At 42.5% G+C, this 1,153,433-nt stretch overlaps 1 protein-coding gene and 2 non-coding genes across 3 annotated transcripts; all 3 read left to right on the top strand.

The window, feature by feature from the left end:
- The first annotated feature begins 256,463 nt into the window (after positions 1–256,463).
- On the top strand, positions 256,464–992,801 carry csmd2 (CUB and Sushi multiple domains 2). The gene is made up of 66 exons (XM_041212915.1): positions 256,464–256,579; positions 314,077–314,151; positions 321,666–321,753; positions 342,837–342,961; positions 348,199–348,320; positions 402,188–402,291; positions 404,343–404,455; positions 460,505–460,687; positions 463,669–463,995; positions 494,570–494,764; positions 499,555–499,693; positions 510,662–510,849; positions 518,849–519,037; positions 520,576–520,692; positions 545,258–545,473; positions 546,227–546,415; positions 572,079–572,248; positions 578,361–578,517; positions 586,385–586,576; positions 599,900–600,026; positions 637,824–638,026; positions 649,270–649,461; positions 670,990–671,128; positions 674,732–674,919; positions 688,129–688,323; positions 701,573–701,689; positions 702,235–702,348; positions 710,124–710,219; positions 719,208–719,411; positions 735,912–736,036; positions 748,848–748,944; positions 752,823–752,927; positions 767,586–767,704; positions 767,812–767,881; positions 780,754–780,870; positions 791,410–791,619; positions 801,138–801,326; positions 803,071–803,248; positions 804,946–805,091; positions 818,484–818,564; positions 822,267–822,380; positions 838,855–839,043; positions 840,623–840,769; positions 848,231–848,419; positions 850,934–851,119; positions 853,923–854,117; positions 864,861–865,034; positions 865,617–865,790; positions 875,332–875,505; positions 875,599–875,787; positions 882,449–882,622; positions 897,698–897,880; positions 911,723–911,899; positions 913,071–913,250; positions 921,390–921,563; positions 929,818–929,991; positions 930,627–930,700; positions 941,291–941,402; positions 943,356–943,535; positions 956,769–956,834; positions 956,933–957,094; positions 959,057–959,169; positions 961,307–961,394; positions 967,829–967,967; positions 988,867–989,049; positions 992,716–992,801. The coding sequence occupies exons 1-65, from the start codon at positions 256,477–256,479 to the stop codon at positions 989,024–989,026; spliced, it is 9,891 nt and encodes a 3,296-aa protein (XP_041068849.1). The 5' UTR covers positions 256,464–256,476; the 3' UTR covers positions 989,027–989,049; positions 992,716–992,801.
- LOC121292094 lies at positions 269,060–269,166 on the top strand. The gene has a single exon (XR_005946195.1). It is a non-coding gene; the product is annotated as a U6 spliceosomal RNA (small nuclear RNA).
- Positions 992,802–1,012,488: 19,687 nt separating the features above from the next.
- On the top strand, positions 1,012,489–1,012,650 carry LOC121292066. The gene has a single exon (XR_005946184.1). It is a non-coding gene; the product is annotated as a U1 spliceosomal RNA (small nuclear RNA).
- The last annotated feature ends 140,783 nt before the right edge of the window (positions 1,012,651–1,153,433 follow it).

Below are 1,153,433 nucleotides of genomic sequence, written 5' to 3'. Positions count from 1 at the left end.
TTGTTCCAAACACTATGTGCATTTAAGTAAAGAGCCATTATAACTTTGCCTTTTTTACCATTATTCCCCTTTGACCCTATTTGCTGCTGTTTTTTTTTGTTTTTACACTCTGTCCCTTCCTGTCACACTCTGGGTATCATTACCTAAATAGCTCCCCTAAATAAAGCCCTCTTTACATCCCTAGTTTTTCAATTCAGCAGGACACTGGTCCCAGTATGTTTCAAGTGAAGCCCACCCCATTGGAATAGCTCCCTTCTACCCCATTACTGGTGCCATGAACTGAACTGAAACCCATTCTTCCCACACCAACCTTTGAGCTATGCATTTAACTCCTTGACTTTATTTATCCTTTGCCAGTTTGCCTGTGGCTCAGGTAATAATCCCAAGATTATTTCCTTGGAGGTTCTGCTTTTTACATCACTGTGTGGGTGGTATACTCAGTCCCACATTAACCCTATATACACCAAACCTTTATACAACAAGTTTCCTTAGCCAAACTCAAATCTGATACAGGGACAGAAGTCAGGAGTTATATTTTTTTGTCCATCAATGGGCCAAGCCAGACTTGCCTCATATCAAAACAATATTGCTTTCTTGCAATTAGCTGATGTTCAGTCAGATGCAACTTCATATACGTGATTTTTGATGTGACTATTTTACTGTTTTTGATATCTCAACTGGTTATACCTAGATTTTAGTTTAAAACACTGGATGCCCAGAGATTCATGAAAAATACAGCATTCATGTTATAGCCTTTTCATCAAGAGTTTCTTTATTGCTACCACTGGTGTCAGCCATGTTTCAGTTGGTAGCACCCACGCCTCCGAATCAGAAGTTTGTAGCTTCAAGTCCCACACCAGGACTTGAGCACAAAAATCTAGGATGACACGCCAGTGCAGTACTGAGGCAGCGCTGCACTGTCAGAGGTGCCGTCTTTCACATCAGATGATAAACTGAGGCCCTGTCTGCCTCTCAGGTGGACACCAGATCCCATGACACTGCCTGGAAAAAGGAGAGGGGACATTTTCCTCACAGATATTTATTACTGAATCAATATCATAAAATCAAATCATCTGGTCATTATCACATTGCTGTTTATGACAACTTGCTGAATTCAAGTTGTTTGCATGTTTCCTACATTACAACAGTGATTACTTGATTGATCGTAATATGCTTTGGGACATCTCATGGTCATGAAAGGTGCCATATAATTGCAAGGCCTGGAATTTCACTCCCGATTCAGGAGCTCAGAGGCGGGACATTTCTGGCTCCGCCAATCCAACCTGGACAAAAGAAGGGGGGGGGGGCGGTTAAAAGCCAGGCCTACTGGCCCTGGAACAAGTGTAGAGGCCCCTGGGTGTGGAGAGAAGCTGGGCAGAAGGCCTGCCTATGTGCTCTGGAACTCTGTTGAAGTTATTAAAAACATGATTAAAAGGAAAGAAAACAGCTTTCCAGCCCTCACCCCTCAGTGCCACACATTTCCCACGCCAATCCACAAGGTGCAGACCTACACCTACCAGGTCTAATCTGCACACTGGGTTTCAGATACTTACCTCGTCAAAATCACTTACGAGTGGAGGGAGCTGCTGATTTGTAAGGGCAGCTGCCTCCGTGATCCACAGATGTACAATTTAAACACAGCCCCTTTCATACACCGATTTCACCCCCTCTCCCCCAACCCCTCCCCACCCCACGAAAATGGTGGAGGCTGGGTCCATGGGCAGGACTTCTGTTAGCATTTTCATGCAGAACGAGAGCCTCCCCGTTTGCCCAAACTTCAGGCCCAAGTCTGTCTGTCTCTCCTTTTCTCTGTCACCCACTGAATCATATTTTAAAACATGCTGTATAGCTGTTATGGGATTCACAACTGAACTGGCTTTCTAAGTGTGCTTATAATTTTGTACATTGAAAAATAAAAGATGCTTCCAAACTATCTTTATATACAAAGTCCACAAAGCAGATTGAATTGTATCCAACTGCTACATTCAGTACTCAGATAAAATGGTAACTGATCCAAGAATAATTCTGAACTAAGCCTTGATTTCCAATGGACCAAAACACTTCATGGGGAGACTTTTCACGTCAGTATGCGGGGGTGGGCCCCACATGCCAACGTGTAACGTGATGCCCGGTGATATCGGGCGTGCGTCCCGACGTCACCGCACGTCATTCAGATCTTTCATTCGGTGAGCACGCGCCAGAGGCCTGTCAAAGGCCTTTTAAGGCCATTAAAAAGCCAATTAAACTAATCATCAATGCTGCCCATCCAATCTTATGGTTGGCGGGCAGGCTAAGAGCCCAACCGGCCTTTGCGTTTTTCAGGAAACTTCATCCACCGGTGGGATCAGGTTTCCTGAAGGTTTAATAAAATCTACAAATAATTTATTCACATTTCATAAACATGTCCCAGCTCATATGACATGGCCACATGAGGGGACATGTCTGAATCATTTTATTTTTTAGTTCAAACTTTCAACATGAACTTAATCACCCTAAGGCTTGCGCAAAAGAGTGCAGGCCCCGATTCCCCCACCAATGCTCCCCCCCCAACCCCCCCCATCCAAACAGGTAGAATGGCGCATGCAGCCTATCACGGGTGGCGATCGGCCCCACGCCCGCTCCTGACAGGCAGAAAATTCTGCCCCCTTTTCCACCTTTTTGAAACCAAAAAAAATAGAATACTTTCCATTCATTGTCATTATTCTGTTCAGAATTGAAAAGATCCAAAACACTTCCCATCTACTCCCGTCGTGCAGAATTCCAACATCAATGCATCAACAGAAAATTCTGATGCAACCTTGAACATAAGAAATAGCAGCAGGAGTAGACCATGCTGCCCCTCAAGCCTGCTCTGCCATTCAATAAGATTGTGGCTGATCTACAACCTCAATTTCCCTTTCTTGTCTAATCCCCATACCTTCTGACCTTAAATATACTCAATTCCTGAGCATCCACAGCTCTCTTGGGTAAATTATTTATTTTCCCAATTATTTGATGGTTCTTGCTGTGTTCACTAAATGTGGTTAATCTCCTGACAATCCTTTGAGTCTATCCCACTGCAGTACCAGTAGTAGCCAACACTCTCCTGTTTTCTTTCCCTTGGAGATAAGCAGCAGATTTTCAAAGCCAAGTATTATTTTTGTATAAAATATGTTTGTTTCATTCAGGCTGTTGAATTAAAAACTAATGGACAATGGTGCAAGCATTTGTCATTTTGGAGGTATAGAACTTCTCATCTCAGTGCAAGTTTCATTCAAATTACAACTTTTTTTTAAGCTTAATAGCTATGTGTTCATTAAAATTTAACAATCTCTGATTTACACAATTAGACTGTAATTGGCGCTTAATTTACATCAACAGAGAAAGTACTTCTGGAAGTGCGACACAGAGGGTGCTCCGCATCTGTCTGAACTTGGTTCAATTTGGATGATTAATAAAATCTGAACAAAGAATCACATTAGGTGCAGTGTTATTATAGATTATTGATAAATTCAGCAGTGTTACTTGTTAAATACTCAACTAGTGTCCAAATTCCTTGTGAATTATGCTAATAACCAACTTACAGTTGTATTGCAATCTGCCCCCTTCTTGTTGGGTCATGCTGATTGCTGTACTTCTGTTCTCAAATGTCTGGTAACATAATGGGATGTCATCTCTGTGCTGTAAAGAGGTTTCCTTGTGTCAAGTCATCATTTTCAACATGACTGAGGATAACACATAACGGCTAATTGTACCCACTCTCTAATTAGAGCACCATTCTCATGTATCTATGTTTGAGCATGAATTAAAAGGTACAAGGATCAGATTTCAAAAGTACAATTAAACTTCATCTTTAGAACTAGGGGCATGCAGTAACTACTTGTAAAATCTTATTGAGGTTGGAGATTGCTGCGGAATAACATCATTAGTGCAGGTTTGGAAAGCTTCTACCAACTGAGGTCTTGATCTTCATTTTGGAGAACAGAGACTGAGGGCAAAATTTAATAGCTGTGGCAGTGGACCTACCCACTGGCTGAAGAGCTGGTGGGAATCCCGCCACCACCATTTCAGCAGCCCGCTGGCTGCCTTCGGGTTACCCAGTTCTACTGGGGAGCAATTTCCCACCAGACCCTGTAGTGCGAAGTGGATAGCCTGCCTCAGAGCTGTCAACCAATCAGAGCACCACTGAGAGTGTTGGCTACTACTGGTACTGCAGTGGAATAGACTCAAAGGATTGTCACTGTGGCCTCCAGACTAAAGTGAGTGGGGTAGGATTGCTGAGGCCAGTCAAGGAGGCCTGGGGGAGGGGTGGTCATTATCAACAGCAGGGGGAGGCTTCCTGAGGCTATCCCCATTTCCATTGGCGGGTACTTCCGTTGGTCTCAGGGTACCCGAGAAGGAGTTAGCCTCACACCAGGCTGTTGGAATACCTGTCACCTGGCGGGTTGCCCACATGGCATGGTCCCCACCCGCCACTGGTTGAATATGCATAAAGTCCTCAAATAGACTCTGGGCAAGAAGGCCATCCTCAGCCCTTCGCTCTCTGGACTTAATTGGGGGAAAGACAGGAAGGAGATGGGTATCCACCCCATACCTGCCCGCCCCCCATCTCAGCCCATTTCTGTGGGGCATTAATTTCTGCCCCAAGTGTTTTCTGACAGGTGATCTAGGATTAGGGATTAGGAATAGGGGAAAAAAATATACCAAGGGAGAGCCACAGCATTCCTCTCTGCTGCACATCATTTTGCTGAGTTTAATTATGTCTTTATCATAGAGCCTGGTAATGCCATTTACTTTTTTGGCAGAGATGAAACATAATGCAGAGAGGCCAAGAGAGAGCTCATTTCAAAAAAGGGGGTACTGTGTCATCAGAAATAATTGCATTTTTCATCAGAATATTCCCAAATCCAGAGTGTGTAATCAATAAAATATAGGTAATTTGCTGATTAATTCTGCATTACTTTCCAGAATCATACTTTCCTATTATTTATTCAGGTATTTTACTTTCTCTTTTTGGGTCTCCCCAGAAAAATATATACTTCCCAGACTTAGGGCATTTTGATTTGTTGCTTCTTTGTCGAAGTGGGAGGTGTAGAGAGTGCCCTCTTGAGTTTTCCGACCATAAAGTGTGAAAAAGACACTCAAATTATAATGATTGAAGTGTTTGAACAACATGTCTCCCTCTATTGCTGTTCGCTTAAGTATTTGCCACTAGCTCTCATTCCATTTGCTTGTCACCGGTACGTCCCAATCTCTTCCACCCATCATCATCACAATCTCTTGCTCTTTATATCACCATCTGTTACTTACTCGTTTGTATCAGAATCCATGCTATATTCTATTCCCTCTCTTGCTTTCTGCTTTATAACATTCCTTCACTTCGGCCAGCATCACCTACCCTTTCACTTCTGTCACCAGCAGCACCTCCCACTTGCTTTAATCATCTCCTACTCTCCTTCTGCCCCAAAGTCCATTCAATGTTAAAGTATGTTCTACTCAAGAGATCATTTCCAGATGTTTCAAACCTCATTAATGTAATTAAGGGAATTGGATCATTATCTGAAAAGGAAAAAAATGCAGGGCTACAGGGAAAAGGCAGGGGTAGGGCACTTTCAAAGGTCCAACACAGACAAGATGGGCCGAATGGCCTCCTAGCCATTCCATGATTCTATATAGCAAAATTAAAGGAGGTGAATGTTTGATTCTTTGAAGCAGAGCCCCTGCTTAATGATTGTGAGGTCACACAGTAATGCCGTTCATGCCTGTCAGTTCTGAACTTCAGTAAAATTAGTAAATCTGTTATAACATGCTCACAACCAGCGAAGGAAGGCCACTGGGAAACTAATAAGAAAGCAGTTTCATAAAAACATGAATACTATTATTAAATACCCATCTGTCAACTCAGCAGCAAGGATGGGGCTGAATTAAACCACTGCTGTTGGCTTTGAAATAGCCTGGCCACTTCAATCATCTGCATACCTTTCTGTGACAAATCGCTCTTTACCCAGTCTATCCATAACTTCATAGGTGTTCCCCGGTTTCTTGTTACATGTATCTCTTGTGTGCAAGGTCAAGAAATGTATTCTTGCTGCTTTACTCTTGATACGTGACCAACCCATTGCAGCTGTTGTAGTATGAGGGGTTAACAGATTTTTAAAAATGAATTCCTGGGATGTGGGCTTCGCTGGCCAGGCCAGCATTTATTGCCCATCCCTAGTGCCCTTAAGAAGGTGGTGGTGAGCTGCCTTCCTGAATTGCTGCAGACCATGTAGTGTGGGTACAACCACAGTGCTGTTAGGAAGGGAGTTCCAGGATATTGACCCAGCGACAGTGAAGGAATGGCGATATATTTCCAACTCAAGATGGTGAGTGACTTGGAGGGGAACTTCCAGATGGTGGTGTTCCCATCTGTCTACTGCACTTGCCCTAGATAGAAGCCACTGAGGGTTTGGAAGGTGCTTTCTAAGGAGCCTTGGTGAGTTCCTGCAGTGCATCTTGTAGATGGTACACACTGCTGCCACTGTGCGTCGGTGGTGGAGGGAGTGAATGTTTGTGGATGTGGTACTAATCAAGTGGGCTGCTTTGTCTTGGATGTTGCCAAGCTTCTTGAGTGTTGTGGGAGCTGCACTCATCCAGGCAAGTGGCGAGTATTGCATCACACTCCTGACTTGTGCCTTATAGATGGTGGACAGGTTTTGGGGAGTCAGGAAGTGAGTTACTCGTCACAGGATTCCTAGTCTCTGGCCTGCTCTTGTTCAGTTCAGTTTCTGGTCAATGGTAACCCCCCAGGATTTTGATAGTGGGGGATTCAGTGATGGTAATACGACTGAACATCAAGGGACGATGGTTAGATTCTCTCTTGTTGAAGATGGTCATTGCCTGGCACTTGTGTGGTGTGAATGTTACTTGCCACTTGTCAGCCCAAGCCTGGATATTGCCCAAGTCTTACTGCATATGGACATGGATTGCTTCACTATCCGAGGAGTCATGAGTGGTGCTGAACATTGCACTATCTTCAGCAAACATCCCTCTTCTGACCTTATAATGCAAGAAAGGTCATTGATGAAGCAGCTGAAAATGGTTGGGCTATGTTAAGGTATGATGTATATGATAATGTACTACTGACATCAGTCAGTCATATGTTAGACTCTCTCTCTTGTGGGAGGTTGGAATCATGTCTAGGACCAACATGCCTTCTCTGTTTAGATGTAGTTCTATTAAACAAGTATTAAGCAGATACCAGAGTATGTATACATTCTGTCCATGAACCAAGTTCCACAACCAGGGAAGAATTTTTCGAGCGTAAAATAGCATGTGATGACATTGGGCAAGCATCCCAACATCATGTGGTACTTGCGTGATATTTCAGTCGATGAGCACACGCGGGAGATGGAGCTGCACCCGCCACCAATTATGAGGCCACTAAAAAGGCAATTAAGCTGAATGTTATGTTGCCCATGTGATTTCACCTTCGTCGCGTGGGCACAACAGGCAGGCGGGCAACCAACAATTTGCTAAACCTCATCCAAGGGCAGGATAAAAAAGGTCAGCAGCATTGCCAGTGTGAAGAGTGAGGTTCTTCGGAGATTAGTTTGCTACGGGTTGCATATTGGTACTTGGCAGCTTCATCTCCGTTCGGGGCTTCATTATTAGCATTTCCAGGCTTCATTTCAGGACTTATTGGTGTCTCCAAGGCCACTGGAGGATTCAACCCATGTGGACCCTTCAGGGTATCAGACAGCCTTCTGCAACCCTGGTAATGGGGATTGTGCTCTCCGCTGGAGGCATCTCCTCTGAGGAGGAAGAGAGGGGCAGAAGGGAGAAGAAGGCCAGGTGTCCCAATGCAGCTTCCAGGGGAGGGATCTGTGGGAGTAGAGGCGCAGACACAAGAGGTGCAGGGCCAGCAGGAAGTCCAAGATGGAAGGGGCCGCAGAAGACGCCACTATCCTACTGCCAGGGTTTACAGACGGTGATGCAGCTGCCTCAATATGTCTGAGGTGCGATACTGAAGGAGGCTCCACCTCTCAAGGGAGACTGTGACCTCCATTTTTCACATGATTGGGCCTGAGATCAGCTTCAACTGTGTGGGTGGACACCCCATGCTACTGACTTTGAAGGTCACAGCGACCCTCAATCTCTATGCCTTTCGGTCTTTCCAGAGGTCAATGGGGGATCTGTGTGGAGTCTCCCAATCAGCTATCCACATTTGCATTTAGCTGGTGACAGAAGCTCTGTTCAGGCGAGTTCTGACTTTTATTTCTTACCGTACGGATGAGTTCCCCCACGTCCAGGGTGCAATTGACTGCATACATGTGGCCATCAAGGCACCAGTGGGTCAGCCGGGTGTCTTTGCCAACAGGAAGGGCTTCCGCTCTATGATCATGCAGAAAGTGTGTGACCACAAGATGCATATTCTGCAAGTTTGTGCGAGATATCCCAACAGCTCCCATGACGCTTACATCTGGAGACACTTCCAGGTGCCGAGGCTCTTCAGTGCTCCAGCCTGACTGGATGGATGGCTGCTGGGTGACAAGGGCTACCCATTGAAAAGGTGGCTCATGATGCCTCTCTGCCATCTAAGAACAGTGGCAGAACAGTGTTACAATGTGAGTCATGCCTTCACAAGGGCGGTGGTAGAGAGGACCACAGGTCTTCTTAAGGTGCGCTTCTGATGCCTGGACCATTCAGTGGATGCACTACAATACCCTCCAGAGCGGATGTCACTGATAATAGTTACATGCTGCACTATCCACAATCTGGCACTAGCAAAGGGGGACCCATTGGAGTAATAGGATCTTGCCGTAGATGCACAGACCACAGATGATGAATCCACAGTGTGTCAGAAGAGGAGCACAGTGAGGAAAACGCTGAGGGTATGGAGGCAGACCTTGGTAATCTCCATGGAAGCAGGGACACCAAGGACACCTTGATCCAATGCTCCTTCAGCTAGGCTGCCAGAGATATGCTTTCAGCTCATGCCAGGGCTGCTTCCTCCATCCCAGATGTCTGAAATGACCCTTTCATTTGTACCTAAAGTCCACTCAATGCGTGTGCAATAAAGTATCCAGCCACTCACATCCAGCATACTGGCGTACCCTGCACCAGAAAGAAAAAAGGTGAAGCATATTCAGGCCATTAGAACCAAAGCAAATTTAATGTTGTTGGCACATTGAATGCATAATTACATTACCATTCCTGGTGTTGATGGTCACACCAGCAGACATATAAACCAAACATAAATGAGCAGGAAATCACCCGTGAACGGTCCCTCTTGTGCTCATGGTGCCTTTATCTTACCTTTCCTAGTGCTATGTCTTTTTTTTCTTTATTTTTATTTAAGCCAGTAGCTTAGTTTTCTACCAAAGAATGACTTTTTAAAAATGCAATAATTTGTTGGAAGCTATTTCAATCTTTATATATGAATACTTATCTGTATCTATTGGGGTGGGGGAAGAGGACAAAGGAGGGGACCAATCAAATAAAAAAGGAAAATGCTGGAAAAACTCAGCAGGTCTGACAGCATTTGTAGAGAGACAAAGAAAGTTAATATTCTGAATCTGTATGACTTCTTCAGAGCCATTGGCTTCATTGGCAGGAGTGTTTCTGCTCCTCCTGGCTGTGCACTTTAAAAAAATTAATTGTGTACCGTTTGACCAGCAGCCACTGCCTCCTCCACATCAGACAAAAAACCCCTAAATGGAACAGATCCCGCTCAGGGCAGCCCAATTTGTAAAGGGATCCTAAAACAGACAATAAATCCACAGTAGCTTATGTAAGTTGGATGATGCTTGTTTTATGCAGCCGCTTTGAAGACTGAAAAGTGGCCCAAACGAAGATGTTTTTCAGGTTCCCTTGCATGGTGCGGGACATTGGAGCCCAAAATTGAATCCCACTGTGTTTGTTTATACCCATAAAACAGGTGCACCATTTCCAATTTCTATCACTGTAAGATTTAATTTGTGTCTTAATTGATTCAGGATGTTCCCTGAACCTAACAAACCTGAAGCAATTGTACATAAACCTTCAGAGCATTCACACTTAAATTAGCCTATTATTGTATGCCAATGTATTTTTTTCCTTATTAACTCTTTTGTTCACTCTTTCACCATGAATCCCCGTTTCTCTCTGTTTTTGACTCTTTTGCTCTCTGTCTGTGCCTCTCTCTCTGCTCTGCAATGAAGTTGATGTTAATTTAAAAGGCTGTAACCAGCCATTATCAATGGATGCATAGCTTGGTTGTGGATAATGGTGTGGCGCTCGTCAGTATGATCAATAGACCAATCCTTTTGCATTCTCCGTAAGTGACTACAATTGAGTTAGAATGCTGTTTTGATAGTGCCCTGAACATGGGAATTAATTGAGGTCAAAAGGCAACATTTAGAATACAAGTTAAATTCAAAAGGGGATATAAACTAGTTTCTTCTGCTACTTGCCCTGGTCTTAGAACAAGATCAGTGGTTTACAATATGTTAGCAAATTTAAAGGCTCTCTTTCATTTAGAATTTGTGGCAGAAATGGATTCCATCATAATCTGTAACTCTTAATCTTCACATTACCATTACCATCAAGCCAGGGAACCAACTCTGGTACAGTGAAGAGCATAGAAGAGCTTGCCAGGAACAGCATTAGGCACATCTGAAAATGAGGCGCCAATCGGGTGAAGCTACAACACAGAATGATGCACATAGTAAATAGTGGAAGCAGCAACTACAGACAGAGCTAAGTGATCCAAAACAAATCAGATCAAAGCTCTGTAGTCTTACCACACACAATCATGAATAGTGTTGCAGCAGGTGAGTACAAAAGAGAAAGAAGGCTGTAGTGTTGGCAAACCACTTCAGCCAGAAGTGCCAAGTGGATGATCCATCTCGGCTTCCACCTCAGGTCCCTAGCAACACAGAAGCCAGTTTTCAGCCTATTTCATTCACTCCACATAATATCAGGAACAAGCTAAACACATTGTACAAAGCAAAGGCTATGAGACCTGACAGTAGCCCACTGAAGATTTGTGTTCTAGAACTAGACACTCCTCTGGCCAAACTGTTCTCGTACACTATAACACTGGCATTTACCTGACATTGTGGAAAATTTCCCAGGTATGTCCTGTCCATTAAAAGCAGGACAGACCCACTTCAGCCAATTACACCCAATCAGCCCACAGTCGACTATCAACACGGTGAAGCAAGTTGTTGTCAACGGTGCTATCAAGTAGCACTTACGTAGCATTGGCCTGCCCATCAATGCTCAGTTTGGGTTCCTCCAGGACCACTCAGCTCCAAACTTCGTTGCAGTCTTAGCTCAAACATGAACAAAGGAGCTAATTTCCAGCGGTGTGGTGAGACTGACTGTCCTTAACATCAAGGCAGCTTTTGACCTCCTGTGGCATCAAGGAAAATTGAAGTCAAAGGGAATGAGGAAGAAACTGTCCGCATGCTTGGAGTCATACTTAGCACAAAGAAAGATGTTTTTTTGCAGACCACAGGACATTGCTGCAGGAGTTCCTCAGGGCAGACCTAGCCTCGACCATCTTTAATTTCATCGATGATCTTTCCTCCATCATAAAGGCGATGATCACTGATAATTTCACGGTATTCAATTCCATCTGCCACTCCTTAGTTAATGAAGCAGTCTGTGCCTGCGTGCAGAAAGATCTGAATGACATTCAGGCTTGGGCTGGTAAGTGGCACGTAACATTGGTGCCAAGTGCCAGGACCCACTCCAACAAGAGAGAGTCTAACTACCTTCCCTTTATATTTAATAGCAATACTGTCGGTAATGAACCATCAGCATGTTGTGAGATGGGGGTCAGCACTGACCAGAAACTTAACTGGAACACGTATGTACTGTGGCTACATGAATGTGTCAGAGGCTTTCTCGATTGAGTGTCTCATCTCCTGACTCCTCAAAGCCTCTCCACCACCCAGAATGCACAAGTCAAGAGTACGAAGGAATACTTTACACTTGTCTGGAATAATTGAGCTCCAACAACACTCATGAAGCTCAACCCCATCCAGGCCAAATCAGGTCACTTGATTGACACCGCATCCATTTGTTCCCTCCACCACTGGCACACCCTGTCTGAAATGTGTACCATCTACAAGATGCACTGCAGAAATTTGCTAAAGATCCTTTCACATCAAACCCACAATCTCTACTACCTAACCGGACAGGGCATAAGATGCATGGGATCCATCACAGCAAGTTCCCCTGCAAGTCAAATACTATTCTTTCTTGGAACCATTGTAGTTGCTTTATCGTTGCTGAGTCCAAATATTGGAAGTCCCTACCTAACAGGGCAATGGAAGTGCTTTCAATACATGGATGCAGCACTTCAAGAAGGTAATTCACTACCATCTTATTTCAAAACTGATTTGTGATCATATTCTGCAGACAAGAATTAGATTTTTTTCAAATGATTATCATTTTGAGTGATTCAAAACATAATAAACTAGAGTATAGCATAATTTTTGTTTTAAATTGAAAAAAATGTTTTGTTGATAAAATGATGCCATTGTCACGAATGGATATGGTCCATAAATCTAATGAGTTTCTATTGATTCATAATGTTTGTATTTTGACCAAGTTAATGAGATTGTTGATCAGTGTTAGAACTTTACTGGAAATACATTTAGCAATTTTGTCTCAAAATAGGCCATCAACTTGGAATGTTAACCCTACCTGCCTTGCTGACTTGACCTGATTATTTCTAGAATTTTCTGGCTTGATTTCAGAGTTCCAGGATCTGCAGCATTTTTCTTTCTTTCTTCTTTGCCTTGTTTTCATTATTGTTTTTTATTTCCCGTCATTTGGGGACCCCTTCCTCCGGCCCCTTTCAATTGTGTCTGTCTGTCTGTCCCACCTCCGGTTATTAAGCTGCTCTGCTGTTGCTAGTTATTGGTAGGAGTAACTCCTCAGTGATTTCTGCGTTTAAGATTTCAGTATCACCCAAAAATTGGTAGGAAGTGCTTGAACAATGTACTGCTAATATTAGTGAAGGGATATCTATTATGGGAGACCTCTAATCACCATTGCCATCTAAGTGCCGTGCCAAGTATTGTGAGTGACCATCGTCTTCCAAACTTTCTGATCATAGCAAGTGTATAGCCTCATTATTGGAGTTATGGTTGAAGATGGTCTAGGTACATCTGCAGTTCGTGGATGTCTGTACTGAGCGAGGTGTTGACACATGTGGTGCCAACCTCATTCATACTGTTATCTTGAAAAGAATTGTTTGAACTGAGCATATTTAACTAGGCAAAAAGGGAAGCAGGAGGTGATTTCCCTTAGCCTTTCTCACATGTATTTGAAAGAAACACAAACCCTCTTCCCAGAGGATCCTCCACTTGGCACCAGTCAGTTTGTAGCTCCTTCTCCTTCACCGCCATAGAATCCTTCGGATCCACTGTTGGCTATCACTTGTAATGCTGAACACGGGACCCTTCCAGGTACTATCAGCCAGGCCAGCTGGACCTAGGACTTGCAAAAGGGCGTGGTTGATCATGCACTGGGGGTTATTCAGATGCCTCTGCCACCCTAAGGCCTCCAATATTACTAATAAGTTCTCGTACATCAGGCCAGCGGCGACAATGGGGCCAAAGGATTCCTTCCACTGTCAGTTCTGAACTAGCCTGGCCACATGTATCATTTATAAATATCGGAGGTAGGGATAGGTGGTGGTGATCATCCGGAATTGTTTAGATGTCAAGGGGGTTCGGGGAGTTAGTTGGGGTTCGGGGGTTAACCGAGTGGTCAGTATGTGATTTGGGGGGGGTCAGTTCTGGAGTTACACTAAGTTTTAATCTGTCTAACATTTCCTGAGTAACTATTCAAGTAAGTACCGCAATTCCCACAGAGATACACATGTTGGGACCAATCTAATGGAAGTCCACCGTTACCGATACCCTCTTAGGACTGTTAGGAAGTCCAAACTTACCTGCTCATTGGGAACAGAGGTCAGGAACTCCAAGTTCCAACAGTCTTTGGACTTCCTACCCATGCACAGGCCAGGAGCGGGCTGCACATGCACAGTTCTAAATTGTTTATGTTGTTTGGGCCAAGGACCAGCCCAGCGCGCATGTGCAGAAGAAGACGGTGTGAAAGCCCAGGTCAGGCGCCAACGTCAGCAAGGGTCGCAGCCAGGGGACAAGGAGAGGGGCATGGAGAGGTCCCATAAAAGGGACCCGGAGAAGGGACAGGGAGAGGTCCCAGATAAGAGACAATGTAGAAGGGACATAGAGAGGTTCCAGTTAAGGGACAAGGAGAAGGGACAGGGAGAGGTCCCAGATCAGGGACAAGGGAGAGGGAGAGGTCCCAGATAAGGGAGAAGGGAGAGGGCACAGGGATAGGCTCTGGATAAGGAAGGAGGGACAGGGAGAGGTCCCAAGAAGTGACCCAGGTAAGGGACAATGGAGTGGGGACTGGGAGAGGTCCCACGAAGATGAGTCCCAGGTAAGGGGCAAAGACAGGTGGCAGAAACAGGTCCCAGTTAAGTTCAGTTAAAAGAGAGGTGCAGTGAAACAGGCTCCAAGTTCGAGAAAGGGCTGCATGGAAGAGACTTTAAGTGAAGCAGGCTGCTGGGGCAAAGGTACCCCTTTGGAGCAGTAGCATCATTTTGCTTGGCGTGGCCAAAGATCTGAAGTTGTGCCTGTATTTTGGTGCTTGGATGTGTACTTGGGAATTCAGGGGAATGGAATCTCGTAAGATGAGATTGAAACCCTGGAAGTGGGTCATTGTTGTTGCTGTCAAAGTCTGGTGATTGAAGTGCGTTCAGGAGAAACCCTGATGATCTAAGAAGGTACCAAAGGTTGATGACTCCTTGTTGCTGGGTATTGGAGCAAAGGCTGGAGCAGTATATGTTCTGCTTGGCATAGCCAAAGAGCTGAAATTGTGCTTGTGAATTGGTGTATGAATGTACTCAGGAATGCAGGAGAATAGAATTTCAGAAGGCAAGATGGAAACCCTGCAATGTGGTCCATCGTTGAAGCCGTCCGGCTTCATTGAAGCAATCTTTGGAGAGAATTCCAAGGTGAGATCTTCAAAGGTGAAGATTGGAAACCCTCATGAGAAAGATGAAGTTTCAGTGAGATTGTTTGACACAGTGTTACAGACATCTGGGTAGGTTGTTGAGAAATCCATGGAATCTATCTTGGTTGTATCTGCCATTAATTGTGTAGTGTGGTGTGTCAAACCACAGTTTGCCTGTTAATTCACACGTACCTCATACTCATCTTGAATGTTAGAGTATAAGATAGACATTGTAAATTGGTTTATCTTTCTGAATCTTGTATAGCAAAGTTTATATTTTTGTGTCCAAAACTCATGGAATCTTGTGGCTGAATTCACTTGAATCTTGTATCCTGAATTTCAAACTTTGTCTACTTTAAACAAAATGTTATTAGTCCCTATTTGGACCCTACCAACAACTTGGAGGTCTGGCCAAGTATCATAACAGGACATGGTACCTGAAGCAGGAGGACTTTATCCAAATGTACTCGGACTCTACAACCAAATTGTCCAATAGTAAAAAAAGTAAATAAAATAAAAATAGAAAATGCTAGACAAAAATCAGCAGTTCTCGACAGCATCTGTGGAGAGAGAAACAAACTTCTGTTTGAGCAGAACCAAGCATGAGACAGGTGCAAGGCTGCGGGAAGATGGAGAAACAGAGTTAACGTTTCAAATCCATATGACTCCTCTTCACAGTTTGTTGTGCTAAATAATTTCACTGCAAGAAATTACAGGATGACTTTTTTTTTTAATCCTACCTTCATGACTCATGTCAGAGTGCCTCTTCCTGTAGCCTTGCACCTGTCTCATGCTTGGTTCTGCTCAAACAGAAGTTTTGCTGAGTTCAGTTAATTGGCAGAATGTTAAAGCAACAATAATCAAAGAGTGATTTCCCAGAGAGGGATTTGTATTTAAGTCACAGAGCTACAGTTCTCTCATTCCCATAAAATATAGATGCAAGTTTTCCATTTCATATTCATGTCAGATTCTTTGATAAATGTAACTGGCTGCATTGTTTTTGACCTAAAAACTTAAAAAATATATTTTTTATGAGATTATATTGCATGTATATATATTGGAACAGGGTTCTGTCTGTTTAGGGTAAGAGCAGTCGGACAACATTGGTGTTTTATAGAACCTCTTGAATTTGGATGTGGAGATTGCATCTTCAGATAGGCCTACATGGTCCAGGCCTCCGGTCAAACTGTGAGGTTCCGAGTTCAGGCAATTTACTGCACAAAAATGACCTTTGGTTTGCACAAAATTCTCTTTTGTACACTAACACTGGGCTGGTAAAATCACAAATGACATGGTGTAATTTTGATTGTGATGTTTAATCTTGTCCCCATCATCAAATCTCCCAATGGCCTCACCGAGCACCTCCGGTAAGACATAGGCAAACACAGTAACTGCTTTTCAAATTTCCTGACTTCTCACATCACGTCCCTCCTCTCCACCAAGTTCTATTTCAATCAGCATCACTGGCCCCAAAATTTCTGCCTTGCCACCTTTAATACAGTACCTGTAGTCGTTTGGTAGTACAGAACTTGAATATTGCTCGAAAAAGATACATGTCTCAGCTTTTCATTTTGCACTCATCAGGATGCTCACGAGAATACCAATATAAATGGAAAAGAACAATTTATACTGTAGGCAAACGGAGCGCTGGTTGGTTGGAAAGTGGAGCTGTCATGGAGAATGGACCACTGATGGTGACCAACAAGCATCGTTTGAAATTTAAACCAGGCAGCTTGACCCTAATTGGTCAAGGTGTAACGTGTACATCCATTGTGCCTGTTTCAACTGAACAAAGTAAGTGACAGCCATTTGCTGAATCATTCCTCAGGGCAATGCCTTGACCAATCAGGGTCAAGCTGCCTGTTTTAAATTTCAAACAATGCTCAGCAGTTAACTGTCAGTCACCATCAGTGGTGCATTCTCCATGGCAATACCACACCAACCAATCAGCACTCTCTTCACATACAGTACAAATTGTTCTTTCCCTTTTATAATGGTATTCCTGTGAGTGTCCTGATGAGTGCAAGACAAAAAGCTTAGATATCTATCTTTTTTCAGCAATACAATACATCATCTCCTTGCAGTCCTTTCACAGCCCCATCCCCACTTCAGACTCCTGGCCCTCAATGTGCTCTTACTACTTGTTACCTTTGTCCATCTGCAAAGCATCCTGAAATCTTTGTGTACACGAAGAGCATTCATGTTATTGTTGTTATGCTTCACCAGACCCATGTCATAAAGCAGAACAGGAGCTCCCCCTCAATCTAAGACCAGGCATCTGTTTACATTATGCTGATATCATCTCACCCATGTACAAAATCTACATCTAATAGCCAACATTTTGACAGCTGTCCAATCAGTCTGTGGGGAATCAGGAGGGATTATTCATGCTGTCAGGTTCATTCTGCAAATGAGGCAATGCTTGATGCATTCTTGCATAAACCTGGCAGCACAAACAGGGCCAATATGTTGTGACTGGTATTTAAAGTGCTTATACTGGCAGTTTGCAGCAATGTTGTGGCTGTGAAAATGGCAGAAGAACTGAAGTGTCTTTTTCTAATCTGACACTCAAGCTAAATGATATTGAATACTTTCTGCACCCCCAAACTGCATCCCCTCCCCTTCAAAAGGTTGCCTTCCATGTTTGTATAACCTGCACAATAGCTCTTCTGAAGCCACATTTCAAGTATCTATGTGGTCCAATGGATTCCTGGGCACTTGAAAAACTTTGTATGGAATGTTGGGATATTTTCAGCTTATATGTTGCATCCTAAAGAAAAGAAAAACAACTGGTTTAGCACAATGCACATGCAGGGCTCCTGCATCGTAAAACTTTGGTGTCAGTCAGTCTGATTCTGTCTGCAGTATAACTCCTGTCTGATAAGTGTCTCAGCTGGCCGATGCTAGTCCGAGATCATTAATTCCCCTGAACTACAGCTTTAAATTGACATATTTTATAAATCCTGAACAGTTCTTTATTGGTGTGATCATGAGTTTATTTGGTACTAGTACTGGTGCTTAATGATGAACAGTTTCCAACCAGAAGTAATATTAGAAAACTGACCTGTGGGTGATTGCATAAAAAATTTGCAAGTCATGGTACAATCCAAGTACTTTACATTATTGATGCCAGTGACATCTGAATATTGTCATTGTAATTAAATTAGCATTTCTTTTCATCTTCAGTGAGATTTGCTAATTTGCACAGAATGATCTTTGACTTATTTTATTCATGTCATGGGAATAAACAATAACGCATTTAAACAATAACATGTTCCTGACCCCACACATATGTCCTTGCTCTCAGATACTGAAAGACAAATCACACTGTTTTTACGGGATCTTTCACTGAATATTCACTGTAATGTCTGATCAGTTTATTCGCGTGCCTCCTTGTCTTTTTATATTAGCTGCAAGGTCAAGACTTAACACTTCAGCTTTACTACCATTTTGTGTTTCAACACAAATTGATTTTGAATATGCTAAACAGTGTAACTCAGGGGACAGGTCTATGATGTGACCATTGACAGCATTGAAACCAAGAGGCATGAGACAGCCTCCAAAACCCAAATTTTAGCTTAACTGTAGAGGAGATTGTTTTGTTGATTGTTTGGGGTCTTGATGGCTGTTTTGGGGATTGTCTTATCTCGCAAAGTACGCTGCTCGAGTCTGTCATTTCTCAAAACCATTACTCTTTATTTACAGCAAGTATTTGGACCTCTGCAAAAGGTTGGAGTTTCTCCTCCTTCAAGATCTCCCTAATTCTCAGTCATGCAACCTGACATCATTATTTACATCAGCATCATGCATGCTTCTGAAGTTAACTCGCTACCCTACAAAATGGCTACTGGAGCTTTCAGACGTGATTTGAAGTTTGAAACAGTAACAGTTTACTTGTGTGCCTTTCTTTAAGCTCTGTAGTTTTAATTGATTCAAAATATCATGTCAGTCAAATTCAAATATAAATCATTTCACCCACTGCAGCTCAAAAAACACAGGAAATAAAGCAATTTTCTGTCTGGATTAAATGAATAGTAGTTCATAAATTCTGCTTTTTAAAAAAATTCAGATGAGGACACATTACTTCACACTTAGGCGTTGTGAATCATTGGAATTCTCTACCCCAGAGGGTTATGGATGCTCCATCATTGAATACATTTAAGACTGGGATAGACAGATTTTTGAGGTCTCAGGGAATCAAGGGATATGGGGAGTGGAGGCATGGAAAATGGAGTTGAAGCCCAAGACCAGCCATAATCGTATTGAATGATGGAACAGGCACATCAGGCCGTGTGTTCTTGTGTTTAATTAAATTTCCAACCATCAACAATTATCATCCTATTAACAGAAATAGAAAGAACACTTAACAACAACTTGCATTTATCTAGCATCTTTAATGTATGAAAATACCCCAAGAGGCATCACAAGCATAATCAGGCAATAATTAATATCGAGCCAAAGCTAATGATGTTCAGTCAGGCGTAAGTTACTATTATTGAATCTGCTTTCATCGTCCTTTCAAGCTTTACATTCCAGATCATTACAACTTAATGCAGAATTTTAAAAAATCTCACCTTCCCTTTGATTCCTTTGTCACCTCTCTTAATCTGTGTCCCTATAGTTTCTGACGTTTCTTCCAGTGGAAAGCTTACCCTCAGAAACCCTCTATTTACTCTCCCTTTAACTTTCTCTAACACCTGTAGAAACAGAAAACAATGATTTATTAATGGTTAAAAATTCCTCTTACATACAAGAAAACATTGATCCTTTCAGGTGATGCCTGAATGAAAATTTAATAGACAAAGGCTCAGCTCCATGTGCAATGACCCAACAACAGCAGTGAGAGCACAAATCATAGAGAACTCTTTCTCCATCCTTCAACTTCAGTAGGACTCAAGTTAACTATTGTCCTGATTTTAGATTCATTAGAATGGAAAAAGAGGTGACTCAAACCACCACTACTTCATACATTGTGTACATTCGCCATGGATCAATATAAATTTTCAGTTGGTTCAAATTGTTGATCACCTCCAGCTCCATGAGTTTTTTTTCCCTTTCACCATCCACTATGTTGTTATAGTAGAAGAACTGTGTGCTTCCAGACACACACAGCTAACAGTAATCACTTTACACCATGCATGGTCTTTGTTAGCAAAATGAGTTCAGATTCACAGACTGTCTTCACAGTGATATTGTTGAAAGTTAAAAGACCAACTCTCTGCTGTGAAAAAACTGATACTTGGAGAAAATTGTTTGGGGCTTATGGTGAAATACCGATGTGATCATAAAAGCCTTCCAGCACTCACTGTCAAGGTTCAGTCATGAATAATAGAAACTTGATGAGATACTGTAAGTGTCTGGCACCCTCAGAATAACACTTTTGCAAGAAGTCAACTTCTTCAGGAGGAGAGAAGGCACAATTGGCAGTATCAGGAAACATAAACCTAAGTGGCAGAAGGCTGATTTGAACAACTTCTTCTCAAACAATTTCTTCTCAAATAAAGTGAAACTTGGCAAGTTCAGGACTGACATCTGTATCCAACGAGCAACATGATACGATTTATTGATGATATAAGCAGATAAAGAAATAAAATTAAATGTGACTATTCCCCCTTTTTCCAAGGGAGGAGTGAGGAGCTACTGAATGGCTCAATTAGTTCATGGTTTAGGTGAGTGATTTGCTACAAATGTACCGACATGGCAGACTTTCTGGCAGAAAGGAAATCTGACTCTTAAACTATAGGTGCAAAATTCAGTCTACATCTTCTGTCAATCAAGGAACATCCTCCCTGTTGATTTTCATTTGTTGTCCTATTGTTTTAAAATTTTATTTGTAGGGAGTTCTTTATCTATAGATTTATGACTTGTTCTGGCCAGCTTTGAAGGGATGAACTGGCTCCCCTCTATTCAACCTTCTCAGTTGGTCACAACAAAGGTATGAGTTTTTTTTTTCATGAGGATATGCCTTTTTCAAATCCAAATGTATTTAACTATTTAAGCTGTGAGAAGTAAGGAGCCAATCAGACAAGGTTTTCTTGAGTCAGAAAGAGAGACCAAATTAATTAACCACTAAACCTGAAAGAAAAATAACAAAAATGTGATATCGTGCACAGACAGGTATCAGAAATAAGGGAAATTAGGGTCCAATTTTTAAAAAATTAAAGAATATATGGCTTTGATAATCCTTGAGGCCTAGATTTTTGAATGTCGTGGCCGATCTGGATTAGTTGGTTTTGTGGATGCGGTCAGATGTAGAAGATCTTGCAATTATCTCAGTTCGCTGGTGGATTTCTAATACAGCTGTTTTCCAAAATGGGTAATACACTTGTTCCAAAAGAGAGAGAGGGAGAGAGAGAGCAGCTTGTTTACTTTGCTGAAGGCTTTCTTACAATCCCTCTGCTGTGGCTGGCAACCTTACCCAGAAATACTTCACTAGTTGCATACTTCTGAGGGGTTTTGAGTGGGCCTGTCTGTGACAGCCATTGTTTCAATAATATTGCATTTTAATGCTTTCCCTTAGACAATGATGCATTTCAATGGGTCTCTGAATCATAGGAAATGTCTCTTTCTTCACACTCCCCTGAGGATGATTTGTTTATTTTTCACCTTCACCTTGGAATGTGGCTTTGCATGTTTGTGTTTTGTTCTGTCTTATTGGAAATTGCAAAGTTTCCAGTCAGTTGAAAGTTGAAAAATCATATTTTCAAAAATAAAGGGGCATAGCCTTGTGACAGACTATGGTTCTGTTATGACTGGGATGGGAGGAGTGCAGTGCACGAATCATCAAGCCCAACTACTCCACAGGCCGTACCGTTAATCACAGAATTGTTACGGTGCAGAAGGAGACCATTCAGCCCATTGTGCTTGCACCAGCTCTCTGAGCATTTTAACTTAGTGCCAATCTCCTGCCTTTTCACCATAACCCTGCACATTACTTCTATTTAGATAATCATCCAATGCCCTCTTGAATGCCTCAATCAAATCTGCCTCCACCACACTTCCAGGCAGTACATTCTCAATTAAAAAATAATTTAAATGTTTAATATTCCCACCAAAATGGCCAATTGTGTATATTTCTCGTAAACCAAAGAAACAAGATTCTGACCAGGCTTCTTTCAAAAACTCAATGATTAATTTACTTTTACAAAAATTTTTTTAACAAGTTGCAGGTACTGGTTAACACACATTTGTAATCGGGAAGTTTGGCTATCCATCACTTCCTAAATAATCCCCCCAGCACACAACACACAGACACGGACATAGACAAACAAAGGACAAACAGATAAGGTCTCTTTGCAGAGATGGACTTTGAACAATGAGCGTTATAAAATAAAGGATAAAGTCCACAGGGTCTCGGCACTGTCGACCTGGAGTTCGCTCATGTGCAGACGGGCCATTGGTCCTGGTGGATGCCTGGAAATTCTCATCAACTCTCAGCTTTGCAGGTCCAAATGCAGATTGGTTACACTTAGATGAGGGTTCTCTGGCTACACACAATTTCAGGCAAGGTAGAGGGAGGGAGCCTTCCTTTCTCAACATGTTCTCCAACAAAACTGAGTTCAAAACGAGTAGGTTCACCACTTAAGTTTTATCCCTCTCTCCCATGTGACTCCCAGCAAGTTATCAACCTCCCTTCAGTTTTTTTCTCCATCAATTAAAATGAAAACAGTTTAAACAAACAACCAGTTCTTCAAGCACCATGAAGGTTGGGTGATTTCTTGGAAGAGGCCTGCTTGTTGACAATTCCAAGGTGAACTTCTGATCTTTTAAAAAAAATCCCAGGTTAACATCCAAAGGTCCAGATCATGCCATGTGCTTCCATTTTGTAAAATAGAAGTTCAGTTTTGAGATATATGTTTCTAACAGTTCTCATAGCTAACAACAACAATAATTTATAACATATGGAAGTTTTGGGGGGTTGGAAGAGATTAGAGATAGGGAAAAGAGCAAGGCAATGGAGAGATGAGAAAGACATTGCTCGACTAGAAGCCAGTTTAAGTCAGTGAGTATAAGGGTGATAGGTGAATGGGACTCCGTGTGAGTTAAAGCAATAGTGTTACGATCCCAGCTGAGATTTCCCCTGGACAGTCCTGACCCCAGGGTGGAACACAGCTTGATTATTAAATCACTATTAAAGTAATAACTTTTATTTGTTTGTTTCGATACATGGAGAGTAGACACTGAATAGAGTCTCAGAAGTCAGCTGATGAACTTTTGAAAAAAGAATAAAACCTTTATTAAACAAGAAAAGATTAACTATGTTACAGTATCCCTTCACCCACAACTATATATTTACAGATATATACAAATTTGCAAGGATAACACAAGGTACAAAAGCTGTCTTATGCTTTATTGTCCACAGTCCATGTAACAATAGGTACCCTGTGGCCAGACACACTACACTCTGAAAACCAAGTGACAGTTGCCACCTTAACTGGATGCTTTGGATCTCTCCTCAAGTTCCCCCAGATGCTTGTCACACCATGAGCCAACCAGTCTAACTGAACTCAGTCTTTCACATGAGGGTTTCCAATCTCCACTCTCCAAGAACACACCTTAGAATCTTCTTCCAAACCGATGCTTTCTCTCAGATGCCTTCTGCAAGGGTTCACCTCCAGGGTTTAGAACTTTCCTTCTGATATTCCTCTTCCTTGGGCCACCACACGCATTCAGGCTGCCTTCCATGCATTCTCTCTCACCAACTCAGCCATTAACAGTACCATTGTTTTACATGCCCACAGCAGAGTTACAGACCTTCAGTTGTCTCTTTGGACCTTCTTGCCTCTTGCAAGCTGTTCTTGCTTTCAATCTGCTTTCTGCAGCTTTTGTCTCTTTAAATCTGAAACCTAGGGCCATTCTCTCTGCCCCTAACTCTAACTTCATTCATGGGACCTTTTTCCAGGTTCCTGTCCTTCCTTTGGCTAGAAGGTTTGCTTGGGAGTTTCCCCTGTTTCGTTTCACTCCTTTGGCCTTGAGACCTTTTGGTTCTTTTGGGAAATTTGCAACTCCCTCTCCCAGTGTCCAATCTCTCTGGGGTTTTGGCTTCAAACTGAACTTAAAATTAATGTTTCTTTAGTTCTTTCTGTGTGTGTCTATGGGAGGGACCTGCCTCTCTGGGCACCTGTTGCTAGGCAACAGCCCAATTATTCTACTCTTGTTTGGTTAATCTAGCTGCAACAGTGGTAAAAAAACCTCATTAGAAATGCAGGCACCTTTTTAAAGTGAAACTAAAACTCAATTTGACCTTTCTTAACACACAGATACAGAAATTACAAATCAAACTTAAACTTTAAAGCTAAAACTCATTTCTAACACCTAAAAGTACCAATATAACTTACTTAAACTGTCTCTTCTTCCTAACAACAGTGATAGAGTTTTGGGTGACCTCGAGTTTACAGAGGGTTGAATGTGGAAGACCGGACAAGAGTGCATTGGAATAGCCAAGCCTATAGGTAACAAAGGCATGCATGAGGGTTTCAGCATCCAATGAGTTGAGACTGGCAAAGTCAGGTGATGTTGCAGTCTTAGCAATGGTGCAGATATGTGGTCAGAAGTTCATCTTGGTCAGATACCACAGAAAGATTGCAAACAGGCTGGCTTGATTTCAGATTCTTGCCAGACGGAGGGATAGAGCCAATAGCTAGAGAATGTTGTTTGAAGTAGTGATCAAAAACAATGGCTTCAGAAGTCCGATTATTTAGCAACAGTGGAGGAGTCAGGAGATGTGGTGGTAAGGTGGATCTGGGTGTTGACAATGTTCATGTGAAAACTAACATGCTTTTAGTTGATGTCACTGAGGAGCAGCATATAGCGGAGAAATAGGAGAGGGCCAAGGATAGATTTTTGGGGAAACCAGAGGTAACAAGAGGAAAGAGAAGCCATTGTAAATGATATTTTGACTATGATTAGATAGATAAGAATGGAATACAATGAGAACAGTCCCATCGAACTGGATGATATTTGAGAGGTGTTGGAAGTGGATGGTATGGTCAACAATTTCAAAGGCTGCAGACAAACCAAGAAGGATGAGGAGGAATAGTTTGCCTTTGTCACTGTCACATAGGATGTTATCATAACTTTGACAAGAGCTGCTTTGGTATGGTGGCAAATCCTGATTGCAGGGATTTAAATATAAGTTCTGAGAAAGATGAGCAGAGATTTGGGAGGTGACAACATGGTCTTGAGCTTTGCAGAAGATGGTTGGAGATGGAGGGCTGGTTTGTCAGTGCATTGGGGCCAAAGATTGTTTCTTTTTTGGGGGGGAGGGGAATGACGACAACAGATTTAAAGGAGAAAGGGACAACAGCAGAAGAGAAAGGGCCAGAACAATATCAGGTGAACATGGACACCAGGAGGGGAAGTTGGATGGTCAGCAATTTAGGGACAATAGGGTCAAGAGAGCAGAAGGTGAATCTCATGGACAAGAAGAGAGAGTGCTTTCTCTTGTGGGAAATTTATTATTATCATAACCAGACTCTGGGTGCCTTCAATAGAAGAGAGCTGAAAACCATGCTGTTGCAAACTAATGAACATTTATTGACTATTTATAGAGGTGGACTTTAGCAGAATTTGGTTAGAACCTTCTTCCATCAGGTTTCATAAAAACATAGAAAATAGGAGCAGGAGTAGGCCATTTGGCCCTTCGAGCCTGCTCCACCATTCATTATGATTATGGCTGATCATTCAACTCAATAGCCTGCTCCCGCTTTCTCCCCATACCCTTTGATCCCTTTCGCATATCTAACTCCTTCTTGAAAACATGCAATGTTTTGGCCTCAACTACTTTCTGTGGTAGCAAATTCCACGAGCTCACCACTCTCTGGGTGAAGAAATTTCTTCTCATCTCAGCCCTAAATGGTCCACCCCATATCCTCAGATTGTGACCCCTGATTCTAGACTCCCCCACTGTCAGGAACATCCTTCCTGCATCTACCCTGTCTAGTCCTGTTAGAATTTTATGGGTTTCCATTTGATCCCCCCTATTCTTTTGAACTCCAGCGAATATAATCCTAACCGATTCAATCTCTCCTCATTTGTCAGTTCCGCCATCCCAGGAATCAGTCTAGTACACCTTCGCTGCACTCCCTCTATAGCAAGAACATCCTTCCTCAGATAAGGAGACCAAAACTGCACACAATATTCCAAGTGTGGTCTCACCAAGGCCATGTATAATTGCAGCAAGACATCCCTGTTCCTGTACTCGAATCCTCTCACTATGAAGGCCAATATACCATTTGCCTTCTTTACCACCTTACATGTAATCTGACATCATCTGACATTGTTATTGATGTATTCTAGCTATTAGCATAATAGCTATTAACCCTTTATACTACAGGCTAGAGGACATTGATATTACATAGTCACTAAGAAATCTAATAGGGAATTCAGAAAAAACCTCTTTATCAAAAGAGTGGTAAGCATGGATGGAGCTCACTACCAGATGGATGGTTGAAGCAAATAGTATAGATAGATTGAAGGGTAGGCTAGATGAACATTTGAGGGAGAAGGGAAGAGGTGGTTACGATAGCAGATTTAGATGGGAGAAGTTGGGAGGAAGCTCGAGTGTAGCAAAAACATTGGCACGGACTGGTTAGGCCAAATGGCATGTTTCTATTCTGCGAATCTTATTTAATCCTATGTAACCTATGTAATGAGCTTGGAGAAGGCAAGAGGGGAGATAAGAGAACAACAACTTATGTTTATGGTCCACTAGAAGTATTACTATTTTGCTTCATTTTGTGTTAGTTTTTCAATCCAGAACCTTCTCTGAAACAAAACCAAAACAGCAAAATTTGTCCTGAATTGATTCAGTTATAAATTCTGATCAGTGCCTCAAATAAACGTGTTAACTCAATGTTTTATCTTAAAAGAAAAACTGATTAGTATAGAAATAAATGCCAGTCATGCTTTTAACAAGCATGAAACTATATTTGAACATTCTGAAATGTGCCAATATTTTACTTAGAACATTGTGCAAAGACTCGGAGTCAGGAAAAACATGTTGTTTTGTGGGATGTTTCCTTGGCACTTTGTGGCAGGATAATTGCTGAAACCCTTACAAAAATTGAATTTTTTCCTAACACTGATTTCCCCCTTCTCTTCTGCAGCAGTTGACTGCTTGCTCAGTATATATATATATATATATATATATTTATTAAGCCCAGCTATGGAGCACACTGACCCTTTCTCTGCAGCAAAAATAAATGGATTATTTGCCTCTCTACTCAGGTAATACACCGGCTAGAACTGGAAAAGAAGCAAAGCAATTCACCTAAGAGCCCAATGCTAAGCAGCTATGGAGCATAATTAAGCGCTTTCCAAATTGCTCGGCAATACTGTGAATTGCCACTCTCATATACTTTGGTGCATATAACTATTATTCATCAAAAGATCCATTATGTAAACCCCTAACTATTTCTCTCATGTGGGCGTTGTAACATGGGTCATACAAGAGACAGATCATCATGAAAAAGTTTGGCTTGCTGCAATCCAAAATGTGGGGCTTTGCTCATTTTTTTTAATTCATTCATGGCATGTGGGCTTTGCTGGTTGGGCCAGCATTTATTGCCCATCCCTAGTTTCCCTTGAGAAGGCGATGGTGAGCTGCCTTCTTGAACCACTGCAGTCCATGTGGTTCAGGTACACCTACAGTTCTGTTAACAAGGGAAATCCAGGATTTTAACCCAGCGACTGTGAAGGAATGGCGATATATTTCCAAGACAGGATGGAGAGTGACTTGGAAGGGAACTTCCGTGGTGGTGTTCCCATCTATCTGCTGCTCTTGTCCTTCTAGATAATAGTGGTTATGGGTTTGGAAGGTACTGTCTTAAGGAGCTTTGGTGGATTCCTGCAGTGCATCTTGTAGATAGTACACACTGCTGCTACTGTGCATCAGTGGTGGAGGGAGTAAATGTTTTGTAGATGTGGTGCCAATCTGTGAACTGGATGTTTTTGTACTTATTGGTTGATTTTCATTAAGATAGGAGAAGATTTTTTTTGGAACTGAAGACTTCCATTATGTTTGATCTACACAGTTTCATTACTTTGAGGTATAACAATCTTTCAGCAAGTAGAGCTACTCTGACAGAGGCTAAGAAATTGAAAGTCATTCAACTTTGGCTGGTCAGCAAAAACATAAGAAACAGAAGCAGGAGTAGACCATACGGTCCATTGAGCCTACTCCACTATTCAATTCGATCATGGCTGATCTTGGATTCAACTTCACTTTCCCACCCGCTCCCCATATCCAAGAGACCAAAAATATGTCTGTCCTAGCCTTAAATGTATTTAACGATGAAACATCTACAACCCTCTGGGGTAGAGAATTCCAAGGATTCACAACCCTTTGAATGCAATAATTTCTCCTCACCTCAGTCATAAATGACTGGTCCCTTATCCTGAGACTCTGCCCATGTGTTTTAGATTCCCTGACCAGCAGAAACAATCTCTCAGCTTCTACCCTATCAAACCCCTTCAGAATTTTGTAGGTTTCAATGGGATCGCCTCTCATTCTTCTAAATGCCAGCAAATATAAGCCCGATTTACTACGCCTCTCATCATAGGACAACTCCCTCATCCCAGGGACCAATCTTGTGAACCTTTGCTGCATCACCTCCAATGCAAGTAAACCCTTTCTTAAATAAGGAGACCAAAACTGTACACAGTATTCCAGATGTTGTCTCAACAAAACCCTGCCCAATTGCAGCAAGACTTCTTAATTCTTGTACTTCAGTCCCCGTGCAATAAAGGCCAACATGCCATTTGCCTTCCTAATTGCTTGCTCTGCCTGCATGTAAGCTTTTTGCATTCCTTGTACAAGCACACCCAAGTCTCTTTGAACATCAACACTTACAAGTTTCACACCTTTTAAAAATATATACTGCTGCACAACAATTGGAGAAGGGGGCCTGCAAGCAGGGAAATCAGAAGGAACAGAAAGAAAATACTTAATATCTTTAAAGAACAAAACACAGTTATGCTACAAAAAGGATGCTACATGTCATTGAATAGTTGTCTGGCTTGTCAGGAAAAAAGCATTGAGTTGGACAGCACTGACTTCCCAATATACTCAGTTACAAATAGGAGTAGAAGCCTTTCAATATAGATAATAATTGAGTACTTCTCAAGGGAACCAATGACAAAGACAGACAGAGAACTACATGAGTCTGGGAAACTGTGCTCACAAAGGAAGGAGAATAATCTCTCTAACCTTCTTCTAAAGCTAATCCTCTCCTCTTCATTTCTCTTATTTATTGATTCCTTTCTCGCACCCAAAACTAAAACTACAAATTGCAATGCAGGTTGAGTTTAGAATGCACCAACTGTTTATTTATAGTCTTTGAATCGGTAACATCTAATAGGCACATGTCTGATTTAGTAAAAGCCATCAACGTTGTTGTCACTTTACAGCAGAGACATGAATTGAACTGAAATGCCCTTAAATAGTCTTGACTCAGACTTTGATGCATTAGTCTTTCTTATCTTAGTACCTTGGAGATACGCCCTCCACTCCATGTAGCTGTAGGTAATTGTGCAAGCTTTTCATTTGGAACAAAATATTGCAAGGTAAAAAAGTGGTGATGAAAGATTCTGGGTTCAGCTCTACTGCTTAAAAAAGAGAAAAACATAGGTTGTGATCATCCAAGTTCAGTACCTTATGGGATTGTAAAGGGAGAGGCTAGAAAATAGGAATGAAAGCATACTACTACTACTACTGCAGTGCTACGTGTTAAAAATGACATTGTCAGTGAAGCTTTCTAATTAAATGATTTTCTTCCATGTCCTGTCTGAATTTGGCAACTTCATATCCTGACAATATGTTAGAACCTTCCCAAAAAGTGCCGCAGCCCCAAACTCCAAAATTAGTGGCTGCTGAACACCAAATGAGTTTTGAAGCAAGTTGATTTTGACATACATCAGCTCAATTTTCTTTGTTGAAGAATTTCACGCCATGCACATGAATTCTTAAAGTATTGAGCATTAATTATGAGAACAAAAATGTCTTGAAATTTCAAATATTCTGCAACTATTCTTTCTTTTCTTATGTTGAGTTCCTTTTTTAATTCTGTAATTTGCCTGCAAGTACAATCTGCTTACTGTAGGATTGGTAAATATACATATTCTTAGCATTATAGCTACAGTATTTAGAATATTTCACTGCCAGATTCACTTAATTTAAAACTACACCGTTTACATTGCATCACCAACACATAAAACCAACCAACATTTCTCTTGTTTAAATACACATCAAAAGATCAGTGGGGTGTCAAACACACATTTGGTTAACTGAGGTGCACTGGGAGAAGGATTTGGATCTCTGAGAAGACCGAATATTGAAGGTGACCATATTGTAAGACAGCAGATGCCAAGACAAGTAGGTTCTTTCAGTCTATCAGTGTGATTCAAGGTGACATTGTTGCTCTAAAGCACTGCTAAGAATATCTTTGGAGCATTAGATACAGTTTCGACTCACTATTAACACAAATGAGAAGATAAATTTGTTTTAAAAGTTCAAAAACAAATGACAAATGTGGAATTGGCAGTTAAAAGGTTGCAGAAGTACAAATTCTAGAATTAATGAGGGAGTGAAGGGAAACACATTCATCAAGCTGAATTTTATGAGTCCCCAGATGGACAACTAGTAGGCAAATGGGGTCGTTAAAATGCTGGGGTGCCACAGTGGGACGTCCACCTGAGCAGTGGAAACGGCAGTGGCTCGGCTGCCTGCTGAACGTAGGTGCACATCTAATCTAAATAATTACTAGTTCAATTAAGTGCAAGGTTCCAGGCCTCTGGTATTTCACCATGGCAGAGCAAATGCTGCCATGTGCAGAGGCCACCAGCTGCATGGAGGCGGCCACTATGTGGGGAGGCTGCCAGCTGCCAGGAAAACAAAGTTACTGTTTCAGGTTGGTGATCTTCAGAACTGGGTGAAGGATCATTGATATGAAATGTTTACTCTGTTTCTCTCTCCACAGATGCTACCTGATGTGTTGAGTGTTTCTAGCATTTTCTGCTTTATTATAGCGGGAAGAAAAAGTAACTTCTGCAGCTCTATAGAAAAACAGATGGCAGTAGGAGAGCCAGATGTTTTCTCTTGCATGCACTCATATTCTAACGCTTTAGTGTATTAGCCATTGTATTATATGAGGGATTATCAATTCACGTTACCAGCCCTTTGGAAATAAAATTCACCAGAGTGTAAGCCAACGTATTATTTACTTTTTTAAATGCAATATCACTTTTTAACTATGTAACTATTACTTTATTTCTCTTTTTATAAATAAATGGAGTCTGTCTCATGGGGTGGTAAGATGGAACGTCGAGGTGAAAGTCAAACCCAGACCACAGATATTTAAAGGACTGTACTGTGTTTTGAAGACACAAAGCAGGATAGTTAATTTAGTCAAGACAAAATCTTGCTAGAATTAGCAGCTTCTGAAAAATGAATTAAATTGTAGGAGTGCTGTAACAGGGAAGAGAAACATTCTGTCCTTCTTTAAGGGATAGTAAATGTAATGACTTGACAGATTGGACAGGTTTCAACAAGGAACAGATAACCTTTATTACAGAGAACTCTTCAGGTGCTACATGCTCCATCAGGACTCTCGGCAGGAAGCCCCACCCCACAGATTGCCTGTACTTAGGGTTAATTGATTGGAGCCTCCCATAACATCGCGTAGCGCCTGATATACAGCAGGAGAGGCTATACCCAGAGTTACTGCAGTAAATGTGCCGCCTCCTCCCAGCTTTGGAGACCGATAACAGTGTTAGAGATGGCAAAGTGGAGTCAAGCTGACTGTGGTACCTTGCGTGTGACCTTCAAAGGGGACCTAAACAGGAGGCACCTAGAGAAGGCAAAGAGAAGTACAGTGATGTAATTGAAAACCAATTAAATGGGTAAAAAGCAGGCTTCACCTTATATGGCATAGCATCATAGCTGGAAGATGTAAAGATAGAGTTCACAGGAACATCAGTGTTGCAGTCTTTAGAGCGACCTGACCAGTCACTCTAAAATTATGCAAGGAAATCTTGTTGGCGATTGACCACCGAGGTGGACTCCAGCTCACAGGAAAACTAAGCAACTGGTATTATAGTGAGTATGTGCAATTGCTGTGTTGTTTTATAAAGGTGTACCACAGTTAGTGGAACAAAATCCAAGTTGTTGTATGCCATTGATACCCAGAGTAGAGGCAAGAGCTTTGGACCAGGTAAAGGGTCTTACAAGAGGAAGCACTAACATCACGGTATCATATGCCCCCACAGCAATGAGTTCCTGCAGACAACCATGGCTATAGCAAGACCAACATACTTCCAAACCAGTTGATTGGTTGCTTTATTTCTCTTATGGTCAGCTCGCCCATTGAGTTGCATCAAAGTTCAAAGGAATAATTCTTCATTTAATTATTAACAAATAGGTTGATGAATTGAGATGCAGTCTGGCTTGATGATTGAGTACATTTATCATTCAAGAATTTATATGGTTGCAAAGTGCTTTGTGTATCATCTCCAGGTGATGTTATAATGAGATGATGCCTTTTTTGTTGGTTGAGTCAAGACAAATTTCTAAAACACGTCTCCATGCAATCTAATTTTGCATTTTACTCCTGCAGCCAATTCCTTTTAAAATACTGGCTTTTAACAAGGAACAAAAAAAATTGCTTCCCCAAATTAAAATGGCATTTGTCAAAATTGAACATTTTTGCTGTTGAGACAATCTCACCAGATCTTGAAAAGATGGAAATGCTGCCAGAATGAATTTTTCCCAACCCTTTTTGATCACTGTATGCTTGGATATTTACATCTCTGTTTACTGTGATGCTATCATCCTGGGAAATTCTTTTGCAAGAGCTACAGAAGCTGGCAATTTGAGAGATTGAAAATAACCAGTACAATAATTGGGCAATCGCAAAGCAGCCCACATTATCGGCAACATCGCTGTTATGTTAATTGAATTGCACCTGCTTGATAAGTTTATCCAGCTAGATTTCCTAATTATTTTATTAGTGTTAAGTAATTAAACAAAAATGTGCCAAAGAAATGAACAATTATAGGCAGAAAGTCATAAATTAAGTTAGTTTTAGTCCTACGTTTTTGTAGATGTTTTACAGCATTAGTAAAGATGTAGAATTGCAGAATATGTATTGAATGTACAGAGAGCTGTGATGGTAGTTTCAGCCTTAATACAGTGGAAGACAGACCCTTCTAAAGGAGTGCAATGGGGAGGAAAAAATATCAAGGAAAAGTTATCCCTGAGCCATTGTCATACACTTTCCAATGAAGAGTTCACAGCAATATTGATTGACGGCTGGAAGTAGGTTGTCCCCTCTTTTCTGCAACTATTTGAATTTTATAAGAGATCCTGAGACACTTCTACTCTCTAAATATGGCCCTGGTGGTGGGGTTCCCTGAAATTCTCTAAATAGATAATTTCCCACTTGTAGGATTTTGAGAATGTGGTTACACTTTTGTTCCAACTTTAGTCACAATTTTCTGCAAGCTTAAATTCAATGGGAATTCAACAATTCAGTGTTCTAAAATAATATTTTTTCTCTTATGTTTTTCTCCTGAAGTCTTCTGAAAAAGTGCCAGTCTTAAAATTCAAACTACTTTCTAAACAATCCTAATCCTCCTGGACCTTAGATCAGCAGAAAACACCTTGGTGAAAGAACATTGAATTTAAGCTGAACCACTAATTTGAATGTATTGTAAGTAACATTGAGTGGGAGCAAAAGACAAAACTGCAGGACAATACATTACTCAATGTTAGTATAATACTTAAATGATCAAACTGTTTTTCAAGTTGTCAGTAACAAATTGCAACTAGGTTTTCTCAATTGTGACCAGCATTTCCTTAACAGTCATTTAGTTAAAGTAATGCAATATACATGGACCTCATGGAGTTTTGGCTCATCACAATGATGTGGAACTAAATGGTTGAGCATGTGAACTTCTAAAGTGGCCAGAGGCTATAGCATTTATCTTTGTCAGAAGGCCCGAGGGCATTGAATTATCAAAGCCAACATCAGAGAAACACTGAAGCATCTCATTCAGGCCTTACATACTCAATGAATTCCTTCATAAGACACAGTCAGATTAACCTGGAGAACAACCTTCAGAACAAAGCATTTTCTGGCCTTCATAGTGAAAAATCTGTTTTGAATCATAGAAGAAAAAAAATCTATCAAAAAAAGTTGGACAAACTTAAAAAATGTCAGCTATTGTTCTATTAATGTATTATACTCTTCCTCAACCATCTGCCACTAAACTACTGACCGGCCAACTTGACTTTCTGGCCCCCACACTAGGTGACAATACTAATGGTCCTCTCTGCTCAGGTTCTATACCTCTCCCCTTCAAATTTGCCATCATCACCCCTCTCCTCAAAAAAAAACACTTGCCCCTTCCATCCTTGCAAACTACTTCCCCATCTCCAAAGTCCTTGAACATGCTGTTAGTTCCAAAATTCATGGCAATCTTTCCTGGAACTCCAGATTTGAATCCCTCCAATCAGGTTTCCTCCCTTGCCACAATACCGAAATTTTTTATCAAAAGCACAAATGATATCCTCTATGACTGTGGTAGTGGAAAACTTTCCCTCCAAATCCTTCTTGTCCTGTTTGTAGCCTTCAACAGAGCTGATCACAACATCCTCCTCAAACACCTCTCCAGTGTCACCCAGCTAGGTGGAACTGTACTCACCTGGTTCTATTCTCAGAGAGTGAATCTGGTTGGAGAATGCACAGGAGATAGCGAGGATGTAAAGAGAGAGCGGGGCTCGGCACCTACATTTAGCTGGGAGAAAGGCAGAGAGCGAATCTGGTTGGAGAAGGCACAGGAGACAGCGACGATGTAAAGAGATAGCGGGGCTCGGCACCTACATTTACCCGGGAGAGAAGCAGAGAGCAAACCTGGTTGGAGAAGGCACAGGAGACAGCGAGGATATAGAGAGTGGGTGAGGCTCGGGGCCTACATTTACCCAGGAGAGAGGCAGAGAGCGAACCTGGTTGGAGAATGCACAGGAAGCAGTGAGGATGTAAAGAGAGTGTGGGGCTCAGGGTCTACGTTTACCAGGGAGAGGGGCAGCAAGCGAACCCAGCTGGATGGTGCACACGAGACAGCTGCTTCAGCTTCAGCTCTAGAATGCTGGGTTTGGAGAAAAAAAGCAGAGTGACATCACAGGAAAATCCTAAATTCATTGGTTGGTAAGAAACTGCTGTAAGGGAGTGTTTTAAATAGCTGTAAATTAGAAAAAAGTATTATTTTAAAAGAAGTAGCTACTGAGTTTTAGTTAGAAACACGGGGAATAGAGGAGAAAATTTAAGTCAGGGCCAGTAAAATAAAGTAATATAAGAAAGCTAAAGTAAATTAAAGTTAACATAAGGAAACTAAAGTTAAGACATGGCAGGGCAGCTCAGTGGTGTGGAATACATGTCCTGTAATATGTGGCAAGTTGTGGGCGCTGCTAGTGTCCTAGACGACTACATGTGCAGGAAGCGCTGCTGGATGCAGAAACTTGAGCTCTGGGTTTCAGAGCTCAAGTGGCAGCTAGAGTCACTGTGGCGCACCTGCAAGAATGAGAGCTACGTGGATATCCCATTCAAGGAGGTGATCACACCACAGGCTAGGAGCATGCAGACAGAAAGGGAATGGGTGAACACCAGACAGTCCAAGAGAACCAGGCAGGTATTGCAAGAGTCCCTTGGGGTCCCGCTCACTAATCAGTTTTCCGTTTTGGATACTTATGAGGGTGTTGGCCCCTCAGAGGAATGCAGTGTCAGGAAGATATAATAATTTTCATAATGTTGTTGGAATTTATTGTAGAGTAATAGTGGTGTCTGTGTCTATGAGTCTGTGCGTGTGGGGGGAGGACTTAATTGAATTCAAGGCAGTTGGCCTGGAGGCTTTGATGTATCAGAAGATAAGCTAGGTTCGAAATGTTAAATAGGTAAACATGGGGGAAGTTTTAGAATGTGAGGTATAAAGGGAAAATTTGTATTTTTAAATAAACCAGACTAGCTTGAATTCAAAAGTAGGGTGAAATTTGTCACTTAGCCTGGAAAGTTAAGAAACAGTGTGTTTATTTTTCCCAAAGATTACTGGCAAAATTGGTGCTTTGGGAGATTTTTATTATTACAGAGGTAAAGTCCAAAGATGTAGCGAATGCATTGAATTTGTATTCAAAGGGGAAATCTGTATAAAGGAGATGCGGTTGTGTGTAGGACAGAAGGCATTTTAAGATCTAACACATGTGTGAAAAGCCTACAGCATCTAAGCCTCAAGCTGCTGTCTACAAGGAACAGAAGCTAAAAAAAACGCACTTTGAATTCGACTGTTCAGGGTATCATGTTTCTTTGTCTGGGTCTTTTAAAATCTATGTATCTTACTGTTGCCTTAATGGAGGTGTAACTGGGAGGCTGCTTAACTAGGGGAGCTAGGAGTTCTCATAGTCCTAATTTGTAAACCTATGTATGTGATTCAAATCATTTTTTTTCCTATTGATACAAGTTTGATTTAATTTTGTAAGAAACCTGTAAGACTCGGTGGTTTTATTACTATTGAATTCAAAGCAGGAATCTCAAAATATATACAAATTGCAAAACAGTTGTGGCAGTTGCTTCAAGTTTCCCTTTTGGGCTTAAGCAGTACAGAAATAGGAGGATAAGGCAGATGAATGCATGGCAGGAAAGATGGTGACTCTAACTCCAGTGTGCACCCGCTGAACTGAAGATCTGAATGACGTGCGGTGACGTTGGGGCGCATGCGCGTCATTTTATGTGTCGGCGAGCAGGGCCCACCCCCACACACTGACCAGAAGATTCAGGCTATTGTACACTGTGAGTAGACAGTGTAGAACTTCAAAAGGGCATAGACAGTTTGGTGGAGTGGACAGATAGGTGGCAGATGATGTATGAGATGATGCATTTTGGCAGGAAGAACATGGAGAGACAATATAAAATAAGGAGTACAATTCTTAAGGTGGTGCAGGAGCAGAGGCACCTGGATGTATATGTGCATAAATCATTGAAAGTGGCGGGACAAGTGGAGACAGCAGTTAATAAAGCATTCAGTATCCTGGTCTTTATTAATAGGGGCATAGAGCACAAGAGGTTATGCTGAGCTTATATAAGACACTAGTTAGACCTCAGATGGAGTAGTGAACGCATTGCAGAGAATGGAGAAGAGTTTTACAAGAATGGTTCCACGGATGAGAAACTTCAGTTATGAAAATAGATTGTAGAGGTTGGGACTGTTCTCCTTGGAGAGGAGAAGGCTAAGAGGAGATTTGAAAGAGGTGTTCAAAATCATGATGGGGCTGGGTAGAATAGATAGGGAGAAACTTCCCATTCGTAAAAGGATCGAGAATGAGAGGGCACAGTTTTAAAGTCATTTGCAAAAGAAGCAAATGTCAAGTGAGAAAAAACTCTCACTCAGCAGCAGTTCAAGTTTGGAATGCAACTACCTGGATATGTGGTGAAGGTAGGTTCAGTCGAGGCATTCAAGGGGCTATTAGATGATTATTTAAATAGAAACAATGTGCAAGTGTACAGGGAAAAGGCAAGAAAATGGCACTAAATCATAATGCTCGTTTGGAGAGCTGGTGCAGACATGATGGGCCAAATGGCCTCCTTCTGCACTGTAATAATTCTGTGATTTTAATTGTATCTAGAGAATTGCCTTTAATGGTTTTTCTTTCCATTCCCACACAGTTACATCAGGTATCCCCAAAGATCATTGCTTGGCCTCCTCTGTCGTATAATGATATAAAGGCACCAATGACTCAAAAGAAATTGTGTAAATACATTGTGGGTTCATTTATTTAAACTAGGCACATAAGAACAGCTATACAAAAGTAGGAAGCTTGAAGACATTAACAACAGAGCTGTGTGTGCCATTTTCTGCTCACAGGCCAAAGTGAAACTGAAACTTGGACATATAAACACTTGCCTCTAGTGATAACATACTGCTACCCCTTAAAGTTATATTACAGCTTCTCGCTTTCTTTTTAAAGACTCTTTCCCCCATTTCCAAAGAAGTATAACTGTTTGTAGTATATGTCATTGTTTAGTTACCATTACATAGGTGTATGGGACTGGTGAACCTATGAGTCTTTAAAGCGTATAAGTAATCTGCTGGTACGCCCAGATCTTGTAATGGTAACCTTGTCTGCAGGTGTCTTTAATTGCTCACAGTGATCTGTGGGATTGTCATTGTTAAATGATGTTCCTGTTTGCATTTGGGATCTTGTCCTAGATGCAATAGGACTGCATGGTGGCTGAGGAGCTGGAATGGATCTGATGTGTCTTTGGTTATATCTCACTGTTGCGCTTTTGTGTGTAATGACTTCATAGGACCTTAGTTCCGAACAAAGCCTTGTCATCTCAGTTGGTTTCTATTTGCCTTTTGTGGAATCCTGGATGCGAACTTGTCCCAGCTATAAACTTGGCAATTCTGTACCCGTATTTTCATCATGCAGTTTGGTCGTCATCTCTTGTAGTTTTAAAAGTTACTCTCTTTCTGAAAGAATGGAATGGGTAAGAATAAGTAAATCGGTACACAATGGTCTGCTGAACATGAGCTCTGTCAGTGATGGAGTAGTTGTATTTAAAGGTGTCACTCACAGATTTAACATTGCTATGTGTAGATCTTGTTTGGTCTAATTTGAGAATTAGGGATTTCACCGTGCAAGTCATTCTTTCAGCTAGGCCGTTAGATCTAGGGTAATGAGGAGTAGGAGTAGTGTGATGGATATTCCACTTCTGTCACATATCTTGAAATGGCTTACCAATAAATTGCTGACCATTATCCATAATGACCCCTATAGGTGTACCAGATAAACTGAAAATAGCACCTAGACTGTGCATGACAGTTGTGCTTGACATATTTTACAATTGTCAAATAATGGGATGCTTGGTAAAATAGTTGACAATGATGATGAAGTTGGTGCCATGGACATGAAAGAGTTTGAATGCAACTTTAGACCAAGGATGGGTAGGAACTGTTCATACCAAGACAACGGATTGTCTCTCTTGCAAGTCTTTTCATCCAATCTAAGCTCATGATGATGAAGTTGCTGAAGAATATCAGGTCACAAAGATTCCAGTATGATGACTTGCCTGCCTTTAAAACATAACGCCCTGAGAAATGCCTAGCTCATCCCGATAAGGCCAAAATGGTTTCATGTGATCGTGCATATGCTGAATTGAATCAGACCTTCCTTCAGTGATGGTTTTCCATAGTTTCTGTAGTGTGGAATATTTGCCATTTCTTCTTATGGCTGCTGGCATTTGCATTGTGCACAATGTACAAAATTGACAGTCTTGCAATCTCCTCCAAGTGTAATGCTGCAGCTACTTTGAAACTGCCAATTTTGTCAAAGAAATCAGGCTATCTTGATGTTAGGTCATGAACTGAGGTGATAGGAATAATTTCTGGCGTTGATCTACTTTGTGATGTCTGACTGACTCCATGAATTGTTCCTAGAGTGAGTTCACGGCACGCTGGTAGACCGACAATTGCTGGGCCACTAGTCTTCTCAATGTACAATATCTGTGACACCCAGAAGGATTGACTGTACTTGCACTCCAGGACTATGGATCCTGCACATGGAATAAATGAACCATTGTACGCTAAAAGTTGTGCAGTAGTAGGTTTCGCCATGGCCTTCCACATCCGTGGATACATGTCTTTTAGAATTTGCAGGGATATTATGTTGGTGTTGCCCAAATATCAGTCTTGGCCAATAACCAGCACTTAGCAACTTTTTTAGGGCAGATAATTTCAGTCTTGGCAAACACATCCTATTTCTAATTGATATGCCACCCCTCAGTAACATCATCCAAAACTCAATGTCAGTTTCCACATATGTACTGGTGACACATAGCTTAGCCCTTGCAATCAACTTCCCCACCTCCCCACCGCCTCTTAATTGTCAAACTGCTTATCTGACCCCTGCTACTGGATGAGCAGAAATTTCCACCAATTAAATATTGAGGAGGGTGAAGCCACTCTCTTCAGTTCTGCTTACAAACTCTGCTCCCTCACCACTGGTTCTATCCCTCTTTCTGGCAGTGTCTGAGGCTGAACCAGGCTGTTTGCAACCTTGGTGTCATATTTGATCTCAAAGTGAGCTTTCAACCACAAATCCATGTCATCACTAAGACTGCCTATTTCCAGCTCTGCAACATCTCCGATCTCTGGTCCTGCCTCCGCTCTCCTGCTGCTGGAATCCTCATCCATGCCTTTATGATGTTCAGATGTGATGCACTCTTGGCCAACCTCCTTAAACTATCCTCCTTAAACTTGCAGTTACCCAAAGCTCTGCTGACCATATGCTAACTGACACCAAGTCCCGGTTTGCCTTGAGTTTAAAATGCTCACTAATGTTTTCAAATTCCTGCATGGTCTTTCCTCTCCCTATCTCTGTAATCCCCTCCAGCCCAGCAGCCCTCCAAGATATCTGCACTTCCCTCATTCTGGCCTCTTGAGCACCCCTGATTTTAATTGTTGCATTGTGGGTGTGCCTTCAGCTGCTAAAAGACTAGCTCTAGAATTCCCTCCCTAAACTTTTCCACCTCTTCCGCGCTTACCTCCTTTAAAACAATCCTTAAAACCTACCTCCATGACCAGGCTTTTGGTCATCTGATCTAATGGGCTGGATTCTATGCTCTGCAACCAGCGGGTTTAAAGGTGAGGGGACAAGGAAAACCCTGGAGGTTGCTTTCATGCTGCCTACACACCTGTCTGACATTGTAGAGAGGAGTTGGGCCTGCCTTTGAGACTATTTTACCTGCAGTAGGGGGAGGCCCATGCCAAGCCTGGCAGCTTCAGCTACACTGGCTGGTGTTGGGCAAAGTGGTGTGGAGGCAGGGAGGAGAGATCTGCTTTGGGGGCTCCCTGGGCCGATCAGCAGCATTCCTCCTCAAGGTCATCCCCTGCCTTTTAAACTTACTCCTGGCCCCTTGAACCCAGTCTCCCACCCGCCTCACCAAGACCCCCTTGCCCTGGACTTATCTGGGCTGCTCCACATTGTGGACAGCCTCTAGCCCCAGCAGTGGTCACCGGTCCTGGTGGCATTGCTGGGTCTACAGAGCTGTCAGCCATCCAATTGGCAAGTAGCTCTCCAAGCAAGGCTTCCTAACAAGAAAGTCACAGAAGTCTCTCCTTAAAGCAATTAACACTGCTCCCAGCATTAAATTACTGTAGGGCAGGTATTGGGAATGCAGACAGGCTACCCCACATCCCTGACGCTTGAGCTGTGGCCAGGGATCACAATGTCCTATAAAATTTAGCCCAACACCTCCTTAGCTGGCTGTGTCATATTTTGTTTTAAATTGCCTCTAGGAAGCACCTTTGCATGTTTTATTATGTTAAAGATGCAATACAGATACTAGTTGTTGTTGGTCTGCTGTGGGTACTTAGTTCCATGAACATTGCTTATAGACCTAGAATTTGCCCCCTATTTCACAACTATTAACAGCAAATAATTTATTTTTCAACTGTAGCCACTGTTGTTACGTAGGCAAACCACAAGTTGTTTATTAGATCCTGGAGGGATTCAGAGCAGAGACTGATTTTTCATTTAAACATGCAGATCCAGAGGGGGAAGAGCCTGCTGCATTGACACTTTCACCTCCCTCATCCAGGCATACTGAGGTTAATTGTAGTATACCCATGTTGTCACCCTGGCTAAACTAACTCGAATAGATTTGGGTATTGACTCTGTGAACTTTGTATTTGAAAAGTTCAGATAGTCAGAGGTTTAACTTGCCGAGTCATTGTAAGAACCTTCCCAAACCTTTATATTAAACTTGGAGTAAGAAAGGGCAAGAGGACCTGCTCTGAGGATAAAATGATGCAACATTCTTTCTGTTCAGATTTTTAACATGTCTGAAAATAAACTGAAAATATGGCCCCTAAGAACCAGGTGGGCAAGTGCTAATAAGCATTTTCTGCTGCAAAGCTTTTTTAAACTAATTCTGCGTTAGCTGTAGAAGGTCGCACACTGGATGAGGTCAGGGCCAGGTGTTACTACAGATATTACTCACAAATGCTTCATAGGAAGAGATGAGAAATGTGTTGGGCCTAAGGCCAGCTAGTCAGTAGACAGGATGGGAATACAAAGACTGAGATGGCTGAATAGAATTAGTTGTGAGATGTACCGACAGGAGATAAGGCAGTGAAGGCCATGACCGATATTTGCAGTTTCTCAGTGGAGAGAAAAATGAACAAAAGGTTGATGGTATTGCACAGCAGCATTTAAGGCAAATGTAAGAACGTTATTTGGTGTGGTGACAGAGGAGATTATTGTTCCTATGTATTAACTAGATGTAGGTAGGGTGCATTGGCATAATAGCATCATGCTAGGCTGATGCAATTAATCCTCTAAAAGATGTTACTCAATGGAACCCTTTAAGCTGCTAGCTAGTCTCCCTTAGGCTTGTATAAGCAAGTGAGACCACATGATTACGATGACCAATCAGCCAATAAGTATATTATTTTCAATGTCAGTCTCACAGGCATGGCACATGCAAATCATATCAATGATTTGATAAATAAAGAATGTTAATCAGATCTCTCAGTACTTCCTGGTCCTCAAAATTAGATAAAATCTATCCTTTAAACCTAACATGGATGAACATTTTTCCCGTGGACACTGAGCCCCTTTACACACAGAAACCTCTCTTACATTTAATCATGAGAAAGGTCTCTGCCTACATTTTTGTTCCTCCATGGATGTTGTGCCTGCTTTCCATTCCTGCAGAGCCTCAACTTTGGCTACAGTATCACAGTGTATATTTGGCAAAGCTACTGCCATTAGAGGAGTGGAAAGCCAACTCGCAAACAGACTACCATCTAATTGTAGGTGAACTAAGCATTAAAATGGAATCTTTGACCCACATAAAGGAGAACTTTCTTGATCAAAGCTTGAAACCAGAAATAAAAGTTTTTAATTTGTAACTTTGAAGTAACTGTGCATGTAAATGGTACCTCTGACAGTATAGTTGATATACACATCTGGATGTCTACAGTTGATGGTATTACAGATATCCAATGCATTGTAAGTGCAAATTCTACAGTATTAGCAGTCTCAGCATATTACAGAGTGATTCCTGATGAATGTGGCCCTGAGATTATGAAAGGGTCATTAGCATGCCAGCAGAAGCAGGCATTACGATGGTAGAAGATGAATTAGTGACAAATGGTTGTTAACTATCAAACAAGCTTAATGGATGTGACTTGTGAATGGGAATCCATTTCCTCTGAAATTTATTGTTAACCTGTAAATTAAATTATGAGAAATTAGTGACAGGAATTATCCATTGAACAAAGTCTGGTGACAATTATTTACAATATTGAATTGTCTATAAACAACCCAAACATTACATATTGGAATAATTTGTCCTGCATCTGTACACTGTAAATGAAATAAAATGGTGAGTTTAAAATAAACTATTGAACAAACTTTATTGTGCAGCTGACACTCAAACAACATTCCATTGTAAGAATTATCTGTGCCTCTGCAGTAAGACAGCACATCATCCTGTCATACTTTTTATGAGTAGGCTATTAATACATACAACGGCTTTTCTTATGTGGCTGTGATTTAAGTAATAATTAACAGTAAAGATACTTGGGTCGATCTGAAAGGGATCACAAATCAAGTTGTTCAAACTGCTCACTCTGCTCAATTTTCCTGGCACAGCAGAGGTGAAATTCATTGGATCTGAACTGGATCCATTTTTATTACTGTTCCAGCCACTGCCTTATTGTTTTTAAAAGCAAAGACCCAGAATTTGAAAAGTAACTTCATGTCTTAATTCCAGTCATACTTCTGTGGTTGCACTCCTGTCTCTGAAAGTGTGTGGGTTCAAGTCCCACTCCAGAGACTTAATCACATAATCTAGGTTGATACTCCAATGAAGGGGTGCTGCATGGTCAGAAGTACCATCTTTCTGATGAGACATTAAACCAAGGCCCTTTCTGCTCTCTCAGGTGGACGTAAAAGATCCGGAAGCATTATTTCAAAGAGGAACAGGGAAGCTCTTCGCAGTGTCCTGACCAATACTTTTTTCTTCAACTAACACCACTGAAACAGATTATCTGGTCATTGGCCCGTAACGTCTGAGCTCTGGGGCAGTGTATTTGGGGAGGTACCCCAAAGATATACTTGGGAAGCCTCCCGCCACCCCCCCCCCCCCCCCCCCCGCAGCTCCCAGATAAGGGCTGCAAGGCATTTGCCCGGAAAGTTCAAACTTACTTTGGACAATTGCGCTGCACTGGGAACCATCCATAATATGATATACTTCATAAACTTTGGATGGTTCCTACTGTCATACAGCAATAGTTACCCAGAAAAAGTTAGAAGAATTAAAAGCACTTCTAGCTTCTGGGTAACTATAGTACTGACCCACCCCGACTCCCCCTGACACCCCTCGCCCACCCCCCCGACTACCCCACGGCTCGGTGGTGGGTGGACAGCCGACCTCCACCACCGAAAAGGGGCCTACTGCCATTTTGAGTGGGTGGGCCAATTAAGGCCTGCCCAGCAGCCTGTGAAATCAGCGGTCCACCTGCCGACCTGTCAATGGCCAATTAAGGCCTTTGACAGACTAATTAAGATTGTTAAAGACCTGCCCGTCCAACCTTAAGGCTGGCGGGCAGGCCAGGAGCCCCAGCGGGCTTCTGATAATACATAAAACTTCATCCACTGGCGGGATGAGGTTTTATGTCCGTTTTTAGAAAGTGTCATAAGGTTAATGTATTTCTTATTAACATGTCCCACCTTGTGGGACACCACGAAAGAGCACACTTTGACAGATGGGAAATCCCTCCACCCCCCACCACCCCCACCCCCCTTGCACAGGAACGCATAGCACTTCCTGTTGGGCAGGCTGCTGGGTGGGCCTTAATTGGCCATTGTCTGCCCACCAAGGGCAAAATTCTGCCCTATGTCTCTGTTTATAAATCCAAGGATCTCCTATACCTCTTCAACAATATCCTCCTACTTGCCCTGCCAACTTCAGTGACTTACTCACGTCCATTCCTTGTTCCTGCACCCTTTATAAAATTGAACCACTTTGTTTATATGTACTCTCATCAATCTTCCTCCCTTCCCCCTCTACCCCACCAGGCTTTCTCCAGGCAAAAAAAACAGGTGCGACGTAATGTTGATGCAGGCTGTAGGTACCGTTACTTTTACAGCCATGTGAGGAACAAGTAAAAAAAATTACTCCCCTATGCTACCACCCCAGGTCTGACCAATACAGGGTTTTTTGGGAATTTAGCAAGGACGAAAAAATTTCCTAAGTGTCTGTGCTTAACCATTTGTGTGCTAATTGCAAACAAACTAGCCTGGCAGGCTTTAAAACAAAAGGGGTTAACATATATTGATTCAAAAAACCCACCCAGGTAAAGATATAAAAAGTATTTTAAAAGGTAAATCAACACACAACCTTCACAACACACACAAAGACACAATTCCAAGTGATACAATAAGTAGTTGCCTTCTTCGCCAAATTAAAATTCAATGGTAAAAGATACCAAAAAAATAGCGTTCACTGTTTATGAGTCCTTCGCTGGTATTTGTGGCTGCAGCAGATTTTTCCTCCATGGTGATCTTGAAATTCCAGGAGTTGAAACCTATGTACAACTGCAATTGCTAGAGACAATTTCGTTGTAAAACATAATCCATCTTTTCCAGAAGTTGATATTTTGCACCTGAGATTCCTTTCAAGAAATTCTCTAGCTCTCTGCTGGATTTTAACTGTATAGAGATAGGGCCTTGAACTTGAGAGAGAAGGGGAGGGGGAAGCATTCCTTCCCCTTTGTCAGTTTTTTTCCTAGACTACATAAAGCAGCTTGTGTGCTACCTTAAAAGAGAATTCAAAAATGGTTACTCTGGTCACATGACTTCTCTCCCCATAATGATTTTGGAAGGTATTAGCTTAGCTGATGTCTGAATCGACTGTGGCTATTATCCCAAGCCTATAATGTCCTAGCCATTAGTTTCTGAATGTTTCACTATCCATCTTGATGAGATAGGAAAAACATCTTTCCAAGTAATTATCATCCCAGTAGACTTTCTGTCTCCGCTCGAGAGGTGGCCTTATGGAAATGAAAATGAGAGGTCCAGTACGGTTTTCAGTAAATCCTTTTTGAAGTAGTTCTTGACATGAGCAGGTGTGAAATTCTCAGGATATCTGGGCATGTCTTAATTGTATCCACCTTGGAACCTTCCAGAAAACTGCTAATACCAGACATCAGGTGACTTGTGACAGCTGTCTTAAGTCAGTGTCTTTGCTTTTAAAGCTCCTTTTTAAACTGTTCGATATATGTTTGATCAGCTGATGAAATTACAGATTAATACCACTTACAAGCCACATTGTTGCGACAACAGTTAATCACATGAGTAGCTGCAAATGAGTTGTGCATGGCGGCTCACAAAGGGACAACAGGACGGTCTTTGGGCTCAGTCCTGACAATGCTGCATGTATGCAAAAGGATGGCTGGCACACCTTGCAAGTAATCATTCTGCAGATTTACACACCTTCACTCTTTCACTGTGAAAAGATCCTTTGACCAAGTGAAATGGGGCTTAATTCCTACTTATGACTTTTCTTCCCAGATGCCACTGCTTTTTAGGTGAAGCAACCTGTAAACATTGCATGAAATGATATAAGGCATTCGGACCTTTCACCAATATGCACCATAGCTTTGAGTTTAAAGATCCACACCATGATTATTTGTTTTGTTTATGTAAATGTAGTTTTTCCATCACTCAGTTGGACACCTCACCATTGTGTTATGCCGCCAGCTGTGTACCTAATTATCTTTTTGTCTTTTGGAGTTTCCTTTCACAGTATGAACAGCACCAAGTGTTGTAAGAAATTTCAGTTAGTGGAACAAAAGAAGAAGGACAAACTGCTTAACCTTTCTGATAGCTCAAGGGCATTTTCTTTCTTGCAAAATGTCACAAATGACACCGTTAGGGAGTGAGGCAAAAAGAGCTCAGAAATGTAAACACAGGAAAATGGATCAACAGATGGTAACATAGAAAGAAAGAAGCTTAACATAAAGGAATTGGAAACCATCCAAAACATTTTAATTAGTACAAAAAATGAAACACGGTGCCATGAATAGATTAGATGTCTTCACACATTGCCTTTTTGACCCCATGGGTTATTTTTATGTTAATCTATTTTATGATCCATATTAAAAAAGTGATGAACACAACCTGCTGAAATTGCTTTATTTATAATTGAATCAACTGCCCATCCACTTTGGAGATGATCACAGTGACTTCTGCAGATGTTTTTGTAGCAGGAACCTAACCTTACCTCAGCACATTTTTGACCCAAGAAATTGAAAATTGTAAACTTGCATACAAGTGGTTATTCGCCAGATTGGCTGACATTCATCTGAGAATCTCCATCCTGGGCATGCATGGGCTGTTCAATCACTCGTAGAGCAAAGACCACTATGAACCATGAAGGGAAGCAATTGTTTTGTTTTCTGTACAGCCCAAAGAGGCTGTAGCCAATTGCACTACTTCAATCAAACAACTTGGCACAGCCGATAAGTCAAAGCATCTACTTATTTAGCTGGTTGGCTGCTGGCAATCCTTGAATCTCTTTACCATACAATAACCCAATCATGTTTATGATACTGATGAATACAGAAACACTACAAAATATAAATGCTGTTGCTTCTCAGCGGGTCCTCACAGTGAAGCCACCAAATTTATGCAAGTTCATTAACCCCTGATAAATGGGTTGGCCCTGTGATTAGTCATACCTATCTTGCTGAACTACATGCCCGAGAGTGCTATTCCTGCAACAACTAACCAATGAGCTGAGATTCAGAGGATCATGCCTTGAGGTAGAGGTCGAATGTATATCTGTTTTGAGGCATCCCCTTAAATATCCAAATTATTAGTTTGTTTTGCAATGTAGTTGTGTTGAACCTCTTTGAAAAATACATTAATGCATAACGGACTTAAAATACAAACTCCAGTAAGTTACAAAGTATATTTTTTCTTGTATTTTGTGGGTAGCAGAGCTCTATATGTATAGTGGTGGTTTTACTGCCTTGAAAGACAGCTTTGGATAATGACCAACATAAAAGTAATCATATAGTTAAGGAGTTAGATTAGCATTCTAAGAAAAGAACATATTTTGATAAGTTGTGTCATCACTTTCAGGATTTCATGCTAGTTTCTCTTTCCTAAAACTAAAATCTAACCAGTATTTGCAAACTATTGAGTGGAAAATGCATGCATAGCATTTTGTGGTCCTTGGCACGCAACAGTGCTATGTTTCTCAGACTTTGCAGACTATCACTGCTGTCATGAAAATATAATAATTTTCTTAATATTATTGTAATTTATTGTAAAGGTAAGTAATTAGTGGAATTTGAATTAGTTTCTCTGTGTGTAAGTATGTGTGTGGGTTTTAACTGAATTACAGACAGCTGTCTGGGTGCTTCGATGTATCAGAAGGGAAGCTAGGTTTGACGTGCTAAATACGTAAACATAGCTGAAGTTTTAGATTGTGAGGTGTGAAGAACATTTGTGTTTTTAGATAAACCAGAGTCGTTAATCTCAAAGGGATGGTACGGTTTTACACCTGGCCAACAGAGGCTAAGCGAAACAGTGGGCAGAATTTCACCCATGTCGCGTGGGGGTGTTTGGGAAGCCAACCGCCGCCCGCAATCGGGGCCGGAAGGCAATTTCACGCTGGGGGGCCTTACCAGCTTGAAACGCAAGCGGCTGCGCTCAGCACTGCCTGTGTGGGTGGTGGGATGAGGAGGGCGAGCGGGGTGAGTGCAACCTTTGCACAATGTGCACGAGTGTGCACTTCATAATCTCAAAGCTGCCTCAGGGAGATGAAGAGATATGAAAAAAAATTTAAATGTAATGAAACGCGTCCCCTCATGTGACTCTGCCACATGAGCAGTGATATGTTATTAATGAAAAATTAAAGGCTTTATTTTATTTTTATTTGCTCCTGGAAACCTCATCCCGCCTGTGGATGAGGTTTCCAAGAATCTGCAAAGGCCACTTGGCCTTTTCGCCTGAGCGAAAAATTTCTTTTAATTAACTTTTTAATGGCCTTAATAGGCCTTTTAATTGCCCCAAAAAAGATTGAAAAAAGGCTAAAAGGTGGGGATAAAACATGAATAAAAATGAAAATAAATTTTAAAAATAATAAAACTAAGTGGAAAAAATAATAATGAATATTGAAAAATCGATCTTTTCAGTTGCTTACTTGTTTTCAAGTTCAATCAGAATTCGAAATTTTCAAAATTCAATCTTTTTTCAAGCCACCTTCCCCTCGTCTCCCCCCACCCCACCCCCACTAGAGCCACATGTCACTTGCTCATGTTGTTCTTTCCACAGTGTTTAACCCTGTCCGGCTATTATCACATTCTGCTTTCTATCCTTAATGTCACCATTAGCACCTACTTTAGCCAGTACCACCACCATCAACACCCTTTATTTATGACACCTTTGGCAATATCTCCTTTGTCTCCACCTATCACTGGCCTTCTATCCAGCTTCACCTGCTTCATCCCTCTGAAACAGTATAAATTTCACCACATTTTTACTTCTCTTAGCTCTGAAGAAGAGTCATATGGACTCAAAATGTTAACTCGGTCTTTCTCTGCACAGATGCTATCAGACCTGCTGAGATTTTGCAGCATTTTTTGTTTTTGTTTCCGATCTCCAGCATCCGCAGTATTTTGCCTTTATCATCGGTTCCCCACACCTGGTTTATAATACCTTCAGTTTACAAAGTACTGGTGATCTGACCCATGACTTTTAAAGTAGTTCTGTATTTTTTATAGTCACATTAATTGTGGAGAGATGAAGTATTCATCATATTACCATGAGTTCCAAACAAGAGATTCTATAATTAATTGCAAATGTTGCTTGGAGATGTCAAGTGATTATAAGATGGATCTGCTGAGTGGGTCAGTTCAAGACTAAACAGGAATACAGCCGTGGGAATCAAGATCAGGAATTTATTAACTTACTGTTGTTTGTTTAATTCCTGTCAATATATCACCAAATTACCGAAACTTCAAATTTGCATAAATAGAATTCCATCCGGTCATTTTCTTTACCGAAAACATCACCATGAATAAAGTACAGGTTAAAAGTGGGTGAGATAGTAGTTCCCTTTCAAACTGGGGATGATTTAATTCAAAGTTTCTTCATTACATATCAATTCAAATTTTTGTCAGGCATCAAAAAGCTTGTTGCATTTAAATTGCTGAATTCAAGACCATCAAGTAACTTAAAATTTTTAGGCAAAGGAAAACCTTTGAATCATTGTCAAGGCTCCTACAAAAGTGATTTCCAATAACCATCCATACTCTACAACAAAAAAAATTCCAAAGTGCATGCCTGAATCTCAAGGTCAAAGGGACACAGCCAAAGGAGTGGTGACAAAATATAACTTACTCAATGTATTAAGGAGGATCATAAAGGAGGAGAAGGAGGTGAAGATGTTAAAACAGTTTCGGGAGGTAATTCTACAACATGGAACACAACTGGTTGAAGAAATGGGGCTGGATTGCACAGCTCCTGGCGAGGGATTGGCTGGTGGGGGTGGGAGTGGGTGTGGTTCAGGAGAGAGGTGCACAAATGCCATGTGTTGCACTTCCCACTACCTATTTCCCTGCCCCCTGCCACACCCACCTGTGGGCCAATTGAGGCCCTTAAGTGGCCTGGGTTCTGCCAGGGCGACTCAGATTCTGACCTCATTACAGCCTTAGTTCAAACATGGATGAATGAGCTGAACTCAAAGCATGAGGTGAAAGTGACTGCCCTTGACATCAAGGCAGCATTTGACCGAGTGTGGCATGAACGAGCTCTAGAAAAAGCAGAGTCAGCAGGAATCAGGGGAAACTCTTCATGACAAGCATCCAGCCAGGCAGATTTCACTGCCCCTTGGCCCAATAGAAGGCAGCTCCAAGGTCTTCCCTGCACCCCCGTCCCCTACTGCAACTTGACCCCAGTGAGGACCCAGACATAACTCCAGTCTTGGCTCCAGCACAGCACACTATCCTGCAGGCCTCACTGCAGTACCAGCAATGGCCACTGGTCCCGGTGGCGCTGCCAGCCTCTGTTTGGCCAGCAACTTTTAGGCGGGACTTGCTGTGGCTGAAGGGCAGAAGCACCGCCTCAAGCTTATTAATGGCCAGTTGGTCGTAAAATAGCTGCGAGGAAAGCCTTGCCCTATATTTTACACATGTGAGCAGGACCACAGACCCCAGTATAAAATCCAGCTCATGGCCACCATGAGTTATGGGAGTGATAGAATGGGGGCAGGTTGGCAGTTGTACAGGAGGATAGAATCAAAGGAATAGTATGTTGAGGGAAGGGGTTGTTGGGCCACAAATGATTAGAATTGGAAAAGGACAAGACCATGGTGAGGGTGGGGGAATTTAAGCAGGAGAATCAATTATGTTGATTTGCCAATCTCTATTTCAAGAATGAAAGAAAAACACACAAAAAATGAATGAAAGCTCGCATGGAAGATATTTCACAGTCGTGGTATATCTGTGCACCACATTGAGCAGTATAACTGACAGGAGCAAAGATGCTGGTTCAGCAGAAGACACTACAAAATCCATTTTCATTGCACTCAGTGCATCCATATGAAAAAGTAAAGGAAAATGTACTGCACAAAGGGCAGAGGGACCAGGTTACTTGTAAGTATATGTTAGCCAACATCAGGAATGGAAATACATTCAAATGAGGTAAACAGCAAAAAGGATTGCTTGAACCATTGAACCCGACAAAAAATAAAATGGTTCTTGCTGTTCGTCAACAAAGCAGCAAAGCTTTTAGCCAGGTGCAGGTGAACAATGTCACATTGCTAAGTATCAAAGTTCTCTTCATTTTCAAGAAAAGTGTTTTTGCTCTGAAACTTGTATCCACTTTTAAAAATATTCTTTCATGGGATGTGGGTGGCACTGGCAAGGCCAGCATTTATCGCCATGAATGCATGCTTGCCCAGCACAAGAGCCATGCCCCAGTTCTGTCTTCGTTTGATGAACCAAAGAATGGTAGATTGCCAAAGGGCCAGAGTGCTTGTTAATGGAGCACAATATCCCAGTTGAAAAGCTCAGTGGAGACTAATAACAATCTGATAAGATGGACAGTCATGTTAAGTAGACCCACTCTCAAAGAACTCTCATCTTACATCGCCCCAAAACTCCCCTGTAACTGGGATTTAAAAAGACTGACTGAAATAACAACTACACATAGAACACATGAGAGATATTGTCAACTTAAAAAAAAATGAAAATAATCTCTCTTTCCGTTTGCCGCATTTTTATTTAGCTCCGGACAGACAGCACAGCTTCTTTGCTGTGCTACATTTATTTGTTATGAAGAGAATTTAAAAAGTTAACTAATTTATTTGAAAAAAGATAATAGTGGGAAAGACACACTTCTCACAAATGTTTCAATGCCCTTGGAAAACTTTTTTTGTTGTCTGAATTCTGCAAATACGTTCCATAGTTACTCCACTTCAAAAGTACTTTATTGGCTGGCGAGGACATCTTAAGGTTGTGAAAGGCACCTTATAAGTCCAAGTCTTTATTTTTAGTTTCCTATAAACCAGTATGTATCAGCTCCCCACTGAACAAACTAATTGAGCTCATTTCCACATTTGTTTTCATAGTGCCTATTTTAACATTGCTAATTTAATATATATTTTAAAAACTTCATTAATGTAGCACCTTTCACACAATCTTAGGTCATCCCAAAGCATCTTACAGCCAATGAAGGACTTTTTGAAATGCATTCACAGTTGTACTATAGGAAATGTAGCAGTCAATCTGCACACAGCAAGCTCCTCCAAACATCACTGTGATAACAACCAGAAAATCTGTTTTAGTGATGTTGATTGAGGGATAAATATTGAGCAGGACACCGGGGATAACACTCTTGCTCTCTTTGCTGAAATAGTGCCAGGGGATCTACCTGAAAGTGCAGATGGGGCTTGGGTTTAACTCCTTATTCAAAAGACAGTGGATCTGATGGTACAGCACTTCCTCAGCACTAGATTTTTATGTTCAAGCTTCCCCAGTGGAACTTGAACAAATCAATATAACCAGTAATAGATAATTGTTCAGTCATTTAAATAAATACAAATCACTTTGCCTTGTCTGATTTCCTACTTTATTTTTGAATCGAATTATACAAACATATACCGTGATGTCATTTTTGAGTACATTGCATTTTCTGTTTCTTGGAAACGATTTAATAATGGAGAACAGGCAAAAGCAAGTGCAACTAAACACCAATCCATCAGTCACTTCAAATCTTCTTTCAAATTACCATTTTAACTTTGTTAATAATGTAATATACTAAAAAAGTTTCCAGGCTATGAATTATAGCCCACCCAGGATGCTATCTATAATTCATTCAGGGTTGATGCTCTTGAGTTAGTAGGTCAGTCTATTTTCAATGATCTAAATCGCATATGTTGTTCAGCAGAATGTATCTTGCCGATGCATTCTAACAGTATGTATATTTCAATATAAATATTTTGTTTTGCTAATTTCAATGATGGCACTTGGCAGGTTACAAAGTACCTGCAGATGCACAGCCAGTGGATATTATTCTCTTAAGTTGTATTGAATACTGAGTATTAGTGGAACTTAAGTCATTACTTGGTGGAATTTTAGGTTGGGAGTGATATTTGTTGGTTTAAAAACAAAAATGATCCACTTCTTTCTTTCAAATGAATCAACCTCAGGTCTAGAATTTTTTCCTCATAAATTAAAAGCTTCGGTCCCAAAATTATCCGTGTTTATCTTCCTTGGATCCACTCCCAACAGTTTATTTATGTCCTTTTGAAGATGAGGCTCCCAAGTCGTTAAAATATTGAACAAGCATCCTGAGTTCTGAGTTCAGCTGCCACTGTAAGAAGTTGTGAAATTGACCATGACCACAAAATTGAAACTGACCATAAAAGCTGATTGTTTCAAAAATGCAATTGACTGACTAATATCCTTCAGAGAAAGCAACTGCCACTTCGTAACTCCACTGTCATTCTAAATGGTTGATGTTTCATGCCTTCAGGGCAACTAGGTATGAGCAATAAATACTGGCCTTGCCAGTGTTGCTCCAATGCCAAGGTTGAAGTACAACTGGAGATGCGGATCCTTCCAGTACAATTATTCTGGCTATGTATTTTATTTAAACCCTGGATCCACCTCTAAATACCATATTTATTGAGTCTCATTTATTTTTTTTCAAATGTCTGTAAACATTTATCATGGCCATGAAAGGAATAAATCTGATTAATCTTTCTTGTGCTAGGCCTTATTACTACCAGTCCAGTTATAGAGACTCCACCTGTGTCCTCCCTCTAGCATTGGTATATTCAGTGTTGATGTATTTATTGATTTCCTTTTGCAAGCATCATCATAACTTTGATATGTTGTGATGGGAAGAACTGCATGATTTGCTGACTGATCAGCCTGGCATACTGATGCTGACTCTAGACTCTTCTGGCGTTCCCCTTGAGCAATCCCTTCCATTTCAAAGTAGGTGCCAAGAAATTTCAACCTATGCTTTTCTACATGTAAACAGGGAAAGGAAATGTATACTCCAGAAATATCAACGTTGACAATTTCTCACTGTAAACAGTGACAGCTGAAGGTATGCAGCGAGATTAAAGCTAAAGAAAATTTCTAATGCACCATTCATCTTTTTAATTTTTTGGATAGAGTGGAATTTTCAGCGTGATCTCTGATTTCCATCTCCTCGTGTAATTAGTCTTTGCAATTGATGCTAACTAATACCTGGGAGCCTGGTTAAAACACCGGTGAATTATATTGTGCAGAAAGGTTCCCAGGCACACAGGAGGCAATCAGTGTGTCCTTCTCATCTGATAAGAGAGGTGAATTAAAAATTCAGAAGATGTGGCTAATTGAGCGGAGCAGTACAATTGACTCCCTGTTATTGCTAATCAACACTGCATGACCAAAGATAGTTCAGTAGGCTTCATCAGATTTAATTCTGCCAGTGGATCTCTGCCATATTTGGATATTTTTCAAAGCTCGAATGAAATACTGAAATAGTAGAGCAGATTGGAAAAATTACAAAAATTATTGCAACTTTGTGGCTGACATCATAAATGCTAGACCAATGTTCCAGCATTTATCGTGATGACTCTCAGATGAGATTTTTGATCCTATCCAATTCTACTCATTCATTATATTGGTATTTATGTGGTAGTGTTATTTAATATTAAGTCATACCTGTTATTCTGTGCTACTGTGTTTGACAGGTTGCTTTTGATGTATTTTGACAATGGCAGCCAATGTTACTAGGTTGAATGGCCAAACCATTTCATTCAGTGCTACATGCCGACATACTTATTGAAAGGCCCATGTTCTTTTACCATCAACATATGATTGCATCCAAGTAAAGCCGATTTCTCTCATTTTCAAGTGAAGGGTGAAATACAACTTTAATAGATTTTGGGAAAAAAAGGACTTGCACAGTAAGCTCCCACAAACAGCAGTGTGATAATGATCAGGTAATTTGTTTTTGTAATGTTGGTTGTAGGATAAATATCGATCAGGACCTCAAGGATAACTCCCCTACTCTTCTTCAAAATAGTGCCATTGGATTTTTCACACCAATCTGAGAGAGAAGATGGACTTTGGTTTAAAGTCTTATCCAAAAGATGGCACCTCTGACGCTGCAGCACTTCCTCAGTACTGCTTTAGAGCCCTGACCTTGATTTTGGTTTAAGTCCTGGAATGGGACTTGAACCCAGAACCTCCTGACTGAGAGACAAGAGTTCTACCAAGTGAGTCACAATGGTCAGGATCTGGTATAGGCAGAAACTCTCACCACGCTTAAAGGATACTTCAATCTACACTTGAAGTGCTGCAATCTACAAGGGTACAGCCCAAGATCTGGGAAGCAGGATTAGGCTGGATGGCTCATTGTTAGCCGGCAAAGACATGATGTGCCTAATAGTCTCCTTCTGTGCTATAAATTTTCTGTGCTTATATGTAGCTGTGGTCTATTTTAGTAAATCACCTGCCTGGTGTGGATTGTTCTATAAATGCCAAACTTCCCATGTCTTTGGAACTCTCAGGCCACCTCCTCTTCAGCTCCTGTTTCATGATGAGATAACTAAAATAGCTGTGGCTGCTGTGCCCTGGGAATACAAAACTTTGCTGTATTATTCACCTCTGCTATGGTGTAGGTTAGAAATCGGCACAACTAACTTGGATCAAATCTGAGTTCAGGATTCTATTTTAGCTTTTACTTTACGTACAGTTCTTCAAACCTTGCTTGATTTGTGCTTAAAAAGCTTAGAACCTAGTTGTAGGGTGACCGAGTTGTATTATTAATGATAGAGTTGATCTGCAGACACTTCTTGGGTGGCAACATTAAGATTATTTACAATATACTCAGCAGCAACATCAAGTCTTCTTTCAACTCCAACTTCATTTGTACACTGACTGCTGAGGTGGCCTGCACTAATCTCCTATTGGTTACTACAGATCATGTGATCTTCCCGCACAAATATTATTTTTAAAGGTACATTACATATTAAATCAAGCCATAATTATTACAAACTTTTAAGAAGCACTTTCTTGTAGCTCAGTTTTGTTAACATGCTTAACATGGGAATGAGACTCAGAACAACACTATAAGTGGAAAAAAAAATGCTTGTTACTGCCTTCTCTTGAGTAGGTTCCACTTACAGTCATCCATTTTAACATTAAGCTGAATACTAAAATTAAAATATGGGCCTGAATCTTTAGTCAGTACTGAATAATGACCTGTGCTAAAGTATACAGTATTACCTTGCTTAATGTTGATCGATTCAAAGTTTTTTTCTATAACACTACCAATACTATGGGTAGAAATTTGCCCCCGTTGGGGGGATGCTGTGCATGGAGCTGGGCACGGGCAGGCGTGGACCTGATCAGCACTCCGTCGCCATTTTACATGGGCGGGTCAATTAAGGCCCACCCAGCGTGACGCGAGCCCGGAAGCGCTGAGCGCTCCCTGTGCGGGCGGGGGATGGGGACTTCCCTCGCACGAAAGAGTGCAGAAATCCCCCCGAGGCACAGAGCAGCATCAGGGAGATTAGGTTAAGCTCCAAAAATTTTAAGAAAGAAAAGAAAAAATGTTTACGACATAACCCCTCATGTGACAGTGTCACATGAGCTGGGATATGCCAATGAATGTTAATGAAAAAATGTATTCAATTTATAAACCCTTCATGAAACCTCATCCCGCCTGTAAATGAGGTTCCATGAAAAATGTGAAGGCCGCCTGGGCTGTTTGCCTGCCCGACAACCTTAAGGTTGGACGGGCAACTTTCTCAGTAGGCTTAATTAGTTCATTAATGGCCTTTGACAGTTTGGTGGGTGCGCAGCTGAGTGGGCTACGTGCTCGCCACACTGAAAATCTAAATGATGTGCGGTGACGTTGGGACACACGCCCGATGTCACCCCGCATCATTTTACGCCTCTGCGAGTGGGCCCCGCACCTGTTCGCGGAGTCAAACATTCATCCCTATAGGTGAATGTATCTTTTTAAAGTGATGATGTTTGCTAAGATGGCGATCCTGACCCCCTCGGTGACCACATCACCATTTCGCTCACTGACCAGCTCAATGCCCTGCTCGCTGCCTCATTCCTGCCCTGCTCACACCCTGCACACTGCCCCACTCACTGTTTCCACATCCAGGTAACAGAGACTTGGGAGAGACTTTCTGGGCATCATGAGGAGAGAATTGCTGGGGAACGTAATTCCAGTTTATACAATAATTCTTATGGGAAAATATGATTTGCTTCACATTGTTTCACTTAATGCTGGACTTTTAAAAGTGCAATTAGGACATTAAGTGAGGAATTACTGGCATTACTCAATGTATCGTTAGTGTAGGACAGTAAAAACAAAAGAAACTGCTGCTCTTAAAGTACAAATGGGAGTGAAAGATACTGTGCATTTTTTTTTTTGAATACACTGATGTAATTTTGTGGCAAAGTAATGGGCATAGTGTACTGTTCTAGAGTTTTACCACTGGAGAATTCCTGTTGACACAGTTTTAAGCAAGGGCTTCTTGTAATGAAGGAAATTTAGCACCAAGTCATCTTTTAAAAGGTATAAATCTATCATCCCACAATGGATGCTTGAACTATGAGGTGGTCCTAAGACAGAGGACAACATTTTCCATGCAGGCAAGTCATTAGACTCAAATGGGGGTTAGCAGCCCACACTGCGTGAGAAAGAGTCATTCAGTGATTTTCCGTGATTTTGGCCAATTTGTGGCCAGAGGGGAGGCTTGCTGTCCAATTAAGGATAAAGGGCCGTCTCTCAAAGCTGGAGAGCTCAGAAACAGCAGGTCACCAGGATATGAAATTTTAAAAAAGTCTCATCAAATAGCCAGGCCACCATTTTGGTGGGGAGGTCAGGAGGCGACTGGAAAATCCTGGTCAGCCTTCAAAGTTGGCCTTAAGTGGCTATTAACAAGGAATTGGCGACCTGCCTAGGGGAAATGGCCTCGGGAGTGGATGGAGCCGGGGAACTTGCATGCTAGTTGGCACCATAAAATTCCATGTCCACCCATTCCTGCCCGCAGCAGCGTCTAGAAATTCAGCCCACACTGACCAGATCAGGTTCCAAAAACAACCATAGATCCTTTAACTTAGGAAAACCCAGAACATCACTGGGCATGTTCAAACAAAAATGAACACTGATCCAAAGAAAGGGAAATTGGGATGAATGAACAAAAGCTTGGTCAAAGAGGTGGATTTTAAGGAAAGTTGTAAATGAAGTGGACACGCGGCTGAATTTAGTGAAGTTGGCAACCAGTGACGTGCAAAGGGATTGGGGCATACGCAGTCAGCTGTTGTTGGAGGTGCAGAGAATGCATGGGGGTGGGGCGGACATTGCAGAGTTTGGTGACGGTTACTGGGATAGGAAAGGGAAAGGTTATAGATGGATTTAAGTACAAAAGGTTAGAATTTTAACTTGAAGGCATTGTTGGAAGCTATTGTAAATCAGCAAAGGTTGGAGTGTTAAGGGAGTAAATGATGGTATAGGTTAGGTCAAGGGAAAGAAAGATTTAGATAAGCTGAAGTTCATTGAAAGGAGAAAATAGAAAGACAGTCAGGAGAGCGTTGGAGTGGTCTGGAAGTGACAACGGCTTGGAGGAGGGTTTCAGCACAGACAGGCTAAGGCAGGAGTAAAGACAAGCCTTTGTTGAGTGAACTAACCACCACCACTAATAGAGGTTAAAAAATCAATCTTAGTTCACACCTTATCCTGTTTTCCTGTGAAACCTTTGTGCTGTGAAAGATGGTTCAGCTTTCTTTCCCATCCCTGCCACTGCTTCTCCATCAGCATAGCCCACTTTAACATTAGCTTTTCATACAAACGCTGATGAAGTGAGTGAAGTATCGTAGGGCTTTCGGTGCCACATCTCAATAGGAATCACTACCATCAGGAGATGAAGAAATGGGAGGGGGGAGATGGAGGTGGAGGGTAGCAGTAGAATAAATCCTACAGCAGCATCAATTTTAAAAATCAGTTCAAAAAATTGGCATTAAACTTCTACATTTTTTTAAATCTCTCTTTAAGAGTTTTTTTAAATTTAAACACAAAATGAATTTGAAAGGTATATTCTAACTACAGAATTGGAGAACTTAGAGGAGATAATAAGCCTGACAACTGAAGGAATATCAGTAGATAATATCATCATCTATAAAGTAAATCTTTGAATTCAATGTATGTTAAATCAGCTCCTTCATATTGCCAAGAAAACCAACAACATGCACAGTTTAAAACAAAAATATTCAAAGTTGAACTCATTACCATTGATCAAAAACATGTTTTGTTTTATCATATGGGAAATGAAGGCGAAACAAATTCTCCTTTTTTTCCTCTTCTCAGTGGCCAGTCAGGTTACATTTAGAAATGACTGACAAAACTCAATTGTGTAAAATGATGCATGGTTGCTGAATTTTGAAGAAGCTAATTGTTTGAGACAGAGAGTAACATGATATCTCTTGAGCTCCCATTGGGTGAAAGCTCTCAGAATACATTTGTTCAATTAAAAAGGACACTTTTGAAATGAAACTCTGTACTTTGCTAATCCTGCAAATGTAGCTCCACTTTTAAAGACACCGTGATGTTGCCAAATGATGCTGTTCCCAAGGCAACTCCTGACTGATCCCTAATCCATTGATTTTGCTTAACAACCAGTTCACCGATAGAGACAATGCAATCACAAAGGACAGTTTAATGGCTATTTACTGACAAAGATGTGCTAACAAGTCATGGAAATAAGTTCACAAGTTTAATTTTTGATCTTGCACTTGAAAATTCCAGAACTTGTGTCCTGAGATCGTCAACAAACCTTGTGACAAATATTGATCAGCGAAACATTGACTGCACATTTTTTCATGCTTTTATATAACTTTTATCATCACTGCCTCTGAAAGGAATAGATTAATTAAGACGTTCAATCTCTTCCAGCTTTCCGGTTTACTTGGTAATTTTGACTTCAAAGGCGTCTTTGGCCATCTTCTTTGCTTTCAGAACATTCTGGGCAGAATCTCATGCCCTCCCGCATGGCAAATTTGGTGGTGGGGGTCATTCAGTCAGGCAGGAGGATGGCAGGGAACACCCCACTACCTTCCCACCTCCACCCGATTAAGTCTGTGGTGGGAAGTTCAGTTGATATCCTTCCTCACCACACCTAACCTCCCCCTGTTGCCAATTGAGGCACTTAAGTGGGCATTAATTGCCCACCACCACTATTAAACCAGCAGCGAATGTGGAGTTTGCCTTGCGGGGAGCATGACAAGCAAATCCTGGCATGTTTGTTTGTGGGCTCCTGGGGTGGTCTGATTGAGGGAGTTGGCATAGGGAATGGGGAGTTCACTGAGAGCCACTCTCTGCCTTTGCTGCCAATACCCCTTCCCTCACCCAGCAACCCTTGGAATCTAGGAATCTCATAGGAACATAGAAGCAGGCGAGTGAGCAACATGCATTGTTTGAGAAAGATCCTTGAGATCCATTCACCTCAATGCAGAATGTATTATGACAATGCTCAAGCTACATGGTTAGGCCACATCATTAGAATGGATGATGGTTTCCTACCAAAAGATGTACTGTACGGAGAACTTGATGGTATTTCTAGACCTGTTGGGCAGCCAAAACTAAGGTATAAAGATTCATGCCAGACTGCCATCAACAACTGGGAACAGTCTACACATGACCGAAGCACTTGGCGCTAAAGTCTTCACACTGGAACAGGGAAATTTTAAGCACCACATCTTCAAATTTCCATAGAAGAGTGGCATTGCAGGAGGGCACAATCCATGAATGATGACCTACGAGGCTTCGACTGCAATTGAATAGGTCTTGTTCAAATTGGACTATACTCACACTCGAAGAATTGCAACAGTGGAGGAGCAGATGTGAATCATCAGTAACGATGAACAGTCAAAGAAAACAGTAAGCTGCAAAGTAGATGTCCAATAATGCCATAAGTTTAAATGTTTTAGCTATTTCTTCAAAATAAATTAGTCAGGAAAGTATCTTGAGAAATACATATCAATGTATACCATTTTAATGAGCTGATCCTTAAATTATTTGCTCCTTTCCTTTCAGTTATTGTTTATCATACCCCTTTCATGCCTCCTCCCGTGACATGTTCTTGGTCAATGGTGATCCACCGGGATGTTGATGGTGGGCAGTGGAAATGCCACTGAATGCTAAGGAGAGGTTGTTAGACTCTCTCATTGGAGATGCTCATTGCCTGGCACTCGGGGGATGCAAATGTTACTTGCCGCTTATTAGCTAAAGACAGAATGTTGTCCAGTTCTTGCTCCATGCGGGCACAGTTAAGGAATTATGGATAGAACTGAGTGATGTTCAATCATCAGCAAACATCCTCACTCCTGATCTTATGATGGAAGGAAGGTCATTAATGATGCAGCTGAATGAGGCTAGGCCTAGGTCACTGTCCTGAGGAATTCCTGCAGCGATGCCCTGGGCTGAAATGATTGGCTTCCAACAATCACAACCCTTTCCTTTGTGCTAGGTATGAATCCCATCCCATGGAGAACTTTGCTTCGATTCCCACTGAGATTTTGCTAAAACTCCTTGATGCCACACTCAGTCAAAAGCTGCCTTGATGCCGAGAATGGCCTCTCTTGTCTCTTTTGTCCTTGTTAGGTAGAATCAAGGCTGTAATGTGTTTTGGAGCTGCGAGGTCCTGGTGAAATTCAAACTGAGCACTGTTGAGTATGTTATTGGTGAGTAACAGGTATTTAATAGTATTGTTAGTGCCACCTTCCATCACTTTGCTGATGATTGAGAGTAGATTGATGTGCGTGGAGAGACTGGTTTTAATTTGTCCTGCTTTTTGTGAACAGGATGTAACTAGACAGGTTTCTGCTTTGTCAGGTAGATTCCAGTGTTCACCTGGAAGGTAACATCTTGACCAAAGGCATGGCTAATTCTAAAGTCTTCAGCTTCAATTGCTTCAACCATGTGTTTTGCAACCATGTGCTGGCCTCTGCCATCACTAGGGATGTTCACAAAGCCACCTCCTCCCATTAGCTTTTAATAGACCACTGCAACTGATGACTGGATGTGGCAAGGCTGCAGAGCTTTGATCTGAGCCAATGATTATGGGATCACTTTGCCCATCTAGAGCTTGCTGCTTCTCTGTTCAGTATGCTTGTAATCCTATGTTGCAACTTCATCAGGTTTGCACCTCATTTTAAGCACACTTGCTGTTGCTCCTTACTGAACCAGGATTGATTCCCTAGCTTGATAGCATTGGTAGAGTGAGGGATATGCCAATCTATGAGGTTACAGATTGGGATGGATACAATTCTGCTGCTAATGAACACTCTAATGCGAGGGTTAGATAGAAAAAAAACAAGGCCTTTACTGAACATGTTAGCCTTTACAACAAACGTTTTACAATCCTCTTGGGGAAACCATAATCAAAATAACCAGGTTTACTGAATGACCCCCAAATGAAGAAATTACCACCAACATTCCACTTTTTGTAGCTTTTACTTTAACACAAATATAGCCAACGCATATTACAAATGAATTAACAGGCAAATGATACCTAAAATAAAAAGGGAAATTTCACTTGAAATAGTTGATACAACAAAGCTAAGTATTCCACAACCACAAGCAATTGCATCACTCTGCATAAATGCGGCACTGTGTAGCTACATGGTTCAACAATATACTGTTCTTTCATCATGCAGTGTATATCAAGAGTCATATGTGACAACAGCTTTCAATTTTGAGTTTCATGGATGCAATTATAGTCAGCAAGATCATACGATCATAAGAAATGGGAGCAGGAGTAGGCCCTCCAGCCCATCGAGCATGCTCCACCATTCAATAAGATTCTGGCTGATCTGATTATGGCCTTGACTCTACTTTCCTGCCTACCCCCATAACCCTTGACACCCATGTCAAACAAAAACCTGTCTAACTCAGCCTTGAGTATATTCAGTGACCCAGCTTCCACTGTTCTCTGCAGAAGAGAATAGCAAAGACTAACGACCCTCTGAGAGAAGAAATTCCTCCTCCTCATTTTAAATGGGAGCCCCCATATTTTTAAACTATGCCCCCTAGCTCCAGACCTCCCCCATAGAGAAAACATCTTCTCGGCATCTACCCTTGACACCCCCTCAGAAGCTTATGTTTGAATAAGATCACCTCTCATCTTTCTAAACCCCAATGAGTATTGGCCCAACCTGCTCAACCTTTCCACACAGGACAACCATTTCATCCCAGGAATCAGGCTAGTGGACCTTCTCTGATCTGCTTCCAATGCAAGTATACCCTTCCTTAAGTAAGGAAACTAAAACTGTACACAGTATTCCAGGTGTAGTTTTACCAATGTCCTATACTGTTGTAGCAAGATTCTAATATGGACAGGGGAGGAGAGGTAAACTGAAACCCCCAATTCCTTTCCCCTCTGTCCATAATCAGCGTGGTTTATTTTTGAAAAGGTAGATGTGTGTGTTTATAAACACCTGTTAATGTGTGGCTGATTTAAAATACCAGCAGCAGACTTTCGTGGGTTTAAACAAAGAGGACTATTTATTCACACATGCACTCTGAAAGACCTATGCTACGTCAGTTACATGCCACAAACTCAAGAAATATACAATTAAAGAAGTTCTTGCACTTCTACATGTATAAACCAAGAGAATAGTTAACAACTTATGTATCCTTGCAAGCCCAGTAAAGAAGGAAGTTGTTTCCATTCTTAAGTAAAAGGAGCTCTAGAAGCTTCTATATGAGCACAGTCCATGTTTGGAGTTCTGAATATGACATAGTTTACGACACGCAAAATCCGGGAATATGGCAGTGGGCAAGAAATTGGAGTTGAAGCCTAATATCAGCCATGATCATATTGAATGGCAGAGCAGGCTGAACAGGCTATATAGTCTTCTCCTGCTCCTATTTTTTTTTAATGTTCTTAATCCACCACATTTTTGAAGTGTGACCAGATGATCTTTTTTAGGCCTACGTTGTTCTAGGTTTGTTTTATTTGCTCCACCCACATGCTAACCTTTTGTTATGCATGTACAAAGATACCCAGAACCCTCTCCACTGCAATATTCTACAGTCTCTCTCCGTTTAAATTATGCTTTGCTTTTCTATTCTTCCAGCCAAAGTGCATACTCTCCCATTTTTTCACATTATACTCCACCTGCCAAATGTTTGCAGAATCACTGAAACTACTTACATTTTTTTGCCAAATCTTTGTATCCTCCTTACAACTTGCTTTCCTACCTATCTTTGTATCATCAGCAAATATAGCTACAATACAGTTTGGTTCCTTAATATAAGTCATTAATATAGATCTTAAATAGTTGAGACCCCCAACACAGACCCCTGCAGCACTCCACTCGTGACAATTTGTCAACCTGAAAATGACTCATTTATCCCAGCTCTGTTTGCTGTTAGTTAGCCAATCCTCTATCCATGTGAATATGTCAGCCTTAGCACCTTGAGCTCTTATCTTGTGCAGGAATGTTTTATGTGGCACCTTTCCAAATGCATTTTGTATCGACTGGTTCCCTTTATTCTGCCTGCTTCTTGCACCCTCAAAAAGCCCTAATAAATTTGTTAAACATGGGGCAAAATTTTTACCTCGGCAGGCTGGTGTGTGCCCCACCTGCTCGAGCATAAATTGATGCGTGTTTACGTTGGGTGACCATCCTGACATCAGCACACCTGCTGATAATTAAAAGGCACATGAGGGGACATGTTTTATAACATTTTTTTAACCTTTTTTTGAAAAATCTTCATCTCCCTGAGGCAGCTCTGTGCCTCAGGGAGAGTCTCAACCTGCACTTGCATGCATGCACAAAGGTCATGCTCGCCCCGCTCGCTGTCCTTCCCCCCACCCACACAGGTAGCACTGAGCACTGCCGCTCTTGTTTCAGGCTTGGCGGGCCTTAATTGGCCCGACAGTGTGAAATTGCCTTCCAGCCTTGATCGCAGGTGGTGGTTGGCTTCCTGACCGCCTCTGCCCATCTCCGCCAAGCCTGCCCGACAAAGGCTAAATTCTGCACATGATGATTCCTCTTTCATAAAGCCATGCTAATTTAGCCTGATTGTATAATGATTTCCTAAATCTCCTCCTCTACCTCCTTAATAATGGATTCTAGCATTTTTCCAGAGAAAGATGTTAGACTAACTGACTTATAATTTCCTGCTTTCTGTCTTCTTCTCTTCCTGAATAGTGTTGTTCCATTTGTGGTTTTCCGATCCGGTGGTATCTTTCCAGAATCTCGAGAGTTTTGGCAGATTACAACCAATACATCCACTATTTCTCTGTATTGGCCTTTTCAGACACAAAGATGCAGGTCATCAGGTCCAGGGGACTCGTCAGCCTTTAGTCCTGTTGTTGTCCTAGGGGAGGATCTTCCAGTCGGTGAGCAGGGGTGGGGCCCACTTGCCGACGCGTAAAATAACGCGAGATGACATCGGGCGGAACTCCCGACGTCACCCTGCACCATTTCCATTTTCAGGTGACTGGGGTGTAGCCAAATCAGCTACGCGCCCGCCGACTGACCTGTCAATGGTCTATTGAGGCCATTTAAAAAGTAATTATCATCGTTAATGGACCTGCCCGTCCAACCTTAGGGTTAGCGGGCGGGCTGGGAGCCCTAGTGGGCTTAAGAAAAAGCATGAAACCTTATCCACGGGTGGGATGAGTTTCATGAGGATTTTAAAATATTTAATGAAGGTTTCAGTAAAAGTGATGGGCATGTCCCAACTCATGTGACAGTGTTACATGAGGGGACATGTCAGGGAAATCTTGCTATCATTTGCTTAACATTTTAAAATTTGGAGCTCATCTCTCTGAGGCAGCACTTAGCCTCAGGGAGATCAGTGTGCTCTTTCGTGCACATTGTCAGCTGAGGGAATCCCCCACCGCCTGCACAGGGGGTGCATAGCGCTTCCTGGTGGACATCACGCTGGATGGGCCTTAATTAGCCGGCCCATGTGAAATGGCAGCGCACCCCCAACTGGGGGCACCGATCGGAGACACGCCTGCTCCTACAATTCCCACCCCCCCAACTCCCCCCAGCAAACCGGGGGATAATTTTTCTGCTAGTACTTTTTCTCTAGTGATTGTGATTTCAAGTTCCTCTCTTCCTTTGGCCTCTTATTTTTCTACTATTATTGGAATGCTTTTTGTGTCTTCTACTGTGAAGGATATAAAATAATGTTAAAATTTTGTGCCATTTCCTTGTTTCCCATTATTAATTCTTGAGTCTCATCCATTTAGGCACACTCCTTTCTCCCCCAGGTCAAGTCAGCCCTGATGATAGAATTTCTATTCAACTGACTAACCAGTCACACATTTTGGCCACTTCTGGGAAAACATCCAACTCTTTCGTGTCTCCAAGCTATCCACACAGCTTTTTGGATTTTAGAGGTTTTTTTTAACCAGCTCGCACATTGTCTCCTTTTCTGTTAGACAGAAAAAAACTGACTTCTTCCCAAGAGTGATTTGCTTCATTTCCTCAAAAGAATTTGGTGTGTCCCTTTTTCTGTATCTGTCTGTTTTCTCTTTGTGTCTGCACTTGGGCCTTCAACCTCCAGCTTATCTGCTACTAGCTCTCCTTTGTGCCTGGAGCGCTCCTTTGTGTCTGGCCACACAGCATCCATACCTTAGCTTCCTTTCTGTTGGTAGTGCTTCCAGGGCAAGTTTGCCAGGTCATATGGTATTTCTTATTATCCAAGGAAAGCACAATTTATCTCTCTACCATTGATTTAAACTCTTAAAAGCCTTTTACATGCATTCTTAAAAACAATTACAGATTCCACAGACATGTTAAAGAAATTACAAATTTTCCTTACTGCCCTGCTTCTGAGTCAAAGGTCATCACAAATAGGCTAATATGTAAAAATGAAGAAGTGTTGCTGTAGCTGTACAAAATCATGGCTGGACCACAGATGGAGTACCATGTACAGTTCTTGACACAGCATCTTAGAAAATACATGTATCTTGGAAGAAGTGCAACACAGTTTTAACAATGCTACCTCATGGATTTCTAATTTGAACGGCGAGGTCTATTCTTAAGCTATCCCATTTAGCACAGCGGTCGTGTCACACAACATGGTGGAGTGTGTCTTCCGTGTGAAAGCAGAACTTCATAAGACCTGTTTGGTATATTTAGTGCTGTCGATACTGTAATGGACAGGTCCATCTGTGACAGGTAGATTGGCAAGGAGAAGGTTTTTTTCTTTGCATTGGTTCTCACGCCACCTGCTGCAGGCCCAAACTGGCAGATACCCACTTCAGGACTTTGCCAGCTTGGTCAGCAGTTGTGTTACCAGGCCAGCCCTGGTAATGGCCATTGAAGATCCCCACCTGGAATATTTTGTGTTCCCCTGCTACTAAGTACTCCTTGCAAATGGTATTCAACAAAGAAAAGTTGAGGTAGGGCTGTAGGTGGTAATCAGCAGTGAGCTTCCCTCCTTATGTGCTATGAGACTCCATGGGATTCAGAATCTATTTTGAGGCACCTAGGGCCACTCCTCCCCAACCGTATACTGATGTTCTGCCAAATCTGGTAGGTCCATATTCAGTGATGACCATGGAGGATTCTGTAACTTTGGCTGAAAGGTTTAATTCTGTTCATATGACTATGTCAGGCTGCTCTTTACTAAGTTGGGAGACAGCACTCTCAATTTTGGCAAAAGCTTCAGTTGTCAGTGCAGACTTTGTAGGTTTGACTGGCCTGGGTGTGCCTCTGTTATGCCTAGGTCAATGTCAAGTGGTTCATCCGTTTTATTCTTATTAGACTTTTTCATTGTGACTTGATATTAGTGAATGATTTGCTTGACGTTTTCAGAAGAAAGTTATGAGTTAACCATTTGCTATATATCTCTGATTATTTACACATGTTTATGTATATGAAGGAGAAAGCCATGTGTTTTATTCCACCTTATTACATTTATTGGAAACGTTGCAAAATATTTAATTTATCGTGAATTACTTTGACAGCAATGATTCCTACAAGCACAAGATGCCACTTAAGAAAGGAACAAGTTACCAAATAACCTCGTTTTCATGGTATTGGTTGAGGGGTGAATGAATATTGGCCTGGGCACCAAGAAAATCCCATGATATTTGAAAAGTACCAAGGGATGATTATCATTCAGTTGAGCCACCAAACAGGAAAATAAGGTCTTGATTTATGATCTCAACTCAAGAAGAACACTTTTGACAATATAGTGCTCTCCCATTGGAATGTCAGCCTAAATTATATGCTCAATTCTTGCTGTTGGGCTTTGACCCACAGCCTTCCAAATCAGAGGCAAGAGATCTATCAAATGAGCAAGCTGAAAGCTCAACAGTGTAGGAGAGTGGGACAGCAATCAAGGGACTTCAAGGAATATACACTATAACGTGGGTTTCTTACTCGGCTCTTTTAGTTTTTTGTTGTTTGGTTTGAATGTTAATGTAGTTGAAGTAGCAAAACCCGACTTAAATGATCCTATGGACCGCAAACCTTCAGACTGATGGATGTTGGCACAAACGTCTCTCAAAGTAGGCCCAGCTGCTGTGGAAATAGAATATTGGTTGCAAAGAAAAGTGAGAAGCAGAAGAAAAGTTACTATCAATGCAAATGTATTTAAATAAGGCAGTATTGCATTATTTACTTGTTTTAACCGCTAACAGATCCAATTCAGGACATGCTATCAACAATGTGACCCAATAACATTTTACATTGAACAACACCAAGTGGCTTTTGCCTTTGCATCTCGGTTCTTATGATTGTAAGTGAAAGAAATCTCAGCGCATCTGTATACAGCCTGTATTCGGTTGTACAAATGCTATTATTTCTGCATGAGAGAAAAAAAATCACCCAGGCTGCTCTTCCCCCCCCACCTCGCAAAATTGGCTTGACTTATTATTTAGATGAGCTAAAACAAAAATCTTGCATACCTGTACAGTCAGTCAGTATCTTGATAAAGCAGTTTCTAGACTGTGTGTGTGCTGATTTTTGTCGTACCACTGTCTGTGCTCCTAGAGGCATGTATAAGTTCAATTCTGAAGGTCAATGATTGTTAATATAATGATAAACAGATCAGGAGCCCCTTGGTGAATCAGAGAGAAACATCTCTTTTAACATCTATAAAATGGTCCTGTCTATTACTACAGAAAGAATCAGAAGATTAAACATTCATTAAAATGACAAAGTGCCAGGAGAAATTTGATGCACAGTGAGGGAAATAATTTTACATAAATAATCAATTTTACCACACTCATCTATGTTTTAAATTTAACCTGTAGGGTTAGTGATAAGCAAATTATATTGAAATAATGTTATGTAGAAATTATAATTATGAGTTGCTATTTTTCCGGTGACCTTGATCTGCTCCTCATTTTCAATTTAATCTTACATTTATGTATAGATAGTGGAATCTCTGCACATTAACTGAACACTAACTTAGATTTGGTATGTTATTTGAGGGTTTCTCTTATATTTGCACTACTTTGCATTACAAAATGTTGGCTATCTTTGATTGATCCAAACATGACAACCACTTAAATCACGCATTTTAAACCCATCATCTCAAGATTAACATAATTCATCTTCACTTCAACTTCAAATAGACCTAATACTTTGTAGTTTCCAAAAACGTCTTAATAACTTATTGAAAACAAACTGAAAAACAATTTGGTTGCAAATTATTCTAGCTTTTCCACAACTTTGTTGGCCCATAAATGCATTAACTTTGGCAAACTAATTACCAGATCAGTGCATTGGTCCCTATCCTGCATAACAATCGTTTACCATAATGAATGTCTTCCTTGAGAATGACAGAAATCAAAGTGAGAAACAATTAATTGGATTTTACCAGCCCTCTGGAAATGGGTTGGGAGGTGGGAGGCTTTGCAAAATGGCAGTGGAAAGTGTTGGAAGGGAGCCGGCGATTTCCCGCTACCACAGGATATTCTCAGATGCGGCAAACTCAGCGCTGTGGCAGCTCACCGACTGGAGTCACAAAGCCACTTAAACTAATAAATTGTTGAATTAAGGACCATTCCCATCACCGCTGGCACTTTACCAGCACCGGTAAAGGCCACTGCCATGTGGGGAAACCACCAGCTAAGCCCTGCTGGCCTCCCAGTGTGTTCCCAGATGCGGAGGGCCTTACTTTATGGTCGAAACATGGCTCACGGATGGGGACCCTAGCAACAAAGTCTGCCTCCATGGCTATGGCAATGCCATTAGGGGCGGCTGCAAGTCCCAATTGTTTATGCTTGTGGTATTTTTTTTAAAAAGTTTCTTGGTCTTTGAGGACATCTCAGCACGGAGGCACCTTCTTCTTCTTCTTCCTGCAGTGGTCACATCTATCGGTAGAACTGCCAAGGTGGCCAAGTTTGGAGGCAGGTTGCCTCCCTTAACTGGACAACCACTCTGGCAGTGGCATTTTAATTGGTCATTGCCAGTAAAATGACGGCCAGGGTCCTAATGCCCACCTGCACAGTGTCATGTCCAGGTGGCGAGACCTCTGGAAAAATCCAGCCAAGTCTCTAGAAAAAAGGTTTCTATTTAAATCAGGTTACACACATGATCGAGTTCATAGGCAAATTTAAAGGATTATTGATGCAAGTTGAAAAGTTGAAGCTCTTTCCAGAGTTAGCAAATTAGCAGAGCACCTGTATGTGGGATGCAACATGACAATAGTTTGCAAACTCTAAGAAAACACTTTTTCCCTCCTCCCATATTTCGAAGGTACACTGTGGCTGGAATTTCCTGGCCCCATTGGTGCCATGGCAGGCTGGGGAGGAGATTATGGTAGAAAGCCAAAAATTGGTGTTCTACCATTGTGAAACCAATTTGCAATTGTCCAGTCCACCCATCACTTTCAGGCTGCATTTCCCTCTGCCACACATAGGGAACGTTGTTTTAATGTATTTGCACCTAATTATAAGTCCTGCTCGCTGGAATCATCCACCCACGCTGGATCATTCGGGCACATTGGCATGATTGCAAGCAAACATGTTTCATGACTGTACATAGCGACGTGTACCTGGTGACCTGAACTTCGAGGGGAACTTGGAGGTGAGTGCACGCAACCTTGCGCAGCGCTCGTGAGCATTGTCCATAGGGCATCAAGGAAGAGGCACCACGCATTCAGTGAGGGTAAGGGGGTGCACAGGCAAGTTGCTTTTTCCTGGCTGGCTTTCAGTGCGGTGCCGGGGCAAGGGCGCCGATGCAGGTTGGGCCAGGGGATGGCAGTGGGAGGCAAGACAACGTAGACCAAAGGAAATACTCAAGCGTGTGCTGTGGGGGGGAAGCAGGGGGTGAGGGATGTGGCCATGCACTTGGGAAAACTTGTCAAAAATGAGGATTCTTTCACAGCTGAGACCATTCAGAAGCAGCTCCGTTGATATACTTGGAGTCGGGCCATTGAAGCTTTTGTGCCTACTGAAGTACTGCAAAGGCATGAAAGTGGCACCAAATGTTCCAGAACTTTTCACCCCTTGAGCACAGACTGCAAATGAATGTATGTTTTAGGGGGCAGCAGAAAAATTGACTGACTGGGCAAGTTGTACAATCCCCTTGTGAATGGTGGCTGTGACATAGTCACTGGTGGAGGCGCTCATAGCCCCTCACAATGTCTTTATTAAGGTTTGGACCAGTATCTCCCAAGCTAACAGTGCAGCCTTGCAGTGCAGGTTAGGAGATTGCCTGCGCCTGAGCTGAGAACACAGCATGCAGTCCAATGGCCGAAGCTGCTGCCAATTGGTCAAGTGGAGTGGGGCGGAGGTGGGTGGGGCTTCGGAAAGCCAATGAGCGCACTACACACTGGCCACACAAGTGGTGGCCAGCACTGTCCTGCATGCATGAAGGGACATTATAACTTAACCAGGAGAGGTTCTTAGGACATATAAGCTAATCCATGCGTCTCTCACCTTGATCATGCAGGAGGAGACCATCAGGATCATGAATAAAAGCAAAAAACTGTAGATGCTGGAAACCTGAAATAAAAGCGGAAAATGATGGTAAAACTCATCAGGTCTGGCAGCATCAGTGGAGAGAGAAACAGAGTTAATGTTTCATGTCCATATGACTCTTCTTCAGAGTTCCTGATTCATCAGGATCATGGAGCCTGGTGATTTAGTGGTGTGCCTCATGGCTTACAGAGACCAGAGAAGAAGAAGAGAGTGGCAGAGGTGCCTGGCTCAGCAAAGGGAGGAGCACCTCCCTCAAGACATCGGGGCAGCAGGGACTGCAGCTGAAGATCCACAACGAATCATCACTTGTCGGCACCTTGCTAGATCCAAGGTCTATAGATGGCACCTGTCATTCCTGCAGATGTCTGAAAACCAGTGTTGCTGAAGACTGCGGATGTCTAGGGAACTTGTCAGTTATATATGCCACCTGGTGCTGGATTTGGCACCAAAGATACATGGGGGGCATACACTGCCAATGGCCTTTGAAAGGGACAGTGGTGCTGTATTTTTACCCCAGTGACTCCTTCCAGGACTCCTTAGGTGACCTGTGAGGGATCTCACAAGCCTCTATGCACAAGTGTATCCAGGAGGTCACATCATCTTCACAAAGGCGCAGAACCTTGTGCATTTTGCCTGGGATCAAGAAAGCCAGGAAGCAAGAGCGCTGGGATTTGTGCAGATCTCTGGTTTTCCACAGGTGCAGGGTGCAATCGACTACACTCATGTGGCGCTTAGCTCTCCATGGCAACTAGCAGTCAACAAAGTCAACCACAAGGGCTTCCAGTCGCTGAATGTTCAGTTGGTGTGCAACTACCACAAACACATTCTACAAGTCTGCACACGATGCCCAGGGAGTCTCCATGACTCCTACATCCTTAGCAGGTCTCAGATCCCTGACATCTTCCAGGGTGCAGAGAGGCTGCAGGCTTGGCTTCTCAGGGACAAGGGTTACTCACAGAGGATGTGGCTGATGATGTCCATGCCATTACCTCAGACTGCAGCTGAGCGACGGTACAACAAGGCTCAGGCTGCGACCCAGAATTTAGTGGATCAAATGCTAGGCATTTTGAAAATGAGGTTCCGGTGCCTCATGAGGTCCAGTGGAGACGGCAATACAGTCCCCAGAGTGTATTGTGCATCATCATAGTTTGCTGCCTGCAATGGTGGGGGTTGGGGGGGGTGCGGGGTGGCGAGAGAGGAGAGGACCAGGCTGAGAAGGAGAGAGAGGAGATGCACATATCATCCAATGAGGAGGACGCCAAAGGGGATGACGATGATGAGGTCCTTGAAGGTGAGGATGCCGGCCATGAGACCATCGCACTGGGCAGGCGAGCTCAGGAGGCCCTCATAGCCACAAGGATTGTGGAGGATGATGACAAGATGCAGTGAGCACATTCCTGACATCCTCACCTTGCATCTGTGAACTTTTGACTCCTGTGTAGCTGTTGGCAGTGCACATACCCTCAGGAGATGCAGCGGAGGCACTAATGGTCATGAGATTTCAGGCGGAGGATGACGACATGCAGTGAGGACACTAAATAGATCCTCACATTGCCTGTGTGAATGTCTGACTCCTGTCTGGCTGAGGGCAGTTCAATTACACTCAGTGATCAGGGTCATGTAATGGAGGTGCAGCCATGAAATTTTAAATGCATCTGATCCTTTGTCAGCCTTCAGCCTCTGTACCCTTTAGGAGCACAGCATCACCAGTCACAGATGCTGAAGAGATGGGAGGGCCAGCCCCACCTCAAAGATGCTGAGAGAACACAGAGAGAATGATGGAACTCTGTGATGCCTGCCCACAACATTCAGGCAGCAATGACAAGCACCATCAAGGTGCAGGCATCACTAATGTGTCCAGTGAGTGTAAAGCCAGACCATCACTTTAGTCTGAAGGCTGAACAAAGCACAGGGAAGAGGTCCTGGATTGAGACATTTGCCTTTATCTTCTGCAGGAACCAAGGTTTCACATCTGTGTGACACAAACACTGCTCATCGTAGCAAAGGGACATTATTAAGAGCTTATTTACAATAGTGAACATTAAGTACAAGTGATTAACACCCCTGCTGAGGCTGTGCAATATTCCAAAAGAGTTACATCATCTTAACCTTCCTAACCCTGCTGCTACGTATTGTTGCTCCCCCAACATCCATAGCGGAGGTGGAGGTAGCTTGGTGACTGCTGCGCCCTGTCTGTGATGACTCTGACACGTGTCTTCTGGAGGTTTGAGTCCTGGAGGGCCCCAGCCAGCTTTCGAGGTCCTGCTGAAGCTGGAGCTGTGGGAGTCACAGAAAGCAGGGATTCGGATGGGCCAGACCCTTCTGGAGTCACCTGAGTGGATGGCTCCTCCATACGGGTGCCTGAGGGCCCTTGGCTGACTGCATGAGAAGAAGGGGAAGCTGGAGTGAGATTGAGCTGCCCCACATGTGTTGGGGGCCTTCCGTGTTGACGCTATTGGAGACCAACTATGGTGTCAGCAATGGAATTCAGCCTGCGCAGCAGTACAGGACCAATGTTCTGGACCACGGTCTCCATGGTGGCCGCCGTCATCCAGTGTTGACCTCAGTGCATTGGCATGTCTACACTATTGCCTCTGACTAGAGGCAGACGGACTCCTCCATCGCGCCTTGCAATCTGAAGAGTGCAGCGGACATCCATTCCTGATGTTCCCGAACTTGCCTTTGCAGCTTCAGCAACTGAGGTATGATCAAGTCCAGAGGCTCCTCATTTGACTAGGACTCAGCAGATTTCTCGCCTCCAGCAGTCCTCCAAGGCCGGAAACCTGGGAAGTCCCTGCCGCTGCCTGCTGTAGATCAGACAGTGTGATATGCTCACCAGATTGTGGCCCCAAGGCTACTCTAGAACTGGGTCCCACAGGGATGTGTGTCTATGGTCTGGTGGAGGATGTGGGTGAGCGCTGTGATAACCTTCAATTAGGGTGCCATCAGATTCTTCTTCTGACGTGTCTTCGGAGCTTGAGTTAAGGACCTGGGTCGTGGACCTCTTTGGCTGCTTCCCAGATGTGCCTGCAAAAGCAAGGAGAGTTAATTAGTGTATGGCAGGGGACTGCGGAACAGGGGAACTTACTCAGAGCATGGTTGTCTGATGGATGTTGCACGGCTGGATCCACAATTGGTTGAGCAGTGCTGACCTCACCATCAGCACAGGAATGGTCCAGTTTGTTGCCGGCTAGCTGGACGACTCCTTTTTCAAAGTTTGTGTGGACCTTGATGTCAATCATTCCTCCATCACTCTGCGACCTCTCCCTCTTGTTGTGTGCCAGACTGTCCTGCATGAATTCAGATGACAAGAGTATAAGGAGGACTCCTGCCTGGCCATATAAGAAGGATGCCTGGCATGTGTGGATGTTGAGTGGTGCCATGGATGGGATGAGGACATGATCCGCAGGGCAGATGAAGATGTGTATGAGAGAGTAAATGGTGATGTCCCTTGAACTGGCAGTGAGTGAGATCCCTGTGGATGTATGATGAGTTTGTGAGTTTGAGTTTGGAATGATGAGAAGAGTGACTTACCCTGGTGGAACAGGGGAAAGCATTCATCCACTTTCGGCACTTGATGGCTGTCCTCTTTTGTAAGGCAATGGCACTGACCGTAGCTGCCACTGCCTCCCATGCTAGATTGGTGACCCTGCTTGCTGGTCTTCACCCTGAGCGAGGGTAGATGACTTCACACCAGTCCCTCAGTGCACCCAGTAGGTGCCTGAGGGAGGCGGCACTAAATTTGGGGGCAGCGAGTTTCCTCCCTTTGGCAGCCGTGATTTTTCAGCAGCTTCAGATCCCTTAGAGAGTGCTAACTCTGTGCAGGGCCACCCTTTAAAAATGAATCACAGGTTACTGAAGGCCTGAGGTGACTGCGGGGTGGGAGAATCCCAGGCTGCCCCACCAGTGATCCGGTGCATTTCCCGGGAATTCATTGTTAATGTTAATGCGCCAGGAATAGGACGATACAGTACAAAAACCCATACTTGCCGCTGGCGGGTAAAATGCCCTTTTTCTCGCCCGTTAACGCACTTTTGCAAATATGGGACGATTCCGCCCTGTGTCATGAATATATATTTGACAAATCCTTTTAAAAGATAAATGGCAATGAGAATGAGAAAAAAAAACTTTATTTCCAACATACCAACAACCACATTTGCATATTATAAAAATAAAACAAATGAGAAAAGTAAAATCTGGGACGATTCCGCCCTGTGTCATGAATATATATTTGACAAATCCTTTTAAAAGATAAATGTTAATGAGAATGAGAAAAAAAACTTTATTTCCAACATACCAACAATGACATTTGCATATTATAAAAATAAAACAAATGAGAAAAGTAGTGTAGCACAAAAAATAAATTAGAAAATAATTGATAATTTCCTGGGATATTTTCACTGACGAAACGAATAAAGAAAATCTTCGGAAACAAAGATTTTATTTTCCACAAAACATTTGCATTGAGTAATCCTGTTCCATAATAGGTTTCCAATCTTTGAAAAAATTTGATACATTGCATTCCAGACACAATTACATTAGCAGCAATACAGCAATTTAAGTAGCATTATTGTGAGTTTTACTAAAATTGGATTAGCTGCAGATGCAACCAGATTTTCTACAAAAGTAAGTCAAGCAAGTACAAAAGAATAGGTCATCATAATGTGATTGAACTACATATGTATAAAATACCTGTACATCTCTTTCTTTATTCACTAATTGCTGTCACAGGTGCTATCCCTAACTACATTCTTCAATTGACAGTGTAGATTTTCTCTGTTGCTGTGTGAATTTATTAGGTATTCTCTTTATTATCCAGCCTTTATTTTGTATTCATTTGTGGGATGTGAGTGTCGCTGGCTGGGCCAGCATTTATTGCCCATTCCTAATTGCCCTTGAGAAGGTGGTGGCGAGCTGCCTTTTTTGAATTGCTGCAGTCCATGTGGTGTAGGTACAACCACAGCCCTGTTGGGGAGGATGTTCCAGGATTTTGACCCAGCAACAGTGAAGGAACGGCAATATGTTTCAAGTCAGGATGGTGAGCAGCTTGGAGAGAACTTGCAGGTGCTGATGTTCCCATGTATCTGCTGCCCTTGTCCTTTTACTAGATGTTAGTGGTTGTGGGTTTGGAAGGTGCTACCTAAGGAGGCATGGTGAATTCCTGCAGTTCATTTTGTAGATGGTACACACTGCTGTTGCTGTGCATTGGTGTTGGAGAGAATGAAAGTTTGTGGATAGGGTGGGCCAATGAGGTGGGCTGCTATGTCCTAGATGGTGTCAAGCTTCTCCAGGCAAGAGGAGAGTATTCCATCACACTCCTGACTTCTGCCTTGTAGATGGTGGAGAGGCTTTGGGGAGTCAGGAGGTGAGTTATTCACCGCAGGATTCCTAGCCTCTGACCTGTTATTATAGCCACAGTATTTATATAGCCAGTCCAGTTCAGCTTCTGGTCAATGGTAACCCCCAGGGTATTGATAGCTGGGGATTCAGCAATGGTAATGCCAGTGAATATCAAGGGGTGAGGGTTACATTCTCTTTTGTTGGAGATGGTCATTGCCTGACACTTGTGTGGCGTGAATGTTACTTGCCACTTGTCAGCCAAAACCCAGATATTGTCCAGGCCTTGCTGCATTTGGACGTGGACTGCATCAGTAACTGAGGAATTGCAAATGGTGCTGAACATCGTGCAATCATCAGTGAACATCCGCATTTCTGACATGATGATGGAAGGAAGGTCATTGATGAAGCAGCTCAAGATGGTTGGGTTAGGAAACTACCCTGAAGAACTCCTGCAGTGTTTTCCTGGAACTGAGATGATTGACCTCCAACAATCACTGCCATCTTCCTTTGTGCTAGATATGACTCTAACCAGTGGAGAGTTTTCCTCCGATTCCCTTGACTCCATTTTGCTAGGGCTGCTTGATGGCACACTTGGTCAAATGCTCTTTGATGTCAAGGGCAGTCACTCTGACCTCACCTCTGCAGTTCAGATCTTTTGTCCATGTTTGAACCAAGGCTTTAATGAGGTCAGGAGCTGAGCGACCATGGTGGAACCAAACTGAGTGTCAGTGAGCAGGCTATTTTTAAGCAAGTGCCACTTGATAGCATTATTGATGACCCTCCTCCATCACTCTACTGATGATTGAGAGTAGACTGATGGGGTGTAATTGGCTGGCTTGGATTTGTTCAGCTTTTTATACCTGGGCAATTTTCCACATTGTCGTGTAGATGCTAGTGTTAAATCTGTATTGGAACAGCTTGGTTAGGGGTGTGGCAAGTTGTGGAGCACAAGCCTTCAGTACTATTGCCAGAATGTAGTCAGGGCCCATAGCATTTGCAGTATCCAGTGCCTTCGGCCATTTCTTGATAACTATGTTCTACTGATATGACATTTGAAGTACTCCCATGGATTAGTTGCTGTTGGCATATCAAATATTGAAATCAAAATGTTTTATTTATCTTGATTAATAATTTAGAATGAAGGGCCTGGTTTTCATGGGCCGACTCTGGAGGCTTTTAACAATGGTGAGCAGGATCCAGATGCATAAATTTCTGTCTGATCCCATTTTTGCCAATGGAAGGAAGGAGTGGAACGTGAATTGTACAGGTGGGATACATGAACTCTGCAGGGCCATTTGAAGTTAGTGTTGAGTTCAAACAGACCCGATTTTCCATGTTCCAATAGAACCTTAACCTGCAATGTGGGAGTCATAAATTTATGGAGCAGATGTAAATGCTTTTGTAGGGTAGGTAAAGTCTGTTTAAATGTCATCATTTGAGTATATAAATATCCCCAGGCTTTAAAAAATATGAATAAAAACAGGCTGGAGCTGTTAGTTGGAGTTTTAAAAAAAAACTCTGTTGTACTGCTTTAATTGACAGGCCATCTGAAGTAGTTAAAAAGAATTACCACCAATTCTCGCAGTTTCAGTAGAGTTCATTGAGCTGTATTTCCCAAGGGCCATTATTGCAGTTGAGGTCATTATGAATGCTTGAGGTCATTATGAATGCTTGACTGAGTTACAAAATCTGAAAAAGCAATTATCTCAGTGGAGACAGGTGCTGAGTTCACATTTGATTGACAGTTTAAAGAAGCAATAAAAGATTAGCTGTATTTGATGTGGTTACTGAATCAAAGTTATTTTGTTTTTCATAACTGATTGAACACGAGGGAATTTAAAATCTTTGAATGAAAGCTTTTTCCTAGTATTAAAAATATGTATGAGTGAGAGCCCTATTAGAATTTTTGGAAGTGAAGTTGTTTTTCATCTCTGCATGGCTCCTGAGGTCTGCCCATTGTGGATACTGTGTGAGTGGCTATGGAGGTGGCATGTGGGCATGAGCTGATATAGAGGTGGCATGGATCATGAGAGGACATGGGCTATAAGCAGCCTTGGGGATGGTGAGGGTATGAGCTGGCATGGAGGTGCATAGGAGTATGATGGGTCAAAGGGGGTGGATGGAGAGTATAAGTTGTCATGGAGGGGGCATGAGGGGTATGATGGTGTTGGTTTGAAGGTCTAATAGCTTCTGATACAACTCGGACGAAGCTGCCAGAGATCCAAACAGGCCTCCAAACTCCTACCTCAGTACCCGCCTGGCCCATGGCCGCCTACGATCTGCTTCTGGGGTCAGCGGACACTGCAAATCCTGCACCCGCCTTCTTGGAGCTAAAATTGGGAGCAATGGGGTCCTTTAAACTGAGGTGGGTCTGCAAGTCGGGAAATTTCCCAACTTGAGCTATCACTTCGGTAGCTACAATCCAGCCCTAAATCTTTTTGTAAAAAATTTCCATCTTGACCTCTTCTAATCTCCTTTACCAAATGTAAGGATAGTCTTAAGAACCTAGATAAACAATGGTTGTTGAATTTGCCATCACCACAATTACAGTTGGATTTGGTTTAAAAGCGAAATATCATACTTGCAAGTTAAATATAACAATGGAAGTTAGCAGAATGCTGCACAATGAGAATTCACATTCCACACTGTAAGAGCAAGTTGCTAAATAATGAAATGTCACTTATTTTGTTCAGTTGAAACAGGTGCAATATGTGTACATGTTCTTTCTCTCTGCAAAGAACAGGGCTCTGTGTATTAATACATGTAGCTGCTGGTACACGCAAATGTGCCACACTGCAAGCCCAACTGACAATCTTAAATTGGTTGTCAGTGTAATTTTTAGCAGGATTATGTAGCAAATGTTGTCCAATCGCGGCATCATGTCTAGTGTTGGACATTGTGTTTTGAGTTTTGCAAGCAGAGGCTGGTTGGATACAGTCTGTTCCTTGCCCATTGCAAACAGCGGAAGGGACATGTTGTTTGATATGATCTGCCAGCCTTTGGATGTACGGCCTACATACCTCACATCGCACTGGCACTGAAATTTATGTACCGCATTACTCATTTGTGTGACAGGCAGAATGTCTTTTTGGCTTGACAGCAGCAAGCTGCCTGTTTAAATTTCAAACAATGCTTAATAGTTAACTGCCAGTCACCATTAACTGGTGCATTCTCCATGGCAATGCCTCTGCCAATCAGAGTCCATTTACCAACCAATCAGCACTCTCTTCAGATGCAATATAAAGTTGATGCTTCCCCTGACATTGGTATTCCTGTGATTGTCCTGATGAGTGCAAGACAAAAAGCTTCAACAAAATGTATTTTTCAGCAATACTCAAGTTCTGTGCTACCAAATGACTAAAGTAGACTGAATTCAAGGCATTACATTTTGTGTGTGTGTGTGTGTGTGTGTGTGTGTGTGTGTGTGTGTGTGTGTGTGTGTGTGTGTGTGTGTGTGTGTATTTGCATGGAAGACAGAGATAGAAGAATTAAAGAAGACATGATAAAATATCACTGAAGAAAAGCAATAACTTCAAACAATGCAATGAGTTCCATGGTGAAGCTTGAGGTTGGGTGCTGCAAAAGAAAAAAAAAAATAATGTAAGTCAGAGTTACGCTAGTCTGATCAAACTACAACCACATAAGGAAAAATCCATCCAGGTTCCTGAAAAACATTGCAGTGAAATCTTGATATTGGATATAATTGAGAAAGAATTAAGACAAAAACAGAGGCCTACATTAATGCAGAAGTCTGAGCTGTGAGGAATTGCCACCATACCTGCTCTGTAAAACTACAATGAAAACTGCAAAAATGAAGCGTTAAGCAGCAGCTCACACTATAGCTGCCACCAGTACCACTGCATTCCCAAGATTGCTGCAATGCATGTCCACTGGGACTTTTAGTCAAGTGGCACTCTAAATAATGTAGTTTGGACACCCCATTTGTTAAAGGTCCCAGTAGATTTTCACTGCAACCTATGTTGGTTTTTGGCAGCAATCACAATGTGACCTGCTGCTTATAGCTTCAGCTTGTACTTATCTCTTCAATATCAAGGAGAAGAAATAGCGGCTATTCATCCATCCTAGTTCGGGCCTATTTTTGCCTTGTGCCATTGAAATTACAGTAGGTGCAGATCCAGTGTATGTTAGGCCCATACAGTAGGGTAACCATGAAAGCTCACAAAATTATACCAGTCAAGGGACAAAAAAAAATGGACTTAGGGAGGCAGTGAGTAGTTTTCTAATAGGTGCCAGTGGTGAAAATGGCATTGACATGAATGAATGCAAGTTGAATACAAATGGTTTCATCATAGGCGGCTGATACGCAATGCTACTTTTAGGCCAAGGCACCAAGTTGAAAATCTGAACTAGATAAAGGGAGACTTTGAAAGAAAGAAACAAAAACAAATGTTAGAAAGAGATCCTACAAATTATTTCCACTCCAAATACAGGTGAATGTCCCAATTTAAGTACCAAACATCAACATTTCGAGAGAGGGGAAGAGGTAGTGGAAACGAGATGATACCACAAGTGGTCCCCTTACTAAAACAAATGTTACACCTTCCAACAGTTTGAAATATCCTATTTAGAAATGTCTAAATCTCCTACTGAATGGGTTGGGGAAAGACATGTGACTTGCCAATGAAAAAGAAAGCTTGCATAAACTGCTGGTGAGGCGTAGTGGTAGTGTCCAACCGGCCATGGATGACCCGGCATCAATGTAGGCACCAGAAACGACAACTGCCGTCTCAGCCCTGTTGACCCTGCAAAGTCCTCCTTACAAAAATACGGGGGCTAATGCCAAAATTTGGAGAGATGTCTCATAGACTTGTCAAGCAACAGCCTGAAGTAGTCATCCTCATGGAATCATACTTTACAGATAATGTTCCGGACACCACCGTCAACATCCTTGGGTATGTCTGTCCCACCGGCAGGACAGACCCAGCAGAGGTGGTGGCACACTGGTATATAGTCAGGAGGGGGTTGCTTTGGGAGTCCTCAAGATTGACTCCAGACCCCATGAAGTCTCATGGCATCATGTCAAGCATGGGCAAGGAAACCTCCTGCTGATTACCACCTACCACCCTTCCTCAGCTGATGAATCAGTGCTCCTCCATGTTGAACACCACTTGGAGGAAGCACTGAGAGTGGCAAGGGTGCAGAATGCACGCTGTATAGGGGACTTCAATGTCCATCACCAAGAGTGACTCGGTAGCATCGCTACTGGCTGAGCTGGCTGAGTCCTAAATGACGTGCTAGACTGAGTCTGTGGCAGGTGGTGAGGGAACCAACAAGAGGGAAAAGTATACTTGACCTCATCCTCCAACCTGCCTGCCGCAGATGCATCTGTCCATAACAGTATCGGTAGGAGTGACCACCGCACAGTCATTGTGGAGTCGAAGACCTGCCTTCACATTGACGATACCCTCCATCGTGTTGTGTGGCACTACCACCGTGCTAAATGGGAAAGATTTCGAACAGATCTAGCAACTCAAGAATGGGCATCCATGAGGAGCTGTGGGCCTTCAGCAGAATTATACTTGAACACAATCTGTAGCTTCATGGCCTGGCATGTCCCCCACTCTACCATTACCATCAAGCCAGGGGATTAATCCTGGTTCAGTGAAGCGTGCAGGAGGGCATGCCACGAGCAGCACCGGGAATGCCTAAAAATGAGGTGTCAACCTGGTGAGTGCCAAACAGCACAGGCAGAATTGATAGACAATGCTAAGCGACCCAACAACCAACAGATCAGATCTAAGTTCTGCAGCCCTGCCACATCCAGTTGTGAATGGTGGTGGACAATTAAACAACTCACTGGAGGAGGAGGCTCCACAAATATCCTCGTCCTCAATGTTGGAGGAGCCCAGCACATCAGTGCAAAAGATAAGGCTGAAGCATTTGACACAATCTTCGGCCACTAAGTGGATGATCCATCTCTGCTTCCTCCAGAGGTCCCCAGCATCACATATGCCAGTCTCCAGCCAATTTGATTCACTTCATGTGATGTGAAGAAAAAGCTGAAGGCACTGGATACTGCAAAGGCTATGGGTCCTGACAATGTTCCGGCAATATAACTGAAGATGTGCTTCAGAACTTGCCAAGTTGATCCAATTCAGCTACAACACTGGCATCTATCTGGATACATGGAAAATTGCCAGGGTATATCCTGTACACAAAAAGCAGGACAACTCCAACTCGGTCAATTACCACTCCATTAGTCTACTCTCGATCATCAGTAAATTAATGGAAGAGGTCATCAACAGTGCTATCAAGCGGCACTTGCTTAGCAATAATCTGCTCACTGATGCCCACTTTGGGTTCTGCCAGGGCCACTCAGATCCTGACATCATTACAGCCTTGGTTCAAACATGGACTAAAGAGCTGAACTCCGGAGGTGAGATGAGAGTGACTGCCCTTGACATCAAGGCAGCATTTGACTGCGTGTAGCATCAAGGACCCCTAGCAAAACTGGTGTCAGTGGAAATCAGGGGGAAAATTCTCCATTGGTCGGAGTCATATCTAACACAAAGAAGCTGGTTGTGGTTGTTGAAGGTCAGTCACCTCAGCTCCAGCACATCACTGTAGGAGTTCTTAATGGTGGTGTCCTCAGCCCAACCATCTTCAGTTGTTTCATAAATGACCTTCCTTGCATCATAAGGTCAGAAGTGGGTATATTCGCTGATGATAGCACAATGTTCAGCACCACTTTTGACTCTTCAGATACTGAAGCAGTCCATGTCCAAATGCAGCAAGACCTGGACAATATCCAGACTTGGGCGTACAAGTGGCAGGTAACATTCGCACCTCAGTTGTGTCAGGCAATGACCATCTCCAACAAGAGAGAATCCATCTTGATGTTCAATGGCATTACCATCACTGAATCCCCCACTATCAACATCCTGGGGGTTACCATTGACCAGAAATGGAACTGGACTAGCCATATAAATACTTTGGCTACAATAGCAGGCCAGAGGCTCAGAATCATGCGACATGTAACTCACCTCTTGACTTCCCAAAGCCAGTCCACCATCTACAAGGCACAAGTCAGGAGTGTGATGGAGTACTCCCCACTTGCCTGGATGAGTGTAGTTCCCACAACACTCAAGAAGCTTGACATCATCCAGGACAAAGCAGTCCACTTGATTGGCACCATATCCACAAATATTTACTCCCTCCACCACCGACGCACCATAGCATTAGTGTGTACCATTCACAAGATGCATTGCAGGAATTCACTGAGGCTCCTGCAACAGCACCTTCCAAACCCTGAGCCACTACCATCTAGAAGGACAAGGGCAGCAGATAGATGGGAACACCACCACCTGGAAGTTCCCCTCCAAGTCAGTCACCATCCTGACTTGGAAATATATCGCCGTTCCTTCACTGTCGCTGGGTCAAAATCCTAGAATTCCCTCCCTAACAGCACTGTAGGTGTACCTACACCACATGGACTGCAGCGCTTCAAGAAGGTAGCTCACCACCACCTTCTCAAGGGCAGCTAGGGATGGGCAATAAATGCTGGCCCAGCCAGCGAAGCCCACATCCCATGAATGAATGAAAAAAAAAAACTAATTTTGGCTGGAGCAGAGGGTAGAAGGGTGGTGAAGGGTAGATTGATATAAACTAATGTCTTGCTCAAAAATTCGATAACCTGTATACTTCCTACAACATATTGCAAAAGCCATCAAAGGAATAATTAATTTGCCATTAAGCAATTACATCTCAGAAATTAAAATCAATTTCTGAATTATGTTTACATCAATAAACAAATCCTAGTCCACTGCTTTAATAATCGTAATATTGCGCAGTTGTATTAAGTGTGAAAAATATTTGTGCAGATGCTGCATTATATTGATTAAATGTCTGAAAGATTTGATTGCTAAAGGAACTTATAATTTGACAATCAATGCAAAAGCAAGTAATTTGAAATATGTAATTATGACGCAAACTGTCAACTATCTACTTAATTCACAAACTAATTAACGCCTGAACAGATGCCAGTTTTCAAGCGTTAATTTAAAATAACTTTTTCCACTGCATAACCTATCAAAATGCAACTTACGAGGCAGAAATTAGTAGACATCATGTGAAATTTGCTAGTTATAGAATAGGAATGGGTGAAGATGAATTATGGATTAGAATGTGATCCTAAGTTGTACTGGTGTTAATTTATACATAGATATTATTGCATGCGTCAAGAGTTGAGCTTACACACACTTGTAATTTATCAATAACTGTGAGTTATTTTGTATGGTACATAAAACTGCACAAGTTATTTTTGTTTTCGGTTATGTACAAGAAGATAGCTGGTGATAAGTGTTAGAAATGGTGTATCGCATGGTATAAGTGAATTATTAGGTTAAAGAGAGTGATTAATGTTAAAGTTGCATTAGCACAACAGTGATCTTGGGGAAGAATGACAGATAGCTCTTCCACATTCTCTTCCTGAGAAAAAAGGCATTGAAGAGCACTATTGTTAGATGATTAGTAATAGCCAACTATGGACTAGAAATGACTCTGCATGATACTATCATATGAAAGATGAACATGTTCATACAAAATTGCTTTGTTAGTTGTTTCAGCAGTATTAAAATTAACAGGTTAACAGCTCTTAAAGTAGAGAGAGGAATTGGATATGAGTTCATTAAGGGAGTGAAATTGGTTAAACCAGCAAAACAAAATGGGTTTATGGCAAATTGGCAGCCAATTTTTCACCACACATGATCAAACTGAACTTTGCAGAATGAAGACTCATTTCATAGTTGCACAGTCACTTTTATTTGGCTTTAAATTAAAAATCCTGGCAATATTTTCCTAGTCAATGGAAAATAAAAACTGGAACAATGAAAAATTGGTTGCCAATTCACTATGACCACATCCTGCATTGCTGGGCTCAACCAATTTCACCCCCTAAGAGTTTGCAAAATATCAGCAACAGAAATTGCTACCTTCATATTTCAGAACAACAGAGATTTCTACTCCAGTAGGTGCAGATGTTCACCACGTGCACACAAACATTTTCAGACAACACAAGGGACACAATTTTATGAGCTTCTGCTAAACTGGCACTAAAAGCAATTGTCTGAATCAGAGCACAAAAACAGCACTCCATTTAGTGATGCATTACAATGACCAACATTTAAATTCTGATTAACATTCATCCCCAGTGCACTGAAGTATCACTGCCAGAATGTTTACTGCACACCAGAGAAGAATATTCCCTCCTCCTCCTCCACCGTGTGTTGTATAAATGGAAAAAGAAGGAGCTGCCACATGTGGTTAAATTTGTGGTGAGAGCTCAAACATATTGTGAAGAAATCCTCCTTTCAGTCAAGTAATGTGAGCATTGTATCATCGCTATGCATTGCTGAAGTGATCTTTGTGTCACTGGAGCCAAGCTTGTGCAAAAGTCATCTTTACATGAAATGGTATCAGCTCGGAAATATTCAGACTTGAGCTGATGGTGCCAAATAACATTCGTGCCACACAATTGTTGGGCATGACTATCTAAACAAGAGAAAATCTAACCATCTCCTCATGACATTCAATGGAATTACCATCACTAAATTCCATCATCCTGGCAGGATGGGTGGGGGGGTGTGGTGGGGGGGGGTGGTAGTGGGTAACCATTCACCAGGAACATAAATACTGCAGCTACAAGGTCAGGCCAGTGGCTGAGAATTCCTTGGCATGTAACTCTCCTCTTGACCTCCTAATGTCTGCCCACCATCTACAAGGCACAGGTTAGGAAAGTGATAGAATACTTCCCACTTGCCTAGATAAGAACAGCTCCAACATAACTCAAAAAGCTTGACTCTATTCAGGACAAAGCAGCTCGCATGCTTGCACCACAACCACTAGCTTAAACATTCACTCCCAACACCAATGTCCCACATTGGCAGCAGTATGTACCCTCCACAAATGGTCCTGCAGCACCTTGCCAAGCATCCTTCAGCAGAACCTTCCACCTGAAAGAAAGGCTGCAGGCGCATGGGACCTGCAAGTTCCCATCCAAGCCGCACACCATCCAGATGGAACTATATTGCCAGTTTTTCACTATTGCTGAGTTTAAATCCTGGAACTTATTCACTCACAGCACCATCTACATACCTACATCACATGGACTGCAGCTGCTCAAACCAACACCACATGGACTGCAACAGCTGCAACAGTTCAAGAAAGCAACCATCTTCTCAAGAACAAATAGGAACAAGCAATAAATGCTGGCTTTGCCAGTGATGCCCTCATTGTTGTCCCTCGAGTTTGAAGAAGACGATAGATGCGCAGAGTCATTCACAATAAACAGAGATGGTTACGTAGTTCCGGTCTGGACGTGCAGAGTCAGAAACAGTTGGAGCATTTGAACTCGTATGATGTGACGTGGACAGATGCTGCTCTCTGATGCTCTTCATGGGCAGGAATAAAACATTGCGTTGATATTTTCCAAAAATGACAGAAGCTCTGTGGATCAGGGCTCTCCAGCGAGTTCCTTCTTGCACTGATTCTTCCAGCTCATTGATGCCGCATCACTTCAGATTTCCCTTAAGCATATCTATGTAGCACTTGCGCAGCTGACTTTGGTTTCTTTTGCCAGGCACGAGCGCTCCATACAGCAGCTGTCTTGGGACGTAATGGTCCTCCATTATAATTACATGCCCTACCCAGTGTAGTTGGGCTCTTAGAAGCATTACCTCAATACTGTTGTCTGGACTCAGAATCTAAGATTTCGAGATTTGAGATCCGATTTTGCCAGCGGATACCAAGAATGGAGTGAAGAGTACGCATGTGAAATTGTTCCAACTGCCTTATGTATTTGTGGTATAAAGTCCAGGACTCTCAGCCATAGAGGGAAGTAATGACAAGAGTGTTGTGCATCTTGATCTTCATGGAGAGTCTAATACTGTGGTGGTTTACTACTGTAGTGTGAAGCCTTCCGAGAGTCAGATTCACCTTGCTAATCTTAACTGCTACCTCATTGCCAACTGAATCGCCGTTGGAGATAATGTTTCCAAGGTATTTGAAGCTGTCAACATTCTTCAGCTTTGTATCATCAATGGGGATGTCTGGTTGAACAATGCTGGAATTTGGCAAGGGCTAGTATAGAACTTCAATATTTCCAAGACTGATGGTCAATCCAAACAGCTCTGAAACATATAATCCCATAAATGAATAAAAAAGAGCCATCTTCCTATAGGCAATTGAATTTACAAAGAACGTAAGCTAAATTTCACCATTTGTTTCACACTGCTACAGAATAAACAGAATTTAGTGCATTACTTGTGATTGATTGAAATTCCATTATTACTGATGAGTATTATTATTGCTGTCTTGCTTTGATCTTACCAAATCTACCCCAACTGTTGTTTGGTGTGCTTCTGATCCTGTCTCATTCCTTGCTGCATTCCTTGTGCTTCATTTGATCCAGCTGATCTGCTTCTCACCTCCATCTTTCTGAAGGTTCTGTTGTTCCTCTCTACCTTCTGTCAGTATTACTTTTTACTGTGTGTTATCCCCTTCTCAGCTCAATGGTCTGCTTCAGCTCTTTAATCCTGTTTGGTGCCAAGCCACCTGATGTTCAAGCTTTAAATTATGATGCAGTGTTAGAATTGTGAATAGTGTAAGAATTCTTCAAAAATATTTGAAATCCATGAAGTAAGTCACTACCATGGAAGAAAAGAGGAGACAGTGGTATGATGCTAATGTTATTGGACTAGTAATCAAGAGGCCCAGGCTAATGTCCTGGGGACATGGGTTCAAATCCCACCATGATATCTGGTGGAATTTGAATTCAAATAATAAAATCTGGAATTGACAGCTAGTCCTCGTCATGGTGACCATGAAACTACCATCCATTATTGTCAAAGTCCATCTGGTTCAGTAATGCCCTTTAAGGAAGGAAATCTGCCATCCTTACACAGTCTGACATGCATGTGACTCCAGATTCACAGCAATGTGGTTGACTCTGAACTGCCCTCTTAAATGGCCTAGCAAGCCACTTGGTTCAAGGGCAATTAGGGATGGACACCACATGTTGGCTTTGCCAGTGATGCCCACATTCCATGAAAGAATAAAGAAAGATGAGAGTTCAGAACTGTTGAGCTCCCACATAGTGACTTTATTGAAAACAGTGCCAGATTTGTCACTCTTATTATGTTAAGCAGTGGGTAGATCCATTACCATTGTGCTGCAGCAAGATAAAGAAAAGTAATTGCTTTGATGATGGAAATTATTTATAATCTCTAACCATTTTTACTAACTTTCAAAATTAATATATTCGCTAGTAGAGCTAGAAGTACTCTACATCGAACTGTATCTAAGGCTACATGACAGCAAGTGGGATATAATTACATAATTCACATTAGTTGTGAATGGTGGTGCAGTGTAGATTGTTCATGACTATATTTCCTACCATGATGTAAATACCTCCATTGGTAGACATCAAAACCAAGTCAGGTTTAAAAAAAAAAGGCAAAATACAATAGAATAATGATTTGTTTTTGAGATTTATCAGTAGAGGTTATTTGCCATCATTTCTTCACTTGGTTATACCCATGCATGTATTTTGAAAGGAATTGATGGAGAAAAGCTTTTTCTGCTGGCGGGGAACTCTAAGGCAAGGGGACATAGCCTTAAAATAAAATCCAGAAGTGTAGAAACATCTCCCACAACATGCAGTAGATGCTTAATAAATCATTTTATATCTGAGAGCAATGGATTTTTCCTTTTCAAGAGTATAATGAAAGCAAGGTGGAGTTGGCATCAGATCACTGTTGATCTCACTGAAGAATAAAGTAGGATTGAGCAGCTGAATGGCCTATTCCTGTTCCTTCCATAAGCTCTCCTTTGTGGTAGTCAATCTCTTATTAAAGATTGTTTAATCACAAAACATTTGTCTAACCTGTGCTGTTACCTTTCAATTATTTCCAGGTGCTTTTCTCCCTGAGCCCCATTGTGTCCACATGCTCTCTGCCTCCCTTGAAGTGCCACTGTATTTGCTCTCTCTCTTTTTTCTTTTCCAGTGTCATTCTCATTTGGTCTTTCACTCCAAAGCCCATCGCACGTACATCCCTTCATGGTCATAATGAGGGACAATAGTCAGTCAGTGAGACACAGCAATTCCGACCTGTACAAAACTTAATCTGTGAGGAATTGATGTTCTGGCTGAAAGATGGTGATTCAAGATGCACAAAAAACATCTGAAATGCTGAGTAACTGATGCTATGAAAGTAGATCAAGGTATAATTGAACCATTTTCAAGTCACTGAATTAGCTTCATTGTATTTTTTATTCTTACATATTGTGTCCATTTCTTAATTTAAAACAAATCATCAACATCTAGCTAAACAGTGAATAAACATGCATGACATTACACTTGCATTGACTTGACATATCCACATTGGTTTGAGAGCTAGTGATGCTGTGGAGGAAAATCTCCAAATCATGCAAGAAGCTTTTTGGTCTGTCAAATCCAGAGAACGCCTGCTTCAGAAATGTTTCTTCAAGGGGTTATAACATTTAAAATGAAGTGGATTTGAAGTAAGTTTTGTCTCTCATGATAGCATGTTGCTGCTCAAGGGATGGGAGCTTCCAATGCAGCTCACGATGTGTCTATTTGTACCAAAAAAATATTGTGGCTTTAAAGGGACAACTGAAGTAGCTTCCCACAGACACAGGACAACATATTGTTAATACTTCTATCCTTATTTAAAATGAGAAGCATTCAGCTTACTGTGAAAGATACTAGTGGTGATAAGTTATTTTTCAATAAACATCTAACACTCTGACTTGATTTCTGCTCTAATTGACAGTACGCACCAGAGAACATTTACAAATATATAACGATGCAACAAAGCTCTTAAGGGAAACCATAGTCACCTGAATTGTTATGAAATCAAACCCATTACAAAAGTGAAGGAAAAAACACTTTCATTTATACTGCGCCTTTCATGACCTCAGATTGTTCCAATATTGTTTGCAATCAACTAATTATTTCTGAAGTGCAGCCATTGTTTTAATGTAGGCAACATCAATTTGCACACTGCAAAATTGCACAAACAGCAATGTGATGATGACCAGATAATCTGTTTTAGTGATATTGGTTGAAGGATTGCCCAGGACACAGGGAAAACTCCCCTACTGCTCTTCACGGCATCATTTCCATCCATCTGAGAGGGCTGATGGCCTTAGTTTAATGTTTCATCTAAAAGACAATGCAGCACTTCCTCAGTATTGCACTGGAGTATCAAACCTAAATTATGAGCTCAAGTCTCTGGAGTGCAACTTGAACCCGTTATCTGCTGACTGAGAGGTGATGGTGCTACCACTGAACCAAGGCTGACATCTTAGTTGGTTCTTTGAGCACAAACTCATTTCACCTCTGGGGCCTGAACCCGAATTCGATACAGATTGATGGGAGTAAAGGCTTACTTTAAGGGTGCTATGTGTAATGAAGCGGTCTAGACATAATTGATAGTGTGCAAGGGAAATGAAAATATCAGATTGCCACAGTAAAAATGCTTTGCTAGACGTATTGCTGAGGAGAGCATAGGGAACTTTTACCATGCAGCTTTCTCTGCTCAACTGATCTCAGAATGCCTGAACAAAACAAATATTCAATTTTTCAACAAGAGCATTGAATGTTCTTTTCAATAAGAACATTCCTTAGATGAACATAAAACTGCATCAACAAAGGAGAGGACTATTCAATCTAAAATAACATGGCAATAAAGATAATATAAATTGCCATTCCTTAGCCTTTAAGTTTATAATAAAGAGGTTTTACTATGATTGATTTCTAAAGTTACCCAGCTGTACATAAAAGCTAGGGAATCTGATCATTATAAAGGAATAGATAGTGTGCAAATCAAAGTAGAAAGATAAGAGTTGGGAGGGTTTATGTCAGGTTTGTTCAACATTTGTGCACGGGGGGACCATATTTCCATTTTTTCTCACTCAAAGGCTGATGAGAAAATATAGCAAAGATACATGATTTTTTTTTTTAAATTGAATAAGAAGAAAAGAACCAACTTGCTGAGCAAAAATAAAGTAGTGTCAAAGGGATAAATGGATAATATGATAAAAAGAATAATTAATAAAGATGACTGTTGGAATGTGAGAGGGTCAGAGTGTGTGTGTCCAGTTCACTACCAGCCTCGGTGCTCACTCACTCACGCTCATTCATTGCTTGAGAGTGTGTATGAGTATTTGATGGTATGTGGGGATGAGAATGCTGAGACTGGGAGTAAGCCGGACACATACACACACACACACACTCTCACTCAGTCACTCACTCACTCTCTCTCTTTCTCTCTCACACTCACACCCTCAGTCTTTCACTCACACTCTCTCCCCTTCTCTCTCTATCACTCTCTCTCCATCTTTCTCTCTCTCACACATACTGACACACACATTTACTTACTCTCACTCTCTCTCTCTCATTCACTCTCTCTCTTACACTTGCTGTCTCTCTCACTCTCACCAGTCAGCCTTTTCCCTCACCCCTTGACCTGGGTTCTGCAGTGTCTCACCCCCAGGCCCTGGCAGTCTCACTCCCCTCACCTCCCCTCACCCACCCATGGCCCTGGCAGAATTGTGATCCCAGCAGGCTTTTGCCTTCCCCCGTGATCCCGGCAGTCTCACCTTTCCCCCTGACCCTGGCAGGCTCTCTCTCTCACCCTCCCATGCTCCCACAACACCCACCACCTGCTGAAAACCTATTTTTTCCCCAGCACACTCAGCGCTGCAGGTGTTCACTGCCCCTCCAATCACTGGTGAGCCTATCAGCAGCAAATGTGGGAGAGGAACAGCCTATAATTGGACAAACAACCCCTTGCAGAGTCTTCAACTTCTCTTGCCGGCACTTTGAACAGTTGCTCCGGGGGCCACAGTCCGGCCCATGGGCCACTGGTTGGACAAGCCTGGTTTAGATGGTTCTGTACATTACATTATGAGAGTAATTAGCTGTTGAAAAATGATATCTAAACTTGTTATTTTTAGAAATTCTTTTTGATAGGACGTGGGCATTGCTGGCTAGGCCAGCACTTTGTGCCCATCCCTGATTGTCCTTGAGAAGGTGGTGGTAAGCCACTTCTTGAACCGCTACAGTCTTGGTGGTGTAGGTACACCCACAGTGCTGTTAGGAAGTTGGTTCCAGAATTTTGACAGTGAAGGAATATAGTTTCAAATCACGATTGTGTGTATCTTAGAGTGGAACGTGTGGCTGGTGATGTTCCCATGCATCTGCTGCCCTTGTCTGTCTAGGGGATAGAGTTTGTGGGTTTGTGAGGTGCTATCGAAGGAGCCTTGGGTGAATTCCTGCAGTGCATCTTGTAGATGGTACACACTGCTGCTACTGTGTGTCACTGGTAAAGGGAGTGGATGTTGAAAGTGGTGGATGGGGCGCCAATCAAACGGGCTGCTTTGTCCTGGATGGTGTTGAATTTCTTGAGTGTTGTTGGAGCTGCGCTCATCCAGGCAAGTGGCAAGTATTACATCATACTCCTGACTTGTGCCTTGTGGATGGACAAGCTTTGAGGAATCAGGAGGTAAGTTAATCTCTGCAGGATTCCCAACCTCTGACCGGCTGTTTTAGCTGCAGTATTTATATGGCTGGTCCAATTCAATTACCGGTTAGTAGTAACCCCCAAGATGTGGATAGTGGGGGATTCAGCAATGGTAATGCTGTTGAATGTCAAAGGGTGATCTTTAAGTTCTCTCTTGTTGGAGATGGTCATTGCCTGCCACTTGTGTGGCGCGAATGTTATTTGCCACTTATCAGCCCAAGCCTGAATGGTTGTCCAGGTCTTGCTGCATATGGACGCGGACTGCTACAGTATCTGAGGAGTCACCAATGGAGCTGACCATTGTGCAATTATCCGTGAACATTCCCACTTCCGATCTTATGATTTAAAGAAGACCATTGATGAATCAGCTGAAGATGGTTGGGCCAAGAACACTATCCTGAGGAACTCCTGCAGCAGTGTCCTGGGACTGAGATGATTGACCTCCAATAACCACAACCATCTTCCTTTGTGCTAGGTATGACTTCAACCAGTGGAGAGGTTTACCCCCTGATTCCAATTGACTCCAGTTTTGATGGGGCTCCTTGATGCCACACTCTGTCAAATGTTGCCTTGATGTTAAGAGCAGTCACTCTCACCTCCCCTCTTGAGTACAGCTCTTTTGTCTATGTGTGGACAAAGGCTGTAATGAGGTTAGGAGCTGAGTGACCCTGGCAGAACCCAAACTGAGCATCAGTGAGCAGGTTATTGCTGAATAAGTGCCACTTGGTAGCACTTTTGATGACCCCTTCCATCACTAGAAATAAGTGCAAAATAATGAGAAGTTCTTGAAAAATGTCACTTTACGGTTGATTAGAGCTGGCTTTGAAACTCATATTGCTGTAATTAGATTGGTGGAATCTAGACAACTGAGAGGAAAAGTAGGAACTGATTGGAATGCTTAATGGAGAACTGAGTACCTAAAAAAAAATATAGGACAACAGTACCAAAGTCTGGCCCTGAAATGGCAGCGCAATAAAAAGACAGATAGATTTTTTGTCATCCATCGATGACAACATATACTAACAACAAGTGAAAAAGTAGCAACTTAGAAGTTGTATATTTTACTTGGTTAAGTTAATAGTGATAAGCTAACAGGAGAACTTGGACCTTTTCCACTACACATTTTCACGCAAAGTGTATGTTTTATTGTAGCTTGTGATCAGCAGTACATTGTATTGCTTTGTTGCCCTTACCAGAAGGCATACCAACCCCTGCAAAGTACAGGAAGCTAATTGTCATTCTTAGTTCATGCTGGTCTGTTGACTTCCTTTATTTTGGAATGCTAAAGCAGATCAACCACAAAATCCTGTCTCTAAGTCTCAGCAAAGTCAAGGATCCACACAATAAATGAAATATGACTTTAAAGAAAAATGACATTAATCTGCTGTAACTGAGCAATTTTAATCAATGTCCAACCTAATGTATCATCCCCAAGATTTGGGTATGCAGACATGGTACACTGATGTACGAAAAAAGAAAATAAGTCATGATCTATCCCAGCAGTGAACTCAGTAAATAATAAAAGCTTTGAAAAAAATAATTTTGTTCTATTTTATCATGTAAAAAAATCAAAGAGGTCAAAACCAGCATCGGAATATCATATGGAAAGCAGTTTGCCATTTGTCAGGAGTATGTACAGTTATAATCATTCTAGCTTGCACTGTAACCAATTACATTTGCTCAGACAATATGTTCTTTTGACTTTGTCACAACTCAAACAAACCTGTGACTTCCACCCCTCCCCCCACAAATGTATGTCCACAGTTGTATGAAGTTTAGTGTACAAAAATGTAATTAAGCAAGAACTTCAGGACCTTTGCCATCATGAATGTTTTAAATAAATCAAAAAGTCCACTGGAGTAAATTAGCCTTCCCATCAAAGGCACCAAGTATTTAAATTGTGGTAGTTATGCTGACAGAATCCAAGATGCTCCTGTCACCAAAAATTATACGCGAGGCTTCAAGTGAATCATCCTCATGTGAACAGATAATACAACCTGCAGTACGGCTGTAACATGCTACACTTTAAACTGGTATTATCTCTAAGTTTCAGTTTTCAGGCGTTTATACTCATAGCCAGATAATGTATTTCTTATCTCACTCCTGTTCCCTTGACTTTGGAGTCCTTCAAGAATCTATCGTTGGTCACCTCTCATTTCTCATCTACAAACTGCCCTTTGGCAGCATTATTTGAAGAAATGGGGCTGGATCTTCCCTTCTGCTTTGGGAAATGCAAGTCCGCATTTCCTGTCTTCGAGATTCTGAGCCTGTCACCTACTGCCATTCCCACAGTACCTTTTCTCTGTGAGAAGAAGGCAGACAAGGTTTGGGTCTGCCATCTCCCTGGGGCAGACCTGGACAGCGACCGAACCAGGTGGGTGAGAAGGTGGCCCATCTCGGTTCTCTGGGATATTGGCACAATCCTCTCCATTTTTGTTAGGCTCCCGAGCCATCACCCCTCACCGATATTAATGCCTTGTTAATTACATTGTTAAAATTTGTTCATCGTATTGTTAAGCTTAAGAGAAATGAGTGCTGGGTATTAATTATCTTTGGTTATCTTAATTATCATAAATAGGGTTTAGCTGGGATACCGGGTTGAGTAGGAGGAGAGCTGTGAGACTGAACAAGTCAATAAACTCTATAAAGAGATGCTCTGTGTCATATTTTCAGCTTCACCAATTAGCTTGGATCCTACTAATGACACACCATCCCCCTGCCACCATGCTCCCTCATTCTCCATGCCCCCTCTATTCCTCCATGCCTCTTCTATATCCGCTCATATACCTCAAGCCTCCTCCATTCCATTCACATCCCCATGTCCCTCCATGGCTCCTCATATCCTCCATACAGACTCTTCCATGATCCACTATATCCAGAACCAGTCAGCCATTGGCAAGTCTGGCAAGTTTTTGACATGCTCCAAAAACTGAAACAATAAGAAAAGAGGCTTTGAAAATCTCTTTTGAAAATAATTGTCATCTAACAACCTCATAAAAGTGCCAATCAATGACAGCCATTCATAATATTAACGACAAAAGCTTTAATCCTCTTCTTCCGCCAAACTTTATCCAAATACCAACAGATGTTGAAAAAGCACACCAAAAAATAATAACTTATTACAACATTGCAAAGCTGTTCCTCAAACAGGGCTAGTACACTCCTTCATGATATATAAACAAGACCCCTTCTAAACTGAGTCAAGGAGCCATTTTTAGAGCTCAGCCAAATGTTCATAATGAGGAAATATGAAAAAAAAAACAGATGTCTGACCATCTGTTCAAATTATTTTTGTTGATACAGTTGTCAGATGGGCATATGAGTGGGCATTGACAAGACCTTTTAAACTTACCTGTCAAAAGTTTGAGCTCTTCAGCAGGTTTCCTTCAATGTTTACAAGCTGATTTACCAGGCTTCCAAATCGCTCCCTCGCAAAGAAAATAATGAGGGGGATGAAATTCAGATTTCTCCTAGGCCTTTATAATGGCGACCATGACATCATAGGACTTGCATGCAAGGTTGCAGTCCAATACACTGCTGGATTAGAAGATGAGATGGGTCAGGAATGGAGGGATAAGTTTGAAATTCTGTCTTTATGGAACTCACTTTGCCCATTCCCAACTAAAGTCCAGGCTGGTGCAGGAGGTGAAAATCTAGCCCATGATGTCAGGTTCCACAGGTATGCTGACAACTCTCAGCTCGACTTCACAGGAGATCAGGGTAACAGTCAGAAACAACCACAACTTCTATTAACATCATAAGTCATCCCAATGAGCTTCACAGGAAAATTATAAAACAAAGTGTGATACCCAGACGCATAAAGAGATACTCGGCCAGATGACCAAAAGCTTGGGCAAAGAGCTCTAAGGAGAGTCTTAAAGAGTCACTTGGTTGTACAGAACTTGAGCATTACTGAAAAAAGAGACTCTGGACTGCTTCACTGCCTCTGTGTTGTCAGATTAAATGGTGGTGGACAATTAAACAACTGGAGGTGGAGGCTCCCCAAATATCGCCAGCCTCAATGATGGGAGAGCCCATAACGTCAATGCAAAAGATAAGGCTGAAACATTTGCAACCATATTTAGCCAGAAGTGCCAAGTGGATGCTCCATCTCGGCCTCCTCCAAAGGTCCCCAGCATCAGAGATACCAGTCTTCAATTCGCCATGTGATATCAAGAAACAGCTGAAGGCACTGGATATGGCAAAAGCTATGGGCCCTAACAATATTCCAGCAATAGTACTGAAGATTTGTGCTCCAGAACTTGCCACACCCCTAGCCAACCTCTTTCTGTACCGCAACAACACTGGCATCTATCCGGCAATGTGGAAACTTGCCCAGGTATGTCCTGTATGCAAAATGCAGGACAAATCCAACCCAGCCAATTACCGCCCCATTAGTCTACTCTCAATCATCAGTAGAGTGATGGAAGATGTTATCACTTGCTTAGCAATAACCTGCTCACTGAGCGCTCAGTTTGGGTTCTGCCAGGATCACTCAACTCCTGACCTCATTACAGCGTTGTTTCAAACATGGACGAATGAGCTGAACTCTAGAGGTGAGATGAGAGTGACTGCCCTTGACATCAAGGCTGCATTTGACTGAGTGTGACATCAAGGAGCCCTAGCAAAACTGGAGTCAAAGGGAATCAGGGGGGAAACTCTCTGCTGGATGGGATCATACCTAGCACAAAAGAAGATGGTTGTGGTTTTTGGAGGTCAGCCACCTCAATTCCTCGTCATTACTGTAGGAATTCCTCAGGGTAGTGTCCTAGGCCCAAACATCTTCAGCTGCTTCATCAATGACCTTCCTTCCACCATAAGTTCAGAAGTGGGGATGTTCACTGTTGTTTGCACAATGTTCACCATTTGCAACCCCTCAGGCACTGAAGCAGTCCTTGTCCAGATTCAGAAAGACCTGGGCAATATCCAGGCTTGGACTGACAAGTGGCAAGTAACATGAACACCACACAAGTACCAGTTAATGACCATCTCCGACAATAGAGAATCTAACCATCACCCTTTGACATTCAATGGCATTGAATCCCCCACTATCAACATCCTAGGGGTTACCATTGACCAGAAACTGAAGTGGACTAGCCATATAAATACTGTGGCTACAGGAGCAGGTCAGAAGCTAGGAATTCTGCAGCAAGCACCTCACCTCCTGACTCCCCAAAAACTGTCTAGCATCGACAAGGCTCAAGTCAGGAGTGTGAGTGAATACTCTCCATTTGTCTGGATGATGCAGATCCAACAACACTCGAGAACTTTACACCATCCAAGCCAGAGCAGCCAGCTTCATTGGCACTCCATCCACAAAATTCACTTCCTCCACCACCAATGCACAGTTGCAGCAGTGTGTACCATCTAAATGATGCACTGCGGGAACTCACCAAGGCCCCTTAGACAGCATCTTCCAAACCCATGACCGCTACCCATTTAGCAGCACAAGGGCAACAGACACATAGGAACAGCACCGCCTGGAAATTCCCCTCTAAGACACACAGCATCCTGACTTGGAAGTATATTGCTGTTCCTTCACTATCACTGGATCAAAATCTGGAACATCCTCCCTAAGAGCACTGTGGGTGTACCTACACCACATGGACTGCAGCGGTTCAAGAAAGCAGCTCACCACCACCTTCTCAAGGGCAATTAGGGATGGGAAATAAATGCTGACCAGCATCTGAAGCCCACATCCCATAAATGAATGTTTAAAAAAAGATTCCCTGTACGGTATCCAGTTCTGGATGAGACAAAATCTCCTTCCAATTAGAGACTGAAAAAACTGAAGCCATCATCTTCCATCCTCACCACAAACACCATTCCCCAGCAATTGTTTCCATCCTTGTTGTTGTTCACTATCTCAGACTGTAACAGACTGTCTGCAACCTTGGCATCCTATTTGACCCTGAGCTGTGCTTCTGACCCCACATGCTCCCCATCACAGAGACCATCTACTTCCACTCCTGTACTACCTTCTTTGCCCATGCCTCAGGTCATTTGCTGCAAAAACTCTCATTCCCGCTTTTGGTACCTCCAGACCTGACTATTCTAATGCTCTCCTGGTCAACCACTATCTTCTACCTTCCATAAACTACAGATCATCCAAAATTCTGTATCGTAACTTGTACCAATTCCCATTCATCACTCACCCCTGTGCTCACTGATCTTCCTTGGCTCCCAGTCCAGTAAGACCTTGATTTTAAAATTCTTGTGTTCAGATCTCTCCAGGCCTCACTCCTCCATATCTCTGTGACTGCCTTCAGCCCTATAACCCTCCAAGAACCCTGCAGTCTTCCAACTCTGGCTTCATATGCATTCCCCACTTTGCCCCATTATTGGTGACCATGTATTTGTTCAATCTCAAGTTCCTTCTATGCCTCTCTCTCCTCTTTTAAGACACTTCATAAAACCTATCTCTCTGACCAAGCTTTTGGTCACCTGTTCCAATATCTCTTTAGCTCAGTGTCAATTTTTACTGGGCTATGCTCCTGTGAAGCTCTTTGCTTTGTTTCACTGCATTGACAGATCTAAATAAAAGAAGGTTGTTGCTGTGTATTTCATTTTATTGCAAAAATCCCTACAGCAACATTGTACCTGCTTGCTGGACTTCAAGTAATTTCAAAGAAATTGATTTTGAATGGAGGCAAACTTAGACGTTCAAATTCATAAAGTCAAGTTTCAAATGTTGAGTGTGAGAAATTCAACAGGAAAGGTAAAGGCAGTTTCTGACAAATAGCACTTTTATTGAGCTAGCTGAAAAGCTCAAAACACTTTGGCCTGGAATTTGAATTGAGAATAATGGTGAAGCTAATGTCCTTCACCATTATTATGAAGTAAATCAGACAACAATTTCTGCATGTGTGCAGTATCATGAGGAGATCTTGAACTTGTTGACAGAGTTACCCTGGTCCCCGCATGCTCAGCTAGGACAGAATCTCACTGATGAACTTAGCATTGAAATCCATGCAAGGGCATGAAGTTGTTTACCCAATAGTCACCCATCAAACATGGTAGAAAAAGTTAGCCTGATGCATCCAGGTATAAGTGAACTTTTAATATGGGATCAGTCATAACTATGGTAAAACAACCTCTCTGGTTGTGAAAATTTAATTTTACAAATGCAGAGTCTCATTCCTTCAGAATGTAATTAGTGTTGGAGACTTAAAAGAAAATAACTTCCTTTTTTGCTTTTTCTGTCTACCTCTTTTATATATTTCTCTCTCTCTCAACCTATCATTCATTCCCAACCTTTATTTCGCTTACTGTACATGATGTAAACCCAATTTATAATTGCTGACTTAGACTCTGTCTCAGTGAGGATTCTTCAATCTAATTAGTGAAGAGCCTCGTGATTACTTGCCCTGTTCACACATATCTGATATCACCTGGAGAAGTTGCCGATGGCAGCAAATCTGTATCCAAAAGTCTGCAGAATCTCAGTAAACAGCAGACGGCATAATGAAGGGCAAGCATCATTCATTTACCACTGAGGACAAAATCTCGGACATAAGTAACCAACTCTCTACTGTAGTAGAAAGAACCACTAAGCAAGGAACACACATTGTGAATCCCTCATAACATAGCAGCAATGTACAACTTCCATTACACTGTATTGGACCAGGAATGCATGCATCCCCAACTCACTGTGAGAGGCTCATAAAATAAATGTCTGTTGCACTGAAAGACCCATAAGACTTTCCAACACCTTATGCCACATTGAGTCATATCTACCATAACCTCATCAACCCACCAAGAGATTAAAGTCAAGCTAAATTGCTTTCAATAAATAAGAAACTGCACTAATATTCTCACTGGCTTCCACATGTTCCATTAATACCTGGAAATAAGAGAGGATATTCTTGATGTTACTGCACATGATGGCAGTAAGTTCTTGAGTTACATCTGTCACTTGCCATGCATCAGAGCCTGACCATAAAACATCTACATAGGTTTTATGTTCCTCAAAACAACATTTTCAGGTGAAAACTCATGAATTCTAAGTTCCATGATTTCAAAACCATGGGTGGCTGGAAGGTGATAAATTTACACCCACCTCTCAGTCCCCCAACAATTTTGTGTTCTGTTATTCATCCATTGCTACAACCTCAATAACACAGATTCCCCACATGAAAGTACCTGAGCTCATGCATAGACAAGTGTGAAAGCAAAGTGGTGAAATTGGGGCATGAGATTAAGGAACATGGAGCAACATCTTGATGCAAGTGCTCATGGGTGGCTTTCGCTTTCTGATCCACTTCCTCTGTATCACCAAAGTCTATGAGAAAAAAGTTCCAACTGTCCTTCTTTTCATCAATATCTGCTTTCACTTCATCATTATAAGTCAGATATTAAGTTATCAAATCAAGTAACTAAAGCCCCTGTATATAGCAGTTTTTTAACACTGAATACACTGAAACAAGGTTGTATTGTTGTCACCATCCCACTTCGCTCATAATAACTTGCACATTATTTTGCATCTTGCTTTAGACCATCTTAGAAGCAGGGATAGTTTATGTCATTTTTCTGGGCCAATCCATTCTTCAGATCATGTGTCATGATCAGCTTGAAACACTATTCTTGATCCAAACCTAAATCTTTCTACTCTTTTCAATTTGGGTATCAATATGGCTGTTTTCCCATGTTGTGTCAGCATTTATTGTGTTTGTTGATTTTCTGTTTCATATTTTATGTAAAACTTTATTCCTTAGTTTCCGTGTAGTTCCCAAACACTCCCCAATCATAAATTGTATGTCAAGTACAGCTCCTTCTACTTGATTCTGACCTTTAGCCCAATCTCAACCTTAACCTCAACCCACTTTCAGAAGAGCATTATCAAGCACATCACAGTGGCATTTCAGTTTGAGAAACTCGTCGCCTTTGTGGCCTCTGGAAGAAATGCTGCCAGTTTAACACCAATTAATGGGCACTTTTCTGCTCTGGGCTCAAGCCTTCTTGAAAAGAATTTCAGACTAAACAAACAAGAGTATCACAAAAGACCCTGGTAGAGAGAAAACATTTTTATCCAATTAGTAGGGGCTGCAGTCAAACCAGAATCTCAGAGGTTATAGAGCTAAGTTGTGACCGATTGCAAAACCCTGTCTGATCTCCAATCGAAGTCAGGTTTACTGTTGATTAATGGGCAATTAATTATCATTGAAACAATTGTCTTTTTTTAAATGTTATAGTTTTTATGTTTTGAGGTTTTATTCACCTTTTGCTGTTAACTAGCACTGCTATATAAATAGAGCAATTGTCAGGTAACTGGAGATGAAAATCTTCTAATTCTGCCAAAAGACAGACACAGGAAAAAAGGAAAGGAAGGAATGGTGGATCTTGTTTCCAAAGGAAACCAATCAGTGCAGAGGGAATAGCGGCTTTACAACAACAACAAAAACAAGTTAGAATTATAAAGCACCTTTTAACGTAATAAAACATGCCAAGTGTAGTGTTCAATGGTTCAGTTGTTCTGCATTTGATTATGTGAATCAGTTTATAATTGATGCGTGCTGTGCTTGATTAGTTAAACCTGGGTGTGGACTCAGAGAAAAGTTTCCAATGCTGCAGCAAGAACTGGAAGCTAGAGCTGAAGCATTGAGTAGACATTTTAAAATACCGTGGATAAAACCTGTTACACATGTAGAAATTAGTGTCATATCTGCATAGATCTGAGTTTTAAAATATATAACACCAAGGTGCTTCCCAGGAGCACCAGAAAACAAAACATGGCACTGAGCTATATAAGGAGATATTAGGTCAGATGACTAAAAGCTTGGTCAAATAGGTAGATTTTAAAGTGAAAACAACCACAGAGGGAAGCTGTAGGTTTGTCTAAGAGAGAGTCAAGCCTGGGATGACAGGTAAGAAAGCAGGAAGGTCAAGGAATACTGAAGGGTTGGGTAGGGATTTCGGAAAGCTGAGTACTTGAGAGAGGAGAAGTGGAAGGAAGCATGAGAATAGAAGGGAGGGGGAAGGAAAGGGGGAGGGGAAAGGAAGTTGAATAAAGAGCAAAAGCACAGATGGAGTTATCGGCTTCGTTGTGGAGCAACAACCACAACAGGCAAATGAAGGGAAAGCTCAAGTTAATTAGGCTTCGTTATATATAAAAATAGAAATTCGGATATATGAAATATGCTAAACGGAAAACAGGAAATAGGAAATAAAATGTTTGACAAACCTTTTTATTTACTGATGAATACACAACCTTAAACATCATACTGGAAAGCAGCATACCTGCAATGTTACTGGAACAAAATGGTGCTTGCCTATTCTGTTTCCCTAGATAAAAAACCATTGAAAAACATTTTTTTCTTGGATAGCAGTAAAAGATTATAGAATAATGGTTTAATCATTATGGTAATGAAATAGCTATGTGTACCATGATGTAACAGTGACATCAGCAGTCATGTGCAAAAGACTGCAGAGAGAAGATGAAATAGTCTGTATGACAGCTGTACTTACTTAGAAGATTAGAATGTACAATGTTGTAAATAAATTAATTTTTGAAGAAACAAGACTTAAGTCGCTCGTAAGTAGTGGGAAACCTTCCCAATCGACAACAGTGCACAAGTTACCCAAAGGGAGATCAAAATAGTATTTAAAGTGGCAACCAAACCACAAACCATGGTTGCAATGGTTGCCTCCATGAATTTCCTAGATTTTCCATGTTGCCAACACAAAACTAATCCAACACAGGAAAAGAGAAAAATAACTGACCAATTCCGGCTTTCTGACTGAAAAACCAATCAAAATCGTAGAAATATTTGCAATTTCTTTACTGAATTATTGAACCTGTGCTATTGTTTTCATTAGAATTTCTCTCCCTCTTTCTCCTACTCCTGTGTACTATTTATAAAATATGTTGATGTGGGTTAACTAAATCACCAACAAATTAAAAGTGACAATTGAAGACGCAACTCAATTCTCAACATTTTTTTTCTTTCTGACACTCCTTCTAAATCTAAGAAAGAAAGACTCGCATCTATATAGTGTTTTTCATGAACACTGAATGTGTCAAATCACTTCAGAGCCAATGAAGTACTTTGAAGTATGTTGTAATGTAGAAAATGCAGCAGCCAATTTATGCACAGCTAACTCACACAAGCAGAAATGTGGGCCCCGCACGCCTGTGTGTAAAATGACGCACGGTGACATCGGGCGAGCATCCTGACATCACCGTGCGCCATTGCAATATTTTGTTGGACGTGCGTGCGCTGATCTCTGATGTGTGCCTGCCTTTAATTAACGGGCCACTTAAGGCCCTTGAGGCGCCAATCGACAGCGATTTTTCGGCGGCACCCATGTGATCTTCGGTTCGGCACAAGGGTGCAACAGGCAGGCGGGTGGGACATATTTGTATAAACCTCATCCACGGGGGGAATAAAAGGGCACAGTGGGGTTGTGAGTGTGCTCTGTCGAATATTGATTTCTCAAAGTTACTGAAACTTGCCTGTGTCATCTGCAACACTTCAAAACGCACACCAGCTGCTTGGTCTGGACTCAACCTTCAGGTCAGCACTCTGCAGTGAGGAATCTTTTTTGGGCCTGCAGGTTTCAGGAAGCCTTCCCTTAGACTCGGAATGAGAGCTGAACTCTACACTGGAGGCACCTCCTCTGAGGAGGAAGGGAGGGCTGGAAGAGGGAGAAGGCCAGGACTGCACATTCAACCTCCAGGGGAGCCACCTTTGGGAGGACAGGCGCTGGCACAAGGGGTGCAGGGCCAAGAGATTGTCCAAGGCGGAAGGGGCCACATAAGATGCCACTAGTCTGCTGCTGCTATACAGGCAGCGAAGCAGCTACCTCAATATGTCTGAGGTGCAGTGCTGAAGGAGGCTCCAACTCTCAAGGGAGACAGTCAACTATATCTGTCAGATGATTGGGCCTGAGATCTCTGCGTACTGTGTGGGTGGACACCCCATGGCAGTGGCACTAAAGGTCACAGCTTTCATCAACTTCTTTGCCTCTTGCTCCTTCCGGGGGTCGGTGAGTGATCTTTGCAGTGTCTCCCAATCAGCTGTCCATAGTTGTGTCAAGCAGGTTACAGACGCTTTGTCCAGGCATGCAATGACCTTCATCCACTACCTTTGGGACCAGGCAAGTCAGACACAATGAGCCAGAGGCTTTGCAGCCATTGCTGGATTCCCCCTTGTCCAGTGTGCAATAGACTGCACACATGTGGCCATCAAGGCGCCAGCAGGTGAGCCTGGTGCCTTCATCACAGAAAGGGCTTCCACTCCATGAACGTGCAGATAGTGTGTGATCACAGGATGCAGATTTTACAAGTCTGTGCAAGGTACCCAGGCAGCTCCCACCACGCCTCAGACACTCCCAGGTACCGGGGCTCTTCAGTGCTCCAGCCCGACTGGATGACTGCTGGGTGACAAGGACTATCCCCTCAGAAGGTGGCTCATGATGCCTCTCCGCCATCCAAGATTAGAAGCTGAGCAGCGATACAATAGCAGCCATGCCTCCATAAGGGCTGTGGTCAAGAGAGTCATTGGTCTTCTCAAGATGCGCTGGACTGCTCAGAGGGCGCACTCCAGTATCCCCCAGATCGTGTGTTGGTGATAGTGGTTGCATGCTGCGCACTCCACAATCTTGCGCTGGAAAGAGGGGATGCTGTGGATGATGAAGAGTGGCTGCGGCTGCACACAACGAGTCCAGCAGTGAGTCCGAGGATGAGCATGCACAGGGAAATACTGAGGGGGTAGATGCTGACCCGGGCATACACCAGGGAGGCAGGGACACCCGGGAGGTTTTAATCCAACAATCCTTCAGCTAGCACACCACATATGGACCTCCAGGACAAGCCTGGGCTGTAGGCTCCATACTCGATACCCAAGTGCAAAATATGCCTGATTAGGAACATTAACTAAGGTCCTTGTTAATAAACCTGAATGTCCCACACTCATTACTTCTGCAGGTGGATGGTTTCGGAAAATGTTAAGAGGCACCCTCAGCCATGGTGACATGTCTGAATTTAATATTCCAACCAAAAAAACTTAATGAAACAAAATGGCAAAGATGTTAAAAATCACACCAAATCATTCAGACCTCATTGCAGGCCAACACAGAAGCACCAGTGATAAACCCGTGGTGTGCCTAAGGTGCTTTATGTTTACATTTTCGGATGCTACGTTTTGGTGCTGCCCCCTTGCCGGGAGTGGCATCTGAGACAGCCTGCTGACTCTGCTGTCCTGTTGGCCTTGATGACCTGGGCAGCTGTCCTCTGGTCCGTGGAGCCTGTGCTGGCCCCGCCTGGGTGGGAGCTGCCAGTTTCACAGCTGGCATCTCCCTAGTCGTCGCATCCTCCTGGAGGAGCCTCTCCATGAGAGTTGCCACTCTCTCCATGAAGGATGCATGGCGCTCAACCATGAGCCTCATTGCTTCGGCGATAGTCCACATAGACTCCTCGACCATGGACACCAAGCCAAGCTTGGCCTCATGTACTTCCAAAAGGTGCTCCCACACACCCAGCCGCATTTCCTGCACTTGCTGCATCGCGGACAACTCCAAAGGCACATCATCAGGCACCGACTGAGTAGTGCTGGTCCCCTGCAGTCCTCTGACAGCTGGTGCCATGGGCACTCTCTGTCTCTGCCAGCTCCTCCAGCGACTGTGAAGTGCCCTAACTGCTGTGACCTGGGACACTAGCCGATGTTCTAATTTGCACCGAGGTGCCAGTATTTGCACTGGTGCCTGCCTGGCAGAGATGGTGTGATGCTGGTGAGACCTCAGGGCCCTCAGGTTGAGAAGGGGCCTCTGCTGCTCCTCCTACCAGCCCTGCTCCGCTGATGCCGAAAGGAAGAATAAGGACATTGGATCAGTTAATGTGGAGACAATGTCAATGTGCATCCCTGTCCCTCGGATCATTATGCGCCCATCCTTCCAAAATAATGGTCAAGCCATGTTGCAAACTTCAATCACTGAACATTCAGCACTGCTATGGCTGTTGGAAGAACAATCGTGACCGCATTGCTGGGCAAACATATCTGCCTGTGGCACCCCAGCCTCACCGACACTGGTGGACCTGGGCACATGGCGCCTCTCCAAATCTCGGGCCTCCTGCTCGAAGCGGCTGAGAATCGCCAACTGTGCCAGCCCTCCGCCAGTCCTCACCCGCTTGGCTGCATTATGTGTATTCTTCTCCTGAAAATGAGAGCAGAGCATTGATTTGTACTAATTGTACCTGGACTCTCTTTGCGGACAGCCCACCCCAGCCAGAGTGGGACATTGCAGGGCTCCAGTGCCTCCTCACCCCGCTGCTGCTGAACATTCACACAAAGATGCAAGGCCTGTCCCCACCCCCACCCCTTTGGCCAAATAATGCCTACATCACATTAGGTACCACGCGGTCTAACCTTCCATAGAAAGCGGCACAAGCACGTGGAGCGCAGAGGACAGCAGATCGATCGGTCCCAATGCCACCTTGAAGCTCCCTCCCAGCTGCCTTCACCCTGACTTTGACATATCCTGGAGTTCCAGCACTGCATGTAGGTGCAGCTCCTCCAGGCTGCCCCCAAAACAGCAATGTGGGTCTCAGTGTACGACATGCTGCGGGGGTAGAACCCATCTCTTCACCACCTGTCAAGCTGACCTCGGCATGGGCAATACCTGCTGGCCCACTCAGCGAAGGACATATGCCATCAATGATTCAATGCAGTCACTACACTCAGACTTTGTGGGGGGGTGGGGGGTGGGGGGGAAGCTGGTGGGAAAGCCTATCTGCTGGGGTAAGTGACCAATGCTATCATGGTACTCACCCTTCCTGAGCTCAACAGATCCAGGTGCAGAGCACCACGTCGTGGGAGCTCATCACCTCCGCCACCTTCTCCCAGGCACGTTTGGTCATGTGCGGGTGCCTCCGCCTCCCATCCCGGGGTACAAGGACCTCTTTCCGTGCTGCCACCTCCTCTAGGAGGGCAGCAAGGCAATTATCCAAAAACCGAGGGGCACAATGCCCCCTGCCCTACCCTCCTGCCTGGCCTGCTCACCAGCAGCGCTACGGGGAGCCCTTCCACTGGCCATGATTTGCAGCCTTTGAAAGGCTGCAGCAGCTTTTTAAAACAGGCCACGTGGTCGCCATTGGACCTGCCAGCCATTGCTGTTCTCGGGAGCCACGATTCACGCTGGGTGGGCCTTAATTGGCCCGTCCGCGTAAAATGGTGGCGCGGACCCGATCGGGAGTGGTGATTAGGCCCGCATCCACTGCTGCTCTGCCCCTCCTGCCAGCCAGAAAATCCTGCCCGTGGTAATAATCTGTTTTGGTGATGTTTTGGCCAGGAAATGAGGGGTAACTTCCTTTTTGTTCTTCAAAATAGTGCCATGAAGTCTTTTACATCCATACAAAAAGGCAAATAGAGCCTCAGTTTATCCTGAAAGGAAACACCTATGACAATACAGCACTGTCTGGGTAATGCACTGGAGTGTCAGCCTTGATTTTTTTGTGCTCAGGTCCTGGAGTGGGACTGGAACTGGAACGCAGAACCTTGTGATTCGGGTGCTAACAATGGAGCCACAGCTGACACACCTACAGAACACATTCCACAAGGTAAAATAAAAAAAGATGGAAAATATAGCCATATGTTAGAAAATAAAAAATCCTGTCATAGCTAGGAATGGGATAACAAATCAAGAATTGGAATATTGCTTGATAATGCCATGGGATAGGACTGGTTTCAATCACTGCTTCTCTGGAGCATAGAATGTAATTTCAGTCAAGTAAAAGCAAGCTCTGTCACTTTGTACAATTAACACTTTACTTTTTATTTTCATCCATGTTTTCCCAACATATTAACTTTTACCTCCATGAACTTGTGGCAAATTAAAAGTCCTTATTTCTCTTCTCTATAACAATAGATGAAGATTAAAGTCAGATGTTCCCACTTATTGGAAATAAATAAAAGGTTGGTCCGATGAAAAGAAAAAAATGTTTGCATTTACATAGTGCCTCAAAATGTCACAAAGTTCTTTATGGACAATAAATCATTTGTAGTCAAATGCAACAGCAGCCATTTTTCATGCAGCACATCCAACAAATTAATCAGCTTTCTCAATGGTATTGGATGTGGGAAGAACAATGGTTAGATTAATAGTTCCCCTGCTCTTTTTCAAATAGTGCAATGGGTTCTTTTATATTTATTTGAAAGAAGGCACCTTTGGCAATGCAGCATTGACTCAGTACCACACTGAAACATCAGTCCATATTATAAGTTCACATCTCTAGAGTATAGGCTTGAACTCACAATCTTTTGATTAAAAATAAGTCGACTGCCAATTGAGCCAAAATGACGAGAATTCTTGCTATGTGATGATTCTGAGCATGCATTTTTTTCATACAATTCTCCCCCCAACCCGTGCTGCCACCATTAGTTAATACACCATACGGCGTAATACACCATTATTTTGGTCAAGGATGTGGGTTTCTTTTGATATTGCTGTAAAAATAGGTGTTCAGAAGATTGTCAGAGCAGCACATTGTGACTTGTGTTCACCTTCCCACTGGAAAATATGTTCTGTCTGTACTTGGTGCCAAACCCAGGTGGTTTAGATCAGCTCAATGCCTGGCAAACCCAAAGTTGCACTCTTCCTTTGTATTGTAAAGTGAGTCTATCAGTTGCTTAGCATGGCCTCCCAATTTCTGTTGTTACTTTCTTGATGTGCTTTTTATACTCAACTTAAACAGCAACGACCACCAGCCTCAATCTCCTGTTCAATCTGTGCATATTCCAGGTATAGACTTCAACTGTTTTTGAATTTATCAGTGATTTAAAGGCAGCAGACTAAAATTGGAATTGAGTTTTGATTTTTTTTTTCTTGCTTTATCTAAGAGCAGAAAGGAGAAGCGATGGTGAAGTGGTATTGTCGCTGGACTGGTAACCCAGAGACCCAGTGTAATGCTCTGGGAACCTGGGTTTGGCAGATGGTGGAATTTGAATTCAATAAAAGCCTGGAATATGAGTCAAATTATGGCTTTGAAATTGTCGATTGTTGTAAAAGCCCATCTGGTTTACTAATGTTCTTTCGGGAAGGAAATCTGTCGTCCTTACCTGGTCTGGCCTATATGAGACTCCAGACCCACAGCAATGTGGTTGACTCTTAAATGCCCCCAAAAATAGCCCAGCAAGCAACTAAATTTCATCAAACCGCTACAAAGTCACAAAAATAGAATGAAACTGGACAGACCTTCTGGCATCGCCTAGGCACCGGAAATGACGACAGGGCAATCTCAGCCCTGTCAACCCTGAAAGTCCTTCTTACTAACATATGGGGGTCAGTGCAAAATTAGGAGAGTTGTCTCATAGACTTGTCAAGCAACAGTCATCCTCACGGAATCATATCTTACAATGTCCCAGACATCACCATCACCATCCTATGGGCAGGTCCTGCCCCACTGCCAGGTCAGAGCCAGCAGAAGTGGCAACACAGTGGTATACAGTCGGGACGGAGTTGCCTGGAAGTCCTCAACATCGAATGGATCCCATGAAGCCTCATGGCATCAGGTCAAACATGGGCAAGGAAACCTCCTGCTGATTACCACCTACCATCCTCCCACAGCTGATGAATCAGTGCTCCTTCATGTTGAACACCACTTGGAGGAAGCACCAAGGGTGGCAAGGATGCAGAATGTACTCTGGGTGGGGGCTTCAATGTCCATCACCAAGAGTGGCTCGGTAACACCCCTACTGGCTGAGCTGGCTGAGTCCTAAATGACAGAGCTGCTAGACTGAGTCTGTGGCAGCTGGTGAGGGAACCAACAAGAGGGAAAAGCATACTTGACCTCATCCTCCAACCTGCCTGCCGCAGATGCATCTGCCCATGACAGTATCGGAATGAGTGACCACCGCACAGTCATTGTGGAGTCGAAGTCCTGCCTTCACATTGAGGATACCCTCCTTTGTGTTGTGTGGCATTACCACCGTGCTAAATGGGATAGATTTCGAACAGATCTAGCAACTTGACTGGGCATCCATGAGGCACTTTGGGCCATCAGCAGCAGCAGAATTGTACTCAAACACAATCTGTAACCTCATGGCCCAGCATATCCCCCACTCTACCATTACCATCAAGCCCGGGGATCAACCCTGGATCAACGAAGAGTGCAAGATGGCATGCCAGGAGCAGAAGCAGGCATACCTAAAAATAAGGTGTCAACCTGGTGAAGCTCTAACACAGGGCTACTTGTGTGCAAAGCTGCATAAGCAGCAAGTGATAGACAGAGGTAAACAATTCCACAACCAACAGATCAGATCTAAGCTCTGCAGTCCTGCCACATCCAGTCGTGAATGCTGGTGGACAATTAAACAACTCACTGGAAGAGGAGGGTCCACAAATATCCCCATCCTCAATGAGGGAGGAGCCAGCACAGCAGTGCAAAAGATAAGGCCGAAGCATTCACAACAATCTTCAGCCAGAAGTGCCAAGTGGATGATCCATCTCTGCCTTCTCCAGAGGTCCCCAACATCACAGATGCCAGTCTTCAGCCAATTTGATTCACTCCACTTGATGTCAAGAAACGGCCGAAAGCACTGGATGCTGCAAAGGTTATAGGCCCTGACAATATTCTGACGATAGTGCTGAAGACTTGTGCTCTGGAACTTGCCGCTCCCCTAGCCAAACTGTTCCAGTACAGCTACAACGCTGGCATCTACCTGGCTATGTGGAAAATTGTCTAGGTTCTCCTGTACACAAAAAGCAGGACAAATCCAACCCAGCCAATTACTGCCCCATCAGTCTACTCACGATCATCAGTAAAGTAATGGAAGGGGCCATCAACAGTGCTATCAAGCGGCACTTGCTTAGCAATAACCTGCTCACTGATGCCCAATTTGGGTTCCGCCAAGGCAACTCAGCTCCTGACCTCACTACAGCCTTGATTCAAACATGGACTAAAGAGCTGAACTCTTGAGGTGAGGTGAGAGCGACTGCCCTTGACATCAAGGCCACTTTGACCGAGTGTGTCATTAAGGAGCCCTAGCAAAACTGGAGTCAATGGGAATCGGGGAAAACTCTCCACTGGTTGGAGTCTTACCTAGCACAAAGGAAAGTGTTCATGGTTGTTTTAGGTCAGTCACCTCAGCTCCAGGGCATCATTGCAGGAGTTCCTCAGGGTAGTGTCCTAGGCCCAGCCATCTTCAGCCGACTTTCCTTCCATCATTAGGTCAGAAGTGGGAATGTTCACTCATAATTGCACAATGTTCAACATCATTTGTGACTCCTCAGATACTGAACCAGTCCATGTCCAAATGCGGCAAGACCTGAACAATATCCAGGCTTGGATATAACCATCACTGAATCCCCCACTATCAACATCTTGGGGGTTACCATTGACCAGAAATTGAACTGGACTAGCCATATAAACACTGTGGCTACAAGAGCAGATCAGCGGCTAAGAATAGTGTGACAAGTAACACTCTTCCTGACTCCCCAAAGCCTGTCCACCATCTACAAGGTGCAAGTCAGGAATGTGATGGAATACTCCCCACTTGCATGGATGAGTGCAGATACCACAACAACCTAGAAGCTTGACACCATCCAGGACAAAGCAGCCCGCATGATTGACACCACATCCACAAACATTCACTCCCTCCACCACTGATGCTCAGTAACAGTGTGTACCATCTACAATGTGCACAGCAGGAATTCACCAAGGCTCCTTTGACAGTACCTTCCAAATCCACAACCACTACCATCAGACAAAGACAATGGCAGCAGACACATGGGAACACCACCATCTGCAAGTTCCCCTCCAAGTCACTCACCATCCTGACTTGGAAATGTATCACCATTTCTTCACTGTTACTGGGTCAAAATCCTGGAACTTCCTACCTAACTGCACTGTGGGTGTACCTATGCCATATGGACTGTAGCGGTTCAAGAAGGCAGCTCACCACCACCTTCTCAAGGGCAACTTGGGATGGGCAATAAATGCTGGCCCAGCCATCGAAGCTCGCAAATGAATAAAATAAAGAAAGTCTACAGTGAAAGCAAGAACCTGAAATCATAAGACTAGGTTGCAAACAAGTATTTAAACGTTCAGAGACTTATTTCTTCAAATATTCTCTGGCATCTAGGACATACCTTATGCTGAATACCTGGCTTTCCTTCACCCATGATTATTGCAGAGTTAGGCACATTCCAGTATTTGTCATTGATTAACTCCATACCTCTTGCACCCTCATCCACATTCTTAGGTTTATAGTGCACTGAGGCCTATTTATTCTTTCCCTTGGTGCTACTAGTGTATCCCACTGCCTGATCAAGTGGTCCTTTCAAGTGTTACTGTACAGAGAAGAGGAAGTGAGGTAACTGGCTGTGTGATGGCCCCAACGGATCCTGGGATGTGAATTACGACATCCAGGAAATCAAACACACACAACAAACTAACAAAGAAAACTCTTCTTCTGTATTTCTGTTTTTTAAAAACCATTTTAACAACCAATACAGAACAAAGGCTGAAGTATGCATGCCAACATTGTATAAATGAGAATTGAGATCACAAGTCCAGTGAACGGTGCTGTTACTTAAATTTTATGCATGAATCAAAATTGCAAACTGGATTTCGAAGTGGACATGGCTAACAAGTGGCTAATACACTAGATAACATTGCTTGAATAGGCCTACCCACCATCAGTGAAAGGATTCCAAGTAAGGGTGAGTTAATAAAGGAAAAGATTCTAACGTTTGCATCTAATTAAGGTAATAATGTAAATAAAGACAGAAGAAATCTGGAAATCGTAAGCAGGTCAGGTATTGGAAAGACAGGAGTCAGTCAACATTTGAGGCTTTAAACTGCTCCTCAGGACCACAGTGTTAACTAAATTCAGCATGATCAGATGCACCAAAGTTGCCATGAATGCAAGCTAGTTCCAGATTTCAGGAGGCCAAAATTTGCTAAGATGGCAGAGGACTTCAGTTGGGTTGATTGAAACTACAAGTTGGGGATATAATCAATAGAGAAACTGAATAGTTCTTAAAGCTATTTATGTCCCGAGAGACAAAATGGTCAAACAGATGATGAAATAAATAAAATGTAGTTAAATTGGTCACAATAATGACAAGTCAGACTTTAGCAAAAACACCGGAGATTAAAAATATCTCTCAGGAGAACAATAGGTATTGGGTCTAGCTGAAATTCACCAATGCTGTTATCGGTGGAGCCAAAAGGTAATTGAAGAAGAAGGTTGTGGATAACTGCAACAGCAATGGCAAAATTATTTTTTAAACCATGTAAGGAATCAGGACTATCAAAGCTTGTGTGGGACTGTTGAAGTACTTAGCAGAACAGATTCAAGTGAACTGTTAGGATATTGTAGAGGTTTCAAATGACTACTTTACATCAGTCTTCACTCCAGTAGCCTATTCATGTGTATCATTAGTGCAATATGCAATTATCTCTTAAATTATTAATGTCAAAATGAATCCTGTTGGGGTCTTGAAACAAATCACCTTGTGCTCAGTGAACCCCTTGCTTATCTATTTAACATCTCTCCAGGGCCTCTTGTGCCATTATTCAAAAGAACAGCAGCAAGTTAATACCAGGAACTTATAAGCCTATTATTTTGTCTTCATTTTAAGGCAGATTGCTAGGAGGAATCATTAGCTCTATGGCCATCTGCAGAAAAGGATCATTAGAGACTCCTAGAATCTTCTGGAAAAGAAAGTCATGTCTTCACAATGGACCATGCAATCGAGTACCCTATGATTCATTAACAGATAGACCTTGGGTTAGGCAGGAAATGTGTTGTATCCCATAGACTGTAGGTTGTTAATATAGTGATCCTATGTGAAGACCAATTTACTAATGGACTCCAGCTGGGCTCAGTGATAGGACCATTGCTGTTCAGTAACTAGATTAACAATCTGGAAGAAGGCATTAGAGGAAACTATCTCTAAGTTTGTGGGTAGTGCAAATATTTGTGAGTGTGTTAAGAAAGATAACTAGGATTGGATCTAGATGAGATGAGGGGAATGGATTGGTGTATGGAATCTAACATTTAATGTTGATAAATATGTTCTGTGCATAGGTAAGGCTAATGTCAAGCCTGTGTATATCAGGAAGGAATCTGAACTAAAGAGGGTAGTTGATACAAAAGGTAGGTGAGCTCTTGTGTGATGTGCTTTATGGTTATGATGGTCTCCTGGAACTTGTTTTGATCACCTTCAGGGGTTGTAGAAGACTTTCTTCTGATTCTTTTTGAAAAATTGGTCAAGGGTTTTTGCTTTGTTTTGTTTGCTTCTCCAAGAAGATTACATGGAAGAATGTTTTGCCATTATACTATTAGGGTACTGCAGTTAAATGATTATATTACTGGTTTGGATTAATAATTCAAAGGATGTGCTTTCCAATCACACCATAGCCTAAAGAAAAGTTGCTGGTGGCAGAAAAATGAGGGTAAAGCTTCTGGATTTCATAAAGTAACACTATTTCACTGAAGTCCTTCAGGGAAGGAAACTTGTCCTTACCCAGTGTGGCTGATTTGTGATTCCAGTCACATACAAACATGACTGGACTCTTAGCTATCTTCTGAAGTAGTCTAGCAAGCCATTCAATTGTATCAAAAAATAGAGATGGCCCACCGCTACCTTTTCGGGACAACTCCGTTTGGACAACAATTGCTGACTTTGCCAGTGATGCCCAGATCCTGTGAATGAAAACAAGAATGTATGTGACAGGCTTAATACACCACCTTTTCTGCCCATCATGTTCTGATGAAGAGTCTTACGGATTCGAAATGTTAACAGTGTTCCTCACCGCAGACACTGTCTTAACTGCTGAGATTTTCCAGCTATTTTTGTTTCAGGTTTTCAGCATCCGCAGTATTTTGCTTTTATGCTTGCATGTGTGTTTGCTCATGTTTCTCAACAGCTCTCATCGAACATTTTTTCCAAATGTTTTCATGAGAGATATTTACTGCTCCCAAATCATTTCTCTCTAACCCCCCATCACACATTATAACTTATAACTCTCAGTAAATAATAGCATGAGTCATTTGCTACAGCATACATAGAGATCTTTTGGGTCTCATACTTTATTACAGATGTAAAATGATCTTTTTAAAGAAAAGTAGTGTCAGACCATTTGTGTAACTTGGAGGCAGAAATTTACAAACAGTTACACTTGACCATTGAATTATCGTGCGGTTTCCTAGCAGAAGTGCTCAGCTGTGTTTGCCAATTGAGATCACTTCCTAGAGGGAGCACTTGAGGGGTAGTGGCCTTTAAGGGACATGACTCATTAGACTCAGGTCCATCTTACTAGCTATGTGTCACCACTGCAATCCAGGCATCATAATGCACTATTAATTATCTGTACATACAAATACGCACAGAGCAAAAGAAAGGAATGGAAAACCAGTGTGTTAATTTTGAAATATATAGCATTTGTGTCGGTATTTATTTTTTAAAGTTCACAAATAGAATGATAATTATGATTAAAAAAGGAATTAGTGGCCTGAAATTTCAGTAGTAATGACAGTGAAACAATCAGTGTTTCCTGCCATTGCTGCTTTCAAGCTTACAGCAACTGTGGGGTGGAATTTTATAGCCGCTCCCACTGGCAGGATTTTCTAGTCCTGCCGAAGTCTATGGACTTTTGAACTGCTTGCCGCTTTTTCCATCCCGCTGCAACGACAGGGCCATAAAATTCCACCCATGGAATCAGTTAAACTTGGAAATCCAAAAGTTGCCATTAATTCCTTCCCCATAAGGTGCATTGTTGAAGTCACCCTCAAACAGCAATAAATTAGGAAACTCTGAACTGATAAGAGCTTTCCTTTTATGCTATGAATCTCACTGTAAAATGCCTCGGAAAAGTTCCATGTTGCTGAACGGACTCTTAAGTAAGTGTTTAATGGCATGCTATTCATGGGATTTCTTGCAAATTAAGATATGGGCAGCAGATCTTTGGATGACCTCAATTTACAGAAAGCAGAATGTGGGAGGCGGGGCAGGAATGCTTAATACTCAGAGCCATGGATGAAGGTTTCAGCAGCTGATGAGCTGAGGCAGGAGTGGGTGTTACAGAAGTAGAAATAGGCAACCATAGTGGTGGCGAGGATATGTAGTTGAAAGTTCATCTCAGTGGGGGGTGGGGTGTCTAATGTGATACCAAGGTTGTGAGCCGTTCAGTTCAGTGTCAGACAATTGCCAGAGAAAGGGATGGAGTTTTGGTGGCTCGGGAATGGAGTTTTCAGCAGGAGCTGAAGACAATGCTCAGTTGGAAAGAATTTTGGCTCATTTAGTACTGGGTGTCAGACAAGCAGTCTGACAATTTAGAGACAGCGGAGATGTCGAGAGGTGCTGGCGAGTTAGAGCTGGGTGGTATCAGCATACTTGTGGGAAACAGATGCTGTGTTTGCAGATGATGTTGCTGAGGAGCAGCTTGTAGATGAGAAATAAGAGGAAGCCAAGGGTAGATCCTTGGGGGTCACTGGAGGTAACAGTGCAGGAGTGAAGAGAAGTCATTGCAGGTGATTCTAAGTACAATTAGATAGATAAGAATGGAACCAAAGCAGTTCCACCCTGCTGGATGACAACGGAAAGGTGTTGTACAGGGATGGTGTTAACCATGCCAAAGGCTGTCAGCAGGTCGAGAATGCCAAGGAGAGAGAATTTACCTTTTGTCACAGTATTATAGGATATCATTTGTGATGTTGATGAGAACTGCTTTTATTCCAGCAAGTATGGAGGAAAGGAAAAGGAGCTGGGAGATGAGGAAATAGTTTGCAAGGATGAAGAGGTAAAGGGTGACTTTTTGAGCAGAAGGTAGATTACAGTAGATTTGAAGGAAAGGAGAACAGTATCTAAGAAAAAAACATTAACAATGGAGACCAAGAGGCAAAGTTGAATCATCAGTGGTTTCTTGGCAAAAGGCGTGAGAGAGCAGAATATGGGTCCCCATGAACAAGATGAACTTCAAGGACATAAAGGAAGAACTACATAACAACCTGAGGTAAGGGCTAGAATAGGTGAAAACATCAGAGGAAGTTTATCCTGCTGTTCTAGAGAAAGAAAGGGAAGTGGCAGAGTTAGCTGAGTAAATGGCCTTAGTATTAGTGACAAAGAAGCTCTGAGCTCCTCACACTTGAGGGTGGAGAAAATAGAGGAGATTAGTTTAAGAAAATGGTTTGCAGTTGAGAAAAGGAAGCCATAAGTTATTCTTGCTTTCCAGGGTGATCCTGGAATAATCAGTGGATTTGGCAGATGAGAGCAGCTAGGGCTTTATGATGTCTATTTTTATGCGGGCTAAGGAGACCTGGCAGTGAATGGCTAAACCAGTTTCTGCCACATCTGTTCATGCCTTTGTGCCTTGAATTTATGGGAGTGGAGATGAGGACCCTGAAAGGGAAACAGTCATTGTGAGAGAAACTAATGGTATGAATGGGGACCAGAACATTGAATAAAAGTGTTTGGTTGAATAGATTGATGATAGCAGATCAGTTGTGGTAAAAAGAGGGCTAAAGGGGAGGCAATTAAGATTTTGAAAGTGCAGTCAGAAGTGAATTTGGGGAGAACTTTCTCCAAGGGCAGACACAGAAGTAAGGTTGGAGTGGGAAGGGAGATGTTGGTGGAAATAACTAATAGGAAGTGATCGACAGTGGCCTTATCTGTGATTGATATGAACCTTGTGAGATGGCAAGGTCAAGGGGGTGGCTATGGATATGAGTTAGGGAGTCTACATGTGGGTTGGGATTAAGGAAGGATAAGAAGACAGTGAATTCAGGAGGGAGGGAGAGCACAATGAATTAAGGTGTATTTTTATTGAGATACACCTTGATCACCTTACAAAGACACAGAACTGCATTGCAGAATATTGCAAATGCTTCAAGCTACATTGCAGGAACACAATTGGAAACACAAATTTGTTATTCAGATCAACAACACTGATATTTGGCTGACTTAATTTATTAGATTTGTAAATGAGAGCTAACTCCAAATAAAGGCTACATCCTAAAGCTTTTTTCTAATGAGGCTGTTGTCCCACTGATGCTCATACATCCTTCGTCATCACTGTTAGAGGCATCGAAAATGTGTCTACACGTTAATTAGGCCTTTTGGCTAGATGGGGTATCACAAAGTAGCAATTTCCTGTCGCATCCTCCAAGGGAAATGGGAACATTGTGAAAGAGAAAGTTTGACAAAATGCCAGTTTTAATGCACCAATAATAATGGCCTCTGTCGCCTTTGATAAAGTCACAAATCAATCACAATACAGGCTTTAGCAACTTTCATTATGGAAGGAGTGATTAAAATTTATCCTTAATTTGTGATACTTCAGCCAGAAAAAGTGCTATTAAACAATGTTGATGAGTGTTCAACTTGCAAAAGAAAAGCTTTTTTGTTTGAAACAAAACCAATATTTTTGCTGTGTTTCAGTAATTGAGGCAAAGAAGGCATAAAGACAGACTTGAGTTTTTCACTTTATACCCTGAAAGGCCCCTCACGTTTCAGTGCCAACACAAGATAATTATTTCTTGATCATTTTTGCTGCTTGGAATCAGATTTTCCTCTCCCCTCAATAAATTAAAAGATACAATTCCAAATAACATGGTTTGTTCCCAGTGTTTCCATATAGCAACCATTAATCCTGCAGTGTAAGAGTGAATTTAAAATTGATCTAACCGTTTTGTTTTACTTTTTGATATTTGAGGTTGGGGTGACATTCATGTGTAAATAATAGGTCTTTATTCATTTTTCTTTGCTGTTTAGTTATTGTGGTAGACTGTATAAGAGAGAACTTATTTGTTAACCCAAATTTTAATCCGTTTACTAGGGTTCCTGTTAATTTGAAGAACTTTTCTCAATTTTTTTTTAGTTAGGCTATAAGTTCTAAACTCTCTGAGCCTCCTATGAACTCAATCCCCCCTGTGGATTCTGAATCTGATATATATTGTCTTCCCCAAGCAAGAGTCCGAATAATGTTTACAACGATGATAAAAACAATATTGAACTAACTTAAATGAAAATGGAGAGAGGAATATGCCAGTACTCTGGGGAAGGGAAAGGAAAGTTCAGCAAGGCACTTTATTTCTCCGCCTCTTGAAAAGTGCACATGTATGGATACTGAGTGAAGATAGTATCTGGCTGGGCTTTGAGGTTGTGCGTGGTGTAAGTTTTCTTTTTAAAATTTATTTTCAACTTTAATGTAAATTCAGATTAATTTAGTTGTGCACAGCTTCTGATTGTTAGTTCAGGCAAGTTCAACAATAAGGCAAGACAGGACTCTTGAATAGCAAATAATATCAATTTTTTTTAAAAAAAAGGAAAAGGGTATACGTATAAAATACACAACAGACTCTTACAGCTTCAATTGGGTGATTAGTCCAGGCAGAAGTGTAAATCGACCTCAGGTTCCCTCACCGACAGCAATTTTCCTAAAATCGTGCTCCAGAGAGCACTTACCTCTTACGACCAATCTCTGTCTCTCTTGTTACCAGGTAGCCAAGATGATTCTTGAAACCTCCATTGTTAACCCGTGATTCAGCATTACCGCATTTCGAATCAAGTGTGTTGTAACTTGGAGAATTGTTGTCACTGGATTAATTTTATTTGCGCACATCCATTGTCCCAAGAACCAGAGCAATGAGACTGTTCATTTTGTTTCCCTTATCGGAATTTGTACAAGTCCCCATTCATTATACTGCAGCTGTTCCAGACAGCCAAGGGCAAATGGAGACTCAAGCTTTGTGGTATCTGATTGCTCCCTTTCTCACAGACAAAGCTTATAGCAGTAATTTAGAAATATTGGCTTGCAGCAAGTTATTGCTTTTCAACTTCAAACGTTAGAATATTACCTAGCCTTAATAACTATTTAACTGGTGATAATAGTTGAGGTTCACTACTTATCTGGTTCTGGCCAGTTACTAATTATACAATAATTCTTGATTAGGTTCTGTAGGCTGTATAATTATGCAGATTACAAAATGGCTTCTTTGGCCCAATGTCAGTACAAAATGGTGTTCTTGACCTTGTTAGCCTACCTTAGTGAATAAAATGTGAAAACTTCCTAAAAATGGCCAAACTAAACTAAAACGTACTGAGAGTAGTCAAATGGCCCACTGCCAATTAATGTTCAGACTCACAGGGAGAATGGGCAATTGGTCAAGGTACTGAAAAGTGCCTCCTTGCAATAGAAATGCAGTAACAGAAAAGATCTGCCTTTGAAATAGATGATAAAAGCAGGAAGTGATGATAAGAAATAACCATCTGTTTGCACAAGAGCTCATGACAATCACAGCTTTTTTAATTCTTTCATGGGATGTGAGTGTTGCTGGATAGGCCAGCACTTTTTTGTCTATCCCTAATTGCCCTTGAGAAGGTGGTGGTGAGCTGCCTTCTTGAACCATGGCAGTCCACGTGGTGTAGGTACACCCACAGTGCATTTAGGGAGGGAGTTTCAGGATTTTGACCCAGTGACAGTGAAGGGATGGCGATTTATTTCCAAGTCAGGATGGTGTGTGACTTGGAGGGGAACTTGCAGGTCATGGTGTACCCGTGTATCAGCTGCCCTTGTCCTTCTTGATAGTAGAGGTCGTGGGTTTGGAAGGTGCATCAAAAGAACTTTGGTGAGTGTCTGCAGTGCATCTTGCAGATTGTACATACTGCTGCCGCTGTACATCGGTGGTAGCGGGAGTAAATCTTGAAGATGGTGAGTGGGGTGCCAATCAAGCAGGCAGCTTTGTCCTGGGTGTTGTTGAGCTTCTTGAGTATTGTTGGAGCTGCACTCAGCCAGGCAAGTGGAGAGTATTCCATCACAATTCTGACTTGGGTCTTGTAGACAGTAGACAGGCTTTGGCGAGCCAAGAGGTGAGTTACTGTCTGCAGAATTCCCAGCCTGTAACCTACTCTTGTAGCCACAATATTTATATGGCTCATGCAGTTCAGTTTCTGGTCAATGGTAACCCCCTAGATGTTGTTAGTGGGGGATTCAGCGATGGTAAAGCCATTGAATATCAAGGCGAGATAGTTGGATTCTCTCTTGTTTGAGATGGTCATAGCCTGGGAATTGTGTGGCATGAATATTACTTGCCACTTGTCAGCCCAAGCCTGGATATTGTCCAGGTTTGCTGCATTTGGACATGGACTGCTTCAGTATTTGAAGAGTTGTGAATGGTGCTGAATATTGTGCAGTCGTCAGCGAACATCCCCAGTTCTGACCTTATGATGGAGGGAAGGTCATTGATGAAGCAACTGAAAATGGTTGAGCCTAGGTCACTACCCTGAGGAACTCCTGCAGTGATGTCCTGGGCCTGAGATGATTGGCCTCCAATAATCACAACCATCTTTCACTATGTTAAGCGTGATTCCAAGCAGTGGAGAGCTTTCCCACTGATTCCCATAGATTCCAGTTTTGCTCGGGTTCTTTCATGCCATACTTAGTCAAATGCTGTCTTGGTGTCAAGGGCTGTCACTCTCACCTCACCTCTGGAGTTCAACTCTTTTTCTTTTTTTGACCAAGGCTGTAATCAGGTCAGCAGCTGAGTGGCCCTGGTGGAACCCAAACTGATCACCAGTGAGCAGGTTATTTCTGACTAAGTGCCACTTGATGGCACTGTTGACAACCCCTTCCATCACTTTGCCGCTGATCAAGAGTGGACTGATGGGGTGGTAATTGGCCGGGTTGGATCTTTCCTGCTTTTTTGCTTGCAGTACATACCTTTGGCATCTACTCAACAATGTGGAAAATTGCAGTGTTGGCTCGTGGCGCGGCTAGTTTTAGAGCACAAGTCTTCAGTACTATTGCTGGAACATTGTCAGGATCAATGCCTTTGCAGTATCCAGTGCCATCAGCTGTTTCTTGATATCACATGGAGGAATCTAATTGGCTGAAGACTGGCATCTCTGATGCTGGGGACCTCTGGAGGAGGCCGAGGTGGATTATCCATTTGGCACTTCTGGCTGAAGATTGTTGCAAATGCTTCAGCCTTCTCTTTCACACTGATAAGCTGGACTCCCCAATTTGAGGCTGGGGATATTTTTGGCGCCTCCTCCACCAAAGTGTTGTCTATTTGCCCACCACCATACATGGCTGGATGTGGCAGGACTGCAGAGCTCAGATCTGATCCATAGGTTGTGGGATCGCTTAGCTCTGTCTCTCAATTGCTGCTGTTTAGCATGCAAGTAGTCCCATGTTATAGTTTCACCAGGTTGACACTTCATTTTTAAGTATGCTTGGTGCTGCTCCTGGCATGCCCTCCTGCACTCTTCATTGAACCAGGGTTGATCCCCTGGCTTGGTGGTAATGATAGAGTGGGGGACATGCTGGGCCTTGAGATTACAGGTTGTGGTTGTGTACAACTCTGCTACTGCTGATGGCCCACAGCACCTCATAGATGCACTGTTTTAAGTTGCTAGGTCTATTTGAAATCTATGCCATTTAGCACAGTGGTAGTGGCACACAACACAATGGAGGGTACCTTCATTGTGAAGGTGAGACTTCATCCCCTCAAGGACTGTGCAGTGGTCACTCCTACCAATACTGTCATGACAGTTGCATCTGCAACAGGTAGATTGATGAGGGTGAGGTCAAGTAGCCTTTTCCCTCTTGTTGGCTCCCTCACCATCACTGCTGCAGACCCAGTCTTGCAGCTATGTCCTTTAGGGTTCAGCCAACTCATTCAGCAGTGGTGCTACTGAGCTACTTGGTGATGGAACTGAAGGCCCCAACCCAGAGTATATTCTATACCCTTGTCACCCTCAGTGCTTCCTCCAAGTGGTTTTCAACATGGAGGAGTACTGATTCATCAGCCAAGTGTGGGATGGGATGGAGGAGGGGTGCGTGTGTGGTAGGTGGTAACCAGCAGGAGGTTTCCTTGCCCATGTTTGACCTCTCAGTGGGACAGGCCAAACCCAGGGATGATGATGGTGGTGCCTGCGATATTGTCTGTATGACTTTGTCAGGCTGTTGCTTGACTAGCCTGTGGGACAGCTCTCCAAAATTTGGCACAATGTGCCAATGTTAGTAAGGAGGACATTGCAAGGATGACAGGTGCCTCGGTCAATGCTGGGTGGTCCATCCAATTTCATTCCTTTTCTTAGGCTTTGTAGCAGTTTGATACAACTGTGTGTCTTGCTAGGCGATTAAGAGTCAACCACAGGTTTGTGGGTCGCAAGTCACATGTAGGCTAGACCAGGTGAGGATGGTAGATTTCCTTCCCTAAAGGACATTAGTGAACCAGATGTGAACTAACAATTGAGAATGGTTTAATGGTCACTATATCTGACACTAGCTTTCAATTCCTAATTTATTAATTGAATTTAAATTCAACCCATAATGCCCCGAGCATTAGCCTGGATGTATGGATTGCTAGTCCAGTTACATTACCATTATGCTGCTGCCTCCTGCATATTAGCTGCCCCTTAAAGACTCATTGTTTTTACAAAGGACTGTTGTGCATTTTCTTGGGAGAAGGGAGCGGAGAATGAGTTATATTTCATCTTTGTTACAACACTCATTACAAGGGGTGCATTTCAGTTTATTTATGTCTTGATATTGCGTTTTTGTAGATGATTGGAAACAAGTTGGTGAAACACTAATTCATATAGCCAGTGTCATTTCATTGATAATGCCATTTGGCAAGGGCCACAATGCAATGGCACTGCAGCAATCAAAAGGAGCCTCTTTGATTAGTGTAATCAATTTCATATACAATGTTAATTGCATAGTTCAGTAGAGTTAAACCGACACAGTACTAGTCATTTTTAATAAGTGACTTTATCCAAAAGACTTCACTAATCTGCTATCAGACTATGCACATTACCACAAATTTAATTCATTTAACATTTTAGTTCTTGTTACATGCAGCCCTTCGACTATAATGAACTAGCTCTGTGGCATTCGGAGAAGTCATTTAAAGATACATTGTTATCCTGGTGAAATGGCTTGGTTGCTTTTTTTATTGTACTTCAGAAACCCACCAGGCAACTTGTTGATGTGCTGACATAATCATATTGCAGATCACAGTTTCTTTTACAGAGTTACTAATAAAGTAAACAAAGACCTGTGTTGACTGTGTAGCCGCAGGAGGGATCTTCCACTCTGCATGAGCTGACACTTCAGAGCAAACTGTTCAAGGAACTGGCATTGTCCCAGAACTCCCTGATAGAATTGTGATTCCACTTTTATACTCATTAACTGAGCTGAAATTTACTGCTTAAGCCAAAGCCACACTTTCAGAGACTGCCTAACAATCGGTTATAAACGTTTGATTCCAGGAAAAATAATAAGAAGGAGATAGTTTCAAGTTATATCTTGTTTCCCTTTCTTGTATGATGCATGACACAGTGACAGGGTGATGATCTGTGCGGACAATGTCCTTTCACTTCCTGTTTGACATTTGTTTGAATGCAACTCGGGCGTATGGACTGAAAAGCTTTTTTCTCCAGTAGTTTTCGGTGTATTATGTGAAACACATTTGGACAATCTCAGTATATTTCATTCTGAACATGGATCCAGAACTGCTCACAAACACCTGATAAGTTACTTCCCAATCTTTAAAATGTTAATGGTGGTACAGCAGGCTGCCATATTTGGGTGTGTCTTTAGAAATTCCCCTTTGTTCAGCAGAGCTTTGTACTAGTTGCTTATGTATGATTGCCAATCCCCATCATTTTCATCGTTAGATGGGCAAGTGGATTTTCATTGGTGATGAGCTGTAAGTGGTTAAAAGTGTAAAACTCTCTACCTAGCCAAAAGGTTCAGGCCTTTATGCTGGGTATCAATGTCAAACAATAACTTAATTTTGTTCCACTAATTGTGGTACACCCTTATTAAACCCCTAAACAACAGTATATGCTCATGATAATGCCCCCGGTTGCTTTGTTTCCCTGTGAGCCGGAGTCCGGCTCAGTGGTCAGTCCACCAACGTGCCTTCCATGCGTGACTTCTGGGAGCCACTGCGGCAACAATGTCCTTGTGTGCTCTATCTTTATACTATTTGTGGCTCTGGCCTTGTACCATATAAGGTAAAACCTATTTTTAACCCATTCAATTGGTTTGTAATTGCCTCACTGTCCTTCCCAATACACGCCAATGGGTTCACAATTGCCTCCTGGCTGGGCCCGTCACAGGAATCCCAAGGCCATGCTTGAAGTAACAAAGCTAGCTTGACTCCACAGTGTTATCTAACACTGTTATCAATCTCCAAAGCTGAGAGAAGGAGGGATATTTATTGGCTTTAATGAGACAAAGACTGTGGCCGGGATTTTCTGGCCCTGTTACTGGCCAATCTTTTTTCTTGATGCAAGCACTTCTGCAGTTTAATTCATTTTGCAGAACTTGCTCAGCTGGCAAGGCTCTGTATTGGCTAAATCAACATTATGCCCTTCTCTATGCCCATACTACATAGTTTTTTTTAGATATCTTCAGTCTTCAGTTCACCTTTCATCTCGATGTTCCGTATTCCACCACCTGACAAATTCAGCACACGGGGGTGCCACAGCTGGTCTACAAAACATTAATATAAAAGAAATAAATAAACAGTTCCATGGTTAAAAAGTGATTGTGCATTAAACGGTAAATAATACATTGGCTTACAACACCACACAACTTGGTTGCTCTCATTAATTATTGATGTGCATCAGTGACTGGGAGTATTTGGGAAAAAAAAGCTACATAATTAAAATGTCTCTTTACTTTGGAGGGAGCTTGCATGTAATGCTGGGTGGCTATGTGCAGCAATGGGTGACACCCAACATTGCCCCTTATCAAAACCCTGGTGACAACCAGCAGCTCTCAAGAAGGTTGTGTCTTGCCCTTAACCAAAAATAAGTGGAGACTGGCTTTAGATTAAAATCATGTAAAACAACATTATTTTAAGTCTTTAAGAAAATACCACCCTTCTTCAACTGTTGCATGTGTTTTAATATGCAGCTATTAAAAAGGCACAATAAATTTGATAGTGACTTTTTAACACTTTGCAAGTTTGAGTTAATCATATCAAAGCACGTGTATGGTAGGGGACTTCTTTTCAATTAACAGACTTCCATTTAATTCAAATACAGAGTAAGTTTAATTGGACTAAGTTTTCAATGAACATTTTTGACTAGTGCCTGTTCCACAATATGGAAAGCAGTATTTGCTCTGCCACTCCAGCCATGCCTTCCATTTCACCCTGGCATCACCCGTCAGATCAAACAGCTCATTTCCCCAGACTGCAGACATATCAGGTCCAGCAATGCCATGACACAATCCTAAATACTTCAGTATTTACCCTTGTCGCCAATATCACACTGCAGGCTGAAAGGACAGCACTCAAAGTCACAGATTTAACTGCAAGAAAAACAGTTCTGTCGAAGGGTCATGAGGACTCGAAACGTCAACTCTTTTCTTCACCGCCGATGCTGCCAGACCTGCTGAGTTTTTCCAGGTAATTCTGATTTTGTTTTGGATTTCCAGCATCCGCAGTTTTTTTTGTTTTTATTTTTATTATTGTTAATCTGCCATGCTGGTTAACTCCCTAACATGTGCTATCTGACCTTAAACCCCCCAGGTCAGGTGACCCCATATGTAGTAGAGTGTGTACCTTACAGTATCTTATTTGAATTCTATACAGTACATAATATTCAAGTCCACACACACAACCAGCTATCATCTTGACAGTCATGAAAGCAAAAAAAAAATCCTAGATTGATTCAAGAGACAGTTGGAGGATGTGATAAGGAAAGTGTCAGATTTTTACTTAATTTACATGGGTAATCCCACCTGGGTTGGGTAGTTCCAGTCAGCCACAATGATTCATTTATTTTGTAAAGAATTATTCAAAGTAAATCAAACTGCAATGGTAGTTTGCTCTGCTTTTCATAGTGGATATTAAGACATAGGCAGTTATATTGGACATGAAACTGATGAATTAGGAAAAATATGTCTTCATAGAAGAGAAGATTGAAAGAAGATATGTTGTGTCTAAAATCAGAAGCGACCTCTGTAGAATGAAGAGGAGATATTTTACTGCCTCACCCAAACAAGGACCGAGAGAAATGATTACAATATGAAGAAACTGTGAGAAGAAACTTCTTCAAAAAATTCAACTGCCTGCTTCACATAATCAGCTCTGACTTCAGATTGAGCTAATACATGTAGAAAACAAAAATACAAACTGCAATTCAAACCTAAGATTTTAGTTTACTTAACATAAAGATGATTTAGTAAGCTCCAACTACTTTTCCATTTCCAATTTTGTTAAACAGAACAGAAATGGGTAATTGCAACAAAATGATTTTGCTGATGAAATCAAACTGTGGTCACTCGAGGAAGATTGAAAGCTGTCAGAGATATAATCCAATTAGAGGGATAGCACAAGGAATGGCAGATGGATTTTCATGTAGCGAAATATGAAGCTATGGAGTTTGGTACTGGAAACACACTGAAAACAGTACTAGTCATTTTGTGTCTGTATGTTCAAACTGACTGTGCAATGGTGTAGATTCAGAGAAGAATGACAAACCTCATTTTAGACTAGTGACTGTAAATTGTCAGTGAGATTTTCACATGCATCTTCATTCTGGTGTAGAGAAAGGCCCCCATATCCTTTCCCCCTTTCCTAAACCCCTCCCCAACAACCGCCCCCCCCCCCCCCAACCCCCGCCACAACTCCGTTGCACCCTGCTCTTTGGGTGTGTCCAGGCTCTCGTATTTTTCAAATGTCTTTTGTCAGCTGGAATTGAAGTTAAACTAAGGTCCAAATTATGATTCAGAAGAGCAGAACTCTGGAACTGATGGTAGTTTAAAGCATTTGACAATTTTCAGAGTATTTCACTTGTAAACTATTAGGAGCTTAGATATCTCTGAACCACGATTTTAATCTGAACTGAGTATTGTTCCATTCCATTTGAGAAATTGAATTGCATTTCAGTATTCAGCTTTACATAAATGGATTCTGTTAATGCCATCCTATGGATTAGATAAAACAAATTCATGTTAATATTTTGCTGTCTACATTCAGCAAAATGTATTATGTATAAGAAACTCAATATTAAAAAAAATCTATCAAAATGTTGCATATTACTCTTATAATAGTAGAAGCAAATATGTTGGTCCAGGCCATGAATGTTTTACAAGGGGCCATTCATTATTGTTAAGTGTACATAAGTGGTGGGAAAGGAAAGCAGATGGGTTAATATACATACACAAGCGCTCTCACAGAGTTATATATCAAGTTAATTTTTCTTATTTGTGTGCAAGTTATTTTTGGAACAGAAGGGGGAAGAATAAATGAGATGAACATTATGACACCTGTTGGTATTCATCCATTTTTGTTCTCATGACATGTCATTCTATATTGGTAATAAATATTGCAATGATTGGTGGCTTTGTTTTGTTATGGGTATGATAAATAGCTCTATCTTTCCATGGCGATTGTTTCACTGATGATGAAATTAATTCAAGCCTGTGAGAAAAATTGTAAAGTTGATGTTATTTCCACTTGATTTTGAAATTAACTGAAAGTGAAGCAACCTTTTATTTTCTTTATCATGAGGATTAAGAGGGTGGAACTTATCCCAGCAGCATAAACTGGGTTTGTAGTGAACTAGCAGCCAATTATTTTACTGCACCCAAATCTCTTTCTACTGAAGTTCACAGATCGATAGTTCAAACTCATTTTCTTTTTTTTTATCCATTTATGGGATGTGGGCGTTGCTGGCCAGACCAGCATTTATTGCCCATCCCTAATTGCCCTTGAGAAGGTGGTGGTGAGCTGCCTTCTTGAACCGCTGCAGTCCACATAGTGTAGGTACACCCACAGTGCTGTTAGGGAGGGAGGTCCAGGCTTTTGCTCAGCCACAGTGAAGGAACAGCTGATATATTTCCAAGTCAGGATGGTGAGTGACTTGGAGGGGCACTTTCAAGCGGTGGTGTTCTCGTCCAGCAGCTAATTTTACTTTAGTTTGAAATATTGCCAATATTTTCCAAGTCAATGGAAAGTAAAAATTGGTGCCATGAACAGTTGGCTGCCCATTCACTGCAAGCTTGACTTGAACAGCTAACATAGACCAAATTCACCCCCAGTGTCTTTTCACTGGAGACAGGTGTCACTGTCTGATAGTGCAGAGTTGTGTAGCCTTCACTGATGGTATAAGACTCCTTTCGGTTTTTTCCCTCTTTACTATTTCGACACAGTGCACCAAAAATCAACTTAGCGTAATGCTCTGAATTTGATACTTGGGACAGTAGTGGACACAGTGATATACTGACAAAAGAGGGCAGCTGGGCTCGGAGCTCTGATCGGGTTTCTATCCCACAAAATAAGACTGCTGTGTTTCTTGTTGATTTTTAGAACCAATCATAGAATCTTGCAGTGTAGAAGGAGGACTTTTGACCCATTGTGCCTGGGACGGATCTTCAAAAGAGCTATCCAATTAGTCCCATGCCCCTGCTCTTTCTCCATAGCCCTGCAATTTTTGCTTTTCAAATATATATCCAATTTTACTATATTAATAATATGTCATTTAGTTTATATTCACTCAACATTGTGATTAAAAGTAAATACAGAAAAATTACAGAGTCATAGAAAATTCACAGAGATCCTATTGCCCTTTGTTGTCCCGTATATGAATAAAATATAAGGTTGCAGGCCTATTCCCTTGAAATTAGGACTGAATTAGATTATCTTTGGAGCATAGAACTCCATTGTTTCTTCTGACACTAAATCTGGCATGAACTACTTATTTTGCCCTTTGTCATCTTTCAGCTCAATGTACAATAATGAGAAATAGATAAAGGCTTTGATTGCAATGCTTACTTGCTGTACAGTAATGCTTAGGATTAGCAATCTAGGTTTGTCAGGGTTTGATTTGAAAAGACCCTAGTTCATTGCTCATGTAAGTCAATTTAAAGGAAATTTGGTGTTCCCTCTGATTCTGATAATACTATCCATATTGCTGGAAAAAAGGTGTGCTGTCGAAGCTTTTGATGTTGCACTCATCAGGACAGATGCAAGAATACCAAATCTCAAAGTGAACAACAATTTATATTGCATGCTGATTGGTTGGTAAGCAGGCTCTGGTCAAAACGTTGCCACGGAGAATACACCAGGGAATCATTATCACCCAAGATTCTGTTTGAATTCAAAAAAGACAAGTCAACTCTGGTCAAGGCATTGCCATGAGAAGTGCACCAGGGGACAGTTGTCCCACATGCTTGTGTTTAATTGAAAGAAGTGTAATGCCTGGACATGTTTCTTTCTGCTTGCAGATGACAGGGCCCTACATATGGATATAGGTAGCTTTGAGCAAGCCTAAGTGAGCCACATTGCGAACCTGACTAACAGTCTAAAATTGGTTATTATTGTAATTCTTACCACACTCGGATTGTTCACTAAATACTGTTCACAGAATCACGTCTGAAGTTGGACATGATGTGGTAGGCAGAATGTCTTTTTGACTGAATAGCAGCATTCTGTTAGTGGGGAATACCACTTGTGTTTTTTTTAATTTGTTCATGGGCTCTATTGCCCATCCCTAATTGCCCTTGAGAAGGTGGTGGTGAGCTGCCTTCCTGAACTGCTGCTGTCCATGCGGTGTAGGTACACCAACAGTGCTGTTAGGAATGGAGTTCTATAATTTTGACCCAGCAACAGTGAAGGGATGGCAATATATTTCCAAGTCAGGATGATGAGTGACTTGGAGGGGATCTTGCAGGTGCTGGTGTTCCCATCTATCTGTTGCCCTTGTTCTTCTAGATGGTAGTGGTCGTGGGTTTGGAAGATGCTGTCAAAGGAGCCTTTGTGAATTCCTGCAGTGTGTCTTGTAGATGATACACACTGCTGCTACAGTGCATCGGTGGTAGACTAAGTGAATGTTTGTGGATGTGACGCCAATCATGCAGGCTGCTTTGTCCTGGATGGTGTCAAGCTTCTTGAGTGTTGTGCTGCTACTATATGGTAGCAGCATGAAAGGGCTAGCTTCACTTGTTGCTCAAATCAGCAACATTTGAAATGTTCCTTTTGAAATGTTGTATTCTTGTGATTCCGTCCTGATGAGTCCAAGACAAAAATCTTCGGCAGCATTTCTCTTTTTTTAAGCAATGGTGAAGTTCTGTGCTACCAAGTGACTATTTGTATACCTGAGACAGAGGTATAACAAAGACCAAATTCAGGATATCGACCAACAAAGTTGAACTAACAGGTAATTTAAGGACAGGTAAGCCATCTATAAGACTTCCCTTGAGAGTGTGCGAACCCGAGGTTGTGCCAGTGTCCATTTTCAAGTGTATTGGTCATACTAAAGCGAGACAAAGTCCCACAGTTGAACAAGTGTTTATGCAAGATGAGTTTGAACAGTTTGTTCGTGGTAGTAAGGTTATTAATCTATGCCCTGCCCTACACTGTGCTGGGTCTGAGGTATGCAACTAACTTTTTTTGATTTGATCTGTTTGTGCTGCTATATTGCCTCAATAGATGACCGCACCATAAAAAAAATGCCCTATTGAAACATGCCCGCACTGTAAACCTACTTATGCAGAAGCGTTTTGACAGCACTATTAATGATGCAGCTAAACATGTAATAAATTTGTCACACCATGTACTCTCCAAAAGCAATTTTGGTGTTCCATCATCCCACATAAAATGGGAAGAAGTATTTGTTGAATTTGAACTGCTCTATTCCCAGCTATCACACCACAAAGCAGCATCCAATGAAGATGATGGATCATTGAAACTGCACCTAGCTGATCTGGCGAGATGAGAATGACTGCCCTTGACATCAAGGCAGCATTTGACCGAGTGTGGCATCAAGGAGCCCTGGCAAAACTGGAGTCATTGGGAATCAGGGGGAAAACTCTCCATGCGTTGGAGTCATATCTAGCACAAAAGAAGATGTTTGTGGTTGTTGGAGGTCAGTCATCTCAGCTCCAGGACATCATTGCAGCAATTCCTCAGGCTGGTGTCCTAGGCCCAAATATCTTCAGCTGCTTCATCAATGACCCTCCTTCCATCCTAAGGTCAGAAGTGGGGATGTGCAATCATCAGTGAACAATGTTCAGCATCATTTGTGACTCCTCAAATGCTGAAGCAGTCCATGTCCAAATGCAGCAAGACCTGGAGAACATCCAGGCTTCGGCTGACAAGTGGCAAGTAACATTCATGCCACACAAGTCCCGGGCAATGACCATCTTCAACAAGAGAGAATCTCGCCATTGCCCCTTGTCATTCAATAGCACTACCTTTGCTGAATCCCCCGCTATCACTATTCTGGGGGGGTTACCATTGACTGGAAACTGAACTGGGCTAGCCATGTAAATAATATAAATACTGTGGCTACAAGAGCAGGTCAGGGGGATAGGAATCCTGTGGCGAGTAATTCATCTGTCTCCCCAAAGCCTGTCCATCATTTACAAGGCCCAAGTCAGAAGTGTAATGAAATACTCTTCACTTGCCTGGATGAGTGCAGCTCCAACAACACTCGAGAAGCTTGACACCATTCAAGACAAAGCTGCCTTCTTAATTGGCACCCCATTCACAAACATTCATTCCACCACCAATGCACAGTAGCAGCAATGTGTACCATCTACAAGATGCACTTCAGAAACTCACTAAGGCTCCTTAGACAAACCTCCGACTGCTATATCTAGAAGGATAAGGGCAGCAGGCACATAGGAACACCACCACCTGGAAGCTTCCCTCTAAGTCACTCACCATCCTGACTTGGAAATATATCACTGTTCCTTCACTGTCGCTGGGTCAAAATCCTGGAACTCCCTCCCTAATAGCACTGTGGGTGTACCTACACCAAATGGACTGCAGCCATTCAAGAAGGCAGCTCACCACCATCTTCTAAAGGACAATTAGGGATGGGCAATAAATGTTGGCCTAGCCAGTGAAGCCCACGTCCCATGAAGTATTGAAAAAAAATTGCAGGATACACAATGACTTGTCTGATTTCCACATGCAGTGTGAATGTCTGGTGGCATTATAAGGCTTAAAGGTCAACCCAGACATACAGAGCTACAAGTGTGACAAAGGGACTGGAATAGTCTTCCTCAATAAGCATGACCAGATTAACAAAATGCATTCTATTCTTAATGACGGGCCTAAATTCATACCCATTGAACCTGCTGCAAAGTATGACTGCACATCCTTTGTGAAAGCAAATCACAAAAGTGTTTGTTAGACTTGTGTAAGAGTAATGAGCTGCCTGGTGTTGTATATGACTGGATTCATCCTCATGGTTCACTGTGTTCATGAATGTATGGCCTGCACAAGACACCAAGAGTGATGTCCTTTTACGCCCTACATTACCTGTGACTGGCCATGAATTGGCCAAATGGTTGAATGAGTTGCTATGATGAGTTCTGAGTGAGTTTTTCAAATACATGGTGAAGGATTCCTTCACAGAATCACAATTGTTACGGTGCAGAAGGAAGCCATTTGGCCCATCGTGCCTGCACAGAGTCTCTGAATGAGCATTATGACTAAGTGCCATTCTTCTGCCTTTTCCCTGTATCCTTGCACATTGGTTCTGTTCAAATAATCATCTAATGACCTCTTTAATGCCTCATTTGAACCTGCTGCCACCATACTTCCAGGCAGTGCACTCCAGACTTCAACCACTTGCTGTGTGAAAGAGTTTTTTCTCACACCACATTTGCTTATTTTGCAAATCACATTAAATCAGAGCTCTCTTGTTCTCAATCCTTTTACGAGCAGGAACAGTTTATCCCTGTCCACTCTAACCAGCCCACTCATGATTTTGAACATCTCCATCTCCGCTTAGCCTTCTCATCTCCAAGGAGAACAGTCTCAAATTCTCCAACCTATCTTCATAACAGAAGTTTCTCATTTCTGGAACCATTCTTGTAAACCTCTTCTGCACTCTCTCCAATGTGTTCACATCCTTCCTACAGTGTGGTGCCCAGAACTGTACACAATACTCCAGCTAAGCTCTAACTAATGTCTTACATAAACTCAGCATAACCTCCTTGCTTTTGTATTCTATGCCCCTATTAATAAAGCCCAGGATATTGAATGCTTTGTTAACTGCTCCAACTGTCCTGCCAACTTCAATGATCTATGCGCATATATACCCTGGTCCCTCGGCTCTTGCACCCCCTTAAGAATTGTACCCCTTTTTTTATGTTGTCTCTCCATGATCTTCCTACCAAAATGCATCAACGCACACTTCTCTGCATTGAACTGCATCTGCCACCCATCTGTTCACTCCACCAACTTGTCTGTGTTCTTTTGAAGTTCTATGCTATCCTCCTCACAGTTTACAATGCTTCCAAGTTTTGTATCATCTGCAAACTTTGAGATTGTCCCCCACATACCAAGATACAGATTATTAATATGTAAAAGCAAGGGTCCCAATACCGACCCCTGGGGAACTCCACTACAAACCTTCTTCCAGCCTAAAAAGTATCCATTGACTATCACCTTCTGTTTTCTATTACTCACCCAATTTTGTATCCACCTCGCTACTGTCCCTTTTATTCCATGAGCTATAAATTTTCTCACAAGTCTGTTGTGTGGCCCTGTATCGAATGCCTTTTAAAAGTCCACGTACATCACATCAACAACATTAACCTCCTCAGCCCTTTCTGTTACCTCTTCAAAAAACTCCAACAAGTTAGTTAAACATGATTTCCCTTTTAGAAATCCATATTGGCTCTTCCTAATCAACCCACGTTCTTCCATGTGACTACTAATTCTATCCTGAATAATTGTTTCTAGAAACGTCCCCACCACTGAAGTTAAACTGATTGGCCTGTAATTGCTGGGCTTATCCTTACAACCTTTTTTGAACAAGGGTGTAATATTTGCAATTCTCCAGCCCTCTGGCAGCTCCCAAGTCTTGGGTAGACTGAAAGATCATGGCCAGTGCCTCCACAATTTCCACTCTTATTTCCTTCAAAATCCTTGGATGCATCTCATCCAGTCCCGGTGCCTTGTCAGCTTTAAGTACAAACAGTTTATCCAACATTTCGTCCTTATCAATTTTGAACCATTCTAGTAGCAGTGCCTCCTGCTCTGTCACTAAGGCCTCAGTAGCATATGCTTCTTTGGTAAAGACAGATGCAAAGTATTCAGCCATGCCAGCTGCCTCCATGTGTAAATCCCCTTTTAGGTCCCTAATCGGCCCCACTCCTCCTTTTATCACCCTGTTACAATCTGTGTGCCAATAGAAGACTTTGGGATACCACTTTATGTTGGCTCATAATCCCTCTTTGCTTCTCTTATTTGCTTTTTCATCTCTCCCCTGAACATTCTGTATCCTGCTTGGTTCTCAATTGTATTTTCTACCTGACACCAGTCATAAGCACGTTTTTTTTTCTTCTGATCTTACTTTCGATCTCCTTTTTCATTCAGGGAGCTCTGGAGTTGTTTGCCCTACCTTTCCCTTTTGAGAGAATATACCTTGACTGTGCCCAGACCATTTCTTCTTTGAAGGTAGCCCATTGTTCAGCTAGTTTTTCCCGCCAGCCTCACCAGCGTATTGATTACAATGCAATGTCCATGCGCTTGTTCAACCTTGCAAGCCTATTCACTAATGTGCTACTCAAGGAAGCCATGGACATTTGTGCCATGTCACAATATTATGGCAATGCAGAAATGCTGCCATTGTTTGATTCTGTATTCATTTAACTTATGAACTTAGCAACTTATGCAGTTGAGTTTAGCTTCAATGACACCATGTGTGCCCAAATAGATGGTGTTGCCGTGGGATCCCCTCTAGACCCAGGTCTTGCTAACAATTTAATCAGTTTCCATGAGAAACACGTTTTTGATGAAATAACTCCAAACGTCCTACCCTTTTCATGTTTCCAACATTGAAAATATGTTTGCTATATTCGAATCTGCAGCTGCGTGTAAAGATTTCCTTACATACCTTGATTGGCTCCAACCTGTGCTCAAATTCACTTTTGAAAGGGAGCAGTCTAATGAGCTCCCTTTCTTCTGTGTGCTAGTTGAGGAATCTGCCACTGGGTTCACTACTACTGTCTACGGCAAGCCTATCTTCCCTGGTCAATATCTGTGTTGGGATTCCTACAGCTTCAAGCAGTATAAGATTGGCCATATCAGCAACCTCGTAATGATGCCCAAGCCACTTGCTCACCATGCAAGCTTGATGCTGAAACAGGGCGCGCCAAAGCTGTCCTGTGAGATAATGATTACCATGATTGGATCATTTCTCGGTGTGTAGCACGAAAGCTCATGAATTTGCATAACGCTGCCACTTTCAGTCCTGAAAAGTACTTACCCTACCTCAAATTTCCCTGGAATGGTAAGGTGTCCCAAAAATTAGAGCAACAAGTGAAGCTAGCCATTTCACACTGCTACTATGCAATAGCAACACAAGTGGTATTCTCCACTAACAGAATGCTGCCATCAAATCAAAAAAGATGTCCTGCCTACCATCGAAATGAGTGATGTGGTACATGCATTTCATTGCCAGTATGATGTCAGGCATGTAGGCTGTACATCACAATGAGTGGTGGATTGTATCAAACAGCACATCCCTTTGACTGTTTGCAACAGGCAGAGTACTGACCATACTCACCCAGCCCACACGTGAAAAACTCAGAACATAGTGTTCAACTTTATAAGCAATTCCACGATCAGACAGCACTTGCTGAACAATCTTATGTGTGACAAGAATTAGACTAACAACCAATTTAAGATAATCAATCAAGCTCATAATGTGGCTCACTTGCACTTGCTAGAAGCTAGCTTTTTTTCATATGCAGGGCCTTGTCCTCTGCATGCAGAAGGAACATGCCCAGGCATTGTGGCTTTTTCATTTAAACAAAAGCGTGGGGGACAACTGTTCCCTGGTTTGTAATCCCTATGGCAATGCCTTGCTCAATCAACGTGTCTTGGCATTTTGAACTTAAAGCAAAACTTGGGGGAATAACTGTTACCTGGTGCATTCCCCATGGCAGCATCTCAACCAGAGTCCACTTTCTCATGCAATATAAATTGTTGCTCCCTTTGAAATTTGGTATTCTTGCGAATCTTTCCTGATGAGTGCAAAGCCAAAAGCTTTGACAGCATTGTCATAACACTATAATATTTTTCACAATATTGCAGGCTTATGTATGTGAGTGTGGATGGTTGTCTGTGTGACTGATTTAGTTGTATTAGAGTCACTTAGACTGCAAGGTTGATATTATAAAAAGACTTAGGTGTAAAGCAGATTTTGAAATGGAGATGGACAGGTGAGGATGAGGTTTCCACAGATAAGATGTGAATGAAATTTGCATTTTTAGTTAAGTGAAAGGGTTGTTTGATTTTCAAAGAGATGTTGGGATGTTTACAACTAACAAGATAAATAGGGCAAGGTTGTTATGTTTATTTTTCCCCAAAAAAAGAGGCCACATTGACAACATGAAAGATTTTTATATTATGGTTAAAGTAAATTTTTGAAGACATATAGAATGATGGGATTTTACACATTAGAGAGAGAGAAACATATATAAAGGAGGATGGAAGGTTATGTGGGGTGTGGCCTTGTAACACCTTGAAAGGTACACCATGTAAAGCAGCCTTGGAGAAGAGCCTCTAGCCATTAGTGCAGAAGTCTGCTGTGTCCAGCAACTAAAGTTGTGTTAAAAGCCTTTGGAAATCTATTGTTGAGTGGGTGCATGTGGTAACCTTGCTGGATTGCCTATTTAAATTTAAAATCTGTTTTGGACTGTTGCCTTACAGGGGATTTGGTTATGGCATAGCCAATGGTAAATGCTGAGTTGTTCAAATCCCAAAGGGAAACTTGGAGCAACTGCCACAACTTGTTTTGCAATTTGTATAAATTTCAAGATGCGTGCCTTGAATTCAGTAGTAATAAGACCACCAAGCTTTATAGGTTTTTACAAAACTAGATTAAACATTTATTAAATGATTTTAAACACATACGTGGATTACAAATTACTACAATTACTACTATGATGACTTCTAAATCCCCTATTTAAGCTGACTCCCAGTTAGAGTTTTGTTAAGGCAACAGTAAGACACACAGATTTTAACAGACCCACAATATCCTGAACCAGTTGAATTCAAAGTAAGTTTTCTTAACTTCAGTTCTTTGAAAACAACAGCTTGAGGCATAGATGCTGAAGGCTTTTCACACTTGTTAGATCTTAAAAATGCCTACCCTTACACACAGCCTTTGCTCCTTTGTCCATATTTTCTCCTTTGAATGCAAATTCCCATTGTTACACTACGTTTTTGGACTTTATGTTTCTGATAAATTCTCATAGCACTAAGTTTTACCAGTAATCGTTGAGAAAAAAATAAGCACACAGTTTCTAAACTTCACTTGGCGAGGTGACACATTTCACCCCACTTTGAAAACAGTTTCATCTTGTTTATTTAAAAATGCAAATGTTCTTTTACACCCTGCATTCTAAACATCCTCCATGTTTACCAGGTTTACATCAAAGCCTTCAGACCAAGCTGCCTTTAATCCAATTAAGTCTCTCATACACACACACACTCTCTCTCACACACACACAGATACCACTATTTTACAATTAATTCCAATAACATTGAGATTTATTATATCTTCCTGACATCTCCCTCCTTATTAAAAAATGAACTGTCATAATTTATAAAGACAGTTTCATTTTTATTAATTCATCTTATACGACCTCCTATACTTATCTATATACTTACACTATTACATTACCAGATGCATTCATTAACATAACAATTTTCCCTTTACGCTTCAAACTCTTGGGCCAGAAACTTACCTATGTCGAACAGGCTGGGTGGGAGCAAGTGGGGGCTGGCGTAGAGCCAATCACTGCCTGCAATTGGCTGCACCCCACCATTTTATATGGGAAGGCCAAATAAAGCCGGCCCAGCATGACGCAAGGCCAGTAGTGATGAATGCTACTTGTGCAGGTGGAGGGAGGAGGGAGAATTGGAGCCTGTGTTCTTTCATGCATGCACACGAAAAAGCCCAAAAATCTCCCTGAAGCACGGAGCTGCCTCAGGGAGTTTAAGTATACAATAAAAGTTTCTAAATAATAAAGCTAAAAATTATTCAGACATGTCCCCTCATGTGAGCTGGGACATGTTTCTGAATTGTGCAAAAATTAATTAATGATTTTATAAAACCTTCAGGAAACCTCACCCCGCCCGTGGATGAAGTTTCCTGAAAAACGCGATGGCTGCTTGGGCTCTTCATCTGCCCGCCAACCTCAAGCTTGGACGGGCCGTATAACTACTTTAATTATTGTTTTAATGGCCTTAATAGGCCTTTGACAGTTCACTGGGCACGCAGCCGCCTCTGGCGCAAACCCACCGAATGAAATATCTAAATGATGTGTGACGATGTCAATTTTGCGCGTCGGCGTGTTGGGCCCACCCCCGCACGCCGACAGCAATATTCTGGTCTTGATAATGCATCTGCAATCAGATTTTTTCATCGTGCTACATCTATAATCTGTGGATTAAATGGCTGCAGTAATAAACTCCATGTGTGTAGCCTTGCACTTCTGCCTCAAAATTTGTCCAGAAACTTTAAAGGATTGTGGTCTGTATAAAAAAAATTGGTTCTGATTAATTGTTTGCAACATAGATCTCAAAATGTTGCAATGCTAACACAAAACCCAAAGTCTCCTTTTCGATCATTGAATATTTTCGCTGTTGTACATTCAACTTCCGTAAAAAATACCCTGTCGGTTTTTTCAACTCCAGTGTCATCTTCTTGCAATAGTACGGCACCAATGCCTATATCACTTGCGTCAACGGCAAACTTAAATTGCTTGGCATAATTGGGTACTGCCAAAACTGGTGGCGTATTTAATACAGTTTTCCAATTGTCAAATGCCTTCTGACACTCCTGTGTCCATTGAAACATCTTGTTCCTTTTTTACTAGTTCAGTCAGTGGAGCACAAGTACTGCTAAAAGTTGGTATAAATTTCCAATAAAACCCACTCATACCCAGAAACCTCAAAACCTCTTGTTTTATTTTAGGCACAGGAAAATCCACGATAGCCTTGACTTGCACATCTCTTGGATCCACCATACCATGTCCAATGGTATGGCCTAGATATGTAACTTGCAAATTCACTTCTGGCCAAGTTCATCAGCAAATTAGCTTCTTGTAATTGAGTAAATAATTCTTCTAGATGTTGTAAATGCTCCCCCCATGTTTGGCTGAAAACTATCAAGTCGTCAATATAAACAGCACAATTGCTCAGATATGCAATTACTTTTTGCCAGTTTTTGAAATGTTGCAGGTGCAATTTTCATACCAAATGGCATGACTTAAAACCGATATAGTCCATCTGGCATCACAAAAGTCAATATCTCCTTTGCTCTCTCCAATAATGGTATTTACCAATATCCTTTCAGCAAGCTGATCTTTGTGATAAATTTTGATTGTTCCATTTTCTCAATACAATCTTCCAACCATGGGATAGGATATGAATCCACTTTTATCACCAAATTCACCTTTTGATTGTCCACAAAAGGTATTTATGTTCCATTTGGTTTCAGTACCAGCACAATGGGCAAACTCCAGTTACTGCAACTAGACCCAATTTGAAGCATGAATTCAATTTCTTTCTCTACTTATAACTTTGCCGGATTTAATCTATAAGGATGTTGCCTTTGTAAAGATGAAACTTCTACAGACACAACATGTATAGCTAAATTTGTCCTTCTCAACTTATTTCCACAAATATCTTTGTGTGACCGCAATAGCTTTTCTAAATCACTTTGACAGTTGTCTGGAAGGTAACTCAAGATAACATTTATATTTTCAAGTACCCCTCATTATCCAATTTGATTAGAGGAAAATCAATTTCAGAATCCTGCATTTCTACTTCTTTCTTATTATCTACCACCACTAACACCTCCTTTTGGTCCTCTTCCTTGTCAAAGTAGTTTTTAAGAATATTTACATGACACACCCTCTGCTTCTTTCTTCTATCTGGAATATTTATTAAATAATTTACTTCACTCTGTTTCTTTTCAATCCTTACCTTTAATGAGTCAACCAGTACTGGTAACAAAACTAATACTTTCTCTCCAGCAACAAAACTATGAGCTGTCGCTTTCCTGTCAGCTTTCATTTTCATCACTTGCTGTGAAATCTTTAAACGTTCCCTATCCAACTCACATGCTCTGTCCAATCTCTCTCTGAAGTTTGATACATAATCCAGGAGAGTAGTTTCTGGATTTTGACCCACCAATTTCTCATGAATTAAATTCAGTGGTCCTCTTACCTCATGACCATAAACTAGCTCAAAAGGACTGAAACCAGTCGATTCATTAGGACTGTCCCTAATAGGAGAATTCCATTCTTGTTGTTTTCTATCCCAATCCTGTGGATAAATCTGACTTTACACATTCATCAGTGTTTTTTGGGTTTGGTGCCATCTTCCTAAAGCCCCTTGTAACTCAGAATGATAAGCTGTTGACTTCAACTGTTTTATTCCTAAACTGTTCATCACTTCCTTAAACAGCTGCGATGTGAAAGTTGAACGCTGATCTGATGATATTTTTTTAGGTCAACTATATCTTGTAAAAAATTTAGTTAAATTTTCCACAATTCTCTTTGGTGTAATATTTCTCAAAGATATTGCTCCAGGAAACCTGGTAGACATATCCATTATTGTCAGTAAGTACTGATTTCCACTTTTCATCTTAGGGAGGGGTCCTACACCATCAATCATGACTCTATTGGTAGGCTTTTCAAATGTTGGAATTTGAATTTAAGGTGCCGGTTTGATCACTGCTTGTGGCTTCCCTATCACCTGACATGTGTGACTTGTTCTATAGAATCTGACTACATCCCTATGCAATCCAGGCCAAGAAAAATGTTTTGTATCTTCACCTGTGTCTTTCTAATTCCTAAATGTCCCCCCATTGGAATTTCATGAGCTATCCTCAGAATCTCATTTCTATATCCAAAAGGTGTCACAACCTAATGCATCTCCCTCTAGCTTTCATTCTCTGAAGCATGATAAGGCCTCCATTTTCTGATTTAAATATTATCCTTAAGGTAATAACATTCTGGAATACACATCGCCTCTGTTTCTGAGTAAGCTGTCTGACATAAATGTATTTGTGAATCCTTTTCCTGTAACTCCACTAATCTTCGTAAGTTAAACACTTTTGTTGAATTGCCCTCTAGTTTTTTTTTTTCCTGAACAACCCTATCAAACACAGTGTCAGCTAATTGGTTTTCCACACCACCTCCCTGCCTTTAAACTTCCTGTTCTTCATGTTTCAACCTATGAGCCCGTGATCTGGTTATCACACAATCTGGAAACAATCCAGGATGCTCTCTCTGCAACACTTCTGTTGAAAACCCTTCTACAGGCTGCTCAACTACCATAGGCATCACCCTCATCTGTGATCCAGCTATATCATTACCCAATGTCAATTGAACCCCAGTTTTTCACTACTCCAACAATCACCTCACCTGTTTTCCACTTACTCTTTAAATTTACCTTCCACAATGGAATAGCTTTAGCATCTCCATGAACCCCACTTATTATCACCGGTTCCTGCAATAGTCCCTCTGTACAACAAAAGTCACTATCCCACAACATTAAGTATTGACTATCCCCTGTGTCCCTTAAAATGTTAGCATATTTACTTACTCCAGCCTGTACACGTGGAAATCCTTTTCCTTCACACACACAATCACTAAACATTACTGCAACCTGCTCCTCCAAATTGTGTCAAGTAAATTTTGACACATTCCCACTTTTTTACCGATCACTGATTCTCCCTGTTTAGCTGTACACAAACCATTGTTTTTTCCTGTGCCTGAACCTCAGAACCCACAGCACTTTTACTTCCAGTACTTTTCTGCACCCCTACAATCCAAACAGAGTTTTGCTGTAATTTCCAGCACAGAGATTTCATAAGTCCAACTTTCTTACAATGAAAACACCTCAATTTTCGAATGTCACTTCTACCCTCAGCACTTTCCTCTTTATTCTGAGAAAAAGCTTCCAGTGAATTTCCACCTATTCCTTCTCTATCCTGACTATTTACCTTCCTACTTTCTATCCTTTTCAGATTTAAAAGGGTGGTGAGAAAAAAGGTTTAGCTCTATGAACTAACTCATAATCATCAGCTATCTCTGCTGCTTGACTTACTGCTTGACCCCTCTATTCCTCCTGAGTTCTCACTACCAAAGGAATTGCATCATTAAATTCTTCCAAAAGAATGACCTCTCTAAGAACTGCATATGTCTTCTCTATCTTTAACGCCTGTATCCACCAGTCAAAATTACTTTTTTTTACCCTCTCAAACTCAATTTAAGTTTGCCAAAGGTGTTTTCTCAGATTCCTAAATTTCTGCCTGTATGCCTCAGGAACCAACTCATATGCACTCAATACAGCCTTTTTTTAACACACAATAGTTCACTGACGTTTCTTCTGACAGTGAAGTGTAAACCTCATGTGCTGTACCCAACAACATGGATGTAACAATAATGTCCAGTTTTCTTGTGGCCATTTCATTTGTTTAGCTATCCTCTCAAATGAAATAAAGAATGCTTCCACATTTGGAACTTTGGAAGAGCTTGTACAAATTGAAACATCTCCCTACTAGGTTTTAGGTTAAAGATTTTTTTCCCCATATCAGAACTTTCCTCAGATTCTGAGGTCTCTTTTTTTTTAACTTCCAGCTTTTTAAACTGGTATGCTCTTTCTCTTTCCTTCTCTCCTTCCCTTGTCTCTCTTTCTTTATCCTTCTCTCTTGCCTGGAATTCCAGTTTAGCTCCATTTCTTTTTTCCTGCCTTTCTGCTTGCTCCCTTTGAAGTGCCCTTTATTTTTTATTTTTATGCAGTTTCCTTTTCTACTGCTTCCAACTCAAGTTTTTTCAGTTCCTTTGCTTGTTCAAGTTCAAGCTTTTTCATTTCTAACTGAACTCTCACTACCTCCAGCTGTGACTCACTAGTGTCAGGTATCACTTCCAATTTTAATAGCTGTGCTATACCTTCAATTATATCTGCTTTCTTTGTGCCTGCAGGTAATCCCAACTGTAATTTATTCGCTAGTTCCATTAATTTAACTTTGGCTGGTTTACAAAACGTAACTAAAGTTATAACTTCAACTCCCAGACAAGCCTGAGCAACTGAAGTCTCACCACTTCAAAAAAATCTCACACCAATTCCTGAATTGAAATACTTCTTGTACTCATACTGTTAAGATTTACCAACTTCAGCCCAATCAAGGAATCTCAAATATATCCTGCAAAGAGCCCCAACTATGTTATGGCACAGCCAACGGTAATTTCTGAGCTGTTCAAATCCCAAAGGGAAACTTAAAACAACGCCACAACTTGTTTTGCAATTTATGTAAATTTTGAGAGGTGTGCCTTGAATTCAGTAGTAATAAGACCACCAAGTTTTATATGTTTTTACAAAACTAGATTAAACATTTATTAATAAAATAAATGATTTTAAACACATACATATAGTACAGATTACTACTTTGATAACTCCTAAATCCTACTTAATCTGACTCCCAATTACACTTTTGTTAAGGCAATAGTAAGAAACGTATATTTTAAAAGCCCCATGCAAGGTGACACACAATACCCTGAACCAGCTGAATTCAAAGTGAGTTTTCTTAACTTCAGTTCTTTGAAAACAGTAGCTTGAGGCATAGATGCTGAAAGCCTTTCACAGTTAGTAGATATTAACAATGACTACCGTTATACACAGCCTTTGCTCCTTTATACATATTTTCCCCTTTGAATGCAAATTCCCATTGTTTCACTATGTCTTTGGACTTTATCTTTCTGATAATAAAAATCTCTCATAGCACTACATTTTACTTTGGAAAAACAAACACACTCTTTCTAAACTTCACCTGGATAGGTGACACATTTCACCCCTCCTTTAAAACAATTTCTAGCCTGGTTTATTTAAAAATGCAAATGTACTTTTACACCTTACATTCTAAAGTTACCCCATGTGTATCATGTTTACATCAAAGCATTCAGACCAGCTGCCCTTAATCCAAGTAAGACAGACAGACACACACACACACCCACACACCACCCCCCCACCCAACCTCCCACTATTTTACAATAAATTCCAATAATTATTATATCTTCCTGACAGGTATGTAGTTGGGAGTCAGGTTAATTCAGCATTTTGGGATTTGTTATAATATAAAGTAACTGTAATCTCATGTCTATGTTTGAAGTCATTTCTTTTGTTAATAAATGTTTTAATTTTTCAAATCACTAAAGGTCTTAGTGGACTCAATATTTCTGGATTCAGTGCACAAATCTTCTCATAATAAACACAAATTGCAAACCTGTTGTGATTGTATGGCCAAGTTTCCTTTATGGATTTGGTCCAACTGGCACTTATCACCTGCCACATCGTAACAGCATGTTTCTTTTTTCAGTAATACTCCAGTTCTGTGCTACCAAGAATCTATAATGCTATGAATTAAGGCTGAATCATGCCTGCACAAACTATAGAATAGCGGAAAATACTGGCTCATTCATCTTTCAGGCTTTGTAGAATCCCACCATGTATTGTGGCTGGTATTGTGACCTTAGATGGGGGATGAATATAGCAAGCAGAAGCAGTAGGCCAGAATTCAGTAGTACAAATGTGGAAATGATAAATATTCTGGAGACTTGTGTATCATTCACTTTCCAGAACATTTTCACAGAAATTAAATGGATGTGGAAGAAAGTGCTTGCTGGGGAGGATTGTTAAAAGTTTTATTTTCCTCCAGTACTCTGTTTATTAATCTTTAACAGGTTGTCTTTTGATGCTATGTGATGTAATGTACATCATGTGCATTTCCCTCTTTTTTCTGATATATTTGTAATATCACTTGTAGCATTCTTCACTGTGACCACTAAATCTGTGTGTGTGAGAGAGAGAGAGAAAAAGAACTGGATTGTGCATAAATGGGTTTGAGTATCCAACAAAAACACACCAGCGGCTATTGTAAGGCAAAGAGCATTCAGTTATGATTCCCACATTGCCAGTTTTTTCTTTGTCACTAGAATAGTTCAGTCTTCACATCAAGTGCTATTAAGATTGAAAGTTGGCAAGATTTCATCTGCCAATTGGACAATGCCTTCATTTGAATTTTCAAATGAGTTCTTGCTGTAAATTAAATGCAGTGCTAGATTGGGAACGCAAATAGCATTGGAATCAGCCAATAAAAAGCATATTTCATTATCTTTTTTTAAGGATCACAATTGCTACAAACCTAAATGGTTTTACTTTGTAAAAGAAAATCTTATTTTCTCTGCTGTACATTAAGCTGAGAGTAGGGAAACTGATAAATTATTTCCATTAAGCAATTTTAAGAATTCACTGAACTAAAAAATTAATTTGTCGTATCCTCAGGCAAGTCAGCAAACAGGTAGCGGAGGGAAATTGAATCTCTGAACTTGTCACGTGTTTCCTGCACACAAGATTAAAAGTGTAACGACAAATAGCACCCTGCATTCTTCCTTGTTTGTTTCTTCACCATTCATTTCAGTTATTTACTTCACTGACCATTCTTTTCTCTGAAATTTGAGAAAGATGGTGTATAGAGAAAGAACAATCATTTCTGCAAGTAATTTTACTTTAACAAAAACTCAAATCTATTTTTTCTACAAGTTAGTATTCTCTCTGTTGACTTCCTGTGACTGTATGTCACCACCTGCCTGCCCCCACCACACCCTCACACCCACACCCACACCTGCACCACACCCCTGCCCCCAACCCCCTCAAGAACAAGAGATGCCCTGGGCTAGTAGAATTCTGCACTGTTGTGAACATCACCATTCACCAAAAGTCAACAACTGAAACTGAATCACATCATACCCATCATAGCCCACAATATATTGAACACCTCACCCTTGCTCTGGTGTTCTCTGCCAAGAACCATGATTAAATCCAACCAGGTGAGTTCAAGTAACAATCACTCCTGAGCTCCCTATTCACTATCGTCCTTGCCTTCAACAATGGAGCATCTCACTTCCGTGAAGTACTGTGTTCACTGCCTAATTTAATAACTTATAAAAGTCTTTAGTTGAGGAAAGTGAAATCTTGAAATTCAAAGTTGTGACCTTGGGTTGAGAGACAAGAGCACTATTAGGCACCTTTTTGTAAATTGCTTGTAAAATAGCTGTTTCATCTCCTTGCTCATGACATCTTGCTGCACGGTCAATTCTATTTCAATATAATCTTGCCTAGCAACAGAGCTAGCAACAGGAAGAAGCAGAAAAAAAGGGTAAAGAAGGGTCCACTATCTTTTACTTCATGAGAGTGAATGCTGCAGTTGTGTGTGCTTTTCTCCCCAATATGTTAAAGAATTTGGGAGATTTTTTTCATTTTTCAATATTTCAGAATCTAAGACATCTTATATAGAAAAAATATGCAATTATTTCCTCCATATTTATTTTTAAAGTTATCTCTTCCCTCCAATTTTTCCCATCCCTTCCTGTAGGTGCTGTTATGAGGCTTTGAGTTCCAAGTCCCTGCCTATAGCTGGGCCAGGTACCCAGTCTTCATATGTGAGTCAAGACATGATTGCTAATCGGCTGTTTGAGAATAGGAGGAATGCTAGCCAACCTCAATCCTGTCCTCACCCAATATCTGTACATTATCTGACAAAGATCAATGATAGCATTCTAGGGTATGGATACAATATTTTTTTATTTATTCGCTAACCAAGAATGCAAAAGCTGATAATTGCACCTTATTTTCATAATCTAGTTATATCTACCTCTCCTTCATTCTCTTTCTTTCACTGATTTTATAAATTAGAATTGGAGAAACGTGTGGGAGCCATATTAAGTTGATGCAAATGTTTTAAAATATTATTTCCATGCACAATATTGATGCAGAAATAGTAATGTGACCAAACAGAACATCAACTCTGTTTCTATATCTTGTTTTTCCACAGTCTTTAATGCGTTGTGCACTAAGTTGATAGTAAATTAATTAATAACGCATCATTCCAAGATGTGCTTTTGCTGAGCAGCAGTACTGGAAATCTTTTGAAACACAATTTTAGAATGATTGGAGTTCTCAAGGGAAACTTTGCTGTCAGAACTGAGTGAGCCACTTGCTGGCTTTTTGAATCACTGCGATGATATCAAATAGGATTTACTGAGAGAGGAAGTTGAAAAGAAAGCAGTTGCAAAGACTACGACCTCAGATTGTGAAATTCCAAAAAAAACAATGAAGATGAAATGAGCTGAGAACTCACTTAGACAATCGGAATAGTTGTGTTCCAAACCAAGTGGAAGGAAGCAATGATGCCTGAGGTTCGGAGGGCTGAGTCTATGCACCAGGTCTTCTGTTTCGTGGAACTGCATATTGCACCGGAGTCACTGGGGGCACAGCAAAGCCAGTGTTGGGGGAGAACCTTAAACAAAGCTGTTCTTCAACATGTGCCAGTAGTGCAGTGATGAGTAGTTCTGGTGGAAATGAGCTGGTCACCAACTCAGTGAGCTTTACTGAGAATGGGGCAGCTTATTATTAAACAATGTGCAATGTGTAGGGACAATTTACCACTGTGGTTTCCATTAGCTGACATTTTGCTTGCACTGATATAGGTGTGCAACTGCAACAGTGAGACAAATTGTATCTGATACATTTTGCTGGGAGATGTTAAAATGGGGCCTTGAGGAAGAAGATCAATCTTTCTTATTTATTTTGTTTTGAAGTAATAATCGAAGTAAAGTCCTGGGTAATTTGCTATTAGCACATCAAGGGTAAAAGTCATTACTTCTCACATCCACAGCAATTGCACTGACGAAGTACGTGCTGTATGCTGGTTGGTTTTACTTGTAAAGCAGTATTCATTACAGTTTAATTGGAGACAACTGCAGTTGTCTTCAGAAGGAACTAAGTCTTTGCTGAGTAAGTCAAATGAATGTTGCTGATTGAAATTGAACCGATCACAAGTATGTTTTCATTGAACCAGTCTAGTGTCATGGTTTATTCAACAGGCTAACAGCTAATGAATACAAACAGATGGTAGCGGCAACAGCTTGTTATTATGGCAAAACACTAGAGTGGCAGAACCACATTTTGTGGAGTGGTACAGTTCTGATAGTGAGACATTACTTCATTCCTGTAGTTCTTATCCTCTTCCCTTCCATTACATTCATGCCATCAGGGGAGTCCACAAACCCAAATAGCATGCTTTTGCAAAGGTAGTGAAGTTGATGGCCAAGAAAGATAAACGTCTTAGCTCCCTTGTCTCAGTCTTGTGATGTGAACTCCTGAATACATGATCAGGAGCCCACAGAGGTAGAATGCAAACATACCGATAATTCTTTACATTGGCATATTGGAACAGGCCATAAGAAACATCTGAGTGGAAATTCCTTTCCCACTGATTTCTATCCATCACAGTATATTGCAAGACTGCAGACACCATTTTAGCATCCAGAAGCCATTTGCTAGTTCCACAGTGATGAAGGTGGGTCGGTTGCCTCCCCAGGGGCTCATGTCCTGACAGGGGAATGATAGAAATCATAGGTGAACAATTGAGAAGAGCAGAGGGAATAAGTGGGAGGGGCATGAGCAGAAAGGAGTCAAGGGGAGGCAAGCGATTGGAATGGATGAATTTTTTTTCAAAAATATACATTATCCCTAAAATTTATGAGTACATGACTGTTCAAAGTTGATATTACATTAGGCCCAGACCAAATCAGTTTCTTCCAATACTGTATGTTACTCACTACATTTACAATTGCAGTTAATATTTATTCTACTTATTAGATGTTGAACATTCAGCCCAAGGGGTTTTTCACAGTTTCCAGCCCCTGGGTGTACAAGGGCTGAAGTTTCCCTCGTGTACCTTTGACGCCGCTGCCCCAAGCTTTAGTGCATCCCTCAGCACTTTGGAAGGATGAACAGAAAGACAGTATATTATTTAAATGGTAAGAGATTACAGGACTCTGTGAAATGGAGGGATCTGGGTGTCCTGGTACCTGAATCACAAAAAGTTAGAATGCAGCTACAGCAAGTGATCAGGAGGCAAATGGAATATTGATGTTTATTGCAAGAGTAATGGAATAGAAAAGTATGGAATTTCTACTGCAGCTGTATAGGGCCTTGGTGAGATCACTTCTGGAATACTATGTACAGTTTTGGTCTCCTTATTTGAAAAATAGGACATAATTGCATTACAAGCAGCTCAGAGAAAGTTCACCTGACCCATTCTGGGGATGAAGGGCTTATTTTATGAAGAAAGGTTGAACACATTGGGCCTTTACCCCCTGGGGTTTGGAAGAATGAAAGGTGATCTTATTGAAACATATAAGGTTCTGAGTGGACTTGATATGGTGCATAATGGGAGGATGTTTCCTCTTATGGGGGAGACTAGAACTAGGGAACACAGTTTAAGGATAAGAGGTCTCCCTTTTAAGATGGAGATAAGGAGATTTTTTTTTTGTCCCTTTCAGAGGGCTGTTGATCTGTAGAATTATCTTCCCCAGAAAGTAGTGGAAGTTGGGTCATTGAATTATTCAAGGCTGAGTGAGTTAGATTTTTATGGACAATGGAGCCAAGAGTTATGGGTGGCAGACAGGAAGGTAGTGTTGAGACCAGATCAGCCATGATCTAATCGAATGATGGAGCAGGCTCAAAGTGCCGAATGCTCCTATGTTCCTGTGTTCCTATCAATATTGCCTCCTGGTGCTCGAGTAAAGATTAGTGTCTTTATTGTAGTGGGGTGGGTTGGGGGTAAACAATCTCAAATGATACATTTAGATAAGAATATTTATTTAATTCTTTAAATGTTATAAAAAAAGTCCTGAAATTTTTTCTTTTCCCACAAACCATGCTTTTTAAAATTTACATTTGTCTAAATGCCATGTGACAGTGGTTATTCTGGCTCATACTGACTATTGGGGTTCCAAAGCAATGTGGAGAAAATGATCAGTGTTGCATGAGCTCACACATCTCAGTAGGAGCAGTACTCTCTCACAGAGTTAAAAGATCTTTTTGTGCTACCAGTTGTCATATGACAGGGTTTTAGCATGTATTCCAGGTATTATAGTTTCATTGGGGAAGGGTAAAATGGCAATACCCATGATGGATCTCTTTATGTGAAGTACTCATGGCTGTCGGCTCATTTCTAATTCTGGGCATGATGAGGATCCCAAACCACAGGCCACATAATAGATGTGCAGGCAACTGGAAAGAAGCAGTTTGTGGAATATCAAAGAGTCACAATTTTACAGGGAATGGTTCATATTGTATGTATCTTATCTGCTTACATTCAGGTTTTTTTATTCATTCTGTCATGGGATGTGGGTGTCACTGACGAGGCCGACATTTGTTGCCCATCCATAATTGCTCAGCCACTTAAGAGTCAACCACATTACTGTGAATTTGGAGTCACATGTAGGCCTGACCAGGTAAGGATTGCAGATTTCATTCCCTGCAGTGAACCAGATGGGTTTTTAATGACAATCAATTATAGTTTCACCATTACTGCAACTAGCTCTCAATTCTAGATTTTAATTAGCAAATTTAAATTCCACCAGCTGCCGTGGTGGGATTTAAACCTGTGCCCCCAACACTTTAGCCTGGGCCTCAGGATTATTAGCTGAGTGACATTGCCATTACACCACTGTTACCACCTGAATCTCAATCGTATCACAAGAAAAAAAGATGCTGAAATTAACTTTGAGGAGTGAGTTCAGAGTTTGTTTGAAATTGCAGCCTTTAAGTCTTTCATGTTGGTTTCATTGGGATTTGTGCTAATCCATATTTCAACACATCATTATGGTTTTTTAAGGCAATATGCACAGTTTGTCCTTTGAGTTTTTCTGCTACAGGTACCTATAATTTATGATGTGCTAAGTGCAAGATAATCAGCTATGTGTTTTTAAAGTAATAACAGCAACAAGTGACTAGGTCCAATAAACTTACGTTTTTTTTGAAAGGTCTTGCCAAATGTCTTGTCTTAGCTTTCTGATGAACACATTTTAGCGATTGCTTCAAAGTTCACCCTGCTGTGTTGCTCTCTATGTGTAAAATAAAATTTGCACCATCTGCTCAACTTTCTAATTTCTAACTTGTATATGTTTTTTTCCACAAAATGTTGTCAGATCCCAAGAGTATAATGCATTGACATGTAACCATACTATTGAATTGTCTCTCTTTTGCCAGATCAGTGAATGATTCATAATTTGAGATTGTTGCAGGCCTGGGGAAGTTACGTTGTTTTTTTTGCAGTGGTGAAGAAATAGCTGGACAATTTGTTTGGAAAAATGTTGCCAATCCCCTTCATTAACATTGTTTTGGACCTGTGGTCTTTTTAGCTACTGTCCGTTGATATGAGCATGTGACCATTTCTAAATGAGAAATTTGCATGACTATAAGTATTAAAGAAGACATGCCCCATAACCACAGATTTGTAGGATTGTATTAGAACTTGTCACTTCAGTGACAATACCATAAAGGATGTTTGCTCATGTTCTTGAAAATCTGAATTAAAAGGAAAAAAATTATATTGGAATCACAGGAGACTGAAAGACAATTTCTCTGTGCTGATATACTGCCGATTAGTTGAATCTTTTTATAGTTCCTTTTTATGGATCTACTGAGGATTTCAATTTACTGGAAGGATATTAGAGTGACCTTGCAGAGTAATCCAATTGAACTTAGTTGCTGGTGGTTTATTTGGCAACAGGCTTTAATTGTAGAGTGCAGGGCTTGTTAAACTGATGAAATCCAAAGGCAAATATCAGTGTTATTTTTTAGCCATTAGTGGTAATTTTTGTAACCAATCAGTCTGAATCTCAGAATTGAACAAGGAATTACGTTAAAGTTTATAAATCGCGCAATGCTCACTCACAGAGCAAACAGTTTCACTTGGACCATGAATTCCAATTGTTCCTTCAACCTTGAAAAATGCCAACATCACTCAGCTGTTCAACAATCTCAACTTGAGGACAATTCACAGATGCTGTGGGGCACAAATAATTAATTGGCACTGGTGATATGTCGTCATAATGGCTGTGCTCTTGGGGATCCAACAGTGTATTAGGAAAAGTAAAATAAATCCGCAAAAAACATACATTTCATTTAATCCAAGTACTTAAATGTGATTGTATCCTTTTGAAGGACGGAGGTATTGTAATTTTGGATGACTTCATATTTGGCAGTTCCAGGGATTTTTAGGAAATGCACTGATTAAGTTTGGAGCTTCTGCAGGGTGAACACATCTAATGCATCCTAATCCATCAGGACAGCTGAAGCACTGGATCATTGACTGGAGGGCTAGAATTAAGACACAAATTCAGCCACAATCTCTCAATGAGCATTCACAGCGAAAGATAGGGGCAGAGATTAGTTTCAATTATTCAAATGTATATTCAAACGTAAATCAGCTGGATAAGGAATAATAATGTTCATGCCTTTGGTGGTGCCCATTTTGATTTGCCTTGACTTCTTCACTGTCGACTAGACAATCCTGCTTCATGTCCTTGCTCAGTGGATGAGCTAATTGACACAACTTTCCCTTTTTAACATGTGTGCAATCTTTGGGTGCAACATGGATTACTAAGGCCCCAGTATTGTAGGCAGGAAATGTGCACACGTATCTAATGGGAGGTCCATCACACACCATATTGGCTGAGAACAAGCAAACAGGCCAAAAGCAGATACGTATACAAATAAGGGGCTGAACACCTGCTTGAGATCCTCACTCCAAGACTGGTTTTACCTGAGGTAGCCACCAGCATTGTGTGCTGCATTCGGAAATCAACGCTGTAGAAGGCCAATCACAGCACAGATTAAGTATTTTACCTGAATGTGGAATCAGGGGCAACAGGATTGCTCCTTCTGACCACATAATAAAGGACCTGATCACTGCTCCTGACAAATCACCAATGCTCCCAGTACTGATCCCCAACCCAGAGCTCGAACCCCAGCCAGTAGAGCAAACTATTTCGAACATGACCCTATTTTAACACTTGGAAATTAGCTGCCAGTGCCTGTAAATTGGAGTCTTCAGCCCAGGTTAAGCAGCCTGTACATCATGGCAGACAGGAGCAGAAACGCAACAAAATTTAAAGCCGCCACCCACCTTCCTGGCCCAGCTGCAAGACCTCTCGGTTTTTCCCGCACCCAGTCAGTGACCAAGTTACACTTGCTGGCCTCTTCCTGCACCAAGTTGGTGCACAGTCATCCCATGCCCACTCGGCACTAGAAATGCTTCTCAAGGTTGAAGGGCGCTTTGGGTTCACTATCCGCCCCTTTGCTATTTGGCAGCATCAATCCAGTGGATTCAGGGTTGCTGCATCAGAGTCTCCTTTCATTTCACCATTGCTGCCTTGGAGGAGGGTGAGTTTGTGAGTGCAGATGCTGTTTCTGCAAACCATAGTTTGGGAACTGCTGCCCCACAGCTTAGATTACAAATTAATGCCCCACTGCACTTCCAGTGCATTTACTCCTTGTCACTGGGGAGAATTTTCACCCCGTCGGGTGGGCTGGGTGGGAGTGGGCACGGATGGGTGCACAGCCCGTGATTGGCTGCACTCTGCCATTTTACATAGGCGGGCATGCAGCTGCCTCAGGGAGATTAATTTGATTGTGAAAAGTTGAAAAAAAGAATTTTTAAAAATTCAGACATATCCCCTCATGTGACAGTTATAAACCCTTCATCCCGCCCATGGATGAGGTTCCATGAAAAATTCGAAGGCCACCTGGGCTCTTTGCCTGCCCGCCAACCTTAAGGTTGAATGGGCAGCCCTGACAAGTACTTCAATTAGTTGATAAATGGCCTTAATAGGTCTTTGACAGTTTGGCGGGCTGACTCTAGTGCACACCCGCCGAACAGAAGATCGGAATGATGCACGGTGATGTCGGGACACACACCCGGCGTCACCACACATCATTTTACACGTCGGTGTGTGGGGGCGAGCCCCGTATGCCAACCAGAAGATTCTGCTCATTATTTTTGTTCGTCAACCGTTGTTAGTTTTCTAGGTTGCTTGCTCTACTGCCTGTGTCCTTACTCACACTAAGTCCAGTTCACCCTGGTGCTCATTGACCTACATTGGCTCCCAGTTAAGGAACGCCTCAAGTTAAAGTTTTCATAGTGGTTTTAAAATCCCTCCACTTGTACAGCTGTCAAGTCACATCCTTAACTTTGTGAATTACAACAAAACAATGTGTGCAATAAATATGAGCAGCAGGTTTTACAACTGTAGCATTTGCTTGTTAAAATAGCGGGGAGTAATATGTTGTATGACATTTTTTACTAATATATTCCATGGTACCTATGTTCATCTGACATTCCTAAATGATAAATGCTAATTCCTCATAATTTTGTTTTTACATGGCTAGCTATAGAACAAACTGCATATCGAGTAAGATCCCTTGCATTGACTATATTTAAATAAATGTAAACTGAACCATATTTAGTTTCAAAAATAAGTTTGTAGGCAAAATCTTATATGCAATTTGTAATTTTATATATATATTTTCCTCACGTCTGTCCTCCTGGCTTAGACATGCAGTCTCCTTATTATGCTTCTCTACAGTGTCTTTATCCTGTGATACATACTTTTCTTCATTTTAAGACTTTATTATTAGAATTGTCCTCCATGCCTTGTCAAACGTGTGATTCTCTGGCAATTTTGATAGTATCATTCTATCATGGTATCCCATTTTGAGAAAATTTATGAAGTAAAACAATGGTTCAGAGCGTTATGGCTTGGCACAAAGCAATGTAGTGTTAAAGTCAAACCATTTATTGCAAACTCATGGACCACTGGCCTTTCTTATTAAGGATTCATCTAATCTACGCTTTGGTTGTACTACTGAGTGCAGTGTGCCACAGCAGGCTCCAGGGAAAGGTTTATTCTAATTATTTTTGTAATATTGTAGTTCCAGGGTGCAGTTAATATTTTATTTCTTCATAATTTCTAGGTATCAGTCTTGGCTGAATGGTACCACTCTCAACCCTGAAGCAGAAAATCCTGGATTCAAGCCTCAATCCAGAGATTTGAGCATATAACCCAGGCTGATGCTTGAGAGCAGTATTGAAGGAATGTGGCACTGTTAGAGATGCCCTCATTTGGATGAAGCATTAAACTGAGATCCCATCTGCGCTGTCAGCTGAATGCAAAACATCCCATAGCACCGTTCAAAGAAGAGAAGTGAAGTTCTCCCTTGCATCCTGATCATTAATTACTCCTCAGCTAATGTCACTCAAAATAGATTATCTCGGGTCATGTATCTCAGGGTTGTTTGTAGGACCATTTCTCTGCCCGTATTGGCTGCCTCATTTACTTCCATACAATCGTGACTTTGCTTTGAATGTACCTAGCTGGCTGTCAAGCACATTGTCTTTCATGGCCCTAGGACAATTCAATGTATGAATTAGAATCCTTTCCTTTAACTTGTTAAAAATAAAAGCCACAGTATTGCATGTGTCAGAAGATACTGCATACCTTCAGGTATCTTTGGTCATCCACTGCAGTTATTATTCAGATTCAGCTCCACAACAGAAAAAAAAAGTTATCCTCAAGTTAAATCCATCTGTTCAATATAAATTTTTGATGAGAAATTAGCTGTAGATAATGAGATTAAGACAACAATTCCAAGATCTTTTGACATTAAAAAGTCTGTTTTCCAGCTCATATATATTTGGACTATCACCTTGTAATATGTATAAACAGCTGTCTATTGTAAAGTAGTGTACAGACAAAGTATGCTATTTTCCTATAGCATAAAATCTGATATGAATGTAGTTCAAATCATGTGATGTTATATCATTTTTGCCTGCCCTCAAAGTTGCCGTCAGCAAAATAAAAACAAACATTTGCTGAAATACGGAAAAGGAATTAACCCACTAAACAAGTGTTTTGAAGAATTAACATATACATTAGGGATGCGATGACACAAAGCCACTGGAACATCACTGGCTGTGTTGCTGTCATTTCAATTCCTCCATATGTTACTATCTTGTATTCTGTTCCAGCTTCTTAACTGGTATCTAAAATTGACTGCAATGTATTCATTAGCCTGAAACAGGCATGATTTAAAACAGATTCTCATGTATTGGGACAGACTCCTGCTGGCAGAATTGATGACCTGCTTTTTTTTTCTGTATTTAGCTCCTAACCACAACACATAGAATGGCATAATCAACCGTTTTCAGAAAGAAAAAGGTGTCAGTTTAAAATTTTAGCAGAGCAGTAAGAGAAAACATTAGAACTCAATATTGCAATTTTTTTAGTGTTGATTTGACCAGCTTTTGGAACAAAAACATTGGGGGAGGGCAATGCCTTAGTGCTGCTGCCTTACAGCTCCAGGGACCTGGGTTCAATTCTGGCCTCAGGCGCTCCGGTTTCCTCCCACTATTCAAAGGCTTGCTGATTAGGCAGATTGGCTCCAGTTAAGTAGTCCCTTAGTGTGTGTGTCTGCATATGTGTGTGCCCTGTGATGGATTGGCATCCCATTTTGGGTGTACCCTACCTAGCACCCATTGCCTGTCAGGAGAGGCTCTGACTCCCCACAATGCTGAAGTGGATAAAGCCGTTCTGGACAAGTGAGTAAGAACATTGGGGAGAAAATGAGCTGCATAAGATTTAACTCAAAATACTGCAATCACAAATTGGATGTCTATTTTCTGTTGGAATGAATATTTTTTTCAGTTACGATATTTAGCAACAAGGGCATGACTTTCACAGTTTGCAATGCAGATATTACATTTGTTTCAATGTGTGCCCAAGAAACAAATTCCATTACTCTAATACCTCACTTGGATTACACTTCGTTAGAAAAATGTGGAACTGATTTCAGATTGTAGGTAAAGCCATATAATGTTCTATGTTTTGTAATGGCCTATCATGCCACTTCAAGTCTGACTGTAAAAGGTTTTTTTTTTAATTTGTAAGGATGAAATTATTTACCCGCTATCTGTGCTTAACCATTTATGCACTGAAAGCGAAGAAACTAGTCCTTGTGTTTGAAACAAAAAGGGTTTAGTTTTATTGAGTCAAAAAAACCCACCCAGAAAAAGATATAAAAGCATTTGAAAACATAAACCTGTATCTGACCTTCGCAGAACATACACATACTGACACACACATACCGACCGACACACACACACATGCACACGCAGACGTACAGAATTGCAAGACATACAGTAGGTTGTTACTTTCTTAAATGAATTCAATGCAATTCATTTCAATGCAAAACGAAAAAAAATAGAGAGTTCACTGCTTATGAATCCTTGGCTGTGGCAGATTTTTTTCCACAGTAGTCTTGAGATTTCAGGGTGGAAGTTCATGTAAAACTGCAATTTTCAGAGACAATTTCTTTTTAAAACAGAATCCTTCTTTTCCAAAAATTTGATTTTTGCATCTGGTGTTCCTTTTCATGAAAACGTCTCCGTATCTGTGCTGGATTTTAAACTGAAATAGAGATAGGGCCTTGACTTGAGGGAGAAGGGAAGGGGAAGAATATTACCTCTTACTGGCAGGATTTTCCAAACTACTGTTCTAATAATTTGCATGTTGAATTAAAAGAGATTTCAAAGAATGGTTACTTTATTTACATGATGTCTCTCCCCATAATGATTTCAGAAAGTATTTTCTTAGCTAACATCTGAACAGACCTCGGCTTTGGCTGAGAAAATTATATTCTGTGATGTCCTAGCCATTAACTCCTGCATACCCATTATCCATCTCGATGAGATGGGAAGAAAAGCTTTCTGTGCAGCTGTTGTCCTAGTAGACCTTCTGGCTCTGCTTGAGAGGTAGCCATACAGAAATGCAAATCTGAGGTCTAGTACAGTTTCCAGTAAATCCTTTTGAAGTAGTTCTTCCATCAGCAGGTGTGAAATTCCATGAAGGTGTCTGGGCACATCTGAATTGTAATTCACATTGGAACTTTCAGGAAACTTGTTAACTTGCAATACCAGGCATCAGGTGACTTGTGGCAGCCATCCTAAGTCAGTGTGTTTTCTTGCTTTTAAAAAATACTTTTTAAACTGTTCAATTTATGTTTAATTAGCTGATGAAATTATAGATTAATATCATTTATGGACCAGTCAGATCATCATGATAGTTTTTAACTGTGGAAGGGAACATAGCATAAAGGGTCTTCAGCTGAAAAACAAGTAGAGTTCTTCAATTCATCAAATCATGCTCAGTACCTTCAGAGTTGCAGTTCAATAACAAGAACAGCTTGTCTTTATATAGCACTTTGTGTGTGTTGTCTTAACACCATTTGAATGAATCCACTTAAATCTCGTTAGTTAAAAACAGAGGAGTGGGAGCTGTAATCTCAAAAGAATAACCTGAACTATATTTTGAGCAAATTTAAATGTATACGGAAGGATAATGAAGGGGAGAATTTTCTCCCCATCAGGGTGGGTGGTGGGTGCTGAGTGGGAGCAGGTGGGCGCGTAGCTGATCAACGCCCATGATTGGCTACGCGCCGCCATTTTACTTGGGCAGGCCAATTAAGGCCTGCCCAACGTGACGTGGACCCGGAAGCGCTCAGCGCTCCCTGTGCGGCAGGGGAGAGTACGCTGAGTTGGGGCCTGCGCTCTTTTGTGCATGCGCGTGAAAGAGTGCAGAAATCTCCCTGAGGCATAGATCTGCCTCAGGGAGATTAGTTTGAATGTCAAAAATGTTAATAAAGAAAGAAAAAAATTATTAAGACTTATCCCCTCATGTGACAGTATCACATTAGCTGGGACATGTCAATGAACTTTAATAAAAAGTTTTATTCAATTTATAAACACTTCGTGAAACCTCATCCTGCCTGTGGATGAGGTTTCATGATAAATGCGAAGGCAGCTCTTAAGTATTTTAATTGATATTTAAATGGCCTTAATAGGCCTTTGACAGTTCCGAAAATCGGAATGATGCACGGTGATGTCGGGACGCACACCCGACGTCACCGTGCATCATTTTACATGTCAGTGAGCAGGGCCCACATCCGCACGCTGACTGGTAGGTTCTGGCCCAAGAGTCCATTGTAACTCCAGATTGTCCAGAGATGAACCAGGTTTCCATGCAAGTTTTTAAGGAGTGACGGTGGTCAATGTTAAAAGAATTGATTGGCCATCGGTCTTGCAGGAGTGACTCTGACCATAAAGGTCTACCCGAAGGTCTTGATTTCCCCACACTGCATCCTTGCTTATAATAAAGAAACAAGGAGGCGCTCACTGTCTGTCTCTGCAGAACAAAATGTAATCAACAACGTTAATAAAGATCTATTTTTTTTTAAATCTGATGATTGTACTATTGAAAAGCAACAGCTGTAACTTTGTAAGAGATGATTACTGGAGAAATCAACATTTTGCGGTATGTTCCTCATTTAACCATGAAACTGGATTTGCAACAATCAAACAGGCCAGATGTAAATTAGCCATGATCTGTACAGGAGATTAAGAACATCCAGCAATTTCTTGAACTTTTTGCCCATTTTCTTTTGAATATTCCTGTAAACTTTATCCATTAGCAAAAATTAAATTCCATCACTGCCACTCTGACTTCCCTTTCTCGTTATCAAAATGGCCTATATTATTCATTCACCCTCACCACACCCCCTCCCTCTCCATCCCCCACCAATTTCATAGATGGAAACCAATGACAGCCATGCGGAGTTTCCACAGTTGCTGTTAGCTCCCCTCTGTGATCAATTCTCAGCATCTGTGGAACAAACTTAAAACAGCAGCCAGCTGAGAACTCGTGAAACTTGGTCATCCTAGCTAAGAGTGTCTGAAGGAAAGGCAATTTGTGATCTCTCTGCTGTACGCTTCATGGCTGCAGCTGCTGGCCTGCCTTCACTTTTAGCTCATTCATCATGACCAGCACACTTATTTTATCATTAGGCCTTCCTTTTCAGCAAGCAGTTTGAGAAATGTAGACTTAGTTTGCCAAGAACTTTCTCCTTGCATCAAGCTTTCCATTTGTTTTATTCTTTGGCTTTTATTCAATCAGTTTTCCTCAATGGTTTACCAGCAGTTTCCTTAATTGAGACTTTTTGGGCTGGATTCAGTGGAACCTGCTGAAGGTGGTAGAGGGGCAGGAAAATTGGGCCGGAGTACCCGCATTGAATCCCTGGTATAGGGAAAACTGTCCCCAATTAAGTTGGAGGCAGGAAGGACCCAATGCGGGATAATCTTGCCCTCCGGTGGCGGGAAAGCAATTTGTCTCATTAATGACTCACTTAAAGCCAATCATCTATGAGCCCACCAAAATTTAGTGGTGCTCAGGGATTTGATGTGACCCCTATGACCTTCCTGTTCCTCGCGAAGGCCAGTCAGCAAACCCTGTTGAATTTGCCTGTGGCCTCGGCGGGTGCTTCATTGACAGCAGTCTGTGCCTGATTGAGGAATCTGGCATTAGAAGTGGGGGCTGCTGAAAACCACCCCCCTGCTCTTGCCCCCAATCACGCTGGCCCCCACCTCATGCCCTCCTCCATGTCATGTCCATCCCTCCCTCACTCACCTGTGTTCCTGTTTCCAGGGACTGGGCCTCAGAGAATTACTGGCAGCAGCTACGCTGCCCAATGATGCTGCCAGTAGTAGGGAGCTGCCAACCTCTGATTGGCCAGTAGCTCTTGAGGGTGAGATTTAGGCTGCCCCAGGGTCCTGAATTGCCTGGGAGACATGCCTGACAGGGACATAATTGCCTTGGGGACTCCAATACGGAAGACCCTCTCCAACTTAGGGGCGCTGGAGGGGGGGTGGAAACAAGTGTGACTGGAACAAAACAAAATCCAGCCCATAATTTGGAAACTAGAACTTCTGTATAACTTGCCATTAGCAGAGATATATGACTGCAGATTAATCATCATGCCACTTGCAATAGTCTGGTCATTGGATTCAATATGCACTTGTTCTATGTTCCCCAACTCATTTCAGAATGGCAAATACTAAAACTGACCATCGTTGACAAACTACCCACATAGGGGTTTCATACCTCGGGGCCTATAAGTACAAGAGCAAAAAGTTAGTGATAAATTTGTATAAAAGAAAGACTTGCAAAGTGTCTTTCACAAAAGATCATCAATGTAAAATGATATGAAGAGCAAGGTTTGAGAGAAAAGACTTTTGAAAGAGATTTAAGAACACAAATGTTTTGCCACAGCAAATACCTTGTAAAGTTATGGAAACTTATAGCACAAAAGGAGGCCATTTGGCCAGCCATGCTCATGCTGGCTCTTTGAAATACAGACATGCTTAGTCCTACGTTCCATATTTTGTCTGTAATCTTGTAAGCTCCTCATCTTCAACTCCCTTATAAAATTATTTATGGAATCATCTTCCACCACCTTTTTGAATGGAAAGTTTCAGATCCCAATAACTCAGTGAAACCATTTCACCTCATCACCCCACGAAATGTTTTGCCAATGATGTCAATCCTATAATTTATGGTTATTAAATCTTTAGAAACAACTGTCTCTTTTGTGTATATTTTTTGCACTTATATGATGGATACTTGCTTTGTCCGGGGCTTTATTACAAAGTTAACATAATGAATGCTGGATCTTCTTCACATCACAGTTAGCTGCTGTTATGAAATTGATAATGCTGTAAGTTTTTTTTAAATTGAGCTACTAACCAATGACAGGATACAGCTTTGTAGCCCTGATTTACTGACATCAACAGGGAATAGAAGCCAAGCACTCCCAACAGGACCATCTCTTTGGTAACCAATTAAAAAACAGCATTTGTTGCGGTGTGGGCGTTGGCTGCCTGGCCCACTTTGAAGCTTGGGGAGACAAAAGCAGAATAACTGCTTTGTTTTCACCCCCATCACAGAAAATCAAAACATTTATGTTGCAATCTCATTTCTGATGTTGCACTGAGGAGGTATATTGAACCCGAAGCATTTGAACCTTTCCTTAAATAAATACATTCTGGTGACTGGCAGCGTCCAGTTTGAGTTCTGTTATAAATGGTAGCTTAAGCCTTTCTTGCGAGCTCAGTTCATTTGTTGCTTGAGTACACCAGCAATTTTTGTTCCTTTTCTTTGAAGTCAAATAAATATTTCTGTCTCCCCAAGGCAAAGAAATGAAGCAAGTTTGCAGTGGGGGTCGCCTTAACAAAACCCAAAGTCTCAGAATGAATACTAAAATGGGATTTAAATCAAAATCTATATTTATTTTGAAACACAAAAACTTCAAATGATATAGGCTCAATGTCTCCATCATGCGATTGTGCAAATCACTATGGAAACACAGGCTCCTCATTTGAAATTCTGAAATATGGGCTTTAGTTTAGAGAATGCTGACATCGAGCATTGTCCTTCCTGATGAGGATATATGTATTCTGTGATTTGTAATTTGGTTGTTTATGCATATACTGGTTTTTATAACCATTAATCTAGATAACTGTTGCAGTTTAAGTTTATTTTATTGAATGCATTCTACTTTTAAGTATCCGTAAATCACTAAATTAAGATTTTATTTTTATTTAATTCAGTCCAAATTTTGAATTGCTAATGTGCCATTGGTGGGTCTCCTAAAATAGTGACAGTATGGTACTAACCAGCATTAGTAAAGTGGTGATTATGTCTTGTATAGAGGGGAGGAATGGGGTGTTAGCATTTTTCTTGGTTTTAACATTTATGTACGTACAAAAGGAATCTAACATACTCCAGTAAGTGTGCTTGCTGTATTTAATGTCATTTACAGCAGCAATTATACTCTATATGTTTGCATTTGAGCGCAAAGGGACTACAAGCATCTCACAGATATGTTTTCTCAATTGCAGTGATGAGAAGGAAGTTTGATATTGTGTAACAAAACGCTCGACTTTTAATTGCAGTTCTTTGAATCATTAGATGATCTCTTAACTATATAAGATTCTCCACTTAAAATATATACTTTAAAGTTAAATATGTCAACCCTGGGATCCGTTGCTAATAGAGAAAAAGAACCTTTCCACTGGAATCCAAATGGTTTGTGTAGTATCCTTTTCTTTTTGTTCTGGATTGTATGTTCCTTGTCGAGGATGTTAGTTGGATGATCCACAAGTTTATCTGCTAAGTGACTCAGCCATGTAGGCCAGGATTGTACTAGATGCAATTCCAAACCCATGCCTAGCTAACTTATCTCATTTAGGGTTGCATTAGGGTTACTACAGTTAACCACAAAACCTGTGCATTAGACAAAGCTTTGCCAGAGTTCCGGCTCTTCATCTCTAAAAGCCCCTGCCTTTGAATAGCCTTAAGCCTGAACATTAAGGTACCAGAGGGCAGTCAGCATCTGTAGAACTGTACATCAGCAAGAATCTATCACCTTAGGAAAGGAGAAGTTGTTGAAATAACCTTAACCAGAAACACTCGGCCACTTGATATTTCTCTTTCCATCCTCAAGTTAAGTCACATGGAAAATGGAATAAATGAAACAGTTTTATTGCGGACCAAAAAAGTATACACTAAAACTGCAATAACTTAAAGGAGGAGCAGGTTTAGTGCAGATAAGCTTAACTTTTATTGAGGACACATGTTACCATGCATACACGCTTGGCACAATCTCTCTACCGGAAGCACCTCCTATCACATTAAGTTACGGTTGATTGACAGGAGGGAGGGACAACTAATTACTACATTTCACCCCCCCCCACCCTTTAATTTCCTTGTGTGTTTACTACAACAACATGTCTGAAAACTAACAAACATTTGTATTGTTTCTTGTCTTTAATTTTCCTTGTAAACAAAGAACCATAGACTGCCAAACTCCAAGTGATTACTTGGGGGTTATTTTGCCCCTTAGTTTCCTTGGAAATCACCTGTAGGCTATGGCTACAAATGAAGTCTCCAAGGTGCTCTGCGGGAACAGTCAGAGTAATGCAGGCCTACTCGGGGAGGTTCTGGAACAGGAACAACACGATCTTGAGCGGCACAAAAAGGTGCATCACTGGAACTGGGTGGTTCTGTATTCAACAGCTCGTTGGATGTGTCAGGAATTGCAGCTCTAGGGTGACCACACACTTCAGAGGTTGGCAGTGAAACATCAATCACAGGTTGATCTTATATTCATTGAGATGTTCCTCTTGCTCAAATGTGATCCACGTGTTTGTGCACTACTTTGTTCTCAACTTGAACTCAAAATGACAATGAACCAGTTTCTGAAATGATGGCTCCTGGAGTCCTGCATGCTCCACTTCCAAAGTTACACACATACACAGGGTTGTCTACTTTGAATGTACAAGTACTGTTGAGTCGTTTGTGGTTCAGGTTCTGAGTGATTTGTTTCTGTTTCACCCTCCCCTCCAAATTGGAAACACCAAATCAAAACACCTGAGGAAGGGGCGCTTCATCAGCAGCTCTGACGGCTTGTTGCCAGTAGTGGTCTGTGGTGTTGCGCGATAACTCAGAAGGAATCTGGAAAGACGAGACTCCAAAGTACTTCCAGACAACTTCTTCATACCGGCTTTAAAGGTCTGGACAGCTCTTTCGGCGAGGCCACTTGATGAAGAATGCCAGGGAGCTGTCTTTATCAGCCGGATGCTGTTCAGGTCTGTGAACCTCTGAAATTGTACGGTAGTGTAAGCTGTTCCATTGTCAGAGACAGTAATCTTAGGCGAACGATGTATACTAAAGGAGTGATGCAGTTTCTCAATAATTGCAGCTAAAGTTGGTATTTTTATCTTGTAGACATCAAGCCACTTAGAATGTGCATCAGTGAGTAACAGGAACATGATGCCCAGAAACAGTCCCACATTGTCAGTATGCAAGGACAGACAGGCCATCCCTAAGAGTAAAGAGTAGCTGAAGCAGTAGCTTCTGGTTTTGCTGGCAAAGGGAACAGTGTTTAACCAATGTCACTATCTATTCCTGGCCACCAGATATAACTATATGCCAATATTTTCATCCTTGACATGTCTGGGTGTGCGCTGTGGAGCTCTGCCAAGAGTGACTCTCTGCCCTGGGAAGGGGCCATGACTCTGGAATGCCACAGCAAGATTCTGTCTTGGCAACTCACTTCTGTGCTTCTGGAATAAAAGGGGCATAGGTCATCAGACACAGGGGTACTTGGCCAGCCTTTTAAAATGAAGTCTTTAACTTTTGATAGTACAGGGTCTCTGCTCGTCCAATTCTTGATCTGTTTCGCATATACAGGTGATGAATCCAAGAAATTTAACAACAGCAATAGCTCTTGTGGAACGGGTGTGTTGGCAGGACTGCCCGGCAATGGAAGATGACTAAGTGTGTCTGCATTGGCTATATGTGAACCAGGGTAGTACATGAATGTGTACTCATAGGCTGATAGCGTCAAAGCCCAACATTGGATTCTTGCTGAAGCTATAGGTGGAATTACTTTGTTTTAGCTGAACAAACTTGTCAGCAGCTAATGGTCAGGCACAATTGCGAAATGTTGTCCGTGAAGGTATTGGTGAAATTTCTTGACACCAATGCAACCAACAACCCTTCTTTCCCCTGCTGTGAATAGTCCTTTTCAACCTGGAAGAGCGTTCTTGAAACATAGTAGATGGGCCTTTCTGACCCCTCCTCCATTTGATGTGACGATACGGCTCCTATGCAGTAGGGAGAAGCATCACACATCAGCACCAGCTCTTTAGCTGGGTTATAAAGTGCCACCAAGCAAGATGAATGAAGCAGTTTCTTCACTGCTGCAAAGGCTTTTTCTTGCTGTGAACCCCAGGGCCAGTGGTGGTTCTTCCTCAGCAACAGGCAGATGTGTGCAAGCACAATGGACAGATTAGGTAAGAAATGGTTGTAATAATAATTTATCATCCCTAGGAATAACTTGAGCTCTGTCACATTACAGGGTGATAGTGCATATTTAATTACTTGGACCTTGTCTTCAACAGGATGCAACCCCCCAGTGTCCACTTTGTGGCCCAGGTAGCCCAGATGCCTGGAATGTGCATTTTTCCTGCTTCAAACGATTCCATAAATATTTTCAGCACTTTCTCAAGGTTGTCTAAATGTTAAGTTTCAGTCAATCCAGTGATGGAGACATCATCTAATTATACAACCACACGTGGAAGTCCCTGTAGGAGACTGTCTGTGATTCGCTGAAAAATGGCACATGTGGATGAAACTCCAAAAGGAAACCAAGTGTACTGGTAGAGGCCTTTGTGAGTATTAATTATCACATAATCTCTTGACATATTGTCCAACTCCAACTGCTGATAAGCATGACTCATGTCTAGCTTTGTATATGACTTGCCTCCTGTCAACTTGGCATACAAGTCATTGATTTTGGAAATGGGGTATTTGTCTAACTTTGCTTCTCTGTTGTCTGTCAGCTTGTAGTCACCACATAGTCAGATGGTCTAGTCTAGCTTGACAACTGGGACTATGGGTGCGGCCCATCAGAAAACTGGGCAGGCTGAATTATTCTCAGGTTTTCCAACCTACACAACTCTGCTTCTACATTTTCTTTTCATGAATAAGGCACTAGTGTGGCCTTGGAGAAATATGGTGCTGCCTGGGGATCGAAGTGTGTTTTAGTTTGCATGCACTTCAGTTTTCCCAATTCATCTTGAAAAACAGTGTCATATTTCTTCAAGAGCTCTGGAATTCCATCGGACTTCAAATGGAAGCCTAGTTTTATGTTTTGCAGCCAATCTGACCCAAAAGGTTGGACCCCTCCCCGTCTATGACCATCACAGGAAGCTGGGCTGTCTGCTGTTCATAGCAGACTGGAACAGCAGCAATGTCTCTGACATGAATAGGCTCTCCAGTGTAAGTTCTCAGTTTGGTGGACGTGAGCTCCAATGTTAATGGCTGCCTCCCTTCACTGAGGTCCTTGAATCTCTGCTTGAACCCAACAACATTAGCTAAAGCACTGGTGTCCACCTCCATTTGCAGTTGCTTGCCATTCACCTGCCCTGTCACTGCAGTGGGCTCAGATTTAACAGCAGTCACAGGATAGAGAGAGTATGCATCAGCAGCATTAACTTCTGCAGTGTTAGTTGACTCTGTCAGATTTGTTCTCTGCTTTGCTGTTTGTTTATTCTTTTTGTTCTGCACTGCCTAGCCAGGTGTCCTTTCTTGTGGCAATGGTTGCACTCTGCCTCTTTAAATCTGCATTCATCTGCTCCTTGATTCCCACCACATCTGTAGCAAATGCATACCTTGTCAGCTGACGCATTGTAATTAGACGTCCTGACTCATTGTTCAGTTGACAGGGAATTGCACTGAAAATCTGCTGTGCCACTTTTTGTGTTATGCTCAGCGGCAGACTTCTGCTTAACATGGTGCACTGCTCCATTATTCACGTGCTGCAAATCCTGAGTTTTTTGCAGCACTCTCCACAGTGAAAGAAAGTTCCAGAGCACGATTGAAATCAATATCCGATTCAGCAAGCAAATGGCACTGTATGGCGTTGCCATTCACCAAGTCTGTCCCACAGTATATCATTCAAGGCATCTCCGAATACACAATGCTCGGTCAGCTGTTTCAGGTTTGCCATGAAGGTAGCAACAGATTCCCCTGAACCACGAACTTTAATGTTGAAGTTGAAGCGCTGCATAATTACAGATGGTTTTTGCTGAAAATGTGACTTCACAAGCTTCACTAACGCGTTGTATGGCTTAATACTGGGCTCATGCAAGGCAGTCAGGTTTCTGATAAGTTTATATGTTTTGCTTCCACATACGCTCAGCAGGATAGCCCAATGTTTCTCTTCACCAGTAATTTCATTCACAATGAAATAGAAACTGAGTCTTTCGACGTACTGACTCCAATCCTTCCGGACAACGGCATGATAGGTAAATAGTTCTCAACTTTGTGTTACTCACAGCAACCAGAGCAAAGTGCGCAGCATAAGTTGATTTTATCCTTGTCACCAACTGCAATAACTTGAAGGAGAAACAGATTTAGTGTAGATAAACTTAATTTTTATTGAGGACACATTATGATGCATACACGCTTGGTGCAATCTCTCTACTGGAAGCACCTCCCATCTTGTTGACCTATGGTTAATTGACAGGAGGGAGGGACAACTAATCCAATTACTACAAGAACCTTCTGTCCTTTGATCCTAGCCTCTAAGCACAAGGAGTGGAGACCACATGAATAAAGGAGATTTTGTTACTCTGCATTGGTGAGATATAGAAAATTACTTGATGCATTACAGCAGGGTTTATTATGGCATATTGTTTCATATATATTATTAAAGAAATAGACATTTAGAAATTATTTATGAGATCCAAAAGTGGTCTGAATTGGGATCTTTGTGAATAAACCAGTTCATCTTGAATACTATCCATGTTATTGAGGGTCTTGAGAGCTGGATGGATATGGTGTTCATTCAAGTGGATGTGTCCACATCATTTCAGCCCTTCATGTAAAAAAAATTGTCTAATGAGCCAGATTGTTCAAGATTTCTGACATGAGAGAAGTCCCCAGTTCCTGCTGAGATAATACATCATCTGGGAAATAACACATCCACAGTTTCATCAACACATATACACCAGCTAAATAAAAGGAGCCTTAGCTTTTACAATGTGGTTTCCAAATAACAGACATTTTTTACTCTTACATGGTCTGCCAGTTCCTGTCCACAATATTTCCTGGGATATTTACCCATTTGAAAATAGTTTCTCATAATTTTGTGGAATCAAGTTTATATCTTGACAGCGCTTGAGTCTCTTGATACTTGATACAACCAATTCGACATTGTTCTGTTTCTATGTGTATTGATGTGGTTAATGAGGCATTGATTGGCTCTCCCAAGTATCAGGGAGCTTTACTTTACACTGCCAGTCAAATGCCAAGAGGAAGTACACATCAAACTTGGGCAAAGCCAAGGGTTCAGAGGATTTTTTTCATGTTTTCTGTGGATTTAATTTCCTTCTCATTGTTCATTCCAGGGATAAAAGCCCATCAGATCTCAGTTCATAATGAGTGCAGGAGAAAAGCTTTCAAGAAAAAGAGGGCTATGGACTCAAAAGAGTCAAGGAGCAGAAATGTTCAGATTTTAACAATGAAATGTAATTGCATGTGAAAATGGCCGATATTCACAAAGACATATGGTTTTGTAAACAGAGAATAGTAGACTGATAGTTGCCAGTGACTATAAAGCAGTGAGGTTCAATATTTCTGCATGTATAATCACCCTGAGATGAGATCATCAACCTTGGAATAACACCCAAATTGGTCATGTTTATACAACAGGTGCTAAAAGTGAAACAAAAACAGAAAATGCTGGAAAAACTCAGCAGGACTAACAGCATCTGTGGAGAGGGAAACAGAGTTAATGTTTCGAGTCCGTACAACCCTTCTGAAGATGCTGTTAGTCCTGCTGAGATTTTCCAGCATTTTCTGTTTTTCTTAGATTTCCAGCATCCACAGTATTTTACTTTTATCTAGGTGCTAAAAGTGCTTGGCTTTTAATCACATCTACATTGAAATGAATGACCGTGATGCATACTTGCCAGCTGCTGTCACTTCTTGCTGTTGATATGGGATTTTGGATCCAGTGTGTCAGCAGTCACTGACAAAATCCATGCAGACTTCACTCCCTCAATTCTGCACTGCTGCTCACCACTCCCATCCCCGTCCAGCAATCTCTCAATTTGCTCCCATTCAATTTTGGATGCTAATGAACTGGACTGGGCTCATCAAATCTTGACACTTATAATAACAGTGACTCTGGCCCCTGTAGACCATAGACAGAAAACCTTGCAAGGACAGGGGTGGGCCTAATATTTATTATTTGAATATTAATTGTGCAAAATCTAAGCTTTGCAAGTTCAAAAATGTAACCTTGATTTTGATGACAATGACATGGCTCTCTGCAGCATTCATATCATTTCCATCTGATTTGCATATTAAACAGTCTGTGAGATATATGTGCCTGCCTGAAGATGGGTGCTTGCCCTTTATTTAATCTTACAAACTTTCAAAACAGAACAACAATAACAACGGTAAAAGGAAGGAACCACCACAAATTTTTTAATTAATCTGTTGTTTTGACAACCGGCTCATCTTGGTAAATTGAGCAGCCAAGCCAAAGAGAATAGAACAATTTTAGTTCTGGAATGTGGTGAGTTAATTTATTGGGATTAACAATAAATTCAAAGGCTGGTACCTACATAATGTGTCATAGAACATGCACTTGACTGCTGCCTTTGGAAATTGGACCCCAAGTGCTCAGTGTCATGGACCAAGCCCTCCAGTTTCTAAACAATAGCTCAATGCTAATGTTATAGAAGTGCAGAATGAGCTGTTGCTTCCCTGAACAGATTGAAAAATCACCCATTTTTAAAGAAGTCCCAGGAAGATTGTGGCAGGCTAAGAACATCTTAATTGTAGCTGCCTGTCAGAACCTTAAATAAAAACAATAAGAAAGAAATGCGGGAAACACTCATCAGAGTCAAATGGCAGTGGTGGATAGAGAAATAGTTAGTGCTTCAGATTACTGACCTTTCCTCAGAATTGGAAGAAGTTAGAGATGTAATTATTTTTAACCTCATACAGAGACAAGGGAAAAGGAGGGGAGGACTGAAAAAAGGGAAGGTTTGCAAAAGGGTGGAAGACATGAGTTATTAAATAGCAAAATGCATCATGATGTAAGGCAAAATGGAATGGTAATTGATAAGCTAAAAATTAAAAGTTGTGTACATAAGTGTAAATGATTACAGCAGAATCATTACCACTGTCTGCTATCTAAACAAATGGAATAGGTGTTGAACTCAGTGTTGAGTTCAGAAGGGTGTAAATTGCCTAATCAAAAGATTAACACCTGCTGTTCCTTGAGCTTTATTGGAAGAGTCTAAGGAGCCAAGGATAGAGAGGCCAGAATGGGTATATGCTAGAGAATTAAAGCGGCAAGTGACCATAATATCAGGGTCACATTTGCGGAATAAGGTGTTCGGAAAATGATCACAAAATCTCTGTTTGGTCTTCCCACTGTGGAGGAAACTGCATCATGAGGAGCGAATACAGTATGCAATGTTGCAACATGTACAAAAAAATTCCTAGAACTGACTTTGTTTTTGACTGGAGTTCTCGTGCCACAGGTGTGAAGCCCAAACAGCATGAGGTTAGACTGATTCCTTGCAGCTTTTATCTTTTAGTGCTGTTAGTTCTCCAGTCCCTATCTGACTCCTAGCTCTCAAAACTGCATTGATGGCAAGCTGAGTTCCATATGCACATTAATGCAAAAACAGTGTTTTAATTCCCTGAAATGGCCTGGTACTTGATTTCATCTGTTTTCTACATTAGATGTACTGAAATTCAATTTTTTAAGGGATGCCTTTTTGTCATCAAGTTAAATTATGTTTCAGTTCATCAAACTGTAATTGAAAACTGTTGACTGTGAAATGTGTCATTGGCCCTCTAATAAGAAGCACAATTCCCAATTATTTGCTACAATATTAGGTACAAGAAAATTCTCCCAAATCATTTACTGAGAAGGATGGTTCAATGATTAAAATGAAAATCTTTAATCACTTTTCCAGCCAGTGAATGGCAGACAATTAATTTTTTTAAAAAGAAAATTATGTTAGCTGTGTAGAAATGATTATTGAATGTAAATTGTATAACAACTTTAAGAAGCCCTAGAAGTGCAGGCTATTAATAAACACATTGACAAGAAACAGCAATAGATCTACAAAGTCAGAACTGTAGCAAACCATTCCTCAAATAAATGCATGTAAGAAACATACCTTCATCTCACATTATCATTGATATGTTGATAGGGTGAGATAAAGTAAGGTGTCAGGAAGCTCATATGGAACAGAAACTTGTTGGGTTGAATGACCTATTTTTGTGCTGTAAATACTGTGTAATATAGGTAATATATTGTGAAAGTGAGCTAGACCGTTTTAAGGGTGCATTTTTGATGCAAATTTATCATTGCAGCAGTCATTTCAGCTTTGCACTGATTCTAAACTGTCTCTATAAATCTAGAGTTAGGACCTGACCCTACTTAAATTGTTTAGAGAGTGGAGATTTTCCCCACACTGCTTTCTAAACTTTGCAATGTCTAACTATTGGGAGATGCTGCTGTGCATGCTCAGGTCAAAATAAGACATTTAAAGTTCCAGTTAGGCAAAACCCATGCAAACAGGTAAATGATTCCTGATCGTTTTGGGCCTTGTTCTCGTTATTCACCCTAACTTGAAACACAACCCCTTAAAGAAACAGCTGAAGACTGTCGTATCTTACCAGTTCCCTGGCAGTTCCTCCAGCCTTTCACCCAGCTGCATTTACTTAAAGAGTTCCTGTGCTGATGACGAGGTATTTGTCAAATGGGTTTGGTCAGATGCATGAGTTAGTAAAATCAAATAAATGATCTAATATTTTTCATTACATTGACATCCCAGCCAAGTAATGTGACCTCTGAGGTTCTGTCATTTTTCAGAAATAAATGTAAGGAAGCTTGCTATTTTTTCATGGCAACTGTGTCTTTCAAAATAAAGGCCACCAAACTTTGAATTTAATTCTAACTTTATATATGTTCCTTATGCTTAGATACAGCCTACAGTATATTCCATTCGATACTTATCCTTATCATCACACTCAATATTTATTTGACACTGTTTTGTCGTGTATTCAGAGTTTAGTTAGGGTTCTTTGGGGCTTGTCTATTCTCTCAAAGTAAGCTGCTCAAGACTGCAATTTTTTAAAACTATTACTCTTTAGTTACAGCTACTATGTACCTATTGGGACCACTGCATGAGGTTGGAACTTGTACTCCCTCCAGTTCTCTGTTACTCAATTGTGATGTTACATCATTATTACATCAGCATCATGTGATGTTAATCCTTTATTCTACATCTCCCACCACCACCCCCCCCCCCCCACGCCCCACAAATCTTTATCCTTGTATATTTACATCTTCCTACACACTGTAGGCATCAGAGTCACTAATAATGTAGGCCTGCTTTTAATTATCTGAAAAATGCAAATTACTTCAAATATAATTTTGTTGTAATTGTTTGCTGAGATAACATTTACAATGGGTGGGTCTGAGGTGAATCTCAGACTGAATAATGAGCAAAACAAAAACAGAATTACCTGGAAAAACTCAGCAGGTCTGGCAGCATCGGCGGAGAAGAATTGACGTTTCAAGTCCTCATAACCCTTCAACAGAACTGAGTGAATATAAGGAGAGGGGTGAAATATAAGCTGCTTTAAGGTGGGGTGGGTGGTGGGGTGAGAGAAGTTGGGTGGGGGGTGGTGTGGTTGTAGGGACAAGCAAGCAGTGATAGGAGCAGATCATCAAAAGATGTCACAGACAAAGGAACAAAGAAGTGTTGAAGGTGGTGATATCACTGCTTGCTTGTCCCTACAACCACACCACCACCCCCCCAACTTCTCTCCCCCCACCACCCACCCCACCTTAAACCAGCTTATATTTCACCCCTCTCCTTATATTCACTCAGTTCTGTTGAAGGGTCATGAGGACTCGAACCATCAACTCTTTTCTTCTCTGCCAATGCTGCCAGACCTGCTGAGTTTTTCCAGGTAATTCTGTTTTTGTTTTGGATTTCCGGCATCCGCAGTTTTTTGTTTTTATATATATGAATAATGAGCAAGCCTGTTCTGTTGTTGTGTGGGATCAGTAGTGGATCTGATTGCTTTGAGATATGCACTTCCTTCATTTTTTTTAAATCTATCACTTATTTCACCATGAGTGAAACAAGAATTATCACTTGGTGAGATATTGTGTGAATCGGGACACAGGTGGTAAAATTTTGGATGTGCTGAAATTTATCGAGGGTACATTTTCCAATTGTTCTCATGATCAAAAGCTTTAGGTGGATTGTCAGCCTCAACTCTTAAAATGTGGGACTTTGATGAGAAACAATAACTTGCACTCAGGCAAGTTTTCCTCTGTTTCCCTCTCTGGTGTTGCGATACCGATAATTTTTCTAGTTCACATTGGGAGGATCACAGCCATCGTCTTCAAACCCCAACCCCCACAAATTCTGACCCTGCCCCCAACCCTATAATCTCGACATCTAGTACAACTCACCAATCATTTGTCTGGGACTGCTCAGCAAGCATCCTGCGGCTTGGTGGTATCATTTAAACAAGGCCTATAATGCTCAGGTATCAGGTGTGCCTTGGTCATAACCATCTGGTGCAGGAGGGAACTGTAGTATAAGTGTGTTTGGGCAGAGCAAGGGTTAATGTGGGACTAGACAACAGTATTGCCCATGGTATGATGTAGAGAGACATGATAGTAGATTGTGTGTAAAAGTGTCTGGAAGGAGCCAGTACAGAGATAGCATCCATGCATGGCTGTACCTTGGAGACATATATAGTTATGGGTTACCAATAAACAGTTCATGTTCAACCATACAAGCCTCCAGACCTCTTAGTGAGATGCCAAACAACCTTAAAACAGGAACTATACATATGGCCAGTTTGAGGCAGCCAACAATCTCTAGACCAATATGCCTTTGAATGCTTTACCACAAGCACTGTGTTGTGTGATGATAAAATACCAAACCCATTACCCAAATTGTACCATTCAGAATTTCAATAGAGAATAACTTTCAAACTTCACTTGCTGCTATTTCAAACTTTTATCAAACAAAGCAATGAAAAGCATTACAGCACTTGCATTAAGCTGCTTACAATACCCAAACCACAGCAGTAGAAATATATGTTGGGAAGCACTTTTTGCAACCCTGGTGGCAGAGAGTTAGAGAATGTTGTACTTCACCATTTTGACAGAGAGAGCCTGCAGTCTCTTTGGAAATCATACAAGAGAAGTGAACATGAACATTTTACAAAAGTGAAATGCAGGGTTTATAAAATAATTTTAAAAAATACAAGCGTCCTTTTGTGTGAAACCAAAAGATGCATGTTTAATAATTAGATACAAAAACAGAATTACCTGGAAAAACTCAGCAGGTCTGGCAGCATCGGTGGAGAAGAAAAGAGTTGACGTTTCGAGTCCTCATGTCCTTTCAACAGAATTAGGTGAATCCAAGGAAGGGGTGAAATATAAGCTGGTTTAAGGTGTGTGTGTCGGGGGGGGGGGGGGGGGGGGGGGGGGGGGGCGGGGGATGTTGGGGGCGGGGACAGAATTGGAGGTGTGGCGGGTGTGGTTTTAGGGACAAGCAAGCAGTGATAGAAGCAGATCATCAAAAGATGTCAACAACAACAGAACAAAAGAACACAAAGGTGTTGAAGTTGGTGATATATATCTAAATGAATGTGCTATTTAAGAATGGATGGTAGGGCACTCAAGGTATAGCTCTAGTGGGGGTGGGGGGAGCATAAAAGATTTAAAAATATTTAAAAATAATGGAAATAGGTGGGAAAAGAAAATTCTATATAATTTATTGGAAAAAACAAAAGGAAGGGGGAAGAAACAGAAAGGGGGTGGGGATGGAGGAGGGAGTTCAGGACCTAAAGTTGTTGAATTCAATACTCAGTCCGAAGGGCTGTAAAGTGCCTAGTCGGAAGATGAGGTGCTGTTCCTCCAGTTTGCGTTGGGCTTCACTGGAACAATGAAAGGAGTGTTTGGGCCCTTGGACGGTGAGGAGAAAGGAAGTGAAGGGGCAGGTGTTACATCTTTTGCGTGGGCATGGGGTGGTGCCATAGGTGGGGGTTTAGGAGTAGGGGGTGATGGAAGAGTGGACCAGGGTGTCCTTTCAAGTGAAGCAGCATTTCACATGCATTTCCCCCAACTTAGTCTACTGTATTCGTTGCTCCCAATGTGGTCTCCTCTACATTGGAGAGACCAAGTGTAAACTGGGCGACCGCTTTGCAGAACACCTGCAGTCTGTCCGCAAGAATGACCCAAACCTCCCTGTCGCTTGCCATTTTAACACTCCACCCTGCTCTCTTGCCCATATATCTGTCCTTGGCTTGCTGCATTATTCCAGTGAAGCCCAACGCAAACTGGAGGAACAACACCTCATCTTCCAACTAGGCACTTTACAGCCTTCCGGACTGAATATTGAATTCAACAACTTTAGGTCCTGCACTCCCTCCTCCATCCCCACCCCCTTTCTGTTTCTTCCCCCTTCCTTTTGTTTTTTCCAATAATTTATATAGAATTTTCTTTTCCCACCTATTTCCATTATTTTTAAATATTTTTAAATCTTTTCTGCTCCCCCCACCCCCACTAGAGCTATAGCTTGAGTGCCCTACCATCCATTCTTAATTAGCACATTCGTTTAGATATATATCACCAACTTCAACACCTATGTGTTCTTTTGTTCTGTTGTCTGTGACATCTTTTGATGATCTGCTTCTATCACTGCTTGCTTGTCCCTACAACCACACCCCCCCCCCACTCCACTTCTCTCCCCCCACCCAACCCCCCCCCACGCACTCACATAAAACCAGCTTATATTTCACCCCTTCCTTGGATTCACCTAGTTCTGTTGAAGGGTCATGAGGACTCAAAACGTCAACTCTTTTCTTCTCCGCCGATGCTGCCAGACCTGCTGAGTTTTTCCAGGTAATTCTGTTTTTGTTTTGGATTTCCAGTATCTGCAGTTTTTTGTTTTTATTTAATAATTAGATGTTGGTCCACAGTTTTACATTAACCTTCAGTGTTTGTGATTTTCGTTTTACTGATTCAATTCAACCTGGTTTCTAATCCGTAAAAAGAAGACAAATAAATAACAAAGGATCCAGACCAAGATTTCTTTACAAATATCCAATAAAATGGTTGCAAAGATGTATTCCAATGCTGAATTTATTTTTTGAGGTAAATGTACATGGTTATTTTTAATAATACCTTTTAATGTGGCGTGATAGCAAATTTTATTTGGTAACGCTCCCATGGGATGTTTTACTTTGTTAAAGTTGATATGTAAATACAAGTTGTTGTGTCTATGTTAATAAAACTGCTGTGCGGAATCAAAATGGTTCAAGGTCATTTTGAAGAATGCAGGCATCAGATAATATTGTATGCCTTAGAGGATTAAAAGGTAGTTCAGTTTCTTAAAAAAATCCTCTTGCTGCATAACAGCAGAATAAAAGTGTCAAATCGACTGAGGTTAGTACTTTGTTGAATGCTGAACTCAGACTGATGAATTTGAGAAACAAAAACTGGTATCAACACATTTATTGTTTCAATTTAATGTTGTACTATGTCCATTAAAGAAACACATAAATGGCCCAAGTCGTCCAATCAGAGCCGGAACCCCTATTTGCAACCGAGATCTGGCAAGAAAATATCCACTTACCTTCCCCCTATTTTTCTGGGCAAACGTCCGATGGAGGATCCTGCAGAACTCAGTCAGTGCAGGAAATCTTGGAGGGAACAGCGGAAAGAATTCACACAGAAGTTCTGCCCCCTTTTTATGGCACCATCTGCCATTTTCTAGTAAGTGAAGAGATTAAATGTCCCAAAACTTCTTTGAAAAGCTTTGGAAAGAAGGCAGGTGGTAGGGCGGGTGAAGGGTTAGGATGGGTGAGCTGGATAAGGTAGGTGGGTAATGGGTAGGGTGGCAGCTGGGTAGGGTGGTAGTTAGGTAGCGTGATGAGGGTGGGTCAGGTGGGGTTAGAAGTGTCGGAGGATAGTTAGGTGGTCGAAGGGTTGTCAGAGGGCTGGGGGGTGTGGTCAGGAGGTGGGGGCTCTTCGGGTCAAGGGATGGTCAGGTGGTGGGGCTAGTCAGGTCAAGTTGGGGGGTTGTTGAGGCCAGGGTAGTTATGTGGTAGGGGCTGGTGAAGTCGGGAGGGTCAGGGTGTAGTCGAGTGGTCGGAGAGATAATTGGCTGGGTGCAGGGAGGAGAAAGTTGGTCAGGGGGTTGTAGGGCGGTGGGTGCTAGTCAGGTCAGGTCATGGGGGCCCTCAGAGGTCAGGGCTAGTCATGTGGTGGGATCAGTCAGGACGTAGTTGGGTGGTCAGGGTGAGGTAATTGAAGTGTCACGGGGAGAAGTCAGTGGGTGGGGGGGGTGGGGGTTGTCATTGTGAGTGATTGGTGAGTCGGTTGTATAGTTACCTAGAAGTTAGACTAAAATTTTTCTCTCTAACATTTCATACAGGTAAGTAAGTCAGAATCGTCCAAAGTCTCCGACTCTAACTCAGAGTTGTAGATGTTTTTGGAGGGTCCCTGAGAGCAGGGTAATTGCCTGTCAGAAGTTCAAACTTCCCGGGCAATTCCCAAAGAGACATTGTGTTGGATCATCCAAGCGGCCCCGTAGCTTATCTTGGGGAGTTCTTCCAGTCTCCAACTATCAGGAGACCGGGAGATTGGGGCTATACGTTCAGGGAGGAAACAATCAAACATTCCTCATGAACTGAGTGCTGAGCGTATTACTCTCTCTTGTGCTTTGTTCTCATTGTGCAAAGAGATTTCAACTCAGTTGGTCTTCCTTTTTCTAATTGAACCTATCTTATTGGCCTCAGTGGGCTGTAACTTCCAAGCTCCAGGGCGTCATATCTAGGGGGATACCCTAAAGGTGTGTTAGGGAAAGCCCTGGAAGTTCTGAGGTAAGGATTGCACAGCAATTGCCTGGGAAGTTCCCATGGGCAATTGCCCTGTGCTGGGAACCATCCAGATACACAATTTAAATCACAAACTTTGGATGGTTCGGATGGTTACCCAGAAAAAAATAGAGGAATTAAAATCATTTCTAGATCCCAGATAACCAGTGCATAGACACATACTGAGAGCACAGAGCTCCGCCACGGAACTCCCTGCACCCCTCCTCCCACCCCCAGGGGACTCCCCAAAAGCCCCAGCTACTCCTTGCATCCTCACAGGACCCTCCAACATCTCCACCCTCCCCCCCCAAACAAGGCCCAGCCTGACCCAACCCGATTGGCACACCCCCCCCAAACCCCCCCCGGTCTTCCCCCAAGACCCAGCCTGACCCGACCACCCGACCTCGCAAGCAAAGGCCCGGACCTACCTAACTCCACCCCACCCCCCCGCAACTCCCCAAGGCCTGACCCAAAGCCCCTCCACCACCTCTCCCCCCCACCCCCCCCCCCAAAAAAAACCAAAATCCTACCCACTTACCTTATACACTTCCCATGTTAAAGACCTTTAAACTTACCTGCTTTATGACAGCTAGTGCTGGAAAAAAGTGGGCGTGGCTCACTTACCTCCAACTCTACAGCCCTCGACACTTGGCACTGCCCAGAATTCGCCTAGCCTGAGTCGGAAAGTTGGGTAAGATAGGATCAGCTGGATTTTCAGCTAAGAACTTTCAACTGCCATTCCATCGGAAGTTATGACTCAATATTTATAAGCCTGCAAATCTGTCACTAAGGATTATTAAAAGGATAATACTATTAGTATAAAAGCTGATGCAGACCAGTAATATTAGAAGAATGAAGGCATATTATGTTGGTCACTTGAATGTTCTTTGGTCCCCCTGATGGATGTGTGTTCCTTCAATGCACAACTGAGCCACTTATAACTGGAGGGTAAAAACAAAATACTGCGGATGTTGGAGATCTGATGTAAAAACTTGAATTACTGGAAAAACACAGCAGTATCTGTGCAGAGAGAAACAGAGTTAATGTTTCCAGTCTGATATGACTTCTTCAGAGCTGAAGAGAGGTAGAAATGTGATGGGTTTTATGTTGTTGAGAAAAGGGTGAGAGGGGTCAAATGGAACCAAAGGGAAGGTCAGGGATAGGTTAGAAGTTGGGGAAGATTACATATCACAGATGACATGGAATAAAAGGCAAAGAGAATGGTAATGGTAGTAGTAAAGAAACAAAGCATGGGTCCAGAGTGGGTGTTAATAGCAGAATAAAGCTCAGTTCTGTTTGAAAGCAAAAACTTGAAAAAGTACAAACTGACATCTGGGAGAAAAGAATTAAAATAGAGGACAAAGATCATGGTCCGAAGCAGTTGAACTCAATCTTGAGTCCAGAAGGCTGTAAAGTGCCTAATTAGAAGATGAGGTACTGTTTGTCCAGCTTACGTTGGGATTCACTGAAACATTGCACCAGGTCGAAGACAGAAATACTAGCACGAGACCAAGATGGTGAATTAAAATGGCAAGAGACTCGAAGTTCGAGGTAATGCTTGTGGACTGAGCCGAGGTGTTCCGCAAAGGAGAGGAGACCACATTGTGAGCAGCAAATGGATTAGGCTAAGTTGAAAGAAGTTGCAAATCGCTGTTTCACCTGGAAGGAGTGTTTGGAGCCTTGGACAGTGAGCAGAGAAAAGGTAAAGGGGCAGCTGTTACACCACCTGTGATTGCATGGGAAGGTGCTGTGGGAAGGGGATGTGGTGTTGGGGGTGATAGACGAGTAAACCAAGGTGTCGCAGAAGGAATGATCCCTTTGGAATGCTGACAGGGGAGGGAAGGTGAAGATGTGTTTGATGGTGGCATCATGCAATAGGTTGAAGAAATGGTGGAGGATGATCCTTTGAATACAGAGGCTAGAAGGATGGAAACTGGGAAAAAGGGAAACCTTATTATGGTTCTGGGAGGGAGGGGAAGGAGTGAGGGCAGAAGTGCAGAAAATGGGTCGCACACGGTTGAAGGTCCTGTCAACCACTGTGGGGGCTGGGGGGTGAAATCCTTGGATGAGAGTAAAGGCAGACATGTCGCAATTGTGGAAGGTGGCAATGCTGTGGTGACGGAGAAACTGCGAGATTTGCGAGAATGGAATAACAGGAAGCAGGGTATGAGGTAGTGTGGACCAGGAGGGGATTTGATTCATGTTTGATTCTTGTGATGTTTTTCTAACTGATCTAGCATTGTGATGGGGGTGTCAATGGAAGGGATGGGTTGGGGTGGGTGAAGAGACAGAGTAAGCAGATTACAATTCATCACAGCGCCTCTCAGTTAGATACTTGTGCCACATTCCCAGGATCATTCCCAGGAACCAATGATCCTGCTGGAAAGATATGAGGGCTGAATGATGACGGATCTGGCCACTCTCTTCTCCACAACTGAATAAACTACTGATGCTCAGTGCTTACATATGAACAAAGAGCATTTGGACAAGTTACAGAAGGGTGATGCACACTATTAGAGTTGTACCTTAACAAGGAAGCATCATTTTTATAAGCGAAGGGGAGAAAAATTGGAGAGAAAAATAGTTGTCCATCCTAACTAAAGCTAGTTACATAGAAACAAACTGTCATTTTTTTGCATTAATCACCTGTTAATTGAAACAGAAGGTGTACCTCACCTTTGAATATCTTCTGTTTAGACTATTATTATAATCATCGTCTCATGACATTGATGTAGTAGGTATAATACACGTCTTCCTGCAGATGCGTCCTTGGCTGACCAAATATGCAAGTGACCACAGTCATAAATCATCTCTACCCATCTCTTTCTTGTTATCATTTCTTGAACTTGGTCAAGATATTGCTTTCAACACTCTGTTCTCATCTTTAGTACCTATAGGATTAAACCATGCCAAATTTTCCTTGACTTTATACTTCACATAATGCCATAAACTATCATCAACTTTATCTATTTACCTGATGTTATAATTTCAGTCATAGAATCCTATATAATGAATTTCATTTAAACGTCTCTTAAAAAATCTGCTTAAAAATGTATATTGAAAAATAATTGGCTGGAATTTTTTCCGTGTTGGGTGGGCTCGGCGGGAGCAGTGCGGAGCTGACCACCGCCTGCGATCGGCTCTGTGCCGTCATTTTACGTGTGTGGGTTAGTTAAGGCTTCGCCCATCATACACGTGAAAAGATTGAAGCGCATTTGAAATAAATAAATAAATGGAATTAAAGTTTAATTAAACATGTCCCCTCATGTGATTGTGTCACATGAGATGGGACATATTTTTATATTTCAGAAAAAATGTTTACTCAATTTGTAAAAGCTTTAGGAAACCTCATCCTGCTCATTGGTGAGGTTTCCTGAAAATGTAAAGGTTGCTTGGCCTTTTTGCTGGCCCGCCAACCGTTAGGTTGGATGGGCAGCATAAATTAAATGAATTAGCTCCTTAATGGCCTTAATAGGCCTTATAATTATTGGCAGATGCACAGCTGATTCCGGCACGTGCTCGCCAAACGAAAGGTCTTGAGATAACACAATGACGTCGGGACATACGCCCAACATCATCGCGCATCCTTTTACGTGCTAGCGTGTCGGGCCCACCTTCACATGCCAACTGAAAAATCCTGGCCTTTTATTTCTGAGATTCAAATCAAAGTTGTAAAATTCCATCACTTTATGGTTTTGCAATAATTTTGTTCTAAAAATAATTGGAACAGAAACTTAAAAATGACTAAGATCATAATAAGTTATTTGCTAATTGCATCGACTTTTAATATGACCCCTTTCATACATCTGATAAATCTGAAGCTAAGCACGTTATCTAATTTTTAGGCCCATATCATTTAGCGACATTAAGCTTCTTTGACATTTAAGTCGCATTAGTTATAAGTATTGTGCAGCATATAAGATGACCTTGTGTCTCCAATTAATCCATTTGCAAGAGCCATGTATTAAATTTACTCTTGTTTTCTTCTCGCTTGTCATTCTTTACATTTCAATTTTCTCCTCTTTCCCTCCCCTTCCTCTGCAACTCTTCCTTCTTCTCACTTGCAACTTCACCCAGCCTACACAATGACTAAGAGTTGACAGGAAGCCTAGTTAACCATTTATGTTGATTGCCTTTGAATCAGTTTCTGTGAGCAGTAACAGCTGGCAAGTGTGACTGATTTTCATCCATCTCTTTTATGGTAAATGGACTGCCCTCTGAAACATATGCTTTTATCTGTCTTTCAATATGAACAGAAATTCCTTCCAGGTAGAGGGTTACATGTAAATCTGGTAAACCTTTGGCCATCCAATTTAATGTCATGAAATGTAATTAGCTAAAGCAAAAAATCATTCGAAAATACAAAGTTTAAAAAAAAAACAATATTTGGGCAAATGACATCCATACTGAGGATACTAATGTTCAATGTGGATAGGATATAAGATTCTCCAGTTCCTGGCGACAGGTTATTTCTGAATAATTGCATAGTACTTGGATCAGCATTGTTAATCCATTAGCACGAATGTTGTGGTCTTTCAAACATGTGGTATGCAATGAAGAGAGATGCCGTGGAAAAGCTGTCAAAAGCAGAATAAAATAATAATCAGAGTCCGTAGAGATAATTGGTCCAGAATTTCCATTGATGGCATAAATCCTAAATATTACTTTTTACATACCAATCTTGCTGTTGCTAACCTACTCCATACATATACTGATAAAGTCATTAAAATATGCTACAGCGTGCATAGTGACATAGCAGAGATGCCACAAGCAGTGGATAGCCTCAGTAATTTTGGTGAATGAGCTTCTCAAGTATAATTGGCAAATCAAAGTTTACATTTATTCCATTCAAAAATTACAGTTCGGCAATCACAAAACCATCATGCTACAGAGCCAAAAAATGAAATATTTTTGTTTGAACTCTTCAACAAGAACAAATACATTTAATATGCACTTAAACTTTTAAAAATATGCATTTCCAAGTTTTGCTTGCATGTTTCACAATTAAACTTAATTGGCACAGTCGTCCCATAATTAAAAAGAGAGTGCCATTTAGTGGTGTGTTGTTTGATTCTAATCCTTAGATAGTGTGATAATTTTGTTTGAAAAGGCTAAGTGGACATTTTAATAAAATCAATTTAAATAAAAACATAAAAGGTAAACCTCCTTATCACACAAGAACATTTATAAATAAACATTGCAAGCATTTCATAGCATTTTCAAAAATCTTACGGAGATTAAGCATAATAAAGCATGTCTAAATTAAGATGCTTTAATTTGAAAGCAGGCACTGTTTTATGGGGTCGTGATCTCATACCAATTTAGTGTGGAATGTTAAACGCAAAAGATGTTGCACACATTCTGAAAATGTATAACTTTAATAGAAATGAATTAAATCTTTTTTAATAGTCAATCTATTCAATAATGTATTAAGTTAGACCAAAAAAAGCATAACAGAACTTGTGAATTGAACAAGGAGAATGTGAATGTGGCCTTTTGTGCCTTAGACAAAGTAAATGTGTCACAGATCACTTTCTTTTCCAAAGATGGTCCCATCAATTTAGGGATCCACAGGAAGTCAAAGTCCTTCTTCCTAACTCTTCACAAGTGCAAGTGTTGTCTGAAGTTTACAGCTACTTGCAATTAGTTAGGTTGAGGGGATATTGAATTACATGTTCTGAATTGCAATTATGTGCATTTAATGGGACATACTTCTGACAGGACACGCAGACCTTTAACCTAGAATTAGGTTATTGAAGAAATAAGAATCAGTGCAAGTTACTGGTCTCTCTCATAACTAGATTCACACTTATCCTAAAAAAGGCTGAACAATTCTTGTATTTTGAAACACAAAGGTACTCAGTGTTACAAGGACTGAATAGTACTGCAGTGTACACTCTAATATGTCAATGTTCCTATAGCTACCTCTTACCATTAAAAAAAGGTTCTTTCAGTCAGGCAGACCAAAATCAGTTTTGCTTACCTAAATCAGACCTCAGTTAGATCAAGGGGCCACCAGCACCATTGCTTTAAAGGTAGTGTTAACACAGGAAATTTGTGAATGAACTTGATTTCAATGGATGCTGAGATATGAATAACTGCTCACTGTTTTGTTGAAGGTAAGGGTGGAAGGATGAAAAGTATAGTGTATCAAGAGTAACAGTGATTTACCCCAAAATTTCCTGGGACTTGTGTGCTGTAAAATGGGCCTTATAACAAAGATGCACCTGTACAATGATGTAAGTCACCAGGAAACTGTGGGCCCGTTCTACATGAATGCTTTGCAACTCCTTATACTGATGCAGTTACACCATTGGAACTATAATCTTCGAAATTGCACGGCAATAAGTCAATTCATGACTATTGAAGATGCCCTTTTTTGACTATTATTGATTTTTAAAATTTATTACTTTCTATAAAAGTGGAAGACCTCTTCTGTATTCCAACATACCCATAAAGCAGGTAAGTTTAGAAGGCCAGTGAAATTGACAGACCAGGGAGCAGATAAGTGCCTAAGGTAAGTGGATAGGATTTGGGGGTTGGAGGTGTCCATGGGTGATCTGGATGGGGTGGGGGGGTGGGGGGTTAGAGGCCCGGGGAGTGTGGTGGGTGGGTCAGAGGTCCGTGGGGAATGAGTTGCGGGGGGGTTGGGTTGGAGGTCTGTTGTGTGGGAACAGGTCCGAGGTACAGGGTGGGGGTGGGTCTGAGGTCAGGGTCGGAGTTCGGGGTGGGGGGTGCAGGGTGCAGAGATCTGGGGGGGTGCAGGAGGCTGTGGAATTGCGGGGTTCTTGGAGCTCGATGGGTGGGGGTGTTGGAGGTTGGGATGGGGGTTTCAGAGGTTGGGAGGAGGTGGGAGGAGGTCTGGGGGGGGGTGGGGGAATGTTGGAGGGGGTGGGGGGATTCCCATGGAGTCAGCCTGGGTCTTTACAATAGCTACCCCGAAGTTAGAAGAGGTTTTAATTCTTCTAACTTTTTCTGAGGTGGTATAATTCTGGCGGAACAATCCGAAGTTTGCATTTTAAATTGCATTTTCGGATGGTTCCCAGCGCAGGTGCAATTGTCAAGAGGAAGTGTGCACTTCTGGGCAATTGCCATGCAATCCCTTACCTTGCAACTTCCAGAGGGATTCCTCAGTGCATCATTGGAGTACCTCCCCAAATCCGATGCTGGGGAGCTCGGAAGTTATCGGCCACTCTCTCATAAGGAAAATGTTTGAATCCATTATTAAGATGGTAGTATCAGGGCATTTAGAAAACCGTAATACAACCAGCAGATCAACATGGTTTTGTGAATGGTAAATCATGTTTAACTAAATTATTAGAGTTCCTTGAGGAAGTAACAACTAAGGTGGACAAGGTGGAATCTGAAGTTGTGGTGCACCTGAATTTCTGAAAGGAATTCGACAAGTCCCTTCACAAAGGCTACTACACAAAATAAGAGCTCATGGTATAGGGAGTGACGTATTAGCATGGATAGAGGATAAATGGGTCATTTTTCAGGTGGCAAGCTGTTGTTAGAGTGCCAAAGGGATCAGTGCTGGTGTCCTAATTATTTACAAACTATATCGATTATATGGGTGCAGGCACCAGGTATATGATAGCTAAGTTTGCTGATGGCCCACAGACAGGCAGGAAAGTAAATAGCTAAGAGGATATCAAGAGCCTATGAAGGAATTTAGACAGCTTAAGTGAGTGGGCAAAAATTTGGCCGATGGAGCATAATGTGGGAAAATGTGAACTGGTTCACTTCGGCAGGAAGAATAGAAAAGCAGTATACTATTTAAATGGTGAGAGACTGCAGAACTCTATGGTATCCAGGATTCTGGGTGCCCTGGTAGGTTAACCACAAAAGGTTCGCATATTGGCACAGTAAGCGATTAGGAAGGCAAATGGAATTTTGTCGTTTATTGCAAGGGGAATCGAGTATAAATGTTAGGGAAGTGTTGTTACAGCTGTACAGGGCCTTAGTTAGACCGAATTTGGAGTATTGTGTACAGTTTTGGTCTCCTTACTAAAGAAAGGATATGATTGCAGCAGTTCAGAGAAGGTTCACTTGACTGATTCCTGAAATGATGAAGGGGTTATCTTATGAGGAAAGCTTGAGCAGGTTGGGCCTATAACCACTGGAGTTTAGAAGAATTTGAGGTGACTGAAACATATTCAAAGTTATTGAAACATATAAGATCCTGAGGGGACTTGAATGAGAGGAGAATAGAACTAGGGGACGCAGTTTAAAGATTACGGGTTTCCCATTTAAGGCTTGAGAGTTGTTTCTCTCAGAGGTTGTTTAGCCTATGCAATTCTCCTTGGAGAGCAGCGGAGGACAGGTCATTGAATGTATTCAAGCCTGAGTTCGATAGATTTTTGAGCAACAAGGGAGTCAAGGGTGTTGGGGGTGCAGACAGGAAAGTGGAGCTGATGCCACAATCAGATCAGCACTAAGTTCAAATGGCCCTGCTGTATTTGGGTTTCCCAGATCTGTGAGTCATGCACTTCCCTCTTCCCTGTTGGAAAACTCAGATCTGTCAGAAATGGGGCCAGGACTTCTGCATCTGGATCCTGTCTGTCACTTTTAAAGGTCATGGAGTCTTCCTGACTCTGAAAACTGGCTCTTGTTCTTTCAAAATGTAATTATTGCTGGATATCTTTTTTAAAATATATATATATTTTTTTTAACTTTCTATCTCTTATCTCTCTCCCTCTTAAACACATCTCCCTTTCCTTTATTTTTTTTAAATTAAATATTCCAATTTATACTTCCTGGCTTAGACTTCGCATGTCTCAGTGAGGATTCTTCAGTTTGATTGGTTGAAGAGGGTTGCAGTTCCTTGCTCTGCTCTCTCACACCACAGGTCCTTTGTAGCAGGTGCCATGTTGAAATAGATCTCTAGCAAATAAGTTGCTGTTCAAAAGCTCTTGAAAAGCCTGTGGGCAGTTGTATGCTTAACAAATAGTGAATGCTGTTCCTTCGCGACAGACCCCAAAATGACTGGTGGTAGGAACTCCATTCTTATTAATTACCATCATATTTCCTCAACTGCAAACTATATACCATTCCTTGGTTTATTTATCATTCTGTTTGATCCTGTACCCTGGTTTGTTGCAACTTAAAGATCCGGGGTGACCAAGTTGGCACCAAAGACAGAGAAGATCAGTAGACCGTTCTTAGAAGAAACACATTCTGTTTATTTACAAAAGGAACTAGGCAGCTATACTTGTGTGCTTACAACGCAAAACTCTGTCTTTACACTTCAGACTATAATTTTAGACTACTGACTACAGAGTTAGCCCGCGCTACTCAGCCACTGGATACCAAGATCTTGTGATCTTTCATTGCACATTCATCATAAAGGTATATTGCACATCAGATTACTACAACCCTCCCCCTTTACTTAGAAATGCATTTTACAATTTTTAAAAATGTCAAATTACTCACACAGATAAATATTTTACAAATCAGTCTTTCGGGGGGTTTCCTTATGCATGTAGAATGTCTTAGCTCTACAGCTTCCGATGTTTTATCTGGAATCTCCTTCACTGGAGTCGTCTGAGCATCTGGCTTTTCGGTAGGTACCTGCAAATCCGTTTCCTCAACTCTTTCAGGTACAGTCGAACCTTCAAACACATCTGTACTCAGCTGAGTTCTTTCAACTGGAGATGTTGACTCAGTCACGAATGCTGGTGGAATGATTTCTGAATATTTTGTTTCTCCTCTTATATGATCCACATGTCTCTATGTGATTCAATCTTCCACTTTCACGGGTAGGAAAGAGGTCCAGTTATTTTGCTTATTTCACCAACAACCACGTTAGTCCTTCTCTAAAATTCTTCACAAATACCTTCTCTCCTACATTAAACGTCCTGTCACAACTGTGACAGTCATGTCCAGTTTTCTGACTTCCCTGACTCCTTTCCACTTTCCTAGCTCAAGTTTGGCACAATTAAGCTTAATCTGGATTGGAGACAGCGCTTCATCAGCAATTCCACAGGTGTGACGCCTGTCGTTGTATGTGGGGTGGTTCTAAAATGAATAAGAAAACATGCTGGTTCAGTCGCTATGGAATCTCCAGACAATTTCTTCATACCAGACTTACATGTCTGAACCATTCTCTCAGCAAGTCCATTTCAAAAAGGGTTGTTTGGTGAAGCTTTACATGAGTAATACCATTGAGGTTGATAAATCGGTGAAACTCAGCACTCGTAAATACCATTCCATTATCCGATACGACCACTTCTGGTAGCCCATTGATTGTGAAACTTTGATGTAACTTGTCAATTGTAGCAGAAGATGTGGATGACTTCACTTCATAATATGTCCATCCATTGTGCGTGTGCATCGACAATAAGTAGAAACATTGTTCCCACAAAAGGTCAAACATAGTCAATGTGTAATGGCCTTCTTGGCCACTGCAAAGGGTGCAACGGGGTTGTCACTTACTGACACTACATACAACTTCTCACTAAGTTCTCTATTTCTTCATCCATCCCAGGCTACCATAGATAGCTACGTGCTATTGTCTTCATTCTGGAAATTTCTGGATGTACGCTGTGAAGTTCAGACAACAATGGCTTTCGTCCTTTTGGAGGAACAATCACTCATGCTCCCCACAATAAGATACCTTCCTGGCTGGTTATTTTGTATCGCCTCTGAAAATGCAGTTTCATTGCATCAGATTCCTGTATTTGTGACCATCATGAATCATCAATCATGAAGAACTTGTTCTCATACTTCGGATAAGAATGGGTCTCAACTTGTCCAATCTCTAATCTGTCTAGCGCATATCAGTGATGAATCTAGGAAATTCAATAATAAAACGAATTCTTGAACAATTGAAACATCTTCATCGTTTACTTGCATGGGAAGATGACTGAGTGCATCGGCGTTTGCAATTTGACTTCTGGGTCAATGAATAAATGTATACTCATATCATACCAAGATCAATGGTATTATTTGTGCCTCTGTGCCTTCTTTCGCTGGGCATTCTTCTTTCTGACACTGACTTTATTCTGAGCCTTCTTTTCGGCTTCCATATTGGCCAGGCAAATCTCAGATGTAAACTCAACTTGAGTGAACTCAGTGTCTTCCAGAATTTAGTCATCTGCCTGCTTCTTAGAAAATTCTGTGACTTTTTCCTCCAAAGCCTCTTTGGTTTCATGTAGCTGATTTTTCAGCTCTTCCATCCCTTTCTGCATTGGTCTACTGCCTGCTGGAAGAATAAGCATTGTTGTGTCTTCTCTGCCAACTCATCCTTCATTTCACTTAGAGAAGTGCAGAACACTTCCTGTTTCATACTTTTCCAGAGATACATACTTAGACAGGAGGGGGGCTGGTAGTGTGTGAAAGCCTTCAGCAGGTTTTCATTTTTTTTTGGAGCCTCTGTGACAAATCAAGGTTGATTTCCCTCGGCCAGTTTTGTCCTAGTATGCTTGGTCCTCTGCCTGCTACAACCATCCAAGGGTAATTTCCCTGTTTGACCTCTGTAGTGCACTGTAACTTCAGTTATGCCTGTGTATTTCTTCTCCCACATAAGTTTTCAATTTGTCACCTGTTTCTTCCAAATTTAGTGTAGTTTCCCCATGATTCAGGTATTTAAAAGTATGCTCACCTATCACTGCAATAGGCCTCTCATTCACTCTCATGGTTACATAGGTTCTGTTCTTCCTCCTTTTAAATTATAGAACAACTAAATATTCAAATTTATTTCTTCAGGCTTTTCAACGTTGTAAAAATCTTTAGGTTTTTACTTTTTCTTTTGAAAGTCTGCCTGATTCTTTCTTTACAATGCCTCATGAGGTGTCCGTTCCGATGACAGAAAAAACATTTGATTATTTTAAATTGTGGTTCATTACAAAATTGCCTGCTTCCACCTCTGTCACCCTTATTACATGTTTTTTTGCTGCTAAGTTATCTCTCTTTATTTGTTTGCTAGTGGCGGCTGCTTCCCGCTTCTGTTCAAAGCTTTGCACTCTTGCCCTCTTTTTGACATAGGCTCCCCGCCCAATGTGGAAGACGACGCCATTTTGCACTCCCTGTATGGCTTCCGAGTCCTGCACTGCGCCTTCCATTGCCTGAGCAATTTCCAATGCCTCCTAAAAATACAAATTTGTTTCGGACAGTAATTCCTCCTGAATCGGATCTTCATTTATACCGCACATGAAACAATCTCTAAGCGTATCATTGATAGATGTACCAAACTCACAATATTCTTTTAATTGTTTTAGACTTGCCACATAACAACCAACTGTCTGCCCCACAGCTCTATTCCTGGAGTTAAATTTGAATCATTGCATTGTCACTGACGGCTTTGGCTGGTAATGATCCTTTATGAGGTTCACTAATTCATCAAAACCTTTTGAATACGGGGCACTGGGTGCCAACAAATTTCGAATTAGTCCATATGTCTTACTCCCACATGTGGATAAGAGGGTCACGCGCTGCTTCTCCTCTCCCGTAATATCGTTCGCCTGAAAGAAGAACATAAGGTGTTCAACATATTGAGACCAATTATCCAATGCTGGTTCGAAAGGTTCAACTCTCCCAAAGTGTGGCATGCTCTAAGGGGATTGCTTCAACGATCAGGATGGAAACATTTCTTTACTTACGATTACTGTGCGAGGTATGGTCCGACTTCGGTTCTCTTGATTTCCTTTGCTCTTTCTTGGTTGTTCTCATCCTTTTAAGTCTATTTCTTGCTTTTTTCTCTCATTGCCAGTTGGATCCTGTACCCTGGTTAGTTGGGACTTAAGGATCCGGGTTGCACGCTTGTTCTGGGGTGACCAAGTTGGCACCAAAAACAGAAATCAGTAGATCATTCTTAGAAGAAACACATTCTGTTTATTTACAAAAGGAACTCAGCAGCTACACTTGTGTGCTTATAACTCAAAACTCTGTCTTTACACTTCAGACTGTAACTCAAGACTACTGACTACAGAGGTAGCCCAGGCTACTCTGCTATTGGATGCCAAGATCATGTGATTTTTCATTACACATTTGTTTTAAAGATATATTATACATCAGATTACTACACGTTCTTTTCTTCAGAGAGCTATATTTGGTTTCATGGTTTGATGTTATGAACAAGGTTAAACTGAATACTTGTTGGGAAATCAGTTAGTTCTCATTATTAACATGTTGAAAAGAAACATTAGCGACATTGTTATTGGTTTCTTGGTACAGAAAAACTCTGTGTTCTTTCTTGAAACATAAGTACAAGAACAAGCAACCAGTATTCATTTTCTAAGAAGTCTCCCTTTGAAGATGATGAAAGTGGAAGCACTTAAGCAGCATTCTAATAGAATTAATACCATTAATGATGCATCTCACTTAAACATTCAATACTTTAATTATCTTCTCATGTTGAAAGTTGTATTCTGCTACACTTGTGAAGCACAAAGGCATAAGAAATCATATGTGTTGTCTATAATGATGGATCAGCATTGCAAATCATTCTCCTGTTTATTTAAATCTCAATTCTATTAGAGCTTAAAGCACTTGTCTCTATGTTCATGACCTACCTTCACCCTTGATGAGCAATAAGGAATCTTGGTAGATCCAACAACGTGCTTGCCATGCACCCAACGAAAAAATGCATTTCATCTTTGCAATTTTTTTCTCGACTATCAATTTTTTTTTAACTTTACCCTTGGAGATTAGATGAAGAATTATGGTGCCAGGAAAGACAAATAGTCCTAATAGGGATGAATTTATATTTTAATAGACTGATTTTATCTGAGGCCTGACTTTAACAGAATACACTATTGTTCATCACTTATCTGGTTACTTTGATATCCACACCATGCAATTATTTAACCCTTCATTTCTGGTCAGTGTGGCAGTTTCACTGATGACAAGTGTCTCCCTAAGTTCTAATCATGTTAAAGGAACATGGACTAAAGTATCAAAAGATGATTGAGTAGAGAGTAAAAACTTGCATCTGAAATAATCTTGTCTGCTTTAGCTTTGTTTTTAAATTGCATTATAGCAACAAATTTGTACCATCATGAATATGTATTGTCATACATGAAACATAAATATAATTGTAAAATTATATTGCTTCATGATTCATATTCAAGGTGTAATGTCTTGGTAGCCCGCCCATAAATACAATATCAGAGCTGCTCAGTACTGAAAAACTGATTACTTCCTTCAATATTAGCCTGTTCTGAGTTCTAACTCTATAGTTCTGCAAGGCCTTTTTGTGATACTGGTCTAAAAATGGTTAGCACATCTGTATGGTATTCATCTATTTGTTTTCATCCTTTCTATCTTTCTTTCCTTCCGTTGTCATTTATGCAATGTTGCACCCCAGAGACAAGGGGCTGAATCTCTGTCTCCCAATGGAGATGTGAATTGGGTCATGCAATGCTGAGCTTAGCTTGTTTTTAACTGGAAAAACAATTTTCCCCTGCCTTCCCGACCCTGCACTATTTTCATGTTGCCTTTTCATGGGCTTATGCACCTCTTCTGAGGTCAGAGTACCCATTGTGAGGACAGCATGAAAATTGTATGCCCTCCTGAAAGCCATTTTTTGTGCACTGGTTCATGTTTTGGAAGCCCTAGAAAATGCACCTCCTTGGAGGGTTTGTGGGAAGCCTGCTGAGGAATCAGACACGTTGTGAAAGGTAAGTGTAAAATGTTTTGACACCTTCAAATGTCACTATGAAATACTGTATTGTAATGTGGATGTGTTTTTAATATAACAGTTCAACACAGGACTCTGTCTTGTAAAAGTAACCATTACATTGACCATCATTGTATAAATGCATTACAACATATTTTTCCATGGAGAAAATGCAATACTGCATTCACAAATGTGGAAAAATGTGTTGGTAAACTCTCCTTGTCATGCTTGGTACTGGGATCAAAATGTATAGTTAGTTCTCACTGTGAAAAAAAAATCCCCTGCTTTTGAAAGGTTAAAAACATCTAAGCACCTTCTCACCTCCATTGATTGACCCAGCAATCTGCATCAAAATGGAGAGGACACCATCTGTTCTTTCAATTTTAGCTTCTTGCAATTGCAACAATGTTTTGATAGCTATGCCATTTTGAATGCTTATCTGAGTTCCAAAAACTACTGAAGTATTCAGTCCTGTTAACACAACTGCTCTGGGAAATGCCTGGCAATTTTACCAGGTTGTTCTAACATCCTCTGCCTTTGATGTAGTTTCAGAGTCCATGTTTGTTTCTTTACACAACTTTAATGACCACTTAAAGGATTAATATTTTTTCAATGGATAACAGTTTTTTGCACTATCAATGACAGATATTTGAATGAGAGTGTTAGACATTGTGGTAGACAGGACTAAGTGATCCCACAATCAATGAATCAGATCTAAGCTTGGCAGTCCTGCTATATCCAGTCATGAATGGTGGTGGACAATTAAACAACTCACCTTTTGGAGGAGGCTCCACAAATATCCTCATCCTCAATGATGGAGGAGCCGAGTACATCAGTGCAAAAGATATGGCTGAAGCAGTTGCTACAATCTTCAGCCAGAAGTGCTGAGTGGATGACCCATCTCAGCCTCCTCTGGAGGTCCCCAGTATCACAGATGCCGGCCTTCAGCCAATTCGATTCACTCCACATGATGTCAAGAAATAGCTGGAGGCACAGGATACTGCAAAGGCTATGGGCTCTGTCAACATTCCGGCAATAGTACTGAAGGCATGCACTCCAGAACTTGCCACACCCCTAGTCAAGCTGTTCCAGTACAGCTACAACACTGGAATCTACCCAGCTATGTGGAAAATTGCCCACATATGTTTGGTACACAAAAAGCAGGACAAATTCAACCGGAGAAATTACCACCCCATCAGTCTACTCTTGATTATCAGTAAAATAATGGAAGGGGGCATCAACAGTGTTATTAAGTGGCACTTGCTTAGCAATAACTTACTCACTGATGCCCAGTTTGCGTTCTGCCAGAGCCACTCAGCTCCTGACCTCATTACAGCCTTGGTTCAAACATGGACAAAAGAGCTGAACTCCCAAGGTGAGGTGAGAGCGACTGCCATTGACATCAAGGTAGCATTTGACTGAGTGTGGCATCAAGGAACCCTACAAAACTGGAGTCAATGGGAATCAGGGGGAAAACTCTCCGCTGGTTGTAGTCATACCTAGTGCAAAGGAGGATTGTTGTAGTTGTTGGAGGTCAGTCATCTCAGCTCCAGGACATCACTGCAGGAGTTTCTCAGGGTAGTGTCCTCAGCCCAACCATCTTCAGCTACTTCATCAATGACCTTCCTTCCATCATAAGGTCAGAAGTGGGGATGTTCCCTGATGATTGCACAATGTTCTGCACCATTCACAACTCCTCAGATGCTGAAGCAGTCCATGTCCAGCAAGACCTGGACAATATCCAGGTTTGGGCAGAAAATTGGCAAGTAACATTCATGCCATACAAGTGCCAGGAAATGACCATCTCCAACAAAAGAGCATCCAGCCATCATCCCTTGATGTTCAATGGCGTAACCATCACTGAATCCCCTAGTATCAACATCCTAGGGGTTACCATTGACCAGAAACTGAACTGGACTAGCCATTTAAATACTCTGGCCACAAGAGCAGGTCAGATGCTAGGAATCATGTGATGAGTAACTCATCTCCTGACTCCCCAAAGTCTGTCCATCACCTATAAGGCGCAAGTCAGGAGTGTGATGGAATACTCCCCACTTGCCTGGATGAGTGCAGCATCCACAGCACTCAAGAAACTTGACATCATCCAGGACAAAGCAGTCCACTTGATTGGCACCACATTCACAAACATGTACTCCCTCCACCACCGACGCACCATAGCATTAGTGTGTACCATCCACAAGATGCATTGCAGGAATTCACCAAGGCTCCTTCAACAGCACCTTCCAAACTGTGAGCCACAACCATCTAGAAGGACAAGGGCAGCAGATAGATGGGAACACCAACACCTGCAAGTTCCTCTCCAAGTCACTCACCATCCTGACTTGGAAATATATCGCCGTTCCTTCATTGTCACTGGGTCAAAATCCTGGAATTCCCTTCCTAACAGAATTGTGGATGTACCTACACTACCTGGACTGCAGCAGTTCAAGAAGGCAGCTCACCACCACCTTCTCAAGGGCAGCTAAGGGTGGGCAATAAATGCTAACGCAGCCAGTGAAGTCCTCATCCTGTGAGTGAATTTTAAAAAATTGTCACAGATTTAATTTTTTTACTCCTACATTTAAAATACTCCCCATTGCTTTTGCACAACTCCTGAGGACTGTACTTAGTGGGTACTGGGTAAGGGGCTAGGGAAGATACATCGGGGTGATGGAGGGGGCATAGGATAGCATGGGTGAGTTAGTGTTGAAGAGTAATATTCATGGGGCCTTCAAACGATGTTGAGTGTCGGGCTGCTGTGTCCAAGAGCCAAGGCAGACCTTCTAACCAGCTCATTTCTGCACCCAAATTCCAGCGTGGCTTGCATACTGCACCGCAAACCCACACACTGTGTGAGAAAACAAAATCCCTGGCAAAATCAGACATGGGCCGGGTGTGCAGCTCGGAAGCTGCAAAAGTGCACAAGTCACATTTCCCGAGCCTACATAAAAATCTGGGCTAAGATCTTTCCCTGTTGACTCAGTGCTAACCCTGTGCAGAATAGGCCCGCTCAACTTCTTTTCTTCACCAGGCATCAATGCGCTCTTCACACACATGGTATAACTCACCTTCCCCACTGCTCTGCTTAAGGGGTGAACTAATTTGGGATCTTAGATGATGAGCCTTTAGCGGAAATGTTTTGCAGTAGAAACATAAAATCCCTTCCTCCATTTCAACAGAGCTGTTGTGTCACAGGTCCTCGGTCTATCAGAGACTGTGAAGATAGAAAGCAACAAAAAAGCCACTGCAAAAACAGCTCTAGTATTCACTGCTCAAAGTTTCTCCGACATATATCATGCTTGCCAGTCTCAGCTGTTCCTGGAAACAAGTTCTCCTCACATAAATAATTCTAAGTCATTCCCATTTTATGATGAGCATAACTTCAAAGACCCTTATTTGAATATATTAAAATAATCTCAGTGGGGAATCAGCAGGCAGATCACAGAGAGGTGTGAATGAAGATTGTAGATTGGATCTCACCATATAGGGCAAAAACCTGACAGAAACAGGTCCTGCTCCAAAACACGCCTCTCAAAATGCAGGCACGCCAAACCAGTGCCCCAACAACAGTTCTTGGAAAATAAAAGAGTACTTTGAGAACAGCAGCACTTTGTGCAATTTGTAAAGTAAAGAGCTAATGGTTATGTTATTCAGACAATGATGTAAGTGTGACTTCAAAGTCAGATGATCAAGAGGCTCCAAGGCAGCAAGACCGAGCACACTCTGTGTCCATAGAATAATGTACTTACTAGGAGGTCTTGGATGTAAATAGTGTAAATAAACAGTTTTATGAAAAGCTAAATACTGGCCATCACTAGTCACTCCTAGAGTAAGTGAAACTGTGTCGAGCCAGAAGATCATACAGGTGATGGTCACAAGCCAAAACATAGTGTTAATGTTTAAATATTCAGATGTTTGAAAATAATGAGGCACAGCTACAGCTGGTTTGCTGAGAGAGAGATGTGTCAGAAGCTGCCGGGCTCGGTTTGGTACAAGTTAGGATGAGAAGATGGATATGCTGACATCTAAGGTGGGATGGGAAATGCCCCTGAGCAATTATTGAGAATTTCAGAGAAGCAGATGACCTGCAAGCCTCCAGCTTTTTACGAACATTTGGTTTAATGTCACATTTAAAGTAGTTGACTTGCTAATCCTTGTCTGCTAACTGTTGTTTAGATTTTATGAATCAAAGAATCAATGGCTACTAGGTTTTTGCGTAAAATGTCCTCTGCACAAACAAATTGCAAATCGCTTTTCTCAAAGAGTTTTGGCAGGAGTTGTGTGGAGGGATGTGTGGGGTGAAGGAATCACTGCTGGATTGGGTTCTTTTGTCTTGAATGCCAGAGTGTGAGACAGGTAGTTTTAAACATGCACCACTCTTTCTTTGTGAGAGGATTTCTGGAGTTGGCAGTATTGCAGCACTTTTGCAAAGCAAGTCGCATAGTCTTGATATGGAACATTTCAGAAAGTTTATAGTATTTTATTGTATGCTTGGCTATCTTTTTCAGCATAAAACCTACAGGATTTGAGTGGTCCATTCAGCATACTGCGCTGATAGTGCCTTTACGGCTTTTGCCACTTGAGCCTTTATTGATTTTGAAGGTACACAGCACATTTTTGAAGCATTATACCTGCACTGAATGGCTGATATTTGGAAGTTAGTTGCTCATCTTGGAATTTAATTGGTGGACCCACTGATGCTGTGAACAATGAGATGAAAGCTCGATAAAGAATCCAAAATTGGATCAGCTCCTTTGGATTCACCATCAAATGAAGAAGAGGGATCTAGGATGGTGGGGAGGGTTGGCATCAAACTAAATTTGGGACGAAAATAACTCTGGAGTGTGGGAGAAGAAAATCTTTGACCTAATCAATAAGGAAGTGATCTGCAACATATTTTATATAAGGTATTTTACATTATTACAGTAATATGCAAAATATATTATTACCATTTCAGTGGAGTGCAGGAATTGTCTCTTATGACAATCACAATTGCCGTAGAGCTGAGAGGGTTTCATTTGTTCTCAGCAATCTGAGTGGTCATTCAGATCACCGCTTGTATTTTTGACTATTTTGTTAAGATCAGAAGAATTAGGAGCAGGAGTGGGTAATTTGGCCCATCAAGCTTGCTGCACCATTTAATAAGATCATGGCTGATCTCATTGTGGCCTTAACTCCACTTTCTTGCCTGTCCCCCCACCTCTTTATTCCCTTGTTAAAATCTTCCCATTCTGACCGTCAGGCTGCCATTTCCTCTGCAGACAGAATAGTTATAATTTTCGGCTTTCCATTTACAAATCTTCCAAAATTTATATTTTTTTTGCATATGTACAAATTATAGGCCTAGAGGCGTTAGTTGTTTAATTTATTGAAAACTCATTCCTGGCACACTGACCGATTCTCCCTTTTGTTTTACGTAAAATGCAGGTTGAGTAGAAAAGTGATTTTATGTGGCTGGGTGCTTTTATTTCCCTCCAAAGTCTGTTGATGCCCTGGGTGTGAAGCTCTCATACCTCATACAATCTCCAGATCCTGAGACCTTATTGCAGCGCTCAAAGCATTCAACCTCTTTTATCATTATTTCGCTAAATATTATTTTCAGTTTTGATCTTCCTTTGTAATTTCACTTAGTGAGGTTTCTTGGGGGATATTTTAAGTTATAGGTAGCAAATCGCTCCAACGACTTTATTTTGCACCGATAGCACAACTTCTTTGGTGATCTAGCCAGCCGGATCTTATTCAAATGTTGCGACTTCACTTTCTGTCTGGAGCAAGTGGGAAGAAGGCACCGAGCAACTGGTTTAAGATCGACGCATGCTGGCGTCCAGTTAAGTGGCTGAGGGGTCAAGCATTTGGGAGTCAATCATGGGATTGCGGCAGGGTAGGTGGTCCAGGATGGAAAGGCCTCCACTTTTTATGAGCATTCCTGTACCTCTCAAACGCACAAAGTAAAATTTCATGGCTTCTATTAGCTGCCAAACTGCTTTCACCTAATGGGAAAGGCACAACAGTTTTTTCACTGAGGCTCAAAGTAAAATGTAATTGGCTGCTATTAGTGTAATAAGACTCTTATTTACGTAAATTCACAAGACCCCTGCACAGCGTTAGGTGGGCAACTCAGCAGCCTGCAGAATACTTCAAGTTAAGATTGAGGAGAGGTGAAAATGACTTCCCTTTACATCAAAGTAACATTTGATCTGCTACATTTGGCATCAAAGAGCGCTAGGAAAGTTGAAGTCAATGAGAATTGGGATGGGGTGGGGAGGAACTCTCCACAGGCTAGAGTCATACCCAGCACAAAACGTGATTATGGTTGTTAGAGGCCAATTGCCTCAGCCCCAGGACATTATTGCAGGAGTTCCACAGAATAGTGCCCTCACCCCAATCATCATCAGCTTCTTCATCAATGACCTTCCTTCTGCCATAAGGTGAGAAGTGCAAATGTTTTGCTGATAATTGAATAGAGTTCAGTTCCATTTGCAATTCCTTAGATACCCGTGCATACGTACATTTGGGCTCAGACTGATAAATGGCAAGTAAAGTTCTTGGCACATGATTATCAGCCAATGACTGTGTCCAAGAAGAGAGACTAACCACTTCCCCTTGACATTCAATGGGATTACTGTCACTGAATCACAAATATCAACATCCTGAGAGTTGCCATTATCAGAAACTTAACTGGATGAGCCAGATAAATTCTGCAGCCACAAAAGCTGGTCCTACGCCAGGCATTCAGTAGCGAGGAACTCACCTGTTCCTCCCCAAAGCCTTTCTACCATCAAAAAGGCATAAATTAATGGTGTGATGGAATACCCTCCAGTTGACTGAATGTATGCAGCTCCAACATGTGACTCGATACCATTCAAGACATGGGAACTCCACCATCTGCAAGTTTGCCTCCATTGTGACTATATTGCTGCTTCTTTACTGTGGCTGGGTCAAATTCCTGGAACAGCAGTATGGCTGTATCTATATGACACAGACTGCAACAGTTCAAGAAGTACCGCCTTCTTAAGGGCAATTAGTGATGGGCAATGTATGCTGGCCTTCCAGGAGATGCCCATACCTCATGGGAATGAATGAGAAACCATGAAGGCAGGCGGCTTGAAAATGTCAAGTCCCAAGCAGGTAACTTAAGGTCATCCAAAACTCTGCTGGATGCATCCTAATTTACAAAGAGTTCTGTTCTCTCATCATCCCTGTGGTTGCTAACCTAGATTGGTTTCTGGTTCAGCAAGACTTCTGATTTAATATTCATATCCTTGTGTTCGGATCCCCCCGTGGCCTTGCACCTGCTTAACTCCCTTGTGTCCTCCAGCTCTACAAACCTTTGAGAACTCAGCATTCTTCCAATTCTGACCTCCTGTGCATCCCGATTTCCTTCTGTCTACAATTGACAACCATGCTTTCCATTGTCTAGGCCATAAACACTGGAATTCTGTCTGTAAACCTTACAGCTTCTCTACCTCCCTCTCCTGCTTTAACCAGGTACTTAAAATCTACCTGACCTGCAGTGTTTTCTTTGTGGCTCAATGTCGAAATTTTACTGCTTCTGTGCAGCATGTTAGAATGTTTTACAGCATTAAAGGTGTTACTTTTTTAATAAAACGTAACACCTTGGTAGGGACTTTTTAGTCAACTCTTGTTGTTACAGATGCACTTTTGAAGTGAAATTAATATGTAACTGGCTCATTGTTGCTGTTAGGAACCCACAGTCAGGGGTTAACTCGCCATTCTGGTCTAGATTCAAACTAAGGTCTCAGAACAGAAAAGCTAGTGCGTTAGTTGTACATTAAGTGTAGGTGGCTAATGAAATTCCTCCCTGACTCCTTGGCCTTTCTCTCTCCTCAGTCCATTTATTCCTGCTGAAATTACTGGTGTTTTAATCAACACCAGAGGGACGAGGCAATATTAAAAATACACAGCTGCATAAACCTGAGTTTTCAAAGGCTTCATGTTGTTCTGCTGCTGAAGGTCCTGCTGTGAGAGACTCTTATCACGTAAGCTGCCAGATCATGTCTGAATGAAAACCAGTTCCACTTTGTGTAATGTCATGCATGGTAGGAATTATGCAGCAATTCTGCACTGCTAACTGGGAGCCTTGCTTAACAGCAACAGATGTTGGAGAATCAGAGCCTACAGCATTGTAAACCTGTCACTGACCTATGCTGCAGTCCTGAATTAACCCTTTGTGTTGATATTTCATGGCTATTGATTAGAATTAGACTAGTTTCTTAAGAGAGAGTGTTCCTGTTGCTTCACTCCAAGTAGGACTTTCCACTTCTATGCGCTCCATTCCACGGTTCTTTTGCCCATTTGTTTTAATAGGTGGGAAATCATGGACTGCTGAGCATAGAGGCAGCAAATTCCAATCAATCTCTGAATGTGTAGTCAGTTATGCTTGGGGTCTGTAATGTGGGTTCACTGCCTCCATGCGATGTTTTGTATTAATCACAGGGAGAACATAGAACTTACAAAATTTGAGCATGAGTGGGCCATTTTGCCCCTCAAGCCTGCTCCATCATTCAATAAGATCATGGCTGATCTGAAATAACAACAGAAAATTCTGGAAAAGCTCAGCAGGTCTGGCAGCATCTATGGAGAGTGAAAGAGAGTTAAAGTTTTGAGTCTCCATTCTTTTTCAGAGAAAGACCTGATCTTGTCCTCAACTCCACTTTCGTGCCTGCCACGCATAATCCTTCCAATGATTAATGGTCCTCTGAGAGAAGAAATTCCTCCTCATCTCCATCTTAAATGGGGGACTGCTTGTTCTGAAACTGTACCTCTTAGTTCTAGATTCCCCCACAAGGGGAAACATCCTCTCAGCATCTACACTGTCAAGCTCTCTCAGAATCTTACATATTTGAATAAAATCACCTCTCATTCACCTAAGCTCCAATCAGCATAGGACCAGTCTGCTCAACCTTTCCTCGTAAGATAACCCCTTCATCCCAGGAATTAGACTGATGAACTTTCTGAAATCTGTCTCCAATGCAAGTATATCCCTCCTTAAATAAAGATATCATGTACACAGTGTGTCCTGTATAGTTCAAATAAGACTGCCCTACTTTTATACACCATCACCCTTGCAGTAAATGCCAACTTACCAGTTTCCTTCCTAATTATTTGCTGCAACTGCATGCTATCCTTTTGTGATTCACATATAAAGACACCCAGGACCCTCTTAGTACCAAAGGTTTCTGCAGTTTCTCTCCATTGAAATAATATTCTGCTTTCCTATTCTTCCCGCCAGTGGATAAGTTCATATTTTCCATTGTTATATTCCATCAGTCAAATTTTTGCCTACTTCTTAACCTATCTATATCCCTTTGCAGACTCTTTGTGTCCCCTCACAACTGGCTTCTTACCTACCTTTGTGTTGTCAGCAAACTTGTCTACAACACACTGTTCCTTCATCTAAACCATTAATATAGATTTTAAATAGCTGAGGTTCCAGTACTGATCCCTGTGGCACTCCAGTATTTGCAGTTTGCCATCTTGAAAATGACCCTTTTATCCTGACTCTTTGTTTCCTGTTAGCCAATCTATTAATGCTATTATATCACCCCATCACCATGAGCTCTTATCTTGTGTAATATGTGACATCTTATTTAATACCTTTTGTAAATTCAAATACACTACGGGGAGAATTTTCTCCCTGTTGGGCGGGCTGGGCCAGAACTGCGCGCCGCCATTTTACATGGGCAGGCCAATTAAAGCCCGCCAGCATGACGTGCATCCAGAAGCGCTGATGCGCGCGAAAGAGTGCAGGAATCTCCCTGAGGCATGGAGCCGCCTCAGGGAGATTACTTTGCTTATGGAAAATTTAAACTAAAAAAAAAATGATTTCGACATGTCCCCTCATGTGACAGTGTCACATGAGCTGGGACATGTCAATGAATTTTAATAAAAAATTTTATTACATTTATAAATCCCTCATGAAACCTCATCACACCTGCAGATGAGGTTCCATGAAAAATGCAAAGGCCGCCTGGGCTCTTCGCCTGCCCGCCAACCTTAAGGTTAGACGGGCAGCCCTGTTAATTATTTCAATTGCTATTTAAATGGCCTTAATAGGCCTTTGACAGTTCGGCGGGCGCGCACTGGAGTCAGCTGCATGCCCGCCGAACTGAAGATCAGAATGATGCATGGTGATGTCAGGATGCACGCCGACATCACCACACATCATTTTACGCATCGGCGAGCGGGGACCACCGCCGCACGCTGACCAGAAGATTCAGGCCTACATCTTCTGCCCCCTCCCCTTTTATCCACTCTACTTGTTGCATCCTCAAAGAATGCTGATAGATTTGTCAACCACAATTTCCCTTCCTTAACCCCTTGTTGACTATCCTTGATTATATCATGATTTTCTAAATGCCCTGCTATAACATCCTTAATAATGGATTCCTGCATTTTCCCAATGACAAATGTTAGGCTAACTGGCCTATAGGTTCATGCTTTCTTGAGTAGGGGCATCACATTTGTGGTTTTCCAATTCACTATGACCTTTCTAGAATCTCTGGAATTTTGGAAGATAACAGCTAATGCATTCAATATTTCTGTGGCCACTTCTTTTGAGACTCTAGGATGCAGGCCATCAGACCCAGGGACCTTGTCAGCCTTTAATTTCACTCGTTTTCCTAGCACTTTTTCTCAGGTGATAGTGACAATTTTGCATTACTCGCTCCCTTTTGTCCCTTAATTTTCTACTCTTGTGAGGAAACTTTTAGTGTCTTCTGCTGTGAAGACAGGTATAAAATACTTATTCAAAATCTCTACCATTTCCTTGTTTCCCATTATTAATTCCCCAATCTCATTCTCGAAGGGACCAATGTTTACTTTAGCAACTCTCTTTTTTTATATACTAATGAAGGTCTTACTGCCCATTTTTATATTTCTTGCTAATTTATTCACTTTCTTGGCTGCTAACATTTTCCCAGTCTTCTGTCCTACCACTAAGCTTTGCAGCGTTGCATGCCTTTCCTTTCAGTTTGATATCATTTTTAACTTCCTTAGTTAACCAGAGATGGTTCATATGAGTCATGAAGTCTTTGTTTTTCAATGCAATATATATATCTTTGTTGAGTGTTATGAAATATCTCCTTAAAAAGCTGCCACTGCTTATCTACCATGTTACTTTTAACATAGTTTCCCAGTCAACTTTAGCCATGTCTGCCTCCATACACTTTTAAGTACCTTTATTTATAGTTAACACATTATTTTGAGTGTCTCACCCACAAACTGAATGTAAAATTCATTATCTTATGATCCCTCTTCCCTAGAGGATTCTTTACAATGAGATTATTAAATAATTCTACCCCATCGCGCATTACCAAGTTTCAAACAGCCTGTTTCCTGGTTGGTTCCACAATGGATTGTTCTAAGAAACTGTCCCAAATACATGCTATGAACTTGCCCTTATGGTTACCTTTACCAATTTGATTTGTCCAGTTTGTATGAAGATTAAAATCACCCAGGATTATGGTTTTACCTATCTTACAAGTCTCCATTATTTCTTGAATGATGCCCTACAGTGTATCTACTGTTTGTGAGCCTATAAACTATGCCCAACAGTGACTTTTTCCTTTCCTAGTTCCATCTACACCCAAACTGATTCTGCCTCTTGATCCTCTAAGCCAAGCTCATTTCTCACTATAGTACCGATTTCATCTTTTATTAACAGAGCTATTCCATCTCCTTTTCTCTTTTCCTGCTCCTTTTAAAATGTTAAATATCCCTGAACATTCATTTCCCAGCCTTGCTTAACTTGCAACCCACATCTCTGTGATAGCTATCGTATCATACCCTTTTATTTCTATTTATGCCATCAATTAATTTATGTTACTATGAATGATGCTTGCATTCAGATAACAGTCTTTAATTCTGTCATTTTTTCAACTATTTTCCATGCTCTGACCCTATTTGCTGCTGCACTATGTTTGTATGATATGTTCATTCCAGTCACCTCATTGTTTGTATCACTACCCTGCACTGTATCTTTGTCCTTTTTCTTTAACTTTCTTTATTTTAACTCCCTGAGCCCTCCCACCTTAACCCCACAACCCCAATCATCTCACACTATTTGGTTTAATTCATTTCCCAGTAAATGCCCAGTGATGCCAAAAGCATTGATTTTGTCATTTATCGGGGAATGGAACACTGTCACTTCCAAAATTGGTATTAACAGCCATTGTCAGCACAGTTGCTGAACTGAAGCTCAGCAAAAATCCTCAAATAAAACTATAATGCTACTAGTGGACCTCCCATGTTATTTCTTATGGGTTGTCTTGGCCCTTGAGCACAGTTTACTGCACTGAATAACCGGAAAATAAAGATATTTTACGTATTATTTAAACTTGCATAGACAACAAACACCAACAATTGCTTATTCAATCTCAGAGGTTCAGAAAATAAAAGCCATTTAGCCTTTCACCTAATGGTTATCGTGCCACCTGATTCTGATTGCTCATGATTGGTTGACTATCATTCTGGATGGTTATTTTTCTGGACGAGTCCCACGTTATTTGTTCTCACACAATTTTATTCATTGGAAATGAAAAGGAGTAGGTAGAGTGAGATGGTAGAACACAGGTTTGTTTCTGGGATTTACCATGTACAAAGCTGCTGATCTGAGTCATGGCATTGGGGGAAGATGCCAAATGGATCATTTCCGTTTCATCTCTCAACAAGAAGAGAAAGTCTGAAATAGTTATCTTATGTATATGTGCACAAGCACAGTTAATGAAGCATACAGTACCTCAGGCTTTATAATATGGCCATAGAGTATAAGAGCAAGGAGATTATGTTGAACTTGTATAAGACATTAATTTGGCCTCAGCTAGAGCATTGCATCCAGTTCTAGACACCACAATTTACGAAGGATGTGGAGACAATGGGGAGAGTGAAGAAAAGATTCACGACAATAATCCCAGGAATGAGGAACTTCAGTTATGGAGATAGATTGGAGAGGTTGGGTCTATCTTCCTTGGAGAAAAGAAGATTTTTAAAATCATGAGGTATTGGACAGAGTAGTTGGGGAGAAACTATTCCCATACATGAAAGGATTGAGACCAAGAGGGCACAGAATTAAAGTAATCGGCAAAAGAAGCAAAAGCGACATGAGAAAAAACTTCTTCACGCAATGAGTGGGTAACCTTTGGAATGCACTGATTGAGAGTGCATGATGGAGGTGGGTCAATCAAAGCACTCAAAAGGGAATTAGACTGTTATCTGAAGACTGTGAGGAGTTACGAGGAGAAAGCAGGAGAATGGCACTAAAAGAATAGCTCATTCGGTGCAGACCTGATCGGCTGAATGGCCTCCTTCTGCTGTAACAATTCCGTGATTCTGTAGGCTACTGCCGTACGTGACCAATAACAGATCACTACTTGTAGAGATCGTTAGGGCACCTTGCTTATTAGTTAGCATAGCTTTAAAACCTGACGAAACCCAGATAAAGAAACCTTGGGGAGAATTTTCCTCCTGTCACGCATGTGCGCAAAAGAGAGCAGAAATCTCCCTGAGACACCTCTGTGCCTCAAGGAGATTAGTTTAAGTTTTAAACATGTGACAGTGTCACTTGAGCTGGTACACATCAATTAATTCTTTTTAAAAATTTATTCAATTTTAAACACCCCATGAAATCTCATTCCGTCCGTGGGCTCTTCGATTGCCCAATAACCTTAAAGTTGGATGGGCAGCTCAATTTATTAGTTCAATTAGTTTTTAACAGGCCTTAATAGGCCTTTGACAGTTCGGTGGGTGTACAGTGCGCGGTGATGTTGGGACGCACGCCCGATGTCACCCCACATCATTTTATGCCTCTCGCCAAGCCGAAAATTCTGGCCTTTGTCATTTTTAACAATGAACATGCATAAGTTGATCATTTCAACCCATATGTTTTCACACAATTTCATCAGTGCAGTGGATTAATCTTATTTCTTAGCAGTGGTTCTGAAGATAAGTGACTACAAAAGTAACTAATCATTTTTAATTCCTATACATTTTATTATACCCAAAAGAGATTTCAATCCTTTCTTTAAAAAAAACATTTTAGTTAAAATACATTTATTATCAAGTAAATGTGATGGCTCTTTGTAAGTTGAAACTCCACCTAGGGAGAGCAGGGATTACAAATGAGGAGAAATAGTCAATCAATGTGAAATTGATTTCTCTATTTGATGTAACCTTGTGCTTGATGATCTGCAAAAAGGACTTATGGCATCCATTTCAGCTTGTTTAAAAATAAATCTCCTGCTAATTTTATTTCCCCCTTAAAGAAATGGACTCATTCCAAATGTGTAGAATGTGCATAGGTGTACAGCATGGGCATGAACACATTAGTAGGAAATGAAAATAGATATTGAGCATATAATTTCTTAGCAATCAATAGCAGATTATTCGTCTTTAAATCTGTAGGAATCTGGTGCTCGTGTAAACATTGTTGCGTGTGAAGTCTTGGGATATGTTGATGATCATCATCGGCACTGAAGGTCTTTGTTGATGTAAACATGGCACAGCTATCAGGAAAGACTGAATAGACTTTTCTATAAAAAAAAAGAATGAGAGCTGACCTGATAGAGGACTTGAAAATAATAAAGGGGTTCAATACTGAAGGATAGACTTTGGGAAATTGTGAGAAAGCCCACCACTGGCCTGATAATGTTCCCCAGGAGTTGGATCAGTTTTAATGGTGGTTGAACCTCATTAAAATGAACTTATTGAGTTGCCAGAACTAAGTGAATGCTCAGTTCACTGAACAGATATTGGGAGAAAGAGAGGCCCATCTGGATATATGGTTGTGCCTTCCCTGTCTCAGATGTACCAGCAGCCCCCTACTCCCCAACTTCACTCATCCAGGATTCTCCCCACATCCCCTTGACTACAAATTACTTCAGCTTGCTGGCAGAGATTACTTTGGTGTCAGTCAGGGTCTCTGCTCCCAAATGGCCACCAGCTGCCTCTTTCTGTCCTTTTCAGGAAGACAGCTGGCTGGTGACATGTAGATGAGGCCCAGCCCACCCAAAAGCCACTAACTCCTAGGTATCTGTTACTTCATATAGAGCAGTGCCAACAGCTTGATTTCCTGTACTCTACTGAATACTGATCCCAACTACCCATAGAAAGGAACAGGGTGATATCAGATTTTCACTAAACCAGAGCCACATGCTTCTATATGGCTGGCCAAAAGCAGCATTCAAAATGGCTTCAAGAGTAGCTTACCAGACCAGTTGTAATAGATACACAAAGCACAAAGACCTGGAGATAACAGAGTAATGCATCTTTAGAAAAATACAGATGCAATGCATACTGCCATTTGTTTGTGCAACTTCTGTTGTTATTTTTAAATAAAAGAGAACTTGATGCAGTTACTTTTTATGTGAACAAAAAGCAATGGGAGCCTAAAATGCTTACAATGAAGAGGCAGCATCAGTCATAATGGGGTTAGGGTGACAGAAAGATGTGTCATCACAGTGTTTGTGATAATGGGCAGAATTTTATAGCCCCTCCCGCCAACGGGATTTTTTGGTCCCACTGAAGTCAATGGACTTTTGAATGACTCGCCGCATTTTGTGGCTCTGTCCCTGCTGCGACAGGGCCGTAAAATTCCACCCAATGGGCCAGGCATACAGTTTATGAAGAAAGAGGCCAGTAGATAGAAAGAAGGACTTGCATTTGTATAGTGCCTTTCGCAATCTCAGGACATCTCAAAGCACTTTGCAGTCAACAAAATACTTTTTGAAATCTAGTCAACGTAATAAAGGAATCACAGGAGCCAAGTTGTACATGGGAGGAAGATTAATGATGCTACATATTCCTTGGCTAGAAGAGAAAAGTAAACCAAGCACTGGGGTTCATTTCTGGAGGGGTAGAAACGAAAAACAGAACAGTTATGTTAAACTTGTATCAAATCTTGCTTAGAACAAAGTTGGAGTACAGTGAACAGTTCTGGTTATCTTTATGAAAATGATATGGAGGCACCAGAGTTAGCACAAAAACTATTTACTGCATTGATACAAGAGCTGAGTAGCTATCTGTATCAGGGAAGATTAAAACAGGCTGGGGGTCTTTTTTTAATATAGAAAATAGAAAACTGAGGAGTGACCTGATAGACTTCTTGAAGGTTAAGCAAGGGTTTGATAGAGTAGGTGTAAAGGAGACATTTGCACTTAAGCATGAGACCAATAAGTGCCATAAATGTATGACAATCGCTAATGAATCCAACAAGGAATTCAGGAGAACTTGTTTACCCAGAGAGTGGTTAGAATGTGAAATTCACTACCAGAGGGAGTGGTTGAGTGGAATAGTATAGATGCTTTTAAGGAGAAAGCTAAATTGAAGGCTAAGTTAATGGTTGAAGACCAAATCTATCTAAAAACAAGGCAACAAGAATAAATAAAACAAACTACAATGGCTTTCTTCCCCTAAGTTAGTGATAGTGACCAGTTAATTTGTTTTTAGGGGGAGAATTTTCTCCCCATCGGGCAGGAACAGGTGTGGACGGGCGCACAGCCAATTGCCTCCCACAATCAGCTGCGTACCGCCATTTTATGTGGGCGGGCCAATTAAGGCACCCAGGAGCAGTGGAGGGAGAATTGGGGCCTGCAGTCTTTCACGCATGTGCGCGAAAGAGCACAGAAATCTCCCTGAGGTACGGAGCTGCCTTGGAAATTAATTTCATTATGGAAAATGGAAAAAAGAGAAGTTTTAAAATTACTCAGACATGTCCCCTCATATGACACTGTCACATGAGCTGGGACATATTTGTATATTTCAATAAAAAATTTTATTTAATTTATAAAGCCTTCATGAAATTTCATCCCACCCCGTAGATGAGGTTCCATGAGAAATGCGAAGGCCGCCTGGGCTCTTCGCCTGCCCGTCAATTTTAAGGTTGGACGGGCAGCCCTGTTAGTGATTTCAATTGGTTTCTAAATGGCCTTAACAGGCCTTTGACAGCTCGGCAGGCACGCAGCCGACAAAGGTGCCCACCTTCCGAACTGAAGCTCGGAGTGACGCGCAGTGACTTCAGGATGTACACCCGATGTCACCCCACGTCATTTTATGCATCAGTGAGCAGAGCCAGCCCCCGCCCACCAACCAGAAGATTCAGGCCTAGGTGTTGGTTAAGGGATAAATATTGGATAAGACATGAAAGAAAACTCCCCTGATTTCTTCGAAATAGTGGCATGGGGTCTGAGAAGGGTGACTGAATCTTGGATTAATGTCCCGTTCGAAAGACCCATTAGTTAATAGTGCCATTTAATAAATATAAATGTAGTATGCACTGGGGCTACCAGTGTTTACAATTATTTTTAAATCACAGTTTGATAACATTTAAAATTAGGTACATTTTAATATGAACATTTCAATCATTTTAACCATTGTGTTCATGCTTGCTGATGGCTGGATCATGCAGTTATTTTTCATTTTATGCTGCTCAATATTTGATTCAAAGAGGCTGACATAGAAGTATAATGAATGTAGATAGGTAAATGCTGAAGTAAACATAAATAAGCCAAAAAAGATGATTCAGAAACTTGCAGAGGGTGGAAATCTAAACAATCCTGATATTTAAATTGACTTCAAATAAGCTGTGTGTGACAAAGATATAAACCTGCTTGGCCAAATATTTCAGCCAATTATTACCAAGTAATAAATAATACCAAGTCACTGACATATTTTCCGTCAACCAATTCTCATACTAATTAGAAAAATCAACAACAATAACTTGTATTTGTTTAGCATGTTTAAGACTATAAAACACCTCAAGGCACTTTACAGGAGAGTTATCAAATAAAATTGGACACTGAGCCTCATAACGAGATATTTGGACCAATGACCGAAGTCTGGTCAAAGAGGCAAGTTTAAAAGAGGATTAAAGAGTGACAGAGGGTTGAAGAGGTTTAGGGAGACAACTCTGGAGTTCAAAGCCTTGGCAACTGAAGGCATAGCTACCAATGGTGTAGTGATCCAAATCTGAGATGCTGAAGAATCTTGAATTGGAGAAGTGCAGATATCTCGGAGGGTTGCAGGGCTGGAGAAGATTACAGAGATACATTTTAGACAAAAAAAAATTGTTAACATATTTGAAATGTTTTTGAGTTTGACCTAATGATATCTCTGAGGCCCTCATTAGTGAACTTCAAGTTTTATTTTAAAAATTTCAGAAAGCAGATATCTGCTTGAAATGATGCTCAACTGGTCCAATTAACAAATCATATATCTAACTGTAATAAAACAGAAATAAAAAATACATACAACACAATGTTCTAACATGAGTTTAAAATGCCTCTGTAAAAGCTTCATCTAATAATCTATGATTTTTTTTTAGACAGACCAATCTTTGATCTTTGAGATTCCTTGCATTGTGCAGAGTAATCTGTGAAACATAGGTTATTAAGGAAAAGGGATGAGTCAAGTAAAACACATGTCCTTTATTGCAGAAAGGCAACATTAATTACATTTTGGGCAAGATACTTGGTCATTTCTACATTTGCTGAAAATCAAGATGGGGTTCAGAAGAACAACCACAAGGTATATAAAGAAAGTTGGAAAGTTGAATGTGGCAAAGGTTGGTTGGCAGATTTAGAGTGGAGTAGCCATTTTGTTTTGCATCAAAGCCTTCTGGAAGAAAGCAGGATGTGTCGGCAATGGCATTCCAAACTCCTCCTTTGTATTTTGCTGAGGAGATTGAGCACAGGACCTTTACTTCTTCAGTTTTCTCTGACTCTTGTCAGGGATTCAGGTCCTAAGCTGCAGACAAAGTGCAATCTTGTAATAATTAAATATTCTCTAATACAAGCACATTTTTAAATCTTGAAATTAATGCCTCAAGATTGCAAAACGTGGTCATAAATGTTGCAGAATCCTTAGGAAGTGTGCTGCCTTGTAAGTGTAATGGATCTTCCAGCCGTTTTCTTTAATTGTCTCTGAATTCTGGCACATTATTTATTAATCAAAACCTCAGCATTGGGATGAGGTTCAAGAAAAACACTCATATAAGTTTTGCTCACTTTGGATTAAAAACATTTTGAAACTTCTCATTCAGCAGATAATTAGCTATTGTGATATTGGGACAAACAAAACTCGGAAACTTTGGAGCTAATTTTCTGACCTGGTGTGATTAGTTGTATTATGACACAGTAGTTGGTAAAGGCTGAGTTATTTGAAATCCCAGGGGGAATCTTTTAACCACCATCATAACTTATATTTTCAGCTGGTATGTTTGAGATGCATCTCTGAATTCAGGCATAAAAATCACCAATCCTCAAGCGGTTTTTATATAAATTAAATTTATATAATTAAATATTTATTAATTTAACCACAAATTTACACACATACACATGTCCACAAATTACTACCATAACAACTTTTAAACAAATCCTCAAATTAATCACTCCCAGGTAATCTTCCCCAAGGTAACAATAACCCATAGATGTAAACAGACACTAGGCAATGCACATTTTTATCTAGCAAATTTAAAATGAGGTTTCTTCCAATTTATTTCCTTTGCAGACAGTTGTAGGATTATAGGCTGCTTAGGTACCTTTTACATGACTCTGACTCACACAAGACTATTTTGTATATAGCTAGCCTTCCTTTTGATTGCAAATTCTCATTGTATCACCAGGCCCTTTGAACTCTATTTCTTCCAACATTAAAGCCTCTTTCATAGTACCAATTTTATTAGTAATGTAAACATATTGCTTGGTGTCTCCTAGCTAGGTGCAAGATTTCACCCCCCGTCTTTGAATGGTTTATTCAACAAAATGGAAATGTACTCTTTACTGTTTAACATCTGAAAACTACTATACATCAAAGCACCCAGGCTAGCTGGCTTTAGTCCAATTACGACACACACACTCAGACCCACAGACCCAGACCCTATTACAAGTCCAATAAAAAATAATTTCCAATAACATTATATACATTAATATCTTCATGACAGCTGTCTCAGTCAAGCTAATGATGCTGGTACTATAATTGACCCCAATGTCACTCTTAGCATTTAACATATACAGGAACACTCCATCACTTCAGTGACGTCTCCCTGGTCTGTTGCTGCTGCTATTGTGATGAACTTTGACCAGGAAGCAGAATAGTAAGGAAAATTTATAATTTCTTTAAAATATCTAGAGAATCTCTAATTGTATTGAAATATGTTTGCAAAAGATTTTTAAGAGTTTGCATCAGTCGTAAAGAGATCAATTGTAATTTTCTTAAAGAATAAGAAGCGTTGGTCCATGTGGCCTAGCGGTCCTTGACCTGGCAGTGGTACAAACAGGAAGTAAGTTGAAAGAAAAAACGTTTGGACGGATACAGAGGAGAGCTGGAGGCAAAAGGCAATCGGTACATATATACAGACAGGAGCTCTTGTGTGCACTGTACGAGTGGGCTAAACAGGTGTAAAACCTGGAATGCTGTGCAAATGGATCAGAGACACTAAAGTACTTGGTTTTTCCAAGAAATGGGCAAACTGTGAACCGGGGTGTTCTTGGTTGGTCACTTGAAAAGTAAGTCTGGAAAGCTGCACCATCAGAACTATCATGACCCTATGGAGAGAATTCATTGAAGTATGAATTGCCGATGATGATCGTAACTGTGAAACTCATGAGTGAAAGCTGTTGTTGAATAGGACTCCTAACCTGTATGAATAAAGAACAGCACACAGTGGAACTATGAGGCTACATAATGCCATACATGTTGAAGAGGAATGCTTATGGTTGTGTAACACATATCTTTGTTGTGTTGCTTATTTAAAGTGAAATTTACTTTTTTCCAGTTTGAAGTATAATTTGCATGTTAATTTGTGTTTAATTTACGTTGGTTCTGATTCGTGTTAAGGTAAAAGTTACAAAAAGTGAAATCCTGTTGGTAATTTTTTCATGTGGGGTTACTTCGGTTTACAGTTTCCCCTTAGTGATTGTAACACTATGCACTTCCAGCATCTCTTGTCTTTTAATGTGAAGAGACCCGGGTCTCTTCCACACAAAGGATCATAAAGTAATGCCCTGTGACCCTGCCTGTCCTCTTGGGTGGCATAAAAGATCCCATGGTACTATGCCAAAGAAGAATAGTGGAATTATCCCTTGTCTCCTGACCATTATTTATCATCATTATCTGGTCATTATCATGTTGCTGTTTGTTTGCATTTGTGATGCACAAATTGCTGCTGTGTTTCCAACTTTACAACAATGCACAGACTTGCATTGGCTGCAAATCGCTTTGAGACGTCCTGAGGTCAGGATGTGCTATATAAATAAAAGTCTGTTTCCAAAGAAAAATCCATAATAAGTGGAGAAGAATTGTTGGGAAACTGAGGTTGCATGTCTTATTTGCTAATAAAGATGAAATATAATTTGTTTTCAAGCCTCAAACTATGTTTTCCACTGCAAGCTGACAGTTACAGTTCAGGGTTTAAAAAATTAAATGCTATTTTCACTAATATGCCTAACAGTGAAGAAAAATATTTTAATATAATTTTAAAAGACACCAAGTTGTGCTCATTGGCATGGTTTGTAAAGGCAGTTTGTACTTGAGTCTTAAAAATCCAAGGTTTGATTCTTGGCCAAGTTAACAGTTAGCACATTATCCTGGGCTAGAAAGGGGGAAAATCCGCCAAGGATTCTCCTCTTGATCTCTGTTTCATAACCTGTGTTGGAAAGTGCATGCATCCCCATTGGGTAACAATAGCATTGATTTGGCTATAATTCTTCCGATGATTGAATAGTCTGCCAAATATCACTCTTAAATTTGTGTGAAGAATGACCCTGTGGTCAAAGCATCACCAAGGGGCCCAGATTTTCATCCCTGGGTCCCGTGTGCTGAATCGAGATATGTTCCAGCTTCGCGAACCTGGCCTTTAGAAGTGCCTGTCCACAGGTTGGATGTTTGGTCGGGTGGTAGGGTGAGGGGGGCGTGCTGACACAGGAGTCAGGATGAACGACCCAGAATGAATGCACAGGCTGCCGGGTGCAGAGGTGGGATGTGCACAAGGCCTTCCTCTGTGCTCTGGCACTGTGTTTAAATAAATAAAAATAATAAAACAAAAACTTAGTTCCAGCCCACATCCCCCCCTTACCTCCCATACACTTCCTACCCTGCCTATGCCAATCTCTGCCCCCACCCACCCCCATGCCAACTTCGTGCCCCTCTACACAACCAGCAAGGCAGCCAAACCCCCAATGTCAAATCAGTGCCTCTCTACTCACCTCAATGTCACATGAGTTGGGACATGTCCATGATTTTCACAAAAACTTTATTAAAATTTTTTAAAAACCTACATGAAGCCTCACCCCACTGTGGATGAAGTTTCATGCTTTTTCTAGTTCAAATCAGGGCTCCTGGCCTTCCCGCCAGGTTGGACGGGCAAGTCCTTTAATTACTTAATTGATTTAATTGACTCTGTCAATGGCCTCAATTGGCCATTGACAGGTCGGCGGGTCTGCAGCTGGTTTCGCTGTGCACCTTGCCTTCCTGAAAATTTAAATGGAGCGTGGTAACGTTGGGAAATCCCCCCCCCCCAACCGACGTCACTGCGCGTCATTTTACGCGTCGGTGAGCAGGCCCTGCCCCAGCTCGCCGACGTGTAAAATCCTGCTCCAGCTTTCTTCACCACCTTTCTACTTCCTTCTCACAACAAATTTTGGTCTTTGCATGAGATGGTACAGACAAACGCTTTGCAATCGGGTTTTTTGTTTGCTGGACAATCAAATTCCATGAAGGGATCAGCTGGAGGGGAAAAATGGATTCCCTGATTTAAGTTCATAGTTATGAAGAGAAGAAAATTAGAAAAAGTAACCCATTCTAGCATATCTCTGAAATACAGTCAAGTTCACTTAATCTAATAACTAAAAGATTAAAATATTTGAGAATAATAACTACAAATCCTTTAATATATTTTGTAATGATAGCTATCTCTGTCAAATGAATAACTGTCAAATTAATAAAATCTTTGAACAATTTGCTGAAGTCTGGATTTATTCAGTTAATCTTTATATTTCCTCACTGAAGCCAATGGGATAGATCTTGCCTCTGCAATAATGGGAAACAATGTCAATAGAAATAAAATTCAGGATATACAAATATGGGCAGCTGATTCACTATCACCCATTTTACATTATCATAAAATTGAAATTACCCTCAATGCATTCAGCTCTTTTTGCCAAACAATGACTGGATCTTATCTCAGAGGTGTGCTTGGTGCTGGGTGGGGAGTTACTGACAGGAAATAAAAAACTCCAGGGCAGCTTTTAAATTCTTTTGCTCAGCTTCCTGCCAAACAGGCTGGCTGTCTGTTAGGCTGGAAAGCGTACAGCAAAGCAACACAGCAGAGCAGCAAGTGAAAAAGATGGTGATTGACAGCCTAACACAGAGGTGGGGGAGATCACAAGGTGGGGGGTTGGGGATTGATTGAAATTGAAGCTTGGTCTGATTGAAGGGCGCTGGCATATGGTGATCAAGGGGTAGAACATGGTGGTTAGAGGGGGTCTGCATATATTGGGGTGGAGGGGCAATTACAGGTAAGCTTGTTGGTCCTGGTGGCAACATTTGTTCCCCTCTTAGAACCATAGAAAAGTTACGGCATAGAAAGAGACATTCAGCCCATTGTGTCTGCACCGACCGAGAAATAAAAAAACTAGCCGCCAATTCTAATGCCACATTCCAGCACCTGGTCCGCAGCCTTGCAGGTTATAGAACTTCAGGTGCAGATCCAGCTACCTTTTAAATGAGTTGAGGGTTCCTGCCTCCACCACCAAACCAGGCAACGAATTCCAGACACCCATTGCCCTCTGAGTGAAGAAGTTTTTCCTCATGTTTCGCCCTCATCCTTCTACCAACCACCTTAAATCTCTTGTCCCACAATCCCACAACCACTGCAAAAAAGGGACTTATTGTATGGATCAGCCTTTCTCACCTTTTGCTTGATGTGTTTCCTGAGGACTGTGAGGAAATTGGCTGCCTGGCCCTCAACCCGCTTTCCGCTCTCATCCCGCTCCCTTTAAAATTGGGTATCGGCGGATTTGAGGAGGGTTAAGTCCCTGTTTCAGATTTTTAACTTTTTAACCACCCACCTGAAACAAATGTGTTCATTTTTTGGAAGTTCAAATTACCCACAAACATTTTTAACTGGGCATGAAATTTGCCAAGTAATCAATTTGGCAGTGTTTTACAGTTGTTTTCATCTTAGTAGGTGCTGGGACATCAATGTTGACAGATGCTTTCATTCAGGTGTGCAAATGGCCTCATCACGTGCACATACTTACCTATGTTTTACCCATAATCGTTTGGCAACAAACTGCCTTCTAGGACTTTAACCCAGCATAAATAGTAAAATGGCAATATATGTCTGAGTTGGGATGGTGTGCTATTTGGAGGGGATCTTGGTTTTGTGAGTCTTCCCAGCTCCTACCCATCTTGGTGGTACAAGTGCCTAGAGAACGAAATGTTGTCAAAGTCAGCAATTTTAAAAATAAGAGGATGAGAAAGGAGAGTTGCAGTAAGCTTCCTGCAAGATTCCTACTGCTTCATCTTTTACAGCCTCTATGTTTTTTTTTGCTAAGGATTCCCATGGTTTCTTCCTTATTTCAGTTTGGAGGTCTGAAGTTAGGAGTGATTGTCCTCTAGCTGTCTGCTGACTTTTAGTTTGCTGTGTTCCCTGACAAGGGAGTGAAAAGAAATGACTTGCAAATGTTAGTATGCACCTGCTGTCATGGGTGTGGTGCTGGATGAAACATTCAGCTACCATAGATATTGCTGGAATGTCCATCAATTTCAGATGGGAGGCAACTTTTAATATGCTAATTGGGGTCCTATATTGTTTTAGGACCATGATACGATTTTCACGTGCCAGGATATTTATACCAGGTGCTGAGTGGTATAACCAATGGTCCTTACAGAGACAACTGTAGGCACCTTAAGAAAACACAGCCAGAAATGATGTTGCACCAATCTTTGTGGGGTCAGGAAAAGCATTCATGCTTCAGGATTCTCTAAGTGATTCTGAAGTCTTGCCACCTACTTACATGTTTGTCCACAATTTCACCCTCCAAACCTTTACCTCTGACTCAGCTACATGGAAGAATCAGTGGATTTCTGCCCATCTCAGTCTGCTGACAAAATTGAATCGTGGTCTGGCCCTCAAATTGGTTCTGGCCTTCAGCAAGGACAACAGCTGGGTAGAATGCTGTCTGCTGTCCATACAAAGTCAAAATCAACCCAGGAAGCCTAACTATATTGTACTGTGTTGTGGGCAGTCCTGGCAGTGTTTGAGGGTACTGCCAAACAGTTTGTAGGAGATAATTGTTTGTATCAAACATGCTTCATAGACTAATGTATAGAGATGGTAGATTCTCCTCTCTTTTCTGTCTTCATAAGATCATTAAACACTTTTTCTTTTTTGCCTCCTGGTATATAGTCTCCTTCTATTCCCTGGGGCTATTTTTTTCTAATGTACCAATGTCTCTTAATGCTAACAGGGAACCTAGAGAATCTTTAACGCCTCATTAATAAACTTTTCTTTGATGCACTCCACTTCTGGCAGACATTGTTTTGTGTTGTTTAAACATCAACTTCCTAACTCCCAAAATGGGAGAAATCAAAAAGCCTGCTGCTCCTTTACACTGCCACAGTTTGCAAATTCCCACTCGCCAACATCCAAACTAAGACTCCCAGCTTTTTTCATCCTTGAGATTTGTCCACAACATTAAACTAAGCTGCATTTGGAATTACACATGGGCTAAGTATACCAAGGCCTGAATTTTTCGGTTGGCGGGCACGCGTGAGGGCGGGCCTGGGAGAGACTGGGAAATGGACCCCTGGCCACGATCGGCCCCCCGACTGCAATTTCACCCTGGATGGCCAATTAACAGCCAGCCAGCGTGAAATGTGCACTGAAAAAGCTCAGCAATGTCAGGGTGGAAGCGGGAAGAGGGCAGGTGGCGACATCACTGCGGGCGCAGGCGAGCGGTGCGAGAGAGTGAGAGAGCTCCCTGAAGGCAGACAGCTGCCTCAGGGAGCTGCAGATCTGCAAATAATGAAATAGAACTGTAAAAAACTGCAAAAAATGTCCGTGCATCAAAATCAAGCACTTGAAAGCATACCTCATAAGGATGCTGCCCCCAGATTTTTATTTTTATTTTATTCCCTAAGGCAAATTTCATCCTGCCCTTGGCTGAGGTTTGATGAAAAATGTAAAGGCCGCCTGGCTGATTCGCCCGTCCATCAAGGTTGGAAGGGCCACAAAAAATCGCAGACAGTTGTGCCGATAATGGGCTTCATTGCCTGCTTAAATGTCAGCAGGCGCGCTTCCAACTTTTGCACCCGCCCGCCAAGCGAAATATTGCGCAAGTCATCTTGCATGATTTTACGCTTGATCAGGTTGCGCACGCACTCACCCGTGGGACATAAAATTCTGCCCCAAGAATTAGCTGGGTGTGGTTTATGCATTCCTGGTTTGTGGTTACACCTTGATTTGATGTCTTGTCTATCCCTAGACTGTCCAGTCCAAATCCCAACTGACCTCCATCCCATAGTAAGGGGACTAAAAGTACACAGAAGCATTTAACGCCTATCATTTTCAGTACAATTTAAACTCTAAAGTTTAAATGTGATATTTATACAAGAGGCAAAGACCAAAAATGAGACATTCTGTTGAGAAAGCCTTGATAATTTAGTTGCTCAATTAGCACTAGGCTTGCTCTGCCTTGGAAGTAATTTATTTTGATTAAGATATCGTACGTTGTCATGGCTATAACAAAATGAGAGTATAATTAGATGTCAATGATATTTATTAGATTAGTTTATTATTTTGTTCCTGGGTCATCCTGGAATCACAGCAGGGCTTTAATTACTCTCTTGTCTCCAGGCAAAAGTGAAAATACCTGAAGTGTTCACAGATCAAGGTGAATCCAGCAAAATATAACACAATACAAAAAGTGTAACTGACTGTCACTTTTCTCCTTCCTTCCCCACAGTGTGCTGCATATTGATTTATTTTCCTTACATCTTTAGCTATACATTCCTCACATCTCTCTATACATCATTTTGTGTTTCAGAGGACAGCCCGATGTTCAAAGGATGTGAGAATGCTTTTCTGTAATTGGTTGCCCACATAGGAGTGAGAATGGCCAGGTTGATTTCCCATCATAATTTCCTCTCTTAGTCCTCCTTTTCCCATTCCTTACCAGCTTGTCTTCCCTCTTGGGGAAAGCTCTTGGCTTGGACTATGTGCTATCGTGTGTGTGATATAGGACAGAGCAAATTGCGAAATACTGCTTCTTCAGAAATATATTCACAGCTCCATACTACCACTACAGCAACTTGTATCTGCATTCTTCCTTTTAGGTAGTAGAATGGCCCAAGGTAATTCACAGGTGTCAAATGCAGCAGGTAACATCTGTCCAACTGCAAACCGTAGTACTGATAATGCACTAAATGGTGGTAGTGCAGACTGGCTGAGGGCTGCAGTCAGTGTTTGATATATTAAGCCAGTGCAAGACCCTCTTAGATAAGTCAGAATGCAATTGTAGTGGAATATCTGTGTGAATTTCAGTGGGGCTGTGCATCTGAATCCTTGTCAGTCACATGAGCAGATAGGGATACAATGCCTGATATATCAGCACTAGTGGGGGGAAGGAAAAGTCCGATCCCTGGTGGTAGAGTAGAAATAAATTGGGCTTAACCCTCAAAAGGATCTGAAGTTTTTTAGGCATTGGTGACAAAAGCAAGGAATGCCATTATTATTAGTAAGTGAGAGGTAATGGGAAAATGTGTAAGTTAGTGGAGGATTAATTCCATCAGCTTGATTTACAAATTTAAACTATAAAATTCAAGCAATTTATAAATATGTTTTAGATTCAAAAAATTTTGCCCTTGGCATAATTCACTAGTTATTTGAACCTAAAAGTTCTCCCTGTATTTCCATAAATATTTACTAAAAGTCGGAGGAGCACAAGTGCCAATCTATCAGAACGCCATTGAGTAGGGTACTCTGGAGGGGAACTGTATCTATGTGTGCCAATCACTTGGAACCTGCTTTTTAAAAATTATTCATTCATGGAATATGAGTATCATTGGCTAAGTCAACATTTATTGCCCATCCCTAATTGCTCTTGAGAAAGTGATGGTCAGCTGCGTTCATGGACCGCTGCAGTCCATGTAGTGTAGGTACACCCACAGTGCTGTTAGGGAGGGAGCTCCAGGATTTTGACCCAGCAACAGTGAAGGAACGGTGATATATTTCCAAGTCAAGATAGTGAATGGCTTGGAGGGGAACTTCCAGGTGGTGGTGTTCCACTGTGTTTGCTGCCCTTGTCCTTCTAGATGGTAATGGCCTTAGGTTTGGATGGTGCTATTGAAGAAGCCTTGGTGAATTCCTGCAGTGCATTTTATAGATGGTTCACACTGCTGCCACTGTGCATTGGTAGTAGAGGGAGTAAATGTTTGTGGATGTGGTGCCAATCAAGCAGGCTGCTTTGTTCTGGATAGTGTCAAGCTTATTGAGCGTTGTTAAAGCTGCAATCATCCAGGCAACTCCTGTTTATTATGGAATGCAACCTGCAAAGACTCTAAACTATAGCTTCTCTTAATGTACTTTAACCTGACACAAGGGAAAGGTCAATAAAATCATTAATATAAAAGTCTGTTTCCTTATCTTCCCGACCATCTCCTGAACAGTTGAAGTTCATTGGTTATTTATCCAAAATGGCACCGGGACACTGGATCCTGGAATCCCGCTCCCATTTCTGACAGATCTTATGTTTGCCAGTTGGGGAACAGGGCCAGATTGTGATGCACACGTGGAGAAAACCATGAGTTCAAACAGACCTGATTTTTATTGGAGCAAAGGCCAAATTCCGCAATGTATGAGTTACGATTTTTTAGTGGAGACATAAATACTTATAAAAGGTGAATAAAATCTGTTGATCTGTCAAGCTGTAAAGTCATTTAAATGACCAGCTCTTAAAAGTTATTTTAAAAAAGCTTGCCTGTGTCTATGAATTGGAAAAAAAATGGTACTTGCAGTTTCAATAGATGTGTGTTGACATAACTCTAAGTGCCATCATTATAGCATTGCTTGACTATTTTCACAGCCTGTCACTATCACTGAATACAGGTATATGGTTTTATCGGGGATTTAAATGCTTTGAATGAAGTTTTATCAATGAGAGATAAAAGTAAAATACTGCATATGCTGGAAATCTGAAACAAAAATAGAAAATTCTGGAAAAGATCAGCAGGTCTAACAGCATCTGTGGAGAGAAAAACAGTCCGTATGACTTCTTCAGAGCTCTGAAAAGGAGTCATGCGGACTCGAAACATTAGCTCTATTTTTCTCTCCACGGATGCTGTTAGATCTGCTGAGTTTTTCCAACATTTTCTGTTTTTGTTTATCAATGAAAGTTTTGTTTTATATAGTGATGTCTGTATGTGATGCTTAGAACTAATTTATTTCATCTCAGCATGACTCCTGAGGTCTGCCCATATTTGTATACTGGGTGAATTGGCATGGAGGGAGCGTGTAAGAGCAAAGGATAATGGAGGGGGGGGATCATGGGCTGGCATGAACTGGCACTAAGTTGACACAGAGGCTAAAAGGGGCCATAGTGATGACTGAGGTCATGTGTTGTCAGCATTTGACACTGTGTTGGCATAGGGACAAAAAGATGCCATGAGCAGAGGTTGGGATGGAGGGTATGAGGGGCCTTGGTGGTGAGTGGAGGGATATTGGTTGATGGATGGGATGTGAGGAGTGGGTGGGAGTATTAAGGCTGAGTGTTAGAGGGCCTAATATTCAACAACACAACTGGGATGAAGTCCCAGAGCACCGAGGTTGGCCTTTTAGCCAGGCAGCAGAGGCACTTGCCAGCCCATGTGGCTGCATCTCATTTGCGTCTGGGTGCAGTGGGCCTGACTCCTATATGCGCCCACCTCCCACAACCCCTGGAATGAAGATCCCTCCAATTGAGGCACTTTTTCTTGAGCCAGCAACCTGGGAGGTTTTGTGACCCTGCGCACCCGCCTTAGGAGCGAAAATCCAGGCCAATGTATTTGTTCTAAAATGAAGTTACATTGAGATAGATTTTGGTGTGGGCACATTTTGGGTGTGATGAGCAGGCCCCGAGCTCCAAGGATGGTAGGAAGTTGATCAGTATGCTTGACACATGCTGCTGGCACTGGTTGCTTTTCCACAGGCAGCTCCTGACTCACCAACAATGGTCCTCAGGTCAGTCCCAGGAAATGTTACTGGAGTGGGCTACCTGGAGGGAGTGATTGCAATACTTGTGGAGCCACAGGACCACTTTTCCTCCTCCAGCTGAGGAGGATGGGTTTTGAAGAAAAAACAGTTGAACTTGCCTTTCATTGGTGACCGCGAGGGCTCTTGAAGGATTCTGAGTGGGGCGAACCTGATGCCAGCTAATTTCTTTTAGGTGACAGGCCCCTAATTTAAGAGGCATCTGCCAATATTTAAAATTAATGTTTTAAATTAGGAACTGTTGAGTCCTATGGTAGGGATCCTGAATATAAATTGATGTGAGTGCTCGTAAGCAAATTCTGGTACTTTACCTTCTATGTTATAAAGGAAATCAATGTGTAAGAATGTTGATTAGGACCCATGTCTCATGATATCTTCAGAAAAAACATAGTGAGGACCTGAAGGAGAGTTCAGGGCAGTAATGGCATCAAGATGTTCAGATAGTTTCTGCTGAAGATAATTGATGTGTGACTGTAGTTATGTAAGAGCAATCTAATCAAAGGTTCAGATCACGAGGGTTATGCTTGAGAGATATTCAGCACCTTAACCCCAAGATCAAATTGCTTGTAATGGGCAGCATGTTCGATGAAGGCAGTCCGTCTACACTACCATCAGTCATGTCAGTAATAGGATAATCAAGTGTAGGGTTTAAATTCCCTGCACTCTGCCCAACAATACAATTTAAGCTTAACTTTAGATGAATTTGATTCAGAAAATATTAGCCCAAGTCTACTGAGCAGCATAGAAATCGCTGATTCTGATGCTGCTCAGACAGAAAACTACCCACTTACCTGGATATGCTGAAAAAGGCCAGACCTCCATCCAATGATAAAGAAGAACCCCCTCAGTGCAAGAATCCTTGCAGAAAGCAGTGAAGGGAATCAGCACAGAAGACTCCCCCGCGCCCCCACCCCCCCGCCCTGCTCCCCCATACCTTTTTGCAGCAGTAGCTGCCATAAGGTATGTTTAAAGGTCCAGTGTGAATGTTGGTGAGAGGGTGTTGGATGATTGAATGAATGGGCAGGGTGGGTGAGGTAAGTGGGTAGGGTGGCAGGTGGGTGAGGTGGTAGGGTGTGTTAGGAATTGTAGTTAGTTTTAATTAAGTTATATCTGTGTTGGTAGGGTTAAGAATGAGCTATAGCTTTTAGTTTAATTGTAATTTATATTTTATATATAATGGACGGCAGGCGGGTGCGGTGGTAGGGTGGCAGCTGGGTGAGGTGGCAGGTGGGTTGTGTGGGCTCAGTGGCAAGAAGGTTGGGTGGCAGCTGCGTGAGGTAGATAGGGTGGCAGTTGGGTGAAGTGGGAGGCTGGCGGGTGGATGAGATGGTAGGCTGGCAAGTGGGCGAGGTAATAGGGTGATAGATGGATAGGTTAGTGAGTGGGTAGGTGATTCAGGGGGATGTCAGTTGGGAGGGGTTGTCAGATTGGATGCTAGTCAAGTTGGGTCCGGGGTGGTCAGGGGGTTATTTAGGGGGTTGAGGTGGGAGTTGGGTGTGGCGGTCAGTGTGAGTGATTGGGGGATCAGTTGTATAGTTACCCAGGAGTTAGACTAGGACTTTTCTGTCTAACATTTCCAGGGTAACTGTTCAGGTGAGTAGTAAATCAAAACTCTCCAAAGTCTCCAACTCTAACTCACAGTTTGGAGACTTTTGCGAGGTTCCCAAGGAGCAGGGGAATTGCCCTTCGAAAGTTCAAAATTCCCAGGCAATTCCCAAGGATTTAGTGTGGTGGGACTTCTGTGAGATCCCAATTCACATCTTGAGTCGTACGTCTGGTCTTTGACGATCCGGAGAATAGATGATATAAGTCAATGTCTCTCTACACAAATAATATAGCATTCTAACTATTCACCACGCAACACTCTCAACCAAGGTGTAACTTAAACAAAAGAACTGCTTACGCTATATCTCAGAAGATGGTGGCATAGTGGTAATGACCCAGGCTAATGCTCTGGGAGGCTAATGCTCTGGGGGCATAGGTTCAAATCCCATTGAGCAGCCGGCAAAATTTAAAATCAATTAATAAATCTGGAGTATAAAGATAATTTCATAGTGACCGTGACAACTTTCACTGATTGTCATAAAAAGCCACCTGGTGCACGAATGTCCTTTGGGAAAGGAAATCTGCCATCCTTACTGGCCTGACCTGCATGTGACTCCAGACCCACAGCAATGTGGTTAACTTATAACTGCCCCCTGAAATGGCCTAGCAAGCCAATCAGCTCAAGGGAAATTAGTTATGGGCAACAAATGCTGACCTCATCAGCGACACCAACATCCCATCAAAGAAAAAAGAAAAATAAATATGATACATAAGGCAATTTTTAAGATATTCCTTCCTGAGTTGCACAGTATGAGTTCAGATTCCCCTCCAGAGACTTGATTGCATAATGCAGACAGGCATTTGAGCACACTAGTGCTCTGCACTATTGAAACAGCAGTCCTTCAGATGAGATGTCAAGCTGAGTCTGCCCTTTCAAGTGCATGTAAAATATGCCATATTTGAAAAAGAGCAGTGGTGTTTCTCCCACTGACCTGGCCAATAGTTGGTTTTCAACCAATATTACTAAAACGTGATTAGCTGGTTACCTATCTCTTTGCTGTTGACCAATTGTACACAATTGGCTGGTGTGTTTCCCTACACTACAGCGGTCATTACACTTCATTAGTTGTAAAGCACTTTGGGATGTTCTGGAGTTGTGAAAGACACAATATAAATATAAGTCTTTTCTTCTACCTAATCCACTGAAGCCAATTGGAGCATTCCTGTTCCTGCACTAGCTGTTATGAACTAATTTGGCTTAAACCAGAGATGGAACCTAAGGCTTTACCGGCCTCTTTGACTTGATCACCTGCCAGATAAATTTGGTGAGACATTGCATGGAGGTTGCGTAGAGAACACAATTTAAATCATTTGACTTTTTCTATGAATACTTACAAATTTTCTGAAATAAAATTCTAAAATGATAAAAAATCTCCTGTGTTAAACTGCTTTGGTGATTGCAAATTCTGCTGACTGCCTCCTTTTTATTATGTCAGGCATTATTCATATGCACCCAATCATTGGTTCCATCTTCCAGACTATATAATTAGCGTGTAATATTTGCAATGTATAATATTTTCTTTTAATATGCAATGCATTAGAAGCTTCTCATAATGTTTTTTTTCCAGTCTTTTGGAGTTATGCGGAATGGGGAAAGGCTGAGAAAGTCAAGTACTCTGGTTCCTGTGTTTCAGGGAGTAGGTAGAGAGATTGTTATCAATTTACACAAGCATTCTCTCCCACCACCTTTGTACTTCTGAACAAGAAGACATCTTTGCCACCCATTCTAATAATCTCCACTGGTTTGGCTCCTATTGTTGTTCCTTGAAGTCCAAGGAATGCAGATTTGGGAATACCCGATGGACTTAATTGTTCATCAGCTGACCTAGCTAGACCAAAGTGTTCTCAGATCTCATCCTCCAATTCCCAAACTGCCCGTTACTCCAGGATCATCCTGGAAAGCAAAAATAAATCCAGAGCTTCTTTTCTTGTCTGAAAACTCTCTCCTTAAAGCCCTTGTCACTGCTTCCTCTGGTAGCGCCCTGGAAGGAACCAGAGGTTTTAAGAAAAAATAGTCTGGAGACATACCGAGAGACTTATTGTTCACTGTACATAAATGCATAAGGCTGTTGATGGATGAATTGCTTGCCATGGTTGGAAGTCATGTAAACTTTGCCTGTGTTGTAATATGCCGTTGTAGAATAAGGTGTTCAGTAGAGCAAGGATTAATGTGGGATTGGAGAACAGTACAGCCCATGATATGATGTGGAGAGTCCATGATAGTAGACTGAGTAGTAGAATTTGGAAGGAGCCAGCATGGAGACAGCACCTATGCATGATAGTACCTTGGATATGTATATAGTTATGGGTTAAGCATAAACAGTTCATTTTTAAAAATTCATTTACGGGATGTGGGCTTTGCTGGCTAGGGCAGCATTTATTGCCCAACCCTAGTTGCCCTTGAGAAGGTGGTGGTAAGCTGCCTTCTTGAACCATGTTGTATAGATATACCCACAGTGCTGTTAGGGAGGGAGTTCCAGGATTTTGACCCAGCAACAGTGAAAGAACATTGATATATTTCCAAGTCAGGACTGTGAGTGACTTGGAGGGGAACTTCCAGTTGGTGGTGTTCCCATAAATCTGCCGCCCTTGCCCTTCTAGATGGTAGTGGTCATGGGTTTGGAAGGTGCTGTCTAAGGAGCCTTGGTGAATTCCTGCAGTGCATCTTGTAAATGGTACACACTGCTACTACTGTGCATCAGTGGTGGGGCGAATGACTGTTTGTGCATGTGGCACCACTCAAGTGGGCTGCTTTGTCCTGTACGGTGTCAAGCTTCTTGACTGTTGTTGAAGCTGCTCTCATCCAGTTCATGTTTAGATGTAGAAGCCTTCAGATCACTGAGACACCAGATGAAGCGTTACAACCTGGTGGCAACTAATAGACAAATCCAGATCCTCAAAGCAGCTGGAAAAGGACTCTGAAATCTTAAAGCATGAAAAGCTAAAGTAACTGAAGCTTGACTGGTGATATGTGTGCTTTAAAAGATTGCAGCTGGAGATCGCCTTAATAAAAAGCTCTGTTACAGATGTGGAGACTGAAGGACTACATCAGTGCAATGGAAGTTCATTGCCAGATCCGATTGAAGGCAGTGTCAAGGAAATTGGCCAGATCACCTTTGAAAACACATGATAAACTGGAGTCTTCAATGAACCAAGCTGTTCAAGATCTGACTGACAAATTTCAGAGATGGCACAAAGGTACCTGGAGAAAATAATGACCCTCAATTCCATGCTTGGCAAATCAAAGTGGAAGTTGGGAAAACTCAACCAGATGCGCAGCCAGGCTCAATAGCAGGCAGAAAATGCACTCCAAGAAGTTGTGGCCCTCAAAGACTCTTTGAAGAATCACTATGTACCCATGGAAATACATGAGGAGCTCAAAAAGATGTTGAATACTGTTTCAAAAAAAGCTGCCTTGGAACTATCAGTGACAACAAAGCAACAGACTGAAGCTCAGAGTGAGTTGGCAAGAGGTCAATGAGAAAACAAAAGTACAGCTGATTGTTCTTCAAGATCAAATGCAAAATATGTACATAACCCACAAGCAGCATGAAGAAATGAAGACTGTCTTGAATGGCAGAATGGAAGAAAAACAAAAGGAACTTGAGGAGACTCTGTTGAATTACAAGAAAACTCCAGACAAACAATTGAGCTTTGCAAAGATAAACAAAAACCTCTTGAAGGATCTTCACACGTTACAAGGATCCCTTAGGTCAAAGTTAGTTCCTCTGGAAAATTATGAAGAGAAGCAAAATGAATTTAAAGTCTCTCTGAATGAACTGAAGAACCAGTTGGCAGAGAAGACTCAGCAATGTTCTATATTCCAGGAGGAAGCCAAGAGGTACAAGAAAAGGGCTGAAGAACTAGCTTAATGAAAAAGAGAAGGCACTGAAAGGAAAAGCCATAGGGCTTTCCAAGCAGTGAGCAGATAATGAAGCCACGAGTCGCACAATTACAGCACTGGAACAAGTTAAGACTTCACCAGAGACCGACCTGGCCAGCAGTGAAACCAAAATGAAGGACAATGCCAAAGCTCTGCTGCAGACAGAGCAAGTAAAGACAGAGTCAAGCTGTAAATTGAACACTGAAGCTTAAGAAACTAGAAGAAAAAGCACTAGATGCCTCAAATCTACTGAGACCCATAGGGTTTATGAAAAATGACATGGCTGAAATAAAAATTAAGAACATAGAACGTCAAGAAAATGTTGAACGGTTGCAAGAGAAAGTGGAAGTTCTCACAAAGGAGTGTGAAGAGTCTCAGAAACAATTAGAAGAAGTAAAATTAAAGAATGCATGTTTGGCGGATAGCACACAACAGTTAGGGTCTACTAAGGAAAAACAGTTCATTTGTAGAGAACCAACTTTCACGTATGAAAGAGAAGGTTGCTAATGATAAATGAGAAATGATGGGAACACTGGAGTGTCATTCACAGGAAGCTGAACGCTTGAGAAGGACTTGAAATGCCTAAAGGATGAACCTGTGGAAGCAAATTCAACCAAGATAGGTCTTCAATTAAAATCTGATGAACATCAAACATCAGAAGTCTCTATTATGTATTGTAAAAAATGCCTGGAGCAGGAGAAGGAATTGCTGATGAATCATAACAGTTGGTTGAATGTGGAATTAACAACCAAGACTGATGAAGTTCTTGAACTTCGATCCAATCTGAGGAACATGAAAGATGAGATGCGCACAATGGAAGAGCAAATCAAGAATTTAAAAGTAGAAAAGGAAAATTCCAAGAAACAGATTGATGATTTAGTGAATGAATCAGCCAAATCTAATGGGCAGCCAGTGACCGTGGAAGACTCAGAAGAGCATTGAATGCCCCGGTAAAGTTGTTAGATCTTGTCCAGATCTTGGTGTGCAGGGGACAATTTCAAAGTTTGTGGACAACACAACTTGGGAGAATTGTAAACTGTGAGGAGGACAATGTAGAACTTCAAAAGGACATTGACGCATTGGTGGAGTAGGCAGATGGGTGGCAGATGAAGTTCAATGCGGAGAAGTGTGATGTGATACACTTTGGTACAAAGAACATGGCGAAACTGTGAAAAATAAAGGATATTATTCAAAAAGGTGTGCAGGAGCAGAGAGACCTGGGTGTATATGTACATAAGTCATTAAAGGTGGCAGGACAAGTAGAGCTGTTTCTACAGCATACAGTATTCTAGGCTTCATTATTGGGTCATAGGGTACAAGAGCAGGGAGGTTTTGATGAACTTATATAAGACACTGATTAGACCTCTGCTGGAGTATTGTATACAGCTCTGGGCACCACACTCTCGGAAGGATTTGAACGTTTTAAGACAGTGCAGAAGAGGTTTACAAGAATGGTTCCCGGGATGAGACACTTCAGTTATGAGGAAAGATTGGAGAAGTTTGGACTGTTTTCCTTGGAGAGGAGAAGGTTAAGAGAAAACTGGATAAAAGTTTTCAAAATTATGAGGGCTCTGGACAAAGTAGATAGGGAGAAACTGTTCCCACTCATAAATGGATCGAGAACCAGAGGGCACAGCTTTAAAGTGTTTTGCAAAAGAACCAAATGCAAGGTGAGATTTTTTTTTTTCACACAGCGAGTTGTTAGGGTTTGGAATGCAGTGCCTGCAAGTGTAGTGTAGGCAGATTTGATCGAAGCATTCATGAGGGCATTGGATGATTACTTAAATAGAAACAATATGCAGGGTTATGGAGAAAAGGCAGGAAATTGACACTAAGTTAAAATGCTCAGAGAGCCAGTTCAGGCACAGTGGGTCAAATAGCCTCCTTCCACACTGTAACAATTCTGTGTTAGGTGTGCATTAGGATTTCACAGGTAACTCCCTGAAACAAAGACAACTGAGCTCACCAGAGTAGTTGCTGGGCCAAACTAAAAGACCCATAAGCTTGCAAAAGGATTGGAAAATAAAAGAGTAAACAAATATTTGGCTGTAAATGTGCAATGAGTGGCAATGAAGGTTCCATTTTTGAAACGTCAATGTCAAGGAAGAACATGCCAGACCCCATGGAAACAGAAAATTGCCCACTCCAGGAATGAATAGAGTGAACATCCCCTTCGGAACGAATGGAACAAACCCGTGGTGTCTGAACAAAGCAGATGTGTTGTCGATAAAAAGAATCAAAGGATAAAAAGCAAATCAAATGGAGACAGCCACAGAGCACTTCAATTTCAATGCCAAACCGACAATGTTAACCTAAAGCAACTGAGACTACCAGTCCTCCAAATGTGACAGACCTAGATCTGGAAGAATTGTCAAGCCTCAAGACTGTCTGAATTTGAAGTCAGAGACTTGAGTGCGAGAGAAGGGGTTGCAAGTAAAGTATAAATTGTATTGTAAATAGTTATATTTCATTGGAAGGGGGGAAAGTTGTTTTAAAAGAAAGTGGGTGTTGTAATATGTCATTGTAGTATTAAGGCGTTTGTCAGAGCAAGGGTGAATATGGGACTGGAGAACAGTACTGCCCACAGGAGCAGACTGTGTAGTAGAGTCTGACAGGAGCCAGCATGGAGACAGCACCCATGCATGGCAGTACGTACATAGTTATGAGTTAACAATAAATGGTTTCTGTTTAAACGTAGAGCCTCCAGATTTCTTAGTGAGACAGCAAATAAACCTTTACAACAGCCTGTGATGGTAATAGTCAGAATGAGTGGATACTGAGATCCTCGACCCGACAACTTTCCCAGGACTAGAGCCTTATTGACTTCACAAATGTGAAGTCCCTTTGGGCTGTCTGTCCAGTAGTTCAAAGCTGATTCCATATTGGTATCAGATAGGATTTCATCTAAGAATGAATGAGAATTGGTATATTACAGTATTTGAGAAGCAGTTTACAAGACACTGTTGAGAATTGTATTGCTCATTGTTGTCCTTTGTTTAGTAGGCATGAACCTTACCTCATATCTTCCACTCACATCCATGTCTATAACTGTCTGATGGCCTTCCTGGCCCTGAAAATTTCCCAAAGCTTCTATGATATATCCCAAAAACTGGAACTGCAGAGAAATTCCTCCAATTGTAGAAATAGCAAGCTCTATGCTTAGGCACAAGCCCTGCAGCCTCCCTAATATATGTTTTAACCTCAACACAAGCTCTTTTTGTGCTGTTCTTTCTGTTTTAATGGTTGATGGTGCAACCGAGGACAATGGGGATAACAAAAGATCTAACTAAATAAAACTTAGATTTTAACACACTTTTCTCTAATTTTAACAGATGAGAAATAAAACTAAAGTAATTAACTTGTAGACTAGCAACCCTAATATTAAACTGCATTCTAGCAAAGTTTACTGCTGAAAAACACTTTTTTAAAAAAGTATTATATTAGGTTACATTTCAACCAACAAAGGTTCATGCATTCTCACAGACAAGAAAGAGGTAAAGCTGTAGACTGCTTTAAGTCTCGCTCTGTTCTTTTTCTCTGGTTTCTAACAATAATGGTTAGGTCTTGCAATAACAAGGCCACTTGTGATACTGCACTTGCCAGAAGTCATCAGACAGTCCAAATCAGTCTATTTTTAACAGAGCTGTAGTTTTAGTAAAAAGCTTAGGGTCTTTTAACTCTTGCAATGCCTAATCCCTCAAAATAATCTCATAAAACTGTATGCGTATGCACCCCAGATCAATCAAGAGCATTCATCAACTGCAAGGGATTTCAATCCATCAATTTTGAGCTGGTGCGCAGCCACCAGAAAAGCTTCACTGGGAGCTGGCATGATGCTTTCGTCCCCTGGCTATCCAGCATTCCCACGCTGTTCTTACCTGGAGCCACTCTAAAAGGGTGGCTACTGGACCATAAAGAACACCCGCTCCAACTTGCCTGATGACATCCCTGAGGAACCCCACAAATGAATACAAAAAGTGCTACAATGGGAACCATATGACAAGGAGGGCTGTCATGCAAGCCAACACCCACCAATTGCACGCCCGCCAGTTTGTCTCACTCCATTTAGATCTTCACATTCATCACCAAGCAACTGAAAACCCGAGCTGGGATTCAGTCAGTGAAAATGGGGAATTTGTGCAAATTCGAAATCTAATAACATAAATTTTTCCTGTGCATACCCTCAATGAGCTAGAACACTTTTCTTTTACTCCACCTGACACTCCGACATAATGCATCCCTACTTTGACTTCAGAGATGCTTGCAGCTGGTGACCTCTTGGAGCCTTTGAGGACCCCGCTAAAGACTGCTGCACTTGCACCCACACAAGCACAGCCTCAGCCATCTGGACAGGAGGCAGCATGTCGGGCACTGGTTGAAGGGCAGGAAAGGGTCAAAGGGTGAGACATAGTTTGCACACCCACAATCAGGAATGATTTGTAGTTCCTCAAGGGAGGCCACTCTCTCCATGGATGACAGCTTTAAAATAACCTGCCACGTCAATCCACAAATTCTTGGGCTGGTCTTCTCCATTCTCTATGAAATTGTGTCATGACTGCCGGTACCTCACAAATTTTCTGCTGATCCTCCATCATCGTTCTGTTCGTAGGTTGAACTCTGGGAGCCATTCTGTCCAGCTGGGCAGAGCTTGGACAGCTCTGTTTCCACTGTTGCAGACTCTCCATATCTGTCCCTACCATCACTCCCGGCATGTGATCAACTGTGATTCACCATGTGAGATCCAACCAAACTCTCTAAAATGATCCACTGAAGTGCTCATATCTACATTGAGGCCTGGTAAGCATGTGTCTTTTGATAATGCACCTCAGAAGGAATCAACTCCTCTGAGGAAATATCATCCATAAAGGGCATGGGCTGCAGTTCTTCACATGGTGCTCCCAGATGTGATTTAGGCATGGGAATGTTCGGTGTTTGAAATGCAGAATGATTAAGATGATCATATTTCATTCGGTGTTGAAATCAAGTCAACAAGACTTGTGAGATGTGTGTTGGGGATAGTTAATGCTATCGCCATGCAAAATAAAGTCTGAGTCTCAGCATCTCTGATGCTCAGGGATATTGATATGATGCTTATTGCCACGGCTTCTTAATCTACAAATCTTGGCTGCACAATCTGTGGTGCAACACCTCCATCCCCCCTCTTTCTCTTGTGTGTTGGGGTTTCCCTTCGAGGGGACCATGTCAGAGCTATACATGTGTGCTCCCAATGGATGCAGTGCATTCAACAAGGGTCACTACCTGGCAGATGGATCATGAGTACTGCTGACATTCATTTGAGGATGTGTGTTGAGAATTCGAGGATCTGACTGAGATGGTTACCATTATATAAAAATTGGGTAAGTATCAGTGATGAATGGAGAAAGAGGGAGAGCGTAGAAACAGAACTCTAGGTGCTGCTGAAACTTAAGTGGCTGTGAGGAGTAATGTGATGGTAGTACGCTTGACAAGACAGATGGGCGGAGGGGAGAGAGGGATAGATGGTGGGTTATACTACAGGATGTAGATGAATCTTTGTGCTCACCTTTCCTCAACTGGTTAGGTCATTAAACTGCTTTCAGATATGATGCACTCTCCTACTACTGCCCACCTCAGCCAGCTTGAACCATGCCTTATTTGTCACAGCTGCAGGTTTCTTCTTGCCACTGCTTCAGCACAGCACCTCCTGCCTGGTCCTCACTGCACCCAGTACTACATCAAGTGATGACTCAAAGTAGGGTGCAGCCTTTGATCACCCTAACTCTGAAGTTCTTCCTCTCAAAATGCTCTCAAAACCTCAGAACTCCATTTTTGCATTGGCCTAAATAGCATAAGATGATTGCTTCTGATGCAAGAATATAATTTGCAACCATTGTTTACTGTATTTGACCAAATCCAGACACACAAAATATCTTTAAGCAGGTGATGTATGGAGAAATAAAGACTATTACCATGTTTTCTTTGCCTGGGTAGAAACATAACCTTCATTGTTCCTTTCTGAACCACTCTCTACAACTCGTTAAGAGAAGCTTATGGTCTTCAAAGATTGTTTCTCACAAACACTGTCAGTGATAGTTAATTATAGCATGACAAGTGTTATTATGATAGAAAAATTTCCTTCAACACAACAGAGGCCAACTGTTATCTTCCAGTCTTCCATTGTTCTACCAAATCCTAATCCTATGCTGATATGTGTACACTAAGGTATTTTAGAATAATCAAAGTGAAATTGTGTCATTTGGGCCTGCACCAAACCTGTTCTCTCAAATTGGAGATGCAAAACCTGGAAGGAAGATGATAATGAGTTGTCCCTATTGAAATTGGACTTTCCCATGTGTCCCACGATTTTCCAAGTTTCACTGCCATTATGGTCTAATCCCTTTCATCAAATGGTGAAAAATGAATAAAAGAATAGAGGAAAGGGGTGGACAAGACTGGGAAAGGAATAACACATTGGATGATTTGATCATTTCAATTGTGTACAGTCCTCAGCCTAATCATATATTTAGCCAGTTTGGTTTTGAAGGAGTTAATCAATATGTCAACTTATGAGGAATGTGTTCCATGTATCATTTACTCTGGAGTGAATGTGGGGGCAGCATTCCTTGAGGATCTGTTACTGTTCTCATCCTGGCAGCCCTGTGAATTGTGACTGTTCTTTGTGTATTTTTGAATCACAGCATGTCACTCAGGTGTGAAATGTTCATTCAGGTGGAATCTTCCCTGATTTGCAGATGAAAAGAGTTTGGAACAAAAGCATACACAGTCAGTGGAATGGCATTTTTATCATCTGAAGGATGTTTTCACGACACAAATCATTTTGAATGCATCTTGCAAAGATAAATGAAGTGGAATGGCTTCCCTAGTCTTGTTTGAGATTTGATGGCTTAGCCAATAAGTACTTGTGTGCTATTCAAAAAAAAAAAGTATTAATAGCTGTGAAACTGTTGTTTCCACAAATGTTAATGCACAGCTTCCAACATTAATGTTTTTTGTCTTTAAAGAAAAATGTTTTAAAATGTAATTCCTATCTTTGTTTTCTGTGCCTGTTTGGCATTAAGCAATCCATCTTGGTCTATAGCAGTTGGATGCAGAGTAAGGCTCACTGTACACTGCTCTAATAATTAACCCTTTGAATATACAACCTACTGCATCAACATGATATTCAAATTCCCATTTCAGCCATAATTGTGGCCTTTGAGTGGAGTTGTTACGAAGCTGAGCTCATAAGGGATGGAGTTGGGAAATCTTCAAAGTAATTTTGCATATGACCAGCTGAGAAAGGAGTCTTTCTTTTTGGTGCAGGCTCCAATCCCAAGATCCAAGTGTTCTAAGCTCCTGTGCTAACCAGTCCCCTCACTAAATGAGTTTTAGGAAATTTTGGTTGAGCCATGAGAAGGGGGTCTAGCATAATGCAACAGAAAGCAATCAATAAAGAACATTTTGACTTTGTAGTGACACTCTTAACTCTGGGTGCAATGAAATGATCGGACAAAAGTTTTACGCATATTGTCCCGGTGATGAGTTGCAAATATGACTTGGAGAGATGAGGAGATAACTCCTCACAGTTTGGAGGCCAAGTGGTTGAAGGCTGCTGTTGCCCAAGGCATTTGCCTTGAGGGTGATGTTGATGGAGTTGTGCTTGCAATACTACTGGCTTGGAAAAGTTGTCTGTTACCTGAAGACTTCAGATTGGGGGAAAAAGCCAGAAAAGTAATAACTGTTACTGGCAAAGATGAAAAATGAAACTGAGTACACTTGGCATTTAATGAGATATATAGCATGATGGAAATTGCTAATTATACTTAGAGCAGCAGAAATTATTTATTTATTTATTCATTCATGGGATGTGGGCATCACTAGCTAGGCCAGCTCTTCTATTTACCATCTCTAAGTGCCTTGAAAAGGTGATGGTGTGCCGTGCTCTTGACCTGCTGCAGACCGTATGGTGTAGGTACACCAACAATGCTGTTAGGAAGGAAGTTCCAGGATTTTGACCCAGCGACAATGAAGGAACAGCGATATAGTTCCAAGTCAGTATGGTGTGTGGCTTGGTGGGGAACTTGCAGGTGATGATGTTCCCATGCATCTGCTGCCCTTGTCCTTCTAGATGGTAGAGGTCACGAGTTTGGAAGGTGCTGTCTAAGAAGCCTTGGTGAGTTCCTGCACTAACTTGCAAATCTCCACGTATCACTGGCCATCTATCCAGCTCTACCTGTCCCATCAACCACCCCCCACCCCCTTAAACCAGCTTATATTTCACCTCTTTTCTATTTTTCTTTAGTTCTGATGAAGAGTCATACGGACTCGAAACGTTAGCTGTATTCCTCTCAGCAGATGCTGTCAGACATGCTGAGTTTTTCCAGGTATTTTTGTTTTTGTTTTGTAAATGGCACACACTGCTGCTACCGTGTGTCTCTCGTGGAGGGAGTGAATGATTAAGACGGTGGATGGGGTGCCAATCTAGTAGGCTGCTTCATCCTGGCTTATTGAGTGTTGTTGGAGCTGGACTCATCCAGGCAAGTGGAGAGCATTCCATCACCCCCTTGAGCTGAACCTTGTAGATGGTGGACAGGCTTTGCAGAGTCAGGAAGTAAGTTAGTCCCTGCAGAATTCCCAGCCTTTGACCTGCTCTTGGAGCCACAGTATTTATATGGCTGGTCTAATTCAGTTTCTGGTCAATGGCGACCCCCAGGATGGTCATAGTAGGGGATTTAGCGATGGTAACACCACTGAATGCCATGGTGAGATGGTAAGATTTCCTCCTGTTAGAGATGGTCATTGCTTGGCAGTTGTGTAGCTGTGTAGTTGTATAGCCCTCATCCCGATACACAGAGGTGAATATTTGGTGATTATCATAGTCATTTATATTTTGGAGATTGGGCCTGCTAATTCTGTACTCCATGAAAAGGGCTGTATTTCAAGGACGTGAAGAGAATTTTTGTCCCTTTCCACGATTTAACATATATATCGAATTCCTGTTCCTGACCATACTGAAACAAAGAAGCACTTACCAAATGCTGGGCATTCCCTGACAGGGAAGAAAGGAAATCCAGAGGGATGGTTCCTTTCTGTCTACAATTGCACTTTACTGAATGGTAGCCAAGAGCACAGTGGGTAGAGATAGCTGGGTAGGCTGACTGTTATTACCTGTATATTGATGGGGTTTAGCATGAAAGATTGTAAAAGCTAAAGGAGTGGGAGGACATTCAACAAGTGACTCAAAGCACTCTAGTCCTTTCTTGCCATTGACGCTAGAATTGCTATTATTAGACCCATAATAATAACAGTCTGCAAAGTACAAACTGATTTATGTAATTATAAACAAACTGAATCTCAGCAGATTTGCCCTCTTGATGCCCTGCTGGACAGCTATTTTGAGTGTGGCTAGGTATAGTTGAATTCATTATCATGCTTCTTGGCTGCTGGCTGATTCCTGTTTTTCAGGCAGCATTCAGTTCAGTGACAGACATTATAAACTGATGCGATGCATTTGCTAATTAAAAAACATATTTGAATTTTTAAAAAACACGACTTTTGAGAGGCTTAATTAAAGGAAAATAGCATTGAAAATAAGTAATTAGTGAGATCACACCTGGAGTATTGTGTGCAGTTTTGGTCTCCTTACCTAAGAAAGGATATATTTGCCATAGAGGGAGTGCAGTGAAGGGTCACCAGACTGATTCCTGGGCTGGTAGGATTGTCATATGTGGAGATACTGGGTTGACTAGGCCTGTATTCACTGGAGTTTAGAAGAATGAGAGGGGATCTCATTGAAACATATAAAATTCTGACAGGGCTGGACAGGCTGGATGCAGGGGTGATGTTTCCTCTGGTTGGTATGTCTAGAAAAAGGAGTCTCACACTCAGGATATGGAGTAGGCCATTTAGGACTGAGATGAGGAGAAACTTCTTCACTCAGAGGGTGGTGAACCTGGGGAATTCTTTACCACTGAAGCCTTTGGAGGCCACATCACTGAATATATTTAAGAAGGAAGTATATTTCTAGACTCTAAATGCATCAAGGGGTTTGGGGAGAGAGTGGAAGTATGGCATTGAGATAGAGGATCAGCCATTATCGTATTGAATAGCGGAGCAGGGTTAAAGGGCCGAAAGACCTACTCCTGCTCCTATTTTCTATGTTTCTAAGGCATTCCTTGAGGAAGAATGAGTGACTAAATCAGGCTGAATTTTAACCAATAGCCTGCTTATGCTCACAGTCAAGGTTTAAGTAAAAAGAATGGCCATTTAGATGAGGTCCTGCATGGTAATTGGTGATTGTGGAACTGTACACTGGCAATAAGTTAAATGTGGTAATCAATACAGCTTAAAAGCATTGATGAACAAAGGGAAGCATAAACTCCAATGAAAAGTGTAATTCCTGAAATTGATATTTGCCATCGTCCATGTTAATTTGTTCCTCTGATTTGAAGGATGAGGCTTTGGTTTTTACTTGGTGCACCCGTTGAGATGGAAAGATTTGAAGAAGGCCACTTATCCTTAAAGATTCACCAAGGTACCAGAACAAAGAGGTAATACCTATCAAGAAAGATTGAACAGGCCATGGCTGTTTGCAGAAAAGAGAAGACTGAGGTGATGACCTGATAGCGGTATTCGAGAATATGGAAGGTTTTAACAGAGTAGATTCCCCTTTCCACTTGCTGGCAACAGGAATATATGCCATGAATCCAAAAATGAATTCATTAGAAGCTTCCTTATACCCAGGGGATGGTGAGAATGTGGAACTTGCTACCACAAGCAGTAGTTGAGGCGAGTAGCATAGATGCATTTAAGAGAAAGCTAGGTGAGGGATAAAGGGCTAGATGAAGAGAGATGGGAAGAAGCTCCTGTGGACCATAAACACTGATATGATCTGATGGTTTGAATGACCTGTTGTGATGATGTAAATAATTGGTAGTATAATGTAAAGTTCTTGGCAGAGTCACAGTGGCTGGAGATTAGAGGAGCTAAGAAAATAGTGTGGGATCTGGTTATGCTGAGTCTCTGATCCTTTGGACGACGCGCTGGGGTTTCCTGTGGCAGTGGGATAGGAGATGATTGCAGGAGCACCTTCCAGCCTGACATCAGAAATGAAGGCAGGAGTGATGGGATGAGATCACCCACTGGAATCACTGCTAGTCCCACCTCCGGTGACCTCAATGTACTGTAAGTGGCTGGTAAACAACACAAACTTGGGTTTATGGACAAACATATGAGGGTGATTCAGGGAGGCAAAATCAGAAAAAAATGGCTACTGAACCAAAGAAGATGCTATTAGCATGGGTCACTCAAAGAAATTAGTTTTCAGCAGGATGTAAAAGGAGTATTCAGAAATGGATGGATCTGGAGAAAATTCCAAAGTGGGACCTCATTAGTTTACGACATTATTATTAATCATTGTGCACAGGAGCAGGAGGTGAATGCACAAGAGGCCTGAGTCAGAGTAAACAGAGAGATGCAAGGGACTGGAGGGTTAGAGGAGGTTACAATGAGAGGTGGGTGAGGCCTTGAATGAATTTAAACACAGGAATGAAAATTTTAAAATGAGACATTGAGAGGCTAGGGAGCCAATGTAGGTCACTAAGTTTAGGGGTGATAGGTTGTGGTAGCAGACTTTTGGAGGAGATTAGGTTTATGCCATTTTGAAAATGGGAGGCCAGTCAGGAGAGCATTGGAGCAATCAATTATGGAGGTGACAAAATGCATAGATGAAAGTCTCAGCAATAGAGGGCCCGACTTAGGGGTGAAGATGGATAGGTGGATGATATCAGTTAAGTTACCCATGGTGGTTAGACATGGGGCAGAATTTAATGTAGGTGATGGGAGTCTCAACCACCATCTGGAGAGCCCCATGTCATCTCTTTTAGGGAAGGCCTGCCACATCAAGCGCCACTCAGACACTTAAATGAGCAGCAGTTGGAGGTGGAAGTATCACCCAGCAAGAGCTGCCAGATCATCAGAGATTCATTGCTTGGCAGCGACATTGGGGAGGCTGTGATAACTGCTGGTAATGTATCCACCTGAGGACCATAATCAATGAGGGACCCAGGTCACGGATGGGTGATATGGTGGGAGGGGGATTGTGGGTAGGATTATGGTGAGGGTAGGGGTTGGCAGCAAAGGGAGGGGTTGGCAGCAAAGGCAGGGGATGACTCTCAGCGTACCCCCCACCCCCACCCAAACACCACAACCCCACCAAACCTCCCAAGCCTGCAAGCAACCCTGACAGGGTTTGCTTTTCAGGCTTTGCTTCTTAGGCTTCCTGCATGGCAAGTTACCCCACCTGATGCTGCTGAATAAGTATCCACAGCAACGGAATGAGGCCCTTAAGTGGGCATTAATTGCACAGGCTAAAGATGATAGCTTAAATCTTACCAATATTTAGCTGAAGAAAATTGCAGTTCATCCAAACAAGCAGAAAGAGGATTAGCCAAAGAAAGATCCTTGGGGACTCTGAAGTTAACAGCAGGATTGCAAGTAGAAAAGCCATTGCAGGAGATGTTCAGGCTATGATTGGGTAGGTAAGAGTGCAGCCAATGGAAGGCAGTTCCACTGAACTGGACAATGGAAGCAAGGCTATGGTGTGATCGACCAGTTAAATATGTAGTTAGGTTAAAGAAGGCAATTAGAAATAATGCCATATGGTCACAGTCACAGAGGATATAACTTCTGACTTTGGTGAAGTTGCTTTTCAGCAAGAAATTGGCTGCCAGCAGCTGTAAATTGCACTACATATCTTATTCAGGCTTGGGAGAATGTACAAAGACTTTCTGACAATACTGCAATCACTGTTTAAATGCAAGTTACTTCATGAGGCATTTGAGTGGCAGCTAAAATGATAAATAAACACAACTGTCATTTTGCCACACATAAGAGCAATGTGTTGAATGACCAGGTGATCTTTATTTGGTGATGTTGGCAGAAATGTTGGTTAAGAGACTGGAGAAAGCCATTTGTTTGAAAACTGTGTCATGGGGTCTCTATGACTGTCTGAACCAATATAACACACTCACCTGCAGTTGCATGCTCAACTTCTGACCTGACTCTCGATCTTCTGACACCGATGTTAGATTACTCCCAATTGTGCCAAACTTCTGCTAACAAAACAAAACATTGTGTTGTAAATAAATTGGTACTTATATTCTTCCCTCCAGTTGAAATCTTTTCAGTGTAACTTAAATGGCATTAATTGAGCGAAAGTGACATGAAAGCTGATAATCAAAATACATGAAGCAGTCACTTGCAGCAACACTCGCTTCTGTACAACAGCCTACGGCATCAAATGCATGAATCCCACATTAACAAAGAAATGTAATATCTGGTATATAAATTGTCTGTTGTAAATCCTCTGCTGTTGCTTTTATACATACCTTTGCACACCAGTTGCAGTAGTACAGGTTTCACAAAATCAGTGGCCACGTTTTATTTATTCTTTCATGGAATATAGGTGTCACTGGCTAGGCCAGCATTATTGCCCATCCCTAATTTCCCTTGAGAAGGTGGTGGTGAGCTGCCTTGTTGAACCACTGCAGTCCATGTGGAGCAGCTACACCCACACATGGAAGGACAAGGGCAACAAATGCATGGGATCACCACCACCTGCAAGTTCCCCTCCAAGTCACACACCATCCTGACTTTGAACTATATCACTATTCCTTCATTGTTGCTGGTTCAAAATCCTGGAAGTCCCTTTCCAGAAGCAGTGTGGGTTACCTGGCACAAGGCAGCTCATCTCCACCTTCTCAAGGATTTTGAACTTGCTGACAAACGAACCTTGCTGAGTGCTGCAGAACATCTTGAATAAAGTAAACAGTGCTGCAACTGTGCATAGGTGGTGGTGGGACTAAATGTTTCAGTTGGTGGATGGTGTTATGTTGTTATAATGATATAAAGACACCATTCACTTATAAAGGATTGGATAAACATGTGGATTCCTTTATCGAGATTAGGCATATGGGAAATCTCATACATAGGTGGAAAGCTTGAAGACAACAGCAGCAGAGCTATATGTGTGTGCTTCACTCAAAGGCAAACGTGAAATCAAGATTGGATCACATGACACAGTTGCCTTCTAGTGATGTCATGCTACTATTCCTTAAAGGCATAGTACAACATTCCCCTTTTCAAAGATACTTTTCCCCCCCTTCCAAAGAAGTATAACTCTTTATAACACATGTTCATGTTTAGTTACCATTACAAAAGTGTATAAGACTGATGAATCTATGCATCTCTAAAGCATAACTTCATAGGACCTTGGTTTGGAACAAATCCCTGTCACTGCAGCTGGTTGTCAAGTGCCTTCTGTGAGATTCTAGATGCAAGCTTCTTTTTCCTTGCGTTTTTTATTGTGCAGTTGATCATCATCCTTTGCAGTTTTAAAAGCTGCTCTCTAGTTTCTGAGAGAGTAGAATGCGTATGAGTAGGCAAATTGCTACGCACTGGTCTGCTAAACATGAGCTCTGCAAGTGATGGAATGGTTGCACTTAAAGTTGTCACTCTCAAATGTAACATTGCAATGTTTATATCTTGCTTGGTCTGTCTACATTTGACTTCACCCTGTGAATCTTTCATTCAGCTAGGCCATTAGGTCTAGGATAATGAGGAGAAGAAATAGTGTGATGGATATTCCAATTCTCTCACATACCCTGAAATGGCTTACCAATAAACTGTGGACCATTATCCATAATGATCTCTCTAGGCAGACCAAATAAATTGAAAATAGCACTTAGAGTGTGTGTGACAGTTATGTTTGATGTATTGTCCAATTGTCAAATTCTCAAATGATGGGGTACTTGGTAAAGTAGTCAACAATGACGATGAAGTCAGTGCCATGGACATGAAAGAGGTCGGATGCGATTTTGGACCAAGGATGGATAGGAACTTCATGTAGAATCAGTAGTTTTTTGTGTTGACTTGGCATATGCTCTTGACATGCCTCACAATTCTTGACGATGACTTCAATATCATTGTTCATACCCGACCAATAGACTGTCTCTCTTGTGAGTCTCCTCGTCCACTGAATACCCATGTGTGAGTGATATAAAGTTGCTGAAGAATATCAGGTCACAAAGATTCCGGTATGATGACCTGCCTGTCTTTAAAAAATGACTCCCAGGAGAGGCCTAGCTCATCCCAATAAGGCCAAAATGGTCTTGTGTTCGTGGACATCCTGAATTGAATCAGACCGTTCTTCAGTTATGGTTTTCTGCCATTTCTGTCATGCAGAATCTTTCACCGCTTCTTCTTGTAGCTGCTAGAATTTGCATTGTGCAAAATGTACCAGATCAATTTGGAGAACAATGGCAATGAAGTCAACTTGGAAATCCAAGGGCATATCTTCTGTTTTCACTGAGTTAGGAAATCTGCTGAATGTATCTAATGTGATCATCAAGTATCTGGCTTGTACCTAATCTAACAGCTGTAACCTTGAATCTTTATCAAGAGATGTTGCAATCTTGGTGGTGCACTGGTCAATGGTTTTTGTCAAGTCATCTCCAGTGGTCAGTCTCTACCACAAACCTTTTGCCAAATAGGTAGGTATGAAAACGCATGTTTCCAAACACAAAAGTTAATGTTTGCCGCTTGATGTTGGAGTGGTTGGATTACATTACAGACAGAGGTTTTAAAGCAAATGCAATTGGTTTGCCTTTTTGTAGTATGCACTCTCCCAGACCTTTCTGTGGGGAATCTATCTCTGAAGCAGTTGTCTCCCTTGGATTGTAAAATTGCAATGTTGGTGTCCTGATAATGACCGTTTCAGAGCTTTGAAGAGGTATTTGTGGTCATCGTGCCACAGGAAAAACACATCCTTTCTCAACAAGAATTTTGAGTGAAATTGGGAATGTATGGAGAATGAAATTAAAGAGATCTAGACATCTTCGAAGATTGTCCTTATCTTGAGGAGTTGGCATAGCTTTAATATCCTCTATTTTACTTGGATCAAGACATATGCCAGCAAAGGAATAAATAAAACTGAAGAAATTGACCTGCTGCACATTGATGGTACATTTCAGACTGTTGAACACCAATACTTCATTACGTGCTGCTTGCATCAATAAGTGCAGATTATTGTCATGTTCTTTCTTTGGTCTGCCCACAACAGCAACGTTATTGGCAATACAGGTGCATCGTGGCACAGTGCATGTAATGCAGTCCATGTGAGCTTGAAAGAGATCTTGGCTAACAGCCTGAAAGGAAGTCATTGAAAATAGTATCAGCCAAATGGGGTATAAAATGTAGTAAGCACTTGCACTTTTCTATGAGATGTACTGACCAGTAGCCATGCTTGGCATCCAGCTTTGGGAAGAATTTTGAAATGACAAATCTCAGATTTAACTCTTCTCATGTGGATATTTTGTAAGGACAACATTTCAAAGCTGCATTTAGACATCATGGGTCTAGACATACCCTCAATGATCCATCCTTCTTTATGACACATGTAATTGAGCTGTACCAATCTGTGTGCTCTTATACTCTTCTCTGTCTTTCTCTGTTTTGCCTAGATTGCCCTTTACTTTGTCTTGTATGTGAATGCTGCGCGTACATGGTGGATCATTTGATGGACTTGCAGTCTCCTGCAAGTGTAATGATGCAGCTCCCTTGAAACTGCCAATTTTGTAGAAACATTCTGGATATTTCGATGTTAGGTCGTGAACTGAGGCAATAGATTCTAAGGTTAATCTACTGTGTGAGGTCGATTAATTCCATGGATTGTCAATAGTGCAAGGTCACAGAGTGCTGGTATACTTATAATCACTGGCCTTTAGTTTCCACGATGTAGAACATCTGTGACACTCAGGAGGATTGATTGTACTTGCACTCGGAACTATGGATCCTGCACATGGAATTAGTGAACTATTGTAAGCTGAAAGTTGTGCAGTTGTAGGTTTTGCCCTGACCCTCCACCTCTGTGAATACATGTCTCTTAGAATCCTCAGAGATAGTATGTTGGCACATGCTCCTGTGTCAATCTTGGCCAATAATGAATAATCACCAACTTTCTTAGGATAGACAGTTTTAATCTTAGCAAATACTTCGGATGGTATGATGGTGTCTCTGTTTTCTACGAGATATACGGTGTTAAACCTGTGTTCACCACTCGTCGTCTCGTCATGCACATCATCATCATTTCCTGTTTTGGCAATCACCTGGTGTGTATGTTTCCTTAGGGATACTGGATGGTCATTCTTATTGCTTGAAGGTACCAGTTGTGTACGGTCTATTTGGAGCATTGCATGGCTCTTTGTAGCTGCATCAGCCTTTACTCTCGTGCACTGCTGTTGTCAATCTCTGTTTCCACCACATGCGTTGCGGAATTGATGAAAACCTGGGCATTTCCTTAGTGCATGGAGAAGTCCACACCTTCGACATGTCTTGCTAGGTTTGGGTGTTCTAGTGAGTGCGTCAACAATTGGGGTTGTACTTAGGACCTGTAAGCTTCATTGACCTGTGAGAAATGCTTTGTGCTTATGTCCATCCTTGAGTAGCTCTTTAGTGTTTTACATTTTGGGCTTGTCTAGCAGATCTTTCTGGAACGCTTCAATGGGAATAGATGGGAATTGATCACCAATTCAACAATTCTGTCTGCTAAAGGCAAAATACTGAGAATGCTGGAAACGGACTTGAAACGTTAATTCTGTCTTTCTCTCCGCAGATGCTGTCAGACTGCTGAATTTTTCCAGCATTTTTTGTTTTTGTTTCAATTCTGTCTGCTGGCTCCGCGTTTGAAAAATCACAGTACACACCTTTTACCCTGCATCTGCTCATGAATTGGTTTATGGATTCTGTAGGCTGTTGTTGAAATGATATGAACTCTAGTTAAGTTTAACCTGAAACTGAATTGGTTTTCTAATGTAGTCCATATCTTTTGGGGATCCTTTAGATTCCTTTCTATTAATACTGACGGGTTCAGCCTGTGTAGACCTTCATTCCCAATTGTTAGGCAGATTTTTATGGCTAGCTTGTCTGTTTCAAACACATCAAGAATCAAGAAACCATAGCTCTGTAAGTTGTTTAAGGATTTTGAATTTGGATAATAGGTCAGCTGCAGCCCAATTCAATTTGGGGAATTTTGTGAACATTCTGACAATGCCCATTTGACATCGCATCTTCTGTAGTACCTAGGATGAGTGTTGCTGGAGCTGCTTTTGTGTGCTTTTCCAAAGCTCCACCCATAATAATCGCCACCATCCCTGGCCCAATATTTATGATGATTTTGTTACTTATTTTGTTTGACTCTCCCTCACACGCTATTGATCCATTCCACACCCTGGTCACTTGCCTTTCCCAACTGAGCTAACCTGGTGCTGGTCCTTTTGATGCGCTGTACCTCTCACAGCACTGACAGGCTATGCACTGCAATCTCACCATGAGGAATCCATCTGCTTACCAGCTATTTATTCCAGCAACTTCACTATGTCTTCCAAGCTTTTCTATGCAGTCACCATGCTGCAATTTCAATCTCCGATGCTGCTCCTGCATTGTGGTCTGACCAGAATGTCAAGGGTAATCTCAGCCATGTAGCATGATCTAAGACTATTCACCATGTTGTAATTGCACTTAATCTTGCTGCCAGGCTGCTTGACCATAGCTGAGTACCATGTTGTGTTGTTATAATGATATAAAGGCACCAATCACTCATAACGGGTTGGGTAAACACGTTGTGGGTTCATGTGTTAAGACCAGGCACACGGGAACTTTTATACATAAGTAAAAATCTTAAAGATATCAGCAGCAGACCTCTGTGTGTGTGTGCTCTATTTGAAGGCAAAAGTGAAACGAAAACTGGATCACGTGACACACTTCCCTTCTAGTGATGTCATGCTGCTATCCTTGAAAGGCAGGTTACAACAGATGGCATGTCAATCAAGCCAACTGCTTTGCCCTGGATGGAGTCAAGCTTCTTGTGTATTGTTCGAGCCACGCTCATCCAGGCAAGTGGAGAGTATTCCATCACAATCCTGACCTGTGCCTTGTAGGTGATTGACAGGTTTTAGGGAGTCAGGAGGTGAGCTACACATCTCAGAATTCCCAGCATGTATGTAAACACACAAAACATGGTAACAGGATATTGATGAGCTGCAGGCACAAATAGTCACATGGGTTTATGATGGTGTGGTAATAACAGAGACATCACTCAACAAAGGGCAGGACTGGGCATTAGATGTCCATAAGTACAAGAGGCTCAGGCGAGATTAGGGAATGCACATAAAGGAAGAGGTGTGACAGTTTTGAGTGAAGAGAATATTATAGTACTGGAGAGAGAGGATCTCCTGGAAGGGTCAAGGGCAGAAGTTATTTAGTTAAAGGTAAGAAACAATAGTGGTACAGTTACACTATTGGATATTGCTGAAAAAAGGCATGCTTTCGAAGCTTTTTGTCTTGGCACTCATCAGGAAGATTCGCAAAAATACCAATCCTAAAGGTAACAACAGTTTATACTGCATGAGAAAAGACTGCTGATTGGTTGGCAAGTGGACTCTGTTTGGTAGATGTGTTGCCATGGAGAATGCACTAGGGAAAAGTTAACTGCCAAGTTAATAATATGTTAAATAATAAGTTAAGAATATGGGAAAGATATAGAGGAGCAAATTTTCAGGAAAACTACAGACAGGTGCAAAACCGAAAGCAATGGTAACGGGGGACTTAAATTATTCTGATGTAGTCTGGGATAGGACAGCTGTAAATGGCAGAGAAGGGGAAGAGTTTCTGAAGTGTGTTCACGGCAGTTTTCTTGATCAGTCTGTTACTCGCTGATAAAAGAAGGGATTGTTGGATCTGGTTCTGGAGAGTGAGGTAAATCAAGGGGAATAGGGGCCTAATTTTGCAGTCCCGGTTTCATTCGGTAGGCGCATGCTGGAATTGGCTGCGCACCCGCTGATAATTTAAAAGCCTATTAACGCAATTAACTAGGTAATTAATTTCAAGTTTACACTGCCCATCCAACCTTATGATTGGTGGGCAGGCTAAAAGGCCACGTGGCCTTTACGTTTTTTAGGAAACCTCATCCACCAGCGGGATGAGGTTTCCTAAAGATTTTACGAATGAAATAAAAAGTATTTCAGAAAAATAGAAACATGTCCCATCTCATGTGACACAGTCACATGAGCGGACATGTTCCAATAAATTTTTATTACATTTATTTATGTTTTTCAAAAGTGCTTCAATCTCTCTGAGGCAGCTCTGTGCCTCAGGAAAATTGAAGTGCTCTTTTGCGCACATGCACAAAAGAGCGCTGGTCCTGACTCTCCCTCCTCTCCCCCCAAACCGCACAAATAGCACTAAGTGTTACCGCTCGCGTCTTATGCTGGGCGGGCCTTAATTGGCCCGCCTGCGTAAAATGGTGGCGCGGAGCTGATTGCGGGCAGCGGTTGGCTCTGCGACTGCCCCTGTCCAGTCCCACCGAGCCTGCCCGGTGTGGGAAAAATTCTAGCCAGGAAATAGAAAATTTGAAAGTGCTGTGAGGCAGATAGTGAGAGACTTTAAGAGGACATCATCAGACTGCTGGAATGGGTGAACATGTTGCAGAGGAGTTTGGAATGACGCATTTTGGAAGGGTGAGGAGAGGTAATATAAAATCAAGGGTACAATTTTAAAGGGTAGCAGGAACAGAAGAACCTGGGGGTGTGTGTGCACAAATCGTTGAAGGTGGCAGAGCAGGTTGAGAAAAAGGCTAAAACAACAGATAGGATCTTGGGCTTTATAAATAGAGGCATAGCGTACAAAAGCAAGGAAGTGATTAAGAACCTTCATAAAACACTGCTTTGGCCTCAAATGGGGAATTGTGTCCAAATTTGGATATGGCACTTTAGAAAGGATGTGATGGCTTTCGAAAAAATTATGAGAATGGTTCCAGGGATGAGAGACTTCAGTTTTGTGGATATATTTGGAGTAGCTGGAGTTGTTATAGAATCATGGGGTTATACTCCTTACAGAAGAGAAGGAAGAGAGATTTGATATGAGTGTAGATATGGAGAAACTGTTCCCATTGGTGGAAGGTTCAAAAATCAGAGGACACTATTTTAAGGTGATTCGCAAAAGAACCATTGGTGACATGTGGAAAAACATTTTTACACAGCGAAGGGTTAGGATCTGGAATGCACTGCCTGAGAGTCTGGTGGAGGCAGATTCAAACGTGGCTTTCAAAAGGGCATTGGATCACTATCTGAATCAAAAAATGCAAAGTTTTAGGGAAAAGATGAAGGGAGTAGGACTTGTTCAAGAAGAGAAGGTTGAAAGGAGATATGATAGAAATGTCAGAATCATGAGCAGCCTAGACAGAGTAAATAGAGTGAAACAGTTCCTATTGGTGGAAGGGTCATGAACCAGAGGATACTGATGTAAGGTGAAGTAAAAACAGAAAATGCTGAAAATGTTCAGCAAGTCAGGCAGCATTTGTGGAGTGAAACAGAGTTAACATTTCAGATCAATGGTTCTGATGAAGGGTCAAGGACCTGAAACGTTAATTCTTTTTTGTTTCCCCAGATGTTGTCTGACCTGCTGAATATTTCCAGCATGTTCTGCTTTCATTTCAGATCTCCATCATCTGCACTATTTTGTTCTTATATCACTGATTTAAGGTGATAGGCAAAAGAAGCAACGGCAATGTGAGGAATTTATTTTTTTATGCAGCGAATGGCTAGGAACTGGAATACACTGTCTGAGGCTGTGGTGGACGTAGATTCAATCAAGGCCTTCAAAGGAGAATTGGATAATTATCTGTAGAGAAAGAAAATCAGGGCTATGGGGAAAGGGTGGGGGAGTGGGTCTAAATGTTTTGCTCTCAAAGGGAGGCAGTACAGGGACGACAAGTTGTATGTCTGTATGCTTCTGTGCTGTAACCATTCGATGATTCTATATGACCATATGAACAATGGTTGTTCAGGAAAAGACCAACTGGTCCACCCAGCCTCTCTTAGATCTGACTTTGACATGTGCAGTCCTCACCCCACACCAAACCGTGAAGAGGTGTAAACCTCTCATTTGGGGTTTGGGGGGAGATTCAGAAAATTCCTCTCCAACCCTCTTAGATGAATGAAGGACCATTCCGACCATGATTAATGTCTTAAAAAATGTAGGTACTGCTGAGGGGATTTGTTCCACTATTACATGAACCGGCTGGATCTCTACAGTTTGTGCCATGATTATTTCCTGCTCTTCTATTTGCTATAACAAGGAGGAGAGCCCAGCAAATTACCCCGGACATTCTTACATTCTGTGAGAAGTCAGTTACAATCTGGAATCAGCAGAATCCTGAGGAAAAGATGGTTTATCTGCCTTTGTCTTTTACATAGGGCAGGGGAAGTTTGAAAGGAGCTATTTACTGTTGATTTTCTTATTGAATAATTTTGCAAGCTGTGGGACTGAAATTGAAATTCTATTGGTTTTCTGAGAAGTTTGGGATTATCAGGGTTAGCTGACTATGTTTTAGTTAACCTATTTGGTGCTATTGTTTTCCATTTGTTTTCAGTGAAGTGATGAGAGAATTGAGCATGTTAAATAAATTTTACTCCCCCTCCTGTAGGCAGTAAAACTACCCATGCTATTAGCAGAAACAAACATGCCAAAGTATAACTCAAAGCCATGCTTGCAAAAAAATATTCCCAGCTATGGAATGGAGGATATTTTCCATTCTCTTCACTTTTGATTCTCTGAGCTTGTCAGAAAGAGATTAAAAATTGGTGTCAGTCAACGATGATGCTGGGAAGCTCAACGTTATGAGTTCAAGTCCCCTAGGATCGTGATCGGGACTGCCATAAGTCATTCCACTTCTGATGCCTGACAGCCAGCAGAAGAAAGAGATCTTTATTTCTTTTGTCTGAAATAGGTCACAGAGATAAATTGACAGTGATCTGAGATATTTGCCCAGGCCTTGTATTATTACAGTGCCTTGGTCTTATGCCTTGCCTCAAACAATCAACGGAAGATGATGAGTGGTAAAACTGTAATCTAGAGTGAAGGCAATGAGGAATGAAGCATTTTATTCTTATTAATTACTCATCAATCTCTCATGGCATTTCTTGCAGCATATTGAAGGATGTGTTGTGTTATAGGGAATGTTTTCTCCAAAGTGTGGTGGGCAAATATTATGGGATGCATGTGTGGCATTAGCAGCAAGTATGTATGACATGAAAGACTTTTTATATAAGCATCCTTTGGATTAGCTGGGCAATTGTAAATGTGTCAGTGGTTCAGTTAGTAGCTCTTTTGCCTCTGAGTCAGAAGGGTAAGGGTTCACATCCCACTCCAGAGACTTGAGCACAAAAATCCAAACTTGATATTCTGCTGCCAAAGGGAGAGAATGCTGCACTGTTGGAGGTGCTGTCTTTCAGATGAAACATTAAAGCAAAGCCATGTCGGCTCTCTCAAGTAAAAAGATCCCATGCCACTACTGCAAAGAAGAGCAGGAGAGTTTCTTGGCAATGTATATCTCTCAATCAACATGCCTCAATCAGATTATTTAGATTATTTGGTCAGTGTCTTATTACTTTTATGGGCCATCCTTTCATTGGCTGCTGCATTCCCTAAATTAGAACAATGATTGCATGCAAGTGTTTAATTGTCTATAAGCACTTTGGGATGTCTTGAATTTGTGAAAGGTGCTACATAAATGCAAGTCTTTCTTTCCACTTTTTAAAATGTGTTTATCACCTTGGGGATCCTCCTGTTGTGTACTCTAAGGATTAATGACAACTTGCTGATTCCCCTGAGCAAATGTATTTCGCCCTACTTAAATCTGTCCTTATTGGTAACAAGGATAATTCATACTGTGGGAATTGATCAAAATCGTGAACATAATCTACTATTCCATTCCCAGCAGTTGCAACCATTATTAATAACCATAGCAAATTAGTAGTTTTGAAAGAATAAATTGTTGGGAGGACAGCTAAAATGGAAAAGTTTGTATTTAGAGAAGGACTGCGCAGACAAAGGGTTTTCACACGTTATTAATCATTTCAGTGTTGCCAACTGTGCTTTATGTTAGAGCTGCCAACTCCAGACACATCTCTTTAAGGATTTTCTTCCATTCTGAAGGCACCGTCCTTTTGAGATAAGCAAAAAAAATAAATTGCTCTGATTCCTTTGAAATGTTTTAAAATTCATAGTGCAACGGATATTCGATTCTAGATAGAAAAGACATGAGTTAGATGATGCATCCTTAATAATGGTGAAAATAATGTTTAATTGAACAAAAACTTTGTATTTGACTCAGTGAGGTAGTCTGTAATAAGATTCTTTTTGTGAAGTGAAGATAATACAATATTTTCCAGCCTTTGAATGCCAGATGGTTGCAAAATGCATCTGTCCCCATAGCTGCAAAAGCATGTGCATTTTCCCTTGAGCTTCATTGAATGTTATGACCTTTTCTTGCAGGTTGACTGGAATGAATCTACCTTCTCCTGTCATCAGCAGTAAAAATTGGCTGCGACTTCACTTTACATCTGATAGTAATCACAAGCAGAAAGGGTTTAGTGCTCATTACCAAGGTAAGATCTCTTGCCTACTTACAGTCTGAAATCAAGTGTGAACAAATAATGAATTTCTTCAGGTTGAAAATGGTGTTCCTTATCTGAGCATTTCAAATCTTAGCAAGAAAGTGATATTGAGAGGATTAACTAAATTGTTAAGATCCCAAACCAGATCCCCAAATTTTGTTACAATCTCAGACAAGACCCCAAATTTTGTTACAATCCGGTGTGGGGCCAGTAACTTTTGTTGTAAGGTAGACAGCATTTGAAACCCCACTTATTCCCAAAGAGAATAAAGGGTTTTAATCCAACAGAAGGAAATTTCATATACACAAGTTAACAAGGCAAACTGTCAATACTATCTATCCTGTTCTCTAACATCCAGATTTAACATGAGGTAAATATAACTGCACGTTAAATAAGACACAAAACAGATCCCACAAATTTTTCAGCAAACCACCCAGACATCAGTCATTGCTCTGAATCACAAAAAAACTTTAAACTCTGCCTGCTCATGAGGAATTTTATTTCCACTCCTTCAAAGAGCTAGTCAGATCCCAGCCACCAGCAGCTCCCCTCTACCTGAGTTCCACAGGTACAATCTTAACCCAAAACGCTCACTATTCAGACTTCTCTCATATCTGCTTCCAGGTCCAGCCTTCTTGGCCTCCATTTCCAGTTGAGGTGATGTACTACTGAGACTATTTCCCTTGTGATGGTCAGGGCACAGTCCATTAAAACACAAGCATGATCCCAGTTTTTCAGCCATGCTACTACCAGCAACTACTCCTGGGCTTTCCTTTGCCCCAGTAGCTAGCTTCACTGAGCTGGCACTGCCCCTGGGTTTTTCTAAGTTCCGATCTCCCAGCTGCACCAAGCAAATACTGCTCCTGGGCTTCTCATGAGCCCCAACTCCCAGCAACATGGAACTACTAATGGCTCCCAGGGCTTCTCTGAGCTCCAGCCTGCTCAGCAGCATGCAGCTAATGACAGCACCTAAGCTGCTTGGAGCCAACCTTCCTCTCCGCCTGCTCCCCAGGAGTTGCTGTTCATTCTGCTCCTTGAACTGATCTCTGTCACCTATTAATATCTCCCAACAGGGTGCCACCCCTGTTTGTAGGCAGAATTTGATGTATCCAGGCTGGGTACATTCTGAACCTTAAATTTTACGATCTCCAGTTAACCAGAGGTCACCCTCCGCCACAGGTCCGAAATTAGCATTGCTCCACACCTAACACATGCAGCAAAAAAAGATAGATTTAATCACAAAATATTATAATTCAATAATAAATACAAACAACTGTGCGAGATTGAAGTGCTTCATTAACTGTACTAACGTGGCTCCTCTCCCATAAAACTTTGTTCAGGCTCCTTTACATGAAATGGCTAGCTGAAGCCTGCCTTAATGCTACCTGTTGGTACATGATAACACCTGAAAGTGAAGTGCACCTTTCATCAAATGAGGAGTGGCTGCCTACAGTATACAAGACTAACAGTGTGTTGGCAATGGTATTTCCATGTTCTCTAAAATTTATCCCTACTTTTGACATTCACCACTCCTTTACCATTTATTAGGAGTAACCCAAAAAACAAAGACGTTTGCTATTCTTTTTACTGAAGGCTGAGCAAAAATGAAAGATGGTGCAGTGAGAATTATAAATGAAAATCCCAATGATATTGTTAAAAAGCTAAACAGGTCCAAGGGGCCTTATAACTAATCCTCCTATTCACCAAGTTCTTTTATAGCACTGGCCTTCTACATTCATGTTTTAAATAATAAATGGCTATTTGAAGTTAATCTTCAGTTTTTTTATTGGCTTTCCACAGAAGGTATTTATTTTTGTATCTGAAAACAAAGTAAGTATTTATGTGTTTTGGAAATGTCTTTCAGTTTATCATTGGAGAATTTCTTATTTACATATTTTTGCCAGCTTAGACATTCAATTAGATTCCCTAACATTGGGGCAACATTCTATCAGTTGAAAACAGCAAATGGAATTTTAGGTAATTGGAGCCCAGTATCATGGGCTTGAAGTGGATTTTCCCAAGGGAATCCATGTTCTCTACTCCCTGGGGAGTGGTGCTAAATCTAGTTAGTAAGGGACATGAGTTTGGGATGGTGTTCCCTGTAGAGGTAGTTTATTTAAGTTCTTTATCTTTCCTGATTCAAGGTATTAGTGAAATAAGCATTTAGCAGTATGAAAGACAAAGGAGACGTCCCGATATTAACTCACTCAAAACCCATTCATTCACTGCACAGGGTTAAAATTAGGGCCAGAATTCTGCATTGTTTTTTTTAGAACTTGGCACAAGCCTGGTACATCCTGTAGTTTTTAAGTCCTGCACATTCTTATGTTCCTAAATGTGCTGAAAGTCTCCGACAGTCTGTTTATCTTTATCTGAAAAATAATCATCCTCATTACCATACTGTGTATTGTACTCCCTTAGAAATTCCATTTCCTCCAGCTGCACGGTATTTTCACGATGGTTTTATGTGGTTTTGTGCTCCGAAAACATGCAAAAAATTATTGACATTGAAGCACATGGAGTTCACTTCATGGAACAACAATTACTTTAATGAACAAAATCTGGTTAAATAGATTCTAAACAATGACTCAATTTTTTGAACATTGGTGTTCTATTCACAGAGTTACTATGACATTTAAATTCTCCCCTGCAATTCCTGGAGTTGATACCTTATTTTGAAGAAGCCAGATGTGTGGATTTGCTATGTTAAACTATGTAATATATCATCCAATGAGAGAGGACCTAAAGCATCCAAGTGGACTTTCAGTGTGATGACATTAAAGGTTGATGCAGTGTTGATGCCATCCCACTGGATACCATGAGCATATTTAATAACTACAATAACCTAGTTATTTTTTAAATATATATGTAGGTGGTCACACAGAAGAACATTATAACATTTAACACTCCATGGGCCGAATTTTTGTCTGGGTGTGGAGACAGATTTTGGTCCGTGACTGGTCACAGTTAGATTTATTTTTGGAGGAAATTTGATTTACCTCCACACTCCAAAACCCTATGCCATTTTCCTCCTGGTCTGTTTGCAGGTTGGGAATGCCTAGTGTGCAAAAATGGGGGACAAAAATCGATTTCCTCCCACAGACCATTTTCATCTGGTACTGCGGGGTTTTGGAAGCCCATTAAAAGCACATGAAGTTTGAGAGGCTGTGAGGAAAATGGAAAGCATGCTGAGGAGTCTGGAACATAATGAAAACTAAAACCCAGATTTTTTGCTACCGGGTCAGGTGCGTGGAGACAGGAGAATTATTGGCTCTGTGAACCTAACCTTTAAAAATGGCGGCCTGCAATTTTGGTTTTTGCTCCGAAGGGGTTGGGGGCATGTTGGAATAGAAGTTGTAGAATAAGTGTAGAGGCTGCCAGTTGTGGTGGCGGCATGGGCAGAAGGCCTGCCTCTGTGCTCCGGCACATGGTTGAATTCAATTTAAAAAACTGATTAAAACAAAAAAACAGTCCTCCAACACTCATCCCTCAAATCCCTAACACAGTCCCCATGTCCCATCCATGCCAACCTATGCCACAAATGCTGCTCACCTCATGACCCTCAAACCTCTTAAGCCAACACATACCCCTCTACCCATCCCCCATGGCCCCTATACTCCCTATGCCAACCCATACCTCTCTCTACCCACCCCTATGGTCCCTCATACACACTGTATCACTCCATGCCCCTCTACCCACCTTCTATGGCCCCTTTTACCCCCTATGATCCCCCCATATCCCATGGCTCTTTTGAGCCCCATGTCAATGTAGCGCCAACCCATCCCACCCACTGACCTTTGCCCTTACCCACTCTATGCCAGTTACCTAGTATCCACCATGGGCAAACCTCACAAGCCATGCTTAGGTAAAATAATATGTCTATTGACGATGTCACTATCTTAAACAAAGAAAGTCTCATTGATAAAAAAAACAATATCTCAAAACTGATCTCTTATGAAAGCAAACATTTCTATTCCATAACCACTTGGAGCTGTCAGTCAAACTGCTCACTTAGCAGGCACCCCTCTGTGATAACGTTAGTTTGTAAAATCAGTCATTGCAGCATACAGCCCATAATGATAACCCTTGGGCTGGTGTCAAGAGACAGTATGAAATATCAAGTGCTTTTTTTTAACTCCAGACTATTTTTAATTTAAAGTAGAGTTAAATCCATTTACAGCTTTGACAGTTCCAATGAGTTTATGCACTTTTTACACATAGTCATGTTTACCTTTAACCATCCAAAAGGGTGCTTTACCTCTCCTGAAGGTATCCCAGGACCATATGCAAAGGGGTACCTTACCTCTCCAAAGGGATACCCTGGCTATCCAAACAAATCCACCAAGTTCAGACCTTCTCGTATCTGGTCTATTCTGCACACATCAGGTTTCACACCCCTGGTCTACCAAAACCCCACTTCAATTTAAATGATGATTTAAATGGCCAACTGCCTCCTAAAGCATACATGCACAAACCCCGGCCAACTCCAATCCCACCCCCGCGAAAATAGGAAGTGCCATGTTTGGGGCAGGACTTAGGATTTCCGGGCTTGTCCACCATTTTCACCGCAATGGAGAGCCTGTCCATTGTGACAAAAATCTGGCCAGACTTGTGGAGTGTTTTTACACCTTTAAATGTTATTATTAGGTGCTGCTTCATAATTAGATGTGTTTATAATACAACTATTCATCATAAGGACCTGTCCTTTAAAAGTAAGTTGACACTTACATTAACCAATATTGTGTATTTGTTCACATGCATTACAGTGAAAAATCTTGCAGAATGTCCTATCAGCCTGGGCTGTCATCTTTTCTACTGTGAAATAAATGGCTGTGGCTGATTTTTTTTAAAAATGAGTTTGACACGGTAAAGATCTACACTCAAAAAAACCTCTCCACCTTTATTGTTTACAATGGCCTAGAACCATCGTTCCCTGTGGGGTATTACCTAGGTACACCAGAAGATGCACTGGGGCTGCTCCTGGAAGTCCTCATGCAAGGACTGCATGGGAATTGCCCAGGAAGTTTAAGTTTCCAAATGGCAATTATCCTGCACCTGAATCCCTCCAGATCTCTGAGTTAAATTGGAAACTTTGGATGTTTCCGACTCTTTTAGCAGAATAGTTACCTAGGAAAAATTAAAAGATTTGAAAACACTTCTAACTCCCCTCAACCCCTAACTGGACCCACCGACTACTTCCTCAAACACCCGACAACCTGCCCCCACACCCCACTATTCTCCTGACATCCCCCCTCGACTACGCCCCTGATCTCCCTATCATTCCCCAAACCAGCCCGACCACGCCCCTGCCCCACAACTACCCTCCTGACTCCCTGACTCCCCCCACGCCCCCAACTAGCCTTCCAACTCCCCTGACAATGCCCCCGACCCTCTGACTATCCTCCCAGCTCCTCAACTACACTCTGACTATCCCCCAGTTGTCTGATCACCCACCCAAGTAATCCAGCTAACAGCAAACAACCAACTACCCTCTGACCCCCCACCTATCCTTCTGAGAGCCCAACTCCCCACCTGCCCAACTACACCCCCTGACTAGCCTCACATCAGACTACACTCCTGACCCCTTGACCACCTCTTGACCCCCCCGACTCCTAGGCCAATTCCCCAACCACCCCACAACTACACCTTAACTGCCAAATACTCCCATCCCTTAACCGCCCTCCTGACCGCCCCCACCTCCTGACCATTCTCCTAATCCCCCTGACCACTCAACCAATAGCGCCCCCCCCCCCCCCCCGCCCCACCAACCCACAATTCCACCACTGACCCCCTGCCAACTCTCTCCCACTTACCTTACCCACCTTCTCTCAGGCTTCTCAAGTGTCTGGGACCTCTAAATGTGCCTGGATTACAGCAGCTAGTGCTGTAAAAAAGGGGGCATGGCTTCACCCCATGGCACAACTTTGCTGCACATTTCTCACTAGGCCCAGGATGAAAGATTGGCTGAATAATGTACAGCTCCTGACCTGAGTTAGTAAAAAGGAGCGAGTGGCAACTTGATGGTGATTGCCTTTCCTCGGAACATTGGGTGCATTGATTGAGAGGCACTCTGCTCTGGAATTGAAAGGTGCAGTTTCTGTTCTTTCCTTTTCAGAGAGCAGTCTATTATTTGGACAGCTGTGACCATTATCAATGCTTCACAGAGTTTCAAATATGAATGAGTTTCAGCACAAGTAGGTGTTTCCATTCATCTGAGAATGAATGACAGTTTCAAGAAGTTATAATAACATTGTCCCTTTGATCTGGTTTCTGGTTTGTTGTCACAAGTGAATAGGATTACAAGTTTTATTTTTCACATGGCAGGATGCATTCTTTCCCAGAATCAATCATATAGAGGCTTTTACTTGATGGTGAGGTCTATTTTTTTCTCAAAGAATGCAAAATATTTTCCATATATATCGAATACAAGTTGAGGACTGTACATAGTACATGTAGGGTGAGTAGTGATGCAGGATACTCGGGGCGTAGAAGTGGCATAGGGTGATATGGGCAATCTGAGGGGGCATGGGTTGGCATGGGGGTGAGGGAGGTGCGGGCTGAATTTTAGGGGGCTTTTAAACCCTGTTGTGAGCTCGGGTACTGTGCAGGAGACCTGAGGTGGGCCTTCTAACTGGCCCACATCTGTAAACATGCTCCTTATGCGCTCCAGTACGGCTCAAACAAAATGCATTGCCAAACCTTCCCCAATGTGAAAAGACAAAAATGGCTTGTGAAGATGGGCCAGGTGTGCCACAAATGTGCACAGGTTGGGTCTTCACGAGCCCAGAGGAAGTTTCAATCCCTTAAATCTTTCTTATCCTTCTAGCAGTTGAATAGCAATTGATCACTGTCTTCTGATTTGTAACAGTGGTTTATATTGACACAGGATTGTATCTAATGTTTATTTCATACATTGTGGGACATGCAAGCTACTGTGGGGCTAGTTTTCATCGTCAACCATCCAATTTCTGACATGGACGGGATAGTGGCGTGCCAAAAATCACAAGGTGAAAAAATGTACAAGCTTCCCTCGCAAGCCTGTTTCAATGTGAATTTTGAGCAGGCCTAAATTTCGGCTGTCAATGATCCGACTGGAAACAGGCAGGAGTCGAACAAATAAATTTCAAAGCGAATTGTATCAAGTGATTAGCGTTGGTCACCATATATAACAGTGCTGCTACTGAAACTTCCAAAACAAATTATGTGAGGCTGGGGGTGTGGAGGCATTGGGGTGATGGGGAAAGCCAGTTATGATGATATTTAGCAGTCTAATTTAAGATGCTGTGAATATTTGGCAGACAACATTCCTGTGTTTCTTAAACAATTTTTGGGAGAATCTCTGTATTTTTGCTTGGAAAAATAGGCACATTCAGCCCTGAAGTCTATTGCAGCAAGTCAGATCATGGCAGGTACAGACATCAGTTCCATGTATCTGCTTTTATTCCATCTCCCTTGATCATCTTACCCAACAAAAGGTATCAATATCCATCCTGAGAACTTAAATTGACACAGCATCCACCACCTTTTGTTGACCAGAGCTCCAGATTTTCACTATCCTTGTATGAAAAAGTGCTCCCTAATTTTACTCCTAACTGACTTAGCTCTTATTTTCAGATTGTGCCCTTTTGTTCTGGATGCTCCCACCACAGGATATCTACCCCATTAAATCCCTTTATCGTTTTAAAACATTCAAGTAGTCACGTCCCAGCCTCCGAAATGCAAACCACTTTAATGTAAATTGTCCTCATAATTCAACCCTTCAAGATCTGCTATCATTCTGGTGAATCTGAGCTTACGGACAATATATCTTTCTAAGGTTTTGTGGCCACAGCTAAATGCAATATTTCCTCATGTTTGGTAATTGCTGACCTTATAGAGACAAGCCAGCTGGATCTCTTGCCCTTGCAGATGGTGAACGTTTCATACATAAATGAGACTTAACATCAAAATTGATCATGCCTTTTGCCAATGTCAGTGGGTGGACAGAGCAGAAGCCTCACAAACTGCAAGCCCATCTGCACCCAAACAGAAAATCAACCCCAGTGACTCATAAATACTTGCCTGGAAAAAATAGGTTAAAGAAGCTGAGAAAATCAGCCCTTAACATAGATGTCTGGATGGAAACTGCAACAGGACATATACCTGTGATAATTCATGGTGCTGCATACCAAGCAATCCATCACTTTTATTGCAAGAGGAAACGTTAAACACACAAAAGTCTAGTTCGCAATAGCAGTGCATTTAGAAATTATTCAAAGGGAAAGTGAGTTCTAAAGGTACGAGATTTATTTTCTAACAGAGTCTGTCTGAGGATATGCACCTCTGCCAAAAAAAAATAGCAATTGGACATTGTTTTGGGTGTAATTTTCAGCATTTATTTTGACTGAAAGAATGACAGATCTTTTAAATATAAAAAAAATACAAATGGCTGCATTTTAACAGAGGTGTTAGTCTTTTCAGAAATGGGTCAATGTCTCCATTAAGGTAATGGACAGAGGAAAGTCATATGAATCCATTATGAGTTGATTGACTATTATTGTCAAGGCTAATGCCCAGCCTACATTGCTGTTTTGACTCTCCCCAATAGGTTTATTTTCTTGCACTGGAGAGAAAGAGCATTGCACACGTCAGTCATTTCAAGGAAAATTGAAGTGCACAAAAATGTGAACTGCAGGAAAGGGTGTATTTTGTGCTAACCGGTAAAACTGAGTGGGGGAGAAATTCATTCACAGTGCCTCTTCTAGTCCTCATCAGTTATATCATTTCTCCCCCTTTATCTCCAGTTTGGGGTTTGCTATTCATTGCGCTCTTATTGATTATCAATAATCACTCTTTATTTTCTCAATGAGCTTTGCAATGAAATGGATGGTACAGACCTTCTCCCAATTTTGTTATGCAAATACAACTGTTGAGAAAGATTAAACAATTTGGGAAAGCTTCCTTTAGAAAATAGAAGATTTAGAACTGACCTAATAAAGGCCTTTGGGCTTGACAGGGTAAAGGTGAAAAGGATGTTTCCACTTGTGGGAGAATCCAAAGCTAAGGGCCATAAATAGACAATCACAATCTAACAGGGAAATTTCTTTACTTGGAGAGTGGTTTGAATGTGGGACTTGTCAGCACAGGAATTGATTGGGGTAAATAGACGAGTGTTAACAGTATGGGAGGAGATGTGTGTGAAGCACCATACCCTCTAAAATTTTTTGGTACCTGACTGATTTGTTTAAGTACACGGACACTTTAATTTTTTTTTGTGCATCCGCATATCCAGAGTGACTTAGAGGGGAGAATTTGTGCATAGTATGCATGGGAACTTGCAGCCACACAGCTTAGAGTGAATATTAGTATGGAGTATAAAAGCCAGCACAGGCTAGTTGGGCCTAGTGACCTATTTCTATGCTCTGTATCTAATATAACAAAGGGACCACAATTACAGCTTTGTAAAGAGACAGAATACAATGTTCAAAGTAACAAAAAGTAAGCAGATGCTGCAACCCTTACAAAATAACCACTGGCTCATGTTGGAGTAACGTAGCAATCCTGGTTTGTGGAAAGGCTCATTTCACCCTGCCACGTAGTCTTGCACTTTCCTCTCCAGCTATTTGTTGGAGCCTGCATTTTCAATTGCTATGAGAAATGAGCAATATGAGTGGGGTAAAGAATGCATTACATGGGTTAACATTGCATTCCTCACCTTGCATTAGAATACTGTAGTAAAACCCTAGGTGTGGGAATCTGTGTACTTTTTCAATAGTAAAACTTATTGTAATGACTTGTAATGACATTGTAATAAACCCACTGTAATGTAGGAAAAAGTACACGGAACACATGAAAATTTCAGTTTAGTTACTCTTTGTTCTACTGACACCAAACATTTTAATTTTAAAAAGTTATATTAAGGATGCAAAAATATCAAACAGTTGAGAGCCCAATTCCAACCGACCAATCGTCCCCTCCTCATCTGCAGCACTGGCCCCCAGCCCTCTGTGAGGCCACCAAAAATGCTCATACCCCAGGCACAGAAAAATTCACCAGTCTCACGCCCTCCACTGTCACTGCCGCCAGCTGCTGGGACTGCACTGAACCCAACTGACAACCACCACAGCAACTGCGGGACCTCCCCTCCCTCCCCTTTTACCCCTCTCCCTCTCCCTCCCCCTCCCCCCTCCCCTCCCCCTCCCCCTCCCCCTCCCCCCTCTCCCTCCCCCCTCCCCCCTCTCCCTCCCCCCTCTCCCTCCCCCCTCTCCCTCCCCCCTCCCCCCCTCCCCCCCCTCCCCTCTTCACCCCTTCCCCCCACCTCTCCCCCCCCCCTCTCTCCCCCCCCCCCTCTCCCCCCCCCCCCCCCCCTCTCCCCCCCCCTCCCCCCCCCCCCCCTCCCCCCCTCCCCCCCCCCCCCTCCCCCCCCCCCCTCCCCCCCCCCCCTCCCCTTCACCCCTTCCCCCCCTCCTCCCCCTCTCTCTCCCCTTTCTCTCCCCCTCTTCCCCCCCACCCTCTCCCCTCCCCCCCACCCTCTCCCCTCCCCCCCACCCTCTCCCCTCCCCACCCACTCCCCTACCTTCCTCCCCACCCATTCCCCTACCTTCCTCCCCACCCATTCCCCTACCTTCCTACCCGCAACCCATTCCCCCACTCCCTCCCCCTCCTTCCCATTACCCCCCTCCCCTCCCCCCTCCCCCCTCCCCCCTCCCCCCTCCCCCCTCCCCCCTCCCCCTCCCCCTCCCCCCTCCCCCTCCCTTCCCCTCCCCCTCCCTTCCCCTCCCCTCCCCCTTCCCCTTCCCCTTCCCCTTCCCCTCCCCTCCCCTCCCCTCCCCTTCCCAAACCCCCCCCTTCCCCCCCTTTTCCCCTTTTTCCCCCCAACCCTTGCAGAAACAGGACATCCCTCCTCCTCTGGATCTCCTCCACCATATCATCCAGTCCTATGTCTGAGAACCTGTATCTCTGTCTTCCTCAGTCCCTGACCTATCCAGAAACATTATGTTGCATGTCAGCACACTATTCTATACAGGAAGCTATATATACAACTGGAAGAAAATTGCTACTAATCAGCCCTTGAGTGCTCAATTGCAAGTTTTTTTTTAGTGCTTCCAGGCAAATTTAAACAAGGTATATCACAAGACAGCCCCAAAACTATAGGCTTAACCCAGATTTTCAAACAGGTTTTGAGTGTCCACTTAGCACATGTTTTCACCATCTCACCAAAATAAGCCCCTAATCTTGACATCATTGCAGCTGGCTATATTATTAAAGCAACATTGAATGTGACTAAAAAACAAAAACACTGCGGATGCTGGAAATCCAAAACGACTGCTGTCTGTCCACTTCATGCCTGTACACTTTATGGGTCATTAGACTATAGCACCCATTTGAGGCCCGATCGATTGTGGAATTGTTGTGGAACCATACGGCCGTTAAATCTGAATTCTAAATCAGAAGAAGGTGCTTTCTTCTGATCAGCTGCACAATCTTAAAAATCAGTCAAGAACAAAGGAACAGGATAATTTACTCTTCGAGTCTGTTTCACCATTCAATGAAATGGCTGATCTGTGACTTAACTCCTTATATCTACATTTACTCTATTGTCCTTAATATCCCAGTCAACAACAATCTAATAATCTTAGTTTTAATTATTCTAGCCTCAATTGCTGTTTGTGGAAAAGAGTTCCATGTTTCTACCGCCCTTTGTGTGTGTTTAAGTATCTCCTAATTACACTCCTGAAAGATCTGGCTTTAATTTTTAAACAATGCCTCCTAGTCCATGACTCCCTAACCAGTGGACATAGTTTGTCCCAATCTACCCTATTTGTTTCCCTTAATACCTTGCAAACTTTGTTCAAATCATCCCTTAATCTTCTAAATTCCAGGGACTACAACCCTAGTTTATGTAAAAACAAAATACTATGGATGCTGGAAACCTGAAATAAAAATAAAAATTGCTGGAAATACTCAACAGGTCAAGCAGCATTTATGAGGAGACAAATTGGGGTCAATGGTTCTGATGAATGATTATCTACCTGAAACATTGGGCTGGATTTTCAAAGGGCCTTTGAGGTCGGGACCTGGTGTGGGTGGGAATTAAAAAAATCATGATCTCGGAGGTCATCTCAGAATCTCAATGCCTTCAGGACAGTTTTGTATTTTCAAAGGGCAGGTGGGAGTGGGAAACATAGTTGCTGCAAATTAATGGCCCCTTGAGCTCATCAAGGAGTTTGTTAAAGGGCCTTTTAGCTTACCTAGGAATTTTAAAGCTCAATTTGGCAAACCGGCACAGTCCGGTGCATGTTAGTGTATAGCTGTTGGGGCTTGGCCTAAATAGCCAAGTGGTTATGGTACTGGGCTTGTAACCCCAAGATCAAGAGTTCAAATCTCACAATGGCAAACTATGAAACAATGTAACTTCATCTGAATAGGAACAGATGGAAACATGTTTGTACTCGAAAGAGTTACAAAAAGAACTGCAAAATCTCAGCTCCAGTGCTCGCTTCGGCAGCACATATACTAAAATTGGAACGATACAGAGAAGATTAGCATGGCCCCTGCGCAAGGATGACACGCAAATTTGTGAAGCATTCCATATTTTTTCACATTTTGATTTAAAGTTTGTAAGGTTCCTTTAAATTTTTGTCCTTGGTTTTACAGCTGACCTGAATTAGGGGCTGTGCCTGATTTATCCCAATTTTGTTGATTTGGTTTTCATTTAAAAGATTATCAAGAGTTCAAATCTCACAATGGCAAACTATGAAACAATGTAACTTCATCTGAATAGGAACAGATGGAAACGTGTTTGTACTCAAAAGAGTTAAAAGCTACACTGGGAGAATTTATAAATAATCAAGAGTTCAAATCTCACAATGGCAAAACTATCAAGAGTTCAAATCTCACAATGGCAAACTATGAAACAATGTAACTTCATCTGAAACAGATGGAAATGAGTTTGTACAGCTCGAAAGAGTTACATCTTACGAGCCCTCCCTCGGGTGCTGGTGCCCCGCAATATGAGCTGCCTCGGGGACATGCCCTCCATGCCTTTTGGCACGGCAAAGAGGGGCTTTTTGTATGGACTGCTGCTGCACACCTTCCATTTTCTCGCCCTTGTCCGCCGCCCGGACACGCCCTGGCATGCCTTGTTGCCGTCCAGCGGTGGAGGCCCCCAATGGGAGGCCCTCTACGGAGGTGTCCTCCCCCTTTCTATCGGGGACCTGGGTTGGAGGGTGTTGCATGCAGCAGTCCCGTATAATAAGAGGATGCATAGGTTCACGGACTCTGAGGACACGTGCCCTTTTTGCGGTCTTGTGGAGTCCGTGGACCATGTATACATAGGGTGTTGTAGGCTGCACTCCCTTTTTAGTTATTTGAAAAACCTTTTATTGATGTTTTCTTTGTACTTCAGCCCCACGCTCCTGATCTATGGGCACCCAGTGCGGAAGGGGGTCGAGAAGGAGGAGGACCTCCTCGTGAACCTGCTCTTGGGCCTGGCCAAGTTGGCCATTAACAGGTCCAGGCAGCGGGCGATCGACGGGGGAGTCCCGCCCGATTGTTTGTCCCTCTTCCGCGGCTACGTTCACTGCCGGATGTCCCTGGAGAGGGAGCACGCGGTGTCTGCTGACACGCCCGAGGCCTTCCGTGCTCAGTGGGCACCGCGGGGACTGGGGTGTTTTGTTGACCCCTTTAATCACATTTTGATTTAAAGTTTGTAAGGTTCCTTTAAATTTTGTCCTTGGGTTTTACAGCTGACCTGAATTAGGGGCTGTGCCTGATTTATCTCAATTTTGTTGATTTAGTTTAATTGTTTTCATTTTAAAAGATTATCAAGAGTTCAAATCTCACAATGGCAAACTATGAAACAATGTAACTTCATCTGAAACAGATGGAAACGTGTTTGTACTCAAAAGAGTTATAGCTGTCGGGTTTGATGGAGAACCATAACATTTCTCCACGTTGACTTATAAATGAACTCTCCTGGTTCTCTTTCTGCTGGTTCCAGAGCTGCACTGTAATCTCACCTGCATGTCTCCCCTGGATGCTGTGGATGCTGGCATCCCTCTACGGAGCTGCCTGGTCTCTTTGGCAAAGGTGTGGCAGCTCCCAATATGGCTGCCTCTTGTCTTTTTCACTGGTGCCAGGCAGGCAGTTCCTGCTTCCTGGAGGCACTTGGTGCCTTTCATTGGGTGCTGAGCCTGTCACCTGATTAATTTGGCCATTTACATTTGAGCATAGCATCGCAAGAATGATGCAGTTCGGGAGTGAGTTCGGGACCCGAAATTCATCTGGATGCTGGGTTCCCGACCCTGCAATGAACATCCAGCCCATTAACTCTGTTTCTCTCTCTAAATATGCTGCCTGACCTGCTGCATATTTTCAGCATTTTTTGTTTATATTTTATCATAGTTTGTGTTATCTCTCCGCATAATTTACCCCTTGAATTCCAAGTAACATTCTGGACTCTCTCCAAAGCCAGTATATCTTTTCCCAGGTGTGGGCCCATAATTTCTGACAGTACTCCAGATGTGAGTTGACCAGGGTTTTGTTAAGCTTCTGTTTCTGCGTTAGTTGTGTCAGCAAATATCCTTATTCCACCAACCTTTCTATGGGTAGCGTTAGCTAAACCAAGCATGACCTTCTGAGATAATCATCTTGATCATCAAAACTTTTAAACAGAAATAATCTAAAGATGGGCCTTGAAGATTTCAAGTGATGAGACTGTAACTATTTGCCAGTTTATTCCAGTGAGGGATTGTCCTTGGGAAGAAAGATTGTTGATACACTGTCTTGGAAACAAATAGTCTTTGTGATTTGTGTGGATGACTATGTCATGTTTTGTCATTGCCAGAGGACGCCAGGTACTTGTTTCTGTCAATTCCCACCAGTTCATTCCATATTTTATAGAACACGGTCAGTCTATTTTTCTCCCTCCTTTGCTGTTGTTTTCCCCATTCCAAATCTGCGATCAAGGATGTGACACTGATGCATTTCCCATAGTGATTCATGCAGAATTGTGCAGCATGTCTTTAGACTGCTTCAATCTTATTTCTATCTCTCGCCTTATAAGGATCCCACATGCAATGTGTATACTCCAGGATTGGATGAAAAACATTTAGTCAGCTCTGATACTTCTGTTGCTCTACCAAAGATTCCTCCTCAGAAATCCAAGAACCCTGTTTGCTTTGGATGTTATCTGCTGTGGCAGAACTTCCACCCCTGGTATTCTAGTCCTCCAGATAAAGCCCAACCTTCCATTAGCTTTTTTGATTATTTTCTGTATTTGTTCATGACATTTTAACGTTTGATGCACTTGGAATCTCAAGTCTCTTTGGACTTCCACTGTTTCTAGCTTAGAAGGTACACTTTGCTATCTTTTTTTAAGGATTGATGTCTGTGACGTGGGGCTCTTCCCCTCCTGTCCCCTCCTCTGAAGTCTGAAAGCCTCCCCCTGGGGCCACAGAAAACATCATTGAGGAACTAGACTGAGAGAGGATTTTAGGACTTAGAGAAGAGATCAGGAGGGAAAGGGCCCCTGGGCCATGGTTAGTGGAACAGTAGGGAGGGGTTTTACTTTTGAGTTCTGCAACTAATCCCTTCAATATGAATTTTATTTTAATTCTTTCTCCAGGTTAGTTTTTCACCGGCCTGATTTAATTATAATATAAAGCACCCCAAAGTGAGTAGTGGGTTCCTGATGTTCACATTTGCATCCCAGAATATGCACCACTCTCCCTTTCTGTTAGGGAAGCAGGCTGATTGAGATATATTTAGATTAGTGTAGCAATGCTTAAACTTTTTTAATGAAGTAATTTTTGCAAAGTATGCAAAATAACATACAATCTGATTGCATCTATCTGCTGAGCTTAAAATAAAGAAGTAAATGAGAGAGAAAGATGTGCAATCCTCAGTAAAGTGGGATATTTGTTTTCCTCAGCTATCACACATTCCAAGTCAAGCATTTCAATTATCAACCCCCTTAGAGCTGTAGACCAGGGCTGGGGTCACGGACAAATCTTTGGCTCCCATAGGTGGACTGACTATTGGCAAATTGGGGTATTTCTACCAGTGACCGCTGAAACCGTGATAGCTGATAGTGAGTCAGGTACAACTCCCACTTTCCACCCCTCCAATCACAGCCTCATATTTTCTCCGCCTCTCTCCGTCTGCTCCCATTTTCCCAGTTGGGCTTTGATTCTCTGCTCGAGAATGCCCTTCAGCCACCTGAACTTTGTAGCAGAGAGTCACATGTTCCTCAGCTTTGTGGTTAAACATCCTTTTCAATTAGATGTATCTGATGGTAAAAGGTGGAGCAGGACAGTGGAAAAGCACTAAAACAAAACCCTAACTGTAATGGAAAAAGACAGAGGGTTCAACAGGTGGAAGCAGAGAGTGACTGGTGGCTCCTGGTGCCATGTTATTGTCAGAAGAGTTTTGCAGGAATGGAGATACCTGAATGTATCCGGTGGTATATCTGAATCCACCTGGATTTCTGACAAAATACCCAAGCCTAATGTCTCCGATGTTTTATTTTGTTGTGTGAGAAGTGTAAAGATATGGAAGCACTGAGGAACTCGAAATTGTGCAGAAAGCAATTGAATTAACAATTCATGAGGTTGCTTTCTGACTGGTCTACATGAGGGAGTAATAGTGGTTTCAATCCTAACGCTAAACCTAACAGTAACAATGTTGTCAATATGTTTTTGTTTAAGTCTAGCCTTAACCTAACCTCAACAGGATGAGGAAGGAGGCTCTGCATAGTTAGCATGAGGAGCTTCACATCAAATTAAGAAGCAGATCCTCAAGAGGTCATAATTTCTGGATTATTTCCTCAGCCACATGCAAATTGGCATAGGACAAATCAGATTAGGGAGATGAATGCGTGGCTAAAAACCTGGCGTGGGAGAAGTGGGTTCTGGTTCGTGGGGCACTGGCACCAATACTGGGGCAAATGGGATCTGTACTGTTGGGACGGTCTACAGCTGTACCGTGTTGGGAATGATGTTTTTGCGAGCTGCGTGACTAGGGAAGTAGAGGCGGTTTTAAATTAAGTTGTGGAGACAAGGAGTCAAATTTGGGAAGGTGTGGAAGGCAAAAAGAGCAAGATATTATTAAGGGAAATGAAAAACAGACTGTGACAGGAAGGGATAGAGAGTACAAATGTAACAGTGGGCAGAATTTTCCTGTTGGAGTGCAGGGGCGGGCCCCCCGCGTCCTTGTGTAAAATGACGCATGGTGACGTTGGGCAAGTGTCCCAATGTCACTGTGTGCCAGGGTGATATTTCATTGGGTGGGCACGCGATGATGTCAAATGCGCATCCACCATTAATTAACCGGCCGCCTAAGGTCCTTAATTCACCAATAGATGCAGATTTTTTGGTGCCCATGCAATCGTCGGGTTGGCGCATGGGTGCAATGGGCAGGCAGGTAGGACACATTTGTATTAACCTCATCCACGGGTGGGATAAGAGGGCATACTGGGGTCGCAAGTGTGCATTGTCATGTCTTTATTTTTCAAAGTTACTGATACTTGCCTGTGTGATCTGCAGTACTTTAAAACACAAACCAGCTGCTTTGTCTGGACTCTCAACATCCAGGTCAACACGCTGCATTGAGGAATCTTTTCTGGGCCTGTAGGTTTCAGGAAGCCTTCCCTTGGCCTGAGAAGGGGAGCTGAACTGTCCACTGGAGGCACCTCCTCTGAGGAGGAAGGGAGAGCTAGAGGGGGGAGTAGGCCAGGATTGTACATTCAGTCTCCAGGGGAACCACCTTTGGGAGGACAGGTGCAAGCACAAGGGGCGCAGGACCAAGAGGTGGACCAAGGCAGAAAGGGCCGCAGAAGACGCCACTATCCTGCTTTCAGGGTATACAGGTGCCGTGCCGAAGGAGGTTCTGTCTCTCAAGGGAGACAGTCAGCTATATCTGTCAGATGATTGAGCCTGAGATCTTCACTAATTGTGTGGGTGGACACCCCATGCCAGTGGCTTTAAAGGTCACAGCTGCCCTCACCTTCTATGCTTCTGGCTCCTTTTAGTGCTCGGTGGGTGATCTTTGCGGTGTCTCCCAATCAGCTGTCCACACTTGTGTCAAGCAGGTCTCAAACGATTTGTTCAGGTGGGCATTGACCTTCATCCACTTCCGTTGGGACCAGGCAAACTAGACACAGTGAGCTAGAGGCTTTGCGGCCATTGCTGGCTTCCCATACATCCAGGATGCAATATACTGCACACATGTGGCCATCAAGGTGCCAGCAGGTGAGCCCGGTGCCTTCGTCAACAGGAAGGGCTTCCACTCCATGAACGCAGATAGTGCGTGATCACAGGATGCTGATTCTACAAGTCGGGGCAAGATACCCAGGCAGCTCCCATGATGCCTATATACTCAGACACTCCCAGGTGCCGGGGCTCTTCAGTGCTCCAGCCCGGCATGATGGATGGCTAGTGGTTGACAAGGGCTATCCTCTCAGATGAGGGCTCATAACGCCTCTCCGCCATCCAAGATCAGAAGCTGAGCAGCGGTGCAATAGGAGCTATGCCTCCACATAGGCTGTAGTGGAGAGAGCCATCAATCTTCTCAAGATGAGCTTCTGATTTCTGGAGCGCTCGGGGGCGCACTCCAGTGCCCCCCAGATCGTGTCTCGGTGATAGTGGTTGCATGCTGCACTCTCCACAATCTTGCGCTGGAAAGGGGGGATGCAGTGGACGATGAAGACGTCAATGCAGTGGTTGCGGCTGCACACAATGACTCCAGCAGCATGTCCAAGGATGAGTATGCACAGGGAATTGCTGAGGGGGTAGATGCTGACCCGGGCATACAGCAGGGAGGCAGGGACACCCGGGAGGCTTTAATCGAATGAAGCTTCAGCTAGCACACCGCAGATAGACCTCCAGGACAAGCCTGGGTTGTAAGCTCCATACTTGACACCTAAGTCCATGGCATGCGGGGTGGATTCTCTTGGACATGGCCCTGCTGTAAAGCAGCTCGTGAAAGTTGGAAAGTCACCATTGATGCTCAAAATGCATGGTTGTCAAGGCGGTGGGAGAGGAAGGTCTAGGATCAACTGGGAGAGGAAGCTGTTTCGGGGGGTGGCGGAACTATGGGGGAAGGAGTGCAGTGAGGAGTGTGGAGAAAGGAGGGAGGAGTGTGGAGAAAAGAGGGAGGAGTGCGGAGAGGGGATGGAGGAGTGCGGAGAGAGGAGGGAGGAGAGGAAGGGTGAAGGAAGGAGTCGGGTGAAGGGAGGAGGTAGTGGAAGAAGCCGGGTGTCTGAGGGAGTCAGGAAGCAGAGGGACTAATTGGGGGGAAAGGATTCTGGTAGGGGGGGAAGGGGTCCAGACGGGGGGATGTCCAGGTGAGTGTGAAAGGCAGGAGTCTGATGGGTCTGTTATAACCGATAAAGTTTGTTAAAGCTGTGTTGTATAAAAATCAGAGGGAAACTTTAAACAATTGTCATAATTATAATTTTAAGTGTTATGTTTGAGACGCAATTCTAAATTCAGGAATCAGACCACTAGTTTGAGGTTTTACATTAAACTAAATTAAACATTTTATTAATTTACACAGGTTAAAATATACATACACGTGGCTACAAATTACTACTATTATAACTTTTAACAAATTCCCAAACTAATCTCCATTAAGGCAACAGCAACCCATAAACTTAACCAGACACCAGGCAAAGCATTTTCATCTTATGAATTCAAAATTAGGTTTTTTCACTTTGGTTCCTGTGGAGACAGTTGGAGGCTTACAGCTGCTTTTGATCTCACATTGCCTCAACTCTACACACACAACACTGCTGAAGTTATGCCTAGCACAGCCCATTGAATGTAAATTCTCATTGTATCACCAACCTCAGAATTAAACCTTTCTAACAATAAAACTCTTTTCATCATACCAATTTTATTGGTAATATAAACATGTTGCTTGGTATCTGCTAGCTAGATGGTAGTTTTCACCCCACTTCTTGAATGCTTTATTCAAAAAATGCAAATGCACTCCATCTATCTTACATATTAAAACTAGTACACAAAGCACCCAGACTAGCTGGCTTTAATCCAATTAAGACACACCCACAGACCATCCACTATTTTAAAATTAAAATATTTTCCAATAATATATACATTAATAGCTTCATGACAGGGTCCATGACTGCCTCCTGGGGAGTGAACAGAGGGTGGGCATGGTATGAGCGATTGGTGAGAATGACTGAGGGCAGAGTGAGGTGGTAGGGTTTGAGGATGAGGGTTCGGCAGGAGTGGTAGAAGGGACAGAGAGGGTGGTTGGTGGGACTCTGAGGTAGACACGGACCCTGGGAGTGGAAAGGACGAGGTCAGGGAGGTCAATGTGGATGGTGTTGGGATTTTCGTGAAGGAAGGAAAGGGTCTGTGGCTGGTTGGTCACAGAGGGGAGGTGGAAGGTGATGCCAGGGGATCAACTATGACAGGGGAAAGAAACTGGGTGACAGGGGAGGGGAAAAGATGGGGGAGCTGACAAAAAAGACCATGCTGTCCAAATCGAAAGAGAAATGAGAGTTGTGGCAGACAAGCCCATGGCTCCCGCGATGGATTGCACGTCTGCGCACATCTCCACATTCTACTGGACCAGGGTCTCCATGACATCCGCCATCCTCCCCATGGAGACCTCCATACACGCACAAGTGGGCAACACTTCATCAGAGAGCAGGCAGACGCACTCCTTCAGGATGAGTTGGAAAGCCAAATCTAGAGGCTCAACATTTGACTCGGACCTCACAGATGCCTGATCCCCAGCAGTCCTCCAAGTACCAGAGAGCTTGCATGAACCTGCCTCCTGTGGCCATGTGCCCATGCGGTGACCACCAGATTGCGAACTCAAGCCTGCTCTAGATCTAGATTCCACCAAGGTGTGTGTCTTTGTGCTGATGGAAGCTGTGGGTGAGCATTGTGACAGGTGTTCCAGGCTGCTTATTTCCAGCTCTTCAAATGAGGAGGTGATCACTTGGCTGGAGGTGAGGACCTGGATGGAGCTGAGGGACTGGCTGGCTGAGAGTGTCGGTCGCTTGGCAGAGTTCCCTGTGAACCAAAGTAGGGATAATTTGTGCATGGCAGCAGAGTCAAAAGCAGGAGAGAGAGCACTCACACTTGCATTGAGAGAGGGATGATGTGGTGTAGGATCCTTTGAGGGTGTTCACTGCCAACCTCACCGTCGCTGGCACGGTCCGTATCCTTATCAGTCAGAGTGATGGCGCGCTCCTCAAAGTGAGTGAGAGGCTGATTTGTGGGCCACTCCATCCCCTGGTCCGCAACCTCTCCCTGCTGATGTGAGCAGGATTCTCCTGCATGAAAACAAATGGAGAGAATGTGAGCAGCACTGCGTGGAATGTTTGTGTGGTGAGCGGAGCCATGGATGGGATAGGGACATGCGCACGAGAGGGTATGAGCCTGATGGAGAGGTGAGAGTGTGTGTGAGAGTTAGTGGTGTTGTCCCTTGATGTGTGGGATCCCTCTGTATGTGTGTTGGGTTTGTGAGTGTGTGAGTTGAGAGTGATGAGAAGAATGACTTATCCTGGCAGGATGGATGAGACCATTCGTCCTGTAGTGGCACTAGGTGGCTGTCCTCTTTTACAGGGCATTGGCACCGACCATCACTGCTACCGCCCCGATGCCGGATTAGTGAGGCTGCTGCCCCATCCTGCAGCCAGAGCAGGGGTAGAGGACATCACAGCGAGTCTCTACTGTGTTCAGGGATGTGTCATTGCACCTTGGGGCTGCAGTCTTTTTGCCTTTCAGGACCATGTCTTCTTTGCAGCAGTCGTGGGCTGAAAGCACTGAGAGGTGTGCGTGTGGCTGGAATGTGGCATGTTTCCCGGGAATGGATAATTAACGCTGTGGGTTTGGGACAATACGGCATGAAAAGCCGCCATTGTGGCAGGTGGATAAAATATTGTTTTACCTATCCGCTACCACACTTAGGGTGGAATCATCCCAAATTTACACGGTGTTTTTAAACTTAAGTAAGGGCAATTATGAGGGCATGAAAGCAGAGCTGGCTAAAATGAATTGGCAAATTAGGTTAGGGGATAGGTCAATAAAGATGCTGTGGCAAATATTTAAGGGGATATTTCAGAGTACACAGAATCGATACATTCCAACTAGTAAGAAAAAGTCCAAGAGACGGACCATCCATGGTTAACTAGAAAGGTTAAAGATAGTATCAATCTTAGAGAAAAAGCAAATAATTGTGCAAAGATAGGTGGAAGGCCAGAAGATTGGACGGAATATAAGGAACAACAAAGAATGACTAAAAGATTAATAAGGATGGAAAAATTAGAGTATGAGGAAAAACTAGCCAGAAGTATAAAAACAGATAGTATTAGCTTCTATAAATATTTTAAAAAGAAACGTGTTAACAAAGTGAATGATGGTCCAATAGAAAATGAGTCTGGAGAATTGATAATGGAAAACAAGGAAATGGCAGGTAAACTCAACAAGTGCTTTGCATCAGTCTTTGCTATAAAGGATACAAGCGACATCCCGGAAGCAGCTATAAATCAGGAAACGGAAGGGAAGGAGGAACTCAGGAAAACTACAATGACCAGAGGGTGATACTGAGTAAGTTGTTGGAGCTGCGGGCTGACAGGTGCCCGAGTCCTGATGGACTTTATCCTAGGGCCTTAATAGAAGTGGCTCATGAGATAGTTGATGCATTAGCTTTAATTTTCCAAAACTCCCTAGATTCGGGAAAGTTCCCATTAGATTGGAAGATAGCAAATGTAACTCTATTATTTGGAAAAGAGCCAGAAAACAGGAAACTACAGGTCCGTTAGCATAACATCTGTCATAGAGAAAATGTTTGAAGTTTTTATTAAAGTTATAGCAGGGCACTTGGATAAGTTCAAGGTAATCATGTGGAGTCAACCTGGTTTTGTAAAAGGGAAATCATGTTTAACCAACTTATTGGAGTTATTTGAGGAAGTAACATGTGCTGTGGATAAAGGGGAACCAGTGGATGTACTTTACTTAGATTTCCAGAAGGCATATGATAAAGTGCCACATCAAAGGTTGTTGCAGGAAATAAAAGCTCATGGTATAAGGGGTAACATACTGTCATGAATGGAAGATTGGCTGGCTAACAGGAAGAAGAGAGTAGGCATAAATGGATCTTTTTCAGGTTGGCAAGATGAGTGGTGTGCTACAGTGTGGGACCTCAACTGTTTACAATTTATATAAATGACTTGGATGAAGGGATGGATGGGATGGTCGCCAAATTTGCTGATGACACAAATATAGGTAGGAAGTAAGTTGTCAAGAGGATATAAGGAGGCTACAAGGAGATATAGATAGGTTAAATGAGTGAGCAAAGATCTGGAAAATGGAGTGGGAAAATGTAAAATTGTGCATTTTGGCAGGAAGAATAAAAGAAGCATATTATCTAAATGGTGAGAGATTGCAGAGCTCTAAGATGCAGATGGATCTGGGTGTCCTAGTGCATGATTCACAAAAGGCTAGTTTGCAAGTACAGCAAGTAATTCGAAAGCTAATAGAATGTTATCATTTATTGTAAGGGGAATTGAATACAAAAGTAGGGAGGTTATGCTTCAGTTATACAGAGTATTAGTGAGACCATATATGGAGTACTGTACAGTATTGGTCACCCTATTTAAGGAAGGATGTAAATGCGTTGGAAGCAGTTCAGACAAGATTTACCAGACTAATACCTGGAAGGGGCAGGTTGTCTTATGAGGAAAGGTTGGGCAGGCTAAGCTTGTATCTGCTGGAGTTTAGAAGAGTAAGAGGCGATTTGATTGAAATGTTTAAGATCCTGAGGCGTCTCGACAGGGTGGATGTAGGAGAATCTAAAACTCGGGATCACTGTTTAAAAATAAGGGTTCGCCCATTTAAAACAGAGATGAAGCAAAATGTTTTCTCTAAAAGTCGTGAGTCTTTGGAACTCTTCCTGAAAAGGCAGTGGAAGCAGAGTCTTTGAATGTTTTTAAGGCAGAGGTGGGTAGATTCTTGGTCAGCAAAGGGGTGATAGCTTATTGAGGGTAGGTGGGATGCAGATTTGAGGTTACTATCAGATCAGCCACGATCTCATTAAATGGTGGAGCAAGCTCGAAGGGCCAAATGGCTTACTCCTGCTCTTTGTTTGTATGTTTGTATCTAATCCCAGCCCCAAGTTTCATATTGAAACCAGAACTTTTAATGGGTTTTGTGAATAGATGCGTAGAGTACAAAAGCCCCATAATGTTTTCTCGAGCTATATGAAACAGTTCGACTCCAAAGGGACTATAGTTCACAAATCCGGATGCACAAAGGATAGAACCATAGAAAAGTTATGGCACAGAAAGAGGCCATTCAGCCCATCGTGTCTGCACTAGCGAAAAAAAAAATATAAAAAAACACTATACTGAAGTTTTGAAATGCTCCAAAAAAACCACCTTCACAAGCCATGGAGCCACACCTTAAAACATGAATGCATGCCTTAGATTTCCCCAGTGATTAGCATTTGGTTGCCTCAGGCCAATTGTGGAAAATTGAGAATTAAAAGTCATTGGCTTCAGAGGCAAAGGGAGGAAAAATATTCAGCAGTAACCTAAAATATAATAGTAAATAGGCATCTATTTCCATGCTACACATCAAAATAGTTAAGCTGATCAAAGATGTTCACTATCGAGAATATTTTCAGAATTCAAAACTACTAAATTTTACAAAGTAATTTGTAAACATAAGTATAAGGGAGATTTCATTCTTGCAATTCTTTTTTACTTTTGTTCCCTTTAAGTGAATATTTAATTCTCCATTTCCATGAGATCAATTAATCAATTATAGTCTGGAATCTACATGCCAGAGCAAAGTCTTTTTAGGCATCTACAAAAGAAAATGCTTGGTCCGTTAATCATGTGTTTGAGTTGATTACTGTTGTGTCTCTGTTACATAACTTTACCATGTGATTTTAAAGATAGATTTAAGCCAAAAAAATGACTCAGAAATGTACACAATTTGTGCTATTTGATGCAATTTTCAATAATATTGAGCCATCTTCTTATTGCTTGATACATGAGATTAATGCATATCATTAAGGCTTGGTATCCACAGCTGTTGATAAATGAATAAAAATCGAATAATAAATGGTTTATGCAAGTGGTTCAATTTCAAAGGGCCTGGAGATTTTTGTGCTGTGGAATTTTGCTGTATGTTAATCTCTGGGGCAATTTTTCTCTGAAAAGTTTTGTGAAAATGTTCTAAAGAACAAGAACAAAGGCTTAGAAATTACCCGGATCTGTATACTCATATTCATCCACACGCTGGCAAGTCCCCCCTAAACGCCTGGAGGCAAGGTTGTAGCAGCCCATTGCGGATCATGTATATTTCCCACTCTACTAGACTTCAAACAAATAAGTAGTTATTCCCCCACTCTACTGGACTTCAAACAAATAAGAAGTTATTCCCCCACACCCACCCCTTGCTTCGCACCAAAAGGGTAAAAATATAAAGCCTACAAGACTGTAAACCAGAAGCTACTGGGATATGAGAGGGAGGGTTAATGTGAGGGTTGGGGGGTGGTGCAGTGGGGATAAGGGGCGCAGAAACAGGAGAAGCACCAGGGCCCATGATTTCTCTTCCCATCCCAGGGTAAGTCTCCCAGTTGCCTTAAAATGCTAGGAGATTCGAGGGTTAGTGAACAGATCATAACTGGCTAAATAAGTGCCTGCCTGATTTAACAATCCTCTCATTCCACCGCCGCTTCACTCAGCCAGCAGTTCCATCAGGAGAATTAACTGACTGAAAGGTTGACTGAGAGGGGCATGCAGTCTGCTGTGGCTTTTGTGGCAGGTCCAGTTAGCTGTTCAGTCAGGGTGTGAGAATTGGTTCCTGAAGTTGAAGTCAGAACACCAAAAAACCTTGGAGAAATGACAGGGTACGGGAAAGGAGAATTTTCTTAATCAGCAAAGATTTGTCCTATTGAGTTAACTCTCAGCAAGAAAATTATAAAGTTCAAAAATAGAATTGCTCAATTGAAAATTAAAGAAACACCTGCTACAAATGCAATACCACTTTTACCTGTTATGATCCAAGATTTTTAAGCTGTTTCAGCTCTGCACAGCATCCTGGCCTATCTGATAGTCCTGCTTTAGCAGCATTCCCGCTACCTTGGAGAGATTATATTCTTGATGTTCAAATTCATCTCCACAGTCATTTGAAGGACATTGTGAAATTTAAGAAAAAGCAGCTGCTTTGAGTTTGAGGCCATTGACCTTGTCCTTTCACAAAGGAATATCTCCAGTGGTCTTCTTGGGAAATCCCGCTGACGTGGGTATCATGTTTAGTTGAAAAAAAAATGTGCCTAATAAATTGTCAGATTGAGCTGCGGGTCTGTTTGTCCTGCCTCCCTGTTAGGTTATTATATGCAGTGTTCTTCTCATTGCATTTATCTTGCTCCGCTGTTGTTTATGCTGCACTGTCTCATCAGGGGCATATCACTATAAATGCTTTGATCTCCTAATTCCAATAAAAAATATATAATGCAACAACTTTAACTTTAGCAAATATTTCCCTATTTTAAAAGTGTCAAGCAATGATGGGCACAGAGGAGTCAGCATTCTCTTGGCTGTGAATATTAGTTCCTTATTTGAACCTTACTTCTCTCCTGCACTCCCAAAACCTGCACTCAGTTCATTGTTGTCATTTGTATGCAACAACAATTCATTTTTATTGCATACGACATCGAAAACTAGAGAAGTAATTTGATAACATTTGATTTGAAAACCCATGAATAAGAGTGCAATTATACATTAATGAAGTAGTAATTACAATACTAATTCACGCCAATACCATTATAATTACATAGCATCTCGTTATGATTGAACATGTTGGTTATATCAATGTCCATGTCCTTGCCTTATCGTTAAATGCATTATGGTATGTTAGTACAACAAATGAATTATGTAACAAATATTCAAGCACATTAATTGGATACAAAGATTTTAAAATGATTGATACTTTCTAAGAAAATGCATTAACTAATATTTTGATACCTCCTGTAAAATATGTGAAATACTGAAAACCTGAAGGATTTAAGAGGATAGCTGTTGAAAGGAGGACTTCAAATGACATTAAAAATTGTGATAAGAAGAAGTTCTGAAATCATCCACAGGATCTGCTCTAATAACATGCATATTTTCAAATTGTTGCAGAGGTTATGTTTGGTTTTTGTGTCATATTGCAGACTCTTGTCAACACATTGCCTATGATTATTGTATGTTGAAGGAGAGTTCCACAACTCTATCCAGAACCCCTTGTATACAATATTTGTATGAATTGATCATAAAAGCATGTGATCTGCATAACTATGTGCCCAGTCTTTAATAATTCTTTGGTTTATGTGCTGTCATTTTAGCTATTGAATCAACTGATGACAATGGAAACCCAGGTTTTCTGTTATGTCTGTTGGGAATTGTGTCATTAAAATGAGCATTTTCTATGCTAAGAATGGTCTTTTTTTGCATTTTTTTCTTTGACACTCCCAAGTCTGTGTGCACATGCAGGCCAAAATACTTAACTTATCCAAAAGAATGTACAATAACTGCAAGGTCAGGACAGCAGGCCAACTGAAGTAGTGTAACTTTTTTATGTTTTCTACAAAAATTGTAATTTTTTAAAAACTAAGATTGCTGATTTGGTATCAATTTATTCTGAATTCTGGTCACTTTTGGTAAAGGAAGCCCAAGTTGACTGGAACATTAAATGACAGATAACGTATCGAAGAGGTCCACAAGAACTCTTATATTAAGAACAATCAAAATTCACAGCCATTGAAATACTTTTCTAATCCCTTTGAAAAAATAAGGTGGTGATTTAAAAAAAATACATTTGCATCAACCATTCCTAACTAATGTACCAGTCAATTTACTAATTTGTCAGTCTATTTGTTAAATTACACATTTTATAGTACACTTCACTGCATAGCTATTTAATTATTATATCCAATAGTAAAGCAGTCAGTCCCAATGAAATTAATTGTGAGTACAAGTATGAATTAGTTTTCTAATTAGTATGTTATCCATGTGTAGTTGCCAAGTTATTCATGAAATTCCAAATGAGCTGTTACTAGTAACCTTATATTAGAGAAAGCTTATTTGGCACCTAATTTATAACAGTGTGAAATACTTCAAAGAGTATTTTCAATGCTAAGTCTTCCACCATGTGTATTTTTTAAAATCAAAACATCACCAGTCTAATAAAATATATTTTCAGTTTAATAACTAATGTTCCATCTCAGAGAACCACCATCATATCTCAAATTATACATAGCGCTCCTCCAGTTTCACCAAGAGTCATTCCAGAGTAGCTGGATACGTTAACATTGAGTTTGATGCCTCTGAGCTGCTTGGATCTTGATGCAAGTCCCCCTCTTGGATATGTTCCTAGCAGCTGAGTATTGTGGTATTTGAAGCTGAAATAAAATGTTCAAAGGTAGGGTATTCACATTAACTAATTATGGCATCAAGCCATTCCAGATAAGGGGACTTGTTCCAATTTTGGCTTAGCATCTACCTATAGTTTGTGCTAAACCTGACAGGAGATTGGGAAATTTGTATGTGGAGTCGTGACTGTTAACATACTCATGTCAGACTTCCTTGTCAGCTTCAAAGTGGAACTAAAATCTATTTTTTTTGGAGAGCACATACTTATTAGGCTTGATGGGGAGTGGTGTTCTTCTACAAGTCACCAAGGCTCTGCTAAGGCATGTGCCCCTGTATATCAGCACTATGTTGCAGCCTCAGTTAGGCAGCAGGGCATTTTGGAAAATGTTGCTTTCTATGGCTACATACAAGAGGCCACTCAGGAACAATCTGACCACACAGTGGACTTACAGAATTGAAAATGTTTCCTCTCATTTAACATGTGCCATCAACCTGGGCTTCCTTTATCAAGTTTGCAGGCAGCTATCATGACTCCTAGAATCTATGGCAGTCCAGCATTCAAGATCTGTCCCGCACACATTGTTTTCATAAATTTGAGTTATCGCTTTTTTGGTGACAGCTTCACTCATTTGTTTTATTTTGTTAAGGTGCATTATGTTTGTCAGCTGTAACTATAACAAGAGAAGACTATAGAAGCAGAAAAGTTTCTGCAACGGTCTGGTCAATTTATGAAGCAATTCCTGAGTGAGAGAGTGGCAACAAGTCATTTTGATTCATTCAAATGCAAATGAGATAGATTTATTTCAGAAAGTAGAACTTTGTGGTGCAGGATATGAATAATTTGAGACATGAATGGTGATAAGTGTAACATATCAGCTATATCAACTGGCACAGGGAACCAAATGTATGTAGACACCAAACAAAGTCCTCCCAGAAAGTTTGAGAGGCTGGGGTCCTTACTCTTTTGGATCCTGATTTATTTTGCAGCCATCAGCTGTTATCCTATTTCACTCTAGGCTCAAGAGTGGTGGGAAGGCAGTGGGTTTTCAGCCCCTCTTCCTTCATATGCTGGCGACTTTCCTTTACATTGCTCATCTTAAGTAAGTTTGAAGTGGCAGCATGTACCATGTCTTATCATTTGGCACTATTGTGAATATGTTTTATTCATGTCTAGTGTGCTAAAAGTCAACCTTAATAGGGCACACTATGCTTGCCTTGAACCAAAATGTGATCACATGTTGAAATTTTTCAGTTAGCTTCACAATAAACCTTGAACCTGTTGACACACGGGAATTGGTCTGGCTTGCAAAATTTGTTCTCTGCAGCTTAAAATTGTGCAAAGATCATACTGAGACCATAAAACCATCATATCAAATGACAATTCCACAATGTTCACTAACATTCCCCAGATACTGAAGCATTCCGTGTCCAAATGCAGCAAAGCCTGGACAACAGTCAACCTTGGGCTGATATGTGGTAAGTAACATCCGTGCCACACAAGTGCCAGGCAATGACCATCTTTAACAAGAGAGAATCTAACGATCTCCCCTTGATATTCAATGGCACTAACATCACTGAATCCCCCATTATCAACATCCTAGTATTTGGTATTGACCAGAAACTGAACTGAACCAGCCATATAAATACTGTGGCTAGAAGAGCAGGTCAGAGGCTGGAAATTCTTCATTGAGTAACTCACCTCCTGACTCTGCAAAACCTGTCCACCATCCAAAAGGTACAAGTCAGGACTGTGATGGAATACTCTCCACTTGTCTGGATGAGAACAGTTCCAACAACACTTCAGAAGATTGACACCATCCAGGACAAAGGAGCCCACTTGTTTGCCACCCATCCACCACCTTAAGCATTCTCTTGTTCCACCACCGATGCACAGTGGCAGCAGTGTGTACCATCTACAAGATGCACTAGAGCAGCTCACCAAACCTCCTTCGAAAGCACCTTCTAAACCTGTGACTTCTACCACTTAGAAGGACAGGGCAGCAGACACAGGAGAACACTTCCACGGGCAAGCTTGCCTCCAAGCCACACACCATCCTGACTTGGTTGCTTGGATGGGTGCACTGGAAGTTCAACACCATTCAGGACAAAGCAGTGTGCTTGTTTGGCACCCCATCCACCTTCAACATTTACTCCCTCCACCATCAATGTACAGTGGCAACAGTGTATACCATTTACAAGATACACTGCAGCAACTCAGCAAGGTTCCTTCAACAGCACCTTCCAAACCCGTGACCTCTACCTCCAAGAAGGGCAAGGGCAGTAGATGCATAGGAACACCATCACCTGCAAGTTATCCCCAAGACACCATCCTGACTTGGAATTATATCACCGTTCCTTCACTGTCGCTGCATTAAAATCCTGGAACTCCCTGCTGAACAGCACTGTGGATGTACTTACACCAGATGGACTGCAGAATTTCAAAAAAAGCAGCTCACCACCACCTTCAGGAGTAGTTAGGGATGGGCAATAAATACTGGACTTGTCAGCGATGCCCTCATCCCATGAAAAAGGATAAAAAGAAGTAAACTTATTTTTGAAGCAAGAATAAATGAACCATGAGTGGTCCAACAACAACTTGCATTTATATAGTGCTCTTCACAGGGTACTTCACAGGAGGGGTGGCTGTATTGGTTAAGGAGAGCATTGCAGTGCTGGAGAAAGAGGATGCCCCAGAGGGTTCAAGAGCAGAATCAATTTGGCTAGAGCTACGAAACAAAAAGGGTGCAATTACATTGCTCAGTGTAGCCTATAGACTGCCAACTAGTGAGAAGGATGCAGAGGAACAAATCTGCAAGGAAATTACAGAAAGATGCAAGCATTATGGGCAGAATTTTACACCTTGCAGGTGGGCCCTCACCTGACTAGGCATGACATCGCGCGAGATGACGTCGGGCAAACATCCTGACATTATCTCGCATGCAATCTTCAGGTAGGCGGGCGCTTGCGGGTGTCGGAACCGAGCTTGCCATCAATTAAAAAGCCACTTAAGGCCATTAAAAAGGCACTTGATCCCAATTTTACTTTCCCCATGTGATTTTGTGCTCATCGCACGGGCAAAACAGGCAGGCGAGCAGCCCACTTTTTGTAAAACCTTATTCGAGGGCGGGATAAAAAGGATCAGCAGCACTGCCATTGTGAGTAGTGAGGAGCTTAGGAGATAGTTTGCTGCTGGTTGCTTATTTGAACTTGACAGTTTCATCTCTGTTCTGAGCTTCGGTCTTAGCATTTCTAAGCTTCATTTCAGGACTCACTGGTGTCTTCAAGGCCCCTGGAGAATTTTGACTGTGTGGACCCTTCCAGGTATCAGAAAGCCTTCTGTAACCATGGTAATGAAGATTGTGGCCACTGGAGCCACCTCCTCTGAGGAGGAAGAGAGAGGGGCAGAAGAGAAGAGGCCAGGTGTCCCAGTGCAGCTTCCAGGGGAGTGAACTGTAGGTGGAGAGGCTCAGGGCCGCAGGTAGTCCATGGTGTAAGGGGCCGCAGAAGATGCCACTATCCTGCTGCCAGGGTTTACAGATAGTGATGTAGCTACCTCAATATGTCCGAGGTGTAATGCCAAAGGAGGCTCTGCCTCTCCAGAGAGACTGTGACCACTATTTGTCTGATGATTGGGCCTGAGATCAGCTCCAACTGTGTGGGTGGACACCCCATGTCAGTGGCTCTGAAGGTCACAGCAGCCCTCAATTTCTATGCCTCTGGCTCTTTCCAGGGATCAGTGGGTGTCTGTGTGGAGTCTCCCAATCAGCTGTCCACAGTTGCGTCAAGCTGGTGACAGAAGCTAGTGACATTCATTCATTTCCAAAAAGCGCGAGGCCAACTAGGCTGAGCGAGCCAGAGGTGTTTTCAGTGATTGCTGGGTTCCGCCGCATCCAGGGTGCAATCGACTGCACACATGTGGCCATCAAGGCCCCAGCAGGTCAGTTGGGTGCTTTTGTCAACAGGAAGGGATTCCACTCAATGAACGTCCAGATAGTTTGTGACCACAAGATGCAGATTCTACAAGTCTGTGCAAGGTCCACTAGCAGCTACCATGACGCTTACTTCCTGAGGCATTCCCAGGTGCCAGGGCTCTTCAGTACTCTAGCCCAGCTGGATGGATGGCTGCTGGGAGACCAGGGCTATCTGTTGAAGAGGTGGCTTCTGAAACCTCTCCGCCACCCAAAAACAGAGGCAGAGCAGCATTATAATAGGAGTCATGCCTTCACAAGGGCAGTAGTGGAAAAGACCAGGGGTCTTTTGAAGGTGTACTTCCAATGCCTGGACCATTCACAGGGAGCACTACATTACCCCTCAGAATAGGTGTCACTGAAAGTGGTTGCATACTGCACACTCCACAACCTGGTACTGGCAAGGGGGAACCCACTGGAGGAAGAGGATCTTGAGGCTGCTGCACAGGCCTCAGAGGATGAATCCAGTAGAGAGTCAGAAGAGGAGCATGATGAGGAGAACGTTGAGGGCATGGAGGCAGACCTCTGTATCCTTCAGAGAGGCAGGGACACCAGGACATCTTGATCCATCACTCCTTCAGCTGGGCTGCCAAAGATCTCCTTCCACCTCATGCCAGGGCTGCTGCCTCCATCCAGGATGTCTGAAATGACCCTTTCCTTTGAATCCAAAGTCCATTCTGTGTCTGTGCCAGCATTACATACTGGCATGCGCTGCACTAAAAAAAAAGGTGAAGCATACTTAGGCTCAAGACAAAATTAAGACAAAAGCAAAATTTATATAATTTTGACACTCAAGTGAATATTACCACATCTGATGTTAATGCCCACACCAGTAAATGTATAAACAAAACATGACAGAACAGAAGATCACCCATGAACTGTCCCTCATGTGCTCATGATAAACTTGCATTTATGAGTACTATGTCTTTATATCCACACCTCACTGGCAGTGGCATTGGAGGCAGCCTGCTGACTCTGCTGTTTAGTTGACCTGATGACCTTGGTGGTCGTCCTCTGGCCACTGGAGCCTGTGCTGGCCCCATCTGAGAGGGAGCAGCCAGTGCACTGCTGGCATCTCCCCAGTCATTGCAGCCTTGTCAGATGCCATGGTCACTGGTTGAGGGGCAGAGGAGCTGCTGTTGTCATCCAGAGTGCCCTGAGAGGAGCCTGCAGAACAATGACATGTCATTGTTCCCCCTTAGATTTACCTTAGGTCATGCACCAACATGAGGTCACTCTGGACCTCCCTGCTCGCCATTAATGGATGGGCAACTAGCTGGGATACTGGGCACCTCATCCATCTCCCACACGGACATTGACCACCTGAGGTCATTATCTGTGTGAGGCCTTGCTGATACGAGCACAACCCCAGGAACTCCTGATTCTGTCCCTGGAGCTGCCTCTCCATCAGAGTCACCACTCTCTCAATGGTGGAGGCAGTGTGCTCAGCCATGAGGGTCAATGCAGTGCTCATGCTCCGCATGGACTCCTCCAAAACAGAAACCATGGCATGCGTATCCTCATGGATCTCCGCCAGATCCACCCGCACATCCCGCTGGACATCCAGCATCTGCCGCCTAATGGACAACTCCACAGGCTCATCATCTGCCATCGACTGAGCATTGTCCTGGTCTCCAGCAGTCTTCAGCCTGCTGGTGCCCTGGGCACTCTCTGCCTCCAGCTGCACCTCAAGTGAGTGTGAAGTGCCCTCACTGCTGTGCACCGACATTCTAGCTGTCGATCTAACGCCCACTGAGGTGCTGATATCTGCTCTGGTGACTGGTTCAGAGAGTAAATGTGACACAGGTACATCTGAAGTCCGGCGGTCCTCTGGTGTCAAGGGTGCCTCCTCGGTGTCCTGCATATGAGTGCTGGTGAATCTAAGGGGGAACAATGACTTGTCATTAGTTTAAGTCATGACTCTGTCACTGTGCATGCCAGGCACCCAGGTGAGAGAATGGAGACCTGCATCATGATGCCATTGTGTTTCAATGATCACTGGAGACTCCAGTTTTGAGGCTCCCATCAATGATGAGACTACACAAGAATGTTTGCACAATCTGAAACTCTCACCTCTGCGCACTGCACTCTTACCTTCATCAGAGACCCCTGCCTCTCCACAGCCAGCTGAGCAAGGTGGGTGATGGCTCTCCAGCTCCAAAGCGTCAATTTCAAACCTGGTCAAGATTAGGAGGCCCCTACCTGTTGTTATGTGTTGTTATGACTCCTCTTCTCCTGAAAGGACAGAGGAGCACTGATTAGTCCACTCTCTACCTGAAACACTATTGCAGTCTGGCCAATCCCACCTGAGGAGCACCTTGCAGGGCACATCAGTGTCGTGGTCGTCAAGCTGCAAGGTTTTCAGGCCAAGCGGCCAGGGCTCACCCCCTTGGCCAGCACTGGAGTCATTGACAGTTATCATTCAGGCTCTAACACCCCTGAGCTCCATGGGGGGATTGCCAGCCCTTAACACTTCACCACACTGATCCATGCCAACACGGTACTCACCCTTGTCGAGTGCAGTAGGTCGTTGAACCTTTTGCGGCATTGCACCCATGTGAGCCTCACAACTTTGCGGCTGCTGACCTCGGCTACCACCTCCTCCCAAGCTTTTTTGATCTGATGCGGTAGCCTCCTCCTGCATTCCCTGGGAATGAGTGTGCCCCGGCTGACACCCACCTCCTCCACGAGGAACTCATCCGAATAGCACGGGGCCGAGTGCCCATCCAACATGACCTCGTGCCTGACATCTCCAGCTACTGTTGAAACAATTGCTCCAGTCTCCAGACCACAGAATATGATTCGCTCTTGACGGCCTTCAGGGAGCTGCCTCTGCCAATTTTAAACTGCCCGCCGAGTTGCCATTGGAACCGGTGCCCGACAGGCCCCCACCCCCTTCCGGCCCTTCCCGACCATTGGGAAGGCGTGTTTCATGCTGGGTGGGCCTTATTTGGCCAGCCAGTGTGAAATCACGGTCATGGGACAATAATGGTCAGGGCCCTGTTTCCCAACCTCTCCCGGGCCTGCTGATCGCGGATGTCCACCAAGGGAAAAGTTCAGGCTTATGAGGGTAGTCATAATGGGGGACTTTAATTACCCAAATATAGACTGGGATAATGGTAGTGTAAAGGGCAGAGAGGGGTAAGGGTTCCTAGAGTGTAGTCAGGAGAATTTTCTACAGCAGTATGTGTCCAGTCCAACAAGAAAGGATGCACTGTTGGACCTGGTTCTTAGTAATGAGGTGGGCCAAGTAGATCAGGTGTGAGTGGGGGAGCATTTAGGTGACAGTGATCATTGTATCATAATTTTCAGGATGACAGTAGAAAAAGGACAATGGGCAATCCAGAGAAAGAATAATTAACAGGGCAAGGGCCGACTTCAATGTGGCAAGAACGGAGCTAGGCCAGATAGACAGGAACAATGGGCTACCTTCAAAGAAGAAATGGTTCAGATTCAGTCAAGGTATATTTCCTCAAAAGGAAAAGGTAGGACAAACAATTCCAGAGCTCCCTGGATGAAAAAAGGAGATAGAAATCAAGATAAAGAAAGGGTGTGCTAATGACAGGTGTCAGGTAGAAAATACAATCGAGAACCAAGCTGAATACAAAAGGTTCAGAGAAGAGGTGAAGAAGCAAATAAAAGAAGTAAAGAGGGATTTTGAGAAAAGACTAGCAGCCAACATAAAGGGGAATCCTAAAGTCTTCTATAGGCACATAAATAGTAAAAGGGTGGTAAAAGGAGGAGTGGGGCTGGTTAGGGACCAAAAGGGGGATTTACACATGGAGGCAACGGGTATGGCTGAGGTGTTAAATAAATACTTTGCATCTGTCTTTACCAAGGAAGCAGATGCTACCCAGGCCATGGTGACAGAGAAGAAAACTTTGTCACTAGAAGGGTTCAAAACTGGTAAGGAGGAAGTATGGAATAAACTGTTGGTACTTACAGTAGACAAGGCACCAGGGACCAGATGAGATGCATCTGAGGACATTGAAGGAAGAGAAAATGGCAATTGCAGGGGCACTGGCCATAATCTTTCAGTCTTCCCTGGATTTAGAGCACTGGAGAACTACAAACATTTTAAGCCCTTGTTCAAAAAAGGTTGTAAGGATAAGCTCAGCAATTATAGCCAGTTTAACTTCAGTGGCAAGGAAGCTTCTAGAAACAATTATTTGGGATAGAATTAAGTCACGTGGAAAAATGTGAGTTGATTAGGAAAAACCAACATGGATTTCTTAAGGGAAAATTGTGTTTAACTAACTTGCTCTTTAGGTAACAGAGGGTTGATGAGGATAATGCTGTTGATGTGGTATACATGTCTTCTAAAAGGCATTCGATACAGTGCCACACAACAGACTTGAGAGAAAAGTTATAGCTTATGGAATAAAGGGACAATAGCAACATGGATACAATTTGGCTGAGTAATAGGAAACAGAGGGTAAAGGTCAATGGATTTTTTTTGGCTGGAGGAAAGTTCGTAGTGGAGTTTCCTAGAGTTTCAGTATTGGGACCCTTGCGTTTGCTAATATATATTCATGATCCGGATCTTGATGTGCAGGGGACAATTTCAAAAGTTAACGGATGATATGAAACTTGGAAGCAATGTAAAGTGAGAGGAGGACAGTATAGAACTTCAAAAGGACATCAACAAGTTGGTGGAGTGGGCAGATAGCTGGCAGATGAAATTCAATGTTGAGAAGTGTGAGGTGATTTATTTTGGTTGGAAGAACATAGAGCGACAATAGAAAATAAGGAGTATAACTCCAAAGGGTGTGCAGGAGCAGAGGGACCTGGGTATTAATGTGGATAAGTAATACAAGGTGGCAGGACAGGTGGAGAGAGAGAAGTTATTAATGCATGCAGTATCCTAGGCTTTATTAATATGGGCATAGAGTACAAGAGTAATGAGCTACACCTCCAGCTGGAATATTGTGCACGGTTCTTGGTGTCATACTTTAAGAAGAATGTGAACGCATTGGAGTGAGTGCAGAAAAGCTTTACAAAAATTGTTCCAGGGATGAGAAACTTCAGTTATGAAGTTAGATTTGAGAAGTTGGGTCTATTCTCCTTGGAGAGATTTGATAGAGGCCTTCAAAATCATGAGGGGGCTGGACAGAGTAGATAGGGAGAAACTGTTCCCACTTGTAAAAGGACAGAGAATGAGAGGGCACAGATTTAAAGTGGTTTACAAAAGAAGCAAATGCGATGTGAGAAAAAAACTCTCACATCGAGTGGTTTAGGTATGGAATGCACTGCCTGGAAGTGTGGTGGAGACGAGTTCAATTGAGGCATTCAAGAAGGCATTAGATGATTATTTAAATGGAACAATGTGCAGGGTTACTCATAAAAGGCAAGAGAATGGCACTGAGTCATAATGCTCATTCGGAGAGCAGCTGCAGACACGATGGGCCGAATGACCTCCTTCTGCACCGTATCATTTTGGTGATTATGTGAACAAGAACAGCAAAGACAGTCTAACCAAACAGACCTTGACCTAATTAGATTTGGATCCACTCCTGGACCAGACTTTACAGATAACAGTATTGACTATTCTCAAAAAGTTGTGCACAACATCTGAAGAAACAATGATGTCCTGAAAAAGAACTGTCAACAGCCAATCAATATTCAGTGATGAGTCATCACCCCTTGAATCAGGCACCTGCAGTTTGGTTAAGGATTTGTTATTCCACATATCCTACCCACTCAAAGACATGCTGCTAACAAAGGTGCCAAATGTCGTTTAGCCCAACTCAAAATTCACATGAAAATATAACTGCTAAAATTATATATTTCACATTACTAAATTACGAATATTGTTATTCAGTCATGAAATGCTTATAGTCAGCTGATTTTTACACACATACACATATACAATCATTGGGATTTTGTCAGGGGTGCTCCCTTAATTGGCATGGAGACCAAAGCCATTGTCTTCAGCCTCCGCCAAAAATTCCATTTCCACTAACTCCATCTCTCTCCCTAGGAACAAGCTAGGGAACATTGTCACATTTGACCTCAAGGTGAGTTTCCCAGCACATATCTGCACCATCACAAACACAGTCCTTATCCAACTCCATCCCTGCCTCAGTCCATCTGCTGCTGAAACTCTCATTTATTCCTTTGTTACCTCTCAACTTGATTGTTACCACATGCCTCTGGCTCATCTCACACATTTTACCCTCCTTAAACTTGAGATCATCCAAAACTTTGCTGCACATGTCCTAATTCACACCAGGTCCTGTTCACCTATCACCTCTGTGTTCACTGACCTATGTCAACTCCCAGTTAAGCAACATCTTGATTTTAAAATTCTCATCCTTATTTTCAATCCATCTAGCCTCATCAATCTTTCTCAGTAACCTCTCTGGCCTTGCAACATTCTCAAATCTGACCTCTTGAGCAGAGAGCATCCTCAATGTTCATGGCTTCACCCTTGGTGGCCTTATCTTCAACTGTCAAAGTCATAAGCTCTGGAATTCCCTTCCTAAACCTCTCCTCCTTTAAGACACTCCTTAAAATGTATATCTTTGATGAAACTTTTGATCAACTGTCTGAACATCTTGTGGCTCGGTGTCAAATTTGGTTTTTAAGCTCCTTGGGATGTTTTACTATGTTAAAGGTGTTGTTTTGTCAATCTACCTTCTACCAATTTAGATCATTTTTCTCTGTGTCCTATTCTTTTAAACTTAGATAAACTTAAAGGGACATTCCATAATAATTGACCACAGTTTCATGATTCACACAGGCATACGCACAGTGATTGAGTTTGAAGCCAAAGCGACTGTCATATAAAGGGTTAACTGATAGGATATGCTAATGTATGAAATGGATGATGATCTATCATTGACACCTGTCAATCCTGGGTTAGCCTGTCTCGAGAGGTTGGAATCATACTTAGGAGCAATGTGTTTAGATGATGTACTAATAAACAAGTGTTCAGCAGATACCAGAGTATGTCTGTAGTCTGTGTATGAACCAAATGCTATGCCTTGAGTCCAAGATAGAAGAAGACATCTCACAACACGGTGGCAGCCATGGCGATATCAATGTAAAGAAAACACATTGGTGTTATTGAAGGAATCTCAGCGTGAAGAAACCTTTGAAAGCATTTCAAGGAATTTTGGCAAAAGGAGGCACCACATTGGAGAGAGGTAACGATGACCATACCTAGTGAACAGTCCTTGTCCTTGCCCTGCCTTTTTGACTCCGAGGACCTGCAGAGAGGCCAGCAGTTGGAGTTATGGAAATCCAATTTTCTCCAGTACTGAGCAGCATCAGGTCTTCACAAAAAAAGAGCCTTCAAGTTACTTCCATTCTTTATGCAGTAGATCCAATAGTAGGTGATGTTCTCTTAAGGCAAAGGATGCAGGAGTCCACTGTGGACTTGGGTTCCATTATTAAAGCCTTTGACATCTATTTTAGCCTGAAGCAAAACTTAGTAATTGAATGGGCATGTTTTAACCAGTGGACTCAATGACCTGGGCAATCAATGGAATTATTCCTAACACCTATATTGCCTATGTAGCTTTGGCAGATTTGGGGCGCTGAAGGGCAAACTAACCTATGATTACACAGTTCTGGCTGTCTGGGATGAAAAACTCTCCAATTTTTTGCCTGTGGAGTTTGATTGTTATAGGGTCCAGGGTGACTTTGAGGGGGGGAGGTTCAAAGGTTACAGGGGGAGAATAATGGTCGCATTGGGTGGGTCAATGGTGATGGGGTGTGAGGGGGGTGGGGTGGTGGAGTTGGTAGGTGACAAGGGGGAGGGGAAAAGGTGGTGGAGCAGGTTCGATAGGAGACGCACACCATCCCTGCAGCAAGGCAGCTCACCAGCTAGGCAATACCCTCGATGTCCAACTGTGATACATCGAGTTGGGAGGAGGGTCTTCTTGGGTGGGCGGAGCTCAAGGTCAGGACAACTGGCCAACTAAAAAGGGACACCTTAATAATCATGGGGAAGCTGTATGGGAGGTATAAAAACATAAAATGCTGGAAGAGCTCAGCAGGTCTGAAGCATCTGTGGAGAAACAAAGTTAACATTTTGAGTCCACCCAATGTGACTATTGCTCTCTACCTGTAACCCTTGAACCTCTCCCCATCATCCTGGACCCTATAATGGTCAACCTCCACATGCCTACCTTCTCCTTGGAGCCCATGCCTGCTATTATACCCATGTCCACTCTGACTCTGCCCACTCCTGTTATCAGTGCCACCTTTCAGAGCAGCTCTGAAGAAAAGTTATATGGACTCAAAATGTTAACTCTGTTTCACTCTCCATAGATGCTACCAGACCTGCTGAGTTTTGCCAGCATTTTCTGTTTTTATTTCAGATTTCCAGCATCTGCAGTATTTTGCTTCATCTTAGTGTTTGAAAGGTATGGTCATTTGAAATCCTTATTCTATGGTGAAGCCCACACAGCAGCAGGTCTGGGCTAGAGGGTTCTCATAACAATGCCATGCCAGCAAGGTGTTGAGCTGCCGTTCATTCTGAGCCATTTGCCATTGGCTGCAGAGTTAGGGGTGAAGAGATAGAGAGAGAGAGAGGGAGTTGGATGCCTACAAGGGGCATGCTGATAAATGGCTGGTATCAGGAAGAGATATTAATGTATATAATGTTATTCAAAATTTTTGTTTTAAATAGAGGTTTAGTCCGTGTGTGTTAATTATATTGAAGCCAGCTATTCTGGGTGCTTTGACGTACAGTAGTTTTGAGATGTAAACAGATAGAGGGTATATTTGCATTTTGTTGAATAGAGCATTCAAGAGTTGGAGTGAAATCTTGCACCTAGCTAGGAGACACCAAGCAATGTTTATATTACGAATAAAATTGCTATTATGAAAGGGGTTCAAAGGGCCTGGTGATGCAATGAAAATTTACATTCAAAGGGGAAGGCTGGGTGTAACAGAAAGGAATTTTGGGTGTGCAGGTCAGAGGCATAAGATTTAAGCCTGTAAGCCTACAACTGTCTGAAAAGGAACCAAATTGAAAAGGAACATCATTTTGAATTCATAAGCTGAAAAATGCTTTGCCTGTTGTCCGTTTAAGTCTATTGGTTATTGTGACCTTAGTAGAGATTAATTTGGTGAATTTGTTAAAAGTTACGATAGTAGTAATTTGAAGATGTGTTTAATACCTTGTTTTAAAAGCAATAAATGTTTCATTTAATTTGATATAAAACCCTCTGGAGGCTTGGTAAGTTCATTTCTGAATTCAGAGTTGCATCCCAAACATACGAATTGAAAATATAGGTTATGACAGTTGTTTAAAGTTTCCCTCTGGGATTTTAAATAACTCAACTTTACCAAACAGCTGTGTCATAACAGAAGCAACTTGCAACTGCAAACCCCCATCCTCCTGAGGGAATGCACCTACCTGACAAGGACTCATGTGGTTAGTCTATAAAAGGTCTCACTATAGTGTCTCAAGGCCAATGGAGGCAATCGGAAAAGTGAGAGAGGGAGGCTTCTCACACATGGCTCGCACCACCCCTGTCAAAGAGCAATGTTTCTGTGCACAGGCATGTATTAGGGGGAGGAACCCATCTTTGGTTCCCCAGGGGGTCCTTTACCTGGAAGGGGTGGAATGCATGTGACCATTAAAGCAACTAGCAGCAGGACGGAATCCAGGAGATTTCCAAACCGTGCAAGTGAGCATATGTTACAAGTGCCAAAACTATATGCAATGATTGTACAGCCATGCCACCAGTGTGCATTCAGAATTTCTTAATTTTTCTTACACTACGAGTACATCTGGGTGCATCCCCGACTTCTGCAGCAGAGATGGAGGCAGTCTGCTTACTGCTATACCCTATTGTCTCAGAGGACTTTGGCAGATGTCCTCTGGAGTTCAGAGGTGTGGAGGGTCCCAGCCTGCTAAGGGTCTCTTGCTATGGGGCAGGTGCGCCCTCTTCAGCCTGACCACCTGAAGTTGATGGGGTCGCAGACAGAAGTGATTGGGAGTGGCATCACACTCTTGGAGTATCCTGTGTGGATGGCCTTGTGGTGTCCTGCTCCTCCCTTTAAGTGCCCGAGGGCACCTCCTTGACAGGAAGAGACACCTGGAGAAAGGCTGAGGTTCCCTGTCCCTCTCTCACCTAGCTACTGCTGAAATGCACCCATGGTTAGAACTATCTGGCAGAAACTGCTATATCTGGGCCTACAAGGCAGCTGCCATCCTTCCCATGGAGACTTCGATGCACTCTTGTGCTGGAGCCACGACATCTAGAGCACGTGGACGGACTCCTCCATCTCTTGTGACACTTTGTTGAGGGCCTCTGACACCTCTGCTAGATCTTCCCCTGCGACTCTTTTATCTCCAGCATGTGTGCTCGGACCAATTGCAGAGGCTCATCATCTGACTCGGATTTTGCAGGGTCCTGGTCTCCAGCAGTCCTTGGAGCGCCAGAAATCTCGGCTGTCACTGCCTTCGCCTGCTGTGGACACATGTCAGTGAAGTGACCACCAATGTGTGACCCAGAGCCTATGCTAGAACTATGATCCACCGATGTGTGTCTCCGCACTGGTGGAGGGTGCAGGTGAATGCTGTGATGGTTCAACAGGTGTGAAATCCTCTTCATCCGAGGAGACTTCAGGGCTGGGGCTTTCTTCTGTGGATTACACTGTCCTCCCACTCTTCCTGCTGGCATGTGGAATGGAGAAAAGGGAGAATGAGTGATTGTTTAGGCTGGCTCAGACATCACACACAGCACTCACATCATTTTCCGAGGTTCTCTGTATAATGGATGCTTCCTCATTGGGTTGTTGGGAGAAGCCGATCTCGCCCTCGAGGCAGGCATGGCCTGCATCCACTCCTGCTAGCTCTGCAACCTGCTGCTCAAATTGTGTGAGGTTTCTCAGCTCCAGCATTACATTTCCCATCTTTTCTCTCTCCCTCCTGTTCTGAGCTATCTTCTGCATGGAGACAGATGGATTGAGTGTGAGCACGTTGGATGAAAGAGATCAGAGTGGACAGGCTTTGGGGAGTCAATAGGTGAGTTACTGGCTTTAGACCTATCTACAAGGTACAAGTCAGGAGTGTGATGAAATACTCCCCACTTGCCTGGATGAGTGCAGCTCCCACAACATTCAAGAAGCTTGAAACCATCCAGGACCAAGTAGCCAGTTTGAATGGCACCCCATCCACCAATGTCCAAATCTACTCCCTCCATCATGATGCACAGTGGCAACACACTGTGCCATCTACAAAATGCCAAAGGTCATTTGAAAGCACCTTCCAACCTTGCAACCTCTACCATCTAGAAGGACAAGGGCAGCAGACACATGGGAACACCACCACCTGCAAGTTCCCCTCCAAGCCACGCACCGTCCTGACTTGGAACCACATCGTCATTCCTTCACAGTCACCTGGTCAAAATCCTGGAACTCACTCTCTAACAGCACCGTGGGTATCCCCACACCACATAGACTGCAGTGGTTCAGGAAGGCAGCTCACCACCACCTTCAAAGGCAATTAGGGATGGGCAACAAAAATGCTGGCCCAACCAGCGACACCCACGTCCCATGACTGAATAACAAAAAAATCAGTACTGATGTGAATTTGGAATGAGTAGAAGGTTCACTTACTATAGAAGAATGGCTGAGATCATTCATCAGTTTCCTGCACTGCAGAACTGTCCCTCTTTGGACCCCATAGGCGCTGACCACCCTGGCAACCTCCTCCCAGGCTGCCATGGTCAGGTGGGAGGGCATCCTGCTGCCATCCCTTGGAAAGAGAACCTCCCCCTTTCCTCGACAGCGTAGAGGAGAACCTCCAAGGACGCATCGCTGAATCGTGAGGCTGGAGGTTGCTGCCTTCTACTTGACATTCTTTGCCTGTATGCGAAGATCCTAGCACAGTGACTGAATGGCTGTCCAGGTTCCTTTAGAACATGGCACACGGACATGACGGCAGGGTGGGTGACTTCCTGCCTGCCCCACCACAAGATTTGATGTGATCCTTGTGCTTGTATAATTAATGAACTGAGCAGTGCAAGATTGCACGTAATCAGTCACCCTGCTATCCAGCGGAAGTCAATACGGCTTTCGCTCCAGCCACCGGACTTAGTCTACAGAATGGAAAATTGAGCCCTTAGGGTCCAAGATAAAAGAACACATCTCAACAGTTGACATCAATTGATTCATTCACAATAAATCAGATGCATTGTGCGTTACATGGACTAAACCATTGCATTATGTCGCCACAAGACATGGTACAGGGCATTCACTATGTATATTCATAGATACAAGTGTGGGCTGATTGTTTGAAAATTCCATTGATTGTTCTCTTTGCCATTGGGGTGGAAGAGCCCGGGATGTGCCACGGGGAATGCAAAGATGTGGGGCCAGGAAACAACAGGCTACCAGCAAGAAGACAATGTGTTGATTGCTGGTGTGTTAAAGAAATCAAGTTAAATTATGCCAAATGGTACTTTTCCTTTTTGTGATTATTGACTTTGGAGCAACTCATAACAGGAGTTTAGAAAAGATACTATGTTTGTTCTAACGATCTACATTCTACTTACTATTCAGGCTGTCCTGAAAAAGACAGTCCGTGCTAGAAAGCTAAACATGACCTGTGGTCCACTTTGCCACCATAGAGGCTGACACAACATATAAATAACATGTCTTGGACTCTTCCACCCCAGAAGTGATGCAAATAATTGATGGAATGTAAAGCAGGTGTCCTAGGAATATACATGCGAGTTGGAAGATGCAGTGTTTTATTCCATGTATTGTATGATACATCGCAGTTATGGCGATTCAGTAAGTTTTGTGTATGCCACAGAATATAGCATTATTTCAGAAAGTTGCCTCGCACAAGCTTCTGACTTTGTTTATTTGGTGAGATTTTGCTTGGCATAAAAAAATTATAGCCTCCAGAGTTGGAGCATAGGGTAGGAATGAAGAATAGTGCCCAGAGCTCAGGAAACATTGCCTGGAAAGCCAAATGCAAGCAATGGGAGCTTAGTACAGTGTAGTTCCAAGCTCATGGAGATGGAGGTAGGGATTCCTGAGAAACAATAGAGAGAGGGAACCAGAAAATATAAGAAAGAAACAGGAATGAGATCAGAAGACAAAGGTGTAAACAGACATAAACTTAAAAATATGGCAAAATTGCAGGCACCAGATTGAGGAAAATATGTGAACATGATGAAAGAAGCATTAAATTGTGTATATGTCAATGTAACAAAAAAGGTTGGCGAACTGTCAGCACAAATTGCTACATGGAATTATGACATGATTATGTTAACAGATGCTTTGTTTAAACAAAGCCAGGAAAGGGTTCTTAATACAAAATGAAAACAGAAAATGTTGGAAACACTCAGTAAGTTAGGCTGTATTTATGTCGAGAGAAACAGAGTTACCATTTCAGGTTTGTTACGCTTCACCAGAAAGATCAACCCGAAATGTTGGGCAGAATATTTTTTTTATTATTCATTCATGGTATGTGGGTGAAGCTGGCTGGGCCAACATTTATTGCCCATCCCTAAAGGCCCTCGAGAAGTTGGTGGTGAGCTGCCTTCTTGAACCGCTGCAGTCCATGTGGTGTACGTACCCACGGTGCCGTTGCCAGGATTTTGACCCAGCGACAGGGAAGGAACAGCGATATATTTCCAAGTCAGGATGGTGCGTGACTTGGAGGCAAACTTCCAGGTGGTGGTGTTCCCATCTATCTGCTGCCCTTGTCCTTCTAGATGGTAGTGGTCGTGGGTTTGGAAGGTGCTGTCTGAGGAGCCTTGGTGAATTCCTGCAGTGCATCTTGTAAGTGGTACACACTGCGGCTACTGTGTGTTGGTGATGGAGGGAGTGAATGTTTGTGGATGTGGTGTCAATCAAGTGGACTGTTTTGTTCTATACAATGTCAAGCTTCTTGAGAGTTGTGGGAGCTGCACTCATTCAGGCAAGTGGGGAGTATCCCATCACATTCCTGAGTTGTACTTTGTATATGGTGGCAGGTTTTGGGGAGTCAGATGGATTACTTGTCACATGATTCCAAGCCTCTGACCTGCTCTTGTAGCCACAGTATTTATATGGCTGGTCCAGTTCAGTTTCTGGTCAATGGTAATTCCCAGGATGTTGATAGTGGGAGATTCAGTGATGACAGTGCCATTGAACATGAAGGGGGAGTGATTGGACTCTCTCTTGTTGGAGATGGTCATTGCCTGACACTTGTGTGGTGCGAATGTTACTTGCCACTTGTCACCCCAAGCCTGGATATTGTCCAGGTCTTGCTGAATTTGGACACGGACTGCTTCAGTACCTGAGGAGTCATGAATGGTGCTGAACATTGTGCAATCATCAGCGAACATCCCCACTTCTGACCTTATGATGGAAGGAAGATCATTGATGAAGCAGCTGAAAATGGCTGGAACTAGGACACTACCCTGAGGAATTGCTGCAGTGATGACCTGGATGTGAGATGACTGACCTCCAACAACTACAACCATTTTCCTTTGTTCTAGGTATGACTCCAACCAGTGGAGAATTTTCCCCCCGATTCCCATTGACTCCAGTTTTACTAGGGCTCCTTGATCCCACACTCAGTCAAGTGTGGCCTTGATATCAACGGCAGTCACTCTCACCTCAAGTGCTGCTTGATAGCACTGTTGATGACCCCTTCCATTACTTTACTGATGATGGAAAGTAGACTGATGGGGTGGTAGTTGGTTAGGTGGATTTATTGTGCTTTTTGTGTGGAGGACATGCCTAGGCAATTTTCCACATAGCCGGGTAGGTGACTTGGGTTCAGCCCACTGACAGGAGAACTGGTGGTAAATCCATGTCAACTCTCCAAGGGGCATCTGACCCTATTTAAGTGCATTCAGGCACTGAGGTGGGCAGTGTCGGACCTCCTAGAGAAGTAAGGTTCCAGAAGGTGGAAATCTCACTCCAGAGAGCTGCCGGCCAATCAACGCAAGCAGAACTACTGGGAGCCTTCACCAGGGATCATCACTGGACCCCTCGAGACAGGTGAGTGTAGGCAGTTTGGGGTCACAGTGAGAGGGGTCACCAGTGAGGGGGTGGTTGGATACCAGGGCAAGGGGGTGCTTTGCAACGGCACATCCTTTCCTGATCCCTAGTCCCTAAATCAGGCACTACATGCCTTTGAAAAGTATTCCCCTGGGAGACCACTGACAAACCCAGTAGAGTTTGCTGGGCTGCCTTTAGGAGGTACAGGAAACGCGCAACATCAGGAGAATCCCTGAAACATCACTCACTCCTGGTGGGCTCAGGGATAATGGCTTTGAAGTGGCTCAATAATGACACTAGGTGGGTTCCCTATGTCCCTGGCTAAATGAGGGTTAGCTTTCCGGAAGGAGGGAAATGGTCTGTGTGGTCTCCTCCATGATTATGCATGCCCACCTGTCACCAGCCCTTTCTGATGGGCTCCATTAAATCCCGGCTATTGTCTGACCTAAGTATTTCCAGAATTTTTTGTTTTTATTTTATTTGGAAAGACATGGTTTAGCAAGGTGAGCCAGCTTGGATTTGTTTAAGGCAAATTGTGTATGACCAAGTTGGTTGATTTCTTTGCAATAGTAGAGAAGGTTGATCAAATAGGTGCAGTAGCTGTTTATATGGAAGGCATTTGGCAGAGTACCACACAGAAGGCTTAAGATGGAAGCTAATGCATTTCAGGGGAAAGTAGCAGCATGCATACAAAATTGGCTCAGTGACTGGAAGCCAAGGGTCACGGTGAATAGATCTTTAGACTGGGAGATGGTTTGCAATGATGTTCCACAAGGGGAAGTTTTGGATCCATTACTCTTGTTAATTTTTATAAACAACCTAGACTTGGATGTGGGGAACAACATCATGAAATTTGCAGATGGTACAAAACTTAGCAAAGTTGTAGATCATGATACGATCATTATCAGCTTCAGAACGGCATAAGGAAGATGGTAAAATACCTGAAGAATGACAAATTAGTTTTTTTTAATTAATTCATGGGATGTGGGCATCTCTAGCAAGGAGAACAAATTGCCCTGGAGAAGATGGTGTTGAGCTGCCTTCTTTACCCACTGCAGTCAGTGTGATGAAGGCCCTCCCATAGGTAGGGAGTTCCGAGGTGTTGATCCAATGATGATGAAGAAATGGAGATATATTTCAAAGTCTAGATGGTGTGTGACTTGGTGAGGAATTTTGAGGTTATAGCGTTTCCATGCATCTACTGCCCTTGCCCTTTTAGATTGTAGAGGTCACAGGTTTGGAAGGTGCTGTCGATGGAGCCTTGGCAAGTTGCTGCAGTGCATCTTGAACATAGTGCACACTGCTGCCACTGTGTGCCACCGGTGGAGGGAGTGAATATTTAGGGTGGTGGATGGGGTGCCAATCAGGTGGGCTGCTTTATCATGCTTCATGTCAACTTTCTTGAGTGTTGTAGGAGCTTCACTCATTTAGACAAGTGGAGACTATTCCATCAAACTCCTGACTTGTGCCCTGTAGATAGTGTAAAGTCTTTGGCAGTTAGAAGTTGAGTCACTAGCCACAAAATATCCAATGTTTGCCCTGCTCTTGTAATCAGTGTTTATGTGGCTGGTTGAATTATGTTTCTGGTCAATGGTGACCCCAGGATGTTGTTGATGGATTCAATAATGGTAATGTTGTTGAATGACAAAGGATGATGTTAAACTTTCTTGTTGGAGAGGGTCATTGGCTGGCACTTGTGGAGGAAGAATATTACTAGTCACCTATCATTTCAAGCCTGAAAGTTGATCATGTCTTGCTTCATGTGAATGGAACTGAACACTAATCATCAATGAACACCCTTAAAATGGATGAAAGGTCATTGATGAAGCAGTTGAATACAGTTGAGCCTAGGACACTACCCTGAGGAATTCCATCAACAATGTCCTGGGCTGAGATGATTGGCCTCCAACAACCATAACACCTTCCTTAATGCTGGATATGATTCCAGCCAATGGAGGTTTTCCCCCTAATTCCCATTGACCTCAATTTTTTTGGAGCTCCTTAATGCAATATTTCATCAAATGCTGCCTTGATGTCAAAGATACTTGGCATTTCTCCTGACGGTGCTTGCAATGCACCAGCCTTATCTTTTTGGTCTCACGTGCTGGGCTCCATCATTAGTGAAGATGAGGATCTTCTTGCAACCTCCTCCTCCAGTTCACCGTTCAATTGTCCACCATCATTCACAATTGGACATGGCAGGACTGCAGAGCTTTGATCTGATCTGTTGGTTGTGGTTAGTTCTGCTAATCGCAAGTTACTTCTGGTGTTTAGCGTACCTGTAGGCCTGTGTCTTAGCTTCACCAGCTTGACACCTCATTTTTAGGTACAGTTGATGCTGCCCTTGCATGTGCTCCCATACTCCTCTTTAGACCAGGTTTAGTACCCTAGCTTGACGGTAACAGTAGAGTATGACCAGATCAGACCATCACAATCCAAATTAGGTTAGAATAAAATTTTGCTGCTACTGATGCCCCACAGTGCCTCATGGGTGCATTTTTGAGCTGCTAAATCTGTTCTGAATCTATCCATTTAGCACAGTGGTAGTTCCAGATAACATGACAGAGGGTGTCCTCCCTGTGAAGATGTAACTTCATATCCTGGCTATTGCTACCAACACTGTTAAGGAGAGATGAATCTGCAACAGGTAGGTTAGTGAGGATGAGATCAATGGGTTTCCCTCAGTTTGGTTCTCTTACCACTTACTGCAGGCCCAGTCTGACTGATGTTTCCTTCAGGACTCAGTCAGCTTGGTCGGTAGTAGTGCTTTTGAACCATTGTTGGTTGTGGACTTTGAAATCCCCCACCCAGAGGATATTCTGTGCCTTTGTGCCTCTTCCATGTGGGTTTCAACATGGAGGACTGAGATTCATCAGTTTAGGGAGGGTGGGAGGTGATAATGAACAGGTAGTTCCCTTGTCCATGTCTGACCTGATACCATGAAACTTCATGGAGTCCGGAGCCAATGTTGAGGACTCCCAGGGTCACCTCCTCCTTCTATCACTGCACTGCCACCACTTGTGGTTCCATTTTGCCAGTGGGACAGGACATACCCAGAGATAGTGATGAAACATCTTGGATTTTGACTTAATGGTATGATTCTATGAGTCCGATTTGTCAGATTGTTGCTTGGCTAGTCTATGGGACAGCTCTCCCAATTTTGGCACAGGACCCCAGATGGTAATTTGTGGGGAGAACTTTAGAGTTGACTACCTTTGTCATGTCTGGTGCCTAAGTCAATACTGAGTGGTTGGTTCAGTTTTATTCTTGCTTTGTAGCAGTTAGTACATCTTAGTGGTTTGATAGGCTAGTTCAAAGAGCAGTTAAGGGTAAACTACATGATTGTGGGTTTGGACTCACATATAGACTAGGCCAAGTAATGACAGTAATGTCCCTTTAGGACATTAGTGAAACAGATGGATTTTTATGACTACCCAGTAGCTTCATGGTTACCATCGCTGCTATTAGCTTTTATACCAGATTTATTCAAATCACCGCAGAAAAGTGTGAAGTGATGCACTTTGGAAAGACTAATATGGAAACACAGTATACTATAATAGGCAAGATTTAAAAGTATTGATGGGCAGAGAGATCTTGGCATCCATATACACAAATCATTCAATAGCAAGTTGATTAAAAAAGCATATGCATCATTTTATAAATAGAGGAACTGAATATACATCCAAACATACGCACATTCAAACATAAGAATTAGGAGCAGGAGTAGGCCTCTGAATGCTTGAGCCTGCTCCACCATTCGATACCACCATGGCTGATCTGATTGTGTTCACTTTCCTGCCTTCTCCCCGGTAACCTTTGACTTCCTTGTTAGTAAAGAATCTACCTCTGCTTTAAAAATATTCAATGATTCTGCCTCCACCGCTCTCGGGGGAGAGGGTCCCACAGACTCATGATCCTCAGAGAAAAGACTCGTCATCTCCGACTTAAATAAGAAACCCTTTACTTTGAAACTATGTCCCCTAGTTCTAGTGTCTCCCACAAGGGGAAACATCCTTTCAACATCTACCCTGCCAAGTCCCCCCAGGATCTTAAATGTTTCAATAAGATCACCTCCCTTCTAAACTCCAAAAGATACAGGCCTAACTTGTCCAACATTTCCTCATAAGATAGCCTCCAAATCCCCGGAATCAGCCAAGACAATATTCTCTGCACTACTTTTAATGCAATTATGTCCTTTAAGTGAGGAGGCCAAAACTGTACATAGCATTCGCAATGTGGTCTCAATGCTCTGTGCAATTGTAGCAAAATATCCTTACTTTTATATTCCATTCCCTTAGCAATAAAGAACAACATACCATTTTCCTTCCTCATCACATGCTGTATCTGCATACTAACTTTGATTCATGTACCAGGACACCCAGATCCCCCCCACCTCAGAGTTCTTCAATCTTTTTCCATTTTAATAATATGCTGCTGTTCTATTCTTCCTGTCAAAGTGGACAAATTCACATTTTCCCACATTATACACCATCTGCCAAATTTTTGCCCATTCACTTAACCTTATATCCCTTTGCAGACTCCTTATGTCCTTCTCACAACTTACTTCCCTACTGATCTTTGTCATCTGCAAATTTAGTAACCATACATTTCATCCTGTCATCCAAGTCATTGATATGGATTGTAAATAGTTGAGGCCCCAGCACTGATCCCAGTGGCACTCCATTTATTGCATCTTACCAACCAGAAAATGACCCATTCATGCCTATGCTATGTTTTCTGTCAGCTAATACGTTACCCCTACATCATGAGCTCTTATTTTGTGTAGTAACTTCTTTGTTAAATGCGTTCTGGAAATCTAAGTACACCCCATCCATAGGACAAAAGACAAATTACTGTTTGAAAAGACCATGTGAAAATATGTAGTATATGTAATCTGCTATCGACAGAAGCACTGTGTTAAGGAAGCATATTTCATGGAGACTTCATTGTTCAATCTATTTCATTGATGCTATTACAAAGCTGTGATGTATGTTCTGTCAAATAAATTGTTTTGTTCTCATCACTAACTTGCCACTTGCGCTGTCAGCGAAAAGTCAGACACCATTTCCAGTTTCTGTATCTTTGATTGCCATGCTGTCAATCACCACAAGTGAAAATGATCAAACTGCTGTACTTTCTCTAAAGTTATTTTAGAGAAATCTGAACAAATCAGTGCCCCAGTAATTTAGAATGGAAAATGCTTGAAGTTGACTTCAAAATGCCAATCTGTTCCCGAGAGAGAGAGAAAGAACGAGAGAGTCAGAAGACAGACTAGAAGAAAGGAATGGAACAGCAAGTCAGAAACCTACAAATGTGTTCAGTTTTTATAGAAATCCATTCTCTCCTCAGCAAAAGACTGACAGTAAAAAAGACATACACCTCTGCAACAGTCAGAGATATGGCATTTATGAATGACAAGTAATGAGAAGCTCCAATTGATTCATTCAAAGCTGACTAAGGAAACGTCATGTTATTTAGATGCCTGTGAGAGACACAGCTGGACCTTCCTGAATGGTTACTAGCCTTGGATAGTGAAAAGCCCTTTTTATCTTCATTATTCTAGTGCACTTTCTGCACATTTTCATTCCCATTTTTTCCACCTAGAAGATAATACCTCAGCATATATACTAACATCCTTCATTTTATTATGTGACAGAATCATTGACTTCCATCAGATGAGAGGAGATGATGTTTTTTATTAAATAAGCAGCAAATCTCTTGCAATGATTTCTTCTCCATGGCTGCCTTAGGCTAGCCCTATACTTTCACCCTTGACCAGTTTATTTTTTTTCCTCCACCTGATGTCTTTTGGATACAAAATTCATAGGCATGATGACAACTCTCTCACTTTTTACTTATAGATGACATTTATCTGTGTCTCTGCCACCAGTCTGAATCGTCGATGACTGCTTAGTTGATATCAAGTACGAGATAAGCACAATTTTCTTTAAATCAACACCAGCAATGCCGAAGCCATTTTGTACAGCCTTCAACAAAATCTCAGATCTTTTCCCCAACACCATTCCTGCCTTCTCAGACTAAACCTGAAAGTGTGCAAGCTGAATGCCCCACTTATCGCTGATGCGGGCTTCAATCCTCACGTTGTAGCTATCTCCAAGACCAACTGTTTCCACCACAACATTTGCAACATCACCTACTTTCACTCCCTACCTCACTTCTGTTGACATTTATCCACACCTTCACTTTGAAACTTGACTACTCTGTATTTGCCTTGCCAGTCTCCCAAGCTCCATGCTTCATAAATTGCAACATCCAAAACTGCATTACGTTAATTTTGAGCCTCTCAGTCTGCTTTGGTTTCATCCTGTGCTTGCTAATTTCTATTGGCTTCCTTCCCCAAATTACAAAATCCTTTCCCCCATTTAAAGGTCTCTTGATTAACTTGCTGTCCAACATCTTACCACCACCTTCAACTCTATCTTTCTGAACATAGAACCATAGAAAAGTGACAGCATAGAAAGAGGCCATTCAGCCCATTATGTCTATGCCAGCCAAAAGAAAAAGAAACTAGCTGCTCATTTTAAACCCACCTTCCAGCACCTGGTCTGTAGCCTTGGAGGTTATAGCACCTCAGATGCAGATCCAGGTGCCTTTTAAATAAGTTCTGCATTTCAGCCTCAACCACCAACTTGGGCAGTGAATTCCAGGTGCCCACCATGCTCTGGATGAGAGTTTTTCCTCATATCCCCTCTAATCCTTCTACCAATCACCTTAACTCTATGTCACCTGTAGTTGACCCCTCATCTAGGGGAAACAAGTCTTTCCTGTCTACCCTATCTAGACCCCTCAATTTTGTACACCTCAATTAGGTCACCCCTTAGCCTCCACTGTTTAAAGGAAAACAACACTAGCCGATCCAATTTTTCCTCATAGCTGCAGTTTTCAAGTCCTGGCAACATTCTTGTAAATCTCCTCTGCACTCTCTCCAGTGCAATTAAGCCTTTCCTGTAATGTGGTGACCAGAACTGTACACAAAATGCCAGTTGTGGCCTAACCTGTGATTTAGACAGTTCCATCATTACATCCCTGCTTTTGTATTCAATACCTCATCCAATAAAGGAAAATTTTCCATATGCTTTCTTAACCACCTTGTTCACCTGTCCTGCCACCTCCAAGGACCTGTAGACGTGCACTCCAAGGTTGCTCACTTCCTCAATCCCTCTCAATAACTTCCTGTTTAATGATTATTCCCTTGCTTTGTTTGCCCTCCCCAGTAAATATGCAAGCTTGCATTGATATGCCCATACTGTCTTCTAATCCAGCCTCTTTTGCACCCCTTCTTCTTTCATTCTAACCATGGCAATGGACCCATCATCTTGATATTAGACTCTGGACCATTTTCCCTAAATCCCTTTGTCTGCTTATCTCTTTTCCTTTAACTGCCTCCTCAAACCTAGATCTTTGATTCTACTGCCTCCACTGACCTTTTTCAGCCAATGTTCCCCTGTCCATCTTTTCATATGTTTGCATATTCTCCCAAAATTGCTTATGTCCATCTTTTCACTTTGGTGAAGTACTTTGAGATTTTTCTTGCATTAAGGGCACTAAAAGGAAGACTTACATTTATACAGCAGCTTTCATAACCCCAGGACTGAAATTAAGTAATTTTTGAAGTGTTGTCACTGTTGTAAAAGGACCAATAGTTGTTTTTCTTGTCATGTTGGATTAAAAATGGAGTTAAGATAAAACAAGTGAGTTATCCTCCAATATAGACAACTTCAGGTGCCAGGTACTTGTTTAGTCTGACATACTGTACTGGCAGTATTCTTGACAAAGTAGTCTCCTAAATTGTCTTCAATTACTACCCCCTGCATTGTTTGTATGCTAATTAAAACAGAGTGCATATGTTGGCTTTGGAACATAGACCATGATAAAAATGTTCATTATTCAGTAGTATTTCATCTGCATCACTTATTCAGGATTGGGGCAGCTTTGCTACTCCTTCAATATGATTTATGTGTGAGCTATTAGAGGTTGCATTAAATTAACTTGTACAATTTTTGTCAAATTAAAATTAATCATATAAATTATAGAAAAATGAGAGTTCTTTAGAAAATCACTATTTCAGTACTGTCACATGACAAACCTGTAAATGCTTCAGCAGTTTGATTTAAGGCTTATTATCCACAATCAGGCAACTATAGTGAAGACATAGCAGAAACTCAGAAGATTACAATTCTTCTGATGCAATAGCACAAAAGAAAGCCCAGGAACTCAGTCGACCCAGCATGTGGTGAAGCATTCATAAAGAGACACCGGATCATCCTATTGTTTGGAAGCAATTGTAATCCAATATCTCTGCATTGCTTGGAGGTAATAGGAGCACTGGCCCACATGCATTTATACATTAGGAGATATTTATTGACAGCAATGAAGACAGGGTAAGTTTGAAACCCATCGCATTGTATTTAATTCTAACTGCCCTAAGAACCTCCCACTTAGTGCGTGGAATAACTATGTATCATGTGATGCACACCAGAAAAAGCCACCCACAGCCATATGTTCCTCTGTTTGAAAATGTTCACAGAGAAAAGAATTGGCAAGAGTATAAAGTGAGAAATATGTGTCAAACTTATTTTGCTACATGAAGATGCTTAGAAGTCATGAACTTTAAAGGCAAGTTAGATACATTGACTTGCTTGACCAGGAGCTTGTTTTTCAATAAAGACCTGTTCTCAAAATGAATGTTTACTTATGGTACATTTAAGGATCTAAACATTGCATGCTGCCTGGGTGGCTATCATTTTCCTGTGCTGGTTCAATGGGAAGTTGCCCACATCTGTGGTTTTCCGATTTCTCCTGATGAAGTATTCTGGACTAATTGCTCATGTAGGTTTAGACCCAGAAATTCTACTGAATGGTTCCAGCAATTTTGTCTCTTTTTTTTTAAAGCCACTGGTACTTCCCTATATGTGAATAATTACAAGATAGTGCATTCCCTTACCAGATTGTATTGGATTACAGAATAAATAATAATAGATAGCATCAGCAGATAGAAATAGTTTCATTCAAATGGATTAATTTTACTCAAACATATAGAAGAGAAATTATCCATTTCTAATTAAGTTTTGCCCTATATTCAGAACAATATAAACATATTGCACTATTAATCTAGGCAGTGAAAATGTTATTGCTATGGTACTCCAATACCTGCACTTCTGAAATGATGGCCTAGCTATGGCTGTATATTTTGTTCAGGCTAAAAAAATAGCAATAACTCAGCAGGCTGAAAGTAATGACCACTTCATCCCTTTGTCTCCCAACCTTCATTGCTTCTCCCGCCACCCCACCCCCGACCCCAATGTATTTACTACAGTCAATCCGAAGCAACTTGTTACCCATGACGCTACCTAATTCCCAGCTTACCTTAATGGTGCATTGTGTTACTATATAGGGATACTTTTCTCTAGGCAAAGCTTCAGTAAAAGCTTTTGGTGAGTCAGTGGTAATTTTTTTTTAAAAACTCAAGAATTGATATAAACATCAATCTAGTTTAACATTCAAAGTGTTATAGTCCCTCTTCCTTCAAGCTGCTCCCACACTTCTATCTCTGTTGCCTCACCTCCAAGGATCTGCCCTCGACCCCCTCCTATATCTCATTTACATGCTGTCCCTGTGTTACCAAATCCAAAAGTACAGTTAGTTTTCACATGAATACTGACAACATCCAGCTCTACCTCACCACCACCCTTGACTCTTCCACTGTTGTTAAATTATCAGACTGCATATCTGACATCCAGTACTGCGTGAGCAGAAATTGCCCCCAATTAAATATTGGAAAGATGAAGCCATGTTTCCCACCGCTGCACTTTAGGAATCTAATTTCAATGCTTTAGCATCTCATTGTAAGCTCTGCTTGCCAGAATCCCACCCCCTCCCCACCCCATGGGATCGTCTGGGCATGTCAGAGTGATTGCACACCGACATGCTTTGGAGAAACTCTGTAACACGTACCTCTTCAACTAAGTTTTTGGTCATTTACTCTAATATTGTCTTATGTTGCTCAGCATCTAATTTTGTTTAATAACACTCCTGTGAAGCATCTTTGTATATTTGTTTTACATTGAAGGTGCCATGTAAATGTAAGTTATGTTCTGAAGTGCACACATTATATGATTGTAAACAATTCATTCATCTGTTCTTTCTTTCAGTTAAAAAGTTGATTGAACTGAAGTCACGAGGAGTAAAATTGCTTCCCAGCAAAGACAATCAGAAACCCTCAGTTTGTAAGTTGCTCTGCTTTTTGTATTCCAGTTTGAACTTTGATCTGATAAGGAATCTAAATCTTGTGGATTATTTTCGCCCAAATAAAGTTTGTTTTTCTAATTTTTTGCTTTTACTTTCCCCATTCCTTTTATGTGGAATTATTGTTTTGAATCCTAAAAATGAACAGGATGATGCACTGCCAACTCGTCCCCACTCACTCTGCTTCCCTCTGATTAGTTCACCTAGATTAGAAGCTCATCATGTTAGTATGAAACTGCATCCAACCAGTGAGTTGAGCCTAGAAAATACAAAGCTATTGTTGCACAAAAAAACACAAACAGCCTTTGATTAATTCAAGGTTGCACCATGCAGGCCAGATTGGGAATACATCATGCAGTGGCTTAACAACATTGACATTTAGTTTGATTGAACTGAGAAATGGATAAGTAATTTTCTCAATCCCATTTGTCCTCCTTCCTCCCTCTTAAACTTCGGAACAGCCAATAATTTGACAAATGGCCTAAATGTGCAAATATATTCATGAACATAACCATGGTGATCAGTTGAACAACAAAATGGATAGAAAGTTCTGCTGAATCTTCAAATAATGGACAGAAACTGCAACTCTCAAGCCTTTTTGCGGCTCTGTTTCCTGAGTCATGTGATATTCACTGGCTGTGCAGACGAAAGTTTTATTGTAATCCATTGGCTATCCTTGATAATGAAGTCTCAAGATAAATATGGATGAAAAAGCCACATCACCCAGCTCATCCAATAAAAATGTTAAAGTTCTTTCAACCACATCATGGTACCCATTTTTTTTTGCCTAAATGATTACATGTCTTCCATTTTCATGAGGAAGTGAAAGCCCTATCTCCCAGGAAATCCATCCCATGCATTGATCACTTGGATAAAGAACTTGCTGAACACAAGAACTCAATAAATAGATGCAGGAGTAGACCATATGGCCCTTCAAGCCTGCTCTGCCATTCAACACACTCATGGCTGATTTGGACTTCAACTCCACTTCCCTGTCTGTTCCCCATATACCCCAATTCCCTGAGACACCAAAAATCTGTCTGTCCCATCCTTAAACATATTCAGTGATAGAGCTTCCACAATCCTCTGGGGCAGAGAAATCCAAAGATTCACAACCCTTTGAGTGAAGTTATTTCCCCTCTTCTCAAACCTAAACGATCGGCCCCTTATCTAGAGACTGTGCCCCCGCATTTTAGATTCCCTGACCAGTGGAAGCAATCTCTCAGTATCTACCCTATCAAGCCCCTTCAGAATCTTGTATGTTTCAAGGAGATTGCCTCATTCTTCTGAACTCCAGAGATAATAGACCCAATTTGCTCAGCCTCTCATCATAGGACAATCCCCTCATCCCAGGGACCAAACCACTTAACTTTAGCTGTATCGCCTCCAATGCAAATATATCTTTTCTTAAATGTGGAGACTAAATCCTGTATAATTCCAGCAAGACTTTTTTATTGCTGTACTCCAAACACTTTGCAATAAAAGCTAACATGCCATTTGCCTTCCTAATTGCTTACTGTATCTGTATGTTAACTTTTTGTGTTCCTTTTCGGAGCACACCCAAGTCTCTTTGAAAATCAACACTTACGAGTTTATTCCTTTTGTAAAAATATTCAGCCCTTCTATTCTTTCAACCAAACTGAATAACTTCACACTTCCCAACATAATAATCCATCTGCTATTTTGTTGCCCACTCACTTAACTTGCCTATCTCTTTGCAGCCTCTATATCCTCCTCACAGCTTACCTTTCCACCTGGTTTTGTTTCATCAGCAAACGTAGGTACATTACTCTGTCTCTTAATCTAAGTCATTCATTTTGATTGTAAATGGCTGAGGCCCTAGCACTGACCCATATGGTACTCCACTATTCACCAGCTGCCAACTCAAAGTCCCATTTATGCCCACTGCCCGCTTCCTATCTATTAACCAATTCTCTATCCATGTTAATATTACCTCCAACTCCACTGTTGATATTAATTTCCCTAATTTCCTCAGTTGTTTTTCACCTCTAGTTTACTGTCTATTTCTGGAATGAAACTTGTGTCTACTACTGTGAAGACAGACACTCTTTGTTCAGTGTCTCTGCTATTTTCCAGTTCCCCATGATAATTTCTCCTGTCTGATTCTGAAGGACCAACATTAACTTTAGCTACTATCTTCCTTTTTATATACTTATAAAAGATCTTATAATCTGTGTTTATATTACTGGCTAGTTTACTCTCATTCTATTTTTTTTCCATTTTTAATCAACTTTTTGGTTGCTCTTTGCTGATTTCTAAAATACTGCCAAACCTCAGATTTGTTAGTGTTTTTTTTTGCAAAATATTTAAGTCTCTTCTTTTAATCTTATACCATCCATAACTTCCTGAGTGAGCCATGGCTGTGTCTTTCTTGCTAAATGTATTTTTTCATGGAATGTATTTTTGTTGGACATTTTGAATTATTTCTTTAAATGTTTCCCATTGTTCATTTACGACTGTACCGTTTAGTCTATTTACCCAATTAACCTAGGCAGTTCTCCCCTCATATGTATGTACTTGGTTTTGTTTAAGTTTAAGCTTCTTGTTTGTGATTGGAATGTGTCACTTTCAAATTTAACCTGGAATTCAATGGTATTGTGATCACTGTTTCCCAGTGGATCTTTTATGATGACATTACTAATTAACCCTGCTTCATTACACAACACAAGATCTGAGATAGCTTCATCTTTAGTTGGCCCCAAAAATGTATTGGTCCAAGAGACTGCCACGAAAATATTCCACAAACTCATTTTAGTCTACTCTTGCTAATTTGATCGTCCCAGTCTATATCAAAATTAAAGCTCCCCATAATTATTACATTGCCTTTGCTACAAGCTCTAATAATTTCTTGTTTCATGCTCTGATTAATTTTGATCTTTATTACTTTGAATCTGCTATCCACTGTCCAACTATCATAGTTTGATTTGAAGTCATTTTCTGAATCTATTTATGCTGATTATTTTGTATAAATACTTCTGTAAGATGATGATCTCTGTCACTTTCTTTAAAGCCTTAAAAATCCAAGTGTCTGCAGATTTTTTTTTTCTTATAACAAGACCTTTGACACTGGGAGTCAGCCTCTTGACTTTTCTCTGAACTGCATCCAGGCCCTGAATGTCTTCCTTGTGTCTTGGTGACCAGAACTGGGCACACTTTGCAAGGTGTGATGTGACATAAAGATCACACCATGGGAGCACAAACTCCTCTGATGTATACTCTCCTTTATATCTAGGATTTTAGGAATAAAGACAGACATAATACATTTGTACAAATTATTGTTTTGAGCCACAATTATATTTTAGTTTTGGGCACCCCTCTATAGAAAAGACATTAAAACCTCAGAGCATATAGTGAAGATGTCAAAGATGATGACAATTATGGAAAACTGCAGTTGTGAAGAGAGTCTTGGCTTTCCAACTATAGGGCAGAATTTATTCCAGGCAATGAGATCCAGCCCCGCTTCGCCACTGTTGGAAGGTATTACGTGCCTATCAGGTACTTAACTGGCCACCGTTCAGCCTTCCTCGGATTAAAGACTCTGGGGAAGGAAATATTGTCCATTGAGAGCTGCCACCCATTGCATCTGCTAAAACCTTGTTTTCTTCTGTATCAAGGAGCAGTGTTTGTTTAGGTAACCTGTTGAGTAGCTTTCCTGCTATTTATGTCAAACTTAATCCTGCCATTATTCTAATTTTATTTTGGTTTCCGTCAGCAATTATCTTTCTTTCCTACAACTCTGACTGCATCGGTTTCCAGCACCCATTCCCAATGACATGCTCTTGAGGTCCAATGGTGGCCCATCCATTTTCTTGACTGTTGTGGCCATCATATCACCTTTGCAATCCGTGGGTTTTCCTCATTTAAATTTTCTTCTCTCAAGTTCTCCCCTCTTAATTTCATATCATTGAGGTTTTCACTAACTTTACATCTCTAGGTTTCTCTCCCTTTAAATCTTTCTTCACCTCGTACTCCTAATTTTAGTTGTCTGGTGTCTCTGGTATGTCGAGCTGCACGTTCAGGACAGTGAAGCAGGCCAAGGCTGGTTTGTTTTTATAAACCTTTCCCTATACACATTGACAGTTTCCAGTAGAATCTGTAATCTACGTTAAAGCTGTTGTAGGCTTCTTGTTCTTCAGTGTCTATGGTCTGGATTTTTGTGGGGTCGGGTCAACTCTGGAGGCATTTAAAAATGGTGGGCAGGATCCAATTCCAGGACTCTTGTCCCCGTTCATGGTGCTGGCTGTTTTCGATGGGTGCAGGATAAGAATGCAAGTTGGAAGCTAGCTCCCTGCACTCCTAACCTGGCCAGCTCCATTGTAGGCATAGGCATCTCAGTTTTCATGGAAGCTGATCAGCTTCTGTGATTCATGATTCATGGCCCCTCAGTGGAATCAGGAACCATAGTCTGGTGGGGACCTTTTGAAAGATAAGTTCAAAAGATCTTACAATGTCCCCTACATTCCTTCATGCTCCCACCACGTATATTCACTTAGTATGCACTATGTACAGAAATAATGAGCCACATAATAGCAATGGCAAGTGATGAAACATTGAGAAAAAACATACAATCTAACAGGGCAATTATAATATCACTAACAGAAGCTTTAATCACTTCACACACATCTTAACCTTGTCCATAAACATAAAGAAAAAATAACTTATTATAACAACATAAAGATGTCAATCAAGCAAAGTAAACACAGTACCCCTGCTGAACTAATGCATTTAGGAGCCTTGGAGCACAGCCAAACGTTCATAATGAGGCCTGATGGAGAATTATGATGTCTGGCCATCTGTTTATACTGAAAGAGTTCCCAGATAGCCTCATTATGAATGGAGGCCTTGGTGAGGGCATGGAGAGTGGGGTGGGGGCTTGACGGGGTGCACTCAACTTGCCACCATGGCCACTTACAATTTACTCATGGAGTCAGCAGGCTCGGCTCCATCCCACCACACCCTCCACCAGAGTAAAGCTTGGCCCTTTAAACTGAAATGTATTTGCAGAGTCAGTAAATTTCCCAATTCAAGCTAGCTGCCTCAGTAGCAAAAATCTGGAGCTATGTGCCTTTATGCTGCTAGATTACTTTTGAAGTTCAGGGAGCCCTCCTGTCAAGTGGTCCCATCAGTTGATCAGAAGTTTAATACTGTTAAGGGAACAAAATATGGTTACCTCTGCACTGCTTATGCATGCCTTGATTTCCAAAAAATGCAATATAATTTTAGGATTCTAAACCCAACATTTGCTAAAATGTGAGTGGAAAACATTAAGTATTTTTCAAGGCTGAGCTTTTGCTGATTTTTTTGCTAGCAGATTTTGTCAAGTTATTCTCCAACAAATATTACATTTCATGTCAAAATTAAGCCACACAAATCAAGATGACTCAGTGATAAAGTTGCCCTTTGTCAATTATTAATATGTGTGAGCTGGAGTTATTTGAAAATTTTGAATCAACATATGCCAAAACTAATTTTATACCCTTCACAATTTATCTATCTACAAGTCAACACTTGTTTGTGTGATTTGTCAGGCTCCAGTGTAAGTACATCAGCAGCAGTTATGCTTATACACTGATAAGATGACACTTGATTGTTGCCATTTTTCACGATGGCTGGGGCAGGGGGGTTGGGTGGCCCTTATGAGTTTGATTTTCCAACTTTTCCCTTTTCAGTTAAAATTGGCTGACTTATTGCCAAGACAATGGGACCTTTACTTTCCTCTCAGGTTTGTAATGGTGCAAATGCTGTGCTAAAGTTGTGTTAGCATTGTCTAAACATTTCCTGACCAAGCCTATTTTCCAAAAACTGCAGTTTGAAATTTGTTAAAGATGAATGCTGAATGATACTCACAATAAATGCTTGCTATGGATGAATGGGACCAAGTTAGTCTTTTACTTCAAGCTGGTTTATTCTCAAGACAGCTTTGCAGTACAGCAAACTCTCCTGGTCCCTTGTACCCTGGGGTGTTAAAACGGTACTCATTTATACTATTTTGATAGGTGAACCAATGCCTGTCACCTGGTTTAACAAGTATTGTCTTAACAACGGAATTGCTATACAATGTAATTGCCAGTCAACAAGAAGATTGTCAAGGTCCAATAACAATGTAATTACTGATATACTGACACTGGAAACAAACATTTTGCAGGACAGAGCTCTGGTTTTCATTTAATTTTTAATAGCTTAAAGGTTTGCTCTTTTTGTCTTTCTGTTAATAGCCTTGATTTTTTTTTAAAGCTGGGATTTTACAACTGAATATGTATATGCAAAAGAGCTGCATCACTCACTGTATGAAGAAGGTTGTTAGGAAAACTCAGTTAAACAAGTATCCCAAACAACAATCCTGCAAAATGTTGGCTTCCAGCAAGATTTGAACACCACAGAAGAACCGTCTTTTTTTTTAGTTAATGTTAAAACATTGTCAGGCTATGCACATCTCATGACATCACTATTATTACTGTGTGAATGTCACTGTGTATATTTACAAGCCACTTTACTAGACACTCATATGATTTTAAAAAATAGTATAGTTGTATTCTGATTAAAACATCCGGTGCAATACACACATGTTGACATACACGTAATAAGCATGATACTAACCAGTTCTGTAAATTAAGGTGGTGCTAAAAACTGCCTGGTGAAGTCAGTTCTTACTTTGTTCACCCTTTAGCTCCATTTAATTACAGTCTTCTTTAAAGCAGGAAAAATATCTTTATTATTCGTCATTCAGCTAATTCATACATAGTTTAGAAAATGCTGGAAAGACACAGTAGGTCATGCAGCATCTGTGGAGAGAGAAAGAGAATTCATGTTTATGGTAGATGGCCTTTCGCAGACCAGCACCCACAGTATTTCGCTTTTGCATATCTGGCTTCCACAATTTCATGGCATCTGTGCAGTTGCTGAAATTTAGGGATTTTTTTTTTTGTTTGTGCACTACTGGACGTGTATAATATTTAACTGTACTGTACTTTAGCCTTTGTGCTGTTGGCCAATCTACTTTACATGGAGTCATGGTGCTGTCAAAATTGTGCATAATTGAATAATACACTACCATGCAAAATTAAATTACCTTCAATCAATAACATGACCAACAAGTTTGAGTATGCATTAAAAAAAAACTGTCTGATGTTGTAAGGACAAACGTATCATTGAAATTGTGGTTAATAAATTCAATATTTACACATATGCCCTCCATAGCAGAGATGTATGCAGTATATAAGAATAGAATAATCTAATGAAAGAATGAACAAATAGTAAAAAAAAGCCAATTGATTAAACAGTAAATGAATTATTATTTAATTTGCCAGTGAGGGGTCATGCTCAAAGATATTTTACTACTGACAGGACTTTTGAGCAATGCTGTAATTTCCTATTAATAAATTAATGGTCATAGTTTGGAGGAATTGGAAGATTGATCACTGACAAAATTTATCTGTGTAAAATGTTCACTCAATGTTATCAATTTTCTTCATAGTAACTCAAGCAGGGATGGCACAAGGATATAATATGTGTCCTGACCCAGGGGTTCCTGAATGGGGTAAAAGAACAGGTTTGGATTTCAGGTAAGAAGCTCCTGGATTGCAGTCAGCAGTTTCTGTGCATGCATATGTTTATCACTTGAAATATTTGATCCGAGTAATTATTTTAGGACTCTTTCTAATGCAGATCCTGTTCACTCCATTCAAGATGCAGAGAATGCAATGACAGGCAGAGAAGTAAGGTGTGAAATATTGTTGGTTTGATTTGTGAAAAACTGATTTATATTACTTCCACAGCAATCTGCATTATATGTGATGTTAGTGTTGGAAAAACACTTAAGAGTATATCACTCCTAATGGTCTGAGTCACTGACTTTTCTTTGTATCTTTAAAGATGCGTTCAGACCAGAACCTCATAGATATTTCAGGGAAGAGAAGTGCAGGAAAAATTTGCAGGACCAAATACCTCAAATTTAAATTTAATAATTAATAAAGAATTGCATGTTCAGTCTTCTTGTATAAATCGCTTAGAATCTATGCAAATTGTACTGTAGCATTAATACAAATATTGTTGGAAATTGATTTCCCATTATTGGTCAAGGGTGATTTTCTAGACTATGAGAGAAAATCAGAACGTGAGTGAACCTCCACCTCCAGCACAGACTTTCCCGTGTCCAGTGGCAGAGTATTATTGGCATTCTTGGGCACAGGACATTGACCTGTCCTTCGAAAGTAGAAATAGGACATTCAAAGAGGAACTATAAGGGGAGAAATAACTACAAACCGAAAAATCATTTGGCCCAAAAGTTGTTGCAAAAGGCCAACCAACACAACCCACAGAATTTGCCCATGTCCATGTAATGTCAATGATATTTTGTCCTGCAAGTTGGTGCAAGTATGAAATGGAAACAGCATAGCACATCCGATGGGGCATCTGGGATTTGAATGAACAGGTCAAGCAATTGTGCATCTTCTTAATAAATCATTCTGAAATTAACTGTGCTATAAGACTGAACAAGGAAGCACAAGTTGAGTAGTGAATTCAATGTAAAATCAGGTCTGGAAAGCAAAATAAAGAGAGGAAAAGAGGATTGGATTGAAAGAGAGAAAAATGATAGGAAAAAATTTAAAATACCATTTTACTGTGCAAGAAGCCTCACACTACTGAATACACTTAAATAAGGAGCAATATAGGAGATGCCATTTTTGTGAAGCTACAGAGCAGCACATCTCGGACAGCAACTTCCCTTTTTCCATGTTTAATCACACATCTGTCTCCACCTGAAGTTGCTGTGGCATTTAATCAAAAATGATGAGCACTATTAGCCACACTGTTACTTTGACAACAATATTTGGGCTAGAACAATTCTTTTCCTACGGATTTTGTTTGAAAATTCTGACAAAATCCTCAAAAGGATAGGAAAAACTGTTGAGAAACATCACTAACCATTCGAAGTATCTGACTCAGGAAACAAAAAAAAACACTGTGATTGAACTGTAAAGTCCCTGCTGACCTATCCTTTGTTATGGATTTGTAACTTTAGGTTGGATTAAAACACTGGTGTTTATAAAATGGCTGCAATTCTAATGCAGCTTCCATTTTTAATCCTTCTGCATTTAATGCTGGCAAAGGGCTTTTTCACCCTAAATGTGGATCTGTGCTGCAAATGGATGTCAGATTGCTTGACAATCTGGATGGCTTTCTCAAGAGTTAGATCTTTCTTCATTTAATGCATGTCTGAGAGTGCATCGTTCACCAATCCTACAACTATTCAATCCCTGATTAGTTCAGATTTCAGGTTACCGTAATCACAGTCTTCAGCCATTCTGTACAGCTCAGTAATGAAGAAGTCGATAGATTCTCCTGGCTGCTGGACATGGTTATTAAATTTAGCTCTTTCAAGGATTTTGTTACTTCTGAGGTTAAAATAAGTGTTGAATGATTTTAAAACTTCATAGAATTTTGAAGATGATTCGTTGATTCCTTGTCTAGCTAATATATCATCAGCTATCAGGCTACCAAATAAAGCAGTGCATTAACTTGTTTAGCTTCTATCTTTTTATCTCGACCAGAAGCAGTAATATATCTAATAAATCTCTTTCTCCTGAGTCTTCAATTTTGTGATTGATTTGGGGCTTGCATAAGTCTAAATTGATCTGGAAGAGAGGACCCATGGTTAAAACGTTTAAATTGCAGGTTCAGCTTTAAGAGATTTCCGAAAATCCAAGGTGGTGCTGCTGTACGCCAAAGGGTTTTCGCATGCTTGTTGGTTTTGGTGGGCTGCCGCAGTAATAGTGTTCATGATCTCAGCATTTTTTTTTTAAACACCAGCTGTCTGGATCAACTGGTGAGAGTCTCCCCCGTTTTGCACAATGTTCTTGGGTCTTGAAGCATCAAATCCTGGCTTGTGTTGAGTTTGTAAAGCCATCTACTCAGTCACGATTAATTTTTAATTCATTTCTTTTTCTTTGTTCGAAGCGAACTCGGTTACCATGTGTTCAGGCGCTGACTCAGGAATTGGGTTTCTTGGACTGCAATTTAAATGGCAATTTCTGACCACAGCAGTATTTAATTTTTTTGCAGGACTTTTATTGTCCAGAATTTTTAAATTTGTAGCTCATCACTTGCTAGGTCTGCTGACAATACACACTCTGGATTCAGTGGAGCTTTCTGCTGCAGTGAGGAATTTAATTTCTGCTTTCAGTTTCCAAGCCTTTCTTTGGAGCTTTTCTCTGGCGATTTCTTTCTGTGCCTTTGATTCTTGAGCTTTTCTTCAGGTCAGAATGCTTCTTTCAGCTTTTATTTCAGTTTCCCAGAATTTTTAATTTCTCTGCAGTATCTACGAGATAATGAGTAGTTCTATTTGCTGCCACCATGATGATGGGCGTAGTTCAATAGGTCTAATTAAGGTATTCTTAGTCTTAGATGGTTCAACAGTAAGTATTAACTACTATAATCCATACACATAAGTACAGTAAAGATCCAAGCTAGGAACTGTCTCTTTGATTGCTTCTGCACACGACTCTGTCCAACACTACACTGACCCCAAGGTGTGGATCATGTGTTCTCTTGCATCACTGTGTGGGAGGTACTGGACTCAGTCCCACATTAACCCTTTATGTACCAGACCCTTATACTACAAATTTCATGATTCTTCAGTAAATTACAGCTATGTATTGAAGATTGCCGAGTACTACTTAAAGGAAATTAACTTAAAAGTTAACCGTGTGGATTTAGGTAATATTCATTCCCCTTTGACTAAAGAGGATCCTTTTGCCACATGGTATATTGCATTGTGAAAATGAGAAAGAGAGATATATATTTGTACTCTATCAGACATTTTATGCCATGGATTTTCTGATTGTGAGATTGGGTGGCCTGTTGCCTGCAAAAGTCATAGATAATATTCTAAAGTGCTTGGACCCAAAGCACAACTCTGCCTGTTGTTGCACCTTGTTTAACAGTGAACACTAGAAATGGCTATTGTTGATATTGGGAAACAAATGTTCAACGTGATCATGTTATATAGTATTTGTGTGTGCTGTTTTAGAGCAATAGTAACCAATGGCAATAATGATGACAATTGTTTCTGGGTTTAAATTCACAAGCTCAGAGCTGCCATACAGGTGACTAATATGGGAAGTAGAAATATTAAAGCTATTTAGAAGTGGATGCTTTTTGAATGTCCTAGGGCATTGTTCTAACAGAGAAGAGAAAGGTTTACTCCATATCTATAGTGTGCTGTATTGGGCCTGCAGGAGTTTGTTAATGACACTGGATTCCCTAACTGATTAAAAATTCATTCAATATTCATCAAAAAACATAAATATAATAATAACAATAATAATTTCCATTTATACAACATTTTTAGATTTTAAAAAATGGGCATGGAACCAAACAGGAGATACTGGGAAATGAGTCCAAAAAATTGGTAATAAAAAGTGGTACAAAGTGAGAGGGAGATGTGCAAGAGGCCAGAGTTCGAAGAGGTAAGACTTCACTTAAAAGAGGGAGTTGTAGGTCTAGAGAAGTTAACAGATGTAGGTAAAAGGAAGGCCACAAAGGGATTTAAATACAAAGATGATAATTTAAGAGCTGGACTTCTGTGGAGTTGTGCCAACTTGAAAATGGTGGGTTGGACCTGGATGAGGAAGTCCTGCACTATTTCCAGCAGGTCCCAATTTTGACAGCAGGACCAAGGGTGTGGGCCATGAATCATACAGGCAGGAAACCTGAACTCAGCATGGCCATTTGATATTAGTGCTGAGTTTCACTAGAACCCATTTTTGCTGTTCTAAGGGGCTTAACCATTGTGGGAACCATAATTTTATGGAGGAGGCATAACTGCTTGTGAAGAGTGGCTAAGGTCTGATTTGGTATGATGATCTGAAGTTATTTAAATCCCAACTCTTTAAAAATGAAAAAGAAACAGGCTGCAGCTGTCAGGTAGAGTAAAAAAAGCAAACACCTACTGATGGCTTGCATTGATTGACAGGTCATCTGGTAAAGCTTTGAAAAAAATATTATCTGTTCCCACTGTTGACATAGACTTCATTATTGACATTTCCCAAGGGTTGTTATTACAGCTGAGACCATTATGAATGCTTGGCTGAGGTTCATCTTTGTGGAACGCGGTGGGGGTGGCTGAGTTCACATTTTATTGACAGTTTTAAGAGGCTATTAAAGGATTATCTGTCTTTGCTGTAGTTACAGCATATACATTTGCTTTTTTTCTTCAACAGATTGACCACTTGAGGGGATTTAAAATTTTTGAATGTGTTTCATGAATGAGAGGTTTTTTTTCAGTAACATATGTGTATGAGTGAGAACTCTATTAGATTGTTCAAATTTTAATTTCTTTTCATCTCTAAATGGCTACATTCCCATAGTGGATATTTGGTGGCTTGATGTAAAGGTAGCATGGGGAATATAGGGAGCATGGAGGTGAACTGGGGGTATTAGAAGGCATGGAGGTAACATGGGGGTACAAGGGGCATGGCGTGGTATGGGTGGCATGAGAGTATGAGGAAATATGGGAGAATGGAGGTGGCACAGGTGTCTGAGTGGGCATAAGAGTGGCATTGGAGTATGAAGAGACATATAGGGCCAAAGTCTCAAAGAGCCGAAGTGGGTCTTCTAACCAGCCTGCCTCAACCTGTACACAATGTGCCCCCTTCCCTCTGCCCAAGTCCCACCCACCCCATGCATGCATCTTGTCATTTCCATGGAAGCAGGAGATTTCCTCAAAGGTGAAAATCTGGCTTGTCTGAGATTGTCAGAGATGTTATGGTAGCTTTGGACTAAAATAGAGAATTAATATTTATGAGGCATTGGAGACATGAAATATAAAGAAATGATGGAAGTTCTTTCATTATATAATGTTGCTCATGTCCCCAGGATATCACAATGTGCTTTACAGCAAATGATAGGCGTCAAGCGGTATGTGGAGAAAGTGGGAGTATGGCATTGAGATAGAGGATCAGCCATGATCATATTGAATGGCAGAGCAGGCTCCAAGGGCTGAATGACCTACTCCTGCTCCTATTTTTCAATGTTTCCAAATGTCTTGAAAATGTAGCCACTGTTTTCATGGTAGCCATTTTGCAGGCTGTAAGATCCCATAAAACGCAAAGTGATTTGCCAAACTACTTTATTGATGTTAGTTAAGGGGTAAATGTTGTTAAAGATACCAGGAGAACTCCTCTACTATTCGTTGAATAGTGCCATGGGATCTTTTATATCACCTGAGCCGACAGATGGGGCCTCATCTGTAAGCCTCTTCTGAAGAAAGGCACATCTAGAAAATGCGCTTGAGTGCTTTACTGGGTAGTCCAGTTTATCAAATGCTAAGGTAGGACTTCTGACTAAGACATGGGAATGCCATAATTCAACCCTAAGGTTGAGATTTTGAACAATAATAAAATGACACTACTATATCGCTACGTTCACTTACTGGATTAATGTAATTGTTTAGTAATTCAAATCTACTGTATCTATTGGATTGATATTTCTACCATGTTTGTAGTAATGGTTGTCAATTCTCATGAGTTGTGATGCATATTCACTGTTTTGCAGTCAAACAAATAGAATTCTGCAGATGTGTACTTAAACATGACACAGAGTTTTGCATGTGTGTATTTAAATACCAACTAAGCTCCACATGTGAATTTAGGAACATAGAAACCAGAGTAAGTCATTTGGCCCCACAAGCCTGTTCAGCCATTCAGTGAAAATATGGCTGACTGTGACCCAGCTCTATATACCTTGATACCTTTTCTTAACAAAGATCCATCAATTTCAGATATAAAATTAACAAGTGGTCTGGCATCAATTGCCATTTGCGGGTGGGACTCCCAAACTTACCCCACTCTTTGTGTGTGGAAGTATTTCCTAATTTCACTCCTGGCTCTAATTTGTAAATTATGCTTTTAGTCCTAGACTTCCCAATGAGTAGAAATAGCTTTTCTTCTATCCAATCTAAGTTTCTAATTAATATTGTGAAAACTTTGGTCAAATCACCCATTAATCTTCTATATTCGAGGGAATACAACCCTAGCTTGTGTAATCTCTCCTCATGATGTAGCCCCTGGAGACCAGAGGCCAAATTTTCATGCTTCCACCTGCATTGGAACGAGGTGGAAGGGATTTAAAAATAGCAAGTGGGAACCGATTCCAGGATTGATGCTACCATTCCAGTTTTGTGGCATTTTTAACGGTGCAGGTAGCGAGCCTGCACTCGACACTTTCCAGCTCCATTGCAGAGGTGGGTCCAAAACAGGCCTGACTCCATTTTCATGGAGTTGGGCATGTTTTTGGAGGTAACGTGGTACCTCAGAGGAGTTGTGAACCATGGGGGAGCCAAATTTGGAGTTGGGAACCTTTTGACAGGTAAATTCAAAAGGTGTTGACCACTTTGTGTAATGGTGTATGATAAGTTAAATATTTATTTAATGCAGTCATTGATGAAAGGGGTTTGTTTAGAAAAGGTAAGTGACCTTTAAATTGACCAGCATTGTGAAAATGGGCAAGTTTTCAAATGCATTGGAGTACATTAGCCAATGAATAAAGTGCTCTTCTGCATTGAGAAGTATTGATATTCAGATTTGACTGTCAGTTTCCCCCCATGATTTAACATTCTCTTTGATGTGTTGCTCAGACATCTGTTCCCCTGCTTCCAAGCTTGAACAGATGGTAGAGCTTTGTCAAAGACTTCAAAGGTTTTAATGTAATCAGTCTGGAAGTTTTGTTGATAAATCTGTGCAATAAATTTCCATTATGAATACTTGGATGAGCTCCAAACCCCATAAATGGATTTAGCTCAGCAGGGATTATTGACACAGTTGTCAATGGGACTGTGAATTTATTTCTTTTTTCAATTTCATGACCATTTAATATCAAAATCTTCAGCTGGTTTTTGAATGACTGTTCATTTTGACCATTTCATGAGCATCTCAAAGACTTCCCAATGTGGTTTTAGAGTTCAAGATTTCTCTTTATGCTGGATACTTGGGTGAGTGTGCATCGGGGATGTGGGCACAATTGTGGGGGGGTGCAGGTGGGTGAGGGGGTATGGCAGTGCGTGAGTGGGCATGGGGGTGAAGGGGTACTGGAGATGCTGTGTGGGCTTGGGAAGTAAGGGGTATGGGTATGATTGAGGGGATGAGTGTATAGAAGTGTCATGGGGGAATCATGGGCATAAGGAGGGTATGGGGGTTATGGAGGGGTAAGAGGGGTTAATGGTGGGTGAGGGGGGTAGGGGGTGAAGTTGTGGAGGGCTTCTAACTCAGCTACCCACCTGGACCATGTCCTAGTGAATGGAGGAGGGCCTTACAACTTGCCAACCTTAGCATCCGTCCATCTGTTTCTGGAAGTGGCAGTCTCAACTCAGCCCATCCCCTCTACCACCCAACGAAAAAAAGGTGGGCGGGCTAGAAGTGGGATTGCAGTGCTGGGCAATGGCCAAACTTATGATTCCTGCTTCAAAGATGAAAATCCGGGCCCAGGCATCATTCTGCTAAATCTATCCAGCACTCTGCAGGACCAATATATCCTTCCTAAGGTAAGCTGCCTAGAACTGCCTACAGCACTTGAGGTCTGGTCTAACCAGGGTTTTTCATAGCATCTTTGCTAACTTTTCACCCTGCGCTGCCTCCCACACACTTGTGCCTGATATCTCACCACATGCAAGTCGTTCTCTATCCTAATCTCTAAAATACATGCTGTGTCACTTTCTGGTGGCTGCATATGGAAGGTCAAATGATTGTATCTCTTTTATCTTCACTTATTTTGTTCCTCTTTCTCCACTGACTGGAAAGGTTCTCATGTATCTGAAATGAAGAAAAAGGACAAGAGCTGCAGTGTGGTGAGGGGAGAGGAGAAAGTAATGTGTGTGTGCTAGCGCCATCTGCTCTTTGTGAGGCAGAAGAGCTTGTGGAATAAGAGAGTGATGGGATTCAGAGAGGAGGAATAGGGATGTAGATACCCTCATCATCATCAATCCCTCCAGTACTAGCACTAAACATGACCTCAATGATGCACCCTTTCCATGATGGCCAACATTGTATCCTCCATGAAGATTAAAACGTGGCACGATTTTCCTCCTCACATTCTTTGCTGCTGCACAATGTAATGTGCTACCTTCCCCCGCAAGAAAGAGAGAAGTGTGTCAGTGAGCGTCCTCCATTTTGTTTGAATGATGTGGTTATGTTGGTTGCATAGCTACCACCGTGTGCGAGCTGCGAGTGGTCAGTGTGGGGTTTGCAACTGTGCTAAGCCTATGAGGCTGAGGTGAAGGATATGAATGTTTAGGATTTATTTTTTAGGTTGTCTTCAGGGACAGGGCTGCTCCTTTGACCTTGCAACAAAGCCTTGCACCTCCCTTGCAACAGGCTACAGCCCTCCCTTCCCAAGTGCAGCCAGAAATCCCCTCCTCTAATCATGGCCCTGGCCTCAATCACTCTACCTCCCCCCACACACACTCGCGGTCCCAACTTCAGCCTCAACCCCCTGCCACCAGTCTGAAGTGCCCCCCCTCAATCGCAGCCCTGAATCCAGCCTTTCGCAATCCTTCCAATCGCAGCCCTGACTTCAGCCTCCATTCCCCTGACCCACTGAAATGCTACACTTCTCCTTTCACTGTAGCCCCGAACTTAATAACTTGTAGCTATCAGGTAGGAGACTACAGCTTGTTTTTTAATGAAACTCTGCCATTAAGATCAGCAAGGCCTTTTAAGGCCAGGCATTTCCAGATTTTGCATGTGCTGCTTTAGTCCAGGCCCAACCCCCTTTCCATTAATGTCAGGCCAGAATGCCAAAAGGCTGTTTGGCAGCAAATGCCTCACAGCTGAAGCCAATCCAATCCTCACCTAATGTCCAACCACATACAGTGGAAGGAAGAGCCCTGCATGATTTTCCCATGTCTAACCCAGGCACACTGAGACCAGTTGTAATGCTGCAACTGTTACCCCAACTGAGATTAGCTAGTTTGCCACAGACCAGGAACTAAACCTGGATATTTATTGCTCGGGGTGGATCAGCAAACATTTATTCCAATCCAACAAAGCCTCATGATACACAGGCTATGAAAACTCCAACTGATTGCTTATCTGGAAGATGTTCTGTTGCCAGAAATGTATTCTCACCCTAGCCTAACAGATGGACTTTTTAAAACTACAGTGAGACCAGATGACACACTCTGTGGAACTGTTCAACAAAAAACAAATCAATTGCTAGAAATTTGCCAAGTCCTTATACCATTTTTAGAGTAGAAGTTGGTAATGTTTATTGATATAAGTCCTTTCCCGTGAATCTCATCTCTCTCCTTTTTACCAATAGACTTAAGTTTCACCTGCCAGTGATTGAAGTAATGGGACATATTTACTGTTTTCAAGGGAGAATAGAAATCCTGAATGAAAACATATCATGACAAGTGAAGAGGGCACTTAGCAGACCGCATACCTCTGCTACACTCAACATTCAACGTTATTACAATAACACAACTCTTTCTTACGGCTTTCTCCTGCCTGGTCGACGCTCTGCAACTATAAGCTGAAAGAAATATATATTTATTCAGAGCCTCCATGTCACTGAGGAGGCTTCAGACCAATCCAAATCCAACAACCTGCTCTGAAAACTGTGTTCACATTTTGACAGCTGAGACAATCCACAACATTCTAAAATAATCAACAACATTCTAAATGAAATGACCAACGATATTTCCTAATATCTCCCAACGTATCTCCCAATGTTAACAGATCCTTTAAAAACAAATCCAGGATCCACATCCATATCCACATCTTTGCCAAAAACTAATCAGTTATTTCTTGGGGCCATGCCCAATCTATGTACAGAGTGCTGTTGAAATCCGTCCATTGGTTTTTGAGATTTTCTGTTTATAGAAAAACAGACTAACAGAGAGGGATGAAAATAGTACCAATACAATATACAAATGATTTTACAATGTCAGGTCTTAGTACACCATTTTCATATTCAGACTGCATTTTGGTGGTACTTTAGATGACTTACAACCCTTTTAATGCATAATTTAAGTATTTCTCTGTCCTTAATGTAACACAAATCTAACAATTAACAAAATGAAATAAATTTCTACTAAATTAAATCAAATCTATTTATAATTTCATAATAGATAAAAGGAAAAATTAGGCTTATACTGTACCATACAAAACAATTATATTAGATACAAAAGCAAAATATTGTGGACACTGGAAAAGTAAAATAAAAACTGAAAATGCTGGAAATACTTAACAGGTCAAGGCAATATCTGTAAAGAGAAAAATAGGAGTTAAATGTTCCAGTTCCATAACCTTTCACTGGGACAGGGAAAAGTTAGAAATGTAATAGGTTTCAAGCAAGTGAAAGTGGGGAGAGTGGAAAAAGAACAAATGTAAACATATGCAAAAGGGTGAAAGACAGGAAAGATTAAATGACAAAAGAATTGGTTATGCAGAGCCAAAGGGAGCAGTAAAGGGATAAGTAGAGAAACAAAAGCTATGTCTGGAGGAGGTGTCAATTGCAGAATGTTGAACTGCTGTTGTCCAAGAGCAAAAGCAGGGAAAAACAAGAGTCAAACTGAAGCCTATAAAGAAAAAGAAAACAAAATGGAGGCAGAGATTATAATCTGAAACTGTCGAACTTAACGTTGAATCTGGAAGGCTGTAAAGTACATAATCAAAAGATGAGGTGCTGTTCTTTAAGCTTGCAATGAGCTTCATTGGAATACTGCAGGAGGCCAAGGATAGAGATGTCAGCATGGGAGCAAGATGGAGAATGAAAATGATGGGTAACTGGAAGCTCATGATCAAGCTTGTGTACTGAACAGAGGTGTTCCACAAACTGGGCACCCAATCGCATTTGGTCCCCCCAGTATTGAGCAGACCACATTGTGAGCAACAAATACAAGTACATTAAATTAAAAGAAGTACGTGTAAATCGCTGTTTCAACTGAAAAGGAGTGTTCGGGGCCTTGGACGGTGAGGAGAGAGGAGCTAAAAGGGCAGGTGTTGCATGTCTTGTGCTTGGGAGTGTTGGGGGTGGACCAGGGTTTTTTGGATGGAATGATCCCTTGGGAATGTTAGAAAAGTAAAGGGAGTTGTAGATGTGTTTGGTGGTGATATCACATTAGAGGTGGCAGAAATGGCAGAACATGATCAGTTGAAAAGAAGGCTGGTAACTGCCTCTATCTGCAAAGGTGATGGTTATTCAGTTTCTGCGCAGTGCTTTAGGATGCCCCAATGTCAACAGAAAAGAAAGTTGTTCCTTCAAAATTAAGACAAGTTCTGACCTCCCAATTACTCTTCTTTTGAAATAAAACAACATATTGCCTCAGGTGGAGAGCTTCATGTGGAAAATTATGGTGAAAGACTGAATAGGAACAGCCATTAGAATTCCAGAACTAAGTTGCTTATAGAAAATTTCTGACTTTCAGCCTTATAATTCCTTTCTAGAAGAAAAACACATCGACGCGTAAAATGACGCAAGATGATGTTGGGTTTGTGTCCCGATGTCATTGTTTGGTGGGTGAGCACCAGAGGCAGCTGCACGCCCGCCGAACTGTCAAAGGCCTATTAAGGCCATTAGAGAAGTAACTTAGATCATTAACAGAGCTGCCTGAGCAACCTTAAGGTTGGCGGGCAGGTGAAGAGCCCAAGCGGCCCTCGCAGCTCCATGCCTCAGTAAGATTTCTGTGATCTTTTGCGTGCATGTGCGAAAGAGCACAGACCCCCATTCCCTCCTCCCCCCCACCCGCACAGGTAGTGCTGAGCGCTCCCAGCCGTGCGTCACGCTAGGTGGGCCTTAATTGGCCCGCCCACATAAAATGGCGGTGTGCAGCTGATCACAGGCGGTGATTGGCTCCGCGCCCGCTCCTGACCGGCCTGCCCGACATGCAGAAAATTCTCCCCAATGTCTTTGAAATAGAATTCCAGACATTCCATAATATTGCCTAATATTAATGGATGGGGTGACTGATGTGGAATTTGTTCCAACTGAGTGCAGCTATCATGCATTCAATTTGAAATTTTAAAGTCAGTTCTTTTGCCTTATTTTAATGAAAGAAACAAAGTTGAACATGCATTCTTTGAAGCAAACAGAACATGCATATTTTAACACTGCTTTGCTGTTTTGTTTAAGTAAATTATTTAGACAAATTTCACAATAATGGGCTGAAGGTTTCTTCATTTGCCTGAAAATCCCGCAACCAGGGCCAAACATGAGAGGCTGACTCCAGGGCAGCATATTGCTGTTACCATCCAATTAAGGACAGTGGCCTGACCCCAAGAGCTTCCAGCCCAATTAGGCGACCAGCAGACAGGCTCCTGGCAATTGGTTGGGGGGCGGGGGTGGGGGTGTGTGTGTGCAGTGGTGATGGTGGTGGGGTTCATGGTGCGCCAGCAGCGCCACTGTTGAAGGCACCATTGCTACAAGTGGGTCCCTCTGTCAGCCATGGAGCAAAATCATGAGGGCCCCCACCCCAGAAACTGCTGGGAAGTCACCAGGGTTTACCTGGCGGTCTCCCCTTACAATGGTGGGCCTTCCCAAACACAGGCAAAATTCCAGTGGAGGCAGAAAGGGAGGGGCCCTTAAATGTGCACTTAAGCAGTTCAATTGGCCACCCTGAGGCAGCTTCACCACCAATGTTCCTGCCATAGTGGCTCCCTCCTGATGCTATCCCCTGTTTATTACTAGCGCTCCCACCTCCTAGCATGCTTCTAATGGGCCAGGAAAGTTCAGTCCTGTGCTCCTGTACTGCTCATTGTATGGTGAGAGTTTTCTTCAAAGTTTCCTCATGTTGCATAGTATATGTCCTGGATTTTATGGAGAAACACTTTATTGATAGATGAGAGAGCTGTTTCCAAAGTTGTATTCTCCAGAATTCAAATTAGAAGTGAAGATGGTAATGGCCAAGATCTTTGCTTCAGAAGCGATTTGGTTTCTAGATTCTTGTTCTATAATCTATGCAATTATCAAGCTGTAGAATTGTTTGGCCATAGGTACTCCAAAGATAAAGATTCCCTCTGTATTTCACAAGGCTTTGGATCGATTTGTGGATGAAGAGACACTACATGAACATGGAGCTGCTCAAACATTCTCAGAAATCTTCAGACAGGAAACAACAAAAGAAAATAGTTGCATTTCTATAACATCTTTTTTGAAGATTGAGGTCCCAAAGCAATTTCACTGCCAATGAAATACTTTTGTAACGTCATCACTGTTGTAATATAGGCAAGCAATTTTCACATAGCTAGGTCACCCAAACTGAATGGAGGTAAATAACCAAATAAAGTATTTTGGTGTCGATGTTTGAGGACACTGGGAAAACTCTCTTGCACTTCCTCAGATAGTACAGTTTGATCCTTTACATTTCCCTGAAAGGACAGCTGGAGCCTCAATTAAAAGTCTCAATTGAAAGGTGGCACTTCTTCAGCACTTGTTTGTAAGTTAGAATATGTGTATGCGCTAAAGTGCTGTGGTGAGATTTGAACCTGTAATCATCTCACTCAAGGGGCATTACAGCTACCATCAAGTGAACGCTATTGACATCAAGTGAACGCAAAGACTTAATTCCTATTAAAGGGTTTTTCCAACAATATTACTCTATAGACTGAAACAGGTTATGATTCATGACGTGCAATCTAAGGTCATAGTTATACTGGTCTCAGGTGTGCAATGTAATGTGCAGTTGGCAGACCTAAGTCATGTATTGTCATACTTGCACAGAGCTCCAATCATAGAAGGGTTTTTTTTTCCCTTATATTCTTTAAAGGATTAAAGGATTGCTAACATTATATATTCCATACAAAGTGTTTTTATTTCCCTGATGCACATCTAAAATTGCAAAAGAATTATTGAGTTATAGAGTTTACCATCATCCACAAACAACTAAAATGCTTTGGCCTTGGTGTACAGAAACAAAAACGGATGGATGGGCAAGCAGTCAGTGATAGGACTGTAATATTTAAATAATCTCCAAAAAAGTTAATCTCTCTGAAAATGTTGAAATAAAATGGTTAACCTAGAAGTCCTCATCAAGAAACAATCTGCAGACAAATATGTGTTACCTAATGTCCTTAGGGAAGGAAATCTGCTGTCCTTACCTGGTCTGGCCTACATGTGACTCCAGACCCACAGTAATGTGGTTGACTCTTAAATGCCCTCTCTAATGGCCTAGCAAGCCACCCAGTTATAACAAACAAAGACACAAAAAAGGAATGAAACCAGACAGACCACCCAGCAAATAAAAACACTTCCGAGGCACCAGAAATGACAATGGCAATTGCAGCCCTGTTGACCATGCAAAGCCCTCCTTACCAACATCTGGGGGCTAGTGCCAGAATTGGGAGAGCTGTCTCACTGACGAGTCAAGCAGTAGCCTGACATTGTCATCCTCACGGACTCATACCTTACAGATAATGTCCCAGACTCCACCATCACCATCCCTGGATATGTCCTGTCCCACCGGCAGGACAGACCCAGCAGAGGTGGTGGCACAGTGTCATATAGTCGGGAAGGAATTGTCCTGGGAGTCCTCAACATCAATTCCATACCCCATGAAGCCTCATGGCATCAAGTCAAACATGGGCAAGGAAACCTCCTGCTGATTACCACCTACCGCCGTCCCTCAGCTGATGAATCAGTGCTCCTCCAAGTTGAACATTACTTGGAGGAAGCACTCAGGGTGGCAAGGGCGCAGAATGTACTCTGGGTGGGGGACTTCAATATCCATCACCAAGAGTGGCTCGGTAGCACCACTACTGACCGAGCTGGCCGAGTCCTAAAGGACATAGTTGCTAGACTGGGTCTGCGATAGGTGGTGAGGGAACCAACAAGAGGGAAAAATATATTTGACCTCATCCTCACCAACCTGCCTGCCACTTATGCATCTATCCATGAGAGTATCAGTAGGAGTGACCGCCGCACAGTCATTGTGGAGACAAAGTCCTGCCTTCACATTGAGGATACCCTCCATCGTATTGTGTGGCACTACCACCATGCTAAATGGGATAGATTTTGAACAGATCTAGCAACTCAAGACTGGCCATCCATGAGGCACTGTGGGCCATCAGCAGCAGCAGAATTGTACTCGAACACAATCTGTAACCTCATGGCCTGGCATATCTCCCACTCTAACATTACCATCAAGCCAGGGGATCAACCCTGGTTCAATGAAGAGTGCAGGAGCAGCACCAGGCATACCTAAAAATGAGGTGTCAACCTGGTGAAGCTATAAAACAGGACTACTTGTGTGCCAAACAGCATAAGCAGCAAGTGATAGACAGAGCTAAGTGCTCACACAACCAACGGATCAGATCTAAGCTCTTCAGTCCTATCACATCCAGTCATGAATGGTGGTGGACAATTAAATGACTCACTGGAGGAGGAGACTCCACAAATATCCCATCCTCAATGATGGAGGAGCCCAGCATAGCAGTGCAAAAGATAAGACTGAAGCATTCACAAAAATCGTGCGATGAGTAACTCACCTCCTGATTCCTCAAAGCCTATTCACCATCTACAAGGCATAATTCAGGAATGTGATGGAATACTCCCCACTTGCCTGGATGAGTGCAGCTCTTACAATACTGAAGAAGCTGGACACCATCCAGGACAAGCAGTCCACTTGATTGGCACCACGTCCACAAACATTCATTCCCTCCATCACTGACGCACAATAGCAGCAGTGTGTACCATCTACAAGATGCACTGCAGGAATTCACCAAGGCTCCTCAGACAGCACCTTCCAAACCCATGACCTCCATCACTTTGAAGGACAAGGGCAACAGATAAATGGGAACACCACCACCTGGAAATTCCCCTCCAAGTCACTCAACATTCTGACAATATATCGCCATTCCTTCACTGTTGCTGGGTCTGGAACTCCCTTCCTAACAGCACTGTGGGTGTACCTACACCACATGGACTGCAGTGGTTCAAGAAGGCAGCTCACCACCACCTTCTCAAGGGCAACTAGGGATGGGCAATAAATGCTGGCCCAGCCAGCGAAGCCCACATTCCGTGAATGAATTTAAAAAAATAACTATTTGGTGATTCAGTTGACTGAAACTCTTATTTAGTCAGCTGACTGCAACACTGTGATCTATTTTTAGTATATTTTTTGTGAAGAAGGGTGGATGTTGGGGGTGATTTACTGCATGCTGTTTTCATTTTATTCTGGCTATCAAATAAAGCCACTGAACAATTTGTATCTTGCCTTGTCTCACCAAAGTGCTAATCAGTTCAGCTTTTGGGAAGTTACAGAAGTACATGTTTGGTTTCTGGAAAGCCTCATGGCAAAATGTTCAAACAACAGTGTTCACATTGTTACTCTGTCTGATTTATGCAGGGTAGGGAATTGTATAGGAAAAACAAACTCCTGATCATAAAGGACAAAGACCTGAAGAGATCCATGAAGATATACCTTTGTGATTACCATTCAACGCAATGTGTAGACTAATAAGTAGTTCCAGTGGTTGTTACCTGCAGATAGATTCATTCCTCCTCTACAATTATCAGCTTTCTTTTGCTCTCATGGGCCTAGAAAGGGTGGGCAGCAACTGGGAGCAGGTGAGAGTCACTGGCTAAGATTTGTAAGTACAGTTGATGTAAAATTAAAGGGAACACTGCTGTATTGTTTACTATTAGTAATAGAGTTGATCTACAGTCAACTTTCTAAGTGGAAACATTCAGTTTATTTACAATACACTCAGCAGCAACATGTGTGCTTTCAACTCCAACTCCATCTCTATATACTGTCTGCTGAGGTAGCCCACACTACTCCCCTATTGGTTGACATAGATCATGTGATCTTTCCTAACAAGTACTATTCTTAAAGGTAGCTTACACACTAAATAAAACCATAATTACTACAATTGTTCAGACTGAGATCCTGGAGAGTGATGGGAGGAGATGAGCTTTTTATTCAAAACCTGAAGCAGTTCATAAAGGAAGAAAATGGTTATATTATAAAATGCCATCTGATGTTATTGACTCAGAGTATGATGATTGCACAGCTACCACTATTGCAGCAGTGCTTGGGTACCTTGGAGATGAAGTGTCTTTGCCCGTAATGGTTTGCTGCACCCCATATCTGCCCCCCACCCCCCCCGCATCCCCCTCCCACCGACCCTCACGCAGTGTGAAAACATGAAAGGAGGCTAGAAAATCATATATCCGTGCAAAAAGTGGATGGTGGCAACCATGCCTTATTTACCAGTATTCTCCCTTTCCCTCTTTTCCCATTCACTCAGCTACCATAACAAATTGGATTTTAAAATGTTGAATGTTGAATTTTAAAATATCACCCAGGTGAAGTAAAACGCAAGCGTAATTTTTGCTTCTTTTTACATCAGTTCAAGGTTCACTTTTACCTCAGGAGCTTCTACGTTCCAGTTGTGAAGGTTTCATGGGCAGAATTTTCTGCCTGTCGGGCAGGCGGGCCTGACCCAATCTCCGGCAGGCGGGGAGCCGATCCCCGCCGGAGAAGCGGGCCCCGCCGCCATTTTACGTGGTCGGGCCAATTAAGGCTCACCCAGCGTGACGTCCGGCGGGAAGTGCCATGCACTTCCTGAGTGGGCGGGGTGGGGATTCCCCAAAAGCGATAGTGTGCTCTTTTGCGCGTGTGCACAAAAGAGCGCACATCTCCCTGAGACAAAATGCTGCCTCAGGGAGATCGCTGACATTTTTAAAAATGTTAAAAATAGAAAAAAAAATCCTCAACATGTCCCCATCATGTGACAATGTCACATAAGATGGGACATGTTCATAATTTACATAATAAGTTTATTAAACTTTTTAAAACCCTGCATAAAACCTCATCCTGCCACAAGATGAGGTTTCATGTTTTTTCTATTTGCCGCCGGGGCTCCTGGCCTGTCCGCCAACCTTAAGGTTGGACAGGCAGGTCCTTTAATTGTATACTTGATCCTGTCAATGGCCTCAATTGGCCATTGACAGGTCGGTGAGCGCACAGCTGATTTTGCTGCGGGCCTGCTTTCATGAAAATTTAAATGGGAACCCCCTTGATGTCATCCCACGTCATTTTACGCGTCGGCGAGTGGGCCCCGCCCCCTGCTCGCCGACGGCAAAATTCTGCCCCATGTTTCAGCAATATTAAATGTAAAAACTATTTGTTCATTAATTACACATTCATGAAGTCAGATTCTACTTTCTGCCATGAGCTGTTATGCACCAATTACCCCACTGCCTTGACGGATATAGACTACCCTTGTACCATGTAGGGGTGTGCTTTCTTAAAGGTATCTAAATAGCGTATTCTTGGTAGCAATGATGGATTGCAGGAACTTGCTCCATGATGGAGTAAGGGCTGATACCTGACCATTTTATCACGGTGAAATATATACGCAGTTATCCATTGAGTGTTATATTTATAACTGGAGTACAAAATTGCATTTGTTTTAACTAAAACGTTGAAATAGATTTTGAGTGAGAGTCATGAAGCTAGGATGAGGCTTTATCTTTCGTGACTGGATACTAAAACACAGCAGCTGTAATATTTTTAATTATAATAGTGTCCTTTAGGGAATTAAAATGGATGGTTCTCACTTAGGAAGGCGCAATGGTGCATTTTAGTTATAAGCAATGCCTGCCTCTACTTGCTTAAAACACTTTACATTTGTAACTTTTTCCAGTGTGATGAAAGGTCATGGACTTGAAATATATAAACTGTCTTTCCACAGATGCTGCCTGACCTGCTGGGCATTTCCAGCATTATCTGTTTTTATTTTAGATTTCCAACACAGTGTTTCACCTTCAAACAGCATCGGGTCTTTGAACTTTGACAAATGTCGATATAGTTATCTTTGTGTCAAGTCATGGAGTTGAAATCCTGTCACATATCCTTAATTAGCCTGCTGGTCTTAATTCCAGTGATTTTTATTGAAAGGGTTTTTAAAGTGGGCCCCCTGAAGGTGCATAGGGAGAGGGATCTAGAGATTAATGTGCAAATAATAGGATGTGATCCCCAAATTGAAAAGGTGCAGTAAGTTACCATACTGGCCTTTCATCCCTGCTTGAATCCAAACTGAACTCAGCGCGAGCTAAAAGGATAACTGAGCCTTTGCTAAACTACAAATGCTTCTTTCTAAGAGAAGCAATTTCAACTGCAATCTCCCAGAAACTGACAAACTGGGCAGATAGCACTGTAAAACTTCAGGGATCTGAATCTGACAGCGAAAGCTTTTGAACAAAACAAAAGGTGCAAAAGTAATAAGGAATCTATTGGAACCTGTCTGCAAATACTGTGGTAAATACTGACCCACAACTAAGCAATGTTGGAAAGCTGAAAAATGCCACTTGTGAAAAGTAGCTTGTTGGCTGTGAACAATAAAGTAGAACACCATTGTGAAGGAGCCTGAGCAGAAGAACTTAGGTAACTATAGCAGCTGTCAAGTGGCCTTCTCATTGGACAAAGTGCTAAACATTTAAACACCTATCCAATTGGAATTAGGGGTGGCAAGGGGGAATACAGCTTACTGAAGCTTTGCCAGAACTGCCACATTGCAAAAAAATCACAAATTGTTTATTTACAGACCAGGAATGGAAGCTACCAGCTGAGTAGAAACTGACCCTTTTGTTTGGAACCACTGTCAGAGCTGGAAAGTATTGATGCTGGCAATTGATGGAAGGAATTTTCCAGTCACATGTACATTGAAGTTTCAAATGGCAAAAGAAAAAAAAGTTTTATTTTGTCAAAGACAAGTTGCATCAAAACAAGCCGAGGTATCCTTCTAATTTTAGAAAAAAAATGCCTGAAATCAAGGAGTCAGAAGGCTGGATTCTCCTTTTCAGGGAGAATTTGTGGAAAGATGGACTTACCCCTGACCATCTAGCTCTGCTCCATCCTGCTCCATTTCCATGGGTCAGGAGCAGTTGAATATGCTGAACAGGATTCCAGTCACCAGGAGCAGGTATAACTTCCAGCCACAAGATCTATGCAGAGACAATTTAAGGATTGGTTCTTCTAAAGTTTTGATGAGTTAGAAGTTACTTAATGAGTTAATTGTTGAAACCTCATAAAACGTTGCTAATTTGTAAAAAATGTCAGAGTTCAAATATGTACTATGCTCCAGTTACTGTCTGTGAGACTGGCTGGAGCTGCTCTCTGTGGATTAAACTGAATATTGTTGATCTTCATCCTTTGATTTTGAAGCTGCGAGTTGGTGATCTGTAGTCTTATCTAACCCGGGCTAATGGCAGGCTGCTGTCTGAGAGAGGCCTCCACAAGTGTGAATGGGTTTTGACAGTCCAATTCTAATACCAAAGGACACAAAAGTCCCACTTCAATTAAAATGCAATAAATCACTCAATATTCACAGCTTTTTGTATAATGACAAGGCTTGCGGTACACAGTTGGAGCAGGGTAGAGGGAATGATACAAACCTCAACTGACTGAAATGTCTCAATTTTGTCACTTGGTGCAGAGGAGAATTCATGCCTTAGTTTTACCATCTGTCATTTTAACGAGAATGTGCATCAGAGAAAAAGGTTAAAAGAAGCCTATCTTTAAGTTGGAGGTTATAAATGATCGAATCCTTCCAGCAGATGACATAGTGGTACATTAGGTGAAATTACATAATCAATGTTTTTATACTTCGTGTTCTGAAGAATTGACAGCTTCTTTCTCTCTTTTTAGACTGGGATCCAGTGTGCAGTTCTCATGTGATGATGGCTATGAATTGCAAGGGTCCAAAAGCATCACCTGTATGAAATTGGCTGACTTGTTTGCAGCTTGGAGTGATCACAGACCATTCTGCCGAGGTGAGAAATTACTGACAGTTACTATGCTGCGACAGATGACTAGCTTTCACCTTCACAGTCATTCAGCACCATTATTCTTCCTTATCCCTTCATTTCTGTGACTTGATGTGTCCTTCATGTCAACATATGATTGAAGGAATGGGGATTGAGTGAAAAATTAATCATTTTGAGTAGATGGGTGACCATAATAGAATAACTGCAGAAGCAATTGTACTTCAAAAGTTGCCAAAAATTTAAAGTTGAGAAAGTATATTGTGTGAACAGATACTTGTTAGCTGTAATTAAATGTTGTGACAGTCAAGGTTATATTTTAAAATTTAGTTCATTGGTTTTGACAATTGTATATCCAGGCAACAATCTTCTAACCCCCAAAAAATTCTTCATTTTACCTGACAGAATACTGTAGTAAGGTCAACTGTAACACATGCTAAAAGCATTATTAAATATACAAAGTATTGTTTAGGCATTGCATTACGAGCAACACATAGGATGTTGTTTCTTTCAGACAGCATTGAATTATCCAATAATTTGAATTATGCATCAAAGTGAAAAATGGGAATTAGCTGTTAATTAGAATTAAGTGATATTGAAGTAAGAATGATAAAGTAGTACCTGTTTTCACCCCTTGTTATTGGGCAGAATGCAAAATTAATGATTGGCTATGTGTATATACGCAGGGGCAGATGAATCTGTGCCATATTTCTACAGCAAATATTTATTTTGTTCACTCTCCTCTGTCTTGAATTTCCTCTTCATATTGTCAACTGAGATGATTGATTGGTACACTTCTCCCAAGCTTCTGCAAATAGATAGAACTTACATTTATATTGTGCCTGTCATGATCTCAGGATGTCTCAATGTGCTTCATAATTCATTAAGTATTTTTGATGCGTAGTCACCTTTATAATGTAAGGAAATACAGTAGAGAATTTATGTAAAGCAAGGCCCCACAAACAGCAATGGAATAAATGACTAGATAATCTGTTTAAATGATGTTGGTTGAGGGGTAAAAGTTGGCCATGACACTGTGAAAACTTCCAGCCTCTTCTTTAAATTGTGCGAATAGATCTTCTATGCCCACCTGAGATAGCAAACAGGGCCTCAGTTTAACATGTGACCTGAAAGATGGAACTTCTCACAGTGCCATATTGAAGTGTCAGACCGGATTATGTACTCAAGTCTCTGGAGTGAAGATTGAATCCATTATCTTCTGATTTGGTTACAAGAGTCCTTCCACCAAGTCGAGGCTGGCACTCGTTGCTTTTGATCTTCAGCTGACTGTTAGAAAGTGATCTGCAAATAATTAATTTTCTTCTATCATTGTGCACCCACTGGACTCTGTAATGAATAAATGTTTGCCTTCTTGACCCTAGCTGTTAGCATTCAGAATAAATTTTGTTGCATATTCATCTTGCAGAGTATTTTTGGAGACATTCCAATGTCTAATGAGAACCTCAGAAATATGTTAATAAGCTTGAATTTAGAGATATCTAGTCTTCAAAGATCATTTGAATTCTATCCCAAACATGGTCATTATAGACTGTTTCCTAGGAATAAATATAATGATTGTAGGGTTCATGTGGAGAGGTCATCCTCAATTCATATGTGAAGGTCCAGGAACTAATGAACGGCACTGTCTCTTGCACTTTTTTAAAAGATTTAATAATATCACAGACTGTTCTAGTGGAATTTCAACTAAATACTAAAGCCTGATGAGCACATTTGATCAGGCATCCAATGTGTTTTTCTCAATGTGGACAGGGAGTGATTCTTGTACTGTTAATGAGAAAGAGTCTTCACCCTAAAGCAAAGAGTTTCAGAGAAGTCTTACTGATGTAGGAGAAACTATAAAGCTAAATTAATCCCACAGCTGGGTTTTCAACATGGAATGTCCCTGTAAAAGATTATAATCATTATAAAGAAACTTCTCATTTCCTACATAGGAATGGTGATTAATTAATGGAACACAATAAGCTTAAAATAACAGACGTCCGTAGTGCAAGTAGAAGATCCAGTACATACATTGCTTTAGATTTAGCTAAATAAAATTTATCTAAATCTAAAGCGATGTACGTACTGTTTTCTAACATACCTTTTTCTGCTGGATAGTTTGCAATATATAAACTCTGGAGTATTATGTTTCTGATTTGGAGATTCAAGCTCAAATTTAGCATTGTCTTCAGATTCACTTGCTTTGTGGGTTGCAGAATTCTCCTCACATATCAGGGTCTTTGGTTTGAGGCAAGAACCAAAATAATGAGATAGTAAGACTTCTCTCTGTGTTGGCAGTAAAAGTCTTATGGGTTAATAAAAGGATAGGTTGGATAGGCAGGTCTTGTTTCCGCTGGAGTTTAGAAGACTGAGAGGTGACTTGATTGAAGATCCTGAATGGCCTTGATGAGGTGGATGTGGAAAGGATGTTACCTCTTGTGGGTGAGTCCAGAACTAGGACTTTTAAAATTAGGGATTGTGCTTATAGGACAGATATGAGGAGAATGTTTTTCTCTCAAAGTGTTGTGTGACTTTGGATCTTTCTGCCTCAGAAGGTGGTGGAAACAGGGTCATTGAATATTTTTAAGGCAGAAGTAGATAGATTGTCGTTAGGCAAGGGAATCAAAGGTAGATGGGAATGTGGAACTCGAAACACTAACAGATCAGCCATGATCTTATTGAATGGAGGAGCAGGCTCGAGGGGCTGAATGGCCTACTTCTCCTATTTCATATGTTTGTGTGTAAAACCATCTCAGTTGAGCTGCTAGCAATGGATGTAAGCCTGCAGCACAAAACTGGAAAGTTCAATTTGATATGCAGGAGCTGGAGATGCTGTTGTTGGGGGTGAGTCATAATATCTCAGCTTACCAGATGTACCTCACCTGGGAGTGCTTGACACTCAATGTCTGAGGTGAAAAGGTACTCCATTCCATATGCACATCTCTCTTATCCTGATCTGTAAAATAAATCTTTTTGGGGGTTTTATTTTAAATAATCGCAACCCATTTCCGCTGGGTGATCTGTGTGACAAGACTGTTCTTTCCCCTTCTAGTTAACTGCATTGATGATTTTCCTGGAGGTGCTTCCAATCTTGACCATTCTTTAAAATAAGAAAAATGAGATGGATGTTCACAGCAAATCTGTGATATTGATCAGGGTGATGGGGAGGGATGGGGTTGGGGATCAAATGGAAACAGATGTGAACTAACTGGTTCCTGTGAATTGGAGCTGTTCTCCAATTTCTCTCCAAATTCCATGCCAAGTTATCATCCTGAATTCAACCTGCAAATAATTTTTGCTTAAATTATTGCAGTTGGTGTATGATGTTGATAGTGGTTGCATTATCAATGTTAAAATCAGCTGCATCTTTTCTACATATTGGCCTCCTCAATATTATTCTTGCAATATAGGGCTCCGCTCTAGTCAGGTATACTTGATTCTTTTTCAAGAAATGCTATATTACAATCACTGCATTGTTTGCTTGGATTCAATATTTTGAAATTTTTATAGCAGAACCACATATAGTTATCTGTCTGTCCCTTATGAAGGGAAACCAGCAACATTAGCAAGTGTTCAATTTTCTTGTTCCAAAGCTCCTTTGATCAAGAGCAACTGGCAGTGTTCAGAGAAGAAATAGTACCTTATTTTAATTTTCTTACGCTCACCACATTGAATTTTCCCTTTTTCTAGAAATGATACTTGAAACTTGTGATTAGACAATGAGAGATTGGTTTTATTCACACCACAGGAGCTGATTCAGCTCATGTAGGGCACCTGGAGGGATAATCACAGATGGCCTTATTCTTGGCAGGATGAAATGGCAGTTACATGTTGTAGAACTCACAGGCTAAAAGGAACATTAAGTTGAAATGGAGAAATGAAAATGGGCAAGCCATTTGTCAATGAGGGGAGAATGCAAATGCTACTTGATCGTTGTCCTTTTTAGCACTACTGTTGAAAAGCCACACTTGTACTTACAGACAGAACTCTAGCCTCTGCCTTCCAGTTTATAGAGCTGATGAACTACATTGAAAATGAATAGAATCTTGAATGAACATCAAAACCTGCATAGTTTGTGTGGCACGGCTGGAAGAAATCAATCGTAACATCCATTTGTGTTCAGCACGGAAGATATCATTTTGTTATTTTGCAATTAAATAGTAGGAGCACAAGATTGGAGAAAAAAACCACTGGAGTCCATTTGGTCAATCCGAGAAAGTACTGAATCTGCAATCACATCCGGAACAAGTACTCATAGGGAGTGCATTGCAGGTGATAGTCAGCGTGCAGTTTGTGATTTTCAGGCTACTCGTTTTAATAGGTGACAATTCACAGGCTGCACGTCAGTGATTTCTGTTGATGTGCTCCATGCAGAACTTTACAGAACCAGCCTTTATATTTCTTTCTATGATTCATAGGCTTATTTCACCAAGCAAACTAACTGTCCAGTTCCATCTTGAACTGATATGCACAAACCCTTTGGGACAGTCTGTTCTGGACAGGTCCCAACCCCTGTGTGAATTAGATGAAGGTAGACTGTTCATTTTCTCTCTTTTGAATTTGCAGATTTTGTGGTTCTGTCAAACAATTTAGTGGCTTAGTTTATCTGTACGTCTTAGAACTGATAAACTCTGCTTAGGTCTCTGCTAATCTGCCTCTGCTCCAGGGTAAACTATTCTAACTTTTTTAACTTTTGCGTATAGCTCAGGAGCCTAAATCTTGATATCAGTTTAATTGCCCTCCTCTGTTCACTCTCCAAAGTCAGCTTGTCTCACTACAGTTCCTTCCCTCAGATTTTCTTGCAAGAAATGGTCATGTGTTGTCATGTGTTAATTTCCTCGCTGAACCAGAAAACAATCTCCTGTCCAATGTCTTGAAATGAGTTTAGATTTTGGGGATTATTTGTCTTAAAACAAAGCAGCATGAGTAGTAATTGCTATGAGGGCAAATATTTAATGAGATGTGTAACATCTTTTATTGTTAAAGTTGACAGCACTGCCATTGCTTTGGAAAATGTATCAAATCTATTTTTAAATAGATTTGCTACCTGCTTTAGTCACACGTGTACGGTATACTTATTGTCTCTCAACTGAAGTGAATTGAGATAAAATTTACCATAAATTGACTATGTCTGACTTGAATGATATTTCTAATTGTATCAAGACTTACATCCATCCACAGTATTAAATAATTTATCATACTAATTGTTCCACTGTTCTGAACTCTTTCAACCTCTTTTGTTACAGCTCGAGTATGTGGTGCACATCTGAATGGTCCTACTGGTGTTATTTCGTCCCCTAATTTCCCAGTCCAGTATGATAGTGATGCACACTGTGTATGGGTGATTACTGCCTCCAATCCTGACAAGGTAAGCTACTTCAATTTCTCTTGCATTTCACATTAACCTCCCAAATCTAGGTTTTCTCACCCTGTTGCCCCATCCACGTGCCTTTCCCTGGAGAATCCATTTCCTGCTTGCTGACTTGCTGACTTGTAGGCTACTTCCTGTCAGAAAGAATTACATTTTCCTAAAGCCTGTTGACAGTTTAAAAGTCAAGGGAATCATGAAAAGCTCATATTAGGGAAGTGACAAAGTTAATTCTTGATTCCACTCCATTTTTATTCTTGGAGTATAAAGAAATACAAAAATGATGTCCGTCTCCGCAGTGCCTTCATCCAAAATCTATTACTGTTAAGAAGTAAGACTTGCATTTTTACAGCACGTTTGATGACCTCAGAATATTCTAACAGCCACTTTGTGAAGTGTAGTCATTGTTGGATGTGGGAAATGCAGTATCCAATTACATTCAGCACTGTTCCACAAAGAGCAATGTGTTAATGACCAGCTAATCATGTTGTTCGAAGAATACATATTGGCCAGAACAATGGGGGAAAATGCCTCAGCTGTGGAATCTTTTCAATCCACCTGAGAGGGCAGATGGGGCCTCAGTTTAATGTTGCATTCAAACAATGGCACCTCCGACAGAACAGTATTCCATCAGCACTGGACTGAAGTGTTGCCCTGAGTTATGTGCTTTTGGAAAGTATGCATTCATTTATAAACATAAAATGTGTCTCAAACATCATGATTGTACAGTGTTTCATCCAGATCCTGTACCATTTCTCAGCCCATCCTTTGTGTTCTGCCATTTTTCACACTCCCTTTCTCTTCCCATAAATATATTGACTCCTAGGTTGAAAGTGATTTATACAATGGCTTCTCACACCTGAGTGCCATTTCTTTATGTGGGAGATTGACAGTTCATGTCAGCAGCACATGGGCTATTCCAGACAAATTCTATCCTGATCTCAGTCTATGTTTGCATGTAAACACTCTCCCACACCCACCCACCCACACCCACACAGGCAAACCACAACACACACACACAAACACATGCACACACTCATGTGCACAATGAAACAAGCATTGTTTTACAATCTTAAGCTAATTTTAGTTTTAAAACAAAAATTACATCCCCCCAATTATCTCTTCATATTTATCGTTATATACAATGCTGAGTTAATTGAATTAAACTAGAAAAAAGTGAACCTTAGACAATCAACAATGATAAAGATACAAACTATGTTAAGACACTGTCTGTGTGAGGTATTTATAAGTATTTTTCTTTTGTTACACTAACTTTACAACAAACTGCCATCTTTGTGTTATAGTCAAAACAGCACAATGTAAAATTGTTATGCAGTTATTTTGCTGTCACTTTGATCAAACGATGGAAACTGTTCCTTTTTCACTACACACCAAACATTTTTCACTAGCGACAAACCTTCAACTCTCATCTCCCTAAAGTCATCTGGCCTTTTCTTGAAATGGTTATTAATATTCATTAATCAGGGGGTGGTACTTGCAAAAGTAATTAACTTGCATTCCCATGGTTACAGCCGACTTTCTAAGCTTTTACACTGAATCTCTATGATGTGATTGACCTACATTTAGTAATTAGTTGCACATTACTCAACACTACAAGGTTATTTATGCATTTTAAAGTTTCTACACCCTACAATGACCGATTTTGGCAGGGACTCTTTGAATTCACCTTGTTGAGTCACTTACTGGAGTTACTTACTCTGATGTCTCAACTTCGTCATTTTAATAATGATGGAAACACCATTATTTCCTTTTACATGAATAATTTGTGTTCCATAACATTTTATTAATTTATCAGGAATCCATGAGATATCAGGACTTGTTTCAGATTTCCAACATCCACATTATTTTGCTTTTCTTCTGTTTTGTTCACAGTTATTGTCTATGTTATTTTGTAATGGAAAGCTTTCTAAGCTCCCTACTTGTGTCATGCATTTTTTTCTCATTTTCTGTAGCTGAGTATATGAAAAGATAAGTGGTACAGGAGGGAGAGCTTCAGATTCCTGAGGCATTGGGACCAGTTCAGGGGCAAGAGGAATGTGTACAAACCGGACAGGTTGCATGTAAACAGGTCTTGGACCAATATCTTTGCAGGGTGGTTAACTAATTCTGTGGGGGAGAGTTTAAACAAGTCTGGCAGAGAGATGAACATCAGTAGAAAGGAAACTAGGACGGACAAACAGCAGGTGAACAGAAAACAGTATAAAATGGGAAAAAACATAAACAGACAAAAAAGCAAAACAGATGAGCATGTTGTTAGGATGCATGTAATAATAAGTTCGACAGGTTACATATGCAAGTTGCCACATAGCTGTAATGGGAACCTAGCTTAAACATGGTCACGAATGGCAACTAAACATTCTTGGCTATAAAGTATTCAGAAGGGAAGGAAAAAAATGGAGGAAGTTTGCTGTAATGTTCAAATCTGTTAATGTTAATGCTATAATATTATAGTTCTATAAAGGGAAGTGCAAAGACTGAATCTATTGCTTACAGTTAATAGAAAGAAAAGGTACTGTTACATTGCTGGGTGTTTACTGTACAATAGTGAATAGTGAGAAGGAGATAGACGAGCAAATCTATGTATTAAGCAAATTTCATAGAAATTTAAAAATAACAGAGCAGTAATAGTAGAAGGCTTCAATTATCCTAATAGAAACTGGGAAAAGAAAACAGAGTAAAGGGTAAGGAGAACAAAGAATTCCTAAAGATTGTACAGGAGAACTTTCATAATTAATATGTTTTGAGCCCAATGATCTAGCTTTGGGGAAAGAAACGATGCAGGTGGAGTGTGTTTCAGTGAAAGAACAACTGGTAATAGTGATCATAATACAATTAGGATTAAAGTAGTTGTGGAAAGAGACAAAGAAAAATCAAAGGTGAAAATATCCAACTTGAAGAAAGCCAATTTTAGTGATTTTAGAAGGATCTAGCACAGGTGGGGTGGAAAGAAAAAGATTGGCCAGAAAACAGTAGGTGAGCAATAGTAGACCTTCAAGCCAGACATTGTTTGGGTACAAACCAAGAAAGTTGCTATATGGAGGAAAAAAGGGGCACCCAAATCTAGAGCTCTAAAGATAACATAGGAAATCAAAGTTAAAATGAAATAGGAAAAACTTAATGATATATACCAGATACAGAATACAATGGAAAACCAGGCAGAATACAAAGAATGAAGAGGGAAATTGAAAAAGCAAAGAGAAAGTACGAGAAAAGATTAGTTGAAAAGAACAAACATATGCATTGCAACCGCTATACATTTCTTTCTGGCGCAAAAGCACGACAGGAAAAGTGGCCCAACCCCATGGCTAATGAAAGAAATTAAGGATAGTATTAGATCCAAAGAGGAGTCATATAAAGTTGCTAGAAAAAGTAGCAAGCCTGAGGATTGGAAGCAGCTTAGAATTCAGCAAAGGAGGACTAACAGATTGATTAAGAGGGGAAAAATAGAATATGGAAGTAAACTTGCAAGAAACATAAAAGTGGGTTGTAAAACTTCTATAAATATCTAAAAAGAAAAAGATTAGTGAAGAAAAAATGTAGGTCCCTTATAGTCCAAAACAGGAGAATTTATAATAGAGAACGAGAAAATTGCAGAGTTATTAAAAAACTACTTTAGCTTTGTCTTCATGGAGGAAAACACAAATAACTTCCCAGAAATGCAAGGGAATCAAGGGTCTAGTGAGAAGGAGGAATTGAAGGAAATTAGTCTTACTAAAAAAAGCGCTGGAGAAATTAATAGGACTGAAAGCCAATAAATCCCCAGGGCCTGATAATCTACATCCAGGGTACTAAAGGAGGTGGCCAAAGAAGTAATGGATGCGTTGGTTGTCATCTTCTAAAATTCTGTAGATTCTGAATCAGTCCTGGCAGATTGGAGGGTGGCAAATGTAACCCCATTATTTAAAAAAGGAGGGAGGGAGAAAACAGGGAATTACAGACTGGTTAGCCTAACATCAGTAGTAGGGAAAATGCTAGAGTCTGTTATAAAGGATGTGATAACAGTACACTCAGAAAATATCAATGGGATTAGATAAGGTCAGCATGGATTTATGAAAGGGAAATCACCCACTTGAGTTTTTGAGGACATAATGAGCAGAATAGATAAGGGGGAACCAATGGATGTGGTGTATTTGGACTTTCAGAATGCTTTGATAAAGTCCCGCCTAAGAGGTTAGTGTGACAAAGTAAAGCAGATGGGATTAGGGGTAATATATTGGCATGGATTGAGAACTGGTTAGCAGACAGGAAACATCGAGTTGGAATAAATGGGTTTTCTTTCGGAATGGCAAGTGGTGACAAGTGGGGTACTGCAGGGATCAGTGCTTGAGCCTCAACTATTCGCAACATAGATCAATAATTTGGATGAGGGAACCAAATGAAATATTTTCAAGTCTGCTGACAACATGAATCATGGTGGGGAGGAGGTTAAGAGGCTTCATGTTGTGTGAGTGGGCAAATACATGGCAGATTCAGTACTGTGGATAAGTGCAAAGTTATCCACTTCGGTAGGAAAAACAGAATGGCAGAGTATTATTTAAATAATGATAGATTCGTAAATGTTAATGCACAAAGGGACCTGGGTGTCCTTGTACACCAAGCACTGAAAGCAAACATGCAGGTGCAGCAAGCAGTTAAGAAGGCAAATGGTATGTTGGCCTTCATTGTGAAAAGACTTGAGTACAGGAGCAAGGATGTCTTACTGCAGCTGTTCAGGACCATGACGAGACCACACCCGGAGTATTGTGTGCAGTTTTGGTCTCCTTACCTAAGAAAGGACACTTGCCATAGAGTGGGTGCAGTGAAGGTTCACCAGACTGATTCCTGGGATGGCAGGGCTGTCGTATGAGGAGAGATTGGACTAACTTGGCCTTTATTCACTGGAGTCTAGAGGAACAAGAGGGGATCTCATTGAAACATATAAAATTCTGACAGGGCTGGACAGACTGGATGCAGGGATGATGTTTCCTCTGCCTGGGGGGTCTAGAACAAGGGGTCACACTCTCAGGATATGGGGTAGGCCATTTAGGACTGAGATGAGGAGAAACTTCTTCACTTGGAGGTGGTGAACTTGTGGAACTCTCTACCACAGAAGGCTGTGGAGGCCAAGTCACTGGATTTATTTAAGGAGGAAATAGATAGATTTCTAGGTTCCAAAGACACCAAGAGGTATGAGAAGAAAGCGGGAGAATGGCATTGAGATAGAGGATCAGCCATTATCATATTGAATAGCAGAGCAATATATTGAATGGCAGATTAGGCTTGAAGGGCTGGATGACCTGCACCTGCTCCTATTGTCTATGTTCCTATGGAATCCATTGATCTTCTATAAACACAGAAAAAATTAAAAGAATAATTAAAGAAATGGTGTAACTGATTAGGGGTAAAAATGTAAATCATCTTGTGGAGGCAGAGAGCATGATTATTGATTACTTTGTCACAGTCTTTACCAAAGAAGAGAATTGACTTAATGTCAAAGTGGAGAGGGGTGGGGGGAGGAGGTGGGGGGGGGGTGCGGGGTAGCGGGAGTAGAGGTGTTGAATAGGCTCAAAATATATTGAAAGGAGATGCTTAATAGGCTGGCATCACTCAAAATCAATGAATCACCTAGTCCAGATAGAATCCATGCTAGATTGCTGAGGGAGCTCTGAACATAACCTTTCAATCATCCTTGGATATGGAAGTGGTGCCAAAGGACTGGAGGATTGCAAATGTTTACATTCCTGTTTAAAAAATGGGAGAGAGATAAACCTGGTAACTACAGGCCAATCAGTCTAACATCAGTGGTGGGAAAGTTACATCAAACTGCTGTCAGCACAAAATTAATTCTCACTTGGAGAAGCAGGGCCTCTTAATGGACAGCTAGCACAGACTTATTACTAGCAAATCATGACTGATTGACTTGACTGAGGCCAGAATGTTCTGGCCCCTCCTGCTGGCAGGATCTTCTGGTCCCCCTGAAGTCGACAGACATTTGAATAGCTCGCTGCACCCGTTGTGGGGGAACTCACTGTGGCAGGGTGGGACAACACCGGCCTGAGTCCTTTAATGAAGTTACAAAGAGGAATGATGAAGGCAGTGCATTGGATGTTGTACATATATACTTTCATAAGCAGTTGGTAAAGTACCTCATAATAGAATATTCTAAAAATAAAAGTTTGTGTTATTAAAGGGACAGTGGTAACTTAGATTTGTAATTAGCTAAGGGATAGGGAGCAGAGAGTTGTGCTGAAAATAAGTCAATGTAAGGAATGAATTAAAAATTGTTTGATAATGTCAGTGCCTTTACATTTAAAACAAGCACACATGAAAGGAGGAAGGAACCACTTTAGCTCAGCTGTAGCATCCTTGCCTCTGAGTTAGAAGTTTGTGAATTCCAGCCCCACACTGGAACTGAAATGTAATTGATGGTTGACACTTTGGTGCAGTATTCAGGGATTGGTGCATTGCTGGAGTTACCATCTTAGGAGGCAAAATTTATCTGACACAGCAGAATAAAAGATCCCATGGTACTAACCTTCACCGCCAGAACAGACTAATTGCTCATTTATCTCATTGCTGTTTCAGTACCCTTGTTGTGTGCAAGTTGGTTGCTCTATTTGCCTAAACAATAATTATGAGTAGACTGGCCATGAAATGATTTGGAACATCCTGAGAATATGAAAGATGTAATATGAATGCAAGTTTTTTTTTTCTTGAGTGTGATTACATACAATCAAATCCTGTAATTGTGTTACAAAAGTAAATCTTTTTGAAGTGTTTCTATTTTATAAGTTTTGTCTCTGCTGTGCTTGACAATTAACTGTGTGGTCAGCGGCAAAGCAATGGTGCTTGCTACTGATCTTGAAGCAAGCTGTCCACAAAGATCGAGCAATCTCTGTGGTGTGGATTTCTCCTTTCCTGATGTCAGTTTAAATCTTGAGCCAAGTCAAGGCGATTCCCAAGTGTCCAGCAACGGAGTAAGGAGTCAATTTCAATGAAGTATTCTCTTAGACAACAAACCAGAAAGTTAAAAGCACAGAATCCTTTCACTTTTCATTTACTTTTCTATCTGAAAAGAAAATGAAATGTTTGTGTGTTTGGGAATAAGATAGAAGCTAAAATAAAGTAAAACAAACTTTAAAAACATTCTTAAAAAACGTTATTTTTATTACAATGAAGAAATGTGAAATTCCATAAATATAAAATGAGCTTTTCAGATCCAGTGAAGGTGTTTAACAGTTATTATAAAGTAAGTGCAATGTTAAAAACCCAGTTACACCTCGTTCAACAAGGGGTAACTTTTTCAAGGGTTATTACAGAAAAACTACCTAAAGTGTAAGATTTTGCCAATTCACTGATTGTTTTGGGATTACTGTCTGTGGGAACTTCATCAGTGAATCCTCTGGAGGAGCATGGGGACACTGACAGTAACTCCTGAATTTCCACATTGCTCTGTGCATGTTCGGTCTCCTGAAGTTGCTGTTTGTTTCAGTGGAGGAATGATGGTGAATGCTGACAGTTTTGCCATCATTACCATTGCAAAATCTGGGCCATCTATGTTTTGAAAAGAATGGGGCATTTCCATTCTAATGATGTAATACAAAAGGATTCCTTAAGAGACGTCACTGACATCACTTGAATAGCTTTGTTACTGTTTTCTATTTTTTTCTGCCTGTTATAAATATTTAGCAAATACTTAGCTCCACTATTTACAGAATGGGATTTACAGAGAAGGCCAGTAAATATAAATATTAAAAAAGAGACAGTCTATGGTATATACTTTCTATTAATTGTACAGAGCCTTTAGTTTCTTCCTTTAAGAGAAATCACACAGCTTAAATATTCATCTTAGTTCCAGAAATTCTCAGCAGCAACTATAAATATCAACTATGATTAACATACAGGTGCTGTATGCTGCAGCTGATATTGAAATATAATTTTGTTTCTTCTTTTGAGATGCCTACATTTCAGATTTGGCACAACAATTGAATCTATCTGTGGCCCAATTATTGTAACCACAGATGGACAGCTTGTTTTCCAGCATCCTTTGGTGGGTATATTTTCCAGCCAGCAACCTCCACACAGTGAAAACATGCTAAAGTCTCACACTGGTGCACTTTTTCAAAGTAGGGGTGAATATTCAGAGTCACTGTGAGAATCTCAGTATGGTAAAAGTGAACACTCTTAAGCTCTGGTTGCCACTTATGAATTCTGCTAAACTTTGGAAGTCTAAGATTACTGAGCTGCTGTCGTGTTTGACTAGATTTCATAACCTCTGTCACTATTGATCAAGTAATCACTACACAACATAACCAGAATATGTCATTGTGTTTGTAGATCATGGTAGCGATAATCCCAATAAGTATCTAGTGTAAAAGCGAATATTGTTATGGATAGGGGAAAGGTGTGAGATAATTTCCCCTTTCTTCCCCTTCTTGACTGACTGTAACAAGTTGCATTTCTGAGAAGAAGCGTTTTAACCTGCCCTTTCAGTGCTAATGCAAAAAAGCTTTCTTGTAAATTTAAATTTAAAATGAAAAGGATGGATAAATTTCTATTTATCACAAAACCTGAAATGTAAAATGCACCAAACACCCATTCCCCAAGCCGGAATCTTCCCCCCCTTCCCCACTCCTGCCATCAGTGAGATTTGTGGTGAGCGGGGAGGCAGAATATATGGCGGGGAGTGAAAAATTGGCTTCCTGATATGGATCTAAGTCGGGTTTGTCCTCGCCTGACGTTCATAATGGGTTGATGGTGGGTTGGGTCTCCTGCTGAAGCTCAGTGGAAGCATATGCACGCTCATTAAAACACCAACAGATGGGATTCGTGCGTCCTGTCAAATCTCCATTCTGTAACTCAACTGGACATTCGTGGCGTGCACCTTGTGAGAGAGAACTTTAAAGCACTTACCTTGGAGTCAATAAAAGCAAAATACCATGGATGCTGGGAATCTGAAATAAAAATAGAAAATGTTGGAATAACTCAGCAGGTCTGGCAGCATCTGTGGGAAGAGAAACAGATTTAATGTTTTGAGTCGTATGACTCTTCTTCATAGCCTTTTACCTTGGAGTCAAAGCTGGCTGCACCACTGCAGTGGGCCACATGTATGTGTGCACGAGAAACACAGCTAGGGGGTGTTGGTAAGTTCAAGACATGAAGGGTGGGGGGTGTGGGGGTGTCCAGAGGAGAAGTGGGGGTTAAGGGGAGAAGAAGGCGGAGGGGGGCAGAGGAGAAGAAGGGAGGGGGGGGCAGAGGAGAAGGGGGGCAAAGGAGGAAGAGAGAAAGATGAGAAGGGGGTTTCGAGAGGAAAAGAAGGAGCATTCCCAGATGAGTACAAGGGGGTGGATCTGGATGGAGTGGGTTAAAGGAAAATGGAGGAAGTAAGGCATGAAGGAAAAGTGGGAGGAAGGGAGGTGAGGTGGGTCCAGAGTGCTTCAGAGGGAGGGGTCAGTTCAGATGACATTGGAATGCTGGGGGGAGAACTGGTGATGTTGGTGATGCGACAGTTACTGAGAGGGGCAAGTGGGACGCAGTAGGATTGAAGAGTCAGGGTCCGGACGTAGTGCGGTATTCTCATCTGGGAGGGGGACAAAGATGGTGACACGGACTACGGAGGTGGGGAGGATCAAGGTGGGTATGGAATGTTGACTGGGGTGGGCTCGTCAGGGAGGGAAGGCGTGTGCAGTTTAATAGTGATAAGGTACACGGTGATGCGGGAGGCTCAAGGGTTACCAAGGAGAGTGTAGGAGAGTAGGGGGGAGGTGATGGCGTAGGGGTATTGCCTCTGGACTAGTAATCCAGAGACCCACGGTAATGATCTGGGGATCCGGGTTCAAATTCAATAAAAATTTGGAATTAGAAGATTAATGAAACCATTGTCACCATCCGGTTCACTAATGTCCTTTTGGGAAGGAAATCTGCCATCCTTACCTGGTCTGGCCTACCTGTGACTCCAGACCCACAGCAATGTGGTTGACTCTTAAATGCCCTCTGAAATGGCCCAGCAAACGACTCAGTTTTAACAAACTGCAACAAAGTCACAAAAAAGGAATGAAACCGGATGGACCATCCAGCATCGACCTAGGCATCAGAAATGACAATGGCAAACTCAGCCCTATCGACCCTGTAAAGTCCTCCTTACTAACATCGGGGGCTTGTGCCAAAATTGGGAGAGCTGTCTCACAGACTAGTCAAGCAATAGTCTGACATAGTCATCCTCACAGCATCATACCTTACAGATAATGTCCCAGATCCCACCATCACCATCCCTGGGTATGTCCTGTCCCACCGGCAGTACAGACCCAGTAGAGGAGGCGGCACAGTGATATACAGTCAGGAGGGAGTTGCCCTGGAAGTCCTTAGCATGGCATCAGGTCAAACATGCACAAGAAAACCTCCTGCTGATTACCACGTACCGCCCTCCCTCAGCTGAGAATCAGTACTCCCCATGTTGAACACCACTTAGAGGAAGCACTGAGAGTGGAAAGGGTGCAGAATGTACTCTGTGGGGGCGGGGGGGGGGGATCTTCAATGTCCATCAGCAAGGGTGGCTCAGGAGCACCACTACTGCCCGAGCTGGCCAAGCCCTAAAGGACATAGCTGCTAGACTAAGTCTGCGGCAGGTAGTGAGGGAACCAACAAGAAGAAAAAACATACTTGACCTCATCCTCACCAACCTGCCTGCCACAGATGCATCTGTCCGTGACGGTATCGGTAGCAGTGACCACCACACCGTCATTGTGGAAATAGGTCCCACCTTCACACTGAGGATACCCCCCATCGTGTTGTGTGGCACTAACACTGTGATTTGGAACAGATCGAGCAACTCAAGGCTGAGCATCCATGAGGTGCTGTGGGCTATCAGCAGCAGCAGAATTGTACTTGAACACAGTCTGTAACCTCATGGCCCGGCATATCCCCCACTCTACCATTACCATCAAGCTAGGGGATCAACTCTGGTTCAATGAAGAGTGCTGTAGGGCATGCCAGAAGCAGCACCAGACATACTGAAAAATGAGGTGTCAACCTGGGGAAGCTATAACACAGGACTACTTGTGTGCCAAACAGCATAAGTGATAGACAGAGCTAAGCGATCCCACAACCAATGGATCAGACCTAAGCTCTGCAGTCTTGCTACATCCAGTCAGGATTGGCGGCGGACAATTAAACAACTCACTGGAGGAGGAGGCTCTACAAATAGTCCCATCTTCAATGATGGGGGAAGCCCAGCACATCAGTGCAAAAGATAAGGATGAAGCATTTGCGAAAATCTTCAGCCAGAAGTGCCGAGTGGATGATCCATCTCGGCCTCCTCTGGAGCTCCCCAGCATCTCAGATGCCGGTCTCCAGCCAATTCGATTCACTCCACGTGACATCAAGAAATGGCTGAAGGCACTGGATTCTGCAAAGACTATGGGTCCTGACCATATTCTGGCAATAGTACTGAACAGTTGTGCTCCAGAACTTGTCGCACCCCTAGCCAAGTCATTCCAGAACAGCTAAAACACTGGCATCTACCCGGGAATGTGGAAAATTCCCCAGGTATGTCTTGTACACAAAAAGAAGGGCAAATCCAACCCAGCCAATTACCACCCCATCAGTCTACTCTCAATCATCAGTAATATAATGGAAAGAGTCATCAACAGTGCTATTAAGCAGCACTTGCTTAGCAATAACCTGTTCGCTGACACCCAGTTTGGGCTCCTGACCTCATTACAGCCTTGGTTCTAACATGGACAAAAGAGCTGAACTCCTGAGGTGAGGTGAGTGTGACCGCCCTTGATATTAAGGCAGCATTTGATCGAGTATGGCATCAAGGAGCCCTAGCAAAACTGGAGTCAATGGAAATCGGGGAAAACTCTGCAATAGTTGGAGACATACCTAGGACAAAGGAAGATGGTTGTGGTTGTTGGAGATTAGTCATCTTAACTCCAGGACATCAGTGCAGCAATTCCTAAGGGTAGTGTCCTCGGCCCATCCATCCTCAGCTGCTTCATCAATGACTTTTCTTCCATCATAAGGATAGCAGTGGGATGTTTGTTGATGATTGCACAATGTTCAGCACTATTCGTGACTCCTCAGTTGCTGAAGCAGTCCATGTCTAAACCCAGCAAGACCTGAAGAACATCCAGTCTTGGGCTGACAAGTGGCAGTTCACATTCGTGCCACACAAGTGCCAGGCAATGACCATCTCCAATAAGAGAGAATCTAACCATCGCCCTTTGACGTTTAACGGCATTACCATCACTGAATCCCCCACTATCAACATCCTGGGGGTTACCATTGACTAGAAACTGAACTGGTCTACCCATATAAATACTGTGGCTACAAGAGCAGGCCAGAGATTGGGAATCCTGTGACGAGTAACTCACTTCCTAACTCCCCAAAACCTGTCCACCATCTACAAGGCACAAGTCAGGAGAGTGATGGAATACTCCCCACTTGCCTGGATGAATGCAGCTCCCACAACACTGAAGAAGCTTGACACCATTCAGGACAAAGCAGTCTGCTTGATTGGTACCACATCCACAAACATTCACTCCCTCCACCGATGCACATTAACAGCAGTGTGTACCATCTAAAAGATGCAATGCAGCAATTCGCTAAGGCTGCTTAGACAGCACCTTCCAAACCCATGACCACTACCGCCTAGAAGGACAAGGGCAGCAGGTAGATGGGAACACCACCACCTGAAAGTTCCTCTCCAAGTCACTCATCATCCTGGCTTGGAAATATATCACCGTTCCTTCACTGTCACTGAATCAAAATCCTGGAACTCCTTTCCTAACAGCACTGTGGGTGCATCTACATCACATGGATGGCAGCGGTTCAAGAAAGCAGCTCAGCACCACCTTCTCAAGGGCAGTTAGGAATGGGCAATAAATACTGACCTACCCAGCTAAGCCCACATCCCGTGAATGAATTAAAAAAAGACTGAAAGTCACATCGGGGGAGGGTTGGGGGCAGGGAAGGTGGCGGGGTCAATGATAATAGGGGAAGTTTGTCGGAGATAGGGTGAGGGTAAAAGATGGTGGAGGCGGTTTGAAATGAAACATGTACCATCCTGGGACAGGGCCAGCCCCAGACCAGGGCAACACCCTTGATGTCCAAATACAAAATATGAAGGTAGGGGAGGGTCTGCTCATGTGAATGGAGTTGAAGGTCAACACAACTGGAGGGAAGACCTTGGTCCACTCCTCCATCACCCCCTACACCTTAACCCCCTCCCACAGCACCTTCCCATGCAACTGCAGAAGGTGCAACACGTACCCCTTTACTTCCCCCCTCCTCACCGTCCAAGGGCCCAAATATTGCTTTCAAGTGAAGCAGTGTTTCACTTGTACTTCCCTCAATTTAGTCTACTGCATTCACTGCTCCCAATGCCGTTTCCTCTACATTGGAGAGACCAAACGCAGACTGGATGACCGCTTTGCGGAACACTTTTGTTCTGTCTGCAAGCATGACCCAGATCTCCCTGTCGCTTGCCATTTTAACACTCCACCCTGCTCTCATGCCCACATGTCCATCCTTGGCCTACTGCAATGTTCCAGTGAAGCTCAATGCAAACTGGAGGAACAGCACTTCATCTTCTGACTAGGTACTTTACAGCCTTCCGGACTGAATATTGAGTTCAACAACTCTAGATCATGAACTCTTTCCTCCATCCCTACTCCCTTTCCGATCCCCCTTTTTCCAATAATTTATATAGATTTTTCTTTTCCCACCTATTGCCATTATTTTTAAATGTATTTCCATCCATTGTTTTATCTCTAACTTTTGGCCTATTTTGATCAGCCCCCAACCCCACCCCCACTCGGACTATCTGTCCCTTGCTCGTCCTGCTTTCTACCCTTAATGTCCCCATTAGCACATTTCTTAGCTAATATCACCACCGTCAACACCTCTTTGTCCTTTTGTCTGTGACATCTTTTGGCTATCTCCAGCTATCACTGGCCCTCTATCAAGCTCTACCTTTTCCCCCCCACCCCCTCCCCGTCTTAAACCAGCTCATATTTCACCTCTTTTCTACTTTTCCTTAGTTCTGATGAAGAGTCATTTGGACTCGAAACTTTAACTGTATCCCTCTCCTCAGATGCTGTGAGACTGGCTCAGACATTTAGTTGTTGCTTAATCTGAAAGTTGATAAGATAGAACCAATATTTGTCATAGTGAAAGTAGATGGCAGACTTATTAAAATGGAAGTAGACATGGGAGCTTCCACTACAGTAATTGGAGAACATACCTTCAGATATTTGAGTAATGGTGGACATCAATTAAGTTTAGAAGATACAGCCGCCAAGCTGAATATGTATATGGGTGAAGACATTCAAGTAAAAGGCATACGCAGAGTAACTGTCCATTATGGAAGCCAATTGGCAAAGCTATCAGTGTTAGTATTGAAAGGCAGAGGACACAGCCTTCTAGGGGCGAAATTGCCTAAGGGAAATCAACCTTTATTGGCCACTGAAATTCCAAAAGAAAGCTGGAAGCATTCCTGTTTTGAAAAAGGAGTGTATAAGGACTCAACAATCTGAATAAATGCAGGCTGTCTTAAGCCAAAATCTGGAAGAACAGCAGAAGGAACTCGAAGAGACCCTGCTTAATGACAGAGTTCAAAACGAGGTGAACAACCTTCAAAGGGAAAAAGAAAACCTGTCAAAAGACCTTCACACACTACAAGATTTCCTCAAGTCAAGATTTGTACCTCAGAAAGAATTCAGCACTTCTCTGAACAAACTGAAGAATGAGTTGGCAAAGAAGACACAACAATGTTCAATTTTCCAGAAAGAAGATATAGAAATACTAATTGGGCTTTAATTCTGGCAGCATATGAATACACTTTAGCACATACACCTGGCAATCAATTCACAAACGCTGATGTCCTTAGCTGTTTGCCTTTACAAGAAAATGATGAGCACGTCCCAGTTCCACAGGAACTTGTTTCACTGACACATGACTTAGATTCCTCGTAGGTGTGTGCTCGCCAAATCAGAGGCTGGACAAGTCGGGACCCAGTCCTATTTTAGGTGCAAGAACAAGTGCTACGTAGTTGGTCACAGAAACCCGTTCCTGACGAAATGAAGCCATACTTCAGCAGAAGACATGAAATAACCAGCCAGGCTGGCATCTTATTATGGGGAACATGAGTGATAGTTCCTCCAAAGGGAAGGTAACCACGTTTAATTGAACTACACGGTACCCATCCAGGAATTCCCTGAATGAGGACCGTAGCACGCAGCTATCTATAGTGGTCTAGGATGGATGATGAAATAGAGAGTTTAGTAAAGCACTGTGTGTATTGTCAACAATTGCAAAAGTTGCCAGTGACAGCTCCGTTACACCCATGGGAGTGGCCAGGTAGATCCTGAATGCGGTTACACGTTTACTACGTTGAACCTTACCTGGGAACAAAGTTACTGCTCATTTTCGATGCCCATTCAAAATGGTTGGACGTATATGAGGTGAAGTCACCAATGTTGGCTGCTACAATTGAGAAACTACGTCAGAGTTTTGCCTTTTACAGACTACCAGAAGTATTTGTTTCCAATAACGGCAAGGCATTTAAAAGTGCTGAGTGTCAACAGTTTATCAGACTGAACGGTATCACTCATGTGAAAACTTCACCATACCACCCTTCCTCAAACGGACTGGATGAAAGGGCGATTCAATGTTCAAGGCAGGCATGAAAAAGCTAACTGGTGATTCCTTGGCAACCAAGCAAGCATGCTTTATTTTTCATTACAGGACGACCCCTCACACAATAACAGGTGTCACACCTGAGGAGTTATTGTTGAAACGCCATCTGAGGATGAGATTGAGCTTAATAATGCTGAATTTAGAGGGGAAGATGGAACGGAGTCAGGGAAGCCAGAAAACTAGCCAAGGCAGGCATAGTTACAAGAGGAAATTTACCATGGAAGAGCCGGTATATGTGAAAAACTTCGCGCAAGGACCAAAGTGTTTACCAGGTGTAATAAGTCTGGTAACTGGACCTCTATCTTACCACATGGAGGTGGAAGGCTGGATCATCCGTAAACTTGAGGACCATTTAAGGAAGAGAGGGACAAATCATCACGATATGGTTCCACCAGTGATCATGACTGGGTCTGTGTTTCCTGTTGAAAATACTCAACCCAGGACTGACATTTCTGATGTTCCTGTAAGAGTTGATGATACAGAATTGCAAGTGTTTCAGCTGAACTCTATCATTAATGGCACAACTCAGCAGTCCTATAACAAGATCCATCCTTGGTCCATCCCTGGAAGGCATGGAGCGTGCGTGGCCTTTAAAACTACAAACAGCAAGAATAATTCCTTGAGACTTCCAAACAGTGCAACATAACATATGCTTGGGAGTATAGAAACTATTTACAGTATTTGAACATCTGTGCCACTGCTGCTCATTCAATACTTTCTAATTTTCCTCATTCTACTGCTATGTCTAGGTGCTTCCTCGACATTGGCAGCAGAGGTGGAGGCAGCCTGCTGACTACCATGCCCTGTTGTCTGTGATGACTTCAGCAGGCGTCCTCTGGAGGATTGAGGCCTGGAAGGCACTAGCTGGCTTTTGGTCTCTTGCTCAGGGGCAGGTGTGCTCTCCTTGGCCTGATCAACTAGAGCTGATGAGGTCACAGGCTGAGGAGATTAGGAATGCATGGACACCCTTGGAGATTCCTATCCACCTGACACTCCTCCTCCCTTTGGGTGCCCAAGGGCCCCTCCCTTACTCCTTGAGGAGGAGGCACCTGGAGGTTGGTCAAGTCCCCCTTCCACATAGCCACTGCGAGAGCTTACCCTTGGCTACAGCAATGGATTGCGAGTCTGGGCGCATCTCGAGCAGAAACTGGATGTTCTGCTGGACCAGGGGCTCCATGGCATCTGCCACCCTCCTCATGGAAACCTCTATGCGCTCACATGCCAAAACCACTTCACCAGAGAGCACACAGAGAGACTCCTCCACCCCGCATGCTACTCTGTTGAGGGCCTCTGCCTGATGTTCCCCTGTGTCTCACTAATACTCCAGCATCCTCTCCATGGCTGCTTCCAGAGGCACATTACCTTACTCAGACTTAGCAGAGGTCTCTTCCAGCAGTCCTCCAAGAGAGCTTGGCTTTCACTGCCTCCTCTGCTGTGGACATGTGTCTGTGCGGTGACCATCAGAGTGTGAGCCCGAGCCTAAAATAAATATATGAGCCATCGAAGTGTGTGTCTCTGTGCCGGTGGAAGGTGCAGCTGAATGCTGTGTTCACTATACAGGTGTGAACTCATCCTCAACCTCTTGTGAGGCCTCCTGCCGGCTGGGGCTGACTTAAGTTGCAGGACTGGCCTCAACTACTTCCTGCTGTCACCTAAAATGGAGAGAAGAGAGAATGAGTGAGTGCCTAGGCTGACTTAAGCATGGCAAATGTCAATCACCTTGATTTTCTGAGGCTTTACTGGATAATGCATTCTTCCTCATTAGATGCGTGGGAGACACCCACCTCACTGTCAGCACAGGTATGGTTACGGTACTCCTGTGCCAGCTTGGAAGCCTGCTGGTCAAATTATGAGACATGCCAGAGCTCAGGCATTCTCTTTCCCATTTTCTCTTCCTCCCTCTTTTTGTGGGCCACTTCCTCCTGCATAAAGACATATGGATGGATTGTGAGCACTTATGATGGAATAGGTTGCAGGCTCCTAATTCTGTGGCTGTTAACTGACCTCCCCATGTGCATGACACAAGCAAGGAGTGTGATGGAATAATCTCCGCTTGTCTGTATGCGTGCAGTCCCAACAACACTGAGGAAGCTGGATGCCATCCAGGACAAAGCAGCCCACTTGGGTGACACCGCATCCAGTGCCCTCAGCGTTCAGTCCCTCCACCACCTGTTCACCCTGGCAGTAGTGTGCACCATGTACAAGATGCACTGCAGCAAGTTATCAAGGCTCCTTGAACAGCACCCTCCCACCCAGCAAGTTCTACCAGCTGGAAGGACAAGGGCAGCAGACACTTGGGAGCATCAGCACCTGCAATTTGCCCTCTACTCCACATCTTATGGCTTTGCCTTCACTGGCTGGGTGAAAATCTTATAGTTCCCTCGCTAACAGTGCAGCACATGGACTGCAGGGGTTCAGTATGGCTGGACACCAGCAACTTGTCAAGGACGTTTTGGGTTGGACTTTAGAAATGTTGGCCTTGCCAGTGAGCTCCAGGTCCCATGAGACGAACACAGATGTGGTGAGATGAGTTGGGAGGGTAGAAGGTTCATTTACCAGATTGACGTGGATTAAATTGTTGGCCCTTTTCCTGCACTGCAGGACGGTCCTCCTCTGCATCCCATGGGTACTGACCATTCTGGTTACCTCCTCCCAGACGGCAGTGGTCAGCTGAGATGGCCTCCTATGGCCATCTCTGAGGAAGAGGACATCCTTCCTTTCTTGTATCGCCTCCTAGAGATGTCCAAGGGATCACTGAAGCAGGGAGCTGCGGCTTGCTGCCTTCTCCTATCCACCCTTACCTCCTTCACATTAATGAAGGGCTGACCATGTACCTTTTAAATATGGCACCCAGACATGACAGTGGGGCTCTGGACTTCCTGCCCACCCTGCCATGAGATTCAATATGGAATGCACGCATGCATAACTAATGAAGTGGGGGGCACAGGATTGCACGTAAAAGCCTGCCCTGCTCTCCAGTGGGAATCACTCTGCCTTTCTCATCCCATCACAGAACTTATGTTGGAAGGGGAAGATTCCGCCCATAGACCCAAACATACAAGTAAAGTTGATGTCTAGAGATAGAACACACACTTAAATTATTGGAAGGGTAAAACAAAACTGGTCACTCCTTTGCAGTCCTTAAGATCTTGGTTGAATACATTGGAGACCTGAAGGATTCAATGGGTCCTTTCACTGCCTGAGTTGACTTCTAGCCAGGGTTCTTCCTTTTGCTGGAGCGGTACCTCTTTCCTCAATGTCTTCTTCTTTTCTTTAATTAACTGACTTCTGGCCTTTCAAAAAAGAAGTCAGTTATAGAATGTTTCAAAAAATGTCAGATGTACAGTGTTAGTTACAATGGCCGGGATTTTCCAGCCCCGACATTGATGGGCATCACTGTGGGCTGGACAGGCAAATTTGGAGAGCCGTTGACTCTTTCTGTGCACCTCCATCCTCCCAACAAATTCCATGGGCATATGATGTGAGCATAACTATACTCAGTCCTGGAATTTTCGATATAATGCATCTTTTTCTTCATGGTAGTTTGCCCAAAATTGGCCAATTCAGTGCAGAAGTATGAAGGATTTCAGTTTTTTTTTTATTTGTTCATGGGATGTGGAATGTCACTGACTAGGCCAGCATTTATTGCCCATTCCTAATTGCCCTTGAGAAGGGATTTACCGGCTCTGAAAGCTGGAAGCCAACCCCAAATATTAAAATGGGCATGTCCATGATCAAATTAATCACTATTGCAAGTTTTTGCTAATTTTTAGAGGCTCTTGTTTAATTCATTTCAAGGACACTGATAGACACATCTTAAAGGCTTTTAAATCACAGAATTACACAGTGCAGAAGAGGCCCTTCAGACCATCGAGTCTGCACCAACACGTGAGAAACACCTGACCCACCTACCTAATCCCATTTACCAGCACTTGGCCCATGATCTTGAATGTTATGACGTGCCAAGCGCTCATCCAGGTACTTTTTAAAGGATGTGAGGCAACCCGCCTCCACCACCCTCCCAGGCAGCGTATTCTAGACCATCACCACCCTCTGGGTAAAAAGGTTTTCACGCATATCCCCCCTAAACCTCCTGCCCCTCACCTTGAACTTATGACCCCTCGTGACTGACCTTTCAACTAAGGGCAACAGCTGCTCCCTATCCAGCCTGTCCAAGCCCCTCATAAATTTTAAGATATATTTCATTTACCTAAGAAACTGATACTGTACAGAAATGAAACTAATAAATGGTTCTGTAAAGATGTTTTTAAAAGTGTTTTTCAATTATTTAAAATTTCATTACTCACAGGTTGTAGACTAGACACTAATTAGAATGTTTATTTTCAGCTGCATCAGTAAAATTGCACCAGACTGAAATATATTGAGGGATTTTTTTTAAAAAAGAAAAAAAAATTACATTCTAAAATACTTGCCAATTGACTGGTTCATGGTAGATTTAATTTTTGGTGATAAAGCAAATGCGTTAGAGTGGAAACTAGAGCAAAAACAGATCATTTTGGAAATCTAGCGCAATTTTGGTCACAACCTGGGCTTGGATTGCCACTTGTGCTCACAAAGCAGAAATCCTTGGCCATAGTACATTAAATCAAAAACCTTGGTCTCTGAGAATTGCTTTTAAACAGTAGTTTAGTATCGTTTGTTCTGCATTTGATTGGTCTTCGCCTCTGGACCTCAACAACTTAATGAAGGATAATGCCGAACTGCAAAAAAAACAAATAATCTTTGTTCGAAGATAATTAAGCAGATTATAATTTAACATCAGTGCCTTCAATTTACTGATACCTCATTAGATTGTGATTCATTTTGACAAACTAAAGTCAAAATTTCAAAACAAGTCAGGAAAAATATAATTTGTCATCTGTGAAGATTGTTGAATCAGGCTCTCATTATGCTGTTTGAAAGTAAGGGCTGAAGACTGAAATTTATTAGCAATTAGTACACGCTCCAGCAGTAATGCAAGCTTGCCTTGGTGCACATTACCTTAAGGGTAACTGAAGAAAGACAAGATCACACTTATTGCATGTTTGTCACTTGGCTGCACTCAGACGAGTTTGTCGCTTCTAAAATTTCACAATTGAAGAGTTGTCTGGTGCCCTTGGAGAAAAACATCTATTAAATTACTTTTAAAGCACATGAACATTCTGCCCGGGAGTCTGATCCTTTAATTTTGCTAGCAGGTATTGAAGAGGCTCTTGTATTTCCTGCTCAGTATGTCATGCGAAGTAATGGATAGCTCACAGTGGTTAGTAAGCATTGACATGGCTATGAGCTTGAATCTCATAATGAACCATAAGATCAAAGCTTGAATGGTCAGTCAAGATCAGTGGAAGATTGGAATGAACTCTCAGGGGAAAATTTTCTCCCCATCGGGTGAGCTGGGCGGGAGAGGGTGTGGGTGGGCGCTTAGCCAATCGCCGTCCACAATCGGCTGTGTGCCGCCATTTTACGTGGGCAGGCCAATTAAGGCCCGCCCAACGTGACGCACACTCAGAAGCACCCAGCGCTACCTGTGCGGATGGTGGGAGGTGGGAGAATCGGTGCCTGCGCTTTTTCACGCACGTGCGCAAAAGAGTGCAGAAATCTCCCTGAAGCATGGAGCTGCCTCAGAAAGATTCATTTAAGAATAAAGCATTGTGAAAAAGAAAAAAAATGACTCAGACATGTCCCCTTATGTGACAGTATCACATGAGCTGGGACATGTTTATGTATTTCAATAAAAAATTTTATTTAATTTATAAAGCCTTCATGAAACCTCATCCCACCCGTGGATGAGGTTTCATGAGAAATGTGAAGGCCGCCTGGGCTCTTCACCTGCCTGCCAATCTTAAGGCAGCCCAGACAATCAGCTCAATTAGTTGATAAATGGCCTTAATAGACCTTTGACAGTTTGGCGGGAGCGCCGCCGACTCCGGTGCGCGCCTGCTGAACTGAAGGTCGGAATGATGTGCGGTGATCTCGGGTCACCACGCATCATTTTACATGTCGGCATGCGGGGTCTGCCTCCACATGCCAACCAGAAGATTCAGGCCTCAGAAAATTTCCTACTGGCCTCTGGAGAAGCTAGACTGTTGGAGACTTTCAACTTGCCACCTGAGTTAAGACCAGCATTGTGGATAAAATACCCAGTATAGAAGATGCCTGATTTTAATTTCCAATTAAATTAATTATGCCTGGGTGGCAGGGGGTAGGGAATGACAAAGTATTTGTGAAGGTTTTCCACAAAAGCAGAATATTATGAGGAGGAGCGGAGAGAGAGGTAGTTTTAAATTTTTTTTTCCCATTCTTGCCTCCAAGTCACAAGGCTCCCGCATGGTTCAATTTCCACTCCTGTGCTTGAGTGCAAAATTTAAGGTTGACACTCTAGTGCAGGACTAAGGGAGTATTCATTGTCAGAGGTGTTGACTTTCAGATGAGACATTAAATCGAGGCTCCCATCTGCCTCCACAGGTGTTTGTAAAAGATCCCATGTCAGTATTTTGAAGAAGAGCAGGGGAGTTATCCCTGGGGCCCTAGTCAATACTTATCCCTCAATCAACATCACAAAAACAGATTATCATTATCGCATTACTATTTGCGGGAGTTTGCTGTGCGCAACTTGGTGGCTGCATTTCCTGCATTACAACAGTGACTACGCTTCAAAAGAAAAAGTACTTCATTGATGGTAAAATACTTTGAGATATCTGGTAGTTGTGAAAAATGCTATGTAAATGCAAGCATTTAGTGCTTTTTCAAATGTCTTGGTGAATTTTCTTGATTAAAAGTGTATCTAATTACTTTAAGCACTTTGCATATTATCAGTTTTAATAGCTGATTGGGTATAGCATCTGGTTGTTTTGAGTAAAGCACCCTCCACTGCATTCCAACAGCAACCATTAACCATATCCACGAGTAACGTTGCAATAGTGTGCTGTTTGACTTCATAACACTAGCAATCTTGATGAAAAAGACAACTGGGATAAATTGAATGTGCTCTGAGTGACAGGTTGTGGAAAGTCTTATTCCCAAGCAATCTGTCAGCTTTTCACCATATACATCAACAGGTGAAGGGATTGAACATTGTATACCCAAGTTAGGAGAAACAGCATATTAAGTAGTTGCAAGCTGAAATTCATAAAGGGACATAGGCAAACTAATAACTGAGGGGGCAAAACTATCACAGGTAGAATTCAATTTGGGGAAGCATGATGTGCTCCACTTTGGATCTGAGAAAGATAAATCAGAGGAATGAGGAAAGAGTAGGTGCTGTAGAGGAGCAAAGCGACTTGAGTGTCCAAGTCCAAGTGCAAATTGCTTAAGACTGATACACAGGTACAAAAAGTAAAGGAATGAAACCTTTATCTCAAGGGATTTGGAATTCAAAAGGACAAATTGATGCCTCAGTTATACGGAGATAAATAGGCCTTGGTAAGGTTGGCTTGGGGAGGAAGTTGGGGGTGTGCTGAGGTGTATAATGCAGATTCATCAACATGATAGAAGGTCTTAGAGGGTTAAATTATTAGAATAGTTTGTATAAACTTAGCCAGTATCAACCTGAGATTAGAAGGTTGAGGTAGGGCCCATTGAGGTGTTTAAAATAATAAAAGAATTCAATGGGACAGACATAGAGAGCTATTTCCTTTGGTGAGAGAATCCTGGTTAAGGAGATTAATGGTGGTTTAATTGGTGCCGAGTGGGTTCCCTATTCCCCCACCAGCCCTTTAAAAATTCAAATCTTTCCCAGAGATGGCCAGAACCCAAGATGACCTCCAGGACTGTAATTTTTAAATCCCCTCTGCAATCGGTCCTGATCCTGCGGTCCTCTGAAATTCTGGCCCCATGTTTCTTTGTGGCGTGGAGGGGGGTGGGCGGCAGGAGGCCCTCAAAGCTCACCCTCAGAAGAGAATGGGGCAGGTGGCCAGCAAGGTCAATGCCGAGAGCTTGTCCCTGAGGACCCCAATAATTTACGTGAGTAGTCAAGATTAATGAATGCATAATCATGTGGTATCTTCTACCCACCTCACCTCCAACCTCTCAAGCTACTCAAGATACCACATCCCCCTCACCCATATGGAGTCCCTAGTGCTCAGCATTCACACCTAGCATCCAGATTCTACACCTAACCCTCACACACATTCCACTGATGTCAGCCTCACACTCACCTCCCACTGAATCCTCATACCTCCAGCTACTCAACAATAGCAGGCACGTCACTTGATCACAAAACAGCATAATCATTGACACTCTATCCTCTCCCTTGTGGGAATAGGTTGTTCCCAACAGTCAGGTGCAGAAACCAATAACTTTCATCCAGTTGGTTGAACCTGGATTTCAGCCTGCACCCCAGAAGTGGGAGCATGTCAAGTAGTCAGAGCACTAACATTGAAACTTTTAGAAATAGTGGCATAGCAGATATAAGATCAGCTTTTTGTTCTTAGTTGTTCTGTCATGCTACAAGGAAATTGGGTGTTGGCTCCAGAGTAACATTTGGCAGTCACTTATCATTGACACTAAAAACAAACAACAGAAAACTGGTGGGCCATTTTTAACATTGATAGCAAGCAAAAAGATTGTTTTTGCTGCAAGTTCCTGGTGACAACAATGCAGAGCATTTTAATACCCATAAAATAGATTGTGTTTGATTATTGACTTGTAGCAACCAGGCATTTTCAGTTGTAATATGCAGAGAAAAAAGCGTGCTTGAAAATTCATTCGCTCCATTGAATAGAAATAACAATAAAAAAAAACAGTAGCTGTTGTATATTATATGATTTTTTTAGTGCCATAAGAATAATTTGTTGAATCAATACTCCATTCATCAGTAAAGTGGTAAAATGTGTTGAAACACATTGCTAGAATATCTTTATATCAAATATTCTTAACCTGTCAATTTTTTCATGCTGTCAGATTTACTTTATGTCATTGGAGAAATGTAGTCTCTTTCCAGAAACAAATAGATTGATGATATTAACCAATAACAGAGGAAATACACCATGGAATCTAAAATCTTTTTGTTTAAAGGCCATTTAAAAGCAGATAAAATGATGCTTGGAAATAGGGTATTTATGGAGGAAGGGTGGATAATTGAATAGAGTGCCAAGGAAAATAGCACAGCTGGCTTGATGGGCCAAATACCTACTCCTGTTGTCATGACTCATTTTTACAGTTGGGTAATTGCTGCTTGATTTGCACAGGAAGGTACTTTAATACTCTACATTCATTGAGTTTTAGGTTATTCTGCTGTCACTGGGGCAATGTGTCTAATTGCTATACTCTGCTTTGCTGTCATGATTTCCAAGCATTTTTTTTAAAAAAAGCTTAAACATTTGTTATTATTTCTCTGATGGCCTTTAGATGCCATTCATTTGTAATAATATAACCTGTTTTTATTGCTTTGCATCAGAGAGAGAGAGAGAGAGAGCTCCCTTGTTGCTGCTGCTGGTCTGGCTGTCTGATTTTTTTGTTTTTCTGCAGCTCAGGAATTTGTAAGGAAAGTTCCCAGCATTGATTGTTTTCTGCAGACAGTTTGTGTAATACACTGTCCCATTAAAGCCGTCAGCCTTGCATTTTGGAACTATAGAAAATAATGTTTTATTGTGTATCAACAGTGTTGCTTTTTTATCCACCATTGAGTCAGTGACAAGTCAAAGTAGTTTACAAAGACCTTTAATGATATTCTCCTGAGTTCATCTGAAAGCAAGAGTGCATCTAAGTAGGGAAAAATAAATGCAGTGTTTCTACTGTAGGAGTACTGGTCATAACCATTTTGTAAGTTATCCACAACAATATGCTTGATCTTAATAGTAGTTTAAGGGGGAGGAAGGGAACAACACTATTCACAATTTAGTATAATACATAACTGAGGACACAATTTCTTAATCTGAGGCTGTAATGTGCAGGAGTTAGATATATGTTTTTCTGGGCAGCGTGAATTATAGCTGCAGAAGTCACCTGTGATTCTCAATAATGTCCACTGGGCTGATGGGCTGAAAATCCCCATTCTATGCCAACTACTGGTCCACAACAAACTCTGCTTGGAGAGTCTCATTCTACTGACTCTGCCCAGGTCCATGGCAAAACACTAATCATAACTTGGAACTAATTGGCATTTAATTGCCAGTCGTGCTGAGAGAATCGCAAGGATACCTGCTGTGGGGGACAGAAGAAGATTCATTCTGTGGTGCAAGGATATGCTTCTGAGATTTTATTTATGTCTGGGCAGTGAAAAGGGAATCTGTTCATGCTGTCCCTTATTTGGCAAAGTTTGATGCTAATAGCAGGAGCCAGAAATGGAAAATAGTTCTCTTTCCCAGCATGGATATGTTATGCTTTTATGATTCAATCTATTTACATCACTTATGAGCTCACTCAAATTTGCCAGAAACCAAATCAAAAACATTTAACAGTAGCGTTACTGAGCCTATCTGCAATTCTCTTCCAAGTACTTTGAGTAGCCATGTTAGTTCCTTTTTCAGAGAGATTTTTTTGAACAATCCTCTGATTCAGTCACTTCCAGTGATCTATTCAATTTGCCCTTCCTTTTACTGATACTGTTTATTTTTACAAACTTTGAAAATTGGTGAGCAGGAGAAAACCAACTTGTCCATTAACCATACTGCATGCTCATGATGGTTTCAGAGCATGATGGCTGATCATCCTCTCCTCTCTCAGCCATGTAATCTCTTAGTAGAGGTGGGAAAAAAAATCCAGGGCCAATAAGGGAAGAAATACTCTGGAAAATTGCTCTCCAACCTCATCAGGTAATCAAAACCAGTCCAGGAACAATCAAGGCCAATCCGTTTGTTTATTTCTTTGCAATTGGAGCATTTCCTGTTCTGTTCTTGTCAGGCAGTTCATGTTCAGCTATTACTTTTCTCTCCCTGCCTCTCTGGAATATTTTCCATCCCTCTTTACCTATCTCAAAAGGGGTCATTTTTCAAGTTTTTTTTCCAAGTTTCTTCTCTTACTGTTCTGCTTCTGCCCATCAACCATCATAAGGTGGCCTCTCTTCCTTCCTCTACTGAACAAGGAGAGTTTATTTCAGTCTCTCACTCAAAATAAGCTTTCTCCTCATTCAAGTCCACAGAATCTATCCCTTCATTTTCATTCATGCTAAAATCTGTCAGTCTGTCCCTCCTTCTCTCACTCACTGTTCAATGCCAAACTTTATCCTAAATTGCCTTCATATCACCATTATTTTAGTTCAGCATGTCAGCTCCTGCCTTTTATGCTGCAAATTTTGGCTCCCTTATCCCTGGGCAGACTCATGGATCCAAGAAACACTGGATGTATAGTTCAGCCAGTAGGTCACTACAAAAGGCAAAAGAGGAGAGAGAGAGGAGGAGTCAGAAGATACATAAGGATGCACGTCATGACAATTTTCTGATCAGTTTGTATTATTTAATTGGTCCCAGGCACCCATGTGATATTGTCACATAATTATTACAAATTGTCAAATCCCAGAATTCTGGATGTGATAGCTGACAAAGGAACTCGGTGGCTGAGTTGATTTTAGTTCAGTGGGTAGCGTTTAACTTCTGTTAACGGTTGCAGGTTAGAGTCCAACTCGAGAGATGTGAATACATAATCAAGGCTGACACTTTAGTGTAGTACTGAAGGAGTACAGCACTACCAGAGGTGTCATCTTTCAGGTGAGATGTTAAAGCAAGGCCTTTCTGCTCTTTGCGGTGGATGTAAAATACCTGATATGACACTTACAAATAAAAAGTTGCCCTGGTATCCTGGCCAACAGTTATCCCTGAATCAAAGCCACTAAAACAGATTATTTAGTCATTTACCTCAGGATTTTGGTGCGCACAAATTGGCTGCTGCATTTCCTCATATCATAAACAGTGACTAACACTTCCAAAAGAATTAAAGCACTTTTAAGGTATGGTTGAAGAAATGAAAGATATTTTCTTTCTTCGGCTGATTTCCTTCACACGTCCACATTTAAATTGTGTTTGCTTTTGTAATACCTTAATCCTTCCTGCAATAATTCTTGTTCACCTTTTTTGTGTTATGAGTCAATGGTTATTGCACTGAGTAAACTGAGGGAGATTGTAACAATGAAAATCCTTTGTTGTCTGAACTGATCACTGTAATTTTGCATGTTTCCCCATTACTGCTCAGTTTTGGAGGGCAGGTTATTAAACACTATAGTGAAACAAGGCCAATTATAAACTGACAGCCAAATTTATTTTGCACATAATATAGGAGCAAAAATAATAATGTTTAAAGAGAATTTGAATCTACATTGTAACACTTTTTGTAATGAAAAACTATCACTTTTAGGAGGCAAAATACACTTCTCCATTGTAGTTTTCTGAAATTGGTTGATATTAATTGGAGACAGAGACCTTCTACTCACTGTGAACTGTCTTATACTCCAGACCTATGTATTTATGCCTTGGTTACCTGGACAGGAAGCCAACTGCTTGAGCATCTCTCTCACCCAGCTTTTTTATGCTAAATGATAGGCCAGTCAAACAGCTACCTAAACCTACTAATACTCACCTAGATCTGTGTTCTGAGCAGTTAACCTCTGCTGAGTTCACATGAATGAAGCCATTCTGGCCAGGATTTAGTGTTAGCAAAGGGATCCACCACCACCCCCCCACAACACTGCCGCTATTTGACTGCCCTCAGGCACTTAACTCTCCATTGCCGGCAGGACCTCTGGGAGTGGCGGCTGTTGCCAGCAATACTCCAATTAAGGCCCAGCCCAGGAGGATTGCTGCCGGTTCCCTGCCCTGGATACAGGGCAGTGCAGCAGGATGTGGGTCACTGGGAGTAGGTTGCTGAAGGGGGTGCCAAGGACAGGGGAATGGCTCTCAACAGCTCCCCCCCACCACCCCAATGCCGATCCCCTGGATCAGGCACTAAGGGCCTGACAATGAGGGACCCCCCCACACACACACCCTTGGCAACCCCTCCAACCCACCCTCCTGCAACCACCCCCCCCTCCATGCATCCACCCCCCCCCCCCCGCAACACCCCCGCAAACCCCGCTCAAACCCCCTCATGCAATCCCCCTCAAACCGCCCCCAACACCTCCCCCCGCAACCTTACCTAATGCCCCCCCACAACCCCCCAACCTCCCCCCAACCAACCCCATCCCCCCATCCCCCCATTCCCCCCACCCCTCCATCCACCCCGACACCCCATCCCCCAACCCCAATCCCCCCCACCACCCCCAGCCTCACTCCCCAACCCCCCAACCTCCCCCCCACTCCCCCATCCTCACCTCCATCCCCCCAACCTCACCCCTCCACCCCCTCACCCCTCACTCTCCCCCCCCCACCCTTCCCCCACCCGCCATTCGCCCCAAAGGCTGCAGGCAAATGCACTAAATTCCAGTGGGCCTGGGGATAATTGCTGTCAAATGGCTCATTTATGAGTCTAATTGACATCCAGCGGGCCGGTTTCCTGTGTCTGGACTTTCCCTTCTCCCAATCAATTGGAGCGCTTTATCCAATTCCGGGATTAGATGTGGGTCGATGTGCCCGATTCTCGAAGCACATTGCCGCCCCCCCCCCCCCCCCCCCCCCCCCCCCCCCCACCCACCGCCTCTATCTTGTCTGCTCCTTCAGGCTCTGTTAAATTTGCACAGTGTATGACAGTTTATCAGGATATTTTTAATGAACCTCCATTGTTTTGCTCTGATGTGCTTTATAGGAAACTATTTTTCCCAGCAGCTTCATCTGGATCCAATTACTTGCTGAATTCTAATCCACATTCCCCAAATTTTAATATTATGCATTTAACCTTTTGGAGCTTAACGAGCATCATTCTAAAATGAACTAGTCTCAAACTGTTCAAGGCCACATTGTTAAAAATCCTGCTCATAAGAGCTCTATGGATTTAAAATTGTTTCTTCTACTTTTAACAGAAAATAAGACATTCAGGAATAGACAGGAAACATCTCTTAATCAACTAACTCAAACACTTTTTCAATTGAAAGTCAGTTCAGCAGAAAAATTCTTATTTTTCTTCAAATGAATTCATTATTTAATGCAGCAGTACTAAGCAGTGTAACATCATCAGCTAATGAGAGAAGATTGGCATCATCTCTCCAGAGTAGTAAATGCCTGCTTCTATAAAACCAACACTTCCCCTTGTATAAATGAAATAATAATGAATAGGTTCTAGGTCTTTGATGCTTGTTCTGCAGATCGTAATGCATTTGGAAACCAGCATATCTTTTTAGGCTCTTTTAGTGTCTCTGCATTGCTTTTTGAGATGAGCCTCAAAATCAATCATATCACTGACCTAACAATCTTCGCAAAATCTCCCTCTCAATCTACAAGTTCAGATGATGGATTTGAACAAAATGTTCTAAATACAGACTGAGTAATGCATCATACTGTCACAGCATTACCTCCCTGAGCAGAGGCCCAATCTTCCTTTCGATGCACCCTGTCAGGAACGTAAGTATGAATTTAGGTCAAGGAAGTATTAGATACTGTTGAGGTTCATAAGCAATGTAGATTTAGCAGGCAGCAGCACTAATCCATTAGGCAGAAGAAGCCACAAAAAGCAATTACACCTTTATGTCTCAACATTAATTGTTTTGTTTATTTTCATGATACTATGGATTTACCTAATTTTGAAACATTCCGCATTTTCCTACCATGAAACAATTTTATTTGGGTGTAATAAGCTTTTGGAAGGTTAAGTAATAGTTCTTTTAGACATTGATGTTGCAAATTTCCAGAAAAATATTAAGCCTAAGTAGTGAAATATGCTTATTAGGCATGAGGACATACAGTTATGCAGTGAAATGCTAAATTTAAACTGGCTCTCATATCTCGGCATCTTACAAAAAAGACAATTGAAATTAATACAAACAAGCTTATAGCGTGCTACAACTCCAGTTCATTCATACCATTACCATCCAGAGTACTGTTCATTTAGAAAGGTTACATGTTGGGTGGAATTGCATCAGGATTGTTCAGAATAATGCAGATAATGATGCTTCAGTGATATTAAATCTTAAATATCCTACATATTTATATATTGCATTGTAAATGCAGAAAAAAATGACTACAATTAAACTAAAAGACCCAGGCTTGGAGTTCCTTCTCAATTGCACTTTTTCTTCGGCACCATTCACCCGATATCAATATCAGTGTAAAAGATTGCAGAATTTTAACGCATATTGCACTCAATGTAAATTGAGTTCTTATAGTTTTAAACACCTTGCCCTAAAAGCCCATCCACAAAACTGGCCTCTCCTCCAGAGTGAATTAAACACCATTGTGTGTTTCTGCTAATTATTCTTCTTTCAAGGATTTTGAGAAGACTCTACAAAATGAGGTTGGGTCTTTTGAGCACAAGGACACCAGATACATTTTGAAAGTTTTGAATGAGTTTTTTTTAAAAAGCATAAGGAACCTGACTCCTGTACATGAATATAACTAGAAAACAATTCTGTGTATTTTTTCGAAAAAAATCATTTTCAGCAATTTAACAAAATCAGGTTACCTGGAGGTGACCGATTTACACTGTGATTTAAATTGTTTATTTTTTCAAATGAAACTATTTATTGCTGTACTCATCAAACTTTACCAAGCTACTCCTACCCTTAAGTCTACCCAGGAGTATTTTTGAAAGCATTTTAAAAAAATTATGTCTTAAAATTCGACCCACTTTTGCTGGTTCATGGCAGATTTTTTGTTCATTGATATGCATATAATGTTCAGCAGAAACTAAGGCGTGGGGGTGGAGAGATGGAGACTTTTCAAAATGGATACAACTTGCACTCGAGTTACTGATTGCACTCCAGGTGGACACTTACACCACCCCACCCACACCCTGTTGTCTTTCGGAGGTATCGCCATGAATATTTCTTTTTATGCTTGAACCAACCCCAAGTTATCTGCAGATTAATTTGAAATGTGTCTGGTAATACACTGAAGCCTGTTGGCCAATGCCATTGTACAGTTGAGATGACGAATCCTATTGATCGTCCCTTGAGCTTGTCATGGGTCTGACCACTTGGTCTTCCATGGAGAACTTACCCCATTTCCTAACTGATTCCAGGTTACACACTCTGTCTCTTTCTTTCTCTCTCAGGTGAATAAATCTTAAGTACCATCAAAGCTATTTTTAATGTACACTGATAGGTTTTGATGCATTCAGATTAATGCCATGGAACATTTTATTTCAACTAAGAGCAGCATTGCATTGTTATTATCAATAAAATGTATGCCCAACTAATTTTAAGCCAGTTTTACCCTGAAACATTGGTATGTACCAATTTTATCAATGGTTATTTTTCACCACTTCCAAAATCCATTTGCCAAAACACTCGCTCCCCCTATCCTATCCCCATCTACCCAATGCAAACAACCAGCTCGCACAAGTTTCCTTGATTTACCAAATAATGTGCCTGCAAATTTCCAAGCCTAAAATTTAAGTGCTTAAAGTCTCCTCATATTGATGTGGTTGAGATTTCTGGAGTTCACTAAAGAATTTTGAAATGTTTTGATTGCAGTTTTCTTGCTGTGGCCTTAACTAAAGTGCTACCTGTCTCAGTGCAACTGAAAGATTTTGGACTGCTGCCTCCACTCTGCATATGTCCAAGATGACTAAGCTGCCCGTATGGCTGTTTGACACCAGTTTTGCGTACTACCCAAGTTGACAATATGGGGAAAGTGTGCAAACTAACCTTTCACAGGAGCTATCAACTTCCATGATGGTGTAAAACAGACAATATTGGATTGCTCACCATTTATACAATCTGGATGCATTTTTATATATTTATATTATCTGCTTTTTGCACATTCCACCCCTTGTTGTTGGATAGAGCAGTGGAGCCATGGAGCTTTCAGCTGTATGTAGATCTGAAACACTGAACCAGTTTCTCGCTTATAGATGTGGTAATACAATGTCAGGAATCACATCTGGACAATTCGGAGCCCAAATCCAGATTTACCTGAGACTGTCACCTCCTAATTCTCATGACTCAAACATTGATTGTTCTTGTCAGAACCTATTTGTGGGACCTGTTACCTTTTGCACTTGCAAAAGAGAAGGTAAAGCACAAGGTCCACAGTGAAGTTGGTGTGAAAAGCACAAAGCATTGGAGCACTAATGCATTGTGCCACCCAGTGGTGGCCTGCAGGTTAGTGCTCGACTATTGAATTCACATTCCTAAGTTAACTGCTAGGGAAACATTCAGAGTAGGTGTGGAAGAGAGGCTGCAAGCAGTTTTCATGTAGCAGGCAGTTAACTTGAAGCAATTTGTCCAGCCACAGGCAGAAAAAATGTGAAATAAGAAGAGATTTTATGGGAATGACAGTGAGTGCTACATTTGGAAATTCCTTTGTGACCTTGCTGTTCATTATACTTTATCATAAGTGAGCGGCATTCTCTATGTTTGCACTTCTGACCTCAATCTGAAGTGGATCCCGCTAATCTTGAGAGTTAGAAGTTTGTTGAAGTTTCTCCCAGTTAATTGACTGAATCTGATAATGTGTACCTCCTCAGGATGGAAGCACTGGCTGGTATTTAATGGAGGTGATGGGGGTTGTGCCTCTCGGCTGCAGAGTCAGCGAGCGCCCTGTATTGCCTTCTTTCGGGAAGGCCCCCCTGAATTAAGTGCCAATCAGGCACCTAACTGGGCAGCAACGGGTCTTCCCTGGGATCAATGACTGTAGGGTCAGACATCCTGCCCATGAGAGCTGCCAGCCAATCAGAACAGCAGCGGCGGCGGGATGAGGCCTCAACTGGTGTCGGGGTGAGGCGGCCATGTGGGGGCCTTCCCGTCCCAGACTTAATCAAGGCAGAGATGAGAAAGTGGCATGGTCCTCACCCGCCACCCCTTCACCTGATTAAATCCACACACACACACACACACACACACACACACCCCCCCCCCCCCCCCCCCCCCCCCCCACTCCCCTCCCCCCGGCCATCAAACTCACTTCAGGGAGTGTATTAAATTACGCACACTCTTTATATACTAAAATCACACTCCCAACAAAATTGTAATTATTGTTTTGGCTTAGTCCAACAGTGCTAAATCTGTGTTCAATAGTTCTAGACTTGAATTAATGAATCCAGGTTAAGGTGTTAGGGTTCAACATAACTGAACTTTAAAAAGCCATGTGGGAGCGGGCAGAGAATGAGCATGTGTTCTGAATGCTGCAGTGTAAAGGTGTGCATTATAGAATATTGCTGCACAGAAAGGAGGTCATGCAGCTTCAAAACTCTGCTAGCTCTCTGAAAGGTCTCTCAGTGTCATTCCTCAGATCTTTTATAACATGTACTTTTCAAAACATGTATTTTTCAAATATTTATCCATTTCCCTTTTAAAAACTATTATCAGTTTTGCTTTCAACACTGTTTCTGGCAGAGCATTCCATATCCAAACAAACATCTGCATAATTCAAAACTTCTCACATTTTTGAAAATCACTATTAGATCTCTTAACCTTCTTTGTTCTAATGAAAAGCATGACTATTTATCTGGTCTCTCCTCAAAACCAAAGTCTGACACCTTTCAGGACAATTCAGCCTTGATTCAAACATGGAGAAAAGAGCTGAATTCCAGAGATGAGGTGAGAGTGACTACCCTGATATCAAAGCAGCATTTGACTGCGAGTGGTGTCTAGGAGCCTGAGGAAAATTGAAGTCAATGGGAATCGGGGCAAAGGCTCCACTTGTTTGGCGTCATACCTAACACAAAGGAAGATGATTGTGGTTGTTGGAGACCAAGCATCTTAGCCCAAGGACATCGCTGCACAAGTTCCTCAGGGTAGTGACCTGGCCCAACTATCTTGAGCTACTTCATCAATGACTTTCGCTCCAACATAAAGTCAGATGTGGGGATGTTTGTTGATGATTGCAGTGTTCAGTAATATTTGTAATTCCTCAGATACTGAAGCAGGCTGTGCCCTCTGCAGCAAGACCTGAACAACAGTCAGGCCCAAGATGATAAATGGCAAGTAACAGTAGCACCATGCAAGTGTCGGGCAATGATCAACTCCAGCAAGAGAGAATCTAACCATCTCCCCAGACATTCAATTGCATTACCATCACTGAATCCCCCACCATTAACATCTTGGTGGGGGGTTACCATTGACCAGATTCCTAACTGGACCAGCTGTAAAAATACTATGGTTAGAAGAGCAGGTCAGAGACTGGGAACTATGTGGTGAGTAACTCACCTCCTGACTCCCCAAAACCTGTCCACCATCTACAAGGCATAAGTGGAGTGTCATGAAATACCCCGCACTCCAGCTCCAACAACAGTCAAGCAGTTCAACACCATCCAGAATGAAGCAGCCCACTTGATTGGCATCCCATTCACCACCTTAAAAGTTCATTCCCTCCATCATTGGCACTCAGTGACAGCCATGTGTACCATCTACAAGATGCAGTGCAGCAACTCACCAAGGATCCTTCGAAAGCACCTTCCAAACCCACAACCTATACCATCCAGAAGGAGAAGGGCAGCATTCACATGGGAATGCCACCACCTCCAAGGCCCCCTCCAAGTCACATGCCATCCTGACTTGAAAATATATCCGCTGTTCCTTCACTGTTGCTGGGTCAGAATCCTGGAACTCCCTTCCTAACAGCACCGTGGGTATATCTACACCACAGGGACTGTGGGGGTCAAGAAGGTGGCTCACCACCAGCTTCTCAAGGACAGTTGGGGATGGTCGATAAATGTTGGCCTTGCCAGTGACACTCTCATCCAAGGATGAATAGAAGAAAAAGATATCTCCTCATTGTGTCCCTTCTGCACCTAATCATGGCCTTGATATCTTCCTCAAGTAGCATTGCCAAAATGGAATATAATATTGTTACTGCAACCTACTGATGATTTGGGTAAGTTTAGTTTATCCGTTACTTTTATACCCATAGTTTAAAAACCCATTAATCATTCCCTGTTTTCTGTCCTCTAATCAGTTTTGCAATCCTGGCTGGCACTTTCCCTTTAATACCTTATTATTAAGGGTAATAATTAGCCTTATTTTATCAGCATGTTTTGATGTGACATCAGTTGAAAGAGAGGGACCATAAACCTGTCTATAAAAAAATGCATTGTGAATAATGTGTGAGTATACTGAGGTTCATCAAGTTATGAATGAACTGCATAGTGGTTATTAAAGGCGAGGCTGGTCTGGTAATACTTGCTAAAGCAAAACTTTAAGAATACAAAATGTTTGATCAAGTTGTTCTGACAAGATCACAGCAGCACTTCGATCAAAAATAGCATAGGACTGGCTAATACATAGTACTCTGTAGGTTAAAGAATCCATGTACTGAGTCCCCTCAGTACAAAATGACAGGAGATTGACAAACAGATGATCGGTGTCAATCTACTGATTCAGAGATATCTCAAGTCATCCCTGAGATCAAGATGTGGGAGTTCGTAGGGTTGAACTATTGTCAGAGCAAATAACTTCACCTTGCTCATTACCTGCCGATTTGCTGCAAATCTACGACAAGACTTTGGTTTGAAAGATCAGGGCACGTTTCTGTTAGATTCTGTCCTGCTGTTCCCTGATCCTGCCAGTCTTCCACTTTTTATCTATGGAAGTCCTGTGTGACAGATTGCAATTGATTGCTCAAGGGCTGCGCTGCAGTTGAAAATAAATATACAGATGCATTTGTTTGTTTAAAAACAAAGCCTGTTCAGGTGTTGCATTCTTGGCAGAGTAATAATTCCTGAACTCCAAATTCACATTCTTTTTGTAAATTCATAATGTATTTTTCTACAACATCATGTGTCTTGTTTCCTGCTTGAAACTGTACTCCATGCAGTTTTCAAAACAGGTTTCAACAATTCCATTCTGTTGTGTTTCTTGCAAGAGTAATCTCACCAATATGCAGAATCTTTCTTGTATTCATGTTAAAGGATATATGTCAGTCCCAATCTGTGGTTGGGATCTTAGATCAACTCATGCAATATCGATGGCTTAGTGACCATTCATTTTTATTTTAGAAGAACGTTCAGAAAAATCAGCAATTTTACATTTTTCTCCCTATGCTACATCCTCCCCTTCTTCCTAATCTCCTGAAGGATTTGAACCAAAGCTGGGTTGCAGTTCCGCAGGTGCTAGTCACTCCCTCCATTGTCTTTCCCAAGTAACCGCTTCCCACCTATGATTATAAACAACAATAGCTTGCACAGTGGACCTGAACCCAAAGAACGTGTGCAGCTGGAATGTCGGGCTGGAACCCCTTAATGTCTGCTGTCTATTCATTCAGGAAGAGGTCAGGCCAGACATTTGAGCCTAATGCCAAACACAAAGCCTGGTTGATAACCTTCAAGGGTCTCAAGACTAATTATAGCACACACTGCGATTTGAGTTCAACTCAAAGCGTTACCCAGACGTAGGGCAAAATTTTAATGATTGGCTGATATAAATACTTCCCTGTTAGGTTACTAAGTATTGACTATATCTGAACGAACAGTTTTCAATGACAAACAAGATGCCACCAGAAAAATGAGTAAATTCTTCAATTTTCATTCGGAGCTAATTACCAAGTATCACAAAATTGACCAATTAACTCATTCAATTTCTGCACTCAGTTGAAAGTACAAAGTTAGATACTTATAGTGAAACAAATGACATTTGAAATTGCACTATTCTGTTAAAAATAGAAATAAATAACAAACCTTAAATTTGTTATTTACAGTTAGAAATGTTCCCCATGAAGTTTCCTCCACATAAGCCTGCTCCTCCATCTGTAACATGAAACAAATTTCAACCAGGCATAGCTCTGCATGGGGATTATCAGCCAATATTGACAGCTTTTAGGCCTAAATGTCCTGAAACTCTGTTTACCGAGCAATTAAACTTTATGCCCATGACATTTAAGAGCAGAATAATGCATTGTGCATCACTGCTGCTTTACATAGAATTGCAAATGATGTTCAACACAGAAACTGGGCATTCACCCCAAACGGTCCATATTGGTGTTTATGATCCACACGAGCCAAAGCCTCCCACTCTTCTAAGTCGATCAGTCTATAACTTTCTATTCCTTTCTCCCTCAATTTTTGAAAAATCTAGCTTCCCCTTAAATGCATCTATGCTATTTACCTCAATTTCTCTTTGTGGTAGTAAGTTCAAAACAGAATATCATCTGACCCACCTTGAGTAATGCTGTGAAAGGCCCATTACTAGAACAGTTTTGAGACACGTGCCAAATTTCAGGTGTTATACTTGCAAATTCCTCTCATATATTTAAGTATACAAAGGTCTGACCTTTGGCTATCATGATTTTTATCTAAGAACAGTCAACATCTAATTCACCTGAAAGGGCAAGGGATTTCCCCCTGTGGCTTTAATTCTTTATACACATCTGTACTTCAGAAGAACAATATCCTGTACATTACAGGGTATAATGCACTTGTCCTTCTAAAACAACATATTATCCAATTTATTATGAACAGTACCTCAGATTCTCTGGGTAATTTAAAAAAAAAACTGAGAAGCAGCCACAGCATAAATTGCATAGAACAGCTTTTACATGAAGTAATATGCACTGGGAAATAAAATTAAACTTGCATGATAAGTGAAGACGTCTTCAAATGTGAGCCAAACCTTTTAACCATCAAGGGCTTAATGACCAACTTTGAATCTGTCTTCATGTGATAAGAGTGCATGTGTACACACAGCTCCCACGTGTTCACATAGCACCCATACACATGCGAACACCCATGCATACAAAATACTGCTTAGTGGGAATCACTGGATGCTCATACAAAATCTAGCAGACCTTTCTCTCTCATTAGCCCCAGTTGAGCTGAGGCTAATTCTATTGTGACAAGATGAGTTCAGCTTACTGAGCCAAGTGTGAACACAATTCTGGGAACCTCTGTATGTGATAGTCCTACATTAGGTGGTGTCCTGGCTTTCTAGTTAAGCAACAGAAGGATTTTAGTACACCCTTTAAACAGGGAACATAGTTTATCAACAAAGCCATTAACTGCAGCGGCAAACTGGTTATTGTTAACCTTGAAGTAGTTAAATAACTATGCTGGGATATGTAGTGATAAATTTATTTTTATTTAATTATGTTTTACTTTGTGTTGCTGTTCACAAATATGTGCCACACAGCAGATGTGTGGTAATTAAAGAATCAAGTTGGTACTCCCTTGATGGTACTAGGTTTCTCAAGGATCTGTAGTTTTATAATCTACAAATTGTAGATATATAGCTCTTATTTCAGAAACCCAGACTGCTTCTATAAATCTGCCCGTCTTAGAAGGTGTCAGCTAGATGTTTCTCAAAGTCTCAAGTATATAGAAGGAAAATTAGGGATAAAGATTAAATGAAAGTCAGAAGAACTGAGAGGTATGGAATGGAAATTAATGCAGACCTTGCCAGAGAAATGTTTGGACTAATTTTAGGAGATCCACATAACCTTCATTGACAGCATCCTTTCCACTGGCAGCATTAATTTGTATGACCTGATAATTGAATGCAAAATCTTACTGAAAGAGTTATCGTTTAACACACTCCTTTTGTGTATGTACGCGTAGACGGAAATTTAGTTAAAGGTACAATGACTAGCATTTATTGAACCCAATATTTTAATAGAGTGTAATATCAATTACTAGCTGCTGGATCATGTTACACTGACCTTTCTTTCCTTCTGTGATTGAGACTCATGTTCCAAACTGCTTTCCCAAATAAAAACTGAAAGCTAACATTTTATCTCTAAGGCCCCTCCCTTGTTGTAGTTCTGGAGAGGACCTTGGCTATTGGTTGCTGTGAAGGTGTCAATAATCCACATACCAAAACCATTGTTACAGCTGCAATGAATTTGCCCACAAGTCAGTTTGAATGTGGTCAATAAGACAAATGTAAATCCCAACTTGGAAATTGGATTCAAAACAATTTATTTCTGGTAATCACTGACTTCAGTGTTTAGACTTCTGAAGAATGGAAGCTATTTTAGTAGCAACCTGGCATGATAGCTGTTCCATTCATTCACTTGAAATGGAGAGCATTGGCATTCAAAGTGGTAGAAATTGGGTAACATGAGTAAGTGTTGCCAATCAGATTCTAAAATCATTGGAATACTGGTAGCAAACAGCGAGCAGCTATGGTTGGTGGCTGAGAGAGGCGGGAGAAATTCAAGTACATGAGATTTTGGATGGTGCTTCAGTTGTAGCAACAGTTGAAAGTGTGGTTGAAAAACAGGCCCGGCCTATTGGTCTTCAATATTGCCTAATAGGCTGTGGTACAAAGCCTCCGTACCATAGAAACTTAAGAAATTTGTGCAATGAATGCAGCATTTTGAACAGATCCTGTGTTGTTTGCTGTGTCACCATCTCCGCTCAGATTACTTAATCTCCTGAAGTCAAATGAATAGCCATATGTTGGAAAAAATGTAGGTTCGTGTTCCAACCTGCTTTCCCAAATACAAACTAAAAGTAAACCTGTATAACTGTGAAGTCTTTCCCCTGCCCTTGTTCATTTCAGGTCAACATTTCAGTTTAATGCCCTTTCATCTACCTGAAATGTTAACTATATTTCTCTCTCCACAAATGCTGTCAGACCTACTGAATATTTCCAGCATATTCTGTTTTTATTTCAGATTTCCAGCATCTATGCTATTTTGCTTCTCTGCTTGTTGCTTTTGTTGTGCCATTGATGTAGTAATTCAACTTGTTGGCAAGATTTGTTTATGCTATTTTACTGAGATGATCGTCCTATCTCAGCAAAATATTGTCACCTCTTCATAGCTCTAAACACCTGTTTTCTCACCATTAGACACACTAATCATTGCAAGAGTCTTAATTTTGCTCCATCCTGGGTGCAATATGTTTTTAAATCTCACAAGCATGCAGTTTAATGCTTGTAAACCAAGTTGACAATGGCCAACTTCCCTCACCATGATCCACTCACACTGACAGTAATTGAAGAGATAATGATCATTGATTGGCATAAGGCGGGACTTCTGCCCATCACCTTGGAGAGCTCTCCAGTCCCTCCAGGAACAGCACTGCAAGGAGCTGCCTGGAACTATGTGCCATGAACCAGAGGAGAGGTAAGTGGCAGGGGTTCCAGGGTGCGGAGAGTAGGGAAGGCTTTGGGGTCATGAGGGAGGTGATCAAGGTCCCAGGGATAGGCCAGAGGGGGAGGGAGGTCCAAAGGTCACCAGCCCTTAATGGGAGGATGGCTCCCAGTCAGAAGGGAGCTTCTGATGGAGGTCCTCCCCACCTCCCACATTCCTACCCGAGATTGAACTCCGTTCATTTTTGGTTTTGCTCCCCTGATCTGTCATCCGCCTGCCACTCTCAAAATTGAGGCCAGGTGGGAAAAGGCACTTAAGGGCCTTAAAAGGGATAAGGGTGGGCTTCCCCGCTGAGGCCCTGCCCACCACACCGTAAAATCATGACCAGGTTGGAACGAGCTGGATCACAGAGAGAGTCCTGTCCATGCAATTTCAAGCTCCCCTCCACCTCAGAACCCTCTGGGGGTGGGTGTGGGGTATGGTTGGCTGGCAACATAAAATTCTGGCCACAGAGAAAGAAAAACAACGCAAGATAGGATAGCAAGAGTAGCACAAGGCATGATTTTTAAATGGGTACAACAGTGCATCGAACAAAACAGATTGGATATTGTCACAACCACATAAAAGACATTTCCATAAAGTGATCCATGAGCCAAGTATTGGTTTGTGTGTCTATAGCCCCCTTTTAATTTGTTAATGATTCAACGTAAAAGGAACCCAGCAGACAAGTTTTAGCCTCTAACAAGATAAAGGTTAGTTTATTACGCAACTACTGCTGAAAGTTACTTAAGTGAAAGTGATAAAGTTATTAACTAAAATACAGATACAAAGATTAAAATGCAGTTAAAGGAAGAAAGATACCTAAAGATAAGATTTCAAGTCAGCTATGCGCTTCCTGTGCAGGCAGGAATTCCCCAACGGCGAGCGTGCGCTCTTTCACGCATGCGTGCGAAAGAGTGCATATCTCCCTGAGACAAAGTGCTGCCTCAGGGAGATCACTGAAAGGCTGTCAAATATTAAAAATAGAACAATAAAAAATTCACTAACATGTCCCCCTTATGTGAAAATGTCACCCGAGATGGGACATGTTGATGAAGTACACAAAGCCTTTATTAAACGTTTTTAAATCCAATATCAAACTTCATCCCACCACATGGCTTTCGTAGCCTTTCTTTATCACAGCCAATAACAAAATGGCTGATATATTAAGTTTGATGAATCATTATTCCACCAGGCAAAGAAGTTAATTATGCTGAGGTCCTTTGAAGTCCCTTCCTGCCTCCTGTTCTCTCAGAAGCCAAGGGGTTTTCCCATCTTTTGTGGCTTAGGCTACAGGAAGATATAGACGGGATGGTCAAATGGGCAGATAAGTGGCCAATGGAATTTAACCCTGAAAAGTGTGAGGTGATACACTTTGGAATGAGTAATTTGACAAGGAAGTATTCAATGAATGACATGTCACTAGGAAATTCCGAGGAACAAAGGGACCTTGGTGTGTGTGTCCATAGACCTCTGAATGCAGAGGGGCATGTTAGTGTGGTGGTGAAAAAGGCATTTGGGACACTTGCCTTTATCAATCGAGGCATAGATTACAAAAGTAGGGAGGTCATGTTGGAGTTGTATAGAACCTTGGTAAAGCCACAGCTGGAGTACTGTGTACACACATAAAAGGAAGGATGTGATTGCACTGGAGGGGGTGCAGAGGAGATTCACCAGAATGTTGCCTGGGTTGAAACATTTAAGTATGAAGAGTGGTTGGATAGACTTGGGTTGTTTTCATTGGAGCAAAGAAGACTGAGGGGTGACCTGATCGAGGTGTACAAGATTATGAGGGGCATGGACAGGGTGGATAGGGAGCAGCTGCTCCCTTAGTTGAAGGAACAGTCATGAGGGGACACAAGTTCATGGTGAGGGGCAGGAGGTTTAGGGGGTATGAGGAAAAACCTTTTTACCCAGAGGGTGGTGACGGTCTGGATTACGCTGCCTGGGAGGGTGGTGGAGGCGGGTTGCCTCACATCCTTTAGAAAGTACCTGGATTAGCACTTGGCACATCATAACATTCAAGGTTATGGGCCAAGTGCTGGTAAATGTGATTAGGTTGGTAGATCAGGTGTTTCTCACGTGTCGGTGCAGACTCGATGGGCCGAAGGGCCTCTTCTGCACTGTGTGATTCTGTGAAAGGATACAGTGGACTTCCTTGGAAGAGTCTTTTGCATTTTAATGACTCTTTGTAGCCAGCTCTAGAGATATGAGTCTGATAAGGTTTGAACTAACACAGAAAGGTATCATGTTGTTTGTCCATACTTAAATTTTGAAAAAGGCATTTAAACTCCATGGGCAGAATTTTGCCCTTGATGGGCGGACAGGCCCCACCGGCTCAGTGGCAGGCGGGCAGCCAATCGCCGTTGCTGAAACGGGCCCCGCCACCATTTTAAGTGGGTGGGCCAATTAAAGCCTGCCCAGTGGGCCGCCCGAGGGAAGCACTATGCGGTTCCTGTGCGGGGGGGAGGATTCCCCAACTGTCAGGGTGCGCTCTTTTGCACATGCGCACGAAAGAGCGCACATCGCCGAGACTACGTGCTGCCTCAGTGAGAGCACTGACAGTGTTTGAAAATTTAAAAATAGAAAAATAAAAAAATTATTAACATGTCCCCCTCTCATGTGACAATGTCACATGAGATGGGACATGTTAATAAATATCATAAAACTTTATTAAACTTTTTTAAAACGGACATGAAACCTCACCCCACTGGTTTCATGTTTTTTCAGAAGTCCGGTGGGGCTCCTGGCCTGCCTGCCAGCCTTAAGGCTGGACGAGCAGGTCTTTAATTGGGTTAACTACCCTGTCAATGGCCTCAATTGGCCATTGACAGGTCGGCGGGCAGACAGCTGATCGCGCTGTCCGCCCGGCTTCCTAAATATTTAAATGGGGCGGGTTTCATCCCGATGTCATCCCGTGTCACTTTCGCGTCTGCGAGCAGGCCCCACCCCCAGCTTGCTGGAGGAAAGATTCTGCCCCATGTAGCAGCCTGAAGACAGAAATGTACCTTTAAAGCAGTTGCCCTTAAAACTTATAATATTATAATTGCACGTTTGTGACCATATGTGTGTTGTGTATAGGGATGTCACAGTAATCAGTCAACAAATGATTTTCTATTTTGTGGGCCTTTTTATGGGAAGTGGCACGTGTGAGTTAGTCAGTGACACAGGTTGTTTATTATATGTAGCAAAACATCATAATTAATTGTTTCCATACTGGGCAGTTTTCATTTTGTGGACACAGAAGCTGGGATTTTCTGGTCCCACCTGTGGCAGGAATCATCGCGGGCAGGGCCGGAAATTTGATGGACCATCCTTCCGGATGGGAGGGGAAAATCCCAGACAGAGGCCGAACACGTGGGAAGAAATGTATAGTGTATTTTTCTTCTTCATTTCTTAAGTTCTGTTATTGGCTCCTGATATCCAGAAACTCGTGGTTAGATAAGAGTCACAGTATGATTGCTTAATGGATTTTAATGTTTGCAGGTGGTTGCTAAGCAACGTAGTTCCAGGCTCCTAACACATTAAAATGTAATTGCCATTGTTAAAAAAAAGTAAATTAATTACTGAGGAAAAAGCACTTGTGAAAATTTTACATTTAATAATTAGTGAGTCATCCAAGATTCTTGTTCATTTCTAAATTGTACCCTCTTTAGGAAAAGCAAATTTCATGTCTTGCCTATTTAAAATGCTGAGATGTGATGTAGTTCAGTAAAATGAGCAGCTTGTTTTTTTATGTTAGCCTGAGGAACTCTTGCAGTGATGTCCTGGGACTGAGATGATTGGCCTCAGCAACCACAACCACCTTCCATTGTACTAGGCATCACTCCAACCAGTGGAGAATTTTTCTCCTAATTCCCAATGTTGTTGGATTTTTCTCCTAATTCTCAATGTCTTCAAATTTTGCTGAGGCTCCTGGATGCCATTCTTGATCAAATTCTGCTTCAATGTCAAGGAACGTCACACTCACTTCACCTCTGGAGTTCGGCTGTTTTGTCTATGTTTGGGCTGAGACTGTCTGATCTCTGGAGCTGAGCGACCTTTGCAGAAGCCAAACCAAACATTGATGAACAGATTATTCGTGAATTAGTACCACTTGGTCACATGTTACTGGCACCTTCCAGACTGTACACAATACTCCAAGCATGGTCTAACCAAGGCTTAATACAAGTTTAGCAAAGCTTCTCTGCTTTTCAATTCTATCCCTCTAAAAATAGCCACTTGCTTGGTTTTACTTTTGTTAGGTCTTATTAAGTTGTGTGACAACATTTAATGATTTGTGTTTTGTGGTCCCAGATTCCTTTGTTCCTCGACTCCACTTAAATTCTTATATTCAAAGTAATATGTGACCTCCTTAGTTTTCTTCTTGCCAAAAAGTAATATCTTACACTTATCTTTGATGAAATTCATTGCCCAGTTATATTCTACAAGATTACTAATGCTGTCCTCTAATTTGTTGCTGTCTTCCTCAGAATTGACTTTACCCCTTACCCCCCATCATGGTACCATGCACAAATTTAGAAGCTGTGGGTTAGAATTTAAGCTCCTACCAGGGCTGAGTTCGGAGGTGGGCAGGAACTAAAAATAGCCCAGCCCGTTGGCATGCTGATTCTCTAGCTCTAACCTGCCTCCTGGCCATTTTTGCAGAGGTGTGATCGGGGACCAGCAGATCTACACACCCACATATGGCAGGACAACGTTCAGGCTCATTAAGAGCTTAATTGAGGACAATTAAAGAAGGCCAACTGAAAAATTCCAATTGGCTTCCAGATTCCTGTAGGTGGTGGGGGTCTGTTTAAGTGCCTGGAGATGATCCTCTGTCAGGAGGTTGGGAGAGGGGTGAAGGTGGTAGTGCTCCAAACAGGTCTAGAGGCCTTCCCTGCACAATTGGGTGTGAGAGCAACCACAGGCCCCCCTGTATAGGACATCCTGCCCCCATCACTGCACTCCCACCCCCGGACAGTGGTGGCCTGGCTGCAAAACCCATTTGCTTTAGTTAGAGATTTAAAATGTTTGAAGGAAGGCACAACCATCCTGAAGCACCCTCTCTCTTACTTACCCTCCATTGAGGCTGCTGCTTATTTTCAAGCTGCAAGGCCTCTGATTGGCCCTCCAGCTTCAAGAGCTCGTCCACCATCCTGAAGGGGACAGTAAACATGTCTCCAGGTCAGTTAAAGGGGTATTCCCTTTGAAAATCTCCAAAAGTGATTGTTTGCCCTTGCAGAGGAGGAGGGCCCAGCTGGTTGGTGGTGGTTTATGACCTGGAAACTGTCCTAACCCCTGTCTCCTGTGGTTGTAGATTTCTTTTTAGGGAGTTCAGTTGCTTTCTAATGTCTGCCATTCCTGGATGGATTTTCACTGTTAAAAGCAGCAAATTGCAACTTTGTTGCTTATTGGTAGAGGTAATGTCATTGAACAGAAATCCAGAGGTCCAGCCTAATTCCCTGGGGACAAGTGTTCAAATCCTACCATGGCAGCTGATGGAATTTAAATTCAATTAATAAATACATTTGATTAATAGATCTGGAATTAAAAGCTAGTTTCAGTAATTATGACCATGAAACTATCATAGATTGTTGTAAAAACCCATCGGGTTTCTTCATGTCCTTTAGGAAAGAAAATCCGTCATCCTTACCTGATCTGGACTACATGTGACAAAGCAATATGGTTGACTCTTAACAATCCTCTGAAATGGGCTAGCAAATAATTCAATTGTAACAAACCACTATAGAAAAGTCAAAACAGATGGACTGCAGTGGTTCAAGAAAGTGGTTCGCCACCACCACCTCATGGGCAATTAGGAATGAGTGATAAATGCTGGCATTGCCATTGACACTCACATCCTATGGAAGAATAACAAAAATGTTTGTGGTCAGTATAACTGTACCTCTGTAGCAAGATTTTACCTGGAGCAATACCACCCTCCCATTTTTGTACATCATGCATATGTACATTGGAGTTAAAACACAGAGATAGCCATTCTGTTCATCTAGTTCATGTCACTGTTTACCACCCATGTGAGCAATGAAGTGGATGGAGAACATTTTTAAAAATGTTAAATTTAGTCATGGTTAACCTTGTTGAGAATGGCTGGAAGGCACCACTTCACGACCTTAGCTAGGCATTCATCTCTTACCTGGGTCAGTTTCAGAACCTTTGAAAAAGATTTCTAATAACAGATTGTCACCTTGAAATTCATCCCACTTCCGTGACTTGAATTCCACTACATTGCACTTGTTCTTTATTATTCAGTTAACTGTGAATGTCTCTGAAGCAGGGAAACTATTAAAGGGAAACTTGGTTTCTCAGCACCAGGTTTACACTGTCCAGAAGGCAATTAAGCTCACCATCACATCTTAGCTGTCTCCAAGTCTTGCTTTTCATATTTAAATATGATAGAAAACTAGGTGTATATTTTCATCATAAATTGCAAATAATCTGGTGATAATTCTATCCCCTTAACAGAGCCAATTAAACAGTAAACTGAATGGTTTCAATAAAGGGAGAGCAATCCATCCTACCAAAGTATTATCCAGGCAGTAAAGACCATGTAGGATTATACAGTACAGATGGGGAGCCATTTGACCCAATGCATTTATGCTTGTGCACCGGAAGAGCTATCCACTTTGTCCCTTACCCTTTTAAATGTATAGAATCAAACATTCAGAAAATTCAGAAATGATATTCTGGCATTTTTGATACTGGGGAAAAAAAGGAAAGCAACTGGCTGTAAAACGAGGAAGTGTCCCTCCAATATAGTGAGGATTTGCAGGCTGAATGGGAGGAAAGTTACTTACTGAAATGTTCTGCAAGTTAATATTTCAACCCTGATTCACTGTATGTGGTGTCCTGCTTTATTTACTTAGTCCTACAGATTGCTTTTCTAAAAATCAAATCTCCTTGGAGCAATTTCCTGCTGCAAACAGAATTTTGATTTAATATTTATAGTGGACATATGAATTTCTGATAAAACCAATAAATATTAAGTGACATTTTGTTGGATTTCTTGCTGTTATGTGTATTTGATGACTTGAGTCTTAAGAGGCGGAACATCTTTAGATACTTAAGCAAATTGAATGTCAGAGATCTGAGGTTATTTCTCATACAGATAACGTGTGCTGTGAGTCTATGTTTGATTTTTTTTGAAGGAACCTAAATTCTGGAACCAAACCACATCTGACTAACCTTTAAGTTATGACTTTGTAATTGCCACTAGTCGAGGTAATCTGAGTGCTGAGTGCATTCAGGCTTGGTCAGTAAGAGGGAGAGGACTTCAGCTAAATGATAATGTTAAAACAAAAAGAAACTCTATTTTAAATTAGGATACAAAATCTATCTTTTTCATAACTTTGCTGAGCTGCAGACTTGTTATTCAGCATTACATGCTACATAAATAAAGGTTTTAATAATAAAATAAATCTCACTAGATTTAATTTAGCCATGAACTAATTAAATTGACTGTATTGAAGGCGTTGTGGTCAAAGGACACTGGCTTAATTCTGGGATAAATGGAATTGCAAGTGAAGTAACTTTAATTAATATTCTGGGAAACAGCTATCTGCTGACATTTTGGCAAGAGGCCAGAGGAAGAGAACCTCCCGTTGGAACAAGATATGAGAGGAAGCAGAGCTTGCTGCTGAAATCAATAGCAGGACTAAAACCCTGGATCAGTGCTTCCCTTTGAGAGTATTGCTGGCTTATAGATGGCAGATTTTAATATTTGTTGTCCTACAATCATAGATATTTTACAGCATTCAACCCACCATGCCTCCGTGCCAGCGCTTTCAAAATACAATCCACTTAGTTAATAGCTTTTAATTGTTTTTTCTTATCTTTGCCTTCATTTATTAAATCGTCAAAAGTGCAATTGTATACATTTTTCCTTATTATTTCACGGGATGGGGGCAATGCTGGCAGCATTTGTTGTCCAACGCTAGTTGCCCTGAGAAGTTGATGGTGACCCATTTCCTTGAACCCTGCAGTCCATGTGGTGTACGTACACCCACAGTGTTGTTAGGACTTTGACACAGTGACAGGGAAGGAATGGCAATATAGTTCCAAGTCAGGAGTTGTGTGGCTTTGAGGGGAATGTGCAGATGATGGTATTCCCATGCATTGGCTGCCCTTGTCCTTCAAGCTGAAAGATGTTTGGGTTTGGAAGGTGCTACTGAAAGATCCTTGGTGAGTTGTTGCAGTGGAATGGTACAAGGTACACACTGCTGCCATTGTGGGTCAGTGATGGATGGAGTGAATATTTAAGGTGGTGGATGGGGTGCCAATCAAGCAGGCTGCTTTGTCTTTGAAAGCATAGAGCTTCGTGAGTGTTGTTGGAGCTGCACTCCTCCATGCAATTGGAGAGTACTCCATCACACTCCTGAATTGTGCCTTTTAGATGGTGTACAGACTTTGGGGAGTCAGGAGGGTGAGTTACTAACTGCAGAATTCCCAGCCTCTGACCTGCTCTTGTAGCCACAGTAATTATATGGCTGGGCCGGTTCTGTTTCTGGTCAATGGTAAACCCCAGGATGTTAATACTGGGGAATTCAGAGATGGTATCGCTTTTGGAGATGGTCCTTGCCTGGCACTTGTGTGGCATGAATGTTACTTGCCACTTATCAGCCCAAGCCTGAATATTGTCCAGGTCTTGCTGCATCTAAATACAAGAGTGCTTCCATTAACTAGCTGATCAATAGCAGGAAAGGCATAAATTAGAAGCACAAATTTAGCTCCCTGAGGCTGACAGCTGTCTATTGAGCTTCTCAGATTGAGGCCTGCCACCTGTTGTGGGAGATCAGCCAAAACTTCTTGATTTCGGACAAACATACTTTGTGGGGGCGTTAAACAAATTAAATTTTCCTTGCTTACCCCCGCCTATCCTCTGTTGACGGGAGGGTCAAAGGACAGACCAGAATGCCATAATACACTGGGTGCCTCGCCTAACATTGGAGGGAATTATGGCAAGAAATACTCTATTTCCTGTTAAAATCCAGCTTAATTTACAGTGATGAGCCTGACATGATATAAGATGAAGTTCAGCTCTCCACAGGCATCCCCTCTCCCACAAACCTCAGGGTCAAAGTAAAAGGGGAAACAACTGGTGAACAAGGCCTCTGTCCCCTTTCAGTGACTTTTGAACCCGCGGCAATAAACATTTTATGGAAGCATAGGGGTCGAGAGGATCAACTCTACAGTGCAATGAAGGTTGCTGTCATCACACAAACTGTAGTTCAGGCCTCAAATCCAGCTGTCCAAAAACCAGTGTTGTCCAAAAACCGGTCACTTTTATAATGTTCCATGCATCAATTTTAATGGAATAAATTTTTAAAAAAATTTACATGGACAATTCAGTTAGGCTCTGCATTGACATTGGTGTGGCTTAGGACTAGTTATCTACTTAGCACATGATTTACCCCATGCTCCAAGCGACCCTTGACCCCCCACCCGACCAGAGTTGACCTGAACTGCCCATGGTCTGATCTGTCCAACCTGAAATCCAGCCTTGGTCCTGAGGTTACTGGATTTGAGGTACTGTACTTGTATTTCATTCCATTATATTCACAGTTTAAAAAAAAAAATCCAAGACCATTAAAAATGTTTCACCTTGCAAGTATTCCACTTCATCATTTGAAATTACTCAAGATTTAATCTACTGGTTTATGAATCTTTCGATTAGTTTACCATTTAACCATCCTTCTTTGGAGCCGAAGCTAAGCTTCATACTTATGGGTATGAATGAATCATGCTAAAATAACTCTCGAGTAAGAATTATTATTCTGTAAGTTAATGTGTGTGGGGTGGCCTTCGTTGCCGTGTCTGTTCAGTTAACGCACTCATGTTTATATAAAAGCTAAATACTGCAGATGCTGGAAATCTGAAACTAAAACAGACAACGCAGGAAAAACTCAGCAGGTCTAGCAGCATCTGTGAAGAGAGAAACAGTGTTAACGTTTCAAGTCCGTATGACTTTTCTTCAGAGCTGAAGAAGAGTCAAACGGGCTCGAAACGTTAACTGTGTCTTTCTCTCCACAGATGCTGCTAGACCTAAGTTTTTCCAGTATTTTCTGTTTTGGTTCACTCATATTTATAACCTGGGATGGTATTGAACGCAATATACCTATTGCTTGAAATAGCATCCTTGTACCTTGCTAATGATTAGACAAAACTTTACTGAAATGTATAGTTCTAGTTTATTTGGATACCGATTTCTAGTATTAGACAAGCATTTCTCTTTTTACTCCAACAAAAGATTGACAGCTAAAAGTTATGTAATAAGCAGGGGGAAAGTTGTAGAGAGTTCAGTTTCTTTAGCAATACTTAATGTAAGACAAATATCACCATAAGTGGCTTTGTGAAATATTTGTGGTATGCTACAATATATGGATTCAAAATCAATATAGTAACATCAAATTTATTGATCCTTTCAGAGGCCTGGAGCTTCCACCAGGTTGTGCTGTGTTTTTCAGTGCAGCTTGGCAGGAATTGGCTAAATCATTGCAAATATCGTACATTTTTAAGCACAAATTATGGTGTTACATTCAACAAAAACAGAAAATGCTGGAAAAACTCAGCAGGTCTGACAGCATCTGTGGAGAGAGAAACAGAGTTGGCGTTTTGAGTCTGTGTGACTCTTCTTCAGAGTTTCTGCAATCTTTTGCGCTAATTTAAAGAAGCATTGGCCTGTGTCTTGCCAGGGTTTCTGATGACAAACTGTCAGCATTTGCCATCCTTACCTCTTTGAAACTGGCCTCAACTTCAGGGTATAGCACAAGCACAGATTAATAGGGAAATTCAGAAGTTGTGACCTTGTCACTCATTGCTCTGCCACAGACCACACGTGACCCCTCCACAGCCCCAACAGCCAGCAGCCAGTGAAATCCCATAAAAATGTACACCTTATTTTATCAGATGTAGTTGAGTTTTTGACATGATCTCAGAACTAACTATTACAGAACAATAGATCTGGCCTTGTAAAAGTAATTTTATATTTGTGGAATGTTGTTAAATATTACCATTAAGATTAATTACTAGATTTTTTTCAAAACCAAGGTGCTTTGAATAGTATTTTTAAAGCTTTTCATGAAACTGCAGCTTCTCTCTTCACCCAATCTATATCTTGCAATCTTCATTTTGTTATTTGTAAAATTTATCAATAAGTGTTCTGATTTTAGCACTTTTAATTTCCTGGTTGGCTGCCTATGAGAATTTGTGAATATGATTGGCTGCTTAGAAAACGTGATGACATCACTGCAGCTACCAACACCACCCCCACCCCCCCTACCACCACCATTAAAGAATGTTGCAATCCACTGCACAATGAGAGAGGTCAAGTTCTTGCCAGAGAGATTGCTAAACTTCTCAGTGAGAGTTTCTTTGAAGTCAGCGATGATTGTGCTTGCTTCATGGCTGATTACAAAATCCAAGCCATCATGGTAGAAGTTGGCCCTGCCCACAAAACAGGTCGCGCCCTCAGATTGAATTAATCTTTAAGGTGTAAGAACACGGATTGGGTGTTCTTAAAAGTTTTTATTTTTGTTTTCAAATTATGAAGAAACACTAATGTGACTCACATCTGGTTTTGTCTACTTTTTTTTAAAGCCATTCACAGTTATCTAAAATTGGACTACTCTTAAGTGGTACACTAGACACACTGATTAGAATGTTTGTTTATTTTTGTGATAGCCCCACATTCAGCTGTATTCATCAAACTTAAACATTTCTGAAATGTTGAACTGTTTCATGGCAGATTTTATGTTTGGCGAAACATAAATGAGTTTAAGCAGAAACTTGAAAATGAAAGAATCCTTCTCAAAACCATCTCAATTTTGGGCACAATTTGCAGCAGAAACTCTATCCCAGAATATTTATCTAAAGGTGCTTTTTTGGGTGGATGGGAAAACGCCTTTGAGTCTAGTCTTACCTAATTGGACTACAGTCTCTCTACCTTGGCTGTAAGGGTCTGAAGTGAAATGAATTTGGAGCAGTATCAACCCAACTCTTCATCAAAATTGCTCAGGACGCAAAATCACTTTGATCCAAGTATTTCGAGAGGAAATGGGTGTTTCATTGATTCATGTCTCAGTAAATGAAAACTGCCTTCTTATGAATCAGGTGAACTTAACAACCTGAGTATTGTACTGTCATTGTAGGAACTATCATGTGCCTATGTAAGCATATGTTAGGATACAGGAGGAAGAAAAGGGGCTGGATGGAATGGGTGTCGAGGTGGAGGGAAGTTAAAGTGTCTTCTATCTACTATCTATAACATGGTCCAAATTAATACTGAAATCAACTTGTTAAATTGAATGCCATCCCCCGAAGTGGGTTTGGTGGTGGGATAGTGTTTAATCAGGCAGGAGGTTGGGGGTGGGGGCGTGGGTACCTTCACTGCCTTCCTGCCTCCAACCCATTTAATGCCCACTTAAGTGCCTCATCCTGCTGCCATTAGCATTAACGGAGAATTCACTATGAGGGGAGTGCAACATGCAAACATGTACGGAGTTGCCTGTGGCTCCCAGGGACCCATCGATGCCTGATCGAGGAACCTGGCATTGGGATAGGCAGTAGGGGCAGCAGCTGAGGGGCAACCTCAATGCCTTGGTCTTTCCTCCCTCTGTCCCTTGCAACCCCTATCCTGTGATGCCTCCTCCTCCCACCAGCACTCACCCATGGCCTGGAATCCAACGACAATACTAGGCTTTGTGTGGGTGCTGTGCCAGTAGCAACCACCACCTCCTCAGAGGCATTGCCATTCAATAGATCTGCTGACCTCTGATTGGTCAGCAGCTCGCAGTGGATGTCAATTCTGCTCCAGGGTTCCTTGATTGCAGAGAAGGCCCACCATTGACAAGTTAAGTGCCAAAGGAAGGCCGAATACACAGGCCTTCCTTAAAAGAGGTGACGGGGGGGCTCTCGCCAGCTCTCCAGCCAGTGGGCGAGACCCCTGTCATCTCCATTAAATAACACCCTTTGTTTCAGATCTTGATGAATGCTGCATTAAACATCAAATCATGTTGAGACGATTCCCCTGGTGCAGAGGGCATCTTAGATGCTCCCTACAGTTAGTAAGACTGAATCTGCTCTGATTATTTTTCACAACTGCTGTCAGTAGCTTTATCAATATGTTAACTTCCCTCCTGATAGGTCATAAAGCTCACTTTTGATGCATTTGAATTGGAAAGAGGCTATGACACACTAACGGTTGGAGATGGAGGACAGCCTGGAGAACAGAAAACAGTGCTTCATGTGTAAGTAATGTCCTTGCTACTCATTATGTCAGACGCAAAATGTATTTAATTATTTCAAAGCTCTTATCAGACAATTCAGCGTTGCAGAATTGGAAGATAGAAAAGTTACCGCGAATTGCACTTGTTTGCAGGGCTTTAAAGAGACACTTCAATTTTTTTTTATGTAGGCAGAAGGCTAATAGGCAAAGTATTAATACAGGGTTTCTTTTTTAATGTTTTTTTCAGTTATTTAAATACACTCACAGGTGTTGGTTTAGACACTATTTACTTATTTTTAAACCAATGTCCAACTGCATTAATATTAGTACAGTGTCTCAAAGTCAGTAACCTTGGGACCGGGTCCATGCTGGATTTTGGATCTTGCTGGTTTTGGGTGGAGTCGGGCGTTTGGGTCATTCGGAGCTTGGGAAACAGCTAGCGTGCAAGGCTGATGATAAGTCCAGCGTGCCAATGCAGCACCTAGCTGAACAAGCCAGTAAGTTATTGTACTCATTTTAATAAGAATTAAAATTTGTGTATGGCAGTGAATAAAAATGTGTGATCTTCCGACAGCCGGATTTGAGACACTGTACCAGTAAAAACCGCATCAGGATACCACTCTCAAAGATATCAAAGAATATTTTTAATGCTAACATTTCTTTTTTAAAAAACTGTTCTAAAATTCAACCCAATTGCACTGCTTCGTGGCATGTTTAACTTTTATCAATATCGGTTTATGCGTTAACTTGGGCAAAAAAAAATCACTGCTGAAAGCTAGTGCAATTTGCGCGCAGCATGAAAACCTTTGGCCTTTAAAACATTTCATGAAGAATAACTACATATAATGTGGCAAAAAGCAAATAATATGAGTAATTTTAGGCACCAGTGCACGCCTAGCAGAAATCTGTTGTAATTTGAGAAGACTGATTTGGCCCAAGTGGGGAGCTCACATCTGCTGAGTAGACATGAGCATGAATGAAGAAAAAGCCACACAAATTGTTTTAGCAATTATAGGGGAAATGTAAACTTCCAAGCAATCAACTGGTGGAACAAAGAGAAATCAGCTGGGCTGGGAACTAGGGGCAGGAGGTCTGATCCGTCTTAACTGCCTGGCTTACTTAAATGAACTGCTTACCCTAAATGGGAATCCAGAGGCAGTTCAGTTAATTTGGACCAGCAGGATACGGGGCCACTTCAGGGTAGGAGTGGGATATGAAAAGGTTTTGGAAACATGGAACGACATAGGGGAAGCCCTGAGCAGCAGTGTTCAAAAACATATTTATTTGTAGAATCTTCTGTTCCTAGCCATTCGAAAATATATTGTTTTTTTAACTTACCTTACCAGGCCTTTGCTTCTGTTCAAACAGCCACTTCTGAGTGGGCTGTCCATGGTGGGTGGTAAACCCAATAGGCTGGAAGAATGGCTTTGGGGGTCTGATTTACTGACTAGGATCACAATTATTGTAAGAGCATGAGGCTCACAACTGATTCCTGTGCAGGCACCAGTTGCTTGACTTTAAGACTTCAGTTGGCTAGGAAAGGACCGTAATCTGACCATTTTCATTTTAATTCCTGATTTCTCCAAGGCAGATAGAGTTAAAATTTCTGCCCACCCCCCTACTTTTCTGTGAATTTTGTGCTTAAGAAGGAGATGATTTATCTTTTCAATCATGATGCAGGTTTGTTGGGATTTATGTCCCTGTGATTTATTTAATATGCTGAGGGAGGGAGGCAAGTTAATGTCGTCAGAGTCTAAATGGAGAGAAATTTGTGAAATTCTCTTCAGAAATTTAAAGCTGCTATTTAATAACTGTGATCTTTATCACTAAGTGTTCAGTTGAGAACTTTGGAAGCACAATATTGAGAGAATACAAAAGGTGGTTGCTGAATTATTCACTCCTGGATAATGGCTTAATTAATTCATCACATCATCATCAACTTCACCTTTCAATTATGCTTCATTTTTTGTGACAGCTGAGACACCATCATTATATGAATTTGGTTTAATTTTCTGACATTTAGAATGAAGTCAGATTGTACTAATCAGTTTTTTCTGATTTTCTGCCTGGCAGTTTGACAGGTACGAATGTTCCTGACCTAATTGTGAGTGTGAGCAATCAGATGTGGCTACAGTTCCAGACTGATGAGACCAACAGTTTGCTGGGCTTCAAGGCTGTATATGCAGGTATTGTGTGCGGCAATGAAAAAATTAAGAAAAAGGGACCACCAAAGGAAAGAAAATGCTGCCTCCACCTGCCACCCATTAACTAAACAGGGTGTTGAGGTTACCAAAAGGGTCTTTATTAGTATACATTTCCAAACATCCCTGGAAAACTCCTTAAATACAACATGCATTCCTACCAGGCTGCTTCAACAGAGATATATTTTGAGGATCTTTACAGTCTTGTAGACAAGTGATAGATGCCAAGCAAAGAGAAGAAAAGAGTAGTGAGGTTGGGGAATGGAAATTCAGTTAATTCATCTGCTGCTCTTCAACCACAATTGCATTGTTTATTTATGAGAGACTTGGTAGGTCAAAAATAGCACCAAAAATGAAGGGGAACAGAGTTGGAGTCAAGTACTTGCCTACAACAAGTTGTTGATGCCTGCAACTCAGATAGGGGTTGCAAAATAATGTTCTTTGGAAAACCTCCAGTGTTTGGAAAGTAGGTGGGTGCACCAATTGAGAGTGTAAACATGCCAACCCGCTGCCTGATGTGAAAATTATGATGCTACTTGCAAGAATATTTTCAGGATAAAAAGGACTAACACGTGACTTGCATGCTATTCTTTAACAAGGTCTAAGTAATGGAACTTGCAAAGACAGCTGCCCAGTATCATTTGTACCAGGGAAGTGGGGAGAAAAAGGAATCTGAGACAAGACTTATTGTAGAGTGGAACACTGTAACTCAGAGATACACTGGAAACAGATACCCAGTGAGCAAATCTACAATAAGGTGCAAATACATGAACGCTACAAGAGTTAGGAAGAATATATTTGAACTATAAGCTGTTGTGACATTGTGCAGTACAATGTAGTGGGAATATTGGATAGATGACTGACTCTGATGGATGAATAAATCATGCAGGGCTATAGATTGTTTGGATAAGGCAGAGCAGATAATATAGGAGCTGTTGTGTCCCTATGTGTCACGGATACTGGGGAGGTTAAAGATGTTAATTCTGTGACAGGTGGAAAGTTACATAATGAACTACATTGGATATTCTCAATATGAGAAGGATGAAGATAACATTTGAGGTGTGCTACAGACCACCAATGTACGATAAGAAGTGACAGTTTTCTGCATGAAGAGATAAAAGCACAAAGGTTATTTTAATGGAGTCTTCAATCAATCAAATATAAATTGATGATACTCAGGCACAATGGAGCCTGAGTTGATAAATGTAATGTATGACTCAAACATTACCCACTGCATCAGGGAAGCATGACAGGCATTGCATATAGACTTGGTACTGGTAAGTGACCCAGGCAACATTACAAGCAATGGAGCTGAGGCACCTGTGGGTTATACCCAACTCAGAATGATTACATTAACATGCTCTGGAATTCAGAAATACTGAGCACCAAGGGTTAATACATCATTTCAAAAGGTCTGACTTCTAGGATTGAGGGAACATAGGAACAGAAGTAGGCCATTTAGCTCGTTGAGCCTGTTTCATCTTCGATGAGATCATGGCCGATCTGCAACCTAACTCTTTGCCCCATATCCTTTGATAAATTTGACTAAGAAGAATCTAAGTCTCAGTTTGAAAATTAACAATTGATTTTGCATCATTTGCCATTTTCAGAAGAGAGCACCAAACTTCTACCACTGTCTGCATGAGGAACTGTTTCTTAATTTTGCTCTTGAAACATCTGGCTCCAATTTTTAGACTCTGCCCCCCAGTCCTACATCCTCCAACTCGTGGAAATAGCTTTCTCCATCTACTCTTTCTGTGCTCCTTTAATATCTTGCAAACTTCAAACAAATCACCCCTTCACATTTTAAATCACAGGGAATAAACCCTATTTTGGGTAATCTCTCCTCATAATTTAACCCTTGGGTCCAAGTATCATTCTGGTAAATCTCCCTCCAAAGCCAGTACATCTTTCTTAAGGTGAGGTGCCCAGAACTGCCTACAGGACTTTGTGTGTTCTGACCAGGGCTTTGTACAGATGAAACATGAATTCTTCTAGTCCTCTAGATATAAAGGCCAGCATGTCATTAGCCTTTTCAATTATTTTCTGTACTGCGCATGATATTTTAATGATCTGTGCACCTGGACCACCAAGTCTCTTTGAACTTCTACTTTTTCTATTTTACCACCATTTTGAAAATTCTATCCAAAGTGGCTATGTATGGATTTACTTTCATTAATTTCTATTTACCAGCATTTTATCCATTCATATAATATAGCAATATCTTTTGAAATTTTATGCTTCTATCTGCACCATCATTTTCTATGCCATTATCTCATTTTAACCAATTCGAATAACTCCATGAGATATCAAGAAATGGCTGAAGGAATGTTTATAGGAAAGACAATGGAACCTGACAATATCCTGGCATTAGTACTGAAGACTTGTACTCAAGAACCTAGCCAGGCTGTTCCATTACAGCTCCAACACTGGCAGCTACTCGACAATGTTGAAAATTGTCCAGTTATACCCTATTCACAAAATACAGGACAAATTCAATGTAGCCAATTACTGCCCCGTTGGTCTACTCTTAATGATCAACCAAGTGATGGAAGGTGTCATCGACAGTGCTATCAGTTGGCACTTACACAGCAATAATTTGAGCACCAATGATCAGTTTGGGTTCTGTTGTAATGTGTCTTTAAGGGATAACAGCATGCCATCATTGGAAGGGAAGTGTGTCATGTGATCCAGTCTCAGTTACGCTTTGGCCTGTGAACTGAAAACAGTACACACAGCTCTACTCCTGATGCCTTCAAGCTTTTTTGTGCAGTCACCACACTATGATTTCAACACTCTCTGATGCTACAGGCAGAATCGTCCAGTCCTATTGGCGACAGACATCATGGCAGGCGTGAACAGACGATATGGCGCGAAGGCCAAAATTCGGTTTTATGCTACTGTGAAACCAGTTTGTGATCGTCTGCTCCACCCGTCAACAGCGTGCCGTGTTCCCCGCCACCACATGTTGGGAAACTAATTTCAATATTTCAGCATCTCATTATTAGCCCTGCTCAGCGGAATCATCCGCCCACACTGGATCATCCGGGCACATCACCCCGATATGTTTCATGACTGTACATAAGCGACCAGCACCTGGCAAGCTGCACTTCGCTCGGGACTTTGTGGTTTGACTACCTACCTTGCTTTGGGCAGCACTCACAGTTATCAGCGCCAGTCTTTGCAGACAGCACCACCTCACTTTTAGGGTGGCTCATAGGCAGCTCTCTATTTATCAGACCAGCTGTAAGGCAGGGTGGCTTTCCAACAGCTGCAGGGCTAAGGCTTGCTTGGGAAAGGGGGGGTGGGTGGTGGGGGAAGTGGGCTCAGGCAAGGGAAGAGGCTGCAGGGCAACGTCTGGACTGGGGAAGGGGTGTACCTCCAGGGTGTCTGTAGGGGCACATTGATCTGTTCAGGTGGTCTTTTTTTTAATTCAATTCATAGGATGTGGGCATCGCTAGCTGGGCCAGCATTTACTGCTTATCCATTGAGAAGGTGGTGGTGAGCTGCTGCCTTGAACCGCTGCACCCCCCCTGTGATGTAGGTACACCCACAATGCTGTTAGAAAGGGTATTCCAGGATTTTGATCCAGCGATAGTGAAGGAACGGCGATATATTTCTAAGTCAGGATAGTGAGTAACTTAGAGGGGAACTTCCAGGTGGTGGTGTTCCCATGTATCTGCTGCCCTTGTCCTTCTAGGTGGTAGTGGTCGTGGGTTTGGAAGGTGCTGTCTAAGGAGCATTGGTGAATTCCTGCTGTGCATCTCGTAGATGGTACACACTGCTGCTACTGTGTGCCAGAATGTTTGTGGGTGTGTTGCCAATCAAGCAGACTACTTTGTTCTGGTTGGTGTCAAGATTCTTAAGTGTTGTGGAAGCTGTACTCATCCAGGCAAGTGGAGAATATTCCATCACACTCCTGACTTGTGCCTTATCGATGGTGGACAAGCTTTGGGGAGTCAGAAGGTGAGTTACTTGCCACAGAAATCCCAGCCTCTGACCTGTTCTTGTATTTTAGATATAGCACCGGAGTGAGGTAACAACATGGTGGGCGATTCAGAGGTCGCCTGCCAGCGAGACAGTGTGTTTCCAGTGGCTGAATAATGAATGAGGCAGGAAGTGGATCATACGGCACAAAAACCCGCCATTGCAGCTGGCAAATAAAACGCCTTTTTTCATGTCCGCTACTGCACTTCATGCAAATTTGGGATGATTCCACCCCACGTTTTCGTTGTGGTTTGACCAAAATGTTGAGGGTTGTCTCATGTCATGTAGCATGAACAAAGCTATTCACCATGTCTTGTCTGTACTTAATCTTGCTGCCATGTTGTTTGACAGGCCAAAGTGAAATTGAAACTGGATCACATGACACACTTCTCTTCTAGTGATGGCATGTTGCTTTCCCTGAAAGGCTTATGACAACAGGTTACACAAGGGCCATTTGGTTCCAGACCTCGTTACAGCTTGGTCCAAACATGGCAAAAGAGCAAAATTCAAGAGGGGAAGTGAGAGAGACTGCCCTTGACATCAAGACAGTATTTGACCAAGCGGAGCATCGAGAAACTCTAGCAAAATTGAAGTTAATGGGAATCAGGGGGAGAACTCTCCACTGATTGGAGTCATATCTAGCACAAAGGAAGATGATTGTTGTTGTTGAAAGCCAATTATCTAGACCCCAGGACAACACTACAGGATTTCCTCAGGATGGTGTCCTAGACCCAACCATCTTCAGCATCTTCATCAATGACCTTCATGCCATCATAAGGTCCAGGTTGGGGATGTTCACTGATTATTGCACAGTGTTCAGTACCATTCACAACTCCTCAGATACTGAAGCCGTACATGCCCACATTCAGTAAGATCTGGATAACACTCAGGTTTGGGTGATGAATGGTAATTGCCAGGCAATGACCATTCTCGACAAGAGGGAATCTAACCACCTCTCCATGACATTCAACAGCGTTATCATTGCTGAATCCCCCACCATCAACCCCCTGGGGATTACCATTAACCAGAAACTGAACTGGACCAGCCATATAAATATTGTGGCAACAAGAGCAGGTCAGAATCTGGGAATTCTGTACCCCATCTCCTGACTCCCCAAAGCCTGTCCACCATCTACAAGGCACAAATCAGGAATGTGATGGAACGCTGTCCATTTATCTGGCTGATCATAGTTTCAACAACACTCAAGAAGATTGACATCATCCAGAACAAGGCAGTCCACTTAACCGGCTCCCCACTCACTACCTTATATATGCACCCCCTCCACCACTAGCGCACAGTGGCAGTAGTGTGTACAAACTATAAGATGCACTGCAGCAATTCGCCAAGGCTCCTTTGACAGCACTTTGCAAACTTGTGACTTCAACCACCTAGAAGGACAGAGGCGGCAGATGCATGGGAATACTATTACCTGCAAGTTTCCCTCCAAGTCCCATAGCATCAGAATTGGAACTATATAGCCATTCTCTCACTGTCATTCAATCAAAATGCTGGAACTTGCTCCCTAATATCACTGTGGGTGTACCTATGCCACATGGACTGCAGTGGTTCAAGAAGGCAGCTCACCACCACCTCAAGGGCAATTAGGGATGGGCAATAAATGCTGACCTTGCCAATGGAACTCACATCCCAAAAATGAATTTAAAAAGTTGTTAATAAATACAGTACTAGTTGCTGCCCCGGCGCCCATCCTTGTTGGAGGCCACTAGTCACGTCCTCCTAATTAGAGTACCTGCCCATTCTCCCTACTCTTTATCCCCTGTCAATCAGCAAGTTTCCTTTCCAATCAATAATTTGCCTTCAATTCCATCAGCTTAAACTTTACTTGGACAACTGCTAATGAAGAACTTTATCAAATACCTTCTGGAAGTCCAGATAAATAGAAGCCACAGACAATATCCTCTCCATTACTTAATCACCTTTTCAAAAATTTCAATCAGCCTTGGCAGTCATGACCTAACCTTTCTAAATGCATGCTGAGCCTCTCTGATCAGTGGAAAATTTTCAAGATTTTCAATCACTCTATGCTTAATTAATAAACTCTAGCAATTTCTTGACAACAGATATTGTCATAGACTAATTGGTTAATAATTCAATGGAATTACTTTTAATGGCTCTCCAAATTTTCCCATCCTGGCAGTGATGATGCCCGCCAGTGTTGGGGCCGGAAAATCCCACCCATGGCTTCCCTCTGTCACCTTTCTTAAATTAAGGTCTCTGTTCAGGTGCATTTGCAAGTTGCCTTGCTATTGCTGAAAGTGAGGGAGTGTTTGTTTTTGCTTTTATCCAGTTTACTGGCCAATGTCCTCATTTCACCAAATGAGTCAAAAATAGATTAATTGGCCATGGTTATTTGTGGGATCCTGCTGTGTGTAAAATGGCTGTCATGTATAATAATGATTACACTTCAGACATAAGTGCTTGCATGTGAAGCAGTTGGGATGTTTCTAAGAGATGCAAATCTTTCTTGTGTAAGAAAGCAAGAACTCCGAAAGTGGCATTTGGTTCTAACCATTTTTTTTACACCTATTTTTTTATTAACAAATGGTGAGCACAAACACAAGATAAGTGTCTGACATTGATTACAAATACAGTGTGAATTTTAACCAGTCACCAGGTATTTTAACGAGACATTGGTAGTCCTTTTAAAACTAACAAAAAATAAGAGTTTGGTTCATTTAGGACAGTGACTTGATTAAGTCTGTTAGTGCATCTCTGAAGCAACTGCTGATAATCTGTTTCCTATAGGGTTTCCTGACAATGAAGGATATTTGACTTGGGTGGATTGCACAACATTCTGGTTCTCCACCTGATTTAAATCTTTTTTTTTGAATGCCTTTTGAAAATATGGCATAATTTATTGTCTTTAGAATCAAATTCAGCTTTAAGATTTATGTTGTGCATCCAACAAAGAAAAAAATAAGTTTTTTTAAGTAGTTATATATAAAGCACCTGTTTGCCATTAGAGCAGGTCACTTGACCCTGTTTTTGTGCTTTTCTGACTAGATTTGGAGGATATTGATGAGTTATTTGGTTCCAGTGATGCTATTGTGTAGTCAGAGGAATGCCTTGAGATTATCCAAACCCATAAACAAGAAAATGAAACAAAATAATGTCATAAAACTCTGCTTTGTGCTTTCCCAATGTGGTAATTAATACTACACATTACATTATTCTATTGCTACCCTTTCTCTGTACATTGTTTCTATGAGAATGGGGTTTTCAAAGTAACATGAACAAATCACATTACTGATGTCATTTTTAGTGCTCCACTGAGTAAAGAAAACCTCTTTGCTAAGCCTCTTTTCCAGAAAAAAGATCCAATAATCATTAAACATTTTAACCATTTGGATTTATTTTTCTCCCTGTGCAGTTTTTGAAGTCAAATGAGAAATATTGTGATTTGTCTTTTTGTAATTTTTATTATTTACTCTTGGGATATGAGTGTTGCTGGTGAGGCCAGCATTTATTGCCCTTCTCTAATTGCCCTTGAGAAGATGTTGGTGAGCTATCTTCTTGAACCCCTGTAGTCTATATAGTGTAGGTACACCCAGAGTGCTGGTAGGGGGTGGAGTTCCAGGATTTTGACCCAGCGACGATGAAGCAAAGGCAATATATTTCCAAGTCAGGATGTTTGTGGCTTGGAGGGCAACTTGTAGTTGGTGGTTTTCCCATGCATCTGATGCCTTTGTCCTTCTAGGTGGTAGAGGTCATGGGTTTGGAAGGTGCTGTTGAAGGATCCTCGGTGAGTTGCTGCAGTGCATCTTGTAGATGGCACACGCTGCTGCCACTGTGGGTTGGCGGTGGAGGAATGAATATTGAAGGTGGTAGATGCTTTGTCGTGGATAGTCTTGAGCTTCTTGAGTGCTGTGGGAGCTGCACTCATCCAGGCAAGTGGAGAATATTCCATCACATTTCTGACTTGTGCCTTGTAGATGGTGGACAGGCTTTAGGGAGTCAGCTTGTGAGTTACTCAGCACAGAAATCCCAGCCTCTGACCTGCTCTTGTAGCCACATTATTTATATGGCTGGCCCAATTGAGTTTCTGCGCAATGGTGACCCCCAGGATGTTGATAATAACAGCAATATAGTTCCAAGTCAGAATGGTGCGTTCTTTTAGGTTTTTTTTGCCATAACCCCATTTCCCTCTCCCTCCAAAGTGCTTATGATATAAAATATTGCATTATGGAGATTAGAGATTTTAAAAAGGATAATTTATTTTGAAATCTGCTTTTGTAACACTTACGAAGATTCTCAAGCTGTCACAGAACATATCTACTTTAAGAAACCCATTGCTTGAGCCTTCATCTTTTCTCTTCCTATGCCTTTCAAGGCACAGAACCTGAGCCCATAAGGTCGAAGGGCAGATCCCAAAAATTTAATTTACAAACTTTGCGTGCCAAATTTGTCTTGGCAGTGCCCATTGTATTGGTGCTATGTGCATCACTCGTGGTTCAAAATGGCATCCGATGTGCAGCACATCATGCTCGAGGCCATCTGGTGCAGATAATGTCTGATCCGAAGATTGAACAGCAGGTAGATCACGATGAAAATCAGCATTCAACATGCCGTTTTGGAGCTCATTGCTCCAGCCAACAGTCTGTCTTAACCTCACACAGCTGAACATCTGTTGAGCAGCAAGAGGGACACCCCCACTGGTGCTAATTAAAGGGATTATCAACTACTGACAGGTTAGTTACTGGCTGATTTCTTTTGGTCCTTGTAAGTATTCTACAAATATTTCGCACTTAATTCTTTCAAGTTGGAAAAGTTAACAAAGAGTAGGTGGCATGTGCTGAAGGACATTTTGCTGACATCAAGTCTTTGGCACAAACCATTTGCTCCCAGACATGGATGCGTTAGTTGGCATTCTACTTTGAATACAGCATTGTTGGGAGAATGAGTAGAGGCCACAGAGAATAGGACAAGTGCTAGAAGAGGGAGATGGAGGAAGAGGGGAGAAGACCCATTTCTACCGAGGCCATTCAGGGAACAATTCTCCTACATGAACCTCAGCAAGGAATGATCTGTAAGAATTTTGCACTTCAATAGGAATGTCCTTATTGGAACCTGCCATCTATTACAGCCACAAGTGTAACCTCAGAGTAGGACAAGAACTGCATTACCATGGTGATAAATATTTGTTCATCCAGGCTGGATATTTACAGCACTTTGCAGTTTGTTGTCCACTCTTGTGTAAGGGAAGTCACTGAGGCTCTCTATTAAGAGAGAACTAACTATATTTAATTTATTTTGTCAGACCAGAAAGCAGGACAAACACACCACTTTTGTAGAATTGCAGGCTTTCCCACTGCAGGTTGGCAGTGATAACATGTGCATTGCTTTGTGGGTGCTGCATATCAATTCTGCCACATACTGGAACCCAAAGTTTTCCACTTATTCAACACCCAGCTGGTGTGGGACTATGGGCAGTGCAGAGTCATGATGGCTTCATTCTGTGGCAGTCCACTGTGTCAGCTAATCTGAGCCACAAAATGGCTTCTCGGTGATAAGAATTATCCACTGACAATGTGACTCATGACTCTGGTACACAACTCACCTACATATAATATAAACCATGCTGCCAACATGAAACATGATAGAGCAGACAATTGATGTGTTGGAACAATGCTTCCACTGCCTACAGTATGTGTCAAGAAGTCATGTACTCATGATGGCCTGGATAGCTGATAGCAAGTACTGCCCCTCGTGAACACGAGTTGTGTTCATGAGGGAACAGCACTTGCCACCAACTGTCCAGCAAGCAGCTCAGGAGCAGGAGCATGATCAGGAGCTTGAGGACAACAGCTTTGTTCTCCACTGAGTCACTGCCACTCACCTGGGATGGTACTTCAATCCTGACAACCTGTTGGACACCATCTGTCACCAGTGTGCAGATTATTGGCCACGTATTCCCAGGTTCACAGCCCTGCCCCTGTCGCCAATTCTCCATCACCACAGCTCTTGGCAGATGAACCCTGGTAGAAGACTGCGCATGACTTTGTTTAATGTGGGGGCCTTAAGGTGCAGTCATTTTCGTCAAGATCTTAACGGATTGGTGGTCAGTTTTCAGTGACTTGTCGAGCCATGATGACTGGGACCGTCTTGCTGCTCCGGCTTTCTTCCTCCTTCACAGCCAGTCTTCCCTCACCTGTTCTCCTGTTGCGAACTTTTTGAACAAAGTGGCCAGTGTTCCAGGGCGGACAAAGAAAACGCTGCAAAGACACTCTGACGTTCTCTTTGAAGTGTGACAGAATTGACACTAATAACTTGGAGTGAGCTTGCTACCAGTTATTCAAAATGGCGACAACTTGTCCATCAAGCCTCATCATGCTTTGAGTCCAAACACCTCAGTTATGGAGCAGAGTGGTGTCAGAGAAGGGAAGAAAAGGAATTGAACCCTGCAACCTGGATCCCACTACATCATGGGACGTCCTGCCCCATGGGCCCAAAGATCTGCGGGTTGAGAATTGGGCTGTTTAGTCACATGAGGACCCATGGAAGAAACTTGTAACCCTGAGTAGACGTCATCCTCGAATTGAGGGACAGCTGATGATGTGATGATGCACACCAAGACCCCTTGAGGACAGTAATCCATAGCCATGATTATAGAAGGGAGCTAGCATGACATCAGTCTAAGCATCCACTGCAGTGCTCAAACACACCACGGCTGAAGCTTGTGCTGCAATGAAAGTTAACACAACGACCATCAGATGTTGCATCATGATTGGATCCATAAATGTGTGAACAGAGTTGCCCACCACTTCTGCATTGGAAAGTTTGGGCTCCAAACTCTGTGCAAAGCCCAGCGCCAAGTTGATGTCAAGCTCCTCCATGCTCCTTGACACTGACCTCAGGCTTCCTGGCAGGTTTCCCAGTTCACCAAGCATTTTCCTGTACATACTTATCAGCATTACTCTGTCGGCTGCCCCATCGATGTGCTCACCTGAATGCTCTGTAATGGAACCCATGTGTGACCTCACCTTCCGGTGAGCTGGCACCTGCACTATCTTTGCCCCCTGCCCCGGTTTCAGTGCACTCATGCCCAGTGTGTTACCAGTGCATATCCTGCCTCTCATCTATCCTCTAAAAGATGTGCCTTGTCAGACTCTGAGCTGGTGATTGTAAATGTGAGATCAAGTGATGGTGCTGTGTGTTCATCGTTACTTTTACCTTGGTGTTCCTCCACTGCCTGGCCAGGTTGATTTCTTGAATATCTAAAAGGAAAAAGGCACATAGCTGAGAGGAGGTAGATGAGGTGGGGTGGGAGGGGGGTTCCTGGTTGAAGTACCAAGTGCATGTTTACACCGTCTGAAACTTTTAAATCAGAAGAGATTGTGGAATGAAGGGAAAGGTGGAAGGAGGATTAGGTATAAGGATACAATGAGAATCAATGGTTTCAGTGGTCATTCCAATAATAGTCTACAATGTCTCTTAATGGGGTAAGGACAGGCAAGCACACCTGTTGATCCTGGCTGTGTATCACCTTGCCCTGCAAGAGAAGAGGGGAGTGTGTCAGGGAATGTCATGCAATATGTCGGGGTGATGTGATTCTCTTGATTGAATAACAGGCAAGCTCTTGCCTGTTGTAGCAGTGCTAAGAATGCGAGGGTGAGGTGAAGCAAATGCACATTAGGTATGATCCCAATTCATGAAGATTGTCGGTAAGTGATGGGAGTGTAGTGAATTGAGCAGTGCCTAGTGCTAATGTACAGTTGATGGGACATGGCATTTGAATTTGCACTCAATGAGCTTGATCACGTGTGAGGTTATTGACATTCTAGTGGTACTGTATGCAGGTCCTCGAGGCTGGATTCCTGCCATTGATGTCCATAGCTCTTTACCCCTATTGCCATTCGCTGATGACTGGAGAGCCTTCAGCCTCACTGTGGACACAGAATAATGCTCTTCCTTTTCACCTCCTCCACTAAGGCCTCCTTGGAGCCAGCTCTCTCCTGTCTTTTATCATTATTCAATGTTTCCCAGATCAGAATCACTTCCTGCATGACCATGAAACCATTGTCAATTGTTGTAAAAACCCATCTGGTTCTGCTGTCCTTACCCGGTCTGGCCTACATGTGACTCCAGACCCACAGCAATGTGGTTGACTCTTAAGTGCCTCCTCAACTAGGGCAACTGGGATGGGTAATAAATGCTGACCAGCGAAGCCCACATCCCATGAACAAATAAAAGAAAAGAATAAATTAAAAACTGATTGCCTTATTGCCTTGTTTACGTGTCTAATAACAAGAAAACAGATCGAGACCAATGTGAGTAAAGGGATGGAAATCAGACATGTAAAAGCAATTTGCACAGAAGTGGATTTTGCATGTACAGTATTCAATTTCCAACAAAGCAGACTTTCAACTGTATTTAATACGTAGTTTAAAACCATACATGCAAAAGTATTCAGAGAAGTGAAGAACCCTTTAATGTAAAATATGGTTCCTATGTTTTTTTTAAAAAGTACAAATTCACAGAAAATTTTCATCTTGGATGTTAAGGAAAGATTTGGATAGAAATTCTGAACGCAGATGTAATTGCCTGTGCTTGTTTGCGAAGAAGCTGAGATTTATGAAATATTAATCTTTATACAAGGGATGGATGGTACATAGACAGCAAACGGAGGCTGTTAGACATCTCATTGATGGGCAATTCCATCGATCCACACAACAGACCAAATACAGCTGTCAAAGTCTTAGGGCGGAATCGTACATGCTTATATAGGCCGGGCATCGTAGCGGGCAGAAGTGGTAAATATCCGGGGATTGCAAAAATTGGTTTCACATCGTCATAAAACCTGTTTGCGATCGTCTGTTCCACCAGTCAATGGCGGGCCGTGTTTTCCACTGCTGCAAGTTGCGAACCAATACTTCGGCATCTTATTATCAGCTCTGCTCGCTGGAAACATCCCCCCCATGCTGGATCATCCAGGCACGTCGTCACAAGCTGTACTTCGCCCGGGACTTCAAAGTTCCTTTCCCAACCTTGCTTTGGTCAGCACTCATGGTCAACAGTGCCAGGCTTCACAGGCAGCACCACATCACTTTTGGTGGGGGCGGTGGGCACACTGACAGGTGTCTACTTAGGAGACCAGCTGTAAGGTGGGAGTGGCTTTTCAATGGCTGCAGAACTAGGGCTTGCTTGGGGAAGGGGGTATCCCAGAATGTGTGTGGGGGCATGTGCTGATCTATACAAGTGGCCTCAAGATGGTGAGTGCTGAGGAGGGAGTCTCCAGAGGAGATGAGGCCAGATGGAGATGTGAGGGTGTGTGTGAGAGAGTGAGTGGTGATGTCTCTTGATCTGGCAGTGAGTGAGATGCCAGTGAACGTGTGATGGCCTTGTGAGTGTGTGAGTTTAGAGTGATGAGATAGCCACCTTATCCTGATGGTACAGATGAAATCATTCATCCTTTTTCTGGACTGGATGGCCAACCTCTTGTATGCAGCATTGGCACTGACCACCACTGCCACCACCTCTCAAACCAGAGCTGGATCTCCTGCCAGAGCAGGGATGGAGGACATCACAGTGGGCCTCCAAAAGGCATTCCAGTGACGAGTCACCGAACTCTACTTCGCTTTCAGGGCCGTGTCTTCACTGGAGCATTGAGAACTGTGTACACAGCTGCAGTTTAGATATGGCACCTGGAGTGATGTAACGGTGAGTTAATGCATGGTGGGCAATTCAGAGACCGCCCACCAGTGAGGCGATGTGTTTCCTGTGGCTGCTTAATTAATTAGGTGGTAAGTGGATGATATGGCATGAAAACCCGTCATTGTGGCCGGCGGTTAAGCCATCGCTTTTCACGCCCGCTACCGCACTTAATGCAATTCTGGGACGGTTCCACCCTTAGTTTACAAGTTATTTTCTTCTATTAAATATATAAAATAGGAATCAACCTACTTAGTATTTATATCCCAGCCTACTTAGTGCTTATAAATGGAATAAAGGCCCCAGTGGTACTGAACTCTGATGAACATAACTATTATCCACATCAAATACACCTCATAACTTTGGATACTATTTCTTAAATTCCAACCAAAAGCAATGAATATTACTTTTCAAACCAAGATGTCAATATGTGTGGTATGAACATTATCAGAACAGGATAGAAATAGATTGTGAAAAACAAACTACATCTGAAGTAATAAAAACAAAAAACTGCGGATGCTGGAAATCCAAAATAAAAACAGAATTACCTGGAAAAACTCAGCAGGTCTGGCAGCATCGGCAGAGAAGAAAAGTAACCCTTTTCTTCTCCGCCGATGCTGCCAGACCTGCTGAGTTTTTCCAGGTAATTCTGTTTTTGTTTTACATCTGAAGTAAGCAGTGTGATGACAGCACCTTGAGCAATCATGAGTTGCCGACTAGACTGCATGTCACCCACTGGCTTATTTGTTTTAAACCACTGGTATCTCTGTGTTCTAGATAATAATTTTAATTAATACTGGCAATTATATGGTTGCCATGCTCAATGGGAAACTCAACTGGCAAAGAGTACAGATTGGACATAAGGTTCTAGCAAAATGTCCCTAATACTCTGACCTGTGTTATCTCTTGATATAGTCCAGCAAGCCAGTTGGTAAAGGATGATACTGGAGCTAATGTTTACTCAGTCTTAGGTTTATTTACAGAGTGAAACATTATAAGCATATTTCTCCTAACCCAACCACACCCGCGTTTCAGTAAGTATCTTTTTATATGCTCAAATGTAAACCCAATTAATACCCTCCACTTTATATAATTAAACATTATTAGTATACAGTTAACATCCTCCCAAGTCAGAGTGCAGGATTTCTGAATTACTTCAGTATCCTGAGGGTGCCAGACTACCTTTGAGGGACAGGGAAAAATGTGACAAAAGTTTGATTTCCTTGGAAGTTCAGCCTGTGGCTATTTATCTCTTTCAAGAAATTAAAGAAATTCAAAGGTTAAATCCTGACAACCAGAAATTGAGCTCCAGTTTTGCTGCAGATACTGCTGCCAGGAGATCTGCTGTCATGGTATGTTAGACTTGTCTGTTTTGCGCCATTGTCACACATCCACTGTCATTCTTCTGCAACCACTCTAAGATGTCCATCATCCAACTACGCCTAGGTCAACCCCTCTTTCTGCTGCCCTCCATTTTGCCATCTGGAAGAGATCTCTGTTGCTTTTCAGCTGTGATCCAATGGCCGAAATACTGATATTATCTTCTCTGGGTGTCACTTTTTAAGAGTTCTTTTTGCTCTTTCAGTTTCAAGAGCCTCTTCATTTGTCTTATGGTCTGTATACAGAATTTTTAGCATATGTCTTAGCATCCACATTTCAAAGGCCTTTATTTTCTTCCACAGATCTTTACGTATTGTCCAGGTTTTGGAGGCATACAGGAAAGTGGTTAGAATGTAGCATCTTATGAGTTTCTTTCCTTGTTACAAGCTGGAGTTTTCATGGGCTTTTTTAAATTCATTCATGGGATGAGGGCAACGCTGGCTGGGCCAGCTTTTATTGCCCATCCCTAGTTGCCCTTGAGAAGGTGATGGTGATGAGCTGCCTTCTTGAACTGTTGCTGTCCATGTGGTGTCGGTACACCCACAGCACAATGCTGGTTGTCTTTCCGGTTCCATTCATTTCGGACTTTTGTTTTTTAGTGGTTTGATAGAACTGAGTGGCTTGCTAGGCCATTTCAGAGGACAGTTAAGAATCAACCACATTGCTGTGGGTTTGGCGTTACATGTAGGCCAGACCAGGTAAGGATGGTAGATTTCCTTTTTTGTTAACACACATCCTTTGTCACAAAATTTTGGTTATCTCTATCCTTCTAATTTTGACGTTGCATCTGCCATCTTATGTTATCATTTGTCCTAAATAGGCAAACTTATCTACTTGTTCCAGTGTGACACCATCCACTTCCATCTCCGCTCTAGTTTCTTCTAATGTATTCTTTCTGCCTACCATTGCTTTTGTCTTTTTGGTGTTCAGTTTTGCAAGAACATTATTTTAACAGCAAGGCAAAAGCAAAATACTGCTGATGCTGGAAATCCAAAGTCAAAACCGCAAATGTTCAGGAGATAATGTAGCATCCATGGAGAGAAAAATCAGAGTTAAGCATTTCAGGCCAATGGCAGACAGTTTTAACAATGTGGGCCAGACTGTCTGGTGTAAGAAAGGAAATGTATGGAAGTGTAAGGGATAACGATAAGGCTATAACTTGATTGAGAGATTTAACATTTTTTAAACCACAAGAATGAAGCATCAGTGGTATATGAACATTCTTTGAAATCCTCAATTAAAATTAGCCCTTAGACTCTTGTTCTGTCTTTTTATGCAAGTCTTATTGCAAAATTACTGAGGATAAGGAGAGTTATTGTGAGGACATCATTGGAAAATAAAAGACAATACATTAAGCACATGAATACATAATACAGGACTTATTTTCAATTCTATGATTTAAATGTCTTAAAAAGCTGAGTATAAATTGATCAATTCAAGGTAGACAAATATTTGACTTTTTGAAAATGAACGGATTGCGATACTACTTCTGCAAAGAACTATTGTCTTTGTATAATTAATTAAAGTGCTTTTTACACAGACTCCTTATCGGGATATCATTCTGCTCTCTGATTTATACTCATTCCATTTTCAAATCTGCAGAGTTTAATGAAATCACATTACAAAAGCCACTTATCACAGCAGGTACAAAATTAGCTGGCATTACAAAAAACAGCCATTATTGTTCTGGAAATCATAATTTAAGTTGCAGAGTATTTTCTGTTTTACTGCTCATAATGTGGTACTGAACAATGTTTCACTATTTTGATGCCATGCAAAGGAGTATATGGAAAGAACAAAATAGTTGTTATAATAAACTGGTGTATAATCCTGCCAGTGTCAGCACTTAACACATCATTTAACCTGCTGGTCCTGAAGCTGGATGAGACTGTCTACTAATTCTCTCAATTTTCAGCATTATTTCACTATTGCTCTAATTTAGTGGAGGTAGTGGGCTGGGGGGCTGGGGAGGAGATGGTGTGGAGGAGGAAGGTTGCAGGCAAAAGGAGATGTGTGAGTTGCAGCTGTGGACCCTAGACCATCAAGAGCTGAGTAAAGTTGGACCACTGAAGAGTGGTTTCAGTGGATGAGATGGAATGGAGCAGACCACAGCTGGAGTATGCAGGCAGGTCTAGGAGAGCATGGAATCAGAGCTGTTGAAGATGACAGTTCTGTAAGAACCTATGTCATTGCCAAATTAGAAACTGCACAAAATCTATATGGTTATGAGTTTCATGTCAAGGCTGTCGGCTATGTTCCTTAAGTGAATTAACACCACCTATTAAAAACTGTAAATAGCATGATTTGTACATGAGACATGGTGTATAAGAGAATGCCATAGATATGTATTGGTTACCACATCAGGAATATTTATAGACTGTCCATCGCATAGTCCACACCAGAAATTTGATCTAACCCTCTGAGAAAAGAAGACCATTGGGCTGAATTTTTCAGCGCCCCACTGTGTGTGTTTTTTGGGGGGGTGGGGGGGAGCGAATGTAAAATATGACAGATGGCTAACCCACCACCTTTCCGCCCACCCCTATAAAACAGTAGGTGGGTGGGCTCCAAAATTGGTACCCCGCCATTTAAAAAAAAAATTGGGGGCAATTGAACTTTGGCCCAAATATTGAAAAGTTCCCCTGTCCTCCCCTTTGTCACTTCCCACCTGGCCACCACCTAGAAGAACAATGGCAGCAGATGCATGGGAACACCACCACCTGCATGTTCCCCTCCAAGCCACACACCATACTGACTCAGAAATATATTGCTGGGTCAAAATCCTGGAACTGCCTTCCTAACAACACTTTGGGTGTACCCATACCACGTGGATTTCAGTGGTTCAAGAAGGCAGCTCAGCACCACCTTATTTCTTTTGTTCTTATTTATCGGTGGTAGATGGGAATGTGTAAATTGAAATACAAGAAGATCAGCCATGATCTTATTGAATGGTGGAGCAGGCTCGACGGGCCGAATGGTCTACTCTTGTTCCTATTTCTTAAGTTATGTTCATCAAGGGCAAATAAGGATGGACAATAAAAATGTGGGCCGAGCCACAAATGCCCACATCCTGTGAAAGAATAAAATAAATTGCGCTGCTCACATGACAATACGGTTGGCTAGGGGCGGGAGTGAGTAGATTGTTTTTTTTAACAAGACCGGTTAAAAGGCTGAAACAAAGTGGGGATACATTCTTCAGGGGGTGCTCCCACCAAGATGTTGCCCTGCACCCCCTCCACACCACCCCCCCCCCCCCGCCTCCCCCACCAATTGTCACTTCCGCCTACCCACTAAAACCCATCCCTCCACCCCTCCCTAGGCAACCTGAACTCTCCACATCTAATACCCCAACTTGACACTCTCCGGGGTCCATATTGCCTTTATCCATGGGCCTGCTCACAGTGCCAGTAATATTCATTGCTGAATTCTGACACTGCTGGGACTTCTGGAACTGCCAGCCAGTCAGATTGTCTGGAAGCCCTCGAGGGCAGGACTTCCACCCACTAAGAGGCTAAAGTCCCACTCTCATCTACTTAAGGCCACCTAGAGCATGTTATGGCTGCAGGGCGATTTTGTTTAACATTGGTCGGCTGTGGACTGACTTTTTGTGACGGAGGGATTGAGGGTAGGGAGGGCCAAGATGTAAGCCCCCATCCATGCAAAGTTCAGCCCATTAATTTGTTTCTAAGGCTGTAGCCCAACTCAAATTGATTTTTTTTTTCTTGCATTAAGATGCAGCATATATGTTAATTCAGGTGGTATATGGTTTCTTCAGGGAATGAAACCTAAACTTCTGTTTAATGAAATAGCAATTGCTGGAAATACTGCACTGAGCAGGTATCATCTGTGGAGCCAGAAACTGAAATAAAGTTTCAGATTGTTCCTTTCACCATTGACCTGAAACATTAACTCTATTTCTCTCTCCGTGGCTGCTGTTTGACCTGCTGAGTATTTCTAGAATGTTCTGTTCCTATTTCACGTTCGCAGCTTCTGCAGCATTTCGCTTTTGTCAAAAATTTTCTTTTGCTGTTTCCTTGCAATTTTGTACTGTGACTACTGACTTGCATATGAAGAATTATCCCTGGTATTTGAGTTGGAAACATGGCCTTGACCAGCGATGAGGAGAAAGTAGGGAATCCTTGAGCAGGTTAGTGGAGACCATTTAGTAACAATCGAAATTATGGATTGGAGAATACAGGAGAATTTTGGAAAGAAATATGTAGACTTGATCCCAAACCTATCCCAAACATAGAATTATATGTTAAAACAATTAGGAAAAGTCTTAATTTCCAGTATCGCGATACAATGCCTTTTCTACTGTCAGTCACTTAATACTTTCGGCCAGTTCCTGCCTTTGCTCATGCACATTTTTATGGATGCCCGTTTGGAGTTGTCAGTCACACAGAAACCTAATTCAAATCATTATGCTTTTGGCTTACCGATTTTACAGGCATGATCTCTCATTCTTATCATTTGAAACAACCTATGCAACCAAACCATGTCCTCTGCTCCTTCACTTTTAAAACTTCAATCATGCTCCCCTGAGCTTATGGTTTTCAAGTCCCTCCTCAGTGTAAAGAACTTTAAGGTTTGGCGATATCTTTCTTGACCTTCTCTGCCACCTCTCCAAAGTCTGAAAGATTTGTGCGCAAGGACTATACAGGCAATCGCGGGCAGGATGTAAAACTCTAAAAGCTAAGATACTAGAAGCCGATATAGCTCAGTTATGGTCCTCTGTACTCAGTGTCCTGACAATGCAACCTTTTTTGAAAATCTCTATAGCCACCTACTATAGGAATATGAAACTGCCCTTGTCCACATTAAATGACACATTAAATGGATCCATTATATGAACATATGAACATACAAATTAGGAGCAGGAGTAGGCCACTTGGCCCCTCAAGCCTGCTCCACCATTCAATAAGATCATGGCTGATCTGAGTGTAACCTCAACTCCATGGGCAGGATTTTGCCCTTGGCAGGGGTGCTTGGCGGGGACGGGCAGGGCGGTCAGGAAGCCAACCTCCACCCGCGATCAGCTCCGCTCTTCTGCCTTAGCAATATTCAAAGAGTGCTTCCACTGCCTTTTGAGGAAGAGAGTTTCAAAGACTCACTACCCTCCAAGAGAAAAACTTCTCCTCATCTCTGTCTTAAATGGTTGACTCCTTATTTTTAAGCAGTGATCCCTAGTTTTAGATTCTCCTACAAGAGGAAACATCCTTTCACATCTACCCTGTCAAGACCCCTCAGGATCTTATATGTTTCAATCAAGTCACCTCTTACTCTTCCCAACTCCAGCAGATACAAGCCTAGCCTGTCCAACCTTTCCTCATAAGACAACCCTCCCATTTCAGGTATTAGTCTGGTAAACCTTCTCTGAACTGCTTCCAACACATTTACATCCATCCTTAAATAAGAAGATTTGTACTGTACACAGCACTCCAGATGTGGTCTCTCCAATGCCCTGTATAACTGAAGCATAACTTCTCTACTTTTGTATTCAATTTTCTTCACGATAAAAGCCTGCAATTTATTAATTGGTATGAATTACTAATCCTCACAAACATGTTTAATCTTTTTGTGAATTTAAGAATGGTTTAATTTAATCCCTTCTCTATGTTATTAATAAAAATCCTAATGCAAAGCCAATTGAACCCTTTGCATGACCAGACCCCAGTCAATTTCAGTCCCTTTAATAATTTTCTATTTATGTAATTTAAAGCACCTATATTTCTCACGTAAAAACCATCCAATCACCCCTTGTGATCTTTTGTAATAGTCCTATAGAATGTCCTTTGGAAGTCAAGACATTTCACATAATAAAGTAGTGAGGCAGGCCCTATGTTTACTAAAAATCATGCTGTCTCAGTAATAATCAACAAACTCTCAGAGTGTTCATATATCATATTTCATACAATACTTTTCAATAGCTTCCTTACCACCAAAGTCAAACTCGTGGACTGTAACTTGCAGAGCCTGAAAAGTACATTATTATGAAAGGAGTCCCCAGGAGTAATATTCTTCTTTAATGTGCTGAGCACAGAATTTTTTGTGTCCTGGGAACAATAAAAGTTTCCCCTAAAAAATAAGTCTACACACACACACACACACACACACACGATGATATTCTGCAGTGCAATAATGTAACCAGTAACATCATTTTGCCCAGGCATTGTCAGCCCTGAAGTATAGTCATAATGCAAAATTTGGGGCTAGTAACAGCCAAAAAAAATGTCTATCACTGGTAGTGTATTTGATTTATTCTTCTCCAGTTTTCCAGCCTCCTGTTAATTATTTATGTCTTGGCATGCTGAATTATTATTCAGCTGGCTCAACTTTATTTGATGCATATCAGGACCAGACAACATGTTTCCCTTTGTTTGAGCCGTTTTCCAAAAATGGTTTAAAATGATTCAGAAGGATGTGTGACTACTTGATGGTGAGCTCAATTATTGACTCTGCAATTATTCATTGCAGGACCAAATGGCATTTGAACAAGTGGTTTGATGTAATTAAAATATAACTCCTGAGGTAGATCTGTGTGTTTTAATTTTTAAAACTTACACACACGTTCAGAAACATTAGCTTCAAGAAAAGTAAGTGAAACGTCGATGGGAAAGATTTAAAATTGAAGTGTTGACTGACATGCTTTTCGAATATGAAATGTGTTAGTGCACTGCCCATCTACCCTCATCTCTACTTGACTTGAGAGCGGCTGAGACATACAGTGAATAGTAGAAATGATTATTGGGTGGCCATCTGTCTAGCTTTGAAGTGGAATGTCAGCCCTTTGAATGAAGCATCTAGAAATTGCTAAAATGAAGGCTCATAGTTTGATTTTTAAAACAAAAATCTTTTTTTTTCCATTTGCTTCTTTATTTGTATGCTACAGATGAACAATTAAGGTTATCATGTTTTTTAATGACTTACAGACTTTAAATCCTGATGCAATCCTCTCCCACAAGTCTGATTGCTTCACAGTTTTGGATGTAGAAAAAGAGCTCTACTACTGTCCTAGCCAATGTCACTTCCTTATATAACACCACCAAAACAGATTAACTGGACATTTTTACCATTTGCTATTTGTAGGTCCTGCTGTGCTCAAAATTAATTGCTACATTTTCTTAGATAACACTAGTGACTGCACTTTAAATATAATTAAATGGTTTTAAAACACTTTAGGATGTCTTGAGAATGACATGAAACATGCTCGATAACTGCAAGTTCTTGCTTTTCTTTCATTTAATCCCCTGAGGGAAGTACATGATCAGACGTAACATTTCTAAGAAAACACAATTTCTCTTTGTCCCTCAAAGCAGAATAAGTAAAATTTCAGATATTAATCCAACTTCGACTGTAAACAGATCCTGCCAAATGATGCATCATGGGACTGATTGATTAAACTATTTGTAGTTGATGCAAGTTGAGACTCTGACATATTTGCTGACAGCAAAATGATTGTTATGTAATTACATGAAGTTAACAACTACTCTTGCTAAAATTTACTCAACCCTGACATGCTCCATACATGATGTTCCCACCAGCCTTGAATCATATTGTTGCATCGTACGTTTGCTCACGAACGTAAATTGCCTTTACAGCCTTTACTAAAAAAATTAAAAATGTTAACCGTGAGAAAAGCAATTTGACTTACCGCTGCTGGCATTTCTGGCATTCTAATCCTCACAGAAAAAAGTCACAAAAGGGTGGTCCTTCTGCAAAGATTGTAAAGGAATGGGGCAAGGGTCCTTCTGCTGAATCTCCACCCTTGAAATCAGCTGCAGTGATTCCCCTGAGCCCCCACTGCTTTCCCCTGAGTCACTCGGAGGTGACAGAAGGAATGGGGCTTGCTGGAATGTTGGATTTCCTAAGTTTTAGGAGGAAGCTGAGCAAGGTAGACAATGCGTACAAGTATTACCCTCCCCCACAGCGGTAGATTCTCAATACTAAAAATAGACATCACTGGAACCACCCTGCATTAACCAGGAAAGTGGGGGAGAATCACAACAGGGATGAAATGGCAGAGGACTTAAAACCACATTCCAATTCATTTCCAGTGGCAATTTTTCCTTTGTATTAGATTCCTTTCCCCCATCCCTGAACCTTTAAGAATAGCGCACTGCCTTATCTCATTTGTGTAATGAACAAACTAATGACTGTAAAACTGTGAACCCTGATAACACAAATACCCTAACTGTTATGTTATTTTACTCTCTTCTTTCTATAATTTTTTATATTTTTACCTTTACTCTGAATGGTCGATTTTAAAACTTAACTCACCCTCGGCCCTTGGCCGTGACAGAAATTGATTTTTAAGTAAATAAACCTCTGATTGATTGACCTTCCCAGTCTGGTATCCAATTATATTTGACAACCACCAAAGTTTGCATCTTTAATATCGTGCCCAGCAGATTCATTCAAACACTAAGTGCCCTTTGGATAACAAAGTTTCTTCTAATATCTGATTAAAATTTATTTTTCATGAATTTATATTTCTCATTTCTAATTTTATTATCTTGTCATATTTTCAGGATTAACTTTAGGATATTTGAAATTTGATGTCTTTGAGGGAGATTCCCTTTATGTGGCTTCTATCCAGGATGAGGAAATTAAGCTTTATTTGCTCACAGGACTTTCTCTGCAGCTTAATGTAGGAAAGTGTGAGGCCATGCACTTTGGTAGGAAGAATCGAAAGACAGACTATTATTTAAATGGAGAGGGACTCCAAAAACGTGCAACACAGAGGGATCTGGGTGTTCTTGTGCATGAAACACAATAAGTTAGCATGCAGGTGCAGTAAGTAATTAAGAAGGCAAATGGAATGTTGGCCTGTATTGCTAGGGGGTTGGAGTTTAAAAATAAGTAAGTCTTGTTAGAGCTGTACAGGGTTTTGGTGAGGCCACATCTGGAGTACTGGGTACAGTTTTAGTCCCCGTATTTAAGAAAGGATATACTGGCATTGGAGGCCGTTCAAAAGAGATTCTCTAGACTGATTCCTGGGATGAAGGGGTTGATTTATCAAGAACAGCTAAACAGGTTAGGCCTTTATTCATTAGAGTTTAGAAGAATGAGGGGTGATTTTATTGAAACGTACAAGATTCTGAGGGGGCTTGACAGGGTAGATGTTGAGAAGATGTTTCCGCTAATGGGGAAATCTCGGACTAGGGGGGCATGGTTACAGAATAAGGGGACACACATTTAAAACTGAGATGCAAAGGAATTTCTTCTCTCAGAAGCTAGTGAATTCTGGAATTCTCTACTCCAGCTAGTTGTGGAGGCTAGATCACTGCAAGTATTTAAAGAGGAGGTAGATAGATTTTTCGAATATCGGGGAGTTGATGGCTGTGAGGAGCTGGCATGAAAGAGGAGTTGAGGCCTGGTGCAGATCAACCATGATCTTATTCAATGGCAGGGCAGGCTTGAGAGGATGAATAGCCTACTCCTGCTCCTATTTCTTATGTTCTTATGTTGTCAGTGCTAGCTAGGTAGCTATTTGTATCTGACCTCTGTTCTACATACCTGCTCTGTGAGGGGAGGCCATGTCCTTTGGTTGGATTAGCTTTGCAATGCTTGGCTCGGTCCCTTGATCAAAATGGATGAGAGAACCTCTGCTGGCTATATTTTAGGAATACTCAAGAATGATCTTTAAACATCCAGAGATATATTAAGCTTCATGAGAAGCATTTTACTTCATCCTATGGTTATAAAAGCAAAAATTAACACTGCTGACAATTGCAGATAGTGAGGTTTCCAATAGCACCAGCTGACTACACACACACACACACACACACACACACACACACACACATGTATTTTGCATGCAATAATCAGGCAAAAACCATGTAAAAGGGAACAGTGAGATATAATAATTGAATTTTGCAATACAACCATTCTCTGTGCTCCCTTTCATTGTTGGTGGACCATTTGTTTCAGTGAGAGCTGAATGCTGGACATTTGCTTGGTACCAACGTGCATGCACAAATCGTAAGCTCACCCCATCTTAGCCCTAACTATAAGGGAAGAGTTGCTCTGCAGCCATTGTATACAATTTTTAGATATGTATCTATGATATTGCTACACATTGCAACCTGAGCATTCATTGCCCCGATGTCTGTTCTATAACTCTGCCCGTCAGTTCAAGCCAAACTAAACCAATGATTATAATAGCAATGGACAGGTAACTGAAAGGCAAATTAAGTGGTCAAGATGTTTAAACAGAATAAATGAAAATAAATGTAGAAGGAATAAACCTAAGAGGAAAGAATGAAAGCATTGGTTGCACTGTTAAACCAATGTTAATCTAGAAACATGGGGCTGAATTTTGAGGTTGTTGGGCTGGCACGGTTGGCGATCCCGGGAGCAGCTGGGAAATGGCCCGCTGCCCGTGGTTGACCCCCGACTGCGATTTCATGCTGGCTGGCCAATTAATGGCCAGTCAGTGTGAAACGCATGCTGATAGGTTAAGCATTGCCAGGGTGGGGGCAGGAGGAGGGGAAGGCAAGCGCTGAAGTCAGCACAGACGCTGGGGAGAGCGCAGGGAAAGCTCCCTGAAAGCAGAGAGCTGCCTCACAGCGCTGAAGAATATAAAACCATCAAATAAGTATGCAGAAAAAAAAATGTCCACACATCGGACTCACTCACCTAAACATATGAATTATAAAAATTCTGCCCAAACATTTTCCTTTAACTTAATTACAGAAACCTCATCCTGCCTTAGATGAGGTTTCCTGAAAAATGCAAAGGCCGCCTGGCCGACTTGCCCGCCCACCAACCTTAATGTTGGATGGCAGCGAAAAATCACTGTTAATTAATACTTTAAAGGCTGAAATAGGCCCCTTAAATGTTGGCGGGTGCACTGCCAACTCTCCTGCATGCCCGCCGACCAAAATATCGCACGAGTGCGCGATGAGGTAGGGATGCACACCTGACGTCATTGCATGCTACTTTACGCCCAATTGGATTAGGTGCGCGCCCGCCTGAGGGATGTAAAATTCTGCCCTTGGTCACAAGAGTAGGCCATTCAGCCCCTTGAGCCTGTTCTGTCATTCAACTAGATCATTATTGATTAGTACCTTAATTCTGTCTCGCTGCTTTGGATTTGTAACCCTTAATATGCTTGCTTAACCAAAAACTATCATTCTCAGTGTTAATGTTATATTTTACATCTCAGATTTATACAAAAATGACACTAGATTATAAGTGTATTACAGGCTTTATTCACAGTGCTTTAACATGTCTACTCCATGCTTCAGCTCTGGTTTCTTGCTCTTTCTACAGCTTTGTTTACCTTTCTCTGAGTCCACATCCAGGCTCAATAGTAAACAGACTCAAATAAAACACACACCAATTAAACACTAGACTCAGTTTGAAGTTTCCAACTTATGTAGCCTCAACAGCTTTTTGGGCAGAAAGTCCCAGATTACCACTACTTTTTAATGTGGAAATAATCTGTATGACTTTCACTGACAAATGAACAGGTGACTCACGTATGAACTTTCTCCCGTTCTGTAAAATCTTTAGGATATTCTTCATAATTAAAAGCTCTGTATCAATATTTGTTGTTGAATGAAACTGTGGCAGCCCGTTCTGTATGACCTCAGCTGCACTGCTTATGGAAAATAAAAGCTCCTGGATTGGTATATCTCCTTAGCATGTTGATTTCCTCTCAATCATGTCCCTTAGACAGAGAAACATTTAAGTGTCTTCACAAAGCTATTGTCATTCATTCTGTTGGCCTTTGGGCAAATTGATCCACTGCTATTTTCCTTCATCTACAAATCTCCCCCTGATAAAAAGCTGAGAGAAACCCTGAGAATTGACGTGAAGGATCATTTGATCAATTTTTCTTGGATTTCTGACAATCTCTCACAGGCAGAAATCTGGGAACTCCTGCAGAAATTTGAGGTGTAATGACACCACCAGGATATTTATGTAAATCAAGCTGTTCCTAATAATTTTGATATAATTTAGGCTGCATTCTAATCTGAATCCCCTAGTTTCTTGGGCCTGAAGAAAACAAAAAATGAAAGACTTGGATGTATAAAGCCCCTTGCGTGACCTCAGGGCATTTCAAAGTACTTTACGATAATGAAATACTTTTTGAACTGTAGTCACTACTGTAATGAAAGAAATGCAGGAGCTAATTTACATGCATCTACCTCCACATAAGGACCAGATAACTTATAAAAATATTAACTAATTCAGGAATAATCTTTGGACACCTGGGGAACTTTGTTTCCTTTTCTTCAAGTTAGTGACATGGGATCTTTACATTCACCTGAGGTGTCAGGTACAGCCTCAGCTTAGTGGTTAGGCAAAAAGACACCACTTTCAACAGTATAGCACTCCCTCCGCACTGGAATGTCAACCTCGAATATGTGTCCAAGTCTCTGGACTGGGACTTGAACTAACAATGCTTGAAATTAGAAGTGAGATTGCTACCACTGAACCAAGTCTGGCTCAGTAGACGCAAAGGATTTTCAGACCCAGAACATCGATGGGGAGTTGATTAATAGGAGACACTAATCTGGGATTTCAGTCATTCCCTGTTCTTGTTCAAAATTTAATCACAAATTTGATTCCTCGTGTAGTCATTGTCTGGAGAAAAGCAAAAAGATGAAAAACAGCTTTCTTTTGTCAGTTGATTCTGGTTTGTCTTTAAAGCAGCAACTGTTAATATTCATACCATTATGCATCGTGTGGTGATGCACCGATATTTATGAATAGTTTGTTTTTTTATATGATGCATTATAGGATTATTTGCATGTGATTCAAAAACATAAATTGTTTTAGTAGGATCACATTAATGTGAATATGAATTTAGCTTATATGATCCTATTTCAAGTATCACAGGCCATTAGGTCTTAATGCCAGCATTATCCCAAGAGCTTCTGATTAGCCATGTTAGCGACTTCAGTTTAATGACACGATTTTGTTCCCTTGTGGAATTGAGGAAGCTGGTCTTCCTTAATTATGCCAATTGCTCAAATCCTATGAACAAAGCTATCAGATTAAAAATTACTACCAACAAGAGAGAAATCACGATTTTAATGATGATTCTTTGATCTTGAAACATGGCACTGAGGATATTGTTCTTCAATATAAAAGGAATCAGGTGTGGCTTAGTGAGGTTGTTTATATTCCAAAAATGTACTATTAAGTTTGTAAACTTTGTAAATCATATAGTACAATTTGTTGTGAGGCTAAGCCCCTTTGTTTTTGAAAATGTTACTTTTCAACTTTCAACTGACTGGAAACTTTGCAGTTTGAACAGAGAGTAAAATGCTTAAAAATGAAAGGCCAGGTGAAGGTGAGAAACAAATAAAACCACCCTCAGGGGAGTGTGAAGAGAAAGACATTTCCTATAATCAGGACATCCATTGAAACTCGTAACTGTCTAAGGAAGAGATATTAAAAATGTGAAGTATTGGATTTTAAAACAATGGCTTGCACAGACAGACTCACCCAAGACCTCTTAGAAATACACAATGGGTGAAGTGTTTCAAGGCAAAGTTGCCCAGCCACTAGAGAGAGATTGGAAGTGATACAGGTGGTGTCAAGAAAGTCTTCAGCAGAGGAACCAGGCCGAAGGCTACCCTCTGTCTCCTAACTGTGGTAGGGACAAATGCTTAGCATCAAGTTTTTATTTCTTTTCTTGGGGTAAGTGGTTAATAAATTTGCCCTTTCTTAAATTCAAAGTCTTGTTTGATTGGCTCCTTGTTGTTCACAGGGGAAATAAATAAATGCTTTCTGATTTGGAAAAGGCATACCCTCATGAAGAAGATACATAAACCTTTGTTGTGACGAACTGAGGAGGTTGAATAGAGGGGAGCTAGTTCACTTCTTCTCACCTGGTTGTAACAATTGTGTGATGGTTGCAAATTGATAGTATATAACTTTATTTGGTTAATTTCAGACTACTTGGGCTGGACTTTCAGTCTGGGGTTGGGAGCTCAACACCCGGGTCATTTCCAGGTCCCCACTCCATGATGATATTTTTGTATACAAAAGCTCTAATTGGGCTGGGGGGCTGTTCAATGCCCATTAGTGGAATTCAGCACTGCCTGAAGGCAGGAACTAGCTCTAGATGGCAAATCTTAAAGACAGATGGCAGCCATAACCAAGTTTGCTGTTACCTTGCAGCATGGAATGAACAGGAGGTCGAAGGAGATCAAAGTGTCCAAATGGTCCATCATGAAGTTCTTGCTCCACTCTGGTCAAGTGATGACAACTTTGGGCCATCGTTGGAATACCTCTTTTAAAAACTTTTTATCAGCAGCAACAATATATACCTCTGTGCTCCTGACCGATGTGCACTAATGTGCCCCAGGCTCTTTGCTCTTCCCATGCTCACTTCTAAGGATTTTATTCTGTCCCACTCCATCCCATTAACAAGCTCATCAATGAGCTTAATGACCAGTTAATTGAAGGCAGGAAGGTTGCTGCCTCCTTCACAGCCCCCTCCCCCAAACTCTCGCTTTTAAAATTACACCATGTTCTAGAGGCGTTGGGGGACTGACACACCATTTGGCAATGCTATTTTTAAAGCGCGTCTGCACCTGACCTTGCACCCATGGGCGGTTGAAAATCCAGCCCTGAGTATTAGTGGGATTGGGGAGTGGCAGCAACAATATATAAAAGAGGTTTCTGTTTTCCTGTTTTCCATTAATTGTACTGGGGTGGAGTATGCACTTGGGGTGCAATTGGTGATTCCAGCATAAATTACCTTTTTTTAAAAAATATCTTTAAAAATATCCCTTAGTATAGTTGCGATTGGTACTTTGGTAAAGTTTCATTAATGTGCCTGAAAATGGGGTTTATCTCCAAAACAAAAAGTTTAAATCATAGTGGCAATCCACTACTTTGAGTCATCAGATTTTAAATGACTGAAAATAAATTTTAAAAAATGAAACAAATGTCTGATTAGATTGGGATACAGCAGTCAGTTCCTTAGCTTTTTATTTAAAGAGTGAATTCATAACTGTTCGATCTTGCCTAATAATGTCTTTGAGTCCAAAACATATGGCTTAATTTTTGGTGCCTCCACAAAATGTGCAAATGAGCACAATTAGCAGAAACACCAAATGGTGATTAATTCACCCTGGGCATATGGCCAGTTTTGTGGGCGGGGGCTCCTTCTAGCTTGATGTTTTTAAACCAATATAGAAGTTCACTGAAACTTGAGTTATGCTGAATGCAATTTGAGCTTAAAATTCTGCAATTTTTTGCACTCAGGGAATCAAGTGCAAAATCCAGGACGCTGACTCTTGTAATAAAATGCTTGTGTAAGACGACAAAAATATCGGCTTTTAGCACTTGGAATGTTGACCTTAATCACACTGGGCTCACTCTTCTCAAATTTACTATGGGAAGGATACACAAGACTGATAGTGATCTGACAGCATGCCACACAGGGGAGCATTGTGACTGATGGTATGCCAAACATAAAAGGATTTTTCTCCTAGCCTACAGTACTGCCCCAGACTACATAAACAGGCATATCAAAGACTTTTCTGTGTAGTTTGCTCTTCAGATGCAAATAATATGACTACATTTGTCAAGTAGATAAATAGGGTGCTTTGCACTCGTTGCCCAGGATATACAAGATATTTTACCCAAGTGACTAAAATCAAACCATTCACACTTCGAATACAAACACATTAAAACTATAACAATGAAAAGCTTTACATCTGTTGTGTTTTTGAACTGATTACTGTTTAGTATTTCCACCAATGTCACAGGTTGAATTTCAGCCATGTTCTTCATAAAGGTATCTATCAATCTATAACATCATTTGTTTACTTTATAGATCAAATTACTATGGGGCAACAGCAAACACAGCAACTAGAATATTTACACAACAGCTAGATCAATTGAGTCTAATTCTATAGATGCTATACTACATCTATACCTGTTTACCTTAAGTACTCGCTATGGTTTTGGTCTGCAAGACCTAGGGGAAACAGTGGCTGAGGACAGCGATTACTTTGCCAAATGTGTGAGCTACAAAGAAACAATGAAAAACTAGGGGTGAAATATTACCACCTTGGAAATTTTTCAAATTACCAAAGACAAATGGTTTTGGCTGATTGTATGGTGTCACAATCTTATGCTAGGCAGTCAATTAAGAGGTGTTTGCTGCCTAATTAATGATAGCGGGTGCTTTCCCAAAGCAGGAGGTCCAATCAGAGGGCCCAAAGCTGTAGATGACCAGCAGTCCCACTGGGAGGCACTCTCTGATGCTTTATGAAAATTTATAAATGAGGAATGGCCATAGCTCGCAGGCCATCATTTTGGAGGGGGTGGGTGGGGGGAGGCTCCACAGGATTGTTTGTCACAGCTGTGGCCTCCTGATCTCTGCAGCTCCAGGATGGAGAGATTTAGAGGTGGCATTAGGAGGCACCAGGAAGATGCCTCTAGGTTCTGTGCCAGGCTGATCTGACATGAAAAGATCCCAGTACTGGCAGCATTTTTCCCCTCATTGGTCCCTAAAGTGGCCTAATGAGCTACTCACCACTGCTGAGTAGTGTTCCATGTGGTGGGTAAAATGGCTTCTGCCTGAAACCTTTACGCACAAAGGAATGACATCAGAGGTTGCACAACTATGACGAGCCACAGTACACAATAGCAATACAATGCACAAAGGCATTTCTCCAAACATCTTCTTTTTCATAAAAAGAAAATAAATACCACATTGCATGCACTAGCATTTGTAGTTGCAAGTTACCCATATACATGGTCTATAAAGAAAGTCACCACTCGCGAATAGAAAACTGTTCATTCTAGTCTATCTCACTTCTGTCTGTCTCTACACATGCATTGCACACATAATCTTTAAAGCATTTAGGTCTTCTAATGGTTTGCATGCAGGTTGTTTTTGGCTGTTTGTCTGGTTCCTGGGGTGACATTGCCTCTCCAGGGGATGTTGTTGCCATGACAAGTGTTGCTACTGATCTGTTGCACTTACTGGGGAGCAGTTGAGTCAGACTAGTAATCATTCTGTTCCTCATTCAGTTGAGTCATGTGCGGCTCTTTAGCTTGCTTAGCTTGATGTTCATTACAAGCACTACATTAGCTGATGTGGTGTTTAATCTCATTGCTCACATTTGGCCAGTAGAGCTTCTCTTGCTTTCCTCTGACTAGACTCAATTCCTCAATGGCTTGCATGGATGCACTTCAGCATCTCCTTAGGTATAATGACGCTATTATAAATGGCTTTATATAAGATGTTATCTTGGGCAATCACTTCATCTCTGTATGCCTAATGCTGTCTTATAGCAACATGGGTGTCCTTGATGGTTTCAGGCCACCCTTTCATCACTACTTCTTGTATCACTTGGTTGGTTGCATTTCATTGTATAGTTTGCTTAATCTGAGCAAGACACTTGTCTGTCAGGCTCAATGAGTGGAATTTTATGACCACTCCCACCAGGGAGATTTTCCAGTCCCGCCAAAGTCAATGGACTATGGAACTTCTCACTGCATTTTATGGCCTCAGCCCTGCCCCTGTCACGATGGGCTGGTAAAATACCACCCAATGTCTCTGCTGGGTTGATGACTTCCAAAGCATGTTGTGCCATTATTTTTCATTTAAACTGGAAGATTTTGCACTCTGTACTAATGTCATCAACTTTCTTCAAAGAGATTGAAGCTATTGACAGCATGTTGGCAATGTACATCTGCTTCCTTGCTTGTACTTCACTTCCAAATTATATCTCTGCAAATAAAGTAATTTCCTTTGCTGGCACTTTGAGAGCAGATGGAAGTGGTTTGAAAAAGTTGCATCTTGGCCTGAGCCCTAATACTACTGAATATCTTTTGCAGTGACCTTGTGTAGAGATCCAGACCCTGATGACAAATTGAGCAAGAACTTTGCTAGGTAGGTTCCAAATCCAACAAATTGTTGTATTGCCTTCATATCTGTTGGTTGCTGCATCTCTGCTACAGCTCTCACCTTATCAGAATCAAGGCAAACTCCTTTCAGTGTCAACATATGACCTGTGTACTTGACTTCAGTCATCTTCGGTTGCAATTCTTTCTTGTTCAGCTTTGGGTTCACCTGGTGAGCTCTCTCTGGGAGCCTCACTGGATTCTGACTGGATTCTGATCATTGTCTGTGATGGCTTCTTCCATCATGATTTCACATCTATAAACTAGTAGGTCATCCACAATCCCTTCCATTTGTGGGAGATCATTGACATGCTGTCTTCGTTGACACTGTTCCAGAGCAGTGGAAATGCTAAACAGCATACGCAACCATCTGTACCATCCAAATGGCATCCAGAATGTAGTCAGGAAATTGCTGCTGCTTTCACTTGCCAGTATCCATTCTTTGCATCCAGGGTGATAAAAACCTTTGCCTTGGCAAGTTGCAGCTAAATTTCTTCAAGGTTTGGCATGGGATAGTGGGATCTCTTCAAAGCTTTATTGAGGTCCTTTGGATCTATGCACACTCTCAGCTTTCCAGATTTCTTCACTGCTACAATGCTGCTAACCAAGTCTAGAGGAGTTGTCACTTTCCTTTTCAAGCTGCTCTATCTTGTCTTTCAGGCTGGACTTGAGGGCAACTGGAACTCTCCTCCGAACCATAGAACTATAGAAAGGTTACGGTGCAGAAAGAGGCCGTTCAGCCCATCGTGTCTGTGCTGGCCATTAAAAAAGAAAAAAAAGCTAGCTGCTCATTTTTAATCTCACCTTCCAGCACCTGGTCAGTAGCCTTGCAGGTTACAGCACTTCAGGTGCATATCCAGGTACCTTTTAAATGAGTTGAGCATTTCAGCCTCAACCACCAATTTTGGCAGTGAATTCACCCTTTGGGTGAAAAATGTTTTCCTCATGTCCCCTCTAATCCTTCTACCAATCACCTTAAATCTATGCTCCCTGGTTATTAATCCAGGTCTTTCTTGTCAAGCCTATCTAAGCCCTACAGCTTCTGCACATGTCAATAGCTTTCTTGAGATTAAGTTTCTCTTCTCTCAGCAGATGTCCTCTCATGGCAGCATCTCTTGTTCTGAAGACAATCCTATCTCTGATCAGATCATCCTTCAGCTGCTCTTCCTGAGTTTTGTTATTGAACATATAGTGCTCATAAATAACATCAGTAGACAGTTCAAAGGTGGTCCTTAAGGCCTCCAAAATTTCACAAGACTGGCTTTTCGGCTCCTTGGTGAGGTCTATGTGATAAAGCAGCTTGTAGCACTCTTTCCCCAGCACTAATAACTCTTATTTATTCAGGTTCTTGTTTAACCCTTTGCCAATTTCATAGTTTTGCCATTAAGACTGGAAGAATTTTAAATTCATTCTCAAATCTGCCCTCATCTCCATAGGAGCTGGTACTGGAATATCCAAAGCTATACTGACTCATCTAGCAATCAATGTCCTGTACAAAGTTGTAGACTGAAGTTTTAACTACTTTCTGCTGTTTTTTTTACAATAGCTGTCTCTCTCCCAGCTATAAAATCCACTCAATTTCTGCTGCACACTCCTGACACTATGGGAAAAATTTTCCCCCTGTTGGGGGAGTGTGCGGGAGCAGGCCCGGGCGGGCCACCATTTTACGTGGGCAGGCTAATTAAGGCCCACCCAGCATGATGTCCATTTGGAAGCACTGTGGGCTCTCTGTGCGGGGGGTGGTGGGGGGGGGGGGGGGGGGGGGGGGGGGGGGGGGGCGTGGGGGTGCGATTCCCTGAGTCAGGAGCACGCTCTTTCACGCATGTGTGTGAAAGAACGCACAGATCTCCCTGAGGCTAAGTGTTGCCTCAGGGAGATAGGCTCGGAATTAAAATTTGTAATACAGATGATAAAAAAAAATTCCCTGACATGTCCCCTCATGTGACACACCCAATGAGTTGGGACATGTCCATAACTTTTATTTGATTTATAAAAATCTAAATACCCTCATGAAACCTCATCCCGCCCGTGGATGAGGTTTCATGTTTTTTACGAAGCCTGCCAGGGTTCCCGGCCTGCCCGCCAACCTTAAGGTGGGATAAGCTGTTCCATTAATGATCTTAATTGGTTTTTCAATGGCCTCAATAGGTGGTTGACAGGCCGGTGGGCACGCAGCTGATTCGGCTGCGCCCCTGCTGACCTGAAAGTGGAAATGACGTGGGGTGACATTGGGTCTTTCGTCTGACGTCATCCCGTGTCATCTTACATGTCGCTGATGGAAGATCCTGCCCTATGTTCCATGTGGTGAGTAAAATGGCTTCTGCCTCAATCCTTTACTCACAATGGAATGACATCAGAGGTCACATGACTTAGAGTTCACATGACTGGCAATCCACAGTACCCAATAGGCAACAGTGCGCAGAGTCATTCCTCCAAACAGATGGGTAACTGCTGATGCTTTGACCCTGCCTCAGGTGAGGAAACCTTTGTGGAACTGGGAAGATTCCGCCCTAAAATCTGTATGGGGGAGACTGAGAGGGGACCTTGCAGAAGTACACAAGATATTAAATTATGTATATGAGGGTAATGTGGAGAATCACTTGATGTTATGCCAAGACAATTGTAATGGACTCTCAGGGCATTGGAGTGGAAATCTTAAATGCACTCAAATTATGTTGATAAAGTGTCAGAGGGTGATGATTGTGTGATATTCTGGAGCATTGGTCTCCATTATCTGTATCAGCCTTGTAACCTTGTAACCTTGAATTGTTCAAGTACAAAATAGGAACAATGCAGCTGTCAGAAAACTTATAAACTTCATATTCAAGGTTTTAATCTATTTCACTTCAGCCTTTAATGATGTATTTATCAAGTCAATGTTATTAAGTAATTGCGATGGTGCAGAGATGTGCTGTCAGCCATTTCAAAGTGAGTTCTATATCGAGACAGTTTGTTGCATATTCAGGCCGCCATTCCATTTATTACTAAATTTTGTAATGTGGAAACGTTACACTTCCTATTTTTTTTCCATTTGTTAGGTCCCTGCCTGATTTCTTGAATAAGTCTTAAGGTTTCAGCTCCAGTGCTCTATCTAAGACCATTCCAACCAATAGTCTACCACCCTTCACATGAAGTTCTTCCCAACATCACAGTTTTAACCTATACCTCCTTGCTATAATATTTTCACATAAATTGAAGAGGTGCTCCATCTGTATTGATCTCTTTTATGTCATTTAATAACTTGTATACTTCTGCAAGATGCTTTCTTGCAGGTTTTTATGAGCATCAGCATAACTCCATTCCTGGCACTCTCATTCAGCGTCAGAAAGTTACGGGTTCTTGATGCACTCCAGGATTCGGTCAGTCGTGGGGGTGCTGTCTTTGGATGAGATTTTAAACCATGGTCTAGTCTGTTTTTTTGGTGGTTAAGGTATAAAAGGCCTCTCGCACTATTTGAGGAAGAAAATGGAGATTTCTCAGTGTCCTGACCAATGTTCCCTTCTCAATGCAAATCATTTAAAGAACCTGAAATTAGTGAATCATCTCATTTAACTGTTTGTGCACAATGGCTGCAGTTAAAAAGTAATTCTTAATGGCTGCAAAGCGCTTTGCTGAAATCCTGAGGATGTGCAAGATGCCATATAAATGCAGGATTCTTTCTTGAAATATGAATATGTTTACCATGAGGACGCATACCAGAGCATAGAGAGGTCTCGCACCTCTAATTGGTGAAGCAATTTAGTTTAGTTTCTTTCTTTTGTTCCTCTCCCCTGCCCTTCCTGAGACAGCAATTTGGCTGAGGTTGGAATTCAGTGATATCTAACGCTGAATTAGCTCGAGTTGTGTTCATTGTTGCACTGCCTAAACCATTAATGATCCATTGCACCTTGCTGTCGCTGGAGCCTATACTTAAATTTGGCAATTAAAATTAAGCAAATGCATTCCTTGTTCATATTTTGATTCTGGTACCTTGGTCCTACCTGATAGCTATAGGGTATGATAATTCCAGTCTGGACCTGAATACAAATGATAAAATTTAGCACAAATTTGCAATTTTGCATTCATGACAGAAAGGTGTTGGCTTAGAAATGAAAATATCCCACTGTTGTAGGCTTTTTGTTTATCCATTCATGGAACGTGAGCTTTCCAGCACTTATTGCCCATGCCTAAATGTCATTGAGGAGGTGGTGGTGAGTCACTGAATTGTTACAATTCATGTGATGTAGGGAGGGAGTTCCAGGATTTTGACCCAGTGACAGTGAAGGAATGGTGGTATAGTTCCAAGGCAGGTAGCAGGTGCCTTTTGGGGGGGGTGGGGGTTAGTTTGCAGGTGGTGGTGTTACCATGCATCTGTGATCCTTGTCCTCATAGATGATGGAGGTTGCTGGTTTGAAAGCTGCTGTCAAAGGATGCTCATGCCTCTATGCAGCAATGATGGAGGGATTGAACATTTAAGGTAGTGGATGGAGTGCTGATCAAGTGGGCTGCTTTGTCTTGGTTTACCCTGAGCTCCTTGAGGGTTGTTTGAGCTGCACCCATCCAAGCAAGTGGATAGTATTCCCAGCTTCTGACCTGCTCTTGTAACCACAGTATTTATATGGCTGCTCCAGTTAAGTTTCTTGTTAGTGACCCCCAGAATGTTGATGGTGGGGGATTCAGTAATGGTAATGCCTTTCAATTCCAGGGGGAGATGGTTAGATCCTCTCTTGTTGAGGAATCATTACATGGTGCAAATGTTAATTTCAATTTATCAGCCCAAACCTGAACTTTCTACAGCCATGAACTTCTTCAGTATTTGAGGAGTTGTGAATGGTACTGAACACTGCAATCATTAGCAAACATCCCAATTTCTGACTTTATATTGGAGAGAAGGTCATTGACAAAGGATCATCATCCCCTCTGCACTCCTGACTAAAGCTTCAGCCTTGTCTTTTGCAGTGTTGTACTGGGTTCCACATCCATTGAGAGTGGGGATTTTTGTGCTTGATTGGCTATTTAAGAGGGCAGTTGAGAAACAACCACATTACTGTGAGCCTGGAGTCAGATGTAGGGCCAGACATGGTAAAAACAGAGTTTCTTCCCGAAAAGGCATGAGTGAATCAGATAGGATTTTAACAGCAATCCAGTAGTTTCATTATCATCATTACTGAGACTAGGGCCTGGATTTTCGCTGATTTGGTACAACTCGGGAGCCCTTTAAAAATGGTCGGCAGGAACTGATTCAGGGATTCTGCCCCCATTGCACTTTCCAGGAATGGAATAAGAGTACAGGTATCCCACCCCCACACAGCACTCCTACCCTTGTGGGCTTCCTCGTGGAAGTAGGCACTTCAAAACCCCCTCCTGCGATTTTAGTGAAGTCAGGCCCCCTTCTGTAAGTAGACATGGATCACAGCCCATCAGAGCCACCATGAACTACAGGGGAATCAAAGATCGAAGTGGGGAAACCAAAGAAAAGCAGTCACCTCCTTCCGGAATTCTTTCATTGACAGGCTTTGAAATGCAAAGAAGAAACATTTGATTTTTCAGTTTCAATAGTTAGCTGCTGCCTTGTAAAGTTATATATATATATATTTTTCATTGCAAAGATAAGTTGATAATTACATTGATCAGCATTGCGTAAGTGTTGAGATGCATGAGAGCACTTTTCCCAATTGAAAAAAGTACTCTTATGCGTTCAAGATTGAAGAAAACACTGCATGGAATCTCTAGCATAATAATCGGAAGTGATTTTAATGCAGAGTTATTTTAAATTGAGAAGAAAAATCTTCAACAGCTTTTACTTTGAAAAAAAAGACACCACCTGCTGTTAGACTGCTTTGATTGACAGGAAAGCTTAGGTAAAAAAAGGGCTTCTGTTTTTTTCAGTTTTAGTAAACTCCATTGTTTAGATTTACCAGGGTTTATTTTGACAGGTGAGCCAATTATGAATGCATGTTTGAGTTTCAAAAGCTGTTAAACCACTTATCTCAGCAGGGGACTGCCATCACATTTTGATTGAAAGTTTTAAGAGGTTGTTAAAAGATTATCTGTCTTTGATGTGGTAGTGAATAAAGGTTTTTCATAACAGATTGACCATGTGAGGGCATTTTAATGTCTTTTATGGGTTTTTTCAGTATGAAATGTGTTTGAATCACGGCTCTATTAGACTCTTAGACCTTTATTTTTCTTACTGTCCAGTTGAGGTTTGCAGTGAATACCAGTTGAATGGCTACATGAGGGGCATGGAAGGGACATGAGGAGTCATGGGGAGCATGTGGGGGCATGGAAGGGGACATGGTGGGTGTATGAAACCTATGAGGAGGCATGAAGAGTATGCAGAATGAGTGGGGGTTGTAAGAGGCGAGGGACTGAGTTCCTAGCATTAATCATTATAACTGGGCCATGTCCCAGTAGGCAAAGTTGGGCATTTGTCTGCCAGCCTCACCGACCTCCTGCAATCTTCCCACATATGTTGCCACCGCCACCCTGCCTCCGGAGGTGGCAGCCCGACTCCATCCTATCTCAGCTTCCCTGGAATGAAAATATGGTGAGCAGGGGCCTTTTTAAAGGAGACAGGTCTGTACACTTGACCTTCCTGCCTCTTACACAAAACATCAGCCCTAGCTGTGATCTATTAAGTCTATAAACGCTGACATACCCATCTGTTTTGGCAGGATTCGAACTCCTGTTTCTGAAGCATTCATCCAGACTACTGGATTATTAGTCCAGTAACATTACCACAACACTAAAATTCCCATTTTTTGAGGTTTATGTATATAGTTGGAATTGCATTGAGGGGATTGAGGCTACTTTTAACCTATAATAATTTGACCTGGGATTGCTTCGGGTGTTTGGTGCAAAAAGTAGGGAAGGCTGAACAAAGAGCAAGATAAATAGGCAAACCCACATACTAGGTTCCATTCATAAATTGCTTAAAAAAATGCCTCTGAAATACCCTTCAAATGAAGTACAGTTCATGGTGGGTGAACTTAGACATGGTAGCAATCTCACCATAAGTCACAAAGGCAAGGCACCAGAATGGCAGGAGTCTATATTAGCTTTTGGACATGATATTCCATTGAATGTGGTAAGATTCTGAGTTTAATCTGCCTTACCTTTGTTCTGATAAATGAGTGCAAGCCTTAAGTGGGAGTGTGATTGGTATATATCCACCTACTCCGACAGCACAAGATCGGTAGTGAGATTGTAGTTTGCATGCTCATTAAATACAATGTATTTCACAAATGATAAGCACTAATTATTATTCAGTGACCTGCAAGCCAAGAAGGGAGTAGGATTTCAGCTGGTGTGCATACTTAACTTGTCTAACCTTTGGCGGGTAGAGTTCATGAATAGGATTCACTGTTCCACGTTCTACTGGTACACAGTCAATAATGTCCTCCTACTCCTCTCCCCATTGTGTTGCTGTACATAATTGAGTTTGCTCATTGCTCATATTTTCTTCCCCTGGGCTTGAAGTACAACAACTACTGCCAGAAAACTTTTAATGCAGCTCATTAAAACTTAACGTAATATCTAACACATACAATCAGATAAATAACATTTGCCTTTCTCTTAATCATATCGGGGAAATAATAAGGCAATTTTGTTGAAAAAAAAATGTAATATGTGGACAGGTGTTCAAAATTTAGAGAACCAGCATTATTTGAACATACAAACATATGAATTAGGAGCAGGAGTAGGCCACTTGGCCCCTTGAGCCTACTCCACCATTCAATAAGATCATGGTTGATCTGACTGTAATCTGAACTCCACATTCCTGCCTACCCCGATAACCTTTCACCCCCTTGCTTGGAAGAGTGCAAAATTCAGATTTAAAAATGAATAAATAATTAGGGTTGCAAGTCTCAAGAAATCTTTCCTTCACAAAACATTCTGATATTGCAGAAAATGTTGCGAGTATTATTTCTTTGTGACATTATAATGCAATTTGGAAAAATGGTAGACATTTTTCAAAAACTGTTGTAGCTTTCTCAGGTTCTTTTCTTTCACATTATTGTGAGGATTCCAGTTCTGTCCCTATGAAATGTAGCCTCACAAAGGTAAACACTGTGGGTTCAGGCCTTTGACCTGGGATCAGAGAGCAAAGATTTTAAATAATTGGCAGATTTTAAAGAATTGGAGGTGGTGTGAGAAATTATTTTATGTAGCGAATTATGATGATGTGGAATGCACTGCTTAAATGGGTGATAGAAGCAGATCCAATCATAACTTTCATTAGGGAATTCGATAAATACATGAAAAATTGTAAGATTATGGGGAAATGGCAGGGGAGTGGAACTAGTGACTAGCTGTTAGAATGAGCTGGCATAGGTATGATGTGTCAGGTGGCAGCCTCCTGTGCCGTGATATTATGATTCTGCTAATGCTTAATATGACGTTAACTGGTGTTTTTATAATCTGCTTGGAACCCTGTTTCTGAGCATCTCAAAAACACACTTTCTTCATTAATTATAATGCAAAGAGCTTGTGCTAATTGAAAAACAAAAGCCTGAAGGGGGCTGGTTTCAAATATGTGATGTGTTTTATGTTTTCTTGCATGTTTATGACTAACCCATTGAAAACCAGTCATATAGTTACAAAATGTTTAGATGTATCATGCACGATCAGAATGCATTAACTTGATAAGGCAATCACCAACATGCTTTGGGTGGTGCTGGTGCTTCCATATGGTAGATTTTTCTCTTAGTTGCACATGGAAAACATTCAGTTCATAAGCACAGTGAAGGGGAAGTGAGGGCCAAGACCATAATGTTAGGCATTCACAGACCAACGTGTTAGGTTCCAACAAGACCATGTCACACTGCACTTTCAATTATTTGTTTTCACCTGTCACGTGGAGAGAGAGATAGATGGGACAGTACTGGCCTCTCTCACCATTTCCAGCAGCTCATTTAAATAATAAGCTCTATTTACCAGTGTTACCAGCGCCTCAGTAGAGCTAGGAATTTGAACCTTACTCACAGGTCAGTAACCACCCTGGGCACACATTTCTCCCATGTTCAGGAGCATCCCAGGCTGCTCTGCTGGCATGTCTGCCTGTGGCTGCAAACCTGGAGGTCTATTGTCTGGGTGTCATATTGCATGCACCTTGACAGAACAAAGGAGATCATTGAACCTCGTATGGCACTGCACCCAGGCCCTCCTCAGGACACTGCAGCCTTCACATGCTCTGTCATTTCCAGTCAGGCCTGCTTGTTTGGCTCAGTGGCCTTCTCCTGCCATTGTCCATGAACATCAGTTCCTTTGCCTTTCTCATAGCACCTCCTGCATTATCTCAAGGATAACATCATTGAAACTTGGGGTAGCCCAGCCACAAGTGCTTGGCCTCTGTTTCTCCTCCTTTACACTTCTGCCTGCCATAGTGTTGAAAGACATATGCCACAATAATGGCTGCCCTTTGAATTATGCCTGCACTTTCAGCCTCCCGCCGCCTTCCTCTGTCCATTGCCACTAATTGATCCACCAACCACATCCACTAGCCAATTAGAGTCGACATCTGAGAAAATTGGGACCCATGATTACTTGTCCCTCAGAACGAAGCCAGGTACCAGAATTTGTACTGCCATTGGGGTCCTGGTTCCATACAGAAATCCTGACCCAAATTAGATAGTATATAAGAAAATACTTGTATGTGAATTGTCCTGAATCAGCTTCAGGATCAAGCTCATGTAAAGCCTTAGTCACTTATTGTAATACAGAGGCTAATCAACATAACTCCCAACTGTCTTTCATTGTGTGGTGTGACACACATTAAAGGTCACAGGGATTGACTGATTCAGTCGTTGTTGCCAGGGTGAATTCTGAAGAATTATTTAAATAAGCATTGCTTAGAGCCTCATGGCAGCATGTGCTGTCAGATATCAAGTTTCTCATTTTGATTCCTTCTGGAACATCATTAGCAAAAAAATTCTGCACATGAACATCTTTCCCCCGTTTTCTCCTTCTTCAGTTGTATTTTTATTTTCCATGAGCGTTCTTTATTTAGGAAATAAGTGCTGAAGATTTCAAAGGGGAATTAGTATTGAACCATTACTATGCTTGACAGAATCAGGGAGCTGGCTTGAAACAACAAGGGCTGGAGCCATTAACCTGGCGCACCTTCAGTTTCAGCTGTACCTGTTAATTTAGTTGCCTTACACTGTCAACTTCTGTATCTTAGATAAACCAGTATGGCTCAAAACATGTTGTTAATCTTCACTAAAGAAGATATTTTTGAAAAAAAATTAAAACAACAGCAGAAAAATAACAGAAGGTTGTTAATTCTTCTTTCATTGTTGTTAATTTTTTGTGAAATTGTGCCTCATTTAATTTTCCAAATGGATTCTAAAGTCATGGGTTCATGCAGCCAGCACCTATTTGTAACACCGTTATGAACTTAGTCCTACCTTATCCTTTCTGCTAAGACCCAGATCCAACTGATGCCAATAAAATCTTTAATGCAGGTACCACAACTGAAGTGAAAAATTGCTTTTTATTTATGTGTTCATGGGATGTGAGTGCCACTGGCATGACTAGCATTTATTCCCTTTGAGAAGATGGTGATGAACCATCTTTTTGAACCGCTACAACCCATGTGTCATGTACTTGTGTTTAGAGCTTTTTAAAAATGCCTACTGATATTATCGGCTGGTTTGTTTCTTCTCTGGCTGGTCTGAGCTGCTAAACATATTGGTGAGAGAACTCCCTCTAAGCCAAAGTCAGTGCCTCAAAATCAGAGAAAGCTGACATGGTAAATGCTACCTTCTACAAAGGAAAAGACCAACGCTTCCTATTCTTGAACTACTTCAAAATGCTTAGTTTGCTATCTGCCCACTTATACGGTGTGCAGGTGTCCTAGCATTGGTAGCAGCACAAATAACTGCAGATGCAGACTTATTTGCAAGTAGTAATGGCTATTGCCATTTTCTACACCCAGACTTTTACTTGAGTTTTTCTCTGCTTAGCTTAAAAGATTATGAGTGTTTATTTTGTTATTTGTCCTTGTTTTCACTTCATATCATACCAGTTCCAAATATTTATTAACATTTTCATTCTCATGTGAGAAAAGCCTTGAACCTGTAGATATGAAGGTGTTTTTCACCATGAACAGAATGGAATTGTGTGGTTGCAGATGTTTAGTGCTGCAATTAATCTCTGAAAGATATGCTGTGCCTGAATTTTCGTAAAGATAGAGAGTGTTCTCCACCATGATGAAGATGGCTCCAGAGGCCTGCATCCATAAATCCCACCCCTGAGCATGGCAACGGGGAGAATGGGGATTGTTTCTAACATGCACACTCGTGGTACATGGAGGCAACTACACATTTTAAAGTGCAATTTCCTCAGGGCGTTCTGAATTTTTTGGTGGGATATCCAAAATATGACATATGCACTTTAGACCTGTTAGGATAAAGTCTAAAGCTGCCAGAGTCCTTTGGAGAGGTGGAATATTGCATTGGAGTGGTAAGGTACCCTTTTGGATTTGGTCCCAAAATGCCTTTGGGCAAGGTCAGGTGGCTTTGGCGGAGCTCAGGTGCCCTTTTGGAGATGTAAGATGCCCTTTGGAATTGTTAAAAAGTGCACATGAATGTGTGCAAAAATACTCAAGCTCATTGGAACTGTCAACAGGGCTGTCAAAAGGACCTGTAAAGGCATTTAAAACTCTTTCCCTTTAAAGATTTGAAAAAGAAAACTCTGCAGTGTTTTGTATAAAAAAAACTGTCCTTCCTGAACTCTGTTTGCTGACATTACCCTGAGAGCTATCATTATAGGATTAGTGCTGCATGATTGATTTCACAACCTTTCATTATCTCAATGGAGTGACTGCCATTTCACAGTTTGATTGACAACTTCAAGTGGTTGTAAACACTTCATGTGGACAATGAATTCCAATGCTTATTTTGGTAAGGGATTAAAGGAAGTTAAATGTAATGAATGGGTTTTTATTAATGAGAGCTTTTTTAAAATAAGCACTTAAGAGCTTTGTTTTATCTCATCTCAGCATGGATTTGGAGGTTTACTCATGGTGAATACTGGATGAGTTGGCATGGGAAGGAAGGATGGTGGGTAAAGGTGTGTGGGGTGGCACAAAGTTGGCATATCAGCTATAAAGGACCATGGTGGGGTAGGTGAGGTGCAGAGTTTGGCATGGGGCTATAAAATGGCATAGGGATGGGTTTTTAGGCAAAGGCTGGCATGGAGGGAATGAGTGGCCATGTGGAGTGGATGGGGGCATGAGTTGGCATGGAGAGTATGTGGAGGGTGAGATGATATTAGGGGTGAGGGCTGGTGGGCTATTTATGTTTTATTGCTTTTTAAACTTTGACATGGTGCTGGTGTACTGAGGCAGACCTTCCACCCATCCTGCCTCCATACCCAGCAGTTTCCAACCTCTCACAACTCGCATTTTCACCTCCCCCCACAGCCCAGACCAAAAATTCCATCTACCGGGGTACTTTCTCCCTGGTCAGGTTTGTGGAGCAGAGAATTGTCCCGACTCTGTCCTCCATCCCCAGGTGTGTAAATTCACCTGTATTGGCCTATATTTTGTGTTTGTACATTGAAGATATGCAGAGATGAGACACATCAGGCTCTATGTGTGAATAGAAGCTTTATTACAAAACCTTTTAAGAATGTCTGTAACACCCAGCTTACTTTCAGTTTTCCTTTCCTCTGTGGCCACACACATAGGCTTGCCTAAATAGCACACAGCACAAAGAAATCAACAGACACAAACAATTAAACATTGAACAATTGAATGCAACACTATAGAACACCATTGTTTCACTAGATTAGTGAGAATGCCTTGCCTATATTTTTTAAGAGTTGCAGAAAAAATGTTTTATTTGTTCAGATTTGGGTTTGTATGATCCCTTCATTAGCACAGAGCACAAAACATTGAGTTAACAAATATACCAATCAGCGCATAGCTTGGTGCATACCTATCCTGAAATATCCAAAAGCTTTGCATAAATCTCTCAAAGAGGTCTTACCGCATTGGGACACAATTAATTGTTCTAGGTAACATCTCTATCACCATATTGGTGTCACATATCTTAAGCAATGTAAATAGAATCCAGTGGAGCCAGTGTTGTTAGAGGAGGTCTAACTGCAGAGCAAAGTGAATGTGTGTTTACAGAGTTAAATGGCAATGACCTAATTGAGTAGATGCTTCCATTTTAAGACTAGAGAACCTTCAAGAGTTCCTTTTAAATCAGGGCTCAGTGACTGGGTGGGAACATTGACTGGAGCTACTTTTCTGATATAAAACTGTCATGGTTTGATTTCTGCATTTATACACACTCAGTTGGGTGTGTATACCGCATGCTTGTTTGCATGTGCTCCAGACACTAAGGCCAGGACTTTCCACTTCTATCTTTGCCAGCCTATGTTTTCCACTGTCAATTCCACCCCAAAATTTTGCATATTCACTGCCACAAGAATGTTGGGTCAAAAGGCCTCCTTCTGTGCTGAATAAGATTATATTATACATGGGTGCAAATCAGATTTGATGCAGACACTGAGTGCCATAGATAGAAAATCCTATTCATTTCTCAGCAGATGAAGAGGTCAAAATGCATGACAAGAAAACCATCACAATTTAGCATAAATGATTAAAATCATTGAAAGAAAAATGCCACAATTTATATTTCCACTTTTATCAAGTTACATTTTTACTTCCCTCTTGTGGGTGAATCTAGGGCTGGGGGTCACTGTTTAAAAAGAAGGGGTCACTCATTTAAGACAGAGATTAAGAGAATTTTTTTTCTCTGAGGTTTCTGAGTCTTTGGAACTCTCTGCTTCAAAAGGCGGTGGAAGTAGAGCCTTTGAATATTTTTAAGGCAGAGCTAGATAGATTCTTGATTAACAAGGGGGGGAAAGGTTAGATTCTTGATTAACAAGGTGGTGAAAGGTTATCAGGGTTAGGCAAGAATGTGAGTTTGAGGTTACATTTAGATAAGCCATGATCTTATTGAATGGCAGAGCAGGCGCAAGCGGCTGAGTGACCTACTCCTGCTCCTAATTCATATGTTCGTTTTTAAAAATGATTTTTGTGTGATTAACCATTGTGAGTGCAAGTGCCATTCAGAATCTAAAGAGATAAGGCAGTGAGTTTTCCATGTCTGATAGCTAAATGTTTTAGGTTAAGGTCACAAAATGCCATGAATCACAAGACTTTACAATATCACTGCTCCACAAGACTATGACACAAGCTTTATGCATAGAAATTTTACATATAGTTTCTGACATTAACTATATTGTCAATAAGATGCACAGAACAGAGAAAGGTTTGGGAAGATTTGTGTGTGTGTCACTCCAAGCTAATGCCACATACCTCCTGTTATGGCACAGCAGATGATGTGTGTCAGGCGGATCAAATCCACAAGGAAAATTGATCGTGCTATCACAATGGTTTTGCAATTTGTATTTATTTCGAGGTGCATGCGCTGAATTCTGAAGTTATAAGTCCACCAAGACTTTTAGAGACTTTAAAAAAATAAATTGAAATATTTATTAATGAAAGAAAAGATTTCAAGCACATACATAGGACTACATACTAGTACTATATAACTCCTAAAATCCGGAACTAACCTGACTCCCAGGTCCATGTCCTTTAAGGCAACAGTCCAAAAATAGATTTTAGATTTTAAACAGATCCAGCAAATTAACACAATACCCTGGACAGTGGAATTCCAAATGACTTTTCTACAGCTCTAGTTTCTGTAGACAGCAGGCTTATGCACAAATGCTGGAGGCTTCGTTCAGGCTACTTCACACGCTTATGTTAGATCTCTCAATGCTTAACCATAACACACAGCCTCATTTGCCTTTATAAATGTTTCTTTTTTCTTAATGTATAAATTCTATTGTTTCGTAAGCCTTTGAAACTGTATCTTCCTGATAACATTAAAAGCTTTTAGGGCTTCTCTCCCTGAATCTGCTATTTATATTGTCAGTAATCCATGGGAAAAATAAACATATTCCTTAGCTTGCTTGTCTGGCTATTTGTATACAGACTGAGATCCCTTTGAAATCCAAATCCTCCTTCATCTATCCAAAAGTGTAAATTCCCTTCACACCTTGCATGCTAAACCAGCATCCATATTTACTCGTTAGCATCTCAAGCACCTAGCTTCTTTTGATGAGTCAAAGGCTGCAGTATATTTGACTCCAAATGTAATTAAACCATACACAGACCCATAAACTTGCTTTACAATGAACCAGAAAAATATTATGAAAACTATTATACCTTCATGACACTCCTAGCAGTGAGAAAGTGTTCCACTCATACTGGCAAATGTTCAGTTACCTGTCCAAGTTATTGTAACAATCCCTGAATATGACATTGAACTGGGGTCAGATAAGTTGCGGTGCAGGGGCACAAGATTGCACCCATCCTCCCCAAGCCTTTATTTTTTAACAGCAGATAGCAGCTTAAAATGGTGAAATGGAAAGAGGCTGTGGTAATACAAGAGTAGGTTTGAGTTAAGGGGAGTACAATGCCAGAATTTTTAATCTATCTGGCTGAAATCTGCTACTTTTTCTCATCCATGATGGGAGCTGACATTTTTATTTGTGTTTTAACAACTAGTTGGCCTCTTTATGCCATGTGGTTATGTTATAATGTTTAACAGTGTTATATATGTAACATTTAATAAACTAAAAAGGTAACGCAATAAATCAGTCTATTAGAAACTGATCATTTTTCTTGTGTGCAATTAATAACAAAGGTCACTTCAATTTAATGCATTTGCTTTCATTATTAACAGATAATCTAAGAAGGGAGATTCAGTAATGGAATTGTTGTTTACTCTGGTGCTTACAGTGCTGTGTTGTATTTCTCTGCCGCAGCATTTTATACCAAAGTTAAAAATAGCATTCTCTATAACTGTGGCCATTGTATATTATCTCTCCTTGTTCTTTATCAACTCTCTGCAGTCTTTGATATGGTCAATCACACCATGCTCATCCAACAATCTTTACTCAGTTGTCCAACTTGGTGGGAGTGCCTCACTTGGAGCATCTTTTACCTATCTGATCATAGACCATCTCTTACAATGGCTTCTCTCCCTGAAACTGCTATTTAGAGTTCCCTAAGAACCTGCCCTTCCTCCCCTCCTCTTTCTGATTGGTGAAATCACCTACAGGCACAAGGCCAGTCTCCATGCATACATTGATGACACCCAGCTTTAGCTCTACACAACAGCTTGTCTTCACTGCTGTGTGATATCCAATTTTTGATGAGTCACAATTCTCCAACAGTGGGAAGATTGAAGCTATTTCCTTTGGCCTTTACCATCAATTCCATCTTCTTCCCCCACCATTATTTCATGGCTATCCAGACTGAGGGAAATGTCACCAAAAGCATGGATAAACATATCAGGAAAGGATTGATATGCTGGGTCTCTCCTCTCTTGAGAAATGAAGGCTGAGGGGTGACTGAATGGAAGTCTTTAAAATTCTGAAAGGTTTGGATAGTGTGGATACAGAGAGAATGTTTCCTCTTGTGGGGAAGAGCATAGCTAAAGGCCATCAATATAAGATTGTCACCAAGGAATTCAGAAGAAACTTCTTCACCCAGAGAGTGGGAAGACTGTAGAAGCACGACCACAGGGAGTGATTGAAGTGAATAAGGGGAAGCTAGGCAAGCATTTCAGGGAAAAGTGTATAGATGGTTAGGATGGTAGATTTAGATGAGAAAAGGTAGGAGGAGGCTCAGGTGGAGAATAAACACCAGTATCGGCTGGTTAGGTCAAATGATGGTCTGTTTCTGCGCTATTTATTCTATGTAAGCACCATCCTATTTGACTTCCCATATTCTCCTTCACAAAGATGGCCTACTTCCATCTTTGTAGCATCTCCTGTCTCCATGCCTGTTTTAGCCTTTTTCTGCAGCTGAAAGCTGCATGTCATTGGAAAGCTCTTCTCATCAGCCTCCTATTCTCCAACTTCCATAAACTTCAACCCATGCAAAACTGCAGACCCTTGAAGGGGGAATGTTAACCAGCACAAAGGGATTCTTAATATCTATATTTTTCTCTTGTCATGGGAAGTGAGCAGCATTTGTTGCCCATCCCTAATTGCCCTTGAACTGGGTGGCTTGCTAGTGGCCATTTCAGGACAGCTAAGAGTCAACAACATTGTGCGTCTGGAGTCACATCTCGGCCAGACCATGTAAGGATGGCAGATTTTCTTTCCCTAAAAGCCATTAATGGACCAAATGGGTTTTTACAACAATCAATGATAGTTTCATGGTCACCGTTATTGAGACCAGCTTTCAGTTCTAGATTTATTCATTGAATTTAAATTCCACCAACTGCGATGGTGGGATTTGAACCCATATTCCCAGATCAACAGTCTGAGCCTCTGGATTACTAATCCAGTGACACTTCCGCTATGTCAGAACTGCTGCCCATATCATATCCACCACCAAGATCCATTCATCCATTATCACATTGACTCCTTGGTCCCCCAGTGCCTCAAATTTAAACTTCTCATCCTCATGTTTAAATCCCGACATAGCTTTGCCCCTCCATATTTGCAGAATGTCCTCCAGCTCTACAATGCTTGCCCCTTGGACTGCCTGCTACTCTGGCCTTTACCACATCCCTCACTCCCCCCACCCCACCCCACCCTGACACACAACCATTCGCAGCTGTGCAACCTGCCATTTAGACACCTCTGCCTCTGTCTGTCCCTTAATGGCCCTCCTTCAAAACCAACTCTTTGACCAAATATTTGGGCACTCCTGCTAATCTCATTTTGGCTTGGTATCCTGTTTTGTCTGATAACACATAATTGAAGGTTTCAATTATGTTAAAGGCACTAGATAAATGCTGTTGAATAAGAAACCTCTTTAGGATAAGTTACTTTCTGGAAAAACAACGTTTGTAGTTGTATTGCCCTATCAGCTTCCAGCAACATCTCAAAAGACTTCAAAGTCATTGAATGACTTTGAACTGCAGTGATTTGTTAGCAAAATTCAGAAAGATTTTTTCACACAGCATATATCACAAACAGCAGAGATAATTGATCAGTTGGTCTGTATTTTTTTGTAGCATTAATTAAAGGAGAAATTCTGTGCTCTGAATCTTTAATGTACATTTGGAACAAGAGAACTGACAGCTGAGACTTTTCACCTGAAGGATGGCGCCTCTGACAATGCAGCACTTCCTCAATAATACACTGTTATGTCAACCTGCATTACATGCACAGGTTTTGGACTGGGTCTCCAAACTGTAACCTGCTAGTACTGCGACAGAAATGCTAATGACTGAGGAATGTGGACCCCTTCTGAAAGCTGTTGCATTGGCCAGGATTTTCTGGACCCACCCGTGGTGGGAATCATAGCAGGTGGGATGGAAAATTTGACAGACTGGCCACTGTGTCTACCTGATAAAATGCTGCCACATGGTAGAATAATAATTTGGAGAATTGGAATGAATGATATTCCAACTTGGAATGTGATGGGTAGCTTCTCTCATGGTTTATTAAAAGAATGTCTCAAAATAGGAAACATTTGCATAAACAAAGCAATTTATTGATTCACTGATGGAGGTAGAAGGCAGAAGGAAGGTGATAAATCTTCTGAGTCGGTCCTGAATATGGACTCAAACAGCACAAGATGTAAGACAGGCTGCTCTATTCACCTCTGAATTTCTTGTGCTAATTTCTTTGAATAGCATGCAGTTAATTTGATAGCTATAACTCTAGATATTATGGTAATAATCTGTTTTCTGGAAAAAAGCCTACTTCTAGAAGTGTATGGCTAACACTACTAATATATACATGAGTGTTAGCTTAATTAAAACTCAGCTCAACAGTCTCTTCTTGACAGCTGAATTCATTATATCTCTGACCTAGCAATACAATTTTGAAGCTATTCTTTGAATCTGTGTGGGTAATTTTAAATGCTTCCCTCTCACCCCTCCAGAGATGGGTGAGAGAGGGTCAGGGAAGAGGGGCGTTCAATTAGTAAATATGTGAAACCCGATCCTAGTCCTAGTGAAAGTGCCTGCTTCTAATTTAATTGCTATAATACTCTGAAGAGGTGGGTCTATGATTATAATATTTAGCTAAGAATCTGTTCCTTAGATCTTTTAACTCCATAGGCAAAACTTTAAAGAGAAAAGGTAAAAGAGAGAACACCATATCTTGGATTGTGTTGAAGGCTCCAACTCTTTCGGAATGCTTTACCTTTATGCCCCCACTTAAGCTCATCTGTTGGCTGAAACTCTCATCCATGGGCAGAAATCTTTGCTCAGCAGACGGGCATGCGCCCAACCCACTTGAGCGTTAAATGATGCATGTTGATGTCGGCCGAACATGTTCGATCAGCAGGCACGTGCTGGAGCTGGCAGCGTGCCCGCCAGCCGACAATTAAAAGGCCTGTCAAGGCCATTAAGTTGTCAATCAAATTAAGATTTTCGCTGCCTGTCCAACCTAATTTTAATCACTCCATCACTGGCAGCAATGCCTTCAGCTGTCAAGATCCTGTGCTCTAGAATTCCCTCCCTGAACCTGTCTGTCTCATACCTCACTTTCCTCCTTTAAGGCACTCCTTAAAGCCTATCTCTTTCATCAAGCATTTGGGCATCTGAACCCAGATCTCATTATGTGGCTCAGTGACAATTTTTGTTTGATAATGCTCATGTGAAGCAGCGTGGTACATTTTACTACACTGAAACCATTTATGTAAATGCAAGTGGTACCTGTGAGACACAGCTAGTATAGCAACAGTAACTCAAGTAACAATGCAGATAGGTTTATCAACTGTAGTCCAATGTAATGACTCTTACCTCTATGTCAGAAGGTAGCAAGTTCAAGTCCTACTCTGTAGCCAGTTAGCTACACCATTAACTCCTGATATCCATCAGCATTATTTCCTATTTAATTTTTTTAATAAAATCTCTGGGCTATCCGTAACAAAATCAATTCTCAACAATAAAATTGCTTCAGTGTAATTGTACATTTGTGTGTTTTCTCTTAGCAACTCTGCTAGTGCTAGAGACAGTAAACTTAATTGAGATAGGCTAAAAAAGTGAGGCACTTTATCAGTCATTTAATGTTTGCTTTGGTTTATTCTGCTGAAGGTGATGATTAGTACAGGTAAGGCACCAACTTTAAAGCACAATGACTGATTTGTGAAATGAACAAAATGAGCTGAGTCCACAAAATAATTACTCCCAGACGATTCTCCTGATGAATGCAGTAATTCAGCGGAGAATAAACAAACAGATTATGAAAGCTGTGCCAACAACTCAAAGACATAAATTAATATTTACAGTTTCTGCAAATGCATCTAGAGTGAAACTTAGAATCTTAAAGCACAGAAGGGAGGCCTTTTGCCCATTATGCCTGTGATGACATTATAACTGCAGATAATAAATGACTACTAGGCTAGACTGAATAATATCAGAACATTATTATTTAACATAAATACATGAAAATTATGTCAGTAGTAACCTAAATGAATGCCACTCCAGCAATTAATGATTCTTCAATTGTTATGAAAAGGTTGACTAACTTAATAATAAGGGAGTTTTATAAATTTCCCACAATCTGAAGATCAATATTCCTCCTGTGGAGAACTAAAGCTTCCCATTTCTTACGCTTCATAAACTAATGTGAGGTTTTATAAGACAATTAAGTTTTAGACTACTTCTTTAATTCAAGATAAAATGGTGTTGTGAAGAGGATCATGTGATCTGCTAAGATTTCTGCCCTACAACAAGCCTGTGTGACTTGGTTACCATGAGGACAGGGGGGCCCAGGTTGAGACTTGCCAAGAGCAAAGGGCAAAACGTTCACCTAGAACAAAAGGACAAGAGCAGCTGTCTCAGAAGTTTTGGACAGAAAGAGAGAGAGGTCTCACAGAAGACAAAAGGCTGATGTGGTCAGCGGAGAGGAGAAGGCTGCAAGGCCTCTGCGAGCTTCCAGGCAGAATGTGGGAGGGAGGATGTGGTCTCTGGTCAAAGAGATGCATCCATGTGACACTCTAAAGGCTCTGGAAGATTTGGCCTGGCGAGACTGGGAGGAGAAGTTGCCTGAGCGGGCCTAACTGCTGGTAGATGGTTCAGGATTCTTCAAAAACTTGGAAGTGCCTTTCGACAGTCACTCAACATTATGGCCTGGCGAAACGGAGAAAAGTGAACCCATTGGAAGCTGGGTATTACTGTGATCTGATTCCCATAAAGACTGTAATCCTGTGGAGAGCAAGATGTAACATATATGGATGCGGCATGGGGTTATGAGTCAGGTTAAAACATGAAGGAGTGTTATCTTTTCTGTGATTTGGAGTATTAGTATTAATAAGATTAAGAGCAGAGTGCAGAAATCGAAGTTTTTGATCGAAATCTATATCTCCTGCACTTTTTTTTAAACTGCTAGAGAAAGGTCCTGCGTGCGCATCCAATGGAGTTAATTTCATTCTGTCTGTTTACTGGAACATCCTGTTGTACAGTTGGAGCCTCAGTGTCAGAAGAGCACATAGAATGTAGGAAGAAGAAAGACCATTGAGGCCATCAAACATGCCCAATTATCTATGTCTCTTCCAGGATGTTGAATAACTATTTTAAGCTCTGTCCTCCCTCAAATTTCTCTATGCCTTGATCAATTCAAATCTAATTTTCTTTTAATGCTACTACAAGGTTAGCATTCACTGCTCTAAGCTATCCCAGAAGTCAGTACCTCTAAACAGGAAGTTCAAGCTCAAGTTATATTTTGCTTGTGCCTTCCTCAGCAAGAACTCTTTTTCTTATATGAAAGCAAAATACTGCGGATGCTGGGAATCTGAAATAAAGACAAAAAATGAAACTTGGCAGATTTGGCAGCAACTGTGGAAAGAGAAACAGAGTTACTGTTTCGAGTCCCGTATGACTCTTCTTCACAGTGAAAGAGAAATAGAAATGTGATGGATTTTATACTGTTTAAAAGGGGGTGGAGCAAGTGGAATACTTTTCTTATGTGTTTCTAGCTCTATCCAAAGGTTTCCCCACATCCACCATAAAGAATCAAGGTATTATTTTAAAGCTCGGGCCATATCGCCTTCCTTTGTGCATTTTTTTTTTAATTAATGAAAGCAGATTTGATGCTGTAGCCTCTTTTCGTAGCTCAACAAAGCTAAAGATTGAAGCCATTACATGGCTCCTGATTGAATCTTTCCACTGGACAGCAGGGTTCACAAATTCGATAAAGGGGAATTGGATAAATGTCTAAAAAAAAGTTACATCAAAGAATACAGCTTGCCAGCAAGAGAGGGCAATTAGACTTGGTGGCTTTCATGAAAAGTAGCATCAGTGTAGATTTGATGAGCCAAATGGCCTGTTTCTGTGCTGCAACATTCTACGATTCTATTAAGTGCCACAGTTTATTCCAAATGGAATGAGTCTGACATTATTGAAGTTCTAGTTATGGGATAACGAGAGTTTACCTGAATCAGTTTTTCACTAGATTCATACCATCATCCTGGGATCAATTAGGATAAGTATGCCCTGTTCCATGTAAAGAACAGCCAGATGTTAGTAGATCTCAGTATTTTCAAATACATGAGAAGGTTTGTGCTCTCCATTTTCAAATACAAGCCATTCCTGCTGAATAGCAAAGATTCAAGCTGTAATGTCACGGTTCTCTGTTTAGAGCAGACCTGTTATGGCTTCATGCAATTCAGCATAAAGTTGACGTCAAATCCCTTGCTGTAATTGACAATATCCTGCACGCCATTGACTTCATCCATGAACTGAAATCAGGCCAATTCTTTGTGAACAAAGTTGTAATATATTCAGAAGCCCAGATGTCTTGGTATAATGAGGATAGTCACAAATTTAAAAATCTCATCATGATGTTCTCACCAACTGTTTCGAGCCCATTGAGATTTTCTGTTTGAAGGGGAGAGAAGGAGAGAGACTGTGTCCTAACAGATGATTCTTGTGCTCTTGTGTTACGGATTGGAAATCTGGTCAACTTTGGATATATTATAGGCAGAGGATGGGAGATACTGAAGCATCTCCATTTTATAGCCTGGGCCTAACTTCAATGAAGGTGCAAGTTTTAAATTAGGTATACCCTGGTGATGGTTTCTTCTATGTAATAATATTTCCTCCATTTTTCACGTTTTACTTTCAGAGATAGAACAGGGAACCTGCAGCGATCCTGGAACGCCAGCCTATGGAAGGCGAGAGGGAAAAAGATTCCTTCATGGTGACATTTTGAGATTTGAATGCTTGCCTGCTTTTGAACTTGTTGGCCAAAAATCTATTACTTGCCAGAAGAATAACCAATGGTCAGCCAAGAAACCAAGCTGTGTCTGTAAGTAGTCTGAAACAATCATTGTCTTTATCTTCTGGTAGTTATAATATATACAATATATACGTTTCCACATTGATGTCTATGTTTGTTAAAGATGTCAATTTCAACTTAAATTTGTGCCCTGCCTTCTGCTAACCTTGGCTAGATTGCTGAGGGGGAGAGTGGGATCTATAATGTACTGTTAAAGGATGGCAGCTGAGTGAGACAACAAGCAACTGACCGAAAAAAATTTCAATTAAATTTTGTGAAAGGCTACCATAACTTTCTGAATATAATGCGCACTTTTTATGCTAAAAATTGATCTGGAAGTTAGGGTGCATATTATACATGGTAACAAATCCAAGTGGGTTTTATTGCAGTCGGTGAGTGAGCCTCACAGGGAATTTAGTTGATTTTCTTTGGATTGATTAGCTTTCCCAAGGTTTAGGTCAGTTTATTAGGTTCACAGAAGAACTCAGGACAAATCTTATGTTCTTTGGCAGAGACGAGTAAGGGGAGGAGGATGGGAAGCCTGGCAAGGAAAGGGAGACGTTACAAATGAAAATCGCTGCTTGCAAGAGGGTTGAACAGTGCATCCTGTCACATTTGTTTCAGGATCAACTTGGAGACAGTTCTCCTCTGAGGCAAACCATCTGGGGATTGCAAGGCTTTAGTCCACCAAAGGACAATTGAGGTAGTGATACAAAAGCAGGGAAGATATGCTGAACCTTTATAAAACTTTGGTTAGGTCACAACCCTTCAGTATTGCGTTCAGTTTTGTCCATCACACTTTAGGAAGCATATAGGGGTCCTAGAGAGGGTGCAGTAGAGATTTACCAGTATGGTTCCAGGAATGAGTGATTTTAACTACAAGGTTTGGTTTGAGAAGCTGGGGTTGTTCTTCATGGATCAAAGGAGATTGAGGGGAGATTTGATATGGGTGTACAAGATTATGAGAGATTTTGACAGGGTAGACAAAGAAAAGCTGTTCCCAATAACTGATCGCACAAAGACCAGAGGAGACAGATTTAAGGTTTTGGGGCAAGGGATACATGGGGAAATGTAAGGAAGAATGTTTTTATGCAGCGAATGTTCATGACCTGGAACTTGCTGTCTCCCAGGAATTGGAAACAGAGACGATTAATGATTTCAAAAAGAAATTGGATGGGTACTTGAGGGAAATAAACTTGCAGGCCTGGGGAAATAGAGTGGTGGAATGGGACTGACTGGATTGCTCTATGGAGAGTCAGCATGGAGACAATGGGCTGAATGGTTTCCTTTCTTGTGCCCTCATGACTCTATGGCTCTGTAGCATCATATGCAGTAGGATGCCATCCAAAGCCTTTTATGCAATGACTATTTTGATAATCATGGACCCCGTTGGTACATGATATAATAAAACATGAAAGGGGCAAGCAATGCAAGAATCCCCTGGGAGTGCGACGATCTCAAACAGGCCTCCCAGCTTGCCACAGATGATGACCATCACTTGCAACTAGCCTGTCTTGTCCCCAGGAATAATGACACATTGACCTTAACAGTACAAAAGTCTAGAACCATATTGTACATGGTGATAAGGCAATTTTTACTATTCATTCATGAAATTCTAGGTGCTTTTCATATTTGGGAGCATATTATATTTGGAAAATTAGGGCAACTTCCACTGCAATGTACCACTCAATTCCTGCACAGAGTCTAGTACAGTCTGCATCTGTCTGTTGAAGTAGCCTGATATGAATTGCTGGATAATTTCAGTGGGATGTACTTAAAAAGACCTCTGTGCCATTTCAGTGCAGTTTTTAAAAAGTTTTGGGCCTCTGTGTAATTCAGTTGTTTTTCAGAAGCCTTAGGGCTAATGGAGTTGGAGCCAGAAAAGCTTTGGCAAGGACTCAACAAAATGGTTGCAGTATTATTGATGCTGATCAGTATTGTGTCATCTGGAAATTGAGATCAGAGAGGCAAAATGATAATATAATGCAACCCTTAGATTCAGTGGCAGAGACAGGCCAGGATTTTACGGCCCCTCCCGCCTGGTGGGATGTTATGGTCCTGCTGAACTGAATGGAGATTTAAAAGGCTCGCTGCATCCGCTGTGGGGGGGAGACACACTGCGGTGAGGCCATAAAATCCTGGCCCTAGAGCTGGGTGTGTACAAGGAGCAGCTAACTTCATGCTTGTGCATAATACTGTGCAAGAGTTAGCTGAGAGGCATAGCAATAGTATTTGTCATATCTATCCTAGAATGGGGCTTATGGAACTGATGCTGTTGTAGTAAGGGAAATGGAAGAACATGGAATTAGATGGGAGGAGGACATTGAAAGTTGTTGGCAAAGTGGCCATTGAGCAAATTAACTGATCACAATGGTGGTTTGTGATGACCAGAAAAGAAATAGTTCAGGGTTTCCGTGGGTGCAGATGAGGGAGCGGGAGTGGTGGTAGGGGCTGGGGTGTTTCTTTTTCCAAGAATGGAAGGAAAGGGGAGAAAGATTTAGATGTGGGCAGTGTTAGAGGTGAGCCGCGGGATGTATCTGTAAAAGGGATGAAGAAATATTTGGAATTCGGCCTGTTAGCAATCATGACCCGGGAGGTGGCAAGTTCTTGTGTGATTCTAAGTGGTCTTGGCAAATGGTGAAGAATAGTAATGGATCTGATGAACTTTAAATCTGTTTACCCTGCACAGCAGACTCTGAAATGTAACTACTTTACATGAAGTAGAAAATTGCCATGACATATTTATTTTTAGGGGTTTTTTCTGTTTAAACATCACTGGCTGCCAGCTGCCATCTCATTTCAGCTGACTGAACATTTCAGTGTACATGACAATAACAATTTTAATCCAATCAATCCTTGGCTTAGCAGTTTTCTATTTAGCAAATGGCAGCTAAGATCCTCAATTGTTTTATGAAAATGCGCATGTATTCTCCAAAGTCTCATTATGCATTCATTTAAGTGCCCTTTGTAGTTCAGTATTAAATTACTGTAATATTTTATTCTATTTTCAGTCTCGTGCTTCTTCAATTTTACAACTCCATCTGGTGTTCTGCTATCCCCCAACTACCCAGAGGATTATGGCAACCATATGCATTGTGTATGGCTGATTATTGCAAAGCCAGAAAGCAGGATTCATCTGGCCTTTAACGATTTTGATGTTGAGCCACAGTTTGACTTTGTGTCAGTGAAGGATGGGTTAAATCCTGAATCGCCTGTCTTGGGAACTTTCTCGGGAAACAAAATCCCTTCTCCTTTGACCAGCAGTGGCCATGTATCACGTTTAGAATTCCTGACAGATCACTCCACAGCTGCTCGAGGATTTAACATCACTTTCACGAGTAAGTAGGAGCGATCCATCTCTTTTCTTACCTGCAGGCAGCACATTTGAGCAAGTTACATGAAAATCTATTTGAGAAATCTATCACAACAGGTATATAAGAATAACAACGTTCATCAAAACAAAGCAATCAATACCTTTGCCCTTCTGTTGTTGAGGAATGCAATGAACTGCAGTTTAAAATGCAAGCATGCAGAACGTGCCAGTGCTGCAACTGATGTCTTGATATTGATGGGGAGGTGGCAAGGAGGCAGGGAAGGCCAAAAGTGGCCAAAGTACCTGACAAGACTGAAGCCATAAAGGTCCTGCTGAATTTAAGATTCGTTATAATCTTTTAGTTTGACTTTTTGTCTAACAGCTGGCCAAATTGACAGCTTGTGGGAACTCCCATGTGTATGTTCCCATCTTTATTTTGCTTTCTGTAAAGTGATATTAAAAAGTGATGGATAATCAGTGCATTTTATTTTCTGGTTTGCTATCCATGAGAATACTTCAATGTGATTGGTTACATACTCTGCTTGCTGACTTCATTGCGGTTGCATTCCTGCAGTTTCCCTGGACTTAGCACCAAATTCATAACGATGTCCAGAAAGGGGAAATCCACGGGCAATCTGGAGGATAGCAAGCTGCAGATTGGGACTTGGGTGTTGCGGTCAACAGTCAATGGCAGGGGGAGAGAGAGGTCATGATCAGCAGAAGGGAGGCCAAAGGTTAGTTGTTAAGGAGTGCTATAAAAGCTCCATGAGATGAGAATTCCCAGATCCATTTCGCTGCCGGTATTCCTGAACTCTGGGAAACCCACAAGGCAGCGGTTAAATTGAAATCAAGATCCCTATTGCACTGAGACGCTGTGTTAAATATGCTAATAAACTTTTTTATAAAGATCATCTTTGGTGGGATGGTAGCATTTTGCAAGGATTTGTGCTGAAACCGCTGTTACTCTTAATTTACATAAATGATCTGGACTTAAAAATAAGCATAAGCAATATCAAATTGGCGAGTATAGCTAACACTGAGGAACAATGCAACAAAATACAAGAAGACATTGGAAGACTCACACTGGGCAGTTAAATAGCAAATCATTAAGTAGCAGATTGTCTTTAGACCCATTCCTTTTGGGGATCTTTGAAATTCCATAAAGACTGATCCCTGCTCTCCTCTATTTCTTCATCTATGCGCTGCCCCTCGGTGACATCATCCATAGATATGGGGTCATCTTCCACATGGATGCTGGTGACTGTCAGCTCTATCTCTCCACTAGTTCTCTCAACAACCCCCAACTCCAACTGTCTCTGTTTTGTCTGCTTCACCAATATCCAGTCTTGGACTTTGATTTCACTGGGTGTCAGCTGTGGTTCAGCTGGCAGCATCCTCACCTCTCAGTCACAAGACTTAAGGTTCAAGCCCACCCCTGAGCAAGAGCACAAAAATCAAGGCTAACACTCTCGTGAGGGAGTAGCGCACTGTCTGAGATGCTGTCTTTCGGATGAGACATTAAACCAAGGCCCCATCTGCCTCCTCTGCTAGATGTGAAAGATCGCAGGACACTTTCAAAAACGAGCATCGGTTTTATCCCCTGGTGTCCTTGATATTACTTATCCCTCAATCAACATAAAAAAATAGATTATCTAGTCGTTTTCACATTGCTATTTGCAGGATATTGCTGTGCGCAAACTGGCTGCAGTCTTTCCTACACTACAATAGTGCCCGCACTTCTGAAGTACTCCATTGGCCGTAAAGCCCTTTGTTTCATATGGCAGTTGTGAAAAGTGCCATATAAATGCAGCGCTTTTAATATGTAATTTGAGTGCAGAAATTCAAGTGATCAAACCTAAGTTGAAAACAATCAAGCCTCTAGTGATGGACCATATCGATGAGCCAGCCAGGCTTGTCGTTCTGTAATCAACAGTGTGCTGGGCAATGGCAGTGCCCAATGTAGATATAGCCTATATGTGAGAGCAAGGCCAGGAGACTCGTTTGCAGTATGTGCTCCTTATGTACATATCAAACTGGCATGGATTCCTCTGTCAATATCTGAAAAAAGCAAGTTTGTCTTTTTGTGAAATGGTTTTAATTTCATGAGAATTAAACTTCATGTCTTTAAAAAAATACTGAATAGTATTTGCACAAGGTAATGAATGAAATGTCCTGAAAAGATCACATCACCCAGAGAAGCATGCAACAATGTCAAATCTGTAAGGGAAGTATCTTTTTCAAATACTATGTTTTGATTTCACTACAAAAATTGTAGAATGTACGTTAAAATTATTTATTTTCCATATGTAGCGGACTTCCAAAGTCTTGGTTAATCACAGTTGAACAGCTTTGTAATTTCTTCAATTCCTCATTGCTATGCGTCAGGCTAGAAATTGTGACAGATTGCCATGGTTGCTGTGAGGAAAATTCATCATGACAGTCACTCAAAGCTGCAGTCACAGAATGTGGTGTGCACTTCTTAATTGGGCTGCAATTAAGCCACAGAGTGTTGTGCCCTTTTTTACTTATTTGCTGCTGGTGCTGACAGCTGATCTTGCAGATCCAGAGTGCCTCTTCAAAAGGGCAAATCACTCATAGCATCAAAACCAAACCAAACAGTGAGATAGCTTTATGCCAGTGAAGCTTCCTCAGTGACTTAGTGGGTAGATGTAGCATGTGATGTGATGCTGAGCCAAACAGACCAGGCAGTCTGAAGTTTGGATCAAGTTAACTGATCTCAGTGAGGATATTACTACTGCTCTGTGCAAGGAAAAGGAATGTTAACTGTACAACTCCAATTCTAATTGCTGGAAATCCAGTGAGCACATGATTGGGACCAGCTGCAGAGTCTTTCAGGGTTAAGTAAACTACCAGCAGGCAGCTCTATAGGCTCACAAGTGAAAAGTAACAAAGTTACTGGCAAGCTTTTGGTAGCCCCTGGACCAAGCCTTAACAAAATTCCTCTGATTCCCAGGGAGGAGGTGAAACAATAGTGAGAGAGGAGTGAGGAACAAGCAAGATAGACACAAAATACAGAAAAAGCTTTAAATACTCGGCAGATTTGACTTCATCTGTGGAGAGAGAAACAGAGTTAGTGGTTTAGGTTGATTACCTTTCATCAAAACAACATAATGGCATTGCGAGAGTTGTCAATAAACAGGAATATATAGAAAAAAAATGTAGAGAAATGCTTCAATGGCTTGAATTTGCAGACTGATTAAAATGAAAGTAAAGAGTCTGAATACATCACACTGAAACCCCCCGATACTAATAAGGAATAAAAAATAGATTCTAATTGATCTTGTGTAATGCTACACAGGGAGGGGGGGGCGGTTCCATATTCAGGTGAAGGGCAGGTTTGAGGGTAGAAATAATTGGACTGAGGCATGCAGATATAATTCTGTTCCCATTTTAAAGGCATACATTCCATCCTTATTTTGATGTTTACAATCCTCCATACATACTGATACATTACCCCCAACTCTATGAGCTTTTATCATGCATATTAATATTTTATGTGGCACCTTATCAAACGTTTTGGAATCCAAGTATACTAGATGCATTGGTTCCTCTTTATCGACCATACTGGATGCATCTCAAAAAACACCGATGAATTTATCCAACAGGATTTACCTTTTCATAAAACTGCATTAATTTTGTCCAAACATACTTTGGTCTTTTAAATGCATTGTTAGAACTTCTCTAATAATAGGTTCCAGAAATTTCCTGATGTCTGACGTCAGGCTAACAGATCTGTAGTTTCTTGTTTTCTCTCTTCCTCATTTCTTGAATATCAGTGTTACATTTACTAACTTCCAATCTGCTGGGGTTGTTCTAGAATCTAGGGAAATTTGGAAAATCATAAGCAGTGCTGCCCTATATCTTTTAGAACCCATTATGTCCCAGAGATTTGCAGCTTTTAGCCCTTTAAGTTTCTCCAATACTTTTTCTCTCCTGATGTTAGATAAGTTCCCCATTCTTATTAGCCCCTTAATCACCTTCTCATTCTGGGGTTTGTATAAAAGTTGAGTTTTTGAGACCAAATTTTTAAGTAAAATGTAGGGGGTCAACTTATACATGAGTAATATTTTTGGGTGGGGGTTTTGAAACCATGCCAGTTCTTGGGAACTCCCAAGTCTCAGTGGTTGCTGGCCATGGTTCTGAATTCAACAGGGAACTGCTATCTATCAGGCTATCTACTTCCGACAGTTTAAATGAGAAAAGAGCCATTGTGGAAAAAAGCTCATTGGACTGTTCCCACCAAACTTGCTCCCAAAACTAGCAAAAGGCATGTGAAAAATTAAGGATTTTTGGGCCAAAAGGCAGGGCTGACTTCCACATAAGATCGACTATAACTCAAGTATTGATGCCAACTTGTGTTTTGTGCTGTGAAGATAGACACAACATATCTGCTCATTGTTTCTGCCATTTCCTCATCCCCATGATAGTTTCTCGTGTTCCTGCCTCTAATGGATCAATGTTTACTTTAACTACTCTCCTTTTTTTATGTACTTGTAAAAGCTCTTACAAATATGCATTCATATTTCTGGTTAATTTACACTCATTCTATTTTCCCCTTTTTATCAACTTTTTGGTCACCCTTTGCCGGTTTTTAAAACACTCCCAATCCCCAGGCTTACTATTATTCCAAACAACTTTATAAATCTCTTCTTTTAATCTAGTAATACTCTTAATTTTCTTAGTAAGCAATAGATAGATCTTTCTTGCTGAGTTTTTTTTAATGGAATGTATTTTTGTTGAATTCTGAATTGTTTTGTATTGTTTCTTTAGATGTTTCCCACTGTTTCTTTACTGCTATAGCTTTTAGCCTATTTACCAATCAACTTCCGCCAGCTCTACCTTTATACCTATATAATTGGCTTTGTTTAATTTAAAATCCTTATTTGGAACTGGAGCATGCTACTTTCAAAATTAATATGTAATTCATTTGAATCATGATCACATTTACCCAGAGGATCTTTTATTATGATATTACTAATTAACCCTGCCTCAGTGCACAATACTAGATGTAAAATAGCTTTATCCCTAGTTGGTTCCACAACATATTGTTTCAGGAAACTGGTCACAAAAGCATTCCAAAAGCTCATCTTCTAGACTTGGCCCATTTGATTTGTCCAAACCATATGAAGATTTATATCCCCATGATTATTGTTTTGCATTTGTTACAGGCCCCAATTATTTCTTGTTTAATGCTTTGCCCAATAGTATAACTATTATTGTCAACGCATCCTTGTTAACTTTGAAAATACAACCAACAATGATTCAACATGATGTCTGTTCTAACATTGATGGTTCAGATCATTCACTGGGGTTTGCAATTTCTCCCACTTGGTTCCAGATAAATCTACAAGCCAACCTTAAAATAGGTTGTGTCATGAGAGAAGTAGTAGAAAGCTCACCAATATTCATTCATACTTTTCCTTACTGTCTCTTCCTTCTCTCTTAATTCAATTTTCTTTTAGAGTCATAGAGGTCTACAGCACAGAAAAAGGCCCTTCAGCCCACTGAGTCTATGCCGGTCAAACAAGTAACTAACTATTCTAATTCCATTTTCCAGCACTAGGCCCATAGCCTTGTATGTCATGGCATCGCAAGTGCACATCCAAATACCACTTAAATGTTATGAGGGTTTCTGTCTCTAGCGACCTTTCAGGCAGAGAGTTCCAGATTCCCACCACCCTCTGGGTGAAAAAATTTCTTCCTCACATCCCCTCTAAACCTCCTGCCCCTTACCTTAAATCTATGCCCCCTAGTTATTGATCCCTCCACCAAGGGAAAAAGTTCCTTCCTATCTACCCTATCTATGTCCCTCATAATTTTATACACCTCAATCATGACTCCCCTCAATCTCCTCTGCTCCAGAGAAAATAACCCCAGTCTATCCAATCTCTCCTCATAACTAAAATTCTCCAGCCCAGGCAACATCCTGGCAAATCTTCGCTGCACTCTCTAGTGCAGTCATAACTTTCCTATAATGCAGATTCCATTAAGCACCACAGTGGTAATTTGTGTTTGGAGCCAGAAGACGTAGGTGGGATTCTAAATGAATACCTTGTGTCAGTGTTCATAAGGAAGAGGGACGACATGGGTATGGAAATCAGGCAGAAGGACTGTGATATAATTAAAGAAATTAGCATAGAAATGGAAGAGGTTCTAAATGGTCTGGCAGGCATAAAAGTAGATAAATCTCCAGGCCTAGATGAAATGTATCTCAGGCTGTTGAGTGAGGCAAGGGCGGAGATAGCAGGAGTGCTGGCAATAATTTTAAATACCTCTCTGGTCACAGGAGGGCTGCCAGAGGACCGGAGGACAGCCACTGGCCAAAGCTGTGGCCTAACCGGCGACAGTTCCAGCATAACCTCCTTGCTCTTATATTCTATGCCTCGGCTAATAAAGGCAAGTATCCCATATGCCTTCTTCAACATATCTACCTGAAGGGACCAATGGATATGCACACCAAGGTCCCCCTGATCTTTGGTGCTTTCCAGGATCACACCATTCATCGTGTATTCCCACGCCTTGTTTCTCCTGCCCAGGTGCATCACCTCACGCTTATCCGGATTAAATTCCATTTGCCACTGATCAGCCCATCTGACCAGCCCATCTATATCCTCCTGTAATCTAAAGCTATCCTCCTCACTATTTACCATCCCACGAATTTTCGTATCATCCACAAACTTACTGATCAACCCTCCTACATTCAAGTCTAAATCGTTCATATATACCACAAACTGCAAGGGACCCAACACCAATTCTTGTGGAACCCCACTGGACACAGGCATCTAGTCACAAAAACACCCCTTGACCATCACCCTCTGCTTCCTGCCACTCAGCCAATTCTGGATCCAATTTGCCAAATTGCCTTGGGTCCCATGGGCTCTTACCTTCATTATCAGTCTCCCATGTGGGACCTTATCAAAAGCCTTACCTAAGTCCAAGTAGACTACATCAAATGCATTGCTCTCATCTACACACCTGGTCACCTCTTCGAAAAATTCAATCAAATTGGTCAGACATGACATGCCCTTAACAAAACCATGCTGACTGTCCTTGATTAATCACTGCCTCACCAAGTGTAGATTAATTCTGTCCCTCAGAATTGCTTCCAATAGTTTCCCCACCACTGAGGTTAGACCGACTGGCCTGTAGTTCCCTGGTTTATCCCTTCCTCCTTCTTGAATAACGGTACCACATTGGCTGTCCTCCGATCGTCTGGCAGCCCTCCTGTGACCAGAGAGGTATTTAAAATTATTGCCAGCACTCCTGCTATCTCCTCCCTTGCCTCACTCAACAGCCTGGGATATATTTCATCCAGGCCTGGAGATTTATCTACTTTTAAGCCTGCCAGACCATTTAGAACCTCTTCCATTTCTATGCTAATTTCTTTAATTATATCACCATCCTTCTGCCTGATTTCCATACCCACGTCATCCCTCTCCCTTATGAACACCAACTTAAAGTATTCATTTAGAACCCTACCTATGTTTTCTGGCTCCAAACACAAATTACCACTGTGGTTCTTAATGGGCTCTACTCTTTTCCTAGTTATCTTCTTACTCTTAATGTACTTGTAAAAAACTTTGGATTTTCCTTTATTTTACCTGCTAATGTTTTTTGATGCCCTTTTTTGCTCTCCTAATTTCCTTTTTAAGATCCTCCCTACAAATTCTATACTCCTCTAGGGCTTCCGCTGTTTTGAGCCCTTGGTATCTGCCGTGTGCCTCCCTTTCTCTCTTTATCCAATCCTGTATATCCCTCAACATTCAGGGTTCCTTGAATGTGTTGGTACTACCTATTAACTTCACTGGAATATGTTGGCTCTGTACACTCCCTATTTCTATCTTGAATGAGTCCCACTGTCTTGATGCAGATTTACCTAAAAGTACCTCCACCCAGTCCACTCTGGCCAAATCATATCCGATCTTATTAAAATCGGCCTTCCCCCAATTTAGAACTCTGATTCCTGGCCCTTCCTTGTCCTTTTCCATAACAACCTTGAATCTAATGGAGTTATGATCACTATCTGCACAATGCACCCCCACTGATACCTCTACACTTGCCCGGCTTCATTCCCTAAAATTAAATCCAGGACTGCCCCTTCTCTTGTCAGACCTTCTACGTACTGGCTTAAAAAGCTCTCCTGGATGCATTTTAAGAATTCCACTCCCTCTAAACCTATCACACTATGACTAACCCAGTTAATGTTGGGGAAGTTGAAATCCTCCACTATTACTACCCTATTATTTTTACACTTATTTGAAATTTGCCTACATATCTGCTCTTCTATTTTTCTTTGACTGTTAGCAGGCCTGTAGTGCACTCCCAGCAATGTGATTGCTCCTTTTTTGTTTTTCAGTTCTACCCAGATGACTTCATTTGAGGGGTCTTCTAAGATGTCATCCCTCCTTACTGCTGTAATTGATTCTTTGATCAGTATAGTGATATCCTCTCCTCTTTTACTTCCTTCCCTGTCTCGTCTGAAGACCTTATATCCTGGAATAATGAGCTGCCAATCCTGCCCCTCTCTCAAACATGTCTTTGTGACAGCAATGACACTATATTTCCATGTATTAACTTGTGCCCTCAACTCATCTGCTTTATTCGTCAGACTCCTTGCATTAAGGTAAATACCATCCAACCTTGCCAAACTCCCTTGTGCCTTAACTGGCCTATAATTTCTATGCCTTCCAGACTCACTTGCTTTCTCTTCTAATTTTGGCTGTGCATCTCCCCCTCCTAAATTTTTTCTCAGGATCCCAGCCCCCTACCAAGTTAGCTTAAATCCTCCCCAAAAGCACAAGCAAACGTCCCCACAAGGATGTTGGTCCCATTCTGGTTCAGGTGCAACCCATCCGCCTTGTATAGGTCCCACAGCACACAGAAACAATCCCAATACCCCAGAAATCTAAAGCCCTCCCTCCTGCATCATCTCTCCAGCCACACATTCATCTAGACTAATCTCCTATTTCTATACTCACTAGCGCGTGGCTCTGGAAGTGATCCAGAGATTACTACCTTTGAGGCCCTGTTTTTTAATCTGTTTCCTAGCTCCCTAAATTCTGCTTGCAGGACCTCACCCCTCTTTCTACCTATGTCATTGGTACCAATATGTACCATGATCTCTGCTGTTTGCCCTCCCCCTTTAGAATGCCCTGCAGCCCTTCAGTGACATCCTTGACCCTGGCACCAGGGAAGAAATTTACCATCCTGGAGTCACGTCTATGGCTGCAGAAATGTCTGCCTGTTCCCCTTACAATCGAGTCTCCCACCACTATTGCTCTTCCCCTCTTTTTCCTCCCGCCCTGTGCAGCTGAGCCGCTCACAGTGCCATGAGCGTGGCTGCACTCCCCAGAGGAACCATCACTCTCACTGTTTTTCAACACAGAAAAACGGTTCTTGGGGGTTTCCTGACTACCAGCCTGACAACTTTCTTCTGACTGATGGTCACCCATTCCCTCTCTGTCTGCACTTCTGTAAACTGTGGGGCGACCACGTCTAAAAACATGCTATCCACGAAACTCTCAGCCTTGCAGATGCACTTCAGTGTCTCCAGCTGCCACTCAAGCTCCGAAACTCGGAGTTCAAGTAGCTCCAGCTGGTGGCACTTCTTGCACACGTGGTCGGTCAGAGCGCAAGGAGCGTCTAGGACTTCCCACATGTTGCAAGTGGCATAAAACATGGGACTAAGCTGCCCTGCCACAGTTGAAAAAAAATCCCTTTAAGTTAAATACAGTAAAAATAGATAAATTATATATGTACTTTAAATAAAAACTAGAACTCTTACCTTTCTTTAGCTTAATCTATTTTAAACTGGAGAAAAACACTTACCCACTACTCACCAATCAGCTCTCACCTTTGTGCTAATGTCACCTTTTTGAAGCTTCCCAGCACTCGCGCTGTTTCTGATCTCTCCGCTGCTCTCTCGCATTGTCTTGTGATGTCACTTGTTATTTTCAACAAGAACTGACTTCAGGACACTCTTCCCACTATTCCCTCTCTTTATTTTGAATTTTTGTACCTGATTTGACTTTAACTTTGCCCTCCTTCTCCATTTTTTCTGTGTTTCTTTCTCAATTTTTAAATCTCCTTGCTTGAGGATGTACGTGATTGGTCTCATCGTTCACTTGTTGCCCTCATCGAGCCATTCCCAACTTGCACTTCCAGGAGGTTCCAATGCAAAATATATTCAAGCTGAAGGGTACAGAAAAGTCTAAGCAATGATGCATACCATGAGGTATCCCGCTCCAGCAAGATTTGGCCCAATGTTATTGAATTGACAATGTGTCATACTGGAGCTGTTACAGCTATATGTAGCCTGTGACCTTGGACAGCCACAGAATGGATCTCAGAAGCAACTTGTTCCTATGTTATTCTGGTCCTCTTTGTGCAATTATAATGCAATAGTAGAACATCAATTAACTTGAATTCTGTGGGTCACATTGTCATCTAGTCACTGAAAGCAAGAAAATAATCACTCTGCACAATTTGGCGAATCACATGCTGTTGCACTGTAACAACTAACAGGTGGTGAAATCTAATAGTGGCTGAGAAAAGGTGTGGAGCTGCAATCAAGGGAGAAAGGAAAATAAGAGGATAGAAAGGGAAATGACCGTGAATGCAATTGGATAAAGCCTCCAAAAGTATTTAATTGAGCTTTCCATAGAAATATCTTCACAAGGAAATGGTGAATTTATATTAAGGATAGTTTTCTCAAGTGGTACTTTATTGGATCTGTCAAAAATACTTGTTTTGAAATTTGGTGGACAGTGCCAGCCTCAAAATAGAGATAGTGGCACTATATTAAATTATATGAAACACATTAAAGGAATGTGGCTCCAGTAGATGGCACAGTTTGTAGGTATGTCCCTATTGACTAGTAATACTTTCTGCTGCAAAAGGAGTTGCCTCTATGACTCAAGAACTGATGAGCTATTTAGGATTTTATTCCTGGCAAGTCACAGTCAGTTTTACTCCACGGTTATTCAAAGTGAGAGCAGAATTCTGCTAAAATGCATGCTCAAACTGTGCAAAATACTCATTAAAAACAAGGACCATTAATGCTCCATATATCATTAACTCAATATATAACCTGTCAACTTTCTATTCAAGGACCTATGGGATTTTAAATGCTAATTATGCTAACACATATGCTGCATCTCGTTATATGTGTCCTATCATGTTTTTAAGATATTTTTTTCTATCAAAGTGACTGTCTATGCTCCTGAAAAAGCTAACAAACTGTTTTTCATGTACTTGGAAGCTGTGACCACTGGTTAGCTCTGTGAAGCAACTTGCAGTTCTGTGTCTCACTTCCCACTGAAAGTTTTTTTGTTTTTGGATGACCCTTATTCTGAATTTAAGTATGAATTAAATGTGGTACCTTTATTTTGTTTCCCCTCTTTGAATTTTCTTTCCTTAATTATTTTCATTCTTCCCTCTGGGTTAATGTCTCTCTCCTGTTGTTTGATCCAAGTACCAAATCTCCTGTTTGGCATTGATCTTCCTTGCACCCTGCTCTTTCAGCTAATAAATAAGTCACGCTCTCTCTTGACTTGTGGTTAATCAATTCCCTCATTGGCTTCCCTTTCAAAGGGCAAAGCATTGCTGTTCAGCCCACCTTAGCCACCTCTTCCTCCAAAGGAAACATGCCTCAATGGCATAATCTCTGCTCGAGTCTTTTCCACCCCCATGATCTGTTCTTATAACCTCTTGGTGGCTATCATGGAGATGCACTCCTGAACCTCAAATCCAATGAGAAGTTGGCCTCAGTGCAAATGATGAGACCTTCATTAGCCGTTTGTTTGCCTCCAGTTCCCAGCCCCACCATTCAATGGAACAAGAAATCATGTTCGTGTTGCCATGGACACTCCCTGGCCTCTGACCCCAGCACTTGGTTTTTTGATGTAATGAACTCCTGCATTGTGACATATTATTCTGCCCCTTTGGAAGTACGTCTCACAAACTTGCTCTTGAAATCCATAATGCTATCTCAGAAATTATATGAACTGTGTTATCCTTAAGTTGCATAGTGAAGAAGTGTGAATTTTGAAAGAAATATGGGAAATGAGAATTTTGATCACTTTAATGCACATGAGGGAGAAAGGAATGGAAGAGTATCTGAACGGAGTTAGGTGAAGAAGAGTGGAGGAAATTCGTGTGCAGCATAAATGCCAGCATTGATCTGTTGAGCGGAATGGCCTGTCTCTGTGTTATAAATATTTTATAATGTAGTGTAGACCCTTGTCAATTATCTCCTCTCATGCTCTGCACACTGCCCCCTGCACCCCCCCCCCCCCGCCGTCATAACCACCCCCCAAACCTACTGTCATGCTTACCCTCCTCCTTTGCTATTGTGCTAGGTTCCTAAATTTCCCCCTCTCACTCCTGTACCAATTCCTCCCCTACTTTCCCATCTGTGTTTCTCTTCCCGTTCTTCATCCCATCTCCTTTTCTTCCTTGTCCTTTCTCTCTCTGTCCTTCCCTCTCCTCTCACTGTTCTCTTTCCCCTGTTTGTCCCCTTTCCCTCCTTTTTACATTTTTTCCCTTTTTCCCTCCTACCTTCCTCTTCTCCTCCCTCTTGCTTCTCACTTTTCCCTCTCCTTCCCCTTTGACCCATACCTCACCTTTTACTTCCACATTCCCCCGTCCTCCCCTTCTCTGTCTCCTCTTCCTTACACCCACCCCCACCACCCACCACCACATTCATCCAATTATCTTCCCACCATGGGGCCCTTCTTGACTCGAAGATTGCAGTTGGTCTTGACCTTTTGTATCAATTAAGTTTGTTTTTCGAATGTAATCTACAAGTCTGTGTGGAATGACAATGGAATTATTCAGAGAAGAAATGAACAATGCTCCACAACTGAAATAACAATGGAGATGGCTTTCTTATCAGCATAGTGGGTCAGGCCTCCATTATGGTTGGCAAGAGGAAGAACTTAATAATGGGGACAAATGAATCATAATGAAAGACCATACAATTTAAATAACAATAAAAGAAAATGATGATGAAGGAAACAAAGAATTAGTGACACAAGAAAAATTAGAAAGGAGTTGAGTGAATATGGTTTTAGCAGTTCCCCAGAGGTGTAAGAACATAACATTAAACGTTAAATTAAATTAAATTAAACATTAACCAAATATATTGATGTTCTTGTGCAATTTTGGCAATTTGAATTCCATTAAATTAGAAGTGTGAAAGAACAAATGGATCAGAGCATACACATATATAGAACAACCTAAACCTGGTAATTGGATATAGGCATACAAGGTATAAAAGAATTCAACAAAGGATCAAAAATTGATAAAGAAAATAAAATATAAAAGAAAACTAGCAAGAGGCATAAAAGCTTCTATGGGTAAGTAAAAAGGAAGAGCTTCAAAGACAGGAGAAATCATAATGAGGAATAGGGGATGGCAGAGGCATTCAACAAATACTTTATATCTTTCTTACTCGTAGAAGACACCAAAAAAATGTATTGGGGAACTAGGAATCTCATTAGAATGAGGAACTTAGAGAAATTAGTATCAGTAAAGAAATAGTATTGGCAAAATTAATTGGACTGAAAGCTGACCAATCCCTGAGCCTGATGGCCTACACCCGAGAATTTTTTTAAGTGTGGCAACAGGGGTAGTGGAAGCATTGGTGTTGATCTTCCAGAATTCCCTCGGTTCTGGAACAGTCTCCACAGATTGAAAACTGGCAAACATAACACTACCACTCAGGAAAGGAGGGAGAGGGAAAACAAGGAACAGCCTGACATCAGTAGTAGGGAAAGTGCTAGAATCTATTATTAGAGACATGATAACAAGGTATTTTAGAAAAGAATCATGATATGATTGGCAGGGTCAGCAGGGATTTATGAAACAGAAATCATGGGCAGGATTTTTAGGATGTCAGGGTTTCCCATTCTGCCATCTGAAGTCGGCAGGGAACATGTAGCCACCGACACTCCTGGCCTCGCAGCCATTTCATGCTCCAATGAGTGTTAGTTGGCTGCAGGCGTGACTTTCACCCCTCACTCAGATCGGCCGGCAGCTCTCTAGGCCCTGCAGCACTAGAAGCTGCAATGGACAGGACTGGGACTGCATGCGGTCCCTGGAGCTGAAGCCTCAGGGTCTCAGGGTGGGAAGGGTAGAGGAGGTCTGGGGATGTGGACAGTGGGCAATTGGGGTGTTGGGGGAAAGACCGGGGTAGGGGGCAGTGAGGTCCAGCAGTTACTGGGCCTTAAGGGCAAGGTGTAGCAGTTTGAAGGAGCCTTCTGATGGAGGCACCTTCTTACCTGAGGCCTAAACCCAATTATTGTCAGGCTTCCCCCATACCTGGGAACTCTTCCTGCCAACCTAAAAATTGAGGCTGGGCAGGAAATGGCCCTTGATTGTCTGCTGAATCAAAGGATGTAAGATTTATTTCTTTTCTTGATAGCCTTGATAGTCAAGATAATTTTGAATTAAGGGATGAAACAATTATCAGCATGATTAAAAACTAATGGCACCTGTTGGTTTTATTGGAAATGCATTGCTTCTAAGCTTATTGGTCATAATGCCATAATCAATTATTGATTATAGTGTTTTGTGATGAACAAACTTTAAGATGGTAAACTTTTATTTAAAAATTTGTCAAGAAAAATGGGACAAGAACAACCACAAAAGTCTCTAACTGAGGAAGGGAAACACATTTGTATTGTTTTATTTCTCTGTGCATCTATTGTTTAAAAATAGTGTATTTATTTGACCTTGGATTCATATAAGTGATGGAAGATGTTGTTGACCATGATCTGGTGACAGGAATCAACCTTGTTACAGTGCAGGCAGTTACCATTCACTTATCCCTGACCTGGACATCTTTTCTCAGGGTCAGCAGCAGAAGCCGTGGGTGGGCACAATTTTAGCACTTATGCTGGATTTCTGGTTCCCCGGGTTTGTTGGCCATTGTGAAAATATTTAAAGTTGCATACACAATGACCCTCCCACTCTCCCACCATACACAATGGCACAGTATGCATTTGTCAGGTACCTTCCTTAACCACTTGCGTGTGTGGTGGAAAATGTACCCAGCCTCACAGTTGCTCCTCTCCTAACCAAAACTTGACTGGCAGAAATCACATGCTCTTCCTGTTGACAACCAGCTAATTATGACTAAATTTACCTGAAAACTAAAGACAAATAGTTTTCTATAAAGTGATAACGAATTCAGAAGTAGAGAGACTTGGAGTTCTGCCAAATTCAGTTGAGTTCAGCTTACATAACAGAATCACAGAATCTTTACAGTGCAGATGGAGGCCATTCAGCCCATCGAGTCTGCACCCGCTCTCTGAAAGAGCACTCTACATAGTCCCACTCCCCTGCTTTATCCCCATAACCTTGCACATTCTTTCTTTTCAGGTAGCAATCCGATTCCCTTTTGAATACCATGATTGAACCTGATGCCACCATTCTAGACTCCAACCACCCTCTGGGTGAAAAGATTTTTCCTCACATCACTTTTACTCCTTTTGCCAATTATTTTGAATTTGTGTCCTTTAGTTCTTCATGCTCCCTTGAGTGGGAACAGTTTCTCACTATTTACCTTGTCCATACTCTTCAGGATTTTGAATACCTCCATCAAGTCTCCTCTCAGCCTTCTTTTCTCCAAGGAAACAGTGCTAACCTCTCTAATCTACCCTCATTGCTACAGCTCCTTATCGCCGGAATCATTCTTGTGAATCTTGTCGAGTTGTTCAGCTGCCGAATCCATAGAGAGTGTGGCCCTGGTGTTTCAGAGCATACACCACATCCATGGCAATGACTGTTTTGCACTTGGCTTATTCAGTGTACGTGACTACATCCCTGATCACATTCTCCAGGAAAACCTTCAACACCCTGCGAGTCTCCTCATCAATCAAACCTGAGAGCCATTTGACACTGTCACAACAAACCAGGCAGCGGATGTTGATGCCCTGGATGTTATCACGAAGCACTTTTCAGTGTCACTTTGCTCTGCCTTTACCCAATTCTTTGCCTGCTTTATCTCTGCCACACATGATGATTCTTCACTCAGGTCACAGCAGAATGCAGCATTAAAAGTGATTAAAGGACAATTAGAAGTTAGACTGCTGGCAGTAAGAAGGATCAAAAGACACTTCTAGCTATTGAAAAGTGGTGCTATGTTAAAGCCAATTAATTTTTCACATCAATCTCCACAGATGAAACCTGGGGCAGAATTTTTCAGTCGGCGTGCAGGGGCGGGCCCAACACGCCAATGTGTTAAATAATGTGCAATAACGTTGGCCGTTCGTCCCTACATCACCGCGCATCATCATGATATTTTGTTCGCTGGGCGCACGCCAGAGTTGGCTGCGCGCCTGCCGAAACGTAAACAGCCTATTAAGGCCATTAAGAAATTAATTGAAGCACTTGTGAACACTGCCCATCCAACCTTAAGGTTGGCAGGCAGGCAAAAAGCCCAAGTGGCTTTCGCGTTTTTCAGGAAACCTCATCCATGGGCGGGATGAGGTTTCCTGAAGCGTTCATTAAATAAATAAATATATTTTAATAAATATAAAAACATGTCCACACGGTCACATGAGTGGACAGGTTTAAATACATTTTAAAATCATTTATTTAATTATTTTAATATCCATTCAATCTCTCCGAGGCAGCTCCATGCCTTAGGGAGATTGCTGCTCTCTTTCGCGCGGCGCTTGCCCCGACTCTCCCTCCTCCCTCCGCCGCTGAACGCTACCGGTCACATATTACGCTGGGCAGGCCTTAATTGGCCCTCCTGCTTAAATTGGCGCAGAACCAATCGTGGGCAGCGATCGGCTCCGCACCCGGTCCTACCCATTCCGCCTGCCATCTTATATATCCTGCCCCTGGAAACAGATTCCAGATCCAGTCAAACAAGGTCAGCAAAATGTAATATCTGGAGTTGACAGTGAAGTTACTAAGGACACCTGGATCAATTAGGAAAGAATGATACAGATCGTTCCCTGCTTAGTATGTTTAGAACCTCCATAAATACAGAGATTGATGCCACAAGATAGTTAATGTAAGTCTATTCAAAAAAAGAATGAGATATGAACCAAGGAATGAGAGGTCCATTATTCTAATACTGGGAGGCAATCAAACACCGGAGTACTTTATGGGATACGATCAATTTTCATCTAAAAAGCATAAAAGCTACAAGGAGTAATCACAGTGATTTTTAGAAGCATAGGCTCCGTCCACCTAATTCACTGGAATTCTTTGAGGAGGTAATTAAATTACTAAGGACTATCCAGTGGATATAATTTATTTGAGTTTTCAGAACATTCCTGAGGCTTCAGATCAAGGTGTAGATCAGGCCTGTCCAACATTTTTGTTGGGCGGGGTGGTCACATTTCAAAATTTTTCTCACTCAAGGGGCTGATGAGCAAATTTTGGAAAGATAGGCCAGAATTTTCCCACAGGTGTGCGGGTGTGGGCCCCACACGCCCGCGCGTATAATGACACTTAAGGCCCTTGAGGCGCCAATCGATGGTGATTTTTCGGTGCCTGTGCAATCTTCAGGTTGGCGCATGGGCGCAATGGGCAGGCAGGTAGGACACATTTGTATAAACCTCATCCATGGGTGGGATAAGAGGGTGTGCTCTGTCAAATATTGTTTCTTGAAAGTTACTGATACTTGCCTCTGTGATCTGCAATATTTCAAAACGCGTACGAGCAGCTTGGTCAGGACTCACAGCCTTCAGGTCAGCACTCTGCAGTGAGGAATCTTTTTTGGGCCTGCATATTTCAGGGAGCTGAACTCTCCACTGGAGGCACCTCCTCTGAGGAGGAATTGAGGACTAGAAGGGGGCGGAGGCCAGGAGTGCACATTCAATCTCCAGGGGAGCCACCTTTGGGAGGACAGGTGGAGGCACAAGGGGTGAAGGGCCAAGAGGTAGCCCAAGGCGGAAGGGACCTCAGAATACACCATTATCCTGCTGCCATGGTATACAGGCGGTGAAGCAGCTACCTCAATATGTCTGAGTGCAGTGCCGAAAGAGGCTCCGTCTCTCAAGGGAGACGTCAACTATATGTGTCAGATGATTGGGCCTGAGATATCTGAAAATTGTGTGGGCACTGACCCCATGCCAGTGGCTCCAAAGGTCACAGCTGCTCTCTACTTCTATGCCCCTGGCTCCTTCCAGGGCTCGGTGGGTGATCTTTGTGATGTCTCCCAATCAGCTGTGTCAAGCAGGTGACAGACACTCTGTTCAGGTGTGCATTGACCTTCATCCATTACCGTTGGGACCAGGCAAGCCAGACACAGCAAGCCAGATGCTTTGCAGCCATTGCTGGCTTCCCCCGTGTCCATGATGCAATAGACTGTACACATGTGGCCGTCAAGGTGCCAGCAAGTGAGCCTGGTGCCTTCGTCAACAGGAAGGGCTTCCACTCCATGAACGTGCAGATAGTATGTGATCACAGGATGCTGATTCTACAAGTCTGTGCAAGGTACCCAGGCAGCTCCCATGATGCCTACGTCCTCAGACACTCCCAGGTGCCGGGGCTCGTGAGTGCTCCAGCCCAGCTGGCTGGATGGCTTCTGGGTGACAAGGGCTATCTCCTCAGAAGGTGGCTCATGATGCCTCTCTGCCATCCAAGATCAGAAGCTGAACAGTGGTACAATAGGAGCCACGCTTCCACAAGGGCTGTGGTGGAGAGAGTCATCGGTTTTCTTCCGATGCGCTTCCAATGCCTGGACTGCTCAGGGGGTGCTCTCCAATATCGTGTGTTGGTGCTAGTGGTAGAATGCTGTGCTCTCCACAATCTTGTGCTGGAAAGGGGGGACGCTGAAGATGTAGACCCAGTGGCTGTGGCTGCACACAATGAGTCCAGCATTGAGTCCGAGGAAGAGCATGCACAGGGAAATGCTGAGGGGGTAGACGCTGACCCGGGTATACCCCAGGGAGGCAGGGACACCTGGGAGGCTTTAGTCCAACAAACCTTCAGCTAGCACACCACATATGGACCTCCAGGACAAGCCTGTGCTGCAGGCTCCATACTTGATACATAAGTGCAAAATCTGCCAGGTTAGGAGCATTAATTAAGGGCCTTGTTAATAAAGCTGAATGTCCCACAAAACACCCATAATAACATTGTTGGAAACCATCCACCTGCAGAAGAAAAGAGGCACCCTCAGCCATGGTGACATGTCTGAATTTAATATTACAACCAAAGGAACTTAAGAAAACAAAATGACAAAGGTGTTAAAATTACACCAACTCATAAAGACCTCATTGCGGGCCAATACAAAGGCACCAGTGATAAACCCGTGGTGTGCCTAAGGTGCCTTATACTTATGTTTTCAGGTGCTACGTCTTGGTGCTGCCCCCTCGCTAAGAGTGGCATCTGAGCCAGTCTGCTGACTCTCTGCTTTGTTGTCCTCAATGACTTTGGCAGTAATCTTCTAGCCCATGGAGCTTGTGCTGGCCCCACCTGGGAGGGAGCTGCTAGTTCCACAGCTGGCATCTCCCCAGTCGTCGCAGCCTCACCGGATGCTACGGTCACTGGCAGAGGAGCAGAGGAGCGACTGCCCTCATCTGGAGTGCCCTGAGAGGAGCCCGCAGAGAAGACAGGCAGCTGCTGCGCCGACATGAGGTCGCTTCAGACCTCCCTGCTCACAGTGGATGGATGGGCACCGAGCTGGGAAACTTGGTGCCCAGACCATCTCCCACACTGGTACTGACCAGCTGAGGTCAATGCCGATGTGAAGGCTTGCAGGTCCGAGCGCAGCCCCAGGAAGCCCTGGTTGGTCTCATGGAGGAGCGTCTCCATGAAAGCTGCCATTCTCTCCATGGAGGACGCATGGTGCTCAGCCACGAGGCTCATTGCATTGGCAATTGTTGGCGTAGATTCCTCCACCATGGACACCAAGCCAAGCATTGCCTCATGTATCTCCACTAGATGCTCCCGCACACCTGGCCGCATTTCCTGTGTTTGCTGCGTTGCGGACAACTCCAGAGGCACATCATCAGGCACCGACTGAGCATGTGCCTGGTCCCCTGCAGTCTTCCGGCTGCTGGCACCCTGGGCACTCTCTGTCTCTGCCAGCTCCTCTAGTGACTGTGATGTGCCCTCACTGCTGTGCCCCGGGACACTAACCGATGTTCTAATTCCCACTGAGGTGCTAATATCTGCACTGGTGCCTGCCTGGCAGAGATGGTGTGCCACTGGTGAATCCATGATTTCAGAGCCCTCAGGTGTGAGAGGGGGGCCATGCTGCTCCTCCTCCTGGCCCTGCTCCATTGATGCTGAAAGAAAGAACAAGGACAGTTCACGCGGAGACAATGTCAATGTGCATCCCTGTCCCCCGGATCATTATGCGCTCATCCTTCCATAAGCAATGGTCAAGCCATGTTGCAAACTTCAATCACTGAACATTCAGCACTGCTATGGTTGTTGGGAGAACAATGCTGGCCTCACTGCTGGGTGAACATACCTGCCCATGGCACCCCAGCCTCACCGACACCGGTGGACCTGGGCGCATGACGTCTCTTCAAATCTAGGGCTCCTGCTAGAAGTGGCTGAGAATTGCCAAGTGGGCTGTCCCTCCACCAGTCCTCACCCACTCAGCTGCATTATGTGCATTCTTCTCCTGAAAAGGAGAGACAAGCATTGATTAGCGTAGATTGTACCTGGACTCTCTTCGTGCACGGTCCACCCCAACCAGAGTGGGACATATCAGGGCTCCAGCACCCCGTCACCCCACTGCTGCCAAACACTCACACAAAGATGCCAGGCCTGCCCCACAACCCCCGCACCCCCTTAACTCCTTGGCCAATCGCTGCCTACTTCTCATTAGGCATCACATGGTCCAACCCTCCATAGCAAGGAGGTACAAACACGTGGAGAACAGAGGACAGCAGATCGATCGGTGCCAGTGCCACCTTGAAGCTCCCTCCTATCTGTCATCAACCTGACTATGACATGTCCTGGAGCTCCAGCATTGCGCCTAGGTGCAGCTCCTCCAGGCTGCCCCCAAAACAGTAATGTGGGTCTCAGTGTACCACATGCTGCAGTACCTTCAGGAGAAGCAAGACAAAGTTGGCAGAGAGGAATGATTAGACTTTGCTGGTAAAACTGCCAGCCAGAATTGACAGACTAACATTCACTATAGAATTGGAGTGTTGAGTGAACAGCAAGTATCATTCCTTGCTAAAACTAGAGGTAGGGAAATTCAAGTGAGGTTAGTCTTTTTTCCCATTTCTTCACCACCCTCTCAGGGTGGCCTCGGCATGGGCAATATCTGCCGGCCCACCCAGCGAAAGACACATACTGTCAATGATTCAATGCAGTCACTACACTCAGACTTGGGGGGTGTGGGGGAGCACCAGAGGGGAAAGCCTACCTGTTGGGTTGAGTGACCAATGCCAACATGGTACTCACCCTTCCTGAGCACAACAGGTCATTGAACCATTTGTGACACTGGATCCAGATGCGTCGCACACATCGCGGGAGCTCACCACCCCCGCCACCTCCTCCCAGGCGCGTTTGGTCATGTGGGGAGCCCTCCCGCCCTGGGGTACCAGGACCTCCCACTATGCTGCCACCTCCTTGAGGAGGGCAGCAAGGCAATCGTCGGAAAACCGAGGGGCACAGTGCCCCCCTGCCCTACCCTCCTGCCTGGTCTACTCACCAGCAGCACTCTGGGGAGCCCTTCCACTGGCCGTGATTCACAGCCTTTGAAAGGCTGCAGCAACTTTTTAAAACAGGCTATGTGGTCACCATTGGGCCCAGCGGTCATTGCAGTCCTGCCACTGCCCGTCCACTCCCACTGTCCTCGGGAGCCGCGGATCACGCTAGGAGGGCCTTAATTGGCCCGCCCGCGTAAAATGGCGGCACGGACCCGATCACAGGTGGTGATCAGGTCCGTGCCTGTCACGCCTACTCCCCCATGGCCCACCAGACAGACAGAAAATTCTTGGCACAACATTAAACATGGATTTCAAAAAGAAAACTGATGTATGAAAAGAAACAACTTGCTGAGCAAAGAAAAAGAGTAATGAATAAAGATGACCACTAGAGTGTTAAAGGGGTGAGAGTGTGTGTCTGGCTCACTACCAGTCTCAGGGTGCTCACTCTCTCATCCCCACCCACTGTGAAAGTGCTTGATGGTGTGTGGGGGTGAGGGTGAATGAGATGGAAGTTAGCCAAACTTATTAACACACTATGCCTCTGCACGCAAATCCCCTCACACTTTCTCCCTCTCCCCTTAACCCTCCCTCCTCTCTCCCACCTCATTCCGTCTTCCCCCGCCACAAGCTCTCTCACCCTCTCACACTCTCTCCCACCCCACACGCTTTCTTTCTTCCCCTCACATGCTCTCTCTCCCCCTCACACGCTCTTTCGACCTCTCTCTCTCTCTCCCCCACTCTCCCTCTCTTCACCGCCTCCCTCTGCCCCACCACCCCCACACACTTTCTCACACTCAGCCTTCAGTCACTCGCTCACTTAGACCCCAGTGGGCCCTGCTTTGGCTGCCTTGTGCTTTGCTCTGGATGCCTGAGCCCCGCCCTAGCCCACCTGAGCCCCACTTGAACTTGCCAGAGCCCCACTCTGGCCCTCCTCTGGATGCCTGGGACCTGCTCCCCGGCAGCTCTGCTCCCTGGGCCCTGAACTTTCCGCTGCTGGTGTTCAATACTCCTCCAATCACAGATTGTTTCTTTCCCACATTTGCTGCTGATAGGCTCACTAATGATGTAGATGATAGAATTGATTGCATATTGCTGAATTGAAGTGGAAACTGGGCTGTCTGTAGAAAGCACTAGGATGATAAATGGAGAAGCCTTGCAGATGAAAGTGGTGCTGGAGCTGCCTGTTCAAGTCTATTTCTGTTTGCACTTCTCATAAATCTAACATCAAGGGTAATTTGAGTGATATTTTATAATTTGCTGTTCAAACTAAGCTGTGTGGCCTCTTGATGAGTGTAAGGAAGATTGAAAACATTTCATGATACAAATTAAATGGATGAAATAAGGAACAGCAGATGAAATTTCAAGCAGGTAAATGTAAGATAAAGTATGCAGTATACAAAATCTGTGCTCAGTTGATCATTGTGGGGAAAAAAGGGTTTTATTTATGGAATATTAGATGATTATATCCTGGACCAGAAATTGGCTAGTTGTGCTTATTTATTGGGTGCTATGAGTGCTCTTAGAGCTTCAAATTTGTTTCTGTGCCACATGCACAGACTGTGAGGTGAATTGTGCTGGTTGCCAATTGTGCAGGCATTAACAATCGTGAAATGAAGTGAATGTTCACTTCAAAAACATCCCCATCCTCAGTGACGGGGGAGTCCAGCATATCAATGCAAAAGACAAGGGTTGAAACATTTGCAACCATCTTCAGTCAGAAGTGCTGAGTGGATGATCCACCTCGGACTCCTCCTGAGGTCCCCAACGTCACAGATGTCAGTCTTCAGCCAATTTGATTCACTCCATGTGATGTCAAGAAAGGGCTAAGTGCAGAAAGGTATATGGGCCTGAGCAACCTCCTGGCATAGTAATGAAGACTTGTGCTTCAGAAATAGTCAGTCCGTTAGCCAAGCTGTCCCTGTACCCAACAACTTGGAAAAGTGCCCAAGTACATCCTGTCTACAGAAAACAGGACAAATCCAATCCAGCCAATTACCACCCCATCAGTCTACTCTCAATCATCAGCAAAGTAGTGGAAGATTCCGTCAAAAGTGCTATCAGCAGCACTTACTCAGCAACAACCTGCTCACCACTGCTTAATTTAGGTTCTGCCAGGACCATTCCGCTCCAGACCTCACTACAGCATTTGTCCAATCTTGGACAAAAGAGCTGAATTTCAGAGGGGAGGTGAGACTGAATAAACTTGACATCACGGCATCATTTGGCCAAATGTGGCATCGACCCCCATCAAAATTGAAGTGAAATTGTAGCTTTTAAAACAGAAAAATTATGGGATGAGGGGGAAATGAGAGGTGAGAAGGGGGATTTAGGTTTGAGAATAAGGTCATTTTGATCGTTTTCGTCCTGCTGCTGGCCATGACCTTGGCAGTGGCTGCTTGAATAATGGCCAGTAATGTTACTCCATGGGGCTTAGCACATGCAGGCACACCTGAAGTCCTGCTGCCTCCAGTTGTTCTCGACCTTGTGCTGGAAGAGAGAGGCAAGTGTGCCAGTGAATGTTGGGCAATCTGTTTGATTGATGTGGCTGTCAGGATTGAATAGCTGGCAATGTGTGCAAGCTGTGACTTGTGGATGTGAGGCTTGCAGCAGTGCTAAGTGTGTGAGGGTGAGATGAAACACATGCATGTTAGCCATGAGGCCTCATTAATAGGGATTGTTGGTAGGTGAGTGATGGGAATGTGGAAGTTTGAGCAGTATTTAAGATGAGCTGTTCAGTTACATAAGGTTATCTAAAATTGCAGAAGATATACAGCACAGAAACAGAACATTTGTGTTCTATGTGAGCCTCCTCCACTTTTTCCTCATCTGAATCTATAATTGTAACCCTCTATTCCCTTCCCCTCATCTGCTTGTCCAGCCTCCCCTTAAATGAATCCATGCAATCCGCTTCAACCACTCCCTACCGTAGTGAGTTCTATTTTCTCACCATTCTTTGGGTAAAGAAGTTTCTTCTGAATTCCCTATTGGTTTTCTTGGTGACTACCTTATGTTGATTACCTCTAGTTATGCTGCTCCCCACAAGTGGAAAGATTCTCTCTCTGTCCACTCTAGTGTGCAAGCAGTGTGCCAGCTGACAATTAAGAAGACTATTAAGGCCATTAATGTTGTAATTGACCGACATTTTTCATTGCCTGTCCAATGTTACGGTTGGCGGGCGGGCCAGGCAGCCTTTGCCTTTTTGAGGAAACCCCATCCGAGGGTGGGATGAGGTTTCCAAAATTAATTTTTAAAAAAAAATTAGAAATGTTGGAACAGAATTTTCCATTCCCCAGCCACTCCCGGACCCGCCGATCACGGGCGTCCATCGAACAACAAAATCCTGCTCTAAGAGAAAAGAAACCCAGCCAGCCAATTCTTTCCTGATTTGTATACCCATGCATTTCAGATATCATCCTTGTAAACCTTCTCTGCATCCTTTTTATAATATGCCAACCAGAACTGCACACAGTATGCTAAGTGTTGTCTAACTAAGATTCATTACAGTTTACCATAACTTCTATACTTTTCCATTTTAAAAAATAAAGCCCAGTGCTTAGTTTGCTTTATTATGGCCTTACTGATTTGTGGCACAACACTTAGTAATTGGTGTATTTATACTCTGATCCCTTTGTTCCTCTACCCCACTAGACTTGCATCTTCTAAGTATTAAGTGACATTTCTATGCTCCCTACCAAAATATACCACCGCACATTTATTTGTATAGAACTTCATTTGTCAATTATTTGCCCATTCTGTAAATTTATTAATGTCCTATAGTTTGTTGCAATCCTCCCCAGTATAGGCTATCCGCATCAATTTGGTGACATCTACAATTTTAGAAATTATGTTTTTGATTCCAAAATCCAAATCATTAATGTAAATTGTGAACAGCAGTGGTCCCAGCACTCATCCTCATGGAATACCACTTCCCATCTCTTGTCGCCCTGAATAATTACCCTTTACTCCCACCCTTTGCTTTCTGCCTTGAAGCCAGCTAGCAATCTGATCTGCTACTTGTCCCTTTGCTCCACATCCTGTGATATTATTCAGTAGTTTATTATGGAGCATCTCTTTGAAGGTCTTTTGAAAATCCATGTAAATTACATTGACTATATTAGCATTGCCTACTCTCTCTGTTACGTCCCCAAAAGTTTCAATAAGGTTGGTCAAGCAAGATTTTCCTTTGTGAAATCCATGCTGACTATTCATGATGATATTTTTTGTTCTTCTATCAGAGTATCAGAAGCTAGGAATTCTGCAGTGAGTAACTCACCTCCTGACTCTCCAAAGCCTGTCCTTCATCTACAAGGCCTAAGTCAGGAGTGTGATGGAATACTCTCCACTTGCCTGGATGAGTGCAGCTCCAACAACACTCAAGAAGCTTGACACCATCCAGGACAAAGCAGTCGTTTGATTGGCATCCCATCTACATTCACTCCCTCCACCACCGATGCACAGTGGCAGCATTGCGTACTGCCTACAAGATGCGCTGCAGAAACTCACCAAGGCTCCTTAGGCAGCACTTTGCAAACCCACAAGCGCTACCATCTAGAAGGACAAGGGCAGTAGATGGATGGGAACACCACCACCTGCAAGTTCCCCTTCAAGCCACTCACAATCCTGACTTGGAAATGTATCGCAGTTCTGTCACTATTGCTGGGTCAAGATCCTGGAAACCCCTCCCTAACAGCACTGTGGATGTACCTACACAATGTGGACTGCAACAGTTCAAGAAGGCAGCTCACCACCAACTTCTTAAGGGAAATTAGAGATGGGCAATAAATGCTGGCCTAGCCAGCGACACCCACATCCTGTAAAATAATTTTTTTGAAAAATTGCCTCATTTAGTGGACTTAGAGGACTTGCAACAAAGCACATGCTTACATCTGTTTTTCCTGGAATAGGTCACTGGCCTGAAGCCAGAGGCTATAGCTTGTGGGGTACCATGCTGCTTTGAGCTTGGAGACTGGGAGTGTCTCATGTTATTATACTGTCTGCTATAGGCAGGTTGGAAGGATTTGTGGTTGATAATCAACCTCTTTGGCCATGTCATGAATGCAAGTCCTGGATTGGGACTCAAACCCAGAAGTTCTGGCTCAGAGGCAGGGATGCTACCCACTTGTGTCACAATACTTCTGCCTCCTTCAGTGTGGATTCCATTCTTTTTCTTCCACCAATGTTAAACTGACTGATCTATAATTTGCTGGCTATGTTCTCTCACCCTTGTTAAATATAGGAAATACAATAGCTATCTGCTGTCTTCTGGAATTACATCATTTTCATAGGACTTATTAAATATGAGTCATAGTGTCTCTGCTATCTCTTCCCTAGATTCTTCTAAAGTACACGAAGGCAATTCCTCCTGACCAGAAACAAAAATAGAAAATGCTGAAAAAACTCAGCAGGTCTAACAGCATCTGTGGAGAGAAAAAACAGAGTTACACCTGTTGAGTTTTTCCAGCATTTCTGGTTTTTGTTTCAGATTTCCAGCATCTGCAGTATTTTGCTTTTACCCTCCAGACCAGGGCTCTTTATCCACTTTGAGTTTGATTAGTTTCTTCAGTACATCCTCTTTTTGCATTTTAAATGTACTTGTCTCGCTGCTCATCTCATCGTTCAATTTCATGTCTACCTGTTCTATCTCCCTGGTAAGTATCAAAGGGAAGTAATTGTGGAATATTTCTGCCATCTTGCTATTGTTACCTGTGATATTATCCTGTCTATCCCTAATGGTTCTATTCTCATCACAGCCTTCCTTTTTATTGATTTTTTAAAAAACTTTTCTCTTAATCTTTTCACATTCTCTCTTATCTCTTATCCTCTGCTGTCTATGTACTTAATGTATACCACATTCCTAAGCCTCAATTTTTCCCTAGTATCATTAATCATCCATGGAATTTCAGTGTTTGTTTATTTTCCATTTAGCAGAATATATTTTACTGACACTCTGTTGAACACCATTTGAAATGTTTCCAATTGTTGTCCTATTTCACTGTCTTTCAATATTGTTGCCTATTTTGTTTTCCCAAGTTCTAGTTGGTAAGATATTGCATTTGAAGATGTATTTGTAAGTTTGAGTCAATGTTTTGGACCTTTCGTTCTGACTAGTCACTGACCACTCTGGGTACGAGGAATTTGGCATATGCAGTGGTAAGTTTATTCAGTAAAGCACAAGTAGCAGAACAAAATGTTACTTAGCAAGACAGTAGCCACAATCTGTTCTTATGAACACCAGTTCCGGACTCTCTGGTTGATTTGGACACTGTCTCCTCTTCTTTTCTTCTTGTTACTCGTTCTTGTTGACCACAGTCTACTTTCTCTTCTTTTGGTTGTGTGTTGAGGGTCACAAGACTCTTTTTCCTATACCCTTTTTGAGTCTAGCCGTGTGCCGTTTTAGGTTTACCCTTGAGTAAGGTGAAATCTCATCTTAGCCAAACTGATTAGTTTACAATTATTTTATTATTGACATGGCTAGTTTACCATTATTTCATTATTATCCATTATTGTGCTTACATGTCCCTCATGCATGACGTTTTTTGTTTATTAAGCAGGAGACCCTTTAGCTAACATGGTTAACATAACATAGTTCTTTATCTTTGCTGTTGTTTTATTAGAGAGCTCAACAGATGGAAATGCTCGCCCAAGCTTCAATCAGCCAAAGGTCGGAATACTTCCTGACCTAAGCTTTTGTAACAGCTTGATATTTCTTTTAACCATCCTCCATACGTTGGAATCTTACATTGACTAAATTATTTAAAAATTATGCCTTGCTTCTCAGCACTTTTCAAATTCATACTTCCATACTAACCTATATAATCACCGACCTTGACCACTTCTGTGCAGTCATTGAATTTCTTGCAGTACTCCTTCCACGTTATCAAGGCTTGACCCCTGGCATTGATCATCATGGCCAGCTGCTCTCATTGTCTTTGACATATTTATGAAGGGTCTCCATCCCCCCACCAGACACAGCACACATTCCCTCCTTTCTATCTCCTCCACCAAGATCTCTGGTGCAGCACCCCAAAACCTTGGAGCCTGCTCTCTCCACTTTTGTGCTGTTCCTCACTTTCCCAAATCTTATTCCCTTCAATCATGGCTCTGAGCATCTGCTCCAGCCATAATGCCCCTCCTCTTCACACTGAATGCAGACTGATTTAAGTGTACAGGCAGGCAATGGTTAATCATACATTGTGATCTCAGCACTTGTTTTCTGCACTTGTTTTCAGGGGCTATCCAATTTAGGATGCCCATTGATTATGAGCAAGACTGAACAGGTGTTAACTCCAGGAAGTATTTAAAAAGCATAATTTGAAAAGCTGGTAGTCTAAGAGGTTATTTTACTTTTAAACAGGTTTCGGGTGAGTCCACATTTCAAATAAAATGGTCATTATTTTAACTCTGGGAAACGGAGAGGTGAGGTGAATTGGGAACACACACGGTGCTCTAGAAATCAGACCACGGGTATTCAAACTCCTAGGCTTTTTCACATGCTGCTTGTCCACTTCCAGCTCTCTCCGAGTGGAAAGTAACTGGAAACCAGTTGCTGGTCGTGCAGGCTTTGGTTGGCCTTTGTTTCCCACCAACGTGCAGGTAAGTGTGGGAAAGGGTTTCTTGAAGGGTCTGAATGGAGGGAAATAGGAAAGTCGGTGTCAAGTAGCAGCAAAGGCCAAAATTTCCTTCCAGGGCCCTGAGGAGAACTCCCACATCTCCTTACTCTACAAAAAATATTTACTCTTCCACACTCAAATCTCTTCAGACCTGCTTCAGCCTAGGGATAAATCCGCAGTGGCCCCCATGCTGAAGCCCGTAAGGTTCCACTTGCAGTCTGATAACTTAATTGGATCTGATCTACATGTGTGAACAAGGAACCCATCATCTTTAGATGGGCAGGTCAGTTGTCCATCCAGAAACCTGACTAAAAATTGCAAACAGCAGAAACTGGGCAGCTTTTCTGGCCTACTGGGTGATTTTAACTGCCAATCTGTCTGATATTTGCTGGGTGCATAGGGTTAAATACGTCCCTGAAGTGTGAGATTTGGTGATATAAAATACTATTGACACTTAGCAAAAAGTTCAAGTATGAGGATTTTAGGAACTTGAAATACAGTTTTGAGGAGATCCTCATTGAATTGAATTTATTTTCACTCATTGTTTAGATAACCAACATGCTTTAAAATGTCAGTCATGGACATTGTTAACTGCCATATAAATTGTGAACGTGGCACAAATACAAAATTGGTAGCAAAGTTAATGACTAGAAGAATACATTTTCCCACAGACCAGTGCAAGTGTGGCATATACTTCCATTACAAGTATTTAAACCTATATTGGTTTGGTTTTTTAAAGTAACTGATGAATATTTTGTTGGGAGTTGGATTGAAGGCTGTAATATTAAATGTAGTCATTTAATGCTGTTTGGAAGTCTTTGGTCACAATACCCCTGTGATCTTGAAGGTAATCATTTTAGAATTTAGATAATCAGAGTTGCATATTATATATTGCAGAGCTGACCTATTGGATTTTACACGGGATTACTCCAAGGGATGAGAAAGAAGTTTTATAAAGATTTCCTTTTCATAAAGCTTTCCTTTTTTGAAACTTATACCTGTGTTTCTTTTCACAGGAGATTACATGTTATGGATGGAATTTTTGTGCAGATCCATTGAAAAGATGGGTTTGATAAGTTGAATGGGTATTTCTATATACGTCTTTATCTATCTGTCCATTACTGTGGATTATTTAGGAAATGATTTGTGGAAGATTTCAAGGAAATCTCATACTTTCTTAAAAAATCTTTTCAAGTCATGGCTGATGTTTTCTTAGTCTCATTTAGTCATGACCTGGATATTTGTTTAGTAACTCAAAAGCATAACCTCGTGCTGGAGAATGTGTGCATACCATATTAAATACTGACCGCTCTTTTTATTCCTTCAGCATTCAGACACAATGAATGTCCTGACCCTGGGGTACCAGTGAATGGGAGACGTTTTGGGGAAAGTCTGCAGCTCGGAAGCACTGTATCTTTTCTGTGTGAGGAAGGCTTTCTGAAGACACATGGATCAGAAACGATCTCCTGTATCCTGAAAGATGGAAATGTGGTCTGGGACAGTGCTGTGCCAAGATGTGAAGGTGACCATTTTAATAGCTATGTTGATAAATTGGCCCAGTGCAAGTTTACGAGATTTGTAATTTTTTGGGATCCATTTTGACTTGGCGATAGTCGTAAAGGCATGAGGTTCGCAACCAAATAACATCTTTCCTAGACATCATGCAATGCTCATTTCAGCAAAAGAAACATTCACTACAACTTATTTAAAAATTCATTTATGGGATGTGGGCATCACTGGCTAGGCCAGCATTTATTGTCCATTCCTAATTGCCCTTGAGAAGGTGGTAGTGAGTTACTTTCTTGAACTGCTGTAGGTACACCCGCAGTGCTGTTAGGGAGGGAGTGCCAGGTTCTTGACCCAGTGACAGTGAAGGAACAGCAATATATTTCCCAGTCAGGATGGTGAGTGGCTTGGAGGGCAACTTCCAGGTGGTGGTGTTCCCATGTGTCTGCTGCCCTTGTCCTTCTCGATGGTAGCAGTTGTGGATTTGGAAGGTGCTGCCTAAGGAGCCTTGGTGAGTTTCTGCAGTGCATCTTTTAGGTCGTACACACTGCTGCTACTGTTCATCGGTGGTGGAGGGAGTGAATGTTTGTGGAAGGGATGACAATCAAGTGGGCTGCTTTGACCTGGATGGTGTCAAGCTTCTTAACTGTTGTTGGAGCTGCCCTCATCCAGGCAAGTGGAGAGTAATCTATCACATTCCTGACATGTGCCTTGTAGATGGTGGACAGGATTTGGGGAGTCAGAAGGTGAGTTACTCACAACAGGATTCCTAGCCTCTGACCTGCTCTTGTAGCCACAATATTCATATGGCTAGCCCAGTTCAGTTTCAGGTCAATGGTAACTCCCTGCATGTTGATGGTGGAGGATTCATCAATGTAATGTCATTGAATGTCAAGGGGCGATGGTTTAATTTTCTCTTGTTGGAGATGGTCATTGCCTGATACTTGTGTGGCACGAATGTTACTTGCCAAATGTCAGCCCAAGCCTGGATATTGTCCAAGTCTTGCTGCATTTGGACATGAACTGCTTCAGTAGCTGAGGAGTCGCGAATGTTACTGAACATTGTGCAATCATCAGTGAATATCCCCACTTCAGTCGTTATGATGGAAGGAAGGGCATTGATGAAGCAGCTGAAGATAGTTGGTCCTAGGACACTATCCTGAGGAATTCCTGCAGTGATGTCCTGGAGCTGAGATGATTGACCTCCAACAATCAAAACCAACTTCCTTTTTGCCAGGTACGACCCCAACCAGCAGATAATTTTCTGCCTAATTCCCGCTTTTAATGGTTAAGGCTGCGTAACCTGTAAAAATGTGAAATTTAAACCTTGTATCAGTTAGTTAAACTCCCATTGGAACCAGAGACAAGAAAAATGCTGGAGATTCAGAGTTAACATTTTTTGACTAATTCTCACTCAAAACAAAAAATATCAGCACCATTGTTCAAATGAACTGCTCCATACATTCCTCAGAAAATATCCTTGCAGTTTGCAAAGCATCATGTTAGAAGAAATTATGTCATACCTGTGACCCTTCAAAGTCATCCACGATTTGCACTTTTTTACCTACGCTATCATAATTCCTGCTAGTTTGTATAAGTGACCTGTTCAGCTATGCAGTTAAACTCGGTGCGATGCACCATTGATTATTTTTAACAGTTGCGACGAGAAAGGAATAATGGAGTGTGCACAGTGAAACCCTGCTTGTAGTGAAGTATTTTTACAACAGAAAAACCAGTCAGTGGACCAGGAGGAGCTGGCTAATGGAGCATTGCTAACTGAGAGTTTGATGAAGTGGAGGATATAATGATGTTTAAATTTACTATGCACAGGCACTAATGCTTTGACAAAAAAATTGAGATCTCAGAATTATTTTCCAAACTGTGCCGAAATGTAATGTTATTTAATCAGGACTAGGAAGGCATCTTGAGACTGCATACATAAGACGTTGCTGCATGTGTTCGTCAAGACAGCGCCCTGGACCCAACCATCGTCAGTTGCTTCTTCATGACCAACCTTCCATCATAAGGTCAGAGTTGGGGATGTTCACTGATGATTGGACAGCGCTCAGTCCCAATCACAGTTCCTCATATAATGAAACAGCCTGTGCTGCATGCAGCGAGGCTAGAGCCGATAAGTGGCAAGTAACATTTGTATTGCCCAAACGCCAGGCAGAGACCATCTTCAGCAGGAGAGAAATTAACCACTTCCCCTTGACATGGAACAGCATTGCCTTGTCAAATCCTCATCAACAATATCCTGGAGATATTGTGGAGACAGTGACCAGAAAATTAACTGGATCAGCCACGTGCATACAGTGGCTAAAAGAGCAGGTCAGAATCTGGATATTGTGTGGCAAGTGACTCACAATTTGAATCAACAGTCCTTTCACCATCTACAAGGCACAATCCATGAATATGATGGAATACTTTCCAGCTGCCTGAATGGGTGCAGTTTCAATAACACTCACGAAGTTCAATACATTACAGGATAAGGCACCCCATCCACACCTCAAGCAATCACTCTCTCCGCCATTGGTGCAATGTGACTGTAGTGTGAACCATCTAAAAGATGCACTGCAACAACTCACCAAGGCTTCTTCAGCACCTCCCAAACCTGAAACCTCTGCCACTTAGAAGAACAAAGACAGAAGGAGTGGGAAACACGACCACCTCCTAGTACACGTTATAAGTCACACAATATCCAGGAAATATATTGACATCCCTTCTTCATTACTAGGTCAAAATCCTGGAACTCCTTTCCTAACAGCATTGTGGGTGTGACCACCACCACCTTATGGGCAATTAGGGATAGGTAACAGATGCTTGTCTTGCTAGTAAAACCGACACCCCATGAGTGAATTAATTAAAAGGAAAGCAGAAAAAAATTTTGCATTCTTGAGATGGCTTGTTTCCTGCAACTTAACAGGGAAGGATGTTTTTTAGTAAGTTAAATTGATGCACTGAACAATATTAGTAAATGAGATACACACATTTCTCAGCAACACCCCCACTGTTCTTTTTGAGTCAAACAATAGAAAATTACGACTTAGATTTTCACTGCAGGTAGTAAATAATGCTAGATAATTTATCCATTCACAAACATATGGACTGCAGAGGTTCAAGAAGGTGGCTCACTGCCACCTCCTCAAGGGTAATTAGGGATGGGCAATAAATGCCAGCCATGCCAGCGACACCCACCCGTGAACAAATACATTTTAAAAAGTAAATTTGAGATACTGAGGGTTTTGGTTTAAGCAAAGTCTTTGTGGTCTCCATTGAATTCTTACCAAGAAATTAATTGCAATTCATGGAATAAATCACAAAGTTGATTTGCACAAAACCAGTTCCTTGTAAAATAACTCAAGATCACTGTGCAAAACTGTATAGTTAAAACAGAGCCAAAGTGGCCAATAGTTTGGAGGAGAGGATGTGTTTTTCAGGCATCATAAAAGTAATTATTATGAAGCCAGTCTGACCTCAAAACTACAAACCTGTTCTGAGTGTTAATCTGCTTGAACTGCCGAGGATCATTGATGTATTCAACTAAGTTACCAGGACTCAAATATTTGATAACTTGCCATCCAGCAGCAATCTCTGTTGGACTACATGTGTCAGTAGCATTTATGCATATCCACTATTAGATTATCAACATTTGACTGGTGGTCCAGTGTTAGATATGATCTAGTTGAGGATCTGGAATTTAACAATGTTCCTTTGGAGTTTGAGCAGTTGCACAGTATAGCCTGTCTTGTTCTTTGACAAACAAATCAGCTTTATGATACAAAGATGATTGGCCAACACAACTGGACCATGAATATGAAGCAATAATGTACATTATTAGGCAACTAGTTTAAATGTTATTGCTATAGCTGCAAATGTCAGGCATTTTCAACTGGCGGTATATAAGAATGGTGATGGGAATGTGTGTACTTATTTGGAATAAACCATGGATTTGTTAAAGGGATATTTATGCAAACCAGAAATTATTTGAATTAAGTCAAATGCTTACATTTATCTACAAACCCAAATGGCCTAAGAGAGTTCACTTTCTGGTGAGAGTTCAGCTTCATTACTTTTATATTTATACACCACCCTTTGTAAACACCTGGCCAGTATATCTTATACGAGAGCATACAAATGACAATTGCCCTCTATTGATATTAAAAGGTCTTTGTTCTGTATTTGATAATACTGCTGCTTCCTTGTCTTCCCATTCATATCATACTAAAGATCTGTAGCCATTCTTAATGAGTGCATGAATGAATGAATGGTGAAGAGTACATTTTGGCAAGTTTGAGTTTGGATGGTTTTGACTTATTCAAAGTCACTGGAAGTGGTATTCATTGAATTCTTACCAACGAATAATTCCAATTCATAGAACAATTACAAAGATGACATGCACAAAACCAGTTCCTTATAAAATAGCTCAAGATGACTGCATGCAAAACTATGCAATAAAGTATCAGGTAGTCAAGGATTAGTGACAGATTGGACTTTGTTGATTTAGAGCTTGTATTCAATATTTCTTGTGGGCTGCGCGGCCATGCAGGCACCCAAAAAGATTACCTGTGCACTCCAAAAAAAAATGAGAGGGAATATTACTTGTATCCAACTGTATCTTTGCTACTGATAACCATTGGCTTAGAATAAATACAGAGAATGGCTTACTCCTGTTCCCGTGTTCTATATGCAACTTACTTTGCGTTACTATTCAAGCTGCCATGGGGATGAGAATAGTATCTAGAACTGAGCATCTTCTGTGCATTATGCCAAGCTGTACTTAACTCTGTGTTTGTTTCCTGACAGCACCATGCGGAGGTCATCTAACTGCTCCAACTGGAATGATATTATCTCCAGGCTGGCCAGGATTTTACAAGGATTCTCTTAACTGCGTGTGGGTGATTGAAGCTCAACCAGGATATCCTATCAAAATAACCTTTGACAGGTACTTTTGCACATTTTCCAATTATTAGCTGGTAACCATGTTTGAATGCATTCAGTGTAATGTGGGGTATGTTAGTGTAGTCATTATACTACTGGACTAATAACCCAGAGGCCTGGGCTAATAATCCACACAACATGATCTCAAATCTGATAATGGCAAATTGTAGAATTTGAATTCAGTTTAAAAAATCCAGAAATTAAAAAGCTGATATCAGCAAAAGTGACCATGGAGCTGTAAGATTGTCATAAAAACCTGAATAATTCACAAATGTCCTTTAGGGATAAAAGCTGTTCTATTTACCCAGTTTGGCCAAATGCAACTCCAGTCCTACACAAGTATGGTTGATTCCTAACAGTAGTAATCTGACAAGCCAACGTGATCCACATGGGCACTGAGGGTTGAGCAATAAATGCCAGCCTTGCCAGCTGTACCTACATCCTGAGAATTACTTTTTGGAAAGTGTTATCAGCAAACTTTGTTAGCCATTTCTATTGACATAGCTTTAGTGATCAGAAGCATGTCCATAAAAAGCTAATATACTGTCTCGAGCAAGCAATGATTTCACTGTGAAATGTGAAGCCTAGTAATAAAGGATTTGCAGGGAAATCAGACTCTATTTATTCTGTCATTGGACTTCAGTAATGATTGCTGAAAGGCAAATCAAAGAGTTTGCAGTCATATATTAGATCTTTCAGATTCTGCGATTGTCATCTCGATCATATTCATGCGTATGTTCTGGCAGTGTTAAATGGGGTTACAGATTAATTTTCACAGACTCTTCCCAGAAAGTACTATATTCTACCTACTAATTTGTTAGTTTCAGATCAATCAAGCGGTAAAATTATAAGAATATTTTTGAAACTTTGAAAAGCTAAATTGAGTTGCGAGACAGAAGGCAGTGCATTGGGAGGATGTAAATCAATTCAGGTGTTACCGCATGAGACTACATGGGGTACAGTGCACAACATGTGTCAACACACTACAAAAAGGATACTTGAGTGGGTCCAACATTAAACAAGATATTCTAGCTCATCTGGAAAGATCTAAAATAAAGGCCTCTTCTCTTCAGGAAAGGTTTTGTAGTAATTTGATTTTTTTTACAGCTGCTGGTTAAAGAACTGTTTTGTTCAAAAACTGCTGAAAAAAGCAGTCACTCTCCAAAATAACTGCTTTTGAAGAAATTGCACCTGTAAAACTGCATAAATTAGTTCAAAAATGTTGAGCACTTTAACAGCAGTCTTTCAAACTGCATGTTTGACTTTTATTCAGTGTACAGTATACGATATTCCTGATGCTGAGTTTAAGAAGTGTTGTGATGAGTTTTGGGGTATATTACAATTTTCACCTGGTAAGTTTCCCTAGGGCAACAAAAATGGCTGAACTTTGTCAATGCTGTAGAAACGTGCTTGGAAATGGAAATTGCGCCAGAGTGGCAGTGGATGGTGTCTGGAGGAAAGCCTGATATGTTTACGCTGCTTGGCGAAATTCCCAGAGATGTTTGGCTAGGTGGCTGGAGGCCACGCTTGAAGGCGGGGAGAGGGTAATTGATCCTGTTAAACGGGCAATTAATGATTTAGCATCTTTTTAGAATTCTTCAAGGGGCGCACAAGAACAACAAAGTTTTAGAGCCTTACCAGTTATCAGGAAACTCAGCGGAAGGTCAGTCTTGTCTGTTATTGGCAGCCATTGTGAGAGACTTTGTAGGGAGGGGGCTAGTGAGTAAACAGCGGCAGTAGCTATCTGAAGACTTGCCAAACTTGGAGAGCACACTGGAGTCATTCTGGTTGAGTGTCGCCTCTGATTTGCCACTAATGTGTACAGATTAAAAGGTGTGGGAAGGCTTGAGTGCAGCAGTTTGCAATGGGTCTCATTCACTCAGGCTTTGAGACCTCTTAGTGAGGAGGGACATCAGAGAGGGAGAGAACTGCAGCCAACTGGAGTGAGGCTGCAGTGCCCAGAGCAGCACGAAGATCACGTGGCTGAAAGGAGGCACGGACCCCTGAAAGGCACAAACATAGAAACATATGAAATAGGAGCAGGGGTAGGCCATCCGGCCCCTCGAGCCTGCTCCACCATTCAGTAAGGTCACGGCTGATCTGTTTGTGTTTCACATTCCACATTCCCATCTACCTCTGATAACCTTTGATTCGCTTGCCTAACAAGAATCTATCTACCTTTGCTTTAAAAATATTCAATGACCCTGCCTCCACCTCATTCTAAGGCAGGAGTTCCAAAGTTGCACAATCTTCTGAGAGAAAAATGTTGCCTCATCTCCGTCCTAAAAGGGCAACCCCTAAATTTAAAACAGTGCCCCCTAGTTCTAGACTCACATACAAGAGGAAACATCCTTTCCACGTCCACCTTGTCAATACCTTGAGGATCATATATACTTCAATCAAATCCCCCTCAATCTTCTAAACTCCAGTGGAAACAAGCCCAGTCTGCCTAACCTTTCCTCATAAGACAACCCATTCATTCCAGGTATTAATCTAGTCAGTTTCCTCCAAACTGCCTCCAATTTACATCCTTCCTTAAATAAGGAGAGCAAAACTGCACACAATATTCGAGATGTGGTCTCACCAATGCCCTGTATAACTGGAACGTAACACCCTTCCAACCAAAGGGGCATGAAACTATCCTGTTGTGCACAGACAACACCACCCACTAGAGAGGGTTCGTCACCAGAGGCTTGGTTTCCTGAAAATATTGGAGAAGCCATTTCACTGAAGACTGTGCCTCTCCAGGGAGGTGGTGACCGAGCTGTGCGCCATGATGGAGGAGGAAATGGGCCAAATGGAAAGTGGTGGGCAGCCATTGCTTGTGGCAGCAAAGGTCACCATGTTGCTGAATTTTTATGGCGCAGGGTCATTTCTGGGATCCCCTGACGACATCTATGGGATCGGCTAGCCTGTCGATCATCGCTACCTCACAAAGGTCACCAATGACACGTTAAGGTAGTTTGGCCAGTGTGTGCACTTTTGCACCAATCTGGACAGTCAGGCTGAGAGAGCTGTAGGACTTGAGCCTATCATTGATTCCCCCAGGTGCATGATGTCATAGACTGATGTGACCATCAATGCTCCCACAGACTAGACAGAAGTCTTGATCAACAAGAAATTACGAACATATGAACACACAAAATAGGAGCAGAAGTAGATCATTCGGACCCTCGAGCCTGCTCCGCCATTCAATAAGATCATGGCTGAATGGACCACCACTTGCTTAATGTACAACTGGCCTGCGACTATTGCAACCAGATCTTTCAGATCTGTGCAAGGTTTCTGGGAGCTTGTCACAACACCTTCATAATAAGGAAGTTCCAGATGCCCCCACATACCTCCAAGGATGGATACTGGGTAACAAGGGCTAACCACTGAAGATATGGCTTCTTACAGTTGTGCAGAAACTTCAGCACAAATACAGAGGGGAGATGCAGCAGCTGCCACAGGACACCTCAGTGACCATTAAGCGGACCAAAAGGCTTCTGAAGATGTTTTGATTGATAGATAGATCAATGTGCCTCAGCATGAGTCTTGTGTATCATGATGGTGTACTGTGCTCTGCACAACCTGCTGCTACAAATGGGAGAAGCTTTGAACAATGGGAACATTGCGGAACACAAAGCCGCCTCTAAAGATGAAGATTTGGAGGGTCTGGCTGACTATATTGAAGACCCCAAGGGATTGCAGGCAATGCATAATGAGATAGCTGCAAGGGAGGCTTGAAAGTCATTAATACAAACATGTTTCCCATGAGCCTTCCTTATACACCCTCGCAAACAAATAAATCTTCTACCTTCAATAGCACTGTTGCCCTTTCTTTGAATGCGTTTACCATTTCACTAAAACCCAAGTACAGTTAGGTGAAACAAAAACAGAAGATGCTGGAAAAACTCAGTCCCTCTGGCAACATCTGTGGTGAGAGAAACAGAGTTAACATTTGGAGTCCAATATGACTCTTCTTCACCTTGCCAGAACACATCAAGCCATTGATACTCTTTCAACAAGTGCAGCCATACATATAGGATCAACCCATGGCTGCTCACCTCCTCTGCTATCTCCATCCCTGCCTTTTTCATCTGACAAACCAGAATCCTCCTTCAGTCTGGTGAGAGAAAGCCTTCCCTCCAAGCCCATGCTGCTTGGAGAAGCACCTCCAGGGAGGCATCAGAAAACCTGGACATCTCCCTTGCCCTGCCTTGTACCATTTCCAGATCTCTTTAGTTGCAAGACCTCCCTCTCAGTTTCCTCCAGGGCTGCTGGTATTAGAACTGCCACTGGCTGCCTTGTAAATATGGCACCAGCCTAGCCTGATTCGGAACGTTCCTCACCCCCACCACCCACCCCCACCCAAGTGACCTAACTGGCTGGTTCCTATGCTGCTAACCTTTATTTGGAATGACCCCAACAATATTGAAGTTCCACTTCCATCACCTGCTTTAGCTCCAGACGTCGGAACATTTCCACTGCTAGTTTAGTCTCCACAAACAGATTCAACACCACTATGTTCTCAACAAATTACATTAATCACACTCTTGCAAGTATTTACCTAAAATCTATAATATTTAATTTCTATATAGGTCAGGGGTTCTGCTGAGCCCACTTTGCCAGCATTCCCCCTGGGAATTCCAATGTTTGAATTCTGCAATTGCCCATTATACTTAACTGGAAATATTACATATTATGGCACTGCAATGTTAAATGCCAAGACTTTAAGCATAGATTACATGTAATGTCAGTCAACAATGATGTGTTATCCTTTCTCTGCAATCTCTCAAAATGCTTCCTGAGATAAAAATACATTATTTTTCTCAATAGCTGAAATACCTGATGTAAAAATTGCAGTTTTAAACAAAATAAAAATGGCAACTACATCAGATTTCATAATAATATGATTGCATTTGTCCACTGAATTACATTTAGTGCCTTCTAACAATTTCATTTGTTTGAATTTGAAGCTCTTCCAAATAGCTGGGCTTGGAATTTATATTCCTGCCCAGAGATGTGGCTCTGCTAGCTAAATACAGATTGTGTAGTCTGAGGATTTGTAGCATATCCATTTTCCAAAGATGCATCAGTACTTTTTCATCAGTTTAACTGCTTGAATATTTTTCTTTTAACCTCTAAAAGTTTTGTTTTCTCATTTGTTTCTCAAAATTAAGTCAAGAAAAGCTAGAGGACAAATTTCAAAACCTTTGTTCAGGTCGAGTTTATTCAACTGTTTTTTTCGAGGCACATGTATGTATAAGAGATGGAGGAGGAATAGATGAAAGAATGTGGGAGACCTCATGGATTGCATCCAATTTCTTTGCGTACCAAGGTGAAGGAGAAGAAGAATACTCATCCTAATATGAGTATTTAAAATTTGAATTTTGAAGCAATCAGAGGATGTAACTAATAGAATTGATAAGGGGGAGCCAGTGGATGTGGTTTATTTGGACATTCAGAAAGCTTTTGACAAAGTCCCACATGAGAGATTGGCATATAAAATTAAAGCGCATGGGATTGAGAGATAGTGTATTGAGATGGATAGAAAACTGGTTGGCAAACAGGAAACAAAGAATAGGAATAAATGGGTCTTTTTCCGAATGGCAGGCAGTGATTAGTGGGGTACCGCAGAGATCAGTGCTGTGACCCCAGTTATTCACAATATATATTAATGATTTAGATGAGGGAATTAAATGTAATATCTCCAAATTTGCAGATTACACAAATCTGGGTGGGAGGGTGAGCTGTGAGGAGGTTGCAGAAATGCTTCAGTGTGATTTGGACAAGCTGAGTGAGTTGGCAAATGCATGGCAGATGCAGTATAATGTGGATAATTGTGAGGTTATCCACTTTGGTAGTAAAAATAGGAAGGCAGATTATTATCTGAATGGTTATAAATTGAGAGAGGGGAATGTGCAATGAGACCTGGGTGTCCTTGTACACCAGTCGCTGAAGGTAAGCATGCAGGTGCAGTAGGCGGTAAAGAAGGCAAATGGTATGTTGGCCTTCATAGCCAGAGGATTTGAGAATAGGAACAGGGATGTCTTGCTGCAATTGTACAGGGCCTTGGTGAGACCATACCTGGAATATTGTGTGCAGTTTTGGTCGCCTTATCTGAGGAAGGATGTACTTGTTATAGAGGGAGTGCAGCGAAGGTTTACCCGACTGATTCCTGGTATGGTGGGACTAACATATGAGGAGAGATTGAGTCGACTAGGGTTATATTCACTGGGGTTCAGAAGAATGAGGGGGAATCTCATGGTAACCTATAAAATTCTAACAGGACGAGACAGGTCGATGCAGGAAGGATGTTCCCGATGGTGGGGGAGTCCAGAACCAGGGGTCACAGTCTAAGGATATGGGATAGACCATTTAAGGCTGAGATGAGGAGAAATTTCTTCACCCAGAGAGTGGTGAGCCTGTGGAATTCGTTACTACAGAAAGTAATTGAGACCAAAACATTGTATGTTTTCAAGAAGGAGTTAGAAAAAGCTCTTGGGGTGAAAAGGATCAAAGGGTATGGGGAGAAAGCGGGAGCAGGCTATTGAGTTTGACGATCAGCCGTGATCATAATGAATGGCACAGCAGGCTTGAAGGGCTGAATGGACTACTCCTGCTTGTAGTTTCTACGTTTCTATTCTATTCCTCTGTATTTTGTTGATGGAAATCCTTGTGCCCTCTCCATTTTCTTCACTGACTGTTTATCTTTGCTGCCTCTCAAACCTATTATTCCTTTTTCAGGCTTGCAACAGATATCTACCTTTCTGTATCATGAACGCCCCACTCTTTTCAATGTATTTTGTTACCATTTGCTGCCATTTCTGGACATTTTACTGGATTACTGTTCTGTGTGTAATTTTAAATGCAAGTCTTCAACTCTCCGCTACATATTATCAGCCACCAAAATTGGAAAATATATAGATTTTACAAAACTTATTGCCCAATACTTCCTAAATCAACAGAAAGAAGATATTTCTTTTAAAAGTAGCAATTTTTAATCTGATAAATTACGCAAATTTCCCATCTCCTATTCTACTCTTACAACCAACAGTTCACTAGAATTTAAAACAACAAAAAACACCTTCATCTCACTCCATCTAAATGATAATGAACGTCACATAAACGTGCCATTAAATTATATATGCTGTACGTGTTATATAGTGCCATATAATTCTCATTACATGGGAAAGTTAATTACCCACCAGCAGATGACAGGAAAAGTTGCACATACTGTTAACTTGTGGTCAATTGAGAGCCTGCTTCACCTCATCATGTCAAATATTGTGAAAAGATAGACATCCCTGATCATAATGCTCCTTGCACTGATTTCATGAGGTAAAACATTTTATGTTTCTTGCTGTTGTAGTGTACTCAGTAAGGGTAAAATTGAAGTTGTAAGACCATAATTTGTTTGGCCATGAACTCACTGTATGTACAAGGCAAATGATGCTGCGCTCATTTGTACCTGCTGCTGGTTGGATAGTATGGAATTTTTGCTTCATAATGTGTACTGTTTCAACAACAAAATTAGCTTTGAGGGACATGTCAGTGCTTTGCACTAGCACAACTGTGAAGGATTGTTAGGAGCTCAGATTGCAGCAGCAGTTGGCTTGCATATGGTTTCTGATCATACCTCCTCAGGTTGGTTTGTCTGTCTGCAATCTCGGCCAAGGAAAGGCTAAAGATTGCATCACGTTTTTTGAAGGGCCTAAGGCAACCTAAAGGTCTTAATGAAAGGCATGAAGAAACAAGAGGTAGAAACTCACAATCAAATGATATGTGCATGTGCATCCCTCCATGTGTAGTTGTTTGGGCGTGGGCAAACATAACTTCATACATTCATGAAATATCCTTAAAATCATAGTTTTTTTTTACATACTTATTCTTTGTAGAAAAATGTGTAAATAGTGCATAGTTCAAAAAGTATGTAAGTAGTTATTGGAAGATACAAACAAGTGGGACACTATGGGTGGAATCATCCGGGATTTGCACTAAGTGCGGTATTGGGCGTGAAAGAAGAGATTTTACCCACTGGCCGCAAAGGTGGGTTTCCCTCCGTATTGTCCTCTTCCCACCTCATTAATTATGCAGGCAAAGGAAATGTGCCTCCACGCTGGCGGGCAGCCTCCTATTTGCCGTTACCTCACTGTTTCCTCATGTGGGCATCATATTTAAACTGCAGCCGTGTGCACACTTCTCAATGCTTGCAACCCAAGGCTACTTCGGTGGACATATGGTCCCAAAAGCCAGGAAAAGTGCAGCCCCCTGGTTCAGTGATGCTTCCACGGGATGCCATGGAGGCCCACTGCAATATCCTCTACCCCTGCTCTGGCCACAAGAGGCCCATCAGTCTCACCTCTTCGTCTTGTGGGGCGGTGGCAGAGGTGATCAGTGCAAAATGCTACACACAAGAGGTCGGCCATCCAGTGCAGAAAAAAGATGAATGATCTCATCTGTGGCACCAGGGTAAGTTAACCATCTCATTACTGTCAACTCTCACACTCACAAGCCCATCACACATTCACTAGCATCTCACTCACTGCCAGATCAAGGGACATCACCGCTCACTCTCTCTCACATACACCCTCACATCTCCATCTGGCTTCATCTCCTCTGGAAACAGCTGTCTCAGCCCTAATCATCTTGAGGCCGCTTGCACAGATCAACATGTGCTCCTACACATTCCCTAGGATATACCCCCTTCCCCAGTACAGCCCTCACTCTGCACCCTCTTTCCTTGTCCGAGGCCACTTCTCCCCCTCCCCAAGCAAACCCTAGCCCTGTGGCTGTTGAAAATATACCCCCGCCTTATGGCTGGTCTGGTAGGTAGAGAATTGAACGTGAGCCCCCCTAAAAATGATGTGATGCCGGCGCAGATTTTTTAAAAATTCATTTATGGGATTTGGGTGTCGCTGGCTATGCCAGCATTTTTGCCCATCCTAATTGCCCTTGAGGAGGTGGTGGTGAGCAGCCTTTTTGAACCGCTGCAATCCATATGGTGTAGGCACACCCACAGTGCTGTAGTGGAGGATTTTCCAGGATCTTGGCCCAGTGACAATGAAGCAACAGCGATATATTTCCAAGTCAGGATGGTGAGTGGCTTGGAGGGTAAATTCCAGGTGGTGGTGTTCCCATGTATTGGCTGCCTTTGTCCTTCTAGATGGTAGTGGCCGTGGGTTTGGAAGGTGCTGCCTTAGGAGCCTCGGTGAGTTTCTGCAGTGGATCTTGTAGATGGTACACACTGCTGCTACTGTTCATCAGTGATGGGGGGAGTAAATGTTTGTGGATGGGGTGCTAATCAAGCGGGCTTCTTTTGTCCTGGATGGTGTCAAGCTGCTTCAATGTGGTTGGAGCTGCATTCATCCCGGCAACTGGAGTGTATTCCATCACACTTCTGACTTGTGTCTTGTAGATGGTGGACAGGCTTTGGGGAGTCAGGAGGTGAGTTAGTCGCTGCAGGATTCCTTGCCTCTGACCTTTCTTGTAGCCACAGTATTTATATGGCTAGTCCAGTTCAGTTTCTGGTCAACGGTAACCCTCAGGATATTGATTGTAGGGAATTCCGCAATGGTAATGCCATTGAATGTCAAGGAGTGATGGTTAGATTCTCTCTTATTGGAGATGGTTTTTTCCCAGCACTTGTGTGGTGCAAATGTTATTTACCCCTTGTCAGCCCAAGCCTAGATATTGCTAGGTTTTACTACATTTGGACGTGGACTGCTTCAGTATCTATGGAGTTATGAATGGGGCGCAACTTTGTGCAATCATCAGTGAACACCCACACTTCTGACCTTATGATGGAAGGAAGGTCATTGACGAAGCAACTGACGATGGTTGGGCCTAGGACCAAGGAATTTATTGCACGCATTTCAAAATAAATACAAATTGCAAAACTATTGTGACAGCGCGACTAAGTTTCCCTCATGGATTTGGTCCGCCTGGCACACATCACCTGTTGCGTTCTAACTGACCTCCAACAACCACAAACATCTTCCTTTGTGCTAGGTATGACTCCAACCAGTGGAGACTTTGCCCCCTGATTCCCATTGACTATAGTTTTGCTAGGGCTCCTTGATGCCACACTTGGTCAAATGCTGCCTTGATGTCAAGGGCAGTCACTCTCACCTCACCTCTGGAGTTCTGCTCTTTTGTCCATTTTTGAACCTAAGGCTGTAAATGAGGTCAAAAGCTGAGTGACGCTGGGAAACCCAAACTGAGCATCAATGAGCAGGTTATTGCTAAGCAAACGCCACTTGATAGCACTATTCATGACCCCTTCCATTACTTTACTGATGATGGAGAGGACCCTGATGGGGCGGTAATTGGCTGGGTTGGATTTGCCCTTTTGTATACAGGACACACCTGGGAAATTTTCCACCATGCCAGTGTTGTAATTGGCCAGGGGTGCGACTAGTTATGGAGCACAAGTCTTTAGTACTGGAATATTGTCAGGCCCCACAGCCTTGGCAGTATCCATTGCCTTCAGTCATTGTTTGATATCATGTGAAGTGGATCGAATTAGCTGAACACTGGCATCTGTGATGCTGGGGACCTCTGGAGTGGAGCGAATGCTACCCGAAGCAAGGTAGGCAGACAAGCCTTGAAGTTCCAAACGAAATGCAGCTCGCCAGGTGCTCGTTGCTTATGAACAGTTGTGAAACTCGTTGGCGTGGTGCCAAGATGATCCACCAGATGATTTTGGTGAGCAGGGCTTATAATGAGATGCTAAAGTATTGAAATTAAGTTCCCAATGTGCGGTGGTGGGAAACGCGGCCCGCCATTTGCATATGGAACCGATGATTGCAAACTGGTTTCACGATGGTGTAAATCCACTTTTTGGCTCTCTTGCCAAATTGTCCACTCGTGCCTTCCATGATGCCCACTGCCAAAAGGACCGAATGATTCCGCCCTGCGTGTACCGCGTTCATCACTGAAAATTTGTATTTTATATTCTGATAATAACTATTATTTCTCTTTTCAGATTTAAAACTGAGGTAAACTATGACACCTTGGAAGTCCGAGATGGGAGATCCTATTCCTCACCTCTGATAGGCCTCTACCATGGTACTCAAGTACCTCAGTTCCTGATCAGCACCAGCAACTATCTTTACCTTCTGTTCTCTACTGACAAAAGCCACTCGGATGTTGGATTCCAAATTCGGTTTGAAAGTAAGTCACTTAGAATTTCGATACACAGCTGCAAATCCTGGATGGTGGATTGATTACAGCCAAACAGCCTACAACATCAATGATTGATCAATGCTCTGCGTTTTACCCATGGGAACATTGTTATGTCTTGAACATAGAATAAAATCATGCATTGGTTACAGCACAGACAGAAGGAGGCCATTCAGCCTGTCATGTGTGTGTTGGCCCTCTGAAGGAACAATTCAACTCTTGCAGCTGTCCCCTACCTTTTTCCCATAGCCCTGGAAATGTTTCCCTTGCAGGTGACGATCCAATTCCCTTTTGAAAGCCTCAATTGTCTTTGCCTCCACCACACTCAGGCAATGCATTCCAGATCCTAACCACTCACTGTGTGAAAAAGTTTACCCTCAGTTTGCCATTGCTTCTTTTGCCAGTTACCTTAAATCTGTGCCCTCTGGTTCTCAATCCATCCACCAATGGAAACAGTTTCTCCATATCTACCCTGTCCAGACCCATCATGATTTTAAATACTTCTATCAAATTTGTTCTCAACCTTCTCTTCTCCAAGGAGAATAGTCCCAACTTCTCCAATCTTTATGTAACTGAAGCTCTTGATCACTGGAACCATTCTTATGGGTCTTTTCTCCGCCCTCTTTAATGCCTTCGCATTCTTCATAAAGCATGGTACCTAGACTAGGTGCAATACTCCAGTTGAGGCCAAACCAGGATTTTATTCAGGTCTAACATAACCTCCTTGCTTTTGTACTCTGTGCTGCTCTTGATGAAACTCAGGATACCATAAGCTTTATTAACTCCACTCTCAACCTGAGCAGATTTATGATTTAATCATTTAATCATTACTTCAATGGTTTATGCACAAATACACCCAAGTCTCTCTGATCCTGCAACCCCTTTAGGGTTGTACCTTTATTTAATATTGTCTCTCTGCATTCTTCCTACCAAAATGAATCATATTATACTTCTCTGCAATAAATTTCATCTGCCATTGGCTGCCCTTTCCTCCAACCTGACTATGTCCTTTTGAAGTTTTTCACTATCTTCCTCTTGGTTCAAAATACTTCCAAGTTTTGATTCATTTGCAAATTTTGAAATTGTGCCCTGTACAGCAAGGCCTAGGTCATTAATGTATATCAGGAAGAGCAGCTGTCCTTGTTCTTTTACATTGCCATCCTAAACCTTCTGTTACAATGATCACTGTCCAATAAATGCTCTCCTACTGACTTTTGATTCACTTGGTCCACCTCATTCCCAAGGATCAGGTCCAGCAATATCTACTTTCTCATTGGACTGAAAACATACTGGTGTGGAAAGTTCTTCTGAACATACTCTAGGAACTATTGCCCCACTCTGCCCTTTACACTACCACGATCCCAGTCTATATTTGAATAATTAAAGTCGCTCATTATAACTACTCTATCAACATCCTGGGGGTTATCAGTGACCAGAAACTGAACTGGACCAGCCATATAAATACATTAGCCACAAGAGCAGGTCAGAGGCAAGGAAACCTGCGCTGAGTATCTCACCCCCTGATTCCCCAAAACCAGTCCACCATCTACAAGGCACAAGTCAGGAGTGTGATAAAATACTCTCCAGTTGCCTGGATAAGTGTAGCTCCAACAACGCTCAAAAAGCTTGACACCATCCAGGGCAAAACAACCCCCTTGATTGGCACCTCTTCCACAAACATTCACTCTCTCCTGCACTGACGAACAGTGGCAGCAGTGTGTACCATTTACAAGGTCCACTGCAGAAACTCACCAAAGCTCCGTAGGCAGCACCTTCCAAGTCCATGACTGCTACTATCTAGAAGGACAAGGGCATCATATACATGGGAACATCACCACCTGGAAGTTACCCTCCAAGCCACTCACCATCTTGACTTGGAAATATATCACCATTCTTTCACTGTTGCTGGATCAAAATCCTGGAATCCCCTCCCTAACAGCATTGTCAGTGCACCTGCACCACAGGGGCTGCAGTGGTTCAAGAAGGCAGCTCACCACCACCACCTCAAGGGCAGTTAGGGATGGGCAATAAATGCTGGCCTAGCCAGCATCGCCCACAACCTGTAAATGAATAAAACATTCTTATACTTCTCTGTAATTTCCTTGTAAATTTGTTCCTTTACATCTTTCCCATTATTTGGTAGTCTTTAGACTAACTGAGCAATGTAATTGCATTGTTTTTGTTCCTCAGCTCTAGCCAAATAGAAACTATCCTTGACCCTCTGGGACATCCTCTCTCCCTCTCTCTCTCTCTCTCTCTCTCCAGTACTGCAATGTTCTCCTTAATCAATGCTAGCACCCCTCCTTTATTTGCTTTCCTATCTTTCTTGAACACCTTGTATCCAGGAGTATTTAACACCCAGCACTGCCCTTCTGTGAGCCAGATCTCTGTTATTGCCACAGCATCATATTTCCATGTGGCTATCTGTGTCTGCACTTCACCGATATTATTTACCAAACTCAGCACATTCACAATACAAGCACAGTAATGCCAGTTTAGACTTTATTACTTTCCCTCTTACACTGAACCTATCAGTTTCCTTTCTATTTCTTACTCTAGTACTGTTTGTCTCTCCCAATGTTCTTTGCACCTAATATTATCTCCTGGCTCCCACACCCCTGCCAACTTACTTTAATTTTCATGAATAGCCATCCTTCGGTGACTACACCACAATATATCTGTTTCTCCCTCTTGAATACATAGAAAATGTTAAGATCTTCCTCTGTCAGAATTGCCTGCTTGTGAGGACTGATTGCTGTAATCCTTGTTAAATCCATTTGCATGCAGGTTAGGTAATTTAAAAACTGATGAAATCCAGTTACCTGTTTTGCCATGTTTATGATACAGTTAAGGTTTAGCCTTCCCAAGATTTTTAACTTGTACTTAGCACACAGAGGCAGTTTCCAGAAGAAATTGTATACCCTGTGCATTGGAAGTTGCACTAATTGAGAATTGGGATAATAAGCTTAAGTTGTACGAGACACCCAAGTTACCAATGGTACAATACAAATAAACTCAGCACAAAAGGCATTAAATACATCCTCTCTGAAACATATGTCTTGCACAGTACAATTAACTACAAGACTGACTGGGCAAAAAAAGACTTTAGATTTTTGAATATAATGATATCTATGAGTAATTACTTTTTGTTATTTGAGCTGAGAATTTGGACAACACTGGTAAGGGCACAATTGTACATCTCCAATGCCCTGAAAAGATGGAAGTATTGTGAACTGTAATGAGGAAAGTAATACACTTCAAGAGGGCGTAGACAGGCTGGTGGAATGAGCAGACATGTGGCAGAATAAACTTAATGCAGAAAAGTGTGAAATGATACATTTTGGTAGGGAGAATGAGGGGAAACGATATAATTAGATGGTACAATTCTAAAGGGGATCCAAGAAGAGAGAGAGACCTGGGAGTATATGTGCACAAATCATTGAAGGTGGCAGGGAAGGTTAACAAAATATTTACAAAGGCATATGGGATCCTAGGCTTTATGAATAGAGGCTTAGAGTACAAAAGCAAGGAAGTTATGAACCTTTGCAAAACACAGGTTTGCCCTCAACAGTAGTATTCTATCCAATTCTGGGCACTAGGAGATTTTACCTCTTGCTTAGTTTTGGAGACCACAAATTATGATTGACACAACCTCATACTAAATCCAACACCTTTATTGAGAATTTTAAACAAAACAGCTTCAATCAAATCATACAGTTACCCCTCAAGTGGTTAATCTGAGATCATTGTTCATCACCTAAGAATGATCTTAGGCTGAGATCTTCCTGTTTGGTCCACCAGGAGCTCTTCCCATTGAAACATGTTGTGTCTTCTTTCTTCTGGCACTCTCCATCAATAAGTATTGTCTGTCCTCCTCCTAAAGCCCTCTTGAATGGGACTTTCTCAGGGGTTTATATACAGAATGCAGCTTTTGAAAGAGCTCATGCACAATCTCCTTCGAGATGCAGATTGGTTAGTTGGGTGCATGTGTGGCAGTTGGTTATTTAATGTATTCTCAAGTTGTCTTCCATTGGATTAAACACTTAAGGACTTTGTTGTGATTACCTATCTGTCTTCTATCAGTTTACTGTGATTTACTGTTCTATTTCAATGTTAATTGTCCTATTCAATTCAGCAGTATATCACTGCAATTAACATGTGTTGATGTAATTAACAAGTATCGCGCCTAATTGGTTTCCACATAACAAACATTGCCCTTAACTTAAAGAATAAAAATAAAAAACTGTAGGTGCTGGAAATTCAAAACAAAAACAGAATTACCTGGAAAAACTCAGCAGGTCTGGCAGCATCGGCGGAGAAGAAAAGAATTGATGTTTCGAGTCCTCATGACCCTTCAACAGAACTGAGTGAATATTGGGAGAGAGTTGAAATATAAGCTGATTTAAGGTGTGGGGGGGGGGGGTTGCAGTTGGGGGAGAGAAGTTGGGGGGGGGGGTGGTGTGATTGTAGGGACAAGCAAGCAGTGATAGGAGCAGATAATCAAAATGTCACAGACAAAAGAACAGAAGAACACAGAGGTGTTGAAGGTGGTGATATTATCTAAACGAATGTGCTAATTAAGAATGGATGGTAGGGCATTCAAGATACAGCTATAGTTGGGGTGGGGTGGAAAGACTAGCAGGGCATAAAAGATTTAAAAATAATGGAAATAAGTGGGAAAAGAAAAATCTATATAAATTATTGGAAAAAACAAAATGAAGGGGGAAGATACGGAAAGGGGGTGGGGATGAAGGAGGGAGTTCAAGATCTAAAGTTGTTGAATTCAATATTCAGTCCAGAAGGCTGTAAAGTGCCTAGTCGGAAGATGAGGTGCTGTTCCTCCAGTTTGCGTTGGGCTTCACTGGAACAATGCAGCAAGTCAAGGACAGACATATGGGCAAGAGAGCAGGGCGGAGTGTTAAAATGGCAAGCGACAGGGAGGTTTGGGTCATTCTTGTGGACTGACCGCAGGTGTTCTACAAAGCGGTCACCCAGTTTACGTTTGGTCTCTCCAATGTAGAGGAGACCGCATTGGGAGCAAAGAATGCAGTAGACTAAGTTGAGGGAAATGCAAGTGAAATGCTACTTCACTTGAAAGGAGTGATTGGGCCCTTGGACGGTGAGGAGAGAGGAAGTGAAGGGGCAGGTGTTGCACCTTTTGCGTGGGCATGGGGAGGTGCCATAGGTGGGGGTTGAGGAGTAGGGGGTGATGGAGGAGTGGACCAGGGTGTCCCGGAGAGAATGATCCCTATGGAATGCCACCAGGGAGGGTGAAGGGAAGATGTGTTTGGTGGTGGCATCATGCTGGAGTTGGCAGAAATGGCGGAGGATGATCCTTTGAATGCGGAGGCTGGTGGGGTGATAAGTGAGGACAAGGGGGAACCTATCATGTTTCTGGGAGGGAGGAGAAGGCGTGAGGGCGGATGCATGGGAGATGGGCCGGACACGGTTGAGGGCCCTGTCAACGATTGTGGGTGGAAAACTTCGGTTAAGGAAGAAGGAGGACATGTCAGAGGAACTGTTTTTGAAGGTAGCATCATCAGAACAGATGCAATGGAGGCGAAGGAACTGAGAGAATGGGATGGAGTCCTTATAGGAAGCGGGGTGTGAGGACCTGCAGTCGAGGTAGCTGTGGGATTCGGTAGGCTTGTAATGAATATTGGTGGACAGTCTATCACCAGAGATTGAGACAGAGAGGTCAAGGAGGGAAGGGAAGTGTCAGAGATGGACCATGTGAAAATGATGGAGGGGTGGAGATTGGAAGCAAAATTAATAAATTTTTCCAAGTCCCGACGAGAGCATGAAGCAGCACCGAAGTAATCATCGATGTACCGGAGAAAGATTTGTGGAAGGAGGCTGGAGTAGGACTGGAACAAGGAATGTTCCACATACCCCATAAAGAGACAGGCATAGCTGGGGCCCATGCGGGTACCCATAGCCACACCTTTTACTTGGAGGAAGTGAGAGGAGTTAAAGGAGAAATTGTTCAGTGTGAGAACAAGTTCAGCCAGACGGAGGAGAGTAGTGGTGGATGGGGATCGTTCGGGCATCTGTTCGAGGAAGAAGCTAAGGGCCCTCAGACCATCCTGGTGGGGGATGGAGGTGTAGAGGGATTGGGCGTCCATGGTGAAAAGGAAGCGGTTGGGGCCAGGGAACTGGAAATTGTTGATGTGACGTGATGTGATGTGCCCTTAACTTGTAGCTGGCCTGTTAACCCTTTCCCTACCATGTGAATGTTTTAGAGAGATTGTAGAAAATATTTACAATAATGTTTCAGGATGTTAAATGGATAGATTGGAGAAGCTGGGTTGTCCTCCTTTAGAGTAAAGAAGATTGAGAGGACATTTGACAAAGGTATTACAAATCATGATGGATCTGAGCAGAGTAGATAGGGAGATTTTTTCCCATTGTTGGTAGGGATGAGAACCAGAGGACACCAATTTAAGATAAATGGCAAAAAAAAATACAAGGTTGACATGAGGCAATTTTCTTTTATGCAGTGAGTGATTAGATCTGGAAGGCACTGCTTGAGAGTGTGGTGGAAGCAAATTCAATTGGTGCTTTCAAAAGGGAATTGGATAAGCACTTGAAGAAAAAGAATTGTTGGGTAATGCGAATGGACTGGAGGAGTGGGACGAGCAGAGTTGCTCTTGCAGAGTCCTGGCAGGGACACAACAGGCTGAATGGCCTCCTTCCATGCTGCAAGCATTCTATGATTCTGTGATTCCAGTGAGCTGCCCTGCTCATTGCCTGTCAGTCTTTCCAGCTCCATGAGACACACAGAAACTTACCTGACATGTTCTCTCTGCAGCTCTCACCCTTGATACTTGACGTCAGGTGAACTGCCTTGCAAAAACAAAATTGATGTGCAGTGCCAGATTTTGTAATCTTATAACATCATAGTGCCGCTGGCCAAATCATTCTGTTCACCTTTGAATACTAAAATTGTAAGTTTTAAAATGGACAACACTATTTAATTAAACAATAAAATTAAGCAGATGAAATAGGCAATGGCAAAAGGATACTATCTGGAGGAAGGTGTGAAAGGGATTTGTTTTCAGCTTTTGAAATTCCTCCTCTTTTATAATGAGGACCTTGGTGCACCGATATCTTATATACTTCTTCAATGCACAAGTTCATGGAACAAACTCCAGGATAGCAGAACCTCTTTGTCTTCTTTCCAACTCACAGGTGAATTAGTGGCCTATTCCCCTACAGCTTTACAGATATCATGGTATAATGAAATCTCTGATTTACGCATCAGTTTTCTTTGTCAGAACTGCATTTCAAAGATACAGTACCATTTTGATATAGAACAATAATGTCATCTCTCCTAATATTATTCTATAATTAAATATGATCTTACAAAATTCTGAAAGACAGTCATGAATAGTTTAAAATTCTGTAACAAAAAGCCCTCACTGTTGAATGTTGATGTCGCATTTATTTTGATTATTTCAGTGCTGCCTCCTATTCTTTGAATGTGTTCACACTCAATGCCATCTTGTTATGTGAACCAAATCAACAGCCAGATTGACGGTATCTGTTTCAAAGACCGTAACAGTGCCTATTTTCATTTTGGGTACATCAAACATTTTTATTGCAAACATAATGGGTCAAGATTGTAATTTTCATCACAAGCGTTAATAGAACAAAAGACTTTCTGCAAACTGATGATATTAACCTGTTCAAAAACACAAAATCTAAAGCATTAATTTCTGGTAATATTCTGTTGGCACTGAATTACTTTCAAGCAGAATCTTTCTTCAGCAAATAGGTCTGAATAACATTCTTCAGATTTAGCAAGACCTTGCTTTGGCATCGTTGTCCATCAACTTAGACCATAAAGAAATGTTGGCATTTTGCTTACAATTAGCTTTGTGTCCTGTTAATGACAATCTGGTTCATTCCAGATAATTTCAAATTAATTAGACAGTGATGGCTTATCAGTAAACTGTTTTTAATTCTGGTTCATTGATTACATTTTCAGCTGTAAAACTACAATCTGATTCTTGCTTGGATCCTGGAATCCCTGTGAATGGTCAGCGCAATGGAAATCTCTTATACATCGGATCTTCCGTGACCTTCAGTTGTGATCCAGGATACACCTTAAGTGATGATGAAGCTCTTGTCTGTGAACCCAATTATCAATGGAGTCGTGCTTTGCCCAGCTGTGAAGGTATATCTCGCATTTTCATAGATATGTTGCTGGAGTGATCAAAATCTCAGAGAGCGCTTCCATGAAAGACCATATTTGCCATTGCCATTCTTAGCTGGGTGCAAGGGAAGAGGGAAGGAAAATGAACAGAAGAGGGAGGATCCTTTCCACTTAAATTCATCACCTGCAAAGCTGACTAAGCAGTGATGTTGATGACAGGGATACAATTACTTATATATAGGACTGTTCTCTCCCTCCCTCTCCCTCCACCCACTTGATGTGGCAGTTTAGTGGTTTGGGGCTGGGAGCAAAGGAGAGAATAAGTGTGATATGGCTGTTAAGAATCTTGAATTATGGTAATTTTTAACAATTCTTTGTGTATTGCTGATCTAAGACTACATATTGCGGAGTGATAAGATGCATAGGTGCAACTATGTCGCGTGTGAGTTCACAAATCTCCGTATTGTGGAGCAGAAATGTGAACTTACCAAATGATGAGCTTTGACAGAGGACACTTTCCACAGCTCTGTAGCACAGCTCTGTACAGTTGTTCATGGCTCTGCCAATAGCAGGGGCATGGAAGTGCATCGTATTCCTTTCTGCTCTTCGTGAAACAGTTGCTATGGTGGGTAGGGATTTATTTTTTAATGTTGATTTTGTATTGTGGTAAAATTTTTATCTTGAAATTTGGTTCTATTCACATACATTAGCTCTCCCTAAATTGCTCATCAATGAGGGTGCTGAGTCTTTTTAGTAGTTTTACCACAGAAAATTGAACACTTCTTGAAGGCCACCTTTCAGGGAGATGATGGTGTAATGGTAATCTCACTGGACTAGTAAACCTGAGGCCAAGGCTATAATGGTCTGGGGCATGGTTTCAAATCCCACCATGTCAGCTGTTGGAATTTTAATTCAATTAATAAATCTGGAGTATAAAGCTAGTGATGTTGACCAAACAACTATCATCAATTGTAGTAAAAACTCATCTGGTTCATTAAGGGAAGGAAATCCGCCATCCTCACTTGGTCTGGCCTAAATGTGACTCCAGACCCACATTAATGCGGATGACTCTTAACTGCCCTCTGAAATGGCCTAGCAAGCCACTCCGTTAAAGTGCAATGAAGGATAGCTAACAAATGTTGGCCTTGCCAGCAATATCCACATCCCCTGAAAGGATAAAAAAAGTACCTAAGGATTTAGCAAAAAAGAATGGGTGCTGATATGCTCGTGGTGTCAAAAATATAAAGATTTTGTAAAATGTATGTTGCTGAATGCATAATTTGGGTTTAATTACTCTGTGATTTACTCTATGCCCAAAATGGCAAAAAATAAAATTCAATCTACAATAAGTTTTAATGGGGATGCCTTTTTCACAGGAAATGTTAGTTTGCACATAAACAAAGTTTTGATTAAATTTTGAATTGACACATTGAGGCACATTGAGTAAATGCAGTAAAGTTGTATCCTTTAAATTAACATTGTCACCAGTGCAGAGCATTTATAAACCTTTTAGGTTAGTAATTATCAAATACTGTGAACTCAACTTTCTTTATTTTTAGCTTTGTGTGGTGGTTACATCCATGGATCAAGTGGAACCATCCTATCTCCTGGGTTTCCTGATTTTTATCGGAATTCTCTGAATTGCACTTGGACAGTGGAAACATCACATGGCAAAGGTAGCATTAATGTATTTGAAGAACCTGTGGAAAATGTTAGAAAATCCAAAAAAAAAGAAATCTGTTGATTGTATAAGCCAACATCCTGCAGGATATTGAGGCTAGAAATGACTGTGTTAATATGAATAGTTGAACATTTAGCTTGGCTCAATTGGATTTCTCTGCTGTTTTATTTTATATAGTTTTATACTTCCTTTAAAATAGTAGGAAAATAGTAGGAAAATGTGTGAACTATAGGGCTACTTAAGTCACTAATAGTAATTAGTAGCCTATTTTGTCAGAGGACCTGCCACATTTTTGTTAAAGGAGCCGCATTTGTTTCAGTTTATCTGTCTGCTGTACATGATCTCTCACCAGAACTCAGCTTGTACAAGTGGTTTTACATTGATGTACTGCCCCCTACAGTGAATTGTACTTCCACCAAGTAAAAGCAATCTTTTCAACATATAACTGATTCAATCTGAGTGACCCAATTGCATTGGTGATCCAGGATTTTCTGAACCTCCTTATTCCTGCCAGGTTTCTACTTCAGACTTAAAAGTAAGGAACTGGATGCCTTCACTTTTAAATTATGGTATGCACAACGTTGCAGTCTCCATTTGAATAGCAACAGGGGAGAACAGTATTTGGAGATGGCCTCTTACTGCTTTTCCACTGGGACTATTTTGCCAGTGTAAAAGGGGTGTAAGTGGTTTTGCTAACAGTTGGCACTTCTATTTTAATAATAATAATTGTGTTCTCTTCATTGGATGGGACATTAAAACATTGGGTTGAATTTAATGGCCATGGCATTGGTCCTGTCCACCAGCTGGAGAGCCAGTGACAAATCTGCTGTGACCATTTTTGAGATCTCCTATAGAATTAAATCCCAAGCAGGCATGTCTCTGCCTGCCATTGGGTTCCCAGGCTCTTCTGGATGAGGATCCTGTCTCCAAGAGCTTTCGGTCAATTAGATAGCCAGCAGTTCAGTCCTGGCAACAGTGGTCACTGCTGGTACTGCAGGAGGCCCAGGAAGAGGAGCACAGGTAAATGGGCAGCCTCAGTGGGGCTAGTCAGGCAGAGGGTCAGCAGCAGGGCCCTCCATGGGGCACTGGGTGTCTGAAGAGGAGTGCCTCCTCCATCCACCCCTACCACCATGAGCCCGCAATCGGAATATCAACAGCGAGAGAAAAATACCCATGACTGGCCTTTAATTGTTCGTGTAAGGGCCTTAATAGGCCTCCAGCTGACCTCAACCGTCTCTGCCTCTGACTTACATGGGGAGTGATGGGCTCTCCACTCAGCATCTTTTGCCTGATTCGACAGTCCTCCTCCCCCCACACCCCCCAAGCCATCTCCCAAGCGGGGACATTAAATTCTGCTCATTGAGTGCAATGTTTTTGTGCCTGTAGTAAATGGGAAGGCACTTAGTGGTGGTTATGTGGTGCCTGCCCAGAGGAGTTGTCATGGAGTACGATCAGTGGTCACTCCTCATTGTAATACAGTTGAGGGCTGCCACTGCAAAACATGCACCCCGTAGATAATTCACCCATTCAAAGACTGGAAATCAGTCAGTGCAGCCAATAACCAACAGATAATGGCTGTATCTCAATTAAGAGGAGTCTTTAGTGACACAATTAGAAAGGAGCAACATTGTGGTGTGGTTAACTTGATTTGAAGCAGCAACTACATAAGACTTCAGATCTGATAAAGTGGAAAACATGAAAAAAATCTCCAAAAAGCACCATCCAGCTTTCAAGTAGCAGCTGAGAATCCCTTTAACTAATTTTGCAGTGTTCAATACAATTCACAATTTGTCAGATACTGAAACGGATCATGTTCACATGTAGCAAGGCATGGACAAATTTCATGCTTGAGTTGATAGGTGGTAAGTGATATTTGCACCACACAAATGCTAGCCAATGACCCTCTTGATGAGAAAGTCTAACCATCTCCCCATGACATTGAATAGCATTACCATTGTTGAATCAACATCCTGAGGGTTACCTTTGACCAGAAACATAATTGGACAAGCCATATAAATACTGTGGCTACAAGAGCAGGTCAGAGGCTGGGAATTCTGCAGCATGTAATTCACCTTCTGACTGCACAAAACCTGTTGGCCATCTACAAGGCACAAGTCAGAAGTGTGATGGAATGCTCTCCACATGCTTAGATGAGTGCAGCTCCAGCAACACTCAAAGCTTAACACCATCTAGGACAAAGCAGCCTGCTTGATTGGCACCCCATCCAAAACCTTAAACATTCACTCCCCCCATTGCTGCTGCACAGTGACAGCAGTGTGTACCATCTAAAAAATGCACTGCAGCGACCTGCCAAGGCTTCTTCGACAGCCAGTGATTTCTGCAACCTAGAAAGACAAGGGCAGGAGATGCATGGGAACATCACCAGCCACAAGTTCCCCTCCAAGCCACTCACCATCCTGACTTGGAACTGTATTGCTGTTCCTTCACTGTTGCTGGGTCAATATCCTGGAATTCCCTTCCTAACAGTACTGTGGGTATACCTACACCAGGAGGACTACAGCGATTCTAGAAGGTGCCCCACAAGAGCCTTCTCATGTGCAATTTAGGATGAGCAGGAAATGCTAGTCTTATGAGTGAGGCTCGCATCCTTTGAAAGAAGTAAAAAAAAAACTGGGACAATGTGCCAAATCTCTTTCTGTGCTGTATAGTTCTATGATTCCAAATGTCTACCTGTTGATATGTGCTACCTACAGGTGATTGTCATGGCTAGCCACCGTTTGATTTGCTTTATTACTACCCTGCTTTTGCACACACAAGGGACAGTGGTGGAATGACAATCACTCGCCTTGTTTGTGTTTGCTGGAGCGGGGGCGAGAATCATGTGACAGGAATTTGAAGGTATAAGATGCTTCTGGGTGCGCACAAAAGCACCATCTGCTTCCTGAAGTTCATTGTCTGAGGTTGGAGTGGTTTTGGTTTTGGATTGAAGGTGGTGTAGGTTGAACAGTTCCCCAGCTCTTTTTATCCATTATCCCCACACACCTGTGGGTAATTTGCTAGAGGTGAGATACAGTGGCCAGGAACTTTAGGTCGGCGAGTGGGGGCATAAAATGATGCGGGATGATGCCGGGCAGAATTCCCAATGTCACCCCACGTCATTTCAATTTTCAGGTTAGTGGGGGCACAGCTGAATCAGCTGTGCACCCCCCAACCTTTCGACAGCATATTGAAGCCATTTAAAAAGTAATTGACATAATTAATGGACCAGCCCGTCCAACCTTAGGGTTGGTGGGCAGGCTGGGAGCCCTGGCAAGCTTCAGAAAAAGCATGAAACCTCATCCGCAGGGGGGATGAGGTTTCATGAGGGTTTTTAAAAATATAATAAATGTACGATTTAAAGTGATGGACATGTCCCAACTCGTGACAGTGTCACATGAGGGGACATGCCAGGGAAATTTTGTTCTTGCACCTTTATCATTTTTAAGTTTGGCGCCGATCTCCCTGGGGCAACACTTAGCCTCAGGGTGATCAGTGTGCTCTTATGCGCACATGTGTGAAAGAGGGCACTTTCAGCTGAGGGAACGACCTCCCCGCCCGCACAGGGAGTACATAGTGCTTCCTCGTGGAAGTCTCGCTGGGCGGGCCTTAATTGGCCCACCCACACAAAATGGGGACAAGCCCCCGATTGGGATCGCCAATCAGAGGCTCGCCTGCCCGCGCCCACTCCTGCACTCCCAATCACAGTCACAATGTTCCTGAGATCTCCAGCATACACTTTTCCCAGATGAGGGATACGGAGCTGTTCAGCCATGCCAGGATTGTATCTCTACCATGTCTCAGGATTTCGGGAAGGGTTTCCATCTGCTGCAGAGGCTTTGTTATTTTTTAGCTGTTGAATGGATTTTACAGCTTTGCTCCAGAGCAGGGTAGCGCCAGGGTGCTGTTTCGGTTCCTCTGATGGCACTGACAATTAGAATATTTACTTTTTGCATGTTGCTGTCAAAAGTAAATCTGCAATGTAAATGCAATTAAGATCCTTTCTCTACAGATATATTGCAAGACCATGACCAGTGGTGGTTCCAATAAACCTTAGTTGTCAATGTTATTCAATTTTGTTTATTTGCAACCAAGAATTTTTGTTTACTTGATCTTTGTTTTTTTTTTTAAATAGCTGCCAGTATTTCTGCCTCAAAGCTCAGAGTTTCAGCTTTGTAAAAAGGACTTTAATATTTCATAATTCCTCTTCACTGCTGTCTCAACTAACAAAGTGCAAAAGAACTTGCATTTATTTCACTTCTTCCCAAAACATTTCACAAGCAGTGAAGTACTTTTGGAGTGTATTCACTCTTGTAACATAGGAAATGCAATAGGTAGTTTGAGCATAGCAAGGCCCCACAAAGAGCAATGAGCTGATGACTAGATTTTTTTTCATGTTGATTGTGGGATAAATATTGGCTGCACTCTGGGGAGAACAACCGTGCTGTTTGTTGCGTTAGGGGAGGAGAGAGAAACTGAAACCTCGAATTCCCCTCCCTTACTGTTCACAATCAGTGTTGTGCTTTTGTGCACACTTCAGCACTCGCGTCCACCCATCCCCACCCCGACAGCACTGAGAATATCACTGCACGTTTCACACTGGCTGGCCGTTAATTGGCCGTTCCCGGGCCCGCTCGCCGCGCTTGCCTGATGAGGAAAAAATTCTCCCCCATGTGTTTCTAAGCCTCCTTTAGCATATAGTCAGTTTAAATAACCAGCAGCAGATTTTTGTGAGTTTAAAGATAAAGAAGATTATTTATTACACACTCATCCCAAGTCTACATCAGTGCTACATCAATTAAAGAAGATAGTGCACCTCCACATGAATCAAACTAAAAGAATAGTTAATAGTTCATGTGTTTGGCTTGTCATAAGAAATCAATCATTGCAGGCCTAGTGGAGAAAGAAGTTCTTTTCCACCCTTAGATTGTAGTTTGGATGGGTTCAAATAGCAGAAGCCTGATATCTGGATTGTTGAGGGATTCCTTCAAGGAGATGATGATTCGGGAGGTCACAAAGTTAGGCTCTTGTGGTTTTTGTATCAGGAGGTCAAATTTCTTTACAGGTGAACTTGGTATTTTGGAATCAGCTGGGAGGCTTTCAAAGACTTTAAAGCCTCCTGGTTCTTAAAAAGGCAAAGATGACACAGCCTTTTGCAGACTGGACAAGTTTTTTTTTGGGGGTCTTTAGATCAAAGCCAGCCGGTTTCAATGCTTCAGGGAGAGCAATACTGGTATTGTTTATCCAGAATGGCTTGTAAGTCCAAAGACATCACTCCACAATGTGCTTGCACCGCTGCTGTACAACATCTACACGAATGACCAATCTATAGACAGTGTCACAGGCCGTTTTATATATGCTGATGACTTATGTGTCACTGCCCAAAGTACTGATTTTTAACACCGTGGAGAAAACGCTTTCTGAGGCCTTGGAGGGACTAACATCCTACTATGAAGAAAACCATCTTCGCGCAAACCCATCAAAGACGCAAGTTTGTGCATTCCACCTCAGAAACCATGAAGCCAAACGCCAGCTTAAAGTAACCTGGTGTGGAGCAACCCTGACACATTGCGAGCACCCTATCTACTTAGGAGTCACCCTTGACAGATGCCTCACCTTCAAGAACCACATCAAAAAGGTAAAGGCAAAAGTGAGCGCATGAAACAACATCCTGAATAAGCTCACTAACACAAAATGGGAAGCAAGCTCGAAAACATTGCGAACCAGTGCACTTGCTCTTTGCTATTCCACTGCCGAATATGCCTGCCCTGCATAGGAAAGATCTGCTCATGCTAAGAAGATGGATGGCATTCTGAATGCAAGCTGCTGACTTATCTTAGGTTGTTTAAAACCAACAAACACCAACAACCTTTATATCCTGGGTATCGCTCCCCCTGATATAAGAAGAATGGTAGCCAGCAAGAAAGAGCAACTCCTTCAAACATCAGATGAGAGGCACCCTCTACATGGTCATACACCTACACCCAGCCGCCTAAAGTCAAGGAAGAGCTTCATGAACAGTGTTGTTCCATTACAATCAACCGCATCTGAAGCCCGCATCGCCTTATGGAAAGACCAGCTCGCCAGTCTCGAACAACCCTCAGCAACGGAAATTCTACCGGATGAAAGCCTTCCCCCAGGAGCTAATTGCAACTGGGCAACCTGGAAGTGCCTTAACAAACTTAGGACTGGTGTAGGTCGTTCAAAGATGTCACTAAGCAAATGGGGATATACAACCTGCCCAACAACTTAGGAATGTGGAACTGAGGCACAGACTATGCAACATCTCCTGCAATGTCTATCACTAGAGGAACCCTGAACTGTTGCAGATCTTGCCGAATTCAACAACAAGGCGCAAAAATGTGTCCAGTTCTGGCGGGCCATGTATAGACTGTCCATGGACAAGATAAGAAGACTTCACAATAGGAGATAGATTGTGGTCTTTCACACTTGCTTTGTGGATAACTAGTCTGTTTAGCTGTCTTTTGTGAAGCATTTATCTTGGAGACAAGAAGCCTAGAGGTGTATTGATTTGGAATAAACTTCAAACACTGTCAGATGTGAATTCCACAAAGTGGTGCTGTCTAGGCATGTCCATTCCAGGGTGATTCAATTAGCACTTTCCAGAAGCTTGAGATAGCCTGTGTTGAATAAGCCTGACTCTTGGCAGCCACCTTGCAAGTGTCCATTTTGACATATAAAAAACAGTTCCAGTAGCTTCCACAAGAAAACAGTCTGTGTTTGAAGTTATGAATAGGACATGCCTTCACTGGACATGACATAACATTTGAAATAGTGCTTTGGGGTCTTTCATGAGGATAGGCAGGGTCGTGGTTTAACATCTCCCTTTAACAATATTCTCAGCCCTGCCACAATCTACGTCAAAAGGAAATTTCTAGCTGCTTTTATTACAAAGGACCCATGTTAATGCCAGAATTGACTGCAAGATGATGGTAAATTTGGAGGGGAATAGACAAACAAAACCTGGTGAATTGGGTTGTTGTGGGCTGTGTAAACCCTACACTTCAATAATATGAATCTTTGTGCAATAGAATAACAGTCTTTCAGCTTCTAATTCTACCTTCAACTGGCAGAGCTTGGTTGTGTTGGAAAGATGCCCTGAAATGGGATTCAAAGTTAAGCCTTTAGAATGTGAATGTAATGCTCGACTGGTGGAGCTGCAAGACCACCTCACATTTATTGAAGTTTTGGGAGAGACTAACGGTCTCTTGCTCTGTGACTATAATTAACAGAAAGAAAACAGAAGTTCCATCAAGATAACCATCTGTTTCCTCCTATCATCAAGAGTATTGTGTGTAGATGCTTACAGACCTATTTTAGAAAAAGTGCTGCAGATTTGCAGGCTTCCTAAGAGGCAGTAGTACCCAGTAACAGCTATTACAATATAATATTTTCTTCTAGTTCTTCGGGGAGACAAACAATATATAAGACTTATTTGGCAGTTAACTGAATACATTATAAGCCAGTTGTGCTGTTTGAGATTGTGTGGTTAAGATTGCATGAGGCTAGAAACATATGAAGGAAGCAAAGCTCCTTAAAGGAATATTAATATCCACTGAGGAACCATTGAAAGCACTGAACCAGCAATGTCACTGCATCAGCAACCAAGCACACTTGAAGAGGGAACTATAGATATAAACTAATGCCTATTCCTGGAAGTCACTACTCTGGCAACAGAGCAGAAGTGTGTAGCAGCATTGGAATAGGAGGAGGCCATTCAGCCTCTCGAGCATGCTCCCCCATTCAGTTAGATCACAGCAGATCTGTATCCTATCACAAAGCAAGAGATTTTAAGAGAGATGATGTTCCTTGAAGTCAATAAAAGGCTGTAAGGTATCAACTCTGGGGCACTCAGCCCATTGCAGTGAATGAGAAAGATACAGCAAATGACAATAAAATTGTGCACACGACCCATGGGGGAGAATGCATTCCCCATCACGTTCCAAAATTCCTCTCCTTGTTGTTTGCTTGACTATTACTTTATACTCAATGTTTTTCTGGTTTGACAGTAGTTCAACTTTTCATTCTGCTAATGTTTGTAACACTTTACACCAGTGGTTATGATGATAGTAAAATTGTTTCATCAAACTAATGGATCCAATTCAATGAGGAAGAGTGTTTAGGAGTCATTGTGTTTCTATCTGATTGTGGCTTCAAGGCTGTAAGGAAATTCCAGCAGATGCTTTAGCTCATTCCCTGTACTGTTGCTATTTTTTTCTAATGATCATTTTTACTACTGATCCAGTCCTCAATTTAAGGACCTACAAAGGATCCATTAATACGCATTCATCAGCAACATATAACTCTTCATGTCAATTCAAACCGAGTCATCTCATCAAAACAATTCAGCTGATCATCATAATGTTTACCTCAGAATTATTGGATGGAAATAATTGTATTTTCTTAGTTTGTTATGATGAGGTTTCACTGTAAATATACTTGTGTCTGTACTTTATATATCTAGATATCATTGGCCTAGGAATTCTACAAGTGCTACCCTACCACTGAAAATGTGGCAAAATGACCCTTTATTCACTCTTTTCCTGGCCTCATTTCGAGCCCTCAAATGGACGCGGGTCAGTAATAGTACCACTGGGGCACTTATTCTATGGATTTAACTCGTCATTCCATTTAGGAGGTGAAGGACATTCTGTTTTTAAAATGGAACAACAGTAAATGGAACAACCCTGGTTGATCCATGTTCCCTCAGGACCTCGTGCTCTATCTTGGATCAAATGCAATTTGCCTTTCGTGTTTTGGAGTTTGCTCAGAGCGTTGTATGGCAAGTCGAATGCTTCATACAGGTGCACTTACTGCAAAACTGAGCTTGCATAATTTATGGAGAGCTTGATATCCTGCCAATGCTGCCTCCAACTGTGATGTCACAACAAAGGGCAAAGTGTGTGGCAGTATAAGAATTGCCTGCTTGTCACATCACTATTTCTGTATGTAGTCAGGGAGGGGTGGAAATGGGTTACACCCCAAATTCCTCTTCCCTGCACAGATTAAGTGAACTCTGAGCCAAAAGTATCAAAGATTTATGTCCTCAGATATCGACACATAGGTTCAAACAGCAAACGCAGGTATGACTGAAGTACTGTTATGGGAGCAGCTTTGTGATGAGGAGAGATGGAAATTATGGGATTTGCACAAAGTGTGGTAGCCGGCGGTAAAAAGGATCTTATACCCACTGGTTGCAATGGCAGCTTCCCATGCTGTATCATCCCATCCCGCCTCACTAATTATTCATTCCCAGGAAACATGCTGGGTCACAGGTGGAATAGCCTCTGATTCACCCACCCCACCAGTACCTCAGGCTTTCAGTAATCTGGGCGCCATATTTTAAGGGTGCCCCTGCACAGATCTAGCACACTCTAAAGCATCAGGAGCTGCTGCAAAGTCATGGCTGCCAAAGGGTCGAAACATGCAGCCCCCAAATTTAGCGACGCCTCCCTCAGGTGCCTACTGGATACTGTAGAGACTCACTGTGAAGTCCTCTATCCCTGCTCTGGGCGAAGACCAGCAGGCAAGGTCATCAATCCAACATGGGTGGTGGCAGCAGCAGTGATCAGCACCAATGCTCTGCAAAAGAGGACAGCCACCCAGTGCCAAAAGAGGATGGGTGATCTCCTCCATTCCACCAGAGAAGTCACTCTTCTTTTCACTCTCAGCTCTCATGCTCACAAAACCCATCACGCATCCACAGAGATCTCCCCTGAAGGACATCACCATTCACTCTCTCACACAGACTTTCATCTGCCCTATGAATCGTATCCTCACCCTATCCATGGCGCTACTCACCGCCCACACATACCAGGAATCCTTATCACCTGGCCTTGCAAGCATCCTACTTAACACTCTCTCCATCTGTACTCATGCAGGACAGGCTGGCACACAACAAAAGGGAGAGGTCGCAGACTGGTGGAGGAATGCTTCACATCAAGGTCCTCACAGGCTTTGAAAATAGAGTTGTCCAGCTGGCCGGCGGCAATTTGGACCGTTCCTGTGCTGACAGTGAGGTTCGCAGTGTTCAGCCAAGTGAGGATCCAGCAGTGCAACATCCATCAGCTAATCAGGCTGTGCGTCAGTTCCCCTGTTCCATAGTCCCCTGCCATGCACTAATTATCTTTCCATGCTTTTGCAGGCACATCTGGGAAGCAGCCAAGGGGGTCCACAGCCCTGGTCCTTGGCTCAAGCCCCGAAGACACCTCAGAAAAAGAATCTGATGACAACCTAATTGAGGACCCGTCACAGTGCTCACTCATGCCTTCCACCGGTGCAGAGACACACACCTCAGTGGGACCTAGTTTTAGAACAGTCTTGGGATCACAATCTGGTGAACACATAGTACTGCCTGATTCACAATAGGCGGCGGCAGGGACTTCCCAGGTTTCCAGTGCTCGGAAGACTGCTGAGGTCCAGAAATCTGTTGAGTCTGAGTCAGATGAGGAGCCTCTGGACTTGGTCATACAACAATTGCTGGAGCTGCAAAGGCAAGCTCGGGAACATCAGGAAGGGATGTCCACTGAACTCCTCAGATTGCAAGGTACAATGGAGGAGTCCATCCACCTTCAGTCTGAGGTGATAGAGCCAACATGCCAATGCACTGAGGTCAACACTGGTAGGATGGTGGCCGCCATGGAGACCTTGGACAAAGACATCAGTCTTGCACAATGGGCTGCCGCCATAGTTGGCCCCCAACAGTGTCAATGTGAGAAGGGAATGGGGTAGATCGATTTCACCCCAGCTTCTCTTTCTCCTCAAGGAGTCAGGGAGGAGGATCAGCAGGGGCACATCCTGGGTCCACCCACCAAGGTGACTCCAGGAGTGTCCGGCTCATCTGAGTCCCCTCTTCCTGTGACTCCACCAGCTCCAGCTCCACAGGCAAGGAGGGTGCCGGTGCCACACAGCAGGACCCAGAAAGCACATCGGGGCCCACCAAGTCTTGGCCCCCTAGAGGGCACCCGTCAAAGTCACCACCGACAGGGTGGTAGCAGGCAGCAGGCTGCCTACACCTCCACTGTGGATGTCCAGGGAGCACCAAGATGTAGTAGCAGGGTTAGGAAGGTTAGGAAAATGTAGTTTCACCGTGTGAGCTTGGATGTTAATCACTTGTGCATAATGTTGGCTATTGTAAATAAACTCCCAACAATGTCACCTTGTCTATGGTTCCTTGTTATGATGAGCAACGCTCCTGTTAGTCTGAAGTGAAAGCTTGGTCCCTGCACAGGATAAAGGCAAGTGTCTCAGCCCAGGGTCTCTTCCCTGTGCTTTGTACAACCTCTCCACAACAGTGAGGGTACACCTTTACTGTCACTGGACACATCAGTCATGCCTGCACCTCGATGGGGCTTATCATTGCTGTGAGAATGTCCTGGACCGGTGGCACAGAGTTCTGTCATTTTCTTTGTTATGCTCTCAGCAGCTTTGAGGTGCGGCTGGCCCTCCATCTTATCATCTTTAGGAATGGGCAATAAATGCTGGCCTAGCCAGCGATGCCCACATCCCATTATTGAATAATAAAAAAAGCATCTGCATCCGGTGACAGTGTGATCCTGAAGGGTTCAGCTCACGAAAGATGCCATAGGATCAGGAGAAGTTAAAGTTTCCCCAATGTATCTCCATGATATGACCCTGCTCACAGAGCACAAGTGATCTGCTATCAGTCAGACAGGAGTCAAGCATTCACATAAGGTATGTGAGGATCTATGGAATGTCCCCACAGCATGTCAGCATCATCCTCTGGGAATGTAGGGACTATGGGCATTTGCTGCGTCTCCATGACAGGAGCCTTATCACAGAGGGTATGTGTGCTGCCGTCAACCAGACAGGCGTCAAACATTCCCAGATACAATGGAAGGATCTATGGAGTGGCCTTACTGCATGTCATCATCATCCTCCATGAATCTTGCGGCTATGAGGACCTGCCAGGAGGCACCTGCCTCGTCTGGACAGTGCAATGGTTTCATCACCATCATCCTTGCCTTCGAGGACCTCATCACTCTCTTCCCCATTGACTTCTTCCTCATCGGAGGAGATGTGCAGCTCCTCCATCTCCTCCTCAAGCAGCTCCTCCCCCTCCCCCCATTGCAGCGCCAGGTTGTGAAGGGCGTAGCAGGTGACGATGATGTGCGACACCCTCTGTGAACTGAATTGCAGGGCTCCAGCAGAGCGGTTCAGGCACCTGAACCTCATTACCCTCTGCTGCAGTCTGAGACGGTCACATGGGCGTCACCAGCCACAGTCTCTGTGGGTAGCCCTTGTCCCCAAGGACCCAACCCTGCAGCCTCTGTGGACCCTGGAAGACGTCAGGGATCAGAGACCTACGGAGAATGTAACAGTCATGGACACTCCCTGGGAATTGTGCGCAGACCTGCAGGATGCATTTGCTGTGGTCGCGCACCAGCTGAACTTCCAGTGAGCGGAAGCCCTTGCAGCTCACATACTGCACTGCTTGTGGCCACAGAGATCTAAACACCATGACTATCATTGATGGCACCCTGCACCTCTCAAAAGCCAGAGATTTGCTCAAATTCCAGCGCTTTTGCTTCCTGCCTTGCCTGACCCCTGTCGGTATGCACAAAGTTGTGTGCCTTCACTAATATGGCGTCCGTGACCCCCTGAATGCAATTGTGTGGAGGCTTGCAAGATCCCACAGAGGTCACCTGTAGAGCCCTCAAAGCAGCCGTTGGCAGAAAAATTGAGTGCCATGGTCACTTGCATGGCCATTAATAGCGGATGCCCTCCAAGTCCAGTGGCGCCAAATCCTGCAGCAGGTGGCTTATGTCACCGAGCAGTTCCTAGACATCTGCAGTCTTGAGTGACACTGGTTCTCGGTCATCTTCAGGACGGGCAAGTGCCATCTGTAGACCCTGGGTCTAGCTAGGCACCGACCCGCGTTGGCTCATTGTGGCTCTTCAGCGGCGTGCACTGGAGTACCCGCTCCTTTTTGAGGGTGCTGCTCATCCCTTTGCCCAGCCAGGAACCTCTCTCGCTCTCTTCTCCTTTGTCTCCACTCCCTGTAAGCCATGAGGCGTACAGTTAGGTCACCAGGCTCCATGCTCCTGATGTACTCCCCCTGCAGGGTGAAAGAGAGAGATGTATGGGTTAGCATTGGCATCGGGATCTCTCGTGGTTACGTATGCAGCTCCAGTTTCGTCTTAAGGCCCCTTAACCTATCCTGGAGAGTACTGGCCACCATTTGGATGGCCAGAATTTATTGCGCTGCATGGCTGCCTGATACCTCACCCATCTCCGTCCCACTCCACCTGACCAATTGGCGGCAGCTTCTCCCACTGCATGCTGTGCTCTCAGCTCAGGCATGGGCATTCTCCTAACCTGCACTGCAAGGCTGCACTGTTAGCTTGAACCATGGGGGAGACTGGTCCAAATCTGAATGAAGACATTGCAAGGAGCTGTAAGCACTTCCACCAGTGACTGCTCCATGGCCAGCTTCTGCAAGGAGATTGTCCAATTGTTCTGCAGCTCCCAAAAATGCTCATGACTTTGCAGTCTGTACTGATGGGTGCAAAGTTCAGGAATATTTGGTGGCACTTTCGTGCCTTTGCATTGCTTGACTGGGCAGATAAGCTAGAAGCCCGACTCCAAGCATGTTAACGTAGCTGCGCCTGAACTGTCTCAGCTGTGGAAGAATGCTCACTTTATACAAAGATTCCCCTCACCCCAACCGCAGTGCAGCTCTTGCCCTGGCACTGCACTGTCAGTCAGCCAGGTAAAAACGACTTGCCTGTGCCCTCGTCTGAATGTGCAGCGCCTCGTCCTTGAAGTCTAGTAGGAACCCTCGTGAGCACTGCACAATGTTAGAGTGTGCTCATTCCTGAGTCCCCCTCAAAGCTCAGCTCACCAGGTGCATGCCTTTTAAATACTTTTGTGAATCACGTCGTTCTGAAGTCACACCGATTTGGGAGGTAAATTTGACGTGGGGGGAGGGGGGATGATTCCGGTAGGCAAGCAAGATGATGCGATGCAAATGCACTGAAATTACATGCCTGACATTGGACGGTGGGAAAGATGGCCCGCCATTGATGGGTGGAGAGGACGATGGCTAACTGGTTTCACAACGATGTAAAACTGATTTTTAGCCTTCCTGCCATATTGTCCCCCCCCCCTCCTGCCCACCATGACCCTCGTTGCCAAAGTGGGCAGGAAATTCCAATCTATATTTGCGGCCTATGATACAAACAGTACACCGCATTCTAATGTGTGACCCATTCTAATTCTGCTGCTTTGCAGAATCAGGTTAGCCGGTGACGTCCAGTTTATCGCACAAATAATTATAAGTTCTTAGCACAGGTGAAAAGCGAAACTTGTTCATGCTGATTGCACAGCTGGTGTATAATTACAGCCTAATATTCAGATTTATTTTTCACAAAAATAGCTCAATTAATATTCCGTGAGCAAAGTAACAAAGCTAAGCATTTATTTCATTGTTTCTGTAGTAAGCACCATCTAACACAATACATGAGTGCTGAAATGAAATGACAAACAAGCATTAAAAGCACTGGACACGAAAAAAAAGGTTTAGACACTTAACCTCTCTGCTCCTGGGACAGTTTACAGTATAGTCTAGCTTAGGTATTCCCCACCGATTCATTCTCCTGAGGAAACATCCTACTTATTTCTTTTTGATCCCAAAAGGCTCGCAGGCAGAATTCCAGTGTTTCATCCAACTCATGTCTTTACTATACAACCCTGGTCTGCTGTCCTCCATTGATGAGAATCCTCTTGTAACAAGAACCATTTGCATCCTGTGAAGTGTTTGATTGGTTCAGTCTCTAAACTAGCTTCGCAGCCTGCTACCCTGTTCACAATCTGAGATTTATCTCGCTCCTTTCTAATTAGGTCAACCACAGCTGCTTTTTCTCGGAGTCTGATCCTTACATAGAAGCTTCTGTTAACCTCTGTTCTCATTAAACACCCATTATATGTGAAAATTGACTCACATTTCCATGCTGATTTTGGTGTAATTCCAGCATATAATCAGAGCAAGTGTTTTTTTTTTGGCAGCAAAATTGGGTGTTTAATTGGCTTTATTACATGTATAATGCCTTATATCTTTGATACCAGTGCCTTCCCTCTTTCTCTGCCTGAATCTCTGGAAATTGTTCCCGGGCAGTCTGGTGTTTCCTTCTGTGTTCACTGACATGGTGCTCTAAAGGGAAAAGCCAATGGTTGGCTTTGATGTTTGTATCAGACATTATTCTGAGTCACAGACGCATCTGGCAGGTCAACTCCAGCTGACCATTGCCATCCTATTATTGTGCCGTTGATATGTGTTCCCATTAATCAGTGGGGTGGCTGGAACAATGTTGGCTTTCAGATCCCCAAATCCCTGAAGATTGTAACATGCACCACAGTTGTCTGGTCTGGAAGTGAGTGCACAGGATTTTGTCTGTTCTCTTGCCTCTTGCAATCAGAACTGAAGCCCAGGTAGCTGGGGAGTCGATGGCATAGTGGTATTGTCGCTGGACTAGTTATCCAGAGACCCAGGGTAATGATGTGGGAACCTGGGTTTGAATCCCGCCTCGGCAGATGGTGGAGTTTATATTCAATAAAAAATCTGGAATTATGAAATCATGAAACCATTGTCGATTGTTGTAAAAACCATCTGGTTAGGGAAGGAAATCTGCCGTCTTTACCTGGTCTGGCCTACGTGTGACCCCAGACTCTTAAATGCCCCTTGAATAGGCCTATCCAGCCATTCAGTTGTATCAAGCTGCTTCAAAGTCACAAAAAGGAATGAAACCGGATGGACCACCCGGCATCGACCTAGGCACTGGAAATGACAATGGCGAACTCAGCCCTGTCGACCCTGCAAAGTCCTCCTTACTAACATCTGGGGTCTAGTGCCAAAATTGAGACAGCTGTCTCACAGACTAGTCAAAAAGCCTGACATGGAACCATAGAACCGTAGAAAAGTTACAGCATAGAAGGAGGCCCATCTTGTCCATGCCAGCCCCAGGACACCCAGACATTGTCATCCTTATGAAATTATACCTTACAAATAATGTCCCAGACACCTTCATCACCATCTCAGCAGAGGTGGCGACACAGTGGTATACAGTTGGGAGGGAGTTGTCCTGGAAGCCCTCAACATTGAATTCAGACCCATTAAATCTCATGGCATCAGGTCAAACATGGGCAAAGAAATCTCCTGCTGATTACCAGCTACCACCCTCCCTCAGCTGATGAATCAGTGCTCCTCCATTGTTGAACACCACTTTGAGGAAGCACTGAAGATGGCAAGGGTGCATAATGTACTCTGGATGGGGGACTTCAATGTCCATCACCAAGAGTGGCTCGGTAGCACCACTACTGATCAAGCTGGCTGAGTCCTAAAGGACATAGCTGCTAGACTGGGTCTGTGGTAGGTAGCGAGGGAACCAACAAGAGGGAAAAACATACTTGACCTCATCCTCACCCAACTTGCCTGCCACAGATGCATCTGTCCATGACAGGTATCATTAGGAGTGATCATTACACAGTCATTGTGGAGACGAAGTCCCGCCTTCACATTGAGGATAAACCTCCATTGTATTGTGTGTCACTACCACTATGCTAAATGGGATAAATTTAAAACAGATCTCGCAACTCAAGACTGGGCCTCCATGAGGCGCTGTGGGCCATCAGCAGCAGCAAAATTATACTCAACCACAATCTGTAAACTCATGGCCCAGCATATCCCCCACTCTAACATTACCATCAAGCCATAAAAACAAAAAAACTGCGGATGCTGGAAATCCAAAACAAAAACAGAATTACCTGGAAAAACTCAGCAGGTCTGGCAGCATCGGCGGAGAAGAAAAGAGTTGACGTTTCGAGTCCTCACGACCCTTCGACAGAACTTGCGTTCGAGTCCAAGAAAGAGTTGAAATATAAGCTGGTTTAAGGTGTGTGTGTGGGGGGCGGAGAGATAGAGAGACAAAGAGGTGGGGGGGGGGGGAGGTGTGGTTGTAGGGACAAACAAGCAGTGATAGAAGCAGATCATCAAAAGATGTCAACGACAATAGTACAATAGAACACATAGGTGTTAAAACATTCATTTAGATAATATCACCAACTTTAATTTTAACATCTATGTGTTCTATTGTACTATTGTCGTTGACATCTTTTGATGATCTGCTTCTATCACTGCTTGTTTGTCCCTACAACCACACCCCCCCCCCCCCACCTCTTTGTCTCTCTATCTCTCCGCCCCCCACACACACACCTTAAACCAGCTTTTATTTCAACTCTTTCTTGGACTCGAACGCAAGTTCTGTCGAAGGGTCGTGAGGACTCGAAACGTCAACTCTTTTCTTCTCCGCCGATGCTGCCAGACCTGCTGAGTTTTTCCAGGTAACTCTGTTTTTGTTTTACCATCAAGCCAGTGGATTAATCCTAGATCAATGAAGAGTGCAGGAGGGCCTGCCAGGAGCAGCACCAGGCATGCCTAAAAACTGGTGATGTTATAACACAGGACTATTTGCACACCAGACAGCATAAGCAGCAAGTGATAGACAGAGCTAAGCAATCCCATAACCAACAGATCATATCTAAGCTCTGCAGTCCTGCCACATCCAGCCGTGAAATGGTGGTGGACAATTAAAAAACTCACTGGAGGAGGAGGCTCCACAAGTATCCCCATTCTCAATGATGGGGAGCCCAGCAGATCAGTGCAAAAGATAAGGCTCAAGCACTTGTTATAATCTTCAGCAAGAATGCCGAGTGGATAATCCATCTTGTCCTCCTCTGCAAGTCCCCAGCATCATAGATATCAGTCTGCAGCCAATTCAATTAACTCCATGTGATATCAAGAAACAGCTGAAGGCATTGGATAGTGCAAAGGCTATGGGCCCTGACAATATTTTGGCAATAGTACTGAAGACTCCAGAACTTGCCACACCCCTAGCTACACCACTGGTGTCTACTAGGCTATGTGGAAAATTGCCTAGGTATGCCCTGTACACAAAAAATAGGACAAATCCAACCCGGCCAATTAGTGCCCCATCAGTCTACTCTTGATCATCAGTAAAGTAATGGAAGGGGTCACCAACAAGGCTAGCAAATGGCACTTGCTCAGCAATAATCTGCTCACTGACGTCCAGTTTGGGTTGCGCCAGGGCCACTCAGCTCCTGACCTCATTACAGCCTTGGTTCAAACATGGACAAAAGAGCTGAACTCGTGAGGTGAGAGTGACTGCTCTTGACATCAAGGCCACATTTCACCGAGTGTGGCATGAAGGACCCCTAGCAAAACTGGAGTCAATGGGAATGGGAGGTGGGGGGGACTCTCCACTTGTTAAAGACGTACCAAGCGTAAAGGAGGATTGTTGTAGTTGTTGGAGGTCAGTTATCTCAGCTCCAGGACATCACTGCAGGAATTCCTCAGGGTAGTGTCCTTGGCCCAACCATTTTTAGCTGCTTCATCAATGACCTTCCTTCCATCATAAGGTCAGAAGTGGGGATATTCGTTGATGGTTGCACAATGTTCACCATTCGCGACTCCTCAGATACTGAAGCAGTCCATGTCCAAATGCAGCAAGACCTGACAATATCCAGACTTGGGCTGACAAGTGGGAAATAAGATTCATGCCACACAAGTGCCAGGCAATAACCATCTCCAACAAGAGAGAGTCTAACCATCACCCCTTTACTTTCAATGGCATTACCATCACTAAATTCCCCACTGTCAACATCCTGGAGATTACCATTGACCAGAAACTGAACTGGACCATCCATATAAATACTGTTGCCACAAGAGCAGGTCAGAGGCTAGGAATCCTGTGGTGAGTAACCCACTTCCTGACTCCCCAGAGCCTGTCCACCATCTACAAGGCACAAATCAGGAGTGTGATGTAATACTCTCCACTTACCTAGATGAGTTCAGCTCCAACAACACTCAAGAAGCTTGACACTGTGCAGGATAAAGCAGTCCACTTGATTGGCACCACATCCACAAACAAGCACTCCCTCCACTACCAACGCACAGTAACAGCAGCATGTACCATCTACAAAATGCACTGCAGGAATTGACTAAGGCTCTATACACACCACCTTCCAAACCCACAACTGCTACCATCTAGAAGGACAAGGGCAGCAGATACATGGGAACACTGCCACCTGCAAGTTCCCCTCCAAGTCACTCACCATCCTGACTTGGAAATATATCGCCATTCCTTCACTGTCACTGGGTTAAAATCCTGGAACTCCCTTCCTAACAACACTGGCTGTACCTACATGATATGGACTGCAGCAGTTCAAGAAGGCAGCTCACCACCTTTGCAAGGGCAACTAGGGATGGGCAATAAAAGCTGGCTCAGCCAGCGTAGCCCACATCCCGTGAATGATTAAACAAAAATAGGTAGAGGCACTGACTGGTCCCTTCTTAGCTATGGATCTGCTGCCAATTTCAATGAAGCTGCAATGTGCTCTACTGCATCCTGTAATGAAGAGAAAGTTTCCCTGATGTAGCAAAGGAGAACATAGACTCAAAATATACCCATTAGTTGCTTCCTATCCCTAATTGCCCTTGCTACATCATTTCAGGTGGCAATTCAAACAAGCACTCCCTCCACTACCGACGCACAGTAACAGCAGCATGTACCATCTACAAAATGCACTGCAGGAATTGACTAAGGTTCTATACACACCACCTTCCAAACCCACAACTGCTACCATTGCTGTGGGTGTGAAGTCACATGCAGGCCAGAACAGGTAAGGATGGCAGATTTCCTTCCGGTAAGGAGCATTAGTGAACCAGATGGGTTTTTCCAACAATCAATTATTCATTTCATGGCTAGCATTACAGAAACTAGCTTTATATTCCAGATTTTATTAACTGGTTTCAAATTCCACCAGCCATGGTGGGATTTGAACCCATGTCCTCAGAGCATTAGCCTGGGATACCTGGATTTATATTCCAGCAACATTACCACTATACCACTGTCTCCCCAAACACTTTAAGACTCTGTGCTTATATATGGTGTTCCTCCACTACCTTCCTTTCTGGCGCACACCCAGTTCTGAGTACCCTGATTCCGAAATCTTAAGCACTCTTTGACTTGCTGGGACAGTTAAACATCCTAACCCACCTCCCCACTCCGTTGGCTATCTTGTAAATCATCCTGTGTCATATTCTTGTTAATACTCCAGGTGAAAGTGATGTGGTGATTGAATTTGAAAATGTGGAAGGAAAGAAATGTTGGTATGATACTACTGCAAGACTTGATGGACGGGCCTAAATTCAATTTCAGCTGATTTATCTCACTTGTTTTCTTTTTTCTTCCTCAGTGTTATGATGGAAGGTAGTTATAGGGGCTCTGTTTGTCCTCCTCATGAGCATCTCATTCCTCCCCCTGTGCCCGCTTGCTGCCTGCTGGATACTACCTTCCCCTCACCTTTTAACGAGTACAATGTAAGGGTTAGTTTGTGATGGAGGCAGATACAAACATAGCTTTCAAAAGGGAATTGGCTAATTATCTAAAGAGAAAAAAATTGCAGGGCTCCAGGGAGGGGGTGGGCCTACCTGAGTTGCTCTTGCACGGAGCCAGCATGGACATGGTGAGCTAAATGGCCTCCTTCTGTGCTGTAACCATGATTCTATTGTTTACTGAGAGTTTACTGGAGCCTAGTGTCCCAAATGGAGAGCCCAAGTATGTTATCTTTCCTGCCCTGATGAATTAGTTTGCTTTATTTAAAGTACTTGTCTGTAGTCCCAAGCATGAGAGAGTTGTTACTCAATGCTTGTGTCACCTTCCTCCACATAGATCAAGTGAAATTTTTGGCAGTTTTCCTACCAGAAACACTCAGTACTCTGTCTTTTCAATTTCTAAAAGTACATGCTTTCGTCTCTGCCTCTGTGCTATGGCCTTATTCCTTCTTTGCCTGCTTCTGCCAGGATGTCCTATTAGACATGCATGTAAAGTGGCCCAAAAACAGCCATGAGACATGAGCTATAGCCAGCTGACAGATTGAGCCAAGCACTGTTCCTTCATTCCCTGCTGTTCCTCCAGCCTGTCACAGCCTTCAGCCACAACTGGCGTCTTAAAGATTGCAGTCCCATTTTTGTTTTGTTCATTCATGGGATGTGAGTGTCGCCTAAAAGGCCAACATTTTTGTCCATCTTAATTGTCCTGGAGGAGATAGTGGTGAGCATACACCACAGCACATGCTTGGCCTAAATAGCCAAGTGGTTATGGTACTGGGCTTGTAACCCCAAGATCAACAGTTCAAATCTCACAATGGCAAGCTATGAAACAATGTAACTTCATCTGAATAGGAACAGATGGAAACGTGTTTGTACTCGAAAGAGTTACACCACAGCACATGACTCCTACCTGAGTTTTAAAACAATCACTACTCCATTGGATCTGCCAATAAGCTGGTCCAGAAAATTCTTGTGGAAACAGCTCTCCAGACCATTGGTGCCTGCATCTCAGTTTCCGTTGCTGTGAAAGTGCTGCAGAATTACACATGGAATGTCTAGGCCACAATATCATTTAATTTTAAAAAAATTGTTTGGGTTTACTCTTTTTAAAAAAAATGTTTGTGTCACCTTTAGTTATAATAGGGTAAAACTGTTTCCATTTTCACTTTTACTTAGTGAGTGTATAAAAATAAATGCAAATTCGAAGCATTGTAAATTTGAAGCAATCAGTTGTGAATTATTCATGAAGTATTCAACGATCAGCCAGGGATTATACTTATTATTCTGACACTAAGCTAAAAGAAAGGGGCAAGGAGAGCTGTTACCATTCAGAAATGTCTGATTGGAACATGGCTTCCTTTCTGATTGACATTCTGCACAGTATGGGTCAGGAGGAAGTCAAGGATAGTGTCGTGTCTAATACTGACTCCACAAATGATTCTGTTTGTCATTCATATGTTTTCTGTGAACTGTATTAAAATTGGAAAAATTCTATGATATAAACAATTTGCTTCAACGGCCTCCTGTTCTGGAGATCATGAAGGATGTAAATGGTGTCCCAGTAGCTGCAATGCTCTACCCTTGTGAAAAGTGTATTTTCTCCAACCTATAGGCAGAGCTGTTAAATAAAACCACTTTTAAAACATTTTTTGCAAGGGATTCAGTGAATTGGAACATAAACTTTCTAAAAAATATTATCAGGGGTACCTGTTTAAAATTGCATGAATCCTGTATCTTAAATATCTACATTGTATGTTTCACTTCAATGACTGGATAAATATTTCTAAACAAATTGAATCAATTTCTGGTAATTTGACACTTTAGAGCCATCCAAGTATTTGTTGGAGAGCACTGGGGAAGAATATAGTTCTGTAAATAACAGCATTTAGGTCTGGAAATTTCCATTGTTTCTTACTCTTCTTCAGTTCTCTGCCTGAAGGCCGGTCCAACCCACAGGAGCACAACCTCCACCACAGGTGGAGCAAGGTGACAGAATCCACCCCAGCCAGAATGGGGATTGAACGCAGTGTTTTTGGTACCAATCTGATCCACACTGGCCTTCCGGCCAACTGAGTCAGCCAGGCCCCCCAGGAGTCCAAGCGGCTGTGGTAACATACATTTTTACATGCATATTGCAGCCTGAAGCTATGAATAGTGATGGTAGAGACTTCTATTTCTTTCTATCACGTGGCTGACCAGAAATCTGTTCCACTCTTACCGCCTACCATTGGTGTGGTTTGGAAGGATTTCCAAGTTGATCCTAACCTATTTGGCTATGTTATGAACACACCTTCCTTGGCCATCAAGTCCTGGAATGAGACTTGAATGTGGAGCTTCTAGCTCACAGGCAGGGATGCTACTCACTGTGCCACAAGTCCACCTTCCATTGTTTATATTTCACTTAAAGAAAAGATGCCAATCAAGCTGCAAAGCTGGGCAAATGATTTTTGAACATGGCCCAGTATGTTTGTGTTACAGCATTACCTACAAATGCATTGAAAACACAATATGAATGGGATAGAGCTGAACTATTAGCAAGACATGCAAACTGAGTTTATTGATGTATTGGCTGTGCATCAGGATGGCAAATGGCTCCCCAACTGTCTGTGAGGAACATTACATTTGTCAATATATTGGAAATCCTTGTTATACCAGCATATAATGAGATTTATTTTAATTAAGTCTTATTTTGGCACTTCTGAAATACCCGCAACCCAGTTGCTGTCATTTGGAGAAGTGATTTTATGCATGCCACTATGATGATGTTTAAATAATTTGCCAATGGAGCTATAATTAGATGTTCTGCATTTTGCACGTGAAAGTATCTGATGTTGATGCAGGATAATGAACAAAAGTGTGCCTCATAAGTTGACAAACCGTTTCTATTTCTGTTTAACGAGCAACAAACAGTAAAAATAATGTATCCTGAACACTTTCTTCTGTCACTAAATTAATTAGCATTTGGATAAAAAGTATTTTAAAAATGATTGGCAGCTGCCTGAGAATTGAAGATGGAAAGATCAACCAGGAAAGAGTTGATTCCTTTCCAAAGTATGGTATAGGTATTGTCCATTGACGCTATTCAAATGTTGCTTCGGGCATGAATTTGCTATTTTGCTGATTGTGAATGATGACAGTCCAAAACAATTTGTAGCTGTGTTTTTTTTTAGTAATGATGCACTATAACACCACTGATAATGCACTCTACTTAGTGTTTGGCTGATATACTCTCACTGATTAGAATACCTTGCAAAACAATAATCTAAATGGTTGCTCCTGAATTGTATAAGATGAAACAGTATTCAACCAGTGACTGAATTCATTTTCAGGCAACATGAGCACTATGTATGAATATATGCTGGATATGAACAAGTGTTTGTCATATCTCAAGCTCCTAGTTATCTGCTAATTCAGCTTTGAAAGTGGAATTCTGATTATTTCCCATTAATGGTCCCACAGTTAAGTCAAATTATATTCATTGGTCATTAAACCTTCAGGATAGAAATCATTGATTATCAGTGGTGAGAATCAATGATCTGGTGTCTGCCATAATAGTTACAACCAGAGAAACTGATCAAAAATAGAATAAATTTATCACCCAGGTTTTCGAGGTAGCAGAAACATTGGCATGATTTACTTATGACTTCCAACCCCGTTGTATGTGATGATACTATTTAGCATTGATTGTCACAGTAAATCACAGTCTTCAATTACTGCAGTATCAATGCCGGGCTTGGCCTAAATAGCCGAGTGGTTATGGTACTGGGTTTATAACCCCAAGATCAAGAGATCAATGCCGGTTGTCATTGTTAAAGCTCTTTTCACTTTTCTCATATTAAACTATAGCTTAAACTGCATGTCCAATCAAATCCTTAAACCAGTTGAACCTCGAGGCATGTGATCTCTCCTGCATGCAGGCTTATTACTCATTCCCACTCATTTTTCTGCAGGAGATGCCAAAACCTTGTGGGGAAACAAACAAAATTAGATTGAGTCCTGACATTTGGCTGTCAGAGACCGTTTACAGCCTGTATCACTTTCTTTGTTCAGCATCTTATGTGGATTTGAACTCCTGACATTTTGTCCTTTTTTTTGTTGGAAATTATGATTCCAGGAATACAGTTTACATTCCATACCTTTCATTTGGAGAGTCCCCATGACTATCTGCTGATCACTGAGAATGGAAGCTTCGCTCATCCTTTGAAAAGACTCACAGGATCTAACCTGCCACCTTCAGTCAGTGCTGGACTCTATGGGAATTATACAACACAGATCCGATTCATTTCAGACTTCTCCATGTCGTATGAGGGTTTCAACATAACCTTCATAGGTAAAACGCATTTATCATTTCTTCATGCGAAAATGTTAGTGTCTTCTCAGTTGACCACTTTGACACCAGTTTGGCCAAAGCCTGTTGGTTCCAAACTCACCTTTGACCACTCGTTTCCCACAACTATCGCTGAATTTCTATTTTCATTTTTAGCCTATTTTTGGCACCTATTGTAACTGTCAAACACAACCAAATCAGGCATAACACTAATCACCAGCCGAGTATAGCTCTCTCTATTTTGTTTAATAAATATTTTGGAGACTGAAGCTATTGTTACACCAGTATGTTTGCCTCCCCCTTCTCTAATTTCATTTCTAACAACAATTCCCATGAGTGGGATTGCTAATTTGAACAGAATTGTGCAGCACAATGCTGTGGGCCTTTGTCTAGTAGGGATCGGTAAAGACCACTGAAGCTTAATTCATATAGCAGGAAGAAAAGAGACATCTATCAGTCAGATTCCAGCTATGAAAGGACAGAACAGTTAGTTCCTAAAAGAAATCAATTAGTTAGCAAATTACCTTTTTTAATGATAGTGAATTCTTTGTGCTGGACCTTCTTTTCTGAAGTACTTTAGTTTGTACAGTTTGAATCCACACATGAGCTTCCCATCCTGCACATATCTCCTAGCTCCTTATTGTGTACCTTTCATTTGCAATAATGTTTCCGTAATTTGCTCGTTCTACTTCATCTGTTTTTAGCCTAACAATCTTCTCCTTCCTTAAAACGGTGAACATTTTGTGCTTTATCTAGAGCATGATTTGGAGCCTTGTGATGATCCCGGTACCCCACTATTCAGCAGCAGAAGTGGCAATCAATTTGGCGTTGGAGATACTCTCACGTTTTCATGTTTCCCGGGATATAGACTGGAAGGTGTGTTCCGGATAACTTGCCTTGGAGGTAGACGGCGTGTGTGGAGTTCGCCTCTTCCAAGGTGTGTTGGTAGGTGGTCGTGTGCTTTCATTTCACTTGGGCGGAAATTTCAACACAAGTTAGGAGCTGTGCAAAGACCTGAACCAATGCATTATTGCTAAGTTACGTTTTGATAGAAAGTATATTGTGAACTACCACAGTTTGACATAACAATTAACAAAGTATATAACAGTTAGTACAGTGAGTGCTTACAATTCTTCAACTGCTTCATCAATGACCTTCCCTCTATCATAAGGTCAGAAGTGGGGATGTTAGCTGATGATTGCACAATTTTGAGCACCATTTGTGACTCCTCAGATACTGAAATAGTCCATGTCCATATGCAGCAAGACCTGGACAAGATTCAAGCTTGGATTAATTACATGGCAAATAACATTTGCACCACACAAGTGCCAGGCAATGATCACCTCCAATAAGAGAGAATCAAACCATCTCCTCTTGACATTCAAGGACATTACCACCTTTGAATTGCCCCCTACCAACATCCTAGGGGTTCCAATTGACCAGAAACTCTACTGCAGCCAAGTAAATACTGTGGCTACATGAGTCAGTCAAGGGCTGGAAATTCTGTGGCGAGTAACCCACCTCATAACTCCCCAAAGCCTGTCCGCCATCTACAAGGCACAAGTAATGGTGTGTTGAATACTCTCCGCTTGCCTGGATGAGTGCAGTTCCAACAACATGAACTCGACAACATCCAGGACAAAGTAGCCCGCTTGATTGGCATCTCATCCACCACCTTAAACATTCACTCCCTCCTACTACTGCCAGACAGTGGCAGCAATGTGCACCATTTACAAGCTGCACTGCAGCAACTCACAAAGGCTTCTTCAACAACACCTTCCAAACCTGTGATTCACCCACCTAGAAGGGCAGCAGATGCAAGGGAACACCACCACCTGAAAGTTACCCTCCAAACTACACACCACCCTGACTTAGGACTATCTCACAGCTCCTTCAGTGTTGGTGGGTTAGAATTCCATGTGGACTGCAGCGGTTCAAGGCGGTGGCTCACCACCACCTTCTCAAAGGATATAAGGATGGGCAATAAATGCTGAGCTAGTCAGTGATGCATTTATCTGTTGAAAGAACAAAATTTAAAAATCCCCCACGGATTATTGAAACTGCCTCTGGTGGTGAAACCTGCAAAGAACAATATGTCTCTGCACCAGTGCTCTTTAACATGGATGCTAGAGTGTGGCATTGTGCTATTGAATTTCTCACATCAGGTTAGACTTGTGCCATGGTGTTGTTGAGGGTGGATGGTTGAGGGAAGGATAGGACAGGCAGCAGCTGAAAGGTGACTATAAACTTTTCAACAGGTCACGAGGAAGAAAACCTACATTGTATGTCATTTTGGCTTTTGTCATGCACCAATTAAGGGATACCATTGTCCAAGGGTTGGTGAATAGGTCTTCTCCCATCTCAACAGGAAGTTGCATGGTATGGGGCAACGTGAAGACTAAGTGAGAAAATTATAATTTTTTAAAGAAAAATCGCTATTTGTTTTATTCTTTGCACGTTCCTATCTGAAACTAATAAGGATATATTTTGTTCTGAATATGTTCATGAAAACAGAAAAATAGATGTGGTGGAAATCTTCAGAAGACAGTAATGAACAACATTTATTACCTTGAGTGCCATTTTTTTGTCACACCCTGAAATGGCTAATTATGAAAAACAGTTTCTTGTTAAGATGTTGTTAATTAATTTTGAGGATCTTTTTAAAGGATCAGGTTAAGAAATACGGGCAATTTGCCTAGAGATAAGTAAAGAAAAACCGTTTCCTGAACTATTATTCTGGCATTAACAATATTGAAGTAAGGGAAGGCAAATGTAAACCTGTGACAAAAGTCAAAATGTTGCAGGAAAACAAAAAATGAAAATGCTAGAAATAATCAGCAACTCAGACACAGATATGATTCTGATGAAGGGCAATGCCTGAAACATGAACATTTCATTTCTCTTCACAAATATAAGTCTCTCTTTAGTTTGTTGATTATCAGTATTTTAGATTGTATGAATACACTTGCAAAGTGTATCCAAGAGAAGTAAAGCAAAAACTATGGGCCAATGCTGATGCAATTTAAGACAGTAGCCTTTAATACAGGACCTGACAATGATGTTGCATACCTGTCCATATGGATGAGACAGGTTGTGTTTTGTAAAAGGCATGTCAGTGTTTAGCGCAAATGAGTAACATACTAAAGATGGAATTAGAAAGTTTAATATATTCCCACTGAAAATTATTTAAACTAAAAACTAAGGATGGAGGGGCAGAGGAGATAAGGAAAGCCTAAAATGGAAATTGAAAAAAACAAACGTTCTTCCAAGTAAGGGTTAAAAAGGTGACCACATTCTCTGCTTCAAAGATGATTTGCTACTCCTGTGAAATGACATTAAATCACATTTCAAAAGTAGCTACGGCAACTTTCGTGCAGTTTACAACTTTGTGTGTTCTGTAGATTATAATTGTTTTTCTTGGTTAAATTTTACAATGTCCATTCAACTGACTGCAGCTGACGTTGTGTATATGTTATTGTATGATGCGAGACTGCAGTGTGATTTTCATGTGATTACAGTTGTTGAGAATGACTGACTGATGTGGTGGAAAGCAGACAATATTTTGTCTCTCCAATACATGCCATGCTACTATATCTTCCTTAATAATTTTAAAGCTCATCTGTTCTTTTATTTGCAAGGTAATAATTGGATAAATGTCAACCCAAACTGCTGCATAAGTGAGCTGTTTAGGTAATTTGTGTGAAATTTGCTAGCCGAGGTGTTCAACTCAAGATATTAAGCTAGCACTAAAATACAACACCAGGAGACAGGTTTTTTTTTTACCAGTCTGACTGTGGCAGCAGTCAGGGTGATGCTTGTTTAAGTCCAAAAGACCATTCTATTTGCTAAAGTCTGTTTGAAGAAGAGCCTACACCCCCCTCCCCCACTATTTTTCTGGTTAAAGGTTATTGCTATAACCACATGATATTCTTCTCTTTGTTAAGTGGAATTTTCTTCCACTATAAATATAGATGTTGGCATTGTCAACTCTACACTGCTGAATCTAACAGGAGGTACACTGACCAATGTGGGGAAGCTTTTCAAACATTTGTGGGACAATGCGAATTTGACAGTAAAGGGAAGTTACATGTACCTGGACATGATGGAAGTATCAGAGCAGAATGTCACACTAAAGCCAACAGAACAACCTAGCTGAGAAGGTGTTACTTCCATTCTCTATTTTGCTGTGTTTTCTTGGCAAAGCATGACAATGCTGTTAAAAACATCGTCCTGACGGTAAAAAGCAAATATAAAGTTCCCATGATATACATAATGGGAGCTCGCCTTACCTCAGTATGGCATCTTCACCGTACAGATATTACTGTAATACTGAATAGATTCCAGCACAAAACCCAAACAGAAAAGTGTCATCCAACATTCCAGGGAAAAGTGGGACATCCTTTTCCTCACAGTTTGGGTTTTGTGCTGGAATCTAGTTGGTGTCACAGTATCATCTGTACGGTGAATATACCTGACTGAGGAAAATAGGACATCAGTGAACGAAATATTTATTCATGAATAATCTAAATGCTTTGCCATTCATGGGGCATATGGTACTTTCCTTCTATGACCCATTCACAAGATTGTTATCCTGTATTAGATTTACTGTTAAACTGAATTATCTGCATTAAAGAAATCATTACAATAGCACAGATTTTGCAAGAGTAATGAAGTTGAAACTGTTGCTGTTTGCTGTCACTACTTCTCTTAAACTACACCTGGAGTCCATACATCTGCAGTTAAATGCAGGAATCCAGAAATTGCTGTCAGTGATACTACAATTGCCCATAACATACACTGTTAAATCCTCCTTGACTGTAAGCAAGTAGAAACCACTGAACTGATGAAAGCTTGCATTTTTATGCTATTAGTTTTGTTGTAAAATCTCTTGAATGTTTCATTTTGTTGAATTATGTCTAACCAGATGCTTAATAGAATACTTAGTTCATAATTATTGCTTAAATCCTCTCTTGATCTGTCAAACTGTTTTATATTTGTGGAATGTCAAATTTCTCCATTAGATTAAGAAAAATGTACTTTTTAAATATTTATTTTCAAAAATGTTACTGATAGTTTAATTTTCATTTTAGTCCCAAGCATATGTCCTAATCATTTATTTTGCACTCTGTAAAATTTAATTAGAAATGAAGGCTGATGAGCACATTTTAATTCCTGGTTTGCTGTCAGTGAGGATCCTTGAATGTGATTGTCTGGTCACACTGCTTGATGCCATCACTGTTGCTGGATGCCTGGTGATCCACTTGATTTAGCACCAGAGTCCAAAGGAAAAGGGAAATCTATGGCATTCTGACTGCTAGATTTTTGCAGGCAGCTTTCTTGAACATCCTTGAAAGTATCGTTGCTTCACTGCTGAACATGAAAATCTGTTCCACTGCTTGAATTTCAAGTACACGATCATTTTTATCATAAGATAGTGGTCAGGGTCATATATCTTTTCTACTTGACTTATCTTGGGAGTTGGAGAGGCGGCAGACCTGTGAGGGAGCAGCCCAGAGCAGAAGCAGCCCAGAGCAGCAGCAGATAGATCTGGACCAAGGCTTGAGGCCTACACTGAACCTTGGGATTCAGAGAGGCACACCAGTCAGTTGCTCAGAACCAGCCCATGCTGAGTTCAAAAGGAGAATGACAGAAAACAAATAGTGGTATCACAGGAAAGTTCATTGGTTGGTAAGAAGCTGCTGTTAGGGACTGTCTTTAAGTTGCTGTAAATTAGAAAAGCATGTTTTTTTAAAGAAGTAGCTTTACTTGGATTTAAGTGTGAAACACCAGGAATAAGGGAAAGTCAGGGCCAGTATACTAAGGTAATAAGCATAAACTGAAGTAAAATAAAGTTAAGACACGGCAGTACAGCTAGATCAAGTTGAATGTGTGGCCTGTAATATGTGGGAAGTCATAGATGCTGCCGGTGTCCTAGATAACCACAAGTCCAGGAAGTGCTGCCAGTTGTAGAAACTTGGGCTCTGGGTTTCAGAGCTTGAGCAGCAGCTGGAGCCACCCTGTGGCACAACTGTGAGACTGAGAGCTACATGGATTGCAAGTTCAGGGAGGTTGTCACACTGCAACTTAGGAGCCTGGAGACAGAAAGGGAATAAGTGACCACCAGGCAATCCAAGAGAACTAGGCAGATAGCGCAGGAGTCCTCTGGGGTCCTGCTCACAAATTAGTTTTTAGTTTTGGATACTGATGAGGGCGCTGGTTCCTCAGAGGAGTGCAGTCAGAACCAAGATTGTGGCACCACGAGTACCTCTTCTGTACAAGAGGGGTAAAAGAAGAAAGGAAGAGCAATAGTGATAGAGGATTCATTAGTTAGGAGAACCAACAGGCATTTATGTGGCCATAGATGTGACTCCAGGACGGTATGTTGCCTCTCTGGCAAGGATGTCACTGAGCAGCTGCAGGACCTTCTTCTGGGGAGGGTGAACAGCCGTAGGTTGTGGTCCATATTGGTACCAATGACTTAGGTAGGAAGGGGTATATGGTACTGCAATCAGAATTTAGGGAGCTAGGTAGAAAATTAGCAAGCAGGACCTCAAGTGTAGTAATCTCTGAATTACTCCCAGTGCCACATGCCAGTGAGAACAGAAATAGGGGGATAAGGTGGATGAATGTGTGGCTGGGAAGATGCTGCAGGAGAGAGGGCTTTAGATTCCTGGGACACTGGGACTGGCTCTGGGGAAGTTGGCAACTGTACAAACCAGACAGGTTGCACCTGAACAGAGCTAGGACTGAGTTCTTTGCAGGGTGTTTTGCTAATGCTGGTGGGAGGGCTTTAAACTAACTCAGCAGGGGTTTGGCAACCAGGAGAGAATATTAAAGGAGAATAGCAGGATGCACAAAATACTGAGAGACACAGTTAGCACTAGTATAGAGAATAGCAAGTGGAGTCAGAGTAAGGGAGAAAGTAATGAAGCCTAATTCAAGTATGTGAATGCACGGATATACACGTATAGTAAATAAGATTGGGAAGCTACAGGCTCAGATTGCCATGTGGAAGTATGATGTTGTAGCAATAACAGAGACCCGGCTCAAGGAAGGGCGGGACTGGGTGTTAAATATCCTTGGGTACAAGGTGTTCAGAAAAATAAGAAAGGAAGAAAAGGAGGAGGGGTCACCGTATTGGTTAAGGAGAGCATTGTAATGATGGGGGAGGAGGATTTTCCAGAGGGTTCAAGGACAGAATCAATTTGACAAGAGATATGGAACAGAGAGTGTGCAATTACATAGCTCATTGTAGTCTATAGACCACCAACTAGTGGGAAGGATGTAGGGGAACAAATCTGCAGGGAAATTGCAGAGAGATGCAAACATTATAGTAGTTATAATGGGGGACTTAAATTACTCGAATGTAGACTAGGACAGTGGTCAGCCAAAGGGTGGGGAGGGGCAAGCATTCATAGATTGCATTCAGGAGAATTTTTGACAGCAGTATATGTCCAGTCCAACAAGAAAGGATGCACTGTTGGACTTGGTCCTTGGAAATGAGATGAACCAAGCAGATCAAGTGTCAGTGGGGGAACGTTTAGGAGACAGTGATCTTTGTATCATAAGGTTTAGGATGACAGTAGAAAAGGACAGTAGGTGATCCAGATAAAAAAAATTATCTGGGGGAGAACAACTTCAATGAGGCAAGAATGGAGCTGGGCCCGATAGACTGGGACCAAAATCTGGCGGGAAAAAGTTTAGCTGAATAATGGCCTACCTTCAAAAAAGTCAAGGTATATTCCCTCAAAAGGGAAAGGAAGGGCAAACAAGTCCAGAGCTGCCTGGATGAAAAAGGAGAAAGAAATTAAGATAAAGAAGAAAAAGTGTGCCTATAATAGGTGTCAGGTAGAAAATACAATTGAGAACCAAGTTGAGTGCAGAAGGATCAGAGGGGAGGCGAAGAAGCAAATAAAAGAAGCAAAGAGGGATTATGAGAAAAGACTGGCATCCAACATAAGTGGAATCCCAAAGTCTTCTATAGGCACTTAAATAGTAAAAGAGTGGTAAAGGAGGAGTTGGGTGATTAAGGACCAAAAAGGGGATTTGCACATGGAGGCAGGTGACACGACTGAACTGTTAAATGAATACTTTGCATTTGTCTTTACCAAGGAAGCAGATGCTACTGAGGCCATGGTGACAGAGAAGGAAACTTTGTCATTGGAAGAGTTCAGAATTGATAAGGAGGAAGTGATGGATAAACTATCGGTACTTAAAGTTGACCAGGCCCAGGGCCAGATGAGATGCATCCAAGGATATTGAAGGAAGTGAGAATGGAAATTGCAGGGGCACTAGCCATAACCTTTCAGTCTTCCCTAGACTCGGGAGGTGCCAGAGGACTGAAAAGTAAACATTACACCCTAGTTCAAAAAAAGTTGTAAAGATGAGCCCAGCAATTACAGATCAGTCAGTTTAATTTTGGTGGTGGGGAAGCTTCTAGAAACAATTATATGGGATAGAATTAATAGCCTCATGGAAAAATGTGGGTTGATTAGGAAGAGCCAGCATAGATTTCTAAAAGGGAAATCGTGTTTAATTAACTTGCTGGAGTTTTTTGAAGATGTAACAGAGAGGGTTAATGAAGGTAGTGCTGTTGATGTGGTGTACATAGACTTTCAAAAGGCACTCAATACAGTGCCACACAACAGACTTTTGAGAAAAGTTGTAACTCATGGATTAAAAGAGACAGTAGCAACATGAATACAATTTGGCTGAGTAATAGGAAACAGTGAGTAAGAGTAAATGGATATTTTTCAAGCTGGAGGAAGATTTGTAGTGGAGTTCCCCAGGGGTTGGTATTGGGACCCTTGCTTTTCCTGATATATATTAATAATCTAGATCTTGGTGTGCAGGGGACAATTTCAAAGTTTGCGGAAGATACTAAGCTTGTAAGCATTGTAAACTGTGAGGAGGGCAGTGTAGACCTTCAAAAGCACATAGGCAAGTTGGTGGAGTGGGCAGAAAGGTGGCAGATAAAGTTTAATGTGGAGAATTGTGAAGTGATGCCGAAGTGTGAGGTGAGGAAGAACATGGAGAGACAATATAAAATAAGGGGTACAATTCTTAAGGGGGTGCAGGAGCAGAGGGACCTGGGTGTACATGTGCATAAGTAATTAAAGGTGGAGAGAACAGTTCATAAAGCAAACAGCATCCTGGGTTTTATTAATAGGGGCATTGAATACAAGAGCAAAGAGCTTATGCTGGACTTTATATAAGACACTAGTTGGATGTCAGCTGGAGTATTGTGTATAGTTCTGGGTACCACGCTGTATGAAGTATGTGAATGCTTTGGAGAGGGTGCAGAAAAGGTTTACAAGAATAGTTCCAAGGATGAGAAACTTCAGTTATGAAGATAAATTGGTGGCATTAGGACTGTCCTTCTTGGAGAGGAGATGGCTCAGAGGATATTTGATAGAGGTGTTCAAATCATGGAGGGGCTGAATAAAGTAGATAGGGAAAAACTGTACCCACTCGAAAAAGGATCAGAGACCGAGAGGGCACAGATTTAAAATGATTTGCAAAAGATACAAATGTGATGTGAGAAAATATTTTTTCACACAGTGAGTAGCTCGAGTCTGGAATGCACTCAATTGAGGCATTCAGGAGGGCATTGGATGATTATTTGAATAGAAGCAATGTGCAAGGGTATGGGGAAAAGGCAGGAGAATAGCATTAAGTCACAATGTTCATTTGGAGAGCTACTGCAGAAACAATGGGCCGAATAGCCGCCTCCTGTACTGTAACAATTCTGTGATTAACCTTTCCTGCGTTATAAATTGTTGAGTCCATATTAATGGAAACAGCCAATGTAAACTAGCCCAATCTTCTGACCAGTGGTGGTACCATAGCAAATCCATTTTGCTCTCTGCTCTTTGGCCAAGATAGGAACATAGGACATAGGAACATTGGGATATAGGAGGAGGATAGAACATTCAGCCCATTCAGCCTGCTTTGCCATTTAATATGCTCATGGCTGATCATCCACTTCAATGCCTTTTTCCCACACTATGCCCATATTCCTTTGTCATTGGTATTTAGAAATCTGTCAATCTCTACTTGCTGCACACTCAATGACTGAGCTTCCACAGCCCTATGGGATAAAGAATCCCAAAGATTCACAACCTTCTGGGTAAAAAAAAAATTCTCCTCATCTCAGTCCTAAGTGACTTCCCACTTTATTTTGAATTTGTGTCCACTGGTTCTCGACTCCTCAACCAGGAGAAACATCTTAGCTGCATTTACCCTGTCTATCCCTTCAAGTATTTTGTAGTTTTCAATTAAGATCACCCCTCATTTTTCAAAACTCTAGAGAATTGTAAAGGAATTCCTCCCCAGCAACTCTATTTTTCTGCTTCTGAAATTGTCTCAGATTTTGTCGTTTAACATAATAATAATAATATAAATTAAGCTATTTTATAATCATAAGGATTATAGAATTATGATTTCAAAATAGAAAGTAAATTATGCCTTAATGCTCTGGTCCAATAACCCCCGGCTCTGCCCTTTTGTTCATTTATCCACAGGATGTGGGCATTGCTGATAAGGTCAATATTCATGGCTAATTGCCCCTAAGAAGGCAGTGCTGTTCTACTTTCTTCAATCACAGTAGTCATGCGGTGAAGGTACTCTATAGCAGTTATACTTGGAGTCAGGGTTTGTTACAACTGAGTGGCTTGCTGAACCATTTCAAAGGACAGTTAAGAGTCAGTTACATAGCTGACAGAAGGTCCCCTGCATTGGCCACAACCTGCCCCATGTCTGCAAGGGCTTCCAAGGCCTTAGGCACCCAGAACACAATGCCATGGCCATCTAAAGCACTGAAATAGAAAGTAAAGCAGCCTGCCTCCACCTCAATTGTACACACTGTGGCAACACAACATAGGAGCACTCGCAAGCCTTTGAGTAAAACTAATGTTGCACTCGAATGCTGATAGATAATCTGTAATGTCAAAGATTTGGCTCAATGTATCAAATGAAAGGTAAGCTTTTGCTTCAGCTCGAGTGCACATTTCTGTACCATTTGGCCATAATCAGCTGGTTACCTCTTGAGAAGAAAGTAAGGAGAAGGTCTTCATGGCATCAGGGTATTGGTGAATGTATTCCTTGGTATTCTGTCATGATGGGTCCATTCAGATGGTAAGGGTATTCAAGGAAAGAATGAAGTGTTTACATGGACATCTATGGTAAGTTCAGGAGAAACATGCTGGTATGAATTATTTGCGTTTCTCCCCGGCATGCATATCAATGCTCCTTCATATTGGTCCCTTAAGTGCATTGTCATTGGCTGCTGGTCCCAAGCCCCCTGCAGATTCTCTGCCTCAGATCAAGAGGCCATGTACTCAAGGAGATCCTCATTCTCTAAGGCTACACCCCTCTGGAGCGTCAGATTGTGCACAGTTTAGGAGACTACAATGACCTAGAGATCCTTGATGGTGCGCAATGGATGCTCCCCTCAGATCTATCCAGGTACCTGAAACTACTTTCAGCAAGGATATAGCCTGCTCAGTGGTCGCCCTTGTAGTCACATGGCACTGGTTGTAGGTATTCTCTGCTTCTGCATTACCTCTGTGCCACACAGGTATAAGGTGCCATGATTTCAGAGTGTCACCACTCACTGGGGATAGTGCACAGTAATATCAAGCCCCATTGTTTCCCGAGCTGCAACAAATGTTAAAAGTTTGACCAAGTTACCAGATTGCCCCACTTCAACCTAACTGTTTAATTTAGGTTAGCAGATTACGAGCACCAGGTTTGTAAACTTAATAAGTAAATAACTGTTTATTGAACAAATTGTTGTTAACCAGTGGCAAAAGAAAGAAATATGAATTGCTAACTTCTAACACTATGGGCAGAATCTTACCTATGTCGAGCAGGCTGGGCAGGAGCAGACGCAGAGCCGATCACCGCCCGTGATCAACTGCACGCCGCTGTTTAACGTGGGCAGGCCAATTAAAGCCCGCCCAGCATAACGCACGGCCAGTGACGCTCAGTGCTTCCTGTGCGGGCGGGAGGAGGGAGAGTCGGGGCCTGCGCTCTTTAACAGTAGAGTAAGCAGACACTAAAAGATTTTAAACAATAAAGTAAAAAAATATTTAAATATGCCCCCTTGTGTGAAAGTGTCACATGAGCTGGGACATGTTTGTGAAGTCAAGAAAATTTATTTATTTATTTTATACAAGCTTCAGGAAACCTCACCCCACCTGTGAATGAGGATTCCTGAAAAACGTGAAGGCCGCTTGGGCTCTTCGCCTACCAATCTTAAGGTTGGACAGGCAGCGTTGTTAAAAACTTTAATTGTTTTTTTTACTGGCCTTAATAGGCCGTTGACAGTTCGGCCGGCGCGCAGCCGCCTCTGGTGCATGCCCATTGAACAAAATATCGAAATGATGCCTGATGACATCGGGATATATGCCTGACATCATCAAGCTCCATTTTATGCATCAGCATGTTGGGCCTGCCCCCGTATGCCAATGACAATATTCTGCCCTTTAACTTCAATCCTACCCCCTTCTTAAATCCCTATGCACGCACGTACGCACACACGCACACACAAACAACATGGATTTTAAGGGTGGGATAAAACAATTCAATAGCACCAACCCAGAGCACAGGATTCGATGGGTTGATCTTGATTAATGTCTTCCAAATTCCTTTCAGTTCTTTGTGGATGACACAAGGTGGTCTTCCAGCACTTTCAGTATTTAGTTCATTGGCTGAGCACTTGCCTTTCAATGTCTCTAACATTTTCCCCTTTGCCTCTTGACAGGTGTTTTCAGAGAGAGAGAGCAGGTTTAGGAGAAAATTATTATTAGCTATTATTGTGGAATTACTGGAATCTTCCACACACAGGAGAAAGAGGTTTTAAGTCTTGTTCCTTTCAGACTGGGAGCTATTCTGCTGCACTGCCCTCACACAAAACCCTATTCACCTGGTCAGGAACCAATTAAAACCTTGTTGCCAGGTAGCTCCCTTGGTCCAGGACTCTTTTCCAGCACCATCCTGTCTTTTGTGGCACAGTCTCTTGCAGGATTGCAACATTGTATCTCTCATCCTGTTCCAGTGAACATGTCTTTTAAACTGCAGCCATTGAAATTTTAATCCACAGTCCAACAGAAAATAAAAAGGTATGCTCCTTACAAAAGCATTGGACTTGTCGCCCAGTGTCCATCCATGGATTGGCCTGAAAAGCAGAGGCATCTGGCACTGTCTCAGATGTAGAAGTTGTGACAGCCTCCTGTTTCCCAAAAATAACACTTCTTTTATGATGAACACTGCTTGTGTCAAGGTAGTGATCCAAGCTTCAGAGCTTCACATTCTTCAAAAGTGTATAGCCATTTCTAGCCATTTATCTTGCTTTTGATTAATACATTCCTTACCCTTTGAATTCTGAGTTGTTGCAGTGTTACTTAAATCTGAGAAAAGCAAGATTTGCCTGAAGTATGATACATGCAAAACTTTTAATGTAAATGATACCTTTTACCTTGAGTTAGATTAATGTAATAAGAAGAATGATCATTATGATGAAATTATGATGAAATGATGGTCCTATTAAAATTCCAGTGACAAAGAAGCGAATACTGCAGGTGGACTTAAGACAAAGCAAAAACTGGATAGTAAGTTGTTAATTTCTTTCATTACAGAACATCTCACGTGATGATGCCACTTACATGAATTTGTGCAACGAGAAGGTTCATTCTTATTCTTTAAGCAGAATTTCACTCCAGATAATCTATGCTTCTTATCCAACGATTTCCTCTTCCCAAAGTCAAAATCACATCCACCACATTTCAGATTTAAGCGTAAGCAGCAGATCTTTATCCTTTGAAAGAATCAATAGTCTCTGCAGCAGATAACAGTTTATTCCACAAGTCAGCTAATCTTGGGTGAGAGGAAGCTCCTTGCCCTAATTTTGAAAGCAGCTTGTCCTATGGATATACCTTTTCTATTCAGCTCAGAAAATCACAATGTCATCTACTCACTCATTATTTGGAAGCAGCCGAATCACATCTGCTCTCACTTTTTAACAATGCAATTCCTCTGACCTTGAAGCACAAAGTATTATATTCTTAGCCTATGAATCTTAAGCACAAGCCTGATTCACCACACTGATCTTATACTGGGATGACAGCTGAGTATACAGTTACATCAGTAAGAGCTAGTAGAATTTAGCACAAGAAATTCTTAATTGGCCACCATTTATTAATTATACTCAAGAAGCCTTTAATTATATACCTGGATATGGAGAAAACAGTATATAGTTAGCAGGAACATTCTACAACTGAAGGGAGCTATCAGTTTTATAGTAAAATACATACTGCAATATAATATATTGATTTAGTTACCACAAATATGGTTAATTATATATGCTGCTTTATTGGGTTAAATTCATCTAACAAAGAACCCTTTTATATATTTACACGAATAAGAATGTTTAAGTTCCCAAAGTAAGCATTTTTGGAAAAGGTATGCAACTTTTTGATGGAAGGCTACCAACCTGAAATGCTAACTCTTGTTTCTCTCTCTACTGACAATGCCTGACTTGCTGAACATTTCCAGCATTTCCTATTTCTAATTTAGATTTCCAACATCTGCTGTACTTTCCCTTTGTAACTTCCTGGTGCTTGTCTGAAAGGGATTGTCTGCCAAATATTGGCTTCAAAATTGTCAGTTTTTTGAAATAATGTTTTTCAACTTGCTGTGAACGCTCATAGCATATTAAAGTTTGAATGACAGGGAAAACAATTAGATTTCCCGCTATTCCCAACAATGATCTCTGCTGTTTGGAATATAATCACAGCAGGACAGCATTCAGTGGGATACAAACCTCTTACCAGAAGAAAGGGTTGTGAGCCATATGGGATTTACTTTGAAGGTAGTAAGGTAAAGTGTTATTTTCATGCTGATCCGTAACAGATTTTCTGGGTGATTTTAAGTTTGTTGACATGAGGATGAAGTATTTTCCCATCTTTGCTCTCAAGTGTGCAAGAAATATGCTAGGTCAGATGTAGCACAGTCCTATTTACCCTTTGTCCAGCAATGTGTTTCACTCCAATCTCAGAAGAGAATTCTTGCGTCACCATTTTCTCAATTTTAACTGCTATCCTTGGCGATATCCCCTGTGGCCTGAAGTGCACCATCTGAAGAAACTGTGAAGAAGAGTCATATGGACTTGAAATGTTAAATCTGTTTTTCTCTCCACAGATGCTGTTAGACCTGCTGAGTTTTTCCAGCATTTTCCATTTTTGATTCAGATTTCCAGCATCCACAGTATTTTGTTTTTATTCTGCTGTCCCCTCATCCTCTTTCATTGCTTCTGCCTGTGTTGCAGCTTGTTGGATGAGACACTGCCACATGGCAAGGTTTGTGGCAAGTTCTTCCCACACACCGATGTTAACTTGTCACCTTTTCATTGGGGCCTCCAGAGTGTCCTTAAAATGTTTTCTCTGTCTTCCTTTAGATTGAGTCCCATCCTTAACTGTTTCAAAAGCCAGTTATTTGGCATGCTCCAAGCCCATGTTGATGACGATTGCAATGCTTAAGGAATTGGTTTCAGTGAAGATGCTGGAGATTGTTCACCTGCCTTCCCTCTTGACTTTGAGCACTCTGAGGAGCCACCACTGGTGGAAATTCTCTAGCAGCCAGAGGTGCCTTTGATAGGTGACCCAAGACGGACTGCCATATGGAAAGATGGCGACAACAGCAGCGTTACAGGCTAAAGCTGTTGTCTTCTTATGGCGACTCTATTGTCAAAGGCCTGATTGTGCAATTTTTGGAAGGCTGTCATGGCTGATTCTGGTCAGGATCTTGTCTTCAAAGGTGACCTTTTGAGAAAGGTAGCTGCTGAGATATTGGAAGTGTTCAATGACTTCTGAAGTCTCTCCATCAGTAACAATAGCTGGAGATGTCAGTGCTTGTTCCGGTGAGGGCTGGTAGAGTATATCGGTTGAGCGAGACACCAAACCTTTTGTATACAGAGTTGAGGAGGTTGAGGATGATGTGAATGTCACTTGCAGTGTGGGTCACAACTGTGCAGTCTTCAGTATATTGTAAATCATGGATATACTGGAGGGTCACCTTAGTCTTGGCTCTCAGCTGGTTGAGGCTTAAAAAATTCCTGTCGAGTCGAAACTCAATCATGACCACTTGTGGGAGCTGGTGGCAAATGAGTTCCAGGACCAGGCTGAGGTAGATAGTGAAGAAGGTTGGCACAATCACACAGCCATGCTTAATGCCCGTCTGGATATGAAAGGGCTTTGTCTTAGATCCATTGCAAAGGACGGTTGCTGCCATATCATCTGGCAGCAGTCACAGGGTAGTAACAAATTTTACTGAACATCGAAGTCTTTGGAGGACTTTTCAAAGGACTTTGAGGTTGATGAAATTAAAGGCCTTTGAAAAATCAATAAAGGCCATGTAGAGCTCTTTGCATTGTTCCAGACACTTTTCTTGGACTTGTCGAACAACGAAGATCATGCCTAGGGTTCTCCTGGAAGACCAGAAACAACATTGAGTCTCTGGAAGTATATCTCTGCTGATGGTTAGGTGACAGTTCAGGAGGATTCACCTGAGAATCATCCCCACAGAGGGATTTCACCACTACAGTTTCCATGAATTGCTTTATCAACCTTTTTGAAAAGTGAAACAAAGATGGCATTGCGGAAGTCGGAATCTTCTTCCCAGCTTTTTGTAAAAAGGTCTGAGAGTTTGAGCAATAGTTCATAAACACAGCTTCATAGATTTCTGCACAAATATTGTCCGGACCACACACCTTGTTATTCTTCCTCTGTTAGATGGCCTTTTGTGTCTAAGCAAGTGTTGACAGCATTACCAAATTTGATAGCTCAAGCTTTTACGGAATGGAGTTGATGGTTTTGCCTGACAGTGTTGACTGTGGATTTAGAAAGTTCCAATATTGCTCCTTCCGAAGGTCTCCTTCCTACTCTAAGAGCAGGCATAAAAGGGTAATTTTCTGGTTAGCAAGTTGTAACGCATGGTGTGCCACAGGGATCAGGCCTGTGCTTCAACTTTTTACAATTTATTTAAATGATTTGGATGAAGGGACCAAAAGTATGGTTGCTAAATATGCAGATGACACAAAGGTAGGTAGGAAAGTAAGTTGTGAAGAGGACATAAGGAAGCTACAAAGGGATATTGATAGGTTAAGTGAGTGGGAAAAGATCTGGCAAATGGAGTATGATGTGGGAAAATGTGAAATTGTCCATATTGACAGGAAGAATAAAAAATAAGCATATTATCTAAAAGGTGAGAGATTTCAGAACTTTGAGATGCAGAGGGATCTGGGTGTCCTTGTGCATGAATTGAAAAAGGTTAATATATGGGTATATCAAACAATTAGGAAAGCTAATAGAATGTTATGGTTTATTGCAAGGGGAATTGAAGATAAAAGTAGGGAGGTTATGCTTCAGTTGTACCGGACACTTTTTCTTTTGCTTATTTACGGGATGTGGGTGGTGCTGGCTAGGCCAGCATTTATTGCCAATCGCTAATTACCCTTGAGAACGTGGTGGTGAGCAGCCTTCTTGAACTGCTGCATTCCCTGTGGTGTAGGTTCACCCACATTGCTGTTAGGGAAGGAGTTCCAGGATTTTGATCCAGCGACAGTGAAGGAATGTCAATATATTTTCAAGTCAGGATAGTGAGTGGCTTGGAGGTGAGTTTCTAGGTGCTGGTGTTCCCATGTATCTGCTGCCCCTGTCCTTCTAGATGGTAGTGGTCGTGGGTTAGGAAGGTGCTGTCTAAGGAGCGTTGGTGAGGGCACACCTGGAGTACTGTGTACAGTATGGGTCTCCTTATTTAAGGAAGGATGTAAATGTGTTGGAAGCAGTTCAGAGAAGGTTTACTAGACTAATACCTAGAATGGGAGGGTTGTCTTATGAGGAAAGGTTGGACAGGCTCGGATTGTATCTGCTGGAGTTTAGAAGTGTAAGAGGTGACTTGATTGAAATACTTAAGGTTCTGAGGGGTCTTGACAAGCTGTATGGAGAGATGTTTCCTCTTGTGGGAGAATCTAGAACTAGTGATCACTGTTTGAAAATAAGGGATTGCCCATTAAAAACAGAGATGAGGAGAATTTCTTTTCTCTTGGAGAAGAGTCTTTGGAGCTCTTTTCCTCAAAAGACTCTTAATCCTCCAAGAGAAAAAAAAATCTCCTCATCTCTGTTTTTAATGCTGGAAGCAGAGTCTTTGAATATTTTTAAGGCAGTGGTAGATAGATTCCCAATAAGCAGAAGGGTGAAAGGTTATCAGGGGTAGGCAGGAATGGAGAGTTGAGGTTATAATTTGACCAGCCATGATTTTAATGAATGGTGAAGCAGTCTCGAGGGGTGGAGTGGTCTTATCCTGCTCCTAATTCATATGTTGGTCTGTGTGTATGTTTGGATAGCTGATATGATGATATGACAACAGTATTTGAGAAGAATATTGCTGCCTTCAGCTTGGAGCGGGAAGTGAACATTTATTGGTCTTGGTGGCCTGGAATAAGCTGTGCAGGTCTGTGTAGCGTTTCTACCCACCACTTATTGTTGAAGACATGTATTGTTCCCTGAGCTTCGGATTGGAGTAGCATGCTTCTAATTTCTGCTGCAATGTAGAGTGATTTTTGACATATAATGAAGGCCTGGAGTTTCTGATCGAGATGTTTGTGTATTTCTTTATCATTCTCGTTGAACCAGTCTTGGCACCTGCAAGATTCAAACCCAGTGATCTAGGTGCCTAAGTCTTGGATCACAGATTTGATCTAGTCCCATAAACCTTCTACACTGGCATCATAGAGCCTGCGAGATCAAGACAGGAAACAAGTTGTGTCTGGAATCATTCTCTTGTTTTTATATGCTGAAGAATGAGCATGTTAAATCTTCTCCAGGATTTAAATGGGGAACGTTGGTGTTTGGGTGCCAGGCATATGGTCATGGAGGAGTGTACACTTCTGTGGTCCATCCAGCAGCTGTTTATACCCCATTAGCTGTCCCAGGCTCAGACAGTGATGGACTCAGAGGTGCCAATGCTTAGATCAGGGGTGTTTCCATGTTGTCTTGTATTTACCTTTTTAACCAAATAGTGTGTTTGTAATGGTGAGCCCATGTTCAGTGCACTTGGTGAGGAGGAGAAGACTGAGGAGGCTGTTAGCATTTGTGTTCCCCACTCCTTTCTCAATGGTGCCTTTCCAGATGGCGTGGTTATTTCCTCACCAAGTGCACTGAACATGCACCATCACAAACAAACTCTTTGGTTAAAAAGGTACATACAAGACAACATGGAAACAGCCCCGATCCAGGCACCTCCGAAACTGTCGCTGTCTGAGCCTGGGATAGGAAAGATGCTCACATCACCCAAGTTAATGGGGTGCAGGCAGAAGACAATGGCATTATAGTCTCCCATTGGAATAAATTTGTCTTGTTTTGAGACAGCTGTCAGTACAGAATCCACATCTGCATAAAAGAGCTCTTTAGTTTCATCAGTAGAACGGAGTGTCAGAGTATAGGAAATGATGATTGTGGCCCACTAGTTGCCACTAAACGGAAGGCATAGAAAGGTAATGAATCATTCTTTCATGCCTATTGCAAGTTATATTAGTATATCTGTGGTTTTGTTTTCATCGAGGAACCTAAATCCCTGGATACAACGACCCTCCTCTGGTTTCCCCTTCCTGAAGAAAGTGTATCCTCTTCCTTCCTCTAGGTAGGGACTTGGGTTTCACTGAGAGCAACAACATCAGGGATATATCACACATGTTCCCAAGAAACCATGGTAGTTCTCCTTTCAGGGTAATCATTGTTTTAATTGCCAATCCACACAGAAATTCATGCATTTTATTGCGTGTGTGTGTTTTCGACACAAAAGTGGTGGACCCACCAGGTACAGTTACCTAGTCAGGACAGTTTGGCACAGTCTATGTTTGGGCCACCTTTTCCAGCTCTCTTCCTCCAGTGACATGAGCAGAGGGGACACTAAGAGGACAGCTGAGTTGTGTATGCTGCTGTGGGGAGCATAATGGAGGTCATTGAGACTCTGTATTCCAAGAGATCTGAATATATTTAATTCTCTCTTACCAGAGAGAAACAGGTGGAGCAAGTACACAGCTTTACAAGGGTTGCAGGCTTCCCCATGGTGCAGGGTGCCAGTGACTGCACGCATGCTGCTTTACGGGTATGAGTCAATTCTGCAATGCCCTGCAACCAAAAGGGATTCCATTCCATCAGTGTCCAGCTCGTGTGTGACCATTCGCAATGTATCACGCAGATCAATGCTCGGTATCCTGGTGGCAGTCATGATGCCTTCCTTTTATGCCAGTCTGCTATGCCATCTGCATTTGGCAGACCAGCAGTTAGCCACAGGGTGATACAGGCTATCTTTTGATAAATTGCCTCCTGATTCCAGTGTGCAAACCCATGCACACAAGAGAAGCACGCATGTAATGAAAGCCACGCTGCCACATGTATTATGATAGAGCAGATCATTGGGGTGCTTAAAAAAAGCTTCCACTGCCTGGATTATTCTGGAGACAGCCTGCAGTACTCGACAGAGTGTATGCTAAGATTTGGCATGGTCTGCTGCATACTGCACATCCTCTCCATCATGAGGGCACAATCCTTGCTGCCAGCTATATGTCGTGTCCCTTTCTGGCTGCATTGTTCATGATTGACTTATCCAACCGTGATACCAATAAACCGAAAATCAATTCCCTACTGACCAACAGTTCAACATCTTAAACCCTTTGTTATTGACAAGCGCAATGTTCACTCGGCCACAATAAAAAAAACCACCACAAAACAAAGATTGCAAACCAATTTTTAAAATCATACAATATATCTCCTGTTGCACGTAAACACCAACAAATCAACCTTATGCATTCCCTTAGTGTCTGACTCTCATGTAACTTTGTCTGTACCAGTGCTACAAAATAGTGCTACCCCAGTGGCTGCAACATGGCAGGTGGAAGACTGCTGACCATCACTGGAGAAGAGTTCAGATGGCTTTGCTATACAACTTCAAGCTGCTCTGCATCTGGAAGGCCTGGCTTCAGACTCCATCATCTCTGCATGGCAGCAGTCTGGCCTGATTAAGTAGCAACAAGGACATTTGGAGAATGGCAGGGGTGGAAGGACGAGCTGCCATCTCAGGAAAAGACAGCATACTGCATTGAGGTACTGTCACTCCCATGGGTGGCACCCCAGTAATCCTAGCAATTTGCTGGGGGTCAGACTGCTGGATTTTTTTGTGACACCATGCAAGCCCTTTCAAACATTGGTATCTGCAGGCATGATACAGCAGTCTGAGCTTGCATGTCAATAAGCTGAACTTGCATGACTTTAATCTGAGCTTGACTACAGCACTCAGACATTGAATTCCTTCTGCTTGTGCTGCAATGGAAGCTGAAATGCCTACTCTCAGCTGCTGCATCATGGTTGGACCTGTAAGTTTTCTTGCAAAATTGGCCATAACTCCCACGCTGGCAGGAATAGGCTCCAAGCTCCGAGCAAAGCCCTTTGTCAAATTGATTCTGGATCATTCAATGCTCCTTGACATTTTGGCAGGCCTGCCAATTCACCAAGCATTTCATTGTGCACACCGATTGGCTTTTTTCTGTAGGCCACCCATCACAGTCCTCATCTGAGCCCTTTGCAGCAGAACATGTGTGATTTTGTCCTCTGGCAAGGTGGTACATGTGCTACCCTTGTCCCCTGCCCTGGCTCAAAGCCACTTGTGCCTGGTGTCCAACCATGTGCAACCCTGCCTGTAAGCTATACTCTAAAGTATGCATAGTGTCAGATTTTGAGCTGGTGATGTGAGTGTGAGAGCAAGTGATTATATTTCTTTATCACTGTCTTTCTGTTCTTTCAGTTCTTGCTCCCAGGCCACTGCTTGGCCAGCTTGGGTATCTAAAATGATAAGGGCACAAAGAGTAAGGTGGGGAGGGGGGTGGTGGGGCGTAATGCAGGAAGTGCATGCTTATACCATCTTCAACTTGTAAATCAGGATAGATTGTGGGATAGTGAGACAGTGGGGTGTGAGAAGGAGAATTAGGCATCAGGATGCTGCCAGTTCAATTGTTCCTGCCCCGCCATTGGCTACAGTCTTAGTAATGGCAGCTACAATTATGGAAACCCCGATTTCTTCTATCGAAATTTGGTCCTGCAGCCATCCCTGCCACCACTAGCTAGCTCCTGCTGCCTCCATTTGTGCACCATCTTGTCCTGCAAGAAAGAAGGAAGTGTGTCAGTTAGTGTGGTGTGATGTGGCTGTCACGCTTGAAAAGGAAGCATTGTGTTTGGAAATGTGAGTATGAGGCTGGCAGCAGTGCTGTGTGTGTGAGGGTGAGGTGAGGCTACAGATGTTACATATGAATTATGATTGATAGAGATTATTGGTAGATGAGTGATGGGGGTGTGGTCATTGAAAAGCCTGTGAGGTCAGCGGGTGTGGTTTGTAGGATATGGCATTTGAAGATGAATTCTCTGATCATGACCATTCATGTGAGGTCATTAAATCTTTCACTACTCTGCATCCAAACCTTCAGGGCTAGACTCCTAGTATTATCTTCAATGGCAATCTGTACCTCTGCCTTTGCACAATTTCTCTGGCAAGCCTGGCTCCCTGTGGACAGAGGACTCTCCTCCTGTCCTCCACCAAGTCATCCAGTACAGCTCTGAAAACCTTGGAGCACATTCTGTGTCATAATTCAGTGCTGCTTTGTTCTCAAACAGTATTTTGCAAGCATTTCCAGCACCTGCTCCAGCCAGAAACCACATCCCCTTTTAAGAAGTGCAGGTAGCTTGAAGTGGTGACAGCATAACACAAACCCAACCCCCTGCTGAGGTGTGCAGCCACTGACTAGTGTATTTAGCACTGGAGACGTGCAGCTATCATGCAAATCAGCAGGCAGCACAGGGTTTGTGTACTTTCTCACAGCATTAGCAACCTGTGCTTGTTAATTATGCATTGTGAATCTCTCACCTGTTTTCAGGTGCTGTCTGATTTTGTAACCATCGTTTCTGATTTTATAGATGCAGCAAATCAATATAAGTCTCCTTGAATACAAGCAGCACAACCTTTTCACTTACTAGACTCCTGAGAGATGGGGAGACTTTTTATTTAGCGCCTCATTTGGAGGTGGCATGGGTGAGAGGGAGTGGTTAGTTCGCATACAGGGAACATGGAAGTTACCCGTCAGAGGTCAGCCTAATTGACAGGCTTGACGCAGTCAGGCAGCAGCACTCCGGAGGAGGCCACAGAACCAGGTAGGTCAGATCGCTGAACCTATGGGGAGGGTTGAGTCATCCAGCTTTGGTGGTGGACAGTGACCCCTGTTCTGATCCCAAAGGGGAGTCCCATTCGGTATCGCAGGTCCAATCCTGTGGAGGGATCTGTTTGGAATGGGGGCGCGGGTTCTGATCGTGGAGGGAGCTTCGGGGCTGGGATGGAGCACTCCTGCTTCTCCTGGTCCACAAACGTTGCTGTGGAAGCACTTGCCTCCTCTCCAAGGCTGACCTTGCCTTGCTGCAACTGCCAGATTTACTGAGGGTACATTTAAGCCGATATAGCAGGTTAAACCTGAGGCTTCTAGTCTCATTAACACACTCAGAGTGTCAACCCGCCTCCTAAGTGCAGGTTGGCTATCCTCCCCTTGCCCTGCCTCAGTAAAATCCAGAAGTTGATGGGTTAGAGCTGGCTACCTGACACACTCAGTATTTTTGCTCATTTAACCCTTGACGTATACTTAATTAGATCCATTTGCACGTGCTGAAATCCCCCCCACAGCAACAGTGCAGGAAAAGAGGTTTTATTTTACACTTTAGGATTTTACCATCAGTTTCTCCTTTGGGGCTACCCATGTTGAAAAACATTTTGTTGGTGACTGGGATCAACTGGAAGATTTATTGATAGAGAGAAAGCCTATTAGGAAGTGGAATTAGCAGCATTGTTGAAGTGGGTGCAACAAATGATACATTGCTTTTCTTGTGGCAATATAAATAGGATAGTAAAATAACGTGAGTTATCAGTTCTGCTTAAACAACTCAATGAGCCAGAAATTGATGATTTCTGTCCCTCCTCACATATAGCTTATATGACCACAACTTTAAAAATCCTGAGATGAATATTGAAAAATAGAATGGTTATTTGTTCTAAACCAGCTGACTTCGTCAAGAGCTTCCAGACCAATCTGGACCTTGGTCTTTTAAATGAGGCAAGATTTCAGTGAGCTGCATGAGGAGGTAATAGAATAGTTAAATAGGAAACACATAGGAAGGATGTTTAGTAAATATTTTAACAAAATGAAGAAACTGGCTAAGGAAAATATTATATTTAATCTTTGACAGTATGCCTATAAGAAATGGGGAGATTTAATGTAGGAAGTATGTCTCAGTTGCTTGGTTGCAATATCATTTGTGAGTTTGCATAAGCAATTCCTGCCTCTACGATCTCCAGCATAGTCAATTCTGCTATCTCCATTATCACCAGCGTTGCCTGTCTCACTGTTAAATGTAATCTATGTCTGCCTGACAACAACTTGTTATTTGGAAATAGAGCTGCTCCTCCACTTCCAAAACCCTCTTTTGCATTATCACATCTCACCACCTTCATCACAAATGCAAAATGGTCCAATGTCAGATTTTCTCTTTTCTTTCCATGGCAACCTGATCTGTTGTCAAATGTTTGCTTCTACATCTCCGCCACAGTCTATCTTCCTGTCAAGCGGCATTCCCTCTGTCATTCAGATCGCCTTTCCCCTTTCTCAATTATCATCTCCTCCATCTTCAAAACAGCCTGTTCCCAATGCCATCAACCAGCTCCTCGATCAGTAACAAAAACAGTTAGTTGCTTTCAGCTGTTCTGCTAGTCCAGAATAGATATACATGGGCAATCCATCCACAAACTCAACACTGCTGAAATGCTGGAGCCCAAGACAAATCACGAAACGATTATAACCAAATTGCACGCAGTTGGAGATTGCTAACTGTTGTTTGACACGTTAAGTGTTTCCATGCATTTTTCACCTACGTTAAACAACTATCCTGCAGACAGTGATGTTATAGGTCATGGGGTAGAATAAATAGCTCCATTACTGAAGGTATATTGCTAACCAATTTGAAGGTTGCAAGAGTGAATATCATGCCCTTCACATTTAGCGCAGACACTATTCTGAACATGCCAAGGTATTTCTTTCCTGACTGATGGGTGAGAAGTAGGTCAATCATTTTTAAAGCTTTGTCAAGAGAGTAATCATTTATGAGTAACAAAAATAATATTCAATATACAAACAGAAAATTCTGGAAACACACAGACAAAACAGGTTAATGTTTCAGTTAGGGCTCTTCCCAAGAATGAAATCAAGGATAAATCTGGATGAGTACCTACTTTCAGATATTCTATACATAATAGAAAAGATAGTCCTTATACTCCTCTGGTTTGAAAAATCATATTCCTTGCTGCTTACAGCTGTTTTTCTGTTACTATTTTTCATGCCTGACTTTCAGTCATGACTTTCATCATAAAGCAATGCAAGGTTCTCAATCCACAAACTCATAACAACCAAAAGGATACTGGGTCAGCTTTGTAGTCATATTGTTTGTTTGCTGCCTGACTAACTTGTGTCTCTTTTCGCAGATTCTCATAACGATGCTTCTTAATTAATTGCCTTTCAGAGAACACATATTTCCCTACAGGTTTAAAGTTCACATGAATTAGAAACAAGCAACTGCTTCCTGTAACTACAGGATATTTACCTCACCCATATTGTTATTTGAAAGGTATTTTGTTAGTCCACTGATAGACACAGCTGAGTTTTTTTGCATGCGGGTTATATCATTTTGTTCGTTAAAGGGCTCAAATCAGCCCAGCCTAAATTCTGTTCATTCTTATTGATCTGGATAAGCTTATAGACCCTTAAAGATCCTCATCCAGATTTCACATTTGTTCCTAATGCTGTGTTGTACTTCTAACAAATTGTAACTACTGTTGTGGTACTTCATTAATTCCACCACGAAAATGCAGCTTACACATTTAGATTTGGGAAACCCGTATTTTAATAATAGTGACCAACAAGTTACTATAGATTGTAGGATACAAGTCAACCTGGCATGTAGGACAACCCCATTTTTTTGGCATCAAACTGCATGCTTAGACCTAAACTTGGTGTATAAGTCGAGCTCCCATTTTTCAGCTAATAAATGCATTTTTAGGGCTATATTCACATTAGGAGTTGGTCCCAATTTTTCAGCTCAGAGATACATGTTTCGGACTATATTTGCCTTATAAGTCAGCACAGGCGATCAAGCAAGAAATTGTGTTGCCAAGAAGATGTGTGGGAGTTTCAGACATGCCCAAACAGAGCAGACTGCGCGCGGCGACCAACAAACAAATGGGTCCACGGGCACCAACACCGGCAGTTCACACTTTATACACGGCGTATAAGGCGACCCCATTTTTGGAAGCGTTTTTTGAAGCTTCAAAGGTTGACTTTTACACCACGATCTATGATACTCATTTATTTTTCACATTTCTATTTTTGTAAATTGAAAAAAAACTTTGAATCTTGGACCTCTTGGTATTTAAGTTCCAAAATGCTTTTTTTGATTCTCTATTGTAGCTGAATGTGGGGCCTCTGTAACTGGAAATGAAGGAATTCTCCTTTCACCAAATTACCCAGCTGATTACAGCAACAACCATGAATGCATCTATTCCATTCAAACACAACCAGGGAAAGGAATACAATTAAAATCAAGGACATTCAGGCTCCAGGAAGGAGATATTCTAAAGGTAAGCACAGCGTTGTGCAAAATGGCATGTTTAGAAGCACAAAGATATTTTGAAAAATCTCTCAGTATCTGCACAGAGCAATGTCTTGCTTGTGTAAAGTGACAATTGATGTTTTTACAAGCTGTTAATTAAGTGATTGTTGCTTTGTAATTTGATATCATTAGGTGAAGGATTGACCCTTTTCAATGAGACACAGTAAACTGAAGTCAGCTTATAGGAATCTCTATATCAGGATAGGTCAATGATTCCCTTAAGCATAAAGAGCCAAAATTGTTAAGGTAGTAATAAAATCTTATCAGACTACAAACTGAAGAGAAGCACCAGGGAGCTGAATGTACAAAAAGCTCAGGGAACTGGGAATGTGCAAAAACAAGAATCCAGGCAATGGGTAGTATAGAAAGAGCTGGGAAGTAAGATATAGAGATTTTCACATCATTGCACTCACATGTAAGAGCTTGGGAGATACCTAGGACAGCATACAAGTATTCTTACTAATGATGTATGAAGTAAACTCTGCTGAAACTCTGAGGAAAAATGCTATTAGTTGAGTTGCGTTATTGTGGCCACTCCTATGTGCAAAAGGAGAAGTCTGAATTTGACATGCTGGTGGCACATTGAGGATAACCTGTGGCATCTAGTATGGTAGGACATTTACACAATGAGTGTATTCAAGACTGTAGTAGAGCAGTAAAGCTGTGAGTGTATTGAACCCAGCTAAGGTCCATAGATGGAAAATTCCAATTATGCATTGAAGTCGTTGGAAGATGATAATACTTTTATATTTTGTGGTGAATTTGTGTTCATCGGGCGATGTACTTCATTCTGTGACGGGAAATGTACTTCATTGATGGTTAACGGAACTTCTTCACCCTTTTGCATTCATTGTTATCATGAAGTGTTATCGCACAGGCTAGATGCAGAGTAAAATTCTTTCTACTCTATCCCAACAGTACAATTTACACCCAACCCAATCTTAAAAGAAATTCACATGCCTTTCAGAACATTAGGAAGTTCCAAAACACTTTATAGCCAATTAAGTACTTAAAGAAATGTTATCAATGTTGTAATTTAGGAAATACGGCAGACAATTTTCACACAGCAAGCCCCCAGAAACAGCATTAAGATAAAGCACCAAATATCCCGTTTCAGTTACATTGGTTTCTAGACACTATTGAGCAGTGCATTGGGAGAACGCCCTTGCTAACCTTTGATTAGTACCATTCTATCTGAGGGCAGTTGAGACCATTGTTTAATACCTCGGCCGGGATTTTCCGGCCCTGCCCATCACGGGATCTTCCAGCCCCGTTGAAAGTCAATGGACTTTTGGCTGGCCCGCCACGGCAGGGTTGGAAGAACTCAGCCCTTATCTGATAGACAGTCTGATTTTGAACTTTGGCCCACTAAAGTATTAGTCTAGATTATTTGCTCAAGACTCTGGATTGGGATTTTTTTAACTCATTTATGGCATGTGGACATCGCTGGGTAGGCCAGCATTTATTGCCCATCCCTACTTGCCCTTGAGAAGGTGGTGGTAAGCCATCTTCTTGAACCGCTGCAGTCCATGTAGTGTAGGTACACCCATAGTGCTGTTAGGGCGGGTGTTCCAGGATTTTGATCCACGACGGTGAAGGAACGGCGATATATTTCCAAGTCAGGATGGTGAGTGACTTGGAGGAAAACTTCCAGGTGCTGGTGTTCCCATGTTTCTGCTGCCCTTGTCCTTTTAGATGGTAGTGGTCATGGGTTTGGGAGGTGCTGTCTAAGGAGCCTTGGTGAGTTTCTGCAGCGCATCTTGTAGATGGCACACGCTGCCACTATGAACCTACGACCTTCTGACAGATTGCTGCCAATAAGCCAAGCTCGGTCCCATATCTTAATCATAAAATCTTAGAAAAATGCCTGCTATTTAACCAGTGGGAGAAAAAGGGAAGATTTACACACCATTTTCCTTCTTTAAATCACATAGCATGAGATGTTATGTGCTGTGGAATCATAAACAAATTTAATCAGCAGTCAGCAGAAGGATTTGCCAGTCAGGGTTGAATCCAAACTCTGATACCAATGGAGAAAATACCTTGTTCTAACTTGTAGTGCAATTTAATACACAATTACAGCACTTTTATTTAACTTGATGTATTTTCATTGAATATGGATTGTTCCTGAATGTTCATTATTCTCCTTATGGATGTTCTGGGAATGGGTACAATGAAACCAGAATGCAACTGGACACATCTGTATGATAAAGTCTGATGTAAGCATAACAATGATACTTGGATTTATCCAGTGCCTCATTATGCCGGAGCCTCTCAAAATGCTTCATCGCATCATAAACATTGAATTGGCATTATCTTTTCTACTAATTGTGTCTCTTAAATAGCAACAAGACGGATGTCAGTTAAAATTCTGGAATGGGAATTAAAAATTGGTTAATTTGTGAAATGTAGGTCTTTCACCAGAACTGAAATCAACAGATAGGCGATAATGATTCTCTTGCCTCCATACCAATAAATAACTGTCTCCAAGGCTCTGCTTACCCATATAATAAATACGTGTATAATACATATATGCATACTACACATACTATGCCCAGACGTGTACAGTAGATAACCTAATCTAAGATACAGAAATAATTTGTTCTTCATGCCAAGGCAACTATTAGAAACCACACAAGCAGTTTGTGATCAAAAGAAAGAATCTTTTGGATCTTAAAGCGTGCTGCTACGTAAAAATGCCAAGAAATGACAACATTTCTTACAATTCCTGTCAGTATTGAAAATAATTCTTTACAAAGTGTCCCTGGTGGAGCTTTGCTAGGTCCAACACCATTGTTGAAAAAGACAAAATCATTTCAGTTGAGGGGGATTTCTTTACAAGTTATAAATAATGTAATAGCTGTGTGAATCAAAGAAATGCAACATCATATTTGATGTAAGATTTAAAATGAAACTTAACTTTTCCCTCAATCTGAGATTTTAAAAAATATTCTTAATTTTGAAAACAAAAACAAAAATTGCTGGAAAAAGCGTCATACAGAAACGTTAACTCTGTCTTCCTCTCCACAGATGCTGTCAGACCTGCTGAGTTTTTCTAGCAATTTTTGTTTTAGTTTCAGATTTCCAGCATCTGCAGTATTTTGCTTTCATTTTGAAAACTTGTTTAAAGCTGATTATAACAGCGTACAGTATCCTTAATCTGTCTTGAGCCTGGGTTAAGCATGTGAACAACTGAGATGGTGAGCCTGTCATTCCTGTTGTCCTCACCTGTTTCCACTGAAGTGGGATCGGAGCAGTGGTCAGAAACAAATAGATACAATTACATCTGAAGTGGCATCTCAAGAGTGACTAGAAAACTTCTCCTATTTCATTATTTCTAATTAAGTAATACACTAGGTGCAAAGGTGAAGATTACATGGAGGTTTTCACCTCTCGTAACATTCCAGGCTGGATGGATTAATGTGTTAGGAGGCCTTGTGGCCCTGCCTCTGAACCAGAAACTCTGGATTCAAGTTGTACTCCAGGACCTATTGGCCATGGAAGGAGTGTTCATGACGTGGTTGATAATCAGCCTGCTAATCATTCCAACAGATCCCCACAATTCTCCAAAGGGAAACATAAATTGTGTGTGAAGATACAAAACAAACTGGTGATTTGGGAGCTTACCTCTCAGTTGGCTGTGAGACTCTCCAGCTAAATCTTTTTGGATACTTTGGCAACAGTTAGCACAAAGATATCTAGCTTATATGCAAGTTGGAGATGTTTTATTGCTGTTACAGGGTTTGTCCTATAAAATTTGAGCTTAAAAGCACGTTTTGAAGGGAATGTAGAGAACTTTTCTCTTCCTCTAACCTATTTTCTGCTCCCCTTGTGCATGCCTGATGCCAACTTTAAATACAAAAAAACAGTAACGATTCAATTCCCGAAATTGAGATCCTTCATGTTGATGACTACAAAGATAGTCATCCAAAATAAAACAGTCTTTGTTTCCAAAACATGTACTCTTCAAAGTTAAAAGATGTAATGCTGGAGATATGCACTCGCTTCCACATTGAGCAAAACAACAGCAGCAACATATTTATATAGTATGTATAATGTAATAAAACACACCAAGGTGTTTTACAGGAGAATTATAAAACAAAGTATGACACTGAGCCACATAAGAAGACATTAGGTCAGATGATTATATGCTTGGTCTAAGAGGTAAGTTTTAAAGAATGTCTTAAAAGAAGAAAATGAGGTAGAGGGATGTAGAGGTTTGGGGAGGAAATGCCAGAGCTTCGGGCCTGGGCAACTGAATATGGGGCCACCAATGGTGGAATGATTATAATTGGGGATGCACAATAAACCATAATTAGTGGAGCAAGGGAAAGTTGGGGTGGGGGGGGTGGGGTGGTGGGGGGGCGGTTGAGAGTAGGAAGAGATTACAGAGAATAGGGAGGGAAAAGGTCATGGAGTGATTTGATAACAAGAGTGAGCATTTCAAAATCAAGATATTGCTTGGCCAGAAGTTAGTATAAGTCATTGGCACAGGGATGAAATGTGAACAGGAATTTGTTGTAAGGAAGATATGTGCAGCAGAGTTTTGGATGACCTTAAGTTTATAGAGGCTATAGTGTGGGAGACCAGCCAGTAGTGCTTTGGAATAGTCAAGACTCAAGAACACACACCTATATCTAAAATAAAAGTAAAATACTGTGAATGTTGGAAATCTGAAATAAATAAACAGCAAATGCTGGAAAAACTCAGAGGGTCTCACGGCATCTATGGAGAGAGAAACAGAGTTAACCTTCTTCTGAGCTGAAGTGGGGTAGAATTATGATAGGTTTTACACTGTGAAAGAGAGGGGTTGGAGCAGGTGGAGCAAAATAGAAGGTCAGGGATAGATGGGAGCTCAGAAGAGATTTGACAAAGATGTCATGGACACAAGACAAAGGGAGTGTCAATGGTAGTGTTAAAGACTAAGGCAGAAGCTAATAGTGGTATAAAGGTCAGACAGAAGAATGTATTCATAGCAGAACAAGGGTCAATGCTGTCTGAGAGCAAGATACAAGAAGTTACAGACTAGTTCTGTTTGGGGGTGGGAGGTGATTTGGGAAAAAGATATCTGTATCAAAATGGAGAATGGGTTGAACAGGCTCCATGGCCTGAAGTTGTTAAACTCAATGTTAAGTCTGGAAGGCTGTAAAGTGCCTAATTGGAAGATGAAGACTGGAACATTGTTGCAGGCCAAGGACAGATATGTGGGCATGAGAGCAAGATGGTGAATTGAAATGGTAGGCGACAGGAAGATCGGGGCCATGCTTGTGGACTAAGTGAAGGTGTTCCACAAAGTGGTCACCCAGTCTGCATTTAGTCTCCCCAGTGTCGAGGAAACTGCATTCTGAGCAGGGAGTACAGTAGACTAAATTGAAAGAAGTGCAAGTGAATTGCTGCTTTGGGACCTTGGACGGTGAGGAGGGAGGAGGTAAAAGGGCACATGTTACACCTCTGGCGATTGCATGTGAAGGTGCTGTGGGAAGGGAATGAGGTGTTGGGGATGATAGAGGAGTGGACCAGGTGTCACGGAGGGAATGGTCTATACGGAATGTTGACAGGGGAAGGTGTGGGGAAGGTATGTTTCTAAGTGTTTCTGAGTCAGATAACACCAATATGACGCTGAGTATAATTTTATACTGCAGAATTCCAGTAAAATGTCAAACTTTTAATCTTGAAAATAGATAAAATATACAATGTCGGTTTCAACTAAATTGGCAAGACAATGGTGTTTTGCTGGTGAAGTATCTGGCAGATCCAATTGTTGAAGGAACTTTCTTTGTAAATCTCATTGTAACGAATTGTCAACATTGGCTGTTGTGTCAGCCCTGAGCTGCAGCAGGTGTCACATGGGTCTCAGTAGTCGCTACATGGGTTGCAAAGCTTCAATCCAGTTTGATCAATCACCCTTTGATTGTTGCATTCTTAATAAAGAAAGAGGTTGGCACTGTGAGAGGAAGATATATTCTGTGTATTTTGTGCAATGAAACTATAAACTGATCTGTAAACTGGACACAGATAAATTGCAACCTGTGATACACTCTTTGCACCCTTTAATAATGTTTCTTTGCTTGGATTTCCAGATTTTCGATGGTAAGGACAGCTCCTCGCGATTGCTCGGTACTTTCACTGGATCAGAGATGCTCGATATCATTTTGAATAGTACATCAAATAGCCTGTGGCTTGAGTTCATCACAAATGCAGAAAATACAAGCAAGGGATTTGAGCTCCTTTTTTCGAGTAAGTGTCAGATTAAGGAGGGTCAAAGAACTGTGTTAGATTAGGCACCATACGTTCTCGTACCTTTGAAGATCATTCTTGCTTCATAGTGGTGATGAGACTCTGGCAGATACTGAATGTTATTGATCCCCTGATGTAAAGCGATGAATCTGCAACTCTTAACACTGTGGCATTTCCCTTTCTCTGATTATCAAGGTGAAGGATGTCAATGCTGGGAAATTGAGCTTTTCATTTTTGGCATTCAGTGTTGTTCAGGCAACACAGGTGCATGCAAAGTACCAACTCCTTCTGCTATGTCCCAGCAATATACTTCAACACTTTCTGGTGTGAAAACTCTGGTGAAACATGAGACTGAGGGGTAGAAATCTGTCACATGAGGTGAAGCAACACAGGCGGCATTGAATTGGCCCATCAGACATTCAACACCATTTGATAAGACTGATTATCAGATGGAGGTGACTGTTGGGCAGCTGATGCCGATAATGGGCATTTGGTATAATACCACCCGTCTTGCTCTAATACCCAAGCTGAATTTTTACCAGATAGTCATTGAAAATTTGGTTGTCTGAGCTTTGTAATTGTAAAGGTTAAAAACATTCAATACATTTATGTGAAGGTTTCAAGCGATGTTGGTATACTGATGTACTACTCTACAGAGGGGCAAACTGGACTTTCCTGCTTGTAATTTAAGCACCAAGTTTAAAACTTCTGCTCTACTGTCAGGACAGGACCTGTTTAAGAGGATAAGTTTTTAATTGTAAGGTAACATGAACTCATCTGGAATGCTCCCTTGCAACCCTTAAATAGCGAATATTTTGTTGCATTGGTAGCGCTTGAAATAATGAAAAATAAATTGAAAATAGGAAAAATGAAAAGTTAGTTAAGTGTTCTTTGTTGCTGGGGTACTTGTGCATAGGGTGATGAGGTCATGTTGAGCAATAGGTCAAGGTTATACTTAGCACCTGTGGGAAATGAGATGGACAGCAGAAAACAAGTTTGTGTCCATTCAAAGACCGGATATGGGGTCAGTGGGATATTGGGGTGGGGCTACTAGTAGGCCTTTAAGTCCACATATGGATACAAGTCCTGGTTGCAACGAATTAGTAATCAACATATTTTTTTTAAAAAAGAATGAAGAACGACAATTCATGTAGTGCCTTTCACACCCACCAGATGTCTCAAAGCATTTTGCAGCCAAAGAAGTACTTTTGAAATATAGGGGAGAATTTTCTCCTGGTCGGACGAGCAGGCCTGGGAGCGGCCCCACAATGGTCCGCCACCTACGATCAGGCCCCGACACGCGCTGACAACCTCAGCGCTGCCGGAGTGTGGGCGGGAGGAGCGTGAGCACTGAAGTGTGCGCATGCTCAGTGAAAGCTCCCTGAATCCACAGAGCTGCTTCAGGGAGCTGAAGATTTTTCACATTAAAGGTAAATATTTCAAAAATAGAGAAAACATGTCCCCTCATGTGATCTGTCGCATGTGCAGGGACAGGTTAAAAATGAGTTTTAAAAAATGTTATTCATTTATTAAATCACTGTTTGAAACCTCATCCCCGCCTGTAGATGAGGTTTTGCAAAAATGCAAAGGCCGCATGGCCTATTCGCCCACCGCCAACTGTAACCTTGGACGGGCAAGTGAAGCTTCACTTTAATTAACTGATTAATGGGCTCATCAGCCCTCCTAATTGTCAGCGGGCGCACTGCCGACTCCTGCATGCGCCTGCCGACTGAAATATCACACGAGTGCACAATGACTTCGGGACGCTCGCCCGAAATCATCGCCCGCTATTCCACACTCATGCTTGTCAGGTGTGCATCCACTTGCCGAACTGAAAATCCTGCCCGTACTTACTTTTGCAATGTGGGAAACCACAGTCCCACAAAGAATGACCAGATAATCTGTTTTAATGATGTTGACTGAGGGATAAATTTTAACCAGGACACTGGGATAACTCTCCTGCTTCTCTTCGAAATAGTGCCACAGGATCTTTTACGTCCATTGGAGAGGGTACACAGGGGCTTGTATGAAGAATTGCACAGGATCCTCAATATGGGACACCACCACCTGCAAACTCCCCTCCAAGTCCACACCATCCTGACTTGGATCTGTATCACCATTGCTTCACTTTTGCTTGGTCAAAATCCTGGAACTCCCTACCAGCACTGTAGTTGTACATAGACCATATAGATTTATGGTTGTTGAAGAAGGCAGCTTACCACCACCATCTCAAGAGCAATTAAAGAGGGAGCAATAAATGTGGCCTAGCTAGGATGGATGCTCACATCCTATGAATGAATATTTTTAAAAATCTGTAATTACCATATAAACTACAATGTTAAAGGTGCCAGTTAATGAGAGTTGTTATAAATGAGAAAAGTTGAGTTCTCATGCCAAAGAGTTTAATTGCTCGCAGGGTGGAAAGCTCTCAGATTTTCAAAAAATTCAGTACCAGGCGGGAAAAAGGACGTTTTACCCACTGGCTGCCATGGTGGGTTTTCACGCCATATCGTCTCATTCCCGCTGCATCCCGCCTAATTAATAATGCATTCCCAAGAAACACGCCGAACCGCTGGCGGGGGGTACTCTGATTCACCCGTCCTGCCATCATCTCAGGCCGTCAGTAATCTGGGTGCCATATTTAAAAGATACCCCTGCACAGATCTAGCTCTCTCGAAAGCATTGGAAGTTATTGCAAAGTCATTCCTGCCAAAGGGAGGACACATGCTGCCCCCAAATTTAGCGGCACCTCCCTTGGGTGCCTACTAGATGGAGTGGAGGCACATCGTGAAGTCCTCTTCTCCCTGCTCTGGGTGAAGACCAGCAAGCAAGGTGAGCAATCCGGTATGGGAGGCAGTGGCAGTGGTGGTCAGTGCCAATGCCCTGCAAAAGCGGACAGCACCCAGTGCCGAAAGAGGATGAATGATCTCCTCCGTTCCACCAGGGTAAGTCACTCTGCTCATCACTCTCAACTCTCACTCTCTCAAACCCATCACACTTCCACAGGGATCTCACTCACTGCCAGTTCACGGGCCATCACCATTCACTCTCTCACACGTACCTTCATCTGCCCTGCGGATCGTATCCTCATCCCATCCATGGCACTACTCACCACCCATACATGACAGGCTTCCTTCTCATCTGGCCTGGCAGATGACCTGCTTACATTCTCTCCATTTGTCTTCATGCAGGACAAGCTGGCACCCAACAAAAGAGAAAGGCTACAGACTTGTGGAGGAATACATTACGCCAAGCTCCTCACACACTTTGAAAATAGAGTCATCTAGCTGGCCAGCAACAATCTGGACTGTTCCTGTGCTGATGGTGGTGCTCAATCAAGTGAGGATCCAGCAGTGTGACATCCATCAGACAACCACTCTGTGAATGATGTGTCCTGTTCCACAGTCCCTTGCCACGTACAAATTATCTCCCCTTGCTTTCACATGAGGAGGTCGTTGCCAGCCAGATGGATGACTCTATTTTCAAAGTGTGCGAGGAGCTTGACATCATGCATTCCTCCACCATGATGTCCTGTGAACTGGCAGTGGGTGAGATCCCTGTGGAAGTGTGATGGGTTTGTGAGTGTGAGCGTTGAAAGTGATGAGAAGAAGGACTTACCCTGGTCAAACAGAGGAGATCATTCATCGTCTTTTGGCACAGAGACATACACCTCAGTAGGACCTGGTTCTAGAGTAGCCATGGGGTCACAACCTGGTGAGCACTTCTCACTGTGTGATCCACAGTAGGCGGCAGCAGGGACTTTCAAGATTTCTGGCACTTGGAGGACTGCTGGAGGACAGAAATCTGCTGAGTCTGAGTCAGATGAGGAGCCTCTGGACTTGGTCATACTTCAGTTGCTGGAGCTGCAAAGGCAACCTTGGGATCATCAGGAAGGGACGCCTACTGCACTCCTCAGATTGCATGGCACGATGGAGGAGTCTGTCCCCCTTCAGTCTGAGTGATAGCGCCAGCATGCCAATGCACTGAGGTCAACACTGGCAGGAAGGCAGCCACCATGGAGACTTTGATCCTGACACCTGTTCTGTACTGTTGCGTGGGCTGAAATCCATCACTGACGCCATAGTTAGCCTCCAACAGTGTCAACTCCAGAGGGGTGCGGGGCAGCTCGATCTCACTCCAGCCTTCCCTTCTCCTCAAGGAGTCTGCCAGGGACCCTTGGGCACCCATAGGGAGGAGCATCCGCAGGTGCACATGCCAAGGCCATCCACCCTGGTGATTCCAGGAGACTCCGGCCCATCCCCTTTTCCTGTGACCCCAACAGCTCCAGCTCTACAAGCCAAGGAGGCTGCCACTGCCACTACCACATAGCAGAACTCCAAAAGCTGGCTGGGGCCCTCCAGGTCTCAGGCTTCAAGAATATGTCCACCAAGGTCATGACTGACTGGGCATAGCAGTCAGCAGGTTGCCTCCACATTCGCTGTGGATTCCAGGGGAGCACCTAGATGTAGAGGCAGGAATAGGAAGGCTAAACTGATGTGGTTGTACAGCCTTGGTACAGATGTTAATCACTTGTATTTAATATTGACTATCGGAAGTACACTCCCAAGGATGCCTCCTTCCCTAAGGCTCCATGTTCTGATGAGCATTGTTCGTATCACCCTGATGTGAAACCTTGGTTCCTTCACAAGCTAAATGCTAGTGTCTCAGTCCAGGGCCTCTTTCCTGTGCCATGTATAACCTTCAGACCAAAGTGATGGTCCAGCTTCACCCTCAATGGACACATTAGTGATGCCTGCATCTCGATGGTGCTTGTCATTGCTGCCAGAATGTTGTGGGCAGGCGTCACAGAGTTCCGTCATTCTCTCTGTGTGCTCTCAGCACCTTTTGCTCTTCAGCATCTGTGAGCAGTGACGTTGTGCTCCTGAAGGGATCAGGTGCTGAAAGCTGACCGAGGATCAGGTGCAAATTTTCAAGACCGCGTTTTCATGATATGGCCCTGATCACAGAGCGCAAGTGAGCTGCCCTCAGACAGACAGGAGTCAGACGTTCACAGAAGCTATGTGAAGATATGTGGAGTGTCCTCATTGCATGTTATCATCATCGTCCTGGAATCTAGTGACTATTAGGGCCTTCGCTGCATCTCCATGACATGAGCTGGGCACTGAGGGTTTGTGCACTGGCATTAGCCACACAGGAGTCAAAGGTTCACTGATGCAAGTTGAGGATGTCAGGACTGCCCTCACTGCATCTCGTCATCATCCTCCACGAATCTTGCAGCTACGCAGGCCTGCCAAGCGCGCTTGCCTCGTTTGGCCAGTGCAATAGTCTCATCACTGGCATCCTCACCTTTGAGGACCTCATCATTGTCATCCCGTTTGACGTTCCCCTCACCAGAGGATATGTGCAGCTCCTCCATTTCCTCCTTAGCCAGGTCCTCTATCCTATGCAGCACCTGGTTGTGTCGCGCACAGCAAGCCATGATGATGTGCGATACTCTCTGAGGACTGTATTGCAGTGCTCCACCGGACCTGTCGAGGTACCAGAACCTCACTTTCCTGCAACAGTTGACATATGTGACTGACCAATTCCCTAGGCACACAGTTTTCGGAGACACTGGTTCTCGGTCATCTGCAGGAATGACAAGCAGCATCTATAGACCCTGGGTCTAGTGAGGCACCTACAAGTGATGGCTTGCTGTGGATCTTCAGCTGCATATGAAGCAGGCCCTGCCACCCCTTCATCTAGAGGGAGGTACTCCTCCCTTTGTTGTGCCAAGCACCTTGGCCGCTCTCCTCTTCTTCTCTGGTCTCTGTAAGCCATGAGGCATACTGCTAAATCACCAGGCTCCATGATCCTGATGTTCTCCTCCAGCAGGATCAATGAGAGAGACGGGTTAGCATGGGTGTACCAAGCATGCATGGGTTCGCATGGGTGTACCAAGAAGTTCTCTCAGTTAAATCTGAAGGTTGCTTCACGCATGCAGGAAAGTGCTGGCCACCATTTGGATGGCCAGTGTGTAGTGCGTTCATTGGCTTTCCAAAACCCCACCCACCTCCACCCCCCTCCACTTGACTGATTGGCGGCAGCTTCGGCCATTGGACTGCATGTTGTGCTCTCTGCTCATGTGCAGGCATTCTCCAAAACCATATCGCAAGGTTGCGCTGTTAGCTTGAAGGATACTGGCCCAAACCTTAATAAAGACATTTATTAAGGGGCTGTGAGCGCCTCCACCAGTGACTGCGCCATGGCCATCTTTCCAAGGAGATTTTACAACTTACCCAGTCTGCCAATTGCTTTGTTACCCTGTAAAACACCCATTAATTGCAGTCTGCGCCCAAGAGGTGAAAAGCTCTGGAGCATTCGGTGGCTCTTCCATGCTTTTGTGTTGCTTGAGTGGGCAGAAAAGCTTCAGAGGCCCAAGTCCAAGCGTGTCAATGGAGCTGCTGCTGAGCAATCTCAGCTGTGGAAGAATGCTCACTTTTGACAAGCTTTTCCAAGTGTGTGGCCACTTCCCTGACACACCCCCTCCCCCCACCCTTCCCAGCATGTGCTCGAGTATTTCTTTCCATATGTGCTGCCTTGCTCCGGCACTGCACTGAAATCCAGCCAGGAAAAAGCGACTTGCCTGTGCCAGCTGCAAATGCGTAGCACTTCCTCCTTGATGTCCTACAGGTGATGCTCGTGAGTGCTGTGCGAGGTTATGTTCACTCACCTTGAAGTTCTGTTTGGTAGGTGCATGCTTTTTAAAGATAGTCATGAAGCACGTCCTTCTGAAGTCACGCTGACGGGTGGTAAATGTGATGTGGAGGGATAATTCCGGCGAGCAGGGCTTATAATTAGATGCAAATGTTCTAAAATAATATTCCCGATGTATGGCGGCAGGAAACGCGGTCTGCCATTGATGGATGGTGCAGACAGTCACAAATTAGTTTCCTCTCCCCCTGCAGCCTCCCACCGCACCGAGCTATGACACTTGATGCTAATGGGGCTGGAAAATTCCGGCCTCAGTCTTTTTCCAATGAGACCACGATATAAAAATCCTCCCACCCCCAACCCAATTCATTAAGTGACACTAAATTGTCAATCTGACTCTAACATCCTGCAAGGTATTGCTCCTGTCCAGATCTAAGTGTTGGTCAAGTGTGCTCTTCGAACGTGGAGTGCAGTCTTGAGCCCATTGTTGTGATGAAGCAGAGGAGCAGATCTAAGCCTTGGTATTCTGATTGAGGAAGTGTTAATGATGACACCAGGACAAATGTAGTTTCAAAGAATACAATGTGTCCTCAGCAGTGACAGGCCCCCAAATTGAGGAGTACAAAATTAATCGATGAAATATTATTTCCATCTCTACCTCATGCAGCCAATTGATCCCGCATTCCAATTGCTTGTTTCTGTAGCCATCGGCTGGGATATGCTGATTGTATTGGAGTCACAGGTGGTGCCATTGTAAACTTTGTATTTATTTTTTGACTTGTTCCTGATTGACTTTGAGCAGTTTTCAAATATGTAGTTTAATAATGTATCTGTTCAAGAAACCAGGTATTTATAGTTAATGCAGCAGTTAGTAGCGACAAGCGAGGTTTAATCTAATTTTCCTGTTGTTCCAGGTGAACAAATTCCAATTAAGTCAGCAACCCATGGACTCAGCTGAGTCATTTCTAAGAACACAGGGATACTTCATAAAATTGAAATAATAATGTAAAATGACATTGTTTATCTTTCTAGTTATTAACTGTAGATTATTACTTGATAAACTTGGATGGACAATGTCATGGTATTTAGTCCTGCAAGGAGAACATTGTATTCACCACATTTTCTTTTTAACCAAGCCAAAACTGAATAATTTTACTTCCTACAAAAATTGTATTCTCAGCCCCAAGTAATGTCCAATTTGTTTTTTTGGCAGGCTTTGAACTGATTAAGTGTGAAGATCCAGGGATGCCACAATTTGGCTATAAGATCCAGGATGAGGGACATTTTGCTGGGACCACTGTTGTCTTTGATTGTAATCCTGGGTACACTTTGCGTGGGGACTCTGCGCTAACTTGCTTAACTGGAGATCGCAGGGCCTGGGACAATATGCTACCTTCCTGTATAGGTAAGAAATCAGACTTCAGCAATCCGTTCTGTAAATGTGGGTGATAATTTTATGTCTGAAAAATTGTTTTACTCTTTTCTTTCTTCTCCCATAGTTTGCCATTATTTTTTGTTGATAAATAGAGAAGTATTTTAGTGAAAGCAAACAAATTCTGTAAACTCCAATGTATTGCAACTTATCTTGTATTTGCATCACTGACCAAGGACCAGATTTTCACTCCCGGGTGATGCAGAGATGAGAGAATTCCTGGATCTGTGAATCCGACCTTTAGAAATGGCCACCTGCAGGTCGGATTTGCATTCCGCAGGGACAGGCTGGATTAGAGGTTGGGCCCACTGCCTGTGAAATGTGTGCAGAGGCTGCAGGGTGGGGAAGTGGACTGGGCAGAAGACCTACCTCTGTGGTCCGGCACTGTGTTGAATTAAATAATAAAACAATAAACAGCCCTCTAGTCCTCAGCCCTCACCCCCGCCATCCCCCACACATTCACCATGCCTCATCCCTGTCAACCTATGTCACCCCATACCTCCCCACCCACTCTCCATGGCCCCTCATATGCCCAAGGCCAATCCATGCCCCTCTACCTGCTTCCCATTGCCCCGATACTCACTATGTAAACCAATGTGCCTCTACCCACCCCCATTGTCCTTCATACTATCTGCGCCCCCATATCCTCATGGCCCTTTATAGCTCCTATGCCAGCTTAATGCCAAGTCATGTCAATGCATGCCCCAATCCACCACCCTCTACAATTAACCCCTCCATGCCAACTCACCTACTATGCATGGACAATTCCTTGACAGCTTGGCAGTTCTTTGACAACTTGACAATTCCAATGAGTTTACGCATTTTTTAAGCACAATCATGTTTACTTTTAACAATCCCAAAAGGTGCCTTATCTCTCCGAAAGGTGTCCCGGGACCAGATTCAAAAGGGTAGCTTAACCCCTCCAAAGGGATATCCTGGCTATCCAAGCAAATCCGCCAAGTTCAGATCCCCTCTTACCTGCTCTAATGGGCACACTCCAGGTTTCACACTCCTGGTCTTCCAAAATCCCGCTTCAGTAGAGGCAGTTGATGATTTAAATGACCAGCTGCTTCTGCGAACCACGCATGCGCAAACCCTGGCCCAGCTTCACTCCCACACCTGTGATGATGGTTCATGCTGTGTTCAGGGGCAGGGCTTAGAATTCCTGGATTTTCGCCATGGTGGAGAGGCTCTCTGATCCGGCAAAAATCTGGGCCGATTTTTCTAACACTGCCTTTGACTCTTTGAGAGCTAAATATGGTCATGCTTTGGACGTGGTGCCCAAGAACTGAGAAACGCCGTCACACTTTTAGGCAGTAACCTTGTGCGTTAACAGTAGGTATTGTTGTATGTTGCTGTGATTGTCTAAGGAAGAGGTTCAGAGGCATAGAGTCTGAATAGTAACTATTTATTGTAGAAAATATCTATGTATTTTTTTTTTGCAAAAATATACTTTATTCATAAATCCTCAAAAACATTTCGAACCATTTCAAAATCACCATTACAAAAATACAATCAGGTTCAACTTTTACAACATGAATCACAAGGTGTATCGTACAAACAATGAATACTACAATCATTGGCAGACATTCATTTTAAGCTGTACAGCCTGAGGGGCTCTTTACAGTTCCCAGTCCCTCAGTGCACTGTGGCAGAAAGGTCTTAGGCAGCGACCCTTCCCCATTGCGCCTTTGTGGTGGCTGCCCCAAGCTTAACTGTATCCCTCAGCATGTAGTCCTGGACCTTGGAATGTGTAAGTCTGCAACACTCGGTCGGGGACAACTCTTTGCACTGGAAAACCAACAGGTTTCGGGCAGACCAAAGAGCGTCTTTCACCGAGTTGATGATCCTCCAGCTGCAGTTGATGTTTGTCTCGGTGTGTGTCCCTGGGAACAGCCCGTAGAGCACAGAGTCCTCTGTCACAGAACTGCTCGGGATGAACCTCGACAGAAACCAACTGCATCTCTCTCCAGACCTTCTTTGCAAAGACACAATCTACAAGGAGGTGAACAATGGTCTCTTCCCCACCACAGCCACCTCGAGGGCAACGTGCAGAGGGGGTGAGACTCCTGGCATGTAGGAAGGATCTTACAGGGAGGGCCTTTCTCACCTCCAGCCAAGCTACATCTTGGTGCTTGTTGGAAAGTTCTGGCGATGAGGCATTCTGCCAAATGACTTTGTCAGTCTGCTCAGGGAACCATCCCACAGGATCCACCCTCTCCTTTTCCCTCAGGGCCTTTAAGACGTTACGTGCCGACCACTGCCTGATGGACTTGTGGTCAAAGGTGTTTCTCTGCGTAAATTTTCCCATGAGGGACAGGTGGTACGGCACGGTCCAACTACTTGGAGCGTTCCGTGGCAGCGTGGCCAGACCCATCCTTCGTAACACTGGGGACAGGTAGAACCTCAGCATGTAGTGACACTTGGTGTTTGCATACTGAGGGTCTACGCACCGTTTGATGCAGCCGCACACAAAGGTGGCCATCAGTATGAGGGCGATGTTGGGCACGTTTTTTCCCCCTTTATCTAGAGGCTTGTACATCGTGTCCCTGCGGACACGATCCATTTTCGACCTCCAGACAAAGTGGAAAATGCTTCGGGTGATCGCCACCACACAGGAGTGTGGAATGGGCCAGACCTGCGCCACGTACAGCAACAGCGAGAGTGCCTCACACCTGATGACCAGGTTCTTACCCGCAATGGAGAGGGAGTGTCCTTCCCGCATGCCCAGTTTCCTTTTCACCATAGACACTCGCTCCTTCCAGTTTCTAACGCGTGCCCTGGTCCCTCCGAACCATATCCCCAGCACCTTCAGGCCGTCAGCCCTGACAGTGAAGGGGACAAAGGATCGCTCAGCCCAGTTTCCAAAGAACATGGCCTCGCTCTTCCCACGATTTACCTTGGCTCCCGAGGCCAGTTCGAACTGGTCGCAGATGTGGATAAGTCTGTGCACCGACAGCGGATCCGAGCAGAAAACGGCGACATCGTCCATGTACAGGGAGACTTTGATCTGAGTGCCTCCACTGCCTGGGATCGTCACTCCTCTTATGCCCGGATCCTTCCTGATGGGCTCAGCAAAGTGTTCTATGCAACACACGAAAAGAACAGGCGAGAGAGGGCAGCCCTGCCTGACTCCAGATTTAATAGGAAAGCTATCTGATTTCCACCCATTGATTGAGACTGCACTACTGATGTTAGTGTAGAGCAGTTGGATCAAATTGCGAATTCCCTCACCAAACCCCATTTTGGAGAGCACATCCACCATGTAGGTGTGCGATATTCTGTCAAAGGCCTTCTCCTAATCCAGGCTAATGAGGCAGGTGTCCACACCCCTTTCCTGCACATAGTTAATCGTATCCCTGAGCAGCACAAGGCTGTCAGAGAACTTCCTGCCCGGCACAGTGCAGGTCTGGTCAGGGTGAATCACCAATTCCAGAGCGGATTTGACCCGATTGGCGATGACCTTGGACAGAATCTTATAGTCCACATTCAACAGTGAAATGGGTCGTCAATTTCTAATTTCCTCCCTTTCCCCCTTGTGCTTGTAGATGAGGGTGATAATGCCTTTCCTCATGGATTCTGACATTGTGCCGGCCAGGCGCATACTCTTGTACACTTCTAGCAGGTCTGGACCGATCCAGTCCCACAGAGCCGAAAACAACTCCACTGGCAAGCCGTCGCTTCCGGGAGTTTTACTCTTCTCAAAGGACTCAAGGGCCTTATTCAGTTCGTCAGGAGTTAGCGCTTTGTCCAGATTCTCCCGTGTACTGTCGTCTAAGACCTCCGTGATAGAGGACAGGAAGGACTGGGAAGCCGTGCTATATGTGGGCTTCACGTCATACAATCCGGCATAAAAGGATTTGCTGATCCTCAAAATGTCGGACTGTGATGACTTTACTGAGCCATCTTCTTCCTTCAGGCTGCTAATCACAGAGCTCTCTCTGTGTACCTTTTGGAAGAAGAAACGTGAGCATGTCTCGTCCTGCTCCACGGAGCGGACTCTGGAACGGAAGATGATCTTGGAGGCCTCCGAGGCAAAGAGCGAGGCTTGCTGGCTCTTCACCTCTTGGAGTTGTTCCTTGACATCGACCCCCATCGACTGCAGCCGGAGCAGATTCTACATGTTTTTCTGGAGTCAGGACATTTCCCTCTGTTCCTTTCTAGCTTTCTGGGTGCCTTTGAGGACGAAAAACCTCTTGATGTTTAAAGCAGTTAGTTGCTTACCAAACCTGTTGTCTCTGAGAGTTCCAGACCTTTGGTCCGCTCCTTCATGCCCGTAGTGTGCTCAAATTGCTTCACTTTGGATGGGCTGAGGAAAGCGTCCTGAACCTCCCCATTGGCGGTGTTCTGCTCGGGTGGCATCTGGTGGTCCGTGCAGAGAGCGGGGTTTGAAATGTCCTCTGTTGGAGAAGCTTCTCCAATCCTCTCCCCCTCTGGGGCGTTGCTGCTCCCGGCTTCCCGGAGCTGGGGTGCGCTGAGCGCCTCACTGCTCCCAGATTCCTGGGGTTGTGGTACACTGGCCTCTTCGGGTTGTGGGCAAAGTTGGGGTGCGCTAGTCTCCTCATTGTCTCCAATGTTCTGGAGCTCGGGTGTCTCATCCTCCAACTCCCTAGCTTTTTGCCGCTTCTTCTGTTGGCGCTGCCCTGGCCCTTCTTCGTCCGAAGAGCTACTACTCTTGTTATCCGTGTCGGATAGGAGACGTCTCTTGACTCTTGTCTGGGAAGTGGCTTGGTTTCTTTTTAGCCCCTTCTTCCTTTTGGCTCTCTTCACCAGTTGCCACTCCCCCTGCTGCTTTCCCACTGCTGCCTCCTCCTCCTCCGTTGATTCGCTCTCCTGAGAAGTGGGAGGTTCAGGGGGCAGTGCTGTTGATTGGCCGTCCATTGCCCCAATCTTTTCTTCCACCTTGTCTCTCTCTGTGTCCTCCTTTGTCCCGTTGTTCCCCCTGGGGGCCTTGGTAGTTGGAGTGACACGAGGCATTTCTTCTGCTTCCCCCTCATTGGCTTTGGCTGTCTGTGCATAAGTGAGGCAACGTTTGGGGCAGGTCTTGTAGAGGTGACTTGCCTTGCCACACAGGTTGCAGCATTTAGCCTGTTTACAATCTTTTGTCTGGTGCCCTTCCTGTTTGCAGTTCTTGTAGAGGACGGCACTGCAGTTGGCTGCCACATGACCAGATTTGCCGCATGAGCGACAAAGTTTGGGTTGCCCAGCATAGACAAGGTAACCACGGCTTCCCCCGATAGCGAATCTGGAAGGGGGGTGGAAGACGGCTCCCTTACTGTCGGTCTTGAGCGTAACCTTAACCTGGTGTTTACATGTCCAGATCCACAAATCATCTCTAACTGCGGTGCAGCTCCCAACCTTATGAAAGTACCTGGTAAGGAAGGTGAGCACGTCAGCGACAGGGACGAAGGGGTTGTACAGATGCACTGTCGCTACCCGTTCTCATTGCAACGGCAGAGCAAAGAGTGGCTCCGCCGTCAGGATCTTCATTTCTGGCAGGTCTTTCTTTTCCTCAAACACCTTCAGGAGTTTGACACAAGCTGCCACTTGCTTGAAAGTCACCAAAAAATCCAGCGCTGGGGAAATCCTGTAGGCATTAGATCTCCGCAGCCTCGAAACCACACAGCTTGAATAGGATCCTCTTGGTGAAGAAGGTCCTATCCATTCCTGTTCCTTGCTCGCTGCCCTTCACCATGACTCGGATGGTGTTAGGTACCCCATGGTAAGGAGTTCGACTGGTTATAGCCATTGCTCTTTCCCTGGCAGAAGCGCGATGAAGGTCTTTCCCCTGCCAGGTAAATATCTATGTACAGATATATAAGACAGCAGGCTTCTTCGGTCCAAGCCATAAGCTATCTCCATTCAGACTACTACTAGTCATATGAGTCCCTTTGGATCATCATGTGAGCTGCACTGTTTCCCCAGGCCCACATTAATCTTTTCAGCCCTGAACACCTTAATGCCACAGGTATGACATTCCTACTTAACCTGCTTAGCTGTATTTCAGCTGTGGTAAATATGTTGATTCCAGTTCTCTCAGTGAATCAGGAGACCTACTGGTTTTTTAAAATCTTTGCATGCCCAGAGGTATAAAAGGCTGGAAAGAGTTGAACAGGATCTATGCTGTTTCTTCTAGGTATGCTGGAAAATATGCACTCACCAAATTTATATACAGAAAAGTACAATAATACCACTGACGCTAAGATGCTATATTACTCAAAGGGTTTCCCTGACATGTTGTTAGAAAATAAACTAAAGCTGTAATAGTAAAATTCGCAATGTTCTAATGTTATTTGAGATGATGGGTTGGGGAGTTAATCCTGCCTCATATTTATGTTACAATACTGGTCATTAAAAATAACTCTTAACATTTTCTTATTGGAAGTTTCACATTTTGTCTCCCTGTATATCTATCTTGCTCTCAATGATTCTTTTGTGCCTCAATAATAACTCTTAAATGTGAGGTGTGCCAAATCATAATTAGGACTGTGAAAGACTGCAGGAGAACATGTAGAGACTGGCAGGATGGACAGATATGTGGCAATTGCATTTCATTTCAGAGAAATATGAAGTCCTACAGTTTGGAAGTAAGATAAGGTAAAAGGAGTACATTTTAAGTGATAAGGGTTTAAATTTTGCATCTGTCTGTGAGGGGAGATAGGACCTTGCTTTAAAATATAATCTGAAAGGTGGCATTTTCAACAGCCCAGCATTCCCTCACTACCATGAGGTTGATTCAGCACCAGTGCAACAAGGAGAGTGTTGTAATTGAAGGTATAGCCTCTCCTACTGTCTATCAAGGGTCATGTGATGTTCTTGGAGGCTCCGACCAATGAGCCCTAAGTGTGGGTAAGCCGGGGAGGCGGGGCTTCCTGTCAAGGATCCTGTTCAAGCACGTAACATCTGAAAGGCACACTGTAATAAAGTTTATCTGTTTCTTGTTGAAAGCTGTCCACTACGTCAAGTTATTACATTTGGTGACAAGGATAAAATAGCTCAGACGCTGCACCTCACCTTTTTAACATGAATGCATTGAATCTTAAGAAAAAAAGAAAAAACTACTTACCAGTCATGCCATTCCTTGACAGAATCAACTCAAAGAATGCAACTATGGAAGACTGGAGCGAGTATGTAGAGCACCTTGGTTTTTATTTCGTAGCGAACAATATTACTGCAGGGGAAATGCTGGAAGTAATCCTTTTGAGTATATGTGGCAGCAAGACTTACAATCTCATCTTCAGTCTGACAGCCCCAAACATGCCCAATTCTAAGTCCTTCAGTGAATTAGTGGACCTTGTGAAAATGCATTTCCAGCTGCAGCCATCCGTAATAATGCAGCCTTTCAAGTTTAATTCCAGAGTTAGCACCGTGAGAGAGTCCATCACAATCTATGTAGTGAAACTGAAGCAGTTGACAGAACACTGTGACTTCGGGGACACACTAAATAATATGCTGCGGGACCCATTAGTTTGCGGAGTTCATGACGATGCCATTCAGTGCTGTTTATTCGCAAAGGTTGGTGTTGATTTGAAGCTCACCCTGGAAATAGCACTTGTTGTGGAAAGTGCTGTGAGAGACTCGCAGGCTTTGCAACACATACAATGTGGGGCTGTTCTTCATGTGGGGTGGGAACCTACCGTCAGGCGTGATGCGAAAACCAGAGACACAGCAGCGAAGTGAGAGGCAATGTCCGCTGTTAGAAACATGAAAAGGCCTAGTAGAAACACTTCAGTTGTGACTCCAAAGTTAATTTGTTATAGATGTGGGACTGACCACGTACCGGACACCTGCAGATTCAAGGAGGCAGAATGCCATTACCGCCATAAGAAAAGTCATGTAGTAAGGCAATGCAGGGCGAAGTTGAAATAGTCCATAAAGCAGCAAACCAGCATGATTGCTTTGAAAAATACAGCAGAACCTGAAGCTGCTAACACTGACATTTATTCCCTGTATAATGTCATCACTGTAAAAAACGATCCTCTCACTGTCAAAATCTAAGTTAATGGGAAGGTAATAATGGAGATAGATACGGAAGCCTCAACCACAGTGCTAGGAGAGAACATTAAATACCTAAATGAAGGTACGCAGCCACTGAATCTGGAGTGGGCAACCGCTAAATTGAAGACATTCACTGGAGAATCTATACAGGTAAAGGACATCGCCACAGTACCTGTGTCTTATAGGCAACAGACAGCCCAGCTTTCAGTGTTAACAGTGACAGGAAAAGGACCTAGTCTTCTAGGTTGGGCTGGTTACAAAAAGTCAAACTTGACTGCTCTGAAATATTTCACTTGAGAACAGGAGGAGTTCCTGAACTACTAAGGAAATAAGACAGTGTATTTTGGGATGAAATAGGGAAGCAAAAAGTCTTACAAGCAAAAATATATGTGGATTCTTAGGCGTCACCCTTTTCTTTTAAGGCCAGACCTGTGCCTTATGCGTTGAAGGAGAAGGTGGATGCAGAACTGTGCTGGTTAGAAAAGCTGGGCATCATCCAATCTGTCCAATTCTCAGAATGAACTGCACCCATAGTTCCAGTGATTAAGCCTGACCAAACTATACGCATTGGCAGCGACTATAAATTGACTGTGAACAAGGTAGCCAAACCAGATAAGTATCCTATTCTGAAGCAATGCTAGCTGGAGGTAAACCCTATACAAAACTGGACATGAACCATGCTTACCAACAATTTGAGCTGGATAGCACATCTAGAGGATACATGACTATCAACACACACAAGGGCCTTTATCAATATAATTGCTTACCCTTTGGTGTATCGTCTGCATGTGCATCTTCCAAGTCTTTTGCAAGGACTTCCCTGAGTGGTAGTACACCTAGATGGTGTTCTGATCACAGAGTCAACTGAGACCGAGGCCACTTGGCCAATCTGGAAGAGGTGCTAAGAAGATTCTTAGAAGCTGGCATACGATTAAAGAAAGAGAAATGTACATTCCAGGCACCAGAAGTTACTTAACTGGGTCACAAGGTGGATGTCATGCATTTGCAACTGGTAGGAGAGAAAGTTAGGGCAATCAAAGATGCATCTTCTCTGTCCAGTGTAACTGAACTGAAGTCCTTCCTGGTTATGATCAATTATTATAGCCTCTTCTTGCCAAACTTGTCAATAGTGTTCAAATAGTGTTGGTAAAAAATAATCACCATTGGTCGTGGAATTCACAACAGGAAGAAGCCTTTGTTAAAGTAAAGAAACTATCGCATTCATTGTGTTTATTGATACACAATGACCCATCGAAAGCGTTGGTATTAACATATGATGCTTCTCCTTATGGTGTGGGAGCTGTGTTATCACATAGATTGGAAGATGGATCAGAAAGTCTATTGGCTATGTTTCCAGAATCCTCTCCATAGCCGAGAAGGGTTATTCCCAACTAGAAAAGGAAGGTTTATCAGTGATACTCTGTGAAGAAATTCCACCAGTACCTGTATGGATGAAATTTCACCCTTTGTGTTAGACCATAATTCATTAATGTGGTTATTCAGTGTAAAGCCATTCCACCAATAGCATTAGCAAGAATGCAACATTTGGCTTTGATATTATCTGCATATGAGTATACCTTTATGCTTATTGCAAATATGGACGCACTCAGTTATCTACCGCTACTGGTTAGCATTGTACATACCCCTGTGCCACAAGAAGATGTGCTTGTCATGAATTCCTTAGACTCTTCACCTGTGTGTATGAAGCAAATTAGAAATTGGACAAACAGAGATCCAATTTTGTCGAAAGTCAGAGGCCTTTTATTGCAAGTGTGGTCGGATTCACCTGTATCTGAAGAGATGAGACCATTCCATGCCCAAAAATCATAGTTAAGTTGTCAAGATGGAATCTTGTTGTGGTGATCAAGAGTTGTCATCCCTTCTTAAGGTAGAGAACCACTCTTGATAAAGCTTCACAGTGCGCATCCAGGCATATCGAAGATGAAAATGCTTGCGCGAAGCCAAGTCTGGTGGCCAGGCATTGACAGTGACATTGAAAGCCTAGTCAAGCACTGTCTTTGTCAGAGTTGCCTGCTTCAGCTCCCCTGCACCTGTGGAAGTGGCCTGGTCGACCCTGGGTTATACCACATATTGATTATGTAGGAACATTTTTAGGTACCATGTTTTTACTGATCGTAGATGCACATTCTAAATGGATGAATGTGTGCAAAGTCAGTTCACCAATATTGAGCGCAACTATCAGAAAGCTGTGTCATTGTTTTAGCTTACATGGCCTACCTGAAATAATCATTTCTGATAACTGTACAGTTTTTACCAGTACAGAGTTTCAGAGATACATGAATTTAAATAGAATCAATATATTACAACAGCCCCATACCATCCCTCATCAAATGGTTTAGCTGAGAGAGCTGTGCAAACTTTCAAATCTGGAATGAAGAGGTTATCAGAAGGTACTCTAGAAACTCAACTTTCCCACTTCACAGTTATCGTACAGCTATGGGTTCAACACTCTGAATTATTGATGAAATGCCGCCTACTTACAAGGTGATGTCAAACTTAGAGGGGAAGGTAGAGAGGAATCGGAGTAATCAAAAATGGAATCACAATATTCATCACAAAGCTCACACATTCACTGCAGGAGACACAGTATTCATGGGGAATTTTGGAAGTGGACCTTTTTGGGTTCCTGGAACCATTGTCTCAGAAATTGGTTCCTTATCCTTCCAGGCAGAAGTGGAAGACAGAATTATACGAAAATATGTGGACCATTTTTGGGATAGAGAGACAGTCCAACAACCTTCAATTCCGCCTTTGATTAACATCAAACCATTAATCCCTGAGGTGGCATATCAACCTAGAATAAACATGCCTGAGGTCTCTGTAGAGTTGCTTAACCCTGACCTGTCACTTCCTAATGATGTACCTGGTGCTGCAGTTCTTGATCATGTCGATCCTGTGGAAGAACCTCAAGTGGTAGAGCTACACCGCTCTAACCAAATAAAGAAAGTACCTAAGAGACTTAATCTTTAGTTACCTGAGTTGTAAATATGTATATATTGTTGAATATTTAAATGTCCTCTGTAAATGAAACTGTAAAACACTAAAGGTATAGTACTGAAGGTATAGCCTCTCCCACTGTCTATCAGGAGTCACATGATGTTCTTAGAGGCTCCGACCAATGAGCCCTAAGTGTAGGTCACCCAGAGGGTGGGGCTTCCCCTCGAGGATCCTGTTCAAGCATGTAGCATCTGAAAAGCTCGCTGCAATAAACTTTATCTGTTTCTTGTTGAAACCTGTCCGGTACATTAAGTCATTACAGGGAGCTAGGGAACCATTTCATTGGAACAATTCTAATATGGTTTAACATCTGATTCATTGCTAACGTCAACATAAAATTGGCTGAATTGTTGAAAAATTCAAATTAAAAACCAATATCAAGAGGGAAGAGATAAGTGCAATCAGTTCAGGAGTCACCTCACGCCATTTTCATCTCATTTTTGTGTTGGATCAAAAGCCACTGTGGAATCAAAATCTATTTATTTTGGAACACTTCAGTCAAGACTCTAGGTACTGCTTTTGATGATGATCTATTCAAGTACTAAATCACAAGTGTAAAAACAGATTCCTTAAGATAGATTTAATTTGTGATACTTTTATAGCTTATAACCATGTCTCTCAGTTCTCCCTTAGCACAACAACCTTATTCATCCTATAGAATTCCATCAGATTTTAAAATCATGAATCATGTTTCCCTACCTCCATATCGTTATTTTGTTTATTGATTTTAATTTCCCATTTTATTAATAGGTGCCTTACTGGTTTGGACCCTTTCAAAAATTATTACCTTGTTTCATAAGAACATAAGCAGAAGGAGCAAAAGTACATCATACGGTCCTCGAGCCTGCTGTGCTATTCAACAAGATCATGGCTGATCTTTGACATCAATTTCACCTTCTTACTGGATTCTAATATCCCTTGATTATCTTAGGTTCCAAGAATCCATCTATCTCAGTATTGAATATACTCAACGACTGAGCATCCACTGCCCTCTGGAGTAAAAAATTCAGAGGATTCGCAACCCTTGGAGTGAAGCTATTCCTCCGTATCTGAGTCTTAAATGATCAACCCTTATCCTAGGACTATGCCCGTTAATTTTTGACTCTGCAGTCGGGGGAAATAACCTCTCAGCATCTACCCTGTCAAGCTCAAGTTTTTGAATTGAAATGAAGTGGTCTCATGTTACACAGCAACCTTAAAACCTGTGATGCATTGATGGATGGAGGTAACTATATAACGGTTGCTTCTGAGTTTCCTCCTCATCTGGGGAGTTGAGATTGCTGTCCTCTTGTAGATTTTAGCTGATGTTGAAACTTGGTGGGGCAATGATCCTTCCTTTTTAAAATATTATTCCTGGCCTCGCAGGCTTAGTAATTCACCACTGAGCCTCCTCTGTGCCTCTGGACATTGTTCTCGAGTGATTTCTGTGTTTCTAAGACAACCATATCAACACTGCACACTGTGAGAATTCAGAATGAACATGGGACAGATGAAATGAAAGGATCTCAACCCTCTCACCTTGCCTACTCTTGCTGCCCACTGTATCTCCCAAGGGTAAAATCTTGTCTTTAAAATCAAAGACTGACCGGCATTTTCTGTACTCTTACATCCTTTTTTAGTTAAGCAATCATTGATGCATAGGAATCCTCTTGAGTGCAGTAGAAGACACAGTGAAAGCTGAGAGTTCATAACGTGGTCAGAGGTTACAATATTAAATCTTTGCTTTCTTAATAATGAATTCATGACTCTTCTGGCATTATTTTAATATAAAATGCAGTATTGCATTAGTACCCTTTCCCCCATCTCCCATCCCCGCCATGCTGAGCTGCACCATTCCATAATGGATAGTTATGCAAGAGGAGCAGATCCCCCATTTCTGAGCTTATGGAATGAACTCAAAGACAGTCTGAGAGTCATGCTTATGCAGATCATCTTCCTGTGATGAAGGAAAAGTACCCATCTGGTTTTTGGAAAGTAGAAAAATTATTTGACCCTCCCAAGATTTGAAGGACAATCCAGAATGACTGCCAGGGAAACTGGAGTTAATTGTTTCCACAGCAGAACAGAAATTATAAATGCAAGATTTATAATGTTGTTCAGCAGCTCCGTATGCCTATTGTCTTTCATTCACAGTTCAATTAAAGCAAATCAATTGACTCCTCTTGAAGGTTCCTTCGTATTATTTCTTCGATGTTTCCTGCTGCTCCCTCTTGTAGCTTTTATTATCATTTGTGTGTGAATCATTCAAACTTTGTTTTCTCATTCTATCAATATTTTCAGCTGAATGTGGAGGTCACATCATCGGAGAGACTTCTGGAAGAATCTTTTCACCTGGGTACCCGGCACCATATGACCACAATCTACACTGCACCTGGTCTGTTGAAGCAGATCCTGGCAGTACGATTGGGTAAGAAAATCATTTCGGCTAATAACAAAGGAATCTTAATTAAAAATTATTCTGTGGGCATATAATTAAAAGGCTTTTGTACAGTTTCTATGTTGTTGCTGCTTTTAAAGCCAAAGTTAGGAACAAATCAGACAATTAGCCCTCATTTATGGCAACATAAAATGTGATTTGCATGTAAATTGCTACATGAAGCAGATGTGTATTTTCCCTTGAAGTTATGTTTTGGATTTATTAAATGAATAATTTTGATAGAAGATTTGTTCAACAGGCAATTCTCAATGTACTTTGGGAAAATGCATCACCTCCAACCACACCTTAAATGTTTGATTTGATATATATTTTGGGTTCATTTGCCATCCAATTCTATGGGATTAATGTAAAATATGTACAATAGTTCATAGGAAATGGTGATACTCCATTAAAACACTGAAAATGTAACATGAGCTTGTACTGATGATGCTTTACAATCTGAACGATGCAATGGTGATGGGTGAAGGCAGGGTGGCGAAGGGTGGGGTGTACAGTTGAGGTAACAGCTTCATGCTCAGAGTATCATAAAAAGCCTCCTTGGAGAAAGTCATCTCTGGACCTCCCAACTTTGTGAGTGAAGTGTGAGGGAGAGAGGGAAGAATGCACTAAAATAATTTCTAATGTTTTTTATTAGTCAGTTCTTCTGGGTTCTTCTTTCTTCAGAATTTTCATTGATCTAAACAAGGTATAAACTTTTGCTTGTCTCTGTAATATCTTGTTTAATTGTGCTACTCCAAAACAGTTTCAGATTTGATCGCAGTTTTGGTCCATAAGAGCATTAATGCAAAAAAAAAACTCCCGGAAAATTAATATTTGTGGGTTAGAATATTGAAGAAAAAAAGAGTAAATACGCTAGAGTAGGGCAGTAATATTGTGCATAGCAGTTCTAAATTATTACCTCATACACTTATGAGGGAAATTAGGAAAATAGGGCTATTCAGCCCCTTGAGCATGTCCTATCATTCAATAAGAACATTTTTGATCTGCACCTCAACTCCAGCTTCCTGCCTTTGCTCTATATACCTTAATACCCATATCGAACAAACATCTATCGATCTCCATCTTGTAAGCTTTGATTGTTCCAAGTGATTTGCCTTTTGAAGGAGAGGTGTCAGAAATCTCTACTGGTAGGGGAAAGCATTTTCTGCAGGGGAAGTAACCTGTAGATCTTTAACTATGGATGCAATACTGAGAAATAATAGCATTTCTGTAGTGCCTTTCACTACCCTTCGACATCCCAAAGCGCTTTACAGCCAATGAAGTACTTTTGAAGTGTACTCACTTTTGTAATGTAGGAGATGAAGCAGCCAATTTGTGCAAAACAAACTCCCAGAAACATCAATATGATAATGACTAGATAATCTGTTATAATGATGTTGATTCAGGAATAAATACTGACCAGGACACTGGGGGATACTTCCCCTGCATTTGATCAAAATAGTGCCATGAGTATCCACTTGAGAGCACGGACAGGACCTCATTTTAACATCCCATCCAAAAGACAGCACTTCAGGCAGTGTAGTTCTCCTTCATTACTGTGTTGGAGTGTCAACCCAGATTTTTATATTCAAGTCTCTGGAGTGGGACTTGAACCTTTCACATTTTGACTCAGAGGAGAGTGTTTATATCTGAGTAATGGCTGAGACTGAGTGGATAGGTGAGAAATGAATGAAAATCAGCTGACATGAAGGCTTTTTGAATTAAATAAAGTCTGAAGTTTCAACCTGAAGACCCCAATTTTGGCCATGTAAGGACGGTAATCAAGGTGGCCACAATGTTCAACTGATATCATCAGCAATGGATTCATTTTTCTGAATATCTTTCAGAGAATAACCTCTCTCCACATTAAGCATGTATGAAAATCTTTGATTTTGTGATCTGCATCAGGAAGGCTGTTCGTGTCTCTTACAACTCACAGGATAAACGTGATGTGCAGATAGATAATCCAGTGGAGGATAATACTGAGATTGGTCTTCGGAATGGGATTAATTAGAGCATTTGTCTGTCTGCACATGAGCATTAAGAGTATGTCCAGGCTTATTGCAGTGAAAATTCATTAAAAATTTAATGAGATACGTACAATTGAGTCGACAGACATGCTGAGAAGCAGCTTAACTATGCTGATGCAAACATGGTTTAAACTCTTTCAGACAAGAATGATCTTTTGCACAACTAAGAAAAGGGTTTGTTTATTAGTAATAAAAGCATAATACCTCCTAACCATGATTGTAGCTGAGATCATTATGCAGACCATTAAAATGCAATTAATTTTAAATAAATTTTTGTTTCTCAAGTTTATGAATATTTTCTATTCTTCCTCTCTACTCTGAGATATGCGCCACTCCCTATTTAGGAGGTTGGATAATGCACCGTTGAGAAGGTTGAGCAAAGCACATGAGGCCACCAACTAATTTTCAATGCCATGCCTCCATTTAGTGTCTCTCTCTGGCAATTTGACCAAAGTTGGGGAACCTATGCTGCACCACAATGGGACACTGTGAGAACATGGGAAAAGGGTTAGGCCAACCAACCCCTCAAGTCCATATACCCATTTTTGACCCATAACCCAACTGGTAGCCTTAACTAACAAAAGTCTATCAATCTCAATTTTGACATTTTTAGTTGAACCAGCATTGACAGCTTATTGAGGGAGAGAGTTCTAGATTTCCTTCACTCACAATGTGGAACAAGTGATTCCTGATTTTAGACTTCAGTGACCTAGTTTTTTAAGATTATGCACATTGTTCTTCATTTCCCAACCAGAGAAAGTATCTTGTTTTGTCTCAACCCTTTGTCACCTCAAGCACCACAATTACATTGCTCCTTGTGAGAATAACTTAAAATAGATTAAATTGGTCAAAGTATCCCAACATTACAGCATTGTTAGCCAGAGACCGCAAGTGGAGAAAAGATGAGCAGATTTTTGTTTCCTTTATTTGAATAAAAATGAGCTAAGCTACAGGAATCAGGCACTTAGGTCAGGAGGTAGATGCTGAGACAACATGAGCTGGTTTTTGCAATGGGAGGTAGGTATCAAAAGGCAGAAATGATTCCATGTTGCAATCCTGCCTCCATCACCAGGCTGCTAGAAAACAGGATTTTGGGAGTGGAAGGCCCACTTTGTGTTAGAGTCGGATCTTTCATCTCAATCGGCAGACCTGAGGCAGCATTCAAGTCATCCCCTGCCTCTAGCTGCTCCCTTACTGAGCTCCCTTAACATTAACTTGCCACCATTAAGCCCTTAAAATTCCTCTAATCCTGGCCTACTGTCCCACCCTTGAGGCCTTCCTGCCTCTTCTTATTTGGCAGGGTGGCAGAAAGCTGTCTGCCCTGATAAAAGTCCTGCAAGGTCTGAACTTGGGTCTGGGAGTGGCGGGCTTCCTCCCCAGCGTCCAAAATGGCCACTGGCAAAAAAGGAGGTGGGTCTTTGACCAGAATTGCTTGGTGGCCATTTTTTTTGCCATCCCACCTCCATATGGCCCTGTTTTGGGACTGCAAAATCAGGACCCACATACCATATTAAAAGGTAGTAGAAGTCAGTAAAATTAAACAATGATTGAAGATCTCCTCAATTTTCTAAACTGAAATGAATACCAGTCAGGATTCCACAACCTGCCCTTACAATTAAAACCAGTATCTTTTTGATGACTCTGTGCTGGTACACTAACCAATACCAATAATGCATCCTTACAGAAATGCAGTGCCCAAAATTTAATACGGCACTCCAGAAGGATTGTGCATGCATAACTGAGATGCAAGTACAAGTGAAGCATCATTTGTATTCCAATCCGCTTGGTCAAGATAAAGGCCAAAATTCCATTCAGCCTTTTTGATGACTTTTTCCCAATTAATGTGTTGCTCAATAAAGTCAATGGGAACAAATTGAAATAACCAAGTTTGCAATATCTTTAGTTTTTCTTCATGATTCATAGGACATTAGAAATTTCAGATGTGGAGATATGGAAGTGTCACAGCATAATGTACACTTTGCCCAAATAGGACGTGGGTTAATGTACTCAATCTGCCACAAGGCATAAACCTTGAGCAGGTCATTAAAAAAAGTGCTTGTGAGATACAGAAGTTTACATGGTGGGGAAGTTTGTGGTCCAGTAATCTTTGAAGCCCCTGCCCTCTTACATGGCTTCTTGGCATGGAGCTAAGAGCACCTCAGCTTTGCATGCACTATGCTGGGAGGTAGCGTTTGGCATAGATAAATCTAAAAATATATTACACTCATTGGATGGATCACTGAAATTTACCCTCAGTGAACATTTCTGTTTTGAATATGCTTGAGCACTTGGTTGTTGGGTGTAAAACCTGATATGCATTTAGAATGCTATTGTTGGATTGAAGCATCTTGACTTTGCAATGAAATTGATTGGCAGCCTCAGGAGCTCTTTAAAACCTTCAGCTGCCTGGCAGTAAGCTGAAAGTAAACCACAGTCCGCTTATCAAATTAATAAAGAATCTTCACTATTAGATGGCACGGTGGTGCCATGAAGTGGTAGAATACAAGCCCATGCCAGTGGTGCCACACATAATGACTTGCTGTACTTAGAAGAGGCACCAGCAGCGATCTTGGGAGGGAATGAAGCAGAGAATTTGTCACAACTGACTATGGGGCGCCAGTGTCAGAAATCAGTCTATTCACTTGACCCATAGAAAGTGTAAAACACAAGGAAAGAGGGAAATAGATCCAGGTGGATATATTTTGCTTAGTTCAGATTTGCGAAGAACTTTAAATCTCATGGTTAATTTTCATTGCAAACAAATCATTTTTACATCAATACTGACAGGGCCGATCTTAACTCAGGGGAGTGAATTAATTTTTTAACAAAAAGACACTTAAAGGTTACATTTTTAGCATTGATAAAACAGAGGCACATGGAAAATGAATAAGAGTAATAGAAGATCTCACAAAGGATTTCTGTCAAGTATCTTTTTTAATTTTCAAACTGTGATTGATATTGCTGGAGAGAATTTGTTTCCTGTTTGACTGTTGGTGTCCATAGGATTTTATCTGTCTAAATAGCCACTCACTATGATCTTAGTAAGCATTTGTCATCTGCAGTATTTTTAAGTACATGCTTAAAAAAAAAATCTCATCTTTGAAGATACCTAGAGAATCCAGGGGTGGGATTTTCAATTTTGGGTTGGGTTCCAGGTCCTGACAATGGACACGCCTGTCCACAGTTTTAAAGCCCCAGGTCAGATAATGGCAGAGAGCAGGCTCGCTGTCCAATTAAGGATGGAGGGCCAATAGGAGCTGGCCTCCCAACATGGTAGCCCTATTGGCTGAGTGGGAGCTGTCAATTTGTGATGGAGAAAGAGAGGGCACCTCAACATGTGAAGATGAAGAGATGAAGTATGTAAAAAAAATAAATAAAACAGCCACATCTGCCTGGCCTTGATCCTGAAGGGACAACCTCATGTGATCTATCACATCACACTCCCCAGTGCTCCCACTTTCCACCCACCCCCATCCCCACCTGAGCCCACCACATTGGCCTGCATGTGGTTCAGGCCAATGTGGGCCGCTTAATTTGCAGACTGGAAATTCCATTTGGAGGGGGGAATAGTTTCTGTAATTATGAAAACTGACCTGAATCGACTTCCCGCCGCCGTCATTGAAAATGGCTCAAGGTCGGGATCATGGCAGCCAACTGGCAAGGAAGCTGGCCGTGCCAAATTGTGCACCTACCCTTTGATGTTTTTGGCTATCCGGTTCGCTTTGTCCAGTGAACGTGAGCTGCGCCCTTGAGATTAACACATTAGTTGGTGCTTGAAACAATTTAGGCAGAGAGACCGATTAACTGAACAAGCACTGGTGATTTATTGGAACCAAGAACAGAACAGTAACACAATGTATGCTTCTTCAATCACCTCCAGCTCCAGACTTCCAGTTACTAAAGTAGCCCGTGCTGTACAGCGATTGGTTGATATAGTCACATGGTCGGTTAACTACATTCTCTTAAAGGTACACGCTTGGCCTAAATAGCCAAGTGGTTATGGTACTGGGTTTGTAACCCCAAGATCAAGAGTTCAAATCTCACAATGGCAAACTATGAAACAATGTAACTTCATCTGAATAGGAACAGATGGAAATGTGTTTGTACTCGAAAGAGTTACCACACACCCTATTCCAATCTGAAACCCGCACTAAGTTAAAAATGCCAGCCCTTGTGATCGAGGGAGTTTGAAAAAATCGAAAATTTGCTACATTGAAGGAAAATTCTGGTTCACCAACCCCCCCCCCCCACCAAGTTTCAGGAGGAAATTTGAAAAACTTCCTTGGCGGTGTTTTCATCTCTCACCCCTGCCAATACCATCAATGGCCACCTCTTCTTCATCCTCCACATGCAAGTGGCAGTGATGGAATGGGTCCTGTGGCCCTGGAAGATTTTGTCCTGTCTGCCCCACTTACTGTCAGGGCTGACTTGTGGAAGGAGGATTGAGGAAGGGAGATGGGAGGAAGAAGAGTATGGAGAGAAAGTTGGCTGGCCAACGTGGTGCAGTGTTCCCCGGTCCTTGGGCAGGACAGGGGAAGTTTAAGAGGCTGCGTTGATATTTTGGAGAGTCAGCATCAACAACAACCTGTATTTATATGGCACATTTAACATGGTACAATGTTCCATGCACTTCAAAGTAGCATAATCAGCCAAAATATTAACTCCCAAACATAGAAGGAGATGTTAAGACAGTGTAGAAACACAAAATGAACTTTATTTACACGAGAGCTTCCGTGGCTACTTGTATCCAGCCAGCCCCTCATACAACCATTTTTTCCTAGGAAACCCCTTCCTAGAATTTATTCCCCCGTGCTAGCCACACATTGGTTGAACAAATCATGTGACCCCCTACTCAGTTGAACTAGTCTTAAAGTGACAATCATCACAGACAAGTCCCCAAAAGCTTCAACAAACAAAAGGAGTGCCTTAAAAAGAGAGAGTGAGATGGAGCGGCACAAATATTTAGTGGTTGGATGGGTGAGGAGATTCCTGTGCCTAGTGCCTAAACAGCTGAAGACAGAGGAGCCAATTTAAGTACAAACATCAACATGCTAGCAAGAATGAAGGTCCATAGGGATAAGGGCAAGCACATTGCTGTATAGTCGAAGTGGATTTTAGTTTAAATGTCTGCTGACACACAAGGTCACCATATAATCACAGCAATAGTTTTGAGAGCTAACGTTCCATCACATGACATTTAACGTTAAAAAAGGCCAACCATGGTGTAACAGGGCCTGCAGATATATGTAAACACCTTCAAAATGAGACCCACAGTAAAGGACCAGGGTGTGATAAGGATTTCCAGTGTATGTTGAAATGGAATGTGGGGAGTCACCTACCATTAACAGAAATACGCCCATCCAATGAGAATATTTAGATTGAATGGAAGTGCTTCTCCCCAAGGTACCTGGTTTGGTCAAAATACCTTAGACCAAAATGAACTCAGGCATTTTATTTTCTCTTAAGGAAGCTGGTTGACAGGAAGCAACCAATACCTTGCCACGTTTAAACAAAAATGCTTCGTGCTTTTCACAAATTTATTATTCCATTTATTAAGAGGAAAGACCCTCTCCCCAACTCATCATATTTTCTGTTTTCCACACTAGTTATCGTTGTGCTCAAATTGTCAGATTACCAATGTTTGCATTCTTTTTCCAGCATTAAATAGAGAATGGCATGTAATACCGCATTTAATTAGTAAAAGGGCCACATGTTGTCAATAGTAAAAACAGAAAGTCTTTGCCCTTTGGTTTACACGCACTCAGCTGGAATAGCAAGTGGAGAAGAAAAGAGTTGACGTTTCGAGTCCTCATGACCCTTCGACAGAACTTGAGTTCGAGTCCAGGAAAGAGCTGAAATATAAGCTGGTTTAAGGTGTGTGTGTGGGGGGCGGAGAGATAGAGAGACAGAGAGGTGGAGGGGGTTGGTGTGGTTGTAGCGACAAACAAGCAGTGATAGAAGCAGAATATCAAAAGATGTCAACAACAATAGTACAATAGAACACATAGGTGTTAAAGATAAAGTTGGTGATATTATCTAAACGAATGTGCTAATTAAGAATGGATGGTAGGGCACTCAAGGTATAGCTCTAGTGGGTTTTTTTTTTTATTTTATATAATGGAAATAGGTGGGAAAAGGAAAATCTTTATAATTTATTGGGAAAAAAAAAAGAGAAGGGGGAAACAGAAAGGGGGTGAGGATGGGGGAGGGGACTCACGACCTAAAGTTGTTGAATTCAATATTCAGTCCGGAAGGCTGTAAAGTCCCTAGTCGGAAGATGAGGTGTTGTTCCTCCAGTTTGCGTTGGGCTTCACTGGAACAATGCAGCAAGCCAAGGACAGACATGTGGGCAAGAGAGCAGGGTGGAGTGTTAAAATGGCAAGCGACAGGGAGGTTTGGGTCATTCTTGCGGACAGACCGCAGGTGTTCTGCAAAGCGGTCGCCCAGTTTACGTTTGGTCTCTCCAATGTAGAGGAGACCACATTGGGAGCAACGAATGCAGTAGACTAAGTTGGGGGAAATGCAAGTGAAATGCTGCTTCACTTGAAAGGAGTGTTTGGGTCCTTGGACGGTGAGGAGAGAGGAAGTGAAGGGGCAGGTGTTGCATCTTTTGCGTGGGCAAGGGGTTGTGCCATAGGAGGGGGTTGAGGAGTAGGGGGTGATGGAGGAGTGGACCAGGGTGTCCCGGAGGGAGCGATCCCTACGGAATGCCGATAAGGGGGGTGAAGGGAAGATGTGTTTGGTAGTGGCATCATGCTGGAGTTGGCGGAAATGGCGGAGGATGATCCTTTGAATGCGGAGGCTGGTGGGGTGATAAGTGAGGACAAGGGGGACCCTATCATGTTTCTGGGAGGGAGGAGAAGGAGTGAGGGCGGATGCGCGGGAGATGGGCCGGACACGGTTGAGGGCCCTGTCAACGACCGTGGGTGGAAAACCTCGGTTAAGGAAGAAGGAGGACATGTCAGAGGAACTGTTTTTGAATGTAGCATCATCGGAACAGATGCGACGGAGGCGAAGGAACTGAGAGAATGGGATGGAGTCCTTACAGGAAGTGGGGTGTGAGGAGCTGTAGTCGAGATAGCTGTGGGTGTCGGTGGGTTTGTAATGGATATTGGTGGACAGTCTATCACCAGAGATTGAGACAGAGAGGTCAAGGAAGGGAAGGGAAGTGTCAGAGATGGACCACGTGAAAATGATGGAGGGGTGGAGATTGGAAGCAAAATTAATAAATTTTTCCAAGTCCTGACGAGAGCATGAAGCAGCACCGAAATAATCATCGATGTACCGGAGAAAGAGTTGTGGAAGGGGGCCGGAGTAGGACTGCAACAAGGAATGTTCCACATACCCCATAAAGAGACAGGCATAGCTGGGGCCCATGCGGGTACCCATAGCCACACCTTTTATTTGGAGGAAGTGAGAGGAGTTGAAGGAGAAATTGTTCAGCGTGAGAACAAGTTCAGCCAGACGGAGGAGAGTAGTGGTGGATGGGGATTGTTCGGGCCTCTGTTCGAGGAAGAAGCTAAGGGCCCTCAGACCATCCTGGTGGGGGATGGAGGTGTAGAGGGATTGGACGTCCATGGTGAAGAGGAAGCGGTAGGGGCCAGGGAACTGGAAATTGTTGATGTGACGTAAGGTGTCAGAGGAATCACAGATGTAGGTGGGAAGGGACTGGACAAGGGGAGAGAGAAGGGAGTCAAGATAACGAGAAATGAGTTCTGTGGGGCAGGAGCAAGCTGAGACGATCGGTCTACCGGGGCAGTTCTGTTTGTGGATTTTGGGTAGGAGATAGAAGCGGGCCGTCCGAGGTTGGGCAACTATCAGGTTGGAAGCTGTGGGAGGGAGATCCCCAGAGGAGATGAGGTCAGTGACAGTCCTGGAAACAATGGCTTGATGTTCAGTGGTGGGGTCATGGTCCAGGGAGAGGTAGGAGGAAGTGTCTGCGAGTTGACGCTCAGCCTCCGCGTGGTAGAGGTCAGTGCGCCAGACAACAACAGCACCACCCTTGTCAGCGGGTTTGATGACAATGTCAGGGTTGGACCAACCCTGACATTGTCATCAAACCCGCTGACAAGGGTGGTGCTGTTGTTGTCTGGCGCACTGACCTCTACCACGCGGAGGCTGAGCGTCAACTCGCAGACACTTCCTCCTACCTCTCCCTGGACCATGACCCCACCACTGAACATCAAGCCATTGTTTCCAGGACTGTCACTGACCTCATCTCCTCTGGGGATCTCCCTCCCACAGCTTCCAACCTGATAGTTGCCCAACCTCGGACGGCCCGCTTCTATCTCCTACCCAAAATCCACAAACAGAACTGCCCCGGTAGACCGATCGTCTCAGCTTGCTCCTGCCCCACAGAACTCATTTCTCGTTATCTTGACTCCCTTCTCTCTCCCCTTGTCCAGTCCCTTCCCACCTACATCCGTGATTCCTCTGACACCTTACGTCACATCAACAATTTCCAGTTCCCTGGCCCCTACCGCTTCCTCTTCACCATGGACGTCCAATCCCTCTACACCTCCATCCCCCACCAGGATGGTCTGAGGGCCCTTAGCTTCTTCCTCGAACAGAGGCCCGAACAATCCCCATCCACCACTACTCTCCTCCGTCTGGCTGAACTTGTTCTCACGCTGAACAATTTCTCCTTCAACTCCTCTCACTTCCTCCAAATAAAAGGTGTGGCTATGGGTACCCGCATGGGCCCCAGCTATGCCTGTCTCTTTATGGGGTATGTGGAACATTCCTTGTTGCAGTCCTACTCCGGCCCCCTTCCACAACTCTTTCTCCGGTACATCGATGATTATTTCGGTGCTGCTTCATGCTCTCGTCAGGACTTGGAAAAATTTATTAATTTTGCTTCCAATCTCCACCCCTCCATCATTTTCACGTGGTCCATCTCTGACACTTCCCTTCCCTTCCTTGACCTCTCTGTCTCAATCTCTGGTGATAGACTGTCCACCAATATCCATTACAAACCCACCGACACCCACAGCTATCTCGACTACAGCTCCTCACACCCCACTTCCTGTAAGGACTCCATCCCATTCTCTCAGTTCCTTCGCCTCCGTCGCATCTGTTCCGATGATGCTACATTCAAAAACAGTTCCTCTGACATGTCCTCCTTCTTCCTTAACCGAGGTTTTCCACCCACGGTCGTTGACAGGGCCCTCAACCGTGTCCGGCCCATCTCCCGCGCATCCGCCCTCACTCCTTCTCCTCCCTCCCAGAAACATGATAGGGTCCCCCTTGTCCTCACTTATCACCCCACCAGCCTCCGCATTCAAAGGATCATCCTCCGCCATTTCCGCCAACTCCAGCATGATGCCACTACCAAACACATCTTCCCTTCACCCCCCTTATCGGCATTCCGTAGGGATCGCTCCCTCCGGGACACCCTGGTCCACTCCTCCATCACCCCCTACTCCTCAACCCCCTCCTATGGCACAACCCCTTGCCCACGCAAAAGATGCAACACCTGCCCCTTCACTTCCTCTCTCCTCACCGTCCAAGGACCCAAACACTCCTTTCAAGTGAAGCAGCATTTCACTTGCATTTCCCCCAACTTAGTCTACTGCATTCGTTGCTCCCAATGTGGTCTCCTCTACATTGGAGAGACCAAACGTAAACTGGGCGACCGCTTTGCAGAACACCTGCGGTCTGTCCGCAAGAATGACCCAAACCTCCCTGTCGCTTGCCATTTTAACACTCCACCCTGCTCTCTTGCCCACATGTCTGTCCTTGGCTTGCTGCATTGTTCCAGTGAAGCCCAACGCAAACTGGAGGAACAACACCTCATCTTCCGACTAGGGACTTTACAGCCTTCCGGACTGAATATTGAATTCAACAACTTTAGGTCGTGAGTCCCCTCCCCCATCCTCACCCCCTTTCTGTTTCCCCCTTCTCTTTTTTTTTTTCCCAATAAATTATAAAGATTTTCCTTTTCCCACCTATTTCCATTATATAAAATAAAAAAAAAAAACCCACTAGAGCTATACCTTGAGTGCCCTACCATCCATTCTTAATTAGCACATTCGTTTAGATAATATCACCAACTTTATCTTTAACACCTATGTGTTCTATTGTACTATTGTTGTTGACATCTTTTGATATTCTGCTTCTATCACTGCTTGTTTGTCGCTACAACCACACCAACCCCCTCCACCTCTCTGTCTCTCTATCTCTCCGCCCCCCACACACACACCTTAAACCAGCTTATATTTCAGCTCTTTCCTGGACTCGAACTCAAGTTCTGTCGAAGGGTCATGAGGACTCGAAACGTCAACTCTTTTCTTCTCCGCCGATGCTGCCAGACCTGCTGAGTTTTTCCAGGTAATTCTGTTTTTGTTTTGGATTTCCAGCATCCGCAGTTTTTTTGTTTGTTTTTTTTTTCTCTGGAATAGCAAGTGTTGGCTACAGCGACCTCAATGCCAAAAGTCTGGGAAGTCAGATTTTCATGCAGTGGCCGCTTCTAAAAGGTATATGAGTTATCTCGTAAGATACAGAACTGGCATGACTCTAATGTTCCCCTGGAATAGCATGCTGACACTTAGTTAATGGTTGAAGAATGGCTATTTGACCTGCAACTTCACACGAAGATAGGTAGGAAAATAGGTTGTGAATAGGACATAAGGAGGTAGCAGACGGATATAAATAGGTTGAGTGAGTGAGCAAAAATCTGGCAGGTGGAGTAAAATGTTGGGAAATGTGAAGTAGTTCATTTTGACAGGAGGAATAAAAGGGCAGAGTAATACTTAAACAGAGAAAGACAGCAGAGTTCCGAGGTGCAGAATTCCCAAGTGTTCTGGTGCATGAGTCACAAAAAGTTAGCATGCAGGTACAGCAAGTAACTAAAGAGGCTAATAGAATGCTATCATTTATTACGAGAGGGCTTGAACATAAAAGTAAGGATGTTATGCTTCAGTTATACAGGGCATTGGTGAGACCACATCTCAAATACTGTGTGCAGTTTTGGTCTCCTTATTTAAGGAAGGATGTAAATGCATTGGAGGAGGTTTACTGGATTGATAACTAGAATGAGCGGGCTGTCTTATGAGGAGAGATTGGTTAGATTGGGCTTGTTTCCACTGGAGTTTAGAAGAGTGAAGGGTGACTTAATTGAAGTATATAAGACCCTGAATGGTCTCAACAAGTGGACATGAACCAGGGGGCACTGTTTTAAAATTTGGGGTCACCCAGCAGAGATGAGAAGAATTTTTTTTCTCTGAGGCTTGGGCGACTTTGGAACTGTGCCACAGAAGGCGGTGGAGGCGGGGTCATTGAATATTTTTAAGGCGGAGGTAGATAGATTCTTGTTAGGCAAGGGAATCAAAGGTTATCGGGGTAGATGGGAATGTGGAATTTGAAACACACAATAGATCAGCCTTAATCTTATTGAATGGTGGAACAGGCTCAAGGAGCCGAATGGCCTACTTCTCCTATTTTTACGTTCGTATGTTCAGGAGAGGAGGAAAAATTGATATAAAAAGAACAATAAAATTGATTTCTATATCTTTGCGCATGGGTTGTATGCTGTCTGCAATCAAGGTCACTCCAGATGATGCTTAGTAAACGCCAACGTATTTGGTAGCAGGTTAATTAATGCACATTAAGAAGTGTGGGCTTTGTGAAAAAAATAATCATAGTTGTCTCTTGTATTTGACACTTTTAAATCTCAGCTCTGGGTTACAACACAAGTGATTTTGAAATCATTGCACCACGCTTTTGAATGTGAATTTACTTGAGGGTCACAATTTATTGTGACAAGTGCTTGACAGTTTCCTTTGGCTTCCAAACATTGAGCATTCTCTGTGCATGTTTTCATCCTCAAGATAGCTGTTAAATCATCCCTTTTTTTGTCATTGTCTTTACTCTTGTACTTTGTCGTCCAGTGTCTCATAACATATGGAGGCTCAAAAAGCCACTGAGCTGATTTCTTCCAACAGACCATGTAGGGCTTGTGCTGTTATGCACGTTCCCCAACCTCCTTAATCTCCAGATGGAAATACATTAAAAAGTAACATTTTCAGCAAGAGGAGCTCTCTGAAATTCCTCCCAAAACTCCAAAGGTAATCAAGTGACAGGCATGATATTAATTTCATATCAAAGCCTGTGCTATTCACTCCTGACTGGTTGCATTTCAGATGATATTCCCATGGTACTAACAGGAATGCAACCATCATAAACCAGAGTTGATTATCCATGCCTGTACTCCTTCTTAGAACCATCAGTCCTTTTCTTAATCAGGTAGTTCCTAATTCCCTTATCAAGGATATTAATTAAGAGAGCCTTAGTATAAAGAACAAAAAGTTGGCAGAATATCTTGCTGATTTCACATTTTAGCTTTCTCTGCACCAACTTTATTAGTCCAGAATCCTAAACATCAGGCAGATCTTGATGACATTTTCTGTATTTCCAATGTTTCTCTGTCATGTGACAAAGCTTGCTTATATTTTGTTGCAGGAGAAATTAATAACTTTTTTTCCCTGCAATAATACATTTATAATGTTTGTTCACAATGAATTCCAAAAATTATTGCAAAAACAGAACGCTGATGTAATTTGGCATACTGTGCTGCAGGAGTTATATTTTAATGTTGTTTTTCCCTTGTGGAAATTTGTATCTAAGTTAAACACACTGATTTTACTCCAAAAGCTGGCTATAGACATAATTTGTTGATTATTTGCACTGCTCCTGAAGTTATGCCAGCCAAAACTCCACTTAATAATTAATATTAGTCCCATCTACAATGCAAAAGACAATGGTGGAATCATCCCAGATTTTCACTTAGTGCGATAGCGGTCAGGTAAAGCGATGTTTTACTCGCCAGTCGCAATGGCAGCTTTTCACATCGTATCGTCCCAACCCATCGGATTAATTATGCATTCCTGGGAATCATGCAGTTTCCATGGTGGATGGGCTCTCATTCTCCCTCCCAACATCACCTCGCCACTTCATCACACCGGGCGCCACATTTAAAGTGCAGCTGTCACACCTCTTGGTACTTCTAGCCCACGACTGCTGCACAGAAGACTGGATGGCCCCAAAAGGCTAAAAGACTGCAGGCCCCAGGTTTAGTGACACGTCCCTCGAGTGCCTTTTGGATGCCATGAAGGCCCACTGTGATATCCTCTGTTCCCGCTCCAGTGGCAGGAGGGGCAGCGAGATCATCAACCCAGCATAGGAAGTAGTGGTCAGTGCCAATGCCCTGCAAAAGCAGACAACCACCCAATACCACTACAGGATGAATGGTCTCATCCATTCTGTCAGGGTAACTCACTCTTCTCATCACTCTCAACTCTCACATACTCAAACCCATCACACATCCACAGGCATCTCACACCTCAAGGGACACCACTACTAACTCTCGCACATACCCTCACATCAGGGTCATATCCTCTTGAGCTCAAGTCCTCATCCCGCCTATGGCTCCGCTCACCACACAAACATTCTATGCAGTGCCATGTGTCCTGCCCTCACACTCTCCATCTGTTTCCAGAGGTCCGAGGCTGAGGGTGGAGTGGCCCACATTAGGCCCATCACTCAATTTGAGGAGAGTGCCATTGCGCTGACTGGCGAGGATGTGACAACAGTGAGGTCTGCGGTGAGCATTCACCTAAGGATCCTGTACCACATCATCCCTCTCTCAACGCAACTGTGAGTGCTCTCTCACCTGCTCTAGATTCTGCTGCCATGCACTAATTACCTCTACTTCAGTCACAGGAAGGTCAGACAAGTGATGGACACCCTCAGCCAGCTAGTCCCTCTGCTCTATCCATGTCCTCCCCTTCAACCAATAGGACATCTCCTCCATTGAAGAGCTGGAAATAGGTAGCCTGGAAGACCTGTCACAGTGCTTACCCACACACTCCACCAGTGCAGAGACACTTCATCTTAGTGGGACCTACATCTAGACCAGGCTCGGGTTCACAATCTGGTGGTCACTGCGTGGAAATGTGTCCGCAGCAGGAGGAGTCAGGTTCAGCCGAGCTCCCCAGCACTCGGAGGACTGCTGGGGAAGGGGCATCCATGAGGTCCGAGACAGATGATGAGCCTCTGGGTTCGGCCTTCCAACTCATCCTGGAGAGTCAGCAGAAGCCAGGGGAACATTACGCAGAGCTGTTGGAAGCCCTGAACAGAGTGGCTTATGAGTAGGACGAGTGCATCCGCCTGCTCTCTGATGAAGTGGTGCCCACATGTGCGAGTATGAGGTCTCCATGGGGAGGATGGTGGAAACCATGGAGACCCTGGTGCAGCAAAAAGCAGAGATGTGTGCAGAACTGCACACAGATGTGGGAGCCATGGTTGAGTTCCTGCAGTTGTAACATGAGAGGGAAACACGGCACATCGATGCCCCTCCAGGTGCTCCTTCCCATCAAGTCAGGCTGGGGCCCTCGGGCACCCAAGGAGAGGAGGAGCAGCCGCTGAACACCTCAGGAATCTCAGACACTGTCCTATCCCTGAGTCCCCTTTGCCTGTGAGCCCCGAACCTTGTCCTCTGTCACTGCGGAAAGAGCATCTGGCCCACAAGTGATAGTAGAGGGAGAAGTGTGTGTGTGGCAAGGTCTTTTGGAGCCTCGTGCAAACACTCTCCCATACACGCGGATCCTTCACATATCACACTTATCTCAATCTCCTGTGCATTCCTAATGCTGCCTGCTGTGGTTCGCTTTCAGTTGTCCATCTGAGCTGACCTGCATCTCTGCCCACCCAATGATCACACTCCCATGCATTACCTGACCTTGCCCATCATGACTGTCGTTGCACATTTGATTTGGTCAACATGTTGCTAATGAGGTTTTACTTTTGCTCCCCTGTCCTTTACCGTCCCCCCAGTCACCTATTTCCTTTCCCCTATCACAGTTGACCCCCCCACTGGCACCACCTTTCATCTCTCCCCGTGATCTATCAGCCGTTTTCCTTCGGGGATGACTTGAGGAACTATTTTTGGAAGTGGCATAATCAGAACAGATGCGACGGAAGCGAAGGAACTGAGAGAATGGGATGGAGACCTTACAGGGAGTGGGGCGTGAGGAGCTGTAGTCAAGGTAGCTGTGGGAGTCGGTAGACATGTAATGGATATTGGTGGACAGTCTATCATGAGAAACTGAGACAGAGAGGTCAAGGAAGGATACACTTCCTCCTACCTCACCCTGGACCATGACCCCACCACTGAACATCAAGCCATTGTTTCCAGGACTGTTACTGACCTTATCTCCTCTGGAGATCTTCCTTCCACAGCTTCCAACCTGATAGTCTCCCAACTTCGGTTGGCCCGCTTCTACCTTCTACCCAAAATCCACAAACAGGACTGTCCCGGCAGACCGATCATGTCAGCCTGTTCCTGCCCCACGGAACTCATTTCTTGCTATCTTGACTCCATTCTCTCTCCCTCCGTCCAGTCCCTTCCCACCTACATCCGTGATTCCTCTGACACCCTACATCATATCAACAATTTCCAGTTCCCTGGCCCCAACCGCCGCCTCTTCACCATGGACGTCCAATCCCTCTACACCTCCATCCCCCACCAGGATGGTCTGATGGCTCTTCGCTTCTTCCTCGAACAGAGGCCCAAACAATCCCCATCCACCACTACTCTCCTCCATCTGGCTGAACTTGTTCTCACATTGAACAAGTTCTCCTTAAACTCTTCTCACTTCCTCCAAATAAAAGGTGTGGCTATGGGTACCCGCAAGGGCCCTAGCTATGCCTGTCTCTTTATAGAGTATGTGGAACATTCCTTGTTCCAGTCCTACACCAGCACCCTCCCACAATTTTTTCTCCAGTACATCGATGATTACTTCGTTGCTGCTTCATGCTCTCATCGGGACCTGGAAAAATTTATTAATTTTGCTTCCAATTTCCACCCCTCCATCATTTTCACATGGTCCATCTCTGACACTTCCCTTCCCTTCCCTTCCTTGACCTCTCTGTCTCAATTTCTGGTGATAGACATCCACCACTATCCATTACAAGCCTACCGACTCCCACAGCTACCTCGACTACAACTCCTCACATCCCGCTTCCTGTAAGGATTCCATCCCATTCTCTCAGTTCCTTCGCCTCCGTCACATCTGTTCTGATGATGCCACTTTTAAAAACAGTTCCTCTGACATGTTGTCCTTCTTCCTTAACCAAGGTTTTCCACCCATGGTGGTTGACAGGGCCCTCAATCGTGTCCGGCCCATCTCCTGCGGATCTGCCCTCACACTTTCCTCTCCCTCCCAGAAACATGATAGGGTCCCCCTTGTCCTCACTTATCACCCCACTAACCTCCGCATTCAAAGGATCAGCCTCCGCCATTTCTGCCATCTCCAGCATGATGCCACCACCAAACACATCTTCCCTTCACCACCGCCCCCGGCGGCATTCTGCAGGAAATGTTCCCTCCAGGACACTCTGGTCCACTCCTCCATCACCCCCTACACCTCAACCCCCTCCCACGGCACCTTCCCATGCAACCGCAGAAGGTGCAACACCTGCCCCTTTACTTCCCCTCTCCTCACCAAGGGCCCAAACACTCCTTTCAAATGAAGTAGCATTTCACTTGCACTTCCCTCAATTTAGTCTACTGCATTCATTGCTCCCAATGCATTTTCCTCTACATTGGAGAGACCAAACGCAGACTGGGTGACTGCTTTGCAGAAAATCTTCGGTCTGTCCGCAAGCATTACCAGACCTCCCTATCGCTTGCTATTTCAACACTCCACCCTGCTCTCATGCCCACATGTCCATCCTTGGCCTGCTGCATTGTTCCAGTGAAGCTCAACGCAAACTGGAGGAACAGCACCTCATCTTCCGACTAGGCACTTTATAGCCTTCCAGACTGAATATTGAGTTCAACAATTTTAGTTCATGAACTCTCTCCTCCATACTCACCCCCTTTCTGATCCCTCCTTTTATTCTCAATAATTTATTTAGATTATTCTTTTCCCACCTATTTCCATTTTTTTTAATGTATTTCCATCCATTGTTTTATCTCTACCTTTTAGCCTTTTTTGTTTCCTTCACCCCACCCCCACTAGGACTATCTTGCTGGTCCTGCTCTCCACCTTAATTAGCACATTACTTGGATAATATCACCACCTTCAACACCTCTTTGTCCTTTTGTCTGTGACATCTTTTGGTTATCTCCACTTATCACTGGCCCTCTATCCAGCTCTACTTGTCCCACCCGCCCCCCCACCTTAAACCAGCTTATATTTCACCTCTCTTCTATTTTTACTTAATTCTGTTGAATTAATTAAATGTTAGCTGTGTTCCTCTCTGCAGCTGCTGCCAGACCTGTTGAGTTTTTCCAGGTATTTTTGGGTTTTTTTGGATTTCCAGCATCCGCAGTGTTTTGCTTTTAACATTTAATTAAATATTTTTTTAACTATCCAACAGCAATTAAGTTCAGAAGTAAAGGGACTAAATTAATTTTCAATGTTGGAGAAGTTGTTGAAGACTTATCATTCAATTAAAAAGGATATTTGGGCTGAAACTGACAAACCCTAACTTGCTGTGGTGAATTTACATATCTACTATGTAAGCGCTGGAACTTCATACCACTCAAAGCCTTTGAATAGGAAACCAGACGTGGAAATGCCACTTTTATGAAGCTAACAGTGGACAGGTGCATCTCCAACAGCAATTTCTGCATTCATGAGCCTTATTGTTAATTCACGCCAAAAACAGATAGGCAACCAAATGCCAATCTTTTTAAATTAATACTGGATTTATTTATAGAATGCAGCATTACAGATGTCTGCCTCCTGACTTACCAAAACCTAGTGACCCAGAAGTCTTCCTTTATAGTCTTTTTTATTGATACAAAAATCAATAAGTTAAACAAAAACCAATAAATGAGAGGGGGTGACAGCCCCTGGCAGGCCACTGTAACAAAAATCAAAACATCAAAGGAAACTTAACTAACTAAACCAAAATATCATTCCCAGAGGTGATGATGTACCCCAGAAAGTCTTTATTTATATGTGCTCAAGGTACTGAATTAATCAATGTCCTTCACCTGTGTATCCTTACCCTTAGTAATGTAATTAACATACTATTGTCAGCTGTTAGCATGATGGTAAAGTTTGGCTCAGAAAATGTAGTCAAGCCATTTCAAACCTTGGTACCCTTTTAATGATGTGATAAGTGTTAATTACTGCCCATGAAGCTCTCTGTCACTGAACATTAACCATTACAAGTCTAGACTCTCATTCCTTCAGTTTTTTTTTAAACCTTTGCTTTTTCTTTGTCTTTTTTCTCTTTCAATCCAATCCTTCTTTTATTCTCTTTATATTTCTTTCTGTACCTGATTTGATATGGGAATCACCAACTTTAATATACACTTCCTTTTGCTGTTAATTTCACTATTGCCCAGTCCAGTTGGTTAAGGGGATACCCTGTTGGTTGCCCTGTTCACTCAGGTTCCAAATGCCCTGTTTCCCACAGTGCACCCTTATTATCAGCTCACACTTTCAGCAATTTTCTATGCAAAAAGTGTAAAATGTGCAGGGGCAAATCTAATGAACAACATGGGCCATTGGAAGCCCTGCTGCAAATAAATCTGGCCCATTGCATTGTGGATTTGAGGCCCATTGGGTGAAAGCAAAAAAAAAACTCAAGAAAAGTGTTGTGGATAAATGAGGTGACAAATCAGTGATGATACATTTTCTAACAGCAGGGAAAAAATGCCCTCTCGGAACCTCTGCAAACATCAAACTTGTCATACAAAGTATTTGGGTATGAGGAAAGAGCTTGTTAAAACAATAATATTCCAGAAGCAGGAAATCATCAAAACCCTTCTGGTGCAAAAGTGTGATAACTTGCCATTTAGCTGTGCTTAACAGAATTCCCTGGGTTAGGGGAAGGAGGGGATAATGAGGGTCTCCTTGGCAGTAAGGCTTCACTTTTCTGTGCTATGACTCAGAGATGTGGCAACAGCTTTGGGAACAGGTGCTCCTGTGTGTGCGTTATAACAAGAAATTCTTCTTAATTGAAATGCAGTTCTCTTTCTTTCAATTAAACCCTACCAATGGCACCAAGGTAAGCTCTTTAATGTAGCATCCCTTCAAGACAGCTGTTTCAAAAGTGGGGACATACTGAAATGATTGCTGACAGTGTTTCACGTGCTAGACTGCTTTGCATCTACTCACTGCATGTCCTCCAAAGCACTGTCTATACCACCAGTTGGAATTAATGATATGCCTGGGATTAAAAAAAAGTGCAGTAACATGCACAAAAATGTAGCTTGCTTTTAGATTATTAAAATAACCAAAAAATTACTTAATAAAAGGGTAGGCCAACCATGGTTGATTTGTCACCATAATCAGCCTTATATCAGTTCAGCAATTCTTGTTTAAATTACAGAAAAATAAGAAGCTTCTGTAATAAATTATTACTTGAAACTGGATTTGCTGGCAGCTTTTCACAGAGCGTATGCTTTCCATCCAGATTCTGAATCTGATGAATCATAAATAACCACCATTTTTGTGAAATTTTCAGAACAGCAAAAAGTACCAATGAGCACAAATTTAATTCACTGAATACTGCAACCAGCTGAAAAAGCATTTCCTGATTATCATGCTCTGCAACTGACAGCAAAAATATTATCGCCACCTCCACAAATTGCTCCTTTAAATGGCCGTGATACCGTACTTGGATTCAGCTTAATTTATACTTTTAATCATGTTGCACAGTGCAATCCGATTGCTACGTACCCATGCTGCTCTTGTTCCTATTGTCTTTTCCTGTTTCTTTGCTAGTTCTGTATTTATAGTTATGGTTCTGAATGATCCAGCACAGAATGATACAGGAGAAAAGATTATAGCTAAAAACAACAAACAACTTTAGTAACAGCATCGTATCAACTCTATCTCACAGGCTACCCTGAATATTCCACTGTGAATCTAATGAGTTGCTGCTTAATACTTCAACTGATGTTATAGATTCCCCATTGGAAGAGATAGCTGGGAATGTGTTACAAAGTGTCTATGTGTGATGTGGTGGGGTGGTGAGCTAACATGAGAAAGTACTTCTGATATTTTGATTTGCATCCTGAATTTTAATGAGAAGCTAGATGAAGCAAGAGTGCTCCTCCCAGCCCCACAACACAGCATTGCTGACAGTCATGATTAGATCCATCCTGCTGTCTATCTTTCATCCACTTCCAGGGATTTAATCAAGGCTAGCGCTGGCTAAGCAAACAGGAGAAAAGCCAAACCTCCTGGAGGGCGACCTGCTTGTAGCAGCGCAATAGGCACCAGCCCATCAGCCACAATATTTAGGTGAAACCTAAGGCTAGCCTCAGGCCCCTTTGCTCGGGTGCCGAGTCTGAGTCCGAAAACAAATTACCATCATTTATAATGAGGCAGGAATGTGTTAGATATGACACAATCACTTTGAAAGCTGTTTTTTAACTGCTCTACTGTGTTTCTGAGGATGTTGAGGAAAGAACACTTCCAATTTAGGGGCTGCTCCACTTCTGCGACTCCTGATGTTGGAGCCTAAGGAGCAATTATGATTGTCTGGCACACCAAGGCAGAAGATAAAAGGGTAGTACAAAAGCTATTGTAATATGTCTGGTACTGTAATAGCGTGTGAGTTTCATTGCCCTAAAGTGGTATAAAATATTGGAATAAATTTTCCACTTTGGTAAGTTCCTTCTTTTATCTTTTCAACAGATTTATGAAATTAGAGGCAATAATATATTTGAGAATTAACTTAGTTTATTCTTGCTTCAGAACATACATCATTTAACATTTCATACAGAATAGTACACATCTGGTACCACATCTGAAAACATCTGTGTAGGAAACTTCTAGGGGGATCACAAAATTGGCTTCTCCAAGGTTTTCCCATACCTGGCTTTACCGACCAAACAAAGATTCTGGCAAGCCAAAAGCTGAATTTCTTTTTACACCATTTTCCAATGGACACAACACCTAACAGGTGTTTTGTGACCCACATTTCGTTGAGCAGATTGCTCGATCGAGCAACATATGTTACTGGATTTTGCAGTAAAAATTATGATGAATTATGGCTCACCAGTATCAAGGGATAAACTGACCAGCAACTTCTGGTATCCACACATGTGCTGTTAAACATGGAGATCAGAAAATCCACCACAAGCTTTATTAAACTGGTACCTCATCAAGAGGCTTTGAAACACATGAAGGTTGTGAAATTGCAGTGCTACCCATTAGATACCAACTAACATGCCAGAAAAAGTTTGGTTTGTCCATTTAAGTTGAAATGAATTTTCAACTGCACATAATTATTAATTATTACCAAAAACTTATGGTACTGACTTTTTAAAATATTCTTTGATGGAATGTGGGCATTATTAGTTAGGCCAGTATTTATTACCCATCTCTAATTGCCCTTGAGAAGATGGTGGTGAGCTGCCTTCTTGAACCACAACAGTCCATCTGATCTAGGTACACCCACAGTGCTGCTGGGACGAGAGTTCCATGATTTTGACCCAGTGACAGGGAAGGAATGGCAATATATTTCCAAGTCAGGATGGTGTGCGGCTTGGAGGGGAACTTGCAGGTTGTAGTAATTGTAAGTTAAACCTTTTCTTACTATTATGGGGATCATGTGAATGTACAGATGAATTAGCCCTAAGCATGGGGAATCTTGGCAATTTTCTAGCCTTGATCTTGAAACAAGCATACAGCTTCATCATGAGCTCTGTAAATAAAGCTTACTGTTTCTTACAAGAAACCAGCCCTGCATTCCAAGTTTATTACAGAGGTGGAGTTCCTTTGCTTAGGACATAGGAACATAGGACTTAGGAGCAGCAGAAGACCAGTCGGCCCTTTGAGCCTTGACTCCCTGGTCTATCAAAAATCTATCTAACTCAGTCTTGAATAGATTCGATGATCCAGCATCCACTACTTCCTGGAAAGAGAATTCCACAGACCAATAACCCTCTGAGAGAAAAAAAAAATGCCTCTGTCTTAAATAGGAAACCTCATATTTTTAATCTGTCTGCCCTAGTTCTAGTCTGTCCCTTAAGGAGAAACATGTCCTCAACATCCACCCTGTCAAGTCTCCTCAGGATCTTCTATGTTTCTGTAAGATCACCTCTCATTCTTCTAAACTCCAGTGGGCATCAGCCCAACCTATTCAACCTTCCTAAAGAAGATAAGCCCCTTATCCTAGGAATGAGCCAAGTGACCTTCCCTGATATGCTCATAATGCAATTATATTGTTTTTCAAATACGGAGACCAAAACTGTTCACAGTACTCCAGATGTAATCTCATCAATGCCCTGTACAGCTGCAGTAAAACTTCTCTACTTTTATATTCTATTCCCCTTGCAATAAACATCAAGATTCCATTTGTCTTCCTAATCACTTGCTGTACCCAAATACCAACTTTGAGGTTCATGTACCAGGACACCCAGATTCCTCTGTACCACTAAGTTCTCTGTCACGACCAGGTAAAAGACATTTCCTCAAAGTGGTCCGTGAGCTAAGAATTTTTGTGTGATTTGTTATGATCCTTGGCCAGACCCTCGGACATTGGAGGAAATCCAGCTAGGGACCAATAACATTTTGTTTAAAGTAGATAAAAGTTGAGATTCAAGACATCTGCTTTTGGAATAAAGCCACAAGATTCTACAGGTTTTGACCAAACCAAAACAAACTTAACAATACAAGATCAGGAAGATAAAGCAATTTACAATATGTATCTTATATTCTAACAGGTTAAGTATGAGTTACATGTGAATTAACAGACAAACTGTGGTTGAACATGACACAAGTAAATGACAGATGCAACCAAGACAGAGTGCATGGATTTCTCAAGAACCCACCCAGATGTCAGTAAACATCAAGTCAAACAATCTCATTGCAACTCTGTCCCATGAGGCATTCCCAGCTTTACCTTCAAAGATCTTTCCTTGGAATTCTCTCCAAAAGTCACTCCCATTTGGATAACTTTAACAATGGCCTACTTCACAGGGTTCAATCCGAGACTCCTTCTCCATAGATTCCTGAGTCTGCACTTCAGCTCTACTTACTGACCTAATTTCAGCTCTTTGCTAGACAGCTAGCTTCACTGAGCTAGCGCTGCCCCTGAGTTTCTCTGAACTCCTGTCTCCCGGCTACATTCAGGTATATATGACTCCCAGGGCTTCCCCTGAGCCCTCTTTGATTATCAGGGCTTCCTCTGAGCCCTCTTCTCACCTCCTCAGAACTAACAGCAGCACTTTGGCTGCATGAGCTTTTTGCCCCCTGTTGCTGACTTTCCTAAAACTGACTGACTCAAGAAGAGTTGTTCACTGATCCTTGAATGGTTCTGGTGACCCATCAGAGCAATCCCAGAGAGTCCCACCCTTGTTACTCGGCAGGAACTGATGTAACAAGCATTGGAACATCCTGTACCTTAAATGTTACAATCTCCACATATGGCTTGATAGCACCCAGGGACACACAGGTAAATAATTTCATGATAGATTATTCCCTTTTAATTGTGAATGGTTCAATTTAAAAATAACTCAGTAGTCAAGTTTATTCTTAAACAAGGTAAAGGTTAGTTTATGACAAAACTACTGCTGAAAGTTACTTAAGTAAAAATGATAAAGTTATTAACTAAAATATATTAATATATATTTTAAATTAAAATGCAGAAAAGGAAAAAACAATACTTAAAGATGAGATTTTAAATCAGTCTCTGAGATATTGTTGTGGGCCCATTGCTTGAATCTCTTCTTTCCGAAATGAAGTAGGAACTTGAGGTTCACTTTTGCAGATGTGATGACTTTTAAAGTCAAATAGTTGATGTTTTCCTCTGTAGGTGAGCTCGGTAGGTAGAGTAGATGCTGGGAGAGGCTCCTTTCCTACTGGAAACTGCAGGTATTGACACTTTAAGATTGACTGGTTTCTTCTCAGCAGACCAAGAATGATTTTTGGATGCCTTACTCTGTAATTCCTGAAGGCAGGGAACCCCAGCTCTCAGATGTGCCTCATGGCTGGTTCAGCTGAGAGCTGTATGCTAGAATTGTCTCTCGCACTGCCACATAAAAATGGCCTCTTGCTGCCTCTTTTACACAGTTCAAAAACACAAAAAAATGGCTGCTGTGTTAATTTTCAATGCAAAAATAAAAATACCTGGAAAAACTCAGCAGGCCTAGCAGCATCTGTGGAAGGGAGCACAGTTAACGTTTCGAGTCTGCACGACTCTAAAAGTGTGAGATTTCACTGTTGCCGGCAGGAAGAGCCTCTTCAAAGGCTGGAATCTAACTAACGTCCTGGCCTTGTGTGAAACAGTGACACAAGGCCAGGAAGGTAGTTAGATTCCAGCCTTTGAAGAGGTTCTTCCTGCTGGCAACAGGGAAATCTCACTTTCAGAAGATTCAATTGTGTTGTCCAAGGCATTCTTGAATTATTAATGACTCTCTTAGTGACTGATTTTGAGATAACATAGTTCGACAATGTTTAAGCACTCATCTATGGGGACAGCTGTCTGCTGTGAGTTCCATCTTGAAACAACTTTTAGAACTTAACTTAAAAGTTTTTTTAAAGCAGGAATGTACTTTTAACTATTTTCCTTAAAAATCCACAATTTCATAACTGCATGGGTGTGATATCTGCAATCTCTCTCCATTTAAATAGTATACTGCTTTCCTATTCTTCCTACCAAAGTGGACAAATTCACATTTTCACACATTATATGCCATGTGCCAGATTGGCCGTCAACTCTCTGAGGCAGGACTTCCTCCTGAGTGAGGGACAGAAGTCCCATCTCCAGTCAATAAACACTTGGAGTGATAAATGGATGAGGGGCAGCCAATATTGGCAAGGACACATTCACTACCAACTCTTTGGATGGTGGGAGGGAAAACTCCACCACCTTAAAAATCCTTGCACCTGTCTTGACCACCTTGGAGGCTTTTTAACATCTGAAGGAACCTTTGAAAACTGCCCCCAAGGGTTTTATTCCTTATGATGCTTTTGATCCCATTATCCACCGAGCCTATTTATTCAGTAATCTCTATGTACTTATTCTGTTGTATATAAAGGTAATGTGAAAACACATCTATAGCCTAAGGTTGAGGAATCACCAAATCGAGGCCTTTAAAATTATGGTCGATTTTGTTCAAGTAGATAGAGGGAATGTGGAAGTGCAAAACCAGAGGTCGTTGATATAGGATTGTTATGAAGAAATCAAAATAGGTAATTTAGAAGAAACTCCTTCATGCAATGAATATGGAACTCCCTCCCATAGAGAGTATTTGAGGCAAATAGCAATAACAGCAAGCTAGGTAAGCATACTAAAGAGAAGGGACTTGAGGGTTTTGCTGATAGCCTTAACTGAGGAAGAATGGGCAGAGGCTAGAGCGGAGCATGGTCTTTTTCGGTGGTGTATATTTTGAGTAACTCTTACACATTGACAATGAATGTGTAGAATGTCTGGCCCATTGCCTGGCCCATTGTTCTATCTGTCTCAACTGACAGTCAAAGTGTCATAAGCTGTGCTCCCTTCCTTGAGAAAGATTGATTGGAATAATCATGCACTGCAGAAGCTACAACATTGCCTTCAGTCCAATGCTGAACATTTGTCACATTTACTAATTGTATTGTCCTATGTTCCATGCCTAGGTATGTTTGCTGCAGATACTAATTTAGTAGTTGTACACCAAAGGTTGACTTTTTGTTTCATTTTGGTGCTTCTCACTCCTAAAACCCCTATTAATTTAGCCGTTTGTAAGCACTCTTTATTTTCTAGAGTATTTTCTACCTTGAGTATGACAGCTTGGCCTCAGTTTGTACATCTCGCTAGATCTCAATCATAACAAAAAGATAACGACAAACACATTTTATACCATCCAAGGACTCTCAGCATAAGTAATAGATCTGCTTTGTCATAGAGGTATGAACGTCACCAATGGGAGACCCCACAGCCCTCTATCATTATAATACATTCTACAGTAATTAGGCTATCCATTGCATTTGTGCATAGCAATAAATAAAATACTCATTATTTCTGTGTGGTGCACTTGTTTTTAATTGATAGACATGGAGTGTGCTTGATGAACGTTTTGAGGTGGAACTGAAATGGGTTCTTCAAATGAAGAGACCTGAAAACAACAGGGAATATTGAGAGCAGACATGGTTAAAATTAATTTGGTGTTACTGGAGCAATAGTGTAGGTGTTCACAGTTAGAGACAATGGCAGCAGTCTCTGAGTTCACAATGGGGAGACCTCTGAGTTCCCTGAAGCCCCAGAAAAGGTGTTTAAAGTATTGGATTGTAAACAGTTGTGCTATGAACTGGAACAGAAACAGAAAATGCTGGAAAAACTCAGCAGGTCTAGCAGCACCTGTGGAGAGAGAAACAGAGTTAATGTTTTGAATCCATATGATCCTTCTTCAGAACTGAGGAGATGTGGAAATGTGATGAAATTTATACTTTTAAAGGGGGTGGAGCAGGTGAAGGTGCTGTAACCTGTCATTAGAACAAGGTTTGAGTTAGCCTGGTGGGGATGAGCCTAGCAAGCAAGTGTTGTGAAAATTTTAGGGCATTGTTACATTATATTATTATACATTCACTAAAACGATTGCAATTATTTAATAAAAATTTAAAAGTATCCATAGGCATTATGTAGATGAATGTAGGATATGGTTGGTTTGGAACAGGGATTGTAAAATTGCACCTGCTAAGAATAGCTTGCAACTGCAGGTGTGTCAGCTCACAACTGCTTGCTTAATAATGGGAAACACTATAAGAAATACAGAATGGCAATGCTCAAATAAGGAATGTGTGACACAGGGAGCAAATTTAATGTTTACTCACCAATCTCACATGGCATTGCACAGAGAGAATTCAGACCAACCATAGCCTTTAGGTAAAATTGAGGCAAGAGGGAAAATGTTAATTGATCAGTATATGGCAAGGTAATTTAGTAATTTTTTTAAAGTCAGATATTATGTTCTCATATTTCTTTGCTAGTTTGATTTTGTGTTTTTATTTCTTGTTAAATAAAAAAACATCAGTTTGGGAAGAAGGGGAGAATTGTTTGGGAATGTCACAGGTAGAATTTGAGCTCTTTTTTTCCCTGCCCATGACCTGAATGTTGGTACGTGTAAGTGTGTGTTTTCTTGCCTTCAGAGTGAGGATCTCAGTTAAATAATTCCAGCAGCAAGCTTTTTGTGGGTTTTAAAATAAAGGAGGTCATTTATTGTCACGTACTTGCCCTGGATTTTAAAATCCATTGTCTCACTCAATCATCTCCATCTATGCTCTCTTACCACAATGATCAAATGTACATGAAGGTCAAATAATTTGGTTGTAACTTATGATAATCTCAGTGTTTTTTGTGGCAGGCCTGCAGTTTCATAAATGAGTGTGATGCTTTAATAAAGTGAAAGTCTGGTCAGTGAAGGATTCTCAGTAAGTGCAAGGTTTCTTGTAGGCAAATTTACAGGAGGTTGTTTCTTAAGTAAGTTCAAAGGTGGGAGTCCTTCCCCCACTCCCACAGGGGAGATGGTTGCATGGACTTTAAAGTGTGTAGGATTTTGTGGGGGTGGTCAGGGGGTGTTGGGGCTCAGCGGGGTTGAGGGTGTAAGGCCCCTGCCAGGGTGAGGGTTGGTCAGGTGAGCCTCTGGGTTGGGGGGTTGTTGGGTCCTGTCATGTTGGGTTGGGTCATGCCTTGGAGGGGTTGGGGATGAGAGTCAGTCCTGGCAGTAGCAGGGAAAAGTCCTCATTGAGGTGGGGGAACCCTGTGGGTTGGGTGTTCCTGTCAGGGGATGTAGCCTCTTGCAGGTGGGCGGGACTCCCATGGCAGGGAGCGGGGGTAGTTGGGGGTTTGGAGAGAGACCCCTGGTGTGTCAGGGGGTCGGTGGGACACCTAAAGGGTGTGGCGGAGACCCCTGGGGCATTGGGGGTTGTCCACTAGGGGTTCGGGGGTGTGAGGGCAACCCTGTGAGGGGGGTCAATATGAGCCTGTGAAATAGTTACCCAGAAGTTAGAAGAGCTTTTAATCCTTCTAAATTTTTCTGGATAACTCTTGGTGCAACCCATTTGGAACCATCCAAAGTTTGTGATTTAAATCGCATTTTTGGATAGTTCCCAGTGCAGGGCAGTTGCCTAGGGGAAGTTCGCAATTCCGGGCAATAGCAGCGCAAATCTTACCTGGGAACTTCCAAAGGGGATTCTCCAACTGTATTGTCAAGTGCGCTGTCTATCAAATGAGTTGTCAAGCTGAGGGCCCACCTGCCATCTCAAGTGGATATTAAAGATCCCAAAGCCGTATTTAGAAGAAATGCAGGGGGGGTTGGGGGGTTGTGTGCCGGCCATTATTTATCCTTCAATCAAATCACTAAAACAAATGATCTGGTCATTATCATATAGCTGTTTGTGGGACCTTACTGTGCACAAATTGCCTGCTGTATCTCCTACTGTACAACAGTGGCACTGAGTACTTCTTTAACTGTAAAGCACTTGGGGATATCTTGAGGTCATGAAAATTCTAATGTAAATGCAACCATCTTTTCTCCGACAGGAGGGTGTAATTAATGTGTGTCCACCTCACATCAGCAGTTTCCTTGAAAAATCTGGAATTTCTAAAGGAAAAGTTTGACAACAGAGAGTGTGCACAGATGTAACTTTTTAAATATATTACAGAATGTTTCAACATTTTGTTATGTGATAATTGATATTCTCAGAGAATTATCACACGTCATGGCTGATTTTACATAACTTTAACTGTTAATAACCATCAGCTATTAATTACATAATACATAAAGCAATAGCTGGCTTGGAATGAGTTGTTGGTTAGAACACACTTAGTTTTATCTGAATACCCCAGTAACAGCAGAGACTTGTAGCACCTTCCCTTACTCGTCACTAGCACTGGTTATATTGGAGTTGTCCACTATCAGTGATGTCTCAATATGATGCCCAAAAATTGTCTAAAATGTTTTGTGAAATTCACTTCTGCAAAATTAATAAATGTGGTAGAACACAAAGGTAAAAAGTACCAGCAGTGAAAGAGAACACTAAACAGCAGGAAAGTAATTACCACCAGGGAATGGAGCATTGGCCAAGATAGTATTTGAAGAATTGTGATCTGTCATGAGCCCCCCACGTTGGGAAGGATTTACTGGCTTCAGAAAAAAAATCCAGCAACAATTCATGAGGGTGAAACCCGAGGTGAATGGATTGAGCTCTGATTTCTTTTTAAGACGTTGGTTAAAGTTGGGTTATATTGTTGAAGAATAAGAGGGCTAATGACTCATTTCATTGACAGTGAAGGGAACTGATGAGGTGAACAAGTCACAACTTTAATTGGAAAATACACAACAATGAGCCTTCTAAAAAAAATGAATCCAGAAAAGAATTTTTCACTAAAGAGGGTCATAAAAATATGGGATGCACTGATGCAGAAGGCCATGAATACAGAATCAATTGAAGTGTTTGAAGAAGGTGGATGCAGTTAGGAAATAAAGGTATTATGGGATATGGAGAGTGAGCGCAGAATTGAGCTGTAAAAGATAACAGCTGCTGTGTGGCTGACAATGTGATGGAGCAGCCTTGATTGTTCAAATGGCCTAATCCTGTTCATATGATATACTAGTCCAGTGAATAATTAAGCCTCATGACCCATTTTAAAGAAAACACTGAAAGTTAGGGCCATTTATAAGATGATGTCAGCAGCAGTAAAAGACAGTTTCACCAACAGGATCCCTTAATCAAGTAGGAAAGCGACAGCATATCATTTTGGCAGGATCATTTTACAAAAAGGGCTTTCTAGTGAGGTGGCACTTATTAAAAATATACCAGAAATTCTTGTTTTAAAGCACAGTTCCCACTATTCGTAATGTCCCCACTTATTTTGGATAGCTGCCTATATTGGGCATTTTGGTGCTAACCATTTGCCTTCATCAAAATGCATCATTTAGTAATAATGGCTCTTACACTGTGTGAGCGAACATGATTTGTCCACTCTATGCAATTGCAAGCGTAACTTGACAGCTGAGATCTTGGATGTGACTGGGCAACGTGGGCTGCGACAATAAGAAATCCATAACAACCATTCAAAGTTGTGCATTCATTCCAAAGATATAGAATCATTTAAGAAATAGACCAGGCTACCTTCTGATCCTATTGCCATTGCAACATGGATATGTTTTGCCTATAGATTTATTCGGATGATTTACAAGAACTCAGTCAAACTTGGCCTAGATTTTCATCCTCGAGATGGGTATCGGAGGTCAGGAAAATTCCTGGCTTAGCCTGCCTGCCTTGGGAGAAAGTGCCCACAAGAACAGAATTTTCATTGTTGCAGGGGACAGGTGCGACTGGAGTCATGCCAGCCGACCTGGGAAGGAATTTGGAGACAGCCACAGGGCCTGCTAGGTGCCAAGGCGAGCTGTTTAAAAGACTCACCTCGTTGCTGTGGGACTAAAAACAAAAAGGCCCTCCAGCCCTCACCTTTTGCAGCCCCTCACCCACTACACACTCCCCTTGCCCCATCCATGCAACCTCATGCCCCCCACCCACCCGTATGGCCCATGCCTGGTTGTCCCTTTCCACCCACGTCCATGGCCCCTCATACCCTCATGTCAAGTTATGGCACTTCCATGTCAACTGATCCACTATACTTTATAGAACCAAGGAACCGTGATGTGAGAATAGGATGTGTTAACAAAAAACCTTCAAAGAAAGTCATTTATTCATAACTTTCCACAATGTTTTTAAAAAATGTCCTTTTACTTCAGAGAAATAAAAATTTCAATCACCTAGACCCTTTAAAGTTTCAATCACTGAAACTACAAGCACTTGAAACTCCTTAACTTTGTGTAACTAAATATTGTGCAATTGACAGCATTGATCAGAGAGCTAGACCTGTCAATCAAGCAATGGTTCCTCTGAGGCTGTTCGTTGATCTTTTCATTGAGCACAGCTGGCATGACATCATCTCAGGTGTTTCAATATGCTAATTGATTTCTGGGCTCTTCTGCCAAGCCTCATTATGTATTCTTGGTTGAGAGCCCAGGCATCCATTAAAGTACTAAAACATCCTGACTCGATGAAAATCCAGCTCCTTGCCTCTGTATCCACCCAGTGGAGTGCACCTAAATGGGGAGATACTAATCTTTATTTGACAGTGTTTCTTTCAAGGCAGCACCAGGCTATGAAAGGAATTATATATGTTTATGTCTACATCTGGAACCTGGAAGGTTGAAACTTTCACTGAATAATAACCCTTTCCAGATACATATTCAAGGTTTCTTATCAGCCTGATGGCAAAACAGAGCCATGAGTTTGTGACATGAAATAGGAAATAATTTGAATTGTAAAGATTTTGGACTTTAATGAGGAGTGAACAGCTGCTTGAATTGTCCAAAATGATTGGCGTGCTTAACAGGCTTTAAACCGTGTTGTTGTAATTCATCGAATCATTGAATCTTACAGTACAGAAAGAAGCCATTCAGCATGCCATACCTCTGCTAGCTGTTTGAAAGACTGCCCAATTTAATCGTCGAGCCCAGACTTTTCTCCATAACCCTGTAAAGTAGTCCTCTTCAAGTACATGTCCAATTTCCCTTCGAAAGTTTCTATGCAATGTAATTCCATCACCCTGTCAGGTGGTGTGTTCCAGATCTCAAAACTCTGCAAGTAAAAAGTATCATTTCCCCTTTAGTTCCTTTAACAATTATTTTAATTTTGGTTACTGATGCACTTGCCAGAGGAAACAGTGTCTCCCTATATGGTCCATTAAAACCGTTATATTTTAAATACTTTTATTCAGTCTCCCTTTAACCCTCTCTGCTTTAAGGAGAACAATCCTAGCTTCTCCAATTTCCCCAACTAACTGAAATCCCTCATCCCTGGTACCATTCTGCTGAACTTCCGCTGTATCCTCTCCAAGCCTTCACTTCCTTCCTAATGTGTGATGTGCAGAATTATACACAACACTCCAGCTGAGGTCTCACCAGGGATTTGTCAGGATTAGCATGACTTCACTGTCTTTGGATCCAGTGCTCTTCAACTATACTTTTGCTTTTTAAATGTGCATAGAAGATTTTTGAGTTCTACTGTATTTTATTCATAATCTTTTTTCATATTCTCTATTTGCCATACTATTCTATTGTTTCCTGAACCTAACATCTGTCCTAAACCATTTTATTTTAACATCAATTTCCTTTATCATCTATGGAGCTCTAGCTTTGGGTGCCCCATTTTTCTCCTTATGGACAAGATGCTTAGTTTGTTCTGGAACTATGGCTGACCTGAAGAACCGCCATTGCTGCTTTAACTCTTTCTTGGCTAGTCTTTGTTTCCACTCCACCTGTGCTAGATCTCTACTCAAATCACTGAAATAAACTCTCTTGCAGTTGGATATTTTCACATTCGAAATTGCTTTTACCCTGTTCATAACTCCTTTAGGGACACCAGAGTGCAGAAGCAGAGAGGAGAGACACTGCACAGAAATCTAGGAAGGGCAAACAGCAACAGACTGAGCATAATGTAAATGGAGCAGAAATTAATTGGAGGACAAAACCAAGCTAACTATCATGCTTTTTCGAATGCATGTGTGTAATAAGCTTGGAGTGCAAGACTGGTTTCTTTTAAGAAACATTTATTTACATATGAAGCTACATGCTTGTTCTAAGACCAAGGCTAAAAAGCTCTACCCCTAAGATTTCCTATGCTTAGGGCTGATTCGTTTATATAATCACATGATTCCCATAACAGTCAGAAATGGCTTAACTTACAATGATTTCAATGTGCGTTAATGTAAAGAGCATTTGAAATAAGATTGAAGGATTATGGGCACATAGGGGGTTTTAATATACTGGCTAGAATGGACACTGGGTTTAAACATGGGCAGGAGTGGGAACTAGATGTTCCTGACTGCAATGTATTCAGGAGGTATGGGGGCAGGGGAAGAAAGAAATGAGTGGAAGACATAGAGGTGGCAGTATTTGTCAAGATTAATGGCCGTCATTGTGCCAAGCTGACGGGGTCTCGCCCATCTGTCAGAGAATGGTCAGATCTGTGGGTGCAGCTTGACAGAATGATTTCCACCATTTGGCGGAAGATCAGAGGCCAGCAGCCCTTCATGCTGCCAGTGCCAGCCAGAGCAGTTAGAGCAATACAGCCACCGGAGGCTCAGGATCACCGTGGGAACCAAGACAAAGATAAGTGAAAGCAGGAGAGAGATCGTGGAGTGGAGGTTGTTTGGGGGGGAGGGGGCGTGGGGAAGAATTGCAGGGGACGGTGGATGCAAGGGAAAGGGGTTGGCTTTCAGTAGCTGTCCCCTCCCGGTTGCTGGGCCCCTCAATCAGGCACATTGTAGTGTGAGTAAGAATTTTCTTCATATATTTCTAGGCCAACCAGGAAGGAAGCACAGCTGCCTCTGGTACAGGGGAATGTAGGGCAAGTGAGTGCATTTCAGTGGGAGAACATCTGGGATTAGTGGCCATCATATAATTTAGATTTATAATCTATCCATGAGGTAACAACAAATGGTTAGTATCATTTGCATGATATAAGTGGCTGCCTGGGACAAGCTGGGACAGTGCAATTAGAGGGGACTGTGTCTCTGAAATGGAAAGCAGCTGCTTTAATCTGCTTTTGCAGCTAATATGATGAAAGGAGAGCAGAACAACCTGTCAGAATCTGTTTGGGCAATGCCTCACATTTGTGAGATCTTTCATTATGAATTTTCAAAGGAAAATAGTTGTTGAATAAGAATTGATAAAAATGCATGCTTGAAGAAGTCTCTCTCAGCCGACAAATTCTTGAGGATATATGTAAAATATGCATATAAATTCCTCCTCATTATTCAGAGCAGGCCAGAAAGGTTTCCAAATAATCCCTAAGAATGAAGCACCAAGAGACTATAATAAAATGGGCTGTCAGGTAAATTGCAGTATTTGCAGCAGTGTGATTGTTCATGGATTTCAATAAAAAAATGTGAATAAAATACATTTAAATTTGAGATAGCACGCTAAATGAGGCATGCTTTGGCACTTCAATAGTTCAGTGAGTTCTATTAGTTCGTATTATTTATTAAGCTAACCTTGTTTTGAAACAATTTCACTTTCATATTTATATACCCTGGTTTTCCGATTGTATGTTGTTATTCTATCTCTATTATTACATTGGTTGTTTTCAGAAAAGGAATAGGATTTGTTGTTAATGATGGCGTGTAGTCTTCTTTGCTGCAAAAATGTATATTTTTTCCAAGGTAAGCTCCGCCCTCCTCCACGAACCATTGCAAACTGGCTGTTGAATGATTTGGCGGTGCATTGGAAGATTGGGAAGATTGACTAAAAGCCATTGATGAGTGGTTTGCTCTGGGAGAGCTAATGGTAGCACAAATCGACTTCACCACAAACACCTTGTAGTGTATTTTTACGTGAGGCAAAGAGGAAAATAAGTCTGTGGTGTTTTTCTTAAAATTAAGATGAATTTGTGGATGGCAAATTGAAACCCAGTCTTCAGTGTTCCTTTTGTTGTAATATGCCTTTAAGAGTTTTGAGCATGGCATCACTGAAAAGAAATGTTTCATGCAACCCAGTTTAGTTTCACTTCTGCTTTCAGCAGAGCACAGCACATACATCTTTGCTGCTGGTGTCTTCAAGCTTTATGCCCATGTATATATGTTCACATGTGCCTAGAATTAATAAATTACGCCGCAACATGTTTACCCAATCCTTTATCAGTTATTGGTGCTTTTATACCATTATAAAGACACAACGGGTAGGATTTTCCTGTCGGCGAGCGGGGGTGCGGGGCCCACTTGCCGACGCGTAAAATGACGCCTGGTGGAACTCCTGATGTCACCGCGCCCCACTTAACTTTTCAGGTAAGTGGGGCCACAGCAAAATCAGCTGTGCGCCCGCCAACCTGTCAGTGGCCAATTGAGGCCATTGACAGAGTTATTTAAGCAATTAATGGGCCTGCCCATCCAACCTTAAGGTTGGTGGACAGGCCAGGAGCCCTGACGGGCATTAGAAAAAGCATGAAACCTCATGCACGGGTGGGATGAGCTTTCATGTAGGTTTTTAAAAATGTAATTAAGTTTTTTAAAAAAGTTATGGACATGTCCCAACTCATGTGACAGTGTCACAAGAGGGGACATGTCAGGGATTTTTTTTTCTATTTTTAATAATTTGTACATTAGAGGCGATCTCCCTGAGACAGCACTTAGCCTCAGGGAGATAAGTGTGCTCTTTTGTACGCATGCGTGAAAGAGCGTACTCTCGGGTTTAGGGATTCCGCCCCCCACCCCCCCCCCCCCCACCCCCACCCGCACAGGGATTGTGCTTCCGTGTGGATGTCAATTAAGGCCCCCCCACATAAAATGGTGGCGCGCCCCCAATCAGGGGCGCCGATCGGAGGCACAACTGCACACACCCACACTTCAACTTCCTGGTGAGGAGAAAATCCTGCCCAACATCTTTAAAATGTCAAACTTTTTTTTCAATCCTGTATTGACCATCATAATTTAGGAGTTTGAGATCATGGAAGGAAAATAGTCCCATTATACTGCTGACCTGAAGAAATACGCAGTTGAAAACTGCTAAGTAGCAAAAGCTGGGGTAGCAATCTACATCCCCATATGTGCAGCAGGGTTTCAAAAGCAAATCAGCTCACCAGCTCAAAAGGCAGCTCACCACTACCTTCTCAAGGGCAATTAGGGATGGGCAGTAAATACTGACCCAGCCAATGAAGCCCACATTCAGTGAATGAACTTAAAAAAAAAAATCCCTGATCTTATACTTCATTTCTCTTTTTGTTTCTTCCTTTAGCATCCACTTTCTAGTTTTCCACACAGAAACTGTTCATGACGTTCTGAAGATTTGGGATGGATCGCTGGAGAGTGGCATCCTGCTGAGGGAGATGAGCGGCTCCACCTTGCCCCCTGATATCCACAGCACGTTCAACTCCATCACACTCCAGTTCGACACAGACTTCTTCACCAGCAAGCAGGGCTTCGCCATTCAGTTCTCAAGTATGTGCCAATTAACTGAGGTTATTCGGGCTATCGGTGAACCCAGTGTTTCCTATACTGTGAATTGTTGAAATGTTGTCTAGAGTATTGTGCAAAATTTTCATCTGGAGATTAAACTTATGTCCATGGTCAGGTAAATTGTAAATGGTCTGTGAAAGGAGCAGGCTTCATGGCTCAATCATGGCTCAAATAGACTTTCCTGCTAATATTTGATATACTCTTATCTGAAAATTTTCAATAAAGGTTAGAGCCATTTAGACTTTTTTTTTCTCCGGATATCGCTTCACTTGAAATTAGTTTTAAGGCAACGTATTCCCTAATTGAAAATAAAAGCACGTTAGTATTTGAATTAGAAAGATGAATTTTAAATGTGTCTTCTTTAAGACTGCAAATTGCACCTGATTAGATTTATGTTTTCTGTTTAATTCAATAAGCATAATAACCAGGTTGATTCAGATTAACTGCCTTCATTCCCTCATTTTATGGGAAGCAAGAAATCTACTTTTTCAGCCTATAATAAAAAGTTCTGCTGATTCTTAAAAGCAGCATTGATTTGCAATTGCAGCAACTCATTTTATTTAACATTTTATAGCATATGTTTTATGTAACTTCAGATTATTTAGACGTAAAAATTTGTTGCTGGAACGATGGCGCCACACCTGGCCTCAATAGGGGAAAGCCCCAGATATTAAGTGCCTTTCAAGCACTTAAGTGGACTGCAGTGGCCCTTCCCCAGGGTTGAGGACTCCAGCGGCAGGGTTTCTGCTCCCGAGACCTGCCCGCCAATCAGAGGCTCGCAGCTGTCAATTGCAGGCAACTCCAGCAGGAATGGTGGCAGCTGTTGGCAATGCAGCCAGGGAGAGGCCTAGGATTGATGAGGGACCCCGGGGAGGGGTGGGGGGGGAGGGGGGGGTGACAGGTGAGCGATGGTAGGATGGAGGTCATGGGGAGGGCTGATGGGGAGGGTAGGGGAGAGGGTGTAGACAGCGAAGGTAGGAGAGCTGGCCCTCAGCGGGGCTCCCCCCTTCCCAATCCCAGGCCCCTCAATCAGGCACTGGGTGCCTTGAATGAGGCATTCCCTGGGATCCGCAAGCAAATCCAGCAGGGTTTGCTTTTCCGTCTTCCCGTATGGTGACTCCCCCACCTGCTGCTAGATGAACACCAGTGGTGGCAGGCTCAGGCCCTTCAGTGGGCATTAATTACCCACTTAAGGGCCTCAATCGGCAGTGGGGAGGGAAGGCCCTCCCACCCGAGACTTAATCTGGGTCATCACCCAGCAAACCCCCCGCCCCTCCATCCCCCGTCACCTGAGTAAATGCCTCCTGCTTCCAAACTCATCATAGGGAGGGCATTAAATTCTACTGTCTGGCTCTGACATTATTAATTGCTTGTTAAAAATTCTAAATTATTTTCTTTCTATTTTGGAGACCACCTCTCAGAGACACGTGTGCCTTTCACAAGTCTGAGATCCCTGATCCTTGCAGACTTCCAAGCTGCCTCAGTTGTTGAGCTGCCTCAGTAGTCACATTTCAAGATCACTAGACGCTCCATGCCTCCCTCTGAAGTCTTTCTACTCTCCATGTTTCTGCAGCTCTAAGATCCCAATGCTGTCCAAGCCTCAGAGTTTCCTGAACTTATCATATCTCTGAGATTCATGTGTTTGGCATATCTCTAACAGTACTCCGTGTATCTGCACATCTGAGGTGACTATCCTATCTGGTATTACGCATTCCAAATATCAAAACATTGTAAACAATATACATATGTATGCTCAGTCATCTGTACTTAAATGTGTCAACCAGCTGGGAGAAGGGGAGAAGGCAGAGGTATTACACTAGCTGCATTGTTCATTCAGAAAGCTGGCACAGACGCAATGGGCTGAATGGCCTCCTTCTACCCTGTAACAACTCTGTGATCCTATAAAGGTTCTGAATGAATACTTTGCATCAGCTTTTGCAAAAGAGGGGGACAATGTAGATGCTGTAGTTAAGGACATGGAATGTGAAATATTGGTTGGGATAAATATGGTTAAAGAGGAAATTTTAAGGATTTTAGCATCTTTTGAAAGTCAATAAATCACCAGGCCTGGATGAAATGCATAACAGGTTTTTAAGGTAAACAAAGGAGGAAATAGCAGAGACTCTGATCATCATTTTCCAATCCTCTCTGGCTACAGGCATGGTGCTGGAGTATTGGAGGACTACTAACATTGTACATTGTTTAAAATGGGAGAAAGAGATAGGTTGAGTAATTACAGGTCAGTCAGCTAAACTTTTGGAAAAAAAATTAAGGACAGTTTTGGTTATCATTTAAAAAGGCATGGATCAATATAGGACATTCAGCATGGATTTGTTAAGGGAGGTCATGTCTGAAAAACTTGATTGAAATTTCTGAGATAACTAGGAGGATTGGTGAGGATGGTGCATTTGATGTAGTCTACATGGATTTTTGCAAGACTTTTGATAAGGTCCCACATAGCAAATTAGTGTTACATGGGTCTGCCCCTTTATTTTTGAAAATATGATTTTTCAACTTTCAACTGACTGGAAATTTTGCAATTTGAACCGAGACAGATGAAACTGCTTAAAAATGCAAGGCCACATTCCAAGATGAAGGTGAGAAATCAACAAATCACCTTCAGGAGAGCGTGAAGAGAAAGACATCTCCTATAACCAGACACCCATCAAAACTAGTTACTGTCTAGGGAAGAGATATTAAAAATGCAGAGTACTGGATATTGAGACAATAGCTGCCACAGACAGACCAACCCAAAACCTCTTGGAAATACACAATGGGTGAAGTATTTCAAGGCAAGGCTGCCAGCCATTAGAGAGAGATCGCAAATCACAAAAAGTGCCCAAAAAGTCTTCAGGCAGAGGAAACAAACTGAGGGCTGTGCTCTCTCTCTGTGTCTCTCCTTTGGAATAAGCGCGTTGCCTGGTTTGAGAAGACAACTCTACCAGAAACCTGCCAGCGAACCGGGATCTCTTAACAATTGCAACATCTTCTACACCTGCCCGCATCCAAGAAGCCAGCTAACCCATATTGGCTGCAATGTTAAAAATCTATGCCTCAAGGACAATCAAAGGACACTTAGCCATATAATCTTTTACTTTTTTTTTTGGACTCTAACTCCCCTGATTTAGGATACCTGTGTTTGTGTGTGTGCCCTAGTGACTGCATGAGGACCGAATGCTGGATCTTATGTTTTTATCATTTTTCTCAGGTTTAGTGGTTAATAAATTTGCTCTTTCTTTGACTCAAGAAAACTTTGTTAATTGGCTCCTTATTGCTCACAGCTTAAAGAAATTAGTATATATTGATATGGAAAAGGCATACCGTCCTGAAAAAGAAACTTAAATCTTTTATGTGACCAACCAAGGAGGTTGAATAGAGGGAGCCAATTCACCTCTTCTCACCCGGTCATAACACGAGTCACGTGATTAAAAGCCCATGGGATCTAAGGAAATAGCAAGTGGCAGGAGCCAAAGGGTAACAGTTGATGCTTGGATTTGTGACTGGAAGGCTGTTTCCAGTGGGGTGCTGCAGGGCTCAGTATAACGTTCCTTGCTTTTTGTGGTATACCTCAACGACTTAGGGCGGAATTTTCCATGCCCCTTGGCGTTGGATGTTGTGGCGGGTGTGAGTGGACAGTATGGCGGGAAGGCCAAAAAATCAGTTTCACGACATAATGAAAACAGTTTGTGATCATCCGCTCCGTCCGTCAATGGCGAGCCACCTTTCCCACCGCCAGACATCAGGAATTTCATTTTAATATATCTGCATATCATTATAAGCCCTGCTCACCGGAATCATCTCCCACAATGCTGGATCATCCGGGATCATGCCGACATGTTTCACAATGAACGTAAGCGACGTGCACCTGGCGAGCTGCACTTCGCTTGAAACTTCGAGGCTTGTTTGCCTACCTTGCTTCGGGCAGCACTTGTGGTCATCAGCGCCAGGCTTCACGGTCAGCACCACATCACTTTTAGGGGGGCTCATGGGCAGGTCTCCACTTACGAGACCAGACATAAGGCAGGGGTGGCTTTTCAACGGCTGCAGGACTAGGGCTTGCTTAGGGAAGGGGGAGAAGTGGCCTCAGGCAAGGGAATAGGCTGCAGCGCAAGGGCTGTACTGGGGAAAGGGGGGTATCACAGAGTGTGTGTGGTGGCACATGTTGATTTGTGCAAGTTGTCCCAAGAGGGTGAGGGCATCCTCTTTCTGCACTGGATGGTGAATCTCTTCTGTGCAGCATTGGCACTGACCACCACTGCCACTGCCTCCCAAGCTGTAGTGGTGACACTGATGGGCCTCCTGCAGCAGAGCGGTGTAGAGGATATTGTAATAGGCTCCAGCGGTGTCCAGAAGGCGTCCCAGGGATGCATCACTGAATTGGGTTGAGGGCTGGTGGGCAGGTGCTGCTGCACCCTTCTTGCTTTTTGGGGCCATGTCATCTGTGCAGCAGTCCTGGGCTGGAAGCACTGAGAGGCCTGCGTGCAACTGCACTTTAAATATGACACCCGGCGTGTGGAAGTGGCGAGGTGACGGCATGGCGGGCGAATCGGAGGCCAGCCGCCAGCGAAACGGCATGTTTCCAGGAATGCATGATTAATGCGGCGGGATTGGGACGATTTGGTGTGAAAACCCGCCATTTTCGCCAGCAGATAAAATGTCCTTTTTCCTGCACGCTACCTCACTTAATGCAAATCGGGGACAATTGCGCCCTTAGACTTTAATGTTGGGGGCATGCTTAAGAAGAAGATACAAAAATTGTTCATGTGATTGATAGTGAGGAAGAAGGCTGTAAACTGCTGGTGGATATCAAAGGATTGGTCAGATGGGTCTAAAAGAGACAAATAGAATTTGATCACAATATAGATGAGGTAATGCATTTGGGGAGGGAAAACAGGCAAGGGAATGTAAAATAAGTGTTAGGTTTCTAAGAGTGGAAGAACATAGGGATCTTAGAGTATATGTTCACAGATAGCTGAAAGTAACAGACAGGTAGATAAGGTGGTTAACAAGTCATCTTGGAATACTTTTCTTTGATAACCCAGGCCATAAAATATATAGCGTTGTTAAGCTAGAACTACAGAAAACATTGGTAAGGTAGAGTACTGTGTACCGTTCTGGTCATTACATTACAGAAAGGGTGTGTTTGCACTAGAGACCAGAGACAGGAAATTTGTGAGGATGTTGTATAGGCCTGGAGAATTTTAGCTATGAGGAATGATTGGATAGGCTGAGATTCTTTGGAATAGAGGAGACTAAGGGAAGATTTTATTGAGGTGTATGACATTATGAGGGGTCTAGATAGAGTGGATTGGAAGGACCTAATTCCCTTAGCAGAAAGCTAGGTCAATAACCAAGGAATGTAGATGTAATGTAACTGGTAGAAAGATTAGAAGAGAGTTAAGAAGAGTCTGGAAAACTGCCTAAAAAAGTGGCAGAGGCAGTAACCCTTACCACATTTAAAAAATACATGGAAATGTTCTTGAAGTGTGTGACCTTCCAGGCTGTGGACCAAGAGCTGGAAAGTGGGATTAGGCCTTCTTTTTCAGCCAGCATGGGCTGAATGGCCTCATTCTTTGTTGTAAATTCCTATGAATCTATGGTAAATTAAGCAGGGTATGTGTTAATCCTTAGATTGCTGGCAGTTCCAAGGAAATACTAAGCTATTTGGGCAGGTTATTTTTCCAGTAAGATTTGCAGCGTTCATAGTGTAGTCAGAGTGCAGCTTCTATGTCCTGCACATCTTTATGTATGTTACAGATGCCTTCTGTTCAGGCCACTGTAATGACAGCCTTTGGCCTTTTGTCCTGATGCATGGTACAAACATGAGTGGCCACTTAGGGCAGGATTTTCTGTGTCCACCTGCCGCCATGACCTTCCGGTCCTGCTGCAAGTCAATGGACTTCTGGCGGGGGTGGGGGGGGGTGTTGCACACCACCTTGCCCGCGGTGGGTCCCACCCCTGACGGGGCCAGAAAATCCTGGCCTTAATGTTCAACGACCAAGCCGAAAATTTGAATTCCAGCCTGGAGCTTTGGAGTTCTTGCCTCTTCATTGTAGTGGCTCTGAAGCAGAGTTTCAAACCGTATATAATTATTATTTTATTCAGTGTTTTGGAAGCCCTCATTGAAGAGCTGATAATTATGGTAATGACCTGGTGCTTGAGGAGGATAAGCTAATTTTGCAGAGCCTGAATCTGGGAGTAGCAATAATTTAATTTTAATATTTAAACAGAAATATTAACCTATTGTTGTGTAGTAGATTAGAATATAATTAGGTGGAATGTTTCAACAAATACTTATGTATGTCAAAATCGCTTCAAATTACACAATTACAAACATGGTAAATTCTTGCTTGCACTTTTCAGGAAACCTGTTCAAAATTTGTATCACAAATCATTCATCGTGAACCCATATACTTATTAAAATGAAGTAGTCTTTGCTTGAGCAACAGAAAGGACAATGAAAGCAAAATAAGGGGCCGAAAACATAAGAGGATTAAATTTTCCTCACCTACTCTATTACAGATTTCATTCAGCACAATTGATCCCATTCAGTTGAACCTGAATTTGCCTAAGTAAGTCTCGAGGGGAATATGAATGAATAACCTTAAAATTGAAGCATGTGAAAAGCAATGCAGTTTAATCTGAATTGAAGCACATTTTAACATTCCAGCATTTCACTGGCACTGGAAGACCCATTCATTATTGTATGCACATAAAATGAAAACTTGCAATATTGTAAGAGGAGCCCCATGTTCTATCATTAGAGAGCACAACACACCTTCCTATTTATAGTACAAAAGCAAAGTACTGCGGTTGCTGGAAATCAGGAATAAAAACAGAAGAAACCGTAAATACTCAGGCCAGGCAGCATCTGTGGAGAAACAAAGTTAAAGAGTGCAGTTTAATGCCACCCCCCTCCAAAGCAAGTTTGATGGCGGGGGCATTTAATCAGTAGGGAGCGTGGCAGTTGGGGGACCCCACTGTCTTCTTGCCCCCGCCCTGATTAAGTTCGTGGCAGGAAGGCTCATGGACAGCCTTCCCACCCCGTTGCCACTTGAGGCCCTTAAGTGAACAATTAATGCTCACTTAAGAGCCTCATCCCACCACTGCTTGTATTCACCCAGTGGAGAGCAGGAGACTTGTCATGCAGGAAGTTGAAAAGTAAATTCTGGCATGTTTGCTTGTGGGATGTTTGGATGGCAGCTCTCGGCGGGCAGGTCTTCAGCTTCTGGGAGTTCTTGATTCTGGGGAAGGCCCACCACTGCCCAGTTAAATGCCTTATTGGCACTTAATATTCTGAGTGTTTCCCAAAGGCAGCGTTGCAGAGCTTTTGCCACCTCTTCAGCCAGTGGGCAAGATCCCCCAAAGCCTTCACTGAATACCGCCCAATGTTTCAGGTTTATGACCTGCCATCAGAACTGGAAAAGGTTAGAGATGCAAAAGGTCTTCAGCAAGAGCAGAGACAGACAAGGGATGGAGACAAGGATAGAACCAAAGGGAAGGACTGTGATCGGGGACAAGGCAGGAGAGATTAATAACAAAAAGGAAGATGGTGTAAGGTAAAAGCAGACGGTATTGGGATAGTGAAGACACAAAAGGTGGGTCTGGAGGAGGTGTAAAAGGAAAATAGCAGAAGCATTACTAAACAGCTAATCTCTGGAAAAATGGGAGCAGTGGTTAGATCTGAAACTGTTAGACTGTTGAATCGGAAGACTGTAAAGTGCCTAATTGAAAAATGAAGCGCTGTCCTTTGAACTTGGGTTGAGCTTCATTGGAGTAGTATATGAAGCCAAGAACAGAGATATCAGATTGGGAGGAGGATGGAGATTTAAAATGAAAGGCTAGAAACACAGAGTCCTACTTGCGGACTGAACTGAGGTGCTCAGCAGCTAATGTTAAGTTTGCTGCAATCAGTATCCATAATCGAGGTAGTCAAATGCTGACAATATATTTTTACAGAGATGTCACTCACAGAGCGGATCAGGTGGTGGCTTAGCCTTTTGTATGGAAAGCTTCATAGTATAGCACCACACCCAGATTGAGCTTTTAATTTAAAAAAAATAAAACCCCTTCTTGTCCTGTATTTCATGCCCTTTGACTGCTTTTCGGATAATGTTATTTTACTGAGCCTTCCTTTAAAAACCAATGTCCATGTCTAAAAGGAGGAGCACACCATAATTTGACGTTGCTTTCAAAGGTGGAATAATGATCCTATAATAAACACGCCGCAAGTAACTCTTGCTAAAAAACAAATTAATATCGTAACAGATGGGGTAGTACCAGGGACCTAATATTGACTATGGACAGGCTGAATAAACTAAAGAAGGGTCCCATGTGGCTCATTTCTCAGGCAGCTTATGATAAGACCTGGTAGACTCCAGTTGGAGACAAGGTGGAGGGAAGTGAGCTGACTGGATGAAGCAGTATAAGAGATTGAGAATCTAATTATTTAAATACTAAATTCACGCAATGTGATGAAGGTTCTTTATTCTTTTCATAAAAGATATAGTTTCTATATGAGTAGGTTAGCCTTTAAAAGGATTTAATTAGTGAAAATTATACACTTACACATACTACAGGAGGAAGATGGCCAACAGGCAGCAGAGCAACAGAAAGCATTTAAGAAGGGTTATTCTGAGACCCCAAGCACTCTAGAAGCAGGTTTGGCGGATCGGGCCTCCATTGTTGTAACCTTATCACCAACTCCCTGCTCCCTACAAGCCTGACTTTCCCACTGAAAACGAGAAATTTGGGAATGACCCCTGTAATTGCACCAAGGGCGCGAGGGTGTTGATACCATCAGTTGGGCCAACTCTAAAATATTATAGATCACATTTAACTACAAAGATATGTTGTTCCTCAGATAGTCAGTATTACAATTCTGTTACTGATAACCCACCATTTCTTGGCTACTTGCCCCTGTTAGAAGTGACGAAGAGTTAGATGGGTCTTGTTTCTTATCACGAACCAATAATTTCTAATGAGGGTGGATACAGAAAACTGCAAGTGTGTTCACTCTTGAATGATGTTCAGCAGTGCTTCCATGGCAGCAAGTGTGTCTGACCCTGATGAATAGAAGTCATATTTAAAGCTGGATTTATAAAGTACTCAAATAAATGCTGTCAGACAGAATAAATAATTAAGAATTACATTTCCTGAAGATGTTAGCTTGTAACAACCCAGTCGGCTCCTGTGCCGGTACTTCCTGCCATCAAGGGACAGAATATGGATTTATGACCATAGTGATTCCCCCGTTTGCAAATGTTGTTAGAAGATTGTGAGGAACTTTCTGACAGGCGAAGAACAAATTGTGGGGAAGACCCAGGATGCCCCCTACACCTCCTGATATCAGTAGAAATTGGAAGAAGGTTGTTACACTACCATTACAGCAAAGCAAGAGTAGGCAAATCCAGTGGAACTAATGAATAAAACTCGGCAGAGTGGGAGAGGAGGAAACGACCCCTTTAAGAATAAACTTGACCATCCGAATCATGCGTACATATAAATACCTTAAATAAAATCTCTTAAAGTTGGTTTAGGGAGTTGCTAATCCAGATTGTGTGGGAGATGAATTAAAAGCAGTAGTTAGCTAGGACAATATGGCTCAGTAAGTACTTGCTGATGACATTATCATGATTAGTTTCTTATCAAACAAATGATGGTTGGCAAACACATTTTTGTGAATACCATACCCCTTTAAAATAGAAAGTTTTTTTTAAGCAGCTGTGTTGATAAACTAAAGTAAGTGCACTCTGTTTCGGTGAATGCACAGTAAATAGTGGAGCTGGAGCATTCTGGTTAGCTTCCAGTCCAAATAATGGGTCTGCTTTGTGAATCCTCGCCAAATTGCTGCATTGCTACAAGTTAAGTCACGCCTGAAGCACAGAGGAAGCAAAGCAAAGCAAAGCAATCATTAAATTCACAGTTGTATGATGAGTGGGACAGCCCCCTTACCAAAAAATAGTGTATATAATCATTTGCATTGTGTTCCTGACAATGCTGTGCTTGCATTAGATATGCCAGCTGTGCCTGATTAATTCAAAGATGGACTATGCCTAGTGCTCGTATTCACATCCCTGTGAGACTCAGCCAACAGGAGCAACAGCTGCAGTCTTCTTAAATAGTGGCTTAAAAACTCATCAGAAACTCCGGCAACATGAGACTTGGGGAAAGCAAGCCAGAGTATTAAACTGCACATAAAGCACTAACAGGTACAGAGTGAGCATTTGAGAAGCATTTTAACTCAGTAACAGAAAGCCTCTTTTTATTGAAACACTCCTGTTTAAGGGCTGACATTTACTGTTCCCCCGTAAAAGCTACCCTTTGACTACTTTAATCTGACAGCAAATTCCTGGTACTCTTTCCACGCACCTTCAAGATGCACAGCAAATATATGATGATAGGGGTTAAGTGATATATGTGCTAGGAAAAGACATTATGAGATCCACAGAAAAACATATAGGGGAAAGTTTGAAAAATATATTTGAGAGTTTATTCAGGCAGTGTACTTTCAGGGTTTAACGACTGTTAAAACCATGATCGCCATCACGTCGAACGATAAGGGCAGTTGGCTTGTGGAACACTGCCGCCTCCAAGTTCTCCTCCATGTCACATGCCATTACCAACTCAGATATATATCACCATTCCTTCCTTGTTGCTGGGTTAAAATCTTGGTTCTCCTTACCTAACAGTGCTATGGGAATCATTTCACCACAGGGATCGCAACAGTTCAAGAAGGTGGTTTGCCACTACCTTCTCAAGGGCAATTAGGGATGTGCAAAAAAAATTGGCTGTGTCAGGGAAACCCATAAGCCAAGGAGAAATAGAAAGAAACCTTTTGAGTTTCAATATGTGCCATGTGGACTGTTCTAGTCTTGTGAATCCATCTCAAACAAGTGTTGTTGTCATTTCCCAGTATCTGCAAGATGTATTTTATATTTAATATCAAATTCCAATTAAAAATGTGTTCTACCTCAGTGTGAACCACAGGGGATTGTAAACGCCTCAGGGTGTCTCGATGCAGCAATAGCCAATCTGCTTCCGCACATTTACGATAAAGTAAAATTTGTTATCAAGCTCAGTGGTCACAATATGTGTGCATGCATGTGTGCTAAGGCAATACAGCAAGCATGCTGGAATTAGCAGTATTGTGGGATAAACAACATCCGCAATAACTTTGATTTTTTTTTCTGTCTGAGATCTTTAACCTCTGCAAACTGTTACAGTTTCCACAGCTACTTCATGCAATGACCCTGGGGTTCCTCAGAATGGCACTCGAAGTGGAGACAGCAGGGAGCCTCAAGATTCAGTTATGTTTCAGTGTGACCCTGGATATGCCCTACAAGGAGCAGCTACCATCACGTGTGTCCAGATTGACAATAGATTCTTCTGGCAGCCTGATCCGCCCACATGCATAGGTATTGATTTTCTTGTCTTATTATTAGGTGGATGCTGTGCTTTTCAGAGTGTTCATAGAATATTTTTAAAACTATTTTTAACACAGTACCTGAAATTGATTACTGAAAAGGAGCACATTGTAACCAAACAGAGGTTCTTCTTTAAAAGCTAGCACCATATTTCAGCAAGCAGCTGGTTCTTTTATCAAAATATTTATCTAATGATAAATGAGTGAGCTGAAATGATCTGGGGAAAAAAATAGCACAAATATATTTAAGGAGACAATGCCCTGCTGAGATAAGTGTGCTTATTAGCTCATTGTTCTTATCAAGTCAACTGTAATGTACATGTAATGTACATGTCCGAATCAAGTGTTTGATCTCTTTAGGTGAGCATTCTTGCTAATAATGTCCCCATTAAATTCTTTACCGCCTGCTGCACCTGCATGATTACCTTCAGCAACTGGTGTACGAAAACACCCAGGTATCGTTGCACATTCCCCTCTCTCAGTTGAGAGCCATTCAGTTAATAATCTGAACCAAACTGAGATTGAATTAGAAAGTAACCTATCCTTCTCTTTCTCTACTTACTTCATGAATTCTAACCAGTGGATTATTTTTCTAATATACCTCCACTGTAACACTGGTGTAGCTAATGGGAATTCACACCTTTCCCTTTGCCTGTCAGCTCAGAGTCAATCATTTCTTCACCCAGGAGAATTAATTGCCAAACCTCTTTAGCATCATTTTTAAGACAGGATTGCCTTTGGCCCTGTTAATATTTTTAATTTATTCATTAACACGTGTAGTTAGTTGCATTCTTAAATGGAGAGTTCTGAAGTGAAGAATCTTTCAAGAACACAAAGATGAGGCAGATCATTGAATCCATTGAGTTGTTCTCCCATTGAAGCTTTTTATTCCCCTCCACGTCTATAGCATTTAACTCTATCTTGAAAGGCTTGGGTTTTACTTCCATAGCCAGACCTGGAGGACTCTTTTAGGTGTTAATTCGTCTTTATGGGTTGGGAATGTTAAACATAGAAACATAGAAAATAGGAGCAGGAGTAGGCCATTCGGCCCTTCGAGCCTGCTCCGCCATTCATCATGATCATGGCTGATCATCCAACTCAATAGCCTGGTCTCTCTCTCCACATTTACTTTGATCCCTTTCACCCCAAGAGCTAAAGCTAACTCCTTCTTGAAAACATACAATGTTATGGCATCAGCTACTTTCTGTGGTAACAAATTCCACAGGCTCACCACTCTCTGGGTGAAGAAATTTCTCCTCATCTCAGTCCTAAATGGCCTACCCCGTATCCTCAGACTGTGACCCCTTGTTCTGGACTCCCCCGCCATCGGGAACATCCTTCCTGCACCTACCCTGTCTAGTCCTGTTAGAATTTCATAGATTTCAATGAGATCCTCCCTCATTCTTCTGAACTCCAGCAAATATAATCCTAACCAACTCAATCTCTCCTCATATGTCAGTCTGGTAAACCTTCGCTGCACTCCCTCTATAGCAAGAACATCCTTCCTCAGATAAGGAGACCAAAACTGCACACAATATTCCAGTTGTGGACTTACCAAGGCCCTGTATAATTTCAGCAAGACATCCCTGCTCCTGTACTCAAATCCTCTCGCTATGAAGGCCAACATACCTCTGGCCTTCTTTACCGCCTGCTGCACCTGCATGATTACCTTCAGCAACTGGTGTACGAAAACACCCAGGTATCGTTGCACATTCCCCTCTCTCAGTTTATAGCCATTCAGATAATAATCTGCCTTCCTGTTTTTTCTACCAAAGTGGATAATCTCACATTTATCCACATTATAGTGCATCTACCATGCATTTGCCCACTCACTCAGCTTGTCCAAATCACACTGAAGCATCTCTGCATCCTCCTCACAGCTCACCATCCCACGCAGCTTTGTGTCATTTGCAAATTTGGAGATATTACATTTAGTTCGTTCATCTAAATCATTAATATATATTGTAAATAGCTGGGGTCCCAGCACCGATCCCTGCGGTACCCCACTAGTCACTGCCTGCTATTTGGAAAAAGACCTGGTTATTCCTGCTCTTTTTTTCCCCCTCATCAACTCTACTCGTTACATCCTTGAAAAATTCCAGTAGATTTGTCAAGCATGATTTCCCTTTCATAAACCCATGCTGACTCTGTCCGATTCTGCCACTGTTTTCCAAGTGCTCAGCTATTAAATCTTTAATAATATACTCTAGAATTTTCCCCACTACCGACATCAGGCTGACTGGTCTTTAATTCCTTGTTTTCTCTCTGCCTTCCTTTTTAAATAGCGGGGTTACATTAGCTACCCTCTAATCAGTAGGAACTGTACCAGAGTCTGTAGAATCTTGGAAGATGACGACCAATTCATCCACTATTTCTAGGGCCACTTCCTTAAGTACTCTGAGATGTAGATTATCAAGCCCTGGGGATTTATCGGCCTTCAATCCCATCAATTTCCCCAACACCGTTTCCCTACTGATACTGATTTCTTTCAGTTCCTCCCTCTCACTAAACCCTATGTTTCCCAACATTTCTGGTATGATATTTGTGTCCTCCTTTGTGAAGACAGAACCAATGAGGGTGTTTCCCAATTTCAGAGTAATTCCACTGTTAAAATAGTAACAAAGAACTTAGAATGAGCACATTAAGTGGTTACATGCAAATATTCAAAAAGCCCAATTCTAAGGTATGTGTCCAATTATTTGAGTGATGATTATCTGTCCCAACTGCGTTTAGTACTTATTGAACATTTGGTATAACGTGCTTATGAGATGTGATGGTGACATCTGAAAGAACATCAGTACTCATGTACCTGCTAATTAGACTCAGAGGCTAAGTCAGTTTGGATATGCTACATCTCTTCATTCAAGTCCCACGTGAATGCCAACAATTGATTGACCACTTGGTTGAATCAGACACATGTTCTGTGTCTAAAAGCTATCAATCAGAAAGCCGAAAATAAAACAAGGGGAATTCCTTAGCCCAACATTGAATTTTCTTCATATCAACAATGCTTGTACAAATGAGGATGATTTGAGTGCAAAGAAAAAGGTGACAGACTTCCTATAGCATCTTTAACTTCATTGAGGTAACCAAAAGTGTATATATATATTTTTAAAATCATGAGCAGTTGAAACATTTTTAGATCCCGCATAATCCTTCCTTTCAGTTGCAGAAGTGAGAAATTGCTGGGTGGGAAGAAACTAGATAAATCCAAATGCTATGGAACAGAGAAACACTTGAGAATTTGGCTGCAAGCTAAAAATACTCCTGTGAATTGCACTGTACATTTCCGTGGATACTGCAATCTGACCCATTAGGATCAGTTTTTTTTTTGCCGCCTGTTTTTTGTACTTTTAATCAAAAGCAAAGCATCATAAATTTCTGATTCATTTGTTTACATTTTGTTTTGACTCATCGGCTTGCTTTAGAAGTTCCTATACCATTCTGCCAGTAATTTATAAATAATGCCAATGTTGAAACTAGGATTCAAATCCTTCACTGATCCTCAATTTTTTATGCTAAATGCACCCAAGCTGTTTGGCAAAATCCTGAGTTTCAGCTTGCTAGTTGAAGGGAGACTTTTTTCATGAATAAGAGCACTTAAAACATCTTGTAAGAGCTTATTTACATAAACCCATGGATTAATTCTTATTAAATTATATCAGTGCATTACTTGTGTTGGACCAGGTCACAGATCAGGTAGAGACATTTTCCTTTCTGTCAACATGCCATTATATGAACAGAGTATTCCTTTAAAACCATCATGAAAAGCAAATACCTTACATTTACAAACTTATGCAGGGAAGCTCTACCAATGGCTTCTGAATTCACTCCCGACTGTCATCCTGGAAGTATCCCAATCACCCATCTTTGGCCACCTCCTCATCCTCATTGACTTGTTGCTCTTTGACAGCATCATTTACAAACATGAAATTAGTTTCCACCTGTGTGCCGATGACACCCTGATTCATATCACCACCACTTTTCTTAACTTCCTCTGTGTGGTCACAATTGTCTAATTTCCAGACCTGCAAGAGCTGCAGTTTCTTCCAACTAAACATTGGGAAAACCAGAGCCACCACCTACAGATCCCACTAAGAGCATTGTAGCCTCGCCATTGATTCCATCCTTTCTCTGACCACTGTCTCATGTTGAACCAGACTATTTGCAACCTTATGTCCAACTCGACCCTGAGTGAACCTCAAAACCTACATCCCCTATGTAACAAAGACTGCCAGTTTTTACCTCTGCAACATTGATTATCTCTGCCCCTACTTCAGCCTATCTGCCACTGAAACTCTCAACCTCCAAACTTGCACTCCAAACAATGGTCTCCTGGCTGGCCTCCCATTCTGCACCCATTAAAATTGCAACTTATCCCACTGTCCTTATTCTGTCCCATATCCTTCCAGTTATCCATAACTCCTGTTCTTGCTCATCTGCATTAATTCTCAGTGCATCCAAATTAGAATGTTTTTCTTTGTGTTCAAATCCTTCCATAGTGCCATTCTATCGGTGTCAGCTATGGCTCAATTGGTAGCACTTTCTCCTCTAAAACAGAAGTTTGTGGTTTCCAAATAGACATGAACTTCCAAAAGGCATATAATAAAGTACCACACAGCAGACTTGTGAGAATAGTTATAGCTCATGGAATATAAGAGACAGTAGCAGCTTAATACAAAATTGGCTGAGTGGTAGGAAACAGAGTCGTGGTAAACAGTTGGTGTTTGGACTAGAGCAACGTTTAGAGTCGAGCTCCCCAGGGGTCAGTGTTGGTACCCCTGCTCTTTCTGATAAATATTAATGCCCTAGGACAATTTCAAAACTTGCAGACAACACAAAACTTGGAAGTATAGTGAACTGTGAGGAGGATTGTGTTAAACTTCAAAAGGACATAAACAGGTTGGTAGAATGGGCAGACAAGTGACAGATGAAATTTAATATAGAGAAGTATGAAGTGATTCATTTTGTCAGGAAGAACCTGGAGAGGCAATAAAAATGAAGGGTACAATTCCAAAGTTGGTGTAGGAGCAGAGAGCCCTGGGGGTATAGGTGCACAAATCATTGGAGGTGGCAGGACATGTTGGTTGAGAGAGCAGTTAATAAAGCATAGAGCATCCTGAGCTTTATAAATACAGCCATAGAGTACAAAAGCAAGGAAGTTATGATGAAGCTGTATAAAACCCTGGCTCAGCTTCAACTGGAGTATTGCGTCCAGTTCTGGACACCATCACTTTAGGAAGGATGTAAAGGCACTGCAGAGGGTGCAAAAAATGTTCACAGAAAATGGATCTAGGGATGAGGGACTTCAGGTATGTAGATAATTTGGAAAAGCTGGGTCTGTACTCATTGGACAAGAGAAGTTTGAGAGGAGATTTGATAGACTGGACAGAGCAGATAAAGAGAAACTGTTACCATTGGTAGAAGGATTGGGAACCAGAGGGCACTGATTTAAGGTAATTAGCAAAAGAAGCAATGGCAACATGAGGAAAACCTTTTTTCTGCAGCAAGAAATTAGAATCTGGAATGTGTTGCCTGAGGCTGTGATGGGAGCAGATTCAATTATGGCTTTCAAAAGGGAATTGGATCATTATCTGAAAATGAAAGATTTGCAGGGCTATGGGGAAATGGTGGTAGCTCTTGCAGAGAACCAGCATGGGCATGATGGGCCAAATGGCCTCCTGTGCTGAAAAAATTCTATGATTCTAAAGGAGGAGAGCTTGGATGTTGTTTGAGAGCTTGGAGGGAGCAATTAAGAGAGAGAATGTTGTTCAAAAGAATGCAAAACCTTTTCGCCTATATGGAAGATGTATTGCTTCTAAAATATATTGCCCTGCAAAATTGCCCTCTCTACAGTTACTCCAATATCATAGAAGTAGATGCACATAATCCCAGGAGAATTGAGGCCTTCCCATGTACAAAAATTAATAACAATCAAAATTATAGTGGAAAATTGAATCACATGTGGCTTACTTCAGTCATGTGGTGGCAGGAGCCTGTGTATGTTGAGGAGGCTGGGCTGGGTTGAGCTGTCACTGGCTCCAAGTGCCTCCCACCTGCTTTGAGAGACACCTACCCAATATTCTTTGGGAAGCTTGAAAAGGCTCCATTGTTATTCTCTTCCTCACCTCACATATAATTCCCAGTCATTGATGGGCAAGATCTACCTGCTAGGTATGACAGCCCCTCATAAAAATGCAGTCCCCAACTATCTTTACAATGTCTGAAAAACTGGATAGATAAAACTCAATGACACATTTCAGTTTTTTCAACAGACTAGTGAATTAGCTCTGTGCAAACATCAACCTGTGTGTATGAAAATTTTAATTTAGCCCACAGGAAAAACTATCCTTCAACAAACCCATCGTAGACTTTGCCTATATGTAATTGCATTCCTTTGCACTGATGAAATCAACTTTATTATTTAATTGGTGGACAGAGTAGACTTAAAATCTAATTGACACTGCTATCTGAACTATTAAAGCATGATAGTTTGTCATTAAAGCATGATAGTTTGTTAACCTAACGTTTTAAGAATAGGAGATTAACACGTTCAGAAGACTTTGTGCCAGGACTGTGCTAAAATGTGTTACTCCAGGACAAATGTGGACATGTCATCTTAAACCTCTGAATGTGGCGTGCTGATCAGGAATTTAGCTTCATTGAAATGAATGGGGCAACTGCTTAAATGTAAAGGTTGCTGAAAAGGGAATTGTCTCTTGGAAGGTACAGGGATGGCAGGAGTAACAAATGAGTCATTTGCCTCAGTTTTCAAAGTGTATGAATATATGTTCTTCAAGGAGACCTGTGAGAAAACACCAAAAAACAACAAAGATATACATAAACCTGCTTGCAAGTCACACTATCAAATAAAACCACAAGTTTGAAATACAAAATCGATATCAAACAATCCTTTGCTCTACACTGGAAGTAACCATTTTGCCAACAATTGAGATTGGTAATCTTAAAATATTATGGAATTGCACTTTAATTATCAACAAACTCATGAGCTTTCCTAACAACAGAGTTGGCAAATTTTTTGACCATTGTAAAACCAAAGGTCTATTGTTTTTTTGTTCTCTGCTGAATTAGCTGTATTCTGCCAAAGTATGTCAAGTTGATACAGTTGATTGCAGTCCCCTGGAATAGACTTGAAACAGAATATTAGGATCAAACATGCCTAGAGGGCATGCTCCATCATTTTGAAAAAATCAGATATAAATTGTAGTTAAACAAACAGTAGTGTCTATTTAGGTATCAGGAGTTAAGCTGTTGACGGTCTCCTGGTGAATCTGGAGTGCCAGTTGTGAATGCCCTCTGTGATAGTTTGTTTCTTCGAGTTAAAATTTTCCATTGATGTTTATAAAGATTTGATGCTAGTAGAATAAAGGATCCTGTTTTATAACTTTGTGCAATCCATGTGTTTGAATCTCACAAAACAATGTTGTTCCATACATTGGCGATGTGATCTGAAGTTAAACACAGGACAAAAATGTTGGAAGAAAGGCATGAACTATATCGTAACCAATGTGGGAAGAATAGATTGCCATGCCATGCCCTTTCTCATTGCATACAGTATGACTACTCATCTTCCTCTAAACTCAATGTCATGCTAGATATTAAGGTCACTTATAAAATTTAAAAAATGGAATCATTGAGCTGGTTATTGTTCCTATTGTAGCCAGTCATTCAAGATAAGTTCTTGAGAATTTGAAGCCTTTCATTTCTTGCATTATATGACTCAATATTCCACATCCAAAGCTTGACAGTAAGCAGGTTTTCTATCATCTTGACTGTCACTGATTTTTACTGTAGCTTGTCCTTGGATCTACAAAACAAATATGTTCTGCTTAAATTATCGACAAGTTGCATCTGTTTTCATGCTGATAAACAACCTGTATGTCAGATAGCTGAAGTCTCATTAACCTCCTTTATAGCTTTTTGGATTGTTATGAAGTCGTTTCTTACTTTTTCATATAATTTCCAAGAGCTTATGATCTGTATTTACGGTCACTGGCCTGCCACAAGTATATTGATGGAGCCCAACTAGTACATAGTAGCTCTATTTCAATCCAGGCATAACTGGTTCTAGTGTTTCTAAGTGCTCTACATACACTGGATGCTAATTTTAACAGTGCTACTGTGGGCAGCTTCCGAGATGTTCACTTGCACATAGGTTTTGTTTCTTTTTTGAAGATCGGCCAACTGCGGTAACTATAGAGGTGTATATTTCTGCTGTCTGGCCCTGTCATCACAAGAGTCCTTCTCAATTGCCTTTTCCTACCAGAGTCACAATGCAGATTCTGGTCATCGAGGCTCAATGGGCATGATCTTCATAGCAAGACAAGTCCATGAAAAATACAGAAAGCAGCAGCAACCTCTATCCATGGCCTCCTTTGACCTCACAAAGGCCTTCAACTTTATCAGTTGGGAGGGACTGTGGAATGTCCTCCTCAAATTTGGCTGCCCACAGAAATTCATCATCATCCTTCAACTGCTGGAAGATGACACTCAAGCTCTGATCCTTACCAACGGATCTGCCACAGGCCCAATAAAAGCGCAAACTGAGGTCAAACAAGGCTGCACCAACGCTCGTTTCCATCTTCCTTGCTGCTTCACTCCACTTCGTCTCCATGAAGCTGTCCACTTGAGTGGAGCTACTCTACAGGACAAGTGGGAACCTACTCAATCTACAACACCTCCATTCCAGAACCAAGATCAGCCCAACCACTTGTCATCGAGCTGCAGTATGTTGAAGAATCTTGTGTATGCACACACTCAGAGGCTGAGTTCCAGACTATTGTCGAAGCATTCATGGAGAAGCGTATGAAGAATGGGCCTTAGGCTAAAGATCAGGAGGACAAAAGTCCTCTGTCAGTCTGTTCCATTGTGTAACACTGCCGTCTGACTATCAAGATCCATGGCGATTCCTTGGACAACATTGATCATTTCTCATACCTTGGGAGCTTCCTCTCAGTGAAGGAAGACATTGATGATGAAACTCAGCATCGCCTCCAGTGTGCCAGCGCAGCCTTCGGCCATCTGCGGAAAAGAGTGTTTGATGATTAAGACCTCAAACCTGGCACCAAGTTCATCGTCTACAAGGCTGCAGTGCTACCTGCCCTCCTGTATGTGTCAGAGACATGGACAACTTAGGCAGACACCTTAAATCCCTGGAGAAATATCACCAGCGATGCCTTCGCAAAATCCTGCAAATTCAGTGGCAGGATAGGCGGTCCAAGTTCGGTGTCCTCTCTCAGGACAATGCCCCCAGTATCGAGGCATTGGTTATGGTTAATCAGCGGACCACATCATCTGCATGCCTGACACAAGACTCCCAAAACAAGCTGTCTTCTCTGAGCTTCATCACGGCAGGTGGTTACGAAGGCAGAGGAAACACTTCAGGGGCATCCTCGAAGTCTTCCTGATAAAATACAACATCCTCATCAATTTTTGGGAATCTCTTGCTCGAAACTGCCCAAACTGGAGAAGAGGCATCCTTGAAGGTGTGAACCATTTCGAATGCTTCGGCAGACCCAGGTGGAGGTCAAGTGCAAACAGGGGAAGAAGTGTCCCGAAATGTGAGCATCCTGCCCACCCATGTCATCCAACACTACCTGCCCTACCTGTGGCAGAGTTTGTGGATCCAGCGTTTCAGTTACCTCAAGACCCACAACCCCGGAGTGGAAACAAGTCATCCTTGGACAGAAGGGACTGCTTGGCAGAGAAAGAAAGAAGTTTTTGCTTGGTTACTTGCCTACTATTATTACATGTATACTCACAATGGCAAATACTCACAACAAGTATTTTGGCTACCGAATTACAAATTTTATCTTGGCCTTGTGATGATCTACATAGAAACTGATAACTTTAAAAGAAAGTATTTTTCCCAGACGACCCTATGGAAGAAACTGATGAGCAAGATTCACTTCTTTAAACTTTTACTGTAGCAGACAAACCAAAATCAACACAATTCAAACACCAATTAACAGGCAAATTACTTCAAGCAGGAAAACAACTTTACTTTCAATCAGTACCACAAACATGACTGACACACGTCTTGTTTGTCTTTCGAGACAAAGCTGACTGCTGTAAGATGAAGTACATACACCTTTAAGGGAGAGTATTTAAGCTGCCTTCAATCACTACCACCTCAACACGATGCGATGTATCAGCCCAATGACTTGCATTCAGCTTACAAACAGCAGCAGTCGAGAGCAGATATGCAGCAAGATTCACTTCTTTAAACTTTTACTGTAGCAGACAAACCAAAATCAACACAATTCAAACACCAATTAACAGGCAAATTACTTCAAGCAGGAAAACAACTTTACTTTCAATCAGTACCACAAACATGACTGACACACGTCTTGTTTGTCTTTCGAGACAAAGCTGACTGCTGTAATATGAAGTACATACACCTTTAAGGGAGAGTATTTAAGCTGCCTTCAATCACTACCACCTCAACACGATGCGATGTATCAGCCCAATGACTTGCATTCAGCTTACAAACAGCAGCAGTCGAGAGCAGATATGCTATACTTTACCTCCCAGTTAATTCTATCAGTTTTTGGTCTTATCTTCAAATAAAGAACCCATATTATTGTTTCACCAATCCTTGTGTATGATTGGTATATTTGCATGAAAGAAAAGAATGTAACAATGGCCATGCTTATTATCTAGAGTTTTTGGTAGGGTTCTGGTGAGTTTGTAGGTGACTGCTAAGGCCGATCTGCAGCGGAAGATTCTGCTGCAAATAGGACTGGACACTGCGGACAGTTGAGTTTTGGATGAGTTGCTGGCTCAGGATTCCCACCCCTTGAATTTTCTCTCTGCCTCTGATATGCACTAGCTTTCGAAGGAGGCTGCAATGCTTTTTATTTAGTTGTGCCGCTGCACTGATCTTGGACGAGCTTCTCCCAGGACTCTAAGTCGATATCACTCCTAAGTGAAGTCTTCAGAATGTTCTTGCAGTGCTTCCTTTGACTGCCATGAGAGCACAGCCCAGACTTGAGCTGTGCATAGAAGATTTGCTTTGGTGAGTGAATGAGAAGCATTCTGGCTACATGACCATTCCAACTCAGTTGTGACTGCCTCAATATGGTGTGGATACTTGGTATCCCAGCTCGGGTGAGCACCTCTGTTTCTGGTATTTTTTCCTGCCATTTGATCTCCAGAAGTTTCCGAAGGCAGCTCAAGTGAAAGTGGTCGAGCTTCTTGACAGTACTCTAGTACACAGTCCAAGTCTTGCCGGCATAGATCAGAGTGGGCAGGACTATTACTCTACAAACTTACAATTTGGTAGGCAGACTGGATGGCTTCCGCTGTTGCACTGCCTTTCTGACAGGCTCATGTCTGCTGTATCATGTAAACTATGTCTTGAGTTTTCTAAGGGCGGAATTCCTGCCAGTGGGATCTTCCATTCCTGCCAAAGTCAATGGAGTTTTGAATGGCATGCCACATTTTACGGCCACATCCCTGCCACAACAGGGCCATAAAATTTCGCCCCATTGTCCTAATGCATTCTTTAGAGAGCTGCGCTGCTCTGTTTTGCGCTGATTTTCCCTGTGGGCTTTTGAATCTCAACGTCAGACTCAAATGAGGGTCAGAATCCTGCACTCTGTGGGGAACTGTCACCCAAAGTGATTTTCCCTCGAGCAGCCAATTAATGGCCAGAGGACAGGCTCGTTATACAATTAAGGATGGCAAGCAGACTCCCAAAGTGGAAGGCCATTTGGCTGGCCAATCAGAGGCCTTCCAGCTTCAAAACAGCAGCCTGATGCCATGACAGTTAAGTGAGGGAGAGGGTGCTTCAGTTTGGAGATGCCCTCTCTCCAAACATTTCAAACATTAAATTAAAAATGGCCTTTGTAGCCGGGTCAGTACTGTTGGGGGGAGCCCCACCAGATGGCTGCCTTTTGGCTGCTGTTGCACCCAGACAGGCAGGGAAAGCATCTAAGTCTGCCTGAAGCATTGAACCTTCAGTCTGTTACGGGAGCTAAAGTGTCACCCGCAACCTCCAGAATCTGGAGGCTGACTGGAATACCCCTGGAATAGCATCCACCCACATCCCGCTTCTGGGAAAAAGGCCTGGAGTAGGAAGGTGCTGAGAAATTATGTGCCCACCTACCTCCATCACCGCCAACCCCCCCCCCCCACCCCCCCAACCCCCTCCCCACCCTCCCCACCACCACCACCAGTGAGAGCTAAATTTCCAGCTCATATATAATCCTGAATGATCTTAGGTTAAACCAATTTCCTAAAATCGTAGTTAGCTCACATTTTCAGTTTGATAGCTCACGATGTGAATTGCTATCATAGTCCTTGATTACATGTAGAAAAAAAGGCAACATTAGGCTATCTCACCAAATGCTTGCTATATCTTCATTTTCACACAAATAAATCAGGGACAGCATTCCCGAAAAAGCTGAAGATGATCGGTAGTTAAAATTTGCAAGACTACACTTGATAGTTTTTTTGTTCAATGAGGCTATCTAGAGATATTGATTAATGGTGGTAAATGGAGTTAACAAACAGATGAGCCACAATCAAATTAAATGGTGGAACAGGCCGGATGGGTTGAATTCTTGTGTTCCTATCTCTGTGATAGGAAACTCAGAAGATTATAATATGGGTGACTACACTAGGCACAATTAAATACAAAAGAAAGTCATTTTCTTGTCTTTATCGTTATTGCAAGTTCCATATACAATATTTGTTGCTTCCAAACCTATGTAAACATCTATGCTTAGGCTTTCACCACTCTGGCAGTCTTATCTACTCTATTGCTACATGTTGTTATGTTTATTACTATTACAAACAGGGACGGGAGAGATGTGAGACCCTTGTCTCCTTTCCCTTAATGTCCATATTCAGCATATTTTTGGAAAGAAAGGTAGGTATGTTTCTCAACCCCTGAGTGTGTAGTCAATTTTTAAAGAAGCAGCAGCCGGCTTTCATGAGTTTAAATAAAGATGATTATTTATTCGAGCATTGACTCCAAATGTCTAAACATGACATCACTCACTTAAACACACATACTCGAGAAAGATACAGGTCAAGGTGATAGTGCACTTTTAAGATTTGTAGACAAAGGAATAGTTCATTGTTCCTGTGTTTGGCTCATTGTAGGAAAAACAGCCATTGCGGACCCGCTGAAAAACGGTATTTCACTCCGAAAGGATAGCCTAGGCAGTTTCAATAGCTGGGGTCCTATATCAGCTTTGTTGCAGAATTCCCTTGAAGAACTGGTATTTTCAACAGTTACCAAAATTGGTTACTTGTGGTTTTCTAACCAGGAGGTTACATTTCTGTTCTGGTGACAGTCTCCAGGTTTTAAAGGCATAGATTTCACTGCCTTTTCCGCTGCTGTTGTTTCCACAGCTGATGTTCTGCATCAACTGACTGGTTTCTCCCTGGTTCTTGTGATAAAAAAAATTGTGAGCAGAAGGCTGTTTTGGTCACATGATCAATGGCTATTGTTCACCCAGAGTGGTTTAAAGCTAGAAGCCATTGCTATACAATGGAAAATGGATGGTGTTGGGGGTGGGGTATTTGTCTGTTCACAATCATTTATGAAACTGGCTTTTGCAGCTTTCTTTGTTAAGTTTTGAACTTAGAGACATGAAGTCTTGAATTCCATTGGTTTTGAGTTTTGGATAAAGCACAAATAATAGCAGGTGTAAATTCCACAGATGGATTCCATCTGGGTATGTCCATTCAGTGGGGAGGCCCCCACCCATGGCTATTCAGTCAGGCACTTTCTTAAGGTGCAAGGCAGAAATTGCTGAAGTCACCTGATCTTTGGCCGCCACCTTAGCCATCTTCTTAATGTCCAATTTTAAATAAAAGATAGTTCCAGAAAATTATATACTGAATACAGTCCATGTTTAAAGGTATGAATAGGACACACCTTCAGTAGGTATGACAATCACAAACCAGCTTTTTTACTTATACCAAATAGCTATGATATTTAGCAGTTAAAGATGGCCTTTTTCAGTGCCTTCTGTAGCAGAAGCAACATCAGTCACAGTTTTCAAGTTTCAAAGTAACTTTTTTCTTCAGCTGACCTCCATGACCTGCAGCTTTGGTTCTTTCACTCCTTTACCTGATTTGCTGCAGTGTCTGGTTCATTCTTTTTGATCAACGAGGAGAGATTTGAATCTATATTTTAGAACAAGATCACACTGAGATAAATAGCTGCCTTGGATGCTGCTGTGCACATAAGAACATAAGAAATAGGAGCAGGAGTAGGCCATTCGGCCCCTCAAGCCTGCCCCACCACTCAATATAATCATGGTTGATCTGCCCCAGGCCTCTACTCCTCTTTCATGTCAGCTCCTCACAGCTCTCAACTCTCCGATATTTCAAAAATCTATCTACCTCCTCTTTAAATACTTTCAGTGTTCTAGCCTCCACAACTCTCGGGTAGAGAATTCCAGACATTCACTATCTTCTGAGAGAAGAAATTCCTTTGCATCTCAGTTTTAAATGAGTGTCCCCTTATTTTGTAACTAGTTTGAGATCCCCTCACTAATGGAAACATCTTCAACATTATCCTGTCAAGTTAACCACTTTTGAAAAAACAAGTTACTTTGAAACTTGAAAACTGTGACTAATATTACTTCTGCTGCAGAAGGCACTGAAAAAGGCCTCGTATTATCTTTAACTGCTAAATATCATTGACATTTGGTAGAAGTAAAAAAGATGGTTTGTGATTGTCGTACCCACTGAAAGCATGTCCTGTGCATACCTGTAAATCTTGTACATTTCAATAAGATCACCCCTCATTCTTCTAAACGCTAATGAATAAAGGCCTAGCTTGTTTAGCCGTTCTTGATAAGTCAACCCCTTCATCCCTGGAATCAGCCTAGTGAATCTCTTTTGAACTGCCTCCAATGCCAGTATGTCCTTTCTTAAATACGGGGACCAAATCTGTACACAGTACTCCAGATGCGGCCTCACCAACACACTGTGCAGTTGTAACAAGACTTCCCTATTTTTAAATTCCGACCCCCTAGCAATACAGACCAAAATTCCATTTGCCTTCTTAATTACCTGCTGCAACTGTATGCTACCTTTTTGTGTTTCATGCACAAGAACATGCAGATCCCTCTCTGCTGCAATATTTTGAAGTCTCTCTTAGTTAAATAATAGTCTGCCTTTTGATTCTTCCTACTAAAGTGCATGACCTCACAATTTTGTACATTAAACTCTATTTGCCAAGTTTTTGTCCACTAACTCAACCTACCTATATCCCCTTGTAGATTCCTTATGTCCTCATCACGACATGCCTTCCCACCTATTTTTGTATTGTCAGCAAATTTGGATACATTATACTCTGCTCCCTCCTCCAAGTCATTAATATAGATAGTAATTAATTGAGGCCCTAGGACTGATCCTTGTGGCACTCCACTAGTTACGTCTTTCCAACCTGAAAAAGACCCATTAATTCCGACTCTCTGCCTTCTGTGTGTTGACCAATCCTCAATCCTTGATAATACATTACCCCCAAGGCTGTGAGCTCCTTTTTTGTGCAATAACCTTTTACGTGGCACCTTATCGAATGCCTTCTGGAGATCATAATATTCTACATGAACCAGTTCCCCTTTCTCAACTCTGCTTGTTATATCCTCAAAGAACTCTAGCAAATTTGTCAAACATGATTTCCCTTTCACAAAACAATGTTGACTTTGTTTGATTGTGTTAAGCTTTTCTAAATGTCCTGCTATTTTTTTTCCTTAATAATAGACTCTAGCATTTTCCTAATGATAGATGTTAAGCTGACTGGCCTATAGTTTACTGCTTTTTGTCTCTCTCCCTTCTTGAACAGGGGTGTTCAAGCGATTTTCCAATCTGCTGGGACCCTCTTGGAATCCAGTGAGTTCTGGAATATTTTGACCAATGACTCCACTATCTCTGCAGCCACGTCCTTTAAAACCCTTTAAAACCCTTGGATACAGGCCATCAGGTCCTGGCAATTTGTCTGCCTTTAGTCCCATTAGTTTGCCAAATACTTTGTCCCTCACGATAGAGACTGTTTCAAGATCTTTCCTCCCATTTGCCCCATATGTGTGTACAATCAGCTTCTTAGCCTATGCACCATATGTTGTTTTTCCAGTAGTCAAAATGTAAATTAGCTTTCAGTTGTGATAGTTTAGCAATTTATCTAACTGCACCAATGGTCAGCATCAAGCATAGGGCAGTCAGGAATACGTGACATTCAATGGCATTACCATCACTGAATCCCCCACTATCAACATCCTGGGGGTTGCCATTGACCAGAGACTGAACTGGATTAGCCATATAACTACTGTGGCTACAGGAGCAGGTCAGAGGCTAGGAATCGTGTGATGAGTAACTCATCCCCTGACTCCCCAATGCTTGTCCACCATCTACAAGGTACAATTCAGGAGGGTGATGGAATACTCCCCACTTGCCTGGATGAGTGCAGCTCCAACAACACTCAAAAAGCTTGACACCATTCAGGACAAAGCAGCCCCCTTGATTGACACTCCATCCACAAACATTCACTCTCTTCATCACCAATGGACAGTAGCAGCAATGTGTACCATCTACAAGATGCACTGCAGGAATTCACCAAGGCTTCTTAGGCAACACCTCCCAAACCCACGACCGCTACCATCTCGAAGGACAATGGCAACAGATAGATTGGAACACCACCACCTATAAGTTCCCCTCTAAGCCACCCACCATCCTGACTTGGAAATATATTGCCATTTGTTCACTGTCACGGGGTCAAAACCTGAAACACCCTTCGTAACAGCACTGTGGTTGTACCTACACCACATGGACTGCAGCAGTTCAAGAAGGCAGCTCACCACCACATTCTCAAGGGCAATTAGGGATGGGCAATTAATGCTGGCCTAGCCAGCGACACCACATCCCAGAAATGAATAAAAAAAAATCCATTCTCTTCCCCAGAGAGCAGTCGAGGCTGTGTCATTGAATATCTTCAAGACTGAGTGTGAAGGATTTTTGATCTACAGCGGAGTCAAGGATAAAGGCGGGCAGGTAGTAAAGTGGAGTTAAGGCCACAATCAGATTAGCCGTGATCTTATTGGGCAGTGGAGCAGGCTCACTGGGTTAAATGGCCTACTCCTGTTCCTATTCCTTATGTTCTTATTATGGAGCACTCTCACTGATGCCCACAACAATGTGCATTAATCTAGAGGACCGCCATTATTACACCACTGTGACACATTCTCACCCAGTCCATCCTTTTTCAGGGAGCTCTTCAGGTGAGGCTGACAATTTAGTGGCACTTAATGCAAAGTTATGAGGAGTTCTGTGCCATGGACTCATAGAATATGGATGGGGATTGCTCAGGCTCATTTTAGTTGATATTTGCAGCGACCAGGTGGGAAGGGCCTTTCATCCAATGACTCTGGACTGAAATTGAAACCAGTGATTAGAGGCAAACAGACAGTGAGCCTTGCTGTCTGTAAGAATCTATAATCTTTAGGAAATGGCAATTGCTTGTCAAGTTACCTGCATGGCTAAGTCAGGTTAACTTGTCAAACACCATAGATCTGCTCATGTTGATTGAATTTGCATGATGATTGCATATCCTTGTATGTAATAAATGAGCTAGCTGAGATATTTGACAAGTAAAATTATCATTGGGAGATAGCTTAATGTTATTTTGAGAAGTGGAAAAGTAATTTATAGATGCCTTTACATGTTCCAATGTGTACTGATTATATTTTGAAATATCTTAAAATGATTTGAAGATAAGCAGTTAAGAATGTGATTGAATAGCTTCCTCCTTCCTCAATATGAGCAGAGTAGTGGAATATCTAAAATATACATAGATAACCTAAATTGATTTTGATATTTTTGCCAGAATTTGAGATAACTAAAATGATCTTTTTTCAAAAATGTATACATGTAATATAAATGATTTGTTGATATTCCAAAATGACTAATTCCGCACCTCATTCAGTAGTCATTCCAATGTATCTCAACCTGTCTAAGTTAGTAGAATTTGTCTGAGACACAAAATTTGGTGTCTCACTCTAAGTTCTCAAAATGTCTGATGTGCCAGGTAGAAAAGTATTGCACCACTGCAGTACAGGATGTTCTAATTAATTTGAGAATAGTCAAAGGAACTTTACTCCATATTTAACATGCTATATCTGAGACTATACTCATACTTGGTACCCAAAATGGAAAGTGTTCCATTCACCAAGATTATCATTCTTCATCTTCAAGAGCACAAAGATTTCATAAAATAAAGTGCTCTCCTGGACCAGGCTTGTTTACACAGATAGAACATTTGAGGTTGCTATAGGCTTTCCAGCAAAGCAGTTACTAGGGATAATTTTCACTTAGCCGCCTGAACACATAACTGTGTTTCTGTTTCAAGTGCCTTGGACACTAATCTTGCCAGGATAGTGAAAAAAGGATTGAAGATAGGAAGTATCTGGGAACAATAGTGAATGGGACATGGGGTCACCAAGCTGTTGTTGATAGGTCCATTCAATTAGGCCTCAATGCCTTTGGACAGCAGTTTGATTTGTGCATGGGAATCTGCACAAGCACATCCCTGTCTCGGCCACTTGACCAGTATTTCACTCCATGACTTGCTAGTGTTATACAAGATGTAACATGGCCTTTACTGTTGGACTAATAAGTAAATTGTACTCAGCAAATGCAGCCTGGGGTTCACCACCAGAGATGAGACCGAATTGTTTTTAAAATTAATTTTTTAAAATCTAATTTCATTTTGAGATTAGTGGAATCACACATGGTTAAATATTTAGATTAAAATAAAGATTAACCAAAACTTGTGCTGCTCCCCTATGACTCAGCTGATTGAAGCAATGAGTAGCAGAGACTTACAGACCAGAAAGGTCTCTGTATTGATTCCGAGCCTGTGCCGAGTTATCTGATTCCAAGTTTGACAGCAATACAGATGTTCCAGTCAGTCTCAATGACCCCCAGCTGAAGGATTGTAAAATGAACTAAGCTTCCTGGTTGCTATCTGATGGTTGTTGTGGCCACACAATTGAAATATTAGCATTGTGGACCAGAATTTGGTCACACAATTGAATAGCCTAGCAACACTTATGTCTCAGCTCACCCAGGTAGAATACCACTGGGAGCAAAGATTATTTACAACAGGAAAGAGATTCCTTTTGCCTCCTCACTGAATGGCTGCCTACTTAAGCTAATGTCTGGGACGCAAAAGATTTGTCTTCTACCAGAATTTACTGTGTACCATGGAATGGATGTAATGCTACTGTACTGACTTCTGTCCAAATTCTGGTCCACTATGCTGATACTTTAGCACTTAATCAAGAAAATCTCTGAATTTAAGGTCCATTCCCTTCAGCAGAATATAAGAAATAGGAGCAGATGTAGGCCATTCAGCCCATTGAGCCTTCTCTGCCATTTAATAAGATCATGGCTGATCTGATTGTGGCCTTAACTCTACTTTCTTGCCTGTTCCCCATAACCCTTGAGTCCCTTGTCAATAAAAAATCTGTCTAACTCAACCCCGAATATTCAATGACCCAACCTCCACTGCTCGTCATGGAAGAGAATTCCAAAGACTAACAACCCTCTTGAGTGAATACATTTCTCCTCATCTCTTAGGTGGGAGACCCCTCTTTAAGCTGTGCCCCCTAGTTCTAGATTCCTCCACGGGAGGAAACGTCATCTCAGCATCTACCCTGTTAAGCCCCCTCAGAATCTTCTTCGTTTCAATAAGATCACCTCTCATTCTTCTAAACTTCAGTAAGTATAGGCCCAACCTGGTCAACTTTTCCTCATAACGCACACACACATGCACGCGTGCTCACACGCATGAACATGCACACACACACACACACACACACGTTGGCTTTAATATCCCAGATTTTTCCCTTGCTTAAGTCGCTAAATGGTGACAGTTTTACTGACAGTTGTATTAAAACCACTTTAAAGAAAAATGAAATGGAAAGGCCAGTTGTGTGAATGAACATTCCTCAACCCCAGCTGTAAAGAGTATTATCCACAAATGAAACACATTTGGTCAAAGAGTTATCGGTCTGACTGGAATATTATTTACTAAAGCATACAAATTAAAAATCAAGAACGCCCACAGACCTCTTCTCTTTGTGAAAAGTAATGTTTTATCCTGGATTTCTAATCTTGAAAGGAGACTTCAGATAGAATAGGTACACAAAGCAATAGATGGACAAAGGTAGTGCTGACATTTTATTGTAAAGGCAGGGTTGCGTCTGGAATATAGTAATGTAGAGCTGAAAACTACTGTGGTGACTGTTGAAGATATCAGCAAGAAGGTTATCTCAGAATGTGCTAACTGTAGAATGTGAATCAATAGCATCATACCACATAAATCTTGGCAGCCATTGGTAAGAGAGAAGGAGATTCAAAAAATATAATCAAATATAATAAGGCTCTGAAATTCCATGCTATTTTTTCACTGATTTATCACTAACTCCGGCGGATTGCACCGGAAAAGGGTTAGAATACGTTTGCGCTGGGTGTCTGCTGTTCTGAAGGTTGCAAAGGGCAGAATTTCTGCCTGCTTCCTAGAGGTGCACACTTTGTGAGGGAAATTCTTGCCGGCCTAGCTCAGTTAGGTCCTGGTGTGCCACAGAGGCCAATACTCTTTCTGTGATAAGATGCACTGGCCTTTAGGCGGGTGAAAATAGCCTCCACAGGTGGGTTCTGAGCCACGTTCCAGAGGTAAGTTCTGCATGAAAATGAGGTTGTTAAAAGGAAATTGTACAGTTACTTGACGAAGTAGGAGCAAACTGTGGGAATGTGGGAGTAAGCATGACAGCTCTTTTAAAGAGCCAGCAGTAGTAAAACAGGCTGAATGGCCTCTTTCCATGTTGTAAGTATCTATGATTTTATGATCGCGTTAACTGTGTAACATTATAATTCCAGTGTAGTAAACACAGAGGATAAAATATTGCAAAATTAAGTGTAGGTCACTGTATTATTCCACTCAGACCACCAACCGCACCACCCACCCTCTGCCCCCAACCAACCAGCACCCTCACCAAAGATATGGGACGTTTTTACAGAAACAATTTCGTGCCCACCCTGCAAAGGGGTGGAGCGACACATCACTGGGATCGGTGCACTCAGGTGCTCACCAGTTTTGTGAAGCAGCCTACGGTAGGCATGAGGCCTTCGATTTGTACCGACCATGAGTCCAACATTTGTTTTTGGCAGGCGTACAAGGTACTAGAAGGCAATTGGTGCCTGTGGAATTCACTGTATACCAGCAAAGAGGTGAGTGCCTTACAGAGGTGTGGCAGAGAGAGTTGGCAAGGATTAAAAGTAGGGACAAATTATCCTAGCACGATTTAGCCAGCAGCTGTTAGACACCTCTATCTTCACACTGATTTTGCTGCAAAGAAGAACATTGTGAATCATTTCTAGAAATGTTTTATTTTTAACCCTGCAGATTGATTCTTTTTTTAAAAAAAATCCTAAATTCAGGATAACCTGATTCATAATTTTCTCTCAATTTTCCCAGCTCCTTGTGGAGGAAACCTGACTGGACCCACGGGAATCATCTTATCTCCCTTTTATCCAGAGCCTTACCCTCACGGCAAGGAATGTGACTGGAAAGTGACAGTGTCACCCGACTATGTCATTTCTCTGACATTCCAGAGGTAAGTTCTGCATGAAAATGAGGTTATTAAAAGGAAGTTAAAAGGGAGTAAGCATGACAGCTCTTTTAAAGAGCCAGCAGTAGTAAAACAGGCTGAATGGCCTCTTTCCGTGTTTAAGTTTCTATGATTTTATGATCGCGTTAACTGTGTAACATTATAATTCCAGTGTAGTAAACACAGAGGATAAAATATTGCAAAATTAAGTGCAGGTCACTGTATTATTCCACTAGACCACCAACCGCACCACCCACCCTCTGCCCCCAACCAACCAGCACCCCCTGCAAAGATATGGGACGCTTTTTCTGAAACAATTTCGTGCCCACCCTGCAAAAGGGTGGAGCGACACATCCAGTTTGTAATAGGCACTGAGTACATTCAAAACTGATTGGAATACAGGCCAATTCAGTGTAAAAGATTCCTGATGTAATTTGGATCAAGAGTGTGAAAAATCAGTGATTCATGCAACCAGTCAATCTCCTACATAGCACTATGTAGTGGAGGGGGATTGGGGGGGGAGGGTGTGATTTGATTTTGATGTTATATCGACTCAGGATATGTTTGAGGTCATTGAGTTTGACATTTCAACATCACTATAGCATTCAGCAATGGGCTTCTCAAACACAGTACACTGCCTAACACAGTGAAAAGGCATATAGTCTTGAGAAAGGATTTCTGATGTCTGATAGATCTGTGGGCTGTGCAAAGGGAAAGTGTGAGTATCAAGCCGTTCAAAGGTTTGTGCACCCGCATTCACCTTCAAAAGTCTGAAAGCAGAAGTGACATCCAGGCAGATCGCCAGATTTGTGCATCTCTGAATAATGTCTGCATAATGCTTTGTGTCTGAAAAATAGAATCATACAGCCCAGAAGGAGGCCATTCAACCCACCCTGCCTGTGCCGGTTCTGGGAGAGCTACCCAATTAATTTCACTAAATTGAGATTAAATGAAAAGGTTTATAGTTTACTCACTCCATATGGTCTTGATAAAATCTGGCTGCCAATAGATGAGGATTGTTGTGTGTGTAATCAGTTTTAATGAGGAAAATGACCAGCTCTATGAACAGCTAAATGTCACATGAAAAACCCCTGAATCCTAAGCAGTGTTAAATATAATGCGGTTCAACAAATTAAAACCATCCACTTGTACATGTTAAACCGTTGCTCAGGCATGCAGAACAGCTTTTTTATTTATTTTCAATCATTAAAGTCATTTCATGCTGGTCTTGCAACCAGCTATTTAGGAAATGGTAGAATAGAGGCTGCATGACAGCTGGAGGGTGGCACTGTGACCTTTCCTCAACAGGAATTCACATCCTGGGACTGATGAAGATACCACGGACATTATCTCCTGCTGAAACCTTGCTAAAATAACTGGTGTTGTGTTGATTTGAGCAGCATTACAAGATGGCAATTATTGCAGCCCCATGAGATCTGAGCAGTATGGAATACATTAGACAGTAATATCAATATTTTACCATTTTCTGTGCAAATTAATGGGAGATAAACAACAGGCCTTCAGAAATCCTTGCTCATTTATATGTTTCACATCCTGTAATACTTGAAGGATTAAAGCAGGAATTTAAGTAAAATAAAATGTACAGCAAAAATCTATGATCTTAACCAGAGAAGATTTTGCTTGTGGAATTTGGAATCACTCTTTACTAATTGTTCTTTAAAATCCTGTTTGCCATACCTACTATCAATATTTTTTTAACAATACCACTTCTGTGTTATATATTGCACTCAATATTAGCATCTTGAAAGTTACTGAAGAAGTTTAGTGTCTGACGCACCTAATTTTCTCACAGCAGAATTATGAAGATCATGGAAAATGTGTGTGTGTGGTCTACATATATATATATATATATATATATATTTATATATTTAAAAATACATATATATGATATATTAATTTTAATTTTATATTTTATACCCATACCACTCACACAACCTATCCTTGGTGATATAGAAAAAAGAAAGTTCTGAAAAGTGTTTTTTTAACAGCAGTATACAAACTAGTTAGTTTTTCACTACCCTGTCACTAAAGATAGAGATACAGGTGGGTATGGAAAAGTAACCTCTCTCCTCTTTTATGGGTCTCTCTTTCTGTCCTTATCCTTCTGTATTTCCCTCTTGCACTGCCTTCTATGTATTTACCTGTTCTTCTCTTCTGCACTTCTCTCCTCTTTCATCCTCTTTGGGACAGCTCAGTAGTTTCACTGTGCTATCTTTGCACTCACAGAGTAGGCCAAGTATGTTTGGAACCTGTCTCTCTTTCATTGCTTTGGAAATTGGAAACTGGCGTTAACATTGAACATCAATGGACAAAATGAAAAAAAAATCAGTGTTAATATTACTCCAGGGGGAGAATTTTCTCCCCATTGTGCAGGCTGTGGATGAGGTTTCATGAAAAATGCGAAGGCCACCTGGGCTTGTCACCTGCCCACCAAACTTGAGGTTGGACGGGCGGCCCTGAGAATCAGTTTAATTAGTTAATTAATGGCCTTAATTGGCGTTTGACAGATCGGCTGCGTGCCCGCCAAACTGAAGGTCGGAATGACGCATGGTGATGTCGGGAGGCATGCCCGACGTCACCGCACATCATTTTACGCATCAGCGAGGGGGCCTGCCCCTGCATGCTGACCAGAAGATTCAGGTCCAGGATCAGTATGTATCACAGAATGACTGGATCTTAGTGGGATTCTGGATTGTAAGATTGTTTTTTTTTACGACTAGTGTGTTCCTTAGGAGGGTAAAATCAGACAAGATGTCATTCCCATCTACTACTCCAGGTCAAATATTTTTAGCTCAAATATCAATGATAGAGGCCTGGGATTTGTTGCATTGGAATGAAAGGTGGGTTGGAGGGGTTGACGGGGAAACTGAAACTGAAAGCATGGTGAGTGTGAAAATTTTTTTAAAAAGTGAATAAAGTTAGTTTGACCCAAGATAGCATCTTAGGGGAGGCAGTGGCGAAGTGGAATTGTCAATGGACTGGTAATTCAGACACTTGGGTTCGAATCTTACCAGGGCAGAAGCCTATTGATGACCATGAAACCATTGTTGATTGAAATAAACCCATGGGGTTCACTAATGCCTTTTGGGGAAGGAAATCTGCCATCCTCATCCAGCCTGGTCTACATGTGACTCCAGATCCACCATAATGCGGTTGACACTTCAATGTCTCCTGAGATGTCCTAGCAAGCTCAGATGTATCAAACTGCTAAAAAGTCAATAAAAGGGAATGAAACCAGATAGCCCTCCCTAACAACACTGTGGGAGTACCACATAGACCAGGTTTTCAAGAAGGTGGCTGACCATTGCCTTCTCAAAGGCAATTAGGGATGGGCAGTAAATGCTGGCCTAGTCAGCAAAAAAAAAATGGAACAGTAATCCTGACAATTAAGCAAGACAAATGGTAACAGAAGAATAGCCTTCATATGCCATGGCATCAAAGGGATAAGATTCCTACTGTCAACTGAGATGCCATAAGGTATTTGGTCTCTTTGCATGTGCCCCTGGGCCATGAAGTTGACTTGAAAAAGTTTTGCTCAAATTACTTCTGAAAGTTACGTTGAATCATGTTTGTCTTGTGTACTTTCAGCTTCAATGTGGAACCAGGCTATGATTTCCTTCATATCTACGATGGACCAGATTCTCTCAGTTCTCTGGTTGGCAGCTTTCAAGGCTCGCAGGTGCCTGACCGAATAGAGAGCAGCAGCAACAACCTTTTTCTGGCCTTTCGCAGTGACGCCTCTGTCAGCATGATGGGATTTTCTCTTCAATATACGGGTAACTCATTTTCATCCATGCAGATCATCATGTAGGCAATAATTAACAAGAAAGTGCTGCCTGTACCCAGGGAGAGCTCTCACATATAGTTCTGATGTGTGCATCCATACATTCAAATCTTCAAAAAAGAAAGTACACATCTGAACTTAAGAAGAATAATAATTTAGTTGTTCTGTTGCCATCTGTTGTTCTTAAGATGGTGCAGTGTTCCAAGGGATATGTCATATAGTTGGCTGGTTCCTGACAGAACTGTGTGGGTGCAAATGCAGCTGACACCATACTTGAAAATAAATCGTATGGCAAGTTTGTTAATGGTGAGGTGGGGTGGGGGGTTTGTGGTGGTGGTGGATAGGGTTGACAGTGTAATGACCTGATAAACAGGGAGAAAAGGAAAGGAACAATCAAAACTAAGGTAAATGTCACTAGGCCACAGCACGTGACACCTCTCTGACTGAGGAATGATGGGCTGAGTTTTGTCGAGAGGGCAGAAGACCCACCGTCGGGGTCAAAGGCGGAATGATGCAACTCCAATTCAGTCAGTTGGCATCTGCCGATTGAGTGGATGGCAGCTTGCCCTCAGTAGCTGCCAGCCCAATTAGAGGGCCAGCAGCTCTGCATCCCCAGCTGTGTCACAGCTCGTGATGGGCAGTTCTCAGGCAGCAGCTCCAGAAGGGGGCACTTCAAAGGCTGGGCGCCCTTGAAGAAAAATGATGGGGATGGGGGACTCAGAGGCCAGGCAGACAAGGCCTGGTGAAGGGGGTGGTCAAGAAGCATTGCTGAGTGTTGTTAACACCGTTGCCATTAGAGCAAACATTGTCACCAGAGGTCCCTCCATGGGCCATGGAGTGCACGCAAATGATGGCTTTACCACAGAATATGCTGGGGAAACTACCATGTTTCACAATGCAGTTTCCCCACACAGTGGCCAGCCCCTTTAACACAGGCAAGATACTCACAGAGATGGGGCTTGGCCCTGAATTAGCCACTTAAGCGGATCAGTTGACTTCCTGGTGGGCACCTGAGCTGTAGTCTCAAAGAAGAGGAGGGAAGAAACATATAAATATTCATTGTTATTGAACAAATGCAGTATAGAACTGAATCAGAACTGGATTTTAGCATATTTTACAGGCTCGACTCCCCCACCCAACCAGGTGGCAGGCAGTGACTAGTGGTGTACCACAGGGATCAGTGCTTGGGACCTAGCTATTCATGATATATATAAATGACTTGGATCAGGGAACCAAATGCAATACTTCCAAGTTTACTGATGACACACAACTGGACAGGGTTGTGAGGAGGATGCATGGAGGCTTCAGGGCGATTTAGGCAAGTTGTGTGTGTGGGCAAACATATAGCAGAAGCAGTATAATGTGGATAAATGTGAAGTTATACACTTCGGTGTGAAAAACAGAAAGGCAGAGTATTATTCAAATGATGATATATAGGGAAATATGGATGTACAAAGGGACCTGTCTGTCCTTGTACGCCAGTCAATGAAAGTAAATAGGCAGGTGCAGCAAGCAATTAGGAAGGCAAGTGGTATGTTGGCCTTCATTGCAAGAAGATTTGAGCTCAGAAATAGGGATGTCTTACCGCAGTTATACAAGGCCTTGGTGAGACCACACCTGGAGTATTGCAGTTTTGGTCTCCCTCCTAAGAAAGGATATACTTGCCAAAGGGGGAGTGCAATGAAGGTTCACTAAGCTGATGCAGGGTTTGGCAAGACTGTCGTTTGAGATGAGATTGATTCAACTGGGCCTGTATTCACTAGAGTTTAGAAGAATGAGAAGGGATCTGATTGAAACATATAAAGTTCTAACAGGGCGAGACAGACTGGATGCAGGGAGGATGTTTCTCCTGGTTGGGAGAGTCTAGAACCAGGGGCCACAGTGTCAGGATACGGGGCAGGCCATTTAGGACTGAGATTAGGAAAAATGTTTTCACTCAGGGTGGTCAACCTGTGGAATTGTCTACCACAGAAGGCTGTGGAGGCCGGGTCACTGAGGATATTTAAGAAAGAAATTGATAATTTTTTGGATATTAGGGGTATCAAGGGGTATGGAGAGAAAGTGGGAATATGGCGTTGAGATATAGGATCAGCTATGATCATATTGAATGGCGGAGCAGGCTCGAAGAGCTGAATGGCCTACTCCTGCTCCTATTTTCTATGTTTATATTTTTATAAGGATTTTTAGAAACAGGAAAAGACCATTGAGTCCACTAAGGCCTTACTTATTTTGTTCAAGTTGGCTGCCTGACCTGATTTTCTCCTGATTGCTGAAATGATAGATTTTATCATCTATCATTTTGATGTGGCACTGGGTTAGATCATGCTCATTTGTGAAAAAAAGAAAATTGCTTTTCATGAAACCAGCAGAAACCTGCTGGAGTGAGTGTTACAATGAAGCTGCATACTCCTCTCAGGGGCTTGCCTTATTGAACACAATGTGATACTTAAGGAAGTTGGTAGACATACTAAGCAAAGTAGTAAGTGAAAGTGTCCTCTATGGCACAGTTGATAATACTTTTGCTTCGGAGTCAGAGAGTTGTAGGTTCAAGTCCCATTCCAGAGACTTGAGCACTAAATTCTAGGCCAACACACCAGTGCAGTATTGAGGGAATGCTGCATTGCCGGAGGCGCCGTCTTTCAGGATGAGATGCTAGACCTATCTACCTCCCTCAGATGGATGTAAAAATTCTCATGACACTATTTTGAAGAAGATCAGGGGATTCCTGGCCGATATTTATCCCTCAATCAACTTCACAAGAACAAATTATCTGTCATCATAAGGTTGCTGTTTGTGGGAGCTTGCTGTGCTAAAATTGCCTGCCCATTTCCTACATTACAACAGTGTGCTTCAGAAATACTTCCTTGGTTGTAAAGTGCTTTGGGGTGTCCTGTGGACCTGAAATGTGCTATAGAAATGCAAGTCTTTCTTTTAGTTTAAAGGAGCAGCCACTAGAATGAATGTCATAAGTTGTGGAATTCAGTGACTCAGTTGTGTTCCAGCAACGTATTGAGTTAAATAAACCTGAGCTTGTTAATGTGAGGGAAATTGCTGAGGTAATTGAAACAAGTTGACATTATGACTATGGAGGAGGTTTCCAAAAATGCTCCAAGCCATGCTATGACTAACTGTCACACAAATGAGCACCATAATAATGAGGATCTAGGGATTCTCCGGACATACAGTCATAATTCGTGATTTTAAGGGCCTTGTTGCAGAGTGCAAGAGCATATTTGCGTTTAGTGTTTCTTACTTTACAGGAATTTAATAGCGGTATCAGTTTGCTTATGCTTTAATAGGAAACACTAGAATGATCTCTGTTGAAAAGGTGCAAACAAAATGTACCTTCAGATAAGCTGCCCATATCTTTTCAAAAATTAGAAAACCACCAATTTTAAAACTTTTAGAATTTAAAATTTTAAAACTGGGTAGCGGCAGGATGAGAAGAAAGTGCAAAGGAGGGGGTGATTAAGAGAAAAGAAGACGGAGAATAAGAGGAAAATAGGGAGATAAGATGTGCAGCAGATGCCTTGAAGTCTTTGCAAATTGAGGTTTGGAATGCTACCTAATCACATGTGGTTCACTGACTGGTTTCAAAAGCATCCAGCGTCCCCCCAGTCCAAAAGCGTTGGAGATTCCTGCCTTTAAAGTTTCTTTATGATGCATTCATCCTTATCAAAAGCAAAATACTGCGGATGCTGGAAATCTGAAATAATAAACAGGAAATGTTGGAAATACTTAGCAGGCCTGCCAGCATCTGTGGAGAAAGAGTTAACAACAAAAGGTCGACAGCATGAAATGTGATTTCCATTTCTCTCACCAGACAATTCCCCCAGACAGTTTTAAAGGGGGCATAGGCGCAGAGAGACCTGGGAGTTTATGTGCATAAGTCAGTGAGGGTGGCAGGACAGGTTGAGAGCAAGTTGATAAACTTTAGACTTCATTAATAGGACACAAATGCAAGGAAGTTATCTTAAACTTGTATAAAACTCTGGTTCAGCCTCAGCTGGAGTATTGTGTCCAGTTCTGGGCATCGCACTTTAGGAAAGATATGAAGGCATTAGAGAGAATGCAGAAAATATTCATGAAAATGGTGCCAGGGATGAGGAACTCGAGTTACAAATAGTTATGTGATAGTACAGAACTTAAATATTGCTGAAAAGAGAGACATATCGCTGAATTTTTTTTGTTTTGCTGTAATCAGAGAAAACACAAGAATGCCAAACTTCAAATGATCACAACAATTTATGCTGCAGGAGCAAAGGGTGCTGATTAGTTGGCCAGTCAACTGATTGGCCGAGGCATTGACATAAAGAAATCAACAGGAAACTATATAGCTCCCAGGTACTTCAAAAAAGGTGCAAGGCTTGAACATATTCCTTTTGTTTGCAGGGAATGGGTCCCTGTGTATGAGTGTATGTTGCTTCGAGCAAGTTTAAATAAGCCAGGTTACATGTCTGACAAGCTATTATCTTACATTGGCTGTTAGTGGCGCTATTAGCACACTCAGGGTTGCTCTGCAAGTGCTGCCCAAATGCAAAATCAAATCAAATCAAATGTTTTGGATTTTGCAAGTGCAGGTTGGTTGAGTACAGTTTGTACTCTGCCTATTATGAACAACCAAAGGAACATACTGTTTGATCCGATCAGCCAGTCACTGGGATCAATGGCTGACATACCTGGCATCACACTGGCAGTGAAATTCATACACAACGTTGCTCAATTGTGTGCTAGGCAAAATGCTTTTTTGGAATGACGGCAGCTTCCTGTTAGTGGAAAATAGCACTCATGTAGTGACTGCATAGCATCAGCATGAAACAGCTTACTTAACCTGTTGTTCAAATTTTTGGCCAATCAGAGTTGATTGCCAACCTTTCGGTCCCTTTTTCTCCTGTAGTAAAAGTTTTTGTGATTCTTGAAATTTGGCATTCTTGGGTATGACCCAGTGGGTGCAAGATGAAAAGCTTCGACAACATGTCTCTCTTTTAAGCAAAGCTTCAGTTACATAGTTAGATTGGAGAAGCTGGGACTATTCTCCTTGGAGAAGAGAAGTTTGGGAAGAGATTTAATAGAGGTATTTAAAGTCATTGGGAATTTGGACAGGTAGGGAAAAACTGTTCACATTGGTGGGAGGATTGAGAAAAAGAGGACACAGATTTCAGGTAATTGGCAAACGAAGCAATGATGACATGAGGAGAAATGATTTTACTCAGCGAGTGGCTTGGATCTGAAATGTACTGCCTGAGAATGTGGTGGAGACAGCTTCAATCATTTAAAAGGGAATTGAATTGAAAAGGAAGAATGTGCAGACCTATGGGGAGAAGACCAGAAAGTGGCACTATGTAAATTGGTCCTTCGGAGAGCCAGAGCACAAACAATGGGCTGAATGGCCTCCTTCTGTAACTATGCTGAAATTCTGTGTGACCTGCTAAGTATTTGCAACATTTTCCACATCCATCCTTCCACTTAGCAGACACTGAAACTGATGAACTGTGCCATGATGAACTGTGCCGTGTGCAGTCTATTTTCCATATTCAATTAAGACAACAAAACAATGGCATTTTTTTAATAAAGTGAAATCTTGAAGTAGAGTTGTTTGACATTATCCCTTGTTTAACCCTCCCAATACCATGATGCTGTTTCCAGCCCTTATTGGTATGACCATCTCAGTATGAGGTCAAAGATAAACATATAGGAGGTAATTTTCCTTTCCACAGCACATGCTGAGAAAATTACCCCTATATCATAACTTGCTGTTGGGCGAAAAGTAAATTGCAGGTTGAACAGTACAGGGTCAGCTGAAGTCTTAACCTGGTACTTATTGTCTAGCTGGTTTAAAGTTTCTGTTAAGAAACGTCAATTCAAAAGCAAAATACTGCAGTTGTTGGAAATTTAAAATGAAACAGAAAACACTAACTACTCAGCAGGTCAGACAACATCTGTAGAGTGAAACAGAGTTAATGGGCAGTAATTATTGCATGCAATGGGGTCCCACCTGCTGGCTAGAGTACCCCTTGTTGCCTCCTTTCAGGAAGACCCGCTTTATTGTGCCCCTCAGGCACTTAAGCGCCCAGCACACCCCGCCCCCCCCCCCTCGCCCAACCAGGGAATCAAAGGCCCCGGGGCAGAATTCACCACCCCCACCCAAGAGCTGCCAGCCAATCAGAGTCAAGCAGCTGTGCATTGCAGGCAGTGCCACCAAGGGAGTGCTGACAGCCATTGGAAATGCACCCAGGGAGAAGTCCAGGATCAATGAAGGAGCCTGGCCTCAGGTGAGTGAGGGCAGAATGGAGGTCACAGGGTGGGGGCCGGAAGGGATGGCAGCAAAGCCGAGTGGGGAGGGTGGGGGGTGGGGATGGTGTGTGTGGCTCTCATCGTGTCCCCCACTTCCTGATGCTGGGCCCATTGATCAGGCATTGAGTGTCTGACAACCAGGGACCACCCCAGGAACCCACAAGCAAACGCAACAGGGTGTTTGCTTTTCAGATTTCCTGCCTGATGACAAGCGGGCATTAATTGCCGAAGTAAGTGCCTCAGTTGGCAGCAGAGTGGGAAGGCTGTCCATAAAGCTTCCCGCCCCAGACTTAACCAGGGCAGAGACAGGAGGATGGTGGGGTTCCTGCCTGGCACTCCCCACCACCCACCACCGCCCCCCCCACCCTCCCCCACCCCCACCAGAGCCCAAACCTGCAACCAGGGGAGGGTATTAACTTCCACCCAACATTTCAGGTTCCTGTCCTGATGAAGAAACATCAATTTCCTTTTCTTCCTTCTTTATTGATGTTCGGTTTTTCATTTTGAATTTCACTATTACTCCCCAATAGTACATGAAATGTTTGGGATGAGAGGATCGGTAAAACAGTTGCTGTCAAGCCCTTGATAGCACCACCCTTAAATCACCCTTTTTTTCATCACTCCCTTTGAGATGTCTACCTCAGTTCAGTAAATCCCAACAGCAGCTTGGCGTGGATTTCCAGCAGTCTTAACACTGGACCATGATCTTTTGGTGATCATTGCATGCTTCCTATGTGACAGTTTGATAATAAACAAGTGTCAGCTTCAGAGATTGGAGTTATTTTCATAAGTAAACACAGAAAATGTTTGTTTGTTTCTGAATTATTCTCGTATCAGTGCCTGAAAACAGCCTTGCTTGGATGTATTCCTTGCTTGCAATTAACAACCGTGGAAATGAGCTCGCTGGAGAGCACATTGATGGCAGATTTGCACAGATTAAAAAAAATGAAAGTCAAGTACCACTGTGCCTTTGCTGCAACTTGGGAATCATGGAAATGCACTGTTAGTATTGTATTTAATGGTAGTTGGACTGATGGAACCATTAAACACAATAATAAGAATTGCCTGTGGTACACCTCAAGAATTTTTCTCAGCTCAGCCGTAAGTTTCAGTTGCCTCTTTTGCAGTATTTATGCAAATGGATAAAATGACTCTCTCACGAAAGAAGTGCTCCTTATCTCTTGCATCTTAACATGCTGCCATTGTGGATTTGAATTCCTCACCCACTGGAATCTGTGTTCAACACTGAGGCTTCTGCTTCCCAGGATATCGAATGGACGTGATGCTAAGCAAGTTAACGAAACAGAGGCCTGTGCGTGACCTGAACAGGCGTTCGGGCCTCAAATAAATTGATCAAGTGCTTTGGTTCGGCAGCCTCATTTCAATATTAAAATGAAATTTCCAATTATTTTTGTAATTAATTTGCAGCATTTAAACTCTGACAGACAAATGGTCATGTCACCTATGCGTGCCTTATCAATAAAAGAACTTTGAAATAAAAAAAATACAAGTTGTCACAAAGAATGCGCATTTATGAGCCAGGTGCCTAAATTAATGTTGACTTCCTTCTGTCACCAACCCCCACCTCCCCTGTACAACTTTGAGATTCACCTTGACAACAGTTGAAATTAGCCCAAAACAGGCCTGAGTGTGGACAAAACATGATGACAAGGCTCAAGGCTGAATTTAAGATGCTCCTTGGTGGTCTCCACTCTGATGTATCACTGGAATTGCACTCGGTTTTAGGTGGTGTCCAATTCCCATCCTGGTAATATTCCACTAAGTAACGCTATCAAATTCTTTTCTTGAAAAAAATATCACTACCAGATCCTCTTTTAAAGAGTTTCATCATCAGAAACCCTGTGAGGGAAAGAATCCAGTTGTTAGGATTCCTTTCACAAATCCACCTTTCATAAAAACAGATTAACTTCAATAACGTTTCCATTTTCCACTTTCTGACTCCTCTTTTCGTTTGAACATTCTTTTCTCAAAAAGGTAGGTATGGGTGACAAGACCATTGGAATTGGCTGTCAGAGTTCAAATGATACAAAATAAATACATATATTAATGGAAATACCCCCTGGTGATATTTCAGCTGTCACACAGCCTTTATCTCCTCTATTTAATTTTTGGCTCCTCTAATTTGTCATTAGCACTCAATGTCAACAAAGACTTCCATTTATATAATGGGCAAAATCTTTAGCCTCCACCACCCCCCTCCCCCACCATCCCCCACAGGGTGAATATGGAGGTGGGCAGGCATGAAAATTACCACCAGTGTGCCGATTTGATGTCGCCAATTTGACACAGGACGGGAGAGGACAGGGTTGGCAATCTGCCTGATTTGAATAAGTGGCCAGTTGATCTTGTTAATGATATTGTTGTCAGTCCGTTAAGGAGCAGTTTGGAATTTGTATGGGGGCACACGGGTTTACACGCTGGATCAGGAACAGTCCAGATGCAAACAGGCCACGCAGCGGGGACCCAGTCATGGTCACACTGTCAAATTACGCGTGCCCATAACAGGGAGCATGGATCAGAGGTGCCATTGGGTAAACAGAGGTAGCAGAGCGCGTGGACTGCATGAATTTTGTCAGTGGAGGAGGTCGTGACCCTCCACAAATTATGGGACCATAAGGGAGCTTGGGGGCCCAGAGTTCATTGTGAGTGAAGCAAGGCAAGCACCGCAACAGCTGGACATGGGATGAAGGTTTTCAGAGATTGAGCAGATGCAGAGCCCTGGGCATGAAGAGGCAGTGGAGAGGAATCAGAGGCAGGAAGGCAACGGAGATCATTCCCGCAGCATCGAGTGAACCATCGCAGAATAAACTAACTGGACATGTCAAAAGCCAATGCCACATGAGACTGCACCTACCTAGGCAGATGGTCACTGAGATTTGTGCCATTGTATCAAAAGACCTCACACTCACAGCACTGCTCGCCATGCCCTGTCAGTAGCCATCAAAGTCACTGAGGCTTTGAATACCTTCACCTCTGTCTCCTCCCAAGGATCAGCAGCAAACCTTGGTGGCGTCTCTTAAATGGCAGTGCACCACTGCAACTCAACAGATGATATCCTTTTTGTGAGACCCAAGCAATGCCTCGCAAGCACAAAGGGCAGTGGGATTCACCTCCATCCCTGGATTCTCTAAGGTGCAGGACATCTTTGATTGCACTCATGTGGCCACAGGAAGAGATTCTATTCCCTAAACATTCAGCTGGTCTGTGACCACAAGAAGAATTTTATGCATGTGTGTGCTCACTAACCTGGCAGCTGCTATGATGCCTTCATTGTCAGCAGTCTAGAATACTGTGCTCCTCATGCCACCAGCCAAATTCGTGGAGACAAGGGATTCTAGGGGACAAGGAACATCCCTTGAAGACATGGGTACCCGCTCCTTTATGTGGTTCCTAGACAGAGCTACTGAGGCCCTACAACTGAATCCATCTGTTTAGAAGGACCACCATTGAGCAGGCTATCAGACTTCTGAGGCAGAGGTTCTGGTGCCTGGACCGGTCAGGGGGCAGCCTGCATTAAACTCCTGCAAGGGTCCTGTGCATCGTGGTGGTCTGCTGCATTCTCCTAAGATGGCCCTCCAGAGAGGCTGTGGGCTTTGTTAAGAGGATGAAGCCCTGGAAGGATATAATTCACGGACAGCCAAACTTTCTAAACCGTAGAACCACTTACGATAATCTCCAGACATTCAGGAGCTGCAAGACACGGAGAACCTTCACAGACACATTTTTATTACACTCAAAACTCAGCCTACACTCACTCATTCATCCCCTCCTCCTACTCCAGCCTCCACCCTGCCCTGATTTCTCCACCTTGCCTGAATACGGGAGAGGTGAATTGGAGACAAGTGGCTGTCAGGGCTCAAAGTCCAGACCCCGATTCTCATCCTCTCCCTGCTAGCCCCCCACCACTATGGCCCCACACTTGGCTTCCCTCTCTACCTCCCACCATGTTCCACCATGCCCCACCCCGCCTCAACCAATCTCCCCCACACCTTATCCCTTGGCATCTCCCACTTTCTGCCTCTCCTGGCCTGCCTTGGCCCTACTTTCAGTCCCCCTCCGGTCCTGACCTCACCCCAGTCTGGCGGCCTCGAATCCTGAGGCTGACTTGGCACCATGCAGACAATCCAGTGCAGGAAGGTGTATTGCAGGCTGTGCGTGGGAGCAGAAGCTACTGGGAGCGTGGCTTCTGCACCACCGAATCACAAATCGGGCTGGGCCAGTTGGGTTAGAGTTGTGCTGGTGGATGCAGCAGTTCGGTGTGTCCAGCCAGGGCCCCAACCGATTTCTTCAGGATGATCCAGATTAACCTCCCCGCCTTAACAACCACCCCATTTTATCTGTGAAACAGCCACATGTGACTTGTGAGCTGTGGTTAGGCTACCCCTGATATAGTTCATTGCTGAAGGAGGGTGAAGATGAAGATACAGAGCTCAGAAGTGCCCTGTGCAAGGGGCACAGGACTCGCAGGTCTCAGCAGGACGGCATCATGCCAGGAAATATCTCACATCCTCCAGCCCAATAGTGACATGCTCCTCATCCAGTGCCAGCCTTTCCAGCCGTACACAAGGACCCACCGATGTGAATGTATCTGTGCTGATGGAGTGTGCATTTGTATGACCAGACAGGGTTGGCCCTGCTGTTTCAGACACTTGTGATACTCCTGGTGATGTGGTAGTACCCTGGTGCTTGCCCTCCACAACCGACCCTATGGGAGACAGAAGAAGTAGATCATGAGAAGCAGCCATTGATAGCAGAAGCCACTGCAGTGATTAATGCAGTGGAGTGATTAATGGGATTATTTTTCCCATGTTTGGGGGCACCATGCACCCCTAGACTGTTCAGCTTTTGTGTCTGCTGGTGGTTGCAGGCCTGGAAGACTGGTCACCTGGATCTTGTTTTGCACTCACCTTGCCAGAGTGGAGAAGATCACTGACCTTCGTACGATTCTGCATTTGGTACTGCACACTACGTTTCTGCCGGTCAGTTCTTGCCACCTCCATCCAGGCCTACTTTCTTTGGCTGGGTGGTCTTCTCCTGCCACCTTCTGGAAATAGAACCTTCTCCTTTCTCTAAAGGCCTCCAGTAGTATCTCAAGGTCTGCATTGATGAAGAGTGGGGCAGCCCTGCCACAGGTGTCTGGTCTCTGCCCCTCCTCCTGTTGCACTGGGTCTTGCATACTGCTTCAAGACAACTGCCACAGTAATAGCTGCCATGGTGCTTTTAAAGTGGCCCTGCACTGAAGAAGCCCTGCTTTCATTGCCTTCATCTTGTATCTGGCGCCAATTGTTGATGCTCAACCTGCCGTCCAACCAATTAGCAACCTCTGCCAAAATCGCGAGTTGTGACTACACCACCGCATCCCACCCACATCTCCCCCGCACCCACCCCGGTGCAGAGTCAGGAAGGCAGAATTCTGCTCAATGTCTTTAATGTAGCAAACACGCTAAGGTGCTGCCCAGAGAAGGAACAGATACCAAGTGGAAGAACTACCATAGACAGCCCAATGTTTGTTGTGAGGGAGATGGAGGGAATGGGCAGGATGGAGGGGTTTTAACAAGGTGTCCCAGAGAGTAGGTTTTAAACAGCTGGAGGCTATCCCATCAATGGTGGAGCAGTAAAGGGGAATGCTCACACCCTCAGCCCAGAACTTGCCTGCCCCATTGGCGTCTGACGTCATGGCAGGCGGGGGAGGGAGGGCAATTTTGCGAGAAGGCCAAAAATTGGTTTCACCCTGGCATGATCATCTGCCAGTGTCTGTCATGGTGTAATGCCAATCCCACTGGAGGCCGGCGTGAACCCACTTTGCAACACGGTAATGGGATGCAAAGTAAGGCCTGACCGGAATCGTCCTCACATGCCGGATTTACTGTTAAGCCGCGGAAAAACATACTGGCCCATAACATGTCTGGACAAATGTTACGTGCAGAAGTTGGGACTTACTGTTAGGGCCTTGCTCATCGTGGACATCTGAGGAACAGAAGATGCTGGAGCCCCACAGCTACCGGATCCTTGAGGAACATGCGCATTGCATGCTGGGTGATTCTCATGGCTCCACTGCGGAGCAGCTCTTGGAAGGTGGGAGGTCTCTGAAGACTTGAAGTAGGCTTGAGCCCTGGTGTAATTTAAATATGGCGCCCGGAGCGAGGAAACACTGAAATCACAGCATGGCGGCAAATCTGAACTCACCTGCCAGCAATCCGGCGTGTTTCCCATGAATGCATTGTTAATGAGACGGGGCGTGCCAAGAATGGGATGATACGGTATGAAAGCCCACCATTGCAGCTGGCAGCTAAAATGTCCTTTCCCCACCTGCTACCGCACATTGTGCAAACCTGGGACGATTCTGCCCTCAGAGCAAGAGAGCTGAAGGCACTTGTTGAGATTTAGCAGTGTCGGAGGCTGCGGAAAGAAGATGAGGTGAGGCCATGGAGGAATTTGTAATTGGGAAGTAGATTTGAATTTGATCTGTTGGTGGCAAGGCATATTTGTGTATGTTATATATACATAGATGTGGGAACATTTCAAAGAAGTATTTTATCACCTGTAAATTGCTTTTGGACATTCTGAAGCCATGAAAGGTATTATGTAAATGGGCATGTCTTTGTTTCATTCGTCGTGATTCTTATATCATCTAACATGTAAGGAAATTGTATTTGACAGATGTTTAGGTGAACACCACTGATTTATAGCGCAGAATATCCAGGAAAATGTGTTGTTAGAAGCAACTGTTTCGTTTGAGTTCTTAGTGTTGTAATATCAGAAATTGCCTTTCATAATACAGTTGCAGAATCAAGAGGTTGTCATCATCAAATTTTCACGGAATTAGTTTTTGCCAAGAAATAAATGGCAAATGAATTTAAAAATCTAACATTTTTTCTTATTAAAGAAAACCCCAGGGAATCTTGCTTTGATCCTGGAACCATCAAGAACGGCACTAGGGTGGGAACATACCTCAAGCTTGGATCCACGGTGACCTTTTACTGTGACAGCGGCTATGAAATTGTTGGGTATTCAACTCTGACTTGCATCATGGGAGGAGATGGAAAACCTTCCTGGAACAAGCCTGTTCCATCCTGTTCAGGTAACTGGAAAAGTTCAGTCCAGTTATATGTGTACAAAATACAATTTGCTTTGCAGTAGTCACCATTCATTTGCTATAAGAGAAAGTGGTTTCTTCCCCTCCACCATTATATTTTACAAATCATTTCGTTCCTGGTTTTGCAGCTGCCAACGTGACATATCATCATTAGTGCCCTGGGCAACTCATTTCTTTAAGAATTTTGCCGTGGAGCTTTATTAAAGCAGCACTGCTTGCTTCACTCTCTAATTTTTCTTACAATGATTATATCCTCATCAACTCCCTGCATGACATGGTTAGTATTGATGGCTCATTATAGGATTCACAATAGAGACTTTGGATGAATTTTTTTATCTTCACCACGGTTACAGTAATTTCATGGAATAGATCTTCTCCTTATTATACAACCCGCCCAGTTTTCATTCTGTGATATGGAAACCAGATGAGTTCTATAATGGGTGATCTGCTGGGCCAGATTTCCATGCATGCGATGAATGTAAAAATTTATGTCCCCATGTTGTGTTTGTTTGTGTCACAGGCTATTTTATTGTACAAGAGAAACAGGCCGGCACACGTCTTTGTATAATGTGCAGTCATGCTCGAAAGTAGATTATTGGCTCAAAGATCATATTATAAAAGAGCAAGTGACCATGCTCTGTTAAGTGAACTATACTGATTGGGTGGAATCCAAACTAACATATGAAAAAGATACCTATTAGCAAAGAATAAAAGCCATGAAACCCAGCTACCACCATTTACTTTTATGAAACAGGAAATAATTATGAAAGTGCAGCCTGTAAACATCAGAAAACCGACCATTCAGATCACTCAGGAGATCTTTTTGCAAAGTGTTTTCAGTGCCACGCATGTTTCCTGAATTTTCTAAAGATGATATTTTCAATATAATCACATCACAAGTTAATAATTTATATTCAATTACTAACCTTACTGGTACAGTTGTCTCTGTAGTGATTTCTTCCTTAGGGTTACCTCTTTCAGGGGCTTAAGCCTATGGTTCCAATGCTTCCCTGAGCTTTACTTTGGAAACTGGGCTCTAATATCCTTTTTTCCTCCTTAAAATGAGGCTTTATCAGGCATCTGCAACATGCCTTATTCTCCTCAAATTTTTCATTTTGTATTTTTTGTCTGATTTGAATTATTTGACATTTGTTTCTGCTCCATTGCTGACTGAAGTGCTAAATATTCATTCTGTTCTTTTTATCAGTTACTTCTCCTCTTGAAAATCAAGTGACTCAATCACGAGCAACAGGGCATTTGTAAAATATAGTACTTTTACCTGGAATTTCAAAATATGCTGTAAAGTGCTTCGGTAATTAGAAAACAACATCCTGTGGCTCACTCTGTGCAACACCATGGAAGAGCAAGCTATTATATCGAGAACAGTTTGAGTTAGGAACATAACTGACATGAAAACTAAAAGCACTGTTACTTTCTAATAATTTTAACCTGTTGTTTTACACTGATTTCTTACGTTGACTTGTTTATTATGCATTGTCATTATTGGAATGCTTTCATGATCTAGATTTTAATCTGACTGTTCTACCTGACTATAATTTATGAAAGATATGGTGGTTCTTCACTTTTATTTTGAGACCAGCTTCAACCCTCCCCCTGTCAGCGTTCGGGTCATTCAATTTACCTGGAACCTCACAATGTGCAGGGAGATCTGTCTCCATTTATTCTCTAGCCTCCCCCAGCAACCCTGGATCTCATTGTTGTTGTGGTACACATTCCAGCCCTCCCTCTAAACCTATTGATGTTGATGTCCCTATGCCACATATGGACCTCACTTCTCCCCATCTTGAGGCTTTGTGCATTGTCACATACAGAGGCGAGCCCCCACAAGGAGAGCTTCAAGTACCTACCCCACCACCCCCCCATTACCTTTCCCCCAGCTACAGGCTGCAGATATCTCCCCTAACCATGACCGTTCCATCTGTAGCCAAGTACAGAACTAGACAAGCCCATGGACACCGACTGTAAAAACGCCCTGCATACCAAGCTGTGCCTTATCCCAATTGAGCACACAGGCCTTGCCCCTTGCTAGAGTGGGAGGAGGCCTCACCTGAGGTCAAGGATCCAAGGTCCAGGGGAGCCTCAGCAAGAACCAGAGAATCAGGAGAATAGACCCATACCACGGACGGGACTTGCTTGACCAAGGATCTACCAGATGCCCCCTCCACAAGGTTCATCAATATTTGAGGTTTACTCTAGATTTAATGGGTTTGCAGCTATCTCAGACTTCCTAGAGTCTATGGTGTTATCAATTGCACCCATGTATCTTTGAGGGCTCTGTGGCATCAGCCCCTAATGTTTATCAAACATAAAGGGTTCCGCTTTATCAATGTCCAACTGGTGTGTGATCATCGGAAGCACAAAATGCACGTTTGTGACAAGTACCCTGGGAGCTCCCATGTCTCGTGCATCTTGAGTCACTGGCAAGTGCCTCACATATTCGAAGGGTCTCAGTGTACACAGGGATGGCTGCTTGGGGGTAAGGGGTACCCAATCAAACCATGGCTCATGACACCTGTGCGTCAGCCTCAGAGTGCCTTGGAGGAGAGGTACAATGAAGCATATAGTCCCAAATGATCCATAATCAAGCAGACCGCATATAGCCCCAAATGATCCATAATCAAGCAGACTATTGGCATCCTGAATGTGTGCTTTCGATGTTAAGACCGCACAGTTGGGCCTCTGCAGTACTCTCCGGATAGGGTCTCCCGCATCATCATTGTAGGTTGTGCTCTTCACAACCTGGTGCTTCAAAGCAGTGATCCCTTGCCATAGGGAGAAATGGAGGAGGATGAGAGCTCATCTGATGATGAGGAGCAGCAACGCCAGGAGCCTGAGTGGTGTGTTGCAAGCAATAAGGGTTATAAACCCTTAGCACACACTTCCAACAAAGACTTTGACACATCTCCCTGACATCAGACAAGGGCCCGGAAACTATCTTCTGCGAAGTTGACATCGCATTAATGTGAATCTCACAAAGAGGGGTTATTACTGAGTGGGAGGATGTTCAACCTTCCCAACAAGAGGACACATGTAAATAATCACAACGCCTTCAGATGACCAATCCATTCTCCTTAACATCAAATGTATTTATGAAAGTGCAAGACTTCTACAGTGACTGCATACCCGTGACCCAGAAGTGATTTCAATATTATTTAATTTTCGTAAACCTGCCACTACACCTGGGTACAGCCCCAACATCCACAGCAAAGGTGGAGGCAGCCTGCTGGTTGCTACGTCCTGTTGTCTATGATGAACTTAGAGGACACCCTTTGGTAGCCCAAGACCTGGAGGGCCCCGGCCTGATAAGGGCTCAGGAGCAGATGCACCTTCCTCGTCTGAGCAGCTGGAGTGGATGGAGTCCCAGGCAGAGGGGATTCGGAGCGGCTGGATACCCTTAGTGTGTTCAGAGTGTCCGGCTGATACTCATCTTCCCTGTGGGTGCTTGAAGGTCCTTCTCTGACTCCTTGAGGAGAAGGGGAACCTGGTGTGAGGTCAAGGTGCCCCACCCCCTCTTGCCTAGCCACTGATGGATCCCACCAATGTCTGTAGCTATGGAGTCCGTGACTGAACACAAATCTGGCAAAACTTGCTGGACCAAGGTTTCCATAGCGGTCACCATTCTTCCCATGGTAACCTTGAGGTGCTTGCAAGTCAGAGCCACAATATCGGACAGGATGCAGATGGACACCTTCATCCTTTGCTTTAGTCTGCTGAGTGACTCTTACATCTTTGCCTGATGCTACGCCGCATGTTGTTGCATCTTCAGCATTGTCTTGGCAGCTGCTTGTAGGGGCTCAACATCTGTTCGGATTTCAGTGGGACTGATTTCCAACAGTCCTCTGAGTGCCAGGGAACCTGAGCTGTCACTGCCTCCACCTGCTGTTGAGATGTGTCAGTGAAGTGTTCTCCAGAAGGTGACCCTGAGCCTAATCTAGAACTATGAACCATCGAAGTGTGTCTCTGCATTGGTGGTGGGTGTGGGTGAACGCAGTGATGGATCTTCTTCAGAGGCTTCCTCAACTTCCTCCTCTGAGGTGGCCTGGGGGCTGGGGCTGATTTGGCCCTTCACCTGTGCCTGAACCTCCTGGTGCCTATAAGAGAGAGAAGTTAGATTTAGTTCATGAGCTGGCATAAAATAGAATTGCATGTTACTCACTGTGAATGTCAGGATGTGATAAACTCATTGAGGTCTCATCTGTACTAGGTTGCCGGGATAAGCCGATCTCCTCTTCCCTACAGGAGAGATCCCTGTCCTCCCCAGCCAGCTTGGCAGTATCCTCCTTGAATGTAGTGAGGAGTATAATGTTGGCTGTCCCTCCTCCGTCTAGATTCTTTCCCTTCTGTTGTGAGCAAGCTTGGATTTCTTGAAGGCAAAAGAAAGGAATGTGATGAGAAGAGTTGGAGCTGAGATTGGGAAGCATCATGCCTCCTGTTTGTGGTGAGCTCTTCCTAGAAAGGGCTGAGGATGGAGTTTGTACAGCATGATAGATGAGATAGTGGTGATGTGACCCCATGAGATAGTCAATGCTGATATTTGCCCCCTGTCAATGTTGTATGAAACCTCTGAAGAATATAGCCTTTTGAGTACATGATGCCATGATGCAAGTGTGAGATTGGAGGGAGCTGAAGGTTGACTTACATTGGTGGAGTGGGTGAGATCATTCATCCTCTTCCTGCACTGAATAGCACTCCGGGTGCAGTAGCCAGCCGCGCTCACCTGACTTGCTATAGCCTCCAAGGCTGGAGAGGTGAGGCTGGCGTGCTTCTTGGAGTCATTCTTGTAGTTGAGGACATCCCGATGTTGCCATACTCCTCTTATTGATGCCTGGAGGGGCGTCATTGCAGAAAGAGGGTGCAGCCTTCTTATTTTTGTTTACAGCCATCTCAGTGGGTCTCCTGGAGACAGCTGGACTGGAGAGAATGAAATATGTGCGCTTGGGTGACATTTAACTATGGCGCCTAGGCCTTCGACCCCATTAGGTAACAGTGTGGTGGACGAATCTGTTCCTGACCTGCCATGTGATTTGAAGAGATACTTGCCTGTGTATAGTTAATGAGCTTCTGAGCGTGGAATCAGGCACAAATGCCTGTCATTCTGACCAGCAGAAAACACGCTGCGGAACCTGCCTGCCACAGCACTTAGTTTCAAAAACGGAAAGTTCCACCCATGATTAGGTCATTTTATTATATTTATTCATTAAGACACCTGACTGTCCTTTTAACTCTGGTTTCTTAATAAAAAGCCCAGTAATCTGAGTAAATTTAGTTTCAACGTATAATTAATTTTTGCACATTGGAAAAGTTAAGGCTAGAAATAACTATTGGTGATCATGGATACATGCTTTAATATTTTCTTGCGTCATTGTTCTGTGTGCACTTATAACATTAGGGTTCACACATTTCAAAGTAAACGGGCTGATACATAGGCCATATAACTCTTTGAGCCTGTTCCACTATTCACTGACATCATTGCTGATCTGCAACCTAACTTCACATATACTCTTGGCCCCATATCTCATAATATGTTTAGGATGACAAAAATCTATCAAAGTCAAATTTAAAATTAACAATTGATCTTGTGTCAAATCCATTTGTAGAAAGTGTCCCAAACCTATATCACCTTTTGTATGTAGAAGTGTTTCCTAATTTGAAAGATCTGGCTCTAATTTTCAGAAGATGCTTCTAGTTATAGGCTGCTCAGCCACTGAAAATAGTTTCTCTCCAACTACCCTATCTGTCCCCCTTAAAACCTTGAAATTTGGGTCAAATCACCTCTTAACCTTCAAATTTCTAGTAAATACAAGCTAGTTTGTAGTGTCTGTCTTAGATTCCAGGTATGCTGGTAGACCTATGCTGTGCTTCCTCCAAAGCCAATATATCCTACCTAAGGCATGATGCCCAGAACTGCTCACATTGCTCCAGGTGTGGTTTAATCAGGGCTTTGCATAAGTGAAGCACAACCTCTATACCCTTGTATTCTATTCCTATAGAAAGAAAGGCCAGCATTCCATTAGCCTTTTTGATTATTTTCTGTAACTGTTCTTGACATTTTAATGGTCTGTGTGCATGGACCCCCAAGTCTCTTTTGATGTCCAGAATTACTTTATTTAGTAAGTACCCTGCTATAACCTTTTTATGTCCAAAGTGGATGACCTCACATTTGCCTCCACTGAAATCTATTTACCACAGTTTTGCCCATTAACTTAATCTATTAATATCTGTTTGTAATTTTGTGCTTCCATCCAAATTGTTTATAATACCATTTATGTCTGTGGCATCAGCAAACTTGATTATGTGATTTCCTATTCCATCATCTCTGTCATTAATAAATACAGTAAATAGTTGAAGCCCCAACACAAATCTTTGCAGGAAACCATTAGTCACATTCTGCCAATTAGAGTACCCATCCATTATACCCACCCTCTGCCCCCTGCTAATCAACCAATTTCCAAACCAGGTCAATAATTAGTTTTCAGTTCCATGAGCTTCAACTTTAGCTCACAGTCTCTATAAGGTACTTCATCTAATGCCTTCTAGAGGTCCAAATAAATAACATTCATAGACATCCCCCTGCCCACAGCTTTTGTTACCTCTCCAAAAAATTCAATCAGGCATGACTTACCCTTTACAAATCCAAGCTGTCTTTCTCTGATCAGCTGGAAAGTTTCAAGGTGTTCAATCACCCTATTCTTACTCTAGACATTTCCCTCTCTTCACGTTCCTCAATAGCAGAGTAACGTGCAGTTTTCCAATCTCAAGGAGCAGTTCCTGAATTTGGATAACTTTGAAAGACTAGAGTTAGGACATGTTCATTATTCTCACCTGCTCCCTTTGAACCCTGGGATGAAAACTAGTCCTGGGAGTTTGTCACCTTTTAAAGACTTGGGGGTCCATGCACACAAACCATCATTATTTTTTTTCATTAATGTTATTTTATCACGTTAATTTTAGCAAATCTCTGTCCCTGAATCCCTAATGTAACACCTTTGTTTAAATAGGAAACAGAAGAAATTATGCTGATATCATAAGGTGATGTCAAGTATTACCACTGATAGTCTATTCACTGGTGTTAGACTGCAAACTTTCTCCATTTGCCACCTTTTGACACACCCCATGTGATGTGCAATTGCAATTCACTGGGGCAGTGGGGAAACATCAGATTTTAAACAAGGGAGTGAATTTTCCAGGAAGCCTTTCCATGTTAAAGCTTTGGCATTGGACATGTGTCATGCCCATACAAACATGAGAAATGTCATTTCTTTGCCAGGCAAACAGGAAAAGTTTTCAAGGCTGAGAGAACACTGCCGCTTAGAGGGTGATTGTATCCAAAATATTTTATAAAAAAAAAACATTTGGGTTCAAATGAACACTTTCTTTTGCATCTTAGTCATTGTGTGCATTGATGTCTTAAACAATTGATCAATTCTTCAAGCATTGCTGATGTTTGCTGAAGCTTTCTCTTATACCTTGAGGAGAAATAAACCACAACCAGTAGAAAAGACAGTGGTCATAATGTCAGGAAATTATAATCTCAGACAGATTCTTGGCAATGTTTCTGGAGCTGCAAAACAATGGTAATCGGCAGAATATTCCATGCCTGCTGGTGTCAGGCGTGTTCGGCGGCGTGATCGGACAATGTGGCGGGAAGGCCAGAAATTGGTTTCATGATGTTGTGAAGCTGCTTTGCAATCATCCACTCTGCCCCTCAACGTCGGGCCACATTTGCTGCCGTCGGACATTGGGAACCTCATTGTAATACATCTGCATATCATTTTAAGCCCATCCTGTCGGAACCACCCTCGAGCGCTGGATCATCTGCTCACGTCGGCAGAAAAAAACACTGCAAAACACGTCGTGACAGCTGTGACGTGCAGAAGTTGAGACTTACTGTCAGGGCCTTGCTCACAGCGCAGACTCCTGAGGAGCAGAAGATGCTGGAGCCTGAGAGCAATTGGACCCTGGACATGGCTCCGCTGTGAAGCACTTCACAGAAGCTGGAAAGTCACCGTTGTTGGTCTGCTTACAACAGGGGGAGAGGAAGGAGTACTGGAGGGGTGGGAGAAGAAGGTATAGGATTGACTGGGAGAGGAAGGTGTGTCGGGTTGTTGGGAGTGTGGTTGAAGTTTGGAGTGTGGAGGAACAAAGATGTTGGGGGGTTGGGACAGGGGGAGGGATTACGGGGTTTTGGGGCAGAAGATGGCAATTGGGGAGGTAGGTCTAAGGGGGGAGGAAGGTGTAAGGGCAGGAATTCAAAGGGGAGAAGGAGTCAAGGGGGAGGAAGGAGTCCGGGGGGAAGAAGGAGTCCAGAGAGGTTAAGGAATAAGGGTGGCAGAAGCAGTAAGGGTGGAGGAAGGAATCAGGAAGGGGGAAAGACTAGGGGCGGGGGGTGGGGGAGGACAAGGACGAAGGGGGGTGGGGAGTCTGTGGGGGTGGGGAGGAGTCCAAGGGGGGAGATGTTGAGCCCATGACTCCCTTCTGGGGAGTGAACTGAGGGTGGCCGTGGTAAGAGGGAATGGTGAGAATGATCGAGGGCAAAGTGTGATGGTAGGGTTGGAGGGTCAGAGTGCAATAGTATCGATATAAGTGACGGTGAGGGTAGTTGGTGGGGACTGATAGGCAGACAGGGACCCTGGCGGTGGGAAGGAGGAGTTCGGGAAGGTTAACGTGGGTGGGTATGGGATTTTCGGGAAGGAAGGGAACATGCACGTTCACCAGGATGTCCCCAATAGAAAACGGTTGTGACTGATAGGTCACGGTGGGGAGGTGGAAGGTAATACCTGGGGCTTCGAGAGTGATGGGTAAAGAAAATGGGTGACTGGGGGAGGGGAAAGGACGGGAGAGCACAAGAGAAACTGTAGCACTGTCAGGCTGACTAAATCAAAAGCAAAATGAGAGTGGGGGGTGAGAATAGGTGCTGCATGGGAGTGTGATCAGTGGGTGGGGAGAGATGCAGTTCAGCTCAGACAGTCAACTAAATTCGAACCCCAGCAGGCAGCATTGAAAATGCTCAGGACATTGAGATGAGTGTGATGCAGGAAGGATCCATGTGTGTGGGAGAGTGCTTGCACGAGACCCTGAAAGGCCCTGCCACCACACACACACTTCTCCCTCTAGAATCATTCATGGGCCGCTGTGTGCAGCTTGTTGTTGGGGGGGGTGGTGTGCAGAGGGATGCAGTGGGAGAACTCATGAAGGCTGTAAATGAATCTGAAAGACACCATTACCCATTATTCAGTGAAAGTGAATATATTTTCAGATTATAAAGTGACAAAGTGTGTTCACCCATTCAACCCATGCAGAATTCCTTAACTTTCCAATGCCTTAGACTTCCAGGTGCTGCCCTGATATCCACAGCAGGGGTGGAGACAGCCTGTGCAATGGTTGGCCCTGTTGCGTCTGTGGCATGGGTCCTCTGGAGAGCTGAGGCCTTGGGGGCCCCGGCTTGCTTTGGCTGTCCTCCTGTGGGCCAACTGCCCCCTAACAGAGGATAAGGTTGAGGGGTCACAGGCAAAGCAGATTCAGAGGTAGTGGACAGCCTCTGAGATTCCTGAGTGGATGAGCCAGGGTTGTCCAGCTGCTGCTCCTCCCTTCAAGTATGCAAGGGCCTCAGCTTGACTCCTTGAAGGGAAGGATCAACTTGGGGGACGTCAAGGTGCTCTGTTTCCTTCTCAGGTTGCCACCACAGGAACTCACCCATGGCTACAGTGATGGAGTGCAGTTCTGCATGCATCTCTGCATTCTGCTGGACCAGGGTCACCATTATGTCCATAATCCTTCCCTTGGATACCTCCATATGCACATTTGGGCACCACTTCATCAGCAAGAAGGCGGATGCACTCCTCTGACTCTCTTGTCACGCTGTTGAGGGTTTTCAACAGCACTGCATGATGTTTCCCCACCTTCTGCTGAATCTCCAGGATGTGTTTGATAGCCATATCCAGAGGCTTTTCATATGACTCAGACCTGACAGATGCCTCTTCCCCAGCAGTTCTCCAAGTGTCAGGGAGCTCGGCTGAACCTGTGTCCTCCTGCTGTGGACACTTGTCCATTCGGAGACCACCAGATTGTGAACCCAAGCCTGATCTAGATCTAGGTCCCACCGATGTGTGTGTCTCTGCACTGGTGGAGGGTGCGGGTAAATGCTGTGATGGGTCTTCCAGACTGCTTATTTCCAGCTCTTCATTGGTCCTCTTGGCTGGAGGTGAGGACGTGGATGGAGCAAGGAACTGGCTGGCTAAGGGTGTTGGTCGCTTGGCCGAGCTCTCTGTCAGCCAAAGTAGAGATAATTAGTGCATGGCAGCAGAGTCAGAAGCAGGAGAAAGAGCACTCACATATGCGCTGAGGGAGGGATGATGTGGTGCAGGATCCTCACGAGGGTGTTCACCACCAACATCACCGTCGCCTCAGACACGGTGTGCATCCTCACCAGTCTGGGTGATGTCACACTCCTCAAAGTGAGTGAGGGGCCTAATGTGGGCCACTCCACCCCCAGCCTGGGACTTCTCCCTGCTGTTGTGAGCCAGCTTCTCCTGCATGAAAGCAGACAGAGAGAGTGTGAGCAGGACACATGGCCTACATAGAATGTTTGTGTGGTGAGCGGAGACACGGACGGGATGGGGATACAAGCTCTAGAGGACATGGGCGTGATGAAGATGTGAGGGTTTGTATGAGAGTTAGTGGTGCTGTGCCTTGCGGTGTGAGATCTCTGTGGATGTGTGATGGGTTTGTGAGTGTGTGAGTTGAGAGTGATGAGAAGAGTGACTTACCCTGACAGAACAGATGAGACCATTCATCTTGTTGCGGCACTTAGTGGCTGTCCTCTTTTGGAGAGCACTGGCACTGGCCACCGCTGCCACTGCTCCCATGCTGTTGTTGCCAATCCTTCAGCCAGAGCGGGGGTAGAGAACATCACGGCAGGTCTCCACTGTGACCAAAAGGCATTTGAGGGATGCGTCATTAAACTGGAGGGGGCTGCAGTCTTCTTGTATTCTGGCTGTGTCTTCTTTGCAGCAGCTGTGGGCTGGAAGCACTGAGAGGTGTGCATATAGCTGCACTTAAATATGGTGCCCCGCGTGATGAAGCGGCGCGGTGATAGCGTGGCCACCTTTGAAACAGCGTGTTTCCCCGGAATGAATAATTAACACGGCGGGTTTGCGACGATACGGCGCGAAAAGTCGCCATTGCGGCTGGCGGGTCAAATGTCCTTTTTCCCGACCGCTACCGCACTTAGTGAAAACCTGGGGTGATTCCACCCAGTGTCCTTGAGTATAGCAGCCTAGGGAATCACAAGACCATAAGACATAGGAGCAGAAATTAGGCCATTTGGCCCATCAAGTCTGCTCCGCCATTCAATCATGGCTGATAACTTTCTCAACCCCATTCTCCCGCCTTCTCCCCGTAACCTTTGATCCCCTTACCAATCAAGAACCTTTCTATCTCGGTCTTAAATACACTCAATGACCTGGCCTCTACACCCTTCTGTGGCAATGAATTCCATAGATTTACCACGCTCTGGCTAAATAGGTTTCTCCTCGTCTCTGTTCTAAAAGGTCTTCCCTTTACTCTGAGGCTGTGCCCTCAGGTCCTAGTCTTCGTACTAATGGAAACATCTTCCCCACGTCCACTCTATCCAGGCCTTTCAGTATTCTGTAAGTTTCAGTCAGATCCCCCCTCATCCTTCTAAACTCCATCGAGTATAGACCCAGAGTCCTCAAACATTCCTCGTATGTTAAGCCTTTCATTCCTGGGATCATTCTCGTGAACCTCCAATGGACTCTCTCCAGGGCCAGCACATCCTTCCTGAGATATGGGGCCCAAAATTACTCTCAATATTCTAAATGTGGTCTGACCAGAGCCTTATAAAGCCTCAGCAGCACATCAATGCTTTTATATTCTAGTCCTCACAAAATAAATACCAACATTGCATTTGCCTTTCTAACTACCGACTCAACCTGTGAGTTAACCTTAAGAGAATCCTGGACCAGAACTCCCAAGTCCCTTTGCACTCCAGATTTCTAAATTCTCTCCCTCTATTCTTCCTATTAAAGTGCATGATCTCACACTTCCCCACATTGTATTCCATCTGCCACTTCTTTGCCCATTCTCCTAACCTGTCCAAATCCTTCTGCAGCCTCCCCACCTCCTCAATACTACTTGTCCCTCCACCTATCTTTGTATCGTCTGCAAACTTAGCCAGGATGCCCTCAGTTCCTTCATCTAGATCATTCGTGTATAAAGTGAAAAGTTGTGGTCCCAACACTGAGCCCTGTGCAACTCCATTAGTCACCGGCCGCCATCCTGAGAAGGACTCCCTTATCACCACTCTCTGCCTCCTGCCAGACAGCCAATCTTCTATCCATGCTAATACCTTGCCTCTAACACCATGGGCTCTTATCTTACTGAGCAGCCTCCTGTGTGGCACCTTGTCAAAGGCCTTCTGGAAGTCCAAGTAGATAAGATCCATTGACTCTCCTTTGTCTAACCTATTCATTACCTCCTAGAACAGAGACGAGGAGAAACTTATTTAGCCAGATTTGTCAGGCATGACCTCCCCTTGATGAAACCATGCTTACTTTGCCCTATTTTATCATGCACTTTCAAGTATTCTGAAATCTCATCCTTAATAAAGGACTCTAAAATCTTGCCAGCGACCGAGGTCAGGCTAATCGGCCTGTAATTTCCTGTCTTTTGCCTCATTCCCTTCTTAAACAGGGGGGGTTACATTAGCGATTTTCCAGTCCTCTGGGACCCTCCCTGACTCCAGTGATTCCTGAAAGATCACCACTAATGCCTCCACTATCTCTTCAGCTATCTCCTTCAGAACCCTGGGGTGTAATCCATCTGGCCCAGGGATGAATTTTTGCTGTGTCTCCCAAATTACTCCCAGAAAATCCTGCCATTGCTGTTCCATTGTCTTTCCTGCTAGGCTCATCTCCCAGTCAATTCTGGCCAGCTCCAGTTGTTTGCAGCAGTCTTGGTAAATGGAACATTATGATGCTGGAGAGGTGGGCGTGAAAGGCAACAATTGGATGTAATAAATGCTCACAGACTACCATATTATGGTTCAATTTAAATAGTTATAAAGTACTAGGATTAGGATTTATTAATGCATAATTTGCTGCCAGCCAAAGAGAAGCTGCATTATCCTACATTGGAAAGGATGATTGTTGCATTTTGTGTCATTTTTAAAACGGTTCCCTGCTTTATTTTCCAGCTCCATGTGGAGGCCAGTACTCTGTATCAGAAGGTGTGATTTTATCTCCAAACTATCCGAAGAACTACACTGGTGGACAGACATGTTTATATTCCATTATTGTACCTAAGGACTACGGTATGGACATTTATCTCATTGAAACAACCTTATCTAAGTTAATTGATTCCTGCTCATCTATAATACATCTCCATTGCACAATTCTCATTCTATATTATTATAAAGACGACCTGCTAAGATTGTGCATTTTTAATGTAGTATTTCTGTTCTTGTCTGTTACTAAGCAATCTTTTCCATTTTCTCTTTCCCTATCATTTATTAAGTGTTAAATTAGCTTTGTATTCATAAAGGACTCATCAGTAGCACAGTGAGCCATGTTTTAATCTATTTATCTGTATCCTTCAAGCTACTACTTCCTCTTTTTCTCAACCCTTGCACAGACATAGAAGTCGTAGGAACATTGCTGAGGACTGTTAATTGAAATAATTTAAGTTCATTTTGTTTGTGTTTTGAAGATGGGTCTTGGTCTAAAGCAATCTGATTATAAAGTAATGCTGAGAGGCCTGAAAGTGTCACAGGACATAAAATAAAACGTCAATTAATGTTTGAATTTCAATGTCAATCTCTCTTTCATTGATGGATGTGTTGTCTTTTCTCCTGTGCAGTGGTATTTGGCCAGTTTACATACTTTCAAACAGCCCTGAATGACGTGGTGGAAGTGCACGATGGCCCAACCCAACATTCGCGACTCCTCAGCTCACTCTCTGGCTCCCATACAGGTAGTTCCATATCACTGGGCAAAAAAAAAATCACATACAAGCAAAATTATCCTTGGAGTATAATTGAAACCTATCGTCTACTCCATTAATTCAAGTGTTTAAAGTAGAAAATGACCGAGGGCATTACAGTGTAATGAAATATTGCACCACGGCACTTTCAATCCCTTAGTGCAGTGCCAGTGACTGGTGTAGCAGCAACCCAGTGTGAGTAGCTAGTGAAGTATCTGTACAGTGAGAGTGACTGCTACAGTATCATTATTGAGTATATTAAAGGCAGAGATGGACAGATTTTTGGTCTCTCAGGGAATCGAGAGATATGGGAGTGGGCGGTAAATTGTTAAGGTAGAAGACCAACCATGATTATATTGAAAGGTGGGATAGGCTCGAGGGGCCAGATAGTCAACTGCTGCTCCTATTTTCAATCTTATGGGACTTCTATAAACAAATCATGTTGAAGTGCAGATATTCTAGATCCAACTAATAGTACAATGAAAGGGCCACATTGCTAATATGGACAGGAAAACAGGGAAAGGAATGTTAGGAGACACATTGGGGGACAATTACAGAAGGAAATTAAAATGGTTCAAACCTTAGCATTCCAGAAGGACCTGATGTTATTGGTTTCAACAGGATATTCAATGCTTCATAAAGTTCACACATTCAAGAATCAAAGTCTAGCTCTTGCGAGCGAGTACTTTGAGAAGAGATTTTAGTTTAAACAAGTATTCTTAATTCCTGAAGCTGACCTCCTTCACATTCTCAATCTGCATAGTGTAAAGTTATGGCCTGCAAGGAAGCATGCTTTTGCTCCACTCAGTTAATCGTGACCTTGCTTCCTGTTCATTGTATTTTGTCCTTTTTTATTGCTAACTGAATTATTGCTCCTCTCAGCCAAATGATACTCCACTATCACCTTAAACTGAAACATCAAGTCTCAGCTCTAATCTGAAACTGGAGAATTAATCATGCACTGATACTGCCAAATGAGGAATTCACTGTGGCCTTTACAAGGCTAGATAAGTCACATACAGTTATATTGAAAATGGTTTTAAAATTTATATTTTTTTCACAGTTAGCCCATCCACTGTCCATAAGTTCAGATTGTCCAACATCCAGCACTTGATGAGCAGGCATTTCTTCTAATGAAATATTGGGAAGAACAAAGCCATTGTCTTCAGTCCCCATCACAAACACTGTTCTATCCTTTTCCCTGGCAAATGCCTGAGGTCGAACTAGACTGTTCGCCAACTTAGCGACTGCCCAGTCACATGTCCATCACATCACCCAAACAACCTACTTCCACCTCCATAACATCGATTATCATCTTTACCTCAACTGCTGCTGAAACCTTCAGCCATGCCTTTGTTACCTATAGACATGACTGTTAACAAACTGTTGTCCAGCCTCTCTTCATCCATCCTTTATAAAGTTGAGGTGATCCAAAATTCTGCTGCCTATATCTTAATTCGCAGCAGGTCCCATGCACTCATCCATCACCACTGTGCTCACTGACTTATATTAGCTCCTCTTCCAGCAATGCCTCAATTTTAAAATTCTCATACTTGTTTTCAAATCCCTGTATGGCCTCACCATATCTATCTGTGTAATTTCCTTCAGTCTTACAATGCTCCAAGATCCCTGTGCTTATCAATTCTGGCCTCTTCTGCATCCCCTATTTTAATCACTTCAACATTGGCGGCCACACATTCTGCTAGGTGCTGAGCTAAGGAATTCCCTCCGTAAGCTTCTGTCTCTGTTTCTCAACCCCACTTCCTAAAAGACACTCCTTAAAATCTACCTCTTTGACCAAACTTTTGGTCTTCTCTCCTCATAGCTGCTGATGTGGTTCAGCATTGGATTTTATTTGCTAACACTTTTGTGAAGCACCTTGCAACATTTTACCGTGTTAAAAGTGCTACATAAATGCAAATGTAAGTCAAAAAAACGCACAATGCAATTTTCAATGCACTACAGTCTATTCCTTAATCAAATTTATTCCAGATAGATGAGACAGTGTGCTTCCTCTGCTGTGTTACTCCATCCTGATAAATGCTGTAGGGTTGAACCCTGGCATTCCCTACTGTTTTTTGCCCCAGTTGGCTGTGTGGACCAGAAGTTCAGAAAGCCCACCCAGTGCCACCTTTTGTTGACACTGGGATTCTTCAGGATGAGCAATTAGGGTAGTTTTTCTACTCAAAGGGCCCAGCTGCTGGCATCTTTGGTGAAAGCCCTTGGGCAACCAATGCTACTATGGGTAGTTGCCGAGTCCTGCTTGCCAGCAATAATTGAGGATTTCTGATCTTCAGTTCAATCTATTTTCCAAGAGTAAATATCAGTGTACTGAGGTACAGGAAACAAATACATGATCCACTTATCCAAGTTATTTGACATATTGGACCCAAATTCAACTATACACAATAAATAGGTCAGTTTTAAGCAAGTTCATTCTGCAGACATCTAAACAAGGAAATCTGGCTCAGCTGGATACATCTGCTAACCTAGGAAACTAGCAAAAGCTGATCAATAGCTTCACAAAGGCTGACACAATCCGAAAAGCCAATGACTTAAAAACTGCCCTGAATATAGTTCTGTGTCACACGAAGATAAGGAGTTAGACAGAGTACACTGGGACAACAGCTTGCCACAAACTAAGCTGCAGATTCTTACACAGTCCATCACTTTTATTTCAATTCACAGAATCACAATTTTGCAGCAAATGTAAAAATACCTGAAGAGGAATGTGAGTGCTGAAGGCCTGAGATTTATTCTCCATGACTCTGTCCCACTTTTCTCAGAGCATTTTGATTATCTGATTCGGTGCAAGTATTGGCACTTTGGAGCCTAGCATAATTCTAAATTTTAAACTATATGCGATATTTTATTTAACACATTATTATTCATTACTGCCCCACATGTTAGTTTACTTCTAGGCCCTAGGAGTTCTACAAAGGCAGTGGCCAGAATTGTCAAAACAAAGCCAGTTGATGCATTTCCAGCATAGAGCTTCTTCATTTAGTTCCAAATTGCAGTTTCGGCAGTATTTTGGAAACTAAATCGTAAACACATTGGCTGGACATGTCCCAAAAACTTCTTCAGAAGAATGAAAGAATCTGCTCATTTTTTTTTGCTCAAAATTGTAAACAATGAACAAGGGGAGAATTGATTCTAACTCTGCCCTTAACAGGTTCCAGTCCCACCTTTCAAATAATCTCATTGTTGATCCACTTAGGTAGAAAAAAAGAAAGGCAGAATATTTCTTAAATAGCGAGAGGTTGGGAAGTGTTGATGTCCAAAAAGACCTGGGTATCCCTATTCATGAATCACAAAGAACTAACATGCAGCAAGCAATTAGGAAGGCAAATGGTATGTTGGCCTTCATTGCAAGAGATTTGAGTGCAGGGATAAAGAAGGCTTGCTACAATTGTATAGAGCCTTGGTGATATTGCAGCTGGAGTATTGTGTACAGTTTTGGTCTCCTTATCTAAGGATGGATGCATTTGCCATTGATGGAGTGCAATGGAGGTTCAGCAGGCTTATCCCAGGGATGGCAGGATTGTCTTATGAGGAGAGATTGAGGAAACTGGGCCGGTATTCTCTAGAGTTTTGGAGAATCAGAGGTGATCTCATTGAAACTTACAAAATTCTTATAGGGAGTGATAAGACGTTTCCCCTGGCTGGTGAGTCTAGAACCAGGGGACACAGTCTCAGAATAAGGGGCAGGCCATTTAAGACTGAGATGTCAAGGAATTTCTTCAGTCAAAGGGTAAATTTTTGGAATTCTCTACCCCAGAGGGCTGTGAACACTCAGTCATTGAGTATGTCCAAGACAGAAATTGATAGGTTTCTGGATACTCATGACATCATGTGGGGATGTGGGAAAAATTGCGTAAGAAGTAGACGATCAGTCATGATCTGTTTAAATAGTGGAGCAGGCTTGACGGGCTGAATGGCCTACTCCTGCTCTATTTCCTATGTTTCTATACTGACATAATGTGAAAATAGTTGGCTTTCTAGGTGAATAACACAGGTTAATGGTTGGTACCTATAGCTCCACTGACAAATAAGGTATTATTTCCATTTCCTCCACTTGTCTACTATTTTGAAATCCCCTAATCCTTACAACCATAAAATTACTGTGGCTTGAAGCTTATACACTGCTCCTGAGCTAGGTGTGTCAGATGCTACATTTAGTGTAAAATATGGAAAGATGTTTAACTCTGCAGCATTGACAACCTTCATCTGGATGAATGCAAATTCCCAATGTATTTGCAAAAAGACTCGTCCTTTCTCTAGACATTGAAGATATCACGGCATGTGGTGATAGTACAGGAAAATAGCATTGAGGTAGAAGATCAGTCATGATCTAGTTGAATGTGGAGCAGGTTTGAGGGACCAAATGGCCTATTTCCTATGTTCATTCAAATGATTAATAACCTCCAAATGAGTTCTCCCATTAGTCTCAAAGGTTGACTATATTGCTGGGCAATCCCCAAAATCAAGTGTGTAAAATGAAAAGATCAAGAAAGGGAAAAGAATTAGTGGTCCTGTCCAATTGGAGAGTTGAGTCAATGTTAACTGGGGCTGATTTCACAGTAGTAATCTATCAGTCAGGTCTGCTGACTTTACTTTGTCCCTAGCATATTCTCCCTTTCTTGCAGTGTCAAAGATTAGGTATAGTTTTAACTTTGTTTGGGAATCAAGTAATCAGAGTCAAGTGAATGACAGACAATGACAATAGATTGGATTTCGAGGCTGCCAGTATTGCTTTCAAAAAGAAATTGCCTACATCAAGCAAGTTATTGACAGTGAGTGGAAGAAACAAAATGAATGAGAGTGTTGTAAGAACAGGATAAAAATGATACACATCAGAAACCAGCTTTGACTTTTTCATTTTATGAATTTAATTGTTTTAAGACCAGTAGAGGCACCATGACAAGTTATAGCCGATGATAACACGTGGTGAACAAAATGTTATCATTGCAGAAATATTGCATCCTGTTGGATTACTGAAAGACTTTTACGCAGCCCCAGTAAAATTATGTCCCTAGATCAATCAAGGGAGAACAGTAAAGGATTCTATCCTGTGAGGCAATCCTAATCATCAGTTGGTAGATGTATCTTCCAAAAGGCTAAGTGATGCTGCCAATCCCTAATTGTTTGTAAATGTTCAAAACTTCTGGTGGGAAGCAAGAGGGTGGGAAATGGGGCATATTTTGCTTACAGTTTTCCATCTGTGCTTGATTGTTTTGGATGAATCAGTGAATGTGTGTGTTGGAAATATAGAATGGAATTATGTCTGAGCTTTATGAGCTCTGTATTATACAATGAATTACCATTTTTGGTATATGTGAATGAAATTTCCAAGCTACTTGGGAATTAGAGTTTTTTTTTCAGTTGACCTCTACCTTCTCCCCATGCTAATGCTAAAAAAAAGGTTGAAATTGCAGGGCAGTAGATAAACTTTTAGTTCATTGGATGCTATTTGGTGGTTTGTGTCATTTGTTTATGATTCAGGAATCAGTCCCATTGTGTTGATCTTTGCATTTTTCAAATTTGAGTATTGCTGAAAGGAGAAACGTGCTTTCGCAGCTTTTTGCCTTGCACTCACCAAGACAGATTTGCAAGAATACCAAATCTGGAAGGGAACAACACTTTATATTGCATGAGAAGAGGGTGCTGATTGGTTGGCAGGTGGACTCTGATTGGCAGAGGCATTTCCATGGAGAATGCACCAAATGTCTCATCGATGTGTTGAAATATGTAAAGGATAGGAAGTTAGGGGTCGTACCATCAAAGATGCATTTCTTATGCGAGAAACGTACTACCCCTTGCATATTTCCGATACGGAGATGATACATTTGCTATATTTGTATCTGCAGACTGCGTGTAAAACTTTATCTTAGACACCATAATGGACTCCAGTGGGCACTCAAGTTCACGTTTGAAGTGCAGTAGTTAAATGAGCTCTGTTTCCTTAATATGCCAGCTGAGAAATCTGTCAATGGGTTCTATACTACTGTCTATCGCAAGTCTACATTCATTGGTCAATATACATGTTGGAATTCCTACAGTTCCACATGCTATAGGAATAGCCTTATCAGCAATGTCATAAATAGAGCCAAGCCATTTGCTCAAAGTGCAAGCTTGATGCCAAAATAGGGCTCATTAAAGTTATCATTAGCGATAATAGCTACAGCGATCAGATCATGCTGTCTGTATATCAAGCAAACTCATGAATGGGCCTGAAGCCATCAGTTTTGGTCCTGAAAAGTGTCCAGTCTACCTCAGATTACCCTGGAAGGGCAAGGTATCTCAAAACTTTGAGCATCAGGTGAAGCTAGCTGTTTCACGCCTCTACTATACAGTAGCAACATGAGTGGTATTCACCACTAACAGGATACCGCCATCAAGCCAAAAAGATGTTCTGCCTACCACACAAATGAGTAACATGGTGTATGAATTTCAGTGCAAGTGTGATGCCAGGTATTTAGGCTGTACGCCCCAACGACTGGTGGATCTTATCAACAGCAATTCCCTTCAGCTGTTCACAGCAGGCAAAGTACTGATTGTACTCAACCAGCCCATGTTTGCACAGCTCAAAGCATAATACAAACTTACGAACTTACGAAATGGGAGCAGAAGTAGGCCAATTCAGCCTGTCAAGCCTGCTTCGTCATTCAATAAGGTCATGGCTGATCTGTTTGTGTTTTGAGTTCCACATTCCCATCTACCCCCAATAACCTTTGATTCCCTTGTCTAACAAGAATCCATCTGCCTGTGCCTTAAAAATATTTAATGATCCCACCTCCACTGCCTCCTGATGCAGAGAGTTCCAAAGTCACACAAGCCTCTGAGAGAAAAAATTTCTCCTCATCTCTGTCTTATAAGGGTGGCCCCTAATTTTAAAACTCACACATCCACCTTTCCAAGATCGTTCAGAATCTTATACTCTTCAATCAAGTCACCCCTCGCTCTTCTTAACTCCAGTGGAAACAAGTTCAGTCAGTTCAGCCTTTCTTCATAAAACAGCCTGCTCATTCCAGATTTCAATCTAATAAACCTCCTCTGAACCACCTCCAATGTCTTTACATCCTTCCTTAAGTCAGGAGATTAAAACTGCACATAGTATTTGAGATGTGCATAACTGTAGATCTGTATAACTGAAGCATAACATCCTTACTTTTATGTTCAAATCCTCTCATAATAAAGGATAGTATCCATTAACCTTCTTAATTACATGCTGCACCTGCACATACTTAGTGTCCAGAATGAGATGTGCTTCTGCAATTGGACAACACTTACCAAACAATCCTGATTGTGCTAAAAATTATACTAAAAGAAAATTAAGTTTATCAGTTTGGCTTGCAGTGTGGCTCTCTTATGCATGCCAGAAGCTACATATATTCACATGCAGGGCAGATCTTGTCCACGTATTACGCCATTTTCAACTAAACAGAAGCTTGGGATCAGCCATTCACCATGGAAATGCCTTAACCAATCAGAGTTGACCTGCCAGAGTTGAATTTAAACAATAGTTTGGCAAATAGCTGTTCCCTGGTGCATTCTCCATGCCAACACCCCTACCAATCAGAATGCACTTGCTAACCAATCAGCACCCTCTTCTCATGCAGTATAAATTGTTGTTCCCTTTGAGATTTGTTATTCTTGCGAATCTATCCTGATGGGTACAACATGAAAAGCATCGACATCATGTCTCCTTTTACAAGTTCTGTGCTACCAAGTGACTTTTCAAATTCTTTCCTCTTTTACTGCAGGGGAATCTTTGCCACTAGCCACCTCCAATCAAGTTCTAATGAAGTTTAGTGCCAAGAGTCATGCAACAGCTAAAGGATTTCACTTTGTCTATCAAGGTAGGTTTTACGATTCACTCACTGAAGCATTTTGTTCAATAATATAATTCCTTGATTTAAAGCATAGTTTCCATGATCCAATCATCTTTGTTTTTGAAAATCAAAAAGGTATCTTCACAAGGACCAACTGGAAACTTCTGAAAGACTGTTAGTGCATTTATCAAAATCTATGGCCTTATCATCTAAGGTCAATGCAAATTGGGTATAATATGATTTAATGTTTTATAGTCTGGTTTGATTCCAGCATTATCTTTTCCTTCCATCTCTAGGCCTATTTATGTTTCTGAGCACCTCTCCAATTATTGGCCATTAGGGCACAAATGTTTCTTTGCAAGTATTTTGTAGATCAGGCAATGTGCTCTCTATCATCTCCTTACTAGCAAAATCTAAAATGTGTGTGTTTGTGTGTATCTATGTATTGATACAATATTGGGGTAGAGCTACACGTAATGAGCATCTCTAAGAAAGAATTGCCCTAAGAAAGTGGCGGTGAACCTTCTCGTTGACCTACTGCAGTTTATGTGAGAATGGTGTTAGGTAGGGAAGTTTCAGGAGTTTGACCCAACAACAATGGAAGAATAGTGGTATAAATGTAGAAAGGTATACAGCTTGGAGTAGAATTTGGGGGTCATGATGTTTGCATGATCTTGCTGCTGTCCATCATGGGGCTGGGAGGTGCAGCCAAAGTCAGCTTTGTGAGTTGTTGCAATTTATCTGACGGATGATACATTCTACAGCCACAGTGTCCCAGTAACGGAAAGGCTGGATATTGAGTTCAGTGACAAGGCTGCCGATCAAAGGATCTGCTGTATCATGCATGGTGACCAAGCTCTTGAGTTTTGTTCCACTTGTTCTCTTCCAGGGAATGAATTCTTTATTCTTCTCTTGATGATTTTCACATGTGGATCTTTTCCATCATTCATGGCTAAATGTTGAGTGCTAGCATACCTGGTGAATGCAAGGACTTAGCCAGCCAGCTCAGCTTTCTCATGCCTGCATTCTTCTAGCATGGGTGACTGGATAGTGAAAAGGATCAGGAAAGCAAGGCTAGCTTTCCTGTTCCTAAACCAAAAAGCACTTAGGCCACTGGGGGCAAATATCGTCACGCAACCTGAGAACAGCATAGACTAGAGAACAAGCCTGGGACTTGGCTGATTATTGCATACATTTGTTGAACCATTGTGAGAACCAAGGGTAGGGTACTTTACTAAAAATGAACAAAGAATATATAACTTACCAGATTTTGAGCTATGAAGTTACGTGACTTCTTTATTCAGCATCAGCATGCACACCTTTTCTAAATCTAAACATAAGCAGAATAAGGTGGATTGTGGCATATTGCAGACATTGAATACAACATCAAAAATAATATTCTGTGTGAGGTTTGACATCATATCGCAAAATATTGTGACCAATATTTTATTAAAAATTGAAAACTATTTCTCTTTTAGTTATAGCAGATAAATCTGTGAAATCGTCAATACAATGGGGGAGATAGTAATTTAGTGGTATTGTCACTGGACTAGTAATCGAGAGACCCAGGGTAATGCTGTGGGGGACATGGGTTCAAATCCAAACATGGCAGATGGTGGAATTTGAATTCAATAAAAATCTGGAAGTAAAAGTCTACTGATGACTCTGAAACCATTGAAAATTGTTGTAAAAACCCATCTGGTTCAGTAATGCCTGTTAGGGAAGGAAATCTGCAGTCCTCACCTGGTCTGGCCTACATGTGACTTCAGATTCACAGCAATGTGTTAACTCTTAAATGGCCTAGCAAGCCACTCAGCCATATCAAATCGCTACAGGAACATTGGATAGGGAATGAAACCTCCCAGTGACCTAGATCAACACCCTTGGATATGTCCTTTATCACTGGCAGAGATGGCAGTTGGGAGAGAGTTGCCCTAGGGGGCCTCAACGTCGACTCTGGCCCCCATGAAGTCTCATGGCATCAGGTCAAACATGGGCATGGAAACCTCCTGTTAATTACCACGTACCGCCACTCCTCAACTGATGAATCAGTACTCCTCCATGTTGAATACCACTTGGAGGAAGCCCTGAGGGCGTAAAGGGCACACAATGTACTCTGGATGGGGTATTTCAATGTCCATCACCAAGAGTGGTTTGGTAGTACCACCACAGACTGAGATGGCTGCTAGACTGGGTCTGCATCAAGTGGCGAGGGAACCAACAAGAGGGAGAAACATACTTACCCTCATCCTCATCCTCACCAACTTGACTGCCATTGATGCATCCATCCATGACAATATCAGTAAGAGTGACCGCCGCACAGTCCTTGTGGAGATGAATCTTCACATTAAGTATACTCTCCATCATGTTGTGTGTTACTGCCACCGTGCTAAATAGGATAGATTTCAGACAGATCTAGCAACTCAAGACTGGGCAACCATGAGGCACTGTGGACCATCAGCAACAGCAGAATTGCACCCAACCACAATCAGTAACCTCATGGCCCGGCATGTCCCCCACTCTACCATTCCCACCAAGCCAGAGGATCAACTCTGGTTCAGTGAAGAGTGCAGGAAAGCATTCCAGGAGCAGCCCCAGGCATATCTAAAATGAGGTGTCAACCTGGCGAAGCTACAGCACTTGCATGTCAAAAAGCAGAAGCAGCAAGTGATTGACAAAGCTAAGCAATTCCACATCCAACGGATCAGGCCTAAGTTCTGCAGTCCTGCCATCCAGTTGTGAATGGTGGTGGAGAATTAAACAACTCACTGGAGAAGGAGTCTCCACAAATATCCCCAACCTCAATGATGGGGGAGCCCAGCACATCAGTGCAAAAGATTAGGGTGAAGCATTTGCAAAAATCTTCAGCCAGAAGTGCTGAGTGAACAATTCATCTTGGCCTGTTCCAGAGGTCCCCAGCATCACAGGTGCCAGTTTTCAGCCAATTCGATTCACTCTAAATGATATCAAGAAATGCTGATGAACTGGATAATGCAAAAGCTTTGGGCCCTGACAATGTTCCGGCAATAGCACTGAAGACTCGTGCTCCAGAACTTGGTGTGCCCCTAGCCAAGCTGTCCCAGTACTGCTACAACACTGGCATCTACTTGGCCATGTGCAAAGTTGGCCTACTCTCGGTAGGAGATATCAACAGTTATATCAAGTGGCACTTGCCTAGCAATAACCTGCTCACTGACGCTCAATTTGGGTTTAACTAGGGTTACTCAGTACCTGACCTCATTACAGCCTTGGTTCAAGCATGGATAAGGGAGCTGAACTCCAGAGCTGAAGTCAAGTGATTGCCACTGATATCAAGGCAGCAATTGACCAAGTGTGGGGTCAAGGAGCCCCAGCATGACTGGAGTCAATGGGAATCAGGGGGAAAACTCTCCACTGGCTGGAGTCATACCTAGCACAAAGGAAGATGGTTGTGGTTGTTGGAGGTCAATCATCTCAGCTCCAGGACATCACTGCAGGAGTTCCTCAGGGTAGTGTCCTTGGCCCAATATCTTCAGCTGCTTCATCAATGTCCTTCCTTGCACCATAAGGTCAGAAGTGGGGATGTTCGCTGATGATTGCACAATGTTCAACACTATTCACACTTCTCAGATACTGAAGCAGTCCATGTTCAAATGCAGTGAGACCTGGACAATATCCATGTTTGGGTTGACAAGTGGCAAGTAACATTCGCACCACATAAGTGTCAGGCAATGACCATCTCCAACAAGAGAGAACCCCTTGATGTTCAATGGCATTACCATCACTGAATTCCCCATTATCAGCATCCTGGGGGTTACTATTGACCAGAAACTGAACTGGACTAGCCATATAAGTACTGACTATAAGAGCAGGTCAAAGGCTTGGATCCTATGGCAAGTAACTCACCTCCTGAATACCCAAAGCCTGTCCGCCATCTACAAGGCCAAGTCAGAATCTGATTGAATGCTTTCCACTTGTCTGGATGAGTGCAGCTCTAACAACATTCAAGAAGCTAAACACCATCTAGGACAAAGCAGCCCGCTTGATTGGCACCCCATGCACAAACATTCACTCCCTTCACCATCAATGCACAGTGGTAGCAGTATGTACCATCTACGAGATGCACTGTTGGAACTCACCAAGGATCCTTAGGCAGCACCTTCCAAACCCACAACTGCTACCACCTAGAAGGACAAGGGCAGCAGATACTTGGGAAAACCACCACCTGGTTCCCCTCCAAGTCACCCACCATCCTGACTTGGAACTATAACGCTGTTCCTTTACTGTTGCTGGGTCAAAATCCTGGAACTTCCTCCCTTACAGCACTATGGGTGTACCTACACCACAGGGACTGCAGCAGTTCAAGAAGGCAGCTCACCACCACCTTCTCAAGGGCAATTAGGGACAGGCAATTAATGCTGGCCTAGCCAGCGACACCCACATCCCATGAATGAATAAAAAAATTACAAGGGCAAGTAAGGAACTGAGTTTGCATCTGTCTAGACATAAAATACAAATCAGTAGATTGTATTTAATTGTATAAGGTGTTGGTCAGACTGACCCATTCTGTGGTGTTGTTTGCAAATCCTTTCTCTGAAACTGAGGATATTACCCTTGAGAGAATACAGTAACTAACAATAAAGCTGTTTTGTAGTATCAGGAATTAAGTTATGAGAAAGGTTTCCGAAGTTGAACTCGTTTTCTTTGAGGTGATCAAAGGGAAGTCTTTAGTTATTTAAGAGAAAGAAACAGAGTCGGGCAAACACATTTTACTTGAGGGTGGAATAATTTCTCAGGAAGGGCCAGGGAAGCAGTGATTATAAGTGAGCTCTGGAGGCATGTGGATTTGTTTCCAGAGATAATGGAAGCAGTGATAAATGAAAAAGATGGAAAATTGCTGGCTGAGGTCTAATGATTCCTCAACAATTCTCATCTTTTCTTTTTGCCAAGAAAACTGGCTGAATGATTGCAGAAATCCAATCTCAGTGCAGCTGTAAAACATCCCTTCAGTGGTTTATAATGTCATGTCAGCTCCCAGATTTGATTACCATTGTGATGTTCACCAGCAGCTGACCAACCAATTTCCATTCCTCAGAGAAAAATGTTTGGTTTAGTGATCTGATAATGTTGGAATAGGCTGAAAGTCACAGCCTATTCCGTCAGTGTATTACTCCAGAAAAAAAGTTGGGAACATTTTTCATTTTGCCCTGTGGATAGTATTCCAATTGAGGGCTTCTGATGTTGTTCTATTCTCCAGATTATACTCATTTGTAACCTGAGGCTTGATGAGATTGCATTACCATTTGCATATTATTTATCTGTTATGGTGTTGCCATTTGCACCAGTCAAGTTAAGAGATTGGGGGATCTGGTGTCCTGGAACATGAATCACAACACGTTAGTATGCAGATACAGCAAGTGACTAGGAAGACAAATGGAATGTTGCCATTTATTGCAAGGAGAATTAAGTATAAAAGTAGGGAAGTTTTACTGCAGCTGTAGAGAGCTTTGATGAGACCACATCTGGAGTACTGTTTACAGTTTTGTTCTCTTTATTTAGAAATTGTGTTAGAAGCAGTTCAGAGAAGGTTCACTTGGCTCATTCCTGGGGTGAAGGGCTTATCTTGTGGAGAAAGATTGAACAGGTTGGGCCTTTTCCCATTGGAGTTTTGAAGAATGAGAGGTGATCTTCCTGAAAAATATAAGATCCTGAGGGGACTTGATAGAGTGGATAAAGGACAATGTGGGAGACTAGAACTACGGGTCACAGTTTGAAAATAAGAGATCTACCTTTTATGATGGACGTGAGGAAAATTGTTTTCTCTTAGAAGGTCTGTGGAATTCTCTTCCCCTTAATGCAGTGGAGGCTAGATCATTGAATTTATTCAAGACTGCATTAGATAGATATTTGATCGACAAGGGAGTCAAGGGTTATGGGACCAGACAGGAAGGTGGAGTTGAGACCACAAGCAGATCAGCTATGATCCTATTGAGTGGTGGAGCAGGCTCAAAGGGCTGAATGGCCTACTCTGTTCTTAAGTCCTATGTTCCTGTGGGATGTCAGTAATAGAAAATGCTGGAAATACTTAGCAGTTTTGGCAGCATCATTGGAGGAAGAAACAGAGTTAACATTTCAGATAGATGACTTTTTGTCAGAACTGGAAACAGCCAGAGATTGAACAGGTTTTAAGCAAGTGTAGAGGTGGGGAAAGGCGGAGGAAATGTAGAAAAAATGGGAAGGCCTGTGATAGAGTGGAAGGCAGGAGTGATTACATGACAAAAGGGATAATGGTAAAAGGAGAAAAGAGATTGCAGTGGGACAAGTAAAGAAACAAAAAAATGTATCTGGATGAGGTCTCATGGGAAGGGGAGGGGTTATTGGGGGTGAATGAGGTGTGATGCAGGGCAGCACAGAGGTAATGGGCCTTTTGGAGTGCTGAAGCAGAGAAGATGTGTTTAGTGGTGAGATTACACTGGAGATAGCAGAAATGGCCTGTCGAATGTGGAGGCTGGTGGGGTCGAAGGTGAGGATACGGGAAACCCTCTCACGATTCTGTGAGGGAGAGACAATGGTGCAAGCAGATGTTTGGCAAATGGAATGGACACAATAAAATGCCTATTCTTCTCTGCATTGGGGAGGCTGAACACAAATTGTGTGACTGCTTTGTAGAAGCATAAGTTGTTGCAAGTGTAACCCCATGCTTCCAGTTGCCTGCCATTTTAATTCTCCCACTCTGGCCTTTCTGTCCTTGGCCTCCTACATTTTTCAGTGAAGCTCAACCTAAGGTTGAGGAACAGCGTCTTGCCTTTCAATTAGGCACTTTATGGTCTTCTGAGCTCAGCATAGAGTTCAACAATTTCAGATCATAACCTCTGCCCCCATTTTTTCAGACAGAAAATATAAATAATGATTCTTTTTCCAATTCAAAACCCCTCACAACCCTTTTTTTTTGGTTTCTTTACATGTCCTGTTGCCTTTTGCCTGACTTGATTCGTCCCTATTATCATTTTCCTGCATTCCAGCTTGCCATAGAGCCTTCCAACTTATTCTTTCCCCTTCCCTCCTTTCCCTGCTGTTGTTACCTCCTTTTCTGACATTACATTTCTGACATTTGCCATTTCTGGCAAAAGGTCATCAAGCTAATACATTCGCCCTATTTTTCTCCCTTCTCTCCACAAATGCTGCCAGACCTGCTGAGTGTTTCCAGAATTTTCTGCTTTTATTTCAGATTTTCAGCATCCACGGTATTTTGCTTCTGTATTTGTGTGAGGGAAGCCAGTGCTCAGAAATGGAACTTTTCTGGAGTCATGTCAAATGCTTCCAACAATAACTGTTATTGTGCATAGCTATGTTCTTGCCCAGTCATCACTGGGCTGTCAAGGACAAAATAACATATCCAATAATAGTACTATATGACAGGAGAAAATTAAAGATTGATCTGCTGGAACTGGTCATTTGCTTAACAGAGCCAGCTATTTTGTAGTATGAGTTCTACCTCTGAAGTGTATGGTAGCACCTGAAAGGCATAGAACAATGGATAAAAAATGTAAGAAAAGATGTGATAAATGGGTAGAATGGAGTTTATTGTGTAAAAATAAAATAAAAGTTAAAATAATAAGCATAAATAGAGAGAATGGGAAAGAGGGAGCAGTAATATAAATTGCAGGGCAGGTTTTGACTTGTGGGTGGCCAGTTAGCAGAGCGCACTGGCCAGTCATCCTTTCTAGTGATGAAAAGGCCTCTGCAATCTTGAACCCATGCCTTTTTTTAACCCAAATTTAATTGAGCAGCTCACTAGTTTAGGGCCATAAAATGTTTGAGCACGAGGCCATCAAGGCCGAGGTGAAGGCTGATCTCAGGCTATTTGTCATCTGTAGTATTTTTCTATGGCCCTGTGATGTGCTTATGCTTTTCCTGTGCACCATGGGGCCCACTCTGACCAGTTCTTTCCAAAATACCAATTATAGTCAGGTGTATGCTTGAGGACATCGATTTGCATTATAAATACTGCCTGATTTGGGGACACTTCAGCCACTCAGCAATAGGCATGGAGGATTTTGCCACTGCCACAACAGCAGTAAAAGTTTCATCAGTTATTCCCCCCCCCCCCCCATTTTCAGGCACGACTGACCTATTTTAGCCAGGTGTGGGTGGTGTTGGTGGTGGTTTGTTTGGCGAGAGGATGCTGCGGGGGCTCAAAATTTAGCACTCTGCTTTTCATTAGATTTCCTTTAAAGTTTTGGCAGCTTAGGTTCCAAGTAGCTTTATCATTTGCATTAATGTTTGCTTCAAAGTCACAATGTATAATCTGAAAATTTAAAACTGAGTACAGTTTCAAAGGAACTGTTGGCAGTTATAAAAGTTTAATCGAACAGGGAAAAATGTCATTTATTCTGCCCCATCAATGTCTCCTGCACTCTCAGTTTCTAGACAGCACCTCTGACTGTCCCCGTTTTCCATTTGATCATCCTCACCAATGTTTGGCTTTCTGTTTGAGGTTGACACATACTGATTTATGCTGAACTATGGACCATTTTCTGCAGTAGATTGATACTCACCAGGAAACTAGGCCAAGACTGCTAAAACTCACTTCATTTAAAATCCTTAAAGTTGGTAGAGCTTTAATCTAAAATGGACTTGAGTCCAAGCTCCCAAATGAGAAAAAACAATTTTCAAAGCCAGCATGATTTCAATTACACATTAGCTATTTTTTTTATGTTAAATTATCCTGCTTCTGCACGTGTACGTGCATGCATGCAACCACACACGCATATACTTCTTTCTGTATTTGGAAACTCATTTGAATTCAGGGTTTTTATTCCAGGCGATTTTTATGGAAATCTCAAAAACAAATTATTGATAAAAATAAACAATGTTTAGGTAACTCATTTACATATAAATAGCTTGTCATTTCTTTTGAAAAGTATTTTTTTACCTGTGTTTTCCAGTTTGAACCTTAAACCCTCCCCTTCAGTGTCTGCTTGGTGACTATAAATCAAGAATTGAATTTGAGTTATTCCATTGATCAATTCACAGCTGTTCCCCGGACAAGCGCCACGCAATGTAGCTCTGTACCAGAGCCAAGATACGGCAGAAGAATTGGAAATGACTTTGCTGTAGGGGCCATTATCCGCTTTGAGTGCAGCCTAGGTTACGCTCTCCAAGGTTCCAAGAACATAGAATGCCTTGCCGTACCTGACGCCTTGGCACAGTGGAATGACTCAATACCAAGCTGTTCGGGTAAGTGCACCAAATCTTTAAGACTGCTTAAACCTTGGCATGTAATACCTTTCAGCAGTGACTAAACTTGACAAAAGTGGCCAAGGCCAACCAATGGAAGTCTTGCTGACTTGCACAAAGTTGTCACAAAGTGACTATTAGGTTATTAACTCATGAGTTTAATTCTGGTGACTAAAAGCTCTGAAATTCCTGGGGATGGAGAGGACAGAAAGCCTGATTTCATGGGCAGCACTGCTGAATTGTTGTTGCAGGTGTACTCTGCCTATCCCAAAAAAGAAGTGGCCCTGTCACGTCCGTATTTGGGGTGGAGTCCCAGGCTTTGGGTTAGGGTGGACCATGTTTCTGATCCACTTGCAGGCTCCAAGTGGGCCTCAGTAATTTTAAGACCCATGTGAATAAACTGAAGATTCAGCGAATTCTCCAACTTGAGTAATACCTATTTCTACTGATTAATTGTTCAGGAATAACACTTTTGATCCATCTGTAGCTCACTGAGTCTATCCAATAAGGAGCTGAGATGTATAGATCAAGAAAGGGCCTGGCTTAATCTGCAGTCCCTACTGAATTAGCTAACCCCAGCCAGAGTAGCAGCAGGGGTGCTACATTTACCTTCATTGTAGAAAATCATCCAGCTTTCCTACTATAATTGCTATCCATTGACCCTCTAGTTGTGCAAATGTGTGGACATTAATTGAGGCTGGGATTGAACTCAGCAGTTACAACCTGTGCAGTCAAATAGTTACATTAATATCAACAACTTGGATTGGGTACCGGAGAGCAGCCAGAATCTGTTGGATTAAACCTTAATAATTGTATTTTAGCAATAGTACCTCAGTAACTAGTTGACAATTCTGAAAGGTTGTTGTAGTAATTACGGTTTTATTTATTGTGTAATGTACCGTTAAGAATAATACTTATTAAGGAAGATCACATGATGTATAGTAACCAATAGGAGAATAGCATGGGTGACCTCCATGGTCAGTGTAGAGATAGAGTTGGAGTTGAAAGCACACGTCGAGTTGGTGCTGACTATATTGTAAATAAAATTACTGTTTCCATCCAAGAAGCGTCTGCACTCTCACTAATAGTGCAACTTGGCCACTGGCAAAAAGGATAAAACAAGATTGAACAGAAAAAATCAAGTTAGAAAGAAATGAGCACTGTACCTCACCTAATGATTGTATCAGGCAAGCTCCGTTAGAATTGAAGAAGTTATCCTCTCGCAAAATGCCACAATTTGGGAGAATTGATCCTTTTGAAGCAGCCACAGATGATTGGTATCAATGTATAGAACGCCTCACGTTCTTTTTTCAAGTGAACGGTATTACGGGGGAAGAGGAGAGGTGAGCGATCCACTTCAATACTTGTGGGAGCAAAACCTATGGTATGATTTGAAGTTTGACGGCACCCAGTGCCCCAGATTTGAAGAATTTTGATGAATTGGTGGACCTCGTGAAGGGTCACTTTCAACCCAAGCCCTCAGTCAGGATGCAGAGGTTCAAGTTTAATTCGCAAAATAGAGCCCTGAGTGAAACAATTGCATGTCATATGGCAAATTTGAAGCAGCTGATGGAACATTGTGAGTTCGGTACAACTCTGAATGACATGATCAGAGATCGTTTAGTGTGTGGTGTGAAGGAGGACACTATTCAGAAAAAGATTATTGTCCGAAGTGAATCTGGATTTCAAGAAGGCGCTGGAGATAGTGCTGGTCATGAAAAGCGCTTTAAGAGATTCACAAGCAATACAGGGTGCGCAAAATGGCACCATCCTCCACATCGGATGAGAAACCTCAACCAAAAATGACACGGAAATGCTAGACTCTGCCAAGAAGTGGGAAACAGCCCCCGCTAGCCGAAGAATAAAGAAAAATAATTTAGCAGTGAAATCAAAAAATAATTTTGATAGGGGTGGAAACAATCAGTCTTTTAGTGATTAGCAGTTTAAAAAAAATCGAATGCTACTATTGTCATGGAAATGGACATATGATGACGCAGTGCAGGGAAAGATTCAAGTAAACAAAAGAAGAAGCCCAATGAAATCTACAATGTAGAAGAGCCTGAAATAACAAATTCTGACATTTAATCGTTGTTTAATCTGAAAGTTTGAAAGACAGAACCAATATTTGTCACAGTGAAAGTAAATGGCAAACCTGTTAAAATGGAAGTAGACACGGGAGCTTCCACTACAGTAATTGGGGAACATACCTTCAGATATTGAATTATGGTGAGCATCCATTAAGTTTGGAATGAACAGCGGCCAAACTAAAAATGTATACAAGTGAAGACATTCAAGTAAAAGGCATAAGCAGAGTAACTGCCAACTATGGAAGCTAATTGGCAAAGCTTCTGGTGTTAGTATTGAGAGACAGAGGACCAAGCCTTCTTGGGTGAAATTGGCTAAGAGAAACAATCTTGATTGGCCACTGAGATTCCAAAAGGAAGCTGGAAGCATTCCTGTTTTGAAAAAGGAATGTGTAAGGACTCAATGACCTGAAGAAATGCAGGCTGCCTTAAGCCAAAACCTGGAAGAACAGCAGAAGGAACTTGAAGAGACCCTGTTTGATGACAGAGTTCGAGACGAGGTGAGAAATCTTCGAAGGGAAAAAAAGAATCTACTGAAAGACCTTCACACACTATAAGATTCCCCCAGGTCGTGGTTTGTACCTCTGGAAAAGCATGAAGAGAAACAGAAATAATTGAGCACTTCTCTGAACAAGCTGAAAAATAAGGTGGCAGAGAAGACACAACAATGTTCAATTTTCCAGGAAGCAGCAAACAAATACAAAAAAGAGATGGAAGAGCTGAAGAATCAGCTAAGTGAAGCCAAAGAGGCTTTGGAAGCAAAAGTTGCAGAATTTTTGAAGAAGCAGACAGATAATGAAATTTTGGGAGACTCATCCACTGAGCTCAGACAAGTTGAGTTTTCATCTGAGAGAATGCTGTGCTAGAAAGAAGAAAGCACATAGATAGAAGATACAGAAATATTAATAGGGCCTTAATTCTGGCACCCTACAAATTACATTTTCGTACATAGGCCTGGCAATCAAATTGCAAACACAAACACCCTTAGTCGTTTGCCTTTACAAGAAAATGATGAACATGTCCCAGTTCCACAGGAACTTGTCTTATTGCTAAATTGCTTAGATTCCTCGCCAGTATGTGCTCTACAGAGTAGAGGCTGGACAAGTCGGGACCAAGTCCAAACTCAAGTTCAAAAACGAATGCTGCGTGGTTGGTCTCAGAAGCCCATATCAGAAGAAATGAAACCATACTTTAGCAGAAGACATGAAATAACCAGCCAGGATGGCATCCTATTGTGGGGTGCATGAGCGATAGTTCCTCCAAAGGGAAGGGAGCCACTTTTAATTGAACTATACAGTGCCCATCCAGGAATTTCCCGAATGAAGACCATAGCACACAGCTATCTATAGTGGCCGGTGATGGATGGCGAAATAGAGACTTTAATAAAGCACTGTGTGCAATTTAAGCAACTGCAAAAGTTTACAGTGACAGTTCTATTGCACTCATGTGGCCAGATTGACTCCTGGTGCGGTTACATATTGACTACATTGGACCTTGCCGGGGAACAATGTTTTTGCTCATTGTCAATGCCCATTCAAAACGGTCGGATGTACATGAGGTGAAACCACCAATGTTGGCCTCTACAATTCAGAAACTACGTCAGAGTTTTACCACTCATGTACTACCAGAAGTAGTTGTTTCCGATGATGGCATGGCATTTACAAATGCTGAGTTAAATAGGTTTATCAGCCTCAACGGTATCACTCATGTGAAACTGCACCATACCACCCTTCTTCAAACAGACTGGCCAAAATGGTGGTTCAAACGTTCAAAGCAGGCATGAAAAAGCTAACTGGTGATTCCTTGGCAACCAAGCTAGCTCATTTGCATTTTCATTGCAAGACTACCCCTCACTCAACAATAGGTGCCACCTCTGCGGAGTTATTGTTGAAATGCTGTCTCTCGACGAGATTGAGCTTAATAATGCCGAATTTAGAGGGGAAGGTGGAAAGGAGTCAGGGAAGCCAGAAAACTAGACACAACTGGCATAGCCGAGAGAGGAAATTTACTGTGGGAGAGTATATACGAGAAACTTCAAGGAAGGACCAAAGTGGTTACCAGGTGAAATAATTGCAGTGACTGCACCTCCATCTTACCACGTGGAGGTGGAAGGCCGGATCATCTGTAAACATGTGGACTGGTTAAGGAAGAGAGAGACAAATCATCAAGATATGGTTCCACCAGTGACTATGACCGGGTCTGCATTTCCTGTTGAGGATACTCAACCCAGGACTGACATGTCTGATGTTCCTGTGAGAGTTGAGAATACAGAACTGCCAGTGCCCACCAAAGCACCTGATGTTCAGGCAACTCTGGAAGAGGAGGTTCCTGATAAAGAACCTGAAGTTGTGGAGCTGCAACGTTCCACACATGCCAGGAAACCACCTGAAAGACTGAACTTGTAAATTCCTTACCCAGTGTAAATATTATATTGTCTTGAAAAATATGTACTTGTAAATATAATATGTATAGCCAAGTTAAAGGGGGAGGAATGTAATAGCTGTGGTTTTATTTACTGTGTAATGTACCTTTAAGAATAATACTTGTTAGGGAAGATCACATGATCTGTCATAACAACTAGGAGATTAGTGCAGGTTACCTTCACAGCTAGTGTAGGGATAGAGTTGGAGTTGAAAGCACACACGCAGTTGCTGCTGTGTATATTGTAAATAAACTTAATGTTTTCACCCAAGAAGTGTCTGCAGATCAACTCTATTATTAATAGTAAAACTTGGCCACCCTACAGCAGTTGTTGTGGGGTGGGGTTGTGGGGGAGTTGGAGGGGGGCGGTTAAAAATGCTAAGAAGAAGAAATAATTTAAAAGAAAAAAAATTGTTTTCTGCCTTTCCTCTCTTTTGCTCTCACAGCATCATTTGCTATCCCTTTCAGTAGAGATGCAGACGGTAGTCAACAGCCTTTTCCCAGGGCTATTCCTATACTAACTGCTCTGAGGTTTTGGCAACACAGCCTGAGTGGCTCTCGCTCACTCACTTTCTTTCCTCCCTCTGCAATTGTGGCTTTCAATGTGCATTCCCACACCTGACAGTTTGGCGTGATGGAACTCTGACATATTATGCCAGAGGACCAGTCATGTTGACTAATGCTTACAACTTGACAGCAAATTAATCATTACATTTCATTTTTGACTTTCGTTAGAATTTCTGGATCCCCAGTGTTTTCTCCAGACGTTGAGAAATCCCCAAAATATTTGTTTCATGATTTATCAGTCAGCGTCAGGTGGCAGAGCAAAACAAGTCAATTCCATTTAAAGGAACTAGATCACCAACTCCTCTTCTATTTGCAATATAATTAGCAGAAACTCTTTCAGAAAATAGTTCTGTTTATAATTTAACTACAGTAGCTGAAAATGTTTATCAAAGGAATAAAAACAAAGATAAAATTGCATTGCTGAAAATAAAGTGCCTCAAATCTTAACACTAACTATCGAGCGCCTTCAATACAAGTAGTTTGAATGAAATTCACAGAGGAGTCAGCCTATATAGAAACTACAAGAGAAAAATGGCAAGAGAGAACATTGAGAATTAATCAACAAAACTGTGGTTCTGCCAGGGGTTATATTTTCGTGTTGCGCTCATTCATTCTTGCCTGGTTGATTTTTTCTTTACTAAGCTGTTTTAGGGGCATATAGTGTCAACTCCACTGAGAAATGATGTCCAATGTAGTCACACTTATTCCTTTCAGACTGTGAATGGATGGTGGGTGCAGTAATTGGATTAGTTGTCCTGTCCTCCTGTCAATCACCCAAAGTCAACTGGATGGAAGAGGCATGTGGTAGATAGCGCCAAGCATGTATGCATCATAACCTGTGTCCTCAATAAAAGTTTAGTTTATTTGCACTAAACTGGCTCCTCCTACAAGTTTTTACCATTGGTGACGAGGGTAAAACAGACTTATGCTGCACACTTCACCCTGGTTACTGTGAGTAACACCAAAGTTGAGAAACAATTAATGATCATGCCATTGTTCAGGAGGATTGATCCGTATGATGCAGGTGCAGGAGATTGGAGTCAATATGTTGAGAGACTCAGTTTCTATTTCATTGTGAACGAAATTACGGTGAAGATAAACTTAGAGCTATCCTGCTGAGTGTGCGTGGAAGCAAAACGTATAATCTTATCAGAAACCTGATTGCCCCGAATGTGCCCAGCACCAAATCGTACAACGAGTTAGTGTAGCTTGTGATGTCACATTTTCAGCAAAAACCACCTGTAATTATGCAGCACTTCAACTTCAACATGAGAGTTCGTGTTTCAGGGGAATCTGTTGCTACCTTCGTGGCAAATCTGAAACAGCTGACTGAGCATTGTGTATTCGGAGATGCCTTGAATGATATGCTGCAGGACAGACTTGGTGACTGACAACGCCATACAGTGCCATTTGCTTGCTGAATTGGATATTGATTTCAAGCGCGCTCTGGAACTTTCTCTCACTGTGGAGAGTGCCGCAAAAGACACTCAATATTTGCATTATGTGAATAATGGAGCAGTGCACCATGTTAGACAGAAGCCTGCCATTGAGCATAACGCAAAAAGTGGCACAGCAGATTTTCAGTGCAATTCCCTTTCGAATGAACGTCGAGTCAGGAAGCCTAATTACAATGCATCAGCTGACAAGGTATGCATTTGCTACAGATATGGTGGGAATCAAGGAGCAGATGAATGCAGATTTAAAGAGGCAGAGTGCAACCATTGCTACAAGAAAGGACACCTGGCTAGGCAGTGCATAACAAAAAGAATAAACAAACAGCAAAGCAGAGAACAAATCTGACAGAGTCAACTGACACTGCAGAAGCTGATGCTGTTGATGTATACTCCCTGTATCGTGTGACTGCAGTTAAACATGGGCCCATTGCAGTGACAGCGCAGGTGAATGGCAAGCAACTGCAGATGGAGGTGGATACCGATGTTTCAGCTACTTGTTGGGGTGCACATGTTCAAGTACCTTAGTGAAGGGAATCAGCCATTGACAATGGAGTGCATGTCCACCAAACTGAGAACCTACACTGGAGAGCCTATTCATTTCAAAAGCATTGCTGCTGTCCCAGTCTGCTACGAACAGCAGACAGTCTGTCAGGAAGATAGAATAATTCTCAAGATGTTATTGGAATTTGTTCTAAAATAGTAGTATCTGTGTCTATGTGTCTCTGTGCATGTGAGAGAGACTTAATTGGATTAAAGGCAGCTGGTCTGAAGGCTTTGATGTAAACGTGGTAAACATGGGGGAAGTTTAGAATGTAAGGTGTAAAAAGGCATTTGCATTTTTAAATAAACCAGGCTAGGTTGTTTTCAAAGTAGGGGTGAAATGTCACCTAGCCAAGTGAAGTTTAGAAACAGTGTGTTTATTTTTCCCAAAGATTATTGGTAAAATTTAGTGCTAAGAGAGATGTTTATTATCAGAAAGATAAAGTCCAAAGACATAGTGAAACAATGGGAATTTGCATTCAAAGGTGAAGATATTCAATGTGTGTGTAAGGGTAGGCATTTTTAAGATCTAACAAGCATGAAAAACCTTCAGCATCTATGCCTCAAGCTGCTGTTTTCAAAGAACTGTAGTTAAGAAAACTCACTCTGAATCTGACTGGTTCAGGGTATTGTGTGTCACCTTGCCTGGGTCTTTTAAAATCTGTGTCTCACTGTTGCCTTAACGAAAGCATAACTGGGAGTCAGATTAAGTAGGGGATTTAAAAGTTATCGTAGTAGTAATTTGTTGATCTACGTAATATATGTTTAATCAAGTTTTGTAAAAACCTTTGCGACTTGGTAGCCTTATTACTATTGAATTCAAGGCACGCATCTCAAAATTTATACTAATTGCGAAACAAGTTGTGACAATTGTTGCAAGTTTCCCTTTCTGATTTGAGCAACTCAGCATTGACCATCAGCTGTGCCATAACACAGCCCAATTTCCTGTGATAGTCATAGAGAGGGGAGGGCCCAGTCTTTTGGGTCGAGATTGGCTGCAAAAAATAAAACTAGACAAGTCAGAAATATTCCATTTGAATTCCAATGGAATTCCAGAGCTCTTGAAAAAATATGATACTGTTTTTCAAGATGAATTGGGAAAACTGAATGGCATGTAAACTAAAATTTACATGGATCCCTAGACAATGCCATGTTTCATCAAGGCCAGGCTGGTACCTTATTCACTAAAGGAAAAAGTGGAAGCAGAGTTGTGTAGATTGGGAAATCTGAGAATAATTCAGCCTGTCCAGTTTCCTGAGTGTGACGCACCCATTGTCCCAGTTGTCAAGCTAGACCAGACCCATATGACTATATGGCAACCACAAACTGACAGTCAACAAAGCAACAAAGTTAGACAAATACCCTATTTCCAAATTCGATGACTTGTACGCCAAGTTAGCAGGAGCAAGTCGTGCACAGAGCTACACATGAGTCATGCTTATCAGCAGTTGGAATTGGACAGCATGTCAAGAGATTATGTGACAATCAATACGCACAAAGGCATCTACCAGTATGATTGCCTTTTGGAGTTTCATCCACATGTGCCATTTTTCAGTGAACCCTGGAGAGTCTCCTACAGGGACTTCCACATGTGGTTGTATATTTAGATGATGTCTCCATCACTGGATTGACCAAAGCTGAACATTTAGACAACCTTGAGGAAGTGCTGAAAATATTTATGGAAGCATTTGAAGTGAGAAAAAATGCACATTCCAAGCATCTGAGGTAACGTAACTGGGCCACAGAGTGGACGCAATAGGTCTACATCCTGTTGAAGACAAGGTCCAAGCCATTAAAGATGCACCATCACCCTGTAATGTGACAGAGCTCAAGTCATTCCCAGGGATGATAGATTATTATAGCCGTTTCTTACGTAATCTGTCCATTTTGCTTGCACCCCTCTACCTGTTGCTGAGGAAGAACCACCGCCGGCCCTGGGGTTCACAGCAAGAAAAAGCCTTTGCATCAGTGAAGAAACTGCTTCATTCATCTTGCTTGATGGTACTTTATGACCCAGCTGAAGAGCTAGTGCAGACGTGTGATGCTTCTTCCAATGGCATAGGAGCCGTACTGTCACATTAAATGGCGGACGAGTTAGAAAGGCCCATTTGCTACGTTCCAAAAACAATCTCCCTGGCTGAAAAGGGCTACTCCCAGCAGGGGAAAGTAGGACTGTTGGTTGTGTTTGGTGTTTCGCTTGTTCAGCAAAAAAAATATATTCCTCCTATAGGTTCAGCGAGAATCCAGCATTGGGCCCTGATGCGCACATTCATGTACTTCCCTGGCTTGCATATAGCCAATGCAGATGCATCTTCTGATACTGGGCAGCCCTGACAGCACACCTGTTCCACAAGAGTTATTAGTGTTAAATTTCTTGGATGCATCACCTGTATGCACTAAACAGATCAAGAATTGGATGAACAATAGACCCAGTGCTGTCAAAAGTTAAAGTCTTCAATAAGGCTGGCCTATTACCCTTGTGTCTGATGACCTGCGCTCCTTTTATTCCAAAAGCACTGAAGTGAGTTGCCAGGACGGAATCTCGCTGTGGCATCCCAGGGTCGTGGTCCCTTCCCAGGGCAGAGTGTTACTCTTGGCAGAGCTCCACAGCACACACCCAGGCACATCACGGGTGAAGATGTTGGCACATAGTTATGTCTGGTGGCCAGGAATAGATAGTGACATTAAGAACACGGCTAAACCCTGTTCCCTTTGCCAGCAACACCAGAAGCTACCTGCTTCAGCACCTCTTCACCCATGGGAATGGCCTGTCCATCCTTGGGTCAGATGCATATTGACAATGTGGGGCTGTTTCTAGGCACCATGTTCCTGTTACTCATCGATGCACATTCAAAGTGGCTCAATATCTATGAGGTAAAAATGCCAACTTCAGCTGCAACTATTGAGAAGCTGCACCACCCCTTTAGTATACATGGTTCGCCTGAGATTATTGTCTCTAACAATGGAACAGCTTACACTACCGTACAATTTCAGAGGTTCACAGAATTTCAGAGGTTCACAGACCTGAACAGCAGCCGGCTGATAAAGACAGCTCCCTGGCATTCTTCCTCAAGTGGCCTCGCCGAAAGAGCTGTCCAGACCTTTAAAACCGATATGAAGAAGTTGCCTGGAGGTACTTTGGAGTTTCGTCTTTTCAGATTTCTTCTGAGTTACTACACAACACCACAGACCACTACTGGCAACAAGCCGTCAGAGCTGCTGATGAAGCACCCCTTGCGTACGTGTCTGGATTTGGTGTTTCCAATTTGGAAGGGAGGGTGAGACAGAAACAGACTACTCAAAAACTGAACCACTAGCCACACAGTGATGCTTGTATGGTCAAAGTAGGCAACCCTATGTACATGCTTAACTTTGGAAGTGGAGCATGCTGGACTCCAGGAGCCATCGTTTCAGAAACTGGTCCATTGTCATTTCGAGTTCAAGTTGAGAACAAAGTAGTGCACAAACAACTGGATCACCTTCGAGCTACAGGAACATCTCAACGAATGCGCGATCAACTTGTGATTGATGTTTCGCTGCCAACCTCTGAAGTGTGTGGTCACCCTACAGCTGCTATTCCTGTCACATCCAACGAGTTGTTGAATACAGAACCACCCAGTTTCAGTGATGCACCTTTTTGTGCATCTCACGATCGTGTTGTTCCTGTTCCAGAACCTCCCTGAATAGGCCTGCATTGCTCTGACTGTTCCTGCAGAGCACCTTGGAGACTTCATTTGTAGCCATAGCCTACAGGTGATTTCCAAGGACACTAAGGGGCAGAATAACCCCCAAGTGATCACTTGGAGCTTGGCAGTCTATGGTTCTTTGTTTGCAAGGAAAGTTAAAGACAAGAAACAATACAAATGTTTTAGTTTTCAGACATGTTGTTGTAGTAAACAGGCAAGGAACTTAAAGGGGGAGGGAGTGTAGTAATTAGTTGTCCCTTCCTCCTGTCAATCAACCATAGCTCAATGCAATGGGGGAGGTTTCCGGTAGAGCGATGGCGCCAAGCGTGTAAGTATCATAATGTGTCCTCAATTAAAGTTAAGTTCATCTGCACTAAACTGATGGGCTCTGACAGTAATACTAAACTATTTTATTCATTGCTGAAGTGATTTTGAGATTTTAGTGATAATTACTTCTAATCAATGCTCTTTTTTTGCCAGCTGAACTTGTGGCTTCCAAAAGAGAATTTTTTTTTTTAACACAATGAGTTGTTATGATCTGAAAGAATGTTCGAGATAGACCCATTAGTAATTATTGAAAAGGAGTTGAATGTACACTTGAAAAGAAAATGCAGGGTAAGGGGAAAGAGCAGTGAGTGGGCCTAATTGGATAGACCTTTCAAGGAACCAGCACAGATATGATGGCCCTTCAGTGCTGGAGGATTCTTTGGTTCCCTTCCTGCCTCAGCTTAAAGGACTGAGCTTGTGACTTCAATCCTTGTAGGCCATTTCACTCTATAACCTGAGGCTCATATCCACAATTTTCTCAACTTGAAATTGTACTCACTCCAACTGCAGTAAGCACATTGACTCATTAATTAGGAATAAATATCCTACCTGTGATGGTAAACTACACCAATTTGAATAACGTGTAGTTACTGCACAATCTAAAGGGTCATTGGGGTCCCAAGAGAATGCACATTGCTGGCATAATTCCCAGTTTTAGGCTTGCCAATTAACTACTTTGATGACCTTACAGGGAATAGTTTGGAACTTGGTCCTGTGGTGCTTTAACTAGTGGTGTTGGATAAAGGTTTGGAGTATCTAACCATTAGATGTGGACCTTATTCTCTTGTGACCTTCTTTTGTGGAATTCTGTGACACTTTATTTGGTTATTAGGTTGATGTGGGAATGACGTTTAACCGTTTCCCCACCACTTGTGAAGATCTGCTCACATCTTGCAGTTCCTGGCTTTAAATTTTACACTTGTCTTTAAGTTAACAAATGCAGCTTCATTTGCTGGTAAATTCATGGTGTATATGATTTTCAGCCACCTGAAAATGGTACATTCGTTTGGTGAGTGTGGGGGATTGGGACAGGGGGGAATGACCATTGCACATGCATGAAAAGAATGACTTACTTCATTATTCCAATTCATAACAATTATTTGGCCCCAATTGAAACTGGCTAACATATCGAAACAAAATTTGCTGCTTGGCAAATTCTTTTCCATCCCCAACTTTGAGCGCTTTTTCCAAAATAAATATTGAACTCTTGAAGTTCTTTGTCCAAAAAATGTCTTACTGAATCCAAACTATAAAAGGGTTTCACTGTGCTCTCCTGTGATACAAATGTTCATTACCTTGAGTACCAATGTGGCGATTGAAATTACTTTTCCTTCTCCACTGTTGATCCTTAAACCGCAGTTAATGCTGTCAAAACTGAAGCAAAAAAGTTAAATTCCACTCATAGTTTATCAATTAATTAATATTCCAAGCCAAGGTCAACAGTAAATTTCTGACTTGAATCCTTTAAGGAAGTGGTGGCCAAGAGGAATGCTGAGCATTTATTAGAGCATGATATGAAGTTGTAATAATCATAGATTTACAGCACTGAAGGAGCTGGTGCATCATGTCTGTGCTGGCTCTTTGATAGAGAAGTCAGGCTTAGTTCCACACCTCTGCTTTTTCTTCATAACCTTCTAAAATCTACATCCTCATGGGCCTTCCCAACCCCATTCCAACCTTCTTTCTATAATCAGTTTTCAGCAATTTTTCAGGTCGTGTTTCAGATCCCAACAGCTCTGAATGAAGAAATTCTCCTCATCTTCCTTCTGGATCTTTTGCAATGATTTTAAATGGATGTCCACTGGGTTATTGACCCTTCTGCCACAAGGGACTAGTTTTTCTCTAGCTATTTTACCATAACCTCTCATCGCCCTGAGAACCTCTCAATGGACAATCCCATCCTCAATGATGGGGGAGTTCAGTATATCAATGCAAAAGACAAGGATGAAGCATTTGCAAACATCTGCAGCCAGAAATGCCAAGCAAAGCTCCATCTTGGCCTCCTCTTGAGGTCCCCACCATCACAGGTGCCAGTCTTCAGCCAGTTTGATTCACTCCATGTGATATCAAGAAATGGCTAAAGGCACTGAATACAGCAAAGGTAATGAACCTTGACAACATTCTGGCTGTGTTACTGAAGACTTGTGTTCCAGAATGTGAGCGCACCTAGTCAAGCTCCAGTACAGCTACAACTTTGGCATCTAACTGACAATGTGGAAAATTGCCCAGGTATGTCCTGCACACAAAAAACAGGACAAATCCAATCCAACCAATTAACGTCCCATCTGTCTACACCCAAGCACCAGCAACATTGATGCAATCAAGAGGCAGTTACGCAGCAATAACCTGCTGACCGATGCTCAGTTTGGGGTCTGCCAGGCCCACTCGCCTCCTGATCTCATTACTGCTTTGAGCCAAATATGGACAAAAAAATCTGAATTCCAGAGATGAGAGTGACTGCCCTTGATATCAAGGCAGAATTTGAAAAAGTCTGCCATCAAGGAACTCTAACAAAACTGAAGTTAATGGGAATCAGGTGGAAAACTCTTCACTGGTTGGAATAATACCTAGCACAAAGGAAGATAATTGTGATTGTTGGAGGTCAATCACCTCAGCCCCAGGACATCACTGCAGGTGTTCCTCAGGGTAGTGTCCTAGGCCCAAACATCTTTGGCTGCTTCATCAGTAATCTTTCTTCCAACATAAGGCCAGAAGTAGGATGTTCGCTGATGATTGCGCAATGTTCAGTACCATTCATGACTCCTCAGATACTGAGGAAGCAGTCTGTGCCAATATGCAGCAAGAACTGGACAACATTCAGGCTTGGGCTGATAATTAGCAAATATCATTCATGCCACACAAGTGCCAGGCACAGTCCATCTTCAATAAATGGGAATCTAACCATTTCTCCTTCGTGTTTGATAGCATTACTTTTGCTGAATCTCTCACCACCAACATCTTAGAGGTCACCATTCTGATCATCATTGACCAGAAGCTGAACTGGGCCAGCCATATAAATACTGTGGCTACAAGAACAGGTCAGAGATTGGAAATTATGTAGCGAGTGATTCACCTCCTGACTCCCCAAAGCCCGCCCTCAATCTACAAGGCACAAGTCAAGAGTCTCTCCACTTGCCTGGACGAATGCAACTCCAACAATACTCAAGACGCTCAACACCATCCAGGACAAAGCAGCCCACTTAACTGGCTCCTCATCCCACGACCTTAAATAGTCACTCCTTCCACCACCAGCACACAATGGCGACGGTGTGTATTACCTACAAGATGTGCTGCACCAACTCACTGAGGCTCCTTCAGCAGTAAACAAACCCATGACCTCTACCACAAGAGCAGTCACCTCCACCTCCATGTTCCCCTCTAACTCACACACCATCCTGATTTGGAGCTATATCACCGTTTCTTTACTGTAATTTGATCAAAATCCTGGAACACCCTCCCGAACAATGCTGTAGGCACACCTACACCACATGGACTGCAACAGTTCAAAAAGCGTGGCTCACTATGACCTTTCCAAGAGCAATTAGGGATGGGTCATAAATGCCATTGGACAATTGGATATCCTTGCCATTGATGCTCATATCATGAATGATTAAAAGAAGTACAACTCTGTTGAAAGCCTTCTGAATGTCCATATATACGAAACATCTATAACTCTGCTAAATGTTAAGATAAAGAAAACACATTTACCCTCACAGCTTTCATATAAGCAAATACAGACAAAAGACCTGCTCACTGTTCCCCTATCCCCAACCACCAACCCCTGTCCTCCCCATTCCTCATGTGGAATCTCTCGTCTCTTGATTCTTTACTAATCTGTTCTTCAAGGAATCTCCAAGAGACTGACGTTCACTAGAGGCAACACAAAAGGTGAACTTGTTCTTTTGCTATCCACTATCCTCCCTTCAATCTTGATGGACCATCAAAAAATACTGAAACCCCAGGTGCATGAAACAGTGGTCTGTTCTGCCTTCCTTATTGCATAGTAAACAATTGCCATAAGGAGATCAGCAAGAATGTTGTATCACTGGGTTTCTAAAGTTTGAGACTTAGCCATTTAAGTAATATTTCAGTCGAGTCTACCAGGTTGATCCTTTTTACAGATTGAGATTTCCAGATGATCAAAGAACTTGGAACTGAAATAGCTTAATGCATGTGTAGGATTAAACAGATACTGTTTGTAGGAGACATGAAGCAATTTCCAAGTTATTTGTTTTCTCATGTACAGATTGCAACCTTTCTTTTTAAAGTGCTGCTCCTTTCCTGTAATGTTCAGGTTAGGTACATAGATCGATTTCAAGAACATGTAATTTGTGCACAGCCTTCTCTGCCTATGAGTTTCAACTTTATCAGAAACAGCACCCAGGGGCAAAAATCAGAGCTCAACAAGCTGCAAGCTCCTGAAGCTGACTGACCTCCACTGAGAAAATGCTTCAGTATCTCAGGATAAGCTGCAAAGCAATATTGTAGATGTTTTTGTTCCAGCCTGCAATGCTGGACAGAAAATAAAATGATCACTGTCAGAGATTTTGGCTGCTAAGATACAACACCTTGGAAGTTAAATTATTTATAATACATTCTGTAAATAGAAGGAAAATCATGCTGACCCTACAGTCACAATTCCTACTGTATTAATTGCAATTATAACTTGAGAAGCAAGATTGTAATAGTATTGCGTCTGAATTAAATGTACTTTTTAAAAACTTTTTTTGTTTTATTTATGGTGATGAGCTGCCTGCTTGAACCGCTGCAGTCCATGTGATGCAGGTGTTGTTAGGGAAGGAATTCCAGGACTTTGACCCAGTGACAGTGAAAGAATAGTGATACATTTCCAAAGCAGGATGGTGTGCCGTTTAGATGGGAACTTGCAGGTCGTGGTGCTCCCATGCATCGGTTGCCCTTGTCCTTCTAGGCAATAGAGGTTGTGGTTTGGAAGGTGCTGTCAATGGAGGCTTGATGAGCTGCTGTCATGTATCTTGTATATGGTACACACTGCTGCCACCATACGCTGGTGGGAGAGGGAGTAAATGGACTGTAGCAGTTCAAGAAGGTGGCTCACACATTCTCAATGGCAATTAGGGATGGACACAAATGGTGGCCCTGCCAGTGATGCTTGCATCCCATGAGTCCGAAAAAAACATTTCATGCCATAGGACATGCACATTATCCATTGTGTGAAAGAAAGTATCTGGAAGTCATCCACATCATGCCAGTGAGGTTAAAAGATCAATATTGACTTAATTTGCACAAACAGCATTTTCTTATGGGACATTTTGGACCTCTTATTCCATGAGCTGTAAAGAGTTTACAGCCACCTATAAGGACATTAATTATCTTGCTGCAAGATTCACATACCTATTCACATTCAACCTTAATGAAGCCAGTTCATCATTTTCTTTTCAGTACCTTGTGGAGGAAATCTCACCGAGCGAAAGGGCACAATTCTATCACCGGGTTTCCCTGATCCTTACCAGAACAGCCTGAATTGTTTATGGAAAATCACAGTCCCTGAAGGAGCTGGCATACAGGTATCTTATTAGTACTGAGCAAAAGGCAAATGACAATTGATTTCAAATGTGTCATGAAGAATCTGTCAACTGGTTTAAAAATATAGAAACCATCAAAGTCTAAGTCCTGCACTGAAATACTCCCATTAAATGTTTGCAGAATATTACAAAGTACTTACAGTACAGAAACAGGTTTTTCAGCCTACCAGACCGAGGCCTGTGTTTAGGCTTTGCTCAAACTTTTCCCTCTTTGCGTAAACCCCATCAACATATCGTCCTTTTGCTTTCTCGCTCATGTGCTTGTCTAGCTAGCTCTCAAATAAACCTAATTTTTATGTGTCTCAACTACCCCCTGTGGTAGCAAGTTCCATGTTCTAAACACTCTCTGGGTAAAGATGTTTGAATTCCTTTTTGAATTTATTATTGACTATCTTATATTTATGGCCTATAAAGAGAAAATCCTAGAAATACTCATCAGGTCAGGCAGCATCTGTGGAGAGAGAAACAAAGTTAACATTTTAGGGTAATTTGTTTTTTTAATCAAAACCGGAAAAATAGTTAGTGATGCAACAGATTTTAAGCAAATACAGAGGCATAGAAAAGGAGAAAGAACTAAACGGAAGGTCTGTGACAGGGTGGGGGGCAGGAGTGATTAAATGACAAAAGGATTGATGATGCAAGGCAAAAGGGGATGGTAATATGACAAGTAAAGAAACAAAAGATGGGTGTAGAGGAGATGTTGTTGAGAATACCAAAATCATTACCAACGTTTGCTGCACAAACAAAGGGTCCTTACACCTGCAGTTGTGGGATACATGCTATATTAGTTGTTCCAGCTTTATTCATCTCCCTCTCTCATCACTTATTCCAGTATGTTCATAACTGTATCAGGATCATTTCCTGTTCTCACCACAAGTTCAAATATATCATTAACTTTGCTTCTGATTTCCACTTTTCCCTCACCTTCATGTTGATAAATCTCTGGCTTTTCCTTTCCCATCCTCAGTCTCTCCGTCTCCATTTCTAGGGACATGTTATTCCCTCATATCCACTACAAGCCCATTATTTCTGGTATTCCGTGCTTTTATTTCAGATTTCCAACATCCGTAGTATTTTGCTTTTTATGTCATATTTATGGCCCCTTGTTTTGATTTCACCCACAAGTGGAAATAACTTCTCTGTTATGTGTATCCTATCAAATTCTTTCCTAATCTGAAAAGCTCTATCACATCATTGTTCAGTGTTCTCTTTTCTACACAATAGACCCCCAAACTGTTCAATCTTTCCCAATATGTATAACCTCTCAATTCTGTTATCATTGCAGTCTTTTTTTGCACCTGCTCCAGTGCCTTTGTATAATACGAAGTCCAGAATTGTTTATTGTACTCCAAATGTGGTATTACAAAGGTTCTGTACAAGTTTAGGATAAATGTTCTACTTTTTCACCCTACCCTTCTGAAAATGAATAACAATGCTTTGTTTGCTCTTTTAATGGCTTTGTTAATCTGTGTCATTCATTTTAATAATTTGTGTATCTGTACTTCCCGATTTTCCTGTTCCTCTACCCAAATTAGACATTTATATTCTAAGGAGTATGTGGCCTTATTCTTCCTACAAAAATGTGCTATCTCATACTTAACTGTATTTTCAATTATATGCCCATCCCTTTTTTTTATTCATTCATGGGATGTGTGCATCACTGACTAGGTCAGCATTAGTGTCTTCCTGTCTCTTGTCACAGTCTTCATCTGTATTAGCTACAGCCTCTAAATATGTTGTATTTTGCAAATTTGATAGTTGTACTCCTGATTCCTGAATCCAAATAATTTAGTTAAATGGTGAATAACAATGGTCCCTATACCGATTCTTGTAGAGTATTACTTCACACCCTTTGCCAATCTGAGCAACTACCTTAACTAACCCCTCCTGTCTGTGCTCTGTTTTGTAGCCAGCTTGCTTTCCATTCTGCTACTTGTCTCCTGAATCCACAAGTGCTGACCTTAATCGTGAAAATTCTACGTGGTACCATATCAAAGACCTTTCCATTAGTTCTTCAAAGAATTCAGTAGGGTTGGTCAAGCATGGCTTTCTCTTTTGGCATCCATGCTGACCACTCTTCATTTATGGTTTCTGGATGTTTTTCTGTTACACATATGAGTAAGGATTCCATTATCTTTCCTACCACCAATGTTAAGCTAATTGGTCTGTAATTCCCTGGAAATGTTCTGTCACCCCTTTTGTACATAGGAGTCTCATTTACTGTCCACCAATCCCTTGGCACTGTTCCCTTTTCTGATTAAATTTTATACATATGTGATGGTGTCTTTACTGTCTATTTCCTAATGCCTTTTAATACAATTGGATGCATATCGCAACCACATGTGGTTCCAAGTATAGGATTATGCTTTAAAACAAAATATTAGCCATTCCCCTTCTATCTAGTGCCTCAATGAGATTATCCAGTGTGTAAATGAACTGACACGCAGATCAGGGATATCCCAACTTCACTTCCATTTCAGGGCTGAAGTAGCTGAGCTGTCAAAACAGTGATATAAGCAGCACTGCTGCCTCAATGTCTCTAGGTTAGAGAAGGGAAAATTGGGGGAAGATCTATCACAAATAACACTGTGACTCTAAGTATTTTGCTGACTTGTATGACCTTCAAAACAGCAACACTGATACTGAGTGCTGCAGGGTAGCCATCTCCTTTGGTTATTCTGAACTAGGCAGAATGTAGTTAATATATATGTATCTATTTGGGTGCAATTGGAAATTAAAATTTGGCTTTGGCTCCATCTGTATTTTGTATCCAATTCCATTGCTGAGTAATTATTAGGGCAATGTGCTACAGTGGCATCATCCAAAATCCTGAAGGTCATAAAGCTGTCAATGATGTGGGGAATTTTGTGTGGTACCTCCTCTGTTATAGTAGAGCCCAGAAGGAATTGTGTGTAAGTTTTAACGCCCTTTACTCGATTAATTATCTCAGGCATAGGGAGGAACAAAATGAGACCAAGCGTCAGTTTTGCTGCAGGTTTTAACTTCTTGACATAATTTAATTAATTGTTGAGAGTGCAAGTCATGCAATGTGGTGACCTAACAGAACTGTAAACTGGTGAAATGGGTCTGGCCAGAAAAAAGGGGCTGATTCAACTTGATTAAACAGCCAGAGTAATGCAACTGAAGACATGGGCCAGAATATTGCTGTCGGCGTCTGGAGGGCGGGCCCGACATGTAAAATGACGCAAGATGATGTTGGGCGTGCGTCCCAATGTCATCATGTGTCATTTCAATATTGCATTCGGCAGGTGTGCATTGAAGGCGGCTGTGCACCCACCGAAATGTCAAAGACCTATTGAGGCCATTAAGAAAGTAATTTACCTCATTAACAATGCTGCCCATCCAACCTTAAGGTTGGCGGGTAGGCGAAGAGCCCAAACGGCCTTCATGTTTTCCAGGAAACCTCCTCCACAGGCGGGATGAGCTTTCTTGAAGGTTTTATAAAATTAATAAATAAGTTTGGTAAATTTGACAAACATGTCCCAGCTCATGTGACACTGTTACATGAGGGGACATGTTTAAATAATTTTTTTACTTGAATTTTTAAAAACTGTTATTGTCTATTCAACCTCCGTGCCTCAGGGAGATTGCTGCACTCTTTTGCGCGCATGTGCGATGCCTCCCCCTGCCCACACAGATAGCCCTGAGCGCTACAGAACATGTATTACAATGGGCAGGCCTTAATTGGCCCACCCACATAAAATGCTGGAGCGCGGCCGATTGTGGGCGGCAATCGGCTCTGTGCCTGCCCCCGTCCGCTCCTGCCCAGCCCGCCCAACATAGGTAAGATTCAGCCCATGTTATCACTTCCATAGTGAAAATTCAGAAGTTAGTTCCAAATGCATCAATGCACCATTGTAATCTAATATGGCCCTGCCTCAAATCCTACAACTGCAGTAATTCAAATCCTGTTCATGGGATGTTTCAAGTATTTTTTATTTAAACTCATCATCTCATTTTGCAGTTTATAAATTGCCTTGTAAGATATTTTGCATGCACTACAACACCCAATTTAACGGGAGTAAATAAAATGGATGTAGGTATTTATGTTTCCTTTTCTAACATTTGGATATTCAGACAAGTTGAGTCAGCCATATAATTACTACCACATCAATTTCCATTGAATATTCTCAGTATGTTGGAGCCTTGTTGCTGAATTGTCCTATTGTTGCAGCAGACTTCCTCTTGTAATCAATTTCATCGCATGCCCTTGACACAAATTTTGTTACTGCCAAAAGCACAGCTCAAGTTACTGATAAAAACTGAGTTTGTAATAACAAGATTTGACTGTTCATATTCTAGAGTTTGCAGGAGTCCTCAATTACTGAAAGAATGCTCACCCTTCTCAATTTAATGTTGAACATCACTTCCAATTAAATCCATTTTTTAAGCTTTTCACAGATAGTGCTGCTGCTGGTATTGCCAGGTTTCTAAACATTTGAAGGGTATGGAGCTTTTTGACTATATCCTCACCATTTTGTTATCACTAGGGGTACTGTGATATATTAGGAATTCAACACTGATGGTGGATAGCTCAGGCTATAATGAATGATCCAATAGATTCTGGAAAGGAAATATTACAAATTTGGGGCTACAGTAGATATTGTCCCAGGTTCAATATCAAACTGCTTCCCTTAAAATATTGTGCCACTTCTGACCAAATTAGTTATTTCAGATAACCCAGTTTGAATATTTTCCCAATGAGTCAGGAGTATTTATGTTAGTGCCATTAATTTTGGGTAATTGCACATAGTAATGCCAACAATCCAGTAAACAGGTGTGTTAATTTGTCTATATTCTAGAATATTAAAGATGTTTAATTTACATATCAAAAAGTAGATGTGCAATTCCTCACCTTCCATGAAAATAATAATCTCCTCACCCAATGCTATTAACATATGTGACTGGATTTTATGGGGCACCATGTTTACTGCCCCTCCCCAACTAAAACATTGGTTGGATGCCCGTTCATGAAAAGGTTTGTTGCCCTCAGCCATTTTACATTTGGCGAGGTGCTAGTTGGCTCAGGGTGAGACTTCCGTCCCCATCTGGGGAGCAAGTCCCAGCTCACAGAGCTGTTGGCCATTCTGATTGGCCAACAGCTTTGTAATCCCAGCAGCGCCAGCTTTGAGTAATGGTCACTGCTGGGGCTACGTTTAGAACCTGAAGAAGAGGAAGTATGGAAGCCAGGCTGAAAGCAAGTCTGAGGTATCGGTGGGGCCTGGCTGGCAGACCAAAGTGAGGGGGGTTAGAGAGGTGGGGTGCTGGGTTTGTGAGGCCAGGGTGAGGAGGTTAAGGGGCTGGGGAATGATCTTGTGGGGGTGGGGGTGAGAGAGCGGATCCATTGGTTACAGAGGAACCCCCAAAAGAGGTCCCGCTCCCTTCTTTCCCAACATCAGCTCACCCAGTAAAACCTGCTGGGCTACCCATGTGGCACAGGCCTCCTCATGCCGCAGGTAAAATAGGGGCGGGGCTGGGATAAGGCACTTAAAGTGGTCATTAACTGGCCACTTAAAGGTCTCAATGGGCCCATGGGCGAGCGGTCCACTGAGGCCGCCACTGCACCTCCCCCCCCACATAAAATGCGAAACAGGTCAGGGGTGGGCAGGAAGCTGGCAGGCAGGCCACCCCTTGCCTTCAAATATATTGATGGAGGGCCTTAAAACCCAGCCCATGGAGTAGACTGCTGGGTGAGACAAGAGAGGCAATAACCTTTAGAATCATTTAAGAAGCAGTTGGATGTGGTGAAGGGGAGATTGCAGATTCTCTCAGGTGGATGAACTAAGATAGAAAAATGAATTTTGTCATTCATTGTTGCCTTATGAGAACTGAAACCAGAAGCAATTGTTTGCCTCTATGGCTTTTGATGTGATCTTTGGTAATCTCTGAACTGCTATGATCTGTGGGATGAACAGTTATTTGTACATTTTGGATGTTTATTACCAAAAAATTGAGAATGAAAGAACTGCATCTCAATTTTTTCCATATTACATTTGCAAATTTATGAACAAACAAATCTGGAAAAGCTCTGTGGAAATTTGTCTTTCATCTACCTACACTACACAGTAAAAGGAAATTAAAATAAAATGAAACTGTTGTGATGGCAATCTCCCAACTCGAACAATAATCCCTGCACACGCTCAAAATGCAATCCATAAAAACCACTTTAAAATAAAAAAGAAGCACAGTCCTTTCTAAATGACCATCATATAATTTAAATACATACAATGCAAGGTAGCCTGGAATGGCAATTTCAGAAATGTTAAAAGCAGGAAAAAGTGTGCTGTGTATTTATGAGAAGTAGCTGCATTTCAGAGAATAGGAAATGAAAGGCTGCTGTAAGGCTGCTTCCTGAGAAGTCTGAGCCTTTTGGTTAAGGCTCTTGGGTCGCCTGTCCTGCTCACATACCCTGTCACTGAAATGGATGTGGCTAACAGCCACTTTAAGAATATCTAATGAACACTCGAAGCAGAACATCAGAGGCTCTTCCCTGACACACCATTGCACTCTGAACCACTGATGTTAAATACATGCCAGGTTGCTCAGGAAATGAACATTTATCTGTTATAGACATGAGAGGGAATGAAAAGATAAGTCATGTTTTAAAAAATACATTAATTTGTTCACAATTATTGAGATCAATTCTAATCTAATTTTCATAATCATTGACCCTGCTCCACATGATAAACTTTGCACAGTAATTACAGATTCATTATCTGTTCCAGGAGTTTAGCATGCTGAATTCTTAATGAAGCAATGTAGGCATACAGTTTATGAAATCAATATTTTTACTCCTGTAGAGGAGGGCCAGTGCAGTTACTTCAGCTAAATTAATCATTATTCTTTAAAGAAATAAATTAATTTATGCACAGAGCAATCAGATGTAAAAAAAAATCAAATTCAGGCCAAACATCAACTCAGCGCTATAGCTTAATCTTATTTTGTTTAAAAATTTTATTAAAGAAAATTAGAATTATGGCCTAATTAACATTTTTTTAATAAAAGCATAATTTATTCAGGTTCTGTGTTGGCTTTGTGGTGCCTCTTCATTGAGCTCTGGTCGCGCTCTGAAGTTATCCCCAAAGGCATTCTCGGGTTTGCTTTTCCTTGATGTGAAGCAAAGTATTCCTGTGCTGCTTCCTCTTCTCTCCAACAGCCTCCTGAAGGCAGTAACTCTTGTTGGGCAGGATTCCACCAGCCTTTATTACCCTCCAGTACTTTGCCCAAATGGCGATTTATCATGTGTGAGATATAACGAGTACCAGGACAATATTCAGCTTTCAAGACATCACATGTCTGCCCAATTTCCCAGCATCCATTCTTTCCAGAAGAAGTTATTGGTAGCCATCAGGATGTAAATCTGGCTGATGCCCCACATCTCCACCCCAATCTTCACCCTACCTGCCCATCTACCCGCCCATCCCAGCCACTAGGTAGTAAACTTAGTTATTCATGATTTCAGTGTTCACACAGCTGAGATCACTTAACTCAGCACAGACACAGGATTGAATCTGGAATGTCTCTTTCTTCACGGCCACTTGAGGGGAATCTAAAAGAGTCACACAATTATCAAGTATAAAACTGTAGCTCTGGCAATTCTATTTACTGTCTCACTGTCAATATAGAAATTTTTTGGCGATTGTGCTTCCAAGAGGTGATTTATCTACAGCCTTCAGGGTTGTATCATTGATAGTTATAGCAGGTGGGGTGTAGTCAGAATTTGGTGGTGGTTGGTGGAGTATCATGGTCACCCTTAAGCTGATGGTTAACCCAGTCATTGGCTGCTTTTAAAGGACAGCCCCTGATCCTTAGAAGGCCGTGCTCACAGTGTGACATGAGGACACAGTCATCGGCAAGCAACAATTCCCTTATCATCATCTCTGATGTCTTAGTTGAGGGTTTTAGTCATTTTAGGTTGAAGAGATTGTCATCTGTTCTGAATTGGATGTACATTCCATCAGCATTTCTATCAAATTCCCTAGAAAGCATGGCAGCAAAGAATACCTTGAAGATCACAAAGGCCATAACACACCGCTGCTTCATACCACTTGCTACATCAAAGAGGTCAGTATATTCACTGCAGCCAGCATCTCTGGCTGTCATTCCATTGTGGAACTGTGTTATCAGATTTATAGCTCTATCAGGACAACCAAGTTTGGCTAAGACTTTCCACAATATCAATCTGTTTACTGTGTCAAAGGCTTTCATCATGTCAACAAGAGCACATTAGAGTCCCATCTGTTGTTTGTGGCATATTTCTTTTTATTTGCCGAAGGGTTAAGATCATGTCACAGGCGCCTCTGCCTTTCTTGAACCCACTTTGACTTTCTGGCCAGTACACATTCTACGATGTGGCTTGCTAGTTTGCTGAGTAGAAATTTTGCTTGAATCTTAGAAGCAGTGAAATTCCTTTGCACAGATTTTTGTCCTTTTCCTTTATACAAGAGAACAATCATGGCACCCTTGAACCTCTGAGCAGTGGTTTGTTGATCCCACAGTCTCACCTGCAATATACTGTATTGTGTGAATGAATACTAAAGGAGTGCATTTTGGGAAATAAAGGGATGTGTGTGAAGCAATCAGTAAGATGTGCACACAGGAAACACCAGCACATGGGTTAATTACATTGGAGATGAATTACACTCTGACTCACTCAGAGACACACATCTGTCCCTGGTGGTTTAACAAGTCAGGAGAAGTGGAGATGTGGCCAACTACAGTGGATGACCTGCAGCACCTTCTGTACCTGTGCCGATGAACATTACAGCTACCTACACAGCTGTGCAGCAATGCTTTCTGTACCAGTAAGGGAGTAACCATTTGCTTTGCGATATCTGTCATGGCAGCTCTTTTTGTGCATTTGAAAAGTGTGGTTGGAGATAGGCGTACTCCCTCACATGTGGGGACACCAGCTTGCATGCTATCCTCATTTGGTTTGGTCTGAGAACCGATGCAATTACTTGGGCATGGCTGCTGCTGTGCACAAGCAGCTATGTGGAGCCACAAGTAAGAGCTGGATCAGTGTTGTGGGACAGGTGCAGTTATCCATCCAGCTATGAAGTAGAATGCAGCTGACTCCTGCAGCAAGGTCTGCCCATGTGGATACACGCCCCTGATGATAAGTAAGGCTATGGCATTGTGTTTGTATGTCTAGGACATCAAGATGGCTGGTGCATTACAAGCAACACTGAAGTTAATGTCCAATCCAAAGGTAATGAGGAAATTCTGAGACTTGCATGTGAGTACAAATGCTCATTTCTCCATGGCTCAGAACCTGCCTGGATTCGGTTTTGGAGAGACAAGCAGCTGCCGCAAAAACTCTGCATCCCTAATGATACCAGTTCTTCATTGGGTATGGCATGTGATCATCCTGTAGTTACAAAATGGAGAGCGGGCTGAAGTGGTGGGTAAGCTTTGAGCATGGCAGAGGTTGGGCTTTGAGCTGTGTGCAATAGGGGATTAGGTCCCGATAAAGTTGGGCACTTGCTTGCATAGAATGTAATCCAGGCGACAGGACTCCCATGTCACCTCCTTTGGAGAAGGCCAGTGTATAAACTGCCAATCAGGCGCTTAAGTGGCCAATAGCGGATCTCACCCCAGGCTCAAGGACCACTGAAATCCCACCCCCTGAGCTGTTGGCCAATCAGAGGCCAGAGGCACAGGATCAGCAAGGGACCCAGACCAGAGGTGAATGAGGCTGGGTTGGGGATCGTAATGTGGGGCGTGCTGGTTAGAGGATGCCGGGGGGTCGGAAGAAAGGGCATGTGTGTGGCTCTCAGCGGGAGCCCTCCTTACCAGTGCAGGGCTGCTAGATCAGGCACTGAATGCCTGATAAGGACAGCGACTCCACCACCACCACCACCACCACCACCACCCACCCACCCCCCCCACCACCACCACCCACCCCCCCAACCTCCCCAGGAGCCCACAAGCAAATGCAACAAGGTTTGCTTCAGGCTTCTCATGTGGCAACTGCCCCAACCACTGCTAGTTGAACGCCACTGGCAGTGGGATGAGGCCCTTGGCATCAGGGTGAAAAAGCCATTCATGAGCCTTACCACCCAAGGCAGAGGCTACCCCACACCCTTTTGCCCCCACCCCCACCTCAAAACCCGCCTGGGAGGAGAGCATTAAGTTCTGCACACTTTGTCTCTGGATGTTAAGCCACTAATATTAGACTATGGCCAGGATTTTCCCCTCGAGGATTTGGGGGCAGGGCCCACTCACCGAGGGGAAAATGACACAGGATGATGTCGGGAGGCCATTGACAGGCTCATTAAGATAGTTAAATGCCCTGCCAGGCCAACTTTAAGGCTGGTGGGCAGGCCAGGAGCCCCAGCAGCCTGTAGATTATTAATGAAACTTCATCCACTGGCGGGATGAAGTTTCATTACCATTTTGTAAAAACGTAATAAATTTTATGAGTTTGTTATCAACATGTTCCATCTTGTGCGACATTGTCACATGAGGGGGACATGTTAATAATTTTAAAATGTCTCTATTTTTTGACTTTACTTACCTTTCACTAAACTCCCAGAGACAGGACTTAGTCTCACAGAGCAGTGCGCTCTTTTGTGTGCATGTGTGAAAGAGCGCACTTTGACAGTTGGCGATTCCCTCCCCCCAGAACAGGAAGCTGGTTGGGCCTTAATTGGCCCTCCCACTCAAAATGGCAGCGGGCCCTGTTTCGGCAGCAGGGTTCAGCTACCCACCCACTGCCGAGCCGGTGGGGCCTGCCCAACAGCCAAGGGCTAAATTCTGCCCTAAATAGGGTTATGTCTATGCTAGACATGGATGTGGGGAGGCCGTTATGGGTGAAATTTGCAGCTTTGATTCCCACTCATGAATTCATCCTTACACTCTTAAAACATGACTCATGCATTAAAAGATGCCTGAATGTCTAACACATTGGATGAATAAATGTACCTGAAGCAGGAGGAAAAGTGAGACAAAGAGCGGGAGGAGAAATCAACAAAACTGCATTTACAGAGAAAAGCTTTTAGGCGACTTCTAAAGCAGGAGGTCAATAGTAAGGTGGATGGCTTTAGAGAAGAGTTGTAGAGTACAGAGATATTGGCTGAACGATGAGGCAAGGACAGCAGGGAACAAGCAACATCAGTTGTAAAGGGAGCTTCACTTGTGGAGATGTAAATATATGATTGATGTATGTTCTGTAATAATGTTTTATTCATGTGCATGCCTGATGAACTCAGATTAAGGAATAATAATTGAACAGGATTTCTTTTCACTTAGTTCCTGTTAGTCATTTATTATTTAACAGTGAATGATTGGGGACATTAATTGTATGTAGATGTCGTGGACCTGCTTTCTGCAAATTGCATTTAAACATATCATATGAAGGATCTATTAAACCTATAGTACAGCCAAAAAAACACAGGATGCAGTATTTTATTGATTGTTTTTAAAGCTAATTATTTTAAGATTATTTACTGTTTGAATTTACAGCCACAGAAGTTATTTTTCACCTGGAAACATTTTATTTAAAATGTACATAGGTTTATTGGTGCTTCCTTACAACACACAGGCATAGTGATTATATAGCTGACCAGAAATCTGATTCCAAATAATCTGCCAAGTGGTAATGTAAATCCTTTATCCGGTATTGCGTGGAAGACATTAAAGGGATCGAGAATGCCGTTGGATGTAGGCTGGGGGAGCTGAAATGCCAGACAGGCAAGTTCAATGTGCCAAAAAAACCACTGTACAATTTATTAAACAGTTTCAGTTACAATTAGATGTTGTGTCACCCATTAAACACTGTTGGATACAACATTTAAAGGAGCTTTTCAAATCCTAAACACAATTGCATTCTTAAAATAGTTATCTGAATATGAATGGTCTCCATGGAGCAGAGAATTTCATTCAATAGTTTCATAGGTGACAGATGGACCAGATAGCATAGGCTCTAGGCACTTTTTTCCACATCCTCACAGCTTGAAATAGAGAGGAAGCTATTCAGCACAGTTACAGATACTGTATCAGCAGTGGTTTTATCAGAGAATGCATTGTTAATTTCCTGTTTACATTAGCAAATCAGTGGCATTGTTCACAGCATTCTTTTGCTTATTATGTGGCTGCATTTTCTACTCATTGAGTTGTACATGGCTGAGAACTGAGGTAGGTGATTATCTCCGCTGCCTGGTCATTGGATATTGCCCTGGGGAAGTATGAAAAGAGAACCTGGTGGGAAGGATCTCATGCTGGAAGCTGATTTCATTACAATAAGAGGGAATATCAGGCTGTTTCCGGAAGACGGATATGATCTAACCTTCCTGATTCCCCCCTCCACCACCTACTCCCCCGCACCCCGTACCCCCCATCCCCCATCCCTCACAATTCCCCTGTTCCCTCATGTTTTGTGAATAGTACCTATGTTAAGTATTCCTTTGTGACAGAGAAGTGTGGGCCTGATCTGGATTTTAGCCTTATCTTGACTGTTCTGATCATTTGTCTTCAGCACAATTTCAGACAATGAACCAATCTGAGATTTCCATTCCTTGCAGCAGTCATGCCCATGGTTCTCTTGAACGAGACTAACAGTTTAGTGCCATCTTACACTGAATATTGACCAGTGTTATGGTGTAGGTTTGTGTCTGCCAAGAACTTGAATTGAGATTGTTCAAATTCCTTTATAATGCCTCACCTTGACTTCTTTGTAAGTATTATCTGACATGCTATGTTGACTAATATGCATATACTAATATATTATTGGCCAATTTTAAATTAACACCATATTTAATTGTGGTTTCAGATTCAAGTTATCAGCTTTGCTACTGAGCATAACTGGGATTCCCTGGAGGTTTTTGATGGTGGCGATATTACAGCAACAATGCTTGGCAGTTTCTCAGGTAATTTCATCTTAATGAGGTTAAAACATTCATGACAATTGTGTTCCTTTTTAAAAACAGGCTTGGTATGTATTTCATGTTGTTCATTAAGAATGGATTTATGTGCACAGCTCACATTTCAAAGGTAGATGACAGGGCTGATCTTCTATTCTCTCAGCTCCAGTGCCTGGATCTGAACCTCCTTGCACTTCTCTAATTTGATCATTAGCCTAGCTCATCAGTTCCTTCTGAACAGACCTGCAGCAATGGTAATGAGTGATTACTGCAAACCCGTGGATGGTGTCCAATATCCATCAAGGAGAGGTACTAATATTTTTTCAGTGTTCCACATAATTGTTGCCCATCCCTCTCAGATCTGTGAAGGGCTGAGTGCAGGACCCGAGACCTACATTTTCTTAGCTCCCCTCATGATGGGCACTCTTTCAGCATTGGTGGAGCACATTCACTCCAAAGCTCCCCTCAGTTGAGACCTCGAGGAAACACTTTTGCAATGTTAAGGGGCAAAGGCTTGGCATAATAATTTTCTCCCCCTTTTCTTTGCTTTTTGCTAAAACCTAAATGCAAAGCAGATGAAATAATCCCTTACAATTCAAATTAGTTTTTCTAATCTTGGATGGATCACTCTTAAGCCTCATTTGTGTGCCGCTTTGCATATCCTGGAAAGAGTCCAAAATAGAGCTGTAATTTATAAGGAGAGACAGACAGGGCTGAACTGGTTTTCTGAGGGACAAAGAAAATTGAGAGAGGTTATGATTCAGGCCATCAAATTGCTCTGAGGCAAAGATGATGTAGCTGTTTGCAAATTATTTGATTGAAACCATGAGCAAAGTGGATAGGTTTCATAAACATCAAGTGAAATGTTTAGAAACATGTATTCATCAAAATATGCAAAAGCAACTGAGGTTGTGATTTTTACCTAACAGTGGTTAAATGTGTGATTGAATAAGAGATTGAAGGTCAGAAGAATAGGTATAAAACAGTTAATAAGATTTAGAGCAGAGGGTGAGAGGGACAATGCAGGCATCACCAGTACACATGTTAGGAGGGATGAATAATATTTTGGGGATCAAGGACTGCTTTCCCTTGAGATTAAAACATGAGATAGAGTCTCTATTAGGATTTTAAATGCTCTGTGAAAGGATTAAACCTGAGGGGCTAAATAACTTTTGATACTAAGGATATTACAGACTTTTGCCTTCAAGTGTTATGCTGAATAATAGTGTTCTAAGGTTTCAGGTCTAAATTATTATGCCTTCAATGTTCTGTCACATTTATGATGTTCCTCTGCTTACAATGGTTCTTCCACAGATGATGGTGTGGGTCACATTTCACTTGTGCATCTCGCATTATCTTTTCTAGTCTAGTAACATACCCATCAAGCTATTGTGAAATACGTACATTAGCTGCTAAGATTATAAAATGGCTCTGGTAGTTTATGTTATTGAGTGCTTTAGGTATTCAAAATAATCCCAAAGTCTGCTAATATAATTTTATTACATTTGATATATTGGTATTATTCCAGGCACACATGAAATAATTGTATATGACTCCCTATAAATTATTAATCAATTGACGAATATGCTTTCATTTTGGCACTGAAATGAAATGTACTGTAAAATATTTAATCTTGGCCCCAGAGAATAATCTGAAGCTCTGTAGAAATTTAAGATAACTTTGAAGATGACTTTTGCAGATATTCGGTGATAAAAATTGTTTGCATTAATAACTGCACAGAATTTCAATACTCTTTGGACTGGTAATGCACTTCAGTTTACAGAACTGAGAAAAGGCTTTGCAGCTATTGAAGCCAGGAAATCATATCACATTGTTGGATTAAGGCATATTTTTACTTTTGTAGGTTAACGGAAGGTGACTTGTAAAATGTAATGTTTAGCCGTTTTCTGAATCAGTGAATCCAGGGTCTTCTGGTGAGGGTTTATGTCCACATTTATTACTTCAGCAACTGCTATCAGAGGAGAGAACTTCTAGTAGATGCTTCACACTCTGCTCCAGGGAGAGAGGAGGAGAACCAGTTAACCCTACTGCCGCCTGCTCAGAACAGCTCTAAATAACCATAACAAGGATGGTATTAGCAGAAGTCTGCAAGCAGGGCACCTCCTGACTCTCTCAGATAGAATATTTGTGGCCAATAAAGAGGACAAATAAAATGTAACAGGGAAGAAGAAAGGGAGTAAAAGAAAATACTTAAAAGTTAAATAATTATTTTCCTTTAATTTTGTGTATTTTTAGTTGTATGAATCTTGCTGGTTGACTGAGAAATGTGCAAAATCCTAATTATCTGCATGACTTTCATTCACATACGTCCAGGTGGGAATTTTTGGTCCCGCCCACTGCGGGAATCATCATTGGTGGTATGGAAAATTTGACGTATCAGCAAAAGGTCCGTTGACATTGGGCGGGAATTTGCGGTCCCTTGGCGGATGGAAAATTCCACCCCCTTTTTTTTACATGCTTCTGTTCTATAATCAAGTAAAACTTCAATCTATTCAGCATCTTTAACCTCTTAGAATCAGTTTAACCCTGAAGATAATTTATTCACAGGAATTTGCCAGTGGGTGGTATTTGATGAAGGTGACAGGGATCTCGTCTGCTGGCTGGAGAGCCAGGAAGAGCCCTGTATCGCCACTTTTAGGGAAAGTCCATGGTATTAAGTGCCATGCAGGCATTTAAGGGCCTTGGTGGCGGAAATCCCGCCTATCGAGAGGTGCTGGCCAATCAAAAGCCGACAGGTCTATTGAACGACAGTGCTACCGGGGAGGCGGTGGCTGCTGCCAGTATGATCCACACGTGAGATCCAGGATTGTCGATGGATCCCCAGTGAGTAGAGGAAGGAGCATTGCAGGATAGTTGTCATGGGAGGAGAGACGATGGTTGATAGCAAGAGCAGGGAACTGGCTCTCAGTAGGGCCCTCCTCCTTCCAATGCTGGTTCCCTCTATCAGGCACTGTGTGCCTTCGAATGAGGGATCCTCCCCCCCCCAGCCCCCATCTACACCCCCTCCCTCCAAGGAGCCTGTTAGCAACCCTGCATAGGCTGCTGTGCTCCCTGCATGGTGAGCCTGAGCTGTAATTGGTTAATACCAACAGAGGCAGGATGAGGCCCTGAAGTGGGCATAAATTTGACCTTAAGTGGGCATTAACTAAGTGGGCCTTTCTGCCACAGGGTGGGGATAGGAAGGTGGTGGAGTCCCCACCTGCCACCTTCATACCTGGTTAAATTCTCCTGTGCCACCAAACTTGCCTTGGCAGAATATTAAATTCTGCCCATGTTTCTGCAGCTTTCCTCTAGAAGGTACTGCAAGAACAATTCAGCTGACTCATCTGATAATTTTTTCCCTTTTCCTCATGCCCCTCCCTGCCTTGCTTCCTCACTATACTCCTATCCTCTGCTTTGCACGTCCACCCAGATGCACAGAGGATCATTGATACAAGCCTTTGCTGTTGTGCATTGGCACGCTATGGCAGTCTGCTACTAGGTTGTTTTATACTTATTTAGTGAGGTATTAGTTTATGCACTTCTAAGCGCAATCCAATAGAATTTCAATGTCTGGACCAGTGAAGTAGATTGCTTGAGGTGTACAAGTAGCCGCAGCCTATTTTTGGTTGATAAATTAGCTTAAGTCGTTTTCTGATGTAATATTACATCATATTGCTGAATTGGTCTCAGTTGTGAAATGGGAAAGTTACAATTAATCTCGATGTAAGCATCAAATGATCTCTATGTCTGAACCAACACACTTGCTGCTAGTGCACTTTATTAAATTTACTTCAGGTGCTGGTTGTAATGCCTATGGTGAAGCAATCTGCTCAGAGGCCTGGTGATCTCTCCCAGTTTTTTCTCTGATTCATGTCTTACAGGTACCACAGTCCCTGCTTTGTTGAACAGCAGCTCCAATCAACTGTATTTGCATTTTTACTCTGACATCAGTGTTTCTGCAGCTGGGTTCCATCTGGAATATAAAAGTAAGAATCATCAGCTGGTGGCTAAGGCTTAAACAAAAGGAAAACACACAAGCTAAACTCAAGATGTAGATTTTTGTGAATCTTAAACCTAATGTCACTTGCCCCTTCTTGATTTACCTCATGGGCTTTTCTCAGTCCTGGTGATTAGCTGCATCTTTCGGGTACCATGTGCCTTGGTGGAACCCTGCAAGCCTGTGGGGTACCATGCAACTTGCTGCTACCCTCCATTATTTGCTTGTTATGTGTTTTATTGTATATAAAGGTTCTTGGGTGTCAAAGCTTGCTGCTAGTTTTAGTGAAGAGTTCCTGGTTTTTCTACTCAACTTTTCTTGCTGTCTGATGCCAGCAAACCTGAAACTGTGTCACTGTCATTGTGTTACAGAAAGATAACTTGATCTGAAATGAAAATGATTTTCTCCTATACATTTACCCTGATAGCTTGCGCAAATTAAACCAGCCAGTTTCTCGATGAGTGCTGGCTGTGACATATGTTGCATACACAATATAAAATGAACGACACTGTTGACAATTGTGGCAGATTCTCATCCTCATTTATGAAAGATGTGGTACCCTGGATTAAAATGACATTTAAATAAACATTCAGAAATTACTGCTGAGCATTATACCCATGCTGCATCCTTAAGCAAACTTGTTCCTGGAAGTGCACTGCCATTCAGGTTTTGATCAGGACAGCTTTCAGAATTGAGCTGCCCTCATTATTCAAGCTGCATGTGTTGAATAAATTCATTATTATTTTATTAAGTTATAAAATTAATGAGATAAAAATGGTTGTGGAAGTGCAGAAAATTTAGATGGCACAAGCTATTAGAACATGCAGATTGACAAGTGAAAAAGACAGACATGGATTTGATGAATGCTACCTCGGTTTCCTCACGATTCATGATTTACAATATAAGCGAATAAAGTGAGAGGCTATGGATTTGAACACATTAGGTGAAGTCTAAATCTGAATTTGATCTTCAACTTTGGAAGCCTAGCTTTTGATTCTCAAATTTGGAAGTTTGGATTATTTGAAAATGCATTGAATTCTTATCATTAAATTTCCTTTTCCTAATGGTTATAAGGATTCTAAGTGCTTTTCCATAATTAAATACTAATTAGTTTTAAATTGTCAGTTTTATTCAGAGAGGTAGTAAGGATAACAAATTCAACTTGCAAGATCAGCCAAATTTGATAGGAAGGACTGGTTGGCTACCTGACCAAGGGTAGCACACAGCACATGATGGCATTAAATCCAATTTGTGTGGTTGCTTATTTGAATAATTAGGAGCAGTTCTTCCTACACTCTGGCCTTCGACTGACAGCAATACTAAATTGGGATTAGCAAAATCTGACTGGCAACTCAGATTTAAAGGCTTGTGCAGACTTAAATGTAAGTTACTGTATATGGGAGAAAATATTATTTCAGCTTTATAAGGCCTTAAGATGAATATTAAATTTTCAGCCTTTGCCAATATTGGTGAATCGGAGGAAGGGTGAAAGGAAGCTCAAAATGGTGGCATGAATAGGGGGTTGATGTGTTACAATCCTTTCTGTTACCTTCCTGTTGGATGGTTGGCAGAGTGACTGTGCTCCATGTTGTGGATGCAGGGGATGTGGTGCCAGAATCACAGAATTGTTACGACACAGAAGGAGGCCATTTGGCCCATCATGTCTACACCGGCTCTCCAAATGAGCATTATGACTTCATGCCATTCTCCTGCCTTTTCCCCACGCCCTTGCATATTGTTCTATTCAAATAATCACCCAATGCCCTCTTGAATGCCTCAGTTGTAGTTGCCGCCACCATACTTGCAGGCAGTGCATTCCAGCCTCAAACCACTCGCTGTGCGAAAAAGTTTCTTTTCACATTACATTTGCTTCTTTTGCAAATGACTTTAAATCTGTGTCCTCCCATTTTACAAAGTGGGAACAGTTTTTCCTAATCTAGTCTAACCAGTCCCCTCATGAAATTGGACATGCCTATCAAATCTCCTCTTGGCCTTCTCCTCTCCAAGGAGAACATCCTTCCTACAGTGTAGCGCTAAGAACTTTACACAATACTTTCAGCTGAGGTCTTACTAGTGTCTTAACTAAGTTCAGCATAGCCTCATTGCTCTTGCTGTTGTACTCTTTGCCCCTATTAATAAGGCCCAGGATACTATGTGCTTCGTTAAGTGCTCCCTCCCCCTATCCTGTCTCCTTCAGTGATCTTTGCACATTTACACCCAGGTCCCTCTGCTCCTGCACTCTTTTAAGAATTTTATTTTATATTGTCTCTCGATGTTCTTCCTACCAAAATGCACCACCTCACACTTCTCCACGTTGAACTTCATCTGCCACCTATCTACCCACTCCACCAATTTGTCTTTGTCCTTTTGAAGTTCTATACTGTCCTCCTCACAGTTTACAATGCTTCCAAGTTTTGTATCATCGGCAAACTTTGAAATTGTCCCCTGCACACCAAGAAATAGAACATTAATATATATCAGGAAAACAAGGATTCCAATACTGACCACTACAAACCTTCCTCCAGCCCGAAAAATATCCATTGACCATTACTCTCTGTTTCCCGTTACTCAACCAATTTTGTATCCACATTGCCACTGTCTATTTTACTCCATGAGCTATAACTTTTCTCACAACTCTGTTGTTGTGACACTGTATTGAATGACATTTGAAAGTTTATGTACAGCACATCAACAGCATTATGCTCATCAACCCTCTCTGTTACCTCTTCAAAAAACTCCATCAAGTTAGTTAAACACGATTTCCCCTTTAGAAATCCATGCTGGTTCTTCCTAATCAACCCACATTTTTTCATGTGACTACTAATTCTATCCTGAATAATTGTTTCTAGAAGCTTCCCCACCACTGAAGTTCAACTGACTGGTCTGTAATTGCTGGGCTTATCCTTACAACCTTTTTTGAACAAGGGCGTAATGTTTGCAATTCTCCAGTCCTCTGGCATCTGCCCTGAGTCTAGGGAAGACTGAAAGATTATGGCCAGTGCCCTTGCAATTTCTATTCTCACTTCCTTCAGTATCCTTGGATCTCATCTGGTCCTGGTGCCTTGTCAACTTTGTCAACCATCACTTTATCCAACATTTCCTCCTTATCAATTTTGAACCCTTCTAGTGACAGAGTTTCCTCCTCTGTCATTGTGGCTTCGATAGCATCTGCTTCCTTGGTAAAGACAGATGCAAAGTATTCATTTAACACCTCAGCCATGCCCCCTGCCTCCATGGTTAAATCCCCTTTTTCGTCCTTAGTCGGCCCTACTCATCCTTTTACCACCTTTTACTATTTATGTACCTATAGAAGACTTTGGGATTTCCCTTTATGTTGTGTGCCATTCTTTTCTCATGATCCCTGTTCGCTACTCTAATATGGTTTTTCACCTCCCCTCTGAACCTACTGTATTCCTCTTGGTTCTCAATTGTATTTTCTCCCTCACATCTAATGTAAGCACACTTTTTCTTCTTTATCGTAATTTCAATTTCCTTTTTCATCCAGGGAGCTTTGTATTTGTTTGCCTTACCTTTCCCTTTTGAGGGAATATACATTGACTGTGCTTGAACCATTTTTTTTGAAGGTAGCCCATTGTTCAGCTACATTTTTTCCTGCCAATCTTTGGCTCCAGTCTGTCTGCCCCAGCTCCAATCTTGCCCCATTGAAGTCAGCTCTCCCTAGTAAATTATGCTGACTCTGGATTGCATATTGTCCTTTTCTACCATCATCATAAACCTTATGAACAAGATCACTATCACCTAAATATTCCCCCACTGACACTTGATCGACTTGACCCACCTCATTTCCAAGAACCAGGTCCAACAGTTCATTCTTTCTTGTTGGACTGGGCACATACTGCTGTAGAAAATTCTCCTGAACACACTCTAGGAACCCTTTCCCCTCTCTGCCCTTAACATGACCATAGTCCCAGTCTACATTCAAGTAATTAAAAACACCCATTATAACAATTCTATAATGTTTGCATCTCTTTGTAATTTCCCTATAGATTTGTTCCTCTACATCCTTCCCACTAGTTGGCGGCCTATAGACTAAACCGAGCAATGTAATTGCATCCTTTTTGATCCTTATCTGTAGGCAAGTTGATTCTGTCCTTGAACCCTCTGAGACTTCCTCCTTCTCCAGCACTGCAATGCTCTCCTTAACCAATACAGCCACCTCTCCTCCTTCCCTGCCTTTCCTATCTTTACTGAACACCTTGTACCCAGGAAGATTTAACACCCAATCCTGCCCTTCCTTGAGACAGGTCTCTGTTATCACCATAACACCATAGTTCCATATCGCAATCTGCACCTGTAATTCCCCAATCTTATTTATTATACTCCGTGCATTTATATACAGGAACAGTAACCCTGACTTAGACTTCATTACTTTCTTCCTTACCTTGACTCCACCTATTAATACTATTCTCAATACTAGTGCTATCTGTCTCTTCCAGTATATTGTGCACTCTGGTATTCCTCTTTTATATTGCCCCCTTGTTCCCACACCCTGCTGACTTAGTTTAAAACCCTCCCAAGCAGCACTAGCAAAGCGACCTGCAAGGAACTTAGTCCTGGCTCTGTTCAGGTGCAACCCATTCGGCTTGTACAGGTGCCATCTCCCCCAGAGCCAGTCGCAGTGTCGCAGGAATCTAAAGTCCCCCCTCATGCACCATCCTTCCAGCCACACATTCATTTACCTTATCCTCCTATTTCTATACTCACTTGCATGTGGCTCTGCGCAATAACACTTCAGGGGAAAAAGCTTCACGATCCTTTTGTGTGAAAAAGCGAATTGTTCAGGTCTGCAATGCACTGCCTGAAGTGTGGTGGAGGCATTAAAGAGGGCATTGGATGATTATTTGAATACAAGCAATGTGCTGGGGAAAAGGTAGGACGATGGCACTAGATCATAATGCTCATTTGAAGAGCCGATGCGGACACAATGGGCTGAATGGCCTCCTTCTGTGCCATTAAAATTCTGTGATTCCTGGAAGTGGTGGTGACCACTTATTGACGAGTATGCTACCTGTATGTTTTGGGGATAGATGCAAGAGAGTACAACACACTTTAAGGAATTTGTCACTGTAAGATTAACTGACAGGGTACCATGTGTTGAATAGATGGACAAAGGCAGTGTGCTGCAAAATGTTGTTTGTCCATCTGTTCCACATTGACAGCTTTCTGCTGCCAATTCCCCATATAGTTATAGCCCTTCCGTTGCAATATATGTAACCATACCTCAGTAAGGCACACATTCAAGATATGATGTACAACTGGAAGCCTTGTGACCCTTACATTTGCCAAGAGCATCACACCACAAGCCACTGTAACAGAATCTAGCTGCCATGTGTCTGGGTACTAACTGAAATCCAAGTTGCCTGACAGGTTGATCACATACCCATCACTTTAAACATTGTCTGTCAACTTCAAGTATTTTAAGGCTAATTTCTAACCATATTGCAAAATGTCAAGTTGTGGAAATTATCTCAACCCATCTATGAGATTCTGCTGCAGAATGGGCAGAAGGCTATTCCTGTGATTTTCTAATCCCACGACATGTGCTACACATGCTATAGGATCATTGAATCTCCTAAAAAAAAATTTCCATTTTTCGATCCATTTTTTAAAGTTGCTAGTTCAGTGCAATATCCAAGATGGTGAAAATGGGAATTCCTTTGGGAGTTCCAATGATGTTCTTACATTTGGAGGAGGAGGGGGTACTTCTGAAGGCAAAGGACAGGCAGGTGTGACTATACTTCACATCTTAGGTAGAATGAATTGTCATCCCCCAGGGTGAGTTTGGAGGCATTTAATTGAGTGGAGGGTGCCATCTGGGGACTGTGTCACCTTCCTGCTTTATTCTGATTAATCAATGAGCCTTCCTGCCACACCGCCAATTGAGGCCCTGAAGTGGGCAATTAATTCCCACATTAGGGCCTCATCCCATTGGTGCTGGTATTAAGGGCACTTGCCACGTGGAGAGCCTGAGAAACAAACTCTGAATTGTTTGCTTGCGGGCTCCTGGGGGTTGGTGGGGGGGTTCCTCATTGTCAGGCACTCAGTGCCTGGATTGAGAGACTAACATTGGGAAGAGGAGGCCTGCTGAGAGCTGACCCCCTGTTGTAAAATGCCTTTAAGGGATATCAGCATGACATCAATAAAAGGGAAATATGTCATGTGATCCAGTCATAATTTCACTTTTGGTTTGTGCAGAGCACGCACACAGCTTTGATGTCTTCAAGCTTTATACTTACATATAATTGTTCTCATCTTTCTAGTCGTAATAAATGAACCCACACCATGCTTAACCAATCCCTTATGAGTGATTGGTTCCCTGTATCTTGTACAGTAAATAAGCCCAGGGTATCATATCATTATAATAACCAATGGTGATCAGCATTGGTGAGACAGATGGTAGCAAGATTAAGTATAGGTACAATATATTGAGCAGCCTTAGGTTGTGCTATGTGGCACGAGAAGACCTCAATGTCTTGGTCAGACTGCAACAAAGACACAGTATCAGAGAGTGTTGAAAATGCAGTGTCCTGACTGTGAAGAGAAGTTTTGGAGACACAGCGCTGACCTAGTGCTCAAGTAAATTGGCGGTAAGCAAGCTGACCACTCGTGGTTTGAATGCAGCGCATAGCCTGTCAGTTCCATGAGTGGGACAGCGCACTGAGGGGACCAGCACTGGGTTAGCTCAGTTGGGAAAGCTGAGTGACCAGGCTGTGGGCTGGATCGATAGCAAGCAAAGGAGAGTCAAACAGACAAAAGAATCATCTTAAAAATTGGGCCAGAGAAGGTTGCGAAGTGTAGCTTCAGGAGTTCCTGAACAATAAATTGAATAAAAATCAAAGACGCCATTACTACGTGGTGAGTTCTCACCACAATTCATCTTTGTGGTGGAGCTTTGGAAAACAGGTGAAAGCAGCTACAGAGACACTTATCACAGGCACTGCAGAAGAAGGAAGGTCAAAGGGACATTGTCAGAATGTCTGAAAAATGACCCAGTTTGAATTGGGATGCAGCTGACCCAAATTCAAAATGTTTAAACAACGTACAGAGCTATGGTTTCTTGATTCAGGATTGTCTGAACCAGACAAGCAAACCATAAAAATTTGCCTTGCAATTGGAAATGAATGTGTACACAGGCTGAACATGTCAGAAGAGGTAAAGGATCCCCAAAAGATATGGACCACATAGGAAGACCAGTTCAGAATCAGGTTGAACATCTGTATTCATCGAGTAGAATTCATGTCATTTCAACAACAGCGTGCAGAATCTATAGACCACTTCATCCTCAGATGCAGCGAAAGGGTAAGTTTTGTAATTTTTCAAACGCAGAATGAACAGACAGAATTATTGAGTTGGTGATCGCATCTGCTCCCATGGAAGCGTTCCAGAAAGATCTACTAAACAAGCCCAAAACATTGAACATCTAAGAGCTATTCAATGATGGGCTTGAGTATGAAGTGATCCTCGCAGGTCGACAAAGCTTACATGAGCTAAGCACAACCCCAACTTTTGGCGCACTCACTAGAACACCCAAACCTAGCAAGACATGAGGAAGGTGTGGACTTCTCCGTGCACCAAAGAAATACCCAGCTTTTCATTAATTTTCCAGGGATATGGCAGGAAGGGCCATTGGCAGTAGCAGTGCACCAGAGCAAAGGCTGATGCAGCTGTAAAGAGCTGTGCACTGATCCAAACAGACCATACACAATAGGTGCCATCAAGCAATAAGAATGACCATCCAATAACCCATCAGAAGCAAATAAATGAGTTGAGTGATGAACCTGAAAAAGTCAAAGAGTGGTGAACACGTTTCACACTATCAACCTCATGGAAAACATAGATGCCATTACACTATTTGAAGTGTTTGCCAAGGTTCAAATTATCTGTCCTAAGAAAGTTGGTAACTATTTGTTATTAGCCAAGATTGACACAGGGACAGGTGTCAACATACTACCTCTGCAAATTTGTAAAAGGCAGGCCATGGCGAAACTTACTGCTGTGAAAAGTTTCAAAATACACTGATTCCATGTGCAGGATCCATAGACCTGGAGTGCCAGCACAATCAATCCTCCTGAGTGTCATAGGTATCCTATGTCATGGTAATTAAAGGCCCAGCAATTGCAGGTCTACTAGCATGCCGGGACCTCACACTGGTAACAGTGTATGGACATCATAAGGAAGATCAACCTCAGAAACTACTACTATTATCTCAGTTCATGACCTAACATTGAAATATCTGGAATGTTTTGACAAAATTGTCAGTTTCAAGGGGCTGCAACATTACTCTTGCAGGCGCATGCAAGTCCATCAATTGATCCACCATGTAAGTGCAACATTCACATACAAGATAAATTGAAGGTCAAGCTAGACAAAGGAGAGAGAGACTAAATCATTAGAAGAGTACAGGAGCACACAGACTATTGTAGCTCAATCACATGTGTTAGAAAAAAGGACAGGTCATTGAGAATATGCCTTGATCTATGACATTTAAATGCAGTTTTGAAACATAGCCCTTTCAAAGGACCCACATTAGAAGATTTAAATCTAAGATTTGCAAATACAATTTTTTTCTCAAAACTTGATGCCAAGCATGGGTACTGGTCAGTACATCTCGTGAGTAAGTTCCAAGAGATTACTACATTTCACACCCCATTCAGGTGATACTATTTTCAACAAATTCCTTTTGGGTTACCTGTCAGCCAGGATCTCTTTCAAGCTCACAGAGACTGCATTACTTGCAGTGTACCAGGCTGCATCTATATTATGGATGACGTATTTGTTGTGGAAAGCAAGAACATGACCATAATCTGTACTTATTAATGCAAGCAGCCGGTAATGAATGATTTGTGTTCAACAGTCTGAAAAACAGCATCGAGATACAGTAGATCAATTTCTTCGGTTCTATTTATTCCAGTGTTGGCACGTGTCCAAGTAAAATAAAGGATTTTAAGGCCATCAACTTCTCAAGATAAGCATAATCTTTGAAGATGTCTAGGTCTCTTAAATTTCTTATCTCCATACATTTTCAATTTTGCTCAAAAATTTTCATCGCTAAGGGAATTATTGAGAAAGCTTGCACCTTTCCTGTGGCATGAAGACCCACTAATACCTCTTCAAGACTCTGAAATAGTCATTATCAGAAACATCAACACTGCAATTTTATGATCCTAGGGAGACAACTACCCTGGAGATAGATGCCTCACAAAAAGATCTACAAAAATGCAAACCAGTTACATTTGCTTCAAAATTTCTCTCTGTAACACAATCCAACTACTCCAACATCGAGCAGGAAACATTAGTTTTAATCTTTGGGATTTTCCATTTTCATACCTATCTCTTTGGCAAATGATTTGCTGTTGAGACAAACCACAAGCCACGGTAGATGATTTGGCAAAAAACAGTGACCACTGCACCACCAAGATTGCAACACCTTGAAGATTCAAGGTTACAACCGTGAGATTAGGTACAAACCAGGTAATTTGATGATCACATCAGATACACTTAACAGATTGCCCAACCCAGCGAAAACAGAAGATGTATCCTTAGATCCACAAATTGACTTCATTGACCTTGAACTTGAACATGTTCTCCAAAATGATCTGGTACATTTTGCCCAATGCAAATTTCGGTAGCTACAAGAAGAAGCAGCAAAAGGTTCCACACTACATAAACTGTGGAAAGCCATCATCAAATTATGGCCTGATTCATTTTAGCATGTCCACAAATATGTGAGACCATTTTGACCTTATCGGGAGGAACAAGGCACCTCCTGGGGAGACATTTTTAAAGGTAGGCAGGTCTTCATACTGGAACCTTTGTGATCTGATGTTATTCTTCAACAACTTCATCACTCACACATGGGCATAGATCTGATGAGGAGAGTTGCAAAAGAAACATTCTTTTGGCTGGGCATGAACAATAACATTGAAGTCATCATCAAGAGTGCGAGCATGTCAAGTGTGTTTAGCAAGTCAGCACAAAGTGCCATTGTTTCCATATGAAGTTCCTACCCATTCTTGGTGCAAAATTGCATCCGACCTTTCATGTTCATGGCACTGACTTCATCTGATCACCAACTACTTTATCAAGTGCCCAATTATTCAACGGTTGTGCACTCTAAGTGCTATTTTCAATTTATTTGGTGTGCCTAGACAGATCATTACAGATAACAATTTGCAGTCCATTGTTAAGCCATTATAGATGTGTGTAAGAAGTGGAATATTGGTCACACTACTTCTTCTCCTCATTACTTAGATCTAACCACCTACCTGAACAAATGATTTGCATGGTGAAATCTCTAATTCTCAAATGTAGACAGGCCAAGCAAAGTTTACACGTTGCGGTGTTATGCCTGAGAGTTGCACTGTTAAATGCAACTATTCCATCACCAGCAGAGCTCATGTTTGGTAGACCAGTGCATACCAATTTACCGACTCTCACCTATTTTAACCTTGGAAATTAGAAAGCACCTTGTAAAACTACAAGAGAAAACTAAAATGTGCACAATAAAAATACAGGCGCAGATTGCCAAGTTTGCAGTTGGACAACATGTTCAGATCCAGGATCCCACAGAAGGTATTTGGGAACCAGCTGAGGTGACAAGGATTTGTTCAGTCCCAGATCCTATGAAGACATTGCACCCAAAAGCACAACCATGAGGTGTAACCAAGGACAAATCACATCCATTCCAGATCCTCAACCACCATATAGTTCTACCAGGAACAACATCAAAGAATGACAATCCCACAAATCACTGTGAACAATTAAAGAAACCACCAGACAAGGTTACCATCACAAGATCTGGGCATACCAGAAGATTATCTTTACACTTTAAAGGCTCATAGATTCATTAGTTCTATATACTTATGTAATAGCAACTAAACATGAACATGTATTGTAAATAGTTATACTTCTTTGGAAGAGGGGAAAGCATCTTCTAAAGGAAAGGAGGATGTTGCAATATGGCTTGAAGGGATTTCAGCATGACATCACTAGAAGGAAAATGTATCATGTAACCCAGTCTTAGTTTCACGTTTGCTTTAAGCAGAGCACACACAGCTCTGATGTCTTCAAACCTTATACCTAGATATGACTATTCTTATGTGCCTAGCCTTAATACATGAACCCAGAATGTGTTTACCAAGTCCCTTATAAGCAATTAATGCCTTATGTCATGTACAGTAAATAAGTCCAAGGCATTCTAACAGTATAATAGCAGGACATCTACCCTTTCTGCTGATTCCCTTCCCCTCTCCCATGACCCCCACCCCGTGCCCCCCTACCTGCCCTCACTCAACAATGGCCTGGGTCCCTCGTCGACCCTGGGCCTCTGATGGATACATTGCTGGGAGTTGCCTGCAGTTGACAGCTGCCAGCCCCTGGTTGGTCAGTGGCTCTTAAGAGGGAAGTATTTCCACCCCCAGGGTCCTTGGCTGTTGGCCACTTAAGTGTCTGAGAATCAGTTAATTTGGTGGGCCTTCTCCAAAGGAGGTAACATGGAGCTCTTGCTGGCTCGGTGGCTGGTGGGTGAGACCCCCACCACTTTGATTAAATACAACCCCTTATGTACCCACTATTCTTACCTCAGAGTTGGCATTAACTGACCCATACAGTCCTTTCTTTGGCTTCTCAGGGAAGACCTGTGTTCAACTCTCCTGATCACATGGGTTGCCACATGACAATTCCAGCTCTTTTGGGCTGAAGAGCAGACCTATCTGTGGAAAGTTCTTCCAATTGGCACACATTAAAATTCTACATTCCCAGATTCACAATATACCCTGGATCACTCGATTAATCAGCTATCTAACACATCAACTAAGTTACAGAGGCAGCATGCTCAAAAGAGGCATCAACTTATCAGAGCACAGAACATTTCCTGGGTGCTAATGCTCCCAAGTGTACAGGGCCTACTGAACAGTATTCAAAAAATATCCATACCATTGAGGAATCATTTTTTAATACCTGATAAACAAGGTGCACTGCTTTACCCTGGGCAAAGTCCTCTGAAATTCTGTACAGGATCCATTCATGTCTAATTCATACATCAAACTGGCTACTTTGCTGCACTGCTTCATCGTCCTGTGTCTCAACATTGAGTTTCCTTTCACTTTGTTTTTGTACTTCTTTCCCTGGCATCCTCCCTTCCACTGCCTTGGCACAGATTACAAATTCTGTACCCTTGCCTCTGATTCCATCCCCTTTACAGCTGCCCATTAAGGCTGAACCTAATAGTGTACAGTCTCAACACCGTGTTCAACTTTTAGCTAAGGTTCAGACCCTATATCTATCATGATGTATATACATCACAACTACTTCCATATCCGCAATAACATCAACATTAATTAAACCTTTATCCATTTTTTTTTAACTTCCAGACTTCTACAACTCCCTCCTATACCTCTTCCTACATAAAATTTAACAGAACTCTGCATCCCATGTGCTGGTTTGCAGTCAGTCTTGGTTATTTATTAGCCTAATCTTCAATCATCTCTGAGCAGGTCAAGCCACATTCCTTGCCCATGTTTGCTGTACCCTCCAGGGCCTTGCTTCACCTACCCCTGCAGTTCTCTCCACTGCTACATCCTGGCAACCTGTATGCATTATTAATTGGTTCAAGTAAACAACATGGTTGGCAACAGCTAGTTAGATATGGGAATGACACACTTCAGCATACACAAACAACAGCTCGCAAAGATCTACACTAAAAGGAACTGAAATAGGTCTGAATATTTAGAAGTTGTCACCAACAGTTTAAGTGAACTGGAAACATTTAAATCAAGTTTTAATTGCAAATTTAACCAAAAAAAGGATGAGATCCCTGAACAAATCAAACCTTGAGCAGGGTTTATCAGAGGTATCAGCTGTTTAATGCTATCCACTTCCATTTAATTTTGACTGTGAGCATGGAATATCAACCAAAAACATAACTGAACTCCCTTCCCACACTTGCTAATAAACTTGTCTGTCAGGAGATCACGACTATGTTCAGTAGTCTGTACAGTACTTGTGTACTATATATGCCCAGACTCTTGGGAACCCAGAGAATTGTTCTGTGTCCTGTAGAATTCTCATTTTTAAAGGAAAAACAAGCTGGAAATCACCTAATGAAAACCAAATTCTGTTTCTTTCAATTTCTGACTGTCATTTTGTTGAGTAACAATAGATATTTATTTCAGAAATGGATTTTTAAAAATTATTACGTGTTAAATATTTATAATAGCTTGAGTTCCAAAATCATAGTTAATTAACTAGTTTATGGCATTATGCTGGTGGACTGTGCTGCTGCAAAGGAATATTGAAGCTTTCTTTACTGTCCTGCTTTACTCTCTCCTTTGCTGCCACTAAGTATTTTACTGAGGCAAATTTTACTTTATCTTCTATACCCTGAGGAGCAACATGAATAAAATTCTCTGACAAGTATCCGTAACATATGTTGTGATGCGGAGAGAGACAGCTGGCAGCATTTCACAAGGGAGATGACATTGTTTCGCCTTCATCCAGTATATTGTGGGTAATAGTCCCAAAATGACATCATTACTCCAATTTTTATCTGTAAACCATCACTCACAACACTGCAATTAATGTAAAGTTTCCTCAGAAATTACGAATGCTTCCTGAACCCTTGCTTCCCAAAAATGATAATATTTTGATATTTGACTTCCCAATAGTTATGTTGCCAGAAAGCAGTTGAGGAAAATGGAAGCAGTTGAAAAGAATTTGGAAGAAATTCTGTTGTAGTACAAATGATAATCAAGAAGAACATTCCTGTAATGTCTGTAATATGACAAATCTACCATGTTCACTCATTATACCATTTCATCCTCACAGTTGAATTGATTTGCCTTTTTTTATTATATCACACAATCACAATCCTCAGTGTCTGCCATTCGTCCATGAATGGAGGAAATAAAACAGCTTGTCAAAGCTTCTCCCCTCATTAGAACAGTATGTGCACCGTGACTATGGCTGGTTGCATGGAACATGCTGGAGCTAATGACAATGAAAACAATTAAGTCAGTCTTGAGGTCAGAGTACATCTGTGTCAGAGTGCATCAGGGAGATGGCAGTGAAGTGGTTATGTCACTTGACTAGTAATCTAGAGACCGAGGCTAATGCTTTGGGGACAGGAGTTCAAATCCCAACATGGTGTTGGTGGAGTTTAAATTCAGTTATAATTTTTCAATTTTTAAAATCTGGAATTGAAAGCTAGTCTCAGTCATGGTGACTATGAAGCTATCATTGATCATCATAAAAACCCATTTAGTTCACTGATGTCCTTTTGAGAAGGAAATCCTTACCTGGTCGAGCCTACCTGTGATCCAGATCCACAGCAACGTGGTTGACTCTTAATTGCCTTCTAATGGCCTAATAGGCCACACAGTTCAAGGGCAATTAGAGATGGACAACAAGTGCTGGCCTTGCCAGCGATGAGTGAGGTTGAAGTGGGGAACCATTCCATAACCACTGGTTACACCACCAAAATATATTGGAAACTATACCTACCAATATGACATGGAGTTACAGTACTAATTGGAACTGAAGCTATGACAATTGTGCCAGAACTTCATATTGTTATCATTGTTAGAACTGACATGTCCTTCAATAATTGTCCTCTTTCTCTATTTTGTAGCTGTGGGGCTGACTAGTTGTCCAGAACCATTGGTCCCTGCAAATAGTGTGAAGACTGGTGAGAGATATCTAATCAATGATGTTGTGTCCTTTCGATGTGAACCAGGTTACCAATTGCAGGTAATTAATCAATGTAGTAATATAGGGATCTGGGGGATTATGGAGCAAAAGGGGTCTTTGTATATTTCAGTGAATAGTAACTTAAAGACTCCTGTTTATTCTTATAGGGACAGTCACATATTTCTTGCATGCCTGGAACAGTCCGCCGATGGAACTATCCACCTCCACTGTGTATTGGTATGTATCCAGCAACAATTCCACAATGGCATATGTTTTATGCATCCTTGAATTTGCCACTTGTTCTTTGCCTCTTCTTTTAACCCAGTTGCTTAAGGAATGTCAATTGTCACTAGAAGTTTGAACTTGGCTTATTTAGTAGCGTTCGTGCCTTTGAGGCTGTCAGTTGTGGATTCAAGTACCATTATTGACTTGGCACTTCAGTGTTACGTTGGCAGAGGTAGTTTTTTTTTTATGTGGCGTGATATCCAGGCCCGTTTGCATAAATAATCCCATAGTATTACCTGAAGAAGGACAGCCACCTGCTGTTTCATATTTCTCGCTCAATTAAGAAGAGTTTAACTGATCATTCAGCTCATTTTTGCTTTGTGTGCCCTCTCTGTTCAAATTATCTGCAGTGCTTTGCTGCAGTGACTGCACTTTAAGTGTAATCTATTGATTGTCAAGTATTTTGAGATGGCTTGAGGACATGCATGATACTTCCTTTGCTTATTTTCTGGTTTGAATGGATGCGCTGCGTTCGACCACCCTTCCCCAGCAATAAAACTGTAATTTATCCAAAATGTATTTTTAAAATTGATAGCATTTTCTGAACAGAAAGAGAACTTCTAACTGAGTTTCCAAACCCCTGGGATTTTTTAATTTTGCTGTTTCTTGGTTTTTTCCCTTTTGTTTTTTTTTGCTGTGATTTTGGCTGTACTGTCTCCCTGGCAAATGCTTTGCTCACAGAAATGAGGTTAGTAAATTAGAAAAGGAGATTTCTTCTTCAGGTACCATGCCCTGACTATCTTTATTAGTGACTTGGAGGAGGGGGCAGAGTGTAATGTATCCAAATTAGCTGAAGATACAAAAATAGGTGGGAGGGCATGTTGTGATGAGGACATAAGGAATCTGCAAGGAGACATAGATAGGTTGAGTGAGTGGGGAACTTCTTGGTCCATGGTTCTGCTTAGCAAGATACTGCAGTGGTTTGACTTTGCCTTCTGCAGACACATGGCTGACCAGAAATCTCGCCAACTCTTATCACCTGCCATCGGCGTATGTTGTTAACACTCAAACTGTTTGACTTGAACTCAAAGCTTATGGCTCTGAGGCACAGATGCTACCCCTGTGCCACAAACCTCCCTAAAGGAAATTTATCTGATACAATTTCACTCCTGTAACCTAATATTACGTTTTTTGACACATAGGCGCATTGTGAAGCATTTAGCATTTACTTGTCCTATATTGCATATTTCTTAGCTCTTCAGTTCATTCACATAGAATATGATAAGCTGTGCACAAGGCTGATTAGGCCTCTGATATTTATTCAAATAGGTGGCAGCTGAATAATGTTGTCAGAACATTTGGTGCTTATCCTCATGTGGAGGACCAACGTGAGCTGGGTGGGTCAACCAGCCTGATTATGTCCTGTAATCGCTAGGCAATTCTGAGAATGTGGATATGAAAATTACAATGCATTATGCCTAATTTTTCATGCAATGGATACCTGATGTGCTGAAGAATATTGGACGCCACCATCTGATTATTGGCTCCAGAATTATATAACTTTGCTTTGAGTGACATTGAACAGTGCTAATGAAGTTGGCCGGTGGCTCGAGATGGTGGGACTTCCTTCCAGTGAGGCTCAGATGTCCCATGCTGAGCTTAAGGCAGTCCACAGCATAATACATCTGTGGGGCACTTTTTTAAAGTTGGTCAGCTCACGACCAACTTTTCCAACGGGGACTTGAGCAATACATACTCCACACATTCCCCCTCCTGCCTCCACCCCATGCCGCTGTAAAATCCAGCCCGTTACCTTCTTCTTATATTTTTCACCCGGCAACTACAGTAACTTTTCTCTGCTATTTGCTGCAATTGTACTTTTCTCAGTACTTAGAAGCATATGTTTCACATTCTCTCTTAGGTTTACTAACTTCACATTTTTTAACTCTGTCAACTTTCAGGAGCAGGCCATTCTGCCCCTCGAGCCTGCTCCAACTTTTGATAAGACCATGGCTGACCTGACTGTGGCCTCAACTCTAGTTTCTTCTCTTCCCATAACACCCTTTGATTCCCTTGTCAGTCAAGAAGCTATCTAACTCAGCTTTATAAATATTTAATGACCCTGCTTCCACTTCTCTGAAGAAACTAATTCCTCAGAACAATGACCCTCTGAGAGAAAAAAATTCTCCTCAACTCCATCTTAACTGGGAGACCCCTTATTTTTGAAAGTGTTTCCTAGTTCTAGTCTGTCCTAAATGGACAAACATCCTCTCAGCATCCACCCTATCAGTTTCCCTCAGGATCTTATATGTTTCAAGCAGGTCACCTCTCATTCTTCTAGACTGTCATGGTTACAGGCCCAGCCTGCTCAACCTTTCCTCATAAGATAGCCCCTTCATCCCAGGAATCAACTGAGTGATCCTTCTCTGAACTGCTTCTAATGCAATCCCATCCATTCACCATAGAATGATAGAACCAAAGAAAAGCAACGGTGCAGAAAGAGGCCATTTAGCCCATTGTGTCTGTGCAGGCCAGAAGGAGAAAAAGGAAAAAAGCCGCTTATTTTAATTCCACTTTCTATCACCTGGTCCAAAGCCTTCCAGGTTACAGCATTTCAGTTGCAGATCCAGCTATCTTTTAAATACTGGAGAGCTGCTTTGGGCTGCAGTAGAGTGCTTAAGTTGAAGTTTGGTGACTGAGGGAGTTGAGTGATCCTTTGAGTACCGTGAGTATGGTCGGGTAAGTATTTACTACTTTTATCGCTTATGGTTTTTAAGGTCTTATTTTGTGGTGCATCGTTTGTAAGGGCTATATTCTGTAACAACGAGGAGCAGGGAAGAAGGGCCCTAGAGTAATTAATATTATTTGATATTAAGTATCTTCCAAAAGGGTTCATTTAATTTAAAGGGATAAGTCATGGCAAGAGAGCTCAAAGCCGTGGTGTGCTCCTCCTGCTTTATGTGGGAAGCCAGGAACATTTCCTGTGTCTGGGGCCAGCATGTATGTGGGAAGTGTCTTCAGCTGCAGCTCCTGTAAGCCCGGATTTCGGAGCTGGGACAGTAGCTGGGGACAATGTGGACCATCTGCGAGGCGGAGAGCATTGTGGATAGCACATATAGAGAGGTGGTCACACCGCAAGCTGAGTCCACAGGTAGGAAGGGAATGGGTGACCACCAGGCAGAGCAAGAGGACGAGCCAGGCAGTGCAGGAATCTCCTGTGGCTATTCCCCTGCAAAACAGATATACCATTTTGGATAATGTTGAGGCTAATGGCCTCTCAGGGGAAAGCAACAACTGCCAAATTCATTGCACCATAGTTAGTTCTGCTGCACAGGGGAGGAGTGAAATGTGTGGGAATGCAATAGTTATAGGGGATTCAATTGTAAGGGGAATAGATAGGTGTTCCTGTGGCCGCAAACTAGACTCCAGGATGGTATGTTGCCTCTCTGCTGCTAGGGTCAAGGATGTCTCAGAGTGGCTACAGGACATTCTGAAGGGGAAGGGTGAACAGCCAGTGGTCGTGGTACACATTGGTACAAATGACATAGGTAAAGAAGGGGATGAGGTCTTAAAAGCAGAATATAGGGAGTTAGGAAGTAAGTTGAAAAATAGGACCTCAAAGCTGGTGATCTCAGGATTACTACCAGTGCCACGTGCTAATCAGAGTAAAAATAGCAGATTATGTTGGATGAATATATGCCTGAAGAGATGGTGTGAGGGCGAGGGTTTGAGATTCCTGAGACATTGGGACTGGTTCTGGGGTAGGTGGGACCAGTACAAACTGGATGGGTCACACCTGGGCAGGACCAGGACTGATGTCCTAGGGGGAATATTTGCTAGAGTGGTTTGGGATGGTTTAAACTAAAATGGCAGTGGGATGGGAACCTATGCACGGAGTCAGAAGAGGGGGAATCAAGGACAAGAACAAAAGACAGAAAGGGGAATAAGAAAAGTGATAGGCAGAGAAATCAAGGGCAAGAACCAAACAGGGCCTCAGTGAAAAATAGTGGGAACGGGACAAGTAATGTTAAAAAGACAAACCTTAAGGCTTTGTGCCTTAACGCGAGGAGCATTCGCAATAAAGTGGATGAATTAAACACGCAAATAGAGGTAAACAGGTATGATATAGTCGGGATTACGGAGACATGACTGCAGGGTGACCAGGGATGGGAACTGAACATCCAGGGGTATTCAGTATTTAGGAAGGACAGACAAAAAGGAAAAGGCGGTGGAGTTACATTGCTGGTTAAAGAGGAAATTAACGCAATAGTGAGGAAAGATATTAGCTCCGACGATGTGGAATCTATATGGGTAGAGCTGAGAAAAACTAAGGGGCAAAACATGTTAGTGGGGGTTGTATATAGACCCCCAAACTGTAGTGATGATATTGGGAATGGCATTAAACAGGAAATTAGAATCACAAGCAGTAAAGGAACATTTGTAATTATGGGTGACTTTAATATGCCTATAGATTGTGCAGTTCAAATTAGTAACAATACTGTAGAGGAGGAATTCCTGGAGTATATACAGGATGCTTTTCTCGACCAGTACATTGAGGAATCAACTAGAGAACAGGCCATCCTGGACTGGGTATTGTGTAATGAGAAAGTGATAATTGGCAATCTAGTTGTGCGAGGCCCCTTGGGGATGAGCGACCATAATATGATAGAATTCTTCATCAAGAAGTGGCATAGTTGATTCTGAGACTAGTGTCCTGAATCTTAATAAAGGAAATTGCGGTGATATGAAGTGTGAGTTGCCTATGATGGTTTGGGAAACGTTACTTAAAGGGATGATGGTGGATAGGCAATGGTAAACATTCAAAGAGTGCATGGATGAGCTGCAACAATTCTTTATTGCTGTCTGGCGCAAAAGTAAAACAGGAAAGTTGGCCAAACTATGGCTTACAAGGGAAATTAAAGATAGTATTAGATCCAAGGAAGAGGCATAGAAATTGTCCAGAAAAAACAACAGGCCTGAAGATTGGGAGCAGTTTAGAATTCAGCAAAGGAGGACCAAGGGATTGATTAAGAAGGAAAATAGAGTATGAGAGTAAGCTTGTGGGGAACATAAAAACCGACAGTAGAAGTTTCTATAGGTATGTGAAGAGAAAAAGATTGGTGAAGACAAATGTAGGTCTCTTACAGTCAGAAACAGGGGAATTTATAATAGGGAACAAAGAAATAGCTGACCAACTAAATACATACTTTGGTTCTGTCTTCACAAAGGAGGACACAAATACTATATTAGAAATGTTGGGGAACACAGGGTTTACTGAGAGGGAGGAACTGAAAGAAATCAGTATTAGTAGCGAAATGGTGTTGTGGAAATTGATGGGATTGAAGGCCGATAAATCCCTAGGACCTGATAATCTACATCCCAGGGTACTTAAGGAAGTGGCCCTAGGAATGGTGAATGCATTGGTGGTCATCTTCTGAGATTCTATAGACTCTGGAACAGTTCCTACAGATTGGAGGGTAGCTAATGTAACCCCACTATTTAAAAAGGGAGGCAGAGAGAAAACGGGGAATTATAGGCCAGTCAGCCTGACATCGATAGTGGGGAAAATTCTAGAGTACATTATAAAAGATTTAATAGCTGAGCACTTGGAAAACAGTGGCAGAATTGGACAGAGTCAGCATGGATTTACAAAAGGGAAATCATGCTTGACAAATCTACTGGAATTTTTTGAGGATGTAACTAGTAGAGTTGATGAGGGGGAGCCAGTGGATGTGGTTTATTTGGACTTCCAGAAGGCTTTTGACAAAGTCCCACATAAGAGATTAGTGTGTAAAATTAATGCGCATGTGATTGGGGGTAGTGTATTGAGATGGATAGAGAACTGGTTGGCAGGCATGAAACAAAGAGTAGGAATAAACAAATCTTTTTCCGAATGGTAGGCAGTGACTAGTGGGTTACCGCAGGAGTCGGTGCTGGAGCCCCAGCTATTCACAATATATGTTAATGATTTAGATGAGGGAACTAAATGTAATATCTCCAAATTTGCAGATGACACAAAGCTGGGTGGGATGGTGAGCTGTGAGGAGGATGCAAAGATGCTTCAGTGTGATTTAGTCAAGCTGAGCGAGTGGGCAAATGCATGGCAGATGCAGTATAATGTGGATAAATGTGAGGTTATCCACTTTGGTAGCAAAAACAGGAAAGCAGATTATTATCTGAATGGCTATAAATTGAGAGAGGGGAATGCACAACCAGACCAGGGTGTCCTCGTATACCAGCCACTGAAGGTAAGCATACAGGTGCAGCAGGTGGTAAAGAATGCAAATGGTATGTTGGCCTTCATAGCAAGAGGATTCGAGTACAAGAGCAGGGATGTCTTGCTGCAATTATATAGGGCCTTGGTGAGACCATGCCTGGAATATTGAGTGCAGTTTTGGTCTCCTTATCTGAGGAAGGATGTTCTTGCTATAGGGACAGTGCAGTGAAGGTTTACCAGACTGATTCCTGGGATGGCGGGACTGACTTATGAGGAGGGATTGAGTCGTTTATGATTACATTCGCTGGAATTCAGAAGAATGAGGGGGGATCTCACAGAAACTTATAAAATTCCTACAGGACTAGACAGGGTAGATGCAGGAAGCATGTTCCTGATGGTGGGGGAGTCCAGAACCAGGGGTCACAGTCTGAGGGTATGGGGTAGACCATTTAGGTCTGAGATGAAGAGAAATTTCTTCGCCCAGAGAGTGGTGAGCCTGTGGAATTCGCTACCACAGAAAGTAGTTGAGGCCAAAACATTGTATGTTTTCAAGAAGGAGTTAGATATAGCTCTTGGGGTGAAAGGGATCAAAGAATATGGGGAGAAAGTGGGAGCAGGCTATTGGACTGGATGATCAACCATGATCATGATGAATGGCGGAGCAAGCTCGAAAGGCCAAATGCCCTACTCCTGCTCCTATTTTCTATATTTCTTTGTAAATAAATTGAGTGCTTCAGCCTTAACCACCAATTTAGGCAGTGAATTCCAGTTGCCCACCACCCTCTGAGTTAAAAAGATTTTCCTCATGTCCCGCCTAATCCTTCTCCAATCACTTTCTCAAGTAAGGAAACCAAAACTATACACAGTACTCAAGATGTGGTTTCACTTACGCCCTATACAATTGTAGCTAAACTTCCCTACTTATAAATTCCATTCCCCTTTCAACAAACAGCACCATTACTTTTGCCTTCCTAATTACTTGTTGTACATGCATACTAACTTTTTGAGATTCATGTACCAGGACACCCAGATTCCTCTGTACTGCAGAGTTTTGCAAAATTTCTCCATTTAAATAATATACTGCTTTCCTATTCTTCCTGCCAAAGTGAACAAGTTCACATTTTCCCACATTGTACTCCGTCTGCCAATTTTTGTCCACCCACTTGATCTACCTAAATCCCATTTGTAGACTTTATGTCCTCCCCACAATTTACTTTCCTACCTATCTGTGTATCATCAGCAAATTTAGCTGCCATGCATTCAGTCCCTTCATCCAAGTTACTTATCCTAGATTGTAAGTAGTTGAGGCCTCAGGCCCTGTGGCACTCCACTGGTCACACCACAACAATCCAGAAATGACCCACTTATTTCTACTCTCAGCTTCCTGTTAACCAACCAATCCTCTCTATCCATGATAATATGTTACCCCATACAACATGAACTCTTATTTTTATGTGGCGCCTTGTCAAACACCTTTTGGAAATCCAAGTATATTACATCCACCGGTTCCCCTTTATCCATGTAACATGTTACTTCCTCAAAGAACTATAAGAAATTGGTCAAACATGATATCCCTTTCAACAAAACCATGTTGACTCTGCATAATTGTGTTAAGATTTTTTAAGTATGCTTCTATAACCTCCTTAATAATGGATTTTAGCATTTTTCCTTTGACAGAAGTTAGGCTAACTGGCCTGTACTTGCCTGCTTTCGATCTTCCTCCTTTCTTGAATAGAGGAGTTACAGTTTCTATTTTCCAATCAGATTGGACCTTTCCAGGACCTCGTAAATTATGGAAAATTACAACCAATGCATCTACTATCTCAGCAACCACTTATTTTAGGACCCTGGTGTGAATGCCTTCAGGTCCTGGTGACTTGTTAGCCTTTAGTTATAATAGTTTTCTCAGCATCCTTTCCCTGGTGATTATAATTGTTTTAAGTCACTCTGTCCCTTTCACCTCTTGATTTACAATTATTTCTGGGGTATTATTTGTGCCTTCTAAGGTGAAGACAGACACACAATTTCTGCTCAATGCTTCTGCTGCACCTTCTGAACTTGGATTTAAACCATATTATTGAGTTGGTTGCTTTACTTGTCCTTAACCAACACTGTACTTGACCTAGTATGCAGAGTTCAAATGCAAAAACTTGTTTCAGCACAGACATCTCCCACCTTGTTAAGCATGATTCACCCAAAAGGGCACCTGATCATGCATCAGAAGTGAAAAGACGTAAAGACAACAGCTTTGTGACTTAACCTACAAAAGGTAGAATTCAGTGTGGGGGCAATGAATTGGTGAATGGAATAATGGCATTTCTCACTGAAGCAACACAACACAATGTACCTGAGTTGGGGTCAAGCTGACAGTTTGATAAGTCAACCACAGCTTGTCAACCTTAACAATGTGAAGGGAACAAGACTTTCAGTGCATTAACCCACCCCTCGCCTCACCAATTCATCTCAATTTCCTCAGCAGCCCTGAAGTTGTGTGTATAGTTTTAATATCAGCTCCCTTTGGATCAAATATAACAGCCAAAGAGGGAGGCTAGCTCTTCCCCAAGGGCCAAACAAATCTGCTGTTGATGTAAGTAAAAGAACTAACAGCACTTGCAAGTGATATGGGTGAATTTATATATAGTAAAGCTGGGCAGAGACACAAAACTTTCCCTCCTCATTTCAGTGTGCTCTAATAGGAAGATTTCATATAAATTATTGAGGACTAAATTTTACCAGGTACAGGACTGTGCTTCCCCGGCAGTGGGGGAGCATAAAATCTAGCCCTAAGGTAATTAATGGAAACGACAGGGGTCTCACCGAGAGCCTCAAACCACATCTTTTAGGGGATGCCCACTGAAATAATTGTATCTCAGGCACTTAAGTGGCCAGTAGCAGGCCTTCCCTGGGATCAAGGACCCTGAGTGCGTACGTCCCACCTATCAAGAGCTGCTGGCAAATCAGAGGCCAGTGGCTCTCAGTGCTTCACAGTGTCAAATAGGTGTAGTAGCTGCAAATGGCACTGCATCAGAAAGGCTCAGATCAGTAAAGGATCCCAGGCCAACAGGTGAGTGATGGTGGGAAGGGAGGGGTTGTTGGAATGGCCCGCCCTTTCCAATGCTGGCTCCTTAATCAGGGACTGAGCACCTGACAACACCATCCCCCAGGGCCTGAAAGCAACCCACCAAGGTTTTATTTTCAGGCTATCTAAGCAGTGATAGGGTTAGTACCAGTGGTGACAGGATAAGGCCTTTAAGTGGGCAATAATGGCCCACTTAATGGCCTCAATTGGCAACAGGTTGGAAAGGGTCAGGAAGGCAGCTCACGAGCCCTCCCACCCCATACTTAATTTGAAGAAGACAGAAAGGTGATGGGGTACCTCCCGCCCAATCAAATGCCCTCCTTTCCACCAAGAATTGCCCGGGGGCATTAAATTTCACCCTATATTTTAATCTCTATACCTCTGTATGGCATTGTTGTATGGCACTGTGAAGCTAGGCTTGCAGGAACCTTATCAACCAAATAACCAACCAGTAGATTGATACTTTTTACTGTAAAATTGATTTTCAAGCTCAGTTGTGTATTCTTGCATATCTTGAATTTCTTTTTGATTCCTCCAGTGAAATGACTCTACTTCCCCTCAGCTTCCTACAATAAAACAAAGATTCTGAACTTTCCAAGGAAGAATTCAAGGGCCTCAAGGGCCTGAAGCTATGTCCTTACTCAATGCTTTAATTGCATTTTCTGATGAGTGTAACATATGGCAGTACTACTGCCCGTAAGATTGCAAGTAACTTGGGCGAGAATTTTCTCCCCGTCAGGCGGGCCGGTTGGGAATGGGCGCAGGTGGGCACGGAGCTGCCTCAGGGAGATTAATTTCATAATGTGAATTTTAAGTAAAGAAGCTAAAAAACCATTTATACATGTGCCCTCATGTGACAGCATCACATGAGCTGGGGCTTGTTTTTGAAATGTTCAAAAAATATTTATTAATGTAATAAACCCTTCATGAAACCTCATCCTGCCTGTGGATGAGGTTCCATGAAAAATGCAAAAGCCACTTAGGCTCTTCGCCTGCCCGCCAACCTTAAGGTTGGACAGGCAGCCCTGTCAATATCTTCAAGTGGTTTATTAATGGCCTTAACAGGCTTTTGACATTTTGGCAGGTGCGCAGCCGCCTCCGGTGCGCGTCTGCCAAACAGAAGATCGGACTGACGTGCGGTGACATCGTATCACCGTGCTTCATTTTATGCATTGGCATGCAGGGCCCACTCCCAAATGACGAACAGAAAATGCTCCCTTTGAGTGCTATGTGAATTCACAATTTATTTTTAATTAGTCAGTTGACCCACATCATGTTTTGTACTTAATGGCTTGCTTTGTGTGGATTGAAGGACTAACTCACTTAGTTCAATTGTTATATTTAGGTTAATTAATTACCCAGCATGCACGCCCACTGGGTGGAATTTCACTGGTCAGCTGAACTACCCTGTGAAGAATCACTCAATGATAAAACATTGATAGTGAGAGGGCGTACGGAATACCAAAGTTGGCTTGTGAACCACGTGGCTCCTGTTCATTGATTGCCAATTTGCAATGGAGAGAATTCAACTACTTGGTCTCTCCTTCCTCTGAGCCCTTGCAAACTCTTCAAGCAGTTCTTTCTAGCAGCAGTGTTGCCCATGAAAGTTTTAATATATTGTAATTTCTATGAATATAGAGATTTATTTTTGCATTCCAGTTTTCTGTTATTGATGACAGGTCTTCATATCATCAGTGATGGATGGCAAAGTCTTGTGATCAAATCACATCATTTACAAATGGTGACATTTGATAAATATAAATTTTGTGCAGAGATGGATGTGTAGCCAAGTACCAAAACATAGGCAAGATGAATGTTTTCCGAAGAGAAATGCTGAAAACATGCTCACTAATCCAGGCATTCATGGTGCTGTGCAAGGGGGATATCTTTGTCTAAACAAAAGTGACAGATTGTGGCTAAGGGCAGCTTTGAGTTATTCCGAACAGTACTTCTCAATCCAAAGACACATTACCATGGACATGCTTCAGAATTGGATTAAATGCACATGGAGTTCAAAAGCCATTACATGCCCAGTGGGCAACTAACAGATAATCGTGTTTCAGCTTCTGACCCAGCAAAACTACCAGAATATGGAATAATAATCTTGCATGTCAAAGGTCTTTAAGTATTTTTTTAAATGAAGGAAAGTGAATTAATTAATCATTAAAATGTACAGATATCTGCTCTGGATAATAGGCCTTAAATCCTGTTTAGATCCTGAACTAAGGTTACTTGAATAAATTCATACTAAGCAACAACTGTGCAAAAAGACCTTTAGTAAATCAATTAAAATTATCCCTCTTAAGTGCTAATGAGATAGATATAGGAAAAGGCTATTTAGTCGAGTCTAACAACTCCTGTGCACAGGAAAATTAATGATAAAGGGGTGGAGGCAAGGTGCTGCGGGTGAGGAAGGAAGTCAGCTCAAACATTGTCCCTCAGTTTTGAGCACTTATTGTGGACTAGAGCCCAGGGGAGTGACACAATGATTCGCGTTGTATCCAAGGACGGGGCCATCCATTCTTTCGTCACGTTTTTTGTACATAAAGCATTTTGGTAAACTGTTATAAAACTGTACGGAACCTGTCAGATTCTGCAGCTTGCATTTTGTGTTTGTGAAGTCTTTCAGTTCAATTTTAAGATTGATATGCAATGAGTTTTATGTTTATATCCAAGACATTTTGGGTCTTTTGGAAATGTAACCAAAACTGGGCACAGTCTGTCAATCAATCAATCTCAATAAACACGGAGGGGTTGAAAATCCTGTAATTGCTAACTTCAGTGAAAAATACAGTGCGCGTGTAAAGCTTGTTCACCATGACTCACAAGTGACTTTTTCATTAAGATTAGCCAAGTTGAGACTTTTTTTTAGCCCCTTTCAGTCTACTTGTAATTGAACATAAATCTTATTAATTTTAGGGTATAAATTCTTTGGTGCCTGATTTCTGATGTGAAAGTGGTGATGCAGCTGTAAAATGCCACAATTAGAAAGCCTGAGGCCACCCTTGAATTGGGCACCAGGCCTTCCTAATTTAATTGGGTGGTTTGCCTGTTCTGTTGCTCTGAAGACAAGACAATAATACCTGGGGAAGGGTGTGGTGCAACAATGAAGAGGGTTCGGGTTGGGAGGTGGTGATGGGGAGGCCACCAATCAGGATAATGTGAAGCAAGGGGAGCACTCCTTCTCCTGTTGGCTCCATAACTGCAATTTTGTTTTTTTTAAATTTACTTCTTTGTGATGCTGAAGAATCACACGCAGAGCAAGCCAGCTCAATATCTGCAATATTGATATTAACCGTTGGGATCTAAAAGAGGTGTCGGGCATCTCATTAATATATACAAGGAGCCTAATACCTGTTCTAGGCAGCCGCCAGAGTAACTTTGAACATCACCCAATGCAAATTCAGGCATTTTTCCAGTTTGGGATTTTAGTCCCCAAAGTTGTCCTTTGCGCCATTTTAAGCCGGTAAAACAGATGCACCAAGATTCAGTTTTTGTTCCTCATTTTCTTGTAACTATATATTAAACAAGTATATCTGCTTTTGAATTCTTGATTTTTATAACCATATATTTTCATTTTTATTCAAGCACAATGTGGAGGGACTTCCACAGATACCAATGATGTGATCCTGAGTCCAGGTTTTCCAGGAAATTATCCAAGTTACATGGATTGCATTTGGAGGATTTCATTAGAGGTTGGATTTGGTAAGTTACATAGTGAGGCAGAAGGAAAAGTGCTTCTAATTTGCAGTCACAATTTGCTTTAAGCAAGCGGCGCTGCTTTGGAAAAAGTAATATGTTTTGTGAATTTCAACAAACATGAGTTTATTTAGTCATCATGTCTTGTGCTTTTTCAAGCTTCAATTGAGTAAGGGAGATGAAGATTTTTTAAAAATTGCTTTCTTATCATGATGCATTTGGTACAAGAGCTGGCTTTCTTTCATTATAGGTTCAAAGCAAACAAATTAAACACAAAATGCCTGTAGATGTAAGAGTTCTGATCAGGTAGCAAATTCATAAAATTGTCAAGAAATCAATCGCTCTATCATTCTCATGTCAACACAGGCACAAAAATAACTCACTCTTTATTGTGCAGGAATATATTTATATAGTAATATCTTCGTATATGAGTAGGGCAAATCAGTGACTATTCACCAAAGGCAAAATGAAGATTTGGACAGTAGAAATGTCAAAAACATTTAGTGCTAGAATTATTTTTCCACACAAAGAATCAGTTCCATGGATAGAGACCTCTGCATTATTGATAGAGTTGGTTAGATAGCTGGATATCAATGAAATAAAGGCTCACCAGATAAGGATGCACATTTGTGATCAAATGTTTTACAAAAGTACAGGATTGTCCTAATCCTTTTGGGAGTGTAAGGTTGTTGTGGAATATAATCTTTCAGATTCATATCTGAGAGTTTGTACTTAATTCCCCCTAAGGGTTCAGGGAAGATTTTACTTAAAAAAATTGTTTCCAGTGACCTGCTGTTGTTAGAAGGTTAAATTATTATAATGGTAGCTGTGCAAGTATGGAACAAAATTTCCAGCCTGAGACTAAATCATAATGCACTCATGTTGTTGCAAAATCCAGTGCATGTTTTGATATTTGATGGAGCGGGCATTTATACCTGAGGTTAATTCGTGATGCAGGGGTAGATAGATAGTGATGATATGCATTTTGTTGATTAAACTAGCTGTGAACATCAGTCATTGCAGCTTCACCTCAAGCCCAAAGTGCCAGTGCCTATGTGCAGGCACATTTGTAATAGATTAAATAATGTGTGCATGACTCTGCATGTCCAGTGATGCTTTGAGTTCAGGCGAAGATCAAGTGTCATTTGTGGTGAGTACTCACTCACATCAGCGTGTTTGTACAAACAGCAATAGAGCATGTACAAAGTCTGATGCAAAAAATGTCAGGATCAAAAGTACCAATGTAATTCTTAATGTCTTTTACTTTTTACTTAAGATAATGAAACCTGTACCAAGACACAATATGGTGCATTTTCCCATAAATATGGACATTTTTTGTGGTATTCCTAATTTCATTTGTACAGTTAGGGTGTTGTTTCCATTATCAGCAGTTCAGCCTGTATGATGCAGCATCTCTAGGCACAGGGTTGAATGGATCCTCACTCCAAGTGCAGAAGTAACAAAGCTTTATATAGCTTTTTAACTTTTGACCTCAGTTGTCCTAGCAATATAAACTGAAACTCTTATGTGCTCTCTCTATAGACACCTCACACTAGTTATGCACTTCTGTCAATTAATCAGTGATCTTCCTGTCTCTCTCTTTTGACCTGGTGCCTTAGATGATATAAACATTGTCTGAGTTTCCTAACTGTAATTGTATGGGCATCTGCCACACCTGGGTTCATTTATCCAACTTATCTAATTTGATATGCAACCTATGGATTTTCTCTGAATTAATCACCCCAAACACATTCACGTATCATGCACAAATGATTATGTCCCCAGAAACTGGAAATTAATTCAGCTTAATTTTCTTAGTTGCAAAACCTTCCTTCCCCATTTGGAACAGTGTTAGCATTTTAAATGTGCCTTGCAATAATTTGGATGCCACTATTGTTACCTCTCTGAGTGTTGCATGCTTGCTTGATTGTGTAATTACATAATTCTACGACTCAGAAATTACTATTGGAGAGCAAAAACCCAAACGAGAACATGAGAACTACGAGATGACAAGATATTATTGGAAAAGATAAAAATAGCCACATTCTGAATGGTTAGAAGTTAAATTTCAGTATGGTACCTCAATGCACTGGCTACAGTAGAAAATTGTAGACTTCAGATTATCTCTTATGTTGTAAAGGTACATTTTTATTGAAGCCTGAACTTACGAATTGACCGTCACCATGTATGATCCGAGCTGATGTGTTACATGTTAATAGTGTCTGTCAAACTACTCCACATTAACCACCCCCTCTCTTCCAATGGATATCCTCTTTGTCCTCTTTTGTCAGTGATAGTGAGGAGAATTTTCTCCCCATCGGGTGGGGAAGGGTGGGGGTGCTGCTGAGCGGGACTGGGCGTGCAGCTGATCGCCCACTATTGGCTGCACGCTGCCATTTTATGTGTGTGGGCCAATTAAGGCCCACCCAGCGTGACATGCACCCAGAAGAGCTGAGCATTCCCTGTGCGGGTGGGGGTGGGAAGAGGCTGAGTCGGGGCCTGCACTGTTTTGCACATGCCAGCTCCATGCCTCAGGGAGTTTAATTTCATTATGAAAAAATTAAATAAAGAAAAAAAAAATTAAGACATCTCCCCTCATGTGACAGTGTCACATGAGCTGGGACATGTCAATGAATTTTAATTAAAAAAATAATTTGATTTACAAATCCTTCATGAAACCTCATCCCGCCCGTGGATGAGGTTTCATGATAACTGCAAAGGCTGCCTGGGCTCTTTGCCTGCCCGCCAACCTTAAGGTTGGACGGGCAGCTCTGTTAATTTTTTTAATTAGTTTTTAAATGGCCTTAATGGACCTTTGACAGTTCGGTGGGCACGCAACTGACTCCTGTGCGCGCCCACCGAACTGAAGATCGGAATGACGCGCGGTGACGTCCGTTCCGCCAGGAATATACACTCTTCTCATCACTCTCAACTCACACACTTACAATCCCATCACACATCCACAGGGATCTCACTCACTGCCGGTTCAAGGGACATCACCATTCGCTCTCTCACACACACCTTCATTGTCCCCATCCCGTACATGACACCACTCACCACCCACACATGCCAGGCATACTTATCATCTGTCTGGCAGGCATCCTGCTTACACTCCATCTCTATCCGTGCAGGACAAGCTGGCACACAACAAGAGGGAGAGGTCGCAAACCAGTAAAAGAATGCTAGAAATTTCATGGACTTTGAAAACAGAGCCATCCAGCTGGTTAGCGATGATCTGGGCCATTCCTGTGCTGATGGTGAGGTCAGTGGTGCTATAGCAAGTGAGGGTCCAGCAGTACAACATTCATCAAACAACCATTCTGTGAGTGATGTGTCCTGTTTCATAGGCCACACTCATGCACTAACTGTCTCCCCTTGCTTCCACAGTGTGCCTGGGAAACAGCCAATAGAGTCCATGACCCAGGGCCTCCAATCAAGCCCTGAAGGAACCTCAGAAGAGGAATCTGGAGCCACCCTTCTTGAAGTCCCGTCACAGCGCTCACCCACACCTTCCACCAGTGCAGAGATACACACCTCGGTAGGAGCTAGCTTAACAGTAGCCTCAGGATGACAATCTGGCAAGCACATGGCACTGTCTAATCCACAGCAGGTGGCAGCAGGGACTTCCCAGGTGTCCGGCACTTGGAAAACTGCTGGAAGCCAGCATTTGCCGAGTCCGAGTCAGCTGATGAGCTTCTGGACTTAGTCATGTCCCAGTTGCTGGAGCTGCAAAGGCAAGCACAGGAACATCAGGAAGGGATGTCTGCTGCACCCCTCAGATTGCAAGGCACAATGGAGGAGTCCATCCGACTTCAGGTTAAGGTGTCAGTGCCAGCATGCCAACACACCAAGGTCAACACTAGTAGGATGGCGCCATGGAGACCTTAGTCCAGGACGTCAATCCTGCACTGCTGTGCAGGCTCAACTCCATCACTGATGCCATAGTTGGCCTCCAATACTGTGTATGCGAGAGGGGTATGGGGCAGCTCGATCTCACTCCAGTTACCCCTTCTCCTCAAGGAGTCAGCCTGGAGCCCTCAGGCAGCCATAGGAAAGAGGATCAGCAGGTGTACCTCCCTGGGGTGATCCATCCAGGTGACTTCAGGAGTGTCCAACCCATTCAAATACCCTCCTCCTGTGACCTCAGCAGCTTCTGCTCCACAGGCCAAGCAGGATGTCACTGCCACACAGCAGGACCCCGAAAGCAGGCCTGGGGCCTCCAGGTCTTGGCCTTCCAGAGGGCGCCCACCAAGGTCATCATAGACAGGTTGCCTCCACCTCTGCTATGGATGTCCAGGGAGCACCAAGACGCAATGGCAGGGTTAGGAAAGTTAAGAAGATGTAGTTGCACAGCCTAGGCATGGGTGTTAATCACTTATAGTGCAATCAAGTGACTATTAGGGCCTCCACTGCGTCTCCATGACAGGAGCATTATCACAAATGGTATGTGCGCTGCCATCAGCCAGACTGGCCTCAAACGTTTATAGATGCAATGTGAGGATCTATTGGTGTCTCCTCACTGCATGGCGTCATCATCCTTCACAGATCTAGCAGCCATGAGGGCCTCCTGAGCACACCTGCCTCATCTGGCTAGTGTGAGGACCTCATCCCCACTGTCACTGCCTTTGAGGACCTCCTCATCCTCATCCCCATCAGCGTCCTCCTCATCTGAGGAGACCTCCAGCTCCCCCATCTCTCCCTTAGCCAGCTCTTCTTCCCGTTGCAGCGCCGGGTTGTAAAGGGCGTAGCAGGCGAAAATGATGTGTGACACCCTCTGTGGACTGTATTGCAGGGCTCCACCAGACCAGTACTGGCACTGGAACCTCATTTTCAGCATCCCAATAGTTTGATCCTCCAAGCTGCGAGTTCCAGCATGAACCTCGTTGCACCTTTGCTCTGCTGCAGTCTGTGGCTGCCGCATGGGTGTCATCAGCCACGTGCTCTGCTGGTAGCCCTTGTCCCTGAGGAGCCATCCCTGCAGCTTCTGTGGACCCTGGAAGATGTCAGGGATCTGTGACCAACTGAGGATATAGGAGTCATACACTCTCCCTGGAAACCGTGCACAGACCTGCAGGATGCATTTCTGGTGGCTGGACACCAGCTGCACATTCAGTGAATGGAGTCCCTTGTGGCTGACGTAGTTCACCACGTGTTGCTAGGGAGATCTGAGCACCAGGTGACTGCAGTTGATCGCACTGTGGGAAACCTGAGATCCAAGAAATTCCTATCGCTCTTGCATCCTGTCTCTCTTGGTTCCGGGTGAAATGCAAAAGTTGTGTGCCCTTGTGAAGGTGGCATCCGTGACCTGATGGATGCATTTGTGGGTGGAGGCTTGTGACATCCCACAGAGGTCACCTGTGGAGCCCTGAAAGGAGCACTGGTATAGAAATTGAGTGCCACTGTAACTTACACGGCCACTGGCAGTGGATGCCCTCCATGTCCCCGTGGCACCAAATTCTGCAGTAGCTGGCAGCTGTGAGCAACCAGTTGCCTAGACATGGGAGTCTTTGGTGACACAGATTGTCGGTCATCTGCAGGAATGAAAGGCGTTGTCTATAGACCCTGGGTCTAGCCAGACGCTGACCAGCGACAACTCACTGTGGCTCTTCGGCAGCATGTGCGGGAGCCCCAACCACCTTTACTTCCTGAGGGTGCTGCTCCTCCCTCTGCACAGTCAGGTGCTTCCATCACTCTCTTCTTTGTCGTCTTCACTCTCTGTATGCCATGAGGCATACAGCTAGATCACTAGGCTCCATGCTCCTGATGTACTGCTCCTGCAGGATGAAAGAGAGAGATGTGTGGGTTAGCATAGGTGTACCAAGAATGCCATGGTTAAGTATGAAGGTCCCTTAACACATCCCAGAGACTGCTGGCCATCACTTGGATGGCCAGAGATGAGTACGCTGCATGGCTGCCCGAAACCCCACCTACCTCCACCCTACTCCACCCGACCAGCACTGCAAGGCACCACCTTTAGCTTGAACCATGGGGGAGACTGGTCCAAATCGGGATGATGACATTGCAAGGAGCTGTGGGTGCCTTGACCAGTGACTGCTCCATGGCCAGTTTTGGCAAGGAAATCGTACAATGTGCTTAGTAGTTCAACTATTTTGCAGTCCACTAAAACGTTCATTACTTTGCAGTCTGCGCCCGAGGGGTGAGAACCTCTGGAGAACTTGGTGATAGTGATACTTTGATGCTTCAGCATTGCTTGAGTGGGCAGATAAGCTGAAGCCCGGCTCCAATCATATCAATGGCTGTGCCTGAACTGTTGCAGAGGAATGATCACTTTATAATAAGATATCCCTAATGCGTGGCCGCTTCCCTCGCAAACCCTAACCCTAACCTGCATGTGCTTGTGCGCTACATTCAACCACAGGGCAGCCCTTGCCCCCCCAAGCTGCCTCAACCATCGGACAGCCCTAGCTCCCCCCAACACTCCTCAACCTTGAAGTCCAACAGGCGACAACGGGCAAGCACTCTGCAACGTTACTGTGTACTCACCTTTGAGTTCCCCTCAAAGTGCAGCCTGTCAAGTGCACACCTTTTATATGCTGTTGTGAGGTACATCGGCGTATAAACATGTGGACCTACATGGGCAGTTGACCCAGTTAGGTGTGGGGAGGCGGGAGACGACTCCGGCACTCTGGCCTTATAATGATATGCTGATGTATTGCAGTGAGGTTCCTGATGTCTGATGGCAGGAAACGTGGCTCACCATTGTGTCTTTTCTCTCTCTCCCTTGCACATTGATTTGAAACCTGTTTGCTTCTTTTATCTGTAAACTGGCTTAGCAAAGTATCATGTGACGTTTTACAGGGGGAATAAAACTCCATATATTCAAACCTAAAAATTCAGCTGTCATACTGACTTACTAATAACAATTGGTGGAGATGGTGGAGGAGCAGCTAGTAAAGAGAACAGAAATGTTTTTAGCAACAACAATAAGGCATTAAACAGCCTTTAGGAAAGTGTTAAAAACAAAAAAACTGCGGATGCTGTGTATTTGACAAACCTTTATTTGTTGGGGAAAGGAAAAGTGCCATGCATTGTGTTCATTGCAACATCACAGGTAGGAAATGCGGTGATGTGTTTTGATATAATTTATGACATTCAGTTCTGTGTTTGTGAACAATGAAGGAAGGTTTACCAAACAGTTTTTCACAGAGATGGATGATTCTTCAGTTTGCCGTAAGACACTTAATTTTCATCAAAGAGAGGTTCCTGGCAGTGTTTCTTTTCCTGAAGTCCCACCGATTTCCAAAGTGTTGTCGAGAATTATATTTCTACAAAGCCATGTTTAAAATGTTCTATTTGTTCAAATGTACCCCCTAGTGTGTTCTAGTTATTGATCTGTTTCATCAGATGAAAAATAATCAGTGCTGCTAGAGAGACAGTATTAAAAAATGATTTTAAAGATAAATCCTTCCAACTTTTCTCTTGTGCTCTTTCTGGTTATGGTTCCACATAAACTAACAGTTTTATGGCTATTATTCATACATGTGCTTAAAAACTGTCAGCAGGTTATTCTACTGCAGAGAGTAACATGGCTTAACCCAATCCTGTTCTTATCCAATAACTGGACAAATGCATCTCCAGTAGGCTGCTGAGGTGGATGTTTTAATCAAAGGGACCAACCTTTGGTGCCGTTTTAGTTATTATTTCCTCGGTTTAGAAAATCCTAGCTAAAAAATTTCACTAGGTTAGACAATGCAGCAAAGGAAGGGAGTAATTACAAGGCTGTATCAAACATATGAACATACGAATTAGGAACAGAAGTAAGCCATTCATCCCCTCAAGCCTGCTCTGCCTTTCAATAAGATCATGGCTGATCTGATTGTGGCCTCAACTCCATTTTCCTTCCTAAGCCCCAACTGAATCAAGAGATTCAGGTAGTGTAAATCAGGATAGCAAACCTAAAATATTTTGCAAACAGCATTTTAATATCACACCTTGACATGTAATCACGTAAAACTAAGTTTCATTTGCAGACTTTATTGGATTTTTATGCATTCACTGATTATCCTGATAGAAGTGGCCTTTCAGGTCAGTGTGTACTTTGTAAATGCTGCCATTCAGGTGACCAAATTAAAACAATGATCTAACTATTGCACATTCATCAAGAAATAATCTGTATGAGATTATTGTGGTGTTTGTATTATGTGCTTCTTACATTGAGTAAAGTGGAATTGATTTCTTTAGATCACTTTATGAATTTACTGTTCCCAGCTAAAAGATAGACTGTGACCTATCTATAATTCATCACCGTAAAAGGTGGTTGAATAAACTATAGAGAGTGCAGAAATCTTCTGGGTAGTTTTTAGTTTTGGTTGTATAATAATGAGCCATTTATGTGAATTTCATGCCAGATTCTTGGATTGAAATCCTCACATAAAGAAACAGATAAAATGTCTCCTTTCAATCTCCAATACCCAGCTTACTTCTAGCCCAAGCTCTTTGCAGTGGCTGGAAATGTCTTATCTGAAACCTTATTGGGGACTTCTCCACCATGTTCCTAGGGAGACAGTGGCGTAGTGGTAATGTCACTAGAGGCCTAGGCTAATGCTTTGGGGACGTGGTTTCAAATCCTACCATGGCAGCTGGTCAAACTTGAATTCAATTAATAAATCTGGAATTATAAAGCTAGTCTCAGTATTGGTGACCATGAAGCTAACATCAATTGTTGTAAATGCTCATCTGGTTCACTAATGTCCTTTGGGGATGGAAATCTGCTATCCTTATCTGGTCTAGCCTACATGTGACTCCAAGCCCACAGCAATATGGTTGACTCTTAACTGCCCTCTGAATTGGTCTAGAAGGCTATTCAGTTTAAAGGCAATTAGGGATGGGCAACAATTACTGGCCTTGCCTGTGATGCCCAAGAATGAAATAAAAGTGAATGTAAGTCCAAATACTTGAAAAGGGAGTTATCTTCCAAGTTTGTACTAGAGGCAGGGAGCCTGGTCTCCCAGCCTTGTCTTTTGGGAAAATAGGGCATGTTACCCATGATACAAAGGCAGTATACCACAGATCCTAGTCATTGATCTGAAACTTTGAGCTGGAATTTACGCTCCCCCACTGACAGGTTTGAAGGCAAAGGGACATGTAAACCCCAGCAAGTGGCCTTCCCGCCACCTACACAGTCGCCACTGGCCTGTCCAAAATTTTACAGGGAGCAAAAGAGCTGTCAGGCAGTCCCTCGCCCTTGGGCCTAATAAGGCCCTTAAGAAGCACGGTAATGACCTCTTAAGGGCCTCATCCTGCAGTGCTGGTATTCTACCCATGCCAAGGGCAAGCCTATACCATGTGGGAGGCCCAGCAACTTTAGCTGTGTGGGCTGGTGTCAGGCAAGTGAGGGACCTCCTTTGTGGATACTTTTTGTCCATTGGAATCACCCCTACACCCCTGCCAATGTCATCCTCCGCTTTTTAACCCTTCCCCTTGAACCAGCCCCCACCCCCCTTGCTGAGCTCCCAGACCATGGATTTACTGGTGTCCTCGGTGTGCTGGAACTGCAAGCTGTTGCCATCCCTCTTCGTTGATGCTGCTAGGACTACAGATCTGTTGGCCATCCAATTGCCCGCTCCTCTCTAAAGCGTGACTTATTTCTGAGACAGGGAAGTCTTATCTTAAGGGAATTAAAGCTGCTCCCAGTATTAAATTGCTGCAGAGAAGCCATCAGGATTGTAGATGGGCTCTCCCCTGACTTTTTAACTGGAGGTTTAGGGACCACATGCCCCATAGAATCCAGCTTTTTAACCCTGTTTCTCAATCCACAGATGCTGCCAGACCTTTTGAGTATTTCCAGCATTTTCTGTTTTCATTTCATGCTACCCATGTTGTTTGATTCTTTAAAATGAATGGGTCTCTGCAACTTTCAAAATAATTGGCATAAGGAGTAATAGTGATGTGAGGAAAAATGTTTTTCTGAAGTCTGGACCAAACTTCCTGAGGGAAAGGTTCCTGAGGGGGCAAGTTCGATCGAGGTATTCAAAAGGGAGTTGGATTGCATTCTGAAAAGAGAGAATGTGCAAGGTTACAAGGATAAGGCAGGGGAATAGGACTAGCAGAATGCTCATTCAGAGAGCCAGTGCAGACTCGATGGGCCGAATGGCCTCCTTCTGCACTGTAAAGATTCTGTGATTCTGTGAACTTGCTGGATTGCAAGCCAGTAGGCAAGGCTCCAAGGACTGTGAACTTGGAGGATTAGTCCTGTAGGCTAATCGTCCTCTGAGATGCCCTTTGAATAGCTATTGTGGGGGATCAAAATGTTGCCTTTTCTGAAGATGGGGTTGAAACACATTATTGGGGAGCTATCCTGTTTTACTTGATCTTGGAATCATTGATGCTGATACTGGGTGCGGAAAAGTAGAAAATATTCCATTTTCCATTCTTGGCATTCCTCACTGCATGAGTACAATTATAAAAAGTACATCAATGTGTCATACATGTTTGTTCAGAAGGATAGCATTTCAATAGTTATAATAGCGCTCTACTTAGCTCTGGAAGAAACTGATGATTTCTTATGATGTGTGTTGTTTTTAGGGGCTTATATTGAATTTCTGAACTTTTCCACTGAACCTAACCATGATTTCATTGAAATTCGGAATGGGCCACATGACACTAGTTCGGTGATTGGCAGGTTCAGTGGAGCGGAACTTCCATCTCCACTGATGTCGACCTCTCATGAGACAACCATATACTTTCACAGCGACCACTCGGAAAACAAACCAGGCTTTAGACTTACGTACCAAGGTAAGCAGTCTGAAGATGACAGGAGGTGAGTACATCATTGAAATATTGGAGTGTACATCTGAGAATACAAGACCTGAGTTTGATTCAATGTACTTTTTAATTCCTAACTGAATGTTTCCACCAGGTAGCAAGTCTGGATGGGTTGTGAGTTGATCAAGGAGCTTCCTTGATTGCAGTTAATTGCTAAATCATATAGCCCTCCAACAAAGCCAGATATTGTGCAAACTTGGATAAGGAAAATTAGAGAAAAATTCATCATTATCACAGATTGAGGGACATTCAATTATATTTTTGTCTCATTGATAATGATCAGAAACTACATTAATTGTACACTTAATAACATTGCCTGTATATTCCTTAAAGATGTACGCAGAGACTAGCATTTGGTAAGAAGTGTTCCAAGCACATAATAGAGTGGCTGCAGTAACATGAAAAAAACCAGAGAACAAAGATTTATGGATTTTTAAAGGCACCAATTTTTAACATTGTTAACTAAAAAAATCCCAGACATCTTATTGTGACATTGTTCAAGTGACAATGTCTCAATGAGTCAGAAGATGGCTGATTAGGCTGATTTGGGATCGGCAGACTTTGTGAAACGTAGACATTTGTTGTCACGTGGGATGTCTGATTGCGTATTATTAGCTCGGGTCATGGCATGTTCTTTCCGCCACACTCGTTTTTCTTCTTAATTTTGTTGTTGTTGGGTCTCAAAATATGAAACGATAGTTTGATAACTAACAATTGTAAGGTAGCAACCCAGTCAAAGAATTCATTTGACATAAAATATGAGAACAGTTCATATTTGCTACTTGAATTTGATTAAACAGATATATCAGTTTATACATATCTTGCTACTTTTATTCTACATTTATTTTAAATGCTAATATCTCCTGGTAGATCTGACAATTAATGGCATTCACACCGGAGGCAATAATGAGTGCGAGATGATTATAGCAATTTTATTGAAAGATAACTTATAGTTGATTACTGGTTACTTCATCTAGCATCTATTCTATAACATTCGCCTGGGAATACTTCTTATTCTTCAGGCCCACTGCAAATGAGATCTCATTTTTTTTAAAAGAAAGCACATAGGATATCCACAGTAATAGGGAGGGATGGTGGTAACATATTTAGGTGATGGGAAGTAAAATATCTCATTAACGTCAGTTAATTCAACTGGCCCCTGAGACTTCGTAAAGTGGCTTTCATTGTAAGTCTTTGTGGGCACAAATGGGATATTCAACACACAGGGAATACCTGTCATATTGGCTGTCACACACAAGTTTTCCAACACAATTTTGTTTTGCTTGTGAGCTGAATTCTAATCTACTAGAGACACTGCTGTCTGATTTATAAACTTCACTAGACACAGAGTCTGGGGAAAGTATATATGTGTGTTTGTATTGTTTTTATTGTTACATAATAATAAACTACAGTACACCCTCAAACCTCACAGGGACTGTTTTTATATCTGTTAAAACATCTGAGGATTGACCTAAACTAGTAGGCATCTTAACCGTTTTAGTGCCTGGTGGCTGCCTGGATTCTGCACTTATTGCCTGACAAAGGCCTTTTTCAAGGGGGAAATAAATTATCTGGAAATCATATAATGTTATAAATGTATTTACACAGCTTAGTCAAAAAAATTCTTAAACCAGCAAGTCTCCTGTCCATCATCAGATTTTGTTTCCCCTGAAAAAATGCACAAAGGTTTGGATTTTCCTCAACAAAAGCTAAAGGAGCTTATCACAGGCAGTAACTGAGTATTTAATGGAGCCGGCATTTCACTGTTGATGAAAAGTTTTGTAAACTCTGTTTAAAGCAGAACCTGCCAACACCCTGGTGATATGAGAGAAAAGTAAATGCAGAAATTCCAAGCTAGTGACAAACTGTAAGAGGAAGCTTAGGTTCGTATACACTTTGTATCTCGTAAATTGCTCTTTAAACATACGACTAGACTTCTGTTGTGGTCAAGATAGAAAGGAACTGTCTTAAAAAATAAAACTTGTCAACCGGCTGCCTATGTTACAATTCACTGTTCATTCACTAAGTAAAGGAGAAATCTGAAGCCAGTCTTTTCTTAACACAGGTTTATTTACAAAACCCAGCAAACACAGGCTCCCTTTTCCTTCCCCCACACAGGTGGAAACCGGTTTTAATATGCACTTAACAATAATGCCCCAACCTTTCCCCAGTTAGTAACAGGTGCTCTCACTTAAACTAGAGCATGCACTTCATTGTGACCAGGATTTCTGTATTAACACCTTAGATAATTGAATGCTTCAATGATCAGGATACAGTACTGAGCTATTCGGCTAAAATCGAGCCAAGAAATTGGAGTGTGATACCAATTAATGATGGGATTGGACTGAGTTCTGGAACTACTCACAGTCTAGTAATCTAACAACATTTGTCATGTGGTCTTGAAGAAATGCTTGCCAAAATGTCTGAGGACTACTGGGGCTCATGGGACCATTTCCCTACTTGAGTCAATGGCTTCAGCAGCACAGCAGAAATGGGAGAAAATGAAAATGAATGTAGCCTTATTCAACTATTTAAATAAACCTCGACATAACATTACACTTAACCCATTAACCTCAGTGCAAATAAAGTGAATAGTTCACTTAAATACTAAGGAGATTGGAAAAAGAGCAAGTGGGAGGAAGGGACAAGAAAATGGTGAAGGCCAATCTTTGAGGCATGCTGCAAGTAGAAAGTGAGAATTTTTAGCTGCTTGGAATCGGTGAGATTTTTTTCGGTTCTTATCAGTTCCTCTGAGAAAGAGGGCGGAATTTTCCCAGATTTGCACTAAGTGCGGGAGCGATGGCGGGTTTTCACGCTGTATCGTCCCAAACCTGCCACGTTATTTATGCACTCTTGGGAAACACACTGTTTCCATGGTGAGCAGGCTCTCATTCACCCTCCTGCCCATCACCCTGCTGCTGGATCATGCTGGGCGCCATATTTAAAGTTCAGCTGCAAGCTCACATCTCAGTGCTTCCAGACCATCACCGCTGCACAGAAGACATGGCCCTGAAACTGAAAAAGACTGCAGTCCCCAGGTTCAGTGACGCATCCCTCAGGCACCTTTTGGATGCAGTGGATGTCTCTACCCCCGCTGGCCACAGGATGAGCAGCAAGAGCACTAGCCCAACTTGGGAGGTGGTGGCAGCGGTTGTCAGTGCCAACGCCCTTCAAAAAAGGACAGCCACCCAGTGCCACAAGAGGATGAATGATCTCTTCCATTCCACCAGCATAAGTCACTCTTCCCATCACTCTCAACTCTCACACTTACAAACCCATTGCATATCCACAGTGATCTCACTCACTGCAAGTTCAAGGGACGTCACCATTCACTCTCTCACACTCACCATCATTGTGCTCATCTCGCCAATGGGACCACTCACCTCCCACACAGGCCAGGCATACTTATCATCTGGCCTAGCAGGCATCCTGCTTACACTTGCTCCATCTCTATTCATGCAGGACAAGCTGGCATACAACAAGAGGGAGAGGTGGTGGAATGCCTGAAATCAAGGTCCTCGTGGACTTTGAAAACAGAGCCATCCAGCTGGCCAGCGATGATCTGGACTGGTCCTGGGCTGACGATGAGGTCGGCAGTGCTCTACCAAGTGAAGATCCAGCAGTACAACATACACCAGACAACTGTGCTTTGAGTGACATATCCTGTTTCACAGGCCACTTGCTTTTGCAGGCATATCTGGGAAACAGCCAACAGAGTCCATTACCCAGGGCCTCCAATCAAGCCCTGAAGAAACCTCTGAAGAGGAATCTGGAGGCACCCTCCTTGAAGTCCCATCACAGCACTCACCCACACCCTCCACCAGCGCAGAGACACACACCTCGGTAGGACCTATCTTTAGAATAGCCTCAGGATCACAACCTGGTGAGTATATTGCACTGTTTGATCCACATCAGGTGGTGGCAGAGGCCTCCCTGAGTGACTCAGAGGACTGCTGGAGGCTAGAAAATTGCTGAGTGAGTCAGATGACGAGCGTCTGGTCTCAGCCATGTCATAGTTGCTGGAGCTGCAAAAGAAAGCTTGAGAACATCAGAAAGGAATGTCTGCTGCACTCCTCAGATTGCAAGGCACAATGGAGGAGACCATCCGCTTTAATCTGAGGCAATAATGCCGGCATGCCAATGCACTGAGATCAACACTGGTAGGATGGCAGCCACCATGGACCTTGGATCAGGACTTTGCTTCTACACTGCTGCATAGGCTCAACTTCATCGCTGATGCCATAGTTGGCCTCCAGCAGTATGTGCGAGAGGGATGCCGGACAGCTCGATCTCACTCAAGCTACTCCTGCTCCTCAAGGAATCAGCCAAGGGACCCCGGGCACCCATAGATGGAGGATCAGCAGGCTCCAGGTCCATCCATCCAGGTGACTTTGAGAGCGTCCAGCCCATCTGGCTACCATCTTCCTGTGACTTCAGCAGCTCCAGCTCCACAGGCTGAGGAAAGTGTCACTGCCACACAGCAGGACCCCGAAAGCAGGCTCAGGCCCTCTAGGTTTTGTCCCTCCAGAGGACATCTGCCAAGTCCATCACAGACAGGCATCACAGTCAGCTGGCTGCCTCCATCTCCACTGTGGATGTCCAGGGAGCACCAGGACATAGCAGCAAGCTTAGGAAAGTTAAGGAGAATTAGTTGCACAGGCTAGGCATGGATGTTAATCACTTGTACATACTGTTCAATATTGTCAATAAATTCCCAAAAATTTCTCCCTGCCTAGTTCTGATGGGTAGTGCTATGACACAGCAGTTGGTAAAGCTGAGATTTTTAAAAATCCCAGAAGGAAACTTTAAACAACTGCCATCACCTATATTTTAAGTGAAATGTTTGAGATGCAGCTCTAAGTTCAGGAATCAGACCATCAGTTCGCGAGAGGTTTTTATATTTAACTAAATTAAACGTTTTATCATATCACAACACATTAAACGCACATGCATGGCTACAAATTATTACTATCATAACTTTTATCAAATTCTCAAACTAATCTCCATTAAGTCAACAGCAACCCATAGACGTAACGAGACACCAGGCAAAGCATTTTCACCTTAGGAATTCAAAATTATGTTCCTTTCACTTTGTTCCTGTAGAGACAGTTGTAGGCTTACAGCTGCTTTAACCTTACTTTGCCTCTGCCCTGCACATGCAAAACTGCTGTCTGTTATACCCAACACAGCTCATTAAATGTAAATTCTCATTGTATCGCCAGCTTCTTTGAACTCCACCTCTTGTAACAATAAAACCCCCTTCATAGTACTAATTTTATTAGTAATGTAAACATATTGCTTGGCCTCTGCTAGCTGAGTGCCAGATTTCATCTTCTTGAATGCTCTATTCAAATAAATGCAAATGCACTCTTCCTTGCTTACATCTCAAAACTAGTACACATCATTGCACCCAGACTACCTGGCTTTGATCCAATTAAGAAACGCCCACAGCATAAACTCTATTTTAAAAGAAAAATAATTTCCAATAATATTAATACGTTCATGACAGTCACTCAGATGTGTAACCTTTCTGCACAAGATAAAGGCAGGTGTCTCAGTCCAGGGCCTCTTCCCTGTGCTTTGTGCAGCCTTCAGACCAAAATGATGATCTGGCTTCTCACTCCCTGGAGACATTACTGATGCCTGCACCTAGGTGATGCTAGTCATTGCTGTCAGAATGTAATGGGTGGGTGCCACAGAGTGTTCTCATTCTCTCTGTGTGCTCTCAGCACCTTTAAGGACGGGCTGGCTCCCATCCCTTCAGCATCTGTGACCACTGATGCTGTGCTCCTGAAGGGCTCAGTTGCTGAAGGGGAACAAGGGATCAGATGTTTCTAAGGTTTCATGGCTGCATCTCTACAATGTGATAGCGAATGGGACCCCTTGTGGTTGATGTAGTCCACCATGTGCTGCGATGGAGATCTGAGCGCCACATGAGTGCAGTCGATCGCACCCTGTACCTGTGGGAAACCTGAGATCTGGGCTAATACAATTGCTCCTGCATTCTGGCTGCCCTGGTCCCGGGCGAAATGCACAAAGTCGTGTGCCCTCACAAAGATGGGATCCGTGACCTCCTGGTTGCATTTGTGGGTAGAGGCTTGTGAGATCTCACAGAGGTCACCAGTGGAGCCCTGAAAGGAGCCACTGACATAGAAATTGAGCCCCTGCAGTCACTTTCGCGGTCACTGGCAGTGGATGCCCTCCCTGCCCCCATAATACCAAATCCTGCAGTAGCTGGTAGATGTGACCGACCAGTTCCCTAGATATGGGAGTCTTCAGCGACACTGGTTCTCGGTCATCTGCAGGAATGAAAGACGGCATCTATAAGTCTGGGTGTCGCTAGGCACCAGCATGTGACTGCTCACTGTGGCTCTTGGGCGGCCTTCTTCCTGAGGTTGCTCCTCCTGCCTCTGCACAGCCAGGAGCCTCAGGTGCTCTCTCTCCTCCGTCGTCTTCGCACTCTGTAGGCCATCAGGCAGACAGTCCGTTCACCAGGCTCCATGGTCCTGATCCACTCCTCCTGCAGGATGAAAGAGACATGTGGTTAGCATGGGTGTACTAAGAACTTGTCCTGGTTAAGTGTGAAGGCCCCTTAATGATTCCTGGAGAGTGCTGGTCACCACCTGCGTGGCCAGGGATTAGTGCGCTGCAGGACTGCCCAAAACCCCACCACTTCCTCCCCAGTCCACCCGACTGATTGGCGCCAGATTTACCCATGGAACTGCATGCTGTGCTCTCAGCTCAAACACAGGCATTCTCCTAACCTACACTGCAAGGCTGCACTGTTAGGTTGAACCATGGGGAGACTAGTCCAAACCAGGAAGCTGACATTGCAAGGGGCTGTGAGTGCCTCCAGCAGTGACTGCTCCATGGCAGGCTTTAGTGAGGAGATTGTACAACGTATGCAGTCATCCAACTGTTCTGCCATCCATTAAAATGCTTATGACTTTGCAGTCTGTGCTGGGTGGGTCAGTGCTGGGTGGAGCACTTGGTGGCACTTTGATGCCTCTGCATTGCTTGAGTGGGTAGATGAGCTAGAAGCCCAACTCCAATCTTAGCAATGTGGCTGTGCCTAAACTGTCTGAGCTGCAGAGGAATGGTCACTTTATACATGTTTACCTAATTCGTGGCCACTTCCCTTGCCCACCATACCCACCCCGCTCCCCCCCCGACCCAGAATGCTTGTGCGCTATAGTCAATAGCCCCTTGGCCCCTGTCCCTCCACAAGTCGCCTCCATGGCAGGGCTGCCCTTAACCTCAACCACCCCCCCCCAGTGCCCGTCAAGCTTTAAGTCCAACAGATGACCCTGGCGACTGCTGCACAACATTACTGTGTACTCAGCTCTGAGTTCCCCTCAAACTGCAGGCCGCCAAGTGCACGTCACCTTAGTGTGCTTTCCATCGACATGGATGGAAAATCCATTGGGGGGAGGGGATGATTCCAGCAGGCTGGCCTGATAATGATATGCCGATGCATGAAAATGAGGTTTCCGACGTCCGACGGCAGGAAATGCGACCTGCTATTGGTGGGCTGAGTAGATGGTTGTGAGCTGGTTTCCCGCTGTCGTAAAACCGATTGCGCCCTATTGTCCGCTCACGCCACCAATCGTGCCCGAAGCCAGCGGGCATGGAAAATTCTGCCCAGAGCTAGAAGGGGAAAGAGAAATGCAAAATAAGATACTGCATTCTGGGCTCATAGAAACAGCTTTATTTTCCCTGTGATTCAATTTAAACAGGAACCATTGTAAGCTGATGAAGGATTTCATTTCTGTCCTAGCATCAAATAATTTTATATTGTTGCCATCCTTTTATGTTGAGAGGCAAAACTGCGAATGCGCATGCTGGTAATGTTCGATGGTAGCACATTTAGTGCAGGGCTGACAGTGAGACTGGAAAGCAAAAGTGTACTTACTATATGCTGGAAACCAATGAACCTGCTGAAGGGATTGTATGTTCTTGAATTCAGATGGTCTTCCTAAATGCCTCTGGCTATGTTCACTCACTTCTATGTTTGCATAATATCAATCATCCAGAATCAACCTGCAGTTATTCCATGCAGACTTTCAGAAGAGAAAATTTGAAAATTAAATTAATTCTTGGGGTGAAAAGATGAGCCAACTTTTTTTCCCCCAGAAATGTACAAGAGAGAACATGGCAGTTACTCTTGGGAGAATTGGTAGACGATTTCTGGGCCCTTTTGATGAGCTGATCTGCATATTATCTTTTCTCATTAAAGAACATTTCCTGGTTGGAGTAGGTTCTGATATGTATAAATATGTATGATCCTCCTTAACAAGCTCCATAAGAGCTGTATGAGCCAGGCATCATTTTTCCTTTTATTTTGCATGTACTGAACTAAATTGACCACCTAGTAGTGGATGAATAGTGTGCACACTTGCAGCATTCGCCCACAGGACTGCACTCTTACCGATCTAAATTAATAAGCACATAGGAAATAGGAGCAGGAATGGGTTATATGGCCCTTTGAGTCTACTTCACTGCTCAGTAAGATCCTGGCCATCTTCTACCTCAGGCTTGACAGGCAGTGGCAGGCCTTCCCCTAGGATCAAGGGCCTTTGGGACAGAGATTTGCTGGGGAGTCAGAGGCTAGCTGCTCTATGTAATGGCAGTGCCACTGGTGGGGCAGTGGCTGCTGCTGGTACAACACCCACCCAAGGTCTAGAATCATTACTGGATCCTAGACAGAGGTCAGTGACATTGGGAGGGGTGACACAAGGGAGGCTGGGTGAGGGGGGTGGAGGGTGGAGGGGTTGCAGCGAGGGCAGGGGGTTGGCATTCAGTGAGACCCTGCCCTTCCTTATGCCAGGTCTCTCAATCAGGCTCTGTGTACCTTTGAATGAGGGAACCCAACCCCACCACCTCCTCCACCTCACTCCCCACCACCCAGGAGCCTGCAGGCAGACAAGAGTTTGCTTGTTGTGATCCCTGCATGACAAGCCTGCTACCTGCCACTGGGTTAACATCAGCAGTGGTGGGCTAAGACCCTTAAATAGACATTAATTGCCTATTTACCAGCCTCAATTGACGGCAGGATGGGATGGCTGTCCATGGGTCTTCGTGCCTTGGAGGTTATCGGAGTGGAAGCGGGAACATGGTAGAGTCCCCACCTGCCACTCTCCCACCTGATTAAATGCTCCCTACCACCAAACCTGTCACAGGGGAGGGCACAAGAATCCACCCACAGCGTTACACTAAGAAATGTGCAATTTAAGTTATTTGCAAACAGTTATTCACATTCTTCCTTTCATTACATGCAATCTTGATTTGTAGTCTTTTGTGATTTGGAAATGGCATTGTTACCAGTAAACAAATGCTTATATGTTATTTTGAAGATTGTTAAGCCTGATTATTTACTCTTAATTCATTTCAGCTCCATAATGCTCAACTGTTAGACAATATGAAAAATATCTTGGAATAATAAAAACTTCATAGAAATATACAGTTAACGTTCACTACCTTCCTTTCAGCATACGAGTTGCATGAATGCCCTGATCCACAACCGTTTGCCAATGGCATTGTCACAGAATCTGGTTACAATGTCGGGCAATCAATTTCCTTTGAGTGCTTGCCAGGCTATCACCTTATTGGTCACCCTGTTCTAATCTGTCAGCACGGAGTTGACAGAAACTGGGATCACCCTATACCAAGATGTGAAGGTATGACTCATCCTTTTTATTACTATTGTTATGATGTGGCAGGTGGACCAAATCCACAAGGGAAACTTGGCCATGCTTTCACAATGGTTTTGCAATTTGTATTTATTACAAGAAGATTCGATAACTGAATTGAGAAGTAACGAGTCTACTAACACTCTTTTGAGATTTTAAAAAAAAATTAAAACATTTATTAACAAAAGAAAATATTCTAAGTGCATATATAAGATTACAGTACTTAATACTATAACAAATCCCAAAATTCCTAATTAGTCTTACTCCTAACTATACACTTTAAGGCAACAGTTCAAAATAAATTTTTAATTTAAATAGCAAGCCAGCACATTTACTACAGCACCCACTCAACAGTGGAATTCCAAAGGCTTTTCTCCAACTTTAGTTACTGGACTCAGCAGACTTTCGCAAAAATAGCTGGAGGTTTCCTGAAGGTTGTTTCACACACTTCTGTTAGATCTTACATGGCCCCGCAACATTGCCTTCCTTCCTTCTTTATATATGTTTCTCTCTAAATTCCATTATACTGCATTCCTTTGGAACTTCTCCCATAATATAAAAATCTTTCATGTTGCCAGTATGGTCAGTACCATTTGGGAAAAATAAACATAATAACCTTGCCCTATTTATCTTGTTAGTTGTAAAAATCCCTTTGAAACCCAAACAACCCCTTCACTTAGCTAAAATTGCAGTTTTCCTTCACATCCTCCATGCTCAGACTTCATCCATGTTTACTTATTAGCATTTCAAATGCCTTTACCCATAACTTATTTTGATCATTTCAAGCTTGCAGCCTATCTGACTCTAATTTAGTTAAATCACTCAGACAATGCCATCTACACACACACCCATAAACCTACTTTACAATAAACCACAATAATATAATGAAAATTATTATAGTTTTGTGACACTATCAATGGTTATTTATAAAATGCTTCAAACATTCTAATGGTAAAGCTAATAGTAAGGTATGTGGCATCAACTGACATGCTCTGTGTTAATGCCAGGAGTTTTTGGCAATTAACCTTACCTTTTATGGAATAATAAATGCAATTATTTCATAAAAAGTTGCACACAATATAATTTATATATTATCTGTAAGACTATTCAATGTATATTTGTATTTACTTAGCACAGCACAATCTATATACATAATATTTTTAAATACAATTTTAATGTCTAAATATTTATTGCTTGTTGTATGTATGTTTTAAAGATTATGAGATGATTGAATAAAATGGGAAACGTAAAAATTATTTTATGAGAATATCTTTATTGTCTTCCCGTATGAATGCATGCTTACATTTACTTTTGAGATCTGAGTTATTCTAAAATAATTTTGCCTAATCTGTATTTTTGAATATTACCAAAACTTATAAAGATTCAATTTTCATTTACGATACTTGAAGGTAGTGCATGTTTTAATTGTTAGATGATAATACTGATGTCAACTTGATAGCTATGCAACACTAATTCTAAGTTACTCATGGCCAAAAATCAAATTGCCTGGCACATAGTAATTAGTTAATTGTTTCTGTTACTGCCTTTTTATCACAGTGATAAGCTGACAGTAGTATGTGCATCTATTTAAAAACATTTCCTAGTTGGCTGTCAGAAATGCATACAAAACATATGTGGTTTGCTTCTTAGAACAATTAAAACAGTTATTTTTACTAACCAGTTTGATGCTCATTTGTTGCCCTAAAGAGAGCTGCTTTTTTTCTGTTTTCAGTTCCCTGTGGCGGTAATATCACCACTTACAATGGCACAATCTACTCTCCTGGCTATCCAAATGAATATCCAAACTCGCAGGATTGCACGTGGCTAGTGACAGTGCCTGTAGGCTATGGAATTTATGTTAACTTAACTCTGCTGCAAACTGAACCTGGCAATGACTTCATTACTATATGGTATGAATTTCTATTCAGTCAGGAGCCAACTCTTGTTGCACGTTTCACAGTGTGTCATCCACACTAATTTCTGGTTTCTAAGTACGTTGCAAATTCACATTGGTTGGGATGGCAACGCAGCAGCTGAGGATATTGGTCAAGTTGCAGTGGGACATTAGTATGCTGGAAACACAAAGGAAAACAACTGCAGGTGCTTTGAAGCAAAAAAGGCTCCAGTGGCCCAGGAGTGTGATGAAAGGAAAAGGCAGATGATGCCAGATGTGCAGATCACCTAACTGGCCATGAAACAATAGGCGATTCTTTGTTCCAAGCATCAGCCAATTATTTTCCCATTCCAAATGCATCCAACCATATAGGAGTTTTTTTTTCCATATTTCCAGATTTTCCATGTTTCTCTCCCTCTTTTGCTGATTTCCTGGAGCCATTTACACATCATCTGGTTCTCTAATACATATTTTATGTTGATAATTTATTTCATTTTTGCCATTTTTGTCACACCATTTTCATTTCTGTCATTTAATCATCTCATGCCCTTCATCTCTGTGGTCCCCCTTTTCCCTGGTTGTGCTCCTCTTTAACAGCTGTTTGTCTGTTTTGACAAGAGGCAGTCACTTTGAAACATTAACTCTACCTTCTTCACGGAAGCTACTTGACCTGTTGAGTTTTTACAACATTTTCTGTTTTTGGTTCTCTTCTGGATATAGTTTAAAGCTATTACCAAGGGGAATGGTGTAAGGTGTGAATGCCGCCCAAGTCATTTAATTTAGTATGACCCACGTGGCCTCAGTGGGAGTTGTCCACCACTGTGAACTTGGAGCAAGGGCACAATTTGTTCATTATGAACTGAACTAAAGGTAACCTCAGAGATTTAATAAGAACCTTCTCACTTCAGTTAACCATTGGAAGTGTACATTGGGAGAAGGGGAAAGCAGCAGAGTTTATCATGAAGCATAGATATCATAAAATTCAGCGTACTGATCCAGTGTTTCCCCTGAACCTTTTTAGTCAATGGGTTAATTATCTCAGGATCACATCAATGTGTAAGTCCTTTTCTCCATTTTGAAAATTATGATGACCTGCATGAAAATACAAAATATATATGGGAACAGGCTGAGGTAAATCTTCTGATTTTTGTCTTTCTGTCTCAGTGGTGGCCCTGCCTTCAGCTACCAAGTCTGAAAGCTCTTCTGTTCTCTCTTTAAACCTCTCTACCTCTATAACTCTCGTTCCTCCCTTAAGACACTTATGTGAAACCTACCTCTTTGAGCAAAGAGGGCTGGGCGTCAAATTTTGTTTGATAATACTCCTGTGAATTTAAGACAAAAAGGCGCAACATAAATGCAAATTGTTGTTGTGGCATGAGGACTGAATAGTGAAGTGGTCAGCACAAATGGGTTCAAGTGACAGATACAATCCTGAAAGAATTGAGGGATATTGTGAGAAGGCAGAAAGATAGGCTGGATTTACCAAAAGAGGATGGGTGAGTTTGGGCTCTAATGCCATTATTAGTGTCTGGAAAAAAAATCATTGAAGTAAAATTCCTCCTAATCAGAAAGTTGGCGCTGGGTCAAAACACGATAACTCATCTTGTACTAATGCTGATTATTTGGTAAGACTTAACAAAAGAAATGTCATCCTCCTTATGTTTCATTAACTATTTCCTCAAATCCATTTGACATTTAATTATCTTCTTTCAGGGATGGAGCTCAGCAAAGTGCACCCCAGCTGGGGGTGTTCAGTGGAAGCTCAACTAAAGAATCCACATACAGTTCTTCAAATCAGATTCTTTGCAAGTTCCACAGTGATATGGCGAATGGAGGTCTATTTGTTTTAAACTTTTATGGTCAGTGCGTATACATTCTTTACAATTTGTTCTCAATATTACAGATTCAAGTGATATTATATAGTAATAATAGGGGATTTTTATCCTCCAAAGCTATCAGTTCTACCTATACAGCGCTGTCCACTTTCCTTTCATTTTCTCTTACGTTTTTCACTTTGTCCCTTTGTTTCTGTCCAAGTCTCAATGGGACTGCATGTGCAGAGAGTGATTGTGAAAGTCTCAGTTTATTACATGGGTAAAGAAACCCCAGTACTCTATGTAGATGATGAAAAAATACTGCTAGGTGCAGTAACTTTTGCATGATTATGATGAAACTTGTTAAAAATATTATTGAAGTTGTCACTCGCACTTTTCAAAACACCATTTAAAAGGTTTCAGTTTTAAAATCCTATTTTAGAACCTGGTTTCAGTTCCAAGTGTTCTTCAAGCACTCACAGAAATAGTTTTAGATGATGTCATTTTTTTTTCACCTATAAAGCCAGAATCACTTTAATATTCTACCAATGACAGTGTGAGAGAGCATTTATTGCACTGCTGTGTTGAGGTACCATCCCAGGTAGCAGTATTATGCACTTTGTGCCTTTGCTTATCTAGATCACATCATAAGCCTGAACTGTACCATTGTGAGAGTTCTGGGCTACAGAGCAAGACCACTGACCACTATTGCCCATGGATAGAACAGGACATCAAGTGTCCAAGGTAGCCAAATTCTCCTTTAAGCTGTTCCTCATTTGAAATTTTAGTGCAGCTTTGGTGTAGATAAACATATTCTCTTTTCGGATGAAGTGCCAGAATCCTTTGTACAACTGTGCAATCTGTTACTAGCATGGTACCAGCTGAGAGATATTGACTGTTCAATTAGTAATACCTTATAGCTAGACTTAGTCAAAAGCATCTCCCAGTGGTGTTGCCTCAGAGAAATGCTAAATCTTTTGGAGGAGAAACAAAAAATGTTGTAACTCAACTGACTTTTTAACTTCCCTTCGGAATTTCATTCTGACCCAGGTGAGTGATAAGAGTGTGGCCTTAATTCCCATTGCTCTCAAACTTCAGCACGCACACATTGAATTAATGTGACATTTCCATTTATTACTTCACTTCTATGTCGTGACCAGGATACCTGATTAACATAGCGTGATGACCAGTTTTGCTTATCGCCACTGAAAATGGATTGAAACCGTCCAAGCTCATTTCATTTGGAATCCTCAATAAAAACTAGTTTTTTTAAAAATAAGAGAAAGACAAGATCTGCATGTATATGCCACTGTTCTCAGGGTGTACCAAACCGCTTTATATCCGATGAAGTCCTGTTGATGTTTACTCACTGTTGTAATGCCAGAATTTACATTTCACTAGCAGCTTTACAGTCGTAAATTGTCCCAAAGGTGTCCTACAATTTTGGGTTGGTTCTGAGCTGGAATCGGAAAGAGCATTTAGGAAAACAGCCAAACTGCTTTGAAAGAGGAAAGTTTTTAGGGCACCTTTCATCGTTGAATGTGTCAAGGTGCTGACTTTCAGGGGGAGTTTCAGAAAGTGAGGATAAGATGCCAGAAGTTGCTATTGTGATGGTACAACAGCAGGAGAAGAGGGTGCAAAGAGAATCTGAGTTAGAATAGTGGAAAGCATGCACTGGCACACAGGGCTGAATGAATATCAGAAGTAGAGGGAAGTCCAAAGAGGTGTTTGGAGATGAGACTGACAAACTTAAAACAAATGCACTAAGGAGCGATCAGCCTTTGGGTGTTGGCAATTATCTGCATCATGGATGAGCAGACCTTAGAACAGGATAAGATGTAGTTGACAGCGTTCTGCATGTGTTTATGTAAGGTGGTGCTCAGGAGGCCATTGTGGAGGGTTGGAATGGTTATGCCTGCAGGCAACAAAGGTATGAATGAAGATTTCAGAGGCAGCCAAGTTTCAGTTGTAGTGATAGTGGTGGCTGAAATTGCTGAGTGGAAGGTATTTAGTCTTGATGACATGGAAACATGGCTGAGGGGGTAGAGTTTCCCAAAGGAAGAGTGATAGTAGAGGGTTTGGCAAGTACAGGCAAAGAGAGCAGATTAATGTTTCTCACTAGGTTATTTCTTGCTTCATGTTTTTGTTTCTTTTCCCCATAAAGTTTCATGACTGCTCCCACTCCAGAATTGTGAACTATTTCCCAATTAGAGAGTATGTAGGCCTTTTCCAATGCTGTTGCATTGCTAACCACTGGGAGATATGAAGGAATTATCATGAGGTCCTGGGAATTCCGCTGTTAACTTTCCCTTCCATGTATTCTAATTCTGGGCTATCTGAACAGTATCCATCAGCCAAATATGTCCCACATGCCCTTTAAGCAAAGACAACACAGTTATTTTTACATCTTTATGGCATATTTTTTGATTTAACCCTTTTGAGAGCCTAGATTTCTGAAATGGGCTGTGTCACACAAGATCTCAACATAACAAGATAAATATGGGTGTCGATGTTCATCTGACCAATCTCAGTTTATCTATGCAAAATGACCCTAAAATTCTCCCACTGTAACATTCAATATTTTAAAATATTTTTTTCAGCATTTTCACCTCCTGGAGTCAATTTCGTGTACAGATTACACTATGTAAAGTATAAATTTCTGAAATAATTCCTGAAATTATCATTAGCTAATTTGTATCACTGGCCCCTTGCCCCACTCAACATTTAACTTAGTGTAATTTTCAAGACTTGCCTTTTCCATTCCCTTAGTCTTGCTTTTGAGGTCAAAGAGTGCAAATTTCTTCCATCTTTGCTCATACTTCAAACCTCTCCATCTTGTCAATGTTATCTGCATGGCCTCCATAGCTTGAATGCCTTGCTTGTGCCTAGGTAGCCAAATAATGGACACAGTGCTCAGGATGTGGGCTGAGAAGAGTGTAAGGTGTTGTGAACATTTCTGCTGACTTGTTTCTATTGTTTCTGTACATTTCAACATTTTGTTGGCCTTATTCATTGATGCTTTGCATCGGTATTACAAGTTAAGAATCAAATCTACTCAACTCTTGGGTCTTTTCAACTTCATCCTTAGTTATTGCAACAACAATCTTGCAGTACATGTGTTGTCCATTTTTCTTTATTATTTGCAGTATTCCACATTTGTCTGTATAAATTTTATCCATTATTATTCTGCCCACTTATCTGTATTGCCCAATTTGTTCTCTAATTGGTGAAGCTGTCCCACTGAATCCATTGATCCTAGTCTTGTATCATCTGAAAATTTCACCAGTTTACTTTGGGCTTTTGAATCCAAGTCATTGATATAAATTAGAAAAAATAACATTCTCAAAGTCAGTCCAGAAGTCATCCTACTCAATATATTGCCACAATCCTAAAGTAACTCCTCTTGCAAGTATCTGTTGTTACCTGTTCTACTTAAAAAAATTCACATTCCATATTGTAAGTTGACATATTCCCCACAGCTTGTAGCTTAATGAACAAGAGTTTCACATCTAAGCTTCCAAAGCAAAGATCTGAATTTATATAGCACCTTTCACAACCACAGGAAATCCCAAAGTGCTTTACAGCCAATAAGATACTTTTGAAGCAAAGATAAAAATACCTGGAAATACTCAGCAGGTCTGGCAGCATCTGCGGAGAGGAACAAGTACTTTTGAAGCATCATTATGGCTATCCCTCAGTTTGAGATTATGTCTACTCAGGGTTGCAAGTTTCTGCCATGAGTCTTCATGTGACTGAATGGCCGATTCTTGACCCACAGGTCTTTGAGCACCTGGGGCAGGATGTCGCACAAGGTAGTGGGGGATCCAAAGTACAGCATTTGCTTCCTTACCTTCTCTGTCACTGCTCTGCCTCGTCAGCAAGGTGTTGTGACTCAAAGCATCATGTAGCTTGATGTACAAGTCATCGCCATTTTGAAAGATGGGCAGCAAGCTGCTCTCACAAATTAATGCCTATGCTGCTGCACTTCAAAGAGAGTTTCAGAATATCTTTGAAGTATTTTCTTTGTTCTCCCCCCCACCATTTGAGAGTTAAGAAAACAAGAGCTGACAGGGGAGAGATACCTTTCGGCTATCCGGACACAGTGTCCATTCCATTAAAGTTAACAGGAGTTTTACCTGAATGCTTGTGGAGCTGGCTTCAAAAAGGACACTAGTGTTTGTTCGACTGTCCTCCCAGTAAACCTGGAGAATGCAGCAGAGGCTTGGTGATGTAATTTCTCTGGCACACTTATGTGTTGCTGATACACAGTCCAGGTCTCACTGCAATACAGTGTCATGACAACAGCTGCTCTGTGCACTAGGGATTTTGACTTGCGGAAGTCTTTATTGTCAAATACTCACTTTTGTAGTTTGTAGAAGGCTGAGCTGACACACCTAATCTGGTGTTAGCTCTCTTCATCGATGGCGGTGAAAGGTGGTTGTCAAGGGATGGGAAGTGCTGAACATATTCCGGAGTTTCTCCTTCAACATATGTAGCAGGTGGAATATTTGGCTTACCAGGAGTGAATTGATATCTGAGTTGCGTTTTGGCAACATTCAAGGTCAGGCCGAGTTTCTTATACGCAAAATTGAAGAGATTGAGACTGGCTTGCAAAATCTGATGCAGAGATGTTTTTTTTTACTCATTCATGGGAAATGGGTGTTGCTGGTGAGGCCAACATTTATTGCTCATCCCTATTTGCCCTTGAGAAGAAGGTAGTGGGCCACCCTCTTGAACTTCTGCAGTCCTTGTAGTGTAGGTACACCCACATTGCTGTTAGGAAGTAAGTTCCAGGATTTTGACCCAATGACAGTGAAGAAACAGTGATATGTGCAGGATCTTTAGGTCGGCGAGTGGGGGGGCGGGCTCCGCTCGCCGACGTGTAAAATGATGCGGGATGACATCAGACGGAACTCCCGACGTCACCCCGCATCATTTCCATTTTCAGGTCAGCGGGGGCGCAGCCATGTCAGCTGTGCACCCGCTGACCTGTCAACGGCCTATTAGGGCCATTTAAAAAACCACTTAGGTAATTGACAGGGCTGCCCGTCCAACCTTAGCTTGGGTGGGCAGGCCGGGAGCCCTGGCGGGCTTAAGAAAAGGCATGAAACCTCATCCACGGGCGGGATGAGGTTTCATGAGGGTTTTTAAATATTTAACAAACGTTGGAGTTAAAATGATGGACATATCCCAACTCATGTGACAGTCACATGAGGGGACATGTCAGGGAATTTTTTTAAACATTTATCTTAAAAATTCTAATTCTGAGCCAATCTCCCTGAGGCAGCACTTAGTCTCAGGTCTCAGGGAGATCAGCGTGCCCTTTCGCACATGCGCAAAAGAGGGAATCCCCCACCCCATCCCCGCCCGGACAGGGAAAGCATAGCACTTCCTGGCGGACGTCATGCTGAGGAGGCCTTAATTGGCCCACCCACTTAAAATGGCGATGCGCCCCCAATTGAGGGCGCCGATTGGAGGTGCGTCTGCCTGCCCTCACTCCCACTCCTGTACTCCCCCCCGACAGGGGGAAAGTTCTACCCTTTTTCCAAGTCAGGAGAGTGTGTGGCTTGGAGGGTAACTTGGAGGTGGTGGTCTTCCTTGCTACCCTTGTCCTTTGAGATGGTAGAGGTTGTGAGTTTTAAAGGTTCTGTTGAAGGAGCCTTGCTGAGTTGCTGCAGTGCATCTTGTACATGGTACACATTGCTGCCACTGTGTGTCGGCCACGGAGGGAGTGAATGTTTATTGTGTGATGGATGGTGTTAAACAAGCAGGCTGCTTTGTCCTGGATGGTGTCCTTGTGGAAGCTGTACTCAAGCAGGCAAGAGGAAACTATTCCATTACACTCCTGACTTGTGCCTTGTAGATAGTGGACAGGCTTTGGGAGTCAGGAGGTGAGTTACTCATCGCTAAATCCCCAGCCTCTGACCTGCTCTTGTAACCACAGTATTTATATAGCTGGTCTAGTTCAGTTTCTGATCAATGGTAACCCCCAGGATGTTGATAGTGGGGGATTTAGCGATGGTAATACCATTGAATTTCAAGCGGCGGTGGTTAAATTTTCTTTTGTTGGAGATGGTCATTTTCTGGCACTTGTGTAGCACGAATGTTATCAGCCCAGGCTTTGTTGCATTTGGACATGGACTACTTCAGTGTTCAGTGATGAGCCACGAATGGTCTTGAACATTGTGCAATCAGCAGTAAACATCCCCACTTCTAACCTTATGATGGAGGGAAAGTCATTGATGAAGCAACTGAAGATGGTTGGGCTGAGGACACTACTCTGAGGAATTCCTGCAGTGATGTCCTGGGACTGAGATAATTGAACTCCAACAACCTCAACCATCTTCCCTTGTGCTTGATGTGCCTCAAATCAGTGGCGATTCCCTTGACTCCAGTTTTGCTAGGGCTCCTTGATGGCACATTCGGTCAATTGCTGCCTTGATGTAAAGGGCAGTCACTCTCACCTCAGCCTTATCTTTTACACTGATGTGCTGGGCTCCCTCATCATTGAGGTTGGGGATATTTGTGGAGCCTCCTCTCCAGTTTAATTGTCCACCACTATTCATGACTGGATGTGGCAGCACTGCATAGCTTAGATCTGCTCTGTTGGTTGCGGGATCGCTTAGCTCTGTCCATTGCATGCTGTTTGGCATGCAAGTCGTCCTGTGTTGTAGCTTCACCGGATTGACATCTCATATTTAGGCACGCCTGGTGCTGCTCCTGGCATGCCCTCCTGCATTCTTCATTGAACCAGGGCTGATCCCCTGGCTTGATGGTAATGGTAGAGTGGGGGTATGCCTGGCCTGGCCACGAGGTTACAGATTGTGGTTGAATACAATTTTGCTGCTGCTGATGGCCCACAATGCCTCATGGATATCTTGAATTAAGTTGCTGGATTTATTTGAAATCTATCCCATTTAGCATCATGATAGTGCCACACAACACGTTGGAGGGTTTCCTCAATGTGAAGATGGGACGTCACCTCCACAAGAATTGTGCAGTGGCCATTCCGACTGATACTGTCAAGGACATTTACATGTATGACAGGTAGTTTGGTGAGAAAGAGATCAATTAGGTTTTTCGCTCTTGTTAGTTCCCTCACCACCTGCCGCAGACCTAGTCTAGCAGCTATATCTTTTAAGTCTTGGCCAGCTCAGTTAGTTGTGGTGCGACTGAGCCACTCTTGGTGATGGACATTGAAGTCCTCCACCTACTGCACATTCTGTGACCTTGCCACCCTCAGTGCTTCCTCCAGGTGGTGTCCAATTTGAAAGGAGTACTGATTGATCACCTGGGGCCAGGGCGGAGGTAGAGGGTGCAGAAGGTGACAATCAGAAGGACGTTTCCTTGCCCATGGTTTGACCTGAAATCCAGAGTTGATGTTAAGGACTCCCAGGGCAATTCCTTCCCAACTATATACCACTATGCTGCCACTTCTGATGGATCTGCCATGCCAGTGGGACAAGACATACCCAAGGATGGTGATATTGGTGTCAGGGTCATTGTCTGTAAGGTATGATTCCATGAATATGAATATGTCAGGCTACTGCCTGACTCATCTGTGGGGCAGCTCTCCCAATTTTGGCACAAGTCCCCAGATGTTCGAAAGGACGACTTTGCAGGGTCAACTGGGTGTGCTGCTATAGTTTTCCGGTGCCTAGTCAATGCTGGATGGTCCATCTGGTTTCATTTGTTATGGAATTTTCTGCACCAGTTTGACACAACGAAGTAGCTTGCTAGGCCATTTCAGAGTCACCTACATTGCTGTGGGCTTGGAATCATATGTAGGCCAGACCAGGTAAGGATGGCAAATTTCCTTAACTAAAGATCATTGTTACGGTCAGTATTACTGAGAGCCGCTTTTGATTCTAGATTTATTTATTGAATTTAAATACCACCAAATGTCCCGGTGGGATTTGAAACCGTGTCCCCAGAGCATTAGCCTGGGCAATAAATGCTGGCCTAGCGAGCGACACCCACAGCCCGTGAAATCATTTTTTAAAAATGACTAATCCAGTGACTTAACCACTATGTCACTACCTCTCCCTATATGGTGCTTAATTTAGCTTTGGCACAGAGGCAACTGAGATGAAAGAGTTTTCCATCTGGGTGGTATTTAATACTGACACCACAGGGCAGTTGATCTTTAATGAGGCAAAGCCACTGTCAGGTAAATTGTAAATGGTGTGGGGTTATCACACAGCCTTGCTTGACAGTGGTCTGGATTTTGAAGGCATGTTTCAGATCTCCATTCAAGGCAGGTGGAATCAGATACTCATGAAGCAGTTGCAGGATTGTGATGAAGTTTCTCGGACATCCAAATCTTTGGCGCACAATCCACAGAGCCTCATGATTTACTGATTCAAATATATTGGTCCGGTCAATAAATGCAATGAGGAGTTCCAGATGTTGTTTTTTTGGATTTGTCTGGCAACAAAAACCATGTCAGAGGAATTAAAGTCACACTGTCTCTCTGGGAGGATTTCTTCAGCCACGGGAAGTAATACTGTTCTAGCCAGTTTTACACAACAAGGTCCCACAAACAGTGATGTGATGATGATCAGATAATCTGTTTTAGTGATGTTAATTGGGGGATAAATATTGGAGATAACTCCAAGGGCCTGAAATTGGGCCATGGGATATTTTATGCCCACTTGAGAGAGTAGGTAGGGCCTGGGTTTTGAGGATCTTCCTCATTACTGCATGAGTGTTTAGCCTTGAATTTTATGTTCAAGTCCTAGAGTTGTTCTTGACCTCACAACCCTCTGGCTCAGAGGCAACAATGCTACCAATTATGCCAAGGCTTTGTCAAATGCCTCCGTGAAGTCTGGATGCAACATATGTTTGGCCCTTTACAGTTCATATGAACATATGAATTAGACGCAGGAGGAGGCTATTCAGCCCCTTGAGCCTGTTCTGCCATTTAATAAGATCATTTAGTATCATTTAATAAGCTCATCTGATTGTGGACTCTATTTTCCTGTCTATCCCCTATACCCTTAGATTCTTGACTGACAAAGGAGTCAATCTAACTCAGCTTTAAAATTATTCACTGACCTTACCTCCACTGTGCTCTGGGGAAGAGAATTGCACAGACTAACAACCCTCTGTAGAAAATAAATTTTCCTTATCTCCGCCTTAAATGGGAGACCCCTTACTTTTAATTTGTGAGCCTAGTTCTCATCTCTCCAATGAGGGGAAATATCCTTTCATCTTCCAACCTGTCAAGCCCCCTCAGAATTTTGTTTGTTTCAATAAGATGACCTCTTATTTTTCTAAATTCCAATGTAGACCAAACTTGTCCAACCTTTCTTCATAAGACAACCCCTTTATCCCAGGAATTAGTCAAATGAGCCTTCTCTGCACTGCTTCAAGTGCAACTATATCCTTTCTTAAATATGAAGACCAAAACTGTACACAGCACTCCATAAGTCGTTTCACCAAAGTCGTGTCAAACAATAGCAAAACTTCCCTACTCTTATATTCCATTCCCCTTTCAATAAATGACAACATTCCATTTGCCTTTCTAATCTCTTGCTGTACCTGCGTATTAAATTTTTGCGATTCAGGAACCAAGACACACAGATCACTCTGTACATTTGGGATGTAACTTCCCTCAATGAAGTCAAGGAAACTTTAACACAGTTGTCTCATTGGTGAATAAATACCAAATCTGAACATCATGACCTGTCAATATGAGATAATTGCATTGGTACAGCATTGCTATAAAACCATCATGGTACTCTCATACTGTCTCTGTCGTGTTTCAAGCCTGAGGCATTACATCATGTTGGGCTGTCGGCTGGTTTTGAGGGCTTTGCTAAAAGCTTCCATCTTTTGGTCCTCTCCCAACTCTCTACATTCTTGTGTTACAAGAGTATGTATCACTCAGCAGATTTATCTAGATGCTAAAATAAGAAAATAAACCATCAAACATGAAATGACCATTTGGCCCATCAATCCTTTTTTATTTGCAAAATATGCACCATCCATTCCAGTACTGGTGGTGTTCAGCACAGTTCTTCTCTCCCCTTTTAATTCATCCATTTAATTCATAAGTTGCAATTTTATCTTGCAAGTTTCATAGTAAAATATACTTTTCAGTCAGTCACCCTTTGTGTGAACTGCAACAGCAATCTTCTATCAGTCTTCACTTTCTGGGTCTGAGGATAGCAAGGCTGAGCTTCAGTAACAAACTGTTTTCTTACTAAAGCTATCCTATAATGTCCCTGGGCTCTGCTAAAATATAATTGTGTTGGATATGTCAAATACGTTAAAAGAATAGCTTTGCCTGAGCAGCATATCATTTGAAGTATGAATGCTAATTTAATTCAGCATTTCCACTGGGAGAAAAGCTAGAATCTTAAAAGCTGCTTTGAACATTGAGAGCAATAATGCGATTGTAATACACTCCGCATCGTGCTCTCATAATGAATTCATTTTTTACTCTATATGCCATGTCTCAAGCTCACCTGTGCAGCATGGAAATTAGCCACTTAATGACAAGTATACAACTCATTATAGGTGGTTGACAAGAGCTTAGTTATGATGGGATAGGCACTATTATTCTCCCAACTAAGAAGTTGGGTCACAGCTCACCTACAGTAATGAGTTTCGTTCATCTCCATCTTTTGACACCCGCCTACAACTGTGTTGTTTAGGTCTAACCATTATACAATGCTGACAGTGTTCTTTTTCCCTGCTGTTGGTTTAATTACCATACCAAGTGAATTTTGCTCAATCTGAAATGATAATTTAGAGTATAATAATATAAAATTGAAGTCATACTTCAGTGTAAGCGAATACATAAAGCTGATGGGCTAACACATCCATTTGGCTGTGCTTTTTGCTATTGCTACCAAAGGCAAAGATATTACATTGGAGATAACTGAGTATCGCACTGGGTTTGAAAGTGGTTCTTTCTTCTTCGGGATTTAATTTGAATTGTGCCTGACTGACAGGATAAAATCCCCCTGTCTCTGAATGCTTTAACATTCCTAAACGAAAAGAGTTCAGGCAGTGTCAACTCAGTTCCTAGTGGGTGTGAACCATCAGCTCAAAACTGCTGATAATTAGCCACTGACTGGCAATAAACTGGCAGCTTCATCCAGGAAGGCCATTAGGATGGCTGATGTGGAAAATATAAAAATAACACTGGTGCAGTAAGGGGTGTTTTCCAAGACTTGCTTGAGATGTATAATTGGGAATTGTGTCAAGGGAGTTAAAATGACAATTTTAACTAATTCTGTGCATGACCAAAGACTGCTTGATGCTAACTTTGAGTCCGAAGACTGAGGGATTATTGCTGGATACATTCTTTATTTCAGCAAGCCACAAGAAATCAGCAAGACTTCCAAATAAATAAGCATTTCAGAGGGTACAAGAAACCTAACCAAAGCGTTCACACAGATATCTTATAACAAGCTACTGGAATTTCTGCTGTTGTTCTATATTACATTCTAGAAAAATGCGTTCATTTGAGATTGAAAAAGCACCGTTGCTTCATGCCAAATCATTTAAATGAGTTATCACTTTTGGTGTGTTTTTGGCTTTCTCTCAATGCCTTTACTCATATGATTGGTTGATTCCTTGAGAATTAAATTGGTCAAAGCAAGCTAGAATTGTGTGTTGGCAAAACTCAAATTAAGACACATCCTAGGGATCCCAGATCATCCACAAGATTTTTCAGTGCCAATGCATAAACCAGCATAAAAATTACAATGTGGTACCCCAAACTCCATTACCAATGATGTTTACATAAGCATAACATAGAAGGAAAGAAATTAGACAATTTAAATAGCATTTAAATGGTCATCCAAATGATTACAATAACCCACCAAGCACCATACATTGGGGTTGAAATGGAAGCCAGGGAAACTGGCTGCACTTGTGACCGGATGAAGGGAGGCAGGAGGCAAACATTGCTTAGCATCTTTGCCAAATGACTCGCCAACTTTTTTCCTGCTCCTAAAATTCATGGTTTATGTGTTTTGGTTTCCTCCATAGTCCATCCTTGCCATAATTATAACCTTATCCACAAAAGGCTTCTTCATTGTAAATTGCATCTTGGCCTTTACCTCTGCAGTGGTATCACTTGCAGCCATTTGTCCATCTCTGATCTAAGTCCCTACAACTGCATATTCCAAATAGTCACCCATTTGATTATTCCTAGCCTGGAGGTCATTAGGAAACTGCGATTCATGATTGGGTGGGATGGAAAATTAGCTACCTCATGTTGGAAGATGTCATGGGCTGCAACACAAACCCTGTACCTATGTTGAACTTTAAGATTAAAATGTCAGAGACACGAAGAAAGATTGGAGGCCCTCATTGCTTAAAACTATGCGAAAGTCAAATTTGATTTTAGCAGTTATACAAAATTGGCGAGAGTGAATCGATAGACTGTTTTACATCCCATCAGATTTTTCATTTTCCATTGAAGAATGTCTAGAATTCCATCCCCAAACCTCTCTGCCTCTCCTCTCGCTCTTCCAATGAGCAAGCTTTTAGCTACCTGCCTGAATATCTCCTCTAGCCTGATGCCCAATATTGGTTGATTACACTTCTGTAAAGCATCTTTGGACATTTTACTGCATTAAAGGTGCTATATAAATGGTGGTTGTTGTTATTTAGCTGGAATGGGCTGATTACAATGAAATAAAATAGATTCTGTTGCTGAGATTCTCTGTAGAATGTGAGTCAATTTGCCCTCCGCTACCCCCCAACCACCACTGAGATTGCTCATTTGTATCCTGTTGTGTGATGTTCTAAAGAGCTCTTACTGCACTCATATATTGCTGAGGCTTTACTGGAGATCACATTTCTCCCTGTATTTCCTTTTATGCCTGTCTCACCTCTCCCTGCTTGTTTGCCTGTTCTTTTCCCCAACCTGACTCCCTTGTCTCTCTGCCAACAGATGTGTCTTTGTAAATAGTTGTTGGTGCTGACACAGTCCAAGTCAGGATCATTTGCAAATATCCCAGACTGCCCTGAACCTTATTCTCACTTGTAGGGAATAAATTAATATGACATTTTAATCAGGATTGGTAGGCACCATGTTCCAAGATAGTTTCTCTCACTGCAACAGCAAAAGATCCAGCTGATAATGACAAGGGTAAATTGAGTAAAAGGATAAGTAGCTGATATGGGAGAGGAAACATGGAGCATGGTGAAGTAGAATCTTTTAGACTTTTATGTTTTTCTTTACATTTATTGAATCCCTTTTAAGGTGAAACTGGTTGCATGGTGCTCAAAATTTCTGGCAAGGTCCCTCCTCAAAGCTCTTAAGTAATTAAGTAATATAAAACACCTTAAAAACTCGTCCACTTCCTCAGGATGACCTTTTCATGCCTTAAGAACAGCCTATAATTTAAGGGTGGGTGAGATGTAGTAATTGTAACTTTAACATTAATTACTGTCATTCTTGTTGTTTCACAGCCTATCAGCTGAGGAAATGCCGTCCTCCTATCTCTGTGCCAAATGCTGAAATATTCACTGAAGACGAAGAGTTTGAAATCGGTAATTGTGTTAACTATTTTTGGTGTCATTAATCACATCACTGCTTTGAAGAGAGTCCCGTTTCTCTAACACATTTCGTTTGTCACTCAGAGTGAAAATACAAGGTTTGGCTCAACTCTCAAAATTCACAATAACCTGGAAGCTTCAGTTCAATTAGGGCTGAAGTATTTGATTATCTCTTCATTTACTTGCTTGCTTGGAGATCCTGTCCCCAAATATCTATCAGTTTTTGACCCTAGTATAAATGCCTGAACGAGAAGACCATGAACAGAGCAGAGGATGCCTGCCCTGAGGAGAAATGTTGAGGATTCCTTGGAAACATGGGCACTGCTCCCATCAGCCCCCTTCATAAGAGCACAAATAAAAGCTCAAAAGCATTAATGTAAAATCTCTGAGCTTTAGGCCATGTTGTAATTGGCATGATGATAGCTGATTGTGTGTGTGTGTGGTCTTGAGTATTAGATACTACACTGTACTTGCATGAGGTACTGTAAGGTACACTGTGTACTTCTTATGGGGTTATCTGACCTGAGGATTGAAGGTCAGGTAACACATGTTAGGGAGTTAGCCAGCAGAGCAGATTAAATGATGGTGTTCTTGAAGTTATATCTGTCGCGTTGAGTGTTGTTGTTCTTTCAGCCTGAGATGTGACACTGGCAACGAGGATAAATACGGAGATGTTTAGGATTATGTTGTGGCATTTGCTGGAGCAGTCTGCAATCTGGGAAATTGAGCTGTTTGATGCAATGGGTGATACCAGTATTGTCAGGGTGAATTGAAAAGCATGGCTGCATGAGCTCTGAGACTATGCTGACAGTCGCAGTCTATTTTGGATGGGGCAAATGGGCAACAGGATGCACAGTGACAGGCCTTATTGTTGCTCAATGTGGGCGCTTCGGAGAGGGAGACTTTCACAACATTGCCTGGCATGGAAGAAAGGGTGGATTATGAAGGTGCAGTGAAAACTTTGAAGGACCATTATGTTGTGACCCCAAATGCCCCATTCCAGAGGCATGTTTTCTGTCAGATGAGACAGAAACAGGGAGTTACAGTAGCCTAATTTGTGACCTATTTGAGGCAGGCATCAGATGGATGCAGTTGTGTTGTGATGGATCTGAATAACCAGATAATGGAATAGTGGTCTAACACTGAAAGTCAGATAAGTTGATGGGTAAGCTGCTGGAAAATTGGGTGACACTTCAAAAATAGCAGCTGGATGGATAATTTCACATTATGAATTTCAGTCCCATCTCTGTCATACGAGAAGTGGATCCAAATCTGTATGTAACAGGACTGACTGTGTGAGGAGTGTATCTGGATCAGTATATAACAGGACTGACTGTGAGGAGTTCATCCAGATCAGTATACAACAGGACTGATTGTGAGAGGTGTGTATTCGGATCAGTACATAAAAGCTAGAAAGTCTGAGTGGTGCCAGATGATGAAGTACTGCTGAGATAGGAGAGTCCAAGTAAGATGGATATCACAATTTTACCCCAAGCCATCATCACCAAGAACAGAAACAGTGTGACTGTGCAGTCGTCAGGAGGAGACTGTATGACTGAGATTCTTCATGTGTCAAGAAGTATCATGGTGACAAAGACACAGCAGCAGATGAACCAGATGTAGGGGCTGAGGCAAAGCTACATCCAGCAATCCAGATGTCCAAGCCAGCGAAGCTGATGACAGACAAGCAGCTTACTACCTAGAAGAGGAAACATTGGTTCCAGAGGGGATGACCACCCTTCCTGATCCTGATGCAACGACCAGACTTCCGGAGACAGCAGACAGACCAAAGTGATATGCAGATTTTGTAAGATTTAGTGACAGAACATGAAATTGGAAAGTAAAATACCGAACAAAAGACTGAAACTATTTTGGATTGTGATGCACTGAATTTACCTGACATTTGAAGAAATTTGTTTACTCAAGTGAGTTAGGGAGATAATAATTTGTTAAGTTTGTTTGCAAAATTTATGCAGTATGTTTAGTAAGGGATGGAGTCGCTATATGCACCATGCAGAAAAATCATGGACCTGTTTTGTTCTAATAAGGGAGGGATGCCATTGTGATAGATGACTGTGTGTGTGGACTTGGGTATTAGATACTATGCAATACTCTGATCAGGTACACATTAAGGTACACTCTGTATTACATATGGGGTCACCTCTTCTGAGGGTGGAAGTCAGATAGCACATCGCTGGGAGTTAGCTAGCATGGTAGATTAAATGATGTTATCCTTGCAGTTGAATCTGTAACTTTGAGTATTATTCTTTTAGCCTGAGTTGTGACAGTAACCTTGAGCCCCAAGGTGAGATTTATGTCTGCTGGCTGGCAAGCCACTGTGGCTTGTTTCAGTGAGCAAGCAAGGAAACACCCAGCCTGGGAGTCCATGCCCATTACTTTTTTGAATTTAATAAATCTATTGTCTGTACCAATTTACTTCCCACAGGTATGATCAGAAATTGTAAAATATACAGGTCGAGTATCCTTTATCGGAAACGCTTGGGGCTGATTATGTTTTGGTATTCAGATATTTTCGGTTTTTGGGTGTGACATTGCTACCATGTATATGGTGAGCGTAGGCCTACTTACATTACAATAGCCTAAGCCTAGCCTAGCTATAGTCTATAAATGCTAGGTTGCCCATTTGCCAACTCTCACATACCCTACATCTTACCTGTTAACACATATTACACCCGTAATATAACATTACATTGCTTTACTAACATGATTAAAAAGCATTTGGTTTTTGAATGTGTTGATAAAGGATATTCGACTGTACTTTGTTTCACCCCGGTTCTGATTTTCCTCTGCTGTATTGTGCACCTGGATTATGTAAGGAGCGCAGTTTATGGTTGCTAGGTAATTTGGTCCTGGTCTTCATCAGAACTATTGCAGATCCAACAGCTTTTGTCCAGACCCCACTTCCTCTATCCAGCATAACCCACACCCCACACCCCCCACCAACCAGCATTGCCACTGTCTGGTGACCCCACCCCTCCGCCACCGCCTCCAACGAGCCCCGGTCTCCCTTGTCCAGCACCATTCCCCCCATTACCACGCCCCTCCAGAACAGTGCCACCCAAACTCTAGTGCCTCCATTGTCTGGGCCGGGACCTTCCATGTCTGATTTCCCCCAGCCACCCCCCTCTTGTTTTCCTGTTTCTCCCAACCACCACCTCCCCATCCCCACATCTAGCCTCCCTTGTCTGGTTGCCCTGGCCTCCACTTTCTGGTTCCACCATTGCAGCCTCCCCTTTCTGTCTCCCTCAGCCTTCCTGGTCCTCCTCAGCACTGCCCCCTTCTCCACCCTAGTCAGGATCCACCAGCCCTGTCCCCATCAGCCCCTGCAACACCAGCTCAAGCCTCACCTGTCCAACACCTGCCCTCCCCTTAACATCTCTCCCTCTCTCTCTCTCTCTCTGATGGTATGACTGAGATGAGAACTCTCTAAAGGAGAGACTTAGAGGAAATCATTTTTGCAAGTTCATGGTCTGCCATATGTGAACCATGTCGCACACAAATCCACAACATCATCTGGGTGAGAGGGTGAAGTCATCTGACCAGGAGAAAAGACATTAGGATCCATTGGAAAAAAATGAGGTTGGCAGAGAAATGGACATGAGTTTCTGAGATATTCTCCACTTTCTTTGCTTTGTCTATGTGTTCTGCATTAATTCTCCTTTTTTATACACCAAGGTGATATTATCAAGTATCAATGCATTCCTGGATTTACACTGATCGGAAATGAAATATTAACATGTCGCCTGGGAACACATCTCCAGTTTGAGGGACCACCTCCGTCCTGTGAAGGTACATTTAGAGAAAATACCATCGAATAACAATGAATACTGCATCAGGGCCTAATTGTAGATGCAGTTAAGTTCTACGTGCAGTGTGGTTTTAGAAGTGATGTTTTCTCCTGATTGCTTGTTTTTTGTCTATTTTATTTTTAACTTATCAATTTTTATTGTTGTTTTGCCTCTAGTAGCAGCTGCAGTTGAGTAATCCACTGGCTCACACCTGAGGCCCTTGCACAGCATCCCTGCAGTTTTACATGTGCACACTCAATGGGTTGCTCAATCCATTGATTTAAATTTGTTTCATTAATTTGGAACGAGAAAGGAACTTGAATCAAATAGCACGAAATTTGGGAACCCCTCTCCAGTTTGAGGGATCACCTCCATGCTGTGAAGGTACATGTAGAGAAAATATCATAGAATAACAGTGAATACTGCATCAGGACCTAATTGTAGGTGCAGTTAAGTTCTACAGGCAGTGTGGTTCTGGAAGTGATGTTTTCTCCTCAAAAGAGGAGAAATAGACTTTGGGCTGAAATTTATTTCCCGTGCGCGGGCCCTGATCGAGCATAAAATCGCATGAGTCGACATCGGGCAAGCGTCCTAATGTCATCGCGCACTCGCGCAATATTTCGCTCAGTGGACACACGCAAAAGCCTGGAAGCATGCCCACTGACAATTACGAGGCTAATTAAGCCCATTAATGGCAAAATTGTCTGCAATTTTTCATGGCCCATCCGACCTTACAGTTAGCGGACGGGCAAATCGGCCAGGCAGGCTTTGCATTTTTCATCAAACCTTATCCAAAGGTGGGATGACATTTCTGTTATGAAATAAAATAAAAATAAAAACCTGTGGACGGCGTTTTTATGAATTATATTTTCAGGGGCTTGATTGTTATTCTTGGAGATTTTTTTCAGCTTTTAAACCTTTATTTAATCATTTGAAGGTCTGCACCTCCCTGAGACAGCTGTCTGCCTTCAGGGAGCTCTCTCGCAGCACTCACCCACACCCATGGTGATGCCATTGCCCACCCATTTCTCGCCCCCACCATGGCAGTGCTGAACTTTTCAATGCGCGGTTCACACTGGCCGGTCGTTAATTGGCCAGCCAGTGTGAAATCACAGTCGGGAGCCAATCGCAGTCGGCGGTCTGATTCCCGACCGCTCCCGGGCCCACCTATCACGCCCGCCCGCCAAAGATAAAATTCAGGCCCATGTAACTGGACTGACAGCACCATTAATGACAATGTGAGCAATGTATCCAGGCCAATGCGTAGGAGGAATGATAGTACCATTGCTAATTGTGAGGAACATAACCAGGTGTGTATACAGTGGGATTAAGAGTGCTAATATTCGCAGTGAGGAGCATATCTTGCCCTTTATATAGCTGAATTACTGACACCATTGCTGTCTCTGCCAGGGTTGTATCCAGAACTGTACATAACAGGATTGACTGTGTGAGGAGTGTATCTGGATAAGTATGTAACAGGACTGACTGTGTGAGGAGTATATCTGGATCTGTATATAACAGGACTGACTGTGAGGAGTGTACCCAGGGCTGTATCGCAGGAGGTGCAACACCTGCCCCTTTACCTCCTCACTCCTCACCATCCCAGGCCCCAAACACTCCTTTCAGATGAAGCAGCACTTCACTTGCACTTCCCTCAATTTCATCTACTATACTCGCTGCTCCCAATGTGGTCTCCTCTACATTGGGGAGACCAAACGTAGACTGAGTGACTGTTTTGCGGAACACCTTCGCCCAGTCCACAAACATGACCCAGACCTTCCTGTCGCTTGCCATTTCAACACACCATCCTGCTCTCATGCCCACACGTCCATTCTTGGCCTGCTGCAATGTTCCAGTGAAGCCCAATGCAAACTGAAGGAACACCACCTCATCTTCCGATTAGGCACTTTACAGCCTTCTGGACTTAACAACTGAAGTTCAACAACTTCAGACCATGAACTCTCTCCTCCATCTTTACCCCTTTCTTAATCCAATTTTTTTATATTTTAATTTATTTATTCATCTTTTATCCCTTTTCTTGCACCCTCCCCCTGCCCCACAGGGTCATCTGTCACTTTATTCTGTGTTGTGCTTTCACAGAGTGCTGACCTTTGTTGTGCTATTAACACATTCTGTTATCTTACCTTTACTCCACTATCAGCACCTTCTTTAGTCTTTACCATTACCATTAATTCTCCCTTTGTCTTGTGTCCATGATAACTTTGTCAATCCCTCCTTAGCTCCCACTTATCCTTAACCTTCTACCTTGCTCTACCTGCTCCACTCCCTCTTATATAGTATAAAATCCATCACATTTCTACTTCTCTTTAGCCCTGAAGAGTCATACGGACTCGAAGCATTAACTTTGTTTTTCTCTCCACAGATGCTGCCAGACCTGCTGAGTTTTTCTAGGATTTTCTGTTTTTCTCTATAGGCAGGACTAACCATGAGGAGTGTATCCGGATCAGTATACAACAGGGCTGACTGTACGAGGAGTCTGTACATCTGTATATAACAGGATTGACTGTGTGAGGAGTGTATCTGGATCAGTATATAACAGGACTGACTGTGTGAGGAGTGTGTCTGGATCAGTATATAACAGGACTGACTGTGAGGAGTTTATCCGGATCAGTATATATCAGGACTGACTGTATGAAGAGTGTATCTGGATCAGTATATAACAAGACCAACTGTGAGGAGTGCATCCAGATCAGTATACATCAGGACTGACTGTGAGAGGTGTGTATCCGGATCAGTACATAAAAGGGCTGACTCTGTGAGGACTGTATCCGGATCAGTATATAACAGGATTGACAGTAAGAGGTGTGTATCTGGATATTTATAAGTTTGCTGTTGTACATGTCTGCATTGGCACTTCACCACGGTTTCTAAATGTACAAGTTGGTTGCATACTGGGATTGTTCACATGTGGATATGATTCTAGATGATTCGCACGCTATGCCTCATAGAAGAAAAGACAGATTTGAAAGTATATTTCAGACATGCTGTCTAACATCATACTGTGTTTTATTCATCTGTAAGGTCCCACACTGATTTTTAGTTATTTAAACCGCAAAACTGCTTTGAGCTTGCTGCCTGTATGTAAGTTAGGTCTCTGCAGCGTTTGAAAACGTCACGATGAAACATAGCTATTTTATTTTCAAGTCACCTGTACATTCATAGGAATGAACAAAAGTATGACTGTCCTTCCCCTTTGACAAGGCAGGAGCCAAGACACCGCAGGGTTTGCACTGTGCTGCATGGTGCATTGAAGGGAAAAGCATTATTCAATGCACAACATTGTCACCTATTGCCAGGAAACTAGAAATGCATGAAGAGAAAAAAATCCTGTGCTGAGCAAAAGAAAGAGCCTCAATGGAGGAAAGCTCAGAGGAACTTGTTTTACGCACAATGGAGATTTCTCTCCATTAAGACTGTCAAAAGAGCGGAACAAACATGATGAGAGCAATGGAATCTTGAAAACTGAGTAGGAATAAAAGGAGCATTAATATTGCCAGTTATCCTTCTCGAAACACAGTTAAGGTTCAGGACTACTTTTAATGTCGTATTTTGGAGGATGGAGTGATTTAAATCCATCTCCCTCCACAGGCTATAAGAATCCTATATAAAATGAATATGAGCTGTTGCAGTTTAGTTTCTCAAAGGCACAGAGCTACAGTTCAAGAAGTTCCTTTACTCAGCACTAAATAACTAGCAGTTTAGTGTTAAAAGACAGTATAGAATTGGAAATGGGAAGTTGCATTGATATCATGTGAAGATAAAAGTACTATGTTGAAGAAGAGTGCAAGGGGCTTTATTGCATGTCTGACTGTGCCTAATCTAATCTGGAGTGCCTGATCCTGAAGGCGATTAAGTAAAAGAAGTAAAACCAAGAAGTGTTTGTTCTTTTGAGGATAAGATTTCAACAAATATATAAACAAGGCAATTAATCTACTAAAAATTGATATAGCTTAATCTCAAATGGTGTTGCAGATACACGACCTCTTTACCATTCATCTCTCTCAGCAGAAGTCTTTAGAGTTGAGCCATAATTTGATTTTGCTGATTCCCATCTCAAATGTAAGTGGTTTGTCTCAGTGGCTGATTCATTTTTTTTAAAGTATCGACTGATACAATCCATCTATTATAAAAGAACCAAGTGTTTTGAGTGAATATCGTAGTGAGCTGTCATTTCCCATCAGGATCTAAAACCAAGAGGTACAGTTTCAGAATAAGAAATCTCCCATTTCAGACAGAGATGAGGAGGAATGTCTTCTCCCAAAGGGTCATTAATTGGAATTCTCTACCCCAGAGAGCAGTGGAGGCTGGAAATTCAATATGTTCAAGGGTGAGTTTGACAGATTTTTGATCTACAACTGTCAAAGAGAGGTAGATGAGAATAATGAAGAGAAAGGGAGAGAAAATGGCGGAACCTTCTGTCAGTAGATTATTTTCAGGTGTTGGACCATTTCCAGGTCCTAACTCCTCATGCCCGAACAAATTGTCAAAGGAGTCAAAGGTTATGGGGAAAGGCAGGAAAATAGAGTTGAGGCCACAGCCATGATCTTATTCAATGGTGAAACTGGCTCAAAGGGCTGGATGGTCTACTGTGGCTCCAATTACTTATGTTCGGGCATGAGGAGTTGGGACCTGGAAATGGTCCAAACCTCAAAATAATCTACCGACAGAAGTTTCCACCATTTTCTCTCCCTTTCTCTTCATTATTCTCATCTATTTATCTTTTGTTCCTCCTCTCTCTTTCAGAGTGTATTACTTTCTCTGCTGCTCTCTCAATTATCATTTTCTCTCTAGTTTATCCTCTTGGCTGTTTTTCATCTGATGTGACTCTGTTACTTTTTTCTCTCCCTCTCTCTCTGCCTGTTGCTTTCTTTCCAAATGAATGGAGCCTCATTATTTCTAGTCTTCCAACACAAAAAAATTTTCTCATCTCTGATATTATCTAAATTAATCTCCCTGCACCTTCTCCATGTTCTTGACATCCTCTTTTTCTCTCCATTTTTCTTATTTCTCTACACTTTTGTGCTTACTCTCCTTCTCAGAGATGTAGGCAGATGTTCACCTAAATAAATGGATAGAATTTTCCATTTTTGAACCTATGTGCAGTGGCTGGTTGTCTCTACGGAGCATATCCATATTTTAGGAATCGTGGGAAATCACACCCAATTCCACGCTTGGAAGCTAATTATTTAGGCACAGGCGAGTATCTCACTGAATCAATTGGCATGTCGGGAGCTGATTCATCTGGCCCACCATTACCTGGTGGGGTCAAAGGTCTGGGCGCCATATTTAAATGCCACCAGAGCACACCCATCTCACTTTCTCCAGCACAGCTGTCTCCAGGAGACCATTAGAGATGTCTTTGACCCAAAAGAAGAAGCCTGCAAACCAACAGAAGAAGGCAGCACCTGGCTTAAGCCATAACGTCCTCCAGGCCTTGGTAAGACGAGTGTGGGCGCATAGCAATGTGTTTTACCCCAGGCTCTAGAAAGCACACTAGCCTCACCTTTCTGGCCTGGGATGCCATCGCAAAGGATGTCAGCATGGCTGGCCTGCGCACCCAAAATGCCATTCAGTGTAAGAAAAGGATGAATGATCTCATCCGATCCGCCAAGTTAAGTCATCCTTCATCTCCCTCCAATATCAAGCCCTCATCGAGGCATCATGCACTCAAAGGTTACTCTCTTTAGGGATCTCACAAAACCATTAGCAGGGGATACATATCACCACTGATTGTCTCATGGAAACTTTCACATCACCATCATCCCATCTATCATGCTCCATCCTCAGCCCCTTCTGGGGAAGGTTGACCGCATACAGGGGACATGCATCTTTCCCAAACTCTGCTCCATCCCTCCTCATCAAATGTCCTCCTTTTGTCTTCATTCAGGGGAAATTTGCCCACAACAGAAGTGAAAGAATTCAGACCAATGAAGGACGGCTGACATCATAACCGTTATAGAATTCGAAGAGGATGTCGCCGAGATCGCTGGGGAAGAGAGCGATTACTCCTGTGGGGAAGGGGAGATTGGATTGTCCCAGCAACATAGTATGGATCACATCTCCATCAGTTCATCACATCCTGACAATCACAATGAGTGACATGCAATCTTATATTCCTCATGCTCATCAACTAAAACTCCATTCTCTATCTTATAGGTACCAGCAGATTGGGGCCCAAAAAGGTTCCCATCATAAGTCCCTGCTCCCAGACCACATCCAAAGGGGAAGAGGAAGAACTGTCACAGCACTCACCCACACCCTCCACCAGCGCAGAGACGCACATCTTGGCGGGGTACAGATCTGGACTAGACTCGGGCTCAACTACTGGAGAGTACCTCACTGACGCGACCCCGGACCAGTCGGAGGCAGGGACAGCCCAGGTCCCAGGCACTCGGAGGGCTACTGGAGACCAGCAATCCACTCAGTCTCAGTCAGACGATGAGCCTCTGCGAGTGCCGGCAACTCAATTCTGGAGATGTGACAACAGGTGGCGGAACATCAGGCAGAGATTCAGCCGTAATCAGCAGACTAGAGTGAAGGCTGCAGGAGTCCATCCGTGTTCTGTCTGATGTCATGGCTCTGACATGTGAGCTGCTCAAGGTCACCATAGGAAGGTTGGCGACCACCATGGACACTTTGATCCAGCAGCTTTTGTCAGGTTTACACTGGGCCCTGCACCCCATTGCCACACACCCTGGGGGCACCAGCAAGATGTAGGCGACATGGGGACAAGGTACCTTGACCTCCCTCCAGGTGCAGCTTCTCCTCTAAGAGTCAAGCTGGAGCCTTCGGGCACCCACAGGGAGAATGAGCATCAGCCATACACGGCGGGGGCCTCCTCTCCGGACACTCCCAGGGTGTCCAGCCGCTCAGAGTCCCCTCTGCCTGTGACCCCATCCACTCTAGCTGCTCTGGCTGAGAATGGTGCATCTGGTCTTGAGCAGGAGACCCTTATATCCAGCACCTTCTAGACCTAGAACCACCAGAGGATGTCAGTCAAGGTCTTCGCAGACATCAGGACGAAGCAGTCAGCAGGCTGCCTCCACCTCTGCTGCAGATGTCGGAACTGCACCCAGGCTTTGAGGTACGGTTAAGAAAATTAAGAAATATTGAGATCACTTTTGGGTCATGGGTGTGCTACCACTATAAAAATATTGCACTTCTGTAAAAACATTAGCTGTTTCTGTGAATGGCTTGATCAACTGAAGATGTTGTAATTATGTACATCTTATTTCTCATCCTCCCACTCAGTGACCGTCTCCCTCAGTGAGAGTCACATTGCTGTAATGTCAACTTCAGTGAAGGTAGTCTCCGCACCCTTGTATGATGTCAGGGAGATGTGTTAAAATCTTTATTAGAAAAGTGTGATTTATGCATTTCTAACCTTTCTTCCTCACCGAAGACCTTTGTACGAGGAAAGCACATTGGCCTTGATTGATTAGCAGCACTTGTGTGTCCCAAGTGGCAGTAGAAAAGGTCAAGACATAGATGCAAGGAGGAAATCCCGAGCCATGTCTTCAACTCACTGTCTGCTATAGTTTCTTAATCATGTGATGAGGGCTGTTTCAAGTCACTTCTCACATCGCTCTCATTGTTGAGTGCACTCTCACTTCCCAGAGCGAACGCATGCAGAAGGCACAATGGACCTTAGTGGAGATCATGGTCTGGTGAATCATGAGTCCAGGACGTGCAAGTGTCAATGCTGGACAGGTTCTCAAATTGATTGGTTGGAAAACCCTTGAGATGAAAGGAAATGGCATCGAGGGCCGGGAGGACTGTGACCATCTCTCCTTGCTTGCTTACTCCCCCTGGAACCTGGCAGCATTTAAAGTGTTACGGGCACATCACACACATCTTGCTTCTTGTATAGCGTCGTCGCTTTCAAAGTGACCCTCATCACCATCTTGAGGTTTCTGGGTCTCCTGATCTTCATCCTCCACCATTTCCCCCTCTGGCAAGGGATCAGCCTTTTGCATTGCTAGGTTGTGAAGGGTGTAACACAAAGTGATGATGCATGAAACTCCATTGGGAATGTACTGTAGTGCACCACCTGAGCGGTCCAAACGTCTGAAATGCTTCTTCAGAATTCCAATGGTTTACTCTATTAGGGTGCATGTGGAGCTGTGAGCAGTATTGTACCTCTCCTTGGAATGACTGAGGGCAATGCACTGGTGTCATCAGCCAGCATTTCAGTGGGTACCCCTTATCCTGAAGCAGCCATCCCTGCAGATGTTCAGGCTCTTTGAAAACCTTAAACATCTGGGAGTGACTCAGGATGTATGAGTCATGGCAACTCCCACGGTACTTGTAACAAACGTGCAGTACATGTTTCCGATGATCACACACCAGTTGAACATGAATGGAATGGTAGCCTTTAGGCTTTATAAACATTATGGGTTTCTGCCAAGGAGCCCTTAAAGCCACATGGGTACAGCCGATTGCACCCTGTACTCTTGGGAAGGCTGAGATGGCCCTGGAGCTGGTGAGTATTGCAGACTGGCTATCTTTGTCCAGAGGAAATCTCACATAGTGATGTGCCTTACTGTAAATGGCATCTGTGACCTCCTTTAGCCTCTATGTGTTGTGGACTGCGAGATGCCGCATATGTCCCCTCTGGCTCCCTGGAATGACCCACAGGCAAAGAAATTGAGCATGGCGGTCACCTTTAAATCCACTGGCAGGTGAAGCCTTCCAACTCTACGGGGCATCAGATCTTCAAGAAGAATGTGGTATATGTGATCTACTAGAGCTCGGTACAAGCGCAGACATGCCCGACATTGTCTCTCACTCATTTGTAAATAGGAGAGCCTTCCTCAGTATTCCCTTGGTCTGGTGATTCACCTCCATTGCTTGGGTCTGTCCTCCTGACTCTCTTGTACTTGTTCTGGTTCTCCTTGAGCCTGGACATCAGGCAGGGCCTCTGCCTGCAGCTGTGCTCAGTGTCGCCCCTCTGTCCTTGATCTCCTTCATTATATTAGAGCCCTCAGAAAGGCAACCTTGAGCACTGAATCCATTTTGCTTTTACCTCCTTTGAAATGAAACATTGAAGATATTAATGAGTAACAGGTCCAGATGTCGAAGCTCACAATCTGTAATGCTCTGTAGTGGTTTCTGCCCTGCTTGCATTGTCATTGATGCAGCCTTGTTGTCTTTGTGTGGCTACCACCCACACTGAGGTGACCAGGATGCCATCCCAGAAACCTTACAACTGAATCCTTCAGTGCTATAAGAAGCTTTGAATGATGAACACTACCTAACCTGGTTCAGTGCTCCAATCTCTGACCTGGCATTCTAATGAACACTAAGTTGCTGATGATTAGTGACTGGATGCTCTTTGGCCCATCAGGAGTGCCAATTCCAGAGAGTATGTGATTGGCCTCCATTAGTGCAGTGCCGTATATGCTGCCCCAATTGCCTGCATTCCCAAATTTCACATTCCGATGTGTTAATGCTGATATGCTGTGAATGTGATGTGAAGCCATTAACTTCTGAGTATCTCTGTAGCAGCGCTGCTAATGGCTTTGGCTTCCAATGGCTTTCTTCGCAAGAAGGTCTTCTTCCTTTCTCTGTAATATGACTCAGTTCACACTTACAGCACCAACAAGTTAGAGGGCACCCCTAGAAGCGGCCTGTTACTCCAGTAGTGCGCTCTTCCCACAAAGCCTCAGACCTCCCCCATTCAGATTCGCTTCCATTTTCGATTTATAACTGCACCATAACTCCAGTAGAACAAACTAGTGGTTCTGCACAACTATTTTGACACTCTTTCTCTCACTGTCCATGTCCCAGAAATCTACCTGGAACTTCACGGTGTGAAGATGAATCGCACTCCTGTTATTCTCCAGCCTCCCCCAATAATATTGGATCCCATAGTTGTGGTAGTAGACCTTCCTCCCCTCTCCCCTGAGCCCATCAATACTGAAGTGCTCTTGCCGCATGTGGACCTTAACCCTCCCCATCTAGAGGTTGTGTGCAAGGTCACTTACTGAGGTGAAGCGTGAAGCACCACCACCACTTCGAGGAAAGCTTCACATACACCCCTCCCCTTTATAATGTGCTCCCTAAATACAGGCTGCAGATGTCTCCCTTTACCACCACCATACCATCTGCAGCCCAGTACAAGGACAGACAAGCCCATGGACAACAACTATGGGCTAAACCGGCACCAAGCTGTGTATTATTCCTACTGAGCACACAGCCCTTGCCCCTCCCTAGAGTGGGAGTACACCCGTTGGGTGCTCCCAATGATTACTCCTGCGGCATGCCTGCTGCACCCCATCACTCTCCACTGTTTGACTGTTGACTATAAGGCCCACACAGCCCCAGGAATGTGTCTACTCCAATTCCTGACTGCAAGCCCCAGGCCAATTACCTTGCCTTTCACTTACTGCCCCCAATCCCCTTAGGACTGAAGACTGCGCTGTCTCCCTTCCAAACGCACCTCCCCCCACTCTGCACCCACTTATGAGGCTGCGTGCAACCCATCCCTCTTGTGGCATACTAACAGGCCTCCCACCCCCTTCCTAATTGAGAGTCTGCATTCATCCCCTCCCATTCATACATGTGGTATCCCTTTCACCCCCTTGTTTGTCATTGTTTCAGTTGCCCCTGTCAGGCTCCAGCTCCCCAACTCCCATTGTTACCCCCCTCCACCTCTGCCTTCTTGCAAACCCTTCCTGCCCCTCTGCCTTCCATCATGTGCCCTTCCCCACCTAACCCCTTGCAAAGCCTTCTTTCGCCATTGCCACCTGTGTATTCACCTTTCCCCACCCACCACCCACCCAACTCAACTCTCCTAACCCCTTCCCTGTTTGAAATACTGGTTTCTGAATGCTCAGCCTTGTATTACTAGCGCTGTACAGTGCTGTTCTTCTGGACAATAGTGGCGCCCAATGGGAGCAGAACACCCTCCCAACATTCTCATCTCCAGTCACAATACTGGTTAGTGTCTGAAAGTTGAGCCCTGCCTGAGTACCGCTGCCCTTGTGAATATGGAGGCAAGCACTGGGAGCAGGCCAACCCTACAGCCCCAGCAGTGTGGTGTGGTGTACCACTGGCAATGAGACCGGCGCAGCGCAATTGAAGGCAGGCTATATATGTTGCATTCCCCCCAAAGTCACGAGAGAAGTGAGATCAGACCTGTGTAACCCGCCCTTTTCCAAACCAGATTCTGATGGGCATGATTTCCTGCAAGACTGGAAGGCTGCATGTGATTCTGGCGAGAAGCTAATTTAATGAACATTCATCAGATGGTAATAAATGCAAATGGCAAACACGGCACTGCTCAGTGAAATACCCGACCCGCCATTAACCGACTATCAGGAGAATTGCAAACTATTTTCGGATTTTTTGGCTCCCGCTAGATTCTCCATTCCCTCCTGCAACCAACCACGCCATGGGTGGGATGGGAAAATTCTGCCCAAAGACAGCTGGCACACCAACCCATCTATTCAAGCATCAAGTTTTATACTCATCTTTACCTTGATGAAGAGTTCAGCATTTCAAAAATTGTTTTGATTGAATTTGCTTTAGTTTAATTTTTAAAATTTGCCATGTTTTTTAATTGATATGTTCAAGTTCAACTTTTATCATTATTTATGTTGTCTTTCATCCCTTTAAATGTAAATACATTTTGCTTCATTCCCAATTGTTTTCTCTTCCTCCTATTTTTCCTCAGGCCTCTTTCTGCTCCTTCATTTCCTCCCTTTGCTCTTCCTCCTCTTTCTGTTAATTTTTAATGCCGCATTTTGCCCTCCTTCTCCCTCTGTTTTCTTTCCCCTCATGTTGGCAATTCAGTCTGAAACTTGAGCAAAAAACAACCACCTGCTAGCAGCAGATATTGGGTGCATATCCAGTAATTAAAAATGTCACGTTCATGCAATATGGACTTATGGACCAATAGAGTATAAATTTGAAATGGACACTTTAAAACACAATGGAGTTGGGAGGTCTGATGACCTTTTTCTTTCCTGTCAATACACATAGAAGGGGTAACCTTAATGACTTTACAAGACATCAAAATGCAAATGAGCTTTCCAGACATATCTTTGAGGAGTCATTAAAAGGCAACAGATCTTTTCTGTGGTTAATGGCTGCCCTTCCCCAAATAATTAAAGAAACTGTATCGTAACATGGCTTGCAGCATTTCAGATTCAGAGTGGAATTCCAGATAAGGTATGTGAAAAATCTTTATTCTATCACGATGGTATGTAAATGGGTGAAACTTGGACCCTGTTGTTTGGCAATGGCTTAGTCATCAGAAACTATTTGTGAGTAGAATGGGCAGAAATACTCTGGTCACATGGCAGAAACTAGGGCTCGAGATTTGCCGGCAGTTTCCCCACGGCGGGCCATTCAAATCCCCGTTGACTTCAGCTGGACCAGAAGATCCCGTCGGTGGGAGGGGCTGGAAAATCCCCTCCTGGTTTCAGATAAGGACATTTAATAAGGCACAGTTTGGAGCAGCAAGGGCGAAACGTCCAGGCGAATGAAGGAACAGGATCATGCCAAAGAATCAGCAGTAGGCTGATAATTTGTGTTGGCCTTAACCTCTCTATTTGCAGAACCAAACCAGGTTTTCACTACAGGGATCAACTGTCCCTCAACTTGAATAGAGCAAAAAAATCTGCTCTTGCAAGCAATAAACCACATTGAATTTGTCTTCCTAAACCTCCAGACTCTTCTTCAGTGAACCAGAAAGGAATCACAAGCCTGCAACATTTCAAGACTTCATCTGAGAAAAAGCAAGTGTGATAGAGGGCTTCTGAATTTTTAAGACCTAGGTGCATGCTACCTTTTTGTATTCACTATCTTTCCTTGAGCATGTGTGTCTGTGTATGTGTGGCTGTATGGGTGTGGGAGTGGGGGTGGTTGTGAATACATTTGCGTTTTGAATAATAAGCATTTATTTTTCTTTTATAAAAACTTACAAGAAAACATAATTTGTCTGTTCGTGACAGTTACAACACTCTGAGAATAAAAAAAAAAGCACTTAAACATATCTGTCTTCGGTCATTCAAGAGGAAAAAGGGGAAAACCATGCTTTTCATCTTTCTCCAGTCCATAACAAAAACAAGACACCCAGGCGAATCACATGGTGACCGACTTCTATGATGTTGTACCTCTGTCCCTCAAAAGTACAGAGCAAAATCATACTTCTGCTGTTGCTGTCCTTAGCACGTGTGTAAAGGCAATGCACAGTTAAACATGAAAGATTCTCCCTCTCACTCCTTGTCATTTCCCAGCTTTTGTTCAGGACTGGGTTCATTGTAAACCCCCACAGATTTCTGCCAGCTGAGTAACCCAGGCTCAGAGAGCTTTACATCCACAATCAAAGGCCCATACTTGATCAGCACAACCAAGCAGCAGCACAGTTTGAACAAAGTCTCTTTGAATTCAGTTTATTTAGGTGAATATTTGCCTACGTCTCTGAGAAAGAGCGTGAGTGTGACAGCGTATGGAAGGGAGAGAAACGGAGGGACAAAGAGAGGTGTCAGGGTCCTGGAGAAGGTGCAGAAAAGGCTAATACCAGAGATGAAAAACATAGCTTGATGGAGACCAGAGATAATAAGGCTCTCTGCTCATTAAAAGAAAGAAGATTCAGAGGAGATCTGATAAAGATGTTCAAATTTGATAAGGTAAATTGAAGAAAACTATTTCCACTGATCTGAGGGTCAACAACTAGAGCAAAAGTTTAAGATTATCATTGAAAGAAAGAAGGGAGATGTGTGGAGTTTTTTTATTTAAATGCAGAGGGTTGTTAGAACATGGAATGCTCTGCTAGGAGCAGTGGTGGGAGCAGAATCCATTAGAGCTTTGCAAAAGGAACTTAGTAAATAATTGAAGAAGAAAAATGGGCCAAGGTCAGGGGAGTGGTATTAACTGGGTAAAGTTTTTCAAGATCCTGCATGGGCTGGCCTTCCTCTGCACTGTAAAATTATATGAACCAAGAATAATAGGTCTTCAATCTCTATTTGGAATAGTGACAAGAAGAAAAAATAAAATGAGAGTGATTCACGAAGGTCACTGGTCTCCATTTTACAACTACTCTCTGGGACCACTTCATATGATGTAAAAGTGCTCTGAGACGCTTTTGGTGTGAGGTAGGGCTGCGTTGAACAAATAGTTAGTGAAGAATTCAAATGTATCATTATAAATAAACCATCAGGGCTTACTCACTCCACTGAACACAGAGTCCATATGCCCAGTAACAACTGTCAATGCTATGATTTAGTTGAACGGAGCATAGTTATTTGTGCTGCAGTATGTATTTTTGTAGTTGCTGCTGACTGCGCAGTATTTGTAGCTGCCTCAGAACAAAGCACACAGAAGATGACATTAATGTAGGTCGATCTGTGGTGCAGAATGAACTTGAACTGAGTGCCTGAAATAATGTCAGGTCTGGAAATTGAAAATGCTGGCTTGGATGTGATTACTGCTATAGCAACAGGGGTACGTTAAGCTGTGAAAAATGATGCCACCTGACTGAAAGCCAACTGAGAACTAATGTACATATACCAGGAATAAAGTGTGATGTATACTCATACTATAACTCACATTAATACTATTCTGTTCAATTGTATTTTGTGGCTTACAGTGTGATGTTCCTTCTGTTTGTTTCCTTTTGTGATCCTTCTCTTACACTTAGCCATTTTGCTGCGAATCCTCCATCAATCCAGCTGCCAATAATTAAAAGAAACAAATATTTGCATTTATCAAGCACCATTCATGACCTCAGGACATCTCAAACCGTGTTACAAACAATGAAGGACTTTTTCTGAAATGTAGTCGCTATTGTAATCTAGGAAACATACAGTCAATATGTGCATAGTCCTTCAAATAGAGCTGTGGCATTGTTTATATTCCCCTGAGAGGACAGATAGGGCTTTGGCTTACCATCTCATCCAAAAGACTGCACCTCCAAGTGTACATTGCTCCATCAGTACTTCACCTAGGTTATGTGCTCAAGTCTGTGGAGTGGTACTTTAATCCCATAACTTTCTGACGCAGCTGCGAGGGTAAAATGTGGAAATATGGCCTGGGGATGAGAGATTTTCTTCTTTGCTTCAGGCACCATGACTTGGAATGTGCCTGTCTGTTATTGAGTGCCTCCCTCAGTTAGTGGGGGCTCTGCAACTCAGTGCACAAGAGGTTGAATCTGCATCAAACCAGTCCAAGGGTTAAAGTTAGTGATTAGGATAACAATATAAAACACAACTGAGTATTTTAATCCATTTCAAGCAAACTTATTCCTGCATAAAATACCTTGCAACATTTGTCATTTTAATGTCTTAATTAAAGTCAAATTGATGAAAATGGTATGAACATACCCTTCCTTTGCTCACTATACAGTTCAGATAGCCAACATAATGTGAAAATATAATGGATGATCCTTGGCCATATGCTGGACTCAGTGTGCATGACATTACCAAAACCCATGAGGTGTAGGAAGCCTTTTCCCACCAAGCTCGCCTCAAAATTCAATTAACCCACTATCTTTTAAAAGTATCATAGACTGTCCTGCAGGTGGGATTGCATTTACCATGGCTTAGTGTAATGTAGTGTGAAATGACTTCATGACATCTTTAAAATTATAACGCTCTCTCAAAGCAAATAAGAGGTCATATTTTGGAGTCTTGGGGATTGCTTTCATTGAGTGATTAGGTTCAATATCTTTTCAGATCAGTATGGTGATTGCTGGAGAACATTTCTTGTCGAGTCCAATTTTCCTGCAGCACATGTCTGAAGTGAACACAGATTGGAGGGCTTAAACAATGAGCACATTTTTACTGCAGTGATTTTCTCCATTTATGGACATCTCTGCCCATACATAATGAATAAATAAGCCTGTAAAAATCCTTAGCGCATGGATGATATGAGGTGTTATAGAGTCATTCGATAGTAACATCACTGTTCACAATTTTGCAGCACTAATATTTAATTTTTCTCACACATTTTATATAGGCATTCATTGTTACAGTAGAAAATACAAAGTTTTAACAAAGCTTCATATCCAAATGTAGAAGAGTCTCACATCACTTGCAGTAAAAAAAAACAGAAATAGCAAAATCTGAGACATTTTCCATGTAATCCTGAGGACTGCCCTGCAATAGTCCAGATATGCTGTCTCTGCACAGTTGGCAAACAGACATTTAAGAGTTTAACAGTAACAGAATGAATCTATCTACCCATCAAGCCATTGACAGGCTTGCTCATCTTTCAGAGAAATAGCTGGCACCCTGTGTTAACTTTGCGTACAAATTTTGCAGTGGTTTAGTGATCTTCTGCTCCTCAAAGCAAGGACGCCAAGCTCCAAGGAATGTTTGCTTCACTGCACTCGTGTGAAAAAGACCATTGAGGATGTTCCTCAACAATTTTCTTTTTCACATTTGAGGCTCAATGACAATGTGATGAAATTATGTCTGTAATTGATATTTTGGTCATCTGACTTTCAGCACACTGCCCAATGAATGAGATCCACACGGATTCCTCAGGAGTCATCTTGAGTCAAGGCTTCCCAGGAAATTATCCACATTTTCAGACCTGTTCATGGATTATTAAGGTGGATCCAGGCTTCAACATCACACTTCTAATCGAGTTCTTCCAGAGTGAACGACAATTTGATGAACTGGAAATATTTGACGGTACATAAAATTAGAGTTATTAAATATTAATGTTGACTTTAGACACAATATAACTTTTTATAACAGGGGCCTTATTAAGCGCTGACTGTAATCTGAAATGTAGTTGTATGGCTTTTGTCAACTCCCCAATATATCATGCAAATTCTGTGAACCCAGGTGTTAAATGTCACCAGACTGTTCAACTTATAGGAGACATCCCAGAAAAGTATTATCCTGACCTTATCTAATTTCCATATGCACTCAGAAGTGTGAGGGATCCTAGTCATTATTTTCCCTCCATTCCCGGCGCCTGCCCAGGGAGAGGCTAATTGCAATCCTTCCACATCACTCTGCTTGATATCAGTAAACACAGCATGGGCCAGATATTAATCCTGGGATTTTCTGATCATTATGGCTCCCCTACCACTCTGTGCAGTGCCTTTACTCACAGCCTGCTAGGAGAATTTGATCAGTTTTCAATGCTATATTGTATTTGACAAAGACTGTATGAGTACTAGAAAGGTATCTAATAATCTCTTTAGTGCATCTCCTTCTGTTGGTGTTGCTTCAGTTGAGCTGATTCAGTATATTCCTGACCTAGGGCATCCTCCCACTGTCCACCCAAACAAAAGAGAATGCAATAAAAATTATTTTTTGGTTACAATTGTGAGTACCACTGGCACAATTGAAGTGATAATTTGAGCAGTGGATTCTATGCGATCAGTTATCTGCTGACCCAGTGTAGTACTGATCACGTGTGGGATTTCATTTTGGATTTAGATCAAGTTGACTATCTGATTGTTGACTGTCCTAATCGAAATGGATTTCAATGTAGTTCACTCACCTTCAATCACAAAGATAAGGATATCACCAATGCTATTTTTAGTGATGAGCAAGATTTTTAAAAAAAATCCAAGTTGTTATCATCACGGATTGCTAGGGCGCTTTACGAACAGAGAGCAGTGGTAAGAATTAAATAACTGAAATGGATGCAATGGAAGTGCATTAGCAGCTCATGTGTGAACCTTTCTAATTCACTCTGTGAGCTTGACAGTTACATTTTCCAGACATCAGTCAGCAATTCTTTCTGTGCGGTCAGCCCCGACCATCCCAGCCCACTAATCGGTTATTGCATTGGTTTGCTGCAGATACAAAAGTGGTTGATGATGAAAGTTTATGACATATTTCAATAACCACTAAGGGTTTGGGAGTGTGTGCACTCAGCAACTGCCTTTTGATTAAGGCTACAGTTGTCTCTTGCTGTTTTTATTTTGAGAGCAGAATACATTAGCACCAAAGATTTGGTGTTCAAACTTGTTTAAATCATTGAAAGTTGCAGTTAGCTCCGATATAATAAATTTTTAACAAGAAAAAAAAAACGTGTTATCTTTCAAAACTAGCTTTTACCATGTAACCACTTTGAGACCTTCTGCCTCAGCCCTCACATTTACAGCCCTTTGTGCTTTGTTGTATCCTCTGTTGCCATGATATGGCACAACATTAATCCACTGTTTTAAACACAAATGGAGTAGGTTGCTTCATTATATTAAAAGCCAAGTGCACACTTAACCCAAATGTTTGATGATGTTGTTATCCACAGGCCCCTCAAGCCAAAACCCACTGCTGATCTCTCTTAGTGGCAACTACACGTCTCCAATAACAGTTGTGAGCTCAGGCAATAAGGTGTACCTCCGCTGGTCATCCGACCATGCCACCAGTAGGAAAGGCTTTAAGATCCACTATTCAGGTTAGTAAATACCTGGGAAAGTCCCCCGGTAGTTATACCATGCACTCGAATGTCTCCCTTGGATTTTGCATGAGCCATGAGTTGGAATGGAGGGATCCAATGAAAGGAGTATTTTGTAATTGAAGACCACCATCTGTTCTCAAGAGTCCTGAATTTTCTCTGACATTCTGCTGCTGCATTGTCACTTCTTCACCATCATTTATTGTCATAATGGTGGTTTCCACCATACTTCTGGTGAAGATGTGGTAACGCAGTGACAGGAGATCCTTGGAAATTTAGTGCCATAACGTCCTAAAATGCTTTCCTTTAACTACTTTTAAACTGCAGTCAGAGTGTTCATGCAAGACCCAATTTTCTACACAACAAGATGCCTCAAATGAAAAATTTGATGAATGGCTATTTAATCTGTTTTTGGTGATGTTGGATTTATGATAAAGAATGGTTGGGAGTACTCCCTGCTCTTCTTCCATTAATGCCATGGAATCTTCAGTATCTACCTAAACAGCACAAAGAATTACCATTTCATCTGAAAGGTGGCACCCCTACTAATGCAGCACCCTTCTAGTCCTGTACTGAAATGCTGACCAAATCAATGCTGTAAAGTCCTGGACTAAGGCTTGAATCTACAACCAGCTGACTCAGATGCAATGGGTTACAACATAACAGGCAGAATTTTGAGTACGGCGGGCAGGCACGATCAGCAGGCCTGGGAGCAGCCGGGAAAGATGCTGCTGCCCGCGATCAGCCCCTGACTGCGATCTCATGCTAGCGGGCTAACTAAGGCCCACAGAGTGTGAACAGAGGCTTCCCAGTGGTCAGCTTGGGGCGAGCTGGGGAGGGGTCTGTCGGCCGCCAAGGCCAATGGTGACCTGGCGACCAGTTTAAAACTGGCATAGACAAGCCCTGGAAGGCTGCCAGCGATGAAGACACTTTTGGTGTTGTCAACAGGAGATTATAAATTATGGATTCAAATACGGCTGCAGACGCCAGGCGGGAGGGCAGATCAGATGGGCAGCCACCTGGAGGAGGTGGCTGCCAGGAAGGACACCCTTGACCCAGAGATGGAAGGAAGAGGCCACAGCATCTAACAAAAAGAGCTTGGGAGGAGGTGGCAGTGCTGGTCAGCAGCCATGATGCTGTGCAGTGTACCTGGGTCCAGTGCCGCAAGAGGTTAAACAACCTGCTGCACTCAGGAAGGGTGAGTACCGTGTTGGCATGGATCGGTGTGTTGAGTATTAAGGGCTGGCCATCACCCCGTGGAGCTCAGCGGTGTTGGACTCTGAGTGCCAAATAACAATGACACCAGAGCTGGCCAAGGGGGTGAGCCCTGGCTGCTTGGACTGAGTGCTTTGTGGCTCGAGGGCCACAACTTGCATGTGCCCTGCGAGGTGCTCCTCAGGTGGGGTTGGCCAGGCTGCAATGGCACTGCAGGTAGACAGTGGACTAATCAATTTCAAGCTACTGGGATGAAAATCTCTCACTCTCAAATGAAATACTTTTAGAGCACTGGGGGAGGGTGATGGTGCAGTGGTATTATCATTGGACTGGTAATCCAGAGACCGAGGGTAACGCTCAGGAGACCTGAGTTAGAATCCCACCACAGCGGATGGTGGAATTTGAATTGAGGTCTAATGATGACCATGAAAAGATTGTCAATTGTCATAAAAAACCCATGTGGTTCATCTTCCATTAGGAAAGGAAATCTGCTGTACTTACCTGGTGTGGCCTGCATGTGACTTCAGATGCACAGCAATGTGGTTGACTCCGAAATGCTCTCTAAACAAGGGCAATTAGAGATGGACAATAAATGCTAGCCTAGCCAGCGATGTCCACATCCCTAATGCATAAAAGAAAACCATTTTTAACCGGTTTCCACTGTCAATCGACATTATCTGATGAGAAATTAACACTCACTATCAGACCACAGCCTTGGCTGTCATGAGGAAGGAAAAGACAATAATGGAGCATTTATATAAAAGCAAAACACTGCGGATGCTGGAAATCTAGAACAAAAACAAAAACTACCTGGAAAAACTCAGCAGGTCTGACAGCATCTGCAGAGAGGGACACAGTTAACGTTTCGAGTCCGAATATCTCTTCATCAGATGAAGAGTCATCTGGACTCGAAACCTTAACTGTGTCCCTGTCGGCAGATGCTGTCAGACATGCTGAGTTTTTCCAGATATTTTTGTTTTTGTAATGGAGCATTTGTGTTGTCTTGTGGTTGAGGTATTTTGTCAGGAGAGAGAAGAGGGAGCTATTGTTCATACCTAACCTATCTTACATACATTAGAAGCGTTTTTATGTTGAAACAAAGTGCCAAAAATGGAAAAAAATATTTTATCTCTCAATATTGAGTTCTTCTACCTTGATTAGCACATTAGCCTTGCGCCCCCACCAAAAAATGTAAATTCCAGAAGAGGCTGTTCCAGGTTTTACCGTGGATCTGGAACAGGCAGATATTTAAAATTTAAATTAATCTCAGCTGAGAGGATCCAGACAAAATCCAAATGAGTGTGAACCAGCCTGATTTGAATCAGTTTGTGACTTGGCTGCTGCTCCTTAATTAAAATGTCTTCATCTGCTGCAGTTTTAGTTGTGGCGATTGAATTCTGAACAAAAGAGGTGAAATGGATATTTTCTATTCAATGCCTCACTCTGAAACAAATTGCCTGCCTTGTAATTAAATGAAATAAAACAGCTCCAATTCTAAAAGCGAAAAAGGTCTGCAAATCTGACCAGTAATCAAACAAAAATGTGACTATTGCAATCACCATAGGCAAAAACTGAAAGAGACAACCATACTTTCAATGAGACAAAAACAGAATTACCTGGAAAAACTCAGCAGGTCTGGCAGCATCGGCAGAGAAGAAAAGAGTTGACGTTTCGAGTCCTCATGACCCTCCGACAGAACAAGTTCTGTCGAAGGGTCATGAGGACTCGAAACGTCAACTCTTCTTCTCCGCCGATGCTGCCAGACCTGCTGAGTTTTTCCAGGTAATTCTGTTTTTGTTTTGGATTTCCAGCATCCGCAGTTTTTTTGTTTTTATCTCTATGCTTTCAACGAGGTTAGTTTGTTTTTCCTCATTTTATAAAGGCATCTTGTCAAAGGTCTGTCCATGTTATGTAATAATTCCTGGCTCAGAGGACAATCTGATAATGCCATTTGAAAACGGCGGCAAGTAGAAATGGCCCCATGGACCACATTGGTGTCTTTTCTTGTGGTCTGGCTGACACAGGAGCCTACAATGTCTGGCATTGTGGGTATAAACCCATATTTTACCAGTCAGTGATGAGTACAACCTACCCCACACGCTACCATTAATTTTCCTTCTAAAATGTGCTGTCTCAGTTCTTCCTGTACCTTACACCAAGTTACAAGAAGGTGTATAAAAGAACAGGACTTTCCACTAGGCGTGCACCCGACATGCCCGAGTGTGAAATAGCACCTCACTCTGAAACAAATTGCCTGCCTTGTAATTAAATGAAATTAAACAGCTCCAATTCTAAAAGCGAAATTTCGGTCGGCGGGTGCGCGCGAGAGTCGGCAGCGTGCCCGCCAACAATTAAGAGGCCTACTAAGGCCGTTGATCAATTAATTAACCTGTATTTTTCGCTGCCCGTCCAACATTATTGGCAGGCGGGAGAATCGGCCAGGCAGCCTTTGGATTTTTGAGGAAACCTCATCCATGGGCAGGATGAGGTTTCTGTAATTAAATAAAATATAAAAAATTTTTGGGCAGGACTTTTCAAACCTGTATGTTAAGGTGAGTGAGTCCACTGTGTAGACATTTTTTCCTGGAATTTTAAAAACTTTATTCATTGGTTTAAAATACTTGAGCCTCTTGAGGCAGCTCTCTGCCTTCAGGGAGCTTTCATTGCGCTCTCCCCCGGACCTGCGCTGACTTCAGCACTCACCCTCCTTGCATCCCTCCCCCCGACCCCAGCAGCGCTGATCTTTTCAGCACGCCTTTCAACTGACATTAATTGGCCAGCCAGCATGAAATCACGGTGGGAGGCCAATTGCTAGCGGGGGCTGTTTCCCGGCCGCTCCCGGACCCACCTGCTGTGCCCACTTGATGACCCGAAAATCCTGCCCAAAGTGTTTTTTATGGCCGCTTCATTACTTTGAAGCCTAGACCAGAAGGCAGATGCTACCACTCCATGGCAATGGTAGGAATGCCAACATGCTTTGCCATATCATAAATTTCTTGCCATCATGGCGCTATTCTTCAGCCTACTCGTGCTCCATTTTCCTTATTATAATAATCTTTAGATTTGGAGTCAGGCTTGGAAGTTTCAGCTTCGAGGTTTAGAATGTGGGACTCTAGGCTGCACTGAGGTTTCCAGCAGTGTGAACAGAAAGACAATGGCAGGTTTTCATCAGTACTTTCTTGTCAAAAGATATTTTGCCTTAGCAATCAGGAAGCACATGGAGAAACTGCAAAATGGTGATGCTATGTCATAGACAACAAGGTAAATAGAGAAAAACTGGACAATAGATTGCGAACCAGCCTCATATGGTATTGGCATCAGACGGGCAGTACAAGTGAATTGACAGTGTAAGATATTTCCAAATTCTGCTAACAACCTGGGTTGCTATGCAGATTTTGAGTAATAAATAGACACGTTAACTTCCATCATCTGCCCACAACCTAGGACCTAGTTATTGAATGGCTTGGCACAGTCCAGATGGGAGGTATTAGATGTCTTCCTTCTTACCCAGTGGGTTGGAAGACATTTAAAGCAGTGGTTGTTCAATCTTGCCGTGTGGGGAACCCACTGCAGATATTAATGTGCTCTCAAAGACTTCCTGTCCTAACATCCAGAATGCAGTGTTAACACCCAAGGGAAAGCAATTCTTATAAATAGACAGTTACATAAATAACCTGCTACTAAATCCAGAAATAGAGAGAAATGCAAATATGAGACGACAGAGAGAAATCTGACATCTTTGTAGATAGTTTGTGGATCCCAGATAGTCCAAGGGACCCCAGTTTGAAAAACCTGTGATTTATAAGAAGGAAGACAGAAAATGATTATGAAATGGGTAAGGAAATCAAACTAAAAATACACTTAATATGTTTATTGAGAAATTTCTACTTTCACTTATGGTATTAGCAAAAATGGTTACGTCAGTGGTTTGCTTGTAGACTGACTGAACTCAGGTTATAACTGAACAACTTAACCTTCCCTGCTGGTCTAAGCATTTATAAGGTCACAACTGCCCATAATTGAACACCTGAGTACTAATATTCATTCACTATTCTAAGTCTTATTCTGAGATGAAGCAGATGCGAATAAATTAATCCATCTTTTCTCTTCCTGCCGCCCACATGAAATTACTGCAGTCTTATCCCTGTTTCAGATATCAGTGTAATTATTCTGTGCTGATATCTAAAGCTGACATAAGCACAAGGGCGAAGCTATTAATCTAGTATGTTAGTGTATGCAGCAGCGTAGGATGAGGCTCAAAGAGAGTCTACTTCTGGTCGATAGCAATTCCACATTACAATGTCACAGCTACTATTAACATGCCCCTTAAACACAATGTGGTACTTAGTCCTGTGCTGGAACAATGTTTGATGTTCACTGATGCTTGAGGCTACAGAAACTAAACAGAACATGATCAACATCAAAGGCTTGTATGTATCGGACTCCACTAAACCCATTTCAGAAACCCTGAATTGAAGAGAATATAGATGTATTCAGTCAATCAAAATAACAACTTGCATTTATGTTTTACCTTTCATTTAGAAAATATCGCAAGGTGTTCTGTGAAAGAGGAACAGATTGTGAGCCCTATAGGAGGGTTAGGTGAAATGACTGTCAGCATAATTGAGAAGTTATGTTTTAAGGAAGGCCTTTAAAATGGGGTGTAAAATGACAAGACAGAGGAGGTCAGAGAGAAATTTCCAAGAGTAAAGCTGAAGCACGTTAAGATTATGATAGCAACAATGGAGCAGAGACAATGGTGAAAAGTAATGCAAGGCATGGTGTAATGGTATCATTGAGAGCAGTAACAGCAGCAGCCGAGCCTACCTGAAGTTCTTATGTTGGAGACTTATGGAAGTCCTTTGTTTTTCAGTCAGCCAGTGTGCCGGGATTGCTGGATCGGGGCAGGTGCCTTGCAGTCAAGGTCCAATATATAAGATGTTTACCCAGCACTCATGCTAAGGTCCAGGGCACTGAAGTCAAAGCATTGGAACTGATCTGTATCAGGAGGAGAGTGAGAGGAAGGAGTCAAGTTAAAAAGCAATGCAATAGTGACCCTTTAATGCTGATTTGGAAGCCAGCAATGAACCGTGAAACTGATGGGAATTTCGAAAAATCATCTTTATTATGTTCAAAGGAAAGATCTCAGATGGACACACCATCTAAGGTGTTAAGAACCAACTTAACATCTTTCACCACCTTCTCAAGATACTTAAATGTGATACTCTCAGGATTTGAAAATGTGCAGATCAGATCAGCTTCAGTAGTAAGCATGGGTGCATATGTTCTTTCAATGTCCTTGATCCATCTAATCAAACTTGTCCAAAAATGTCTTCCTCAACTAACTGTATTAAAAGAATCGATTAACAGGTCATGCGTCAGATCACTGCTTGTGGGATCTTGGTCGTGTGCAAAATGACTGCCACATTTATTTGAATAACAACAGCTACCCCAGTTAAAGTGTTTCATTGTAATTGGAGTGCTGTTTAGACATTTAAAAAATGATAAGGTGCTACATAAATGCTGGGCTAAACAAAAATCAACAGCCACCAGGAACAAAAAATGTGAACCCATTCAATAGTTTTAAAATGAGTAGTGATGATGATCTTCATTTTTAAACAAGCCATGGTACATTTTTTTGTGAATGTATGTACTGTCACCATAGTAATTGAATTTTTAATTGGATAAGAATCTATTTCCATTTAAACTTGATTCCTTTCTCTGGGACACAAAAAGCTTCTGCCTGATTTACCTTTAGACTGTATTGATTGAATGTAATTATCTCAGAATTCTCAGTTTGATTTAATTGCATTATTGTAGTTCAGTGATGCTGATTATTGCCAAAAAAAAAGCCCTCAGATACAAAAACGGTAGCTGGTTTATTGATTTCTGAATGCGGCTGAAAATTGATGAGCAAGATGTCAGATATTGCAACTTCATCTGAAAAGGGGCATTGTTACCATGGTGAGTAATATGGCATGATGTTGCCATGGTGAAGTATTTGGTGCAATAACATGATCACTTTGCTGATGGTATCTGGGTGCCAGAGGTTATTTTTGAATCCTCGTTTTAGTGAGAAAAATAAAAATGAGTCACATGGTGGAATTTGATTAATTCTTTAGCAAACTTATTTTCTCTCCCCTGCTGTTGCAAGAGGCTAATCAGTATGCAAAAAATGCCCCTTTCAGGGTTTATGTTCTGAGTCATTCAGTTTATTTGTAAAATGTGTCCTTTCTTTGTTACCAGCCCCCTACTGTAGTCCACCAAGCCCTCCAAGGCATGGCACAATTCACACTCAAACTGGAGGGCTACCCGGCAGCACAGTGCGATTCAGCTGTGATCCAGGCTATCGGCTGATTGGACAGGGGGTTGCGACATGTTCTCGGTCTCCCCAAGGCTGGTATGACTGGAATACCATTCCCCCTCTTTGTCAAGGTAAGAAAATGATCCCTGTAAGAGCCCTACTTCTGTCATGTACAGGTATCTCAATCTTCACTTATGGAAATCGATAGAGAAAAGGAAATTGGAATAAAAACAGGAAAATCTATCTTGATCTGATCCTAGCTCTCATGGGGATTTCAATCTACAGCCAGAAAAGAATATATTAGAGAGTCCTTCAAATGACTTTTGACAGGTTTGTTGTCTATATTCAATGAAAAATCATGTGTCACAAAATACAGTGGCCTTGAGTTAGGGACCTAAGCAGCCAATAGGCCTAGAATGCATTGGCCGGTCTTACTGAGGTGAAGTCACATTCATGTTTCCAGGCAAACTCATTAAGATAAGTCCAAATGTAAAATCTCCCATTAATCTGCATGATTAAGCAGCATACTTGAATATAATTGTGACCCTTGAATTCTCGGGTTCAATAGCACGGAGGGTAAGGAAAAAAATTTCCCCTTGAAAGGGAGGTTGGGAACTACAAGGTTAATAGCACTTATGTTTCTGTTCTGCAAACCTTTCAAAACTTTACACAGAACTGATTTATATCACTCTGAACAGTTGGCTGATTTAATGATCTTGGGTTTGTTCCTGCTGCAATTCGTTCAAAAAAAAGGGCAAAGTTGGTCAGTTGCAACAATTGACTGTTGGTCAGGTGATTAACACTGGAATCATGTGACCACAGGTGTTTGTGCACCTGATATCCTGGACACATTGTGGTGAACCCCCCCCAAAATGAATGCAAGCGGTGGAGGTTTGCCTTTCTGCTATTAACACACTCTGCTATCTAATCTTTATGCCACTATTAGCACCTTCTTTAGTCTTTAACGATACCATTAACACTCTCTTTGTTTCGTGTCCATGACATCCTTGTCAAATCTCTCCTGAGCTCCCACCTATTCCTGACTTTCTAGTTCGTCCCACCTGCTCCACCCCCTCTTCAACAGCATAAAATCAATCACATTTCTACCTCTTTTCAGCTCTGAAGAAGAGTCATACGGACTCAAAACATTAACTCTATTTCTCTCTCTGCAGCTCTGCTGCCAGACTTGCTGAGTTCTTTCAGCATTTTCTGTTTTTATTTCAGATTTTTAGCAGTATTTTGCTTTTATAAAATACAATGGGCTGAATCTTCTATTGGCGTTCGGGAGCGGGCCCAACGTGCTGATGTGTAAAATGATGCGTGATGATGTTGGGCGTGCGTCCTGACGTCATTGCGCGTCATTTCGATATTTCGTTCGACGGGCACATGCCAGAGGCGGCTGCGCACCCGCTGAACTGTCAACGACCTATTAAGGCCATTAAAAAAGTAATTAAACTTGTTAAGAACACTGCCCGTCCAACCTTAAGGTTGGTGAGCAGGCAAAGAGCCCAAGTGGCCTTCATGCTTTTCAGGAAACCTCATCCACAGGCGGGATGAGGTTTCCTGAAGCTTTTATAAAATAAATAAATAAAATTTACTAACTCCACAAACATGTCCCAGCTCATGTGACACTGTCACATAAGGGGACATATTTAAATAAATTTTCACTTTATTTATTAAATATTTTTCTCAACCATTTAATCTCCCCGGGGCAGCTCCGTGCCTCAGGGAGATTTCTGCATCTTTTGCACGCATGCCCCAACTCTCCCTCCTCCCCCAGGTGGCGCTGAGCTTAATTGGCCCACCTGCATAAAATGGCGGTGCGCAGCCGATCGCGGGTGGCTATTGGCTCTGCACCTGCCCCCGCATAGTCTGCCCGCCATAGGAAAAATTCTTCCCAGTAGGTTACTTGAGCATAAAGTTTGGGACTTAACTCACTTATGCTTAAAATCCCACAACCTTTCACTTTATTTGTTTTGATTTCATACAGATTAAACAGTTACTTGAGTGGAAATGATGTAGAAACTCCAGGCCAATAGTTTATAAATGTATGCATGATTTTAAAAATATCTTTACAGCATGTCTTTTTTACAAATAGCTTCTCAACTTTGTATGTTTAGTTTTCATATTACTCATTCTTTCACATTTCACACACGAGGATTTGTGGTCCAATCCAAATATGAGTTGAAGTGCATTGGAGTTTCTTGTTTCTTTTCCTTTTTTTGATCTCTTTATATTGTATTTTCTTCCTTAATGCTATCAGCATTTTAGCCCCGTTCATGTTAATTGTTGTTTACAGTCACAAACGTTTTCAACTGCCATTTTTGAGTTGATGGTTCATCACATAAGGCTGTTTTTCTTTCTCAAAGTACCTAGCCTTAATCCTGTATCTCCTTCTATTAATATAAATGAACTTGAGATCGTAACTTTTAGAAAATGGTAAATGGACTACCTCTATTTTACCACTGGACGTGACAATATATTGGACCAGTGGAATGCAATGGACCAGTAAAGTGCTGTGCCACATAATGCTGTGACCTTTGGTATCTCCCTTTTGTGTTACAGCAGCAGTGTTTATATTGATGAAACTATTAATATTGATGCACATTAAACCTCAAACAAAGCTAACAGATGTTCCTTTTCAGCTATTTCTTGTGGCGTTCCAAAAGCCCCAGCAAATGGGACAGTCTTTGGGAGAGAGTACACTCTTGGAACAAGAGCCATCTATCAGTGTAACGAAGGATATAGATTACAATCTGGTGAACTATCAACAGCTGTCTGCCAGGAAAATGGAAAATGGAGCAACAATGATAACCCTCCACAGTGTGTGGGTAAGTGTACCGTTGGGAATTCTGTTTCGCAGCCTCTGACATGAAATCACTACATGAGTGAAGGAGAAACACAGTTGATCTGCACTCTAGGGGTCCAGTCATCCAACTGGTTATGGCTTCAACATGAGTTTCCATCTATCTGTCTGTTAGTTTGTCCACCGTCTCTCTCTCTCTCCCTCTCTCTCTCCATCTTTCTCTCTCTCTCTGATCACACCTGTCATATTGGCCAGGTGATGCTTCCCTAACATGATCATTCAGCCATTGGTCCTGTGAATTTCTCCACATGACCCACCTAGCGGGCCTAAGGAAGGTATCTGACTATTTCCTAAATGGTGTGAAACTAGGGACAGCAGAGAAGCAACGGTTTTGGGGACCTAAATACAGAATCACTAAAAGCCTGTGGTCAGATATAAAAAATAACTAAAATGGCAAATACCATTGTGGTCTTCATTTCAAGAGGGCTGGAATACAAAGGGGTGGATGTTATTTTACTGTTACATGCATTTTTGATTAGACCACATTTCGTATAAAGCATTCAGCTCTGGACATTGTACCTCAGGAAGGATATGCTGGCTTTGGAGAGCCGCAATGCAAATTCACCAGAATGATACTGGGGTTAAAAGGATTCAAATATGAGGACAGGTTCCAAAGACTGTGCACACATTCACTTGAGTATCGAAGACAAAAGGGTGATTTATTTAATTGGCGTCTTTAAGATTATTAAAATAATTAATTGGGAAGAGAGAGGGAGAGAAATTGTTTCCTCTTGTGGGGCCCAGAAATCTTGTGGGAGAAATTTGCAACTATTTCCCCTAAAAAGCTGCTGAGGATAGAACAATTGAACACTTCAAAACTGAGATTGATAGATTTTATTAGGCAAGTGTATTAAGGGTTACAGAACCAAGGCAGTTATGATACAGCTTAGCCACGATCTAATTGAATGACGGAACAGGCTTAAGGGGCAGAATCGCCTACTCCTCTGTTTCTATGCTTTCCTGCTCATTTCCCATAACCTACATAATTCCCCCTTTTCAACCAACCGTCTTATCCCCTGTGAAAAGAATCTATGGGCTCTGCTTCAACAAAGGTTTTCGGCTGAAAATTTCACTTTCTAACTGTTTTCGGCTGAAAATTTCACTTTCTAACTGATCTGTGTGTAGAATTTTCCCCTAATCTCACCATAATTTTTGTTTTGTGGTTGTCTTAAATTTGTAACCTCCCGTTACCATTTGACTTGATCACTGGGAAAAAAAGCCTTAAAATCATGCAGCACAGAAGGATGACAATCTGCCCACTTTATCTCTGCCAGCTCTTTAAAAAAGCTATCCAATTATTTCCACTGTTCTGCTCTTTGTCCATTGCTCTTTCTAAGTATATACTTGGTTTGAAAGTTACTGCTGAATCTGTTTCCACCACCTTTTCAGGCAGTGCATTCCTTCATAGGAACTTGCTATGTAAAAAAAAAATGCTTTCATTGCTGGATTTTTTGCCAATTATCTTCTATCTGTATCTTCTGGTTACTGACCGCCAACCCCCCCCACCCCCCCAACCCCTTGCAATTGGAAGCAGTTTCTCCCTATCTCCTCTATCAAAACCCCTCATTATTTTGGATATATCTATCAAATCTCCCCTTTTCCTTGGTCTTGTTTAATTATTAGTGAAACACATTTTTAAAAAACATTTTTGTTTGTTCTTATACTGGGAGTTATCTCCTATTTGTCTTAGCCTTTCTTGCCACTATGTTTAACAAATATCTATACCAATTAAGGTGTGAAATGCAGAATCCAGCCAAACTCACTTAGGCTGTTCATCTGTCTTCATGTATTAGAGTGTCCTATTAGGCTACATGGATGAAGATATTGTGAATCAACTCATTTTGAATTGACAAATATAGAGTTGTTTCTACTCAGAACATTGACAAAACCTGCAAAGTAATCATTAAACAAGTGGAAAATATTTTTGTAGCAGCTGCCACGATTCTGAATTAATGTGTTTTTCGGAATTATCAACATCTTTTATCAACTCAGAATCTGTCAGCAAAATACCATTTATCAAGTGGGCTGGTTTCAGAATGTCTCATTGTAAAGAATGTGTCAGATATTTTACATGCAAAATCATGACAGATAAAAAGAATATCCTTATACTTGCATAAGCACCTTTCATAGCCTCATGACGTCCCAAAATGCTTCAAAAGTAATTAAGTATAGTCAGTGCTGTTAAGTAGGGGAAACACCATTGAGAACTATCTTGTCGAGGGATGTCAGTGCTCAGAATAGAACTGCTTGCTCCACTCATGCTAACATCAAGCACTTCCAGGTGGGGTGCAGCATATATCAAAAAACTCTGTTCTGCTCTGCTGATGCCAGATGTGTTGACCCTAAAAGAATAGAGCATTCTTACTATTTTACACACCACATGCTTGCCATTCCTCCAAAAGATAACTAATGCTTAGCTATGGCAAGAGATCTGCTGTTGCCTTGTCGTCATTAGCTGCTGGATTGAGACTGCATGATTGTCACAAGCTGATAGAGAGGGGAAGCTTTCATTCAAGCATTTGTGGGGTGGATTCATGCGTGGGTGGCAAAGGTTTAATTAAAAGAAACACAAGTAAAATCAAAGGATTGCTATATCTTCCTCATTTTTTGTAAATCAATTTGGGATATTGACAAATCTTGAAATCTTAGAGAAATTTTGTTTTAATTCTTGATTGATCAAATTCATAACTGATCAGAAAATTGCATAACTCTGTGGGCAATGAAGTGATAAAATACTATTGATTGTTGTTCAACCTGTGTTCTTATAGCTGTGACATGTCCTGAAGTTAATAGTATCCGTGTAGAGCAGGGGGACTGGAAGCTGTTATTCGGAAACCCAAATCAATATGGAGCTCAAGTGATTATCATTTGTGACCCAGGGTATTACCTGCAAGGACTTAGGGTCATCAGCTGTCAGGCTAATGGGACTTGGAATGTAGGAGACCAGAGGCCCAGCTGTGAAAGTAAGTATGTGATCCAGAAGTACAACACAGGTTAGTGATGAAAAATATTAGACACGTGCTTCTTATCAAATCACTTTGCTATAAGGAGAACAGTTTACTTTCAGTTGCTTATTGGTCTGTTTACAGACAGAAAAGGCTTGAAGCTATTGGTTGATATTTATGATTGACCTACTAAATGATTTAAACTATATCATAAATTATTATTTTGAGTCCTTTGGTGAGCCAAGTACATCAATATACCGCTTAGTGTTGTGTTAGGTAATTCAGAAAAGAAGGACTCCAGTCAGTCAGCTTTCGTGTGTGTGTGTGTCTGTGTTGTGTGTGTGTGTGTGTGTGTGTGTGTGTGTGCGTGCGCGCTGAATGGGAACATGGACAATGGATCACAGAATTGTTACGTGCAGAATGAGACCATTTGGCCCATCATGTCTGCACCAGCTCTCTTAATGAGCATTATGACTCACTGCCATTCTCCTGCCTTTTCCCCGTAACCCTACACATTGTTTCTATTTAAATAATCATCTAATTCCCTCTTGAATGCCTTGGTTGAACCTGCCTTCACCACGTTTCCAAGCAGTGCATTCCAAACCTGAACCACTTGCTGTGTGAAAAAGACATAGTAGTTGCTTCTTTTGCAAATCACTTTAAATCTGTGCCCTCTCATTCTTGATTGTTTTATAAGTGAGAACAGATTTTCCCGATCTACTCTGTCCTGATATTTATGGGGAAGCAGGGAGGGAGACAGGATATGTGGCTGCAAGGCAAGAAACCAGGAAATACAAGGAAGGCAGAGATCCTGTCAAATTTAGTGTTGGACTTCATTGGCCTCTTTTTTCCTAAATTCCCTTTCCCGCCTGGCAGCCAACCAGATTGAGAGATTGGAGACAATCCCTGGAATCTGGTGAAGATTGGGAGTTGGTGGTGCTATGGGGAATTGTGCTCTGGGTGTACATCAGCAAGGAAGGAGGGAAAGGTTAAATGGGATCCTGAGAAATGTAGCTTTTCATTCAATCCTGATTGAAAATTCTGGTAAGCCAAGGCAACAAAGCTGTCAAATGCTACCTTTTACTTCAACAACAGACAGATACAATTTGTTTGCTTTTAAAAGCAAACAAATTATGCAAAAGGAGCAATGTGCAACTGGAGCACCTTGGCTTATTGGCCAGACCTGTATATTGATGTTGACTTCGTTCTTCTGCAGGGTCAGATTCAGGAGCCCCTGTCACCTATTTCCATCATCATATCATCAGTACATTCAAAAAATAGAATCAATGAAAATAAATTCGCCGAGATAAAGACATAGAGAAGAGAGGGGTGCTGTTAAAATAAATCTTAATTCTTTATACCTGTAAAATTCACTCAAGTATGTATTTACTATATACTCTTCTATTCCATTTCAGAATAAAAGATTATTGGCAGGCTGAAACTATGGGGGTGAAGATGCTTCCAGTCAATTTGTGACAAAGCATGCTTGTACATTCCTATGGAATTTCTTTGCTGTTCTTACATGTCTGTTAATTCACTTATAATGATCAGGTTAATGGATGTGTTAATCTGCATAAGGTGAAATTAGACACACACCTGTTAAACAGTTTATTATTATTGAGAGCAGTTCACCCTCTATATGTCAGAGCTGTCATGGATAGCTGGTTGTCGTTTAGCCTTGTTTTTGAAAAATGCCACTAGGTTATGACTAAGTGTTTTTTTAAAGCATGTATTCACTTCATATCACTGCGGTGATTTCTGTCTTCACTATTTGGACAGTAATCTGGCAGAGCAGCTCAACTGATAATGTCTCAGTTTAAAAATTCTCATCTTTGTTTTCAAATTCCTCCATGGCCTCAACTCTCCCTATCTCTAACCTCCTCATGCCATACAACCCTACGAGATCTCTGTGCTCCTCTAGTGTTGGCCTCTTGTGCATCTGTAGTCTAGATTGCCCTATTTGTAGCAGCGATGCTTTCAGCTGTCTAGGCTCTAAACTCTGGAATTCCCTCCATGTACCCCTCTGCTTCTCTACCTTTCTCTAAGACACACTTTAAAGCCTACCTTGTGAACCAATCTTTTGGTCACCTGTCTTAATATCCCCTTAATAAAAACAAATAATACTCGAAATACACCATAGGTTTGGCAGCGTCTGTGAAGAGAGTACATACATACGAACATACGAATTAAGAGCAGTAGGCCATTTGGCCCCTCAAGCCAACTCCACCATTCAATAAGATCATGGCTGATCTGAATCTGGCCTCAACTCCACATTCTACCTACCCCAATAACCTTTGACTCCCTTGGTAGTCAAGAATTTACCTCCCTGTACTCCAGGGAAGAGAGTTCCAAAGACTCACGACCTTCTGAGAGAAAAAAAATGCTTCTCAACTTTGTCTTAAATGGGAGACCCCTTACTTTTAAACTGTGTTCCCTAGTTCTTGACTCTCCCACATGGGGATACATTCTTTCAGCATCCACCCTGTCAAGACCTCTCAGGATCTTATATGTTTCATTAAGATCACCTTTCAATCTTCTGGACTCCAATGGATACAGGCCCAGCCTTTCCTCATAAGATAACCACCCATCCCAGATATCAGATGAGTGAACATTTTCTGAACTGCTTCCAACACATTTATACCCTTTCTTAATTAAGGAGACCAAAACTGTGCACAGTGCTCCAGATGTGGTCTCACCAGCACCCTGTACAATTTAAGCAAAACATCCTCACTCTTTTACCCCATTCTCTTTGCGATAAACAACAACATTGCATTTGTCTTCCTATCTGCATACTAACTTTTCCTGATTCATGTACCAGGGCACCCAGATTCCTTTGTACCTCAAAGTTCTGCAATATCCCTCCATTTAAATAAAATGCTGCTTTACTATTCTTTCCATCAAAGTGCACAAGTTCACATTTTCCCACATAATACTCTGTCAAATTTTTGCTCACTGACTGAACCTACCTATGTCCCTTTTCAGACTCCACAACTTACTTTCTTGCCTATCTTTGTGTCATCAGCAGATTTAGCAATCTTGCATTTGGTCCCTTCATCCAAGCCATTGATATAAATTGTATATAGTTGAGGGGGCAGCATTGATCCCTGTGGCACTTCACTTGTAATATCTAGCCAGCCTGAAAATGATCCATTCATACCAACTTTCTATTTCCCATTAGCTAACCAATCCCCAATCCACACTAATATGTTACCTCCTATACATAAGCTGTTATTTTGCATAGTCACCTTTGATATGGCATCTTGTCAGATGCCTTCTGGAAATCTAAATAACAGCACATCCAGAGGTTCCCCTTTTTCCTTTTTTTATTCGAAAGAGAGTTCACCTTTCAGCTCATGCATGACCTTTTATCAGACCTGAAGGATTAACTCTGTTTATCTCTCCACAGATGCTGCCAGAACTGCTGAATATTTCCAGCATTTTTGTTTATATTTCTGATTCCCAGCATCCATGGATATTTTGCTTTTGTGTTAATATTACGTTATGTGGTTTGGTGTCACGCTTAATTTGATAATGCTCCTATGAAGCACCCTGAGTCATTCTAAAATAAGTGCAGGTCAATTTTTGTCAGTACTAAGGGGTGCAACTCCTCATTAAGTCTTTCACATAGCTCGTATCTATCAATTCAATGTTCTAAATGTATTAGGTAAGCTGCAGATAAGATCATAAGAAATAAGAGCAGGAGTCGACCAGTCAGCCCTTTGAGCCTTCTCTGGCATTCACTAAGATCTTCTGTCTCAGCTACACCTTCACGCATGAAGTCCATACTCCTTGACTCCCTTAATATCCAAAAATGTATTGATCTCTTTCTTGGATATACTCACTGGCTGAGCATTCACAGCTCTCTAGGATAGAGAATTTCACAGATTCACATCCCATTAAATGAAGAAGTTTCTCCTCATTTGAGTCCTAAATGACTGACTCCTTATTCTGAGATATTGGCCCTTATTTCTAGACTCCCCAGTCAGGGGAAACATGGTCCCCACATTCACCCTGACAAAACCCTTAAGAATTTTATATGTTTCAATGAGGTCAACTCCCATTCTTCTAAACTCTCACAGATATAGGCCTTACCCACTCAATCTCTCCCCAGTGGGCAGTTCCGTCTTCCCAGGAATTGGCATAGTGAACTTTTGTTGTACTGCCTCTAAGACATGTGTATCCTTCCTTAGGCAAGGAGATCAGTACCATACACATTACTCTAGGTGCAGTCTCACAAGGCCCTATACTATTGCAGTAAGACTTCTTTCCTCTTACACCCCACTTATTGTTGAATATCAATATTCCCCAGCCTCTCACAATTTAAAAACTATGCTGCCTTTTTACTTTTCCCCAAATTTTGTTCCATCTGCCATTGCTTGCCCACTCACTTAATCTGTCTACATCCTCTTGCAGTCTCTGTGTATCCTCCTCACAGCTTACTTTCCCCTCTAACTTTGTAAATCAGCAAATGTAGATGCATTATGTATGGGGTTACATTTGCTATCTTTTAATCTCTGGGGACTGCTCTGGAGTCTAGTGAATTCTGGAAGATCAAAACCAATGCATCCACTATTTCTGTAGCCATCTCTTTTAAAGCCTGAGGATGTAGGCCTCATGTCCAGCCGATTTGGTGGATTTTAGTTCCAGTAATTTCTCAGGTACTCTTTACTTACTAATACTAAATTTTTTAAGTTCCTCATTTTCACTAGACCCTTGGTTCCCAACTACTTCTGGAATACTTTTCGTATCCTCTACCATGAAGATGGATAGCAATATATTTGTTCAATATTTCCTTATTCAACATTATAATTTCCCATCTCTCTGCATCCAAGAGACCCATGTTTGTTTGTGTTAATCTCTTCCCTTTTAAATGACTATAGAAGTTTTTATACGCTATTTAGGTCTCTTCCATTTTCTCTTTCTTAGTCGTCCTTTGCTGAACTCTAAAATCTTTCCAATCCTGAGTTATGATTCACTATGGCAAATGTATGAGCCTTTTCCTTTAACAAAATCTACCTTTAACACTTCCTATTAACCACAGTTGGTCTGCTTTTCTTGGTTTTTTATTCCTTAAGAGAGCATGTATTCATTGCAAATTATGAATCAATTCTTCAAATGTTTACCATTACTTATCTAGAGTTATATCTTTTAATCTAGTTTCTCAAAATACATTAGTCAATCCACCCCTCACACCCTTAAACAAAGCTAAACACTTTGCTCAGGAGTTAAATTAGTTCATAGTCAAAACAAAAACAGAATTACCTGGAAAAACTCAGCAGGTCTGGCAGCATCGGCGGAGAAGAAAAGAGTTGACGTTTCGAGTCCTCATGACCCTTCGACAGAACTTGAGTTCGAGTCCAAGAAAGAGTTGAAATATAAGCTGGTTTAAGGTGTGTGTGTGGGGGGCGGAGAGAGAGAGAGAGAGAGAAGTGGAGTGGAGGTGTGGTTGTAGGGACAAACAAGCAGTGATAGAAGCAGATCATCAAAAGATGTCAACAACAATAGAACAAAAGAACACATAGGTGTTAAAGTTGGTGATATTATCTAAACGAATGTGCTAATTAAGAATGGATGGTAGGGCACTCAAGGTATAGCTCTAGTGGGGGATTTAAATTTTTTTTTTAATAATGGAAATAGGTGGGAAAAGGAAAATCTATATAATTTATTGGAAAAAAAAAGGAAGGGGGAAACAGAAAGGGGGTGGGGATGGGGGAGGGAGCTCATGACCTAAAGTTGTTACGTCACATCAACAATTTCCAGTTCCCTGGCCCCAACCGCTTCCTCTTCACCATGGACGTCCAATCCCTCTACACCACCATCCCCCACCAGGATGGTCTGAGGGCCCTTAGCTTCTTCCTCGAACAGAGGCCTGAACAATCCCCATCCACCACTACTCTCCTCCGTCTGGCTGAACTTGTTCTCACGCTGAACAATTTCTCCTTCAACTCCCCTCACTTCCTCCAAATAAAAGGTGTGGCTATGGGTACCCGCATGGGCCCCAGCTATGCCTGTCTCTTTATGGGGTATGTGGAACATTCCTTGTTCCAGTCCTACTCCGGCTCCCTTCCAATACTCTTTCTCCAGTACATCGATGATTACTTCAGTGCTGCTTCATGCTCTCATCGGGACTTGGAAAAATTTATTAATTTTGCTTCCAATCTCCACCCCTCCATCATTTTCACGTGGTCCATCTCTGACACTTCCCTTCCCTTCATTGACCTCTCTGTCTCAATCTCTGGTGATAGACTGTCCACCAATATCCATTACAAACCCACCGACTCCCACAGCTATCTCGACTACAGCTCCTCACACCCCGCTTCCTGTAAGGACTCCATCCCGTTCTCTCAGTTCCTTCGCCTCCGTCGCATCTGTTCCGATGATGCTACCTTCAAAAACAGTTCCTCTGACATGTCCTCCTTCTTCCTTAACCGAGGTTTTCCACCCACGGTCGTTGACAGGGCCCTCAACTGTGTCCGGCCCATCTCCCGCGCATCCGCCCTCACGCCTTCTCCTCCCTCCCAGAAACATGAGAGGGTCCCCCTTGTCCTCACTTATCACCCCACCAGCCTCCGCATTCAAAGGATCATCCTCCACCATTTCTGCCAACTCCAGCATGATGCCACCACCAAACATATCTTCCATTCACCCCCACTATTGGCATTCCGTAGGGATCGCTCCCTCCGGGACACCCTGGTCCACTCCTCCATCACCCCCTACTCCTCAACCCCCTCCTATGGCACCACCCCATGCCCACGCAAAAGATGCAACACCTGCCCCTTCACTTCCTATCTCCTCACCGTCCAAGGACCCAAACACTCCTTTCAAGTGAAGCAGCATTTCACTTGCATTTCCCCCAACTTAGTCTACTGCATTCGTTGCTCCCAATGCGGTCTCCTCTACATTGGAGAGACCAAACGTAAACTGGGCGACCGCTTTGCAGAACACCTGCGGTCTGTCCGCAAGAATGACCCAAACCTCCCTGTCGCTTGCCATTTTAACACTCCACCCTGCTCTCTTGCCCACATGTCTGTCCTTGGCTTGCTGCATTGTTCCAGTGAAGCCCAACGCAAACTGGAGGAACAACACCTCATCTTCCGACTAGGCACTTTACAGCCTTCCAGACTGAATATTGAATTCAACAACTTTAGGTCATGAGCTCCTTCCCCCATCCCCACCCACTTTCTGTTTCCCCCTTCCTTTTTTTTCCAATAAATTATATAGATTTTCCTTTTCCCACCTATTTCCATTATTAAAAAAAAATTTTTTAAATCTTTTATGCTCTCCCCACCCCCACTAGAGCTATACCTTGAGTGCCCTACCATCCATTCTTAATTAGCACATTCGTTTAGATAATATCACCAACTTCAACTTTAACACCTATGTGTTCTTTTGTTCTACTGTTGTTGACATCTTTTGATGATCTGCTTCTATCACTGCTTGTTTGTCCCTACAACCACACCCCCAGTCCACTTCTCTCTCTCTCTCTCTCTCTCTCTCTCCGCCCCCCACACACACACCTTAAACCAGCTTATATTTCAACTCTTTCTTGGACTCGAACTCAAGTTCTGTCGAAGGGTCATGAGGACTCGAAACGTCAACTCTTTTCTTCTCCGCCGATGCTGCCAGACCTGCTGAGTTTTTCCAGGTAATTCTGTTTTTGTTTTTGTTTTGGATTTCCAGCATCCGCAGTTTTTTTGTTTTTATTTTTAGTTCATAGTCAAATTGGCTGGAGCACAGGATCGAAATAAATTTGCTTCATGTCTGAATGCGCTCTCTCCACCCTCAGATGCACTGTCTCTCTTGCACAAGGTTGTGCTGCAACAACACTATTGTTTTAATTATCAACATATTTGCTGTTATTTCCATTTGGTAGTGTAGAACTTAAGCATTGCTGAAAAAGATTTTTTTTGTCAAAGTTTTTGGTCTTGCACTCACCAGGACAATTAGCGAGAAAATACCAATGTCAAGATACAACTCCAGATAAGTAATGGTAACAACATATTTATATTGTATGAGAAGAGAGTGCTGATTGATTGGCAAATGGTCTCTGATTGGTAAAGGCATTGCCCTGGAGAATGCACCAATTTATGATGACAGACAGTTAACTGCCAAACATTGCTTGAAATTTAATCCAGTTAGCTTGACTCTGATTGGTCAAGATATTGTCCTGGGGAATGAATCAACGAATGGCTGCCACTTATTTTGATTAAGATGATACAGGCACAAAATGTGAACCTGTTTGTTCTGTCTGCAAAGAACAGGGACCTATGTATTAATATATGTAGCTTCCAGTATGGATAAATGTGCCACACTCGCGACCCTGACTGACAATTTTAAATTGGTTGTTAGTGTAATTATTAGGACACTGAGAATTATTTAACAAATGTTGCCCAATCGCAGAATCTCATCTAATGTTGGATACTGGGCTTTGAGTTTTGCAAGCATGGGCTGGTTGGGTGCAATCCGTACCTTTCCCGTTGCAAACAATGGAAGGGACATGCTGTTTGATATGATCCACCAGTCTTTGGGATGTTTGGCCTACATACCTAGCACCACACTGGCACTGAAATTATATATCATGGTGATCTAGACCTGCCACCATTGCATGAATCAGTATTTATTGAGCTTATGAATTTGACAACTCATGCAATTGAGTTCAGCTTTAATGACACTATGTATGCCATGGGATCCCCTCTAGGCCCAGCTCTTGCAAACATCTTTGTTGGGTTCCCTGAGAACTGTGTCTTCAAGAGAATGGCACCCAACCTCCTACCCCTTGCATATTTCCGATATGTGGATGATTTGTTTGCTATGATTAAATCCACCGCCGCATGTAATAATTTCCTTCCATGTCTTAATGGGCTCCATCCTGTGCTGAAATTCATCTTTGAAATGGAGGAGTCAAATAAACTACCTTTCCTTGACATGCTCGTTGAGAAATCTGCTAGGGGTTCTCTAACACACTCTACTACAAGCCCATCTTTACTGGTCAATGCGCGCATTGGAACTTTTACAGTTCCACACACTATAAGATTGGCCTTATCAGCAACCTTGGAGATAGGGCCTGAGCCATTTGCTCACCATGTAAGTTTGATACATCAAAGACACCCTGCAGGATAATGGTCACCCTGATCAGAGCATTTCATGCTGTATATTGTGTAACCTCATGAATAAACTCAAGGCCATCACTTTCGACCCCTAAAGGTGCCCAGTCTACTTCAGATTACCCTGGAAGGGCAAGGTATCTCAAAAATTTGAGCAATAGATGAAGCTAGCTGTTTCACGCTGTTACTGTGCTGCAGCAACACGAGTGATATTTGCCGCTAACAGGAATGCTACCATCAAGCCAAAAAGATGTTCTGCCTATTGAGTAATGAGTAATATGGTATATGAATTTCAGTGCCAGCGTGATGCTAGGTATGTAAGCCATATGTCCAAAACTGGCGGATTGTATCAAACAGCATGTCCCTTCTGCTGTTCACAACGGGCAAGGTCCAGACCGTACCCAACCAGCCCATGCTTGCAAAACTCAAAACATGGTGTCCAGCATTTGATGTGATTCCGCGATTGGACAACAATTGTTAAATAATCCTCAGTGTGCTAAAAATTATGCTGACAACCAATTTAAGATTGTCAGTCAGGCTGATAGTGTGGGGCATTTACATGTAATGGAAGCTACATATATTAATACATAGGGTCCTGTTCTTTGCAGACAGAAAGAACATGCACATACATTGCGCCTGTTTCAGCTAAACAAAATAAGTGGCAGCCATCCGCTGGTTCGCTCCCCAGAGCAATCTCTTGACCAATCAAATAAAGCTGCCTGGTTTAAATTTCAAGCAACGCTTGGCAGTTAACTTGGTCATCGTTAACTGGTGCATTCTCCATGGCAATGCCTCTACCAGTCAGAGTCACCTTGCCAACCAATTAGCACTCTCTTCTCATACAGTGTAAATAAATTGCTTCCCCTGACATTGGTATATTCTTGTAAATTGTCCTGATGAGTGTAAGACGGAAAGTTTTGACAAAAAATGTCTCTTTTCTCAGCAATCCTATTATTTCCATTGATTTCATGTTTATATTGCAAACTAAAGAACTGCTGCCATTAAACCTTAAAAATTTGTATTAATTCAAAATATTTTGCAAAAAATGCCAAACCAGCTCTTTAGATGCAGTGTAAGATAGGATGTATGGTCTTTCTGGGGTTGAAATAACTCCAAATTGGCATATCTGAGGATGGAACTTTGAAACCAAGTCTATCATCTATGGTAGATATTATAATCTGACACCTCACAAAGCACGACCACAGAACCTCAGTGTATTGTTGATGATTGGCTGACCATTCTGACTCACCATTAGACCCACTTCTACAGGTTCCATCAGTGGAGTTTCTTCTTACTCACCTATGGATAGTTCTACAAGCCAATGCCCTAACAGATAGGATTGTAACAAATGGACAAAGAGAAGAAAGCATGCTTGCACTCAGGAAGCAAACAGCTTTGTTTGAGATGTTTAATATCCAACATATTTCAGGATCCCTAAACCTTGATTCTGCCTCCTTACTCTGTAAAGTTCTAAAGAAGTGTTTTTATACGGAAAGCCATCCACATTGGGCAAAAAGAAATTCTAAACGTTCTAAGTGTAAAACATTTACATATGGCTATGTCATGCTTCTGCCTGACCAGCAAATGGTGTAGGAAAGAAAGCATTTTCCAGCAGTTGAATTGTTAAAATTAATTCATCAATTTTGTAACTCTTCAGTTATCTCATGTGGAGAACTGCCATTTCCTCCAAATGGCAATAAGATTGGAACATTAACAATATATGGAGCGACTGCCATCTTTTCCTGCAATACCGGCTACACGATGGTAGGATCCCGGGTGCGGGAATGCCAGGCCAATGGACTGTGGAGTGGAATGGAAGTGAAATGTCTCGGTCAGTATTTGGAGATATTTATACATCAGTGTGAAAAACTCTATGTCTTGTGAGCTTGTGAGGTTTTGCTTACCAAATTTTGCTTGCTGATATTTAGATCAATCTTAATAACAAAGAAAATTTTCAATAAATACTAGCGAAACATAGCAATTGCTTCTGAAATTTTGCAAGTAATTGTGCGCATTAAGCAAAGAACTACTGGTAACTAATTCCAAGAAGATCAAGTTGACAAGTTTACCATCTATAGCTTTGGAAGTTTCCCTTTGTTATTTCAATTAGTTCATTTAACGTGAAGATTCATATGTCATATTTGGGATTAATCCTGAAACCTATTTAAACCAGCTGCACTCAGCGTTCTTATTTTAATGATGAATTCCCAAATTAACCATCCTGCATTATCACAAAATTATTGTATTGGGACATGACAGTGTTAAATCATGTCAACATGCTCAACAACTTGTAAAGTCTCTGCGTGTAAAAAGTTTGAAGGCGACTATTGTTTCTTGTCCTTTTTGAATTCTGTCCTGGAATTGAAATCGATCAAGCCATAAATGTTAGTAATTGCAGCTTTTTTTGCCTTAGCTGGTCACTGTGGGATGCCTAAGCCCATTGTCAATGGTCAGATAATTGGAGAAAATTTTAATTATCGCGGGACAGTGGTATATCAGTGCAGTCCAGGTTTTCGCTTGATTGGAACTTCAGTCCGAATTTGCCAGCAGGACCACAAGTGGTCAGGCAGATCACCTGCATGTGTGCGTAAGTATTGCTTCAGAATGTGATTTAATAATCAATGAAGGGGAGCAAAGTGCCTCCGGTGAAGCTGTTCTGTTTCTCTTCCTTTGCTCTTAGTCATTATATCTCAACTGTTTCTTACTTGCCAAGCTTGATTTCTGTGTTCAATTACTTAGCTCACATGGGTAACCAATATTTTTTTTCACATAATGGGTTATTAGGCTGTGCAAATGATTATTTAAGTCAAGTCAGTCATTATACAGTACTTAGCGATATATAGATTAATGCTTGCAGAAGAAAGATGTTAGAGGGTATGAGGTAAGGAACTTGGAACAGTGCAATATTTTGAGCCCTTTACCTATTTATCCTTCAGAGAACTCTGGATTAATTGATGTTATGATATAATTACAATTCACAAGGAGCTAACTCCCAGAAACATATGTTATTCGGGAAGTTGTCTTAGGACCACTGACTGAGATACCAGACAGAGTAAGTATCAGGACCATGTATTCCCAGATCAGTATGAGGTAATGGGGACAGAGTCATTTTCATATTTATAGAGGTTTGCACCTCTACTTTTGAAATAGAGGCCTAGCTGATCATCCACCACCACCAGTGTTTTTAGTACATGTTTCAAAGTAGCATGCTATTTCATGGGCAACAAGTGTAAAATGCCTCTCTGAACATATGCAGTACCTTTAATTTTAAGCAACATGGCTGTTTAAAGCTGAGTAGGACCCGCTTTTACTAAAATTGTACTTGTATGCCAATTATTGTTGATGCCCGTTTCGATTTTACTGATCAACTTTAGTTTCCCCTGAAGTATGTATGATAGCACAAAATCATAGATTTTTACAGTTTTAAGAAGGAAGGCAATTGGATGGTAAATACATCAAAGTGCAGCACTGAGCCCCAGATGAATGGGAAACAGTTACAGACTATTCCTAGCTATCAGATGGGAAAAAAAGTTAAATTAAATTAAATGATTAAAACATATGAAAGCTAAACCGTGTGGGTAAATGAGTTTGTTGGCCAACCGAACTGTAACTGCACACCTTCCTATGTTTTCAGCAGTTGCTGCTTGCAATCAATAATGGGGAGAGACTGATGTAAGAATAAACAGTAATGCTTTATTGAGACATAGGGCATATCACTGGATCATACATGCTCACTCAGAAATCTCCAGAAAAAGACTTAACAGTTCCCAGCGCCCGCGCTGTACAGTGATTTGTCAGTGCAGTCACATAATCAGTACACTTGCATTCTCTTAAAGTGACAGGTACCTCACTTTACCACATCCCTTGCCCTTTACTTAAAAGTACAGCTAATAAGCGTAAAACACATTAATTGTTTACAAAATATCTATTTACAGGTCAAGTCTCTCAGGAGGCTTTCTCAAACGGGTTGATTGTCGTAGCCCAGCAACTTTGACTGGTTTTTCTGAGACCCCCCCCCTCAGGAGAAAGTTGACCACTAGGTTCCTCAGTGGAAATTGGCAGGTTTGTCTCCCCGAGCCCCCCATGTCCCACAGGCCCCACCAGTACTTCCAAATCATGTGACCTGTCCTCTCTGTGAGGCACAAACTCAAGCATAGATCAAGACTGCATTTCTTCTTGTGGGACTGGGGTTCTTTTGCAGAGATGATCCAAGTGTTGTCTAACTATTCAACCGTTTGCCAATACGTTATAGGAGAGGGGTCCAGTTACTGCAATCACCTCACCTAACAGCCAATTGGACCCATTTCCAAAGTTCTTCGCGAGGATCGTGTCTCCCACCATGAAAGTTATTTCGCAACCATGACCACCATGCCTGGTCTTTGTGCCTCTTGGTTTTTCTCCACCCTCCCCTGTAAATTCGGCCAGATAAGGGTCAGGCGGGTGCCGAGATGTGTCTCCATTAGTACTTCTGTAGGGGGAATGCCAGTCATCATTTGTGGTGTGGTCCGATATGCAAACAGGAACCAGGACAATCTTGTACTGGTGGAATCCCCTTCCATTTTTTTCATCCCTGATTTAAACATTTGGACTGCCCACTCAGCCATGCCATTCGATATTGGGCGATAGGGTGAGGTTTTGAAATGGGAATGCTCATAAGGGTCGTGAACCTGCGGAACTCCCCGCTGGTAAAAGTGGTCCTGTTGTTGGACACGAGGACCTCTGGCAAACTATGCAGTACAAAACTCTGCCGCAAACGATCTATGGTGGCCGCCAACGTGGGCGACAGGGCTTCATAGATGTCCATCCATTTGGAGTGGGAGTCAATCAGTAAAAGGAACATTGTGCCCAAGAAGGGTCCCATGTAATTGACATGGAGCTGCACCCATGGCCATCCCGGTCACTCCTATGGATGCAATGGAGCTAAGTGGGGTGGGAGAGCTTTTGCACCTGCTGGCACTGAGGACAGCTTTTGATCAGGGTTTCGATATCCAAGTCCATGCCTGGCCACCAAAAATAGCTGCATGCGTGCATCTTCGTTCTGCTAATGCCCAGGTGAGCGCTGTGTAACTGGGCTAATAACGGCCTTCGCTCCCTCGGGGGCACGATAACCTTTGCTCCCCAGAGTAATGTGCCATCCTGACAGGAGAGTTCATATTTGCGATCAGAACAGGGCTTCATTTCCTCAGATTTAGATCCATCTGACCAACCATTCAAGACCTGCTCCTGGACGTTATACAGTAGTGGGTCCCGGCTTGTCCACTCATGGATTTGTCTTGCCTGAACAGGGGAGGAATCCAGAAAATTTAGCACTAAGACCAGTTCCTGGGGAATCGGAGACTCCCCATTATTAGCTGGCAGGGGAAGGTGAATTAGTATGTTAGCATATGTGATTTGAGATCCTGAACGGTGAACAAAAGTGCATTCGTAGATGGCTAATATTAGTGCCCATCTCTGGATGAGGGCCAATGCGATAGGGGGTATCGCTTCGTCTTCTCCAAATAATCCCAGTAGGTCAGTTATAATATGGAAATGGTGACCGTGGAGATATTGATGAAACTTCCGGATGCCAAACACAATAGCTGAGCCCTCTTTTTAAATTGGGAATATTATCGCTCTGTACACTGAGTGTGCGAGATGTATAACCATTGGGTCGTTGGGAGCCATCTGCCATCCGATGTGAAAGGACAGCCCCTATTCCATAAGAGGACACATCACATATTAAAATTAATTCCTTCTTGGGGTCAAAGTGGACCAAAAAGGCTGACGATCTTAAAAATTGCGTCACTCACAGGAAGGCATCCTGGTGTGGGGCTTACCAACTCCATTTCTGGTTCTTCTTAAGCAAGCCATACAATGGGGCCAGCACAATCGAGAGGTTTGGGAGGAATTATTTGTAGTAGTTTACCATGCCTAAGAAAACCTTAATCTCTGTGGTATTTCTTGGGGCAGGTGCCTTGCGAATGGCCTGGACTTTTTTTTTCCACAGCATGCAGGCCCTGCGCATCAACCTTGTGGCCCAAGTAAACTACCTCCTTAGCTTGGAACAGACACTACTCTTACTTTAAACATACCCCTGTTTGTGCGAAGCATTTGAGCACCTCTTCTAGATTTGCTAAGTGTTCATCGTTGGTCAGCCCCATGACCAATGTGTCATCCAAGTAAACGATAACAGGGGGCAAACCCTGGAGCAAGTTTTCCATCATTTTTTGGAAAATAGCACACGCTGAGGAGACCCCAAAGGGTAGACATGTGTATTGCTATAATCCTCGGTGTGTATTAATGGTGATGACTTCCCTAGAGTTCTTTTCCAACTCTGCCTGCTGGTAGGCATGGCTTATGTCTAATTTTGAATATGTGGTGCCCCCTGCCAACTTCGAATACAATTCCTCAATCTTGGGTGTCAGGTGTCCATCAAGCTTGACCACCTTATTGACAGCTTATAGTCACCGCATAAGCACCCACTTTGGTTCGGATTCAGTACAGGTATGACAGGTGCCGTCCAGTCAGTAAATTGCACTGGTTGTAGGATGCCCAATTTTTTCCAGTCTGTCAAGTTTGATTTCAACTTTGCCCCATAGAGCATAAGGTACTGGTTTGCATCTTATAAATCTGGGATTGCGTTGGGGTCTACATGGACCTTGGTCTGTAGCTCTCGAATCCTTCCTAACTCGTCATTGAAAACGGAAGCATAATTTTGCAACAATTCCTGCAAGCCTTTCGTTGTAATTTGAAAAATTTCGGCCCATTTCAATTTAATCTTTTCAAGCCAGTTGCAGCTTATTAAACTGGGCCCTCTCCCAGCTACCACTAACAAAGGCAACCATTCAGATTGATCTCCATACGTCGCCGAGACTTGATATAACCTTTTCATTTTTATCTCTTCGCCAATGTACGTCTTCAGCTTTTTCTAACTTCAAAGGATGGGTTCCCTTACTCAGATACCTAAATGTATGCTCTCCAAAGACAGACATAGACGCTCCCTTATCAACTTACACCTTAATGGGTTGTCCGTTAACTGTAACAAAACAAGAGTCATACGGACTCAAAATGTTAACTCTGTCTTTCTCTCCACAGATGCTGTCAGACCTGCTGAGTTTTTCCAGCATTTTTTGTTTTGTTTCAGATTTGCAGTATTTTGCCTTTGTCGGTTAACTGTAATGACTATTTGGATTGGCTCGGTTCTACCCACTTTGAGGTTATATAACAAATGGACGTCTGATTCTATTTCTTCTGGCTCTTCCGTGAGGCATATTTCATGATTTTTCCTTCTGCCTTTATAGTTGTTTTAGCCTCTCTCTGCAGTGCTGCATTATGTGGCCATAGCGGTGGCAGAAGAAGCACTTGACTTGTATGGGTTGCTGTTTGCTCACTGGAGGCCTGAATGTATTTCTCTCATTCATTTTGTGGGTTTTCACTGCAATGCCATTGTTTTTCAATTGCCTGGAGCTAAAGACCGTTTCCCGTCTTTCTGTGGAGTCCGAAGTTTCCACGCCTTTTGTTGCCAGATTGTCCCACTTGACCAGATGGATGGTGCCATTTTGTGTTTCTTTTATAACTTTGGAATTTCGAACAGCACTCTCCATCGTGGTAGCTAATTCTAATGCCTTATTGAAACCTAGACCACGTTTGGCTAGCAAACGCCTTTAGATAGTATCATCTCCAATCCTGCATATCAAAAGGTCTCTCAACATATCGCTAATGGACATTCCAAATTTGCAATGCTCAGTTAATGCCTTTAAAATGGCTGCATAGTCAGCTATTGCCTGTTCCTTGAATTAAACTTGAAGCGCTGTATAGTGACTGAGGACTTTGGTCTCAGGTGACTCATCGAAGGTCTTTGAGTCTAGGGCGCAAGTTGACGTAAGGCTGTGGATCAGCCCATATCTTTTACTTCCGCATGAGGTCAAAACAATCGCCCTCTTCTTCTCCTCCCCCGTGATGTCATTAGTGTAAGAAAGAACACTAGGCATTCGATATATTGGGACCAGTCGTCTGAAATGGGTTTGAATGGTTCAACACGCCTGGACTGCAGCATTGACTGCAAGGGGACTGCACTTTGGATAGGCTTTCCAGGTAATGACAAATTTAGTTGTTTGGCTTACCTCTCTGGGGTCTCTTATAATTTTCTGCCCATAGCCATTTTTCATGTATTTACCAATTTAAATGCATTGTTGCTTTAAGAGCAGTTGCTGTTTTTTTTTAACTCTGCCTCTGCAGCTGTCAGCTTTTCTCTGCTGGTTTTTGCATTTTTGGGTTTTGGCAGGATCCCCATGATCGCAATTCTGCAGGGTTTTTTTAAATTTTAACTTGCAGCACTGCTTTCTGCTCTGATTACTGGCTGTCGCCTATTTTATAAGTTAAGTACAGATGCTCTTTCCAATGCTTTGCTCACCCATTTTGAAATTTATTTTTTTTTTTGTTCTTTATCCTCATCACCACTTTTATGTCTTGGATAAATGGGTTTGTTGGCCAACCAAATTCTAACTGCACATCCTCCTATGTTCTCATCAATTGCTGCTTGCAATCAATAATGGGGAGAGATTGATGTAAGAATAAACAGAGATGGTTTATTGAAACATAGGGCAGAGCACCACATCATATGTGCTCACTCAGAAACCTCCAGAACTAGACTTACAGTTCCCAGTTGCCCATGCTGTGCAGTTATTCGTCAGTATTGCCACATGATCAATACACTTGCATTCTCTTAAAGGGACAGGATACCTCACCTTACTACTGGTATAATGCATTTTTATTGAGTGGCAGCTTTATGTAATGGAACACCATGAGTCAGTATTAATTATTGTATGGAACAAATTTTGAAACAAATTTTCACAGTCTTAATTCTACTTTTTATTGATAACAAACAATATCCCTTTTCTTTGCTACCTCCACCACCCTCCCCCCCACCGCCAAAAAAAAAACTTCAGAAGTTACTTCAGGTGCAAATAAGGACAATATTCTAGTTGAGGAGTTCAGAATAACTTCTTGAGTTTTTCCATCTAATACCAAAAATTTCACTACAATGTGTAGCCTTCTGCCAGACATTGTGTTTTAAAATATTATCTGACATTTATTAAAATAAAGGTACATTTGTACAAAAGTTCATAGGGGTCATTTGGGTACTCAAGAGTGTGAAGTAAATTTTAATCCTTCAATGGTCAAAGTTCAATTCCTAAGGTAATACTTCTCATTTTCCCATTTTTGCATCCCCCCCCACCCAGTCCCCATCCCCCGCGTCGCCCAGTTTTCTCTCATTATACACCATTCCCAAGTGACAGGACAAATCTGTCGGGCTGCTGCCAATCAGATTCAATAAGTTATAAAAACAAAAATAAAAAGAAAAAACTGCGGATGCTGGAAATCCAAAACAAAAACAGAATTACCTGGAAAAACTCAGCAGGTCTGGCAGCATCGGCGGAGAAGAACAAAGTTGACATTTCGGTTCAGGAGATGTAGTCGAAGGAGCTTTGCAAGTTGGTGTCTGGAGCATAGGTGCATTTTCTTTTTTTTACTGTGGTATAAAAATAGTTAGAACACACGTTCTGAAAGTTTCTATCTTCAGGGTCATATATTGGTAGCACTGATCACTTACTTATCTGCCTATCTAACATCTGTTGATTCATACCAAACCTTGGAAGGAACTTTTCAGGTGACACTATTTAAATGAATGACATTTTAATTCAGTTACATTGTTGTTGCAAAGCAGTTTACTGTAACTGACTGTGCCATTCCTGATCTTCAGTACTTCATGCCAGTGCTACTTCCACAGTGGGTGGATGAAGTGTTCTAACTCCCACATTCTAATTTAGCACAAAAAAGTCAGCCAAAAGCAATCGGATAATAAGCCTTTCATGACATAATGAAAAACAACTACGACTTGAAACGTCAACTTTGTTCTTCTCCACCAATGCTGCCAGACCTGCTGAGGTTTTCCAGATTCAGTAAGTATTTGATCCTGTGATAGACTGCAAGACCATCAAAGCATAGGCTGCTTCATATTCCTTCTTCGCTTCCTCCTGGGAAGCCCTTCCAGTTTTTATTTCCTTCTGGTCACATAGCTGATTTCTTGACATCAGAGTGTGGTGAATCATGGGCCAACAAGGCAGAAATTAACCATCGTCCCTTGACTTTCAATGGGATTACCATCACTGAATCCCCCACTGTAAACATCCTGGGGGTTACGATTGACTAGAACTTGAATTGGACCAGACATATAAATACTGTGGCTGCAAAAGCAGGTCAGAGGCTGGGAATTCTGTGGTGAGTAACTCGCCTCCTGACCCCTCAAAGTCTGTCCAACATCTGCAAGGCACAAATCAGGAGTGTGATGGAATACTCTCCACTTGCCTGGATGAGCGCAGCTCCAATAACACTCAGGAAGCTTGACATCATCCAGGGCAAAGCAGCCTGCTTGATTGGCACTCCATCCACAAAAAAACATTCACTCCCTCCACCATCAGTGCACAGTGGCCGCAGTAGAAGGTGCACTGCAGGAACTCATCAGTGCTCCTTAGACAGCACCTTGCAAACCCATGACCACTACCATCTAGAAGGACAAGGGCAGCAGACACTTGGGAACACCATCACCTTCAAATTCCCCTCCAAGCCACTCATCATCCTGACTTGGAAATATATCGCCGTTCCTTCACTGTCGCTGAGTCAAAATCCCGGAACTCCCTCCCTAACAACACTGTGGGTGTACCTACACAATATGGACTGCAGTGGTTCAAGAAGGCAGCTCACCATCACCTTCTCACAGGCAATAAGTGATGGGCAATAAATGTTGGCCTAGCCAGCGATGCCAACACCCCTTTAATGAATAAAAAAAATTGTAAGTGCTGCTTTTTGTAGCATTTGAGGCAGAGTATTAATGCAGATTGAGTGTTTGGACCTAGTTGGATTTTCACTGCTTTGATTCTTTAGGATGGATTTTATTTCAAGAGTCCAAAAGAGCACTAATTCATAACATTCAAAAGCAGAAATGATAACACGTGAAATTGAATAATCTTCTAGCATTGACAGGCCACATGCAGGTTTCTAGAATCTGTTTAATGGCCATGTTCGTTTTAAACAATAGCTCAGCCCTTTGCAATAAATAGATAGTGTCTCACTGGTGCTAGTGAGTTTTTTAGAGTTCTTTCACTCTTGCTAAAGACAGTCATAACTCACACTGGTGGAGCTTTTGAATTATGGATTTTTTCTCATTGTGAAAGAATAGAAGTAATTTACTGTTACCAGTCTAATTCAGCGCACTGGGAATGAGCAAATGGTTGACTACTGGCTGACACTCTACAGTTTATACAGAATAAGTAGTGACAATTCACTTCCAGTCGGTACTAACCAATCTACTGTTTTAATGTTAACTCCTGTTCAGTGTATATAAATTATGTACTGAGTTTACTCATATGTGGCACTGTGCATTTTGAATATTTCACTGCGCGCATTACTTTATTCTAATCGTAGTATTTCAGAATTCTTCATTGACAAAAAGTTAGGACAGTGCATTCAAATTCTTGAAATGTACTGCCATTAAGTCTAACTGTACATCAGGAATACAGCTCCTGAAATGACCTCACAACAGCAATGCGGGGTTATTCCCTGGCATGTGAGGCAACATCTTGTGTACATTGAATTTCAGTGGACATGGACATTAGTTATTATGTTGGTTAGAGGTGGGCAGTTCACTCACCTGTAATTTGGTTTAGCACTGCATGGTCATGCATGTTTTCTGCATATTGGGTCATTTGTATAACCGTTATTGCAGGGGAGTTGGTATTAGTTTGTGCAGCATCTTGGATAAGCACAGTCATTGTACACATGAGCACTGATTTTCCGAAGGTGTCCTCCTGACAAAAAATTGGCCCTGTGGCATGCATTTCATGAAGCTTAACCCTATTTATTTCACAGTATCTGTTTAGATTTTCTGTGGTGTATTTTGAAGCACATGTCAGTATTTTGCTTTTATCTTAGTGTCTAATATCCATTATTAGTTTCAAACGGAGGTGTATAAAAAGTTTTAAATGGTGGAAGAATGGTTAGCTGGGGACCAGGATGTTAGAGTTCCACTGGAGATATTACAGAATAATTATATATTACACAACATTTATTTTGTTATTTTCTTCTCGCAGCTATTACATGCGGCCACCCTGGTAATCCAGGTAATGGCATAACACATGGAACTCAATTTAACCTGAATGATATTGTTCGGTTCACCTGTAACCCAGGGTACACAGTGCATGGTACCATTAGCTCCCAGTGCCAATCCAATGGACAGTGGAGCAACTCACTTCCTATTTGTAAAGGTATGAATAATGACAACTGTGTAGCTTCAAAGTTTTTCTCGTTATATAAAAACAAGGTAGAAAGACTTTACACATTTTCTTACTTTCCTACAGTGGTCAATTGTTCAGATCCTGCACATGTTGAAAATGGCATTCGTCGAGTGCAACTAAACATTGCGCAAAGATTCAGTTATGGTAGCAGCGTGTCGTATGAGTGCAATGCCGGATACTACCTATTGGGATCAGAGGTGCTGACCTGTCAAGGTGATGGTTCCTGGGACAAATCTCTCCCAAAGTGCCTGTGTAAGTGATTTTACTGCTTCAAGGTTTCAGAAATGAAGAATCTGTTTAATGTCAACTTATTAAGCGAGATATCAAATGCGAGCTACAAAAGGGTGTTACTTACAGCCCCTTGCTGGTATATTTAAAGATGGGGTGGGGAGAGCTTATAAAATAAAATGGGTGGCCTGCCCGTTGTCTTCCTGCCCAATCCCAACCTTTTTTTTATTCATTCATGGGACGTGGTCACTAGCTAGGTCAGCATTTATTGCCTAATTGCCCTTGAGATGGTGGCGGTGAGCTGCAGTCCATATGGTGTGGGTACACCCACAGAGTCTCCAATATTGCAGTGGGCAGGCAAAGAGTCAGGCAGCCCACATGTCCTGAAATCTATTGAGGCACTTAAATAGCTAATTCTGATGCGAGCATCTGTCAGCTGGGCGTGGGTGTGTGTTGGGAGTGGGGTGAGTGAGGACAGTGTCAGGTCAGGTAATCCGCTCCATAATCTTTCTTTTTAACAGAAATCGGAAAGTGTTATAGAGTTGATTTTCCAGGCAACTTGTCTTGGTGGAAATATTGAACTTTATTTACAAGATAGCAGCAGCAACTACATGTGTGCGAGTAACTCTATAATTGAGGAAGAACCCCCCTGTAGAGGTTCCCTGCACTGGTTACTCATTGGTTTACACAGATCATGTGATCTTACAAAACACGATTATTCTTAAAGCTACAGTCCTACATTTCTCAAGGCTATAATTACTACATTCCTCCCCCTTTAACTTTTCTGTACATTTTTTATTTACAAGGGTATTTATCTCATGACATTACAATGTTTACACAGGTCCTGAAATTACAAGTTCAGTCTTTCAGGTGGCTTCCTGATCTGTATGGAACGTCACATCTCCACGACTTCAGATTCTTTTGCAGGAAACACATTCACTGGAACCACATTAACATCAGGTACCTCATTAGGCACATGTAATTCTGTGTCTTCCACTCCTCCAGAAATATTGGGCATGTCTGTCCTTGGTTAAGCAACTTCAACAGGAACCACTAATTCAGCAATGGTAACAGGTGGAACATCATTTTGTTGGGGTATCTCTCTTTTTCTTAAATGATCCACATGCTTATGGGTGATCCAGCCCTCCACTTCCACGTGGTACAACAATGGTTTGGTCACAGAACTTACTTTACCAGGTAACGACTTTGGTCATCCACTGAAATTCTTTACATATACTGCTTCTCCAATAATAAATTGTCACTCATGACAATGGAAATCATGAGTCACTTTTGGTTCACTTGACTTTTCTCCACCTTCCCCGCCAATTTGGGAAGTATTAGGCTTAGTCTTGTCCGAAGGTGGCGTCTCATCAGTAATTCTGAAGGTGTTGCTCCTGTTGTAGTGTGGGGGCTGTTCTGTAGTGAAATAGAAAATGAGCAAGTTTGGTCTCCAGCTAATCATCTGTTTTCACTTCTGCCTTAAAAGTTTGTACCGTCCTTTCCGCCGATCTGTTTGATGACAGATGGTATGGTGCACTCTTCACATGGTTGATGCTGTTGAGTCTGATAAATTGTTGGAACTCACCTCTCATAAATGCAGTGCGATTATCTGAGACGATTACCTCTGGCAATCCATGGATGGCGAAGCTTTGGCATAGTTTTTCTTTCGTAGCACCTGACGTGAGTGACTTTACCCCAAAAACGTCTAACCACTTGGAATGAACATGCATAATCAGTAGAAACATAGTCCCAAGGAAATCAATGTGCAATCGCTCCCAGGATCTACCAAGCCACTCCCATGGGAGTAATGGGGCTGCCATGGCAACTTTTGCAGCTGTTGACATTGCACAAAATGTTTTACCACCTTTTCAATTTCGCCATCCATCCCCAGCCGCCAAAGATAACTCCAAGCTATCATCTTCATTCGGGAGATCCCTGGATAGGCACTGTGTAGCTCTACCAAAGTGGCTGCCTTCCTTGCATCCCATAATAGAATACCATCTTGGCTGCCATTCTCGTGTCTTTGGTTGAAAAATGGCTTCAATTCACCAGAGGCTGGTTCCTGGGACCAACCATGTAACACTTGGTCTCTCCCTTGACACAGGACTGGATCACGATTCATCCAGTTTCTTAGCTGCCTGGCACAGACTACTGAGGAATCTGGAAAATTCATCACTAATACAGGCTCCTGTGGGATAGGGACATGTTCATCATTCTCTTGCAAAAGGCATCGGCATTTGCTATGTGAATCCCTGGTCTATGTACAAAAGGTATATTCATGTGCTGCCAAAATAAAGGTCCATCTTTGTATTCTTTCAGAAGCTATGGGAGGTATAGCCTTTTCCTCGCTAAACAGACCCAAAAGTGGTTTGGGGCCTGATACTGTTGTGAAATGTCGCCTGTGCAGGTATTGGTGGAACTTCTTTACACCAAAAATAATTGACAGACCTTCCTTTTCGATCTGAGAATATCGTTTTTCAGCTGTGGTAAGTGTCCTGGATACAAAGTCTATCGGCATCTCTGTTCTGCCGTCCATCTTGTGAGATAGTACCACTCCCACTCTATAGGGGGACACATCGCAGGTTGGCACCAATTCCTTCATCTGGTCATAATGCACTAACAAATTTGAAGAGTGTAAGAGCTGTTTTACTTTCATGAAGGTTTCTTTTTGGGGCCTTCCAAAACCAATGCTGGTTTTTTCTCAGCAGTGAATGTAGAGGGGCTAGATCTGTGGATAAATTTGGTAGAAATCGCCCATGATAATTTACCATCACTAAAAACGATTTAAGTTCAGAAGTGTTTTTGGGTGCAGGTGCCTCTCTTATTGCTTTAACCTTCTCTTCAGCAGATGCCTTGAGCATCTACCCAATGGCCCAAATAAATGACTTAATTTGCCTGCAAAGTGCATTTTTCCTTCTTCATGCGTGCTCCTGCTTCTAAAAATCATTTCAGGACTTCCTCCAGGTTAGCCAAGTGTTCATTTTCTGTGAATCCAGTTATCTGTACATTGTCTGGGTAGACCATAACCTGAGGTAGTTCCTGTAGCAAGCTCTCCATTCTCCTCTGAAAATTAGAAGCACTGAAGGGCAGGCATGTACATTGGTATAACCCTTTGTAGGTATATATGGTTATGGGAGGCAACATCCAGCTTCAGATGCTGATATGTGTGACTCATGTCAAGCTTTGTATATGTTGTCCCTTCTGCTAGTTTGGCATATAGGCCTTCAATCTTCGGAATAGGGTACCTGTCCAGTTTGGCTGCTGTGTTGACCATTGGTTTACAGTTCCCACAGATCTGGAAGGTCTGGTCTTGTCTAAGGACAGGGACTAAGGGTGCTGCCCACTTTGAGAACTGAACCGCTTTTATGATGCCCAGCCTCTTTTGTCGGTTCAGCTCTGTGTCCGCCTTCCCTCTCAGGGCGTATGGCCTTGTTTTCAAGAAGCAAGGGGTTGCTTCTGGGTCCACGTAAATCACTGTGTCATTTTTTTTAGCAGCTTTGGTAGTCCATCTGCTCACAACTAGAAGATTTTGGACCAGTTTAATTTAATCTCTTTCAGCCAATCAAGCCCTAGTAGGCTTGGCTCTTTACCTTCTACCACCATCACTGGTAGCCCTGCCAATTTGTGTCTGTAATGAACAGTTGCTCTGGTGATACCTTTTACTTGGATTTCTTTACCTGCGTATGTCTTCAAATTGGCAGATGTTTGTTCCAACGTTAATTGCTGATCACCTTTATTTAAACATCTGCAAGTGTGTTCTCCTGTTACAGTGGTAGAAGCATCCATGTCTACAGGGGAATGGTTTACCATTCACTTGCACTATAACAAATATTGGCTCTGTCTTTCCACCTTTCATGTTGAATAATGAATAAATGTCAGAAATGGTTGTTTCTGGCTCTTCTACACTATAAACTTATTGGACTTTGTTTGTTGTTTGGAGGCCTGTATAAACCTCACTTTGCATTGTCTCATTATATGTCCACTTCTGTGACAAAAATAACATTCTGTTTTTTAAATTGCCTATCGCTAGAAGACTGATTGTTCCACGTCGATGAAAGTTATTTTTCGATTTAGTTGCTAAGCTGTTTCCTCTCTTTTTTTTTGTTAGTGAGGGCTGTTTCCCACTTCAGTGCAGAGTCCTGGCTTTTCGTGCCACTCTTGGCTGACTGTCCCCACCCGACTGGGAGAACGGTGCCATGTTGCACCCCTTGAATTGCTTGTGAATCCCTTACAGAGTTTTCCATCGCCAGTGCTATTTCTAACACTTTCTTAAAATCAAGATTCACTTCAGCCAGCAATCTTCGCTGAATAGTGTCTTCCTGCACGCCACATACAAAACGATCTCTGAGCATATCATTCAGGGTTTCACCAAAATCACAATATTCCATTAATTGTTTTAATTTTGCCACATAGGTAGCAATTGTCTCCCCTGGGGCTCGATTCTGTGAATTGAACCTGAACCTCTGCATTATGACTGAGGGCTTGGGTTGAAAATGTTCCTTAAAATTCACTGAAAATCTTCTGGGGCACTGGGGGCAATCAAGCCTCGAATTAAACTGTCGGCTTTGCCCACACAAATACCCAGGAGGATCACTCTCCGTTTTTCATCCTCCGTGAATTTGTTGGCTTGAAAGAAGAACGCAAGACATTCCAAATATTGAGGCCAATCGTCTGTGGCTAGCTCAAAGGGATCAATTCTGCCAAACTGTGGCATTTCTGATGAATATATCTAATTTTATTTTTAATGAACGTAGATACTCACAATCGCTGGACAAGGTACAGCACCAAATCTGGTTTATCTTCGTCACCAGTTTGTTATAGAGTTGATCTTCAGACAACTTTTCTTAGTAGAAACATTTAACTTTATTTAGAAGACAGCAACTGCACAAATGCATCAAACTCCATAACTAAAGAAGAACTCTCCTATGTATGTCCCCTGCACTGCTCACTCATTGGTTTATACAGATCATGTGATCTTACAACACAGGATTATTCTTAAAGCTACAGTCCTATGCTTCTCAAAACTATAATTACTAATGAAAGTTATTTCATAATATCAGAGAATCATCAATACTTTATACATTGATGACATGTACCTTTTCCTGAAGTAAAACCATTGATCACTACTGTCAGAAATACATGATACCATGACTCATAGTGCAAGTCCCGATCTATAGAGGAAAGTGAGAGGACAAAGTGACTGGGAATTTTTTCAAATCAGAAAATGCATAGGTGACATCATTACATTACACTGATCTGCTAGGAGCAAAATTGTCAAATATAATGTCACTTCGTGACTGAAGGAGCTGATATAATTCAGTAAAGAAAAGCCACAAATCAACTGAAGTAAACCCTTTCCTGAGTTCTTAAAAAATGAATGTTCAAAGCTTCCTGTGTAACTATTCCTTCATCAAAAATGTTAAATAAACTTACCCTTTTTTAGATGGAGTTTGAATCCTGTCCAGTTTAGTGGGTGGGGTGTGAGTGGAGTATTATGAAATAATGCCTTGGTCGCTATGGTGACAAGTAAAAGATGGTTCAGGACACTGACAGCCAACCTAAGGGTGCTTCCTTATGACGTTGTGTTTGCTGTGCTGAGCTTGTTCCAATTGTGGTACAAATGTCTCTAAAGCTTAGCAGTAGCTATTGGGTGCAAATTGTCATGGAAACAGCCACTGGAACACTACTGTGTATTTTTTCAGCCCCCTTTGGTTTGTTTGCGAGAACTTGCAGCTGGAATATTATCTCACATACATGGACTAAGCTCTGTATTCCACTAATGTGAAATGATGACTCATCATGCAGTGTTACATTGCATACATTGGGGTAGTTTATTTTGTCCAGGGCATGTTTAGCTTACAGTTTTCAGTGCAATTATATCTTGTAGCAGAACAAAACTTTGAGGTAAACTCCATAACTAGGCTTCAGGAATTTTCTGTCCATAGCACAGACCTGGCCATCACACAAACCTAGTCCACTACAGCTCTTGGCCAAAATAAATGCAACAAAAAGAGCAATACTGACCTGTAAAGAACTCCAGCTCCATATATTATGAGGATTGGTATAAGTTTGGAGTTTATTTCAAAGGCATAACAATTGACAGTAGATGCTTAATGATGATCAATTTCTCAAGGTTCTCTTTCTGTTTATGAAGTCATCTGTACACCTTGAGATGTTATAAAAACTTATTAAGGACCATTCAACCCATGAAAACATCTGCGTTCAGAGTTCCTACATGATTATTATAGCTTGGAACCTCAACCCCCACCATCCCCCGCCCCCCCACCCCACCCTCTGAGATGTTAAACAAAAGAATCCAACTGTGTTTGTAAATCATGATCTATCATTTCTCAAAGCAGACTACCTTCTCCCAAAGGATATCTGCTCTTTTTAGATGTTCAGATGCAAGTTGTAAATTGCCCTCAGTCATTTATTCCAATATAGCAGTTCATTTAAGCAGCTTGTAATTACTAATAGCTTACTAAGTTTTCGAATATTGGAGCTACACTTTAATCTATTGGGTGCATTTACATTATAACATACTCCGTCTTATGCATTCTCATATACATACCATGCTCTAAATTATGTGTTACAGATAACCTAAGTAATGTCATATTTAATGATTTATTCAAATATGCATTTCAAATAAAGCATTTATTTTCTGTCTCCTTTCTTTGTCTCCTAGTGGTGACCTGTGGTCATCCTAGCATTCCACCTGATGCGGAATTGCATGGTGACCAGATTACAGTAGGTTCCACAGTCCGGTACCATTGTGACAGAAATCATCGCCTGATTGGAAATGCCACTCGTATCTGCCAGCTGGACGGACATTGGAGTGGATCATTACCACATTGCTCAGGTAAACATTCTCACAACATCACACAGGGTTCTGAAGCTACCAGATTAAGCAGTTGTAGTCTTAGCTTGGATGTCCTTAATGATATATGGACAGAGAGATATATTAAATCTCTTTGCCATTAAGACAACCATTAATGCATTTATATAGCATTTTTAACTAGTAAATCATCCCATTGCACTTCACAGGAGTGTTATCAGATAAAATTTGACACCGAACTACGTAAAGTGAGATTAAACAGGTGAACAAAACTTCATCAAAGAGATATGTTTTAGAGGGTGACTTAAAGTTGGAATGGTTTAGGGAGGGAATTCTGGAGCCCAGAGCCTAGGCAACTGAAGCCAAAGGAGCAATGAAGGAAATTGGGGATGTGCTAGAGGCCAGAATTGGAGGAGCACAGGGGTTGTGAAGGATTGTAGGGCTGGAGCAGGTCACAGACAGGGAAGGTCTGATATGATACAATATAAAAAGTTCTAATATGATCTGCTTGAGTTTTGAACAACCATGCAATGGGTAAGGGCAAGAAGAAGAGAAAAATATCTCCAAATATAAACTGAAGCAGACCATGAAGAAATGATTAATGATTTGCATTAAGAATCCCTGAGATAAAACCTGATGTATGGAAGGTCTGTCTTCTAGAATTATGTATCAAGGCTATGCTGTACTCATATAATGTGCTTCATTTCTAGTTATCTAGCTGATGCCTGGAGTGTAAAAAGGGCATTAAAATGACAAAAGAAAAATGTTGTATTTAATATGGCAAGAGAAGTGAAGGATAATAAGTTTTTCAGTTATAGTAAGAGAAAAAAGTAAAACAAGAGATGGAGTGGTTCTACTGGAAGTGGGATTGGGTGAGGCCACATATTGATATAACAGAGAATGAAAAATTTCTAAAATAAATGTTTTTTGCCAAGGAGGTAGTTGATTAGAAAGGGAACCAGATGACATTGCAGAGTTAAGCTGTTCTATTCACATTGCCATCATGGTTATTGAATAATTATGCAAACATAAGAGCCCAGATTTTGCTGGGGCATGGGGGTATGGATAACAATCCCTGTTACATTTATCTGTGACTATTGGCTGTTATGCCACTAGGTGACATCTATTAGCAATTCCATCAAGGCAGCATTTGTACATGTCAAGAAGCCCTAGCAAAACTGGACTCAGTAGGAATCAGGCAGAAAAAGTCTTCACTGGTTGGAGTTATACTAGCACAATGGAAGATGGTTGCACTTGTTGGCCCAATCATCTTTAGCAGCTTCATCAATGACCTCCCTTCCATCATAAGGTCAGAAGTAGGGATGTTCATTGATGATCACACAATATTCAGCACCATTCACAACCCCTCAGATGCTGAAGCAGTCCATGTCCAAATGCAACAAGACCTGGACAAAATCTGGATAACAGTGAACTGTTGATGATAGTCATCATTATCTCTCTGAAAGTGACCACATCTTTAGGATGTAGCCCTTGTGTATTTTAGTGTATTGTAAAATCCTGAAGTTGTGCTCAGTCATTCGGTGCTCTAACATGGGCTGTGCTGTGGCCCACCATCCTCACCAGCTCCCCCCACATCCCCCAGAGCCAGAAATAATTGAAACCAGTGAAAATTGCAACTTTTCGACCCCCACATTGCGGCTAAAGTTACACTGAATTCAATTAGGCGTAACTGGGATTTGACAGTGATGTGATTAATAAAATTTGATGAACAAAAAAACAAATTTACATTCGTGAAGTGCTATGAAATGATTTATTGATAGATTTTTCAGAATATTTTAGCTCCTACCTTCACCCATGTGTATGTCCCAGTCTTTAATTTGCTTCATGTAAAACATTTTTAAATGTGATTTTATTTCCTTGTTGGGTGGCCATGAAGATCCATTAATGTGATTGATTGCTTGACCAGCTCAGTGACCTCACTCATGCTCCACATTGCAATTGGTTGCAGTATCACTGCATGATGATAGAGGGGAAATTCTCACCAGAGAGATCATTGGATCTTTCTGCGAGACTTACTGAAAAGAGGCCAGTGGCAAGTGCCCTTGCTTTGCCACTGATCCCAAACTGTGGGCCATTGTGAATAAATCTCAGGGATTGGATGAAATGCATCTGAAGATTCTTGACAGAAAATCGCTGAGAATCATTTTACTCTGAAGATTCTGGGTTTAAAACTACAGCTCAAACTGATTAGATCATAAGCTCTTTCCTCTATTGCCTCAAAGTGACCACATAAAGCTCACCTTATCTTTCACCAATAGCCACGGGACTGGCTAATTTGTTAAATGGATGTGACATCCGACTGCTGAGGGATCTTGACTCAGGTTGAGGTTTAAATATTCTTTTGAGGGAGATGTCAAAGGAGTTGAGATTTGGATTTCATCAGTATTGAACCCAACCTCTGAGTGCTTGACTTGGACATTGGGTGCAAAAAGATGGATTATGTACTTTTCTGCACAACTGACATTCAACACCTTTGTTGTTTACAACTTCCCTTCCCCAAGGAAAATTTTATTGTGGTTGACCCAGTCCAACTGAATTGATTCGGCAATGCCAAATTTATCACATCTGTACTACTGCTTCCATATTAAATGGGAGTCAGGCTGTAGATGGGAAGCCAACAGTCTGGTACTTTCTGGTGCACCTGCTACCCAGTTAAAAATAGTAACTTTTTAAACTTATTTTATATTTTTAATTAGCAGACTATTGCTACTAGTCAAAGTCTGCCAATTAAAACAATACCTAAACAAATTAACTGGATATTATCACGTTGCAGTTTGTGGGACCTTGCTGTGTGTGTTTCCTATGTTACAACATGAACTATACTTCTAAAGTATCCCATTGGTTGTAAACTTTTTTGGGACACTCTGAGATCACGAAAGGTGCTATAGAAGTACATATTTTTCTCTCGGTGCCCCAGTATTCAAGATTATACTAGCAATATCATCAATTATGCTGTCCAGCTGCTTTACACAAACATCATTAAACAAATGTACAGGGAATAAATCTGTACTTGACTAAATGTTTCCTTCAAACAACTCTTCCCATTAACAAAAGCACTGACATAATTTATGTGTACTGTACATTTTCTAGATCTGTCCTTAATCCTGTTTTAAGCTAACACTTATTTATATATGAACTCTATTACTGAAATAATAGATAATTGTGAATGGAATTTATTTTGCCTGCGTATTAACAGGAGGATTAGTAACATATAAAATGGACAACCTTTTGTACTCAATCTGAGTCGAACATTCGCAGACATTGAATTCTTAAATTTCTCCTTATTTTACATGAACTTTCTGATTTAACCCCAAGATCAGAAACAGAAATGGCTTTCTTGGTTTCTCATGGGGAATTGTTGTGCTGTCTCTGCGTGCAGCTGCCATTGAATGAGAAATCATGGCTAGTATTTTGGACTGCATTGCACATTTCGGACACATTTGAAACTCAGCGAACCTAAGGTGGGATCCTCGCAGCCAGCACAGAGAGGAGACTTGGCTAGATTTGGACCAACATTTCAAAGGGAAAAGGACAGAATTCTTAACCCACTACACCAACCATTGTTTCAAATGCAATAGCCATCTGTGGATAAAGGATCATGCTTAGGCCAGGATTTTATGGCCCCTCCCGACGGTGGGATTTTACAGTCCTGTTGAACTGAATGGAGATTTAAATGGCTCGCTGCATCCGTCAGCGGGGGGAGACATGGCATGGCAGGGCCGTAAAGTCCTAGCCCTGGTGTGTAAAGTAACTTGAACAAAGTATGCTCCCTTGCTTGTTCCTTATGGAATATTTACTGAACAAAATCAGGATGTTAAATCATAATGGTTCTGTGATCAGGCCTCATGGAAAATTCATGTTTTTATTTGTTGTGATTGTATTCTCTGCAGAGTAGTTTAGAATAATTATGAGTGGAGAAATAAATGCAAGCATGTTATGCATACTCATTTTTTTATGCGCATTTGCTAATCAAAAACAGAATTAATCCACATCTGATTTTAAATTAAAGCAAGATCTGAAGCAAAACCGCTAATAGAAGAACAGATTGCTCAATAATTTAAAAAGTTACCCACAATATTCGGATTTTATTTACTTTTCCTCCCAGAGGCCTGAGCCTTTCTTTGTTGTATAACATTTCCATGTTGCAATTTCTCAACAGATTCATCGCGAAAATTCGGTGTGTTTTGTTTTGCTTTGCTTTGAGAATTTCTTTATCTGCCTGTTTTCCATTTCTCCTTGCCCTGCGATGGGCATCTGCACATTGGCAGTGCAGGACTTCTCAAATCAAAATGAATAGATTACAAATTGTAACCGAAGGAAGCGCAAATGGAAAGAATGTTTTTTTCAGTCAGTTTAGCACCTGACGCGCACAGACAGCCTCCACCATGCTTAGGAGTCTCTGAGCAAAGATACTGAGAAATCTGAATAGGTAGGGCTTCTTTATGAATAATGCAGATTAAACATCTCTCCCTGCAGGAATACACTCGTTCTTAAACTCAATGGAATTAAGTATAAGAACAATTTGGCAACAGCTGAGATTTAAGAACTTTCAAGTTTCTGCAGAATTTTTGCTGAAATTTAGCCCCCAAAACTTCTCAAACTACCAGCATAAACACTGGAAAATTTGCTGCTGCTTATTCAGACGGCACTAGGCTTTTCAGGCTTACCTGGAGTCGATAAGTAAGAATTACTGCTATTAATGGCAGATCTACAGGTTAAGGATTCATGACTGCTGTCAGTTATCAATAGCACCGTTATGTGCCTCAGACCCTGCCTGGCTTAGGTATTGGGCAAATAGGTTTGCAAAGACGGATCGACACAGTTTCAATCTTCCATTGACAAGCTTGTCATCATGGTGCTATTTTGATTCTGCTTCCTCGAGGCAGATTAGCCGAGTACACAAGAGTCTTGTAATAACTTACAGCATTTGTCATTGTAAGTTTTACAATTTCCTCATCAGTGGTATGACAGCCACCTACTTCCATGTAGATAAAGTGTCCTGTGCAGGACAGCTTGAGGTATCATTGACTAGGGATTTGCCAAGTCTATAGGATATTTCTTTTGCTGTTTGTATGGAAATCCAGAACCATGAGAAAATCTTAGAATTTGAACTAAACTCGTTAACAATATTTGAACATATAGAGTTGTCATAATGTAGGATACGTTTATCAGAAGATACTTGGGAAGTCAGAGTAATTGGGATCTGGAGAAAAAATAGGGAACTGGATTTGAACAGTTAGTGGCCAGAATCTTCCGGGATGATCTGATGGCTCTTCGCTTCTTCCTTGAACAGAGGCCCGAACAATCCCCATCCACCACTACTCTCCTCCGTCTGGCTGAACTTGTTCTCACACTGAACAATTTCTCCTTAAACCCCTCTCACTTACTCCAAATAAAAGGTGTGACTATGGGTACCCACATGGGCCCCAGCTATGCCTGTCTCTTTATGGGGTATGTGGAACATTCCTTGTTCCAGTCCTATTCCGGCCCCCTCCCACAACTCTTTCTCCAGTACATCGATGATTACTTCGGTGCTGCTTCATGCTCTCATCTGGACCTGGAAAAACTTATTAATTTTGCTTCCAATTTCCACCCCTCCGTTATTTTCACATGGTCCATCTCTGACACTTCCCTTCCCTTCCTTGACCTTCTGTCTCAATTTCTGGTGATAGATTGTCCACCAATATCCATTACAAGCCTACCGACTCCCACAGCTACCTCGACTACAGCTCCTCACACCCCGCTTCCTGTAAGGACTCCATCCCATTCTCTCAGTTCCTTCGCCTCCGTTGCATCTCTTCTGATGATGCCACTTTCAAAAACAGTTCCTCTGACATGTCTTCCTTCTTCCTTAAGCGAGGTTTTCCACCCACGATGGTTGACAGGGCCCTCAACTGTGTCCAGCCCATCTCCCGCGCATCTGCCCTCACACCTTCCTCTCCCTCCCAGAAATATGATAGGGTCCCCCTTGTCCTCACTTATCACCCCACCAGCCTCCGCATTCAAAGGATCATCCTCCGCCATTTCTGCCATCTCCAGCATGATGCCAACACCCACACATCTTCCCTTCACCGGCCCTGGCAGCATTCTGCAGGGATCGTTCTCTCCGGAACACTCTGGTCCACTCCTCCATCACCCCCTACACCTCAACCCCCTTCCACGGCACCTTCCCATGCAACTGCAGAAGGTGCGACACCTGCCCCTTTACTTTCCCCTCTTCTCACCGTCCAAGGGCCCAAACACTCCTTTCAAGTGAAGCAGCATTTCACTTGCATTTCCCTCAATTTAGTCTACTGCATTCGTTGCTCCCAATGTGGTTTCCTCTACATTGGCGAGACCAAACGCAGACTGGGTGACTGCTTTGCAGAACACCTTCAGGCTGTCCGCAAGCATTACCCAGACCTCCCTGTCACTTGCCATTTCAACACTCCACCCTGCTCTCATGCCCACATGTCCATCCTTTGCTTGTTGCATTGTTCCAGTGAAGCTCAACGCAAACTGGAAGAACAGCACCTCATCTTCCGACTAGGCACTTTACAGCCTTCCGGACTGAATATTGAGTTCAGCAATTTTAGATCATGAACTCTCCCCTCCATCCCCACCCCTTTCCTACAACCCCCCACCTTTTTTCCAATAATTTATATAGATTTTTCTTTTCCCACCTATTTCTATTATTTTTAAATGTATTTCCATCCATTGTTTTATCTCTACCCTTTAGCCTTTTTTGATTCCTTCACCCCACCCCGCCCCCACTAGGGCTATCTGTACCTTGCTTGTCCTGCTTTCTACCCTTATTTAGCACATTCCTTTAGATAATATCACCACCTTCAACACCTCTTTGTCCTTTTGCCTTTGACATTTTTTGGTTATCTCCACCTATCACTGGCCCACTATCCAGCTCTACTTGTCCCACCCCCCCTTAAACCAGCTTATATTTCATCTCTCTTCTATTTTTACTTAGTTCTGTTGTAGGGTCATTTGGACTCGGAACGTTAACTGTGCTCCTCTCTGCAGATGCTGCCAGACCTGCTGAGTTTTTCCAGGTATTTTTGTTTTTGGCCAGAATCTTCTGTTTGGCGAGCGGGGCCCACGACACGCGTGGATGTCGGGCGTACGTCTCAATGTCACCGCGCGTCATTCAGACCCTCAGTCCGGTGGGCATGCAGCAAAGTTGGCTGCACGCCTGCTGACCTGTCACAAGCCTATTAAGGCCATTTAAATTCCAATTAAGATAATTAACTGAGCTGCCTGCTCAACCTTAAGGGTGGGATGAGGTTTCATGAAAGGTTTATAAATTAAATAATTTTTTTAATTAAAATTCATTGACATGTCCCAGCTCATGTGACACTGTCACATGTGGGGACGTGTCTTAAAAAAATGTTTTATTAAAATTTTTAAAAATCAAACTAATCTTCCTGAGGCAGCTCTGTGCCTCAGGGAGATTTTTGCACTCTTTTCGCGCGCATGTGTGAAAGAGCGCAGGCCCCGACTCGGCCTACTCCCCCAGCCCGCACAGGGAGCGCTCAGCGCTTCTGGGTGCGCATCATGCTGGGTGGGCCTTAGTTGGCGCCCAGTTGATCACTGGCGGCAATCGGCTGCATGCCCACTCCCGCCCAAACCCCCAGCCCCCAGGAAGGGGAGAGAATTCTCCCCCGTGAATCAGAATGGTGCTCACCATTATTTTTGCACAACTTTAGGCAAGGGCAGTTTAATGCTAAAATCCAGAAGTTCCACAATGCACTTTTCTACCATTCGCTTTGTGAAAGTAGGACCTTGGGGTCTGACTCACCATTTGAATAGTTGAATGGTGTGCAGTTCCTGTATTGGCATGCTGGACTAAACTCACCACAGAAAGTTAGGGCTTATCCTTTTCAGTCCAAGTACCCATTTAAACTGTGTGATGAGTCTTAACACCAAACAACCGCTCTGGCATTGAAAAATTACTTTAAGTGTGGAATTTCATTCCTTCAGCTTTTGGTTGTTGTTGAAGGTTTCAAGAAAAAAATACTTTTTCTTTCTGTTTCTTCTTTCTTTCGATCCAGTCTTTCTGTCCTCTTTATTTAACTTTCTGTACCTGTTTTTACATTGAAATCACTATTCTAACATACACCCCTCGCTTCTGACCATGTTGCTTATCAATAATTCTTCAATCTGATTGATTAAGGAGACACACCATTGCTTGTTCTGTTCCTACAGTTCCCAAATATCCTGTAGAGGGTGTTGTGCAACATGGCTCTCTAACCTACAACAACTTTTGGTGCAAAAGCTCATGGAAAGTTAATGGGCAGGAATGAGCCTAATGAACAGTAGGTGCTGTTCATTCACTGCTCATAGTAAAGTTTGGCTCAGTGCTTCCCTAGCTAACAAAATGGTAGAGCAGGCTAAATGAGCCCAGGTGGACTACTGCTGTTTCAATGTTTCCATAGCAACTTGCAAGGGGACATAAGTGAATCAGTTATTTTTGTTTGCATGAAGATGAATGCTGCATTAGTAAATTCTCAGGTAATCTACTGTGATTATAACCCGTTATGAATCTTATTATCTTGTAGCAAATCTCATTGATAAATATAATAATAATTAGTCTGTACTTTAACCATCATGGCTATAATAATAATAATGATATACTTAGCAACTCACCTTAGATCAGCATAACTATTAAAAATGTATTATTTGAATAAAACTTGTGGAATATTTGGAAAGTTAAAATAAGGGGAAGGGGTAACAGAAAGAAAGAGATCACTGGAATAACAATATAATGGGCAATAATTTCCTGTCCAAATAACAGTGAGGGTAATGGTGTGCACTGTTACTTATGCACAAGTGCCACAGCAAATTCAGGAGAAGGGCAGATGTTTTGCTAAACTTAGATGTCCATAAGTTGCTCTCCAAGATGTGCTGCTCTGCCATTTGCTTTGCAAAAATGGAATTTCACCGCCTGTGTCACTATCAAAATGCATTGAATGTTGTAAATTGCTGCCTTTACATGGTGGGTACACACTAAACCAGAGGGTGGGCTGGGAGGCAGTGTGTAGGTGGGGGGTCGGTGGGGGGGGTGTGGTGGGGAGCGGCGCCGTGTTATCAGGCAGGAAGTTGCGGAGTGGAGACCCTCCCCAATTAGACCTGGGGCGGGAAGGCTCGAGGATGGCCTTCCCACCTGGAAGACAATTGAGGCCCTTAAGTGGCAATTGAAAGGCCACTTACAAGGATGTAATCCCAATGCTGCTGAAATTCACCCACATCCTGCGGGCAACCCGCCACCTGCAGCCCATGCCCACTGTGGAGACCTGCCAGAAGCATGGGCTTCCTGCAGTTAAAGACTTCCGCCTTCCCTTAAAACTAACCCCCTTCCCTCTCCCTCGCCAGGGCCTCCCCGATCCCAGTAATCCACCTCACCTACCTTCACTCCAGACTCCAGCAATAATCCTGCAACCTGGGCCTCCTGCAGTGGTCAGCACTGCCAGGACTGGAAAGATGCCAGCCTCTGATCAACTGGCAGCTATTGAAGGAGGGCTATCACCCTGAACACGACGAAGGTCCCAAAGTTGACTGGATTGGCTGTAAATCGGATCGGGGGAACAGAATGGGAATCGCAATGTTGTGACTGCTCTCCAGCCAGCGGACGCGCCAAATGTGGTATCAACAACCCCTAGCAAAACTGGAGTCAATGGGAATCAGGCAGAAAAACTCTCCACTGGTTGAAGTCATACCTAGTACAAAGGAAGATGATTGTGGTTGTCGGCTCAATCATCTTCAGCAGCTTCATCAGTGACCTTCCTTCCATCATAAGGTCAGAAGTGAGGATGTTCACTGATGATTGCACAATGTTCAGCACCATTTGCAAACCCTCAGATACTGAAGCTGTCCATGTCCAAATGCAGCAAGACCTGAACATTATTTAGGCTTGGGCTGACAAGTGGTAGGTAACATTCATGCCACACAAGTGCCAGGCAACGATCATCTCCAACAAGAGAATCTAACCATCGCCTCTTGATATTCAATGGCATTAGCATTGCTGAATCCCCCATTCATCAACATCCCAGGGTTACCATTGACCAGAAAGTGAAATGGACCAGCCATATAAATGCTGTTGCTACAAGAGCAGGCCAGAGACTCAGAACCCTGTAGCGAGTAACTTACCTCCTGACTCCCCAAGGCACAAATCAAGAGTATAATATAATACCTTCCACTTGCCTGGGTGAGTGCAGCTCCAACAACTCTCAAGAAGCTTGATACCATCCAGGACCAAGCAGCCTGCTTGATTGGCACCACATCCACAAACATTCATTGCCTCCACCACCGATGCACAGTGGCAGCAGTGTGTACCATCAACAAGGTGCACTGCAGGAACTCACCAGGGCTCCTTAAACAGCACCTTCCAAACCACAACCACTACCATCTGGAAGGACAATGGCAGCAGACACTTGGGAACACCACCACCTGGAAGTTCCCTTCCAAGCCACTCACCATCCTGACTTGGAAATATATCACTGTTCCTTCACTATTGCTGTGTCAAAATCCTGGAACTTCCTCCCTAACAACACTGTGGGTGTACCTACACCACAGAGACTGCAGCGGTTCAATAAGGCAGCTCACCATCACCTTCCCAAGCACAATTAGGAATGGGCAATAAATGCTGGCACATCCAGCGATGGCCACACCTCATGAATGAAAAACAAATAATGGTACTGGGCTGTCACATCACTATGCGATTCTGGATTACCTTTCGCCAACAAATCATTAAAAATGCCCTCTAAAAAAAAAATCATCTGCCATTTTTTTCCTCTCAGTAATTGAAATTTCTAATGCATAAATTAAGGTTTTAAATAAAACAGATTTTCATTTGTAATGCATTCAATTCATTCTGTCTGTGTGTGCTATGTTAAATTCACAGTCTATAGACATTGTAACTTTTAAGGTACGGTATGTTCCAATGCTGTTACAGTGGTTCCTGTCCACTTAGAAGGGTGGAACCCTCTGGGAGCATAGGTTGCCCAAATTCATTCAAGAGTCAGTGAACAACTCTTCTCATGGAGTCAGTTTGAGGCAGGCTGCTAGCCAAGAAGTGTCACAGACACGGGAATGAGAATAGGCGCTGTTAAGTAAGTTAAAAGAAGGGAGCAAAGAAATAGGCTCCAGATTAAAGAAAGAGCTGCAGTTAACAGACTGACTCTGTACTGTGAGCTGTTGGGGCAAAGGTACCCCTTTGGAGCAGAGGTGTTTTGCTTGGCACAGCCATAGGTCTGAAAGTATGCTTTGGATTGTCGTTTCGTATCATGAATGGCATTTTTGCTTCAAGGCCTCAGCATCTTCTGAACACCAAGGCTTCAACTAGATATTTGTTACCTCATGCCAGCCAGAGCATTCTGACTATCTGCAGTTTGTAGCATTTCTCTGTAGACAATTTGTTTGTCAACAGGCATGTAAGAGTAGAAGGCTGAATCTTGTGGAGATTTAAGACATCCTTTGGTTTTTCAAAATACCTTGAAAAACTACAGATTGTGCTTTCAAAATGTTTGCTTTTGGCAAATGATGAATTTATGTGAATGTATTGAAAATTGTGCTTTTCTGATATTGAAAATCAACATCTGCAAAAGGCAGTACATATTCAATAGCACCATGTCTTTACTTTTCTTTTCTAACTGTCATTGTTGCCAAAAAAAACCTGGGAAACTGCATAAACAATGAATTCTTCAGTGTTTTGTGAAGGAATTTTTTGTGGAAGGTCCATTTAATAAATACTGTGAGTCAGCAAGCACTAATAGTACATTAAACCTTCTGCTTCTGTGAACCTGGCACATACTGAAAGTGCATATTAGGAAATTGCATGCCCATAGCCTGTGATTTTCTATCCTTTAATTATAAGATTTAGAATATTTATGCTTAAAAGTACAAGTTGGGAGCTTACTGACAATTTGGAAAGTAGTGTAAGGTATACTGGAGAATGCAAAAGGGGCTGTGGATAGATTATGGAAGAAAACTAATCCATGGGAACATGGTTGAGAGGGTGTGGTAGGAACTTGAAGAGTCCCATTTCCCTGCGCTTCTATCTCTGTTATTCTGTTAGATGTTCCTCCCTAAACTATCTTCTTCCAGCAGCCTGAATAGTGCCAAATTTACCACCTACATATTCCAGAATTCCTCAATTCTATTATATCTCTAAGACTTGAAAATGCCACCTTGTCACAAATCCAAAAATATATGCCAGGCCTGCAATGGGTTGGCTTAAATGTTATGGTAATAAGAGTGACAAGTTTCAAAATATTGGGCAGAATTTTGCCATCGGCAAGCAGGAGGCGGGGCCCACTCGCCGACACGTAAAATGATGCAGGATGGCGTCGGGCAGGACCCCCGATGTTATCCCGGTCCATTTAAATTTCCAGGAAGGCGGGGGCGCAGCAAAATCAGCTGTGGGCCCGCTGACTTGTCAATGGCCAATTTAGGCCATTGACAGGATCAATTATACAATTAAAGGACCTGCCCGTCCAAACTTCAGGTTGGTGGACAGGCCAGGAGCCCCGACGGGCAATAGAAAAAACATGAAACCTCATCCACTGGCAGGATGAGGTTTCATGTAGGGTTTTAAAAAGTTTAATAAACTTATTGTGTAAATTATGAACATGTCCCATCTCATGTCTCATGTCACCTGAAGGGGACAAGTTAGGGAATTTTTTTTTCTTTTTTCATATTTTTAAAAGTGTAAACGATTTCCTTGAGGCTGCACTTAGCCTCAGGTAGATGTGCCCGCCCATGTAAAATGGCAGTGGCCCGCTTCTCTGGCGGGGATTGGCTCGCCGCCCGCCGGAGATCGGGTCGGGCCTGCTTGCCCGGCAGGCAGAAAATTCTGCCCATTGTGTTGGACATAGCAATAGGTGTTGGCCATTCAGCCCCTCCAGCCTGTTCCACCATTCAATTAGATCCATTTCCTAACTTAATTTACCTGCCTTGATTCAATAACCCTTAATATCCTTACCTAACAAAATTCTACTAGCCTCAGTTTTAAAATATTTTAATCAACCTAGCCTCAGCAAACTTTTGGTGAGCAGTGAACAACTGCTGAGAAGAAATGGAAATGTGCTATTAAAGAAGTACTGAGGAAATAGCTAATAATAAGCAATCCAGAAATAGCTAGCAATGTAACAACTAATAAGGGAAACTCAAATAACCTTTGCACATTTGTTTTAAAATTGCCCAAAGCCATTGTACTAAATTAATTTTTTTGTAAGAACACAAACATAATATTTATACATACTTTATAATGCATAATTTGTACAAGGGCAGAATTGTCCTTGGCCCGTGAGCTCGGTGGGGGCGGGGGAGGAAGGTGATTTCACGCTGGCGGGCCAATTGAGGCCCACTCAGCGTGAAATGTGAGAAAGCGAGGGGGACGAGCGCAAACTTCTCACATGCGTGTGAGTGCGCGCTACATAACCTCCCTGAGGCACAGAGCTGCCTCAGGGAGATGAAGACATATGAGAAAAATAAATAGAAATGGAATGAAACATGTCCCCTCGTATGACTCGGCCACATGAGCAGGGACATGTTATTAATGAAAAATGAATTTTTTAAAATTTCTATTTGCTTCTGGAAACCTCATCCCGCCCGTAGATGAGGTTTCCAACCTTTTCGCCTGCCCGCCAACCGTAAGGTCAGGACGCACACCCAATGTCATCGCATGTCATTTTACGCTCAGTGGGGTCGGTCACACGCCCGCCCACCGAGCTAAAAGTTTTACCCACTGTTGCCTTTTCTATGCCTTTTGTACCACATGTCTGCCCCACTTTCTAGACCCTACATTTGTCTTTATGCAACTTTCCATAGCTATTACTTTGTCAGCTATGCTCTAACCTGAAGGAAGAAAGTCAACCGGGTGACTGATGACACCTCCCAAAGTACAACTTTATATAGTGTCTGTAATATAATAAAACAGCCCAAGGGGCCTCACCGGAGTGTTTTCAAACAAAATTTGACACAGGCCACATAAAGAGATATTAGGGCAGATGACCAAAAGCTTAGTCAAGGAGGTAGGTTTTTCAGGAGCATCTTAAAGAAGGAGAATTAGGGAGAGAGGCTGAGAAGTTTAGGGCTGGAATTCCAGCACTCAGGGCCTGAGCAGCTGAAGGCAGACCCACGAATGGTGATTAAAATCGGGGATGTGCAAGAGGTCAGAGTGTTCTAATCTTGTCCCATGCCAGCACTCTGTGGAATGCAGCTCACTGAAATCAGCTTAAAGCTGCTTCTGTTCTGAATAATAAGATGTTGTCATTTGTGTGACCACACATTACAGGCTAGGGTCACATTACATCCAAAGATTTTTTGTAATTGATGGATAGAACAGCTATTTGTAAGTGACAGCTCTTCTCTAAGTTACTCCGGCAATGGATAAAGCCTGACAGCACTATCCCAATTGAGCAATTGAGCAAAATGAATACCTTAAAGCAGCTCTGATTTGTATTATATAAAAATAATAAAACATAATTAAACATGAACGTTTTAATTCTATATTTGATGACATTGCTTACATTGTTTTTCCTGTCAATTACACATGAACAGTTACAACATTTAATAATGTAACCATGTAGTGTGTTATACTGAAACAAACCTGCCACACTCATCATGCTCCATTTTAGCTTCTGCATCAGAAATCTGTCTGGCCACTGAACTGTGTTGCTTCAGTTGCCAGATACCAGATGCCTGCTTGAATTTGTGCCTTGTATCTCAATCCAATTCCCACTTCACCCTCTCTTCACTCTCTGGACCAAATTGCATTTCCTAGCCAGCTTGTCCACTCTCCGGCCAATGTCTCCAACCACCTGTAAACAGCACAGTGGTGGAACTGTCACTATATGTTGGAATTATTAGGAATTATTTCAGATGTGTGATCATATTTGATCTTTTTGGTGATAATTCATCTATTCTCTAACTTTGAGTACGTTTTTTAAAAATATCTTAAAATAGGGCCCTTGTTACCACTGCAATCCGTAAATTATAATTGGTTATTTTTTAATTGACAATCCAAGTGTGACCTGATCAGCTTAAGGATGAAGAATAATAATGTTTCTGTTCTCCTTTGCATTGCAGGTGATAGTCTTGGATATTGTGGTGATCCAGGAATCCCAGCACACGGCATTCGGTTGGGCAAGGATTTCCGAGTGAAAAATTTGCTTCGATTCACCTGTGAAGCCGGCTATGCACTTAAAGGATCTTCGGAACGTGTCTGTCAACCAGGTGGAACTTGGACTGGGAGCCAGCCAGAGTGTCAAGGTACATCATTCACTGTGCTTTAGAACAGGACAGCTCAGGGACTTGGATACTAACTAATGATATTGCAAAGGAATTCGTTTTCACCAGCTTTTCAGCTAATAGTGATTACTCAAAAGATTTTTTGAGCTATTTAATAATTAGCCCAACTTTTCAAGATAGCTTTGCGCTTTACAAAGTGGGAATGTTGAACTGCAAATTGTCTTGAAAGTCAATGAAGCTACTCAATGGTTTATGGACAGTACAGCCTATAATTGCACTAATCGAATACTAACCAGTAGATTTACTACAATAGACTGATGCTGTGTATGTGATGCTCCTCTGCAGCTGGAGGGTTAAATAGATTTAGTAGTTTATTTATGGCTATTAGATAATGAAAATGTGACACGCTGAAGTTTCCCTTTCAGAGTACATATTATCATCCAAACAGCCTACATGTCTTATTACTTTACTCCCATAACACTATATTTTATCTATTTCAGAGCTCTGTACATCTGCTCAGCTATATTTTTAGATATTCCATTATTAAAATAGGAAGATGTTTTTAAAAAAACCTACTCTAACTTCCACAAGCTAGGATTTGCTTTTCACAGATACCTTATGTTTGTGTCATTTAATGGTGAGGTTATTTGCACTATGATTATTGAAGGGCTCATAAAGGGATGGTTAAAGAGAGTTTGATCAGACACAAAGTTTAAAAGAGATTAATTAAATATTTGGCTAAAAGAGTTGATTAATTGTATCTTTAATCAGTCCCTCTTTAACAAATCCTGTAAAGAGGAGTTGATTAAAGATATAGCTAAGCGGGACTGATTAAAGGATGGTTAAGGAGGGCTGATGACCAAAGAGTGGCTGATTAAAAGGATGATTACAGAGTTACTGATTTAAAGGATGATCTAAATATATTTAATTAATATAAATCCTGGCCCTGTAATCTGGTTATTAATTGTTCTTCACATTTCTGGTCTCAATAGAGGAGTTAAAATGAAAGATAGCCTGCAGCAGATTTGATGCTAAATTTAATTTCAGCTCAAGTATGAAAAATAATGGACAGTGAAAATTACCTGAACCCAAATGAACCTCTTCAGAATTGGTAGAGATTATGTTGTTGAATAAGTGCTTTAGATTACACACTTCATCCTATCTCTCTATCGCCATCCTTCTAATGCAAAGAAGGGATGACTATTGCCTCTTTTCACTGTCACACTTGGCATTGCAAATCCATCATTAGTGAAATTGAAAAATAATTTTTATTTAACTTCCTGAGTTACTTTTAACTAGCCTGTGTAACTAATTGTCTGAAACACCTGCAGACATGTCAATAGTGCTATATAAATATACTAACCAGTGGACTGAGTATCATCTTTGACCTAGTCAGAAGTATACCATCTCTGTGGAACTGTGTTATAGGAATGCAATAAATTCTACTGTGCCATTCATCTGTTAGTGTACGTGACAAGTATTGGAGTAATATGAGGAGATGCACATATTTGGGAGACCTTGCATGTGACAGTTGGGGTAGTTAGGGGAGGGAAAGGTAGCCTCCAATTCAACAGGAAAAATAGGAAAGCAGTAAACAAAATAGCCTCCAATAAAAAAGAATCAGTGCAGTGAAAGACAGAGACAGAGGTAGAATCGAAAGTGCTGAGTAACATGGAATGATACTAGCTTAGCTCATTGAGTAGGCAGATAAAATATGTGGAATGATCTACCACAGTGGGTAGTTGAAGATAATAGCTTTGTTACATTTCACATTGGATGAGAACATGAGGGATAAAAAAATACGTTGCTGGGGTGAGATGGAGAAAGATGGGAGGAGGCTCGTGTGGAACATAAACACCGTATGGATCATTTGGGCTGTTCCTGTGCTGTAAATGCTCTGTAATACTTTACAGCATCTAGGGACAGGCTTCACTTTTGGCTGACAGGAGGTAATTTCATTATCTGCAGAGGGAATAATTAGGATTCAAAGTGTTGAGCCTCATGTTAGTTCAATAAAAGCCAAGCTTGTAATTAAAAAAAAATGAAATGCAAGTGCAGCATTTTCCTTGTTCATTCTCATAATGAAAAAATATCTAGCTATGCCAGCTATTATTGTCTGTCACTAGTTGCCCTGAGAAAGTGATGGCGGGTAGCCTTCGTATACCACTTCAGTCCATGAGTGGTGCTACTTTTGGGTAGGATTTTGACTTAGCGACAAGGATAACATATATCACAAAGTCAGGAATGGTGGGTAACTTAGAGAGGAACCCCAAAGTAATAGTGTTCCCATGGACCTGCTGCCCATATGGTTTTAGATGGTAGAGGTTAGGTGCTACCAAAGAAGTTTTAGTGTGTTTCTGCATTGCATCTTGCAGTGATTTTCCAGTTGGCCTCCAGGTTCCCAGGTAGCGGGGAGCAGCTTGGGTGCCTGGAGACCCTTTCTGCATGCTTGGGTACTGCAGCAGGTGCAGGTTGCCCTTTAGAGGGGCTCTCACCCACCTCACCCCCTCCCCCAGTGGTGGCCTGGCTGCAAAATCCGATTTTTATTGTAAACTTTTAAAAAAAAGTCAGAGAGAGTGTCTCCTCCTCCCTTACTTACCTGCCATTAAGGCCTGCTGCTTTTTTAAAGCTGGAAGGCTTCTGATTGGCCCTCCGACTTTGAGAGGCCATCCCCTGTCCATTAATTGGCCACCTTGGGGAAGATCACAATGAGTGACCATTTTCCGCACAGTGTGGGCTTTTGACCCCATCTTGCCCTGACAGCAGGGAGTCCTGCCCTCAGTCTCTAAACTACTCTATATGGTTCATCCAGTTGATTTTATGATCAATGGATATTCATGATAGGGGATTCGGTGATGGTAATATTATTGAATGTCATGGGAAGATAGAGAGGCTATCTCTTGTTAGAGAGATGCTTAGCATCTGTGCGGCGTGAATGTTACTTGACACTTATCAGCCCAAGCCTGGATATTGTCCAAGTCCTGTTGCATGTGGTGCAGACTGCTGCATTATCTGAGTAATTATGAATAGAGTTGAACGCTGTACAACCATCAGCGAATAGTCCCACTTCTGCCCTTACAATAGAGGGAAGGTCATTGATGAAGCAGCTGATGATAGTTGATGCTACGTCACAAACAATGGTGACTCATATGGAATCCATCTTTGCTTGGCATAGAATACAAGAAGTGAAGCAATTAAGTTAATTGACCACAATTATTGGCAGAAAACATTGTGAAGTCCCTCAAGGAATGTGGATTTAATGGCTTTACAACTAGTCCTAAATACCAACAAAACAATGAAAAAGCAAAGAAAATGGTGAAAGCAATAAAGGAAAAGACTTGTACTTGGCATTATTAACATGAAAATGGCTATATTTCAGTGGAATCATGAAAGACAGCCAAGAACAATGCTGCCAGCATTAACAAGTCTTGTACCTCAGTGGCCATATTTGTACAACTGCTGGAAAAAAAGGACTAGATGCCCCATCAAGTGGAAAACTGTATCTTAAGATAGTCAGAATTCTACCAAATCTGAGTATGGGTGAAAGGTTCAAAGACCAAAGGAATAATACAACAATAAACCTCATGACCTCAATCATGTGGAATATCGACACCAACTGATTCAATAAAAAGAAACCGGAGTCATCTTGTTCATACCCAAACTACAAGAAAAAGACACACCTACAGAGTTTGAAAGACATGTTTAGCCAAAGCAAATAAGACAAAAATGCACTACAATTAGACCTGAGATCACAAAATTTTGAGTAACAGGAAGGCAGTGTTACCAAGGCAAGATCCAAGAAAATATCTATCCCCTACAAAAGGACCAGACAAACAATTTTATGGGAATACCTTGGATTGAAATGGTTCAGGAAAAGCTATAGAAGGGTGAAACCATGACCTTATCATTCCCTTTGAAGTGTATGCTTAGGTGCTATATTTTATATGTACAATGTAAATAATGTCAAAAGGGGGGATCTTTGAGAAAGTGGGTATAGTCCAGTTTGGAAAAGTGTGTAATTGCATAGTTTTCCTAGCCAAGCCAGAGACTATAATATTCCTGAAATACATGTGCAAGAATTTTTATAAGACCTTGTGGAGTTGAGGCATATTTTTAGAAGGACCCATAATGCATCCATTTTGTTATTAAATGTTATTTGTTAACATTTGAGCAAACAAAACTAGACATGAATGTTTTCAGGAGAACAGGAACTAAGTGATCCTTCTGTTCTTTTCCACTAAGAAAACAAATCACAGAACTTATTTGATACAAAGTTCAGAACAACAAATATTTTGCTTTAGAATTTCATCTTTTCACTTGGATTAGGAATTAAGCACTTAAATTTTATTCCTGAATATAAAGCTTTCTTTTCTGTTCTCTTATGTTTTGATCCCCCTTTCAGATGAATCTAGTTCTATTCCACAGAATAATTAAACAAAGCTGTAAAGAGTTGTATACAATACTGCAGATGCTGGAAATCTGGACTAAAAGCAGAAAATTCTGAAAATCTTCAGTAGGTCAGCCTACCTCTCTTCCATTAATGCCCAGCTTTAGGAAGTTCTGCTCTTCATTCCAGCAAGTTATATTTGACTCTTTTACTTTGCTCACCTTCGCTGCTCTCTGCTTTACTTCTCATGTCTTTACTTGCCACACTACCATCCATTATTGCCCTGCACCATGATCCCTTTGGTAGTTTAATCTCTCCTGCCTTTCACCCCATCACATACCTTCCTTCCTCCCCTCCCCCTTTCCCTGCCTCTGTACTTTCTCTGTAACTTTTTCCAATTCTGAAAAAAGATCATCAACCTGAAACAGCAGCTGAATTTTCCCAGAAGCGGCCATAGCAAAACATTGGTCATGATCTTCCTGGAGCTGACCAATTAAGAAGTCGCCGCCAGTACCCCCATACAATTAGAGAGGTTGATGGACCAGGAACATGGGGACACAATAGGGGGGGCCCGCAGCAATGTTCAGCCAGCAGCTCCACTGGGAGAGGTGGACATGCTGATTTAGGTAGGAGAACCCCTCCAGGTAGAGCCCTCTGAAGGATTATAAAATTGTTCTAATTAAGTGTAGCCACAGCTGCCAGGCCATCAGGATGGAGGGGAAAGCCCGCCACAGGCTGGCCCGTGAACGTGGCTGTGGTCCTCTGATTCTCGTAGATCGCCGACAGGGGATATAATGGAGACATCATAGATCCCTGGCTGGCCATCTGGAGGCTATCTCTAGGCAATGCCTAGGCTTTAGATGAGAAAAATCTTGGCAGCATCACCAATTTGCCCCCTACGTGGGCACTAAATTGAGTCTGATTTGCTACAGCCACTCCAGGCAGGTGACCAGTGCCAGTCTGACCCAATCTCTGGCAATATTGCTCAGATGCAGGCTCACATTGGGGAACCACCCCAATCTGAAATTCTCCAATTTTGCTCCTGGTTCAACCTCCAAATCCATTTCTCCATGGAACCAGGAGAATTGAGCCCATTAAACTTTGTTCCTTTCTCCACATTTACTGTCTAACCTGCTACACATTTCCAGCAATTTTTGTTTTTATGACTAAAGAATAGAAACAGCAGTCTTTTCAACTCTAGGACCCAGGTTGAATCCCATCCAGATTAATGGAATTAAAGTTCCCCACTATGGCAGTACCAATCCTCTGTCTCAAACTGATGTTGGTAAGTCGATAGCACAAAACCATCCATAATTTGGCACCATGCTTACAGCCACACTGTGAGAGGCCAACAGTAGTGGTAAACTGAAACGTCATATTGATCAGGTAACAGTGTGTAAGTTTACGGTTTATTATCCTACTTGTTGCTGAATCCAGCAATTATCTTGAAACCATTCAACTATTTATTGCATATTTGTCTATCATCCAAATGTTGCTAAACTGAGGAATTAAAATTGACTCATATACTGTTCTATGTTTTATGGCATTACTTATGGAAAAAATAAGATTCAAGCTTATATTAGAACTTAGCTCAGAAATGTATACAAATTTTATTATCATCTGTAATAAAGAACTGGATATGAAATGCATTCAATATATATGGATTTTTAAAAAATTGTTGTTTAATTAAATGCATTTAGTAAGTTAATCAATTAATAAATGTAGTACACAGTTTAATATTACTTAAGTATAGTCAATAAATTAATTATGCTAAAATTTGCAGATGGGCAACACCTCCCAACCCATGACCTTCACCACCTTGAAGGATAAGAGCAGAAGGAGCATTGAAACTCCAAGCTCCCCTTGAAGCCGTGCACTATCATGACTTGGAAATATATTACCATTTCGTCATCATAGTTGGGACAAAATCGTGGAACTCCTGACCTAACAGCATTGTGAGAATAGAGTTCCCACCACTTAAAACATCCACATTTAAATTTGGAGTCTAAATATATCAGCCTGAATGTGGTAACCATTAGCTATTTGCATTCATGTCACTTTCCCAAAGCTGTTGGTTATCATGTCTTAAGTGTTCAATTTATTTGGGTAGAAACAGCGATTCTTACTCATGAGTTCGTACCTTGCAGACTTGGTCTAAGACATTTTAATTTATCTGCTTGGGAATTACACAAGTTATCAGAGTCACATACAAAAGAATGCATTTCATTTCTGTTCAGATTTATGAGCAGCAACGTGTGAAATATCAGTGCTGAGAAACTGATAACTTCTCCATTCACTTTTGTGTCCATCATGGTTTCTGGGCATTCCAAGAGGCATTGTGGCAGGGGGTGAGGGCATTTGCAGCTCGTTTCACTTCACCTGTGGTGCTCAGCAAACCTGCTGTGCACATTCCTCTGGCCCTCACTTCAAGGCCTGTCTCCTCATTGCCAAAGTTGGCAGCAGTAGCTGATTGTATTTGCAGTGCATGCTTGGTTGCATTGGCAGGCCGGATGCACCTTCTGTTTTAATAAAAATACAATACTGCAATGCCAGAAATCTGAAACAAAAACAGAAAATGTTGGAAAAACAGTTTTTCCTGCGCTTTCTGTTTTTGTTTTGCACTTTCTATTTGTTTGGCTGAATCCTCTGCCGCATCTGCTTCCGTTTCACCTTGGATTGGAGACCCAGCGTGCACAGGGAAGCCCAGAAAAGATCACACAGTTGTTGCACTGTTCCCTGCAATTACAGGTCTTATGAAACTCTTTGGCCAGGATTTTCCAGCCCTGTGGTGGCGGACTGAACCCGCCGCCGGTCATTCGGTGGCCCAGCCAAAAATCCGTTGACTTTTGGCTGGGGCCGGACGATCCCGCCCCTTATCTTGGTTTAATGGCTCGCCCTCAAAACCTTTCATTGCCATTTTTAAAAGCATTAATCCAGATATTAAAAGTCTTTATTTTATTTTTCCCGCTCCACCATATTCTGTTGTCCATTTTGAAAACGTGTCAGTCAACATATCATAGTGGGAGAATCACATTCACACAAACACACCTACTGTAAGATGTTGGAATTGTGCCTTCATCACAAGGACTGTAGCAAAAGAGAAGGCCCAGCAGCAGCTTTAGGGGAAATTGGAGAATGGCAGTAAGTGCTGGCCTTGTCAGAGACACCCATATCCCAATAATTATTGCTTCAGTTAAGACTTCTACACAATGTGAATCATCCTCCATGAGTCAATATATAAATGGTTCCAATTCAAAGGAGTCAACTCAAACCATCTGCCACAGATACTTTGGCAGAACAGAAATATTCTTGCAGCGAGCTGAATTTGTTCTCCTATCTGCATATTTAGAAGAAGTCCTGACTGTTTGTTCAAGCTGCTTGTTTAATCCTGGTTATCACCAACTTGGTAAAGCTTCTTTCCTATATGTTCTGATCCTCCCTCATTGTCCTGTATTAACCTGTCCAGTATCTTAAAGTTTACTGATGTAAAAATCTCCAGATGAGTAGCCTTTAAAGACAGAAAATGCTGGAAAAACTCAGCAGGTCTGGCAACATTTGTGGAGAGAGAAACAGAGTTACTATTTCAAGTCCAAAATGACTTCTTCAGAACTGTTCCAGAATTCCGAAAAAGAGTCATATTGGACACAAAACAGTAACTGTTTCTCTCTCCACAGATGCTGCCAGACCTGCTGAGTTTTTCCAGCATTTTCTGTTTTAATTTCAGATTTCCAGCATCCTCAGTATTTTGCTCTTAGTTCAGCCTTTAGGAGTAGTCCAATCTGAAATATTGATTCTCCTTCCATGGTTTAGGATGATATTAGTTTGCTCTGGCTGTCTCTGTATACATTCTCCATTGCTCAGCATACAGACCTTGTCTTCTTGAAGCATGATTTTATCAACTGCACCTGATTTTTTTTTTTCTAGCTGAAATGCTTTTTTTAAAATTTCATCCACAATATGCCTTTGTCTCGGCCTGAAGGCTTTGATCTATTTTGGAATTCTCCTCAGCTGGAGCTTATGACAGTGGATCTGCTGACTGTCGATTTTGCCTTTATGTATGAAATCATCTGCAGAAATTTGATGACATGTGGGTGAAACCATTGTATCCTGGAGGTAGTTCCATCAATGTTGAAATGGGTCAGAGAGGCATTAATAGATCACTGTATGCCCCACCTCAATATGGAAAGATTTTCTAATGAGGCACTGTATTCATAAAGTCCTTGCCCATTCCCATCACACCACTCACCCCCACCCCACCCCCCCCCCCCCCCCACTCCTCTTTTTCTTTAAGTGCATCTGTAATGGGCTTTAACATCCAGTATCTGCTACTGGAAACCAATAACCTTGCTTGGATTCTCTCCAAGGTATAAGGACTTTCGCCATGCTCAAATCACTTAGACCAGGAATCATCCTGACAGCATTTCTCTGCAACTTTTCTAGAAGCAAAATGTCTTCCTTGAAGTGAGGGCCTAAATGATACCTAGTATTTCCGAAGAGATCTCACCAAGGCCTTGTATCACTGTGCTTCTAATCTTATACTAAACAACTCAAGCAGTATAACTAAGGAGTCTGTTTGCTTGGCTGACAATCTTTTAGTGTTTAATCTTTTAGTGTGCAGTCACTTCCAATTGTCCTTCCCTCCATGACTGTTTATAAAAATCCATGGCTTAATAAAAATGTATTCATGGGATAAGGGTGTTTTGGCAAGGCATTGACGATCCCTTAATTGCCCTTGAGAAGGTGATGCTGTTACCCTCTGTACCTGCATTTTGTACACCTATATACATAACTGCACACTTAGCTACATGACTAATCATGGGCCCATTTCCCAATCAATTTTCTCTTTGCACTTATGCTTCTGTGATTTCATTCCAAGTTTTTCAGGGGATCTCCTAAACATAACTTCTACAGGCAAGAAATGAACTTCTACTGCAATCATGTATTAATGCTATGAGACTGCCTTCTCCTCCCAATCAAACCAGAATGCAAAGGATCAGCTCCATAGGATGCCAAATGTTTCAGCATCATTCAGTAAACTGTAAGCCAACAAGCCCATCTGTAAGAAGAAATCAATGATAATTCAAACTACATTTTTAAAGATCCTGACAATAGATTGATTATCTGCTCCATTGCGGCTGTAAACAATGCACATCCCTTAAGCCATATGCAGCTTGCTGTTCAACCTCAGGGGCTCTGTTTAACTGAACAATCTACCAGTATCTATCATGTAAACTCATTAGCACTGTGCTGGGAAGATGAATATTTGAATTATTTTTTGGCAGCAGGAATCTGGAGAAATGTGTGTACCTCTGAGAAATTTGTGAAGACTTATGCAAGACAATGGTTGGGGAAATCTGTCAAAAGCTGGTTGTCACACATAGAGAGATTAGAGCATCATTTGATCCATGAAAGCCCATTTACTTCAGTTGGCAGCTGTGGAGTGAGATATTAAGTTTGTGTGAAAGCTGGCATGGAATTCGTTTCACATTGAATCTTGGCACTGGAGGGACTTTGACGTTGGTACCGATGAGGCCAACCTTTATTTTCCTCTAAATTTACATCTTCCCCCTCCCCCTCTGTGATACCTGGCAATGATATTAGCCAAGATTCTTGCTTACCCACCAAAACTAAAGATATTCTTTCAGTGACTATTCAGCAATGTACGCAAGAGGACACAGCGGAGGTGATTAAAGCATCCTAATTACCTTCCACCCTTTGCTTCTTGAATGTATGCCTAAGGCTAAATCTTTCCATGTGGGCGGATATAAACAAGTATCCCAGTAAGTAAGAGGCCGGTGTACTGTTGTTATTGCCATTAAGAATTTGCCATCCCATTCTGCTGACTTACTTCGAAAGGAAAAATAAATTGCTGTTTTATGATTGATGGTGTTAATTAAATCCCTTTTTGGGTCAATTTCAGCAACAGTTGGAATGAGCCAGGCTCACTTCTCTCTGTTGGTTATAAGGTCCTACATGAAATTCGTTTGGTATTCGCCATCAAGCTCCTAGTGTGCGCAAGTCTACATTCCAAAACTAGCCATTTATTCTGCAATAATTAGCACTGAACTAGCAATCTCAGCCAGATAAGCTGTGAGGCCGGCTGGTGCGTGAAATAAAAGTGTCACCCTGGTGCTGGAGAGGGTTTTTTTCTTGGACCAGAGTAAAATAAATTTCACTCTGCTTCGGGCTAGTGTTGGCTGTCGCTGCTGGGGAGTCCTTGATGCTGACATCCAAATTACAATGTGTTTTATCGGCAACAGCGACATCCCTCATCTTCAACAGCATAAAAGAAAAACTGAAACAGAAAAAAAAATTTCAGAGCTCACTTTTTAAAGGGTCCTTATTCCATATCAAATGATACCTTAGCAGGATAACTTGTACATTGCAGTGTTCTTTTGTTTGTGCAGGGTATATATTAGTTTATAGCAATGGTTCTCATACAGCTTACAATACAGCAATACAATCTGAGTGAATAATACACCATTAATTATTCAAAATCAAAGGGAAATTTAGCAGGGAATCTATAAAATTAAATGATGATTAAAAGCTATTGCTAGTAGCTCTGTCACAGCGTGTGTCTGAAATTCTTTGTGCTAATGGGCAGCAAGAACTGGATATAGGTAACCAGGTTCACTTCATCTCACTAATGATGTGACAACTTCAGTCAGAATTCCATGCAGCCAGGAATCCCCTATACCCGAACTCCCAGCCAGGACTCCACCATTCCCTAACTCGCAGCCAAGAATCCACTGCTCCCTAACTACTAAACTTTTCTGTATCATTATTGGTCAGCCAGTGAATTCTGATACATTTGATCCCAAACCTCCCTTGTCTCACCTTCCTTCTCTTTGGAACAGGCAAGTCCAGATCCACAGTGGTGCAGTCCTTACCCTTTGCAGTCCTTAGCCCTCACAGTGCTTATCTCACACAATACTTCCCCTCGCAGTGTTTTCCCCTTGCAGCATTTGCCTCTTGCAGCATTTAACCCTCACAGCTTTTACCCCCACAGTTCCTACCCCTCGCAGCACTCGCCCCTCACTGTGCTCACCCCTTGCAGTACTTACCCCATGCAGTCCTTTCCCTTTGCAGTCCTTGGCCCCAACAGTACTTACATCTCAGAGTGTATACCCATCACTGTCCTTCCTCCTCGCTGTGCTTTTCCCTTCCTTAGCTCCCATATTCTTTGTTTTTAAAGGTGCTTATCAATTGAGAAAATCACCACTTATGGTGTTTACCACTACAGTTACTTCCAATTTACCATGAACATCTCTCGATCAGTGATTACAAGACAAATTACTATGTTTACAGTGCCCTTCTAACTGACAGTTTATGGTTCATAATGTTATCTCATTCCACCTACTCCTCCCCCATAATATTCATAGTTGCGCTAAAAATTAATCCCTTAATTTGCTGGTTTAGAAGTGAAAGTTTCTAGTGTCCTTCTGCTGTCAGTAAAATTAGGCTGATTTGTAGTTTAGCAGTTCTTGCATGTGCACCAATGAAAAGCATGGGACAAACCAGGTGATTTGCCCAAATGGCTACAAGCATCACAGACTGAGGTTCTCAAAGACAGCAGGTTTGTGCTTTGTGTCTTCTGATCTGATTCTGATGGTTGGAATGGCAAAGATGCTGTGAGGGTAGAGACAGTTATTGCAAGAAAGCTTTGTAAATTACCTGCTGTAAAATAGAGCAGAATTTATAAATCAGTGACTATTTTTATAATGTAGCATTTATTGTATGAGTAGGTGTGGGAGGGACTCAATGAAGAATAAACAGCTTAATCTTTGGTTTCCAAGCAAGCAGGCAGTGAGTTAATTTACTCACTATTGTTTTTGAAAGAAGCCTGGAGCTGGAGATTATAAAAGTAATTAGAAGATGCAATAGGTAAATGTGTCAGTTCCATTTATCAAAAGAGATTTCATCTTCATTCACAGAACTGGGCAAAAGGGTGCTTTATAAATGTGAACAAAATCATTCATTAAAATCTGTCAAATAGTGGCTGTAAGGAGTGTATAGATTTAGTGTGTGTATGCGAGACACAGACGGACATTCAGGAATGCAACGTTCAGAAGGCATAGAGAGAGATAAGAATACATAAAACCACAAATAAATCCCTTATTCTGTAGACTGCAACATTTAAAAGGGGCAAAGAGTTGACGGAGGAGGACTTCTGAGTCAAGAGCAACAGTAAAAGCTAAGATGAAGCTTCTGACCCCAGACACTCTATCTGAAGGAGAAAGGAAAGGGTATCAGTTGAAAGAGTAATAAGTTTGTCAGTGTTGTTGTTGTAACTTGGATCAGTTTTATTGTTGCAGTACTTGGTACATTCTCATGTGTGTTTACAGAAATGAACTAATTGAGTATTGGCACTGCTCTTACCTGATGTTGACAAAGTTGTCTTAATCAAGACTGTCCAGCATCAGTGTTTTGGGACGAGATTGATGAGCATTCCATAAATGCAACACAAAGGAACCAATCTGATCTCAAGTGAGAAAGTCTCAGCATGGGAATGGAAACCACTCTATGATACAATCCCTTACTATTACTAAAATAGATTAGTGGACAAAGGTCTTTACAAGAAAATAATTGATTGAGACAAACTGAGACATGTTGTAAAAGCCTGTCCACCATCTACAAGGCACATGTCAGGAGTGTGATGGAATACTCCCCACTTGCCTGGATGAGTGCAGCTCTCACAGCACTCAAGAAGCTCAACACCGTCTAGGACAAAGCAGCCCACATGTTTGGCACTCCAACCACCATCTTAAACATTCACTGCCTCCACCACCAATGCACAGAGGCAGCAGTGTGCACCATGTACAAGATGCACTGCAGCAACTCACCAAGGCTCCTTCAACAGCACCTTCAAAACCCGTGACCCCTACCACCTAGAAGGACAAGGGCAGCAGATGCATGGGAACACCACCACTTGCAAGTGCCCCATCAAGCCACATAGCATCCTGACTTGGAGTTATATCACTGTTCCTTTATTGTTGCTGGTTCAAAATCCTGAAACTCCCTTCCTAATGGCACTTTTGGTGTACCTATGCCGCATGGACTGCAGCAGTTCAAGAAGACAGCTCACCACCACCTTCTCGAGGGTAATTAGGAATAGGCAATAAATGCTGGCCTAGCCAGCCATGCCCACTTCCTGTGAAAGAATAAATTTTAAAAAAAACTGTGGATTGCACTGGAGGAAAATCAAGCAGAAAATGGGGAACACGGAGGCAAGTTCTGCGCTGGTTAGTGTCAATTTGTCCTTTTATTAAAAAAATAAGTATAGCCTTTTTTGTACTTTCCAAGTATATTTTTGACTAAATCTTTAGACTCTGAGAAAACCATTGAATTTGGCAGTTGGCCTGCGATTTACAGTAGAGAAATAAATGTCACCCTTCTGGGCCCCTTAGGGGAGATTCCTTTTATTATGTCATTGAATTATGGATCCATTTTTGTCATTTTCTTTTCACCATTGGCAGCTGTGTCCTGTGGAAATCCTGGAACGCCACGCAACGCTAGGATAGTTTACAGCAACAAATTGGTCTTTTCGAGTTCCATTACCTATGCCTGTCGGGAAGGCTATTATTCAACTGGTTTGCTAACTAGACACTGTACTGTGAATGGGACCTGGACCAGTGGCCCTCCACAATGCACAGGTCAGCTTTTTATATCCATTTTCTCTTTTGTGGCAGCTTGGTGTGGTGCATATCGAAGTTGAAACTAATATCGTTGAGCTGTGATGATATATTGCATGTCACTTTATACATGTAACATGGAGCATTTTAAGCACTCTTTCTTAAACTAAAAGGAAAGAACAAAGCATGAGGAGAATGTACAACATGCACCAGGGAAAGTGTTCATTCCAGCACAAAAGCTTTCCTCTGGCAGGCAGAAATTTGGCAAGCTGACCAATAGTTCTTATTGCATATTGGGTATGAAAGATAGTGGGATTCATAAATGACGCAGCATTAATTAAGTCACACCATAATACGCTATAAAAGTGACACTTCAGAGGAAGGAAAATGTCAACTTTGGATCAGAAAGCACTGCTCCCTTTTCATTATAGGCACAGGATGTTAAGTGGTTACTTGTAAGTTTCATTATGCCGATTCTGCCCTTTGCTACATTTTCCCTTGAATTTTAAAATTATGCAAACACAACTTATTCAAGTCCACTTTATTCCAACAAACTTTGACCTTATCTACTTTGCTTACGCCTTGAAAACTCTTAATTTTCCCAATAAGGATTTCTTTTATTTCTTAAAAACTTGATATGTATCCAAGTAAACATTAAGTGAAAACACTGGAAACGCACTTCTTATTCATCGGTATCTGAACAGGGAATTTGGATTCTGTTGAAAGCATGGAGCGTTTATCTCCCAGTTGTTGATCGAATCTTCTAGATTTCCACCACTTTCTGTGCTTATTTCAGAATTCACATTTGATTTATATTCTCTTAAATTATGTGGCATAGAAAAGAGTGACAGAACTAAACATTGAAAATATTTCCCTTTCTCTTAAGTTCTCTCTGGCCTTGCAACAAATCTGAACTGAGCTTGTGGGTTGACATACTCTAGCCTTCTGTCAATGACAGTCCTTGAGCTGCTGGCCATTAAGTGCACAAAGTCAGGTCTAGTAAAGTTTTTCCTTAGACAGCGTGATTGGCATAAAGAATTCACTTTGCTGCAGTAACTGAGGAATATACTGGCAGATTGTGGCACAGAGCAATGCTACACTACGCTGCTGTAGTGCACTATACCTTAGTCTGGGTATGGGAAAAACAAAAATGTACTGTATTCTGGGTACTCAACTATCTCATCTCTTGCAGTGATTAATTGTGGTGACCCTGGATTACCAGCCAATGGCATCAGACTAGGCACTGATTTCACCTACAACAAGACAGTGATATTCCAGTGCATGCCTGGTTACACAATGGATCCTTTGCGATATTCTTCTCTCATTTGCACCAAAGACAGAACCTGGAACGGAAGCAGGCCAGCCTGCAGATGTAAGTCAACCATTTGTGAAGATGTACAAGCTAGACATGGATGTTAATTGGCTCGTGATCCTAACTCTGTACTTTAATAAGATCATCTGTTACACATTTTTGCTTCCAGGCCCAACTTTCTTTTTTAATTGTCTACTTATGTATATTTAAGAAGCCTCCTTACATATGAGCGGTTTCAGCAATGACTCTAATTACAGAACAGTAGCACATCGGACTACTAAGTGAAAGATTTGAGTTGAGTAGCCAGGGGTATATTTCTCTCATGAAGTGCTAGAGAAATGAATAAATTGCTGAGAATGATGATCATTATCATAAAATTACTTGCTTCCTTGATTATTCTTCCCTTGGGTGAAGTGCTAAAAAGCAAATAACAAAAACAGAGAAAGGAGAAAAAAATCCTGATGTTAGTAACTGTTTAAGTTCATTGGAGGAAAGCTCATTCTGTGTTTCTCAGAAGAGAGATGGTCAGTGTTTACTTCAGGTTTGACCTGGTGTTAGCTTTTGAACAGAAGATCCAGTTCTCCATGTATTGATACAACACTGGCAGAAACAGTGGACAGAACTTTCCAATGCCGCTTGTAGGGATATTTGGAGATGCGAGGGGTGGGAAAATCGTGGAAAATGACATTGCTTCAGGATCATGACATGATCCCTCTCTCTTCTGGCTTTCCCCAGGCAACATTGAAGGTGAGTGGGAAACCTGCCTGGATCTATTGGGTGAGAGCAATTAAAAAGTTGTTGAGGTTGATAAGAAGCCAATTATGAGATGCTTCAGCTCTGAATCCTGGATTTTCCACCATGGAACTCTGTTTCTTGACCTGTCAGCAACTCACCAGAGTTACTGAGACAAATGCACAATGGGAGGAGCTTCTTCAGTGAAACTGACAAGTTGGGAAGCCTTTGAAGAGCTCCTACCGTGGCCATTGAGAGACTAATAGCCAAAGCACTTCTCTCAAAGAGTGCTTTCTTTTCACTGCTTGACAGGTGATTGTTAACTTCCTGGAAGGCAATTCACCTATCTAGCATTGCACTCACTTCTAGCTGTACTTCCGTACTGCCCGTCTTCACTGCAGCATGGGACCAGTTTATGCAGTTCCACCTTCCATCACTTGGGGTCAAGAGCAAAGGCCACACCACCACCAAAAGCAGCAGCAAGGGCAGCAGCAGCAGCAGCTGGCTTCTCCATAACCGCTCTCACGACATGCGTGAGCACCAGTGCCTCAGGAGGTTCCGGTCCTCATGGCATGTCGCTGCTGATATCTGCAGCTTTCTGGAACAAGGCCTCCTTCCCAATGGACCAGGTGGGTACGTATTCCCAATGGCTGACCAGGGTGCCTGCCACTGGATGGCCACTACCAGCCCTGTCCCCAACCCCTGCGTCTCTGTCCCTCAATAAGCTACACGCACTCTGTCATGTAAGGAAAGATAGCATAGAGGTGTAAGTGTTTTCATTGATTTCTGTGGAGAGGAAGGAAGGACACCATTTGTGGAGATTTACTATGAGGCATAGGTTTGAAAAGGCTACAGGCCATGGAAGATGGGGATGTGAAGTGCTTTTAGAGAGAGGGCTGATTGGAGCGGCAAGATAAGTTGACCTGAGGAATGCCCTGCAGGAGAATGCTGGGTACATCACAGTGTGCAACATGGCACCAGAAAATGTTACAATACTTACCTGTCATGCCTCTGTCTCCAGGTTGGAGGGAACACACTTTTGCTGTTGACTTCCTCGGCCACTTCCATCCATTTCTACTTGGTTGGAGCAGTTGTCCTCTTCCTTCTGCCTTTGGAATAACTCACCTCACTGCAGCCCCTCAGATCCTGCAGGACAACCTCCCAATTTGAGTGAGAGACCCAGGAAGCAGCCTTCCCAAGTCTCCTCTCCATTCCTGTGGTTACTACAGTGTCAAAAATCCAAGTGCGAGTGAGCTTTTCTTATCCATTCTATAGTCCCTTTAATTAGAAATACTTCCTTTTGTCATCCTGCCCGCTCTCCCGAATTGATTGGGCAGCCCGGTGGAGGCAGGGGGATAGTTGGCTTGCTCAGGTAAAATGTGACTGCTGGGCATGATGTTCAAAGAGTCGGATTCCAAACCCAAAAATCATCTCGCCATTCCAGCATGAGCTAAGGTGATAAGATTCCACCCTGTCTAACTCTAATGGATATGATTCACTATTTCGTACCAGACCTGTGACGTTGCTCTTGCTCCCAGTTCAAGTTTATACTTAACTCACATCAGAACCAATCCAGACTCCCACTGTTAGAATCTGGCCTGAATGAGTATGAAAAATGTGAGATATATGGTATTTTCATTATAGTATAAGCAACCGTTTTAAACTTGGGGCTGGATTTTACATGGCCCTGCCAGGCAGGATTTTGGCAGAGGTGTGGTGCGGGGGTCACGTAAAAAAGGGTGGGTGCCTACCCCACCACCTTCCCACCTGTCCCCAAGCTCACCCCCACAATGCGCCATATTTAAATAGGTAATCAAGTGTTAATTAGGCTTGTTACCAAGTTAAGTGACCCTGATAATTCGCTGCCCATGACAGAAAACATTTGCTGTGTGTCAGCAGGCAAGAGGGGGCATTCCGATTTTTTTAAAATAGGTTCTATCTTTGGGACTGCCCTTTTCAGATTAGTAGGCGCCCCCCACCCAGTCTCTTCCTACTGGCCTGTAGCCTTAAATGCACCACTCTGCCCCACCCTCTTCCTAACCTGCCCAAACCCCTCCTGACCAAGTTCCCGGACTTACCTGTTTCCGGGGATCCATTGCTCTTGCTCCTTGTTCCCCGTTGCAGTCCCGGCAGTGCCCGCTAATACAATCTTGGCGCTGCTGAAACTGATGGAGGTGCCAGCCAATCAGATTGGCCAGCTACTCCCAAGGGCGAGACTTCCTCCCCAGTGAGGGTCCAAAGTCCCACTTGGCCCTTGTTTATCCTGCCCGCAGCATGTTATGGTGGTAGGGCAGGCCGACAGGGAGTGGGCCAGCTCAACTCTGACTTTACTTGAAGGGTGGGGGGGGTGCGGTGGTTGGTGTGAGCCATCTGCTCCACTCCCCCGGATTATTCAGACCATGGTAAAATGAATATTGGCCAAATTTGAGCAGTGAAAACAAGCAATTATCATCAATTATTTGGGCAAATTGGTTGTCATTCCCAGCATTAATATTCAAACATGCACCTAGATAAGCAATGTAACATCACTGCTGACATAAACTGTGGCCCTGGCATTCACCTATTTTGTGGGGACCATTCTCTTCACTTTTACTTGTTTACTGTTTCAGCTATATCCCCCTTTAATATATCCACAATAGAGACTGACTTCCATCAATTATACAATCAAGCTTAAAAAAAACCACTAACAGACAGGTTCAACATAAGTTTCTCTTAAATAAAAGTAAAAAACTGCGGATGCTGGAAATCCAAAACACAAACAAACATACCTGCAAAAACTCAGCAGATCCGGTAGCATCTGCGGAGAGGAACACAGTTAACGTTTTGAGTCCGTGTGACTCTTCAACAGAACTAAGTAAAAATAGAAGAGAGGTGAAGCTAACTTCGACAGAGACTGCACAAAGTGAAATAGCCTTAAGTAAATGGTCCCAATCTGTCACATGTATTTTGGATGCATGTCTACATAGAGAATCATTCTTTTGGAAATAATTTACTATCTGTGTTTATAGATAAAAATCAGTCCCTTATCGTCCCAGAGCTGTTGATCCCAGAGACCTTACAAACAATATAAGTAGTGCAATCGCCCGGCCCACTGTTATCAGGTAGAGATAAGGAGAGAACCAGGGAAGAAAGTGCCAGTTTGAATTGGGCGAAGGAGTTGAAGAAAGTTGACAGTCTAAACTCGGAGGAATGGGGAATAGTGAGTGAAGACGAATGGCAACATGAACTGGTGGGGAAAATACAGAGATAAAATAAAAAAACTGCGGATGATGGAAATCCAAAACAAAAATAGAAATACCTGGAAAACTCAGCAGGTCTGGCAGCATTGGCAGAGAAGAGCAAAGTTGACGTTTTGAGTCTTTTAAATGTATTCCGCCCATTGTTTATTTTACTCCACCCCGACTAGAGCTACCTTGCTTGTCCTGCTGTCCACTTTTAATTAGCACATTCTTTTAGATAATATCACCACCTTCAACACCTCTTTGTTCTTTTGTCTGTGACATCTATTGGTTATCTCCTCCTATCACTGCTTGCTTGTCCCAACAACCCCCCTCCCCCATTCTCCACCCCATCCCCCCCCGCCTTAAACCAGCTTATATTTCACCCCTTTCCTATTTTTATTTAGTTCTATTGAAGGGTCATGAGGACTCAAAACGTCAACTTTGCTCTTCTCCGCCGATGCTGCCGGACCTGCTGAGTTTTTCCAGGTGTTTCTGTTTTTGTGTTGGGGAAAATACAGCATTGGTGGATGAACAAGGCAACTTGAGAGATAAGGAGAAATCTTCCTGAGTCTGACAAAGGTGTACTTAATTGTCTCGGTAAAAATCAAGCAAGTCAAAACCAGATTGGCCAGCAACTCCCAAGGGCCTGTAAGTTAATGGAGGAAAATTGATGGGTTCCTTTACAGATGTGTATTCCAACCAGCCCAATTTTACCTTAGTTTGCTGTACTGAGATGATCTGTTGAGCTTGAACACAGACCCAGGAAAATCTTCCTTGAAAATTGCCAGCATGAATTGCAAGGAAGAGGAGTTAAAGATTGGCAACCTAGTCTGGTGGGAGGAAGAAGTCAGATGAGGGAGCAAGGAAGCTGATACAACCAGCCTGAACGAGGGAGTAGGCGGCAGGGTGGGCACAGGGGTTGGGGGCGAATGCAGAGGAGAGAAGTGCACATGGGAGAGGATGGGAGAGAAATTAGTTTCTGACCACATATCCCCTGCAGCACCAAGATAGCTGACCTCCGCCCCGGTAACATTGTTCGATTCATCCTGCCTCAGCTATTCCACTGTTGAAACACTCATCGATGCATTTCTTACTTACAAACTTTGCTATTTCAATGCACCTCTGGCCAGCCTCCCATCTTAACCCGATTCAAAACTCTGCTACCCATGTTCTAGCTTGCAGCAATAAGGCTCTTCATCTATCCCCACTGTGCTCACTGACCTACATTATCTCCCGGTCCGGCATCACATCAGTTTTAAAATTCTCATCCTTGTTTTCAAATCCCACCATGGCCTGGTGCTCCCCCTATCTCTGTAACTTGGTCCAACTATACAACCATCTGCAATTTCTATGCTACTCCAATTCTGGTCTCTTACATGTTTCTCCGATTTTAATCTCCATCATTGGTGCTTTCAGTCACCAATGTCCTAGTTTTTGGGATTCCCTCCCTAAACCTTTCCACTTCATTACCCCTCTCTCCTCCTTTTAGGATGTGTCTTAAGATCGAGCTCTTTGACCCAGTTTTTGGCCAGCAGTCCCAATATCTCTTTGGGCAGCATTTTACATCCCACGGGCAGGCATGTGCCCAACTCAATTGGGCGTATGATAGCTTGCGATGACGTCGATCGAGCGTCCCAACTTCATCACGCAATATTTCGGTCGGCAGGCGTGCACAAGAGTCAGCAGCGTGCCCGCTGACAATTAAGAGGCCTATTAAGGCCATTGATCAACTAATTAGCAGCTATTTTTCACTGCCCGTCCAACCTTACAGTTGGCAGGAGGGCGAATCAGTCAGGCGGTCTTTGGATTTTTATGAAATCTCATCCACAGTCAGGATGAGGTTTCCAGCAGTAATCTTTTTAAAAATAAAAATTTCTACACATCATTTTTAATATGTCCATGTTCGTGTGACTGAGTCACATGTGGGGACACATTTCTCTCACATTTAAAGCCTTTATTTTTGTTTCCACAATTCTTCAGCTCCCTGAGGCAACTCTGTGCCCTCAGGGAGTTTTCAGTGCACGCTCCCTTGCACGTGTGCAGACTTTTGTGCTCGCGCTCCTGCCCCTCTCGACCCCCACCCCCCCGCCCCCAACACCTCGGCAGCACTGAACTCCTCAGTACATGTTTCGCGGTCGGGGGCTGATCGCAGGTGGCGGACTATTTCCCAGCTGCTCCCTGGCCCACCCGCCGCGCCTGCCCAACCAATGTAAAATTCTGCCCATTGTGTGGCTTGGTGTTAAATTTTGTTTGATAATGCTCCTATGACAGGTCTTGAGATCTTTTACTACATTAAAAGCACTAGTTAAATCCAAGTTGTTGTTGTTGTTGAGGAGCAACACCATGGCCAGAATTTTACACAGCTTGACTAGGCGCGTGCCCGAACTGAACTCACATGAAATCGTATGAGAGGACTTCGGGCGTGCGTCCTGACACCATGATGCCTTCGTGCGGTATTATGATCAGCGGGCATGTGGGGGAGTCAGAAGCACGCCCACTGACAGTTGAAAGAGCAATTAAGCATATTAAACATGCAATTGTCCCAAATTTTATGTGGCCCGTGCGCTTTTACGTTTGGCGCACAGGCCAACCAGCCGGGCAGCGTTCACAGTTTTTCACCATTCTCAATCCAGGGTGGGATAAAAGGCCCGAATATGTTTGCGGTTTGATGAGTCATGAGTATTGCTGTCAGTTGTTCGCTGTGTCATTATAGATAGTTTTGTGTGCTGGTATCCCTCCAACAATTCTGCAGCTCGCTGAGGCACCTTCATAGCAGTTGTCAGCCTTCAGGGTCTCGTATGATACCGCCCACCCACACTCTCACTTGTCTCAGCGCCCGCCCTTCCCCCACTCACCCTCACTGCTGAGCGTGTTTCACACTGACACAGCAGTTAATTGGTCAGTCAGCTTGAAATTGCTGTCAGGAGCCAACAGAGGGTGGGAGCAGACTTCACATCTGCTTCCGGTCCTGCCCATCACGCTCCCACACGAGTAAGATTCAGGCCCGTGAAATGGGAGCAGGTGTCTATTGTTTGATTGTATTTTTGTTATCGGAATGGAATCAGCCAGCAAATGGGACCAACTGATTAATAACTTTTAAAATTGGCTTTTTGGCTTTCAAAATTGCGTTGAACTATTTTGTATTTTTTAATTATTGAGCCTGTGCTGCAGACAAATGAAATTTGCATTTTAATATATTCATTTCATCAGCGAATGTTGCATCAAATAATTTTGCCCTTGGCAGTTTTATGATCAGCATCTGTTGTGCTCCTTGCAGAGCCTTTAGCCTATTCGCTGTATTTATGAAGCTGTTTCACTGGAAATAAACTGTCCAGGTGTCTCTATTCAGTGACTACCTTGGCATTTCCAGATGTGAATTTTCCTTACCCTCTGACTATTTGTGGAGAGGGATCAAGAGAGTTTTCTGTTGGCTGGTAATGTTCTGCAGTGATCTGTTTTGGGTCCCCGTGCTATTTACAATGAAATTATGTGAATGGAAACATCAAAAAAATTACTAATGAAACCTATGCTGAGTGGCAAGGTAACAATATTAAGGGGCGATTGACAATATTTAAATAGGTTCTGACTGAGTAAGCAGATAGTTAGAGGTGCATTTTAGTGTATCTTGGTACGCAAAATTCAAAAACGAAAATATTTGGGTGTGACTAGTGACTCCATTGCAAGCACCCACTTAATGTGAACAGGGCTAATGACGGTCCTCAGAGGCATATGGCAATAAGTCAAGTTAGCTAATGTTCTGTAAATAACTGGTAAATCTACACCTGACTATATGTAATTTAGGAAAACTTGATTTGAAAAAGAAATGGATACATTAAAGAGAACTCAGAGACAAGTGAATGGGATGATTCCAGGGTTTAGAAGTCATAATTAGAATCATTGAATGTTAGAAATTCTAACATTGAAGAAGGTTGTTAAGTTAGTGCCAATTTCTCAACTGAAGCTATATTCCCTAATCCCATTTTATTTCTGTATCCCTTGATATGCTTTATTTTCAAATCCTTGTTCAATTCCCTGTTGAGTTCTGTTTTAAGGGCATGAGTTCCCTCTTTGGTGCTAGGGCAGAGTCTTATGCAAAAGACAGCATCCCTTGTAAGGCAGCACTTAATTATTATGGCATTAGGTTCTCACCTTAAATAATGATGAACTGCTAATGGTTGAATGCTAGAGTGCAAATGTCATGTTACTGAAGCGGTTGGAGTTTCTCATGAGTACTGCTCTTTTGCAGCGATCACATGTCGACCTCCTTCTAGAATCCTCAATGGAATTGTAGTGGGAACAGACTTCAGCTGGGGAGCAAGCATCAGCTACACCTGTACTGAGGGATACCAGCTGTCATTACCTGCTGTGCTTACCTGCGAGGGGAATGGGACCTGGGCTGGAGAGATTCCACAGTGTTTTCGTAAGTATATCCATGCACAGAACCACGCTGACCGGTAGTATCAAAAACCTTCAACAAATTTAAAATAACACTGTAAATATATGACAAAACCTAACAAAGAAAATGTTGCCTTTATTATAACTAAAATTAATTCTGGTGAATTTTTACGTTAATCAATATGAGAGATCCTGGCACTCGGAACAATTCTGGCACCAGCTGCACTCACACACAGGTCAGGTACAGAAAGAAAGAACTTACATGACCTCAGGATGCCTTAAAGCACTTTCCAGCTAATGAGGTGCTTTTGAAGTGTAGCCATTGTTGCAACGTCAGAAATATAGCAGCCAATTTGAACACAGCAAGGTTCTACAAACTGCAATTAGGTAAATGGCCAGAAAGCGTGTTTTGGTGATTGAGGTGGTGCTGATTCAGGACTAATTATTGGCCAGGAGAACTCCACTGCTCTTTTTTGAATAATGCCGTGGAATATTGAACTGAGGGTAGAAGGGTCCTTGGTTTAAAGTCACATCCAAAAGATAGCATGTTCAACAGAGCAGCGGAGGCTTCCTTACTGCACCAGAGTGTCAACTGAAATTATGCGCCATGACCTTTCAGAAGCAAGCGTACTCCCACTGAGCCACATACTCCGTGGGTTAGATACAAAGAAAAGCTTGCTTTACCCGAACCAAATAACATACTTAACCACAGCTTCAGAACAACACTCTCTGCTGCAGCATTACAATACTTCTACTTTGTGGTTCTTCTGAATAAGGCTTCATATTCATTCTGGTTTATGCAAAATTGTGGGCAACCCTTTGCTATGAACCAAAGCCATTAAGAACTGAATTGAGAATGCAATATATTTTCTACTTGTGATCATAAAAATGTCTCTGAGATGTATGCAGAGGAAATTGAGCCATTATTTTATGATTTTCTGTGCCCTTTGATCCAAATGACCCATTAGAGTATTTTTAATGGGAATTTGCTTGTCTGTTCTTTAATTCCGGCATCATATTACTTCTGTGCACTGTACTTACCTTGAGTCCTCTGCCTCAAACAACATTAACTTCCTCATTGGTAAATGTTCTTACTGTTCAAAGTTTTTGCACAGTATATTGAACCATTACTTGACATTTGAAAATTGGGTGACAGGGTGTTTTTCTCATGGTAAACAAACATGGTCTAGTTTTAACATTGTTTATTTGTTTTAATTCAGAGGATAAAACCAGTGCCCTGAAATCTGTCTTGTCAGTGGTTTCCAGAAACTCGTGAGGAGATGGGTTTTCAACACTGGTCTGGGGAAGGGAAGGCAAAAGTAATTTGACATATTCTAATGATATTACAAAACATAGGCATGTCAGAGGCAGTAGCTCTTATCTCAGTATCAGGAGGATACAAATTGTAGGGGAGGATGTCAGCTCTGGAGATGGAAGGGATGTTGGGGGGTGGGATAATATGTTAATTCCTCCTGGAGACATCATTATTATAGTTCAACGTTTCCAAAATCTCCAAAGCGTTTGGGCCACATGCCAGGCTTAGAGCCTGGCAGGGGATGATCTTCTACCCATCGGCAGGCTGGCACTGATAGTATCACTGAGCATACAGGCCTGTCAGCAGATTGCCAGGCCAGGGCAGCCGAAACAATCAGCCTGGGAGCTCCTTCCTGCTGACCACCTGTTAATGACCATGAGAGACCTTGTTTGGGACTGTTTGAGCCTCCATCCTGAATAAAGCCCCTTGGAAACGCGCCTCAGTCTAATTTCCAGTCGTCTGCTGTACTCCTGCCAGATTTTCAGTGGGAGTGCAGAGGAAGGATGATAAATTCTCATTCCTTTGATCTTTGTACTTTGCTGTTGTTAATTTTTCATTTCATTATTACCAAAAATCTCCTATTTTCTGCAATTTAATGCGCACTGTTAATGTTTAAATAATGTTTGCCCTTTCCCTTCTAACCCAGCTGAAATCTGGCTAAGTGGGAAGAAAAATTCAATGGGATATGACTCAGTAGGATAACATCACACCCAGCATTTGTTACATGGATCAGGTGATATTCCTATAATTTGTAGGGAGCTCCCTGTGCCCAATTTACTGCCATGTTCCTTACATTACAACATCAACTCCACTTAGTACTTCATTAGCTTAAACTGATTTGGGATATCCAGAGTTCACGAAAGATGCCATATAAATTTAAGTTTTTCTTTTAGTGTTAAACTACATGCTCAAACTTCTTCCTTTTGTTCTCTTCCCTCTTATGGGAACAGCACCTGACTGAATTATGTAATTGCAACAGCTTTGTTTATCACTTATAAAACCTTTAAATATTTGCTTTGTGCACAGCATATCAAGTGTGTTCTTATTTGGTGCGAAAGGGGAAATGTTTTTACCTTGTCTTTATGGCATGATCTCAAGCTCAGGGGTGCCATGAATTCGGAGGTTGCCACTGGAGGTTGAACAGTAGCCAAGTGATGAAGTATGATGTCAATGATTTTTTTCCTCCGCCTTTTAGGAGTTAGGCAGGCTGTCTCCACACTGTGTTAAGCCCTCAACTCTGCTGCTCATCCTAGGAGTAACATTCACACAGCCACAAAATAAGATGTTGACACCAGGAAAAGAAACAGAGACAGTTCAGCAAACTACAGAATAAAATGAAGTGATGCGGGGAGAGCGAGGTTAAAACAGCGAGACTTCGGGAGAGAGAGGTTAAAACAGTAAGACTTTGGGAGAGAGAGATTAGAACAGTGAGACTTTGGGAGAGAGAGATTAAAACAGAAGACTTCAGGAGAGACTGGCGAAAACAGCAAGATTTCGGGAGAGAGAGGTTAAAACAGTAAGAGTCCGAGAGGAGTACCCTGGGACAGGCAGGAAGCAGCAGCTAGAGGATCTAGTCAATCTAGAAAATCTAGTCTATACTCAAGTAGGAGTAAGGGTAAAATAAAAGCAAGGGTCCATATTCTGTTTAGTTAAGATGTGTCTGGGGATCTCAATCCTGTGATTTGCACATCATGTGCTAAGTGGGAAATCGTAGATACTCCTGGCCGTCTGGATGACCATGTGTGCAGGAGGTACCTCTGACTGGAGCAACTCGGGCTCTGGGTTTTTGGAGCTCAAGCGGCAGCTGGGGGCGCTACGGTGCATTCTAAAGGCTGAGAAGTTTGTGGATGGCATGTTTCATCCACAGCTCAAGGAAGTGCAAGCAGTGAGGAAATGGGTGACCGCCAGACAGACGAAGGGAGACGGAGGCAGGTACTGAGCGAATCCCCCAAGTGCATCTCACTCGCAAACCACTTATTGGCCTTGGAAAGCGGTGAGAGTGATGGTTCCTTTGTGGAGGCCAACAAGAGCCAAGGTCATGTCACTGTGGATGGTCCAACTGCTCGGGGGGAGGAAGAAGTGTGGAAGGGCAGTAGTGGTAGGGAATTTGTTAGTGAGGGAAGTAGACAGGCACTTCTGCCGCTGAAGAGATGACTCCCAGATGGTATGTTGCCTCCCGGGTGCCAGGGTCAGGCATGTCATGGAGCGGCTGCAGGGCATTCTGAAGGGGGAGGGTGAACAGCCAGAGGCCATGGTCCATGTTGGGACCAATGATGTAGGAAGAAAGAGAAATGAGGTCCTGCAGACTTTAGGGAGTTAGGTAGGAAATTAAAAAGCCGGACTTCAAAGGTAGTAATATCCGGATTACTCCCAATAACATGCAGTAGTGAGTATAGGAACAGAAGGATAGAGCAGATGAATGTGTGGCTGGAGAGATGTTGCAGGAGGGAGGGCTTTAGATTCCTGGGGCATTGGGACCGTTTCTGGGGGAGGTGGGACCTGTACAAGTCGGACGGGTTACATCTGAACAGGAATGGAACCAACATCCTCGCGGGGAGGTTTGCTAACACTGTTGGGGTGGACTTAGACTAAATTGGCAGGGGGATGAGATCCTCAAAGGTAGTTCAGAGGGGAGAAAAGTGGAGATGGAATTAGAAGTTAAAACGCTAGTAAATGAGTCTGGAAGGCAGAGGGAACATAGGCTAGATAAGAAAGAAGTGAGTTTAGCAAGGCTAACTGGAATATATTTTAATGCAAGAAGCCTGAGGAATAAGACAGACGAGCTGAGGGCACAGATAGGCACATGGGAGTATGTTATCATAGCTATGACTGAGACTTGGCCAAAAGAAGGGCAGGATTTGCAGCTCAACATTCCTGGTTATAGGGTATTCAGACGAGATAGAGAGGGGGATAGAAGAGGAGGGGGGGGTTTGCAATATTGATTAAGGAATCAATTATAGCAGTGAGGAGGGATGATATCTTGGAAGGATCATCAAAGGAGGCCATATGGATAGAAGTAAATAACACAAAAAGGGTTAACGCACTGTTGGGTGTGTACCTATAGGCCCCCAAACAGTCAGAGAGCGAAAGAGGATCAAATATGTAATCAAAGAAGTGTAAGAATAATATGGCAGTAATAGTAACTACCCAAATATTAACTGGGATAGTTTTAGTGTGCAAGGTAGGGAGGGAGCAAAATTCTTAAGTTGCATCCAGGAGAACCTTTTAGCCAGCACGTAGAAAGCCCAACAAGGAAGGGCAGTTTTGGACCTAATATTCGGAAATAAGCCTGGGCAGATGGAAGGCGTATCGGCAGGGGAGCATTTTAGAGATAGTGACCATAAGTCAGTTAGATTTAGGATAGTTATGGAAAAGGATAAATTTGGGCCGGGAATAAAAGTTTTAAATTGGGGAAAGGCTAATTTTACTATGGTGAGATATGATTTGGCCCATGTGGACTGGGAGCAGCTACTTGCAGATAAAATTGTGTCAGAGCAGTGGGAGGCATTCAAGGAGGAAATAGCAAGAGTACAGGGCAATTGTGTTCCTGTAAAGACAAAGTGGGGGACCAAGGCTGGAGAACCCTGGATGTCAAGGGACATAAAGGTTAGGATTAAGGAACAAAGAGAAGCTTATGTCAAGGGCTCAATACTGCAGAGTCCTTAGAGGAGTCTAAAAAGTGCAGATGGGAACTTAAAAAGGAAATTAGGAAAGTTAAGAGAGTGCAAGAGAGAAAACATTAGTGGGTAGAATAAAGGAAAACCCAAAGGGTTTTTTAAAATATATGAAGACCAAGAGGAAAGAATAGGGCCAATTAGGGACCATAGAGGTCATCTGTGTGTGGACCCGGAAGATGTGGGTGCAGTCCTCAATGAATACTTTGCATTGGTCTTCACAATGGAAAAGGATGATGCAGGTATAGACATCATTGTTGAGGACTGTGAAATATTAGAGTAAATTAACATGGAAAGAGAGGAGGTACTGATGGGTTTAGCAGCCTTAAAAGTGAATAAATCCACGCACCCGAATGAGATGTATCTCAGGCTGTTGAGGGAGGCAAGGGAGGAGATATCAGGGGCCCTGGCAGAAATTTTTAAATCCCCTCCTGCCATAGCTGAGGTGCCAGAGGACTGAAGGACTGCTAATGTTGTCTCACCTCCACACCTGCTTCCTGGTAAACACATTTGGGGATGGATCTGGTGGAACACTGGGCTACACCAGAATTCCTGCCGGTTCAGCTCATCATATGATCAATTGTAAGTATGCCTGTCTGAAGCAGATACACTTGCTTTACACTGGCCACAAGCAGGCCCAAGAATTCCATGGGCAACATTTTCCCCCTGTTGTGGGGGGGTGGGGGTGGGGGAGTGCGGGAGCAGGCAGGCGTGCAGGGGTGGGTTTCTGATTGGCTCTCCCGGTCGGGGGTACACCATTTTACGTGGGTGGGCCAATTAAGGCCCGCCCAGCGTGATGTCCGCCAGGAAGCGTCATGCGCTCCCTGTGTGGGCGGAGGAGGGGAATTCCCTCAGCTGGGAGTGTGCTCTTTCGTGCATACACTTGGAAGAGTGCACAGATCTCCCTGAGGTGAAGTGCTGCCTCAGGGTGATCAGCTTACATGTTAAACTTTAAATAAAGCTGAGAAAAAAAATTCCCTGCCATGTCCCCTCACTGTCACATGAGTTGGGACATGTCCAAAACTTTTATTTTAAAATATTGTGAGATTTTTAAATTCTCATGAAACCTTATCCCACCCGTGGATGAGGTTTCATGTTTTTCCAGAAACTCGCCTGGGCTCCCAACCTGCCCGCCAACCTTAAGGTTGGTCGGGCAGGTGCATTATTTACTTCAACTACTTTGTTAATGGCCTTAATAGGCTGTTGACAGGTCAGCAGGTGTGCAGCTGATTCGGGTGCGTGCCCGCCGAACTGAAAGACAACACGCCACGATATCGGGACGCAAGACCGACATCACCCCGCATCAGCGATCGAGCCCCGCCCCTGCTCGCCGACCGGAAGATACAGCCCCATATCCCATGGTAATTGCCATTAAGGAAGCAGCAAATTGGCAGTGAGGTACTTTATAATGCAGCCTGCACTTTAAATTTTGGACTTGGATAACATGCCAAACTTCTCTACACCCGCTGACAGAACAGCAAGGTTTCCAATTGAAATACTACTGTTCCTGGAGGGCAGGGGCCTCAGTAGGGTTGTTAGTGATATAGAAACTGCTTCTGTTATACAAATGAACTCATTCCTAGGTTTTGGAATGGGGTCAGGACCAAGATAAATCAATGGTTTGTATATGCTGCAATGAAACAGGGTTTATTGGATGCTCTAAATCAAGTATGGGTCTGAAAGGCTAATGCAAATAGACTGTCCTTAAGAGCATTCATGGCAGGATACTGACACACAACAAAAAAACTTCCTGGGTGACTTGAGAGACTGCAGGAACCTAGACTATTAAACCTTGAAAGGAGATGACTAAAATGGAAATATGACAAAATTAAAGCATTGTTATTGATTTTGAATTGGATAGCCCATTTAATCCAACATTTTAAAATATACAGCTGTGGATATCCCCATCCTAACTTAATGCAAATTTTTGTTCAGTTATCTTTGGGCAAATTTGCTCGAGGGAGGCACATAGCCACATAATTCAAATGTAAACATGCTGTGTGATTTGTTCTACGTGCAAGACTGGCACTCCTATTAAACTAAGTTGACAATTACTTGTATCTAACAATCTCCAAGAAATCCAATTAAAAAAGTTAAACTGTCCAAATCAGGGAATGGATTTGGAACCTTCAGAGAGATGGGCCAAGCCAGTTAGCTCCCACAGCTGGAAAATATATTCAAAAATAACTGTGTACTTAAAAACTAATGACAAAATTATAGCATGGCTCAAAGATTGTGTTCATTCATTGTGCTTTTCCTGGATTGGTATAATATCTACTATAAATATAGACGTTTATTATATTACTGTTACGACCTTTTGTTCAAGAAATTTGCTCGTTGGTGTCTGCTATGCTTTCATGCCACTTCTCAAAGACAGAAGAAATCTCCAAAGGAAATGTGTGATAAATCCAGGAGCTAAAGAAATTTACAGAAAGTTTTCCATTTGTTATCCTAGGCTCCTGAGCTGAAACCTGTCAATGTATTGACTAATTTTTAACACTTTTGAGACCATCGGGAGCTAAGGCTCATTTATGGAAATAATATAACATATAAAAGCTCAAGTATATGGAGTAATGGAACAGAAAAGGCCCAAGGATATAATGGGAACCTCACTGAGGTACACTGAATAGTGGAAAGTAAATCTGAAAAATTACTCCAAATTAAAACAGAATATCAGAACAAAGGAGAGCAATCTCAAACTGGCAGAATAACAATTTGGACTGATATCAGGAACTACACACAAAGAATGATCAGCTCATAGAATAGACTTCTGATTAATGTAAGAAAGAAAAAACTCCTTATTCATTGAAGAACCACTTGGTTGCTATGATAGGAGACTGGACGGTTTTTGGGGTGGAGGAGCTAGTTTGAGTACCTGTTGTTGCTTTCTTCTGACTTGTCACCTTGAAATGACAGTGCACAATCTTCACGCTGTCAAGGGCACTAAAGATGGTCTTTGTATAAGGCACTGAAGCACATAGTTGACAGATTATTAGATCCTTAAAAAGGTATTAGCTTAAACTGCAACTCTGTACTTCAGTGGATGTTCCTCATCAGAATCAGAGCCCTCTAATTATCATATCTCCTACTCTCTGATAGTCAGCTCCCTTTCCTAACCTTGAGATGCAAGCCCAGCTAGATCAATGCTTAAGACAGGCAGGATGATATTTTTCTTAGCCCAAGCATGTCCTAATAGTCACCAAATGTACAATTTCAAAGATGAACATCTAAGTGATTGTTTTTTCTTAGTACTGAGTTTTGTCTTTCGCCTGTCACTCTACTGCTCTTAGCTGTGTTTTGCGGAGACCCAGGAATTCCGGCTCAAGGAAGGCGGGAAGACCGAGGGTTTACATACAAATCTGCTGTTTTCTTCACCTGTAATCCGCCATTGGTACTAGTGGGATCATCCCGAAGGTTTTGCCAATCTGATGGTGTCTGGAGTGGAACCCAGCCAACCTGTATGGGTAAGTGGGAAATATTTCTCTGCAAAAGTTTTATTCAGTAAGAGACTCAACTTGGAGACCAAACATTGCCTGGACCATATTGTTAAATTTGTGGCACCAGCAGAAACTGATTGCCCAATGTGCTCACCAATAACATTTTATTATATTTAAGTGATTTGAGATATCAGGTGAATGTGAAAGGCACAATATAAATGCAAGTCTTTGTTTTTTACCTCTCAACTGTAAGTCTGTCAATGCCAAGAAAGTGTGTAGGAAACATGTACCTATGATTTCCAATGCTGAGTGATTATGAGAGGGTCTTGAAGTAACCTCTACCTTATGATTTTCTTTTTGGTCTTCTTCCCATGTCCTCTGAAGCAATGCCAGATGGTTACTGATTCAGTAAGCAGGAATGATGCAAGGGATCTGTTTGGTCTGATTCTTCAAATTTCACTCCCCTACCTCTTACTGTTGTGTCTCCTTAGTCTTTTAAGTTGCAATACCCTACAGTTTCCTTGCAAACTCCAAATTTACCAAGTTGCAGCACCAGAATGAAAAATTGTTGTGCTGCATTCTCATGTGTTTCTTTTTCAAATTTTGATTTGAATATTGAATGATATGAATAGCACATTAATCTCATGTTTGTTTCTCATAAGATTCAACACACACCACTTGTGTTGACCCAGGTGTACCCATTTTTGGAATACAGAACAATTCCCAAGGTTACCAGGTGAGTGGTACACTGACACAATTACACCAGTTAAATATCATACAGTATTTACCAGTTTAAGCAGAGTGGCTGAACTCACTAGTACTCCAGTGTTTAGTTTTGGAGTGCAAAGACAGACAATTATGGTCGTTATAGAAAGACAACCTGCTGGTAACTGGAGTGGAACCCAAACAAACTGTAAACGTAAAAGATGGGAAATGTTTCTCTGCAAAAGCTTCATTCTCTGAGAGATTCAACTTGGGAGACCAAACATTGCCTGGACCATATTGTTAGAATGATGGTACTAGCTTCTGATGAAGGTTTAAAATGATAAGGCTGTAAAGAACAACAGCATATATTGGTATATATATAACAACAGCATATGTTGGCATATCAGCTTTAATATTAAATATTTTCACTCGTTAGTGAGATATGGGCATCTCTGGCAAGGCCAGCATTTATTACCCATCCTTAATTGCCGTTGAGAAGGTGATGATGAGTTGCCTTCCTGAACTACTGCAATCTGTGTGGCGTAGGTACTCTCACAATGCTATGAGGTAGGGACAGTGAAGGAATGGCAATATAGTTACAAATCAGGACAGTAAGTGACTTGGAGGGGAACTTGCAAGTAATACCTATGCTGCCTTTGTTTTTCCAGGCCAAAGAGGTTGTGGGCTTGTGAGGTGCCGTTAAAGAAGCAGTGCATGGGTGATGGAGGGAGTGAGGGGGAAATTTTGCATTTTTTATTATTCATTCAAGGAATGTGGGCTTCACTGGCCAAGCCAGCATTTATTGTCCATCCCTAGTTGCCCTTGAGAAGGGGTGAGCTGCCTTCTTGAACTGCTACAGCCCATGCGGTGTAGGTACACCCACAGTGCTGTTAGGGAGGGTGTTCAGGATTTTGACTCAGCGACAGTGAAGGAATATAGTTCCAAGTCAGGGTGGTGAATGACTCGGAGGGGAACTTGCAGGTGATGGTGTTCCCATGCCTCTGCCACCCTTGTCCTTTGATGTGGTAGAGGTCGTGGGTTTGGAAGATGCTGTTAAAGGAGTTTTGGTGAGTTGCTTCAGTTTCTTCAGTTGTAGATGAGACTGCTGTGAATTTCTTGCATATTCAATTTTTATTTCACTGTCTAGTACTGCACAGTAACTTTACTTTTAATTATTATTTCTTTGGATGTAGGCATGATGCACAAGGGCGGTATTAATTGTTCAACCCTGGTTGTCCTTGAGAAGGTGGTAGCAGGCCATCTTCTTTAGCCACTGCAGGGTGACAAATTTTCATCCCTTAAAGACCAATTGGGATTTTACGACAATCCAATGTTTTCATAGTTACTGCTAGCTTTTTAACTGCCAGATTGTTTGAACTGAATGTAAATTCTCAAACTGTGGTGTTTGAGCTCTCATTTTCTTGATTATTTACCCAGTATTCTGGATTAGTATCCCAGTAACATAACCACTACGCCACTGTACTGTGCATAATAATGATGGAGGTATATATAATATTATTATTATCTGTTAAAAAGACATATAGGACCTTCGGCTTTATAAATAGAGGCATAAAATACAGTAGTGAGGAAGTCATGATGAATCTTTATAAAACACTGGTTCAGCCTTAACTGGAGGATTGTAGGCAATTCTGGGCACTGCACCTTAGGAAGGATGTGAAGACTTTAGAGAGGATGCAGAAAAGAGTCATGAGAATGGTTCCAAGGGTAAGGGACTTCAGTTACACAAATGAAATAGAGAAGCTGGTGCACTCAGTTATAATTTGAATTTTAATGATGCGATGAATCACAAGTAATTTTGAACAACCTCTCTGGCACTGAAAAATTAATTTTACAACTGTCACCTCAGCATTTAATTTGTGGTAGAAGGCTTTTCTTTTAGAATGTCTTTTCTACTTTTTCTATGTCTCTCTTACCTTCCTCTCCTAATCCCTTCATTCTTTCCCTCTCTTTATTTCATTTTCTGAACATGATTTAAATTTAATTTGTACTTCATTGTTTATACTTCCTAGTTTCTACTCTGCATGCCTCATTGAGGATTTTTCAATCCGTTTGGTTGGAGGGCTACACTGTTGCTTGCTCTGCTCACACATGCCCTGTGGGGGGAGGGGGTGGTGCTGGTGTTGCTGTACTGGATCATATGCCTGATGACAGCAAATCTCTGCTCAAAAGTTTGTAAAAACCGTGGAGAGCTGTCAGAGTAGTGAATGGCAGGCACTATTCCTTTGCCACTGATGGCAAAATCCGGGCATTATTTATCTTGCAACTACTTTGAAATGTGAGCTCTAAGACAAATTTTATTGACTGATGGTGATTTTTACAGTGATCACCTCCTACCAGAATCTTCACATTCCCATTCCCATGGATGCAGATTGGCACCTAGCTCATCTGGACATATTTCTGTACTTGCTACCATTTACTTCAAATCAAAAGACCCTTCTGCCTGTCCTTAATTATTCGTATTGTTTACTGCTCTCCATTCCACAGACCTCTTGCTGCATGTGTTACCAAAATCTATTTCTTTCTCTGTTTTACACTGAATGAAATCTAATCTTTAATGATTTTATCACCCACTTGCCCTGCCCTGCCTTGCCTGTTTGGCCCACAGGTTCTCATCATAATCACACAGTATTGATTACAAACAAGATGATTTCGAATCAGTTCCTCATTCCCTTTCCCTTACATATCTCCACCCTCCACTCTCCTCTGCCCCTTTAAAATATCTGTTCTAACACTTCTTCAAAACACTTTCAATCTCCAAAGTACCTCCACATGCAGCTCTATTGATACTTCCCTGTCTGCAGTCAGACTGATTTCAAACTCCTCTCTCTCCCTTCCTCCTCCAACATTCCTTCAATCTCCACCAGCTGCACACTTTACCTTCACCCATGTATGCCTAGCTCCAATTGCATCAATCACCATGACTGTTGGTGTCCTCTTGAGCTCTGATCTAAACTATTTACCCTGCATCTGCCATCACTGATGGCATTTTTCCACATTCAGAATATTCTCTTGAACACAAAGCCTGGTGCAGATCCTGATGCAAACATCACACCCCACCCTCTAAGGCCAGATGAGCTACAACACTGGCATCCACCTGACAACGTGGAAAATTGCTCAGGTATGCCCTGTCCACAAAGCAGAACAAATCCAGTTTGGCTAATTACTGCCCTGTCAGTCTACTCTCAAGCATCAGCAAAGTGATGGAAGGTGTTGTTGACAGTACTGTTGAATGGCACTTTCACAACAATAACCTGCTCATTGATGCTCAGTTTGACTTCTGCCAAGGCCATTCGACTCTAAACCACATTTACAGCATTGGTCCAATCATGCATAAATGAGCTAAATTCAAGAGGTAAGGTGAGGTGACCGCCCGTAACATCAAGGCAGCCTTTGACTATGTGTGTCATCAAGGAGCTTGATCAAAATTTGAATTCAATGGGAATCGGGGGGGGGGTGGTGGAAACACTCCTTTCGTTGGAGCCATACCTAGCACAAAGGAAGATGTTGGAAACCAATTATCTCAGTCCCACGATATCACTGCAGCAGTTTCTCAGGATGGTGTCCTCGGCCCACACATCTTCAGCTGCTTTATCAATGATCCTCCCTCAATCATAAGGTCAAAGTGGGATATGCGTTGATGATGTTCAGTACCATTCTCCTCTGATACTGAAGCAGTCTGTGTCTACATGCAGCAACATTCATGCTTTGGTTGATAAGTGGCAAGTAACATGCATGCAACAAAAGTGCCAGGCAATGTGCATCTCTAACAAAAGTGAATATAACCATCCCCACTTAATATTCAATGACATTGCTTCGAATTCCTCACTATCAACCTCCTGGGAGTTACCATTGACCAGAAACTGAACTGGACTATCCATATAAATACTGTGACTACAAGAGCATGTCAGACAATTGGAATTCTGCGGTGAGTAACTCACCATCTGACTCCCCAAAACCTGTCCACCATGTACAAGACACAAGTCAGGAGTGTGATGGAACACTCTCCATTTGCCTGAATGAGGACAGCTTCAACAACACTCAAGAAGCTTAACACCATTCAGGTCAAAGCAACCCACTTGACCTGGACCCCGTCCGCCAGCTTAAATATTCACCTCCACCATCAGCACACAATGGCAGCAGTGTTTACCATATACAAGATTCACTATTACAATTCACCAAGGCTCCTTCGATGGTACCTTCCAAATCCATGACCTCTGCCACCTAGAAGGACAAGAGCAGCAGCCACATGGGGCAGAATTTTCCATGCCTGTTGCAAGCGGGCATGATAGGTGGTGGATGCAGACAATATGGCGCCAGCTGGTTAACAATGATGGGAAGGCAGGTCACGATTGTCCGCTCAGCCCGCTAATAGCGGGCCATGTTTCCTGCTAACGTTTGGTGGAGAGCTCATTGTAATACATCAGCATCTCATAAATGACCATCCTAACAGGCTCTGGACCCCCGCCGGATCGCCCGTCCACGTTGGCAGGAAAGCACATCATCATGCTTCACAACAGCACACAGGCGGTGTGCAGTTTGCGAGCTTCGCTTTGAGGGAACTGAGGCAAGTGAACAGTATCGTTTTCCACAGCTCGCCAGAGTTGCCTGTTGCTTTGCAGGCTTCAGGGATGCCATGGGGTCTGGGTGAAGTGCCGTCCTGCCTCGGAGATGACTGTTTTCAAGGGGGTGGTGTCCGGGGGCAACTGCTGCCCTGCCATGGTGGCGACTGTTTTCGGTGGGTGTAGGTGTCCAGGGGCAACTGCTGCTCTGCCATGGGAGCGACTGTTTTTGGGGTGGGGGTGTCCGGGGTCCAACTGCTGCACTGGCGTGGATCCCGCGCACAAGCAAGCGAGGTAGGGGGGGGCAGGGTAGGTGAGGGAAGTGGCCACGCAGTAGGGACACCTGTATAAACTGACCATCCCTCTGCAACTCAGACAATTCAGGCAGTGATATGATTAGGTTCGGGCTCCTAGCCTGCCCGCCCACGCAAGCAATGCGGAGGCACCAATGTGCCATCAAGCCCTCCAGACCTCCCCCCCCCCCCCCCCCCCGCCAACTGTGAGTCTGCGATCACTTTACTGGACCGCCCAGCAGTTGGACTGCACAAGTTGTACAGTCTCCTCGCCAACACTGGCCATCTAGCAGTCACTGCTGGAGACGCTTACAGCCCCTTGCAATCTCAGCATCCTGATTTGGACCAGTATCCTCCATGTCGCAGGTTGACAGAGCAGTCATGCAGTGCACTCATCTCTGGCCATCCAAGGGGTGGCCAGCACTTTCAGGGAAGCGTTAAGTGGCAGTCACATAGGGCCAGGAAAGGATGCTAAGTTCATCCATGCTAACCATGGCTCTATCTCTCTTTCATGCTGCAGGAGGACCACGTCAGGACCATAAATCCTGGTGACCTAGCTGTATGCCTGATGGCCTGCAGAGAGCGAAGAAGATGGAGGAGAGAGTGACTGAGGCTCCTGGCCGAGCAAAAGCAGGAGCAGCAACCTCAGGAAGAAGGGGCTGCTGGGGCTTCCACACACGCTGCCCAAGAGCGACAGTGAGCTGTGGCCGGTCGGTGCCTAGTGACACCCAGGGTCTATAGACGCCACCTGTCATCCCTGCAGATGACTTGAGAACCAGTGTCACTGAAGACTGCACATGTCTAGGGACCTGGCCGCTCATAACTGCCACTTACTCCATGACTTGGCACCAAGGGGACATGGAAGGCATCCTCTGCCAGTGGCTGTGAAAGTGACCGCGATGCTCAATTTCTATGCCAGTGGCTCCTTTCAGGGCTCCACAGGTAACCTCTGTGGGATCTCACAATCCGCCACCCAAAAATGCATCCAAGAGGTCATAGATGCCATCTTCTCAAGGCCACACAACTTTGTGCATTACGCCCGGGACCGGGACAGCTAGGACGCAAGGGCCATTGGATTCGCCCAGATCTCGGGATTCCCACAGGTGCAGGGTGCAACCAACTACTCCCATGTGGCACTCAGGTCTCCGTCACTACACTCAGTGAACTACTTAAATCGCAAGGGCTTCCGCTCAATGAACGTGCAGCTGGTATGTGACCACCAGAAATATATCCTGCAAGTATGTGCCACAGTTTCCAGGGACTGTGCATGATGCCTACATCCTCAATTGCTTGCAGATCCCTGCAGTCTTCCAGGGTTCACAGAAACTGCAAGGATGGCTCCTCGGGGACAAGGGCAGAGGCCGTGAATGATGACAGCCATGTTGCAGCCTCAGCCTACACCAGAGTGACGCTAGAATGAAACTCATGCCGCAACTCGCAACTTGGTGGAGCAGACCATCAGGATGCTGAAGATGCGGTTTCGGTACCTGGACTGGTCTGGTGGAGCCCTGCAATATCACGCATCATTGTCATCTGCTACACCCTTTACAATCTGGTGCTCCAACAGGGATATGAGCTGGCTGAGGAGGAAATGAAGAAGCTGGAGGTCTCCTCGGATGAGGAGGATGGCAGCAGGGATGAGGGTGAGGAGGTCCTCGGTGGTGACGATGACGGGGATGAGGCTCTTGCACTGGCTAGATGAGGTAGGCATGCTTAGGAGGCCTTCATAGCTGCCATATTTGTGGAAGATGATGACGACATGCAGTAAGATCCTCACATCATAGTTGTGAGTGTTTGACTCCAGTCTGACTTATGGCAGCGCCAATACCCTCTGTGAGAATGCTCCTGTCATGGAGACGTAGTGGAGGCCCTAATAGTCACTTGATCTCAGGGGGATGATGACAACATGCAGTGAGGACACTCCATAGATCTTCCCATGGCCTCTGAGAATGTCTGACTCCTGTCTGGCCGAGGGCAGTTCACTTGCACTCCATGATCAAGGCCATTAGAGACGCAGCCGTGAAACTTTGGACACATCCGATGCTGTGCCTTCACCACCTGAGCCCTTCAGGAACTGGTGCACAGCATTATTGGTCACAGACGCTGGTGTGATGGTGGCCAGCCCCACCTTAAATGTCCTGAGAGCACACTGAGAGAATGTGAGAACTATGTGGCATCTGCCCACTACATTCTGGCAACAATGACCAGCATCGCCGAGGTGCAGGCATCAATAATGTTTCCAGGGAGTATGAGGCCGTATTATCACTGTGGTCTGAGGGCTGCACAGAACACAGAGCACAGACTGAGACACCTGCCTTTTATCTTATGCAGAAAGGTTTCATATCCGAGTAACAAGAACACTGCTTATCAAAACAAGGAGCCACAGGCAGAGAGACATTCTTGGGAGTTTATTGGCAAAAGTGAACAGTATGTACAAGTAACGAACACCCTTGCCTAGGCTGTGCAACTACTTTTCCTTAATTGCCCTAACCCTGCCGCTACATCTTGGTGCTCCCTGGATATCCACAGTGGAGGTGGAGGTGGAGGCAGCCTGCTGACTGCGACTCCCTGTTCGTGATGAGTTTGGCAGGCATCCTCTGGAGAGCCAAGACTTGGAGGGTCCCGACCTGTTTTCAGGGTCCTGCTGTGTGGCAGTGGCACCCTCCTCAGTCTGTGAAGCTAGAGCTGTGGAGATCACAGGAATAGGGTATTAGGGTGGGCCGGACACTCCTGGAGTCACCTGGATGGATGACCCTGGGGTGTGCACATGCTGATCCTCCTCCCTATGGGTACCTGAGGGCCTCTGGCTGACTCCATGAGGGGAAGGGGTAGCTGGAGTGAGATCGAGCCGCCCGGCACCTCTGTTGCGTACACACTGTTGGAAGTCAACTATTGCATCAGCAATGGAGTTCAGCCCGCGCAGCAGTGCAGGAGTGACGTCCTGGACCACGGTCTCCATGGCGGCCACCATCCTACCAGTGTTGACCTCGGTGCATTACAATGCCGGTGCTATCACCTCAACCTGAAGATGGACAGGCTGCTCCATTGTGCCTTGCAATCTGAGGAGTGCAGCGGACATCCCTTCCTGATGTTTCTGAGCTCGTCTTTGCAGCTCCAGCAATTGTGACATGACCGAGTCCAGAGGCTCATCTTCTGACATGGACTCAAAAGGTTCCTGGCCTCCAGCAGGCCTCTGAATGCCAGGGACCTGGGAAGTCGCTGCCCCCCACCTGCTGTGTATTCACCAGATTGTGATCCCGTGCCTATTCTCGAGCTTGGTTCCACTGAAGTGTGTGTCCCTGTACTGGTGGAGGACGTGGGTGAGCGCTGTGACGGAGCTTCAAGGAGGGTGCCTTCAGATTCCCCTTCGGAGGTTTCTTCGGGGCTTGATTAGAGGCCCTGGGTCATTGAATCTGTTGGCTGTTTGGCAGATGTGCCTGCGAAAGCAGGAGAGATAATTAGTGCATGGTAGTAGCCTGTGAAAGTGGACTGATTGATGTTGCACTGCTGGACCCTCACTTGGTAGAGCAGTGCCCACTTCGTTGTCAGCACAGGACCTGACAAGGTTGTTGCTGGCCAGCTGGATGGCTCTGTTTTCAAAGTCCATGAGGATCTTGAATTTGGGCATTCCGCCACCAGTCTGCAACCTCTTTCTCTTGTGTGTCAGCTTGTCCTGCATGAATAGAGACGGAGAATGTGTAAGCAGGATGCCTGCTGGGCCAGATGATAGATGTGCCTGGTCTGCACAGGTGCTGAGTGGTCCCATGGACGGGATGAGGACAATGAAGGCGTGTGTGAGAGATTGAATGCTGATCTCCCTTTAACTGGCAGTGAGTGAGGGTCCTGTGGATGTGTGATGGGTTTCTGAGTGTGTGAGTTGAGAGTGATGAAAAGAGTGACTTATTCTGGTGGAACGGAGGAGATCATTCATCCTCTTGCGGCACTAGGTGGCTGTCCTCTCCTGAAGGGCATTGGCACTCAATATCGCTGCCATTAGCTCCCAAGCAGGATTGGTCACGTTGCTGACCATCCTGTGGCCAGGGTCGGGGTACAGGACATCCCAGGGGGGGCTGTGTTCTTTTTTCCTTTGATGGCCATGTCTCCTGGGCAGCTGTGGTGAACTGGTAGCGATGAGCGGTCTGCTGTCAGCTGCTTTTTAAACATGGCGGCCGGTATAATGCAACGTCGGGGTGATGGTGAGAGGGCGACTGAGAGCCCACCCACCATGGAACTGGTGTGTTTCCCGGGAATGCATAAATAATAAGGCTGGTTTGGGACAATACGATGTGAAAACACGCCTTTGCAGCTGACGGGTGAAATATCATTTTATCTGCCCGCTACTGCACTTAGTGCAAATCTGGGAAAATTCTATCCATGGGAATGTCACCGCCTGCAAGTTTCCATTCATGCTACACACAAACCTAACTTGGAACTATGTCGCTGTTCTTTTATTGTCATTGGGTCAAAAACCTGAAATTCCCATCCTAACAGCATCGTGGGTGCATCTGCACCAGTTGGACTGCAGCAGTTCAAGAAGGGCAATTAGGGATGGGCAACAAGTGCTGGCCTTACCAGTGATGCTCATGTACTATGAAAGAATATAAAGCTGCTTGATAGATTCCGCTGGTGATTTAATAAAATTCCAATATTCCTGTGCTGATTTCCACTTTAAATCATGTCAAGACCTCCCTGCACTCTACCTGAGAATTCTTTTGCGGTTATACCTCAATGCCCACCCTGCTTTCCTCTCATTTAGTTCCTTGTCCCCTACCCTCCACCAGTGGAGGCAAATCATTTAGTCAACACGGCCTTGCTCTCAGGAATCCTACCTCCTAATCATTTTGCCTCTGCCTATCCCTCTCCCTCCCTGCTTTTAAATGCCTCCTAACTATCCATCTGTGACCTGTGATGAACGATGTTTTCAATTTCTCCCCCCGTCCACTCAACAACCTGGATCATAATTTTCTTTCTCCTGTTTGGTGTCCACAACATCCTTGTGTGCAGTACTTGGACATACTTTTACATGAACCACATGATATCAGAGTCATTGTGCTGGTACGCCATTTTTAACCAGATATAATATCAATGATATCACATAACTAACTGAAAATGGATTTTATTTTTATTCCACATTATATGCTGATGTGTTTTGCCAAAAAGCTAGCAGAAATAATTTTGCTGCCCATTAAACAGATCGTTATTAGAACTGAACAAAAGCAACACCTTTAAATCACTGTGGGGATTGTCATGCGATGGTCACCAGAGATGGAAGATTTTCTGTGTCGGTGATCTTTAATAAGGGAACTTGCTTGTATTTTCATGGGGGTTGATCTTGGCACCAGCTTTATTGTGATTATGCCAAGTGAAAGTGAAACAGGCATGGAAAGCAATGCTGATAATTTCCCAAAAGTGATGATCCCCTTTAAGATCAGTTTAATTGTAAGCAGGAATTTAGAATTAATTACCTGAGGCAATCCATTTGTTTATGATGCAATGGAGCCTTGCCATCAGAAGCCTGTCACTGGAACAAATCTTTCTCTTTGGTCCTGGTTACAAGCACCAGTAAAAAAAAAAAAATCATGTCTTATGAGTTTTAATTTCATAAAAGAAGTTTATTGAAATTATAATAATAAGGATCCACTATGTTCAGTCACATTATGAAATATGTACATTTCTAAATTGGTTGGATTTTTTAAACATCCATTCATCATCTGGTTTATTAACATGTATTTGTTCATTCTGAGACAGGTTGGAAGTACAGTGGGCTTCAAGTGCCAGAAAGGTTATCTTCTTCTTGGATCAACCACGCGCACATGTCTTGCCAATCTTACCTGGAGTGGCATTCAACCAGAATGCATTTGTAAGTCCATTTTTGGGTCTTGGTTAAATCTCAGCATTCAGTGGAATTTGTTGTAAGTTCACACTCTCTTGAATTAACAATTCACTATCAGGAAATGAAAAATAAGTTAGCTCACGCATCCTGCTGGTTGATGCAGTGTGTCCTCAGTTGGTGCTGAAATGTGTCAAAACATGAGCAATTCCTTATGCTTAGCACAGAACAAATTCAGCAGTTCACCCATTTCCATTCTTGAATCACTTCAGAAGGACCTTTTGATCCCCCCCTCTCCAAGAAAGTTTTTCATTTGCAGCTGAAAACAACAATAATGCACATACATGTCTTGTGAAATTCACTCTTGTGGTGCACGGAACAACATGAAGAAAACATGTTGATGACTGAAATGTGAGCTTCCTCTTGACCTGACACATTCTGCAGCAACATTGGCTCAGCAAGGAACTACATCTATACTCTCTCTCTTCTCTGCTATGAGGCTTGGTGTGGCTGATACTATTCTCATGCTTTCCTGCCACTTTGTTATAAAACTATAGGACAGGTTTTACACTGGGGTCTCTGCCATTTTCATATAAGGAGTGACACACAGCAAATGGCGGGACTAACATATGAGGAGAGATTGAGTCGGTTAGGATTATATTCTCTGGAGTTCAGAAGAATGAGGGGGGATTTCATAGAAACCTATAAAATTCTAACAGGACTAGACAGGGTAGATGCTGGAAGGATGTTCCCGATGGTGAGGGAGTCCAGAACCAAGGGTCACAGTCTGAGGATATGGGGTAGACTATTTAGGACTGAGATGAGGAGAAATATCTTCACCCAGAGAGTGGTGAGCCTGTGGAATTTGCTACCACATAAAGTTGAGGCCAAAACATTGTATGTTTTCAAGAAGGAGTTAGATATAGCTCTTGAGATGAAAGGGATCAAAAGATATGGGGAGAAAGCAGGAGCAGGCTGTTGAGTTGGATGCTCAGCCATGATCATGATGAATGGTGGAGCAGGCTCCTATTTTCTATGTTTCTATGTAAATCAGAAAGTGCCTCAAAGAGGAAGAATGAATAAGTGGGGGTTTGGGCTGATGTTCATGAATATTTTGCCTGAACATTGATTCCCTCGGAGTGTAAATTGGAATGTTTATACATGGGTCAGGTACCAGTGAGGCCATCCAATGGAAATGAGGCAGAAAGAACCTAATGCCTATTTTGCTCTGGCAATGCCAGGTGGGTGCCCAATCAACAGAAAGTCAAGGATAACTATGTCTAGCTCTGTTCCGATCAGAGGATCTCAGAATGAAAAGGCTGCAAGAAGATGGAACTGGGAAAAGGTATTTTGTACTTTTTTTAACCATTTACCAGGCACCATATTTGGAATCCAAATACATTGTTGTGCTGTTATTGGATAGGACAAAAAAGATCCATTCCCATTTCTAAAGTAGAGCAGAAGATGTATTTCCCTCCTACTTCCAGTCACTAGACCTGCCCAGGGCTGAGATTAGCCTGCATTGAGGGATTGGCTGAACTATTTAAAAAGCCTGAACCCAGAAATATAGAGACAGGTCATTTTCAGGCAGAGCACAGTTTGTGTACTTTACATGACTAATGGCCAGGTGAAAATAATTGAGGAGAATCAGGCCCAATTCCTTTTTAATGGAAAGCAAATTTTGTGGCCCTGTATTTTAGGAGATGACAATAGCAGCCAGTGTTCAACAAGTTAAATATGTAATGTTTTAGTATTGGTGTATCCTTATATCCATCGTCATGTACAGGAGGCAGTGACTGTTCCCGGTGCCCTGCTTGATAATTGCAAGTAAGTGTAGCTGAAATGGCTGATCAGAACACATATTTTAAAGCTCTGAAGTTCTATTTAAGTTACCACCTGAACCCAATAAACTGTACTTCATATACTGTCATTTTCTATTATGAGGTTTTCAGAATCATAAAATTACCTAAATTTGCTTTTCAGCACACCACTGCAAACAACCTGAGACTCCTCCTCATGTGACTGTAGGGTCCATCGATTTGCCTTCACTGGGATACACTTTGATATACACATGTCAGTCTGGCTTCTACCTTACTGGAGGGTCAGAGCATCGAACCTGTCGATCTGATGGAAGCTGGACAGGAAAACAGCCTCTCTGTTACGGTAAGCTGTTTACAAGGCCTGTTTGCTATACCTGTGGCTTGCCTACAAATAGAGAAGGAGAATAATGCCTGAATCTTAGAGGGGACCTCACTATTGATTGTGCCACTTGATCAAATAAATAATTATAATTAACACCCATTTGGATTTGTTTTTTATTTAAAATAAGTTCATTTAAGTGAATGTTAATTTCATTCGGGCAAGAGATTTGGCTGAAATGTTTACAATATATTGTGAGGGCGGTGAGATATTAACAGCTGAGATTCAGTTATACGTATTACTGCAGTGTTGTATATTAATTCTGTTCCCTCTCACTCTCAGGTTTAACTGGTGCCAGGGTAGAGTGATTTGCTTTTAACCTGATGCTATCAGAATATTGTAACTGGAGCCTAAATCCAGAGACTAGGCCTAACCCTCTCCCTGGGAGAAGTAGTCTTGCTCCACTTTACTTCAGCCAGATTGGCTCCTGGTTACTTCTTGCACCACCATGAACATAGTTGCATAACTGTCTCCTTCAATGGACAGTTCCTTGATATCCGTTTCTCTAAATGACATCATTCATGTTCACTGCTGAAACAAAAATATTCAAAAGAGGAAAAATTATTTTGAAAACCACTGAAAAAAATGATCATAAATCTTTCTAACTTTGATTGAATAGTATTGATGAGGAGATGCTCCCTTTATAATGTCCTGTTTCCCGATTAAAATAAAATGCACACAAAACGAATACAAAGACTGCCATTTAATCTGTAATTGAGTGCTTTTGCATTGATGAAACATTTTTTTATCCAATCATTTGTTGGTTCTGATAGTTTGTTTTATATTATGTTGGAACCATCAATTAGAGTGACAACACACAAAGTAACTGAGCAGATTATGAGTAATTTTATTTACGGAGCAAAATTATCATTGCAAAGAATCAAGAAAAATTTTTGCAAGTTGCTTGGAGTGGTGCACACAGAATGTAGCTGTGCTGGAGAAAGGAAGTGGAACTTTGTTTAAATGCAATGTCCATTCATTTCTGTGACTGGCTTTGAATCTTGTCAGCAATGATGATAGCAAACTCTTGTCTTAAAACTAGATATAAGGGTTCTAAGTTTGGTCCATTTTGACTCAATACCTCAGAATCTTCAGTATAAAACATCCAGTACCTCAGCACAAGTTGACCTTAACTGGTAGACTAATAAGGAGATGGTTATGCAGTGGTATTATCATTGGTCTAATAATGCAGAGGCCTAGGCTAATGCTCCGGGGACATGGGTTTGAATCCCACCATGGCAGCTGGTGGAATTTAAAATTCAATCAAATAAATCTGGAATTGAAAGCTAGTCTCGGTAATAGTGACCGTGACAACTATCATTGATTGTTGTAAAAATCCATCTAGTTCACTAATGACCTTTAGGGAAAGAAATCTGTTAGCCAGTCTGCCCTACGTGTGCCACCAGACCCACAGCAATGTGGTTGACTCTTAACTGCCCTCTGAAGTGGCCTAGCAAGCCACTCAGTTCAAAGAAAATTAAGGATGGGCAACAAACGCTGGCCTTGCCATTGATGCCCACCTCCCATTAAAGAATAACAAAAAAACTCATGTAAACATGATGTTGAATCCTGGTCACTGGTTCATTGGGACTTATGGATCAAAGTTGCAAGCTTGTTTTGGGATGGCTGAGTTGGTGCAATAGGCAGGGTTGACCAGCAGACAGTTCTTAGGTGGAACTCATTTTGTTTATTTACAAAGGTATTCAGCAGCTACACTTGTGTGCCTTCAACTCAAACCCTGTCTCCATACTTCTCCTTACTAACTCAGACTATTGACCACAGAGGTAGCCTGCGCTACTCTTCTATTGGTTATATAAGATCATGTGACCTTCCTTTCTCACACCCTTCTTAAAGGTATATTACACATTACATAAAACCATAATTACCACACATGACTACTGGGACTGGCTGAAATCAAAACTACAAATGATTGGATTAGCCAGTGGGAAATGGAGGATTTATTTTGTGAGGGTTTAAAGTGAACTAAAAACACAGAGGAAAAGGAAGTTTACCATGCACATAACAAGTGTTACATCCTCTGGGATTGCTTGACAATGATCCTGGATGCAGGAAGTGGAAAAATCTATAGCTGTTTGTGTTATTAACAGAATTAATGGTCATGAATTCGATGATGTGCAAAATCAGAAAGAATCATTTATCCCTCTGTGCCTGTTCCTTTTACAAACCATATAAAGTTCCCCTTATCAGAAACTATGGGCGGAATCGTCCCAGATTTGCATTAAGTGCGGTAGCGGATGGGAAAAAGAGCATTTTACCCGGTGGATGCAGTGGTGGCTTTTCACACTGTATCGTCCCAATCCAGCCTCATTAATCATGTATTCCCGGGAAACACGCTGTTTCGATGGCAGGCAGGCTCTCATTTGCCCGCCACACTGTCACCTCATCGCTCCCTCACACTAGGTGTCATATTTAAAGTGCAGCCCCATTCACACCTCTCAATGCTCCCAGCCCAGGACTGCTGCACAGAAAACATGGCCCCAAAACATAAGAAGATTGCAGCTCCCCGATAGAGAGATGCACCCCTGGAACGCATTTCAGACACTGTGGATGCCTGCTGTGATATCCTGTACTCCCACTCTGACCGCAGGAGGTCCAGCAATCTTACCATTCCAGCTTGGTAGGTAATGACAGTGGTGATCAGTGCCAATGCTGCACAGAAGATGTTGGTTATCCAATGCTGAAGGAGGATGAATGATCTCACCCGTGCCAGCAGGATAAGGCAACCATTTCATCACTCTAAACTCAAACGCTCAAGCCCATCACACATTCACTGGCATCTCACTCACTACCAGCTCAAGGGATATCACTACTCACTCTCTCACACACACCCTCACATCTCCATCTGGCCTCATCTCCTCTGGAGGCTGCCTCCTCAACCTTCACCATCTCGTGGCCACTTGCACAGATCAACATGTGCCCCCACACACCCTAGGATACCCCACTTTCCCAGTGCAGCCCTCACCCTGCAGCCGTTGAAAAGCTACCCTGAATTATGGTTGGTCTTGCATTTATAGATCTGCCCATGAGCCCTCTCTAAAAGTGATGTCTGTGGTGCTGTCTGTGAAGCCTGGTGCTGATAACTACAAGTGCTGCCAGAAGCAAGGGGGGCAAACAAAGTCCTGAGCGAAGTGCAGCTTGCCAGGTGCACGTCGCTTATGTATAGTTGTGACTGCACACCGACATGCTCAGATGATCCAGCGTGGGGAGATGATTCTAGTGAGTTGGGCTTATAATGATATGCAGATGTATTACAATGAAGTTCCTGACGTCCGATAGGAAACGCGACCCGCCATTGATGGGCAGAGCGGATGATTGCAAACTGGTGTCATGACGTCATGAAACTGATTTTTGGCCTTCTTGCCATATTGTCTGCTTTTGCCACCAAACACGCCCAACGCCAATGGGCATGGAAAATTCCAACCTATGAATCTTACATAAACATCTGAAGGAAAGTTCTGGCAAATTTCTCTATGAGCCCAACCCACCCATCCCCACAAGACAATTCAGCAAAACACCAGAATATCTCTTCACATCAACATCTCCATTATTCAAACCTGCCAGTTGCTTTGTACAGATAATGCTGCCATAGTCCCAGCAACACTGAACCACTGTGTTGCTCTGACTATTTGATCTCCCTTTTTGCAGCCTTCAGTTTCATTCTTACCAGATAATTATGCAGCTTCTTTTAGAAGGTAATGGATCTGGCATTAACCACTTTTTGCTGCAAATTTGTTTCCACATATTCACAATTCTGTGGGGACACTTCTAATCTCTTGTCTTGCTGGAGGCTTATTAATTTTCAACTTTGGTCGACCAGCATTTGTTTTGAGTTAACAGAGAATGCAGAAGTGGATATGTTAAAAGCAGATTAACTTTTCCATCGCACTTCAGGAATCTGAAAACTTATGTTTAGTGAACTTAGCAATTCACTAAAAAAGATGCCATCGTTGGGACAGTTTTCAAACTTTGTGCTCCCAAAGGGGAGTCTTGTCCACTGGAAACACATTTCCTAAATTCAAGCATGTGTCATTGCACATAGTTTAATGTTTCAGACAATCATGTCTGAATTGCACCATGTGCTGCCAAAGACAGGCCTCCCTGCTGAGAGCATGTGGTTGGAAAATTAGGTCTTATATACTCAGAGTCTGTTTTCCTGAGTCAAGTAGGCCTTGAGATAACTGGGATAAAATAGGCTGGAAAGATAGCAAAATGTTCTAAAACTAGATAGATTCAATGAATTTCATCAGTTTTCTCTACGTCTCAGTGTAAAACAGACATGATTACCAGTGAAAGAGAATTCATAAATTGTCCTGTATTCAGTGCTGTACAAATCTTTCATTTGTAACACCATCCACAAGTCAAATTTTTGAAAACCCTATCATTATTGTGCTTGAAAAGAAGCCATACGAGAAAAAAAAGGGGGGGGGGGTGCATTCAAATAGCATCCTAATGGCTTGAAATGACCAGAAAGTCTGGCAAGTTAAATCTCAGTATCAGAAAACAGCACAGGGCCATCTCAGAAAAGACGAGATTAATTGTCCCATTTTAAATTCTGAAGGCACTAATACCATGCCAATGTATTCAAAGGTTACCTTATTAGCCTTGCCTTCCTCCAGTCACCTTGAAATGGTAGAACACAAGGATGTCCCAAGGACGTGGAATATCAAAAATATATTTGATGTTGTAAAGGGCATCCTGCATGAACTTTGCAATAAGATTACATCTCTGCTTTATATTAGCCAAGCTTGATGGGCATACAGACAACTAAACAGCTTGACCCTATTCTGAGTGTGCTGATTACACTGGCCTGCAATGATCCACCCCGGTCAATTTATTTTGAAGCCACAAAAATGTTAAAATCAAAATGAATATTTGAGCTGCAGGTGGCACTGTGTCCGATTTCTTTGCTTCAGAGAATGTGGCACATTCTTATCTTCTGGCTCTGAACTCTGTTATTGTATGCATATAGAAAACAGTTTATCTTGTGCCACATAATTCATCAAAAATGAATAGTGTGTTTTTTAATGTAATACAATGCTAGTGCTCAAATAAAATTACACCTACAGTAATGGCTTGCATTCAGTTTATAAAGATGGGATTATCTACAGACCCTAAAAGTAATCAAGGATACCATAACAATTTTTTGTTTAAAGTTTATAGAATGTGTGCTGTACATTTAAGGCACCTGCCTAATTTTCCTCTATTGTTACGACCGGGATGGGAGCAGTGCACAGTTTATCTAGCCCCACTACTCTGCAGGTTTAAAAGTCTAATTCATTCACCAAAATGGTCAATTGTTCACCTTTAATAATGTTAGACCCAGAATAAAAGAGACTTTAACCAGGCTTCTTTCAATAAACTCAGAATGATTGATTTATTATTAAACAAACTTTTTTAAAAAAAAACAAGTTGCAAGAACTGGTTAATATATAATTGTACTCTGGAAGTATAATTATCTAAAATTCCCCAACACGCACAAACACACACTCACAAACAAGCAAAGCATAAACAGATAAGGTTTCTCTGTAGAGATGGACTTTAGGGGATAGGCATTATAAACTAAAGGATTAAGTTCACAGGATCTTGACACCTTCGATCTGGAGCTCCCTCGTGTAAAGACGTGCTGCTGGTCTTGGTGGATGTCTGGAGATTCTCACCAATGGAGCTTTGGCATGGCAGAAAACATAGCTGGGTCAATCCCTCTTGTCTCAGCCTCTCAGGTTTCCAAAAAATAGACAAGCTCCAGCGAGCTGAGGATTCTTAGCTGGATATTTCAGGCAAGGCAAGAAAGTGAGCTGGGCAGTTTTTACTTTCTCAGTTTAGTCCCAACTGAACTCAAAATCACAAGTCAGAAACTTAAAGCTCATCCCTGTCAGATGATTTCCAGTAACTCACTAGCTTTTTGCTTTTAAACCAATTTTATTTCCCATCAATTAAAGTAATTACAATGCAAACAAATGCACAGCTCTCCCCGCCCCTCCCCAGCACCCCACTCAAGTTCAATGGTGGTCAGGTGATTTCTTGGAAAAGGCATACTTGTTGACAGTTCCAAGGTGAACTTATGACCTTATTAATAAAATTCCAGGTCAGTATCTAAAGGTCCAAATAATGCAGTGCCCTTCCAAATTTTAAAAGAAAAATCCAGTTTGTGAAGATACGGTTTTTCCAATCCAATGTACCATGTAAGTACAGCAAGTAGAAAATATACCCTGTGGACTTATTCCTCAAAACTGAGGTTAACTGGTTAGTTTGCTCTCTAGTTCCACTGGCCCTTCAACAGAATAGCCTAAAGTTCCTCTCTAAGTTTTTCCTGAGTTTGCATCAGATTGAATTAATTTCCTTTATAAGACCTATCACATCCATTCTCAACCTGTTCACGTCCTGCCCTACTCCTTACCATATATCCACCTACCATGATCAAAGCAGCACTATGAAAATGTAGAACCATTGAACCGTAGAAAAATTACATCACTGAAAGAGGCCATTCAGCCCATCCTGTCTTTGTCAGCCAAAAAAGAATAAAATGAAAAACTAGCCGTCCATTCTCATCCCACCTTCCAGCACCTGGCCCGTAACCTTGCAGGTTACAGCACTTCAGGTACAGATCCAGGTACCTTTTCAAAAAGTAGAGGGTTTCTGCCTCCATCAACCAACCAGGCAGCCAATTCCAACACCACCCTCAAGGTACAGAAGTTTTTCCACATGTACCCTCTAATCCTTCTACCAATCACTTTAAATCTGTGCCCCCTGGTAGTTGGCCTCTTCGGTAAGGGAAACAGGTCTTTCCTGCCTACTCTATCTAGGTCCCTCATAATCTTGCACACCTCAATTAAGTCACCCTTCAAGCCTCCTCTGCTCTAAGGAAAACAACCCTACTCTATCTAATCTTGCCTCATAGTTGCAATTTTCAAGCCCTGGCAACATTTTTGTAAATCTCCTTTGTCCTCTCTCCAGAGCAATTATGTCCTTCCTGTAGTGCAGTGACCAGAACTGTACACAAAATTCCAGCTATAGCCTAACCAGCATTTTATACAGTTTCAGCACTATATCCATGCTTTTGTATTCTATAATCTCATCAAGTAAAGGAAAACACTTGATGGTTTCGGTGTGGGATGGCTGACCATGCATGATCTTGCACTGTTCAGCTCTTTAAATATGCATCCATGGGGAGCTCCCCAATTCTTGCCTTGGGGGCAGGCAGGAAGTCACTGTCCCCGCTGTCACCTCACTTCATGGGGTTGAAGGTCTGGGTGCCATATTTAAAGGGCGCCATATTTAAAAGGTACCCAGACAGCCTTCACTATCTCTTCCACCTTTACCTGGTCACTGCTCCACCCTTCTCCCTCTAGCCTTTCCTCCTTTCCTTGGTCATCCTCCACGCAACTTGCACTGCCCCCACCCAGTCTCAAGCATAGGCTGACAATTACAGACTCTCCTCAAAGAAGACAGTACTGCAGCAACTCACCGTTAATCATGGAAGAAGTCTACCTCTCCAGGCGCACGCCACTTATGTACAGTCATAAAAGTGAACATTCTAATTTCTCCCCTGTGGAGAATTTAATTTGGTGGTGGAGCTGTTTCCCCTGGTCTTTTTATACTGAGGGAGTCTGCCACAGGAGAAGCAGCCTTACCCCATCTCTTTCTTCTGAAACATCTCTCATCAAAGCTGAATTGTTTGTGATTTGAAAAACCCAGCAGAAGACCTCATTGCTGCAAACCAAGAGTTCTTAAACTCCGAATCAACACCACTGTCTTCAGTGAGAAACATCAAGAACACCAGCAACTGTGGACCAGGACCCTTCAGCTGTAAACAAGCATCTGGATACTCATTTAATTCTCTTTTACTTTGCTTGTTACTCCACCAAGTTTTTAATATCTGACACTCTGCAAAGTTTTACTTTTTTTGCACGCTTGGCGAATTGTGTGTCTGTTGTTTTTTGCATTAGTGGGTACTCGGACATACTTGTACATTTTAAACCTTTTGCTAAAACTTTCTGCATCTTTACCTGAATGGGTTTTAGCAATAAAACAAATGCTTCACTTGTTAACTTAAGGTATCTGGCGGGCTTATTTCCTGCACCAAGCTATAGACCGTTAAATATACATTAAATTGACAATATCATCTCCCTTTTAAATTCAAACTCTGTTATAACCAAATCCGGAGTGAGACAAAGAAAGGAGTTGGTTCACCCTTGTTGACTGGGTGGTAACAGTAGGCTGACAGTGGCAACCTTTCCCTTCTCATGCTTACTGAATTTGATCCTCAAGATTGTTGCCTTCAACCCTTTAATTTTTAAAAAATCACCCTCAACTCTCTTGCTGCCATGACGTGGAAATTGGAGCTTGAATTTGCCCTTCTCAGATCATCAAATGTGACATTGTCATTTAGGAAACCTGCAACTTGGTGAAATCTGTGCACCCTGTCAACAGGAAAATGTTGAAAGCATTGACTCTTGAAAGTATAGCCATTGTCACTTGCAGTGGCATATAATGGAGTCTGCCATATGAATGCTTTGCTGTGGTAAAGAAATAACTCATACCTATGTAGTATTTTTTTCATGACCTCAGGACCAAAGTGCTTTGCAGTTAATGAAGTAATTTTGGAGTACAGTCACTCGTTATAATGTAGGCAGGCAGAGCAACTAATTTGTGCAGAGCAAGTACCCACAAAAATGACCAGAAGTATGGTTTAGTGATGTTGTTTGAGGGATAAATGTTGATCAAGACACTCCCTTGTTCTTCAGATCGTTCCTTGGTAAGTATTGGGCAGAATCTTCTAAGGAGTGGCAATCACTGTTGGATTGCCACTCCGCTCCTATTTTTTTACACGGTGCTGGAGCTGCACACTTCTGGCCCGCACTTCCAAAATGGGCCGCTTCAGAAATGCAGAGCGCACCCGTTTTTGGGGTCCTTCTGCATAGGGGAGGATTGTGGAGGGAAGCCAAGTCACATCCGTTTTTTTTTTTACAGCACTAGCTGCTGTATCCTGGTAAGTCTTCATTCACTAACACAGTGATAAGTTTTGGGACGTTTAAATAGCTATTTGGTCTGTTGGTGAATCAGTGTGAGAAAATCGGTAGGGTGATAGAGTGGGCAGGGACCCAGTTGGATAGGATTGTAGAGTGGGCCGGGTGAGAAGGGCGGTAGGTGGCAGGGTGGTCAGGTCAGGGAGGTTCAGAACATCCAGGGGGGAATCAGGAGCTATCAGAGGGTCAGGGGGAGTCGGAGGATTGGGATAGGGAGTCAGAGGGTCAGTGTGGATTGGGAGGGTTGAGGGGCATTTCGGAGTGGTCAGGCAGCCAGGAAGGGAGCTGAACGCTCAGTGAGGGGGGCCAGTTCTGGGGGGAGCCAGTGGAGAGTCACGGTTGTGAGTGCTATAGTTAACAAGGAGTTGGAAATGGATTTTTTATGTCTAATATTTCCTGGGTAACTATTCGGGTAAGTAAATCAGAACCGTCTGAATTCTCCAACTCCAACTGAAAGTTGGAGACTTTTCAGAGGATTCCAGATACAGGGGAATTGCCTTTGAAAGTTGAAACTTCCCGGACAATTCCCATGGAATCCTTGCTTTGGGATAGCCAAGGGCTCCCCTGGCGCATCTTCCGGGTTATGACTACCTACTGGAAACCAGAAGATCTGGGATCATTATGTCCACCTGAAAGGGCTTAAACAACCTTGGTTTAACATTTCACTCTAAAATTACCATCTCTAGCAATGCAGCAATCCTGCGCTGGACCACTGAAGTGACAGCCTGTGCTAACGTCTCTGCAGGGGGACCTGAACCCATAACTTTCTGCTTCTAAAGCAAAGTGCTATCACTCAGTCAAACTGCCACCTAAGAAGTCCTTACAGTTTTAAGTCTGTTTTGTGAAGCAGAGGCGGTATTCAATTTTCTGGGATATGCACAAAGGTATACACGCCTGCGCTAATAATAGACGTGGCCTGGATGTCTCATAACTCTTTGCACCTACATTTTCCTCCCACTGTCCTAAAATTAAAATCTGCTTTACTTCAATTATTTAGTGTGTTCAGGACCTGCAAAGGGATATCCATCATTAAAGCTGGGGAAAATACAAAATGGGGGACTACCCAACAAAGCCAACTAACACATGTAACATCAAGGCTGCTAAATCAGCAGAACCTTGCTCAAAGATGTATCACTTTACATTGGAACCAATTTAATATTAATTCAAAATTCGAATGAGGCTGTTCATGGAGTCGGAGCTTCACAAAATTGGAACTATAATCTGCTGCTCAGATATTTGCTTTTCTTTAATCAGAAATTGATATCAATACACAACCATTTGGCACTGTGATTGCATAAAGAAGCAGGTGAAGACCAACCACTGACACAACTCATATGCAGGGTTCTGGCTCATATCAGTCCTTGCTTACATGTATGAATGAACTTCGGAACGTGATTTTTATTCATATTAATCCCTTTGCTCCTCATCGAGAGCTTGTAAATCTAGGACGCTCCTTCACTTTGTCAACTGTAGCATCAACAACCTGATTCTGGCAAGAAATTGACAATGTGATGCTGGCAATACAAAAAGCTGAGTAAGATTTATGTTTTCCTGTTTCTTGTATGTATTACTTTCAAAAATTTCATTGCAGTTCCACAGTAATCTGCTAGGTCCTAATCATCAATGATTTTCCCAATTGTTTTGCATCCCAAACTAGGTTTGCCTGGTCCCTTATTGAAGGAAGCAATGTTATCAAAATATCTACTTCTGAACACCAAGGGCAGAATTTTGCCCTTGGCCTGCGGGATCGGCAGGGGCGAACGAGAAGCTGAATGCTGCCCGCGATCGACAGCACACCGCAATTTCATGCTGGTGGGCCATTTAAGGCCCGCCCAATGAGATACACGAGCGGCAGCGCTGAGCGCAGAGTGCTGCCTGTGCGAGCAGTGGGGGTAGGAGGGCGAGCAGGCCGAGCATGAACTTCACGCATGCGCGTGAGAGGGCGCTGAGAAATCTCCCTGAGGCACGGAGTTGCCTCAGGAAGATGGAGAATATATTCAAAAAATTATTAAACAACAGAAATATTTAATAAAACATGCAGCGACACGTTTTTAATTAAAAATTAAAGTTTTTATTTGCTTTTGGAAACCTCATCCCACCTGTGGATGAGGGTTTCAAAAAAATGCAAAGGCCGCTTGGCCTTTTCGCCTGCCCAACAATGTTAGGTTGAACGGGCAGTGAAAAATTAATGACAACTGATAACTTAAAGGCCGTAATAGGCCTTTTAATTGTCAGCTGACGCGCACCCACTGACCGAACTACCGCGTGACTGCGCATTGACGTCGGCACGCTCGGACGACATCATCACGCAACATTTCATGTTCGGTCGGGTCGGGCGCACTCCCACCGGCTGAGTGAAAAATTCTGGCCCATGTTTCCTATTCTGATCTTGATGGGCACACGCAGAAGCACATCTTCTTCACATGCTGGGTTGGTGGGGGGGGGCGGGGGGGGAGCTTCCCCACCACTGACAAAGTGCCAACTAGCACAAAAAATAAGTCCTCCTAATAGGTGCCTTGATTATTTTACTGACAGCACGCCTCTGTTGAGTGGGCAGCCAATTTGAATGCTGGCCTGCAGTGGGAAACTTCCCCAGCGGCAGGAACAGGGGACATGATGTAACTTTCCCAGTTCTTAGCCTACCATCCCGGGACAGGCAAAATTCCGCCCAGTAGTTTCATTAGTGTTTCCTTGACCTGAAGCATTGACAGCTGTGATGTCTGGCACATATATTTGTGCTGGCTGCCTGTTTAATGCTAACTTTACAGTTAGAAATGCTGGTGAAGGTCCCTGTAACCTGACATCATGTGACATTGGCATAGTTTCCAGTTACTGTGCGAACCCCACCTGTCATAGAACCACATTTGCAAGTGCTGCACACTAAATGGGGCAATTGAATCATTGCAAATCAGTGCCAATAAACCCATTTTAGCCAATATGGTTATTTGGAGTAACTGTTCTACAGTTCTGGTTGTTTATTGGAAGTTCTTACCTTTTTGGTTGTTTTAAATGAGGCATTACAGCATGCAGCTGGTGTTGGTGCTTCAATTTCTTGGTGGTTTTATAAACTTAGGGCAGAATTTTGTCCTTGTCGGGCGGGCTCGGTGGGGGCGAGCGAAAAGCCGACCGCTGCCTGCGATTGAGGCCCGCCCAGCATGAAATGCGAGCAGCAGCCCTCAGTGCTGCCTGTATGGGCAGGGGGAGGAGGGCAAGTGGGGCGAGCACGAACTTCATGCGTGCACGTGAGTGCGTGCTTGATAATCTCCCTGAGGCACAGAGCTGCATCAAGGTGATGAAGAGTTTTAAAAAATAATAATAAAGAAATGAAAAATGTTATAAAACATGTGACTCTGTCCCATGAGCAGGGACACGTTATTAATTAAATTTTAACATTTTTATTTTATTTTTATTTGCTTTAGGAAACCTCATCCCACCCGTGGATGAGGTTTCCTAAAAAGTGCAAAGGCCGCTCGGCCTTTTTACCTGCCCACCCAACATAAGGTTGGATGAGCAGTGAAAAATTACTTTTAATATCCTTGCTAATGGCCTTAATAGGCCTTTTAATTGTTGGCAGGCGTGCTGCCGACTCTCACGTGCGCCTGCTGACCGAAATATCGCTTGACTGCGCATTGACAATAGGATGCTCGCCCGACATCAATGCGCGTCATTTTACACTCGAGTGGATTGGGCGCATGCCCATCTGCCCACCATCGTGAAAATTTTGCCTTTAGCTACAAAACACAGTTATTTTTATGTCAAGTGTAACTCGTCAGTGGCTTTTAATGTGTGCATCATTTTCCTTTGTTAAATGCCAGCAGAAAGTAATTCGTCCTCGTTAATGAAGGTCCAAATCCTGTTTGTTAAGATGGTAAAGTCTTTGATCTAACCTGTGGCTAAAACATCTACACCTTTGTACTATCATCCTCTGTAATCTCCAAAGCTCCCTCTTTGATGCCATCAGCAATACAGAGCAGTCTGTAGCAATGCTCTGTCAGAATCTTTTCCATGGCGGAAGGACCAAGTTTATGACATAAGCTTTGGACTAAATCTTTCAATTGGTAAACTCATTGCCAGCTGCCTTGCTTAATCTACTTTCACTTTAGTTATTTTGTTGTTAACAACCGTAACTTTTCTTATTGGGTTTATTTAGCAGACACAAGGCCTAGTGGGAGACCAATTGGAACAGTCAAGGAAATACCAAGTACCAAACTTTCGAGTGAGTTCACGACAGTGATACAAACTAAAACATTAAACCTTCAAAGACCTTGTTCATGTGAAGGGCTGGTTATAATTTTATTTCTGTCCTTGTTGCAGTTCCAGCCAATGTCTTTGCTCAGAATTCCCTCTGGAAAGGTTCTTATGAGTATCTTGGGAAGAGGCAGCCAGTCATGTTAACAGTTAACAGTTTTAACCTGTCTACCAGTCAAGTCAAGGCAACTCTTCTCGATCAGAGCGGAGTGGAGCTTAGATTAACAGGTAGGTGATATATTACGACTGAGGGCTATATGGTCAAGTTTGTATGTTTCATTGCAAGCTACATTTACAACACCAGGAGATCATGTAACAAAATTGTACATCCATTCTCTATAAACACAGGAAACCCCCACAAGGCATCTCTGATACGATATAATGGGCAGGAATTGTAGCCCTTGTCAGGTTTTCCAGCACCATCCCTCCACTGGCCAATTATAGGTTGTTAGAACTACCTAACACCTGTTGTCAGAGACCGACTGGAATTCTTCAGTCAGCCCCCAGGCCCCCAAGGTGTCAGGGAGTAAGCCAGCTACCTGGAGACAGCTACCCAGGGGACCAGCGCTCCAGGCAGGCTTTGAGATGCCAGTTGTTGGAGTTCAGCTGTGAATGTAGGCAGCCCTGTAGAATGGCTCCCCCAAATGGTAGCCTGGCTGCTGAATTCACTTTCAATTTAGAGATTAAAAAGTTGGAGAGCACTCTTTCTCTCTTATCTGCAGTGTAGGCTGGGGCTTCTTCTGAGTTGAAGGCATCTTATTGGCCCTCCAGCTTCACAAGTCCAACCGCCATACTTAATTGGATGGTGAGCCTGTCCTCTGGCCGCTAATTGGCTAATTCGAGGAAAATTCCTGCCGGATGGGTTGTTCCCTCATAGTACAGAGCTGTCATACCCATTTGACACTGATGTCAGGATCCCAACCCAAAATCCTTCCCAATGTGTCATTGCAATAACTGCCCACTCCAGAAGAGGGGAAATTGGCTCTTTCATTCCGTAAAATCTAAAAGTTCCTCTGTTATAAGTTGAAAAATACCTTTAATTTTAAGATGAATTGTGACAGTTTCACTTTATTCAGAAGTGAAGCTCAAGCTCAAGTGTAGCTTTTGAAAATATGTGTAGTCACGGAGTTGAACTGGTATTCAGACTCTATGTCTAAACAGCAATCCACAGATCGAATGATGGTTTACATCCATTATTCACCAGAGATAGCAAGAGGTGGCCTTGTGTATCTCCCAGGATTTAGCTCAAGCAGAAACTATGTGAGTAATTTGGTGTCCTGCTGTCTCAGTGGAGAAATTTTTCCACTCATTGGATAAAAAGGGAATACAATAAAACGTTAAGGTGACAGGAAAAAAAATCGCTGTGTACTGTTTTTCACAGCTTATCCTCAAGGTAAATGTAGAAAATGTATCTGTTTGCTACTTCAGCATTTCTTTGTAGGCATACTAAAGCATTAATGGCACTATGGATCCCATTGTGACCATGCAGTTTGCTGAGCTTAGAATGGGTTGCTGATGGGCACATAAACTGGAAGTCAATGAAAAGAAAATTTGAGTGTGGCTATGACCATGTTTCATTTTGCCAACAAAAGTCAATTTTGTTTCACTAATCCTGCAACTGCATAAAATATAGCATTGATTTTATGCATTTTTGATCCTGGCACAGAGCCTTACCCAGCAGAAGAACAGATCAGGAAGTCAGTGTTTCATCAATTGAAGTTAATAGTTGGGAAACCGCAGACTGGCAAATTGAGATATGCTGTCACCAGCACCACTGCCAGCTGAGAGAACTGAATCACCTCTAAAATGTACATTGATTCAGACAGTCCAGAATCTTCCATACAAAAATACTTATTTCTATTCAAACTAATTTTTTCTCATGATCTCAAATTTGCAGAAGTATTTAGCACCCTTAGCTTTTCACTCACACAATCTCCAGGTTTCAATATTCCAAGCTTGACATCACTTAATCCTTATTTCCCAAAGTACCCCATCTTCGCTACAAGCCTAATGCCACCTTGCACAATGGGTCAGGACTATTTGCCTTAGTTTTTTAATTTAAAATCCAGCATATGTGACTAACCTCAACCCTTGTTTCCTAGTTATGAACAGTTTCAAGATAAAGATAAACTGAATTATTAAATAACTCTAACCTTCTAATCTCATTGTGAATGTGCTAATACCTTTCAGGTTTCTACAAAAAGGAAGAACACCACCTTCTTCTTGAACTTTATAAGATCCGTGGTCCTGTCGAAATGTTTGTGCACAAATTTAAGAATGACAACCTGGCACTGGATGGATATGTAAGTAGTGACAGGGTGTCTTGCTTTCTCAGTCTCCAAATGTCACAGTTAAAATATTGCAGCAAAGCAGATTAAGTGCTTGAGACACTTTGGACAGAAAAATGGGAAAATGTCATTCACTCTGGAAATTAATGGTGCTGAGTGTCAGCACTGTGTAGCACTTCTGGTCTGGGGAAAATGAAATTGGAATAAAAAGTGACACTATATTTTAACTCAGACTCAAAACTTAAATGCATATAAATTCAGTCTTTCGAATAAGGCCAGGGGAGTTATCCTTGGTATCCAGTCTAATATTTACCCCACAATAATCAACACAAAAAGAGATTACCTGGTCATCATCACATCGTTGTTTGTGCTTGCTGTATGCAAGTTGGTCAACTGGCTGTTGCGTTTCCTGCATTACAACAGTGGTGACACTTCAAAAGTACTTCATTGGCTGGAAAGCACTTTGAGGTGTCCAGTGGTTGTGAAAGCCACTATATAAATGCAGGCCTGTCGGCATCTGTCTTTTTAACTTCTCCATTTGACCTTCCAGAGATAATAGCTTTAGTGCCTCCTTATTACTGTTTTGCCAAGCAATGAAATAAGTCTTTCACGAGTTAACTTCACAATTTTGCAAACATTGCTGAGGTTCTCTCCTAATCTTCTCTGTTCTAGTAAAAGAAAAAAAGATAAATTTTCTTGTGTTTCTGAATGTCTATGACATTTTATCCCTGATAGCATATTAGTGACTGTTCTGCTGTATCTTTTCACATCTTTAACACCCTTCTTATTATAGGGTGCCTAGAACCACAACTCTAGCCTAATCAATCAAGTATTCATTCAATATCACTTCCTTGATTTGCTTCCTATGTAAAAGCTAGAATTCCATTTGCCTTTATATGGCCATTATTCCCTGAAGTCCTGCCTTTTAATGACTTGTAAGTTTCCACATTTCTGATAATGCAATGTTAAACATAAGGGGTCAGATGATACATTTGGGAACAAACAGCATGCAGGCGCAAATTGCATTCAAAGTTTTGCTAGTTTTACGAACAACAATTTAGAATTTCCTTTCTTCCATGAGAAAGACTCCTTGATGTATTTAAGAACGTTATCACGGTGCAGTTTTATTAATTCAGCTCTGAAAGGTTTATCAGAATAAATAGCCATTTTAATAAGTGTCTTGACCATCACTATGAGATCATGATATTAAATAGCTGAAAATTAAGAGATTATATATTTCCCAGTTTTATTGGAGGACAGCATTCAGTTTTTGAGAAAACGGTGTTTTATAAAATGCTTTTAAAAGTTGCCTACTCGTGGAACTGTGACTAAAAATGAAGTTTAACTTTAAGAGCCTCTTTGAAGGCCAGTAAACAATGCAATTAGTGGAACCGTGCCATGGTGATTGATTTATTTGGGGGTGTGGTCAGGACTAGCTTCCAGTGCGATGCCTTTTAAATCAGCACAATTGACCCTGGAAATTTGATTTACCCACAATGTAATGTGTGCTTGAAATTAGTAGATTTTTTTGCACTGGTTTGGCTGATTTCAGGTAAATAGCACAACCTAATGGAAACACAGAGAAACTCAAGATGCAATAACCTGGGTCACAAGGAGTTGTCAGTTAAATACATCACTAACATAGAGAGTTGGTCAGGGTTTTGGGAGAGGCAGTTTTTTTTACTGCTCCTGGGATGTGAGCATCATTAGCAAGGCCAGCATTTATTGCCAATTCCTAATTACTCTTGAGAAAGGCAATTTAAGTTTAAAAAAAAGTTTCTCTAATGTAGTCAATTGTAGATTGATTAATGTTCTTCGTCAACCTGTTTATTTGAATAGGAGCTCTGCTTTGCTTGTTTGTATTCCTTTGATGACGCTGTTGACCCATTTAACGCTGGCCAGAAGTTGCCACAGCAACTTCCCATGCCCCTCCCCTTTACCTAAGCTGGTTCTTTTAGTTGCACCATCAGTGACATGGGTATGGCCCAAAATATGCAAACGCTAGAGACCCTGGGGAGTGTAAATCAGGCAAGCGGAAATCCTACTCCATCGAGGAACTGTTGCAGGAAGGAAATTCAGGGACCACCTTCCCCATTTATCCTGGTTGTACTGGGTACTGATGAGACAATTGACCTCATTAATTATCTTTCAGGTTTCAGCAGAGGCTTCAGGCAGCACGTTTGTATACCAAGGATTCGTGCAAGGCAAGGACTTCGGGCAGTTCGGTCTCCAAAGAATAGGTAATGTTTCTTTCTTCTCCACTTTAATTAGAGAATTAATGGTTCGCGATCATTTACGTAACTTTGCATTTTGTATTGGGTTATCAGTGCTAACTCTGATGGAAGATTTTTTTTTTAACGGGACATGAAATTAGTGGCCCTTAAATTCGATGGCATTTCTCCCAGTCTCCCATCATAGCTTTGTCAGATGACTGGCAGAAACCCCAAGGAGATGTCACAGCTGTCTCTTTCAGCCCTTTTTGCCATTCCATTCGTGGTTTTACCAGTCTCTTGCTAAAGACACAACACTAGATCACAAGAACCCCTGGGAATTTTGAGGCCAGAATGGGTTTATTTCTGACTTCTCATTCTGACAGGGATTCTTGATCACTAGGAGTTTGTCAAAAATGTAAGATAGGCACTGCAATTGATGCTCCAACCATTCATCTTAAATGGTTAGAAAATTGCTTCTAACACATGCCCAAATTTTTGATCTGTACTCCCAAAAGGCAATGCTCCCCACCAAGAACTAAAAGTAAGGGGTAAAGAAGTACCCCAATGGTGTTCACTTAAATGGAGAATTCTAGATAGCTAAGAGACAAAGCATTAACAATGCTAATAATATGTCACTGAATTGGGAGTTTGAAAGTTGGGCCGTCTGCCCTGTAGTATTGTAATTTTGCAGACTTTCAAGCAGATAAGTGTCCCAGAATGTAACCCTGTAATCGTGCAGCATCAGTTTCAAAATCCATAGGATTAAATCCTTTTGGCTTTTCTGACAAACCATTTCTGATAGTAGTTATCAAAACGCCCACTTGCCAATTAAGTAATCCAAGTGAGGAAGCCTGAAACTTGAAGCAGCTTCACCAAGAAGTGGTCTCTGAGATCCCAGGAGATGTTACTGCTGAAAATGTATTACCAATTAAGATGGGTGCATCAAGTTAATCTGTCTGATGATTTTTGTTTTTATTACTTTATTCCTGCAAAACTCTATGCAGAGGGGGTAAATTGACTTAATTTAAGTCAGCCAAGGCTCAGTTGGTGGCAGTCTCGCCTCTCAGTCAGAGGTTGTTGGTTCAACCTTTTGTCACACCAATTGAGGCTGACAGTGAAGTACTTGCTGCAGGAGTGCTGCACCATCGGATGTGCCATCTTTTGGATGAGATGTTAAACTGAGACTCCACCTACCCTCTCAGGTGGATGTAAAAAATTGTGTGGCATTATTTTGAAGAAGAGAAGGGGAGCTATCCCTGGTGCCCTGGCCAATATTTATCCCTCAATGAACATCAGAAAAACAGATTAATTGCTCGTTATTATATTGGTGTTTGTGGAAGTTTACTGAATAGAAATTAGCTGCTGCTTTTCCTACGTTACAACAGTGACTACACTTCAAAAGTATGCCATTGGCTGGCAAGTGCCTTAGGACATCCAGTGGTAATGAAATGCAGATTCAAAGATTTTTTTAATGTAAGGTTTCGCCTAGAAAAATCCAACAGAGAGCAAAGCTGAAATCACTGCAAATCGGTAATTTTTATGTGAAGTAAATATGACAGATTGCAAACTCAGTGAAATATGTTGCTTGCATTTTCCAGTTTTAATCGGAGTTGCAAGCTTTGGGGTGTGAGTTCATTTTAGTCACCAGCGTGAAACAGAAGGCAGTGAATCCGAAATGAAAACATAAAATGCTAGAAATTCTCAGCAGCTCAGGCAGCATTTGTGGAGAGAGAGAGACAGAGTTAATGTTTCAGGTTGATGATCTTTCTACCAGTTCAGATGAATCTGCATTATTTTGCTTTCATGGTAGTGAATCGGTAGTCAATTTTATGCTCTGCTTGATTTACCTTTGAAAGAAATTAGGGAAATGCAAAACAGGCTGTTGATTTGCTACCACCTATTTTGTACTGACTGCCAGGACACATTTATTCCCTCTCAAAAGTGGCATTTGACAAATCTGTCAACTACACTTTGGAATAGCCTTTCTGTTGCGAAATCCTTGCTGTATGATAAAAAGTTCTAATCAACATTTAGCATTCTCACACCTAAACAATGCTGCAGATGTATTGGGCTAGAATTTTCTGTCAACATAACTAAGAGGCCTCATTCTTTATGCGTAAGTGGTATGGTAACTTGAGGCAAGATCAGATGCACCATATCCAAAATGCCTGTCCGAGTTGCGCCACTCCACCATTAGCTTTGCATAACGCACTAAGTATCATGAAGTTATTGGTACTTCTCTGGTAGAATTGAACTAAACTCCCCAAAGTAATCATGGTTAGTAATTAGGAGCTCATGTACCCTTTTCACAATGCAATATTTGTTGATGACTGCCTCCCACCTATTTTGGCCCAAAAATAACTTTACAAACATGGAGTCTCATTCCTTTGGGTGTTTTAAATTTCCTGGGAGATTTAAGTATGTAATTTTTTTCTTGCTTTCCTTCTGTCTCTTTTTCTCTATCACTCTAGGCCCAACTTTTTTCCTCATTCTATTTATCTTTCTGTACTAGATTTGACACTGAACTCACCCATTCTGGTTCACCTTCGTCCTCAGTCCTTCTGCTGTTTATTTTCTCATATTTAAATCTCATCGGTTAAGGAGATGACTTATTTGTTACCACTTTCACTCAGACCCTAGATGCCCTGGTTTCCCTTCCTGTGCCATTGTCAACTTGCAATTTCAGCAATTTTGAGGGCAAAAATACTTTGATCTAAAGGATGCAGGACAAACCTAACTATTGACAAATGCTGCTATAGTAAAATCTGGCCTATTATTTGATCAGTCTAGTTACTCATTGATCCTTCTGGATCAATGGGCTTCCGTTAATATGGCTCCTGCCTTGTGAAATTGGAGTGTAGGTAAGTCCAGCAATAAATATGCATGTCATGCTTTACGTGATACAGTATGAAAGAAGACATGCCAGGGTGGCTGTCAGCGTCTAGAGCCTGATTTTTTAAAAAAATTCATTCAGGGGATGTGGGCTTCGCTGACTGGGCCAGCATTTATTGCCCACCCCTAGTTGACCTTGAGAAGGTGGTGGTGAGCTGCCACCACCTTCTGATAATTGGTCACAGCCAAAACCTTTTCACCAACCACATCATCTGACTTTGGGAATTATGTTCACATGATCAACAAGCAGGCAGATGCAGTCGTAGCTAATGATCTCATCGTACCTATATTAACATGCATCATAGACTGGGCATAGCCAGTGCCAGTATCAGTTAGCTGCAGCTTCATGCCTATCTCCACCTTGTACAAGGGATGTTGTAGTGGGAACCTATGGACTGTGGTGTGGCTCAGAGGGCAACTATCCTCACAACCACCATTCCTTAGCTCTTTGATAGTGGAGGCTCAGGTACTGGCCTGCAGTGTCAACTGCCTGTATATTTGCATTCCTTTCTTCATTTGTACTTTATAAGTTTATACTTATTGGCATTTCTTATTCCTGCTCTTTCAGCCTTGGCGAAAATGACTGAGAGTTGTTATGCCTCTTAAATTTTCCCATAAGCCTTCCAGATTTTTGACACGCCCCTTAATCATACACACCCATGCAAATTGCACTTAACACGCAGCTTTTTATTCCCACCACAACTGCATACCCTCCATCCATCTTGATCTGCTCCTGGAGCTGCAAATAATTATTCAAAGCATGCAATTTGACTGCTGTTTGTACATCGTTTTTCCAGGGAAATTTGTGCAAGTTCTCAACTATCTTGAACTGACTTGTACCAATCCATGAAAATTGACCCAAATATCTCTGAAAGAACTGATTCAGCCTGGTTTTGTATTTAGTGCACATGTGTTTGACGGACTAATGGGAGGTAATGCACCAAAGAAAGAAAAGCAGAAAATGCTGGAAATACTCAGCAGCTCTAACAGTATCTGTGAGAGAGAAACAGGGGTTAGCAGGCAGAATCTTCTGCTCTGAGAAGATACTCAGGCATAGGGATCATTTCTGGGTCCCATTCCCAATGATGTCTATGTTCTGGCTGCCTGCACAATCTTCCAACAGGTGGCCAATTAACAGGCCACCTCTGTGTTCACTGACCAATTAAGGACGGTGGGTGGGGGGTCCCAAAGATATGTATGGGCAGCAGCCCCACCAGGAGAGGTGGGCGCTGCTGAAGCATGTAGGGGACAGTTAGGGCACCTCAAGATGGAGGGACACCCTGAAGACATCTGGAAATTTTGAAATAAGGAAGAACCGGACAATCATTGTGGAAGAGGAACCCCTCCACAGATTGCTTGTGGCCACAGCTGTGGCATTCTGATCCCTGCAACTTCACAGGGGAGGGATTGATGGCTCCCCAGCCTCCACTGGGAGGCTGCCTCCAGCCTCAGCAGAGTCTCTGTTTAATGTTGGGAAGATCTATACGGAGGTAGTGGCATCCTGTACCCAAATAGTCTCTCACTGGCCCTAATTGGCTGCTCTGTTTACCCTGGCAGATGGTATAGGTATCAAAGGAAAGAAAAAAATCTAAATCAAAAACATGAAAGTAAAATATTTGGCCTGTATTTGAGTTTGCTGTAGTAGGGCAGGCAACAGCATTCACCCTTACTTAGACCTGCCCCTGTACCCATCAGGTGAAAACATTTTTGTTCACTAAGTTGCAGAAGTGTGCGGTGGTAACAGCACAGCGAAGGGAAGTGTGCATCTAGGATGTGAACAGGGCAACCAATAGGGTATCATCTCCACCAAGGAGATTTAATGATTGCGAAAGAAACCCTATATGAGGGTTGAGACTGAAGTTGAATTTAAGAAGGTGGTTAGACTTCACTTAGGGTAGTGTGCAATCTGGCTGTCAGATTACCAAAGAGTATGGAGGTGCAATAGAGTATGCAAAGAAAATTTACAAGGTTACATCAATTAGGAAAGGGTGAACTGGCTGTGTGTCTTTTCTCCTGAAAAGAGAAGGCTGAGGAGTGACATTATAGAAGTTTTTATAATGTTGAAAATTTTTGTATAGTGGACAGAGTGTGTTTCCATTTATAGGGAAAATCAAAGCTGGAAGCCATGAATGTAACCAAGAAATCAGATAGGGAATTCAGAAGAAACTTTTTTACCCTGAGAGAATGAGAGTTTGAAACACACTACCATATGCAGTGTTGAAGCCAATCATATAAAGAAGGCTAGACTGATTGAGTTAATTAACGAAAGATGGGGGAGGCTCGAACAGAGCATAAATGCTGGCATGGGCTAGCTAGGCCAAGTGGTTATTTTCTCTAAGATAAAAGCAAAATACTGTAGATTCTGGAAATCTGAAATAAAAACAAAGTGCTGGGAAAACTCAGCAGGCCTGGCAGCATCTGTGGAGAGAGAAACACAGAAGAGGCATATGGATTCAAAACATTAACTCTGTTTGTCTATCCACAGATGCTGCCAGACCTGCTGAGTTTTTCCAGCATTTTCTGTTTTTATTTTTGTTGTTTTCTCTGCTGTTTATTCTATGTAATTATATTAATTCAATGTCAAATCAGGTTTAAAAAAATAGATGGAATGAAAGCATGGATTAAGAGAAACAGAAGAGAGGGAGGAAAAGAAAGAAAAATTTGATGTAAAATTTTTCATTTTTGATACCTCCCCAAAAAATGGGACCCCACACTTGTAATAAATAATGTTCCGTGCTGATGAGATTGATTTGTATCATTAATGCTTATCACAAGATTAAAAAGGGTACTTCCAATTCTAATGACATGCCTTAACTTTCTGTGCTGAGTTTAAGGAGCATTTGCAAGTTCCGAGAAAAAACGAGAGGCTTAGGGTGCAATGTGGAGCAGGGCATCTGGGACAGCAAATTCTAGATGTTCATGTTTAACAGCAGATCTGTCTCTTGCCTGAAGTTGTTGTACAATTTACACATAAATAACATTGAGTGCCATTAGCTTTGCTGTTACTTTGATAGCAAGTTCTTGCCAAGTGAAAAATGTACTGCAACAATATGCCTACAATTTCCAGAGTGGAACTTTTAGCATTTCCTATAAAATGCCCATTATTATACATTGGTTACTGCATGTTCACGAGATCTTCTCTTGTAAGGTAATGGTAAATAGGGCTGAATTAATTCCACATTACATGTCAGAAACATATAGGAAAGTAAGCAGCTTGTGACCTGACCTTTTGGGGTTCTGCAGGAAGTTTTTACTTTCAGTGCATGACATCTGGAGATCTATCGGGTTATTACGGAATATGAGGTTCAGTAATAAAAGGGGATTTGTCAGATATGCTATTCTGTAGTACTTATGAGCAGTTTTATTATCACTGAGACTTTGGATATTACTCCAGTAAGCTCCATAGAATATAAACATATATCAATAAGAAAAGTTTCTGTTGCTGCTCATGCAAATCTGGGTTTACACAGAAATGGCATTCTCAGTAAGTTCCTTTCTACAGCCTTCCTTTTGCAGTTGCTTTTGAAGCCCTATTCTTGAACATATAAATTATTTTATGTCTCATTCAGATCTGCACATGCTAGAAGCTGGCACGGACTCCATTGGGCACCACCTTAGCACCAGCAGCAGCTCGGTTGCCGTTGCCATCCTTGTGCCTTTCTTTGCCCTGATAACTGCGGGATTTATATTGTATCTCTACAAACACAGGTAAGTGCTAGACGGGCAAATTTGACCAGGTTTGTCCTGATTCTGATGCGCCTGTTCAAATGAGCCACTTCAGGAATTCCGAGTTCGCTGTAAAAGAACGATAACTTGTCACTGCTACCACTAAATTCATGATCTTATTTGGGGGGATGAGATGACTGATGTAGAAATTGAAATGTCACACTGTTGCAGTGATGACTGGGCAACAAATGCTGGCCTTGCCGGCGATGCTCACATCCCCTGAAACAATAAAAAACAGAAAGACATTTTCCTGAGTTTGAGACAGGCAAGGAGCTAGACTTTGAACGTGGACATGCTGTATTTGACCCAGGGTAGCTTGATGCTGAAACTGTCTGAAAAAATGAACAAATGCCTATTCCAGCACCAATCTTCATCTGCCTGAGTATTAGAAACATCCCATTGTCTGCTTTATTTAAAGAATGACATAATGGGGACAAAACTCGATAGCATGGGGAGTGCAGTGCTGGATTAACACGTTTGTTACTCCCGATGCAGGCAACACATCAGCGTTGTGCTGCCTGCCAATTAACATGGTGACTGCACTGTTGAGTGACTACAAGTCTCAAAATGGAGTCCAAAATCATGAAAGGCCAGAACAGCCTGCATTACTTAAAACCAACCTGCACCTATTAAAGAGAAGGTCTATTGTGGCTGGAGCAGGCGCTGGAAGTCATTCTGCAACTGATTCTGACATGGGAAACACTCAGTATGGGAGAGAGCTGACTCCAAGATTCTCTGACACTGGAATGGTGTGGTGAAGGACATTTGTGCTCTATCCATAGGGGACCAAAGTCACCCCCCCCCCCCCTCCCCCCACATTGCCCCCCAGACAAACTTTCAGAAGGCAGTGAAGACAAAGCATTGTGACAATCAATGCCAAGAGCCGCAGTGACACAAAGAGTTCAGTGACCTCACACAAGAGGCCAAGGTCAGTGAAGGCATCATCAAATCTCATATCCCACCTGCCGCACCAGCAACCTCACACGCTGCTCAATGCATCAGATCCCTGTCTCTCACTTACCAATAATACTCAATGAATCAGGACTTATACCAAACAATCATAGCTTCACCTTACCTGCATACACTTAGCACTGCTGCAAGCCTCACAGCTTACATATACTGACAGCTATTTAATCATGACAGCCAAAACACCCAAAAATATTGCATGATAATCACTGACATACTTCCCCTCTCACACAGGGCAAGGTGGCCCACAACCAGAGGCAGCAAGTTCTAATCGGTGGGGCACAAGCCCAGCTGAATACCTTAATCCCCATGAAGGTGATGCTGCTTGCTACCATTAGAGCAGCCATTGCGGAAGCCATGGCCAGTGGTGAGGCTGAAACCATTGAAGATGCTGGTATCTTCATACCAAATCCTACTCTACACATCCCACTCTCTCCTCATCCCAACTCGCTTCTAATTTATAAGCTGTAGATGGTGTAACTATGCAACTCCTACTTCCCCACACCACCATCACCGTTCCCCACCCCGCAGCACCCACCCCCCCCCCCCCCCCCCCCCCCCCCCACCACCCAGCCCCATCCCAACCACTTCACCACAATCCTACCCTGTGTCTTTCCTGTTTTGGATAGCCAAGAGGTATATGGCAAGATTGCTGTGGAAGAGCAAGAATACAGTCACTCAATCTCTCAGTCATAACCACCAGCTTAGATTCTCACACTGCTCATAATTTTGATAATGGCTTGAAAGTGGGACATCACAGGGTGAGACAACCAACATTATTGACCTGCAGCCAGGGCCGGAGGCAAGAGTAGCATAGGTCCAGGGCACCAGTGGCAAGGCCAAACTTGGGTTCTGTTGTCTATTCACCAGTTTGTTGAATATCGTATATATCTGATTTACCTCAGAGCAATGCAGATATGACACTAGTTCTAAGTCTAAAACAGATTTATTTATAGTGCTTTAACATATCTGTTCAATTACAAGATGCCTCCACACATGTCCAGAGCTCAGACTTCACAGTTCTTTCCCTTGAAAGTTCTGTTTACTTTTGCTCTCAAAGGCTCAATCCAGACTTAAGCAAGCAAACATCAGTGAACAGACTAACATGTTCAAACACAGATCAATTAAACCATTGAACATGACAGGTTCTCCTGCTGAGCACCCGGATGAAGACTTCAATGAGGCAGGCTACAGAAGGAGGCTAGTGGATGTACACAGTAAAATATTTGGTGCATTGGCCGGCGTATCAGAATATCTGCATGCAGTGTCAAAGAACTCGGAAGAGTTCAGCATCAACTTTGCCCAGGGTTTTGTGCAGAGCTTGGAACCCACCTTTCCCAGCTTGGATGTCATGGTCACTCTATTAACACAGTTGTGGACCCAACTATGATGCAACGTTTAATGTTCAATATCTCAGCTTCCATTGCAGTACAAGCAGAAGCCATTAAATGTCTGGTTGCCACTGTGGAAGTTCAGACTTCTGTCATACAAGACCAGCTAGCTGCCATATGAGCTGAGACTGTTCTGATGCAAGCTCAGCCAACCACCATCAGAGTTGTGGATTCCAGAATTCAAAAGGGCTTGCTAGATGTCACAGGACTAACTAGATTACTAGGAATGCTGATGTATCATCCTGGGGGAGAGGCAGTGTCTCTGTGGAGGATGAGCCTGTTATCCCCTCTCAGGATGACAGTGTTTGTCCTCTCCAACACGGCCACACTTCCAATGCCCTTGCTATAGTCTGTCAGCCAGTCCAGACTCCTGCTGCCATGCCAAGGTCTTGTAATCTAAAGCCTGGCCTTCTAGGCATAGACATGCTCAAAATTATTATGCAAAGCCATCTGTAGTCTCCCCTACTGAAAGTCAACAGCCTTCCAGCAACCATGGTGATACCTCAGCATAAGAGCACGAGGACAAGCAAAGGCACACAGAGGATAGGCACTATAGGTGAATACGCAAGGCTCATTAGTTGACTTTTCAGTGCAAAATGGCATATTTTGATTTATACATTGGCTTTTATTTTGCATTGTAGTGAAGCTGATGCTGTGATGGCCAGTGTCAGAGGGAAGGTAAGGCATAGGACTGTTTGTGAATGGGGAAGTGGCGTTCTGTTTAATGATATCAGAGTCAGATGATTTGCACACTGGAGTCATCAGCCATGTGGTCAGCAGATAGCCATTGCCCAGTAGCTGTGTTGGCTCACATGCAATTGGCACAAGCAGACGGCCGCAGTATGAAAGCTGCCTGGAAAAAAGACATGAACCCTGCATGACTCAGAGCGTATGGTCACACACCAGCTGGATATTGAGGGAGTGAAATCCCTTTTGGTTGCAATGCATCTCAGAATTGACATGTGCCTCCCACAAAACGATGTGGCAGTCTGCACCAAGGGGAGGCCTGTGATCCTCATAAAGCTGTGTGTTTACCTAGCCTATCTGTCTCTGACAAGAGAAAATGAAATGTAGTTGGTTTTTCTTGAATAGTGAGCCTCAGTGACATCTCTTTACACAACAGTGGGTGGCAAACTGTGAGATGTTTCAAATATCTCCAGCCTGGAAAGAGCCAGATGCATACAAGTTCATTACCACAGTCATGTTCACAGCCTCTGGCAATGCGATCCTTGACTTGCTCTGAGGATGCAGTTGTGGCTGCAGCAAGTTGCAAGTTTCAATAAGAACCTACTTACTGAAGCGCAGGTATCCAGCCCGTTATTCGTCACTGAGGTTCAGGTAGGAGAATTGCTCCTTATATGCCCTGGATGGATGTGCAATCCTGCTGAAAGCTCTTCCTGCTCCCTCTTCTAGCAGCTTGCCCTGCTCTGTGTGACCTCTGAAAATCTACTTGAAGCTGAATTTTGAGCCCCTAGCGTGGCTGGGAGTGGAGGTGGGTGGGCGCTAAAAAGAGCAGCACAAGCAAAAAATGTATCGGTGACATAACCATGACTTCAATGGCAAGGCATGCACTGGACACCCATGAGGGATGTAGGATAATTTCCCACCAGGACAGCATTGGATTTTCTTTACTTTTCATTCTGTATTGACTAGATTCCCCCTCTCCCAAATACCAGTTTTCTTTCACTATTTTCCTATTCCTTTTGCTGCTTCAGTATCACGATCAGTTCTGAGCAGGTGTTTTTGGTTAAAGTCGAATCTTAGAAATTTGTGGAGATGCCCTTCAAATGGGCATTACCAGACAGAAACACTATCACATGCTGTTTGTACATTGAAATGAGTTAACACTCTTCACTTCTGGTAGCAATTATAACAGCATGTGCAAAATTTAGCATCTGCTGCATTAGCTGTGCTGCTCAAAATGGCTACACTTCAGCGCACAGTTAGTTTGTATGCTAGCTTTGATGCACAGAGCAAGTTAACCCCAGGATTGATTTTCTTGTTCAAAAGTAATTTCAACTTCAAGCAGACATGATGGAAATTGGCAGTCAAATATTTCCTAAGTAGATGTTTTATAGTTAACATCACAGATTTTTTAAATGTAGTTTTTTTTTATTCAAACAGCCTGACAGATTTGGTAAGCCTTTCTGAAATGAGTCTCTTTAGCTCTCCATCTTTAGAATTCTACCTTTTGAGGTGATATTGCCCTGTTTTCAGAACTAACACTGATGTGGTAAAATGGATGCTGTAAACAGTTATTAATCTATTAATGGTAGAAAACATTGCAGACTAAAGTAATTAGTACAATCTCTTCCAGTTGAACCAGTTTTTGAAATAATGCAGTATCCTGTCATATCTATCTGGTGCAGAGTCCAATAAAAATGTGTAGTCAAGGAGTGTAATCTGAAGAGCCTTAAGAAATGAAATAAAGACTACAGAAGGGTCCACAATTCTTATATCCTTAAATCCCTAGGAGATGAAAGCAGCAATATCATAGCATGGGTCCTCCTGTTCATTATGGAAAGCCACTTTGAAGGCTTGCATTCATTGATCGTGGGATCTTGCTGTCCCATCCACACCCCACCCCCCCAACTCCCTTTAGTTCACACAGTCTAATTAACATGAACTCAAATGGTTGAATGGCCATGTGGCAGACAAATCATCTTTGGGCAGCCATTTCATGCTTAAGAAAATAATTGAAATCTGTTTTGTATCCAAATTAATTTAAGGGCACAGGTAAACCTATTTGCATTAAACTTCTATTTTTGTCACATTAAAATGACGAAACAATAATTTGGGGTAAAATTAAGAGTGACACGAAAAAATGTGGATTAATTCGGAAGAGTCAGCATGGAATTGTTAAAGGAAAATTGTGTCCAACTAATTTGCTGGAGTTTTTTTGAAGAGGTAACAGATGGTTGATGATGGCATGGACTTCCAAAAGGTGTTTGATACAACGCCACACAACAAGACTTGTGAGGAAAGTTATAGGTCATGGAATAAAAAGGATAGTAGCACCATGGATACAAAATTGGCTGAGGGATAGGAAAAGAGTAACGATTAATGGGTATTTTTCAGGCTGGAAGAAGATTTGTAGTGGAGTTCCCCTTGCTCCTCTTGATATATATATAAATGATCTGGATCTTGGTATGCAGGGGACAATGTCAAAGTTTGCGGATGACACAAAACTTGGACAAATTGTAAACCGTGAGGAGGACAGTGTGAAACTTCAAAAGGACATTGACACATTGGTTGAGTGGGCAGATAGGCGGCAGATGAAGTTCAAGGGGAAAAGTGTGAGGTGATACACTTTGGTACAAAGAACATGAAGAGACAGTATAAAATAAAGGGCACTATTCTAAAAGGTGTGCAGGAGCAGCGAGACCTGGGTGTATATGTACATAAGTCATTAAAGGTGGCAGGAGCGGTAGGGAGAGCTGTTTCCAAAGCATACAGTATTCTAGGCTTCATTAATAGAGGCATAGAGTACAAGAGCAGGGAGGTTATGATGAACTTATATAAGACACTGATTAGACTTCAGCTGGAGTATTGTGTACAGTTCTGGGTGCCACACTATAGGAAGGATGTGAACACATTGGAGAGAGTGCTGAAGAGATTTACGAGAATGGTTCCCGGGATAAGACACTTCAGTTATGAGGAAAGACTGGAGAAGTTGGGACTGTTTTCCTTGGAAAGGAGAAGGCTAAGAGGAGACTTGATAGAAGTTTTCAAAATAATGAGGGACCTGGACAGAGTAGATAGGGAGAAATTGTTCCTGCTTGTAAATGGATTGAGAACCAGAGGGCACAGCTTTTGCAGTGTTTTGCAAAAGAAGCAAATACGAGGTGAGAAAAAACTTTTTCGCAGCAAGTAATTAGGGTTTGGAATGCACTGCCTGGAAGTGTGATGGAAGCAGGTTCAATTGAGGCATTCTTGAGGGCATTGGATGCTTATTTAAATAGAAACAATGTGCAAGGTTACAGGGAAAAGGCAGGAGATTGGCACAAAGTTAAAATGCTTGGAGAGCCAATGCAGACATGATGGGCTGAATGGCCGCCTTATACACCGTAACAATTCTGTGACTCTGTGATATGCAGAGATAAAATAATCTGCATAAAAACACAATTCTATCCTTTAAACTTCAAAACTATTCCATCATTTTCTGTTGCTTGTAACTGTCTGCTCCCCCGTTACCATCAGGATAAATGCTGAGAGAGGATATATGGGAAATTTCAGCTCAGCCACTGCAGTGTTTGAATGAGCAGCATTGAGAACATATTCCTAACAAGAAACTGATACCGTGAAGTACAGGTCCAGTGTCTCAAAACCGGCAACCTTGGTACTGAGTCCGTACCGGATTTGGGATCCTGCCGGTTTTTGGAGAAAAGAAATCAGAACCTTAATTTATTTCATAGAGGAGGCACATGAAATCAAGTGAATGTTTCTTTTCATTTAAGTTTGAAAAAAAGTCCATAATAGTGAAGAAATAACATTTGAAATAAAAAAAAAAATAGGTTTTTTTTTTATTCATTCACTGGATGTGGGCTTCGCTGGCTGGGTCAGAATTTATTGCCCATCCCTAGTTGCCATTGAGAAGGTGGTGGTAAGCTGCCTTCTTGAACTGTAAGTAAGGCTGATCAAAGGCTGAAGCTGGATGGGGGTCAAGGCTCACTCAGGCCATTCTATGCGTGGAAAAAGACCAGTGCACAAAGCCAATAACTAGCCCAGTGCGCCACTGCACCAGCGCAGCACCGAGCTGAATTGTCCCAGTCAGTTACTTTACTTATTTAATAACAATTAAAATTGATGCATGGCTCCTAAAAATATCTGATTTTCAGATGACTCCAGGTTTGGGACAGGCAGATTTGAGACAATGGGGAGGATCTTCTGGTCGGCAAGCGGGGGACTGGGCCCGCTCGCCGACGCATAAAATGACGCGGGATGACATTGGGCGGAACCCCCGACGTCACCCTGCGTCATTTACATTTTCAGGTTGGCGGGGACGCAGCTGAGTCAGCTGTGTGCCCGCCAACCTGTCAACGGCCTATTGAGGCCATTGAAAAAGTAATTAACATCATTCATGGACCAGCCCGTCCAACCTTAAGGTTGGCGGGCAGACCGGGAGCCCTGGCGGGCTTCAGAAAAAGCATGAAACATCATCCACAGGTGGGATGAGGTTTCATGAGGGTATTTAAATATTTAATAAAGATTTCAATAAAAGTTATGGATATGTCCCAACTGGTGTGACAGTATCACATGAGTGGGGACGTGCCAGGGAAACCTTGCTATCATTTGTTTAACAATTTTAAATTTGGCGCTGATCTCCCTGAGGCAACACTTAGCCTCAGGGAGATGAGTGTGCTCTTACACGTGCATACACGAAAGGGCACACTCTCGGCTGAGACAACCCCCGCTCCAGCCCCCTCCCCCCCCCCCACCACACCCCCCCTGCCCACGGAGGGTGCGCATAGTGCTTCCTGGTGGATGTCACACTGGGCAGGCCTTAATTGGCCTGCCCACATAAAAACGGCTGCGCGCCCCTGATCAGAGGCGCGCCAGCTCATGCACTTCCCTCCCGAGGCAGGGAAAATTTTCCCACTGTACCTGTACTAACATTTACATGCTTATTTGTAGTGGGATGGTGGAGGGGTAATATATGTGCTTTGAAGCTCAACATTTGGGCATCTCAGCAGAGATACCACAAAGAAGCAGTTCCCCACTTTACACAATGTCTATCCAATCCCAGTCATACTATCAGCTTGAGATGGAGATTTCAGGTTGCGTACTAGTCCTGACGACCGAAAGGAACAATGCTGCTCCGGCACTCTGCAGTTCAGTGCAGAGCATGGCCGAATGGGGTCCAAAAAAGGAAGTCGGACAAATGTCAATACCTCTGCATCCTTGTCAACATATATAGTTGTACAAAAACAGTTGTGCACAACATGGGCCTGAATTTTGCATTCCGAGGCCGGGCGCACGCCTGACCCGACCGCACGTGAAATTGCACAAAATGACATTGGGCGTGCATCCCGACGTATTCGCTCACGCGAGCGATATTGAGGCCGGCGGGCACGTGCAGGCGTCAGACCTCGCCCTCTGACAATTAAAGGGCCAATTAAGGCCATTAAAAAGCCGATTGTCCACGATTTTACATCGGCCACACAACTTCTCACTCGTCACACAGCACAACGGGCAGGAGGCCAACCCATTTTTAATGAATTGACATCCAAGAGTGGGATAAAAAGGGTCTGAAGCAATGTCACCATGAGTAGTGAGGAGTTTAGGAGATAGTTTGCTGCTGGTTGTTTAGTGAAACTTGACTGCTTTATCTCTGTTGTGAGCTTCAGTCTTTGCATTGCTAGCCTTGATTTCAGGAATCATTGATGTCTCCAAGGCCCCTGTCGTCGGATAGCCTTCTGTTCCTCTGATAATGGGGATTGTGTACTCCATTGATGGTACCTCCTCTGAGGAGAAAGAGAGGGGCACCATGGAGAGAGGAGGCCAGATGTCCGTAGGCAGCATCCAAGGGAGCGACCTGTGGGAGGAGGGGCACAGGGGGCGCAGGGCCAGCAGGTAGCCCAAGGCAGAAGGGGTTGCAGAAGATGCCACTATCCTGTTGCCAGGATTTATAGGCAGCGGTGCAGCTACCTCAACATGTCAGAGGTGCAGTGCTGAAGGAGGCTCCGCCTCTCCAGGGAGACTGTGACCTCCATATGTAAGGTGTTTGGGCCAGAAACTACCTCCAACTCTGTGGGTGGCCATCCCATGCCCAGTGGCTCTGAAGGTCACAGTGGCCCTCGACTTCTAAGCATCCGGATCTTTCCAGGGGTCAGTGGGGGATCTGTGTGGAGTGTCCCAATCAGCTGTCCACAGTTGCATTAAGCTCATGACTTATGCTCTGTTCAGGCTGGTCATGACATTTATTCATTTCCAGATGGATGAGCCAGCAAGGCTGAGTGAGTCCAGAGGCTTTGCCACAATTGCTGGGTTTCCCTGCATCCAGGGTGCAATCGACTGCACACATAAGACCATCAAGGTGCCAGCAGGCAAGCTGGGTGCCTTCGTCAACAGGAAGGGATTCCACTCCATGAACATGCAGATAATTTGTGACCACAAGACACAGATTCTGCAAGTCTGTGCATGGTACCCTTGCAGCTCTGCATACATTCTTTGACACTCAGGTGACAAGGCTGTCCGTGGTTCCAATTCGACTGGATGGACGGTTGCTGGATGATGCGGGTTTTCTGTTGAAAAAGTGGCTTATGATGCCTCTCCCCCACCCAAGAACAGAGGCAGAGCAGCGTTACAATAGGAGTCATGCCTCCACAAGGGTGGTGAGAGAACCATAGTCTGCCGAAAATGAGATTCAGATGCCTGGACCGTTCAGGTGGGGCACTGCAATACCCTCCAGAGCATGTGTCTCTGATAGTTGTTGCACGCTGCGCTGTCCATAATCTGGTGCTGGCAATGGGGGACCCACTGGAGGAAGAGGATCTTGAGGCAGCTCCATAGGCCACAGATAATAACTCAGTGATGGATCAGAAGAGGAGTCCGGGGAAGAACATGATGAGGATGTGGAGGCAAACCTCTGGAACCTTCAGGGAGGCCTCCTCCTCAGAGGAGGAGGTACCATTGGTGGAGTACATAATCTCCATTACCAGGCCGCCAAGGCACAGCTTCTACTTCGCGCCAGGGCTGCCACCTCCATCCCGGATTCTAAAATGACCTTTTCCGCTGAACTCAAAGTTCACTTAGTGCCTGTGCAATAGATTTTAGAGCCACTCACATCCAGCATGACATGCTGGTGTGCCCTGCACCTACAAAACAAGTGAAGCACACTCAGGCCATTAAGAAAAAAGCAAATTTATATCATGTTGGCACTCACATGAAATGAACATAACTATATTTGGTATTAATGGTCACACCAGTAAACATATTAACAAAATATGGCAGAACAGAAGGTCACCCGTGAACAGTCCTTCTTGTGCTCACAGTACCTTAAACTTATGTTTGCAAGTGCTGTGTCTTGGTGTCCCCACCGCACCCGCCCCCCCCCCCCCCCCCCCCGCCCCCCGCACCAACCCCTTGCTGGCAGCGGCATTGAAGGCACCCTGCTGACTCTGCTTTCCTGTTGGCCTTGATGAACTTGGTGGTCGTCCTCTGGCTAGTGGAGCCTGTGCAGGCCCCACCTGGGAGGGAGCGTGTAGTGCTATGGCTGGGCAACCCTCAGTCATTATGGCTTCATCAGATGCCATGGTCAGTGGCAGAGGGGCTGAGAAGCTGTGCAGAACATCATGAGAGGAGCCCGCAGAGATGACGAGTAGATTGTGCGCCAACGTGAGGTCGGTCTGGACCTCCCTGCTCGTCATTTATGGACAGGCACCTAGCAGAGATACTAAGTACCTCATCCACCTCTCGCACTAGCATTAACCTCCTGAGGTCATTGCCTGTGTGAGTGAGGGCTGGCAGGTCCTAATGCAAACCCAGGAAACCCTGATTCTGTTCCAGGAGCTGCCTGCCCATGAGAGTCACCAGCTCGGCGTTGAGGGTCAACGCAGATCTCATGCAGTACTCATGGACTCCTCCATGACAGAGACCATGGTTTGCAGACCTTCAGGGATCTCTGCCAGTTCCTCCTGAGCATTCCGCTGGACATCCAGCATTTGTTGCCTAATGGGCGACTCCAGAGGCTCGTCATCTGCCTCAGACTCAGCATCGTCCTAGTCTCCAGCAGCACTCCACCTGCTGTCGCACTGAGAACTCTCTGCGTCTGCTCACTCATCATGCGAGTGTGCTGTGCACTCACCGCTGTGCACTGACATTGTAGCGACGACCTAATGCCCACCAAGGTGCTGGTATCCACGCTGGCGCCTGGTTCTGAGAGGGGGTGTGACGTAGGTGCATCCGACGGGCTCTGGTCCTCTGGCGTCAGGGTCCTGCAGTCGTTTCTGGATGGCGATTCTAGGGGAGAAAAATGACATGTCATTGGTATTAGTCATCACACTGTCATGGTGCATGTTAGACGGGCTGGTGAGACAATAGAGATCTGCACCATGGCACCATTGTCTTTCAATGAACAATGTGGACTCCAGGCTTAAGGTTTCCATTACAGATGAGACAACACAACAATGTTTACACACACGGACAATCTCGCATTTGTGCATTGCGCTCTTACCTTCGTCAGAGACCCTGCCCCTCCGTGACCGGTGGACTGAGCTGGGCGCTAGCACTCCAACTCTAAGGCATCCATCTCATCCCTCGTTAATATGAGCAGGTTTGGGGGCCTCTGACTCTCTTTGACCTCTCTATATTGTTCTGGCTTCTCTTCTGAAGGGACAGAGGAGCATTGGTTAGTCTACTCTCTACCTGCATGGCCATTGCAGCCTGGCCAACCTCACTTAAGGAACACATTGCAGGGCACATCAGAATCGTAGCCCTCGCCCACAAAGCAATCAGGCCAAGCAGCCAGAGCTCACCACCTTGGTCGGCGCTAATGTCATTGACAATTGGCACTCAGACTCTTACACCCCTGAGCATCATGGTGGGATGGCCAGCCATTAACACAGCTCCACGCAGATCCATGCCAACTCGGTACTCACCATTGCCGAGCACAGCAGATCGTTAAACCTTTTGCGGCACTGCAGCCATGCCATGCGTACAACATCATGACTGCTGACCCGGGCTGCCACCTCAGCCCATGCTTTCTTGGTCAGGTCTGGTGGCATCCTCTTGCCATCCCTGGGGATGAGGATGTCCCACCTGGCACTGACCTCCTCCATGAGGATTCTCAGGCAAACATCCGAGAACCAGGGAACCAAGATTCCCCGTGCTTGGGGCTGATTGGTCTATACAGTCACATGATCCCCATAACAGTAAAAAATGGTTTAACTTATAATCATTATAACAGTCTAATACCCTTTCAAATGCTTCCCTGCCCACCACACTCTCAGGCAGTGCATTCTAGATCTTCAATCACGCTGTGTGAAAGTTTTCTCATATCGCTTTTGCTTCTTTTGCCAATTACTTTAAATCTGTGCCCTCTCATTCTCAATCCTTTCATGAGTGGGAATAGTTTCTGCCTATATACTCTGTTCAAACACTTCATGATTTTGAATGCCTCTATTAAGACTTGCCCTCCCACCTGGCATGCCCAGCAGGTCCTCAGGCATCAAGGGTGGCTCATCAGGGTCCTGCAATCGTTTCTGGATGGCGATTCTAGGGGAGAAAAATGACGTAATTGGTATTAGTCATCACACTGTCACAGTGCATGTTAGATGGTCTGGTGAGACAATAGAGATCTGCACCATGGCACCATTGTCTTTCAATGAACAATGTGGACTCCAGGCTTAAGGTTTCCATAACAGATGAGACAACACAACAATGTTTACACACACGGACAATCTCACATTTGTGCATTGCGCTTCATCAAAACAACTCCAAAGCTTCAACGTGTCCCCTGGCAGCCTTCAGGAAGCTGCCTCTGCTGCTTTTGAATCCCTCCCTGTGTCGCCATTGGACCCGGTGCCGGAAAGGCTCCCTCCCCCGCCTGGCCCTTTTGACCATTGAGAAGAAGCATTTCATGCTGGACAGCTCTTAATTGGCCACCCAGCATGAAATTGCGTTAGAAACATGATCCCGTCCAGGAGCGGATTATATGTCTGCTTCCTGGCCTGCTGACCTGGCACGCACGCCAAGCAGAAATTCAGGCCATGGTGTATTTTGCAAGAGCCCAAACCAATAGTACTGTATCTGCCGAGCTGCTCAGCTGAAAGCCAGTGTAAATGTGCATGATCCATTCATCTGTCCAAATTGAATTGGCTACTGATATCAGATTAAAGCAACAAATTTGGTGTAAACAGGGTATTAAAATATTTATTTGTTAGTTTTCATGGTCCTTTGAGTCTGCTGGCTCACCCCCACCGTGTACAGCCAAAGATCTAATTTAAATTCATTAGGGCTCAACATTTCAGAGGGAAGATAAATTATTTAGTACATAATTTTATTTTCCTCTTGAATGGTCTATTGAGCAATTGCAAAATGAATCTGATCCCACACGACCCATTTAGAAGGGCAGATGAGTTACATGTAAGAGCAGAGGGACCTGGATGTATATATGCATAAGTCATTGAAAGTGGCAGGACAAGTTGAGAGTGTGGTTAATAAAGCATATGGTATCCCAGACTTTATTAATAGAGGACAAGAGCAAGGAGGTTATGTTGAACTTGTATAAGACACTAGTTTGGCCTCAGCTGGAGCATTGTGGCTAGTTCTGGGCACCACACTTTAGGAAAGATATGAAGGCATTGGAAAGAATTCAGAAAAGATTCATAAGAATGATCTGAGGGATGAGGAACTTCAATTATGAAGATAGATTGGAAAACTTGGAACTGCTTTCCTGAGAGAGGGGAAGGCTGAAAGGAAATTTAATAGAGGCATTCAAAATCATGAAGGGTCTGGCCAGAGTAGATAGGCAGAAACTGTTCCCACTCATGAAAGAATGGAGAAGGAGAGGGCACAGATTTAAAGTAATTGGCAAAAGAAGCAAAAGAGATATGAGAAAACTTATTTCACGCAGCGTGATTGAAGATCTAGAATGCACTGCCTGAGAGTTTGGTGGGCAGCTTCAGCTGAAGCATTTGAAAGGGTATTAGACTGTTATAATGATTATAAGTTAAACCATTTTTTACTGTTATGGGATCATGTGACTGCATAAACCAATCAGTGCTAAGCGTGGGGAATCTTAAGGGCAAACAAGTTCATACAAGTTCAGCAGGTAACAGGGAAGGCAAATGGAATGTTGACCTTTATTTCAAAGGGAATGGAGTATAAAAATAGGGAAGTCTTGCTAAAATTATGCAAGGCACTAGTTAGACCACACCTAGAATACTATGAACAGTTTTGGTCCCCTTATCTAAGGAAAGATACTGGCATTGGAGGCAGTCCAGAGAAGGTTGATCCCAGGGATGGAGGGACTTTCTTATGAGAGGTTAAATAGGTTGGGCCTGTACTCATTGGAGTTTAGAGGAATGAGAGGTGAGCTTATTGAAACATACAAGATTCTTAGGGGGCTTGACAGTGTAGATGCTGAGAGGTTGTTTCCCCTTGTGGGAGAGTCTAGGACCAGAGGGCATAATCTCAGAGTAAGGGGTCGCCCATTTAAGACAGAGATGAGGAGGAATTTCTTTTCTCAGAGGATAGTGAATCTGTGGAATTCTTTACCGCAGAGGGTTATAGAGGCTGGGTCATTAAATATATTCAAGGCTGAGATAGACAGATTTTTAATCAGTAAGGGAATCAAGAGTGATGGGGTAAAGGCAGGAAAGTAGAGCTGAGGATTATCAGATCAGCCATGATCTCACTGAATGGCGGAGCAGACTAGATGGGCTGAATGGCCTACTTCTACTTCTATGCCTTATAGTCTTATGGCTGGAGCCAAAAGTTACTGAGGCTGACATTTATTCCCTACGCAATCTGAAGACCAGGAAAACTGAACCAATCACTTTTACACTTCAAGTAAATAGAAAGCCTCTGCTCATGGAGGTGGATGCAGGAGCATCGACCACAGCGGGGAGAGAACACATCTTTAAATACCTCAGAGAAGGTACCCAGCCATTGGGTTGGAGAAGACCACAGCTCTGTTAAAAACATATACAGTAGAAGCAATATAGGTGCCTGTAATCATACAGACAACAAACGGCTCAGCTGCCAATAATTGTTGTAACTGGTGAAGGATCTAGCCTTCTGGGCCATGGTTGAAAGAAATCAGACTGAATTGGTCAGAAATCTTTCAGGTTAGGGCAAGAAGAAATCCTGAGTTGACAGGGAATACGAGGGTGTCTTTTGGAACGAGATAGAAGAACCAAAGGATCCTCACAGGAAGCAAGGATCCCTCAGGTTGGAGCTGTTTCCATGGGAAAATCGTGAAAAGAAGCGAAACCAATGCAGAAACCACTCTGAACCAACTGAAGAAACAGTTGGAAGAAAATAACCAAAATATTCAATGTTCTAAGAGGAAGCCCAAAGATTCAAACAAGAAACAGAAGAACTGAAGAATCAGTTGATGGAGCCAAAAGAGGCATTAGAAATCATGGAACTTTCCAAAATGCAAATGGGTAACTCAACCCCGAACTCAACCAAGTTAAGATTTCACCAGAGAGAAATAAGAATGAAAGATGAGACAAAACCCTGCGGCAAACACAAAAAAAACACAAATCAAAGCTGAAAGGCCAGTAGGATAAGTATGCAGAACCCTTTCTGCAGCTGAGAAAGGATACTCGCAAATTGAAAAAGAGGGGCTTGTCAATCACATTTAGAGTAAAGAAGTTCCATTGATATTTACACAGTCAACACTTCACCGTAGTGTCAGGTCACAAACCATTGTTAGGATTGTTTAATGAAGATCAGGCAATCCCACCAATAGGCTATGCTAGAATTCAAAGATGGCCTTTAATTTTGTCAGCATACGATTACACTTTTATGCATCGTCCAAGTGTGCATATAGCAAATGCAGACGCCCCTCAGTCATCTCCCTTTGCCCGAAGGTATTACACATGGTCCAGTGCCTCGAGATAGTACTTTCGTTAAATTTTCTGGGGTAGAATTTTACGCTGATCGGACGGGCGAGCGCCCTGACATCATCCCAAGCGCACGCGATATTTAAGAGGGCAATTGAGCACATTAACAGAGCAATTGACTCCAATTTCTCGTGGTCTGTCCAACTTTATGGTTGGCAGACAGGTGAATTGGCCAGGCCGGCTTTACATTTTCCGTGAAACCTCATCCACGGACGGGGTGAAGTTTCTGAGAGGAAATAAAATATAAATACATTTCTGTGGACAGCATTTTCAGTAGCTAAATTTTCAAGTGATTTATTATGATGCATGTGCACTTTCTTTCAGCTTCAGAAATCTTTATTTTTGTTTTCTCAGGTCTTGGGCTCCCTGAGGCAGCTCTCTGCCTTCAGTGAGTTTTCTCTAAGTACTGGCCTGCACCCACATTGATGCCAGCACCCCCACCCCACTTCCTATTCCCCGCCCCGGCAGCGCTGAGCTTCTCAGCACACGCTTCACTCTGGCTGGCCGTTAATTGGCCAGCCAACATGAAATCGAAGTCGGGGGCCAATCGCAGTCGGCAGTCTGTTCCCATGCCCACTGATTGCGCCCGCCCGCCGACCTAAAAATTCAGCCCCTGGACTCCTCACCTGTTTGCTTGAGACAGATAAAGAATTGGACAAATCGGGATCCAATTTTAGCAAGATTCCGCAAACAAGTATTACAAAGATGGTGAAATGCACAAGTTCCTGAAGAATTAAAACCATTTTTTGTACATAGGTCCGAACTGAGTTTCAAGATGGTATCTTAATATGGAGCGCAAGAGTAGTTATCCCTGTGCAAGGAAGAGAACCATTATTGGAAGAACTTCATAGTGCACATCCTGATATTTTGACAATGAAAATAGTCACACAAAGTTATACTGGTGGCCAGGCATAGACAGTGAAATAGAAAAATAGTGAAACATCGGGGAGAATTTTCACGTAGGTATGTGGGGGCAGACCCCGCATGCCAACGCGTAAAATGACGTGCAGTGATGTCAGGCGTGCGTCCCGACGTCACTACGCGTCATTCCAATCTTTCATTGTCAAAGGCCTGTTAAGGCTACTTAAAGACCAATTAATGTAGTTATGAACGCTGCCCGTCCAGCCTTAAAGTTGGTGGGCAGGCCAAGAGCTCAAGCAGCCTTCGTGTTTTTCATGAAACCTCATCCACAGGCGGGATGAGGTTTCATGAAGGTTTTATTAAATTAATAAATAAATTTTGCTCACTTCATAAACATGTCCTAGCTCATAAAACTCTGTCACATGAGGGGACATGTCTGAATAATTGTTATCTCTTTTTATTTCAAACTTTAAATATGAACTTAACCTCCCTGAGGCAGCTCCGTGCCTCGGGGAGATTTTTGCGCTGTGTGTGAAAGAGCGCAGGCTCTCCCTCCTCCCCCCACCTGCACAGGCAGTGCTGAACGCTACCGGCCATGCATTACGCTGGGCGGGCCTTAATTGGCCTGCCCACATAAAATGGCGGCGCGGAGCCGGTAGTCGCCCGCGGTCACTCCCGACCAGCCCGCACGACAGGGAGAAAAGTCTCACCATTGTCTCCAGTGCCAGCAACAGCAAAAGTTTCCCGTTTCAGATCCACTGCATCTGTGGTAGTTGCCTGGTCGATTCTGGGTTCAACTGCATATAAACTATGTAGGTCCCTTTCTAGGTACAGTATTTCTTGTGATTAATGACACATTCCAAATGGATGGATGTGTTTGAAGTAAGATCACCTACTTTGTCTGCAACCATTGAAAAGTGGCGCTAGAGTTTCAGTGTACATGGTTTACCTGAAGTTATTCCAAAGATTCGTGAACCTAAATGGGATTAAACACGACCAGAACAGCACCGTATCATCCCTTGTCCAACGGGTTAGCAGAAAGAGCAGTACAAGCCTTTAAAACAGACATGAAGAAAGTATCAGAGGGAACATTAGAAACACGAATTTCAAGATCCTTGTTCAGCTGTTGCACAACTCCTCATGACCACTGATTTAACACCTTCAGAATTGTTGATGAAACTCCGACTTCACACAAGATTGAGTGAACTATTCCCTAATTTAGAGGGGAAAGTGGGGAGAAAAAATGGGAGTCAGAAAGTAACTCATGACGTGCACAGTAAAGGTTGAGAGTTTACTGTGGGAGACACTGTTTTCGTATGAAATTTTGCAGCTGGACCAAAATGGGCCGCTGGTGCAATCATCTCTGAAACAGGACCTTTACCTTAGGTAGAAGTGGAAATTGGGATTGTTAGGAAACACGTGGATCATCTCAGAAATCAGGAAACCCTCCAATAAACAGTTAATCCACCTGAAAACGAAGTCAAAACTTCGACACCTGAGGTGCCAGATCAACAAAGAATAGACGTACAGATGTCTCTGTTGAAGTAAATAATTCTGAACTGCCATTGTCTAGTGATGTCCCTGATGATGCCATTCCTGTGCAGGTCAATCCAATGGAAGAACCCCCCAGTTGTAAGTGCTCTACCCGAATCCGAAAACCTCCTCAAAGACTAAATTTATAATGGCATGAATTTTATTTAATTGTATCTAATATGGGTTAGGATGTTTTGTAAATAAGAGGGTAAAACAAAAGTAAAGGGGGAGGAATGTAATGATTCTAAGTTAAACCATTTGTTATTGTTATGGGGGTCATATAACTGTATAGACTAATCAGCCCTAAGCATGGGGAATCTTAGGGGCAGAGCTTTTTAGCCTTGGTTTTGGAACAAGCATATAGCCAACTCTGAAGTCTGTTAATAAAATTCACTGCTTCTTTCAAGAAACCTGTCCTGCACCTTCCAAGTTTATTACTGCTGGTATCTGGAAAGGAAGAACATGCAGGGTACGGGCAGATGGGGAATGACACTAGCTGAATTACTCATTCAGAAAGCTGATGTAGACACAATGGGCTGAATAGCTTCCTACTGCACTGTAACTACTCTGCAATTCTGTGACATCACACTCGTAAATGCCAACAGTATGAAGCTGCATTTTCCAGTTAACTTTTGTTGAATGCCCTGAGTCAAACTGTTGTAACATTGTGAACCATGATTGACCCTTGAGGGAGATTACAAACATCAGTTTGATCTTATTCTAAGACCATGTAAGTGACAGAACTTTGAATATGATGGGGCCACATCCAACGTGTAGATTTGTTTTGATGACCTCTTGGCTGTTGTGTGGCCATTTCAACATCAACCCACTTAATCGCTTCTCTCAAAGTTTTAATATAAAGACCGGTGTTACCTTATTACTACCTAAAGAAATAGAGATTTCATTAAAATATGATATGACGACATGGAATACAAGGATATTGTTAACAATTTCTTGCTACAATTCAGAGGGAATCCATTTAAACCTGAAAGCACTGAGTTGCAATCGAGCTTTCAATTCATCACTTGAATTATTTTATTATTTGAATTTAAATGCTGGCAAGGCAATATTCCCGTATTTAGTTGCCCTGAGGACATTAGGCCAGAATTTTACGCTCCCCTTGGGAGTGGGCTGGCAGGCAAGGGGAGGCATAAAATCAGACGGAATGATGTGTGGTGCCTATTGTCTACCCGCTTCTGCTAGAATTTTACCAGCAGTGGGTTAGGCTGTTAGGTGGCCCACCCGGCTTTGGGCCAATTGAGGTCCTTAAATGGCCAATTAATGACCACTTACGGTCCTCTTCCCACTGCCGTTGGTATTTTACCAGCAATGCGGGGTACCCATGCCGTGTAGTGGAGCTGCCAGGTATACCCTGGCTACAAGCTCAGAGTGTACTCCTGTTTGATTACCCTGTGTCCAACAGAGAGCTCCCCCAACCCCACTTGAACCCAGTTTGACTCCTGATTGCAGTGCTCCCTCCCCCACCCTCGACAGGGCCTGCCAGGGATTGGAAAGCTGCTGGCCATTTGATTGGCTGGTAACTTTTGGAGGTGGGATGTCTAACGAAATGGGGGTGCAAGCCACGACCCCAGGGAGTTAAGTGTCTGATGACTGTAAAATCTGATCATGGCTTTCCAGGCCAGCGAAGGCGGGCTCACTCCCAACTTTTCAGCTGGTAGATGTTGCTGTTGCCGTTCACCTCTGTGTAAAATCCTGGCCATAGTGTGGTACTAGAATCACATATAGACCATTCAGGTAGGATGGCAGGTCCTGTTTCTTAAAAACAATTGGATTTTTATGACAATACAACAGCTTTTGTGGCCATTTTGGTGCTGGTCCACCAGCACCAAAAATTGAATTTATTTACATTGCCCCATTGGGATTTGAACTTCTGGTATCTTAGTTTCTAGTCTAGTACCTTACCCACTAGCCTAGCATAAATAACACAATGATTGAGCTTACCCAACATCCCAAGACCAACTCACCATTACTGACAGAGGAGCAAAAGTGGACATCCATCTAATTGAACTGACTCTACCATTACTGAGTGTATGAGTGTTTCCCACCTGTACGTAAAAGGTTGAATGTTGTATTACTTTAGTTCTACTTAGCTATACCTGAGTTTCTATCTGTTTATATGTAGCTGTACAGGATACACAAAAAAATTCCTTGAAACAGGACTTCTGACTATGAGGAGCATAACCATATCTAAACATGAGTGCATGGATGATGGGAATTATATACTGTGGAACTTGTTTTGGTGCTTTTGACTAATAGCCGATGAAACCAATAGGACTTGGCTTGACCCACAATAAGGTTAATTTTACCATTCCTGCTGTGTGACAATCACAGCTGGTTGTACATATTTAGCAGAAATTCAGTAAAATCCTGATCAATCCACTGACATATTATGTTCTGTATCTGTTGGAATTGCATATATTGGGAGTGAGTGGAAAGTGCTTGTAGCTGGAACTGACTGTCTGCATGAAGCAAAGGAGCTTGCTTCAACTCTACGTAAAAGGCTCAGGATTTGACTGTGTCCTAAATTTCTTTCAGGAAAAGGCCAAAAGTACCATTCAATGGTTTTGCAGGCCATGAAAATACAAATGGTCGAGCAACTTTTGAAAACCCCATGTATGATCGAAATGTCCAACCATCTGACATCGTGGCCAATGAGATTGAGGTGACAGTGAGCACTGTATGCACGGCAGTATAGCACTTTCTCTTTACAAAACATTGGTAAGTAGAAGTGAATATGGTGCACAGCCAAGTTGTTTTAACATCACTGCCTCATCTTTGTATCTTTACTGACAACTGTGCAAGTGTTCTCCATTTTCCATTGAGGACCACTGTGTATTTTCCTTTCGCAACTGTTTCATTGACACAGATCACTGTTCCAGCTTACTGGGCTACAGGGTATAAAAATGTGGGAGCTTTGCATCCACAGTTACTCTCACATGATTCCTGGTTCCAGTTTTACTATTGCAGATGTTGCAAGTGGATCCCAGGTAGATCATCAAGTAACCAACTGAAAAATGGCACTGCCATAGACTTAGGAACAGTTGTCAGAAGTGACCTAGGCAGAGGAAAATAAATTTAAAAATATTGTTTTCAAAAGTTAATTATTGAAAACTAAATGTCACCTTTGAAACTAGGATTCAAATCCAAACATGGATTGAAACCCTCACCTTCTGTTTGCCCTTGGGGTATTAAACAAAAGAAGCTTGCAATGTCTCAACCCAATTCCTAATGGTGCAAATGTATAAAGTTGCTCATAATACGGTACTGATTACATTAAATGAATGCCCTCATTCAAAGAGACCATAATAATGGTTGCTACATTGTGTGCAGCATTCACTGTGGTAGAATAGGATAATAGGGCTGTTCCTTCTGAGCTCCAGAGTGTCACATTGGGAGGGGTACCCCAAAGCTGTGCTGGGGAATCCCTCCCCCAGAGGTTCCCAGGCAAGGTTAGCACAGCAATTGCCCGGGAAGTGCAAACTTCCTATGGGCAATTTTCCTACACTGGTAACCACCCGAAAATGTGATTTAAATCTCAAACTTCAGATGGTTCTGACTTTGTTTACATCAGTAGTTACCCAGAAAAATTTAAAAGAATCAAAACCACTCCTAAATTCTGGGTAACTATTGCACAGATACACACCGATTCCTCCCCACCCCCCACCACTCCCCGCTCCAGTGGGACATCCCAACACAGCCCTGAACCCCCGGGGACTCCCCAACTACTTCCCCACATCCCCCCCAACCACCACTGGACTCCCTCAATCCAAGACAACCGCCCCGAGCAATCTACCGCAAAGGACACCACCACCCCCCCCAACTCTCAGGGGACTACAACTCCTGACAAGAACTCTCCATTCCACGGATTCCCCCCATCCCCATGGGAACTCTCCATTCCATGGGATTCCCCCAAGCAGCATGGATTTGTTACCTGCAACTCTATAGCCTTTCAATGCTAGGCCCCAGGAACACGCTACACTGCCAGATTTTGCCCGGCCTGGGTTGGAGGTTTGGGTGAGATAGAGTTACCTGGATTTTAAATTAAGAACTTTTGAATGGAATGGCAATTTGACTCAAATGTGGCAAGTGATGGAGTGGCTCCCATCAGAAGTTACGGCCCATTATCTTCTGAGGCTGCAGTTGAGGCAAATCACCTAATTGAATACATGGAACATTTTTCTGCATCTAACTTGCGCTGACCTTGGCCTGTGAGTAATTGATACTCTCAATACAAAACATAGAAAAGCACCCAGTTGCACCTCCCAACATTGACATGTCTAACCTTAACAAGCAAAAATTGTACCTTTAGAGAAACCTTTGCAATAAATCGATAGTAATACTGAAATCTGTGGACTCATCCTTGAGTTGAGCGGACTATCCTCAATGAAAACTTAGTTTACCTCGTGCTTTTTAATTGTCAAATTGCTTGGCAGTCCAGTAAAATGCTAGAGTTTAAACAGTACCTCAGAATGTGATCACCATTTTGCACATTCTGATTACTTTCTATTGGCAGTGATATACACGGTGTCTTTTATAATTCTTATTTTTTTTAGTCACTTGATAGGCAAAGTGGCTTATTTTCTTATCACTGGGGCTATTGTGCTTTCCCAGCGGAGCTTCCCTCTGCCTCTAAGATTTTCATCTTCGTATAGAGTTTAACAAATCCAAGAAGCTAAACTTTAAAAAAAGGAATGCAGCATTTGGCTACTCAGTGGCACCTTTCCTCCCTTATACTTGTGCATTGTAGTTGTTGTCTGACTGACATTGCTGTTACTTAGAAATGCTACATTACATAGGAACAGTCCCCTAGGTCTGTTCTGCCATTTAACTAAATAATGGCTGATCTGTACCTTAGCTCTGTCAACCTGTCTTGCTGCCCTAGCGCTTAATATCCTTGCCTAATAAAATCTGTCAATCTCAGTTTTGAGCTTTTCAATTGACCTCACATCAACAGCTTTTTAACAAAGTTCCAGATTTCCAAAATGCTGGTGTGTGGAATAAGTCATTCCTGGGCAGCCAATTTTAGTTTTAAGGTTATGTCACCTTATTCTGGATTCCCCTAGCTGAGAATATAGTTTCTATCTATTGTGCCAACCCAATGGCGCTTCTAAAATTAATTTTATGTTGCAATCTGATAAAAAAAATCTGTTGGTTGATACTGTCAATATAAGAACCTGCACTTTCTCATTGCTTATCTTAATTCTAATAATGGCATGAATCACTTTTGATCAGAGTGTAATGTTTTATTTCACTTGGTGTATGCTGGCTATTACAGCACAGTAATTATCCATTGGCAATTAAGATTGGAACTGCCAATGGTCAGACCCAGAGAGTCCATTGAAAATAACTGATTCATGAAGAAAAATCTGTAGATTCGATGTTTTGCTATTTTGCTCGAGTAGATACAGAATAAGTTCCCACTGTGTCCCAGTGTGGTGGTTTTTAAATGTAGGGGGCATTCCTGCTTATGTTTCAACCAGGAAAACCTTACCCTTGACATCTCACTCAGTCCCTGCTGCAAATATCCTCCATGCAAATTTGTGCCCACCTCTCAACACTGGCACATGGTACTCATGCTGAGATGATGCATGAGTTGCGTTCTGCAAGCATAGAATTTCCAAACAAGGCATGCCATGTGAAAGTTAGGATTTCCCCATTTTCAGGCAGAAGTGCTGCTCATTAATTCAGTGCCTTCACATTATCAATGAAGTCTTAATAGGTATTGGAGCTCTCAAAAGGACAAAGGGATCTTTTTCTGTTAACATCATTTTTCGGAAATTATACCGTTTGTTTTTAAAGCACCGCAAGCACAGTGAATGCTTGAATTGGCACACATTCTTTTGTATCCAGCTCTGTGAAGGGAAACCTGCGGAACTTGAGTCCTGCAAATCTCAAAATGACAAGTAATGGGGCGGTGGACAGACAGGGGAAAGTGGAGTTGAGGCCACAGTCAGATCAACCATGATCCTATCAAATGGCAGAGCAGACTCAAGGGCCAACTTGCTCCTAATTATTGTGTTTTGTGATAAAACCGCTGAGCGTAGGAATCATATAAAGGTGTAAAAATTGCTAAAATAATTGGGCGAATTAGATCATCCTGCCATGATTTGCAAGCAGGAGAGGTTTACAATGCCTTGCTTTTTAGCTGATGTTAATACTGTCTCATTTTAAACTTTACTGAAGATTATAAAAGTTATGGATTGATTTAATCTTGGTGTAGGGAGTTCAGATCCCCTGACCTCGCTTTGTTCTAATGGTGGGAATGGCTCCCTAAATAAATGGCAGCCTTATTGCTAACTTCCAACATCCAGAATTCAGTGACATCTATTAAGAGTTGTTGACTTTTTGAATTTTCTTAAATGCCTTTGTTTTCTCTCTAAACAGAATGCTGAAGTCCAGAATCACCTCATCAGATTCTACTTGACTGCTTTTCTTCAAAGATGTAGTGACTGTGGAGAAGCTACTAGGGGTGCTGCCCTTTAAAATACTTCTGTTATGAAGAGCCAGGGGTGGGTGGGGGAGGCCAAATAATGTGTCCAGAAATCACTACAGTTTCTTACTGTGGTAACCAAGAGAGTACATCAGTGATGATGAACTGAACACATCACTGAGATCTAGCCTTCAACATTCAGTGACGTCCAAGTAAACATTTCCAGTCTGGATGACATTTTGGCAGAGGACAAGTAAAACAATATGGCCCATCCTTTAGCAAGGATGAGAAGTTTTGACCAGGTTCTCACAAGGATCTATTTGAATAGCAATGCATAATCATTCACAATGACCAACAGGAGAAAATACATGTGTTGTAAGCCTTTAAGTAAAATGTTGGAATCTGGCTCTCCCAGGAGGAAATGTACCTTGGGTTCTCCCTTGTTGTTGTTTCTGGTCCTCATCAGGACTCGAGAGCTGTTTCCATGAACCTTTTATATTCAGTGACTTCACTTTGTTGAGCATTTTTCTTCGTGCTATACGTAATATCCAACATATGCAGATAATCACACATTAATCCAGGAAGAGAATGGAAACATCAATGAGTATCTAAATGTAGGTATCCTTTTAATCATCTGTTGTAACATTTGAAATTCTGTAGGATTCATTATAATTCCCTGATAACAGCTAGAGGTGTGCATGTTTTTAAAGCCATTTGCAAAAAGGCAAGATCATTATAACCTTAATTCGGCATTTTGGCACATTTAACATAACTATTTACTGTTATGCATTACATATTATCACCCTTCTTTAACAATTTACCGATGTTTGTAATGTTGCCAATAAGGTCCAAACTCAATCAAACCCAAAAGCAGAAGGTTTAAATTTGAACCCCATTCCAGCTGATGTCCTCTCAGCCTTGGTTACAAACCCAGCTCTTCTGGTGCAATCACAAACATTCCCTTTTCATCTTACTTTACCTGCACTGGCGAGCATTGTAAAACAATAGCCTTATTATTGACTCCTAATCATCCAGAATTCAAAGACAGCAGTTGTCTCTCGTGCAGAGCTGTTAAACTCACCAAGCTGAATATAGTAGCTTATGTAAGATAAATCTGCCATGGAAAGATATGGGGATTCTCCTTACAGTGAGAATACAGTATTTTGAGGGCCCATTCAGGTGGGAACATATTGGAGTTGCTGTCACTGTGAGAAGACACTGAAGGTCACTTCACAGTGAAAAAAATGCCAGGGATCAAGTTGAAGCAGAGAGACATTATCAACAACAACATCTTGCATCTACCTAGCACCTTTAACATTGTAAAGGTTTCTAAAGTTCGAAGTTTTTACCATCTCTAGGTGCTTCAAGGGAGCATTATCAAGCAAAGTCTGACACTGAGCCACATAAGGAGAGATTGGGACAGGTGGTCAAAGCTTGGTCAGTGAGGTAGGTTTCAAGGATCATCTTACAGGAAGAGCCAGAAATGTTTGAGGAGGAAATTTCAGAGTTCGGAGCCTAGTCAGCTGACAGCCTGATCACCAAATGCTGCAGCAATTAACATTGGGGATGCCCTCCAAGCCGGAATTGGAGAATTGCCAAGATCTTAAAGGGGTGTAGGGCTAGAATAAGTTTCAGGGCAGGGCTCTTTTGGAGTGTGTAGGTATCTAAACTCCTATTGGTTTAGCACAATATTGGTGAACTTGTTTTCATTAGGGGATGCAAAGAACTTCGGGTGGTAGTTAATGGAATTGACAGGGGTCTTGCTCGGTGACTGAGAGCTAGTGAGAACCCCATATTGCCTCTTTTTGAAAAAGCCTGCTGAATTAAGTGACACTCAGGCACTGAGCTAGAAGGCAGTGGGCCTTCCCCAGGATCAACGACCCTGGGGCAGAAGTACTGCCCGCCAAGAGCTGCCAGCCAATCAGAGGTTAGCAGCTCTAATGAATGGGTGGGTCGCTGGAGAGGTGGTAGCTGCTGGCAGTATGACATCCATCTGAGACCTAGGATTGTTGCTGGATCCCAGGCCACAGGTTAGTGATGGCGGGAGGGGGTTTGTGGGGAGGAGGGTGTTCAGCACAAAGGGCAGGGGGTTGGCTTTCAGCAGGCCCCCTCATTAATGATGCCGGGCACCTCAATCAGGCACTGAATGCCTTTGAACAATGGAGACCCCCACCACCCCCAGGATCCCACAAGAAACCCCGCATGGGCTTACTTGCCATGCTTCCCCGCTCGTGGCTGGATTAATACCAGTGGTAGCAGGATGAGACACTTAACTGGTCATTAATTGTCCACTTAAGGGCCTTAATTGGTGACGTGGTGGGAAGACCTTTCATGAACCTTCTGGGTACAGACATAATCAGGGTGGAAGCGAAAAGTCAGTGGGGTCCCCAACCCGCCACCCTCACGCTTGATCAAATGCCAGACCCTGCCACCAAACTCGCCGTGGGGGCATACTTTTTAAGAGTTGAAATTTTAAACAGTTATATCCCTTTGGATTGCAATTAAACAGAGAATCTTAAGTGAAATTCAAAAAACAATATACATCAAGTAAAAAAAATACATTTATTGAACAAGAGAGAGCCTGTGTTTAGGGCACATTAACTAAAAGTTGTTCTGTCCGTCATGGACATCGGACATAAAGAAAGTTGAAGGTATCCAGGATTTTACATCGAAGGTCCTTTTGTAATTCTGTGGTTGTACTGCCACAACTGCCTTCCAATTTTTCAGTGTTCCTGTCAATACAGGAGTTTCCTTCATTACTCAGATGTCTGGCGCATCCGCAGATGTGAGCTGGTGACTGGAGCATCACCACATGGTATCAAAGTACTTGTGCTTGGATAAAGTGTGACTCAAGGTACAAAAGTAAATGAAAGGTCAAAACAGTTGGGAGGGAACAAAACAGGCGAAAGGAAATAAAACTGACAGAAACAGATTAGGGTAGAATCTCCACTTGGGGAGCAGTCGACAATTTGGCCATAAGTTGCACTGAAAATTGCATTAGCTTTCTGAAGTGAAGATATAGTTCAAGTTTACAGTCAAATTCTTCTGCATTTTCACTTGTAATATCTTCTAAGAACCAGTACAAAGCAGCCACTGCTTTAGAATGTAATTGTTTCTTTCCAGCCTTGCATTAAAAATATTCCTTGATATATTTCAGAGTGGTAACAAGAGTGGTGCAGTTTTATTAATACAGTTGGAAAAGGGTTTATCACAAAATAAACAATTTTAATTAATGCCAAGTACACCACATGTAAATAACCCAATTTTAAATAAATGAAAATGACTTTAAAAACAAAACAATACAGAAACATTTACTAGTTTCATCAGTGTACACCGGTCAGTTTCTTAGTAAACTAAATATTTCTAGTATTTTAAAGCTTTTATGAGGTGTTAAAGGGCTCCCTTGTGCCTTTAAAAGAAGCTTAATTTTAAGAGCCTCCTTGAAGGACCATAAAGAGATAAAATTATCAGAAATTTGCACTGGTGAATAGTGTGTTACGGACAGGAGGGAATTAATTTAAACAGCCCTGATTTCTCCTCTCAACACCCATCCATAACAGAAAGGTGTTTTGATTTTTATTTTCCCCTTTATAAGCGGTCGCATATCTCCCAATACCTCAGTTTTGGTGTGATCCAATTTCTATTCATAACCCCACAGCAAACTTGTGATAGGATGAACTCAGAGGGTTAGTTTATTTGCACACTGTAAAAGAAGCACAGAGAAAGAAAGATTTAAAGGTAAAGATTAGAGAAAAGAATTATTGTTTCACCTGAGTCCAGACTCTCGAATTAAAATCCAGTAGTGTGCTCCTTCACAGATGTCGGCAGGCAGAATTGATGCTGGATAATTCACTTTTCCATTTGAGATGACTTCCACGTTGACATAGGCACGTAAAGAAGATTTAGTCTTGTCGGTGACAGTACACAAATTCCAGTAAAAACAGTGTAAATGGGGCCAGGCATTCAAACCTGGGCAGATCCCTTTTTCTGTGCTGCTGTTTGGTGGAAGGAAAGATGGCAGACTGAGCTTTGCAGTACAGCAAAACAGTCTAACTGGTTCTTCCAGCTCGAGGTTCAAGTCACATGATTCCCATCTCTCCACACGATCTTTGACAAAGGACGTGGACTCCTCATCTGGGTGCCCAAAAATTTAAATATTCCAGCCATTAAGAATTGAGAAAGGTTGCAGGGCTCTTTGTCCTAGCAGTCTAGTGGACACCGGAGAATATACAAAAGTGACTATAAAATATATTTATTTTTCCAACTTGCCTTCATAAATATGCAACAATGTGCAGACCCAATAGGTACTGAAATTAAAGAAAGAACTTTCATTTATATAGCACTATTCATGACATCCCATTTATGGCAATATGGCGCCTTTCGAAGTGTAGTCACTTTTACATTAAAAACGCAGCAATCTTTGTACACATAATGATCACTAAACAGCAATGAGGCAATGATCAGACAATCTGCTTCGGGTATTCCTGAGGAATATACATTGGCCAGGATACTCGGGAGCACTTGCCAGTCCTTCTTCGCAATAATGCCTGGGGATCTTTCACCTCCTGACCCTGAGAAGTCAGCTGGGACAGGGGTTTAGCAACCCACATCACATTTGACTGTCCCTCAGTACTCCACTGGAATGCCAGACTGGGTCTCTGGAAAGGGACTTGAACTTACATCGTCCTGAGTCAGAGGCAAAAGAGCTACCACTGAACCAAGGCTGACACCTCAACTTTGTGCTATAAAATAGGAAAATTTGCTCTTGGTATAGAAGTACTTCTCACCCTGTTATTGATTGTAACCTGTGAGCAAACGATATAATTAAATTTGACTATACTTATGAAAATTGGAAAAATTATCACCCCTTTATAATGCATGGTGCTGGGGAAACATAGCCCTGAACTTTTACGATAGCCCCCGCCAACCAAAGAGTTGGGAAATACATCACTGCTGACTTTGGCTGCCCTGCTGCCATTTTGCACTCAAGTGAGTGGTGATTGGCAGTAGGTGGGTTCCGCCCCTCACTCGGAAGGAAGTCCCACCTTGGAGAACTGCCAGCCAACCTGATTGGTCGGCAGCTCTCCAGTCCCTGCAGCGACAGCGCTGCAGTGGAACAAAAGAGGAACTGCACCAGTCAGTTTGAGACTAAGGCTGGGATTTTCTGGCCCTGCTGTGGGCCAGGCGGCCTCACAGCCAGAAGTCCATTGACTTGCAGCGGGCTGGAAGATTGCGGTGGCAGGCGGGCACAGAAAATCCCGCCATAAGTCCCAGGCACCAGAGACCTAGCTAAGTGTCAGGGGTCCCAGGGCGGGGAGGGTAGGAAAGGCCTAGGGGATTGCAAGGGGAAATGACCAGGGTCTCAGAAGTTAGGCCAGGGTGGGATGTGGGAGGGAGGCCCGGTGGTCACCAGGCAGTAAGAGGAAGGCGCCCCCAGTCAGACGGGCGATTCTGATGGAGGCACCCCACCCCCCCACCTGAGATCTAACTTCCTTTACTTTTGACTTTCCCCCACAGAGCTTCAATCCGCCCGCCAGCCTAAAAATTGAGGCTGGACAGTAACAGCCCCTAAGTGACCATTAATCAGGCCTCAGTTGGGGCAAGTGCGGGCTTCCCACCTGAGGCCCTGCCCGTCCCAGTGCAAAATTACTGCAAGATGGGCGGGCAGGAACCCAGAGGGAATCCCATCCCTTCAATTTCATGCTGTCACTACCGCACTGAAGTTTACAGGGGAGTGAGGAACATTTATTTATTGTGACAGAAACAATGGGCTGGATTTTACACTGAGGGAGGGGCGTCCCCGCACCCCAGCGCAAATTCCATAGGCAAGCCCGCGTCCGCTTAGCCGGCTCACGCCGCTTTAATTTTTCATAATTAGAATTGGGCGGGACTTCCGTCTGTCTCCGGACAAATGTCCTGCCTCATAGAGCAGCTAGCCAATTAGAGGCCGGTGGCTCTGCACACCAACAGCGCCAAGCTGGAGTGGTAGCCACTGCTGGCCCTGCATGTGGGCAGGAGGTGGCATTCAATGAGGATCCCGGACATTCAGGTAAGTTCGAGATCTCGCTGGGGACAAGCTGATGGGCTGGAGGGTGGGAGAGTGCACATCAAGGGGAAAAAACTGTGGGATGGGGCCTCCAGTTGGCACAGGGGCCTGCTCCCCCACCCTTTCACTGACCAGCAGCCTGCAAGGTCAAACTGCCAGGCTACACCTTTGGCGCAGGCTTCCCCCGCTGTCTATTATTTCGGAGCGGCAGCAGGATGAGGCCAGTAATTGGACATTAATTGTCCACCTAAGCTCCTCAATCAGGTCTAGGGCGGGCGACCCACCCGACACCTCCCCAGCTGCCTGCAAAATAGTGGATTGGGTGGGGGGGGCGGGTGGCTCAGTGGCAGATATACCCTAATTTATGGGTCTACCCGCCTGTTTTCCCACTTAAGGTCAGTCAGTAAAATTCAGCCCGATGCATTTTTGTGTTTATTCTTTATTTAGTGTTCACGTTAGTGTCCAGTGTTGTACTCCCCAGCCAGTGGGACATGGCTGAACTTGCTGGCTTAGCTGGCCCTCCCTTCTATGTATTGTGAAGGAGGTTGTCTGAGATCACTCTCAGTGGGCATAATTAAAATGTGGTAGGTGAACTCAAAGCACTGCAAAGACTCTGCCAACCAACATCCTGAGATGGACCCACATTTAGACAGCACAGAGACCGCCCTTCAGACCCCTCATTTTCTTATCTTGATTGACTGTCCCCACCGCTCCCCACCACACCTACACCGGGAACCCCCACTTTACTCCTCCATACTTCCGACCCTGCCTTTTGTCCTCCCTTGGATCCCTTTTCCACGCCTCCATGACCTCGATCCCACTCCACACCACACTTCCCCCCCACCTACAATTGTACTCGTCCCGAGCCTCCACGCAAGCTGCCATTCCCCTGCTTCCCTCCCTGGTGCCGTAGTGTTCAGAAAGGAAAACCGCTGACCTCAGACACAATTACACAAAGCTGACTGCATGCCAACAAACGTGAACCGGGTGCCACGAGATTTTTGTGCGCCGCTTACTTGATCTTGAAGGTAGGATGTAATTACAAAGCGTTTTAACATAATGAGTCATGGCATGCAAATATGTTCCGATTAGGAACCTGTCACAGGGGCCATGATGCCCGACTTGCCACAACACTCAATCTCTAAATTTGAACCTGCTGTCAGGAAAGTGAAATTTCGGCTCCTGCCTAATTAAGCCGCCTCGCCAGTCATGTTTCACACTCTTACTGACCCCATAAAATTCCCCCTATGTTGCATAACGCGCTGTACCCAGTTGTTGGATCATAAATGTTAGTCCACCATCAAAGATCTCTCTTCATTACAAATATAGCAGATTATGGACTCTGTGTCAAGTGTTGATATGGCTGAAAGGACAAGGTTTCATTCAGCAAAATCATGCCTGATGTTATCATCCCTGATTCCAATATCAGAGTTTACAGATAACAGGGGACTTTTAAAAGTTAGGTTCTACATATTGCCTTGTTCAATTCATAGATATTGATCTGCTTTGATTGCATCCTGATTGCATCATTGTAGAACCACCTCACAATTAACTATCTAAGCTTCACTATTGAATAAAAGTAGATTAGAAAGTAGGAAAGCAAGGCAGGAACCAGACCATTAACAATCCTGATAACTTGTTGCTGACTTAATCTGTGTACAGCAAGATAAATGTGCAGCAATTGTCATTCATATAGCTAGAGGGATGGGCAAGTTTTTTGAGAACTAACTTACTCAGTGGTTTATTGCTCCATTTCTTTCTGTGTTTCTTATTTACATCACATAAAGTAGCAATATGTTGTCTCAAAATCATCATTTTAACTTGTTTAGCTTTTATTTAGAAAAAAAAAGGACTGAGATGTTACTCAGTGGGACTTACCCTTGTTGGAGACTGTGATGCAGGGCTTCTATACTGAGAGACAAGGCTGACTGATATGCACATTATGGAGTGATAGTGGGCAAGATTTTGAGGATTATATGAAACAGGCAAGTTCTGAAAGTGTATGGCATGGAAAATCTTTAATGTGAAGAAAAGCTGTGATGATAATTTTTCAAGGGAAAGTGATTTCACAAAACATGTTCAGCTAGAATCTTGAGCTATAAAAAGCAAAATTTGAATGGACTTTTACATTTCAAAAAAACGTTTTATGTTCCAACCTGAGTGGCATAGAAATTGGAATGCATTTTGTCTGAATGTAAAACACGCACAATGGGGTCAGTTTATGGACCAACATTCTGCACCTGAAAGACATCTGGCCCAATCAATCGAGCTGTTTTTCAGGCATCTAGACCAGCCACCTAACACAGGTATTAGGCCCCTTGCATGCTAATGGGAGACTTAATATGTGTTCCTGGAAATTGAGCCGCCATCCATTCAATGTGGATGCAGGCTAGATTGCAGCAGAAATACTCCTTTGGGCTCTACAGAACTACTGATGGCTATGATTGGGTCTCCTACCAGCACTTAACTGAGGCTGCTGCCAAGAAGATAGGCAGCCTGAAGTTCAATGCTTTCAGTGTGTGAGATAATTGTGAAGGTGCTGGCAGCCCACCAGATTATTCAGATGAACTCCCAGGCCCATCTTTAGGCCAACGTATCAAGTCTCTCGGTTCAAGTTAAGAATCCCCTCCCCAACTTAGCACTCATAAAATGCACACAGCTAGTTTCTCCCCCAATATATTACAGTATAAAATCTGCACTTGAGACAAATGCAACTTCGTGTCCATTCATTTCACAATGGCAGCAACATTGTGGCAATTAATATATCCTCTTATTCTGAGACACTTCATCTTTTATTTTAATTCACCAAGGACCAATAATTTGCCCTTTGACCTGTGAAGTATAATTTGAATCTACTATAATTCAATTTTCATTTGTTGTGCTTTGTTGTAATGAATGTGTCCAAAACCATTTCCAAGGGAACTCTTATCAATTAGTACTTTTTGTGAAAAATCCTTAAATCCTTCAAAAATCTGTTTTATTTTCTTTTGAACAAAAAAAAACTCATTTCAAGCACTGATTATAGCAGCATTGATCCTGAAAGATTTTGTATTAATAATATGACATTTATTTCCCATAGTCCTTTTAGATTTTTTGGTTCATTTACAACACCTTGTTGCAAGAATACTGTGGATTCTTAATTCCATCAGAAGAACAAACAAAATAAGATTTCATTAATGCACCATTGGTTCAACAGAGAGCTGTGAAAACAGGTGGAAGATGCCAAGAAAATTAGATTGTAGAATGAAGCTCTTCTGTTATTTAATATACATTTGTACATCCATACATTTATTTCATGAGACATGTACAGCACCAGGGATTTCTGCTGCTGGACTTGCCAATCACGGTTGTTCCCCATTCACTTTAATGGGAAGGAAACTGTGAGCTCATGTAGAATAGATGACAGAAAACCTTTGTCAACTTCTTCTAGCTTAAATGAACTTGGAAACTTTACTGCATTACAATGGCTCAACTGAACACTTATAACCCTAAAATATAACCCTAAACTCTACTATTCCTTATTATTACGTTCTATAGCTCAGCCAAAGAGTTATGGTGAAAGGCACCTATCTACAATTGTGTAAATCTGTGCCACAATTTGGTTGCAGCTCTATTTCTATATCTTCCTCTATTCTCTCTGTTTCACTTCTCTCTTTCCCCCATTTCAATTGTGTACATTGCAGAAGTGTTATTTTTAGGTGATTCATTAAGACATGGAACATTGCACAGATTTGTGTAATGCTTCCAGATTAACGGAGAAGTGGGCAGTTGAATTCCTTTTAAAAAAGAGGAAGTCAATAGACATCTTTCAAATTGCCGAACACTTTAACAAAAGAAGAAAAAAACACAGTAGAAAGTTCTCTGTTTGAAGAACATCAAATAATATTGTGTTTTTGTTCCATTATTAATTCAGAACAACAAATTTCTGATAGTTTTCTGGTGAAAAAATCATTCAAGGTCATATCCAGGTAATATAATTGTTAAGATAGGTCAATCAGGGCAGACATAACATCCCCTGTGGTTTGGGTCACAACCAAACTCTTTCATCTAGAATTGAATCAGTCTTAGAAAGAAATTCAACTTAAATGCTAGTCTTCTTCCATCAAGAGCATTAAAATTGGGTTTTCCTTGCACAAGATACTGAGGTTCCATGACTTTGACCAAATCCTTTTGAGCTTCTAATCACAACAATAGTGCTGGGGATTGTTGACCATAAGAAGGTACTTTTGCACAGAGTGAGAGGGAAAAATCAGTTAAAAAGCTGATTGTAACTCTTAGCAGGCTGTTTAAAGAAGCCTTAGCAGAATCTAGGGACTAGATTAACTGCTGATCCTCTCAGTCACATTTGACTCATTATACAGGAAAACCCAAATGGAAAAATGGAGGGTGGTCGTCATCAATCATTGCAATCACAACCTCTCAGTCAAACATCAGTTTAAAATGGATTTATACGACATAACATATTAAACAATGTAACCAAAAGACCTGTCTCATAGAAAGCATCCAGAAGATGCAGAGATAGATCATTGCTACCATGCCAGTACTTTATTAGTTTTCAATCTCCTTAAGTGAACTACTTTCAGAATCCTAGATGTATAGGATGTCTGCAACAATGGTGTGGAAATTTAAAAGCATAGTTTGAAATGTAGCAGATCTGTGTATGTTTAAATTCAGAGTGGTGTTATGCAGCTTGTTCTTCACCATTTAATTTAGTCTTGATGTTTTCAAGTTAAAATGACAATTTTGCAACTGATGAAAGAGTCAGTGCTAGTAGTCAACATTGTTTCAGAATATTTATTTTCAAGTTCATTAGGTGTCCGACAGATGGCATTGCATTGTGTACAGTGATGGTGGACTTAACTCCTTGTCTCTGTTAGTTCTGCACCTCAGAAACAAAAGCAACCAACAGGTATGGAATCACTGATTTCACTATGTTGATCAAGCTTTCTCACACTGCAGTCCTACCTGTAGCACTCCAAACTAAAGGAGGTGATACCATCACTTAATGAAGAACTGGGAACTACTTAAACACACCCTATAAAAGTACAACACCTGGTTGACTCACTAGTTTTAAGGCGTAAATGCTTGCCTGTGCTGTAGAATAAGAACCTTCTTCCCCCTCTGGTAATAAGGGAGTTGAGAGAGAGAGAATGCCAGCAAGTTAGCTAGAATTATCCCAGAACAAGTCAATACACTGAGAGTAAAACATGAGTGCTACTAGCCACGCTTCACTTTAAGTCATGAAGGCTCGAGCACTCTTGAGTTCTGGGTTGAGTTATTGAGATTAAAGCTGACCAGACAGGCTGCTAGATTTGTGTTATCAAGTTCACTTCATTTTTGGAACATTCAATAATAGGCATAGGAAACAGGTTAAAGGTGAATTATTCAGTACAGGTTGGCTAAATCACTGACTTCTAGGTCTTTCTTTCCATTTTTTGGTATGCAGTGATATGGAAAGCTATGACTATCTCCATTGTGAGATTTCCAATGTTTATCCCATGCAGTAATGAGATTAGACCTAATGGATCAGAACACTATTTTGAACTTTCACAGAGTCCGGCATTTGGTTGGTTGAAGGAGGTCTAGCTTTGTGTGAGGTGTGTTAGGGGATGGAATCAACCTGAGTCAATGCAGCCCTCAGTTAGCTGAGCATCTTTACCCTACTTAATTTATTAAGAGCAGTCTAACAATTGATCACGATGGAGAAATGTCCATTTCTTTCTTTCCAGACCATCTGTGCAACAAGAATTTCCAGGCTTGTGTGCCAGAAATTCAGGTGTAGAATTTCTGGTAATTTTGGAGAGCCACGAACGGTGGCTACGATTGTGAGTCTACATCATTTTCCTTTAAAAGAAGAGAAAAACACTTTTTTCATGATAATCATAGTTTTTGTGGAGGTGACAGTTCGGAATCATTTCTTGTAAAAATTGCATCATCATGTAAAATGGCACCAAACCTCAGATTGTCCAGACATGCTGCTACCAGACACGTAATTGACAATGACCCTTTCATTTATTGAGCAGCTGAAGTAGCTTCTCCTCAAAAATATACATAGGTATACTTTGACTTGCTTCAACACAGGATATTTATTTATATCAGATTTCTTCTGCAAGAGACCTTTTCTTCCACTGAATCACATGCATCAAATTTGCATTGCGTGGAACAAACCCTTTTTTTTGTACAGAGATATATTTTTATGCAAAAAAAGAAACAAATTTGTACAGCAAAATCAAGGACAAGATCTAAATGTTTTTCATTATTGTAGTGAATGAGTGTTGAAATCGGCTTTTTTAAAAAAAAAACAAGTAGTATAAAAATTGTAAAATATACTGTTTCTGTAGAAATGTGTAAATATGTATTATACCACTGTGTCAACTTGTCTTTATGACCAATCTGCTATATAAATATTATATATATATGTACTTTATCTGTCTGTATATGATGCTTTGCATTGTGTTTCATCTTAGTATACTTTCCTGAATTTGAAAACTATTTTAACTTTTTAAATAAAAGTTTTGACAATGAACTTGTGTGCCTGTTCATGTGAAAGTTTATTGAATAGAACTCTATCTATACCTGCTAAATGTCAGTTGCAAATAGCTGTAACAATGTTTTGAGAACATTTGTGTTTTTTTGCTTAGAAATGAGTGAAATTTAGTTGCAAAACAACTGGAGTCAAGAAGAAAGATTTACATTAGTATAATGCCTTTCATGATCACAAGACACCTTAAAGCATTTATAACCAAAGAAGTACTTTTTTTTAAAATGCATTCACTGTTATAAGCAATATGGCAGCCAATTTTCATACAGGAAGCTCCCACAAACAGAATTTTAATAATGACTAGATAATCTATTTTGTAATGTTGATTGCTGGATAAATATTGGCCAAGATACTCCACTGCTCTTCTTCAATATGGGATCGTTTATGTCCACCTGTCTATGAAGAATACTGCTGACAATTTTTTAATGTGACCTTTATGGCATTTTGGCTGCTTATGTTTTCCTGTGCATCAATATCCAATTATGCCCCACTCAGCCCCTAAAACATGACTAGCAGTGTATAGTGAACAGGTCATCTCCGCGCATGCATGAATTGATTCAGAGAAATTGCTAATGCTGGGGAAGAGAATTCAATTTTTGCATTTCAGTACCATTGGATTTTTTAGATAGTATCAAGCATTCAAGACTGATGCTACATAGGCCAATCCAGCAATCAATTATGGTGGATTTAGATGAGTTACTTGGACTGTCCCAGACTTGACTAACATTCAGTGAGAAGTCAATGAAAACCGCATTGTTCTTCATTAAACTGTCACATCTCAGTAGCAAGTAGGTATCAGAACATAGAGGCACAGCAAGAATCCAAATCACTCAAGGCTACTTGAGAACTTGCCCGTATGTAGCAGAGGTGTAATTGGGAGAATTCATTTTTTGGATTTCCCAAAGAAATTAGAATCTTTGAAGGATTGCTTTGATATGCTGTTCCCATAGCAAGCTAAGTGATGGTGTTAAGGATTTCTGAGCTGGCTTAAATTAAGAAATGGAGTGTTGCAATTTATGGATTTTGCTTGGTGAAGCACTAATAAGCTTTCTGTTAAAACAAGGTAGGTTCTACCTTCAAAAGTTTGTGATGAATCCTGATCAGGTTCACTGAAGGGTTTCCCTAGTGTGATTGTTGGTAAGAGTGATTGAATGAAGGCTTCAAGTGATGGTCTAAAGATTGTGCAATCTTCGTAGGGAAATGTATTGAAAAGTTTCATGTTGAAAGTATTGTGAATCTCACTGCCAGTTATGCAAGAAAATCACATTATTTTTCAAAGCTGACTTACTCAGGCCTGTTAATTAGAACCTGTAATATTACAATTTGAGAAGGTCACTGTTTGCTTTTATATGTTGCATTTTGGATAAATAAGGTCACAATGAGCACAAAACACATTCAGATTGCACCCATGCCTTTTCCTTGTTTGTTGCTTTGGCACTGAGTGCCATATTTAAATTACATGCAAATGTGCGTATTCAGCATCAATCAATGACAGATGCGGTTGAGTGACCATGTGGTCAAGGATTGGCCAAGATTAAGATAAAATCCAATTTTGTTTAATTTATGTATTCATGTTTAGATGAGTTTGCAAATTTACCTTTACCTTTAAAAAATAATCTCTCACCAACAGCTGATGAAACAGAAGTCAAACTGCTACTTTAGAGTAATCCTGACATCAGCATCAGGTGGGCAATGCTGGTAGGTTGCAAAAGAGATTCTCTGCTTCAACATTAGTCTTTCAGGGACAAAATGCAATCTGCCATCCTTTGGAAAAATATAGGCCTGGATTTTCACTGAGTTGGGATGACTCAGGAGCCCTTTCAAAATGATGACCATGACCTAGTTCCCTACCACATTCCCGGGGTTTCTGATTTTTGGAGTGCCTTTCAGGGTTGTGGTTAAAAAGTCCACCATCTGCACTCCTGAACTGGCCAGCTCCGTTGCGGGGATAGGCATGCCCTAGTCCTCCGCAATTTTCGTGGAATCAGGCCAGGTTTTTAACGTGTCATGGCTCACAGCACCTCAGATATATTGTGAACCATAGTCTGTATGAGGGGACCTTTTGAAAGGTAAGTTCAAAAGTTCCTCCTCATGCCCCCATGCCAAAGTATGCTCCCACACACCCCTTATGGCCCCTCATGCCCCCCATGACAAGGCATGATCCCACCCAACCTCCATGTGCCCTCCTTGCCCACCCATGCAAAGCTATGGTGCTTCCATGCTCTTCACCCATATACACTTTATAGAACCAAAAAACCCAATAGTGACAATAGTATGTGTAAAAATAGCTTTAAAAAAAGACATTCATTGAAAACTTTACATTTTCTTTAAAAAAAACTCTATTTACTACAGCCCAATAAAAGTGTCAATTATCCAGTCTCTTTAAAGTTTCAATAGCTGAAACTGTAAGTACTTGAAACCTCTTTACTTTGTGTAAATAAGCACTGTGAAATTGACTGCAGAGATCAGAGAGCCAATCAAGCAATTTTTTCCTCTGGGGCTCAGGTGTTTCAATGGGATAATGATTTTTTGGGCTTTCAACCAAGCCGCTTTTTGTATTCTTGACTGAGAGCCCAGACATCTATTAGTGTACTGATCTCTGATCACTGCTGTCGATTTCATGATGTTTATGTACATAAGATAAAGAGGCTTCAAGTTATTGCAGTTTCAGATATTGAAACTTAAAAGGATCTGGATGATTGACATTTATTGGGCTATAATAAAAAGGAGTTTTTTTTAAGAAAGTGGAAAATTTTCAATTAACGTCTTTTTTTAATAGTTTTTTTTTAGTACATGCTGCCATGACAGGGTTCATTATTTCCATAAGGTGCATAGTGACTGAATTGACATGGAAGTGTAATACCTTGGCATAGGGGGCAAGATGGGCCATAGGTGTTGTGGGGGAGTTATACCTTATCATGGGGCATGAGGGGCTATAGCGGGTGAATGGGGACATAGCTTGGCATTGGGGCATGGGGGATCATAGGCATGGGAGGGGGCCACGAGGTGCCATGGATGGAACATGGGGAGTGTGTGAGGGGTGAGAGCCAGCGGGCCTTTTTTTATTTTAACAGGGATGAAGTTTAACAGCACTGATGTGAGCCTTTTAAACAATCTGCCTTGGCACTCAGTAGTGCCTGTGGCTGCCTTCAAACTTTTTCCAGGATTGGCTGGCCTGATTCCAGCCCACACCGACTCCACCACAATGAAAATCTCGCCCTTGCGAGCACTTTCAGCTAAAGAGGATGGGCCGAGCAAGGAATTTTGCCATCCCTTGCTACCTGCCTCCTGGGTGGATTTTCCTGCCAGCTTCAGGACCCCAATGTCACAGAATTACACAGAATTGTTACAGGGTAGAAGGAGGCCATTTGTCCCATCGTGTCTGCACCAGCTCTCTGAGCATTCCAACTTGGTGCCAATCTCCTGCCTTTTCGCCGTAACCCTGCACATTGTTTCTATATAAATAATCATTTGAACCTGCCTCTACCACACTTCCAGGCAGTGCATTCCTGACTCAAACCAGTTGCTGTGTGAAAAAGTTTTTTTCTCACATCACATTCACTTCTTTTGCAAATCACTTTAAATCTATGCTCTCTTGTTCCCTCGATGAGTTTCTCCCTACTTACTCTATCGAGCCCCCTCATGACTTTGAACACTTCAATCAAATCTCCTCTTCACCTTCTCCTCTCCAGAAGAACAGTCCCAACCTCTCCAAACTATCTTCATAACTCAAGTGTCTCATCCCTGGAACCATTCTTGTAAACCTCCTCTGCACTTTCTCCAATGCGATCACATCCTTCCTATAATGTGGTCCCCAGAACTGTACAGATTCCCCAGGAATCTGGGAGCAGTGAGGCACTCAGCGCACCGCAGCTCCGGGAAGCCGGGAGCAGCAACCCCCCCCCCAGAGGGGGAGAAGATTGGAGAAGCTTCTCCAACAAAGGACATTTCAAATCTCGTTCTCTGCACGAACCCCCAGATGCCACCTGAGCTGAACATCTCCAGTGGGGTGGTTCAGGACAGTTTCCTCAGCCCATCTAAAGTGAGGCAATTTCTGCACACTGTGGGTATGAAGGAGCAGGCCAAAGGTCTGGGACTCTCAGAGACAACAGTTTTGGTAAGAGAATAAATGCTTTAAAATGGGGGTTTCTCCCAGGACCGAGGGACTGGAAACTGTTTAGAGCCCCCAGGCTGTACAGCTCAAAATGAATGTCTGTAAATGATTGTAATATTCATGTATTGTATTGATGCACCTCGTGATACATGTTGTAAAAGTTGAACCTGATTGTACTTTTGTGATGGTGATTTTGAAATGGTTTGGAATGCTCTTGAAGATATTTTATGAAGAAAGTATATTTTTGCAAAAAAAAAGGTTCTCCCAGGACGAGAGTCCCTGACACACTGGTGGGAAGTGATCAAGGGAAACATCAAGAGGTTTTTCATCCTCAAAGGCACCCAGAAAGCTAGAAAGGAACAGAGAGAAATGTCCCGACTCCAGAAAAACATCCGGCTGAGGTCAATGGGGGTGGATGTCAAGGAGCAACTCCAAGAGATGAAGAACCAGCAAGCCTCGCTCTTTGCCTTGGAGGCCTCCAAGATCATCTTCTGTTCCAGAGTCCGCTTTGTGGAGCAGGATGAGACGTGCTCACATTTCTTCTTCCAAAAGGTACACAGAGAGAGCTCTGTGATCAGCAGCCTGAAGGAAGAAGATGGCTCAGTAAAGTCATCGCAGTCCGACAATTTGAGGATCAGCAAATCATTTTATGCCGGATTGTATGATGTGAAGCCCACAGACAGCACAGCCTCCCAGTCCTTCCTGTCCTCTATCACGGAGGTCTTAGACGACAGTACACGGGAGAGTCTGGACAAACCACTAACTCCTGACGACCTGACTAAGGCCCTTGAGTCCTTCGAGAAGAGTAAAACTCCCGGAAGCAACGACTTGTCGGTGGTGTTGTATTCGGCTCTGTGGGACTGGATCGGCCCGGACCTGCTAGAAGTGTACGAGAGTATGCTCCTGGCCGGCAGTATGTCAGAATCCGTGAGGAAAGGCATTATCACCCTCACCTACAAGCACAAGGGGGAAAGGGAGGAAATTAGAAATTGGTGACCCATTTCACTGTTGAATGTGGATTATAAGATTCTGTCCAAGGTCATCGCCAATCGGGTCAAATCCGCTCTGCAATTGGTGATCCACCCTGACCAGACCTGCACTGTGCCGGGCAGGAAGATTTCTGACAGCCTCGCGCTGCTCAGGGATACGATTGCCTATGTGCAGGACAGGGGTGTGGACACCTGCCTCATTAGCCTGGATCAGGAGAAGGCCTTTGACAGAATATCGCACACCTACATGGTGGATGTACTCTCCAAAATGGGGTTTGGTGAGGGAATTCGCAATTGGATCCAACTGCTCTACACTAACATCAGTAGCGCAGTCTCAATCAATGGGTGGGAATCAGATAGCTTTCCTATTAAATCTGGAGTCAGGCAGTGCTGTTCTCTCTCACCTGTTCTTTTCGTGTGCTGCATAGAACCCTTTGCTGAGTCCATCAGGAAGGATCCGGGCATAAGAGGAGTGACGATCCCAGGCAGTGGAGGCACTCAGATCAAAGCCTCCCTGTACGTGGACAATGTCGCCGTCTTCTGCTGTTGGTGCACAGACTGATCCACATCTGCGACTAGTTCGAACTGGCCTCAGGAGCCAAGGTAAATCGTGGGAAGAGCGAGGCTATGTTCCTCGGGAACTGGGCTGACCGATCCTTTGTCCCCTTCACTGTCAGGGCTGACGGCCTGAAGGTGCTTGGGATATGGTTCGGAGGGACCAGGGCATGCATTAGAAACTGAAAGGAGCGAGTGTCTATGGTGAAAAGGCAACTGGGCATGTGGAAGTGACGCTCCCTCTCCATTGTGGGTAAGAACCTGGTCATCAGGTGTGAGGCACTCTCGCTGTTGCTGTACGTGGCGCAGGTCTGGCCCATTCCACACTCCTGCGTGGTGGCGATCACCCTAGCCATCTTTCGCTTTATTTGGAGGTCGAAAATGGATCGTGTCCGCAGGGACGTGATGTACAAGCCTCTAGATAAAGGGGGAAAAAAACGTGCCCAACATCGCCCTCATACTGATGGCCACCTTTGTGTGTGGCTGCATCAAGTGGTGCGTAGACCCTCAGTACGCAAACACCAAGTGTCACTACGTGCTGAGCTTCTACCTGTCCCCAGTGTTGCGAAGGATGGGTCTGGCCACGCTGCCGCAGAACGCTCCAAGTAGTTGGACTGTGCCGTACCACCTGTCCCTCGTGGAAAAATTTATGCAGAGAAACACCTTTGACCACAAGTCCATCAGGCAGTGGTCGGCACGTAACGTCTTAGAAGCCTTGAGGGAAAAAGAGAGGGTGGATCTTGTGGAATGGTTCCCCGAGCAGACTGTCAAAGTCATTTGGCAGAATGCCTCATTCCCAGAACTTTCCAACAAGCACCAAGACGTAGCTTGGCTGGTGGTGAGAAAGGCCTTCCCCGTCTGATCCTTCCTACACGCCAGGAGTCTCACCCCCTCTGAACGTTGCCCTCGAGGTGGCTGTGGTGGGGACGAGACCATTGTTCACCTCCTTGTAGATTGTGCCTTTGCAAAGAAGGTCTGGAGAGAGAATGCAGTGGTTTCTGTCGAGGTTCATCCCGAGCAGTTCTGTGACACAGGACTCTGTGCTCTACGGGCTGTTCCCTAGGACACGCACCGAGACAAACATCAACTGCAGCTGGGGGATCATCAACTCGGTGAAAGACGCTCTTTGGTCTGCCCAAAACTTGTTGGTCTTCCAGTGCAAAGAGTTGTCCCCGACCGAGTGTTGCAGACTGGCACATTCCAAAGTCCAGGACTACGTGCTGAGGGACACACTAAAGCTTGGGGCAGCCGCCGCAAAGGCGCAATGGGGAAAGGTCGCTGTCTAAGACCTTTCTGTTACAGTGCACTGAGGGACTGGGAACTGTTTGGAACCCCTCAGGCTGTACAGCCAAAATGAATGTCTGCAAATGATTGTAATATTCATTTATTGTATTGATGCATTTCATGATACGTGTTGTAAAAGTTGAACCTGATTGTACTTTGGTGATGGTGATTTTGAAATGGTTTGGTATGTTCTTCCAGATATTTTATGAATAAGGTATATTTTTCCAAAAAAAAAGGTTCTCCCAGGACGAGGCTATCCCATTGCACTTCGGGTATGCTGTTGCCTGCAATGTCCCCAAATGTGGGATACTCGACTGCAAAATTTGTGGTAGTGGGGGACTGCGTTTGCGCTCTCCCCTGTTTTATAATTCAAAAAATAGACTTCAACTTCTTATACCTTATCCAATACAAGCAACATAGGCCACAAAATACTCTTTCCAAATCTAGACACTTTTGTTTTCCCTACTGCAACTATCCAACCCCCATTCTTTTCCTCCCTGAGATTATCAACAGGTGATTATTCCATCTCCGCATCATTTTATCGCAGCCATTTGTTTTGTGGCTGCCAAATTCCACGCGCCATTTTTAACCCCACATTTGCCCAGTCCAATATTCTCTCTCAACCCCCCCATATAATACCCAACCCACCTTCAAAACAGTCCCTGCACTCCTTCCAGCACCACTCTCCACCTCCCAACCCACCCCGTATCTCTCTGGACTTCTGTATAATATCATCGGTCAGCTATTCATTCATTTACATTCAGCATTTAAAACATAGTTGCAAACCCTCACAATTTCAAACATGTACAAGCACCCTGTCCCCATGTTCATTCTAATTACCCCCCTCTGAAATCAACAGCAGCCTCCCACCCACTCTGTATAATCTCCCCCTTCAACAGCCCCCTCTGTGATTCCTACCTTCTCAAACACCTGCCCCCCTCTCCCCATGTGTAAAGTCTTTCCCTGCCCCTTCTGCAGCTCACTTCCCCTGCTGTGGGTTTATCTCATAAACAGGCTTTCCATTCACTTGCCATTATTTCTTCAAGACTTCAATAGCGCAAAGCGAAGAAATAAACAGAGAAAGAAAGTTGGAGAGAGTCAGAAAGAAATCTAAACCCAGAACCTCCGTAAAATGAATAGAAAATGATCTGTTTCATGGTCAGGATGATCGCACAGCCTAAAACACATTATCCCTGAATTATAACAAGACTTTAGACAGCTTCACATTAGGACTTTTCACTTTCTCTTCTGGGGCTCCCGTTCCTCACACACCGGAGGCTAACATGTATGTTTTAGCTTGCATAGCCGGGCTACTTTAACCCCAGGATTATCTCTTTGAAACTCCAGGACCGCAGCCCAACAGGAACAGGTTAACCGGAGCCACCAAAAGCCAGGGTCCCGGACAGGAAATGAAATCTCGGGGTAAGAAACAGACACAAACTCATGTGGGCCCATGGGGCGCGGCCTTGGAGGAGGTCTCAGTCCCTCCCCTCTGGAGGAAGCTCCTGAAGAGGAAGAGTCCTTGTCCCAGTCTGGATCTTCACATTGCAGGTTTCAAAATAAAAATTCCTAGAGGGGTGGGGGAGAAGGACAAAATGGAGACTCCCAAGCCCACACTTGCCAGCAGCAAGACCAGTGCTGCAATCTTCTAGGAGATGGCTTCCAAATTGGCTACCTCTGTGCTCACCATCCTGTTAAGGACGGTGGGCATACTCTCGCTGTTGCAGGCCCAGTTAGAGGCTCAGCAGCTCTGAAGCCTGGGCAGCCCCATTGGGAGAGGTGAACACTTTCGAGGCAGGTCAGGGACCACAAGAGTGCCTCAAAATGGAGGCATCCCTTGACCAACACAGAATGGTTGCATTGAAGACACCAGAAGCTGGTCGGGATATTAGGATGGAGGTGAAACCCCTCCATAGGATTGGATGTGTCCATGTTTGCTGTGTTTCATCCATGTGGCCCTGTGATTGGGGCATGGAGCCTTTGGCTTCAATGGGCCCCCAGCCTGCTGCAGGAAGACCACGTCCAATCATCTGAAAGACTCTGTATGCGGTAAGGGCCTTCTTCATCTGTGGGAAAGTTCGGGCATGGCCTAATTAGAGCAATAACCACTCTAATTGCTGCCCACATCTGTGAATTGGGCAATTATCCTGTTCCCAACTGAAGCCTGGGAAAGTTCCCCAGTGGCAGGAATACACTGCGGAGCTGTCCCTATGCAGTGCCCATTATTTTCCTGCCACTGCCCCCCACAACTTTGTCTCCATGGGGTTAGGAAAATCCAGCCTATACTGAGCAGCACTTTCAAGAAGCTGACTCATGTGCATTTTCATTGCTGGTTCCCTAAGATCTGAATGTGACTGAAGATAAAGGAAGGTATTCAGTAGCCTGAGTATCCTAATTTCAAAATGTTATGAAACAGCACTGCTGTGAAAATTAATGTAAGGAACAGTTCTTAGGGTATTTGTTCTTAACAGATGGACTTGTTTAATTATGGTGCATTGACTATGACTAAATATGAAAAGCAACCAACAAAACATAAATTTAAACCAGGCAGCGAAATGACAGAAGTTAATGGAAATTCATAACAAGTTGAAGCTAATGTATCCAATTAAATGATTTTACATTGTCCGAAAATGGAACAGATTGTTCATTGGCATTTGTACAGAACATTGTCTGTACAGAATGAAGATCATAATCTATTGCATCTTCTGATGTCAACCGATGCTGCAGTCCTATCTTTTGTTTTCTGATAGTAAGAGACAGTAGGCTATGGAGAGGAATACTTTCAATGATATTAACCCCAATCTCTAAGATGTCTTTAGATCTTCCACATAGAGGTTTTCTTTAAGCTGTTTTTTTTCTAAGTATTCATGGGATGTGGGCATCACTAGCTAGGCCAGCATTTATTTCCCAAGCCCAACTGCCCTTGTGAAGGTGGTGGTGAGCTGCCTTCTTGAACTACTGTAGTCCATGTGCTGTAGGTAAACTCACAATGCTGTTAGGGAGGGAGTTCCAGGATTTTGATCCAGCGACAGTGAAGGAACGGCATGTATTTCCAAGTCAGAATGGTGAAAGTGTTGGAGGGGAACTTCCAGTGGTGGTGTTCCCAGCTGTCTGCTGTCCTTGGCCTTCCAAATGTAGCAGTCATGACTTTGGAAAGTGCTGTCTGAGGAGTCTTGGTGAATTCCTGCAGTGCATCTTATAGATGGTACACACTGCGCCACTGGGTGTTGGTGGTGGAGGGAGTGAATGTTTGTCCATGGGGTGCCAATCAAGCAGGCTGTTTTTTCCTGGATGGTGTCAAGCTTCTTGTAGATGGTGGACAGGCTTTGGGGATTGAGGAGGTGAGTTGCTCGCTGCAGGATTCCTAGCCCCTGACCTGCTCTTGTAACCACAGTATTTATATGGCTAGTCCAGTTCAGTTTCTGGTCAATGGTAACCCCCCGGATGTTAATAATGCAGGATTTGGCAATGGTAATGTCATTAAATGTCAAAGAGTGATGAGTAGATTCTCTCTTGTTTGAGATGGTCTTTGCCTGACACTAGTGTTGGGCAAATGTTACTTGCCACTTGTCAGCCTAAGCCTGGATATTGCCCAGGTCTTGCTGCATTTGGACATGGACGGCGTCAGTATCTGAGGAGCTGAGAATGGTGCTGAACATTGTGCAATGATCAGTGAATATCCCAACTTCTGACCTTTATAATGGAAGGAAGGTGAAGCAGTTGAAGATGGCTGGGTCTAGGACACTACCCTGAGGAACTCCTGCAGTGATGTCCTGGAACTGAGATGATTGATCTCCAACAACCACAACCATCTTCTTTTGTGCTAGGCATGATTCCAACCAATAGAGTTTTCCCCTTGATTCCCGCTGACTCCAGTTTTGCTAGGGCTCCTTCATGCCACACTCGGTCAAATGCTGCCTTGATGTCAAAGGAAGTCACTCTCACCTCACCTCCATGTTTGTACCAAGGCTGTAATGAAGTCAGGAGCTGGGTGACCCTGCCAGAACCCATATTGAGTGTCAGTGAGCAGGTTAATGCTAAGCAAATGCCGCTTGATAGCACTGTCGATGACACCTTCCATCGCTTTATTGATGATCGAGAGTAGACTGACAGGGCAGTAATTGGCCAGGTTGGATTTGTTCTGCTTTTTGTGTACAGGACGTACCCGGGCAATTTTCCACATAGCCAGGTAGATTCCAGTGTTGTAGCTGTACCGGAATAGCTTGGCTAAGGGCGCGGCAAGTTCTGGAGCACACGTTTCCAGTACTATTGCTGGAATATTGTCAGGGCCCATAGCCTTTGCAGTATCCAGTGCCTTCAACCATTTCTTGATATCACATGGAGCGAATCAAATTAGCTGAAGACTGGCATCTGCGATGCTGGGGACCGCCGGAGGAGGCCAAGATGAATCACCCACTCGGCACCTCTGGCTGAAGATCTGGCAAATGCTTCAGCCTTGTCCTTTGCACTGCTCTGCCACGCTTCTCCATCATTGAGGATGGGGATATTTGTGGAGCCTCCTCCTCCTGTGAATTGTTTAATTGTTGACCACCATTCACAACTGGATGTGGCAGGATTGCTTAGATCTAATCCATTGTTTGTGGAATTGCTTAGCTCTATCACTTGATGCTTGTGCTGTTTGGTACACAACTAGTTGTGTGTTGTAGCTTCATCAGGTTGACACCTCATTTTTAGGTATGACTGGTGCTGCTCCTGGCATGCCCTCCTGCACGTTTCATTGAACCAGGGTTGATGCCCCCCCTGGCTTGGTGGTAATGGTACAGTGGGGGGATATGCCAGGCCATGAGGTTACAGATTGTGGTTGAGTACAATTCTGCTGCTGCTGATGGTCCACAGCACCTCATGGTTGCCCAGCCTTGAGTTGCTAGATCAGTTTGAAATCTATCCCACTTAGCATTATGATAGTGCCACACAACACAATGGAGGGTGTCCTCAATGTGAAGACGGGACTTCGTCTCCACAAGAACTGTGTGATGGTCACTCCTAGACAGCTACAACTGTGGCAAGCAGGTTGGTGAGGATGTGGTCAATTTTGTTTTTCCCTCTAGTTGCTTCCCTCACCACCTGGTGAGGGATCTAGCCTAGCAGCTATGTCCAGGAAGTTTCCTTGCCCATGTTTGACCTGATGCCATGAGACTTCATGGAGTCCAGAGTCAATGTTGAGGACTCCCAGGGCAGCTCCCTCCCAGCTCTATTCCACTGTGCCAGCACCTCTGCTGGGACAGGACATAGCCAGTGATGTTGATGCTGGTGTCTGAGACTTTATCTGTAAGGTATGATCCTGTGAGAATGACTATCGCAGGCTGTTGCTTGACTAATCTGTGAGACAGCTTAGTCAATTTTAGCATGAGAACCCAGATGTTTGTAAGGACTTTGCAGGGTCAACAGGGCTGAGTCTGCCATTGTCATTTCCGGTTCCTAGGTCGATGCTAGGTGATCCAATCAGTTTAATTCCTTATTGACTTTTTTTTTTAGCAATTTGATACAACTGAGTGGCTTGCTAGGCCATTTAAGAGTCAACCACATTGCTGTAAGACCAGGAAAGGATGGTAAATTTCCTACCCTAAAGGGCCATTAGTGAACCAGATTGGTTTTTATGACAATGATTTCTTGGTCATCATTAGACTTTTAATTCTAGATCTTTTCATGGTGTGATTTGAACCTGGGTTCCCCAGAGCATTACCCTGGGTCTCTGGATTACTAGTCCAGTGACAATATAATTACACCACCACCTCCCCCAACTTCTCCAACTTCATAAGAGAAATCTTCACAATAATTGTTCCTCATCCTTAGAGTGACAACAAGTAACTCAATATTAATCATAGTTTAAAGCAGTCTTTCAAGACAACTTTAAACATACTGGAAGCAATCATCAGATTTCTAAAAGAAGGGATGAATTATAAATGATGTGGCATGGCTTCCTTGTACCTGTGATTTGTCCATTGATAGCTGAGACAGGTGGACTAATGAGGTCCCATGTCTGATCTCTCTCTAGGTTCTGCTAAGTTTGTTACTCTGGCTGGTGTGATTAGCCTTGTAACCTCTTTGGGAATTAAAAATCGACCAGGTTTCCTGATTGTGGTGATTTAAGACCTTCTCCAAATGCACCTGTAAGAATGTCAGAGGAAAGCCAGATTGAATCAACCTCTGCTGCCAAAGACTTTGAAGACAATCATTGTCAAGGGTCATGCATGAATCATGACCACTGTTGTGAATTAACAGAGGATGGTCTAGCAAACAGGCTACTGATACTGAAACCTGGGGGAGAATTTTCTCCCCATTGGGCGGGCTGATTGGGAACAGGCACGGGTGGGTACGCAGCCACTCGCCGCCCGTGATTGGCTGCGCGCTGCCATTTTACGTGGGCCGGCCAATTAAGGCCTGCCCAGTGTGATGCGCACCCGGAAGCAGTCAGCACTACCTGTGCTGGTGGTGAGGAGGAGGAAGAGTTGGGGTGCATGAGCTGGGACATGTTTATGTATTTTAATTAAAAAATTTTACTTAATTTATAAACCCTTCATGAAGCCTCGTCCCGCCCATGGATGACGTTTCATGAGAAATACAAAGGCCGCCTGGCCTCTTTGCCTGCCCGCAAACCTTAAAGTTGGACAGGCAGCCCAGACAATCAGTGTAATTAGGTACTTAATGGCCTTTGACATTTCAGCAGGCGCACAGCCGACTCCAGCGTGCGCCTGCTGAACTGAAGATCGGAATGATGCGCAGTGACGTTGGGATGCACACCTGATGTCACCGCACGTCATTGTAAGCGTCAGCGTGCGGGGCCTGCCCCCCCACGCTGACTGGAAGATTCTGGCCTAGATTTTCACTTGCATTGTTTACAATAGAATGGCTATTTGTGAGTTTTAAACAGGCTCAAACAAAAGTGCCTACTGGAAATGGAAAATTGTGGGCAAGTGAAATTTAAAGGAATAGGGTCAATAGAATGAGGATGTCATAGCAGCTGTACAAAAAATTCTCTGCACACCCTCAAAAGGCAACTCAAACCATTAACAGCTTTTGTCAAGACTGAAAGAGGGAGGTGTGGAGAAGCGACAGGCAATAATGAATGGCAAGGAAACCCAAATGAAGAAGTGAGTCTATAGGCATGTGCCCAGCACTCTACTCCCCACTGGTTTGCTGCTGGAGTGGAGCTGGTGCTACCTGAGGCATTAGTGAGGTCAGTGGTGCTCTGCTCTGTGTTACTGCAGAGCACCATTTCCTCATCAGCATTACAGCAGTGTGAAAATGTCCTGGACACAGCTGATCATTACTGTCACTGATAGCATAGTAGCAATGGGTGTCCTAGGAGCAGATGAAGCCACCCAACGTCCAGATCCTAAGAAAACAACCCCTGTGTTTATTGACAGAAATGATCAGTGACACTTTGCTGGATTCAGCCAACCTAGCTCCACTGGCTCTTGATCACCACCTTCCGTGCTGTAGAACCGAAGGGAGACAAACTTAAAAATATTGCTGCAGAAACATCCAACATTATGATTAGTCTTTATGGCATTAGGTATGTCAGCCAGCTCCCTTCAGAAATTGGAGCCTCCAGTTGCACTAACTACTGGGTAAGGTGGGGTATGTTGCTTACTAGTTGGCAAGCATAGATCATGTACCATGGAGCCTAATTTGTGTGATATTGTTCAGGAGAGAGGAGCGGGTGATCCTCTGCTAAATATATCAGATTGATCACCTATTCGTACCAGTAACAGTGGTGGAAAAAATCAAGAAAGTGGTTCAAAACCATTACTTTGAGGTGTTGTCACTCTTTTACAAGTAATAACAGCCACTTGGCACACCATTAGATCTCACAAACAGCAATGAGATAAATGACCAGATGATCTGTTCAGTGATTTTAGGCAAGAGAGTCTAAAATGACTTTCCAGCATTGTTGCCACAGGATCTTTTGCATCCACCTGAAAGGGCCTTGAATTAACTTCTTATCTGAAATATGGCAGCTCCAACAATACATCAGTCTCCTAATAATACATTGAAGTCTCCAAGATTGTGTGCTCAAGTGCTGAAGTGGGACTTCAAGCCATGCTGCCTGATTCAGAAGCAAGGGAGCTACGACTGAGCTGAAGTTGACACAAGTCAGTTAAACACTTGGCACAAAGGCTTCAGGGAATCTATGGTCCTGATATTAACTTAGAGGCCAAAAGGAAACTGAGTTGCTGTTTTGCGGTCAGGGAATCCGGAAGAGTAGGTTTCCCTCTGCCCTGCCAAATTTAATGCCAGGACCTGATCAACACTTCTTGACTCCATGCCCCATTTGTAGCTGGCTAGCTTGAGAGTCTGGCTGACTGTCAAGTGGGAATGCCTGTGGCACCAGACTGCAACTATGGACGTGAGAGGTGGCAGGGAGAGATTGTAGGTCGGGGGCTGTAGATAGATCAGAGGTACTGGAAACGTGCTGGAGGGGTCGAAGGTGCATCAGAAAGACTGAATTGGCACACCTGGAGTTGGAGACACCGGAGGGAACAAAGATACATGGCGGATGGGGGAAGCAGAGACACATCAAGGACCTGGCAAGTGGGCAGTAGGGTGAATTTTTATTTTCCCTTATTAATTCTTGGGATGCGAGCATCACTGGCAAAGCCAGCATTTGCAGCCCAAACCTTCTGCCCTTGAACTAAATGGCTTGCTAGGCCATTTCAGAGAGCAGTTAAGAGCCAGCCACAACACTTTGGCTGTGGAGACATGTGTAGGCCAGACTGAGTAAGGACAGCCCATTTCCTTTCCTAAAGGGCATTAGTGAACCAGGTGTGTTTTTACTATAATCTTAGTGTTCTGGTCACTGTTACTGAGATTAGCTTTTTAAACCAGACTTATTTATTAATTGAATTTAAATTCCCTAGCTGTCATGGTGGGATAGAAACTTGTACATTTGTTTAGGCCTCTGGATTACTAGTCCAGTAATGTTACCATTATCCCACTTAAATTAAATCTCAAGAGGCTGGTGGAGAGTTTGGAAGCATGGGGAAGAGGAGGGGAGGCCTTCTTATAACTTTAAATGACCAACCTGCTTCCTGGGAGTGGATTGGACACCCCTTCATCCCCCATCCCATAAAACTGGAAGTGGAGGGTTGGGGGTGGGTGGGTGTCAGGTTTGCAATTGTTTTAATATTTTACATCCCTTCCAACCCAAACCCACCATTTCTGGAGATTAAGATTTTCACTAGAGAAAGAGTTTTAAAAAAATGGTTTAAATTTACTTATCTTCGTAACACTGTGCTCCTTCTATGATCTTAACTTACTGTCACCTAGCTCAAGTAATTTCCAATTGTTGCCCTGCACAGTAGGGAATTGCATGTCAGATTAGCACTTTGCCCATATTATTAAATAAATGAAGTGCCTATCAGTCTGAGATGGCATCTTCAGTTGCAGAGGCGACAGGGTTCCAGAGTGGCGAGGTTTCTGAGCTCAAGTTACCCAGCAATCAGCATAGCATTATATAGTAAGAAAAATATGGATTCAATTATCACGGTGTCAGTTGTGGCTCATTTGGGCAGTGCTCTTGCCTCTAAATTAGAAGGGTGTAGGTCAAATCCCAGTCTAGGACTTGAGCACAAAAATCAAGGCTGATGCTTAACCTTGTGTCAACTTGGCTACATCAAGACCCCATCTAATCTGTCAGATGCATGTAAAAGATCCCATGGTACTTCTTTCAAAGAAGAGCAGGTAGTTAGTCTGGTGTCCAGGCCAATGTTCACCCCTCGATCAGCATCACAAAAACAGCTGATCATGGCATTGCAGTTTGTTGGAAATTGGCTGCTTTATTTCCCACATTACAACAGTGACTGCACATCAAAAGTACTTGATTGGCTGTAAAGTGCTTTGGGACATCCTGCGGTCATTAAAAATGTGCGAATAAATGCAAGTGTTTCTTTTTCTTCTTTATCAGATCTCATGCATGAATAATAGCCACTTTGGTAAGGCACTGGAGAGCAGCTAGCTGACTTTGAACCATACCTATGCAAGGAATCAACAGTAACAAGAGACGACATAGAATAAAAAATATATTTTAAACTACGTTACTAAAAATCATCTACAACATCATAGTTATTGATCATGGTTTTTGAGATTTCTTCCTTGCTCATCAAAGGTTAAAGATGAGATTGGGGACAATAATTGATTAAGTAGTATTGATCAACACTCAATCCGATATTTTTCACAATTTCAGCCATTTCATCCTGTCACATTAAATTCCCAAATAGTTCATTGGCATTATGACTGGTAACATTCTTAAATAGATCAAACATTAAGGAGAAACAGCTTTAAATATGGTCCTTTGAATTGAGCTGTCTGTAAAGTTACAGCCTTCAGAAAGAATACCTAGATCGAAAAGGCAGAGTGTACTTTTTATCAGAATTCTCACTGGGCCTGATTCCAAGAGCAATTTATCAAGTAAGAAATAGTATTAACAAACAGCTTGACTTCTGTAGCATTACTTTTGCACAGAGATGGATGACCCGTCTACCCTGAGAGGAATAGGAAAAATGCTTTCCTCTTTTCTGAGGATGTGTGATAGGCTGGAGAGTCATGAGTTGGAAAAATGAGACTCCATCAGTCCAGCTATAACTCAAAAGTACAGGCAAATTACATCCTCACTTGCTCTTCTGTCTTTTTGTGATTGCTGTGGGATTGTGATTCTGGCTGGGTTATTGAGACTGCTTTGCATTGAAGGGCTGAATCTTGAACGCATGGATGCCCTTCACACTCAACTGCCAACTGAGGTTCTTACTTGGACAATTCATGCCCATATAATTGCCCACCTAAGGATTACCCACCGCTGGCACCTTTGTATGTTTGCTTGCAGGTTCCCTGGGAGGGGTCCCTATTTAAAGGCAATCACTGACTCATCACTTCCAGCATCAAGAAGGGGGAGGTGGTGGGGGGGGGCACCCCTCCCTATGTTGTTTGTCTTGCTCAGATACAACACCCCGCCCTTGCTCCTGATTAGCCTCCCTATGACTCCCTTCCTACGACCCCCTTCCCGCTATCACTCACCTGTGTCTGGGTCCCTCCCCTATCTGAGGCCTTGAGTGAGTGTTATAGTGGCAGCAATCACAGCCACCCTGAGTACAGAATTGCTGCCGGCTGCTGATTAGTGCTCTCGGGGTCCTTGATCCTGGCGAAGGCCTGCCGCTGGCCTGTTAAGTGCCTGAGTGGCACAAATGTGGCAGGCCTTCCCGTAAAGAAGCGATGCGGGAATCTCAACAGCTCTCCACCCGGCGGCCAAGGCTCCCGTCACCTCCACAAGATTCTGTCCAAAATCTTTGCAGCAAGATTGCACCTCCAACTAAACCTCAGCCTTAATCAGTGTGTAACACATGACACATTTAATAAATGGACATCCATGGGTTCAAGATTCAGCCCTTCAGTGCAAAGCAGTCTCAGTAACCCAGCCAGAATCACAATCCCACAGCAATCACAAAAAGGCAGAAGAGCAAATGAGGATGTAATTTGCCTGCACTTTTGAGTTACTGAAGTGATGGAGTCTCATTTTTCCAACTCACGACCCTCCAGCCTATCACACCTTCTCAGTGTACCACTGTTATTATTATTTTGATAATACTTCTTTGTGATTTAGAACCATTAAACAATGATTGTTATTTCAAAAGGTAGAATTAAACATTTGAATGTTAAAAAAATCACCCAGTGTCTGTTTCTCAATATAATGGGGAGATGGTATACAGGGTTGCAGCTTGTAATGAATGGATAGGATAGACATTGATAACCCTAATGATCTTTTCTCACTGTTCAATTTTAGGGTTTGTCTTCTATTTTCTTTGCATACCATTTGCTTATCTTTACTTAAGTGCAGAAACAAAAGAAGAGTCACTTTAGAAAGTAAGTTCAGCCCAGCGGACTGAATAATCGAATCATAGAAGGTTACAGCACAGATCAAGGCAATCAGCCATCATGTCCGTGCCAATGTTTTACTCCACATGAACTGTCCAGGTGAATTCCACTCCCTTGACTGTACATTTTATTTTCTTGATTCCCATGCGCTTTAATCATCTTTTTCAGTTAACTATGCAATTCCTTTTTAAAATAATTTATGGATTTTGCATAGCAGCCGCTAGCAGATAATTCTAATTCTAACCATTTTTTTCATCAAAATTTATTTGATTTAGCCACTTTACTTATTTTTGGGATTACCTTAAATTTGTCCTTTCATTACCATCTGACTAACTAATGGAAACAATGAAGAGAATTTTAACGCTCCCACACCCACAACCCTCCACTAACATAAAACTCAGTGGGTTGAGGTCAGGCGTGAAGTAAAAACATAAAATATTTTAAACCTGCCCACTTGCTCAGACTGGGTACAGGTCTTAATCACTTGTACATAATGTTCACTATTGTGAATAAACTCCCAAGAATGTCTCTTTGCCCACAGCTCCTTTTATGATGAGTCGTGTTCATGTCATTCAGATGTGAAACCTTGGTTCCTGCACAAGATAAAGGCAGGTGTCTCAGTCTAGGGCCTTTTCCCTGTGCAGTGTGTAACTTTCAGAGCAAAGAGATGGTCCGGCTTCACACACACTGGACACATTACTGATGCCTGCACCTCGACTTGTCATTGTTGCCAGAATGTCGAGGTGTCACAGAGTCCCATCATTCTCTCTGTGTGCTCTCAGCACCCTTGAGGTGGGGCTGGCCCCCCATCTCTTCAGCATCTGTGATTGGTGACACTGTGCTCCTGAAAGGGTCAGGTGCTGAAGACTGACAAACGATCAGGTACATTTACGGCTGAATATTCCCCCCCCACCGTTGGGGGGGAAGTTGATGGGCGGGCGGAGCTGCGGCACCATTTTACGTTGGTGGACCAATTAAGGCCTGCCCAGTGTGACGTCAGTGCGGAAGCGCTGTGCGCTCCCTGTGTGGGCGGGGGGAAATCCCAAAATCGAGAGTGATCTCTTTCATGCATGCGCGCAAAACAGAGTGCACTCATATCCCTGAGGCTAGTTGCAGCCTCCGTGAGATCAGCTCTAAATGTGAAAAAGCTCAAAATAGGAAAATAAAATTTCCCTAACATGTCCCTCATGTGACAATGCCACATGAGTTGGGACATGTTCATGATTTCCAAAAAACTTTATTAAAATTTTTAAAACCCTACATGAAACCTCATCCCGCCCATGGATGAGGTTTCATGTTTTTTCTAGTTCACACCAGGGTTCCTGGCCTGCCCACCAGATTCCTAAGGGAATAGGGATGGATAGGTGTTCCAGCAGCAGATGAGTCAGGGTCAGAGATAGGCACTGTTAAAGAGGTGGATGTAGGCATCCTTGGTGATGAAGTAGGTATAGGTCAAAAACTTATCGGCCTCAGACAGTAATCAAGGTGAGGGATAGAATCAATGGCTATGTGCATCTAATATTTGATGTTGGATGAGCAGCATGACAAATCAGACAATGGAGGCATCAAGGAAGGCGGTGGTGAGATAGAACTTAGTGTCATCATGCATTATGTTTCTGGAGGATACCCCCAATTACACCTGGGAGAATGGACTGACCCTTAAACCTGAACCCTTGTGTTTACATTTTTAGTTTACATTTTTAGTTGCCTAGAAGACTTTTGAAGAAAAATAAAGTCACTGAACATAACAGATTGTTTTTCACAAGCCTGCTCGAAAAGTGTCAAGCTGTGTTGATGGGTAAATTTTTCCTGGAGAAACTTGCTGTATTGCTAAGTTGTGATATATGAACTCATTTTCTGTATGGCAGATAAAGCCAGGAAATGCAATGAGTTCAGATAATACAGGCAGTTTGGATGGCTAATCAAACCAAGGGATGCAATCACTTCAGATGGGTCTAAGACGCTGTGAAACGAGACATCTGCCACTGAGAGAAGTGTGCAAAGCAAGATACAAGTTAACAAGTTTTGCGGAATGCGTATCGTGACTGAGCAGCATGTAGGATGTGTATGCCTGATAGACTGGCAGCTCAAACAACTTAAGCCGAACCTTATGGGGAACAGACCTCATAGCCTTTGCACAATGGGAATTTGCTATCAGATCAAGAACTGGATAAAAATAGTGATAAGAATATATCAGTGCTGCATATGGAAGAGGTGCCTTGGCCATACATATCTCCTCCAAGGACCTATGACCCACGCCAGCCTGATCTTCCGAAGGGTGGCTGTGTGTATATATCTCTTGTTACATTATTGATGTGCTGCTTGAATTCATAGCAATAGTGATAGACGTTTTGAATCTGTCTTAAGGATAACCAAATCTTAAAGATGGAACTTGTGTAATTTCTCAAGCATGAATCAGTAAGCCGTAGGTCTCAGGAGCGAGGTCTTCCCCCACTGCCCTCCCCCCTCTCTTGCAGACCCTTAGGAGTTATTGCTAGATGGGCGGTGTACAGATTGTTCCACCATAACATTCAAGATATTATAGTTTTGAAGAATATAATTCTGCTTTTGATACAAAATGAAATCTTATCACTGTTACATTTTTGTATGACATCAGCCCCATTGCTGTGCAGCTGGCATTGTTAGAGTAGAAATTGCATTATGCCAGGGTGGTCTGGGCACAGGGAATGATCCTTACATCAGAACAGGGAGGCCCAATCAAACTTGGGACCTAGGACTCACTTAAATAAATCTGCACCTCGCTGGTGAAGCATATCCTCAAAGTTGGCTTGCTTCCCTCAGGTAAATCCAGCAGAAGGGTTGGGAAAGGAGAGAAATGGGAATGGGAGAATGCAATGCCTGTGGAATTTGGGGGAAACACTTCTGCTTCCCCTGGCTCCACAGGAATGTATTTTTGTAAAAACAAAAGGTCGATATTTATTTTCATTGAGGATCACTGAAGAATCTGGATGCCTGCCCCCCTCTTCACTGACTAAATTTAGTGTGGGGCCCTTCAGATGTTTGTTCTATACTTTACACAATGAATCAGGTGAGTATAAAACAGGCTGCAGATGCATTCTCACGCTTTGCACAATTGGTGAAGTGCAATTTCACCACCGCATATCACTATGATAACACCCTGCAAGATCCACTAAACATATATTTTGTTTTTAGATTTTAATATATCCTAAGTGGATAAAATAAGTACCAAGAAGACATGGATGACAGCGCACCTATTAAAAATCACAAAAATAACAGAACACAAGTGTACTGCAGTTTAATAACACACTCATATCCTATTACTTTGTCTTTTCACACCTCTTAGCACTTTAAGTTCATTAGAAACTTTACTGAATTGCCCTCTGTTTAATAACTGGCCAAATATAACAGTTGAGATCTGCTGGATGGAGGGCAGGCTCTACCTTTGACAGCTATCTTGATTAAATAAGATGTTAAAAGCTTTTCGTGATTAACAGGCAAAGTAGAACATTCATGTGATGTAGCACTGGTCCAATTAGAAATTTCAAGTAGATGCCCTAACCAAAAATGGATTGAATAACCTTGACCGGCTGGATGGCATCCTCCAATTTGAATAAGCAATCTCGAGGCTTTTTTGCAGTGATGAAGCTGTGAGCAGCAAGTGTGATCAAGTTTTAAGATTTAATTCTTAAAATCAGAGGAGACTGGTGGTTGGAATTTTGGTCATTTTTAAAAGCAAAGCTTCTTAATTTTATCATTTAAAAATTACATAAGGACGAATTGACTAAGTGAGAACCAGAAATCTCCTTTCACCACAGGTTGAAGTGGCCAGTATGAACCTATGCACTGTAGTCTTCTTTCCCTGGGTACTTATAACACCAGTTCTGTGATATTTGCGTAAGATTTCCAAATTTAGCATTTTTTCATTGAATTGCGCAAAATTATTTTCATGCCTTCGTCAATCTTAATTCTTTAGACTTATTGCCCTGCCCCAAGTTTAAGGAGGGAGGATACATTTATCTTTTAAACTTTTATTAGGTTGATATCTGATGTTGTGTTTTTATAATGATATAAAGGCATCAATCACTCATAAGGGATTGGGTAAAGACATTGTGAGTTCATTTAACAAGCCTAGGCACACGTGAGCATATATACATGGATATAAAGCTTGAAGATACCAACAGCAGAGTTATATGTGCCATACTCTGCTGAAAGCAAAAGTGAAACTAAAACCAGATCACATGACATACTTCCTCTCTCATGATGTCATACTGCAATCCTTTAAAGGCATATTACAACACCTTACCCCACAGAGTTTTCTGTCACACCTTCCTGTTTTCATGCTGGAGAATATCCTTCCCTGTGTTCTCCTCTATAGCTGTGACTAGAGTTGGTAAATTCAGTAAAAGAGCAAAACTCAATGGAGAAAAATGGCTTTGGACAGGAACTAATGGGAATTGGTCAAGGAACAAATTGGGCCACCATTTTGTAAGGTGTTGGGTGTAGTTATGTGGGTCTTATTAAGGTAATCATAGTCTTAGGTAGTTCAACAGTAAACATTTATTAACTACTAGAAACTATATACATTGGTACAGTATAGGTCCAAGCTAAGAACTGTCTCTATGCTTGCTTCTACACACTTCTCTGTCCAACACTACACTAGCCCCTAGGTGTGGGTCATATATTCTCTTACATCATTATGTGAGTGGTACTGTACTCAGTCCCACATTAACCCTTTATGTGCCAGACCCTTATACTACAGTCTTAGTCGATATTCCAAACATCAACCAAGAAAGTTTCCATTTCAAGGAGTTCATAATAGTCCTGCAAACAGGGGAGAGTTTGTAACATCTCTATAGATGTTATCTCGATAGATTGGGCATTTTAGGGCCGGTCAGGAAGGAACTCCTGAGCACTCGGCAGGAGCAAGGAAGGCAAGAAGATAACCTTATGTTTCTTGTCATTGTTCAGCATTACGGGGATGCTGAAATTGGCTGCAGCAACAGCACAGACAGTCACATCAGAACCAAATTCAAGCCCAAGGCCTTTTGGACAAAATCTAACAAACATTATTAACAGGAGTTAGACAAGTTTTGATTAAGTTAAAATAACTTTTGTGAGTTATTTACATTCTTAGTTAAGAGATATTTTACATTGTAATTGTAACCCATGTATAGTAATCAATCCAAAGGAAGAAGATAGCAATCAACATTAAAACTACTCAAAATATTTTGTGAAACCAGTTTCACTTTCGCCCATTTTTTTTTTGTTTGTATCTTTTGTTGAGTGCTCATTCAGGATTGATTATTTTCACACACTCTTAGTGGTTTTCCTCTGAAAATGTATCTACCTGCTTCTTTCTTGTTTGATTGATACACCGTCCATTGTTTAGCAGTAATTTGTCACTGTTTCATGAATGCAAAATTTAGATCAATCAGTTGGAACCGTAATGCAAAATTTGCATGTAGAAAAGTGTGGAGTCCGAAGAGTGATTCCTAAGTGTGACAGAGGGCAGGATTTTTCACTCTATGTTTGGGGGTGGGCCCAACATGCCGGCACGCAATGGCATCGGGTGCACATCCCGACGCCATCGCACTGTCTCACAATGTTTCGTTTGGCGGGTGCGCGCCAGAGCCAGCTGCGGCCCGTCGATATTTAAACGGCCTATTAAGGCCATTGAGGAAGTAATTAATGTAATTGTTAATGCTGCCCGTCCAACCTTATGGTTGGCGGGCAGGTGAAAAGGCCAAGCGGCCTTCACGTTTTTTAGGAAACCTCATCCACAAGCGGGATGAGGTTTCCTAAAGCTTTTATTAAATAAATAAATATTTTTTCCGAGAAACAAAAACATGTGCCATCTCATGTGACACGGTCACGTGAGGGGACATATTTAATTACATTTTTTCTCCATTTATTTAATTATTTCAATATCGATTCAATCTCCCTGAGGCAGCTCCATGCCTTAGGGAGATTGACGCGCTCTTTCACGCTGGCCCTGACTCTCCCTCCTCCCCCTGCCCGCACAGGTAGCACTGAGGACTACGGCTCGCGCCTTACGCTGGGCTGGCCAATTAAGGCCCGCCCGTGTAAGATGGCAGTGTGGAGCTGATTGCGGGTGGCGATCGGCTCCGCGATCACCTCTGCCCGCTCCCACTGAGCCCGCCCACCGACTGAAAAATTCGGGCCAGAAAAGATAGGCAGGAGTTACAAGTTTGCATACATACCATCTATAGAGATGTTACAAACTCTCCCCTGTTTGCAGAACTATTGTGAATTCCTTGGAATGGAAACTTCCTTGTATGATGTTGATAAAAATATTGACTAAAACTGTTGTATAAGGGTCTGGCACATAAAGGATTAACGTGAGACTGAGTACAGTACTGCCCACACAGTGATGTAAGAGAACACATGACCCACACCTAAGGGTCAGTGTAGTGTTGGACAGAGAGATGTGTAGAAGCAATCATAGACAGTTCCTAGATTGGACCTTTACTGCACCTCTGTATATAGCTTCTAGTAGTTAGTAAATACTGCTGAACTATCTAAGGCTATGAATACCTTAATAAGACCTACCAAACTGCACCCAACACCTTACAACCTAGTGGCAGTGAATGGAACAACTCAAAACCTCGCAGAGACTAAAGAAGGAACTTAAAATCCTGGAAAATAGAAGGAAAAATGAAAGAAGTATTCTGACCTGATGAAAAGCTCAAAAAGCGAAGGCACAGAAGGAAATCACCAGAGGAAAGCTCCAAAGAAAGGCTTGGAGACTGGAGGCAGAAATTAAATCCCTCACTCCATGGAAACCTAAGGAAGCCCAGCTTCAATACCCAGAGTGTGCAGACCTAGCAGGAATGAGCTAAAAAAATTAAATTCCTGGACAACAAATGCCCTGAAAAATGTTAAATAATGCAGTGGTCAGAAATTTCCATTTAAATCGCAGTCAGAGAAAGCCAATTCCTGAGTTGGTGCCTGAACACATGGCGGCTGAATTGACTCTGAACAAAAAAAAAATTTATGGCTACTGAGTAAGCAGCTTTCAAAACCTAGCATAAGGGATTTGCACTTCCAAGACTCAAGAACATTGTCTTAAAGCAGGGAAGGCTCTAACCAATCGATCTGCAGGCAGCCATTGTTGAAAAATTTTAAACGCTTAAATCGCAAACACCATGATGGTTGGAGTCCAACAAAACCACAAGTACAGGAAAACTCTTTGAGCAGCAGATTATGGCTGCACTGTCTTGGATTTTTGGAAACAACTTAAAGCTGAATTTTTAAATTTTAACCGTTGATCATAAATCCACTCTTCCAGAACAATTTGAACTTATCCAAGGCCCAGATCAATCACAAAATTGAGGACTTTGGAGAAAGAGATGCCTCAGATAAATGATTGCTGCAGGCCTGGATTAAAACACAGAAACTAAACAGGTTAACACACTGCAATATTTGAGAGGCATGATAGTCGACAATGTAATAGCTAGACAAAGAAACAATGGGTGATCTGCACAATTTGATGAAATTGCAAAATCATTTAATGTTTATTTTAATCCCAGAAGTAACAAAATTCTTGAAAGGGCTAAATTTAATAAACGTGTCCAGTCAGAGGCTAGGAAACCTGTGATGTGTCACTCACCTCCTGACTCCCCAAAGCCTGTCCACCATCTTCAAGGCACAACTCAGGAGTGTGATGGAATACTCCCCACTTGCCTGGATGAGCGCAGCTCCAACAACACTCAAGAAGATTAACACCATCCAGGACAAAGCAGCCGGCTTGATTGGCATCACATCCACAAACATTCACCCCCTCCACCACTGACGCACTGTAGCAGCAGTGTGTACCATCTACAAGATGCACTGCAGGAATTCACCAAGGCTCCTGAGACTGCTACCGTCTAGAAGGACAAGGGCAACTGACAGATGGGAACACCACTGCCTGGAAGTTCTCCTCCAAGTGACTCATCACCCTGACTTGGAAATATATCACTGTTCCTTTACTGCCACTGGGTCAAAATCCTGGAACCCCCTCCCTAACAGCACTGTGGGTGTACCTACACCACATGGACTACAGCGGTTCAAGAAGTCAGTTCACCATCACCTTCTCAAGGGCAACTAGAGATGGGCAATAAATACTGGCCTAGCCAGAGATGTCCAGGATTTTGACTTTGGGGAGTCAGGAGGCGAGTTACTCACCACAGGATTCCTAGCCCCTGACTGGACGTTTATTAAATTTAGCCCTTTCAAGAATTTTGTTACTTCTGGGATTAAAATAAACATTGAATGATTTTACAATTTCATCAAGTTGTGCAGATCACCCATTGTTTCTTTGTCTAGCTATTACATTGTCGACTATCATGCCTCTCAAATATTGCAGTGTGTTATCTTGTTTAGTGTCTGTGTTTTTATCCAGGCCTGCAGCAATCATTTATCTGAGGAATCTCTTTTTCCAAAGTTCTCAATTTTGTGATTGATCTGGGCCTTGGATAATTTCAAATTGTTCTGGTGTGGAAATCTGAACAACACATTTTTACTATTGAAATGTATCTTGAAGTGCCATCTCTTAAAGTATCCATCACTCTGATACATATTATTTATTCAACATATGTCCTTAATTAGGAAATCATTATTTTTCATATGATAGATTATCACACCAGATATTATGTTGGTATGAAGTAGAACAGAGTCTTAAAGCACATGTTCAAAAATTTTAGAGCATAACTTTCTATATGTTTTTTCTCACTGGTGCATTGTTGTCTGCTTTCTTTTTTTATCCCTTCATGTGCATTCAGACAGCTGCTATCTAGCCATCCACGCCTCATCTGACACATCTTTTGTTTCTTCACTATACCCATTAACACTCTCTTTGGCTTTTGCACCATCAAATCTTATGTTGTTTAATCTCTCCTGCCCTCTGCCCTATCAGAGGCCTTCCAATTTGGTCTTCCTGCACCCTACTCCTTCCACTGGCTTAAAAACTACCACATTTCTAACTTTCTTTACTTCTGATGAAAGGTCACCTCAACTTGAAACGTTAACTCTATTTTTCTCAATAGATATTGCCTGACCTGCTTAGTATTTCCGGCATTTTGAATTCTTAAAGTATCTGGCTGCATTGAACTCTATCACTGATTGGTGCATGCTCTTCAAACATGATAATTATTCAATTTTATGAGTCAATCTGTAAGTAATATTTAAATAGGTACAATTTGCGAAACAAGCTCCTACAATTTTTTTTACTTTTAGTTGAATAAGGTGAAAGAGATATGCATCATTTGCAAGCACCATATCATCGCCTAGTGAATCTGTTTTGGTGTTTGTAAGGAATCTTCAACAAACGCTTTTTCTACAAAGTCAGTACCTCATTAAAAATTGAAACCATTTAAGATGCTTCTTTCTCTTTAGTTCTCTGCCTCTCTCCCACAATTTATAATGACAATCACATCAGCAACAGCAACAATTTTTATATGCAGTGGAAATGATTACAATACAAGTGAGATTCTGCCTGACTCAACCAGAGCTTTTACAATGCAGTGACAGCATATCACAACCCCAACATTGATTTCACAGCAATCTAACACTTCAATATATACTTAGAGGGATTCAGCTCTAATATATAATAATGTCGTATCAATAGCCTGAGCGATGCACATCTGTTATTTTCATGTTCTGAAGTGTACTGGAATATATGAATTTTTTTCAGTAATTGTGTCTGTGAAATGCCAGTGACTATAAAATGAAAAAGCATCAGAAGAGCAATGATATTTTCATAATGTGAACATTTCACTAAAGACTCATAACTAAAATGAAAGCCAACAGGAGTAAGAATAGAGCTTTAACTTAATTGAACAATGAATTGCCTAGATAATAGAAAACAGGGAGTGCATTCCAATAGAGCAGTTGTGAATACAGTGATAGGCTAAATTGAATAGCCCCCTAAAACAGGCAAAGATTGTGCAATTAACCCATTGTGCCTGCTGTTTGAAATGTAGGCTGTGTGACAATTTTGTGTTTCTACTCATTATAGTGAGTTTTGACCACACCATTCTTTTGCTGCAGGAATCAAAAGGGGGCCCAAAGTCTTCAAATGCCAGCTCCTACCAATTGTATCACTAACCTCACACACTGTTCAATTCACCACACCCTCATCACTCACCTACTAACAACCTCTATCATATATAATTCACACCTAACATTTATATTCTTCAACACACCCTCACACAGCAAACACTTATGCAAGCTTCACAGCCACACCCCTCAGTTTGCACATACTGCCAGCTATTCAGCCATGACAGTCACATCACCAAAACACATTGTGCCACATTTCTCTCCCTCTTGAAGGTCAAGGTTGTACATAACCTCAGGTAGCAGATGCTAAGTGAAGGGAGACCGATACACCTGCATGTCTTAACCCCCATGGAAGAGAAAGTGCTGACCATTATTGGAATAGCCATTGCTGAGTCCATGGCTGGCAGCAGGGCTGAAAACATCGAAGATTACATTATCATCATACCTAACCCTCCCTTTCCCAAACCATTTACCCTTCATCCAACGATCTCTTCTGATTCACTGCAGATGATGTAAACATGCACCTCTTGCTTTCTCCCTCTCAACACACCACAATCTTAACCTTGTGCCTTTTTCCTTTTAGATATTTAAGAGGTGCAACCTGGCCAGAGGGTGGAGGAACTGCAAGTAGAGAGTGATAATGAGTACACAACACCATCACTTGATTGAGCACTCACAACAACCGGCTCAGATGCTGACACTGCATGTATCTTGGAGGATACACTAGAGGAAGAATCTACACGTGGTGAGACTACATGCATAAGTGGTCTCCTGCCAGGGCAGGGGGCAAGGATAGCCCACGTGCCAACTTGTCAGAGAGTTCCACTGCAGAGGGTTCACATGAACACATTGATTGGGCATCCAACAGTGAAACGCTGATGTGTGTGCACAGTGAGATGCTTGGTTCATTGGGAAGGTGCCAAAACGTCAACATCAAGGAGCATGGAGGAGCCCAGCAACAACTTGGCACAGGGTTTCAAGCAGATCCTGGAGCCAATTTGTAATAAACATAGTTTACCGGGCAGGTTTCTCATTAGAAACAGTAAACTTTATTTACAAATCTCCTGATGAAGCTACCTGCTTGAACAAGGTCCATGATGAGCAGGCTCTGCACCGCCAAGATTAACTGCGCTTAAGGCTGATTCATCTGTACAGTCACATGATCCCCAAAACAGTATGAAAGGTTTTACTTACAATCACTACATTCCTCCCTGAAGTAATTATAGTTTTGGGAAATGTTGGACTGTAAATTTAAGAATAATCCTGTGTTATAAGATCACATGATCTGTGTAAACCAATGTGCTAACAGCATTGGGAATCTCTACAAGAGAGTTCTTCTTTAGTTATGGAGTTTGATGTGCAGGTGTGGTTGCTACTGCTGTCTTGTAAATAAAGTTAAATGCTTGTCCTAAGAAAAGCTGTCTGAAGATCAACTCTATAACAAATTGGCAACGAGGGTCAATCAGATTCGGTGCTGTACCTCACCCAGCTACTGAGTATCTAAGTTTGTTAAAAATAAAAGAAGATATACTCATCCGAAATGCCACAGTTTGGCAGAATCAGTCCCTTTGAGCCAACCATAGATTATTGGTCTCAATATACAGAACATCTTGCATTCTTCTTTCAAGCACACTAATTCACAGGGGAGCAAAAGAGGAGAGTAATTCTCCTGAGTAAGGGGGAGCAAGATCTACAGTTTAATTCAAAGCTTGATGGCCCCCAGTGTCCCAAATTCAAAGACTTTCAGTGAATTAGTAGACCACATTAAGGGACATTTTCAACCCAAGCCCTTAGTCACAATGTAGAGGTTCAGGTTCAATTCATGGAATAGAGCCCCAGAGGAGATAATTGCTACCCACATGGCAAAATACAAACAACAAACGGAATATTGTGATTTTGCTGAAACCCTGAATGATATGCTCAGAGATCATTTAGTATGTGGCATGCAGGAAGACACTATTCAGCGAAGATTGCTGGCTGAAGTCAGTCTTGATTTTAAGAAAGAGTTACAAATAGCACTGGTGATGGAAAGCGCTGTAAGGGATTCACAAGCAATTCAAGGGGTGCAAAATGGCACTGTTCTTCCAGTTGGGTGGGTACAGTCAGCTGAAAGTGGCGCGAAAAGCCGGGGCTCTGCTGCGTTGTGGGAAACAGCCCCCGCTAACCGAAAAATGAGAAGAAACAGCTTAGCAACAAAATTGAAAAATAACTTTCATCAACATGGAAACAATCTGTCTTCTAGCGATAGGCAATTTAAAAGGCAGAACGTTATTTTGGCTCAGAAATGGACACATAATGAGACAGTGTAAAACGAGGTTTAAACAGGTCTCCAAACAGCAAATGAAGTCCAATGAAGTCTATAGTGTAGAAGAGCCAGAAACAACCAATTCTCACATTCATTCATTATTCAACATGAAAGCTGGGAAGACAGAGCCAATAATTGTGACAGTGCAGGTGAATGATAAACCACTAACAATGGAAGTAGACACGGGTGCTTCTACCATTGTAATAGGAGAACACACTTTCGATATTAAATAAAGGTGATCACCAATTAAATTTGGAACAAACATCTGCGAAGTTGAAATTGTACACAGGCGAAGAAATCCAAGTAAAAGGTATCACCAGAGCAACTGTTCATTATAGACATCAATCGGCACAGCTACCAGAGATGGTGTTAGAAGGTGAAGGGCCAAGCCTTCTAGGGCATGATTGGTTGAAGAAGATAAAACTAGACTGGTCCGAAACCTTCCATTTGTGAGCAGGTGGACTACCAGAGCTGCTTAAAAAATGATACCGTCTTCAAGGATGAACTGGGAAAAATCCAAAGCCTACAGGCCAAGATTTACCTGGACCCAGAAGCAATCCCTTGCTGCTTGAAAGCAAGACCGGTGCCATACTCCCTGAGAGGGAAGGTTGATGCTGAATTGAACTGGCTAAACAGGCTGGGTGCATTAAAAGTGGTTCAATTCTCAGAGTGGGCAGCATCCATAGTCCCTGTCCTTAAACAAGACCAGACCGTCCGGATCTGTAGGAACTATAAACTAACGGTCAACAGAGCAGCCAAACTGCACAGGTACTCTATTCCCAAGATTGAAGACCTATATGCCGAACTATTAGGAGGGACAATGTATATAAAGCTTGATATGAGTCACGCATATCAGCAACTGGAGCTGGATAACGCCTCCCAGGAATTCGTAACCATAAATACCCACAAAGGGTTACACCAATATGCACACCTGACCTTCGGTGTTTCCTCAGCTTGTGCCATTTTTCAGAGGGCAATGGGGAGCTTACTACAAGGACTACCTCAGGTTGTGATCTACCCGGACGATGTACTGAAAACCGGATTCACAGAAAAAGAACAATTGGCTAACCTAGAGGAAGGCCTGAAATTATTTTTAGAAGCAGGAGTGCACCCAAAAAAGGAAAAATGCACTTTTCAAGCAAATGAAGTCATTTATTTGAGCTACCAGGTAAATGCCGATGGGTTACATCCGGTTGAAGAGAAGATTAAAGTAATAAGAGAGGCACCTACACCCAAGAACACCTCTGGACTTAAATCATTTTGAGGGATGATAAATTATTATGGGAGATTTCTACCAAATTTACCCACAGTTCTAGCCCCTCTACATTCACTGCTAAGAAAAATAGTGTTGGTTTTGGAAGGCATCCCAAAAAGAAGCCTTCATGAAAGTAAAACAGCTCTTAAACTCTTTGAATTCATTAGTGCATTAGGACCAGATGAAGGGATTGGTGTTAATCTGCAATGAGTTCCCCTATGGATTGGGAGCAGTACTACATCACAAAATGGATGATGGCACAGAGAGGCCGATAGGCTTTGTATCCAGGACACTTACCACAGCTGAAAAAAGATATTCTCAGATTGAAAAGGAAGGTCTGTCAATTATTTTTGATATAGAAAACTTCCAGCAATACGTACCCGGCGACATTTCACTGAGTAGAAGCACTAGGACAGGCAGTAAGAAAATGCACATTGGTGTTTAGTTTTACGTTTGTATGTAATATGACAATATTTTGATTTATAAATTTGATTTTGAATGTTTATTTTGTGCTGGCTGCAATTATTGCATTATGGCCAAGCAGATACTGTGATGGTCAGTGAGATAAGGAAGGTAAGGAGTGGGACTGGTCGTGTATGGTGATTTGGGGTTGTAGTTGCTCGTATCTGTATGGCCAATGTGCTTTTGGGGGAAAGAGGCCTATATTTTGTATTCGGGTGATGGTCTCTTTAAGAACTAGGGGCAGAATTTTCCCCCTGTCAGGAGGGCAGTTCAGGAGCGAGTGCATGGAGGTGCACCTCTGATCAGCGCCCCCAATTGGGGGCGCGCCACCATTTTACATGGGTAGGCCAATTAAGGCCCACACAGCATGACGTCAGCCAGGAAATGCTATGCGCTCCCTGTGGGGGCGGGGGGGGGAATGAAAAAAGCGCACTCAACACCCTGAGGCTAAATGCTGCCCCAGGGAGATTGGCGCCAAATTCAAAAATGTTAAAAATAGAAAAATAAAACTTTCCTGACATGCCCCCTCATGTGACACTGTCACATTAGTTGGGACATGTCCATCACTTTTAGTTAAACTTTTAAAAACCTACATAAAACCTCATCCCACCCATGGATGGGGTTTCATGCTTTTTCTGAAGCCCGCCAGGGCTCCCAGCCTGCCTGCCAACCTTAAGGTTGGACAGGCAGGTCCATTAATGTTGTTAATGAGTTTGTCAATGGCCTCAATAGGCCACTGACAGTTCGGCAGGCATACAGCTGATTCGGCTGAGCTCCCGCTGACCTGAAAATTGAAATGATGCGGGGTGACATCGGGAGTTCGACCCAATGTCATCCCATGTCATTTTATGCGTCGGTGAACAAGCCCCACGTCCTGCTCACTGACTGGCAAATCCTGCCCTAGGTTTCTCTAGGATCTGATTTCTGGTAAGAAGCAGTTGGCTTCTAGTAAATTATCATATTCCTGGGAGATAAACAATGGAAAATTAAAAGGTCCTCAAGTTAATTGTGTGGTTTGGAATTTGAGTTTGGAACAAGCTGGCTACAGGGAGCTTTTCTTAGAAGGCGGTTGAAATTCTGTGTGTTGGCTAATAGAGTTAAAGCCCTTGTTAACTGAAGAACCATATCAACAGTGTGTTGAACTTCTAGGATAGCCAAGTTAAGTTGATTAGTGAGAAAGTTTTGGATGCAAGACACCAGAGCTAAAGATTAACAGAACCAGGAGAGTTCTGATCTGAGGTGGCAATGTGGGGCATGGTTGGAAGAGATTTGAAGGGACAACCTTGCCAGAACTAAGCAGATGTCCCAAGAAATCTCAACCATTCTACAAATCTTTGAAGCAGTAATCAGCTCAAGCAGTTAATCTTTCAATTTTTGATATGTATCCAACTTGAGTTTTTGGGATGTAATTCTAATGGGTGTTGAAGAAAATGTGATTTAACAAGTTTGGTTTGTAGTATAAGTAACTGTATTCATTGTACCTTTAATATTTTGAACCTAACTGGCTATTTAAGATAGGTTGTAGTTAGTAGTATTTCTGCTTTTTGATTTTTAGGTAGGGAAATTCTTTTGATTTAAACGGTGAAGCTTCATTCTTTTAGCTGAGTTTTCAGATTCTAAATAAGTAAACACATCACTGGACGCTACTAAGATCATGACATTTTGCACTTGAATTAGTTTTTCGTGGACAGCCCGGACAGAAGGGGGTAGTCTAGGTTGTCGCTTCCTCCTTCCTCCTCCTCCTCCTCATGCTCCTCTTCCTCCTCAGCTGCTTCCTGTATAGCTGGTGGCAAGTGCTATCTCCTCATGGTGGCGAGGTTGTGCAGCATGCAAAAAGAAGCCACCGATCTTGACCCATCCTGTGAGTATTGAAGGACGTTTACAGAGGTGTCTAGGCAGATGAAGCACTGTTTCAGGGTGCCAAAGGTCTGTTCTGTCTTGTTCAGCCTTCGCGGTGAAGATAACCATGTACATTATCTGGGGTGTTTGGTAGGGTTATGATAAGTACGTAGGTGACTACTCAGGCCGACCTGCACCTGGAAGATTCTGCCGCAAATAGGACAAAATTCTGCAGACCATTGTGCCTTGGACGAGTTGTTGGCTCAGGATTTCCTCTCCTTGCATTTTCTCTCTGCCTCTGATATGTGCTTGCTATCGAAGGAGACCGCACTGTTTTTATTTGGCTGTGGCAGGTGCAGTGAACCTAGGCGGGTTTCTCCCAAGATTCAAATTCAATAACAAACCTCCTAAGTGAGGCCTTCAGAGTGTCCTTGTTGAGCTTCCTTTACCCACCAGGAGAGTGCACCCCAGACTCGAGCTCTCCAGAGAGGATTCGCTTTGGTAAGCTACTGTCAGGCATTCTGTTGCGACTGGCTCAATATGCCAGCTTGGGTGAATACTTCAGTGTCAGGTATTTTGCCCTGTCACCTGATCTTCAGAAGATTTGAATGGCAGTCCAAGTGAAGGTGGTTGAGTTTCTTTGCATGATGCCTGTACACAATCCAAGCCTCACATGTGTAGAGCAGATTGGGCAGGACAATTGCTCAGTAGACTTTCAGTTTGGTAAGGCAGACTTGCTCCACTTCATTCCCAGACTGATGTTCGAAGTCTTCTGAAGGCTGCTTTTGCTTTAGTGGTTCTTGCATTTGTCTCATCATCAATACAGACAGCTCGAGGGAGTGTGCTGCTGGGATAAGTGAACTTATCCACTGCTGATGGGTTCTGGTTATAGACTGAAACCTTAGGCTCATGATTGGGCTTTCCTGGAGTACGCTGGAACATTACTTCAGTTTTCTTCATGCTGATCTTAAGGCTGAAGTTCTATCACATTGTGTGTGGCAGCAGGGCTTTCAGAATATGAAGCTGCCACAATAGAATTATCAGCCATGTCATCAGCAGATAGTGCTCTCACCAAATAGCCACCCTTTGTTTGTCGTAGTGGCTCAAATGCAGTTGCCACAGGGAGAATGAAAAGAGACAACACAGAACAGGACAACCTGTTGGAAGAGGGAAGAGAAGGAAGAGGAAGGTTCTCAGCAGGAGACCCAATCCACCAGAGTATTTGGGAAGCAATTGTCCTACCTGAACCTCAGTGAGGACAGTGTAGCAGAAACCTCCATTTAACCGAGGACATCCTCACAGAGAGAAGCAGGTGGATGAAGGCAGTTTTGCTAGGATTGAGGGAGTCCCCATGGTGCAGGGTTTCATTGACTGCAAATACATCACTTTGAGCGTGTCCATTTAACTGTGAGATGTAACACAATTGAAGGGATTCCACTCCCTAAACATACAGCACACACTGATTCATACATAACCACACTCAGTATCTTGGCAGCAGTCATCATGCCTTTGTTCTGCAGCAGGCCATTGTGCCATCTGTATTTGAGCAACCATGAAAAACCAGAAATTGGTCAGTGGATGACAAGAGATATTGTTCAGCAACATAGCTCATGAATCCAAAATATAACAAAAACAATACTGCCACATGAAATCTAATAGGGTAAGACAATTTGGGTGCTTAAACAACATTACCGCTGTCTGGATTACTCTGGAGGATCCCTGCACTACCCATCACATCATGTGTCAAGATATGTTATGCCCTGCTGCATGCTGCAGAACTTCACCATTGTGAGAGCAAAGCCCTTATGACCAGCTATGTGCTTCGTGCCTGTCTTCCATTCACCTCTGCCAGTCTTAGTGTTCTTAGTGCTATCCCAAACTGCAGCATGACTGGAGGAAGGCTGCTGACTTTCAGTGCAGGAGACTGCAGATGGCCTTGGCCGATCATCTTGAACAACTTTGCATCCCAAATGGCCCAGCTTGGGACAGCACTACTTCCACTCCCCTGGGTAATCATAGTAATCAGAGTAATCACTGGAGGACAGATCACTGGCTTACTGTGACACCCTGAAACTCTTTGAGCGCTGGCATCCGCAACTGCCTGAGCTTTCCTGGCTGCAGCCTGAGGTTCCACTGCGACAGCTGGAAGCAAGCAAGAAGTAAGTGCTTCCACCATCTGTATCTAGTAAGTAAGGAGGGGTTGTGGAATTATGGCTAAGTGGGATGTGAGATGGAGGATTGGATATAATATCAGCTCTGCCATTGGCCATGGCCTCAGCCATAGTTGCTCCAATGGGGCTAAGAACAAATGGCGTTAATATGGAGAAGCACTGATTCATCAGCTAAGGGGTGGTGGTAATCAACAGGAGGTTTCCTTGCCCATGTTTGGCCTGATGCCATGAGACTTCATGGCGTCCGGAGTCAATGTTGAGGACTGCCAGCGCAACTCCCTCCCGACTGTATACCACTGTGCCACCACCTCTGCTGGGCTTGTCCTGCCGGTGGGACAGGACATGCCCAGGGATGGTGATGGGGTGTCTGGGATGTGGCCTGCAAGGCATAATTCCGTGAGGATGACTATGTCAGGCTTTGCTTGACTAGTCTGTGAGACAGCTCTCCCAATTTTGACACAAGCCCCCAGATGTTAGTAAGGAGGGCTTTGCAGGGTTGACAGGGCTGAGGTTGCCATTGTAGTTTCTGGTGCGTAGGTCGATGCCCAGTGGTCCTTTAGGTTTCATTCCTTTTTATTGACTTTTTAGCAGTTGGATACAAATGAGTGGCTTGCTAAGCCATTTCAGGGGGCATTTAGGAGTCAACCGCATTCCACTGGACCTGGAGTCACATGTAGGCCAGGCCAGGTGAGGATTGCAGATTTCCTTTCCTAAAGGACATTAGTGAACCAGGTGGGTTTTTATGACAATTGACAAAGATTTCATGGTAATCATTAGACTTTTAATTCCAGATTTTTATTGAATTAAAATTCCACCATCTGCTGTGGTGGGATTCGAACCCTGGTCCCCAGAGCATTACCCTGGGTTTCTAGATTACTAATCCAGCGACAATACCACTACAAGTGAATTATGGCAGATGAAGATTCCTTCACAGGAGGTCAGTGAAGTTCTTGTGGTACTGCAGTCAGGTCCTCAGGGTTAGAATCCTTTCATTGACAGCTGCCTGGTCTTTTTGAGAATTTGTCTAGAGGGCCCCCTGATCACCTGGGGAATGATGACATCTCCCCTCTGCATGTCCTGGACCAAGGTCTCCATTGCAGGGTCAGGAAATCTTGGAATACCCTCCCTGCCATGTTATCTGATTCTTGTTTCTTTCCCAGGTCAAGCTTAATGGCTTCCAACATTTTCTCCACCAAAATGGACCTCCCCATTAAGAGGACCAGGTTGGTTTTAAGTAGTCTCAGTTAACGTGAATGTGAAGATTATGTGGTCCCTGATCAGATGTGCATTCATTCAGGTGTGCCCTTAGCACAGGCCATTTAATTATTTAAATGAACACAAAGTTTGTGTGCTGCCTGCATCGGAAACAATGGGCACAGGTTAATTGTGAATCACGGTCTCTGTGCCTGTTTTTGAATCTTATCGATTTTCAAAGATTTGCAACTCATTTTACAGTTATTTCTATGGTTTCTTTAAACGTGTTTCTTTCATGCGCTTTTAGCCATTTCAACACCGTTCACGGATTTCACGTGCTGTGGCTTTTTTTTTCTTTCCTTTGTAGAATACCTTGCATTTATCATATAAATTTTGTCACCCATTGTTCTGCCTACTTACCTATTTTGTCAACACCTTTCTGTGATATCTGAGCTGTTTCCTCTTATGTTACGGTGTGAGAGACATGACAACACAGCTCCCTGCTGCGCAACTCATAGCATCAGTAATGGTAACAATTTCAGAGTTTCTATTTTGTTTAAAGAAATGGAAATAAATGACAGGTGAAGGGAGGCTTTCAAACTCACAGGACAACAGTTATTTATTTCCATTCATTCATTTCAATTGAAATCTTCACACTCATAAAGAATAGGTTCAGTGAGTCTTGGCACCTCATGGATCAAACCTCGCTGAACATAACTGTGACTAACCATCCAAGCTCCATCTAGATATGTCTCAACGTGAGTTTCAAATAATATATTTTTTATCAATAGACACAGTGGTGAGTTATTTTTGAATCTTTTAAAATTCAATTCTGCCTGCCACCTGACACATATGCACTTCTTTCACTAAGGCTGAGACTCTTTAAATTGTATTTTCCCCTTTCCTATTCTGGGTCCTCTCTCAGAGGACAGGCAAGCAATCTCCTCTCAGGCCTCAGGCCCTTGCCAGTATTGAAGGTCATGCAGGAAGATGTATGACAGTGATGCTTGCTTTGATTTGATTTGAATTATTTTTGTCTTCCTCGTCCTGTGGGATACTACCTGATTAGGTTCGAAACCTAACAGCATAAAGGATTTTGGACCTATGATGATGCCACTTTCCACACACAAGTGTCTGTCCCACATGAAGAACTATCTCCTCATTGAGAGTTCAGTCAGACTCGTTTCTTATGGTACTTTTCAAGCATGTAGTGCCATTTGAGGATAAAGACCCCTTTGAACATCCTCCTTGATGGACGATGTATAGGTACTCAACATTTCCTTTTCCAGCAACCCAGCTGAGATCAGGAATTCACCACTTGCAACTGAGGAGGAATTGCAGGATGTACTCACATAAATTTAAATACTTAGCAGCTCAGTGTGTCAGTGCACCACCATACTGTACCAGCAGATAGCAACATATCAATACTTCATTGAAAAATAAGGCCTCAATGATTTGAACCATAATTTGATCAAATCTGAGGCCTTCATCTGATTGATTGATTAATTAGTAAACCTATGAATTTTATTCAGGTATCATTTTGGCTAAAACCTAGCTAATTTTGCAGTGCACAGAATATTGTCATTTTTAAGCTAAATGGATAATCACTCTATATTCTCTCCTGCATTTATTTTCAAGAATTGCTAAATCTTTCAATGTTCTCTAATGTCTTTAAGCCCCAGTAAGATAAGTCATTCCTTGATGTAAGGTATTTCTTTAGAGTATTTCTTCAATTACTCTTATTGTGTAACACCAACAAATGCCCGTGATTCAATTAATTTGTCTATTGACATTTTTTAACAAACAGGAACTTCATTCTGTCATTTTGTGAAGCATATATTCCAACAGACATGGTGATTCCTCTGATGCTGCATGTCATATCAACAATTTCCAGTTCCCCAGCCCTAACTGCTTCCTTTTCACCATGGATGTTCAATCCCTCCACACCGGGATGGTCTGAGGGCTCTCCACTTCTTCCTTGAACAGAGGCCCAAACAATAATCATCCACCACCACCCTCCTTGGTCTGGCTGAACTTGTTCTCTCACTGAACAGTTTCCCCTTTAACTTGTCTCACTTCCTTCAAATAAAAGGTGTGGCCAATGGGTACCCGCAGGCGTCACAGTTATGCCTGTGTCTTTATGGGGCATGACCCAGATCTTCTGGTCGCTTGCCATATCAACACACCATCCTGCTCTCATGCGCACACATCTGTCCTTGGCCTGCTGCAATATTCCAGTGAAGCCCACCACAAACTGGAGGAACAACACCTCATCTTCCAATTAGGCACTTTACACCCTTCTGGGCTTAACACTGCGTTCAACAAATTCAGACCATGAACTCTTTCCTCCATCCTCACCCCCTTTTTAAATCCCCTTTTCTCTATATTCATTTTTTTATCCACTTATTTTTATTTTTATTCATTTATCCGTGGTTTTATCCCCTTTTTTTTACCCACCCTTCTATCCCATTTCCTATCCTTTTTTTCCCCCACCACTGCCTCCTTCCACCACCCCATCCCCTACATGGCCATCCATTACTTGTTCCATATTGTTCTTTCACACAATGCTACCCTTGTTTTGCTTTTATCACATTCTGCTTTCTTACCTTTATGCCACAATCACCACCTTTTTTAGCACTAACCACTACCAGTAACAATCCCAATGTCCTTTAGTTCATAACATCTTTGTCAATCCCTCCTTTGTCCCCACCTATCACTGGCCTTCTATCCAGTTCCACCTGCCCCACCCCCCTTAAACAGTATAAATTTCATCATATTTCCTCTCCTCTTCTGCTCTGAAGAAGAGTCATACGGACTCGAAACATTAACTCTGTTTCTCTGTCCACAGATGCTGCCAGACCCACTGGGCAGAATTTTACATCCCCCCGTTTCGGCGGGGATGGGGCCGTTAAAATGCAACGATACAATATAAACCCCATTGACTTCAGCAGGAATGTAAAACCCCGCTGCTGTAAAATTCTGCCCACTGAGTTCTTCCAGCATTTTCTGTTTTTGAATAAGAACTTTGTCATAGATAGAGAGCCCCAACTGGCATTGGACACAGCTCCTGATCGAATAAACCGACTAGGAAAGAGGATGGATGGTTGAATGTGTCCATCAGATTAAAAATCAAGCAGCCTGGTCAGCACCAAGTTTATCTGCATCCGTGAATTTCTGCAGTTTCCCTGAAAGCAGTGTCTGTGAAGCTACGATCATCTGCTCGCTTGTCAGTGATGCCTGATAGCACTGTTCATTTTTTTCCACTGGACCATTGCAGGTGACAGATTTCTCATATCACCTTTGCCTTTCAAGTACTGCACCCAGGCTGTCATATTTATCAAAATTCCCTGAACGCATGTTTGCATTTAAAAAAGAAAGGAAGCCTTGCTTTCGTGGATTCGTGTGTGTACCATTTGAACCTCTGAAGAACATCGAAGAATTTTGATTTGAATGCCTGTGATTGCCCAGTGATGACAATTAGTGCAAAAATGGGAAGTCTGACACAAATGATGAGCACATTAATTCACAAAATAAAATAATTTTGATCTAATCCATATATTTTGAAATTAAAACAGAACATGCTGGAAAAACTCAGCAGATCTGGCAGCATCTGTGGAGAAAAAAACAGAGTTAATGTTTTGCGTCTGTATGACTCTTCTTCAGAGCTAAATAAAGAGAAGTAGAAATATAATGGATTTTATACTGTTTAAGAGGGGGTGAAACAGGCGGAATGAGATAGAAGGTCAGGGATAGATGACAGCGAAGGAGAGGTTGACAAAGATGCCATGAACACAAGACAAAGTCAGTGTTAATGGTATTGGTAAAGAGTAAAGAAAGCGCTGATAGTGGCATAGATAGCAGAAAGTGTTAATAACAGAGTAAAGGTCAGCACTCTGTGAAAGCAAAACATTAAAAAAAGTGACAGATGGCCCTGTGGAGGAGAGGGCATTTAGGGAAAAAGGATAAAATAAATGAGCGAATATATAAAAGAATAAAATAACATGTTAAAAAAAATTGAATTTAAAAAAGAGGGTCAAGAGAGAGGAGACAGTTCAAGGTTTGAAGTTGTTGAACTCAATGTTAAGTCTGGAAAGCTGTAAAGTGCCTAATCGGAAGATGAGGTGTTGTTCTTCCAGTTTGTGTTGAGCTTCAGTGGAACATTGCAGCAGGCCAAGGATGGACAGGTGGGCATGAAAGCAGGATGGTGTCTTGAAATGGCAAGCAACAGAAAGGTCTGGAACATTGAGTTCAACAATTTCGGACCATGAACTGTCTCATCTCTCTTGACCCTCTTTTTTAAATTCAAATTTTTTTTAATATGTTATTTTATTCTTTTATATATTCGCTCATGCAGACTGAGTGAAAGTGTTCCACAAAGCGGTCATGCAGTCTGCGTTTAGTCTCCCCAGTGTAGAAGAGACCACATTGGGAGCAGCGAATGTAGTAGACCAAATTGAAGGAGGTGCAAGTGAAGTGCTGCTTCACCTGAAAGGAGTTTTTGGGACCTTGGGCAGAGAGGAGGGAGGAGATAAAGGGGTCGGTGTTACACCTTTTGTAATTGCATGGGAAGGTGCCATGGGAAGGGGATGGAGGAGTGGACCAGGGTGCCATGGAGGGAACGGTCCCTACGGAATGCTGATGGGTGGAGGGATGTGAGGGGAAGATATATTTAGTGGTGACATCATGCTGGAGTTGGCAGAAATGGCGGAGGATGATCCTTTGAATGCAGAGGCTGGTGGGGTGAAAATTGAGGACAAGGGGAACCCTATCACGGTTCTGGGAGGGAGGGAAAGGTGTGAGAGCAGAGGTGCCGGAGATGGGTTGGACAAGGTTGAGTGCCCTGTCAAACACAGTCGGGTTGAAACCTCAGTTAAGGAAGAAGGAAGACATGTCAGAAGTGTTGTTTTGGAAGGTGGCATCATTGGAACAGATTACATGGAGGTGAAGGAACTGAGAGAATGGGATGGAGTTCTTACAGGAAGTGGCGTGTGAGGAGCTGTAGTCGAGGTAGCTGTGGAAGTCGGTGGGCTTGTAATGAATATTGGTGGGCAAAAATGGAGACAGAGAGGTCAAGATAGGGAAGGGAAGTGTTGGAGATGGTCTGCATGAAGGTGATGGAGGGATGGAAATTGGAAGCAAAATCAATCAATTTTTTCAGATCCAGATGAGAGCATGAATTGGCATCGAGGCAGTCATCGATGTACCAAAAAAGAGTTGTGGGAGGGGACCTGAGTAGGACTGGAGCAAGGAATGTTCTGCATACCCCACAAAAAGACAAGTATAATTGTAGCCCATACGTGTACCCACTGTCACAACTTTTATTTGGAGGAAGTGAGACAAGTGTGGAGATAGAAAGGAAAGACCCTAGTGCCAACCTTTCCCAAATCCGAACAGTCATCTATAGACTGATATTGATTGGGAATAGGTTTCTCAGACCAGCTTCCAGGCAACGGAACGGGGAAATCTTGGAAAAGGCTGAAGGGATTAAAAATAAAAAGATCAAATCAAACCAGAATAAAAATGAAATCTCTTGCTAGAGACCTGAACGGTTTGACACAGAACAAATCCTACTGTCTGTAGTTAAGCTGCAGTGCAGTACAATGGCAATTCTAAAATGAACTCTCCTGATCCATGTGCAGGATGACTTTTGTTATGTATTACCAAGGTAATCTGTGGATGTGTGCCACCAGTAGAAACAAAAAATATATATTATATGTATTTTTAAAAAGTTACCATAGGAATGGAAGAAGAAGAATGAACACCCCTCCCCTCCTGCCATTGACACGGTAACATGCTACTTCACAAATTACCAATTTACTGAATTCAATTTTAAATTTACCATGGTGGCATTTCAAGTCTCAAATGTCCACTCTGGGCTTTAAGTTCAGTACGATAAACATTTCACTACCGTATAAGAGAGAGACATTGTTTAGTTTTTATATTGTAGCTTGTTATTAGGCATTTGACAAAAGATAAGTTGAATTGGTGATGATGGCTCAAGACAAGACAAGGATCTTTTGTTACAATTTGGCAAGGTCAAAATAGAAAGAACTAAGGAGGTTTGCCTTTTAAATTGATATAAAATGTGAAAATGTAACTTTCATTTTTCAGCTTATTGAGTGTTTTCTTTACTTGAAACTGTTACAAATTGTGAGGAAAGTAGCTCACATTTTTTTCACATTAACAAACATAATGCAGGCAGGAGTAAAGAATCTATGTGAATTTGGAGAGGTGTTGGCTCTTATGAACTGGAGTAGGAAGGTCAAAGAGCCACAGATCCAGATTTTCATCCCTGGGTCAGGTTGACAGAGTTGGCAGATTTAAGAATGTCGACCCGCAGGTCAGATTTTTCGTCGGTGGTGAGGGGTGGAGGGGCGGTGCAATGGGGGCAGCAGAAGGTGGGGACGTGTGGAAAGGCTGAAACAAGACTCATGGCGGGTGATCCCAGAACGGATGCCAGGTGCAGAGGGGGTCTGGGTGCAAGGCCTGCCTCTTGGACAGTTTCTTGACAGCTTTTACACTTCCTGGATAGCTTTGATACTTCTTTGACAATTTAACAGCTCCTTAACAGCTGGGCAGCTCTTTGACAGCTTGACAGTTCCAATGATTTTGTACATAAAGAGTGCAAAATTATGTTCAACTTTTAACAATCTCAAAGGGTGCCTTAACTCTCCCAAAGGGTGCCTTACCTCTGCCAAAGGTGTCCCAGGGTCCCATCCAAAGGGTATCCATGCCTCCCCAAAGAAGTGTCCTGTTTATCCAAATGCATCCATTAAGTTCAGACCTGTTCTAATTTGCACACTCCGGATTCCACACTATTTTTCCAAACTCTCATTTCAATGGAGACAGTTAGTGATTTAAATGGCCAACTGCCCTTGCAAATCAAGCATGTGCAAACCCCAGCCTGACTCCAGTACTACCCCGCGAAGATGGGAAATGCCGAGGTCGGGGGTGGGACTTTGAAATTTCAGCCATTTCCAGGACGTTCGCCAAGACAGAGAGCCTCTCCATCATGGTGAAAATCCAGACCACAGTGCTCGTGTAAATTAAGTGAATATTCAAGGGCGAAACTACATCTGGGAACTGGGGAAGAGAGAATGGAATCCTACGAGGGAGAATGACTATCGAGGTAGATTTTGAAAAAGTAATTGCATTAATTTTCCCTACAGCTTTGTTAGAATAATCTGAATCCTTGGCTCGGTGAGCGGGAGCGGGGCCACTCAGTGAGGCGTAAAATGACACGCAGTGACATTGGGCGGGCGTGTAGCTGACTCAGCTGTACGCCCGCCGAACTGTGAAAGACCTGTTAAGGCCATTAATTAACTAATTAACCCCACTGAGAAAGCTGCCCATCCAACCTTAAGGTTGGTGGGCAGGCGAAGAGCCCAGGCAGCCTTCACATTTTTCATGGAACCTCATCCACAGGTGGGATGAGGTTTCATGAAGGGTTTATAAATTAAATAAATGTTTTCATTAAAGTTCATTGTCATGTTCCAGCTCATGTGACACTGTCATATGAGGGAACGTCATAAATTTTTTTCTTTTGTTTATTAAAAATTTTAAAACATAAAACTTATCCCCCAGAAGCACAGAGGTCCCGATCAGGTCCGCTCCGGCCCCCACCCCCAATGCCTGCCACTGCACAAACACCGCCCCGCCCCCACCCCCCCCCCCCGCCACCGGGGAAAAATTCTCCCCATGAACTGTGAAGTGAGAACCAGTTTACCATTTTTAAAACAAAACCTCTTTCACAATGCATACAAAAGTGAATTGGGGAGAAATAGTATTTGGAGTTATGCACAGTTTAAAATGTCCCATGAGATAACCTCATGAGAGCTTTGCATTATTATTTGGAAATCTGGACTAGGAATCCAAAACGTTTTACAAACTCCCTAGAAAGGCCCTTGTGTCTTGAATGTTTTGAATGTCCTTGGGATCAATCTTCATTTAATAATTCTGAAAAATCATCTGCAATGAGGTCAGTGGTATTAACTGGCCCCAAAATCCTTTTACTAACTCTTAACATACTCATTCTTTTAACTTAGCTCCTGTTCACCTCTTTCCGCCTTCAGCTTTCCATCATTCTTGACTCACTGTGACTGTCCCCAACCCTCCCATCTGACCCTTCAGGCGAGGGAAGCAGCGAGTGGGAGGGTCACGGAAGGATGCGACAAGTGGAAGGGTCAGGGCTCAGGAGGGTCGGGGTGCAGGAAATGTGGCGGGCCAGCTGCGGAAAAGACCTGTGCTGACATAGCTTCAAGCTCCAGGAACTAACACGAGTGAATTTCAGCTGAAAATTCCACCAGATTAATCATTTCAGGCTTGGCTCTTGTCTGTTAATATCTTGGTGTGTGGGAGTCTACCAGTTCTTTGCTTATGGGCTAGAAAGGCAGTAAACCTCATTTAACCATCAGGGTGTGCACAGCTGTAATAATTAATCGTGCAGCGCTTGATGTACTCTTGTGCGATCACACAATCATGCAGCTTAGAGCGAACACTGCTCCTGATACCAGGGGTGTCGCAACATTTCCATCACTTACAATAAGACAGTCCTCCTAAACACTAAACTGTTAGTCTTGGCTCACTTCTGAATCAAAAGTTTATTGTTTCAAGTCCCACTGCAGGTGCTGGAGCATATAATGTAGGCTGACACTTGTGTGCAAAGCTGAGGGAATGTTGCATTATTGGAGGTGTTGCCTTTCAGACGAGATGTTAAACTAAGGCCTCATCTGGTTTCTCAGGTGAATGTAAACAACCCGGGGCATATTTCGAAGAGCAGAGGAATTCTCCTTGATGTCCCAGCTGATATTATCCCTTAAACAAATTACTAAAAACAAAAATTACCTGATTGTTATCTCATTGCTGTTTGTGGAAGCTCACTTTCCTACATTACACTGCTAACAACATTTTAGTAGTACTTAATTGGCTAGAAGATGCTTTGGGGCATCATGTGGCCTTGAAAGTGCCATATAAATGCAAGATCTTCCTTACTAAGAAAGAAGTGAACGTCCTGGTCTTGGATTTCTGTCAATGCCACACTATGGGCTGAATTTTCTGGCTGACGTGCGGATGATGGAGCCCACACATCAGCGCTTAAAATGTCGCGTGAGTGTCCCAATGTCAGTGTGCAGCATCACAATGTTTCGGTCGGTGGGCATGCTATGCAGCGTGCCACGCGCCTGCCATTAATTAAAGGCCTTGTTAAGGCCATTAAGTCACCAATCGGCCAGGATTTTGAGGGGGCCGTGCGAACTTCGGCTTGGTGGACGGGCCCAACAGACAGGCAGGTAAGTGATTTTTTATCAAACCTCATCCAGTGGCAGGATGAGGTTTGATATCGAAATTTAAAAAGTTCAATAAAGTGTTTGTGTACGAGAAATGGCATCTTGTGTGCCATTTTCACATGAGGGTGACATGTTAATGATTTTTAAATTTTTCTATTTTTAATCTTTAACAGCCTTTCAGTGATCTCCCTGAAGCACCACTTAGCCTCAGGGAGATGTGTGTTCTTTCATGCTTATCTCGGTTTTGGGGAATCCTCCTCCCCACCCCCCGCACAGGAAGCGCATAGCACTTCCCATCGGGCGGCACACTGGGTGGGCCTTAATTGGCCCGCCCATTTAAAATGGCGGCGGGGCCCATTTCAGTGGTGGCAATCGGCTGCCCGCCCGCCCGCCCATCAAGGGCAAAATCCTGCCCTATAAGTGACTCACAGGTAAGCAGAACCACATTTAATTTTGGAAATTGCTAAACTGGTTCCGTAGGCACAAAGTCAATCAGCACTCTTGTACAAGAACAGAACTGAGATACATGCAAAATGGTGGCACTGTCATCTGCTTCCTCATGAAGCCCGATGACATTAATATGGAACAAAGCTGCCTCCCATTCTGGCTGGTATGAATTAACTTTTATTCAGGTAAACATGTATTTGATAATGAACCAGATATTTGGGAAATTTCCATTGGTCATTCCCTAACTACCACATTCACAATGCTATGATGTACAGAAGATTGAAAGCTGCATGGGATAACTTACAGTTACTCAGAAAGTGACTTGCTCAATAAAGACAGGTTGATTGACAGGTTTTCAAAAAAAAAAATCATTTTGTTGGAATCTCCTACTTCAAATGCCAAGAGAGAACCTAAGTAATGAGTGGTGGAGCAGGAGATGATTGATGATAGTCCACAAGGACTTGGGATGATTGAAAAGACAGATCAAATCAATATCTGAACCCACGTAAGTCATTTAATTAGATGAGACACCGAGTGTCCTATTCTGGTGGGTAATTCCTTTATTATAACCTCTTGGGAATTACATGACAGTGTTATCTCTCGGTGCATTGATACCCCAGTCGCTTCTCAATGTCTTCAGTTCAGTATAATTTTGACACGACTTCAAACTGCCATTAACATTCCTTTGATATTATTGAGACACTAGGTTAGATTATGAATAAGTAAAAAGCTGGCATTTTGCTATGAATCCTGTCCCCTTTTCTGCTAATTGGCTTATGCTGAGGTATAATTCCATTGATGCCAAGTGTTGTCTAAATACCATGACCCAAATGGCAATTCCTCATTTGTGACCCTTGACAACAACAACTTGCATTTATTATTAACACAACAAAACATCCCGAGGCACTTCACAAGGAAATTTTCAAACAAAATATGACAATGAACCACATATTGGAGCAAATTAAATCAATATCTGAACCTATGTAAGACAGTTAAGCAGATGAGACACTTGAGTGTCCCACCCTGATGGATAATGCCTTTATTATGCACTTGTGGGAATTACATGACAGTAATTCATGTCAAAAACCCTTTTTGAGATCCCAGTAGCTTCATAGTGTCTTCAGTTCAATGTCATTTTGTCACTTCAAGCTGCCATTAACATTATTTTGATATTATTAAGGCACTATCGTAGATTATTGGGGCTGGTTAGCTCAGTTGGGTAGATGGTTACCGTGTGGTTCAGAGAATTCCAGCATCATGGTTTGATTCTCATTCTGGCTGAGCTAGACTTAAGCCCTGTCTCCTTGCCCTGTCCCTGAGAGTGGAAGGCAATGGTTAAACCACCACTGACAAAAATTACTACGAAAATAGTTCAAGATGAAGCATCAGCAGACAATAAGCCAAGGACCTGCCTTTGGGCAGAGCACACATAATGATGAGTATAGAATTTGAATAAGTAAAAAGATTGGGAGGAAAGTGAGATAGAGGGATTTTAGGGAGGGAATTCCAGAGCATAGAACTGTGGCAGCTGATAATGTGGCCACCAATGTAGGACAATTAAAATCAGAGACGCTCAAGAGGCCAGAATTAGATATCTCAGATGGGTGGCAATAAGTGTTGATAGCTTTTTTTGACCATGGTGGAAATCAGAGCCAGAAGGTCAGCATTTAATCTTCGGGTTCAAAGTCACCCAAGAACCAATCAAGCTTCTCTATTGTAATTCATGAGAACACATGGTTAAAAAGACCACAAAATTACCAAGCCAGGTCAGGTATTCAACTTTTATCACTCTTTGTCTAAACCCTGACCACACTATGCCCCAGAAAATGCAAAAATACAGGGGGAGAAATCTGCAGATAATTCAGGAAAAACCCTCGGAAATTCTTCTCCAACTCTTCAAGGAAATTAAGTTGCAGGAAACTGCAGTGGTCCATAACTCATTCTGATTACAACTGTCTAACAACTCTGCATAGAATCTACAGCACCACAAAAACCCATTCAGCCCAACAGTCCATGCCAGTGTTTATACTCGACACAGGGCTCCTCCCACTCTAGCTACTTCTTCCCATCCTAGTCCATCTTCCTGTATTCCATGTTTTCCTTATGTATACAGCAGCCCTCTTTTTAAATGCATCAGAGCTATCTGCTTTAGCTATTCCGTGGGGCAGTGAGTTCCACATTGACATCATACTAGTCTGAAAACTTCTCTATCTCAGCTGACTTCTTTTAATCTATTCTGCTACCTGACTCCTTAAGTTACTAAGCCTGACGTTTGTCATGAGCCTTTTATGGATCACCTTATCAAAGTCATTCTGAAAGTCCATATGTGCAGCATCAAATGCATTGCCCTTGTCTATTCTTTCTGTTACTTCTTCAAAAGTTTCAAGAAAATTGGTTAAACATGACCTCTCTTTTAGAAATCACTGACTATTGTATTGTTCTCTCCACCTCTAGTTGTTCTGTTATCTCACCTTTTAGCAAAGACTCTAGAATGTTTCCTGTCATTGACATTAAGTTAACTGTTCTACAGGTCCTTTGATTAGTTCTATTACCCTTTTTGAAGATAAGGATTTTATTTGCTAACTGCTAGTCTTTTAGCACAACTCTCTTTCTCTCTTCTATTTCCATACAGGGATACTGGAGCCTTTGCTATCCCTCGCTAGTCCCTTTAAATATTTGTGGTTTCAATCCATCTGGAGCCAGGGCTCTGTCCTCCTTAAATTTGGCTAGTTTGTCGAGTATCTATTTTCTCACCATCCTAATTTAACCTTTATTAGGTCCACTTAGTGAACATGTCCTATTTTCTCAGGAGTTTACCATGTTCTCTTTCAAAAGACTGTAATGGCAGATTTTAGCTATTTGTTCCAGAGGGAATGAATCTGTCTGAGAAAGGTAGCCTATCTAATTAAATGGGTGACCATATGCATTCTGGGCCTGCATGTTTCCAAAGCAAATATCCCTAATTCTTGGAACTCTTTCTCATAAGAGAGCTTGAAGCTTTAGTATGAATCTGATCATCTTTTTCTGCCTTTTCTACAGAGCCTTTATATGGCTCACAATGTGTGGGAACCAAAAATGGTCACAATATTCCAAGTATGAATGTACCAGGGCCTTACTGAGATTAAGTGTAGTAGCATATTCTTTGTACTTAATAGTACTTGATTTTCTACATCCTTTAACTGGTACATTGGCATAGCCTTACTTTGCCTGCGTGGTATGCCATTCACCTAAGTTAGCTCAATGGCCTGCAATCTATTACTACCCCCGTACAGATTTTTGAATCATCTGTGAATTTAAGAAAAGTTCCATTTAAGTTCTCCTCTCAATCATTAATGAAATAATGAACAGCCACGGTCTCAATGCCAAACTTTGTTGAACCCTGAACTGCAACTTGCAATGGTAACAAACCTACTTATCCTCCATAATCACCCAATTATCTTCATTAGTCTGGCAAAGATAATCAACATAAAGGCATGGGGCAGAATTTTCCACATGCCCGACCTGGTCGAAGGTAAAATAGTGCACGATGACACTGAGTGTACATCCCGTCGTCATCATGCACTCGCGCGACATTTCAGTTGGCAACTCTCGCGCACGCCCGCTGACAATTAAGAGGCCTATTAAGGCCACTAATCAATTAATTTAATCCTATTTTTCGCTTGCCCGCCTGCCAACCATAAGGGTTGGAGGAAGGCGGGCAAAGAGGCCAGGCATTTTTGAGGAAACCTCATCCCAAGGCAAGATGAGGTTTCCAACAGTAATTTAAAAAATAAAAAATTTTGAAATATCATTTTTAATGGGGAGAATTTTCTCCTGGTCATGGGGGGTGTTGGGCGGGAGCGGGTGCGGACGTGGCGAATTAAGGCTCGCCCAGCGTGATGCACGCCCGGAAGAGCTGAGCGCTCCCTGTGCGGGCGGAGGGAGGAGGCTGAGTCGGGGCCTGCGCTCTTTCACACATGTGCATGAAAGAACGCAATAAACTCCCTGAGGCACCGAGCTGCCTCAGGGAGATTAGTTTGAATTTTAAAAATTTTAATGAAAAAGGAAAAAAAAGTTTAAGACATGTCCCCTCATGTGACAGTGTTACATTAGCTGGGACATGCCAATGAATTTTATTAAAAATTTTTATTAAACTTTAAAAACCTTCATGAAACCTCATCTCGCCCCTGGTTGAGGTTTCATGATAAATGCGAAGGCCGCCTGGGCTCTTCACCTGCCCGCCAACATTAAGGTTGGACGGGCAGTTCAATTAATTATTTTAGTTGGTTTTTAAATGGCCTTAATAGGCCTTTGACAGTTCAGCGGGCACGCAGCCAACTCTGGTGCACGCCCACCAAACTGAGGATCTGAACGACGCACAGTGACATCGGAACGCACGCCTGACATCACCGTGCGTAATTTTACACATTGGCAAGTGGCACCCGCCCCCACTCACCGACCCGAAGATTCTGGCCAATATGTCCTTGTTCATGTGACTGAGTCACATGTGGGGACATGGTTCCCTTACTTTTAAAGTCTTTAATTTTCATTTTAAAATTCTTCAGCTCCCTGAGGCAACTCTGTGCCTTCAGGAAGCTTTCATTGCATGCTCCCCCGTGCGTGCACAGACTTCAGCGCTTGCTCTCCTCCCGCCCCCCCCCCCACCAACCCCCACACCCCAGCAGCGCTGAGGGTCCCAACATGCGTTTTGCGCTGGCTGGCAGTTAATTGTCCAGCCAGCATGAAATCACGGTGGGAACCTGATCGGTGGCAGTGGCCGTTTTGCGACCATTCCTGGGCCTGCCCGCCGTGCCCGCCTGTCGAAGGTAAAATCCTGCCCATGGTATTGTTGAATGAAGAATCCTCAAAAGAATAAAGTTCAGTCTAGATATTAATGTGCAAATGATTAACATGTTCACCTTTTAAATTGTTTTTTATTTGTTCATGGGATGTGGGCATCGCAGGCTAGGCCAACATCTATTGCCCATCCCTAATTGCCCTTGAGAAGCTGGTGGTGAGCTGCCTTCTTGAACTGCTGCAGTCCATGCGGTGTCGGTACACTCACATTGCTGTCAGGGAGGGAGTTCCAGGATCTTGACCCAGTGACATTGAAGGAACAGCGATATATTTCCAAGTCAGGATAGTGAATAGCTTGGAGGGGAACTTCTAGGTGGTTGTGTTCCCATGTGTCTGCTGCCCTTTTCCTTCTAAATGGTAATGGTCGTGGGTTTGGAAGGTGCTGGCTAAGGAGGCTTGGTAAGTTCCTGCAGTGTTATAGATGGTACACACTGCTGGCATTGTGCATCGATAGTGGAGAGGGTGAATTTTTGTGCTTGTGGTGCCAATCAAGTGGGCTGCTTTGCCTTGAGTGGTGTCAAGTCCTGAGTGTTGTTGGAGCTGCACTCATCCAGGCAAGTGGGAAGTATTCCATCACACTCCTGACTTGTGCCTTGTAGATGGTGGGCATTTGGGGATTCAAGAGGTGAGTTACCCACCGCAGGATTCCTAGCTTCTGACCTGCTCTTGTAGCCACAGTATTTAGATGGCTAGCCCAGTTCATTTTCTGGTCAATGGTAACCCCCAGGATGTTGATAGTGGGGGATTCAGTGATGGTAATGCCATTGAACATCAAAGGGCGATGGTTGGATTCTCTCTTGTTAGGGATGGTCATTGCCTGACACTTGTGTGGCACGAATGTTATTTGTCACATGTCAGCCCAAGCCTGGGTATTGTCTGGGTCTTGTTGCATTTGGATATTCCTCAGTCCACTACAAGAACGGAGGTATTAACCAAATTAAAACAAATGGGGGTGGAGAGCGCTGGGAATGTTTCTAGTTAAAATTAACCTAGAATTATCACCACCTTCATCAGTTAATATCAACACCAGTAATTCTTGGCTTGTTTCTTTGAAATAAGAGGGAAATACAACTGCTTGAAATAATTAATTTTGAAATAGTTCATAAACATATAGCAATATAAATGTCCTGCAATCTCTTAAGTACCAGCATAAATATGGAAGAGAGATATTCCACAGAGAAGATGCACAGAGATTTCTTCTAGACTGAGTGGCTGAGATGTGCTGTTCTTCCCTGCAGCAAACGTATCAAAATATTAAATAATAAATGATCTATTTTTCTCAGCATAAAGATCAGAAGGAGAAGCAGCTTTATTAACATTCGAAACTGCCTCTGGGCCAATGCACCCACCTTCCACTTTAATACATTTATATTTTCAATTATAGTGACCCAGATTTCTTGTTGTTCTCGTTCCTCCTCCATACATCAGATTGTCCTTTACGTGCTGAAGCTGATGGGTTTTAACCTTTGAGGCACAGCTGGAGTCGGATAAAATTATATCTGTTGCGTCATCGACGGATCCGTGATCTAAAGTGTCTTGCTGTTCCCAGAACTCCAAAAGTGGCTCGTTTCTCTGCTTTTTTAAAAAAAATCTTTAAGCAATCATGATGACGTTTGTCTTTTTCAATTGAATATTCAAGTGCTTCCATCGAGAGGCACAATTTTAGAGCCATTGTACATTTTGATTACATGGTGCTTACAGGCTAGAAGCTGATCGACTTTAAAAGAAATGGAGATTGGCTGATCTCTAAATCACTTACAATTCATCTAAACAGGTAACATATCTTATCAGCATACATAGTGTGCTCTGAGTACAGGGCACAATGCTGTATAAAGTATATTCCTGCTTTATCATGGATATCTTGTGCAGGAATAGTGTGGTATAAAACAGGCACATGGATGCCCTGATTACCAGCCTGCAGGACTTTCCGTTTTGTCCAATCATTCTTTTCTCTCATACCTTAGGTCAAATGTATAACTATTATAACAGTAATGAAAGGTGATTGAAGTGGCCTTGCGTTGGTGAAACTCATAGTTGGATTTACTCGAATAGAACCTGCTCGAAGAGATCTAATCATAAGTGTCAAGTTTGATTCGATCATGGCATGTAGCTGGTTTGTATTGATGGATGCCCTGACTTTCTGTCACTCAGTGTGCTTCTGTTTGTTTATCCAACTCTGTCCAGCAATCCCTTGGTGAAGAAAGGAAGAAGGAAATCAGGATCAGATCTGAGATTTGGGCAGTGAGATCACAAAGGCAAAGAAAAAATACTGCAGATGCTGGGAATCTGAAGTCAGAACAGAAAATGCTAGAAATGCACAGCAGGTCTGGCAGCATCTGTGGCAAGAGAAACGTTTCAGGGCAACAACTTATCAGAGCAGTTCGACCTGATATGTTAACTCTGCTTCTCTCTCCACAGGTTCTACTTAACCTGTTGAGACAGCAGTGTGTACCATCTACAAGATGCACTGCAGGACCTCAGCAAGTCTCCTTGGACAGCACCTTCCAAACACACAACTGCTACCATCTAGAAGGTCAAGGGCAGCAGATGGATGGGAACGCCACCACCTGGAAGTTGTCCTCCAAGCCACTCCCCATCCTGATTTGGAAATATATTGCCGTTCGTTCACTGTCGCTGGGTCAAAATCCTGGAACCTCCTTCCTAACAGCATTGTGGGTGTACCTACACCATATGGGCTGCAGTGGTTCAAGAAGGTAGCTCACCACCAACTTCTCAAGAGCAATTAGTGATAGGCAATAAATACTGGCCTAGCCAGAAATGCCCACATCCCATTAGTGAATAAAAAAAGCAAAGGTTTTTGGTACATTAGCATGGTATTGTAGTGTTTTGGTACCGAGAGCTATGAATGTACTTCATGGGGCTTACAAGCTCAATGTTGTCCACTAAGGCCTACTTTGCAATTGATAACTCAAGCAAGCTGGATGTATTGAATAAAAATCATTATAAGCAGCTTTATTGCTCCATCTAGTTTAAAAGAAAATCAAAGAGTACTTCTAAAATGTATGTAATATAGAGGCTATAATTTTTATTTATGTGAGGCAGATACAATAACCCATGGGAATTCGTCAGCAGTGACTTACAGTATCTCATCATAAGGAATGAGTTCAATGGGTTTGTTTTCATGAGGACTATTACAAACAGTGGCATGGCAATCAGGCTGAGGGAGTTGATAGGATGAGATTTATGAACAAAACCCTATTTAAATACATGGTGTTGTTTTCATTTTAAAGAGTGAGATGTATCAAAATGTTAAAAGGGAGGAAACTTGACACCAGCAGAGGGTGCCACAACATCCTTCACCATTGCCAGAGTGACCCACAGCCTTGAGTCGGGTGGCTGTCACTCTGTGTTCTGTATGCAGTGAGGAAAATCGAAACCGACAGCAACTTTTTAATGTCAGAATAGCTATTAAATTGTTTTATGCAGACAGGCTAACCGCAGAGTCCCGGTGATTATTAAAGTCTGATGCAGAAGAAGACAGAGACAGACAAAGAAATGGGCAAGTAGAGTAACAAAGAGGCAAAATAAGGAGAGAGGCAATGTAAGACACATACCCTCTCATTAAATGATTGGGACCTTCGGTTTGTCAGAATGTAATTTTGTGCTGAATATGCTCAACCATTCCAAAGTATCGCGCTCCACCTGGATGTGGTTCCAGGCATCCATTTTCTAGCACTCAACGAGTTAATAACTCCCAAAGATAATCACATTTGTGGCAAAGGAGAAGTTATCCGATCCACAAACAACACAAAAAAATAGCAGATTAGGTAATTTTAAATAGATGCTATATGGCTTCCAAATGCAATCTTTCTATCAGGAGAGGTGGCCAGGCCTTTAACTTCTCAACCAGTCTTCCAATGGGAAATGGCTTTGTAGGTAAATACACCAGGCTTTGTGTTACCAAGTTATACAGAGCAGGAAGATCCATGTTGTGACTCCCTGGCCTGTGTTGAATGAATTTGATATCAGCCCAGGTACCACAAGGGATCTCGCAATTTTGGGACTTCAGAAGGGGGAGGAAAAAATATCAGTCAACCTTCCTGCAGTTGATAGATATCCAGTGACACCTACTGGAAGTACATTAGTATGACCATCAGGTGAAGAGAAGATTGACCTCGCTCCCCTGTTTAAGACTCATGCCCTGGCTGCAACACCTGACGAATGAGGGCAGTGCTACCAAAGAGTTCAATACAAACTGTTACCTTCAGGAGCTGAAAAAAATAATAGCTATCCTGTCTTTAAATATTTTTGTTTAAGCTTTAAGTGGTGATGATACCTTCTGGGAACCAGTCAATCAAAACAGTGCCGAGCGTGATGGCTTTAGTCATTCGAACACAATCGGTGCAACCCACTCAACGCAGCTCTGCCGATGTTAATTAGCTGTCTGTTAATGTTGAATTCAGTAATCCCATTGGTACTCACTACGTAAATAGAAAGACACTGAAAGAGACCTAAACATTCATTATATTTCCTCGCTGGTTTAAATTGATGGGAAAACAAACTTTTTGCAAAAGGGTTTTGATGTGAAGAATTCTTGAAGCTGGTGCATAATATGGAGGCAACAATGGCCTGCTTGAGACATCAATGGTTTAATTTTCAACCCAAACTTTATTTGAATGCTGAATTTCCGAATATCTGCATGAACTCCTAAGTTTTTCCCCTGGTGGTTTGGGAATTTAAACTCTTCAGCTTTCACGGTGCTACCTTTCTGTCGGAGGATCTTCAAGATATTTTTAACCTCATTTTTTTTTCTATTCAGCATTTTCCTCACTTTCAATCTGTAAAAATTCTTTCAGCTTCAAATGAAACTGCACCACCAGCTTTTCAGATGACACATTCGTTCAATAGTGAATGGCTTATTTACAATTATCTATTCAACCATATATTACATGTGTGGGGCCATTTACTGCCTTCAGCATTTTAGTTGCTGATGTTTTATTTTACTATTGCTTTACTAGATGGTATTGTAAATAACATTGGATCACCATGATATATACAGCAAGGCTTTCACGGCATTCTAAAGTCTCTTGTGTAGTCATTTGGATAATTTCTATTTAGATTCTTTGGCCCTGATTTTAACTGCCCTTGCCTAATGAAAACTGGCCAGGACTTGGGCCCTCTGAGTCTGCTGCCTTCCCACTATATTCCGATCTCAACCTGTTCTTTCAAGTAGGTGAGCAGGTCACCTGCAGGAAGCAGAGTCCCCCTTAAAAATGCAGATCATGTCCAAAAATGACAGCAGGTCCCAATCTGCAATTTTGGTGGAAGGCCAAGGCAAGGGAACATTGAAGGCTTCTCCATCAGGCCAGGTCTGACAGGAAGGAGGGGCTATGCAAGTGCATTATTTGAAAGCCTGCTCTCAAAGCAGTCTGATCCAGCAGCACTGATTTAAACTGAGTTCAGTATTTCTCCCAAATCACAGTCAGCATACGCATCTTTAAACACATGCACCGGGGACTGCTTGGCAACATGGATGGCAGTAAAATATTTCACATTTGAAAAGAGACAGGCTGGGCTGCTAAGATACTAGTACGAGTGAGGAGATGCCATTGTCAGAAGGGACAACAGCGCTCAGCAGGTCAGACTTGACTAGGTGCTTTTGAAAGGTTTCCAAGTTCGGCAGGGCTTCCAGTCAAGGAGGATTACGATTTCCCTGGCTGGCAGCAGCATCATGGAGAAATGGAACAGAGGTAGCAAAGAAGACAAAATGCTTGTAGAGGGCACAGATGGAGGACTTTCAGCAGGAGGCTGTATCCACCTTGAGTCTTCAGAAAGCATTTCTCTGATCTGAATCTCAGCCAGGAGCAGTTCAGGAGCTGTGCTTCACCAAGGAGGTGGTTACAGAACTCTGTCATCTCCTCGACTCAGACTTGCAGCCTCAGGTCAGGGTGGTAATGGCACTGCTATTGACCATCAAGCTGAATGCTGAATGGTTTCTATGGCTCCTTCCTGGCCAGAATAGATGACATCACTAACATATCGCAGATTGTCATCCATCGCTGCATCTGGGAGGTCACAGAGGTTGTATATCAGGAGAGAGGACTTCATTGCCTTCTCTCTAAACAGAAAGAAGCAGGAGGGTGGGCACCTGGCTTTGCAAAGATTGTGGGTTTCCCCATAATGCAGGGGCCCATCGACAGCACAAGTGTGGCTTTGTGGGTGCCACATCTGAATGGAGAAATGTACCAAAACTGTTAGAAGTAGCACTCACTCACTCAGTGTACAGTTGGTGTGCAATCATGCCTGGAACATCACGTTGGTGAAGGCCTGCTATCCTGACAGAAGCTACAATGCTATCGTTCTGTGCCAGTTCACTGTAACAGTCATCTCTGAACCACACACTAAACCATGGGGTGGTTCCTTAGCGACAAGAGCTGCCTGCTCTACACATGGTTAAGAGTCCCCTGTCACCACCTGACCACACATGGCCAGTGCTCCGACATGCTGCAATTTGGAACATTGTCCACTGAACATCGTCATCCTGAAACAATGGCTGCATTTGTGCTGGGCTGCAAGGCAGGGGGGAAGCCCGCCAGCACTTGCAAGACCTTGTTTTCCAATTCATGATGGTCTGCTGCATCCTCCCGATGCTATCATGAGGGCACAGCAGTTACCTCCCGGAAGGCGGGGGAGAGGGTGAGGAGGAGGAAGAGGAGAAGGAAGGAAGGAGACAGTCAACATAATCACTTAATGGATGGGCTGTTGGTGAGCATCAAATCTGACTCCGCTTCCCTGATCGAACGCCAGGTCCCCGTTGCTCAACAGCTGACCATTGCTCAGTCATGGGCCATCTCAGCATTCTCTTGGCCACAATCTGATTCAAAAAACACCAGAAATCAAACAGCAACAACACTTCCAAAGGTATATTAAACTCTCAACTAATCACCCTTGGTTCCTGTCTTTGTGTGTCTTTGCCTGTCCTAGTGTTTTCATGCAGTGCTCCACCAGTGGCTGCAGCATGGCTGGTGGGAGACTGCTGACTTTCACTGGGGGACACTTACAGAATGCCCTTGATCAGCTCTGAGCTTAAAAGGCCTAGCTTTGGACTGCACCACCTCCGTATGGTAAACAGTAACCTGGGCTGGCTGGGGGACAGAGAGGCAGTGGTGGGAGCACAAATGCTGCCAGTGCCACTGCCACTCCCCAGGGATCAGAAGCTCCGTAATCCTAGTAATCTGCTGAAACACGGGTTACTGGATGACTGTGAGACTTTATAAGTCCTTTGGAGCACTGGTATCCGCAGATATGGTGGCGTCAGTCTCAGCCTGATTCACACCAAGCTGGACTTGCTTGGCAACAAGCAGGGATCTCATGATCTCATGATCTCACTCTGAGCTTGGGCAGTTTCACACTGCAAGGCATCTGTCTGTGTTGCAATGAAAGCTGAGACATCGTCCATCGGATGCTGCATCAGGGCTGGGTCTGCAAGTGTTGTCATCAAATTGGCGATCACTTCCATGCTGGAAATGATGGGCTCCAAGCTCTGTGTGAAGCTCTGTGCCATGTTGGAGCTGGACCTCTCCATGCTTGTTGACAATGATACCCAGGCTTTCTAAAAGGCTTCCCAATGCTGCAAGCATCTCTGTGTACATGCCCAAGAGCCTTTTCCTGTACACCGCCCCATCAAAGTCCTCATCTGAATCCACTCTAGCAGAATTCATGTGTGACCTTGTCCACTGGGGATCTTGTACCCATGTTATTCTTTCTCCTGGGCTTGGTGCAGCCCATCTGTGCTCAGATCAAGTGCTTCTACCTCAGAGAGCTCCTCTTCCCTGGGGTTTCATCCTCAGAGACCACTGGCTGCCCCAGCAGCAGTTTTTAGATATCTGAAAGCATTAATGCTGAATGGGAGGGCTGGGGTGAGGGATGGGTGTGAGTGGAAAGCAAGAGTTACCTTCTCACACCATCTGCAGCTTGTACCTCATACCCAGCTTGTGGATTGAGGATGAAGTGGAAATTGAGAATGTGCTTTAGGCAAGAACAAACCCTCATCCTGGCTGGCTTCAGGGATATCTGCTTCCATGGCCTCAGTGCTGAGCAACATCATCCCAAAGGGGATAAAGATGTTCAGTTATTTCTGTCCCGTTCCAGTTCATTGCCGCTCCCTCCTCTTTCATGCAACCTTGTCCTGCAAGAGAAGAGGAAGATTGCCAATCAGTGTGTTGCAATATGTTTTGGTAATTGTCTTTCTTAGTTGAATAGCTCAAAGCTTGTGGAAGCTGAGAGATGTGGATGTAAGCCTTGCAGCAGTGGTGATGTTTAAGTGTGAGAGAGAGCATGTGAGTATTAGACATGACCTTGGATTGCTAGAAATTGCTGATTCGCAAACAATTAGGGTGTGTTGAATTGAGCAACATCTGAGGCTAATAGTCCAGTTAGTAGGAAATAGCATTCAAAGATGCATTCAATGACCTTGGCCACTCGTGAGGTAATCAAACCTTTTCTGACATTGTATCCAGGTCCTCGGGGCCAGACTCCTGGTTTTTGTAATTATTTTTGTAATTATTTTGTAATAATTAATTTTTAGTGCCAGAGAGGTTAATTGGTAGTAATTAATACTTGGTACTAAATGGGTACTTACACTTGAAATGGCAAGAGTTAACTTTCCACATTGAGTTTAGTTCATATCTATCACATAAATACAAGAACTTCACACTGCTTGGTGCATTTCAATGGTGAACCAGACTGTGGGATGCCATTATCAAAATGCTAATGATGGAAAGACACAACTTTAACAGAAGGTTTTGGATAATCATGTTTAACTGTGCATCTACCCATTGCCTGAATTGCTTGCACATAAGTAATGGTTAGTGCCATTAGTGTCACCTTATTTCGGCACCAAATTCTGGTCCCTGTATATTTACATTGTCCATATCTTGGCTTTGATTTAGCTCAGGTTAGCCATCTGCTCCCACTGCCTTTGTAGTGTGCATCTGAAGTGTCGTCTGACTTCCTAAAGAATGGTTACTTCTCTCCTCCTTTCTGTCTCCTGCACTATGGATCCCAGCACTGCATCTGAGAAGTTTAGAGCTCTCTTGGACCTGTTATGCCATTATTCTGGTTTAGTCCTGCTAACGGTAGCTTTTCCTGCTGCTTTCAGCGCCTGCTACAGCCAGAATGTACATCCCATGTAAGAGGCGCACACTTTGTTTAATAATTGCAGATTAGCTTTAATTGCTGCTGACCTCTTAAAAACCCGGGCCCCTTGCTGAACGTGCAGCTACTCAGCAGCACGGATAATGCTGGGCTGCACTCCACAATCATGGAAATGAGCAAGCAGTGCGAAGTTTGTGTGCTGCCTGCATCATTCCCATCGGGTGCGGGTAGTCTTATATTGCAATCACCACGCCTGGTAATGGGCCTTTTCCAATTTCCACCCCACCCCATCTCCCCCCCCACCCACCTCAAGTTTTAATTAGAGATTAGCTGCAGTGATAAAGTATAATTTGCATCACTCCAAAAACAGAACGGCTTTACAGAATAACAACCCACATTTTAAAACTGTCCTATTAGTCACTGCAGTTTTAAACTGGTTTATAAATTCAATTTTATGTGGTTTATATAAAGGGATCTGTTGGCAATAATAAAGTCATAACCATCAATCATGTTTTTACACTCCAGTGCTTATTTAGGTGTGAACTGAAGCTGATGACTCAAACAATCACTGGTAAGGGTAATACCCCGTGATATTCCCACATTTATTCTACATTATTTCCCAATTATTAATATAGGAGTGATAGGAATTGGAACAATACTTCAGCTCTATTCTCATGAAAATTCAGCTTTCTGCTCATGAATTACCTCTGTACAGATATCCCTCTGCTCTCCTTCAGTGGTTTTGATGTATTTCTTCCCTGCTTGGTTGAAGCTATGATCAATTATTTTTTGGTATTTTGCATTGAGCTGGGGAATAGTGTTTGTCCTTTATTGTAATCATATCAGTTAAGCCCTCATTATGTCAAATTAACCAAATAAGGGAGCATATCCCATGCTTATTGTTGGCTGTGTGTGTGAAGGTTATTTAATGCCATTTCTTTTCATAGGGTCTCTGGAAATGTATGCAAGTTCTTTTAATCACCTTCACTCCTTCAGGCCTTTCTACTGCTTGTAAGCCTGGGATCTAATTGAAATTAATTGTGCAATCAAGCAGCCATCCTGTAAACTCAAATCCTTCTGTTCTGTGCTTCCAGAAGTGTAAAGTTCCAGTCATGTCGCATATTGTTTCTTAAAGCAATGCTCTCATATTCATTATTTATTTGAGAATTAAACCTGCTGGCTCTTTCTGTATTTCTGAATGTCTCTGTATTTTTCAAACTAGCTTTGCTTCAAACTCTTGTTTGTGTGACCATGTTGTACACCATCACCAGCCAAATTGAAGACATGCCTTAATTGGCATTGCTAACACTGGAGCTGTGAATATTGCTATTTTAATTATGGCCCAAATTTAGCTGTAGCAGGGCATCTAATGATAGGTAGACTTCCTTTTGTACATTTAGATTTGTGCATTCTTTTGCATGGAAGGTTGCTGGAAGCGTGAGCTGGTAATGGCAGCGAGGAAAACAGAACATCTGCAACCTGAGAGAACAGGGCAAGCAAATGTGTGTCTCCTTCATCAGATGGATGGGTTGTAGAACACAGTGCAAGGAGTGAGAAGGAAGAGTGAAATAGAGTGGATTCATTAATTTTCAAATTAGGTACAGACAAGGAAATAAAGTGAAGGAGAGAAAAAATAGATTAAGAGAGAGAGGAAGAAAAGACAGAAAGGAAAATTAGAAGAATCATTAGAATCAAAAGTTGACACTTTTAAAATCTCCAACAATTTATATCTGATGGAATGAGACACTTGCATTTGTAATAATTAATTTTTAGTGCCAGATAGGTTAATTAGTAGTAATTAATACTTGGTACTACATGGGTACTTACACTTAAAATGGCAAGAGTTAACTTTCCACATTGAGTTTAGTTCATATCTATCACATAAATATAGCAACTTCACACTGCTCAGTTCATTTCAATGGTGAACCAGACTGTGGGATGCCACTATCACAAAGCTAATGATGGAAAGATACAACTCTAACAGAAGGTTTTGGATAATCATGTTTAACTGCGCATCTACCCATTCCCTGAATTGCTTGCACTTAAATAAAGGTTAGTGTCATTAGTCTCACCATTATTTTGGCACCAAAATCTGGCCCCAGTATATTAACATTGCCAATATCTTGGCTTTGATTTAGCTATAGTTGCAGTTTACCAAGTCAGACAATTAAAAATACTAAAAAGGAATTTCAGTGGAACAGTGGGCCCATTATTTCCGATCCATTTGAGAAGACTGACACAGTGCATTTTGTCATCAGTTAGAGCCTGAACCGACAGCTCAGGTTGTTTTGTGAAAGAACTGGCTTGATGTGATTCATTTTCCCCATGTTTACAAGTGACTCAAAGCATAGCAATTTGATTTTCCTGGCTCTTGTATCATAATCGTAGTAACGCTGATAGTGTTACGACCACATGAGGAGGGATGAAATGACTCCCCTATTCTCCCAATCCACATTCGACTGTAACAGGATCTTTTTGAGAATGTAGAGATGCTGTGCTTCACCAATTCTGTAAAAATCCCACTATTTTCACTTTGAGGTTTTAAAGAATTATTCAGACTGCTTTTCTTAGGTTAAACAGGATAAGGTTATTGAAACCATTTCCCAAGCTAAAAAGACTAGGTAAAATGCGACCACCATTCATGTGATCACACACATTCATCTGGGGCTACATAAACACCCATGTACAGACGGCAGAGTAAGAGAATAGGATTTATAAGATTTTTACAGTTCATGAAAGATAAAACAAAGGAGTATATGGTTAGCTGTTCTTTGACTGGTCTCAAGGCAGTGATACAACGTTGCAGCCATTTTGTTCAGCTGTACTTCTGGTTGTAGTTGTATGGAGCAGATTTCCACGGTTGTTTTTATAAGATCTCACTTCGCAGTCAGTTTTTTCTTCTGGTCACTTTGTAAACCAAGCATAGCATTTCCAATACTGAGAGAGGGACTGAGAGAGCTTTAATTTGCCTGTGTTCCATTGAGCATTCTCTTTTTCCTCCCTGCTCCCGCTTGGTAAGGCCCCTTGTAGTACCTCGCGAGTTGTATATTCCAGAGAAATTCTATTAGCTCATGCCTGCTGCAATTATTGTTTTAGAACAAGTAATTGCATTTTGATGTCTCATCTCAGAAACATTTGATAAATCTCAGGATGGTGTGAATTGACAGGGATGGGGTCTTTCATATTCTCAGGGGGTTGAGTATCTGTCTTCATCCCACTTGGCGGAATGCGAAATAGTGTGTATTGTCGCAAACTGGGCAGTTTTTTTTAACAAGCCTCATTGCCTGTATAGGTCGAGTTTTTTTAAAATCCAGCCAGAAAAAAACCCTAAAAATTTTACCTTCAAAAAGCACATCATCATAACAATAGATAATTAATACCAGGTGCCGGATTTTCTAAGAATAAACTAATGTCATATTGCACATTTGTTTTATTCATTCATGGGATGTGGGTATTGCTGGCTAGGTCAGTATTTATTGTCCATCCCTAATTGCCCTTGAGAAGGTGGTGGTGAGCTGCCTGTTTGAACCATTGCAGTCCATGTGGTGTAGGTACATCTACAGTGCTGTTAGGGAGGGAGTTCCAGGATTTTGACCAAGCAACAGTGAAGGAACAGATATAAATTTCCAATTCAGGATGGTGAGTGACTTGGAGGGGAACTTTCAGGTGGTGGTTTTTCCATCTATCTGCTATCCTTGTCCTTTTAGATGGTAGCAGTCTTGGGTTTGGAAGGTGTAGTCTTAGGAGGCTTGGTGAGTTCCTGCAGTGCATCTTGTTAATGGTACACACTGCTGCCATGGTGTATTGGTGGTGGAGGGAGTGAATATTTGTGGATGGGTTGCCACAAGAGGGCTGCTTTGTCCTGGATGGTGTCAAGCTTCTTGAGTGTTGTTGCAGCTGGACTCATCCAGGCAAGGGTATTCCATCACACTCCTGACTTGTGCCTTGTAGATTTGGGGAGTCAGATGGTGAGTTACTCACCACAGGATTCCTAGACTCTGACCTGATCTTAAAGCCACAGCATTTATATGGCTAGTCCAATTCAGTTTCTTGTCAGAATGTTGATAGTGGGGGATTCAGTGATGGTAATGCCATTGAATGTGAAGGGGCGATGGTTAGATTTTCTCTTGTTGGAAATGGTCATTGCCAGGCACTTGTGTGGCACAAATGTCACTTGCCACTTGTCAGCCCAAGCCCGAATAATATCCAGGTCTTGCTGCATTTGGATTCAGTATCTGAGGAGTTGCGAATGGCGCTGAACATTGTGCAATCATCAGCGAACATCCCTACTTCTGACCTTATGATGGAAGGAAGATCATTGATGAAGCAGCTGAAGATGACTGGGCCTAGGACATTACCCCGAGAAACTCCTGCAGTGATGTCCTGGAACTGAGGTGATTGACCTCCAACAGCCACAACCATATTCCTTTGTGCTAGGTATGACTCCAACCAGCAGAGAGTTTTCCCCCTACTTCCCATTGACTCCAGTTTTGCTAGGGCTCCTTGACGCCACACTCGGTCAAATGGTGCCTTGATGTCAAGGGCAGTCACTCTCACCTCACCTCTGGAATTCAGCTCTTTTGTTCATGTTTTGAACCAAGGCTGTAATGAGGTCAGGAGCTGAGTGACCCTGCTGGAACTCAAACTGAGCATCAGTGAGCAAATCTCACTTGATAGCACTGTTGATGGCCCCTCTATCACTTTACTGATCATGGAAAGTAGACTGATGGGGTGGTAATTGGCCAGATTGGATTTGTCTTGCTTTTTGTGTACATATTGAATGACATTATTTTCCTTAAGTTGAGCCTAGTGGCATATATGTGATTTATTTTAAACCTTGTTCTTTCCTCCAGTTTTAGATTCTCCCCTCGGACTCAATTTGTCTGGTAAATCTATTGATATGACTTGATTATAAAAAGAAGAAACAAGCAAATTGGAATGTGTTTTGAGGTTGCAATTCAAGCTAGAATGCAGATGATCTTTATAAAGTGAGTAATCTTGGAATTGGTTCAATTGCCTGAACATCCTCTCAATCCTTTCTTTCAGGAATTAGCATTTTGGAACACAGCATGCAGCAAGTGATGGCCAACATTCGGGCCTGGCCTGATAAGTGACCTGTAATATTCATGCTACACAAGTGCCAGACAATGTCCTTTGACAAGAGTCTAACTGCCTCCCCTTGACATTCAACAGCATTTTCATTGCAGAAACCCCCAATATCAACATCCCAGGGATCACCAGATGACCAGAAACTGAATTGATGAGCCACAAATATACTGTGGCTACAAGAGCAAGTCAGAGGCTGGGTATTCTTCAATGAATATCTCACCTCCTGACACCCAAAGCTTTTCCATCATCCACAAAGCACAATTCAGGAGTGTGATGGAATACTCTTCACTTGGCTGGATGAGTGCAACTGTATCAACACTCAAAAGGTTCGACACTGTCCTGGTTAAAGCAAACCACAGCTTAAACATTCACTTCCTCCACCATTGGCACACAGTGGCGACAGTGAGTAGCACCTAGAACATGCAGTGCAGTCACTCCCCAGGGCTTCTTGGTAGCATCTTCCAAACCCACCACCTCCACCACTTAGAAGGATAAGGGCATCAGCCACAATGGGAACACTGCCTCTGCTAGTTCCACTCCAAGTTACAGACCATCCTGAATTGGAAATAGACCACCGGTCCTTCATCATTGCTGAGTCAAAGCAAAAGAGGACCAAGGGATTGATTAAGAAGGGGAAAATAGAGTACGAGAGTAAGCTTGCGGGGAACATAAAAACTGACTGTAAAATTTTCTATAGGTATGTGAAGAGAAAAAGATTGGTGAAGACAATCAGCCTTACAGTCTGAAACAGGGGAATTTATAATGGGGAACAAAGAAATGGCTGATGAACTAAATATATACATAAAAGCAAAAATTGCAGATACTGGAAATCCAAAACAAAAACAAAAATACCTGGAAAAACTCAGCAGGTCTGGCAGCATCTGTGGAGAGGAGCACAGTTAACATTTTGAGTCTGAATGACCCTTCAACAGAACTAAGTAAAAATAGAAGACAGGTGAAACATAAGCTGGTTTAAGGTGGTGTTGGGGGGGGGGGGGGGGGGGGGGGGGGGGGGGGTGGGGGGGGGGGGGGGTGGGGGCGGGTGGTGCAGGTGGGTGGGACAAGAAGAGCTGGATAGAGGGCCAATGATACGTGGAGATAACCAAAAGATGTCACAGACAAAAGGACAAAGAGGTGTTGAAGGTGGTGATATTATCTAAGGAATGTGCTAAATAAGGGTAGAAATCAGGACGAGCAAGGTACAGATAGCCGTGGTGGGGGTGGGGTAAAGGAATCGAAAAAAACTAAAAGGTAGAGATATAACAATGGATGGAAATACACTTAAAAATAACGGATGTAGGTGGGAAAAGAAAAATCTATATAAATTATTGGAAAAAAACAAAAAGGAGGGGGAAAAATCAGAAAGGGGGTGGGGATGGAGGAGAGAGGTCATGGTCTAAAATTGTTGAACTCAATATTCAGTCCGGAAGGCTATAAAGTGCCTAGTCGGAAGATGAGGTGCTGTTCCTCCAGTTTGCATTGAGCTTCACTGGAACAATGCAACAGGCCAAGGACGAACATGTGGGTATAAGAACAGGGTGGAGTGTTGAAATGGCAAGCAACAGGGAGGTCTGGGTAATGCTTGCGGACAATATGAAGGTGTTCTGCAAAGCGGTCACCCAGTCTGCATTTGGTCTCTCCAATGTAGAGGAAACCGCATTGGGAGCAACAAATGCAGTAGACTAAGTTGAGGGAAGTGCAAGTGAAATGCTGCTTCACTTGAAAGGAGTGTTGGGCCCTTGGACGGTGAGGAGCGGGGAAGTAAAGGGGCAGGTGTTGCACCTTCTGCAGTTGCATGGGAAGGTGCCGTGGGAGGGGGTTGAGGTGTAGGGGGTGATGGAGGAGTGGCCCTCTATCCAGCTCTATCACTGGCCCTCTATCCAGCTCTTCTTGTCCCACCCCCCCCAGCCCACCCCTTAAACCAGCTTATATTTCACCTCTTCTTTTTTTACTTAGTTCTGTTGAATGGTCATTCGGACTTGAAATGTTAACGGTGCTCATATCCGCAGATTCTGGCAGACCTGCTGAGTTTTTCCAGGTATTTTTGTTTTTGTTTTGGATTTCCAGCATCCGCAGTTTTTTGTTTTTATCTTAGTGTTTAATTGACTGCCACTTCACTTCAAGGAATGCCTACCTTGAAGAGGTTTTGTTCTTCTCTCCGTCAGGATTTTCCTATCTCTCTTTTGCCTTGTTCACCTTCATTGCTCTCCATTTCTCTCCTGGTGTTTGACAAGGTGTTTACTAAAACCCGCTTTCACAGCCATATTTCCTTCCTCAGTGACTGTCTCCATCTCTGACTTACGCCACATGGATTTCAACTGAAGTTCCATCCCTCATGTTTCGAACCCACCCAGGATTACAGGTATCTCCGAGACATACAATGCTCCTTGGACTGCTGTTCCCATCACATTCTGAGATCCACATTCAGTTCCATGCACTGCCATATGAACACACTCGACCTCTCCCTCCAGGAGCACCACTGCACCCTTTTTCAAAGCTGCACGTGCCCCCAGTTTCATTTTATTCTTCGTCTCATCCGACGCCTCTCTTTCTTTCAGGTGCAAAGGAATGCAAGCTCCAACAACTCATCGACACCAACACCCATCCAGGACCCTTCACCCTGCCTGTCCCTCTGTCCCTATCCCGTCTTCCAATCCCAGCCCTGGCCGTGTATTCACCATACCCCTGACCTTCCCCTCTCCGACGCTAAACGTTCAGTGCTCAGCAAAGGACTTAGTTTCATACCTTACACCCTCATCTCAATGAATTTCGGGCTCGGCACAATGCTGAACTCTTCTTCCTCCGCCTTCGTCTCCGGGCTCACTTCTTTGGGCAGGAGCCCTTTCCCCGTTCAATGGATCCTTTTACCCACCTCCAATATTCTCTCTCCACCTGGACTCCTCCCTCTGGATCCTTACCTTCTCTTGATCTTTTCATTGAGAACTGTCGGCGTGACATTAGTTGTCTCAATTTCTCTGTTCCTCTCACCCACTCTAATCTGTCTCTCTCTGAACTTGCTGCACTCCGTTCTCTCAGGTCCAACCCTGACATTGTCATCAAACCTGCTGACAAGGGTGGTGCTGTTGTTGTCTGGCGCACTGAGCTCTACCTTGCAGAGGCTGAGCGTCAACTCGCAGACACTTCCTCCTACCTCTCCCTGGACAATGACCCCACCACTGAACATCAAGCCATTGTTTCCAGGACTGTTACTGACCTCATCTCCTCTGGAGATCTTCCTTCCACAGCTTCCAACCTGATAGTCTCCCAACCTCGGACGGTCCGCTTCTACCTCCTACCCAAAATTGACAAACAGGACGGTCCCGGCAGACCAATAATGTCAGCCTGTTCCTGCCCCACGGAACTCATTTCTTGCTATCTTGACTCCATTCTCTCTCCCCTTGTCCAGTCCCTTCCCACCTACATCTGTGATTCCTCTGACACCTTACGTCACATCAACAATTTCCGGTTCCCTGGCCCCAACCGCCTCCTCTTCATCATGGATGTCCAAGCCCTCTACACCTCCACCCCCCACCAGGATGGTCTGATGGCTCTCCACTTCTTCCTCGAACAGAGGCCCGAACAATCCCCATCCACCACTACTCTCCTCCGTATGGCTGAACTTGTTCTCACACTGAACAATTTCTACTCAAACTCCTCTCACTTCCTCCAAATAAAAGGTGTTGCTATGAGTACCCGCATGGGCCCAGCTATGCCTGTCTCTTTATGGGGTATGTGGAACATTCCTTGTTCCAGTCCTACTCTGGCCCCCTCCCACAACTCTTTCTCCAGTACATCAATGATTACTTTGTTGCTGCTTCATGCTCTCGTCGGGACCTGGAAAAATTTATTAATTTTGCTTCCAATTTCCACCCCTCCATCATTTTCACATGGTCCATCTCTGACACTTACCTTCCCTTCCTTGACTTCTCCGTCTCAATTTCTGGGGATAGACTGTCCACCAATATCCACTACAAGCCTACCGACTCCCACAGCTACCTCGACTACAGCTCCTCACACCCCGCTTCCTGTAAGGACTCCATCCCATTCTCTCAGTTCCTTCGCCTCCGTCGCATCTGTTCTGATAATGCCACTTTCAAAAGCAGTTCCTCTGACATGTCCTCCTTCTTCCTTAACTGAGTTTTTCCACCCACGGTGGTTGACAGGGCCCTCAACCGTGTCCGGCCATCTCCCGCATATCTGCCCTCACACCCTCCTCTCCCTCCCAGAAACACTTATCACCCCACCAGCATCCGCATTCAAAGAATCATCCTCCACCATGTCCGCCAAATCCAGCATGATGTCACCAACAAACACATCTTCCCTTCACCCCCCATTCCGGCGGCATTCCGCAGGGATCGTTCCCTCCGGGACACCCTGGTCCACTCCTCCATCACCCCCTACACCTCAACCCCCTCCAACGGCACCTTCCCATGCAATACCTGCCCCTTTACTTTCCCTCTCCTCATTGTCCAAGGGCCCAAACACTCCTTTCAAGTGAAGCAGCATTTCACTTGCACTCCCATCAACTTAGTCTACTGCATTTGTTGCTCCCAATGCGGTTTCCTCTACATTGGAGAGACCAAACGCAGACTGGGTGACCGCTTTGCAGAACACCTTCAGATTGTCCGCAAGCATTACCCAGACCTCCCGGTCGCTTGCCATTTCAACACTCCACCCTGCTCTCATGCCCACATGTCCATCCTTGGCCTGCTGCATTGTTCCAGTGAAGCTCAACGCAAACTGGAGGAACAGCACCTCATCTTCCAACTAGGCACTTTACAGCCTTCCAGACTGAATATTGAGTTCAACAATTTTAGACCATGACCTCTCTCCTCCATCCCCACCCCCTTTCTGATTTTTCCCCCTCCTTTTTGTTTTTTCCAATAATTTACATAGATTTTTCCTTTCCCACCTACATCCATTATTTTTAAGTGTATTTCCATCCATTGTTTTATCTCTACCTTTTAGCCTATTTTGATCACTTCTCCCCACCCCACCCCCACTAGGGCTATCTTTACCTTGCTCGTCCTGATTTCTACCCTTAATTAGCACATTCCTTTAGATAATACCACCACCTTCAACACCTCTTTGTCCTTTTGTCTGTGACATCTTTTGGTTATCTCCACGTATCATTGGCCCTCTATCCAGCTCTTCTTGCCCACCGACCCCCCATCCCCCCACCTTAAACCAGCTTATATTTCACCTCTCTTCTCTTTTTACTTAGTTCTGTTGAAGGGTCATTCGGACTCGAAATGTTAACTGTGCTCCTCTCCGCAGATGCTGCCAGACCTGCTGAGTTTTTCCAGGTATTTTTGTTTTTGTCTTCAACTAAATATATACTTTGGTTCTGTCTTCACTAAGGGGGACATTAATAACATACCATAAATATTGGGGAACACAGGGTTTAGTGAGAGGGAGGAACTGAAAGAAATCAGTATTAGTAGAGAAATGGTGTTGGAGAAATTGGTGGGATTTAAGGCCGATAAATCCCCAGGGCCTGATAATCTACATCCCAGAGTACTTAAGGAAGTGGCCGTAGAAATAGTGATGCATTGGTGGTCATCTTCGGAGATTCTATAGACCCTGGAACAGTTCCTACAGACTGGAGGGTAGCTAATGTAACCCCGCTATTTAAAAAAGAGAGGGAGAGAGAAAACAGGGAATTATAGACCGGTCAGCCTGACGTCAGTAGTGGGGAAAATTCTAAAGTCCATTATAAAAGGTTTAATAGCTGAGCACTTGGAAAACACTGGCAGAATCAGACAGAGTCAGCATGGATTTATGAAAGGGAAATCATGCTTGACAAATCTACTGGAATTTTTTGAGAATGTAACTAGTAGAGTTGATGAGGGGGGCCAGTGGATGTGGTTTATTTGGACTTTCAGAAGGCTTTCGACAAAGTCCCACATAAGAGATTAGCGTGTAAAATTAAAGCGCATGGGCTTGGGGGTTGTGTATTGAGATGGATAGAAAATTGGTTGGCAGGCAGAAAACAAAGAATAAGAATAAACGGGTCTTTTTCTGAATGGCAGGCAGTGACTAGCGGAGTACTGCAGGGATCGATACTGGGTACTTCAGGTATTCACAATATATATTAATGATTTAGATGAGAGAACTAAAGGTAATATCTCCAAATTTGCAGATGACACAAAGCTGGGTGGGAGGGTGAGCTGTGAGGAGCATGCAGAGATGCTTCAGTGTGATTTGGACAAGCTGAGTGAGTGGGCAAATGGATGGCAGATGCAGTATAACATAAATAAATGTGAAGTTATCCACTTTGGTAGAAAAAACAGGAAGGCAGATTATTATCTGAATGACTATAAATCGAGAAAGTGCAACGAGACCTGGGTATCCTTGTACATCAGTCGCTGAAGGTAATCATGCAGGTGCAGCACGCGGTAAAGAAGGCAAATGGTATGTTGGCCTTCAATACAAGAGGATTCGAGTATAGGAACAGGGATGCCTTGCTGCAATTGCACAGGACCATGGTGAGACCACACCTGGAATATTGTGTGCAGTTTTGGTCTCCTTATCTGAGGAAGGATGTTCTTGCTATAGAGGGAGCGCAGCAAAGGTTTACCGGACTGATTCCTGGTATGGCAGGACTAACATATGAGGAGAGATTGCGTCGCTTAGGATTATATTCGCTGGAGTTCAGAAGAATGAGGGCAGATCTCAAAGAAACCTATGAAATTTTAACAGGACTAGACAGGGTAGATGCAGTAAGGGTGTTCCTGATGGTGGGGGAGTCCAGAACCCAGGGTCACAGTCTGAGGATACTGTGTCGGCCATTTAGAACTGAGATGAGGAGAAATTTCTTCACCCAGAGAGTGGTGAGCCTGTGGAATTCGTTACCACAGAAAGTAGTTGAGGCCAAAATATTGTGTTTTTTCAAGAAGGAGTTAGATATAGTTCTTGGGGCGAAAGGGATCAAAGGATATGGGGAGAAAGCGGGAGCAGGCTATTGAGTTGGGTGATCAGCCATGATCGTAATGAATGGTGGAGCAGGCTTGAAGGGCCGAATGGCCTGCTCCTGCTCCTAGTTTCTATGTTTCTATGTTTACCTAATAGCACTGTACCTCCACCACATGGATTGCAGCAGTTTAAGAACACGACTCACCACTATCTTCTCAAGGGCAATTAGGAATGGAAAATAATATTCAGAGATGTCCACCTCCCATCAACAAATCAAAAACGATGCAACTAATCTGTGGTAAGCTCTATGGCAAGTGTAGTATAACTGATAGAAAAATTGTGACTTTGGACCAATGGTTCCCAAAGTTTTCCACTACTGGGTTTTCCTCATGTTATTCCAGGTCTGTTGTAGAATACTTGATAGAGTTTGACAGCTATGAATAGTCAACAACCCAATTATCTCTTTACTGTGTGACTCCCAGGATTGTAGAAGGCAAATGGACCTTGGCATTCTTCCATCTAGCAATTCCGGACCTGACCCCACACTGGGAAAAAAAAATTAAATCGCATAGAGCTCACATCCTCAAATGGTATTTTGCTTTTAGAAGTATGATCTGTATTTGACTCAATCTGCTATCGCAGATAAGCATTACCAAGCATTTCAGCTGACAGATGACACAAGCTGACGTCTTAGGGGTCATTTAAAATTTATACAAGTAGCGGGAGCCTTGACTGTCAGCAGCACGTACCAAAAGTTCGGCTGCACAGCCGCCCATGATTTTTTTTTAATATGAATTGGAATTACTCCAATCTTGCACAGAAGAATGGTACCTTCTCCATTTTTCCGTAAATTCAGTAGTAAATTTGTTGCAGCATTTCTCACAGTGAGTTGATTCATATGTTTTTTTTAAACAGGACAGCAATGGGAGCTGGGAGGAGGCATAGACCACAGTCACCTAATGACCAGGATGTGTGGTTTGCACATGGGAAATGGTCACAATTGCAATTAACGATGATACATGTCAACAGAAAATAATGACAAGAAGGAGGGTTGTGTGCCAGAACTGCATCCCACTGCAAGACTGCTTAATAGTAGCTGGATTATCCTGAACAAAATACTTTATTGCAAAGTGTCCAGTTCAATTTTGTTTGAAATTTTCTTTTTGGATGTAGGAATAACTTCTTAGGTGGGGAGGGGAGGGTGGCGTTGAAAAATTTTTTAAAAAGAACCAAAAACTAATTATACAAAACTGCATATTCTTGGCTCAGCTTCAGGAAAAGACATTTGTTGTGGTTGCTTCTGATGCAGGGAGCATGCAAACTTATTGCTGCCTGCTCATTTATATGATTGTAGCATGCAGCCAGCGATAAGCGTGCTGTTGAGTGACTGCACCCCTAAGCAGGGGATGTAAAATCATGAGAGGCTAGCATGAGCTCCAGCTAACCTACCTAATGCTAGCCACAACTCTTAAGGTGGAGGTGCATTTTGGCTGGAGCAGGTGCTAGAAAGCATTGCAAAAGTGTCTATGTACTGGGAAAGTCACAAAAATGCCTCAACGTGGCAGAAAGCAGACTGCAAAGTTTTCTGATGCTACACTGAAGGCCTTGGCTGAGGAGGTGCAGAGGAGCAAAGATGTTACCTATCTGCAGGAGGCCCTCCAGACAGATTCTCAGAAGACAATGGGAAGATAGCTGTTGTGGTCAATGCAAGCAGCCCAGCCCCCAGGCTCTGAATGCAACTCCACAAGGAGTTCAATGACCTCACACAAGTGGTTTAGGCCAGTGACTACATCTTCAAATGAGTAAACCATTATCCACACATGCTCTCAACGCACCACACCCCCAATTTCTCTATCAACCATGGCTCATCCCTAGCATCCATAGATTAACCTTACCTTCACACACTTCGCACTGCCACAAGTCTCACATACAAATCTAACAACATGCACATGCTGCCAGATATTCAACCATCACAGCCACATTACCCAAATAAATTGCACCACAGTCACTGATGCACCTCTCGCTCTCCAGCAGGACAAGGTGGTGCATTAAACAGAAGGCACAGCACTTAATTGGTGAGGACAGGCACAGTTTTGTTTGCATTTAGCATTTGACTAAAAATACTGTTTAAGTTAATTTTAAATTTCTAAAACCAGTCTTAGGCAGGGATAAACAAGCTCTCTACCAGGGAGTAGCTGTATTTAGGTAGCTAGGTTAATCTGGTTTCTAACAGACTTGACTCATCTGAGTCTCAGCTCGTATAAATACAGGGCAGCTTGCAAATGGTGTGTGGCAGAGTGAGGAGTTAGTGAGCGAGGGAATCTGAACGGTTAATCTTTTTCTAAAAATCTGGTTTTGTTTGCATTTAGCATTTAACTAAAAGTTACTGTTTAAGTTAAGTTTAAATTTCTCCAGTCTTAAGCAGAGAAAAAATAAACAAGCTTTCTACTAGAGAGCAGCTGTATTTAGTTAATTGGGTAGCTAGCTTAGTTTGGTTTCTAGCAGAGTTGACTCATCTGAGTCTCAGCTAGTATAAATACAGGGCACTCGGTGCAGCTTAAAAATGGAGTGCAGCTTGGACAGCAGCTGGGAGTTTGGTGAGTGAGGGAGTTTAGGGAAGGAGGTGCTCCTTTTTCTATCTTTTTCAGCTTCCAGTATTTGGTTCTCACTTCAGCACAGGGGAAGAGGCTGATTGGTGAGCAACTGGTAAATTATTCTACTTATTCTACTTGTAATAAATAGTTGGTAAAGTTAAGGTATTGAAGAGCAGCTCGGCCAAATGGAATGTCCATTCTGTGGCACAAGGGAAGTCATGGGCACACCAGTGTCCTAGACAAACACATCTGCAGTATGTATCACCAGCTGCAGAAGCTTCAGCTCCAGGTTTCAGAACTCCAGCTGTGGCTGGAGTCACTGTTGTGCATCCACAAGGCTGAGAACCACACTGATAGCATGTTTAAGGCGATGGTCGCACTGCAGGTTAGAAACATGCATTCAGAAAGGGAATTAGTGACTGCCAGGCACTCTAAAGATATGGCAGGTAGTGCAGGAGTCCACAGAGTCGATATCACCTGCTAACCACTAATCCATTTTGGATTCTGATGAGGGCAATGGTTCCTCAGAGGAATATGGCAAGAACCAAGACCATGGCACCAAGGATGCCTCAGCTGGATGGTAGGGGAAAAAGAAGAGATTTGGTGCAGAAAAGAGGACATCAGCTTTCTCAGGCATTGGGACCGGTTCTGGGACATATAGAGTGCCTTAACTTTGTATTTTTAACATTATTCTGCATTCTGATCCTCTTTTATGCTTGCCTTTGCTCCATCTGCCTGCTAATTTTGCTTACTACATTTCTACTTCCTGTTACCAGCTTTTACTTCCTTTACCTGTTTAATTCACTGTCACTTCTCTTCCAGGAATGCCTACCTTGAAGAAGTACTGCTCTTCTCTCTGACAGGATTTCTGTTTGTCTCTTTCACTCTGTTCACCTTCATTGATTTCCATTTCCCTTCTAGTGTTTGACAAGGTGTTTACCAAAACTTGCTTTCACATCCTTCCTCAGCAATTATCTCAGTCTCTGACTTACCCCACGTGGATTCCAACTGAAGTTCCATCCCTCATATTTTGAATCCACCCAGGTCTATTGGTATCACTGGAACTGCCATTCTCACGGCATCCTGAGATCCACACTCAGTGCCATGCGCCGCCATATGTACACACTCGACCTCTCTCTCCAGAAGCACTGATTCAGCCTATCTCAAAACTGCTCTTGTCCCCAGTTCCCTTTCATTCTTAGTCTCACCCAACGCCTTAACAAAAAACTTTTTCTCTTGTTTCAGGTGTTAAGGATCACAAGCTCCAACAACTTATTGATACCAACGCCCAGCCCGGACCCTCTGCCCCTTCCCATCCCTCTGACCCCATCCCTTCTTCTAATCCCAGTCCTTGCTATGTATTCACTATACACTCTGACCTTCCCCTCTCTGATGCTGAGCATTCTGTACCCAGCAAAGGACTTAGTTTCATCCCCTTGTGACCTCACCTCAATGAATTTCTGGCTTGGCATGATGCTGAACTCTTCTTCCATTGTCTTTGTCTCCATGCTCACTCCTTTGGGCAGGAGTCTTGCCCCACATTCAACGGATCCTTTCACCCGCCTCCAGTAATCTCCCTCTACCTGGACCCCTCCCTTGGCCTTTAACCTGCTCTTGATTGTTTCATTGAGAACTGTCAATATGATATCAATCGTCTTGTTATGTTATGGCAGATGATGTGTGCCAGGCAGACCAAATCTACGAGGGAAACTTGATCATGCTACCACAATGATTTTGCAATTTCTATTTAGTTCAGGATGTGTGCCCTGAATTCAGAAGTAATAAGTCTACCACGAATTTAGGGATTTAAAAAAAAAGTAAATTAGACACTTATTAACAAAAGAAAAGATTTCAAACACCTACAAATTACTACTACAATAACTCTTAAAGTCCCTAATTAATCTGGCTTCTAGCTATGCCCCCTTAAGACAACAGTAAAAAAACATAGATTTTAAACAGATCCAACAAGTTAAAATCAATACCATGGGCAGTGGAATTCAAAGTGGCTCTTCCCAGCTTCGGTTTCTGTAGACAGCAGGCTCAATGCACAAATACTGGATGCTTCTCAAACTTCTGGTAGATCTTACAATGCTTTCCTCTGATACATAGCCTCATTCTACTTTATACATGTTTCTCCCTTTTAATGCGTAAATTCCATTGGCTTTGGAACTTTACCTTTCTCATAATATAAATCTTTTCATGTTGTCACTATATACTGTCAATAAACCTTGAGGAAAATAAACACATTCCTTAACTTGCTTGTCTGGCTATTTGTAAACAGTCTGAGATCCCTTTGAAAACCAAATCCCCCTTCATCTATCTACAAATGCAAATTCCTTTTACACCTTACATGCTAAGACCCCAAGAATAAAAACAGAATTACCTGGAAAAACTCAGCAGTCTGGCAGCATCGGCGGAGAAGAACAAAGTTGACGTTTCGAGTCGTCATGACCCTTCAACAGAACTGAGTAAAAATAGGAGAGGGGTGAAATATAAACTGGTTTAAGGTGGGGGTTGGGGGGGGGGTGGAGAAGTGGGGGTGGGGTGGTTGTAGGGACAAGCAAGCAGTGGTAGGAGCAGATAATCCAAAAGTGTCACAAACAAAAGAACAAAGAGGTGTTGAAGGTGGTGATCTTATCTAAATGAATGTGCTAATTAAGAACGGATGGCAGGACATACAAGGTACAGCTCTAGTGGGGGTGGGGTGAAGTAAGACAAAGAGGGCATAAAAGGTATAGATTTAAAAATAATGGAAATAGGCGGGAAAAGAAAAATCTATACAATTTATTGGAAAAAACAAAAGGGAGGGGGAAGAAATGGAAAGCGGGGGGGGGGGGCGGATGGAGGTGGGAATTCAAGATCTAAAGTTGTTGAATTCAATATTCAGTCCAGAAGGCTGTAAAGTGCCTAGTCGGAAGATGAGGTGCTGTTTCTCCAGTTTGCGTTGAGCTTCATTGGAACAATGCAGCAAGCCAAGGACAGACATGTGGGTGAGAGAGCAGGGTGGAGTGTTAAAATAGCAAGCGACAGGGAGGTTTGGGTCATTCGTGCGGACAGAGCGAAGGTGTTTTGCAAGGCGGTCGCCCAGTTTGCGTTTGGTCTCTCCAATGTAGAGGCGACTGCATTGGGAGCAACGAATGCAGTACACTAAGTTGGGGGAAATGCAAGTGAAATGCTGCTTCACTTGAAAGGAGTGTTTGGGCCCTTAGACAGTGAGGAGAGAGGAAGTGAAGGGGCAGGTGTCGCATCTTTTGCATATGCATGAGGAGGTGCCATAGGTGGGGGTTGAGGAGTAGAGGGTGATGGAGGAGTGGACCAGGGTGTCCCGGAGGGAACAATCCCTGCAGAATGCCGCAGGGGGGTGTGGGGGGGTGAAGGGAAGATGTGTTTGGTGGTGGCATCATGCTGGATTGATGGAAATGGCGGAGGATGATCCTTTGAATGTGGAGGCTGGTGGGGTGATAAGTGAGGACAAGGGGGACGCTATCATGTTTCTGGGAGGGAGGAGAAGGCGTGAGGGCGGATGCGCAGGAGGTGGGCTGGACACGGTTGAGGGCCCTGTCAACGACCGTGGGTGGAAAACCTTGGTTAAGGAAGAAGGAGGACATGTCAGAGGAACTGTTTTTGAAGGTAGCATCACCAGAACAGATGCGATGGAGGCGAAGGAACTGAGAGAATGGGATGGAGTCCTTACAGGAAGCGGGGTGTGAGGAGCTGTAGTCGAGGTAGCTGTGGGAGTCGGTAGGCTTGTAATGGATATTGGTGGACAATCTATTACCAGAAATTGAGATGGAGAGGTCAACGAAGGGAAGGGAAGTGTCAGAGATGGACCATGTGAAAGTGATGGAGGGGTGGAGATTGGAAGCAAAATTGATAAATTTTTCCAGGTCCCGACGAGAGCATGAAGCAGCACCGAAGTAATCATCAATGTACCGGAGAAAGAGTTGTGGGAGGGGGCCGGAGTAGGACTGGAACAAGGAATGTTCCACATACCCCATAAAGAGACAGGCATAGCTGGGGCCCATGCGGGTACCCATGGCCACACTTTTTATTTGGAGGAAGTGAGAGGAGTTAAAGGAGAAATTGTTCAGTGTGAGAACAAGTTCAGCCAGATGGAGGAGAGTAGTGGTGGATGGGGATTGTTCGGGCCTCTGTTTGAGGAAGAAGCTAAGGGCCCTCAGACCATCCTGGTGGGGAATGGAGGTGTAGAGGGCTTGGACGTCCATGGTGAAGAGGAGGCGGTTGGGGCCAGGGAACTGGAAATTGTTGATGTGACGTAAGGTGTCAGAGGAATCATGGATGTAGGTGGGAAGGGACTGGACAAGGGGAGAGAGAAGGGAGTCAAGATAATGAGAAATGAGTTCCATGGGGCAGGAACAGGCTGACATGATCGGCCTGCCGGGACAGTCCTGTTTGTGGATTTTGGGTAGGAGGTAGAAATGGGCCATCCGAGGTTGGGAGACTATCAGGTTGAAAGCTGTGGGAGGAAGATCTCCAGAGGAGATGAGGTCAGTGACTGTCCTGGAAACAATGGCTTGATGTTCAATGGTGGGGTCATGGTCCAGGGACAGGTAGGAGGAAGTGTCTGCAAGTTGATGCTCAGCCTCCGTGAGGTAGAGATCTGCGAGTTGATGCTCAGCCTCCGTGAGGTAGACCCCAAGAATGTTTACTCAATAACATATTAAAGACACTTCTACACCTTACTTCTTTTGATAACTTCAGCCTGCAGTTTGCTTGGCTACAAGATGTAATTAAATCACTCACACAGACAGAGCAACACAATCTCCCATTAACCTACTTTTACAATAAATCAGAATAATATTTTGAGAATATTATACTTTTGTGATAGTCTTAATTTCTCTGCTCTTCTCACCCACTCCAATCTGTCTCCTTCTGAACTTGCTTCACTGCGTTCTCTCAGGTACAACCCTGACTTTATCAAACCTGCTAACAAGGGTAGTGTTGTTGTTGTCTGGCGTACTGACCTCTACCTTGCAAAGGCTGAGCGCTAACTCTCAGTCATTTCATCCTACCGGCCCCTGGACCATGACCCCACCACCAAACAAAACGCCATTGTTTCCAGGACTGTCACTGAGCTCACCTCCTCTGGAGATCTTCCCTCCACAGCTTTCAAACTTATAGTCTCACAACCCTGCACAGCCTGCTTCTGCCTCCTTCCCTAAAATCCACAACAGGACTGTCCAGGTCAGCTTGTTCCTGCCCCACGGAACTCATTTCTTCCTATCGTGCCTCCATTCTTTCTCCCTTGTACTTTCTCTACCCACCTGCATTTGCAATTCCACTAATGCTTTGTCATATCAACAATTTCCAGTTTTCTGGCCCTAATCACCTCCTCTTCACTATCTCTCTACATCTCCGTCCCCCAACAGGATGGTACGAGGCCGCTCCACTTCTTCCTTGAACAGAGGCCCGAACAATTCCCATCCACCATCACCCTCCTCCGACTGGCTGAACTTGTTGTCTCACTGAACAGTTTCTTCTTTAACTTGTCTCACTTCCTGTAAATAAAAGGAGCTGAATCTTCCAGCCGGCATGCGGGGGTGGGCCCGACATGCCGACGTGTGAAATGATGCGCGATGATGGCAGGCGTGCGCCCCGAAGTCATCGTGCGCCATCACAATAATGCATTCAGCGGGTACGCGCAGGAGTCAGTTGGGCGCCTGCTGAAATATCAATGGTCTATTAAGGCCATTAATAAATCAATTAAAGCTGTTAAGAACACTGCCCGTCCATCCTTAAGGTTGACAGGCAGGCATAAAGCCCAAGCAGCCTTCGCGTTTTTCAGGAAACCTCATCCACGGACGGGATGAGGTTTCCTGAAGCTTTCATAAAATAAATAAATACATTTTCCCACCTTTACAAATATGTCCCAACTTATGTGACACGGGGATATGTTTGAATAAATTTTAAACTCGATTTTTAAATTTTTTTTCAGACCTATTCAATCTCCCTGAGGCAGCTCCGTGGCTCAGAGAGATTGCTGCCCGAGAAAGCACAGGCCCCAACTCACCCCTCCTTCCCCCATGCGCACAGGTAGCGCTGAGCGCTACCGGCCACACATTACATTGGGTAAGCATTAATTGGCCCCCTGCGTAAAATGGCGGCACACAGCTGATCGCGAGCAACGATTGGATCCGTGTCCGCTCCCGCTCGTTCTCCTGCCATAGGAAAAATCCAGACCAAGGTGTGGCTATGGGCACCTGCATGGGCCCCAGCTATGCCTGTCTTTTTGTGCAGTATGTGGAATATTCCTTGTTCCAGTCCTACTAAAGCCCCCTATCACAACTCTTTTCTCAATACATCAGTAACTGTATTGATGACACTTCATGCTCTCATCTGAACCTGGAAAAATTTATTGAATTTGGTTCCAATTTCCACCCCTCTCTCACCTTCTCATGGTCCATCTCCGACACTTCCCTTCTCTTCCTTGATCTCCCTGTCTTCATTTCTGGTGATAGATTGTCTACCAATATTCATTACAAGCCCACTGACCCCCACAGCTGCCTTGACTACAGTTCCTCACACCAAGCTTCCTGTAAGAACATCATTCCATTCTCCCAGTTTCTCCACCTTGGTCACATCTGTTCCAGTAATGCTTCTTTTCAAAACAGCACTTCTGGACATGTAGAACAAAAACAAAAATACTGGAAAAACTCAGCAGGTCTGACAACATCTGCGGAGAGGGATACAGTTGATGTTTCGAGTCCGTATGACCCTTCATTAGAAGACATATAGAAATGAGATGAAATATAAGCTGGTAGACGGGGGTGGGACAGGAGAGCTCGATAGGGGGCCAGTGATAAGTGGAGGCCAAGAAGAGATTGCGTGTTCCTATTTCCTGAACCGAGGTTTCCCCCCAATTGTGGTTGACAGGGCCCTCAAGTGTGTCCAACCCATCTCCCTTCCTCTGCCCTCACCCCTTCCCCTCCCTCCCAGAACCATGAAAGGGTCCCTCTTGTCCTCACATTTCATCCCACCAGGCTCTGCAATCAAAGGATCATTCTCTGCCATTTCTGCCAACTCCAATCCCTCTTTTACAGTATAAATCTATTGCATTTCTACCTCTCTTTAGTTCTGAAGAAGAGTCATACTGACTTGAAAAGTTAACTCTGTTTCTCTCTCCACAGGTGCTGTCAGGCCTGTTGAGTTTTTCCAGAATTTTCTGTTTTTATTTCTGATTTCCAGCACTGCAGCATTTTGCTTTCATTATATTGGGGTAGCTCTTTCCTTTTCTGGGTTTGGCACAAAGCATCAAAGCAGACAATAAAGGACAATATTGCAGCTAATTCTGACTATACCATAGATTTAAACCATTTGCACATCAATGTCTCGTGTTGAGTTCAAATCAATGCCTATTATTGTCCCAGAGAAGAGCAAATGTTACCTTGGCTCTAACCTACACTGTATTGGAAGTCCTGCTCTTCTTGTTCCATGGTGATACCTCTTTGCAGAATGAAATTCTGAAGCATGCAGCTGATTACTACAGTCGTTGACACTTTAGCAAAGTTATATTGCAGGATGCTCCCAGATTTGTGTAAAGACCTGAAGCACTGCTTAACATGCTGATGGTGTACATTATGACTACTCTGATGGATACTTGCATTCATTTAAACTTACTTTCTGCCATTGTTCTTGCATACCACTAAGCAGCTAGGAACCTGGGCTGCGGATGGCAGCTTTAATTGTGCTGGATCTTCCTTGTCACTTGGTACTCAGTTGTACAGGGTGATCTGGATGTCCTGGTACATGAAGCACAAAAAGTTGGTATACAGCAAGTGATTAGGATGGCAGTGGAATGTTGACATTTAATCCAAGGGGAATGGAGTGTAAAAGCAAGAAAATTTTAGTGCAGCTGTACAAGCCCTTGGTCACAACCCATATGGAATAATGTGTACAGGTTTGGTCTCCTTATTAGAAAAAAATTAAACTGCATTAAGCAGTTCAGAGAAGGTTCACTCGTCTCACTCATTGGATGAGGGGCTTATCTTATGAATAAAAGTTGAACAGGTTATGCCTAAACCCATTGGAGTTTAGAAGAATGAAAGGTGATCTTATTGAAACATATAAGATCCTGAGGGGATTTGATAGGATGGATACTGGGAGGATGTTTCCACTTGTTAGAGAGACTAGAACTAGGGGACATAGCTTTAGAATAAGAGGTCTCCCTTTTAAGATGGAGAAGAGGAGAATTTTCTTTTCTCTCGGATGGTCATTAGTTTCTGGAATTCTCTTCCCCAGAAAGCAATGGAAGCTGGGTCATTGAATTTATTCAAGGGTAAGTTTGACAGATTTTTGATAAACAGTGGAGTCAAGGGTGATGGGCGTAAGACAGGAAAGTGGAGTTCAGACCACAACCAGATCAACCATGCCCTTATTGAACGGTGGAGCAGGCTTGTAGGGCTGAATGGCCTACCCCTGCTCCTAGATCCTATGTTCCTATATTCCTTTCTGAGGCACATGGGCAATGTAAAATGAAGGCACAGCAGCCCAGGAAGAGAGCACAGATTTGCAGAATCTATTGAGTGGAATCCTTTCCAAGCCATGTAGTTTGTGACACTGTGTACTGCACCCCATGAACCCAAGAAGGTGTCATCTGTAGTGCCCAGATCCTTGGGAATCCTCAGGATTCAGTAAAATTACAGCCATTGGTTGTCCAAGGGGAAGAATATGAAGCTATTGTTCAAGCAAACAAATCATATGCCTCTTTATATATCTGAGCAATTGAGATTGATTGATGTGGCTGATATCACCAGCGGCACCTTGGAATAAGCTAGGTATATAAATCTAAAGGACCATTGTGACCCACACAGCCATGGACAGTATTGTGCTGAAGAATGAGTTTGACTGCAGGTCATTTTGCAGCACATGTCGCATTTCAATTATTGTTTGCCTTGTGAATCATAGACTGTACCAGCACTGCTCTTCACTTGTTTTGAAGTATATGTGCCTCAGTTTCTAAATGCACTGTGAAAGTAACAGATATCTAGCACCTCCATTTCTAGTTCAGACTCGCTTTAACCAGCCCCACCTCCCCAATCGCTCCACATAATTCATCAAATCCCGCTGCCTCAAATATTCACACTCTCTAAGCTTCTTCTTCATCAAAATGGAGAGTGACATAGTTGATTCTGAGACTTGGGTCCTGAATATTAATAAAGGAAACTTACAATAGTATGAGGCATGAGTTGGCTAATATGATTGGGAAACATTACTTAAAGGGATGACAGTAGATAGGCAATGACAAACATTCAAAGAGCGCATGGATGAACAGCAACAATTGTTTATTCCTGTCTGGTGCAAAAGTAAAATAGGAAAGATGGCCAAACCATGGCTTACAAGGGAAATTAGAGATAGTATTAGATCCAGGAAGAGGCATACAAATTGGCCAGAAAAAACAACAGACTTGAGGATTGGGAGCAATTTAGAATTCAGCAAAGGAGGACCAAGGAATTGATTAAGAAGGGGAAAATAGAGTACGAGAGTAAGCTTGCAAGGAACATAAAAACTGACTGTAAAAATTTCTATAGGTATGTGAAGAGAAAAAAGATTGGTGAAGACAAATGGTCCCTTACAGTCAGAAACAGGGGAATTTATAATGGGAAACAAAGAAATGGCTGACCAACTAAGCACATACTTTGGTTCTGTCTTCACAAAGGAGGACACAAATAACATATCAGAAATGTTGGGGAACACAGGGTTTAGTGAGAGGGAGGAACTGAAAGAAATCAGTATTAGTAGGGAAATTGAGTTGGGGAAATTGATGGGTTTGAAGGCTGATAAATCCCCAGGGCTTGATAATCTACATCCCAGTGTACTTAAGGAAGTGGCCCTAGAAATAGTGATGCATTGGTGGTCATCTTCTGAGATTCTATAGTCTCTGGAACAGTTCCTACAGATTGGAGGGTAGCTAATGTAACCCCACTATTTAAAAAGGGAGGCAGAGAGAAAACAAGGAATTATAGACCAGTCAGCCTGACATCGGTAGTGGGGAAAATTCTAGAGTACATTATAAAAGATTTAATAGCTGAGCACGTGGAAAACAGTGGCAGAATCAGACAGAGTCAGCATGGATTTAGGAAAGAGAAATCATGCTTGGCAAATCTACTGGAATTTTTTGAGGATGTAACCAGTAGAGTTGATGAGGGGGACCCAGTGGATGTGGTTTATTTGGACTTTCAGAGGCTCTCAGACAAAGTCCCATATACAAGGTTGCCGTGTAAAATTAAAGCGCATGGGATTGGGGGTAGTGTATTGAGATGGATAGAAAACTGGTTGGCAGACAGGAAACAAAGAATAGGAATAAATTGGTCTTTTTTCCGAATGGTAGGCAGTGACTGGTGGGGTACCGAAGGGATTGGTGCTGGGACCTCAGTTGTTCACAATATTTATTTATGATTTAGATGAGGGAATTAAACGTAATATCTCCAAATTTGCAGATGACACAAAGCTGGGTAGGAGGTTGAGCTGTGAGGAGGACGCAGAGATGCTTCAGTGTGATTTGGACAAGCTGAGTGAGTGCGAAAATGCATGGCAAATGCAGTATAATATGGATAAATGTGAGGTTTTCCACTTTGGTAGCAAAAACGGAAAGGCAGATTATTGTCTGAATGGCTATAAATTGAGAGAGGGGAATGTGCAACTGGTGTACAAGTGTCCTTGTACACCAGTCGCTGAAGGTAAGCATGCAGATGCAGCAGGCGGTACAGAAGGCAAATGGTATGTTGGCCTTCATAGCCAGAGGATTCGAGTGCAGGAACAGGGATGTCTTGCTGCAATTGTACAGGGCCTTGGTGAGTCCACACCTGGAATATTGTGTGCAGTTTTGATCTCCTTATCTGAGGAAGGATGTACTTGCTTTCGAGGGTGCGCAGCAAAGGTTTATCTGACTGATTCCTGGTATGGTGGGAGTGACATATGAGGAGAGTTTGAGTTGATTAGGATTACATTCGCTGGAGTTCAGAAGAATGAGGGGGGATCTCATAGAAACCTATAAAATTCTAACAGGACTAGACAGGGTAGATGCGGGAAGGATGTTCCCGATGGTGGGGGTGTCCAGAACCAGGGGTCACAGTCTGAGGCTATGTGGTAGACCATTTAGGACTGAGATGAAGAGAAATTTCTTCACCCAGAGAGTGGTGAGCCTGTGGAATTCATTACCACAGAGAGTAGTTGAGACCAAAACATTGTATATTTTCAAGAAGGAGTTAGATATAGTTCTTGGGGCAAAAGGGGTCAAAGGATATGGGGAGAAAGCGGGAGCAGGCTATTGAGTTGGATGATCAGCCATGATCATAAAGAATGGCGGAGCAGGCTCCAAGGGCAGAATGGCCTACTCCTGCTTCTAGTTTCTATGTTTCTATGTTTCTTAAATGTCTTTAGTTTATTGTATTGTACAATCCCACTGTCCCATTTGAAAGTTACTTCAACCATTTAACCATCTCCTAGTTTCTTTCTAAGCATGTTGCTGGTTTTGCCATCTCTCTCATTTTCAGTGTGCTTTCCACTCTCCCCTTCCCTTTGTTCTGTACTTTTTTAAACATGGTTATTGTATATTCTCTTTCTACTTCTCATTAACGTGTCTAAATCTGAAAATATTAAGTTATCCATTCTCTCCACAGATACTGACTGCTCTGTATATTTCCAGCATCTTGTTTTGATTTGATTTCCAACAGTTATAGTTTTTGCTTTTTATTCCTTAAACGTATTCTAATGTTAAAGTAATAAGTTCTCTTTTGATTGAAACCCTGATAGGTAGATGGTATCTTGCAGGATTGGGGACTTAAAGGATAAATTCATGTGTTTTCTAGATATCATTGATCTTGAAGCAGGTCAGTGTAATATCAAATGGAATTAAATCCACTGATACATGCTGCTGAGCCCAGTGTAGGTGAAATGCTTAACAGTTTTGTGGTGTAGAAGGCTTAGACAGATAACTAGCATTGATAATCTCCCTTCAACTGGGGCATCACCTTTGGCAGCTACAAGCCTGAAAACTGTTAATATTACATGGAAAGAGGCGTCATGTACATTTAAACAGCATTCTAGCCTCAGGCATGTTCAGAAGTTTTCAATAGATGGCATCTGGTTTTGACCAGGAAGGTCCCATTGGTATATAAGCAGACTGTTTGCTCGCTAACAACAGATTTCTCACAATTACATTCTTTACTTTATGAACCTCCTTTAACTCAAAATATTTTTCGATATTATTTGATATTTCCTTCAATTTGCCTCTTAAAGGACGGTACAAAGAGTTTTAAAGCCAAGGGATCATTTTTCCTGACTCCCAGGATTGACTGCATTGAATTTGGTGACCACAGTGCATGTAAAGGATGGTTTCCATTACTGATTGCTCTTGTTGACCTGAATTCCTTTCTTGAGGGAACTTTGTTAATTTATCTGCTTTCTCCATTCACCTAGTGATGGGACCTTCGAAGTCCTGAAACTAGTAATCCAGAGGCCCAGCTCTGAGGACATGGGTTCAAATCCCACCACAGCAGCTGGTGGAATTTAAATTCAATCAATGAAATTATGAATATAAAGCTAGTCTCAGTAATGGTGATCATGACAACCATCACTGATTGTTGTAAAAGCCCATCTGGTTCACTAATGTCCTTTAGGGAAGGAAATCTGCTATCCTTATCCAGTCTGGCCTACATGTGGCTCCAGGCCTCAGCAATGTGGTTGACTCTTAACTGCTCACTGACATTGCCTAGCAAGTCACTCAGTTCAAGGGCAATTAGGGGTGGGCTTTAAATGCTGGCCTTGCCAACAATGTCCACATCCCTTGAAATTTATTTGCCCAAGCAAAGCTTTCAAAGAGTCCATTATATTACCTTAAAACTAACAAACTCAACTCACACCCACAATTAAGAATATTGGGAAAGATTTGCTATATTTAATATGCAGCTTGATTGCAAAAGTTGATATATAGGGCAGAATTTTGCTGTTGGTGAGCAGGGGGGTGGGGCCTGCTCGCTAACATGTAAAATGACATGGGATGACGTCGGGCGGAACCCCTGATGTCACCCCACACCATTTAAATTTTCAGGATGGCAGGGGCGCAGCAAAATCAGCTGTGGGCCCGCCTACCTAACAGTGGCCATTTGAGGCCATTGACAGGATAATTTAACCAATTAAAGGACCTGCCCATCCAACCTTAGCGGGGAGGCCAGGAGACTCGGCGGCAAATAGAGAAAACATGAAACCTCATCCAGCAGCGGGATAAGGTTTCATGCAGGGTTTTAAAAATTTTAATAAAGTGGTTCCGTAAATTATGAACATGTCCCAATTCATGTGACATTGTCACATGAGGGGACATGTAAGGGATTTTTCTTTTCTTTATTTTTAATAGTTTTAAAAGTCGAAGTGATCTCCCTGAGGCTGCACTTAGCTTCAGGGAAATGTGCACTCTTTCGTGTGCATGCGTGAAAGAGCGCACTCTCGCTTTTAGGGAATCCCCCCGTCTGCACAGGGAGCGCATAGCGCTTCCTGGTGGACGACACGCTGGGCGGGCCTTAATTGGCCTGCCCACCTAAAATGGCGGTGCGGCCCGCTTCGCTGGTGGTGATCGGCTCCGCGCCCACCGGCAATTGGGTCAGGCCCAATTTTGCCCATATAGTGCACAGATGAAAACTTTCTCCAAAGTCATTCTTAGCAATTCAGCAATTCTCTTATTTCGGTAAAGAGAAAGATGAAATCCTTTGCTTTATTATGGAAATTAACTTCTGGAAGTTTGCAATTATGAAGGCTCAACAAAGAGTGTCCCAAAGAAGATCGTTATAATCTGCCCTTTAGGAATGCTGTGTCTTCCATCGGTGACATGGTCAGCAGCAACATTAGGCTTCTTTGTGATCTTTCCAGCTTATCAGAATTCTACTTTACATATTCTCAGCTCTGGTGTTCTCTGCTCAGTGAACATATTGTTTGGGATGTTTCCAATATGATCCCCACAACATCCATCAGGGAAGAGACATTCATCCCCACTCTCTAAGCCAGTCTGTCTGTTTTCCAAAACGGAATGCACAAGTTCTTACAACCATCATGCATGTTTGTTTAACATGTGTCATTTGTTGGTGATTTATCAAACATGCATGCATGTTCTGGCAAAGATTTTGATTTTGATATATTTTGCTTTTATTGTAATGCAGCCCTTAGGTCGCAGGAGATGAATGACAGTGTCGTCAAACTCTCTGCCTCATTAAGGTAAGCATTATGCAGGTGAATTTTCAACATAATGAAGCATTAAATTCTATTCCATCCCTTATTGAATCTAATGAACAATTTCAGCTGTGTCAAAAGTTTGAACAATTCTTCAATATTTGTTACAACCTTGAAAAAATTCTATTATATTTGTTTTAGTTCATGTACCCATGGCATAAAATGTAGTTACATTTCTCAATGTGCTTATCAACAAAAGTGATTTGCCCCAGTTTTCAATTTGTTTGAAAGGTAGTTTAACTTTGCTGGAATCATATTTTGTCTTTTCTGCCTGAAAGGAAAGCCAGAAATTTGACCCAAGGATCATTCAAACTGCTTTTCATTCAGCTAATAAGGTGAATAATTATGGCCGCAGATGATTTATCATTAGTTTTTTCTTTCTTTCCTCAATTCTTTTTACGGGTCCCTATCGAGTATACCTGAGACAAATGTTTAGAATCTTTCCCCATATTTAACACATGAGGCACCCTAACAAATGAAATACTGAATGTCGAAGAGCAGCCTTCATTCCTACCAGCAGGATTGCCACCCTCCCCCCCCACAAGATAGTAAGAGATAATTCTGTCATTCCACTACCTAAAGTCTTGTCAGTACCTCAGATGAGGAGAAACTAAAAACCTTGTTGAGGAAATGCTGCTACATCCAGGTTTGTAAAGTCAGCTCTTCAAGTTAACACAAACAAGATTAATGGTTAATAGCTAATTATGACAAGTTACATTTTACAGTCCTTCCGTTTATCTATCGAAATCTAGCATCCATGCTTCCACAGAAGATTCATCGATAATAGCTAAACAAGAACTAAACAACATATGCAGCCATTCTATATAATTCTATACCCTAAGACAGTAGAGGCTGAATCCTTGCTCAGGTTCAGTGGGGCTTATATCAATAATTGTGTGAAGAATGCTGCGCCAGGGATTAGGACTAAATGCATTGCCAGAGCAATATAGGGAGAGATCTACTCTGACTAAAGAAATGAGATAGAAAGAAAGAGCAAGGAAAGAATAAGTGAGAAAGTCATGTTGACTGAGAGATAAATATTGGCCAGAATATCAGGGAGAATATCTCCTTCAAAATAGCGTCATGGGTTCTCGTATGTCCATCTGTGAGGCAGATGGTGCCTCAGCAAAGTGTTTCATCAAAAAGAAGGTATCTTTGATAGTCCTGCACTCCTTCAGTGTCGGACTAGATACTGATGCCCAAGTCACTGGAATTGATTTTGAACCCACAACCTTCTAATGCTGAGACAAGGATGCTCCCAACTGAGCCACAATTGACATTGGGGCATCAATACAAGGATGCCAGTTTTATTTTCCCATTCGACTATAATCTCAGCCATATTATTGTGAGGCGGTGTCAGGTGGAAGTTAGTGGCTTCCACAGGAGGAAAAATCAGACAGCAAGTCGTCTGCAATCTGCTTTGGTACATCTCCAAGCATCCAGAACAAAGGAGGATTGTCTGGAGGTCTGAGACCTTCGATGCTGTGATCAGGTGTCTGCATTTTGATAGGCTCAGAATATAAAAAAAAGAACAAATGCAAAGCTGATTTTCTTTTTCCAGAGTCTCTGCCTGGCAGTTTACCTGTTTAAGGACTGATGTATTTATTGTTAATTTCTTTTGCCTGACAGCCCTGTGCTCTCAGAACTTAAGATTGCAGTCTCCTCTCAACAGAACATCATGAATTAATTTCAAAGAGATGTTCTGTCTGAAATGTTGAAAGGCTCAAGAGACACATTCATTTGGTAGATGAGTAAATACATAACGCAAATTCATCAGACTATGTGACCTACACAGTACTATTCATTAAATGCAAAAGCAATCAACAGCACCCCTATATTCCGTCAAATTTAATTTTCTATCAGCCCTAATTGAATTGAGAAAATGAACCCAGTTGAAGAGTGTGTTCATTTCCGCTCATAACAACTGACTGTTTCTAGGGAGCTGCAGGTTGAACTCATCCAGTATTCTTTGTAATCAAATTGTATGTCCCAAGTGAAAACTCCCAGTACTGCTGCTTTTCAATAGTCATGCAAGACATCAACTGAAATGAATTAGACTAATTCAACAAAGAAGGTTTTGTTTCTTTTTCTGTTTGTATCTTCCATGCATTTCCTTGACTGAACAAAGTAACAAGTGATGCACAGCTCAGCCTTTACAGATAATGCTCTATAATCTTTCCCACTCGAATGTGACAAAAACATTGTGAATTAAGTAGTCATTGTGTTTTGACTGTATAAAGTATGCACCATTCCAAGCCAGAATGGAGATGATTGGTTAATTCACCTATCACTCATACCTGGAAACCAAGCGACTAAGTAAGTGACTGGGGTACAGATTTTTATGTACATACGTTTGTGTTATGTAACTATCCTCCACTCACTGCACTTTGCTGGAGATATAACCTGACCTTTACCAGGAGACTTTATTGTAGTTTCAGGCATGAGTTCTGTTTGCCTGAATTCATAGAGACTCTTTCCAAATTAACTGTTTGCTGACTAAATAGACTGTTCCATGTGAGTTATTCAGTAAGCCCAGCACTGAGTACAACTTAGTGTCTGACAGTGCAATCGAAACAATGGTGCTAATACTCGTGTTGTTTGTTTGTCTCTCCCAGTCTCTAGAATAGGTGCCTTACCTCCACTTAGCATCCCTTCTTTCTGATCTGGTTGTCAGGCAGGTACATACCCCATGTGGAACGTGTGACAAATTTTTTGACAGGTATGTGTACCTGTGGTCCAGTATTTCCAAGTATTGGCCCAAAATTGAATTCAAACCATGTACCAAATTTGAATCCAGATTTCATTAAATAAGTTATTACTTTCTGTAGTCAAATGTCATTTCACAGAAAGAAAAAATGGTACAATCCCAGGAATAAAGTTTAAATGATGTACTGTCATCCCTCTGTAGGTCATTTAAAGATTATTTTTGGAGTAGTTCTGCTTTTAAAATTATTCTTGTGAAGCACAATCTTTAACGGTCCTGGTTCCCTGCAAGTTAGTTGGAATGAGAGACGTTACAGTTAGTGAGCCTTTGTAGCAGTCACTGAACCATACTTCTACAAGGAACACGGAGTCAAGATGTTGATTGTCAGATTTTCTCTTGATAAAACTATTTGCCCATGTTGGATGGGCTCGGTGGGAATGGATGGGGGCGGTGGGGAAGCAGACCGCTGCCTGCGATGGAGGCGATTTCACAGGGGTGGGCCAATTAAGGCCCACCCAGCATGCAACGCAAGCGGCAGCATTCAGCCTGTGCGGGGGGCGGTTGGGGGGGTCGTGCAAGCAGGGTGAGAGCAAACTTTGTGCATGCACGTGAGTGTGTGCTTGATAATCCACCTGAGGCGCAGAGCTGTTAGAGTTTTAAAAAATAATAATATAAAAACATGTCCCCTCATGTCACTCTGTCACATGTTAGTAATTAAATTTTAAATTTTTTATTTTATTTTTATTTGCTTTAGGAAACCTCATCCCGCCCACGGATGGGGTTTCCTAAAAAGTGCAACAGCTGCTTGGCTTTTTTGCCTGCCCACCCAGCCTAAGGTTGAATGAGCAGTGAAAAATTTTGTTCAATTATCTTTTTAATGGCCTTAACAGGCCTTTTAATTGTCGGCAGGCATGCTGCCAACTCTGGCGCACACCCGCTGAACGAAATATCGCGTCTGTGCGCTGACATCAGAAAGCTCACCCGGCGTCAACACGTGTCATTTTATGTTCGAACAGGGTGAGCGCACGCCTGCCTGACGAGGTAAAGATTCTGCCCCTTGAATTCAACTTTAACTGCAGAATCTGAAGGCTTAAAATTAATAAAATGCATCTAGTTGAGGCAGTACAATGGGAGTGTGTGGCAATAGAGTTCAAAAAGTGCACAGGGAAGAAAGTAGGGACCAGGTGAAATAATTTTTTTTATTCATTCATGGGATCTAGGTATCGCTGGCAAGGCTAGCACTTGTTGCTCATCCCTAATTGCCCTTGAACTGAGTAGCTCGCCTTTTCAGATGGCAGTTAAAAGTCAATCACGTTATTGTTGAACTGGAGTCACATGTTGGCCAGACCACGTTAAGGATTGCCAAATTGCCTTTCCTAAAGTATTTATGTGAACCAAGTGGATTTTTATAACAATCAATGATGTTTGCATGGTCACCATCACTGAGATTTGTTTTGACCAAATTCAAATTCCACCAGCTGCCATGGTGGGATTTGAACCCTTGGCTCCAGTGCAATAGCCCAGGGCTCTGGAATACTAGTCTAGCCACTGTCTCCCCTTACATGAATGCATTGGTGTTACACAGAAGCTGAATCGAACTTTTTTGATAGATCTTCTTTCACATGGAGAATTGTTAGGATATGAAACATGTGGAATAAACTTTGGTGAAAGCAAAATCAATGAAAACTTTTAAAAGGGAAGTGGATAAATATTTCAACAAGGACAATTTAAAAGGATTTGGAAGAAGGCATTGCAATATGACTAAGTAAAGAGCTCTTTTGCAGAACTGGCACAGACATACTGGGCCAAATGGCTTTCTTCTGCACTGGGAAATTTGATTCATGTGTCTTTGCACAATAATAGTGATGAAAACAAAGAAAATAATGTTTCTCATGTGTAACAAAATCAAACTTTTCCCATGTTTGTCACACTGCAGATTTAATGACAAGTACCCCTTTCATTAACCTGACAAGGTGCCATGTTATGAATGCAGCAGGAATGTCTTTTTGTTTTTGAAATAAAGCCATCTTCAAAAATGTCCAATTTACATTTAACCAAGTCCAGCAATTTCCACGTGGACAATAATGCTCTTAAGGTTTGAGGTTTTTGCTTTGATTCTGATCAAGCAGAGGTGAACAACTGGGGTTCTGTTACTTCCAAATAGACTGAACCATGTAAATAATTGCTTCAGAATCCCTTGTTTTCTTTTCCCATTTATCTTGCTCTCTGTCAGATACTGACATAAATGATAAAACTTTGATGTTTTCCAACACTTTCTAAAAAGTTTGCAAATTGTGCACCTTGCTGGGATTGAGTGATCTTCACGTATCTTCACTTGTTTGAAGTGAACCTTGGAGTGATGACTATGCTGTGACTCTGTGATGGTTTGATGCATGATGCCAGTGTTGTTCAATGGAAATGTAAAAGCTTTTGGACATGAAGACAAGTGATGTCCTGTGTGCTGAAAAACACTATTTAACTATTTCCAGTTATCAACTGTCAAAATGAGAAAAATACCTTTAGAGAGGCAAATAGCAAACACAGCTGAAAACCCCATGTGACCGAAGGTGAGTTTATTCATGAAGGACAAAGTCTAACTGGATTGTAGTGACTTCTGTCTTTTGACCAAAAAACAACAGCAACAAGAATGCGCACATGGATCGCAAGGCAAAACATTCCGGTTACTCTCCATGTTTCACGATATGTCCTGCTCAATCATTACCCACACTCAGGCACCAGCAGGTGGTGTCTGTAGTTGGACCCATTATACTAAACATGCCATACACTTGTAAACCCTGCATAAAGTGCAACATCGAATGTCAGGAACATAAAAGGAAACTGTGAATGGTGAAAATGCTGGAAGTAGGTTAATCAGGTCCTCATTAACATTTAGCATATGACCTTCAATGAAGCAAATTCATTATAACTCAGATTTTATCTTAATGCCTAATTGTGCTCTGAGGGCGGAATCTTCCCAGTCCCATGGAGATGGGTCTTGAGGGGGAATTGGGAGCAAACTGGGAAGCTCCCATACCTGATCCTTCCACCCTGTCGGGGTTGGGACCCAAAAATGATCCTGAGGCTTGAGAATCTTCTAATTTTGAGTGACTTGCCACAGACGAGGTCAGACTGGCACCAGCTACCTGCCCCAGAACGGCAGGTAGCCAATTAGTGGCAATTAGGTGCCCACTTGGGGGCAAATTGGTGACATTTCCCGAAGCCAGATTGGCCTTCCGCTGAAGCCAAAGCCTGGCAGGTGCCTGAAAGCAGCCTCCTGGTAGGAGGTAAGGTTGGGGGGGTGGGGTGGGGGGGGGACATCAACACCTTCTTTAAATGCACCCGCCCTGGATGTCCGTCCACAATAATGGCCCCACAGCTGCAGCCAAACTTAATTTTTAAGATTTCAAATGACACCTCCAACTCTCCTGGTGGAGCAGCCAATTATCCCCAGATTTGGGCACTGTAATTGACCCTCCGACCTGTGCAACCCACCCACTGTGCCTAATTGAATGATGAATGCGGAGCTGGCCTGTTAATTGGCCAACTTCAGGAAGATCGTGCATATTTTGGATAAGACTTTTAGCTGGCCTTTCGAAAGAAAAACTAAATAAATGTGAAGTACTTAAAAATATTGTTAGAATGTGATGAGTTGCTATAAAACGTGAGTCCATTAATATTAAGTGATATTACTGAATAGGATATTGGATTATTTTAGTCCACACTTCCATATTAATTTTTAAAATTCCTAATATTCTAAAAACATTCTTTTCTTACTTAGTTGGTCTTGGGATTTGGGCAATGATGGCAAAAGCACATATATTACCCATCCCTGGTTGTTGAGAGATGGCAGTGATCAGGCTTTTCCTGAACTAGTTCAATTTTGAGGATGATGGTGATCTCACAATGGTAACTTATTTTAAATTACCTAAAAGCACTGAGGTAAAAACCTTCTCTTGATGTATTTTTCCTAATCAGAATCCATGCATTACTTTATCATACTGACAAATCACCATTGTCTATTAAGATTACAAGGCAATTAAAATTGTTCAAGTGTCACTGTACTTAATTAGAATATTTATATACCATTAAATTTACCACAAAGACTTGTACATTTCTCTTCATAACTGAGTTGGCTAAGTCTGACTGCATCCTATGTAGAAAGGGTAACAGGTCAAATGTAAGACTATAGTTTAAATTGCACATCACTTTTATTGTGCCTAAGTTCTGCTTAATATCTATAAATAAGTAAAAAGGTGATCAAGGTCATGATATGGCTGATTGTGCAAGTAAAAGTATTCTCCTTAGTCTGAACTGTGCTGCTTTGCTCATCTTTGTGCAGGATTACATTTACTTCCAAAATCAAGTATAGAAATTAATCCTGTAACGTTAGCTTTGACCTGACTTCCACAAAATTATTCCGCTTTCAAAACTAATCCTCTTTCCGACGCAGATCAATGTGCTGTGCATTTCAGCATATTCAATTGTTATTTCCTTTCTTACAGTGTCTATTTAGAAAACCACTTTGTCTGATTACTCCTTATTCAGATTTGGAACTATTTGTGACAATGCAGCTTGCATGATCCAGTGTCAATAGTGGACAGTGACGATACATTCCTGGTGTACTATTGGAAGTGTGCCTGCAATCCATAATAATGTAGTGGACTGAACTGTACATTGTTTTCTGCTCCATTGCAGCACAATGGTAAATATTCATTTTATCCATCACATTCACAATATCTTCTTGTATCAACTGTGACGTAGCTTGTTCTTTACAAGGACTTCTGTTATGGCCTGGCCTTCGCCTAATCCAGAACACTCAATGCCCATTACCTTACTGGGACAAAAGGCTGTTAGTCACCCCAATGTGTAATTGAGGCTGTGTTCATGCCATGTAGGATATTTTTTACTTATCTAAGGGACAATGATGCTTTTGACATCAATCAGAACAGATTATGAACTGTTACTTTGTTGGAAATCAGAATGAATTCTGCTATGCACTCCCAACAAAACAATGTTCTCCAACCATTCAGAAAAATTCCTATGAAATCTACCTTTCAGCTTCTTCACACAAAAGGGCTGTTCACAGATGAGCTACAAAGGTTGTTACTACCCTTAAAACTCTAGCCTTGGAACCCTCCCCTTGGAAATTAACTCCAGTAAGAAACAATGCGACAAGGAAAGGTAGGAGAAAAATAAAAAAAAAAATCTGCTCATTTTTCCCTAGAAAAAGAATGAACATTTGGAACCTGGTCTCTTTTGTAATATGCCTTTAAGGGATAGCAGCAAGCCATCACTTTAAGGGAAGTGCACCATGTGATCAAGCCTCAGTTTCACTTTGGCCTGGAGCAGAGCACACATACACAGCTCTGATATCCTCAAGCTTTCTGTCCATGTATATATGTTCACATGTGCATGTTCTTAATACATGAACCTACAACGTATTTGCACGATCCCTTATGAGCGATTGGCACCTTTATATCATTATAACATACATGACAGTCACATCCCTGGTAAAGAAAAACTTCTGCCAACATGAATTTGCACTTAACTGTTACCTGTAGCATAAATATTGACTGCACTCTATAAAACAGATAAAAGGATCAGCTCAAAAATTAAATTTTAAAAATAATAAAAATGCATTCCTTGTTAAGACACTACAGGAACATGCCTAGATATTCACAGCTCAGATGTTTACTTAATGTTATTTTATTGAATGATTCATTAGGCAGAATTTAATAATGGTGACACAGGTCTCACCCACTGACTAGAGAACCAGCAGGGACACCTCGTTGTTTCAGCTGGGCAAGGTCCTTCAGGCACTTAAGTGGACAGGGTCGGGCCTTTCCCAGGAATTAGGACCCCAGGGGTCCTACCCACCCCTTGAGAACTGCTGGCCAATGAAGCATGTCATTAGAAGCTTGGTTTACTAGAATTTGATTGGCAACCTGTGGTCAGAAGGGACGGGTGGCTGGACTCCTATAATTTGATTGGGCTTTCAAAAGCTTATTTGCATACTTTTTTTAAATTCATTTTTGAGATGTGGGCATCACTGGCTAGGCCAGCATTTATTGCCCATCCCTAATTGTCCTTGTTCATAGGGCATTTTAAGAGTCAACCATATTGCTATGGGTCTGGAGTCACATATAGGCCAGACCAGGTAAGGACAGCAGATTTCCTTCCCTAAAGGGCATTAGTGAATCAGATGGGTTTTTACAAAAATTGACATTGGTTTCATGGTTATCATTATATTTTAAATTCCAGATTTTTATTGAATTCAAATTTTACCATCTGATGTGGTGGGATTCAGACCCAGGTCCCCAGAGCATCACCTTGGAGTCTCTGGAATACCAGTCCAGTAACAATACCACTATGCCACCACCTCCTTCCCGGGAAGGTGGATGCAAGTTAAACATATGTGGGAGAAAGGAATAGAGAGTTAGCTGGCTGGGTTTGATGAAAATGAGGAGACTTGTGTGGAGCATTAACACTGGCATGGATCATTTAGGCTAAAGGACTGTCCTTTAAATCCTATGTACTTCATTGTAATTCCTTTCTGGATTGTTACCTAGCAACTCTTTTGGGAAGGTTCAAACACAAATCATACCAACTGATTTTAGATAGAGATCAGTCAAAACAAAGATCTGTGATGTCCTCATACTGAGAGGTTCATTACAACTCCCTATGAAAGGAAAACTCTGCATTGAATCTGCTACAATAAAATAATAGTGGAATAAACGTCTACCTAATAGTTTGAAGCTGACTCCATGGTAGTTGTTATGACTTTGGTTTAAGTGTAAATGAGAATTGATACAGGCCAGCAATTTACAATAAACAATTGAGAATTACATGACTCTGTCAAGCCTTGGGTGGAAGGCATGGCCCTGTCCTCATATCTCCTGCTCAAACATGTGTCTGTAACTGCCTGCTGGTCACCTTGACCATCTACACTGAGAATAACTGAAACTTTCTAGGATATATTCCAAAAGTCGGAACTATGGAAACCCCCATCCAATCAGATACATCAAATTCTGTTCAGGCACAGACCTTGGATCTCCCTAGTGTGCTTTTTTGCCTTTGTTCAAGCTTTCTCAGGGCTTGTTTTCTGTTTCCCTAGTTGATGACACACCCTGGACTTTGAGGACAACAAGGAGTTCTAACTGTAAATAAAACTTAGATTGTAACATACTTTTCCTTGTTTCTAACAGATGAAAAATAAAACTCGAGTAATAAGCCTACAGAGTAGCAACCTTAATGAAGCACAAACTAGCAAAGCTTAATGTTGAAAAAAAACAAGAGGGATTTATATTTGTTTGCATTTCAGCAGTTTACAAAAAAATTACACATCTCCACAGACAGAAGGAGGTACAAATAAAAGTTGCAGACAGCTCTAAGTCTCACTTTTCCTCTATCTTCTAGCAGTAATAATTAGCTTTTGCAATAACAAGAACATTTGTGTTATAAGCCTGTAGATGGTCTAAAGCAGTGTATTTTTGTAGAACAGCAGCATTAGAGAAAATCTTAGGGTCATTTAACTTGTGAAATAACTAATCACGCAAAGCACTTCATAGACACAATCATACAACTGACTGTTTGTTATGAAACTGAAATTGCAGTGTGGAAAATCAGGATTTCCTCAATGGAGACACTTATTAAATTTCATATTGGTAGTAGTTATGGTTGTGTTTTGTGTGTTACGTACCTTTAAAAATAATACTTGTTAGGCAAGATTACATGACCTGTAGTAACAATAGGAGAGTAGCGCGGGCTACCTCAAGTCAGTGCCGAGATAGGTTTGGAGTTGAAAGCACACGTGTAGTTGCTGCTGACGCATTGTAAATAAATTTAATGTTTCCACCCAAGTGTCTGCAGATCAACTCAATCATTAATAGTACAACTCAGCCACCCTACAACAATATTCTATCTTAAGATTTATTATGAAGCATAATTGACCCATTACTGGTGTTTGCATTAATAAATGTACATATTTTAGTTTAGTATTTGCCAAGTGTTTGATCTTTATATTATTTAATCATACATAGATAACTTAGATAAGCTATAGATCTGATAAAATCAGTCATTTTGAGGCAAGTTTGGTCATGTCACACAAGAATATGTTGGGCCATAACTTCCTCAAAGTGGCAATCAGCATCAGATTGCCACACCATGCCCAATTACTTACACTAAATTCCTTCTATGCCTGTCTCGCCCGACCTTCTAATTCAGGCTGGGCAAGATCCAAGCAATGCAGCTGTCCTCAAAGGCCCAGAATTGCAGCACAGCAGAGTCAGATTGAAGAAGGACATGCCCTATTTTTAAGGCACTTAAATACCCCATTGAAACCGACAGGCCAAGGAGAAGGTGACTTGATAGGTTTTGGGGAATGGGGGGAATCCCTTGGGGGTTCTTGGTGGCGGGGAGGGGGGCTGTGTGAATACCATGGGGGCTGTGGTTAGAAGTTAGATGAGGGCAGTCCGCTGGGGGATCAGGGGAGTGGAGGGGCCCCCTGGAGCATCGGGGGTGTGGGAAGGGTCCTAAGACAGGATTGGTCTGGGTCCTTACAATAGTTACCCAGAATTTAGAAAAGTTTTTAATTCTTCTAACTTTTTCTGGGTAGCTATTTGTGTAACACACCTGGGAACATCCGAAGTTTGCGATTTAAATTGCATTTTCCGATGGTTCCCAACACAGGGCAATTGCCCAGAGGAAGTTTGCAATCTTGAGCAATTGATGTGTAAACCCTTACCAATGAAGATCTGAGAGGGATTCCCCAGTGCACCTTTGGAATAGCCCCCCAAATCCGATGCTTGAGAGCTCAGAAGTTACAGCTCTTTGAATCCATCAAGCTGGTCAAAGGAAGCATTTTAGCTGGTAATCAGTGTAGTATGCACCCCTGTGAGGACAACACATCGGATAGCTTGGCTGGAAATTCCCTAGCTAGAGGTGCCTTCCCAAAGATCGGAGTCAAAGTTGTTTGCATATCTAGGATAGGCCACCAACACTTTGTGTGGGCACATCACGAGAACTGAGACTTACCAACTCAGGAAGCTTAGGGCATCTGGACGGTTAGGTACAGGGTCTACTTATGATGTTGTTAAAACTGCTAAGAGAGAAAGTTGCTTCATAAGACCTGAAAATGTAGCAACCTTTGAAAATTAATGCATCAAAGCACTAAATTTTGCAAGTTAGGAACATATCCGAAGCATAAAATGATGCCATGAGTAATAATAAAGACTGATGAATATAGGTGTGCAGGGAAAATCTCATTTTCTGAATGAACTGTACTGTTGAAGCGCGTTAAAAGTAATTAGAAGAATTATACTGTGGCTCATGAGTAACAGTTCAGACAGACATTTACTGAAATCCAAGGCCTGCTGTGATTCTGAAAAGCGTGTATCCAGTCAGTAGGGCTTTGGAACATAGGAACAGGAGTATGCCTTTCTGATCCTCGGATTTGTTCTGTCTTTGGACCCATTGTGAATAAAACCTATTACAGAGAATTTTAAAAAATTATTTCATGGTATGTGGGTGTTGCTGACAATGATCCCTAAATGTCCTTGAGCAGATGGTGGTGAGCTGTCTTCTTGAATCACTGTAATCTATCTGGTGAGGTATATTCACAAAGCTGTTATGGATGGAGTTCCAGGATTTTGAACCAGTGACAGTAAAGAAACAGTTCCAAGTCAGGATGTTGTGCGACTTGGAGGGGGAACTTGCAGGTGGTGGTGTTCCCATGTGCCTGCTGCCTTGTTCAACTAGGGGTAGAGGTCACAGGTTTGGAAGGTGCTGCCAAAGGAGCTTTGGTAAGTTGCTGCAGTACATCTTGTAGAGGGTACACAATTCTTCCACTGTGTGCTGGTAGTGGAAGGTGGATTGAAGGTGGTGGATTGGGTGTCAACCAAGTGGGCAGCTTTCTTCTGAATGTTGTCAAATTTATTGAGTGTTGTTGGAAGAGAACTGATCTAGGCAAGTGTGGTATATTCCATAACACTCCTGAATTGTGCCTTGTAGATGGTGAATAGGGTTTGGGATGCGAGGAGGTGAGTTACTCACTACAGAATTCCCAGCTTCTGACCTGCTCTTGTAGACACAATATTTATGTGGTTGGTCCAGTTCAGTTTCTGGTCAATGATAATCCCTAGGATGTTTTTGGTGGGATGATAATGCCTTTGAACTGAAGTTGAGTTCTATCTTGGTGTACCTCCATGGGTCTGAATCTTGATGGTCAAGGCTCAATTGCATAACTGGCTGCTCTCTATTTTTGACGGTTGGAGAAGGCAAAGTATTCCAATGGACTATCCATATAGGCATGAGCTTAAATATTAAAGGGGTGAAATTGGGGCAACTGTGTGATGGATAGAATAAATGAAGTGAGGCAAGAATATCAGTCGGAACAGGAAGACCTATTATACATTTCCTACTGCCTAAAAGTTGCTAGGAATATGCTTCTTTGCTTCCAGGAATCCCTTTTAAAGGTACTAGTTTTTGTTGTTTCTGCAGGTAGAGTGGGTGTGCCCAGCACTCAGTGGGCACCACACTGTATTGTATGATATTGTATCAGAGTCTTAATTACACCATATAATCTAGCTTAACATTGAATAATGAGGCTCCCATCTGTTTCCGACAGGTGTGTTGGCCACCTATATTGAGGCTTGGTTAAAATGGCAGAAGGTAGATATTAAGCAGGATGTTTATTTTGGTTAATTTGATCTCATTGCCATTTTATTCACAGTGAGTGAAAAATGGGACAAATTGGACTATTTTATCATTTTTCCTCTGAGTTGACTGCAGGTAATGAACTCCTTCCAAATGCAGCTGAGATACCTCAGAGTGGCATGTGGTGAATGTTGCTTCCTTTTTTCATTTTTCACCTGCTTTTCTCCACTCTCAATCATTTACACCATTTTCAGAGCGGCATCACCTCCTTTTTATTATGTATCAAAGATCTTACCAGAACATATGTGCCTAGAGTTTCCTTTGGGCCTCTTCTGCTCTACCTTTGGTGCAAACCCTCTTTATCAGTATTCAGTGGAGCTGATACAATTAGTTGCGGAAGCTGGATAATCCTGTGCATCTTGCAACTGAATTTCTGCTATCCACTCAGGTAAAGTTCCTCACCAAAAGAGCAGAGTCAGAAAATCCATCCCTAGTGTCTTGAAATATTCATTTTACATGGTTTTTCGGTTCAGGTACAGGTTGGACAGATGACTGATTTGGATTATTGCCTTTTTATGCTGAAACCTTGGCTTGGAACAGCTCAAATACTGGAATTGCTGGCCATCTTTCTTTGATCATGACTGGTTGATAATGTGTTAGAGTGATGTCTTTTCACTGATAGCGATTCTCCATCCATAATCAAAGGAAATCATGGACTGAGTACCAACGATCTCCATATATGTATGGCTGCTGAGTGAAGCTTTCTACTGGTAATGTGCATTTAAAAACCACCCCTTAAAAATAATTTTTGAGTCAATTCTAATAGCATTTTATTTCAATGAAAGACTTGGTGAGATCACACAACAGTGAACCTGAAATCGTTACCTGAACACTGTATCAGTTAGTTTTTGCATGATGTATCAGGCATGAGAGCTGCTAACTGTTGTCACTTGTGAACATGCCATTAAATGTAAAATAAATAATCATAACTGGGAAGCCATTGCCTTTCCCATCCATAACAGTCACTAGAATACAAATCAACGTTCTTAAAACTACAAGAGCGAATTCAAGACCTACAATCTCTCTTTTACTTCAGGTTAAAGTTGTTTAAAGTTCTCAGGCAAAAGAAAGTTCTGAATTCCTTGTTAATTCCAAAGAACTATTCTATTGACAGGAGGACAAGTGATAATGTGATTTGCTGCAGCTTTCAGTGCAGTCTGAAAGGGTGATCAAGGAGGTTTGGTCCTTTCTACAAGCAATATAATCATCAGAAGCATTTCATTATTAATGGCTGAGTATTGTTTGCAGTGTCAGCCTTGGCTCAGCAGTAGCACTCTCATCTCTGAGTCAGATGGTTGTGGATTTAAGTCCCATTCCAGAGGCTTGAGTGCATATTCTAGACTGACAGTCCAGTGTAGTACTGAGGGACCAGTGCAGTGTTAGAGGTGCTGCCTTTTGGATGAAATGTTAAACCAAGGATCCATCATGCTGTCTACTTCAAAGAAGAGCTCCTCCTGGTGACTCATCCCTCAACCAGCAACAGTGAAATAATAAGACTCATTCCTGTTTGTGGGACCTTGTTGCATGCGATTTAGCTGCTGGGCTTCTTGATGTACATTGGCTACATTTTTAAAGTACTTTAAAGCATTTTGGGAAGGTGCTGTTGTGAATGGTGCTATATAAATGCAAGTCTGAACATTTGTATTGGTGCTGTGTGGAGTTGACTATAATTTTGTATTTGGAACAAGAACAGGCAATCACATTAAGCCTTTTTTAATTTTTTCACTTTTGTGAAACTGGAAGTTATATTCCTTCTGACTTTGAGTTAAAATAATTACTTTTGGTATTCCTAATCGTTCTGTGAGAGGCCATTATACAGAGAGACAGCTTAAAAACTTGGCATGTTTTGTTGACAAATGAACATTGTTATATTCACGTATTTAAATATACCTCAAATTTTAATTTATTGCATTTACCAGAGTGGTGTCTCAGTGGAATTAATTCTGTGTAAAAGTGCAGATTTTCTCAGGTTACATGAAATATTCTTTACATTAATATTTCACAATTAACATGGGTTTCTCACTTATTGATCTGCATAATGCAACAAGGGTTTCTAAAGGTAGAATGTGATCCCTCTTAATTACTATAACACGAAATGCAGTTTATCAACACATTTCCTGATAAAATCAAGCTTGAAAATGTGCAGTTACACTCATTTGCAGTTATCCCCGTTTCACCAGGCTTCACTGCAGTTTAAATTAAATCATTTTTAAAATCTTGCTAATTTGCTTCACTTGAAGGTCTTTGGCATATAGTTTGGGGCACTAAATTCTTTCTGATGCCTTAAGCAGGTAGCCAGTCTAAAGATATAAGCCTTACCAGCAAATGTCAGCAAGTAATTCAAGTAATTCGAGTAATTCAACACTGGACTTGTCCTCACCTGACATTCATACATCTATGTCCAGCAAAGAACACTGGATAATTGGGACATTTGGAGGATTTTCCTCTTCATAACCAAACGATGCTGAACTTAAATGTAACCTCCTCCCATCACCCCATTTGGCATCAGGTCACAGCATTGGGCCGACAACTGGCCCTGAAGCTTACCTGGTTTACATGTGTCAGTTTCTCAATGATGAATTTTCCTGGAAAGGAGACTCATTACATGTGCCCACTAATTTCTGTGATGTGTGCCCAGTGGGTGAGGCTACCTACCGGGAACAAAAAGATCAGAAAAATACAAATCACAAGCCACTTCCTGTTTCAAGTGCAGGAACATCTCAGATTATTGTCAGACAAACTGCTTTTCTGTGTGTGTGATAGTTTGCAGCTATATGCTTATTAGCAATACAGATCAAAAATTCACTGGTGGTTGACAAAACAATGTATAAAATGTGGTGGATTAAATTTGCTCACAGCTAACTTCATTTCTGCATTGAGTAGATTGCTTCCTGTGTACCTTTTACTTTATTAAACAAATTTGAGATGATCGAGCATGTCTGGAATGTTTGCTCCAAGAATCAGCATGGTGCCAAATTGATTTTGGGGCTCTTTTCAAAAATGACTGAGCGCATGCAGTATGGTAACTGAAAAAAAAAATGATACTTGGTATAAAATTCAAGCACATACACAGTCCCGGCTCAGCTCCAGCTATTGATGCACTCTTGGACACTTGGCCTCGCATTATTGAAAAACATTGCCAGTTTTAACAATGATGTGTTTTAACAATGATGTGATGTCCCCAACATAATTTCAAAGGGGCTTTGGAATGAATATTTTCTTTGAATAATGGACATTTGAATAATGGACAAACATCAACAGAACAACAAATACTGTTTGCTTCCCCCTTTCTAAATAATGATTAACTGGTTCTGGTCTCTCCCACAAAAGGAAACATCTTTTCAGCATGCACCCTGTCAAACCCCTTAAGATCTTATACATTGAATAAGATTCTTCTAAACTCCAATGGACACAGGCCCAGACTGTCCAACCTTTCACAACTGTCACAAGAGCATGAACCTTGGGAAGCACTGTGTTCAGAGCGATAGAGGAAGCTGACTTTTGACTTAATCAGCTGTGGTGAACGTCTCACCTCCTTGAGGTGCAGCCCCGTGTCCATCCCCTCTGTTCTGTCCAGCTGGCTGTGGAGAAGCCAGCTGCAGCTGTTGGAGTTGCTGCCCCTGTCACTGTGGCTTCTAAGCTGCACCTCGATCCTCCTCAGAGCTTCATGCAACTGCAGAATATGTAGAAATTTCAAAGGCAACACAGTGAAATGACCCTTAGAGGTCTCCAAGGCATTTGCAATAGTTGTAAAAAGTTACCAACAAAATTGGTGAGTTTAGGCTTAATATATTGTTTCTGTCAGCACTAGCCTTGCACAGTGGATGACCAGAGGCTTGCCAGTTTTACTATTCATACTGTTCTTACCAGGTCAATTTCACTCTACAATGACTCCCCTTTGTGCACAAGCCTTCTCCAGCCTGGCAAGTTGCACACAGAGAGGGTGACCCATGCAAAGAGACATTCCAGGCTTATAAAGGCTCTTAATTACCTCACTTGGCTTTCTGCCAGACCTACAGAAGTTTCCTGCTAGATTTGCAGCCCTCCCAGGGAAAAGCCAGAAGAGGGTGAGATCTCATTGGAGTCTGGGATTACGGGGAAGGTGGTGGTGTAGTAGTAATATCACTGGACCAGTAATCCAGAGACCCAGGCTGATACTCTAGTGACATGGGTTCAAATCCCTCTAGAGCAGCTAGGTGAATTTAAATTTAATTAATAAATCTGAAATTAAAAATCTATTCTCTGTAATAGTGACTATGAAACTATCATCGACTGTTGTAACAACCCATGTAGAGAAGGAAATTTGCTGTCCTTAAGATAAAGGCAAAATACTGCGGATGCTGGAAATCTGAGACGAAAACAAAAATTGCTGGAAAAACTCAGCAGGTTTGACATCATCTGTGGAGAGAAAGACAGAGTTAACATTTCGAGTCCATATGACTCTTCTTCAGAATTCTGAAGAAAAGATTCTGAAGAAGAGTCATACAGACTCGCAATGTTAACTCTGTCTTTCTCTCCACAGATGCTGTCAGACCTGCTGAGTTTTTCCAGCTATTTTTGTTTTTGTTTCAATCTGCTATCCTTACCGGTTCTGACCTGAATGTGATTCCGGCCCTAGACTTTTAAATAATATAGCAAACTATTCAGTTGTATCAAACCACTACAGAAACTTGATAAGGAATGAAACCAAATGGACCACCCGGCATCGACCTAGGCACCGGAAATGATAATGGCTCTGAGAATGAGAGGAGCCTTGGCCGTGGAGAAGAAGTGCAGAAGTTTCATACATCCAATTACCAAATGGCTTACTCCTGCATTCAATTTTAAAAGGTGAGGGCCAGGGGCAAATAGCACATAATCTTCCATCACCCTAGCAAAGTGAAGTCCTACTATTGCCAGACTATGTCTAATGTAAAAATAAGAAAACACTAATACTTTTTCATGCTTTCCCAAGATAGAACAATATATGGGAATGAATGAAGCAGGAAGAATGAAGGAGGATGAGCGACAACCAGGAGCAGCATGAAGAGCATTTTTTGGGGGTTTTTTTTGTATCTCTCACAACACTCAAGAAGCTTGACACTGTCCATGACAAAAACAAAAAAACTGCGGATGCTGGAAATCCAAAACAAAAACAGAATTACCTAGAAAAACTCAGCAGGTCTGGCAGCATCGGCGGAGAAGAAAAGAGTTGATGTTTCGAGTCCTCATGACCCTTCGACAGAACTTGAGTTCGAGTCCAAGAAAGAGTTGAAATATAAGCTGGTTTAAGGTGTGTGGGAGGGGGTGGAGAGAGAGAGAGAGAGAAGTGGAGGGGGGGGTATGGTTGTAGGGACAAACAAGCAGTGATAGAAGCAGATCATCAAAAGATGTCAACAACAATAGAACAAAAGAACACATAGGTGTTAAAGTTGGTGATATTATCTAAATGAATGTGCTAGTTAAGAATGGATGGTAGGGCACTCAAGGTATAGCTCTAGTGGGCGTGGGGAGAGCATAAAAGATTTTAAGATATTTAAAAATAATGGAAATAGGTGGGAAAAGAAAAATCTATATAATTTATTGGAAAAAAAAAGGAAGGGGGAAACAGAAAGGGGGTGGGGATGGGGGAGGGAGCTCACGACCTGAAGTTGTTGAATTCAATATTCAGTCCGGAAGGCTGTAAAGTGCCTAGTCGGAAGATGAGGTGTTGTTCCTCCAGTTTGCATTGGGCTTCACTGGAACAATGCAGCAAGCCAAGGACAGACATGTGGGCAAGAGAGCAGGGTGGAGTGTTAAAATGGCAAGCGACAGGGAGGTTTGGGTCATTCTTGCGGACAGACTGCAGGTGTTCTGCAAAGCGGTCGCCCAGTTTACGTTTGGTCTCTCCAATGTAGAGGAGACCACATTGGGAGCAACGAATGCAGTAGACTAAGTTGGGGGAAATGCAAGTGAAATGCTGCTTCACTTGAAAGGAGTGTTTGGGCCCTTGGACGGTGAGGAGAGAGGAAGTGAAGGGGCAGGTGTTGCATCTTTTGCGTGGGCATGGGGTGGTGCCATAGGAGGGGGTTGAGGAGTAGGGGGTGATGGAGGAGTGGACCAGGGTGTCCCGGAGGGAGCGATCCCTACGGAATGCCGATAGGCGGGGTGAAGGGAAGATGTGTTTGGTGGTGGCATCATGCTGGAGCTGGCGGAAATGGCGGAGGATGATCCTTTGAATGCGGAGGCTGGTGGGGTGATAAGTGAGGACAAGGGGGACCCTATCATGTTTCTGGGAGGGAGGAGAAGGCGTGAGGGCGGATGCCATGACAAAGCAGCCCGCTTGATTGGCACCACATCCACAAACATTCATTCACTCCACCACCGACGCACAGTAGCATGAGCGAGGTAGTGTCTCTGTGACCTGAGGGGCTGGTGGAGAGGGGGAAGTCTCTGTGAGCATGGAGGAGGAGCTTAGATAGAGAGGTTGCTTTGTTGAAAGAAGAAATGATGGCCTGGCTGGTCTGTTGAACATATGTCAAGCCAAATACTAGTTATCTTCTCTATCTGCTTTTACATTATCAATCAATCATGATGTAAAAAACAAAATGCACCACTTTTAATGTAGCATAAAAATGTAATATAAACATTTGATTTTTTTTCTAGTGAAGCATGCTGTTGGGCTCCCTCAAAATATACACGAATGGCAAGCCAATTTTCCCTCTTAACACAGAAAAACAGAACCTAATTTTAGTGCCCTGGCTAAAATTACCTAACGAATCACAGATAGGCAGTCAAAACTGAAGCCTATATGACTCACCATATGAGGCATTAGAGAGTCTGTTCAATGTATGTTGCATTCAGGTCTCCTTGTATGGCAATTTATAAAGTCCTGTCATTGATAAATTGGAATGACAGGTCATATTTATAACCTAATCATTCACACAATAGTCCTCAATTCATTATTAATCTGATCTGACAGGGGTAAGCTTCAGAAAGCATAATGTAGATGTCCAAGAATTATTATGGCTCTTTTATGCTCCATTTGGAGTGGACTCGTGAATCAGGCTTTATTTAAGGACATAATGTATTTGCAGGGTGGTGAAAGGAAAGAAAATAAGAAGAAACAGGAAATAAATTCAGCCAAAGAAAATAAATATTAAAAAGCCCAATAATCACAATTAAATTGTTTTATGTGAATGTTAGAAGCAGTAGGAGTAACTTGCTGGAATTGGAAACACCTGTATTAAAAGGATGTAATGTCGTTGTGAGGATTATAAAAACATGGCTCACTTCAGAGAAAGTGAATGAGTTCAATATTTGGGAATGTGGGGTGTGGAAGAAAAATAACAATGTCAGTGAGGGAAGAAGAAGAGTAAGCTTTCTATGTTCTACGTGAGAAGTCTGCAACATGGGCCTTGATTTGTACAGCAGGGAGTGGGATGGTGGCAGCGGAGCCCGGAAATGGGTTTGGAATCTGACAAAGCCTTGGATCTGGAGGTCCTGCTGCCATTTAAATAAACCTATGAAGGATCCCACCTGAGCAGGTTGACTACCTGGCCAGTGGCTAGTAGTGTGCATCTGTTGGGAGCAGGAAGCAGCCGGGGACCAATGTGAAAGGCCTTCGGCATTCAGTGGGAAGGGGGGTGCCTGGAGGCTGTTGGCATGGATCAAGAGTGGGGAGAAGACTTTGTCCAAAATTGGCAGCTCGGGGTGTGGGGGAGGATCAGTCAATTTTCAGCAGGGGCTGTCCCAGTGCAAGGAAGACTCAAGGCTTTCTTGGCTCCAGAGAGCTTTCCAGCCCTTCCGGGTCCTCAAGGAATAATAAAAGAAAACTTGCAAACTCCCTTTCTGCACCACTTCTGGCCCGAGATCTGACTCTGTATAGGTTTGCTTCATAGCAGGACGGTGGTGTAGCTCCCTCACTCAGACCTCAGGTTTACAAGGGCAATGTGCTGGGGCTTCTGGAAATTTGAAATAAAAACAGCCAATACCACCAAACACTTCAGGCAGAATGTTCTCAGATTGGCACAGTGCAGTAGCGGGCGGAAAAAACGATGTTTTACCCACCAGCTGCACTGGCAGCTTCTCATGCCCTATCGTTGCTCTCCCACCGCACTAATTATGCATTCCTGGGAAACATGCCATTTTGATGGCAAGCGGGCTCTCATTCGCCCGCCACAGCATCACCTTGCTGCTTCATCAAGTCAGGCATCATATTTAAAGTGCATCAGCACGCACAGCTCTCAGTGCTTCCAGCCCAGGACTGCTGCACAGAAGATATAGCCGCTTAAGGCAAGAAGATGGCAGTCCCCCTTGCTCGTCTTTTGGAAAAGTGGAGGCCTGCTGTGATGTCCTCTATCCCTGCTCTGGCTGAAGGAGCGGCAGCAACATGACAGATCCAATGTGGGAGGCGGTGGCAGCGGTGATCAGTGCCAATGCCCTGCAAAAGAGGGCATCGACACAGTGCCACAAGAGGATGAATGATCTCCTCCATTCTGCCAGGATAAGTCACCCTTCTCATCACTCTCAACTTACACACTCACAAACACATCACAGATCCACAAGGAGCTCACTCACTGCTGGTTCAAGGGACATCACCATTCACTCTCTCACACACACCCTCATTGTCCACATCCTGTCTGTAGGACCACTCTGCATCCACACAGGTCAGGCATACTTATCCTCTTGCCTGGCAGGCATCCTGCTTATGCTCTCTCCATGTCTATTCATGCAGGACAAGCTGGCACACAAGAGGGAGAGGTCGCATTCTGGCAGAGGAATGCCTGAAATCAAGGTCCTCATGGACTTTGAAAACAGAGCCATCCAGCTGGCCGTCGGTGGTGGCTCTACCAAGTGAGGATCCAGCAGTGCAACCTCCATCAGACAACCATACTGTGAGTGATGTGTCCTGCTTCACAGGCCACTGTCATGCACGAATTATCTCTCCTTGCTTTTGCAAGCATATTTGGGAAACAGCCAACGGAGTCCATGACCCAGGTCCTTGACTCAAGAGACCTCTGAAGAGGAATCTGAAGGCACCTTCATTGAAGATCTGTCACAGTGCTCATCCATACATCGTCGAGACTTGACATAACCCTTTCAGTCTTATTTCTTCACCCATGCATGTTCTCCATTTAGTGTCTGAAACTTCCAATCTTAAAGGATAGGTTCCATTATTCAAGTATCTGAATGTAAGTTCTCCAATGAAGGACACCTGATGCTCCAGTATCAACTTCCATCTTAACGGGTTGTCCATTGACTATGATGACTGCTTATTTCGGCTCGATTGTACCCACTTTCAGGTGATATAATGAATGGATGTCTGATTCTATTTCTTCTGGTTCTTCCATGAGACATATTTCATGACTTCTCCCTTTGTCTTTAAAATGCTTTCTCAGCCTATCTCTGCACTACCGTGTTATGTGACCATAGCGGTGGCAGAAAAAGCATTCGCTCACTGGATGCCTGGATGCATTTCTCATTCATGTTGTGGGTTTCCACTGTAGTGCTGCTGTTTTTTTATAGATCTGCATTGAACCCGCCTTTCTGTGGGGTCCGATGTTTTTGCGTCTTTGTTGCTGGTCTGTCCCGCCCTACCTGATGGATGGTGCCATTTTGTGCACCTGTTACAGCTTCCGAATTTCTAACAGTACTCTCCATGGCTGTGGCTAATTCTAACACCTTATTGAAGTTTAGATTAACTTTGGCTAGCAAATGCCTTTGAATATGTGGGATCTCCAATCCCACATATCAGTTGGTCTCTCAACATATCACTAATGGACGTTCCGAATTCGCAACATTCAGTTAATGCCTTTAAAATGGCCACATAGTCAGCTATTGTCTCCTCTGGAAGCCTATTCCTTGAATTGAACTTGAAGCACTGCATAGTGATTGAGGGCGTTAGTCTCAGCTGGTTTTGTACGATTTTTATTAACTCGTCCAAAGTCTTGGAGTTGGGGGTGTTAGGTAATGTGAAGCTGCAGATCAGCCTGTACGTTTTGCTCCCGCATGTGGATGAAAGAATCGCCTCTTCTTTTCCTCCCCTGTGATGGTAAAAAAAAGAATGCTAGGCGTTCGACATGCTGAGACCAGTCATCTGAAATGGGGTCGAAGAGATCGACATGCCCGAACTGCGGCATCATGAACGACTGCAAGGGGACTGCACTTCCAATGGCTTCCCTGTTAGTGATGAATTCAGGTGTTTGTCTTACCGTGGCTTTCTTGACTGCCGTCAATCGATTCGTGTTTTGCATTCCACAGAGTTGCCCTCTCTCTGGAGTCTCCTATAAATTTCTTTTCATAGCCATTTTTCTTGCATGTACCTCTTTCAATGTACCTCTTTAAACGCTTTAAGAGCAGTCACTGGTTTTTTTCGACTCCGTCTCTGCAACTATCGGCCGTGATTTGAACTCATTGAGTTTTGGCGGGATCCCCGTGATTGCGATTCTGCAGGGTTTTTTCTTTTTAGTTTTTTTTTTCAAAGTTAATTCAAACTCCAGGGCTGCTTTCTGCTCTGATTGCTGTCTATTTTACAATATTCTCTTTCTAACGTTTTGCTCACCCGTCTTGTGGATTCTCACTCAGGGGTCTTGCAATTTTGCTATTTTCATCCTCGTTGCCAGTTTTATGCCTTGAGTCTATGAGTTCACTAGTTGAGTAAACTCGAATTGTACGTCTTCATATACACTTGTTAGTTGATGCTCGCTATCAATAACGGAGAGAGACCAACATAAAAACAAACTGTGATTGCTTATTGCAACAGAGAGCAGAGCACTCAATCCTTGTGCGCTCCTACAACCACCTCCAGCCCCAAACTTACAGTTAACTAGTAGCCGGGGCTGTACATTGATTGGTCATTACTATCACATGGTTAGTCCACTTGCATTTTCTTAAGGCTACATGGTACTCCACTTTACCACAGAAACAAATCCACCAAAAAAATGATCTGTTAGGCATGGAGATATGGGGAAAAACTTCCCCCCCTTTGGGGGGGTTGTGCGGGTGCGGGCATGAACCCGATCGACGCCCCTCATTGGGGCTGCGCCGCCGTTTTACATGGGTGGTCCAATTAAGGCCCACCCAGCATGTCGCTCGCCCAGAAGCGCTATGCACTCCCTGTGTGGACCTCGGAGGGGGGGGCGGGGGGGGGGATTTCCCTGAGTCATTTCCTGCACACTTTCACACATGCACGCAGAAGAGCACAGAAATCTCCCTGAGGCACAGAGGTACCTCAGGGAGGTTAGTTTGACATGTGTAAATTTAAATAAAGGAGAAGAAAAACTTTTTAAAAATGTCTCCTCATGTGACACTGTCACATGAACTGGGACTTGTCAAAAAATTAATGTAAACATTTTTATTAGATTTTAAAACACTTCATGAAACCTCATCCCACACATGATGAGGTTTCATGAAAAATGCAAAGGCCGTCTGGGCTCTTTGCCTGCTCGCCAACCTTAAGGTTGGACGGGCAGCTCATTGAATTGAGTAAATTAGGTTTTAAATGGCCTTAATAGGCCTTTGACAGTTGCAATTGATTGGCTGCATGTCCGTCGAACTGAAAATCTAAATGATGTTTGGTGACATTGGGATGCCTGTCCGATGTCACCATGTGTCATTTTACGCGTCGGCAAACGGGCCCCACCTCCGCTCGCTGAATGCCCATGGCCCCTGGATAATTATTAATCCATTACAAGACTTGCTCTCAATTAGTTAGAGATTGCTCAATTTAGTTCAGTTGGAGGTTTAATGTTTTCAGGCAGTGCACTGCTCTATATGCTTACGAAATGCTAATGTTGCTTCAATAATTGTTACCTTTTTTTGTTTTATTTTATGAATTTATGACATTATACTCACATCCATAAGTCTAATTTTCTAGAAGATGTCACAATGAATCACAAAGCAATAATTAAGGGATTACTGGAATTTCTAATGGGATTAATGTGAGGTTACCATGGTTGCATTTTTCAAAATGGATAGTTATTAAACATCCATTACAAATGCTGCCAGTATCAGGGAATCATTACTGATATTTTCTTTCTTACAAAATGTTCCACTGATGTTGCAGAATTGTTTCACTGTCATCTATTAAATTAGACATTGTGGACACCCAGTGCTTCTGACAAAACGTTGGAGTTAATTAATCCTGCAGGCACCTTCCACAAATGAGCCATTTATAATAAAGTAAAAAATATAAGAGAGAAACAAAGCGGGGATTTTGCTGTTAAACATGCAAGGCAACATGATACAGAACAATTGTCATTTGCCACAACCCACTCTTAGGAACATACAAAAAACCTTATAAAAATGACAACATTAAAAAAAGAAATCTCATTGAAGCCAATAATGTGGCCCAGATGTCTTTGATTCTTGCAAAGAAAAGGTAAATGTGTAAATATGCACATGTACAGAAAGCACTTGTTACGATAAAATCAATTCCCAGGGACATTGTAAGTCAACATGACTTCTGCAGTCAGTCTGTAGGTCAGTTAGAAGCTGCTTTCTCATTCTTAGTTTTTACTGTATAGGCTGGATTATGCACTGAGGATAGGCTTTCCATATACCATTGAAAATTTCGGGGGCGAGCCTGCCTCCACTTGGTGGGCTCACCCCGCTTTAATTTTTCAGGTGATAGCTCTTTAATTAGTATGAGGTGAGACTTCCAGGGGGAAATCTTGCCCCTTAGAGCTGCCAGCCAATCGGAGGCCAGCAGCTCTGTGCCACATCAGGATCGATGGCCACTGCTGGTATTGCGGGAGTCCTGGGAGGTAAAGGAACCATGGATGCCTCCAATCACAGGTAGGTCTGAGATCTCACAGGGCCAGGTTGGCAGGCCGCAGCCAGGGCGTTGGGGGTGCATGTTGGACAGGGAAGGGGGGTGAGAGGTATATATGGGGAGGCAAAACTGTGGGGGTTAGGAAAGCCTGTGATTGGCAAAAAGGGGCAGGATAGAGGAACCCCATCCCCTTTTCCTGACCAGCAACCCAGAGGGTTAAACCTGCCGGGCTATGTATTGGGCGCCAGCTTCTCCTGCTGCCCATTAAATTGGAGCAGAAAGAGGCCCTTAATTGGGAATTAATTGCCCAATTAAGGGCTTCACTGGGGCTATGAGTGGGCGGCCCACCCAGTGTCACTCTCACTTAAAGTTTCTCTGACATCATTCTAAACTTTGTTTGCCTGAAATGCGGTAATACTCAGTGCTCATTTGTGATGCATAGCTGGCATCCAGCAGGATCCTGCCACTGAGGGAACCAGCAAATACAGGGGTGCTTTATATTTGCAACACTCGAAACAGAGGTGAAGACCCTATAGGGACAGAAGCAGCCAAAGATGGTGTGGTCATCTGATGTGTAATATACCTTTAAGAAGAATGTAATAATGGAAGATCAAATGATCTGAATATCCAATAGCAGAGTAGCGCGGGTTATCTCAGGAGTTAGTAGTCTGTAAGCAGTAGTTAGTAGCAGCAGTAGTGTAGAGATAGAGTTTGAGGTGTAAGCACATATTTAGTTGCTGCTGAGTACCTTTGTAAATAAACACAGTGAGCAGAATTTTGCCCTTGGTGTGCAGGCTCGGCGAGAGCGGGCTGGGGCGGTCGGGAAGCTGACCGCCACCTGCGGTCAGCACCGCACCGCGATTTCCTGCTGGCAGGCCAATTACAATTTTGAAGTAAAAATAGACGGAGCACATGCCACACGCAAGAGAAAGCTTTAGACATGGGACTGATAACCTTTGGCAGTACAGATGGGAGGCTGCCAGGATAACCTCGGGTCTCGAAGATTGCAGGGAAACAACAACTCTATCAGCCTCAGGGAATATCTCATAGAAGAAGTAGACTAGGAGACAAATCAAATAGGTTACTTAGCACAAAGGGTGGACATCGTGGTTAAAAGTGTTGTATGGATCTGTTGGCTAATTTTGGTGAATGCTGCTTTGGAAAGTAAACCTAGCTTGACCAGAGTTCAGAATTAATTCATGTGTATGATTGCAAGTCTTTGAAGTTGGACAATAGCAGATGAAATTTATGAAAGATAGGGGCAGGAATCTTTGACAGTTGAAGACTCTATGATGGTCAGAGGGGGAATCAGGCAAGTGTAACGTCTCTTTATTTGGTGTGTCAACTTCTTTTCATTCAAAACGTTGAGTTGTAAGTTGTTTCTTCCCTTTTCTGGCCAATGGTCATCCTGTCCCACGTCATCTTCTTCAGGTACTCCACATTATGCAGTGAGAATAAAAGTTCCATCTTTATTCATCTTCATCCTCATCCTCTTCAGCTTCTAGAAGCAGCATATCCTTCCTTCATTGTGTCATGTTGAATGCAGCAAACTACAAAGATTCCAAAGTCTCTGTATTGCAGGGTTCCAATTTGTAGACAGACATGTAAAGTGAGAATTCAAAATGCCTATAGTCTGCTCTAAGATAATCCTTCTTGCCCTGATGAAATATCTGTTCTCTTCCCCTGTGTGCAGAAGTCTCCTGGAGTCGTTAGTTATGACACCAGGTGATAGCCTTGATCAAAAATCAACCATCCTGATGTAAGACTTTGAGTCATAAGGGTTAATTTAGTGGATCGATGCATGAAGGAAACATAATGACAGCTTTCTTGGTCATGCAATTTGCAGGCAGTGTAAGACATTTAACTGTAATTGTGTAGTAATCAAATGAAAGCCAAACAACATTCTATACATATGGGATTTAAGAGCCATAAGCTTTAATTATGGGGAGATGGTGGTGTAATGATACTAGACTAGTGATTAGGCCTAAGTTAATATGTCCCTGGCAGTATGGGTTCAAATCTCATAATGGTGGCTGGTGGAATTTAAATTCAACTAATAGAATCTGGAATTGAAACCTCTTAGTGATGGTGACTATGAAGCTATCATTTATTGCTATAAAAACCCATCTGGTTCAGTTATGTTTTTGAGGGAAGGAAATCTGCTGCCCTTACCTCGTCTGGCCAAAATGTGACTCCAGATCCACAGCAATGTGGTTGACTCTTAACTGCTCTATGAAATAGCCAAGCAAACCACTCAGTTCAAGGGCAATTAGGGATGGGCAACAAATGCTGGCCTTGCCAGTGATGCCCACATCCCAAGAAAAAAATACAATTTGCATCTTTAGGAATCCTGCCAACCTGTAGAATAGGATAGCTCTGTTTATCTGACAGCATTGAGTGGAAAATGAACTGTGTGGTCTTCTTGAAGAGAGAATCTGTAACTTCTTTTATACTTTGGTGAACAGCTGTATGGTTTTTGTGACAAATATTCCCAAGATAACGTCTGAAAGGAACAAGTGGGCAGAATTGTCCGTGCCCACTGGCATCAGGCGTGTTTGGCAGCGTGAGTGGACAATATGGCGAAAAGGCCAAAAATCGGTTTCAGGACAGTGTGAAACCAGTTTGTGATCATCCGCTCAGCCTGTCGATGGTGGGTTGCGCTCCCCATCATCAGAAATCAGGAACCTCATTGTAATACATCAGCATGTCATTATAAGGCCAGCCTGCTGGACTCATCCTTCCCCACCCCGCTGGATCATCCGTCCACATTGGCAGGTCGTGGTGTAGAACACATCTTGACAACTGTGATGTGCGGGAGTCGGGACTTACCTGCCAGGGCCTTGCTCACATCGCCGACGTCCAAGGAGCAGAAGATGCTGGAGCCTGACACCAACGGTACACTGGAGGAACATCCATGGCATGCTGGGTGGATTCTCATGATCATGGCTCTGGAAGCAGCTCATGCAAGGTGGAAAGTCATCGTTAATGCTCACAATGGATGATGGTCCAGGGGGTGGGAGAGGAAGGGCTAGGATCGACTGGGAGAAGAAGAGATCTCAGGGATTGAGGTGGGAGATGGATAATGAAGGTGTTTGGGGGGGGGGGTGAGGTTGTGCAGGGGGTAATGAATGTGTCAGCGAGGTGAGCTTGGGAGGGGGAGAATGAATGTGTCAGTGGGTGAAGTTGGGAAGGGAAAGAGTATGGGGAGAGGAGGGGGTAACAGGGAGAAGATGGCAACTGGGGAGGTAGGTGTAAGGGGGATATAAGGTGTAAGGGAAGGAGTTCTCCAAGTGCTAGGGAGCTCAGCTGAACCTGGCTCCTCCTGCTGCAGACATGTGTCCATGCGGTGACCACCAGATTGTGAACCCGAGTCTGCTCTAGATCTAGGTTCCACCGAGGTGTGTGTCTCTGCCCCAGTGCAGGGTGTGGGTAAGTGCTGTGAGCAGTCCTCCAGGCTGCTTATTTCCAGTTCTTCATTTGAGGAGGTGTCCTCTTGGCTGGAGGTGAGGATGTGGATGGAGCTGAGGGACTGGCTGGCTGAGGGTGTTGGTCGCTTGGCAGAGCTCCCTGTGAACCAAAGTAGAGATAATTAGTGCATGCAGCAGAGTCAGAAGGAGGAGAGAGAGCACTCACCTATGCATTGATCCTCACATGGATGTTCACCGTGAACCTCACTGTTGCTGTAGGCACGGTCCATGTCCTCACCAGTCAGCACGATGGCAAAGTGAGTGAGGGGCCTAATGTGGGCCACTCCATCCCCGTTCTGGGACCTCTCCCTGCTGATGTGAGCAGGCTTCTCCTGTATGAAAACAGATGGAAAGAGTGTGAGCAGGACACATGGCACTACGTGGAATGTTTGTGTGGTGAGTGGAGCCATGGAAAGGATGAGGACGCGAGCTCGAGACGTATGAGCCTGATGGAGACGTGAGAGTGTGTGTGAGAGTTAGTGGTGCTGTCCCTTGAGGATCCCTGTGGATGTGTGGTGGGTTGTGAGTGTGTGAGTTGAGAGTGATGAGAAGAGTGACTTACCCTGGCGGAATGGATGGGACTATTCACCTTGCAGCAGCACTGGGTGGCTATTTTCTTTTGCAGGGCATTGGCGCTGACCACCGCTGTCCATTTGCTGCTCAGGGGCCATCCTGTCTTCTGTGCAGCAGTCATGGGCTGGAAGCACTGAGAAATGTGCGTGTGGCTGGAGTTTAAATATGGTGCCTGGCGTGATGAAGCAGGGAGGTGATGGATGGCAGGCTGGCAAACGAGAGCCCACCCACCATGGAAACGGTATGTTTCCCGGGAATACATTAATTCGGCAGGTTTGGGAGGGTATGGAGTGAAAAGCCGCCATTGCATCCGGCGGGTAAAACACCTGCTACCGCACTTGGTACAGATCTGGGACGATTCCGCCCAGCATGGCTTTGACTGATATTAGACAATGTTGTTTTATGGTGGAAATGAGCTGCAGATCATTGGTCAGCAACTGTCATGTGACCCCAATTGTCTTTGCAGGAGAGCATAGTCTTCAGAGGGTGGCAATATACTAAGTAAAGTATTCTTGGCCTGTAAAACCCCATTATGTGTACGAAATGGATGTCTCCTGTGATGCCTCACTTTATGGTCCTCCAATCAGGTCTTTCCCATATCCTCATCATCCTCGACCTCAAAGCATGGGAATGAAGGAATTCCCGTTGAAAAATCCTTTCTCCAAATGCACAGCTGTACTTTCCGAAGAGCTGACAAAATATAGCAGGCAAAGTGCTGACGTAATCTCTCAAATATTAAACTGCTATAATTGGTACACAGGCAAGGTAACACCAATTTTCAGCTTCAGTACGCAAAATCGCCTCCCCAATGCCATATCTCCTCAGGGTATCCCTGTATTGCTGATAGCACATGTAATTAGTGGTGGTTTCAATTAGGGCAGTGTCTGGGGCGTATGTTGCAGGAACTGTCAGCATACTCACCCATTCCATTTAACTGTAGCAGATAAGACCTTCTTGATCTCTAAACCATGTTGGGCATGTTCCAGGCTGTACTTTAAGGGACTTTGGTGAGGAATAGTCCAATGCAAGTCTTTAACTATACATCTGAGGTACAAATTCCCTTAATATCTCATTAAAGTCAGTTTAGTGCCCTCAATGTGGGCAGTAATTTGGAAGATAATCCAGGCCATTATTTTTCTATAATCTATTTTCTATAATTATTTCTCTATAATAACTGCAGATAATCATCTGTAAAACAGTAGGAAAGGCACTGCATGCTATTTATTAAACTCCAGGTATCAGAATACCATAGAAGACAAAATAATTATACTGTGAAGAATAAAATCCATATTTATATGTAAAAAATCTATAGAAATCTGTAGACCCTTCGTTTATTAATAATACCAACCGGGAGAAAAATAATTCAATTTACCAGATCACCAATATACAAAGATAAAAGCAAAAAACTGCAGATGCTGGAAATCCAAAACAAAAACAAAAATACCTGGAAAAACTCAGCAGGTCTAGCAGCATCTGCAGAGAGGAACACAGTTAACGTTTCGAGTCCGAATGACCCTTCAGCAGAACTAAGTAAAAATAGAAGAGAGGTGAAATATAAACTGGTTTAAGGGGGGATGGGACAAGTAGAGCTGGATAGAGTGCCAGTGATAGGCGGAGTCACAGACAAAAGGACAAAGAGGTGTTGAAGGTGGTGATATTATCTAAGGAATGTGCTAATTAAGGGTAGAAAGCAGGACAAGCAAGGTACAGATAGCCCTAGTGGGGGTGGGGTGGGGTGAAGGAATCAACAAAGGCTAAAGGGTAGAGATAAAACATTGGATGGAAATACATTTAAAAATAATGGAAATCGGTCGGAATAGAAAAATCTTTATAAATTATTGGAAAAAAAGCTGGGGGGGGTGTCAGAAAGGGGGTGGGGATGGAGGAGATAGTTCATGATCTAAAATTGTTGAACTCAATATTCAGTCTGGAAGGCTGTAAAGTGCCTAGTCGGAAGATGAGGTGCTGTTCCTCCAGTTTGCGTTGAGCTTCACTGGAACAATGCAACAGGCCAAGAACGGACATGCGGGCATGAGAGCAGGGTGGAGTGTTGAAATAGCAAGCGACAGGGAGGTCTGGGTAATGCTTGCAGTCAGACCGAAGGTGTTCTGCAAAGCGGTCACCCAGTCTGCATTTGGTCTCTCCAATGTAGAGAAAACCGCATTGGGAGCAACGATTGCAGTAGACTAAATTGAGGGAAGTGCAAGTGTAATGCTGCTTCACTTGAAAGGAGTGTTTGGGCCCTTGGACGGTGAGGAGAGGGGAAGTAAAGGGGCAGGTATTGCACCTTCTGCGGTTGCATGGGAAGGTGCCGTGGGAGGGGGTTGAGGTGTATGGGGTGATGGAGGAGTGGACCAGGGTGTCCCAGAGGGAACGATCCCTGCGGAATGCCGCCGGGGGGGGGGTGGTGAAGGGAAGTTGCGTTTGGTGGTGGCATCATGCTGGAGTTGGCAGAAATGGCAGAGGATGATCCTTTGAATGAGTAGGCTGGTGGCGTGATAAGTGAGGACAAGGGGGACCCTATCATGTTTCTGGGAGGGAGAGGAAGGTGTGAGGGCGGATGCGCGGGAGATGGGCCGGACACGGTTGAGGGCCCTGTCAACCACCCTGGGTGAAAAAACCTCGATTAAGGAAGAAAGAAGATATGTCAGAGGAACTGTTTTTGAAAGTGGCATCATCAGAACAGATGCGATGGAGGCGAAGGAACGGAGCGAATGCATTGGAGTCCTTACAGGAAGCGGGGTGTGAGGAGCTGTAGTCGAGGTAGCTGTCATCGCGTGTCATTTTACACTTGGTCAGGTCAGGCGCGGGCCTGCTGAGCAAATAGTTTTGTCCATGGCGTTAGTGCTCTGTTGTTATTTCCAATAAACTACCAGTGTTTGTTCAGTTAATCAGTCTCTCTGCCTGCATTCTTTCAAGCATTAACTAATGTGTTAATATCAAGGGCGCAGCTAATGTTCGCTGGACAAAGCGAACCTAAAACTGGCAACGAGGATAAAGTGGATCAATTGATGGCAATCAAGAAAGCTGTGTTACTTCGCCACTACCTTGAAGCTGTTTGAAAGCGCAGTCTCCTTAGTCATCGAGTATGCTGCAGTTTGGGCATCTTGAGCCAATCAACCCTGTTTCTGATGACTCGTCCCATTATGTTGAATGCTTAGCGTTCTTCTTTACCACGAACGATATTGCAGGGAGGACAAAAAGAGGATGATTCTTTTATCCACATGCAGAGAAAAACGTATGGGCTGATTTGCAGCCTCACATCACCTAACACACCCGATACAAAGGCTTGAGTTAATAAACATTGTAAAAAATAAAGCACCTGAAGCCAAAGCCCTTAGTTGCTATGCAGTGTTTTAAATTCAAGGAGTAGGCTTCCAGGAGAGACAATCACCGGCAATGTAACTGCTATAAAGGGATTAACAGAATATTGTGAGCTCAGAAATTCAATTAATGACACGTTGAGAGATTGATTGATATGCGGAGTCAGGGACAATGTTGAGAGAAGACTAGAGGCCCAGAAGGCTAGACATGATGGCCATAATCATGAAAGAAATTTCACAGTGGGAGACACAGTTCTCGCAAAGAACTTTGGAGATGGGCCCAATTGGCTATTAGGTGAAGTGAGTGCTGTGACAGGACCTCTCTCCTATAATGTGTCAGTGAACGGCCGAATAATTAGATGACATGTGGATCATCTCCAGAGAAGAGAGACAGACAGTCCCACAAGAAGGAATGCTGTCATCATTTGTGTTTGAGTCTGCGCCGCAAGTAGAAGAAATGTCACACGATTTGGAAGTACAGGCAGTGCCTGTTGGACCCGAGAGGGTTGAAAACACAAACTTGCCCACTTCCACCAAAGGGCCTAGTGGACAGTTGACCCCCGAGAAGGGAGTCTTGGAAAAACCAGCCAAGGCCCTTGAGCTACGAATCTCAACACATCTGAGGAAGCCTCCTGAGAGTCTTTACTTCTAAATAGTTATTCATGTAAATACTTGGGATGTTGTGATGCTTGTCAATTGTACTTTCAAGTAAAGGGGAAGGGATGTGGTAAAGTGGAGTGTTATGTACCTTTAAGAGAATGTAGTTAGTTTACCATGTGACTGTATTGACCAATGTGTAGACAGCAAGGGCTTCTTGGGTAACTGGAAGTCGAGAGCTGGAGGTGATTGAAGAAGCACACATTGTGTTAGTGTCCTATCCTTAGTTTCAATAAACTACCAGTGTTTGTTCAGTCAATCGGTTTCTCTGCCTGTATTGTTTCAAACACCAACTAATGTGTTAATATCGAGGGCATAGCTAGCGTTCGCCTGACAAATTGAACCTGATAGCCAAAAACATAAAAAATACCAAGGCCCCAACAATACAAACTAAAATGGCCAGCATATATAAGAAAAGGAGTAATGATTTTGAGTATAATTTAATCCCATTTCATTTAGCTGAATCTGCTTGGTTAAACACTTCCTGCTACCTATTATTCTACACATGTAAATCAGATGTAAAAATGTTTTGTGGATCCTTCTCAGCTAAAATGGCTGTCTTAAAATTCATAGTCATATTTGACACCAATATTACTCAGCCCTGTTCCTGTCTGCTGTAAAGAAATCCCAAAACGTAAAAGATATAAATAGACCTCAATCATTCCTACATTACAACAGTGATTACACTGCAAAAAAAAGTCATCAATGGCTATTGTTGTAAGATGGGTGTAGTTCAGTAAGTCTCATGATGAGATTCTGAGTCCTGTGTAGTTTAATAAGTGTTTATTAACTACTAGTAGTTATATACAAATATGCAGTATGAGGTCCAAGCTAGAAGCTGTCTCCATGCTTACCTCTACACATGTCTTTGTCCAGTACAAGACAGACCTCTAGACTTGGGTCATGTGTTCCTTTACATCACACGCAGGTACTGCACCCAGTCCCACGTTAACTCTTCTATGCCAGACCCTTATACTACAGCTATAAAGGGCTAAGGTTGTGAAAAGAACTATTGAAATGCAAGACTCTATTTCCTTCCTGTGAATATCTTTTAAAAATTGTACAGACAGTAACAGGCATTAATGGATGTATTTCACAAACTCACATGCTTGTTACTGAATGCTGCTTTGTACAGTTAATGATCTCAATTAGTTAATCCTCGCAGCAATTAATATACCACAGTGTTCAGATCAAAAATATACCATACGCAGCAAATCTGTTATTGCAGCACATTGTATTCCTGTCTGGGTAGCTGGCTCTCAGTCAGAGAGTGGGAATTTAATTGAGAGGGGTTCTGATGGCATCAATAAACATAAAGAGGATGTTGTTGAAGAAAACTGGCAAAACCCTGACATTACCTCCCTGTAATCATTGACTGCTATTTAGTATTTTAGTAGCCACTGTGCTCTGGTAGTCTGGCACCTAGAGCTGCATCTGATTTCTATTGTGATCTGGCAATATCCTAAATAGCCACAGAATTTTACTTTCCGCACTTGCCTACTGACAATTTCAAATTGATGGCCCCTGACATCAGACTCCCTGACCTGAGGAAATTTTCTTTCCCTGTCCACTCCATCTGTATATTGTAAATACTTCTATTAAATCCTTTCTCAGCCTTCTCTGGTTGGAATAGTCACAGGACTGCAAGATTCTTCCAAAATCGATTGGCCCAAATCTTCCAGTTTCCAGATCATCAGAGATGGGATGTGCATTGGAAGATGACCGGCAGGACCCTGCGGAATGCACAGGCATGCACGGAAATTGCCCAGGAAGTTTAAACTTCCAAATGGGCTGATTTCCGCTACCCAGGACCCTCTGCAAGTATTTCTGACCCTGAGCTCAGGGCAGAGACTTGGGTCAGATTCACGTGACTTACCCGGAAATGTTACCCAGTTTAATACTTGGTCTAACTTAGTGGTTAGCCAGGGTAACTCAACTGAGCATCACAACCGACCCACCCCCATCACTTCCCTGACCACCTGACTAACCCCCCCAATTACCCCCCCACTACTTGATTATGTCCTGACCAGACTCAACTACCCCCCTGCCAACCACTCGACTGCCATCCCGATCAGACCTGACAACTCTCCCTGACCTATATAACTACCCCCTCAACCACCCAACTATTCTCCTGAATACCCAGTGACATCCCCACCCAACCCGACCAGACCCGCCTACCCCACAACCGCTCAACAACCCCCCGACCAGACTCAACTACCCCCTCACACACCTGACTACTCCCTCGGACGACCCAACAACAATCCCAACCACCCGACTACCCCCTCCTTGACCTGATCACAACTAATCCCCACCAGGCCTCATCCTGACTATCCCCCGACAATCTAACTATACCCCGACCCTCCCATATACTGACTCACCCATCCTCCTCAGCCATGTACCCACTTCAACCCATGTATCCACCTCGCACATCTTGCCCACCTCTTTATTCTCTCACTCACCCATTCACTAATCAACACTCATTCATTAAAAGGCTTGAGACCTTTAAAAATTTGCCTGAACATGGCAGCTACTGTTGTAAAAAGGGGGAATGTCATCTCCTTTCCTGACTCTTCTGGACTTACTCTGGAATCCTGCACTGCCCATTTCTGCTTCAGCCGGGATTGGAAGATTTAGCTGAAAATGGGCAGTATCATCAGGCTGAAGAAACCTTTGCAGGCAGCAGCAATATGCCCAGCATTGCCGTTAAGCGGAGAATCTAGGCCATAGTTTCTAATCTTTAGCGCACCCTGGAAATGATGTTGAAAGGTGTCGAAGGAGCCTTGTAGATGTTGTAGATGGTACGCACAGCTGCCACTGTGTGCCTGTAGTGGAGGGAGTGAACATTTCAGGTGGTGGATGGGGAACTGCTCAAGCGAGCTGCTTTGACTTGGAGGGTAGTCTAGGTCCTTTTTTTAAAATTTATTTGGTCATGGGATGTGGGCACTGCTGCTAGACAAGCATTTATTGCCCATTCCGAATTGCCCGTGAGAAAGTGCTGGTGAACCATCTGCAGTCTATGTGGCACAGTCACACCCACAGTGCTGTTAGGAATTAACTCAGGACTTTGACCAGTGACAGTGAAGGAATGCTACTATAATGTTGAGTGTTGTTGGAGCTGCACTCAGCCGTACAAGTGGAGTGTATTCCATCAGACTCCTGACTTGTGCCTTGGAGTTGGTGGGCAGGCTCTGGGGCATCAGGAGATGTGTCACATGCCATAGAATACACAGCTTCTGACCTGCTCTTGTAACCACAGTATTTATGTGGCTGGTCCAGTTCAGTTTCTGGTCAATGCTAACTCCCAGGCTGTTGATGGTGGGGATTTGGCAATACTAATTGACGTTGAATGTTAAGGGGAGTGGTTGGACTCTCCTTTGCAGGGGATGGTCAATGCCTGGCACTTGTGTGGCGTGAATGTTACTAGCTACTTATCAGCCCAAGCCTGAAAGTTGTCCAGGTCTTGCTGCACGTGAGCAAAGACTGCTTCATTATCTGAAGAGTTGAAAATAGAACTGAACGTTGTGCAATTAGCAGTGAGCCTACTTATGACCCTATGATAAAGGGGAATTCATTGATGAAGCAATTGAAGATGGCTGGGCATAAAACACTACCCAGAAGAGCTCCTGCAGCAAAATCCTGGGGCTGAGATGACAGGTCTCCAGCAACCATAGTCATCTTCCTTTGTGCTAGTTATGACTCCAATGGTGTAGAGTTTTCCCAATGATTTTCATTGACTTCAATTCTACTAGGGCTGTTTGATGCAACATTTTGTCAAATGCTGACTTGATAACTGGAATTCAGCTCTTTTATCTATGTGCAGATGGTTTAAATAAGGTCTGGAGCTGAGTGGTCCTGCTGGAACCCAAATTGAGCGTTGGTGAGTGAGTTATGTGCGTCTGTGCCCCTTGATAGCACTATCAATAATACCTTCCAACACTTTTTTGATGTTTGAGAGTAGGCTGTTGGAGCAATAATTGGCCAGATTAGTGCTGCTTTTTGTGGACAGGAAATTCTTTAACAATGTTTCACTTTGTCAAGCAGATGCCAGTGTTGTAGCAGTACTGGAACAGTTTGGCTAGGGGTGTAGATAGTTCTGGAGCACAAGTTTTTAGCACTAAGTCAGAATGTCGTTGAGGACCTTTTTGTATCTTGTGTGCTCAGCCCTTTCTGGATATCACACGGAGTGAATGGAATTGGTTGAAGACTGGGTTCTGTCATTGTGGTGGTGGGCTGGGGGTGGGAGGGGGTCCTAAGGAGGACCAAAATTAATCATCCACTCAACATTTCAGGCTGAAGATAATTGCAAACATTTCAGAAAGGGACAGTAATGCAGGGGGCGCCGAGGCAAACGACAAACCATGCGAGCCTTGGTAGCATGAGACCTGGTAAATTTTGACTGCTGGTTCTTAAAAGCATAGGCCCCTTCTGTCTCTACTGAGCCTAGCAGGAAGCATTAACTGGACAGAAGACAAGAATGGAATTCTGTGTGGCAGGATGTTGTGGTTAGAGGCCAGAAGGAATAGTCTTCAAGGATCAAGTATGTGGTTAGGAGGGGACCACGCGAACATAGGATGGGAAGCCCGGGACATGAGAGGCTCCAGGCTTTCCTTTGTGGTCTGGAAGAGCACCGTTCTCCTCCTAACCCACAGAGGAATGAAAAGAAAAGAATATGCGCGTATCTGCTAATGTGTCTGACATAATCACAGCACTTATCTCCCAGAAAATGATAGCAGTTAAAAATCCTCTGACCTAGTTTCCTTAGCTACCATGATATTTTGCCCCTCAATGCACAACATTACAATTTACCTTTTCAATTATTTTACTTTTCCAGTAAAAGGGATTTAATTAGAGTTTAAGAACATTAATGAAATAGTCACACTGCCCAGCATGCATTAATAAGTTGGAGTGTAGTTCAGAGTTTTTGTTCTTAGAACAACCAATGCAGTTGTTCCCCCTTGTTTATTTGTGTAATGTTAATTTTGTTTTTAAGCTAGGCAAGTCTTGTTGAAATATTTCTGAATTCGCTATTCAGAATAATAAAACTAAAAGCAATTCCAGATTTGAGAAATGCCAGCATATATTTACACTCTGCAAACTTGGCTGGTGATTAACCAGTATTCATATGTTGCACATGTATTAGGAGGCTATCCCCCCCTAATACTCTAAACTTTGACTTCCCCTTCAGTTATATATTTTAACAGTAGAGAAGCAAGCTTTGCCTTACTTAAAACTGCATGCTAAGGTGTACATTTCGTAGCATTTTAAAATGCTTTAAATTACTCTTTAAATGATTTCCAGAACTTTTTCTACCAATACCTTTTTTGCATGGAATTGGATTTTCGAGCAATGGTTATCTTTTTAGTGCAATAATGCTTTCATTTGGAGAGTTATAAAAGTTCAATATTCTTGGTTTAAAATATTTTAAATCTAGCTTGAGAACAGGTCTAACAGTCTGATTGTGCAGAGTAGTAAAATGGATATGTTTATATAATCTTAAGTCCTTATCATTTATCAATTTTTAAATTCAAATCTTTTCTTAACCTCTAAATAATTAAAATCTAAGGGTTATAGCTTCCCAATTTCCCCTTCTTTGATGGAAAAGATTTGGCTAATTTTATGTTAAACTGCCAAATTATTCACTTTTTTAAAGAATACATATAAATTGAAAATGAATGGCGCTGTGAATTAATGTGCACTCCCAAGGAACAGCTAACAATATTTGCAATTAGCTTTCGGCCTTTCTTTTTGTATTTTATTAATATATAATGGCTAATGCTGGATTTGGATTGCAGTAGCATCATCTTTATTCTCTGGCCTGTCTGGATGAATGGACCAATATTAACTCCGTCTGTGTTTTTTCCAGTTCCTTTGGAGTAGTATTGTCCTTGTTGTGCTCCGTATTTCTAACTTCAGTCTGCTCGTATTACTAATCTACTAACTTGCCTTTGTCAGAATTATGTGTGACACAAGATCATTCAAATTGCCCAACTGGAGTAGTTTCAAAGCATATATTTTATAACTTCTTCAATTGTACACATACTGAGCAAAATTATTGCAGTTCAGTGAAGTAACCTTCCAAGGCTTTTATCATCATAACTTAATGATCAGCTAAAGTAAATAATTTGCACTGCTTGGATGCACTGAATATTTGTGAAATTAATGATAACTAATCCAAATGTTCTGTAGTGGATAGATCAGAATCAATCATAGGGAATAAATCTTTTTTATACATATGTGAAGTTTAGTTAATTACTTTAAATCAACAAAAGTCCAGCTTTTGTCTAACTAGAGAAAGTTATAGTTATACTGACCCAGCACATTTTTTCACCAAATCTTTTAGATACTTTATATAGTTTTAAAGGATGCAGCTACAGTAGTTAATTTTGTGCATTACAAAACAAACAGTTTAAATTGCATCACCAAGCATCATCTGAATAATGCATTTAATAGTTCTGAAAACGCCTGATTCCATAACTAAATTCAGTCCTTAAAATACTGAAAACCTCCTTACATTTTAGTCAATTTCGTGTGCGGTCCCAGCTTCAGTTTAGCTGTTCCTATGAAAGGCATCAAGTTAACTAGCAGCATAGCAGAGTTCGAATGTTGATAGTTTAAGAACTATTAGGTGAAATTTAAAACTTATTCTATTATTTTAATTGTATTGCTAGGCTTTCAAGAATTCTACTATTAAAGTGCAGTTACGTATTTAAACATCCAGTTTTCCTGTACAGGCATTGCTCTCAAAAGTCAGTTGGGACTATGACATTTATTATCAGTGATATAACAATTTGATATATCAGTTTAAGAACTCAGTTTATCTTCCTGAATATTAAGGTAAAATTTAAAATTTATTTTAAAAGTTTGCATTAAGTCACTTGGGTGGGTGGTGTCAGCATCTTTGTTTGTGAAGGTTTAATATCAAGATGGAAGAATTATAATGGTCCTGAACTTTCTATCCTGATCAAATACATTATTTTCCTTAAAATAAATTTTTTATTAAAATGAGGGCTTGAAGTACCTGAAAATCTCACTCATATTTTCAGCATCAGGCATTTTTGATCAGTTATTATGCAGCTAGATTGAGAGCAAAGCTCCCTCTACTGTACCCCAACAAGTTTGCCCCCAAACTTGGAACCTATGGAACAAGTATGTTTATCCCCCCTCCCAAATTATTTGCTCTTAGGAATTTGGAGCAGTTATGTGCTATTGGCCAATAAAACAGATCCTTCGGTACCAGTGAGCAGACTTGTATCCCAACAATATGGGCAGAATTAAGCCCAGGTCCTAAAGGTGAAAGGCCAATGTCTTAACCCGCTGTGTAGCAATGTTCTCTTCTGATCAGAGGGCACCTACTTCATTTTTCTCCCCAAATCACACTGTTTGACCAGAATTTAGCAAGAGCTTGGAATCATCAAGTTTAGTTAATTTTTTAAAATATGTAATTAGCTGTTATTACTGTCATGGCTTTTTGATTCAAAACACTTGGGCTGTAAAGCAGCAATACAACCAATTTATGGGACCAACCATTTAGCACAGGAGTGAAAGTGAGCTGGAAAGGCTTGGTATACTCTTAGGTTCTTAAGTTTTAATGTTGGCTTTGAACAGCTGCACCTGTATGCAATAAAAACAGAAAATGCTGGAAAAACTTAGCAGCTCTGGTAGCACTTGTGGAGAGGGAAACAGATAACATTTTGAGTGTGTATGACTCTTCTGACCTGCACCAGTATGCATCTTTGTTCAGGCAAAAGGTGCCTCACATGGAGCTTGGACTAGAAGAGTATGGGCATCAGATGGGAAGGGTAATGATAACTGTGTGCATGTGTTCAAGTGGCACAGGAAAGAGTATAGAGGGGAGCAGAAAGCTCCAAGATGAAGTTGAGATACAGATCAGCCATGACCTGGTTGAGTGGTAGAATGGGCTTGAAGGGTTGAATGACCTACTTTCACAGGAACTGGAATGGGTCATTTAGTCCCTTGGGCTTGTTAAACCAATCAGTTGGATCATGGATAATCTGGACCTCAATTTTGTTTACCTTGCTTTGCCCCATATCCCTTACATTGCAAAGATCTATATATCCCAGACCTGGATTTCTCAATTAGTCGAGTTTTAGCATTTTCTTTGCAGGGAGAAGGTTCCAGATTGCTGTTAGCCTTTGTTTGAAGAAGTACATCTTGTGGATCATTGATATATTCAATGCTGAGTTAGACAGTTTTTTGATTGACAAGAAAGTTGAGGGCTATGGGGGGCAGGCAGGAAAGTGGAGTTAAGGCCACAATCAGATCAGCCATCATCTTACTGAATGGCAGGGCAAGCTTGAGGGACTGAATGGCCTACTCCTGCTCCTATTTCCAATGTTCTATGTGCTCACAACCAGTTACAAGAAGGAATTAATAAACTTGCTGAATGGGCATCTAATTGACAAATGAATTACATCTGTGTTAAGATGAGTGTTCGGTATTACATTTTGGTGAGAAAAATGAGGAGGCCAGATATTACTTGGAAAATAAGAATCTAAGTACTGCAGAGGAACAAAGAGAGCAAAGGAGCAAGGAGTACAAATGCACAGATCACTAAAGGTTGTAATGCAGATCTTACTGATATAACATATCAAACATATGCCATAACAAAGCAAACCAAGCACTAGGGGTTATTCCCAGAGGGATAGAGTTAAAAATTGTGGAAGTTTTACTAAACCTGTAACCCAGAGAAGTTTTTTTAAGTGATACTAATTGAAATAAGACAGTCAATGTTACACACAAATAATTTGAATTGACCATCATGTCTCTAGGTGACACCAGTGCTTTTTAAATATTGATTGTGCTTCAGGTCTTCTAGATGAACTAAATTCCGCCAGTGCAATACTTTCTGCCTACATATTCATATTCTCAAGTATTATCAATAAGTTGCTGATTTCGGAGACACATGGGGACCGGTGTAAATATTGGAGCTCTTCCATTTTGCAAAAAGTATATTCAAAGCTTCACACTTACTTTATAGGATGTTGTTTTTGCAGGTCTTAAAACTCTCAGATGGAGTCATAGAAACTCTTTGCAGCACAGAAGACTCATTATGCAAAATAATAGAAGTCATTAAACTATAGAGAAAAAAGACATGTATCACATTGAATGGGCTTCTTGTAAAAGACCAAAATAATGTGCACGTTTAGTGCCTTGGTTTAATGCCTCATCCAAGGGATGGCACTGAAGTATCAACTATAGATTATGTGCTCAAGTTGTAGAACGTGCTTAAAATTTGAAACTTATTCACTTAGAACCTTCACCTGTTAGGCCTTTTCACTTTTTTATCGTAGTTTTCCACCACAGCTATTAATTGCCTTCCTTTTCCTGTTTGCCTAACATTATCATACCTTAACTCATGCTCCTTCTCTTCACTCCTATACTTCAGACTCATTACCCATTTACTGCACTTATTGTACTCCTACTAAACCCAATCTTTTTTGCTCCCATGACCTCCCCTACCTCTTCCCCTACCTTCCATCCCCTCAATCTCATTTCCACTCTATCCATGACCGACTGGGTTAGTTTTGGCTGGATCATTAGTATGACAACTGCTGCTCATCCATGACTGGAATATGTGGTCTGCTGTCTTCAATGTTTCCCTTACCTGCCATACCGTGCCAATGACATACCACTCACTCCACCTCTCTCCTAAAAGATAAGAAATATGGAGACAAAAGTAGGTGAGAAGAGGGAGTCAGAAAGAGAGCAGAAATACAATGATGACAGAGCGGATCTAATAGTATTTACAAAAATTATAAAATGTACAGAATTAAGCAGAATCACTCCTTCAAGCTAAATTATCCATTGATATTCCCTAAAACAATTATCTTTTTTCAAAATAATTGTCCCTGGGATGTGAGCATCACTGTTGAGTTTAGCATTTATTACTGTTTCCTAATTTCCCTTGAGAAGATGGCACTGAGTTGCTTTCTTGAACCATTGCAGTCCATGTACTGCAGGTACACCCATGGTGCTGTTAAGAAGGCAGTTCCACGATCTTGAACCAGTGATAGTGACAGAAGGAATGACAATTTGGCTCCAAGTCAGGATAGTGAATGACTTGGAGGGGAACTTGCTGGTGTTGCTGATGTTCCTATACATCTGATTCCCTTGTTCTTCTTGGTGGTAGAGGTCGCGAGTTTGGAAGGTGCTGTTAAAGGAGCCTTGGTGAGTTCGTGCAGTGATTCTTGTAGATGGTGCACACTGCTGCCCTTGTGCGATTATGATAATGGGATTGAATGTTAAAGGTGGTGGGTGGAGTTCTGATCACGTGGGCTGCTTTGTCCTGGATGGTGTCAAGCTTCTTGAAGTGTTGATGGAGCTGCACTCATCCAGGCAAGTGCAGAATATTCCATCACGCTCCTTATCAGGCCTTATAGTTGGTGGACAGGCTCTGGGGAATCAGGAGGTGAGTTACTGGTTGCAGAATTCTGTCTCTGACTGCTGTTGTAGCCATGGTATTTCTATGGCTGGTCCAGTTAAGTATCTGATCAATGGATTGTCAATGGTCAATAAGATTGATACTCTGAAGTAAGTTAATGCTATTTACTTTCGAATATTTCAAAGGTCAGACATTACCCTTCTCTACCACCAGAAAAGCATGAATTTAGATTTGTGATTTGCGTACACAAATATCTCCAACATTCCAACCAGAAAATTTAATTCTCAAGGAAGAAATCTGAATGACAAGAGTGGAATTGCTGTTTGTCAGCATCCTGGGGGCAGTGCCTTTGAAACACTTGTCACCATTTTAATTCTCAAAGAGGCCAGTCACCCACTCTTTAGTTATGATTTATCCCATGTTTCTCATGTACAATAATCTGCATTGGAAGCTTGTGCAATCTGCATTCATACTCAATACAGAAGCTGGCAGATGCGCACCATGCTTCTACAGAGCTTCATGTGAGCATCAATCATTTTGAGTGAAAGGAAACTTGTGTGTGTGGTGAAAATTTTAATTGAGACTTTTAAAAAGGACTCCAGTCCCCAGTTTATTTCCATAAGTCTGCTTGCTCAGGGGTCAGTCAGTACAAAGTCAGGAATGTTTTCATTTCTTTCCTTACCCCAGTACAACAATCTTTGTACACACACCTCACGCAAAAACACAGGTTTACATATATGCATACAAAGGCCTACAAACATTCACAGAAATGTAAACATAGACTAAGATTCACTAATGTCCTTTAGGGAAGGAAATCTGCCGTCCTTACCCGGTCTGACGTACATGTGACTCCAGACATCAAGCAATGTGGTTGACTCTTAACTGCCCTCTGAAATGTTCCATTCAAGGGCAATTAGGGATGGGCAACAAACGCTGGCTTTACCAGCGGTGCTCACTTCCCATGAGAGAATAAAGAAATATATGTACAAATGTGTCCATACCTCCTACTTCTTAACTTACATTGCTCATCCAATGTGAGACTAGGTTCTAACCATTTTATGCCCCGATGCATATAAACAATGCCACCTTACTTGTGTCAGCCAAAACCAGGATGTCTACATACAGACACTGCATTTACCTTGCAAACTCACATTCACAGAATTCACAGAATCACAGAATTGTTAACGGCACAGGAGGAGGTTACACGACCCATCGTGTCTCCACCGGCCCTCCAAATGAGCATTATGACCTAGTGCCATTTCCCTGCCTTTTCCCTGTACCCCTGCACATTGTTTCTATTCAAATAATCATCTAATGCCATCTTGAATGCCCCAGTTGAACCTGCTGCCACCACACTTCTAGGCATTGCATTCCAGACCCAGACCACTCAGCTTTTTCTCACGTCAGGTTTGCTTATTTTGCAAAATAAAAATAGAGATTTTCACCCCTTCCTTGGATTCACCTAGTTCTGTTGAAGGGTCATGAGGACTCGAAACATCAGCTCTTTTCTTCTCCGCGATGCTGCCAGACCTGCTGAGTTTTTCCATGTAATTCTGTTTTTGTTTTTGCTTATTTTGCAAATCACTTCAAATCTGTGCACTCTCGTTCTTGATCCTTCTACGTGCGGGAACAGCTTCTCCCTATCTACTCTGTCCAGCCCCCCCTCATAATTTTGAACATCTCTATCAAATCTCCTCTTTGCCTTTTTCTCTCCAAGGAGGGCACAGATTTAAAGTGAGTTGAGCTTCAAGTGTGGTGGCTAATTTTATCAGCCTCAAGTTCAGTAGCTCTGGAATCTGAAAGCAATAGTGATCTTGTGAACTCCAACAACTCTGACAGCTTTCTGACCTTATTGACTGCTTTTCAGTGCAGTTGATTAGGGAGACATCATTCAATTATCTGTGGTTTGATTTCCCGTTCGATATGTTCAACATCAATGAAGTCACATTTGGTTGCCAGCTGCCTTAGTGCAATATTGGTCAATTTGTCTTGTTTGCTTCTTGCATAGTGCGACCAAAGACAATTGTTTTGTGAATTGTATTTTTCTTGGGAGTGAAGTAGGTTGATGGTGCATTTTTTTGCTGAGTCATTGTCATCTTGCTCAGGTGTAAGTGTCTCAAAACTGTCTTCCAATTCTTCTCTTTCACAGTGGAGAAGTTAGGCCTTTTTTTTTGTCACTTGTGATTATAAAACCTGCCATCCCATCTTCGAAACGTCACAGTCACTTTTGCCAATGTGGGAATACAGCTGATGCCTCTGAATGCATGTCAAAAGGTGGTAGATTGGGCATAGCAATGCAGAAACAAAACTTTGAACATATGAATTAGGAGCAGAAGTAGGCCATTCAGCCCTTCGGGCCTGCTCCGCCCTTCAATAAAATCATAGCTGATCTGTTCGTATTTCATATTCCTCATTCCCATCCACCACCATCTATCTTTGATTACCTTGCCTAACAAGAATCTATCTACCTCTGCCTTAAAAATACTCAATGACCCTCGCCTCCACTGCCTTCTGAGGCAGGGAGTTGCAAATTCACAGAACCCGCAGAGAAAAAATTTGTCCTGATCTTTGTCCTAAAAGAGCGACTTCATATTTTACAACTGTTCCCCCTAGTTCTGGACTCACTCACAAGAGGAAACATCCTTTCCACAACCACCTTGTCAGGACCATTCAGGATCTTATATACTTCAATCAATTCACCCCTCACTCTCCTAATCTCCAGTGAAAACAAGTCCAGCCTGTCCAACCTATCCTCAAAAGACAGCCCACTCATTCCAGGTATCTATCTGGTAAACTTCCTCTGAATCGTCTCGAATGCATTTACACCCTTCCTTAAATAAGGAGACCAAAACTGCACACAGTATTCGAGATGTGGGCCAGAATTTTACGTGCTAGTTTCAGGTGCACAGCCAACCCAGAAGAACGTTAAATTGTGCGTGAAGACGTCCGGCGCGTGTCCTGACATCATTGCGCACTCGTGTGATATACGGTTGGCAGGCACATGCGGGAGTTGGCAGTGGGCCCACCGACAACTAATCAGCCACTTAAGGCAAGTAAAAGGGCAATTGACTGGAATTTGACATGAGCTTATCCAAGGGCAGGAAAATAGGGGGCAGGAGCATTGGCTGTGTGGGTTGTTAGGAGTTCAGGTGAGAGTTTGCTGTTGCTTTATTGTTGAGATTTCAGACCTTTTCCTTTGGTTTCTTCAGAAGTATTTGCTTTGTTAGTCTTGTTCTGAGGAGTCTTTTGATCTGTCAACTTTCTTGGAGCATTTCTGCCCAGTGCAGCCTTCAGTCCATAGGGCAGTGCCACCTGCATCTTAGTAGATGGGGATTGTGTCCACTAGGGTCACCTCCTCTGCGGAGGAAGAGAGGGGCAGAATGGAGAGCAGACCAGGTGTCTGCAGGCAGCGTCCCAGGGAGACACCTGTGGGAGGAGAGGCGCAGGCACAGGGGGTGCATGGCCAGCAGGGATAACAAGGCAGACGGGACCACAGAAGGCTCCACTATCCTGCTGCCAGATTGTACAGGCAGCGGTCCAGCTACCTCAACATGTCCGAGGTCCAGTGCTGCAGGAGTTTCCACCTCTCTAGGGACATTGTGACATCATTATGCCATGTTATTGGGCTGGAGATTGCCTCCAACTCTGTGGGTGGGCCGGTGCCAGTGACTCCGAAGGTCACAGTAGCCCTCAATTTTTATGCATCCGGATCTTTCCAAGGGTCAGTGGGGGATCTGTGTGGAGTGTCCCAATCAGCTCTCCATAGCTGTGTCAAGCTTGTAACTGAAGCTCTGTTCAGATGGGTCCTCACATTGATTCAGTACCAGACAGAACAAGCCAGCCTGGCTGAGCGAATCAGAGGTTTCACAGTTGTTGATGGGTTCCCCTGCATCCAGGGTGCCATAGGCTGCAGTCATGTGGTCTTCAAGGCACCAGCGGGTCAGCCGGGTGTCTTTGTGAATAGGAAGAGTTATCACTCTATCAACATGCAGGTGCCATGCGGCCACAAGATCCAGATTCTGCAAGTCTGTGCAAGGTACCTTGGCAGCTCCCATGATGACTACATCCTGCGACATTCCCAACTGCCAAGGCCGTTCCTGGCTCCAGCCCGGCTGGATGGTTGGTTGCTGGGTGACAAAGGGTATCCATTGAAAAGGTGGCTCATGACGCCACTCAGACACCCTAGGACAGAGGCAGAAGAGAGGGACATTCTGACAAAGGCAATGATTGAGAGGACAATAGGGCTACTGAAGATGAGGTTCTGCTGTCTGGACTGTTCTCGGGGTTCCCGGCAATATCCTCCAGAGTGTGCGTCGGTAATCGTCATGGTTTGCTGCGCTCTGCACAATCTGGCACTGGCAAGGGAGGACCCAGTTGAGGATGAAGATACCAGAGCAGCTCCACATGCCTCAGAGGAAGACTCTACAGATGGATCTGACGGGGAGCCTGGCAGGCACATGTTGAGGATGAGGAGACAGACTTGAAGAACCTTCAAAGAGGCAGGGACAGCAGGGAGGCCTTGACTCAATGCTCCTTCAGCTAGGCTGACAAGACTTGACTTTAATCTCAGTGCAAGTGCGCTGCCTCCATCATACACATTTCTGAGATGGCAATGCCATGACCCCAATTACACCTCACAACGTCTGTGTTAAAGTTTGCTGCCCCTGTCATTGATAATAAGGCACTGATGAGGTCTGGACCTATGGAAAACATTAGAGACACTCAGGGCATTGAAAAAAAGGGTGGAATTGTCCCAGATTTGTACTAAGAGTGGTAGCAGGTGGAGAAAACGATGTTTTATCCGTCGGCCGCAATAGTGGCTTCTCATGCTGTATCGTCCCATAAGCCGTGCATTAATTATGCATTCCTCAGAAACACGCCATTTCAATGGCGGGTGGGCTCTTATTTGCCCAGCACGCCATCACCTTGCCATTTCATCACACCAGGTGCATATTTAAAGTGCAGCCACGCACACAGCTCTCAGAATTTCCAACCAGGACTACAGCACAGAAAACAGGATGGCACCAAAAGGCAAAAAGACTGCAGAACGCCGATTCAGTGGCGCACCCCTTGAGTGCCTTTCGGACACTGTGGAGGCCCGCCATGATGTCCTGAACCCTGCTTCCGGCCGCAGGAGGGGCAGTGGCATCACCAATCCAGTATGGAAGGCTGTGGCAGAGGTGGTCTGTGCCAATGCCCTGCAAAAGAGGACAGCCACCCAGTGCTGCTACAGGATGAATGGTCTCATCCATTCCACCAGGGTAATTCACTCTTCTCATCACTCTCAACTCACACACTCAAACCCATCACACATCCACAGGGATCTCACACCTCAAGGGACAACACCACTAACTCACATACACACGCTCACACCTCCATCAGGCTCATAATCCTGGAGCTTGCGTCCTCATCTCATCCATGGCTCCGCTCACCACACAAACATTCCACGCAGTGCCATGTGTCCTGCTCACACTCTCTCCATTTGTTTTCACGCAGGAGAAGCCTGCTCACATCAGCAGGGAGAAGTCCCAGACTGGAGGTGGAGTGGCCATCATGAGGCCCCTCACTCACTTTGAGGAGTGTGCCATCGGACTGACTGATGAAGATGTGGACCGTGCCTGCGGTGACAGTGATGTTGGCAGCAAACACCCTCGTGAGGATCCTGCACCACATCATTCCTCTGTCAATACAACCATGAGTGCTCTCTCTTGCTTTTGACTCTGCTGCCATGCACTAATTATCTCTACTCTGGTTCACAGGGAGCTCTGCCAAGCGACAGACGGCCTCAGCCAGCCAGTCCCTCAGCTCCATCCAAGTCGTCACCTCCAGCCAAGGGGACACCTCCTCCAATAAAGAGCTGGAATTAAGCAGCCTGGAAGACCTGTCACAGCGCTTACCCACACCCTCCACCAGTGCAGAGACAATTCATCTCGATGGGATCTAGACCTAGAGGGGACTTGGATTCACAATCTAGTGGTCACTGTGCGGAAATGTGTCCGCAGCAGGAGGAGTCAGTTTCAGCTGAGCTCCCCGGCTCTCGAAGAGCTGCTGGGGAAGAGGTATCTGTGAGGTCTGAGTCAGATGATGAGTCTCTGGATTTGGCCTTCCAACTTATCCTGAAGGTCAGCAGAAGGCAGGGGAACAGTACATAGAACTGTTGGAAGCCCTCAACAGAGATGAGAGATGCAGGAGCTCGCCCGTCTGCTTTCTGCTGTAGAGGTGCCCACATGTGCATGTATGGACATCTCCATAGCGAGGTTGTCGGACAACATGGAGACCCTGGTCTAGCAGAACTTGGAGATGTGTACAGAACTGCACTCCATTGCAGGAGCCATGGGTAAGCTCCTGCAGTGGCAACGCGCGAGGAAAATGGGGCACCTCAATGCCCTTCCAGGTGCTCCTTCCCCTCAATGAGTCTGGCTGGGGCTCCTGGGCACCCGAAGGGAGGAGGCGAGGCAGCTGGACACCCCTGGGTCATCCACTCAGGAACCTCAGATGCTGTCCTCTCCCTCCAAGTCCCCTTTGCACGCAGATCTTTCCCATACCATACTCACCTCAATGTCCTGAGAATTTTAAATACTGCCTGCTAGGGTTCGCTTTCAGTTGTCCATCTGAGCTGACCTGCATCTCCACACACCCAAAGATTACACTACCATGCAACACCTGATCTCGCCCACCACAACTCTCATTTCACTTTTGATTTCGATAGCATCACGGTGATTTAGATCTTCATTTGCAAACCCATCCTTTCCCCTCCACAAGTACCCCATTTCCTTTCCCCCATCACCACTGACCTCCCGGCATCACCTTCCACCTCCCGTCCATGACCTACCAGCCACAACCCTTTTCTTTCGGGAATGTCTAGGTGAATGTGCAAGTTCCCTTCCTTCCCAAAAATCCCATCCCCATCCACATTCACCACCCTGACCCCCTCCTTCCCACCCCCAGGGTCCGTGTCTGTCTCTGAGCCCCAACCAACCACCCTTGCCATCCCTTCTACCGTCGAACACTCACCCTCCCACCCTACCACCTCACTCTGTCCTCAGTCATCCTCACCATTCACTTGTGCCATGCCCACATTCAGTTCGCTCCCCAGGGGGCATTCATGGACTCATCAGAGCCCTCCCTTTCACATTCATCTGGATATCCCCCATTCCGGTCACTTTACCCCCATAGAACCACTTCCCTGCTCCAGACCCCTTACCCCCTTGGACCCCCTTTCCCCCACCCCAGACTCCCATCCCACTTAGTCCTTCCCCCCCCCACTGATTCTTCCCTCAAGCCTTACCTGTTCCTCCACCTTTACTCCCTCCCCTGTTCTAACTCCTTCCCTTCCACCTTCCACCACCCTTACATTTACTTCCCCAGTTTCCGTCTTCTCCCTGTTACGTCCTCCTCCCCTGTACTTCCCCCCTCTCCCAACCTCGCCCCGACACCTCAGTTCCCCCCTCCCAACCTCACCCCCCCCCCGCCGACACCTTTGTTCCCCCCTTCCCAACCTAGCCCCACCGACACCTTTGTTCCTTGTCTTCCATCCTCATCCCACCTCCCCTGCCCCCCCAACACCTCTTCCTCTCCTAGTTGATCCTAAATCTTCCTCTCACACCCCACATTACATCTTTCTCTCCCAAAGACAGTGGAATGTTCCTCTCCAACACCTCGGCCATCATCCATTGTAAGTAGTCCCTCAACGGTGACTTTCCACTTTCTGTGAGCTGCTTCATGGTGGAGCCATGTCCCTGAGAATCCGCCCAGCATGCTATGGATGTTCCTCCAGTGTGTTGTTGCTGTCGGGATCCATCATTTTCTGCTCTTCGGATGTCCATGATGTGAACAACGCCCTGACTGTAGGCCTCGACTTCTGCATGTCACACTTCTCAAGATGTGTTCTGCACTGGCGTGTTTTACGAACATACAAACAAGGAACAGGAGTAGGCCATTCAGCCCCTTGAGCCTGCTCCGCCATTTAATTAGATCATGGCTGATCTGATAGTAACCTGAAATCTGCATCCCACCTACCCCTGATAACACATCACCCCCTTGCTTACCAAGAATCTATCCACCTCTGCCTTAAAAATATTCAAAGATTCTGCTTCCACCGCCTTTCAGGAAGAGAGTTCCAAAGACTCAAGACCATCTGAGAGAATAAATTTCACCTCAACTCTGTTTTTAAACAGTGACCCATAGTTCTAGATTCTCCCACAAAGAGGAAATATCCTCTCCACATCCACCTGTCAAGACCCCTCAAGATCTTTTATGTTTCAATCAAGTCACCTCTAACTCTTCTAAACTCCAGCAGATACACGCCTAGTCTGTCCAACCTTTCCTCATAAGACAAACCACCCATTCCAGGAATGAGTCTGGTAAACCTTCTCTGAACTGTTGCCAATGCATTTATATCCTTCCTTAAATAAGGTGACCAATACTGTACACAGTGTTCCAAATATTGTCTCATTAGTGCCCTGTACAACTGAAGCATAACCTCCCTACTTTTGTATTCAATCCCCCACACAATAAATGATAACATTCTAATAGCTTTCCTAATTACTTGCTGTACCTGCATACTAGCCTTTTGTGATTCATGCACTAGGACACCCAGGTCCCTTTGCACCTCAGAGCTCTGCAATCTCTCACCATTTAGATAATATGCTTCTCTTTTATTCTTCCTGCCAAAATGGACAATTTCACATTTTCCCACATTAAACTCCATTTACCAGATCTTGGCCCACTCACTTAACCTATCTATATCATTTTGTAGCTTCCATATAGTCACTTCACAACTTACTTTCCTACCTATCATTGTGTCATCAGCAAATTTGGAAGCTATCCCTTCAATCCCTTCATCCAAGTCTTTTATATAAGTTGCAAAAAGTTGAGGTCCCAGCAGTGATCCTATGGCCCGCTACTCATTACATCTTGCCAACCTGAAAAAGACCCATTTATGCCCACTCTTTGCTTCCTATTAGCCAGCCAATCTTCCATCCATGCCAATATGTTACCCCCTTTTCCATGAACTTTTATTTTCTGTAGTAAACTTTCATGTGGCACTTTATCAAATGACTTCTGGAAATTTAAGTACAGTACATCCACCAGTTCCCCTTTATCCACAGCACATGTTACTTCCACAAAGAACTCCAGTAAGTTGGTTAAACATGATTTCCCTTTCACAAAACCATGCTGGCTGTGCCTGATGACCTTTAGCTATTCCAAGTGCCCTGCTATAACTTCTTTAATAATAGCTTCTAACATTTTCCCTACAATGGATGTTAAGTTAACTGGCCTGTAATTTCCGGCTTTCTGTCTCCTTCCATTTTTGAATAATGGAGTCACATTTGCTATCTTCCAATCTAATGGGATTGGATTCCAATCGAATCTAGGGAGTTTTGGAAAGTTAAAACCAATGCATCTATTATCTCACCAGACACTTCTTTTAAGACCGGAGGGTGAAGTCCAACAAGACCTGAGCTCTTGTCAGCCTGGAGCTCCTACAATTTACTCAGTACCACTTCTCTGGTGACTGTAATTTTCTTGACTTCCTTCCCCACTTCCATTTCCTGGTTTATAGCTGCTTCTGGGATGTTATTTGTATCCTCTATAGTGAAAAGTGATGCAAAATACCTGTTCAATTCATCTGCCATCTCCTTTATTTCCATTATCAATCTCCAGACTTTCTATAGGACCAACACTCACTTTGATGCTTTTCTTTTTTAAATATTTATAAAATCTCTTATCTTTTTTTTATTTCTGGTTAGCTATCGCTCATACTCTAATTTTTCTCCTCCTCATTAGGTGCAAGATTTTTACCTCGCCGGGCAGGCACAACGGGCGGGCCTGAGAGTGGCCATAAAACCAACTGCCACCCGTGATCAGGCCCCAGCCGTGATTTCATGCTGGCTGGCCAATTAACGGCCAGCCAGTGTGAATCATGCACTGAAACACTCAGCGCTGTCTGGGTGGTGGGGGAGGAGGACAAGCACAGATGTCAACGCATGCGCGCGGGTAAGCTCAGTGAAAGCTCCCTGAAGACACAAAGCTGCCTCAGGGAGCTGAAGATTTTTAAGATTAAAAATAAGGAATTGAAAAATGAGGAAGACATGTCCCCTCGTGTGACTCTGTCATATGAACAGGGGCATGTTAAAATGAGTTTTAAAAGTTTATATATTTTTTTAAATCACTGGTCGAAACTTCATCCCGCCCATTAATGAGGTTTTGCAAAAAATGCAATGGTCTTTTAAGCCCTCCAACAGTCCTCTTAACTGTCGGTGAGAGCGCTGCCAATTCCTGTGCATGCCCGCTGACCGCAATATTGTACGAGTGTGCGATGATGCTGGGATGCTCGCCCGAAGCCATCGTGCACTATTCCCGTTCGGGTCAGGTGTCTGCCCGTCTGACGAAGGAAAAATTCTGCCCTAGGTTTTTATTCATTCTTTGCTGCTCCTGATATTCTGTCCAATCTTCTGGCCTTCCACCTATCTTTGCACAATTATATGCTTTTTCTTTAAGTTTGACACTATCTTTAAGCTTTCTAGTTAATCACGGATATTGTGTCCATCCCTTTTTCTTACTCATCAGAATTTTTCTATTCTGTGCATACTGGATTGGTGATGTCACCTGGGGCCAGCCATGCTCCTGCACCCGCCAGCAGCGCTGCACCAATGTCTGGGCGCATTTTATGCTGGCTGTTTCATGCTGGCTGACTTAATTGGCTAGCCAACATGAAATCACATTGTTCCAGGCAGAAAGGGGACACTGCAGCTACTTCCAGGCTCGCTGACCATGCGCATTGTACTCCATCTGCCAAATTTTTGCCCACTCAAACGATCTATATCCGTTTGTAACTTCCTTATGTCCGCTACGCAACATACTTTCCTACCTATCTTTGTATCATCTGCAAATTTAGCTACCAAGTCTTCACTCCCCTCACCTAAGTCATTGATATAAATTGTGAAAAGCTAACGTTCCAACACAGACCCCTGCAGATCTCCACTCGTCACATCCTGCCAATCAGAAAAAGAACTTCTTATGCATACTCTATTTTCTGCCAGCCAGTCAATGTTATGTCCATGCTAATATGCTACACCCCACACCACGAGCTTCTACTCTGAGCAATAACCTTTGATGTGGCACCTTGTCAAATGCCTTCTGGAAATCCAAGTACAGCACATCTACAGGCTCCTCTTTATCCACAGTGCATGTCACTCTTTCAAAGAACACCAATAAATTGGTTAGACGTGATTTCTCTTTCATGCTGACTCTTTCCACTTACCTTGAGATTTTCTAAGCGCCCAGCTATAACCTTCTTAATGATCGATTCTAACACCTTCCCCATGACAGATGGCAAACTAACTGACCTATAGTTTCCTGTTTTCTGCCTCCCTCCCTTCTTAAATAGAGGGAGCCAATTCAGTAGGCCCTAACCTAAAGGGTGTGACCGCCTCCTAGTTCAAAGCATCCAGGCAACTTTCCCCCTCCTTGATGTGTCGCAGTGCCTGTAGCTCAGCCTCCAACTCAATAACTCGGAGCCAAAGTTCCTGTAACATAGACACTTAGTGCCCTGGAGCACAGCGGCTTCCAGAAGCTCCCACATCCTGCAATGGCAGCACCTCACTTGCCCTTCCATCTTTATTGTATGATAACTTTTCTTAGTTTCTTAGTTAAATCACAATTTATAAACCCTACTGCTCCCAATAAGCTTTATTAATGCTAGCGAATTTCACCAATACTAATAAGACCTTGAAATGACCTATAAATCACCTAAGTATTAAAGAATAAATGAACAAAATGCACACCAATGAATCCCTTACCTGTTTCCAAATTACATCCTTTTTATCTTTTGCAGAATACAGTCAGCTTACAGACCGAGCTCCTGCTAGATGTTAAAGCTCTTGTGCCTCTCCCGTTACTTACCAGATACTGATTAACCTACTCCTTCTGTTGCACCAAAGTGGAAATCAAATGCTGGAGGCTGAAAAAGAGTAGAAGAAAGGTGCACCCTCTCTCCCACTTCACCAAACTCCCAAATCAATAAGCTCTACTTGCAATAAACCTTACCTAAAGCACTTCTTTCCCCCTATGCACTGAATTCCCACTTTGAATCAAATTCCAAAGTACTCACTCTGTTGCCGTCACACTTATTGGCCATGCCCCTTCCCTGTACCTCTTCTCTGTAATGATTCAAGATTTTTTCTTGATTGAATGGTTATTTTTGCAAGATCTGTGTGTATCTGTGTGAGTCTGTGTGTGTGTGTGTGTGTGTGTGTGTGTGAGTGTGCATGCGCGTGCATTGTGCAAGCTTTCCTTTCACTAAACCCAAGCTGGAGTGCCTCCTCTTCATATCTAACACAACCTCAGCATATCCCTGCATCCCCAACTTAAAATGCTGTCTGCAAGAAGTATACAAAAACATCCAAAGGTTTCATACCTGAAAGCAATGTTCCTTATTTTTCATCATCCTGTTGTCATTGTGATGTTATGGGGACAAGAATGGTTATATATTCAGCCAGAGACATTAAGAATTAGAATCGCATGAGCTTCTTAGCAGACTCCCTCTGCTGGTACATGTGTGTATGGTAGCCTCAAGTGGACAAAATTCACAAAGTAATTTTCAATGCCGTACAGCTATTAAGGTACTTGTGGGACAAATTAAAAAGATTCACTGAGCCAGTTTGGGATTTTCAATCAGCAGGCTTGGGGAACACACAGTGCTTGGAACATGTAAGGATAAACCTGCTGGGCACACAGGGCGGAGTCATCAGGTATAATGGAAGCACTGTTGAACTCATGCTCAGCTGCTCAACCAGTGGCATAGAGTTGCCATTGCTGCTGCTAAAAAGCTTGCATTTCTCAACAGGGAGAGCTTGGAGTCCTGAAAGACA

This window comes from Carcharodon carcharias, chromosome 19, assembly GCF_017639515.1.
Source record: "Carcharodon carcharias isolate sCarCar2 chromosome 19, sCarCar2.pri, whole genome shotgun sequence".
Classification (NCBI taxonomy): domain Eukaryota; kingdom Metazoa; phylum Chordata; class Chondrichthyes; order Lamniformes; family Lamnidae; genus Carcharodon; species Carcharodon carcharias.
The sequence above is the reverse complement of the archived record's forward strand: the minus strand, read 5'-3'. Positions and strand labels throughout refer to the sequence as shown.

Coding starts and splice junctions, on each gene's coding strand:
- csmd2 (XM_041212915.1), top strand. CDS start 256,477: ATGAATCTACCTTCTCCTGTCATCAGCAGTAAAAATTGGCTGCGACTT. Junction 930,701..941,290: donor ACAATTCCCAAGGTTACCAG/GTGAGTGGTACA, acceptor ATTCTGAGACAG/GTTGGAAGTACAGTGGGCTT. Junction 956,835..956,932: donor ACCAAGTACCAAACTTTCGA/GTGAGTTCACGA, acceptor TCCTTGTTGCAG/TTCCAGCCAATGTCTTTGCT.